The 1,088,151-nt window shown below is 52.4% G+C and overlaps 19 protein-coding genes, 1 non-coding gene and 2 pseudogenes across 54 annotated transcripts; 11 read left to right on the forward strand and 11 right to left on the reverse strand.

The window, feature by feature from the left end:
• Positions 1 to 558: 558 nt before the first annotated feature.
• HBM (hemoglobin subunit mu) lies at positions 559 to 1,348 on the reverse strand. Its single transcript, XM_036303179.1, has 3 exons — positions 1,213 to 1,348; positions 842 to 1,046; positions 559 to 736 (listed from the first exon to the last, which is right to left on the reverse strand). The coding sequence occupies exons 1-3, from the start codon at positions 1,302 to 1,304 to the stop codon at positions 608 to 610; spliced, it is 426 nt and encodes a 141-aa protein (XP_036159072.1). The 5' UTR covers positions 1,305 to 1,348; the 3' UTR covers positions 559 to 607.
• A 332-nt stretch (positions 1,349 to 1,680) lies between these two features.
• On the reverse strand, positions 1,681 to 2,870 carry LOC118652914 (hemoglobin subunit zeta-like). Its single transcript, XM_036303178.1, has 3 exons — positions 2,738 to 2,870; positions 2,326 to 2,526; positions 1,681 to 2,183 (listed from the first exon to the last, which is right to left on the reverse strand). Exons 1-3 carry the CDS (start codon positions 2,837 to 2,839, stop codon positions 2,049 to 2,051), a joined length of 438 nt encoding a protein of 145 aa, XP_036159071.1. The 5' UTR covers positions 2,840 to 2,870; the 3' UTR covers positions 1,681 to 2,048.
• Positions 2,871 to 11,217: 8,347 nt separating this feature from the next.
• Positions 11,218 to 12,288, reverse strand: LOC118652895 (hemoglobin subunit zeta). Its single transcript, XM_036303140.1, has 3 exons — positions 12,176 to 12,288; positions 11,488 to 11,692; positions 11,218 to 11,346 (listed from the first exon to the last, which is right to left on the reverse strand). Exons 1-3 carry the CDS (start codon positions 12,268 to 12,270, stop codon positions 11,218 to 11,220), a joined length of 429 nt encoding a protein of 142 aa, XP_036159033.1. The 5' UTR covers positions 12,271 to 12,288.
• Positions 12,289 to 20,014: 7,726 nt separating this feature from the next.
• Positions 20,015 to 60,416, forward strand: NPRL3 (NPR3 like, GATOR1 complex subunit). Of its 9 annotated transcripts, none has more exons than XM_036303031.1 (14): positions 20,015 to 20,444; positions 24,934 to 25,003; positions 29,510 to 29,548; positions 33,140 to 33,269; positions 35,092 to 35,166; positions 39,926 to 40,079; positions 42,026 to 42,107; positions 49,811 to 49,948; positions 51,152 to 51,308; positions 54,291 to 54,412; positions 55,564 to 55,693; positions 57,636 to 57,825; positions 58,442 to 58,634; positions 59,522 to 60,416. In XM_036303031.1, exons 1-14 carry the CDS (start codon positions 20,327 to 20,329, stop codon positions 59,685 to 59,687), a joined length of 1,764 nt encoding a protein of 587 aa, XP_036158924.1. In that variant the 5' UTR covers positions 20,015 to 20,326; the 3' UTR covers positions 59,688 to 60,416. The 9 variants fall into 9 exon arrangements, with proteins under 9 accessions (XP_036158924.1, XP_036158926.1, XP_036158930.1 ...); XM_036303033.1 differs by having other exon boundaries at positions 54,306 to 54,412; XM_036303037.1 differs by lacking the exon at positions 49,811 to 49,948.
• MPG (N-methylpurine DNA glycosylase) lies at positions 60,344 to 69,427 on the reverse strand. Its single transcript, XM_036303041.1, has 4 exons — positions 69,282 to 69,427; positions 66,592 to 66,825; positions 63,881 to 64,085; positions 60,344 to 60,788 (listed from the first exon to the last, which is right to left on the reverse strand). The coding sequence occupies exons 1-4, from the start codon at positions 69,303 to 69,305 to the stop codon at positions 60,412 to 60,414; spliced, it is 840 nt and encodes a 279-aa protein (XP_036158934.1). The 5' UTR covers positions 69,306 to 69,427; the 3' UTR covers positions 60,344 to 60,411.
• A 5,195-nt stretch (positions 69,428 to 74,622) lies between these two features.
• RHBDF1 (rhomboid 5 homolog 1) lies at positions 74,623 to 91,631 on the forward strand. Of its 4 annotated transcripts, XM_036303143.1 has the most exons (18): positions 74,623 to 74,775; positions 84,835 to 85,175; positions 85,446 to 85,550; positions 86,121 to 86,334; positions 86,708 to 86,917; positions 87,020 to 87,142; positions 87,219 to 87,376; positions 87,767 to 88,024; positions 88,120 to 88,231; positions 88,333 to 88,407; positions 88,490 to 88,651; positions 89,456 to 89,556; positions 89,679 to 89,742; positions 90,108 to 90,202; positions 90,424 to 90,499; positions 90,570 to 90,670; positions 90,788 to 90,941; positions 91,072 to 91,631. In XM_036303143.1, exons 2-18 carry the CDS (start codon positions 84,859 to 84,861, stop codon positions 91,489 to 91,491), a joined length of 2,745 nt encoding a protein of 914 aa, XP_036159036.1. In that variant the 5' UTR covers positions 74,623 to 74,775; positions 84,835 to 84,858; the 3' UTR covers positions 91,492 to 91,631. The 4 variants fall into 4 exon arrangements, with proteins under 4 accessions (XP_036159036.1, XP_036159037.1, XP_036159039.1 ...); XM_036303144.1 differs by lacking the exon at positions 85,446 to 85,550; XM_036303146.1 differs by lacking the exon at positions 90,570 to 90,670 and having other exon boundaries at positions 91,072 to 91,214.
• Positions 91,632 to 92,413: 782 nt separating this feature from the next.
• SNRNP25 (small nuclear ribonucleoprotein U11/U12 subunit 25) lies at positions 92,414 to 95,076 on the reverse strand. 2 transcript variants are annotated; one of them, XM_036303165.1, is made up of 5 exons: positions 94,819 to 95,076; positions 93,722 to 93,812; positions 93,399 to 93,504; positions 93,048 to 93,122; positions 92,414 to 92,783 (listed from the first exon to the last, which is right to left on the reverse strand). In XM_036303165.1, the coding sequence occupies exons 1-5, from the start codon at positions 94,858 to 94,860 to the stop codon at positions 92,726 to 92,728; spliced, it is 372 nt and encodes a 123-aa protein (XP_036159058.1). In that variant the 5' UTR covers positions 94,861 to 95,076; the 3' UTR covers positions 92,414 to 92,725. The 2 variants fall into 2 exon arrangements, with proteins under 2 accessions (XP_036159058.1, XP_036159057.1); XM_036303164.1 differs by having other exon boundaries at positions 93,008 to 93,122; positions 94,819 to 94,996.
• A 125-nt stretch (positions 95,077 to 95,201) lies between these two features.
• On the forward strand, positions 95,202 to 98,367 carry POLR3K (RNA polymerase III subunit K). The gene is made up of 3 exons (XM_036303163.1): positions 95,202 to 95,396; positions 96,018 to 96,105; positions 97,634 to 98,367. The coding sequence occupies exons 1-3, from the start codon at positions 95,286 to 95,288 to the stop codon at positions 97,759 to 97,761; spliced, it is 327 nt and encodes a 108-aa protein (XP_036159056.1). The 5' UTR covers positions 95,202 to 95,285; the 3' UTR covers positions 97,762 to 98,367.
• A 16,707-nt stretch (positions 98,368 to 115,074) lies between these two features.
• On the forward strand, positions 115,075 to 125,990 carry IL9R (interleukin 9 receptor). Its single transcript, XM_036303142.1, has 10 exons — positions 115,075 to 115,210; positions 118,615 to 118,703; positions 118,787 to 118,888; positions 119,162 to 119,309; positions 119,431 to 119,609; positions 120,304 to 120,449; positions 120,884 to 121,085; positions 121,569 to 121,674; positions 122,938 to 123,022; positions 124,518 to 125,990. The coding sequence occupies exons 3-10, from the start codon at positions 118,822 to 118,824 to the stop codon at positions 125,061 to 125,063; spliced, it is 1,479 nt and encodes a 492-aa protein (XP_036159035.1). The 5' UTR covers positions 115,075 to 115,210; positions 118,615 to 118,703; positions 118,787 to 118,821; the 3' UTR covers positions 125,064 to 125,990.
• Positions 125,991 to 152,681: 26,691 nt separating this feature from the next.
• LOC118652869 (interleukin-4 receptor subunit alpha-like) lies at positions 152,682 to 197,528 on the forward strand. 3 transcript variants are annotated; one of them, XM_036303055.1, is made up of 10 exons: positions 152,682 to 152,823; positions 168,884 to 168,974; positions 170,550 to 170,688; positions 172,426 to 172,577; positions 183,262 to 183,413; positions 188,102 to 188,258; positions 190,310 to 190,409; positions 192,180 to 192,255; positions 193,565 to 193,614; positions 194,405 to 197,528. In XM_036303055.1, exons 2-10 carry the CDS (start codon positions 168,905 to 168,907, stop codon positions 195,945 to 195,947), a joined length of 2,439 nt encoding a protein of 812 aa, XP_036158948.1. In that variant the 5' UTR covers positions 152,682 to 152,823; positions 168,884 to 168,904; the 3' UTR covers positions 195,948 to 197,528. The 3 variants fall into 3 exon arrangements, with proteins under 3 accessions (XP_036158948.1, XP_036158949.1, XP_036158950.1); XM_036303056.1 differs by having other exon boundaries at positions 152,695 to 152,823; positions 168,887 to 168,974; XM_036303057.1 differs by lacking the exons at positions 152,682 to 152,823; positions 168,884 to 168,974 and adding an exon at positions 171,868 to 172,096 and having other exon boundaries at positions 170,555 to 170,688.
• A 36,472-nt stretch (positions 197,529 to 234,000) lies between these two features.
• IL21R (interleukin 21 receptor) lies at positions 234,001 to 269,982 on the forward strand. 3 transcript variants are annotated; one of them, XM_036303195.1, is made up of 9 exons: positions 234,001 to 234,567; positions 256,311 to 256,372; positions 258,231 to 258,333; positions 260,798 to 260,997; positions 263,719 to 263,864; positions 264,800 to 264,977; positions 265,466 to 265,490; positions 266,694 to 266,775; positions 268,511 to 269,982. In XM_036303195.1, exons 2-9 carry the CDS (start codon positions 256,324 to 256,326, stop codon positions 269,306 to 269,308), a joined length of 1,581 nt encoding a protein of 526 aa, XP_036159088.1. In that variant the 5' UTR covers positions 234,001 to 234,567; positions 256,311 to 256,323; the 3' UTR covers positions 269,309 to 269,982. The 3 variants fall into 3 exon arrangements, with proteins under 3 accessions (XP_036159088.1, XP_036159089.1, XP_036159087.1); XM_036303194.1 differs by having other exon boundaries at positions 234,004 to 234,567; positions 265,391 to 265,490; XM_036303196.1 differs by lacking the exon at positions 260,798 to 260,997 and having other exon boundaries at positions 265,391 to 265,490.
• A 5,929-nt stretch (positions 269,983 to 275,911) lies between these two features.
• Positions 275,912 to 363,348, reverse strand: GTF3C1 (general transcription factor IIIC subunit 1). 5 transcript variants are annotated; one of them, XM_036303077.1, is made up of 37 exons: positions 363,057 to 363,347; positions 353,993 to 354,202; positions 349,172 to 349,348; positions 348,126 to 348,269; positions 345,590 to 345,686; positions 341,435 to 341,558; positions 323,519 to 323,680; positions 321,605 to 321,720; positions 320,181 to 320,496; positions 319,416 to 319,630; positions 316,846 to 316,982; positions 315,195 to 315,348; positions 311,912 to 312,015; positions 310,947 to 311,131; positions 309,034 to 309,309; positions 308,647 to 308,792; positions 302,579 to 302,676; positions 301,657 to 301,753; positions 301,364 to 301,541; positions 298,491 to 298,656; positions 297,961 to 298,096; positions 297,415 to 297,496; positions 297,094 to 297,282; positions 295,572 to 295,729; positions 293,409 to 293,551; positions 290,905 to 290,986; positions 289,102 to 289,214; positions 287,215 to 287,277; positions 286,140 to 286,233; positions 285,115 to 285,287; positions 283,638 to 283,925; positions 282,824 to 283,083; positions 281,278 to 281,558; positions 279,550 to 280,096; positions 278,810 to 278,855; positions 277,764 to 277,956; positions 275,912 to 276,892 (listed from the first exon to the last, which is right to left on the reverse strand). In XM_036303077.1, exons 1-37 carry the CDS (start codon positions 363,275 to 363,277, stop codon positions 276,863 to 276,865), a joined length of 6,201 nt encoding a protein of 2,066 aa, XP_036158970.1. In that variant the 5' UTR covers positions 363,278 to 363,347; the 3' UTR covers positions 275,912 to 276,862. The 5 variants fall into 5 exon arrangements, with proteins under 5 accessions (XP_036158970.1, XP_036158968.1, XP_036158969.1 ...); XM_036303075.1 differs by having other exon boundaries at positions 275,912 to 276,968; positions 363,057 to 363,277; XM_036303076.1 differs by lacking the exon at positions 349,172 to 349,348 and having other exon boundaries at positions 276,759 to 276,968.
• Positions 363,349 to 363,533: 185 nt separating this feature from the next.
• On the forward strand, positions 363,534 to 567,245 carry LOC118652894 (katanin interacting protein). 4 transcript variants are annotated; one of them, XM_036303136.1, is made up of 30 exons: positions 363,540 to 363,565; positions 396,306 to 396,361; positions 432,233 to 432,309; positions 442,557 to 442,726; positions 445,013 to 445,110; positions 455,297 to 455,428; positions 458,394 to 458,525; positions 476,348 to 476,615; positions 483,655 to 483,786; positions 500,774 to 500,946; positions 501,961 to 502,026; positions 502,349 to 502,450; positions 503,623 to 503,729; positions 505,496 to 505,598; positions 508,952 to 509,167; positions 519,588 to 519,725; positions 533,412 to 534,282; positions 540,352 to 541,071; positions 541,804 to 542,003; positions 544,526 to 544,604; positions 550,069 to 550,246; positions 555,104 to 555,269; positions 558,244 to 558,401; positions 559,853 to 559,917; positions 560,938 to 561,048; positions 562,766 to 562,905; positions 564,101 to 564,202; positions 564,676 to 564,836; positions 564,922 to 565,010; positions 565,598 to 567,245. In XM_036303136.1, exons 1-30 carry the CDS (start codon positions 363,559 to 363,561, stop codon positions 565,651 to 565,653), a joined length of 5,073 nt encoding a protein of 1,690 aa, XP_036159029.1. In that variant the 5' UTR covers positions 363,540 to 363,558; the 3' UTR covers positions 565,654 to 567,245. The 4 variants fall into 4 exon arrangements, with proteins under 4 accessions (XP_036159031.1, XP_036159029.1, XP_036159030.1 ...); XM_036303137.1 differs by having other exon boundaries at positions 458,451 to 458,525; XM_036303138.1 differs by lacking the exon at positions 396,306 to 396,361 and having other exon boundaries at positions 363,534 to 363,565.
• An 8,888-nt stretch (positions 567,246 to 576,133) lies between these two features.
• On the reverse strand, positions 576,134 to 767,584 carry GSG1L (GSG1 like). Of its 4 annotated transcripts, none has more exons than XM_036303184.1 (8): positions 766,982 to 767,584; positions 766,089 to 766,271; positions 704,035 to 704,082; positions 661,296 to 661,448; positions 619,730 to 619,841; positions 604,019 to 604,186; positions 589,907 to 589,983; positions 576,134 to 576,675 (listed from the first exon to the last, which is right to left on the reverse strand). In XM_036303184.1, the coding sequence occupies exons 1-8, from the start codon at positions 767,307 to 767,309 to the stop codon at positions 576,575 to 576,577; spliced, it is 1,170 nt and encodes a 389-aa protein (XP_036159077.1). In that variant the 5' UTR covers positions 767,310 to 767,584; the 3' UTR covers positions 576,134 to 576,574. The 4 variants fall into 4 exon arrangements, with proteins under 4 accessions (XP_036159077.1, XP_036159078.1, XP_036159079.1 ...); XM_036303185.1 differs by having other exon boundaries at positions 576,134 to 576,672; positions 766,982 to 767,580; XM_036303186.1 differs by lacking the exon at positions 766,089 to 766,271 and having other exon boundaries at positions 766,982 to 767,309.
• A 20,052-nt stretch (positions 767,585 to 787,636) lies between these two features.
• LOC118652948 lies at positions 787,637 to 787,764 on the forward strand. The gene has a single exon (XR_004966728.1).
• An 8,432-nt stretch (positions 787,765 to 796,196) lies between these two features.
• On the reverse strand, positions 796,197 to 927,351 carry XPO6 (exportin 6). 5 transcript variants are annotated; one of them, XM_036303147.1, is made up of 28 exons: positions 926,710 to 927,350; positions 885,833 to 885,923; positions 882,535 to 882,677; positions 881,315 to 881,512; positions 874,126 to 874,285; positions 872,247 to 872,324; positions 867,494 to 867,947; positions 867,366 to 867,395; positions 867,122 to 867,191; positions 866,073 to 866,097; positions 864,473 to 864,506; positions 864,209 to 864,335; positions 858,125 to 858,234; positions 841,297 to 841,405; positions 839,182 to 839,274; positions 838,056 to 838,125; positions 828,360 to 828,519; positions 823,781 to 823,873; positions 818,132 to 818,276; positions 815,505 to 815,651; positions 814,459 to 814,648; positions 805,828 to 805,983; positions 804,668 to 804,782; positions 804,327 to 804,498; positions 802,611 to 802,772; positions 799,593 to 799,691; positions 799,239 to 799,469; positions 796,197 to 796,890 (listed from the first exon to the last, which is right to left on the reverse strand). In XM_036303147.1, the coding sequence occupies exons 1-28, from the start codon at positions 926,710 to 926,712 to the stop codon at positions 796,789 to 796,791; spliced, it is 3,567 nt and encodes a 1,188-aa protein (XP_036159040.1). In that variant the 5' UTR covers positions 926,713 to 927,350; the 3' UTR covers positions 796,197 to 796,788. The 5 variants fall into 5 exon arrangements, with proteins under 5 accessions (XP_036159040.1, XP_036159045.1, XP_036159042.1 ...); XM_036303148.1 differs by lacking the exon at positions 796,197 to 796,890 and adding an exon at positions 797,055 to 798,258 and having other exon boundaries at positions 926,710 to 927,351; XM_036303152.1 differs by lacking the exons at positions 864,473 to 864,506; positions 866,073 to 866,097; positions 867,122 to 867,191; positions 867,366 to 867,395 and having other exon boundaries at positions 839,182 to 839,271; positions 882,535 to 882,647; positions 926,710 to 927,349.
• Positions 927,352 to 955,961: 28,610 nt separating this feature from the next.
• SBK1 (SH3 domain binding kinase 1) lies at positions 955,962 to 1,010,074 on the forward strand. Of its 2 annotated transcripts, none has more exons than XM_036303173.1 (4): positions 955,962 to 956,738; positions 1,003,719 to 1,003,951; positions 1,005,228 to 1,005,430; positions 1,006,653 to 1,010,074. In XM_036303173.1, exons 2-4 carry the CDS (start codon positions 1,003,726 to 1,003,728, stop codon positions 1,007,457 to 1,007,459), a joined length of 1,236 nt encoding a protein of 411 aa, XP_036159066.1. In that variant the 5' UTR covers positions 955,962 to 956,738; positions 1,003,719 to 1,003,725; the 3' UTR covers positions 1,007,460 to 1,010,074. The 2 variants fall into 2 exon arrangements, with proteins under 2 accessions (XP_036159066.1, XP_036159065.1); XM_036303172.1 differs by lacking the exon at positions 955,962 to 956,738 and adding an exon at positions 986,876 to 987,732.
• Positions 970,516 to 971,750, forward strand: LOC118652910 (annotated as a pseudogene).
• Positions 1,010,075 to 1,011,249: 1,175 nt separating the features above from the next.
• On the forward strand, positions 1,011,250 to 1,011,547 carry LOC118652852 (annotated as a pseudogene).
• Positions 1,011,548 to 1,047,344: 35,797 nt separating this feature from the next.
• LAT (linker for activation of T cells) lies at positions 1,047,345 to 1,052,464 on the reverse strand. 3 transcript variants are annotated; one of them, XM_036303134.1, is made up of 12 exons: positions 1,051,545 to 1,052,464; positions 1,051,359 to 1,051,392; positions 1,051,210 to 1,051,241; positions 1,050,870 to 1,050,945; positions 1,050,672 to 1,050,736; positions 1,050,547 to 1,050,576; positions 1,050,414 to 1,050,468; positions 1,050,236 to 1,050,342; positions 1,048,606 to 1,048,668; positions 1,048,348 to 1,048,410; positions 1,048,172 to 1,048,257; positions 1,047,345 to 1,047,978 (listed from the first exon to the last, which is right to left on the reverse strand). In XM_036303134.1, exons 1-11 carry the CDS (start codon positions 1,051,645 to 1,051,647, stop codon positions 1,048,178 to 1,048,180), a joined length of 708 nt encoding a protein of 235 aa, XP_036159027.1. In that variant the 5' UTR covers positions 1,051,648 to 1,052,464; the 3' UTR covers positions 1,047,345 to 1,047,978; positions 1,048,172 to 1,048,177. The 3 variants fall into 3 exon arrangements, with proteins under 3 accessions (XP_036159027.1, XP_036159024.1, XP_036159026.1); XM_036303131.1 differs by having other exon boundaries at positions 1,050,414 to 1,050,576; positions 1,051,545 to 1,052,389; XM_036303133.1 differs by lacking the exon at positions 1,048,172 to 1,048,257 and having other exon boundaries at positions 1,050,414 to 1,050,576; positions 1,051,545 to 1,052,389.
• A 47-nt stretch (positions 1,052,465 to 1,052,511) lies between these two features.
• SPNS1 (sphingolipid transporter 1 (putative)) lies at positions 1,052,512 to 1,060,325 on the reverse strand. Of its 2 annotated transcripts, XM_036303129.1 has the most exons (13): positions 1,060,167 to 1,060,325; positions 1,059,632 to 1,059,921; positions 1,059,480 to 1,059,545; positions 1,057,785 to 1,057,921; positions 1,056,528 to 1,056,679; positions 1,056,367 to 1,056,433; positions 1,055,454 to 1,055,599; positions 1,054,825 to 1,054,980; positions 1,054,328 to 1,054,517; positions 1,053,943 to 1,054,008; positions 1,053,561 to 1,053,659; positions 1,053,088 to 1,053,259; positions 1,052,512 to 1,052,838 (listed from the first exon to the last, which is right to left on the reverse strand). In XM_036303129.1, exons 2-13 carry the CDS (start codon positions 1,059,870 to 1,059,872, stop codon positions 1,052,744 to 1,052,746), a joined length of 1,587 nt encoding a protein of 528 aa, XP_036159022.1. In that variant the 5' UTR covers positions 1,059,873 to 1,059,921; positions 1,060,167 to 1,060,325; the 3' UTR covers positions 1,052,512 to 1,052,743. The 2 variants fall into 2 exon arrangements, with proteins under 2 accessions (XP_036159022.1, XP_036159023.1); XM_036303130.1 differs by lacking the exon at positions 1,054,825 to 1,054,980.
• Positions 1,060,326 to 1,070,389: 10,064 nt separating this feature from the next.
• LOC118652917 (nuclear factor of activated T cells 2 interacting protein) lies at positions 1,070,390 to 1,081,051 on the reverse strand. The gene is made up of 8 exons (XM_036303180.1): positions 1,080,604 to 1,081,051; positions 1,079,889 to 1,079,961; positions 1,076,488 to 1,076,608; positions 1,075,041 to 1,075,121; positions 1,074,771 to 1,074,957; positions 1,073,322 to 1,073,466; positions 1,073,093 to 1,073,202; positions 1,070,390 to 1,072,003 (listed from the first exon to the last, which is right to left on the reverse strand). The coding sequence occupies exons 1-8, from the start codon at positions 1,080,994 to 1,080,996 to the stop codon at positions 1,071,845 to 1,071,847; spliced, it is 1,269 nt and encodes a 422-aa protein (XP_036159073.1). The 5' UTR covers positions 1,080,997 to 1,081,051; the 3' UTR covers positions 1,070,390 to 1,071,844.
• Positions 1,081,052 to 1,088,151: the final 7,100 nt, after the last annotated feature.

Below are 1,088,151 nucleotides of genomic sequence, written 5' to 3' on the forward strand. Positions count from 1 at the left end.
GGGGGGGGGGGTGATGGTGGGAATGTGGAAGGAAGCGGAAAGGAACAGAGAGGAGGGTCCAAGAGGGGCCCCGCATTCTGTTTGACCTCAGACAATAACTTGGCCCCTGTGCCTGGTGCCTACATCTTTCTGCAAAGGAGGCTGAGATTTATGCCGGCAGCTCCCAGTGCGAAGTGGGGGTGCAGGGGGGATAAATGGATGAGTGAATGCGATGTGCTTTGCGAACCGTATGATTTGGCTCCGGTGTCGGATGCGCGCTGAAACCTTAGAGGACCCCCCCCCCCGCCCCCGTTCCAGCACCCACTCTGCCCCCCACCCCCGCCACTGGAGGGCAACTCTTTTGTTCACACCGTCGAATGAATATCCTGTTCAGACCGGGGATTGTCAGCCCGGAACCGCCCTCATTCCAAGTCTGGAGAGCTCCCAGGGTCGCTCCCGGGCGTTCCCTGGTCGGCAAAGCTTCGAGTAGTTTCCTAAGGCTCCAGAGGCTCCTCGCGGACCCGAGCCTCTCGGCCCAGCACCAAACGTCGGCCCAAAGACCCAAAGACTACGCGTGCGCACGGTCCCGCCTTTTGAGGCCTGTTTATTGACAAGTGGGACACAGGGCTCAGCGGTACTTCTCCGTTAGCACGATGGCCACGCCCGTCAAGAACTTATCCCACGCCGCCTGCATCTCCACCGTGAACTCGTCCTGTAGGTGGGAGGCCAGCACCACCTGGAAACACTGGATCAGCAGCTGCGGGAGAAGGGGGGGCGGGTGAAAGGGTGCCCCCCCAGTTCCTTCAGGAACCCCCCAATCCTCAGCTTCACGCGAACCCCCGTGCGGCCCGGGCTGCCTCACTGGGAAGTTGGCGGGGTCCACGCGGAGTACGTGCGCGTGCAGGTCCGCGAGCGGGCTCAGGACCGCGCGCAGGTTGTCCACGTGCTGCGCCGCCACGCCCACCGCCTCCAGCATTTGTCGTCCGTGGCTCAGCAGTTGCACCTCGTCGGGGAAGGCGCCCAGGTGCGTGAAGTAGAGCTTGGTGCTGGGGTACACGGTAAAGAGCCTGCGGGAGCAGGTCAGTGGGAGAGCGGGCAGCGTGGGATCCTGCAGCTCCTGCACCGCCCAGACCCCTGGAGACCCCGCCCCCCTCCCGGCCTCCCCCGCGCCCGTCTTAGGCCTGACACCCCTGACTCCACTTCCCTGCGTCCTGGAGACTCCCCCCCACCCACCTGAGTAGCAGCTCCGCCCCGAACGGCGCTTCGTGTCCTGCGATCAGGTCCCAGACCTGCGCGATGTGTGCGCGCTCCTGAGCGCTGAGCATGGTGCCGGCGAGGCGCGCTCTGGGGGCGCCGGCCGCCGCCCGGGCTCCTTATAGCAGCACCCGCCCTCCTCCACCGCAGGGCGCCCCGCCCGCTGTTGTGCGCCCCAGCGCCGCGGGCAGGCGGGCACCCTCGGCCTCAGGCCGCGGCCTCGGCGGTCCCAGGGTGACGCGCTGGCGTCGCTGAGCGCGGGGGCCTTGGCTGTAACGCAGACTTTAGCGGGATCTGCAGTGCCTTCCCTGCGGGCCAAGTTCCGGCTGCGAGCGCCAGAAGGGAGTCCGCGGAGGGGTCAGGAGAAAGAGCGCGGGGCAGGGAACCCCCTTTTCCCCGAGGGGCCTGGAAGGGAGCCGCATCAGGGGTCCCGGCGGGCAGCACGGGAGGTAGGACAGGTGTTGAAGAAAAGACCTTCGAGTCCTCCCCACACAACCCACACGCCGGCGGAGGGAAGCCCCATCTTTGCGCGGTTGGTAAAGACCAGAGCAAACAGCGGGGCGTGCCCGCGGCTGCGGGGCTCTCCCCCGCCTGCGCCCCGGGGGTCCGTAGGCGCAGGGGCCGCCCCCAAACGCGCCGAGAGTGGCCGCCAGCCCCGGAGTGAACTACCCTCACTTTGTTTCCTCCTCCCCCCTGTACCGAGGACACAGGACCGGCTCATTCCATCCTCAGCGGTTTATTGGGGAATTAAGGGAGGAGCAGTGGGCGGGCTCAGAGGTCAAGCAGAGGTCGCAGCCTGTCCTCTGGGGCTGCGCTCAGCGGTATTTCTCGCTCAGGACGCTGGACACAAGGGACAGGAACTTGTCCCAGGCGGCGTAGGTGTCGGCCGTGAAGTCCGAGTCCGCGGGTAAGTGCGAGGCCACCGTGATCAGCAGGCAGTGGGCCAGGAGCTGGCGGGGGAGGGCTGCTCAGCGCGCGGCTGGAGGGGGCCTTAGGGTGGGGGAATGGAGCCCTTTTCTTGGAGATCTTTCCCTCCTCGCATCCCGGCCTGGCCTCTGTCCTGACCAGCCAGGACCCCACCCCCGCGCTCACCTTGAAGTTGACAGGGTCCACGCGCAGAATGTAGGCGTGCAGCTCGCTCAGCTTGGACAGGGCGCTGGCGATGTCAATGTTCTTGACCGCGTCGCCCACTGCGGCCACCACCTTGGAGCCGTGGGAGCGCAGGTGCGCAGAGCCGGGTGCAGGTCCAAGTGTGGGAAGTAGGTCTTGGTCTGGGGGTAGCTGGCGAAGAGCCTGCGGATGGGGGGCGGGACGTGAGCTCAGGAAGAGGGGCTGCCACCTCTCCACCATCCCTCCCCTCTTCTCTGAACTGGAAGAATCCAAGTTTCACCCTGCCACAGGCCTTGCAAGCGTGGCAGGTCCCACTTCTCCCCCAGCCTGAAGTCTCCCACCCAAGCTCCACCCTCCTTACCTGGAGGCCCCGCATACCCTCCCACTACCCCACCTGGCCTGTTCCCACCACAGCAGCTCCTGCCTGGTCTCCTGGCTTCCAGCTGTGTTGGGGACTGTCATGCTGCTGGCAAAGTCTAAGCTGACCAGAGGACATGGCAAAAGCCCTGGATTCTACCCTATGTCGATCCTGGAAGGTTTTAAGGTCGAAGCTCAGGAAAGGCTTAAATAGAGTTTGCAGCAAAGCGGAACTAGACAAGGCTTGACCGAGGCACGACCTCTGTGGCTAAAAGTAGTAAAGGGAAAAAGTGCAGTTAAGCTAACATAACCTGATTGTCATAGTAAACATAGATAGATCTAGACAAAGCTTGCCCAGTCTTGCCCGGCCTGTAAGGATCTGCTACTTCCCTATGACAGGCCAAGCCCTAGCAGTGATCCATGAAGCATGACCAGCCACAGCTTAGTTATAAAACAATGTGTGTAAAGAATAAAGTTGCTGGTGCTGGTGCCTTGTGCCAGTCCTCCTAACCCCGGACTCTTGTATTTCATCCCACGCCACCTCTACCCCTTGGGAGCGGGCCGCCACAATTGGCGCCCGAACAGGGACTTGAAGGTGGGCTTCGTGAGGACCCCGGAGTCATAGTTGGCCGAGTCAAGTAATAGTAAGTTTTGGGGAATTTGTATTCATTAGGAGTAAAACATGGGGCAATTAGAGACCAAAGAGTGCTCTCTATATGCGCAGATGTTAAAGAACATGCTGCAGGCAAGAGGGGCTCATGTCACAACTTCACAGCTAGAGCGTTTTTAAAATTTTGTGCAGGAAATCTGCCCGTCATTCCCTGAGGAAGGGACGGTAAATATAGGAGTTTGGCAGAAGGTCGGACAAAGGTTATGTGATTTCCATTCTGCAACTCCCACTCAGACACCGGTTGATACATTTTTCTTATGGAATTTAATACGGGATTGTTTAGATCCCAGGCATGACCATAATCAACCATCTCTTAAGCCAGAAAAGAAGAAGAGAAATATTAAAAATCGCATAAGGAAGGAAGCACCTGCTCTTAATCTAAGAAATACTAGCTGTAAAGGATTGAAGTTTTTAAGAATAAGGAATTATAAGAAGAAGATGAGAAATATTAAAAGGAAATTAATCAAATAGTACAGGCCAGTAAGCCAAATGTAATAATTAATATCTCTTAATAATTATAAAAATATATAATCTTTAAATCATATATACACATATATATTTAATAGTCTTTCAAGTTAGATTTCAAAACTATAACCAAGGAATGACTTTAGGACATTTCATGGGCCCTGAAATGTTTTCAAAAGTTTATTCTCTTAAAGAATTTTTTAATAAAGCCAATTTAATATACTTAAAATCACATAAAAAGCTTTATTAAATAAAAAATTAATAAATATATATTTTAAGTTTTTGCCTCTAAGAAAGGGCAAAATAAGTTATTTTATTTAAAATTTCTTAAAATACAGCAATAAATTTTAAGATATAATTTAAAATAACAAAAGCTCCTTGCTACTACATTTTAAATATATATTTTATTGATTTTTTACAGAGAGGAAGGGAGAGAGATAGAGTTAGAAACATCGATGAGAGAGAAACATTGATCAGCCGCCTCCTGCACACCTCCTACTGGGGATGTGCCCGCAACCAAGGTACATGCCCTTGACCGGAATCGAACCTGGGACCTTTCAGTCTGCAGGCCGATGCTCTATCCACTGAGCCAAACCGGTTACGGCACATTTTAAATTAGGCTAGAGATAGGCAGTATTTACACCTCGTAAATCAGACATAAAACTTTACTAAATTTACTAACTTTATTAATAAAGATACCTACCATAAGAAGCCAGTATCTTTATAAGCAATTAAATCCTAGTAAAGTAAATTCTTCACTCATATTACTAGAATCCCCTATAATCCCCAAGGACAAAGCATAGTTAAAAGGGCACATCATTTCCTGAAAAATCAGATCTAAAAAACAAAGAAGGGGGAGCTAGGGGGTCCGTACTCTCCTCACCAAATATTACAACATTCACTATTTACTTTAAATTTTTTTGAATCTGGACGCGCAGGGTTTGTCTGCTGCAGATCGACAATGGACCACGGGAGCCCATCGGGCTGCCTCAGTAAAATAGAAGATCCTAACAGTATGGAGTTGCTAACTTGGGGAAGAGGGTATACTTGTGCTTAAGCTCCAGATGCAGACCCCAGTGCCCGAGTTTACAATCGGATCTCTGAGGAAGAGGCAGAACACGCTCCAGTGGAGGCGTCCTTGGCAGACCCTTCAGGCGGAGATGGCCCCTCCTCACCTGGGGCTCTTTGAAGAGGCTGGATGCGGAAGCTCAAAGCATTCACTCGAACTCTTCCTAGGAGTTAATTTTGGCTTTGATCGCCTTGACGGGACTCTTGCCAGTGACTTTGGCTGAGGTTCAGTGGACTCATATGATTAATCCACCAACCTTCATTCTGCAGACTTGGACTAATCCTGATCCTCCTTTGACTACAAACGACTCAGACTATCCTCAAGGCACTTGGGTGAGGCCCAATGGACATTTAGGGGACTCTCGTTTTCAAGCATTGTTTAACGAGACCCTCACCTGGAATGTACCCACTATTCCTCTGTATATTCCTTAATAGCTTTTATTATGTCTACTATGGTAATTATCTCTTCTGCTATAACATCAGGATTTGAACTAGGAAATGGGGCAAGTTTATATTAGTAGCTAGAGCAACGGGGCAAAATTGATTAATAAATACCTTGGTAACGGGACATTATTGATTAATTATAGTTTTATATAATTCACTTATGTTTTAGTAACTGCACTTAGCAACAATGATTGATTGTATAACTTTAAAATTACATGAGGAAATTATGGCTATATCTAATTCTGAGTCTCCTTTGCTTCCACCCTCAGAGGTGGCCAAACAAATCTTTGACACCCTCGAAGGGTGGTTTTCTCATTTTCATAGTTTGTCTATGCTATGGAGTGCTGCAATGACAATTAGCGTAATATTAATTATTCTTTATTTCTTACCAGTCGGCATCCGAATCCTCGGAGCCAGCTTGCGAGCTATCCAGACCTCCATCCATGAGCTTCGACTAAAAAACAAAGAAGGGGGAGATGTGGGGACCGTCATGCTGCTGGCAAAGTCTAAGCTGACCAGAGGACATGGCAAAGCCCTGGACTCTACCCTATGTTGATCCTGGAAGGTTTTAAGGCCGAAGCTCAGGAAAGGCCTAATTAGAGTTTGCAGCAAAGCGGAACTAGACAAGGCTTGACCGAGGCACGACCTCTGTGGCTAAAAGTAGTAAAGGGAAAAAGTGCAGTTAAGCTAACATAACCTGATTGTCATAGTAAACATAGATAGATCTAGACAAAGCTTGCCCAGTCTTGCCCAGCCTGTAAGGATCTGCTACTTCCCTATGACAGGCCAAGCCCTAGCAGTGATCCATGAAGCATGACCAGCCACAGCTTAGTTATAAAACAATGTGTGTAAAGAATAAAGTTGCTGGTGCTGGTGCCTTGTGCCAGTCCTCCTAACCCCGGACTCTTGTATTTCATCCCACGCCACCTCTACCCTGCGGGACCCCTTGGGAGCGGGCCGCCACACAGCTGGGTCTGCACTGCCCGCCCTTCCACTCCCCCTGCCATGGCATCCAGCCCCTTTCACCTCCTGTGACCAGAGGGGCCTCCTTCCGTCCCTTACCAGGCTTCCCACTTCACCTTCTGCCAGAAATAAACTCTCCAGTGGCACCCGGAAGGCTCTTCAGAGAACCCTCCTCTGACCACGGTTTCCTCAGGGTCAGAGTCCCCAATGTCAGTGCTGGTCGTAACCTGACTGCCTCAGAGGCAGTCAGGCCTCAGAAGAAACTTCATGCTCCTCCAGGTGCCTGTCCTGCGCAGGCCCCAGTGAGCCGGGGTCAGATGTCTGTGCAATTCATCTTCCCCAACTCACTGACCCTCCCCAGACAACCTCGGAACTCACTGACGCCTCCGCACTGTCCCCTGTCTTCACTGACCTTCACAACATTTGTTTACAATGATATGATATGTTTTTTAAATTAAAGACGTTTTAAATCATATACTTTTTCATGGGTTTTATATTTGCATCTCTTAGCATAGTTTCAAAATGATGAAAGCAAAGTTGGCTCCACTGGGATGTTGGTAATATGTGAGGGAGCTGAGCAAATAGGGAGGTGTTTGGAGAACAAGGGGAGCCGGGTTTCTCACTATCGCAGACGGAGGGCATGAACACGGAAAGGGACAAGACAAGGACAAGCCATGTGACACTGGACTGTAATTAGAGATACTGGTATGAGGTCACGGTTTCTAATATACTTAGCATATACAGGATAGATACAAGTGTGTATATTTACTGACGTGTATGTGTGTGTGAAAATATATCTCCTAGTTCTGTCCACTGAGACGACTCGCAGGAATAACATTCCGATAGCAATGAACACACCCCGCTCCCAGCTCTTGCTTTGCAGACATCATTCTCCGCTAGGAGGAAACGGAACTATGTGGAGAAATGGCTAATTTCATGCGGGTGCAGGGAAAGTACAAGAGGGGACTAGAACTTCTTACAGAAGAAACTAAGAAAGTACTCAAGGACGATGGGGATATGTCAGAGGACACAGAGTAGCCGTTTGAAGGGACTCCCACTGTCCAAATCTGGGACAGTTTTAGGATCAAAATAAAGAATGATTGGTAATAGATTATAACCCACTGAATAAAATGGGAACTGAGTTAATATGATATAAATTAAAAATGGAGAAGGAAAAGCTTTTCCTTTCAGTAGAATGCCTACTAATAAGTACAGAAAAGATGATGGAGAATTGCACTGGACAATCATCACGGTAGCAATTGATGTAGGCAAGAACCATTCATGGATGCTAAGACCAGTGGGTGAAATTATATAAAGAACAGATGGTATCTGAAGAAACCTGAAACACTAATTCGAAAGGATATATGCATCCCTATTGCAGCGTTATTTACAACAGCCAAGATCTGGAAGCAGCCCAAGCGCCCATCAGTAGAGGAGTGGATAAAAAAGCTGTGGTGCATTTACACAGTGGACAATTACTCAGCCATAAAAAGAAGGAACTCTTACCCTGTGCCGCAGTATAGATGGACCCGGAGAGCATTATGCTTAGTGAAATAATCCGGTCAGAGAAAGTTACGCACCATATGATTTCACTCATATGTGGAATCTAATGAACAAAATAAAATAACACACAAAACAGAAACAGATTCATAGAGAACAGACTGACAGCTGTCAGAGGGCGGAGTGAAAAAGGTGAAGGAATGAAGAAAAAACAAAACCAGAAAACCAAACTCATAGGCACAGACAACAACAGTATGGTGATTCCCAGAGGGAAAAGGGGGTGAAGGGAGGTGGAGGAGGGTATAAAGGGAATAAATGGTGATGAAAGGATACTGGACTTGTCCTTGATTGACATGTGGTGAACACAAAACACAATATAAGATGATGTTTTATAGAATTGTGCTCCTGAAACTTACATAATTTTATTAACCAATGTCACCCCAATAAATTCAATAAAAAGAATAGGATGTATGCACAGTCTCAAAGCTTCACCTGTAAAAATGTATTATTTATCAATGAAAAAGCATAAAATACTTATTAATGAACTCTGCAGTGGAGAAACCTGGCAGACACCATTTCAACTGGTCAAAGTGAATATGACCAGTAAAGAGACAGCCAACAGCATGTGCCGATGGGAGGCATCGGCATGGACACGGTGTCACTTCTGTGATGTTCCCGCCCAAAATGCATCACCTGAATCTCTTCATGAGGACACCGCAGGAAAACTCAAACAGAGGGACATTCTACAAAGTAAGTGGCATGTACTCTTCAAAATTATTAAAGTTGTTCAAGGAAAGACTGAATGCAAAGTGTGATCCTGGGCGGTAAAGGCTGTGACCGGGAGGACATGTGCGTGGGGTCTGTGCAGCGATGGGTTTGGCTCAGTGTGATCTCCTGATTCTGGTGGTTGTTTTCAGGCTATACAGGCAAGTGATCTTGTTGGCTTTAGGAAATACACAAGATATTTAAGGGTATTAAAGAGAAATCATGTCTGCATCCTACACTCAAATGGCTCAGAAAGAGAGACACGGTGAAGGCAAATGTTAAAATCAGGAATCTCAATGAAGAGTGTTAGGGAATGTTTTGTCTTATTTTATTTTACAAATGTATTGAGAAATAACTCACATACCATACAATTCACCCACTTAAAGCATACAATTCAATGGGTTTAATATATTCGCAGTATGTCCAACCATCAATACAATCAATTTTATTTTATTTTATTTTTTAAAAATATATTTTATTGATTTTTTACAGAGAGGAAGGGAGAGGGATAGAGAGTTAGAAACATCAACGAGAGAGAAACATCGATCAGCTGCCTCCTGCACACTCCCTACTGGGGATGTGCCCTCAATCAAGGTACATGCCCTTGGCCGGAATCGAACCTGGGACCCTTCAGTCTGCAGGCTGCCGCTCTATCCACTGAGCCAAACCAGTCAGGGCAATACAATCAATTTTAGAATATTTTCATCACCCCTCAAAAAACCCTGTAACAACCAGCAGTCCCCATTTCTCCATCTTTGCCTTATTCTTGCAGTTTTTTTTGATATTTTGAAAATATTTCAAATAAAAGTTTATGAAATTACAATACCTGTGTTATTATGACCAATAAACTACTGAGTGAATGTTAGGATTTTTTTTTGCTGTTCTTTTGGTCACAGCCAAGGTACTGTGTTCAGAAGTCATTTGTAATAATTCTTCTGATGATTATATTACTATATTCTTACAGAGGTTCATTTAAGTTGGTTTTCAATTTTGGTGTTCTCATTTTTTGCTCTTTTTAATTACATTTTTTAAAATATATTTTTTATTGATTAAGATATTACATATGTGTCCTTATCCCCACGATATCCCCTCCCCCTCCCCCCACTCATGCACTCACCCCCCCCCCCCGTTTAATTACATTTTTGATGATGTAAAATATTTACCTGATTCAAATATTAAAACTATCTAGGACCTCCCCCCTCCCAATCCTACTTCTCCATTCCCACTGGGGCAATCATTTGTAATCATTTCTAGTTTATCCTTCCATAGATTATTTTTTTTTTAAATATATTTTTATTGATTTCAGAGAGGAAGGGAGAGGGAGAGAGAGATAGAAACATCAATGATGAGAGAGAATTGATCAGCTGCCTCCTGCATGCCCCACACTGGGAATTGAGCCCAAACCCAGGAATGTGCCCTGACTGGGTATCAAACTGTGACCTCTTGGTTCATAGGTCAACCCTCAACCTGTGAGCCACACTGGCCAGGCATCTCTTCCTTTTTTATTTCAGTGAACTGTGATCTGACTAGATATCATGTCTGTATCCTCCATTAGATTGTCAGCTCCACGGGGCAGGGAGCTTTGCTGATTTTAGCTGCTGTATTCATAGCCTAGAACTATGATTTTCAACCTTTTCACCTCATGGCACACGTAAACTAATTACTAAAATTCTGCAGCACACGAAAAAAAAAATTTTTTTTGCTGATCTGACAAAAAGGGTATAATTTTGATTCATTCACACTGGATGGCTATTGTTGCGTTGGCTGTTGTCATTTTTTTAAAAATATATTTTATTGATTTCTTACAGAGAGGAAGGGAGAGGGATAGAGAGTCAGAAACATCGATGAGAGAGAAGCATCGATTAGCTGCCTCCTGAACACCCCCCACTGGGGATGTGCCCGCAGCCAAGGTACATGCCCTTGACCGGAATCGAACCCGCGACCCTTGAGTCCGCAGGCCGACGTTCCATCCACTGAGCCAAACCGGCCAGGGCTGTTGTCATTTTTTAATTTGACAGTCTAAGGGAAAAGAGGCCAGTGCCCCTGACTCAACAGGTCCTGCGTGTGTTAAAACTGTTGCGCACACCGGTTGAAAATTGCTGGTCTAGAAAAATGCTTGGGCGTCTTTGATGCCAATAAATGTGTGTTGATGGAAGAAGCAATGGGCTAGCGAATGAAGGGGTGGTGAATGAATGAGTGAATGAATGAATGAACACCGCATTGCTCCTTTCTTCCTGGTTCATAAGCGAGGAAATAGTAAAAACTTCAGAGGAAGAAGAAAGGGTGACCAGTGGCCCCGGGGGAGAGACGTGAGGGCCAGGTGGGCTCCAGCACTGAGTAAGTACTGAGGTGCCCTTTCCGCCACCCGCCCAATCTCAAGTGCCCTTCATTCTTAGGATGCTGACCTTTGCCCTCTGAGAGACCCTGGGTCAGTGCAAAGGATTCCTGCAGCCCTCCCGGTGACCCTGAGGTCCACCCTTCCACCTCTCCCGCCCACCCCCCCTCAGGGACCCCAGTGACCACGGAGGCGAGGAGTACGTTCATTCCTTTATTGGCGAGTCACCCAGAAGGAGGGGGATGGGGGAGGCCCCATAGAGCAGTGGAGGGGTCGCAGCCTGTCCTCTGGGGTCCCTCGGCTGCGCTCAGCGGTATTTCTCGGTCAGGACGCTGGACACAACGGACAGGAACTTGTCCCAGGCGGCGTGGGCGTCGGCCGTGAAGTCCGCGGGGAAGTGCGAGGCCACCGTGACCAGCAGGCAGTGGGACAGGAGCTGGCGGGGGAGGGCTGCTCAGCGCGGGGCTGGAGGGGGCCTTAGGGTGGGGGAATGGAGCCCCTTTCTTGGAGATCTTTCCCTCCTAGACTCCGACCCAGCCTCTGTCCTGATCAGCCAGGACCCCACCCCCGCGCTCACCTTGAAGTTGACAGGGTCCACGCGCAGAATGTAGGCGTGCAGCTCGCTCAGCTTGGACAGGGCGCTGGCGATGTCGTCAATGTGCTTGACCGCGTCGCCCACTGCGGCCACCACCTTGGAGCCGTGGGAGCGCAGGTGCGCAGAGCCGGGGTGCAGGTCGAAGTGTGGGAAGTAGGTCTTGGTCTGGGGGTAGCTGGCGAAGAGCCTGCGGGGCGGGAGGAGAGCAGGACTTTGGTGAGGCCAGCAGGACCCTTGCCTTGAGAGTAAAACTTAAGCGGCGCCAGAAAATCCAGCCATCAGGATAAGTCATACTTCAAAGCAATATTTAAAACATAAATATCAATGCAAAAATTCATGTTGAACAAAAAAACTATAATTTTAAATAAAGACAGAATCAGTATTGGATCCTGTTGCCCCAGGCTCCAGTATAGCACTGCCCCATCTCTCAGTCATTCTTTCATTCATTCATTCATTCATTCATTCATTCAACAGATGTTTGTGGAGACCTGTGTGCTGGGTCCCATTGAGAAACACAGTCCTCAGCTCCCTTCCCACCCACTTGCCTCTATTCAAACACCTGGTCCTTCCTCTCTTTCTCCTCCGCACTGTTCCCTCCTCGCTGTCCCCTGTCCTCACTAACCCCACATTGTCCCCTACCTGGCCCCGTCCCGGCCTGTCTGGCACTCACCTCTCCAGGGTCTCGGTACCGATGGTATCTGCCTGTGCAGCGATCTTGCCCCACATGGACACGATGATGGTCCTCTCGGCCCTGGTCAGAGACATGGTGGTATCGGAGCTGGAGCTGGGTCTGATCAGGACTGGCCTTTGTGGTGCTCAGCCCCCAGGGTCCACTTATATACACGGAGTCCATGTGGGGGCCAGGCTGTGGGGGCTTGGGGTGGGGTCTCTTATCAGATCCAGTGACAATGGGCAGTCGGAGCCTGGTGGGACAGGCGGGGTGAGGGGTTATCACCCCTGCCACCCTTCCTGGGTTTTAGCGGGGGCGTTGGCCACAGCCTGACCAGGGGCCAGCAGAGATAGGGGCCCAGCCAGTCCAGGAGGTCAGAGTTCGAGGAGGGAAAGGTCTCCAAGACCTCCTTTAGCTGACATTTATCAAGTGCCTTCTAAGTCCATTTGCAGCCCAGCCCTGCATTGTCCTTGTCCATTTCAGACTTAAAAAATGAGGGAAACCAGAGGAGCAGGGGCCCAAACACACTTTCCTGGGGCTGGCACATGCCCCGTGCTGCCTGCACGGCTCCTGGGTAGGATCCTGGCCTAGATCACCCGGGCCACATGCCAGCTCCCTCCCCCTTGGGTCTGTGATTCTTGGGTTTCCTCTGAGAAAGCGATGGTTTTACCCTCCTGGCACTGAGGAAAGATGTACTGACTGGGTCTGTCTCCTGAAAAGCTAGGTCAATAAAAGAGAATTATCCTAATATCATCTGCTATTAGGGATTGCACTATTTTTATTGACTTCAGAGAGGAAGGGAGATGGATAGAGAGATAGAAACATCAATGATGAGAGAAAATCATTGTTTGGCTGCCTCCTGCATGCCCCACACTGGGGATTGAGCCTACAACCTGGGCATGTGCCCTGACTGGGAATCAAACCATGACCTCCTTGTTCATAGGTCAGTGCTCAACCACTGAGCCACGCTGGCTGGGCAGGATTGCAATATTGCTCACCATCTCATCATTTTAACAATGAGGCAACTATGCCTTTTAATGTTAACATACAATGAAACTGACTTTTTTAGTGTACTGCTTTGTGAATTTTGACATGTAGAGCTGTGTAACTCGCACCAAAATCACTGGCTCCATCAGTCAAAACAATTCCCACCTGCCACCCCTTTGCAATCTCACTCTGCATATAAGTTCTTTGTCAGTTTGATGTGTCATATCTTCCCCAAGTCTGTAGTTTGCCACCACTGTCTTAATGCTGGTTTTGTTGAATGGAAGTTTATAATTTTTAAAATTGATTTTAGGTAGAAGGAGAGGAAGGGAGAGAAACATCAATTTGCTGTCCCACTTATTTATGCATTCACTAGTTGATTCTTTTTAAAAAAAATTTGTATTGCCCTAACTGGTTTGGCTCGGTGGAAAGAGCATCGGCCTGCGGACTCAAGGGTCCCAGGTTCGATTCCGGTCAAGGGCATGTACCTTGGTTGCAGGCACATCTCCAATAGGGGTTGTGCAGGAGGCAGCTAATCGATGTTTCTCTCTCATCGATGTTTCTGACTCTCTATCCCTCTCCCTTCCTCTCTGTAAAAAATCAATAATATATATTAAAAAATTTTTTTTATTGATTCCAGAGAGGAAGGGATAAGGAGAGAGAGAAAAATAGAAACATCAATGATGAGAGAGAATCATTGTTTGGCTGCTTCCTGAACACCCCCTACTGGGGATCAAGCCACAATCTGGGCTTGTGCCCTGACAGGGAATTGAACTGTGACCTCCTGGTTCATAGGTCGCCGCTCAACCACTAAGACATGCCGAGCAGGCAGGTTTTATCTCACTTAAAAAAACAAACTGCCGAATGCTGAGGTGTAGAGAACTGTCTATATCACCATTCTAAGAACTTTACTGTTGGGCATTTGATTGGATGACAGTCCACCTTGGACTGATTTTGTGTGGTTGTGAGGTAAGCTCTGCTGCCTGGTTTTAGCTGACATTTATCAAGCGCCTTCTAAGTCCTAGGCATGGCACCAAACACTCTTCATGTTGGGTATTTGACCCTTAACGCTCTCTGTGAGAGAAGTTTTATGTTATTACCATGACATGTTTTAAGATAAGGAAATGGAGGCTTGGGAAAGTTATGAAACATGTTCAAGTTTCAGTGGAGGAGGGAGCCACTCCTGATGGGAGAGGAGGCCTAGGTTTGCTGTGGGCAGGCTGCTGGCCCTTTGGCGGTTGGGCAAGTCTGTTCTGTCTCTGGGCCTTGGTTTCCTGAGACACAAGGAGCCCAAGTCTGTGCTCCAGGACACTGAGACCTACTGGTCTCTGGACAGAACTCAAAGCCCCAGGCTTGTTCTGAACTTTTGTGGCTGGAGCTGAGCTCAGAGGGGCCCTCAGTGGAGACCTTCCCCTGAAAGCGACCCCTGGGTGGCTCTGGGCAGGCTAGTTAACATTGTGAGTCCCGGTTTCACTGTGTTAACCTCTCAGGTGGGGGTTTAGAACAGCCTCTACCTCACTGTTAGGAGGGATAATGGCACCGTGAATTCAAGATTATTGTAGCTGCTATTGTTGGTGAGCGATTCCTCCTGGGCAGGAACACTGCACCAGAGAGGGTGGGGGTGTGGAAGTGGGTCTAAGATAGGGTCTTTGAGCCCCGCCCGGCCCTCTGACAGACGGTGGTAGCTGTATCAGGCCCGGACTGAGTGGAAGGACTGATAAGGCCCGGCCCTGCCTAGGGGACCTGAGCTGGGAGGGAAGGTCAGGAGTTTAGGATTCCAAGAATCAATTTACCTTCAAAAAAGTAGGTTACAGAAGAGTTACTTACATTTAAAATGAGGATTTAGAGTTGCGGGGTGTTCGCAGGGAAGAGTTTGAGGGCGTACCTTGTAGTGAGAGGAGGGTGGCCCTGGGTACATGGTTGTCCAGGGGACAGTGTGAGGGCCTCAAGCTAAAACGGCACCAACAGGGGGTCGGGGGAGAAAGAGGTCGTAATATAAGGTGACAGGAGAAGATTGGACTTTGGGTGGTGGGCCCACAGTGCAATATATAGATCTTGTAGCATAGAAACCTACACCTGAAGTCTATATGATCATGTCAACCAATGTCACCCAAATAAATTTAATAAAAGTTAAAAAAAAGACCATATGTACAGACCCTTTGCTCCCAGCTCTGTTACTGGTGGGGAACCTGAGGCCCAAAGCATGGCCAGCCCACCTTAGAGGCCCTCTGGCTGCCAGCACCTGCCTGGACTGAACAAGGAGTGACAAGGAGCTCTGATTTCTGTAACAGCCCAAGGAAGTCAACACATGTAGACACTGAGAAGCTGCTGGTGAGGGTGGCGTGGGAGTCAGACCTCTGCTTACACAGTACAGCCCTGGGCATTCCTGCACCGGAGTCCCGTGAGGGCAGCCTGGGAAGCAGTGTATCTGAACCCCTGTGTGCTGGCACCTTGGTGATCTTTCATCTCGCATGGGTTCCAATGCGCGCTATGATGAAAAGAGATTAACCATTCAGCCTGAAAAATAAGCAGTGAACGCTATTGTGAAAGTTGCTAGCAGGAAGTGGGCCCAGAGGGGTAGCTGGGGAATGGTGGACTCCTCCAATTCTGGGCCTTCTCCCAGCTCAGAGGCAGCCCCCCCGAGCCCCTGGACACCAGACCCGCTCCTCCAGGTTTGGGGGCCATGGGACTGTTTGATGGGGTGGCAGCATGGTCCAGGGAAGCTGGAGGAAGGAGGCTGGAGCTGGAGGCCCGGTCCTTATGTCTAGGCATGCGCAGATTCCTGGTGCCCTTGTGGAGATACCTCCATTACCACAGCTGCCATCTCTCCAGACAGTGGGCTCTCCCTTTCCCATCGGTCCAGCTCTCCCAGCCTCACCTCTTTCTTCTGTGCCCTTATTTCTTTTCTTTTTAAAAATATTTTTATTGATTTTTTACAGAGAGGAAGGGAGAGGGATAGAGAGTTAGAAACACTGATGAGAGAGAAACATCGATCAGCTGCCTCCTGCACACCCCCTACTGGGGATGTGCCCGCAACCAAGGTACATGCCCTTGACTGAAATCAAACCTTCGACCCTTGAGTCAGCAGGCCGACGCTCTATCCACTGAGCCAAACCGGTTAGGGCTGTGCCCTTATTTCCATTCTAGGAACTCTTCTGGGAACTGTGTGAGAACTCAGAAAACTTTTGCCCTGACCGGTTTGGCTAGGTGGACAGAGCGTCGGCCTGCAGACTGAAGGGTCCCAGGTTCAATTCCGGTCGGGGGGCATGTGCCCTGGTTGCGGGCACATCCCCGGTGGGGGAGTGTGCGGGAGGCAGCTGATCAATGTTTCTCTCTCATCGATGTTTCTGGCTCTCTGTCCCTCTCCCTTCCTCTCTGTGAAAAATCAATAAAATATATTTTTTTTAAAAAATTAGAAAACTTTTGATTATACATAATGTCAAAATAGACTGGGAAAAAGGCTTGCAGAATCTGTAACATGAAGATAACGCGTCCAAACCATCAAAGAAGAATAAAGAATCCATAAGGAAAAAAAGAAGGCATGTCAGAGATAGTGGCAAATAATCAAGTGATACAGTTCTCCACCTCAGTAATAATTAAAGAAATGCAACAACACTTGGCCAGCGTGGCTCTGTGGTTGAGCATTGACCTATGAACCAGGAGGTCACAGTTCAATTTCTGGCCAGGTTGCGGGCTCAATCCCCATTGTGGGGCATGCAGGAGGCAGCTGATCAATGATTGTCTCTCATCATTGATGTTTCTATCTTTCCTTCCTCCCTCTCTGAAATCAATAAAAATATATTAAGAAAAGAAATGCAACATAGAATAATACACCATTTTCCTTTTTTGGAAATTTTGGGGGAAAAATTAAGTCAATGCTATGCAGCCTTGTGTAGGGCAATGAGTTGGTTGGTAATGTCTGAGGCATTTCAAATGCATGTACCCTTCACCCTGGGAGATTCAAGCCATGAACCTGCCTTGCAAAATACATGTTTGTGTCAGCTTTAATGCAAGAGGTTACTTCAGCAATCCCTTAGCCAAGTGATTACACCCTCATGCATTTGAAATGCTTGAGAAAGATTTGGAAACAGCCACAGTAGACAGTTAACTACAGTCACCTCCTGGGGAAGACTGGGATGGGGTGGGTGGGGTGATTTTAAAAACAGCAGTATTGAGATATAATTTGTGAGATATAATTTGCACCCATTTAAAGTGTGCAATTCAATTTTTTTTTGGTTTTTGTATTTTTTGTCACATCTACTGCGAGGATGAAGACCATTGTCAGCAGTCAGACTGTTGGCATCCCAGAAAATGTGGACGTCGCCCTGCAGGGACGCACAGCGGTTGCGGAGGGCCTCACAGGCGCCCTGCGGAGGGCCTTCAATCTCATCGGTATAGAGCTCAGTCTCCCCGGAAGAAAAAGAAGCGGCTCCATGTTGACAAATGGCGGGGAAATAGAAGGAACCGGCTACCGAGCACACGACCTGCAGTCACGTACAGAACATGATCAGGGTGTTACACGGAGCTTCCGGTACAGAATGAGGCCTGTGCACTCACTTCCCCACCAATGCTGTTGTTCAGGAGAACGGTTCTCCTGTTGAAATCAGAAAGTTCTTGGGTGAAAAAAACATCCGCAGGGTTCGGGTGAGGTCAGGCGTTGCTCGTTCAGTATCTCAGTCCCCGAAAGATAGTTGATTCTTGAAGGAAATGACATTGAACTTGTATCAAATTCAGCTGCTTTGATTCAGCAAGCCACAACCGTTAAAAACACGGATATCAGAAACATTTTAGATGGTATCTATGTTTCTGAAAAAGGAACAGTTCAGCAGCCTGCTGAATGAGATCTAAGTTGTCCAGCTATAGGAACAGCAAGATGTTAGGTGATTCCTCAGGTTTACTTGTGATATGTGTGTGTGTGTGTATATATATATATATATATATATATATATATATATATATATATATATATTTTGGTAATACTCATCAAGGATATTTTTTCTATTGATTTTTAGAGAGAGTGGAAGGGAGGGAGGGAGGGAGGGAGAGGAAGAGGGAGAGAGAGAAACATCAAAGTGAGAGAGACACATCGATTGGTTTTCTTCCCCATGAGCCCAGACCGGGGATGGGGATCAAACCTGCAACCCACATACGTACGTGTCCTTGACTGGGAATCCAACCTGAGACCATTTGGTGCACGGGCCAATGCTCTAACTACTGAGCACACCAGCCAGGGCTTACTTGTGATATTTTAAAATAAAATAAAAGCCATGTATATTGTCCTGACCGGTTTAGCTCAGCGGATAGAGCGTCGGCCTTCGGACTCAAGGGTCCCAGGTTCGATTCCGGTCAAGGGCATGTGCCTTGGTTGCGGGCACATCCCCAGTGGGGAGTGTGCAGGGGGCAGCTGATCGATGTTTCTCTCTCATCGATGTTTCTAACTCTCTATCCCTCTCCCTTCTTCTCTGTAAAAAAGCCATAAAATATATTTTTTAAAAAAGCCATGTATTGATTTGGAGAGAAATAAAGTGTGCAATTGAGTGGGTTTTAGTATATTCATAGAGTTGTGCAACCATTTCCCTAAATTTAGAACATTTATCACCCTCAAAGAAACCCTATATCTATTAGCAGTCACACACCTCCAACTACCCCAGCCCTAGACAACCTAATCTGTGTCCTGCCTCTATGAATTTGCCTATTCTGGACATTTATGTAAATGAAATCATACACTACGTATTTTTTCAAAGTTCATTCATGTGTCAGTACTTCATTCCTTTTTATGACTGAATACTATTCCTTTGTATAAAGAAATTATACCAAATTTTATTCACCCACTCATCAATTGGTGAACATTTGGCTTCTTTGCAGTTTTTTGCTATTATGAATAATGTTGCTATGAACATGCAAGTTTTTGTGTGGAATTATGTTTTCATTTCTCTTGGGTATATTCCTAGGAATGGAAGAGTTGGGTTGTATGGGAACTCTATACCTTTTGAGAAACTGCCAGACTGTTTTTCACAGTAGCTGCACCATTTTTCATACCTTCCAGCAACGGGTAAAGATTCTAATTTCTCTACCTCCTTGCCAACACTTGTTATTTTGTCTTTTTGATTATAGTTATCCTAGTGGGTGTGATGTGGCATCTCTTTTTTGGTTTTGATTTACATTATCCTAATGAGAATGATGTTGAGTATCTTTTCAGGTGCTTATTGGCATTTTGTCTATGTTCTTTGGAGAAATATCAGTTCACTTCCTTTTAATATTTTCAATTGGTTACTTGTCTTTTTATTGTTTAGTTGTAAGAGTTTAAAAAAAATTAATCTGGATATAATTCCCTCATCAGATTCATGAATTATAAATATTTTTCCTATTCTGCTCTTTTTACTTTCTTGGTGGTGTCTTTTGAAGCATAAAAGTGTTTAATTTGATTAAGTCCAATTAAGCTTTTCTGTAGTTGCTTGTGCATTTGGTGTCATATCTAAGTAATCATTGCCCACTCCAAGATCACGAATATTTACCCACATGCTTTTCTGTAAGAAGTTTATAGTGTGAGCTCTTACGTTTAGGTCTGTGATCCATTGAAGTGATTTTTTAAAAACTTTTTTAGTGTAGTACTTTATATTTGTAAGTTTGACCTTTCTGCCCAAAGCAAGTATTACTTTTATAATGAAAGATGAATCATTCGGAGACAGCGGCCTCGAACCCGAACCCGAGAGCTGATGTGGCTTCAGTTTCCTAGTCACACAGGTGGGCGGGTCCCTTCACCCAGCAGGAAGGCGGTCGGTCCACGCGCATGCGTAGCTCCCAGAGAGAGACTGCGCCTGCGCACACGGCCGCTCGCGCCTGCGCAAACGCCCCCGGCCCGCGGGCTGGCACCGCCGCGCTTTTGCCTGGCTCTGGGGTCTAAATCTCCGAAGCCTCGCGGGACGCGCTCCGTGGCGCTGGCTCCGTCGCTCTGGCTCTCCGCGCCGGGCTTCCGTGGCCTTGGTGGCTGGCGTCCTTGTCAGGTCCCCTTCCCCCGCCCCGTCTTCCTCAGGCCCCCCACTTCCCGGTTCCCGGCCTTCCCAGAGCTTCCCAACACCGCACGCCCGTCCAGTCCTCAGCCCTCGGCCAGTCTTCCTAAGCCCCCCCCCCCCAACCCTCCCCCCCCGCTCTCGGGCCCCCGGTAGAATGGGGGACAACACCAGCCCCATCAGCGTGATTCTGGTGAGCTCGGGGAGCAGGGGCAATAAACTGCTGTTCAGGTACCCCTTCCAGAGGAGCCAGGAGCACCCGGCGTCCCAGACAAGTAAGTGAGCGCCGGGGGCGCGCCCGGCCCGGCGGCGGGGCCTGGGCAGCCCGTGCAGCGGCCCCTCCCCTCACCGCCTCGCATGTGGAAACTCAAGTCCTTTCCTTTTTCCTTTCCCGGATGATACAGTCACTGCCTACTCTTTATAGAGCACTGTTTGGAAAGTGCAGACAAATAAAAAGAAACAGGAGAAAAGTCATGATTCAATAGCCAAAAGCCTCTATTGCTGACATTTCATCCGTGTCTGCAGCGTCTGCAAGAAATACGTGTGAGCACTGCATGCGTGAACCTAAAAAAAACAGGCCAAAATGAGAGGCAACAAGCGTTCCCTTGAGGCCAGTAAGAATAGCTATTTGGGATGCTCCGAACAGTGTTCTGCTGGAGAGGCAAAGGCATTGGGTATTTATGCGAAAAGGAAGGGAAACAATTGTTTCAATAGAAGGCGGGCATTTATTTCTGTTGGTCGGATAACATAGTAAAGTCAATTCTGAACAGTTTTTAATTTTCAGTCTGATAGTCATAAGTCAGGTAGTTATCAGGTATATATATGCAAATCCTCACCCGACATGCAAATATATATATATAGTTAATCCTCACCCGAGGATATTTTTCCATTGATTTTTAGAGGGAGTGGGAGGGACAGGGAGAGACATCGATGTGAGAAACGAACACATCAATCGGTTGCCTCCTGCATGGACCCCCGACTAGGGGGGGGGGGGGGGGGGGGACTGGCAGCCAAGGTACGTGCCCTTGATTGGAATCGAACCCGGGACCCTTCAGTCCGGGGGCTGACACTCTATCCACTGAGCCAGACAGGCTAGGGCTGCTTTCTTGTATCTTTCTAGTCAGTTCTTTGGGGCACAGGTTGCTTAAGCCCAGTCCAAAGGTTATTTTGCCCAGTTTCAAAGATTTGAGGCATATAAGGCATTACAAGCAGTTTCGGGATGGCAGCTCCAGCTCCATTTTAAAGTAGTTCCATTTATTGTTGTTGGTTTTTGACATAAATGTGTTCAGCTTGGAGAAAATAGGGAATTACAGATCCACCTGAAGTTTTCTTGGACTACCTGCCCCCAGTTCTGCTCCCCCGTTGCAGGGATAACTGCTTACCATTTTAGTCACCGTCCTTCCTGTACATAGATACCAACTATGTATCCATAGGAAAATAGTGTATTATTTGGGGATTTTCCCCCCCTTCACATAAGAGTATTGAACTGCAGTGGCTCTTCCATCGAACAGCCTTGGAGTACTTTACGACTTCGTAAGCAGAGATCACGCTCGCTCTTAGTTGTAGCCTGCAGCTGCTGTGGATGGACGTTTAGGCTACTTGTAGCTGTTCATTATCATGAATGCTCAGTTTGTAATTTATATTCTGTTTTAAAATTTGTTAATAGGGTACAAAGTTTTAAAGGTACAAAGGAATTTAGGTTATGAAAAGAATGTTCTTTACCCACCATTGATTGACCACCCATCCCCCCCTCAAGACACCCATTTCCCCTTGTAAGGGCAGCTGCTGTTACCATTTTCCTGTGCATGTTTCCAGAATCTCCTGTGTAAATACAAGCATATGCAGATATTATTTTACTTTTTCTAAGCACAAGTGAACGAACACGCTGCGCACTGTTCTGTATGTGTTGTTTTCATTTTCCATCTTGATAATAGTTTCAGAATTATGATTAGAATCATGGGATGAGCATACTGTGATTTATTTATCCAGTCCTCTGTTGATGGGCATTTAAATTGTTTCCAATCGTTTGCTACGATAACCAGTGTGAATGTCCTTTTTGTATATGTTATCATTCTTCTGGATATAGGATTAATTCCCAGAAGTAGGATGGTTAAATCTAAGAGATAATGAGCATATTTATTTTTTTCCTCTTCTTTTTTTGTCAATTACAGTTGATATTCAATATTATTTTATATTAGTTAGTTTCGGGTATACAGCATATTGGTTAGACATTTATATAACTTAACTGAGTACCCTGATAAGTCTAATACCTAGCACCATGCATAGTAATTACAGTATTATTATTATTATTGACATTTTTATTGATTTCAGAGAGGAAGGGACAGGAAGAGAAATAGAAACATCAATGATGAGAGAGAATCATTGATTGGCTGCCTTCTGCACATCCCCACTGGGGACTGAGTCCGCAACCCAGCATGTGCCTTGACCAGGAATCAAACCGTGACCTCCTGGTTCATAGGTCGATGCTCAACCACTGAGCCATGTAGGGCAGGCTGAACTTTTTTGTCTTGTTGATCCTCACCAGAGGATATTTTTACTATTGCTTTTCAGAGAGAGTGGAAGGGAGTTGGGGGGGGGGGGGGAGAGAGAGAGAAACATTGACTGGTTTCCTCCTGCAGATGGTGGGGAATGAACCCACAATCCATGTACATGCCCTTGACTGGAAATAGAAGCTGCGACCTGCGACCCTTTGGTGTGCGGGTCAACACTCTAACCCAGCTGTGGGCAAACTATGGCCCGCGGGCCGGATCGGCCCGTTTGAAATGAATAAAACTATTGAAAAAAAAGACCGTATCCTTTTATGTAATGATGTTTACTTTGAATTTATATTAGTTCACACAAACACTCCATCCATGCTTTTGTTCCGGCCCTCCGGTCCAGTTTAAGAACCCATTGTGCGCCGAAACCGGTTTGGCTCAGTGGATAGAGCGTCGGCCTGCGGACTGAAGGGTCCCAGGTTCGATTCCGGTCAAGGGCATGTACCTGGGTTGCAGGCATATCCCCAGTGGGAGATGTGCAGGGGGCAGCTGATCGATGTTTCTCTCTCATCGATGTTTCTAGCTCTCTATCTCTCTCCCTTCCTCTCTGTAAAAAATCAATAAAATATATTTAAAAAAAAAAAAAAAAAAAGAACCCATTGTGGCCCTCGAGTCAAAAAGTTTGCCCACCCCTGCTCTAACCACTGAGCAACACCACCTAGGGCAGTATATGGATTAAAAAAAAATTTTTTTTTTCTTCAGCTAAGACAGAGGAGTTGATACATTGTACATGTTACATTCAGCCACACCTGAGAACAGAACCAGTCCAGAATGTCACAGGTTCAGGGCAAAGATCCAGAAGGGACTGTTTTTGTAAGAGCAGGGTGGGTCTCTCAAAACGTAGTCACGGCGTTCGGATGGCATATATGTATTTCTAGATCCCGTTGAGAGTGTAGACAGCAGCATGCAGTCCAGCAGCTCGTGCCGGTGTCCCTGGCCTCTGGCTGCTTTTCTTGCTACTCCTGTGGCTTCACGGTGCACAAGCTTGCGGTGTACTTGGACCTCTGCCTCATCTTCCTCCTCTTGCGCTTCAGCCTGCGCATTCCCTTCTTCCTCCACATGGCTGTCATGGCACAGAGGTTTCTAGGAAATGGCGCTCAGGCCGAGAGCTAAACATTCTTTTGCCTGTGCTTTTCCCAGGCTAGTTGACATCATCTAGTGAGAGGATATATGTGTATCTGTGTGTAATATATTTATACTTACCTTTTTTTCTGCCTTAATAGTAGCAAAAGCATTTCCTAAGTTATCATAACTTCTTGGAAACCATATTTTCTGAAAAATTTTTTATTATGGTAGAAAATATGTAATATAAAATTTGCCAGTGTAACCATTTTTAAGTATACGGTTCAGTGGCATTAATCACATTCACCATAATTAATTCACCATATTGTATAACCAGCACCACTATCTCAAAAAATTTTCCTTACCCCAAACTGAAACTTGTAACCAAACAATGACTCCCTGTCACCACTAATCCTACTTTCTGTCTCTGAATTTGCTATTGTAGATATTTTATGTAAGTGCAATATTTGTCCTTTAGTGTCTGGTTTCTTCTTTTTTTTTTAAATATATCTTTATTGATTTCAGAGAGGAAGGGAGAGGGAGAGAGAGATAGAAACATCCATGATGAGAGAGAATCATTGATTGGCTGCCTCCTGCAAGTCCCCCACTGGGCATGTGCCCTTGACCGGAATCGAACCTGGGACCTTTCAGTTCTCAGGCTGACGCTCTATCCACGGAGCCAAACCGGCTAAGGCAGTGTCTGGTTTCTTTTTCTTAGCATAATGTTTTAAAGTTCATCCACATTGTAGTATGTGCCAGAACTTCATTCCTTTTTATGGCTGATGAGTATTCTATTGTGCGTATGTACCACATTTTATTTTTATTTAGAAAATATTTTTATTGATTTCAGAGAGAGGAAGGGAGAGGGAGAAAGAGATAGAAACATCAATGATGAGAGAAAATCATTGATTGGCTGCTTCCTGCAGACTCCACGCTGGGGACCAAGCCCGCAACCTGGGCTTGGGCCCTGACTGGGAATCCAATGGTGACCTCTGGTTCATAGGTCAATGCTCAACCACTGAGCCACGTCGGCCGGGCTATGTACCACATATTGGTAACCATCACTTTTACTGGCTCCACAATCCTCCTGTATGTGGATGGGTCCTGCTTTCTTAGCCATTGTCTCCTTTTTGCCCTCACTCAGATAAGCCTCGTAGCAGATATGCTGTCAACAACACGGGAGATCATGCCGAGGACCAGGACGGTGACTCCAGGTAAGGGCTTTGAAGTCACTGTAGGATGGAGCTAGTCCTGCCCCAAAGCCTGTGCAAAGCCCCACATGCTGTTGACCTCTGTTTCCCCTGAGAAACCGGGTGTTCTTTTTTCCCATTTGGTGGGTGTTTGGGTAGCATGGAGCAGGGCTGCATAATTTGGTCACGTGTTGAGCTGCCAAGCAGGTTGGAGATGAGATGAGGCCATGTTTCTGTAGGTCATTTCTCTCCTGTGAGGGGAACATGGAGGAAAGCACACCCCGTGCTGTCCTCAGACCTTGTTCCTCAGGCACGGCCCCGAGGTCACCTGTAGGTGCTTGGGTGCAGTGCAGAGTGTCCAGGTGGTGGTATGGGCAGAGTTGGGGCTGACTTGACCCGTGGTCTTTTAGGGCACAGATGAAAGCGGGTCTTGTTCCTTCTTGTACGTGCTCCCTTGTTCTCTGTGGGAAGGACTATCATGCAACATGAGAAATGACTGCTTGTGCCTTCTTTTTTATTTTTATTTTTATTTTATTTTTTTAAATATATTTTATTGATTTTTTACAGAGAGGAAGGGAGAGAGATAGAGAGTTAGAAACATCGATGAGAGAGAAACATCGATCAGCTGCCTCCTGCACATCTCCCACTGGGGATATGCCCACAACCCAGGTACATGCCCTTGACCGGAATCGAACCTGGGACCCTTCAGTCCGCAGGCCGACGCTCTATCCACTGAGCCAAACTGGTTTCGGCTGCTTGTGCCTTCTTATGTTCATTTTAAAGCTTGGTAAGTGGTAACACAGACCCAGATGAGGCAGGAAAGATTGCAAGTTGCCTGTCCTGGTTCCCCTAAACGTAGCCGAGGTCTTTGTGAGCTAAAGGATGTCGCCTCCACGGTCCCATGGAAAAGCTGAGGTCCCTGCACTGGGCCTTTTACATGCGAGCTGGTTGTACAGTTGCGCTCAGTTCTCTGACAAGGCACCACAGTGTTGTACAGTTCCAAGAAGATGGTTTTTATTTTGTGTGTGTGAGGATGGCAGGGGCCTCTGGCGTGACCAGTGACTGTCTCTGAAGGGAGCAGGCTTTGGAAAAGGGAACAGCAGGAGGGGCAGGGGAGGTGGGAGGTTGTGGGACATTCAGTGGGTCCTCCTGGTTGACGTAGAGGCCAGTGGTTGTCTTGTCCTTTAAAGGTGGCAACTTGGAACAGACTCTTGTTATAGGCACCCGGAAAGCTTTTTGCCCCTGCACCTGGGTGGGTGGCTTTGTCTTCCGCTGGGCCACAGACTAGTTTAGAGCAGGGCTGGCCAGCTGCCCGATGTTCTTCCTCTAAGCTCCATAGGTGTGAGGCTCTGCTCAGGACATGAAGACTCAGAAAGAGCTCTTGGAATGATCTGTGTAGAGGTATTTTTTAGGAGGGCCAGGAGCACGTAATTCCTGCAGTTAATTTTCAGAGGCTTATAAGAAAATCACTATGAGGTAATGCCATTGGGTAATGTTAGCACATTATAGCATCTGATGAACCCACCCCCCACCCCCCATATTTTCAGAGATACAGGTTAACACCCTTAGGGCCCCAGCTTTATTTTGTCACATAGGCCTGCCCAGTCGCTGCTCTGCCCCTGGCGGCTGGGAAACCCTGTTACACCTCAGACGTCTTCCTGAAGCACTGCAGTGAAGGTCATCAGACCATTCTCTGTTCTTCTGGATTATCATCCTCAAAGGTGCTTTTCTTCTGGAACCAGCAAGATGTTCCTGCTTGTCAGTTTGCCAGATTGAAACAATGTGAACAGGCCACATGGGTCACTTGTGAATGTGGTGGTGGCCTGCCTTAGAGAAGTGAAGGTGCAGAGCTGTGCTGCCCAGGGTTGAAGTCACTGGCCGATGTGGCCATTTAAATTGAAATGAACTGAAATGAAATAAAATTGAAAATTTATTTCCTTAGTTTCACTTGCCACATTTTAGATGTTCGGTGGCCGCATGTGACGTATTGAATGGCGTAGATTTAGGATATTTCTGTCCCTGAAGAAAGCTCTGTTGAACAACACTGGCTTAGAGAGTAGGCTGGTTTTATAATGCGAATCATCAAGATGATGTGTTTCAGGGTATAAGAAGTAGCTGTCACTTTTTAAAAACCCGACTAGAATTTAGAAGGGAGAGAAGAACATAGGTATTGTCTGTTGTCTCTAAGTCTTGAAATTGAAGTTGAGAAAAGTTGTAGTGTCCCTGATTGTAGGGTATTAGGAGCCAGGGAGCTCCTGCTTCAGTCCATCTCTGGCTCAGTCACCCCACTGGCAGGGACAACGCCATCAGGAGACGTCTGAGAGGGAGCATGGCGTCCATCGGGAAGGCTGTTGGGGGCCCGCTCCCTCCTGACGTGGGCTGTTTCTGGCTTCCTCTCATATTTCCAGCATTGTTCTGGTTACTGCCTCCGAGAAGGCGATGCTGGTGGCTTGGAAGAGTTAACTTCATTTTAAAACACTCTGAATCATTTTACTTTAGCTATCACCCCAGAGCTCTGAAAGGTTTCTGTCTCTGCCCTTTACCTCCCCATTGGCATTGTGAGGCATGGAATCAGGTGGCCCTGCTGCCCCTCTCAGACCTGGCTACCTTTATTGAAGCAGTGGGTTCAGCTTTTAGGCACAGTCATGCCCTGTGCTGGAGGGGACCTCAGCTGTAGTGCTCACTGGCATCCAGCATGCAAGTCCTCCATACCAGGCTCACATGGGCTCCACCAGAGCCTCTCTTGACAGCTTTGCTTGGGTGGCACATGTGTTGAGAAAGATGCCCCTACTTGCTGGATGTTAGGTCATACACAGAAATGTGGATAAGTAGTGTTGTCCCCAAGCTTGGGTACCTCCCTTCCCTTTTCCTGGCCCAGCTGAGTCTGCACTGGTGTCGCATTGGCATGTCCCTGCAGGGCAGCATGCTGGGATAAGTACAGGTTCCGGGTTCCGGGTCTCATTCTCACTCTGTGTCCTAAAGCATGTGATCTGGGCATGTACCTTAGACAGTGAGCCTCCTCTGGAAGATGTCTGCAGGTGTGAAGGCACCTCTGCCTCTCCCTCCCAGTAGATGTCATGGGAACACCTGCCTCTATGTGCAATTCCTTGATGATGGCTCTGCCTCCCTCAGGGGGGCAGACACAGGTCCATAAAACATGCTTGTGGAGTTTAACATGTTACATGTCCCGCCATCCCCCAGTAAGGAAATGGAACACATGGAACACTGCTGACACTTGGAATCTCCATGTGCTTCTTCCCTTTTGAAAGTTAAGGGATATATATATATTTTAGTCCTCACCTGAGGATGTTTTTCCATTGATCTCTAGAGAGAGAATAGAAGAGAGGGAGGAGGGGGAGAGAGAAAGAGAGATAGATAGATAGATAGATAGAGAGACATCAACCAGCTGCCTCCCGCATGCATCCCAACTGGGGCTGGGGATCAAACCTGCAACCCAGGTACATGCCCTTGACTGGGAATTGAACCCGTGACCCTTTGGTCTGCAGGCCGACACTCTCTAACCACTGAGAAACCCAGCCAGGGATTTTGTGGCCTGTCTAGATGTAGGAGATAAAGTTCTAGGGGGTTGTACTTGAGCTTCTTCGGATACTGACTTTCTGGATGATCTTGAGAAAGTCCACACAACATTTTACCCCTTTACTACTATACAAACGAGTAAGCTAAAGTTTGGGAGCTGCTGAAAAAAGTGTTCTTCATTGTGTGTTTCTCTTGCATGGGTCCTTGGTAATGTGTGTTTCTCGGTGAGAGCTGTGGGGAGCAGCAGTCCCAGCGGGGCAGCCTGGTGGGCATGGCATGGCGTCCTGGCAGGCTCTCACCCCTTGGATGCTGCACTGTGGGGCTCAGGCCTACTTTCTGTTCCCAGCAAACTCGGAAAGCAGCATGATATAGCCCTGTGTAGAGGAACTTCAACTCTTTTAAATCTATTTTCTAAAAAAGCTCAGGTCGGATAGTGCAGAGGCCTTAGACATTTTCTAACGTAAGTGTATACACCTCTGCCATGACTGCCTTGTTGACGGGGCCACGTGGGCAGAGACTCAGGGAGATCAGCCATGCAGGTGGTCATAGCATCTCAAGAATTGGGGCTGAGGTGGTCACTGCATTTTACGTAAGGCTTTTACCTATGGGGATCTCATTGATCCTGTTGAGACGGTTTGTCAGATTAAATGCTTGTGCATAGGCATCTGGCCAATGTGTGTGGTGCTAGGCTCTGACCCAGGTCTTCTGGCCTTGCTCTTGTTCTGGAAACTGACCCTCATTCTGGCCCAGTCGATGTTTAGGTAAGAGAATTTGAGCTTTAGTGAGAAAACTGTGTGGTAAGTCTTCAACTTGGGGAGTTGTCTGTATCCTTTCTTGTCTGGTAAGTTTCATAACCTTGACCTCAACAGTTAATGCTTAATGGTAGTACTTCTGCTAGACTTTAATGCTGTTTTAATAAAACAACTATAACTTTTGTGATTTTAAACATCAATGTGTTTTTGTTTGGTCTTGATGGTCCTGTTCCCCTTTCAGCGAGCCATGTCCTCCAACCGATGAGCAATTGGTTGCAGGGTAAGACCAAGACTTCTCCACCGTCTTTCTGTCCTGACTTCTGCTACCTTCTCTTCTTGTAATTGTGCTTAACTCCTGATTCCCCTCAATGTTGAAGAATGACTAATGAGGCACACAGGCTCTCGCTCGGATCCCACGGCCCCTGCCCTTTCTCCACTTGGAGTTACCTATTTCACATTACCCAGGAAGCCTACGCAAGGTTGGCTGGCACCAGGGAGACTTGTGGGACCAGGCTTGCACTCAGACCTCCTCCTCCAGGCAGGCACCAGTAGCCCTGTGAGGCCAGTAGGTGAGCAGAAGCAGGGTTTCTTATCTCCCTAGCTTACTGCCCGCGCCCGCCCCCCAAGAGAGATCCTTGATTAGTCTCTTTGCCTTCATTTCTCAGAGGGGTTTAGTGGGGACCTCTTTCCCAAGGGCTGGGTGTTAAATGTAATGCTTGAGGTTAGATGCTATTGTGTGTGCCCTTTAGAAGCAAAATGCACCCATGGAGTTTATCTGGCGCTTCCTCAGGAGGGCATGAATAAGGTGTGACCCTCCTGTCCCCCTGACAGGATATCCTCTCTGGGCATTGAAGCATCTTTGAGCCCCCCATCACCGGAGGGTGCAGAGTCAAGCTCCCGTCCATGCTGTCCCTCCCCCCTTTTTTGACCAGGCTGGAGATCAGTCCTTGCTCCTGACTATCTCAGAAGGAGAGGAAGGTCTTGGCCTGGTTTCTAGCTGGGCTGGTTCATCTTCCTAAAATTTTTAAATTTCTAAGTTATTCCCGGAATGTTAGTTTTTGTAACAGCTATTTTATTGTGTGCAAAACTTACTAGGCCTTTTACCATCAAAACAAGGGAAAGAGATTTTTGTAAATTTTGGAAACAACAATCAAATATTGTCATTTGTTTTTGTTTCAATTTGCTATTTATAACAGTTATTCCCCTACTCCCCAAATCTCATGATATAACTATGCCTTTGTGTATATTATATCAGCAGACACACTATATAAAGGATAAAGCCACTCAAGTGTTTTTTCTCATCATAAGTGTTAATATTGCAGTGATGAGTGGATTTCTCTGTGGGCTAGACTCGCTCAGACAAGCACCATCCCCCTGGCCGCCCTAGAGGGCCTTCCCTGATGGCCATGTAGGGCAGGGTGGCTTTTAACTTCAGCAGCACATGGCTTCCTGGTTGGCTCCTTCTGCAGATGCTGGCCTCTCTGGTCTTGGGAGGAAGCATTTTTTTATTTGGCTCTTGGAAGGATGCTTTCAGATTTGGATATTTATAGATACTCAGGAGACCTCTGCTTGCCTCTGAATCTCAGGACCCATCCCACAGCCAAACTAGCTTAGGTTCCTGGACTAGTGGCTGAGGCCAGGGCTGAGGCTCAAGTGTGGGTCTTGATGACAGAGCAGAGGTTTTTAATGGAGGTATTTGGATATCACAGGAAAAAGTGAACTTTCTGGAATAGTGGGAGGTTGTTTTCTTTACCTTATCTTTGTCCCTCGGTGGCAGAGTGGAGGAGCTATTTGTTTAGATAGGATGTGAAATGTTGGCACTGGATCAATCATTAGGGCAGAAGTGTTTGTTTATCACTCTGAGCCCTCTCTCACCATCAGATGGGAGTTATAGGGCAGAGTGAGCGATTTAGAGTTTTTAAAGAAAGCATATAATGCCTCTGGTCTAAGACACTGGAATATTCCATCTCTGGTGTAATCACTCCGGAGAGCAGTATTCCCGGGAAGAGAGACCCATAATAGGCAGCTGAGGACTTAGGCAATGGGTCCCCCATTTCCCAGACTGGCTCTGACGACCTCTCTGACAACCTTGGTGTCAAAAGGGCCGAGTGCAGTCCTGACAGTACAAGAGCCAAACCCTCTGCATCTTGTTTGTCTGCGGGCCACAGAGCAACCTAGGACACCTGGAGGACCATGTCAGTCCCAGGGAAGGCTGGAAGCCAGTGTGACACCCCCCTCCAAGGCCTTAGCAGTTCTAGGCTCCCCTCCTGCAGACTTGGAAAGAGCTCTCTAGCTGCTTGTCTTGCAGTTTGAGTGCTGGTTGATCAGCAAGGTTCTTGTTGCAGGCTGGCTCCAAGTAGTTAAAAATTTTTTTTTTATTGATTTTGAAAGAAAGAGAGAGAGAGAGAGAGAGAGAGAGAGAGAGAGAGAGATTGATTGTTCGCATACTTATGCATTCATTGGTTGCTTCTTGTATATGCCCTGATGGGGGATGGCACCAGCAACCCTGGTGTATCAGGAGGATGCTCTAACCAACTGACTACCCGGCCAGGGCTCAGGTCACTCTTACATTAGATGGTGAGCCTGCCATGTGTAAGGAGCCCAGAGCAAATGACCCCCTTCCTAGATCCTTTTATCCCAGAGTCATTTCTTATTTCAGAGGTCAGCTGAAGCAGCAGTTTGTAGCAGACCATCCTTTTTCTTCAGAAAATGGAGAGGTATGGTAGCCGTCACGTCCCCCCCCACATGAGGTCGTCCAAGAGAAAAGCATCTACTTTGGTGCCTGGCTCTTTAGCAGAGGCCCAGGATGCACGCTGGAGTGTCTTTCTTTGATGGCCTCCCGGGCTCCTGGGGTCGGTACCCAGGGGCAGAGCATGGCCCTGGGGGAGCTGGAGCCCCTTTCCCCAGCACAGTGCGCTCTCCCGACATGGATGCTAGGAATGCTCCTGCGGGTGGAGAGATGCGCACAGGACTTGTCTCTCTTCTGGCTCCAGCTCAGACACGGTGCGTCAGTGTTTCTAAAGTGAAGGCCCCCGCGAGCCTGGGTTCTGAGATAAGAGTCTGCACAGCACCCCCCAGCACTCTTCTTCCCGTGGTGACGCTCCCTTATCTGGATCCCCGTGGGCAGGAAGGAACTGGGTTGCCAATAAGAAAACACAAGTGTGCAGATGCACCTGGCAAAGGGTGAACTCATATCCAAATCTGCTCTCACCCACGCCACAGCCATTCCTGCTCTGTGGTACCCAGTCCTGTGCAACCTATGTCCACATCATATCAGTGGGTCTGGATATCTCGCTCATCTTTTAAAGTTTCTTCCCTAATAAAAACTGGAAGGTTAAGTGTTCAGGATAAGGAAGGGTCAGGAAGCCATGCTGAGAAAGATAATTAGCAGTTAGTGCTGTACTCTTGCCCTTCACACAGCACTGAGGGGGTGGGGTTCCTGGGAGTTGAGAGTTGCAGCCTGGTAAACCTGGACCTGGTGGTAGAGCCCCCCACCCCCCACTTGTGAGCCTTAATGAGCAGCTCCTCAGGGCAGCGCCAGCTTCAGCTGTTATTCCTCCCTTTACCTTTAAAAGCAAACTGCAACCTGTTTCTCTCCTGAATTTCATAGAGCATGCCAAGAAATTGACAGCATGTGCCTTCAGTCTATGCTTCTCATGCCTTTTACCTTGTAATTTTGGTGATTTTATGTCCCAAATCTTGGGGATTGCTTCAGAAGGCAACTGATAGAAGCTTCCAGGTCATCAGTGGGGGTCAAGCCACTTTGCGCACCAAGCTGCCATATACTGAGATCCTTATCCCCGAGGGCAGCTGGTGTGGGGCTGTGACACTTTATTCACTTATTTCCACTCTACCTCTTTTTCATTTTAAGGTTTTCAGATGTCATTCTGGCAACAATTTTGGCAACCAAGTCTGAAATGTGTGGCCAAAAATTTGAACTGAAGATCGATAACGTGCGTTTTGTCGGGCACCCGACGCTCCTGCAGCATGCCCTGGGGCAGGTAAGGACCTCCCTGAGAATATAAGGCTTCCCCTGGGCAGGCATGGCCATCCTGGCCTGGGCCCTCAGGGAACCGTGGCTGCTACTGGCCCCGTAAAGACAGCGAGTGTGTGCCAGACCTCACAGCTATTTGCTGTCAGCTGCACATCACAGATCCCGAGGGACCCTCGGAGAAAGAGACAGGCATGCTTGTCCCCAGAGTTTCAGTCCCTGCCCCTAGCTTTGGTAAAGTGGCACAAGCATTTCTTCTTACTTGTTAAGTGATCTCATGGCCAATATTATTATTAATTTAGCTCTTACTGTTGTGCTGAATCCTTCATATACGTTCTCTGGTGAGTGAAATGTTACCGTACCGGAGTCTTAACAAGACAGAATGCACTGTGACCCAAAGGAATTTGCACACTAGAACCTGCCAGTCAGTCCTTTGCACACAGGCAGAATCAGCAACAGCATCACTCAGATTCTGAAGGATTTTGATATGACATTGTAAGATTTAGCTCCATTTATATGATCCAGAAATATGAGGGTCTGTGATGTGGTCCTCAGATATCCTCCATGACCAAGCTGGTGGAAAGGGCTGAGGTGGTTGGAGGTGCTAAGACATGAGACGGTCTGGGTGCACCTGGCCCCAAGGACAGCACCATCCCTCCTCACTGAAACCCCTGCAGGTAGGGATTAGATCCCTAACTGTGACCTGTAGGTGATGGAGGGGAGATTTGGCAGCCTGCTGGCAGTCCTGGGCGTATACAAAAGTGACAGGCAGGATGGTGAGGAGCTAGTTGGGATAGCCCAGGGAGAGCAGGAGCCCTGGCCTCTTATGCCCCCTAGTGGCAACACTTGAAATCAGCGTGGTGTTTGTGACGGGTTGGCTGGCTGCCAGAGCAGCAGCCCTGTCTCTGCTGGCCCTTACCTGCCCAAGAAATTGACAGCATGTGTCTTCAGTCTATGCTGGGGCATTGTTCTCTCTCTCTCTCTCTCTCTCTCTCTCTCTCTCTCTCTCAAATATATTTTATTGATGTTTTTTTTAACAGAGAGGAAGGGAGAGGGATAGAGAGTTAGAAACATCGATCACTCAGAGGGAAAGCAGGGGAGGGTGGGGGTGAGGGGAAAGATCAACCAAAGGACTTGTATGCATGCATATAAGCATAAGTGATGGGTGTGGACAACAGGGGGCGAGGGTGAGGGCAGGATTGGGGGGGTAAGGGGACATTGTGGGGATAAGGACACATTTGTAACATCTTATTCAATAAAGGGGGGGAAAAAGACACATCGATCAGCTGCCTCCTGCACACCCCCCATTGGGGATGTGCCCGCAACCGAGGTACATGCCCTTGACTGGAATCGAACCTGGGACCCTTCAGTCCACAGGCTGACTCTTTATCCACTGAGCCAAATCGGTTAGGGCGTCTTCTCTCTTAATCATCCTGAGTACTTATCATACCTGGCAGAGATGGCCTCAAGAACTCAGGTGGACACTGGGGGTGGCAGTGGGGAGGATGTCTGGGCAGAGAACACTCCATCTGCTTGGGCCCCTCTCCATCTTGTCTCCTCTGGGCACTTCGGCCCACTTCCATTGACTGGGGCAGCCTCATCATTCTGGGCCAGAGCACTGACCTTCCTGTTATCTCAGTGGGGACTCATCTGTCCATGCCGTCACCACTAGCTCATGCAGAGGTGCTGGCCGATTCTCCGAGACCACGGGCTCTGTTTTCTTTTGGTTCTGCTGTATTTTGGAACCTTTCCCATGCTTAAAGTAGAATAGCTCTAAACAGCTCTTCTTGGGAAGTTGGCTCTCATTCAATAGAATTATGTGTCTTTTACAGGTCTCCAAAACAGACCCGTCCCCGAAGAGGGAAGCTCCCACCATGATTCTCTTTAATGTGGTATTTGCACTAAGGGTGAGTGTTTATAAGTGGCTGAAGAGCATGGGCAAATCAGGAAGGAGGGTAAGGGGAGGAACAGCAGCTCATTTCTGGTGAGTGTGTCATTGACTCAGAGCTTAGCCTGCAGGGGGCATGGCATTGGCCTACTCTTACTGTTTTCCTCTCTTTTTAAAAAAATAAAATACACATAACAAAATTTACCATTTTAACTATTTTAAAGTATATGGTTTGGTGGCATCTTACAACAGTGTAACCATCCCCATTATCTAGTTTCAGAATGTTACTGTTCCCTAAAAGGAGCTCAGCTATTCCTTTTCCCTCCCGCCCTCTCCCAGCCCCTAGAAACCACCAGTCTACTTCCTGTCTCTGTGGATTTACCTGTTCTGCATGTTTCATATGCATGTGATCCTACAGTATGTGACCTTGGTGTCCGGCTTCTTTGGATGAGCATAGTGATTTTGAGATTATCCCTGGTCATGTATATCAGTACTTTATTCCTTTTTATGGTCAAATCGTATTCCATTGTATGAATAGACCATACTTTGTTTATCCCTTCATCTGTTGAGGAACATTTGAGTTTTTTTTTCACCTTTTTCTATTATGAACAATGTTGTTAAGGATATTTGTATACAAATTTTTGTGTGGAGACATGTTTTCATTTCACTTGGGTGTATACCTAGGAGTGGAATTGCTGGGTCAAATGATAACTGTGTTTACCCATTTGAAGAACTGCCAGACTGTTCTCCACATTGCTGCACCATTTTACATTCCCAGGTGCAATGCACGAGGGTTCCAATTTCTGTACATCCTGACAACACTTGATATTTTCCATTTTTTAAATAATGAAGCCTAATTGTTCTCAGTGTTGTCTAAAGTTGTGTTTTTATTAATTACAGGAAAATTTTTTTCAGTAAAGCTGTCAAAATAGGGATCCAAATAAACATAAAAGGCATCCCTGGGTAAGGACTGGCTTATATTATTAATGGAATACCTAAGAAATTTATATCCAGTGACTGTTAAATAATGGCATTCCTCTGAAATATACCAATATCAGTTTTCACCAAAGAACCCAGAAGTTCTTTCTGGCTGGGCACGTGATCTGCACGACAGCTTTTGTGCAGAAATATGAGTGAGAAAGTGATTGGATTTCAGTGACAAGGAGCAGTGATGTTCTGAAAACCTTCGGAGTGGCAGAAATGAGACTGAGTAGAAAGGGAACCTATAAAATTAGGTGTTTTTTTTTTTTTTTATGGTGGCTTTTTTTTGGTATGGAGACTACATGTCTCACTCTGAACAGTTCAAAATCAAAATAATGCTAGAGAAAAGGTCGATGAGAATGAAGCTTAATTTTTAAATTTTTACCTGTTGATAAAGACAACTACAAGTGAGAACAAAATGATTTGTTAGTGGTGGGGGCATGAAGTTCCAAGAGATCTTCTTCCTACTTTATACACTTCTGTGGTATTTGCATCTTCACGATGTTCTTGTATTACTTATATAATTACATAACACAAAACCATCCACAAAGAGAACTCAAGTAAAAAACAAGCAAACAAAACCCATGACGAATGCTGTCCACCTGTCAGTCCTGATAGCCCCTGTGGGATGGGCAGTGAGGAGCAGCCACAACCCCACCCCAGATGTTGCCGGCAGGCTCTCATCCCTGGGCAGTATGTGATAGCAACATGTAAAGCAGTCAAGCAAGCATGCATATTATAAAGTCTTGTAAAGATTTTTATAATAATAATTAGCCTGGAAGTAATTCTGGTATCCAGTCGTTGAGGAGAGGTTGGAAAAGGTGGTGGTCATTATACACTGGCATGTTTGTGGCCATTGAAGATGAGAAATGGGGACGGCATCAGAACCTGGAGGAGTGTAGGTTACCACAGGTAGTATAGGACTTCAGATAGCATGGGCTGTCACGATGAAGAGTGGGAGGGATTTTAAATAATGTAAAGAGTTGATATTTTAGGGTAGACAAGTTTCAGTAGTCATGTAAAAATGTATACTTTTTTTATTTTGAAAAGTTTTAAACCCTGAGTTAGTGACAATAGTTTGATAACCCTATACCCCTGTCTCTGAGATTCCACAACTGTCACCTTTGCACCTTGGTTCCATCTACTGCCCCCCCTACATTGTCACTTATATATTTCAAGACAAGCCCTAGCCTCATGTCTGTTCACTCCTACATACTTCAGAAGGCATCGCTATAAAAATATGGGCATTTATTTTATACCAGAATACCCTTTTCACACCTGAGAAAATTTGCAATAAGTTGGTATAAACTAGTACGTGGTCCATTGAAGCTTTCCCCAATTGCCTCAGCATTTTTGCTGGTGGTCTTGTCTGAACCAGGATTAAGACCCAGCTGCACAAGCATGTGTTGTTGGGTCTCTAGATCTCTGTCAGTCTAGGACTCTCTCCCCCATTTGTCCCATCACATGTTCTATGTTTGGACTCATCTCATTGTGCAGACAAGTCAGACTTGCTCTCTGTCCCTATATTTCTTGCAAACTAAATGCTTGATTACATTGGGTGTGAGTTCTGGGGACAAGAAAGTCTCACAGGTGATGCCCTGAACCTCATGCTGCCTCACAGCACGTGTGGGGAAAGTGTGGCATTTCCAAGAGCTCCCACTCAGGGCTGGCATGTCCTAGGTGGAAGTTCTCTCAGTGTGGCCACACAGCCTCAGGCTCTGCAGGCACCTTGAACAGTGTCTGGCCTGTGCAGCCAAACAGGCCCCCTGGCACACTCCCTCAGTGCTGGTCCTTGGGCCTCGCCTGGGCAGGCACCACCTTGCGTGTCTGGGAATGTGGGACAAACGGGCCCTGAGCCCCTGACAGCACTGTCCTGCCGCAGCCAGTGGGTCTCTAGCAGAGTCATGTTCTCAGGTGGGACTGGCTTACTCTTCAAGGGAATGACCATGTGCTCAAGATCATTCTCCTTTGCTCTGGGAGTATTTCCACACAGATTCTTCTGGAAGGGTTTTGAGGCAATTGTATATACTCTAAGCCAGTGGTTCTCCACCTTCCTAATGCCGCGACCCTTTCATACAGTTCCTCATGTTGTGGTGACCCCAACCATAAAATTATTTTCATTGCTACTTCATAACTGTAATTTTGCTACTGGTATGAATCATAATGTAGATATCTGATATGCAGGATGTATTTTCATTGTTACAAATTGGACATAATTAAAGCATAGTGATTAATCACAAAAACAATATGTAATTATATATGTGTTTTCCGATGGTCTTAGGCAACCCCTGTGAAAAGGTTGTTCGACCTCCAAAGGGGTCTCGACCCACAGGTTGAGAACCGCTACTCTAAACCCTGCAGTTTCGTAATCTTGCAGGGGACACTGTTGAGGGGATGCCCTTGACATGAAGGGACAGGGATGCTGCCAGTGGTGGGCATAGCATGGGAACAACCTTTGGTTCTCTCCCCAGCGCAGATATGCTGCCAGGTGTGAGTTCTGTTTGTGAACATGAGATCTACTAGTTTAGAAAATCTCTCCCAGCTGCCAGGGATGAAGGTGTTTACTGTGGGCAGGGCGCTCTCTGGCAGATAAACGAGAGGGAGGCAGCACCAGGGGTTCTAATCAGCAGCACCATTCTCCCTCTTCCTTTTCTCACCTCCGCCCCATAGGATGACTCAGCTGCCCTGTGGGCCTCCTGAAGCACTGAGTCATGGCTGGCCAGTTATCTGCTCCAAGGAGCATCTTCACAGACCCCACAGCCACCTGCTCCACCCTTGGCCTGGCCCGACTGCAGCCCCTGATAGTTTCTAGAGTTGACACAGGGGATGGGAGTGGCTGGAGCCAGCTGGCTTCTCCTGTTAGCCAAGGTCATGTCTGCTAGAAAGAGCCACTTAACCTTGAGGATAGAAAATGTTCAGTGAACAGTTAGCCTGGTGCTTCTGTTTATTATATTTTGTGTCCCTATAAGAGGGGCTGTGTGACTAAATTCTACCATAGCCAGTTGGTCCACCAACAGTCAGCAGTACACTGGTGACTGCAAACACTGCCAGGGATTTTGCTGTGGGTAGTCTCTGTTTTGAGCACCTGACATTTCTGACTAATTAGTGATGGGGGTGCCACTGTTGTCCTTTCTTAGATGGGAGCCCTGTGACCCAGGGTCACACAGCAGGTGGTTGGACAGATCTGTACCTTCCATTATCCCACTGGCTGCCTCTGCCAGGCCCAGAGTGGATGCCTGATCTGTGCCCTACCTTCCTGGATGGCCCTGGTGCCCTGCAGTGTGAGAGCCTTCCTCTACTTCAGCGGTTCTCAACCTGTGGGTCGCGATCCCTTTGGCGGTCGAACGACCCTTTCACAGGGGTCGCCTAAGACTATCCTGCATATCAGATATTTACATTATGATTCATAACAATAGCAACATTACAGTTATGAAGTAGCAACGAAAATAATTTTATGGTTGGGTCACAACATGAGGAACTGTATTTAAAGGGCCAGAAGGTTGAGAACCACTGCTCTACTTGTTAGAAATGTCTGGTTCCCTACCCCCCACACTGGGTGACCCCACGGAGCCATCTCTGTGCTGCCATCCGGCAGCTATCCCCAAGATAGGATGCTGAGCGGACTGGCGTTTATGGACAGCTCCTAGAGGGGACACAGGAAATTGGTGATAGTGGCACCTGGAGAGGAGCCTGGGGGAAAGGGGTAGAGGATTCTTTCATGGTTTCAGTGTTTGCTTTGTATGTGTATTATCGGAGTACATGTGCTGCATTTGAGTCAAGCTTGGCTTCTCCCACAGGCCAACGCGGATCCCTCGGTGATCAACTGCCTGCACAACCTTTCCCGACGAATCGCCACCGTGCTGCAGCACGAGGAGCGCCGCTGCCAGTACCTCACTCGGGAGGCCAAGCTGATCCTCGCGCTGCAGGACGAGGTGTCTGCTGTGGCCGATGGTGAGTGCGGCAGGCGTCTCTCCTCCCCAACAGCACAGAGCAGGCAGTGTTTCCAGGCAGGACACGGCTCTGGTTTTGAAGACATGGAAGCCGCGGTGCTCAGAGTTCCATGCTCCTCAGCCCGGACTGAGCAGGCCCCAGTGCAGAGGGAGACTCTCCGGGGCACAGCTATAGACCCCTTTCCCGGCCTGATGTGCTAACACTGATTCCCTAGCCTGAAGCATTTTCCTTCCCACAAATGCTCATGATGGCTCTTCACGCAGGTCAGCCACTGCCCGCTGGCCCTGGTGCTGCTGGCCCTGCGTCTCGGCTGGAGGACCTGTGGAGGGGCCGGGGGAGTAGTGAGCTGGCAGGGTGGGTGCTTTTCAGTTCTTTGCTTTCAACTAAATTGAAGGAGGACCTAATGGAGTTATCAACTGGAAAGTTATTAAAAATAATTAAAAAAAAATATTTTTATTGATTTCAGAAAGGAAGGGAGAGGGAGAGAGAGAAAGAAACATCAATGTTCCTGTACACCCCACTCTGGGAATTGAGCCTGCAACCTGGGCATGTGCCTTGACTGGGCATTGAACCGTGACCTCCAGGTTCATAGAGCAACTCTCAACCACTGAGCCACACTGGTCGGGCTGTTAAAAATAGATACATTACCATGTGGTGTTTGACATACCGTCAACATTGGAAAGTGTGAAGAGACACCTACCTGTAACAGACCCACCTCCATCCTCTCAGCTCAGCACCTTTGTAACAAAAGCAAAAACCAAGAACACAGTTGAAGGTGAGCCCAGTCTGATTTTAGCAGCAAGTAAAAGCAGCGGTCACCATCCACGAACTATCCCACGCAGGTGCATTTTCAGTAAAAATTTACTTTTTATGTTTGACAATGAAGTTTGATTTCTTAAAACATTTTCTTTAGAGTCTGTGACTTTGTCACAGGAATTTTAAAAGTTCAATTTAGTACAAATAGTTTTGTTAGATATTTATGAGACAGGATTAATGAAAAAGACTTTCAGTCAGAAAAAGAAATTATATTAGCATAAATGTGGGGGAAAGAGTGGGATGAGGCCTGGAACTACATGGTCACTAAGGCTGAGGATGGCGCTGGTGGTCCGAGGTAGTCTTCAGGAGCGTCAGGGAAAAGCGTCAGGTGGGGCCAGTGCTGAAGTTTAAATACAGATATTTCATATAAAGACAATTGAACAAAAAAAAAAAAAGACAGTTGAACAAATCAGCCTGAGTATAATCTAAATTCAGCTGGATGCCAAAATTTTATGAGAAGCAGTTGTGAGCCCTGGCCAATGTGGCTCAGTTGTTTGGGCGTCACCCTGTGCACTGAGAGGTTGCCAGTTTGATTCCTAGTCAGGGCACGTGCCCGGTTACAGGCTCTATCCCTTGTAGGGGACGTACAGGAGGCAGCCAATCCATGTTGTGCTCTCACATTGATGTTTCTCCCTCTCTCTCCCTCTCCCTTCCTCTCTCTCTAAAAATCAATAAACTATTAAAAAAAGAAGAAAAGCCTGGCTGGCATGGCTCAGTGGTCGAGCACTGACCTATGCACCGGGTCGTGGTTTGATTCTCCGTCAGGGCACGTGCTCAGGTTGCGGGTTTGATCCCCAGTGTGGCGTGTACAGGAGGCAGCTGACCAATGATTCTCTCTCATCATTGATGTTTCTATCTCTCTCCCCCTCTCTGAAATCAATAAAAATATATTAAAAAAGGAAGAGGAAGAAGCAGTTGTGAATATCCTGATGATTGGTTTAAAGTTACTGAAAATTCTTTTTAAGTTGTTTTTAAAGGTATTTTAACTTGTTTTTAAAGGTATTTCCTATTCTAGCCTTTTGTGTCAAACATCAGTTGTTAGCACACCCAATGTGGGTGTGCCCCCTCCCCCCACTCCCCCTACAGCTGCTTTGGAGATTCTAAGTCCTTCTGTGTCTCAATTCTTGCAGCAAATGATGGTCCGCAGTCTCCGTTCCATCACATCCTGCCCAAGTGCAAGCTGGCCAGGGACCTCAAGGAAGCTTACGACAGGTAGGACAGGCGAGCAGCACACCATGCACTTCCTTCTCGTGGGCCTTACTGCCTGAGCGGTGTCTGATAATGGGACTCCCTTCTCTGGGTGCTCTCCCGTTGTGCCACTGAAATGGGGTGAGAGGGCAGGAAGTGCCAACCCCTTTGGTGTGTGCCCAACTGGAACAGTCACCTCCATACTTAACCAAAGGTGAGCCTGAAGTTACGCATGAGAACCTGAAAGTGCGTTTGAGTCCTCAAATACAAGGTGATTTTACTGAGCCAGGCACAGCGCCAAGTTCTGGGTCCACCTTCATTAGGTGCGTGTCGCTGTCACCTTTCACCCATGAGGAAACAGGCTCAGAGGATGGAGAGGGGTTGGCCCTGCCCTGGGGAACTGGGGGCCTGGGACACTCAGTGTATGAGTGCAGCAGGTGTCGGAGACACAGCGGAAAGCTCACAGTTGTTCGGATGATATTTGTGGCTCAGTACCTACTCTCTTAAACATGGATAAGCAAAGAACTTATTTTCTTTTTAAAGGGTGTCCTGTGGCTCTGGCGCTGGGTCTGCAGTGGGGGCTGGAGGTTTGGCCGGGGCAAGTGCCCAAGGGACAGCCCACCTGGCAGTTTTGCCTTCCCTGTCCTGCACCGGCCGGTTGGTTCACAGGGTACCACCCAGCACCAGGCAGCAGCATGTGGGTGCAGCCTTCTTCAGTGCCTCTTTCTGCCTTCTCTTCCTCCCTCATTCCCTTACATTTCCACATTCTCCTTGGCGAGTGCGGCAGCTCAGCGCCCCCACCTGGCCTTCCCAGGCTGCACTCCCTCCCACTGGACTCTTCTCCCACTGGAGAGGGTCCTGATGTAAGAACTGTGGCCGCAACACCATGTGTCATCGAAGCCCAGAGACAGCGGTTTGTCCAGGAGCCTTTCCCTTTTTCATGTTAATTTATTCTGATTTTACTAACGTTAAAGACATTTAGGAAATATAGAAAAGTATAAACAAAATGAAAGTCATCTATAATTTTATACACAGTGATAATCTTATGAACATTTTGGTAATTTTTTTAAACTTGATTTTTTGAAAGGTCACATATTCATCAAGACTGAAATTTAGAGCTTTGATTTTGTCTCCTGCTGCACTCCGACCAGCTTCTCATCCTGGCGGCAGGATGCATTTCAGCGACAGCCTTCCTCACAGATGGGTTTACCGTAAGGTGCCTACAGGCAAATGGTGATCCACTGTCTCCCTTTCCATACTGTAGCACACTGGGCATCCCGTGGGCCTGTTGCCTTCTCAGATAGCAGTATAACTTAGACTTCTGCCGGGGCTGAGGAATAAGAACTTTTGGTTTTTTTGCTGCGTAGTTAGCCAGCCCCCTCTCTTGGGCGTTTATTTGGCTTCACGTTTTGCTGCTGTAAGACATGCTGCCCAACCACATGCATGTGTTACTGTGCATCTGTACCCACACATCCATAACATAAATTCCTGAAAGTGGGGTTGCTAGGGCGCACAGGCAAAATGCATTTTCTCTGTGGAGTATGTGCCTCGATCTACACTCCCACCAGAATCATGTGAGATACCTGTCAACACAGCGTCTTGGTGAGCTTCTTGGTTTTAACCAATATAAGGGTAGAGCATAGTGTCTCAATGCAGCTTATGCATGTCTCACGTGTTTACCCCATTCCTGTTCTCTTTTCTGGTAGCTCTCTGCTCAGACCCCCTGCTTGTTGTTCTGTTGGGAGGTGTAGGTGCCTTTTAAAGGAGGGGGAGTTGCCCTTTGTGAGGGCAGCTTGTGCTCCCCTTGTCTTTGCTTTGGTGACCCCTGGGTGTGGCTTCTGGCTGTTGGAGAACATCAGGGCAGCCTGAACTGCCCTTGCTGAGTGAGGGTTTTGGTTTCTGATCCCTCCTACTTCGGAGAACTTGACCCAGAATGGGATTTTTGGTCTTGCAGTCCGACCCTGTCTTTGTATTCCACATGATCACATTGGAGTTTTCCCTGCGGTAAAAGAATTGTCGTCCTCTGGTCTTGGATTGACTGGTATCAAAATCCCTTTCTGGGCCCTGCCAGTGTGGCTCAGCTGGTTGAGTGTTGTCCCATGCAACCGATTGGTGTTTCTCTCTCATTGATGTTTCTCCCTTTCCCTCTCCCTTCCTCTCTCTCTCTCTCTAAATTAAAATTAAAATTTTAAAAAACAGTTTAAAAAGTCCCTTCCTTGGAAACTGCTGTTGCCTTACTCTGCGTGGGAATTTGCATGCCTCAACTCGGATTATGCTTGATATTAGCCAAAAGGCCAAGAAGTGATCTCAACTAGGGTTAGACTACAGCAAAATTCAGGCTAACCTGGAATCAAAATGAAAAGCAAACAGGAGAAGACTTTATATTCGTGAAGAAAGAAGGGACTGTGATTTCTTCTGTTTGAACTACACAGGAAAGCTGGAGGGATGAGATCCTGGATTGTGTCAGAGCCTGAGGCAGCCAGTGCCCCCTAGTGGGCATCAGTTTGAAAGAGGACAGGAATTGGTTTTTGGCAAAAACAGCTCCCAGAATCCACTGTCCAGCACTTAGCTTCCCTTCTTTAACCCAGGCATCTGTTGTTAGAGCCCAGGATCGAATTTCCTCCAGGCAAACCCCGCAGCCCACCCTGGTCCTAGACTCCACTCTGACCTGTCCTGGTTCCGGCCCCGCCCCCAGGAGAGCCAGGGGCAGTTGTGTCCACCCTTGTACCTGTCCCAACCTGGCAACAGCAATGGCCCCCAGGAGCCTCCCTGGTCTGTGGCCTTCCAGGTCCATGTTGGCCCTGAGGGTCTGGCCTGGCCTGCCCTCACTCCTGCAGAATGGACTGCACCTTAGGAGCTAAGAAAGGGAGGCTGAGTTTCTGTTACTGATCAGGCAGCATAACAACACAGATAGCGACTTCCTGACAGATCCCTGGGGAAGGGTTTCTCAGAGCAGAAATGAGAGACAGGAAGCTGTGAGACATAGCAGTGTTGGAGATTGGGATGGGACTTTTCAAAGGAATTGCTCTGAGTTTGGTGTTTTAATTAAAATCCAAAAACCCAGCCATAGCAGCTCAGTGGTTGAGCATCAACCTATGAACCAGGAGGTCACGGTTCGATTCCTGGTCAGGCCACATGGTTGCAGGCTCGATCCCCAGTAGAGGTGTGCAGAAGGCAGCCCATCAGTGATTCTCTCTCATCATTGATGTTTCTATTTCTCTCTCCCTCTCTGAAATCAATAAAAATATATTTTAAAATAATAATAAAATCCAGGTTTATGGTGTGGCTGAGCGGCCTGGTGGCCCCTTGCCCAAGGACCTAAGTGTCTGTGAATGTAGGCGGGCAGAGACCCCGACTGTCCTAGCGCCTGCGTCTTCCTGTGGAACTTGGTGACCTCAGTGATAGCATCCCATTCATTTGTGTAACCGTCAGGTTGTGTCTCCCACGAGGTCAGGGACATCCCTTCACTTTTCCTGACGCAGCCCTGTGCTTGGCGTGTGGAGAAGCATAGCTCACCCACTAGTAGTTGAAAGGACCAGTAATAGGAGTCACGTCTCTGTGGATTCCATGGACTTGAAGTGTTTGCCTGACTGGTTCTCCATCGTTAACTGGGGTGGCATTCAGGGCCTGTGGTGGGGCCTGTGAGGCTGGGGACTCTGCCCGCTCCTCACTGCCTCACACTGCTGCCTGTCCAGAGCAGATATGGGCCCACAGACACCTCCACGAGCATCCTGGGAGTTTTAGTTCCTATTTCCATGAAATGGACCTGCATAGGAACTTCTGTTTGCAATTTCAAGGTGGGCCTTTCGGAGCCCACCCCGACCTCTTGGATCAGGTGCAGGGTCCCACTGCATGCACGGGGAAGCCCGGCTGCGTGAGACAAAGGGACCAGAAGGTCAGGGCTAGCTTTGAAGGTCTCTGGCCTGGGGCAGGAAGAAGGGTGACCAAAGGATGAGCCAGTTGTTAGCCAGAGGTTAGGAACTGAAAGTCTTTCTCATGCTGAGATCTGAGGGTAATGGACTAAGCTTGTACACATTTCTGTCTGGGGGGTGAAAGATAAGCATATTTTGGGCTGGAGTGTGGCCTCATGCACAGTCATCGCTTCAGGGCTGGGCTCTGGCAGGAGCATGCATGTATCTTTCGTCGCAGACAGGGCTTGGCTCTCCCTCTGGCCCAGAGCTGTGTGAAGCTGGATAAGCCTCACATGGGGCAGCGTTTTCCTACAGTAATTCCAGATCAAACTGCTAGCTGCCCTACAAAGAGAAGTGCAAGCTTAGTAGGGACTTTTAGGGCCAAAGCCCCACTCTGCTGGTCATGTCTTAAAACTGTATTTTACAAACAAAACAAAACTGTGCTTTACAAACAGGCACAAACCTTTTTCTTCCTCCTCTTGACAGATGTCAGTGCACTTCCGGCTCCCCTCTGGGTGTGGGAGTTTACAGGCTCCTCTGGGAGCTTGAGGGCCATTCTCTCTCTTCCTGACTAGTTCCAGGGTTTCCCAGGAACGCTAGGGTCTGAGCTGGCCCTCTGAGATGCTGCTGGGGTGGCGTTCAGGGTCCCCACGCTGTTTGTAGAGGGGCACCACCATCGTGCAAAGTGCTCCGGGGGAGGAGGTTGCTGGCAGGTGAGCAGATGCTTGGAAAAGTGTAGAAACATCCTCATGGAAGCCAGGAAATCAATGTGAGTGTGCCCCCCCCCCCCCCCCCCGAAAAAAGGACCTCATGCCACTGTACACCAGACGGTATGGCCTGGGATGGCTGACATGTGGAGTTGCTCTATGGGCCTAATTCATCCCCCTCACACCCAAACCAGGCACTTGCTGTTGTCTCTCCCTGAGGTTTGTTCCAAGCCCTAAACACCGGTCCCCTGCATACCCCTGCACCCTCCTCTGCTGTTCCCTTTCCCACAGCTCTCTCCAGCTTCCTATGTGCCATACAGTTTGCTTCCCCGACGCCACTGAGGCAGAGCCCCCCCAAATGTAAGGCTGTGAGGTTTACCCCAGGAGCCTGAACCAGTGCTTGGAGCCTCAGCACATGTCAGGTCGTTGGCAGTTTGCACGTGGCATCACTGGGCACCTGGGTGGATCAAAACCAGCTACTTTCAAAATGATAGGAATCTGTCTAAATCTGATTCTGGGGTGTTTGAACAGCTGCTCTGAGCCATGTGCTGAAGAGGACAACTCAAAACTAGAAAGACCTTTATTTTCAATCAGCCAGCCTGAAGCAGGAGGAGCCTGGTCATTTCACTGTCCCTACAGCCCCTGGTTTTCCTCGCTGCTGTTTCGTATGTGATGCTGAGAGCATAAATATTGCTCACTGAGTCAAGTGGAGCAACTAACCTGGGCCCCCTGGGCAGCTCTCTCCTGGTGTGACCTTTGATTCCTTAAGAGGCTGGGCTGTGTCAGGGTTTGATGTCCAGCCAGCAAGACCTTCGGCCAAGGAAGGGCACGGCGATGGGAGCCTTCGTCTGCTGAGATGTACTGCGTAGCACTCAGCTCTAGAAGAAGCCAAGAGTGGGATCTTCCGCTGGGGCCTTGGGGAAAGACCCTGCGTCTCTTCCCCAGATCGTCACACATCAGATCTGTTCATAGGTTTCACGCTGTGGGGCTGGGGCACCAGCAGCGACCAAACCTTGGTCTTCCAGACTCAGCCACAGCCTGCAGCCCCCGCCTCTGCAGCCAGGGGTGCTGCTTGGGGCACTGAGATCCTGGGAGAGGGCATGGTGTTCCCCGTGCCCGAGGCAGGGCCGGCAGAGTGTCTGGGAGCTCTGGGGCAGTTTGCAGGAGCAAATGGCTGGTGCTGGCAGAAATCCTAGGGGTAGTTGAGGGTGATAAATGTGCTCTGTATCCTTCCCACTGTGTTCTCTCCCCATTCCCTGCTTGAGAGAATACAGGCTTATTTTTGCATTTGAAACTGCTGACCACAGATTCAGCCAGCCCTCGGCAGACCTGTGGGGGAAGCTTGGGGTTGTCGGTCTGCTGCTTGAGGCTTCAGGGAAGAGACTGTAAGAACAGCCGGTGGGTGTGGGGGGTGAGGGCCATGGAGCTGCTTCCCAGCATTGTGTACCTGAATGCCCCCAAGAGAGGTGTGGGACCTGGGTGAAGTGGCAGCTCCCACCAAACCTCCCCCAGCCACTGGCCTGCCCCACACTTGGCTGGAGGCGGGCATCTTGGTCTGTCCATCCAGCTGGGAATAGCCTTTCAGGGTCGGAATGTGATGGAAGGAGCACCGCCTAGCCCAGCTGGGTCCGGGCAGGCCAGACCTTCACAGTGGGCACGGGCCCCTCTCATCACTTGCTGGGGGACAGCGAGGACCAGCTGTGGGGACTTGGCTCAAGCAGTTGCTTCTCTTTTGTGTCAGACACCAAGTGCTTTCAGTGGAGGGGCTGAGCAGCCGGGCTGAGGGTGGAGGTCAGGCTGGCTTCCCTGCCGGGGAGTTTCAGAAGCTCCTGCTGGAAACAGCCCCTTGGTATGTGGTTCCCCAGCCGCCAGGAGCCCGTTCTCTGGGCAAGGGCTGCCTGAGAGAGTCCACCAGAGCAGGAAGCGCATCCCTCAGGCCCCTCTCCTTCCTTCATTTATGAGGTGCTTCTCAGTGCCCCCAAGTATCCCACACGGAGTCAGCCATGCTGTGAGCAGTGAACAAAACGCAAGGCCCCACCTCAGGACTGCATTCTGGTGGAGGAAACAGCTTAACCAGCAGACAAGTAGGCGTGTCCTGTGGTCAGGTGCTCAAGGCAGGTCAACAGTGAGCAGTCAGATTGCCTGGGGGGCTGCGGCTCACCGAGAAAGTGGCACTTGAGTTGAAAGCTGAAGGAGGGAAGGAGCTCCTGGCACCTGGAGGGAGACTTACAGTCGAGGACAAGTACAAGGGCCCTAAAACAGCAGGGAGGCTGGTGTAGCTGGGCCTGCCTGGGGTGGGAGACAAGGTCAGAGAACGTGGGCACGTCACTCAAGGCTCCTGGCATTTGGGGGTCTTGGCTGGAACTGCCGAGGTGGACGCCATGGGGCCTGTGGGGGAGGGTGGACACGGGGCCAGTGCTGAGAAGGACTGTGCTTTGTAGGTCCCTGCAGGTGGTGAGACACGTTTGCTAACGGTCTGAGGCAGGCAGTGAGAGAAGAGAGGAGGCAGGGACAGAGTTGCTGTGTTTGGTCTGAGCGAGGACTGGCCTGAAAGAACCAAATTGCCATCAGTGAGGCTGGTTTCGACAGCTGCTGTGGCGCACCTGGGGCGCTGCTGGCATCTGCAGGGAGGTGGGCACTATGTGCTCCTCCCCCCAGGATGCCCTGTGGGACCTGGCACCCCCGCCCTTCCTGTGCTGCCCACGGCTCCTTCTGGGGGACAGGCCTTGCCCTGCCTGCCTGCCACCTGTGAGGGGGCGGGGCTCTCATCAGGTGTGCAGGAAGAGGCATGAGAAAACACCCCTGCATCCGTTGCATTGAGCCTCTGAGAGAGAACAGGCTTCCCTGTGCCCTTGCACTCTGATTGGACTATAGAGTCCAGGGCTAGCCAGAAATACAACATTTTCCTCTCTTCAACATGCTGAGTCTGGAGAGATGCTCTCCTGCCCTGGGGTCTCCACGTGGAGTTTCCTCCGACCACCAGGAGCAGTGCACTGGGAAGAAGTGCCCTCGGGCGGGGTGTTGTGTGTGTGTGTGTGTGTGTGTCTGGGTAGCAGTTGCTGTGTGCATGGGCGATGGCACCGGCAGAAATGGAGCCTGCTGTCTGCAGCTTGTGTACGTCCGGCGTGGTGCGGCTGCACATCAACAGCTGGCTGGAGGTGAGCTTCTGCCTGCCCCACAAGATCCACTACGCTGCTGCGAGCCTCATCCCCCCTGAAGCCATCGAGCGGAGCCTGAAGGCCATTCGGTGAGTGCCAGCCCAGGCACACTCCCTGCGGGCCCCTTCTCTGCTGCCTGAGGTTTCACCAGTTACTTTGTTCCAAAAGCTCTTTTCTTCCTGCCTCAGAAATTGGCAGGTCAGGCGCTCCTGTTTATAGAAGTGAAAACACATGTTTTTGTGTCTGGTTTTGTATAGAAAGGACCAGCTCCAGGTTTTCCCTGGGCGTCTGGGCACTGCCTGGGTGGGTGGGGCTCTGTGCTGAGGTCCTCACCTGCGTCCTGGGTACTGAGCATCCTGGGGAACAGACGTACCATTGGGGGGATATTGTTGTCATGGTGCTGCTCACCGGTTCCTCTTACATTTGAATTTGAACTTGTGGGATCTCCTGTTTCTTAATTTAATAGATTTCCTGCAAGGAAAGAGCTGAGCCCAATCTCCTTCTGCCCCAGCCCCCAACCAAGTCCTCAGTTTCCTTAAATATTCTTTAACTAAAAAAAGAAATCTGGGCACATTGCAGAAAATGTGAAGGTGAAAGAAAGCAAAACACTGCCCCATTCTCTCCCCTCCCCCAGTCTGTGCTCCAAGTTAGTATCTTTCCTCCTGGTTTCCTTGCTAAGCATATTTTTATGTAGTTCTATTCATAGTCGCAGCAGCGATTTTACTTTTCCCATATTTGGGACTCTTTTCTTTAGGAAAGATTCATTTATTTTTTCAGTTACAAATGTTTGCAGGGCAATCCCAGAAGTGGGAGATGGAGTCTGGTTGTCAGACCTTCCTCAGCTTTTTAAAAAAATACGTTTTTATTGATTTTATAGAGAGAGGAAGGGAGAGGGAGGGAGAGAGAGAAACATTGATGACAGAAACATATATCTACCGCCTCCTGCATGCCCCCTACTGGGGACTGAGCCCACAACTGGGGCCTGTGCCCTGATTGGGAATCAAACCTGATTGGTGCATGGGGCGACACTCAATCAACGGAGCCACACTTGCTGGGCAGACCTTCAGTTTTGTTGTAATTTTTTCTTTCTTTCTGTGAGTGAGTGACAGTAATCCTTGCAGATGTTTAAAGCCCCATGGACTTACCACTGCCCTTGTCTCTAATTCCTCCTGTGGTCTCTCCTTTCTGAGGTTCAGTGCCTGGGGGCCCCAGCTGCACCTTTGTGTTCCAGGTGCACGCCTGGGGCAGGGGACCTGTGTCTCATATGTCCTGCTGACCTGACTGCTCCACAGCCCGTACCATGCCCTGCTGCTGCTCAGTGACGAGAAGTCCCTGCTGGGTGAGCTCCCACTCGACTGCTCCCCGGCCCTGGTTCGTGTGATCAAGACCACGTCTGCCGTGAAGAACCTGCAGCAGCTGGCCCAGGATGCAGACCTGGCCTTGCTGCAGGTATTGCCTTAGGGCCCTGGGGGAGACTGCCTGGGTAGGGAAGGATAGGTGGGAGAAGGGTCTGGGTACAGCAGAGCAGAGGGCCCTTGTTTGAAGGTGGGAGGTGCTGGGGTGTCAGGAAAGCAGGCTGCCTCCATCCAGATAAGAGCCAGTGACAGTGGCTCCGGGGTTGGCTGGAGGCTCTGAAATCTGAGTCAGGTCTGGATTCAGGGCTGACTTCCTCTTCCTTTGAGGGTGGTGAGGCTGCAGCAGAGAGAAGTGAGGCCCTGCGGTGCTGGGAAGGTGCCAGGACAGGTTGGCTTGTAGGGCTGGAGGTACACAGCATGTGGCCACAGGAGAAAGCAGTACTGCAACCTCAAAGTAGGGGAAGTGAGAGCAGGACACAGCATGGGCCTGCCCACATGCAGAGCCAGGACCTAACCTCATGGCTTGACCACTCCCCTGCACTGCTGAACCCTGTGCTTGTGGGATGCCCTTTCTGATTGGATGGAGGCCCCCTCAGCCCTGGCGGTGGATCTGGGATCGGGGGCTTCCAAGGAAAAGCACAGGAAGAAATTGCAGGCCAAGGGCAGGGGCTCCTCTGGTTCCGGTGACTGTGAGCACCGTGTGGCCACCAGAGGGCAGCAGGGCCTGTCCCAGGGACATGTAGTTCCTGCGATGGCCACTGGGTGGCAGTTCTCTCAGGCTGAGGAGCACAGGCAAGAGGCTGGCCCACCTGGGCCCCTGAGGGGAGCTTGTCCAACAAGGACTCGCATTCCGTCGTCCAGAACAAGCCTTCCATCATCTGTACCCCATGGCCTCTGTTGGCCCCTGTGAGAATGTTTGTTGGGTTCTGCCTGGTGTTCATAGGGGCTCTATTGAGGACCACGTCCTGCGTGCCTTCACAGCAGACACGAAACAGAACCTTAAATGCGCTCACTGTTCTGTATGTGCTGCAGAGCTTGTGTTCTGACCAGTGCTGGCCAGTGGCAGATATCTGTGAGTCTTTGCAGCTGCCATTTCAAGCTTCGAAAGAAGCTGGCCTTCTGTCCACTGAGGCTGCCCAACAGGAAGTCTGTCTGTACGCCGTGCCTCACGCTTGCTCTCAGTCTCTCTGGACAAAGACAAAGCTTTGATGATGTCTCCTTTGCTCCCCTGCCCCGGCCTTGCGTGGGGAGGAACTGGTTTCCTGGCTGGTGTGGTTGTCCAGAAGCTCCCGAGGCCCAGCCCTGGAGGTGGACCTCACCAAGCTCCAGGAGTCCAGCTGCCACAGCAGGTGGCCCAGTGGAGAGCCCGTGTCCGAGTCGGGTGTGAATGTCACTCATCTACAAGTAAATGGGGTTGTTTCCCTCATGATGGAATTAATATGTCCTTTCTTACAAAAGTTCAAATAGGACACAGTTTACAGACCCAAAAAAGAGAAAGTCCGCACAATCCCATATCCCAAACATAACTGCTGTGGATTCCTCTGGGTTTTTCTCATAGGTTAACGCAGTGGTCGGCAAACTGTGGCTCGGCAAACCGTGGCTCGTGAGCCACATGCGGCTCTTTGGCCCCTTCAGTGTGGCTCTTCCACAAAGTACCACGTGCGGGCACGCACATACAGTGCAATTGAAACTTCATGGCCCATGCGCAGAAGTTGGTATTTTGTGGAAGAGCCACAGTCAAGGGGCCAAAGAGCCACATGTGGCTCACGAGCCGCGGTTTGCCGTCCACAGGGTTAATGCATTATCTTTGAATAACAACATTTGGATCACACTGTACATTACTTGTGATTGCCTAAACAATGCCCATAGACCTCCACCTCCTAACCCCCAGGACCTGTGTGGGACTTCGCAGGTGTGATTAAGGATCTGGAGGGGGGGCAGTGGTCCTGTATTATCTGGGTGGGCCTGGTGTCATCACAAGGGCCCTTGTAAGAGGAAGGCAGAGGGAAATTTGACTCTAGAAGAGGAGGTGGGGATTGACCATGATGAGGCCACATGCCAAGGAACGCAACGCTGCAGCCAGCAGAGGCGAAGAGCAGATTCTTCCCGAGAGTCGGAGGGGGCTACCCTGCCAGCACCTGACTCCAGGCATGTGCTAGTGGTGGTAGACTCCGGACTCCGGAGTGGTGCTCTGACTGTGGGGAGGCGCGGGCGGGGGAGACCACTGGGTGGGGTGGTAGCCGAGATGGAAGAGAGTGGGCGTGTCCTTGCTTTAGAGTAAGTGTCAGTGGGGCTTGGGATGAGAGAAGAGGGTCAGTGATAGAACGGAAATGTCTGTTGTGTTCAAGTGGGTGGTGCCATTGGAGGTCCCATGTGCCGAAATGAGCTGGGTAGAGGTGTCCTTGGCATCGCAGGCATTGCATGCAGGCAGGGGTGACTCGCCCGTGGAGGCGCTCAGTGATGGTAGAGGCAGCAGCCTGCCTGGGACAGTGCTCACCGAGGCTGACGTAGCATCAGATGTGCCCAGTGTCTGTCTTTCCACCAAGTGAGGCAGTGCCATGTTCTCAGACCGGGCCTCCCTGTGAGGCTGGAGGGATTTCTGGCATCGCGGTCTGTCTGTGGCCCATCCTGATGTCCAAGAGTCCAGGAGAGCAGGCAGTGGGATGTCCTCCAGGATGCTGAGCCACACGGGGATGAGTGCACGGGGTAGAGGGCATGTCTGGTGACCCCACATCCATTGTCACATGGAAACCCATCCCCTTGGAGTCCTGGCGGGGGTAGGGGACCTGCCTCTGCCAGGATGTCCAGCCAAGCCCCTTGCTCAGCCGAGCTTATCCCCTGATCCTGGGTGTCCCCAATGTGCCTGTGCGTGTAGGACCTTCCCTCAGGGCCAGCCAGGACAGTGCGGGGCCCTAAAAGGAAATGACAGTCCCAGACCGCACAGGGACCAGTGTCAAAAGGCTGTTGCTCTGAACATAGAAAACGCTGTGTGTGCTGCTGTGCCCAGCCCCCTGCGGGAGCTTGGGGAGTCAGAGAGAAGCCCAGTGGGCCAGCCTCCCAGGCACTGTGCTGCCAGCCCCTCTGCCCGCAGGTTTTCCAGCTTGCAGCCCACCTGGTGTACTGGGGCAAGGCCATCATCATCTACCCGCTGTGTGAGAACAACGTCTACATGCTCTCTCCCAATGCCAGCGTGTGTCTGTGAGTACCTCTGGCTGCCAGGGCCCAGGGTTTGAATGGGAAGAGAGTGTGGCTGGCAGGGCCTTCCAGGGGGTCTCTCCAGGTCAGTCAGGACTTCCCTTGGGCCAGATGCCTGGCCTCTGCCATGCCCAGGTTCTGATTCTGGCCTGGCCCAGCACCACATGGGCCTGGGCGCCTCTGGCACCTGCAGCCTTCAGGAAGGGCCTGTGCCTGCCATGTCTACAGCCAGTGAGCTCCGTATGGGGTGCCTGAGGGGTGGTCAGGAGCCTTGGCCTTCATTCCAGAGCTTAGAGGGGCTGTGGGGTGGCCTGTGCCCATGGCTTCTGCCACCCCTTGAAAGAAAGCAGCTGGGCTCTGTCCTCATTGTACCCACCCTGACCTCCCCACTGTGCCATTGCGCCCACCCTGACCTCCCCACTGTGCCATTGCGCCCACCCTGACCTCCCCACTGTGCCATTGCGCCCACCCTCCCCTCCCCACTGTGCCATTGCGCCCACCCTCCCCTCCCCACTGTGCCATTGCGCCCACCCTCCCCTCCCCACTGTGCCATTGCGCCCACCCTCCCCTCCCCACTGTGCCATTGCGCCCACCCTCACCTCCCCACTGTGCCATTGCGCCCACCCTCACCTCCCCACTGTGCCATTGCGCCCACCCTCACCTCCCCACTGTGCCATTGCGCCCACCCTCCCCTCCCCACTGTGCCATTGCGCCCACCCTCCCCTCCCCACTGTGCCATTGCGCCCACCCTCCCCTCCCCACTGTGCCATTGCGCCCACCCTCCCCTCCCCACTGTGCCATTGCGCCCACCCTCCCCTCCCCACTGTGCCATTGCGCCCACCCTCCCCTCCCCACTGTGCCATTGCGCCCACCCTCACCTCCCCACTGTGCCATTGCGCCCACCCTCACCTCCCCACTGTGCCATTGCGCCCATCCTCACCTCCCCACTGTGCCATTGCGCCCACCCTCACCTCCCCACTGTGCCATTGCGCCCACCCTCACCTCCCCACTGTGCCATTGTGCCCATCCTCACCTCCCCACTGTGCCATTGCGCCCATCCTCACCTCCCCACAGACTCATGGCAAGGGCCCAAGTGCTGTGAATTATGATGGGAGGTCGCTGAGCTCAGGACACACTTGTCTCACTGTCTCCAGGTACTCGCCACTGGCTGAGCAGTTCTCCCACCAGTTCCCGTCTCATGACCTGCCGTCTGTCCTTGCTAAGTTCTCCTTGCCCGTCTCCTTGTCAGAATTTAGGAACCCCCTGGCCCCCCCTGTGCAGGAGGTGAGTCACAGGACTGGGAGCCCAGGAACCACCCACCAGCATTGGTTCCTGGTTTCAGGGCCCGCAGTGTGCTGCCCCCTTAGCTGTGGTTCAGGGGATGGGAGGGGCCTTGTGTAGGTGGTGCGTGCCCTACCCGGGTAACAAAAGGCTGGCTCCCCAGCCAGGCACCTGTAGATGCTTCACCAGTGACCCAGCACTTAGGCAGTCACAACTCCCGCCCCCTTCCATGCCCCCACGGAGCCCACCCTGCCGCAGTGGGTTGTTGTTAGTGTTAAAACCCCAGTAAGAGGCCCAGCCAGGAGAGAGCTAATCCTTCCTGGGGGGACAGAGCCCCTGGTGCCCCTTTCTGGGCCTGGGTCCCACAGATGGAAGCTGCTGAGCCTGGGCCCGCCCTCCTTTTCCCTTCCGTCATGGTCCAGGTGGGTCTAGGCTCACTGGTACCCAGAGTGGCATCCAAGACGACCTGGAGAGGATAGGCCTAGGATAGAACCACCTGGTGATCTGGGTCCAGGTGAGTGGTGGGTGGGGGCCCTAGGAGGTGAGGCATGTGGAGTGAACGGGGGAGCTCCATCTATGTCTGGCCGGTTGAGTGTGGCCTGAATATTCCTTCACTGAACACTGGGGCTCTGGGCAGGGACCCAGGGCAGGGCCAGATGGGACAGGTGTCAGAGATGGGGCCAGGTGTTCTCAAAAGTGAAGGATTTGCTTTAATAAGCAGCAGATCTGTTAGACAAAACCAGTTTTTAGAAGCAGGCCCTTCCCTTTGTGAAGTTGTGAATGAGAAGGCGATCCTGGCTCCTCAGTGCATTCAGATGCCGAGTGAGACAGGGCTCTAAATGCCGTCTTTCATGGAGCCTCTGGGCTCCCGGAGCGGTGCCAAGTCATGGCAGCTGAAAGAAAGACACATCTTGCATCTGTACCCTCCCCCTCTCCAGCAGAGACTTCCTGCTGGTCTGGAAAGTGGGTGGATTTTTCAGGCCAGGCCTGCGGGGCAGCCTCATGCCTTGTCATGGGGCCCAGATAGAGCTGGGTGTGGGGTAAGGCTGCCTGCCTCTCACCCCTCCAGCTTTAGGCCTGGAACATGCTCTTCAGTGCTTTGGAGCCTCTGTTTTATTTCTTAATTTAATTTAAAATTTAGTTTACAATTCTTTTCAGTTTTATTTGGTTTTACCAGGTTATTCACGCCCATGGTACACCCCTATTTCCATGCCTGGTCAGCCAGCCCCTCCCAGGAGGGGACCCCCAAAGATGAGCAAGTGGATGTGTGTCTGAGAACATGGACACCATCTGGGCGCATTTCCTTGCTCTCCTGTGCTGGAGCTCTGCCCACACAGGGCTCCTCTTGCTCCTGCGTAGGTGCGAGCCTGTGGGAGGGGGGTGGATGCCGCGCCCTGGGCACCGTACGCTCAGCATAGGTCCCTGTCCCTGGGAAGGCTTTTGTGTGGAGCTGAGGAGGGGACTTCCTGCTCTCAGGGCAGCTTCCTACAGCCTCTTTCTGCAGTGTCACAGGGAAGGGGTCCCACAGGCCCAGCTCTGTTTGGTGGGGTTTGCGTGGCAGGGCCCAGTGGCCTGGAGGTGACAGGGTAGCAGAGGGGTAGCTCTGCGCTGGGAGGGCACATGGGCCTCCATGTCACAGGCCCTGCTCCTCAGCTCTGGGCAAGAAAGGCCTGACACTAGGGCAGCCCAGTTGTGTGGTGGGAGCAATTGCAATATGGCCTCACTGCTCTCTAGCCTCGCTGCCTCCCCTGGGTTAGCTAAGAGCTCCCAGTAGCTAAGAGCTCCTTCCTGAGGGCCCCTGGAGCTGATGCACCCCCTGATCTCCAGGGTGACTTGTGGGGTCGTGTCTTAGGCCATGGCTCCCCAATCCGATCAGGAAGGGAACAGGGTGGTGGTGGGGGTCAGCCTCCCCCAGTGCCCCAGGCCTCACACTGCTGTCCCGCAGACCCAGCTCATTCAGATGGTGGTGTGGATGCTGCAGCACAGGCTCCTGGTCCAGCTGCACACCTACGTGTGCCTGATGGCCTCACCCAGCCAGGACGAGCCCCGCCTGCGCGAGGATGAGGTCCCCTTCACTGCCAGGGTCAGCGGCCGCAGCCTCAGCACACCCAACGCCCTCAGCTTTGGCTCCCCAAGTAGGAATCCCTTCCCCGGGCATCAGTCTGGTGTGTGTGTGTGGTTGAGCACCTGGGGAACACTTGGGAGTGGTGGCCAAGAGGTACTTCAAGGGCGCTGCTGGGAATGGCCGAGGGACTTCACGTGGCCACCCATGCACACACTGCCTCATGCGGGCGGCTGAGTCCTCACGCAGCCTTTCTAGAGGAGGGCAGGAGATCTGTCTCCCCGCTTTCCTGCGCCTCTGGCTCTGAGGAGGCTGTATCTTTGGGCTCTTGAGCAGGGCTTGCTCAAGCCAGGAGTAGCCTGCCCCCAGCCTGCCATGCCACCCATCACTGGGAGGACAATTGAAACCTCTGCCCCAGGGCCTATGAGAGACAGTGACTGCCGTGGTCCCTTCTTGAAAGAGCCGTGTGGCCATAGTGTGCCCCCAAAGGCAGCAGCCATTGCCAAGCCCAAGTCCCTGGGCTTGGGGAAGAAAAGGGGCTGGAAAGCTTTGCGGGAGGTGCCTCCCCAGGCTGAGGCTTGGCCTCCGGCTTCAGGTTCAGGGTGAAGATATGTCCAGCCCCTCATGCATGTTGGGTGGGACGGATGTCCTTGGGGGTGGACTGCTCTCTGACCCATGCCCACCCGTAGCCAGCAGTGACGACATGACGCTCACCAGCCCCAGCATGGACAACTCCAGCGCAGAGCTTCTCCCCAGTGGAGACTCCCCGCTGAACAAGAGGATGACAGAGAACCTGCTGGCCAGCCTGTCCGAGCACGAGCGGGCAGCCATCCTCAGTGTGCCTGCAGCCCAGAACCCCGAGGACCTCCGCATGTTTGCCAGGTGGGAGCGGGCGACCGGTGGAGCTAGGCCCAAGTCTAGGATCAGGACAGGAAGTGGAAGGGGCTGTACCCAACAACCTGCAATGTAAATCCGTTGACGACAAATAGCACTCACCGGTTGAGGGGAAGTCCCATACACTGGGGTGCCCCTGACTGCTACCTGTGCACGCCAGGCGCGAGTTCAGTCTGCTGCCGAGACACTGTCTGTATCTCTGTCTTCAGGAGTCTCTCCAGGACTTCCTGGGGTTTGTCACTTCCTGGGAAGCAGCAGCAAGTTCTCATCCCCATGGGCTAGGCAGTGATTTTCCCCAGGACTTAGCCTGGGTGTGGGGGATCCAGATCCCCACATCATAGGTGACATAGACCTGGTCACACCCACCCAGTTTGGGGCAGTGTAGACGATGGTTTTCTGGAGGTCAGACTGTCAGGGACTGAGCCCCCAGTGAAGAACCACATGCCGGGCAGCTTTTTCAAGCAGCTGGTCCAGGCCTCTGTTCAGTCCCGGCCGAGACACCCCCTAGAGCAGTGACCCCATTTGGATCCAGAGCCACATGGGACTTGCTGCCAATAGAATGAAAAAGAGAAGCCTCCCCAGACCTGTCCCCCAGCACTGCCCCTCCCATGTCAGAATGCTGAGGGTGGGTGCGACCCTCGGGCTCAAGTGGGCTCTGGGGTTTGAACAGGAATGTGTTCTCACAGACCCACTTCAGAGAACCATGGTGGGCAACAGGCCCAGGACACTTGCCTGCTCCTGTTGGTTGGGGGTGGGCATGGGCAGCTGCCTCCTGGGCCTCTGAGACGCCCTCACCAGCTCTGTTTTGGCCTATGGGCCGCTCAGTGGCTGTTGGAACAGAGGCCAGCCTGGGCTTGTGCCGCCCTCCCCTCCAGGCTGCTGCAGTACTTCCGTGGCCGCCACCACCTGGAGGAGATCATGTACAATGAGAACACCAGGCGCTCGCAGCTGCTCATGCTCTTCGACAAGTTCCGCAGCGTGCTGGTGGTGACCACCCACGAGGACCCAGTCATTGCCGTCTTCCAGGCCCTGCTGACGTGAGCCTGGGCCGAGGGTGCAGAGGCAGGCAGCTGCAGTGCATGGGGGCACCCGCATCTCCCCACCCCAGGGCTCCCTCCCGACCCGGCCTGAGTCCTTTTAGCCCTGAGACCCGACTTCACCTGCGTCAGCTGCCTCCTGGGGCTGCCACCCTCTGCATTCTCACCTGTCTAGTCCTCAAAACAGGTCCAGTGCCTGCGCTGAGAGGGTGAGGCTCTGAGCTGGAGAGCCGTCCAGGACTCATGCTCTGAGTGAGGCCTGCATGCTTCCCACACAGATTTGGGCCACATGTTTCTCTGACCTCCCTCCCAATCCTGCCCCTTCCCCCCAGCTTGCTGTGGGCCTTCCTGGCCCGGCCCTCACCATAGCCACCAGGAGGCTCATGCCTTAGCCATCCACTCCCCTTTGCCACCTGAGGCATGAGGGCCTGGGCTCATCCACGATGCTTACTTGGCTCCCCGTTGGGGTGGCTCTGCACTGGTGTTCCCAGTCCTCCCTCACAAGGGTGGGGGTGCAGTGGGCCTTCATCGGGCCTGAGGAAGGCAGTGCCCATGCTGGGCCTGGCTTGAGGTGCCCGCTGCACACGTAGCCCCTGACAGCCACATCCTGGAGGAGGAACTGGTCATTGAGGGGGCTCTGGCTGAGACACAAGTGACACGTTTTCTAGAAATGAAGCATTTATTTGGTTTTTAAACAATTAAAAAGCCTGTCCTTAGCAGGCCCTTGCTTAGACCTGTGTGTCCTGCTCAGCTCCTCTGTCCACCACACTGACCCAGGGGCTGCCCTGGATATAGAAGCGCAGGGGCTTCTGGGCCCACTCTCCTGCGTTGCCGATGCCCACTCGGGCTGCTGCCACCACCGCTGGCTCCCTGGGCCCCGGGGGGCTGTGCTCTAGCCACACAGCCTTGTCCGTGGTGAGGTCTCGTTGGTCGAAGCTCTTGTCGATGGCCAGGGCCTGACAGAGCTTGGAGGGGCCACTGCAGAGCTCACGGTCTTTGAGGGCCCGGCCGGTACTGCCTTTCCGGGAGGTACTGCGAAGCTGCCGCATGGTCTCCAGGCCCCCCAGGGGCTCCAGTGCTCGCAGCAAGACACATGCTCCATCCCCTGTGGGACAGACAGACAGTGACTGGCCCTCCCTACTCAGGGCACAGCCAGTGCTGCAAGGATGATGCAGCTGCCTTCCTGAGCACCCCTGTACTCATTCACAGTCCAGACCCACTTCCTACACACCTGCACCCACAAGGCCCCAGGTGGGGCCTCCATGAAGCCAGAGGGCCTGACCGCCAGCTAGGGAGAACCAGTGAAAAGGCACGGCAAGTGCTTGCAGTTGGCCTCTTCTTGGCTTCCTCTGGTTTGGCGACCAGCAGCAGCTTTGAGGTTGGCAAAGGAAACCCCAAATGGCCGGTCCTCCCTGGGCATGGTCATCTCTACCCAGGCCCAGGGTTCCCCCATCTGCCTCTACCTACTCGGTGTCTATTGGGCAAGCCAGAAGGTTGGCTCTGAGCAGCTAGCAGTGTGCATAGGATGCTGGGAGAGCCTCACCCCATGACTCAGTGGGGAGACAAACAGGGCAGAGGGAGGTGCCTGCTGATAGCACCCCTTCTTTGGGATCCTTTCTGGCCCCCCAGTCCAGGCTACTTCAGCAAGTTGACATCCTGGGCCCAAAAAGACATTGGTCCAAATTCCCTTGGCCCTGCATGGCTAGGGGCAGTGATACCTGGACCCTGGCCAGAGAAGCCCAATCCCAACAAGGCCACTCTCCTGAAACACCAGCTCTGCTGACTCATGTTGGCCTGCCCTTCTACCGGGGGGTCTGAGAAGCTCAGCCTGAGGGGTGGCCAGGCCAGTCCCCACTCGTGGGCCTCACCGTACAGGCCTCATCAGCGCTGGGAGAACTTTGTGTGGATGCAGCAGCTACGCTCCCTGCACAGCCAGCAGCTGGCAGGTGGGGTTTCTGGGACCAGATGCTTTAACCAGCCAGTTTTCAAAGAACCTCAGGATATACTAAGGGCAGCCCAGCTGGCATGGCTCAGTGGTTGAGCACTGACCAATGAACCAGGTCACAGTTTGATTCCTGGTCAGGGCACGTGCCTGGGTTGTGGGCTTGATCCCCAGTGTGGGGCATGCAGGAAGCAGCTGATCCATGATTCTCTCTCATCATTGATGTTTCTGTCTCCTTCCATCCTCTCTGAAATCAATAAAAATATATTTTAAAAATTAAAAAAGAAGAAAGTATATTAAGGGCAGACCTAGCCGTTTTGGCTCAGTGGACAGAGCAGAGCATTGGCCTGCAGATGGAAGGGTCCCGGATACGATTCTAGTCAAGGGCTCGTACCTAGTTGCTGGCTTGATCCCTTGATCCCTGGCCCTGGGGCTCATGCGGGAGTCAACCAATTAATGTCTCTCACATCGATGTTTCTCTTTCTCTGTCCTCCTTCCTGCCACTCTCTCTAAAAATCAATGGAAAATTTGATCCTTGGGTGAGGATGAACAAAAAAGAAAAAAGAAAAAGATATACTAAGGGCAAGCAAAGACTTGAAGTTCCAGTCCCTCTAATTGCTAGGCCCTGCCTAGCCCACCAGCCTCAGGGCTTCCTCTGTGTCCATGCCGAGCTGCTGTAGGTGTAGCACGTGCCTCACTCTCTTGCCTCCCAAATGGGCTGCAGGAGCAGCCTACCCCCTCGATCCCATGCCCACTCTCCTGGAACACACCTGAATCCTGCACCCTGACAGAACCAGAACATCTTAACTCCTTCCCACAGAGTCTCCAGTCTCAGCTCTACTCCACCGGCACCACCTGTTGGCCTTGGCAACGCCCCTCCCACCCCCCACCAACTGCTCCCCTGGTCATCTCTGCACTGAGTCCACCCTGAGGGGAGGCAGGCATGGAGCTCGACCTTGGCCCCCTCGCCCTTGATGCATCTGGATAACCTTTGGCACTGACTCTGTACCCATGTGGTTTGCTGCTCCCCTGAACTAGGTGTTCCTGGGGCATGTTGGTCATGTGTCCAGAAAGTAATAACGCCACCTCCCACATCTGCCCTGCCCACCCTCAGAAGCCCTGGCTCCTCCCTGCCTTGCTGACCACAGCCCCAGACTCCTCTGGACTCAGTCTCCCTCCTTATTGAGTTCAGTCCCACCTCACATGGCGACCAAAATAAGCTCCAGAGGGAAATGGCCCTGGGAGTGCTCCCCGCCATCCTGATGTCCAGCCACTGTTTCCATCAACACCCTTTTTGTGCCAGGCACAGGGCCAGCCGGTTATCCAGTCCTCATGCCCTTGCAGCTCTGGTAACGAACACCCCCAGCTGCCCTAGGCACTCACAGCTCCCACGCCCCTGGAATCATTCAACAAATGTGTCTGACTTACAGCACAGCAAACCCGTCCCCACGGACCTCCTCAAGCATCCGCTCTTCTTGGGACCAGCATCAGGCTTGGCAGGCAGACGCGGGGACTGGAAGCCAGCGTGGGCTGGGCAGACCCTGCTCCTGTCAGAGTGGCTCTGATGAGATGGTGCTGTGGGCTCTGTCTTTCGAGCACAGACCACCCAGAAAGCAAAGCCACCTGCTCCCAAAGCACAGAGGCCCCCCGGACAGGCCCCATGAGCTGAGTGGGTTCTGGGAGCCTAGTCCAGCATCTCCCCCCGTGGCACCGACATTGGGGCGAACAGTTTTTGGTGATTCTCCTGTGCATTGTGAGCTGTTCAGCACCAACCCACCAGCCGTGAAGACCCAAAATGCCTGCAGACAACGCCTAATGTTCCTCCAGGGGGGGCAGAATCATCCCCGGTTGAGAACCGATTCAGGCCCTGTAACTGGCCGCCTGGCAAGGCTCCTGCCAGAGCCCTGCTCAACTCAAATAGATTCCACCCTCCTTTTCCCACAGCCAGCCCCTCCTGAGTCTACCCTGGCCTGTTGGTGACACCACGTCGCAGCTCTGGAGCCAGCGGTGGCCTCATGGAACCTGTGTGTTGTGTGTTTGGGTTAACCCATGACCTCTATTTCATGGGGGTCCCCAGCCTCTCTGACCACCCTGTGACCACGGCCAGAGCTCCTGAACCCTGACCTAGCCCAGCAATGGCACCTCCTTGCTCAAACACCTGCCCTCCCCTGGTCTTCCCAGGGGTCTGCCAGCTGCCAGCTGCCAGCTCAGGGGGCTGTGTCCAGGCCTCCTGCTCCAGCCCCAGCACTGCTCACCTTGGCTGGAGACATTCATGCAGAAGTACATGCCATAGATGAAGTACACATACAGGGTCCCCGGCTTCATGAACATGCCGCGGTTGCGGGGGGTCTGCTGGCCGCCCCTCGAGTGGGCAGCTTCATCCTCGGGCCCCAAATATGCCTCAGTCTCAACAATGCGGCCACGGAGCTCTGTGCCATTGTCGAGTCGCCGGACCAAGACCTGTGGGTACCAGTGTCAGCTCAGGACATGAAGGGTGGTTCCCTCTACCTGACAGTCCACAGCCTGGACTGCACCTCCCTAGCTCTGGGCACACCAGGGCCAGCCAGTTTCCCTCCAATGTCCCTCTGTCTTGGCGGACCTCTAGACAACAGACCTTGTTCACTGAGTGTCTTGTCCATAGGTTGCAGCCATTTCAAGCTCTGGCCTTGGCTGGGCTGCAAACCAACACTAGTGAATTCACCCACTCCATGTCCTCTCAGGCCCCCCATCACACTGCCTCCTCCTCCCCAGGGTCCCCCTGAACTTACATGCTTAGGCTGGGGCAGGGCAGCATGGAGGACACCCCAGTGTTGCCCCACCATGGCTGCCTGTGGACTAAACACCAAGTACTGTCACGCTCAGCTCCTGCCACCAGCTGAAAGGCCTTTCTGAGCAGCAGGACTGGCTGCCCACCGTGCTCCTGGCCGAACCATGGCCTGGGCGTAGCCAGCTCCACAAGGAATGGGGTCAGTGTGGGCAGTGGGCCAGGAAGATGAGCCTGGCTGCAGTTGTCTTGGACAGTGCCCTGGGCAGGGGTGGGGCCAGGAGGGGCCAGCCGAGGACAGGGGCAGTTGCCAGGGATTCTCACGGGAGGGGGGGACAAGTGGGGGGCAGCGGGTGCTCTCAGGCCAGCGGAGCACCTAGGAGAGCCGCCCAGGGGAGCCAGACCTGTGGAGTGCTGAGCATGCGCAGTCCATGCTCCCCAGCTGGGGCCCTTCTGCCCTATGGAGGGGACTGTTTCTGCACAGCACAGTGTGGCCGTGTCCAAAGCTCCAGGCCTGACTCAACCAGGGCTCACAGTGGGGGTTTGGGGGCAGCCACCTCCCCAGGGACGTGCCCAGCACCGGCCTTGTCCTTGGGCCAGAGCAGTCAGTTGGACAGCCAGGCCACCCCTGCCTTAGCCCAGGGAGCCCAGTGTGTGTGCGGCCGGGATCCGGGTCATGGGACGGAGGCGAGCGCTGAAGCTGGACACCCTGGGGTAGTGTTGGAGGAGGCCTTCCTGAGACAGAGGAGGAAAGAAGGGGGTCGATGCCTCCCCTGGGAGCCCATCTCCAGGACGAAGAGGAAGTCCCATTCCATCTCAGATGAGGCCTCACTTCCATCCTCCCAGGGCAGCAAGGGGGCGTTGCTCCATGGGCCTCGCTCCCCCTTTCCACACCTCCAGAGGCCAGCGGGGTGCCTGCCCTTGGGAGGGGAGCGTCTCACCGCTCTTTTCTCACTGTGGTTTTTTCATTTGAATTTTCCGCTCTGAATTTCATTCTGATAACATTTCCAGATAGTGGATGTTGGTTGCCTCCCATGCCCATTACAAACACATCTCCTTGCTGGTGGAGGCAACACCTCAGACAAGAGGGCGACTTGAGGGTGGTCTGGGTGTCATGGCAACTCATTGCTCCTTGCAGTGACCTGTAGAGGGGTGACCCGAGCCTGGCCTAGTGGTCTGCAAGGACATCCACTGGGAGGCTGTAAGAGGCTGTCCTCCCTGGCCACAAGCACACAGTGCGAAACCCTCCTCCGCTGGAGACCGCCCTCTCTACCCTCGGGCTCGGGCGGGCATGATGGGGGCCTAAGGGAAGCTGACACGCTGAGGCCCTGAGGCCTTGACCTGATGCAGGGCCTCCTCTGCCCCAGGAGCCACGGTATGTGAGAGCATAAACCCTCGTTACGCAGGGTTCTTTGAGAAGGACCCTTTGGCCCTGCAGCTGAAAGGTCTGGCCCTTAACCACGGAGCCCTACTTTAGGTTACACTCCGCTAGCTCACACTGCAGGATGTGTCCTTTCAGCACCCAGCGCCCGCTGCCTTTTTCTATTCGCCACAGAAACGGAGCCACTTGGCCACTGTAACCGAAAGGCAGTCTCATGGGAGCACGAAGAGGACCAGAGAGCCAGGAACAGCACCCCGATGGTGCTCCAGGCAGACGTGGCCCAAACTCTGCTGCTGCTGGCACGTGGGCCCTGTGCCACCCCTGCTTCCAGTCTAGACCCTGAGCCTGCTCTGAGCTACAGGGGTCGCGGGGAGCCAGCAGTCGCACTGTGAGCTGCTGTGGTGAGCAGGAAGCTGTGTGTCAAGGCAATCCTGCCACTGGGCAGTCCGTAGGCCATGGCCACTGCGCTCATGTGGCTGAAAGCTCTCACTACTACACAGACAGACAAGCTACAGAGGGGCGCTGTGTCAGGAGACGGGGGGGACAAAGTCAGCCCCCCACAGACACACACCGGGGCCAGCACTTGAAAGAAACCTGGCCTGAGGACAATACCAGGTGGAGGCCAGTGTCCTCACAATCTCAGCATTCCTCCCACTGGCTCCGCACCCACCCCCTCCCAGATGACTGAGGCGCAGCTCCCAGTGCGGGCTAAGCGCTGACTGCGTGAGGACCAGCAGGGCCATGTCAGGGACGCCGGCCCGGTGGCGAGAGGTCTGGTGCCCACAGACGCTGCATGGCGATGGCCACTACGTCGACATTACCTGTCCCAGAAACGCCCGGGCCAGGGGGACAGCAGGCTGGTCGAAGAAGTCTAGTCCCAGGCGAGCAGGGGGGTCTCTTGGGCTTGAGAAATAGATACTGCGCTGGGGACCCAGGGCGTTGGGCAGAGCGAGACGGGGCTCCTTGGGGGAGGGTGTCGGGGTTCCATCTGGTGTGCTCTGATGCTGCTCTGCCCCCAGAAGCCGCTGCTTTTTTAGCCCCAGTTTGCGGGAAAGCTGTTACAGGAAAGAACAAAATAAAGCGTCTGAATTAGGAGCGGGCAGAGGACTTGCAGCTTCAGGGCCGTATTTCACTGCCTGCCTCAGTTTCCTCATCTGCAAAATGAGGGCAACCGTGTTGTGCAAACAGAACAGAATGCCCGGCCCGATGGGCTCAGGGCCTGGCTCAGGAGGGTCCCGGGAGGCCTGGGGGAAAGCGTGCATGTGAGGAAAGGCTGGCGGCAGCAGAGACAGGGCCAGGGTGACCACTGCTTCACACACCCGCCACGTGCAGGACATGTGCAACTCTGGCAAAGGGCTGCAGGCCCAGGGAGGGGACATGGGCACCCGCGGCTGGCACAGGGGGCTGGGATCCTCTGACTCCCATTTATCCTGTGGATCCCGAATGAATTCCGAGCTTGCTTTTGGAACCCTTCAGACCTTAACCAGGAATTTGGTGGGGAATGGACTGTGTCATCCAACACCCCCCCCCACCCCCCACCAGCTGACACATTCACTGTGCCCAACCCCACCTCAGAATGGCCTAGTCCAGTGGTTGGCAAACTCATTAGTCAACAGAGCCAAATATCAACAGTACAACGATTGAAATTTCTTTTGAGAGCCAAATTTTTTAAACTTAAACTATACAGGTAGGTACATTGTTATTAACTTAATTAGGGTACTCCTAAGGCTTAGGAAGAGCCACACTGAAGGGGCCAAAGAGCCGCATGTGGCTCGAGAGCCGCAGTTTGCCGACCATGGCCTAGAACAGGGGTCCTCAAACTACGGCCCGCGGGCCACATGCAAATACAAGTATTGTAGTTGTTCCTGTTTTGTTTTTTTACTTCAAAATAAGATATGTGCAGTGTGCATAGGAATTTGTTCATAGTTTTTTTTTAAACTATAGTCCGGCCCTCCAACGGTCTGAGGGACAGTGAACTGGCCCCCTGTTTAAAAAGTTTGAGGTTAAATGAGAGAATACAAAAAAATAAAAAATAAAAAAAATAAAAAGTTTGAGGACCCCTGGTAGAAGGTCTGACACACACGGGTGGGTGGACACCAGGCTGACCACCTGCTTGGCCGCACTCCAAGCTCATGACTCCCCCCCACCCCCCCAGTGAGTCCCCAGTTGTCCTCTGCCTCATGACCCAGGATGTCAGAACAAGCAGGGCAAAGGCGAGGTCTCCTGAGGGACGAGGAGGCTCTGCCGAGACCTGCCCACTCTCTGCCTCCTTCCTGCCACAACGACCCCGCTCCCACCAAGGAAGCCCGAGCACACAGCCTGGCTGTTCCAGGAACGGCCGATCTCCCAAGGGCGGGGGAGAGGACGGAGCAGGTGGGCAGCAGGGCCTGCGAACACCCCCTCAAGGGCTGCTCTTCAGCAGGACCAGTCTCCCTAGCATGTGACAGACCCATTATTTTTAACATAAGTGCTGATGTCCCATGTCAAGTGGAGGCCGCCAGTCTGCTGAGAATGGACGCTGACGTGACCGTCTTTGCAGCCCGGCCCATCTGCCAATCCCCACCAGGGGCTCAGACTCTGGGGCGCTGATGCCCCTGCTCTCACCCTGAGTCTGGCCCCTGGCCTGCCCCATGGCACTCGGCCCACCCTGGGGGGTGGGGGACTCATACTGGCTGTCCAGGGACCGAGGCCTCACCTTCCCCATCACCGACCTAGGGTTTGAAACTGCCTCAGGCCTTCGTGGTGATGGTGATGCAGGCTGTTTAACCCGAGGGCTGAGGAACCCGGTGACCCTGCTGTTGCACCCCAGGGAGAGTGGGGTCTCAGACCCTGCACCCGGGTGCCTCACACGCACCGCCCGGCCCTGGTTGGAAATGAGGGTTCCCTGGGTGAGAAGCTCCAGAAAATGACCCGAGGTATCCATGCTCCTGTTTCCTCGTCTACGGTAAGGGAACCAGACACACCTGCCCTGAAAATAACGAGAAGCCGGAAGCACTTGGCTGGCGTACAGCAAGCACTCAACGAGGGAGGGACCCTGTCCACGAGGGATACCTCCGGGCAACGCCTGGGGATGAGATTCTTGCCAGCTGAGCGGGCCTGGCCTGGGTGCGGGTCTCCAAGGGACCCGCCAGCCCGCCATCAAAACCTGGGCTCAGACGGAGCGCGTCGATCGGCTGTGACAGACACGGGGCCGGGCGGACTGCTGCGCCAGGCAGGCTGCTCCTGGGCAGGGGCATCTGAGCCGGGCCCCGGTGCCCAGCATCCAACCGGTGTTGGGGTCCCTTCCCAGATCTCCCTGGAGACCTCGGGCCGGGCCTCGACTTCTTTTCTGGCAAATGGAGCTCGGCCAGGAGCCCGACCCCGCCGGCAGGCGCCCGCCTAGGAACCGCAGGCCCGGGGGAGGCCGCCGGGCGCCCGTTACTGGTTTTCCGCGGACTGTGCGACTCCGGGTGGGATGTGCGTCCTCGGCCGTGCGTGGACCAGAAGCGCGCTCCCCGGGGCGCGCACTCACCTGGGTCCCGCTCCGCACGGGCATCCCGCGGCCGGGCCAGGACTCCTGCGGGACCCGCCAGCCCCCTGCGGAGCGCACCCCGCAGCCACCCCCGGAAGCCCCGCCCGGCCGGCGTGGGGCCGGCGCCTGCGCAGAGGAGGGCGGAAGCCCGGGAGGGCGGCCTGGGGGCGGGCGCCGACTCCGCCCCGCAGGACGGGCCGGGCGGGGCCACACCGAGGTGGCTCCGCGGCACCCGGGCTCCGGGAGATCCCCTGGCCGCGCGCCTCACCGCCGTCCTGGACGCGGGCCCGGGGGCGCTGGGGCTGTGCGGGGCGAGCAGGGGGAGACCCGCCGCTCCCGCGACCTGCCTCCGCCCCGCGTGCCCTCCGCTCCCCCACCAGCCGCTGGTGGTGCCGCCCAGGGGACTGGTCCGTCCTGAGCCTTGCCTGGGCCCTCGAGGGGCCCCTGTTGGAGCTGCAGTGCTTTGGAGAAGCGGCCTGCAGACGGTGGGGGTGCACGTGGAGGTCACGGGGGCGGGTTTGTGGGGGACCGGGTCCTTGGGCCCCGCCTTCGCAGGGAGTCCTTTGGGTGGACAGCCTCCCAGGAAGCCCGCGCCAGGGTCCTCACGTCTGGGGATTCTGTCTCTGAGGTGGAGTCCCGACCCCTCCCGCCGCGAGGATGCGGAGGGGAGCCCGCCCGCCCTGAAGGGGGCCTCCTGGAGCACGGCCAGCCTCCACCAGGCCGAGGCCTGGGCTAGGGCCCTGGGGACCCACCGTGCAGCTAGGGGCAGAATGGGGAGCCCTGCTGCCCTCCACTCCCGATGCCTCTTCACACTCCCAGCACCAGCTGCCCACCCAGCCTGTTACCTCTCCAGTCGGATTTGTGCCCCAAGGGACAGGGGCAGGGGCAAGGGAATCTGGGGAGAGCAGCCGTGCCTGGCCCAGGGGTAGTCGCTGTCCGCTTAGGATTGTTCTGGGGGAGTCCCCCTGGGGAGAGAGGGCACATCGGTAGCACTAACACCCCACAGAGCCTCCCCGCCCCCTCACGCTGGGGTTTCCCTGGGTCTTCAGGACCCCTCTGCGTTGGCAGGCACAGTCCCAACCCCACACAACCGACCTCTGTCCTGGGAAAGCCCTGGCCCTGCGAGGGCGTACCCCTGGGGCCTGGGAGAGCAACTGGCATAGGATAATGTCAGAGGGGGTGGGGGTGGGGGGTGCTGGATGAATCATGCCACTGGGGCCCTAAGATGAGCGAGGAACCTGATTTCAGGGCAAGTCCAGTTGGGAGGACCCTGGTCTCCAACGGTTCCTTCTCCGCTGACCAGCCCAGGGCTGAACTCCAGCCCTCCAGCCTCCCTCTCTCGTCCCAGGGCCCCAAGCAGGACTTCCTGGGGAGGGAGGGGCAGCAGCTTCCAGCCCGCTGGAAACCACCCAGCGGCTTGTGGCACTGGAGCTGCTTCCGGGGGTGGGCAACGCCTCGTAGGCCCCGCTTGCCTGGCCGCCTGGATGTGACGCCCACCCGTTCTTCCTCCTCCATCCCCGCAGCCATTCTGTCTAAACAATGACGCCCCTTCCAGCCCTGTGTGCCCAGACCCCTTCCTCCCTTCCTCCCTCCCTCCCTCCCTTCCTCCCCCCCCCCCCCCCTGCACCTTCTTCCTCACTTTGGGAGGGAATCTAAGATCTCAATTGGGCTTCATCCCCTGGCGAGGGCATTCATTTTTATTCTTATTTCACAAGTGGTGCATGGTCATTGCAGAAACCCTGGGAGTCCGCACATTCCCAGGGGGTGTCTGATCCCTACTTGAGGATGAGGAAAGAGAGGCTTAGAGAGCAGCCCTGGCTCCCAGGAGGAGGAAGAGGCAGGGCCAGTGCCAGCAACCCACTTCTCCAGATGTTTCGGCAGGGGCTTGCGCAACCTCTGCAAGGGGGGCTCCTCCTCCCGCCCCCCCCCCCCCCCCCCGCTTCCTGGTTTGTGGTCTGAGGCCCCACCGCAGGCTGGAAGTGGTGGGTTAAGCATTCCCGCTGTGGCCTGCAGGACAGGCGGGCTGGGAGGGAGAGAAGGTGGAGCTAGGCAGAGGAGGGACCTGGGGCCTGCTCTGTCCCCAGTGTGCCCTGAGCGGGGCTGGGAGAGGCATGTGGGAGGATGTCAGTGGAAGTTGGAGGTGAGGACATCCTCAATATTCTCAAAGGGACCAGTGCTGGGGGGAGCTCTGTGCCCTGCTGGGCCAGCTCATGGCCTGTGGAGGGCCCACCAGCCACCAGAGCCTTGAGAGAAAGGATAAGCCGCTCTATCAGCACAGAGGCCAGAGCGCCAGCCCCGCACCGGCTGTGTCCTCTCTAAGGTAGGGATGCACGGCCGCTGTCCCCTCGGAGGGTGGGGGTGTCAGAGGCCATTGGGCAGGGAGGGCAGTTGCAGGAGGTGTGTGTGGGCTGCAGCCTCCCTCCCTGGGCTGTGCTGCCAGTGCAGCTGGGCCCTGGGCCCAGGTACTCACTGGACCCCTCGCCATCCCCTGAGACACAGGGAGGGGCAGCTGCCTCAGAAATAGCTACTGACTTCAGGCCCCTGGCTGGCCTGGCCCATTTCGGCCACCTCCCCAAATAGCCAGGGGTTGGTCCCACGATCCTCCAGGCCCCCGCAGCCCCCCACCTCCCAGCCCAGGGACTGGCCTGCTGAGCTGAGGATTCCAGAGTGGCTGGCAGGGACTCCTCCTCCTGGTCAGGGCTCCCAACCACTCAGGTCCCAGAGTCAAGTACACACCCATGGGGCGGGGCTGGGGAGGGCGCAGACACAACATCCTAGTCACCCACCCACGTGCTAGGCCAGCGTGGGCAAACTATGGCCCGCGGGCCGGATCCGGCCAGTTTGAAATGAATAAAACTAAAAAAAAAAAAGACCATACCCTTTTATGTAATGATGTTTACTTTGAATTTATATTAGTTCACACAAACACTCCATCCATGCTTTTGTTCCGGCCCTCTGGTCCAGTTTAAGAACCCATTGTGGCCCTCGAGTCAAAAAGTTTGCCCACCCCTGTGCTTGGCAGTTGCAGCTGATTTCCGTCTCTCCAGGGCTGGCTGGAGAGGGACTGGAAGCCCGGGGAGCAGGGTTTCCACATAGGGGCTCCTCCACCGGGGCACAAGGCAGTGGGGCAGAGTGAGGCAGAGCAGATGCGTGTGCATACGCGTGTCCGTGTGGACTAGGTCCAGGCCTGAGCACACATGTGTTGACCCTTCTCTGTTCACACTATCCAGATGCCAGGGTCCCTGCTCAGGAGGCCGGGGTGAGCAGAGACCCTGGGACTCCTGAGTTTGCCTTCCAGAATATTCCGGGGCCTGCCTTGGGAGCAACACCTGTGAGGAGCAAGGGTCTGCAACAGAGGCTGCTGTGGATCCACTGGAGCTTGGGGAGGGAGGGACCCGTCGGAGGTCACCCGAATGTGGGAGGCCATTTACCTGTCACCTTCTCTGGGGAGGGAGCGTAGAGGGTGCTCCTCAGGGGGTTCTCCGCTGTGATCCAGCGAGATCTGGCGCTCCCGGCAGCTGCGGGCGAATGTCTGGGTCATGAAGCGGGCCTGGGTGGCACCCTCAGCATCCACCGCGGGAAGGGACCTGCCAGGACTGGGTGCCCAGCCATGACATGCTTTGGAGCTAAGCCCAGGCCCTGGACTCCAGGAGGGCACTGCCGCATACTCTGCCAGCCCAGTCTGGTGGGCAGGGCCTGTTTATCCCTGGCAGGGGTCAAGAATGCTGGGCATGGAGAGACCGTCCTGTCTGGCTGAGAGCCTGGCAAGGGAGGGCTGACGTGTGTGGCCGCAGGAGCCGTGGGCATCACCACTGGGCAGCCTCCTTCTTGCCTTGTGTCCCCAATGCACCCGTAGCCGCCTCCCTCCACTTGTGAAGGCGTCCCCTCCAGCCCCTCCGGCGCTCTCACTGTGGCCCTGTAGCTGAGAATCATGCCGATATGCCCGTGTTTATAGAGGACCCGGAAGGTGCAGCCACCGCTCTGTCCCATGGTATGGGCGAGGGTGCAATCAGAGGGTTCTGTCCCTTGCCCAGGCTGCGATCCAACCTGTAAGTTGGCTGCTACCTCCCATCGTCAACTTTATTTTCTGTGTAGCCACGGACCAGCTTGATGTGTGCAGGCAGACGTCAGGCACAGAGAGGGAGCGTGCCCCCTGGTCCCAGACCAGCAAGGGGCCCGAGGACACATCTGTGGGGCCTCTGAGGCTTGAGGGGCGGGGCCTTATGTGCCCAAGGTATTCTGACCTCTGGTGGCCCCAGTTTTGTTTTCTCTGAGGAAAAGAGGGAGACCATTGTACCAACCATCCGGGGGAGTCCGCACCCCTCCACCACTCACAGCTCCCGCTTACACCCGGCCATTGGCACCCCTCCCCCATTGCCTGGTCTTTGGGTGACTAGGAGGCACAGACTCCTTCAATGTCAGGAGAGAGGAATGCTGGGAAATTCCCACCAGCAGACTTAGCCTGGGAGCCCACTCAGAGGGTGCAGGGATGAGCCCACCAGGGCGGCTGGTGAGCTCTGAAAGGGAAGGGCACAGAGTGGACGCCAGACACGGTGCCGCTGCCTCTGCTGGGAGGGTTTTCGGCGCAGGCCAGGCCGGCCGGGAGAGCCTGTTGGGAGAGCAGGTTTTCCGGGTGGGGAGCACCTCGGCCTGGGGAAGGGGTGCTGCTCTGCTCCTGCCTGCAGTGAGTGTGGGTGTGCATGGGTGTGTAAACACAGGAATGGAATTGTCTGATGTGGCATGTGCACACGTGTAAATGTCAGAGTGGGCATGACAGTGTATGTTGTGTGCAGGAGTAGGTGTGTGTATGCGAGTGTGTAAACAGGTGTGTGTGGATGAATGAATAGGCGAGCATGGCTGTGTAAGTGCATGAATACATGAGCGGGGGTGTGTGAGTGTGAACGTGTGCAGAGCCAGTGTGAGCGCTCACGTGGGCCTGGGGGAGTGTAGGTAAGGGATTGTCAGTGTGTGCCTTGGGGGCGGTTCCTGGTTGGTTTATAGGACATCCAGGGACACTGGTCCCCCCTCCCCCCCCTTCTCGAGCACAGGTCTAGGCAGGATAGGGTCAGCGGTCACTCTGGAGTGAGGGGGAGGCTGAGAAGCCGAGGTCTGTGGTTGACCATCAGGCTCCATCTAGCTGGGCCACCAGGTCCTGTCTCCATAGCTGCGGCGCCCACGACCCCCGGCCACAGGTGCACCCGCAGCCCGACACCGGGAGAGCAGAGCTCAGTCGCCTTCCCGGAGGAGGTGGCTCGGCCCGGGCCGGGCGGGCCGTGCGCATTCCTGAGCCCTGAGTCAGTGAGGCCGCCCCCTTCGGCCGGCCCGCCCCCGGCGCGCACGCCCCTCGCTCCCTGGCATTCCCGGCGGGCGGGCCGGCCGGACGGGCGGGCGGGCGCGCGGGCGGGGACTCGGCGCGGGAGCCCTCCCGGCCGGCGGTGGCAGCCCCTCCCCGAGGCTCTCAGGACCCCCAGGACCCCGGGTGCCGGCGGCGGCGGTGAGTGAGCGCGCCGGGGAGGCGCCGGGCGCCCGGGCCGGGCGGGTTCCGGGGCTGCATCCGCTGCGCGCCGGCCGGTGCTCGGCACGCTGCGGCCGGAGCCGCTCGAAGCGGCCGGAGCCCGGTCGCTTTCGGGGTGCAGATCGGGCCCGGGTCCGGGGTTCGGGCCAGTGCCCACCCGAGGCGCCCGAACTTTCCTTCCCGGAGTTCCCTGAGCCGCCCGCGGAGGCGGCCCAGCCCTGGATTCCAAGCCCGGCGCACGCAAAAATAGCCCGTGGCCGGATTAGCACGTCCCAGCGGGCTGACCAGGCCGGACAGCGCGGCTCCAGCCCCCGCCCAACAGCTGAGGGTCCCGGGAGCGGGAGGGCTCCGAGTCGGGCTGGTCTCCAGGCTCCTCTGAGCTGTACCCTCCCCCCTTACGTTCTCCTTCCCGGCCACCACCGGTGGGTGGTGTCTCCCAAGCTGAAACTCCAGCGCAGAGGGTGGAACTTCTTGGGATCATCCCCGCCCCAGCTGTGCTCCCCGGGGATGGGAATCGCAGAAGCTGTGGAGCGAGGGAAGGTGGGGACTGGCCCCCGTCTCCCCCATCAGTAAACACGGAAACTGCAGGGCTATGGCAGCTGCTCCCAAAGACACCCCTACCGGTGCTCCGCGGCCAAGAGGAGTAGCCAGGGCTGAGCCGGAGGCCACTGCACGGTGCCTTGAAGCAGGCCTTCTCTTGGCTGGGGACTTGGGGAGATGGAGGGACCCCAGCTCCTAAGGGCAGGGGGTGGGGGCTGGCTGTCGGACCTGCTGGGGACATGTCTGTGGGGAATGGGCAGGGGGCCCCCAGCCATGCCTGTCCAAGGCCCAGATGCCTTGACCAGAGTTCCTTATGTGTGCACAGCTCCGGGCTGTGTGCATGTGTGTGTGTCTGGGTGGGCGGGGCCTGGGTCAGGAGGCCCTCTAGCTCTGTGCTAGGAAAGGCCCCCATTCCCCCCCTCCCCCCCCATCTTGGGACTTCCTGGCAGAGAAGATTCAGGATGAAACTGGCTTTTCAGGTTTGGCTCAGCTATAGGCTGGGCTCCTTCCACCCCATGGAACTAGCCTCGGCCCCCTACCCCCACCCAGAGATGGAGAGGAAGCCGGGGAGCCCAGCGGCTGGCTGGGGCCCAAGAGGTTCCTGAGGCTGAGCCCCCGCCACCAGGAATTGTTCTGGGCAATCCGGGTCCTTTTCCCGGAGAACCCGACAGGGGCCGATAGGGGGTTACACGAGTCAAGTGGCCCCAGATTGGAGGTGTCAGGCCCCAGGCCCCTTCCCAGTGCCTTTAAGCAGCTCCAGGGGCTGATGGGCCACCCACTGCTCAGACGGGCTGACCAGGGCCAGCAGCACTGGACCCTCACTCCTCGCCCCGCCTTAGTGTGCTGGCCAGACAAGCTTCCATCCTGGGGAGCATGCATTCCAGGGGCACCCTTGGTTCGGAGGGAATCACCCAGGGCTCCCTGCCTTTTGGGGCCCTCTTAGGGTCTTCTCAGCTCCAACTGCTGCTCAGGGTACCCCCTCCTGCCACCCCGTTGCTGCTCTCCCCGGATGTGAGGGGCTCCTCCGTACCAGCTCCGGTTTCCCCACTCTGGTGCCTGTAACAGGATCAACTTTCTGTCCGAGGATCGGATTCCTCGGCTCCTGCCTGCTTTCTGGGTTGGGTGTGTTTGCGGGCGACTTCCTCCTCCCTGAACTAAGATGCTCTGGGTTGCAGAAGGTGGAGTGAGGGCCCAGGGGGGCCTGACAGCCCTGCACACCCTGAGGAATCCTGAGGCCGGCCCCTTACCTGGGGGTGTGGCCAGGGCCAGCGAGGCAGGCACACAGCTCCCGGGGTGGCAGGGCCCACGGCTTTAAACCCCCTTTGAGGCTGCCGGAGCCCTGGGCACCAGCACTGGGCAGTGACTGGCCTCTCTGAGCCTCAGTGTCCTCATCTGTAAGATGGACACAGGTGACCTCCCAAGGCCTGTGATAACTCAGTTGGTTGGTCAAGGATCTTTGGTCTGAAGCAGGTGTGTCAGGATAGTGCTGACTGAAGCCATTTCTGCTCTGATAACAGACTTCAGGGACTCGGTTTCCCCTCGTGGGGCCTCTCCAGCACTGTCCAGCAGCCGTGTGTGCTGGGAGGGTGTTGCTAAGCCCTGACGGTGTCTGGGCACCAGGGAGTACTGTGTGCTCAGTCAGGGGCACTGCTGGGGGCTCTTCCTGGTGACCAGACGTGTTGCTGGGATCTGGACCTCTTCCCTGCAGTTTGAGGGGCTGATGTCACTCAACTCCTGAGATCCAGTTAGACCCCAGATTGTCACGCCCGGAATCTGCTATAGCTGTGTCCCTGCCCCGACCCCCTTGCTGACGGCGGCATGCGGGGGTGGGACCTTTGACCCCTCTGAGCCTCAGTGCTCCCCAGCCCCGGGTGATATCTGCTTCCGTCAGACCCAGCGGGGTTAGAAGCTTGATCCTGGCATTGGTAACCCCTGGGCCATAGGTGCCTGCTGGGCCTTGGACAGGACCTCCCCCCCGGGGCTAGTGCTCCCTTTCCTCCCTGTTACCACCTCCCAGGTCAGGTCCTGCCCCTGCAGGGCCCCCTACAGCAGGAAGACTCTTGTTCCGTTGTTGGCCCTCCGCATGCCCCTCTGGGGTGACAGAAGGGGCGGGTGACATGGGCAGGCAGGGTTTGACGTGTCCTCCTTCTGACGGGATGAGGGCACCATGCAGGCTATTGGCCAGGTCTCAGGCCTACCTGCTCCCCCCTGAACCTCATTTCTTCCAAGAAAGGTAGAGGGGTAACTGGGAGGGTTGGTCCTGGCCCATATCCTTCCCAATAGGGGAAGCTCAGACAGGTGACCCCCACTTTGCCTCACAGTAGCACGTGGTGGAGAAGGACTGGACTCCAGGCTGCCCGACAGCTGTGATCCCCGCTCCCCAGGGAGAGCTGGGTCGGGGTCAAACAGAAGACGGGGTCAGAGATCAGGGCTCCCGTGGGGCGGTTGGAGGAGCTGGCTTCTCCGCTTCTCCTGGGACTGTGCTCAGGTGAGCTGGGGACACGTTGGGGCAAGTGTCCCGGGGTGGGGCCATTGCTCCAGCTGACCTCAGTGGTGGGCGGTTCCCTGGGGCCGGGCAGGACAGGGAGCCCAGGCTTGGCAGGTCTGGTCCCGGGGCCGGGCCATCCACTTGGCCTTCAGCGCCCTCTGCCAGCATCGTCCTGCGAGCGTGCGGGGAAGGCCCCAGTGCAGTGGTGGCTGCTGCTCACACCTAAGGAGCCAGCTTCACATCCGCTGTGGCCGCCGGCCAGGCCTGAGCAGGCCAGAACCTCTCCCAGTCTCCTCCTGCCTCTTGGCCACAACCTTCCCAAATGGCATCTCTGAAGGGTTCTGTCCCGGGTTCCCCCAGTGGCTCCTGCTCATGGCCAGGCTCTGGGCCCTCTGATCCCTGGGCTCTCCCCTTGCTCAGGTTTCACCCCCGGAGCTGGAGCCGGAGCCGGAGCCGGAGCCGGAGCCGGCAGGCATGGCCAGCCTTTCTGCTCCTTGAGCAGGTCCTCTGTGCTCAAGCGCTGTGGGCCCTGCCGCCCTGCACTGGCTCCTGCTCCCTGGCTCCTCCTGCTCCCTGCACGGTGCCAGCCCAAAGGATCCCTAGTCAGCCCCACAGCAGGAACCTGGGTTGGTGGGACCCGCCCCTGCACCCCACCCGCCCTCTGCCCGGATGGCTGCAGCAGCTCCCACCCCTCTCGCTGCCGCTTAAAGCAGCCCCCGAGGTCGTGTGACTCTGTGGGGCCCTGTCCCTCAGCCTCATCTCTTGCCCACCCTCGTCCTGGGCTGTTCGAAGTGCCTCGGGTGCAGCGCCCTGAGGTGCAGTGTGGTTTTGTGCCCCCACCCCTGCTGGGTTGGGTCCCCACCGTTGGCACTTGCTTTGTCAGCAATCCTTGCTTCACTTCCAGATGCCCCTTTGGGTGTCTCCTGCTGGGCTGGGCCGGGTGGGCAGCCATGGATGTTGCCAGAGTGACTCAGATGCTGTGTGACCCAGGCAGGCCGGCCGCCCCTGGACTGTGGTTTCTCCCTGCACCGAGGGGTCAGTGCAGCGGAGATGCTGTTGGGATTTCCACCATGAGGGGCCGTCTGGGAACAAGAGCCCACTGTACGCCTGGGGGAGGCTGGACACTGAGCCACTGTCTCCTCTGGGCGGGCGCTGTGCCCTCCCCGTCCAGACTCTTTGTCCGCCTGGGCCTGCCCCTCCCCCACACCCTTGGGCCCTAGCGTGGAGCCCCCCTGTGAATCCCACCCGCTTGAGGCCCAGATGGGAACTGAGCACACAGGGGTGGGGTAGGCTGGGCGTCCTGGAGCTGCGTGGGTTACAGAGCTCCTCCTGCCTCTGCCCCCCATACAGGAGGGACTTGAGGGAGGCGAGGGACACCGGGAGGTCTGGGAGCTGGTGCCTCCATCAGGAGTGGCTCTTGTGTTCCTGGACGGACTGTGGGCCTGTGCCGCGCTCTGTGCTCGCTCCCCACCCTCTTCCCACCTCTTTGCTTGTGCTGTTCTGCCCCGACCTGGGCATGCGGTCCCCTCCTCCTCCCAGACCCCATGGAAGGGTCATCTTCATGAAGCCCCCGTCACCCTGACCATGGGGATCGGCCCTGCTAGCTTGTGCTCCAGAGTGCCCCGTGCCCCCGGCACTGTGGCCGGCAGTGAGGGGACACACACAGGTGACGAACTCCCCAGCCGTCCGGTGGGGCAGCCTGACCAGCTGTGGGCCCGGAACGTGTTGGAGGCTTGGAGGCATGTGCAAGGCAGGGCCCTAGGATGGGAGGGAGCCAGGTGACAGGAGAGGCCATGGGGCAGTGGGAGCCATGGAAAGTCATGGATGTGTGCGGTGGGGTGAGCCAGTCACCAAGCTGGCAGAGATTCCTTGTTCTGCTGAGCGGAGAACCAGCTGACCACCAGGAGTGCCAGGCCTGCTGGGGAGGCACGGAGAGGCCAGCTCCCCAGCACCCGGCCTGTAGATTCCCAGCAGCGGTCCCAGGTGCCGCTCTTGGCACCATTCCTCTCTGGACCTCACAATGGCTCCACAGAGGTATTGGCCCGCTTTCCAGGAGAGACCACCGAGGCACATGGTGGTGGGTGGCAGGGACAGACTGAGGGCAGCACAGCTGCCCCCTCTGAAATGCTCAGGGGGCCCCCATCCTGCTTGGTCCCTCCCCACAAGGCCCCGCAGGGTCCAGCATAGTCTCTGGGGTCACATCACCTGGATGCCTGTGTGGCAGGCGTGGCCTGACCTGGCTCCAAGGGCACATGGGGATGCTGTCGCCGCCCCGCAGGTTCCGGAAGCCCCTATCAGATAAGGCCTGTCTGATCACCGTCTGTGTGATGTTGCCTGAAATCCCACCGCCAGTGCCTGGGAGCCAGAGCTGCCCTTCCCAGTCACTTCCTTACTAACAGGGGGGTCTTACAATCTACATGGTCTGTGAAGGGCGGGCTGGTGGGTGCTGACCATGTCGGGGGACAGCAGGTCTGGGCTGGGTTTGTGGTGTGAGTTGGGCGAGTGCCGATCTCCTGGTTCAGTTCCCAGAGACCCGTTCTCAGGACGCCTTCATGTTGGACACCCCCCCGCCACACACACACCTGCCTCCGACCCCCTGCAAGGACCCATCCGTCTGACCCCACATTGTGGGGATCAGCGTAGGCAGGGTGCCCAGAAGGGATTCCCAGTGATGTGCAAACACATGCTTCAGCCCTTGCTCTGAATCACATGGGTGAGGGCAGAGGACAGGGGCTTGGCTCTGAGGGGCTACATGAATGGAAAGACCCCTAGGTCTGTGGTCGGCAAACTGCGGCTCTCGAGCCACATGCGGCTCTTTGGCCCCTTGAGTGTGGCTCTTCCTAAGCCTTAGGAGTACCCTAATTAAGTTAATAACAATGTACCTACCTATATTAAAAAATTTGGCTCTCAAAAGAAATTTCAATCGTTGTACTGTTGATATTTGGCTCTGTTGACTAATGAGTTTGCCGACCACTGCCCTAGGTGCATAGTCAGCTCAGAGAAGAGGCTGGACCGTATGGGAGGGGTAAGAGCCAGGAGAAGGCACCTTGGAGGACTCCTTCCCACCAAGCCGGTTCCTGGCTGGTGTAGCATAAGTGGGAGCTGTGAGCGGTGCCCGGGGACTGTCCCTAACTGGTATAGGGCCAGCCGGAGTATGAGTGGTGAGTAGTGTCACTATAGGGGTAATGGGATCTGTGAGCTGAGTCCTGGTCCTGGCCCTGGTCAGTGTAGAGGCAGTAGGAACTGTGAATAGTATTCTGGGCTCAGCCCTGTTTGGTATAAAGCCAATAGGAGCTGCCAGCCACATCCTGGCCCGGCCCCAGTCGATATAGGGCCAGGAGGAGCTGTGAGCAGTGTCCAGGCTGTTTTTGGTCTGTGTAGTGGCAGCTGTGAGAACTGTCCTGGGCCTGTCCCTGGTCTGGGGCAGGAGGAGCTCTGCTCGCATCCTGCCTCCCTGTGCAGTGTAAGCGAGCGCTTTCCTGGTTGTTCTAGAGCCAGAGTTGCTCTGAGCACAGTCCTGGCCCTTCTCTGTCTAAGTCCAGTAGGGGATGTGAGCAGCATCCCAGACCTGTCCCCAGTGATGCTACCCTGAATATGTGCCTTTGGGCAAATCAAGCCTCTTTAGGCCTCAGTTTCCTTATTTCTAAGGTATGGGCGGGGCTTTCTCTATATTTACTGCAAGCAGTGGCAAGGGAGGCTCACATGTGGAAGCTGTTTCTAGGGGTGTTGGTGGGTGGGTTACAGACCTGTCGGGGTCTGAAGCTCTTTGAGGAATTTTGAGGTCTCCTTCCTGAGTTTTGCTCGGCCTCTCCCCTGGTGCCCATGTCCCCCATTGTGCTCAGGGAGCCCTCTCAATCTTGGATACCCTGTTTTCAGATCCCGTGTGGTCCTTTGGGGAGGAGGGTTCAGATCTGTGCTGAAAGTGACGTTTTGTAAAGGGGGGAAATAGGGTGCCAGGTGGGCCACGGTCCCATGACCTTTGCCTCTCGGTTACATGGCCGGGCAGAGGCGGCCCACATCCAACCCTGGCCTCTCTGCTCGGGGTCCTGGGCCTTACCCTGCGCCTAAGCGAAAGGTTTGGGGGTGGGTCTCATACTTAGGTTTGATGCTGGACAAGCAGCCCTCCCATGGCTGAGCTTTCTTTGCTGGTATTTATGGGCGCATGGCACCCCCTGGTGGTCATGGCAGCGCCTGCGCCCAGGTGGTTTTCAGGAGGTTCCTGTAGTGGTAACAGCTCTCAGACTCTGGGAAGCCACGTGGCCACTCCTCTGTGACCTGGAGCCTTCGCAGACCCCACCTGTGAGCCTTTCTCTCTGGAGCCGATGGCATGGTGGTTAGAGGGTGAGGTCTCAGATTTGCCCTGTGTATGGATGGGTGAGCTCCTCAGCCTGGCAGTGTCCTCACACTCACTCAGATCTCTGCTCTGGCGGTTCCCTGTGCCAGGAACAACCCCCTCCTTCTGCCCCTGCCCCCCTCCAAGCCTTGCTAACTTGATAACCTCCTTCAAGCCTTTGTTCAGATGTCACTTCACAAGGAGGCATCACTGCGCTCAGCAACTGTAATGTGCTGATTTTGTCCCTGTCATACTTTGCACCCTTAAACAAAATATCTACTTATAGATTCACTAGAGGCCTGGTGCACGGATTTGTGTACTGGTGGGGTCTCTCAGCCTGGCCTGCAGGGATCAGGCCGAAACCAGCTCTCCGACATCCCCCGAGGGGTCCTGGATTGCGAGAGGGTGGTTCTTGGGTGACGCACCCCGGAATCCGGCTCCCTCCTCTCCGGTTCCGGCTGCATAATCCGATAACCATAGTTGCCAAGTCATTGTAGCTCGGCAGCTCCTGGGTTGAGTGTCTGCCCCCTGGTGGTCAATGTGTGTCATAGCTACCAGTAGGCCCATTTGGGCTTTTATATATATATATATAGACTAGAGGCCCGGTGCACAAAAATTTGTGCACTCGGGGGGGGAAGGGGGGGTCCCTCAGCCCGGCCTGTGCCCTCTCGCAGTCTGGGACTCCTCGGGAGATAACGCCCTGCTGGCTTAGGCCTGCTCCCGGGTGGCAGAGGGCAGGCCCAATCCCTAGGTGCAGCCCCTGGTCAGGCTCAGAGCAGAGCCGATTGGGGAGTTGGGGCGCCGCCCCCTGTCATGCACAGAGCAGGGCGGATTGGGAGGTTGCGATGCCACCCTCAGTCACGCTCAGGGTAGGGCCGATTGGGGGGTTGGGGCACCGCCCCCTGTCACACTCAAGGCAGGGTCGATGGGGAGGTTGCGGCGCCAACCCCTGTCATGCACAGAGCAGGGCCAATCAGGGGGTTGGGGCGCTGCCTCCTGTCACGCACAGAGCAGGGCCCATCAGGGGGTTGAGGAGCTCCCCCCTGTCACTCACAGAGTAGGGCCGATAGGGGAGTTGGGGCACCGCCCCCTGTCACACACAGAGCAGGGCGGATCAGGGGGTTGGGGTGCCACACCCTGTCACACACAGAGAAGGACCGATCAGGGGGTTGGGGCGCCGCCACTGTCACACTCAGGGCAGGGCCGATGGAGGTTATGGCTCTACCCCATCACACACAGAGCAGGGTCCGTGGGGGGGGGCGGGATTGGGGCGCTGCACTCTATCACCCACAGAGCAGGGCCGATCAGGGGGTTGGGGCGCCACCACTCTCACACTCAGGGCAGGGCCAATGGGGAGGTTATGGCTCTACCCTGTCACACACAGAGCAGGGCCCGTGGTGGGGGGTTGGGGCACCGCACCCTGTCACACACAGAGCCGCAGGGCGATCAGGGGGTTGGGGAGCTCCCCCATATCAGGCACAGAGCAGGGCTGATCAGGAGGCTGGGGCGCCTTCCCCTGTCACGAACAGAGCAGGGCAGATAGGGAGGTTGTGGCCCCACCCCCGTCACACACAGAGCCGCAGGGCGATCAGGGGGTTTGGGCGCTGCTCCCTGTCACGCTGATCCCGGTGCCGGGAGACGTCTCGGCTCCGTTGATCCCGGTGCTGGGAGGCATATTACCGTTTTACTATATAGGGTAGAGGCCTGGTGCATGGGTGGGGCTGGCTGGTTTGCCCTGAAGGGTGTCCTGGATCAGGGTGGGGGTCCCCACTGGGGGCCTGGCCAGCCTGGATGAGGGGATGATGGCTGTTTGCAGCTGGTCACACACCCTTCAGTGTGGGGGTCCCCACTGGGGTGCCTGGCCAGTCTGGGTGAGCGGCTGAGGGCTGTTTTCAGGCTGGCGGGTGACTGAAGCTCCCAATTGCTCCTTTTTTTCTTTTCTTTTTTTATTCTGGGCCAGCTTTAGCTCTGGCTCCAGCTCTGAGGCCTCTGCTGCTGAAAGCAGGTATCTGGTTTGTTTGGGTTCTATAATCGAAACAATGTATAACTCCAGCTCTGAGATCCCAGCTGGCTGAAAGCAGGTTTCTGGGGTTTTGTTTAGCTTCTTTATTTGTTACAATGTTTCAAACTGCAAGCTCAGAGGCTGGCAAGGCAGGCGGGGAATGTTGGAGTCCTCCATCACTGAAGCAAGCAAGCTCATGTTAGTTTCAAGCTGCCTGGCTGCCGGCCGCCATCTTGGCTGGCAGTTAATTTGCATATCGCCCTGATTAGCCAATGGGAAGGATAGCGGTTGTACGCCAATTACCAGGTTTCTCTTTTATTAGATAGGATTGTTTATCTGGACTGTAAGCTCCAGGAAGGCTGGGATTTTGTCTGTTTTTGGTTTCTTCTTTTCTCCACTAATGTGTCCCAAGCACTTAGGAGTGGATCATAGTAGGTGCTCCAGTATTTGTCACATGAGTTTATGTTGTCTGAGGACCTGGTACCTGCACAGCAATGTCTGTCAGGATGACCGAGACGGGGACTGACTGCGTACGGCAGTGCTGAGCACACAGGACATCAGCAGCCGGATCGTGACCACCCTGTTGGGGTTATCACTGCTTCTCCGTTCACCTGGGTCTGGGCCCAAGGAACCTTCAGACACCTCTCACCTCCCACCCTTCTCTGCCACCCCCAGGCCCGCCTTGCTGCACGCGGAACCATGAGCGAGGCCCGCAGGGACAGCACGAGCAGCCTGCAGCGCAAGAAGCCCCCCTGGCTGAAGCTGGACATTCCAGCTGTGGTGCCCCCGGCGGCGGAGGACCCCAGCTTCCCGCAGGCAGGCCCTGGCCAGCATGGGCTGTGGGTCCCTCCTGCCCAGCCCCCTCACCATGACCCCGTCACCCAGCCCCTGAGACGCCAGGCTTTCTTGCGGAGTGTGAGCATGCCGGCTGAGACAGCTTACGTCCCTTCCCCTTACCATGAGCCCCGCCGGCCGGTGCTGCATCGCCAGACATCGATCACACAGACCATCCGCAGGTACTGCGCCTTGCCCTGGCTGCTCCAGGGGTGAGGGCTGGGGCCGGGGGGACAGAGGCAGGCACACAGGGTCCTCTTTAGGTGCCGAGGCTGGGAATGGGGCAGGGTCTCTCCTGTCTCAGCTTTCTCCTGGGTCTTGTTCCCCATGTCACCCTCCCTCCTCCTGCTCTGGGGACCGACTCCTCTCACCTTACCACCCTTCTCTGCTCCCCCAGCACTTGCTCTCTCCTTCTCTGTCTCCCCCACCTCAATGCTCTGGTCCCTGAACAGCCGACAGGTGCGCTTTGGGCGTGTCCACACTCTGCCCCTCTTGGGTTCCCCTGCTGCCCGCAGGGCCCTCCCACAGCGCCGGTCTCTCTCGCGGTCCCTGCTCAGGTACCTGCAGGTGTGAGTGTGTTAGCATCAGCTGGCTGGCGTGTGCATGGCTTGGGACCGCTTGGGAGCTGCCAGCATGGTTTGCATTCCCTGGGGCTCCTGACAGCAGGTGTTGGCAGGCAGTGTTTTGCTTGCATGTCCAAGGGCTGTGGGCAGCCTGCCTGGGCTTGCATTACCCATTTCTTGAGTTCTGTGGTGTCAAAGGTCAAACTGCTGCCCAGGGCTAAGCTCTCTCTGGATGAGCTAAGGGCTGAGCTCTGAGCACCATCTCTGGATTCAGTGTCTCCCCACTAAGCCCCCTCTGAGGGATGGGGTGTGAGCCTGGGTAAAATACTCACCTGGACAGGCCTATTCTCTGCGGTTCTAGTGGGAATTGGGAGTTGGCTAATTGTTTAGGGGGTGGCCAGCGCTGAACCCACTCATCCTCTTAACTGAACCCAGCCCACTGGACCCCAGATCCTGGAGTGACTGGAGGCTTGGGGTAGAGATGCTACCCAGGAGGAGGACTCTGGGGCCCCCGCTGGGAGGGGAGAGGGCTGGCGCCCCCTTGTTGAGCCCCTCCCACGGCAGGGGCACCGCCGACTGGTTCGGAGTGAGCAAGGACAGTGACAGCACCCAGAAGTGGCAGCGCAAGAGCATCCGCCACTGCAGCCAGCGCTATGGGAAGCTGAAGCCCCAGGTCATCCGGGAGCTGGACCTGCCCAGCCAGGACAACGTGTCGCTCACCAGCACGGAGACGCCCCCTCCGCTGTACGTCGGGCCATGCCAGCTGGGCATGCAAAAGGTATGCCCGCCCCTGTGGCCCCCCAAAGGCCTCTCTCTCTGCTCCCCTGGGCTGGGGCTGGGGACATAGCCAACCTGAGCGGAGGAGGTTCCTTGGAGCTCATGGTCTGGTGGTCCCCTAGAGACACCTAAGATACCTTCTGGGAAGGGGGGTCGGGGGTGCACCATGGGGCCAGCTCTGGATGGGAGAGCATCCCAGGGTGAACAGCAGCGTAAAGGCACTGCAAATGGGGAGAGGGACTCCTCTGGGTGCAGTAGGGTGGGGGTGGTACCCTAGCTGTCCAGGTGCCCACTGTGTCCTCCACAGGGTGGGGAAGGAGCTTCTGGGGTGACGACCTAGCCCCCCGACTCCTGCGTCTCCTCCCCTCCACCAGATCATAGACCCCCTGGCCCGGGGCCGGGCCTTCCGCATGGCGGATGACACCGCCGACGGCCTGAGCACCCCGCACACGCCCGTCACTCCCGGTGCCGCCTCCCTCTGCTCCTTCTCCAGCTCCCGCTCGGGCTTCAACCGGCTTCCGCGGAGGCGCAAGCGTGAGTCTGTGGCCAAGATGAGCTTCCGCGCGGCCGCAGCGCTGGTGAAGGTGGGTGCAGGGGCTGGGATTGGCGGGGGAAGGGGGGCTGACCCCGGTGCAGGGGTGCAGGCCACACGCTCACCCCCTGGCCGCTCACCCCCTGGCCGGCAGGGTCGCTCGGTGAGGGACGGCACCTTGCGCCGGGCGCAGCGCCGAAGCTTCACCCCCGCCAGCTTCCTGGAGGAGGACACGGCGGACTTCCCCGATGAGCTGGACACCTCCTTCTTCGCCCGGGTAAGAGACGGGCTGTCAGCCGAGGCCTCCGCCATCCTCCGTCTGTGCCTCACGCTGACCACTCGTGTTTGCTCAGGAAGGTGTCCTCCACGAGGAGCTGTCCACATACCCAGACGAGGTGTTCGAGTCCCCGTCAGAGGCAGCGCTCAAGGACTGGGAGAAGGCCCCGGACCAGGCGGACCTCACGGGCGGGGCCCTGGACCGCTCGGAGCTGGAGCGCAGCCACCTGATGCTGTGAGTGGCGGCGGTGCGGGAGCAGAGGGGGTGCGGCGGTCAGGAGCAGCTGGGACCCCAGGGCAGTACTGCCTGGGGAGCCGAGGGAAGGGGTCTCCTTGGCTGCTGTGGCGGGGACCCAGGGCGGGGCGCCATTCGAGTCTCAGCTGCCCACCGTGGAACAGGAGCGCAGTCCAGAGCCCTCAGCTGGTCGGAAGGCGGCGGGGAGGCCAGGGGACCGCTCAGGTCTGGTCCCCGCTCCCTGCCTCCCGGAGGGGCTCAGGATGGCTCTTCACTGGCGGGGGGTGGGGGGGTGGGGGGGTGCGCAGGGTCTCACCTCTACCTGGGAGCACACGGAGCTGGAGCAGGACCTGGCCGGGGGGTGGGAGCTGACGGTGCCCCTCGCCGCAGGCCCCTGGAGCGCGGCTGGCGGAAGCAGAAGGAGGGCGGCCCCGTGGCCCCGCAGCCCAAGGTGCGGCTGCGCCAGGAGGTGGTGAGCACGGCGGGGCAGCGGCGGGGCCAGCGGATCGCGATGCCGGTGCGCAGGTTCTTCGCCAGGGAGAAGCGGCCGTACGGGCTGGGCATGGTGGGCCGCCTCACCAACCGCACCTACCGCAAGCGCATCGACAGCTACGTCAAGCGCCAGATCGAGGACATGGATGATCACAGGTGGGGCCGGGGGTGGGACTGAGGGCCGGCCAGGCTCCGGGTGGGGCTGGGGGCCCAGGTTGGAGCCACCGCCTCTGCTGATGCTTCTGCCGCAGGCCCTTCTTCACCTACTGGCTCACCTTCGTGCACTCGCTCGTCACCATCCTCGCCGTCTGCATCTACGGCATCGCACCCGTGGGCTTCTCGCAGCACGAGACGGTGGACTCGGTGAGCCCCGCGTGCTTCCTGGGCCGAGACCAGTGAAGTCTGGGCTCTGGGAGGAAAGGGCCGGAGGGGGCGGCCTTTGACCTCTCGCCCCAACTTCCCAGGTGCTGCGGAACCGAGGGGTCTATGAGAATGTCAAGTATGTGCAGCAGGAGAACTTCTGGATCGGGCCCAGCTCGGTGAGGGTGGGGCCGGCAGGGCGACGGGTGAGGACCCCGCGCGGGCGGGGCTGGGCCTCAGCTGCGCATCCCGCTCCCGCAGGAGGCCCTCATTCACCTGGGCGCCAAGTTCTCGCCCTGCATGCGCCAGGACCCGCAGGTGGATAGTTTCATCCGCGCCGCGCGGGAGCGGGAGAAGCACTCGGCCTGCTGCGTGCGCAATGACCGGTCCGGCTGCGTGCAGACCTCGGAGGAGGAGTGCTCGGTGCGTGCCCCTGCCCGCGGCCAGCCCCTGTCTGCGCCCCTGGGATGGGGTTATGCTGTGACTTCAGATGGAGCCGGGTATCCCTTATCCTAGGTCTTGGCACATGGCACCACCCTCTGTGCCAGGTCCCTCACGTCACATTCATCACTGTTCATCCCCAATTCCTCCTCCTCATCCTGTAGACCCGTGGTCGGCAAACTGCGGCTGCGAGCCACATGCGGCTCTTTGGCCCCTTGAGTGTGGCTCTTCCTAAGCCTTAGGTGTACCCTAATTAAGTTAATAACAATGTACCTACCTATATAGTTTAAGTTTAAAAAATTTGGCTCTCAAAAGAAATTTCAATCCTTGTACTGTTGATATTTGACTCGGTTGACTAATGAGTTTGCCGACCACTGCTGTAGACAACCACTGTGAGGTCTCTGATCTGGGTGTGCTTTCTGTGTGTCTTGTTTTGGGGCATGTCTTAAGTTTCCATAAGCGGTATTGCCTTATTTTTTCCACTAAACAATTACACAAAAAGAGATTCATTCAAGTTTTTATTACATCATTTTATGAGGAGGTACCGAAGTGTATGCCAGTCCCTGGTTTTGGACACTGGTTGTTTTTAGTTTTCTGCGAATAGGAATCATGCTCTTGAGCTGACAGTAGACACTCCCACTTGCACACACATTTCCGGAATGTGCATTTGTAGATTTTGGGTTGTGGGCTCAGGGGGATCCCAGTGGTTTTGCTTTTGCCTCCTGCCTTCTGGAAGCCGTGTTGCGGGAGGGGTGGGCTCTGACCGGACTGACCCTCTTCCCACAGTCCACGCTGGCAGTGTGGGTGAAGTGGCCTTCCCATCCCAGCGCCCCCGACCTCGCCGGCCACAAGAGGCAGTTTGGTTCTGTCTGTCACCAGGACCCCAGGTCAGTCCTGCTGGCCCCGCTCTTGCCTCCCTGGGAAGTGGGGGCGAGGGTGTGGCCGCTCCCCTTGTGGAGGTGGGCGGGAGGGCACAGCGCGGATCTGACCGCACACTGGGCTCATGCAGGGTGTGTGACGAGCCCTCCTCCGAGGACCCCCATGAGTGGCCAGATGACATCACCAAGTGGCCGGTGAGCCGGGATATTGTTGGCTTTGGGGGCCACCCTTGTTATGTGGGGGAGAAATCCACACTCTCATTTGGATTCCAAGAGGCCCCACCATGGGAGCCCCCGTTTTCAGATGCAGTGCCCCTGGCCCGTGCCTGGCCTGCCCCTCCACCACCTGCTTCTCTGAGCAGGTCGTCAGAGCAGAACCAGGGAGAGACTCGGGAGGCCAGATGCCATTATTTCAATGTGACAGACGGGAAAGCTGAGGCTCAGTCAGGGCCTGCTTTCTCCTGTGGGAGCCTGCCCATCTTGGCCCCAACCCCCAAGCACGGTGTTGGGGCACAGGGTTGGAGGCGGCCCCAACCCAACTCGTCCCCTTTGTGATCCAGATCTGCACCAAAAGCAGCGCCGGGAACCACACCAACCACCCCCACATGGACTGTGCCATCACGGGCCGGCCCTGCTGCATCGGCACCAAGGGCAGGTGGGTGTGCCTGGGCCCGAGCACTGCTCTGGGGCCCTGGCTTCTCCAAGTCCTGGAATAAGGCGAGATACGCAGGGGTGGGGGTGAGAAAGGCTCTGGGCTTACCCAGGGCCGACAGATGGGCGCGTGGGCTGCAGCCTAGGCCTGGGTGGTGCAGCCAGGTGCCTGTGCCCCGGGCCCCAGCCCCTCGGCCACTTCCCAAGCCGGGCTTGCCCTTGCAGGTGTGAGATCACCTCCCGGGAGTACTGCGACTTCATGAGGGGCTACTTCCACGAGGAGGCCACGCTCTGCTCTCAGGTAGGCCTCCGGGGTGTGTGCGTCCCCTCGCCCCCAGCCACGGAGCGCGCTGACAGGCCACTCTGCGCAGGTGCACTGCATGGATGACGTGTGCGGGCTCCTGCCCTTCCTCAACCCCGAGGTGCCTGACCAGTTCTACCGCCTGTGGCTGTCCCTCTTCTTGCACGCTGGGCAAGTGACACCAGACGGGCCGAGGAGGGCTGGGCGGCCTCAGGGACCCCAGGAGTGGCTGGCCAGGGGATGGTGGAGGGGAGGCCTTCCCGGCTGAGTGTCCCCCTCCCCCCACAGCATCCTGCACTGCCTGGTGTCTGTCTGCTTCCAGATGACGGTCCTGCGGGACCTGGAGAAGCTAGCAGGCTGGCACCGCATAGCCATCATCTACCTGTTGAGTGGCATCACTGGTAACCTGGCCAGTGCCATTTTCCTGCCATACCGGGCAGAGGTAAGGCCGCCCCAGGGACCCAGCCTAGGAGTGTCTCCATTTGGCTCCTCAGTCCTGCTATGCTCTGGGCCATGAGAGGCGGGGTGGCTGTGGGCCCAGGGGTCCTGCTCAGCACCCCCACTGCCCCCAGGTGGGCCCGGCCGGCTCGCAGTTTGGCATCCTGGCCTGCCTCTTCGTGGAGCTCTTCCAGAGCTGGCAGATCCTGGCCCGGCCCTGGCGCGCCTTCTTCAAGCTGCTGGCGGTGGTACTCTTCCTCTTCACCTTTGGGCTGCTGCCCTGGATCGACAACTTCGCCCACATCTCGGGCTTCATCAGCGGCCTCTTCCTCTCCTTTGCCTTCCTGCCCTACATCAGCTTCGGCAGGTTCGACCTGTACCGGAAGCGCTGCCAGATCATCGTCTTCCAGGTGGTCTTCCTGGGCCTCCTGGCCGGCTTGGTGGTCCTCTTCTACTTCTACCCCGTCCGCTGCGAGTGGTGCGAGTTCCTCACCTGCATCCCCTTCACCGACAAGTTCTGTGAGAAGTATGAGCTGGACGCCCAGCTCCACTGAGCGGGTGGGGGCGCTGGGGCCACGGGCCTCCAGCAGGCTGGAGCCAGGCACTGCCCACCGAGCCTCACGCCACGGGCTGTCAGCAGGCCCTGGGGGCGTCCTGCCCGTTTCCTGGACACAGACCTCCTGTGCCTCGTTCACTGCTGTTGAACCTCTCGTACTTCTGGGCATTTATTACACTCGTTCCTGTGATTACCTTCTAGTCTCCTGACGACCACCTCGTGTGGCCAATAAACGGACTGGGAGCGTTTTAGCTGCCACTAACTCGACCAGAGCTGCCGCCTCCTTTCTGACAGGGTGTCTCAGACTCCTCCCCCAGGGAAGTCCGTAAGCCAGGCGGACTCACCTTGCTCCCTTAAGACCCATGGAGGAGCGGTCACGTTTCCCCACACACACAAGGGCCCCAGCTCCAATTTCAGCCCCAGGCTACCTCCCCTTCCAGGAGCCGGGAGGGCCTGAGGTGGATGAACCCCGCGGGCTGAGGCCGGGAGGCCGGCCATGGCTGTGCTCTCGCACACAGGCTCCCGTTTCTCCACAAGCAGAAGCCAGCTGCTCTGCTGTTATTTTCTTGCTATAGAGCTCAGAGTCACAGGGTCGTGTGGCATCTTAGACTCAGGCCATTCTCTGCCCCTTGCCCCCCCCCCCCCCCCCCCCACGATGGGGCTGCGCCAGGCCCTCATGTCCCGGTACTGTGGCTTTTTGACTTTTCAAACTAGAAAGCAAAGAGATTTATTCCGTACAGAGGGCCAGGCCCACAGCCTGTGGGATCGGCTGTGAAATTAGGGTGTTTGGGCCCAGAAGGGGTCAAACCTGGGTCTTTTTTTTTTTTTTTTTAATATATTTTATTGATTTTTTACAGAGAGGAAGGGAGAGGGATAGAGAGTTAGAAACATCGATGAGGGAGAAACACCGATCAGCTGCCTCCTGCACACCTCCTACTGGGGATGTGCCCGCAGCCAAGGTACATGCCCTTGACTGGAATCGAACCTGGGACCCTTCAGTCCTCAGGCCGACGCTCTATCCACTGAGCCAAACCAGCTAGGGCAAACCTGGGTCTTGACACTGCCTCACCCAGTCCCACTCCCGAGGCCCAGGGCTCACACCGGCAGTGCCAGCTGTGCCCAGCTGGGCGAGTCCATCCCAGCACTCTCCTGTGAAGAGGGGACAGTGCCCGAGGCGTCCTCCCGCTGGGGAGGAGCTTGGCCACCGGCACAGAGTGTCTCTGTTTGGAGGGTCATTTCTGCCTCAGTTTTTTGATGAAGGACACCTCATCCCGATTCCGGATACCATAGCTGGAAGAGAAGGAGAAGTGTCCAGTATCTAACTACAGAGGGCTCTGTCTGACTCCTCACCTGGGGCTTGTGAGAAACCAGGCAAGAGCAGGTGGGACGAGTGTGGGGTCCAGGAAGGCAAGCGGGGCAGTGCCACCCTCCCACAGGCCCCTACCGGGCCAGCAGGCAGCCTTCCCCTCCATGCACACTCTTCCTCCCTCTTCCTGGCTCGGTGGGACCCTGACCTGCCAGGCCCTGCAGCTCAAGGAAGCGGCCTGAACTTACTCCCGGAGCTTTTTCCTGTCATCTGTGAGCTTCTCTCCCGCAGAGGTTAGATGGTACGTCCTCCACACATAGGACCTGCGCGAGAGGGATTCAGGGAAACCGTGAGCAGGGGGAGCTGAGTGGCTGGGACGTGCTAGTAGAAGCTGCGTGAGAAGGGCTCTCGGTGCGTCGCCCAGCCCCTCGGCACAGAGCACCAGCCGTGTCTGGAGGACTGCGACAGGAGCTAGCTCTCTGCTCCAGTCAGTACTTGTAGCAGAGACCAGGTGATTAAGAAGCACGAGTCCAGCGCTGCTCCTGCGGAGCCCCACACCACCCCCAGGGAGGGCTGCAAGGAGCCGCGGCTGCACCTACCAGCTGATGTGCTGGATGCCGCCCTCGCGCTCCTGCCGGAGCTGCACGTATCGCTGGATGGCCTTCTTCAGGTCCAGGACCGTGGCGTTCTGCACCACAACCACAGCTGCAACAGGGGGCACCGTGAGAGCAGATCCCGCAGCCACGGCCACGGCCACGGCCACAGGTGGTGGGAGGGGAACCCAGAAGCCCTGTCCAGCCTTGTTTCTGACTGCGGCTCAGGTCCAGGCGGATGGGCTTGTGGATGGCCGCTCGGTATCCCGCTGACCAGCCCCTGTGGAGGCTCAGCCTGCCTGGCCGGAAGGGAGGAGGGCAGCACTTACGCATGACTTCTCCATCCATCTTGCACACGCGGACTGTCATTGCTTGGCCATATTCCAGGGCTATTTGGGAATTGACCTCTTCCAAAGTGACCTGGAAAAGACCCAGGGTGGAGGTGAGTGCCTGGCTCCCTAACACCCCAAACAAGGAATATGCTGCGAGTGTCCAGAACGTGGTGCCATATTTTAGGAAGGACAAGAATGGGGAGTCTTGCTTACATATTAGGACAGCGGTTCTCAACCTGTGGATCACAACCCCTTCGGGGGTCGAACGACCCTTTCACAGGGGTCGCCTAAGACCATCGGAAAACACATATATAATTACATATTGTTTTTGTGATTAATCACTATGCTTTATGTTCCATTTGTAACAATGAAATTGGGGGTCACCACAACATGAGGAACTGTATTAAAGGGTCACGGCATTAGGAAGGTTGAGAACCACTATATTAGGGCTTCCCAGTTTCTTAGCACCTTGAGCTCATGTTTCATCCACATTTCCTATTTAAAGTCCAAAGTGGATGGAAGCTTGGAAGAAAGGAACATAGACACAGGCAAGAACAAACAGCCCTGGATCCTCTCACCCAGGGGCTGGGTAGGAGGAGCACTGTGCTTGTCATTCATTCCGAGCCCCGATCACCCATCAGGACCCAGACCAGGGCCTCGGGACAAGGTTTGGCAGGCGTGCAATAACAAACGCTGTAATACAATCTTTAAGAAAACAGAAATTAAACTCCATGATGGACAAAATAACATTGAAGTGTGAGATGGGAAAAACCAGTAATACTGACATAGTCTTTATTATTTTGCTTGCCACAGGCTTTTTTACACCAACTTGAGTTATAAACATACTGTATTAAAATGTCATGTGTCCCCGAAAAAAAAAAAAAAGAAAAGGCATGTATCCTGGCTGCTGGAGGGGTCTCGAGCCTTTTAAATCTCGAGCGAGAGCCTCGCTCGCCCCACCCGCGGCCCGGCCCGGCCCAGATTAGGACCCCCGTTTACACCCAGAGGTGCCTTACGAGGCCTCTGGGTCGCAGCCCCACCAGCCCCGGGACCTGTCCACGCCCCTCGCACAGCCCCGCAGGGGACGCGCGCACCTGGATGGGCAGGTCGCAGAGCAGCGGGTCCTGCACCACCATGGCGAGACCCTCCTGGAACACGTCCACCGCCTCGGAGTGCGGCAGCGCCTCCTCTTCGTCCTCATCGTCCTCACGCGCCTCGGGCCGTGCCGCCGCCGCCTCCGCCTCCGCCTGCGCCTCCTCCAGGGCGGCTCGCTGCCCCACGCGCCCCGGGCCGCACCACAGCTCCGCGGGAGCCAGGCTGGGCGCGCACAACCGGAAGCACAGCACGCACTTCCGCAGTGGGCGTGTGGGGGCGGGGCTTCCGCGAGAGCCAATAAGTGCGAGGCCTTCCGCAGAGCTCGCTGGGAGCGCGAAGCCGGCGTGCCTATTGGTGGGCTGAGGGGTGGCGGCACGAGCCAATGAGAGCTGGAGGCGGGCCTAGTGTCGGCGCCTGAGCAACCGCGAGGGCCGCGGGACCTGCGGGAGCCTGCGGGGCGGCAGTCATGCTGCTCTTCTGCCCCGGCTGCGGGAACGGGCTCATCGTGGAGGAGGGACAGCGCTGCCACCGTTTCGCCTGCAACACCTGCCCCTACGTGCACAACATCACCCGCAAGGTGGGTCCCGGAGCCCGGGGGGGCCCGCGCGTCTCCCGCAGGCCTCCCGCGGCGCTCCCCGCCCGCCGTCCCGGGCCCGCCTCCACCCGCCCGTCTGTCACCCGCGTCCCGTCGTCTCTGCCTTGGAGTCCCCCTAGAATCCGGCCCTAGAATCGGTCCCTCCCCAGTGCCATCACCCTGGTTATCGCCGTTCCCTCCCCCGGGGCTCCGTGCTCGCAGGTGCCCCTTTCGCTGTGGTCACAGCGGCGGCCAGAGCGGCCGTGCTACCGCCCGTGTCGGATGAGCCGGTCCCGCGTCCAGCACCCTCGGCAGGCAGTCCCCGCGCAGAGGGAAGCTGGCACCGAGCCTCGCTTCTCTGAGTCCGCGCCCTGAGGTGCTGCTTGGCCCCAGCAGCACCCCAGCCTCTTGGCGGCCCTCCCGTCCCGCGGCCCCGGATGCCAACAGGTCTTCACATTCCAAGGCAGTGCTGCTCCCCGGCAGCGAGAACGTGGTTTTCATTCAGCAGCTCTCCAGGCTGTGGCAGGAGGGGCGGCTGGGGAGGGAGGCCCTCGCGGGCAGGGGTGGGAGCTGGGTGTGATGGCCCGGATCTGTATGTTCACTGACGTGCACCGTTGTCTGTAGGTGACCAATCGCAAGTATCCGAAGCTGAAAGAAGTGGATGACGTGCTGGGTGGGGCGGCCGCCTGGGAGAACGTGGACTCCACTGCAGGTGAGAGGGGAGCTTGGGCATTGCTGAGCTGTGCACAGCCCGAGCTGCTGGCTGCTGCTGCATGTCAGAACCTGTGACCGCTTCTGTGAGGGGGGCTTCTAAAAAGAGAAAGTGCGTTTCTTTTCTTTTTTTTTTAATAACTTACTTGTTGCACAGATAATACTGGCACAGGCCTCAGAGCCACACAGACCTGAGTTAGAGACTCGGGGTGACTTCTTCCTGTTTGACCGCCCTGGGTCCCTTGACCTCTCTGGGGCTAATTTATACTCATAAATTGTAAGAGCACAAAGCGGATTATGCAGTGTTTGGCACGTCACGGGCACTGAACATGTGGTAGCTATGATAGCAACAATGGCAGGAGCAATAGAAATCAGTCTAAGGGGAAAAAGAATCCTCTTTTTGTTCTAATGCAGAGTTTTACAAGTTAATACCAGAGAGCATTAAACTACAGTCTCAGTAAAATGAATGTTTATTTCAAGTATTGGTTTATTTCTGATAGAGGTTTATTTCTGACCAAAGAAGGACAGAGAGCCCTATACACAGCCAGTATTGATAGGAGGAAGAGCTAAGTCATGATTAGTACTCTCTTTCCCCTATAGACGAACATCCAAATCTGCTATGTTAAAAATTTAGCAATGGTAGAATTTGTCATTAAAGAATGGATTATGGCCCTAGCTGGTTTGGCTCAGTGGATAGAGCCTCAGCCTGTGGAATGAAGGGTCCTGGGTTCGATTCCGGTCAAGGGCACATGCCCGGGTTGTGGGCTCAATCCCCAGTGGGGGGTTTGCAGGAGGCAGCCAATCAATGATTCTCTCTCATCATTGATGTTTCTATCTCTCTCTCTCTCTCCCTCTCCCTTCCTCTCTGAAATCAATAAAAATATATTTTTTTAAAAAAGAATGAATTATGTATCAAATGTTCAAAATGGTGGTGTGAGAGTGTTTGGAGGTGTTTTCACCAAGAGCGGGGTGGTTTCTCAAAGTGGGATCACTGTGAAGGTAAATACGTGCCTCGGTGCCCTCTGAGAAGGTGTGGACTGCGCGGTGAGGTCTCGGTAAGAACAGCTGGGATACTAACTGCCAAAACGGATCCCCAAACACAAGAGGAGGTGGGTTGGCCATCCATGGGGTTTTCTCTGGGGGATGAGAGGGCTTGTCTGCTGCCCAGGTGATGGGTGTGCACCTGGAATGGAGGAGGCGGAATCTGCAGGCGTGGACCCTGTCATTCACACAACAGCCATAAGTCACCTTTTGTGTTTTGTTTCCAACCAGCCTCCAGCCAGATTTGAGAGGAAAAGTGGGACCCAGAGAGGGGAGGAGGGGTGTTTTCAAACTCCTGGATTCCCCCAGTGTGAGAGCATATTGGAATGGACGAGACCACTGTTTGTGCCTTATATCAGGGCACAAGGGGCACCAGATAAGCCAGGAAGGTCTTTGCTGTCGTTCGTCTTTACACCTACGTCTAACAGGTATGTTGGTCACAAGCATTTTTTTAATGTGGGTCCCTTGTTTGTTTTTCTTGTTTCTAGAGCCGTGTCCCAAATGTGAGCATCCGCGGGCCTATTTCATGCAGCTTCAGACGCGCTCTGCAGACGAGCCCATGACCACCTTCTACAAGTGCTGCAATGCGCAGTGTGGACACCGCTGGAGGGACTAGGGCCAGGCTGGCCCAGCTGCGAGGTGTCCGTTTACCTATTCCTCAGAGCGGGTTTCCAGCTGGGAGCGAGCACTGGTGTCCTGAGGGCCTTTGCTGGTGTCCGGAAATGGGTAGCCCATCTGCTGTTGTTGGCCTGGGTGTCCGGAAATGGGTAGCCCATCTGCTATTGTTGGCCTGGGTGTCCGGAAATGGGTAGCCCATCTGCCAGTCGGTGGATGAACTCATTAATGTCCAGGGAGATTTTGCATGTGGGGAAGATTATCCACAACTGATTATACTCTGTTTAAGGTCCTGTTCATTCATCTTTCACATTTATTGGGCAATTGACATTCTTTTACCATCAACCAACACTCTTAAATATTTATATTGTTTGCATAACTAATAAAGTAAAACTGATTTAGTACATTAGTTGTTCCTAAATATTTAACTGTTAAGTGCAAACTTAATTTAATCAAAATTTATTCTGAATATTTAATTAAAATGAAAAGTTTAATATTGCCTTCTCAGTGTTTTAAATGACTTAAGAAGTAGATGTCAAACCACAAATCATGATTCCAAACTTAACTATTATACTTAGGACTAAACCGGTTACAAAATTTCTAATAATGTGGATTTAAATTTTTTATTTCTATTCTTCTTATCATTACACTAAATGTATTAGGTACTATGTTTTTATACTTCATGTTTTCTTCTTCCACTCCGGAAAGAAAAAGGACGCTTTAAACTAGCTTGGGGCAGCCCTGGCCGGTATAGCGCAGGTGGTTGGGCGTCATCCTGTGCACCGAAAGGTTGGTGGCTAGATCTCCCGTAGGGGGCCTGCAGGAGGCAGCCGATCAATGATTCTCTCATCATTGATGTTTCTATCCCTCTCTCCCTCTCCCTTCTGCTCTGAAATCAATAAAAATATATTTAAAAAAAGAGAAAATAATGGATACCATTTTTGTTTAATTGGGGTTCAAAGTTAGTAGTGTTCCTTGTCATCAAAATTTAATGCAAATGTAATGCCAATGCTAGTTAAGTACGTGGATTCATGGTTGACATTCAGTACTGATGAGAGATCAAATATTTCCCTCAAAATACTTGCTGATGATTAATACAGTGAAAAACCATAGTCTTTAAGCACTTTATGTTTTTACAGGCTTTGTAAATTTGCCCCCCTTTTTCATGCTTCATGTATATTTTTTACCACCGTCAATGATAACACATATTAGCAGATTTCACTTCAAGTTCTACTGAATTAGTATCTCCTCAACTTTGAAAACATTCTTGCCTGCAGTGGTTCGTTGTTCCTTGCAGACTGTGCATAAAGGCGAATTCTTCAGTCCACTTCCGAACTAAGCGATGAGGTGTTGACTCCTCGAAGACACAAACAACCATTGGGCAATTTCACTAACATCTGCGGATTCAGCAAGAGCTAAGAAAAATGACTTCAAAGCATTCACCTCATTTTTTAATTTTTTTAATTTTTTTTTTTTTTTTTTTTTTTTTTCCAGGTCTCCAGAATTTATTCTTTTTTTTTTTTTTTTAATTTTTATTGCTTAAAGTATTACAAAGGGTATTACATATGTGTCCATTTTATCCCCCCGCCCTAGACAGTCCCCTAGCCTCCCCTATCCCCCAATGTCTTATGTCCACTGGTTATGCTTATATGCATGCATACAAGTCCTTTAGTTGATCTCTTACCCCCCTACCTCCTGCCCCACAACCCTCCCCGGCCTTCCTGCTGCAGTTTGACAATCTGTTTGAGGCAGCTCTGCCTCTGTATCTATTATTGTTCAAAAGTTTATAATGGTCTCTATTATCCATGAATGAGTGAGATCATGTGGTATTTTTCCTTCATTGACTGGCTTATTTCACTTAGCATAATGCTCTCCAGTTCCATCCATGACGTTGCAAATGGTAAGAGTTCCTTCCTTTTTAGAGCAGCATAGTATTCCATCGTGTAGATGTACCACAGTTTTCTAATCCATTCATCTACTGATGGGCACTTAGGCTGTTTCCATATCTTAGCTATGGTGAATTGTGCTGCTATGAACATAGGGGTGCATATATCCTTTCTGATTGGTGTTTCTGGTTTCTTGGGATATATTCCTAGAAGTGGGATCATAGGGTCAAATGGGAGTTCCATTTTCAGTTTTTTAAGGAAACTCCATACTGTCTTCCATAGTGGCTGCACCAGTCTGCATTCCCACCAGCAGTGCACAAGTGTTCCTTTTTCTCCACATCCTCTCCAGCACTTGTCGTTTGTTGATTTGTTGATGACAGCCAGTCTGACAGGTGTGAGATGGTACCTCATTGTTGTTTTGATTTGCATCTCTCGGATGATTAGTGACTTTGAGCATGTTTTCATATGTCTCTTGGCTTTCTGAATGTCCTCTTTTGAAAGGTGTCTATTTAGGTCCTTTGCCCATTTTTTGATTGGATTGTTTATCTTCCTTTTGTTAAGTTGTATGAGTTCCCTATAAATTTTGGAGATTAGGCCCTTGTCGGATATGACATTGGCAAATATGTTTTCCCACACAGTGGGTTTTCTCGTTGTTTTGTTGATGGTTTCTTTTGCTGTGCAGAAGCTTTTTACTTTGATGTAGTCCCATTTGTTCATTTTCTCTTTAGTTTCAAGTGCCCTAGGAGCTGTATCAGTGAAGAAATTGCTTCGGCATATGTCTGAGATTTTGTTGCCTTTGGATTCTTCTAGAATTTTTATGGTTTCCTGTCGTACATTTAAGTCCTTTATCCATTTTGAGTTTATTTTTGTGTATGGTGTAAGTTGGTGGTCTAGTTTCATTTTCTTGCATATATCTGTCCAATTTTCCCAACACCATTTATTGAAGAGACTATCTTGGCTCCATTGTATGTTCTTGCCTCCTTTGTCAAATATTAATTGAGCATATTGGTTCGGGCCGATTTCTGGGCTCTCTATTCTATTCCATTGATCTATATGCCTATTCTTGTGCCAGTACCAGGCAGTTTTGAGAACAGTGGCTTTGTAATACATCTTGATATCTGGTATTGAGATCCCACCTACTTTGGTCTTTTTCAGGATTGCTGCAGCTATTCGGGGTCTTTTTTTATTCCAGATGAATTTTTGGAGAGTTCGTTCTAGATCTCTGAAGTATGCCATTGGTATTTTAATGGGAAGTGCATTGAATTTATAGATTGCTTTGGGTAGTATGGACATTTTAATGATGTTGATTCTACCAATCCATGAACACGGTATGTTCTTCCATCTGTTTATGTCTTCCTCTATATCATTTTTCAACGTCCTGTAGTTTTCTGAGTAGAGGTCTTTTACCTCTTTAGTTAAGTTTATTCCTAGGTAGCTTAATTTTTTTGGTACGATGGTAAACGGGATTGTTTTTATAATCTCTCTTTCTGAAAGTTCACTATTGGTGTATAGAAATGCCTCGGATTTCTTGGGGTTAATTTTGTATCCTGCTACATTGCCAAATTCATGTATTAAGTCCAGTAGCTTTTTGATGGAGTCTCTAGGGTTTTGTATGTATAATATCATGTCGTCTGCAAATAAGGACAGTTTTACTTCCTCTTTTCCAATTTGGATGCCTTTTATTTCTTCTTCTTGCCGAATTGCAATGGCTAACACTTCCAGTACTATGTTGAAGAGGAGTGGTGAGAGGGGGCATCCCTGTCTTGTTCCTGTTCTTAGGGGGAATGGTGTTAGTTTTTGTCCATTGAGTATGATGTTGGCTGTGGGCCTGTCATATATGGCTTTTATTATGTTGAGGTATGATCCTTCTACTCCCACCTTGCTGAGAGCTTTTATCAAAAATGGGTGTTGAATTTTGTCAAATGCTTTTTCTGCATCAATTGATATGACCATGTGGTTTTTTTCTTTCAATTTGTTTATGTGATGTATCACGTTTATTGATTTGCGGATATTGTACCATCCTTGCATCCCTGGGATAAATCCTACTTGGTCATGGTGTATGATCTTTCTGATGTACTGCTGGATCCGATTTGCTAAGATTTTGTTGAGGATTTTGGCATCTATGTTCATGAGGGATATTGGCCTGTAATTCTCTTTCATTGTGTTGTCTTTACCTGGTTTTGGTATTAGGGTGATGCTGGCTTCATAGAATGAGCTTGGAAGTGTTCCTTCCTCTTGAATTTTTTGTAGTAGTCTGAGGAGGATAGGTTTCAGTTCTTCCTTGAATGTTTGGTAAAACTCCCCTGTGAAGCCGTCTGGTCCTGGGCTTTTGTTTGCTGGAAGCTTTTTGATGACTGCTTCAATTTCTTCCATAGTTATTGGCCTGTTGAGATTTTTAGATTCTTCCTGATTGAGTTTTGGAATGTTGTATTTTTCTAGGAATTTGTCCATTTCCTCCAGGTTGTCTAGTTTGTTGGAGTAGAGCTGTCCATAGTATTTTTTAACAATCATTTGTATTTCTGTGGGGTCTGTTGTTATTTCGCCTCTATCGTTTCTGATTTTGTTTATTTGGGTCCTCTCTCTTTGCTTCTTGGTGAGTCTGGCTAGAGGTTTGTCAATCTTGTTTATCCTTTCAAAGAACCAGCTCTTGGTTTCATTGATTTTCTGTATTGTTTTTTTGGTCTCTATGTCATTTATTTCTGCTCTAATCTTTATTATCTCCTTCCTTCTGCTCACTCTGGGGTTTTCTTGTTGCTCTCTTTCTAATTCTTTGAGTTGTAGAGTTAGATGATTTACTACCATTTTTTCTTGTTTGTTGAGATAGGCCTGTAGAGCTGTAAACTTCCCTCTCAGGACTGCTTTCATTGTGTCCCATAGGTTTTGGATTGTTGTGTTTTCATTGTCATTAGTTTCCAGGATGTTTCGAATTTCTTCTTTGATTTCATTGGTAACCCAATCAATATTTAATAGCATGCTATTCAGCTTCCAGGTGTTTGAGTATTTTGGGTTGTTTTTATTGTAGTTTATTTCTAATATTATGCCATCGTGGTCTGCGAAGACGCTTTTTATGATTTCAATCTTCTTGAATTTGGGGATACTTTGCTTGTGACCCAATATATGGTCTATTTTTGAATATGTCCTATGAGCATTTGAGTAGAATGTATATTCCCTGGCTTTCGGGTGAAGTGTTCTGAAGATGTCTATTAAGTCCATCTGATCTAGTGAGTCATTTAGGATTGCTGTATCTTTGCTGATTATTTGTCTAGAAGACTTATCCAGTGCTGTCAGTGGTGTATTAAAGTCCCCTACAATGATTGTATTGTTGTCGATCTCTCCTTTGATATCCTCCAGGAGTTTTTTTATGAATTTGGGTGCTCCTGCATTGGGTGCATATATGTTTACCAGGGTTATATCTTCTTGTTGTATTGATCCCTTTAGTATTATGAAGTGGCCTTCCTTATCTCTTGTTATGGCCTTCACTTTGAGGTCTATTTTGTCCGATATAAGTATTGCTACCCCAGCTTTCTTTTCCTTTCCATTTGCCTGAAAGATATTTTTCCATCCTTTCACTTTCAGTCTGTGTGAGTCCCTTCTAATGAGGTGGGTTTCTTGTAGACAGCAGATGTATGGGTCATGTTTTTTTATCCATTCAGCCACTCGATGTCTTTTGTTTGGAGCATTTAGTCCGTTTACGTTTAAAGTTATTATTGAAAGGTACTTGTTTGTAGGCATTTCTGTTTTTGTGTGGCTGTTTTCTTTCTGAGCTTTTTATTTCTTATTTTTATACCAGTCCCTTTAGCATTCCTTGCATTGCTGGCTTGGTGGTGATAAACTCCCTTAGCCTTTTTTTGTCTGTGAAGCTTCTTATTTCCCCTTCAAGTTTGAATGATAGCCTTGCTGGATAGAGTATTCTTGGATTCAGTCCTTTGCTTTGCATCACTTTGTAAATTTCCGTCCATTCTTTTCTGGCCTGATGTGTTTCTGTTGAGAAATCATTTGACAATCTAATGGGAGATCCCTTGTATGTAACTTTCCGTCTCTCTCTTGTAGCCTGTAAGATTCTCTCTTTGTCCTGAACATTTGCCATGGTAATTATGATGTGTCTTGGTGTGGGTATTTTTGGGTTCACCTTGTTTGGGACTCTCTGGGCTTGTGTGACTTTTTTCTTCCCCACCTCAGGGAAGTTTTCTGATATTATTTCTTCTAATAGGTTTTCTAATCCTTGTTCATCCTTCTGTTGTTCTGGTACCCCTATTATTCGTATGTTGTTTCGTTTCATGTTGTCCCAAAGCTCCCTTAGGCTCTCCTCCTGTCTTTTCATTTTTTTCTCCAATTGCAGTACGTTTTGGGTGTGTTTTGCTTCCTTGTCTTCTAAATCACTAATTCGGTCCTCCGCTTCTCCTAGTCTACTGTTGATACTTTCAATGGAGTTTTTCATTGCAGCTATATCACTCTTCATTTCTTCTTGGGTCTTACTTAAGTTGTTGATTTTTTCATCTGTTTCTTCTAGCTTCTTGGAGAGGTTGTCGATTTTTTCCTCCATCCGGTTTATGCACTCTAGGACCCTTATTCTGAATTCTTTTTCTGTCATGTTGCATGCCTCTGTATTACTTAGCTGCTTTTCTGGAGAGTCCTCCTTCTCTTTCCTTTGGGGGTTTCTTTGTCTACCCATGTTTGATCTCGCTGACATATCTAGACGTTGAGTCGTTCAGTGGCTGCTCCCTTGGTGGCAGTGACTCCTTGGTCTGTGGTTGCTCTTCGGGCGGTTGCCGTAGCAGCTGCTCTTCAGTTGGCAGCAGCTCCTCTGGTGGGTGCTGTTCACAGCTGTGGTGGCTCTTCTGGCTGGTGGAGCAAGGTTTCACGTACAGCTCCTGTTCCTCAGCAGAGGGTGTGGTGCTCAGGAGGTTGTTGTTGCTTGGATCTGCTGCGTTGATTTAAAGGCACAAAATACAACACAACAAGGCACCACGTACCAGGCACTATACACAAATATATTCACGATATGAATAACCCCAAATAAAGGTGACCACCTGAATTAAGAGAATTAGGGGATAAGGAAGAAGGAAGAGAAAAAGAGAAAAGAGAAAATAGAAAAGAAAATTAGGGACCAAAAAAAGGAGTGCAAAAATGAAATTGGGAAAAAGGAGGGGGGAAAATAAAAGCGAGAAAAGAAAAGAAAAGAAAAAAAAAGAGCGAAAAGAGAGAATGAAGTGGAAGAGGGGAAGAGACTTTTTTATATGAGGAGAATACTCCTATAGAACATCCATTAATCCCAACAAATTCCAGCAACAGCTCCCTGGAGATGAATGCAAACTAGAAACAACCAATAATATAACGATGAAAATAGAATGGAGAACACTAATCCCAAAATAAAATAAAGAGAAAATAAAATGGCACTTTAAAAAAAAATGGTAAAATGGTAGCAGTAATAATACTGGTTAAAAATAAGAAGGTAGTAATTAAAAGGGTAAAATCAGGTGATGGAAAAAAGAAGAAAAAAAAAGAAAAAAAAGAGAGAAAAAAAATTGGTTTCTTAGTTAAAAGGTGAAAAAAGAAAAAAAAAATATTGCAGTAGTGAAGGTCCTTCGGTTCTTCTATTCTTCAGTGTGGCTCGCCTTAGACCTGCCAGGTATTCAGGAGAGTGTTGAGTTTCCCTGCAATACACTGTTCCTCTGTGTTGTAAACCACAGTCCTTATTTTAAAGCAAGCCGCATTTGTTTCCCAGACTGCCTTATTTTGTGTTTAGCAAAGAGTCAGTTTGTGGGTCAGCCTCTGGGTGGCAGTGTTCTGGGGTTGGCCTCTGAGGCTACAGGGCCTCTCTGTCCAGTGGAAGTTCACTGCCCAGAGCTGGCTGCGTAAGAGTTACCAGTGCTGTGTTGTTGCTGGGATTCTAATTTTTTTAATTTTTAATTTTTTATTGCTTAAAGTATTACAAAGGGTATTAAATATGTGTCCCTTTTTCCCCCCGCCCTTGACAATCCCCTGGCCTCCCCTACCCCCCAGTGTCTTATGTCCATTGGTTATGCTTATATGCATGCATACAAGTCCTTCGGTTGATCTCTTACCCCCCTACCTCCTGCCCCCCAACCCTCCCTGGCCTTCCCGCTGCATTTTGACAATCTGTTTGAGGCAGCTCTGCCTCTGTTTCTATTATTGTTCATAAGTTTATAATGGTCTTTATTATCCATGAATGAGTGAGATCAAGTGGTATTTTTCCTTCATTGACTGGCTTATTTCACTTAGCATAATGCTCTCCAGTTCCATCCATGCCGTTGCAAATGGTAAGAGTTCCTTCTTTTTTACAGCAGCATAGTATTCCATCGTGTAGATGTACCACAGTTTTCTAATCCATTCATCTACTGATGGGCACTTAGGCTGTTTCCAGATCTTAGCTATGGTGAATTGTGCTGCTATGAACATATGGGTGCATATATCCTTTCTGATTGGTGTTTCTGGTTTCTTGGGATATATTCCTAGAAGTGGGATCACAGGGTCAAATGGGAGTTCCATTTTCAGTTTTTTGAGGAAACTCCATACTGTCTTCCATAGTGGCTGCACCAGTCTGCATTCCCACCAGCAGTGCATGAGTGTTCCTTTTTCTCCACATCCTCTCCAGCACTTGTCGTTTGTTGATTTGTTGATGATAGCCATTCTGACAGGTGTGAGATGGTACCTCATTGTTTTGATTTGCATCTCTCAGATGATTAGTGACTTTGAGCATGTTTTCATATGTCTCTTGGCTTTCTGAATGTCCTCTTTTGAAAGGTGTCTATTTAGATCCTTTGCCCATTTTTTGATTGGATTGTTTATCTTCCTTTTGTTAAGTTGTAAGAGTTCCCTATAAATTTTGGAGATTAGGCCCTTATGAGATATGACATTGGCAAATATGTTTTCCCACGTAGTGGGTTTTCTTTCACCTCATTTTTAATTGACCATTAATGTTGCTGCCAGTGTCCTTAAGTTTTGTTTTTTTTAAAAAATATATTTTATTGATTTTTTACAGAGAGGAAGGGAGAGGGATAGAGAGTTAGAAACATCGATGAGAGAGAAACATTAATCAGCTGCCTCCTGCACACTCCCTATTGGGGATGTGCCCGCAACCAAGGTACATGCCCTTTGACCAGAATCAAACCTGGGACCCTTCAGTCCGCAGGCTGACGCTCTATCCAGTGAGCCAAACCGGTCAGGGCTCCTTAAATTTTAAGACACTGTTTTCACCTAAAGGCTGATCGTCTTAATTTCATTTTCTCGGGACACACTTCTTTAGCTGCAGCAATCAAGCACAGTTAAGCCACCATAAGTAAGTAGATTTCCTTGCTTGGTGAACAAATGAACCACTTGGAAATTTAATTTGGTTGTCTTGTTTTAACTTTTAATTTTTGTGAAGAAATTTGTTGTGTATGGAGAATAATGCCAGCGATGGGTGCTTAGTCTGGTAATGTCAACTAGCTGTGGTGTCACTGCACAGTAAACACAAGCCTTTGCCATCCAATTTGATGACAAAATAATCCACTCTACCCCATGCCTTAAAAGCGTAATGATTATATAAGTTCACTTAAAATTTTTTTAATTTTTATAAGTTGAGGTAACATTGCTAGTAATGTTATATGTAAATTTCAGGTGTACAGCATTATTTGATACCTGGATATTCTATTGAGTGCTCATTCCCAAATATCTAGTTTCCTTGCATCACTATATATTTGACCTCTTTTACCCATTTTGCCTCCCCAACCCCATTTCACCTCTAGTAACTACCATTCTGTTCTCTGTGTCTATGAGTTTGTGTTTTGTTCATTCATTTGTGAGTTTTTTCTTTTATATCCCACATATGAGTAAAATCATACATTTTTTGTCCTTTTCTGTCTGACTTATTTCACTTAGTATAATACCCTCCAGGTTCATCCATGTCACAAACGGTCAGATTTCATTCTTTTTCATGGCCACTAATATTTCATTGTATATCTGGACCACAGTGTTATCCAGTCATCTTTCAGTGGACACTTAGGTTGGTTCCATATCTTGGCCATTATAAATAATGCTGCAATGAAAATAGGGGTACAACAGCAGGAAGGCCGGGGATGGTGGGAGGGCAGGAGGGAGGTGGGTAAGAGATCAACCAAAGGACTTGTATGCATGCATATAAGCATAACCAATGGACATAAGACACTGGGGGGTAGGGGAGGCCAGGGGATTGTCATGGGCGGGGGGGAAAAAAAAAGGAGACATATTGCCGAAACCGGTTTGGCTCAGTGGATAGAGCGTCGGCCTGCGGACTGAAAGGTCCCAGGTTCGATTCCGGTCAAGGGCATGTACCTGGGTTGCGGGCACATCCCCAGTAGGAGATGTGCTGGAGGCAACTGATCGATGTTTCTCTCTCATCGATGTTTCTGACTCTCCTATCTCTCTCCCTTCCTCTCTGTAAAAAATCAATAAAATATATTAAAAAAAAAAAAAAGGAGACATATGTAATACTTTTTGTAATACTTTAAGCAATTAAAAAAAAAAAAGAAAATAGGGGTACATATATCTTTTAAATTAGTGTATTAGTGTTTTCATATTCTTAGATAAATACCAAGAAGAGGAATTGCTGGATCATCTGGTAGTTATGTTCTTTTTAAAAAAATATATATTTTATTCATTTCAGAGAGGAAGGGAGAGGGAGAGAAAGAGAAACATCAATTGATGAGAGAGAATCACTGATCGGCTGCCTCCTTCACACTCCCTACTGGGGATCAAGCCCACAACCCAGGCATGTGCCCTTGACCAGAATCAAACCTGGGACCCTTCAGTCTGAAGGCCAATGCTCTATCCACTGAGCCAAACCAGCTAGGGCTGGTAGTGATATTCTTAATATTTTGAGGAACTTCTGTACTGTTTTCCACAGTAGTTGCACCAATTTACAGTCCCACCAACAGTGCACAAGGGTTCCCTTTTCTCTACATCCTCACCAACACTTATTTCTTGTTTTTTTGATAATAGCCATTCTGACAGGTGTGAGGTTTTGATTTGCATTTCCCCCATGATTAGTGATGTTGAGCATTTTTTTTTATTTTATTTTATTTTTATTGATTTCAGAGAGGAAGAAAGAGAGAGAGAGAAAGACAGAAACATCCATGATGAGAGAGAATCATGCATTGGCTGCCTCCTGCAAGTCCCCCACTGGGGATGGAGCCTGCAACCCGGGCATGTGCCTTTGGCCGGGATCGAACCTGGGACCTTTCAGTTCGCAGGCCGATGCTCTAGCCACTGAGCCAAACTGGCTAGGGCCAGAGTTCACTTTTTATTTATTTACTTACTTGTTCACTTATTTATTTAAATCCTCACCTGAGGAGAATATGTGGTGAGAGAGAGAGGAAAAAGAGAGAGAAACATTGATGTGAGAAAGAAACATTGATGGGCTGCCTCCCGCGTGCACCGATTGAACCCACAACCCAGGTGTGTGCCCTGACCAGGAATTGGACCCACAGCCTTTTGGTATACAGGATGATGCTCCAACTAACAGACACCTGGCCAGGGCTAGAGTTCACTTTTCTTGTTTTGACATTATGCCGGAAGCCGGTCCATCCTTGCTGCTTGACATAGTCACTGCAGGGAAGAAACATCTGCACAGCATATGTTTCAAGGGACCTGGCGTATATGGCATACTGTTCTTAATATGTTTGCTCACCTTCTTGGCGCTATGTGTTTTAACCAAGGTCACCTCTCTGAGAAAGGTTGTTTCCCCAGGTAGGGATTTTCCCCTGAAGTTAGGGAGGGAATAAAACCCCTTAACTAAGTGCCAGGCGGGTAATTAATCACTTTAACTACGAACAATCACGCTTAAGCTACATAATCTTTACTCCCTGGGATGGAGATAAGAAACGCCCTAACCTTTGGAATAGAAATTGATAGGATTAAAATCAACTGGTATAAATACGGATGTAACAAGACAATAAAACACAGAACCTGGCCGGAGATCCTGGCTAGAACCTGGCTACAGAACCTGGCTGGAGAACCTTGCTATGCTGATCCACTGAATGCTGTCTCCATGTCATTCCTTCTTCGCCGACTCCGTCCACACCTTTGGGAACCCCTGGACCTGTTGGGGTTGGACCCCAACAACATTATAGGTATGCACTGGTAAGAATCAGAAAAAAATAAATGTTGCAGCACAACAGTACGGTGGCCCTTGAGGTGCTGAGTGATGACCACTGAGCTGTAAGTGTGCTGAGCGGCCATGTGGAACACTGTTGTCACACTCAGTGCTGCGTTACAGAGTGGAAGCAGCTGCAGGCAGTGCAAACAGATGAGTGTGGTGTGCTTCAGTAACACTGTGGGCGCTCCATACTTCCAACAATAAAGATTAGACACAAAAGAAAAACTGGATGCTGACATTTGAATTTTATAATATTTTCATGTGTCATGTAATTTCTAAAGCAATCCCCTCCCCCAACCATTTAAAAATGTATACCCTATTTTTAGCTCACAGATTTTTAAAAAAATATATTGATTTTTTTTTACAGAGAGGAAGGGAGAGGGATAGAGAGTTAGAAACATCGAAGAGAGAGAAACATTGATCAGCTCCCTCCTGCACACTCCCCACTGAGTATGTGCCCTTGACCGGAATCGAACCTGGGACCCTTCAGTCCGCAGGCTGATGCTCTATCCACTGAGCCAAACCGGCCAGGGTTAGCTCACAGTTTTTTTGTAAGAAAAAAGGGCGGGCTGGATTTTGCCTGTGGGCTGTAGTGGCTCACACCTGGTGTATCTCATAGGGTTGTGAGAATTTATGTTGCTTGTTCTTTGTGTCTGATGCTTTCCCTCTGTCCATGGATGTTGCTTTTCTATTTCTCTCTGGTTATTATGGGAGGAGGTGGGATGTCAGGGTTCCATCAGTGTATTTTCTTGGCAAAGAGGCACTGACTGGCCTTCCCACGTCTTACCTGTCCAGCGAAGGACTCTGTGAGTAGATGCCTCTGCGAGTACTGCCTGGCACAAGCGCAGGTGTGGGGAGCGAGCCGACCTGCTCCGCTGTCCCACCTGTAGGACTCACTCATCCTGGTGATTGTCCGGGACCAGCCTGGCTCCCTTTCACCGCCCAGGGAGGGCACCGTGTCGACTTTCTCAGATGCCTGCCTGTGTGTTGTTTGGGATGTGATTTCCTGGGCCAATCCGCTCAAATACCAATCGCCTCGCTTCTTTCAGAGATTCCCTCTGGTTAAGGCTCCATCTTGTTTTCTGTGCGGTTACGATGTATCCCTTTTGTTTAAGATGCTATATTTTTCACTCATATACTTTCCTTTTGGTTCTTTTTTTAGTTGCGATCTCTCTGAGATTTCCTATTTATACATCGGGGGCACAGTTTCCTTTATATCTTTGAGGTTAGAGTAGCTGCTTTAAAACCTGTGCTATTTCTAACAATTTAGTTTTGGGAATCTGTCTCTATTGCTTGTCTTTCCTCTTATGTACGGGTTACATAGTTCTGTTCCTTCATATGTTTAATGGTTTTGGATTTATTTGGAAATTGTGACTGGATTCTGGTACGTTTCTCTGAAGAGTTTTTTTTTTTTTTAAACAGGTTACAAACTCTGTGTCTCTTATGTGGGCAGCAGTTGCAATCTCTGTTCAGGTTGTTGAACCTTTGCTGGGCTGCTGGAATGGGCTTGTGCGCATGTAGGTCAGGGGTCATTCAGAGACTTTGGTAGAGCTTAGTTGCAGAATTTGGGGTCTCCTCTCTGGCTTTTTTCTTTCCATGGTTCATTTTCTTTCCAGCCTTTGTGGTCTCTTCTTTGGGATCATGGTGTAGGCCAGGGGTGGGCAACCCCTGGCACTCATGCCAAACATGGCACGCCAGTAACTTTTGCTGGCACGCGAAACCCTCTCTTATAATCTTCCATTTACAGTTTTTGTGAATATTTGAATGACTTAAATGTTAAATTACAAGGAACTGGCAAGACACTTGATGTTATGTTTGGTTACATAAAGGCTATTGAAAAGAAACTGGAAGTCTTTAAGAGGGATGTGGATGGTGAGAGATTTAGATATTTCCCAAACCTCAAGAGGCACATCAAAGACCTCCCAAAAGATGACAGACAGACTGTCAAAGCCTTCAGAAGCTGTTTTTAAACATCATCGAGTCAACTGTTGAGCAGTTCTTCTCAAGATTTGTGAAATTCAGAGAACTGGAAGAGACAGCAAAATTCATGAGGTTCCCAGACAGCACAAAACTGGAGGAGCTAAACTTACAAATGTTTTCATGGCTAGACATGGCTGACTTTGAAATGCAGTTGATTGAATTTCAGAGTAGCTCAATTTGGAAGCAGAAATTTATTGACCTTAGAGTTGACTTGGAAAACATTGAAAAAAGGCGATTAGAGACAGGAGTACCAGAGAGAAGTGTCGAGAATGAACTATTGAGGACTTGGAATGCCATTCCAGAAATTTTTTTCTGTTTAAAAAACTTTGCAACAGCGTTACTCTCCATGTTTTCATCCACGTACGCTTGTGAATCTTTGTTCTCAGTGATGCATTTTGTTAAGTCTCGTAATAGGAGTAGCCTGACGGATGAAAGTAGTAGCTCGTGCATATCTCTGAAGGTCACGAAATATAAACCTGATGTAAAATCTCTGTCATCAGTGATGCAGCAGCAAAAGTCCCACTGATAATATCAAACGGAGTCATAAAGTTTTCTGTCGGACTACCAGTGTACATGTATACATTAAAAAATAAATGTATTTTTCATCATCATATACTGTGTTTTTGTCGCTCGAATGAATTTTATTTCTTCAAGGTTCTTCACATGCGTACACCTTAAGAGATATCAAGTAGGCATAACCTGTTCTCAAAAAATTAGGGTTGGCACGCAGAAGAATTTTGAGTCAGAGATTTTGCTAGTTTTGGCACGCACTCACAAAAAGGTTGCCCACCCCTGGTGTAGGCTGTGTGTTCTATTGGTTTTAAGGTAGTAAATCAGGGGTCCTCAAACTACGGCCCGCATGCAAATACAAATATTGTATTTGTTCCCATTTTGTTTTTTTACTTCAAAATAAAAAACGCTGCGGTGTCCTATGTGCAGTGTGCATAGGAATTTGTTCATAGTTTTTTTTTTAAACTATAGTCCGGCCCTCCAACGGTCTGAGGGACAGTGAACTGGTCCCCTGTTTAAAAAGTTTGAGGACCCCTGCAGTAAATTCTAGCTTCAGCAAGGTGGAGGGAGGCCCTGATAGACAGAAGGAAGGAAGCTCTCTTGATAAAGATACTAGCAAAGGGATGGCTCCAGTGAGTATAAGAGTACTTCCTTGTAACAGGTAAAATGGGGACCGAGCTGATTGAAATTTAAATATTAGTGCCCTGGCCAGGTAGCTCAGTTGGTTAGAGCATTGTCCTGATATGCCAAGGTTGCAGGTTCGATCCCTAGTCAGGGAGCATACAAGAATCATAAATACAGTGAATGCATAAAAAAGTGGAACAACAAATTGATGTCTCTCTCTTTCCCTCTCTCTAAAAATCAATAAATACAAATAAAACAAGAAACATAAATATTAGAAAGAAATGTGATTATGTCCCTGATCATTCGTAAGGTATTTCCTGGGCTTGAGCCTGTGATTCCATGTCTCTGTGGGTCCTGGTGTTCTCAGGCTCCAGAGAGCTGCAGCTCTGAGGTACCCAAGCCTCGCCCAAGATGTTCTGATGCACAGAACACACACACGCACACACATGTGTGCACACAGGCACTCTCACAGATAAACGTAGGCACGTACACACACTGAAATGTGACTTATTTGGTACTGAAAGGAACACACAGCCAGTAAATATGTGAAAAGATGCTTATCTTCACTAATAGCCAAGTGCAGAGAAAACCAACATTGAAATATCGTTGCCTATCAGATTGTCAAAGATTAAAAACACTGATAATGCATATACTGTTGGTGAGGGTCACAGGCATTCTCACACTTCTGGTGGGAGTAGAAGTCGGTACATTTTTGGAGGGTCACTTGGCAGTATCTATGGACTTTTTTTTAATGGTGAGATTTATTTTTAATTTTTATTATTTTTAAAAAATTGATTTTAGAGAGGGATGAAGAAAGAAGTTAGAGAGGGATGAAGAAAGAGAGGATTGATTTTAGAGAGAGAGCTAGAGAGAAACATTGATGTGAGAGAGATACGTCAATGGGTTGCCTTCTATATGCATCCTGACTGGGGGATTGAACCTGCAACCTGGATATGTGCCCTGATTGAGAATCAAACCTGTGACCTTCTGGTGTGTGGGACGATGCTCCAACTGGCTGAGTCATACCAGCCAGAGCAGTAGCTATAGATTTTTTAAAATGCTGAACCTTAGACCTACAATTCCACCGTAGCCATTTTTTGTACAGAAGTACTCGTTCTGGTGATTAAAGATCCATGCCCAGAATTGTTCACTACCTTCATTTAAAATAGCATCTATACACTTGAATGTTATATGTAAATTATATCTCAATAAAAATTCAAAATGCATATATAGGCAACAATCAAACAGCGGGATTATGAAACCACAGCATGTACTACCATTAAAGGCACAAGGTGTGTTTTTGTGCTGACCTGGAAAGTGTTGAAAATAGCCAGAGGAACAAGGAGGCTGTGAAGCTCAGAGCACAGTATGAGTCCATTAAGAATGCACCTGAGCCCCAGCTGGTTTGGCTCAGTGGATAGAGCATCGGCCTGTGGACTGAAGGGTCCCAGGTTCGATTCCGGTCAAGGGCACATGCCTAGGTTGTGGGTGTGCAGTAAGGTGTGTGCAGGAGGCAGCTGATCAATGATTCTCTCTCATCATTTATGTTTCTCTCTCTCTCTCTCTCTCTCTCTCTCTCTCTCTCTCTCTCTCTCTCTCTCTCTCCTCTCTCTCCCACTCCCTCTCCCTCTCCCTTCCTCTCTAAAATCAATAAAAAAAATTTAAAAAAATGTGCATCTGAGCTTAGAAATGTCTGGTCCGTCTGTGCCTGCCTTCTCACAAGGGCTACCCCTGGGGGGAGAGAAAAGGCAACTCCTACTGTTATTTCCTTCTGTACTGTTTACTTTAACAGACGCTGACTTCTTTTATGTTTCCCGCCCTCTCCATTCCCGTGGCTCCCAGATTGCCTTGCTGGAGAGCAGTCTGCACCTCTGGTCTCAGAGAAGCCTGGAAGGGGACCAGCCGCTGCCCTGTGCCTGGCCACGGTCCTCGCCTCCTGGGACCAAGGTAATGCACCCAGTGGTGTCCCTGGGGACGAATACAACAGACACTCATCCACCAATCAATGGACAAGTCGCCAAAGTCCCCGGGGCAACCTTCAGCATCACAGGGAATCAAAGTGGTCCCACCTCATAATTCCTGGGCTTATGACGAGTGGTGACAGTCCTCCCCTCCCTGCTCCCCCACCCCCTCCCCCCGGATGGCTGTTTCACTGCGCTCGTGGTTTAGGTGTGGGCGGCCTGTGTCAGCCTGCCGTGCGAGGCTGAGGCTGCGTCACCGCCCCGGGGGCACTTATCTCCTGGATCAGGCCGAGGGGCTTTGCCGCCAGCACAGGGACTGTCCTGCCATGGGACCCAGCAGATGCGTCTGGGAAGGTGAGTGTGTAACGGGAACGTCCCACCCACTCATGTCAGCCCGCACCTCAGACACAGGGAGGGCCGGCAGCCGCCTTCCCCGGGCGTGAGCCCTGGAAGGGGGTGCCCGGGAGCACCCCCGAGTGCTACCTCCTCCGGTGTCCTTGCCTGGGGCACCTCCAGGGAGAGCAGAGTGCACCGCTGGCCACAGCTGGCACCTGTCACTTCCAGGCCTGAAGGGGCCATGGGTGCCCCCGGGCAGAGGGAAGGGCACTGCGTTTGTCAGGCGGTTTCTCTATGGAAGTGGCTCTGCTCCCCCGGTGGCTGAGCTAAACTCTGGGGGCACGGGTGGGTGTGAATGGGCATTCCAGGGGATGGTCCCAGCTGCGCCCACGGGTGGAGATGAGGTCCAGGCCCCGGGGTGGCAGTGTCTCCACATCCTCATGCCTTTGGGGGCTTTAGGGCCAAGAGGAGCGGGGAGTCTGGGGATAGCCCCCCTTGGAGCTGAGGGAGGGGCCGCGGTGGGGGTGGGATTTGAGGATTTGTTCAGCCAAGCGGAGGAAGGGAGCAAGGTTCTTGCTCAATAATGTCCAGAGCGCCCTTCCCAGGAGCCCACAGCATTCGCACTGACTAGTAGCAGGCAGCTTCAGCAGGGGTTTCGGGGTGTGTTTCTTGAACATTTAGGGTGGGTGCAGGGGGCACAACATAAATTAGACAGGTTCTCGCCTGATGTGGGGGCTGCAACGGGGCAGCCAGGGCACTGGGAAGGTGCTGGCAGGGGAGGGGTGTTATGATTCCCCGTTTAGTCACAAGACCCCCAAAGAGAGCCGTGTCAACACCCTTATTCTAGCCCTGACCCATGGCTACTGCCGGCTTTCTGCTCCCATGGTCTGCTGGGGAGACAGACTGGGTGCTCAGGGAGGGCTTCCTGGAGGAAGAGGCCTGTGATGGGGAAGGAGGCCAGGCAGGGGCTCCGGGTGAGAAGGCCCGCAGGGAGCCAGGGTTGGAGCGCAGACCAGCAGGACCCACGTGAGCTCCCGAGGCTCCCCTCTGCCCCTCTGGCTCCATCCTCAGCCTCTCCCTCCTCTGCCCTGAGCCCCGCCCTCTGTGTGCGCCCTTACCCACCCGAGGCCCTGTGGGTCCAGCCCTCACCTCTCCCACAGCTCCTGCCCGCTGTGTCCATGTTTCCCAGACATGTGCCCCTGATGGAGCGCCCCTCCCACGCACCCCCCTGGGGCCACCATCCCCTTCCTGCAGCCGCCTTGACCTCTCCTGGGCCCTGCCCTTCCCACCCACTGAGCGCCCACAGGAAGCACAGCGTCCTCGGCAGCTACTGCCCAGCAGCATCCGGGGTGCCATCGGTGCCATCGGGGTGGGGGTGCCCACATGTGCTTGTGTGACCCAAAGGGGAAGGTGGGGTCCACTCCCACTTCTGGTCCCATTTCCTAGCACAGTCCCCGCGTCCCCTAGGCTCCAGCAGTTCTGGGGCGGGGGGGCCTGAATTTATCCCTCTCCCCAAGCAGGAAGGGCAGAGAGAAGACAGAGGACAAGCGCCCGTTTAATTAGCAGCGTCCACCTCACCCCCTGTCTGCCAGGGAGAATAGCAGGGGTATCGCTCCCTCTCCACGAAAACTAGAAAACAGATTCCATGTTAAAGGGGCAGGAAGTGGGCGCAGTGACTGGTGTGAAGCCGATTGGAGGGGTGCTACCAAGGATCCCAGGGCCCCCGCCAGCCCCCAGCCTGCCTGCCTGGGCTGGGCCGGGGAGCTGAGGGACTGAGTGGTCTGGTGTCTGTGGGTCCTGAGGCAGGGATCCAGCTGCGAGGCAGCCCACGACTCTCGGATGGTCCAGGAAACCATGGCAGGCAAGCTGACCTTGACCCTGAGGCCATGGAGGAGACGGGGGGCTATGGGGAGGGCTCCCCGCGGGACTAGAGGTCTTAGGGAGCATCTCTGTTCAAGGGGACGTCTCTTGCTGCTCTACAGCCACCCCTGAGAGTGACTGGTCCTCACGGCGTCATCCCAATGCCTCCTACAGGACCAGCCAGGAAGCAGGAGGGGTTTCTGCACCGCCTGGCCCCGGGCCCGTTGTCAAGGGTGGGGGTGGCCCTGCCTCAATAATGTCCCGCCTCTCGCTTGAGGAGCCCTGAAGAGAGAGACCAATGGTTCCCTGTGAGCTCACAGGCTTGAATGGGAGCCAAGAACAGAGGTGCCGGGTGCCGGGTATTGAGCAGGCGCCTGGTTTCTCTGGCCCTCGGTTTCCTCATTTCGGGGAGGGTGGTGGCCCCACTCTAGCCAGCTCTCTAGGTATAGACAGAGGTGTTCTCTGCCAAGGAGAAGCAAGGGCCCCCACCCCCAGGATGATCCTACCCAACCCTCCACTGCTCCCCAGGGCGGGTCCTGGCCCCCAGGCCTGCTGAGCTTGGAGCCACTGTATTCCATGCTCTCGAGCTCCTGGCTCCTGGGTGAGCCTGAGCTGGGCTGGCCTGCTTCTGCACAGATGCACGTGTCCCTCCACCCTGGGGCGGGGGCCTGCTGGGCCCGAGCTCCCCCCGGGGCCTGGTGCTCACTCTGATCCCGTCTTCACACGCCCCGAGAGTGAGTTGTGGTCAGGCGGCTCCCCATCTCCACCTGTGACTGAGCAGGAGGGGGCAGACGCTGCAGACGAGCTCTGTGGCTAAGGGCACCGGTGGCACTTCATTCTAGGGAAGGGTGAGGTCTCCCTGATCTGCACGGGGTCTGGCCTGTGGGTACATAGATAGTCTGCGGGGACACGGAGGGTTGGAGTGCTGTCTGCTTCCTGGAGCATGTGTGCTGAGGTCGGTGTGTGTGCCTGCAGCGTTTCGGCCTCCTTATCACCCATCAGGCTTGCGTAACCAGGCGGACCCTGCTTCCTGCCTGGGGGCTATCAGTGCGCCATCTGGAGCTGCAAACGGGGTGATAGGGTACCAGCGGCTTCCCTGCACAGCACCCAGGGACTGCCTAACACCCAGGCCCGAGTCTCCACTAACCTCTGCTCTCCTAGGGGCCTAGCACCTCTGAATGGGGTGTGGCACAGAGTTTAGGAAGTGCCCGCTGTTGCATGGACACCCCCCTGCCATCCTCCGCCCTCCTGCAGCGGCGGGCTGGGACAGGCCGTAATTGAAGGGGACACGGGGAGAGAGGCGATGGTAGAAGTTGGCCTTGTGACCCTTGGCAAGTCACTTTCCCGCCCTGGGAGTCAGCTCTCTGCCTCACAAGTCTGGTGGGAATTCCAGTGGGTAATGCATGTTCCACACCCCACCAGGCAAGACGCCACAGAGTCCAGGATGGGACCTGGGCCAGGGCCAGGGACTGGGCTGGCAGGGGACCTGGTCTCAGAGAGGAGCCTTCCAGGCAGACTCGGACACGGAGCTGAGTGTGAGGGTCCACTCTTGTCTGCTGCAGCCTCGAGTCTTTGTCAGGTCGACTGACCTGAGCCTGGTGGCCTGTTGGTGCAGCTCGGGCAGCGGTGCCCAGCCGTGTTCACAGGACACGTGAGTGTGAAGGGGCGAGCCATTCAGAGCACCGTGGGGAGCGCTCCTCACAGGGAGGGCCTCACGGGCAGCATCCTTTGCAGGTTGGACCTTGGAGAGGGCCGCCCTGACGCGCGGGATGGGCACCTGGCTCCGGGTCTGCTTCTGGGTCGGCTTGGGAGTCTCGGTGCCCGGAGAAGGAGGAGGTGAGGGCACCAGTGACCGCGTGAGGCGGGTGGGGGAGGCCGCGGGGCTGGCTGCCTGTCAAACTCCTCGGGGAGGGTGTGGCCGAACTGTGCTAGGACCTGCCCTCCAGGGACCAGCCTGGACTCCAGTCCCACCCACGTGCCATGGGCCAGAGCATCGCTGTCCAGACCTCCCAGCCCTGCCCTGATGAATTCTCTTGCTGTCATTCCCTGGGGACCGCCCTGTTAGGGTGTGAGCTTCCAGAGCCTCCCCTCCCCCTTCCCTGCCCGCAGCAGCCGCTGTGGGCTCCCAGTGGTCACTGCTCCCAGGGCCGGGGGCTGGAACTTTCACCTGCCTCACCAACAACATCCTCAGGATTGACTGCCACTGGTCGACCCCAGAGCTGGGCCAGGGCCCCAGCCCCTGGCTCCTCTTCACCAGGTGAGGGTGCGGGGCCAGGCCCACCTGGGCAGAGGGCAGGGCTAAGGGCGGGGTCGCCGTGACAGCAGCGGGGGCCAGGCCGGCGCGGCAGCGTCTTGGTGCTGATGCACACCCTTTCTAGCAACCAAGCGCCGGACAGCAAGCACAGGTGTGTCTTCCGGGGCAGCGCGTGCACCGTGGCCCTGCCGCCCGAGGAGGTCATTGGGCCTTCCGACAACTTCACCATCACTTTGCACCGTCACATCTCTGGGAAGGAGCAGGTCAGCCTGGTGGACCCTCAGTACCTGCCCCGGAGACATGGTGAGGCCTGGGGTGGGCACCTTGGCCGCTGCGGTCAGAAACATCCTGGCTGCCCAGCTGTTGGGGAATCCGTGCCTCCTGAGTGTCCTGGGCCCTGCCAGGGAGCCCGGGCTGGCAGAGGCTGGGCCCGCGAGGGGAGGGGTTGGTTCCAAGGGACGATGAAGACAGAGCTTTGCGTTGGGCCTGGGCTGCAGCTTGAAACGCACGTCAGTCACAGCAGGAAGGAACCCCATGACACACAGCTCCTGAGGGAAAGGGAAGGAGGCCTCGAGAGTCAGCTTGTCTGGCTGCAGGGGCTGGAGGAGCTATTGCTGTGCTGTCTCACTGGGGCTTCCCTGGAGCAGCCTCCCGTGAGGCCCCCTGGTCTGCGAGGGTCTTGAACATGCCCCGGAGCCCATCAGAGCCCAGCCCTGGGCAGCCTCAGGAGCCCGTCAGACCCCCCGTGCAGGCTGCAGGGGCCCGTCAGACCCCGGGTACAGGCTGCAGGGCCCCGTCAGACCCCCAGCCCTGGGCAGGCTGCAGGGGCCCGTCAGACCCCAGCTCTGGGCAGGCTGCAGGGGCCCATCAGACCCCCAGCCCTGGGCAGGCTGCAGGGGCCCGTCAGACCCCAGCCCTGGGCAGGCTGCAGGGGCCCGTCAGACCCCAGCCCTGGGCAGGCTGGCCGACACACTCACGTGGCCTCATCCTGTTCTAGTGAAGCTGGACCCTCCCTCCGACCTGCAGAGCAATGTCAGCTCCGACTCCTGTGTCCTGACCTGGGGCGTCAGCCCTGCCTTGGAGCCGCTGGCCTCGCTGCTCAGCTATGAGCTGGCCTTCAAGAGGCAGGAGGAGGCTTGGGAGGTAACGCTCGGGCTGGCCAGCGGGGGGCCCGGCCTCTCCTCATTCCACACAGGGGGAGGCTGACGGGGGACTCTGAGAAGGGCGGTGACCAGAGCCCGGAGAACGTGTGTGCACGCATGCCCGTGTTTGTATGTCTGTGTACGCGTGTGCCTGGGTATGCCTGAACATGATACATGTGAGTGCTCACAGGCCATGCCTATGTGTATGCGTGCAGTGAGGGTGGTGAGCATGTTTGTGTGTGCGCATGTGCGAGCGAGCACGCGGGTAGGAGAGTGTAGGCGTGTGCCTGTGGGTAGGTGCGTGCGTACGTGCGTGAGTGTGCCGTGTGCACACGCGTGTGGTGAGCGTGCCTCCGTGTGTGTGTGTGTACGTCCTCAAGGGCTGGCGGACCCAGTCTCACCCTCAGCAACTGCGGATTGTCCTCAACCCCCTAGCGGGCCCGGCTCAAGGGTCACATTGTCGGGGTGACCTGGCTTATCCTTGAGGCTGCTGAATTGGACCCCGGTTCCACCTATGAGGCCCGGCTGCGTGTCCAGATGGCCAACCTGGAGGACGCCATGGCCGAGGAGGAGCGCTACGAGGGCCCCTGGAGCGAGTGGAGCCAGCCCGTGAGCTTCCTGTCTCCCCAGAGACAAGGTGGGTGCTCGGGGCTGCTGTCCTTTGGGAGCCCCGCTGGGCCTCCCCTCCCGCCCTTTTACTCCTGGGACCGTCCCTGAGGCAGTCATGCCCCAGGCGAGCACGGCCCTGAGGTCTGAGGGGTGCAGGGAGGACGCAAACACAGCCGAGCTCGGATTTCCCAGGAACCTGGAGTCCTGGCTCAGCTGGGGGCGGGGGGGCGGGGGGAGGCGGCCCACGGCTGCCCCAGGCCTTAGGGAGGGCTGGCGGCCCTGTGCACAGGGTGCTGGGCAGGCTCCCTGACCCGCTGGCCTTGCAGGAGGGACGGTGAGGCCAGGGTGCACGAGTCACCCAGGCGCTTTAGCAGGCGCCGCGCAGACCTCCAGGCCCATCCCAGCTCCCCACGCAGGCCCGGGGCACTCGGGGGGTGTCTTTGCCACGTGGGTTTGGGGGGACGTCCTGGTGCTGAGGCTGCTCACAGCTCTGGGCCCTTCCTGCTCTCAGGCCTCCTGGTCTCGCCTCTGAGGCAGCCCGACAGCACCTTTGTCGCCATGTCCATCTTTCTCCTGCTGACCGGCCTGACCTACCTCCTGTTCAAGCTGTCACCCAGGTCGGTGCCCAAGGGCTGTGCATGTGGCTGTGTGCGTGTTTGTGAATGTGTTATTGTGTGTATTTGTGTGTGCATGTGGCTGTGTGCATGTTTGTGAATGTGTTATTGTGTGTATTTGTGTGTGCATGTGGATGTGTGTGCGTGTCAATGTGTGTGGTAAGTGGGGTGCGGAGGGCAAACCAGCAATGCTCCCTGTGCTCCTCCCTTTCCCACCGTCAGGTCCTGGATGGGGCGGGGAGTTTCCAAGCTGCTGGGTTTGAAGTGTGTGTGTGTGTTGGGGGGCGGGGGCGGGGGAGGGGGGCCGTGTGACCTTGAAGAGCTGAGGAGGGACCCAAAGTCACCGGGACCAGGTTGCTGAGGCCCTGTCTCCAGCCTCTGGAGGTGCTGGGTGCTTTGCTCCCTTGTTAGCACAGCCTGTGAGCACACTGCGTCGGCACCTGGTGGCCTCAGAGAACAGACGGAGACGGGCCATCACACCTGTCAGGGCGTAAGAGAGGGCACGGGCCTCCTCAAGGGCAGGGCCCACAGGAGGCGGCCAGGTGCGGCCGTGTAGAGACAGGATGCGGACCAAGAGAGAGATGGGGTGGGTGAGTGGTGAGGAAGAGGGGTGCTGGGGGCCATGGGCGGGGCCGAGAGGTAGAGGAGGGTGCTGGGCTTGTCCTCAGAGCCAAGAGCTGGGAGAGAAGTAGAGAGAGCAAAGGGGAGGGAATTTCCGGGGTTGGGATCGTAGGAAGGGAAACCGAGGGGATGCTGGGGCAGAGGAGCTGTGACCCCTGGTGCCACCCCTGAGGTGGGCAGCTAGGGGCTCCGGGTCCCAGGGGAGGCGGGCGGAGGCGATCTGGACTGTTGGGTTGGAGCCCTGTGCTGCGTCTGTGCGGGAGGGCCAGTGGGCCCAGACTGGGCCGATCTGGGAGAAGTCGGGAGGGAAGGGGTCGCCACCTGCCTGCTCATGGCAGCTGGGGTTCCTGGAGGTGCCGGCTCCCTCTGTGGGCTGAGACCACAGCTGGTTGCCCCAGGCCCCAAACTCACCATCAGACGCACCCTGCAAAGGACACACGTGTTGGTATAAACCAGTGCCATGGCCAGGGAGGCACAGGGCCAGGTGTTGGGTCTCCCTGAGAGCAGGTTCGGACTGGGTGGAGGAGGGAGTGTGGCAGCTGCATGGACGGGGCAGAGCTGGCCGCCTGCAGGTGGGAAGAGCTGCATTCCCTGCCGGCCGCTTCCGGGGCTGGGCAGGCCTCTGACCGCGCTCTCCTGGCGCAGGGTGAAGAGAACCCTTCACCAGAACGTGCCGTCCCCGGAGCCCTTCTTCCAGCCTCTCTACAGCGTGCACCACGGGAACTTCCAGGTGCTGGGTGCAGGGCGGGGCGGGCAGGGGTTGCCCAGAGGCCTGGCCGGCTCAGGATGTGGGCTCTGGGTGAGGGCTGGGGGGGACATGGGGACTTTTCTCAGTGCTTCGAGCTTTTTGGGTATATAGAGTGGGTTTAAATTTATACACGGTGTCTCAAATGGGGGGGAAAAAAAGGAACCGTGCTTTCTATTGCTTATGTCTTTTTGTGCTCATGTCTCTAATTCCATTGTTGATGGGAAAAAATGTAAAGGTTCTGATGGTGTTATCTGTCCGCTGGGTCGCAGCAGCCCCTGGAGGTAAATCCGGGGCTGTCTGCACCTGCTGCCTCGTCCTTTCTTCATGTCCGGGTGTCTGTGTGGCGGCTGTGGGGAGGGTCTCTAGTGTGTGAGCTGTCCTGGGGGCTCACTGGCCGGGGACACTGCTCTGCTGGCCATGGTGGGGTGCCTGGCCCTTCCGGCCGCCCTGGTAGCACACTGGCACCTGGCCAATGAGTGGACCCTCACTTTCCCTCTTTGTGGAGCCCTGGGGGGTGCCCGCAGGGCCATGGCAAGCTGGGAACAGCCTGGAGGACCTCCTCAGACCCTCTGTGCAGACCGGTCCCCTCCCTGCTGCTCCCGGCATAGGCGGGATGGGTGGGGGAGGAGGCGCTCTCACCCGCTCAGGCCCCTCACTTTGGTCGAAGGAGCAGAAGCAGTGCTTCCTGGGTCCTCAGACCTGCCCTTCCCAGGCTCCCCCTCCCTTCACGAGTCGTCCAAAAGTATCATTTGAAGCTTAAAGGGGAGCCCCTTGTCCTTGGTGGGGTCCACCTCTTCCCCGGGGCAGTGGGCGGGACAAGGCCCTCTGGGCAGCTGGGACAAAGGCTGAGTGGGATGACAGACTGTGATTGCCCCTGGGCTGCTTGTACCCCCCCTTCTCAGTAGAACCACACCTGCCTGGGGACAGAGCGAGGATATGGTGTGTGTGTGGTGCATTTGCTGGAGGCTCCTGGTCCCACCCAGGGAGCAGCTTCCTTTTGGAGGGGGTGTGGGGAGGGGGGAGGTGTGGGGGTGGGAAGGGCTGCCTCCTGTGGCCCCAGGAAGGGGTGCAGGTCTGCCTGCCTCAAGCCAAAGGCTGCAGTCCCAACAGCATCTCCAGTGTTTGGTGGGTGTGTGAGGGCGGGAGTTGGGTTCGGGAGCTCTGGTTGCTGAAAGAGCAGCAGGCAGAGGTTGGCTCGGTTCTCCTTGGCCCTTCCCCTCCCCTTCCCCCTCCCCCTGCCACCCCATTTCTGGCTGCTGTGAGCCCCAAGCCCTGTGCTGGGGGAGGGGGAGGGGCCTGAAGGAACTTGGGATCCCCTGATGAGGCTGGGCTGGCACGTGGAGGGGGGGGGGGGGAAGACAGGGCACAGGTGCTGCTTGGCCTCTGGGTGTGGGTGTCAGGAGAGCTTCCTGGAGGAGGAGGGGAGGCTGCTCCAGGCGAGTCCATCGCGCTGCCTGAGCCCCATGCTCTGTTCCAGATCTGGACAGGGACCCACAGAGCTGGCGCGCTGCCGAGCCAGGTGGGTGTCGGTGCCGCCCAAGGAGCCTCGGAGTCCAGCGCCCGGGAGGCCATTGCGTTGCTTACCTACGAGCCGGCGGATCCCTGGCCGTTCGTGGGCCTGGAGGAGGAGGGCCCTGGCACTGGGCTCCCGGCAGAGGAGTTGCCTGCAGCCCTGGAGTGGGGAGGGCAGCTGCCTGCCTACCTGCCGCAGGAGGAGTGGGTGCCCGCGAGGCCCACCAGGCCGGCGCCCCCCCAGTCAGAGGGCAGCAGCAGCGACTACTGTGCCCTGGGCTGCTACGGGGGCAGCCGCTCCCCACCTCTCCCAGGAAGCGTGCAGAGTTCTGGGCCCCTCTACGCCTTGGCCTGCGGACTGTCCTGCGACCAGCAGAGCCTGGCTGCCAGGCAAGGAGGTAGCTATGTGGGAGCTGGTCTCGGTCAGGATCCAGACCCCGGGGAACAGGCAGCACGAGGACTCTGGGCGTGTCCGTCTCCCATCCTCGGCACACAGTGGGCACCGTCCTGAAAGTCCCCGAGCCCCGACTCGGCCAGCAGCATCGTGTCCACTTTGGGGAAAATGGACGGAAGTTTCTGGAGCGGACCCTTGGCTGGCACTGGACGGCCTGCAGAGGGGCCAGACGCCCGTCTGGATGGAGGCAGGAGGCCCCTCCTCCCTCCTCTCAACTGAGCACCTGTGGGGTGGGGCCTCTGCACCCCGCATCCTGCCTCTGCTTTCTGGCTCCATCCCAGGCTCCTCTGAGAAGAGGGCTGTTCTGCCCTCGCCCCTTAAAGGCCAGCCTGGGCCCAGTGGACACAGGTGAGATGCTGGGACCAGCCAGAGTGTCCTCTTTCTGTGCCTTCCTGAGGCATCTGAGATTAAAGGGCGGGTAGTAGCTGTTACAACGCTGCTGGGGGTGGGGGTGGGGCGGCCCAGAGAGGGGCAGGGTGGGGGCCTGGCCACTCCTGGGCTTCCTGGGCTCTGGGAATAGCACCAGCTCCAGCTGAGGCCAACCCTGCCCCTCCTGCCCTCATCTATCACGGGCCCCGGAGGCCGAGAGCTGTGGCCACGGCCGCTGGAAGTGAGCACCCAGCAGTGGCCTGGCGTGTGCAGGGCCCTGCCCCTAACCCCCACCTGTGGAGAGGGGGACAGAGCCGAGGGCGCCTGCGTCAGCCTCCTGAGCGACATGACCGAGGGCCACACACTCCGTGGCTTGGAGAACAGACATTTGTCTCCAGGGACGCGGGGCCTCGAGGACACAGAGAAGGGCTCTCTCCAGCCACGGGCAGCGCCTTGGCTTGGGCAGCGCAGCTCTGATCCCCACAGGGGTTTCCTGTGGTTGTGTGTCTGTCCTAATCCCCCTTTTTATAGCAACACAGTCACAGTGGATTAAGGCTGATCAGATGACTGCATCTTGGGTTGGTCGTCTAAAAAGACGCTATTTCGGTGGTGAAGGCCTGGGGTGGGGGGTGGGGGCGGGCTGGGGGGGTGTCAATGGGGGAAAAAGGGGAACATATGTAACACTTTCAACAATAACGAATTATTTAAAAATAAAAAAGTAAAAAGACCCTATTTCGCCCTAGCCATTTTGGCTCAGTGGATAGAGCGTCGGCCTGCAGACTGAAAGGTCCGGGGTTCGATTCCGGTTAAGGGCACGCACCTCAGTTGCAGGCCCGTCCCCAGCCGGGCCCTGGTCTGGGCACGTGCAGGAGGCAACCAATCGATGTGTCTCTCTCACATTGTTATTTCTCTCTGTCTTTCCCTCTCTCTTCCACTCTCTCTAAAAATCAATGGAAAAATATCCTTGGGTGAGGCGTAAAAGCCTATCTAATAATAGACAAACATGGTAATTGACCGTACCTTCGCTACGCCTCCCATGGGCTAATCAGCGAGATATGCAAATTAACCACCAAAGATGGCGGTTAATTTGCATACGTAGGCACGAAGCAGCGGAGCGAAGACTGAAGGCGGCTCCAGCTGGAGCGAAGGCCCGGGTCCTCGGTGCCGGAGGAAAACTGGTGCCGGCAGCCAGGGGAAGGGAAGGCCTATACAGGCCTCTAGTAAATAAATAAGACCCTATTTCTATAGAAGGCCGCATGCACAGGTACTGGGGATTAGGACCCCAACATACAAATTTTGAGGGAACACAATTCAATCCATAACAGTGCCCTGCCTCTGCCAGCGACCTCCGCGCCCTGGCCCAGCCACTGTGGTCCCTCCCAGGGCAGCCGGTCACTTCCCGCGGCCTCAGGAAGAAGACCCTGTCCCCCTGGCTGCTGGGCTTGGGCTGGCGCTGGGACCATCTGCCGGGTGAGGGCTGGGACGAGACTGTTCAGAGTTGGATAGAGGTGCTGACGTCTTAGAAGCAGGATACAATGGAGGCCTCTCTCTCTGGTGCTGAGGGTCTCCCCAGGGTGCCCTGTGGCCTGGGCAGCAATGAAGACTACCGCCCAGGCCCCCAAGGGCAAAGGCCCCTCTGTGTGCCCGTGGGGCCCCTGAGGTTCTGTGGGGAGCCTCAGCCCAGCTGGATCCTGGCCAGCAGGGACAAACAGGACCCCACATGTATCTTCAGTGTCCAGAGAGTAGGAGGGGTGTGGATGGAAGTGAGGCGCGGGCACCCTCAGCTCTCACCAAGTACAAATGTACTATCGTGAATCCGCTTCCTGGAGCCGACCCCTGGGGAGCCCAGGCTGGTGTATTTATAACGGCATCGGTGTGGTGCGTGCAGCTGCACGTGGGGCCTGGGACGCCTGCATGGTTAGACTGGTGACCCCACAGCGGGACCCTTTCCTGTGTGGCCGGGACGGTGCTCCAGGGAGCACCTGGGGACCTGCCTCTCGGCTGGAACCTGGGTGGGCGGCCACTTAGAGGCTGGATGAGGGATCATCGGTGAGTCACGCCTGCCCCTTCAGTACATCACTCCTGTTTATGGGTGAATATCGGGTGGGGAAATAATAGGCTTACAGTTGTTCATATGGAAAGGAATACGATAATTAATAACTAATGATATAAGAATAAACTCTGTGTTTCATGTACTCACAACTGCAAACCCGCCTTTGCCTTGCCCTGTGATATCGGATGTAGGAATGCACCAAGTGTTCTTTATCCAGTCGTCTGCTGGTGGACATTCGGGTTGTTTCCACCTCGTCACTGCTGGGCACAGGGCTGGGGCTGCTGGTAAGAAGCTGGGGAAATTCCTCGACAAGTGGAATTAGGGAAGCTGAGGCAAAATAATGCAACAAGGCCAAGCAATCTGAGCATCTCACAGCAGCTAACACCCAGGGCTTTCTCTCCCCTAAGCAAGGACACTCAGGGCGGAGGGCTTGCACACTCCAGACCATCCTGGGACAGAGCAGCCTCCGTCCTGGTCCCTCTTCAGTGATATTCTTGATGATGTTCTTTAAAAACGAAACTAACCAGAAAGTAACCCCTGACCTCGGTGCACACATTTTGATGAGCCAACATAATGAAGGACACACCTTAAAAGCTAACGAATACTGTTAAGACCCCCCTGGGATTCCCACTGGCCAAGGAAAGATAAAGACCTCAAACAAAGGACACAGGGGGCGGTCTTGCTAGAGCACCCACCCTGGTATCTGCTCTTTCTCTAAGGTCTCCCTGAGACCTGCAGCTAGGGGAGCCTCAGGCAGTGGCAGCTCACCCCAGCCTTGCCCCCCAAGCCTGTCTACAGGGCCCCTTCTCTGACTCTCCCTGCTGCTTCTCTTATCTGAAGCCCTTCCTTTGTTTCACTGTCCCCAGCTGTAATAAACATACTCTCAAAAATATCCTTGGGTGAGGATTAAAATAAATAAAAGACCCTATTTCTATAGAAGGCCACGTGCACAGGTACTGGGGATTAGGACCCCAACATACAAATTTTGGGGGAACACAATTCAATCCGTAACAGTGCCCTGCCTCTGCCAGCGACCTCCACGCCCTGGCCCAGGCACTGTGGTCCCTCCTGGGACAGCCGGTCACTTCCTGTGGCCTCAGGAAGAAGACCCTGTCCTCCTAATGTGCGTGCCCTTAGATATCTATCATCAATCTATCTATCTATCTATCTATCTATCTATCTATCTATCTATCTATCATCTATCATCTATCATTTATCTATCTATCTATTTATCTATCATCTATGTATCTATTTATCTATCATCTATCTATTATCTATCTATCTCTCTATCTATCTATCTCTCTATCTATCTATCTATCTATCTATCTATCTATCTATCTATCTATCTATCTATCTATCTATCATCTATCTATCTATCTATCTATCTATCTATCTATCTATCTATCTATCTATCTATCTATCTATCTATCTCTATCTATCTATCTATCTATCTATCTATCTATCTATCTATCTATCTATCTATCTATCTATCTATTATCTATCTATCTATCTATCTATCTATCTATCTATCTATCTATCTATCTCTCTATCTATCTATCTATCTATCTATCATCTATCTATCTCTCTATCTATCTATCTATCTATCTATTATCTATCTATCTATCTATCTATTATCTATCTATCTCTCTATCTATCTATCTATCTATCTATCATCTATCTATCTCTCTATCTCTCTATCTATCTATCTATCTATCTATTATCTATCTATCTCTCTATCTATCTATCATCTATCTATCTATCTATCTATCTATCTATTATCTATCTATCTATCTATCTATCTATTATCTATCTATCTATCTATCTATCTATCTATCTATCTATCTATCTATCTATCTATCTTCATCTATCTATCTATCTATCATCTATCTATCTATCTATCTATCTATCTATCTATCATCTATCTATCTATCATCTATCTATCTATCTCTCTATCTATCTATCTATCTATCTATCATCTATCTATCTATCATCTATCTATCTATCTATCTATCTATCTATCTATCTATCTATCATCTATCTATCTGTCTATCTATCTATCTATCTATCTATCTATCATCTATCATCTATCTATCATACACCTGCACTCGTGTTGTGAAATCTGTCCTGCACGAAATCAAGAACCCCCATGCTGCCAGTGGGCCCGGGCAGTCCCTCTCCGGGCCCAGACCCCGTCCGTTCAGAGTGCTGCTGGAAGCATTCCTGTGCAAGTTTCCGTGTGAACACCTGTTTTCCATTCTTTTGTGGAATTGCTGGGACATACAGGAATTCTATGTTTAGCTTTTTGAGGACCTGCCAAGCTGTTTTCCACAGTGGCTGCAACATTTCCACTCGCATCATTTCCCCACACCCTCGCCCACTCCTGTGAGTGCCCGTGTTTTTGGTAGGAGCCATTCTCATGGTTGGGCACCTCATTGTGTTTTGGATTGAATTTCCCTAATGGCTGGTGATGTTGAGCATCTTTTCATGGGCTATTTGTGTATTGTCTTTGAAGAAAATTCTATTCGAGTCCTTTGCCCATTTAAAAAAATTGGGTGGCCCGGCCAGTGTGGCTCAGTGGTTGGGTGTTGGCCTATGAGCCAGGAGGTCAGGGTTTGATTCCCGGTCAGGCCCATGCCTGGGTTGTGGGCTCAGTCCCTCGTGTGGCACCCAGTGGCTCTCATGTGACCTTCTCCTGGCTTCCAGGTGCTTAGCTGTCCCGCTAAGTCCCATCCAGCCTGTGGACAGGCAGCACCGGGGTGGCCGGCAGGTGCTATTGCTTGGCCACCACCCGACGTGCCCAGCACAGGGCTTAGGGAGCACAGAAAACAGAGAAGCAGGGCGTGCAGGGGGAGGGGACGCCTGGCACCAGCCGTGTGAGAGGAAACACTGGCTGCTTACAACCGGGCTCACATCTAGAAGCAGTTTCTCGTTCTTATTTTTTTTTAATTAATTAATTTTTTTAAAAAATTAAATCTTTATTGTTCAGATTATTACATTTGTTCCTCTTTTTTCCCCCCATAGCTCCCCTCCTCCCAGTTCCCACCCCACCCTCCGCCCTCACTCCCCACCCTCTGTCCTCATCCATAGGTGCACGATTTTTGTCCAGTCTCTTCCCGCATCTCCCACACCCCTTTCCCCCCCAAGAATAGTCAGTCCATTCCCTTTCTATGCCCCTGATTCTATTATGATCACCAGTTCATTCTGTTCATCAGATTATTTATTCACTTGATTCTTAGATTCACTTGTTGATAGATGCATGTTTGTTGTTCATAATTTGTATCTTTACCTTTTTCTTCTTCTTCCTCTTCTTAAAGGATACCTTTCAGCATTTCATATAATACTGGTTTGGTGGTGATGAACTCCTTTAGCTTTTCCTTATCTGTGAAGCTCTTTATCTGACCTTCAATTCTGAATGATAGCTTTGCTGGATAAAGTAATCTTGGTTGTAGGTTCTTGGTATTCATCACTTTGAATATTTCTTGCCATTCCCTTCTGGCCTGCAAAGTTTCTGTTGAGAAATCAGCTGACAGTCGTATGGGTATTCCCTTGTAGGTAACTGGGTTTCTTTCTCTTGCTGCTTTTAGGATTCTCTCTTTGTCTTTTGCTCTTGGAATTTTAATTATGATGTGTCTTGGTGTGATCCTCTTTGGATTCCTTTTGTTTGGGGTTCTCTGCCCTTCCTGGACCTGTAAGTCTATTTCTTTCACCAGCTGGGGGAAGTTTCTGTCATTATTTCTTCAAATAGGTTTTCAATATCTTGCTCTCTCTCTTCTTCTGGCACCCCTATAATTCTGATGTTGGTACGCTTGAAGCTGTCCCAGAGGCTCCTTACACTATCTTCGTATTTTCGGATTCTTTTTTCATTTTGCTTTTCCAGTTGGGTGTTTTTTGCTTCTTCGCGTTTCGAATCTTTGACTGGATTCTTGCGCTCCTCCGGTCTGCTGTTGGGTGTCTGTATAATATTCTTTATTTCAGTCCGTGTATGCTTAATTTCTAGTTGGTTCTTTATCACAACATCGAGGGTCTCATTAGATTTCTTGAGGATCTCACTACATTTATCTGCGGTCTCACCAGTCTTTTCGAGGGCCTTACTAAGTTTATTGGCAGCTTCTAGACAGTTCTTGAGAGACCATAAAAGTGTGGTTTTGAGCTCTATATCTTCCATTTCTGACATTTGCGTCCTGTTTCTTTGTCTCCGCATTTTTTTATCTTTTCTTGGTGCACCCCCTAGTGGTCTTTGTGCGCAGTCTTGTTGTAGTTAAGCCTTGATTGATGTCGGCAATACTGGGGGTGATTTGACCTCCAGGCTAACTGGCTATGAGAGTCAGCTGTGTCTGCAGCGGGAGAGCTTCTGTGCTGGATCTCTAGGGCGGTTCTAATCTAGCGTTTGCCTGAGGCTATCTGGCAAATGGCTCTGCGCAGGGCTTGGGCGGGGCAGGTCCCTGGGGATCTACAAGGCGGGCGGAACAAGGAGTTATGGCTGCTCTCAGTTCCGTCCCTAGGGGCTCTGCCTCTCAGAGTCCCAGCAACCGCTGCAAACCTTGGAGAGAAAGCTGCCTTCGAGTTCCGACCGAAGCCAGACAGTCCCGCTTCTCCCGTTTGAGTTTGGGTCCCCAGAGACTCGCCCGGATCTGGAGCTCAGAGTCTGAAACTCCCTCCCGATTGAAAACAACAACCGCGCCCTCGCCGCCAGCCCGCTCCGCGCGCGCACTCCGCACCTGAGTATTTCACTTCAGCACTGCGCCTCCTCTGAGTCTGGGTATGATATTCTCTTTCCTCCTAGTTGTAGAATTTCCACTCAGCCAGCCTTCCTGTGGTTCTGGGTGATGTCCGTTCTGTCCTTTAGTTATATCTCTGAAGTGGTTGTTCGAGGCAGCAATCTCCGGCGTTAACCTATGCTGCCATCTTGGTTTCTAGGGAACTATATAGTTTAAGTTTAAAAAATTTGGCTCTCAAAAGAAATTTCAATCGTTGTACTGTTGATATTTGGCTCTGTTGACTCAGTTTCTCGTTCTTAGACCAAGTTGCTGGCCAGAGTCCCAAGGCCTCACGGTCTTACAGGCCTTCCCTGTGTTCCCACAGGGCGAGAGGGGGCGTGGGAGCATGGGAAGGGGCCCATGTTCCCGTTTACCGACCATACAGACCCCTATGTTGTCCTCACCGTGCCTCTCATGTGGCCACCCTATGACCCTCATGTACCCCCCACAAGTCCCCATGTAATTTTTATGAACCCCCATGTAGCCTAACCTACACACACACACACACACACACACACACACACACGCACACACACACGCACACACACGGGGGCCATTGGGGGACCACATGGAGTGCATGTGGGAGATTTGCAGGTAGCCTTTTTATCTATCTATCTATCTATCTATCTATCAGTTATCTATCTATCTATCTATCTATCTATCTATCTATCTATCTATCAGTTATCTATCTATCTATCAGTTATCTATCTATCTATTTTCTATCAGTTATCTATCTATCTATCTATCTATCTATCTATCTATCTATCTACTCTTAGAGAGAGGAAGGGAGGGAGAGAGAGAGAGAAACATTGATGTGAGAGAGAACATCGGATGGTTGCCTCCCAAATTTGCCCTGACCTGGGATCAAACCTGCAGCTTTTTGGTGTATAGGATGATGCTCCAACCAACTGAGCCACCCGGCCAGGGCCGGACTAACTTCTACGTAGAATTCTTAGCTTTGCTAGACTCACCTGTACGCCCACGTAGGCACCTAATTGCTATAAGGTGCGCTGACCGCATCTGTGGTTTGCTGACTTGAGCAAGGAGTTGAGACTCAGTTAGTTACACTTTCTTACAGACCTTTGCCATCCCTGACACGGACAATTGCCAGGCACGTCTTCTCAGGGATTCACGGGGCTGACGGGCAGAACTCGGGGCGAACCTGGCTCAGACCGCCCGGGGCCGGCTGCCGCAGCCTGGAGGGCGCTCGCTGACCGCCTCAGGAACTTTCCTGGTTATCCCGCATTACACACTAACGTCTCCTCCCGGGCCGAGCGCCCGCCGTTTCTGAGCAGGCGATGTGTGTGCAGGCATGTTCGCTCGCTGCGCCGGTGGGGTGGCCCACCGCTACGTGTGAGGAGGAGGCTCGCCGTGATGTCTATGCGCGATTTCCCTGAGTGAGGACGATCCACCCTTTGTTCGGGACGCACTGCTTCGGGAGCGACCCCCGTGTGTTGTGAGCTGCCAAGCAATGACGTTCCTTCTCATAAAGTCGTCTTGGAGTTGTCTTCTGGATGTAACTGCTGACTCATTAGACCTGGCTCAGTCCCGTGACACCTTCATGACCCCTAAGTGCCCCCACGGCCCCCAACTGGTTCTACACATGCTTTTCATGTGGCCCATGTCTTCCTCAAGTGCCCCTCACAGGGTCCCCAGAACATGACGTAAATATACACCCGAACAGTTTAGAAGGAGCTAAAAAATAGTAGTATTTAATGGTCCATTTTGCATAAGGTCTGCTTAAATTATCGTCTCAGAGAAGGGGAGCAGTCAGGGAGGGTGAGAAGCACCACTTGATCCTGGGATCAGAGTGTCCACACTGCACCCCATACGGTACCCCACACTGCAGCCCATACTGCACTCCACATTGCAACCCACACTGTACCCCACACTGCAGTCCACACTGCAGCTCATACCATACCCCACACTGCACCCACACTGCACCCACACTGCACCCCACACTGCAGCCCACACTGCAGCTCATACCATACCCCACACTGCACCCACACTGCAGCCCACACTGCACCCCACACTGCAGCCCATACCATACCCCACACTGCAGCCCACACTGCAGCACACACTGCAGCACACACTGCAGCCCATACCATACCCCATACTGCAGCCACACTGCAGCACGCCCAACACTGCAGCCCACACTGCAGCCCAAACTGTGCACCACACTGCAGCCCATACTGCACACCACACTGCAGCCCAAACTGTGCACCACACTGCAGCCCATACTGCACACCACACTGCAGCCCAAACTGTGCACCACACTGCAGCCCATACTGCACACCACACTGCAGCCCAAACTGTGCACCACACTGCAGCCCATACTGCACACCACACTGCAGCCCAAACTGTGCACCACACTGCAGCCCATACTGCACTCCACACTGCAGCCCAAACTGTGCACCACACTGCAGCCCACACTGCAGCCCACACTGCAGCCCACACTGCAGCCCACACTGCAGCCATACCCCACACTGCAGCCACACTGCACACAACACTGCAGCCCCCACTGCAGCCCCCACTGCAGCCATACCCCACACTGCAGCCCACACTGCACACAACACTGCAGCCCCCACTGCAGCCCCCACTGCAGCCATACCCCACACTGCAGCCCACACTGCAGCCAACACTGCAGCCCACACTGCACACAACACTGCAGCCCCCACTGCAGCCCCCACTGCAGCCATACCCCACACTGCAGCCACACTGCACTGGTTGTGTAAAGATCAGCACAATGAAGACACACGGGACAGCCACAGACAAGACTGCGTTAGTCAGGGTGGTGCTCTGGAATCAGCCTGTGTATCTTCGGCTGTTAGACGGCAGGTGGCTCTTGGCCCCCGACAGGCTGCGGGCAGCACCAGGATTAGCTGGTGACGATGCCTTGTGCAGGGCTCAGGACTACGCCGGGGCCACGGCATGCGCCCGGGTTCTCTGACGGGAGCACTGGCGTTGCCATTGTTTGGAGGCGAGCATTCTAGCAGGTGTTTTAGTTTGCCACTCCCCAGTGCTGTATGATGCGGAGCTTCCTTTGGATGCTTTTTACTGTCTCAGCACCTTCTTTGACAAGGTGTCTCTCAGGCCTTCGCCCATTTTAACGGGCTGCTTGTTTTAGTTCTTTGCCAGGCGCCTGCTTTGCAGATATGGCTGTCTTTTGGTTCTCTGGACAAGGTCTTTCCCAGGTTAGGAGTTTGTTAATTCTACAAAGGCCACGGTGTTAATCTTTTTCTTTTATGACTCGGCTTATGGTGTTGTGTGTTAAAACGTATCACCAGACCCTGGGTCATGTAGAACTTCTTGTATGTTTGCTTCTTGATAGTTTTGCATTTTAAATTTGCCTATGGACAATTTGGTGTGCATTTTGGTGTAAGCTGTAAAGTTTGTGTTAGCGTTCATTTTAGTCCATTTGGTTTCCAATTACATTTTCCTTACCTCATGTGGGAGGAGTCATGGGATATTTGGCTTCATTTCCGTTTGCATTTCCGAAGTGTAAGGGGTTCCCCAGGGCGGCCCCGGAGTCTGCCTTCCCTGCGCTGTGCGAGCTAGGAGTGTTTTGCGTTGCTCTGCCGCCACTGGCCGGCAGGGGGCGCCAGAGCCCACCTTTTTGACCTGGGGGCGCTAGTGCATTCTTGCCCCTGGACTTGGCTTCTGCAAGCTGAGGCGAGTGGGGCGCCTCAGGATGTTGGGGGGAACCACGAATGGTCCTCAGGGCCGGCTGGGGAGCGCCAGTGAGGGAGGAAGAGGCGAGGAGAAGCTTCCTGTGCGGGAGGAATGCTCAGGGGGCGAGGGGCGTGCGGGTCTTCCATGACTCAGCAGAGGAAGGGCTTGCTGTGGAAAACCGTGGCGTTTCAGGGGGTTTTTTGTGCGGCGTAAGGTAGCGTCCAGGGTTGTTCTTTTGCACGTGGCTGGCCAGGGCCCCAGCGCCATTCCTGGGCTCTCCGCTCGGCTCCGTTGACCCGTGGGTCTGTTTTTATGCGATGCCACGCTGGTCCGGTGGCTCTAGCTTTGCGATACAGTTTGGCGTCCGGGAGCGTGATGCCTCCTGCGCTTCTCTCTCTCGAGATCGAGATCGCGTAATGTTAGGATTCTTCTATTTCTGTGAACGTGAGGCAGTAAGAAGCTAGGGGAATTCCTTGACAAGTGGAATAGGGAAATCTGAGGCAAAATAATTAAACAAGGCCAAACAATTTGAGCAGTTTACAGCCAGCTAATGGATCCCAAGGTGTTATCTTCCCCAAACAAGGACAGTTAGGAGCCAATGGCGTGCACATTCCGGACCGTGGGGAGCGGACCGGCCTCGGTCCCGGCCCCTATTCAGCGATGTTCTTTGAAAATAAAAACGCACTAGAAAACAGCCTCTGACCCTGCTGTACGCGCACTCTGATGAGTCAGCGCATTGCAGGGCACCGGGAAGCTGGTGGATATTAAACGGCGGCCCTCCCTGCGATGCCCACTGGCCAGAGAAAGAGAAAAGCCTCAGGGCGAAGGCCTCGCTCTCGCTGGAGCACACCCAGGCCTGTGTCTCTGCTCTCTTTTTCCTAAACTCTAAGGGTCCCCACGAGACTTGCAACCCGGGGAGCAGCGGGCAGTGCAGCTCACCCCGTGCCTACCCCCTGCACCCGTCTCCAAGGCCCCCTTCTCTCTCTCTCTCCCCGGTGGCTTTTTGTAACTTACCCCCCTCCGTTGTTTCACTGTCCCCACCTTTAATAGACGTGCTCTCAAAATCACCGGGACTCGTGTTGTGAAATCTGTCCTGAACAAAGTCCAGAGCCCAAAGCGACCCCACCCGGTAACAAAAATGCCATTGGGCCCTAACCGGTTTGGCTCAGTGGATAGAGCGTCAGCCTGTGGACTCAAGGGTCCCGAGTTCGATTCCGGTCAAGGGCATGTACCTTGGTTGTGGGCACATCCCCAGTAGGAGGTGTGCAGGAGGCAGCTGGTCGATGTTTCTCTCTCATCGATGTTTCTAACTCTCCATCCCTCTCCCTTCCTCTCTGTAAAAAATCAATAAAATGTATTTTAAAAAAATAAATATATTTCAACACATGTACCATGTGAAGTACACAGTTCGATGGAATTAGCTATATTTACATTGTTAGGCAAATATCATCAACACCATACACCTTCAGAACTTTTTTTGTTTTTCTTTAAAACTCCGTATCCATTAAACACTAACTCCCCCTGCCGCCTCCCCCAGCCTTGACAACCCCACACTCCTTTCTGTCTCTGGACTTGATCTCTCCAGATACCTCAGATAAGTGGAGTCATATCATATCTGTCTTTCTGTGATTGACTTATTCGCCTTACCATAGTGACGTCGCTGTCCATCCAGGTTGCACCAGGTGTCAGAATTGCCCCAGTTTTAACAAAGATAATATTCCATTGTGTATCTAACACATTTTGTTTAGTGGACACCGGGGTTGTTTGGCTATCTATACTTATAATAGGGTAATATGCAAATTGGTCGGGATGCCGTCACAATGACCGATCAGCAGGAGGGCGGGGCAGCGAGCTACGTGTGGCGGAGAGCTACGAGCAGTGGTGGGCAGGGCGGCCAGCCGAGGCCAGTGGCAGTGAGCTACTCACGCACAGATTCGTGTGCAGGGCCACTAGTCGTGTATAACGCTTCTGTGAAAACGGGTGGATGATATCTGTGCCAGTCCCTGGTTTCAAATCTTCTGGGCATGTCCCCTGGAGTGGAATCGCTGGGTCATACATTAATTCTGTGCGTAAGGTTTTGAGGAACTGCCCTCCTGTTTTCCACAGCGGCTGCCCCCTTTTACTTTATTCCTCTGTACGGCAGGATACTAGTTCAGTTTGTGGATTTATCACCTTTTGTTTCTTCATTCACCCACTGATGGACATTTGAGTTGTTTCTGCCTTTTGGCTGCTGTGAAATTCATGTGAATGTTTTTGTTTGAACACCCTTTTCAGTTCTGGGGGGGACAATATTTAGGGGTGGAGTTATTGAACCATAAGGTATTTTTTTAAGGAAATGCCGAACTATTGTACACATAGGCTGCACCAGTTGACACTGCACAAGCAATGTTTAAGGGTTCTTGGTCATTGCCGTTCTAGGGAGTGTGAAGGGCTATCACATTGTGGGTTTCGTCTGCATTTCATCATGATTAGTGACGCTTAACATCTTCTAATGTGCGTGCTGACCATTTGTATGTCTTCTCAGGAGAAGGGCCTATTCAAGTGCATCTTTAAAATTCAGCTTTTTGACTTTTTTTTATGAGTTGTAAAAGTTCTTTGCATATTCTGGGTATCAGGTATATAATGTACAAATAAGCCTTCCATTCTGTGGGCTGTCTTTTCAGTTTCTGGGTAGCTTCCTTTGAGACACAGAGGTGTTTCATCCTGAGGAAACCTCGCTGTCTGACGATGGGGCAGAGGAACAACGGCCACCGTATGAGAAGGTATCTTCAGACCCAAGGATGAAGGCACCTTCATGGACTGGACCAGAACTTATTATAGTGCAGTTTACTTACGGGAAGATTGGGTGGGAGTGGAACAGCTGGTTCTGTGAAGATTATTCTCCACTAACAGACTCCTGTTACAGTACTTAAAAATTATATATATATATATATATATTACCTCAGATAAATGGAAGTAGGACTGTGAGCTACAGGAGGGCGGGGCAGCGAGCTACGGGCAGCGGAGAGCTGTGAGTGGCGTGGGGCAGCCAGCTGAGGCAAGTGGCAGTGAGCTACTTTATTTATTTTTTTATTTTATATATATATAAATACATATACATATATATTTCAGAGAGGAAGGGAGAGGGGAAGAGAGATAGAAACATCAGTGATGAGAGAGAAACATTGATCAGCTGCCTCCTGCATGCCCCACACTGAGGATCGAGCCCGAAACCCAGGCATGTGCCCTGACCGGGAATCAAACCATAACCTCCTGGTTCATAGGTCGATCCTCAACCTCTGAGCCACATTGGCTGGGCTGCAGTCCTTTTTTTAAAAATAGCATAGCTTGGGTACTAATGTCTGACAGGACAAAGGGACGAAGAATGCAGTAGTGCCGGGGCCATGCCTCCTGGTCGTCGTGTGACCGATAATTGTTTATAATCAATACTATCACCAGTTTGATATTCACCCTGGTTGTCATGCCATTCCAGCTGTTACTAACAAAAATACTTATGGCCACATTTTCGGGAACACGGATAATCAACGAGAACGCCTTGCTAAGCTTGCTAAGGACAGTGAGGTTGACCAAAGGTCACAGCACGAAAGGACACGAAGGCGGAGATGGCTTTTGTTCACATCGACACCTGCACACCCCAGACATCTTGGTGGCCACACAATCTGATCGCCCATCTTCCTCAGAGTCCTTGGGCCAGATAGCGGGAGGTGGGCTGCATACTTATCCTCCAAGGCCCGAGTCTTCCCCGAGTAGCCGCGTCCCCTTCCCCCGGGAGAGAAGCGAGCCAGTGGCCAGAGGCATCAGTGAAGGAAGGAAGCCCGGTCAACCTTGTCTGTAGCGTTTGGCATTTGGGCTAAGAGGTCAGTCACGTTACACTCACAAGAGCGGATGTCGGGACGACATTCTGGCTTCATGACAGCCCAGGGCCCAGGCTGGGCTGCAGGGAGAGGCGATAAAGCCGTTCCCCTTTGCAAAGCCAGGTTTTCCACTCAGGCAGCTCCTTGGCAGCAGGAAATGCTCTGTTTAGAATCATATGCCAGTTGCCGAGAACTCAGCCAGGGCGTGGGTGTCTAGCTTGGCACTGATACCGGCGTCCTGGGGAAGAAAGTGGAAACCGGCCCTTCCCGTGAGACTGTGAGCCGCCGAGACTTCACTTATTTTTTATTTAATAAGAAAAAATTTAAATTGATTGTTTGATTTGAGAGAGAGAGAGAGAGAGAGAGAGAGAGAGAGAGAGAGAAAGAGAGAGATATCACTTTGTTGTCCCACCTATTTCTGCACTCACTGGTTGATTCTTGTATGTGCCCCGACCAGGGATTGAACCCACAACCTTGACATATCAGGACGATGCTCTAACCAACTACTAGGCCATCTCTCCAGGCTCCCACTGAGACTTCAGAGCAGGTAAGTTTGGGGGGTTCTCATACATGTGAGTGCATCCTTAGGGAGACACGGCCATAAATACATGTGTGTCACATATGTAGACCCCTTCTTTGGGTGCCGGAAAGGCACCTGCCTTTAAAGATTTGTTCTCCCTTCCTGTCCAATCAGGGTCTAAAACTTTACACATGATCGTTATTGTTAATCCTCCACCAAGGATATTTTTCCCATTGATTTTTAGAGAGAGTGGAAGGGAGGGAGGGAGGAGGGAGAGGAAGAGAGAGAAACATTCATGTGAGAGAGACACATCAATTGGTTGTCTCCTGCACTCACCCCAGCTCCAAACCAGGGCCTGGGATTGAACCTGCAACCCAGGTATGTGCCCTCGATGGGGACTCGAACCCGCGAGCATTCACGGCTCGGGCCGATGCTCCCACCACTGAACCACACGGGCCAGGGCCCCGGTGACGTTTTTCCATCTGGTCATAGGTAATCTTAAGTAGCTTAGTTATTGCTCATCCTTATCATAGAATCTAGGTTTCACTTCTGAGTTTCCCGGCCCATCCTCCTCCTCTTCCTGCCCCACTGTTACCTGTGCCAGGTGGGAGGCGGGGGAGGAGGAGGGAGGTAAGGCACCAGGCAGTGTGTGGGTCTCGACTTTGGGCCAGTCGTTTCCCTCTGTGGGCCTGTCACCTCATCACAGACTCCCTGGCTGCGAAGCCCTTTGCCCTCCACTACGCATGGGACTCCACCTCAGGTCTGCGGCACCCCAAACCTTCACGTTCCTCAGAACAGGCAAACAGAGGCACAGCGCCCGCGGGGCTTCTAGGAGAGGCGCGGGCACAGGTCAAGGAGCTCTGTCCTCACCTGAGGGCTTCTCATACAGGTAGGGTGGTCGGTGAGCCGTTTCCTGGCAGTGGTGGAGGGTCTGAAGATGGATCCTTCTTTGGCAGTGTTGGTGGTGAAACTGGATCTCGGTTCTTTTAAAAAATGTATTTTTGTTGATTTCAGAGAGGAAGGGAGAGGGAGAGGGAGATAGAAACATCAATGATGAGAGAGAATCATCTATTGGAGGCCTCCTGCCTGCGCCCCGACCAGGGCCGGGGATTGAGCCTGCAACCGATGGACCTCGGTTCCTGAGTTCAGCAAAGAAAGATCCAGAGCCCAGAACTCAAATGATAAGAACGAGTTTATCTGGAAGTCACAGAGGTGGGAGGAGTGAGCCGCAGAAGAAATGGGCTCAGGATACACGTTACAGAAGCAAAGGAAGGGCCCTGGGAGCTTGGGAGAGGGCAGGGAGAGGTTGCAGCCTGAGGGTGAGGAGAGGGGCCGGCAGGCACAGGGGTGCCCCGGGGAGGGCAGTGGGTGGGAGCCACCCCAGGGCCCCTGGCCAGGTGTGTGGTTAGTCCGCGCTCTCCACACGGAGCGCACACAGCCAGGCTGCCAGCGGCACACCCGTCCGCGCCACCCCACGTGCCGTGGGCAGTGAGGACCGTGGGAGAGTCAGTGCGACGCCCACCTGGATCCGAGACTTGCCTTTCGGTAAGGTCGGAATTGCAGGAGGGACATTAGCGCTGGCCCTGGGGTCAGACTGCTCAGGTTCTCACGGGCAGCCTGTCCCCCCGCTGTCCCAGCAGACACTGCAGGGGCCCGTCCCAGGCACCCCCTCCACGCGGGCACGGGCAATGCAGACCCAGCGCCCAGGTTGATGGTGCATTTCTGCTTAAGTGGCAGTTCAGGGAGGGAGGGATTCCCCACACTCCAGTGCTGGTTCCCAGGAAGAGACATAAGGGCGATAAGACACAGGCCCTGCAGGCACGTGGCGGGGGAGGGCCTCCCCTGCAGTCATGACAATAGCAGTAGTTTATCCTTATTCATCACACGTGTGCAGCCTGTGGGCCTGGGCCGGCCGTACATCGCCCAGGGGGTGAGGGACCGGGGCTATTTGCAGTCTGAGTGGGCAGCACAGACCGTGCCCAGCAGCCAATTGCAGCCAGGGCCTTTTAGTACTGGCCAGTGCCTGTAGCCCAGTGGTTCTCAACCTTCCTCGTGCCGCGACCCTTTGATACAGTTCCTCATGTTGTGGTGACCCCCAACCATAAAATTATTTTCGTTGCTACTTCATAACTGTAATTTTGCTACTGTTATGAATCGTCATGTAAATATCTGATATGCAGGATGTATTTTCATTGTTACACATTGAACATAATGAAAGCATAGCGATGAATCACAAAAACAACATGTAATTATATATGTGTTTTCCGATGGTCTTAGGCGACCCCTGTGAAAGGGTCGTTCGACCCCCAAAGGGGTCACGACCCACAGGTTGAGAACCGCTGCCATAGTCATACACCGGGCATCTGGCCGGATTCCAGCAGGGTCCGCGGGAGCCACGCTAGCTGGCCGGGGCAGTCCTCGCTCTCTGGCAGGAAGAATCCAATCCAACCGGGGGAGTGGCCAGTCCGAGCCCTAGTCTAGTGTCCCCTCCCCTGGTCTGCCATCTCAGGAGCTCGGAAGAGTAGTGGGGCCTGAAGCGGGCCTGGAAGACATTGGCCCCAGCGTGGCATGTAACTAACTCACTGCCCGAAGGACGGTGGGAAGAGCTCTGCACAGCAGCAAATATGCGAGCCGTTTCCGCGGGCAGAGCCTCGGGTGGCCTCGAAGCAGGCCTTGTGAATAACCCTTCTAGCCACCTCCCGACGGGCTGCGACCGGCTGGACGCTGGGAAGAGGCCGCACCTGCAGGAGAGCTGTGTTCATGGCCGATGGCTGCTGTCCCACTGGGTGCAGCTAATACTGGCCTCTCTGCAATGGGGGCCGAGAGCTAAGGGGCGTCGGCTCCTTTTGCGTGTTATTGTTGTTGCCATTGTGTCCAGCCTGGCGTCCCTGACACATCTACTCAGATGGCAACTCCACCTGAGATCCCAAGAGCCTTAATCTGTTCAACAGCACATTTGCTTTCTCAGAGGCAGCCTGCGACTCGGTATCGTCCCACATATGCCTATGCCCCTTCTTTAAAAATAATATATATTATTGATTTCAGAGAGGAAGGGAGAGGGAGAGAGAGAGAGAGAGATAGAAACATCAATGATGACAGAGAATCATTGATCGGCTGCCTCCTGCATGCCCCCCACTGGGGATTGAGCCTGCAAATTGGGCATGTGCCCGTGACCGGAATCAAACCCAGGACCCTTTAGTCTGCAGGCGGATGCTCTATCCACTGAGCCAAACTGGCTGGGGCCATATGTCCCTTCTTATCTAGGTGCTATAGGGGGTGAAGGCACCGCACTAAATGGGGTATAAAATTTACCAATACCCCAGAGTTCCCACACGAGCCCTGCCTCCTTCACGTTTCTGGGTATGGGGGAGGCGTGTACTTTGTCTCAGCCTCAGAGACAACGTAGGCCTTACCCAACCCCACAACGCCCCAAACTTTACTGCGGTGCCTGGGCCTTGAGCTCTCCTGGATCACCACATCCTCTCCGCCGGAGGCCGGCCAGGAAGCCTGCAGGGGGCTCCGCACCCGGGGCACATCTTCACAGGATACGGGACAGCAATGAATGAGCCCGTTTCACAGCATTCGGGAAGGAAGACAGAGGCAGGCTCTGAGCCACTGCCGCACGGTGTACGGTGGGCCAGGTAAGTATATGCCAAGTGGGAAACACATTTTCTTTGCTTAAAAACATTTTTATTGACTTTATTGGGGTCCATCTCTAGGATCCATCTTTGAGGTCTGCTGTCCAGTGTCCAGCTCCAGGATCTGGCTCTGGGGGCCAGGTTCAGGGTACTGGTTCTGGCGTCTGAGTTAGGGTAAGTAGTAGGGATTAAGGAAAGGGATGGGGTAAAGATTGGGAGGTTAGAAAAGGATTTAGGTTTAAGGTTTAGGATTTTGACATTTGGGATTAGGGTTAGGAGGTAAGGATTAGGGGTTTGGGGCAGCAGTTTAGGGGTAGGGGTTAGAGTTTATGGTTATTGTTATGGCTTAGGGTTAGGGATTAGGGGTGGAGTTAGGGTTTAGGGCTGGGGTTGGAGTTAGGGTTGGGGTATGGGGCTTGGGGTTAAAGGTTAGGGGGTTAGGGTTTAGGGTATAGGGTTAGGGTTTTGGATTAGGGTTGGGGTTAGGGTTCAGGGTTAGAATTTATGTGGAAATATTTCTGGCTGAAGAATTGTGCAGTCATTCGCTGATGAATGACTTCCATCTGGAATACACTTTGTCAGTAATTTAGGAAGCCATGCGGATTTATTTTTAGGAAACAAACTACTTTTTGGACCCATCACATCTGCTAGGTCAAATCCCCCTTTCGCCTGGGAGTCCTGAGCCGTAACTTCACAGAACACTCGCAGGAATTAATAAACACTTGCATCCCGCTCTCCTCACGCAAAGCCTTATGAGAGCGGAGGAACCAAGGTTTCCATTAGCTCCAGCTCCAGAAGGCCCAGCGTGTCTGCCTTCACTCAGCCCTCACAGCAGCAGCACGAAGGGGATCACGTATTCTGGGGTTTGGTCCTGGCCGGTGTGGATCAATGGTTAGAGCCTCAGCCTATGCACCAAAGGGTCATGGGTTCAAAACCCGGTCAAGGGCACATACCTGGTTTGCAGGTTCCTTCCCCTGGGAGGCAACCAATGAATGTGTCTCTCTCACCTCGATCTCTCTCTCTCTCTCCCTCTCCCTCCCACACACTCTAGAAAGCAATAGAAAAAATATCCTCAGGTGAGGTTTAAAAAAAAACACCTAAGAAAATATTCTGGGGTTTGGACTTTTTCCTTTCCTTATCCAGAGATAGTTCAAAGAGATGCTTTTCTTTTTAAAATATATTTTTATTGATTTCAGAGAGGAAGGAAGATGGTGCAGAGATAGAAACATCCATGATGATAGAGAATCACTGATTAGCTGCCTCCTGCACTCCTCCTAGTGGGGATCGAGCCCACAACCTGGGCATGTGCCCAAACCAGGAATCGAACCAGAACCTCCTGGTTCAAAGGCTGACGCTCAACCACTGAGCCAAGCCAGCTGGGTCAATGAGCTGCTGCTCATTAGGGCCTTTGGCAAGCTGCCAACAGCGTCTTTTGGGGGCTGCTGTGAGCTGCATGATGTAGAACGGTGGCTTTGCCCCTCATCCCATACATACCCTACTGAACCTTCAATCACATTAGAAAAATAGCAGGTGAGTTGCCTGTCGTTAAAGGGCTTGGACTAAACAGAGGTCACACATACAGTGGGGCCTTGACTTACGAGTTTAATTCGTTCCAAGACCAAGCTCATTAAGGAGCTCGTTAACTCAAATTACTCTATCAACTCAATGCAAAAAAATCAGCTGAGAGACAGCTGCTATCTCAAAAAACTCGTTAGTTGGGACACTCATAAGTCAAGGCCCCACTGTATCAGCAACCTGCGCTCTCTGTTAAAGGGTATCCTGACACGTTTGGCGTTATTTGGAGTTCTTCTAAGGAGAGAACCAGACAAGCCTCCTGCCCACCCTGCGTGTACTAGTAAGATCAGTGGAGTCACAGCAGTTCTTCGTGCTCGTGGGTAACACTGAGACAGGTCTGTGCCTACTGGGAATTGAACATTTACGTTAGCAGTTACTTCCTGCTCTGGAGAGCGTCAGCCTGTCTTGGATGACGTTGACACAGAAGCACCGCTAAAGTGAAAAGACAGGCGATAGGGAGGGAGATGCTTTAAGGCTGTCCAGGGTGCAGGACGCTACTTGGCTGGGACTCTCTTCCGCGCCTCTGCTGTGGTCGGGCTGCACTTCCTCACCGCTTGGTGGTCTCGGCGCAGTTGCTGGCTCCTCAGGAGGCTTGGGCTGCTGAGGGCGGAAGCAGAGTGCCCTCGGTGCTTGTGGCCCAGGTGGCACAGCTTCACGCCCTTTGCATTCTGGGAGTTAAACTGCTTCACAGGCCCAGGGCAGACGCGGGGGGAGGGCTGCACAGGACTGTGAACCAGGGAGATGGTTCATGCGGGGCCATCCTTGGGACCAGCTACCGTGGAGGACATACCTGCCCTTGGCCTTCCTACCCCCAGGCTCCTTGTGAGGAATGTGGGGAGGCGTGGGTAAAGCTGGAGGAAAAACAAGGGGAGAGCTGTGGTCCAGGCCTTGCATGCCAGCCTGGAGAGTAAACTTCTAAAGCATAAATGCTGCATGGACTTTGAGGATGGCGCTGGTGGGAGGAGTGACAGAGGTCTTCCTCTCCGTGGGCCTCTTTCCGGATTTTCCCTGCATGTCTTACCGGCCAGACCCAAATCACCTCGCCACCCCGTGCTGCAAAGGAGCCGGGACGGTGGGGTCTGCGAAGGGGTGAGGATCGCTGTCACTGGCTTCGTCAGTCACGAGTCAGCCTCCGGCAGGGCCTCTGCCGATGGATGGAGTGGAGGGAAGAGGGGACAACGGGGCTGGTGGCTCTGCACAGAGGCTGCCACCAGCAACAGAAAGCAGGGAAGGAGGTCCCCTTAGTTTGGGCGAGAAGGAGTTAGGGCTGGACCAGGGCAGAGGCAGTGGGAGAGGGAGTGAGGGCTGGACCAGGGCAGAGGCAGCGGGAGAGGGAGCTAGGGCTGGACCAGGGCAGAGGCAGTGGGAGAGGGAGCGAGGGCTGGACCAGGGCAGAGGCAGTGGGAGAGGGAGTTAGGGCTGGACCAGGGCAGAGGCAGTGGGAGAGGGCCTTAGGGCTGGACCAGGGCAGAGGCAGCGGGAGAGGGAGTTAGGGCTGGACCAGGGCAGAGGCAGTGGGAGAGGGAGTTAGGGCTGGACCAGGGCAGAGGCAGTGGGAGAGGGAGTTAGGGCTGGACCAGGGCAGAGGCAGTGGGAGAGGGCCTTAGGGCTGGACCAGGGCAGAGGCAGTGGGAGAGGGAGTTAGGGCTGGACCAGGGCAGAGGCAGTGGGAGAGGGAGTGAGGGCTGGACCAGGGCAGAGGCAGTGGGAGAGGGATTGAGGGCTGGACCGGGACAGAGGCAGTGGGAGAGGGAAATAGGCCGGATTCGAAGAGGAATGCAGAGGTGGAGCGGACAGACCACGGGGGCTCCTGGCTGTCTTCTGTGAGAGATACGGGGAAAGAGAGAGAGAGAGAGAGAGAGACAGAGAGACAGAGAGACAGAGAGACAGAGAGGGAAGCCAAAGATGACGGCATCGTTTCCAACTTGCTTAACTGGAGGCCACACCTTCACTGAGGCTGAGCACAGAGGGAAGCAGGGCTGGAGAAGGCTGATGACTTTGGTCGTAGGCCTTTGGGGTTGGAGGGCTCAGAGGGAGAGCGGGGGACATGCCTGCACGGTGTGGGCGCCAAGCACTGGACATGCGAGCCTGGGCAGGGCCAGGTGTAGGGACGGGGCGTCAGCACAGCGCTGCAGGCACAGCCACGCTCTCGCGCGGCCTCTGCTCACACGCGGTCCGCCAGCGCGCGCATCTCCAAGGGCTCCTCCCGGGTCCTCCCAGGAAGGGGGCGGGCGGAGCAGATCCAGGGGGGATGTCCGCTGACTATGTACGTACACACGCTGCAGCTTTGCATGTGGACGTGTGTCCAATGAGGGAAGGTGAGTGTCTGAATGAGCTGAGCAGGGAGGACGTGGGGAACGATTCTGTTTAGAGAACAGGATGAAAAGGAAGAGAAGACCTGACTAGAGAGTCGTCCCGAGTCCTGTGAGTCAACGCAGGAGAAGTTCCGCGACGAAGGAGCGCCGCTGAGCCGGAGGAGAGGGGCGAGGAGCGGAGCGGAGGCCTGGCGCTCAGTGCCGCTGCCGCTGCCCACAGGGCGTCAGCGCGGAGACAGCTGTGGTCCGGTTCACGGAAGCGTGGTGACGCCAGCAGAGAGCGCCCAGCTCAGGAAGCATCGGCACAGAGAGGACCTTTCTTGGCTACAAGCGACTGATCATATCCTGCATGTATATCCCGCCCCCCTGGTGACCCCCTAGTCACCCTCAGCCCCTTAAGCTGCACCTCATCGGTGCAGACTTCCTGGAACTCTTCTCCTCAGGGCAGAGGCAGCGACTCCTTGTTCTGCGTGCCCACCGACCCGTGCATGCAGCTGTCAGGCCAGGCTGGCTTCTCCCTGGATGCACAGAACGCCACAGAGTGTGTTATTCCGAATAAAACTGAGTCTGAGGCCAAGCCCTCCGGCCCGGAGTATAACCAATTGCTCTCTGTGGCCGCGGGAGTCTCTCCCAGCCTCCAGGGCGAAAGGGAGGGCGGAGGCGCCACGTGCAGGGCAGAGACTCAGGGAGAGCCGCGGTCCAAGTCCAAGTCCGCCTGCCCTGCGAGGGGGGGTCCTCGCTGCTCCTTCCCGGCTTGGGCACGAGTGCCCAGGCGGCGCGGGGGGAGGCCTCCCCTCATGCACAGCGAGGCACACTGCATTGTCACAGAATGCCTGCACCCCTCCTCCCAGTTTGGGGAGCTCACCCCCGCCCGAGGCGAGAGGGAGTTAGGGCCTGGACCAGGGCGGACGCATGCCCTCATGGTAATGGCAGAAATAAGCCCAGTCACGGAAGTGAACTGCAAGCTTCCGCCCCATCACATCTGCTAACACCCCATTGGCCAAAACGAGTCACGTGGCCGAGCTCGCAGGCCCAGTGAGATGCGTCCATGGCAAGGAGAGAGGGCACAGGGGAGGAGGGGGAGAACTGGGACCATCACTGCAATCCCTACAAACGTGTTCTAACTTTATATCCGGAAAAGCGGTACAGCTGGTGCTGTGCAAGGTGGCTGCCAGGGCTCCGGCCCCAGTCCTCCGCTGGTACAGGTGAGGGACACCCCTGGAAAGGGGAGGCGGCTATTTCACCCCGGAAAAATCTCAAAGCATCTTATTGGCTCTGATGGGTCACATGCCCACCTCTGACCAAATCACTAGGGCTGAGGGACCACAGTGTTCTGAGGGGCCACTCCTGAGTCACCTCCCACTTTGGGGGTTGGGGTGGACACGTCTGGACTGAGAGCTGGAGAGGGTGCTCCTCAGAGGAATACCAAGGGTGCTGCCGGAGGGGCCCACTTATATAAGATGGCCCAGGGGCTCCTGAGACGAGGGCTGGAGTGCCCTTCATTGGCACGGGGCATGGTCCCAGAAGACACTGAGGGAGTGGGGAAGTGAAGGGGGAGGGAAAGAAGCCAGTGAGGTGTGTCCCTGAGTGGGGGGACCGGCGCTCCGTCTCTCTGGGACCTCTGGGAGGCTGCTGACCGTGTGTCAGAGCTGCCCCCCGCATTCCCTGAGAAGTGAGGACACGGGTGTTCATCCCCCGATTCCAATCATCGCTGCTGAGGCCTGCCCTGTGGGCATCAACTCTCCATACTGAAAGGCGCGCCGCCCGCCTCCGGGCGGTGCGGGAGGAGGAGCCTGGCCGCTGGGCTCTGAAATCCCTCCGCGCCCGCCGTAGGGCCTGGCCTCCCCAGAGCGGGTCCGAGTGTCCAGACCGGCTGCGTGGTGGCCGGCAGCGGGCTGAGGGGTGGGGCCGGGCGGCGACCGACCACGGGGGAGGTCATGGGAGCGGAAGGCCTCACCGCCTGGCTCTTCCCTCCCTTCCCCCGTGGTCGGCTCCCCGCTTGCCCGCGCTGGGGCTGGGGGTCCATGCGGCCCTTGGGGCCCGGTCGGGGGGACCGGGGCCTGCGTGGGCCGACCGCGGGGCCCCATGGGGGGGGCATTGGCTCCCCAGCCCACGGTGGGAGCCCGGCGTGGGCTGCCGCCAGCCCGCTGCCCCCGGACCGGGCCCAGTGCAGCAGCGGCGGCAGCGGAGTGGGGCGCGTGCCCTAGCTCGGGGAGGCCGCCATGCTGCAGTGCACCGGCCCCATGGCCGGGCCTGCTCCGAGCGGATGCCGCTCCTCCAGAGCTGGGCCGCTCCGCCGGCCGCACCCCGTTTGCTGGGCCTGTGCCGCCAGACGCGCTGGAGTCCCAGTCTGCCCGCAGGCCGGCTGCGGGGGCTGTGCGGGAGGGCCGTCCTGCCTTCTGGCGAGTTCGAGCGGCAGCAGCAGGAGCCGGGCAAGGACTGCGCCCTCCATCTTGCCTTGGGTCCTTCATTTTGGGACGGTGCCATGTGCTTCCTCACGGGAAGAAGCCGCTGCTAGCCACACCCAGGATTTCTCTGGACTAACCAATAATAATCAAGGGAAGTGCACGCCATCACTATGACCACATCCTGTACCGACTCGCGCCTGGCCAATCGGCGGGGCCCACAGTCCCCTCTCCTGCCCTCACTCCACCCCCCTTTAAAACCCCCTGTCCCATCAGGCGTCTCTCTCTCTTGGCCACTGGAGCTTACCGTTGCATCGGTGAGTGTGGCAGGGGAGCCAAACCTAGGTTTGAAATAAATGACTCTTTGCTTTTGCATCGGGCTGACTGGCTCCCTGGGGGTCTTGGGAACTTTGAAATCTGGGCACAACACATACACCCTCTGCTCAGGGGAAGCTGGCCCCTGTGGCCAGAGAATGCCTCGGGCAGAGTCTCCGGTGCTGGCAGCGAGAGGCTGGGACTGGTGAGTGGGAGAGGATATGGGCGGGGCATCGACAATGTCTGCTGCAGAGGGAAAAACAGGTCATGGTGCCAACCAGCTGTTAGGACAGGGGCTCATTTTGGTCTGGGTCCTTCTCTCAAGGAAAGGAGGCCATCGGTGCCACCTCTGGGTAGAGTCCCAGAGAAGAAGAAAGCAGAGGGGGGAAGGGACAGGCTGTGGAGTAGGGCAGATAAGCGGGGTCGTCCAGTGTCCTCACGTGCTGGCTGCGAGGCCTTGGGCAAGTTACTTCACCTCCCCGAGCCTCACCTTACTCATCTATACAATGGGAACACATATGCTGTGTGAAGATTAAATGAGACAATTGCTTATGTCGCTCTAGGCACAGGGTAAGTGTCTAAGGAACGAGAGCTACAGGGCTGCGTGCAGTCTGGAGGAATGACGATTTCCCAAGAGCTGTGTCCTAGTGTCCTGGGACAAGGCAGAGGGAGGGGACCCAGCCAGGGAGTAAGCTGAGTTAAAGACTGAAGACGAGGATGGCACTAACGGGCCAGCAAAGACGTCAGCAAGGACAAGCACCGAGTGTGGCCAGAGGCCCCAGAAGACCCAAGAGTGAATTCGAACTAGGAAGCCACTCCATCCAGGGCTCGATCCCCAGTGTGGGGTGTGCAGGAGGCAGCCAATCAATAATTCTCTCATCATTGATGTTTCTATCTTTCACTCCCTCTCATTTCCTCTCTGAAATCAATAAAAATATATAACTAGTAAAAAAAAAAAAAAAAAGAATTCTCTCTGGGTCCCCAGAACTGCCGGGCCTGAGTCTGCCCATCTCCTTCCTCCCCTCCTTCTGCGCTCCCCTCCTCAAGGCTCTCCAGCCAACCTGGCCTTCAGGTCATCCCTGTAACATGCTAAGTTGGTCCCACCCCAGGGCCTTTGCACTTGCTGCTCTCTCTCCCTAAACTAGTCTTCCCCTCTGTCCTCTTCAGGGTCTCAGCTCCAACGCCTCCCCTTAAGGATACATGCAAGCCACCAGCCCCACTAGCCGAATAGGTCCCTCTTTTTGCTTCCTTCTTGGGGCCTCTTGTTCCCTGAAATCCTTTATCCATTTAGTAGTTTTCCCACCTTCTGGCTGCATCAGGGCTCTTATGTGGCCCAGTGGTTAGTGGCCTATGGAGCCTGGGTTCGAATGCCATACCCGCTGCGACTTTGGGCAAGCTTCCCTCAGAGGTTCTGTGCCTCCGTTTGCCCGTCTGTGAAATGGGTGGGAGTAGCCGAGTTCCTCACTGGGCAGTTTCGAGCATTAACCGAGCTGATGGGGGCCCTGAGCACAGGGTGTCGGGGTACCAGCGATTGAGAACGGTGCTTTACCGTCTAAATTTGCCCGGAGCCCGACATACAGCAGGCGCTCAGGCAACATGTGGCCGGGATGAGCACCCCTGGCACTTAGCAGTCCGTGGGCTGCTGGGGGGGCGCCCAACCCTCAGCCCCAAACGCACTGCCCCCGGGGGGTGGGGGAGGAAGGGGGAAGGGGGAAGGGGGGCGGGCAGGAAGGACAGCGGGAGCAGCACAGGGACTGGCCGCAGCGAATGGCCTCGTCGGGACGGGCTTTCATTCTGAGAGCACCGGGAACTACTGCGGGCTCCCCGAGGGCGCGACTTCACTGCTGCGGGGGAGACCGGGAGCGGGTGTGTGGGGTGGGGTGGGGACGCCCCCAGGAAAGGTCAGCGGCCCGGCTCAGGCTCGCGGGGGCGGAGGGACAGTGGCTAGGACGCGGACTCCGCGCCGTCGGCGGGCGGGGAGGTGCATGCAAATCTGGGGGCGGGCGGGGCGGGCGCGGGGAGGCGGGGCGGGCGCGGGGAGGCGGGGCGGCGGGCGCGGGGAGGCGGGGCGGGCGCGGGGAGGCGGGGCGGGCGCGGGGAGGCGGGGCGGCGGGCGCGGGGAGGCGGGGCGGGCGCGGGGAGGCGGGTCGGGCGGGCGCGGGGAGGCGGGGCGGCGGGCGCGGGGAGGCGGGTCGGGCGGGCGCGGGGAGGCGGGTCGGGCGGGCGCGGGGAGGCGGGGCGGCGGTCCCGCCCCAGGAAAGCCCCGCGCAGCGCCGTCGCCGGGTCACGGCGGGGTCCCTACTTCCCGCTCGGGCGCCGGCTGGGAATGGACCGGAGCGCGCAGGTAGGACGCGGGGCCCGTGCGGGGCGGAGGCCGGGGTTCGCCGGGGCGCGTAGCCGGCGTCCGGGAAGTGCGAGGCCGCCGCGGGTGGGGCCAGGCGCGGTGACCCTGTGCTGCCCCGATCTGCACCCGGGCCGCCCTCGGGCTCCTCGCGGTTCGGAAAGCGGCCGGCTCCGTCCATGGGCAGCCGAGGCGGGGAGCTGGGCGGGCAGGCTGACTCCGGATGCCCAAGCGCCCCCCAAACTCGTGCTCGGACACCCCCCCACCCCCCGCCAAACTCGTGCATCCGAGAGGTCTCTCGGGGCTTAGGAGCGTCGGGGTCTCGGGGTAAGGCGGGTGCTGGGCCACGCAGGCCCGGTCTCTGCGCCCCACCGCGGCCGGGACACGCGCGGCTGGTGAGGACTGAGGGAGAAGGGTTGGGAGAGCCCTGGATACTGAAACATGGATTGCCAGGCCCAAGAATCTGGGGGACGCGGCCTGCCTTCCCCTTTGGGCCTCCTTATTTGAGTGCCGTTGGGTGGACCCAGCCCTGGATGCCTCTGCGCAGGCCGTTCTGAAGCTGCAAGTCTCCGGAGTTAAGTCAGAATGCCTCTCTCCCCGTGCTGTGCACCACGGCCATTTCCAGGTCAGGGCGCGCGGGCACAGGCAGCTTAAATGCCCCCGGGAAGGCGTGGATGAGGATGGGGACCGGGCAGTCTGCCCCAGAGCCCGCCGCCTCCACCTGACAACTATTTGTCAAACCGCCGAATGACGGAATCCTCCGGGATCCGATTACCTGCAGGTTCCCAGGCCCCCTTCCACGAGAGAGGCTCAGTAAACTCAGGAATCTGGATGTAAAAACAAAACCCCGAATCTATATTTGCTATAATCAGGAGGGTCCGGGACCAGGGACCGGTGGCCGATGCTGGGGTTCACATTGCGCCCCCCGACCAGCTCTCACCTGCTTGAGCCCCAGTCCTCTGAGAGCTGTGACCCTGCAGCTCCTCCCCTCTGGCTGGCCTCTCAGGAGCTGGAGCATTTGCTGGGACATCAGCGCCTTTATTAAAACCCTCAAGTCTGTTGGGGAAACTGAGGCTCGGGTGTCCATATGGCCAGGGTGTCCCCCACAGTCCGGGGGTTCCAGAGTCAGCAGAGGCCCTGAACTGGACTAGTCCAACCTGTGATTAGAGGAGGACGCTGAGGCTGGGCTGGGAGGGGCCAACCCAGCCATTCCCCCACTCGCCAGCACTCACAGGGCTCCTCCCGGCACCGCTCCAGTGCTGCTCTGGGCTCTGGTGTTTGCCCTGAGGAGGCCTCTCTCTGGGGAGCGGGGAGCTCAGTGGGGGTGATCAGCTCTCTCTTTTTTTTAATCCTCATCCGAGGATATATTTTCATTGATTTTAGAGAGAGAGAGAGAAAGGGAGAGAAAGAGAGAGAGAAAGGGAGAGAGGGAAACATCAATGTGAGAGAGAAACATGGATTGGTTGTCTCCCGGACACACCCTGACCGGGATGGGACCCATAACCTAGGTATGTGCCCAGACCAGGAATCGAACCTGCAACCATTTGGTGTACGGGACGACGAGCCACCCACCTGAGCCACTTGGGAGGGGTGATCAGCTCTTCAGGGACATGAGACCGGCCTCACGGAGCAGGACCCTGAGCCAGCCGTGGAGGAGGAGCAGAGGGGAGAATGGGAGGGAGGGTCCGCTGAGCAGTGGGAACAGCGTGGACAAAGGCTGGGAGTGTGAAAGGCGGGTGTGGGGTGCTAGGGAGCAGGGAGAAGCCGGGGCGGGGGGGGGGGGGGGAGAAGGTAGGCTTGGCCGTGTTGCAGAAGGTCTCGAGGGCCATGCCGAGGCGTAGGCCAGCGTGTCCTGCCTTTGCCTGAGCCCTGAGCGCCGCCATGCAGATTTCTGAGCCCCACCGGCCTTTGGAGTGGAATCTGGAAGGAGGCCCAGGGAAGGCGGGGGGCGGGGAAAACCACGAGCGAGTCACCCTGGTTACAACACACCCGTTTCCCAGCAGGTGTGGGGTGACCGCAGGGTTTCCACATTCAGAGCAGTGACTCAGTGCGGGTGTTTGCACAGCGGATCCCGGATCCCGGGCTGTAGAAAGCCCAGCAGGCAGGGAGGTTGTCCCCAAGCGTTTTGTTTCCTGATGCTCAGATTCAGAAAGGAGCTGAAGTGAGGTGTCAAAGAGGTGGGAAGAGGACCTTTCCTGGACCCTCCTCTCCTACCCCCTGTCCCCTGTCCCCTGTCCCGCCCCAGGATGGAGGAGTTTGGGATCAAACAGCTCACTGCCCTCAGCTGCTTCCCGTGCACCTGGGAGGGGGCAGGGACCGAAGGCCCCTTGGTGCTTCGTTTCCTCACATTTGGGAAATCGGGCATCTTATGAAACACAGTTTCCAACACAGAGTCCATTCACCATAAACACTCATGTCTGTTGTTGCCGTCAAGAAGTATAGCCTGGCCCTGACCAGTGTCGCTCCGTGATTAGAGCAGCCGCACACGGAAGGGTCATAGGTTCGATTCCTGGTCAAGGGCTCGTACCTGGATTGCAGGTTCAATCCCCAGGTCCTGGTTAGGGCTCGTGCAGGAGGCAACCAATCCATATGTGTCTCTCACATCAATGTTTCTCTCTCTCCCCCCACACCCCCTCCCGCTCTAAAAATCAATGGAAAATATATCCTTGGGTGAGGATTAACAAAGAAAAAAGCATAGCCCAGAGGTTCAGACCATGGGCTCTGGCTCCCCATTGCCTGGGGCCGAGAGTGGCTTTGCTACTTACTAAATAGCTGACTTCTCAGTTTCCCATTTGTGAAAATACAGTGACTACTTTATAGGGTGGTAGTGACGCTGAAAATAAGTGTCAGCACACAGAACAGTGCCCGGTACAGAGTAAGCACTATGTATGTGTTAAATAAAAATGACGAGCCCCATTGGATGGGGGTTAGTCTGCCCATTTTGCAGGTGAGGAAACAGAATCAGCGATGTGTGTGGTGGCCTTGCCTGCGGTCCCATGTGTAGGACTGACCGAGGGAGGGATTCGAACCCACTTCCTGCCCCAGCCTGTGTTCTTCACTGTCCCAGTTTGCTGGGGTGACCGAGAGGGACATCTTTCCCAGCATTCCTCATGGCCGGCACTGTAGAGCCGTACCTGGCCATGTCAGACCAGACTCCCCGTGGCTAGTCTGGAAGACAGGCCGATGGCTTGCGAGGAGGTTGTATGAACTTGCCCTTGCCAGAGTGGGTGGGAGAGCCCAGCTGTGGCTGCGGGTCCTGCAGGAGCCAGCGTCAGGTGGGCCGTGTTCCCGCTGCTTGTGGTGTGACTTCCAGCAAGCCATTCTGCGCCTCTGAGCTGGAGTCGCAGAGAAGGGCTTGAAGGCAGGGGCCCAGGTTCAGATGTGAGCTTGCTGCTTCCTCTCTGTGATCTGGAGGCCGCTGTCAAACCTCTCTGAGCCTCGGTTTGCTTGTCAGTAAAATGGGTATATGGGGGGTGGTGTTCACAAGATAATTTTTATAGGCACCTTGCCTGTGGCTCGGTGATTGCAGTTTCTGTCCCATTTAGGACAGTCACCTCTCCATATCCTGGCACCCGGCTTCCTCATTCATTTCTTCTTCAAATGTGTACTGAGCACGTGCCTGTGCGGGCAGGTGCCAGGTGCTGCCGACAGAGCACCGGACCGTCCCTGCCCTCCTGAGCTTCAATTCCACTTGAGAAGACAGGCCCCACCTACACTCATGCTCACAGACCCCACCCTTATGTGTAATTCCTAAAGCCACGGGCTCGGAAAACCGCAAGTTTTTTCACAAAACTTCAGTCGGTTGCACGACCTGCTCTGAGCTCAGCTTGAGGCCACCGGGGCCTTTGTTTCTCCTCCTCGCTGAGCGAGTCCGTCCTGCAGGGATGTCCCTGTGGTGGGTCCCGGGGTGCTGCTCTGGACGCGCGCGCGCGCGCGCGCGTGTGTGTGTGTGTGTGTGTGTGTGTGTGGCGGGGGCAGGGATGCTTCTGTTGGCTGGCATTTTGTTCACGGCGGCCTTTGTATAATCGGAGGGATTCTGGCCCCAAGATTTTGCTGAGAGAACGTGGACCTGCGGTGTCCTGTTGGTAGTGACAGCACCCGAAGGAGCCGGGGAGCAGGTGACGCGGGCCATGGCCTCCCTGAGGAGGGACAGTAAAGACAGGGGCAGAGGCTGGAGTAGAGAGGCCTCATCCATTGCTCACCTGCTTCCGCTGCTGCTCGCCTGCGTGGGCCGCTGTCTCCTGCGTGTCTGTGCCTTTCCAAGAAGCGCGATGCCTCGGTTCAGCTTTGGCTCCGCCGACTCATTCTCGCCCTGGGCCTCCAGGGCCTCCTCGCCTCCAGGTGGCTTACGAAGTCCAGGGTCTTGGCTGAAGCAGGCCTGGGTGCTGGGACCTGCTGGGCCGGTCACCAGCCGGGTGTGTGGAGCAGGTTCCTGAGGGGAGGCTGTGTCGTTCTGAGCGGAGGACGTATGGAGGGACTAGCAGCCTCCAGCCCCAGGGCCGCTCACAGGCTGAAAGTGACGTGTCCTGAGGGCCAGCACCGGGCTCACGGCTCGCATTCACTCAGAGAACATGCCAGGCGCTGGGGACACGGCTCGCATTCACTCAGCGAACATGCCAGGTGCTGGGGACACGGCTCGCATTCACTCAGCGAACATGCCAGGCGCCGGGGACACGGCTCGCATTCACTCAGCGAACATGCCAGGCCCTGGGGACACGGCTCGCATTCACTCAGCGAACATGCCAGGCGCCGGGGACATGGCTCGCATTCGCTCAGCGAACATGCCAGGCGCTGGGGACACGGCTCGCATTCACTCAGCGAACATGCCAGGCGCCGGGGACACGGCTCGCATTCGCTCAGCGAACATGCCAGGCGCCGGGGACACGGCTCGCATTTGCTCAGCGAACATGCCAGGCGCCGGGCTCACGGCTCACATTCACTCAGCGAACATGCCAGGCGCCGGGGACACGGCTCCCATTCACTCAGCGAACATGCCAGGCCCTGGGGACACGGCTCACATTCACTCAGCGAACATGCCAGGCCCTGGGTACACGGCTCCCATTCACTCAGCGAACATGCCAGGCGCCGGGCTCACGGCTCACATTCACTCAGCGAACATGCCAGGCCCTGGGGACACGGCTCCCATTCACTCAGCGAACATGCCAGGCGCCGGGCTCACGGCTCACATTCACTCAGCGAACATGCCAGGCGCCGGGGACACGGCTCGCATTCACTCAGTGAACATGCCAGGCGCCGGGGACACGGCAGCCCAGCGAGGACCCTTGTGGAGCTGAGTCTAGTCGGGGAGGTGACTTGAGGGGGTGACTTTTGGGCTGAGACCTGAAGTAAAGACGCGCGGCTACCCTCCGGAAAAGAGTGCTCTGGAGGGGAACAGCAAGTGCAAAGGCCCTGGGGTGGGGACAGGCTTGGTGTGTGGGACCCGCCACAAGGAAGCTGATGCAGTTGGATGGGACTGAGCCAGGCAGGGAGGGCGGGGCCATGGGGAGTCAACAGGGCCGGTGCCTGCGTGGTCTCACTCGACGTGTAGAAGAGCCTTCAGAGCAGGACCCGCTCTTCTCCAGACGTCACAGACGGGAAACAGCACAGAATGGTCTAGCAACGCGTCCGGGGTGACAGCTTCGAGGCGGCAAGCAGGCTGCGACCTGCCGATCCAGGGTCCTCAGTCTGCACCATTGGGTTTGGACACATCATGGAAATGGGCTCATGCGGAGGCCCACCTGCTGCTGCGATCACTGCTGGTGTGGCCCCGGCTGCCCCCAGCCCAGCAGCCCCGTGGGCGTGGCCAGGCCAGGCGTGGCTTTACAGACGACCATTTACCAGCCCCTTCCCCGGCCAGACAGTGAGGACGCACCCAAGCAGAGGGGGCGGGGCGGTGGGACAGGACGGTGGAGGCCCCGCTTTATAGCAGACACTGTGCTGGGGTGAGGCGGGTAGACGTCTGGGTCCGCCCCCCCCCCCCCCCCCCATTTCTCTGAGGAGGAAGCTGAGCTCAGGGTAGACCCTTACCTGGTGACACAACTCGGCAGGGGCAGCGTCTGGATTCCAGTCCAGGGCCGCTGACCAGGAAGTCGTTCCCTTGCACGCAGTGCTGGGCCGTCCCCACGGGGAGCAGAGGCAGGGACCTGAGTTTCTTGGTGGGAGATAAGGAGCGCGGGCGCTGAGAGCGCGGGGAGAGCGGAGGAGGCCCGTGGCTCCCGGAGCAGCAGGAGGGGAGGCGCCTTTTCAGAGGAAGACTGGCACTTCTCGGGAGGAGAGACCAGGTCTCCGGCCGCAGCCCTCGGAGCCCACGGAGCCGCACCCCTGCCAGGCTGCCCTCCGTGATGGAGCAGTGGCCTCCGCGGGCCCGCAGCCGGGCAGCTCCGACAGATCTGTCCTGAGATGGAGCCAGGTGAGCTTTCCAGGAGCGTTCACCTTCTGGCTCCGGTCCTGCCTGTTGGAGGCGGTGACCATCGCCCTCCAGCACGTACCTAGCACTTCTCTTTTTCAGGCTGCACAGCCAGAGTTCTTTAGCCAGTCTTCCTGACGTAGGACAGGGTGAGAGCTCAGTCTGGCCCTGGACGTGATCCAGTGGTCAGAGTCCCCTCTAAAACCCATTGCTTCCCACACAGCCTGCCCAGTCAGAGGGGAGGGGAGAGACTCTCACCTTCTTGGATCTGGAGCTTGTGCCCCTGGCCCCCCCCCCCCCCCCCCCGGCACCTGCCGTGTTCCTTGATTGGGAAGGTGGAGCCAGCCTGTCCCCAGATGGCGCCTCCCTCCAGGGTCCACGAAGGAGGCCCGGCACCGGCCTCTCCTGTCCCTCTAATGGCCGGAGGGACTGGGGACAGGCCGGGCAGTTGTGGTGCTGTCTGCGGACCTCAGGAAGGAGGCCCCCTGAGAGCCGGGACTGTCACTAACACAGCCAAAATCTAATCAGTGCCCTGAGGCCTGACGTCATGTGTCTTGTCTCCCAGGAAATGAGTAATAACCGTGGTAATGCCCCAATTACCGGCTCCCGGAGGTCAGCTCTCCGGTGGCCCATCGTGCCTGCATGGGGGTGTTAAGGGGACTCCAGGCCAGGAGTGGTCAGTGTTTGTCCAGCAGTGAGAGGTGGAAATGCCAGCTGACCAGGCGCCCTGCGCACGGCCGGGGGGAGTTTGTTCAGTCCTTCCATTCACAAGGATCTGTGGGCCCTGCCCTGTGTGGGCACTGGCCTGGGCTCTGGGGCCACAGCAGGAAGGTGGCGGACACAGGCTCGGGCCCTGTGGGAGCTGGCGTCCGGCGGGCATCTGGACAGTGACCGGGAAGGGTGCGGTGTGATGTGCTGCAGGAGGAAGTGTGTGCAGAGAAATAAAGCAGGAGGAGGGCTTGTAGGGCTGCCGGCTCAGCCTCCTCCCCGGGGTTCTGGGGCCTCCGCCTGCTGATGGTGTGGCCTCCAGAATCCTAGATGGAGTCGCCTGTGCCTCCCCAGGGGCCCCACTGGCTGCTTGGACTCGGCGTGTCCACAGCCGGCACAGGTGTACACACTGCCATAATGTGGCGGTTGGCACAAGATGCCAGATGGTGCCTCCCTCCTGGGGTCTGGCCCGCCCGTCCATGGAGGAGGCCCCAGCTCCAACCTCTCCTGCTCCTCTCAGAGTCGTGGCTCACTGCACAGCCACCGGCCTTCAGCCACCAGGACAGGTGGCCTCCCGGATGGCTCCAGGGCCACCCCCCGCGTGAAGTCACGTGTCTGCAGTGTGGCGGAGTGTGTGGTCTCCCCCAGCAAGCTGGCTCCCTTCCTAGCGCCACTGCCTGCCAAGGCCACCTCCACCCCCAGCTGCCACCAGCAGCCATGCCTCTGCCATGCCCACTCCCAGACAGGGCGGAGCCTGCCCCTCCCCCAGCGCCAGCGCCGTCCTCCTGCCCCGTGGGTGGTCTGCGCACACAGGTGGATGGGGTTTCTGGAAGCAGCCTCTCCTGCTGGACCTCCCTCAGGGCCCCGCTGCCTGGGGGCGTCAGGACTGCTCCCCACGTCTGCAGACAGGCTGTCCCTGGCCCTGCCGACCCCCTGCTCCATCCCGACCTCTCCCACCCAGCACCGCAGCCAAGGGCCCGGCTTGTGTGGCAGGAACTGGCTGTGCCTCCTTCTGGCCCTTCGCTCCCTCTTCACTTGTCCCTCCCCTCCTTCTTCTCTCCCAGGAGCCTTCAGAATCTGTGAAATCTCTATATAAAAGGCTCTATATAAAAGGCTAATATGCAAAGTGTCCCCTTGGGAGTTTGACAAGGAGAACGGGAGTTCGATCGCTTGCTATGATGTGCACTGACCACCAGGGGTGGCACAGAACATGGTGGGTGACCAGTGGCTGCTGCAGGGCACTGAGCGAGTGAGGGAAGGAGGAGGCAGGGAGGCGGGGAGGTGGGGAACCCATGCACGATTTTGTGCACCAGGCCTCTAGTGGGTTTAATAATCGTACTCACCTCAGGGGGGGCCTTAGAGCATCTGAACAGCGCGAGGCACGGAGGGAGGCTATGCACGGCCTCAGCGAGGACACAGTGAGGTGCACATGGCCGTGTACTGAGTGCCCACTGTGTGCCAGCCCCGAACTCAGGGTTCAGGTTCTGTGGATGAGGCACGTTCCCTGCCCTCAGGGAGCCGCGGTGCCCTCTGGGACATTCTCCTCCCTCTCCACACTCCCTGCCTCCCCTGGAGGGTTCTGTTCTTCCTCCCGGGGTCACCCCCTGGAGGAGCAGCGTGCCCCTCACCCACGGCGCCTCCTGCTGCCTCTTACACTTTCCGAGGGTGCTGCCCCCTGCTCTCTGTGGCCTGCTTCTCATGTGGTTCCTCCAGGGTCCATGCCACCGGGTCAGTGGCCACTCCACCCGCTCAGGGCTCTGGCCTCGGCCTCGTTCATCCCCTTCTCCTCTCACCCACCCCCAAGTTCCACTCTGTCAGCAAACCCTGTGGGCTCCACCTTCAGCCAGACCTAGGCCCCAGCCCCTGTCCCCAGTCCTTCCCCACAACCCTGTGCGAGCCCCGCACCTGCTGCCCGGACCAGCCCGGCGGCCTCCTCACTGGACCCTGCTTCAGCCCTGGGCCACACAGCCAGAGGGATGGTTTGGAAAGTCTCACGGTGTCACGTCTCTGCTCAGACCTTCCAGCAACTTCTCTTCTCACTCAAATATTTGTCAAAGGGAAGAAGGAAGAAAGGAATGAGTGAGTGAATGGCCTTGTTCGCATCTGTAGTACCTGGCACAGAGTAGGTGCTCAGAAAACGCCTGCAACAAGGACACACAGGACATGGGTGAATGGGCGAGGACCTGGAGCACACAGTAGGTACGCAGGAGCCTGGTGGGCTCCGTTGGCTGAGTTCCTGATTCTCGCTCCTGGTTTTGCTCCAGCAGAGCCCGCATGCCGCCAGCCCTCCCATCACTGGCTGGGCGGGAGGAGGGGCAGGCAGCGCCCACGCTATTTGGGGCCCTGGCCTGGCCTGTCTCGCTGTCCTGGGTGGGGCTGTTGACGCGGCTGCGGGTTCTGGGAACTCCGGCCAGGCAGTGGTTCCGGGAAGGCAGCTGCCTCAGGGAGAAGTGTGTTCCTGGCCCCCTGCCATACCGCCCGCTGTCCCCGAGGCCGGAGGAAGCTCCGGGCTGGCCTAAGACTGTGGAGTTTTAGGGACCAGTGGCTCCCCAGGGAGGCCACGGCAGCTTGAGTGTCGCTGGCTTCCTCCACAGGCCTCTTGTCCCGGGACAAGCTGCATCCTGTCTGCCGACCCAGCCCCTTCGCGCTGGTTTGTGGTCAGGAGTGAGGAGAGGGGCAAGGGGCCCGCACACCCTCTGGGCTCAGGAAGAGCCTCCTCGGTCCCTTCCGGACGGTGCTGGCCGCTGACATTTCACTCTGCTGCTTCCTAACTCCGTGGCCTGGGCCTTGTCACCTGCCCTCTCTGGGCCTCAGTTTTTCTCTTCGGACGGTGACACCACATCCCAGGGTTGCAGGGGCTGCATTTCAGAGGCAGCAGGACACAGTGATGAGGCACCTGGATTCTGGACTGAGACTGACCAGGGTCAGCCTCTAGCTCTGTGACCACAAGCAAGGGCTCTCACCTTTCTGGGCCTCAGTCTCCTCATCCGGAAAATGGGGATTTTCATGGCACCTGCCTCTCAGGGTTGTTGTGAGAACCAAGTTGGTTCATACATTGTAAGCCCTGAGAACAATGCCGGGCACCTTTGTCAGACCTCTTTATATATTAAGGCCATTAACCCTCCATCATGTATATTGCCATCTCTTTCTCGACTTTTGCTTGCTTGCTTCTTTTTTTATGGCATGTTTTGACCTGGGGAAGTCGAAAATTTTTTGCAGTCAGATCTTTCTTTCTTTGCCATCTACCTCCTGAAATAAAACCAGCATTTACACATGTAACCTCAGTGGTATGATTAGAGACGGTGATAAGTACACGGCAGATAGAAGCAGGTGCTGTGATAAGTACCGGGGCAGCCCTGCTTAGGTGATGGGTTTCTGGGTGCAAAGGCTGCACTGCACAGAAGGGCTGGGAGTGTCAGGGCCCGTGGGACGCAAGACTTATGGGGGATGGAGAGGGGACAGTGGATGAGTGACAGGGGCTTGAGGTTTTCTTATTTCCTTAAACCTTTAATTTTAAGATAACTGTGGACTCACATGCGGGGGTAAGAAATGATACGGAGATCCCCGTGCGCTCAGCTGCGCGCAGGTGACACCTTCCAGAACTGAGGTGGCGGCCACAGCCACGGCCTTGTGCAGCTCGCCCCGTGTCCTGCACTCCCTTGCGTGAGGCCTTTAGTTCTGTGCAGTTTCACCACACGCACAGCTTGCGTCTCCGCCCCCGCAGGCACGACGCAGAGCGGTCTGTCCTCACAGGGATCCCTCCCTGTGTTGCCCTTTATAGCCACACCGCCCTCCCTGCTGCCTGTCCCCACTTACCCCGCAGTAACCTGCTCTCCCTCTCCAGTGCTGCCATTTCGGGAACATTCCACACCGAAATGGTACATCCGTGGAATCAGGCAGAGCGTCCCCTTGGATTGGCCACTGCCGCTTCCGGGCGTGGACTGTGTCCTGTGTCGGGGATGCTCCTCCTGGGTGGGCCGTGACCCCTGGGGAGCTGTGCCTCTGGCTGAAGACACCTTCAGGAGCCGGGGCCAGTGAGGGACATGAACGGGCAGTTCGTGGCCTGGGTGCCAGCGGCATGGAGAAGGCTGGGGTGACCCAGGTCTGTTTTAGTCCACATCCCCTTATTCTCTCGGCCCCACTCTGAGCTGAGGAAGATCCTGCCACAACCCTGTTCAAAGACCCTCCAATCTGCTCATTGCCCAGAGGAGGGGCCTCTGACCTGGAGTCCTCACTGGGGTCAGAGATCTGTGGACCCCTAAAGTGGAAGGCAGAGCTAAAGGTCCGCGCTTGTCTAGAAAGAAGGGTTGGAGTTTGCACCCATGTTCAGACGGACCCGTGGTCCCCAGGACATTAAGGACAGAGGGAGAGGCTCTGGGGCCTGAGCGCCCTGCTCACATCCAGGCTGCCACACCGCGGCCAGGCCAGGCGCTAACACCGCTCTGTGCCTTGGTTCCTCCTCTGAAAATGGGAAATAATAGCACCCATTTCATGGGGCTCTTTTGAGTGTTGAATGAATTAATATGACTGAAATGTGTAGAGAGAGCCCTAGTTGGTTTGGCTCAGTGGATAGAGCGCTGGCCTGCAAACTGAAGGGTCGTGGGTTCGATTCTGGTCAAGGGCAGGTACCTCGGTTGCAGGCTTGATCCCGTCGCTGGTTGGGATGCTGTGGGAGGCAACCAATCGATGTGTCTCACATTGACGGTTCTCTCTCTGTCTCTCCCCCTCCCTTCTACTCTCTCTAAAAACCACTGGAAAAATACCTGTGCATGAGGATTAACAAGAGAAAAATACCACATTGTGTAGGACAGTGGTTCTCCACCTCCTGGCCCTTTCATACAGTTCCTCATGTTGGGACCCAACCATAACATTATTTTCGTTGCTACTTCATAACTGTCATGTTGCTACTGTTAGGAATCGTCATGTAAACATCTGATATGCGGGATGGTCTTAGGCGACCCCTGTGAAAGGGTCGTTCGACCGCCAAAGGGGTCGTGACCCACAGGTTGAGAACCGCTGGTGTAGAGGGATGTGGTACATATCGCATGTTAAGTGAATGATGAGGCCGCAGGATATAGGAGGGCAGAGCCTTTAGGCACAGACCTGCCCCCCGGGGCCTGGGGCCCTCTCTGTGCCAGTTGTCATCCTCAACAAGCTTCAGGTCGGCAGCGTTTCTTCCACAGGGAAGCACAGGTGTGTGTGGACACTGTCCCCTCCCTTGTCCTGGCTCTCATGTCTCTGTTAATATGGCCTTAGTTGGTGTTTTTGTTTAAGTTGCTGCTTCACCTCTGGCTCATGGGAGTTTGTAGACAATACAGATCCTCGGCTTTTTCTGCTGCTCAGTCAGCCCTCCTGGTCCTGTGCGCGGGCAGCTGATGTTTGAAACTGACAAGCAGGATGGCCAGCTCTTTCTGGCTCATTTCATTCATCTCGTTGGGTTCGGCCTGCGGTTCTGGGAGGAGAAGTTGAAGGCGTTGATACATTGGAAGGTGCCTTGGGCTCGGAAGCCAACAGGCCTGGGTCCTGGCTCTAGCTCTGCCCTCTCATTAGTGGTGGGACCTGATGGGCACGTTATTTGACCTCTGGCCTCGGTTCCCTTGGGTGGAAAGTGGGGATCACAGCCCATCTCGCAGGGTCTCGGGCAGATCCCGTAAGGTCATGCTTCTGCCGCATGTCTCTCCAGGGACTTTACTCAGCACGTGCTGCGTGCCCGACAGCGACGCCGGCACTGGGACCGGCAGTGAACGAGGCCACCGCGGCCCTCGGGGTGGACGGCACACGCTGGAAAGAACAGTCTCTCTCTCCCACACGCTCCTTGCCCTGCGCCCCCGTGGGGACAGGCCAGTTCCTCCCCGGCACCCTCAGCTCCGGTCTGAGCCTCTGCAGGTTTGTGAATTCGGGGCAGGCACCCCGAGAGCCATCCTTTCCTCTCGGGGCAGAGCTGCAGAAGGCACGTGGCCTTGCTCGGTCCCGCTCCGGGCGATGCTACCTCTGACCACGTGGTGAAGGTGGTGTCTTCCAGGCTTCTGTGTGTGAAGTTATGCACAATTATATATATAGATTATGTAACATTATGATGTTGTTCGACTCATTAATTAGTAAATAACTAACACGAGGTTGGTGGGGAGCTAGAGGCTGCCGTCGTGCTGAGAGCTGCCCCTGCTCCCCGACTTGTGACCCGTCACTGCAGACTCCTGCACCCCTGCTCTAACTCCCGGGGCTACAGCTGGTTTATATAATGTCATTGTGATGCGTCCGTTGTGCCCATGTGGGCCAGTGGGCACCGTCCGAGCTGACTCCTGCCCTTCACCGTGTCCCCAGCATTCCTGAGCTCTTCCTTCCTTCCTGGCACAGCGAGTCCAGGCGGGCACCTCCCTGCCCCTGGAGCCAGAATTCCCCCCCGGGGCGCTGGTTCCTTTCGAAGCAGAGCAGGGTTTAGAAGCCATGGCCTGGGCGCCGGATGCATGGTGATCCGATGCCCGGCTGGGTCCTGGCGGACGAGGGGCGCTGTGGAGGCCGCTAGCGAAATGGAAGCAGGGTCAGCGGATTGGATTGCGTCGTGCGTCCGTGTAGTTTCCTGACTTTGCTGGTTGCGTTGTGGCTATGCAGGGTATGTCCTTGTTTCCCTGAGATCTACCCTGGAGTATCGAGGGGCAGTTTATCCCTGTGCATAAATAAATAAGAGAGAGGCTGAGGGAGGGAAATGAACGGAAAGGACGGGAGAGGAAAGGGTGGGGTGGGTCTGGGTGGGGTTGTTGGAGGGGCAGCGGGAGTGGAGGCCAGCGGGTGGCAGGAGCCAGGTGCACAGCTGCTGGGCTGGGGGAGGGGGCGGCGCTGTCAGAGCCTTCGCGGGGGATGCCCCCGGAGCTTCCCGCAGGGGCTGGGGCTGCTGCTGTGGCTCCAGCCCCCAGCGTGCTCCCCACACGGCAGAGTGCGCTAGGGCCGTGCCTCCTCTGTGCAGGGCACCTGCGAGCGCCATCCGTCACTCCGGGTGCAGGTAGAGCGGCCGGAGCCCAGAGGCAGTGACTGAGCAGCACATGGCGACCGAGTGGCAGGAGGAGGCCTGGCAGCCGCCTCTCTGGACATGACCCCAAGATAGAGACCCCCGGGAACGCGGGTGGGGGCTGTCAGCATTGCCGTGAATACAGCCCAGGACAGTGCTTTGTAGGGGGCATTCGGCATGAGGTGCCGGGAGTGCTGGGGTGACGCTGGTGGCCCGATGGGATTCTGCTTCTGAGCATCTTCCTCAGGAAACCACTGGCGACCTCCCTCCACCCCTCCCTGTGCCAGGTGGCTCGAGGCCGCCCGTGTGTCAGCTCCCGTGATCCCCGCAGCGCCCAGTGCCAAGGAGACTGAGGCAGAGGGCGAGCTGCTTCCGCAGGGCTCACAGGAGCGCATGGCGAGCAGGTGCGGGACTTAAGGAGATGATCGGGTAAACGTGTGGTGAGGTCCCCCGGGGACGGGCAGACACGGCCTGTGCGGAACAAAGCAACAGTAAGGAAGGCTCAGCCCAGTGCCAGGCACACCACACCGTGGGCCACACTGACCTGAGGCTTTGCATCTGAGCGTTGAGGCGCGAAGCGATGTTAATGATGCAGTGAGTTTAAGACGCGAGTTTTCGTATGTAGACGGTGCTGCTATTTTGGTAAATGAATTTCACATTTACCTCCCTATATCCATAGCAGCAAAGAGAGAATCGATCCTAACATGTGAGTGGGGTACTGCTGGGCTTGTGATTTGGGGGGTTTGAACTGTGTTTTCTCTCTGGGTGTCTGTACCTTCTAGTCTTTATTCCCCAGTTACGTCTTGTGGATGTCATTAATATAACGAGGGTGAAACATGCTTTTACTGATATAAACCACAGAACAGAAGGGCCCTCTGTGGGGTAGAAGTCGGGGAGCGGGTAATGTGCTATGTAAGGAACAAGACAAAGCCATGGGGCTGTGTAAGGGACTCTTAGCTCAAGCGTGTGGGCGCAGCCATCTGGCTTGCCTGACCTCATGGGCTCGCTCATGCACCTGAGGTCAGCGCGGGTCAGCTGCCGGCCTGCGGAGGTGGAGGTCACCACGGGACCGGGCAGCCGCCCGTTGCCAGTGCGAAGGGAGACTGCTGGGACTGGCCTGTCACCGTCCTCCAACAGGCGAGGCCAGGCACGTTCTCCAGGCAGTGGTTGTGCAAAGCAGGCCTGTGCCTGCCTCATTCTGGCTAATATTCTGCTGGCCAAAGCCAGTCACATGGTGAGCCCAGAGTCCAAATGCAGGGAGAACGCCCTGCCCAGAGCGGTGGGGGTGGGATGGGGTTCAAGGCAAGGTTACACGGACACAGGAGTGAAGAATTGAGGCCATTAATGTAGTCAGACTAACACATTCGACAACATCATTTTTAGTGGCTGCCCAATACTTCGTTGCATGGGTAAACCATCATTTATTTAACCAACTCTGTAAGGTTGGACAGTCGGGTTAGAATTTCCAAACTATTTCAAGGAATTGTAAGTCCTTCAGAGGATTAATTGGGGTTTGACAACACACACACACACACACACACACACACACACACACACAAATGAAGGTTGGGTAAATAAATTTGGTAAGTGTTGAGTTAAGTGAAGAAAAATAAGTTTCCTTGTTGCAGGACTTATCAGAACCTTTACGTGCACATGTGCATTGTGAACTTCCAAACGCCTGAGGATGCTCAAACTTAGGGATTTTTTCCAAGAAGCATCTCTCGGGACAGGTGTTCCTGGCTCTCACGCGGGGCTTTGTGCACCTGGGTTGAGTTTCATGATATGAACAGATCTCTGATGAACAGGGAGGGCTAGCTGTTGCCAACACACAATGGCCAGGGTGGGGGGCAGTCGTGTCGGAGTGAGGTGAGTTCTGAAGGCTGCACGCGGGATGATTGGGGTGGTGGGACCACGAGTCAGCACTCACCTGGCTCACCTTCTCTCAGCAGGTGCCTTAGGACCTCCCGATGGGGTGGCTTGGCTCTGGGCTCACGTCCCCTGTGAGCTGCCTGATCCTGGTGTGGGCGGCAGGCTCTGGTAAGTCACCACGTCTCATTCATTCAGCAAACATGTATTGACTGTCTACCTGCCAGGCTCAATCACTGGACAAAACACAGATCCCTGGCCTTAGAGATTTCGCTGTAGTGGGAGGAGCCAGCCGATGACAGATGGCCCTAATTATAAGCTAATTCTAGATTGTCAGAGGTGGTGGGACAGACGATACAGGGCAGGGCAGGGAGGGCGGGATGGCGGGGTCAAGTGGAGGACTGCAATTTAAAGCACGTGCTCAGGGAGGTCCTCCTGAGTGACAGGCGCTCAAGCAAAGACTTGAAGGAGGGGGAGCGTGCAGATACCTGCGGGCGGACCTCAGTGGAGGCCGGAGCCCAGCGCCTGCCTGGAGAGCTGGAGGGACCAGAGGAGGCTGGGGTGGGGCTGGAGGCAGGTGGCCAAGTCAGGAAGGACCTGGCAGGGTTTGAGCACAGGAGCGACATGACCTGTGACACTGAAAGGGATCCCTTTGTCTGTAAGCACGAGAGTGGAGGCCGGGAGGCCAGCGGGGAGGCTGGTTGGCGTGGCCCAGCAGAGGAGATGGAGGGTACTGGCTTCTGGACCCTTCTGGGAGAGAGATTTGAAGAGAGATTGGAATGCGGGGCGGGAGCAGGGTCGGGGTGACGCTGAGAGCTCTGACCTGAGCAGGCAGGAAGGGCCAGGTGTCATTTCTGAGGTGCAGAGGGATCTGGGCTTTGGGGAGCGGGGAATCAGATGCGGAGAGTCTGAGATGTTGACTAGATACCCCCGACTCTCCTTAACACGGGAAGTCCTCTATCCAGAGAACCGGTGCAAATGGAGGGCCGCGGTGATGGGCCGGTGCGGCCACTGGAGCACGATGCCTGCCGGCCAGGTGTGGGCGGTCTAGAGCTGGGTGATGGCACTCGGACCATCGGCAACCCCGATGTGCATAGGAACTCCCAGAAGTCCGAGGGGACTCAAGCTCAGGCCGTGGGATTTTTTTCAAGACGCATCTCTTGGGACAGGTGTTGCCTGGCTCTCACTCCGGGCTTTTGAAATCTGCCGGGTTCAAAGCCAGCTCTGCCGCTGACCGGCTGGATGAAGCACCCCGCCCTCTCATCCTGCCCTTCGATATTGGCCAAACCCAACAAGGAGCCAGGTGCCAAGGGCACCTAAGTGACAGACCGTGGGGATCAGCCTCCTGAGCTCAGCGGGGTGGAGGGGCTGGGGTGGGAGTGGCTCAGGGACAACCGCCTCCCGCACGCGCTGCAGGGCAGGTGCTGCTGGCGGGTCGCCCTCCTCACACCGCCACGTGTTTCCCTTTAATTTGGCCAAAAGCAAGTAGGAGAGCTGCAGCACGTAAAGGTCATTGGGGTGTCCCCTCAGTGGGCCCGCACCCCAGGGCCCTTCCTCAGCTCCAGGATCGCCTCAGTGCAGCTGGAGGCTCTGAAGACGGCACAGGGGTGGTCCCGGGGCGGTGGTTCCCTTGCTTTGTGCTGGGCCCCTTGGTCCTGTTCGGGCTGGTTTCCGACCTTCCCGGTGGCCCATGGCCCTCTTGCCTGTTGGGCTGCGGCTGCTCAGAGCGCTCCTGTGTCTCCCCAGGGAGTGTTCAGGTCCGGGATCAGCCCACCTGCTTCTCCGACTACCTCAGCACCTCCACCTGTGAGTGGAGGATGGGCGGCCCCACCAACTGCAGCGCCGAGCTCCGCCTCACCTACCAGCTGGATTTTCCGAACTCTGAGTAAGCCTGTGCCCAGGGAGGGGTGGGGGGGGGGGGCGATGGGAGGCCGGGAGGTTGGCCTGAGTTCGCCTGTTCCCGGTGGAGTGCCGGGTGCCGAATGCAGTTCCCCGCGGTTCCTACTGGGCCCGGGGCTGGAGCTGGGGCGCCGGGGGGCAGTGTGTGATACGGTGGGTGTGTCATGACGCCCCGAGCACACGCACCAGGCCCGCAGCATGTGGATGTGGGTGGAATACTGGACCAGACCAGCGGTTCTCAGGACCCTAGCATGCTTAAAATTAGCGAGGACCGCAAAAGCGTTTGTGCAGTTGGCCTATAGCGATCGCTCTTTACCCTGTTAGGAATTACACCAGAACATTTAAACACAACAGCACACAAGCCATCAGAGCAATGACACCATAACAGGCCACGTGTTCTCTAGAAAACTCCCTGTACGCGTGTGAGAGCAAAGTGGCAGATAGTTTTGTTAGAAGCGCCTCTCACTGACACCAGAGGTGCTCCCGGACAGCCCCCTGAGTCAGGGCGGGAGGCCTGCTCCCAGCCTCGCTCCTTGTCTTCTCATATCGATGAATTTATATGAGAGACCATGATTGCACTGTGATGAAGCCAGCTTTATTAAAGCAATGGAAGCATGCACCTTTATTAAAGAAGCGAGGCAAGCAGCCCTGTGCATCTGGCTTGTGGAGGGCAGACGGGCTCTCAGCTGACGTGAAGAGTGAGTCAGGTGGGGGCCTGAGGCATTAGATACCCTCCTGTCTATAGGTTTCAAATTCCTCTGCTGACTATTGTGGTGCAGATTAATTCTCAAGGTCCCTTTTTACTTTGCTGTGGCCTTCCAGAATTCATGAGAAGCTCTTGGCATTATTATCTTATTAAGCCTTAAGACTGCTGGCTTCTCTGGGGTTCTCAACCTTCTGGCCCTTTAAATACAGTTCCTCATGTTGGGACCCAACCATAAACTTATTTTCGTTGCTACTTCATAACTGTAATGTTGCTACTGTTATGAATCGTCATGTAAATATCTGATATGCAGGATGGTCTTAGGCGACCCCTGTGAAAGGGTCGTTCGACCGCCAAAGGGGTCGCGACCCACAGGTTGAGAACCGCTGGGTTAGGGAGTAAAACTGCCTTTTTTCCCTTTATCCGCCCTCCCTCCCCCCCCTTTCTGCATTCTCTCCTTAGGGGGGTGTTTAACCATTTGCTCTGGACCAGCAGTGTGTGTGGCGGGGACAGAAATGGTCTGGCTCTCAGAGCCCTGAATGCTCACTGTCTGGCCCTTTACGGAAAATGCTGGCTGCCCTTGGCCTAGCCCATGAGACACGGATGGCTGTTTTGGGAGGCACGTTAGGATGACATGCAGTGGCAGGGCATGTGCCACAGTCCCCTGTGCATGGGAGAGGCTGCGCCCGAGGTATGTCCCCCCACACACGTGCTGTTACAAAATCTTCTCTGCCACGGTGCTTCCCTTCCACGGCCTTCCGGGATGAGCTGAGTCCTGGGACCGAGGCCGCAGCCAGGGGCGTGTCAGAGCCCTTGTGGGTGTGGTGAGGGGCTGTGGCAGCAGGGAAGGCAGTCCTAGCCCACTGTCCCCACCACACACACTGGCCGCTCTGCTTCCCAGTCCCCTGACCTGGTCCTTGAGGCAGGTGACCGGGAACTAGAAGAGCATGTGGTTCCTTGAGGCATGTAGGGGGACACCCATACGTGCACGACCAGCCTAACACAGTGCCGTGTCCGCAGAAACCACACGTGTGTCCCTGTGAATGGAGAGGGTGCCGTGTGCCTGTGCGACATGCTGATGGGCAACGTGAGCACTGGGGACATCTACCAGCTGGACCTGTGGGCTGGGAAGCAGTGGCTGTGGAGTGACTCCTTCAAGCCCAGCGAGCATGGTGAGTGGGGCGGGGCGGGGCGGGTGCTCTAAGCCCCGGCTCTGGGGTGGGCCAGGCAGGCTCCAACTGGGGGAGGGGCCCAAGCAGCCTTTCCTTAAACTCAGTGGGGTTCTTGCCCTGTCTGGGCCTTAGTCCTCCCCTCTTTGAAATGGGTTGGGCTCAGCAGCACCAGGCCCCTTCAGCTCAGACATCTCAACCCCCCGAATGTGAGTGCCCTGACTGGGTGTTGAGCAGGCTGCTTGGTGGAAGGCGTGCTTGCTGCAGACCAGAAACTGAGCTGGGAACCATCCTCCACCCTCCCTTGACTGCTCAGCTGCCGCTGCTTCACACAGTCCATGGAAGGCTGACCTTATGCTGCTGCCCGGAGTCCCTGCACGCATTCCCCAGGAGCTGGCTGGGGGTAGTGACAGGTGTTCAAAACACCATTTAGAATAGAACATGGCAGTGGGCAGGTCTGGAGTGAGGGTGAGTGTGTGAGTGGGAGAGTGTGTGTGGGAGGGCACCTGTTTGTTTTTTGTTTTTTTACAATAAATTTTAAAGAGAGAGGAAAGAAGAGGGAGAGAGAGATAGAAACATCCATGATGAGAGAGAATCATTGATCAGCTGCCTCCTGCATGCCCCCTATTGGGGATCAAGCCCACAATCTGGGCATGTGCCCTGACTGGGAATTGAACCAGGTCCTCCTGGTTCATAGGTCTATGCTCAACCACTGAGCCACGCCGGCCAGGCAGAGGGCCTCTGTTTGTTGGAGCGGGAGTTTAGGGGGTGACTGGGGAAGTCCAGGCAGAGGAACTGCCACTATAGTTGCTGCTTGTCCGGGTACTTCTCTCCACTTCAAGGGAGGGTGTGCCATTTTGAGGGAGCCTCAGGGTCCTCTGTGGGAGGAGGCTGTGGGGATCGACTTTGCCCCAATGCCTCTAGTGGCCTCTAGTGGCCACTGACGGATGCTCACAGCCCCATTGCTGAGACCTGAAGTCCCTGGGCACACAGACCAGTCATATCAGCTCAGTTAGCCTGAACTGTGCACCTTGGAGGACCGGCTGGCTGACCCACCTGGCAGTGTGCTGGGCCTGCCCTGCTATATTGGTGAACAGGGCATCTGGCCTGCCCAGCCTCCTTCTGGGTAGAGCGACAGGCTGGCCCCGCTGGTGAATGGGGCACCTGACCAGCTTGCCCTCAGGGAGCAGAGTCAGTAACCAGCTGGTGCTGCCTCCTCCACGGGCATTCTCACCTCATTAGCAGTGAGTGCTCAGCCTGCCCAACCCCTCTGTAAGCAGAGAGACCGGCCTGCCCCACCATAGAGGTGAGTGGGACACCAGTCAGCCCTCTGTACCAGCAGAGCAACCCCTGGTCTGACTCTCTGCCCTCAACAGCAGAGTGCCTGGCCCGCCCCACCATCTGACATGGGCCCAGCTTGGACACAGGGACCTGCTGCCCCGAACCAGCACGCCCAGCCCAGTGCCCTCAGATGACTGGCCCCACCGATTTGACATGGTGTGCCCAGCCCTATCATCGTGACCCACTGTGTCTTACCTGGCACCCCTGGGCAAATGGCCGCACTGCCTGACATTGTCTGGTAAACATGACCTGACGCATCCTGGACACATGGACCTGCCACAGAGACCAGATGTGCCTAACCTGGTGCCACTAGAAGATCGGACGCTGCGACTTGGTGGGACCAGTCATCTCTGAACACATGGACTTGCTGCTGTGAACCCACCCTCCTCACCTGGCTCCCCAGACTACCTGACTGCTAATATGGAAAGACAAAGAAACAACCCCCAAATGAAAGAAAAGGAACTAAATGAAATGGAGGCAAGTAATTTGTCAGATAAAGAGTTCAAAGTCATGGTTATAAGGATGCTCAAACATCGGAGTGAGAATTACAAACAACTTAATGAGAATTATAGGAGCTAAGTGAGACATATACCAACATGAATAAGAATCAAGAGGAAATGAATGATGTAGCTGTAATAAAGAACACACTGGAAGGTTTCAACAGTAGACTAGAAGAAGCTGAGGACTGAATCAGTGTTAGAAGACAAGGTAGAAAAAAAACCACCCAATCAGAGCAGCAATTTGGAAAAATAATTAAAAAGCAGGAGGAGAGCCCAGTCAGCGTGGCTCAGTGGTTGAATGTTGACCTATAAACAATGAGGTCATGGTTTGATTCCCAGCCAGGGCACATGCCTGGGTTGCTGGCTCAATTCCCAGTGTGAGGTGTACAGGAGGCAGCCAATCAATGATTCTCTTTCATCATTGAGTTTCTATCTCTCCCTCTCCCTTCTTCTCTGAAATCAATATATATTAAAAAAGAAAAGAAAAGCAGAAAGAGACTTTAAGGGAGCTTTGGGACAATATGAAATGAAACAACATCCGCATCATAGGGGTGCCAGAAGGAGAAGAAGCTGAGCAAGGAATAGAAAATCACTTTGAAGAAATAGTGTCAGAAAACTTCCCTGACTTGGTGAAGAAAAAAGTCACATAAGTTCAGGAAACGTAGAGTCCCAATCAAGATGAACCTCCAAAGATCCACACCAAGACATATCATAATTAAAATAGCAAATGTTAAAGACAAAGAAAGAATCTTAAAGGCTGCAAGAGAGAGACAGAAAGTTACCTACAAAGGAGCTTCCATTACACTATCAGCTGATTTATCAGTAGGAACACTTCAGGGCAAAAGGGAGGGGCATGAAGTATACAAAGTAATGAAAAGCAAGGGACTGAGTCCAAGACTACTCTATCCAGCAAGACTATCACTCAAAATTGAAGGTGAAATTAGGAGCTTTGCAGACAAAAAAAACCCAACAAAACAAAACAAAAAAAAAACAAACTAAAGGAATTTATTACCACTAAACCAGCAATGCAAGAAATGCTAAAGGGACTGTTGTCAGAAGAAGAGATAGAAAGAGAGGGAGAAACACAGGCATAAAGAATTAAAATGACAACAAACAAGTACCTATCAATAATAACCTTAAATGTAATTGGGTTAAATGCTTTAATAAAAAGATATAAGGTAGCTGAATAGATAAGAAAACATGACCCATATATATGCTGTCTACAAGAGACCCACCTCAGAACAAAAGACTCACACAGAATGAAAATGAAGGGATGGGAAAAATTTTTCCATGCAAATGGAAATGGAAAAAAAAAGGAAAGCTGGAGTAGCAATACTCATATCTGACAAAATAGACTTCAAACTGAAGGCCATAACAAGAGACAATGAAGGCCATTTCATAATACTAAAAGGATTGACACAACAAGAGTACATAACCCTGGTAAACATATGTGCACCCAATATAGGAGCACCTAAATATATAAAAACACTTCTAGAGGACTTTAAGGGAGAGATTGACAGCAATGCAATCATAGTCAGGGACTTTAACACATCAGTGACATCACTGGATAAATCTTCTAGACAAAAAAATCAACAAGAAAACAGGAACCCTAAATGACACACTAAATCAAATGGATTTAATAGACATTTACAGAACATTTCACCCCAAAGATACAGAGTATACATTCTTCTCAAGTGCACAGGGGACATTCTCAAAGACAGACCACATGTTAGGATGCAAGCTAAGTCTCGACAAATTCAAGAGGATTGAAATCATATCAAGCATCTTCTCGGATCACAATGGCGTGAAACTAGAGATCAACTACAACACCCCCCACTCCCCCCCAAAGAAAAACCACCCACATTCAAACACATGGAGGCTAAATAGCATGTTATTAAACAATGAATGGGTCACCAACAAAATCAAGGAAGAAATAAAAAACTTCCTGGAAACAAATGAGAATGAACACACACAACCCAAAGCCTATGGGACATAGTGAACGCAGTCCTGAGAGAGAAGTTCCTAGCACGACACGCCTACCTCAAGAAACAAGAAAAATGGCTAATAAACTCTCTAACACTACAACTTAAAGGTAGAGAACGAGAACAACAAGAAAAGCCCAGAGTAAGTAAAGGAAGGAAATAATAAAGATTAGAGCAGAAATAAACGACAGAGACTAAAAAAAAATACAAAAAATCAATGAAACCAAGAGCTGATTCTTTGAAAAGATAAACAAGATTGTTGCACCTTTAGCCTGGCTCATCAAGAAACAAAGAGAGAGGACCCAAATATATAAAATCAGTAATGAAAGCAGCGAAGCGACCACTGACACCACAGAAATACAAAGGATTGTAAGAAAATACTATGAACAACTATATGCGAACAAGCTGGGCAACCTGGATGAAATGGACAAATTCCTAGAAAAATACAACCTTCTAAAACTGAATCAGGGAGAAGCAGAAACCTGAATAGGCCAATAACTACTGATGAAATAGAAGCAGTAATAAAAAAAACTCCCAGCAAACAAAAGCCCTGGCCCGGATGGCTTCACAGGAGAGTTTTATCAAATATTCAAAGAAGAGTTAACACCTATCCTCCTCAAACTATTCAAAAAAAATCCAAGAGGAAGAAGCACCAAGCTCTTTTTATGAGGCCAGCATTACCCTAATTCCAAAACCAAATAAAGACACTACAAAGAAAGATTCACAGGCCAATATCCCTAATGAACATAAATGCTAAAATCTTCAACAAAATATTAGCAAATCGGATCCAGCAATATATTTAAAAGGTCATACACCACGACCAAGTGGAATTTATTCCAGGGATGCAAGGCTGGGACAATATTGGCAAATCAATAAATGTGATACATCATATAAACAAACTGAAATACAAAAATCACATGATCATATATATAATTGATGCAGAAAAAGCATTTGACAAAGCTTAACACCCATTTTTGATATAAAAACTCGCAGCAAAGTCGTAGGAATCATACCCTCAACATAATAAAGGTCATATATGACAAACCTACAGCCAACGTCATACTCAATGGACAAAAACTAAAACCATTTCCCCTAAAAACTGGAACAAGACAGGACTTTCGGGAGAACCAAGATGGCGGCATAGGTTAACGCCGGAGTTTGCTGCTTTGAACAACTACTTCAAAAGTGAAACCAAAAAACGGAAGGGACATCACCCAGAACCACAGGAACGCTGGCTGAGTGGAAGTCCTACAACTAGGAGGAAAGAGAAACGCATACGGACACTCAGAGGAGGCGCAGTGCTGAAGTCAAATTCTGAGGTGCGGAGTGCGCGGAGCGGGCTGGCGGCGGAGGGCGCGGTTGGCGTTTTCAATCGGGAGGGAGTCAGAGACTCTGAGCTCCAGATACAGGCGAGTCACTAGGGACCCAGACTCAAACGGGAGAAGCGGGACTGTTTGGCTTCGGTCAGAGCGAGTGCAGCTTTCTCTCTGAGCTTTGCAGCGGGTGCTGGGACTCAGAGAGGCAGAGCCCCTGGGGACAGGACTGAGAGCCGCCATAACTGCTCTCTCTGGCCCACCCTGTTGATCCTGTGCGACCCGCCCCGCCCAAGCCCTGCACACAGGCATTTGCCGGATAGCCTCAGGCAAACGCCAGATTAGCACCTCCCTAGAGGACAGAAGTTCTCTCACTGCTGACACAGCTGATTCTCATAGCCACTTGGCCTGGAGGTCAAACCCTCCCTGGAATTAGCTACAACAATCAAGATTTAACTATAAAACTGCGAACAAAGACCACTAGGGGGTGCACCAAGGAAGCATAACAAAATGCGGAGACAAAGAAACAGGACAAAATTGTCAATGGAAGATATAGAGTTCAGAACCACACTTTTAAGGTCTCTCAAGAACTGTTTAGAAGCCGCCGATAAACTTAATGAGATCTACAAGAAAACTAATGAGACCCTCGATGCTATATTGGGGAACCAACTAGAAATTAAGCATACACGGACTGAAATAAAGAATATTATACAGACTCCCGACAGCAGACCAGAGGAGCGCAAGAATCAAGTCAATGATTTGAAATGCGAGGAAGCAAAAAACACCCAACCGGAAAAGCAAAATGAAAAAAGAATCCAAAAATGCGAGGATAGTGTAAGGAGCCTCTGGGACAGCTTCAAGCGTACCAACATCAGAATTATAGGGGTGCCAGAAGATGAGAGAGAGCAAGATATTGAAAACCTATTTGAAGAAATAATGACAGAAAACTTCTCCCACCTGGTGAAAGAAATGGACTTACAGGTCCAAGAAGCGCGGAGAACCCCAAACAAAAGGAATCCAAAGAGGACCACACCAAGACACATCATCATTAAAATGCCAAGAGCAAAAGATAAAGAGAGAATCTTAAAAACAGCAAGAGAAAGAAACTCAGTTACCTACAAGGGAATACCCATACGACTGTCAGCTGATTTCTCAACAGAAACTTTGCAGGCCAGAAGGGAGTGGCAAGAAATATTCAAAGTGATGAATGCCAAGAACCTACAACCAAGATTACTTTATCCAGCAAAGCTATCATTCAGAATTGAAGGTCAGATAAAGAGCTTCACAGATAAGGAAAAGCTAAAGGAGTTCATCACCACCAAACCAGGATTATATGAAATGCTGAAAGGTATCCTTTAAGAAGAGGAAGAGGAAGAAAAAGGTAAAGATACAAATTATGAACAACAAATATGCATCTATCAACAAGTGAATCTAAGAATCAAGTGAATAAATAATCTGATGAACAGAATGAACTGTTGATTATAATAGAATCAGGGACATAGAAAGGGAATGGACTGACTATTCCTGGGGGGGAAAGGGGTGTGGGAGATGCGGGAAGAGACTGGACAAAAATCATGCACCTATGGATGAGGACAGTGGGTGGGGAGTGAGGGCGGAGGGTGGGGCGGGAACTGGGAGGAGGGGAGTTATGGGGGGGGAAAAAAAGAGGAACAAATGTAATAATCTGAACAATAAAGATTTAAATAAAAAAAAAAATAAATAAATAAAAATACTTTTTCCAAAAAAAAAAAAAAAAAAGACAGGACTTTCACCACTTTTAATTCAACATAGTACTGGAGGTCCTAGCAACAGCGATCAGACAAGAAGAAGAAGAGATAAAAGGCATCCAAATTGGAAAGGAGGTTGTAAAACTGTCATTATTCACAGATGACATGATAGTGTACATAGAAAACTCCAAAGACTCCACCAAAAAATGACTAGACTTAATAAAGGATTTGGGCCGTGTAGCAGGATACAAAATTAACACCCAGAAATCGTTGGCATTCTTATACACCAACTAGAGGTCCGGTGCATGGATTCGTGCACAGGTGGGGTCCCTCAGCCTGGCCTGCATCCTCTTGCAATCCAGGACCCCTCGGGGGATGTAGCAGTGCGGAAGCGGCAGGTGGCCGCCGCTCATCCCGGCCCCGCGGTGCCTGCTGCCGCTCGCTGTCGCGGACATGGGAGAGGCTCCCACCGCCACAGCTGTGCTCGCCAGCCATGAGCCCGGCTTTTGTCTGAGCAGCACTCCTGCTGTGGGAGCACACTGACCACCAGGGGGCAGCTCCTGTGTTGAGCATCTGCCCCCTGGTGGTCAGTGTGCGTCATAGCGACTTGTTGACGGGTTGTTCTGGTCGTTTGGTCGTAATGGTTGCTTCGGCTTTTATATAGATAGATAGATAATGAATTCTCAAGAAGAAAAACTAAAAATATCCCATTTACCATTGCTACAAAAAAATTAAGATATGCAGGAATAAACTTAACCAAGGAGGTAAAAGAGCTGTACTCAGAAAACTATAGAACATTGAAAAAAGAGACAGAAGAGGATATAAGCAAGTGGAAGAATTTACCGTGTTCGTGGATTAGTAGAATTAACATCATTAAAATGTCTATACTACCCAAAGCAATATATAGATTCAATGAAATCCCTATTAAATTGCCAACAGCATACTTCACAGATCTAGAACAAACACTCCAAAAATTTATATAGAATCAAAAAAAGACTCAGAATAGCCGCAACAATCCTGAGAAAGAAGAACAAAGTTAGAGGGATCACAAGACCAGATATCAAGCTATACTACAAAGCCTGGTACTGGCACAAGAACAGGCATATAGATCAATGGACGAGAACAGAGACCCCAGAGGTCGACCCAAGTCATTATACTCAATTAATCTTCACTAAAGGAGGCAAGAGCATACAATGGAGTACAGACAGTCTCTTCAATAAATGGTGTTGGAAAATTGGACAGATACATGCAAAAAAAAAAAATGAAATTAGACCACCAACTTAGACCATACACAAGAAGAAACTCAAGATGGATAAAATACTTAAATGTAAGTTGTGAAACATAAAAATCCTTGAAGAAAACATAGGCAACAAAATATCAGACATCTCATGTAGCAAAATTCTCACTGATACAACGCCTAGGGCAAGAGAAACAAAAGAAAAAAATAAATGGACTACATCAAAATAAAATAAAAAGCTTCTGCAAAGCAAAAGAAAACAGCATCTAAATGAAAAGGGAGCCCATTGTATAAGAGAACATATTTGCCAATGGTATATCTGATAAGGGGTTAATATCCAAAATATATAAAGTGCTCATACAACTCAACAAAAGAAAAACAACCCAATAAAAATGAACGGAAGACCTACATAGACACTTCTCCAAAGTGGACATACAAATGGCCACGAGACATGGAAAAATGCTCAATGTCATTAATCATCAGAGATGCAAATTAAAACAACAATGAGGGCCGAAACCGGTTTGGCTCGGTGGATAGAGCGTCAGCCTGCGGACTGAAAGGTCCCAGGTTCGATTCCGGTCAAGAGCATGTACCTGGGTTGCGGGCACATCCCCAGTGGGAGATGTGCAGGAGGCAGCTGATTGATGTTTCTCTCTCATCGATGTTTCTAACTCTCTATCTCTCTCCCTTCCTCTCTGTAAAAAATCAATAAAATATATTAAAAAAAAACAACGACAATGAGGTACCACCTCACACCTATCAGAATAGCTACCATCAACAAATCTACAAACAGTAAGTGCTGGAGAGGATGTGGAGAAACAGGAACCCTAGTACACTGCTGGTGGGAATGCAGATTGGTGCAGCCACTATGGAAATCAGTGTGGAGTCTCCTCAAAAATTAAAAATGGAACTACCATTGGACCCAGTGATCCCAGTTCTAGTAATATATTCTAAGAAGCCTGAAACACCAGTCAGAAAGAACATATAGCCCAGCTGGCATAGCTCAGTGGTTGAGCATCAACCTATGATCAGGAGGTCACGGTTTGATTTCCAGCCAGGGCACATGCCTGGGTTGCAGGCTCAATCCCCAGTGTGGGACATGCAGGAGGCAACTGTTCAATGACTCTCTATCATAATTGATGTTTCTAGCTCTCTCTCTCTCTCCCTTCCTCTCTGAAATCAATAAAAACATATTTTGAAAAATAAAAATTAAAAGAACATTTGCACACCTATGTTCATAGCAGCACAACTTACAATAGCTAAGATCTGGAAACAGCCCAAGTGCCCATCAGTAGATGAGTGGATAAAAAAGCTGTGGCACATTTACACCACGGAATACTATGCAGCGGTAAAAAAGAAGGATCTCTTACCTTTTGAGACAGCATGGAGGGACCTGGAGAGTATTGTGCTAAGCGAAATAAGCCAGTCAGAGAAAGACATGTCACATGATCCACTCATATGTGGAGTCTAATGATCAAAATAAACTGATGAACAAAATAGATCCAGAGACACAGAAGCATGGAACAGAGTGTGGGATCTCAGATGGAAGGCGGAGGAGGGTGGGTGTGTGGGAAGAAATCAACCAAAGAACTTGTATGCATATATGCATAACCCATGGACACAGACAATAGGATGGTGGAGGCCTGGGGTAGGAGGCGGGGGTGGGGTCAATGAGGAAAAATGGGAACAATAAAGATTCTAAAAAAAATAAAACACCTTTATTGCTGTGTGACCTTGAGTAAGTCACATTACCTCTCTGAGCCTCAGTTTCCAGAAGAGAGTTCTTATGCCCATTTTGCAGTTGAATAAACTGTAGTGCAGAGAAGGCAATAACCTGCCTAAGGTCACAGCTACTGAGCAGGAGAGGCAGTGTTTCGCAGCCTCCACCTCTCCAATAGCAGTTCCTGAAGGGCCCGCTCATCCCGCTGGTGGTCCAGGGTTATTCAAATTGACCCATGAACAAACCCATGAATTAAGATAATTTTCACACGTGTTTGTTGACTTTTTAAAAAAAATCCTCACCCGAGGATTTTTCCATTGATTTTTAGGGAGAGTAAAAGACAGAGAGAAACATTGATGTGAGAGAAACACATCGATTGGTTGCCTCCTGCAGGAGCCCTGACCAGGGCCCTGGTGGGGGAGACGCCTGCAAGGGAGGTACGTGCCCTTGACCAGAACTGAATCTGGGACCCTTTGGTCCACAGGGCGACGCTCTATCCACTGAGCCAAACCGGCTAGGGCATGATTTTAATGCATATTATATACTTGTGATCTCACTGATATGATTGCTTAAAAAGAGCCTAAGTTTAAACACATGAGTCAAAATAAACAAAAATACGTAGTATGTAATATAGCTCACAGACTCAGCCAGAAGTGTGAAGGACGAAGGTGCAAACGCTGAAGTTTGGGTTCCCTGTGGCTCCAGGCAGAAGTGGAGCGACGCTAGAGTGAGAGCTAGGATTGCAACTGTTATGACTGAATCTGCGTGGTGCCTTACAAATGTGTGCGGAGGTGGTGTTGACCGAGAACCTCAATGGCCCGGGTTCTGAGGGCCCACAAGCCCTCACCAGGCCCCGCTTCTCCCCAGTGAAACCCAGGGCCCCCGGAAACCTCACGGTTAACGCCACCGACTCCCACACGTGGCAGCTGACCTGGAGCGACCCGTACCCTCCCAATGGTAGTCTGCACGCCAAGCTCTCCTACCTGGTCAACATTTCAAATGAAGACGACCCCACGGAGGTGAGTGGGCACTGTGGGGGGTTCTGCACCAGCTCCTGGGACTCGGGGAGCGGAGATCCCGCCCCAGGGTGGGGGACAGAGAGGAGCCCGGCTGACAGCACCCCTTCCTGGTGCCCAGCGCGCAGAGAGGGGACGTGATTTGTGGGCCCTGCTCCTCCCGGTAAAGGAGGCTCTGGGCACAGCTGGCTGTCCCAGCGGCCGGGACGGACACTCTCAGATGACCGGGTCCCACCGCGAGACCCTCACTCAGCATCGTCTCTCTCCCGACCCTGACTGGTCAAGGCAGGCGTCTCAGCGGAGCTGACCGGCTCAGTAACCCTCCCGCCACAGGAGGAGGTGCGGCCCGAACACAGAGCCTCCCCGAGGACACAGTCCAGCCATAATTTCGGGCTGTCGCTGGGTCTCCCTGCGGTGACGTTCATGTGACACTCGTGGCGTCTGATACTTGCCTTCCGGGCCCAGCAGAGCCCGGTTCCTTTCTAGATGAGCCATGGGCGCTTGCACAGGCAGTGCGCGTCTATCAAGTAGATATTAGTGGCCGGCCAGACGCACGGACACAAGGACGGCGGGGGCCGCTCTTTTAGTTGCAGGTGGGGGTGGGGGTCACCCTGGGCCCGGCGTCCCCCAGAACTGGGTTCCAGTACCTGCCCTGCCGCTTGCCGCTGCATGATCTCGAGCTTGCACTTACCCTCCTGTGCCTCGTCTCCTCATCGGTAACATGGGGTAAGAGGACCACCCATAGGGCTGTTGAGAGCATGGGGCTGGTGACACAGCTAAGCTCCCATGCCCAGCACAAAGGATGTTACAAACATCCTCCTTTTCTCCCGACGGCCACGGCCTTGGAAGCCCCGTCGTTCCCCTCCCCTCCCGCCCCCACCCCGTGCCCGGCCTGTAACCCCTCCGCCAGAGTGTCGAGGCCCGCGCTGAGCCATGCCCCGTGTCCTGGGCCCAGGCCGGCCTCCCGCGGCGGCCAGGTGCAGGCCCAGACGTATGAAGCTCCACGTCGGCTTCTGCTGCTGCTGCTGCTCCTCTTCCTGGCACCGGGAGCTGGTGATGCCGATTTCCGGCTCTCAGGCATGATTCCTTCTTGGCTGTGGGCCAGGATGTGGGGTAGGAGCAGGAATGGGGCGCACACACTGCGAGGCTCGGAGCAGGTGGGGAGAGGCGGTCCGGCTTTGTCCATCAGTCCTCCCGGGTGCTGTGCCTGTTCAGGGTATAGTCTGGGGCGGGGAGGGGGAGATAGGGTAAAAGACATTTACCTATTTGCTTATCACGGCTGGACCCAGGCCCCAGGAATCTCTCTGTCACTCGGCCCTGCTTTCTTCCCCGTTGGCTCCCTTTTCAGGCAGGCTCTTCCCTCATGTGGCCGACGTGCCCAGGAGCAGCTCCAGGCGTAGGTCCCAAAGCTCTTCTGTCGAGGTGATTCTCATTAAATGTCCTGGGACCAGTTCGATGCTCACTTGCCTGGCTTGGGCCATTGGCCAGTCTCTGACCCATCACAGGCTGTGGGCTGGAGAGAGGGTGCTGGGCTGTGCTCTGATCGGCCAGGGGGAGTCACATGCCCACCTCTGGAGCTGCAGGTGGGGTCAGCTCCACCCAGGCCGATGGGCTGGGAGTGAGCCAGAGGGGAGGCGAGGGGTGGCTCCCCAAAGCAGACTGGGGACGGGAAACAGGGCCTGGCCAGGCTCTGGCGGTGGACAGAGTTGGTCATTGTGCCTGGCTGGGGCTCATGGGCACGTAGGGGCTCAGGGCTGCCCCAGGCCTCAGAAGTCAGGTCCGGCTTCTTGTTGGTGGGGCAGAGGCTGTGAGACACCCTCCCCACGTCTCACCTGGAGGCAGAGCTGGGCTTCGAGGCCAGGACTTAAACTCCAGAGCCGAGCTCTGTCCCTGCCCAGGATCGTCCTCTCAGACGCGGTCTCCCCGACAGCGGCCTGTTTGTTAAACACCAGCCGCCACCGGCCGTCCCTCACAGGCCCCGGCTCTCTCGTTTCTCAGGACCCATTTCCCAATCCCCGCTCTCCAGGGTGTCGGATTCCTGTGGGGAACCAGATCCAGCTGCTGCTTCCAGCTCAAACTTCTCATGTTTAGAAAGAAAGGAGGACATTGTCGTCCTGTCCCAGACCCCCTTGCTCCCCGGGAAAGCTCCGCTTCCCCCCAGTTCCTCCAGAACCTGCTGAGGTTGTGCCTCCTCAATGTGCAGCCTCCCTCAGCTCACTTCACACAAGACATTTCCCCCGACTCGCTCCCGCCTCCAAGCCGAGCTGCCAGCGGCCGGCCGGGAAGGGGCTGCAGCGGCCAGAGGAGGAGGGAGAGCCGCGAAGAGAGGGACCGGCGGGGAGAGGACCCCAGGCACAGGGTTCAGGCCACCCACTCGCCGGCAGAATTTATCTTGAACGCAGATTTCATTTCATCTTATTTTTTAAAGTTTTTTTTAAAAAGTACTATTTACATGAAGTAAAAAATGCAAATGGTAGAAAAGGACTTAGCATGGAATGTGTTTCTCTTCCAACCTCAGCCTCCAGTCCCTCTTCCCAGAGGTTGGCCCCGGCTCTGCCTCGGGCGGGGAGGGGCGGGAGGCCGCTGGAGCCGGCAGAGGCCTGAGGTGTGTCCTTGCAGAGTTTACATCTGTGCAGGTGTGATGTTCACTTTACTCCACGTCAGCCTTCCATGCTGCACATAATGTCACCACACTTCAAACAGCACACATCTGCTGCCCCATCGTTTCTGGGGGTCAGGAGTCTGGGCACGGCCTCGCTGGGTCCCCGGCAGCAGCCACGCGTGGCCAGGGCTGCGGTCTCGCCTGAGGCTCACAGGGAGGGATGGCTCCCAGGCTCCTGTGATGTTGGCAGCATCCGTGTGCTGTGGGCTGTTGGGCCGAGAGTCTCAGGTCCTTGCTGGCCCTTGGCAGGAGGCCATCCTCCCTTCTTCCCTCTCGTGGCCTTCTCCCAGCCAGCCAGGGGGAGGGAGGGCGTCCTGGGAGTCGGAATGATGTAATCACGGCGTGTGGTCCCACACACCCATCACCTTTGCATGTTCTGTCGGTGAGAAACAAGTCACAGTCCTGCCCACACTCAAGGGGAGGGACCCCACAAGGGCAAGATGCAAGGGGGGATCCTGAGGCCCTCAGAGTCCGTCTGACACCATTTTTTTTAGCACAACAGGCAGCAGACAACACATTCTATTCCTCATCTTACCTTGTCCACTTAGCTACAGATCCTGGAAGACTTCTCAGTGAGGGCTGGGTGGGTGGGGCTGAGATTGGGGCCATGTGACTGGGCTGGTGGGCGGGGCTGAGATTCAGGGCCATGTGACTGGGCTGGTAGGTGGGGCTGAGGTTTGGGGCCGTGTGACTGGGCTGGTGGGCGGGGCTGAGGTTTGGGGCCATGTGACTGGGCTGGTGGGCGGGGCTGAGGTTTGGGGCCATGTGACTGGTCTGGTGGGCGGGGCTGAGGTTTGGGGCCATGTGACTGGGCTGGTGGGCGGGGCTGAGGTTTGGGGCCATGTGACTGGGCTGGTGGGCGGGGCTGAGGTTTGGGGCCATGTGACTGGGCTGGTGGGCGGGGCTGAGGTTTGGGGCCATGTGACTGGGCTGGTGGGCGGGGCTGAGGTTTGGGGCCATGTGACTGGGCTGGTGGGCGGGGCTGAGGTTTGGGGCCATGTGACTGGGCTGGTGGGCGGGGCTGAGGTTTGGGGCCATGTGACTGGGCTGGTGGGCGGGGCTGAGGTTTGGGGCCATGTGACTGGGCTGGTGGGCGGGGCTGAGGTTTGGGGCCATGTGACTGGGCTGGTGGGCGGGGCTGAGGTTTGGGGCCATGTGACTGGGCTGGTGGGCGGGGCTGAGTTTCGGGGCCATGTGACTGGGCTGGTGGGCGGGGCTGAGGTTTGGGGCCATGTGACTGGGCTGGTGGGCGGGGCTGAGGTTTGGGGCCATGTGACTGGGCTGGACGTGAGGCTCTAGAGCAGGGGTCCTCAAACTTTTTAAACAGGAGGCCAGTTCACTGTCCCTCAGATCGTTGGAGGGCCGGACTATAGTTTAAAAAAAACTATGAACAAATTCCTATGCATACTGCACATACCTTATTTTGAAGTAAAAAAACAAAACGGGAACAAATACAATATTTGTATTTGCATGTGGCCCGCGGGCCGTAGCTTGAGGACCCCTGCCCTAGAGAGCCCATGAGGGAGTGAGGGGCCGGTGACTCTGTGCTTCGGAAAGATCATCCTGCTCCCTGCGTGCCAGGCCCTGTCCTCAGCGCTTCCCTGCATCAACCCATTTACTCCTCACAGCCACCCTGGGAGGCAGGCACGTTTATTATCCTCATTGCAGAAGAGGACATCGAGGACCAGAGAGGTTCTGTCACTAACCTAAGGTCACACAGCCCGAAAGTGACAGTAGGGACCCTTGCCCTCAACTTACAGATGAGGAAACTAGCACTCAGAAAGGTTCATCGACCCGCCCCAGTCATGTCAGAGGGCTGGTCAGTGGAGGTATTGGGGGCTGGTTTCCTGACCCCTCTCCCTCAAGTCCGGTCACAGCTATGGAGGTGCCAAACAATGCCTGGGCTGGAGGAATGACCGAACACCAGGCTGCTGGCTCTTACTCACGGTGGGGTCAGCCGCGGACAGCAGCCCGAGTGCGAGTGGTCCCGCCGCCCCCAGCTGTGCAGTGATGTCTTCCCCCTCCCCAGTTCCTCGTCAGCAATGTGACCTACACGGAGCGCACCCTCCGCGTCCCAGCCAGCACCCTGAGGCCCGGGGCCCTCTACAGCGCGCGGGTGCGGGCCCGGGCCCGGGACTACAACAGCCTGTGGAGCGAGTGGAGCCCCCGCGTCCAGTGGCTTCACGGTGAGTATCCGTGGTGAGTGCTGAGCAGTTAGAATCCCCCCCACCTCACGCTGTGCCCAGACACTGGCCCTGGCCGAGCATCTGGGTCTCCGTCCGAGGACGCCGCCACGGCAGGTAACAGAGGAAGGACGGGCATGGCGCCCTGGCCCAGCGGGCGGGCGAGGCTGCAGTAACAGGCGCCCACGCGGTCCGAGCTTTCACACGTGGAAACGTGCTTCTTGCTGAGTAACAGTCCAACGTGAGCTGTGCCGGTCTGTGGGCGGTCTTCCTCCCGCGGCTCCATCTCTCAGGACAGAGATGATTGACCTTTTGTGTCATGGACCCTTTGGCGGTCAGGGAGGCCTGAGGACCCATTCAGAATAATGTTTTTAAAGGTATAAAATAAAGCACAGAGGGTTACAGGGGAAACTAGTTTTACTGAAATGCAATTATAAAAATGTTTTAAATATACTTGTGATCTGGGAATATATGCTCCTCTGTTAACACATTAGAACCAGGAGCGAAGGCAGTTCTATAAACGCTGTCACTGGAAAGCGGATGAGATAGGTGACATTTTGTGATCTGGCAGCCGCAATGTGGTAGGAGAACAGCTGTGGTTTCTGTCGGCAGCTGAGTGACTGGTGATGCTCTCACCGTGGTTTGCTCCCTCCATTCCTAATGGGAGGAAATGCGAGGTGTCAGAAGTGAGTGAAAATAAACATGTCATTTCCTTCCCATCCAAGTCCCAGAGCTCTGAATTCTGTCTGCAACCTTGTTCGAGGTCTGTGGACCCCAAGTTAAGGATCTCTAAGGGCCCTGCCATTGTCTGCATCCAACCAAAGAGGAAGGAGAGCAGGGAGACCACACCTGCTTCTTAAAAACCTTAGCCTGGTCTGGCTGGTTGAACATTGTACCGTGCACCGGGAGGTCACTGGTTCAATTCCTGGCCTGGGCACGAGCCCGGGTTGCGGGCTCAATCCCCAGTGGGGGGCATGCAGGAGGTGGCCAATTGATCAATGTTTCTCTCTCATCAATGTTTCTGTCTCTCTTTTTCTCTCCCTTCCTATCCTTCTAAAATCAATGTAAAAAATATATATATATTTAAAAAAAACCTTAGCCTGAAGTGACACATTACTCCTTTTCACGTTTTATTGGTGAAACTGGCCACATGGCCACACATAGCTGCAAGGGATTCTGGGAAATGTAGCCCTCACTTGTAGCTGCATCCCCAAAACAACTCTTTGCAACTTTATCACGTGGCTTTTGCAGTAGAAATGTTGAATTTTCCCATATAAAATGGATTATCGTACATGTGGACCTTCCCAGGTTCATACAGCAGCTCAGGGAACAGAACAGACAGAAATCCTGTCCTTCTAGAACTGGCACTCGGGGGCGGGGGGACAGAAAATAAACATACAGAAAAGAGGAAATCAGATCGATCTAGACCCAGAGGGCAGTCGGTCTCTGGGAAAGGGGACGGAGTGATGAGAGGGGCAATGGTAGAGAGGGTGTGTGTGGGGGGGGTGGGTTTGGAGCTGGCGAGGGTGAAGGGGACGAGGAGAAGGAGCCCGCTGTGCGAAGGTGATAACAGCTGTGGGCCTGCAGGCACTGCTCTGAGTGCGGTGGGTAGTGAGTCGCGTGACCCTCACATCTCCCTGTGAGGTGAGCACTGTTGTTAACCCCATTGTACCGGTGAGGAAACTGAGGCACTGAGAGTGTGAGGGACGTGTCCCGGGCCACCAGTGAGGATACGCCAGAGCCAGGCTTTGAACCCAGGTCATCCAGGGCCAGAGTCACTGCCCTTGACCTCTGTGCTTCAGGAAGAGCAGCAAGTGCAAGATCCTGAGCTGGCACTGAGCGTGGAGGAGCAGGGGGCAGCCAGGGGGCCCGTGTGGCGAGGGCTCAGGGTGCAAGGGGAGGGCAGCAGGGGCTGAGGCGGGAGGGCTTGGGGGTGGCCCGATCATGCGGGGTCTGGGACACACTGTCCTGCGGCTCCGGTCTCCAGCCCTGGGAAATGGGGACCGGGCTGTACTTAGCGCAATGCGGGCTCACGGCATCCCTCCCACCTCCAGACTATGAGTTGCCCTGGGAGCAGCACCTCCCACTTGCCGTCGGCATCTCCTGCATCGTCATCATGGTCGTCTGCCTGTCCTGCTACTTCAGCATCCTCAAGTGAGTCCTGGGCTGGCCCCCTGGGTGGGAGTGGGCAGGAGTCCCTCCGCTCATCTGTCAGCTTGCAGTCCTCCTTGAACCATAAATGTTGATTGAGCAGCTACTGCGTGCGAGGCACTGAGGCGACAGCTGAAACAAAACCTGCAGGGCTCTGTGCTCCTTGTGGGAGACAGATGTCAGGTCTGCAACAGCCACGGCGCTTTCCACAGCAGCCCAAGCGCTGAGGGAAACAACGGGCGCAGGGCACAGGTGTCCCGGGCGCTGTGTCCGGTGGGAGGAGGGGATATTTGAGCTGAGGCCTGACTGGAGGAAGGAGCTGGCCAGCGTGGGGCTGGGAAGGGCCTTCCCTTGGGAAAGGGAGGCGGGTCCTGCCCGGGGTATGGTCCAGACAGTTGGGGGCAGGTGACCATAGACCGTGGAATTCTAGCCGATTCCCCTGACAGAGTCGGGAGACCTGGGCTCGGGTTCTGGCCCTGGCGCTGGTAGCTGTGTGGCTGGCTCCTCCTTTGCAGGCTGAGAGAGAGGGAGAACGTATTTCGTCAGTCCTAAGAGTCTAAGAGAGTCTTGGATCACAGTGCGCTGTTAGGTAGAAGGAGCTTAGTTTCCAGTGAGTGTGAGCCCTAAGAAACAGGGTGTCTCAGAGCCTCAGTCCTCCCATCTCTGAAATGGGACTAATGAGCCTTACCTCACTATGGGAGGATTAGTGATGGCCAAGGATTGACTGAGCGAGTGTCCCGCACTCTGCTGGGCACACAGCGAGTGTGGAGGGATTGCAAGCTCTCCTCTCCGTGTCTTGTCACCGACACCTCCTAGTCATCGTGGGCTGGTCTTTCCCCCTTTCTGCGCCTCAGTTTCCCCATCACCTGTCCTCCCAGCCCCACTCAGTGTGTCCAGCACTCCAGCCTTCTTGCTGTTCTTTGAACGCACCAAGCAAGTTCCCTCCGAGCCTTTGCACTCACTGTGCCCCTACCTGGAAAGCCCTTTCCCCTGGCATCGCCATGACTCGCTCCTCTTCCACCTTCAGTCGCCACTCAGAGGCCACCTCCTCAGGGAGGCCTTCCTGGATCACTCCCTCCATTCCTCTCTATTTCTTTGTTTTCTTTATTTTCTCTCATGGCACTTGATGCCATAATTAATGTCCTATAGTTATTTCTATCTGTCTCCTCTTCTAGAAGGTCAGCTACGTGAGGGCTGGGCTTTTGTCTGTCTTGCTCACTGTTGTGTCCCCGAGGCCTGGCACAGTGAGTGGTGCATAGTAGGCGCTCAGTGTGGACATGCTGACTGGCTGAGTGGAGTCAGCGGAGGCCGATCCAGGGGCAATCTGAGGGCCTTCCCTCAGAGCTGGCACTCCATGGCTCCAGGCCGACCAGGGGAGGGAAGGAGCCTATTTCCCCCAGGGTCTCCTCGGCTTCTCAGGCCTCCCAGGCCTCCCCTGGCCGGACTCTGAGCTGCTCGGTGGGGGACTGCTGATGGGCACACCCCGGATTCTCTGCAGCTTGAGTCCCTCCTACTTCCCTGGGCTCGTTCCACTGAGGACAGAGGCAGCGAGTTGGGAGCAGAACGCTGGGGCAGGAACCGGCTCTTCTGCTGCCAGCTGTCCCTTCAGCCCTGTGAGCCTCAGTGTGCTCATCTGTGAATGGGGTTGGCAGTAGGACCTGTTCCATGGGCTTAGGGTGAACCAATCAACATGGTCCTGACCCCTAGGAAGTACTGGCCATATGATCATTTTTATGGGAAGAGAGACCAAGGCGTTTTCCTTTCCTTTTTCAGGATTAAGAAAGAATGGTGGGACCACATCCCCAGCCCGGCCCACAGCTCCCTCATGGCTGTCATCCAGGAGCCTCAGGTAGGAGAGGGCTGGTCCAGATGCTGTGGATGCTCCTATCGGGAACTAGGATTCAGGTGTCTGGGATGTTAAAGATATGCACTGGCTTTTGGATTTGCACCTGAGCCGTCAGGAAGGTCTCAGCGCTGGTCGGTTCTGCAGCCCAGTGTGGTCATCGGGGGCCCAGAGGCTGCCCCCTCCCCTCGGCTTTCAGAGCCACCTTTTCAGCCTTGGGTGGGTTCCCTCCCTTGGGAGGAGTTGGCCCCTGAGGTCATCTGCATGTCACCTCCTGGGGAGGTACCTGTACCAGGGCAGGAGGCCAAGAGGCCAGGGAGAGGGGGACACGGCTCCTGTGTGTTCCTCTTACGAACAGGAAACTGCCGCCAAAGTGCCAGCAAATCTCCTCCTTTCTCGTTGGCCTGAGTGGCATCACGTGCTCTTTCCTAAACCTTCACCTGCAAGGAGTGGGGATACCGTGGGCCGGCCGGGTGGCCAGCCCTGAGCGATGGCCACGTGTGGGTTGCCTGAGCTCATCGGGGTTCTCCAGGAAGGAGGCAGGGGGTGCAGGGCCTTCAGGTCTCCAGCGACCCTCAGGCAGGCTCTGGAGTCGGTGGTGCTGACTTTGAACCCGGCTCTGCGACTCACCTGCAGAGTGGATGGGGTGTGAGCGAGTGGCTTACCTTCTCCGAGCCTCGGTTTTCTCGTGTGGGTTGTCGTAGTGTTTATATAATGGTTGGAATTCACCGGGACAGTACATGTAAGGTGTGTGTCACAGGGCCCTGCACAGAGTCAGCATCGTCCCTGTATCAGCCAGCTTTTGCTGTGTAGCGAATTATCCCGAAACTTGGTTGAAACAAGCCATATCTGTAGCTCTTGCTTCTGCAGGGCGCTCAGCAGGGGCGTCGGGTGGGGGGTCTGGGCTGGGCAGGGCAGGGCAGCTCTCTGGGCTGGCTGCCCCCAGCGGCTTCACGCACAGGTGCGGAGTGACTCAGCCGTGCGTCCCATCCTCCCGCAGGCTGGGCCGTTGGCGCGGTGCCACTTATACCACTTTCTGTTGCCCAAAGCAAGTCCCAAGGCCAGGCCAGGTCCAAGGGGTGGAGAAGCTGCAGGTGACAGTGGCCATTTTTGCCTTCAGCCACAGCAACTTAATATTAGGGCGGCCTCACTCATTCCCAGGGGCTGAGGCTCCGGGAGCGGCAGTGACCTGGTCTGACCTCCGACCCGGGTGACGTCAGGGCCTACAGTCCTCCCACGGCGAACACGGAGCTCGCTGTGGCCAGGCTGGCGGGAGGCCTCTCCGCCCTGTTCATTGGCTGTCTCTGCGTTTCAGGTGCCACCGCGGGGGAAGAGGCCCGGGGGCCAGGAACCAGCCAAGTGCCCGTATGTATATGAACTTCGGTCATGGCCTGTGTGGATTTGGAAGGGGGGGATTGGCGTGGTGGGCCCCATCTTGAGAGTGGGGTCCCTCGCCCCTCCATGTCTGCCTTCCCTTCCTTGGCATTCAGCCCTGTTCCTTCGAGGCGTAGCAGGAGGAGGAGCGGTCTGGGAAGGTGGCTGCTGGCTGGGCCCCTGAATTTCCCTGGTGGGTCAGGCAGGTGCTGAGCCCCTTGGGGTGTACTCTGGCCTGAGCGAGGCTGTAGAGCCAAGTACCTGGGCAGCTGTGCCCGATGTTAAAGTGCTGACGTAATTGCGTACTGGTTGGCAAGCTCCATTATCCCAAACCCTGAGGATGCGACCATCACATTAGCCTCCTAGCGCCCCCTCAGGGCCTCTGGACCTCCCACAGGGCAGTAGCTAAAGTTTAGACCTGGCACAGCTGGGAGCCCTGGACCTGCAGCCATCCTGAGTGGGCATTCCTTATGCTGTGTGTTGATATGTGTTTTAAATCCTATCATCCCGACAAAGACTTTGGTTTATTCAATAGTCTGAGCTTGTAGTGGTCCCAGGTTATGTGCTGAGCTCCAGACATCCCGAAGGCAGGCAGGGCCCCTGCCTTCCAGGAGCTCCCAGGGCGGGCATGGGGAAGACGGAGAGGCAGTGATTGTAAAGCCAGGAGGCACGTCTGCAATAGGTAGGCATCAGTCCAGGGTGGCTTCCAGCTGGGTTTTGAGGGATGAGTAGGAGTTTTTAAGTGGAGATGCTGAGCCCTGACCACACTTTGCTCTTGCAGATACTGGAAGCCGTGTCTGACGAAGCTCCTGCCCTGCTTACTGGAGCCTGGCGTGGAAAGGGGTGATGGTTCCTCCCAGGTGGCCAGGAGCGGGCCTGTCCAGGGCCCTGGGAAACCAGCCTGGCGCCCCGTGGAGGTCAGCAGCACGGTCCTCTGGCCGGAGAGCATCAGCGTGGTGAAGTGCGTGGAGCTGCTCGAGGCCCCGGTGCAGAGTGAGGAGGAGGAGCCGGTGGAGGAAGATGGAGGGAGCTTCTGCCCCTCGCCTGAGAGCAGCGGCGGCAGCTTCCAGGAGGGCAGGGCGGGCATCGCGGCCCGGCTGACCGAGAGCCTGCTCCTGGACCTCCTCGGGGGCGCGGAGGGGGGCTTTTGCCCGGCAGGCTCGGGAGAGCCCTGCCTTCTTCCTCCTTCAGCAGGTGTGGGTGCTCAGGTGCCTTGGGCTGAGTTACCAGGTGAGGCGCCTCAGGAGGCCTCACTTTGGGGCAGGGGGCAGCCTTCTGACCCAGAGCCGCCCCCAGCCACTCGGACGCAGAGCCCAGCCTGCCTGGCTGTCGCAGAGCTGCCCGCAGCCACCATCACCGACAGCCCTGCGTACCGCAGCTTCAGCAGCTTGCTGTGCCCGCCCTCGGGTCCTGGAGAGCTGGACTCAGACTCACAGCTGGCCGAACGCTGGGAGGACGGGGACCCCAACGTCCTCTCTGCTCCCCGGGGCTCTGAGCCACCCGCTGCGCTCCAGCCTGAGCCAGAAACCTGGGAGCAGGGCCTCCGGTGGAGCGTCCTCCAGCACAGGGCGGCCGCCCCCGCCTCGGCCCCCGGGGGCTACCGGCAGTTCTCGCAGGCGGTGAGGCAGGGCTGCGCCCAGGGCGGCGAGGCGGGCGGCCCTTCCGGAGAAGCCGGGTACAAGGCCCTCTCCAGCCTGCTGGCCAGCAGTGCCGTGTGCCCAGCACCACCTGGGGTGGAGGCCAGCAGCGGGGAGGGGGCCTACAGGCCCTTCCAGGGCCTCACTCCTGGCAGCCCTGGGGTGCCTGCCCCTGTCCCCCTGTTCACCTTTGGGCTGGACATGGGGCTACCTCCCAGCCCTCAGAACTCGCTTCTCCCCAGCGGCTCCCTGGAGTGCCCGGGTCTGGAGCCAGTGGCACAGGGAAAGGACAGCCAGAAGCACCTGCTCGCCCTGGAGCAGGCCACGGCCCCCCTCGGGGACGACCTGGGCAGCGGCATCGTCTACTCGGCCCTCACCTGCCACCTGTGCGGCCACCTGAAGCAGTGTCACGGCCAGGAGGAGCGAGGCGAGGCCCACGGTGTGGCCCCCCGCTGCTGTGGCTGCCGCTGTGGAGGCAGCTTCGAGCCCCTGGGGAACCCCCTGCCAGGCGGGGTTCTGCTGGAGGCCAGCCTCCCTCCGGCCTCCCTGGCACCCTTGGGTGTCTCGGAGGAGGGCAAGGCCCCCCTGTTCTTCCAGCCGGGCCCCAGCCATGCTCAGAGCTCAAGCCAGGCCCCCCAAATGGTGGCCATGCTCTCCACGGGGCCCACAGGCATGAGTGCGTCCTAGGTGTGCGCCCGTTGCTGTGTGTGCCTCGGCCCTGCCTGTGAAACCCCCCCACCCTCCAGAGGGCAGCCAGGCTGGCGTGGCCGAGGCTCGGAGAAGCCCGTGAGAAGTGAGGCTGTCGGGCCCCGGGCCACAGAGGCTGGACCCTGTCCTCAACACTGACAGAGCTCGGCGTGGGCCGTGGCCGGAGGCACGGGAGCGGGGCCCACAGAGCCACCTGCAGGGCCCCAGAGCCTCCGGGCACCTGGGCTTGTGAGCGAGCTGTTGGCCTCTTGATCGGTCCACGCTTCCCCGCGCACTGCCCCTGTCATGCCGCCCAAGGCCTGCTTGTCCACCTGGTCACCTGGCTGCCCACGTCTTGCCCGGCCCCGGGACCAGCTGCTGCCATGTCACTGGACTGGACGCCGAGCCTAGAAACTAACGAAGCAGCGGGGACGCTTGGGGAGCTTTGGGGGACGGAGGGGAAAGCCCGGTCCCGGAGGCGTGGTCATCAGCCCAGAGGTGCCGTCCATTCAACAGCCCCATTAGGCGGACAGGAGCAGGACCTGCGCTGTGGAGGGCGCTTAGTCAAGTGGGGGTGCCAGCAGCACACGAAAAACGGTGATTCCCACACAGTGACAGTTTGCTGGGGCCCTGGTAGGCGTGGGTCCCCAGAATAAACTGGCTCCAGACCCGGCTGGGGCCGGTCTGTGCCTCGCAGACACCGTGGCTGGCAGCCACAGAGACCAGAGGGAGAGCTTCGCCCTGAGATCTGGCTGAGCTGGGCGTTCCTGACGCAGGCACCAGGCACCTGTCGCCTGCACGCTGGCCCGGACCGCACGCTGAGTAATGTGTGTGTGTGCGTCCCAAAGATTGTTTAAACCTAGTATTTGTATTTGCTGAGGAGGCTGGAACAGGAGGGGTGGAGTTTTATATAAGTAAAGGTTCTTTATCTCTTTTTTTTTTTTTTACTTATGAAACAAGCCTACTGCCATTGTGAGTACTTTGTTAACTCATTGACTCCGCACAGGGACTCAAGTGCAATGCGTTGATTTAGAGGGGATCCCAGGAAGCCCTGCTTGGGGAGCGGGCAGTGAGGCAGGGCGGGCAGGAGGCAGCAGAGGGTGTTCTCAAACAGCACCGGCGCCGGCACCTGCTGCCTGCCCCTGCCAGCAGCTTTGGGAAGCCGTGCACCGTGTATGCCTGGAGGGGTCCCTGCAAAGTGGGGGTGGGGGGCTGGGCTGTTCGTCCACCCACTCCCCTCTGCCACTGGCAGGGGCACTGGCAGCAGCTGGCACCTTTGCCAAGGCACACAGCGAGTTGGTAGCAGGCCCATAGCTGACCCCAGGCATGTCTCACCCAGGCTCTCTGGGTGATTGTTCTGGACATCCAGCAGGTGGTGTGATGGACGGGGCCTCAGGCGGGCAGGCAGGGGGTCGTAAGCTCCTAGGTCTGTGTTATTCTGTGTCTTTTTCAAAATGAGAGGCTTGGCTGTTTAAGGTTCCTTCCCGCTCTGGCATTCTGCACAGTGCACTAGAGGTGACGGGGAGCTCACTACCTTACATGCAGCCTGATGTTTGTTAAAAGCGTCTCCTTGGTTCTTTGTTTTTTTAAAGTGTCTCTTTTGTGCTGAGCCCAAAACTCTCTCTTTAGCTGCTGGAGTCAAAACACACACACACACACACACCCCAAAACACACACACACATGCACACACACACCCCAAACACCAACACACACACATGCACACACACACACACCCCAAAACACACACACATGCACACACACACACCCCAAAACACACACACATGCACACACACACACCCCAAAACACACACACACATCAAAACACACACACACACACACACACCCCAACACACACACACACACCCCCCAAAACACACACACACACACACACATATCAAAACACACACACACACACATCAAAACACATACACACACGTCAAAACACACATACACACAGACACCCCAAAACACACACACATGCACACACACACCCCCCAAAACACACACACACCCCAAAACACACACACACATGCACACACACACATCAAAACACACACACACCCCAAAACACACACACACATGCACACACACACACACCCCCCAAAACACACACACATGCACACACACACCCCAAAACACACACACACATGCACACACACACACACACCCCCAAAACACACACACACATGCACACACACACATCAAAACACACACACACACCCCAACACACACACACACACATCAAAACACATACACACACACACACCCCCCCAAAACACACACACACACACACACACGTCAAAACACATACACACACGTCAACACACACACACACACACACATACCCCAAAACACACACACATGCACACACACACCCCAAAACACACACACATGCACACACACACACATCAAAACACACACACACACACCCCCCCCAAAACACACACATGCACACACACACACCCCAAAACACACACACATGCACACACACACACACCCCAAAACACACACACATGCACACACACACCCCAAAACACACACACATGCACACACACACACACATCAAAACACACACACACACACACCCCAACACACACACACACACACACACCCCAAAACACACACACACACACACATATCAAAACACACACACACACACATCAAAACACATACACACACGTCAAAACACACATACACACAGACACCCCAAAACACACACACATGCACACACATACACCCCCCAAAACACACACACACACCCCAAAACACACACACACATGCACACACACATCAAAACACACACACACACACACACCCCAAAACACACACACACATGCACACACACACACACACCCCAAAACACACACACATGCACACACACACACCCCAAAACACACACACACATTCACACACACACACCCCCCAAAACACACACACATGCACACACACACACACATCAAAACACACACACACACACCCCAACACACACACACACATCAAAACACATACACACACACACACACTCCAAAACACACACACACACACACACACACACACACATCAAAACACATACACACACGTCAAAACACACACACACACATACCCCAAAACACACACACATGCACACACACACACACACACCCCAAAACACACACACACACACACACATGCACACACGCAGGGTTTGCAGGTGGGGAAACTTAGCTCCAGAGAGGAAAAGGGACTTGCTAAGGTCAGCAGTGAATGGCAGAGCCTGAACTAGGCTTCTGGACTTTTGCCTTCAGGAGCCTTCATAACAAAATATAACAATTAAAAAAAATAGCCGTTTAGTGCCAAGCAACATGCCAAGTGCTGTAAACCCACGGTGTCAGCTCTAGTAGGCAGGTCCAGTCACCCCAGTTTTACAGTTGAGGAAGCAGGCCCAGAGAGGTTGAGGTTTGGCCTAGGGTCACACAGCGAACGAGGAAGTCCTGGAGCCAGGTCTGGCTGCAGAGCTCCAGCCCCAGGGGATGCCATCTCATGTACAGCATGGCACCTATTCAACTGTCAGCTCTAATCCACTGTGTCTGAACATCGTCTCAGAAAACCCAATTTAAAAATTAAGCAGCAAACCAAGGAAATACATTTGTGGGAGTGGTGGAGGGGCAGTTGGGTTGAAGTGCAACAGAATGGAGGCAGGAGTCACTGTTCTCTCCTCAGGATCTTACAAGAAAGAGACCCAGGTTGTCAGCTGAGGCTGATGTGACAGAAATGGGTGGGCTTGGGGAGGCTGGGATGGAGAATTAGAGACACCTCCCGTCTCTTCCCTGCATTTAACCCCACTCCCAGGCTCAGGGAAGCTGGAGAAAGGCCACTGTTCTTGCTCCCCCAGCCCCCTTCTCCAGCTTAACACGGGGACGGAGGAAGCAGAGCAGAAAGCAGGCAGCAGGAAAGCCCACCCCCCGCCCATATTAACTGAGCACCTACTATGCCAGGTACTGTGCTGGGTGCTGAGGAAACAGTGAGATGAGGTTGCTTCCCTCCTGGATCTTACAGTCTGTTGGGGAGACAGACATGAAACAGACAAAAGGACAAATTGCAAACACCAATGGGTGCTGTGAACCCTAAGAAAGATTAAGAAGGGCGCCTGGTGGCTAACTGGGCTCAAATTAAAAACAAACAAACACAACACACAGACCCTAGCAGCAATAGCCATGCACAGAACTCTCATACAAACTGCACCTCAGGGAGAAGCCTGCATTGAACTGTCTGCCTGCACAATGTTTCTGCCATCTGAGCCAGCCCTTATAAAGGAATTCTTGGGATCCTATTTCAACCAATAAGACTGAGGTTTTCCCCCATCCAATTGGAGCTGTGCAGCTCCAACCAACCAGAGTGGCTCTATCCTGACCAATCAGGACAGTGCCTTTTGGACCAATCAAATTGTGAGGATTTGGAGTCCTCATTTACATGTGGATAGACCAGTCAGGGATCAAGGGCAGGGACTCCTGTCCATATAAACCAGCTACCCGCCAGCTCTGAGAAGGCACTTTTTCTTCCCACTGAAGACTGAGTCTGCCTGGCTGAGCTGAAACACTGAAGCTGTCTCTTCAAAGTGAGACATCAAGGAGCAGAGCATCTGGGAGCGGAGCTGTTGGCCAGAGAGGGGCCGCCGGGCTGCCTTCCAGCCATGCTGTGCCACAGCCGTGCTGAGCCATAACTGAGCTGTTTTACTCTGAAAAGTCTCCTTCTTCACCACACCCCAACTTGGGGATTCCTGTTGCTGTTAAATTGGTGCCAACAACCATCAGTTGACAGTGCTCTGAAGAAAACAGGGTCTGAGATCGGGTGGGGTGGGGGGGCGCGGGAGGGAGCTAAAGGGAGGTCTTTAAGGAGGCGTGTTCATAGCACAGAAAGACCAGCCACAGCAGCGAACCAGGGACAGTGGTGGGAGGAAGGCCGGCACAACCTGGGATGGAGTGAGGAATTTATATTTGGCTTAAATGAACATTAGCCCCACCCCCTGAGAAACATGGCCCCATAGACACCCGTCTCTCTTTCATCTCCCCAATCCCCAAAGGTAACCCGCCCACAAGCAGGAGCCAATGAGAGGACCCGAAGCCCCTGGAAGTCCTCCAATAGGGCCCCCTCTCACCTTGCGGAAGTGGAGGACTGAGGTTCCCCCTGACAGCAGCGTCCTCTTTGCTGGTACCCTCGCCCGGGAATAAAGGCACTCCCACCAGGAATGAGTTATTTGCACAGAGGAGTGGCTGGCTGCCAGGGCCTTTCTTGGAATTTCCTTGACAAAATACTTTTTCAAATCCCCTTAAAATCTGGTCCTTGGGCTCCCAAGCCCTGGTCTCCAAATTAGGCCGGACACCCCGAGGCCCTTTGGGGCGTAAAGCCCTAGACCCCTTCACTGCTTTCTATGTCCCCTTCATCCTGCCTGCGCCTCTGTTTTCTCATTGGGAAACAGAAAGTGTTAGGGGCAGAAACGGAATAGTGGGGACTAGCTATAGTCATAAGAAATATTCGCCATGCTCTGTTAGCCATGATTGTTCTGTCCTGACCAGAGAAAGCACATTCTGACCTGGCTGAGAGTGGTGCGCCCTGGCACATGGGCGCTAACATCAGACTGCAGCCCACCCGGCTTTTCTGAGAACTGCCTGTCATGGAAAGGTTAAACAGTCTCGTCCCGGAGGCGCCAAAGATACCCGTTCTCTTGGGCACCCCCGCCGCTGCCGCCCCACACTGCCTGTACCCTGGAACCCTGCAGCCTGCCACTGTACCATGCCTGCCCTTCCTACTTGCCCGTGCCAGCCTTGTCCCTCCACCCCAGTGGTTCTCAGCCGTGGCTGCACATTAGAATCACCTGGGAATCTTTTTAAAATCCTGATTTCTGGGCCTCATCCTCCGGAAATTCTGTTTCTTTGTTATGGGGTGGGGCCATAACATTAGTAACAAAGAAACAAAATTTCCAGAGGATGAGGTCCAGAAATCAGGATTTTAAAAAGATTCCCAGGTGATTCTAATGTGCAGCCAAGGTTGAGAACCACTGCTCTACCCAGTATAAGCAGTGGCTGATGGTGGGGTGCAGAGCAGATTTCTGTGGGTAACCTGCTGCTCTCCCCTCCTGCCGGCAGGACTGGAATAAATGCTCCTATATGATTCAAGCCCGTCTCTGCTGAATTGGCTCAGGTAGGGACAGGCAGCCAGAACCCTCTGGTTGTCCAGTTACAAAAGGATAATAAAACCTGGGAGTTTTCCTGGAGATAGTCTCCACATAATCATCTTCACCATGTCTCGGATTTACTCCAGCCTGGCTGGGGCACAGGTGACAAGAGTTAAAGGTGCATACATGCTCTGACCAGTTTGGTTCAGTGGATAGAGCATCTGCCTGCCGACTGAAGGGTCCCAAGTTCAATTCCAGTTAAGGGCATGTACCTTGGTTGTGGGCACATCCCCAGTAGGGGGTGTGCAGGAGGCAGCTGATCAATGTTTCTCTTTCATCGATGTTTCTAACTATCCCTCTCCCTTCCTCTCTGTAAAAACATCAATAAAATGTATTTTAAAAAAAGAATTAAAGGTACAAAGAGCTTAGAAATCTAGAATTCTCAGCCCTGGCCACTGCTCAGGTTTCTTCAGAACTTCCCTGTGAGTCTCCTGGGGCTCCCGCTGCCGCCGTTGGTTAAGCCTGACAGGGGAGCCCTAGCTTCTGCCCCCCCAGGCCCCCCCCCCCCCTCTGGCTTATGCCTGCCCTTCCTGGGTCAGGACTGCCCCACACCAGGCCTGGGATTCACTCCTTCATTCAAATGTTACTCCCTGGCAGGCAATTGTTAAACCAAAAATACATGTCTCAAGTTATGAGCATGGATGAAAGTTTTATTTTAAAGTTACAGGAAGGAAATCAGAAATAAAAAAGAGAACTTGGGTTCCGTGAACGACCTCAGGAAGCGGTCTTACAGGAAGACAGCGGAGTGTGCGGACGGCGCTGTCCAACAGACCTTTCTACGGTGGGAAAAGGTCCAACACGGAGGCCGCTGGCCACGCTGGGCGATGGGGCATTCGGACCGTGGCTGTGCGGCTGAGGAGGGATTTTTAAATGGGTTGTATTAACCTGTAAAGTTAAAGAGCCCCCTGTGGCTGGCGGGGCCGGTATTGGACAGAGCAGGGCTGGTAGGTCATTTCAGTCCACGCACAACTCAGCTGTCTCCGCCTGGAGGGGGGCACAGACCCAGAGGGACGGAGGGAGAGAGAAGAGGGACAGCCGACTGCACCAGACGGGACTCAGGAGTCACGAGGGCGCGGTCAGAGGATGGGGTGCGCCCAGCTCAGGCCCTCCCCACCCCCACCCCCCACCCCTACCCCCAGGAGCTGGAAGGAGGCGGTGGGTGAGGCCCCAGCGACGCTGGCTGCGGAGTTTCCCAGCGCCCCCTGGAGGCGGGCCCGGAGGTGGCGCGGCCCAGGGGGGCTGAGCGTGGCCGGGGTGTGGGTAGCGGACCCGAGGAAGGCCTTGGCTGACCCCAGGGGGCCTCCAGAGCCGTTGATTTCGGGGTCCCGTGCCTTCACGCTGCACACTTATTTTTACAAGCTTTTTGCTAGGTGGTGGGTGCGTCTGCTTTTTTTTTCTTTAAACAAAGAACCTACTTGTTGCTTTCTTTCTGGTTATTCAAGTGGCACGTGCCAGCCTTCTCGATTCAGAGAAAACCTGAAGGTATAGATAGGAAAGTGAAAGCGACCGGAAACCCCAGCCCCCGCCCCAGCACCTGGCGGCTTGTGGGCGTCACAAATGACTGTTTCTGGAGACGTAGCTATCTCTGTTCGCATCCTGTTGAATACATTTTCTGATATCATTTTCCTACAAAAGTTATTAATTTAAAAAGACACCAAGGGTTTTTTGAGCCCCCGCGGCAAGGGAGGCATGACCTCAGCGGCCGCTCACAGCAGCGGAGGCCGCGGGTGGGACTTGCCCGTGATGCACCCTGACTCCTACCCGCCCCTCCCCCCATGGCCTTACACCCCTTTTTTTCGATGAGAACAGACACTGAGACTCAGAGAAGCAAGGCTCTGCCTCGTCCTGCCTCCGTTTGAACCTGCCTTTGCCCGCGGGGCGGTGTGGCCATGGGCAGGTGGGTGACCGCTCTGGCCTCAGTTTCTCCCCATCACACGCAGAGAAGAGACATCCCTGCAGCCACAGTGGGGGGGTGAGGACAGATGCCACGAGGGGCGACGGCCAGGCGGTGCCCGTGCTCTTGTGGTTAACTGGCCCGAGGCACCTGACAGCAGCAGGACCTGCCAGGCTCCCTCAGAACCCCACCCTTTCCCACCGCATCCGTAGGCAGCTGGCCCGGGAGAGAGGCGGGCTTGGTGGGCTTGGCTGGAGGCCAGCTCCTTGGCCCCTGCTGCCCTCTAGTGGCCCACTCTGGCCCCAGTGGTTCCAGTAGCTCCAGGTCCAAGGCCAGTCCCATGGCGTGTGCCAAGCCCAGAAAACTAGTCCTGGAAGATCCCCCGCCCCTTCCAGCACCCGGTGAGAGGGCTTAGCTGACATACATTGGGAACTCCCTGTGCTCCAAGGACCGGCTGTGTGAGGGGGGGGGCCGTCATGGAACCTCTCTGTGCTTGCTTCCTCATCTGTAAAAAAGGAATAATAATAGTGCCGACATGGTTAGAATTAAACATGTTAATACACGTAAGGCTCGCGATAGCGCCTGTCCAAGTGTTTGCTGGCCTTCTTCTCATTCTACTGAGTTGGTCTGTGGGTGTCGTGGAGCCGAGGGCATACACGTAAAGGAAATGACATGCTACAGTTCACGTTACTTTATTGCAGAAAGGACAGGCTGGAGCGATGGAAACCCCAGACAAGTGGTCCCGAGGCATCATCCCACCCACCCGTGTTTGTGTCTGTCCACGTGACTCCCAGACCTCATCCGCGCGCAGAGCCAGTGACTGTGCGTGCACAGAGGTTCTATCCTGCACTTCTCACCACGTGGCCACATGCGTTATATACACTCCCCCGCCCCCGTTTTCCTCTCGCCCCTCAGGTTCTACCATACGCCACCTATAGGATCTTGCCCGGACTCTGCTGTCCTCCTTACGGACAGGTGGCCGAGCTTCCCACGGGTCTTTCCAGAGGAGAGCGAGACAAGAGAGGTCCAGAGAGAGAGACTGAAGCCAGACTTCTGACCCTGGCTGCAGGCTGACACCCGACTCCAGCCACAGAACGGCCTCTGACTCAAGCCATAGACTGATTCGTGACCCACACTGTGGGTTTATTGTGATCGTGGCTGTAGCTTGGCCCAGGCACAGGCCCAGGCTGACCCCTGGCCCAGCCTAATCTTTGACTCTAGTCGTAGACCGATCTCAGAGTCTGGCCACCGGCCCCCTCACTGACACCCCACCCCATCCAGGAACTGGCATTTCCTGATTTGCAGCTGGTAAACTCAGCTTGAGTTGGTCAGCAGATCTGGTCTGTCTGTCCTGCCTCTCCACCATGGGACCACAGGGCAAGCGGACAGTTCTCTTTTTTAAGCGAAGAGAGCAGCATTAGAAGGCCCCTCTGCAAACTTCCTTCTGCCCAGGATGTGAGGTCTGGTGCTTTGGCAGCCGTCCTGTGACCACGAGGGGAAGCGCATGGGGATGAGAGACAGTGCTCCGAACCTGGCACAGGGGGAGCAGAAAAGAGCCTGCGTCCCTGATCGCTTCATCACGCGATCAAACCAACCTTGGGATTCTTAAATGAACCATGAACCTGCTTTTTTGGTTTGTTTTGTTGAAATGACTGGGGTGGTGCTTTTGCAGCCTTAAAGCAACCTTAAAGATCATGGCCGGTGGATTAACGGGGCCTCCAAAGACATGCCCGTCCCAATCCCCGGAAGCTGTGAACACGTGGAATCAAGATCGCTAATCGGCTGACCTGGAGAGGTTATCTGGACGGGCCCCATGCAATCGCGAGGGCGCTTATGAGAAAGAGGGAGGCAGGAGAGTTTGCGTCCGAGAGAGACTGCAAATGCTATGCTGCTGCCTGGGAAGACGGGAGACAAGCACGAGCCATGGAAGCTGGAAAAGTCAGGGGACAGGTTCTGTCTTCGAGTCTCCGGAAGGAATGCGGTCCTGGGGACACCCTGGTTTTTAGCTCAGTGAGACCAAGTTCCGACCTCTTACCCCTAGGGTTGTAAGATAATACATGTTCATGTTTCAAGCCACTGAATTCGCAGCAATCTGTTACAGCAGCAATGGGAAGCATTCCTCCGTGCATCTGACTTTGGAGTCTAGACACTCCAGCCTGCTTTTCCTCAAGCCTTGTCCCTACAGCCTCTCCTGCTCCCTCACGATTGGCCCTCAGTCGCCACTTCCAGAGGATTCTGTTGAATGTCCGCAACTCCTACCTCCTCGGCATCCACCGTCCCTTAGCGTGAACGTGGGGCTCGCGGCTTCATGGGCGGCCCCAGTGCAGCAGCGCAGCGCAGGGGCGGGTGGACGCTGAAGCTCCCAGGCCCCGAAGCTCCCAGACCTCTGACTTGAAATTCTTAAAGATCTTACCTGTGCATCTGTGTTTGTAAGGAAAGTCCCATTGGACATGGAGCACGCAGCAAGGATTCGCAGTCTCGGCTCCCACGTGGCCCCACCTCCACCCCCCGCCTGCTTCCCTGGACAGGTTCCTGGCCACCTGCTCGTCCACCCCTTGGCACTCTGGACTCCAGTCCACCTGCCCCTGCCCACCCCTGTCCAGCAGCCACACTGCCTTCGACCGGGAGGGGGTCCAGGCTCAGGCACAGGGAGGGTGCCATCCTGCCGCAGGGCGTCTGCTGGGTGGCTAGAGGCCACAATTCAGCCAAGTCAGCAAGTCAAACCTGCTGCCCACTCCCGATATGGCAAAGGGAGTCACCATCTTGGATTCTTAGTACCTTTTGAACAAAAAGGCCTGCATTTTCATTTTGCATCGAGCCCTTCAGATTTTATAGCCGTTCCTGCCATAGGGTCATCCTTCTCCACAAAGTTGACCTGCCACTCCCTCTGGACCCCAAGCACCGTCACCCCCTGTGTTCCGGCTTCGTCCTTCTGCAGGCTTCTTCCCATCACTGTGATCATCTGTCAAGTCCTTCCATCTGCAAACAACCAAAGGTTCCCTCCTCCACACTTCCTTCTTCTCCCTCTCCCTCCCGCTCCCTCTCTCTCTACCCAGACAGTTCTCGAAAGCCGTCTCCCTGTCCCCACTTCCTCCCTGCACACCCACTCCTCAGCCCTCTGTGCAGAAGCTGCCGTCACTTCTGCCACGAAACTGCTGTCACTGCCGCCACCGCCAGTGCAGACAGGTCTGCTTCAGTCCTATCTTCCCGCAGCACGACCTCACCCTCGTCCCTGAACCTCTGCCCCTCGTGCTGCTGCTGCTGTTGGCTGCTTGCTCCTGCTCAGGCTCACCTCCCAGGGTCTCTCCTCGGCCTTCCCTAAACACTGGGGGCCTCAGGGCTCATCTTGGGCTTCACACATGCACACACACGTGCACACACTCACACACATACACACATGCACACGCACGCACACACACACGTGCGCGCTCACGTGCGCACACATGCACACACTCCATGGGCAATCTCATCTGTTTCCATAAGGTTAACTACAACCTTTACTGAAACTATTGGAGTTTCATGGGGCCAGACTGTGTCACCCAGCTCCCAGCATGGCGGCTGGCACAGAGTGTGCTCAATAATCACTTGTTGAATGAATGAATGGTGTCTTCTAAATAGATCTGCCGCCCAGATCTCTGGCCTGAACTCATATATCCATCTGTGTCCACATCTCCCACCCAGACATTTCATGTCTTATCTGTGCACGTCATGTCCAATGTGACATATGTGATGAGATAGTGTGTATTTTATTAAGTCCTTTCTTTCCTATCAGGTCTTTCCCCACCCCCCATCCCCAACTAGAAGGTAGACTCCTTGGGCACAGAGGTCTTTGGCTGGTTGGCTCAGTGCTGTATCCCAGGGCCTTAGAAAGGTGTGTGGCACACAGTAGGTGCTCAATAAATACTTTCTGAGCAAATCAATGGATCTCCACATGGATGGCCCACATCTCAGCCCCAGTACACCCAGAACTGAGCCCTCCACGTCCGCCCACACCTCCTCCTCCAGGCCCTGGTCTCACTTGTTAAGGCTGTAGAGCAGGCATCTCCCAGCCTGCCCGCCTCCTCCCCGCCCCAAGGGGATTCAGGTGCCAGAGTCTTTCTCCCCTCCAGCAACTCTGTTTGCACAAGTCAGCCTCCTCATCTTATCACCTAGATTCTGCCAATAGCGTCTTTCTTCTCAACATTCCCCCCACCAGGACCAGAGCTATTTTTTTGATCGTGTTATTTCCGGCTCACAGAGCCTCCTGGCTCCCGTTAACCCAGTGTGGGGCGCAGGCCCCTGGGGTGACCCAGGTGAGGGACACACCCCTGGGCTCCCTGAGGTCACTTTAGGTGGCATATGGGTGTGGTGTCTAAGGCATTAAACCGAGAAAGTGATTCCCTTTTCAATTCTCCTTCTCTCCTTCTGACTAGCCTTCCCCAGGCCACACCACATGGAGCCAGAGCGTAATAATTCACTTTTGGTTTTGTTGTGTTGTTTTACAGTTCCCTTCTACTTATGATGAATACTGGTTGTCCATTCGTGACGATGGCAATGTTGCCTTTTAAAATACAGTTATTGAAATAAAACAAGTAAGTCAGTATGAAGAAAAGGCTGAAGGGAACAATGATGGGGAAAATGTAAATATGGAAGAAATAACCGTGGCAGTGCGCACGAGGGACGCAAGTTTGGGAGACACCGTCTACAGACCAGAGTCCACACCCTTTGCTTCCTGGCTCCTGGCTCCCTCCCTTCTCATTCTTCAACCCATATCACTCCCTGACCCCATGACCTATTACCTCTAGTCACTGTGACCTGTCACCCCTACACACCAGGACCTGTTGTTACTGACCCAGAGTCCATGTGCCCGATTCTTCAAAAGGCCAGAACTTAAAATGTCAGTTTGGCTTTGGCCAGTGTGGCTCAGTTGGTTGGGCCTTGTCCCATGCACCAAAAGGTTGCTGGTTGATTCCTGGTCAGGGCACATGCCCAGGTTGCCAGTTTGATCCCTGGTCAGGGTGCATACAAGAGGCAACTGATTGATGTTACTCTCTCACATTAATGTTTCTCTCTCTCTCTCTTCCCTTCCTCTCTCTCTCAATGCAATGAAAACACTGAAAAAAATGTCAGCTGGAAGTAAGGAAAGGCTTATTGATCAAGAAACCCCCAATCGAGAAGATGAGAGACCTAGTCCTCAAATTCATCTTGCTGGATAGGTTAAGGGTGTTTCAGGGGCTGGGGGAACAGGTATGCAGAAGTGCTAGTGGAGCAAGTTTTATTCTTTTAAAAAAATATTTTTATTGATTTTAAAGGGAGGAAGGGAGAGGGATAGAGAGATAGAAACATCGATGAGAGAGAAACTTTGATTGGCTGCCTCCTTTGGTACTGGTGTGTGTGTGTGTGAGACTTTGGTTCCGTGTGCAGCTGGAGGTCAAAGTTCTCTCCTCTGTGCACACTTTAGCTGCGTGACCTGTAGTTTTGGTCTGTTGTTTCTGAAAAGCAGCACACTATTTTGTTAAAAAGAATAGAGCCATTTTGAGTGGACTCTGTGATTACACTCTCACCCCTAGAACCCATTACCTAGGCACCATGGTACCCTAGGCACCATGACTTGGCCACCCCAAGGCACTGTGACCTGTCACTCCTAGACACATGACCTAGGCACTCCTAGACCCCATGATCTGCACACCCCTAGAATCCATGACCTGGTGTGATATTGTCACCAGCCCTGGCTGGTGTTGCTCAGTGATTAGAGCATTAGCCTGTGCATTGAAGGGTTAAGGGTTCGATTCCCAGTCAAGGGCACATATCTGGGTTACAGGTTCAATCCCCACCCTGGTCGGGGTATGTATGGGAGGCAGCCAATCGATGTTTCTCTCTCACATGGATGTCCCCTGCCTCCCCTCTTAAAAAAAAGAAATATATATTTGGTCTTTGCCCCTGTTGCTGGGGCAGAGCTCCTAAAACTCTTGGAATTTCCTAAGTGATAGAACCTTCAGTGTCTTTGGTATTTTAATGAGGTGACCTTTGGGAAGCCCCTAAGTCACCTAGGGATGAGGGCTGGTTGCCGAGGGAACCAACCATGTGATTAGAGGGAAACGGTCCATCTTACCCCTCAAACTCTCGGCGGGGGGGGGGCTGAAGATTGATTTAATGCCAATGATTTAATCAGCCATGCCTGCGTAACAGAGCTTCTATAGAAACCAAAACTACAGGGTTGGGGGACTTTCGGGTGGTGAACAGGTGGAGAAGCTGGGAGACTGGCAAGTCTGGTGAGGGCATGGGCGCCCTGAGCCTCTGCCCATGGTGTGTCCTGTGCATCTCTTCATCAGGCGGCTCCTGAGATGTCCTTTCATAACCAGTCAGAGAGCTAGTAAATGAATGTGCTCTGAGTCTGTGAGCTGCTCCAGTGAATTAATTTAACCTCCAAAGGGGGTCGTTGGAAGCTTCCTTCTATTGCCGGTTGGTCAGAAGCACAGATGACAGCCTGGATTGCCATTGGACTTGCAACCAGTGCCTGAAGTGTAGGGGAGGAGACTTGAAGGACTGAGCCCTCAACCTGTGGGACCTGACCCTATCTCCAGACAGATAGTGTCAGAACTGAGCTAGTTCTTGCACACACACACACACAAATGCACATGTATACACATCGAAATCAGTGTCAGAATGGTTCCTGGTTACCCTTAGACACCATGACCTGGCCATTCTCTAGATGTCATGACCTGTCTCCCCTAGTCACCATGACCAGTCTCCCCTAGACACTATGACCAGTCATCCCTAGTCACTATGACTAGTCTCCCTTAGATACCATGACCAGTCACCCCTAGACACCATGACCTGTCACCCCTAGTCACCATGACCAGTCACCCCTAGACACCATGACCTGTCACTCCTAGTCACCATGACCAGTCACCCCTAGACACCATGGCCAGTCTCCCCTAGTCACCATGACCTGTCACCCCTAGTCACCATGACCTGTCTCCCCTAGACACCATGACCTGTCTCCCCTAGTCATCATGACCAGTCACCCCTAGACACCATGGCCAGTCTCCCCTAGTCACCATGACCAGTCACCCGTAGTCACCATGACCAGTCACCCCTAGACACCATGGCCAGTCTCCCCTAGTCACCATGACCAGTCTCCCCTAGACACCATGACCTGTCTCCCCTAGTCACCATGACCTGTCTCCCCTAGACACCATGACCTGTCTCCCCTAGACACCATGACCTGTCTCCCCTAGTCATCATGACCTGTCTCCCCTAGACACCATGACCTGTCTCCCCTAGTCACCATGACCTGTCTCCCCTAGTCATCATGACCTGTCTCCCCTAGACACCATGACCTGTCTCCCCTAGACACCATGACCAGTCTCCCCTAGTCACCATGACCTGTCTCCCCTAGACACCATGACCTGTTCCCCTAGACACCAGGACCTGGCCACGGTAGCCAGACTACCCTACACATTTGTAAGCCTGAAGCCTTTACTCATGCCCTTCCCGGCTCTAAGCATACCCTCCCCACTTCTCCATCAGGCACCTCTGTCGTCAGCAAAGGGACTCTGGTTATGCCTGCCCACCATCCACTCCTTCTTCTTCTGATAATAGTGCCTGATCATCTTACTTTTAGCTCAAGTTGTTTTCATGGAACTTAACTCACTCCCCGCTTTTCAATAGGGCACAGGACTCAGGCTTGGAATATTTCCCCCCATTTATATTGTAGTTGGTTTAGGGACAGGCATGTGATCAAAACTGACCAATAAGAACCTTTCATGGAATGATCATTGAGACCCCTGGGGAAAAGATCCGTTCTTCCCTCCGTGCTTCGACGCTGGTACGTCATACACCTGAACTTTTCAGAGCCTTTTCCCCAGCGTTGAGTCTCACTCAGACGGACTGCCTGAGAATGAAACCGACACAGAGGAAAGCAGAGCCCAGAGGTGGAGCCTTCCGGTCTGAAAAGAATCATTTGTGCACCTTCATTCATCCATGCCTGAAACTATATTCTTGAACTTAAAACATTTTTTTTTTGAGCCAGGAAACCCATTACAAAAAGCTAATTTGTCACTTGCAACCACAAGGTTCCCGGTTGAAATATCTTTTTTTTTTTAATGGAGATAAAATTCATATGACATAAAAATTTCCATTTTAATCATTAAAAATATGCAATTTAATGGGTTTTCGTATATTCCAAATGTTGTACACCCATCACCATTATCTGTTTTCATCATCACCCACCACCATCCTTCACAAGAAGACCCTTCACCGGTTCGCTGTGACCCCCAACTCCCACCCCCCGCCCCCCGTTCCCTGGTAACCACTAGTGAAACATCATCATCAAGACCCAGGCGCAACAGACATTTCTCTGTGAACCTTCCCCCCACACAGGACAGAATTGCTCCCTCTCTGTGCATGTCCCTTTATTAGCACTTACTGTAATATCTAATTTTGGTTTTTGTTTCTGATAATGGAATAATTTGAACATATATCAAGTCACCATTTGTGTGTCTCTCCTGCTAGACTCTGTGAGGGTAGGAACTATAATCTATTTCTTCTCCCAGCCTGGCCCAGACGAAGTGTTCGGTGAAAAAACAAAATAACAAAAAACAATGAGCAAAAAGTGAATAAGGGCCAAGACACGAAGACGCCAGTGCCGGCTGGTTGATGGGCTGACCGACATCTTCGGTAAACACTTGCACACTGGATAGCACGCTCGCCTCGTGTGTGTGCGAAGGGGGTGGGGGAGCGTGCTTCAGCTGAACCCATCACTTCCCACACTCTGACATTTAATTAAACCCAAAACTAAACTTACACTTGGTTGCCGTGTCTGGGTACCCCCTAAAATTTCCCCAAGCCTCACCCGCTGCAGATGCATAAAGGGAGTGCAGTGGGCAGGCGAAGCGAACCAGCGGGCTTGGGCACATTGACTTAACTTCTCCGTTGTCCCATCTGTACAATGGGGTTAAAGATAGTAAATACCTCATAGGGTCACCAGAGGATTAAATCAGCGAAGGCGTGTACAGCACTTAGACCAGCGGTTCTCAACCTGTGGGTCGCGACCCCTTTGGGGGTCGAATGACCCTTTCACAGGGGTCGCCTAAGACCATCGGAAAACACATATATAATTACATGTTGTTTTTGTGATGAATCACTATGCTTTAATTATGTTCCATTTGTAACAATGAAATACATCCTGCATGTCAGATATTTACATGACGATTCATAACAGTAGCAAAATTACAGTGATGAAGTAGCCACGAAAATAATTTTATGGTTGGGGGTCACCACCACATGAGGAACTGTATTAAAGGGCCGCGGCATCAGGAAGGTTGAGAACCACTGACTTAGACGGTGCTGGCTCATTTAAGAAGTCTGTCAAACAGGATGCTTTTACTGGGTTAACCAAGGAGTCCACGAGGGCACTAAGCCACTGCGCACGCTAGTTCCTCTGCTTGGAAGTAACTCCCACCCTTACTCACTGCCTCACGCCATCGCATTTCAGCTCAGATGCACCTCAGCACAGGGTGGGCGCTGAGTTCATGAAAGGACAAATCAGAACTTGCCGTGAAGAACGAACCAGGGGCTTTGTTCGTGTCCCTGGGGCTCTTGCCCCGCCCTGGGCACCAAGGCTCTGGCTCCATCCTCCATGTGTCCCTGCGGACAGGGGGTGAGGACCAGCGGGGTGCGGAGGCCGACTCGCAGCAGCTCCTGAGAGCCAGTTGCACCCGTCTTTTTTCCACTCCGCGTCCTGTGACATCATCGCCTTGGCGGCCTGGACTCGGGCCTGGGGGGGTCTTCACCCCGCAGAAAGCAGCAGACGCCACATGTCAGCTTTTTCTTTTTGATGGTTGGCTTAGCAGCACACTGCCCGTGTGGCTGCGGGGCCACAGGAATGGCTCTGTGCACGCGGCCCCTTGTGCCGGGACCACTCTCCACTCCCTTCACATCCCCACCCACCGGCCCCTCCCGCTAACCACAGCTCCTCGCCGCCCCTGACCTTTGCAGGACAAGGCCTGTGCGTAGCCCTCCCCCTCTTTCCCCGCACCGTGCCCAGCCGGGTGTGAAAGCTGCCGCTGTCAGTAAATGCCTGTTGATTGACTGACGGACGGCTCTCGGTAAATATTTTGAGAGTTTGAGCCTTCCCTGTGTGAATGCGGGGAAACGAAACGACGACGGCAGCCTGACCTTTCAGTAAAGAGGAGCCTCTTTGAGGAAGGGAGTGTTTGCAGAACTCACAGCTGCCTGGAAGCCGAGTCATTGCAGCCCTTCCTCCCTGAGCGCGCAGCCGCCTGGAAGCCAGGTGTCTTGGGGCCACTGCTCCCTAATGTGCCAGATGGGGGACAGGAGGAGGTGTTAGGGCAGCGGTTCCTGATGGGGCTGCGGCTCTGCCAGGTCTGGAGGAGCGTGCACACACACGAGCACACACATGAACATACACATGAGCACATGTGGGTTGTGCACATGTCCGCAAATGTATGTGGTATTTGTCACTTGGATCATGGTCCCGTCTCCGGGGGATTGACAGGGCCTTGGGGATCGTCAGCCTACAGGGAGTGCTGAAAACAAACCGATCTCTCTCCCCTGCACCCCACCCACCCCTGCCAAGACCCAGCTTGTGTCCTGAGCTCCTGCAGAGAGGGAGGGAGGTGTATACTGACCAGTGGGCTGTCCTCACAGGGATCCTGGCGCACGGGAGAGTCCAGCTCTGCCTCTGACACGCAGTAAGCACTCTCTAACAGGGCATGTCTGTCTGATTTAAACACCGCACGTGCATGTCTATACACGCATGTGCCCCTGCTGGATTGCACACGCTGGTAGGGTAGGAGCTCTGTTTCTTCACTGTTATGTGCCTGGCACATAGTAGATGCTCAATAAATACTTGTTCATATGAACGCGTGCTCATATGACAATGTGTGATTACTTGCACATGTGTGAGCTTGAATGGCTGGGGTGTTACAGGCTTTGTATGTAAGCGCTTGGACAGGGACAGGCATGCCTGGGTGTGACTGTGCTTAAAGCGTGTGTGAGTGCGTGGGGTACATCCTCGATGCCCGACGTGACCACTTGGGCTTGGGTTGTATGTGCACGTGGGTGAGAAAGATGGTGCAGTGGCTAACAGCTCGGCTCTGGAGCCAAACGGTCCAGATTCAAATTCCAGTTTCATTCTTTCCTACCTGTGCAGCCAGGGACAAGTTACTAAAGTCTCTGTGCCTCAGTTTCTGCACCTGTGAGGTGGGACAATATCAGCACCTGCTTCCCGGCTGGGGGACTGAATGAGATACTGGCACCTGTGCAGTGCATGTCCGGGACACTGTGGCTGCTTTTATTTGTGTATCGCATTTGCCCGTACAAGCAACTCTGTGTCCCGCCCCCCACATGCCCCCCACCCCAGCCTACAGAGATCAGGACCCTATCTGCTGGGCACCCAGATGAATGCCGGTTCCAGGGGAATGGGGCCGGGTGGGGCGGGGCAGGGCCTGTGGGAAACTCTGGACACGGACCTGGAGTGCGCGCCTGTGTGTGAAGCCATCCTTCCTCCCCACTCACCAAGGGGACGCGGTCGCCTGACTCCATCCCCCCGGCCTGGAGAGATCAGTCTTTTCTGGACCAGCTCACTGGGCTCTGGGAGGCAGAAATGAGACGATGGGGGTGGCACTCACTCCGAGGAGTGGGTGGTCCCAGAATGTGTCCACGGTGAGTGAGTCCATTCAGGGGTGGTTCTGGGTGTGCCCATCAGAGACTCATTAGGCCAGATTAGTCCACAAATGCCCATAAAACGAACAGCCAGGTGCCTTCGAGGCCTAACAAGGGCTATATGCACAGGAAGGAAGGCATCAGAGCAGGCTGGTCCCCACCAGAGTGATTTAGGAGAAGGTGGAGGAGGTGGGAGCCGTGTGCAGGGCCTGCTGACCACAGCTGGGACTTTGGGTTTATCCTGACCCAGAGGACAGGAGTGACCTGGGAGGACCCGGAGGACAGGAGTGACCTGGGAGGACCCGGAGGACAGGGGTGACCTGGGAGGACCCGGAGGACAGGGGTGACCTGGGAGGACCCGGAGGACAGGGGTGACCTGGGAGGACCCGGAGGACAGGAGTGACCTGGGAGGACCCGGAGGACAGGAACTGGAGACCTGGAGGACAGGGGTGACCTTGGAGGACCCGGAGGACAGGAGTGACCTGGGAGGACCCGGAGGACAGGAAGTGACCTGGGAGGACCCGGAGGACAGGAGTGACCTGGGAGGACCCGGAGGACAGGGGTGACCTGGGAGGACCCGGAGGACAGGGGTGACCTGGAGGACCCGGAGGACAGGAAGGACCGGAAGTGACCTGGGAGGACCCGGAGGACAGGGGTGACCTGGGAGGACCCGGAGGACAGGAAGTGACCTGGGAGGACCCGGAGGACAGGGGTGACCTGGGAGGACCCGGAGGATAGGAAGTGACACTCCCGCTAACTCACAGTGTTTGGTCATCCACTGATTCACTGGAATCACATTTCTGATTCTCTGCACTGCTCTAGGCCCTGGCGGAGACAAGACAGACCCCTGTCCACGTGGAACTTGAGGTCAAGCGTACAGGCATCAGCAATGCAGTGAGGTCGTGGTGCGATGAGGAATTGCGGGTCCAGAGGAGGAAGGACTCACCCAGATTTGGGGCATCAGGGAAAGCTCCCTGCAGGAGGCGACATCTCTGTTGAATTCGAAAGGACCAGAACTGGGTCTCCAGGAAATGGCAGGGGCAGGAAGGCACCAGGTGGAGGGCCCAGCACATGCGAGGCCTGAAGGAAACAGCCCCGCCTGGCTGGGCACGTAACGTGAGACGGGTGAGCGGGGAGGTGATGCGGGAGGAGAAGCAGAGCCATGTGAGCCACACCTGTCGTCTGTAGGTCAGCCTGACTCGGCTGGGAGGGCGTGGAGTGAAGCTGACTATGGAGAGGAGGGCCTTGAAATGCTCATCCAATCTCTCTCTCTCTCTCTCTCTCTCTCTCTAAAATTTATTTATTTACTCTCACTCTCTCTTTTAAATATATTTTCATTGATTTCAGAGAGGAAGGGAGAGAGAGATAGAAACATAAATGATGAGAGAGAATCATTGATCGGCTGCCTCCTGCATGCCCCACGCTGGGGATCGAGCCTAGAACCCAGGCATGTGCCCTGACTGGGAATTGAACCCTGACCCCCTGGTTCATATGTCGATGCTCAACCATTGAGCCACACCGGCCGGGCCTCATTCAATGTTTCAACAGATATTTAGTGAGCACCTACTCCATGCCAGGCACTGCCTTGGGGGCTGGGGTTCTGCAATGGGCAGAACAGACAAATCCCTTCTTTACTGAAGCTGCGGCCTGGGGGACACACAGCCAAGAGATGTGCGCGCAGCTCGCTGTGTAAGGTTGGGTGGCCCTGGGCACAGTACAGGGCGGGCGGAGAAACTGCCGTGGCTTCCACACCCATGGAGTGGGGTCCCGGGCCCAGGCCTCGGGGGACAGCTCCTGTGCTCGGGCACCACCGTGCCCCGCAGGCGTCGGCCTCCCCACTGCGCCCTTGCTCTGTGACCTCCGGCGCCCAGTCTGCCGCCCAGCCCAGCGCCCTGACCTCCCGGCAGGCGCGCAGTCACGCCTCGTGTCTGTGGCTCACCCACCCCCCGGCCGGGGCTTGTTGATCCTCTGCAGGGCACACTTCCTTCCTCTTTCAGTCTGTTTATCTTGATTATTTTTCTTCCTTTACTTTCATCTGTGTTTATCTTGCTACTCTTTTTCGAACTTCTTGAGACGGATGGCCGAAGCATTCATTGTTAGCTTTTCTTCTTTTCTAATTTATGAGTTTTAAGGCTACAACGTTCGCTCTAAGTATTGCTTTAGCTGCAACCCACACGTTTTAATATGTACTTTTTATATCACTCAGTCAGACATGTTTTCCACTTTTCCCCGGTGACTTTTCCCCTGGTCCCCCGGGTTATGGAGAAGTATATTTCTTCATTGCTCCATCCAGAGCTTTGAAAAGTTTTCGAATGGCCTCTCCTATCTTTCCTCCTCGTCCTGCCAAGTCCAGTTTACCTGGCCTCTCTTTGTGCAGCCTTCCCTGGCCACTCGTCCACACCCCTCTGGGCGTATAATCAGCAGCTGCCTCCTTTCTGCTCGTAGGACTGGGTACAGACCCTCGTGGCGCTTTTAGGCACAGAGCAATGTCTCCGTCAAGGCTCAGTTTCAAGGGAAAGAAAACAGATCCAAACCAGCTGAAGCCAAAAGGGAACGATTCTAATTCCACTAAAATGTCTGGCTTGCAGGCACGGCTGGATCCAGGGGTCCTGAGTCCTGATGACTCAATTCATCACTTCCTGTAGGCTGGCTCCATTCGGAGGCCAGTTGCACACTGTGGCCACCAGATACCCACAGGAGCTCAGAGAGCACAGATTCTCGGTCCAAGTCTGGGGTCTTTGCCCCAGATGTCCCATCAGAAGTCTCACGGGCTCTCACTGCTTCTAACGGGGACATATACTCTGACTGGAGCAATTCACATGGCCCGTGTAGGTAGTGGGTTGGCGAAGGACAGGGTCATGGGCTCCCCTGGGAAAGAGGCTGAGAGCAGAAAAAAATCGGGATTCCGTTACCAGCGTCAGTCAGTGCTGGCAAGCCCCTCCCAGCCAAAGTCACCCCCGCCCACCACACGCCACCATCCCAGGCGCCTCACTTTTACTCCTGTGTGTCCTGTCCCCCCAGGACTTGGGACCTTCGGCACTGAAGAGAATGTCTGTTATAGTAACTGAGAAAAATCAGAGGCCACAGGGAGGGAGGGGCAAGCAACTCCTCCTTGACCCTCATCAGAAGACCCTCCGGACCTTGGAGGCTGGTCCCTGGAGGCCAGGCCGGGGCTCCAGTCCCTAGATGCCCCGAGGAAGTCAGCAGAGGCGCCTGATTGGCAGTCCCTCTCTGTCCTAGTCCGCTCGGGCTGCCACACAAAATACCACCGACCGGGGGGCTTAAATAGCAGAATTCCTGTCTCACAGTTTGGAGGCTGAGAAGATCAGGTGCCGGCCGATGCAGTGCCTCAGGACATGGCGCTGCCTTTTGCTCGCAGGTGGCTGCTTTCTCGGTGCACCTTCACATGGCTTTTCCTCGGTGCACGCGTGTGTGTGTGCGTGTGTGTGTGTGGGGGGGGGCGGCGGGAGGGAGGGGGTGGAGGTAGAAGGAGCTTCTGGTGTCTCTTCTTGTAAGGACACTAGCCCAGTCCTTAATCACTTCCTACGGGCCCCATCTCCATAGACAGAGACACCGGGGGTTAGGGCTTCAACATGCAAAATATGGGGTACAAGAATATTCAGCTCATAACAGTCTCCCTCCAGGGCGAGCCTTCCCACAGCTTTCCAAAAATCAGAGGCGCACAGACACTCAGCGTAAAAGGAGGCTTCGCCCCGGCGGCTGCGGCCCCGTTGGTTGAGCGTTGCCCCATGCACCAAAAGGTTGCCGGTTGGATTCCTGGTCAGGGCACATGCCCGGGTTGCCGGCTCCATCCCCAGCAGGGGGCATGCAGGAGGCAGCCAGCCGATGTTTCTTACATCAGTGTGTCTCTCTCCCTTCCTCTATCTCTAAGATCAATAAAAAGATACTTGTTTTTTTTTTTTTTTAAAAAAAGGAGACTTCATGGCCCTGTGGTCCAACCACATGCTCAACCAATCTAACCATTCACCCACATCAACAGGTGGCCGAAGCCTTGGTTTGCATACGCCAGGGGCAGGAAGCTCATCATCTTCCCCAGTGAGGCGACTCCGCGCCGGCCTGCCCCCAAAGGTCAGCTCTCACGCCCTCCCCACCCTCGGAGCCTTTTCTTCAAGTCAAATACTGCTGCTTTCTCAGGGTTCTCCGGCCCTTTCCACACCCCGCCCCCCGCAAGAGCTGCACACAGACCGCAGGTGTGGCCCCTGCAGCGAGGCCGACTCCCCCGTCTGGGCACCACGCCCACTGGCGCAGCCTCAGGGACTTGGGGTTTCTGGTGGCTGTAACACACTGACGTTGGAAAAAGCCCCCAAGCACATGTTGCTTCAGCGGTTCTAACCCACATCCATGTGACACTGGCTGTTTGACCTGCAGCCAAGGTCACCGGGCGAGCGCCTTTGGAAGGACCACCATGTCTGTAGATTTTAGTGTCTTTCCTCCACGCTGTGCCCTCTCCCCGGGGCTGATGCTCTGTGACCTCCTTTTAAAAATATTTCCCATATGGAAATGGTTGTGTCCCCCCTAGATTCTAGAAGTAACATGTCACTTGAAAATCAGTACAGAAAAGCACAAAATGTATTTCTTTAATAATCCCATTATCCAGAAGTAGCCCTAGACTGGACTGCCCGGGTTCAAACCCTGCCTCGGCCACTGGCCAGCTTTAGGACCGGGGCACGCTGTTCAGCTCCGGCAGCTGCCTTTCCCCGCGTCTCCAATGGGGATAGTAAAAGGTTCTTATAGTTCAGCGGTGTCTGCTGGATGGTAAGTTCCCTAAAAATGCAAACCATTTTGCTATTTTTGTTATTAGTGATTGTATTAGTCAGGGTTCTATTTCTCTGGAGAACCCTGACTAATACAGAGAAATCTGGCGCACCCTGCTCAGGCTGTCATAACAGAATGCCATAGAGGGGGGCCGAAACCACAGAAACTGGCTTTCTCACAGTCCTGGAGGCTGGAAGTCTGAGATCAACGAGGCCATGTGGCCACTGTCTGGTGCGGGCTCTCTGCTGGCTTGCAGATAGCCACCGAGTCACTGTGTCCTCGCATGGCAAGGAGGGAGGGAGGGAGGGAGGGAGGGAGGGTGGAGGGAGGGAGGGAGGGAGGGCCGCAAGAGAGCGCGCTGGGGTCTCTTACTCTTCTCAGAAGACCACAGTTTTATCCGCTTAGGGTCCCACCATTATGACTTTTCATCATTTAACTTTAGTTGCCTCCTAAATACCCTATCACCAGATGCACTGACATGAGGGTTAGGGACTCAACATATGACTTTGGGGGCCACAGTTCAGTCCATGGCAATAATATTAGTATATGTAGTGGCGATTGTCTTTGTGCATCACGACCCCGGACACGCACCCCCTTCTTTTTGTGGTGACCACAGCGATGGCTTGGCACTTACCCACCCAGGGGCTTGCCTCCCTCTGGCCACGGTGACTGGTCCAGGATGGCCGGGTTGCTCAGGCTGAGCCATCGTTGGCCACAGACCGGTGCACAGACTGGCTGTGATTCCCTTCCAGCCAATGCAAATACGTGCTGGATTTTTCTGGAAGGGTCCGTGGGAGCCATTCCTCTCCGCTCCCAGGAGCTGGCTAGCTGCTGCTCAGAGAGCCCCAGCGCTGCCGGAGAGGGTGCGCTGCGCCCAGGGGCAGGCGGGCAAAGGGCTCCTCCTAGCTTCCAAGCCCTGACTGTGTCCCCAAACAGCTCCGTCTTTTCTGAGCCGCGGCGACCCGACACCATGCGTTCTCACTTTTGCTAAGCTTGCTTGATTTGGTTTTCTCCAACAGCAACTGACATAATAATGGGTCCTGAATAATAAAGTTTGTTTTACTGTATTTTTTTGGATATAACAGAGATTGCTAGTTGCCTACCCTGTATCAGTTTTATCCTTCTTCCGCAGTAACAGGCCCTGGCAGCATCCGTCCATCAGTTAGGATTCTATCTCCACCTACGTCCATGTCCATATCCACAGCCGTATCTAAATCTATACCTAGGAGTATTAGTTCCGTTGCCTACAACAGAAACCCAGGCTGACAGTGGCTTGAAGAGGGAAGGTTTCTCTCCCATGAAGGCTCCTCTCCCATGTCATAGTGTAGAGGGAGGTGTCTAAGGCTGAACGGTGCTCCGTAAGGTCAAGGGCATGTACCTGGGTTGCAGGTCTGATCTCCACCCCTAGTTGGGGCAAGTGCAGGAGGCAGCCAATCGTTGTGTCTCTCTCATATTGATGTTTCTCTCTCTCTCTCTCTCTCTCTCTCTCTCTCTCTCTCTCTCTCTCTCTCTCCCCCCCCTTCCCTCCTACTCCCTTCCACTCTCTCTAGAATCAATGGAAAAAATATCCTCACTCCTCAGGTGAGAATTAAAAATAATTTTCTTGGACTTGGTCTGTGGCCTGACATATGGCCTGTCATAGAGAATGTTACCCGTACACTCGGCGTTAACTGCTGCTGACGGCTGTACGCTCTGCATAAGTCCGTTAGGTCTAGTTGATTTATGAAGTTGTTCAAGGTCTCTCTTTCCTTATTGGTCTTCTATTGAGATATGGAAAGAAGAATATTGAAGTCTCCAAATATATAAAACTGACTATTTTCCCATTCGATTCTGTCCATATTTGCTTTATTTATTTGGGGGCTCTGCTGTTTAATGCATATATTTGTTATGTCTTCTTGATGAATTGACACTTTTATCAACATATAATGTTCTTTGTTGTCTCTTTTAACAATTTTTTGACATAAAGCCCATTTTACTGATATTATTATAGCCATTCCAGCTCTTTTCTGGTTACTATTTGCATAGGATAGCTTTTCCCATTTTTTCATTGTTAACCTATTTGTGTCTTTGGGTCTAAAATAATTCTCTTGGCCTTAGCTGGTTTGGCTCCGTGGAGAGAGCGTTGGCCTATGGACTGAAGGGTCCCAGGTTCGACCCCATTCAAGAGCACATGCTCACGTTGCAGGCTCGATCCCCAGTAGGGGGAGTGCAGGAGGCAGCCAATCAATGATTCTCTCTCATCATTGATGTTTCTGTCTCTCTCTTCCTTTCCCTTCCTCTCTGAAGTCAATAAAAATATATTTAAAAAAATAACTCTCTTGTAGACAGCATACCTGGTATCGTTGGGTTATGTTTTTTGTTTATTCTGTCAACATCTGTGTTTTAACCAGTGATTTCAATACATTTGCGTTTAAAATTATGACTTATAATAGACTTATGTCTGCCATTTTGCCGTCTGTTTTATATATGTCATACATTTTTGTTATTCATTTCCTCCATTACAGCCTTCTTTTGTGTTTGATTGACTTTCTCTAATGTACCGTTTTTTATTCTCTCCTCATTTCCTTATTTGTGTATTTTTAATTGTTGTAGAAATTACAATTATACTAAATTTATAATAATCTAGTTTGAACTGATACCAACTTAGCTTCATAGCATACAAAAACTCTGTCTACTAGTGATGAACTCCCTCAATTTATCTTAGGTGCCTTAGTCTCTCCTTCATGTTGGACAGATAATTTTGCCAGGTATAGAATTCTTTGTTGGCAGTTTTTTCTTTCAGCACTTGAAACATTCATCCCACTGCCTTCTGGCCTCTATGGCTTCCAAAGAAAAATCAGCTGTTAATCTTATCGAGGATCCCTTGTACATGACATGTCACAGCTCTTTTCTGTTTTTAAGATTATTTGCAACAGTTTGATTATAATGTGCCTTGGTGTAGATTTATTTGCATTTGCCATAATTGAAGAACTTTTCTGAACAAGTTATTTAGATTCATAGCTTACATTAAATTTGGGAAATTTTTGGCCATTATTTCTTCAAATATTCTTTCTGGCCCTTTCTCTGCTCTCCTCTGAAACTCTTAAAATGTTGATATACTTAATTGTGTCCCTTATGTCCCCTAGGATCTGTTCATTTTTCTTTGCTTTTTTTTTTAATGCACCACAAACTGCATGATTTCAATTTGCTTATCTTTAAGTCACTGATTATTTCTTCTGTCTACTTTAAATATGGTATTGAACCCCTTTTGAAAGTTTCTCATTTCAGTATTATACTCTTCAGCTCCAGAATTTATATTTGGTTCTCTTTTACAATTTCTGTTTCTTTATTAATAGTCTCCACTTGTTCATATATTACTCTAGTTTCCATTAATTCTTCATTTATAGTTTCCTTGAACACTTTGAGCATGCTTAAGACAATTGATTTTAAAACTTTGTTTAGTAATTCGAATGTCTAGACTTCCCCAGGGGTAGTTTCTGTTTATTTTCCCCCTCATGAATGGGCCAAGCTTTACTATTTCTTTGCCAGCTTTATAAGTTTTTGTTGAAAACTAAACATTTTGAATAGTGTAATGTGAGAACTCTGAAAATAAGATTCTCCCCACCCTTTCGCCTTAACAGGGCTTGCTTTGTTGTTTGCTGTGGGCTGCAGTCATCCATTTGTTTAGTGACTTTTTCAACTTATTTTTGCAAATGCTGTATTCCTTGTCATGCATGTTCACTGAAGTCTCTGTTCCATGGCCTCAGAAGTCAGTCAGTGATCTGACAGACATGTTCTTAAACACCTTGAGCCAAAAAGAAGAACAATACAAAACAGAAAATATATTTTCTCCGTCTTTGTAAACTGTCTCTGAGTTGAGATACGTCTTTAGTGCTTAGCAGGACTGACCACAGCTCTGTGTCAGCTTTCACTCGGTTGTGCAGAGCCCAAAGGCAGTTAGAGGGTCTCTCAGATTTTTTCTTTGCTTTCCGATCTGGGAATAGGCATTGCACTCAGATTCCCTGGTATATGTGGGAGACGCTCAGAGACATGAATTATCATCCTCAGCCTTCTCCTTCCCAGGTTTTGGGTGCTTGCTGCTTACCCTCTCCATCATCCCTTCCCCAGTTGGATAATACAGGTCTTTAAATTCTTTCCACAGACACCGTGTAGGCAGTTGCTCCAGCCCTGAGAGTTTCAAGGGCAGCAAAACAAGGGTAAGTTCCTGGACCAACCCCCCAGGAAGACAGACCAAATTGCACATCCACGGTTATTTGAGAGCTGGGTCTCTGCTGCCCCTTCTAATACTCCCAAGTCACACCAAGGCCACTGACCTGGGGAGTGGGGGATGGCAATCAAGTAAACAAACATGTCACAACACCTTCGTACCTAAAGATTACCAGTCGCTTTATTCTCTTTATTGCTAGAGGGTTTGATTTGATTCCAGACGTCCAAAAAAGCTTATTTTGACAGTGTTTGTCACTGAATGATTGCTTCAGTGGGAGGACTGGCTCCTAGAGTTCCCTATTCGGCCATGTTTTCTTGGTGATGTTTCATGGTGTTTTTTTGAAGAAAAAACATTTTGAAATTCTGTGAAGTTCAACTTACTATATTTTTTCTTTTGTGGATTGCACTTTTGGTGCCATATCTAAGAACGTTTTGCCTAATCCGAGGTAACAAAAGTTTTCTCTTATGTTTCCTTCTAAAAGTTGTGTTGCTTTAGTTCTTACATTTAGAGCTATGAGTCATTTTGAGTTAATTTTGGTGTGTGATGTGAAATAATTATCCAGCTTTACCCTTCGGTATATGGATAGCTAATTGTCTCAGTATGATATGTTGAAAAGATTATCCTTCACTCAATTACCTTGGCACTTATTTTGAAAATTGATTATAAATGTCCGTATATTTCTGGATGATCTATTTTGTCTCATTGCTTTATATGTCTATCCATATACCAGTACCACACTGCCTTGAGTATAATAGTTTTGTAGTAAGTTTTAAAATTGGGAAGTGAAAGTCATCCAACTTTATTTTACTTTTTCAGAATTATTTAGGTTACTCTAGGTCCTTTGTATTTCCATATACATTTTAGGATTAGCTTGTTAATTTCTGCAAAATATACCTGCTGAGATTTTGACAAGGATTGTATTGAATCTATTGATTAATTTGCGATCTTAAAAATATTGAGTCTTCTGATCCACGAAACATACACTATATCTCCATTTATTTAGATCTTTAAATTTTTATCTCAGGCACCCTCTTCCTCATTGTTCTTCTTTTTTTAATCCTCACCCAAGGATATTTTTTCCATTGATTTTTAGAGAAAGCAGAAGGGAGGGAGAGAAGGACAGAGGGAGAGAGAGTGAGACAATGTGAGAGTCACATTGATTGGTTGTCTCCTGCACATGCCCTGACTGGGGCTGGGGCTTGAACCTGCAACCCAGGTACATGCCCTTGACCAGGAATCAAACCTGCAACCCTTTTGGTGCACAGGTGGATGCTCTAACCATTGAACCATGCAGGCCAGGGTGATAAATTTTTATTTATTGATTTTTATTTTTCAGTTACAATTGACATGCAATATTATACAGGGTGGGGCAAAAGTAAGTTTACAATTGTTCATATGAAGAATAACAATAATTAATAAATAATAATATGAGAATACATTCTGTTTTTCCTACTTACAACTGTAAACCTGCTTTTGCCCCACCCTGTATCAGTTTTATGTGTACAACATAGTGATTAGACATTTATATACCTTGGGAAGTGATCAATCTTGAAGTCTAGTAAGACTCAATACATTTAAAAAGAAATGGAAATCATACTAATTATCTTCTCTGGCCACAATGAATGAAGCTTACTGTCAATTAACAAAAGGAAAACTGGGAAATTTATAAGCATGTAGAAATTAAATAACACATTTTTAAACAACCAATGAGTAAAAGAAGAAGTAACAAGAGAAATTAGAAAATTCTTAGGGAAGAATGAAAATACCAAAATGTATACGACGCAGCAGAAGCAGGGCCAAGAGAGGAACTTACAGCTGTGCATGCCTTCATTAACAAATGAGAAGGATTGAAAATCAGCAGCCTAACTGTACAGTTTAAGGAATTAGAAAAAGAAGAGCAAATTAAACGCAAAGCCAGCAGAAGGAAGGAAGTAATAAAGATTAGAGTAGAGACAAATGAAATGAAAAATAAAAAAACAATGGAGAGTTCAACAAAACCAAGAGTTGTTTATTCAAAAAAATCAACAAAGTGGACAAACCATTAGGCTTTCTAATGAAAAAAGAGATAAAATTCCAATTACTACAATAAAAAAATGGAAGTGGGGACATTACTAGTAATCTTACATAAACAAAAAGGATTATGAGAGAACACCATACCGAATTGTATGCCAACAAATTAGATGACCTAGATGAACTGGACAAATTCCTAGAAAGACACAAATTCCCAAAATTGACTCAAGAACAAATAGAAAATATTAATAGAAGTACAAAAAGTAAAGAATTGAATCAGTAATCAAAGAAGATAATAAAGAAGTCAGACGGCTTCACTGGTAAATTCTACCAAACATTTAAAGAAGAATTAATAACAATCCTTCTCAAGCTCGTTCACATAATATAAAAGAACAGTTCCAGCCCTGCTGGTGTTGAGCGTCGATCTATGAACCAGGAGGTCACAGTTTGATTCCTGGTCAGGGTACAGGCCTGGGTGTCAGGCTTGATCCCCAGTGGGGTCCAGCCGGCCCGCCCCGATTGGCCCATCTGGCTGGGCTGGCAGCAGGGGGGAGGAGGGTGAGGATTGAAGGGGGGGTGGTGACTGGGGCAGGGCCAGCCGCTGGTAGGGACCGCAGGGGGTTGGCTGGCTGGCCCACCCCCTGGTTGAACTCCTGGTGGAGGGGACAATCTGCATATTAGCCTTTTATTATATAGGATGATAAACAAGTTAAGCAAAATGGCAGGGTACAAGATCAACATGCACAGATTGTGTTTCTATACTAGCGATAAATAATCTAAAAAGGAAGTTAGCAGGAGCTTTCATGTGCAGGAGCATAAAAAGAGAATAAGGCACTTAGGAATAGCTTTGACAGGGGAGGCGAAAGACTTGTACAGTGGGAACTACAAACCATTGCTGGAAGAAATGAAAGAAGATCTAAATAAATGAAGAAACATCCCATATCCCATCTCAAAGCCACCTACAAATTCAATGAAATCCCTATCAAAATCCCAATAGCCTTTCTTTTTTTTTCAAAATGGAAAAGTTGATTCTAAAATTTGTGTGGATCCAGAATAGATAAAACAATCTTAAAAACAACAACAGCAAAGTTGGAGGACTTCACTCCCAATTACAAAGCTTACTACAGATATAAGGGCACTCACTCCGTTCCTGGGGGCTCTGCCCCACCAATCACCTCTCAGAGGCCCCACCTTCTAATAGCATCACATGGGGGTCAGGGTTTCACATATAAAGTGCAGGGTGGGGGTGGGACACAAACATTCTGTCTGTAGCACAACCTAACTTAAAAAGAGGCAAAGGCTATGAATAGACATTTCTCCGAAGAAGGTACGCTAATGACTACCAACACGCAAAATGATGTTCTTTCAGCATCATTAGCCATTAGGGCAAAGCAAAGCGAGACCACCCCACACCCACCAGAATGGCTCAGTAAGAGGAGAACAGCGACTGTGGACACGGATGTGGAGAAACTGGAACTTGCCTAGGCTGCTAGAATTACTATATGACTCAGCCACTTCTGGGTAGATACCCAAAAGATCCGCACGAAGACTTGCCTGGCAAGGTGCACGGAGGTGTTAACAACAAAGACAACGTGAGCACAGTCTGTGTCCGTCCGCCGAGTGTGGCACATCCACGCAATGGAACGCTAGTCAGCGGTAAAAATGAATGAAGTTCAAGCCACAGCATGGACGAGCCTCAAACACATACAAACAAAAACAAACAAACAACAACAACAACTGAAAAACAACAGCACGAAAGACTACATGTTGGATGATTCAATTTGTACGAAAAGTCCAGCAGAGAGAAAGGAAAATCAGTGAGCGCACCACTCAGTTCACTTACTAAAAATCATTGAATGGTGTGCTTCAGTGGCTGAACTTTGTGCTAGGTAAATTATACCCCAATACAACTTAAACTAAAAAGGAGGAAATGGGTTGAAGGTGGGGTTGTCTCAATTATACCCACCCCCACCCCCAGGCCGCTTGGCTGAAATGCAAATGTAACCACTTCCTCCCCAGTGACCATCTCTGAGCACTGGAGGTGCTGGGAGGGTGTTGAGAGGTCCTATTACATCCTCCTTCTGAGACCCTGGGGGCCACACACATGAGACATAAACAGATCCGAAGGGGCCCCCCAATGGACTCTTCTCTCAGCCCAGATCTATTTCTGAAGGGACTACCCTGCAATGGCCGTGGTAGCTGTTAAAGTTCAACTTTCAAAAGCGTCAACTTTTTTTTTCTTTTAGAAAAATCTATTTTTATTGTTGACAGTATCACAGACGTCCCCCATTTCCTCCTTTGCCCCCCTTCCCCCAGCCCCTGCACCCCTCCCCCCCAGGCCTTTACCACCACACTATTGTCTGCATCCAAGGGCTATGCATGTATATGCATATATGTTCTTTGGTTAATCTATTCCCGCCCTCCCCTCTCCCCTTCCCTCAGAGATCTGTCAGTCTGTTCCATACATCCATGCCTCTGGACCTATTCTGTTCATCGTTTTATTTTGTTCTTTAGATTCCACGTATGATATTTGTCTTTCTCTGACTGGCTTATTTCACTTAGCATAATAGTCTCCAGGCCGATCCATGCTGTTGCAAAGGGTAAGAGATCCTCCTTTTTCACAGCTGCATAGTATTCCACTGTGTAAATGTACCACAGCAAAAGCATCTACTTTTCAAACACAAAGAGTTAAGTGGCCTCTGCTTCATCCTCTCCACTTGCTGAATTATGACCTGAGCACTCTTTTAAAAATGCAAATTGAATTAAACCACTCCTCTGATGAAAACCTCAGATGACTCTACATTTCTTTTGGAACCAAATCTACTGTTAGGTTGTGGAGGAACACATGAGGCCAGAGTGGTGAGGGATTACAAATTCATTCAGTCATCCACACATCAGGTGGCTGAGCCTGGATGGCTCCAGCACCTAGTGAGGGGAGCCAGCGACTTTTAAGGACTTTTGGCGGGATTTTTCTGAGTGGAGACTTCTTTATGCAGACCCGGAGGGGAGAGGATGGAATGTGGTCCCCGAAAGTGAAAAGTGGTCTTCAGCAAAGGGAATGTCCATAGTGAAATGACCTGAAAAGCCAGTTCCCGGGGAAAGGGTATCAACTCCATTGCTCCATCAAACCTAACACCTACCTTCCTTGCATCGTCCTGAACGGTCCCATGTGGTATGCAAGATGAGTGACTTCTGTGACCCCATCCCCTAGTATTCCTTTGCTTGCTCACTCTGTTTGCCACTCTGTTCTCAGGATTCTGGAGCAAGCCACATTTTCTTCCCACCTCAGTGCCTTTGCACTTGCAGTTCCTTCTGCCTAAAATGTTTCCCCTATGGCTGGGTCCTTCTTCTCTTCCACCGTGCCCCTAAATGTCACTACCTTGACCTCTCATCGGCTTTCTATGACACTTAGTTTAGTTTCTATGAAAATTTGTTTAGTTTGTCCATTATTTCTTTGTGTCTGTTACTTCCCACTAGAATACGGGCTCCCTGAGGCTGCCACTTGTATATATTTCTGCGGGGTGTCTGTAAGAACAGAAAAAGGCCTTTCCTCTTCTTTGCTATGGCTTCCCACAGTTTATGAGAAGCACCTGGTCATTAAACTCCAAGATTGTTGGCTCCTCCTATTCAAACAGCTCCTCTGTCAAAACGGCAGGACAAGAGAAGCTACTCTCAAGGCTGCATTCTTGCATCCCCCTCCTCCCTGCTGTTTTCACAACTCAGGGATAATTTGCACCAAAGAATCTCTAGTTAGTAGAAAGTTCCCTCCCACCCCACAACCCTTCAAACAAGCCTCTTTTGAACTCTTCATAACTTTTGCTCTAAGCGTGTTTTACAGGCTTGGGAAAAATACCGATAAGACACCTCCTTAGGACATCTGCTGGACTGTCTCCTGGAAAGCAAACAAACTGTAACTTTTCAAGACAACCCCTTGATATCTGCTCAACTTCAATGTAATCCCCACTCCCTTCCTTGTCACTTAGCCACAGCCACTGCTTAAAAGAGCAGGCCACCCTTTCTTCCCTACCTGCATTGACTAGCAGTACTTGGCCCTTTCCTCTTTGGAAAGTAAAATAAACCTCCTCTCTGCATCTTTTCCCTTAGTTGTGAATTCTCTCACAGCCTGCATCACTAGCCAAACCCTAACAGTATCCCAGGGCATACTCAAGGGCCTGCTCAGTATTGGTGGGTAGAAGGCAGGAAGGAGAGAATAGATAGTTGGGCAGGTGGGTGGGTAGAAGAATGAATGAGTGGGGCCCCTGGCTATCTATACCCAAAAGATAATCTATCTTTTGATAAGTTGTAGCTCAGTTGGTCAGAGTATCATCCTGATATGCCAAGGTTTTGGCTTCGATCCCCAGTCAGCGCACATACAAGAATCAACCAGTGAATGCATAAATAAGCGAAACAACAAATTGATGCTTCTCTCTCTAAATAAAAAAAGAAGAATGATGAGTGGGTAGGTAGGTGAGTGGGTGGGTGGAGGGAAGGGATGAAGACAGACAGACAGGCAGGGGGGAGAGAGGAAGACAGGTGGGTTAACATACATCTAGAAGCGAAATGAGTGATCAAGAACATAAGATCAGCCTGGCTGGCGCAGCTCAGTGGTTAACGAGCAACCAGGAGGTCACGGTTCCATTCCCAGTCAGGGCACAAGCCTGGGTTGCGGGCTCCCAGGCAGCTGACCAATGATTCTCTCTCATCATTGATGTTTCTATCTCTCTCCCCCTCTCCCTTCCTCTCTGAAATCAATACAAATATATTAAAAAATAAAAATAAATAAGTGAATAATGTAAACTCAGGAGCCCAGACGACCGAGTTCAATCCCACCTCTGCCACTCACCAGCTGTGTGGCCTCGGGTTGTCAGCAGAACAGCACCAAAGTGTTACTGATGACTGGACCTCCGTTCAGCAACCTTGGTTCTTGAGCTCAGGGCCAAGACAAATTATAAGGGAAAGCTTATTTAGAAAGTCATAGAGGCAGACGAAGTGAGCGGTAGGAGAAATGGGCTCTGAAACAAGTTACAGAGGCAAAAGGGAGGGCCCCTTGGAGCCCAGGAGACAGAAAGGTAAAGGTAACGCCTGGGGGGAAGACGAGGGGAGGGGGGAAAGGCGCAGTGTGCTTCCTGGAGAGTGGGCCGTGGGTCCTCCATCCGAAGGGCTTTTAAAATGTATATATATTTTATTGATTTTTTACAGAGAGGAAGGGTGAGGGATAGGGAATTAGAAACATTGATGAGAGAGAAACATCGATCAGCTGCCTCCTGCTCACCCCCTACTGGGGATGTGCCCGCAACCAAGGTACATGCCCTTGACCGGAATCGAACCTGGGACCCTTCAGTCCGCAGGCCGACGCTCTATCCACTGAGCCAAACCGGTTACGGCCGAAGGGCTTTTAAGGGCAGGGATTTTTGGGGAGGTCCCAGGGGAGGATCTAAATAGAATTTCACCAGCTTCCCAGCTGTGCTCTTTCAGGGTCGTGGTCTCCACTGATTGGTCGCTGGGGGTCATTGGCAGGGGTCATTAGCCAGTGCGGCTGGTCCTGAGGCAGCCAGGGTGTCACTGGTCTGCTTTTGCTGCTTCTCTGGGCCTGGAGCTGAAACACAACTGAGCCTCACTGTCCTGGGGCTAATGCTTCCGGGCTATTCTCTGGCTCCACTGTTTGTCTCTCCCCCACCCCCCAGCCCCCCAAAAAGAGGGTCTAACTTGCATGATAGCAACAGGCCAGGGAAGGAAAGTTCAGGGGAGTGTCCAAACCACGCGGCCAGCCATGTGCTCGGGGAGGAAAGGTCACCCTGGGGGCGAGGTCCTTGTTTTCCCAGTTTTGCCCGTTGCTAGGCACCTGGGACTTTCCACGCTGGTGACCTTCTGTACCTGCCCGTCGTCCTTCCCTGCTCATGCCTGTCTAACTGCCTGCCACACTGGGCAAGCCTCTTCACTTCTCTGAGCCTCAGTTTCTGTATTTGTGAAATAAGGGTGATGACGACGATGGTAATAATAACGAGTTTCTTGACTTACTCTGAGTGACATACTGCATCCTTCAAGTCCTCGGCGCAGAGGAAGGTTTCAGCAAATGTGAGCTCTATTTCACTGCTCCTCTGCGTCTTCCCACTGCTGCAAACATCTGACGCGGGTATCGGGAACCTCGCCCTGAGATGGAGAGAAAGAAAACGAAGAGCTGGCTTTCTTCCAAGATTTGTTTTCCAGAGAACGCGCACATCCTTCCAACCAGCCAAGTTCCTCAAAAACAGCCAGAAAAAGAAGGAAAAAAAAATAGAAGAAATAAATAGCAAGATGCTTTTTTTTTTCCCCTTTGGACCGGACATGTGGGTTAGCTGCAAATTGTTTCCCAAAAATGAGTCAGTGGGGAAGAGATGACATGCGAGTTTGAACCTGTGTCATCAAAACATCATTAAATAGCCCATCCGCCCTGAGAACCTGCCATCCTCGTGTGGGCCCATTTCCACAGCCTGGTCGGACTTAGGAAGCCGACCCACCCAGGTTCGAACCCTGGTGGTGACACTTCCTCGTTTGTGTGACATTTCAGCCCTCTGAGCCTTGGTTTCTCCATCCGTGAAATGGGAATAGCCTTGTCTGCCTCACAGGGTTTGTGGGATACAGTGAGACCACCCAGGAGCCTACAACATGTCAAAGAGTCATAGTGGCAACAGCGGCCGCCATTCTCGTGCCCTTCTGCAGCTGCTGCGGCCAAGTTTGCTGAACTTTGCCCCCTGGCTTTTCAAAGGTCTGCCAGAGACATCTGACCCTCTCATCGGCCCCTGGCTCGTCAGCAAGACGGAAACCCTCTTTAGAATCCTTTTCTCTCTTTTCCTCCTGAATTCCCATGTGTCATGGCTGCCCCCCCCCCCCGCCCCGTCCATGGCTAGGTGTGCCCATTTAACAGATGGGCAAAGGGAGGCATTCAGAGAGGTGATGTGACATGCTTGAGGGATTGTCTCCTCAAGGGCGTGGAGACAGGGTCCTGCTGCCTGCAGTGCTGCAGCCATAGGCTGGATTCAAACAGGGGCCAAGGAATCTGGGGGGAGGGATCCCAAACTCAGACCTCACTGGGCCCGCAGGCAGCATGCCCGGGCAAAGCAGACCGGACTGGAAGAGGGGCTGCGGGGGGCGTGGGGGGGGGCGTGGTGTCCCTGCCATGGCTGCACCCGGGGACCTGGGCTCCTAGTCTTCTCTCTGAGCTGAGAGTTGGGCTCTCAGGACCACCAGGGGCCTCCCCGTCCAGCATGGCACCACACACCCCTCCTGCCTGCCCTCCCTGGGAGCTGGGACCCTCCCACCTCTTTCTCACTCCCTCTGGGGAGGAGCCAGCTGCTCTGTGGGCGGGGCAGTGGGCAGCCCTCACCACATCCTCCTCTTCCTCCTCTTCCTCCCCACCCCTCATACGCTCTGGGGCAGCGATGTCGGCAGCGGCTTCTGAGGGACCCACTGGGGGCCCTCTGCCAAGTGACTGATGGGCTTGGGGTTCAACTGCTTCTCCCTGAGTCTAACCCACAGCCTGCCTCCTGTCTGCCTGGCTAGCCCTTGCCTGCTGTCGGTCCATCCCTGGTGCAGCCGATCGGTCCCTGCCCCAAGATGATCCTCTTCTGTCCGTGTATGACCTCTCTGGGACGTGACTGACCACTGCGTGGCCTGCTTGCCCAGAGCCCAGCTCCCATCTGTCCAGGGGGCAGGTTGTATCCTGTCTGGTTGATGACTCGGTGTCGGCTGTGGATTCCCGTCCTAGAGTCCTGCCTGTCCTCCCACCACACGGAGCTCAGCTGCCCCCCTGGGAGCCCACTGAGCACCCTGAGCTCACGGAATGGATGTCTGAGGAAGAAGCGGGAATAGCAGGTAACTCCTCGACGCTGGGGCAGGGGCACCTCTCTGCCCAGGGGGGCCCAGTCCTCTCCTGAAGTGGAAGGGCCAGAGGGGTCCCGGGCCCTCAGGCCAGCTGGGGCCATGAGTGAGGCCAGCAGGGTTGGCTGGAGTCTCCTGTGCAGCCCGGCTCAGGTGGCTGCAGGGCCTTGGCGTGGGTCTGCTGGCGGCCTGCGGCCCGGGGCAGGGCATGGCCAGGTGCCCCGGGGGCTCTCTGTAAACCCAGCCTTCCAAAGGCAAGGGGCTGGGGAGGGAAAGCCGGTTCTAGATCCAATGTGACTCGAAAGTCCCCGAGGTTCTGGGCAGCTGAGCTGGGCAGGGGTGGGCTGGGTGTGACTCTGTGTCGCGGCTAGGGGGCCCATTTTGGGGGTGAGCGGGAGGCATCAACTGTGTGCCAACTTTTGTGTTGTATCTCTGTTTTACCTAATCCTTCAAAATGAGTTGGTGTGCCCATTTCACAGATAAAGAACTGAGGCTCTGAGAGGTAGAAAGATTTTCCCAAGGTGACTCAGGCAGGTGACTTGGGGGCTGGTCCTGCCCTCCACGTGCTGTCTCCTCATCCCTCACATAAAAGAACGGGACCAGGCGATGAGGGGCAAACCGGTGCTGTGCGCCCCATGGAGGCGAGGAGAGCGCCGGGGGCTGGGGGCTGAGGCTGAGCCTTGGAGGGTGGGTCCATTTCTGACTGTGAAATAGAGGTGAAGGCAGGGACAGGCACATTCCTGGCAGGGGAGCGGGGACAGCAAGCGCCTGGAGTGGGGACCTAGGACTCATGGAAGGAATGGCAAGTGCTGCTCAGCCGGAGCAGAGGACCCAGGGCAGGGGGCCTCATGGAGTCAGGGCCGCTGGGGGTGGGGAGGGCACCGGCATGACCCAGGCAGGAGGCATCAGAGTCGGGGCCACTGGCAGGGGGGGGGGGGCGGGGGGGGGGAAAGAGGGGGCATCTGCATGACCCAGGCAGGAGGCATCACGGAGTCGGGGCCGCTGGGGGAGAACACCTGCGTTCCCCTGGGGGAAGAGCTGGGCTTTCAGGGGCACGTGGCAGAGCCGGGAAAACCTGGCGGGTTCAGAGTCCAGCCATGCGGGACTGGGTAAGCCCGGCCAAGTCTCTGTGGCTCTTCTAGCTACAGGAGCCTTGGTGGTTTCATCTGTAAAATGGGAACAAAGGCAGCTCCATCCTCGTGGGGCTGATTGTGAGGATTTGAAGTCATAAAAATATGAAAGCTGCTGGCTGGAGGCCTTCCCAGGAGGGGAATTTACACCTGAGGAGCCTGGAGCTCGGGGGCGGTGGGGGGGCGGTGGGGGGGCGGTGGGGACCACTCTCCACGGGCAGTAGAAGGTGCAGGGCACCCCTCGGGAGCCTCAGTCTTGCCTCCCTCGGCCCCCTGGTCCAGCCTTCCCGGCTTGGGCGCTCAGCATGCTGCAGGCACTCGAGGGCCTCGTATAATCCCCCCAACACAGGTGAGGCTGCGGCCTCATTCAGCCCCGGTCACAGATGAGACTGCGGCTCCGTGGGGAGAACCTTGCCCCATGTCAACTGTGACTGGGAGAGGCAGAGCCCTGGTGCTGCCCACCCCGCCCCTGGCAGCGTGTCTGGATCCTCACAGCCCCTCTGCGGAGGACGCTAGGAGGGGGACGAGACCCAGGGCTGGGAGAGGGGCAAGCAAGGCGAAGGCCGAGCCCTCGGATGTGCTGCAGGCTCGCCCCACCCCAGAGAGGAAGAGGGGGCGTTGGAGCCCCTCAAGGATGTGGTTGGGGTGGGGTGGGTGGGCTGGGGGGGGATGCTGGAGGGAGGCCAGTTCAAGAGAAGGTGGAAACGCCGGCCACCGGAGGTTTTGGAGGCACCAGCTTCTCCGCAGCATCTCGGCCTTCTGGCGCTGGAGGGAAAAATGAAGAGAAGGAAGGAAGCTCTCCCATGGCCGGGAGGGGAGCAGCGCCTTCACGGTTGGTTTTGGAAGCAGCCAGACCTGGGTGCGAGTCCCAGCTGTGTGACCTTGAGGAAGCCACCAACCTCTCTGAACCTGTTTCCTCATCTGTTAGATGGACATAGAGCGCCTGTCTCGAGCTTGCTGTGAGGTTTTGTTCCACATGTATTTATGGAGCACCCACTGTGCGCCAGGCCCTGCCCTGCCCTGCCCCCGGGATGCAGTGGTCACAGCCAGCCAGCCAGTGGGAGGATGAGGCCACAGGGCACAGCAGTGCTCACAAGGAATGGTAGCTGATGTTTTACTTTCAATATTATTGGCGATAATCCCCTTGTTATTAGCTAGGACACTCGGCACAGCTTCTGGCATAGGCTAAGCCTCAATGAGTGATAGCTCTTACGATGACTCTACTCCCCGCGTTCACAGGTGGGGAAACTGAGGCTCAGCGAGGGTGGGTTTTTCTAGGGTCACCCAGGAAGTCATTTACAAGCAGAGGGAAGAAAGCTGTGCAGACAGGGGAACAGGACTTCCTAACAGCCCTCTCCTCACGTGTCTTTCTTCCCTGCCCTCCAGTGCCTCCAAGCCCAGGGGTGGGGGAGGGGGAGCCGGGAGGAGCCCCCACCCACCCCCTGGACTCACAGGTGCCACCCCCCACTCCTCGCTCTGGCACCCAGCCAGAGGGACTTTTTATGACAGCTCAAATGAGAGCTCTGAGTAAACGTGGAAATTCTGAAGCAACCTGAGAACATTCACTTCCCCGGGTGTGGGCAGGGAGCCCACTGAGGGCCTCGGATGGCCAGAACACCTGCAGCAGGAACCCAGCCTGCTGGTCCCCAGAGCCCCCAGGGAGGATCTGGTTATGCAAATTGTCCCCAAGGAGGTGAGGCCAGTGTACCTGCATGGCTCTGGTCCCTCCTCGCTGTGCAACCACGGGCGAGGCTCTGGACCTCTCTGGGCCTCTAGCTCCTCATCTGCCTGATGATGTAGACTGGGACTCGGACCTGCCAACTCTCCCCAGCACAAACCAGTGACATGCAGGCTGCTTTGGCTGGCACCGGGGCCAGGGCAGGCTGGTGGGGGCCTGATGGGCAAGAAAGGGATAAAAGCAGGTTGCCAGTCCTGCCCCCCGCAACCCCCCACCCCCACCTCGTGGCCTCAGCAGTTGTGGTTGAAAGCATTTTTTCTTTCTCTGCCTTGCAACCAGCCCCTCCTGGTCTGGGGAAAGTGGGGCTGGAGTGCGCTGTGGCTGCAGCAGCTGAGAGGCTGCACAGTCTGGGTGGAGATGGTAGGGCAGGTAGAGATGGCACAGGCAGGGGAAGGCTGCCGGGAGTGGGAGAGCTTCACAGCTAGGGGAGGTTGCACAGGCTGGGAGAAGTGTCAGCAGGAAAAGGTTGTTCAGGCGAGAAAGGGCGTCATGGACAAGGACCCAGGCTGGGCTGGGAGAGAGAGACTGAGAGCTCCACAGGCTCCGAGGTTGTACATCCTCGGAAAGGACAGACGCTGCCTCTCAGGTTCAGCTCCTACTGACGAAGCCATGATGCCGATGTCCTGGCATACCTGCCCTGACACACCCACAACCCACCTCGTCACTGGCAAAAAGGTAAAAAGCAACTAACATTACCCACACATCTACAGTGTGCCCAGCACCTGCCTCATACCCCCTCAGCCAGGCCAGGGCACAGGGCACTGCCCCCATTCTACAGATGAGGAAAACTGAGGCTCAGAGAAAGGAGGAGATGTGCCCAAGGCCCCACTGTGAGTGAGTGGCAGGCCGGGGGGCTGGCTCTTCCTCAGCCTGAGCGCTCCGTTAGGTGGGAACCAGCTGCTGCCCCCGGGCGCCCCGTTGTCCCTGTCTGAAGTGCCTTGTTACTAACCTGATGACAGCAGTCATGATGGCTCAGACCCTGGGAACGGAGGGTGCTGCCCAGGGTGGGGGCAGTTCCTGGAGACAGAGGAAGCTGATGGGGAAACCGAGACCTCTCTGGGGGCTGCCTCAGGCCTGCTCCTTGTATGACTGGACACAGTAATTCTTAGCCTCGTTCGTTCACTCCCCCTGCTTCTCCAGCTACTTGCTGATCACCCACTCCGTTCCAGGCCCCTTCTAGGCACTGTGGTGAACAACACAAGTCAATCTCCTGGCCACTGGGAGCGTATGCTCTGAGGCTGGAGATAGGTCATGAACACAAAACCAGGAACATGTACCGAACCGATCCTGCTATCACACTGTGAACAAGGAGACAAACGAAGGGATATGTGGCCCAGAGAGCTGCAGGGGAGGCCCGTTTCAGAGAGTGCAGATTGAAATCCGAGAATGAGGGAGCAAACAGCACAAGGAAAAGTGTTCTAGGCAGAGGGAACGGCATGTGCAGAGACCCTGAGGTGGGGAAAAAGTTGAAGCATTGGCGCTTTGTCCTGATCAAGTGCATGAAGATCCCCAAGGCGCCGAATTTAAAAAAGGGAGTAAAAAAGAGTAAGATTTAACTTGGGACCACAGTCTAATCGCTTTCAACATTGAGGTTAAGCTTCAAAGCCATCATTACTCGTATAGAAAGCGGGCCCTTTCATTCAGCCGCTCTTGCAATGACTGTTTTGAGCACCTACGTGTCAGGCACTGGGGATTCGGCAGTAACCGAGACACACGTGGCCCCGCCCGGATGCTGCTTCGAATGCCGCCGAAAGCACCACGAGCAGTGTGTCTGGTGGAGGCAGGGACCCCAGGGGAAGGAGTGACTCGCTCTCTGGGGAGGCCGGAGATTGACAGGAGGCGACATGTGAACTGGATTTTGAAGACAGAGTAGGAGGCTGGCAGTCGCCACGGCCCGCAGAGCGCTCCGGTGGCTGGGACGCACGCGCCCGGGCACGGCAGCCGGGTGGATGGCACGGCGGTGAGGCCGTCCGGACCCGGTGCATCCGGGGTCCGGGACGGACGCCGGCTGGAGGGGATGTTGGGGAGTGGATCCTGCAAGTTCTGGACTCAGGAATTTGGGGTTTTCTCTGAAGGTCAATGAGGAGCCACGGATGCCGTAGTGGAAGGAGGATGGGGTTGGAGGGGTCGCCGCTGGCAGCAGGGACGTGAGGGAGGAAGCCCATAGCGGGCAAGGTGGGCAGAGTCCTTGAGCCCTTTCTTCTGTGTTCCCTTTCGGGAAGTCCCTCGGCCTTGAGACTTCCCCTTCTGGTGACCCGCGGGCTCTTGTTCCTGGCGCGCCGGGGAGTCCCTCCTCACCCACTCCATTGCCTCTTGGTCCCCATGGGAAACGGGCCATTTACTTCATCTCACTCCTCACCTTTCACTTTCCACTCCCAGTCCCCCCCGAATCGCAGTGGGGATGAGGACTGACGTGAGGAACTAGATGGATGCCATTCCCGAACCATCAGCGAGGGACAGAGGACACAGAGAAACCAGTGCTTGGGTTCTTTCCAGCTTGGGGAGGTTGTACATAACGCTGCTGTGGACCCCCCCGCACATTCCGCCTGTATGTGTGTGTATATATATACACTAGAGGCCTGGTGCACGACATCCGTGAACTCGGGGGGTCTCTCTGCCCTGCCTGCACCCTCTCGCAGGACCCCGCAGGGAGTGGGCCTAATCTGGCAGGTGGACATCCCCCGAGGGATGTCCGAGGGGTCCTTTGTGCTGCTGCAGAGGCGGGAGAGGCTCCTGCCACCCCCGCTGCACTCGCCAGCTGTGAGCCTGGCTTCCTGCTGAGCAGTGCTCTCCCTGTGGGAGCGCTGACCACCAGGGGGCAGCTCCTGCGTTGAGCATCTGCCCCCTGGTGGTCAGTGTGCATCATAGCAACCAGTTGTTCTGTAATTCGGTCAATTTGTACATTAGCCTTTTATTACATAGGATTCTCACTGGTGCATGATCTAGAAATGGAAGTGTTGGGTGTCCTGTTCAGCTGACGCTTTCTGACATGGTTGCACCAATTTGCATTCTTACCGGAAAACTGGGTCAAGTGCAGGTTACTCCAGATCTTCTCACGCACTTGGAATAGTCTGTCTTTTTCATTTTAGCCATTCTGGGTGGATGAGCAGCTGTATCATATGTAAAGTTGCATTTCCTTGATGAATAATGATTTTAAACACCTTTCAATATGCTTATTGGCCACTTAGATGTCTTCTTTTGTAAAGTGTCTGTTTAAGCTTTCTGTCTATCTTTTAAAAATGGAGTTCTGTGTTAGTTATTATTGTTTTGTAGGAGTTCTTTCTATATTCTGGGTTCAGATATAGAAGGCAACCAATCAATGTTTCTCTTTCACACAGATGTCTCTCTCTCTCTCCCCGCCTCTCTCTAAGCATATCCTTGGGTGAGCATTAAAAAATAAAAAATTATCTATATCTATATCTATCTATATGTATATATATATATGATATAGAAGGCAACCAATCAATGTTTCTCTTTCACACAGATGTCTCTCTCTCTCTCCCCGCCTCTCTCTAAGCATATCCTTGGGTGAGCATTAAAAAATAAAAAATTATCTATATCTATATCTATCTATATGTATGTATATATATATGTTAAAGTGTATACACACTTTAACAGCTGACAACTTCATCTTGAAAATGAAATGCATTTTCATAAACACTGCCTTTATAATTATTCAAAGTGTGTGTATATATTCTTGGGACACCCTATACATGTATGTATATGTGTGTCAGTATAGATATAGATGGAATCTCCTCCCATTTTGTCTTTTTCCCATTCTCTTAATGGAATCTTTAGATGGACAAAAACTCCTAATTTTAATGAAGTTCAATTTGTCAGTCTGTTTCTTTATGGCTAGAGCTTGGTATGTGCTGTTAAAGAGGTGCTGCCTGCCCTAAGGTCATGAAAATAGTACCCCAAGTTTTCTTCTCCTCTACATGCTTCATTGTTTTAGCTTTCACACAGGTCTACAATCCGTCTGTGACTTATTTTTATAGGTGATGTGAAGCAGAGGGTCAAGGTTTATTTTCTTCTAGATGGATACCCAGCTAATCTGCCCTCATTTTTAAGATCATGCTCTCCATGGCTTTGCTGTGGTACTTTTGTTGAAGGTTGAGTGGCTATATCTGTGAATCTATTTCTGGACTCTATTATTTTTTCATCGGCTCATTTGTCTTTCCTTTCAACAATGCCATATTTTTCTTCAAGATTGTCTAAATTATTCTTGGCTCTTTGCATTTCTATGTAAATTGTAGAACTAGATGGTCCATTTCCACCAAAGAAAATCTTGCTGGGGATTTTTTTGAGCCTTGGGTTTACATGGAAACTATAGTTCAATTTGGGGAGAATTGACATTTCTAGAATACAGTTATCCCTCAATAACCACAGGGAATCTGTCCCAGTATCTCCTGTGGATACTGAAATCCAGGGATGCTCAAGTCCCTTATATAAAACTAGAGGCCCGGTGCATGAAATTTGTGCACTGGGGGCAGGGGCTCAGCCTGGCCTGCACCCTCTTGCAGTCCAGGAGCCCTCGGGGGATGTCTGACTGATGGCTTAGACCAGGGGCGGGCAAACTTTTTGACTCGAGGGCCACAATGGGTTCTTAAACTAGACCGGAGGGCCGGAACAAAAGCATGGATGGAGTGTTTGTGTGAACTAATATAAATTCAAAGTAAACATCATTGCATAAAAGGGTACGGTCTTTTTTTTTTTAGTTTTATTCATTTCAAACGGGCCGGATCTGGCCCGTGGGCCGTAGTTTGCCCACGGCTGGCTTAGACTGAGCCGTCAGTTGGACATCCTTAGCGCTGCCAGGGAAGTGGGAGAGGCTCCCAACACCGCCACTGTGCTCACCAGCTGTGAGCCTGGTTTCTGGCTCAGTGGTGCTCCCCCTGTGGGAGTGCACTGACCACCAGGGGGTAACTCCTGCATTGAGTTTCTGCCCCCTGGTGGTCAGTGTGCATCATAGCAACCGGTTGTTCCAAAATTTGGTTGGTTTGCATATTAGCCTTTTATTATATAGGATTATATAGGATGGTACAGTGTTTGCATATAACCTATATTTGCATAGAAGCGACAGCAAGGTATGCTTACACACCACTTCATTCACATGTATTCAGAATCGTGCTGAATTTCATGTTTTGCTTTTTGAAACTTGGTGGGATTTTAAAAAATAATTTTGATTCTCAGTTGGTTGAATCCACAGATGTGAAACACAGATACAGAAGGCTGACTGTATTACAATTTCCAATCCATGAGCAAAGTATGTCCCTCCATTTATTTATATTTTTAAAAAATTATCTTACAGATATCTTGTAGATTTCTGTGTGGAGGTCTTGTACATCCTTCATTAGATTTATTCTTGGAAATTTGATTTTTATGGTAATGTAAGTTATATAATTTAAAAAATTTCATGTTTGCTCTTAGTGTGTAGAAATACAGTAGTTGTGTTTTCTTTACACTTTATTAACTTTGTTAGTATACTTTTGCAAGCTGGAGGTCCAGATGTAGGAAGAAATAGCTGAAAAACCCCAGCCTGCTTCATCTATCTACCAGTTGGGGACTTCCTACCTTTGCTTTGGTGATGGTTGTAGACATCGCCATTGCTAATCCCATGAGAAAGGGTAATGTGCTGCAAAACAGAATCCCTAGCCTTGAACTTCATAAACCAGTAAATATTTTCTTACCGTCGTAACAATATTTAGGTGTACAACACAGAACAGTGCAGTTTAACTACATGCGCTTTGCTATACAGCAGATCTCTGAAACTTCATCATGCGCTCTATCCCCATGGAGCAGCTCCCTATTATACCCCCTCCCTCCGGCCCCTAGCGACCCCCATCCTACTTTCTATTTCTATGAGTTTGATTACTTTAGATATGTCATATAACTGGAACCATGCTGTACTTGTCTTTCACGAGGGGCTTATTTTGCTTAGCATAACGTCCTCAAAATCGATTCATGTTATAGCATCTGGCAGAATTTCCTTTTTCTTTTTTTTTTAAGGCTAAATAATATTCCAGTGCATGCACACCACATTTTCTTATCAGTTCACTGGCTGATGAATTTAGGTTGCTTCCATAACCTTGACTGTTATGAATCATGCTGCAATGAACATGGGCGTGCAGATTACTCTTTGAGATCTTGTTTTCAATTCTTTAGGCTATGTACCCAAAAATGAGACTGCTGGATTACATGGTAGTTCTATTTTCAATATTTTAAAGGAAACGCCATACTGTTTTCTGTAGCATTTGCATTGTTTTACAATTCCACCAGCAGGGTGCAAGGGATCCAGATTTCCCACATCCTCCCCAACACAGCAGTCATCTCAGCAGGTGTGAAGCAGTAACTCGTGGTGGTTTTGATCTGCGGCTCCCTGATGACTAGTGGTGCAGAGCATCTTGTCAGACACCTGTTGGCCATTTGCTTATCTTCGCTGGAGAAATATCTATTTAAGTCCTTTGCCCATTTTTTTGTTTTTGTGTTCTGAGATATAGGAGTTCTTTATAAATTCTGAATATATTCAATATAGGGTGTGCAATTTCTTTTATTTTATTTTATCATTCTGTAGGTTGTATCCCCTGTTGATTGTTTTCTCTGCTGCCCCAAAGTTTGAGGCCATCCTAGTTGTCTGTGTTTGCTTTGTTGCTTGTGCTTTAGGTGTCATATCCCATAAATAATTGCCAAGCCCAGTGTCATGAAGTTTCTCCCTATATTTTTTTTCTAGGAGTTTTATAGTTTCAGGGTTTACATTTAGGCCTTTAATCCATTTTGAATTAACTTTGTATGTGATGTAAGATAAGAGTCTGCCGGGAGCCAGTCCATCCTTGCTGTTTCAAAGGACCTGGCATATATGGCATACTGTTCTTAATATGTTTGCTCACCTTCTTGGCACTGTGTTTTAACCAAGGTCTCCTCTCTTAGAAAGGTTGTTTCCCCAGGTAGGGATTTTCCCCCAAAGTTAGGGAGGGAATAAAACCCCTTAACTAAGTGCCAGGAGGGTAATTAATCACTTTAACTACGAACAATCATGCTTAAGCTACATAATCTTTACTCCCTGGAATGGAGATAAGAAACGCCCTAACCTTTGGAATAGAGATTGATAGGATTGGAATCAACTGGTATAAATACAGATGTAAGAAGACAGAACTTAGAAGACAGAACCAAGAGAGACAGAACCTAGGCACAGAACCTACACAGAACGTTCTCTAGAGACAGAAGAACTTCGCTGGAGAGAACATGGCAAAAGATCCTGGACAGAAACTGGCCTCAGAACCTAGAGACAGAACCTAGCGAGAGAACCTGGCTGAAGATCCTGGACTGAACCTGACTACAGAAATTGGCAAGAGAACCTGACTAGAACCTGGTGACTGAACCTGGCTGGAGAACCTAGCGAGGGAACATGGACACAGAACCTGGCTGGAGATCCTAACCAGAACTTCGCTAGAGATCCTGGCTAGGCTGCTGATCAACTGAATGCTGTCTCCGTGTCATTCCTTCTTCGCCGACTCCATCTACGCCTTTGGGGACCCCCTGGACCCGCTCTTCATTCTTTTGCATGTGGATTTCCAGATTTCCCAGCGCCATTTGTTAAAGAGACTCCCCCCCCCCCCCCCCGCCTCCTTGTCAAAGATCATTTGACCATGTCCACAGGGGTTATTTCTGGGCCTCTATTCTGTTCCATTGGTCTCAATACCTACTTGCCTCTCTTTATGCCAATACCTACGTTGATTACTGTAGCTTGGTAATATATTTTGAAACCAGGAAGTCTGAGGCCTTCATCTTCATTCTTCTTTCTCAAGATTTGGTTATTTGGGGCCTTTTGAGATTCCATATAAATTTTAAGATTTTTCTCTGTTTGCAAATAATGTCATTGGGATTTTGACAGAGATTGCATTGAATCTGTAGATTGCTTTGGGCACTTAAAATATATCAAGCCTTCCAATCCATGAACATGGAATATTTTTCTATTTATTTGTGTCTTCTTTAATTTCTTTCAGCTGTTTCTTTTGTAGTTTTAAGTGTCCGAGTCTTTCACCTCCTTGATTAAGTTTACTCCTAAGGCTTTTATTCTTTTTGATACTAGTAAATGGCATGCTTTTTAAGTTATTTGTGCATTGTTCTTTGTTCGTGTATAGAAATGCAGCTGATTTTTGAGTGTGGTTTTGTATTCTGCCACTTTACTGAATTGGTTAATTAGTCTAACAGGTTTATTATGTGGAATCTTCGGGGTTATTTATATTTAAGATCATGCCACCTGTGAACAGAGATAATTTTACTTCTTCCTTCCCAACTTGACTGCCATTTGTTTATTTATTTATTTGACTAATTGCTTTGGCTAAGACACCCAGGATTATGTTAGTGGTGGCAAGGGTGAGCCTTCTTGCCTTGTTTCTGTGTTTTTATTTTGTTGTTAATCCTCACCTGAGAATATGTTTTTTCCATTGATTTTTGGGGAGAGTGGGAGGGAGGAAAGGGGAGAGAGAGAGAGAGAGAGAGAGAGAGAGAGAGAGAGAGAGAGACATTGATGTGAGACACATCCACTGGTTGTCTTCTGCACATGTCTCAGCTGGGCCAGGGATCGAGCCGGTAACCCAGGTACATACTCTTAATCAGGAATCGAACCTGTGACCCTTCGGTGAGTAGGTCAACACTCTAACCACTGGGAACACCAGCCAGGCCTTGCCTTGTATTTTTTTATATTAGAGGGAAAGCTTTCAGCTATTTACCATTGAGGCGAACAGTGTATTCATTTATGGCGTTTATTATGTTCAGGTAATTTTATTCTATTACTAGTTTATTGAATGTCTTCATCATGAAAAGATGTTGAATTTTGTCGAATGCTTTTTCGGCATTATTTGAAATAATCATGTCATTTCTGTCCTTTTTCTGTTGATGTATCGTATTTTTGTATTTTGAGCCATCCTTGCATCCCAAGGTTAAGTCCCATTTATTCATAGTGTATATCCCTTTTTAATGTGGTGTTAAATGTGGTTTGCTAGTATTTTGTTGAGGATTTTTTGTGTCAACATTCCTTATGCATGTTGGTCTCAAAATATCTTATTGTACTGTAGTTACCCTTATTTTTGTGATGATGTGAGATGATAAAATGCCAAACCTATTCCTAAATCAGGGTAACCATCCCTTACTTGCAGTAAATGACTTGGTCCACTCATTTCAGGGGTCCTTTCTGATCCAGCATGTTGCCATCAATTAGAGCACATTTTCTGTTCATGTCTTCCACCCACAGATTTAATGTCTTTCCTTTTTTATTCATTCATTTATTTATTTGTTTTTGTTAATCCTCACCCGAGGATATTTTTCCATTGATTTTTTAGAGAGTGTGGAAGAGAGAGGGAAAGACAGAGAGAAACATCGATGTGAGAGAAATGCATCGATTGGTTGCCTCCTGCACGTGCCCTGACCAGGGCCCGGGCCAGGGAGGAGCCTGCAACCAAGTATGTGCCCTTGCCTGGAATCGAACCCAGATCCTTTGGTCCACAGGCCAATGCTCTATCCACTGAGCAAAACTAGTGAGGGCGCCTTTTCCATTTTAACTAAGCACTTATCATGCACTGTGGCTCTTACTTTTGTAGTTTGAAGTGTGACAGCAAAACTAGCATAAATTTCTTTTTCCCTCTTCACAATATCATGGATAGAAGATTTATTCTTACTGCATATCTTAGCAACCTCAGCATATGATTTTGATTCTTATTACGTATAGAACTTTCACCTTTTCACTTAAAGGAAGCACTTTATGGCTTCTTTTCGGCATATCTGAATCGCCAGCATCACTACTCTTGTGCTTTGGGGCCAGCGTTAAGTAAAATAAGGGTTATTTGAACACAAGCGGTGCAATACCACGACAGTGGATCTGATGACTTCTGAGAAGGCTAAGTGGTCAATGGGCAGGTAGCATATAAAATGTGGCTACACTGGGCAGAGGAATAATTCATGTTCCAGGTGGGACAGTGTGAGATTTTATCACACCAATTTAAAATGATGCATTATTTATTTCTGGAATTAATATTTTCAGTCCGCAGTTGACCATGCATGAATAAAACCGCATAAAATGGAACCATGGATTAAAGGAAACCACTATACTGATTTTCAGATGTTGAACTAACCTTGCATTCCTGACATATATCTCATGTGATACTGATGTATTACCTACTTTCGCATATATCATTAGGTTTGATTTGTTAATATTTTCCATAGAATTTCTGTATGTATATTTATCAGAGCGTTTGACCTATAATTTAAATTTCTTGTAATGTCAAGTTTTGGTATAAGGTTATGTGTTTAATTCAAGTGTTTAGTTTTCTTATATTTGATTAAGGTGCTGATGTGTTTGAGATGAAGCCTATCATCTTGCTATTTATTTCCTTTTGCCTCATCTATTCTTTGTTCCTTTTTTCCCCTTCTTTGTCCCAGTGTTTAGAGCAGCGGTTCTCAACCTGTGGGTCGCGACCCCTTTGGGGGTCGAACGACCCTTTCACAGGGGTCGCCTAAGACCATCGGAAAACACATATATAATTACATACTGTTTTTGTGATTAATCACTATGCTTTAATTATGTTCCATTTGTAACAATGAAATTGGGGGTCACCACAACATGAGGAACTGTATGAAAGGGTCGCGGCATTAGGAAGGTTGAGAACCACTGGTTTAGAAGGATAAAGTTTTAAACAAATTGTTATTCTATGTTTTCAGTCTATTGTTAGTTATACTTCCTTTTTTAATTCTGTTAGTGCGTATATTAGAGATTACAACATGCATGTTTGACATTTTTAGAGACTATCTTATATTAGTACCTTTAACACTTCCCAGACAATGCAGTGACCTTTCACTTCATTGACCTTTGGGGTATCATTATCATGTATTTTAATTCTACATATGGTTTCAGCTTCATAATATTATCATTATTGCTATTTTAAGCAATTCATATTTATTTATATTTATAATACTGTCTCTTGCTCTTTATTTCTTCCTATGGTAGCTTCCTTCCCACCTGGGATTCTTTTTCTTTCGCCTGAATAACTCATTTTAGTATATATTTTGATGCGGGTATACCAGTGACAAATTCTATCAGCTTTTCCTGGTCAGAAAATGTATTTATTTTGCTTTCAATTAAAAAAAATTTTAAGATCTAATTTACATATAAAAATCACTCTTTTAAGTGTACAATTAAGTCATTTTTAGTATATTCACAGAGTTGTGCAACCATTTCCACTACCTAACTGCTGAACATTTTCATCTCTCAAAAACACACAAAAAACCTACGTCCCTTAGCAGTCACTCCCATTCCTCTCCCTTCAAAGCTCTACTCCCTGGCAACCACGACCTACTTTCTGCCTCTATGGATTTGCTTAATCTGGACATTTCACATAAATGGAATCACACAATATGTGGCTTTTGCTTCTGGTTTATTTATCTTCGCATATATTTTCAAGGCTCATGCATGTGGTAACATATATCATTACTTCACTCATTTTTATGGCTGAATAATATTCCACTGTATAGATATCCCACATATTGTATGTCCATTCACCAATTGGTGGAAATTTGAGTTGCTTCTAGTTTTGGGCTATTATGAATAATGCTGCTATGAACATTTGTGTACAAGGTGTTTTCTGTGGACATATGTTTTCAACTCTTTTTGCTACATACTAGAGGTCAAATTGCTTGGTCATGTGATGACACTATACTGTATTAACATTTTGAGTAACTGCAAATTTGTTTTCCACAGAAGATACACCATTTTACGTTCCTATTATCAATGTACAACGTTGCCAATTTCTCCACATTCTTGCCCATACTTTATTTTCCCTTTTTTTTTTTAAATAGCCATCTAGTTGGTATGAGGTATCACATTGAGGTCTTTATTTGTATTTCCTAAATGACTAATAATAATGATTATCTTTTCATGTGTTTATTGACCACTAATATAACTTCCTTAGAGAAATGTCTACTCAAATCTTTTACACATTTTAAGATTGGGTGGTCTTTTAAGTCTTGATATATTCTGAATACAAAACCCCTAACAATGATATGATTTGCAAATATTTTTTCTCATTCTGTAGATTGTCATGTAATTTTCTTATAGTGTCTTTTGAAGCACAAAAGTTTTAAATTTTAAACAGTCCAATCTAGCCCTAGCTGGTTTGGCTCAGTGGATAGAGTGTTGGCCTGCGGACTGAAGGGTCCCAGGTTTGATTCTGATCAAGGGCATGTACCTTGGTTGCAGGCACATCCCCAGTAAGGGGTGTGCAGGAGGCAGCTGATCGATGTTTCTCTCTCATCGATGTTTATAACTCTCTATTCCTCTCCCTTCCTCTCTGTAAAAAATCAATAAAACCTATTTAAAAAAATAAAGAAAGAAATAGTCCAATCTATTTTTTTTTTTTTAGGTTGCTGTGCTTTTGGTGTCATATCTAAGGAACTATTGTATTTGGTTGTTCATTTGTTTTATTTCATTTTGTTTTTTTGGTGTGAATTCCTTAGGATTTTATATACAAAATTATATAATCTTAAAATAGCAACACTTTATTTCTTTTCCAATATGGATGCCTTTTACTTCTTTTATTTGACTTATCATCTTGGCTAGAAACTCCAGTACAATGTTTAATAAAAGTCATGAGAGTGAATATGCTTGTCTTGTTTATCTTAGAGGAAAAACTTTTAATTTTTCATCATTAAGCATGATGTTAACTGTGGAGTTTTAACTGATTTCTTTATCACCTTGATCTTAACTTTTTTTAAAGGATATTTTTGCTGGATATAAAATTTAAGTTGGCTTTTAAGTATGTATTTATCTTTAATTTTTTTAAAAAAGTTTTCTATGATGTATCTAGATGTGTTTTTCTTTGTATTTTTCCTTTTGGGATTTTGTAGAACTTCTTGAATCTGTGGCTTAATGTCTTTTTCTAGTTTTGAAAAATACTTAACTCATTTTCTATGATTGCTTCTGAGTAGTTCTTTCTCAATTCCAAATACATGTATTTTAGACCTTTTCACAATGTTTAATGTGCCCATTTTGCTCTTTTCTGTATTTAAAAATATTTTTTCTCTGCATATTTCAATCTTGGCATTTTTTATTGACCGATCTTCTAGTTCACCAATCCTCTCTTCCAATGTTTCTCATCTGTGGCTAAATCCATCAACTCAGTTTTTATCAATTTCAATTTTTGTATTTCTCATTTCTAGGGTTTCTGATTTTAAATAAATTTCATATTTCTGGTGGAATTCTTGAACATACTAATCATAGCTATTTTAAATCGTGTCTGATAATGCCATTTTCTGAGTCACCTATGTGTTTTTCCATTGTCTCTTTTCCTCTTGGTTTTTGGTCATTTGATATTGTTTCTTGGTTTTCCTGTCAACTTAAGGGAATGCTGAACATTTTGTATGAAAAATATCAAGGTTTTGGATAAATCTTTTTCCAGATAGGTTTTCATTTTCTTCTAGTAGACATATAGCATATAGGCAGATCCCCTTGATGCTGTCAAGGCTAAATTATTTCTCATTTTTTTCTTACTCTTAAGGCATAACCTTTCCTGAATAACTGGGTATTTACCAGGGCCCATCTTTCTTTTTAGGCCTTGAACTTCAATTCCTCCCTCAGCATTGTGAAATTGCCAAAAATCTCTTCTTAGCTTTTTAGCCTATTACCAAATGCTCTCTGCTAGGTTTCTTGGTATGCAACTCATTAGCAATGACTTGGCAAATTATTTGAAAGGAAATTGCACACAGAATTTCAGTGCATTTTCCTCCACTCCGACCCCTGTCCTCTCAAGTACTCTCTACCTTGGTTGCTCTCTCGTGTTTTCTCACAATATTTTCCCTGATTAGTAGTTGTTCTCAGTAGGGGAATTAGTCTGAGACCAGCTACTCCATCGTAGCCAGAAGTGAAAGTCCCCCTCCACATTTTACTTTACAAACTTAAGATGCACTTACATTTAAAAAGCTATGAAATAGTTTGGACATACAAAAAGGTATGAAGAATAATATAGGAATCAACATCCATGGGAACGTCACTCAGGTTTACCAAACTGTTGAGACCCCTGAAGACCCCTTTTCATCACATCCCCTCCTTTTCTACACTATTTGAAGTTTGATGTTTATCATCTGCTTGGGCACCTCTTTGCTTTGTAAGGACACATGGAAGTTCACCTGAACAACATATAGAGTGTGCCACGGATGGTGTTCGCTCCTAACTTGTTTTCATTTCGCATTTTGTTTGTGAGAGTCATTTGTTTTGTGGTGTGAAGCTATGATTCATTTTCACATTGAGTAATTCTACCGCTATTTACTTTTCCATTCTCTTGCTGTTGGATATTTAGGTTGTTTCCAGCTTTTCGTTATTAAAAATCAATGCTGCTGTAAACATTGCTGCATGCGCTTCGGGTACACACGCGGCAGAGTCTCCCTTGTAATGTCCGTAGGGGCGGAATTGCTGGGTCTCACGGCAAGTGCTTGCTCATGCTGATGAGCTCATGCAAACTATTTTCCAGACCAATTGTATCAATTTACATTTCCGATAACCGTGAACGGGAGTTCCCATTACACACGGGTGTCGGCAGACTCTAGGTTTTGCCAATTGATAACATTGAAATGGTGTGCCGCTGTGCTTTTTATTTGCATTTCTCTGTTGACGGGGAAAGAAACCACTTTATATTCTCCACAGCAGCTACTTCAATCTTGTTTTCTGCCCCCAGGCTGGTCTACTTCCTCAGAATCTTCTGAAATCTGGCCAACTTTTAAGCTGCATTACCACAAGCCCAGAAACCACTTCTCGGCACTGGGGCCTGGTGCGCAAGCGCCTGTCCAGGGCTCCCAGCCATCCAGGGCTGTGCTGGAGCGCCCCACCTGCAATGAGGCGGGTGGTGCTCCCACAGACTTGTAGCCAAGAGTCGTGGCCCCATTTTATAGATGAGAAAACCGAGAACAGAGGGTCAGGAACTTGGCCAAGGACACCCAGTTGGGACCTGGCAGGCCAGGTGTCAGGTGCTCCTCACTCCTCTCCAGGAGGCTGCACAGGGAGGTGCTGCTCTGGGCCCCTTCGCAGGAAGCCCAGCAGGGCGCCCTCTGTCCTGCGCTGAGGAAGCACACCTACCTGGGTCTGGTGTGCAGCTGGCAGGTAAGTTGCTGTCGCCCTCAGGAGCCCGGGTGAGAAGTCCCATAAATAGGAGGATTCGGGGCAGGGAGTGCAGTGGGATGCGGGGGAGTTCCCACTCGGTTGGGTGGGAACATGAGGAGAGGACGTCATCCATCGGTCATGGCTGGTGTTTCCCAGAAGCGAGCGGCCTGTTTCCGCTGGTGGTAAACATCCCCGGGCCCCTCTGAAAGAGTTAGACCCTTTTCAACCTTCTCTCCGTCCACTGACGGCGGAAGGCGAGAGCATCTCGGTTGGTGCTAGGATGTTTTAAACGCCTCTCGGACACTCTTCCATCCCCTTTCAAACAAAGGCACACAAAATCTCAGGTCCTAAGTCTTAAGCAGGGTCGCATCTTCCTAAAATTCAATGACTGTCTTTTGTTTTCCTTGTATTTAGTTTTCATATTTCGCTGTATTTGGTTTTATGGTGAGTTGACTGTTTCGTTTAAGAAACACTTAGATAACATCTACTATGTGCCAGGGTTTGTTCCAAAAGCTTTACAAATGACTAATTTAATGTGAAAAACTTATGATGCAAGTACTGCTATTACTACTTCCATTTCACCCTGAGGACCCCGAGGCCCAGGAAGTAAACTTCTCAAGGCCTGGGAGAGACGGGACAGAGCTGTGCAAACGGCAGTGCTGGGATTTGAACCAAGGCACGCGGGCCCCAAGTCTGTGTTTTAACGACTGTGGTACACACTGCCTCTCCGTTTCATGCTAATTACCTGTCAATGGTAGTGTTATTGCACCTTCCTTTAAGACATGCTTATTGGCGCGGAAACAGGAGGTAAAATAAAGATACACGGCAAATAGAAAACAGCACGGTGGAAACCTTGACTGCAGTGAGTGGTAGGAGCTCTGGAACATTTCAAGGTGGTTTCCTGGGTGCAGGGATAAAGCAGGTGGGCCGTGAAGGCAGAGGCTAGAGTGATGGGAGGGGAAAGGGTGTTCAAGGAGAAGACGGCATGAGAATTTGCCTCATGCAAAGGCAGAGAGGCATGATGGGCCTGGGGTGAGAGGAGGATTCTGAGTAATTCCGATCAGTGGGACAGTAACAGCAGGAGTCCAGCACCCTCGTATAGTCGCTGGCAGTCACAGAGCACTGCCCCGTCTGCTTTCCCCCGGACTCCCCTTCACGGCCAGGTGCCGTGGGCATTATTGTCCCCATTTTAGAGATGGGAACTGAAGACAGAGAGTGAAGGCCCAGAAAAGCTCCAAGATCCTCTGGCTTCAAATCCTGGGCCCTTTACTCTATCCCACTGTATCAGGTTTCTTTGGTGGCAAGCAACAGAAGCATAATTCCACATGGTTGAGCAAAACAGGTTCCCCGCCCCACCCCCGGCTTATGTAAATGAAGAGTCCAGGCTTGGACTTCACGTACGGCTGGATCCGGGTCCTAAATGAAGCCCCGGGGCTCTAGTCTGTATCGCTCTGTACTGGCCTCATTTCCAGGCAACCTTTCTGTAGTAGGTGACAGAGACGGGCACCAGCGTCCAGTGGGCACCCCCAAAGTCCCTCTCAATTAGAGTTCTAGAAAATTCCCAGGACAGCTCTCACGGGCATGCCCGGGCTGCTGCCCATTCTGACCGGGTCCCTGCGGCTAGGCTGGTGGGTGCTTTGCTGGCCCGGCCTGGGCCAGGTGCCCACCCTCGGGAGTCCCAGCCAGTTGGAGGAGTGCCTCATAAGAGGGGCAGAGAGGCCAGGCGGACAGAGCAGCAGCTCCCCATCACCCCCAGGCCTGGGTGTCATTTGTGTAGACCTGAGGCATGTTGGCCGAGGGGACCTTGGATCTGGGTGAAGGAATTTGTGCTTCATCCTGCAGGCAAGGCAGAGCTGCTGGGGAGGGGTGGGGCAGAGCGATGCAGGGCCTGTGCTGGGCTGGGGCCCAGGTGTGGACACGCCAGTGAGGCGCAGGTCTGGCTCCATCTCCTGTGGTGGGAGGTCCAGTCCTCCAAGTGTGGTAACAGGACTGCTGCTGGGCTTGGGGCCAGGTCAATGTGCTTCAAAGCAGCTTTATGAGGGGTTTCCCCCAACATTATTGTTAAAAAAACAACCCACAATTTTTATTGATTTCACGGAGAGGAAGGGATAGGAAGAGAGAGATGGAAACATCGATGAGAGAGAAACATCCATCAGCTGCCTCCTGCACGCCCCCTACTGGGGATCGAGTCTGAAACCTGGGCATGTGTCCTGACCAGGAATTGAACCAGCTACCTCCCGGTGCATGGGCCGGCGCTCAACCACTGAGCTACACCGCCGGGCTATCGTATTTTAATAGTAACGTTATTCATTTTAACGTGTGTTGGGAAAATTGCACGACTATGGAGATTATTGCTTAGGATGAGGTTGGGATTAATTTTGTAAGTAACTTCATTTATAGAAAACATTAAGTAAACAAATGATCTGCAAATATGGCCAACATTTTGAAAGTGAGACATTTGGGGAGCTCTTGGCTAGGTCCTTCTGGAATTCCTTCATTTCTGAAGCTTAAATTCTGTATTAATCAGGGCTCTTTATTGTTGAGTGTTTGGGTGTCAGGGGCATGCAAATCACTCTGAATTCTCACAAGAATCCTGGAAGTGGGCTTTACTGTTTCCTGCAAGGCTCAGAGAGGGCAAGTGACTGGCCCAGAGCCACACAGCTGGTAATCTGACCCTCTCCGTGCCCTTTGCGGCTGACTACTTGGGACTTGGAAGGGAGCTCAGAGCGAGCTCTTGATGGGGCTGGAGAAGGATCTTGGGAACCCCGGTGTGTGTGTGTGTGGGGGGGGAAGGGTCCCGCTGTGGGCTCAGGGATGGTCTGGAAGAAGCCAGGTGTGTGACTTGCTCCCTGCATGGATCATCCCTGTAGGCTCCAGTTCCAGCCATTCCCCTGTCTGGGTGGGGATCCTGGCCTGGCAGGCGGGCCCACTGGCCTCTGGCTGGCACCTCCCAAGCAGACACAGAACTGGGGGTGCAATGGGCAAGACTGGCACTGCCAGCCTGGTGGCTTGTTCCTCTGTCAAGGGCACCAGAGTCCACTCCTCCTGGATGGGCTTGCTGTTCTCCACAAAGGTCTCTTCTCCATCTCACCTAGACCGGGGCGCCCAGGTCCCCTTTGGTTGGCGGGGTCTGGGTTTCCAGGGCGCTGCCTCATGGGCAGCCTGGGCTTTGGATTGAGTAAAGGCTCATGGGACGAACCTTATCTTCGGGACCCAGTCGGGGTCTCCTTTGTGGGTGAATCTTAGATTCGTTGTTTAGTGAGGAGACAATTTACAAGGTTCATGTCAACACAAGTGTCTTATGGGAGGGGGCACCCAAGATTGCTGCTCATTGAATATCACTTTCCAAACCAGCGTCCCCGCCCCGCTCCTTCCTCCTCAGCTGCGTAAATGCCCACATTTAACCTCCCCCCCCCCCACAGTGTGGACTGAGTGTGTGGGGGAGAGCAGCGAGTCCCTCCCTCTTTGAACTCACCTGTCACTTGTGGCTGTGTAAGGGGGACAGGAAGAAGGTGGGAGAAGTGGGAGGGGGGCCCACGGGGGAGCTGTTTCCAAGGGGCAGGAACTCTTGGGGGTGTCCTTGGGCTCCTCAAAATCTTGTTTTCCTGAGACACATCCAGGAATCTGAGGCAAGTCTTCCAAGGGAGGGATGGGGACCAGAGGGAGGCTGTCCAGGGTCCCCTGATCCCCAGGCGGGGGCCCACCGTCTGCTGTGCGTCTCTTGCAGGCCCGGAGTCAGCATGCCGCGTGGCTGGGCCGCCCCTCTGCTCCTGCTGCTGCTCCAGGGCGGTGAGTAGCTGGCCCGCCTCTGCAGCGGGCGGGCGGGTGGGCGGGCCTGTGGGCTCTGGGTCAGAGTCCATGGCACGTGTCCACTCGAGGCGGACACAGGGGGAGCCGCCAGCTCTCCACGAACCAGAATTCACCCACCCAGAGCGCCTCATTAGCCAGGTTCGGGCAGGTCCAAGCAGCCCGGCCCTAGCTTGGTCTTTGAGGCTCACTGGGGCCCTGGGAGACCGCACCCTGCATTCCCGTGGCCCTGCCATGGCAGGCTTCGACCCCACCTCCCAGGCCCTCCCCCCGCCGTGAGGAAGTCTGCCTCTGGTCCCACCTCATCTCCTAGGGGAAGTTCTCCAACCATCACCAGGCTGCCCTCAGGCACTGATGCTCCCAGTGAGGAAGAGGGGGTGAGGACCAAAGTAGCAGAACCTTAAAGGTTCTGGAGAAGCTGCAGCTGGTGGGGGTGCCGGGGGGAATGTCAGACACGGAGCTGGGGAAGGCCAGGAGTTAGACACGGGGCACGGCCAGGGCTGAGATCCAGGAGGCCTTCCCAGAGGAGGGGCGATGCAGCACCCAGGCTCCAATGGGGCTGGGTGGGGGCAGGGGGCCCTTCAGCCACTCGCTGACCATCAGCATTTCTCTCTGTTTTTCCTTAAAGACCCAGAGCCTCGAACAGCTCCTTCAGCAAACAGGTGTCAGGCTCCCGTCCTGAGCAAGGCCCACTCTGCCCTGGCTCTCACAGGCCTTCGGGTACCCGCCACAGCACCGCCCCTGTGGGCACCAGTAGAGAGCCCCGCTATCCATGGTGCCTAGCGCCATCTCAGCCCATGCTCCTGACAGCCCACCAGGCCCAGGCCGAGCGCCGCCCGGTTCTCAGTTGAGAAAACTGGCCCCGAGAGGGTCAGGGACAGGCCACGGCCACACGACGGGCAGCGGCAGCCTTGGGGCCAGGCCACAGGTGTGCTGATTCCCGTGGTCACCTGGCTTGGCTGCTTTCCTCGAGCACGGGCTGCACGTGTGACAGACAGCACATGCTCACCTCCACACCCTCCAGGGACCAGGTCCCCGTGACAGGTAGTGGCGCGAGTGGCCTGAGGCACGTGTCCACGCTTTGGTAACCGCAGGCCAGGGACAGCCCGGGGCTCTCGGCCCAGGTGGCCGGGTTTTCACTCCCTCTGGTCCCCGATGTCACCTCCATCCCAAAGCAGTGCCCATTCTCCACAAGTGCCGGGGCAGGCCTGCCTCCTCCCAGAGGGGAGCCTAGAGCCCGAGTCATTTCCCAGCCCCGGCCGCGGGAGGCCCCTGAGGCCGCGCCCAGGGAGTGTCCTGTCCACCAGCATTGCCTGCCTGTGTGTGGAGGGCGGACGCCCGGAATTCCCAGAGCGGTGCTCCGGGCTCCGAGCCCAGCCTCTGACCCGGGTCCCCATGAGTCCCGGGAAAGTAAGGAAAAGCCATTGAAGATGAAGCTACTTAAACAGGGGATCACATTTCTGGTAAATGGTGGGAGGGAGGGGGGAGAGCAGCACTGGCACTTGATCTGATAAAACAAAACTAAAACTTATTACGTTTATTTTGTTAAATATGGAGCAAAATGTAGATTATGACCCACTTAGTTAATTCTGTCTCATTAGGAGTGTCTTGTCCCCGTGGCTGGCATTGAAACTTTGGGGGCTCAGACAAGGAATCTCAGACAAGGGGACAGGACCTCCTTGCCTCAGTCCCACATCTTGGTGGCCCCTGACTCGCCGTATTCATCCTGGCCCTGGGACCCGCCTCCACTCATCCTCCAGCCCTGGACGGGCTGAGGGAGCGGGGAGCTCTGCAGCCCCTCCCAACCCCTACCAAGGCCTCTCTCTCCCTCGCCCTGCAGCCTGGGGATGCTCAGACCTTGTCTGCTACACCGATTACTTCCGGACGGTCACCTGCTTCCTGGAGACGTGGACCCCCCACCCCAGCATGCTCACCCTCACCTGGTAAGTGGCTGGGCCTCACCGGCCCTAGGAGTGCTCCTCAGGGAGCCTGGTCCCAGGACAGGACCGCAGGAGACCATGAGCTGAGTTGGACCTACTGTGTGCCAGATAGGTAGTTTAGCAATAAAGACAAGAGCTGCCGCTTCCTGGGGGCTCACTCAGCAACTTCACCCACAGCATTTGGTTTCACCCCAAGAAAGACTGTGAGATGGGAGTCACTGTGCCCATCTTGCAGACGACCACCCAGGGCTCATGGGACTTGTGCAGAGAATGTCTGAGAGGCGTAGGAAAGCTCTGTCCAGCTCTAAGGCCGTTCTCTGTCACTCACGCAGGCCTGACTATGGTTTTGAGATGCCGAGGTGACCGGACTGCCACACGGAGCACTTAGTTCATGCCAGGCAGCCCGCCATGTGCTTCACATGAATGACCACCTCCGGTCCTCACAATTATGACTCTCATTTTACAAGTGAGGGCACTGAGGTTCAGAGAGGTTATGCAACTTGCCTGAGGTCACACAGCCAGTGAATGGCGGACCTGGTTTCAAACACAGGCAGCCTGACTCCAAACTCCACGGGTCCTTATAAGTCCATATTGTTAAAGAAAAAAATCATGCATGACACTTGTTCAAGAACGGTAGGGCAGACTTTATTAGAGACCATAGTGGCAGGGTAGGGCCATTGCACAGGGTTTTGCTGATTGGGCTCCACTCGGAACACAACAAGGAAAAGCTGGGTTTATAGCCAAGGAGCAGGGTGGGTCAGCGCAGGGAACCACGAGGAGGGAACACCAGGGGTCCGAGGGCTCCGGGCTAAGCTGACCTAACAGGGCTCCTGCTGAGGCAGCCCAGGGGGCCCAGACCCCACCGGGGGCTGGTGGAGGAGGAGGAACCCACTTTGGCATTGAGGGTGGGGCTTCCGGCTGGACCGACTTAGCAGGAGTCTTGCTCAAAGTAGACGACGCAGAGACAGACACGGAAACCCGAAAGTCAGGGCCACGGTGAGGAGAGTTCAGAGGAGCCTGCGTAGCGTGTGGTCAAGGAGAGACTTTGCCATCACCCACTCATCATCCATTCACACGGGCACTTTGATTAAACTCCTGCCTGACACGTGCAGGCACTAGTGACTCAGCAGAGGCCCAGCCGTGCGGTCCCAGGTGTCCTGGAGCTGACACACGCAACGGAGTGGCTGGTGACACACACACACACACACACACGCACACACACACACGCAGCAGAGTGGCTGGTGACACACACACACACGCACACACACACACGCAGCGGAGTGGCTGGTGACACACACACACACACACACACACACACACACGCAGCGGGAGTGGCTGGTGAGACACACACGCACACACACGGACACACACGCACGCAGCCAGCAGGATGCTTTCTGAGTGCAATGAGCGCTGTCAAGAGCAGGAAGCTGGACCCCCTGGTAGAGAGCAGAGATGTGGGGGAGGGCCAAGGGGTCAGGGCAGCCTCTGTGGGTGAGGAGGAGGCAGCCGATGAGCTGGGGAAGGGCCGTCCAGGCAGAGGGCACTGCATGTGCAAAGGGCTCAGGCGGGAGAGCGGGAGAGCCTGAGGCATGGTGGGGAGGTCGGTGTGGCCGGAGGGGGCGGAGCCAGGTGGAGGGGAACAGGGAGTTCAGGAGGCGGGAGGGTGGGCGGCCGGCTCTGTGGTGTGGGCGGCGAGAAGCCACTGCGGAGTGCTAGGCAGGGGAGGACGGGGAGTCTTAAAGGCCCCTGGCTGCTGTGCAAGTGAAAGAGATCGCAGGGAGGGCGGGCAAGGCGAGGACCCCACCAGGCAGCCATCAGTGTCCAGGCTGGAGGCTTGGAGAGCATTGATTCAGGAGACGTTTCTATTCCAGCCAACATTTAGCAGAGCCTGAACCCACACGTCCATACTGGCCCTGGGGGTGGCCATGCTCCGAGCCTGAATCTGTAGGCAGGGGGAAACAGCTGGTGAACTTCTATGCATCCTTCAAAACCCATTGTTTCTGCCCAGCGGGAGTTAAAAAGCCAGCACATTTCCCCCAACCCCATATTAACTACCTCCCTGGAAGTTCACCAGAGCAGGATGGAGCTTCGTGTGGCTCTTGCTTCGGTGTTCGGTGGATTTTGGATGGAAGGAGAGTGGGAAGGAGGCCGGAAATGCTTAGCGCCCTTCCCATGGGACAGTGATCCAGGAGATGGAGGGGACAGGGTCAGAGGTAGAATGTATTCAGGCAAGAGTGGCCCGATTTCTGCAGCTGAGAGTTGCTGCTCTGAGTGACGGAGTGAGTCTGGTCGCTTGAAGGTGTGCAAGCCCGGAGCCGGGACCAACCCACCAGGGCTGCTCCAGGAGAGGGTAAACCTTCGCTGGGAAGGTTGGTGGGACTAGGTGAGCTCCAGCCCCACCGCCAGCCCCTCCCGTGCACTGAGCCCCGCCGGCCACTAGCCGTGACTGGCTGCTCTGTCCTCGAAGGCAAGACCCCTACGGAGAACTGGAGGATGAGGCCACCTCTTGCAGCCTGCACCGGTCCGCGCACAATGCCACTCACGCAAAATACACGTGCCACATGGATGTGTTCCGCTTCATGGCCGACGACATTTTCAGTGTCAACATGACAGACCAGCCTGGCAACCGCTCCCAGGAGTGTGGCAGCTTTGTCCTGGCCGAGAGCCGTGAGTACTCCTTGGAAGAGAACTCAGGCGGGGTTGGGCCCCACGCTCCCCGGGCCGGCTCCCCTGGCCCCCACAAACTGACTGTCCCACGCCCTGCCTCTCATTGGAGGTCGGCCCTGTAGATGCCGCGTTTGCCAGGTGTGGGGAGGCAGCGGGGCCTAGCCTGAACCAGAGACAGGCAGCAGGGGGTGAAGGAGATCTGGGACCGGGACCTGGGGCTGCCGTTCTGGTTCAGCCCCGTGACCTTGCACTATAGAATGAGAGCCCTTTAACTCTGACCTCTGGGACTCTCTCCCAGTGTGAGGCAAGTGGGGGACACTGAGTCACAAGAGAAAACCTCCCCAAGTTTCCTCCCATCGTTAGCTCCAGGAGGCAGGGAGGAGGCCCAGGGACAGAGGGACCTGGCTGGTGGAAGCAGTTGTGTTTGTGGGTCCAGAGCCAGGGTGGGGCAGGGAAGGGGCCGGAGGCAGCTTTTAGTGTGATGTGAGCGCAAAGTGGGGTGTCCAGGTAGGGAGTGAGAGGCCTGTCCCCAGAGGCATGCAGAAACGAACCGCCAAGAGAATCCCGCCCTCGGGAGGGCGCAGGCCTGCGGTTTGGCAGTGTCTGCCTCCCGGGCCCCAGTGGAGGGGCAGGGGACATGCAGGTGTCTGTCATTCGCACTCTGGGGTCCAGGTCTGCACCACTTTGCTGAGTGGATGTCACACCACAGAGCATGTGAGCAAACTTCACACACACGCAGGCACACCCAGACTTTCACACGTGCACACACACATGGACACACACATGCGCGCACACACGGACACACCCAGACTTTCACACGTGCGCACACACACATGGACACACACATGCACACACACGGACACACCCAGACTTTCACACGCGTGCGCACACACACACACACGGGGACACACACACCCAGACACACACAGACTTTCACATGCACACACAGACAGACACACCCAGACTTTCACACGTGTGCACACACACATGGACACACACACGGATACACCCAGACTTGCACGCGTGCACACACACACGGACACACACTGACACACAGACACACGAACACACACGGACACACACACACACACGGACACACGGACACACACGGACACACACACACACACACGGACACACTCACACTCATAAACCCCCTCAACCCCTGGCCTAGACAGCACGGACACAGATGCCCACATTCTCATGTTTATGCACACACACGCACACACATGCACATGCCTACACACATGCACACTCAGCCATTTAGATCCAGGTGTGTTGGTTTACCAAGCAGGGGTGCCCTCCTATCTCCCTGAGAGCTGGGCAGGCAGAGGAGGGCACAGGGCAGGGCTGCCCCTCCTCCTGGCATTTCTCCTGCCCTCCCTCCCCCCTCCTGCCAGGGTCTGAGGCCAGGCCTGTGCTCAGCGGAGGAGGAGGCAGTCTCCTGTCCCTGGGCAGCCTTCCCTGGCCCCTTGGTCCTCCTGGGCCCTGGGCTGCGCCAGCCTCTCCCGAGCTGAGTTCCCCCGTGAATTGGTCCTTACCAGCCAGCCAGGCCCCAAGGACGCTGTCAACCAGGCCCCTGCCGGCCTGGGAGGAGAGAGGAGGGCTTAGGGACGATTCCAGTTCAGAGGGACCGGTGGCTGAGAGAGCAACCACCACAAAGCACTCAGCACGGCGTGAATGTGCGCCTTCTTGCACCTCAGGCAGTGGGGCAGAGTTGGAGGCAGCTTCAGAGCTCCTTTTGGAACACCTGGATTTAACAGGCATTTCGTGAGGGCCTACTGTGAGCTGGACTCTGTCCTCAGAGGTGCAGGCACAGCACTGACCCCGGAGAACTAACCCTCTGCCCCAAGGAGCTGAGATCCCAGAGAGGGGGTGGCCAGCAGCCCGGAGAAGGCGGGTGCGGGCACAGGCCCCGCTTCCCTCTGACAGGAGCAACTTGCCACTGGCTTCCCTGACGTGCCCTCCTTCTCTACTTAGCTTGGTCCATGAATTTTCACTCTGTGTGATAGGAACCGACTCCCTTTTCCAAGAGAGGACATGAAGGCACGCACTGTGGGTGCCCTGCTCAGGTTGAAAGCAGATTTGGGAGGGGCCCCGGGGCCGCGTGTGTGTGGTCCAGATCGCCACGCTTACACTTTCCGGGAGGTGCCTGTGAGGTGAGGGCGGTCACACTCTCGGCCACTGCGGTCCGGCTGCTCAGCCGGTAGCTTCCCGCCACAGCAGGACACTCACTGCAGCCGAGGTCTGCAGAGCAGTCATCAGCCCTCGCTGATCAGAGTCCTCTGCCTTCTCAGGGTCGAAGGGGCTCACTGACGCCCTCACTGACAGCAGGACTAGAGAACCTGTGGGCGTGGCCATCAGGGAGCTTAGAAAGGCCTGGATCAGCGGCTAACTTTAACATTTGAGCGATTTCCTGCAATAATCTGGGCTTTCCGGTTTTTTCCTTCCTGGCCACCCTGGTCTGCACTCCTGCCCGGCCCCTGTGCACTGGGAGGGCTCTTTATAGTTCAGTGCCCACACCTGCTTCACCGTATCTGTCACCTGCCGCCTCTGAATTTGCAACCCCACAGCAGTCCATTTTTCAGATGAGTAAACTGAGGCCCGGAGACAGGGGAAGCTTCACCCAGCCACTCGTCCTGGTCACAGAAAGGATGGGCCACCAGGGCATGTCCAGCTGATACAAATCTCACCCATTTTATCTTTCTGGCTTTTTTCTTTAAGTCAAGCTGTCTCCTCCTTTCAACGTGACCGTGACCTTCTCAGAACATTATAACATCTCCTGGAGCTCCGATTACGACTCGTACGCGCTCAAGGGCAAACTGCAGTATGAGCTGCGGTACAGGAAGCGGGGAGACCCCTGGACGCAGGTGAGACTGCAGAGAATGAGCGGGCTGGCGGGGGGGGGGGGGCCGGGGGGGGGGGAGCGCCCGGGAGACCACTGAGGTGGTTATTCACAGCCAAGAATGGAAACCCAGGACACACCCAGGATGAAGCTCCCCTGACACGCTCTCATGCTGCCCTCTCCCCTTCTCCCTGGGGTAGGAGACCCCTTACCCCTGTTTCCTTCCCGTTCCTGGGTCCTGTCTACCAGCTGCCAGAAAAGGGGCTGGCACCTCTGCAGGTCCCGCCTTGCGTCTAGCGACAGTAGTTGTTTCAGAATTGGGGGTTTGGAACCGTCCCACTTCGCTTAGGACGGCCGGCTGCAGTTTAGGAGTTCCGGAAGCTTCCATAACCAAAAGGTCCAGGGTCAGAAGGACATTGTTTCCAAGCCGAAGGGCCAGCGGTGTCCTCTGTCTAGGTGTCAGAGGGTTCCAGATGGCCGCTGTTAGGAGGGCTCCAGCATTCTCTACCCTTTAGAATGGCCCCAGTTGAAGGTTTTCATGTTTAGTCTGTCCCCGTGGAAGACTCCCGAGGTTTCCACAGCTGAGAAGCCTGTGGTGGGAGCCTTTCAAATGCCCGCTGTGGAGAATGCCCGCTGTCTGGAATGCTGCCCGTTAAGCACTGCCAGGAGTGGCCGCTGCTGCTCCGGGGGCAGCCCCAGTCCCAGCAGGGAGGGTCCCCTGCTGTGGGGTCAGAGAGCCATGAACAAAGCATCGTGACTTGGGCAAGGCCGAGACGTGCCCATGGCTCTGCGCTGCCCACACTGGAGTGGCCAGAACTCCAGCTGGGGCCTGGCTCTCGGGCAGGGAGTGCAGACCCCAGGAGAGGGCTGGGGGTGGGGGTGGGGTTCTGCTGAAGGCAGGGGGGTGAAGGCAGGGCCGCCTGCTCACCCTGACAGTGCATCCTTCCCCTGTGCTGGCAGAGTCCGGGGAGGAAGCTGATCTCAGTGGACGTCAGGAGCGTCTCCCTCCTGCCCTTGGAGTTCCACCCAGGCGCCAGCTATGAGCTGCAGGTGCGGGCGGGGCCCCAGCCCGGCTCCTCGTTCCAGGGGGCCTGGAGCGAGTGGAGCGACCCGGTCCTCTTTCGCACCCAGCCAGAAGGTAGGTGTGAAGCTGGGTGGACGCCCACTCTTGGTGCCAAGCCTTGTCCTGAGCCCTGAGACGTCCAGCGTGGTGCAAGGTATCCACGCAGCTGAGCCATATCCCAGGAGTAGCCATTTGACAGTTCAGGAGCCCTGCTTGCCAGGCCCTGCGTGGGGTGCCAGGGGCCTCTCCTGCCAGGCTGTGCGTCTCCCTATCAGTCTGTGAAGTAAGCATCCTTAGCCCCATTTCGTAGATGAGAAAACTGAGGCCCAGCAGATAAAGTCACTTACCCAGGGTGGGGGTGGGTGGGGGTTCAAGGCACCGAAGCCTTCCCAGCCCCTTCCCCGCCACCCAGACCCCTGCCCACCACCCCACGCCACGTGCCTCTGTACAGGTGGGTTCCATGTGACCCACTATGTGCTTCTTCCCAGAGCTCAAGGCAGGCTGGCACACGGACCTGCTCTATCTCTTCCTGGTCTTCACGCTCCCCATCCTTGTCTACTTAGGTCTGAAGATCCGCCTGCCTTGGAGGTGAGGCCAGGGGCTCAGGGTGGGGGGGATGGGGTCAGCCTGGGCCACAGCCCCTCTGTGACTCGCCCGGGCTGGGGCACGCCGGTCATGGAGACGGTGGTCATGACAGGGGTGGTGACAATGACCAGCTCCCGGTTTCCTCCGTGCTGGGCGCTCACTCAGCCCTCACAGCTGCCCCGTGAGCTGGATGCAGGCAGTGACCTCCATTCGACATATCCGGACACTGAGGCACCGAGTCGGCAAGGACGCTGCCCGATTCACGGCTGTGAAACAAAGGAGGACCTTGAGCCCTGTGCTCTTTTTCTTTGTTTTTTGGTGAATCCTCGCCGGAGGATCCTTTTTCCATTGAATTTTTAGAGAGTGGAAGGGAGGGAGGCTGGGAGGGAGGGAGGGAGAGAGAGAGAAACATCCTTGGAGAGAGACACACTCATTGGTTGCTTCCTACACATGCCCCAACCGGGGCTGGGGATCGAACCTGCAACCCAGGTGTGTGGCCTTGACCGGGACTTGCCCCTTTGATGTGCGGGCCAACGCTCTAACCACTGAGCCACCGGCCGGGCTGAACCCTGTGCTCTGAACAGTGGCCTCAGCTGTGATTGTGTCAGGGAATTCTAAGCTTTGACCTGGGGGGCACGAGGGACTGCCAGGTGGGGTGACCACCCCCCCCACCCCCCGCCTCAACCCGAGGTTTTGCTTTTATTTGTTACGTGTTGGTTTCTGCTGAGCGTGGTCCCTGAGAGAAGGTGCTGCTGAAGGCGAGTCCAGCATGGGCTCCCCAGCCTCCGAGCACGGCCGGCTATGCTGGGGCCTCGCCGGGTGGCAGTGCGTCCTGGTCCTCTCGGTCTAGAGACCGAGCCAGAGCCAGAGGCGGCGCCGTGGCTCAGGGGGCTCCTGGTGCCGGGTGCGCCCCGAATCCCCCACAGCCCCGAGGAGCCGGCCCTTTGCCCACCTGGCCCTAGAGGAGGAGTCGGGGCTCAGAGGGGCAGCGCTCACCAAGCACACAAAGGGCGGCGGAGCCCTCGTGCCTTCAGGAGCCGTGGGCGACTCGCTGCCTCAGTTTACAGATGTGGACATTGTGGCTCAGGGCAGGTGGGGGAGGGGGGGTGGAAAGGAGGCACTTGGGTGTGTCCTGTAGGACAAAGAGGGGGAGGCTGGGCTGCCCTCCGTGAGACCGGGGGGCTTACCTTCTCTCTGCCCTCCCAGGCTGTGGAAGGTGTGGGTGCAGGTGCCCAGCCCAGAGCCATTCTTCCAGCACCTGTATGTGAGCCACAGCGGGAACTTCAAGGTGAGAGCCCCACCCGGCCAGCCCTTGACACCTCTTACCCTCTCCAGCCCCAGCCCCAGCCCCAGCCCCAGCCCCAGCCCCAGCTGCAGCCCAGCCCCAGCCCCAGCCCCAGCTGCAGGCCGAGCCCCAGCCCCAGCCCCAGCCCCAGCCCCAGCCCCAGCCCCAGCTGCAGCCCAGCCCCAGCCCCAGCCCCAGCCCCAGCCCCAGCCCCAGCCCCAGGCCCAGCCCCAGCCCCAGCCCCAGCACCAGCCCCAGCCCCAGCCCCAGCCCCAGCCCCAGCCCCAGCTGCAGGCCCAGCCCCAGCCCCAGCACCAGCTGCAGCCCAGCCCCAGCCCCAGCCCCAGCTGCAGCCCAGCCCCAGCCCCAGCCCCAGCCCCAGCCCCAGCCCCAGCTGCAGGCCCAGCCAGGCCAGAAGCCAGACCTCGGTCTTGGCATCTGCCAAGTGCAGGAAGTAATTCCGGGGCAGAGTTCGTCAGGATCATGCAGCCTTTCCCAGCCCCAGGAGCCAGCTGGGGGTGGGTTGGGCCAGGTGCACCCTGGGGCCACAAATTGGCTTTCTAGGTCTTAGATGTCCTGGTGTGAGGGTGGAAAGGGAGGGACCTGCCTGCAAAATGCACAAACCCCCTGCCAAGCTTCAACCACCACAGCCACCACGGCGCCCACGGTTCTCTGGGCCCATTTACCGCTCAACACCCACCCTCAGTGGCGGGAGGGGCCTCCCCCGGAGAGGATGTGGTGAGGCGGGGCGGGAGGAGCCTGGAAGTCAGGAAATGCGGGCTGGCGCCTTGATTGAGCTCCTGCCAGCTGCCTGGAGCTGCGCTGAGCGCTCTGGGCTCCACCCCACACCTTCCCCGCAGCCCCTGCAGGGTGGGCGCTCCACCCTCCGGGACTGTGAGGAGACCCTGCTCAGATCGCAGAAGTGGCTTTCGTTGGGGAGGGGAGGAGCGTGGACTCCAGCCCACGTGGGTGGACCCTTCCTCTTCCCTCTGCTCCTTCCCAGAGCTTCCGATATCACCTCTATTTTGTATCCATTTTGCCAGTACTCATAGCACTCACTGTGTCCTGGGCAGATATTAACTCACTTAATGCTCACAGCATCCCTGAGGAGTGGGTCCTATGCGCAGGCCCACTTCACAGATGGGAACACTGAGGCCCAGAGAGAGTAAGTAACTGGCTCAAGGCCACACAGCTGAGAAGCGACTTCAAAGCAGTGGTGGCAGCCACGTCAGGGTCCTGAGATGAGCTTTCCAGGGGCAAGAGGCTCAAATCGAGGAGATTCCAGTTCTCGGGGATTCTCTCTGCTGATTGGATGGGGACCCTGTGTCCAGAGGGGGATTCTCAGCGCTTAGGGGCTGCTGCCCCAGTCCCTCGCGGCCCCACAGCCCTTAGCCACCGTGCACACATAGGCCATTCCAAGTTGGCGGTCTCTCATTCAGTCAGTTAAACATTTCTCGGCCACTGACTGTGTGCCAGGCACTGTGTGAGCCTCGGGATGCAGCTGTGACCAGAAGAACCGGGAATTGTGCCCTGGCCGAGTGTCCGCTGTAGTGGGAACACAAACAGGAGAACGCTGGGTTTTAAGAAATAAAACAGGGGCAGGTGGGGGCTCTGTCACTCAGACCTCAGGGTCTCCTGTATTTTGGCCCCCGCAGGCCACCGAGTGGCCCACGGTCTGAGTTTATACCTTCCCTGGCCCCGACCCATGCGTGACTCTCCCTCCCGTTCTCTCTCACAGAAATGGGTGGGCACGCCCTTCACTGCCTCCAGCCTGGACCTGGGCCCCTGGAGCCCAGGGGTGCCCTCGCCCTTGGAGATGTACAACTGCTGCCCCCCGCTGAGTGCAGTCCAGGGGCTGGAGACCACGCTGCTGCCCGCGCCGGCGGATCTGGTGGAAACTGACAGCACCCCTAAGCCCGAGCCCGAGCCCGAGCCCGAGCCCGAGCCCGAGCCGGGCTACTGGGGCCCTGCCCCCTGCACTGGCAGTGCGGGCAGCTCAGCTTACAGCCAGGAGGGGGACCGGCCCTATGGCCTGGTGTCCATCGACACGGTGACCGTGGTGGGTGCAGAGGAGCCGTGCGCCTGGCCCTGTACCTGTGGGGAAGATGGCTACCCAGCCCTGAACCTGGACGCTGGCCTGGAGCCTGGCCCGGGCACCGAGGACCCGCTCTTGGGCCCTGGGGCCACAGTCCTGTCCTGTGGCTGCGTTGCAGCTGGTGGCCCTGCCGGGCTGGGGGCCCCCTTGGGCAGCCTCCTCGACAAACTGATGCTGCCCCTTGAACATGAGGCGGGTTGGGCGCCAGGGCCGCCTTGGGGGGGTGGGCCACCCGGAGGGGTGTCTGACAGCGAGGCGGGCTCGCCCCCTGCCGGCCTGGACATGGACACGTTTGACAGCGGCTTCGCAGGCTCTGACTGCGGCAGCCCCGTGGAGTGTGACTTCTCCAGCCCCAGGGACGAAGGGCCCCCCAGGAGCTACCTGCGCCAGTGGGTGGTCATGGCCCCTCCGCCTGCAGGGCCGGGGCCCCAGGGCAGCTAGTGAGGCTGCCGGCTGTTCAGAACTGGCCGTGCCCCCGGGCGGCGAGGCATGGGCGCCTGGGCTGTGGTGGGAAGAGGCCTGCGGCCTTTGGTCTCCCAGGGCCCTGAGCCTGGAGTTGACGCTGTGCGTGTGTGGCTCAGGGCGCACGGCGTGTCTGCGTGTGCGAGCAGCACGCACGGGTGCGCACACGGCGGCAGCCTCCCTCCCTGCCGGGCACATGGGCTGGCCCCTGGGTCACATTTGAGAATCGGGTCCAGTGCTGCCCACGGGCCTCCTGGGACCAGGACACGCCTGTGACAGACACCAAGCCCCGCCCCCGGGACCGGCCCCTCCAGGAGCCGCAGGAAGGCCATACTGTTCCCGATCAGGTGTGAAGCCCCGGGGACAGGGAGAGGCCTGTAGCCAGGTCTGAGCCTCACTCTGACGCCTCCTGGCTGTGCCACCTCGGGTGCTGGTCCCCGCTCTGGGCTGGGACTTCCTATCTGGACATGTGGATGGCACGCTGCCCTCGGGGAGAAATCAGTGCAGTCACCCACCTAGCGCGCAGCCCAGAGCAGACCCTCAATAAACGTCAGCTTCCTTCCTTCTGAGGCGGGACCGAGGCTTGTGCTGAAGGTGGGTGGGGGCAAGAAAGCAGCCACCGCCTGGGCCTGTGGCCATCCCCACCCTGCAGAGGGGCACTGCGTGGGCGGGGGGCGGGGGGGGGGGTAAGAGGTGTTTCCGGGCTTAAAATCAGTCAGCCTTGTCTCTTCAGACAGCCTCCCACCCACCAAAAATTGTTTTTCTGCCCATATTTAAATTCCCTTTATGCGCCCAGGAAATATTTATTGAGCACAGTGCGTGCTGGGCCTTGTGCCGAGTGCTCGGTACAGGGTGGGCACAGGCCCAGGGACCCCCTTGGCACTCAGGGTGGGGACGGGGCAGCGGGAGCTGGCAGGAAGGACACAGCACTCTCATGTGCTCCTTGCGGAGTTAGGGGAGTCACGTTCTTGCTGATGACTTGTACGTCTGATGAAATGTGAATTAAGAAGCCAAGAAAACAGTTCTCAGCCATGTCTTGAAGGCATGTCCTGAACATCATTTTGCACAGGCGGTGACACAAACGCTGCATATTGCACTCTATACACTTGTATTTTTTAAAAGAAAATGGGCTGTTTTCCCCTAAGAGCCTTGACCTTTAGAGGTGACTTTTCAAGACCATCCGGATGGCGAAGGCAGCTGGGAGGTGACTCAGAGGCCACTCCAGGGCCCTGAGGGGAATCCCCACCCAGCCTGGAACCCCACTGGGACCCCCGCCTGTCACCCTCCCCCCCGTCAGGCCGGCTGCAGGGCCAGGCCTCAAGCAGACAGCTCTGGCTCGTCTCTCCTTTTGGGCAAGTCTGAGTACACGTTGGTCCATCTGAAAGCTTCTCTGTGACTCATCTGTAAAACTGAGCGGTTGGGAAAAGTCGCTGAGAGAATACACGAGTCCGTGGTGTGGAAAATTCTAGAACATTATTAACCTGGATTAGGCTGTTTGTGGCTCGATGGCAGCACAAATGTGAAACCACAGCTCCTGCATATGTGTGAACAGCCCTCACCACCCCACCATCACCCTGGAGACACCTGAGCCAAGGTGGGCTGTGGTTTTCTCACCCCCTTGGGGGCAACAGGTTCTAGGAGCCACCTGGTCCCCTAGTGCAGCTGCTCAGCTCTCCACACACACAGCTGTGTGCTGGGGGAGGGGAAGGGGGAGGGGAAGGGGGAGGGGAGCCTCTGGGGCTGACTGACGCCAGGTCCCGGGGTCCGACCAGGGCTCTGGCCTGAGCCAGACATAGCTCTTGACTGACTCCATCTTGGACGGAGCTCAGATCATACACACGGGTGCAAAACGAAGACAGGAGCGGCCCACCTGGGAGCATGGAGGTGTAGGAGGAGGCCAGATGGCTGGATGGTGGCTGGACCTCCAGGCACATTGGTGGGTGAATATGGATAAGTGATGGAGACACAGATGCAAAAGCTGGAGGAACAGTTCGATGGGTGGATGGAGATAAACATGCTAGAGACAAAGGTGATGGAGCCAATAGATGCTCCACGAGGGAAGGACTATTTGGTTCACTGCTTTCTCCTGTCTGCTACATAGGAGGCCCTCAATAAAGCCCGATTTGTAGCGTTTGCTCATTTCCACGGTGTAAATACGTCCACCATGGCCAACTTCAAGCACCAACGTCATGGCCACACATGGAACTGGGAAAGGGTGTGCACTACTGACTCTCCCAGCTGGGCCGGGCCGGCCCTGGGACGCCAGGGAGGGGAGCCAAGAGGGCCATCAGGGGGGAGGGTGGGGGCTGCAGGGAGGATGCGCTGTTTGTTGAAAACCAAATAGGAATTGTTAGATGCACCAGCCTCCGGCAGCTGGAGGAGCTTGAGCAAAGGCCTGGAGGTGTGACCAAGCCCTGAGCGCCTGGAGGAGGGGGAGGTGGTCTTTGTCACCCCAAGTCCAGGCCAGAGTTGCTAATGCCCTGCTCTTAAGAGGCGGGAGGATGGAGCAACACCCCTTGCACAGAAGCCACATTCTGCTCCAGCCCAGCCCCTTTCCATCGCAGGCTCTGCAGCGAAGGAAGGTGTGGAACGGGCCGGCGACCTCCTGAGGCCACCCACTGAGTAAGGCTGAGTCAGAACCTGAGCTCTGGTCTCCGGAGCCCAAGTCCAGCTCTTCCTCACTGTGCTCTGCTCATAGGGACTTAGGTCAAGAGGCAAGAAACTCAGCGGACACCTGTGGGTGCCCGTCGCTTCTCCCTGTGCAGCACCCTTATGGGGATGGCTGGCTCCAGCTGTGGCGTGGCTACGGACCCAGGCCTGGCCAACTGAGCATTCCATCCCCCGCAGCCACAGTCCCCGTCAGGGAAAGACTTGTGGCCCAAGCTGGCCCATGCACCTTCTCCTGGGATTGCTGAGCTGCTGGAGCACCAGGAGGAAACAGGCCTCCCAGCACCCAGGAAAGCGGACTTGGGAGACGGCGACATAGCCCTGGGAATCTCTCTTGAGCTCCTGGAGCCAGCCATGCCTGAAACCAGGCCCCTGGACCAGCGGTTCTCAACCTGTGGGTCGCGACCCCTTTGGCGGTTGAACGGCCCTTTCACAGGGGTCGCCTAAGACCATTCTGCATATCAGATATTTACATGACGATTCATAACAGTAGCAACATTACAGTTATGAAGTAGCAACGAATATAATTTTATGGTTGGGTCACAACATGAGGAACTGTATTTAAAGGGCCAGAAGGTTGAGAACCACTGCCCTGGACCTTGAGGTACATGATTAGGGAAGGCCCCAGGCCATCCCCAAGTTCTTCCCAGAGGGTTCTCAGAATGCTCTGAGCCTGACGCGACCCCTGCCAGGATTGGAAGAACCCCGAACTCCAGCTTCACGCCCTTCCCCCCTTGAGTCACTGGGAGCTCTCAGCTGGGGCTGCCATCCGGCTGTCCCGGACGCCTGCTGTGGGAGAGGGAGGGTGGGGGCAGGGCGGGGGGTGAATCAGACCTGGCCCTTCATGTTATCCTTGACTAAGGAGGCCCAGAGGGCAGTGACCTGCCCAGAGTCACCCGAGGCTGTGAGCCTCACTCCCGTGCTGGGCTCCTTTCCGCCTCCTCCTGCTGGAGGGAAAGCCTCTTCCCTACTCCCATCAGGGACGCCGTTCCCTGTCTGGCTGCGGGCACCCTGTGCTCAGCCCTTCACGGCCCATCCCAACGACACTGGGCCCAGATGCACCATGGGAGTCAGGAAGAGGCCTTCCCAGGGAAGGTGAAGGGTGAGCACATGCATTTCCGTCCCAGGAGCCCATTCATCACATCAGGAGTCAGAAGTCTAAGTTCTCCGCAGAGAGGGACATGGGAGAGGAAACGAGAGTTGAGATTTTGCTCACATGTTACCTCAGTGGGACCTGCACCGGGTCCCTTACTCAAAACTGCAGCACCCACTTCCCTGGTTTTGGTTTTCCCCACACTTAGCATCTTTACTCTCTCCCACTAGTGCAGGGGTTTTACTTTATTCACTGCTGTTTCAGAGTCTAGAATAGAATAGTGTGGCACGTAGCAGGTACTGAAAAATATTGAATGAGTGAATCAATAGCAGGGCAGTGACTGAAAGGCAGTGGGCTGGGAGGCCCCAGACCTAGGATGCCACAGAAAGACGAAGACGGTCTCCTTGGGAGCCTGTAAGGGAGCGAGCCCCTCCCGCACTGCTCATCCTCTGGGGCAGCTCTGAGTCTTCCCCATCCCTACTGGCAACAAATGGTTTCTTTCAAAAACTGACGGCCCCAGAGGAAAACCCTTTGCATTCTGCTACGTGGGGGTCTCCCAACATAATGCTGGCTCCCTACCCCAGGGCGAAACCTGTCCCTGGAAAATGGTGTCCCGGAGGCGGCATTTGAGGCAGGAAGTCTGAGCTGGAAAGCCAGCAGATCCACTTCCCAGCTTCCAAGTTTGCAGAAATTACTGGGCCTCCTGGGGCCTCAGTTTCCTCAGACGTGAAATGGGTACACTGATTGGACATACCTTTTTGTATGCCTGCCTGTTGAGACAAGTGCCAGATACAATGTCTGGCACATTTCAAGTAAGAAAATGTTATCACTTTGTCAAGATTTTTTGTGGGAAAATCACACCACCCCTGTCAGCTTTTACTGAGCTCAGCCTACAACCTGGACTAAGGTGAAGCAGCAGGAACAGATGCTGGGCTGCTGCTCTGCTGTCCAGGGTACTCCACTTGCATCTGCCGGCGCTGTCGGGTGGCTTACAGAGGTGGCCCTAGACAATTGCCACAGCAATCCTCTGCGATGGGAACATGGTGATGAGGACCAAGGTGAACTGGCAGGTTCTTTTCTTGAATTCAACAAGGGCTGACTTCTTGAATGGGTGGGCCCGCACTGGGCCCTGGGCAGTGCAGGTGGTGAGGTCACTAAGGGCGGGGGGAATCACACGGGTGCACACACCCCCATGCACAGATACACACATATAGGGAGACAGACACATGCACACGCACATTTGGAAAACCCCTGGCAGAGTGGGTCGAAGGCCTAAGGGAAGGATGGGTGGTCAGCGGAAGGGAGAGGACAGAGATCACTCAGCCAGGGGCGTGGGCAGCCCGGAAGGAAGACGGCGCGGAGGCTGGCAGCAGCAGCAGGAGGAATGGAGGGAGGGAGGGAAGGAGGGAGGGGGTGGCTGTGGAATGCGCAGAGGTCGCCATAGGAAAGCCCCATCTCTCCACCTGAGGTGCATCCTCACCCCATGTCCAATCTCCCCACCAGCTGCCTCAAGTGCCCCCCACCCGGGATACGGGCCAGGCAATGAACCGCTGAACCCTGCCGTGTGCGGGCACTCGGTGTTCTTCAGCCCCTCTGCCCTCCTGGGAGGGAGACACTGAGTAATGAACGTTCTGGAATGCGAACGTCAAGATGCCCAACCTACCTTCCTTCTAGCACACGACGCATTCCCAAATCACCAGCATTGGCAAGTATTTGATGTCTATAAAGCAGACCACATCCATAGTCCTACCTGATCTGGAAAAATCACCCCCAACACTGCCCTTTCACACTTGAATAAAAGTGACAAAGGAAGAAAAACATAATGCTAAGACTGGCCAGGCTTTGGCTGTGCTGGGTTCACCCTCAGGACTCCAGACCCCATGTTCCTGTCCCTGGCCTTGGAGTCAGGCCTGGAGTGGCCAGGTCCCGGGGGAGGGAGGACAGGCCTGGAGTGGCCAGGTCCTGGGGGAGGGAGGACAGGCCTGGAGTGGCCAGGTCCCGGGGGAGGGAGGACAGGCCTGGAGTGGCCAGGTCCCAGTGGAGGGAGGACAGGCCTGGAGTGGCCAGGTCCCGGGGGAGGGAGGACAGGCCTGGAGTGGCCAGGTCCCGGGGGAGGGAGGACAGGCCTGGAGTGGCCAGGTCCCGGTGGAGGGAGGACAGGCCTGGAGTGGCCAGGTCCCGGGGGAGGGAGGACAGGCCTGGAGGGGCCAGGTCCCGGGGGAGGGAGGACAGGCCTGGAGTGGCCAGGTCCCGGTGGAGGGAGGACAGGCCTGGAGTGGCCAGGTCCCGGTGGAGGGAGGACAGGCCTGGAGGGGCCAGGTCCCGGGGGAGGGAGGACAGGCCTGGAGTGGCCAGGTCCCAGTGGAGGGAGGACAGCACAGGCCTCATGGCCAGCCAGGCCAGCGCCGCAGGTCAGACGTGCACAGGGGGGCTGGTTGTGTAAGGAACGGACGCTTCAGTGGCTGAGGCCAGACCCAGGTGGGGCCGTGCTGACTGGGGTGTGGGGGGCATGTCCCAACTTCTGACCTAAAAAAATGTGGAACCAATATTTTAAAATGCTGGCAACGAAAACAAAAAGAGCTTCCATGGACCAAACCCATGCCCAGGCCTGCGAGCTCGGCCCCATGGCCCGGGTGGGCCTGCCGCACACCTGCACGGCTGCTGCCAAGGAACAGCCGGGCCAGCTGGGAGGCGGGCGGTGCAGGTGGCCGTGCTCAGCCACCGCTCCCTCTCCTCCGGTTTCATGGGGAACACCCACTCCCAGCTGTGAAGCAGCTGAAGACAAGGACTCCCCCAGGAACAGACTCTTTAGGAAACACACAAAACTGAATGTATTTTACTTCACTGTAATTGAACAATAAATAAACACATGCCAAACGATTTTTCTTTCTTTTTTTAAATGAAGAAAGATGCTGAAAAATGAAACAAACCCCAAACCTACAGAAACTCTGGGTTTCTTGCCAGCAGGAGGGCGTGCCCACCCAGCTGGAGGCCTGCCAGGGGGCTTGCCAGGCTAAAAAGGGGCCTGCAGGCTCCTCTCTGGGAGGCCAGCCCCACAGCCCCAGGGGTCAGACGTCCTGCCTGGACAGGAGTCAGTCTCTGCGGGGCCCGGGGCGGCAGGGCACACAGCCTCTATACTGTGACACGTCCCCACAAGGCCCCAGCGCTCAGGGGCACTTGGGCTCCTGGGATCTGGGACACAAGGTGTGCACGGACAGGGCAAACCCAAGCCCAGAGCTCAGGACCCCCACAGGCCAGCAGCTGACAACTCAGGTCCGTACAGGAGGCTCGGGGCCCAAACAAGTAGTGCTGTTTCTCAATGGCAGACACCTCGGAAGCCTGTGGAGAAGTTTGCTGGGGCCTCTCAGACTCACACCACCCAGGAGGCTTCAGAGAGAACGGCAGGCAGCTCGCTGGCAGCAGAAACGTGTCTGCAGCGACGGCCGAGGCCCGACAACAAGAGGGAGAGCAAGGCCAGGGGCCGAAGTCTCCGTGCAGCCGCTCCCTACAACTCCAGGGTTCCCGGGCCAGTCGGGCAGAGAGCAGGCGGGTGGCCTCTTCCTGAGTTCCAGGCCGGCTTGGGGAAGGCAGAAGGCCCCTCCCCAGGGGAGCTCGCCCCCACCCTGGAGGCAGCGCCTGGATGGGGGGGGCCTGGTGGCCACAGGTGCCTCACAGGTGGATCCACTTGTTCCAGTTGACCTCGTGGGGGAACACGCGGCCCAGCCGGAGGGTGCAGTCCAGCGTGGGCTCATAGAACGCCATGCAACTCTCGCTCAGGCTGGAGGGCGGCTCGGCCTCTTCCACTACGGGTTTGGAGAAGAGCGAGACGGCCGTGGGCTTTAGCAAGCGCTTCTTAATGCAGCCAAGGTGTTCCAGGCCCTGGAGAACCAGACACACAGGTTGAGAGGCGCATTTATGGACACGTCTGCTCCTTCCCAGACAGGGGACACCTGCACTGGCCTTGAGTGACAAGTAGGGACGTATCAGGAGGCCAGAGAGAGAACGGTGTGACCAGCATTCCCCTGGGCGAAGCTGCTTCTAGATGGGGTTCTGTTTGGCCGCACATGCTTCAAGGCTCAGGAAATTCCAGTTTCCACTTGTGAGGAGCTGGAGCCCCTGGGCACACATGGCCGTGGGCACAGGGTGGCAATGGGGCCCGTGGGGACACAGCTGCCCCCAGGAGGCTGAGGCATGTCTCCAGCTCTCCCTGCCACCCATGAGGGCTCGCCACTCGTCCACCAGGCTGCCTGTAGGCCTGTGAGCTTGTGACCCTCGCTAGAGAAAGGGTCAGAAATAAGAGCCGGGACTCCATGTTTAAGCTGAGCAGCAGCCTGGGGCTGGTGGAGGCCGCTGGGAGTGCCAGCTGGGGCAGGGACCCAGGTGGCTGGGGGAAGAGTGCTGAGCAGAGCTCGTGCCAGGGTGTCAGAGGGCAGGACACAGGTGTGGGGCTTGTTGCCGGCAGAGCTGCCCCGGAGGGCAGACCTCTCAGTGCAGGGCTGAGCGGAGATGAAGCACGTAATGGGGACACCGGAGCAGAGGCTCTTCTGAGGAGCCTGGCGCTCTGCCAGGAGGACGGTGGGCCAATCTCTGCATCTGTCGCCCCATGTGGGTGGCGCTTTATGTGGCCGCCGCACCCACCTCCCCATCCCTCTGAGACCCCCGGGAGGGGCGCACCTGGAGCAGCTCGAGCACGGCGATGGGCTGCAGGACGCCCTGGTAGTGCTGCAGCAGGCAGCTCTCCGGGATGCCGGGCCTGCTCATGATGTGGTACAGAACGGCCTCCATCATGCCCTTGCACACCGGCGTGTTCAGGTGGCCGTCCACAATGCGCCACGGGCGGCTGATGAAGCAGATGCTCTCACAGTCCCTGCAGGGTGGGCAGGCGGGCATCAGGCTTGGCGGGAAGGGGAGACGGCCCGCTCACACGCGGCCCCCAGTTCAGAAGGGACACTGAGGCTCAGAGAGGTCCAGGGTCTGGCCCAGGTCACAGGCTGAGGATGGTCTACCTTCTGCTCTTCCCCCCGTCTCCCCTCCCACCTGGGCAGAGGGGTCCCAACCCCAGGCCCATGAGCACCGGCCGAGGAAAGAAACAGTGTGGGACCTGCTCAGACTGAGCCGCAACCACTGGCAGGGAGGGAGAAGGGCTGACTTCGGGGTTTCCCTCTCCAGCTGGGCCCGGGCCAGCGGCTGCCTCCACCCAGGCCAGGCTCACAGAGGTCTCACTGCAGCTCTACTGTGTCATGTCGGGGCTTCCAGACACACTATCCTCAGAGCAAAGGTTCTGCTGACCCTAACCCAGTGACTGGTCTGCCACTCGGGCCCAGGTGTGGGACAGGCTCTGGACCGGGTGGACACCGGCTGTGGCTGGGCCCTGGGTGCACGGAGCCTGAGCTCTCGGGAGCCAGGAGCACACCATCCCGTCAAGCTGAGGCCATGCACACAGGTGGGGCGCCCCTCACTGTGAGACAAACCGGACGCTGCACATGCCCAGCAGGCGGGCCCCGTCGCTGCAGGCAGGGAGCACCTGCCTCGTCCCGCAGGGAGCCCGACCACCAAAAGCTCCCACGCGTTTCCATGTCCCCGGCCGAGAACCCCTGTGCCGGGCAAACCCGATATGGTGACAGGCCGTCATGCTGTCATTACTTTGGCCTCCTGTCGGGGACCCTAAGGACACGCTGCCCAGTCACTGCCGCCCCAGGCCTCCTGACTGGGCCACTCACCGTGCTGCCCGGGAGACACTGCCGGCCGCACCACTCTCTGCCGAGCCTGACAGAGGGAAAGGACGGGAGACTTAAGAGGGTGGAACCTGTCTCTCCCACCCCATTCACTTGACAAGTACTCCCAGGCCGTGGGGCGTCGCTGTGAAGGAAGGGACAATCCCGTTCCGCACGGAGCCCCATCCTCCAGTGGCGGCCAGCTGCCGGCAACTGCCGGCGGTCCAACTTGCCGGCAGCCCGCTGCCAGGCCGCAGCCAGCACACCCAGAATCAAACTGGGACGGACCGCGGGTACATGTGTGGGTTTGTTCCCAGAGCCCAGCGGAGGCGAGTCACGCCTCGCCCTCCACCAAGAGCCCTGACCACAGAGCTGGTGTGTAAAGCCCTCGGAGAAACAGCCCCAAAACAAAACATCCCGAGAAGCACCTAGGAGGCCCCTGCTGCGATGCGGACAGGGAAATGGCAGGGTCAGCCAGGGCCACGCCTGAAGGAAGGGGGCGCCCTCCTATTTCTGCCACTGCCCCTTCCGCCAGGACGCGGAGAGCCTGCTCCAGGGCCACCGGCCTCTGCCGGGACGCCCAGGCCTGCTCAGGAGCTGCAGAGCCCCCTGCCCTCTGGTGGAAGCACCAAGTCCTCTCCCTCCAGGTGAGCCGATGGAAGCTGAAGTAAAGGTTCCCCGTCTCGGAGGATGGGCAGGCCCAGGGACAGAAATGGATGGGCGGGGAGTCGAACAAGGTTCTGTACCTCTCGCGTCTTCCGAACCCTCTGGAAGCTGGGCCTGACAGCTCAGCTGCTCTTGGCCTGTGGAGCCCGGTACCCCGACTCCCTCCTGGTCCTCCTGTCTGGCTTCTGATGCTCCTGGGAGGGGGTCCCCTGCACCTGTGTCTTCAGGAGCTACAGGGAGAGCAGGTGCCGGCGTTTCTGCCCCCTCCTCTGCCCTGGGGCTCGGGCCCAAGCGCACGTCCTGGAGCGTGGGCCTCTTGGCTGGGGGCCCCTGGGCACTCTCGGGGTCGCTCTCCCCACGCGGAATGACCGGGTCGGTGCTGGCCCAGCTGGCACGCCTCTTGCTGCCCTGGGAGCCCTGAGAAGGTGGTGCCTGCCTCTCAGGGTCGTCCTCGCCGGAAGGCCCCTCCGGGGGTCTGGCCTGGGGGTCTTCTCTTTGAGTTTCCGTGTCCTCGTCTTTCCCTCTCAGCCGCACCGAGTGCAGGAGCCAGGGCTGGGCAGAGGCCATGGTCACCAGGCGAACGGAGTTGCCGCCGACTTCCAGCACCTGATGTCGCTCCAAGAGGTCCTAGGAAAAGCAGGGGACACGCTGGGTCTGGGCGGGAACCCAGATCATCAGGGTCTGTGTCCCCTGCCTGATGTCCAGTGTCCTGATCAAGTGCCCAGGACCATCAGGCAGACAACGCGAGGAGGAGGCGGGGCTTCCAGCCCCAGGCAGCCACCAAGCGGGCCGTGTGGCCCTGGGGCAGTCCCTTCCCTCTCTAGGCTGTGTGTCTGTTTGTAAAACAGGTCAGATGCGTGAACTGCACCCTCAAACCTGATGTGACATTACAGGTCTCCTGCCGGCCAGTGTCCTCCCACAGAAGTCAACACTCCGAGCGTCACCAAGTTCTGCAAAACCCACTCTTGTTCCACATGAACGACAGCCCCCTCATTGTCTCCTGTGCCCTCCTCCCAAGTCCTTGTCCTTACCCAGGAGCTGCACCCCTTGGAGTGGCACCAGGTGTCACCATCATCTTTCTTTTACATTTTCTATTAAAAACCCACAATTTGGGGCTCACGGATTTGCCTGGAACCAGCCTCTATCGGGCCTAGTGGGTCTGGGGAAGGTCAGCAGTGGGCACTCGCCCTCGGGCTTCTGGGCCAGGCACCAGGAGCTCAGGGAGACCCCTGAGCCATCCCACCCCCGCCCCCCGCCCCCCCACCCCCGGCTCCAGGTGCACCAAGATGCCCATGAATAAGTGAACCCCACGGACAGCAGTTGTCACCACCTCTCCCTTCTGCACTCGCACGCGTAAGAACCTGTTTGATAACATGCTACGGCCTTCCTCCTCCCCCTCCCCCAGGACACTGCGAGGCAGGCGTCTCCGAGACATCACCACTGCCTCCCACTACGGACAGTGCGAGGAGGGCAGCAGGTCCCAGGGCACTCCATTGAAAAGGCCCTTCTGTTGCGGCAGTCTTGGGTTTAAGGGTCACTGAAGCTAATGGGTCCCGGCAGGTAAAGTGGTGAGAAAAGGGCTGCAGCCAGGTGGGCTGAAGGAGCAGGGCCCGGTGTGGACAGACCTCTTAACATTCAGGAGAAGCTGGCTTATAGGCCAATCTCCTATTTTTAAATGGTGACAATGAATTCAATTTTTTAAAACATTACACGCTATGCCTCACACCCAGCGCACCCGCAGTGTGCCCCTGGCCTGTGAGCCGCAACTAGTGCTTCGGCTGCCCCAGGCTACCTGTGAGCAAGCTCACCTGCACGTAGTCTGTGAAGGTCTTGGTGCGCTCACCATCCGCCCTCTCAAAGGCGGAGAAGCGTCTCCTCAGCTCCGCCTTGTCTACCCCAAAGCATCCCGTGGCCGCGATGGCCCCCTGGACCTCCAAGACGGCAGACACGTCGGTGGGTTTATAGCCAGACAGCGCCACCTGGTGCACAAACTCTTCCAAGCTGCAGGTGTCCTCCCGGCGGTGGATCAGCCTGGTGAACGTGCCAGGAAGGCAGGAGGTTCCCACTGCCAGCTCTTCCAGAGCAGGGGCTACAGAGACAGGACGACGAGGGTCAGCCCGCCCCAGGCCAACACATTAGTGATACCGCATCAGGGCAGCTCCACCGCAACTCGCTGCTCCCAAACCTCCATGGTGGGCACGGTGGGCCCGGGCAGTCAGGTCCCTGCGACATGCCCCTGGGTAACTTGACTGCAGCCACCAGGGCTGGATTCCTGCTCAAGACTCAGAGGCGAGGCGGGGTCCGAAAACTGTGACCCCAACCTTCTGGAGGGAGGTCCTCAACTCGCTGGCCCTGGGCCCCACCCTCCCGACACTGTGCTCACAGCCCCTCACAGCCTGAGAGACTCGGACCTTCCGTAAGTCCCTGCTTTGCCTACACTAGCCGGGCTGCTTCCTGCTGCTTCCTGCAAAGGTGCCTCTGCTAAGACCACAGTCTTAGGTCAGCTCTACCCTGCCTGAATCCAGCTCCAGACAAAGCACAGGATACTGACTGTGGTTATGAAACCAAAGGTAACACCATCCACCTCAATTCGTAAAAATAAAGAAGGTCAGACAGAGGCAGGAAAGGGGTGGGAAGGACGACGAGACATGCAGGGGAGGGAGGGCCCTAACATCCTCGCTTTATGCCAAGGGGAGAGACTGCCTAAAGTTGAGGGTTCAGGAAACAGAGGTCCAAGTCAGTTATTTGAAGTTTCAAAGGTAATCAATGGAACTAAGAAGAAGTCTAAAAATGAGGAGGAAAGGAGGTGAGAGATAATGAAATGTAAGGGGAATACTCATTTTTCACAGCAAGAACTCAAAATACTTAGAAGTTTCATACAAATGCATCATTTAGTTACAAAGGGAACCAGAAGAAGAACTAAAGACAGAAACAGAGAAAAAGCTGCCCCGCATAACAGGCCAGGCCTGGGGCGTGGGGGCAGGGCTGGGAGCAGGTGCATGGGCGATGGCGAGAGAAGGCAGCGCAGCTGGGGCTCCACTGACTGGCAGCAGGAAGGCATCTGGGAAACGTGCTTCTCGAGCTGGCCAACAGGCTGGGAGGTGCTTTCCTTCTGCGTAGCCCTGACCAGCTTGGCCTACAGAGCTGGGAGGTGGGCGTCAGGGCCTGGGGCCAGGCCGGGCCAGGGGCAGCACTCACCAGGGGACCTGAGCTGGGTGGGAATGGGGCAGCGCTCACCAGGCCCCCTGAGCTGGGTGGGCGTGGGGCAGCGCTCACCAGGCCCCCTGAGCTGGGTGGGCGTGGGGCAGCGCTCACCAGGCCCCCTGAGCTGGGTGGGCATGGGGCAGCACTTACCAGTGGACCTGAGATGCGTGGGCTTGGGGCTGCAGCGGAGCCGGAACCTCACGTGGCAGGAGTTCACCACGATGCTGTCGTTGGGGTTGAGGTTTCGGGTGCTGACGATGCCGGGGGCACAGTAGCCCTTCATCAGCAGGTAGTTGGTGTGGGAGGCCTGGGGGGCCTTCACCTCAATGCTCCGGCGCTTGCCCCCCGGGTCTTCGTCCAAGTCTTCCTCTTCGTCCTCATCCTCTTCCAAGGCGCCGTCCTTCCCCAGGCTGGGAGAAGAAAGTGCCCCGATGACCGAGCTCAGGCCCTGCCCACCCGCTGCCCTGCTTCCCTCCTGGGGCACACAATCCCAGCAGACAGTGCCTGTGACCAGGCCTGAGCTACAGCCGTGGTCCCTGTGGACAACCCTGGCCCTTTGCAAGGCTGTTCCTTTTGCTGGAAAAACCTTTCTAGTCTCTGTCCACAAAAATGCCTACTTCCCATTAAATCCCAGTTCAGCTATTACACCATCAAGGAACTTGTGCCATTCCCTCCTTCTCTGTCAACCCTTCTTGCCACTATACCATGTCCTTCCCCCCTTTGGCACAGCCGTCACGCCCCTGGCTCCCCTGGTGCCAGAGGCCCCAGCAGAAGGGTCTGCATTGATGTGGAACTGGAATTACCAGTCTGAAGGCATCACTTACGCTCTGCCGGCCAATGCCCAGTGCTGACAACACGGGAAAGCCAGCAGGTGCTTGTGGCATGAATGCAGACCAGGTGACCGAGCAAATAAAAGTGCAGACGCCACAGGGATGAGGAACAGACGGCCGAGGCGCAGCCTTACCTCTTAATGACCTCGTTCTCCACCATTGAGCTGTCCACCACCACGATCTGCTCGGGGATCCTGACATCCACGGAAATGAGGCCCAAAGAGAAGAGGCTCAGGGCGGCCACACAGTGTCCCCCAGGGCCGTCCAAAGAAAATGCCACCATGTCATCTGGGGAGTCGTTACTATCCTGGTCTTTGAAGGAAAAATTATCAGGCTGGTCCAACTTGCCGGCAGCCCGGATTCTGTTAAAGAACTGGAACGATTCGGTGCAGATGGTGCTCGGAAATCGCCACGTAAAGATCCTACAGACAGAAGGGAGGGCCTTGCTGAGGGCAGGGGGGGGGGGGAGCCCTCACCTGGAAGCTGTGCGCACTGCAGACCACTGTGGTCCAGACACACGCCGCTTCCCTTCCCCTCAAACGACAGCACCGCACTTCAGCCCTCGGCGTCCCTCCTCCCCACTCACCTGAGCACCTTCAAGGCAGGCCACGTCTTTTCATCTAACTCTGTGCCTCCCAGGCACTCACTATACAAGGTGCCAAACTGGGGCGATGATGTACTTTTTGTAATCATCTTTGCACAAGGCAAGCCCTGAACCATACAGAGAGGAGGGGACATGTGTGTGCTCAATCCCGCCGTCTCCAAGGGTGACTGTGGAGAGTCAAGCCCTCGCCTCTGCCCAAAGTCAACCTTCCAAGACTCTGTCATAGCAGAGACAGCGGGTCTAGGCCAGAGGGAGGGGCCCACAGGCCTCCTGATCTGTGACCACTGCTTCTCAGCTCACAGATGAGAATGGGCTCAAGGTCAAATGGCCTTGTTGGACTCGTCTTCTGCCACCCAGGCCACTCTCCGGAAAGGAAAGGGGACGGAGAGCCACTCAGGATGGCATTTAGGGAAGGAACAAGTTAATCCTGTTTGTTGTTCTGATTCCGAATGCAGCCATTGCAGGTCTGAGGGCTGGTCAGGAGGCCAGCATGGAGGGGGGAAGCCAGCCCGGGAAGAGCTGCCACTGAGAACTCCCGGGACTGTTAGGGGGTGGTTAAGGAGGCTGGGGGTGCAGAATGCTAGAGCAGCCAGGCTTGTGGCCACGAGTGAGCAGAGGGGTGCTCCTGGCAGGAGGGGCCCCAGGGCGGAGACCCTCAACAGTGCACCCCAGCGCTCAGGTCGCTGCTGTGCTGCGGCCGGCTGTCTGAGCAACACCTGACGGCTTCACAGGCCGTGAGCCTGCGAGACGGGCAGCTGTGCGCCCTGAGTGAGAGGACCAGGGACGGAGGTTAAGACCAATCAGGACGGTGCCCTTTTAACCGGACCAAGCAGTACATCAGAAACTCGTCTTATCCAATTTGACAGGACAAAGGGAGACCACCGGCAAGAGGTAAATGCCCCAACACAAAACACCACTAGTGTGAACCGTACGCCCACACAAGCTCGGCATCTGACATGGGCCCTGCCCTTCCCAGGCCAGACCCAGGGCTCCTGCACCGTGCTCACTTGTAGTAGCTCTGGGACAGCTGGTAGGACATTGGCACGAAGGGCAAGGCCCGGTTTTTCTTTGGGCCCAGCGTGTGGTTGACCCGGCGCCGGTTGACCAAGCTCCTCTTCTGGCACTCCACGAAGGCCTTGCACAGGATCTGGTCCTTATACTCCTGGTACAGGCGGAACGTCTGCAACACACCGGGTCGGGGGTGAGCAGCAGGCAGGGGCACAGCAGGACGGGCAGGTGCTTAGGAGCCTGAGCCGATCGTCTGTAGGGGAAGCAACTGGCATGGGGACTAGGGGCGGGGAGGCCAGAGCTGACACCTGGGGGTGTGAGGGGGGAGCCTGTCAACTTCTACCCCCACCATCATGTCACACCCGAGACCAGAGAAGGACAGGCGACTGCAGAAAAAGGAGGCTCTGCACCCACACCTGTTTCTTAATATGCAAAGACACCAGGAATCAACGCAGAATCACCAGGGATCCGCTTTATCTTACTCCTCGCCCAACACGTCCTATGTCTGGGGGCTCTACTCCTAAAATATGTTCCCAAGTGTATCTGGTTCGTGCCGCCTACATTGCCACCACCTAGTTCACGCTGCCATAGTTTCTCATGGCAGCCTCCAGCCAACTGCTGTCCCTGCTTCTGCATGTGCTACCTCCTCCAACCTGATTATTCTCCACAGCAAAGCGACCCTTGGATGCCTAGGTCACACATGTGTCTGTCCCTCAAACCTCAGGGACTCTCCCTGCAGGTAGAATGTCCTCCCTCTCTATGCTGGACAAGGACCCCTGCGAGCGGGACCTTGCCCACCCCAGCCGCACCCCCTCACAAGTCCACCTCTCATCAAAGCACTGGATTTTGGAGGTCACTGGGTCCTCTGCCCACACTTGAAAGATGAAAGAAGTGAGGGCCAGAGTCTCCGGTGAAGTCAGGGCCCTGCACCACACGGCTGAGAAGAGGATGAGCAAAACCTCGCACGGCACCGGCCTCTGCAGGGACCCTGGCCCCGAGCCTGCTGCCGGGTCTCGCTACGCACCTGGAATGACTGGCAGGACTTCATCTGGCTGTCAGAGAGGGCCAGCGTGCTCTGGATCAGGTTCTGGAGCACCAGGTAGTGGATGTCATCCATGCTGAGAGAGAAGGGGCAGCACAGGAACGTGAGGCCACAGAGCACCGGGCAAGCTCAGTAGACAGAGTTCTTATTGAAAAAACATTGCCGATCTCACAGAAGTGACCTGAACACCCAACCTACTTATAAACCAAAACAAAATGCATGATGGGCTTTAAGCCTTACTAACTGGTCAATTTTTGCAGGAAAAATGTGACAGCCTAGGGCAGTGATGGCGAACCTACGACACGCATGTCAGAGGTGAACGCGAACTCATTGTTTTGGTTGATTTTTCTTTGTTAAATGGCATTTAAATATATAAAATAAATATCAAAAATATAAGTCTTTGTTTTACTATGGTTGCAAATATCAAAAAAATTTCTCTATGTGACACGGCACCAGAGTTAAGTTAGGGTTTTTCACAATGCTGACATGGTGAGCTCAAAAGGTTCGCCATCACTGGCCTAGGGGGTAAGGGGGGTGACATAACCTGGAAACAGGTTTTCATGACAATTAACAAATGTGGTTAATTGCTTATATGTTCTTTTCATCCAATTTTAAACAAGTTTTTCTCTAAAGGGAATAGGCTTCTCACTGAAACACAGAGTTCAAATCAAACTGAATATTGCTCATCCAAGACAGGGAGAAAGCTGGGCTTTCTAACCACTTCCGCTCAGGAAGCTCATGGGCTGAGAGGTCAGACCCTTTCCCCAGCCCACTTAAGCCCAGGCCAGTGACACTGGAGGTCAGGGGTCAGCAAACGTCTCCTGTAAAGGGCCAGACACATAATTTAGTCTTTGTGGGCTATCTGGTCTCATTGCAACCACTCAACTCTGATGTGCTGATGAAAGCAGCACAGACAATACAGAATTGGCATGGCTGTGTTCCAATAAAACTTTATATACAGGGGGCAGGCTGGAGTGGCCCTAGATGATCCCTGTGTGAGGCTGTAGGCAACCCAGTCAGACAGCTGAGGAAAGGCACTCGGTATGTCAGTACTTGCCTATTAAGTTTGTCCTCCTTCCTTCCTTGATCTTTTTGGTCTCCAATCACCAAAACTCGGTATCTGCATAAGAAACAACAACAAAAAAACATGTCCATGCAACATAGCAGACCTTCACTAACTGAGCAGCAGCTGGCTCAAGATGGCCATTTATTGGCTGAAATGTTTAAAAAATGTTAAACTTGAGAATATCATGCTAGGCAAAGCAAGTCAGACAGAAAAAGGCAAGAACCATATGATTTCATCATATGTGAGATGTAAAACTGAAAGCAACAAATGAGCAAACAAGAAAAACCAACAAAAACTCACAGACACAGCAACAGTATGGTGGTTCCCAGAGGTAAAGCAGGGGGTGGGGGTAAGGGGATGGAAGGGTAGTGAAGGCTAGAGGGGGTTGATTTGACTTTGGGTGGTGGGCACCCCAGGCAACATACAGATGATGTATCATAGACTTGTACACTTGAAACCTATATAATTTTATTAACCAATGTCACCCCAATAAATTTGATAAAAATAAATTTAAAAAATAAGAAAAAATGTTAAACTTACTAAAATGAAAATATGTACCTATAAGTTAAAATGAGAAAATACTATGTTCTGGCTATCAAATGAGCATGTAAAAAAAATGAGGGTTGAGAAAATGAGGAATGTTCACTTATGGACAATTATGAAGCGATACAAGACAATGTTAATAGGCAGGGAGCTACTGTTAATTGTTCAGGGAGGATATAAACTTGTGGGCTCATTAGGATTAAAGACAAGCACAAGAAAGAAGACTGGAAGAAAATACCCAAAAAGGGAACGGCTGTATGAGGTGTTGAAATTACAGATTATTTCTGTTTTTTTTTTAAAGCTACAGACAGGTGAACAGGACATGTGAATATAAACCATGCTATTGGGGAATCGGGGGCACAGTTCACTGCCATTAAAAAACCAAAATTCCCAAATAGCTCAAGGGTGTCAACCCTGGAAATGACTACAAATCCGTGGACCTGGCATATAGCAGCCCAATATAAATTATTTGCTGATCGTATGAAAGAATAAAATCTCCAACAGAATCAGGTATTGGAACTAATCGATGAATGCCATCTCCTTACTGGAAGAAACTCAGAAATAAATTTTCCTAGAGAGACTGTATTAATGAGGATGGTGAAGAAGAGATTCCCACTGGGATTAAGCAGAGGAAACAGGTGTGGTTCAGACACAGGGCTTTACACTTGCACGGGGTTCTGTGCTCAAACCCAAGCACGTTTTCTCCAGACGCCAAGTGGCTGAGTTGGAAACTGCCGGAGCTCTGAAGTCAGACCCACCCAAGTTTAAATCTCGGCCCTGTTGCTCACAGGCACCGTGACCTTGGGCAAGTTCCTTACATCTCAGAGTTTCCCTGTACGTAAAATGAGCAATTTGCATGTTTATATTTTATTTATTTTTTATCTTATTTTATTTTATGAGAGTAGAAGGGGAGGGGGAGAGAAACATCAATGTGAGAGAGGCACATTGATTAGTTAGTTGCCTTCCACACCCGCCCCGATTGGGGCTGGGGGTCAAACCTGCAACCCAGGCATGTGCCCTTGACAGAGAATCGAACCCAAGACCCTTTGGTGTGTGGTCCGACGCTCTAACCACTGAGTACCCGGGCAGGGCTAACATGAGCGATCTTAGCAGAAGCACACCGACCTGAATTAAGTCAGCAGCAGTCCTGAAGGGAGGATGAATGGAGTGCCGGTAGTGGGGCAGCGGCCTCCCAGCTCACCGTGAGACGAGGTGGCCCAGCGTCAGGACAGCCAGCAGGCTCAGCTGCAAGGCCACGTGCGACCACTGGCCCGGGGCTGGTGACATTTCCTCTTGCCTCACGAGGACCACACTGAACCCCCAGAAGAACCTTACCTGGCAAACAGCTCCTGGAGTGTGTCTGGGATTTCAAGGTTAGGATTCTTTAAGGAGGAACTAAACTTCTTTTTAAGCTTCTCCACGAATTCTTTAAACTCGTTGGCACACACCTTTTAACGTGAGAGAATGAGATGTTAGGACTTCCTCCCTGAAGGGTGGCTTCAGTAGAGATGTCAAGGACAATCTTGTAACCAACTCCCCTGGCAGCGGCTGCCCAGAAACACTGAGAAGTGCTGTCTGCCCCGCCTCCGGCTCCCCGCCCACGGAGTCCCCCTGGGAAGGAGGACACACAGACAGCCCTCACAACTGCACTGGCAGCGCTGCCCTGGCCCCAGGAAGACCCCAACTGTCCACACAGTCTCCAGGATGCCCCCCGTGTCCCACCCCAACACCCAGCAGCAGGCCTGTACCCCATCACCGCCTCCTTCCAGGTCTGCTCCTCCCTCCCTCACTCTGTTTGCGCCCACCTCCTTCCTCTCCTCCCCGCCTCCAATCAACCATGGACCCAAACCAGTCCCCTCTGTACACCTGCACTGTGACCTTCCCATTCCAGACTGAATCACAACACAGCCCCCTCACTGCCCTGCCACCTCCAGTCTCACTCCTCCAGCTTATCCTCCATGGTGTGGCCAACAAACCGACCATGTGTCCAACCAGGATGAACGCCCGCCCTCCCTGCGGCCCTCCCAGCACTACACCCACGGGCCACCTCAACCCCTTCCTTCACGGCCATGGCCTCAGCCGGCCCCTCATCTCAGAGTCTGGGCTCAGCGCCGACACCTTCGGGAAGCTCTCTGCAGCAGATGCCGTTGGCAGCCTACTTCCTCGACCCAATCTTTCCCGGGAGCGGACCCAGCTCCAACCGGGTTTGGGGAGGATGCACCCTCACCACCTGGATGAGTCAGGACAGGTCTAAGCCAGTGGCGGCACCTCCGGGGTCTCTGGGAAAGGCTGTCCCTCCATGACACAAGGCCCAGTGGGCCCAGTGCAGCCCCTCCCCAGTTCCTCTCGCCCTCGGGTTCTGCTGTGAAGGGCTGAGCTCCAGTTGCAGCGGCGATGCGGGGACTGGCCTGAGGATGGAGAGCTGACTGCTATGGACGGGAAGTGCAGTGACAGAACGGACCTGCCTCCGCCGCCGGCACCTGCCCACACTGCCTCCTCTAGACGGCTTGGCGTAGGGAAAACAAAGCCTCAAGCCCCTGAGACAGTCTCTGTCCTTGCATCGTAAGCATTCCTGGTTCTCCTTCGGACCCGTGCCTTCCCCTCAGGGACTGCACTGTTCTGCGCAGCCCACTCCCCCTGGCTTCCTGAGGGAGGGCTGGCCCTCCGTTCTGATTGGCCTTGCCTGGCCAAGACCTGACACACACAGCAGAGACTGGTGTTGCTCAGTGAGCGCGGACGCAGTGGGCTCCGAGCTGAAGAGCAGAGACATCTGGGTCTGTAAAGACAGGCCCTTCCTTGTCAGCCACTGTGCAGCCCCACTCAGAGTCTCATCCGCAAGCGTTCCAGGAAGTCTAGCTGCTTATAACTTCTGCAGAGCTGCCCTATTCCTTAACAAAATAGGCCCAAGGCACAGCAGTACTGCAAAGTTGCACGTCAAATTCTAATCATCTTTAAAAACGGATCCTGGAGCCAGATCCAATTATGTCCAAAGTCAGAGACCTGCCCAACCCATTTCCCCAAAGAGCAGGAAACCCCCATGTTGGTGAGGCTGGCAAGGCACCGTGTGCCCTAGGGGACAGACCAGGACCTAGAAAGCCTGCCCAAGAGCAGGCTGAGCCAGCCACCGCCCGGGCCTACCTTTGGGTCTTCGTAGTCACATTTTCGATTCATGAACTCTCCAACAAGGGCCTTATCTTGGTACACCTCGGCCAGGCACACCCTGCAGAGGGAAGACCAATGAGGCTGGTGCTGCAGTTTCCACGCTCAGACCTCTGGTCTAACGTTTCTGGCTTCGCCTAACCCAGTGGTCGGCAAACTGCGGCTCGCGAGCCACATGCGGCTCTCTGGCCCCTTGAGTGTGGCTCTTCCTAAGCCTTAGGAGTACCCTAATTAAGTTAATAACAATGTACCTACCTATATAGTTTAAGTTTAAAAATTTGGCTCTCAAAAGAAATTTCAATCTTTGTACTGGTGATATTTGGCTTTGCTGACTAATGAGTTTGCCGACCACTGGCCTAACCATAAAGTGTGACTTTCTTATATACCTCTTGTGTGGTTATAGCTTGTAAAAATGAAGGATCTGGGCTTAGCCCAGCTATGGGCAAACTACGGCCCGCGGGCCGGATCTGGCCCGTTTGAAATGAATAAAACTATTGAAAAAAAAGACCATACCCTTTTATGTAATGATGTTTACTTTGAATTTATATTAGTTCACACAAACACTCCATCCATGCTTTTGTTCCGGCCCTCCGGTCCAGTTTAAGAACCCATTGTGGCCCTCGAGTCAAAAAGTTTGCCCACCCCTGGCTTAGCCAAACCTGATTCAAGCCAGGCCTGAATCAGGTTACACCTTGATTACTGCTCAGACTTTACACCTTGGCTTCTCTGAGCTTCTGTCCTCCATGTGTAAGCTGAGACCAGTGACTCCAACTGCCCTCCCAGGAACTTGGCCAAGACCAAGTGAGACGACTTGTGTGAAAGTGTTCTGTAAATTTAAAAATATTCACACAGGCACTGGTGCTCATTATTGTCAAGAGCTCCAACTTCCTCCCAAGCCCTGTCTGTCCACGCCACAAACCTTCAGACACCAGGATATAGGGAGCCTGACTTGCCCAGAGGAAATGGAGGGAGAGACAATAAGAGTTTGCTGACCTCTTATGAGCCAAGCACTTCAACCTGCATAAAGAGCTGGCAGACAGGCTGTCATTCCACTGTAAGCGTGGAGGGACGCCGGGTCACACATGTGCCAAGCCCGGGCAGGTGTGGCTGCTATTGGAATTACGATCCTGTTCCCGGGCGAGGAAACGGCCCGAGTGGAGAACCCTGTCCTAGATCAAACTGTTCTGACCGCAGTGAAGACGGAGACCCAGGCCTGCCACCCTGCAGCCTGCCGGGCCCAGGTCTCACTTCATTGCCAACTCCCTGGGCCATGGACAGCTCATCTACTCTCTCTGGGCCTGTTTCTACTCTGGAAAAAGGAGAGTTTGAACCAGGTGATCAGAACACTTTCAGATAGAAAAGTTTAAGATTCTGTGCACAGGGAACAGTGGCTTCACATGGGAAAGCCCCTTGTATGTGGAACCCAACGGCTCCACACTGGGCTGATTTACCGCCCTTCCCCCCCCCTCCACACACACACACCTGGAGACACAGAAGGAGGTGCTGACATCTAGTGGGCAGAGGCAGGGATGCTGCTCAGCCTCCAACACTGCACAGGACAGCCCACTGGCAAAGAGTGATCTGGCCCCGATGGCCCGGTGCCAACGCTGAGAAACTTGGGCTGAGTTGCGTTTCCTCCACAATTCAGGGCTGGGCCCAACTGACTGCAGACAGCCCATGGCTCAGAATCAACCCAGAGCCAAGCTCTTCTACCAGTGGGTGGAGGCGGCACTTCCCACCCCTCCAGGTTTCCCATCCTGGCCCCGCTCTCACACTGGCTGCTATGCCTGGGCACCTCCCCCAACACCTGGACGCTCTCTGGTGCCCCCCACTCAAGCCCATGCCCGTGGAGGAGGCGTCTGAGGAGGCTGGCACTGGCTCTTTGCCTGGGCCCTGTGAGGAGATGTGGGGAGGGGGCCCCCTCACTGGCAAAAGACAAACCACAAGGGGGTGCTATGTGACCCAGCCAGCTCACACCACCACACAGCCAGGCCCTGGCTGGGAAACCCTTAGGGAACACCCAGCTGTGCTGCTATTCGGCTGAGTCCGTGTGATCCGAGGACCCCAGTCCTGCCTAGCTAGCTCCCGCAGTGAGGTCTGTGACCAACAGGGATATCAGGAGCTGCCCAGAGTGCTCGAAACAGTGGTGACATTGGCAGATGCCCCGCCTTCTCCACGTGCTAAGTAAGTCACCAGCCTGCTTGGCCCCTGTTTCTCCATCTGTAACCTCCTTACCTAGGCTTTCCTAACATCTAAACAATACTTTGCGTGAGAAAGTGCCTAGAATTGGGCCCAGCCCTCAACAAATCAAGGCCGATCTCCCTAATGAGGACCAGCACGGGCAGACGCTGGCGTGTACTGAGCAGCTCCGCGTGCTCTCAGGGTTCCACCCTGACCCTGACGCAAACGGACGAGGGAGGAGCAGAGTGAGCCAGAAGCATTCGGAGCACTGTCCTGGAGGGAAGACGTTCGGTAAGGCTTACTTGTAGTTCATGTAGGCTTGTGGGTTTCTGACTATGTAGCGAGCTCTTCGGCCAACCGAATGAGAGGTCTTATCCAAAGACTCTTCAAAGGTAGCGTGCAGAATGTCCCGCACGACCTGCCAGGGGACAAACGGGCCCTTCACCTGGATCAAACACAGAGCCAGACGGGAGATCAGGATCCTCGGAGCCCAGCTGGGTCACCGACACACACAAGTGGACGAAGGTGTTCTGTGGAGCCTCCCTCGTCAGTGGGCACTCCGCACGGCCACCTGCACTTACGCATCACATTAACTTGGCATTAGCAACGTGCCTGGCAGAGTGAGGTGCTGGGCAGGGAGGAATAAATAAGGCCCCAGGTGGGGAAGGTGCTTTTGACAAGACTGGTGCTCAGAGGGTGCTGGGTGTAGGACTGACTAGAAGGGCGATACGCGAGGGGAGGTTATGAATATGTGAAAGGTGCTTAGTTAGAGGGTTTCACAGGCTTAGCTACAGAGTTTGCGTGCTCCAAACATTCTGTCTGTTACACTAGCAGACCCAGAATGCACTAGGTCAGCAGACTCAGGACCTCGGTCACGCAGGAAGGCAGAGCTGAGAAGAGGAAGGAGCTTGAAGACGAGGCATTTTCTCATGGCCCCAGATTGAATAGCCTACGAATATGGTGTAAGTGCAAGTGAGTGAGTGGAGGTCCGCCTCCCCTCAGGCGCAAGCCTCTCCTGGCTCCTCCCGTGGCATCCAGGGTGGGTGGAGGGAGACACCGCTCACCCATGTTGTGATGAAAAAGCCAGTATAGAGGCAGAGAACAGAAACAGTCCCCTTCAGGTGTTTTGTGAGAGAAGGGACTGGTTGGAATTTAGGAGGGGCTGAGGGTGAGAGTCAGGGAAGGTGGTCAAGGGGTCTGACGAGCCTGCGGACAGAGCATCGTGGCACAGGACCTCGAAGTAGACCTCGCTTGGCTGTCACGGCTGAGAGCAGGAAGCGCCAATGGGGCTCTTACGACGCTGCCTCACCATCTCCCTGGAAGTATTACCACCTGCCAAAGCCCTGGGTTGGACGATGGCAGAACTCACTCTCCTGGTGGCTCTGTGACCCAGCCTGATGGGACTCGCCCACCTGGGTCACTCTCCCAGGCCTTGCTGCAAAGTGGGACCAGACAGCACGAGTGGTGAGACTGCTCTGGGGAGCACGGCGAGGAGATGGACTCTGGTTTGGGTTGTGGAACCTTCTTGGAGGCAGTGACATCAGAGGAAAGAGGGAGAGTTAGCAAGTCCCTCCCCACTCATCGGGAATTCAGGGACACAGGCAGGGAGGACACACGATTGTGGGGACTGTGGTGCGGCAGGCAGAGGAGTGAACCATGTGAAAGTTGGAGTCGGGCGAGGCCGCCACTCAGCAAATATCGACTGGATGGGCAGTGTGAGGCAGGCACCACGCTGGGGGTTACAGCGATGAAAACAAATAAGAAGTTTCTTTGCCTTAAGGAACAGCCATTCTAGTGGGCCAAGAAGTGCCAGAGGCAACAGAGGCAGTATGTGTCCAAAATATATGTCCTGGCTGAGTGGCTCGGTTGGTTAGAGCATCATCCCGAAACACCAAGGTTACGGGTTCAATCTCTAGTCAGGAGACACAAAACAACAACAACCAATAAATGCATAAGTGGGTGGAACAACAAATCGATGTTTCTCTCTCCTTTCCTCTCTAAAATCAATCAATAAATAAAAAACTTAAAAAAAAAAAGTGTATGTCCAAGGGGCGGAGGGAGAACACAGAGATCACTCCCACTAGACAGGGTCAGTGAAGCCTTTCCATACAGGAGGAGCAGTTACTGAAAGAGGAACCACAATTTTTCAGGCATATGAGGGTGGGAGGAGGGGAACAGGAAAGGGTTAGTTAGATTCCTGATGAAGAGAGAACAGCTCTGGTCTGCTTTGCCTGCAGCCAGGCAAAGATTCATATGTATTAGCCTAAGGCTGGAAAGAAATGTGCAAAAATGGGAGTGGTGTTAATTGGTAGGATTCTGGGAAATGCTTTTCCCAGAGACCAGTTGGGATAGATGAGATGAGCGGCCCCATGGGCCGGACAGGAAAGAGCTCCCTGAAAGGGACAAGAGATCAGCCGGCGGGAGGCTGGGAGGAGCGGGGGACGGTGGGGACGGTGGCCGAGTACCTTGGTGTTGAGGATGTTGCTGGCAATTCGGCAGAGCATGAGCAGCCCGTCTTCCTGCATGGACCACACGACACGCAGCCGGGTCATCCTCTTTAGGGCGCTCTGGTCAGCCTCGTCATGGTAACGCAGGCTTTTGCTTTTTTCTTCCTGGACTTCTTCTAAGAACACAAGGGGAGAAGGGAGTGAGCCTGAACAACTGGTGGGGAGCTGTCACTGTGGAGAGGGGAAGGTCGCTGCCCAGCTAGCAAGACTTGACCAAGGGTTTCAATTATCAGAGTCTCACTGGGCCCGGAAGCTGTATAACTAATCACAAAAGACGCAGCCCCTCCCGACAGATTTTCCACCATTTCTCTTTGGTGGAATTTCACGGACGGGCTGGGCAGCCTGAATGCAGCCTTCTGTTAGCTGTCTGCCCGTCTCCAAGCCGCCTTACTGTGGCGCTAAGCCCTTTAAGGCACCTCCACAGAAGCCTGTGGAGCACGCTCAGGGCACGCCTGGCAAATGAGTGGAACCCCAGCATTCTGCTGCTCTGTGACCTCAGAGTCACACAACTAAGTAGCAGGCTGAGGATTTGAACTTGAACTCGTACCCACTGGGTTTTCCAAGGCCTCCTCCTCTTGGGGGAGACAGTAATGACAGTATCTGCCATGTGCTACTGCCAATTCCAAAGGACTGTTTAGTGATCTTCCAAATGAAGGCAGAAGAAAAGCAGGGTGGGAAAATTTGGGTTCAGAGCAATACCGCACCGTATTTTGCCTTGTAATGAATTCAGGTCATTGTGAGTCAAGCTGATCTGACACATATCTGGATGGGCTACGCTGAGCGGCCACTTCAACTGATACAGGCTGTTTGTTATAAACACCGGCCAAATAAGCCGCCGAAAGCAGGCTCCTGTTTCAACACTGTTTTCATCTGAAATTGCTACCTATCAGACCATCGCCAGAACACACAGCCACTTGGGTGACGTAACGACAGACCCTTCTCCTCACTGCCCTCCTTCCCTGTAAACACTGCCCAGATAAAGAAGCCAACGTGCGGACGAAGGGTACCACACAGAGCTTCAGGAGCTCTGAAGAGACTGCAGGCTTCCAGGACCCGTCTTTCCTCTAATTTAAATATACAAGCCTTAAACTTTGGCCTGATTAGCAGAAATGCAGATATTAAAAGTAAGCCAAAAGAATAATAGGATTTTAGCTGGTTATGATGAAGATTTTGCTACGGACTTTTGCTAAGGTTTTTTCGGTTGAGATGAAGTCGGAAGTTTTACTGAGGCAGTCACTAGTGAAAAGGCTCATACAACACAGAGAAAGCAGGGGGCAGCATGAAGGAAACTCCAGGATCTCTGCCTGGCAGCTGGATTTGGAAAACAGGGCAACCACAGAGTGAGCACTGTAAATGGAGGGCAAGTGGAAACCCAAGTCTGAGAGCAGAGCTCGGGCCCAGCGGCGCCAGCCCGCTGCACGTCTCTGAGCCTGAATGTGCAAAGACAAGGACTGGCAAACATAAATGATCATCATATAACCTTTCTTCTTTCTCTTCATCTTCTTTCCAGGGTCCTTCTTCAGCCGCTTCCGCTTCTGGTTCTTGCCACCCCTCACTCTCTGATTCCTGTCCAGCGTGGGCTCTTGGTCAATCTCAAACTGCTCGTCCTGGTCAACACAGAGCTCGGACCCTGCTCTGGCTTCTCCCCAGATATCCAACCTGCCACTGCCTAGAAGTAATCACAGGAGATGAGCACTTCAAGAGGAGCTCGGCAAAGCCGAAGCCAAAGGAAACGTGCAGCGGCCATGCTGGCCCTGAGCTAGTACCCTATCTGCTCTGGGCGGAACTGGCGCACACGTACCTCCAGCACCAAGGGGCAACGTGCGCTTGGTCAGAAAAGACTGGAGCCTCACCGTGAGCCCATTCTCTGCAGCGGCGTTCTCCTACAAGGCAAGTGCGGCATTGGAATGAAGCCTGCGGTTTCATGAACCCCAGGAGCCCAGAGCCACAAAGGCAAGGAGTGTGAGTGTGACAGAGAAGCTGAGGACGGCTGCGCGGTGCCTGCCAGGAGGCTGGCAGGGTTGCTGCAGGACACGGATCTCTTGTCCAGCTACTTTCTGACTGCACACGCGCCCTTCTTGTATGAGTTTTGTCTCACAGACTTTCTGTTCCTCCTTTAAAAAGGAACACTGTCCACATCACAGAATAAGTTAGAATCAGCTGAGAAGGAAAACAGTCCAGGCTATCGATACACATGGAAGTAAATATTTGTGTCTCTGGTCGCTTTCGGTTTTACCAATTCAGGAACTGTGAGCTTGGAAAGGGACAAGCGGATGTGTGGTGCTGGCAGCCCTGGGGTGGGAGGGGGGGTGGCCGGGATGTGCGCACCCACACCTCCAAAGCCCACCTTTTTGGCCTTGTTGATGATATAGCTGGTCCAGATCCAGTTGCGCTTTAGGTGTCCATAGAAACTGGAATCGAGGCCCGCGGCTCCCAGCCCATCCCCGGGGATCAAACCTTCATCCACCACCTCACGGCTGCCCCTGAGGCGGGAGACAGAGAGAAAGAGTGCTCCTCAGAACTGGAGAGCCCGAGGAGCAGGTGAGGGCATTTCCCACAACTAGCTTTTACCTCCCCCGACAGAAAAACACCTGACAGGATTGAAGAACTTGTCAAAACCCCCAAATTTTAGGTAAAATTCCCAAATTTTGAATTTTTGGCTATTGACTCATTTTTGTTTGTTTTTTTAAACAATGTCTGGGCTAACGAGAGTATGGCGGGACAGATATGGCTGGTGGCCACCAATCTGCAGCTGCCGCACTGACGACTCAGGCACTCCTGGTCTGACAGCTGAAGCCCACAGGGAGCCAGAGCCTGTGGGATGAGCATCGCCATGACCCTGCACATGGGGACAGCGTGTCAGGGACAGGGACTTACGTGGAGTACTCCATCATGGCGCACTTGCGCTCCAGGTTGTGCTTGTGGATGGCGCTCTCCTGCTCCTTCTGCTCCTTCTGCAGACTGTCCTTGTCATCACCACCCTGATCTGGGTTGTTGTCCTCTGGGTTGCTGTCCTTCCTGTTACGCGGGTGGCGCACCACACCTGGAAAACCAAACAAGCCCTACTGAGCGCCCTCCTGCTGTGGTGCTGGGGGGCCACCGTGTCTGCGGGGTGGCCAGAGAAGAATGGATTCCCTTTCTGTGACCAGGGCCCCCCAAACAGAGGAGAAGGTATGAGACTGGTAGAACCTCTTTGCACAAAATGCCTTGGAACGGGTGCCGGAGCGAGCTGGAGGGAGAGTTAGACACTGAGGGGGACTGAGAAAAGGCCCGTACTCTGACTGAACGCCATTAAGGTGGGTGGGCGAGCAGGCAACCAAAGAACACAGTAGGCTCGGGGAGTTATGAGCAGAGGAACCATTGCCTTCCCCCCTGGGGGCCGTGGGCATGCTGTGCGCTGGCAGAGGAGGCAGTAAATGGAAATGACCGCACGGGGCTGTGGCTGCAGGGTCGGGGCGGCAGGGATGGGACAGATAGCTGATGCGGCATCAGTTTCCCCGAGAGCAGCCAGGAGCAGCCACTTGTTTCCCGAGTGCCCAAGAGGGGCACTCATTCAGTGGAGCGATTACGTTCAGTTATTCCACAGTAAAGAAGATCGCATTTCTCCTAAGAAAACATAAATTATTACTAAAACTGCTGCTTGAATAGGGCAAGGGAAGGTGATGATAATTTGCAGACTATCGAAGACCCTCTCATAACATGCTCATCTGGAGACTTGATGGGGTGGGGGAGGGGCTGTGGGGAGAGGCCATGTCCGCGCCCCCCTCAGCCAAGTTTACAGAGACCTCTGGGTGAAGCTTCGCCTCCGCCCATAAGGTGGTGGTGGTATTCCCAGTTTAGAAATGGAGACACTGTGAAACAGTCCCCTAAAGTCAGGAGGTTACAAAGAGCTTGTCCAAGGTCATGCATTTGAATGGACAGTTGAACCTAAGGGCACTTAATGTGATGCTTCTGTGCAGCACAGCTGCTGGTAGGAATGCAGGTTTAGGCCAGCCCAGGTCTGCCGAGTCCAAACCTCTGCACGGGGCCCAGGAACCTGCACTTCAGTCTCCCAGGTGCTGCTGCGCACACTTGTGTCCGGAGCCCCTGCTCTAAAGGATGCTCACGTCTTTTAGATGGTGCTTTCCCCTCATCCTTGGGGAACCCCTCACATGTTCGCTAAATGACGGGACAATCAAGGTCTGATTAATGGATTCAATAAGCCCCCCACATGCCTGCTCCCAAACACTAAAAGGGAGGGATGGAAATTCACCAACTGTTAAGCCTGAAAATCTTTGGTGCAAATAACACACTGGCTCACAAGTTTTCATCCACGGATAAAATGCAGGGGAATTAGATAACCTAAATTCTGAAATGGTAAAAGCCGAGCTCACTAGTGAATGCCAGAGGAGTCTGTGACACACACTGTCCTAAAATTTGTCTGGACCCATTAATGGCTCTAAACACAAGTGCTCATTACGCTATTGACCCTGAACAATTCCACGGAACAAGTATGTAATCCTTGCTGTGCAAAAACCAGCGTGTAACACTGATCTGCAGCTCTGTGACAGGAGGAGGAAGATCAGATGTCTCTCCTGGGTGCAAATCCGATGCCCATCCTTTTTCTCCTGGTAGAACTGGCAAGAAAAGACCAGCTGAAAACTGGCTTCGAGGAAAGCACGCTGGGCTGGAGGGAGGCTCTATAGCTCCCACAAACCCTCAGTCACTCGACAAACATTTACGGGAGTCACTGTGTGCCAGGCACTTTGAGACACCATGGGGATGCAAGCCAATGTCCTGTGCTCACATAATGAAATAAGACGATGACAGTAAAGGTGCTGGGAAGGCTTTCTCGAAGAGGAGACACGTGAAATAGGAGTGGCCTCCTGCGAGGCGAGCAGGGGCTTGGGGACATTCTGGAGAGGAGAACAACGCGAGCAAAGGCCCCACCCAAAGCCCGACTCACCAACCGGCAAGTCTGACAGTTCTTCCTCCCAGCCTTCCCCATCTGCCCCTCCATCACCGTCACAGTGTACATCTCTCTGGGGCACGAGTCACAGCCCCAACTGGCCTTTCTCCTACTCCTGTCCCCGTCTGTTCTCCAGGGCAAGCATTGAAAGGCACAGTGACCTTGTTACTCCTTGATTACAACCACCACCATCTTCCTGGGCTTCTAGAACACACCCAAACCACCGTGTCCCACATGGCCCCCAGCGTCTGCTCCTGCCCACTTCCCAATCTCAGCTGCCACTCCTTCCCACCATGCCGGCCTTTTCTGTTTCTCCAACCACACTTGGGGCCTTTGCACTCGCTGCTCCCCGTGCCTGGAATGTTCTTCCCCAGTTCTGGACACGGCTGGCTCAGCCTCAAATGTCTCCTCCTCAGAAAGGCTGCCTCTGACCTTTCATTCAAATGCCCTCAGCTCATCGCCCTGTTTATTTCCTCGGTGTGTGCGTGTGTGTGTGTGTGTGTGCGCGCGCCTTCTCCCCAAGAATGAAGTCGCAGGAAGGCAGGGACGAGGTGTGTTTTCACTGCTTGTGGTCAGGCACAGGAAATGCACGCTGAGGTGCTCACAAACACCTGCTGAATGAACACATACATGAGGACCGAGTAGAGCTGCTGGGGCTTTCTTTCTCAGGGAGCCCCAAGGACACGATAGGCCTCCGGGAGCCTGAAAACCACGAGGCATCATCTCATCCTCTCCAGCTCTAATTCCAGTTGTTCCACAGAAAGGGGGGGAAACGGTGAGGACCAGCAAAGACAGATGGTACCTAGAGGGGTGTTGAGGCAGACGCACTGCAGGTCAAACCAGTAGTTTTCCACATCCTGCATTGAATTCAGAACATAAAGACGCCTCTCAAAGGGCCGGCTGCTGTGGGCGAGGTGGTAATGTGGGTCGCAGATGGTGGTGTCAACGATAGCTGCATTCTTCTTCAGGAAAATGAAGATCTGCAAGGCAGGCAGGGATGGGGCGGGAGAGACCTCAGAATCAGCCTCAGGTTAGCCGCCTGGAAACTGTGCTTAACGGTCAGGACCACTTCAATTTGGGCTTGACAGATGCTACCTGATCTTTATCCTGAAACTTCTCTGTGGGACCGAACTGCAGCAGCCCCATGTAGCACAGCCTCTGCAGGTTCTCCAACACTGAAAAAATGTATCGCCTGGAAAAGAGAGGGGAGGAGCAGGATCCAGTCACACTACACGCTGACTGTGGTCAGGGGGTCTGCATCTGGGGCGAGGAGTGCACCTCACTTACTCTCCTCTTCCACCTGGTGGGACCTGGAGGACTCGCCTTGGGCCTGCATAGCACTGGAGCCCAGAACTGCCCTTCCCACACCCAACAAGGGCAATGGAGCATCAATTCTAACTGGGGTTTTGGGTTAGAAAGTAAAAGTAACAAAAGGACAAAACCACATTAAGGCTTGCAGACTTTATCAGCAGAATTTACTTTAAAACAGTGGTTCTCAACCTTCCTAATGCTGCGACCCTTTAATACAGTTCCTCATGTTGTGGTGACCCCAAACCATAAAATTATTTTCGTTGCTACTTCATAACTGTAATTTTGCTACTGTTATGAATCGTCATGTAAATATCTGATATGCAGGATGTATTTTCTTTGTTACAAATTGAACATAATTAAAGCATACTGATTAATCACAAAAACAATATGTAATTATATATGTGTTTTCTGATGTTCTTAGGTGACCCCTGTGAAAGGGTTGTTCGACCCCTAAAGGGGTCGCGACCCACAGGTTGAGAACCGCTGCTTTAAAAGAACCTTGAAATCAAGTATGAACTTTACCAGCCCACATTTCATTTGCACGGGCTTTAGAAGGCTCACAGGTGGCTGAATTAATGAAAACCTCGAATCTTTACAACCAGCGAGGCAGACACCTTTCCTCTTCCTGGTTAATGAGGAGTCAGACCCTAGCTTCAAGGGGCGTGCAGGGAGCCTCGGCCACTCTACGTCAGTTCTGGGGACTCACCTCTTGTACAGGAGCTGCTGCCGGATGGGCCTGGGGAGAAAGCGGATCAGCGTGTGCTGCTTCAGAGGGTCATTCAGAAATTCATCCAGGTTGTCCACCTACAAGGTGATTTAGGGTTCAGTTCAACCTCAAGACCAGAGTGAATTGCTAGAATTGTGAAAAAACATTTACCACTATTTTCTTTAATCTTTTAAAAATTAATTTTAGAGAGAAAGGAAGGGGAAGGGAGAGAAAGACAGGAACATCGATGAGAGAAAATATTGATTGGCTGCCTCCTGCATGCCCCTTACTGGGGATTGAGCCGCTACCCGGGCATGTGTCCTGACTGGGAATCGAACCAGCAACCTCTTGGTGCATGGCTCGATGTTCAAACACTGTGCAACACCAGCTGGGCAAAACACACCACTATTTTCTGGTCTGCAGCCTCTCTCAACCTGCCTATCAGCCCTATGGTGATTGTGCCTCCTCCTTCCTGCCTCCCCCAAACCTCCCACATCTCTGCTTTCAATCATGTTACCCTCCTTTCCAGCCCATGTGCCACACTGCCCTCATATTCTGCTAATGGGCAATCAAATAGCTAAAATATTTCCAGGGGATGACATGGGAATATACTCATTTATATTTTAAAAACATATGAAGATGGCAGCACAGGTAAATGCAGTACTTGGAAACTCTCACAAGCACATCAAAATTACAACTAAACTACAAAAAAATAACCACCATTCAGAACCACCTGAAATCTAGCTGAAAAGAAGCCCTATAACTAAAGATATACAGAAGAAGCCACACGGAGACTGATAGGAAGGGCGGAGATGTAGAACAGCTGGTCTCACACCCATGTGTGGCAGGGAGGGATATCTCAGCTGTGGAGGTTTGAGGACCAGGGTCCCAGCCCCACCTCATGCCCCCCCAGCCTAGGGTTCCAGTATCAGGAAAGAAGTCCCCATACTTCTGGCTGTAAAAACCAGCGGGGACTGTGGCTAAGTGAGACGGAGGGCTGTTTGAGTCCCAGGCAGCTCCTCTTAAAGGGCCCACACAGACTTACTTGGACTCATGTGCTCTAAGCTCCAGCACTGGAGCAATAGGTGGAAAGGCACCAGGGATATACAGGGAGGAACTGAATTGACTGGCATCAAGGTGAGAACTGTGAGGGCACCTTTCTGCCAGGCAGGAGCGCTGGCAGAGGCCATTGTTCCTTCACTGAGCTCTCTGTCCCACAGAGCCAGCAGGCTGGCCTCCATATTTGAGTTTCCATCAACCTGGCTAACACTGTTCATCCTGCTCTGGTGATTCCCTGAGACCCAGCCTCATCTCACTTGTGGGCCCACCCAAGCTGTTTCCAGTGGTTTTTCCATATGAATGGCCCATCTTGGCTCACACTACACTTTCCTAAAATCTCTAAACAAGTAGCATTTGGCCTCAGCATGCTGCATGCCTGTACCTCTCACTAAGTGGCCCCAGGCCTGTCACTAGTGGCAGCCAGCCTTGGTGTGCAGCTTGGCCTCTCCTGGGCATCTCCAAGCCCAGCACAAGTAGCAGCCATCTGAAGATTGCTTTGTAACTCATGGGGTGGGGGGTGACAGTATATCCTGGGCAGGGCACAGGTAGCAGCTGACCTTGGCCTGAATCTTCCAGGAGGACCCAGAGCCAATGCATCCCATGGACAGCTTCAGACCACGTCCAAACACCACCCAACTACCTTCCCAAGAGACACACTCAAGGGACGGACTCAGCAGGCACCAGAGCCCTGCCGAATTAAGTCCTGCTTTGTGGGATTTGCTCCTGCATGGCTGATCCTCCAGGGTGGTCACAGTTCATCCTCACAGCCATTGGCCTGGGGGTAATTCCCTCCTATTGGGGTGCCAACAGCAATCATAGCTTCCACAGGAAGGTGCACACAGCCCACATGGGGGGCGCATGTGAAGTGCCCAGCTTGGGGGGAGGCTGTGCCACTGGATTCTACAGGATAGCTACTACACAAGGCCACTCTACCAAGCCTGGGAGATGCAGCAGCTCTACCTAATACAGATAAACAAACACAGGGAGGCAGCCAAATAAGGAAACAAAGAAACATATCCCAAATGAAAGAAGAGAACTACACTCCAGAAAAAAACCTAAACTAACGGAGATAAGCAATCTACTAGATGCAGAGTTCAAAACACTGGTTATAAGGATGCATAAGGAACTTAGTGAGAACATCAACAAAAAGACAGGAAACATAAAAACAAAGACAGAAAACATAAAAAGGAACCAGGCAGAAATGAAGAATACTTTAACTAAAAGCAAGAATATAATTACAGAGAATCAACAGTGGAGTAGATGAAACAGATATTGAAGATAAGGAAGCAGAAAACACCCAACCAGAACAGCAAAATGAAAAAGAATCCATAGCCCTAGCTGGTTTTTCTCAGTGGTTAGAGCATCAGACTGTGGACCAGACAGTCCTGGGTTAGATTCAGGTCAAGGGCACATATCTTGGTTGCAGGCTCCTCCCTGGTCTGGGCCCTGGTTGGGGCGCGTACAGGAGGCAACCGATCCATGAGTTTCTAGCACATTGATATTTCTCTCTGTCTTTCCCTCCCTCTAAAAATCAATAGAAAAATATCCTCCGGTAAAGATTAAAAAAAGAAAAAAAGGAAAAAGAGAATCCACAAAAATGAGGATAGTTTAAGGAGCCTCTGGAGCAATTTCAAGTGTATCAACATTCGCATCATGGGAGTGCCGGAAGGAGAAGAGTGAGAGAGAGCAAGGAATTGAAAACCTATGTAAAAAAATGATGGAGCCCTAGCCATTTTGGCTCAGTGGATAGAGCGTTGGCCTGCGGACTGAAGGGTCCCAAGTTTTTATTTGGGTCAGGGGCACATGCCTGGGTTATGGGCTCAATCTCCAGTAGGGGGCATGCAGGAGGCAGCTAATCAATGATTCTGTCTTATCACTGACTAGAGGCCCAGTGCATGAAATTCATGCATGGGTAAGGTCCCTAGGCCTGGCCAGCAATCAGGGCCAATCAGTTTCCCCATCTCCTCCTTCCCTTGCCACCCACATGCTACCACTACGCGGTTCCCCCTGCCTCCCCGCCTCCTCCTTCCCTTGCTCCCTCAGCGCCCTGCCGCCACCGCCACTGGTTGCCCACCATGTTCCATGACGACCCCTGGTAGTCAATGCATGTCATAGCGAGTGATCGAACTCCTGTTCTCCTGGTCAAACTCCCAAGGGGATGCTTTGCATATTAGCCTTTTATATATATAGATGTTTCTATCTCTCCCTCTCCCTTCCTCTCTAAAATCAATAAAAAAATATTTTAAAGAAACTGATGGAAAACTTCCCTAACCTGGTGAAGGAAACAGACATGAAAGTCCAGGAAGCACAAGAGGGTCCCATACAAGATGAATCCAAAGCAGCCCACACCAAGACTTATCATTATTAAAATGCCAAAGGTTAAAGACAAAAAGAGAATCTTAAAAGCAGCAAGAGAAAAACACTCAGTTACTTATAAGGGAACTCCCCAAAGTTTGTCAGCTGATTTCTCAACAGAAACTTTGCAGGCTAGAAGGGTTTGGTAAGAAATATTTAAAGTGATGAAAAGCAAGGATCTAAAACCAAGATTACTCCACCCAGCAAAGCTATCATAAAATAGAAAGATAAAGAGCTTCCCAGATAAGCAGAAGCTCAAAGAATTCATCACTACCAAACCAGTATTACAAAAAATGTTAAAGGGTTTTCTTTAAGAAGATTTAAAAGATTAATAAAATGTAATAACTACATATCTGTCAGTAATTACTTTATTTATTTATTTATTTATTTATTTATTTACCTGTATATATTTTTATTAATTCTCACCCAAGGATATTTTTCCATTGATTTTTAGAGAGAGTGGAAGGGAAGAGGAGAGACACACAAGAAAGAAACATTGATATGAGAGACACACAGCGATTGGTTGCCTCCTGTGTGGGCCCTGACCAGAGCCAGGGACTGAGCCTGCAACCTAAGTATGTGCCCTTGACCGCAATTGAACCTGAGACCCTTCAGTCTGCAGGCTGGCGCTCTCTCCACTGAGCCAAACCAGCGAGGGCTTTATTTTTATTTTTTAAACATCTTTTATTGATTTTTAGAGATAGAGGAAGGGAGAAGGATAGAGAGATAGAAATATCGATGACAGAGGAACATCACTGATCTAGCAACTTGGGTATGTGCCCTGACCAGGAATTGAACCAGTGATTTCTTGGTTCCTGGGTTGACACTCAACCGCTGAGCCACACTGGCCGGGCAGTCAATAATTACTTTAAATGCTCCAATAAAAAGACATATGGAGGCTGAACGGGTAAGTAACAACACAAGACCCTTACATATGGTATCTACTAGAGACTCAATTCAGATAGAAAGTAAAGGGATGGAAAAAAGGTATTTCATGAAAATAGAAACAAACAAACAAAAAGCTGGGGTAACAATAAATACACCAGACAAAACAGACTTTATCACAGACAACAGTATGGTGATTGCCAGAGGGAAAGGGGTTGGGAGGAGGTACAAGAAGGTAAACGGGATAAATGGTGATGGAATGAGACTAGACTTGGGGTGGTAAACACGCAATATACAGATGAGGTATTCTAGAATTATATACCTGAAATCCATATAATTTTATTAACCAATGAATTTTATTACTCCAATAAATTCAATTAAAAAACCACTGACTTGTAAAAAAACAAAACACAGGCTACATAACAAGAGAAAAAGAAGGGCCCAGCAATTCCACGTCTGGATATTTACCTGAAGAAAACCAAAACAATAAATAAAAAAAGACATATGCACCCATATGTCACTGCAGCATTATTTAGCCCAATATGAAAGCAACCTAAGTGTCCATCAATAGATGAATGGGTACAGAAGTACACATATATAATGGAATACCCCGCCATAAAAAAGCATGAAATCTTGCAGTCAACGACAACATGGATGGACACAGAGGGTATTGTGCTGACTGAAGTAAGTCAAACAGAGGAAGACAAATACTATATGATTTCACTTATGTGTGGAATCTAAAAAATAAAATAAACAAGCAGAACAGAAACAGAACATTCTGACAGTTGTCAGATGGGAGGAGGCTGGGGAGCTGGGTGAAGGTGAAGGGATCAAGAAGTAAAAATTGATAGTTACAGAAAAGTCAGGGGATGTAAAGTACAGCATAGCTGATATAGTCAATAATATTGTAATAACTATGTATGGTGATGGGTGGGTACTAGACTTATTGGGGTGATCACTTAATAAGTTATATTAAAAAGAGAAGAAGAATGATGATTTCCCTGGAAGTCAGTGATTCCATTTCTGTCCTTACCATAAAGAAAAAAACGTTGGAACTTCCCAAGAATATGTCTACCAAGAGGTATTATCACCTATCATTTATAATAACAAGCAACTAGAACTTAAATGTCTAAGAATAGAGAACTCATTAAATAAATTAGGGTATGTGCATAAGAAGGAATACTATGAATTTACCTAATATCAAGTCAAAACTCAATGATGTGGAAAACACAATATATTGTTCAGTGGAAAAAAAGCACATAAAAGAGTAAATATAGTATAGTCTCAATTCAGTTAAAAAAGCAAAAACAAATGGGAGATCTAATATACAGATATACATGCATGTACACATAAACATGGCATAGGATAAAAAGACTAGGAGAAAATGTACCAAAATCACTAGCTGTCTGAGTGATAAAGTTATGGGTAATCTCTATTTCCTCCTTTTTCTGTATAAACCAAATTTCTAAATAAATATTGTATTGTTACACCATGATTATTTGTCTGTCTTACAGTTGATCTACCTAAAAGAACAAGTCTTTGACTTATCAACCAACCATCCATCCAATCTCCTCTCTATCCATCTACCCAATCAACCAACCACCCATCCACCCATCCATCCATCCATCCATCCATCCATCCATCCATCCATCCATCCATCCATCCAGGCAACTGCAGTCTTGAGGCATTTTTGCTTGACCAGGTGAGTATGGGCCCTCTGGCCTGGAGCTGAGGGACCAGCCCCTGTATAGCTTGGGAGCTGCCAGTACCTTGTAGCTGACTTGCACAACCTGGATAAAGATGGAGAGGGGCAGGCAGAGGAGAATGTCGCTGACAAGAGCCCAGCCGAAGCCGAAGTCCCTGTAGATTGGGATGGGAGGGACGTAGCGTGTCCATGAGGCTTCATCCACATATACTGTGAGAAAACCAGAGACAGAGTCCAAGTCATGATGGTGGTATCACCTCCTAGTAGGTCTTGGTTCTCTCTTACCACAAACTTTGATAAAATCCTACTTGTCAGGCAGGAAGCCCAGAGGTTCAGAAAGTTTGTGATCAGGGCAGTGCAGATATTCTGCCAGTTCAGCCCACAAGAACAAGAAACCATCATGACTCCCCCTTTGGGTCCGCTGCTGCTGGCCTGCCCTGGGTCATCTCACCTTTCTCCGAGGGGAGCTCCACTTCAGCCTCCCGGACTTCTTCATCTTGGTTGTCCTTCGATGGGGCATCAAAGGAGGCCTCCAAGTCTTTTCCGGAGGAGGGCGGGGCTCCGGTCCTGGCCGGCTCCTGCTTCCCTGTTCTTTCACTGCTGAGGCCCTGCTTCTCTTCCGTGTCGCTGGCAGGGTGCCCGTAGATCAGGTACCACAGAAACCTGTGGACCACCCGCAGGCGAGCCATTTTGGGCAGAAATCCTATAGATCGCCCAAGTCCAGGAACTGAGGCAAGAAAGGGGGAAGGCAGTGCTTGAAAAGCCCCAGACTCAAATCAGTTCAATTCCCTAGAAAACTGTTGTGTGCCACTACGTCTCAGGTGCCAGGAAGACAGAAAACGTTCTTACTCTCGTGGAAGTTACTTTCTAGTGGGAAAGGGCAGACAATACCAAAATCCTAAAAGAAAATAATACATCAGATGGAAATAGCTGGCACAGAAAATAAAGTGAGGAAGGGACAGGGAGGGGGACTGTAATTCTACACAGAGGCCAGGAGAGGCCTCATGGGGAGAGGCCTGAGTGACGGCCACAAGTCCTCACTGGGCAGGCCATACAGAGAACCTGGGCTGTCAACCCAGGGTAATGCAGGTGCCTGACACATTCGAGGAAGGGCCACAGGCTGGAATGACAGGGTGGAGCAAGGAAGGAGCACACAGGAGGTGAGCCAGAGAGTAATGGAGGAGGGAGCCACCATGAAGGGCCCGACATACCTCCATTTAGAACTGTCTTGATGGGGGTTGTGCAAAATATTCCCAAATCTAGGCTCTTTTAAAGTATCTTATTTCTTTGTTGGTACAAATAAAGTGTTCCTTAGCTTTCCCCAGCAAGAGGGCGGTAAGGACAGTGAGTAGAGGCAAGCCCAGCCCATCTACTCAGCTGCATGCGCTGTGCAGCTGCGCACACCCGTGCCGTGTTTCCTCTCCGCCTGCACTCTCTGACTATGGAACACGGAGAGTGAAGGCCATGCTGTGTGACTGCAGCCTTCAGAAAGCGAAGACACGCGGGTGACTCTCCTGTCTGGCGTCCCGAGCCTGCCACATCCCATACCAGGACACTTTCTGCCTGACAGCCTGTGCCCTGATAAGTTGCCTTTGCCTGCACCACCAACACGCGTTTGTGACTAGGAGAGGAACAACGAAGCACTGGGTTATAAAGTCCTGCCACTGCACTTGACCCCACACATTTACATTAGAGCGCTTATGGGGGATGAGGGAGGAGCCAGCTCTGGTAGAGACCGACTCTGAGAAAAGTATATGAATGCTCAAGCTCGCCAATGGCTGTAACCACCAGAAGGCTCGTGGGTTCAGCAGAGGTAGAGATTTTCTGAAATAGAATATTCCAGCCCAAGGGTAGTTAGCAAAAGAAATTAATCTTTGTAAATAATTCCTCATGTTGGGATCTAGAATAGTTTCTTTTTTTAGAGAGAAAGGGAGAAGGAGAGAGAGAGAGATTGACGTGAGAGAGAAACATCGATCGGCTGCCTCCTGTATGCACCCCCACAGGGTATCAAATCTGCAACCTGAGTATGTGCCCTTACTGGGAATCAAACCTGCAACCTTTCTGTATATGCGATGATGCTCTAACCAGGTGAGCCACACCAGCCAGGGTGGGATCTGGCATAGTTTCATCTGAGTCTTGTAACAGCCTTGTGAGGTATATTGGGCAAGAATCATTTCCATCTTGCATATAGGGAAACTGATGCCGGGGGGAAGTCATGTGACCAGCCCACATGACCCAGCCAGTAATTCAGACCTTATTCCCTGACTGCAGTCCAGTGCTTAAATGTACACCAAGTGACTCAAAGGGCATCATGCAAACAACCAAGGAAACACAATTAGACATTGACAAGAAGTTGCTTTTTACCTACTACAGGGTTGTAATTTTTAAGCTGGGTTATGCCCATTTTCTCATCAGTTTTTTTCACCCGTCCACTCTCTGGCTTAGAGCAATCGTTCGGCTGAGAGTCTCCTGATCCACTCGGGTCCTCTTTTCCCTGACCTTCTTCTTTGGCCTCCCCTTTAGGCACTGTAGACTGGGGCACTTTAAGCCTGCAGACCAAGAGCGAGCCAATGTTATGGTGAGAAAACCAAGGGCTGAGAGAAAGGGCACAGTTTTTTCTCATGAATCAGATGAAGCCATTTGGTCCCGAGGCCTCAAACTCAACTGCCCTAGAGGCCTGGCAGGTGTTTTAAATGAATAAGATGTGCCAGGTCACTAGGCACTGGGAATGATGAGGACTGTGGTGACCTGGAGAATGCACCCCCACCTACAGGGCAGCTGTGAGAAAGGGAGCCTGACAGACCAGGTCCTCTGATACTGCATAAGTGCTAGAAATCAGGAATTTAATATAAAATTAATTGGCACCTGATTCAAAGTACATGTGGCCAATGTATGGCAAGACGCACAAGCCAGGCCTCTGCTCATCCACAGACCACCTGTGGTTTAGACCCAGCTACGAAGTCTCTCCCATCCCTAAGTTTCTTTCAGTCCATTAGAGGATTTATGGGCAGAGCTAGAGAGGACGTCAGGAAGGCAACTAGAATCGTTCTGAGCCATTATGAGGTGGAGCAATTTTCACACATCACAGGGCCTGTGACTTGGAGTGCTCTGCCCACAATTAGAATGGAATAAAAAATGCGAGGATTTTCTTTTTTCTTAAAAAATCCAGATATTGATCCTTGTCATACTAGGGGGTCATGACCACAAAGCCCAACCCAGTGAATTCACTGAGAGCACACGAGACTAAACAAAGCTTTTGTGAAAATGGCTGCAGAATGAAGACAGAACTGGGCGGCTTCCCCTGCACTCCTGTGGGTGCTGCTACTCGCCTGTTTGCTGTGCTTGAATTGGAGATCCGGAACCGAACCTGCTCAATGGCACTTCTCACCAGAGGGTCGTTCTGGTCCATGGACGGGTGCACTACCAGATCCACCTGCAGAGAGAGGGGGGGAAGAGCTCAGGGAGACTGAGCTCCACAACTCGGCTCCCTAGTGGAGCGCCGGTTACCCGCTCATTAACCTTTCCTACAGACAGTTATGAGACTGAAGCAAAGTGCGCCGTGAACCGTTTCCCATTGTCACAATCCCTCCGCTCATCAAGGGATCAAGTGCTGCCATCAGCAGTGCGCTGCTCTGCTCAGGAGAGGAATTCTGGCCTAGAAAGAGCCGTCTTCCCTGCAGTGCCCTCGCTGGTGTCACGGCCCTCTGGTCTCACATCTACCTGGTGGGCTGTTCTCTATGCCCCGCTCCTGCTATCTGAGAATGTTCCAGAAGTGCCTGTGAATCCTGAGGGCTTCCATCTGGAAAAGGTAAACGCCTTCATTAATCTCCCCTCGCTGAGTGCCGCTGTGGGACTCCTGCCAGGTGCGCTTCTAAACAAACTGGCAGAGGATTTAGAGCTGCTTTTGTTGTTTTAGCTTTTCCGAGGTGCTGCAGCTGAGCAGTGAGGGTGGTTACCACCTCCGGAGGGATAACTGGAGGACGAATGGAAATGACCTGGAACTGAGCAGAGGGTGTGGGGTGACAGCTGTGCAGGAGACGGCAGGCACAATGGTCAGGCACCTGGACAGCCAGGCTTCCTTTCTGTCTCTGTCACTGGCAGGGGAGAGCAAAGTGAGGTTTTCTAAATGGCTAACTCTGATCAGCAGGCTGCGAGCCAAAAATGACTGGAAAGAGGGTCACAGGGAATAGGCAGCAACGCCTCATGTTTTAGAAAACAAAACACCAAAAGCTGCCTTGGCTCAATCTCCTCTGCTCATTTGTGAAATGGGAACCCCTCCCTCAGGCCCTGCCAACTTTTTTGTGGTTTTGTGAGGCTCAAATGAGAGACAGCTAGGTAGCACCCAGGGAATTTAAAAGCATGGCAGAAATCCAAAGCATTCCTATTTCCCCACTTTCCACAGCCAAATGGCCTAGCCAACTTTCCACAGGCCCAATGGGCAGGTGGCCAGATGTGGAAGCCAGAGCCAAGGCTGGTGCTGGGGCAGAGCAACTCTGGTCCGCATGCTCCAGGAGACCAGGGGGCAGCCTGTGGCAGCCCAGGCTCCGGGTGCCAGCGCATTCTGGAGGCAGATGTACAATACCGCAACCCTTTCCAGCTGGAAAAGTGGGGTACCATGTAGTCGCACCACTACAGTGGTACAGTCAAACCTTGGTTCCAGAAAGTCTCCCGTCTTAAACAATTTGGTTCTCTACCAAGTTGTTGGGAGTGTGGTGAGGGTGGGGGATGTTTCGGTTGTTGAACAAAACTTCTGTTCTCAACCTGACAACCCCTTCTTGTTGGTACATTAGCATGACAAAAAGCGTTTCTCAGGCCACAAAGGAGAATTCGAGTCAGTTTACCACTACACCTCCTCTTGTTAACATCTCAGGAAATTGTGCTGTGAATATTTTTGTGTTTATCTGCACAATTTTAAAACAAAGAGGCCATCAAGAGTGCTGATGTTGAGTGTGAAAGTGCTAACAAAACAATGATTACAGGCAATTGAAGAGGCAGAAAAATTGCTGTTGATTTGGATAAACAAAAAGTAGTTAGCCTGTGAGAGCACTTCGGAGGCGACGATAAGTGAAAAAGTGAAGGCTGCACAGTAACCTCCTAAAATCCACCCGTCACCAGTGCTGAAAGGGGATCGGTTAAGGCCAGTAGGGGTAGAAGGCCAGTAGCGGGTGGTTCGATAAATTTAAGTAATGTTTGTTAGAGATTAAATAGACATTAGACATACTGTATGTAAGAGAAGTTAAAATAGGAAATCATTTGGGAGTCGAATGATTTAATTCAATTTACGTTATTTCTAATAGGGAAAAATGATTCAGTTTTCGAACAAAATGCTTTTGAATAGCCTTCCGGAACGAACTGAGTTCGAGAACCGAGTGTACTTGTGGCAAGAGGTCCCCGGTCTGGGCACCTTCATCTTTGAGTCCTCATTGTACTTGCTCCCACCCCCACCTCTGTCCCACTCACCCCAGTTTTGCCTGGTAGTTATGGGGCCAAATAGGAATTGGAAACACAGGGGATACCATTGTCAGACTGCCCCTCTCCATTACTAGATGGGGTAAGGATTTCTTGCCCTCAATTTCTGCCCAGACAGGTCTTTCCCCTCTGAAACCTCTGCTCTGTGAAGACCAACAGAAATCAGAGGTGTCGCAACTGATGGGCTTTTGTCCTTCCACGGGAGACAGCAGCAGAAGGCTTCCTGCCACCGCTTCAGGGGCTGAGTGGCAGGCTGCTGGGGATGGGAGAGGAACACGGTCAAGGGGACTCACAGCAGACATAAAGATCGATGAGTGCTGTCAATGCAGAATGGCAGAAAATGTGTTTCTGAAGTCATTTTTTGTACTGCTCTTTTTCAAACTTCAATGTCTCAATAAATAAGTTAAAGTAAAAAAACTGAAATGACCTTGCCAGCTTATTAAGAAAACAAAACATCAAAGCAGAGCTCTCTTAAGGCAGAGATTTAAGGTGCAGTCAGAAAAAAAGATCAGGAAATTACAAGTGACTGTCCCCATAGCACCATTCCCTTTGGTCCCAGTGCCCAGCTGGGCTCTCAAATTATTCTGACCCTGAAAAATTTATGCCTTAGAATATGTGCAGTCACTGAGCTACAGTTGCTATGGGAATGCCCCCAAACTTTAAATTTTACAGAAACAGATAAATTGAGACAGAAGAGAGATGTCGTTCCCATCGGATAAGCACAGCAGTGCAAGCTAACTGAGCCACAGCCATCATCTCCTCTGGGAGATGTTTCCTCCGATCTCTGTGGAAAATGTTGTGCTGCTTAGTCTAAATTTTCCACCTCCTAAGTGTTGCTTAATTACTCCCCATGCTACGCTGCTGAACGTCCATATGCCTCAGTTTCCCTCCTCTCTTCCACGGCTGGACACCTGCCGTGGGCGGCACATGCTGTTCTACGATCCAATTACATTATTTTTCTCTTCTGTTTCCAGCTTCCACAGAAAGATGGGATGAACCCCGTTCCCCAAATTAGGAGGCATAACAGGAAATTCTGAGTGATTGACAACAGAGGAATGACAGAGATCTAACAAGGATATGAGAAGCTGGACAAGGAAACTTGCAGCAGTTGGCTCTGCAGGAATCAGGAGAGCCCGTGGTTACCTTCTTCTTGATGCCATCTTGGATAACCGTAGTCCGATATAGTCTCAAGAGCCCTTCCTCAGACAGGTTCCGCACCAGGCGGACAATGGACTTCTTACAGCACTTGGTGGACACGCCTTCCTGCTTCTCCTGATCCATGATCATTTTCTGAATCCTGGGGCATCACAAAATAAGCAGTTAATATTTCCAACCTCAACATAGAAGACCATTCCCAACCCAGGCAACCGAGACATGCCTAATGGCATCCAACAGAAATTGGGGGAGAATTAAAGGGGGTTTCACCATTGAAAGGCTGACTCCTTGAGATACTAAGATCATCTCTCTTGGGGATAAATAGTTGGCTAAAGACAAGCCACCATTCGCAGCAGCTTCACATTCTGAGCTTCTCACCAGGAACTCAAGAGATTACATGATTTGTGACGCGATGGCAGGGAAGCTGGGAGCCATGATGGCAACCTCTGGACAAAGTCTCTATGCCAATTTAACACCCAGCGAGGAATGCTCCAGCTTACCACTGCTGACACCTCAGATCGGAAGCTCTTTTTGATTCCTCTCATTTACCTTACCCTCTAGAGCAGGGGCGGGGGACCGTTTTTCTGCCAAGGGCCACTTGGATATTTATATCATTCACGGGTCATACAAAATTATCAACTTAAAAATTAGCCTGCTAACATCGGTCCTCAGACTGAAGGGTCATGGGTTCGATTCCTCTCAAGGGCAAGTATCTTGGTTGCAGGCTCAATCCCTGGTCCTGTTCGGGGTGCATGGAAGAGTCAACCAATCAATGTCTCTCTCACATCGATGTTTCTCTCTGTCTCTCCCCATCCCTTCCACACTCTAAAAATCAATGGAAAAATATACTTGGGTGAGGATTAACAATAACGAATTAGCCTGCTATATGTAGTAAAACATTTAATTAATTCACTTCTAATGGCTTGGCAGAGCCAGACCCAATGATTTCGTAGGCCTTATATAGCCCAGGGGCTGGACGCTCCACACCCCTGCTCTAGATCTTACTGAGTTACTGTGGCGACGTTTCTAGATCACTGATGGGAATGGCAGGGACAGTAGGAACATTTGGCCAAACCCGTCACTGCACCAAAGAAGGGAGCTCGGCAGTAGTGTCTGCAGATGGCCTCCCCATTGCCTAGAGAGGTCACGTCCTTGACTCAGGTGCCTTTCACGCTGGGTGCCTCAGGAGCCGTGAAGATGCCGCCCAGGAGGTGGTGGTAACAGCAGCTGGAAGGACCAAGCCAGAGTGCAGAGCCTCTCCATGGACAGAGGCACCCCGCGCACGGAGTTCTACTTGCGTCTCTTGTTTCTGCTTTCATGTGAGATTCTAGCCGATGCTACTATCTGCCTAAGCTTCTTCTTGCCCCTGTGCTGCCACAAAGTTTCCAAGGAGGGAGAAAGGCGCATGCTGTTCCCCCAGGACTTCCAGCTCACGCTCAGTCTCCACTCCGTCATGTGCTGATGTTCCTCAATGTCCACACTTGTCAAATCACAAGAACAGACTAAATCCTTTCTACCACAAGGAACACCATGATCTATACAGGGAGGGGAGATCCAAATGGCTCTCGGCCATTTCTGCACCTGTAATGACTACCTGGCCTGAGATTTATCCCTAGTGCGAGACCGACAGACTCCTTACGTGAACAAGCTCTCGATTAAGCGGAGGTTGGTGACAGCTTCTATGATCAGATTCCTGCGTTTCAGCAGTCGGTAAGTTTCGTGGGGTTTGTCTTGGCCTGGGCCGTGCTTCCCAGTCTTCTGGGAACTGCCACTCTCCTAGAACAGGGACCAAAAGCACAAGAATACGATGGGCTCAGCACAGTTTGGGGGGCAGACACCACTCCTGTGGTGTACTTTCCCTCCTTAGGGAACTTCTATGCCCTGTTTCAAGAAGGAAGCCAAGAGGACTATTTCCCCGGCAGGATCCACCCCCCGCTACTTCAGGGTTGTGAAACAACAAAGGCATCTGCAGCAGACGGCCCTGGACTCTATGGAGACCAGCTGGGCTCAGAGAGAAGACGAGGCATGTCCTATGGCACCCCCTGAAGCAGCACAAAGCACACGCTCCATTTTCCCTGGGTCCTTCCCCAAGAAACTGACACACTGAGCACAGCTCCACGCCAGTCACTCTATAAAGCTTCTGTTCATCAAAAACTCCCATTTTACGGAAGAGGAAACCAGGGCTCAGTGGGACAAAGTAACCGTCCAGGTCGCAGAGCGTGAATGTGCGCCAGGACAAGTTATGCCCCATGGGCTTCTGACTCCAAATGCAGGAAGTCACGGGAAATCTCTCTGGGAATAGAAGACAGAAGCAGAGACCGGCTTGAGTTCAGAGCAGGCTGCCCTAGGGAAATTAGGATGAGGTGAGGGAAAGAGGAAGGAGAAAAAAGATCATTTCTCCCTCTTATCCCTGCCAAAACGCTCACTTCTCTCTCACAGCTCCCTTCTGCCCTCTAGGAGCCTAAATGAACTTGCTCTCGCAGATCAAACATGCTGCAGCTGAAACGTGCACGTGCCGTGAAAGGAGATTCCAGCTCTAACATACTCCTTGCAAACCACTTGGCACAGATCAGCGCCACACGGCAGCCCAGGGCCCTTCTCTGGGGGCCCCTCGCTCGGAGTGGCGCTTTCAGGAGGACGAGAATGCGCTGGAGGAGGCCACTCAGGGCTGGTATCACAACAGATCGCTGCCCTGCCTTCTGCGGGAGCTCCGAGGGGCACAGCTCTTCCGTTCAGGCAGAAAGGCTCCAGGGCCCAGGAGTGGCACAAAGACCTTTGTTCTCTCTTGCATTTCAGAGCAAACATTTGGAGAAGAACATGAGTAAATGTGCCACACTTGAGTGGGGCTGCTGGAGAGCCACGTGAGAACAGGCTCTGCTAGGGGCCTGCGGGTAGTCCATCTCACGCCCCTCTCCTCAGCAAGTACAAGGACGCGATCCTGCCAATACTTTGACAACAAATTTCTAAGAGGAAGAGAAAGAGCTGAGTGAGGAAGCCAGCAACAGGAGTTCTAGGGCATGGAGGGAGACGCGTGGGGCTGATTAGAAGTGGGAGGAGGAGGCAGGCTGGGATCCACTTGCATGCAAGCCTAGGTTCTTCGATTAGACAATACCAGTCATGACTCGACCATGAGGAGGCATGGCATCCAATGCACAGGAAAGGGCTGAAAGGTTTTAGAAAAATCCAGAAAGCCTTTCCCACCCTCCACCCCAGTCCTTCTGCAGCCCGGAGAGTAACAGCATAGAACTCCATACAGAAAGGGAGAGGCAGGGGAGGGGGTGGGAACTGCACACAGGAGGGTTCTAATTCTCAGTGTCATGAACTGGGCAGGCACCTCACCCAGTTCCTAGAGCCCCAATGTCCTCCTCCCGGACCAGAGCTGACACTGCACAGGGCTGCTGTGAAGCCTGAACAAAACAGCAGCGGCAGCATCCAAAGCCGCCCTGATCACAGGTCTGTTCTCTGCTGGGAGCCTCCTCCTCTGACCCTGTGTTTCTAATGTGCAGGAGGCGCCACCATTATCTGAGGCAGTTTCAGGTGGCTCAGGACAGCGAACTGAATCACTTGTCTTTTAATCTAATTACATTGATGAAAAGGCCTTGGTTTGATTGTACTGTGTCTTTAACCCTCTGACATACAACAGTATTTGGCCCAAATGTACCAATATAGTTTTATTTTCATTACATCTATCTTATGGTTTATCTCTTTTTATAGTAATGATGTTGGCCTTTTGTCTGCAGCAGTTTCTCAATCCTGGCACTGCTGGCATTTTGTGCTGTGGGCTGTCCTGCACATTCTGGGATCTGTAACAGCACCTCTGGCCTCTCCCTGCTAGATGCCAGGAGCACCCTCTCCCCCAGGTCATGACAATTAAAAACATCAAATTTTGGTGCAAAATTAGGCCAAAGTGAGAACCACTCATCTAAACTGGCCATATACAGTTCCCTCCAAAACAAATTTAAGTAGAAAGTGTAAGGTGCTGGAGATGTAACAACGCTAGGTATGAGTGCAGGTGACGTGTGGCGGGTGAGGCCAGGCTGCGTCAGGTGGTGTGTGGACGAGCGCCTGCGGCCTGGCAGGACCAAGCACTGGGCATCTGAGGCCTCTGAGGACGTTGTGATCCTTAAGCACAGAACTGACAAGGCTGACGTCCACCTGCCGCAGGCTGCTTCCTGGAGAAGACGCACCCTCATGCGGGCACACGCTCACCTTTGGGTTGTCAAGCCGGACCTCTTCGATCACAGCTATGTCGCCGCTGTTACTCTCCACGCAGTGGGAGCCGAAGGCCGAGGTGGCTTCTGAGGAGCTGCTGGTGTCCAGGAGGCTGTCGGCCCCGACAGAGCCCCGGCGGGCCCTCTCCTCAGCAGCTCCGGGGGAGGACGTCGGCTGCTTCTTCAGCGGGTGCAGGTTTACTTTCCAGCCACCTGGAGGCAGAGTAGAAAGAATGAACTGCGGCCACATCAAGGGGAGAGCGAGAGGGGCCTCTCCACTTGGCAGCCAGCCCAGACCCACCCAGGCTAGAAGACCCACGTGCTCAGCGTGAAGATGGGGCAGTGAACCCAGCAAGCAGGGCGGTGCCCCCGCAGCTGGACACCTGATTTGAAAATCTGTCACGAGCACCACCCTCCACACATTAGACGAGATCGGGCGCGTTCAGGGTGGTATGGCCGTAGACAACCCTCCACACATTAGGAATGTCTTCTGTAACTAAACTGAAAGCCTGAGGGGTTCTTAGGTTGTTGGAGGGACTGGACTGAGGGAGCTTATGGGATTCCATCACTTTAACAGTGAAAACACAAACCAAAGCATTGCCAAGGAGCCAGGAGACAGACTGCACAGCTGTCTGACATTCTCAGTGCCTGCTGAACCGAACGGGGTGTTTTCTGAAGAAACCAGAGCAAGGCGGATGGGCAGCAGCTCAGACCGAGGCACACGTGCCCGGCCGCTCCCCTGCTCCCACCCCGAGCACCGTACCCTTGATGGGGGTGGAGTGATGAGGCTGGCTCCCGAGACTGGAGTTCAAGGAGGATTTCATGTCTCCCTGTGACCCTCTGCCTCTCCTTTTGCTGCCGCTGCTGCTGCCCTCCTCCTCGCTGTCCAGCTCAGAGAGGAAAGTGTCCTCTCCCTCAGGCGGGAGGGACTCCTCCGGCACCGAGGCCAAGCTCACGGTGGCCAGCAGCTCGCTGCGCGCCTTCTCCCTTTCGTACTGCCGGCTCAGGTCGCTCTCCTCTGCAAACGCGCAGGAGATGTACTTGGTGGTCCGCTGCCGCCCCTCGTCTTCCATGAATCCCTGGGAAGGTGAGATGTGTTTAATTACGTTCAAAAGAGGGCGTTGTTCACACAGGCATTCAGCTGGCCCCTGGGCCTGCGGTGTCCATTTCCTTATCATGCCTGCGTTCGCCCGTGTCTCCTCCCCCTCACTGCCCGGGCTCCGGTCGGGCCTATGGATGCTCCCTCACAGGTCTCCTGCCGCGGCCCCCTCAGCTCCTGCGTCCACAGGCCTGTCGGAGAGTTTTCTCAATCGCAATCCTGAATGTGTGTCTGCTCTGCGAGACATGCTTTGCTAGGGACCTGCAGGTAGTCCAGTTCATGCCAGGCCCTAACTTGGTCTTCCACGTGCCCCCATGGCTGGCTCAGGACTAGGCCATAAAGAAATGGTTAGTAAGCAGTGAGGGTTTGCTATGTACAATTCAATGGGTTAGACCTGTGCCCACAGACTGGCGAGTCAGGGCCCGGAGGTCACAGCTCCATTTAGCCACTGCATGGGGACTGATATGAGGTCATCACCAATCCACACTCACTCTATCTTCTAGGACAGGGCAGAGGGGCTCTCCCAGGGCCCTAAATGTCAGGAAGAGCAGCATTTTTTATATTCCAACCACATGCCATGGATAGTGCCAAGGGCCCTACAATCATTAGCTTCATTCTAATACTGCCCTCCAGAAAAGTGGCCAAAAAATTCAGAAGAAGAGAGTGAGGCACAAAGGGCTGACACAGCAGGTCTGAGTTCTGAAAGGAGAACGCCAGACATGCCTACTTAGCCAGCTCAGGCCCTAAGAGCCAGACAAGCAGCATAAAAAAGAGGGGGCCAGGAGGGCCTGTGGAGCCCTGAAGGGCACCTGTTTGTCTGCAGGGGCGGCCGGAGGCTCTGTCACGGCAGCTGGTGCCCCACACGGAAGGGGGGTACTGCCACATGTCCTGACTTTCCAATGCTGACAACTCCTTCAGTTTTTAAGACGTAAAAACTAACAAAACCACAGTATGGGCCCCGGGCAGCATCTGCCGCCTCGAGAGACGGCAGCCCGTCGGTTTTCTGACCGGCCGAGACACTCCTTCGTGATCACACTGTGTGCGCACACACCCAGACAGTGAAGGGCCCGGAGGACTCGCGATGTTACCTTGACAGCTTTGAATCTTTGGAGAAGACGACACAGCATTCTTGCTTCCAGCTTTCCCACATTCATGGCCACTCGGATTTCAGCCTGGGAAATTCCTTTCGTGCCTCTGCGCTCAACTGTGTGAAACAATACACCTGAACCCAACCTCTGCAAAGGGGCCATTCCGCACCAGTCACGTCAATTCCCACCCACCTTTAAAGCAGGCATTTCAGTGCAGTGACACCAACAAATAGAAGAACACAAATGCCTCCTCTCTCCCCTCCCAACACTCTGAATACCACCACTAAGGCCAGTTTTCTTTTTTAATATATTTTTTAATTGATTTCAGGGAGGAAGGGAGAGGGAGAGAGAGAGAGAGAAACATCAATGAGGAGAATCATCGACTGGCTGCCTTCTGACGACCCCACAAAGGATCAAGCCTGCAACCCGTGCATGTGCCCTTGACCAGAATCGAACCCAGGGCACTTCAGTCCACAGGCTGATGCTCTAGCCACTGAGCCAAGCCGGCCAGGGCTAAGCACCAGTTTTTAAGTGCTCACCATCCAAATGGCAAGTGATCAGCTTCTGATCTACTAAGTTCCAGCAGCAGGAAGTTAGCTCTTTCCCAGGAATGGACTTTTTTAGATAAATTTAATGAATCCCTTGAAAAAGCATCCCAATACTGTTTAATTAAGAACTTCAACATTTTCCCAGCCTTTCTCGGTGGACACAGAGGTGATGTGGATCACTGTCCTGTCACAGCTGTCAACCAGCAGGACTCTGGAAGGGATCATGCTAGGTGGCCCCATCTACATGGCCAGCAGGTGGCTGTGCCTTAGCACTGGCTCCATCTGTTGGCTCCTGCTGCTACATGGCCACGCCCAGTGCCGTTACTGTATCGCTAAGAAGCCCTGAATTGGCTGGGCTACTGGAGGCTGGCAGCCCTAGGAAGGAGCCTGGCAGGAGCCACGGTGGGCGGCAGGGAGTCCCTACAAAGTAAAACACGCGACTGCAGGGCAGACTTCCTGGCACAGCTCTTTGCTCAGAAATATCTTCCCCTTATTTCCTGACTCACACACACTTGAGGCTACCAGATAACGGCAATCCGGATGAAGGAGGTTTGCTGTATTGTACATGTAGAAAAAGCAATGCCAGGATGAAAAGAGGTGACGAGAATGTGTTCCCAAACTGAACTAGTAACATGCTAATGGTGGGGCGGAGAGGGTCCAGGGTGACCTTTCCCAAACTGTGTTCTGAGGAACCCATTCTGAGAGATGGGAACAGCTGATAAAAGCTGCCACTCAGCCTGTCAAAAATGCTGTGCTGACTTGCCAGTGTGTCTTTGTCCTGCGGCCAAATCAGCTCTCCGGCAGCCACCTCACCTTCTACTCTTCCCTCCCTACAGGGACCGGCAGCCACACCTACTATAATGGGGCACTGCTGTCTTACATGGATTTTAGGGGATCCAGAGGAAAGCTAAAGAATGAGGGGAGACATATTTTCCCTCCCCGCCCCCCACTTGTCACTGGAATTCTCAGCCTGCAGTGACTCCAGATCAATTTTAGAAGATGGTAGGTGGCTCTCAAATCTTAGAGTAGTAACACTAACAGCTAATATTTTTAGTGCCTTCTATATACCAGGCACTACACCAAATGTCTTAATCCTAGTCCTCATTAGATGCCATGGTGGGTATTATACCCATTTTGCAGATGAGGGAACTGAGGCTTGGAGAACTTGCTAAAGTCATAGAGCTAACAAGTGGCAGAGCAAGGATTCAAACTCAAATCTGATCCAAAAGCCTACACCCTTCAAGGACCCATGGTGCCTCCTGCTGTGCTACAGCCTCAAGAGCGAAGCCCTCTTGACACACGGGCAAACATTTCTGCCTCCAACGCTCAGGAGCCGCCCGCAAGCAGGTGTGAGAACGGGGCTTACTGAGTTCGTAGGTCTGCGTGAGCATATCCCGCTCGTACACGATGTCCACCGGGGGCACTGCCTTGGAGATGACCTCCTCGTCCTCATCGTCGTCCTGGTCGTCCTCAATCTTCCGTCTAAATTCCTTCAGCAGCTTCAGGCAGCGCACCATGACGTCGGTCCCTGGGAACACAGGCACGGCCTCCAGCAATGAGTGAACAGTGTTGGGGGAGGGCACTTCAGCAGAGAGAGACCCAGAGAGAGGACCCGCACAGCATGGAGTTTGACACTTTTAAAACTGCACGTCTTGGGGTACAAGACCTGAAAATTTACTCTGTAAAACTGCTCTTTGTTTTGGACATAATTAGTGAACAAAGAAATGCAAATGAGAGGAGTAATGAAGTGCCCTGTCAGTCCTAAGTAAACAGCAGCCTCTGCTTGAAACATGCTCCAGGCCTGTCTTTTCCCACCGTAGTCGCCCCAGCCCCCAGAACAGTGCCGGGAGCACAGCAGGCAGCAGGCAGTACTGCTGACAGGATGAAAACCATCCTGTTCTGGGTGTGCCGATACCCACTACCAATAAAGGGTGGGCATTTCAGGAAGCCTTTAACCCAGTGATTCTAAGTGCAGACATTTAGTCCAAAAGAATAGCTCAAAACGAGGTGAAAGCTGCCACCATAACAGGCCCCCCAGCACTCTGTGCAGCAACAGCTTTTATGCATAATATAAAAGAAGGACGACGGGGACCAAGTGGTGGTACCCAGAGAAGCTTCCTCACCCTGGGCTGGCTTCAAACCATCACACCGCACCTATTCTGAAGGCACAACGTAGGAAAAGTGACAGTGAGTGCCCACGGCTGGAGAAGATAAAGGCACGAGGAAAAGCAACAATGTCTGACGCTTTACACGTGCTAACTTATTGGATCCTGACAACGCCAGGAGGCCCTTCGCAGATGAAGAAACTGAGGTACAGACGGGCCAAGCATCCAACAGCTCGCCAGTGACAGGGGCCTAGCTGCTCAGGCAGGATCGCAGGTCCCCAACCTGGGAGAAGCGATTCTGCACTGAGGGGTCCTATGACACATGACAGTGTGGAGGCAGAACACTGCCCGTCCAGGATGTCCCCGCCCTAACTCCTGGGACCTATGAACAAGTTATCTTCCATGGCAAAAGGGACTTGCAGGCGCAATGAAGGCTTTTGTGGTGGTGGCGGTGCTGGATTATCCGACGGGCCCAATGTAATACCCTTGTCAGTGGGAGGCAGGAGAAGAGTGAGACTGGAGGTGCTACGCTTCGCTGGCTTTGAAGACGGAGGGAGGGAACCTGAGCCGAGGAATGCGGGTGGCTTCTAGGAACTGGCAAAGGCCAGGGAATGGCGTCTCCCAGAGCCTGTGGACAGCTCGATTTCAGCCCAGTGAGACCCATTTCAGACTCTGATCTCCGGATTGTGGAATAATAAATTCCTGTTTTGTCACTCAGCTTGTAGTCATTGCTGCAGCAGGGACACGGATGGTTTCTCCACCAGCTTCAGCAGCACTCTGAGGTGCAGAGTCCTCAGCACCACCGCAGAGAGCGGCACTGGAGCTGGTCTGCGACCCAGCGCCTCCTGTGCAGGAGCTGTGGCCACGGAAATGCCCACAGTAGAGCGCCACTGAGCGTGGTCAGAGGAGCCTGGTGGAGACAGAGCACGTGGCTCACAGTGAAGTTCAAAAACAAGAAAGCATCTCAGGGCCCTGAACTTGTCAATCTTACTCTCAGAGAAAGGGTAGTTGAGGCTGACCCACCAGAGGGAGTATGGGCAGCTTTGATGGTCCTCGGGGCAGCCTGGTGCTGACTCCCCCCAACACCTCAAAGTGACAGGAATCCCCCCAGTTCATGGCTTTTTAACAGGAGAAACCTGAAGCCACACCTTGGCGCAGACCTCCTTAAGCCCCAGCTCCCTGTGCCTGGCGGGTCCTCCCAGGCTCTCCTGCTTCCTGTGGCTTTGCCTTTGCTCTAAGTACCTGCCTTCTCCCTCCATTTCTCTTGCCTGGATGGGAGCCTTAATAATCAGGAGAAAAAACCTGTGGACATGGGACTCCTGGGCCCATCTATACAGGTGAGAACTATTTGAAGGCCCAGGTGACCGGGATTGGGCCCTCCCTTGGGGCAGAGGCACCTGCTGCTAACACATGACCAGACACTGTCCACCAAGCCACTCCCCAAGGGGTCTTCCCTGCTGTCCTCTACTTGAGCCGCTCCCAACCCCTGCACCCCCTCCTCTGGCTCCTAGGTGGTGCTCACAGAGCAATCTACTGCTCCTAATAGTAAAACGCCTACCATTTCTCAAGGAGAGCCATGTCCTGGACTCTGATCTCCACGCGTCACACGAGCCAGTCCTCACCACAGCCTTGGGATGGTGCTCCCACCCGTTCACACTTAGAGAGACTCCCACCGGTAGCAAGCGAGGAGCTGGGTTCTACCAGGCAGTCTGCTTGGGAGCTCAGGCCCTAAACCTTGGATGACAAATAGCTCCTACTGACAGGCGCCCATGTGACCTGGGCCAGGGCCAGTGGCGTCTGCGTGAGCGTGACTCGATGCAGCACCTAGCGGAGCAGACCGGCACACTCTACATTTGCAGCTACAGCCCTGCATTTCTTCTCCTACCCCTTTCAACTTCCTTACGGGGCTCATTAGCCAAGAAGATACACGGAACAGCCCCCCAACAGACACACGTGGAAGAGGGAAACATTGCTATACACTCACGGACCCCGAGGGTGACCAAGAACCCTCCCTGCCTCCGAGGCCTCTGCTCCGCATCAAGGCGGCGACTTCCCACCCTCGGCTCCCACAGCACTGCCCCCAATGCCAATCCTGGGCCTCTCCAAATGCACAGCTGCCTCCTCTGCTGACAGCCAGACGGATGGACGGCCAGGAGTGTGGGGGCAGATGGGCTTCAGGACCAAGAAAATGCGGGTCAATCTCAGCTCTACAATCTCTCATTTCTGTGACTTTGAGAAGTGACTTAGCAAAGATTTGCTTTCCACTCAGTAAAATGAGATGACAAGGTTCTCTGCTTCACAGGTTAGTACTAGGATGACCCCAGATAACGTCCGTACAGAGACTGGCACACAGTAATCATTCCACCAGAACAGCCAGCATTGCTGTGGGCCAGGCACTGTGCTTGGGCGTTACAAGAAGGAACCCAGCAAATCTCACAATCAGAGGCTGGTGGGCCCCTGAAAGCCCCATTGTACAGATGTGAAAGCCGAGGCCCAGAGGTTAAGTGACCTGCTCAAAGTAATGGAGCTATGGAGTGGCAGAGCTCGTATCTGTAAAAATAGTTGGTGCCTTCCTGCCAGGTAGAAAAGCCCCAGGGCCTAAGGTGGTGGCCTGGCTCCTGAAGATAATGGGGAAACTCCTCCTGCTCTGGTCCTGTGCCTGGGGCTCAGGAAGGCCCGTGGACAGGCAGGCTGCTGGCCGGGGTGGGGGAGGTGACACACAAGGACTGAGCTGTTCCCAGCAATCACACTGGGCACTGGGAGTCGGAGGACTGTCAAGGAGCATGTGACTTGGGAGAGGCGAGTCTCTAGCACACCCCGAGTGGAGGGTGGTCTCAAGCATCCCGCTGGGCTTGGTGAGGTGGTTGTGCTTCCAGAAGGCCCAGCATGACTCGTCCAGATGGCTGCTGAGGTTTGGGCCCGTGGGTCTGCAGCCCTGCCTATCCCAGATCCCACGGATCACAGCTCTGCTGCGAGTCCCAACTGCACCACATTCTTCTGCAGCCACCTGACTAGGAGACCCAAGCTGCGTCTGTCTCTAGTCTTTCTCAACTTACTGTCCTTGGAGACACTTCACTTTCCCCATGCCGTTTCATACTCACCATACTTTGGAAAACCTTGTGTTAGAGAGGCAGTGTGCACAGTGGTTAAGAATCTGGACTTTTGCCCCAGCCAGTTTGGCTCGGTGGATAGAGTGTCAGCCTGTGGACCGAAGGGTTGCAGGTTTGATTCCAGTCAAGGGCACATAACTCAATTGCAGGCTCGATCCAAGGCCCTGGTTGGGGCACGTGTGGGAGACAACCAATTGATGTATCTCTCTCACATCAGTGTTTCTTGCTCTGTCTCTCCCCCTCCCTTCCACTCTCTAAAAATCAATGGAAAAATATCCTCAGGTGAGGATTAACCACAACAACAGAAGAATCTGGACTCTCCTGCCAGAGCTGGTGTGTGAACCTGGGCAGGCTGGTTGCCCTCCCTCAGCCTCAAGCGTCTCGCTTGTAAGTAGGGTTAATGAGTGTCCAGCCCCATGGGGAAGGGGCGAACAGTCAGAGAGAAGGCAGGCAGGGGACGGACCACGTGCAGTCTGTGCGTCATGTCCAGGCCACTTGGAATCAGTTTCACTGGCGCTCATAGCTTTCCCACAGTTCTGGTTTTATCAGCCTCAGCATTTCAGGTTTTCATTATCAAAATCCCTTCAGCCCATTCTACCTTTTTAATGCAGCCTGGTCCAGACCACAGGTCAGCTAAAGCCGAAGCACGAAGGGCGAGAGCGAGACCCTGGCCAGCACACCCAGGCAAGGTGAGCACAGCCTCTCTCTCCATCTCGGTAACCAGCAATCCCTGGAAGAGTTGCTGCCTATTAGTGGCAGCCCCCGACAACTGGGTGCAGGGCTTTCTTTCCAGGAACAAAAGGCAGGAGAGATACAACCAGGTCAGAGGCACAGACTTCCAAGCACAAGGAATTTTAGGCATTTAACAATGTGGTGCGCTAATTTCAGCAACTCAACACAAAGGAATCATGCAGTTCTATTGTGTCAAAGACCCAGGATCGGCTTGTGTTACCCTCAAGGAAGGATGGCTTCCCTCACATTCTAAAGATCCTGAAAAGAAGGGGAGGGGTGAATCTTTACTGAACACCTATGTAAGCCAGGCACTGTGTCAGGTGTTTTCAGAAGCTATTTTACTTAATTATCATGAGGATTCTGCTAGTTATTACTGCCATTTTAAGAGAAAAGAAACTGAAGCTCAGAGGGGTCGAGTGATGTAACCTATGTCTTGGACCCAGCAAGTGGCCTTTTTCCGCATTAGGCTACCTGGCGAGGCTAGAGTTTCAAATTTTTATCAGAAAGCACTGTTTGTTTGGTGTAAAGGAAAACCCAGAGTGGCTGTGAAGTGGAACCAATAGCCTGTGTTTCTCACATTCCCAAAGAAAACTATCATCTGGCCTCCTAGCCAAACGGTACACATAGCTGTGATCACCCCGAGAAGAACAAAAGCCAGATGGGAACAAGGAGCACCAGGAGAGCCCTCCTCCTGAAGAGTCAGCAGCCCAGGGGAAGTCCCATTGGTGAGCCAGGCAGATATTAGGAAATTCAGTATTATATGCCCCCCCCCCCCCCCCCCCACACACACACTCCTGAAGAGGGACCAGGTCCAGGCTGGTCAGTGCTAGGAAGTCATCTGGAGAGTCTGGACTCCGGAATGATAAGCAAGCCAAGGGGACAATCTGAGGTGGCTGCCATGGGTAACTGCAGAGAGGCCTGGGCAGGAGCAGGAAGAACAGACTTCAGGGCAGCACCCAGAATGATGGAGGAGGGTGCTGGAGCCCCGCCCCAGGGTGACGGAATAGGTTAGAAGTACCTGCTCTGCCCTGGCAGTTGTGGCTCAGTGGTGAGAGCACCAACCCACACACCAAAGGGTTGTAGGCTCGATTCCAGTCAAGGGCACATACCTGTGTTGCAGGTTTGATCCCTGGCCCCAGACTGAGACGGTGCGGAGGCAACCAGTTAATGTGTTTCTCTCACATCAATGTTTCTGTTTCTCTCTGCACGCCTCCCATCCCCTCCCTCCCATCCACCCTCTCTAAAAAGCAATAAGCAATAAAAAAATATCCTTCAGTGAGGATTAACACAAAATCTACACTAATAAAAGACAAAGATGCAAATTGACCATACCTTCGCTACACCTTAAGCCATGCCCACCAGTCAATCAGAGTGACTATATGCAAATTAACCCAACCAAGATGGCGGCCGGCAGCCATGGAGCTGGAGCAAGCAGGAGGCTTGGTTGCCCAGTGATGGAGGAAGCCAAGCTTCCCGCTTGCCGCAGTGGACTCTGAGCTCTACTCAAAGCAACAAAGTTTCAATTATAGAAGGTAAATAAACCCCAGATACCTGCTTTCAGCTGGCTGTGGCCACGGAACTGGAGAGAGCAGGAGGCTTCCCTCCTGCCCACCCTGGCCGGCTCTGAGCTCCTCTCAAGGCTACAAAGTTTCAATTATAGAAGGTAAATAAATCCAATAAAAAAAAAGAAAAAAAAGGAGAGGCTGGGAGCTTCCGTCGACAGGGGGCTTGGCCAGCCTGAAAACGGCCCTCAGCCCTCACCCAGACTGGCCAGGCACCCCAGTGGGGACTCCTCACCCTAAAGGGGGTGTGGCCAGCCTGAAAACAGCCATCAGCCCTTCACCCAGGCTGGCCAAACTTCCATGGGGTGAAGGTCTCACTGGGGGGGCCGGGGGGAGCGGGGGCTTGACCAGCCTGCAAACAGCCATCAGCCCCTCACCCAGGCTGGCCAGGCACCCCAGCGGGACCCCCACCCTGATCCGAGACACCCTTCAGGGCAAACCAGCCGACCCCCACCCATGCACCAGGCCTCTATCCTATATAATAAAAGGGTAATATGCAAACTGACCCTAACAGCAGAACGACTAGGAATGACTGGTCACTATGACAAACACTGACCACCAGGGCGCAGACGCTCAATGCAGGAGCTGCCCCCTGGTGGTCAGTGTGCTCCCACAGGGGGAGCTCTGTTCAGCCACAAGCCAGGCTGACAGCTGCCAGTACGGCGGTGGTGGTGAGAGCCTCTCCCACCTCCTCAGCCACACTAAGGATGTCCGACTGCAGCTTAGGCCTGCTCCCCGCTGGCAAGTAGACATCCCCCGAGGGCTGCCGGGCTGCCAGAGGGATATCTGACTGCCAGTTTGGGCCCGATCCCCCAGGGAGTGGGCCTAAGTCAGCAGGTGGACATCCTCCAAGGGGTCCCAGACTGCAAGAGGGCATAGGCCGGGCTGAGGGACCTTCCCCCCCCCGCCCAGTGCACAAATTTTTGTGCACTGGGCCGCTAGTCTATAATAATAAAAGGGTATTATGCTAATTAGACTGGACATCATTCTGCATGTCATTCTGAACGTCCTTCCAGATGAAGCCAGGGCCAGAGGGAAGCCCAGGTCCTGGGTGCCTGCTGGCGGCCAAAAAGAAGCCTGTGCCGGCAGCCGGGGAAAGGAAGGCCTATTCTTGCACGAATTTCACGCATCGGGCCTCTAGTAAATAAATAAAAGGATGGGCTCTGGAGTCAGTCTGTCTGGTGCTGGGGTCCAACCCCAGTAGGTCCAGGGGTCCCCAAAGGTGTGGACAGAGTCAGCGAAGACTATCCACCCTCTTCCTATGGTGGAGTCCTATCCATCCTGAGAGTGGGGCATACCTAGGGGTCCCTGTTCGGGCGCCAGATGCTGGGGTCCAACCCCAGCAGGTCCAGGGGTTCCCAAAGGTGTAGACGGAGTCGGCGAAGAAGGAATGACACGGAGACAGCATTCAGTTGATCAGCAGCCTAGCCAGGATTTCTAGCCAGGATCTCCAGCCAAGTTCTGGTCAGGATCTCCAGCGAAGTTCTGGCTAGGATCTCCAGCCAGGTTCTGTGTCCATGTTCTCTTGCTAGGTTCTCCAGCCAGGTTCTGTCCAGGTTCTCCAGCCAGGTTCAGTCACCAGGTTCTAGTCAGGTTCTCTTGCCATGTTCTATCCAGGTTCTGTAGCCAGGTTCTGTCTCTAGGTTCTTCAGCCAGGTTCTCTCGCTAGGTTCTGTCTCTAGGTTCTGTGGCCAGTTTCTGTCCAGGATCTTTTGCCATGTTCTCTCCAGCGAAGTTCTTCTGTCTCTAGGTTCTGTGTAGGTTCTGTGTCTAGGTTCTGTGTGTAGGTTCTGTGTCCAGTTGTCTTGTTACATCTGTATTTATACCAGTTGATTCCAATCCTATCAATCTCTATTTCAAAGGTTAGGGCGTTTCTTATCTCCATTCCAGGGAGTAAAGATTATGTAGCTTAAGCATGATTGTTCGTAGTTAAAGTGATTAATTACCCGCCTGGCACTTAGTTAAGGGGTTTTATTCCCTCTCTAACTTCAGGGGAAAATCCCTACCTGGGGAAACAACCTTTCTCAGAGAGGTGACCTTGGTTAAAACACATAGTGCCAAGAAGGTGAGCAAACATATTAAGAACAGTATGCCATATATGCCAGGTCCCTTGAAACAGCAAGGATGGACCGGCTCCCAGCAGTCTGGTGCGGACCTGCCTCTGCCACTCACCAGCGGTAAAACTGTGGAATGACCTCTCTATGCCTCAGGGTACTCAGCTACCATAAAAGGGGACAAGAATAGTATCTTAGAGTACTCAGGACAGCATCTGGCATACAAGTATTGTTCAATAAGCCGTGCTTGATTCTGCTTTTACCATTGCTATTATAATTATTACAACCTTAGAAAAACACAGCTTTTGAGGACCAAGAATCATATCTAATCACCCAGCCTGAAATGTCAAGAAACTGTGTGGGGCCTTTAATTCAGTTTCACGTCATTTACTTTGTGTTGGGCCCAGAACATATAGAGATAAATGTGATAGGGTCCCTGCCCCTGCAAAGGGTTGCATCTATGTCAGAGGCCGGGAGCGCAGGTCAGTGTGTTGAGTTCTGGTTCTATCCTGGGTAAACTGCTAATGTCTCTGAGCCTCGGGTGCCTCATCTATACAGTGGGGATCATTCTAACAGCAGGTTTAGACTAACCTGGGGTAAGGACTGCGTGGTAAATGTGTGGAAGTGCTGAGCATGTGAGCTGGCCCCGTGACCACTGAGAAACAAGCTGCAGAGTGCTCAGGGCTTTACTGCCAGCATGCACTGGGCTGGCGAATGAGAAAGAGGCAGGATGGGGCTGGCAGGGGCAGGGGAGAGGCTGACATTTGGGTGGGATTAAAGGATACAAGAGAATTGTCTAGGCGGAAGATAGGCATCCCAGGCAGAAGGAAAGACACCAGCAAAGGCACAGAGGTGGAAAGACAGGCCTATTTGGGAAAGTGGTGTTTTTTTAAAATCTTATTATACTAGTGGCCTGGTGCATGGATTTGTGCAAATTGAAAGGAAATGAATTAGAAGAAATACTTTAATATCACTGTTCGCACTTTCTCTATAAATGTCAGAGATGAAAGAAAATTAGTAAAATGTATATGAAAATAATATAAGTTGATTAATAAATAAACAATAACAACTTGATATAACAACAACAACACAGATATGATGTAAAAACAACAAAAACATGATATAAAAACAACACTGGTAAAAACAATGACTGATAAATTGATTAAACTTATTCTAGTATCTCCCTGTATTCCACATTAAGAGTAAAAACACTTTGAGTGCTTGACTAATTTCCCTTGTGATGAAGTATTTACAACTTTAACTTTGTCACACACTCTTTGAACTCGAGAGAAAGCAACATATAATTGACCATGTCCAAAAACGAGTTCAGGTGGGAATATTCCTACATTGTCAAGATTGGTACCAGCGAGAGCTTTATATGTATTGTGCATGCGCGAGTCAACATTTATTTATTTATTTATATTTTTTAAATATATATTTTATTGATTTTTTACAGAGAGGAAGGGAGAGGGATAATGACTTAGTAACATCGATCAGCTGCCTCCTGCACACCCCCCACTGGGGATGTGCCCACAACCAAGGTACATGCCCCTGACTGGAATCGAACCTGGGACTCTTCAGTCCATAGGCCGACGCTCTAGCCACTGAGCCAAAATGGTCAGGGCTCAACGTTTATTTTTAAATTGCCAGTGCGCATCATATGTACCGGTCAGTTGATTGGTCACTTAGCCTTTTATATATATATAGATTTATCTTAATTATTGATAGCAATTACTAATTTTTTTGCCAGTGTCCTTTAATCAACTTTTTCATTTTTAAAGATTTCATGCTACTTTTAACTGTTTTCCCCCAGCACCATTAATATTCTAGGCTTTAAATTTTTCTCCAATCTTTTTCTATTCTTTCTGTTCATCCTTTTGTGTTTCTAACCTTCATTTTTTTAAATTCTAGATTTCTGGTTTCAAACCTCTTTTAAACATTCTTATTTATTTTATTGCATTTTAATCCTTAATATGGCTCATTCTTCTTTTCTTAGCTTGTATACTTTAACTATAATATTTTAAATGTCTCCTTTTGTCCTTTTTAATTTGCTGTACCCTATTATGTGTTTCTTGGTTTTGTTTTGAATTTTAATAGCTATATCAAGATATAATTCATATACCATACAATTCACCTATTATTTAAAATTAAGTTTGTTGGGGTGACATTGGTTAATAAGATCATATAGGTTTTGAGTATTTAACTCACCCATTTAAAGTATACAAGTCAATGGTTACTTAGTATGTTCACAAGTATGTGCACCTGTCACCAGGCAATTCTAGAGCATCTTCATCACCTCAAACCCTTTAGCTACTGCCCTAACCTTTAAGTACTAAGTACCTACTAATCTATTTCTCGATTCCCTATACTGCACTTTCCCATAAAGGAATCATATAGTAATGGCTGGTTGTGACTGGCTTTTCTCCATTCAATGGTCTTGGCACTCTTTTTGAAAATTAGTTGATGGAGGTGTGGGCTTATTTCTGGACTCTCAATTCTATTCCATTGATCTCTGTCTATCCTTGTGTCAATACTATGCTGTCTTGATTGCTGTTGCTTTATATACATTTTGAAATTGGGAAGTGTGGGTCCTCCTACTTGAGTCTTCTTTTCCAGAATTGTGTTAGCTATCTGGGTCCCTTGCAATTCTACAATAATTTTTGAATTAGCTTGTCCATTTCTATAAAGAAGTCAGCTGGATTCTTACAGGAACTGCATTGAATCTTGTGGATGAAAAAGGGGCCACATATTAAACTTGACAAGCTCATGGAATGCCTGCATGATGGCCTTATAAATTGAAGTAACCATATAGAATGGTCTGAAATTAAAAATAAAACATAGTGGGTAGTCATGACTTAGGCTAGTATTTTTCCCTAACAAAAGTCTATCTTGCCCTAGCTCAGCCGTGGGCAAACTACGGCCCGCGGGCCGGATCCGGCCCGTTCGGCTGTTCTATCCGGCCCACTGAGCAAGGGTTCTCTTGCTCTCCCCTCCGCTCCTTCACCAGCAGCAGTGTTAACATGGCAACGTCGGGAAACACGGCTGCAGCTCCTTCTTCTGAGTCCAGTTTAAGAACCCATTGTGGCCCTCGAGTCAAAAAGTTTGCCCACCCCTGCCCTAGCTGGTTTGGCTCAGGGGATAGAGTGTCGCCCTGCGGACTTAAGGGTCCCAGGTTCGATTCCAGTCAAGGGCACATGCCGGGTTGTGGGCTTGATCCCCAGTAGGGGGCATTCAGGAAGCAGTCAATCAATGATTCTCTCTCATCACTGATGTTTCTATCTCTCTTTCCCCCTCTCCCTTCCTCTCTGAAAAATATATATATTTTTAAAAAGTCAATCTTTACCTTAACTGGGCCTATAGTCTTTTTTTGCTAACATACCTGATAACATGCCTTGGAATATCAAAGTAATTTCCTACAGAACACTACATGCACTTTCCCATAAAGGAATCATATAGTAATGGCTGGTTGTGACTGGCTTTCTTGGTTTTGTTTTGAATTTTAAAACACTACCATGTCTGAGTGTTCTCAAAGCACAACCACTGCACCAGGGCAGAGACCACAAATTCCCTCATTGTTATCATGTTAATTGTTAACTGTTAACTATCTTGTACCCACCTATATAAAAGAAGTATGTGTCTATTCCTTGTACTATTTTTTTCCTTATTCCTTTTACTTTTTATTTACTCCCAGAGATTTCCCACTTTGCTTTCTCCAGGCTCCCTAATCTATCATCAGTGAATTTCACGTAACCCCCTTACGCCATCTCCTTTGATTGTAATCCTATCTATTAAAAGACAAAAAGGGTAATTGACCGTACCTTCGCTACGCTTCCCATCGGCTAATCAGAGTGATATGCAAATTAACCACCAACAAAGATGGCGGTTAATTTGCATATGTAGGCTCCAAGCGGTGGGGTGAAGCCAAACGGCCCCGAAGCCAGCCGAGCAGCGAGGCCTCACGGCCCCGGGATCAGTGGAGCTGGGAGGCCTCATGGCCCCAGGATCAGTGGAGCCACAAGGTCTCACAGCCCTGGCGCCAAGCAGAGCTGTGAGGCCTTACCGCCCCCGGGATCAGTGGAGCCGCGAGGCCTGAAGGTGGGGAGGCGGGGGACTCTGGCCGGAGCCCAGCCAGAGAGAAGGCCTGGGTCCTGGGTGCCAGAGGAAAACTGGTGCCAGCAACCAAGGGAAGGGAAGGCCTATTGCACAAATCTCTTCGTGCAACAGGCCTCTAGTCCTATATAATAAAACCCTAATATGCAAATCAACTGAATGGTGGAACAACTGGTTGTTGTGACACACACTGACCACCAGGGGGCAGATGCTCAACGCAGGAGCTGCCCCCTAATGGTTAGTGTGCTCCCAGAGGGGGAGCGCTGCTCAGCCAGTAGTCCGGCTCATGGCTGGTGAGCTCAGCGGCGGCAGCAGTGGCAGCGGCAGTGCTAAGGACTCCTTGGGGGATGTCCGCTGAGGGGTTCCATACTGTGAGAGGGTGCAGGCCGGGCTGAGGGGTCCCCCCCCCCAGTGCATGAATATCGTGCACCGGGCCTCTAGTGTATAAAATAAGGTGCAAAACTGCCATTTTCTGGAGCATTATCTCAATCCGTTGAGATTTTGCTTTCCAGCAATCGTTGACAGTTTGGCTCAAATAAACTGGCAAAAATTCTCTACATGTCTGAGTGTTTCTTATGTTGACACCTTGAGATTTTGCTTCTCAGCAACTGTTGTCAGTTTGGCTCAAATAAATGCATAAAAATTCTTACAGGTTTGGACATTTACTTTGACAATTTTCAGACCAGTTTGGGGAGCATCGCCATCTCAATGTTGTTTTCTAATCCATGAATATGGAATGTGTTCCCACTTACTCAGATCTTAAATTTCCATCAGCAATGTTTAATAGCTTTCATTTTGTACTTCTTTTGTTAAATTTGTTCTTCAGTATTTTATTCTTTGTAATGCTACTGTTTTCTTAATTTCATTTCTGGGTTGTTCATTTACCAGTGCAGAGAAATACTACTAATTTTTTATATTCATCTTATTTTCTGAATATCTTATTGAACTTGATTATTCTTTTAAGGATCTTGGGGTAACAGGTGTGGGAAAAGTCCACATCATTAGCAGACCCACTCTCACCCTCTGCAAAGCTCATTGCCTTGTCACAGAACCTGGAAAACTTGCTTCAAGGACTGCCTCAGGCATCAGCCCCAGGCAACTCCACTTCCATCAACTGCTTCCAACTGGGACCCTTTGCTGAGGGATTGCCAAGTTAACTTCTATTTCTCTTCCCTCCTTTTCTCGGCACAATTTAATAAACACAGAATAACTGGTAAACACTTGAAGAAAAGAATCCAAATTTAGAAAACAGATCAGTTCCGATTGACTGTTTTCATTACCAAGGTTTTTTGCAAAACAGATCACTGTAGCTTTCTGTAATGCATTTGAAATACGCCCAAATTCAAGCTCTTTGTTTATGGGCTTTTCGAAACAACTCATATAGATCCAGGCACACCTGTGAATTTACATGAAGTAATACATCATCTTTCTTTATTATTTAAGTCCTGTCTACTCCATAATGCCTTAGAGGGAAGGTTTTATGTTAATTTTGCCAACTGGGAAGGCAGAGAAAAACTAACACTGCATTCATCCCTTGTCTCCTGCACAGGAAAGTAACTCAAGTGGCACCTAATTAAAAAAATTAGCTAAACATTACTTAGCACCTACTCTGTTCCAAGCAGACACTGCACAGGCATTAAGGACAGGAAGTATGGGAGGCGTGGCCACCACCCTCAAGGAGCTCACCACCTAGTGTGAGGGGACCCCTGAGGGTGAGCCCAAGCAGGGGGGGGGGGGGGGGGGGGGGGGGGGGGGAAAAACTCCCATGGGAATGAGATGAGCCTCCTGAGTAGTCCAGATGGACTCACTGTGCCTGTGTGACAATCTGAAAATTCTCAATGTTGCTGTCTTGGGTGCCTGTCCTCTTAATCCCGAGTAAAGCGCTGACGCCACCACTCTCCTTGGTACTCAGGCGGTGCTGAGCCATGCTGACACTTCTGCTAGGAGGGCTCACCTTCCCAGCACCAGGTAACAAGGACCCACACTGTGCGACAGGCCCTGCGCATGGACATACCTTCAAGGTCAGGCGGGTGACATACCAGAATGAAGACAGTTGTGGGTTCCGTAGCAGAAAGCAGGGTGCCTTTGCTAAATGGGAGAGGTGGGCCTGAGAAAGGGGGCAGCACCTCTCTGCCTTGCCAACTATTAAAGGAATGCAGTTCAATGTGGCCTAACTTTATTTTTACAGAGAAGCTGAAAGGCTGATTTTTAGGTGAAATTCCTGATTTTTCATGCCAGAAAGTACTTCAATTAAAATAAACACTGTGAGCCCAACAGAATACATTGCTGGACATGGCCCACGGGCCACCAGCTGTGGCTCCTGCTCTGTGTACACTGTCTCCTGGAAGGCCCACAGCATTCTGGGAAGCTATGTTATTATCCCCAGATAATCCTGAGGAGAAAACGGAGGTGTAGAGAGGCCACTGCCCTAACAGGAAAGGCCGGAACAAGAATTCTAGCGAGGGACCTTTAGCCTGGAAGAAACTTTGCTTTGCTCCATGGCTGCCTGCACAGCAAGAAAGGTTCTTTAACAGTATTTCCTTCTGACTTTCTATTTACATTAAAAACAAAATTTCTCATGTTTATTTCCAATACCTTTCTTGCAACAGGCCAGAAAGTAAAACTGATGAACTATTTTAAGCATTCAGATAATCATACCTCCAAGTCAAATGCGGGGGGCTCCTCTAACAGTTAAGTCCCAGCATCCCTTTCGGTTCTTGGAGTCTTTTCTGCCCTGCCATGGGGCCTAGCAGTATCCCCCAGTTTCTTGCCGATGCTGCACACTCCCAAGGAATTCTAGTCATTCAACCAGTCTCACGTTTACTCAGCAGAGGTCTGCTCTAGAGGGCTTCCCTACCTCCCAGGCGGCCTTCCTGCTTATACACCTGCTGTATGGAAACATCTCTGTGCTACCACCTCCTCCACAAGACTTTTCTCAGACACAGGGACGCCAGAAAGGGTGGGCAGTGAGTCCACCAATTAAACGAGGAAATGAAGGAAGAGACAGAGTTCTCCAACTGGTATTCACAGTCACTCAACAAATACGAATGCCTACCTCCCGCAGGCAGAGCTAAGGGCCTGTCCTCATTGACAGCACATCTCCTGAGCTGTGGTTACAAAGCCAGTCTCTCTCCACGGGGCACTTTCTGTGCTGACAAAGGCAAGCACACAGGCCCTAAGCTTTTTGTTCTTATATATCTTTTGGTTTTTCTTGGGATTAATAACTTTTCCCCCCATTCACTTGGTTTTCTATGTACCTACCATTAAATTCATGCTCAGACTCCAACAAAGTACAACTTTCACGAGACACATTCACATGCACGAGGCATGGACTTTGCATGACTGCCATCCCCTCCTGGGACTATCTGCACAGGCTGCTCTCAGAGCCTGTCTGGGTGATTTCCCTTCGCCATCTCCTGGACCCATGTTTTCCTGCCTCTTGGCTTAGCCTGTCACTTGATGTACATCCTTCTGAAGCTTCCTGAGGACATGGGGGATGGGAGATGCAGTGTTTCAGATCTGCATCATGAAAATGCCCTTATTCACACACCTGGTTAAGGCAAAGCTGAACAATAAACTGCAGATTGAACGTCTGTTTCCTTCAGAATGTCGATGGCCTCGCTCCAAGGCCTTCCAGTGTCAGTTACTATTGGGCAGTGGGATCTCTCCTCCCTGAAGGCTGTTTATCCTGGTTTCCGAAGCTCGGGGACTGGGTCTTGGAGCAGGGCTCTTTCCGCTCCTTATGCTTGGTACCGGGTAGGTCTTTTGATCTAGAACCTTTGTCCTTTAGATCTGGAAGAATTTCTAGTGTCATTTCTCATCCTCTCCTCTGCTCTAGTCCCCTGCATATACTACCTCTTCCTCTCTCTGGCGCCTCTGCAGTGTGGATGTTAATGAATTAAACCTTTTAGACTCTCCTGTTTTCCAGTTGAGTTTCTGTTCTCTGGAATATTTTTTCCATTTAATCTTACTATCTTCCCTTCCACTAAATCTTTGATTGCAACAGTCATATTTGTTATTTCCAAGAGCTCTTCTTTATTTTCTGCAGTCCCTTCTCTATAGCCTCTTGCTATGGTTTCATGGATGCGATCTCCTCTCTTCTCTCTGAGAATTCTTTTTAAAAAAGTTTCCTTCTGCTCCTCATTTTGTTTCTATTTCCTAAGTTTGTTTCTCTTACATTCACTAGAGCAGTGGTTCTCAACCTTGGCTGCACATTAGAATCACCTGGGAATCTTTTTAAAATCCTGATTTCTGGACCTCAAAAAGATTCCCAGGTGATTCTAATGTGCAGCCAAGGTTGAGAACCACTGCACTAGAGCTTTCCTCAAACGTTGGGCAAAGCATTAAAATGCTGACCCAAAGCCCTGGTTTGAGGTGTTTGGAGGGCGGGGAGGAGAGGCCGTCACTGTGGGCTTCTGTGAAAGGTGAGCAGGCAGGGGCCAGCTATTTGATGGGAAACCTCCAAACTTCATTCTCTAGGTGACTTTTCTCTTGGACGGGCCAGTTTCTTCGGAAAAGCCTCTGGCCTTTAGTGTACAGAGACTGTCACTTGTCGCCTAACCGCTTTCAGCACAGCACCCTGTCCCCCGTGTCTGTGAGGACAGAGTCCTTCTGGTGCATCTTCTCTCAGGAGAAGCCAGACTTGTGTCCCTGTGGGAAAGGGTTCCTCCTTGGCTGTGCACAGGGGGGCAGGGGGCGCAGGTACATACGGCTTTTCACACAGACTACTGACCAATCCCCCTGTGTCCAGTTCCATCCACTTCTGCGCTTTCAAAGGTACCGGAATCTTGAAAGTTTCAGTTGACTTCAGGTTTTGAGGTGTCAATTCCTGGCTACTGCCCTTCGCAAGCGTTTAGCTCTCCCACTCCGCTCCATCAGTTACCATTTGCCCATCTGCCCTTGGGCACCAAAATGTTGTTGACGGCTCTCTCTCTGTCATATCCTGTCCTCTTCTCTTTGTACTTGTGGGTTTACTCCTTTTATATCCCATATCATCCCTAGGGTGCAATTTGGGAAGAATCTACCATCTTTTACCGAAAGCTCTGACCCTCAGCTTTTTCCATGACTTTGGTTAATGAGAGGTAAACGGCACCGGATAAAAATCAGGGATAGGGAAAAATAAAGGACTAAGGAAGGTTTTAAAGTTTTATAGGCCACTGTCCTTAGTTTAACTTTTTTAGAAGGTGTAAGTCCTACCTCTCCTGCTTACAGCTTGCTCAACCTTATGTAAGTTACTCAGCATCTCTCACTTTCATTGTCTTACATGTAAAATGGCGGTACTGCCTAGATAACAGGACCATGCAGCACGGTGCACCGACTAGTAGTGTGAACGGACAAGGCGAACTGGTTCTTTGTACACCAGGAAGCTGAGATGTTGGAGGGACAGCCGCATAGAGGTGTTTGCCAGAAGTAAGAACTTTCCTTCGGCAAACATCTCCTGAGCACTTTTTATACAGAAGATCCTAACCAGGCACAGAGGGAGAGAGCTGGGAAACATGTGAAATCATCCCACAGCAGGCAGACGTGGGCAGAGAGACGGGCTGGAGCTTAGAAGGGAGGAGTGAGAGCCGTTCATGAAGCCCAGAGAAGAGAGCTGAGACTGCCTTTACCTTTCTTTGTCTTAAAAGGTCCACATTCAGGGTGAATCTCTTGTAAGGGAAGAGACACCACCTTCGCCAGACCAGCACTCAGCATGTATTGGTACAGACGCTTAAACGTCCTTTCGCACAGCCCCTGCCAAAACAAAATTTAAAGCTACTGTTAGGTACAAGCAAGGTGTTGAAAACAATTAAAAAAGCATGTAGCCCAGCTGGTGTGGCTCAGTGGTTAAGCATCAACCTAAAAATCAGGAGGTCATGGTTTGATTCCAGGTCAGGGAACATGCCTGGGTTGTGGGCTCGGTCCCCAGTGGCGGGGTGTGCAGGAGGCAGCCAATCAATGATGTTTCTCTCTTGATGTTTCTACTTCTCTAGCCTTCTTCCTTCCTCTCTCTAAAATCAATAAAAACATATTTATAAATAAAAAGTAAAGAATCATGTAAATGAGCACAAGTTCAAGACCTAAGTTAATTGGTCATCTTGAATGAGAGCACACTGGCGGGTATTAATGAGGAAAGACTGCTAAGCTACATTGTCAAGGGCACAAAACGGTCCAGAGCAATGTACTAACAGTTCTACCTTTTGATTACAAGAGGGGGAAAGGGATTTTCTTAGAGATCCTGGAAGGATATACAGGGGTGAGAATGAGGGCAGAGGGAGGTAGACAATGGAGACTTTTCACTGTATACCTTTCATACTATTTTGATTTTAATCAAATAAGCGTATTAATTATTAATACATACACACACCTCCCACAGGCAGTGGGACAAATAGAAAAATATTAAAACCATTCTTTAGATTTTAGTCTATCTGTGTAGTTCCCCATTTGCCCCTTGGTCACATTTCTGCAAGGTGATAAACCTCAGTGACCGGACGTGCACCTGAACTGCAGCGGTTACCTGCAACCAGCCTCTGTCCTGGCCATGTCTTTCCACATAAAAGTAAATTACATGCCAACACTGAAAAGTGAGAGATTTCATATAAAAATCCACATTCTGGCTTCTCTTGAAAAACAAGATCTGGCAATAAATCCTAGGACTCTTCACAGCAGCAGCCAGCGGAAGCCGAGGACAGCTGCTCCCTCCAGAGAGGCCCCGGTCTCCACGGTACCAGCGCCTGCACGCTCCCTCTTGGTCCCTGCACAGTGAGGCTGAAGGTCAGTTTCCATTTATCATCATTTTTGTGCTGCTTTTCTTTTATGACAGTTAAGAAGAAAATGAACTATTTCTTGGAATCCATATAGTATCAATCCATACTTCTCCACTTGTACACCTAACCTGTCTGACGCATGTACACGCCCTCCCCAGCCGCTGCTGCCATTTGACCCTGGAAGAGTGAGGCAAGTCACCACTGTTGTAAGTTAGGGACTGAACAGCAGGAGGCACTCAGGGCTAAGAGTTGTTAGCTAGGTCATACAGGTTTCTTCTTACACCCTGGGAGAAAGAGAGGGTGCAAATGTCTGTGGGCTGCTGCCACCGCAAATGTGAAATCAGCTCCCAGACTAGCCAGCACTCTAGCTGTTGGGCAGCAGAACATATGGCTATCAAAGAAATACAGATGACTCACATATGGCTCATTCAAACCCACTTGCTTGGAAATGGCATCTATCGTTAATCTAGCTGTGCCCCCAGCATCGTGGAAAGACCCTTTGGAAACTCATCCATCAAACCCCAGCCCTCAACATATGGTCCTGAGCCCTGGCCCATACTAAGCAGGGAGGATGATGTAGTCCTGCCTTCTGGGGGCTGCCATCCAGGACTCACAGTCTGCCTGGCGAAAAGAGAAAGAATAGGAGTCTCCTCCACAATCTTCCCCCTAAAGTTAGCACCTATATTCGTGTCATCAATCTCATCTACAGGCTAAGTATTCACTAAATCCTGCCAAGGTCACCCTGACCCCTATTTCCAGCTGCCAAATGAATGTTCCAGAGGAACCTCAGACTCAATAAGCCCTAAAATCAAATTTGTCGTCTATCTCATCATCACTCAAACTTGTTCTCTTTCTGTACTTGACTTTTTCATACATTCATTCACAACTATTTACTGAGCCTTTACTGTGGGCCAGGCACTCTCCTCCTGGTGGGGTCAGCAGTGAAGGCTGAGTCCTGGTCTCCTAAGCTGGCCCTCAAGTTCCAGTCTACTTCTCTGAGCGGTGCTCATGCAAACCAGACAGGACTCCTTCGTTCAGCTCTACATCCTGGCTTTGGTCACTTACCAAGTCCTGCTAGTATCACCTCCAAAATGGCTCCCAAACATTTCCAGCCAGTCGCCCACCGGGCCTGAGGCAAGAGCAGCGACCTCGCTGCCCACTTCCCATCTCTCTTCGGTCCACCAGTTCATTTCCTCAACACCCTTCACACTTCCTGAACAGCCCTCAGGCTAAAGGCTAAAGTCCCAACTCCCCGCCTGGTACTCAAGGCCTTTCAATGTGGCCCCAACTTTCCCTCTTAGCGGACCTCTAACAGTCCCACAGCCTCCGCAGCTCCACACTTTGCTCGAGCCAGTCTCCCTCACCCGAAACGCCATTTCTCCTGTCTGCTTTGGGAGCACTCACTTTCAAAGCCCAGCTCTGGACTTGCTCTATAGCTCTCCCAGCTCTGCAGAAAGCTCTCCCGCCGTTCGCGGGCTCAGACGTATCTTTCCAGGGAGCACTCTAGCCGCAGTGAGTGCTCACGCCGCCCCTCCAGTCAGACTGCTCCACGACAGCGTGAGACTGTCGTCCTCATTCACTGCTGTCCTCTTAGCCTGGAACATGGTTCTGACTCAAAGGAAACACTTACTAAAGTTTTTGTTGGAGGAATAAATGGAACAATGTCCTGTAACAGTTAAATCTTGCTGCTTAGATAGTCCACAGTGCTGACCCGAGAGCAGACTAGCCCAGCCTCCTCTTCTCCCACCCCCCAAGTGACTCAGTAGGCAAAGGGTTTCAGCCTCCAGTTCTGCATCTGCATGGGCAGGACAAGAAATATAAAGAACAAAGTGGGAAGACATTCATTCATTAAGCATGCAGGGATCTTCTTCATTTCTATTAGGGTCTCTTAAGAGGCCCTAACAGTCTATCTTTTATTTTTCTACTATGGATAGAGACTCCGATAGAAAAATATTTCTTTCCTACCACAGACAGCAGTGCACGTGTAAGGACAAATCACACTGACTCTCTGCTCGGTGTCTGAAAGGTGACGGGGGGGGGGGGGGGGGCCTGCGGGGAGCTGGCCAGTGCACAGCTAGCTCCAGCTACCTTTTGTCGTGAGAGACTGAAGGTGAAGGCCCGGCTTGTCAGAGCTTCTGATATTTCAAGGGAAGCTGGAAACCTAGATTTTTTTTAGGTGAAATCTCAAATAAAAATAAAGCTAGGTCAAGTTTATTTTTAACAATGTGCAGGCCGAATGTGACCCACACGCCTGTTTGTAAGCTCTGCTTTAGACACGTGGGCACGAACTGAACCCAGCAGGAAGGAGCAGATCCTCCTCTCTGAACAGCGAGAGCAGAGACGAGAGCCCCACTGAGGCAGCACCAGGTGAGCAGGCCTTCCTGCAGTCTATGGTCAGACTCGGCCTGCTCCTTTCGGACTGAGTCCTGTTATTCAAATATCCTGACGTTAAATTTCAAGTTTCAAGTTCTATTTAACCTACAGGGCAATTTTTCTTTTCTCCCATTTCTAATTTGGCTTTTTCTTAACTGTTCAAATCCGACTGGAAGCAGCACCACCTCTGTGCTTTCTGCCTCTCGTTCTCCCTTCATCACTGCCTCTCTTCTGGGGCCCAAAGACGAAGCAGGTCAGTGATTTTGTTTCTCCCCATGTCATCTCACCTCCTTCTTGGTAAAGTCACTGTTATGGCACTATAAAACCACTGGGAGCAAAATTACAAGCTTAATTATGAAAGTAAATCTACAGGCCCAGGTTTACCACTCCAGCTGAACTTTTACAGCAGGTCTCAGGGCAAAAACCCCAGGGGGAAATGGAAGTCAGTCAAGAGCAAGAAGGATGCAAGTTAGGGACTGAGCAATTTTCTGTTTTATAAAACAAAGGAAAACTCCACTTATTTCATGGTTAGGGATGCACGTCCATAGCAGGGCTTTCAATGCAATTCATTCAATCTACACTTAATCATCTCCGCGCCACGGTGTAGGGAGGCCAGCCCCGCCCCCGGGAGCTCCGGCAGCTCACCAGCTCCTCCCGCAGCTTTCCTAGTGTCTCGATCTGGTTGCTCCGCATGCTCAGCATCACCGAAAGCTTCTCCATGAGGATGTTGTATTTGCTCCTCCTGTGAGAAACACAAAACGGTTCAACTTTTCAAACCTGCTACTAAAGACCGCCTAGATTCAAGGCTGGGCTCCGAGTGGTTTGGTCTCATGGCCCAGGGTGCCTAACTAGGGCAGACTCTACACTAAAACTACTGAAATGGTTCTTTAAAATGCATTACATTTTGATAATACCTTCAAGTTTAGATTGATATTTCCTTGTCAATCACTTGGTGGAGAAGGTCAGGTTACTCTGAGTGTGAACCTAGGCCGCTTCCCTCCAATCCAGTGCTCTCCTCACTAGATCACAACACCACACGGATTCTGAAGCCCAGGTTTCCACTCCTGACGTCACTGGAGTGACGGATCCCTCCATCGGTTGCATTTTTACTATGAAGTGGACGTCACAAAAAATCCTTCCAAGCTAAAGGCCACCAAAGGAAGCTACTATTCAAGAGAGCAGGGCTCCTCATGGTGTGCCTGGGGGAGCTGGGGGAGGGGTGCAGAAAGGAGCCTGTGGCCAGTGTAGCAGGGGAAGGAGAGCTGGGCTTTAACTGCCTACAGGCTGAGGGCAGGGAGGGCTTCTGTATGGGATGCGGAGACCACAGCCACTTCTCCATTTTTACTGCCCCTCAAGGAATGAAAGAATAAATGAAGACACAGAATTACTGCACAGGAACTAGTACCGAGCACCATGTCATGGCCGTCACACAGAACTCAAACAGCGGTCCAGAGAAGCCAGGTGACTGCCTAAGTCAGAGGCAAAGATTTACTTATTTTTTAAAGTATATTTTTATTGACTTCAGAGAGGAAGGGAGAAGGAGAGATAGAAATATCAATGATGAGAGAGAATCCTTGATCAGCTGCCTCCTACATATCCCACCCTGGGGATTGAGCCAGCAACCCATCAGGAATTGAATCATGACCTCCTGGTTCATAGGTCGACGCTCAACAACTGAGCCGAGGCAGGCGGGCCAGGGGCAAAGATTTCAGTACGGATTTGACTTAGTCCATTGTTCTCTCTTCTACCTACAGCCGTCACCCTAGTTCCTCGTGGATCACAGGCTACCCACCAGTTATGAGTTCTGAGATAAAGATATTTAACCAGTGGATGTTATGACTAAATAATTAAAATGCGAATTATTAAAGTATAATTCTCTCTAATGTATTCTTTCTTTTCTTTTTTTCATTTTTTAATCCTCACCCAAGAATATTTTCCCATTGACTTTTAGAGAGAGGGAAAGACAAAGAGAAATATCGATGTGAGAGACACATATCAATTGGCTTCCTCCTGCACGTGCCCTGACCAGGGCCCTGGCCGGGGAGGCGAGGTATGTGCCCTTGACTGGAATTGAAGCCGGGACCCTTCGGTCCACTGTCTGACTGTCTACCCACTGAGCCAAACCGGCTAGGGCTCTAACGTACTATTTCTCACATGGATTTGAAGACAAACTCAGAGTGACATTTCCACTCCTGGAAATCCTGAGTCAATAGTCAGTCTACACATGCATATCGAGCACTTCCTTTGGGCCCATCCCTGTGCTATGCAGTGGGTACTGCAAACTTTAAAACTTATACTTAATCTGGAGTGTTTACCCTTCCTCCCTTTGGAGGGTGCACCTGGCCACTGGGTAGAGGGTAAGACCTCTGTCATTTGGGGATAGGAGAATCACAGTCAGTCCCTGTGGTCCAGGAAAGGGTCTGCCCACTGCCTCTGAACTCTCCCTTGGCACTGTCCACCTTTAGCATGGAGGACTGGTGGCCAGGCACGGTGCTCACACTGACTCACCCAAGGGCACTCATCCCAGCCCTGCACCAGCTTAACCCTTCCCTACCCTGGTCTCTGCCCCTCCCACAAAGGACGGCATGGGGTGGTGAGGGGCAGGCTGAGACCGCTCTGCTGGGTGGCGGAACACTTCTTTCCCCCATTTCTATACCCCAACAGGGAGGTTTAAAGAGTCAGAGACCCACTCCCAGACTCCCTGGCTCTCAGAGGGACTATTTTATCAGCTTGCTGTACTGCCTGACTATGACACACAGCTAAATGGCACCATAGTGATCACTGAGGAGAACCTCACCATCTCATCTACAGGTTCAGATGGTTGCATGTTGCAAAAACATGACAATTTTAAATTGATACAATTCAACCTCAACTCTGTCACCATAACAAATCAAATTTGATTTATTTATTTACTTTTAATTTTATATTCCCCCAAAACGTCACCAAAATATTAAGTCCCTATTGCTAAGCTGTGGGGTTACAGGCCTTTTTAACCTTTTTTTCTGTATAATTTCCAGGTTTTCTAAATGAGCATGACTTATTTTTCATAATCAGAAGCACACAGTACATATCTTTTTAGAAAGCTAAAGCAGTGTGCTGATTTGGCCTCTGACTTTTAAAGACATAACATACGTGGCTGCAATAGAGATGTAACAGAGGGTTCTGGTCACCTAACACTTACCTGTCCACATGGAACCGGTTCAGGAGGAGCAGGATTGAGTGCTGCTGGGCTCCGCTGGGTAATCGGATCACATGGGACTGCATTGTAATGAGCCCATTTTTGTTCAGAATTTTCCTATGATAATGGAGCTTCCCAGCGTCGACCCTGGAGGAGAAGATGAGTGGCATTTTGTTGGTTGCTTTCCCCCGTCAATGTAGAGAGCCTCACCATGACATGAGTGCCAGAGATACACACCTGCTGTCCTGCTTGTCTGAGACAACAGCCATCATGAGACAATGGCCTTGGAAGAACCTCAGCCTAGGAGCAGGACCAGACCTCCAGGAGAGGTAGGTGGGGAGGGGGAGGCAGAGGCCAGGGCAAATAGAGAGGGAAGGGATGGCTGGGGTGGGAGACAATAGGAGGTGATCAAATAGGAGGAGAGAACCAAACGTGGACCTCTAATCCTGTAATGGCCAATAACCAGGGTGACCACACATCCTGGTTTGCCAGAGGGTCCTAACTTACGCCCAGTTCCTTAGCGCCCCTTCTGGTCAGCTCCACCTGCCATTCTCAATGTCTGGTTTGGACAATAGCTACATGGTCACCCCAGGGTCTCTTAAAAAAGAAAGCACTGTGCTCCCAATCACCATAGATGGGGGACTGCGAGATGACCAGGATAAGAGGAAAAGGGAAGACAAGTCTGCAGGCTCCAGTTTAGACACAGGGCATAATGGCCAGTGAGCCCTATTGTTTAAAGCAGAGAAGCAAAGCATCCCCGCCCTTCAGTGATTTTCAGCCCTTTTCATCTCATGGCACACACAAATGACTAAAATTCTGCAGCACACTATTTTTTGCCACTGACAAAAACAAAACAAAACCCCAAAACAAAAAAAACCCCAAATAGGTATAATTTTGATTCCTGCCCATAGGATGACTACTGTGTTGGCTGTTGTCCTTGTTTTATTTGACACTCTAAGGGAAAAGAGGTCAGTGCCCCTATCGCAATAGTCAGGTATTGCATGTTTTAAGACTTGCTACAGCACACCAGTTGAAAATCACTGCCTTACTTGAACGCAGCGCTGTGGAGGTCTCGCTGGAGCTCCCCCTGCCACCGGGACCGGCCTAATCGCTCCAAAATGCAGTAGGAGAAGTCGGGGAGTTTCAGGTCAGGGTCACCCTCCAAGCCTATCAAGGCCCTGTAACGCATGTCCTGGGAGGCAACGATGATCAGTTTCTTCCCCCACCTGCAAATCAGAAACAACCACAGGAAGAAATAACTTTTTGATTTTAGGAAAATAGAAACAGGAAAAAGCAGAAGCTTGGAGAATCATCATTTTCTGTGAGGTTCAGAATCCCCCAATTAAGCCAGTTTTAGTCCTGGTACTACTGCATTGTGTTCAGGGTGAGCAGAGCCAATGCCATCATGCCTTGTTAAAGCCCTCCCAGGCCTGGCCAGGCGCTCAGACCAAAACCCCAACTCCCCACCAGGGCCTGGACTGCCCCACACCTTCCCTGGCTCTGCCCTGCGCACAGTGACCCTGCCGGTCCGGAAACAAGCTGTTTCCTCTTCCCGCTGCTCTTCCCCAACGTCTTTAAGTGACTGTTCCTTCTCATCATTCAGGTCACCGCTCAGGTGTCAACTCCTCAGCCTTCCCCCAAGGGTAACCAGAGTCCATTCCCCAGCTCTGACCATTATTTCCACATTCTTCATGGCACCAAGCACTCGGGAATGGCGATAGGTAATGTTTAAGAGAGACCTGTCTGTCTCCCCCTCTTCAAATAAGAAGCTCTGTAAGAGGGGCACATTGTCGACTTGTCCACCAGGACATACCCAGAGCTTAGAATGAATGCGGCTCATAGGAGGAGCTCGGTGAGTATTTGTTACGTGAATGAACTAGCTTACTGGACTAGACAGATAAAGCAAACTTCAGAGTCAAAACCACTGGACTGTGTAATCACTGGACCTGTATGTAGTCTGTTAAAGATCAGACCTTGGACAAATCATTAGTTTCTCCCACTGACTTGGTAAATGAGAAATGCCCGAAAAAGTGGCCAACAACACTTCCAGCAGGGCACTGGATACCCTGGCTGAGAACACTGACTTCTCTGCTGACGCCTCACAGGCCCCACCACTGTGCCTTGTCTGTTAACTCAAATGCGTGTTTTGAGCAGACTGGCCCATTCCACTCGTGCACTCTTGGGGTCCAAGCTCTGCGGCAGAGATCACACGAGATGTGCGGGCAAAGAACCCCCACTTACTCACTCCTGAGCATCAAGATACACCCAATCGGAGGAGCTCCCTTTCCTGGATGAGTTACCAAGAGTCCACATGTGAGGGCCCATGGGCTTGAGCCAGTGTCTACTCATCACAGCCTGTGACCGGACCACAATGTCTGCCTGCAGTCACATCACACATCTCCCTCCTCCCACCCACTCAGATGCCTCCACCCAGGCAACAAGAAAAAAGAGGTTGTCTTCATTTTAACTGAACTGCAGCTTCCTTCACTTTGTAATCTATAATTAATCTTCTGCAGAGCTGCAGAAATCTGCACAGTCCATCTTCAAAAGGATGTGGCTGTGAACATATGGGAGAGTCTGCATGTCACCAACTTAGGACCTGTGCTCTCTCATCTCAAAGCAGGATCATTAAGTTAAATTGGAAGAAGTCAGTTAGGAAAAGGAAGTTTGAAAACTAAGGAACTAATTTTCTGCTTTAAAATTACTCAGGCCCTGGCCTGGTGGCTCAGTTGGTTGGAGCATTGTCCTGTACACTAAAAAGGCTGCGGGTTCGATCCCTTGTCAGGATGCATACGGGAGGCAACTGATAGATGTTTCTTTTTCACATCAATGTTTCCCTCCCTCCCTCTCTCTCTCAAATCAGTAAACATATCCTCAGGTGAGGGTTAAAGACAATAAAAAAAAAAAAGGTAATTAGATTAGTTTACTACCCTGTATTAGCAAAGTCCACTGATTTCAATTAGCTGATGCAATGACTCCTGGTAAGTTCAAACACTGATTAAGCACCATGCAAAGTACCAGAGATACCAAGATAAATAAAGTCCTTCAGTAGCTACCTTCAGGGAGCTCAGGCTACTCACAGACAGACAGGAAAATGACTCAGTGACTAAGGTGATAACTGCTCTGGCAAAGCAGCTCTGGTGGCCAAGGCTATCAAATGACATACATGAGGGGCCCCAATTCAAGCCGATGTGTGTGACTAGAGCAGTGATGGCAAACCTTTTGAGCTCAGCGGGTCAGCATTTTGGAAAAACCCTAACTTAACTCTGGTGCCGTGTCACATATAGAAATTTTTTGATATTTGCAACCATAGTAAAACAAAGACTTATATTTTTGATATTTATTTTATATATTTAAATGCCATTTAACAAAGAAAAATCAACCAAAAAAATGAGTTCGCGTGTCACCTCTGACACGCGTCATAGGTTCGCCATCACTGGACTAGAGCGTGTGCATAGTCATCAGGGAAAACTCTCACAGGAGGCGATTCCTGAGTCAGCAGTAAGCTGGGCGGGCGAATGTTAAGGAAGCAGATGCCGCAGGTTCTGCAGGTACGGAGGAGCTTGCCTATTCAGGGAGGCAAGTGGTGTGGCATATTCGAGAGGCTAAGGTGTGGTGTAAGCTAGAAAGCAGAAGGAAGGAAAACGAGGCCAGCTGAGTCCACATCCTGAATGGCCTTTCAATGCCCTGCTGGGAATTTAGATTCCACGACACAGGTCCAGGGTTGCAACTTCAACCCCAACAGGCAATCCATCAGTCAACATGCGTTTTTAGGAGCTAACTTTGTGCCAGGTACATTCTAGATCAGGGGTGGGCAAACTTTCTGACTCGAGGGCCACAGTGGGTTCTTAAACTGGACTCAGAAGAAGGAGCTGCAGCCCTGTTTCCCGACGTTGCCATGTTAACACTGCTACTGGTGAAGAAGCGGAGGGGAGAGCAAGAGAACCCTCCACTCTTTCGGCTCCGCGGGCCGGATAGAACAGCCGAACGGCCGGATCCGGCCCGCGGGCCGTAGTTTGCCCATGGCTGTTCTAGATCCTACAGATACATCTATGAACGAGATGGACACACTTCCTGCCCTCAAGAGTTTATAATCTGGTGAGGAAAGTGACATAAAAAAAATCCTTAAGCCCTAGCTGGTTTGGCTCAGTGGATAGAGCATTGACCTGCAGATTGAAGGGTCCGGGTTCAATTCCAGTCAAGGGCAGGCACCTCAGTTGCAGGCTCGATCCCCAGCCCTGGTAGATGGTAATAATAGTTTATCTGTCTTCATTCAGGGCCCCGGTTTCCGAGAGTGACTAATCCAAGTTGTCATTTTGTCAACCTGTCTGTCTCTCTCACATCAATGTTTCTCTCTCATTGCCCAACTTGGCAATGACCACAGTGCCTCTTCAAATAGAAGTTTTGTAGCTAACTAGAAGAGGAGGTGGCAATGTGAAGATCTGACAGTGTAGACCAGTGATGGCGAACCTATGACATGCGTGAACTCATTTTTTTGGTTGATTTTTCTTGGTTAAATGGCATTTAAATATATAAAATAAATATAAAAAATATAAATCTTTTTTATACTATGGTTGCAAATATCAAAAAATTTCTATATATGTGACACGACACCAGAGTTAAGTTAGGGTTTTCCAAAATGCTGACACACCCAGCTCAAAAGGTTCGCCATCACTGGTGTACACCAAGCCCTTTAAAGCCTGGTCTAACAGTATCCCAGGCTGGTTCACAGGGATCTGAGGATAAGATTTTGGTGAAGCGGTAAAGGCAAAAATGGATCACCATGGGCAGAGGGGTGGAGGGGAGGTGAAGAGGGGAAAGAGTGAAGTGAGTATAACTACTTCTTCCAAAAACTATGGTTGTAGCCTCGGATAGAGAGAAAGTTACAGTTACAGGGAATGTGAGGTAAAGAGAAAGTCCTGTTGGAAGAGGGGCAAGTCACATTCATGTGCTGAGAAGAGAGCACCAGCAGACAAGCAGAACTGAAAATAAAGGAGAAAAAGGAGCTAACTGGCAGAGGCAGGAAAGAGCCTGAGCCTGAGGAGGGGGAGGAAAGGGGAAGAACTGTGTCCCATTACACGGCCAGTTTTTCATCTCCTCCGAGATGAGGGATGGGGAAAGAAATGTGGGAAAGTCTGCAAGTTGAAGAAGGTGAAAGTTAGGTGACCTCACACTGGTAGCTTCTCCACGTTCAGTCAAGTAGAAAGGAAGGTGGGGATGGGGGCAGGTTGACAAAATGACAACTTGGATTAGTCACTCTCGGAAACAGGGGCCCTGAATGAAGACTCACAAAAGGATCGATGGGCAGCACAGGGCCCAGCTTGGACAGAGAATGATAGGCACCAATCTGCACGGCCAGTGGGGTTCGGTAGTTGAGCATCAACCTATGAACCAGGAGGTTACGGTTCGATTCCCAGGCAGGGCACAGGGCCAGGTTGTGGGCTCGGTCCTCAGTGTGGGACGTGCAGGAGGCAGCCGATCAATGATTCTCTCTCATCACTGATGTCTGTTTCTCTCTCTCTCTCTCTCTCTCTCTCTCTCTCTCTCTCTCTCTCTCTTTCTCGCCCTCCCTCCCTCCCTCTCTGAAATCAATAAAAATATATAAAAAAAAGAAAGGCACCAATCCAAAGGACAGCTGCCTGCTCCGCCCACCTGTGCTAGGACTATGGACACAAATGGAAAGAACGGCAGGTCCCCTGAGCAAAGTTAGCCCGAACAGGAGCAGAGTGAAGAAGTAGAGGACTGGCTCAGTGAGGGGATGATGCCCTCTCAGCAACCCTGAGGCCGCAGACCAATCTGGCGCTCTGCCTACCTCACAGACTTCAAAGCAGGAAGAGTCCTGTGAGTTTCTGACGGTGCAAGTTAGTTACCTGTCAAAGGCTTCCACCATCGTACAAAGGGGCTGCAAAGACTTAGTCCTGATGTCATTGGTAATGTTCTTCCTCTCCTTAAAGTACCGGCATGAGCCCTGGATGCCATCCTTATTCTCTAAGATCATATGAATGGGGTAGACATCCTCCAAAGGGTCCGGGTCCCTCTTGGACTCTAAAATTCCAGTTTCCAAATCGATTTCTTCATACCTAAGGAGGAAAGCACAAATAGCAAGCCATAGCTCAGCTTCAGAAATAATACATGCTTGGCGTGTTCTGAGAACCACCTGAAGAGATCAGAGAGAGGGAGTGAGACCCCTCTGTCTTCCTGAAATGCAGATCATCTTGACAAGCAGTATTCTCTGCCCCAGAAAACAGAGACCTTTCTAGGACTCCCAAAGCCACTCCAGAGGCTGAATGCTGGAACCAGAATCATCATAGTGGCCCAAGTTATGGCCTTTTGGTTTCACTACAAATCTGGTGCCTAGTCTCCAAACCAGTAGGTTTGGACTTAATGATTCAAGGTTTTCCTTCTAGAAGATGCCATCTTTCCATCTCTTTTTAATGATCTCTCTAGAACCTTCATCCATTTTTATGGTTTCAACTAGAGGCCCGGTGCCGAAATTCATGCACTTGGGGGTGTCCCTCAGCCCAGCCTCCACCCTCTTGCAGTCTGGGAGACCCAGGGAATGTCTGACTGATGGCTTAGGCCCACTCCTCCCAGGTAGTGGGCCTAAGCCAGCAGTCAGACATCCTTAGCACTGCCCCGGAGACATGAGCCCGGCTTCTGGCTGAGCAATGCTCCCCTGTGGAAGCACACTGACCACAACTCCTGCGTTGAGCATCTGCCCCCTGGTGGTCAGTGCGCATCATAATGACCGGTTGTCCCACCGTTGGGCCGAAACCGGCTCTCTAATATCCCTCTAGGGATCCCACATTGCAAGAAGGCACAGGCCAGGCCAAGGAACCCCACTGGTGCACAATCTGGGCCAGGGAGGGACGTGGAAGGTTGGTCAGCTGGGGAGGGACTGCAGGAGGGCTCCAGGGCATGTCAGCCCTTTTCGCTCAGTCCCTATTGGCTGGACTCCAGCAGCAAGCAAACCTACCAGTTGGAGCATCTGCCCCCTGCTGGTCAGTGCGTATCATAGCGACTGGTTGACCAGTTGACTGTCTGCCCCCTGGTGGTCAGTGCACATCATAGCAAGCCACTGAGCGGCCTTAGCATATCATTAGCATACTAGAGGCCTGGTGCATGAAATTCGTGCATGGGGGTGGGAGGGAGGGGTGTCTCTCAGCCCAGCCTGCACCCTTATCCCCTCTGGGGATGTCCAACTGGCAGGAGGACATCCCTCTCACAATCCAAGACTGCTGGCTCCTAACCACTTGCCTGCCTGCCTGCCCCTAACCGCTTCTGCCTGCCAGCCTGATCACCCCCTAACTGCTCCCCTGCCGGCCTGATTGACACCTAACTGCTCCCCTGCCGGCCCGATCGCCCCCAACTGACCTCCCCTGTAGACCTGGTCCCCCCCAGCTGCCCTCCCCTGCAGGCCTGGTCACCCCCAACTGCCCTCCCCTGCTGGCCATCTTGTGACAACGTAGGGACAGCCATCTTGTGACAACGTGGGGGTGGCCATCTTGTGAGGGCACAAGGGTCAATTTGCATATTACCTCTTTAATATATAGGATTATGCTTTGATTAGTTGAATGGCCAACTGGATGACAGGACATTTAGCATATTAGGCTTTTATTATATAGGATTATCACCTGAATGTTAACAATTTCCACCATTAAATCCTCAATACTATTTTTTCCTCCCAAATGTCAGTCCCGTCTTCAACTGTCTACTACACACCTCAAATTCAATGAAATTAAAACCAAAGTTATGACTGCCTCTCCCTACCTCCCACAAGTCCCTCCTTGACCTCCCCAGTTGTCTCTTATAAACAATAGAGAGACATCTTTGGCCTGTGGATTGTTCTTTTATCCAGTCAGCCAAGTTTGTCAAGTTCTCCTTAGAAATCTTGCTCACATCCTACACTAGTTGAAGCTAAATCCTCTTTACACTTTTCTTAAAATATATTTTAATTTATTTCAGAAAGGAAGAGAAAGGGAGAGATAGAAACATCAATGATGAGAGAGAATCATTGATCAGCAGCCTCTTGCGCACCCCTACTAGGAATCGAGCCTGCAACTGGGGCATATGCCCTGACCTGGAATCAAACCATGACCTCCTGGTTCATAGGTCGACGCTCAACCACTGAGCCAAACTGGCTGGGCCCATCTATACTTTTCAACCCTTTCTTCCGTGCTGTCTCTGTGACCCCTGCACTATTTACACCTCCATTCTCAAATCACATCTTCCCCAGCTTCCAGGACACCATTCTGGGCTGCTGCTGCTCTCTCTCTCCAGGCACATCTTCCCAGTCTTCTTTTGAAGGTTCATAGTTTTCCATCCAGCCTTTAAAGGTAGGTGCACCTTAGAATATACATTCTTCTCAAATGCACATGGATCATTCACAAAGATAGACCACATGTTAGGTCACAAACCAAGTCTCTACAAGTTCAAGAAGATTGAAATCATATGAAGCATCTTCTCAGATCACAGTGGAATGAAATTAGGAATCAACTATAGTAAAAACACCCAAAAACAATCAAACAAATGGAGGCTAAATAGCATGTTACTAAACAATGAATGGGTTATCAAAGAGATCAAGAACGGAATCAAAAACTTCCTGGACACAAATGAAATGAACACACAACAATCCAAAATCTCTGGGACACAGCAAAAGCAGTCCTGAGAGGGAAGTTCATAGCACTACAGGCATACCTCAAAAAACAAGAAAAATCAACAATAAACTATTTAACCCTACAACTTAAAGAATTAGAAAGAGAACAAGAAAGCCCAGCGTAAGCAGAAGGAGGGAAATAATAAAGATTACAGCAGAAGTAAATGACATAGAGACTAAAAAACAAACAAACAAAAAAATAAAACACACACACAAATCAGTGAAACAAGAGCTGGTTCTTTGAAAGGATAAACAAAATTGATGAACCATTAGCCAGACTCATCAAGAAACAAAGAGAGAGAACCCAAATAAATAAAATCATAGACAAAAGCAGTGAAGTAACCACTGTTACCACAGAAATACAAAGGACTGTAAGGAAATACCATGAAGAACTATATGCCAACAAGCTGGACAATGCAGATGAAATGGACAAATTCCTAGAAAAATACAATCTCCCAAAACTGAATCAGAAAGAATCAGAAAACCTGAATAGGCCAATAACAACTGAAGAAATAGAAGCAGTAATAAAAAAAAAAAAACTCTCAGCAAACAAAACCCTAGGTCCAGACAGCTTCACAAGGGAGTTTTACCAAATGTTCACATAAGAACTAACACCTATACTCTTCAAACTATTCCAAAAAAATCCAAGAGGAAGGAACACTTCCAAACTCTTTTTATGAGACCAGCATTACCCCAATTCCAAAACCAGATAAAGACACTACAAAGAAAGATAATTAAAGGCCAATATCCCTGATGAACATGGTTGCTAAAATCCGTAACAGAATATTAGCAAATCGGATCCAAATAGGATTTAAAAGATCATACACCATGACCAAGTGGAATTTATTCCAGGGATGCAAGGCTGGTACAATATTTGAAAATCAATAAACATGACACATGACATAAACAAACTGAAAAAAAAATCACATGATCATATCAATGGACTAAGGAAAAGCATTTGACAAAATCCAACACCCATTTTTAAAAAATACGTATTTTATTGATTTTTTACAGAGAGGAAGGGAGAGGGATAGAGAGTTAGAAACATCAATGAGAGAGAAACATCGATCAGCTGCCTCCTGCACACCCCCTATTGGGGATGTGCCTGCAACCAAGGTACATGCCCTTGACTGGAATCAAACCTGGGACCCTTCAGTCCGCAGCCGACGCTTTATCCACTGAGCCAAACCGGTTAGGGCCCAACATCCATTTTTGATAAAAACTCTCAGCAAAGTAGCAATAGAGAGAGCATATTTGAACATGATAAAGGCCACATATGACAAACCTATAGCCAACATCATACTCAATGGGCAAAAACTAAAACCATTTTCCCTAAGAACAGGAATAAGACAGGGATGTCCACTTTCACCACTCTTATTCAACATAGTACTGGGAGTTCTAGACCAGTGATCAGATAAGAAGAAGAAATAAAAGGCATCCAAATTGGAAATGGGGAAGTAAAACTCTCATTATTCGCAGATGACATGATAGTACACATAGAAAACCCTAAAGACTCCCCCAAAATACTACTAGATTTAAAAAATGAATTTGGCAATGTAGCAGAATACAAAATCAACACCCCAAAATCAATGGCTTTTTCATACACCAATAATGAATTCTCTTTCTGAGCAATCCCATTTACCATTCCAAAATTTTTTTTTAAATACTTAGGAATAAACTTAACCAAGGAGGCAAAAGACTTGTATTTGGAAAACTACAGGATGTTGGAAAAAGAGATAGAAGAAGATATAAACAAGTGGAAGAATATACCATGTTCATGGATTGGTAGAATCAACATCATTAAAATGTCTATACTACCCGAGGCAATCTACAGAATCAATGCAATCCTTATTAAAATACCAACAGCATATTTCACAGATATAGAACAAATACTCCAAAAATTTATAAGGAACCTAAAAAGACCTGTAATAGCCACAGCAATCTTGAGAAAGAACAAAGTTGGAGGAATCACAATATCAGATATCAAGCTATACTACAAAGCCACCACAATCAAAACAACCTGGTATTGGCACAAGAATAGGTATATAGATCAATGGGACAGAACAGAGACCCCAGACATCGACTCAAGCCATTATGCTCAATTAGTAACTGACAAAGTAGGCAAAAGCATACAATGGAGTCAAGACAGTCTCTCCAATAAACGGTGTTGGGAAAATTGGACAGATATATGCAAAAAATGAAATTAGGCCACCAACTTACACCACACACAAGAATAAACTCAAAATGGATAAAAGACTTAAATGTAAGTTGTGAAACTATAAAAATCCTAGAAGAAACCATAGGCAGCAAAATCTCAGACATCTCTCGTAGCAACATGTTTACGGATATATCTCCTAGGCCAGTAGTCGGCAAACTCATTAGTCAACAAAGCCAAATATCATCAGTAGAACGATTGAATTTTCTTTTGAGAGCCAAATTTTTTAAACTTAAACTATATAGGTAGGTACATTGTTATTAACTTAATTAGGGTACTCCTAAGGCTTAGAAAGAGCCACACTCAAGGGGCCAAAAAGCTGCATGTGGCTCGCGAGCTGCAGTTTGCCGACCACGGTCTAGGCCAGTGATGGCGAACCTTTTGAGCTCGGCGTGTCAGCATTTTGAAAAACCCTAACTTAACTCTGGTGCCGTGTCACATATAGAAATTTTTTGATATTTGCAACCATAGTAAAACAAAGACTTATATTTTTGATATTTATTTTTTATATTTAAATGCCATTTAACAAAGAAAATCAACCAAAAAAATGAGTTCGCGTGTCACCTCTGACACGTGTGTCATAGGTTCGCCATCACTGGTCTAGGCCAAAGAAAACTAAGGAGAAAATAAACAAATGGCACTACATCAAAATAAAAAGCTTCAGCACAGCAAAAGAAACCATCAACAAAACGAAAAGGGAACCCATTATATGGGAACATATTTGGCAAGGATACATCTGATAAAGGGTTAATATCCAAAATATATAAGGAACTCATACAACTTAACAGAAGGAAGGCAAACAATCCAATTAAAAAATGGGCAAAGGACCTAAATAGACACTTCTCCAAAGAGGACATACAGATGGCAAAAAGACATATGAAAAAATGCTCAAAGTCATGGATCATCAGAGAGATGCAAATTAAAATGCCAATGAGATATCACCTCACACCTGTCAGAATGGCTACCATCAACAAATGACAAGTGCTGGAGAGGATATGGAGAAAAGGGAACCCTAGTATACTGCTGGTGGGAATGCAGACTGGTGCAGCCATTGTGGAGAACAGTATGGAGTTTCCTCAAAAAATTAAATATGAAACTGTCATTTGACCCAATGATCCCACTTCTAGGAATCTATCCTAAGAAACACAAAATACCAATCAGAAAGAATGTATGCACCTCTATATTCACAGTAACACAACTTACAATAGCTAAGATCTGGAAACAGCTCAAGTGCCCATCAGTAGATGAGTGGATAAAAAAGCTGTGGTACATTTACACCACGGAATACTATGCAGCAGTAAAAAAGAAGACTCTCTTACCCTTTGAGACAGCATGGAGAAACCTGAAGAGTATCATGCTAAGTGAAATAAGTCAGTCAGAGAAAGACAAGGATCACATGATCTCACTCATATGTGGAATCTAAGTAACAAACTGATGAACGGAGTGGATCGAGAGACTTGGAAGCATGGAACAGAGTGCGGAATCTCAGAGGGAAGCGGGGGAGGGTGGCCGGGTGGGAGGTAATCAACCAAGACCTTGCATGCATATATGCATGGCCCATGGACAGACAATGGGGCAGTGAGGGCCTGGGGTGGGGAGTAGGGGCAGGGGTGGTATAGAGGGGGCCAATGGGGGAAAACGCAGGACATATATAATACTTTCAACAATAAAGATTTTAAAAATAATAAACTTGCTATTTACTACTTGATTAGATCCCAGACACCATAAAGTTACACATTAACTTATAGATTTCTCTCTCGTAGACAAGATAACATCAAAAGTTATGGTTTTGCCAAACCGGTTTGGCTCAGTGGATAGAGCGTCGGCCTGCGGATTCAAGGGTCCCGGATTCGATTCCGGTCGGGGGCATGTGCCTTGGTTGCAGGCATGTCCCCACTGTGGGGCGTGCAGGAGGCAGCTGATCGATCTCTCTCATCGATGTTTCTGACTTTCTGTCCCTCTCCCTTCTTCTCTGTAAAAAATCAATAATATATATTTAAAAAAAAAAAAGTTATGGTTTTATTACCCTGTATGCCAGATAAATAAATAAATAAATAAATGAAATTAAATGTAGGTGTACCTGAGGGCCATGTTTTAAGGCTTCTAATCCCACTACGCTCTCTCTTATGGATGATCCTGGCCAACAGCTTCAATTACCCGCCATATGGGATGACTCCATATGTCTAGCTTAGTCCCTCCCCCTCTGACCTGCTTTCACTCCTCTTGAAGCCAGGTGTTGACTAAACAGAATCTCCACTTGCATAACCCAAAGGAATCTCAACCACAATGTGTCTCAGAGTACATTCAGCCCCTTTCCCACCTCCCCCAAACTCAACCACTGCGCTGCTCCTCTGAGTTCCCTACCACAGCGAGGGGGGCATCAGCATTCACCCAGGTGCCCACACCCCAGGAACAGGAGGTTCCTCATCCTTGACTCCCACTTTTCCTTGTACCCCACATCCAATCAGCCATCAAATGCTCTTGATTCTTCTACCTCGTCTCTTCATTCTCAACCGCACTATGGTAAACTAAACCATAACTGGTTGTTCACAACTGGATTACTAAAAACCTCTCCACTTCCCTCATTGCCCCTCATCCAACCCTCCCTTCAGGGGCTTCCAACTGTCCTTTGGTAAAGGATCAACTCTTTAAGTGGATGAAAAGACCCTTGATTACTTCTCCAGTCCAATTTGGTTAATAAGGACAGAGTATTTTTTGTGCCCAGGCTTCTTGGGATCACATTCTGAGTTGTGCCCTCACTAGTTGATGACCTTGAACAAGTCCCTTCACCTCTTTGACACCTCCATTTTCTCTCCAGGAAAATAAGGATAATAGCACCTACCTCTTAAGGTTGCTGTAAAAATTAACTTGCTAGATGTCAGGATCTTAGGACAGTCCCAGCTCACAATATGCATACATTTAAGTGTCAACTGCTCTTCTTCATTCCCTACCTCCAGTTCTACACTTCCACCAAACAACTCATTTCTCTTCCTTCAGGCTTTCACACTTGCTGTTCTCTGTTCAGAATACTCTGCCAACTGGCCAACGGAACCCAAGTCTTGTTTTGGACAGTAGTGCCTCTCACAACCTCTCCTCTTCCTCACAATATGGTTTAAGAGCAAAGACTCTGAAGACAGACGGCCTGCGTCCAAATCAACACACAGTCACTTATAATCTCCCTAACTGGACAGGTTATTCACTTATTTTCTCTCCACGACTCTTCTGCAAAATGCGGAAGATAACAGCACCCAGCTCATAGAGTCACCAAGCTCCCAGAACATGGTCTTAGAATAGTGCCAGGTCAATAATAAGCTCTCAATAAATTCTAGCTATTATTATTATTATTATTATTATTATTATTATTATTATTGCTAAGCTTGTTATACAGATCTCATTCCTCCTGTATCCAGTGTTTTAAAAAATTTATTGACTTTAGAAAGAAAAGAAGGGAGGGAGGGGGAGGGAGGGAGAAGGGGAGGGAAGGAGAGAGAGAGAGAGAGAGAGAGAGAGAGAGAGAGAGAGAGAGAGAGAGTTGTTGTTGTTCCACTTACTTACGCATTGGCATGCATTGTTGATTCCTGTATGTGCCCTGGCGGGGACATATGGGGACGACGCTTTCTCCCACTGACTACCCGCCAGGACCTGCCTCTAGTCTTGGCCTGAACCGCTTTCCCACGCCAATCCTACCCTCCACTCTAGAGGAAATACTCTCTGAAGCTGGCATACTATCCCCCCAGTCCTGCTCACCATCACCCCAAACTCACACACCGATATAATGGGACATCAGCAGGCGACTCCCACATCCATCAGACCATGCCCCCCAACTCCATCAGTCATCCAGGCCCTGCCAGGCTTGAGGGACCCCAAATCAGCTTCACACAGAGCTCCCACCCCCATTTGACCCCCGGTTTTCCGACGGCTCCACTGCTTTCTCCACCTTCCTTCCATCACAACCTGGTCCCCTCTGGCTCTATCGGACCCCGGCTCTGGGCCGGCCGGCCGGCCGGCCTGCCCGCTCGCCCGCCCGCCCGCCCGCCCGCGCCCGCCAGGCCGAGCCGCTGACCGGTCCTGCAGCTGGAGGTCGGGTCGCTCCCGAGGCTCCACATAGAAGCTGATGCCCGGGTGCGTGGCGAGGGCCCTCCATAGAAACTCCTGCGTGTAGGGCTCCAACGGCAGCGGGAAGGGCGGCACGCGCGTCTCCAGGCGGCTCCACAGCGCGGGCAGACACAGGCCATCAAGCCCCTCCAAGGCCACCTCGTCCAACAACGACTCTAGCGCGTCCATTGCTACTTCAGTTAGTAGCGCCCGGGGCGCCTGCGCACTTCGCTGCCGAGGACCCCGGTCCAGCGCGCCTGCGCACGACGGCGAGCCACTTCGGAGGCGGGTCAGACCCCGCGATCGGAGGAGGAGTTTCAGAGCGCCTACGGAACGTCATCCCTTTAGAGGGCGGGCCCAGCCAGTGAAGCTCCGCCGCCATTGGTCCGCAAACCCGCAGTAACCAGGGGAACTGCAAACAGTGCAGAGACCGCTTCCGGTTTCAGCACCCGGAACCACCGCCTCTAGGGATGGACGGTGAGTGTTCGTTGGCTCCTCCGGGAGGTCGAGGAGTTATTCTCCCATCTCTCCTCAGGCTTCCTTCCCCCCACGTCCCCCCACCCCCCGGGGGGGGGGGGCAGAATGCCAAGCTACAGACCCCTGGCCACCACTGCCAGACCCAAGGTGGTCTGGGGTCTGAGGGAAGGGAAGCCTTAGTGGTCCGGGATGGGGAGAGAGGCTGGGGGAGTGGTCAGTGTTTGCCTCTGTCGAGCAGTGGTCGCGTAGGAACCCGGGACTGGCCGGGGGCTCAGTGAAGGGGTTTGGGTAGGGAAAGAAGTCAACCTCTGAGGAGGCTCTTGTGTGTCCTAGGATGTGCACTGTGGGATATGGGAGTTGGTGTGGCGGCAACCTCCTCATGGGGCGGGCAGTCAACCTACTGGAAAACGGGACTTGGTAAGGGAGGGGCGGGCGGAGACCGGGGAATGCTCTCTTCTTTGCCTCGATGTTAATAGTGATGTTCAGCGCCAGGGACTCTGTTAGTGCTGGCAAGCAACACCTCGCGAAGCTTCGTAATAGCCCTTTGCGTTGAGTGTTGTTAATCCCATTTTGCAAATGAGGTAACTGAAGCTCAGAGAAGTTAAATAAATAACTTGCTCCCGTCCAGCCAGCCAGCAAGGGGCAGAGTGAGAAAGGAACCCAAACTCTGTCTCCGGAGCTGAAATTGTGCAGTTTGAGGTTTGGAAGGGGCTTTGCTTTAGAGGCCCTTCATTTCAGATGCTGCAAATGCAGATATCTGCAAGGGCAAGCCTAGTGGGCTGGATTGGGCTGTGACTGAAAATCAGTCCTTCTGAAAGGGAAGCTTCTCACTCGGCTACTGCCAATTACTTTCTTGGGGGCACCTCTCAAAACACCACGAGGGCCCATCCATCGGAAGGCCAGATGCAGCGGTGGGCCACCATCTAAGGGTCCCTGATTAGAACCCTGGAATTGACCATTGGAAGCAATCTGAAAATAGGCTACGCTGGTATCTCATTTTGTAGATGGGAAGGCTAATGTCTGGAGAGACCAGTAGGGTCTGCGCTGGAATCCAGATCATTTTTCTCATTTTACCACTGCCCCTCACTTCTGGTGAATTGGTTCCTTTGTGACATCTACTTAATGCAGTGTGGAAAAAATTTAATTAACGGCCTTGTTATGTGCTTAGAAGACATCTTTGCCCTTTGTACTTCAGAAGTAGTATAAAATGTCATTTGCCAACTTGCCCTATGGAAAGGTCAGTATAATATTGCTATGGAACAATCATCAAATCTTTTTGGTCTCAGGATGCCTTTATACCCTTACCTCAAAAGAGCTTTGTTTATGTATATCTGTGCTATTTAACGTATCAGAAATTAAAGCTGAGGAAATCTTAAACATTAATTAATTTAAAAATAACCCATTACTTCTGAATATAATAATATCTTTAGTTAAAAACAGCTATATTCCCACCCCCCTCCTGCCCCCCCATTAGCAGGAATAGTGGAATTATTTTACATTTTCCCAAATTTCTCCAATATCTGGCTTAACAGAAAATAGCTAGACTCTTGCCGTGGCCAGTGTGGCTTCGTTGATTGGGCATCGTCCTGTGCACAGAAGGGTCTCCAATTCGATTCCCCTTCAGGGAACATGCCTGGGTTTCGGGCTTGATCCCCAATCAGGGTTCATGTGGGAGGCAGCCGATCTATGTGTCTCTCACATCAATGTTTCTCTCTCCCTCTCCCTTCTCTCTCTCTCAAATCAATAAAAACATACTTTTTAAAAAAAGAAAAAGAAAATAGCTAGACTCTCATTTTGGCTTCAGCAACCAGACTGTTGTGCTGTTATTTTATCTGATGTATATGAAAAATCAGGTGTCTCACAGATATACAGTGGTAAGGGAATATTTTAATTGCCTTTTCTGCTTAACTTTTTTGTGCTCTGTTACTTTAAAGTCCATTTGTCTGTCTTGCTTTTCCATTGGATATTTTACCCATGTATGATTTTATAAGTTAGGCATTGGTCATTTGGAAAATGTTACTTTGGTGATTTATGCAGTTCTTCCACATGTTTACATTGGCAATCTCATTACACAGTATAAAATGGCATATTATTACATAATATCAAAAACACATTCATTGATATCACCACCTATCTCATTTTTGTAAAGAGAGTTTAGCTGTTGGGATGCTATTAAACTCAAGGTAGTACAAACAAGCTTTCTATTTGTTTACGCTTGAAAGCTTGAATTTTATCATTAGCAACAGATATTGTCAGTTGTTTCCCTGAAGTGAAAGGTTTACTTTTGTATTTGATAAAGGGTTTGCCAAACCACCCAAATCTGAATAACTATAGCTTGTCTGTTCTTTCCCCCCTTTAATGCTTTATTGTTTAAAGTATTACATGTCTCCTTCCACCCGCCCTTGACCTCTCCCCAGCACTCCCACCCCCCAGCACATGTCCTCACTCCCCTAGTGTCTGTGTCCATTGCTTATGCTTATATGCATGCATACAAATCTCTTCAGTTAATCTCTTACACCCCCCTCCCCCAACTCTCCCCTGCCTTCCCTCTGAGGTTTGATCTGTTGGATGCTTCTCTGTCTCTGGATCTATTTTTGTTCATTATATTCCACAAATGAGTGAGATCATGTGATATTTATCTTTCTCCCACTGGCTTATATCGCTTAGCATGATGCTCTCCGGTCCATCCATGCTGTTGTGAATGGTAAGAGCTCTTTCTTTTTTACAGCAGCGTAGTATTCCATTGTGTAGATGTACCACAGTTTTCTAATCCACTCATCTACTGATGGGCACTTAGGCTGTTTCCAAATCTTAGCTATGGTAAATTGTGCTGCTATGAACATAGGGGTGCATACATCCTTTCTGATTGGTATTTCTGTTTTCTAGGGATATAGTCCTAGAAGTGGGATCACTGGGTCAAATGGGAGTTCCACTTTTAATTTTTTGAGGAAACTCCATACTGTTTTCCACAGTGGCTGCACCAGTCGGCATTCCCACCAGCAGTTCATGAGGGTTCCTTTTTCTCCACATCCTCGGCAGCACTTGGCGTTTGTTGTTTTGTTGATGATAGCTATTCTGACAGGTGTGAGATGGTACCTCATTGTAGTTTTGATTTGCATCTCTTAGATTATTAGTGACTTGAGCATCTTTTAATATGTCTCTTGGCCTTCTGTATGTCCACTTTCGAAAGGTGTCTATTTAGATCCTTTACCCATTTTTTGATTGGGTTGTTTATCTTCCTTTTGTTAAGATGTATGAGTTCCCTATAAATTTTTGAGATTAGACTCTTATTGGATATAACATTCGCAAATATGTTCTCCCATACAGTGGGCTTTCTTGTTGTTTTGTTGATGGTTTCTTTTGCTTTGCAGAAGCTTTTTATTTTGATGTAGTCCCAATTGTTTATATTCTTTTTAGTTTCTATTGTCCTAGGAGCTGTATCGGTAAAGATATTGCTATGATATATGTCTGATATTTTGAAGCCTATGGATTCTTCTAAGATTTTTATGGTTTCCCGTCTTACATTTAAATTCGTTATCCATTTTGAGTTTATTTTTGTGTATGGTGTAAGTTGGGGGTCTGGTTTCTTTTTTTTTTTTTTTTTTTTTTGCATATATCTGTTCCATTTTCCCAACACCATTTATTGAAGAGACTGCCTTGACTCCATTGTATGCTTTTGCCTCCTTTGTCAAATATTAATTGAGCATAATGGCTTGGGTCGATTTCTGGGTTCTCTGTTAGGTTCCATTGGTCTACTGCTGGGGTCGGACCCCAGCAGGTCCAGGGGTTCCCAAAGGTGTGGACGGAGTCGGCGAAGAAGGAATGACACAGAGACAGCGTTCAGTTGATCAGCAGCCTAGCCAGGATCTCTAGCCAGGATCTCCAGCCAAGTTCTGGTCTGGATCTCCAGCGAAGTTCTGGTGTTTATTGTCTTGTTACATCCGTATTTATACCAGTTGATTTTAATCCTGTCAATTTCTATTGCAAAGGTTAGGGCGTTTCTTATCTCCATTCCAGGGAGTAAAGATTATGTAGCTTAAGCGTGATTGTTTGTAGTTAAAGTGATTAACTACCCGCCTGGCACTTAGTTAAGGAGTTTTATCCCCTTCTTGACTTCAGGGAAAAATCCCTACCTGGGGAAACAAGCTTTCTCGGAGAGGTGACCTTGGTTAAAACACACAGCGCTAAGGGGAGCAAACATATTAAGAACAGTATGCTATATACGCCAGGTCCCTTGAAACATATGCTGTGCAGATGTTTCTTTCCTGCAGCAACTGTGTCAAGCAGCAAGGATGGACCGGCTTCCGGCAGTCTACATGTGTGTTCTTGTGCCAGTACCACGCAGTTTTGTGAACAGTGGATTTGTAATATAGCTTGATATCTGGTACTGTGATCCCTCCAACTTTGTTCTTCTTTCTCAGGATTGCCATGGCTATTCAAGGTCTTTTTTTTATTCCGTATGAATTTTTGGAGACTTTGTTCAAGGTCTGTGAAATATGCTGTTGGTATTTAATAGGGATTGCATTGAATCTATAGATTGCTTTGGGTAGTATGGACATTTTAATTATTATTGATTCTACCAATCCATGAACATGGAATATTATTCCATTTGTTTATGTCTTCCTTTATCTCTTTTTTCAAATTCCTGTAGTTTTCTGAGTACAGTTCTCTTACCTCCTTAGTTAAGTTTATTCCTAGGTATCTTAATATTTTTGTTGTAATGGTAAATGGGATTATATATATAGATAATGTGAGTTCATTATCTATATACTAGAGGCCTGGTGCACAAAGATTTGTGCACTCGGACAGGGGGTCCCTCAGCCCGGCCTGTGCCCTCTCGCAGCCTGGGACCCCTCGGGGAATGACCACCTGCTGACTTAGGCCCGTTCCCTGGGGGATTGGGCCTAAGCTGGCAATGAGACATCCCTCTGGCAGCCCGGGAACCCTCGGGGGATGTCCACTTGCCAGCGGGGAGCAGGCCTAAGCTGCAGTCATACATCCTTAGCGCTGCTGAGGAGGCGGGAGAGGCTCCCACCACCATCGCTGTATTGGCAGCTGTCAGCCTGGCTTGTGGCTGAGCAGAGCTCCCCCTGTGGGAGCGCACTGACCACCAGGAGGCAGCTCCTGCATTGAGCGTCTGCCCCCTGGTGGTCAGTGTGTGTCATAGTGACCAGTCATTCCCAGTTGTTCTGCTGTTAGGGTCAGTTTGCATATTACCCTTTTATTATATAGGATAGAGGCCTGGTGCATGGGTGGGAGCCAGCTGGTTTGCCCCGAAGGGTGTCCCGGATCAGGGTGGGAGTCCCGCTGGGGGTGCCTGGCCAGCCTGGTTGAGGGGCTAATGGGTGTTTGCAGGCTGGTCACATCCCCTTCAGGGTGGGGGTCCCCACTAGGGTGCCTGGCCAGCCTGGGTGAGGGGCTGATGGGTATTTGCAGGCTGGTCAAGCCCCCCCCCAGTGGGGACTCTCACCCCATGGAGGTTTGGCCAGCCTAGGTGAGGGGCTGGTGGCTGTTTTCAGGGTGGCCACACCTCCTTTAGGGTGGGGGGGTCCCCACTGGGTTGCCTGGCCAGTCTGGGTGAGGGGCTGAGGGCCGTTTTCAGGCTGGCCAAGCCCCCGACAACAGAAGCTCCCAGCCTCTCCTTTTTTCCTTTTTTTTTAAAATTCTGAGATTTATTTCCCTTCTATAATTGAAACTTTGTAGCCTTGAGTGGAGCTCAGAGCCGGCCAGAGCGGGCGGGAAGCTTGACTTCCTCCATTGCCAGGGGCAACCCAAGCCTCCTGCTCGCTCCAGCTCTGTGGCCATGGCCAGCTGAAAGCAGGTATCTGGGGTTTATTTATCTTCTATAATTGAAACTTTGTTGCCTTGAGTGGAGCTCAGAGCCGGCCAGAGCGGGCGGGAAGCTTGGCTTCCTCCATCACTGGGGCAACCAAGCCTCCTGCTTGCTCCAGCTCCGTAGCTGCTGGCCGCCATCTTGGTTGGGTTAATTTGCATATAGTCTCTCTGATTGGCTGGTGTGCGTGGCTTAAGGCATAGCGAAGGTATGGTCAATTTGCATGTTTGTCTTTTATTACATTAGATATAAAACCCTAATATGCAAATAGCCCGAATGGTGGAACAACCAAACAACTGGTTGCTATGACGTGCGCTGACCACTAAGGGGTGCATGCGGAACATGGCAGGTGTTGGCTATAGCGGGATGGGGGAGCAGGTGAGCAGGGATGCTAGACCAAGGTGGGGCGCTGGTCGCTGTCATGAGGCGAGCCTCTGGTGGTTACTGAAAATTCTTTGCTCCCACACGCCGTGATCCCGTCCACGCCATCAGCGGTGCGAGCGGCAGCTGCCGGCCCTGATACCCCCTCAGGGCTTCTCCACCTCCCCCGCTCCTGAGGAGCAATTGGGGCTGGCACTTGCCTCTCACATCCACTGCTGGTCCTGCTCGCACTCGCTGCTGGCACCCAGTTCCAGTTCTGATCACTTGGCGCCATCAGCGGGTGCGAGGGGTGGCTGCTGGCCCCGATTGCCCCTCAGGGCTTCTCCACCTCCCCCTGCTCCTGAGGGGCTATCAGGGCAGCAGCCGCTGCTCACACCCGGTGCTGGTGCTGGCCCCAATCGCTCCACATTGTCAGTGGGTTTGAGTGGGGCCGGTGCTGTCAGTGGATGGGAGTGGTGGTGGTGGGAGCAGGGCTGCTGGCAGATGGGGAATTGGGGGCAGTGGTGGGAGGGGCCGGGCGGGGGCGCGGAGGATGGGCGGAGACCCACCCCTGTGCCCACTGCAGCCTCCTGGACTTGTGTGTCTTTTTCCTTCACCAGGTTAGGGAAGTTTTTATTATTTCTTCAAATAGGCTCTTGATCCCTTGCTTTCTCACTTCTATGATGTGAATGTTGTTATACTTAACATTATCCCATAAACTATCCTCATTTAAAAAAAAATCTTGTTTTCTTTTCCTGCTCTTATTCGTGTTTTTTTTCCTGCCTTGTCTTCCAAATCCCTGATTCGATTCTCTGCTTCATGAAGACTACTGCTTATTCCTCCTAGTATATCCCATATTTCTGACTGGTCCTTTTTATGGTTTCTATGTTCTTTTTCATGCCTTTGAGCATCCCTATAATCATTACTCTGAACTGTATAGATGATAAACTCCTTGTCTTCATATCATTTAGTTTTTTTTCTAGAGAATGCTCCTGTTCTTCCATTTGGGACCTGTTTCTTTGTCTTTCCATTTTGGCTGCCTCTTTGTGTTTGTTTCTGTGTATTAGATAGATCTGCTATGACTCTCAGTTTTCACAGGGTGGCCCTATGTAGTAGGTGTCCTGTGGGGTTCAGTGGTACAGTCTCCTTGATCATCTGAGCTGGGTACTCCAAGAATGTCCCTTGTGTGGGTTATGTGGGCTCACCTGTTGTAATTGAGTCTTGATTGCTATTGGCCCATTCGTGTGTGGGATAAACCCTGAGATTTACTGATTATGAGTCTCAACCCAGCCATGGTGTTGAGCTTCTCTACAGGTTCTCACCACACCTGTGGAATTCGCCTCAGCATGGTTTGGTGCCTGCTGAGATCTCTCTTTGGATATGTGGCTTGTGAAGCTTATTGGATCTTGCTCTGATGTTGTCTGAAGCTGGCCACTGGGTGTGTCGGTTCTGGGCCTCTTGGGAGGGACTCTTGTGAAGGCCAATGTAAGATGTTGCCTGTGACTGGCCCTTAGCAATCTCTTTGGATTTACAAGTGATCCATAGTTTGTGGCTGTCTCTGCTGGGCCTGAGGGCACATGAGTAGGACCAAGATGAGCACCAAGGCCAGCTTTTTCCAGCACTGGGCCTGAGGACAGATCCGCAAAGGTCCCAAGGCACCCCTAGATCCGCTTGCTTCTGTCTGCTGGCTGCCTGCTAGGCTCAGTCACTGAACGAGCATCTGGCTGTACTTGAGTTGCATGAGGTAGGTTCACAGTAAGTCAACAAGTAGGGGTGAGTTGAGTTCACCAGATTGATACAGATTCAATCTTGGTGCCAGTGCTGGGTCTGAGGCCACTCAGTAAATATCCTCAGGTATACCAATTCTAGTTGCCACTCGTTAGGTCCTTGCACACCTTTTTATTGGGGCAGGGTGTCCGGGAGTTGTCGGGGTGAGGTCTGCAGAGTTTATCAGTCCCAAATAGACCAAGATTTGGCTGTGTGAAGGGAGGGCTCTGCTCTGGCCGAGTGTGGGAGGCCCTGTTCTAGAGCCACACAGATAGTCTGTCCCAGATCCTGCTGGAAGGAGACAGCTCAGCAAGGTGGGGCTGCTGGGCGTCAGGAGGATGGATCCTCCATGAGGGTGAGGTGCTGGTCACGCTTCGGGGAAGGGTGTGGGTGTGACCCCTGCCCCAGAGCCACACCACTCAGTCTCTTCTGGATTTTGTCTTGACCTTGGCAGGGCGGAGCCACTGGCAGTTGGGTGGGTGGGTCCCCTGGAGCCATAGCCTGAAGGTGGCTTTAGTGGATCTCCTGTGAAGGGGAAGTGCCAGTCAGGTTCATGGGAAAGTAGGGGAATGGCTCTTGCCTCAAAGCCAAACAACTCAGTCACTGACACCCTGGCCAAGGCAGCTGACTCCCCAGCAGGGCATAAGCTCCACCAGGTGGGGCAAGAGGGAGTCCAGAGGATGGGTGAGGCTATTGCTTTCCCGCAGGCTGATGCTGCATGGAGGGGAGTGTTCCACCCAAGTAAGACGGCATCTGCAGTGTGGGAGAATGACTCAGCACAGGGATTCTGGTGGCTTTCCCTTCAGCTCTCTCTCCAGAGCCACAAACCACAGACTCCTCATTCCACACTAGTCTGCTCTGTCCTCCCTCTGCAGAAGCCCAGGGTGAGTGTCTGTGAATTAAATTTGATGTGTTGGCCCCTTAAAAGGGTGCCTATGTCTCTAGTGGACTCCTAACTCTCTCTGGCAAAAAGAAACCTGCTGCTTTTCACAGCCAGATGTTACGTGGGTGCCTCTTTCTTGTTCTGGTGCTCTAGACTGGGAGCTTGGCTTTGCCCCCCCATAGCTAAGATATCCCTCCAGACCCTCAGCTGCCCCTGACCCCACCTGTGGGCCCTGCCTGCCAGTCTTGATGTGGCTTCTTCTGTAAATCCTTGGTTATCAGATTTCTCTTCAGCTAGTCTTCAGTTGGTCATTCAGGATTAATTCTATAATTTGGTTGTAATTCCAGTTTAGCCTTGGGAGGAGCTGAGTGTAGCTCCTACCTGCTCTGCCACCATCTTGGATCTCTTTAAAAATGACATTCTATACAATATACAATGTATGGCTAGTTCAGCTGGCAACTCAGTCATGCAAGTGTTTTCTGGGATCAGCCATTGTATTTGGGCTTGTAGCAGAAATACTTTAAGTGTACTTCTCATTTTTTCATACAAAATATTTAAAAATGTTTACTCATGGGCTGGTGTAATAAGACAACTTCTACTTTTTGTTCAGGACACCATAAGTAAAAGTGATTTTTTTGTTTGTTTTATTGTGAGTACATGTAAGTAAAGAACAATGACTACTCGTACAGTTTGGTGCCACTGCCTTTGGTGCCACTTTAGGCTACAAGCAGTTTTACCTACTATTGCTTTTGCATCATCAGTACAAATGATCAACACAGTGAAAAAGTCTTAGAATTATGATGAAAATTGTTTTGTGCTTGGGAACCTCTCTTCCTCGCAGGATCAGTGGAACACATGTTGAGAAACATTGCTAAACCATTTTCAAGAAGTCTGCTTAATCATCTCTAATTGTTATCATCTCAGCTCTCCTAGAGCAGTTGTTCGCCAACTTTTCGGACCTCGTGAACCATCAGTGGTCCGCGGATCACCTTTTGGCAACTGCTGTTCTATAGCATTGTTATGCCCCGATGGAGGAACCTGTTCATTTTCACATTGGTTTCAAAGGAAAAACTGTGTTGTCTTTAAGAAAATATTTGCCGTAAGATTAGATTTGATATTCAAAGGATCCCTTTTTCCATTTCCATTTTTAAAACTTTGACTTATACCTTTTTATAGGCACATATTTATTGGATAAACCTTGATGAGTTGTGATTCTACCCAAGGTAGATAAGCCTTATTAGGGCTCTGCTCTGGTAGAGTGTGCGAGGGAAAAATAGGCCCTATTCTAGAGCCACACAGCTAGAACAGACCTTTTCCACAACCTTTTTCCTGGCCCATTGGTTTTGGCCTTGTGCTCTGTGATGCACTGTGATGTAAAGCAGGTAGTTTTGGGGGCCATATAGCCAGTCACCTTGAATTTTAATCTCAGCTGTTACCCTGACCTCTCTCAGCTTTAGTTTTCCTGTCAATAGAGTGGAGATGATGATGAAGCTTACATTGTTTTGTTTGGTAATCCATTGGTGAGTCTCTCATTGTGGATTCAATGGGACTATGCACGAATGCACTGAACAGCAAGTCTAGCATATAAAAAGTGCTCCTACATGGTAGCTAACGCTCTCGGCAAATGGGCAGACTTCCTCCAAACCACTGGCAGGAGACGGAGGAGGGGATCTGATGAAGCCTCTAGCACAGCGGTTCTCAACCTGTGGATCGCGACCCCTTTGGGGGTCGAACGACCCTTTCACAGGGGTCGCCTAAGACCATCGGAAAACACATATATAATTACATATTGTTTTTGTGATTAATCACTATGCTTTAATTATGTTCAATTTGTAACAGTGAAGTTGGGGGTCACCACAACATGATTAACTGTATTAAAGGGTCGTGGCATTAGGAAGGTTGAGAACCACTGCTCTAGCAAAACAATAATCTTCATAATTAGCTCACTCTTTGTTTAAAAGGAAAAACAATGATATTTTTGTTTTCATGAAGGTAAATTGGCAATGTGTGAGTCTTCTGTCTGTGAAAATGTTCACCTTTATGTTAAAGTCAAATTTCCTCCAGTGCTTTAAAAGTATGAGATGGTTTAGAAAAAAAAATTCTACTCAGTTTTCAAGGAACATAATAATTAGACAAAAGTTCAGCACATCAATATAATTACAAAGGATTTTAAAGCTGCTCATTTGCTTTTGTTCCCCCCCAGAGCAAATATTTAACATTTCCCTGTTTATACTGTTCATTTGCTTAGCAAACTCTCTCAAAGAATTAATAATGCGCAGATGAAATTTAGCCTAGCTTGTATAAATAATCCCAAGCTACGAAACGGGTGACAGTTGAATCAGTAAGGTTTGATAGAAAGCATGGTGTCAGCATGTCTGGTCTCTTCTGTTCTTGTGTGATTTTCACCTGGACTACTGGGGATTTGTCTTTTTCTCTTACTACACAAAATAAGCCAAGCAAAACAAAACAAAACAAAACAAAACAAAAAACCAATAAAACAAAGCAGGCATCCAGCAGGCAAAATAAATGTGTGGTCCATGTAGTCTTTGTGTCTGTTCTCTTTTCCTTCCTTGGTTCCCATCTTGAATCTGATTCATTTCTTTCCTCTTGATATTTTCGGTATTCATTCCACCCTGTCATTTTAGGGGACTCAGCACACAGTGTTTTGCTTGTTTTTCCTCAGGGCATTCATTCAGGGACTCCTCAACATTTCAGTGCCTTCTGGGCGCTGGCATGCAGAGATTTCAAGATGAGGAAGATTGAATCCAGGTGAAGGGTAAATGGGAGTTCATTGTACTAGTCTCAAACATTTCTGTGAAGTTGATTATTTTTATATATAAGTTAAATATTTTTTAATCCTTCAAAAATAGAGATATAGCAAATTTAAAAATGAATTCTTTATGCCAGATATTACGAATTGGGAGCCTCTGGCTGAAATATAGCCCACAGGCATGTTTATTTGGCCCATATGTTTTGTTCTTTACATTTTTGAATTAGCTCTTAACATTGAAAAATTGGGAGATTTCCCATAAATAACTGATTATGGTATTTTCTTTAAAATATCAATAAAGTCTGTTAACTCCAAATTAGAATTCTGCCTGGCCTCAGTTCCCTCACAGCTGGAGCAGAGTGGAGAAGGGAGGGACACTGTCCAGGTCACCACAGCACCTGCCTAACTGGTTTCCCTCATGGCATCTGGTACCTGGCTGGGCCCCAGAGGCATTTGAAGTTACAATCCTGCTCTAGTATGAACTTGTGATATGCGGAATGGCAAACTGGACTCTCTCATTGTGGGTTCTTGTTCTACGAAGTTTGAAGAATAAAATTCACGGACTAGCCAAGACTGGTTTGGCTCGGTGGATAGAGCGTCAGCCTGCGGACTGAAGGGTCCCGGGTTCGATTCCGGTCAAGGGCATGTGCCTTGGTTGCGGGCACATCCCAGTGGGAGGTGTGTAGGAGGCAGTTGGTCGATGTTTCTCTCTCTTCAATGTTTCTAACTCTCTGTCCCTCTCCCTTCCTCTCTGTAAAAAATCAATAAAAATATTAAAAAAAAATTCACGGACTAAAAGATTTTTAGCAAAAATGTGGAAGTTTATTGCAAGCATATATAACCCACCCCCCAGGAAGGGGTCCCCCAAATAGGAGAGCTCTCTCTGTCTCTCTAAGATGGGAAAAATACCCCCAAAACAAACAGTCCTCTGAGTCTCTGTTTATGGGTTTAAAATGCTGGCAGCTCTTGGTATATATACGCTACATTCTAATTAGACCCCTTCCCCATTTTATGTCCCCCGTGCTTTCCTAATTGGCTCCTTTCCCCTCTTTTCCTTACATGGTATCACTTCCAAAGTTTCAAAGCCCACCCGGTGTCCCTCTCTTCTTCTTCCCCTTATCTTGTAACATTCCTATAAATAAACTGGGGCCTTGGAGTCATGTATGCATTCCTCTCCCCTGGGCCCTCCTTCCCTAAAACTGCCTTTCCTGTCTCTAAACTCCTTTCACTTAGACAATTTTGAAAATTCCTATGGACTTCATGGGTGCCATACTGTGCTATACTTGTCTTTTAGTTTTAATCTGAAAAAAAGGTGATAAATAGTATTAGGGGCCTGGTGCACGAATTTGTGCACCAGTGGGGTCCCTCGGCCTGGCCTGTGGGATCTGGCTGAAACTGGCTCTCCGACATCCCCCGAGGGGTCTTGGATTGTGAGAGGCTGCAGGCCAGGCCAAGGGACCCCACCAGTGCATGATTGGGACTGGGGAGTGATGTGGGAGGTTGGCCAGCCGGGGAGGGACCACGGGAGGGCTTCAGGGTGTGTCCATCCCGTCCCACTCAGTCCTGATTGGCCGGACCCCAGCAGCAAGCTAACCTACTGGTCGGAGCGTCTGACCCCTGGTGGTCAGTGCACATCATAGTGAGCGGTTGAGCAGCCTTAGCATATCATTAGCATATGACACTTGGATTGGTTTGAATGGCCGACTATACAATGGGACACTTAGCATATTAGGCTTTTATTATATAGGATTCGCTGCCCTTAAGAACTTCATTGACTAGTGAGAAAGCCAGACATAAACAGATAATTAACTGCAACCCAACATGGGAGTTCCTAAAAGATAACACTCTGGCCCACTGCCTGGTGTTATAAATAAAGTTTTATTAACACAGCTACATCCATTTGCCTACAAATGCATGTAAATGGTCTATTGCTGTTTTCATGCTTCAGTAGCCGAGTTGACTAGTAGAGACCATATGGCCCACAAAGCCAAAAATGTTTACCAACTGGCCCTTCATAGGAAAAGTGACTACTACTGACACAGAGGATCCAATTTAATTCTTGAGATGGCTCAATATGATACTTACTGTAATTGTGCCTATTTTGCACCACATAGCTAATAGGTAGCAGAACCAGGACTCGGCTGAATAAAGTCTACACTCTAGTATTCATCAACAGAGCTGTCTCAGCCCTGTCCCTGCCAGTATGTGGCCAGGTTCTCACATCTGGGAGTGAGTCTGCAGGTGAGGCCTGCCCTTTATGCTGGTAGAATAAATATAGTTTACTAGTGAAGGGCACGCTCCCTTCAGATCTGACCCTGGCTGCTCCTTTATTTCCAAATAGGAAAGGGATACAAGGAGCAATAGGGTTAGAAGGAGGAGCTTGGAGCAGTTTACAGAGCACGTTATGTCAGAATAAGAAAGTATCAGTTGTCTTCAGTGCCACAGGATGACTTCTGATGTCCCACAGCCTGACTCTTGTAGTCTTAACAATTGCCCTGTGAACGTAGCACATTTAAGTGGAGAATTTTCCTGGGGAAGCTGTCCCCCCTTGCCCGTGTCCTTAGTTGGTCTTCTGGTCTCCAATCTCATCTTTAAATAGTCATCCACCCACTCATGCCCAGAGTTTTTATACTGGGCTGAACTGGGTCCATAGCTGTGTTTTTCTATATTTAAAAATAGAGATTTCAGCCGAACCGGTTTGGCTCAGTGGATGGAGCGTCGGCCTGCGGACTCAAGGGTCCCAGGTTCGATTCCGGTCAAGGGTATGTACCTTGGTTGCGGGCACATCCCCACTGGGGGGCGTGCAGGAGGCAGCTGGTCGATCTCTCTCATCGATGTTTCTAACTCTATCCCTCTCCCTTCTTCTCTGTAAAAAATCAATAAAATATTAAAAAAAAATATATAGAGATTTCCCATTAAGGCCTGGCCTTTTCAGTCCCCAGACAAAAGGGTGCTTTGGCCCCAGTGGGCCTGCCTTCCGTCACAGCCCAGGTCCTTAGCACTGAACAGTGGCCACCTCAGTAGTTGACTTGTAATGACAATTTGGCCTCTTCTGACCGGTGGTGCCAGTTATCAAGTGCTCACTTTTTGCATTGAGAATATTGTCCCGGCCCTGCAGGCATCTGAGATTTCAAACCCTGCACGACACACCTTGTCAAGCTGGCTATCTCTTAGGCACATCATATTCTCTCTCAACTCCCTGCCATGCCAGTGATATGTTCCCTGCCACCCTTTCAAGTCACCTCCACACCGTGGATTGTGGTGCAGAATGAATTAATGCTTGCAGAATTATTTCCTCCTACATGGCAGGATCCCAGAGCTCCTCATGCACCATGCTATCGCAGGTATTGGGCTTCCTGCCTTTCTTCTTCTTTGAGGGTAGAGACCCACCCTTGTTCCTTTGTATGTCCGGCACTTGGCCCAAGGACAGGTATAGGGAGAGGTCCATGAGTGTTTGCCGGATTCACATCGTAACCAGGAAGGAGATGAACCCATTTGTCCCTTAGTGAATTGTTGGCCAGTCTCCATAAAGCAGACAGAGAAAAGGCCCTTGTAGCCAAGTCTCCAGGCCAAGCCTCCAGAGACCTGACTGGTTCCTCTTCCTCTAGTGGACAAGTTCAGTGCCTCAGGCACTGTCAGGTGGAGTATTCAATCCAGTCCTAATAACATGCCCTGCCCTAGCTACCCCTGTTATATCCCACAGCCTCTGTGTTTATTCTGTTCTCCTGCTAATCAGTTACCTTCCTGTCCTCCCCCCACTTCCTCTCCCAGTGAAGTCACTGTCACTCTCTTGTCCTGCTGTTACTGAAAAGCAGACCTGACCCTGAGCCGGTCTGCCCAGGGTGGCCGGTAGCGTGTGGGTTCTTGGCTTTGTGTAGGAAAATATCACAACATGAGTTCAGGTGACTGTGAGGGAATGTTTATTAAAGCTGTAGCAGTAAAACAAGAAAGGGCTTAGCATAGAAGCAGCAGGAGAGCCTAGGCTGGGCTGCCCTAGCTCTCTGGGAAGTCAAGGAAAATGGGGCCTTGGGAACAGGGTCAAGAGATTAGCCTGTGGGGAGCTGCTGCTGCCCATCCCTCCCCAGATTGCAAGTCTCCTGGGAACCCTTAGAGCAGCGGTTCTCAACCTGTGGGTCGAGACCCCTTTGGGGGTTGAACGACCCTTTCACAGGGGTCGCCTAAGACCATCGGAAAACACATATATAATTACATATTGGTTTTGTGATTAATCACTATGCTTTAATTATGTTCAATTTGTAACAATGAAGTTGGGGGTCACCACAACATGATTAACTGTATTAAAGGGTCGCAGCATTAGGAAGGTTGAGAACCACTGCCTTAGAGTTTAGGAGATGCAGGCCTGTGGGGGAATAAGAGAGGAAGGAAATGGTGGGGGCTGCTCCTCAGAGGGAGAGCACAGTGGGTCCATTGTCTTGAGGCTTTTTTCTCTCTTTCTCTCTCTCTTCTTAGGAAAGGCTTTCAGCAGAATATTCATCAGTTTTCCAGGAATGCTCCTTCAGGGTTGTAGTCTCCACTTGATTGGTCAGTGTGAGGGTTGTTACTCATTACAGCAGGTCCTGGTGTCCCCCACTTCTTTTTGCTGCTTTTCTGAGACTGGAGCTGAAATACAGCTGAGGCCTAGATGTTATTTCTGGGGAGGTGACCTTCAGTTGTCTGTCTCAGTTTCCCTGTTCCACTGGGCCTGGCTTACTGGCCTGTCTCACACCTCATTTTGGAACCTGATAGTACCTTGACCACTCTTCGCTGATGGATTCTCTGGAGACAGCCCTGACTTAACATGTCCTCTGAGGACAGGACAGTTATGGGTGAATGCAGCACCTGGCAGGAGGTTGGACAACCACAGCTGTCTGGTCCCCAACCATAGGAGCCCTGCAGGCACCACCACTCTTTTCTAAAGTCTAAGTGAACTTGCAGTTCTCTGTGTGTGTTTCTGCTCCAAGGAGTCCCAAACTAATTAGATACATTTTATGAGCCCACCTAAAATCACAGAAGTTAGAGCTGGAAGGGACTTGACATCTAGTCCAGGATCCACTGTGGTGACTGATGTATTTCAGGGATTCCATGCAGGGGTCACAGGTTAGAAGCCTGCAGGGAGCAGGCAGGTAATACAAATGACTGCAGTGGCCGGATTTATTTCGTTATGCAGCTCTATGCCAGATTCTTCCAGTGCCTAAATACACCTCGCATACTTGGGAATATTCTTTATTTTTGTAAATAAATCTATTGGCTACTAATTTCTTTTAATTAATTAATTATTATTATTATTTTATTGTGTGTATATATATATATTTATTACAGATGTCTCTATTTTCTCTATTTTTGTCCCCCTCCACCCAACCCCCACCCCACTCCAGACCTTCCCCATCTTATTGTCTGTGTCCATGGGTTATGCATATATGCATACATGTTCTTTGGCTAATCTCTTCTTGTCCCCTCCCACCCCCACTGAGAGTCTACTAATTTCCTGAAATGTACTCTTTCCCATCTCTCCATCATCTATAAGTAGAGATAATAGCTCTATCCTCTTCCTGGGGTTGTGAGAATTCGTTGCATTAATAAATGACGCAAAGGCCTGGCACACAGTCCATATGTCAGTGTCAGCTGCAAGACAACGAGGGTGGTGGAGGTGGAGGTTCTCACTTTTGCTGGAGACAAGGGAACATGAGCTATCACTTTCATCTTCACTGTAGGGAAAGAAAACCTCTCAGATCTGCTGATAAATGGCAACTTGGACTTGACCTCACTGGCAGGGAGACAACCTGTGGGGTGGGGATCCAGAGTGGCAGGCCATTGTCCTCAGCTCCTGGCAACTGTTCCCAGGCAGGAATGCAGGCCTTGTGTTGCCAAATCTTTCCGTGTTTCTTACTTTTCAAAAAATCTAGAACTCAGGAATTTTAAGTGAAATTTATTGTCTGGAAAAAAATATATGTATATTTTACCATTATGGAGACCAGACAAATGTCTGTGGGCTGGACTCAGCCTTTACATCTAGTCTGATCACTGTTATTGGCAGGTGGGGTGAGGCCAAGGCATGAGGAGTGAAGTGTCCCCGATGGGCAGCCCAGGAGAAGGAGAACTGACCCATATCCGTTCAGTCCAGTGGGGCCTCCCCGCACCTGCCAAGCCTTCCTCCCAATGAGCCCACTCCTTGGAAGTTCTGCAGCTTGCTTCCTTTGAGATGGAGATTTCATTTTAAACCTTCCGATTAGAACTGTGACAAACCAAGGCAGAGAATTAGACTCATTTATTCTCTCCCTTTCTTTCTCTCTTCCTCCTCTCTCATCTCTCCCTTCTGTCTTGCTTTCTCCCTCTCTCCCTCTCTCTCCCTTTCTCGTGGTGCTATCCATCCGAGCCATATTCTGGAGAGGAGTGGAAGGAGCAGAGCTTATTGATCAGACTGAGTGGGTTAGAATTCTGAGGACTCTTACCTCTCAGTGCCGAGAGCCTTAAGTTGTAAAATGGAGATTAATAGTAGGACCTTCCCACAGGGCTGAGAATCAAATAAATTCATTCATCTAAAAACCCTAGAATGGTGCCCAGCACTTAATAGGTTCAGTAAAAATTAGCTATCAAATCACAAGAAAAAAACCGCATCTCTTTCCTTAGGATTCCAGGGGTATCTCATGCACCATTTTTTGTGTTTTCCAAGGTTAGGCAGGATTATTTTTGAGGGGTAGGGTGCAAATACTCAGAAGACACCTTACTTTGGATACATATACACATACACACATACAGGGTGGAGTAAAAGGTTTACAGTGTGCGTGTGGAAAGTAATATCCTATATAATAAAGATGTAATGCGCAAATGGTCGTTACATAACGACCAACCGCGTAACTACTGGATCACGGATCAGCTGGAGGGGGTGGGTGCAGCGAGCTACAGCGGGTGGGGGAGAGCTACAGGAGGGGGTAGGGCAGCAAGCTATGAGGAGTGGGGGGCAGCGGGCGGAGAGCTACTAGAGGGCGGAGCGAGCTACTGGCGCACAGATTCGTGTGCAGGGCTACTAGTAATAAATAATAGTAAGAATAAACTGTGTTGCCTGTACTCACCACTGTAAACTTACTTTTGCCACATCCTGTATTTTCACAAATGCAGTGTCTTCACTTATATGCTGTCGGGAGCTGGGATGGGAGGATGAGGTTGGGTGGGGTATAAGTGGGAATGGGTTTGGGATCTTGTGTGGTGGATACAGAAGTAGACCAAAGTACATTTTGGCCTGGAAGCATGTTGTCACATAGGCCATTGATTAGATTACAGAGGTCTGGTATTTACTTAATTTCACATGAAAAAAGAAATCAATATTTTTCGATTATCTCCAATGGTGCATTAAACTTACTGTGTCATATTTCGCTTCACCATCCCAGAAAGAGCAGGGGGTAGGGTCAGGAAAGCACACTGTGAGAGAAGAGGAAGTCTTTCCAGCAGTTCCAGAGGTCATCCTGCCTCCTGTGCCTTCTGGCATTGTCCATTCAGAAATTTGTTCATATACTCAGTTATCGGTTCTGTGAAGGCAAACCCTTGTTCCAGAAAGGTCTACTGATGTCTACTCCATTCCAGGCACTGTTCCAAGTGTGGGAAATTCTGTGATAAAAAACCCAGACAGCAGCCTCTGATTTCTCAAAGCTGATATTTTAGTGGAGGAGACAGACCACAAACATATCAACAAGAAACAGATGTTAAGTGCTGTGCTTAAAGTCCCTTTAAGCTGAGATCTGATTGGTGAGAAGACCAAGAGGATGAGGGCAAAGGCCTAGAGGCAGGAAGGAATCCTGAGTCCAAGGAGCAGGACTGTGTGTGAAAGTGAGCAGGGGGAGGGGGAAACACTGGTGCGTCAAGCAGACAAGTGATACAGGCTTAGTTTTAGATGGCTTCCGTGGGAAAAGCCCAGCAATAGTGGAGGCAAGAGACCCACCAATTGGCTAGTGAAAAAGATGACAGCTCATGGAGGGATGGTGGCAAGGAGTGGACAGGTTTGGGTACCAGAGTGCAACAGAACTTGCTGAGATCCACAACCAGTCAATTGTTTCTGGGTGAGGGAACTACTAAGTGCTAAGTGCCTACTATGCACAGTCTAAGTGTTTCACATGTACTATCTTAACCCTAACAGTCGACTGTAATGCAAGCATGTTAAACTCAAAGGCTAACATGGGCCAAATAAATGAGGCTTGCGGCCTGCTGGCCATGAATTTGACATGCTTGCTGTAATAGAATGGGGACAGTTAGGATTGTCAAACAGGTAATGATTGGCTGAGCCAGACAGGCTGACCCCATAGCCTACCCTCTAGCCACTGCATAGCATTGTCCCAGGCTCTCATCTATTAGGCCGGCCACAGAATGCACAGCTAAGCATTTCTAAACCCAGCAAATGCATGTATTGGTGTGCAGGTTATAAATAACCATTTCCAGCTGCCAGCTGTTGTTAGGTTTGGAAAAGAAAAGAAGATCGTAGTGTGACTTGTTTATCTCAGGTAATTTGGCAGTAAACCGGGCCCTGGGAATTTGAGTTACACAGGAAATGCAAAGAAAGAGTGACGGGGATATTGTTCCAGGCTTTCAGAAGACAGGAGTAATTTAAAGACCCAGAACCAGCCTGAAGGTGCACGTGGGGACTTGAAGAGGAGACTGTGTCTTAGAGCCAACCTTTACCTGGCTTCCAAACAGTCATGCTTTTTGTCTAATAGATTTCTGTTGTTATGATTAGATTTCCTTAAAGAGCACCCCCACCCCAATAAAAGGGCCCATGCATTGAGGTGAAGAAACTAGTGGCCTGGTGCACGAATTTGTGCACATTGAAAGGAAATTAATTAGAATAAATATTTTAATATCGCTATTTGCCCTTTCTCTATAATAGAAGTGTCCACCAAATTCACGATCGACAATGACTGATTGAAACACATGTGTGTGATTGGCGCCAGCAAGAGTTTTATATATATATATCGTGCATGCGAGAGTCAACTTAGCCTTTTATATATTCTATACTAGTGTCCCAGTGCACAGATTTGTGCACATTGAAAGGAAATTAATTAGAAAAATATGTTAATTTGCTTCTTGCTAATGAAAAGAAAATAGGATTCTACTGAGTCTCCTATCTACCTACTCCAGGACTTCTGTGACAATCAAATGAGATGAGGCATGGAAAAATGCTTCACATTTAGTTCAACTGTAAAATGTTTGCACCTGACTATGAAGCAAGTTGGGTTCCCGGGCTGAAGAAACTCCAAGGATGCTAGTTGCTAGGGAGAGGAAGCTGGGTGTTGCTACGTGATGTCATTGCCCGGTGCCCACAGTGACCGTTTCTGAGCTGGGCTGGGCTGTCGGCCGCATTTTGCACTAGGGTGTCTTGGCAGTGTTGGCTGCAATTTGGTGGGGTGTCGCTCTGGGGTGGTGGCAGGGCCTGTGTCCCACTTCGGGGAAGCTGAGTGTTGGTTTGTTGGTGTTGGGTCCTTATTTTTAAATGGCTGGTGCATGTCATGGAAGCTCCTGAGTTGAACATCTGCCCCCCTGGTGGTCAGTGCACGTCATAGCTACTGGAAGGACACTTAGCCTTTTATATATCCTATATAATAAAGAGGTAATATGCAAATTGACCATCACTCCAACACACAAGATGGCCACCCCCATGTGGACACAAGATGGCCAGCAGGGGAGGGCAGTTGTGGCCGATCAGGCCAGCAGGAGAGGGCAGTTGGGAGGGACCAGGCCTGCAGGAGAGGGCAGTTAGGGGTGACCAGACCAGCAGGGGAGGGCAGTTGGGAGCAACCAGGCCAGAAGGGGAGGGCAATTGGCGGTGGACCAGGCCTGCAGGGGAGGGCAGTTGGGAGCAACCAGGCCTGCAGGGGAGGGCAGTTGGGGGTGACCAGGCCTGCAGGGCAGGGCAGTTGGGGGGAGACCACACCTGCAGGGGAAGGCATTTGGGAGTGACCAGGCTGGCAGGGGAGGGCAGTTGGGGGCGACCAGGCTGGCAAGGGAGGGCAGTTAGGGGTGACCAGGCCAGCAGGGGAGGGCAGTTGGGGTGACCAGGCCTACAGGGGAGGACAGTTAGGGTGACGAGGCCGGCAGGGGAGGGTAGTTAGGGGCGACCAAGCTGGCAAGGGAGGTCAGTTGGGGTGACCGGGCCAGCAGGGGAGGGCAGTTAGGGACAATCGGGATGGTGGGAGCAGTTAGGCATCGATCAGGCTGGCAGGGGAGTGGTTAGGGGGTGATCAGGCTGGCAGGCAGAAGTGGTTAGGGGCAATCAGGCAGGCAGGCAGGTGAGCAGTTGGGAGCCAGCAGTCCTGGATTGTGAGAGGAATGTCCGACTGCCTGTTTAGGCTCGATTCCACCAGGCCTAAACGGGCAGTTGGACATCCTTCAAGGGGTCCCAGATTGGAGAGGGTGCAGGCTGGGCTGAGGGACACACAAACCCCCTCCCCCGCCCCTGGTGCAAGAATTTCTTGCACCAGGCCTTTAGTATCTACACTAATAAAAGCCTTGCTACGGCCGCAGCGGAGAAGCCAAGCCTTGCTGCGGATGCAGCGGAGAAGCCTAGCCTTGAGGTTTGGCTTCTCCGCTGCGGCCGGACCAAAGGCCTGGGTCCTGGGTGCCGGAGGAAAACCGGTGCCAGCAGCCAGGGGAAGGAAGGCCTAATGCATGAATCTTCATGAAAAGGGCTTCTAGTCCTATCTAATAAAAGAGAAACATGGTAATTGGCGTATGACCACTACCCTTCCCATTGGCTAATCAGCGAGATATGCAAATTAACTGCCAGCCAAGATGGCGGCCGGCAGCCAGGCAGCTTGAAACTAACATGAGGCTTGCTTGCTTCAGTGACGGAGGACTCCAACGTTCCCCGCCTGCCTTGCCGGCCTCTGAGCTTGCAGTTTAAGAAACATTGTAACAAATATAGAAGCTAAACAAAACCCCAGAAACTTGCTTTCAGCGAGCCCGGGATCTCAGAGCTGGAGTTATACATTGTTTCAATTATAGAACTGAAACAAACCAGATACCTTCTTTCAGCAGCAGAGGCCTCAGAGCTGGAGCCAGAGCTAAAGCTGGCCCAGAATAAAAAAAGAAAAGAAAAAAAGGAGCAGTTGGGAGCTTCAGTCGGCCTGAAAACAGCCCTCAGCCGCTCACCTAGACTGGCCAGGCACCCCAGTGGGGACCCCCACCCTGAAGGGTGTGTGACCAGCTGCAAACAGCCATCATCCCCTCACCCAGGCTGGCCAGGCACCCTAGTGGGGACCCCCACACTGATCCAGGACACCCTTCAGGGCAAACCAGCCAGCCCCACCCATGCACCAGGCCTCTATCCTATATAGTAAAAGGGTAATATGCCTCCCAGCACCGGGATCAGCGGAGCCGAGAGGCCTCCCGGCACCGGGATCAGCATGACGGGGCAGCGCCCAAACCCCCTGATCGCCCTGCGCCTCTGTGTGTGACAGGGGGAGGGGCCACAACCCCCTGATCAGCCCTGCTCTGTGTGTGACAGGGTGCGGTGCCCCAACCCCTGCACTCCCCCCCCACCCCACGGGCCCTGCTCTGTGTGTGACAGGGTAGAGCCATAACCTCCCCATTGGCCCTGCCCTGAGTGTGACAGTGGCGGCTCCCCAACCCCCTGATTGGCCCTGCTCTGTGGGTGATAGAGGGCGGCACCCCAACCCCCTGATCTGCCCTGCTCTGTGCATGACAGGGGGCGACGCCCCAACTCCCCAATCAGACCTGCTCTGAGCCCGACCAGGGGCTGCACCTAGGGTTTGGGCCTGCCCTCTGCTACCTGGGAGCAGGCCTAAGCCAGCAGGGCGTTTTCTCCCTAGGGGTCCCAGACTGCGAGAGGGCACAGGCCAGGCTGAGGGACCCCTCCCTCCCCCCCTGAGTGCACAAATTTTTGTGCACCAGGCCTCTAGTAGATAATAAAACCCTATAATGCAAATCGACCAAATAGTGGAATGACTGGTCGCTATGATGTGCACTGACCAGCAGGAGGTAGATACTCAATGCAGGAGCTGCCCCCTGGTGGCCAGTGAGCTCCCACAAGGGGAGCGCTGCTCAGCCAGAAGCTGGGCTCATGGCTGGCAGGCACAGCGGCAGTGGCAATAGTCTCTCCCACCTCCACGGCAGGTGGATATCCCCTGGACTGCGAGAGGGCGCAGGCCGGGCTGAGGGACTCCCCCCAGTGCATGAATGTCATGCACCGGGCCTCTAGTATAGAATAAACTTGCATAATTAGGCTTGCTTTCTGTTTTAGCTAAACTTTTTCCAGCCCAATGAAGCACCCCAACTTCTCTTTCAGGTAATTGTCAGCAACACAGCAGTAAATATCAGCACGAAGCACATTATTATTGTAGATCAAACAGGGAGAAGAAAGGATAAAATATTTAACTGCAGCAGTGTTTGACTATATTCTGCATAGTGAGAAAACCTGAAGTCATTTTCAACGTCCACCATTTCTTACTTCTTTTCAGTTGGGTAAAGTTTCTACTAATAAGCTTTCTAAATCTCCATTTTCTGGCTAATGAAAAGAAAATAGGATTCCACTGAGTCTCCTATCTATCTACTCCAGGACTTCTGTGAGGATCAAATGAGATGAGGCACCAGAAAACGCTTCACAGACATTTGGTTAAAGTGTGAAATGTTTCCACTTGGCTATAAAGCAAGTTGTGTTCCTGGAGAAACGCAAGGAGGTAGTTGTTGCCAGGGAGAGGAAGCCGGGCATTGCTGTGTTTTCCCACAGCCCACAGCCACCGTTTCTAGGCTGGGCTGGGCTGTGGGCCACATTTTCGCCACGGGGTCTTGGCAACATCAGCTGTGATTTGGTGGGCTTTTGCTCCTGGGTGGTGGTGGGGTCTGTGTCCCACTTGGGGGAAGCTGAGTGTTGCTTTGTGGGTGCCGGGTCCATGGTGCCGTTTCTCTGTAAATGGTCAGTGTGCATCACGGCAGCTCCTGTGTTGAGCGTCTGCCCCCTGGTGGTCAGTGCATGTCATAGCAACCGGTTGGATGGTCAGACACTTAGCATATTAGCCTTTTATATATGTAGATAATGGGATGAGACAGAGATTTTCCAGTCTTCTGCCTAGTTACCTCGTAGGTTGGAAACTTGAGGCCTGTTTTGTTGGGGCTGTACAGAGCTTAAAATTCTTTTTAAGTTACTTGTCAGCATTTAAAAATTAGAATCTTTGCCCTGGCTGGTGTGGTTCAGTTGGTTGAGGGTCATCTTGTGCACTGAAGGGTTGCAGGTTTGATTCCTGGTCAGGGCACATGCCTGGGTTTTGGGCTTAATCCCTGGTAGGGAATGTGCAGGAGGCAGCAGATAGATGTTCCACACTCACATCAATGTCTCTCTCTCTCTCTCTCTCTCTCTCTCTCTCTCTCTCTCTCTCTCTCTCTCATTCTCCCTTCTTCTCTCTCTAAAAATTAATTTAAAAATCTTACCAAAAAAACCCCAAAAAACTTCCCATTTAAAAAAATTTAGAAGCTTTCTCATAAAACTGGACTTCTCTGGAAAAATCGAATCCAACAAACCTGAGCCCACATCCCTGCTTGGAAACCTGCGGCTGGAGCCAAATAGTGATTCTCCATTAAGCTGGGCAGGTGCTCTCCAGGTTGCCCTGTCAACATCCTGCCCCCTTCACTCTGCCACATTTGTCTTTGCAAAGGCTGTAGGTTGAAGCCAGGATCAAAGTTCAGGAAGCTGGGATGGGGCTGAAGGCCTGTGGAGGTGGGGGCAGGTGTGCAGGGAGAGGCAGGCAGCAGGGTGTTAGCAAACACTGTCTGAGCAGCTAGACTGACTCATTGCTAACCCAAGTTCTTCTTCCTTGCCCTGTGACCTTGGGTGGCTTTGTGTTGCACATGATAGGGAATCCCAAGAGCTATTAGCTGGGGCAAACCCTACAGTGTAGTGCTCAGGAAGCACTAGGAAACCATGATTTCCAGACAACCCATTAGAACAGGCCCCAGTTTTCCTCCCTTTTCTTTCTCCCCTTTTCTTTTTCATTTCTCATCTCGTCTAGCTATTTCATAAAATCTTTGCTCTCGTCCTAGCTGGTTTGGCTCAGTGGATAGAGCATCGACCTGCGGACTAAAGGGTCCTGGGTTTGATTCTGATCGAGGGCATGTGCCTGGGTTATGGGGTTGATCCCCAGTGTGGGGTATGCAGGAGGCAGCCATTCAATGATTCTCATCATTGATGTTTCTATCTCTCCCTCTCCCTTCTCTGAAATCAATACAAATATGTTTAAAAAAACAAAACTTTGCCCTCAAATAAATGAGCAGGTACCATAGCCTATTGGCTTAGCTAAGAAATTGTTTCCTGAAACCATTTTGTCATTTCATTCTTATCTCTCATGCATTACAGATTAATTTCTTAACAGAAGGCAGTTTGTTCTCTGAAAATATTATGTTCTCTTTCCAGCAAGCTTTGGGCCCCCAAGGTTCATGGAGGCTATTTCATCTCCCTCCCACAGACCACCCCCTCTCAAACCTCAGATGGGAAGGCTTACAGCATTTTTCATTATATTATATCTTTTAAAATTTGACTCAACCTTTGGACATTTAATATTTTTAATTTATTTTACTTTCTTGAATAGGAAATAGATCCAAATAAATCATTCTAAAATAAAAACAATCACCTCACACCTGTCAGAATGGCTACCGTCAACAAATCACAAACGCCAAGTGCTGGAGAGGATGTGTAGAAAAAGGAACCCTCCTGCACTGCTGGTGGGAATGCAGACTGGTGCAGCCACTGTGGAAAGCAGTATGGAGTTCCTTCAAAAAATTAAATAAGGAGCTGTCATTTGACCCAGTAATCCCACTTCTAGGAATCTATCCTAAGAAATCCAAAACACCAATCAGAAAGAATGTGTGTACCCCTATGTTCATACTAGCACAATTTACAATAGCTAAGAGCTGGAAACAGCCCAAGTGCCCATCAGTAGATAAGTGGATAAAAAAGCTGTGGTACATTTGTACCATGGAATACTATGCAGCAGTAAAAAAGAAGGATCTCTTACCCTTTGAGACAGCATGGAGGGACCTGGAGAATATTATGCTAAGGGAAATAAGGCACTTAGAGAAAGACAAGTATCACATGATCTCACTCATATGTGGAATCTAATGAACAAAATAAACTGTTGAACAAAATAGATCCAGAGACATAAAAGCATTGAACAGACTGTCAAATCTCAGAGGGAAGGTAGGAGTGGGGGGGGGGGCAGGGGGCGGTGAGAAGAGATCAACCAAAGATCTTGTATGCATATATGCATAGATAGTAGGGTGGTGGAGGCCTGGGGCGGGGGCGGGTGGTGTGGGCTAGAAGGGGTCAATGGGGGGGAGGAAAGGGGGACATATAGTAATACATTCAACAATAAAGAATATTTTTATAAAGCAAAAATAAAATCAATATAAAGAATATACATTGAGCCCCGGCTGGTGTGGCCCAGTGGGTTGGGTATCATCCCATGCACTGAAGGGTTCCCAGTTCGATTCCCAGTCAGGGCACATGGGCTGGATCCCTGGTGAGGGGCATGCAGGAGGCAGCTGATCAATATTTCGCTGTCACATCAATGTTTTTCTCCCTCTCACTTCTCTCTCTAAAAATCAATAAAAAAAATCTTTTTTTTTTTTTAAAAAAAGGGAAAAAAACCCATACTTTGAGAAGCTACTCCTGTGCATGTGCCTTCCAGGTGGTTTTTTGTACCAATAAAACCAATATGAATATACATTCTTATTTTCCCTCTTTCTTAGAGAAAAATTGCATGCTATATAAACTTTCCACCCCTTGATTTTTTCACTTAACGTATTATCATCTATAAGATATATAAGGGAAAGAATGATGTATAAGGAGCCTGCTTATTTTTTCTTCTAACTCAGCGGTTCTCAACCTGTGGGTCGCGATCCCTTTGGCGGTCGAATGACCCTTTCACAGGGGTCGCCTAAGACCATCCTGCATATCAGATATTTACATTACGATTCATAACAGTAGCAACAGTACAGTTATGAAGTAGCAACGAAAATAATTTTATGGTTGGGTCACAACATGAGGAACTGTATTTCAAGGGCCAGAAGGTTGAGAACCACTGTTAACTTCATAGTATTCCACTCCATTGTGTGGATTCACCATATTTATTTAGTGAGTCCCTACTCTTAGACTTAAAGGTTATTTCTAACATTCGCTGTTGTAAGTGATGATACAGTGAATACCTTGTGCATGCATTTGTTTCCTGTTTGTGGAGGCATTTCTTCACGGTAGACTCCTAGAAGTGATATTGCTAGCTCAAAGGGAAAATGCATTTGTCCTTTGAGGATATCTTTGAAATAGCCTCCAAAGGGAAAGTGCCATTTTGTACTCCTCCCAGCAGTGCTCAAAAGTGCCTGCTTCCCAGCTCTTGCCAACAGTATATTGTCAAACCTTGGGTTTCTGCCGTTCAGATAGGTGAGAGAGAGTGGAATCTCAGTGGGACATTTGTCATTTAAATTAAATTACATAGACATATAAGTCCGAGAGCACTGCGAGCCCTCCTATTTGGACAACAGAAGAAATGAGATTATTTTAGTAACCTAATGGAAGCACCATCACCCCAGCGGGGAGAAACAAATTCTTTGTTCAAAACTCCTCTGTGATGGGAGGTCCCTGCAAGGGCCCTCTGCCTGCAGGATTTCCACTGACACCTTCATTCTCCAAAGCCCACCCCTGCCGGTTGAGGCTGTGCATTTGCCTGAGTGGATGGTGTGTTGTGACTGCCAGGTTTGCCTCTCCACATTGGGCTTTATCTGGCCAGTAGGGAGCTCCATCTCCCTTTGCCCTTGAGGAATCATTTTCTTCTAATCCCCTTGTTAATTGCTTTAGGTGTCCAAAGTACATTAAACAGGTGCACCACAGAAAGAGATCCTTAAGTCAGACTCCCTCCCCAGCCCATTCTGGCCTTCTTGTACTTGTCTTTAAAGATCTGACAGAGGCAATGTACTTAGTGGTTAGGTGTGCAGGCCCTGGGGCCAGACTGCCCAGATTCAAATCAAGGCTTCGCTACTCACTAGCTGGGTGATACTGGACACTTTCCTGACCTCTTTGGGGCTGGGTGCCCTCCTCTGATAAGTGGGATAATAATAGCACCTATTTCGTAGGGTAGCTGTGAAGAGTAAACGAGTTGATTTATGTACTTAGCCTGGAGCTCAATGAGGGGCACACAGTAAACTCTGATTAAGGTGAGGTCCTGGCGGTGGTGGTGATGACCGTGCTGCTGCTGCTGCTGCTCATGCTGAGGATGTGGCAGTGATGATGGTGATGAGGAGCACACTGAGCCCTGCTGCGTGTTTGTGACCTTGAACAAGCAGCTCAGTCACCCCCATTTTGTTTGTCATTTCATCATTGGTTTGTAGCGATGGGCATAATACTGTCCATCTAAAGCGAGAATCAGCAAACTGCTGCCTGTGGGCCAAAGTCTAGTCTGCTGCCTGTTTTATTTAGTTCTTTGTTTGTTTGTTTAGAGAGAAAAGGAGAGAAAGAGGAAGAGAGAGACAGACAGACAGAGACAGAGATAATGTGAGAGCGAAACATTTATTGGCTGCCTCTTGCATGTCCCCCATCTGGGATTGAGCCCACAGCCTTTCGGTGCATAGAACACACCCAGCCAACTGAGCCATACCAGCCAGGGCACTGCTGCCTGTTTTTATGAATAAGGTTTTATTGGAACACAACCACACCTGCTTGTTGACATGATGTCTATGGCTGCTGTCACACTGCAATGGCAGAGCTGAGTAGTTAGTTGTACCTGAGACCTTATGGCCTATAAAGTAAAAAACATTTACTGTCTAGCTCTACAGAAAAAGGTTATTGACCCCTGATCGACAGGAGTGGTTGTAAGGATGTGGGACATGAAGCTGGCACGTATTTAGGTGTCCAGTACAGTGGGGCTGCAGCAAGCCAGCATTTAACTTTCATGAACTACATGCCCCAGTCTTGTCCCCACTTCTGCTACTCTCCTCCAACTCCAAGAGGAAAACTGGAGTAATTACAATATGAATAGTTTAATTAAAAATATCATAAATGATATTTTTATCATGTAGCATACATTTCCATATACATTAAATATTGCACATGCATACCAGTCTGCAGCAGTGGATCTGAAAGGCTGTGTCCTGGAGACTGTGCTTTGCAGGAGGTGTAAGGCTTCTTTTCAGGGGTAATTTTGATGCTGATTTCCCTTGCCTGATGACTTCAGAAGCTAACATCCAAGGAAGCAACAACTCCCCTCTGAATGGTAGCGATGCATATTATTATCTGCATCTAGAGCAAAGTAAAACGGAATATCACAGTTTTCCTACCACTGAAAATAAATCCTGAGGCAGATAAAATCTCTCTGAAATCATAAGTGAGAGAATGATATTATAGTTAAAAAATTCAGTGCATTCACTTCTTTTCATCTCTTCCCCAGGCACACATCTGTTTTATAAAGTAAGGTACACAGGTATCATTTACATTTGGCCTTATTTATTGTTTCATGGCTGAATCTGGCAGGTCACCTTGCAAAAGGCAGAGGGACATCCCCTTAATTTTGCAGGCAGCATATATGTTAATGTTACTCCTTCCACCTTGCTCCCTGAATTGTGAGAATAAAATGCGATCTCAGTAGGAGGATACTCAGAGAAATTAAGTGCAGCAGCAGTAGACGGGCCTGGTGTAATCTGGTTCCTCCCATCCTTGGCAAGAAGGAGCTGTGTCCACACGGAGTTACCTGGAGGAGAGAGGGGCTCAGTGGTGTGAGGACAGGGGCATTAGATAACAAATGCGTGTAATTAGAGCGAATTATCTTCATTGGAAAATAAGCACTTTGTTTTCCAATTTAATGAATAAAGAAGCTTCTAATTAACTCCAGTAAAGAGATTTGCTTTCATATTTCAGTCGTTAAGCTCTATGTTTTTTGTATTAATATTTTGTTTTTATGACCCAGCTTAATGGTGGTTTCTTTCCCTGTTCCTTATCGGTGAAACAGAATTTTATAGAAGAAAAGCAAACCCGGAGGTAATTTAGTCTTTTTTTTTTTTTTTAAGGAAGAAAATATGGTCCAGAGAGATCCTGTTGGATCCTGTGACTTACCCAGGGCGCCCTAACTGGTTAGCTGTCCACTGGACCAGGTCCCCAGTCATGTGTCCGACCAGCACAGGAAGGACCTCAGCTAGACTCTGGGTCCGCCATGCTTACCCTGGCCTAGCTCTGCTTCCTTCCTGCTCCCTACCCTTGCTCTGGGCCTTACTTGGCCCTGCTGGCATCGTACTCGCCTCAGAACTACTTCCGCTACTAAAAACCTCCTTCTCTGTCCCCTGGCCACCAGCCCACTCTGTCCTATTCCAGGTCCAGACCTGTCCCTTAGCTCCTGGCTCTGCATTACATGGCCTGTATTACCTGGTGTGTCCCTCCTCTGACAGCCAGAGCAAGTGATCGTGGGAGCCGTCCACCCTGGCTCCTGCCCCAGAGCCTCAGAGTAAGGAAGTTAGAATAAAATTGGCCTAACAACTCATATCACGTGATCCCTATATCCTGGACGCTTTTCTAAAAATAAAAAAATATAAAAATAAACAACTTTATTTTTTAGAGCAGTTTAAGGTTCATAGCAAAACTGAGTAGGAAGTACAGAGAGTTCTCATATATCCCCTGTCCTAACACACCTACAACCTCCGCAACGATCGCCACCCCCACACAGTGGTATGTTTTCCTAGGCTCTTTCTCATCCTAAATCCTGGGTTCTTTGTCTTAAGGCAAAAAAAGGAAAGGAAAGAAAGAAAATACACACAGAATAGTCTAAGTGGCTCTCTGTGACCACAGAGGCAGGCATGCAATCAGCTTCAGCTAAGTCTGTTCTGTCTTGTCATTCTCTTAGTCTGTCCCAAGGCTGGCTGGTCACCGTGTCAAAGCTCACACACAGATAACCCTGCTCTGGCCCCCTTAACCCGTCTCTCAGAACCAATTCCAAATTCCTGAGGCTGGGATTCTGATTGGCTGCAGCTGGGTCAGGGTCCCACCCTGGGGATGGGGAGGAGAAGAACAGAGAAGGGGGCAGATAACCCAAAAGATGTTTCCCAAACCATGATACTGTCTAATCCATGGTCTCCTGAGAAGTCACCAGGTGTCTCTTTTCTAAATCCTTTAAAATAGTATTGGCCCCAGAGTTTGCCCAGAGGTTCATCTTTGGGCTCTAGCTCTTCCCTTATTCTCACCTTCTTAGAAAGAGCAACATGTTACTCCTCCCACCTTGTGCTTTATTGCCCGCTGGGAGCCCCGCCCCCATCATGCCCCGGTCATGTGTAGACCCACTGGACGTGACCATGTCCAGTGGGCCCTACCTCTTGCCTCTCAATAGGTCATCACTAAGCCCTCTTGCTCCTGCCTTCTGAGTGCTCCTGGCTAAGGGGACATGTGGCTGTGGCATCCTCACAGAGAGCCACTCGAGGGTGGGGTTGGACAGTTTGGGAGACGCCTTGACAATGTGCAGTGACTCTCATTTTCTATTTTAAAACCAAGGCAATCCATTAATTTTTCATTAAGGAATTCTTTTATAATGGACGCTGCCATAAAAGCTCTGCATTTAGAACAGCCTATTTAAACATTCTGGTGGCGATCTGTTGAATTTATGCATGCCTTCAGTGTTAGGCTTCCCGTTTTCTGAGTTAAGCAACAATTTTCTCTGAAATTGCCCGTTATGTGAAATGCGGGGATTCCTGCTAATTCCCATCTGTATCATCACCTGTGGCCAAGTTTGGGGTTTGGCGCAGCACATCAGAGGTTATGTGTATGCACAGTTGAAGGTATTTTATAATCCAAACAATTTAATAAAAATGCAGTTCGACTGGGGAAACGAGCGGCTGTGGGCCCTTGCAGAGTGCAGAGAATGCTCCAGATTAAAGAGCTGAGCTTTGTTCATTAAAGTCAAGTAACGTGTGTGAATTAGCATTTCCTTGCCGTTGCTTTATTTCAAGAGTATACCATTTCCCATCATAATAATGGGCTACATTTTCTTAAAATCATTGGATTATGATTTTCTTGCCTATCCAGTTTGCAAATAAAAAGCGTTCGTGGTGATAAACTAGCTGTTTTAAAACAGCCTTAATCTCTGGTTCTGCTTTTGAACTGCTACAGGTCAGACTCTGCGAAAGGCTGAGAGAAGTCGGTCCTGCTCTCGGGAGAACAAGGAGGTAAATGTGTCACTGGCGAGGGCTGGTGGGAGGCAGCTACTTGAAGGGACGGGGGAGCAGGCTGGGGATTAAGTGTTCCTGGCTCTCCTCGCTGAGTCCCAAGCTTGAATCCCTGACTAAATAATAGTTGGTAACTAGAGTTATCAACCAGTGTCACTTGTTGGTCATAATCTCTTGTTGAATGTGTCAGTTAGCTTTGTCTGTGTAACAAATCACTGCAACTTAAAAACAGCCATGCATTTATTCATAATTCTGAGGGGGGGGGGGCAGCAGTCTGGGCGAGGCTTACCTGGGCATCTGCTGATGGGCCAGGTCTGCTGACCTCAGCTGGGCTCACTTAAGCATTTGTCACTCACTGTTGTCACCTAGGGCTATCGGTTAGAAGCTTTAGTTCTCCTCCAATGTTCTCTCATCCTCCAGCAAGCTAGCCACATGGAGGTTCAAGACTTCAGAGTTTGAATGGAAGCGTAGGACCTCTTGAGTCCTAGCTCAGAACTGGCATGGTCACTTCTGCCACTTTCTGTTTCTCAAAGCAAGTACAAGGTCAGCCCAGATTCAAGGGGTGGGAAATAGGTCTCACTTCTTGAGAGGAAATCTACAAAATATTACGGCCATTCTTGAAATCTACCATTCTGAACCCATCTGCTCTGTGCCAGGCACCAGCTGGGAACTAAGGCATGGGTGAGACAGCCCTTGATCTCAGGATGTGCAACAGATTATAATACAGAAAGTGCCAATATAGTGAGAGAAGGGCAAAGAAAAGGTTTCAATACACAAAGGGGGTCACCTAACTCTGCCAGTGATTAGTAAGAAAGACTGCAGAAAAGCCGATGTATAGGCTGCCTCCTAAAGCGTGAGTGGGAGATTTCCAGGCCAAGTAAAGGGCATGATCAAAGTCACAGAGACACGAATAGGAAAGCGGCAAGATCATTGAGCCTGAGATGGGAAGTGGTGCAAGGACTCATAGGTTACGCAGGGAGGTCTCAAACTCATGGGAGTTAAAATTTGAGTCTTAATAGTGGCATATGGGTGCAGGGGTATGAAGGTGTATAGCTTGTCATAAATATCAACCAATCCTGAAATTCATGAACACTTGGGTACTAACATTCTTGATTGTAAAGTGATACAGTTCTAAGGGAATTTCTCAGGCTCAGCTGGGCCCAGGGGCTCAAAAATGGCCACAAGACTTGGTCTTTCTCTTTGTACGCGTGGCTCTGCTTCCTCTGTGCTGGCCTCCCCTCAGCCAGCTCTGAGGAGGCAGGTTGGGTTTGGACGCCCCATTTACTTTGTTGTGACTCATCCTCTCCTCCTTTTCTCAGCTGCAGCCAGAACAGCCAGTGTGGGTTTTCTTATTCGATCAACCTGCCTGGAATGAGGGCTGGGACATAACTTGGGAAGCTTGATGCTGCTGGAATGGCCTAAATAAATGTCAGCTCCAGTGGGCAATCTAGATGCTGAACAAGGGTGCATTTTCCTGCAGCTCTCTGGTAGGGAGATCTCTCTGGAAGCAGGCGCAGGTGTGCTCGCCTCCTGCAAAGAACGGGAGGAGCTCAGACCTGCACGCACCTGGTCTTCCTCTGCGAAGTGACCGAGGATGGTGACCAGCCCTGCTCAGCCAGGAATGAATGGTGTAAACCTAACTGATGTCTTAGGTTACGGAACAACAGCATCCCACTCATCCACAGTAAGAAGTTAGCTGGGACCCCAGGAAGCAGGGAGCAGGTAGCCAGTGGAAACACTCTCCCTCCCTCCTCCTGGCAGCAGGACCCCCCTAATTGGCACTTTCCCGGCTAGGCTACTCCCATCACATCAGTTGCCTGAGAGCATTTCAGATCACACTCCTCTTCTGAAAGTGAGGGAAAATAGAGAATGGGGTTGTTTATCACAATATTCAACTTTCACCCTGAAAGATATTTGGTCCCTCTGAAAAAGAGGGTGCTGACTCTCAAATAGGGCTTTTGCTTGGTCAGAAAAACAAGAGAAAGAAATTAATGCCATGCTGCCAGGATGTTCATCCTTCTATGTCATAACAGGCCTTTTCCATCCACCTCCTCTTTCTGCATCACCCCCTCCCACCCCCACCCTCCCCAGTCTGTGGAATCTGCACCTCCTGATGCGCTGTGCCTCACACAGGGTGTCAGGTGTAGACAAGCTCTGTCCCCATGAAAGATGAGAAAAAGACATGCTGGTGAGGACAGGTGGATGACATGTGGCGTGTTTCTTGGGCCGTGAGGTTATCTGGGCCTCCTTACACCTTGGCCGGAGAACGCGGTTTCCATGGGTACTTTTCTGAGTGTTCAAGGGCCAACACGGCAAAGGAGGATGGGCAGCTGTTTTCAGTGAGCTTGCCAGGCCCAATTCAGCCCGAAGATTGTTTTATTTGGCCCATACTCTATTACAGTTTTTTAGAATGAGGTGTCCACATTTAAAAATTGGAGATTTCACGTAAAAATGCACACTTCTGGCTTCTTTGGGAAAGTGGAGAATGACAGCAGGTCCTTGTTCCTATATGGCAACAATGGCCATGGCTGCTATTGAGGATGTGCCCCTTCCAGGAGAGCCCTCCAGGCTGCCTCCCTGCCCCCGTCTCTGCTCTACAGCAAACGGGTTTCAGCAGCTGCATTGCAGGCCCCATGCTGAGTGCTTAATGGCAGTGGTTCACAAACACTGCTGGCCACAGAATCACCCGGAGCTTTTCTATACCCTGACATCCAGGCCTCTTTCCAGAGCAGTTAAAGCAGAATCTCTGGCAGCGTGATCCAGGCAGCCGAGTATTTTAATTTCCCCAAGTGGTTGTGATGGGAAGCTGGAGTTACAGGTGGTAACTAACCCCAGGTGCTTCCCTGCGCACGCCCTGCCGGCCTGGCTGGAGGACCCCCCTTTTCAGGATGGCAGACATCATAGAGGAGACCCAGGGTGCGGGGGAGGGAGAGAAGACTTCCTGGAAGAGGCATCTTGAGCTGAGGCTTCGGAAGGGTTAGAAGCATTTCTGAAAAATGTGTCTTTGATGGTTGGCTTCAAGTCGGTAGAGACTTCCATGTAGCTGGTAAAAGTATTCTCAACAAGTATTCATGGTTCCTGCCTGTGGAGATTATATAGTGTTTATGGCCCTTAGTCATGAATTATTAATGATTTTGAAATTGTGGCCATTGTAGTTTACTCAGAAATCGTTAGGAAGTAAATTTATCATGCAGTGTTTTTAAAGGAAAGGAAACCACAGAGGAGAAAGAAATCTTTATTCATCACCCCCCTGCCCAGTGTTCACACTGGTGCCCAACGGCACCGGGGCTTGTGGGTACGGCACTGGGAACACGCCCTTCTACTCACGGAGGCAACTGTGAATTAGCCCCACCAGGTGCTTCTGCAGCCAGCCCAGTCATGTGACCTTGGACGAGTCTCTTGACTTGATAACACCCACTATGGCGACTGGTTTGCAGCGTAAAGGCTGCAGTGTTCTGAAGCACCTGGTGTAGTGCCTGACCCATAGTAAGCATTCCATAATGTTAGTTACATAATGTTCACCATTCCTTAGAATGTCTAGTATTTAACTGAGAGAGCCATGTCCTTGGACGAAGAGGCAGCATAACTGTACTTCTTCTTTTTTTTTAAATCTATTTCAGAGTGGAAGGGAGAGGGAGAGAGAGAGAAACATCAATGATGAGAAAGAATCCTTGATCGGCTGCCTCCTGCACACCCCCTTCTGGGGATTGGGCCCACAACCTGGGCATGTGCCCTGTCTGGGAATTGAACCATGATCTCCTAGTTTAGTGGTCGGCAAACTGTGGTTCGCGAGCCACATGCGGCTCTTTGGCCCCTTGAGTGTGGCTCTTCCACAAAATACCGACTTCTGTGCATGGGCCACGAAGTTTCAATCGCACTGTACATGTGCGCCCGCACGTGGTATTTTGTGGAAGAGCCACATTCAAGGGGCCAAAGAGCCGCATGTGGCTCGCGAGCCGCAGTTTGCCGACCACTGTCCTAGTTCATAGGTTAACGGTCAAGCACTGAGGGGCACAACTGCACTTATTACTAAAGGGGTCTCCCTTGCATCAGCACCCCCAGGCAAGTGGGCCCCAGCCAAGTGAGCTCTGTCCCCCGACCCCCCAAACCTCTCTCAGAGCTGCCTGAGATGATGGACTGCCTTCTTTTGTAACTGATTGGAGATGCGGAAAAAACCTCTTGACAGCACACTCATCTACTGGACTCACTCTGTAGAGGACTGCAAAAGTCATTTAGCTCAACCACCTAGGAGGATTTAGCTTTCCTTTTGCATGCACACACATGCATGCACGTGCACACACATGTGCACACATAAACACTTCCTGCTATTAAGCAGAGACTCCTTTCAGATCTGCCAAACGAAATAGGAGATTGGATCTTGGCAACACATCCAAGAAGGGAGTCCGGGATCCAGGGTGCGTCCAGAGTGGACACACCTCTGGTCCCGTCTCATCTCTGCGCCTTTTTGTCTTGATGCACCTCTCTAATAGTTGTTCCTTCTCCAGTCCAGAGGCCAGAGAGAGAGTCTGATTGATCTGGCTAATCAATACTAAAGGGTATTTAGAGGGCTCCTGACACCAGCCCCCGCACCCAGTTTCCCTCTGTGAGAAATGCCCACCTGTCCAAATTTCAAATGATGGTCTTGGAAACAGAGCATGGTGAAAATGAGACTTTAATACACTCTTGAGAGTGGACGTCCATTGTACAGGCTCACACGTGGGCCAGGGAACACAGCCTATTTATTTAGTCCCTCCTCTGGTTCCTCATTGGCTGAATACTATGAGGTCACCCGTTTCCTCATATGTCACCTAGGTCTTGCTGTCTCCCATTGGGCCATTTATAAAAATTGGGCTAAGGCCTTTCTAGCTGACTCCACCTGCCCTGTCTAGCTGAGGCAGACCCCTGGGAGGGTTTCCACCATAATGCTGGCCCACATGCAGTTCTTTGTTCCTACATCCTCTTCCCTCCTTCCCACATTCTGCTTGCCCTGGGGAAATTCAGCAAATTCCATCAGAAGCTGACCATGCTGGAATGGATCACAGAGGTCCATTTCTTACACCTCTCAATAGGCAACTGCTATAATCAAATTTTTGTGTGTCCTTCCAGAAATATTCTATGCAGAGCATATCTACCTTCTCTGCCCCAGCACCCCTCTTAACACAATGATAGCATGCAATGCACATTGCTTTGCTCCTGGATTTTGTTTTCACATACCAACATGGCTTGGAGGGCATTCCATAGCAGGACACTTCATTCTGGGCAGGTGCAGGGGTATGAAGGTGTATAGCTTATCATAAATATCAACCAATCCTGAAATTCATGAACACTTGGGTACCAACATTCTTGATTGTAAAGTGACACAGTTCTAAGGGAATTTCTCAGGCTCAGCTGGGCCCAGGGGCTCAAAAATGGCCACAAGACTTGGTCTTTCTCTTTGTACGCGTGGCTCTGCTTCCACACAGCTACTCATTCCACTCCAGGACACGCACAGACTTCATTCTTCTTTATGACTGTATAGTACTCGGTCGTGAATGCACACTCTGTAATCAAATGCGTTAATATATCTGTAGGAAAATATGAATATTCATACTAAGTGGCATAAAAAAAAGACTATACATTTCATGTCAGTTCCGATCCAGTTTTGTTGCTAAGTAATTGCATATAAAGGATTGCCCATAAATATATTGCTGGTTCCCGGTGGTGACTGTCTAGGCTATTAATGGTCTTTGGCTGCTGTGAGAGCACTTTAAAGACGATCCTAGAGCAGACATCTCTGTGCACATATGCAGGAAGAGTCAAAGGTTAAATTCTTAAGAGCGGAAATTGATGGATCAGAGGGCATGTGCTGTTTTAATATTGATGTTTCTGTTTTGTATCCTAATAGTGCACGAGATGGGCAGAGCTTTCTGTCCAGGCCCCCTTGTAGAATCCTGGCCAGATTCAAGGGGGGCTGCCCTTGGCTGAGGTGCACACACCAGAGCCATTCATTGGCCACCCCGTTGTTTCCTAGTCCACTTGTCTGAGCAGGGCATGGAGCAGGGCACTGTCCTGAGAAGGACTGGGGGCATGTCCAGCACCTTGGTTTTTGAAAACCATCTCTCATGGGCCCTCAGCATGTGGCTAATTGCAGAGGGCAGGGGAGCAGGGAACCTGGTGACTTACCATAAGTTTCAGGGCCCAATAACATGCCAGCAGGGAGCTCTTCCCTTTCCTTATTTCAGCGTTCTTGTCACTTTAGCCTTCTGGGGAGTTAGGAGCTGCTTCTTCCATATTTAAAGATCTTAACTGCTTTGTTTAAAAATTTAAATAGAAAGGAAGAGAGAGAGAAAGACTGTGCAAGCTGATGGTGCTGCATTACAATACCTGCCTGATATGACAGCTGACGTTCCGCATCTGTACTTTTCCTTTTAGTTCACATTCTGGCAGAGAAGAATGAAATCCATTTTACATTCACCTGCCAGATGTGTTCCCAGTTGTAAAGTTAGTGTTGTCAGTCTTTCCGCTTCTTGAGCCTTGGTCTCTGTAGCCTTGAGCATTTGGAGGGTGGGGGTCCTGGTAACATTGACAACTGATTTCTGCAGGCGAATCAGTCACATGGCAGGGCTAGAAGCTGTGCAGCAAAGCAGTTGAGCCTGGAACCCCGGAACCAAACAGCCTGGGTCCTAGGCCAGTGTCCTCACTCAGGAGAGTTGCCTATTCTGTCTGTGACTCGATTTCCTCTTGGAGAGAGTAGGGGTGCCTGCATCGCAGGCTTGTGGGAAGAACTCAGTGAGTTAATGTCCATGAAGTGCTTGGTACGGCAGTGGCACATTCTAGCTGCTCGGTAATGATGAATACTGTAATTTAGGGCTGGCAAGGTCAGAATAGCCTGTTTAAAAAGCTAATACCTTCAGAGTCAGAGGTGGGCGAGAAGTCTTTCCAAGGAAAGCAGGACTCGAACTGGGCTGATGAAACAGTATATAAGCCCTCCCATCAGAATGACTTGCCCCTGAATCACCAGCCTACTCCAGGCTGCAGCCAGGCTGGGAGCTACAGGGTGCTGTGTGCAGACATAACCCCATCACCCGAGCTGCACAGCGGCAAGGCCAGGACGCCAGCCATGAAGCAAAAACAGCCAATTTCGGATAAAATGCCAGGAAGGAGATTGACATGCCTAAAACCTTCCTGGTACCAGCTTAGCTTCCCACACAAGATTAAACTCTAGGAAAACCCCCGATCAGAGAGCTCCAATTTGGGACCAGAAAGAGATAATTTTGACAGCTTTTCCTTCCCGAGCCTGTTGTGGCTCAGCAGCGTGCCCTTCAGCAGAGCATCATCAGAGTTTCCTGTATCCTTGAATCTTAGGCATGAAATTGCATTGAAAGTGTCTCCCTTTACCTCCCCACCCCCAAAATCACTGTATGGAATACAGACTGTCATTAGAAAAGAGAATGATACTATCTAAGGAAAGGAGGTTCCTGTGGATTACTCGTGAAAGCTATGTCTCCTGGGTGAAAGTGGGCCTGTGAGAGCTGCCCCTCAGGCTGGGTCACCTCTGCAGGAGCCCGGTCAGGGCCATGAGAGTCAGGCCATGTGAGGTCCAGTCCCAAGTCACCACTGCTGACCTTCGCATACTCATGCTCCCCTCTTTGGGCTTCTGTCACTTCTGTGGTCCCCATGTCTGACAAGAGCCATTGGTTCTGTGACTTCAGCTTCATTAGGGTCCATAAGCCTGTCTCGGACAGTTCAAGTGACAAAAGCCCTCCTCAAACCAGCTGCAGCAAAGATGGGAAGTGGTGGCCTCACTAGGGCTGGTCCACAGCAGGCACAGCTGGATCAGGTGCTCTGACTCAGCACCCTCCCCTCTGCCTTCTTCCATGACAGGCCACTGTCCAGCAGGCTGCTCTCTCTTGGTGCCCGCTGGCCGCAGCAGCTCCAGGCTTCTGCACAGAGGCCATGTAGCACGCGGGAGAAAGCACAGGCTCTGGAGCCACATGACCTGGGTTTGAATCCTGGCTCATCAGTTACCTAAGTGCCTAACTGCCTCGGAGCCTCAGTTTCTGCATCTGTAGAATGGGGACAATAGTGGCACCTCCTCCTCAGGTTCTTACGGTGCTCTGAACATTGCCTGACATGCAGTGAACCCTGAAGAGGTGACAGGGGCTGATTCTTCGTCTTCTCCTTCCTGTCATAATTCTCTCAGTGACTCCAGAAAGCTAGAGCAGCTCCCTCACTACAGGGCCAGCGAGTGTTCGAGTTGAGACTCCTGGCCAGCCAGTGACTGTGCACCCACCTGAAGACAAGGCTGGGGTGGGGTCAACCCTGAATTAAGCACATGGTAAGGAAGAGGTTTTCTCCCAAAGGACCATCGGGATCCTGTTACCAGAAGAAGGGAGGAAGGACGGTGGGCAGACAATAGCCACTTTGTAGTGGGAGTGGTTACACTGACAGTAGCCCAGTTGTTAAAAAATGCTTTCCCGTCCGTCCTACAAGACCCTGTGAGGTAAGCAACACATCCTCACCTTGCAATGAGGAAACCTGGGCTCAGCTATGAGGCCACCTGCCCCAGTTCCACATGCAGGGCCACCGAGCTGAAACTGTGTTCTGTGTACTGGTGCGCAGTGGTGAGAGGGTGGATGGTTTCGGGAGGCAGCTGGGGGAGCTTCGGGATCTACTTAACCATCCCCAGGCTCAGTTTTTTTATCTGTAAGATGGGCGTCAGCGGTCCTTTCTCCCCAGATATCTGAAGATTCACTGAGGTTGGGGAGATAAACACAAGCCCAGCCCCTCTCGGGACTCCGTGGATTCTGATACAGGCCACCTTCCCTCTTCTATTGCTCAGAGCTCCATGGGGAGAGGGGAACCCCGTACTCCTGGGACCGCAGGGTCGGGCAGGTGAATAAGAGGCCAGGGCAATGGCCACCAGATAAACGGTAGCTTGGTTTCCCACCTGAGAAACCAAGACAGTTTGATACTCACCTTTCCCCGAGGAATGCGGTTAGTGATGGATTCTGATTAGAAGCCTCTGAAGAGATTATAGGCCCCTCCTCGCCCCCATTATGTAATTCAGAACAAAACCTCCGAAGGAAGTGTAAGGAAGTTTAATAAGTCCTGAAGTTATTTTTCTGGATGACTACTTTGATAGTTTTTTTTTTTTTTTTTTAAAGAAACCTAAATTCTTTAAAAAAATATTCTTTGGGCTGCTTGTGCTTTGTTGGTGCCCTGGGAGAAGGCTTCACACTTGGGAGATGGAATGGCAAGAGTGGTCAAGGGCAGGGAAAGGGTCCAGGTAGACTGCCTGGGTTGCATCCTGACTCTACCACTTAATAGCTGTGTGGTCTTTGGCAAGTTACATAACCTCTCAGTTTCTTTGTCTGAAGAATGGAGCTGAAAATATAATATCTTTTCATGGGGTGAGATAATTAAAGAATAATACATATAAAATATTAGAACCATACCTGTTTAAGCATATGCCATTATTATTCATCAAGTGCCGCCACTGGGTCCTGCCCACTCCATGTTCCATCACCTGGGGTAGCTGGGGGAGGCAGGGTTGGTGTTGTTCACACCAGGAGGCACCCATCTCAGTGGGGCCTGCATCACACCTTTTTCATCTCTTTCTGATTCCAGAACTAATGCATGCTGAGTGTAGAGAAATTGGAAAACACAGGAAGGTGAAAAAATGAGTCATTATCGTACCACCTAGCTCATCACTATCACTTGTTTTGATATTTTCTTCTAGCTTTTTTTAAAAATGCAACTACATATATTTCAGATTTAGGATTCACAGAGTAAGTACATTTTTTTAAATTAAATGTATCTCTGAGATTCATCCATATTTTTAAAAGTAACATTAGTTTATTTTTTGTTGTTGTTAACCTTCACTTGAGGATATATTTTTTTACTGATTTTTAAAAAATGTTTCCTTATTGATTTTTTTAGAGAGAGAGGAAGGGAGAAGGAGAGAGAAACATTGATGCCTCCTGCGTGCCCCCTACTGGAGGTTGAGCTCGCAATGTGCCCTGAATGGGAACTGAAAGGAGACCTCCTGGTTCATGGGTGTGTGCTCAACCACTGAGCCATACCGGCCGGGCAGTTTATTCTTTATCAGTGTATAGACCTGCAGTTATCCTTATATTAGAAAAATGAAATTATAAAATAGTTTGAAGTCATTGTCATTGAAAGTTTCTCGTTTGTGCGTTAAATACAAATTCCCCTTCAAATTTACTCCAATCTCAATCTCATTCCTCTCCCTAGAAACAACCAGCTATCAACTGGATGTTCATCTTCCTCGACCTTTTCCCATTTGTACAGTTCTATTCTTTGCTTCAGTTGAGAGTGCGTTTGGCCGCAATTAACAGAAAACCCAACTAATAATGGCCTAAACCAGGGGTCAGCAAGCTTTTCCTGTAGAGGGACAGACAATACATACTTTAGGCTTTGGGAGCCATGCTGTCTCTGTCACAGCTACTCAGCTCTGCTGTTGTAGCACGAAAGCAGTCATAGTCGATATATGAATGATTGTGGCTGTGTTCTAGTAAAACTATTTACCAAAACAGGCAGTAATTTGCTGACCTTTGGCTTAAAAATAGGGATTTTTTTGGCCCATATGGTAAGAAATCTGGAAAAAGCTTCATAAGAAAAACCTAATATTTTACAAATCCTACCAAAAATATCTGAGAATGCCTGACTCCCTAAAGCTTGGATATTAACAGGCTTTTATGTTTTTGCCAGTAGTACTCTGTCCTTATTCCTGTGTTTTGGGTAAATGCTTCTGTCTGATCTTCCAGCTCACTGATTTTCTCTGTATCTATATTCTGCTGTTCAGTGTCTTTTAATTTCTCTATTCTGATGATTAAATCTTTAAAATCTTTTTTTTATTGATTTCATAGAGGAAGGGAGAGGGAGAGAGAGAGAGAAACATCAGTGATGAGAGAGAGTCAGCTGCCTCCTGCATGTCCCCTACTGGGGATTGAGCCTACAACCCTGACCAGAAATTTAACCTATAACTTCCTGGTTCATAGATTGATGCTTAACCACTGAGCCACACCTGCCTGGTGATTAAGTGTTTCATTTATTTTTATTTTTATTTATTTTTTACTTTTTTTAAATATATTTTTTATTGATTAAGATATTACATATGTGTCCTTGTCCCCACGTTACCCTCTACCCCCCCCCCATGACCTCAAACTCCCCCCCCCCCCCGCCCCCCGGTGTCCGTGTCCATTGGTTAGGCCTATATGCTTGCATGTAAGTCCTTTGGTTGATCTTTCCCCCTTACCCCCACCCTCCCCTACCTTCCCTCCAAGGCCCGACAATCCAATCAATGCCTCTCCGTCTCTGGTCTCTGGATCAGTCCTTGTTCATCAGTTTATGTTGTTCATTATATTCCACAAATGAGTGAGATCATGTGGTATTTATCCGCTCTCCAGTTCCATCCATGCTGTGGCAAATGGTAAGAGTTCCTTTTTCTTCTTCCTCTTCTTAAAGAATACCTTTCAGCATTTCATATAATGCTGGTTTGGTGGTGATGAACTCCTTTAGCTTTTTCTTATCCATGAAGCTCTTTATCTGACCTTCTATTCTGAATGATAGCTTTGCTGGATAAAGTAATCTTGGTTGCAGGTTCTTGCTATTCATCACTTTGAATATTTCTTGCCACTCTCTTCTGGCCTGCATGGTTTCTGTTGAGAAATCAGCTGACAGTCATATGGGTATTCCCTTGTAGGTAACTGGGTTTCTTTCTCTTGCTGCTTTTAGGATTCTCTCTTTGTCTTTTGCTCTTGGCATTTTAATTATGATGTGTCTTGGTGTGGTCCTCTTTGGATTCCTTTTGTTTGGGGTTCTCTGCGCTTCCTGGACTTGTAAGTCTATTTCTTTCACCAGGTAGGGGAAGTTTTCTGTCATTATTTCTTCAAATAGGTTTTCAATATCTTGCCCTCTCTCTCCTTCTGGTACCCCTATAATTCTGATGTTGGTACGCTTGAAGTTGTCCCAGAGGCTCCTTACACTATCTTCATATTTTTGGAATCTCTTTTCTTTTTTCTTTTTCGGTTGGGTATTTTTTGTTTCTTTGAATTTCAAATCTTTGACTTGATTCTTGGGATCCTCTTTTCTGCTGTTGGATCTCTGTAAATTATTCTTTATTTCAGTCAGTGTATGCTTAATTTCTAGTTGGTCCTTTTTCATGTCCTCCAGGGTCTCACTATACTTATTGAGGGACTCATTAAATTTATTGGCGGTTTCCATAAAATTCTTGAAAAACCTTATAAACGTGGCCTTGAACTCTATATCCAGTCATTTGCTTTCCTCCATTTCTGCCATTTGTGACCTGTTTCTTTGTCTCCGCATTTTGGCTGCTTCCCTGTGTTGATAGAGTGGCTTTGTGTGCTAGGTGTCCTGTAGGGCCCAGTGTCCCAGCCTCCCCAGTTACCTGAGGTGGACACTCTTGGTGCACCCCCTTGTGGGCTTTGTGCACAGTCTTGTTGTAGTTATGCCTTGGTTGTTGTAGGATCACTGGGTGGAATTGACCTCCAGGCCAATTGGCAGTGAGAATCAGCTGTGTCTACAGTGGGAGAACTTCTGTGCTGGAGACACCCTTCTGGAGCAAGACTTGCTTCAGTGGGGTTTTGGTGCTCACTGAGTCTGCACCCTGAGTGTGTCCCTTATGGATCTGAGGAGTTGTGATCTGGATGGTCCCCCTCTGACCACTGGGTACAGTGGCTCTTGGATCTAAGGAGGTGCTAATTTAGCCTCTGCCTGAGGTTACACAGCAGGAGCTACGAAGAGAACTGCAGATTCCCCTTCCTTTTTTGGAGTTTGGAGGTGCCCTGATGAGGCTCAGCTGTGAAGCAGTGCAAGCCGCTGTGGGGCCTTGGGCCTTCTCTTGGAAGTTCTGGGTCTGTCTGGCCCGGCTGCAGTTAGGTAATTATCAGGTTGCAAAGGGCCAGGGCATTCATATGCAAAAGCCTCTGCCGCAGCCTGGGTGGGGCGGGGTCTCAAGGAATCAAAGGGCGGAGCAAGCAGCTATGGCGGATTCTTAGCCCTGCCCTAAGGAGTCGCGCGTCTCAGTGTCCCAGTAACGGCTGCAAGCACCTCTGAGGGAAAGCCGCCCTCAAGTTTGCCCGCTGGCAGACAGTCCAGTTTCTCCCTGTATGAGTCCTGGGTCCCCAGAGACCTCCCGGAACCGGAGTTCAGAGCCGTCGGGAGCTTGTGACTCCCTCCGGATTCAAAAAGACAGCCGCGTCCTCAGGTGCCAGCCCCTTTCTGCGCGCGCGAGCCCTCGTACCTCTGCACTTTACTTCCGCAGCTCCTCTGTCTCTCAGTGTGCTTTTCTTTCCTTCTAGTTGTAGAATTTACACTCAGCCAGCCTTCCTGTAGTTCTGGATGATGTCCGTTTTGTGTTCCTAGAAGATTTTTCAATTGTTGTGGGAGGCAGCAATTTCCCGGTGTTTATCTATGCCGCCATCTTAGTTTCTCTCCAAGTCTTTCATTTATTATTTCTAGTTAATTCTTTCCCATAATAGGCTGTTCTTGTTTGTGGGAGTCAGTATCCTCTCTTATCCCTCTGGGACTATCAAACATGTTTAAAATATCTCTGCTTGCATTGTTGTCTCTGTTTCTTTGGTTGTTAGTTCTTCTGTTTGTTGAGTTGGTCCCTATTTTTCATGGTGTGAGTTTTCCAGGGATGTTTAGTAATTTGTAAATATGTCCTCTTCCATGTACTGTGATCTCCTGTTTTCTTCTCTGTCAGTGCTGTTTCTTTTCACTCTAATTCTCCGCCGGGGACTGGGCAGAGGGATGGAACTTGCTGCAAGAAGGGTGGCGCTCATAGTTTGTCTTCCGAGCACGGGATCTCCTGTTGGCTTCTGGATAAGTTTTGCTTTTCTGACTCCCAGTCACATCTCCTACTAGCTGTGTGGATTAAAGGGCCACCTCCTGGGGTCCCCGTGGAAGTCCTCATTCAACTTCTGACCTCAGGCGCCCTCCTGCCCCTGGAGAATGTGTCCACTGTAGGTTTGGAGCAGCCCAAGACCAGTTCCCTTTTTACAGCGCTCCTTCCGGACTTCTGAACGTGGCCTGTTTCTTTTCATTCATCCATTTCTGTCTGCATCCATTTCTCAGGGATTTCTCAGCATTTGTAATCTGCCAATGGCACCCTCCCTATTTTTCCATCCTCTATGGATTTTATTTTTTTTTTATTTTTATTTTTTATTTTTTTTTTATTTATTTATTTTTATTTTAATTAAATCTTTATTGTTCAGATTATTACATTTGTTCCTCTTTTTTTCCCCCCCATAACTCCCCTCCTCCCAGTTCCCACCCCACCCTCCGCCCTCACTCCCCACCCACTGTCCTCATCCATAGGTGCACGATTTTTGTCCAGTCTCTTCCCGCATCTCCCACACCCCTTTCCCCCCCAGGAATAGTCAGTCCATTCCCTTTCTATGTCCCTGATTCTATTATAATCAACAGTTCATTCTGTTCATCAGATTATTTATTCACTTGATTCTTAGATTCACTTGTTGATAGATGCATATTTGTTGTTCATAATTTGTATCTTTACCTTTTTCTTCCTCTTCCCCTTCTTAAAGGATACCTTTCAGCATTTCATATAATCCTGGTTTGGTGGTGATGAACTCCTTTAGCTTTTCCTTATCTGTGAAGCTCTTTATCTGACCTTCAATTCTGAATGATAGCTTTGCTGGATAAAGTAATCTTGGTTGTAGGTTCTTGGTATTCATCACTTTGAATATTTCTTGCCACTCCCTTCTGGCCTGCAAAGTTTCTGTTGAGAAATCAGCTGACAGTCGTATGGGTATTCCCTTGTAGGTAACTGAGTTTCTTTCTCTTGCTGTTTTTAAGATTCTCTCTTTATCTTTTGCTCTTGGCATTTTAATTATGATGTGTCTTGGTGTGGTCCTCTTTGGATTCCTTTTGTTTGGGGTTCTCCGCGCTTCTTGGACCTGTAAGTCCATTTCTTTCACCAGGTGGGGGAAGTTTTCTGTCATTATTTCTTCAAATAGGTTTTCAATATCTTGCTCTCTCTCATCTTCTGGCACCCCTATAATTCTGATGTTGGTACGCTTGAAGCTGTCCCAGAGGCTCCTTACACTATCCTCGCATTTTTGGATTCTTTTTTCATTTTGCTTTTCCGGTTGGGTGTTTTTTGCTTCCTCGCATTTCAAATCATTGACTTGATTCTTGCGCTCCTCTGGTCTGCTGTCGGGAGTCTGTATAATATTCGTTATTTCAGTCCGTGTATGCTTAATTTCTAGTTGGTTCCCCAATATAAGATCGAGGGTCTTATTAGTTTTCTTGTAGATCTCATTAAGTTTATCGACGGCTTCTAAACAGTTCTTGAGAGACCTTAAAAGTGTGGTTCTGAACTCTATATCTTCCATTGACAATTTTGTCCTGTTTCTTTGTCTCCGCATTTTGTTATGCTTCCTTGGTGCACCCCCTAGTGGTCTTTGTTCACAGTCTTATAGTTAAATCTTGATTGTTGTAGCTAATTCCAGGGAGGGTTTGACCTCCAGGCCAAGTGGCTATGAGAATCAGCTGTGTCAGCAGTGAGAGAACTTCTGTCCTCTAGGGAGGTGCTAATCTGGCGTTTGCCTGAGGCTATCCGGCAAATGCCTGTGTGCAGGGCTCGGGCGGGGCGGGTCGCACAGGATCAACAGGGTGGGCCGGAGAGAGCAGTTATGGCGGCTCTCAGTCCTGTCCCCAGGGGCTCTGCCTCTCTGAGTCCCAGCACCCGCTGCAAAGCTCAGAGAGAAAGCTGCACTCGCTCTGACCGAAGCCAGACAGTCCCGCTTCTCCCGTTTGAGTCTGGGTCCCTAAAGACTCGCCTGTATCTGGAGCTCAGAGTCTGTGACTCCCTCCCGATTGAAAACGCCAACCGCGCCCTCCGCCGCCAGCCCGCTCCACGCACTCCGCACCTCAGAATTTGACTTCAGCACTGCGCCTCCTCTGAGTGTCCGTATGCGTTTCTCTTTCCTCCTAGTTGTAGGACTTCCACTCAGGCAGCATTCCTGTGGTTCTGGGTGATGTCCCTTCCGTTTTTTGGTTTCACTTTTGAAGTAGTTGTTCAAAGCAGCAAACTCCGGCGTTAACCGTATGCGTTTCTCTTTCCTCCTAGTTGTAGGACTTCCACTCAGGCAGCGTTCCTGTGGTTCTGGGTGATGTCCCTTCCGTTTTTTGGTTTCACTTTTGAAGTAGTTGTTCAAAGCAGCAAACTCCGGCGTTAACCTATGCCGCCATCTTGGTTCTCTCCTCTATGGATTTTAAATGGTCATTTCTGTGGACTTGGAAAGGAGAGGCTGATGTGTGTACTTGCTCTTGGTCCTTCCAACTTGAATCCGTCTCTAGGTGACTTCTTGTTAGAGTTGTCACCTTCCTGGTGAAGTTCATTTTTCTCTAAAAATACACTGTGTCAGAACCAAACTGAATATTCCAACTATGAATTGATCAATGTAGGATGTAGGGATGGGTGTACTTTCTGAAAGGACTGGGTTCAAATACTAGCTGCTCTCTCCTGCCTCGGTCAAGTCCCTTCACTTATCTAAGCCTCAGCTTTCTCACCTGTCCAATGGGAATAATGATCCTAACACCCAGCTCATAGACTAGTGGGAGCACCAATTGAAACAGTGTGCTAAGTGTTTAATATGCAGCCTGGCATACAGTAGGTGCTAAAACATGTTAGTTCCCCTCCACTCTCTGTTCTGGCAAAATTTCTAACATACTCACTGTGTGTGCTGTGGGGTGGGAGTATGGCAGCCACACCACACCTGTTAGCCCATACTGAGCACATTAGCTAAAAGCCCTGCCTTTTCTCATGGACTTTCTCGAGCCAGACTTTCCTTCCAGAGCCTTTCCTTGTATAGGACCTTTACTTCGGCTGTGATGATGTTATCAAGCTGTTTTCATCCATCTCTAGCCTGTAGCAGGTGATCTAAACCCAGATTTCGTCATTCAGTTTATTCTGTGTGACTCCCATTTGAATGTCATCCACAGAAAGAATAGCCTTTCACAGCCAGATCCAGCCATTGATAAAATTATGGCCTGGGATGGGATCAAAGACAGAACCATGGTGTGCCACCCTTGGGGGGAAGAGCTATTTAGATGAGCTATTTAGAAGAGCAAGATGATTGATTTGTGCAGTTCCTGTAATAGCATGTCCTTGTGGCTTGATTATAATGATGCTATTAGCAACCATGGGTTGGGTGTTATTTACCATAGCCAGGCACTGAGGTAAGCGGTTTTCATATATTAGTTCTATTTCCCATAACAGTTCAAAGTAAGTCTTTGTATTCTTGAGACAGTTAAACAAACACAACCTCAATCCGCGTTGGGAGAGGGGGACTATGTTACTGCATTAGAGGGTTCTGAAGAGTGGGTGCTCACAGAATCCGAGGGCAGTGATGCGTCTGGGTGTCAACATGTTAAGAATGGTTTCAAGATGGTGAACCAGTGCCGGGTCCTCGGGTCTCCTGGAAAGTCCTCTCTCTGGCTCTTACCTTTATGCCTGTCAGCATCAGTGTCACTCTCACTTGGCACAAACCCGCTTTCTCTGTTTCTCAGTTCTCCTGGCAGAAAATCGTCCCACCAGCAACTCCTGAGTTCACGTTCCTCCCTTCGAGGGAATAGTCAGATCTTCCGGAGCCTTTTAGTCCAAATCCCCCAGGATTGTTGGCCCTGTTGGGTCAGGTGCCTGCTCCAGGCCAGCCGCCTGTGGGCAGTGGTGGGACAGCTGTCTGGACTGGCCTCCAGGAGTCTCAGTGCTTGACCTGTGGCCATGGGGAGGGCGATGCCCGGAGTCCGGCAGCACGTTTTATAAATGACAGGGAGGCTCGGAGCACACAGCTAGTGAGTAGAGGAACCAGGACTTCTTCTCGGTTTTGCCTGCTGCTGAAGCTCATGTTATTCACGCTCGGCTCCTTCTGCGGGCCTACATTGTCCCGGCGTGGCTTCTGTGGTGGTGTCGGTGAGGGCTGGACAGCGTCTCAGGCCGGGAGCTCAGGACCCACTGTGGGCCTTCACCCCGTGCAGCCCAGACCAGGGCTTGGGGACCTTTGGGCCGGTTTGCTGATTTCTTTGGTGACTCGGCAGAGGCCTGGGCCCTGCCATCACAGCACTCCCGGCTTTGTGGAGGGCCCTGCTGGCACTTCAGGGGATAAGCACGGACTGGAGTCTAGTGAAGTTAGGTTTAGATTCCAGCTCTGTACTTGTTCACTGGCGACTCCGTGCCTCAGTTTCCACAGCTGTAAAATGGAGATAATAATTTGTGCTCTATCAGTTGTTGTGATGATTCAATGAGGAAAAACATGCCAACCCCATGTGGCCAGCTCCGAGGAATTGATTCTACCAACAGTGGGAGTAATGAGTCCTGAAACAGTGGGGAGGTACGGGAGTCAGAGGAGGAACCTCAACTCACCAGCAGGGTGGGGAGTGGGAGGTGGATTGGCCAGGGTGTCAGGAGGAGGTGACACTGAAGCTAATGGATAGGTAAGGCCGGGCAGATAAACAGGTGCAGACGCCTGGGCATATACCAGTTTGAGGGACCAGCAAGTAGTTCATTGTGAGAGAAGCAAAGAGTATGTGTGGGAGCGAACGGGGGTCGCGGAGGCTGGTGATGCAGGCGGGCCCCATAGAGAAAACGTCGCTCATTCCGGCAGTCACTTAGCAAATATCTTCAAGTACCTGCCGTGTGCCAGGCCCTGCCCTGGCTCCTGGAGATTCCACAGTGAACACAGCAGACACAAACCCACACTTTTTCGGAGCTATGTCCTAGTGGTTAAAGGCGGACCCTAAGTAGATAAGTAAATTATAAGGGTGTCAGAGGAAAAAGTACAGCAGAGAAGGGGGGCTGGGAGTGCTGGGGGCTGTTATGTTACATGGGCTCCTCAGGAGGCCTCACTGAGCCGGTGAGCAGAGGCAAGGAAGCGAGAGGAAGAGGGCATTTTGGCAGAGGGAATAGCAAGCACCAGCGTCCTTGGGGGCATAGCCTGTGTGGCTGAATTACGGGGAATGAGGGGTAAGGTGGTGGGAGGTGAGGACAGAGGGTAAAGCCAGGTCGGGTAAGGACTTGGCTGTCTGCGTGAGGCAGGAGCCACGGGAGAAGGCGTGGGAGAGGGCCAGCACAGACCCGTTTAGCAGTGCGTGTTCTCCCTCTGGCTCTGTGTGAGGGCGGTGGCAGAGCCCCCGGAGAAGGGGGCGGCTGGCGGTGGGGGGCAGAGGGGGCGCCGGGCCCTGAGCATCGCGAGGGTAGAGCCGCTTGGACTGGTTGGCTGGATGTGGTGGGAGAAAAAGAGAGGGTCTGAGCAACCAGAAAGCCTTTGGTCACCCCGAGATGGGAAAGCGGGCGGGAGCAGGTGCGGGAGGAAGATCGGGGCTCCCGCTTCACACCTGCCGAGACCTGGAGCCGACAGCTGGGTGTGGGAACCTGGGCTTGGGGGAAGCCTGTCCAGCTGCGTCTGTCTGGAATGTGGAGCCACCGATTTTTTTTTTCTTTTTTGAAAAGGGAGGTAGGGTAGGTGGAGGTCATTAGCTGTACAGTAATACGTGAAAGCAGCTTCCTTAAGAACATTATTTCTAAGCTCCTAGGTAAGGCTCAAGTCCCTTTTGCCAGTTCCTACCTCTCCCGAAGCCCGGTCTGCCCCTCCTGGAAGGACTGCTGGCACGCGCTTGGCACGCACCCTTGCAGACCTTTCTCCGCGCATCTGTGTTCCCAAATGTGCCCCTGAAATATATGTGGTATGTTGGTGTGTGTGTATTTTAACAAAATGAGGTCATGATGACTGTGTTTTTCTGTAACTTGATTTTGTAACATGTAACTTGCCTCACCTCCCTGAACTATACGAAGTCCATCCTGGGTGTTAAAAATAAACTAGGTCTTTGAAAAGAAAAAATCTCATTACAGTCAGGTATGGACAGACCTAGCGTCATTTAGCCATTTTCCTGCCGGAGGCTTAGCATTTTGTACATTCCTCCTCGGCACCTGTGTGCGTCTTTCCAGGAGATTCCATGGAGCGGAATGGCTGGGTCAGAGGACATGGGAGCTGTGTGGGGACTGCTTTTGTCTTGTTTTAGTGAATGCTGCCACATTGCTCCCCAAAGTGCCTCTGTCACCTCACTCGCCAGCCAGCCGTTGCAGGCTTTTAATGAGGGAAGCCAGGAGACCTGTGTCTTAGAGCAAATCCCAGTGGTAGGCTGTGGGCTGGAAGGAGCAAGCAGGAGACCGAGAGATGGTGGAACCTGTGGGCTGCTGTTCTGCTCTTAAGAACGCACATTCAGCGAGGACACAGGCTGCTTTAGGGGCTGGAAGAGACTCCCAGCCCCTGCTCTTCCTCCTCAGCCCGAAGAAGGACCGTCTCCTGCAGCCTGCACCCGGCCTCACCCGTCAGCCCGGTTCTATTCCTAGCCCTCCTCGCCAGCTGGAAGCCATCCCCTTTGGAGAAACACGCCAGTGGAGACATGGCAAGACCGCTGTTTTTATTAGTGCAGACCCTTCTCTGGCAGAGCGCCCTCATAGCCTTCGCTGCCTGCCACTGTGATGACGCTCAAGGGCTGGTGCGCAACCAGGTCCTGATTGTCACCAGCCCGGGCCTGTGTCCAGGGTGTGAGGGCAGCCCCTCTCCAAAGGCAGAGCAAGTCCTACCCCCAGCTGCTCTCCCCAGAAACAGGCTAGCTCAGCCTCTTCCTACTCGGGGAAAAGGGAGGTTGCATCCTTAAAAAAGTCATGTCATCTTTTCTTTGTGTGAATTTTAGGTGGTGTTAGCTTTGTGGCATAAAACGCCTCCGGGTAGCTCAGGGAGCTGGCTCTAGGGTAACTGTGAGTTCAGATGTTGTACCATCATGATTAAAACCTCTGCATATTTCTAATCAACATCATCTTAGTTGCTAACATTTACTGAACATGCATTATACACCAGGCAGTGCTTTAATAATCGTTTTATGTGTATAAGGTGGATTCTTTTAATCATTACCCCCCTTTTTTGCATTTTTAATTGAGATACTAGAAGCCCGGTGCACAACATTTGTGCACTTGGGGGCAGGGGGATGGGTGGTCCCTCAGCCCGGCCTGCGCCCTTTAGCAGTTTGGGAGCCCTCAGGGGATGTCCAACTGATAGACATCCTTAGCTGCAGTCAGACATTCTTAGCGCTGCCAAGGAGGCGGGCCGCTGTGCTCGCCAGCTGTCAGCCTGGCTTGTGGCTGAGCGGCACTCCCCCTGTGGGAGCGCACTGACCACTAGGGGGCAGTTCCTGCCTTGAGCGTCTGCCCCCTGGTGGTCAGTGCATGTCATAGTGACCGGTTGTTCCACCGTTTGGTCAATTTGCATATTACCCTTTTATTATATAGGATAGGATAAATTACACAAAACAAAAAACACCATTTAAAAGTATACAGTTAAACAGTATTTAGTATATTTACAATGCTGTGCAACCATCACCACTGTCTAATTCCAAACATATCACCCAGATAGAAACCCTGATCCGTTAGCAGCTGCTCCTCATTCCCTGGCAGCCACTCATCTACTTTAGTCTCATGGATTTGCCTATTCTGGACATTTCATATAAATGGAATCATAATACGTAGCCTTTTGTGTCTGGCTTCTTTCACTTAACAAAATGTTTCCGAGGTCATCTGTACTGTGTGGGCGCTTCATTCCTTTTTGTGACCAAAGAATATTCCCTGGCACGGATATACCACACCCTGTTTATCATTCATCCTTTGATGGACATTTGGGGTGCTTCCACTTTTTGGCTGTTGTAAATAGTGCCACTAGGACATCAGTCCAGTGTGACAGTGGAGGAAACCCTGGCACAGGTACCTTCTTCCACTCACACCAGCAGGTCAGGGTTCTTGCCCGGGCACCTGGCTCCACAGCTGAGTCCTGACCATCTCACTCGCTGCTCAGCTATTGATCGAAGACCCAGGAATTGAGGGCCGATGTCACATACCTCCATGGCAACCAGATTTCAGAATTTAAAATTGGGGTCTGGCCCTGGCCGGAGTGGCTCAGTTGGTTGAGTGTCATCCTATACATCAGGAGGTCGTCAGTTCGATTCCTGGTCAGGGCACAAGCTTGGGTTGTGGGCTCGTTCCCCAGGGCAGGGCATGCAGGAGGCAGCCAATTGCTGTTTCTCTCTTGCATCAATGTTTCTCTCTCTCATAAATTTTTTAAAAAATTGGGGTCTGTGGTCCAAGGAATTCATTGTACTTTCGGGACTTGGGTCTGTCCTGTTTGAATTCAGGACCACTGTGGGAAGTCCTGGCCGACCAAGTAGGATTGCCCATTCAGTTCAAAATGCATTTGTCGATGGCCTTTGATGTACTGAGACTCAGCCCTGCCTAGGAGCTGTGGTCAAGGGGGAAAGACCTATTGTCTTAGTCCCCAGGAAGCCGGCTCTGGGCTGGAGACAGCCGGGCAGGCGGTTGGTGGGGGAGGACTCCGTGGGGGTGGGGAAAGCAGGCTTGGGCAGAGGCAGGAGTTGAACTTCCATGCAGGCTGTGATGATCCCATAGGGAGCTCTGGGGATAGTGGCCCTTCAGAGGTGTTTCCAGCTGAGACAAGAAGCCTGGGTCTTTGTACCCTTGGCATCCACCAGTTTCAGAAAGTAGGCATAAACATGCTTTCTGGAAGGGACACAGCTTTGAGCTGCCAGCCACCACCACACCCGGCAGCTGGGGTGCGAGCGACCTGGGCCTAGCTCAGTATCCACGACGCGGGCCTAGGCCTATGTCCAGGTGGCTTTGATAAGTGCCCCCCCCCCCCCCCCCCCCCAGAGAGCGGTCTGTGCGGATGCTTCTGGACACAGCTGAGGGAGGGCGCCACGCAGTCGGGTGGGGGCAAGCAGGGAAGAGGGGGCATCTTACCAGTGTCATGAAGCCTTGAACCGCAAACCTGTACATCCAGTGCCAGCCCCTGAGCTGCTCCTCTAGGATGTGCCTCCAAGTCTCAACACAAGTGCCCCAAACACTCAGCCCTGCTTCTCCCCAGCCTTCGCCTCTCTGAGAATGACATCACCGATTGCCAGTTACACAGGCCGGAAACTCTGGGTTCACCCCCTGTACCTCCCCTCCCTTGCCTCCTTTTTCCAGCCATTAGCAAGTCCTGTGCCTTCACCTTAAAAATATCCTCCCTGCCTCCTCCAGGTTCCGGCACCTCTTGTCTGAACACCCGCAGCCGCCTCCTACCTGCTCCCCAGCACCCGCTCTGGGCCACCTCCACTCTATCCCAACATCTACCCTCTATCCCAGGAACCCAGACTGGCTTCCCATGGTCTGGCGTTACGGGACAGCGCCCTGCTGCAGCCCACGCGGCTTGGGGCTGGCCCAGCCCCGTGTCATCCCTTGCCCCCCTTGCCCCTGGCGCCAGCCCCTTTGTCTCCCCTACTCTGCTCACACTCATGTGCATCCATTTCGCTTGGAGCACACTCCCCTCTCTGCCCCTAGATTAACTTGTTTGGTAGGAGGCACGCAGTAAACCTGAAAGGAGGTAGGAAGGCAAGGAGGGCAGGTGGGCGAGGAGGGAGAGAGGAAAGGACTGCATGGACAGTGAGGGCGGGGTGAGAGGGGACGATCCTCAGCTGATGGCAGGCGCCTGTGCCCTGTGTCCCCACCCAGCACAGGTACTTCCTCTTGTGACACCTCCCCCATGGCATCGGAATCACTGTCTTCAGTGGCCTCCTCACTGAGTTCCTTGAGAACAGGGATCTTGTTTTCCTGCCTTCCTTTCCTCTTTCCTCCTCGTTCCTTCCTTTCCACAGATACTTGTAAGCTCCGGATGTGTGGCAGGCACTGCCTGGGCCTGGGAGATACAGCAGCGGGAGTTAGCACAGCCCTGCCCCATGGGTCTGGCATCCCGGTGGGGAACCACCAACAAACAGAGATCCTTTCAGAGAGTGAGGAGGCCACGAGGCCTGGGGCAGTCAGGAGAGGCCCCAGGAAGGGCCACACCTGCCCAGAGGTGGGGAGACAGCAAGAGGAGGAAGGCACATGGCTTCTCTGAGAAGCAGCCAGAGGGCTACTGGGGCCAGGGGTTCGGTGTGTGTGTGTGTGTGTGTGTGTGTGTGTGTGTGTGTGTAAATGAGGTCAGAGAGGGTGGTGGAGTCAGGTTGCATTCGTCTTAGTCTGTCCCTTAGCTCAGTGTCCAGTCCATAGGAGAAGCTGAGGAAATATTTGTGGAATAAACAGGAAGGGCCCTGTTTGCCCCTGTGGTGAGGGGAGTGTCTGTTCAGGCCACCAGCTTGTCCTTAGAGGGAAAAGTTCACTGCAATGGGAGGGGGGAGGTGGAGGTGGAGGAGGTGAATGCCACCAAGGCTGCCTCTCCTCCCATCAGGCCAAGCGGCCGGTCCTGCAGGACTGAGAGGCTCTGACAGGTAACTGCAGCCCTAAATCAGTTCAGCGCCAGCCCGGGAGAGCGGGAGCCGGCATGCCTTCTCCTTACAGTGAGGCTAGTCATGCTTCACGTGTGCTTCCAGGTTCCTCGCAGGCCTGAGGACCATCCCCCGCTCTCAGGGAGGAGAGCCGGAGCATGGGGTCAGCCTCAGCCCACCTTGACTCACTTAGAACCCAGCGGAGATGATGTCAGGTCCCCTCAAACCCCTGCACGGGCTTCCTGGCCTCCTTAGAGTCTCCACCTCGTGTCCCACCCCATTGCCTCCATTCCCCGCCTCGCTCTCTCTGCTCCAGCCTCACGGCCTTTGCACTTGCTGTTCCTGCCACCTTTGCCGGATTCCCACTGGGTTCTCTTCCTTCACTTCCTTCAGTGTCATTTTCTGGCCTTTCTGACCCCCTGCTAACAGCGCCTCCCTCCTGCCCTCACTCCCTCTTCTCGTCTCCGTGGCACATAGCACCGTCTGACATACAACCAATGTACTTCTTTTTATCGCCTGTCTCCTTTCACTAGAATGTGAGGCTATGGCAGCAGAGACTGTGATGTACTCACTGCGTCCTCCAGAATAGGAGTCCAATGAATACTGAGTGAACACGGATGAATTTGCAAAATAAAGTCAGCGCTGCCCACCTGGCAGGGCTGCGGGGACGTGAAGCTCTGGCCGCGAGTTTCCCAGTGTGGGTGGCACGAAGCATGTGCCATTGTACTGGGTCGGAATTTATGTCTGCCTTCTGTTTGTGGCACGTGGTCGTGATTTTCCATTTATGGCATTAATATATAGTCTCTTTTTGACTTAAACTCATTTAAGATTTTAAAAAGAGAAAATCTATATTTGCCTGCCTAAAAGATAGTTTATAATACACATTGCACAAGAAAACTTTTCTGAGACTCAAAAGACATGTTAATTATTTTCTGACAGATATGTGTTGAAAATGATATTTTAGATAGCTGTGTGAGAAAAACATTTTCTAAGTATATAGCGTGCACCGTGGAGTCCAGGCGGAAATCCTAGAATCTGGGTCTGCATAGAGATTCTACAAACTCTGACACTAAGTATAGAGTCTCAGGCACGTATGGGTACCTGTCAGGGTAGCGTAGTAATAATGTGAGTCTAGGTACTTGAGAAGAAACCAACTTCCTTGGTGTTCTGTCTGGTGTGTGCAGGGCATGTGACTGTTACCACGGCGACCCTGGGCTTGAGAAACTGGGATCTTTGCTGCAGTGTTTTGTGTTTCGTTCCACCTCTAGGGGGTAGTATCAGCTGTTCTTTAGGTCTTGATTGCTTGGCTGTTTGCTATGTAGGCACACTGACTGCAGAGTATTTATCCTCCCTGTTTTGGGGATGAGAGTACATCTGATTTGTCAGCGAAAGCAGTAAAAGGCCAACTCAGAACTATACTTTTTCATTCAACTTGCATTATGCATTAAAGACTATTACACAGCACGGGGACAGAAGCACTGGGAAGACAGAGGAGTTGACCCTGAGGGAGAGTTTTGAAGAATAGGAGTTTTTTACTGTTAAGATACATTTGGATCGTCTGTAATTGTGGGTCTAGGGCCATCACTGAGAACATTCATTAAGGTAACATTTTAGCTCTCTACTAAGTGCTTCTCTGAGCCCTCGGACATGGCACTGACTTTGGATTCAGAGCCCTGAGTATTAGCTCTACCACTGTACCACAGAGAACTCACTCAGGTGTAAAACACACACACACACACACACACACACACACACACACACACACAAACGCGCGCATGCACCATCCCTTGGTGGTCAGCGCATGTCATAGTTCTCAGTTTTTACTGGCTTGAGTAAAAAAAAACAAATGTATTAGCTCTTGTGACTAAAAAGGCCAAGGTAGCCCTAGCCGGTTTGGCTCAGTGGATAGAGTGTCAGCCTGTGGACTAAAGGGTCCCAGGTTTGAGTCCAGCCAAGGGCACATGCCCAGGTTGCAGGTTCGGTCCCCAGTAGGGGGTGTGCAGGAGGCAGCCAATCAGTGATTTTCTCTTATCATTGATGTTTCTATCTCTCTCTCCCTCTCCTTTCCTCTCTGAAATCAATAAAAATATACTTAAAAAAAATAAAACAAAATAAAAAGGCCAAGATAGCCCTGGCTGGTGTGGCTCAGAGCATCAGCCCATGCACCAAAGGGTCTCGGGTTCTGTTCCTGGTTAAGGGCATGAATCTGGGTGTAGGCTCATTTCCCAGCCCAGGTCAGTGGGCATGTGAAAAGCAACCAATTGATGTGTCTTTCTCACATCGATGTCTCCCCTCTTCCCTTCTACTCTCTCTAAAAATCAATGGAAAAAATATCCTCAGGTGAGGATTAACAACGACAAAAAGGCCAAGACAGTGCTGGCTTGAGGCAGCTAAACACGGGTGCAGTTAAGAGGATGTGGTTGCTCTCTGGTCTGTCTGTCTCTGTCCTCAGTTCCGCTGCCTGTGTTGGTGTCTGTCCCTCTGGGACTTATCTCTCCCTGGGACATATAAGGATGTTCGTAATGGTGAACCTAATCCGTTGATAAAAATGACTTCCTTTGTGGAGGCCCTGGGCTCTAGTGGCTGGGCCCCTAGTAGCTCTCAGCTCATGCCAGCTCATATCCCAAGGGGAGAGGGAGAGCGACTGTCCAGCAGGTTCAACCAGCCCCTGAGTTGAGTCTGTTGGCCTAGCTTGGGGCGCATGCCTAGCCCTGATCCTGTCACATGGCCAGGGAGACGGAATACCCGGGTTGGCCAGGGTTAGGTCACGTGCAGGCAGTATTACTTCCACCCTCACCACAGGGATTGAGAGTGGAGGGGAGGTGGTTTCCCGAAGGAAAATTGAGGTGGTGTAACCAGAAGAAAGTGAATAGATGCTGACAAACACAACAGATGTCCACTGTCCACGTAGATGCTTTGTGGCCTGCATGCAATTTGCTCCCGCTTCAAAGCTTCAGTTTCCTCCTCTCCACAGTGGAGCCAGCGATCCTGGAGCATAGCCTGTTTTGCGGCACTCACAATAAGACCCACAGAGAGTATAATAAATGGCAGTGAAGGCGGCTTGAAGCGGGGCCCCGATAATGGCGCATTCATTTATTGCTCATAAGTTGTCCCTCAGTTACGATGTGACCCTTTGGGAGGGGGAGGCACAGTGCCTCCGGTGTGGAGGGACCCCGGGACAGTTGTCCCCAGCCTCCTCATTAAAGCACTTGAAGGCATTGCTCTCTGCGGGGCTGACACCGGCAAGGTTAGGTCCCGAGACACTGAGACATTCGCCAGCCCTGGAAACCGAGGCCACCCTCCGCTGCTCCTTTATGCAGCTCGGGCTCTGCACTCACTAAATCAGCCTGTTTAGGAGAATTCCAATGTTCTGGCCTCACAGGAATACGTGATTTCTGAAATATAGACTCTGCCAGGCTCCTTTAGACATAACTGATTCTTGCTGTTTCTTTCCGATTCCATTTCTTTTCCCCCCAGAGAGAATGAATGATACAGCCTTTGATAGAATTCCGCCCCGTCTCTGGGGCCAGCATCGGGATGGATACAGATGAGAAGAATAACAATTGTGGCAGAAAGGCTTGGCCTCTGTGTCATATGCGAACTCCTAGACCCTTTGCCTGCTTAACTGGCACCTCCTGGCACCCATCACTCTAGTCAAACCCAACTTTTGGCCATGAACTTTTGGTACAAGCTTTTTCAGGCCCACAGACCTCTGCTGTATTGCTCCTTCTGCCTGGAATGCCTGTCCCCTTTCTTGTTGCCCAGAAAACATTTCAACTTTAAAATCTTAGTTCAAATGTCTTATTTATTTATTTCACTCAGCCAGTTTTTAGTGAGTGCCCACTGCCCAGGGGCTTGGGATACATAAGTGGTCAAATACCAACAGTTCCTGCCTTCACAGGTTTTCATTCTAGCGCAGGGGACAGCCCGAGTAATGGAAGGCATATGAATAAGGGAAAGCAGGTGTTAAGTCAGTGGGGATTGGGAGTGTGTGTGTGTGTGTGTGTGCGCACCTCGGGTGAGATGAGGCAAGACTTGAAGGAGGTGAGGAATCTGGCTGTTTCCCTGGAAGGAGAGCACTCCAGGCAGACGGATTGGTGACTCAGGGCCCTGACGTGGGGCCGTGCTGGGTGTAGAGGGTGCTGGGTGTAGAGGGTGCTGGGTGTTGAGGGTGCTGGGTGTAGAGGGTGCTGGGTGTAGAGGGTGCTGGGTGTAGAGGGTGCTGGGTGTTGAGGGTGCTGGGTGTTGAGGGTGCTGGGTGTAAGGGTGCTGGGTGTAGAGGGTGCTGGGTGTTGAGGGTGCTGGGTGTAGAGGGTGCTGGGTGTTGAGGGTGCTGGGTGTAGAGGGTGCTGGGTGTAGAGGGTGCTGGGTGTTGAGGGTGCTGGGTGTAGAGGGTGCTGGGTGTAGAGGGTGCTGGGTGTTGAGGGTGATGGGTGTTGAGGGTGCTGGGTGTAGAGGGTGCTGGGTGTTGAGGGTGCTGGGTGTTGAGGGTGCTGGGTTAGAGGGTGCTGGGTGTAGAGGGTGCTGGTGTAGAGGGTGCTGGTGTTGAGGGCTGGTGTAGAGGGTGCTGGGTGTAGAGGGTGCTGGGTGTAGAGGGTGCTGGGTGTAGAGGGTGCTGGGTGTTGAGGGTGCTGGGTGTTGAGGGTGCTGGGTGTTGAGGGTGCTGGAGTGGGGTGGTGGGAGGTGGCTCAGAGCTGTGAGTGGAGGCCCAGAGTGCAGGGCATGGTGGCTGCGAGGATCCATGTAGAAGAGCATGACAGGGACCCCCTGGCTGTAGCAGGGAGAGCAGACTGCAGGGGTGATCGCAGGAGTGGCGGGTGGGAGAGGGGACCTGGCCTGGGTGGTAGGGGCAGGTGGTGAGAGGTGGTCAGATGTGGGATATATGGTAATTTTCACGGGAAGGTGATGGATTGAATGTGGAGTGGGAGAGTGAGCCAGGCTTCGAAGATGACTCCCAAGGATGGTGGTGGGGGCGGGGGGGCTGGCCCTGCCCTCAAGGGGGCCTTCCCAGTTCCCTCATTCGGATCTTTGGCATCACATTTTATACATTTTATTATAATCATTTGTCTCCTGTTTTTGGTATCAGATGCCTTTGGTAATCTGATAAAAGTTATGGACTTTCAGAAAAATACCCTTGTGCAGTCAATCGAGTGGGTGTTTCCAGAACTCCCAGCAGGCCATCCCCAATGTTGGGGACGCTGACCAGTGTGTGTGCTTGACTGTGTGCACAACAGCAGGGGGTGCCACTCTTACCTCTCAGGACAGGAAGGGGCCAGAGTCCTGCAGAGCAGCTCCTGACTGGTGGTTGAGTACAATCTCCTGGCAAATTGGCATCTGAATATACACTGGGTCCGAGCTTTTGTTAAATCCTCATTGCATATGTAACAGCCCCACAGTAAGCACTTGATAAATGCTTGCTGCGGGACCGTGGTGATAAATCTGGCCCTTTACAAGGTTCTCCCGCCTTTCTGGGCTGCTTTAAGTGTTAATGCCTCCACTTTGTAGCCAGGGAAATGCAGTCTCAGTGAAGGGAAGAGTGCCTGCTGGAGGGGCAGTGGTGGTGTCTGACCAGAGTGGGGTGAGGGTTGGCCCAGTTGGTGCTGAGTCAGCCTCAGCATTGTCGTCACTGACCTGGGTGTGGTGAGCCAGGACCGGCTCCCCAGGCATGTCCCCCCTGCTTTCCCACAGTCCCACCCTCCAGGGTGTCAACGTGAGGAACACCCAAACCTGTTAGAATATGAGTTTATTTGAGCCAAACTGATGACAATTGCTGGGAAGCAAAACCTCAACGGATTGAGAAAATGCTCTGGAAAATGGCAGTTTCGCACCTTATCTTATACATTACAATCAAAAGAGGTGTAAGTGGGTTACATGAAATTCATTGGTGATAGATTAGGGAGGTGGGAGAAAGCAAGGAGGGGAGGACCTCTGGGATTGGATAAAAAGTAAAATGATCTTTTACATAGGTGGGTACAGGATAGTTAACAGTCAGCAATTGACACGATAACGGTAACAGTGAGGGGAGTTTGTGGTCTCCCCTTGGTGTCATGGCTGTGTTTTGAGGGGTCTGGAAAGAGGAAATTATTTTGTTATTGCAAAGGCATGCTTATCAGATATATTATCCTAGATGCAAACAGATGGGCTTTGCTAGGGAAAAATACTGCCCTACAACATGACTACCCACCAAGAACTGCTTTTAGTTAAAAAGTTTTCACTTCAGACCATCCTATGTGGTCACTTCAGGTCTCTGAGCTTGTGAGGCTGCCATGCAGGCCTCCCCTGAGCTTGTCAGGGTTAGTATGTGGCCCCTTCTCACCCACAGGGATTTACACTCCGGCTGGGATTATAAGGGAGAACCAGAAAGAAGGGCCCTAAATTACTTCCACTCTCCTAACCCTTAGAGCCGCCCTGAGTGGTTGCCCTTATTAGTACCCTCTTTTTACACATGAGGAAACTGAGGCTCAGAGAAGGTGAGAAGCAGAGATCAGGGATGATGCCCAAGTCTCCAAATCCCCAGATAATTAGTGAGCAATATATACAGTTAAGTGGTACCAACTTAGCACTTAGCCACACTATTCTGTGACCGGAGGATTGCACGGGTGGGATTCCTCTGTTGCTAGTGGGAAGTGGGGTGTGTCCCCGCTGGGAGCTGGGAGCTGGGGGTTGGGTTCTGGCAATGTCTTGAGAAAGAGAATTTTCTAAGACTCACATGGGAGAATGCGATGTGGTAGGAAGGTTTATTTGTGTGAAATTATACCCCTTGGTTTCCAAAGTCCCATGGCCCTTAAACCAGTCCTGGAGAATATGCAGCTGGCGCTTCAGCAAAGCCAGAAGCAAAGCCAGTGTCCAGAGTTTCCGGTCCATGGTGGAGCTGGGTCCCATGTAGCATCAGGCTAACGTCCATTAGTCCATTGTGTGTGGCGTCCACATGGCTGTGTGCCATGTGGGCGAATGCAGGGGAGCGTGCTCCCTGCAACAAGAGGGCCGGGAGCACGAGAGGGCCAGGTGCCCCAAAAGCACCAAGAGAGAAAACCCCCTTTGTTCAGGAGTTTAAATATCAAATCTTCCTGGGCTTTCAGTGGCCATGCCTACACGCCTACTCCAGCCAATAACCTGTTCCCAGGTATGACTGACAGATAAGCACCTTCCCACATCACCCAGAAGTTACTGGGCATGTGTCTAAATTGCAGCTTCTCTTTGTTCCTTTCTAGTTATTAATTGATAACCACGTTATTACAATGGTATCAATTCCACATTGTATATGATTATTATTAACTAGAGGCCCAGTGCATGAATTCGTGCATGGTTGGGGTTCCTCAGGGTGGCCTGCGGAGATCAGGCCTCAGCTTGTGCCCCACCTCGCAGCCCTGCCTGGCACCCTGCCTTGGCCTGGTGCCACCCCCTCACCTGCTCCACCATCCTGCCTGCGGGGCTATCAGTCGGGGCTGGGCCCCCTGCCTGGCTCCCTCAGCACCTGGGAGCCAGATGGTGGCCTTGTCCCCCGCTGCTGCTGCTGGTCGCTGTCTGCAGGGCCATTGGCAGGACAATTGGGTCCCTGCTTGCACCCATCTTGGCCTGGTGCCACCTGCTCACCTGCTCCACTATCCCACCATGGTTCCGCTGTTGTCTGGGCCCATTGGGGCCGGCAGCGCCTTCACTGCTGCCCACTGCCAGCGCCGCGTCACTGATGCCGCCATGTTCTGCACCATCCCTTGGTGGTCAGCGCATGTCATAGCGAGTGGTCGAACTCCCGGTTGAAAGACCACCCAAGGGGACAATTTGCATATTAGGCTTTTATTATATAGGATTGCAGGGGTTCAGAATGAGCTGAAGAGAATGGAGTTGAGAATGTCAGGGGAAGGCTTCATGGAGACTTCCAGAATTTAGCTGGGCCTTGGAGAGGTTTTGGGTGGAGACTGGAGACGGTTGGAGTGGATTTCTGGAAAAAGGAGCAGAGTGATTAAGGCATTAGGGAAGGACTGAGCGTGGGTGGGGGTGAGGAGGGGCTAGGGTAGTGCTTTTTAAATAATGGACTCTGTAAATGTGAATGTAACCAATGTTCATTGAGAGCTCTCTAGGTGCCAGGTACTGTGCTAAGTTAGCCCTGTCCACTGTGACTGCGTGCAGTCCACATTCTCCCTAGAAGGGGAAGGAAAACCCACCCAGGCAGGTACTGTCATCACTTCCATGTCACAGATGAGGAAACTAATGGCACTGTTGCAGCTTGGAGCCAGGCTGGACTCCAAAGCTGGCAGTTCTTCCCAGCTCAAGTCCAAAGACATCCTATTAGGGTGGGAGTATTGTGAATAGTGGGGAATAAGAAGGACTAATCTAGGGCCTTGTTACTCAAACTGGGAGCCTGTTAGAAAAGCCTCCCGCGCCCCCCCTCCCTCCCCCCACAACACACACACTGAATCAGAGCCTGCATTTCAGCACCTTCCCCAGGTGATCGGTGCGCACATTAGCATTTGAGAGGTGCAGGCTGGTAAAAGTTTGGCTGGATTTATGCCTGTGCTCTTCAAGTCTCTGATGACGTCTTCCTTCTGGAGGGTATGAGGTGAAGGCCCAGGATAGCCCACCACAAGCTGAGATCTCTTTGAAGTCTCGTATTTCATCTAAAAATGTCATAGACTGTTTCATCCCATACTGTAATATATCAGCGGTCATTTAAATATTTCAAAATGGTTATGTAAATTGCCTTGGAGGAGGATCCCAGTTCCTGGAAGATGCCTGAAGGGATTTCCTTGTATCTTAAGTGGGGTAATAATAACTACTTCAAGGGCTGCTGTGCAGATCAAAGGAGAACCATGTATATGGAAATGCTGCATAAACTGTCCCCATCACACACATGTTGTTATTCTGGAAGGAACTGAGCCTCCTCCCAACCCAGTGTCCTTAAGCCTCAGCCCTGGACTAGGAGTGACTCTCTGGGTTCCACAGCCCATTTCTTGGGATCAGAAAGAGAAGTAAAGACAGGAAGAGAGGCCCAGAAAGGTGAGATGGACAATGACCATCCACATCTGAGGCCAACGGAGGAAGGGTAGCCAGCAAGGCCCAGGCAGAAGGCTGGGAGGGAAGGAGGCGCATTCGGAACTGCAGAAGCTAGAGGAGAGCTCGGCCAGGAGTGGTCAGCAGTTCCCCAGGGCACAGAGCAGCTGAATGGGATGAGGAAGGAGAGAACTGTTACATTTGGCTGAGGTTTCAGACATCCTTGGGTAGGGTTCTGGTGGAATAATGGGGTTAAAGCCACATTTTGACAAGTTAAGAAGAGAACAGCAGAGATTTTTTTTTCTTCCCATGTTAATCATTTGGATTTTCACACAATTGCATTTTTATTACAGATATCTTCCTTGCCATTTAAAACTTAATCCCTATAATTTGTGACTAGAACCAAGTTGATACTGTCTTTTTAATCCATTCCTTGGCAAAAAGTTATTTAAGGAACGCAGAAAATTGCAAAGAATTGTTTATGGTGTGATCCTATTTTTGTTTAAAAGGATGGGTTTGTGTGTGTATTTATAAATATGTATATATGTATATCATAAACAAAGAAAAACATCTAGAAGAATATATATTAAACTAGAGGCCCGGTGCATGAAATTCATGCATGGGTGCAGTTCCTAGGCTTGGCCAGTGATCAAAGCGTGAGCATCTGGTGTGGAAGGACAGGTCCCAGCTGATCTCTGGACGCTGGGCAGCACCTGGGCCCCTGGGCCCCCATGGACTCCCCTCCACCTGAGTCATGGTGCCGAGTCCCCATGCGGAGATGCAGAGAGTGCACCTGAACGCAGCAGGCCGGGGTGCAGCGGGACCTCTGGGCTGCCCAGCAGCGCTGCAGAGAAGCTAGGTGGCAGCCTGCTTCTGCGGTCGGCCTTGCAGACCGGCTTCTGCGCGAACCCAGGGAGCCCAACCAGCCCCTGTGGTCCCAGCGGCTGTGGCCTGGCTCACCCAGAAGAGGCTGCGTGGATGCAGGGCCGGCTCCTTGCAGGCACCCGGCACCTGAGTGTGGGGGCTTCCTCTGTGCAAGCCCTGGCATCCCAGGGGAGGGTAGCAGAGGGAGTGAGAGCGAGCTCTGCAGACACCCCGCATTCTCAGCGCACCTCTGTACCTGTCACCCCTGCCCCCAGGTAGCCGGCGAGAGATTGCAGCCCCCCACCCGGGGGATCCTGGGAGGTTGGTCACCGCCACTCATCCCCAGATCCCCATCCCAGCCTGGGGACTAGCACCCACCTTGGCCTGGCGCTGCCCGCTCACCTGCTCCACCATCCCACCACAGTCCCACTCTTATTGGGGCCCATCGGGCCGGCAGTGCCTCCATTGCCACCCACTGCCAGTGCCACGTTGCTGACGCCCACCATGTTCCGCACCACCCCCTGGTGGTCAGTGCATGTCATAGCAACTGATTGAACTCCCTGTCTCCCAGTCAAATGACCGCCTGAGGGGACAATTTGCATATTAGGCTTTTATTATATAGGATTATAATGGGAAATTTTACTAGTATACTTATATGTCACTTTAAACGTGTAGTATTGTTAATTATACCTATGAAATTATATGGTCAGATTATGATTTTTGACATAATTCTTTGGGCTGCAAATGGCAGAAACTCAGCTGAAACTTGCAAAGCAATAACTAAATTCTTCAGGCGTGGGTGGATCCAGGAGCTCAAATGATGTCATTAGAAATCTCTATCTCTCAGACCTGCTGTCCTTATTGACTTCATTCACAGGTAGTTCAGACCTGCATCTCATCAGTTTAGCACTGCAGTGGGAAGAGAGCAGCTTTTCCCTGAGAGTGTCAGCAAAGCCCAGGGCTGTCTTTCAAGGGCCCAGCTTGGCCATGTCTCAACCTTAAACCAGTGAATCATTGTGGCTGTGGGAAGCACTATGTTGACTGGCTAGGCCAAGGCCCAGGTCATGTGATCCTAGAGGAGAACAAAAGAACTTTCAAGGCCATCCAAGGCAGCCAGTGGACTGAAAGGAGGGGCTGAATGGTTCCCCAAAGGGAATCCAGAGCTCAGTTGTCAAAAGGACAGGTACAGATCCCCACATGTCTGCTCCTAAGGGACCTTCACTCTCTGGGTCACAGGTATTTGTAATAACTGAGCTGTTGCATGCATTTCTCTTGTGGTGGCAAGAGAAAAACGAGACCCCCTTCTTAGTCAACTGATTTGGGTTGCATCTGGTTATAACTTTGAGAAAAGTTAACAAGTGAGAGAAAAGAGTGAAGCTCAAATCTTGTCCACGACCTTGATTTTGTAGGGCATGGGAGGAATGAACGGTGGTGCTGGGGAATCGGCTTCTCCTTTTCGTAGATCATTAGTTGTGTGTGTTCACAACCCATTGGGACATCGGACAATCTCTGGGGCTCTGGGGCTCCTGAGTGACGCGCCTGGGGAGCCACGCCTGCGTCAAGGTCACCCTCTGCCTCTCCACCTCCTGTGCACTTCGCCGGCCTCAGCGAATGCTTCCCTGCTTTCCCATATCACACTGCTCTGTTTCTTCATTTCAGGGTTACACTAAGGACATGGTGACAGACTTTGATGAGAAACATGATGAGTATTTAATATTGCTTCAGCAGAGGAACCGGTAAGACAAAGCCGCTCGCCGGCAGCCCTTAATATTAGCCAAATAAGAACCCTATTTAGATTTATCAACAGCACGCAGGCGCTGGTTCACATGAGTGGGATGCAGTCACCCCACTCGGAGGCTGGGAGTATTCTCTGCAATGCCAGCTCCTATTTCTCCATTCACTGACTTAATTGCACTTTTGATTGAGCTGTAGCAAACTGTTCGGCGTGTAAGTGCCGTCTCTTGCCTCCCTGTTTCTGTTCTGGGAGAAGGTGGGTTTGTAATGAAAAGCTGGGATTTGGCAGGGCCTGTGCATTAGTCACCGCAAGAGCCCAGGCTGTGATCTTTCAGGCTGCGCGGGGCCTGGGAAATCTGAGCCTGTAATCATGCCTTGTTATGTAAAGGTGGAGTCACTGTGCATTTGTGTTTGAAGTTGGTCCCCATGTCACTTAACGTTAAGTCAGTATGAATTTGGGCTCTGGGGTGCTGGTTCTTGAAAAAGCCGGCAGTCGGTGGACGCAGTGTTTAGTGACCGCGGTCAAAGCGCTGGGGTCTGGTTCAAAAGAGGCGTCGTGTCCTCAGTGCTGCGAACGTGTGCCGCCTCTGGAAGTTCACCTTCAGTTCCCCGCCGTCTGTCTTCAGGCCTGGGGCCTTGCAGGAAGCTGGATTTGCAAACTCAGATGCTAGCAGGGGCCAGGCAGTGAGCGAAGCCAGCTCCGTGGGGAGAGTGCTCAGCTCAGGCCAGTTGTTTGGGAACACGGGGTAGGGTCCATGGCCTCCACGGTTGCCAGAGAAGCCGGAAATCTGCGTTTGTGGTGTGAAACCTCCTGTGTTTTAAATGTTAGTAATGGATTCAAGTGAAAGTGCAAAACAAATGGAAGAGTGGTGCAGGCCCCTAAAACAGACCTACAGGAGGGGAAGGACTGGGTGCTAATCTGGGCCTTTGTGTTATGGGAATAAGCTTGGGTCTTGCAGGCCAGATGTGTAGGGCTTGTCATTCTGAACGTGGGTTCAGTCCTTCTCTGACTGGCTGGACTCCTGGTGCTTGTCACCTGGGGCCCTGGTGGCATGTCTCAGGGGACAGGTTTCTATGTGAAAGAGAGTCCCATGTGTTGTAGGAGTGTAGTGTTCCTGCCCACTGGCCCCTTTACTAAATTCTACTAAGACCTCCTGTATCTATGACAACAGCACCCGCCCACCTATCCAGGTGCTCCCTGGTGAGGCCCTACCTCCTCCAGTGGGAACCTCTGAATAGAAAACTATGGGAACAGCCAGAAATGCCTCCTGCTGGAAGGCACTGTCCTCTCCCAGCTGCTCTGTGCTCGGTCCCCCCTCTCCCCGCAGGTGACCTCCAGCTGGAGCAGTGGAAGGCTGTGCCCAGGAGTCCCGTGTGGGCCTTCTACCTTCATGAATGCCACGGAGCAGATTGTTTCACTCAGTTTCTGGCAGGCTGGGTGGTGCTCCTGACACCTGGGTGATTGTTTAATTAAATACATGCGCCTTCTCTTGGAGGAGAGTGTCATATGAGCAGATTGCTTCTTGTTAATCGGGGATCAATAAGTATATGCTCAAAGAGGTACCAGCCGATATAAGCGTGTAGGAGAATATCCAGTGACCAGGTTGCAGCACAAAGGCAATTAAAAAATATTAAAACTGAGTTTCCATAAAATTTGGGAGCTGTGTTGTCACCAAGAGGGAGCTGGCTTGATGACAGGAAATTAGAAGGCAGAACTAAGAGAAACACCTAAAAAGAAAAATGGGGAATGCACCTGAGCCGTCATCAATGTTGCTTTAAAGGCACCTTTTCTGGAGGGCCAGTGCGTGCCAGGCACCTCGCCCTGTCACCTCGCCCCCATCGTCATCATTTTGTCTGCACACTACCCACCTGATGAAGCAGATACAGTTGTTGCACCCATTTTACAGACAAGGAAGTGGAGACCAGAGCAGTGTGCAATTAGCCTGAGGCCATACAACCAGGAAGTGGTGCAGCTGGGCTGTACTTTCTTAATGATGTTTTGTTTGACATTGTCATAAATACAGTGGGGCCTTGACTTACGAGTTTAATTTGTTCCGTGACAGAGCTCGTAACTCAAATTACTCGTATGTCAAATCAAAAAGTGAACGAGTGAGACACGTGATGCTGGGCTGATGTTGTGGCGTTCACTGTGACGTTCGCTGCACCAACTAGCGGTGGGGTATCTGAAGCTGGCTCGTAACCCGAATTTTAGCTCGCAACTCAAAGCAAAAAATCGGCCGAGCGACGGCTTGTATCTCACAAAACTCGTTAGTCGGGACACTCGTAAGTCAAGGCCCCACTGTAATCAAAAGGAGAGAAACCTGCCAGGGTAGCCAGGGGCTCTAAGCTTATTACGAAGTTAGAAATCTGGTTATCTGACTGGGTAGGAAACCAGCCTCTGAGCTTTACACTGTGCCTAGAGGGAGGTGAAAACCCAGGCTGCTGTGTGGGCTGCCCTGTGACCTGAGAGGGGGGCGGGGGGTGCAGTATCATTGGTGTGAGAGCTCAGGAGAGACCTGCCCGGAACATTGTTCTTTACTCGCTCTGTTCACTGCGCCTTCTCAGTGGCTCGCTTTACCACGAGCATGAAGAACCGTGTGCTGAGGAAGACACACTGTTCGTGCTCCTTACTGGACGGTGCAGAAACCCAAGGTTAATGGACTTTAAGCAACAAAGACACTTACTGGCTCATGAAATAAAAAAACCCAGGATGATACTCTGGCTTCCGGCATGGTTGGATCCTGGTGCTCAGATTAGGTCACTGAGCCCTGGTCAGTGTGACTCAGTTGGTTGAATGTCATCCCATGCACCGTAAAGTCACCAGTTTGATTCCTGATCAGGGCACATGCCAAGGTTGTGGGTTCGATCCCCAGTCAGGGTGGGAAGCAACCGATCAATGTTTCTCTCTTATATCAATGTTTCACTCCCCCCCCCCCTTTCTTCTCTCTCCCTCTCCCTTTCTCTCTCTCTCAAATCAATTTTTAAAAAATTATGTCACTGAGATCAGTCATTGTTCATCTCTTAGTTCTGTTTTCCCATGTTGGAGACATCTCAGACAGGTACGCCCCTCACGGAGGCCAAGGCCGCCACTGGAAAACCCACATTTGTATCCTACCTCGAGGAAGGGAGAGTACCTCCTTCCTAATAGTTCCACAAAAGTGCTGGTAAGGGCTCCCATTGGTCAGGCTGGGGCCCCAGGTTCATTCCTGAGCTCATCACCCTCTTTGCCTGGTGAGGTGGCATGGTCTGACTGGCCACTCCTTGGACACCCATTAAGCTGGGTTGGAGCGAGCTCACCCACACCATGGAGTAAGGAGTGGCTTAACTAGGAACTACTTCCAGGAAGTAGGGGGTGGGAAGTAGGGGCTATGGTGGGAAGGTGGGGGAGAGGTGCCGGGCAGGCAGGCAGGAAGAACAGGTGTCTACCACACAGCCCTTGCTCTGGAGGAACTCCGCAGGCCTCAGCTGGGAGCACCAGGCCACCCACAGTATGCGGGAAGGAGCACCCAGTGACCATGTGCTCCAGGAGAGGACCAGGCCACCCACAGTATGCGGGAAGGAGCACCCAGTGACCATGTGCTCCAGGAGAGCACCAGGCCACCCACAGTATGCGGGAAGGAGCACCAGGCCACCCACAGTATGCGGGAAGGAGCACCCAGTGACCATGTGCTCCAGGAGAGGACCAGGCCACCTACAGTATGCCGGAAGGAGCACCCAGTGACTGTGTGCTCCAGGAGAGGACCAGGCCACCTACAGTATGCCGGAAGGAGCACCCAGTGACCGTGTGCTCCAGGAGAGGACCAGGCCACCTACAGTATGCCGGAAGGAGCACCCAGTGACTGTGTGCTCCAGGAGAGCACCAGGCCACCCACAGTATGCGGGAAGGAGCACCCAGTGACCGTGTGCTCCAGGAGAGGACCAGGCCACCTACAGTATGCCGGAAGGAGCACCCAGTGACCGTGTGCTCCAGGAGAGGACCAGGCCACCTACAGTATGCCGGAAGGAGCACCCAGTGACCGTGTGCTCCAGGAGAGGACCAGGCCATCCACAGTATGCGGGAATCATGTGCTCTAGGAGTGACCGTTCACGCTGCACAAACCCTCCAGAGGACACTGAGTGTATGGTCACTCGCCTTCCTAAGAGATGTAACCATGCCCAACGGGACTCAGGAGAGAGCAAGCAGAGGGATCAGAGGGCAGAGACGTGCGGAGGGACTGAAGCTCACAGCCAAGGGGGCTGCAACACGCACCTCTCATTGTGGAGCGTGGCCAGGGCCAGGAATCCAGCAGCGGCATTATTTGCTTTTTCCTTTGAGGGAAACTTAGAGGAAAACCTGCCCATGTGGGAGGTGAGCCCACTGCCTGAAGAGAAGATTCAGGCAAAAAGAAGGAACGGGAGAACCAGCGTCCAGTGGGGACCTCTCATGGGCTGGGCTCTGAGCTGGAGCTTCAGCCTGGCCTCCCATTTCATTCCCTGACAACCAGACAGGTGTAGGCATTCTTGGTCTCATTCTACAGAAGAGGAAACTGTGGGCGTGCCCCAGGTCATGCGGCCGGGGCACTGGCGGCGCCCCCGGTGCGGAGCTTTGCCCTCAACACTGCGCCACCTCCACCCACGTGGATTGGGGCGGTGACGTCCTGGAGAACCAGCCCCGGAGCCCAGGGCCACCAGGTTCAGGAAGGAATGGCAGGCTTTGGCACCTTTGCTCTCTGCTTTATGCTTCAAGGCTGGACTCCAACGCCACCACCTCCAAGACCCCTCAGCTGAGAGCCACGCTCCTCTGGGAACCCTCCTTGCTCAGCGCCCTGTGGCGTGAAACCTGGTGAGGAGACAAGAAACAGCTGAAAGGCGCTGGGAGGCAGGCGTGGGCCTTGCAGACTGTCATTTAAATCCTGGCTGCTTCCTTGGCTCTCTGACCTTGGCACATTCACCTATGAAACAGGCCAATGGGAGGACTTAAATGCAAGGGCCAGGAAGGAAGCTAGACACGTATTTGACGGTGCCTAGTAAGCCCTCCACCCAAGTGTGACTTCTTCATCATCCTCTTCATCATTTTAATGTTAAACATGCCTTCTCCCTGAGCTGGCATCTGGGAGACCTGGAATGCCTGACCCTCAGGTGACCTTTGGGCTAGTCCAGTCACACAGCAACCTCCGCGCTCAGACGGGGGTTGCTCCGTCCTAGCCCAGTCAGGTTCATGAGCAGCACACTGCCTGCTCTTTGAGCTCGGCTAGTCCTCTCACCTGGGTCCCTGCCTGTGCCCGACCCCCCAGCCATCAAGCGTGTCGTGTCCCCCGTCACTTCCTTATAACACCGTCTCCACTTCCTCTTCTGCACAAAAAAGCTCTCTGTACGAATGACCGGTACGGGATAAAATGAAAATGATGCCTGCTGTGCGTTGGGTACCGGGGGCTGTGTTAGGAAGCGCACCTGTGCCTTCCCTCCTTGCTAGGCCTGGAGTTCCTTGGGGCCACTTGTTCCAGAAAGAGGTCTGGAGAGAGCCCCTCACTGTCCCTGGTACTCAGCATGGACCTGCAGCCCAGGGACTGAATCCTGACGGGCGGGAGGGAGAGTAGAGGGATGCACAGACACTGCGCCTTACGTGAGACCATCCAGACTGGCATGAGAGCAGAGGGACTGGGCAGCAGGGGCAGGGCCTCCATCTCGCCAAGGGCAGGAATCAGTCTGATTGTTTTGAATTCCCTTCACCTAGGGCAGCTTTTTATGCGAAATAGTCTATCAGTTTTTTTAAAACCATTTTTCTTTGATCCAGTGAATATTACTGATGTGCTCAGCTGCAGCAGAGGAGTTCCTTTAGTGATTCCTTTCACACTTTGAATAATTATCTCCTCATTTATCAGCTTCATAAATCCACATTTTCATAAATCATCCTGCTAAATAGAGGCCCACGCGGAGGGCCAGCCCCAGCTTCTGGGGAACGGGCTGCCGCCATAACCGTTAAGGTAGCATCAGGAGACAGCGTGGTCTCCAGAGGGAAGTTGAGGCAGGCACTCTGCCAGGTGGTCAGATTCTGACCCCCCATCCCCCTCCCCCATCAGCCCCCTCCCCCATGTTGGGGCCTCCCAGGGCAAGGGCTCCGTGTGGCCCTCTCCCCGGAGACTGCCCGTGCTTTCCAAGGGAGCCCCGTGGCTGTTGGCTCCAGAGAGTGCGGCTCTTGCTGTGCTTGGAAATTGTCTCCTAGTTACTTGTGTTTTCCTTCTGTTTTACACTGTTGCCTAACCGTCAGGCATCTCCCAGGCTTCCGCGCTGACAAGAGATAAGCGTCTGTAATAAATGTTCCTGCCACGATGGTTGAAAAGATGGATGTAGTAGCAGCTCAAGAAACAGTTAAGAACAGAGAAAGAAATCACCCATAAAGCCACCACCCTACCTTAACAACTGATGTAATTTTTACATTTATCACCTTCCATTCTGGGTCCACAAACATACCTTTTTCCAACTTTGCACTTAAACACATATGTACATTCTTATTCTGCCATTTTCACCACTGAACAGATCCCAACAATAGCCCAAGTTTCAACAGATTCCTCATAATTATAATGGTTGCATGGGGGCCCGGGTTCCACTTTCCTGCCCTTGGACAGGAACATTTGGCTTGCTTTCAGGGTTTGTTATGACTGATCAGGAACCATTTGCCAGAATGTACTTACTGACCAAAGACCAAAGGTGTCGCATTTTCTGTATTTTTATATTACTTCTGAGAAGGTTCTGTGAGTTACTACCAGGGTCTATGATATTTTCTGGTTTCAACATCATCCCACCACCTGTAGAAGTTGTCTTCGTCTGGTGAAGACTCTGGAGCCAAACTGCTTAGGTTTGCATTTTAGTCCTGCCAGTGTTACCGACTGGGGTCACTGGTTGGGACCTTGGTTCTTTTCATCGATGCAGAAAGGATTTTAAGGTCAATGAAAAGAAAAGTAAAGCAAAATGGGGTTTGTTTGTTTGTTTGTTTGTTTATTTATTTATGTTTAAATTTAGGCTTGCACTATCAGTTTTAATTGAAAATATTAAAACAGCTTAACTAATAATGAATTATAAAACTTTGATAATTAAGTGTTACGGCCATTTATGAGGCATCTATTCGTTATTTTTGTAGGCCTGAAAGAAACTTTGCATACTTGTATTCTCCATTCTCCATTTCCGAGAAAGATTATGAAGGGGTGTAAAGCAAACAAAATCTGTAAACAGCTGTACTGTAAGAGCATAGGTGGCTTTAGCTCATGTTTTGGGTGTGAAATTTAACTCATTTCACGGGATACAAAAGCAGGTGCAATAGTAAAGCTGAATCATGAAAACCCCCATCAGTTACAAGTGGGGCTTATTGAGCATACATTCCAAGCAAGGAGCAGGTGGGGGAGGGGGTGGGGAGAGAGAGAGAGAGAGAGAGAGGAGAGCGCACATGGCCCCCAACTCCTGGGATTTAAAGAGGGATTTTCTGTGTGGAGACTTTGACTTGCATTCAGGGATGATTGACAGAAACTATTTTTTCTGGGCATGCCCTTACCCATAATGTATACAGAGAAGCCCACAGGAGGTGGGGTCAAAACTGAAGTGCAAATTTTATTATAATTAGTTTAGGGCCCTAGTAAGGTCACATTGGCATTGAGGTCATATCTTCTTCCTCTGAGCTTGCACCAAGAACCGCCTGTCTCTGAACCTGCCTGCTGGCGGTCTGATGGCAATGTTGGTCCGGCCCCGGTTCAGGACCCCAGGGCAGACCCCATGTCTTATGTCTCACTTCCTATCTGACACCACCATACCACCTGTGTGACCTTGGGCCTGTTACTTAACCTCTCTGTGGCTCCATTTCCTTATCTATTAACCCTTTGAGTACCAACCAATATCCTAGGAACTATGCTAAAATTGCCAAGGAATTTTTGCTGATTTTACAGCGGTAAACTTCATAAAATCATAGTACCTGTAAAAAATTAGGCAGATAAATGCCAGTGGTCAATTTTAGAACTACAAACATTCAGCATCATAAGTAATTTGCACTTAGGTGCCATCTGTCAATAAAGAGCGAACTACTAGCATCTAATAGTGACACTGCAGGAGGAGCACGATAGCGCTCCCAGCACTTTTGGTGAAAGACAGGAGGAGTGAGATCACGCTCCCCGGTACTCTAGGGGTTAAATGGGGATAATAAATGAAATTACTTCATAGATCAGCGGTTCTCAACCTGTGGGTCGTGACCCCTTGGGGGTCGAACGACCCTTTCACAGGGGTCGCCTAAGACCATCGGAAAACACATATATAATTACATATTGTTTTGTGATTAATCACTATGCTTTAATTATGTTCCATTTGTAACAATGAAATTGAGGGTCACCACAACATGAGGAACTGTATTAAAGGGTCGCGGCATTAGGAAGGTTGAGAACCACTGCCTTAGATGGTTGTGTCAATCCTCATGGCTCACAGTACTCCATGTTTGTGAATTCATCTGCTCGCTAGAATTTATTTGCAACTCCAAAATCAATACTTTCAGTGCTTTTACAGTAATTCAAAGACATTTGCAGAGTGGCAGAACATTTTAGTTGCACGTTGTCAGCTGAGGGGTAGAAGGAGGCGACCCTGCCTTCTGTGTCGGCTCTCACACTGTGAACAGGGTCCTCTCCGCAGTATCCTTAGGGCTGCGCTTTCCACATGCGTGTGCTTGTTGTCGGTGATCCCGCTGTTTAAACAGGCCTCAGGCATAGCGCTGAAGTGCTCTCTAGTGTTGTTAAGCATGAAGAGGCTGATGTTTCTTTCAGAGAAAATACACGTTAGGTAAGCTTCATCCAGGCGTGAGTGTGAGTGCTGCTTGCCATGAGTTCAATGTTAGTCAGTCGACTCTGTATTCAATAGGTGCCTTCCTACAGAAACACGCATACAGCAAGGTTATGTATTGCTCAGTGGTAAAAGCACTGACCAGCGGCTCGCAGGAACCAAACCTGTGTCTCCCCTAGGAGCTGTGTTCACTGTTTGCTAATTCAGGGTTTGCAGCAACTTTATAGAGTGTAACTACCGAGAATAATGCGACTCAACTGTTGGTATAAAGCAGTGGTTCTCAACCTTCCTAATGCTGGGACCCTTTAATACAGTTCCTCATGTTGTGGTGACCCGCAATTTCATTGTTACAAATGGAACATAATTAAAGCATAGTGATTAATCACAAAACAATATGTAATTATATATGTGTTTCCGATGGTTTTAGGCGACCCCTGTGAAAGGGTCGTTCGACCCCCAAAGGTGTTGCGACCCACAGGTTGAGAACCGCTGGTATAAAGTGTTTAGAACAGAGTTTGGCATATGGTACCTCCCTATATGTGATTACTATTGTTTTCTAAAATTTACATTTTGCTAGTTTGGGAGGAACTTATTTAGTCACCTGCTGCCATGTTGGTTGGTTGTATTTCCTCTTGTGCTGATGTCTAGTTGATAGGAGTACATGAGGGGGTTTGTCATGAGACTGAAGGGTTTAGCGTCAGGTGGGAGCAGCTCTGGAGGGGCCGAAGAGGACATGCACACCATCTGTGGCGCAGGAGTGGGGAAAGGACCAGGCCTGAAGTGTGAGCTGGCCTTTAGAGAAAGCTGAATCAAAACCTGAACTGGAGACCCACCCGGCCATGCTCAGGCCAAGAGCCTTTTAGCCTATGAGTGTGATAATCACATCGTTAATCTTGAACAAAAGCCCGCACTGATATATTTTTAACTGCATTAGAATATAAAATGATGACAGTTGACATATCAGGCGAGTGGTTGAGAGGACATTTATTTACTGAAGCAAAAAACCAGCCTGCCTGGTCGGCCGGGGGGCTTCTGACTTGTTGGTGTGTTCTGTGAAATCTCTCACAAAGGCTCCGACCCTAATCCACGTTTGCTTACACACTGAACCGAGGGCCGCTGTCCCCACAAGAGGAAACGCATGGCATTGGGATGGTCCCTGGGAGTCCGGGCTGTGTGGTAGCAGTGCGCATGCGTGCCCGCTTTCTGTCTCAGCCACTGTGGCTTGTTGCTAAGGTGGGCACATTTGAGCCTCAGAATGAAATCAGAAGCATCCCTGCAGGGCGGGAAAGTCTTCCTCCTGCTTCCCCCTGGGTGTAATGGGCTTCCTCCAGGCTTTTTGTCTGCAAGCAGCTGGGGACCCACCCCAGCCTCTGATGATCAGAGCAGCAGTTCAATTTCCACATGGGGGTGGGGGTGGCCCAGATCCTGTAAGAGGATCAGGTGATCCTTTCTCTTCCAGGATATTAAAGCATTTGAAAGCCAAGGACCCCGTGCAGCTGAGACTGGAGCACTTGGAGCAGGGCTTCTCCATCTACGTCAACGGGGCCAACTCAGAGCTGAAGGCGTCGCCACGGAGAGCCGTCCACTCCCACGTCTCCAGAAGTGCCTCGCAGGCCGAGGGGGCACAGGGTGAGCCCAGGCCCTTCGGTCCAAGCAACAGTTCCGTTAACTCATTAGAAGCAGTGGGGCTGCATCTTATGCACATAAACTTACCAGCAAACAACTAGTTAACCTATACAAGTCAAATACCCATTTGGCCAGAAGGAGAGAGCATGAGAGTGAGAGAGAGAAATCCTTTTTTATTTCTTTTAAAACTAGTCTTGGCCTCCACTGCCCCAGGGCAAAGGGGGCCAGAGCAGTGATTCCTGCTTTTACACTTCCCACTTCTCAAGTGCCTATAATTTAAAGAAATGCCTAAGAGAATGTTGATTATACCTGATTTTCACTCGAAGTGTCTTGTTTTGATTCCACTGTTCATTTTTTAATGTAGTTACTCCATACCTGCACACTTTGAGCGGCTTCATGTGTCCTCTAGTAAAAGCACAGGAAGTCTGTAAAGTAGAATAGAAAGCAGCTAACCCAGTGGCCGGGCCCAACATAGGCACCAAAAATGACCCCGTGGTTGAATGAGTGAAGTGGCAGAGCACATGGAGGCAGGTCCCACTTGGCCATGCTACTTTGGGAGAGCCATTTTGCCTTTCTAAGCCTTTGCTTCTTTATCTTTAAAAATCGAACTAACAAGGGTGCCTGACCGTGGGGTGCCAGGGTGCCCTTCAAAGCTGCCTTGCCTGGGAGGCTAGTATAGTATCGAGTTGCACTAGATCAGGGGTGGGCAAACTTTTTGACTCAAGGGCCACAATGGGTTCTTAAACTGGACCGGAGGGCCGGAACAAAAGCATGGATGGAGTGTTTGTGTGAACTAATATAAATTCAAAGTAAACATCATTACATAAAAGGGTACGGTCTTTTTTTTTTTTTTTTTAGTTTTATTCATTTCAAACGGGCCGGATCCGGCCCGCGGGCCGTAGTTGGCCCACGGCTGCACTAGAGAGTACAGAAGAGGAGCTGGAATGAGGCACAGCTGGGTTTGAACCGTGTTCTGCCACTTTCTAGCTCTGAGACCTCTGCAATTGGGTCCTCCCTGACCCTCAGTTTCCTCTTCTGTAAAATGGGAATCGTTATGCCCATCTTACAGGCTTGCCAGGAAGGTTAAATGGCAGAAGGAATGTTTCTGACACACAGTAATCTTGATTTGTGTTGTTACTGAAAGGACAAAACAGGACTGATAGCTGTGTCCTTAACCCCTCTTCCAAGAAGAAGCCACAGAATGTATCAGTTACTCAGCCTGCCCTTATCTCGGCCAATGGGAAAGCAGGGGAAACTAGCCCAAGGCCAAAAGTATGCTAGCCACCACCCCTGTCTTTGTGTAACCAGACCCTAGCTGCACCCTGCCCCCCCCCCCCCCCCCCCCCCCAAGCCCTATAAATTCTTTGTTCTCTTGGGACTTGGGGCTCTCTATTGCATCCAGTAATGGAGGCGGGGAGGGGGGGGGCTGGACCAAGCGAGCTTGTATAAAAGACTCTCTGCTTTTGCATTGGATTTGGTGCTCCCTGGTGGATCTTTGGGGGGGGGGGGGTCTTGAAATCTGGGCATAAGACTTACCACAGGCACAGTAAAATCCCAAGCCATTAACAGACAGTGAAAGTGATGTCCTGAAAGCTTCCTTCCCGAGGAGAGTTACTGCAATTCCTTTTGGAGTTTAGCATGAGCCCCCTAGCCCTCAGGGCAAAGAGGAAAATGGAATGACTCTTCTAGCTTTCATGGCAAAGGAACCTGGCGAGCTGCTGCTACTTAGGAGAAGCAGGCCTCTCTGAGTCCAGGTTTCAGGGAGGGCAGATAGCAGGAGTCCCTGTACTGGGGCCGCCAGCAGTACCTTCACTCATTCAACACACTTCTCCCCCCACTCCCTCCCCCTCTTTACACAAATGCTGGCCTATTGTGCACACTGTCCTGTCTCCTGCTTCTATCCCTGGAGAGTGTTCCTTTTGTATATAGACCTGCTCCATTGGGCTGTACATTATTATACATACTAGAGGCCCAATACACGCAATTTGTGCAAGGGCCTTGGCCCTGGCCCCGCCCGCCATGGCTTTGTCTGGAAGGAAGGACATCCCGAAGGATGTCTGGTCTAATTAGCATATTATGCTTTTATTATTATAGATTACTATTATTCCATTTTTGCTGGGCATTTAGCTTTTCTAATGCTGTGCTGCTACAAATGGTGCTACAGCGAATAGCTTCACATACACGATTGTGGGTACACTGACGTGTACTTAAATGTAAGTTATGAAACTGACATCACCGTGAACTTGCCACCTGTGCCTCACCGATTCTCCTCCTTCATCTCTGGTGTAGATTATGGACGAAGAACCCTGTTTCGAGAAGCTGAAGAAGCTTTAAGACGCAATTCACGGACAGCCCCCAGCAAAGCCCAGCGCCGCGGATGGCACCAGGTCAAGAGCGTGGCCCCAGCTCGCACTTTAGAATAAGGAGTGGGGTTATTGAGGGAACGGAAACATAATCTTGGCGGGGCGTTGAGAATCTCGGCGGGCAGTGGGTGGGCTGGCTGGGCACTCACGGCAGCGTTGCCCTCTCTGCATGTGGCACTGGCCTCTGGAGGGCAGAGGGCCCAGGGGATCCTCCGGCCTCTCTCTCGGCATGATCTTCCCTTCTGGGCTATCACAGGTGGGACTCACAGCCCTGTCATGATGACTCGTTCATCTCGCTGTTTTTTATTGAGCACCTGCTATGTGTCAGGCACGGCCTTAGATGCCAGGCATGCAGTGGGTGAAAAGACAGCACCTGCCCCACAGACCTGAGATGCCACTTTGATTGCCTTGAGGCTGCTGCTGCTAGTAGCTTGCATTTTTGAGCCCCTGCTGGTACCAGATGTGGACTCAGTTCCCGTGTGACTCCTTCCTTTGCCCTCACAGGAGACCTATAGGGTAACTTTCAGTGTCCTTCCTCTTTTAAGGGAGCTGAGGAGATGAATGTTCAGAAAAGGTAGTGAGCTTTCCAAGGTCAACCACTAAGAAGGGGCAGAATCGAGACTCAAACCCAGAGCTTTGGCCCCAAGCTCAGTGTTCTTGCCCATATAGTCCTTATACCTTACCTTGCGGTTACTCACACCTGACCAGGGACCTGTTTGTCACAACCCCCACTGCACGTTCACATCGCCTGGGAGTCTTTAAAATACTGATTTTCAGGCTCCACCCCCAGAGATTCTGACTCATTTGGTCTGAGGTGAGGCTTGAGCAATGGTGTGTATATACGTTTTAATCCTGTGCTCACCAAGATTGGGAAGTACTGCATTGTACTATATGTATGGATCTACAAGTAAATTCATATACTTTATTGACCCATCTCTACGATAACCCTGTAGATCTGTAAGTCCTCATTGTGCCACTGAAGAAATTGAGGCCCAGAGAGGTAAGGTGACGACTTGCTCAGAGTCACACAGCTACTGAGGGAGAAGGGTAGGCTGAGGTTTCAACCCTGGATCTGTTACTCCAAATCCAGTGGCCCTCCGCTTCTCTGCAGAGACATTGGTGGGGCTCTGACTAAACGGGGGAGGGGGTTCTTGCTAGGCAGCTCCAGTGCCAGGGAGCAGGGCCTGTAGGGCGGGGAGCTGGAGGGCTCCTTTGTTCCGAGCAATGAATGCTACTTTCTCATTAATGAGGTCTTTCTCCACTTCCCACTTCAGACCATCCTTCTAGTTGTTCTGAGAGCCTTCTATTATCAGGAGCCATATTTGCATCCTGTCTGTGACTTAATGGCTGCCCCAGAATCTGTGCAATTTAAAAGACTTGGCCTAGGATTAATTAGCATCCCTCCCAGTCTCTCCCTGTGGTCCCACACTTCACAGGGCCTAATCATGGCTAATTTCCTGGCTCCCTGATGCCATGAACACTGTAATTGTCCTTCTGCACCATATCAGTGAGGGGTCAGCCAGTGCCTAACAACAGAGACCACTCAGGCTCTTTTAATCAGAAATGAATGTGATACAGGGAATCAAGTGCTTGCAAAATCCCTGGGCTGGCAGAGGATGGGCTCTGAGCTGGGCCTCCAGGAATGGCACTCAGCATCTCAGCCAGACCTGCCAGAAAAGCTGCTGCCTGGGACACAGTAGGGAAGGGGTGGGGTCAGCAACCGGAATGTGTCACCTTAGCTGTGACCCAGGAATGAAGAAGCTACAGCCGCTGGCCTCAGAGTGAGGCTGTGCTTGCTAGGGCAACACAGTGAAGAGACGCCCTGTGGAGCCAGGGTGGGATGTTGCTGAAAAGCCCGTCGCCTCTGTCACTGCTCCATCCCTCCACCACTGTGCTGGGCACAGACAGCCTCACCTTGCTTCTGCTTTCCCTGCCGGTGTGAGGCCATCTGATGGGCTCACCTGAGGCGCGTCCAGAACCCCAGCTGAAGGGAGTCTGGCGAGGCGCAGTGTCTAGCTTTCCGCCTCTGCTGAACAGGAAGGCATCTTAGGAGAGAGTGGAATGGGTACCGGGGTCAAACCCCCCCTCCTCCCCATTACTGACCAGATCAACGCTGCACCACCCGCACAGTGCTCTGGGACCACCCCTCAGAGCCATAGGCCCCAGGAAGCACTCAGCAGTGCTGAGTGGACCAGAGCCATGTTATGAAAGAAATCGTCCATTAATCTAACAATTACTACCATGGGCGGGGCTCTGGAGTTAAAAATAAAAAGTCAAATAAGGCTCTGTTCCCGCCCTGGAAGACCTTACCGTGAGGACGTGGGAACTGCCAACTGGGAGGGAGATGCGACCGCTGTTTTCAAACTCGCGGAGGACCTGCCTGGTGGACTCCGAGTTAACAACTTCAAGCCATAACGTGTTTTCGAACTCACATAGTTAACAAGACTTAGTCCCTTGCTAACATTTAAATTAAAAAGATTTTACATAATTTTTTAAAATTTTTTTTATTGAATTTAGAGAGAGGAAGGGAGAGGAATGCCTCCTGCCTACCTCTTACGGGGATGGAGCCCGCAACCTGGGCATGTGCTCTGACTGAGAATTGACCCGCGGCCTCCTGGCTCATGGGCTCATGCTGAACCACTGAGCCACACTGGCTGGGCCAAAAGATTTTATGTAATTTTTAAGAAGCTCTATTCCTGCTTCTCTAGAAAAATGGAAAGATCGGGCCCCCAGGCTGGGCCCCCTCCTATCAGGCAGCCACCAGTGGGAGCCAGGGAGCGGTCTGCCTGGTTAGGGGACAAGCCCGCTGGTTTGCTGCAGTCCCCACCGCTCCCTTAGGGTCCCAGAGCTGAGGCCCAGTGGAAGTTGGATTTTGTTATCTGCTCTGCTACTGTTTCTCTTACATCTTTCCGTTTCCCACCTGGCTCTGTGGGATATTTGAACCTGTGACCCCTAAGGAGTAGGAGGGAAAGGGCTTTGGAGTCAGACAAATTCCTTATTAGCTATGTGCCCTGGAGCTGACAGTGTGACCTCTCTGAACTTTGGGCTCCTCGTCAATGAAACCTCCCAGGGCTGCTGGGAAAGATGTGCTCACAGTGTGTCAGGTGGTCCATCAGCGGGGGCTCTGCCTGTGCTTCAGGTAGGAGCCCTTGGCAGCAGGTGACAGACAAGTCCAGAGAAGTGGTTAAGAGTATGGACTCGGCACCCCGATGCCCAGGTTCAAGGCCTTGGCTGCATCACTGACTAGTTGCACGGTCCTAGATGAGTTGCTAAACCTCGCGGTGCTTGTTTTCTGAAGTATAAGTAGGGTTGATGATGGTACCTGTCTCACAGGGCTGGTAACGAGGATGGAATGAGCCAATGTTTGGCGAGCATTTCAAGCAGCGCCCGGCACTGAGGAAGCATCAGTAAAATATATGACTGCTGTAGTCAGTGCAGGGCAAGTGCTGAGGGCGGTCTGCCTGGGGACACCAGGGCTCCTCACTCCTCACACGTCGGTCCTCCATTCATTCTGTGATCACTCACGAGCACCTCCTAAATTCTGGACACTTGTCGGTACTGTGGTCATAGCAGCGAGTGATGCAGGCCAGGCCCGCTCTCCTGGAGCTTGCTTTACGGGGCGTGGGTGGAGAGGCCAAGGATGAAAAGCACGTAAGCAAACACAAGCGTGTGTGAGAGGGAAGAGTGCACTGAGATGGCAGTGTGGGGGGAAGAGGTGCTCGAGAGAGGGTGGCTGCAGAGGCTTCCCAGGGGCCACGTCGGAGCTGACCCCTGAAGATGAGAGGGAAGGTCTGGAGGGCGAGTGCCCGGTGAGTGGCACAGTGAGGACACTAGGAAGTGGGGTCGGGCTGAAAGGAGGCTGGTGGCCAGTGCACAAAGGAGGCCCTAAATGAACTGGATGCACCAACTGCACTGTTACTGTCTTAGGAGGAGACTGGATTTGTCTCCTTTGGCCCTGAGTGGTGGCGTTATGAAGCAAGTTCTCCATGGAAGGGAGTTCTAGGGGACAGGTTTCGGGTGTGTAAGACAGAGATGAAGGTGGTCTCTCTACCCTTTTGAATGGGCTCCACTGTCCTTGGAGGCAGCCAGGGGTCAAGGTAGCAGAGTCTCCAATGGCTAGAGGTGGCCAGTTCTCAAAAGCCACCCCCTCAGGAGGTCCAGGGACCATAGCCCTGCCCAGCCCTTCAGTTACTCCCGTACCAACAGGAGGGACAGGTGTGGCTCCTGTGCATTTGCACTGGCTGGTCAGCAGGGACACAGCGGTCACGGTCTACACCCGGCTGGCTCCACCTCCTCCCAGCTTCATCCCTGCCTCTCCAACCTATTTCCCTGCCCATCTTTCTCAGTGTCTCCCCTAAACTCTGAGTCACACATCCCCTTTCTACTGACCAAGCCCCAAACCTTCTCGAGCAGGACAGATTTTCCTTCTTAGGGTCTTGCCCAGCAGCTAGGAAGCACTTTTGGGTAGAGCTGCCCTTGATGGAAGGGGCTGCCTCGGGCTCACTGGCCTGAGGATCCCTGGACACCAAGTCACAGAGTCAGCTAACTGCGGGTCGAGAGGCTGCCCAGCGGCACCCGCGAAACCCTTCTTGGGACTCCAGTTCTGAGGAACCAGCCAGGTGAATGGTGCTGCTTTGTTGGGCTTCCGAGCTGCCACCTGCCCTGTGGAGCCCTGGTGGTGATAGATGGGCCCTGGTCAGCACTGCCCCCCCCTCCCCCCAACACACACACTTCTTGGCCTTAGATCTTCCTGCTGCTTTCTGAGGATTAAGATTTATGGCTTCCTCGGCCTTGTAATACGTGGGTGGACAGCAGCCTAATCAACAGAGCTGTCGTTTACTAAAATGTTGTCAGATTTGATGAAAGTCATCGGCTCTTAGCATTAAATTGGTAGTGAAAGGATTGGCCTTCCAGCAATTTACGGTGGGGTGGGCTTTCCTGAAAGGCTGGGAAAGCAAGTTCACTGCCATTATTACAGCAGCAGCTCAGGCGCCCCCAGGAAAGCTCACGGTGGACCTGTGAAGCCTGGGACGCCCTTTCCTTTGTTTTCCTTTCTGAGTTTTGAAAACCCCTGCAGCGAAGACAGTGAATGAAACAGCCCGTAAAGCGTCGGCCTTTACAGCGGCCTTGCATGACACCGAGTGTCGAGGGCTATTATTTGTAAGAGATCAGACAAATCCAGGAAGAACATATCAAATAAGGTAGATGACTCCCCACCCCAAACCTGCCTTTGTCATTGTCTTCAGAGCGCTCCTGCCTCTAGAGGGCGCCATTTGATACTGCACAGCCTCACCACCCTGCAGGTGGGCCTTGATCTTCTAATTGACAGTGAGCTTTAGTGCATACCTTACAATGCTGCTGACACTCACGTGACGCTGAGCATGGCGGGCCAGGAGTGGCTGGTAGACTGGAACACGGGTGTTTGGGGCTGGGGCTTTTAAATTCTGTCCTGGTCTATGATTGCTTGCAAAGCTCTACCCAAGTCTGAGCCCTGCAAGTGGGCAGGAGAGAGCAGCTGCTTAGCAACGCCCACTGGGGGTAAAGCAGTATATGAGGCAGGGAGCCAGCCAGGCATCATCCTTGGGAGGCGTGAAGGTGGGAGGCAGGGAGCTGGTGTGCCTGGGGCTGGAACCTGCCAGCCTCGCACTCTTTATGGGGAGGTGGGCCCGTCATGTGGGCAGAGCCGCCCTCCACCTCCCAGGGGTGGCAGAGGTGCCTCCTGGGGCTGAGGTGGGAGTGCCAGCCAGATGGAGGGACTATTTATTCCCCTCTCTGGTACCCACTCAGCATTTAGTTGTGTCACATGTTGCTTCATAAACACCTCCTGCTATGTGTTCTGTGTGACTCCTCGGGCCAGGGCATTGGTTTTGAAATTTTTTGTATCTTGACATGTATGCAGACAGTACTCAGTAAGGACTTGCTGGTTAAGTGCCTTAATGCCTCCTGCAAACCTGTCTCCTCACATGTTGGCAGGCGAGCAGTTGTGCCAAGCTCCTGGGAAGGGAGAGTGGTATATCTGGGGATAGGGGGAGGAGAGAGCTGCAGAAGAGAGAAGGCACATGAGTGCTTCTCCTAGAATGTGGAAGGTCTCTCTCACATTTATAATTCAGGTGAGACCAGCAGAGCTGCATGAATTCCAGCTCTCTTACTTGCCAGTGGGAACCCCATTCAGGCGTGGCTGGATCCAGGTGCTCAGACAGTGGAGCAGGGCTCTTCTCCATCTTTCAAGTCTGCTTCTCCCCTGTTGCCCTGTGTGGTACCAAGATGGTCGCCAGCAGCTCCCCACTCACACTGTCACCCTGCTATTCCCCTGAACCAATCCTCCAGTCACTGTGGGCCAGCGGGATCTAATGCTCAGATGGGCCAGGCCTGGGTCACTTGCTCCACCCACCCCTGGTCTCCGTTCCATGGGAACACTTGAACTGGGGTCTGGGAGGGGAGGGGAGGATTTACCAAAAGGAAACCAGGGTGCTCTCACCAGAAGACCGGGGAACGCATGCTGGACAGATGGAAACAACAGCACCACCACAAAGCCTCTTCAGCCTCCCGCTACTGAAACTTCCGTGTGCACATAATCACCTGGGGTCTGGTCAGAATGAGATTCTGTTCCCAGCTCTGAGATGGGGCCTGAAATTCAACATTTCTCAAATCCCCAGGGGAGGCCGGTGCTGGCACATGGAGGAGCAAGGCCCTGGTCCAAGCCCTCCCTCTCTAGGTAAAGGAACAGCAACCCAGGGCGGGGCCTGGCTGTGCCTCTGGATGGGCCCCGTGCCCAGTAGGCTTCCCGCATGCACCCCTCCCCTTCCTCCTCCTCTCTTGCACGGGTTCAGCATTTGGACAGCTACTGAGTGGTTCCTGGGGAGGAGGGAGGAGCACCCTCTCTTTGAAGGTGTCATGGAAAATCCATCTCTGTGATGAAATTCAAGGCTTTTACAGCTTCATCCTGGCCCTAGGCAGGAAAGCCCAGGCTTACCTATCCCGCGGAGGGCTCACCTCCAAGGGCCCCGCTGCTGACGCTAGGAAATGCTCTGAGAGTGAGTTTGCAAAGCCCGGGGGGCAGCGAGGCCACACTTGGAGCCTGAGCCCAAAACGGTGAGGCTGCAGGCAGAGTGGAGAGCAGGGTTCCAGAGACAGCCGGTGCATCGCCGAGTGACGGGACCTCCTGTGGGAGCAAAGTGTCCGTGGCCACCACTCCACGCCTCCCACCTCCCTGTTCTCGGGCAAGTGGCACCCGCCTGCCTTCTTCAGGCCCTGTACTCTCACTAAGACCTTTTCCTTTAATCAGTGGTTGGCAAACTGAGGCTTGTGAGCCACATGTGGCTCTTTGGCCCCTTGAGTGTGGCTCTTCCACAAAATACCGACTTCTGCACATGGGCCACGAAGTTTCAATCGCACTGTATGTGCGCCCGCACTGCTTTAATGATTGATAGCTCAGTCCCTGTTTCCTCTTCTGAGTGTTGGAGTCTCAGGGAATTCTTTAATTTCCCTCTGTTCTCCAAAGGCCACTGTAAAGCACAGGCTGGGCATGTTTATTCTCCATGCCCCTGCGTGGTCAATTGGGGTCCGAAAAGATTAAATGTAAGATTCTAGAAATAAACAGTTCCTAACTTTAAACCGTGCAGTGCTCTGAGTAGCAAGATGAAATCTCATGCTGTCTGGCTCCATCTTCTCCAGACGTGAATCATCCTTTTGTCCGGCACCTCGTGCTGTGACCGGCTGCCTCTTAGTCACGAGGCGTCTCGGTGATCGGATCCACTGTGGAGGTACCACAGTGCTTGTGTCCCAGTGACCCTCACTTTACTCCATAATTCCCGTAACTTTTATTACAGTCTATTGTCATAATTGTTCTATTTTATTACAAGTTATTGTTAAACCCTTACTGTTCCTAATTTATAAATGAAACTTCATCATAGGTGTGTGTGCACAGAATAACAAAGCACACAGCTGCTCAGTGCTCTCCGCAGTTTCAGGCATCGCCGGGGGTTGGAGCGTCTCCCCTGTGATAAGGAGGAACTACTGTATAGCGTGGCGGTTTGGCGCTGGGGTCGGTCAGCAAACACCAGCTCTTGAGCCAGATCTGGCCACAGCCCGTTTTTGCAAATAAAGTGTCTGAGCTGCAGCCATGCCCGTTTGTGAGGCGTCATCCGCGGCGGCTTTCGAGCTGCAATGGGAGAGTTGAGTGCTGTGACAGAGACAGTATGGCTGTCAGAGCCTAAGACCTTTACTTTCCAAAGGAAACATTGCTCAGCACCCGTCTCTGGAGCCGAACTGCTCAGGTTCAAATCTAGGCTCTGTGGCCCCCCAGCTGTGTGACCTCGGGCAGGTGGCTTATAGACCTGTGCCTGGTTTCCCCCTTGGGTTACCGTGAGGACTAAAGGAGCACGTAAACACACGCCATGCACTCAGCCTGGCGACGGTTTGCACTGGTGAAGTGCACTAGTGCGAGAGCTCTGATGGGGGAGGGCATTGGGCGTGGATGAGATGGGAGTCCTGTCCTAACCGCTGCCGGCCCTCAGGCCACCCAGGCTCCGGCCTCAGGCCCTGCTTCATCAGGCCGATAGCTGGTTCACTAAGCTTGTGGGGAGCTGAATCTTACCGCGTGAACGGTTCTAACGCCGCAGGTGAGGGAATTCGTGGTCTAAGTCACTCTCCCTCCACTCCGCGGACCTGTCCTTTCTCTCAGCACCAGCACCGCACCAGGGTGAGGCCCAGGGCTGAAGTTTAAGGGGACCCTCCCTTTTGGATTTGTGTGCGTGCAGGGTACCTGAGAGGGAGCACCTCCTTAGCTGTTGCTCCTTGGGCGCTTCGCTTACACCCGGCCCTGCCCATCTAGCCCCGCACTGCCTGCTCCATGCCAGCACTGGGGGGTGGGGGTGGGGGGTGAAAGCAGTGTCTTCGCTTGACTCGGGTCTGAACAAACCCATCAAGACTCTGCTTCATTCTCTCCGCTCTCTGTCTCTGCATTAGGGGCAGGATGTTCCAGCAGCTTGTGTCTTCCTCCCTTTAGCTTAGCACCGGGGAAGGGGGCACCTGCTCCCCCAGTTCTAGCAGCACTCCTAACTACTCACTGGCTGCCTTAGGTCCATTCCCACCCCTGAACCAGGGGCCAGGGCGTGTGGTGGGGCAGAATGGGCTGCCTGATCAGGCCCGAGTCCCATCTCTGCCCTTGGGCCTTGGGTGGACTAGGGGCAAGGGGAGTGGACCGGAAAGGAGAACGGGGAGATGCTGGACTGAAAAACCAGCAGTTCCGTGTGGCCCAGTTGTCAGGGGCGTGACTCTGTGTGCTGGAATCGGGGCAGGAAAGAGACTGGGCCGCTGTAGAGAGCTTTGGGTGCCAGGTGCGTGGTTTCGGTACAGGTTTGGCTGCTAAAGCAGAGAGGCCCAGGGTTGATGTTGCTCTGACAGGACAGGTCAGCGGTGCGGCCACCTGCCCCGAGCGGTCACGGAGGAACCCAGGCATGAGCTCTTTTGTTGCTCCACCGTCCTCCCGATGCTGCTTCCTCTCTCAGTATTCGGCTCTCGCCACCACCTCCACGTTTCAGCTGGCCAGGGGATGCTGTGCCCTCCCTTCGGGGCACCACTCAGATACACACACCCCTCCCCCAGCCCCTGCACTGGCCAGGATGTAAGTGTTCACACGGCTCCCGAGCTGCCGGGGTGGAGGGGACGTGGACACTGGGGGACAGCCGCAGTCTGCCACATCAGACCACCGGGTGGGCTTCCCAGAGAATGACCCAAGGAATGCTGGGAGGAAGAGAGGCCACCACATAGTTTCCGTGGCCCAGAATGTGTGAGAAACGTTGCTCGCTGTGATTATTTTAGGATTTCCACAAGTGTGTGTGGCGGGTGGGGGAGGGGCACATTGAAGGCCCTGAGAAGTCTTGAAGAAAAATGTCCAAGGTTTCCTAAGCATTTGATCACAAAGCTATTTGAGAAGTTTAACATCCAGAATTCTATGGATAAGTTATTTTAAGCTAAAAAGTTACTAAAAAATTCTGAACTGGTGAAGACTTTTGAGCAGAGGGGGCTTTAGCTGTCTGGGTGGCCTGGGGTTCAGCCATCTGGGTGGCCCAGGGGCGCTGCTGGGCCAGCGTGCAGGACCACAGGCAGCTGTGCGCAGACACCCTTCAGCCAGCCCCCATGTGCTTGCCCAGGGGCATCCAGGTGTCTGTTCTACCTTATCTGAAATGGTCTGAATTTTTGTGTGTAGAAATCTGTGCAGATCAGAACAGAAGCTGGTTTGCGGCTCCATATCGAACCTCCTCTGGACTATTCTGAAGATTTTGAGCCACATGGGGACACGACTGTCACTTCAAAGGATGCTTCCGGGGGTCACCCACAGGTAGGCGTGCCCGGGGCTCAGTGCTTCAGCAGCTGTCGGGACACTTTCTGTTACTATTCCTTCCTTCCCGGAAAAGAGCCTTTTTCTACCGAATGACCAACGACCTCGTTTCTCTACCCCAGCCATAGAAGTGGAATTTTACAGTGAGCAAAATTGTGGACTTTATTGCCTTTAACCCCTACCTCCCACCACACACACACACACACACACACACACACACACACACACACCCCACACCCCACAAGCACTCACTCACTTGCTTTTGCATCAACTGGCTGGTTTATAGCCAAGTTCGTCTGTTACAGCCCCAGCACAGCCCCAGTCCCAGCACATGTCACAGAATGCGTACATGCCCTTCGAGCAAGAGGCATGGTAGTTCCCTCTTCTCCTTTGACCAGTTGGTTCCTCCTGTTACAAGAACATGTATTCCTTCCTCTGCAAGCTCCCAAGCTCCCTGAAACACGGCAGCCTGTCCCTCACAAGCGATTAAGCCCATTAGCATTCCCGTGAGCGCGTGCTCGGAATCGGCAGTGCCCTGCTCCGCCAGCCCTGAATTTTCTCCGCTGAGTGCTTGATTGCGTCTTTCTTTCCTTTCCTCCCCCGTGAGGGGCACTCCATAGGCCTCACAGTCAGGAGTGACTCTCCTGCTAAGTCAGAGTAAAATGGCAGCGCCGGTTTTCGGCAAAGGCAGAAGCCATAGGAGCTGCAATCTGAGCAGGGAAAGAAAAAAGCGTGTGGCTGGATGACTCGGCCACCTCACCCTGTGCGCAGTGCAGCCCGAAATGGCGCAAAGGAAACGCACGTCTGCGTGTGCTTTTCACCTGACCTCGCTGCTGAGACACACCAGCCGCTCACCTTCCAGCACTTCCCCCGTGAACTTCAGTTTCTGGCGGCTCTGATTCACAGCCAGCGTGCTGCAGACCCGCCCCGTTGGCCGCCACCCCGTTGACTTGCCTGGTGCTTTCCAAGGTGTGAATTACTAGCTGACATTTAGGAATCAGGAAATTCCATGTCAAAGTCTGAAGCTGGGGCTTCTCTTGAAAAATCGGAAGATTTGGGAGCCACATTCTTACGCACCAGCAAGCTGAGGAGCACCAATCCCCTTTAGACGGGGCTGTGCTCCCATGTGCACAGCCCTCACCACAGGGCCTGGCACTGAGGGTAAAACAGTCAGCAAGTATGTCACCTGCCAGGAGCTGGCGTGATGGCGCCTATCAGGGGAAAGCTGGCAGGGCTGCCGCCTGATGTGCTGGGCGGGGCTTCGCCTTGGTGAGGTCACGTGAGCAGAGGCCTCGTGGAAGCCAGGAGTGAGCCCTTTGGAGAAGAGCGCTCCGGGCACAGAGAGCAGGTGTGGAGGCTCTGAGCCAGGGGCCAGGGTGGCAGGAGCTCAGTGACCGAGGGGTGGGGTGGGGGGGAGGTGAGGACTGAGGTAGCCAAGGCTCAGACCACATAGGACTTGGGAGCTGCGGTGAGTGAGGACGAGGGGTTCTACTCTGAGTCGGGGGTGGGGGAATTCTGTTTGCAGTTTAGCAACTCCTGTGAGAGGAGGGCCCTCTCTCTAGAGCAGCGGTTCTCAACCTGTGGGTCGCTACCCCTTTGGCGGTCGAACGACCCTTTCACAGGGGTCGCCTAAGACCATCCTGCATATCAGATATTTACATGACGATTCATAAAAGTAGCAACATTACAGTTATGAAGTAGCAACGAAAATAATTTTATGGTTGGGTCACAGCATGAAGAACTGTATTTAAAGGGCCAGAAGGTTGAGAACCACTGCTCTAGAGAGTTCCACCAAAGCTGCAGGTCTTAGTCATGTTGCAGTGGATGATAAGGCTCCATTTAAATGATGTTGGCTTCATTTAAGTAACAGGAATGGAGCTAAATGTATATATATTTCTGTTATTGAGATATTTTTTCCCTGATAATGCATAATCAATATAAAAATTCAGTGTTTAAAGAAAATAAAAGTTCGTTCATAATCTCACTGCCCAGAGATCATTACTGTGCAGCCTTGCAGACTAAAAACTGCAGATGTCATTCTATCCAAGAGGAGGCTGTTTCTGGAATGTGCCGGCTCTGGCCCATTCCCACTGAGTGAGTGCGGTTCCCCAAGATTAGTTCTCAGGCCCTGAGAGCAGGACAGGCGACAGGAAGGCATGCATCTTCTGGACTCCTTCTCTGAGTTTTTCCTTGTGCGGATCCTCGGGATCCTCGATCCTCGAGTGGGGTGAATTGGATATTTGTCCACAGTTGCAATTTAGTGTTTTAAAGTCGTTACTGATACATATAGACAACTTAAAGACCCGTTACAACCCATGTGCCACCAGCAGGTCTGCCACGGCCCCTGACGTAGACTGCGTGGCCCATGGCGGCTCACCCACCAGTTGGCAGTGGGTGGACTTAGGCAGCTGTTGACCAAGCGTCCCCAGTGAAGCAATGCATCGCCTTGTCCCCAGCAGGGCTCCGGGCGGTCCCTTCAGTCCGCATTAATTTCAATGGTGAGACTTGAAAACACGAGGGAGCATTTGTAGGGCAGTTCCATTGTTCGGGTACTTCTGTTTCCGATTACCATGTAATTAACCTTTGAGTGAGTGCCTTTTCCCCCTTTGCTTTTTATTGTTGTTTTTACATAAGTAGGATTATACCTTTCATACTATTTGATAATCCCGCCGTTTTTACTCACTGCGTGTGGCTATCTTTCTGTGCTGGTCCCCACGCAGCTCAGGGCACCGTTTTGGGAAGTTGGCGGCCCGAGTTTGAATCCTGGTCCCAATGGCTTGTTCCCCAGTGGTGCTGGTAGAGCAGGGGTGAGTTTGATCAGATCAGCTGAGGTAGTGAGAGCAGAGAACGGCTTCGTGAGGAGGGAGATGGAGGCGTGGAGGCCAATAGAGAGAAGGAAGGCCCCACATGTCTTTAGGGACACAAGTTGCTGTTACCATACCCAGTTCTCTCTGCTTGTCCCTAGGGTTCCAAACCTCCGACCGGCACCACACCCTGTGATGTTAACTTCTTCTCCCTCCAGAACGCTCATGGACATTCCAGCCTTCCAAGCAGTACGGACAAAGCAAGGATCCTCTTAACTATCCAGGATGTAATGGTAAGACGGCTTTCCTGCATCCTAACCATGAAGGGCCAGGGTCTTTTCCGTAGCCCAGCGGCTGGGCCAGAGGGTGGGCTCCACGAGAGATTCTTTTTTATGCTTGGGAAAACTACAGACAGCAACAGGATTTGGCTCTAACAAAAAAACTCTGGCCAACATACCAGAAGTTAAAATAATACACGAGAGATTTGGCTTAATGGTATTTTTATTTATTTATTTTTTTGCTTTTCATATAAAGTATAGATTTATTTTTAAAAATTTTCTTTTTCAATTACAGCTTATATTCAATATTATTTTGCATTAGTTTCAGATGTACTGCATATTGGTTAGACAATCATATACTCTTCAAAGCGTCCCCCCTGGTATTTCCAGCACCCACTTGGCACCATATATAGTTATTGCAACTTTATTGACTATATCCCTGTGACTATTTTGTAACTACCAATTTATACTTCTTAACTTTTCATCCAGTCTCTCAATCCCCCTTCTACAAATGATGTAGCCTCATTTGTTTATTTTTCTTTTGTTGTCCTTGCCTGAGGAGATATATCAGAAAAAATATTTCTAAGAGAAATAATGATGTTATTAAAAAAAAAAAAGTACCCTGGCCAGTGTGTGTTCAGTGGTTAGAGCATTGGCCTAAGGACCAAAGGGTCATGGGTTCCATTCCCTGTCAAGGGCACTCACCTGGGTTTCAGGTTCAATCCCCAGCCCCCGGCCTGGGCACGTGTGGGAGGCAGCCAATGTGTGTGTGTCTCTCACATCGATGTTTCTCTCTCTCTCTCTCTTTCTGTCTCTGCCCCCTCCCCACTTCCCTTCCTCCCTTTCACTCTCTCCAAAAAAAAAAAAAAAATCAATGGGAAAAATATCCTCAGGTGAGGATTAACCTAAGTAAATAAATGAATAAATAAATAAATAATCACAGTAAAGGCTCACGTTAAATGAGCACTTACTAAGTGCCGAGCACTGTGTTGGGTGTGTACCATCCATCACTGCATCACCCCGTGAGTTAAGTGCTAGGTATTTTCATTCTGTTTTATAGCTGAGGGAACTGAGGAGTAGAGGAATGATGTTGCTCGCCCAGGCCTCAGCGAAGCCCGGTCTGGAAACCCAGAGCCCAGGACTCCTGCTCCTTGGGATTACAAGCTGGGAAAGGCATTGACCTGGTTTTGCTTCTGAAAATGCCCAGCTCTCCACAGGGGCACGATCTGTGGTAAATAGTATTGACATTCTGCCTGGGAGCAAGGTGTTCAGAGGGGGCCATCCATCAGTTATGCTTAACTGTGTTAAACAACGATGGAGAAGACCTCTCCTCTGCCAAGTCTCTCCCCTGTGACCTCATTGCTGGGAATGTTGATGAAAATGTTTTTCAAAAATGAAATTCAATGAGGAAACAACAGATAAGCCCAGATTGAGGGACAATCCACAGAAAACTGGCCTGGAGTCTTCCAATATATCAGTTGCAGGAGAGACAGGAAGGCTGTTCTGGACGAAAGGAGGGTACAGAGACGTCGCAGTTACGCTATGTGGGGTCCTGGGAGGAGAATTGCTATAAATTTAAGGACAGTTTTGGGAAATTCAGAGAAATTGAAAATTAAGTGCATTATGTTGTAAATAATATAGTGATGTCCAGTCTCCCATATTCGGTAATTCTATTGTGGTTATATAGAGAAGGCTCTTGTTCTCAGAAGACACATGCCGGAGCGCGCAGGCGTGAGCGGCCATGCTGTCTACACTAGCGCATAAGTGGGCCCGAGTAAAGAACAGGTTTACCTATTGAGGAGGAGGAAAGGGAGAAGGGAGAAGGGAGAAATGGGGCCAGATGCTGACATTTGGTGACTGTAGGTGAAGGGGTTTGGGTATTATACTATTCTGATCAATTGCCTATTTTAAATTTTTTCAAAATAAAAACTTTTTTTAAAGCTTCAGTAGAGCTAAGCATCAGCAAAGGAAGACACAGAGGAAAGTCAGAAAGGAGAGCTCGTTTAGAAAAGCTGAGTCCGGTGGTATGCATGCCGGTTTCCTGATTGTGCTATTGTGCTGTGGCCACGCGGGTGTTACCACGGGGGAAACTGGCTGCAGCGTACATGAGATCTGCGTGTATTGTTCTTACAAATGGTGCGTGAAATACACAGCCAGCTCAAAATAGAAAGTACTAAAGAAAAAATAAATGAAACAAGCCCAGATGCCCAGGTCCTACCACCAGAGGTCCTGGTTCTCAGCCTGGCTGTGGCTCAGGCATTGTACCTTGCGTGAAGCACCCCACGTGACGATAATTTGTAGCAATATTTGCAGCAGTTCAAGGAGAAGATAGGGCTGTGGATCTCAAGGGTTCAGATGCACAGGAATCACGAAGGGCATTGGTTTAAAAGGCATATTTTAGGTCTAATGTTTAAGCTACCAGAATTTGTACTTTTAACCAAAGAACTCCCGGTGATTCTGAACCAGAGGCCTGATGAGTCGAGTCCAGTTCAAATGGAAGCAGTTTTGGAGATAATTTGGATGTTGTGGCTTGGATTTGGGACTAGAAAAGAGATTTAAAAATTCGAAGTTAAAATCTCACCTACACTATACAATCAAGGTAAAAATAAAGTTAAAAAAAACCACCAAAATAAAACAACAAAAATCCACTGAGGTTTACAAAAGCCAGGAGGGGATGGGAGAGGTTCTGCCCTTGTCTTTAGATTCATATCCTGCACTCTGGAATCTTGGGTGGGAGATGGCACTTAAAAGAATAGAAAATGAAAGATACAAAAACATAATAGCTCTAGACAGCATCTCCTGTGGTACAGATCAATTTCTATCCAGATATTGACTATTAGTGTCAAGAAAAGACTAAAGTATATGCAACATACTTTTTTAAGAAAGCAAGGAAGTCTTAATATCTTTTAAAAATATTTTCATGGAAAATTATTTTATTTAGGTTTTGACTATTTAAAGATGTTAATTTTAGATAAATAGAAAATTAATTTTGTGTTATTATATGAAGACATTATTAAACCAAGGAAATGAATATGAACCCTTCATTTTTTTTTTTTCACTTTGGTCACATTAAAAATATATTTCAACTTGAGAAAAAAAATAATCTGGAGAAAACGGGCCTGTAGGAGAGGATTCTTACAAGTTATGACTTGAAAAAATTATGCTCAAATTCAAGATAAGGATAGAAACATAGTGATGAGTGGAAGAGTGTGTGACCAAATGGGGAGGGCCCAGACCTGTGCCTGCAAGGACCAGGCTTCAACTCACAATGTGTATCGTTGACTGGCCTGGTGTTGTGCTGTGGTCATGATTATTGCTGTTTTATTTTGAATCAAAAACTTACTCTGAGCATGCTCCCTCCTGTTTGCTCTGTTCCTTACCACTCTCTGTTGGTGACTCTGAGACTCACATTGCTGGTTTACGTCTTCTGGAGATGTTGGAGCTTGTCACTCCTGTTTTAGGGAGTAAAAAGAACAGGTGCCTAAGTCTCGCAAGCCTGGAACTTTTCTGTAAACTCTGTGAGTCACTCTCAGAGGCCCCATTGCCTCCCCTTTGACAAAAAGGGGCAAATTAGGTATCTCCTGTGCTTGTCAGCTCTGAAATTGTAAATCCTAGGTTGAGTTTATAGGCAACCCTATTTCTGATTACAAAATCCATAGGAGTAGAATATTCAGTCCCCACTCATCCAAGGACTCCTGTAGCTCATTAATAAGTTACGTATGTGGGGTTTGAATAGCCTCTCTCTACCCTAGATCTAAGCTTCATATTGGCAGAGATGTGTGCTCTCTCTTTGCCTGCTCTGTCTCTGGTCCTTGGAAAAGTGCTTGGCCTAGAGTTAGTGTGCAAATAAATCTTTGTTAAGCAAGCGGATTGAATAATTGAGTGAATCAATGAGTGAGGTGTGGTGTAGATGTTGATTCGGCACCCTGGGCAGCCCACACAAGCTGAGTTCAGTCATCACATCGCTGAGTTATAATTACAGTGACAGTATTTTCCAAACTGTGAATCAGGAAACATAACCTGACAAATAATTTTTTTGCTGCTTGGGGTAGAAGAATCAGTTTGAGAAATGGAGTTTGGGTCCTGGAATATTGGGATCACTGGCACACGGTGCCAATTAAGATGGATATTTTCAGCGACATGAGCAAGGCCGGAGGGATGACAAGCACAGCCCTGGCATCGAGTGCCGGGGACGCCGGGAAGAGTCTTGACACAGCTCGGCTGACTCATCATGGGGAGACGGGCACCGTGGTACGAGGCTTTCTGGTTTTAAGAGAAGCCAAGTATCTGGGTTTCTTTGTGTTCAATTTTTCCGCCTTATTTTTTTTAATGTTGGTAAAAAATTCACAATTTTCTGTGGACCAAAGATAGAAAATGGCCAGATTTGGCTTTCAGACCATCAGCTTGAAACTTCTGGTTCAATGGAAGCCTTGCTGGTTCCCGACAAGAGGAGGTCTTTCTCCTTCCCAGTGGCACGTTATTAGCCCCTCTGTACCCAGAGCCATCAAGGGCGTGGTGCCCTGAATGCACCCAGAGATGCCCAGTTGGACAGCTCAGATTGAAGGACAGCCTGGCTGATGGCATTAGGAGTGCTCTGGGCAGGAGAGGCAGACAGCACAAGGAATAATTCAGTGATGTGCATGAATGATTCATGTGGAACGATGCTGAACAAGCACTAAATGCCCATGAAAGGCAGGTCCGGAGGGAGAGATGTGATCCTTTCACCCAATAGAGCGCTTCTGTAAGTGAAGCTCTCGGGTGGTATCTGACTTACTACAGCATCTTTTTTAATCCTAATAAAAATAAAGAATGACCTGTGAATCAATATTGGGATAAATATTGTCTTTTATTTCTTACATGTATTGGCTATATGGAATACCTTAGGTACTTTTACATTATTTTTCATAATTTTGTATAACATCTAATACATGAGTGCTTTCGCATTAGGAAAGAGTCAAACAATTCAGAAATAAACTGAATAGAATATGAAAAGCTCTCTCCATCTATCCAGTCAAACTGTGTCCAGCTTTTGATTGAGTACATATACTTTGTTTATTTTGTTTTTAACATGTTTTTATTGATTTCAGAGAGAGGAAGGGAGAGGGAGAGAGATAGAAACATCAGTGATGAGAGAGAATCATCAATTGGCTGCCTCCTGCATGCCCCATACTGAGGATCAAGCCCACAACCCAGGCATGTGCCCTGACCGGGAATCAAACACTGACCTCCTGGTTCGTAGGTTGATGCTCAACCACTGAGCCACTCAGGCTGGGCTGCTTTTTTAAATTTTATTTTGTCATTCATTCATTTCTTATTTTCTATTTCAGTTCATTTCTCCTTTTATCTTGATTCTTCTGTAAACTTTTTGGTTTAATTTATTGCTTTGGTTCTATCCCACTCCCACTACACATCCTGGCTTCTTTTTTAAAAAATATATATATTTTATTGATTTTTTACAGAGAGGAAGGGGGAGAGATAGAGAGTTAGAAACATCGATGAGAGAGAAACATCGACCAGCTGCCTCCTGCACATCTCCTACTGGGCATGTGCCCGCAACCCAGGTACATGCCTTGACCGGAATCGAACCTGGGACCCTTCAGTCCACAGGCCGACGCTCTGTCCACTGAGCCAAACCAGTTTCGGCCATCCTGGCTTCTTAAGTTAAATGTTTAATTTATTTATATTCAGTCTTGTTTTCTAATATATCAGTGTTAAGACTATAAATTTTCCTCTGAACACTGCTTTGTTCTTATCCCACAAATTTGCTATTTATATAGTGTTTTCATTGTCATTTGTTTCTAATTTGTGATTTTAGGTTTTTTCCTCCTCTATATATTTAGAAGAATTTTTTTTACAAATGTTCTAAGTAAATAGTTGTGTTTTTTTTTTATCTATTTTTGTTTTATTTTGTGTTAATTTCTAGTTTTACTACTTTATGATCAGGGAATGGCTTGTTTGGTTTCAGAGACTGTTTTTTGGACATTTCTGAGGTTCTGTTTGTGGCCTACCAGATCATTTTTATAAATGCTCCATGGTATTTCAAGAGAATAATAATTCTCTTTTTGGTACAAAGTTCTCAATCTATCTATTAAGCCAAGCGATTCATTGAATTATTTACCCTGGTGAGTCTTAAAGTATGGTCCCAGACTACCCATATCAGAGTCACCTGGGCTGCTTATTAAAAATGTGAATTCTCATACCCCTCTCAGAGACACGGATTTGGATCTGGAATGCTCGGATTCTGCATTTCTCATAAGACTTCTGGGAAGTTCTCATGCTCATTAGCAAACCACTGCAATAGATCCTACTTAATTTTTCTCTGTTTAATCCGGTTGATTTCTGTGAACTTGTCAATTTTCCCTTATATTTCTTTGTTTTTGCTTTATATATTTAAAATCTATCATATATGTAAAATTTCTAGTAGATAGTGCCTTTTATTCATATGAATATGTCAGTGTCATTATCTTTGTCCCATTTAAAATAGTAGCTGGACCGTTTCAGTATGAAGGCTTGTGTCTTTCTTTAGCCCTGGAAAATAATAATAATAATATTATGACTAATATTATTACGAATTCGTGCATGGGTGGGTCCCTTGGCCTGGCCGGCAATCTGGGCCGATTGGAAGGGCTGGCCTGCCAGCGGGAGGGACTGAGGGAGATTGGCCTCAGCAGCAGGCTAACCATTGGCCAATTCTGTGAGGAATCGGGCTCCTTCCTCCCTCCTGCCTGGGTCCGGAGTGCAGGTGAACCAGATTCGAGGCTGTGAGAGCCCCAGCAGCAAGGTCTGGATCAGTGTGCGTCATAGCTACCGGCCAGTTGTCCGGTCGTTCCCGTCATTCGGTTGTAATGGTTGCTTAGGCTTTTATATATATAGATCATTATTATCTTCCATTGTTTCTGGTCTGTCGTCTGGAGCATCTGGTGGACAAATGTTAGCCCAGATCTGTCTTTGCAAGTGACTTAATTTTTCTTTCAAACTTCTTTTTTGTCTTTTTGTACTGTGTTTTTATAAAATTGTTTGGCTTGATTTTGATTGAGCTTTTAAGATCTCTCACTAGAGAGAATGAATGAAAGGTCCTCTTAAATCTCTCCAGGGATATGAATGTCCTGTGTTGTAAAGTCTTCCTCTATACTATTAACTCTCTTTCTTTGGGTATTTGTTCTTTTATTCATTTGGTGGCTATCAGTCAGGGTGTTGATTTTTCCCAGATGTGTGCTCATTCTTGAGAATCCCACTTCCTCCACTCATTCTGGTGATTGTGGAGTCGGGGCATAACATGCTCTTGGAAGCTGTGCACCTTATCTTCCCGCCCAGGTCTGGGAGCTCCTAGTCTGCCTTTGGGATGGTGATCTCCTGTGGGGGGCATTGTCCTGCCTTCTGGCTCAGTATCCACACTCTAGGCTTCAGTCGGTGGGTGAGCACCTCTGTACTTAATGCAGCCAGGAGCCAGCAGCCTTAAAAGTAGCCCCAACGAATGCCCTGTGATCTCTGTCTCTGTCTTTCAGGAATTCCTCAGAATTTCTAATCTGCCAGCAGCATTCTTTATTGTTTGGTCTCTATCTCACCATCCGCATTCCATTTTCTATAGCCAATCCCAGCTCTGGACAGGGAGGTGAGGCACTTGGGGCCTCACAGCCGGGTAACAGTCAGGCACCTCAGTATGCTGAGTCCATGTCCTTGCTCTTACATCACGCCACTGCCTAAGACCAGGATGCTTTTTCTTCATAGAGATGGGATGGAAGAGACTGCTCCAAGGTCCTTCATAAATAAAGTTAGCTTTAAATGAAAAAGGTAGGGCTCAAGTCACTTTATTCTGGGAAATTTGTGATCTAGGAGCCAACGGGCATGAGGCATGGGCTGGTAAGCCCTCAGTTAGGTTCTTGATGCTCATTCTACTTGTAATTTCTTCCAGAATGGATGTCTTTGTTGCCAGATTATAAATTCCATGAGAACAAGGACTCTATCTGTCTGATTCATTCCTCTGTCCGAGTACTTAGCAGTCAGACCTGCTAATGGGGACAAATACATTCAGCAATAAACATTTGTTGAATAATGAATGAATGAAAAGGAGAACAAGTTAGTCTATACCCCCTCAGTGCAGGGTGAAAATCTTTTCTGGGCCAGGCAGGTTAATATACATGAGTAAAATGGCTCATATAAGGCAATAGGAGCTAGTGGGGATTATTGCAACTAACAGTGCATGCTGGGCTAAAGGCACTCAGATCCCACTTTTATAAAACTGCCAACTAAATGAGAGACATTGCTGGGGGTTGGCAGGGAGGAGGGGTATTGGCTGCAGGCCAGTGACAGCTCCCTGGGGATGCTGCTTCCTCTTGGGACAGTCAAAGTACCCGCTGCGCTTCATGCTCTAAACACTTGATCTTCTTGTGGGCAGAGTCAATAGGATCTGAGAAACAGAGAAGAAATGCTGTCATCTCACTTTTAAACTTGCTGTGAAAACCAGACCTCTGTAAGAGCAGTCCTGAAACACTGATTCACGGCTGTCATCTCTTTGTGTCCCTTCAGCAACCTTGTCAGCTTGTCAGGGCCCATTCCCACAGTTGAGGTGGGGCTTGAGCTCAGAGACTTGCTGGGGGACACAGAGCAGCTGGAGTGGGCCCAGAACCCAGGCCCTGAACTTACTTACACCTCGCTGTCCCCTTTCTGAGGGTAGTTAGAGGGTTAATGCTTCATCTACCAACAACCCACATTTAACACGTTTAATGGCCTCAAGGCAGCTTTGTCCAAAGCTGTTACCAGCAGGTTTCATCAGTTCCATGCAAGTCCTGGACAGTCACTGGGCCCTGACTTCCCTCCTGCTCAGAGACCGCTTGCTTCCAACGTGCGGGTGCCAGGAAAGGAATAAATGTGGGCAGGTGGCAAAGCGCCTGGGTTTGGAGTTGGACAGTTATTCATCCAAACCGGCTCTGCTGTTGCTAGCCCTGTTACCTGGGGCTGTACTTAGGTGCCCTGGGCCTGTACTTAGGTGCCCTGGGCCTGTAAGAAAGGACACCGCTGGGGTGGTGAACAGCTGCCATGGGATAAGGTGTGGAGAGAGGTTAGCTTGGTAATTGGTGGCTGCTGCTGTTGGTGTTATAGTTATTATCACTGTTATCGCAAACAGCTTTATGGTTGCCCAGGTTGGCTCTTTCCCTGGCCCAGCAGAATGAGGCAGGTCAGGCATGAGAGGCACTGATCCACTGGCCAGCGAACCCTGCTGCATTTCAGTCAGTGGCCAGCCCCGGCCCCCTCCCTGGCCCCCTCCCTGACCCCCTCCCTAACCCCCTCCCCGGCCCCCTTCCCTGATCCCCTCCCTGACCCCTCCCTGGCTCTCCACCAGGGGTCCAACTTGTGTGCAGTCCCATCGTCCACTCCCTCCAGCACATTTCTGACCTGGGCTCCTTGCAGAGGACTTTCTGTTGAAAGGGCTTTAACTTAACATTTTAAACACTAAACATTGAAATTGCACATAACAAGGCTGTAAAGCAAAGCTATAAACTTACTTTTCACAGAGAAATTTCTGGATGGTAGCTTCAAAGCAGCTGGTGGCGGCTGCAGCCCGGGGTCCCTTTGAAGTCTCGGCAAGTGGGCTTTCAGAGCCTGCACCCAGGTCCTCATCTTTCTGGAAGGAAGGGCTTTGAGCGCTCCTTAGTTCGTCTCCCTCCGCCCGGGACAGAAGGTTCTAGACCACACGGGCATTATAAGGGCAGAGGTTCCTAAGGTTTGCTCCTCCGGTATGAGCAAACGTATTATTTTCTTTTGTGAAGAAGATGCCAGCCATGCAGAATTTAGGCTTCTTTTTAAAGTATATTTTGTAAATACAAATATGGCATTTAAATTTGTATTAATTGAACAGAAGTAAAATCAAATTGGAAATGGGGAATTATTGAAATTGAAATTTATTACAAGAGATTTTTCTGAAAATATCTCACCAGTTTAACAAATTATGAAAGAAACATTGAGGTCAGAGTTGCCCATCTTTTTAAACTCTGTTTCTGTTCATGAGGGATTTGAATTGACTCACTGACTCGGAAAATGAGTCAGGGCTGTGCCACGCCGCCTGCCCTCTTCTGGTTTCCATTAGCTACGCTGAGGGCTTGGGTTTTGACATTGCAGTTTGCTCCGTGACGCACATGTGCACAGTTGTCTAGGATACTCCGTCTCTAACCAGCTTCCACGCCCACCACCAGGTCTGCACCGCTGCTCCGGGCTGTGCTCTTTATTCTGATGGCACCACCATCGTTTGGATTTTGTCATCCGGGAGGTTTTTTCTGAGACGGGCTCACGGGGTTATATTTCCTGAGTTTCTTCCTGTTGGATTGGTGGCCTGTTGTTTTTTAGTCTGGACCACTCCACTGGATACAGGAAGTCAGACTGACACTGCTCCATCACCTCCGGGGCCAGATGCTGTTGCTCGCCGCGTCTGAGTCACTCCCTTGGGGACAGATGTGTCCCGCGGGCTGGGGACCCAGGGTCCTCCACTGCTGTCCCTCCCGCTACTGTGGGGAATATATTTCTTTGCAAGAGTTGGGACAAGATTTAAACATAAATGTAAATATATCATTATTTTCTAATTATAAAATTGGGAATCTACACTAATAAAAGACAAAGATGCTAATTGACCATACCGTCACTACGCCCAAGCCATGCCCACCAGCCAATCAGAGCGACTATATGCAAATTAACCCAACCAATATGGCGGCCGGCAGCCACGGAGCTGGAGCAAGCAGGAGGCTTGGTTGCCCCGGCGATGGAGGAAGCCAAGCTTCCCGCCTGCTCTGGCTGGCTGTGGCCTATGCAAAAGGCAACAAAGTTTCAATTATAGAAGTTAAATAAATCCCAGATACCTGCTTCCAGCCAGCCTCCACCGGGAACTTGGGTGGCTGGGGGCTGTGGCAGCCTGCAACAGCCATCAGCCCCTCACCCAGGATGACTACACCCTCATGGGGTAAGGGTCCCTGCTGGGGGGCTTGGCCAGCCTGCAAACAGCCATCAGCCCCTCACCCAGGCTGGCCAGGCACCCCAGCAGGGACCCCTACCCTGAAGGGGCTGTGGCCAGCCTGCAAACAGCCATCAGCCCCACACCCAGGCTTGCCAGGCACCCCAGCGGGGACCCTCACCCTAAAGGGGCTGTGGCCAGCCTGCAAACAGCTGTCAGCCCCTCACCTGGGCTGGCCAGGCACCCTAGCGGGGACCCCCACCATGAAGGGGGTGTGGCTAGCCTACAAACAGCCATCAGCCCCTCACCCAGGCTGGCCAGGCACCCCAGGGGTGACCCCCACCCTGAAGGGGGTGTGGCCAGTCTGAAAACAGCCCTCAGCCCTTCACCCAGGCTGGCCAGGAACCCCAGCAGGACCCCCACCCTGATCTGGGACACCCTTCAGGGCAAACCAGCCAGCCCCCACCCATTCACCAGGCCTCTATCCTGTATAATAAAAGGGTAATATGCAAATTGACCCTAACAGCAGAGTGACTGGGAATCACTGGTCATTATGAAACACACTGACCACCAGGGGGCAGACGCTCAATGCAGGAGCTGCCCCCTGGTGGTCAGTGTGCTCCCACAGGGGGAGCTCTGCTCAGCCACAAGCCTGGCTGATGGCTGCCAGTACAGTGGTGGTGGTGGGAGCCTCTCCTGCCTCCTCAGCAGTCCTAAGGATGTCTGACTGCAGCTAGGCCTACTCCCTGCTGGCATGTGGACATCCCCTGAGGGCTCCTGGGCTGCCAGAGGGATGTCTGACTGCCAGCTTAGGCCCAATGCCCCGGGGAGCGGGCCTAAGCCAGCAGGTGGTCATTCCCCGAGGGGTCCCAGACTGTGAGAGGGCACAGGCCAGGCTGAGGGACCCTCCCGAGTGCACAAATTTTTGTGCACCGGGCCTCTAGTAGGCTTATAAGAAAAAATTAAGTAAAACAAAGTAGGGAAGAGAGTCCCCATAATGTCACCCCCAGAGAGAACATTGTTAATAGTTTAATGATGATTTTTCCAGAGCTTTCTTATGCAGAGAAACTAATAATTATTTTTAAAATTGGGTTTATAATGACATGCTTCTCTTTCCTTAAATGTGTATCTTGCTATTTTTGAGAAAGTGGACATGATCTACCTCATTCTCAGGAAGGGCTGCCCGAGGCTCCGTCAGTGCCTGCCTATGATTAATTTAAGCATCTTTTACTGGTGAGCATTTGGATCATTCTCTATTATAAAGATGCCCAACAGTGTTTATATACTTACGAGTGGAGGATACGTTTTTAGAGGGGCTTGGTTAAAGAGTATCTATATATATATATATATATGTACGTGTGTGTGTGTGTGTGTGTGTGTGTGTGTGTATGGTTAATTTCTAGTCAGTCATTTCTGTCATCTCTGCCTCCAAAATACATCTCAAAATGCATCTCCCATTCCCACCTTCATCTTCCACCTGCTGTCGCAGCTGCAACTGTTCACCCTGTCTCCACCCGGGCGCCAACTTGGTATCCAAGCACCATAGTGATCTGTAGAAACAGAAATCAGATCACATTCTGTTTCTTCTTAGCACTTTTCAGTGGCCTCTTCATGTCCATAAAGCAAAGTCCAGACTTTACCCTGAGGCCTACAAAGCCATGCCCTGGGTGACCCCTGCTCCCTGCCCTCCCTTCACTTGATGTGCATGGACCACCCTCCGGTCACTGCCACCTGCTGGCCTTGGCTCTGCTGTCCCCCCTGCCTGACACACTGGGCCCCAGACACTCACTGGGAGGCTCTTTATCCGCCAGCCTCCCCTGGCCAGCTTTCCTCAGGCTCCCTCCGCCCACCCACTCTCCGCCCGTCTCCAGTCAGTCCCTTTCCTCACAGTCCTGGCCACATCTGGAATGCCGTCTCTTTTTGTTTAGGCAGCGGTTGCTTGCGGCTTTGCCACCTTATTCCCCATCACCCCATCAGCGCCCAGCGCAGCACCGCAGCATGCCTGCATGAACGGTCCATTAACAATGGCACTTGCCACATCGCCTTCCCGGTTGACAGGGCCATGGCAATGCAGGAGAGTCGGTTTCACACTTGGGTAATCCAGAGGGAGCAGGAGCAGTGGCTGAGGGCACAAGGCCCGGCTCTGCCATTCAATCACTCTAGCAGGTGCAGCGGTTCTCCACCTTCCTAACGCCGCGGCCCTTTCATACAGCTCCTCATGTTGTGGGGACCCCCAACCACAAAATTATTTTCGTTGCTACTTCATAACTGTAATGTTGCTACTGTTATGAATCGTAATGTAAATATCTGATATGCAGGGTGTATTTTCATTGTTCGCGACCCACAGGTTGAGAACCGCTGGCTTAGAGGCTCTAGGCCTCAGTTCTCCAGTTAGGGGGGGGACTCCAAAAATTCAGTCACTTAAAATGTGGGGTTGCAACATTGTGACGATGATGAAGAGGCTGCAGGGAGCCTGCTCAGCTGGCCATGGGTTCGAGAATCCTAATGTCCTAAATCCTCCCTGGAGCTGGCTATGCTGGGGGCTCACTCTGCCTTGGACAACAGAGAGGATGACTGTGGGCCCTGGAATGACTGGGATTTCCTGGACAGTGACAGCAGTTTCCCAACGAGGAGTGTCCCAGCTAGCTGGCGCCCATTTCATTGCTTTGTTCCACAGTAACCTGCGAGCATATTGGGGCTCCAGAGAGAGGCTTGCATCTGCTGTCTCACCTGGCCTTGCATCCACTTGTGCAGAACCTAGAACTGAAGCTGTTAAACTTCAGGTCACCCAGGAACTCACTTTTCCTGTGGAGAAGCAGGAAATCCTTTGACCTCCCCACTGCCGTCAGACGTTGAAGACATGAGCCATGACCTCAGTCTGGCTTCCAGGAAGGTTGCATGGACCACCTCAATGCCCTCAGCCAGAAGGCCTTGTTACTGTCTTTTTTAATGATGTTCATGAATATGTGCTCACTTTAGTGCATGGCTTTTCAACCTCACCACTAGACACTGGGCCAGATAGTTCTTCGTTGTGGGCAACTGTCCTGTACATTCTAGGATGCTCAACAGCATCTCTGGCCTCTACCTACTAGATGCCACTGGCATTCCCTTTGCCCTGTTGTGATCCAGAACTTCTCTAATCATTGCCACATATGCTCTGGGCGGCAAAATTATCCACGATTCAGACCACTACTTATTAAACAATTTTTTGAGGCAGGGATTTGTTAACCCATTTTTATGGATGTAAAATGCAGATTGGAGGATTAGTAACGTGTTAAGGGTCTCATCACTATGCCACCTCTAAGGCACGTGGGTCCTCTCCACCCTTCTTATGGCCACTATCTAGTCACCCACATAAAACAATCATTTAGAAAATATTTGTCAAACACCTACTACATGCCAGGCAGCGTTCTGTTTGCTCAGTAACTACCGTGGTACTTGGTATTGGGCAGAATGGGAGGGAGAAGGTGTAAAAGATAGACAGCTCTGTTCATTTCCTATTGCTCCCGGACTACGAGAGGGTGCAGTCCAGGCTGAGGGACCCCTCCCACTGAGTGCACAAATTTTGAGCACCGGGCCTCTAGTAATAATAATAATAAAAAGATGTCAGCAGACCTATATTCCTCTGGAAGCTGTAGAGGAGAATCCCTTTTCTCCTTCAAAGCCAGCAGTGTAACATCTTTCCTCCTCCCTGACCTCTGCTTCCATCCTTATACCTTCTCTTTCTGACTCTAATCCTCCTGCCTCCCTTTTACAAAGACCCTTCTGATTACATCAGGCCTATCTGGATAATCCAGGATAATCTCCCCCATCTCAAGATCCTTAATTTAATTACATCTGCAAAGTCCCTTTGTAACTGGACAACCAGGGGGTCTAGGCTGCCTGTCACTACTTGAGCCAATTCAGCAGAGAGAGGGTTGAGTCATGTATGAACATTTATTCCAGTACTGCTGGAGGTTTGGGAGAGCAGCAGGTCATCCACAAAAATCTGGTCTGCACCTCCCTATAAGCCAGCTGCTTATATTGGGTTGAAGGACAAAGATCACATGGGAAAGTAGGCAAAAGGGTATTCCAAATGGGCAATTTGCAGGTAATACAGGATGGAGATTTGCAAAGGGCTGGGGATCTTCAAAGCGCTGGCAATATGCAAAGGGCTGGGGGTCTTCAAAGGGCTGACGGCTCTGGTTTTTGCAACAAGGTTATTAATCTTTCTTTTTTTACATAAAGGAGATACATATGCATATTTAAATATATTTTTATTGATTTCAGAGAGGAAGGGAGAGGGAAAGAGAGAGAGAAACATGAGTGACAAGAGAGAATCATTGGTTGGCTGCCTCCTGCAGCCTACTGGGGACCGAGCCCACAACCTGGGCATGTGCCCTTGATGGGAATGGAACCTGGGACCCTTCAGTCTGCAGGCTGAGGCTCTATCCACTGAGCCAAACTGGCTAGGGCAAGATTGTTAATCTTTCCATGATAATAAGCAGCTCCCAGATGGGGAGGATGGGCTGCATTTCCAGGTGAGCAACTCCCAACCAGGTTAGAATGTGCCTTCTTTAATCAGAACAAAACAGTCGTGGTTAACAGAGTATGATGAATATTTCTTATATTCTATTTCTGCCCTAACACCTTTGCCATGTACAGGGATATTCACCGGTCCCAGGGATTAGAATGTGGACATATTTGGGGACCACTTATTCAGCCTACAACAGTCTTTCCTCTGCCACCAAAGATTGATTTCCATCTTAAATACAAAATGCATTCATCCCAAGCTTCCCAGAAGCCTCAACCCATTACCATATCAACTCAAGTCCAAAATATGTCCAAGTCTCTTTATCATCCAAATCAGGTATGGGTGAGATTCTGGGTGTGACCCATATTAGGTCCAAATTCCTCTCCATCTGTGTTCTTGTGAAACCGGAAAGCCAGTTATCTGCTCCTAAATGCAATGGTGGGCCGGGCACAGGAGAGCAGTTACAGCATTTCCCATCACAGGAGAGAGAAAATGAAAGGAGGAAAGATGGCACCAAAGCCAAGCCGTCTTGAAATCCACTGGGCCAGCTCCATGAGGTTTCAAGGCCCAAGAATAAATCTGTGTGGCTCAGGGCTCCCGCCTCTGGGCCCGTGGCTCCACTCTTGGAGTCATCCTTCCTCTTGCCTGAGGGTAAATGTACTTCAGCGAAGTCGTGTTGTCCCCTGTCTCCTGCCTGTAGAATTTTGGGTGTCTCCCTCTCATTCGGTTCTAGCTGGCAGTGTTTCTGCTGGATGACATTCTCAGAAACCATGTGGATCTCCTAGTATGCCTCTAGAATTCATTCCATTCGACAACAAGTTCCTTCATAGATTTTCCCTGGATAATCCCGTCTCTACTCCTGGCGCCGGCTGAGATAGCTAAGGGGACCCACAAGCCCATGTCTGATCTCTTCAAAGAGCCCTCAGGGTGATTGAATGCTCTAAACTTTGGCTCCTCTGCACTATTAGCCAAAGGTTGCTGAGTCACACCCTTGGTTTTCTCTCCAGAGCATGCTTTTTGACAGGGAATCTCCTAATTTAATGTCTTTTTCAACCCAAATAGAATGAGAGTTTCCCAGATCATCCTATCCCTTTTTACTTAATAATTTTCCCCTCAGACTATCTCTTTCCTCTCACAGTTTTTCCTATGCAGCAAGAAGAAACCAGACTGCATCTTCAACACTTGGTCTGGAAATCTCTTCAGCTAAATATCCAAGCCCATCATTTACAGAGTTTCACTTACCACATAATGTAGGACACAATTCCGCTGCGATCCTGCCACCGTATAACAGATTCCCTCTCCTCTAGCTCCCAGTAGCATGCTCCTCCCTTTCTCACCAGCGGCACGTTAATGTGCATGTTGGTCACTGGTCTGTGTAGGATTGTTTTTCTAAGACAATCAGTTTTCCACGCAGTGCTTCTCACTTCCTCAGAGGCCCTCACTGAGCCATGGGGCCAGGGATTGGGACTTGGACATCTTTGGGGAGTCATATTCGCCTACCCCAGCCACTGTTAGCCACCAAACCTTTATTCATTCCTTTCCTTTTCTCCCACGTCTATTAGATGCTATGCGGGCTCCAGGGGTGGTCTAGCTAGGCTAACCAAACATACTGGTTTGCCCAAATAGTCCATTTTACATTTTTTGTCCCAGTGTAAATGTAGTAATATTCTTTTTCAAAAGTATCCTGGCTTTGTTGATAAATTTTTTGATCACTCCTGTCTTAATTCTTGGCCTTAAAATTGTAAATCTGCAATCTTATGAGACAAAACACATTAAAAAATTGTCAAGCAATAATAGCTAAGTACTAAATATTGCGACATTTAGGTGCTTCTAAACATCCTCCAGTACACAGGACAGGCCCCACAACCGTGCACCAGACATTAACCATCTGGAATTTCAGGCTCATCTGGAGCCTTTGGGATTTCATACTCAGATACGGTCCCTGGGCCAGCAGCGCCAGCATTGCCTTGTTAGAAATGCAAATTCTCAGCTCTGTCCAGAACCCACCGAAGCAGGAACTGTGGGCAGGACCCCACAATCTGTTTTAACAAGCCCCAAACCAAACCATCTCTCTCTCACACACTCACACACATGTACACACACACGTGCACACACATACATGCACGTGTGCATGCGCACACATTCTTAGTGGCATACCAGGCATGTGAACAGCACAGTTAATACTGTAAACACTGTTCTGTTCAGAGTTGCTTGTGTGTCCCTGCCTTTTGTTTTCTTGTCTTCAAAGTGATGACAACACCTGGGTTGAGATGATTTGGGTAAATGTTAGTTTGGCGGGGATAGTTCTTTGGTTCTAAAAATCTATTTCAGATGATTTTATCAAAGTGACATATTTCCTTTCTCACTTTTCTTGACCTTTGGCAGGAGCTAAGAAAAAGCCTAGAACTTAGTGTCAATCTACAAAGGAAGCAAAAGGACTGTTCCAGTGACGAGTATGACTCCATTGAAGAGGACGTGCTCTCTGAGCCCGAGCCTGAGGACCAGGCCCTGGGGAGCAGTCCCAGACATGGCACCCCTCTTTCCAGGGGGGACTCCGTGCAGGAGGATGCTCCTGACGACCAGGAGACGGCAGGACACCCTTCCCGGGGCCCAGACACCCTCGTGGTGCTGGAATTCAACCCGGCTTCCAAAGGTGAGCTCTGCCTTGTGTGGTGTTTCCTTGTCTTTGGTGTCTCTGGATCCGAGAGTCGGACTTAAGTTTCCAGCCACACTGTGAGTTCCGCTTGGATAGACCGTCCTGCGGGCCAGGGAGCTGTATCAGTCAGGTCTCTGCGGGTTGCAAGAGGCAAAGGCCTCAGATGACACTGAAATTCCAGGTGGTCCATGCCTGGCGGTGTGGGGGCTGCCTTGTGCATCTGCACGCCAACTGGGCCAAGCAAAAGGGACCGTGTTAGCTTGGAGAACGGAGGAGTCCAGGGCTTAGCAGGACTCATTTCTCTCCTCTCCTCCTCCTCCTTCCTGCCCTTCCCTCCCTTCCCTCTTCTCCACTCCCCTCTCTTGTCTCCTTTGCCTTTCCCTCCTCTGTCCATTCCCTTCCTTCTCCTTCCCTTCCTCCCTCTCACCTCTGCCCTCTTTGTCTTGTTTTGGTACAGTCCTCAGGTAGGCGCTCCGCATACAGACACAGAATTGAGACACTGCATCTGATGGCTTTGCAACTCCATCAGAATGTGGATTTTCCTTCCTAAAAGTTCCAGCAAAAGTCCCAGCCCTGGATTTGAAGCCCACAGTGGGCCACATCTCTGAGCCAGTTACTGTGGCTCTGATGGGCCAGTCCAGCTATGGGTGTGGTTATCACCACCCAGACCACATGCACTGACAACAGTTTCCAAAGGAAAATCAAGGCAGATCTGAAGACGGGGAGAGCATGCTGGGCAGACGGAAACCACAGCTGTCCACAGAGGAGGCTTTTCAGGCAAGACCCGGGAAAGTAGAGTGAAACGCAGTGGGGCACGGGCCGGGCCTGCCTGCTGCAGTCCTGTTCTCCACTTTGGCTGGCGGCTGGCGGCCTCTCCTGCCCCTCCTGCTGGGGTGCCCTATCAGGAACCAGATTTCAAGCCCAGCCAGGGGGGCAGCATGTGCGAAGCTAGGAAGAGAAATGGGGGATGTGTGAATCAGCCACTGTATTAGTTCACTCGGGCTGCCGTGACAGACCACAGGCTAGGGGGGACCACAGGCTGAGGGGACCACAGGCCAGGGGAACTACAGGCCAGGGAGGACCACAGGCCGAGGGGACCACAGGCCGGGGGGACCACAGGTCGGGGGACCACAGGCTGGGGGGACCACAGGCCGGGGGGACCACAGGCCAGGGAGGACCACAGGCCAGGGGGACCACAGGCCAGGGAGGACCACAGGCCGGGGGGACCACAGGCCAGGGGAGACCACAGGCCGGGGAGACCACAGGCCGGGGGCCCACAGGCCGGGGAGACTACAGGCCGGGGAGACTACAGGCCGGGGAGACCACAGGCCGGGGAGACCACACGCCGGGGAGACCACAGGCCGGGGGGACCACAGGCCAGGGAGGACCACAGGCCGGGAGGACCACAGGCCGGGGGGACCACAGGCCAGGGAGGACCACAGGCCGGGAGGACCACAGGCCGGGGGGACCACAGGCCAGGGAGGACCACAGGCCGGGGGGACCACAGGCCAGGGAGGACCACAGGCCGGGGGGACCACAGGCCGGGAGGACCACAGGCCGGGGGGACCACAGGCCGGGGGGACCACAGGCCAGGGAGGACCACAGGCCGGGGGGACCACAGGCCAGGGAGGACCACAGGCCGGGGGGACCACAGGCCGGGGGCCCACAGGCCGGGGGGACCACAGGCTGGGGAGACCACAGGCTGGGGAGACCACAGGCCGGGGGGACCACAGGCCGGGGGGACCACATGCCAGGGGGGACCACAGTCCCGGGGGACCACAGGCCAAGGCTGGGGCAGCTTCAACAGCAGCAGGAACCTATTTTCTCCCAGTTCTGGAGGCTACAAGTCCAGGTGTTGACAGGGTTGGTTTCTTCTGAAGCCTCCCCTTGGCCGGACACGTCTGTCTTCTTGCTGTGTCTTCAAAGGCTGCCCCTCTATGTGTGTCTATGTCCTAATTTCCTTTTCTTATAAGGACGCCAGTCACATGGATTAGTGCCCACCATGACTGACTTGTTTTACCTAAATTACCTCTTCAGAAACCCCATCTCCAAGCACAGTCACGTTCTGAGGTGCTGGGTGTTAGGACTTGAACATAGGAGGTTTTGGGGGACATAGTAACAGGCAGCCACACCCAGGGGTTGATGTCACCAGAGAGAACGCTTGTCCCTCAGACATGTGTGTCTCACCTGCAGACCCCTCGTGGGCTGTTCCCTGGGACTAAGTCACCGCATTTCCTCTCCTCTCCACTCTGAACCCTGACACCCGGCTCCCTGCTTTCCCCTCAAGGCTTAGCTCAGAGGCTGCCTCCTCCGAGAAGCCTTCTTTGCGCTCCCAGCACGGCCTACTCTTGGTGCCTCCTCTGCTCCCACAGCAGCAGCATGGCGCGGGGCTGGCTGACCCAGCTGTCTTCCTCCCGGCCCTGTGAGCTCTGCTAGGGCACAGGCCTGCTCTTACCCTCACCTGGCACAGTCCAGCACTCAGAAAATCTTTGTCAAACAAATGAAGGAGCTGGGCCCACCTAAAGCCTCCTGATGCTTCTGTGTGCCCCACTGGGTATGTTGCTGAGGGGAGGGGGAAAGGTGGAGAGGGCGGGGAGAGGGGGACCTGTCAGGAGGCTGACCAAGCCCCCATCCTGGAAATGGGGGGGGGGGGGCCATGAGAGTCACTTCCAGGTGTGAGGACCAGCCCCAGAGGGAGAGCCGGTGGACCCTAGGCAGTGAGAGGGGTCCTGGGGATAGAACAAAGAGGGAACTTTACTTTCTTGACAGTTTACAGTTTTCCCAATGAGATTGCTTGGCAGGACCTGCATGGACCACGGTGATGTCTGTCTGTGAGCACAGAGGGGCCTGCTGTGTCCTCCTGCCACCCCACCTGCCCCTTTCATCAGCACCTCTTCCTGAGCCCCAGCAGGAGACAGATGCCCTGAGAGGAGCAGGAGGGAGGCCCAGGGCCTGTTCTCAGTCTCTGCAGACTCCAACGTGGGGCTGGAGTCTCAACTAGCCCTAAGCTTGTACTCAGGGCCAGTCAACCGGAACCTGGAGAGATGTGCTTGTTCTGGGCTGTTCGCTCGTTCATTCATTCATTCACTGGACCTACATCTTTCCCAGGCAGGGTGCTGGGACAGCTGGCCCAGTCCCTTTTCCTACAGCTCTTCATCCTAGCAGGGAAAGCACAGAAATAGCAATTGCTAGTATTTCTCGAGTTCTTATTAACATGAACCAAGCACTATTCCTGGGGCTGTACATTTAGTCCTCCATCTAATCCTCACCACAACCCCAAGGAAAGTACCTGTTTTATAGACGGGGGAGCTGAAGCACAGAGCGGTCACATAGCTTCCAAGGTCACAGCTAGAAGGGGCAGAGTGGGATCCAGTCTCCCGCACTCTGAGCCCAGAGCCTGCGCTCTTAATCGCTGGGCTAAACAAATAAACCAGATGGCTCCAAAGCGACAGCTGGGCCCGTAAGTCCCCCACCCCCTGGTTTTCCTTCTGAGTGTGAGACCAATGAGAGAGAGGCACGGGGCTCTGACACAAGGAGGGCGAATTATTGCCTTTCCTGCTGATAAGAGCTGGATGGGTGGCTATTTGGGACTGCCCCGAAGCAGGCAGACCCCTACCACACAGGTGTTGGCCGACTGGACCATGGCGACATCAGCCTGGCAGCAGGAGGCTGTGTGCCCTGAGAGCAGTGGGGCGGCCGGAAGAGGGAGGAGGGTTGAGCCCTGATGGCTTCCCGCCCCTGCTCCCATCCCATTTGTCCTTGTGAGTGGAGGCAGTGAGCGAGCAGCACAGAGAAGGGCAGAAGTTATTTTCCGATAACTGGGAAAGGAGAGGGCTGGGTTAGCTTAGGAATTCAGAGCCTTGAAGTTGTGAAGATGCTAAAACAGGCCACTGGTTGAGATGGGGGGACCACAGGCCAGGGGGACCACAGGCCAAGGAGGACCACAGGCCTGTAGAGGAGAATCCCTTTTCTCCTTCAAAGCCAGCAGTGTAACATCTTTCCTCCTCCCTGACCTCTGCTTCCATCCTTATATCTTCTCTTTCTGACTCTAATCCTCCTGCCTCCCTTTTACAAAGACCCTCCTGATTACATCAGGCCTATCTGGATAATCCAGGATAATCTCCCCCATCTCAAGATCCTTAATTTGGGGTGTCTTAGCTGGGACAGGATTGAGGAGGAGGAAGCAGCCATGGGAACAGCATCCCATGCAGGGAACAGCAAGCACAGAGGGCTTGGGGAGGGAAGAGCGTGGTGAACCCAAGAACAGAGGGAGCAGCAAGCACAGAGGGCTTGGAGAGGGAAGAGCGTGGTGAACCCAAGCACAGAAGGAGCAGCAAGCACAGAGGGCTTGGAGAGGGAGAGCGTGGTGAACCCAAGCACAGAAGGAGCAGCAAGCACAGAGGGCTTGGAGAGGGAGAGCGTGGTGAACCCAAGGACAGAGGGAGCAGCAAGCACAGAGGGCTTGGAGAGGGAAGAGCGGGTGTACCCCAGGACAGAAGAAGGGCCAGGGAGCGTGGTACAGTTGAGGTCGGCAGTGATCCCAGGTCCTTTCCAAGAGTCTGGGTCCTTGGAGCCTGGGAAATATCCTTTCTAGACTTCTGATGGCTAAGGCAGACCCCCTGGCCACAGTGTCTGCAGGACTGTCTGTGGAGAGGAGGCGGACCGTAGATAGGGAATAAAGTGGTTAGGGGCAGGGCTCCGAGCCAGACAGGCCTGGTCAATGCTGGGTCATCGCTTGACCTTGAACAAATGGCTTGGCCTCAGAGCCCTGCTCTGTGATAGTACTAGTTTCCCATGGCTGCTGTAATCAATTGCCATAAACATGGAGGCTTAAAACAACACAATTTACTGTCCCACAGTCGTGTTGGTCAGAAATTTGATGTGAGTCTCACTGGGCTAAAATCACAGTGTCGACAGTGCTGTGTTCCCTCAGGGGCTCCAGGGAAGGACCTGTTTCGGGCCTTTTCCAGCTTCCACGGGCCACCGCTTTCCTTGGCTCAGGCCCCTTCCTCCATCTTTAGAGCCAGCAACGTTGGCTCTCTGTGCCTTTCTTCCATAGTCACACCTCCCCTGGACCTCCTCTTCTGCTGCCCCTCCCGTGTGTGTGTGTGTGTGTGTGTGTGTGTGTGTGTGTGTGTGTGTGTGTGCTTGTTGTTATTGTGGTCAAATATACGTAACGTGGAATCTACCATTTGCATCATTTGTAGGAGCAGCTTGCTGTTAAGGCACTCACGTTGTTGTGCAGTCATCACCACTGTCTTCAGAAGTTCTTCATCCCAAGCTGAACTGTTCCTCTTCCTCTTCCAGGCCCCCCTATGATCACAGTGTGTCCCCTGGGATAATCCGTGATGATCGCCTTATCTTAACGTGGCGGACTAGCCCGGCTCATTCTCCCTTGCCATGTAACCTTACATGTTCACAGGTTCCAGGCTTGGACGTGGCCGTCTTTGGGGGCCATTATGCTGCCCATGGTCTATCTGCTAGGATGGCTGGGGGGCAAATGAGACGTGTGCCAAGGACCTAACTGTGTCTGGGCTCTCAAGAGCCTGTCACTTTTACTGTCACCAGCATGTTTTCAGCACTTGGGGAGCCAGTATTGTGGGCATCTGCCCCTCTCCATGCCTTGTCTTGCCCCATTGGACAGTGGGTTGTCACACACTGGGCTGCCTTGGCACTGGATGTCAGGCCAACAGGGAGCAGCTACTGCAAAAGTGCAGAGAAACACAGGCCCTTCTGAAGTCAAGAGGGGAGCGGGGAGGGGTGAGGGCAAGTCTGACCTACTCCACACAGTCCCCAACATCTTCCCTGAGCTCCTAAGACCTGCGGGACCCTTGATCCTGGGACTCCCTCTCCTTGGGGCCACCATGAGCCCCAGGACTTCCTCTGCTGGTACCTGTCGCTCCTCATTCAGTAGGTACTTTCCAGGTCTCCTGCCTTCCAGGCCAGGGGTCCCGCCTCCAGTGCCAACTCTTTCCCCTGCCTGAGCTTCATGCTGTTCAGCCACTGCCTCCCGCCCAGTGGTCCTGAGCATGCCCTCCTCCTGCTCTGACTCTTGGCTGGCTCTGAGGCCCTGGAGCCCTTTTCCCTAAACTTGAGCCATTTGCAAACCTTCTTCACAATTTTTTGCCATCTCCACAAGCCCCCTGTTCCAATGTTAGCTGTTATTTAACCAGAACCTTTCTTCTCTCCTTCCCACCCCCTTTCTCTTTCTTTTCTTTATAATTCTAGGATGGTTCCAGCAGTAATGCTCACAAAATCAAGGGTTGATATGTTGGTTACATTTTTTCCACACACATTCAGGCATATAACTGCTTAAAACATTGTTTGTCCACGTGGCATCTGGAATCATCTCCTGTCCCACCAGTGGTCCAGGTGCCCCGCGTTGGGAAACATTGACTCTAAAGCGTGGCCCATGGCCCTTCGCTGTCCACTCACCAGCCCAGGCCCCAGCCGCTCACCTGCCACATGCCTTCCAGCTGTCAGGCCTTCGCACTTGCTGTTCCCTCCCCAGCCTCGTGTCCCTGGTGACATCCTAGCCACCTGGGAGGGCCCTCCTCACTGTCTGCTGCACACCTGGCTGCCATCCTGCAGGCTGCGTGCCCTCATGCCCTGGCCCTGGAGCCCTCTGCCCAGCCCTGCTCGCTGCTCCGTCCAGCCATCCTTCCCTCGCAGGCTGTGATGTGTGCTTTGCTGCGTTCTTCCAGCTCTGGGGGCCTCGGTTGCACCATTATTTTACCTGCCATGCTGCCAGTGAAACCCAACACCTACTCGTAAATGCTAAAATTTGAGAGCCTGTGTGTGTCCTAGAATATTTCATTTATTTGCCAATATGCATGGTGGTCTCAGCAAACTTGTTTCATTGTCTGTGTTATCCACATCTCTGATTCCAGGCTAGCATGGTGCCTGGCAGGGGGTCGGGTTCAGTAAACATTGGTTGAATGAATAAATGAATGAACAAATAAACAGATGCCTGAGCAGAATGTCCCAACTCTGCTTGCACGCCGTTTTTGACATCTAAACAACTGTTTTCCTACAGGTAATAAAAAGGAGAGGAATCTGTCTGCTAAGCGAAACGACAATGCGGAGGCCCTCGTTCCCAGCAAACGAGAGCCAACCCCGACTCCCCAGCCCCCCACTGTGTTCCCAGACCGGGAGAGGCCATGTTCAAGTAAGAATTCTGGGGGCCCCGAGCAGGGCAGGGCCTGGGCCTGGGTCACTCTCAGTAGGGTGCGGTGATGCCGGAGGCCTGGCTCATTACCCTCTGCCAGGGTCAGAGCTGACCTTTTGCAAATGTATTATTAGTCAAGGTCTCCAGAGCAACAGAACCTATGGGGCGGCAGGGGAGGGGGAGAATAAGGAATTGCCTCATGCAGTTGTGAGGGCTGGCCAGTCACATCTGCGGGGTGGATTGGGGGGCTGGAGACGCAGGGAGAACCAATGTTGTAATTCAGAGGCCCTCGAGCGGGACGGACCCGTGCTGCAGAGGAAGTCTGAGGCAGTCTGCCGGAGACTCTCTCCTCAGGGAGGGTCAGTCTTTTTGTTCTATTCAGGCCTTCAATTGGTAGGATGAGGCCCACCACACCGTGAAGGCCCATCTGCTTTATTCTACCAATTACAATGTTAATCTCCTCGAAAAACATCCTCTCAGAAACACCCAGAGTAATGTTTGACCAAATACCTGGGCTCCCCGAGGCCCAGACCAGTGAACACATAAAAATCACACCCACTTTCTTGTTCTATGATAAGAAATTGGAAATTTATAATTGAAAATTTATTTTTCAGTTAATTTGCTTACTTTATGTGGGTAAAAATACATGCAAAGGGCAGTAAGTTCTAAAGGTGCAAAGGAGCTTATGGTGAAGAGTCAGTCTGCTGCTCTGCTAATGAAATGAGAGGTTACACTGAGTGTGTGACCCAGCCACCGTCGCAAGCCCTTGGTTATATCATATGCAAATAAATTATATATGTAATTTATGTAAGCAGATCATATAAGTAAATTGCAATCCTATAACTAGTCTTCAAGGTAGGTCCTGTGATTGTCCCCATTTCACAGACATGAAATTGAGGCAGAGGGCAGGTGATTCACAGCTGGAAAGTGGCAGGTGGAGGCCTCCATCGCTGGTGGAGTAACTTCACTGCTGTGTCCCTAACCAGCACTGCACACACTGAGGCTGCAGAGCAATCATCACAGCCTGGTACCCGGGGTCAAATCCAGTGGCTGGAGTGGCTCTGGGTGGTGGGGAGGCGGCACTTGCTTCTGGTTTCTATGACCAAAGGATCACAAAGACCTCAAGGCATCCTGGGGTGCCCTGGGCACAACCCAGCCCCAGCCAGCCAGCCCTGTTAGACAGGCTGAGCCAGGGGCCCTGACCTCTGTGGCTGTGTCATTTCATTCATGTTTACTAGGGAGCTGGAGGGACTGTTTCCTGCAGGGACAGGCCCAGGGACCTGCTGGTGGGAACCAGCCCCTCCCCCACAGTCATGGTCCGGAGGTGGGCCGTGCACCTGAGCCTGGGGCCTGAGCTTGGAGTTTTTCCCAGCAGCTCAGGGCAGATGGAAGGGGGGGAGGGGGGGTGAATAGCAGAGCTCTCACTGACTTAGTGAGCATCTGTTCCATGCTGTGTCAATATTGTCTTGGTTTGGATTCCCCCAGAAACAGACTCCAAGATGAGGATTCAAGAGCAAGTCATTTATTTGGGAGGTGGCTCCTGGTAGGGGACGGAAAGGGAAGGAGCCAAAACTGGCTTCATCACCAGCAAGTTCACCGGGCGGTGGAGTGCCACCTGGCTGAGGAGCTGGGGGCAGGGCTGAGCACAAGCCCCCACATCGGCCGCTGCTTCCACCCCGGGGGCGAGGCAGCTGGGCCGTACACACTCTCCCTTCCCTCGGGTTGTGGCTGTTCCGGGTGTTGAGTCCAGCACTCTGGCTGAGTGCCGGCACCCAGGCATTCTCTGAGTCACCCTATCACAACCCAGAACCCACCTGGGAGAAAGGACTGAACAAGACAAGACACTTTAGATGGCAGATGATAAAAGGCAGAGTCTGTATGAGGGGTGGGGAGCATCCATTTGGCCTGGCCCTGCCAAGGCATTAGGGGTGAGTTAATTAAATGTTTGACCCAGTATAGCAGGCTAATTTTTAAGTTGATAATTTTGTATGGTCCGAGAATGATGTTATAAATATGCCCTTGGCAGAAAAAAGGTTCCCCATCCCGGGTCTATATCAACCCATGTAACTACAATGTCCATATGTGGGTGATGCTTAGGCACAGCCAGATCCAGGTGGTTAAAGTGTCGGCACCTGCCCCTCTCCAGCTCTCGGCTCTGCACTCTTCTCCGTGCCCTTCATTCTCTGACAAGCTCACAGGGGTGGTGCGATGCCACCAGCAGCTCTGGGCTTACAGCCCACCAGCCCAGCAATCCTGGCGGAAACTCGCATGGCTGACTGCAGCCTGACCACCTGGTGCAAACCCTGCCCTCCACCGCCTAGCTCTGTGACCTTGGGCAGACTCCTTAGCCTCTCGGGCCTCATTCTCCCCTCCACCACACAGGGATACGATAACACCCTCCTGCAAGTGTTGCTATAGGACTGAAGGGCTGGGGAGATAGACTGCTTCGAGGAGCACCTGGCTCCGGGCAAGTGCTTGGCCGGGTCAGCTGGCACTGTTCTCACAACTGTCAGCAAAGCCTCGGAGCTGCTTCTCGTTGCCTGGCTGAGGTCCGGGAGGCTCTGTGAAGGAGACACTGGTGCTGTCGCAGAGGCAGAGGCAGAGGGAGTGGGTGACGGGCAGCAAACGCTCACAACTTCCTTATGGACACTGTTACCCGTTCTCCCATTTCACAGATGAGGAGACCGGGGCTGAGGACATGAGAGTTACTTGCCTAGAGCCATGGTCGGCAAACCGCGGCTCGCGAGCCACATGCGGTTCTTTGGCCCCTTGAGTGTGGCTCTTCCACAAAATACCACGTGCAGGCGCATGTACAGTGCGATTGAAACTTCGTGGCCCATGCGCAGAAGTCAGTATTTTGTGGAAGAGCTGGTATTTTTTTTTAAATTTCTTTATTGGTTAAGGTATTACAAATGTGTCCTCATTCCCCCATTAACCCCAGCCTCCCCCCCGCGCCCTCCCCACTCATGTTCTCATCCCCCTGTTGTCCGTGTCCATTGGTTTGGCTTATATGCACGCATACAAGTCCTTTGGTTGATCTCTTCCCCTTACCCCCACCCTCCCCTACTTTCCCTCTGGGGATTGATAGTCTGATCGCTGTTTCTCTGTGTTTGGATCTGTCCCTGTTCATCAGTCTATGTTGTTCTCTATATTCCACAAATGAGTGAGATCATGTAGTATTTATCTTTCTCTGACTGGAAGAGTAGGTATTTTGTGGAAGAGCCACACTCAAGGGGCCAAAGGGCCACATGTGGCTCGCGAGCCGCAGTTTGCCGACCACTGACCTAGAGTAACAGACAGGACAGCAAAGCCAGGATTCACACCCAGGCCTCAAGCTCCAGGCTCTGACTAGCTCTGTAAGGGTGCCTGCCTGGGGGCCACAGTGGCTTTGGAGGCACCTGGGTGTATAGCTCCTGGCAAGCTTAACTGTGACTCAAGCACAGTTAAAGCTGCAGGTTTTCGGTTCAGTACACGGAGCCCTGGGTTGGGGAGTTGAGGTAGCAGTCCGGGGCTGGCAGCATGCGTCCCGGGGGTGTGCCCTGGTGCATGGACAGGGCCAGCAAGTGAGGCTGGGCCTCAGGGCCCAGGCCTGGGGCTGTAGGTTAGGGCGTGCCCCAGCTCCGCCCAGTCCACTCCTGGGTGGGGTTGGCAACAGGTTGTCGTCTTCTCAGCCCTCACCAGGAACCTGGGTATTGAGCACCTACTCTGTGCCAGCCCTGGTCCAGGCCCTGGTGATCCAGTGAGCAATACACTGACCCTGCTCTCATAGCGTTTATGTGTCAGTGGGCAGGGATAGATAACAATCACGAAGGTGGCGTAGTGATGATACTACCAAGACAGCAACGGGGTGATGGCTGGGCATCTTTGAGGAGGAAAGACTTGAGCTGAGACCTGAATTATTTCAAGGACTAGCCCTTTGCAGAGGGGAAAGCCTGTGCAAAGGCCCTGAGGTAGGAAAGAGCTGCTCAATTAGCTCATGAATCAGAAAGAGGGCTGGAGGGTGGAGCACAGGGAGTGAGGGGAGGGTGGCTGAGAAGAGGTCACAGAGGTGGATAGGGGCCAGAGCACACATTGAGACCAGCAGAGGGACTCGGTGCCAAGCAGACCTCTGTGGCTTTGCAGATGGGGCTGCTGTGACCTGGTTTACACTGTAACAAGATCCCTCTGGCTACTGCATGACGCGTGGCCTGTCGGGAGCCAGGGTGGACGTGGGGTGACCAAGGAAGAGACCACTGCAGGGTGGAGAGAGTGGTGGCTCTGCGTGCCACCGGTGGCTGGACTCTGGACAGTAATGGGCTTGCTGAGGAGTCCATTGTCAGCATGACTAGTTGTGACATTTTATCCTGAACAACCTGGGGCAAGAACCTGGGTGGTGGGGAGCCTGCTGAGACTTGGCCGTGATGTGGGGCCCTGGCTTGTCACTCGGTTGGGGAGGGTTCTAAGTCTGTGCCACCAGCAAAGGCGATTCAAGCAGCTGGAGTTGGGATCTGGGTCTGAACCTGCAGGCAGGCTGGGCCTCTGGTCTGTGTGCTGCCTCTGCCGGGGCCAGCGGGAACGGCAGGAAAACCCGGCCTGCAGGCAGGGCAGGGTCCTCGCACCCACCACCACGGAGAGCCGGGATCTAGTGGGCAGAGTGAGGATCAAGCTGGTTCCTGGGGACTTCTTGGCAAGAGCCAGAGCCTAGAAAGAGGCCTGATGGGGCCTGAGGAAGGTAGGGTGGGAAGGGACTCACTGTCCAAGTGACATGTGGACAAGGGCATGCCAAGGTCACACAGCAGCTGATAGGGTTAAAGAGCTGTCGTGTTTGTAAATAGGTGTCAGGTAAATCTGGTGAATTTGACATCTGTCAGTTTTGATCAGGCGAAGATCTGGGGAGCTGGGAAGGAGAGCGAGAAGGGGCCACGGGGCAAGCTGCAGGCCAGGTCCCTCTCGGAGCCCCACAGTGGAGACTGTGGGTGGCAGTCCCCTGTGACGTTGTTTGTGCTACACCAGGGCCGGCTCCACTGACCGCTGCTCAAGTTGACAAGACATCAGTCTATACTGCTGGTGTTCGCTCTGTGAAAAATAAAAGTGGCTTTTCAGAAAGTTCCTTCCAAACAAGTTGTTAAAAAGAAATGGAACCGAGGTATGTGGGAGCAGCCTGGTAGTGGCCCGCCATCCTGCTGGGCTTTCTGGGACTTCCGTCCTTCATGGCATGCTTCCACCACCAAAGTTGGCCTGTCTGAGTAATAAAATGAAGAACCAGCATGCACAAAGCTCCGAACCAGCTCCCAGGCCGTGCTCTGTACCGGCAAATGCAGTCTTGCATGTAGTTAATCAAACAACCTGTGCGGTAGGAACCGCTGCTGTCAACACCTTGTCCAGAGGAAGCCCAGGCTCAGGGCAGCCAGGAAGTGGTGAAGCCAGTGTTCAGACCTGGCTGCAGAGTCCCGGCCTTGACCTCTCCGCTGGCCCTCCTGAGCCAGCTAACACGGCGAGTGCTCACTACGCACCCACATCAGCCTAGTCCCCGCAGTCACACCTAAACACAGGCTTGGGGCATGCGTTGTGCTTTTTCTAATGCTCATTAATATGAATATGTAACTTAATATTTTCAAAGCTAAGCCCTGCATCGACTAAAAGCATTTGGAATACTTTATCAGTTTCTTAGGGCTACTGTAACGAAGGCCCGCAATGTGACTGGTCTAAACAACAGGATCTTATTATCTCCAGTTCTGGAGGCTAGAAGTCCAAGAGCAAGGTGTCATCAGGGCCATGTTCCGTCTGAGGCACCAGGAAGAATCTGTTGACGGCCTCTGTCCTAGTGACCGGTGGCAGCATAACTTCAGCCTTCACGTGGCACTGTCCTATGTGCGCATCTGTCTCTGTGTCCACGTTTCCCCCGCTTACGGGGACAGTTATATTGGATTAAAGCCCACCCCGATGACCTTATCATAACTCGATCAGTTGCAAGTACCGTATTTCCAAATAAGGTCACAGGCACTAGGAGTTAGGATTTCAACATCTTTTGGTGGAGACACAACAACTCTTAACACATGTTCATAAGCAGCATTTTGAGAAGTAGAACTTAATTAACTCATTTATAATCTGCCTTTCTCCAGATGGTATGTAGTGCAAGACTTTAACAAGTACGTGAGGAGATGACGGTGAAGAAAAGACGTGAGAAAGAAAATAAGATGAGCACACGGATGCCTGAGGGTCCCGGTTATGACTCTGACCTTCCTGGCCATCCTGGCAAAGGAGCATGCGTTCACATAAAAATGCATGTCGCTTGGTCCATCTCATATAAAAAGATTGCCAGTAGCCCCTGGTACTTGGTTCTTAGAGCAGTTTGTCCATCTGTTCTCTTAAAGAGGACACTGTTTGAGGAAGTGGAGTCTTCATTTTGAAGGGGTTTGGGGCTCAGCCTTTATCTGATAAGTATACTTGGCTCCAACATAAGCCAAATTTGAAGAAAGGAAAGTTGAAAACCACGGCATTGTCACACCCTCACACTGAAAAGGGATTACAGTGGTGCCGCGAGTAAAGTGAGGATTAGTTTCTAAAGGTCACAGAAAGTGCAGGTGGCCAAAACCCAGCTGCTGATCAAGTGCAGCACACAGGGCTCCGTATAGACACCACCGTACAGACACATCATCTCTCAGCAAGCCTAAGAGTCGTCTCTCCTCCAGGGCGGAAACAATCACAGCTTCCCGGCCGAGCCCCAGGTGAAGCAGTCAGCTTTGGTTAGGGTCTGGGTTGCAGGGAAAATGGGTGTTTTTAAACACTGGCGTTATGCTGAGGGCACTGGGATGTTGACATCTCCAGAGGCATAAGGAACCTGAGACTTGCTGAGAGGAATCAACCCAGCTCACCCTTTTCCAGGCAAAGTCTGGACTGCCTACATGCTTTACCTTACATCAGTAGGGGTTATCTTTTTGGTGCATAAAAAAATAATCCTTTTTACTTCTCCCTGGTGAGCTTAACCTTTTATCACCATGTGTTGTCTCTTTTTCACTCTAGTAATACTTTTTTGCCCTAAAGTCTACCAGCTTTCTTTTGGTTAGTGTTTACATTGTGTATCTTTCATTTTTTCACTTTCAAACTTTCTCTTCTAAGCAGCATTTAATGCTTTTTAAATTTTTATCCTCTAACAATCTATGCATTTTAATGGGCACATTTAGTCCATTTATATTTAATGTAATTGCTGATATATTTGAGTTTAAATCTACTATCTTATTGTTTGCTTTTTATTTGTTCTGCATGTTTTATGTTTATTTTTCTTCCCTTTCTTGCCCTCTTTTGAACTGATTACTTTATATTATTCCTATTTTTCCACTCTATTAGCTTGTTAGTTACACATTCTTTTATTATTCTTTTAGTCATTACCAGAGATTGCAACATGCATTCTTGACCTATTAGAGTCTACTTTAAATTAGCAAGTTTACCACTTCTCATTCAAGAGAAGGACCTTACAGCTCTGAAACTCCATTTACTCTCCTCTCAACTGAAATGCTATTATTGTCATGCATTTTAATTCTCTCTACATTGTAAACCTCGCTAGATGATGCCATCATCATCCTTTATTATTTTACACAGTCAGTCGTATTTTGGATTTGCACACAATATTAACCGTTCTGTGCCCTTCACGCCTGGCTCTCTCCAGGCACCCTGACTCTCAGACTAGCCCTGACCTTGTCTCCTGGGCTTCTCAGCTTCCCAGCTTTGCGGCAGCTCTTTTCAGAATCAGCAGTACCTTAAGGGGAAACCTTCCAGGTGCTGGGTCACCTCTCTAGTTTCGTCTCCAGCCTGCATTGTCCTTATAATTGTTACAGCCCTGTTTGCTTTCCATGCCTTCAAACAGATTGTTATAATATTTGGTCCAACTTTTCTAGTTGTGCTAGAGTTGGTCAGGGTTAGCGCACCTGCCATTACCAGAAATGTAACCAATTGCCTGCACTCCTTAAAGAGGCATTTCTCTCCTTGCCCCCTTTTCTCTGGCCAAGGTGATAAATTTGAGTTGTGTCAATTAAGTGTGCATATGATGCAATTCCACAAGAGCTTAATTCCTTTATCACTGTTATCGTCCCTGCTTCTAATGAAAAGGCCTCATGTGCTGCATTACTCTGGTCTCTGTCCATAAGCCTCCCAAAAAACTTCTAGAGCAGTGGCTCTCAACCTTCCTAATGCTGCAACCATTTAATATAGTTCCTCATATTGTGGTGACCCCCAATTTCATTGTTACAAATTGAACATAATTAAAGCATAGTGATTAATCACAAAAACAATATGTAATTATATATGTGTTTTCCGATGGTCTTAGGCGACCCCTGTGAAAGGGTCGTTCGACCCCCAAAGGGGTCACAACCCACAGGTTGAGAACCGCTGTTCTAGAGACTTGTTATGTTGTTGAGGGAGAAAGAACAGCAGTCTTTAATGTGGAAAGTTTTCTGTCCAAGTTGTCAGAGTGCTCTAGAGAAGTGATATATTTGAACCAGTTTTCCCAGACAAGATGCCAACCCTAGAAATAAAGTAACTCCCCTCAGTGCGAGGGAATTCGAAGACCCTGACAGGCCTGCAGTTAGCATTTCTCCCAGGAAAACCTGCACCAGAAAGACCATTCCACCAAGTCCAGAGTCTTATATTTGTCAGTGTTCATTATTAATAGCAAGTGACAAATCCCAACTGGCTGAAGCAACAAAGGAAAATATATTGCTCACAGACCTGGAAAGTCCAGGACTCTAGATCTGACCTCAGGCATGGTGGGATCCAGGTGCTCAGATGATTCTCACTAGGAAACTGTTTCTTTATCACTTACCTCTATTTTCCTCTAGCCCAGTGGGTCTCAAACTTAAATTGTGCATTAGGAGTTTTTTGCAAAGCAAATTAAAGCACAGATTGTTAATTCAGTGCCTACATATTTTAATTCTTAATAAGTTCTCAGGTGGTACTGATGTTACAGGGATCACACTTTGAGAACCACATCTCTAGTCTCAGGCATAGCCTGGAGACAGGCCCAGGCTCCTTTCACTGGCTTAGCATCCCCCAGGGAAAGAGACTGCTCCTTTCCCTAATTGTCCCAGCAGAGTCCAAGACCCAGCTCTCCCCCAAGCCGTCTCCAGTCTCCGTGGTCAGCGGGAGGAAGTTCTCTCATTGGCCAGGCTGGGCCAGGAGTGGGGTCAGATCTATCCTAACCACAGAGACTGAGAAGAGTGTGTGTGTGTGTTGGGCAGTGGTGGTGGTGGTGGTGGGGGGGGGGGGGTTCCCTGAAGGAAAACCTGGATGCTGTAAAGTCATTGTTGCTAGAAAGACAGAAGCAACTGCTGTTCATCTCTATATATAAAAGCCTAAGTGACCATTCAACTGGTCGCTATAATGCACACTGATCACCAGGGGGCAGATGCTCAACGCAGGAGCTGCCTCTGGTGGTCAGTGCACTCCCACAGTGGGAGTGCTGCTCAGCTGACCGATGAGCGCCAGATGCTGGGCTCATGGCCGGCCACCGCAAGCCTCTCCTGATCAGGATTGACTGGGCATGAGCCCACGGCAGGCACCGTGGGGCTGGGATGAGTGGGAGTGGCGTGGCACCAGGCCCAGGCTCAGGCTCCCCCCCAGCCACCTGCTGTGGCCCAATCCCTGCAGGCCACACCCAGGGATCCCACTGGTGCATGCATCTGTGCACCGGGCCTCTAGTTTCATATAAAAATTAACTGCACATGACATTTTGCTACAAATTCTTCTGAGGCAGGGTATGGAGCAGAAGACTGGAATATCCAGGAGGAAAGAGTAGAAGTCATTAGTCGGGCTCTAGTTGGTTTGGCTCAGTGGATAGAGTGTCAGCCTGTGGACTGAAGGGTTCCGTGTTTGATTCCAGGTCAGGGCACATGCCTGGGTTGCAGGCTCAATCCCCAGTAGCGGGCATGCAAGAGGCAGCTAATCAATGATTCTCTCTCATCATTGATGTTTCTATGTCTCTCTCCCTCTCCCTTCCTCTCTGAAATCAATAATAAATTTAAAAAGTCATTTAGCTGGGTGGCAGTGGGAGCCCTGATTTTCTTCCTTGAAAATTGTGTGCATTCCTGGGCTGAAGAAGAGACAGCAGAAGGGTGTTAAGAATCACAGGCAGTACCTGCCCATGGAGAGGTCGCCAAAGAAGCTTTAAAGATGAGAACACAGGCCTTTGCAAGCTGTGTGTATCAGCTATTTATTGCTGCCTCATCGTCTTTCCCAAAATGTAGTGGTTTAAAACAACAGTCCTGGCATTGCTCAGGGTCTGCAGGTGGGCTGGCGGCTCTGCAGTGAGCTGGTGGGTGGCTGGGCTGGCTGGTCTCGGGTGGCCTCCCCCTCCGTCTGGCAGCCCAGCCGGCCCAGGACCTCAGCTGGGAGACTTGTCTCTGCTCCATGTAGTCTCATCATCCAGGATGTGGCGGTCTCGGGGCAGCACAAGAGGAACGCCCAGTGTGTATGTGCTTTTTAAAGATCCTGCTTGGCCATATTTGCCAGCGGCCTGTTGGCCAAAGGAAGGCATCAGGAAGGCACCCAGCTAGAGAACTTGACCGCATCTCCTGGCGGGAGAGGCTGCACCATCACCGTGCAGAGCGGCCTGCGTCCAGAGGCCAGGAACGGGTGGCCATTTGTCAGTCTCTTTCACCAGGAGAAGCACGTTTTCTGAGGAGGCGGAGCCATCTCGAAATGCACAGAGGCTCTGGAGTCCCAGCACTCAGTACGCAGGACCGTGGTGGACAACTGTCCCAGGGTGTGAACTGCTTCCGCCCCCCAGTTGGATTTGAGATGAGAATGTGGGCATCTCAAGACAAAACAGGGCTCCTCCTGCCACTCCCTTTCAGGCTTTTCTGCTCAGCTGTTTCCCTGGACCTTTTGCCACACAACGTTGCATATACTAGTAGTCTCCAGGCCGACAGATGTGCGGCAACAGGGATTGGGGGTCCACTGTCTCAAGGGGCACTGCTACCCAGCTCCAGCCTATGACTGTCGCACGGGAATGCCAGTCAGGGTTGCCAGATCGAATGGTTTTTCAAGAGATGCCAGGAATCCCAATTTTTCTTTTTTAAAAAATTCTTGGCATCTATTTCCAATAAAAACACACACACGTAGAAGTCACACAACACACATCTGCTAGCTGGTTTTGGCCTGTGGACTTCTGGCTTATGATCTCTATGCTAGACTCTTTCACGGGTTTCATATTTGCTGTCTCAGTGGATTCCCAGGTGATTTGGCCGAGACTCTGAATTTGAGCTTTTCGAGTCACAGCTGGTGGCCGGGAACAAGTCACCTGGCCGGTCAGCGACCAACAGCCCCCAGTCCCCCTGTCTTGGTGACATGTGTTGTATTCATGGTAAATCTCCTGAATGACACGCTCTTTGTTTCTCTGCAAGAGAGACAAGGCCAAGTCCCAGTGAAGCGAAGGGAAAGTGACATGAACAGCAGGGGGATGGTTTTCAACCAGAAAATAGTGGTTTGGGATAAATTAAAATGTGCAATTTGGCTTTTGTGGTGGCACAAATTTATTGTGTGAATAAATGCACACCCTCTAGATCCAGGAGAATAAATCCCCACCCCCTGCCCCTGGTGTGCTCAAGCTGCTGCACAAATGGCTCACCCGAGTGAGCAGGGACAGCTTCACAAAGAGTTGAAGTGTTGTCACCTCGTGTGTCGTGAGGATCACAGTAAGCACAAGGCGGTCAGCCGGAAAGTGGTTCAGGCGGACGCGGCCGGTGGACAGACGTCTGGAAGCCGCGGGTGGGGAGAGCTCCGGCAGCCAAGCTGCAGAGTTGACCTTCGCTTGGAGAAAGGGTGATTTAATTTGAAAAGCATCTTCTTAGCATAATATGACTCCAAGGGCACAGGCAGCGCCCGATGATCATTTGCCGGAGGAGCTTCCCTCCCAAGCGAATGATGCCGGAGCAGAAGGGTTTGTGCGGACAGAGCTGGGTCCACTGGGAGAGACCGCCTTCCGCGGTGTCCTTTCCCAGAAGAGGCGGCGTGGGCTTGCAGGGCCAAGGACAGGTGGTGACCTCAGGCAGCTGTCCACCCAGCCCCGGGCCACTGGGGCACCTGGGGGCGGTACAAAGGCCAAGGTCACACACAGATCTTTGTAAACTGATTTAAAGTGCGCCATGCCAGAAATGGAGAAGGAGCTCATGAATTTCAGGTGCTGCCCGAGCTCTCCTGTCCCCCCCCGGCCCCCCCCCTCTCCCCCAGCTCCCAATGTCAATGCTGCACATTCATTTAGCTGTATACAGGATCTCAGTCCCTTATTTACAGAATCATCCATAGCAGGATTTTCCACCTTTTTCTCCTGATGGCACACATAAGCTAATTACTAAAATTCTGCGGCACACCAAAACTATGACTAAAATAAGTATAATTTTGATTCATTCACACTGGACGGCTGTTGTCATTTGTTTATTTGACAATTGAAGGGAAAATAGGTCAGTGCCCCTGACTCAAAGTCAGGATGGCATGTTTTAAGAAATCTTGTGACCCACCAGGGTGCTGTGGCACACCCGTTGAAAATCGCTGCTCTGGAGGGTTAGGTGATGGAGGAAACAATATGCTTTGGTGATACGCACACATACGGAGATTGACAAGGTTTGGGCTTGGAATCATTTTCCATTGTTCATTTGACAAAAACCATGATGCCAGGTGCCCGTCAGCAAGATGGGCGTGGCCTCCTGAAGCAGTGTCAGGCCTGTGGGCTTAAATGACCGCACGAGAACAAGACATCTCCACCTTCACTGCCCACCGCACTTCCTCATCCCTCGCTCCAGCTCCCCTGCCACTCCTCACTCTTCACTGAGCCCACCTCTGCCCACCTCAGGGCCGTGGCACCTTCTGTGCCCGTGGCTGAACAGCCTCTCCGGAGGGGTGTGCTCAGGCTTACTGCCTCGAGGTCTCTGCTCAGATGTCACCTCCCTGACTGAGTGTCTCCTTCCCCTCCGCATCCTTCCCTCCTGGCTGCTTTGTCTCTTTCCCCAGCACTCACCACCTGCTGGCATGTCCTGTGTGCATCTGCCTGACTGTGTCTGTCTCTGCCCATGGTTGTGAGTGTGAAGACAGTGTGTGCTTGTTGCACCCACCTCTGTAGCCCTGAGCCCAGAGCAGCGTGGCATCCCCCAGCGTGGTCAGGTCTAGAGCTGGTGTCCTGCTGCCTTCGCGCTGCTGGGAGGGGGTTCTGCTTAGCTCCCCTTGGGCGTCGTGTGTTTGCAGTGCAGGAGGTCAGCCCTGCTCCACTGTAGCTCAAGACCAAGTCTGTTAGTGTCCCTCACTCCTTCCTCCTGGCCTCCCAGCTCCTTCAGGCGCCGGATCTCCTTTTGCCCCCAGTGAGGAAGACCGCAGTGTAGCCCTCGGCACCCTATTATCCACCATGTTTCGGTCACTGAGGATCCGCCTCCTGCAGCTTGTTAAACCGGGTGCCTGTAGCTCGTACCATCCCTGCCCTGTTTCTTTACCTTTCCATCCCTCTAGTGCAGAGCAGGCCAAGGAGCTGATAAGAAGGGCAAGCAGGGAAAGTTAACGCAGCCTCAGCCGGCTGAGCAGAATCCCCAGGTCACCTTGCAAGCAGCTCATTACTTTTCTGTCCCCAGGAGCAGCACTGGGCAATGACAGAGCCCATCAAAGTCAGAAAATGGCCCATTGCTGCTTACCACGCAGGCCAGCCAGCCATGGGTACTCGAGGGTTCCTGTGGGTGCCCTTGACCCCCGCCCTCTTCCCCCTAGGGAAGCAGCTTGGGCTGTACTAGACCAGCCCCTGGGTTCTGTTGATCATGCTTCTTAAAACTGGAGTATGTTATGAACAAATAAAACTTAAGGGGGTTTCACAAAAATTTCATATTTGAGCTTTTCCTGAAAAAATAAAGTGGCAATACTAGGAGCACAGGCCAATATGGCAGAGCCGGGCGCTGGCTCCTTATTGAGGGGGGCCCAGCCCCACGTTCAGTCTTACTCGGCGTGCCTGCCTCTGGGGCCTGGGCGTTTGCATTCACAGCCCCTCTCCTGGGTGCCTGGGAGAAATTGGTCGTGCCCCATTTTAGTTTGGCTTTTCCGTAAAAACCCATAGTCCCATCACGCAGTGCCTGGCTGTACTGGAAGTCCCCCGTGGAGCTGCCGTGCCCCCTCCCTCCCCTGCCAGGGCCACCCTTATGCTGCTACTTGAACTCTCATCAGACACAGCGTTCTAGCAGCGCATAGCGGAGGTCAGGTGCTCCAAGAGGAATCTCCAGTCATCAGCAGTGATGGTTTCCCGAGGTCATGAGGCTGGAAGGATGCTGTTTTCCAACAAGCCTTACACCAGGTCATATATATATGACCCCCGCTGTGCCCACTCAGCAGCTCCACTTTGATGCCAACACATCCCGGACCCTGCCTGTCCAAACCTGAGCCCCGCTCCTTCTAAACCTGCTCCCCAGCCCTCCCCAGCTCATCTGAACGCAAGTCCATTGTCCATTTCCTCAGGCCCAAAGCCAGTCACCTTTAGTCCTATCTCCCCCGAGCCTCACTGACGCTGTCAGGAAAGCCTGCTGGCTCTGTCTTCTGGGAGGTGCAGAAGCTGCGCCCCGTAGCCCTCCGCCTCTGCAGCCATGCCCCCCGCACAGCTGCGCCGGCCGCTGACTGCCTCTCTGAGCTCACCCTCACCTCCCTCCAGTCTGTTCTCCACCTGCGTCAGCTCAGGTCGTCCCTGCTCCAAACCCTCCCGTGGTTGCCCGCTGCACTCAGGAATGGCCTTACCGTGTCCTCCAAGGCCCTGTGTGACCTGGCCTTCCCGCTGTGCCAGCCCAAGGTGCCTTGCTGCCCCACGGACACACTACAGGCCTCTCGCTCTGCCCTGGTACCTGGGCCATGCTTCCCTGGTGCTCCCTGACGCCCACCCTCCACCCCGCACCCTCATCTCCTTTGCCCTGCTCTGCTTGTCATGTTTTTCCATGTCATTTTCTGCTATCATCCTGTACTATTTATCTTTCTCTAGCTATTGTGTCTCTCCCCAAGGGTGGGGGGTCTTGATCTGTCTGATCACTGCTATGTCCCCAGTGCCAAGAACAGACCTGGCAGAGTGGCATTCAATAAACTCAGTAGGTAAAAGCCTCTCTCAAGATCCCAATAGAAATATGTTGAGCTTTGTTTTAAGAAATCATTGAAGGATCTTTTTTAAAAAATTGATTTCTAGAGAGAGGGGAAGGGGGAAAGAGAGAGAGACATTGACATGAGAGGAAAACACTGATTGGCTGCCTACTGCATGCACACCCCCTACCTGGTATCGAACCCACAACCCAGAATCAACCAACAACCTTTCGGTGCACAGGAGACACTCAGCCAACTGAGCCACACCGGCCAGGGCAAGCATTTCTATTTTAAAGTGGAGAGTTTGTTTGAAACATAGAAAGAACCCAAATATAAACAATTGAGAGGATGTTCTAGTGAGCCACATGTGTCCATTACCAGCTACTTTCATTTCCTCTACTCCCCAGATGATTATGAGGCAAATTCAAGTCATCATATTATGCTGTAGATATTTTAGCATTTTTTTTCAGCTACATAGTACTCCACCATTAGGTGGATGTACCATAACTTATTTTATTCAACCAGTCTTATTGGACGCTTTTTGCATATCACTTTATACTTTATGAAACCAATTTTCCACTATTGGAACTTCCAAAATCAACTGTACCTTTGCAATACTATTTTTCTTAAATTGAAGAGTAATTTTTTTTTTGTAATTCTTGTTATTCTTGCAAAAACAAAATAAAGCAAAAATATTTCAAAATATTCATCCTTTTGCCCTGGCCAAGTGGGTCATTGGTTGGAGCATCGTCCCATTCACCAAAAGGTTGTGGGTTCGATTCCTGGTCAGGGCACATACCTAGGTTGCAGTTTCAACTCCCAGTCAGGGAGCATAGGGGAGGCAACCAATCAGTGTTTCTCTCTCACATAGATGTTTCTCTCTCTTTCTCTCTCCCTCCCTCCTTCCCTTCCTTTCTCTCTAAAAAATCAATAAACATATCCTCTGGTGAGGATTAACAAATAAATAAATATTCATCCTTTTCCATGATATTATGTATTATTCCTTATAGATACTTTGTTAGGGGGTTAATTTTTAATAACTTTTTATTTTGATATAATGTCACACTTAAAGGAAGTTGCAAGGATAGTACAAATGACCTGTCATAAACCCCTCCTCCAGGCTCACCAGTTGTTAACATTTGGTCCCAATTGCTTTATAATTGCTGTGTATGTATGTGTGAGTTTTTGTTTTAATCATTTGAGATTTTAAAAAATACACCATTCCCCTTTACCCCTGAACACTGCAGTATGCAGAGTTGCCCTTCTGTACCTGGGGGGGATTGGTTCCAGGACTCCTGTGGACACCAAGATCCGATGCTCAAATCCCTTACATAAAATGGGGTAATATGTGCATATAACCTATGCACATCCTCCTGTAGACATTAAATGATGTCTAGATTATTTATGATGCCTAGCGCATTGTACGTGCCACGTAAATAGTTATTATTCTCATTGTTCAGGGGTAACAACAAGGAGAAAAGCCTGGGCATGGTCAGTACGGAAGCAGCTATCACAGGCTAGCTAAGCAGTACACATTGGAATCTGCGAATGTGGAACCGCAGATGCGGAGGGCTGGCTGTTTCTCCTGAGAACGGGCGTTCATTTTATGTTACCGCGGTACACTTACGTTGAAATTTAGGCTAATTTAGCATTAAGATCATACTGTTACCTAAGCGACAGACTAGGTTTGGATTCCTCCCCTTGCTACAACGATGCTCTTACAGCTGGTTCCCCCAGTGCAGCCCCAGGACGGCCACTGCCTTCAGTGGCATGCCTGCCAGTCTCCTCTAATGTGGCAGCTCTCCAGGCTGTCTGTGTCTCTCATGACCTTGATACTTGTTTCATAGATTGTTCTCAACTTGAGTCTGATAGTTTTTAAGCTGCACTCTGAGAATGAATCTAAAGGGAGACCCCCTGTTTTTGCCCCCAGGACCTGGAAGCCGACGGGAGAGACTCCCATCAGCAGCCCGAAAACCTGTGCTCCAGGCTGAGGACCCGCAGGAAGACGCATCAGCTGTGCTCCGAGCCATCCAGGTGGAGAATGAAGCCCTGCAGAGGGCGATCCTGAGCAGAAGGGCCGAGCCCCCCACCAGCCAGCTGCAGGTGCCAGCGTGTTCCCCGGCAGGGGGAGGGGACCTAGGAGGACTCTGCTACTCGGGGGGTGGGGGTGGGAGCATGTGTCCGAGCAGCGCTGGCACAGAGCATGTGAGGAGAGTGATGTGTGGGCATCTCTGACCTCACACTGACCTGCACATTCATTGCTTACTGCATCGTCCCTCACCGCCTGCCAGAGGTTCCATTTCCTCCACCTTCCCATTTTCCGTTTCCTGCAGAAAGCCCAAGGTGGATGCCAATATGCCTCTCATCCTTGCCGATTTCCCTGCAAACCTGCCACCTTAGACTAGGGTTGCAAACTGTAGGTAAGAGAAAGGATGGAGTAAACGGGAAGCCCTGGCTTCTCTGGAAAGATGTCACTCCCAGAGCATGAGCCTGACAGGCCTCTGGGCCTCCCCACCCTGGCGGTCCTCTCCTGGCCTGCTTCACCTGCTCAGAAAACCTCCCTGGCCCTACAGTGTTGGAGTTTGTGCCTGCTGCCCTGGGCTTTGAGCAATAAGCAGGAGTAACAGTGGGGTGAGCAGGGCCCCTTGGGAGCCAGAGGCCCTGACGTGCTTACGTGTACACATCCTTTCTCAGAAGCACGCTCTCTGACTCGGCTGCTGAAACCTTTGACCTTAGCTTGTCCCACGGATGCTCACAGTAACCTTGAAACAGGCAGCACTGTTTCATTACCCTATCTACAGAGGTGCCAATGGCACCCAGGGAAGCAAGGTGGCTTACTCGGGCCGTGTCTTTGGAAGGGGCCCAGGTCTGCCTGCCTGCAAGCCTGGAGCCTGTCCACACCATCCATTGCTTCGCAGTCTCCACCATGGCCTGTTCTTTGGGACATTCATCGAGTGGCACCTGTTGTCTGTTTTCCTGGAGCTCAGTCCTTTCCTGGTGTCTGTGTGTAGGAGATCACAAGACAGCCCCTGCCCCTCTTCACCCTCATCTGTCAGTGAGGTGCAGACAGTGGATGGCTTTGTTCTGACCTCAGGTCATGTGATTACATCATTTCAGGGCGTGGAGGAACCCCCAGCAAAACCGTGGACTGGTCTGCTGAAGGCACAGGAGGAGAGCCCGGAGGTCAGTGGAGGCCCGAGAGGAACAGCAAAGCCCATGCCCACAGCACCTGATGCTCCAGAGAGCTTTCCTCATCACCCAGCAGGTCCCCCTGGGCACGGAGCTGTCCTGCCCATGCCACAGATGGGAAGGCCTGGCTGCAGGGGCTCAGCTCGGCCTGCTGCCTCCAGTTTCTTATTACATTTCTATTTCCTGACAAGACAACACCAAAAACAGATCTTGGCGTTCTGAGTAAATAAATTATAGCCCTATCTACCCAGGTCAATTAGACCTATCTCGGCAAATACAGGCGGGAATTAATAAAATGCCCGGGAATGTCTTTTAGGTTGTGCTCCAGTCTGTGCTGTGTGCTCAGCATACAGATCAGATTAGCCCCTGGCCTGGCGAAGCTTTCAGGCTACAAGCAAATGAAGCCATAAATAAACAGGTGACTTCAGGGAGATGACAAAAGCTGCCTGGGTACGGGATGGTGGCTCCCTCCGGCAGGTGGTCCGAGGAGGCCTCTTGGAGGATGTCCCATGTGAGCTGAGCCCTGTGTGTGAGGAAGGAGCCAGCCAGCAACAGGAAACAGCCTCTCAAGTAGGAGGAACAGGGAGCAGCTTTGAAGTGAGATGAGTTGGCAGATCAGGAAGAAGCCTGGTTTGGGGAGAGGTGGGGGTAGGAGAGGAGACAGCATCCAGTTGGGATAGAATGGTGTCAGGCAGCACCGAGAGCACTGTGGAGGTTTCTCTTTGTATCCCTCTCACTTCTTCTGCTGTTTCCTGGTCAACTTAAACTGTCCCTGGCTGATGTCTGGACAGGTCTGCAACACTGCCCACCCACCCTGTGCTCCAAGGTTCCTGGATGACCTGACCCCTGACCCACAGGGCCTCCAGTGACTGGAAGCATTTGCAGATAGAAAGCAGAGCATATCTCCAGTTTAGATGATACATGACAAAGGGGAAAAGGCGAAAGGGCCTAATGATGTTACTAGAATTCTCCATGGAGTCCCATTACGTTGTCGCAGATAGAACAGGGGTTGAGATGGGGAAAGGTGTTAACGAAATTTATTTTTAACTTATTGATTTTAGAGAGAGAGAAACATCAATTTGTTGTTCCACGTTTGTATGCATTCATTGGTTGATTCTTGTATGTGCCCTGACTGGGAATCACCCCCACAACCTTGGCGTGTGGGGCAATGCTCTAACCAACTGAGCTACCCGGCCAGGATCTAATTTATTTTTAAGGTTCTTAGGGCGGAGAGAAAGAGAGGGCCAAAGAGGAAAGGTACGCACCTTGAGGGAGGAAGAGGGGGAAAGGCACGGGCCTGAGAGAGAGAGTGCACACGAGAGAGAAATTTTTCAATATCTCATTGAAGCAGATCCTTTCCTGAGACTTCCCAGATCATAGAAACTGACATCCCTGTCTTTTTGCAAAGCTCATGGGAGGGGTGCTTGATCTCATCAGCCTGGGCAGACGCTGTCACTCTCCCTCCTGTCCCCTGCTTCCTGCAGTGGGACTGGAGGCCTGAGAAGTATGTCCCTTTGACCACGGCTCTGCTGTATCTTGGGCCAGGAGTGTCACCTCAGACATCTGTTTAATAAGCCTTTCCATCCTCAGCTGCTTCCCATCACCATGGAGACCAACACGGAGGAACCATCCCAGGCGGCAGGGGGAGCCAGAGCCGTCAGCGCAGCCATTGACAGGATCGGCCTTTTGGGGAGCAGGTACTTACCACGAGGACTTCAAAACCCAAACAGGAAACCAATGGCAGTGCAGCTGGGGGGCCTAGGTTACTCCAGACCATTTAAAACTGCTCCTTTAGACTGTCCCCGCCCTCACCCCCACTCTAGCCCTAAACGCAAAAGTGATGACTTCTTTCAGGCAAACATCTCATTGCTTGTTCAGTCAGTCCAAGCTGGGTAATGCTCCACCCTCCTCAAAGGTTCCCACAGGAGACCCCCCACAGGGGGCGGTGCTGAGTTTGTTCCCAGATGGCCTGGGGTGGGGCGGGGGCTGGCGGTCCAAAGTGGCACCCTTCTATTCTCTGTTAACGTTTGTTCTTCTGCTCCATTAACATGCAGCATCGGTTATTGGAACCGTCAGGTTTCATTATCAGAATTAAGGCTTTCCTCTAGTTTTCAGGCAAAATTGATCTTCTGAAAGCTGCGCCAGGCTGAGCCTATGTTCACAAGCACGCACTGGCCCACAGCCATGCCCGGGCACCGTGCGGAGCCTGCTCACTGTGGCTGTGCCCGTGCCCGTGCCGGCTGGGGGCGAGGGGTATGCAGCCTTACACAGCACGCGTGGGGGCGTTTGCAGACAGCACTGCTGGGTCTGGAACCCGGGGCCTCAGAAACCCGAGGTGCAGAGTGGTCTCTAGGCCAGGGGTTGGCAAACGTTTTTGGTAAAAGGCCAAATAGCCAATAATTTAGGCTTTTCACCTTTTGTGTGTTTGTCCTAACCACCCTTTAAAAATGTAAAAACCATTCCTAGCTTGCAGACCATCTGGAAACAGGCCACAGGCTGCGTCTGAGCTGCAGGCCGTCCTGTGTGGACCCCTGTTATAGATTTTTGTTGTTGTTGTTAATCCTCACCTGAGGACATTTTTTCCCATTGATTGTTAGAGCGAGTGGAAGGGAGGAAGGGGGGAGGGAGGGGAAGAGAGAGGAAGAAAGAAACATCGATGTAAGAGAGACACATTGATTGGTTACCTCCCACCTGCACCTCCGACCAGGGCCAGGGATTGAACTGCAACGCAGGTATGTGTCCTTGACTGAGACTGAACCCAGGAGGACCCTTTGGTGTGTAGGCTGGTGCTCTAACCACTGAGCCACTGGCCAGGGCCTGTTGTAGACTCTTACCAGTTACTGGTAAGCTTCAGCTGGCCATCTTGCCCCATGCAGTTTCTTTTATTTAACTGGTCTCATCACTGCTTTTGCGGTTATTTATAGAGGAAAACATCCCGTGTGCAGCTTTGAACTGTATGTGGGGTGAGTATAGTCGACCTTTGAGCAACGCGGGTGTGAACTGCATGGGTTCACTTATACGTGGGTTTTTTCAATAAATATACAGTTGGCTCTCCATACCCCGAGTTTTGCATCATGCATTCACCAGCTGCAGATGGAAAGCAGTGTTTGTGATCCAGGCTGGGCGTGCGCGATGCAGGCCGAGCGCGCACACTGTTCCACACCGTTCTATATGGGGACCTGAGCACCACGGAGTGTGCCATCTGCAGGGATCCTGGAACCAGTCCCACACCGACACTGAGGGACTGTCGTCCAGTTTGAATGGAGTCAAGAGTTATATGCAGATTTCCAGCTGCGTGTGTTGGGGGGTTGGTGCCCCTAACCCCTGCGTTGTTCAGGGGTCAACTGTACCTTTTCCTCACGTTGTCCCACGTCTCTGAGGTAGAACAGAAGTGGGGCTTTGGTGGGAATGTCCTCTGTGTGTAGCATGTGTTACCTGATTGCTAAAACAAGTCCCATTTCAGGCAGCAGCAGAAGCTTCTGGAAGTCCTCCGGGCCATCGAAAGCGACTCTGCCCATGTCAGCCGGGTGGCTTCACCAGCTGAGGAGCAGGTGCTGGCCCCAGAGGTGAGAACGAGCCCGCAGGGATGTAAGTGCCTTCACTGCCTCTCCTGGAGCTGAGGCTGGCAGGGCCCGTGTGCGATCATTTCTGTTCCGTGGGATTGTTCTGACAGCGGCCACCTCGGCGTCTTTCTGTCACGTGCATGTCCCCTCCTCCCCAGCACACAGACAAAGGTGTGGCCGAGCAAGGCCTTGCAGCCACTCCACACAGAGGAAATATAATAGCACGTGAGCCCCAAGGAAAAGGTCCAGCATCGCTGGTAACCAAGAAATGCAAGTCAGAGCAGCCTGCATGTCCCATTGGACATCCAAGTGAATAAATGACCTTGATGGTAACCTCTGGTGCTGGCAAGGTTACAGAGGCCGGCCGGCCTGCCCTGCTGGCAGCAGCGGAGATGGTGGGACGCTCTGGGAAAGCAGACGGGCTGGACTGAGGAAGAGCCTTAGAAATGCTTGTCTCCCAGCCCAGTGATCCCCCTTCCTTCCCCCGGGAAGTCACTCAGCAGCAATAAAAAGCCAGAGGCACAAAGGTGTCTGCTGCTGAGTTATTGGAAGTAGAGAAAAATGAGGAAAACACCCCAAAAATAACATAAATGTGTCTTAATAATGGAGGTAATCAGGAAAGTGTGATATATCGGCATAATGCAGTAGTATAAAGGGATGGAAATCATCATTATGGAGATTACCCAGAGAGAAAATGTTAAGGCTGCAAGGTAACTGCAAGAGGTGACATTAGTCTTCGTCCAGTCCAATGTGACAGCAGACACGGAGCGGGACTTCCGCTGCTCAGGAGGGGCCCAGGGAGGCAGGGTAATGGGAGTTCTTTCCTTTGTGTCAGCAGGTGAGAGTCCTGGCTCATCCGCCTCACCCCTCCCTGTAACCAAGCCCCTCTGATCTGGTTGGTGGTCACCAGTCTTTCTTAACACGAGTCTCCCAAAGTCGCATGCAAGACTCACAACCACAGAAAGCCCTGCACCCTCCCAGACGAGTCTCAGCTGTGCGTCTGGCACCACCTTGTTAGGGGTGTGAGACCAGTGTTGGTCTCAGATGCTCTGGAGCAGCGGTTCTCAACCTGTGGGTCGCGACCCCTTTGGCGGTCGAACAACCCTTTCACAGGGGTCACCTAAGACCACCTTGCATATCAGATATTTACATTACGATTCATAACAGTAGCAACATTATAGTTATGAAGTAGCAACGAAAATAATTTTATGGTTGGGTCACAACATGAGGAACTGCATTTAAAGGGCCAGAAGGTGGAGAACCACTGCTCTGGAGGGACCTAAATCTCGCGATTCAGAGCAGGAGTAGCCGTGGAGTTGCAGCACTGGAAGTCGTGACACTTCCTCAGTTAAGAGGCCCTTCAGCTCCTTCATTTGGAAACTCCCTGCGGGAGCTTGCGCTGAGATTGCACTGGGTGTGAGATCCAGCCGCCCCTCTGGCCCTTCTCCCTGCAGCCAACAGCCAGGGTGCACAGTGCTATGCCTTCACGCCTCCCACACCGCCTCCCGCACCACTCACCTGGCAGTGCCTCTCACAAGCACAAGCTTGTTAACCTCCCAGCCCCCACTTCAGCCAGGCCAGCTTAGGTGTATCACCATCCGTCAAGCCTGGACTCGGGCCCAGGGCAGCGGAGGGCTCAGCCAGCCCTGCACGGCACAGGAGCAGGAAGCCGGCACGGGAGCAGGAAGCCGGCACAGGAGGAGGAGGCTGTGGGTCTGTGTGCCAAGCTAATAAAAACGCCCGTGTTCCTTCTGGGAGCCATGAGCCGACCTCCCTCCCTCCCATCCTCGTCCCTATCGCGAGGCAATCAGGGCTCCTCCAAACACATACTGAGAGCCAGAGCACATGTCGCTGGCTATTAATTAAAAAAATAAGTAGGGAACATTTGCTGTTCATTTGCTCAGCTCCCTGCTCACAGAACCAGTGCCGATTACCAGCGCTAATTACCAGGGGGCATGTGCACACAGAATGCATCACTTTACGAGTGACTGATCCATGGCCACCAGCACTGCACTCGGCGCTCTGGGCGCCCAAGGTGCCTCAGGAGGCCATTCCACAGTGTGGCCGTTTACTGGGGGCATCCATGCAGCCTCTCAGACCGAATAGCCTGCCCACGAGGGAGGCAGGCAGCAAAACCAATGAAGGAGAGCCCTGGCCAGTGGGTCAGTTGGTTGGGGCATCACCCCACACACCAAAAGGTTGTGGGTTCATTCTCCTGTCAGGGCACATACCTAGGTTGGGGCTCAATGGTCAGGGTGTGTATAGGAGGCAACCGATCAGTGTCTCTCACATTGATGTTTCTCTCTCTGAAAATCAATAAACATATCCTCAGGTGAGGATTATCAGTAAATAAAGATGAACCTTGCCTACTTGAAAAAAACAACCAGTGAAGGAGAGAAATGGGGGGGATGGACACACAGGGCCAGGACGTGGGACAGGTCTGCTCTGGGGCTCGTATCTCACTTAGTCTTGGTGGCAGGTGGATGGAGCCATCTCCGATTCCTCAGTTAGACTGAGAGATGTCAAGTGGCTTGTCCAGGTCTGTGTTACCTACTGCGTTATTCTGCTGGGCCGGCCCTAACAAATACCACACTCTGGTGGCTTAAATAAGATTCATTTTCTCATACTTCTGGAGGCTGGAAGGCCACGAGCGAGGTGTTGGCAGGTGTGGTTTCCCCTGAGGCCTCTCTCCTCGGCTTGCAGATGGCCACCTTCCCCCTGTGTCCCCATGGCCGTTTCTCTGTGCATCCCTTGTGTCTTCCCATGTGTCCAAATTTCCTCTGATGAGGACATTGGTCAGAATGCATTCCCACTCTAATGGCCTCATTTTAACTTAATTACTTTTTAAAGGTCCTATCTCCAAATACAGTTACACTTTGAGCTGCTGGGGTTCAGCATGAATGTGGGGGGACCTGCCCAATTCAGCAGAAGTTGTGACATGCCTATGTAGTGGGGAAGAGGCATGCATGATGTTCAGACAGAATATGCTGCCTTTTTTTTTTTAATGTTACAAGGAATTATATTCTTAGATGAACATAAATCCAAAAGTTTTCTTTACAAACCAGCATAGGATAAAATTAATAAAAATAAAAAAATTAATTATAAGTCCCCCCCCCCCCAAATATGCTGCCTGTTAAGCAGGAAACACTGGGTGCCCACATACACAGTAGCTGTGATTCAGTCTTCACAAATCTGTGCTTGTTTAACCTTCACGGTAACATAGGTGCATAGTAACTGTAGGTACAGGGTGCTGCTCTTACCCTCAGGCACGGAGGGTGGATGGCCTGTAGCTCGGTGCTGGGGCTGGAGTCGGTCTGCCATGCTTCACCTTTGGCACCATGTTTCTCTCCTTTAAGGACAAGCTGTGGGTGAATGCAGAGGAGATGAAAGATGCCATCTACGTGACGATGGAAATCCTGTCCAACTGGGGCAACCTGTCGTGGGTGGGCCTCACCGAAGTCGAGTTCTTTGACCTGGACAACACAAAGCTGTACGTGTCACCTCATGACGTGGATATCCGTAACGCGGACATGCCTGGGGACCTGGGCCAGCTGGTCAACAGGAACTTGGCTGTAAGTGGAGGCAGCACTGCAGTGAGGCTTGGCCTTGCATTGGGATGCATCTTCTCTGCCCGTGACGTGTCCTCGCTAAAGGTGGGGTGTGAGCAGGGGACAATGCAGTCTCCCCTGTTGCTCATTTGGGCCACGTGGGAAGGAGCTGTGGCAAAGATGGGGGCTCCATACTGTCCCCCAAACTCTTCCCAGATCTCTGCTCTGCGGGGTTTTCTTGGGAGAGGGGACGAGGAGCAAGTTCAGCCCTTTTCTCAATCTTGCAGTTTAAGACAGTCACCACCAAACATGGGACCTCAGAGGTTATTGATGTCAACGAGGCTGTTTTGTGGGTAAATAAACTAAGGCTTTGAGAGGGCTTTGACGTAGCCAAGGCCACACAGCTGAAAGGTGGTGGGGCCGAGTGCACATCCTGCAGCCAGGCTGGTGCAGGGCCCAGGCCCACCCCCTCACCGTCCTGCTTCCCTAGAGCGTGGAGTTCATGCACCCAACAAACGGGAATGTTCCTTGTCTTTAAATATCTAACAGGTTTAAAAAAACATCACTGGCATTTTCTCCTCTTGCCACTGCAAGTGGGCACGAGGCTGTGAGCTAACCTGAGACAGGATGCCTGGCAGCGCCGTCTTGGCCGTGCTGTGCCTCCCATCCATCTCTGGGAGGGGCTGGAGATTGGGAACAGAGGTGCCTCTGGGCCACAAAACGGGTGAGCAAGGGATAGGGGCCACGGGAAGACTTTCCCTTGGGTGCTCTTTTGCACCTTTTAAATGTCCTCCCACGTACATGTAAAAAGGTATGGAAACTGAGAGCAGCCACCACGTGCTTAGTGCTTGCTGTGCCAGGCATGGCCATGCGACCTGATTTAGACCTAAGAGTGCATGGGCTCGAGGAGCGGAGAGGCCGGGCTTCACAGCTCACCACTTCAGCTTCGTGACCCCAGGCAGCTCACCTCACCTCTACTTCAGTCTCCTCATCTGTAAACTGGGGATGATAAGAATACCTACCTTGACACAATGTTGTAAGGATCAAATGTGAATATTTGGAGCTTAGTACCAGGTCTGGATCTTCCTAAGGCTCCAAAAATCAGCTGTCAGTGTTTGCAGTGTTTTATTATTAACAGTATTAATAGCACTAAGAAGTGGGTATGACTATTCCCATTTTAAAGGAAACAAGAAGGGGGCTTTGAAACGCCCAATTCTAGAGTTCCAGGTGTGGCCTTGGCACCTTCTCCAAGTCTGTTTCTCTGCCCCTGTAAAATGAGAGGGAGGGGCGTAGATGGATTCCTAATTTTGATTCCTAATTTCTAGTAACAGAAACTGAGTCTGGCTCATTTTAGCAAATTCTTGAAAGAACAATTTATTGTCTGAATTGTGAGTAGCTGGTGTGCTCACTGCCCCCAGGCCAGGAGAGGATAGGCCATAGTCATGGCGGCTCCCGGCAGCGTTCTGGATGCATGTGCACCGAGGGTTTGTTTGGTTATCTTTGAGGGGAGATGGGCAGTGTTTTGTTGGTTGGTTAATTGGACAGTTGGTTTGTCATCACTCTGCCTGAGGAATCCAGTCCAGGAGAGGAAGGCTGGTGGACCAACTTGGCTAGGAGGCCGGCCACCTTGATGCCAATGCAACCAAGATGCCCCAGGGGAGGAGGAACCCTCCCTGAAGAAGCTCAGGGTTGTTACTGAAAGAAAGGCAGGACAGATGCTGGAGGGCCGAGAGGCCCCAACCTCCACAGGTGGGGCCGCAGCAGCTCTGTGACCCTGAACCTTGAAAGAAACTCCCCTCGGGCACAGCCACGTGGGTGCCCTGGCCTCGCACGCCCCGCTCTGCTTGCTGCTTCAAGTTCCCAGGCTCCCATGTGTGCCAGCCCCAGCCCTTGCCACCTCTCCAAACCCTCTTTGCCCAAAGCAGTGGCATTTGGGAAGCTGCTGTGCAAAGCAGAGCATACCAGGGCCTGTAAAAAGCATCACTGAGTTTGGCGCGGACCGATTCTGACGATTGCTCTCCCTTCTCCTCCGTTTCGCAGAGGCTGATGAGCTTTGCTGTGTGAGAGCAGTGAGAACTCCAGCCGTGGTTTTTGTGGGTTTGGGCTGTTTTCTTTTGGGCCTAAGGTTGGGACATAGGCAGCTGCCTTGCCCTGGCTGTTGGATCTCTGGGTCCAGCTGTGGGTGGGCTGGGTTCCCCCACTGCACTGGCCTGAGGTCTCCCTGATGTCGTCCCGTGTGCCAGGCCCAGGGCTACCGAACACACTGCCTCTTAGATTCCCTGTGGGTTGAATCTAATGACCCACAGTATGCCAGCCAGACACCCCTCATCTAATCCTCCCATGGACCCTGGGTCACTCTCCACATCTGCTAAAGGAGGAAAGCAAGTCTCAGGGAAGATGGGTGACTTGCTCAGGCCACATCGCTGTGAGTGGTGGGGCCGCTGAGAGCTGGACAGAGGTAATGGAGTGAGGGCTGAGTTCAGAAGAGAAGCTGCTTGAAGAGTGAGTTGCCGGAAGATAACTTTACTGGTGAATCCAATGTTACTAAAGAATTAACACTAGTTCCTTACATTCTCTTCTAAAACGTAGAAGAGGAAGAAACACTTCCCAACTCATTCAATGAGACCAGTATTACCCTGATACCATAACCAAAGATTTCACAAGAAAACTACAGGCCAACATCTCTTATGAATATAGATGTAAAATCTTCAACAAAACACTAGCAAGTTGAATCTGGCAGTTTAAAAAAATATTTATACATCAAGACCTCGTGGAGTTTATCCCAGGAGCACAAGGTTTGTTCAACATATGAAAGTCAATCAATAGACCGTATTAATAGACTAAAGGGGAAAATAACCACATTACATCTTAATAGACACAGAAAAGGCATTTGACAATGAACACCCTTTCATGATAAGAACAATCAGCAAACCAGGGACAGAAGGAGACATCCTTAGCCTGGCAGAGGTCATCTGTGAACACCCACAGCGAACATCACACTTAATGTGACACTTAATGTGAAAGACTGAACGCGTGCCCCAGATCAGAAACAAGACCAGTATGCTTTCTCATCACGTCCATTCAACACTGCCCTGGAGAAGCCACCTGGGGCAGTTAAGTAAGAAAATAAAGTAAAAGTTGGAAAGGAAGAAGTAAAACCACATTTGCAGGTGATGTGGTCGTATACATAGAAAATCCTAAAGAATCTACAAAAATTACTGGTAAAGCTAAAACTAAGTTCAGCAAGTTTACAGGATAAAAGATCAATATACAAAAATCAGTTGTATTTCTATACACTAGCAATGAACAATCTGAAAAGGAAATTAAGAAAACAATTGTATTTTTATAGTATAAAAAAGCAAAATATGTTAAGAATGAATTTCACCAAAGAAATGCAAGACTTCTACACTGAAAAGTACAAAATAGTAACGACAGAAATTGAAGACCTAAATAAATGAAAAGACACCAGTGTTCATGGATTGGAAGAACTAATGGTGTTAAAATGGCAATGGTTTCCAAATTTCCTACAGATTCAATGCAGTTCTATCAAAGTTCCAGTTGTCTTTTTTGTGGAAATTGGCAAGCTGATCCTAAAATACATATGGAAATTTGAGGGACCCAGGATAACCAAAACAACATTGGAAAAGAAGAAGAAATTTGGAGGACTCGCACTTTCCAATTTCAAAACTAACTACCACGTTACAGTGATCAAGATTGTGTGATACTGGCATAAGGATGGGTATAAGTCAATGGCATCGAGAGTCCAGAAATAAACATATACATCTCTAGTCAATTGATTTTCAACAGGATGCCAAGGCCATTCAATCAGTTAGGAATAATTTTCTCAACAAATGCTATTGGGACAACTGGATTTCCACTTGCAAAAGAATGAGGTTGGACTCCTACCTCACACCATGTATACAAACTAACTCAGTGAACCAAAGACCTTAAATATAAGAGCTAAAACTATAAAACTCTTAGAAGAAAACACAGGTGTAAATCTTCATAGCCTTGAATTTGTCAACGGAGTCTTAGATATATGACACCCAAAGAACAAGCAACAAAAGAAAAAATAGATAAATCAGACTTCATCAAAATTACAAACATTTTTGTTTCAAAGGATACCAGCAAGAAAGTGAAAAGACAACCTATAAAATTGGGAGAAAGTATCTTCAAATCAAATATCTGATAAGAGTCTAGTATACAGAATATGTAAAGAACTCTTAAACTCAACAATGAGAAGACAACAACCCAATTAGAATATAACCAAAGTACTCTGAATAGACATTTCTCCAAAGAAGATATACAAACGGCCAACAAGCACATAAAAAGATGCTCGGCATCACGAGTCATTAGGGAAATGCAAATCCAAACCACAAAGATACATCACTTCACACTCACTAAGGTAGCTATGATTTAAAAAAAGAAAAGAAAAAGGGAAACCACAAGTATTGATGAGCATGCGGAACAATTGGAACCCTCACATCTTGCTGGTGAGAATGTCAAAGTAAGGTATACCCTTGGCAGGTTTGGATCAGAAGTTAGAGTGTCCGGCCCTTGGACTGAAGGGTCTTGGGTTCAATTCCTGGTCAAGGGCACGTGCCTTGATTGTGGGTTCAATCCCTGGCCCCCAACGGGGCTCTTGCAGGAGGCAGTTGAAGGATGTGTCTCTTTCACATCAGTTGTTTCTCTGTCCTCCTCTCCTCCCTCCCTTCCCTTCTCTCTGAAAATCAATGGGGAAAACATATCCTCCAATGAGGATTTAAAAAAAAAAAGTAAGGTGTAGTCACTGGGGAAAATAGTTTGACATTTTCTCAAAAAGTTAATGTAGAGTTAATATGTGACCTAGTAATTCTCTCTCTCTCTCTCTCTCTCTATATATATATATATAGATATAGATATAGATATAGATATAGATATAGATATAGATATAGATATATCTCCAAGAGATTTGAAAACATGTTCACACAAAAACTTGTACACATATATTCACAGCAGCATTATTCACAATAGTCCAAAGGTAGAAATAGCCCAATGTCCACCAACTGATGAGTGGGTAAAGAAAACATGGTGTCTGCACACAATGGAATATTATTCAGCCATAAGAGGAATGAAGTTATGCCACATACTGCAGCCTTGGAAACATGATGCCAAGTGAAAGAAGCCAGGCACCGAGGCACGTGGTGTGATTCCACTTACAGGAATGTCCAGAATAGGGACCTCCTCAGCGACAGAGAGTGATTGCCATGGGCTCAGGGGAGGCAGAATGGGGAGCAGCTGCTAAAAGGTACAGGGTGTCTTTGGGGTGATAAAGTTCGGTGGAAAAAGATAGTGGTGATGGTGTCACAACCTTATAAATGTGCTAAAAAAAACTACTGAATTGTACACTTTAAAGCAGTGGTTCTCAACGTTCTGGCCCTTTAAATACAGTTCCTCATGTTGTGACCCAACCATAAAATTATTTTCATTGCTACTTCATAACTGTAATATTGCTACTGTTATAAATCATAATGTAAATATCTGATATGCAGGATGGTCTTAGGCGACCCCTGTGAAAGGGTCGGTCGACCGCCAAAGGGGTTGCGACCCACAGGTTGAGAACTGCTGCTTTGAAGTGATGATTTTCTTTTTTTTTTTAAGTGGTGATTTATATATGTGAATTGTATCTCAATTTTTTTTTTAAAGAATAGAAACATCCCAGGAGCCCTTGCCCAGCTTCCCCACTGATAACATCATCTGTAATCACAGACCCCGGTCAGACCAGGAGGTTGACACTGGCATAATGTGCAGACCTCCATACACTCGTGTGTGTGTGTGTGTGTGTGTGTGTGTGTGTGTCTTTGCAGTTTGATCACGTGTAGATTTGCATAACTGCCACCATACTGAGGGAGAGAATGGCTCCATCACCACAGAGGAATTCCCATGCAACCCTTAGTCACATCTCCCCACACCTGTCCCTAACACCGGTGACCACCGATCTGTTCCCTGTACATTTTGTCATTTCAAGAATGCTAAGTAAATGGAAGCTTACTGTATGTAACCTTTTGAGACTGACTCACTCAGCATAATGCCCTTCACATCCATCCCAATTGTTGTGTATATCAGTAATTTGTTCCTGTTTGATTGCAATGCTTTATGAAATTGGGCTGACTTCCGAGGGCCGTCGGCATCTCCCTGCGGGCGGGTGCGTCGGCATTGGGTTAAGCTGGAAGAGAAAGCACCTTTGTCTTGGAGTTAGAAAGTGACCTCCTCAGGGAGGCCCTCCCTGACTGTGCATTCTAAAATAGTCCTTCCACTGGCCATTAATAATTCTCTCTTGTTTTCATCATCAAATGCATCCATGCTGTGTTTTTTTCTTGTGTTTTCACTTGTTTCCCTCCCCTACCAGCACAGAGCTGGGACCTGGTGGGCTGGACTCGGTCCCCCCGCCCCCCAAGTCCCCCTCAGCGCCTGCTGAGCTCAGTGCTGACACCTCCCCTGCCCTTCCCACTTCGGGGCACTCAGTCTGCTGCGACCGCCCGCACCGATGCTGCTCTGAAAGAGGATTTTTCTGGCCTCTAGGGCCCACGTTGCCTCACATGCAGCAGGTGCCAGCTGGTGGGGAAGAGCAAGCTTGAGAGAGCACCCCGCTACCCTGTCCTGTGGGGGAGTCCCTCTGGGCTTCTCCACACGGCTCCAGGCTCCAGGCTCCAGGCTCCAGGCTCCAGGCTCCAGGCTCCAGGTGGGCCGAGCTCCAGGGCCCACAGGAGTGGCTGGCTTGGTAACACACTATGGGCTGCCTCTCCCCTCTCTCTTCCCCATGCTCCACTCATCTCCTTCCGTCTGAATAAACGCCTTCCACTGGAAGCCTTGCCTCGGGGTCTGCTCCTGGGGAATCCAGACTAAGACAAACGGATTAATGGAGAAAAGCCCGGGACGAGTCCGCACTCCCCCGCTTGGCAGAGTGCACCGGGCACAGTGTGTGCCAGAGACTCGCCTCCCAGGCGTGAGAGAGCAGCGGCAGCACGAAGCGATGGGCCCTGCTTCTCCTGCTGCCGACCTCAGTCTCACCACCTGTGATGGGCGGGCGCAGCCGCTCTGCCTGTTGACAGGCACCCGGGGGTTGCCCAGCGCGCCCTGGGTCAGTCGCCAGCAGCCCCCGCCAGCCCTCCTCTCCGCTCTGTGAAAGGAAACATCAGAAGCTGGGCTGCTGACAGGGCTCGGAGTTCCCTCTGGATTCGCGTTCTCCAACTTTGAGCACTAGGTTCCCGCTTGGCGCTCCTGCTGTTCCTCCTGCTGACAGAAAGGGAGGGAAACAGTGGCAGCCCTCTCGCCGCGCCCGAGAGCCAGCCTCAGTCTCTGCCTTTTTCAAGCCGCCGCAGTGACCCAGTTTAGGCCCAGCTCAGCGAAGGGGTGAGACCACCCCCTGGATTTCTGACGTGCGGTCCTGAGCCCTCGCAGCCGCCAGGGCACTGGAAGTCCTTGCAAAGCTTGAGAAACTTGCCAGAACAAGTCAGAACCCCTTGAACTCATCTCTCCCCCTCAACAAAAGCAGCCTCCGCCCTCCTGAAAGGCACTGTTGTCACTGGAACAAGCCGCCTTTGTCCGTCCCTGCAGCTGGAGCGCGGCCTCCACCTCCTGGGGCCGGCGAAACCCAGTCAGCCAATCTCCTTCCCCGGCTCTGTCACTTAGCAGGCTCGGTCCTGGTGACAGGAGTCCGGGGCGATGCTCCTATCAATAAAAGGGACAACTTCAGCCAGTGTCAGGGATGTGGTGGTGGCTTATACACGCATGGGACTGGCTTACAGACGCATGGGACTGGCAACTGTTCAGCCCCTAAGCAGAGACCCTAAATTCAAATGCCTGAGGGAAGTGAAGCAGGTGTGAAACGGTAGGGAGTGGTGGGGACTGGGTCCGCAGAGAGCAACCGCCTACGCCTACGGGTGTCAGGCCCCCGTGCTGCCACCCCCGCTTTCAAGTCTGCAGAGAAGCAGGAATGCAGCCTGAGGAGCGGAATCCTCCCCATCATCAGCTGTTGGCAGCGAATGTGCCTTTTCTTTAGAACACTCATGAGCCAAATAAAATAGCTGTGTAGGCCAAATTCAGTTTACAGTATTTGTAAAGTTTCAATGAGAGGACTGATATTAGGAGGTAAATGTCACTTATCCATTTATTGATTCGTTCAACAAAGTTTTTTTGGCATTTATGATGTGCCAAGGAATTGTGCTGAATGTGAAGGGTTCTGTAGTGAATTTGAGGCGGCCACTTCCCTTAAAGAGCTCCCAGCTGAGTGGGGGGGGAGGGCCATGGACCTGAAGGCAGGTCATTGGGGGGCCCCCAGGGGAAGGCTAGCCTCGGGGCATTGCAGGGAGCCGCAGGCACCCCTGGAGGGAGAGCGATGCCTCGAGGGCGGGGGGCAGGGGGGCGAGAGCACATTTGAGCTGAAATTCCCAGCGTGAGGAGGACAGGAAGAGGCTGAGTGGTGTGGAGATGTCTGGGAGCAGCTGAGAGCTTGGTCTGGACAGAGAGCACGGGGCATTGGAAGAGACAGGAGAGGCCACTAGAGCTGAGAGAAGTCCCCTGATTTGACTTTTCCACCTGCACCGAAAGCACTCACCTCAGAATTTTGTTGGTGTGAAGGAGAATGACAGCGAGGCTCTCCTGCTCTCCGCCCCTTGGCCTTGTGTGTGGCCTAGGTCTGCTGACCATTGGCTGGCGGAAGGGGCACTCTGGGGTCCTGAGAGGGGCAGAAGGACTCCCGTGCTCAGTGCCACGGCCCCATCCCAACAAATGCCTGAGCCAGTTGATTTCTATTTTAAAATGTTTTTAATTTGACAAGGTTGTACAAGAGAAAATAAAACTCTGTTTGCGAGATTTATCAGATAAGGCAAGTAGTGGCTCTTATCCTGCCCTTCCCTCTAGAGCCCCGCCCTCAGTGCTTCCTCAAGGCCAAGCACAGCGAAGCCCTGCATTTTAAATTCAGTCTGATGGCCCAAGTGGCAGCTTTAAGCCAGGGTGAGGGTCAGTCCAGGTGGGGAGAGATTGGAGACATACCCCCACCGGGGGATTCTGTAGAGAAGGGAGACTGCGTAGAGTCTGATAAGAGGGGTGGAGGGGGGAAAGGGCTGGCCGGGCATCCACAGACAGCAACTGAAGTTCCAGAGAGATTTCTCAGCTGTGGGGTTTGCCACTGAGAACTCTGGGGTCTAATCCCCAAGCTGGGCCCCCAGCAGAGAGCACCAGAACTGAGAAGGGTACCCTCATAATATCTGGCTGTGAAAAGTAGTGAGGTTGCTGTCTGCCAGGGAGAGATGGCTGGAAATTCAGGCACCCTCTTAGAGGACCAACGCACAAAATTTCCTGTGGAGCCACTTATCTTGTGCTCCGGCAGAGGGAGGGCAGAGTGGACTGGAGCTGTGTGAGCAGAAGCCAGGATTGGGGGACTCTGGGGTAAGAGCTCAGAAGGCAGACACCCCAGTTTCCTGTGCTGAGTCATTCCCTCACGCTGTGTCATCTTTCTCATGCAGACATTTGCTATCCAGGCAGCTTTGCCTGGGGGGAGGACAGTTGACCCACCCTACTAGAAAACACCTTGTGCCACAGTGCAGAGTTTCCAAGGACCATTAAGAGAATAGCAGTTAGCCTCCAGGCAGAAGCAATTGCCCCACCCTGTGGGGAAAAAAAACAACCCTCTCACCACACCTGAGGATGATTGCTTGGGGCCACTCAAGTCAGGATCCTCCCAGTTTGTAGGCAGAAGCAGTCTCTAGGGGCTTTGAGTCTTTGCCTGATCTAATTAGTCAGAAACAGTATTTGACACTGTCCTGCACTAGAGATTGAGAGGCATAGTAGATCTACTTAATACACAGTCAACAGCCCAAACAGACAGCCACAATGAGGAGACAAAGAAACAGCCCCCAAGTGAGAGAACAAGAGAATTCTCCAAAAGAAGAGCTAAACGAAATGGAGATAAGAAATTTATCTGATATACAGTTCAGAAAAATGATGGTAAATATGCTCAACAGCCTGAGAAAAGATAGAGTAACTATGAAAACAGAAATAAAGAATGACATAGCACAAATAAATAACACATTAGAAGGAATACACAGCAGATTAGGGGAAGCTAAGGATCGAATCAATGAATTAGAAGACAGAGTTGAAAAAAATCACTCAATCAGAGAACCAAAGAGGAAAAACAAAAAAACAGGAGGACAGCTTAAGGGAGCTGTGGGACAACATGTAATGTAACAATATTAGAATAGTAGGTGTGCCAGAGAGGCAAAAAGGGAGATAGGGATTGAAAACGTGGTTGAAGAAATGGCAGAAAACTTCCCTAACCTGGTGAAAGAGAAGGGGCCTGGCTGCCCGCCCTCAGCCCTCTCTGGGGTTTTATTAGGGTGGAGTCGCTGCTGGTGCACCTGGGCAGACATGTACTGACTGCTCCCTGCTCTTGCTTGTGTTTCAGAGCAAGAAAGACTCCTCCTTGTGGACCTGCCCCTTCCACCCGCCGCTGCAGCTCTTTTTCGTTATCCGCAACACAAGAAGGCTGCATGCCTTTGGTCTGGCCAAGATCAAGGTTTGGAACTACTGGACAGCTGATGGCGTAAGTACCAGGCTCTGATGCCTCCCTGGGCATTAGGCTGATGGGAGCACCTAGTGCTACCGAATAGCCTGATTCCTGAAACTGCGAAATGGGTGCCAGGAGGCCCTGCTGGGGGTGGCAAGTGCCTGTGGGGGTGTCACAGCCACCCGGGGTAGAGTCTGCACTCAGAGGTCTGGAAGGGGTACTCAGGCCACCCTTTGGGAGAACTGGAAAAATACCAACTGAGGCTCAATTTTAACTGATAAGGAAACACACACAGAGAGCTTATGTAACATGGCCCAAGTCACACAGCCAGTAAGCTTCACAGTAAGTATTTGAACCCCTGAGGTCGGACTCCAGGCCCATTCGCTTAGCCAGCTCTTCTCACACTGTAATCCATGATGACTGCCGTGGGACTTGCTAGAAAGCAGGGTCTACCCCACAGGCCGAGGGTGCCCCGACCCGCGGGACAACAACGGGGGAACGAGGAGACACCCTAGGAGAATGAAACAAGCAAGGGACACGAAAGAATGGAGGCAAGACAAGTTCTGATCAAGCCTCAAACTTTATTCTCACAGCGGCAGGATATATACTGTTTTAGGAATGGGGGGTGGGCAAAGGGGTCTATGGGCAGTAACCTATTACTAGAGATTTATCAGGCTCCTGATGGCTATGCTTATCAGTGGAGATATGTGATTTAGCAGGCTCCGGATGGCTGTGTGAGGGTAGTTTATCTTTAACTGCTGGCCAATTTGCAAGACACAGGTGGTTTCTGGTAATTAGGAGTTTCTGGAGGAACCAGAAACTGATAGTTCTTAAGATGGCTTTGTCTAAGCCAATATCTCTAATGGCTCCCAACACGAGGGCAGTGCCCACCGCTGCGGCGTGTCCAACCAGCTCCCAGGTGCCAGTGCTCTTTGTGCGTGCACCCTGCTCTGTGCTTTGCTGCCCCTCTGGTTTCAGAACCCCTCCTCTCCTCTGCCCTCCCACCACCCCTACACCCAGGCCCTCACCTTTCTCTGCTGGACTGTGTTTCATGTATCCATTTGCATCCATCCCTTCATTTGACATTTACTACTGAGCATATAACTAGGGGCCATCAAGCTTTATGATCAATTGTGAGGACTCTGATGTCAGGCACAGTCATGCCCCGGAGAAACTCCGCATCTGACGGCTGGCAGACACATAAATGAGGAATAGTGCAGTGTGACAAAGACCTTGGTAACGGTGAGCCCAAGGTGTGAGGGTTTCAGACAGAAGCTGCTGGGACTCGGTGGGAGCTCAGTGGCTGAGGAAGGATGGGAACCCTCAGCCTGTTTTCTTCCCCCTCTTATGATAGAGATGGGGATGACAATTGTCCTACTTCCCTTTCCACTAGAAGGCAATTTACAGGACAAGTGAGATGCTAAATGGGACCCCACTCTGAACCCAGCCTCAATATTGTTAGAAGAATGCCATGGCATGGTGGGGAGTGTGGTAGACGGGCAAGCACAGGCCACTCGAAGAAATATATATATTTTTTATTGATTTCAGAGAGGAAGGGGGAGGGAGAGAGAGATAGAAACATCAATGATGAGAGAGAACCATTGATTGGCTGCCTCTCGTACGCTCCACACTCGGGATTGAGCCTAGAATCTGGGCATGTGCCCTAACCGGAAATCGACTGTGACCTCCTGGTTCATAGGTCAATGCTCAACTACTGAGCCACGCTGGCCGGACATACAGGCCACTTTTGACCTTCAACTAATGGTTGCCATGTAGGAGCGCCAGCCAGCGCTGCTGTGTCTTCTGAGCATTTCCAGGAAGCCGGGAATCAGATTTTGCTATGAGCCTTTCTGGTTTGTGAATGTCAGTAGCTAATTTAAATTCTTTTGAAACCACAATATAATTCAAACCTAACTCATCTTTGGGCTGGAGCTGGCCTGCCCCACACTGTCAACCCTGGGGCACGTTGCGGGGGGCCTGCCTCAGGCTGGGAGAGGTCAGGGAAGGTACCCGAGGGAGCACATGCCTGAGCTCTTCACTAACCTCCATGCTAGATACACCCAGGCCTCTCCCATCCTGCTCAGCTCCAAATGCCTGCCTCGGCTCGCATTCCTGAGAAACCCAGGTGGTCACTGTCTCCAGGCAGCCAGCCTGACCCTTGCACTACGCTGGACCTCACGACTATGCCCCCGCACCCTGTTCTAGGATCGATGCCTAGCTCCCCCACAGTACCGGGGGCCCCCTGGGAGCAGGGCCTGCAGCATCTCCCCACTGCTCTGGTCAAAGTAGACACACATGGTTGTCAGATGAATGAATGTGTTCATCCCCAGGAATGATAAGCAGTTGTCCTGCCCTTTTTGATATCCAGAGGAGAGAGAGACTGCGAGCTTGCTTAGAGGTCTGTGCCTCTGCCTCCTTCCTGTCCGCCCTCCTACTGCTTCCTGCTGAGACTCCCACCCAGCGGCCAGCCCCCTCGAAAACAAATATGTGCAAGGCTCTGTTCACCCATGATGCTGCTCAGAGAAGTAACAGCTTCCTCTGATTCCTGTCTTGGAGTTTTTAAAAACAAACACCTAAAGTTAAAATGTAAGGAAAGTCCAAACCACTGGAATAACTGAGGAAGCCGCAGTGAGAGTGTCAGCCTCCCCTGCCCCGCAGGCTGGCCGACCCCCCATCTCCCGCCCCCCGCCCAACCCCGCGTGCTTAGGGGCTCTTCCCAGACCCTGAATGCAGCCCCAGCACGGCATGGCCCCAGCGCACACCTAGCACCTAGGTCCGTGTCCTCTCACACCAAGTCCACTGGGTGCTTCCTGGCCGGTGGTCCTCAGCATCTTCTGGAATGGGCAATGAAACTGCTGGCTGCCCAGGCTCGCGCCCTGTTGCTCAGCCCTGTCGCTGAATATGTATCGCAGGCCCAGCAAAGCGGATTTTCTGTGCTGGATGACAGAGCAGATAAGCTTGGTCCCTTTGGGCAAGGCCTGCGCCTTTAACCTGCACTCAGCCCTCCCTGTGTGCTCAGCGTAAAGGAGAGGAGCAGGCATCGGAGTGGGTTCGGGTGCTTTGCAGAGCTGTGGGCTGGAGGAATGAGAGGTGCAGGCATCCCACGCACAGTGGAGTGTGGCAGGCGCAGTCCCTGGCAGAGGCGCCGCCACCTTGGGCACACCCACTCACCTGCTGCCAGAACAGACGGGGGCAGAGCGCGCACAGGAACGCAGCTGAGGTTGGCTTGAGGTCATATTCTCCGGAGCACACTGTTACTGTGTGTTTTAGGGGATGCAGAATGAGAGTTCATGGAAATACAGCTCAGCCTGGGAGACATAGCTTGTTAATACAGTGTTTTGTGTATGGAATCCAAGGAAGAAAAGTGAGAACCGAGAGCTAATCCAGCCACAGCTTATTTAGAATATAAAAAAGAAGGTGCTAGAGAATACACACTGCCCTATGCCCGCAGGCTAACTTTTATGGGCACCTTTCCCCTCTGCTGGCCCGTGGTTCAGTGAGAGAGAGCTGGCCCAGAGGACAGGGGCCTGCGGGGAGAGGAGGGTGGGAGGCTCGGATCCATGCCGGAAGGCAGCACACCGCTGTCCTTGCTGGCCACAGCTGCCTCTCCCAGGGCTGCGTGTGCAGACTGGCGCAAGGGGCGAGGCACGCAGTGAACATCTGATGCCTCAGCACCTCAGTGAACCCCAACAATTCTGCAAGGTCCGTGCTGTCAGGCCCCGCCATGTAGACGGAGATCTGGGGCTTGCTCAGTGAGGTCCCAGCAGGCAGAGACGGGGTCTCTTTTGCCCACTCTGCTTGGAAATGGCTGCCTGTCGTAAGGAAGATCTGGTTCATCAAGGACAAGGTGCATGAGTGATTCGTGATGTCTGCCTTGGTTCAGGAGGAGGATGTGAGACAGGCTTGTCACAGATTTTTATATTCCCCAGATTAAGTGACTTGCCCAGCTAGTGAGTGGCAAGCGGCAGAGCTTGGCAGGGAGCTGAGGTCTGTTGGGTTTTCTCTGGTTTTCTCAGCACTGTGTCCCCTGCAGAGTGACATCTGTCTCCCTTTGATAGTATGTGATAACCATCCAAAAAGGGGGCTTCCCGCAGCTCCCACCACCCATCCACTTGCCTTTGTAACAACCTACTCGTGACCTGCTACCAGCCTGCAGTAAGCAGGCACCTGTCACCATCTTCACCACGGCATCACCCTCGGATGCCCCTCTGCCTGGCCACACGGCGAGTGAGGCAGGACGGACACTCAGGGTGTATCTTATGCACAGAAATGTGCTCAGTAAGTAACTTAAGATGCATGAATGAAGGAATGCATGTTAATTTCCCTGGTGGTATATTTCTGTGACATGTAGTGGTGGTCTGGCTTGCGCTGCCCAGTAGAATTTTCTGCAATGATATGAGAACTTGAAATGGGGCTACTGAAAAACTGCATTTCATTTTCTTATTTATTTTAATTGAGATACAGTTAACACATAACATTATATTGGTTTTAGGTGTGTAGTGTAGTGATTTGATGTATGTATATATTGTAAAATGATTACCGTAAAAAGTTTAGTTAACATCCACCACCATATAGTTACAAAAGTGTTTTTTCTTGTGATGAGAACTTTTAAAATCTACTCTCTTAGCCACTTTCAAATATATGCTGCAGTATTATTAACTGTAGTGACCGTGTACTCATGCCTCCCCAGGACTCATGTATCTTGTAACTAGAGTTGGTACCTTTTGAGCACCTTCACCCATTTGTCCCCCCACCGCCCACGCCCTGCCTCTGGCAACCACCCATCTTTTTCCTGTATCAATGAGTGTGGTTTCTGTTGTGTTTGTCTTTCGGATCCCACATATAAGTGGGATCATGCGGTACCTGTCTTCTCTGGCTAACTTATTCCACTTAATCATGAAGCCATTAAGGCCTGTCCATGTTGTTGCAGATGGCAGGGTTTCCTCCTTCTCGTGGCTAAATAATTCCATGTTGTGTACATGTGCATGTGTACATATGTATGTATACACCTATATTTAGATAAACATAGACATGTTTATTGTATGTCACATCTTTATTCATTCCTCCGTCACGTAGGCTGTTTCCATGTCTTGGCTGTTGTAAATGGTGCTGCAGTGAGGATGGGAGTGCAGGTATCTCTTCAAAACAGTGATTCATTTCGTTTGGATAAACACCCGGAGGGACTTGCCCCCCTCCCCGCCCCCCCGCCCCTCCTGGCCTCCACTTCCTTTGCCGTCTGCAGCAGCGCCCGGCTCCCACCTTTGAATCCTCCTCCCCTCTCGCCCCTCACTGCCAGCCCTAAGTTCTGTCATTTCCATTGTCCAAACCTGTCTCCGTCCAAACCCAGCTCCTCGCTCCCCCTCTGCCTGCCGCCCGGCAGGGACTCATCACTGCAGGCAGCGGCCTCGTGTCTCCCCGCTCCCCGCAGTCATGCTCAGGGCCTCCCTCCCCGCAGAGTTATCAGTCCCCATGCTTGGGTCCGGATCCGACACCGGGCTGCCCCCTCAGGCTCACTCCCAGGCAGACGGGACGGGGGATCGACAGCAAAGTACAGTTCAGTGGGTCAGCATGGCGAGGGCTGCAGGGTGCCTGGGGTGGCCGCAGTTCCCTGCCAGCACATGCCTCCCGGGCACCCTGGGAAAACCATGACGCCGAGGCTGAGCCCGGCCCTCCAGCGGCAGCTCTCAGACTCCAGCCGGCTCACGTGGCGTCTCCAAAATCCTTTTCGTTAATTGCCAACATTTAAATATCGGGAGGCTTTACATGACAACATGGAGTTTTACTTTTATTGAGAAACGGGAAGGTCTGGCGACGCCAGGCCACGTGCACACCTGGGAGCTTAGGTGGAGCTGAGTCACAGCCACCGTCCACCGCTCCTGTCACCCCTCAGCGCAGGGCACAGTTGTCCTTACACCCCGTCAGCTCTCCCTGTGATGCTCACCTGGGCCCTGCACGCACGGCCCAGGACCGGCTCTCTGGCTCTTCCAACCGGTGGACTTAGGCAACTGTACCTCCCTCCGGCCCCACACTCTTCTCTCCGTGGTGCTTTTCTCCGGCCACCCCCAGCACCTGGAGTGCCAGCCGTCTTGTTACACCTGCCTTTGGAAGCGCCAAGTTTCTGCTAAGACACTCTCTACACACAAGCTCCCGCACACCCTGTCTGCCCCAGGCCCTTCTGGGATCTCCATCCACACCCTTCTGGGCTTGGGGTGCCTGTTTCCTGAGCTTTTGATGACCTCCGGGGTGCCCTGGCTAAGTCTCTCCTGAGATGTACTCGTTTGGCCCTCACCATGTTGTCCAGCGTGTGAGACATCTGACAACATTGGAAAACTGGCTGGTGGTGAGCTGGCCACACTCCAAGCATGGCATCCACTCTGGGCTTGCCGTGTGGTGGTTCTCAAGCTCACCACAGTCCCCGCGCCCCCACGGCTGTGGTGCCACAAGCATTTGCGTTTGTGACTCCGTGTTCTACAGACTAGCGTAGACTCCTCAATAAATGAGTCCTTTGAGCACTGCTTGGCACGTAACATGTGCTCAAGAAATAAGTGCTGCCGTCACTATCTTGTGCCCAAGCCACTGCCTGGATGTGTGTACCTGCCAAGCCTGGCTGTTCAGGGCCAGGACCCCTGCACCCCAAGGCCAGGTCCCTTAGTGTGGACTTGCTTTCTTCTGCATCCCACACAGGCGGGGACCCTGAGAGGGCCATGTGGTATATGTTGGATTGAATGAAATTGCAGGAATTGCATGCCGAGGTCTAGACCAGATCTAGAGGAGTCTTGACCTAAGGCAGCGAGAGTAATTCAAGGCCCCACCCCAGAGTGGATGGGGTTCTTCCTGTGCCTGCTGCGCCTTCACCGGGAACTGGGGAGATTGCTGCCCCAAGCTTTGGGGGAGCAGGGTTCCTGGCCATGCTAGTCCTGAGCAACCAGGCTTGGCAGGTACATGCACCCCGGCAGTGGATTGGGTATAAGACAGTGATGGTAGCTCACATTTCTTGAGCACACATATGTGCCAGGTGGTGCTCGAAGGCCTTCACATAGCTCAACTCATTCATTCCACACGGTGTCCTCTGAGGTGGGCACTGCGATCAGCTCCATTCTAGAGATGAGGGATTCACTGCTGCTCACGTCACCCAGGCAGTCGGGCACTGACCACACAGCCCTGCCTTCCCATGGAGAGAGATGTGGTCGCTGGAGAGCTGTGCCCTGCCTGGGCAGCATCGCTCGGCACTTCGGCACTGGCTCGTGATGCCAGGTGGCCAGAATTCTCAAGAGAGGCCAGCAGGGCACATTGTTCTGTGAAAGGCCTCAGTTTTTGGATATTATCAACTAGTTCTGACGTCTTTAACTGCTCTGCGGGCCAAACCGGCGTAGATTCAACCATTGGGCCTTCAGTTGGTGACCCAGGCCCTTCGGCCCCATTACAGGCCCTGCCCTGATTCTGTGATGTGGGGCTGGGACCTCCCAGTGGCTGGCCAGAGCCCAGCAGGAAGTAGCTTACAGGTAGTTGTCAGGTGTCCCAGTGTCTCCCCATCTTCTTCAGGCTTCTGTATCACAAAGGATGGTTTTCATTGGTCTTTCTCCCAGGGGACATGTAAAGGTCATTGAGGTCTTTCCCCATAAACAACATTCCAATTCAGATGCTCTGGGATGGAACAAGTTTAGTCCCAGAGCAAGTCCTCAGTGTGGATAGGAATAGGCCTGCCCCTCATCCTGGTGGGTCTTCATCCAAGTGGAGACAGGCTTGGGAGTGTGCACACTCGCCAGGTGACAGGTGCAGAGACCCAGGTTGCCAGCCCAACTCAGAGCCCAGAGGGGACCCTTGACTCAGCATGAGGAAGGAGCAGGAGGCCGGGAGGAGCCAGGTCCTGCGGCCTGAGGGTGGCTCTCTGGGCAGCAGCTCACTCCCCAGAGTCCCCCAGGCCCTGATAAATCCATGGGCAGGGTAAGGCCCTCCCAGTCAGCCCCCCCCCCCCCCCTGCCAGGTCCTCCTGCTCCGGAGCCAGCACTTCTGGGCACAGAGCAGTGAAGGCCAGCAGCTCGTGTCCTCCCTGTGAGCGGCCAGTAGGGTCCAGCCTGTGACAGAGCCGGAGTGCAGGGCGCCTGGATGGCCCCGAGGCTGTGCGTGACCCCCGAGGTGGAGCCGCACGTGACGGGCTTGCTTTAACGGACATTCCCTGGCGGGCAGTCAGGCCCGGCCAGTGCTTTGCTGCAAGTGGTTTTCTTTGGGATCTGTCGGCTGTGTGTCCGGCAGGTGTGCGCCCTCGGAGCAGGGAAGGACCTGGTGAGTGCAGAGTGCACACCTCGCTTGGGTTGCTGTGGCCATGGAACTGCGCCCATCGGTCTTTGCTGAGCAGCTCGTGTGTTCACTGACACTGGGCCAGGGAGGAGAGTGGCCTGACCGTCAATAAATGTCTTAGAGCAAAATAATATTCAATTGTTGTATTAAAACTGTCCCACCTGGTTGTTCTGGCCAACTGCAAGGAAGGGCATGGCAGGATGGGCCAGGAAGATGTTCCTGTTTCCCCCCGCCACAACGTCCTTTAGAAAATCCGCAGCAAAAGGACTCCGAGGCGGCGTCAACAAAGGCATAACAATAGCTCTCATTAAGCAAGAAGGAACTGTCAGTGCCAAGGAAACAAGGGCACACACACACACACACACACACACACACAAACGTGCACGCACACGTGCATACATGCACACGCATGCATGTCGGGACTGAGTCCTGGTTACTGGAAAGCAGGAAGCAGGCTAGTTCTTTAGGAGCAAGAGAATTCCCCCTCCTCCATTTCCAAAGACATCGCCAGTACAGAGCTTTACTGCGGGGCCGCGGGTGTGGACCTGCCACGTCCTCCGCCCTGGCTCTCCATGGTGCATGCACGCACCTGTCCATGCTTCTAGCCCCGCCTGGGGGGTGAGATGACAGTTCCGTCAGCACATACATGAAGATGGAGGGACGGCCTGGAAAGACACAGCATGTACACTCCCACCCCGTGCCCACAGCGATGGCCTCATGGCCTGAGGAGGGAGCCAGTGTGTGGGTCTGAGAGCTGGTCCCCGGGGAATGATTAAAAGGATAAGTGGGGCTGAGTCCCCCTGGGTGCAGGTGATCCTGCCGGTGGGCAGCCTGAGGCCCCTCCAGGCCCAGCATGACCTCAGGGAGGCAGCAGCGAGACCTCGAGACCTCGGGTGTGCCAGCCAGAGTGGCCTCAGGGCGGGCGGTGTGGCCTCAGGGCGGGCGAGCCTCAGAGTCTCCCTCTGGAAGACGGGCCTATGCCCCCGTGTGCAGTGGCTCTGAGGACTGTGGGACAGGACGGCCTTTTCGTTTTTCCACGTGGCGGCACCAGGGAAGTGACCACTACCTGTTCCCCTCCTAGGATCCCACTCAGGCCAAACCCACCCTCCGCTATGGCTCGTTAGGCCTGCAGGGCGTTGGAAACTGCGGAGATGAGCAGCATCAGGCCGGACACACGCCTCCCAGCTTCCCACGGCACACACTTCCTCTGGTTCCTCCCTAGCTCACCTCCCGCCTCCCTGCCTGGCCCTGTGGGCATGGGAGGTTGCACCCCTGCCCAGGCCTGCTTCCCTCCCAGTCCCTTCTCCGCCACACTTCTGGCGGGAGCCAAGCAGCAGGCACTGGAGGTCAGATGGTGCTCCAGATGGTTCAGGAACGGACACAAGCCCATTTGGAAGCCAGACTCCGTTATGAAAGCCAGGCTGCCCACCTCATGCCTGTGCTGGATGGAAGGCCTCCCTCCACCCAGCTCCTTTCTAAACGAGTGTTTCTGTCCTGCCAGATGTTTCCATGCGGTAATTTTGCGGAACTAGTCATTGAGAGCCGCCCATGCTGTCCTTCTCCGATAGCTGTTCCCTGATTAATTCCCGTCACGCGCCTGCTCTGCGCCTCTGTAGGCAGAGAGCACATCCACATAAGGCGGAAGCGGTGCTCTGAGAATCGCGACTTTCGACAGTCGGCAAATAGCAGCTGCCGTCCTGCAGCAGGGGTTCGAAGCCAGGCCGGTGCGGCACAGGCTGGATGGGTCTCACTCCACCTCGCCCTGAAGCCTCCACGGCGCTGCCCGGTGTGAGAGCTTGCCCACCTCCCCTCAGGGCGGCTGGGTGCTGTAGATGGGCACCTGTTGGCTCTCAGCTCCCATCTCCCAAGAGCAGGTGGAGAGTGGCCGGGAGTGACGCCAGCGGGGACCACGTCTCTGCAGGCTGTTTTCAGGACATTGTTAGAGAGCATGCTGCCTCTCTGTGTTTGTTCTCTGTCCTTGTTGAGAACCTACTGTGTGTCGGGTGCCTGCTGGGCCTTGGACAAGATGGCACAGGGGCCCCTGGTGTCTTGGAGGTTAACTTTGAGCAGAGGAGACAATAAATAACGTAATAAGGCAATAAGACCGTTTCAGAGACCGGAAGGAAATAGAGCAGGGTGCTGAGATAGGGAGGGCCGGAGGGGAGGGAAGGGCTCTGAGGACAGGGAGCCAGCTTTGCAGGGCTCTGGGACGAGCATTCCGGGCACGTGCTCCTTCCTGGGGTGGGAATGAGTTGGCTGGACCAGGGAGCAGCAACCAGATCAGTGTGTTGGGAGTGGAGGGAGAGTGACAGGGGTCGGGTCAGAGGGGCCAGCAGGGGCCAGACCGGAAGGCCTTACTGGCCACTGAAGCGGGTGGAGCTTATGAAATGAAATCATTAGGGACTTTAAGCAGGGAGCGCCATGACCTGATCAGTTGTTTTAAAAAGAAAGACCGGCTGCTGTGTAGAGAAGGAAGCGTGTGCCTGGGGTGGGTTCGCGGTGATGGAGCGGAGTGGAAGCAGGGGGGCCCGCTGGCAGGTTACGGTAGAACCTCTTGGAGAGATGGTGGCCTGGCGGGGAGGCAGCACACTCAGGGAGCAGAGGCCAGGTTTGGAGGGGTGTGGAGGTTAGACCCATGGGCCCCTGGGCCCTGGCCGTGTGAGTGAGCGAGCAGGAGGGGTCAGAGGGGACTCCTGGGCTGTGGGCAACTGACTGAATGGGGCCACCATTTTTAAGATGGGAGAAGACTAGGCTTGGGAAAGCGAGGTAAGGATTCTGTGTGAGGTGTCGTGTTAAGGTTGAGACACCTGTTAGATATCCTAGAAGAGAGGTCACATGGTCACTAGGGGCTTGGTGGAGAGTCAGGGCTGGAGATGAAAATGATCACGAGTCATCAACACAAAGATGGTATTTAAGGCCTTGGGTCTGGATGAGACCACCTAGTGAGAGAGCAGGAATCTGAGACCCAGGACCCACCAGCCACTGGAGGCCCAGCTAAGGGGAGCCCAGGCAGGGAGGCTGAAGGAGGCGGGGAGGGGAGAGCAGGGGAGCCCGGGCAGGGAGGCTGAGGGGGAGCAGGGGAGCCCGGGCAGGGAGGCTGAGGGGGGAGCAGGGGAGCCCGGGCAGGGAGGCTGAGGTGGGAGCAGGGGAGCCCGGGCAGGGAGGCTGAGGGGGGAGCAGGGGAGCCCGGGCAGGGAGGCTAAGGGGGAGCAGGGGAGCCCGGGCAGGGAGGCTGAGGGGGGAGGAACCCCAGCCGGGTTGACCTGCAAGCTGGGGAAGGAGACCGCTCAGTTGGAGTAGCGGCGACGGCACAGGTGCTGCTGACAGCTCTCGGCCTGAGCCTGAGAGCTCCCGGTGGATCTGGCACCTGCTGGCCCTAAAACTGACCACCCAAAACAGGACACTCTGAGTGAAAAGAGGGTTCTGTGAATGATTGGGCCAGGACAGCGGAGTAAATCCGAACCGTCCCAGACACACAGGAAGTTTCCACCCAGGTACTGATGCCCTTGGCAAGGTGGGTTCATGCAGAGATGGAGGCAAAGACCCGACTGCAGTGGGGCCGAGGCTGTGACTCAAAGGGTGTGCTGTAAAGGCAAAAAAATGGTGGGGCACCTCGACAATGGAGTACCTCAGCAAGAAAAAGGAATAAAGCTATTAATTCATACAACAAAGATGAATCTTCAAATAATTATGCTGAAAGAAAGAAGCTAGGCCAAGAAGAGTACATAGTGTGTGATTCCTTTTATTTAAAAAGGAAATGCAAACTGATATATCAGAAAGCTGACGGTGGTTGGCTGGGGAGGGGTTGGGGGGTTACCCAGGGTACAAGGAAACTTTGGGGGTAATGTGCTCATTATTTTGATTGGAAAGATGATTTATGGGTATATGCATGTGTTAAAAACTTATCAAGTTGTACACTTTAAAAAGGTACTGTTTTCTGTGTGAGGTATGTGTTATATTCCTCAGTCAAGCAGTTTTTCAGAAATGTTTTGATGAGAAGGGGAATGGACAGATGGCAGGGCAGTAGCAGGCGGAGGTGTGGTTTCATTCTCAGCATGAACAAAGAAGTGCTGGGGAGAAGAAGGAGACAGGAAGCCTAGCCAGGGACCCCTCTGTCATATGCTGATGGGGTTTAGAGTTCATACCACTGGCCTGAGGGTCTCCACATTCCTGTGCAAAGGAATCATCAGAAGAACCTATTACACATGCAGCGCCCACACCACATCCCCTGGACTCTCCTCCAGCACAGCTCAGGTGGGACAGCCCAGGTGGAGCAGCTCAGGTGGAGTAGCCCAGGTGGACAGCTCAGGTGGGGCAGCCCAGGTAGGACAGCCCAGGGGAGACAGCCCAGGCGGGACAGCCCAGGGGAGACAGCCCAGGTGGGGCAGCCCAGGTGGGACAGCCCAGGTGGGACAGCCCAGGGGAGACAGCCCAGGCGGGACAGCCCAGGGGAGACAGCCCAGGTGGAGCAGCCCAGGTGGGACAGCCCAGGTGGAGCAGTTCAGGTGGGACAACCCGGGGGGGGGGGGGGGGCAGTCCAGGTAGAGCAGTTCAGGTGGGGCAGCCCAGGTGGGGCAGTCCAGGTGGGACAGTTAAGGTGGGGCAGCCCAGGGGGGGCAGCCCAGGTGGGACAGCCGGGCAGGCTGACAGGCACAGCCTCGGTGCTTCCAGGCTCTGCCTTTCTGCAGGGGGAGGAGGGGAGGGACTTCCCAAGCCACAGTGCCCAAGGCAACCTCCAGCAGCAGGGAAGGGAGTCATTAGATAACCGCCCAGCCTCCGCCTTTGGAGGGACACAGGTGCCTTCTGTGGGTTCCTTGGAGGTCCCCAGTGGAATAGAGCCCAATCGCCCACAGCAGTGACCAGCTCAAGTGCCTTTTGGGGGTTTTCTCGGGCCCTGACTCTTGGGAGCGCCTTACCAAGTAAGCAGCCCGCACTGGAGTCCTTATCTCGGCACTGCTCTCAGCACCCCACTGAGCCAGGTGTGCCTTGGCTGTGCGCGGCAGGCTTTCCTGCGGGGAGGCCCAGGACGTACTGGAGCGAAGCCGCCTTCGGCAGTGAAGACCGAGGGTTTCACCAGGCAGGTGACAGCCAGATCTGCTCTGGCAGGAAACTACCTCCCTGGCAACAGGAGGTGGAGGTTGGAGCAGCAGGACAGGAAGCAGGGAGACTAATTAGCAGGCAGTTACAGATGTCCCAGCGGGAGGTACGATGACAGAGCCCATCAAGCACCTCTTTGTGAAGGTCCTTTGATTTATAGTGTAAGCTTCACGCAGGAAGGGGACTGAGCCTTGTTTAACATCCCAGTGCTGTGGTTTCACAAAGCCCGTGTTTCCAGCATTCAATTTCTCTTCATCTTCTGCTTTAAAATTTGAGACATCAGTCTGACACCACGCATCTCTGTTTTGTTAAATTTTGTGTTTCCAGGATCTTGACGTTGGTGCAAAGAACGTGAAGCTTTATGTCAACAAAAGCCTCATCTTTGATGGCCAGTTAGACAAAGGAGGGGGGGAGGCCCCGGCCAACCAGAGCATCCCAGTAGGCCTGAGAAATGAGCAGATTGAGGGGGTGGAGAGCAGCTCTAATGCCCCCTCGGAAGAAGGCAGAGGTGCCCAGAGGATGGCGGGCGCCGCTGGGGACGAGGAGCTCAGCGTCACTGGCTCACAGCCAGCCGGAGTGGCAGGGGATGTGGCGGTTACTTCACCAGGAACTTTATTTGGTGAAAGGATGAATTCTCCTGGTTGCATAAAAGACAGATTGTCCAAGTTAGAGGACGATGTCAGCTCGTCAGCAGCCCCAACCTCCATGGGGGGTGAGCGTGCCCCTGTCCCCAGGCCCCCAGTGGAGTGCCCTCCGCTGGGCCAGGAGCTCTCCCAGACTCTGCAGCTGGAAAACCTCCCAGGCAGGAAGGTCTCTGCACCAGGGAAAACCCCCGCCTGGCTACAGCCCTCTTGCACAGGGAAAGGCAGGAGGCAGGGAGGCGGGAAGCCCAAACCCCTCTGGCTGTGTCCTGAGAAGCCACCCGATGGGACGGACGGGCTTGTGCCGGAGGACGAGGACGTCTTCAGCGAGGGTCCTGCGGAGGCCGGAGATGAAGGTCCCAGGCGCGAGCCAGGGCGGGCCAGCAGCCGGAATGCCATCTCAGAGGACAGAGCCCCGAGGGTGACCCCCAACGTCTGCAGGGATGACTTTGACATCTTTGAGCAGCCCTCCAACAGGGAGCGCCCCGCTAGTGGGAGGAGGGCCCGGAAGGATGCCCTCAGCAGCAGTCACGGTGATGGGCAACCAGCCAGCAGAGGTAAGCTCGGGGGGCAGTCTGACTGGGGCTCATCATCCCTGCAGGAGGCTGCTGACTGGCACCAGCCACTCAACTCCCCAAGCCTCAGTTTCCTTATCTGCAAAGCGAGGGGTTCTCCTTAACCAGGAGCCACACGGGAGGCAGCAATGAGTGAAATGGGCAAGACATACTTTGCCTGTTAAACTCGTAGATATATTTGTCATTGCCACCAAGATACGTCCCTTTGCTCATTTTTCTTTCAATACATGACTTTTCCAACCTAGACCTGGTTATTCTACCTCTGATAGACATTGGTCTCTAATTACCTCACTTTATCCTTTACTGTTAGGAAAATAATGCAAGTATGATGATAAATAGCAATTGACACTTGCCTGGATTTTGGAAGGCATTAGGGAGTGGTGAGGACTGTGGCTAACTGGAGTGCACAAGCCCAACTAAAGGGGGCAGCTGCTGCTTCACTCAGGCTCTTTCTGGCTTTCAGGACTGCAAGGCCAATGTGTCAGATCTCTTTTCCTTTTATTAAGAGAAATCAGAAATATATCAGACTATTCTAATTTTCACCATTGGTGACTTATCTGCTGCTCTGTGAACTTTGCAGTAGATCATCTCTAAGGCTGTGAAAGGAGGGTCCAGAGTCTGGACTTCTGAATATTTCCACTCAGATTTGGCTATTGGGAGTGTAGCATAGCAACAAGATGTCAAAACATTTGAACTCAAACTCTGCTACATGTAGATTTGGGACTTACAGAGCAGGCCCTTGCACACGCTGATCCTCAGCAGCTTTGTCTAGAAAATGGGGATGAGCACCCCTCCCAGTGCTGTGAGGAGTAAGACGATGGCTTCACAATAGTAACAGAGCCTGGCCCATGGCAAGTGCTCCATGGGTGGTGGCCATTTTTTTCAACATTAGCTTGTCAGTCCTTTATTGTCCACAAAACACTCGGACCTACCAAGGCAGGGCTCACCCCTAGTCCTCTGAATGTAACCCCACTCCACATTGTATGGGAGCACACCAACCCACATCGTGGGTAAGCCTGGAGCCTCTCTGAGCCTCAGTTTCCTCATCTGTAAAATGCTGCCAGTAATACCCATCTCATGGGTGCTGGGGATCAGATGAGATCACCCATGTGCAGTGCCTGGCACAGTGCCTGGCACACAAGCGCACCAGGAGATGCTAGCTGCTGCTCTTTATCGTCACCACCATCGAGGCGCTGGCACTGCCCGCACTCTGTGACTCTACCTCATGGTGTATCTGCAGGTGAAACCAATATACAGTTGCCCCTTGAACCACTCGGGGGTTCGGGGTGCTGACCCCTTGTGCAGTCGAAAACCCACATATAACTTTTGAGTCCCCCAAAACGTAACTACTGTCAGCTACTGTTAACTGGAAGCCTTCTCAATAACAAGCAGGCGATGAACCCATATTTTTATGTTAGATGTATTATGTAGATATTCTGACAATGAAGTAAGCCAGAGAAAAGAAACTGTTATTAAGAAAATTATAAGGAAGAGAAAATACATTTACTGAAATAAGTGCTGTACGTATTTACTGAAAAAAATCACACATAAGGGGACCCGCGCGGTGCAAAGTGGTGTTCAAGGTCACCTGTATGTATGTTTGAGAGAGTCGCGTCAGCCTCTCTGCCATCGTTGGCTAGCAGACAGAGCCCGAAGGCCTCCACTTAGAAATGTGATGAGTGTGGGCCTCCTTCAGACCCTGACATGTCGCTTAGGACACGGAGCAAGTCCGTAAGACTTGCGTGTCTTCTTGCGGGGCTCCCAGCCGAGACTTACCCAGTGCTGGGTGTCGGGGCCAGCGGAGTGGGAGAGGAGAGGAGAGCCAGGGAGCTCTTTGAGAGCAGACACTGTCTTGTCTGTGATGGGATCTCAGGCCCAGGTGTCTGCTCGTGGTGGGTCCTCCGCGTGTGGGATGGCTGCGTGGCTACGCACAGGCTGCAGTGCGCCACGCTCTCAGGCTGGCGCGGCACTTGGACCAGCCCATGCACCCTCCTGCCAGCCCCTTTTACAGCTAAAGGAGATACGAGCTTTAAGCAGCTTTCTTCGGGTCACACAGCCAGAAAGGGCAGAGCAGAATATGAACCCGTGTCCCGCTCCAGCATCCGTGCTTGAATCACTACCCCACGTGCCCTGTTTCCGCGGCCATCATCAGCCCCCGCCTGGCGGAGCCAGGCAGTTCCGAGCCTCCCTGGTAAACAGACACACAGAGCCTCTGGGAGTTACTCTAACGTGTCCACGTTTGGAAGACTTTGTCTCCCTTTAATTTCTTTCCAGGCATTTCCCTGGTTGGCTCAGTGACACATTAAGAACTGAGCCCTTCAGATTTAATGCTTGTTAAACCAGTCGTGCTAAAAAGGAAAGTCGCTTTGAAATCTTAAATTGCCCATTACATAGAGCCAAAGCCATGCCATGCCCTCAGGGAAGGTGCAGGGCCAGTGCCGCATGACTGCCAGACTCCACCCTGGGCCTGGAATTGGCTCCATAAACAGCCTGGAGATTCTTTTGTGCAACAGAGCATCTCACTGTCATGACATCAGCCTTTCGGAAGTGTCCTTATCAGGGGTCAGTTGGCTACAGGTGAATGGAATTCCATCAGCCCAGTTTGAGCAGTAAAGGGGGTGTTATTTGGCGAATGCTTGAGGCGCTCCTAGACCCCCAGAGGCAGGGAGTGTAGCTACTCACTGCATGGGATTGGGAAGAGGAGCCAGGACGCTGGCCAGCACCAAGGAAGCTTCTCCTTGTCTGTCCAGGCCCTGCCTCTGCTTTCCGCTGGCCCTTTCCCTCCCCCTCCCTCAGGGTCGGCTTTCTCTGCCTTTGTGCACACAGCAGGAAATGGCCTGACAGCCCTAGGTGACTCAGTGTTCTGGCTCTCTCGCCAGCAGCCAGCTCCATAGTCTCAGGGGAGAAGTTGATTGGCTGACTCGGGTCAGGTGTCCACTCCTTGTTCCATCAGCTACAACTGGAGGGCAGTTCACCGAGAATAAACATGGCTCTGTTATATCTCACTACGTACTTTCTCATTTCCTGTTTTAGTAGCAATTAGCATACGCCTCATGGTGGTGCCATTGATTTTTATAAACTCAAGTGCAGAACTCTGTAGCTCATGTTAGTCTCAACCAAGGAATAGTTTTGCATCTTCAGTCCCGTCTTCTCATATTGGTGGTCCCTCCCCGACTGTGTTGACTACAGACTCACGAAGCAGCAGCTTTCTGTTGCCCTTCAGACTTGCAGGTGGGGTTGACCAAGGACCACACACTGACCCTAGCAGCACCCTGACCCCAGGGACTCGCGAGTAGAGTGTTCTCCTGCAGAGAGGGGAACCGGCCCTCAGTGGTAGACCCATCTGCGAGGTCTAGCAGAGCGTCTATACCTCTCTGCTTTTAAAACCCAGGGGTACCTCTTGGGGAGCAGAGGTCAGAAAGCAGATGTGGGGTGAGAGCAGAGCCCTGCCTTCCTTCTCACCCAGGCAGACACACAGGCGAGGCCCTGACACAGGATGTGGTGCTGTCTCCTCAGTGCCCTTGCAGACTGCCCTAGGCCATTCATTCCAGCCCGTGGAAATCAAATCACAGTTAGCGGAGCACTGATGATCCATATGGGAGTCCCTTCTGCAGGTGCTAAGCCTCACGCCTGGGAAAGGGTGGAGGAAACTCCTGGGTCTTTTTTAATGGCAGATGGGAAGGCGGGCGAGGACAGGTGCAGGAGAACTGACAGGTGGAGAGGGAGTCCCTCAGCCTCCAGGTCTGAACACGGGTGTAATGGTGATGCCAGCTGTCCTTCCCTTTGCTGGCAAACATTACTGAGCACTTCCTCGTGCCAGGTTCTGTGCCAGGCACTGGGACGCAGCAGGTAGCAGGGCAGAGCAGGCCTCTCCACGAGGAAGGTGATGAGAGGAGCCAGCTGTCTGGGGATCTGAGAAGAAAGCATTCCTGGCAGAGGGCATAGCAAGGACAAAGGCTCTGAGACTAGACGTGACCTGGTGTGTCACAGGGAGGAGGGCCACGTGGCTGGAGCAGGAGAGCGTGGGAGAGGGTGGGAGAGCGGTTGGGGAAGTTAGTGGGGCCAACTCGGGGCTCTGGGGCGTGGTGAGGAGTTGGATTTTCTTTGATTTTCCTTGTTCCCAGCGTGGCAGAGATAATGGCACTCAGGGAATAGTGACAAATGACATTTAGCAACATGGAGTCTGAAGTGACAGTGTGGACATGTCTGGACCCCGTGAGGGGCCTTGGATGGTGGTGCCTAGGGCAGGGGGGGGGGGTGCCATTGTGACACTGGGCAGTGCCTGTGTGGGAGCCAAAGCCTGACATGGGGAGTGGGGAGGTGGGAGGTGCTGCGGGCAGGACATGGAGAACCTGGCAGCACAGTGCCTCCTGGGCCCGAGGGGAGTGTGTCCTTGGACAGCCACCTGGAGCGAGCACTGAGAGAAGACTGCGTGCCTGGGGTCCCTGTGAACCCGAGGGCACCGCTGCAGTGGAGGGCTGTGGGATTCATGGATGGAGGGATGGAAAGCCACCAGGCATGCGACCTGACACAGCTGGGCCCCAGGGCCCCAGTGATGCCACCAGGAGCCTCGCATCGCCCTGCTCCTGCCCTGCTTCCTTCTCAGGCCGGCCCCCACAGGCAGCAAGGTGGCCACAGGCAGCGCCGCTCCGTCCATGCTCAGCAGCTCCAGTTCACGGAGAGCCCCTCTCTCCCTGGGTTCCTTTCATGAGCCCAGCTTGCAAGGATCCTGTCCACATTTGCTTGATCCGAATGGCTGCAGGTGGGGGATCCCCAGGGGAAAGTCAGGGTGCTGTTCCTAGAGAAGGGGAAGAGGAGTTTGAGGCAGCAAAACAGTAACTGGTCAGAGAAAGCAGGCCGCAGGGGATGGGAGGTGGGGATGGGCGCAGCCACTGCAGATCCGAGGCCTCCCTCTGCCTTCAGGGCGGAGGTTTACGCTTGTCTGCAGGCTGAGAGGGCAGTGGTGGGGAAGGAGTGATTGAAGATTCTGGAGGGAAGTGGTAATTGATGGGGCCAGGCCCCCGAGGAGACAGGCAGAAAATGGAGTGCAGGGCACGGCACCGTATGAAAGGAGAAAAAGCAGAATGCCAGTGCCAGCTGCTGTTTTTTCCAGAATGACACCCTCAGGTGGCACTTAGCCATGGCATGGCCCCGAGGATGGCCCCTGCTCCATGTGCACTCGGGCTCTTAGAGTCTGCGAGGGGAGCGGGGCCTTCAGACGCCAGCCCTGGGCACGGCTGCGGCTCCTGGAGCCAGTTAGGCCGTGTGTGGAAGTAAAGTCCTCGCCGTGCAATGCACCTGGGTTGTTTCAGCGTTTTTCTGATGATAAAAATAATACATGTAGGGAACTCAGAAGATAAGGTGGCAAGGAAGAAAATAAAAGCCCTTCCTACTCCCACCCCGAAAGATCACACTCGCACGTCGGCGCACGCTGCCCACACTAGGGTGGGCATCATTTAAAATGGCACAGCTGGCTCTGTTCCTTTTACCTTCTTTTCCGAGCCTTTTGCCTGTCACTAAGCAGTTTGAAAACTCCGTGCAGGTCACGTGACTGGTAGCCCGAGGCGCAGGCTCCTGGGTGGCTGACTCTGAGGCCACAGGCAGCGGCTTTGCTCTGGTTGTGTGAGGCTCTGAAGTGGGAAAACTTCCAGCAAAGGCTCCAACACAACCATACAGGCCTCCCTTGATGTGCATGAGGTTGCATGCTTAGAAAATTCAGTGCAGATTGAAAAATACTTTGCTTTTTTGTAAAACAGCTAGGTTCCAGACTTGAGAACCGGAAACAGTTTTCTACCAGCCTGAATGTGTGTGACAGGAGACCGTGCTCTGTGCCCGGACCATCCAGTGCAGCGCGGGTATTAACAGCCCTGCCCACCGGCCATGCCAGGAGGGTCAGTGGGCATTGAGACAGCCAACAGCAGCCTCACCGCTTTCTAGAATGTTCCCCTGAGGGCGGTTCCACCCAGCCGAGAGCCACTGGATGAGACACTAAGGGTCCCACTTCCACACCTGTCACTAATGGGCTTCCCCCCTCCTGTGCCCTTTCTTCAGAGGATGCCTGGTGCACCAGGCCGCCGCCGCGGCCCCAGTGGCGCAGCGAGCAGGAGCACACACTGCAGGAGTCCTGGAGCTCCCTCAGCGCCTTTGACCGCTCCCACCGGGGGCGCATCTCCAACATGGAGGTGCAGGGGGACATCCTGGACGAGTTCCTGCAGCAGCAGAGGAGTGGCCGGCAGGGCGCCCAGCCAGCCCCCGGCAGGAAGCAGCCGGAGCCCCGGGTGGGGCCGGATGACTGCAGAGACGCAGGCGACCCCAGCGACTTTAGAATTCCCATCTTGCCCTATGGGCGGCACCTGGTCCTTGACATCAAGTCCACGTGGGGGGACAGGCACTACGTGGGCCTGAACGGAATAGAAATATTCAGCTCCAAGGGAGAGCCCGTGCAAATCGCGAGCATCCAAGCGGACCCCCCCGACATCAACGTTCTACCAGCCTATGGGAAGGACCCCCGAGTGGTCGGCAACCTCGTCGACGGGGTGAACAGGACCCAGGACGACATGCACGTCTGGCTGGCCCCCTTCACGCCGGGCCAGTCCCACTCCATCTCCATCGACTTCTCGCACCCTTGCCACGTCGCCCTGGTCAGGATTTGGAATTACAACAAGTCGCGGATCCATTCCTTCCGCGGCGTGAGGGACGTCGAGATCCTGTTAGACGCACAGTGCATCTTTAACGGAGAAATCGCCAAGGCCTCCGGAACCCTGACGGGAGGTACAGTATGTCTGTAAGGATGTTCCCGAAGCCCTTCCTGCTGCTCGCTGAGGCTCCGAGGGAAAACCAAACCCACAGGCTGCCAGTGGCGATGGGTCTCTCCCCTCATAGGCCTGGCCCCCTCGCCGCCTTTGCAGCATGGGTTTGCAGGCGCTGACCTCATTAAACTCCTTGGCTGGGGACGGGCCTGGGCCTGAAACGGGGACCCTCCTGCGAGGCGCTGACTGAGGGAGCACTCTCAGGAGAGCCCTGTGCAGGGAGGGGGTGCAGGACATGGAGGGGGAGCTGAGCACGTGGTGTCAGGGGAAGCCACCGCAGCCTGACCGAGGCCTGCAGGTCTGTCCTGCCTGAGGCAGAGCGCTGGGGGTTGGAGCCCTGCAGGCTCCCCGCTAGGGGCCTAACGCCCATGCCCTTCCAGCAGGGCTCCAGCCCTCCCGCCGGGGGTCAGCGGGGATCTGTGAGCACCCACAGCATCTGCTCTGGTGCCCACCCACACATGTTTCAGGCCCCATCTCAGTGATTCTCCTCGCATAGGTCCCTTCGTTAGACCTGTGACCTGTGTGGGGCTCAGGTGCGCGGATCCATTTGCCGACGTGAAGAATCCACGTCCCTGCACAGATGGAGAACTGTCCGTGGTCGGGGTTTATGGCAGAGCTGATGGGTCTGGGCCCTGACCCACAGCTCAGTGGGATTTGGGAGAGTTGACCCTTGTCTTCCTGGTAACCCCTTCAGCGCCAGAGCACTTTGGAGACACAATCTTATTCACAACCGACGACGACATTCTCGAGGCCATATTCCGCTCGGATGAGACGTTTGACGTGGACACGGAGGGCCCATGCAGCCTGCCGTGCGAGGAGGCCCTGCAGAGGCCCAGCACCGCGGACGGCGGCACGGAGGAGCGGCCCTACACCCAGGCCGGCCTGTGGGCCCAGGTAGGCGGGCGGGCGGGCGGGCGGGCAGGCGGGCGGGCGCCCGGAGAAGTTCCCCTGACTGCCAGCCGGAGAGGAGCAGGAGAATGAAGATGGATCTCTTTACGCCGCTGGTGCTGCTGTTTTGACATTTCCCATTTCTCCACTTCGTCTTCAGTCCTGGGTGTCATATTTCATTCTCTAATGATTTTTATTTCATTTATTTATTTATTTTTCACCAAAGTAAAGAAAGTATTCAGATTTTAATCAAAGCTGGGAGAAATCCATGCTGTGTCCCCTCTGTCATTCAAGGTCTTCGGGAACTTCCTGCTCGAGGTTGTGTTTTGATCTCTCGGTTGTTTTTGATGGGAGGACTGGAAATGCCTTTAAGAGGCAGACTTAGAGTTAAAATAATGACAATCCAGCGATTGTTTCTTGCGTGTGACTTGTGAGCCAGCCCTGTGCATCCCTCCTGACAACCGCTGGTGTGGAGACCAAGGTTCAGCCTGGCTCAGGGTCATGCCCCGGGCGCGTAGTGGGAGAGTGACAGGGTTAGAGCTTCAACACAGGACTCTAAAGTCTGTGCTTTTTTAATGAAAGATGACCTTCAAAGCAAGGGCCTGGCCAAGTGAAGAGCAGCAATGGAGGGAAGACCAGGTCTCCAGGGTGTCCTCGAGGCCCCGCAAGCAGGGGGCGGGGGGAGGGGGACATCCAGGAGCAGAGGACAGCTCCGGCCACCACAGGTCATGACCACGCAGTGCAGCGCATGGTCTGTTGGCGCCGGGTGTTCAGTGCGTGAGCCTCCGCCTCTAAGGGAGGCCACTGCTGCTCTGCCCGACAAGACTGCCAGCTCGTGGTGACAATTGTTCTGATTTTTTTCCAATGAAGCCAGATATCTGAATTTTTATGTAAAAACTAGAGGCCTGGTGCACGAAATTCGTGCATGGGGGGGTGTGTGTGTGTCCCTCAGCCCAGCCTGCACCCTCTCCAATCTGGGACCCCTCAAGGGATGTCCAACTGCCCGTTTAGTGGAATCAGACATAAACGGGCAGTCGGACGTCCCTCTCATAATCCAGGACTGCTGGCTCCCAACCGCTCGCCTGCCTGCCTGCCTGATTGCCCCTAACCACTTCTGCCTGCCAGCCTGATCACCCCCTAACCACTCCTCTGCCAGTCTGATTGACGCCTAACTGCTCCCCTGCCGGCCTGGTTGCCCCCAACTGCCCTCCCCTGCAGGCCTGGTCCTCCCCAACTGCACCCCCCTGCAGGCCTGGTCCCCCCCAACTGCCCTCCCCTGCAGGTCTGGTTTCCCCTCCCCCCAACTGCCCTCTCTTTCAGGCCTGGTCCCTCCCAACTGCCCTTCTCTGCTGGCCTGATTGCCTCCAACTGCCCTCCCCTGCTGGCCATCTTGTGGTGGCCATCTTGTGTGTTGGAGTGATGGTCAATTTGCATATTTCCTCTTTATTAGATAGGATATCCCAATTTAAAAATGTTAGCAAGTGACTCAAATGTTTTCAAACCTTCGTGGGCCAGGAAGCATGTCTGTTGTCTGGATTTGATCTGTGGGTCCAACTGGGAGTTGACCAGGAGGCCTTTCATGTGCCCCATGATTTCCCAGTGCGGAAACCCAGCCCATGAGGGGCAGGGAGGGACACTCTCATCTTAGAGGAGAACCTGCGCTCATTGGGCGGGGGGGCGGGGGGGACAGCATCAGGGTCACACCCCTAGAGAGTGTTAAGGTCAGTGCATCCACAGGGGTCATCCTAGGAGGGGAGGGCAGGGTGCCAGGGAGGGCAAGAGAAGGCATGTGGGCACCAGGGCAGTGACATTCCTGGTGGCCTGAGGCTGGCTGTGTCAGGGGTGCTCCTGACAGGCCCTCCCCACCCCCCTCATGGCTGGACTGGGCCTGGAGAGGCTGTTGCTAGGGGCAGGGCCTGGCGCTCATCAGGTTGTCCTTGGGGCTGGACCGCCACGTTCACCCAGACTCTGAGATCTGGACTTCACTTCCTTTTGCATCGCAGCTTTCCTGTCTGTAAAGTAGTGACGGCACTTTTACCCGAACTTACAATGGAGAGGTCTAATGAGCAAAGTTCACACATGAGACCCAAGAAGTAGGGTTGGCTGCCCGCCTGGGCTGGCTGCCCAGGGGCTAACCTGGGAGCTTTGCAAATGCACATGCCCAGGCCCAGAACCACGCGCTGTAGCTTAAGTTCTTTTCCTTCCTTCCTTCCCTTCATTCCCTTCTTCCCTTCCTTCCTTTCCTCTCTCCCCGCCTCCCTCTAGCTGACCAGACAGACATCGATGGCTCCTTCCCTGGTAGCGTCAAACTCCTCCCCTACCAGCAAGAGCTTCTGGCAAGGACTCAGACACACGAGGGTTCCTGGGCCTGTTCATGTTACCAGTCACGACCTCCACAGAGACAGAAAACACAACAAGGGACACGGGGACTTCCCTGGGGCGTGAGGTGGGCAGCAGCAGCTGGAAACATCGCCAGCCAGCTCTGTGGGTCACCCCTTGCCTCTGCTTCTCCCCTAACCGGCGTGCAGGTCCCGGAAGTGGAGCTGCCACCCAGCGCCCCTGTGCCTGAAGTCACCACTCCGGAACCGGGCATCTACCACGGGATCTGTGAGTACCCTGTCCTGGGCAGTGCCAGGGGAAGGAGGGCCTTCGGGGGTCGGGCATCCTGGCCCCTGGGACAGGGTCTGCTCAGATGTGGCCCTGTGGCCAGCGGGCTGAAACCAGCAGGAGCAAAGACACCACCTTGCTCCCTGCACCAGGCGGGAGCTGCCAGTTCTTCTGAGAAGTCACAAATTTGGATTTTTATGTGAAATCTTCAGCTTTTTAAATGTTGGTGACTAATTTTATAATATTTTTAAACAACTAATGAGCCAAACAAAACACATGTGTATCGGCCAGCTGGCTGCCGGTGGGTGGCCTCTGAGCAAATCCCATCTGGGCTTCACTGTCTTTTTCTCTCGTCTTTTCCCATGTGACCCTGCAGCCACCCCTCCTCCTCCACGCACGCGCAGGCCAGCCCTCTGCCAGCATCCTAGATCTTCAGGCCAGAGGTGGCCGTGGACTGTGCGCGCCTCCCTCCTGGTCCCTGTTACCGAGACTCGTGGCTCACCTGCTCCTTGCAGCCTCCCCTGCTCTTTCTTGCCCCCTGAGCACTCATTCCTTCCAGTTAACTTCTGTCACACTCCCTCTGCATCATCTCTCGAATGAAGCCAGACATCTAGGTTCAGCCGGTCCTCCTCCCCACACTCGTCTCTGAACCCCCACCTGTCCCCCGCTTAAGCTGTGCCCTCTGCCCAGCGTGCCCTCCCTCTCCGTCCCTCCCTCTCCATCCCTGTCGGTTGAGGGCCGACTGAACTGGGTTCCCAGGAAGCAGACTTTGGGGTGGAGTTTCCTGGGGCATGTTCCTGGGGAGGACAGGAAGCAGGACGGGGCAGAGGAGAAGCTGAGCCTCGTACTCACATGGAGGCCTCTGCCAGCTCCACAGGGAGCTTGAGCTGTGGCAGCCCTGGCGTTGTCCTGAGCTGAGTGAGGGGACAGGCCTTTACACACCCATATCAGCATGTCCCTGGACATGGGCTGCCTGGGGAGGGGCAAGGCCAAGGGCAGCCGTAAGTGGGGGGACTCAGCTGTGAGGGTCGGAGGTCAGCACTCCCAGAATTGCTCTGCTCAGCCTGGCTTGGATCACATGCCCAAACATCTTTAAACCAATCACTGGCTCCCCAGGACGGGGAGGGAGCGGGGAGGGAGGTGTGAGATGGAAACCGCGCATGGCCAGGCCTGGACCAAGGGCGTCCCTGGAGCCCGTGCTGAGGGTCAGCCACCCACACTGCCCCAGAGGCGGTCAGAGTGCAGTGACGAGAAGACGGAAGGGGCAGCCTCTGTCCCCTCATCTGGTGATTTCCCCAAAGATGCGTCTGTAAATGTCTTTCCCACTGAGCCAGCTCCTGACCTTTCTCGGAAACGTGATCGTGGTGCTTCGGGAGCTGCCTGGCGTGGGCTCCGAGGCCTCTCTGCTGAGGAAAGTGCAACCTCGGAGGCAGAACCCCTTGGCCAGCCCCCTCCGCACGCCCGCGCCCTGCTGTCTGTCTCCTGCCTCTGAGCCTTGGGCTTTCCTGCTCGCTGCCAAAATCCTGACCCCCAGACCGGCCAGTGCATACTGGCTTGGTACATACGGCCAGTCCTGTTCATGTTTTTGTTGTTAATCCTCACACGAAGATATTTTTTTCCATTACTTTTCAGAGAGCGTGGAAGGGAGGGAGGGGGAGAAAGAGAGAAACATTGATGTGAGAGAAACACATCAACTGGTTGCCTCCCATACTCACCCAGACCGGGGTCAGGGAATGAATCTGCAACCCAGATGTGTGCCCTTGACCGGGAATCGAACCCTAGACCCTTCGGTACTTGGGCCGATGCTCTAACCATTGAGCCACTGGCCAGGCTCTGTTAATGTTTTTGAAAAGGGATGTATGATTTGCAAATCTGCAGATGACACGCATTTTGGACATTTTGCAAATATCAGCAGTGATGAATAGGAAAGGAGCTGGGAGAGTTGAAACATGGACGAGAAATAACAAAATTAATTTCCGCGTATATAAATACTGATGGTACACCACAGGAAAATGGATGCGAGCATGGCTGTGAGCTCAGACAGGCAAGCAGCCCTGCATCCGGTGGCCTTGCAGAGCCTCTTCCAGGCAAACGAAGGGCGAGTTGGGGTGCCAAGTCTTGTTTTCACAAGAGGGGCTGGCACTGGTCCCTGGCACTGCTCCCCTCACCCAGACCTGCTCCCTCCTCCACCTCAGGCCGCCTCCGTCTCAGGAGGGATACCCACAGCCGCTCTGGAACTCAGGTCAAAAACATCTTCTCTTCCCCTCACTCCCTACGTGCCACTGAGAATCTGGCAGTGCTGTCTCCAAAGCTGACTCGAACCCGTCCCCTGTGCCCTGCTGTCACCACTCACCACCTGGTCCAGGGCATCCGTATCCAGCAGCCTCCTTCCTGGTCTAGAGCAGTGGTCGGCAAACTGCGGCCCCTTGAGTGTGGCTCTTCCACAAAATACCACGTGCGGGCGCGCACGTACAGTGCGATTGAAACTTCGTGGCCACACTCAAGGGGCCAAGAGCCGTTTGTGGCGCGCGAGCCGCAGTTTGCCGACCGCTGTCCTAGAGGGTCCAACCGAGTCACGTTGTGAGATGCAGATCACATCACGTGGGCGCCCCTGCTTCAACCCGGACCTCCCCCGCTCCCCAGTGCAGAGGGGAACCCGGACCCCGTGGCGTGGCCAGCCCTGCCCAGCCTGAAGCACGTGTGACAGCGCCCCTGAGGTCGCTCTCTCCCCCTCCCTCTCCCTCGGTCACCTGGCTCCAGCCACTGGCCGAGTGGCTCCCATCCCAGGGCCGTGGCCCTTCTGTCCTCAGCTGGGAATGTCCTTCCAGACATGCTGAAGAGTGGCAGCCTCCTCCATCCCCAGGCCTCAGCTCGAACGTCGCCCCTCCGAGAAGCCCTCCCTGACCGCCCGCCCCTTCCCAGCCACTGCCTCGCCAGCTCTCTCTGATTTATCCCGTGGCGGTCGGTGCTCTCAGGAACGATCGCATTTATTGGTTTGTTAGGTGTTTGTTGTGTGTCTTCACTGCACAGAAGCTCCTACAGCGATTCTGCTCTGTGTTTACCCTGTGTTTCCAGTTCCAGGGGCAGGACTTGGTACATAGTAAGTGATCGGTAATATCTGTCTATCATTAACGCTGAACTTGGTGAATGCAATGATTTGAGGCTGACTCACTCACTGCAGGTATCCACTGAGACCTACTCTTCAGTCAGGCACTTATTTCAAAAGAAAAAGGCCCCACTGACCATCTGTTTTTCAGATACTGTTCTAGGCTCTGGGGGTACAACAGTGCACAGCGTCCACGGCGTTCCCGCCCGCAGGGAGCTGCCTCCCGTCCTAGTGGGGAAGGCTGATCAGACCAAATAGCAAGTAACCCTGACAGTAAAACTGTCAGATGGGGGCAGGTGCTGTGACAAAGGGTGGAGCAGAAGCAGTGGTTCTCAACCTTCCTAATGCCGCGACCCTTTCATACAGTTCCTCATGTTGTGGTGACCCCCAACCATAAAATTATTTTCGTTGCTACTTCATAACTGTAACTTTGCTACTGTTATGAATCGTCATGTAAATACCTGATATGCAGGATGTATTTTCAGGGGTCGCGGCCCACAGGTTGAGAACCGCTGGTTAGGGCGTGGTGCTCTCTGAGCTCAGGTGGGGGGCCTCTCGGGGGAGAGGGCATCTGAGCACAGACTCGATGGGGAGCGTATCAGTGGCGTGGCTGGGAGTCCTCTGAGCTGGCTTGTCCGGCATCTCCTGGGCCTGCTTAGGAGTCTGCTCAGCTGGCAGTGGGCTGGCAGCTGAATGATCCAGGATGCCTTCGTGTCCTGCAGTTGGGAGGCTGCTGGCCAGAGTGAGGGGCGCCGGGGCTCATCTGTCTCCTGCCTGTGGCCAGACCCCAAGTGTGGAGAGAGGACAGCCCCAGCGCGCGTGTGCTTTGCAGCCTCTGCCTGCAGTACCTCTGCTCTGTCTCCCAGGCCAATGCCCAGGCCCAAGGAGCGGAAGAGACTCCCCCTCTGTCTGGGGGAAGCAGCCGAGTCGCGTTGCAGAGGCAGGGGCTGGGGGGGCGGGGGGGGGGTGTGGCCATTCTGCAGGCTGCGGTGCTGTGAGAGCTGCCATGTGCCCATACCGTGCTGGTCACGGGTCTTCACTGACCCCAAGATGCTCAGTTACCCTGGCCCCATGGCGAGCAGGAGGGTCTGAGGCCGAGTGACACCACGCACGTTGGAAACGACGGGCGTCGGAGAGGAGCTGAGCTCCAGGGAGGTGGCCTGGCTGGGCCTCACAGGAATGCCCGGCGACCTCCCTGGCCTCCACCTCCTCCCCTGAGCCGGACGGGGGGACCGTGACAGCCAGGCTGTTCTCCCCGGCGCTGCAGTGCTGGCATTCTGCACACGCTGCAGAGAGCGCGGGTCTTCTGAGCACAGCCACCCAAAGGCTGCTGTGGGCTCCAAGGCCCCCAAGGTGGCGGAGCTCACGGGGCATGGCCCACCCTCATAGGAGACCAGTAAGGAAGGAAGTTCCAGCCAGAAGCCCGACAGGCCCGGCCAAGAGGTGCATTTGCTTGGAGCTTTCTGGGCAAGTGGACGATTCGCAGCCATTGTGCCGCAGGTGCCCAGAAGGTCCTTGTAAAATCTACATGGTCTCTAAGGGAGCAGGTGGGGCGGGGCAAAGGGTGGAAGTGGTCACTTCCTTTACCCCAGTCCTCATGATAGCAGCCCATTTGCATAAAACATCCATTCCCAGCGTGTGGCTTAGTGATGTCGCCGCCTCATTCACACTTGTTTAATCATTCTGTACTGAATGGCACTGTGGCGGGCTTTGGGGACAAAGCAAACAGATGGGGTTTCTGTCCTGAGTTAACCGTCTGGCATATTGAACCAAGGGGTCACAAGATCGCAGTGCGACCAGGGCGTGGAAGGGGAAGTTCACAGGGACTCAGCAGCTGTGAATGGAGGTCAGTGTAGTCGAAGGGGCTTCCCTGAGGAGGTGAGCTGGGGTCTGAAGGACGAGCACAAGTGGGCCAGGCGTGTGCGGTCCAGAGAGAGGTCAGCATGAGCAGCGGCCCTGGCGGGAGAGAAGAGTAAGTGAGTGACGGATGCCATCTTAGTGGAGCCAGGAACTCCTGGTGCACGATGAGGTTAGAGAAAGAGAAGCCAGGTGGGCAGGGCCTGTTGGCCAAGCATCATGGGAAGCCACTCTAGGCTGTTCAACGTCAAGGGGATGACAGGATTGAGGGGTAGAGAAAGGACCCAGGGCTGCACAGGTTCAAACAGCACTGGCCCATTCACCCCCGCACTTTGTGAACTGTCAGCAGCACCCCAGCCCCAGGCCCCCTGAGGAAAGGGGCGGGGCGAGCCTGGGGGCACTGCGTTTGTGTCTGCGTTTCCCAGTTGGCCCGGTGCAGGCTGAGGACCATTCCTCTCCATGTTGGGCTCCTCCTTCACACCACTTTCCTTCCTGTTGCAGGCCTTCAGCTGAATTTCACTGCCTCCTGGGGGGACCTGCACTACCTGGGACTCACGGGCTTGGAAGTGGTGGGCAAGGATGGCCAGGCCCTGCCCATCAGCCTGCACCAGATCTCCGCCTCCCCCAGGGACTTAAATGACCTCCCTGAGTACACGGATGACTCCCGGACCCTGGACAAGTAGGTGTCTGCAGGAAGCTTAACTCATGGCAGCCGGAGCAGGGCCTGTCCTGCATCTTAGACCTGAGATTCCAACGTCAGACAGCAACCCCCAACCACCCCCAAGGTCTGGTCTCCTCATCTTAGAGTTAAGGAGCCCAAGGCTCAGAAAGGGAGGGTACCCCGGGACCGCACAGCAGGTGCAGGCTGGGTGCGAGGCCGGCTCTCCTGCTTCCAGGCAGAGCTTAGCTCCGGCCACGAGCACAGCGGCTGCTCAGGGAGCTTTTGCAGGGATGGCCCTGCCTGTCCTCATGAGCGGCCTCGCCTCTCAGAGAGCAAGCTGTCCCCTCCTTGAGACAGAAGGTGACTGCCGAGGAGGTCCCCGCACTTTCCTCTGCATTTGTCAGGTTTCATAAACCCAGGTTGGGTCAAGTCAGTAAGAGGACAGCCTGACGTATAGCCGTGATCCCTGGGGCCCTTCACCTGCTGAGCAGCACTGTCCCCTCAGGGCAGCTGCCCTGCCGGCCCTGCAAACAGGAGTCCAGGAGTCAGAGGGATGAGAGTTCAAATCCTGGCTCTGCCCCTGCCAGCCAGTAAGTTCCTTAACCTCTTCAATAATCCTATGTAATAAAAGCCTAATATGCTAACTGTCCGGTCATCCAGTCGACCATTGAAACAATCAAAGCGTAATATGCTAATGATATGCTAAGGCCGCTCAGCCGCTCACTATGATGTGCACTGACCACCAGGGTGCAGACACCCAACGCAGGAGCTGCCTCCTGATGGTCAGTGTGTTCCCACGGGGGGGAGGAGGGGGGCACCACTCAGCCCAAAGTCGGGCTCACAGCTGGCGAGTGCAGCGGCGGTGGCAGGAGCTGTCCCACCTCTGAGCCATCAGTCTGACATCCCCTGAGGGCTCCCGGACTGTGAGAGGGCACAGGCTGGGCTGAGGGACCCCCCCCCGCCCCCCCAGTGCATGAATTTCATGCACCGGGCCTCTAGTAATAGTAATACCTGAAATTATAGTTGCCATGTTTTTTTAGCCATTGTTAAATGCCAGGTGCTAAGCAGGTTACAGATATCCATCCATTTAATAATATGATAGGTACCTCTGTGAACTGAGGGAGAGAGGGGTTAAAAACTGGCTGAAGGTCACTCAGACCAGCCGAATCATGGTTAGAGTGCAGGTATGGGAGAGCAATGCCCATGCACTTAAGCACTGACTGATCCTGTCTTCCCTGCCTGATTTCCTCATCATAGAACAGGGACAGTGAATCCCATGGCTGGAGGCTCACAGCCGCTCCCCTGCCTGGCCCTGTGTTTCCTAATTGTTCATTTCCTTCTGTGGTTGTCAGGCTCTCTGTGGTTGTGAAGCTCAGTGGCTAGGTCCATTAATTTATTCGGGTTGCAAGCAGGTGATACACTGATGCTATCTTTCTTGTTTTCATCAATAAAGAGAAATTTTCCCTCAATTACTTGTTTACTCTGAGGTATAATTCAAACAGGAAAGGCAGTCTAAATGTTTGATTCCTTTTATTTCTTAGTTTTCAAAACAACAAGTTGTTTCTCTAGCATCCTTTAATACATTTGGTTATTTATTCTTATTTATTTTTTGTTAATCCTCACCCAAGGATATTTTTCCATTGATTTTTTAGGAATAGAAGGGAAGAAGGTAGGAAGGGAGAGGAAGGAAGAGAGAGAGAGAGAGAGAGAGAGAGAGAGAGAGAGAGAGGCGTTATGTGAGAAAGACACATTGATTGCTTGCCTCCCCCACGCTCTTTGGGGCCTGGGATCGAACTTGCAGCCCAGGTACATGTCCTTGACCAGGAATCAAACCTGACCCTCAGTGCTCAGTCCAACCCTCTAACCACAGAGCCACACTGGCCAGGGCACAGTTGGTTGCCTTGGCTGTCATAACCACTGACTTAAATGTTCTGTTTGTGAAGGGTTTCAATCTGTTGTAGTTTTTATCCTACTGATGCTGGATTGGATGCTCTTAGACCTGAGATGGGGAACCTTTTTTCTGCCCAGGGCCATTTGGATATTTATAATGTCATTTGTGGGCCATACAAATTATCAACTTAAACATTAGCCTGCTCTATTTGGTCAGACGTTTAACTAACTCACCCTGATGCCATGACAGGGCCAGACCACCCCTGTCTTAGACATTGGGAGCTCCTGGATCCTTTTTATTTTATTTCTTTTTTTAAATATATCTTATTGATTTCAGAAATGAAGCAGGGGGTGGGGGGGGGAGGGAGAGAGAGAGAGAGAGAGAGAGAGAAACATCAATGATGAGAAAGATACATTGATCGGCTGCCTCCTGCACGCCCCACACTAGGGATTGAGCCTGCAGCCCGGGCATGTGCCCTGACCAGGAATTGATCCGTGACCTCCTGGTTCATAGGTGGATGCTCAAGCACTGGGCCACGCCGGCCGGGCTCCTGGGCCCTTTTTAACACAGTGAGTGATCTGGCAGCTTCCCTGCTTTCTGACATAACAGGTCATTCCAGGCTCATTTTATGTATTTCTTTTAAAAATTCTTTTCTTATCTAAGTTTCAGGTGTACTCATCTTGTCCCAGATATGGACTCAGCCACTGGTTCCTTTAGTGGAAAATGGTGTTTAGAGACCATAATCTGGCCTCTAGGGATGCTCATGCTAGTGGGTTGGTCGTTGGTTCAAGGCCGTTTGGTGGGCAGAGCAGGGAGGGGTCATTGGGTATCCTTGAGGGTGTCTATGGGCCTCCCACACCCATCAGTTGTAAACGCATCAGCAATTCTTTCTCCTCTCAGAACTGGACAGCGGCCTTGCTCTGGAGGCAGCCACAGGCCTAGGACAGAGAGGGAATGGCTTTGGGAAGGAAATAGAAGGTTCTCTGGTGTAGTCCTCAGTCAGCTTGACTCCACAAACACCCCACTGTTAAATCGCTGAATTCCCTCGGTTTTAAGATGCCGGCAATTGTAAGACACACCATCCATCAATTTAATAACCGCCTTTTAGAGAAAAAGCAAAGAACATTACCTCCTTGGATGAACGGTTCGATTATAAGATTTATTCCAAATCTAAAATTTTTAAATGTAGAAAAGGAAAAAAATAAAAGTTTATTTTAAAATATAGGAAACAGCCCTGGCTGGGTGGCTCAGCTGATTGGAGCATCGTCTCATACACCGACAGGTTGTGGGTTCAATTCCCCGTCAGGGCAGATACCTAGGTTGCAGGTTTGGTTCTTGGTTGGGGAGCATATGGGAAGGTAGCTGATTGATGTTTCTCTCTCCTCCTTCCCCTTCCTCTGAAAAATCAAGAAGCATGTCCTCAGGTGAGGATCAATCCAATCCAATCCAATCCAACACAGGAGACAAGGCAGAGCTTCAAAGTTGCCCGGAAAGTGAGGGGAAGGCCCCTGTCCCCAGGCCAGAGCCACAGGACGAGGGCGGGGCCTGGGTGTCCAGGGAAGTCGGGCAGAGCTGCGGAGGATGAGGCAGGATGTCAGAGCAGGAGAACCGGACACTGGCCCGGACGGAGCAGCCTGAGCAAGATGACAAGCTCAGAGCAGCGGCGGGGAGCACCAAGGGCTGGGGCTCCTCCTGCCAGGAAGTTCCCCGCGATGCCCACACGGGGTGGGGGGTCGGGGGGAGATTACAGCTCCCCCGAGACACCTGCCCTGAGCTTGTCCCGCCCCCCCCCATCCGAGCGGCCAGGTTCACGCTGGGCTCCATGTCCCTCCCAGCACAACAAAGAAAGGACAGACTCTTTTAAACAACCCGAGTCCATACAGCCTTCAGAGAGGGAATGTTCGCCTCCCCCCCTCCGGCGCCTCCGCCACCGTGCTGCCTCTTTGCGCAGTCTCTCCTGGGCCTGCTCCTCATTTTCCAGCAGGAAGAGCGGGGCCCTGCCGCCCACAGCCCACCTCCCCCCTGTGGCTGCGCCTGCCTCCCCCCTGTGGCTGCGCCCGCCTCCCTCTGTGGCTGCGCCCGCCTCCCCCCTGTGGCTGCGCCCGCCTCCCCCCGTGGCTGCGCCCGCCTCCCCCCTGTGGCTGCGCCCGCCTCCCCCCTGTGGCTGCGCCCGCCTCCCCCCTGTGGCTGCGCCCGCCTCCCCCCGTGGCTGCGCCCGCCTCCCCCCTGTGGCTGCGCCCGCCTCCCCCCTGTGGCTGCGCCCGCCTCCCCCCTGTGGCTGCGCCCGCCTCCCCCCCTGTGGCTGCGCCCGCCTCCCCCCCTGTGGCTGCGCCCGCCTCCCCCCTGTGGCTGCGCCCGCCTCCCCCCGTGGCTGCGCCCGCCTCCCCCCGTGGCTGCGCCCGCCTCCCCCCGTGGCTGCGCCCGCCTCCCCCCGTGGCTGCGCCCGCCTCCCCCCGTGGCTGCGCCCGCCTCCCCCCGTGGCTGCGCCCGCCTCCCCCCTGTGGCTGCACCCGCCTCCCCCTGTGGCTGCGCCCACCTCCCCCTGTGGCTGCGCCCGCCTCCCCCTGTGGCTGCGCAGCCTCGTGGTGGGCACTGACCAACCCTCCCCTGCTCTGAGGCCTCGGTTCTCCTTTTCTAGTGTAAACAATGAGACTGCCACGCACGTCTAGTGCAGACAGCCGTTCCAACAGGTGGACTAGATTTGGGGTCACGGGGTTGGAGGGTCCTGGAAAATGGCACATCTGCCCCCTTTTAAAAAACTCGGAGGATGGCTCCACGCACCTTAAACAGCACAAGCTGCTATTTCTCTTCCTGTTTTCTTTTGTCTCATTTCGCAGTTGAGAGGTGGCCCCTCACTGTTGGTTAATTAGGCTCACATCCCTGAATTCACCCCAGCCAGGCAGGCTCCTGGCGGGCAGTGGGCGGTGAGAGGATGTCGACCCCGCGCTGGCCACCCCCCTCACTGCTCCCTCTGCTGCGTGCAGGTTAATCGATGGAGCCAACATCACGATGGAGGATGAGCACATGTGGCTGATCCCCTTCTCGCCGGGGCTGGACCACGTGGTCACGATCCGCTTCGACAGAGCAGAGAGCATCGCGGGCCTGCGCTTCTGGAACTACAATAAATCTCCCGAGGACACCTACCGAGGGGTAAGGGGGGCAGGTGGCCACGCTCAGCCCACGGCCAAGGAAACGGCGCCGTGATGAATGGCTGGCGTGGCTGCCAGAGAGGAGCATAAATCCTCCAGAACTTTCCAAAAGGCCATGGGGGTTTCAGCCAGGGAGAGCAGGCTGTGGTCTCCTCCTCCTGCAGACAGCAAACGCAGCCTAAAGAGCCTGGGCAGCCTCGGGACACGGGCGCCTTGTCTGTTCTGGGGGCTCTGGGGTCCTCGGGCCCAGCCCTCACGCTGGTGGTCAGTGGTGCCCTGTTCCCCGGGCGCTGTGGGCCAGGCCCTGGCCGAGGGCTGCTCGGGAACTCATCCTTCCGTTGGACGCTTGTCCCCAGCTCTGAGGCAGGCACATTCCCCTCGTCCTTCAGGAAAGTGAGGTGCGGAAAGGTCCGATTGCTCGTCCGGGGTCCTGAGCACAGCGCACGCCTGTGGGCTGCAGGGCCCCTGCCGCACGCGGGGAGAGCAGCCGTGCCCCCCGCGGGCTTCTGCCCTGTGTGAACCAGGGAACGCTATGGACGCCATGGTGATTACTCACCTCGGATCATACAGCCGTGCAGCTCGGGTGCCGAAGTCACGGGCCCGGAGTCTGAATCTCCACTCTGACCCTGGCCCCCTGTGACCTTCCGAAAGTGGCCGCTTTCCCGGCCCTCAGTGTCCCGGTCTGTGAAGTGTCGAGGAGGACGATGCCTCCTCAGGAGGGTGGTCATCACCCTTTGCCACGCGAAGGTTCACAACGCCAGGACTCGGCCTGAGGCCTGCGAGCCTGGGTCTGGGCTCCCACCACGTCCTGCTTGCCACAGAGTTCTCTGCAGGACCCGGGGCGCGGGGGGGGCGGGGGCGGGGACGCCCGGAGGACTGGGGTACCACAGTGGTGGCAGCCCAGCCCCTGGCGCTGTCTCTGGAGCAGCTGCAAACCCTCCCCGCCCGCCCTGTCTGTGTAGGCGCGCTCTCAGGTTCAGCACGTTTAAAAGTCAGATAAAAAACACATTCTTGTGCTTCACCCTGTGCCTGAGTCTCTGCATTCTCTTGAGTGAATCCGGCTTTGCCATTGACCTTCTGTGACCTGGAGTCACGTCCTGGGGACATTGGGCCCAGAGCCCTGCTTCCCAGTCTGGCCCCCACCATGCTCGGTGCCAGTGCCATGTTGCCACCGCGGGAGGCGGGAGATGGGCCCTGTCGGAGAGGGCGGATCCTGGGGCAAGTGGTGGAAACTGTCACCCAGCCCTAGCCAATTTGGTTCAGTGGCTAGAGCATCGGCCTGCAGACTGAAGGGTCCTGGGTTCAATTCTGGTCAAGGGCACATGCCTGGGTTGCAGGCTCGGTCCCCAGTAGGGGGTGTGCAGGCGGCAGCCAATCAATGATTCTCTCTCATCATTGATGTTTCTATCTCTCTCTTCCTCTCTAAAATCAATAAAAATATATTTAAAAAAGAAAAAAGAACTGTGCCTCCCAAAAAACAATTGGGTGGCCACCCCCCAGGGCATCTGGCTGTGGGCCATTGGCGGGGGCAGAGCCAGGCCTGGGCTCCTGGTGCCGGGCTTTGATCACTCCAGTCCTTGGGCAGATGCTTAGCCTCTCTGAACTCTAGTGCCCTTAGCTAAGAGAAGGTGATAAAAGCCCCCTCCACCCGGGAATGACAGTACCCGGGGCAGTCAAGGACGCTTCCTGGAGGAGATGGTGGCCCCCGGAAGAGGACAGAGTCGTCCTGGGCCTCTGCTTTGCTCTCTGGCCAGCTTCGCTTTCGGTGGCTTTCTCCACGGGGCACACCTGGCAGCCCTAGGCTTTTGCAAGCGCCAAGCCCAGCCGAAGAGAGGCCTCCTCTTTCGAGGCGCCAGCTAACCCAGGCCTGGTGCTGGTTGCTCCCGTTCCCTTAGGCTGAACCAGCCCAGGGCAGGGGTGGGAGCGCTATTTGCAGGCCGGGGCCACAGGTCCCGCCGGGGTGGGTGGGAGTCAGGTTTGAAGAAAGATGGAGATAGGGTGACAGCTTTAGGGCCCTCTTATCCAGCCAAAGCCATCACTCTGCCCTTTGCAGGTTTATGTGCCTGTGACTACCGACTGCATATGGGGCTCCCTTAATGCTGACGGACGAGGGGCTCCAGGAGCACAGGCGTCCCCTCTGCGCGGAGGGGCCTGCGGCATCTCCCGGAGCTCCCGGGAGGAGTTCCACCAGTTTGGTCAGCAGCTGGTCCCATGTAGCTAACCATGAAGGTGGGGCGAGGTGCCATGGAGCCTGGATTCCAAAATGTGTGGTTGGAGGGGTGCTGACTGATCACCCCCTCTGCTCACTCAGAGCTGAGCCACCTCACACCCTGCCATTGGGGCCTTGAGATTTACTGCTGGGTTCCTGGCTGGCAAAATCTGGCCGAGAACAGGGGGACCTGTTGGCCCAAATCCAACTGATTCAGCATGCTCTTAGTAAGCACCCATTGCGTGCCAGGCCCTGGGGCAGAGGGAGAGATGGTCCAGCTGGGGGCTCTGCCACCAAAGTGGACTCAAACCACCAAGGACACCGCCCTAGCAGGACAGCTAGGGGCCGCGGTGAGGTGTGCGCCAGGGCTACGGAAGGAGCAGTGCAGTGCGTGTTTGTGCCAGGCCTGTCCTTCCTGGACACTTTACATAAGTGACTCATTATTGAACCCATTTAACAGATGAGGACATCGAGGCAGGGCAAGGATGGCAGAGCACTGAGTCCATGCCCTTGACCACCATGTCGTACGACCTCCGGCCACGGTGACGTGTCCACCGGGGCAGGGCCTCACCTGCCTTGTCTCCTGCTCTCTGCCCGGCGCCCAGCACAGCCGGGCACAGCAGGGGTGCCACTGGAGAGTGGACTGGCCTGGGAGGAAGCTCTTTCTGAGTCACAAACAGCAGCTCCAGCTGCAGCCGCGTGGGGGACAGAGCACACGCTGCTGCCCTCGCTGGCCCTGCAGGCACGGCCTTGCTTTGTGTTCTAGGCCAAAATCGCCCACGTCTCCCTGGACGGCCTGTGCGTCTCCCCTCCAGAGGGCTTTCTCATCCGCAAGGGGCCCGGCAACTGCCACTTTGATTTTGCTCAAGAAATCCTCTTTGTGGACTACCTGCAGGCTCGGCTCCGGCCCCAGCCGGCCCAGAGGTGAGGAGCGCGCCGCATACCCTCCCTCCGCCGTGGGCTCTGCCTGCGCTCTGAAGTGTCCGCCTAAAGCGGTTTGAAATGGTGATCAAACGCATTGCTTTTCAACTTGGCTGTTTCTAAAGCTCAGCCAAGCCTCTCCGGGAGCCTGTGGGATGTACCCACCTTGTCTGGTGTCTGGGTTTCTCGCAGGCTGGAGTGCTGGCGATTTTAAATGCTTCGTTGGGCTTCCTGCTGGGAAAAGAGCATCCCAGCCGCCTGGCTCCAGAAATGCCCGCCGGCTGGTTCAGGGAAGGCCTCCCTGCTCTGGCCTCTCCGTTCCTGACTTAGAAAGATTCAGAGAAAAACAATGCCTAACATTTCATGGATTCACTGGGATTTCTTGGCCCCATTCTCAGCTGCATTGAGTTCATAACCATTTGTAAATGCCACGTTAAGGCCACTCACTTAAACCCCCTGATGTTCCAATGCCAGGGGCCAAGTTCTTGAAACAAAATGAGTTTCCCTGCACGGTAGCTGGGACCACCTCTTGGGCCAGTCACTGGGAACAGTCACTAATGATAACATTGCCCTTGAAACGAGGGAAACCAGGCCAGGCGAGTGCACTGGCTGAGACCAGGGAGAGAAGCCCCGTGGGGAGGACATGGAGGAGGAGAGGGCTTTCCCTCCAGAGCACCTGCTCTGTGCCACATGCTTCACGTTCATTCAGGTAGAGACGATTCCGCCCATTTTACAGATGTGGGAACTGAGGCCCAGCTAGTGAAGTCACTTGCTCAGGATCAAGAAGCCAAAGCCTTCAGGGTGCGGCCCACATTCTGGCCTCCTCTCCCTGCCCTCCTGCCCCCATTCTTCACTGCAGCTACCCTGCCCCCGGCTGCTTCCTGTGGCAAACAGCACCCACCCCCAGCCTCTTTCCACCTAGGGGCTTTGTTCTTGTTGCCCCTGTGCTGGGAAGGCATGGCTCTGACTCTTCCCACGGCTTCCTTCTCCATAGCTCAGTCATCGCCTTCCCACCCATGTCCAACTCTCCACCCCTGACCCCCTCTCCACCCGGGGCCCGTCGGGTGCCTCACTGAGCTCTCAGCACAAGGGGCAGTAGGTGGGGTGGTTAGGAGAACTCTGGAACTGGACAGCCTCGGGTCACACCCCAGTTCTGCCTCCTGCCAGCTGTGTGGCCTTGAGCAGGGAGGAGGTTTCACTGCTCTGAGCTCCGCTTTCCTCATTCACACTGGGGATGTGAGTACCGCCACTCGGGTAGTTTAAGGCATAGAAGAGTCCATGTCAGTCAAGCCTGTGCCCACGTTGGCTGTGGCCGAGCCTCCCCAGTAGAATGGGAGCTCCCTGCGGAATGCTACCGCCCCCGGAATGCTACCGCCGTCTGTCTTCAGAGTCTGCAACGGAATCGCTGACCAGCCATTCGAGCCCTTGTGTTCTGCTGTCTTGTGTTTCCTTAGGCTCAACACAAAAAGCCTGGAGCGGGCGAGCATGGACTATGAGGCTCCGCTGATGCCCTGCGGCTGTATCCTTCTCCCGCCCTCCGCACACCCTGGGCTTGGGGGCCAGGCCTGCAGCCGGGGGAAGGGCACTCCCTGTCACGGCCCATCCTCTGTAAAGCTCATGTGCCCTCCTCCCCGGGACAGCCCGCATCCTTGAATCCTTGAACGGACGGGAGGGAACAGGTTCTCTGTTCTTGGCACTTTGCAGTCAGGGAAACTGAGGCATGAGGCAGTGTGAGGCCTGGTCAGTTTGTTCAGCACCATATAATGAGTTTGTGACACAAATGTGTCCCCACCCTCCCAGCTCCCTGGAGAGCACTGTCCCCTCCTGCTCCTCATCTCCTGGGCCTGGAGAAAGGTTTTAATTCACACACCACACTCACACACACACACACACACTCACACACACTCACACACACACACACTCACACACTCACACACACACTCACACACTCCCACACACACGCACTCACACACACACTCACACACTCACACACACACTCACACACACTCACACACATACACACGCACTCACACACACACACTCACACACACATTCTCACACACACACACACTCCCACACACACGCACTCACACACACACACACACTCCCACACACACGCACTCACACACACACTCACACACACACACACACACTCCCACACACACGCACTCACACACACACTCACACACACACACTCTCACACACACACACACTCACACACACTCACACACACACACTCACACACACTCACACACACACACTCACACACACACACTCTCACACACACACACACTCACACACACACACACTCACACACACACACACTCACACACACACACTCACACACACACACAGTTCAAATGAAAGAATCTGATACACACACAGTTTGCCAGGATTCAGTTTTAGTGAGAGAAAATATCATTTTTCTGCTCTTGCTCATCTGTATAAACCAAAACATTATCTCCCTCTGTTATCTTTGTCATTGTTTTCCTTTGATCTCGCGAAATCAAGCCTGTTTTTCCTTAATCGCGCGCCCCAGTCATTTTTCAGTTTCAGCTCCTGACCAGTTGGGGTGACCCCTATTACATCGGCCTCACCGGCCTCGAGCTGTACGATGAGCGGGGCGAGAAGATCCCTCTGTCGGAAAACAGTATCCTTTCTGGGCAGGAGGGCTCCGCCCAGCTGCAGGGAGCGTGGAGTGCAGAGGGCGTGGAGGGCGCGGAGGGCGTGGAGGGCGCGGAGGGCGTGGAGGGCGCGGAGGGCGCGGAGGGCGCGGAGGGCGCGGAGGGCGGAAGGAGCAGAAGCCTTGACTGGAGGGAAATGTCGCTGTAGGAGCCGGGCCTGGGAATAAACGTGCCTGTGGGCTCGGCCTACAGTCAGGTGCTGCCCGTGGGGGTTGGGCAGAGCAGTGAGCAGCTCCAGCCATGCCTGACCAGGCCCCGCAGCAGGAGCTCCACAGCACAGGGTCGGTGGCGGGAATGGGGCGGGGCCCCCAGATGCAGGCCCCTCGGAGTTCTAAAGGCTCTGACAAGGCCTGTCGGGAGCGACCTGTCACACTGGGCTCAACTCAGTGTGTCCTGAATGTATTGACCCTGGGACCCTGTGATCATGGAATGCCACACAAGGATTTACCCAATGAGTTTTTCACTATTTTAAATTAGTATTTTTAAAAAATTAGTTTTCATATGAAAATCCCGATCTTTAGCTCTTCTTGAGTAATTGGCAGGGCCAGGCCACAGTCACGAACAGTGAAGGGGGCTGGACACGAATATCTGCTACCGTTCCCCCAGACCCGTCCTTCTAGTTGATCTCAGCCCTCAGTCCTTACTGTTACCTACCAGGCCCCCAAACCCAATGTTAGCATTTACTGAGGGCTCCTCTGTGCCAGGCACCGTGCCAGGGCTTGCCGCTTGGTACCTCATTGGCCCTCACAACAGTCTTGTGAAGTGAGTGTTGTTCCCATTTTACAGATGAGGAACTGAGACACCGAGAGGTGGGTAACTTGCCCAGGGTCGCACAGCCAGTGCGTGGTGGAGCTGGGAGTCTGATTCCAGAGACCATGCACTTGATACTGAGCTGCCATGTCTCTCTGATGGAACCCGCCTGACCCCCTTTTGACCTGTGATCCCAACACCCCCAGTTAGGGGCCTGCCAGGGCAGGTCAAACCCCAGAGCCTGCCTTGCACCTCTGGGGCCCCTGGGTTCCAGTGGCATCCTTTTCTCCTTCCCTGGTGTCACCGTCCTCCTCACCTGGGATAAGTGATTCTTGCTGGTTCTGATCATTAGGTTCCATGGTTTTACTGGGAGAGCTCAGATCCGTGTCTCTGAGATCCTCGCATCAGTTCTGGGACTTGGAGAAGGTTATACCCATTTTATAGATGAGGAGCCAGCCCAGAGACGTCCGTGACTTGCCCAAGACCTTGGGTCAGAAGGGCAGAGCCAGAGCTGGAATCAGGTTCTCCGGCCCCAAGTTGATGCTCGTCAGGGAGCGGCTGCCGCCAAGCCAGGCCCCCTCCAGTCCTTCCAGCCTTGCACGGTCCGCACAGGCACAGCCGTGGCCCGTCGCCCCGCAAGACAGACCCTTTGCAGAGTTTACCCTCCACTCTCCAGAGTGGCAGCCACGTAGCTTGTTCCTTCCTCTAGCACTTGGTGAAACTGGGCGTCCCACCCTCACTCCGCCCCGCTCCCCTCAGCCTCAGGCTCGCATCTCCCCAGAACCTGTCCAATTGGCTGTCACCTCTCAGGCTGCTCTGCCTGCCAGCCGGTCCCGAGCCCACAGTGTGATGGAGGCTGGCGGCCGCGCGCGTGCGGGTGGTGCAGGTCCGAGTGCATTTCTTCGCGTTATGGCAGCTTAGAGGCCTCCTCAGACATCGCTGCCTTCCCCGACAGCGTGAACTCCCTGGAGGGCGTGAGTGGGGACGTGCGGACCCCTGACAAGCTCATCGACCGAGTGAACGACACCAGTGACGGCCGGCACATGTGGCTGGCCCCCATCCTGCCTGGCCTGGTAGGTCCTGGAGGCTCTCAGCCCTGGGTGGACGGAGGCTTCCTGTCCCTGGGCTCAGGGACACGCCTTCCTTCCAGGCCACGTTCATCCCCAGCCTCCTGACCCTTTAGCTCCAATGCCTGACGGAGAGCCTGGGGTGGGCTTTGCCCACGGGGGCCTGGATGGTGGTGGGAGGGAGGGAGGAGAGCAGCCAGGAGATGGGACAGGTGGATTTCGCACCCGCCAGCCTCAGCCGCAGGGCCCGATGCCGGGGCAGTGATGTGTAGCAGCGTCTGCGTGTCCCTGCGACACCTGACACGTCCCCCTTTCCACTCCCTGGAGTTGGGCAGGAGGATAAGGGGGTACATTTTTTCTCAGTTCTGGGAGGGAGGTTTTCCAAAGGTCCTTCCCCCAAATTGCGCCCCCACCATCAAGGGTCCATCAGCTTCCCTTGAGTGGAGGCCAGTGCCCCAGCCCCACATTACAAAGGGGAATGCAGAGACCATCACCCTTAGACCTGGCCACAAGGTGCCCCAGGCAGCCCAGCCTGCTGCCAGTTTGAGCGTGACCAGTGCACGCGCCCTCGTCTTTCACCTCCACTCTGAGGACGGCTACGGGCTGAGCACAGGGCCAAACCAGCCTGCAGCCCGTGGCCTGCTGGGTGCGCGTTGCGTCATTCTCTCTTCCAAGGAGCCCCTGGTATTTGAGAGTCTGTTCGGAAGGGAGGAGGGGAGCTGATTCTGCCGCTGATCTGAGCCACCCCCTCCCCACTCCCCACAGAGACTCAAAGACGCTGGTACTGAAAACCACCCAGCGGTGCCTCAGGGCCTGTCCGCTGCGCTTTCCATTCGCAATCGGGAAGGACGAACGGTCGGGCCGTGCTGATGGCCGGGCAGCGCTCCTCACTTGGGTCGAGGCCTGTGCCTTGGCCTCATTGCCCCAGACTGTTTCTGGCCTGACCTGCGGGCAAGGGAAGGCTGCCCAGTTCTCTGCGGTATTTAACTGGGGGCCACGCCAGCCCAGGAAAGCAGGCCTCCACGAGCCAGCTCAGCGTTTTGTTGTAAACGCAGCCACACGTGACCTGACTCTCGATGGGCTTCGAGGAGATGAAAGGCCGTGGGAACCCGTGGGCCGTGGCCGAGCAGCCTAGGCGCCCCCACCCAGCCCAGAGCCTCTGCTGGCAAACAAGCCTGTTAATTGCTCTCCTCCCCGACAGGTGAACCGGGTCTATGTGATTTTCGATCTGCCTACCACCGTGTCGATGATCAAACTGTGGAATTACGCGAAGACACCCCATCGAGGAGTGAAGGAGTTTGGCGTGAGTGCTCACTGGCGGGGTTTTGAGAGAATTGTGCTGGCTGGTGATGAGGCCGCCGGCCGCTATCGTGGGATGCGGTTCCGTTGGCTCCTGTCTGTTGCAGCCTTAGACACCATGCCAGGTCCTCCGTGTAGGGAGGCTTCCCAGCCAACCAGGACCCAAACCCCCTCCCAGGGCCTGGAATCCTCACCCTGAACACGGAGGGGCTTTTCTCTCCTCTCCTCTTCCCCAGTCCGACTGACCGAGGGAGCTCTCGGTGCCGGGGGCCTGGGTTGGGGAAAGTGGGCCTGGGGCTGCCCAGCGCGGCCTCGTGCTAAGGCACTCAGCCCCTCAGCTCCTCGGCAGCAGGCGGCTGGCGGCTGTGCCTTCCCCAGGGTGCAGCAGGCAGGTCTGTGCAGACGCACACTTCGCCCAGTCACATGTGGGAGGGGCCCTGCCAGCCGTGCCGCCAGCCCCTCCTCTGTTCTGTTCAGCTCCTGGTGGACGACTTGCTCGTGTACAACGGGATCCTGGCCATGGTGGGCCACCTGGTGGGGGGCATCCTGCCCACGTGCGAGCCCACGGTGCCCTACCACACCATCCTCTTCACCCAGGACGTGGACACCCACCACCAGGAGAAACACACCGCCGTCAGGTGGGCGAGCCGCCCGCAGCCCCGCCAGCCCTGCCGAGAACAGGGCAGGACGGCTGGCCTGACCGTCTCCGTCTTCCCTCCGCAGCGGCCACGTGGAGGACCAGGATGTCCAGATGATGAACGAGAACCAGATCGTAACCAACGCCAAGAGGAAGCAGAGCATCGTCGACCCAGGTCCGCTCGGTCCTCTGCCTGAGCCCCCTCGGGAGTCTGGGCTGAATAGGGACGAGTCGCCGGCCTCACACCCTCTGGCGCCTGCCTGCCCTCAGACCCCCTTCCCCACCCGGGAGCCTGGCTGGGGGCTGGAGGGGCTGAGGAGGCAGGGCCGAGCCCCATGCGCCTTCCTCCTGCAGGCCCCTCGTGGCTGGCACTGCTTCCCGGACCCAGGCCTCACGTGCAGAGGGCAAGGCCGTGAAGGGCAGAAGCGCATTCTCGAAGGGGTCGCCCTGGGCCATGGCGAGCCCGTGGGGATACACGGGGCGAGGGCTTCTCAGAGGAGGTGGTGTTTGAGCCGCACCCTGAAAGATGCAGGGTTGGCCAGGAAGAGGGAACAGCAGGGCGGAGGCTGGAGGGGTGGCCAGCCTGTCCAGTGGGGTCAGTGTGCAGGAGTGCCGGCTCGAGGCTGCTGGGAGCTCAGGAGGGCCCACGTCGCCACGGGCCCTGGGTGGAAACGCAGGCGGTTCAGATTTCAGCCTGAGCCCGCGTGGGGCAGCCCTCGGGGGGAGCTGGGTACCCTGACCCCCTGTGCTCTCCCTCCACAGCCTTACGCCCCAAAACCTGCCTGAGCGAGGAGACAGCAAGACGGCGGCGGTGCTGACCGGAGGAGGGAGCGCTGGTCCTCAGCCCGCCCGGGCTCCGTCACGGGCCCTGCTCAGCACCCTGTCCCCCTCGGGCCTCCGTGCAGCCCAGACCCCAGCGCCAGAAGAGAGCTGCGGCGCGGAGGGAGCCGCTGAGGAGAAGGACTCGAGGGGGAGGGCCTGGAAAAGACGGGCGACAGGCGGGGGTCAGGGCCTTCCGCTCTCCCATAAACAGGCAGCATCCACTCAGCTCCGTCCTGGTTTCCTGAGCCAGGTCTGGCTGGGCCGGGACAGGGAGGTGGGCTGGGGAGGCCTCCATCCAGCCTGGAGCCGGGCTGAGCACAGCACAGGGCCCAGGCCTCAGAGACCAGCGCTCCAGAGGTGTGCCCGGGGGCTCCACCTGCAGCCCCTCCCCAGGCACATGCCTGCCTCCTTTGGGGGCTGGCAGAGCTGCCTAGGAGGGTGGACTCTTCCCTGGACCCTCATGTCCAGCCAGGACTGCTGCCACCCTCACTCATCCCTCCAGGGCCCGCGGGAGAGGACAGATCCCTCAGAGGAGCTGGTCCTGCAGGCTCCCCCCTCGGCGAGCTGGAAGGGGCTGGCCAAAGGCACGTGTCGCTTAGGAAAGGAAGGGAGTGGGCCCACCGTGCAGAGCCCTCGTCCTGCCCAGATAGGACCGGCAGGCGGGCAGCTGCAGACCCTGGGGGCAGCGGGGACCCATCCAGAAGCCTCTGGCCGGGAGGCAGGGAGCGGAGGACCAGGGCCGGCCCCACCCGCAGCCCCAGAGGCTCACCGTCCCTGTGAGCTCCCAAGAGGCCTCACCGCTCCCTGCCCGGCTAGAGCGCCCTGCCCGGCTGGAGTCTGCAGGCTTCTCCCGCTGGTTCTTTGGTCCATGGCCCGCCCGGAGCCAGGAGTGGGGTTCTCGCTGCCCAGGCCCCCGCGTTCCTCCCTCTTCCAGCGGCTTCCAGCGAGTTGGAGCCGTGCCTTGCACCCCGCCGAGCGGAGCCCGGAGCACATCTATTTCCATCTATGTAACGAGCTCGGATGAGGGACCTAATTGCTTTCCCAGTGGTGGGTAATTTCTCGTTCCCAATATTAATCCATTGTTTTCCCGGCGCCCGGCCCGGCCGCGTTACTGTACTGAGTGCGTTCCTATGCAACCGCGAGCCTGCAGACACTTCCCGAGCCTCGCGGCCTCCTCGGGCAGCTGTGCAAATGTGCTTTTCATTCGGAGCGCGGGGTCCATGTGAAGATAAGGACTTGTTTCTCCCCAAGAGAATCCATCATTCTGTAGCTTCCAAGCCCCATCTCTCTGCTGTCCTCCCAGACGTGGCGCGCCTCTGGGACCGGGCTCCCAGGAGAGCTGACGCCGCTGGGCTGATCAGGCCAGCTCTCAGTGCCCGGATGTGCCAGGCCTTTCCAGGGAGCCGCGTCCGAGGCACGGGCACAGGTCAGATTCCCGGGAACATTGCCCAGACCCGGCACACTCGCCCTGGGCCTCAGCTGATGTTTATAGTAATTGTGTGCACCATGCAATTTCGGAGGAAAGAACCGCTGTGACAGGCATTAGCTCTAAAATAAATTTCTATTTTTTTTTCTCTTGCAAAATCAATAAGAGATGTTATTAAGAACACGTTGGCACACTGGGCTTGGGGTCGGAGGTGGCCCATGCTGCCTCCAGGAGCTGAGCCGGAGTCCACGGAGGCTGGCCCGTGGCGCGGGCGTGTCCCTCTCTGAGCGTCGTTCCCCGCCTGCGAGCGGGGGCCCTGGGCCTGGCGCTGGGTGAGAAAAGCATGTGTGGGGCTAGGAGCCCGTGCGTGGGGAGCGGTGTTCCGTGCCTGGCTCTAACCGTCCACCTCATGGAGCAGCTCCCTGGCGGGCACTGCAGGGCCCTCCTTTTATATGAGGATCCTGAAGCGCAGAGGCACAGCCTTGAGGCGATAGTCCCGGCCCAAATCCCGAGACAGCCAGGGGAGAGCGAGGCGGCGGTGAAGCCGGCCTCTGGCGCAGAGTCGACCTCGGCGCGGTGCTGGAAGCCCACACCAGAGCTGCTTCGCGGCCTCCCACTTGGCTTCGCGGCCCCCTCCCCTGCCTGTGGCAGCTCTTGGCATTGGGTAGCGCAGCGCTTGAGTGGGAAGAAGGCTCCGGTGAGGGGTGGGCGTCTGCACTGTGGCGTGGGCGCCAGCAATTACCTGGCGAGGGTAAGAGGCCCTCAGGAAGCCTCGCTCCCTGTGCCAGGGTGAGGGGAATCCCTCTGTCCGTCCCGCCCCATGGACAGACAATGGCAGGGGCTCTGCAGCCGCTCCTGCCCGCTGTCCCTCTGAGCTCCTAGGGCGACAGCGGGGCCTGCTCTGCCCAGACCTGGCGTGGGAGAGCCCCCTTCCTCCCTCCGGGGCTGTGTAGGCGGGAGACGCTCCCTGTGGGGAGGGAGGCGAGTGAGGCGCCCACTTCTCAGCCACAGTAAGTCTCGCAGCCAGTGCCTTGGCCCGGGCGTCAGGGAGCAGAGCTGGCTGGGAGGCCTGGTCCGTAGGGCAGCGCACACCAAGGGCCCAGCAATGCCAGGCCTTCAAGGTTTTTGAGAGAAGCCAGAAACACAGGTGTTTCATTTCTTTTTAGTGTGAGGTCTGACTTTTAAATGTCGGCTCAACTTAACCCAGCAAACCAACACCGAGTGCCCCAAAAAACTGGGGGCAAGTCCTGTGCAGCGCCTGCCACCCAGCTCCCACCTGCCCTCGTCCCTGGCCCCGGAGGCCGCAGCCCCGCCTGTGGCTCACCCTCCTCGGCTCTCCAGGGGGTGAGAGGAGGAAGGTCATTCCTGGACCCTCGCCCTGCCCCCAGCCCCAGAGAGGTGGGGTCAGGGGGTGACCTGCACATGCTCGAGGTGGCATGCCCACCCTCACCCTGGTGGGAGGCCGAGCTCCCCCTCCGCACCTGCATCCCGCCCCAGCCATGAGCACCGTGTAAATTAGCCCAGAGCTGCAGCCGCCGGGCCTGGGTGCCAGCGAGCCCAGCGGGGATTCCTGGGCATGAACCAGCCACCGCGGACTAGAGGTCAAGGAAGAGCAGGCATGGGTTCCCAGAGGGCCCTCTCCCAGGCGCTGTCCCCTGGGGGCCTGCTTTCTCTGTCCAGCAGTGTGAAGGGCCTGCTTCTGTCTGTCTGGTCCAGACGGTGTCTGCACTGGCTCCCCGAGCTCAGAGGAGCCAGAGCCCGCCAAGCCGTTTCTGCAGCCCGACAGGTGGCAGCTGCCCACACCCCTCCCCAGGCCTCACCTCCATCCCTCCTGGGGCCAGGATGGTCCCTTTCTGAGGCTGGGCCCCACCAGCCTCTGATGAAGGGCAGGCCACAGGCTGGTGGCTCCGCCTTCGCAGGCTGTGCTGGTCTGTGCGGTTCCCCCCCCCCCCCCCATGTCTCTGGAGAAACTGGAGGGTCTGGCAGCTCGAGTCCCACATCCCCGAGCCCAGACCACCGCAGTCCCCACCAGCCCCGACTTCTCACACTGGCCTGCTTCCCTCCCTGGCCCTGCCTTCACAGCCCACATGCACCTGAGCCTGCACCCCTAAGACCGAGGCAGGTGATGAATGGGGAGCAGGAGGGGATGAGGTGACACTGTGGGGCCCAGAGTAGGTAGGACTGTGCCCCTGGGAGTCAGGCCCCAGCCACCCGGGCATGCAAAGGACCCAAGCCCGGCATCGAGTCAGGCCACAGGCCCAGGTCGGGTCTGGAGGAGGCAGGTGGGGCCTGTGCCCAATGGGCCACGTGTCCCCGTGAGCCGTGGGGCTGTCTGCATGGCTAGACACGTGTGGCATTGATGACACCACTCCCAGGCTCCCAGCCCCTGCGGAGGGGACAGCCTGTGGAGCCATATTTGTGATCATAACAACAAAACGAATGAAGCCACCAAACACTGAGCCCCTCCCGGGCGGTGCTCTGCGGGCGTCGCCGCTGAAGGTGCACATCGTGCTGGACGGGGGCCTCGTTCAGAGGCGCCCTCCCCCCAGCACGCCGGTGAGGGGGCCGTGGCCCCGGCTGGCCGGCCCGGAGCAAGTCCAGCCCCCACCACCTCTGCGGTGCTGGCCCTGCCGCCCCCAGTCCTGGCCAGGCCTCTGGCCGCCAGCCTCCCCCAAGGCCAGGATCGGCAGTGTCAGTCCAGGATGGAATGTGGCCCGGGAGGCACTGCCAGGGTGGCAGGGGTGGGGCGTGGGGGAGGGCAGAGGTCGGCTGTGCTTTCCCGTCTGTCCACGCAGGAAATCCCACGCGAGGATTGGTTTTCTGAACCTGGCTGGAGAACCTGGACAGAACCTGGCTGGAGAACCTAGCAAGAGAAGATGGACACAGAACCTGGCTGGAGATCCTAACCAGAACTTCGCTGGAGATCCAGACCAGAACGTGGCTAGAGATCCTGGCTAGGCTGCCGATCAACTGAACACTGTCTCCGTGTCCTTCCTTCTTCGCCGACTCCGTCCACACCTACGGGGAACCCCTGGACCCGATGGGGCTGGACCCCGGCAAATGGCGCCCGAACAGGGACCCCTAGGTAAGTGCCCCACTCTCGGGATGGATAGGACTCCACCATAGGAAGAGGGTGGATAGTCTTCGCCGACTCCGTCCACACCTTTGGGAACCCCTGGAAAGGATTCCCCTAGGTAAGCCCCCCCCTTGAAAACCTCCACACTCGGGATGGATAGGACTCCACCAGGGTGCTACAGACCCCCCTATAGAGGATAAGTAGGGTAAGAAGGTGGATAGTACAGAACTTAGATTGAGAAGATGTGCCATACTGAGTCCAAAGAAAGAAGACTTTGTATTGATCTTTAGATTAAGAAGATGTGCCATACTGAGTCTAAAGAAATAAGACTCTGTATTGATCTTTTAACACATATGCTTGCTAGCAGAGGAATTAAGGTTACTCCCAGTCAGACAGAATGTTTTATACAAGAAGTATGTCCATGCTTTTCTGAGGAAGGAAAGGTAAATGTAAAGGCATGGGAGGAAGTAGGCCCAAGGAGCCTTATCCTTAACCCCACTGCAGCCTTTCCACCCCGGGAAAGTGCAGGATTGGCAAGCTCTCCCTGGGGTGATAGATCAAGACTCAGGTAATAGTGGAAAGCGCCAATCCTACTCTTAAAATGGATACAAGAGAGCATTTCGGGTTTTTCTTTTTAATGCTGCTTTTAAAAAATAAAAAAGGGGGAATTTGCCGGGAGCCGGTCCATGCTTGCTGTTTCAAGGGACCTGGCATATATAGCATACTGTTCTTAATATGTTGGCTCACCTTCTTGGCACTATGTGTTTTAACCAAGGTCTCTGAGAAAGGTTGTTTTCCCAGGTAGGGATTTTCCCCTGAAGTTAGGGAGGGAATAAAACCTCTTAACTAGTGCCAGGTGGGTAATTAATCACTTTAACTATGAACAATCGTGCTTAAGCTACATAATCTTTACTCCCTGGAATGGAGATAAGAAACGCCCTAACCTTTGTAATAGAGATTGATAGGATTGAATCAACTGGTATAAATACAGATGTAATAAGACAGCAAGAGACAGAACTTAGAATACGGAACCAAGAGAGACGGAACCTAGGCACAGAACCTACACAGAACATTCTCTAGAGACAGAAGAACTTCGCTGGAGAGAACATGGCAAAAGATCCTGGACTGAACCTGACTACAGAAATTGGCAAGAGAACCTGACTAGAACCTGGTGACTGAACCTGGCTGGAGAACCTGGACAGAACCTGGCTGGAGAACCTGGCAAGAGAAGATGGACACAGAACCTGGCTGGAGATCCTAACCAGAACTTCGCTGGAGATCCAGACCAGAACTTGGCTGGAGATCCTGGCTAGAGATCCTGGCGAGGCTGCTGATCAACTGAACGCTATCTCCGTGTCATTCCTTCTTCGCCAACTCTGTCCACACCTTTGGGGACCCCTGGACCTGCTGGGGTTGGACCCCGGCAGTTTTCCTCCGACTGATGCTCCCCGCGGCTGTTTGTCCCCAGACACAGGCCGTCCGTCCACGGGAGCAGCCGTGCGGTTTGCCCGCAGTCAGGCGAAGGGGCGATGGAGCGGAACCGCAGCCCTCGAGCCGTGCCCTGGGCCGCACCTCCTGTGGTTTGGGGGCAGGAGCTTCTTTGGTTCACCCCCCGCCCCCCCCCGAGGTCACCGCTTCCTGATTCCCACAGGCCCGTGTGGCCCACCGTGTCCCGCTGCACAGCGTCAGAGCCCAGACAGGCCTAGCGCCCTCAGGCCCCTACTCCCCTCTCCTCTCCCAGCCACACTGTGCGGCTTCTCCCGTCCCCAGTGCCAGCACCCCTGGGCCCCAGCTCTCCACCGGGACCTGCTGCCGCTCCCTCCCCGGCCACCCTGCCTCTGCCCCGCTCCCCTCCCCCGGCTGCAGAGCTGATCACGCCCACCTCCTAACACCCCCTGGCACCCCTGTTGCTATGACCCCATGCTGAGCTCCTGCTGTGTTGCCTTCCACTTTTCTTTGAGATGCTGTTAATACAGTTCAAATTTTTTTTAGTATTTTTGGCTCAAAATATAATATTGTGATTGGAAACAAACAAACAAACAAAAGCCCTCCTGTCAATGGATCCGTGGCCCTAGGTGAGGCCACACTCCTTGTTATGATCCACAAGGTCCCCACACCCTGACTGCAGATGACCCCTCAGCGGCAGACCTCGTGGCCCAAGCTCCAAGCAGCCTGTCCTGTCAAAGAGCCTCTCAGCATTGCCCTCAACCCCAGGGCCTTTGCACATGCTGTGACTCTGCCCACACCCCTTGCCGCCTCCTTCCTTATCCTCTGTCCCTGCTGCCATGGCCCTTCCGCTGAGAGGCCTGCCCTCCCCTCCAGCCTAAGGCAGGCCTCTCCTTGGTTCACCTCCGCAGCTTCTCACAGTCTGAAGTGACGTTTTTGTTGTCGGAATGAACTTGGCAGCCCCAGATGCTTCTTTCCACCCTCACATCCTCCTAAGCAAGGGGTCAGCCCTCCGGCAGCAGCGGCTCTTCCCAGGGGATGGGCCTCCCAGCATGCCTGTCCTCGGGCCTGGCTGCCGCTGACGAATGCCCATGAATCAAGTTGACGTTTCCATTACCGAAGGCCGGGCGGCTGGCTTCGGTGGGGGTGGCGGGATGACTGCTCATCACAGCCACCAGCCGCGGAGGGACATAGTTGGGTACCGCCTGAGACTGGGCCTGCTCATCAGCCCTCTGCCCGGGGACACCGGTGTGATGTGGGCAAATGAGGGGGCAGAGCCCCATTTCAGGCACCGGGTCAGCGCAGACACACGTGCACCCAAGCATATGGGTCCAACGGGCACACAGCGTGAGGAGTGCCAAGGACACACGTTAGCACACGTGTACACGCGGAGCGGCATCCTGCGCTCAGATGTGTCCAGGCTGGCGTGTGCGCTCAAGCCCAGGGCATGTGACCACAGGGACACTGGGTGCAAGTCCCCAGAGCAGAACATGAGAACCACTCTGGGCTGTGGATCAGGCCAACGCAAAGGGGGTCAAGACGAAAGACGCGCACACAAAGCCAGCACCATTCAGCCACTCAGGGGCCAGAACACGTCCACGGCACGGGACTGAGCGGGGGAGCTGCAGGGGCTGGAGGAGGGGCCTTCGCTTCCCCAGGCAGGCTCTCCGTGCTCACCCAGGCGTCCCCGCCTTCAAACCAGCTGCTTCTCCCTCCTCCCAGGTCCGGGAGTGGCACGTGCTCCCTGCATGAAGGAGCCCCCAGTCACCCTCCGTGGGGACCCACTGGGGCCACTCGCCAGCCTGCCTGGAAGCGCTTCCTTCCATCTCACCAGCGGCCTCCTTGCTGCAGGCTCTGTACGACCGGTTATCACACCCTGCCCGCGGGTGCCCAGCAACGACAAAAGGACTTGAAGCCCGAGGGTGGCGCAGTGGCCCTTGGGGGAGCCGTCCGCATGTCATAGTCGCGTACACTTGCACAATTATTTATTTAATGAGATTTTTCTTTAAGCCGACTCTTTCTGTTTACTCAAATGCCTATTTTGGTTTCATCCTAAGCAGTAATATCTGTGAACTCAGGCACGGATGTGCCCGTTACACATTTTTTCCTAAGACACATTTACATAAACACAACTATTAAAATAGATTAAAATTTTACCCATGTGCCACCTAAGAGCATGTCCTGGACCTCTGAGGTCCACTTGCCATGTTCAGAAGGACCTCGGGGAGCACAGAGCTCCGGATACCAGGGGCGGGCCAGTTCCTGGGGGGGGGGCGGCCGCCCAGCCCCAAATCTGCAGCCACTGGGTTCCTTTTGCCCAGAGGCCAAAGCCTGGACGCCTGTCCTGACAGTCAAGGCCTTTGTAATTGGGCCTCATCTCTCTCCAGACCCATCTCTTGCCCCACATAGTAGGTTCAATATGCTGAGCAAATGAAAGATGGGCTAATGAAGCACTCACTCGATTAATCAATGCAGGAATGAATGAATGAATGAGCAGAACCTCGGCCGGGAGCCCCAGGCACCCAAGACTTTCCCTTCCTCAGTCTCCCCCAAACCTGTTGCTTGCCCCTCCTCACTAGCTCCTGAACCTGCCCTCTGTCCTGTCCCCTCAAGTGTGGTCAGGGGAGGAGGACGCCGGGGCTCCCCTTCTGTTCTCTGTCCACGGCTTCGACGGCCTTCCCAGAAGCGCAGTTGGGTGCTTCCCGCCGGCCAGGAGAGTCTAAGCTTCCCAAGGGGCTTCGGCCCCGCTGGCCTGGCCCCATCTGCCTCCACCACCTGCGTCCTCACCACCTCGCTGCCCTCCTTTCTCGCCACACCTGCCACTTAGTTCCTACAACGTTCCCGACGGTCTGCCCTCTACACTCGTGTCTACCTGACACCTGACAACTTTATGCTTTAGCTTAAGTGTCATTGTCCCAGAGGCGCCTCTTCTCGCCACTACCCCCAGCCCAGCAGGTGCTGCCCTGGGCTCCCCCCCGCCCCCCCCATGGCGGTGGGAGCAGACACCAACAATGCACTTGCACTGTGCCGGCTCCGTCCTAACCGCTTCACGGCCATCAGCTCATTTAACCCCCGGGACAGCTTGAAGAGGTAGTTGTAAGGATCAGCTATGTGCCCACGGGGATGAGGCACAAGAGAAGTCAGGCCAGTTGCCCAAGGTCTCAAGTGAAGGGGCTGGAGTCTGAACCCACGCTGCCTGGCCCAGAGCTGGGCACCACAGCACTTCACACACTGAACTATAATCGTCTGTTAGTTATCTGTCCTGCCCATCTGTGAGTTCTGCGAAGACAGACACCCTCTCTGGATGGTTCTCTATCCTACCTCAAGTGCCTACCACAGTACTTGGCCCCTAATAGGGGAACAATGGATTATATCACTGGACAGATGAATATATGGATGGTTGGTTGAGTAATGAGGATGGGTGATGTATGAAAGAATGATGTATGGATGTCTGATGCAGGGAACTATGACAACTGATAGATAGATGGATGATGGATGATAGATGATGGATGATAGATGATGGATGGAAGATGATGGATGGTGAATGGGTGATGGGTAAATGGATGGATGATGGACAATGGATAATGGATGATGAATGGATGATGGATGGATAATGAGTGATGAATGGATGATGGATGATGGATGGATAAATGATGGATGGATGGATGGGTGATGGATAATGGATGGATGATGGATGATGGATGGATAATGGATGGATGGATGGATGGGTGATGGATAATGGATGGATGATGGATGATGGACGGATAAGTGATGGATGGGTGGATGATGGATAGATGGATGGATGGATAGATGGATGGATGGATGATGGATGGATAAATGATGGATATATGCATGGATGATGGATGGATGGATGATGGATGATGGATAGATAAATGATGGATAGATGGATGGATGATGGATGGGTGATGGATGGGTGATGGGTAAATGGATGGATGAATGATTAAATGGGTGATGAGTTTATGGACAAGTGAAGAAGAGCATTGTCTGCTTGGTAGAAAGTTCTAGAAATCCTCAGGGAAGGGACGAGGTCTCTTGGAGTCAGGAGTCCTGGTTCAAGCCCCAACTCTGCCATTTGCTAGCTTTGTGATCTTGGGTCTAGTGTCTTCATCTCTGTGACCCTAAGGCCTCCTGTCTTTATGGTAAACATCTGTTTCCCCAGGCATCTAAGCCCTGGAACTGATGTAAAGGTGGCTCTAAACATAAGGGAGAGTCCCCATGGGGGTCAGAGATGCTGAGGATCTGGGTGTGAGGCCCTTTCCCTGGCCCATCCCACATTTCCCATCTGCCTGACGCCCCCACCCTACCCACCCTCTGGAATCCAAGGCCGCCTGCAGCCTGACCCGACCCCCAGACCCAGCGAGGCTCTAGGCTCCCTCACTCCCACCCCGTGTCGGACCCTGGCTGCAGCACACTCAGGCTGCCCACCTCAGGCTCCTCGGGGAGCTGAGAGGATGGAGCCATGAAGGGGCAGCCCGGAGAGCAACTGGCCTCCACACACAGCAAGAAAACAGGTTCAACAAGCATTTATTCAGCCCCTGCTGTGTGCCTGCTGTGTGCCCCCTGCAGTGCCATGCCCTGCCCCCTGAAAGGTTATGTGCCACTGGACACCTCCTGAACTTCCTAGCTGGCTCGGGGGACCCCAGGCTTCCAATGGCCGATGTCCGGTTTTTCCTGGCCTCCCAGCTGTACCCAGCAGGGCTGTGCATGTGGCAAGAGTGCGAAGTTGCTGTCCCGAAGTTGCTCTGTGCAGCCCTGTGTACTCCACAGGCCCGCAGGCCCCTCTGCTCGGGCCTGAGACCCGGGCAGTGATGGGCAGGGCCGGCCGGTGTCTCCCGTGCAGGCTGGCTGGGTTCAGAGCGCACAGGCCAGGTTTCGGTGGCGCCAGACGCGCGGCCTGGTGGCAGAGCTGGTGCTGACGGAGGCGGGGTCTGGGGCCGGCTGGTCTCGGTCACACCCAGTGCCCCAGGACCCAGCACTGGCGGCTCAGCTCCCCGGCCTCGTGTGCAGAGCTCCGCGGCCAGGAATCGCCCAGGTGTGGCTGGTGTCCTGCTGAGAGATGGGGGGAGGGGGGGTCAGGCCAACAGTGCTTCCTCCCCCTGTGCCCCTCCTGCCCACTGCCCACCAGCTCACCACCCACCCACCCACACACCCACTGGCCTCCCACCTCCCCTCCAACACTCCCCAACCCGGCTGTCCGCCCACAGGCAGCTCCCACCCACTGTCCCACTCACCAGCTCACCCTCCACCCACCTGCATACCCACCTCTCCACGCCCCTACCCACCATCCACACACCAGTCCACCAACACATAGACATACACCTGCCAGTACCACAGCCACCAATGTATCCACCATCCCACTCACACACTCCTCCCACCCACACTCACCCACAGCCCTGAAACCCACTCAGCACCTCCGCCCACCAACACACCACACACCACCACCCCGATTACACACCCACCCCGATGACACACCCACCCCGATGACACACCCACCCCGATGACACACCCACCCGCCCTGCTTCCCACATACACCTCTACCCACAGCCCCAAACAACCACACGTTCACCCGCCCATCCACCCTCCAGCTCGCCTACTCCCAATCTGCTGACACACCCGCTAACCCACCAAGTCCCCAAACCCCATCCTCCTGCCCCCAACTCACCAACATACCCACCAACAGCCCACCCACCAGCAGCCCTCACACCCCCTGCCCGCACATTCACCCTCCCCTGCACCAGGCCGTCCCCCACCCACTCTCCATCTCTGCTTTCCTTTCACCCACCCTCAGACCCACCAATCGCTCCCCTGCCCACCATTTACCCACCACCCATCCCAGCCACAACCACCTCTCCCTACCCACCCGCCCACTTGACTGAGCTGCCCTGTGTCCCGCGTGTGCCGGGGAGCTTGGGAGGGTGAGGACGAGTGGCACCCGGGCCCAGCTGACTCTGAGCAGCTCTGGGCCAGGGTACCGGGCGGGGCTCGCCCCTCAGCAGGAGGGCGGGGAGCTGACGGACACAGGCGCAGCCTGTCTTCCCTGAGCCTCAGGAGCTCGCTCCGTGCAAGTGCCTTCCTGGCGTCTCTCTAACAGGCCAGACCCTCTCCCTCTCTGCACTGTGGCTAAAGGCCTACCATGTCCTGTACCTGCCGTGACCCAAACCCTCAAGGACCAGCTCACGCCTGCCCCCCTGCGGGAGCCCGCAGCACCCTCTCCCAGCCCGCAGCACCCTCTCCCAGCCCGCGGGGTCTCCTCCAGCTCCAACACCCCCCCCGCCCCCCGCCGAGTGGCTCTCCTTAGCCAGGTGCCCAGGAGAGCTATGCTCAGCCCAGGGAGGCTGCTCCCGGGTGGACGGGGGTGAAGAAGGAGGCGCCCTGTGGGACACCCACGCCTGGGAGGCAGCCCCACCATTGCACAGACGAGGAAACAGACTCAGCAGACACGCGGCCGCCTCAGGTAGGGTCCCAGCTGGCGTGGAGCTGGGGTGGGTAAATCTCCTGACCGCAGACTTTCACGTTAAAGACATTCGTTCCGTGTTTTTTCCTGCGCTGAGGGGTACGCAGACCTTCTTGTCATCCCTCAGGTCAGTCGGAGCCCTGACAGCAAACCCCTGGACGTGGGCATCCCTGCGGAAGCCGGCCCTGCCTGCACACCTCCAGGGACGGGCCGCTCACCCCTCCTCCGCCCAAAGCAGCTCTGAGGAAGGGAGGTTTCCCTGGGACAGAGGCTGAAGGGACAGGCGGGAAGGCCGATGCCGTGCCAAGGACGCGGCGGGTCCCCCTCTCGCTTTCTTTCTGTTTTTAATATTCTTTGGTGCTGTTTGGTGCCCTGCTCATGCCACGCTAAGGGTGGGAAACACTTGGCAAACGTGCTGGGAGCGCTCGGCCTCAGGAAGAACACTTGTTCTGGCCCCGTCACCGGGACAGTTGTGTTCTCTGGACGCGCTTGCGGCCAAGGTATACGAATTTGAGATTTTTTTTAAAAAAAATCTAAAAGCAAATATTTGGTGCAAAGGAAGGTTTGCTTATTTATCTAAATGAGTGTTTAAAAGCGATCGTAGTTGTTCTCACGTTGCTAACAGGCATAACCCTGGAGGGTTCCTTGGAACAGAGAAAAGGTCAACAATAAGTGAAATAAAATCATCAACCCTGGCCGGTGGCTCAGTGGTTAGAGCGTCTCCCGCCCCCACTGAAGGGTCACAGGTTCGATCCCCGGGCAAGGGCACGTACCTGGGTTGCAGGTTCATCTTTGGCCCCAGGCTGGGCATGTGCAGGAGGCAACGAATTGATGTGTCTCTCACATCGATGTTGCTCTATCTCTCTCCCCCTCCCTCCCACTCTCTCTAAAAATTAAATTAAATTTTAAAAAGTAAAGAAAGGCCATGATCCCTGTCCTTCCTTGAGTTAAAATCAAGCTTCTTGTCCCCTGGATCCAGAGGCCAAGTCCCTAAGGACCGGGCCCTCCTCCCCTTCCAGCCTCCCAGCAAGACTTGGGGCTCAGAGCCACGTGCTGGGGGCTGGGCCTTCTGTCTCAGCAGCCCCGAGAGCCCCACTGCCCACCAGCACTCCCCTCACTCCCTCCTCACAGGCCTGGCACTTTGGGGCCAGTCACCAGCCAAAAAACAAAGCAAAACAAAACAAAACAGCCCTTGCACCGCAGATTGAGGAATCCTACGTCAAAATGCCGCCCGCCAGGCGATGCCGTGAGCGGGCAGAGGCCGGAGCGGCCATTCCTCAGCTCCGGGCAGAGGTCTGCGGGGACTGCGAGCTCTCGCCTTCCAACAAACTGAACGACTTTCATAATAAAGTCTCAGATGAAAATGATCACAACTAAGATTTCAAAAAATTTAAACCGTCTGTGGGCCAAGCCGAGTTCTGAGGCCAGACTCCACCCAGGAGGCCGTGTCCGCCCGTTTCCCGCCTGCGCCCTGCCCCGCGCGTCCGTCTGTGGCTCCGCACGCCCTGGCCTCTCCGCTGGGTGATCTCCCGGCTGCCTCTGCGGTCCAGGCCCCACTGCTCTTTGAAACGCCCCTCCCTGTGTCCCCCCCACACTGCGGATCCCTCGCCCCCTGAGCTTGTCACTGTGTTGTGGTGTTTCCCCAACTCACCTGGGGGTTCGATGCAGGCAGAGACGAGGCAGCTCCCTCCTGGGGCCCTCACCACCCCCTCCCCCCCCAAACACACACACACCTGGCCAGGCACGGAGCGAGTCCTGAGCCGGCTTTACAACAAAGAAACCGTGCAGGAGGGGGATGGAGTGGCCCTGACCAGGCGGAGGCGGGTCGGGGGGCGGGGGGAGGTGGGATGGAGGGGCTTCACCTGCCCTTCCCAGCCTGGGTCTGTTCACCGTGAGAGGCTCTCTGCTCAGCCTCTCCTCCTTGGGGAAGGGGTCTGACAGTCAGCGGTTCAAACCCAAGCTCCCCCGCTTACAGGCTGCGTGACCTTTGCGTTGAGCTGCGTGACTTCTGACACGTAACGGCACCGCTCTGAGAGCGCACGTGGATGCGAACTAGAAAGCAGCCGGAGGCCCCCTGCAGAGGAACCGGCCATGATCCGATCTCGGGTCGATGTGAACATAAGACGCCAGAACCATGGGAAGTGCTGGTGCAGCTGCCTCTCGTCACAGATGGGACCCGGCCCCCGGGTGGGAGGCGATTTGCCCAGGGCCCCACTCAGAGGGCTGGTGGCAAGGACTGTGTTTCAAACCCCCTGGAAACTCCCCGCCCTCGCAGGGTCCTTGGCACGTGGCAGGCTCTCCGATGCGAGTTCTCTTCCCTTTTTAATCCAAATATCAGAACGTGACCATATTTCGCATCCGTCTCTTCCAGTCTTACCGGGAAAAGCACTGACTTGACTCTCTCCAAGGCACCAAGATCCGGGGTCAGCCCTGAGCTCCGCTGAACTGAGTGAGATCACACCTGCAATGGGCTCATTCCGTGGGGAGGCCCTTGGAAACCAAGAATGCCGGTGCCCGTGCTCCCCGGGGTGCAGTGCAGGTGGGGAAGGGGCTCTTGGAGGGGAGGGCGCTTGCCCACGGTGCGCTGAAGGTGGTGGAGGAGTTAGTGAGGGCGGGGAGGCTTCAGGCTGGGCAGGCGGCTGGTACTGGCGCTCCGACCCCACTGCAGCCCAGCCTGGCACCAAGAGCGGCTCCCTGTTAAAGGGCATGCCTTCCGGAGGCTCCACTGTCCAAGGTGCTGAAGGCCCAGCCAGCGCCTGCAGTTTGGCTGCCCAACCTCGAACCCCGGCCTCTAAAAAGAGATGCCACGTGGGGAGAAATGAATCGAGGTGAGCACCAAGGGGCCTGGCTTTGAGGAGCCCTCAGCCAGTGACACCACCACCCCTCCTGCATTGCCTGAACTGCCACAACCCTGGCAAGGCACCCGAGAGCTCTGCAAGGTGAGCTGCTCTGTGAAGCCGCACCCTGAGGAGCCCAGGGACCCCATCACATCTGGTAGGATGCTACTTTCCCTCCCAGTTTCCATCCTAGGCCATAGCAGCACGAGGACACAGACAGCTCTGCTTTTACCCGTCACCGCGTCCCAGGTCCCAGCACCGAGTGCAACCCCAGCACCGAGTGCACCCCCGGGCCAGTGCTGATGGTGGCGTCTGCTGAGTTAATGAAGTCTGGAGGACTTGGGAAGGAGAGCAGGCTTGTGTGGGACCCACATGGAGGGGAAGTTGGGTTTACTGGTCCACCATACGGGCATATTGTCCAGGAGATTTAATGGGGACCCCCATCCTTCCTTCATCGGAGTCCGTCTCCTCAGACCCATGTTTCTGGGCTAAAACATTCTTTTTGTCTCTTTTTCACCCTTGAAATCAGACTCAGTCACCTAACCCGCCACCTGTCCTCAGAGCCACTGATTCTTTCATTCCCTTATTAAACACTAGAGGCCCGGTGCACAAAAATTTGTGCACTCCGGGGTAGGGGGTCCCTCAGCCCGGCCTGTGCCCTCTCGCAGCCTGGGACCCCTCTGGGGTGACCACTTGCTGGCTTAGGCCTGCTCCCTGGGGGATTGGGCCTAAGATGGCAATCAGACATCCCTCTGGCAGCCTGGCAGCCCGGCAGCCCTTGGGAGATGTCCACTTGCCAGCAGGGAGTAGACCTAAGCTGCAGTTGGACATCCTTAGCGCTGCTGAGGAGGCAGGAGAGGCTCTCACCACCACCGCTGTACTGGCAGCCATCAGCCTGGCTTGTGGCTGAGCAGAGCTCCCCCCTGTGAGAGCGCACTGACCACCAGAGGGCAGTTCCTGCATTGAGCATCTGCCCCCTGGTGGTCAGTGTGTGTCATAGTGACCAGTCATTCCCAGTCTTTCTGCTGTTAGGGTCAGTTTGCATATTACCCTTTTACTATACAGGATAGAGGCCTGGTGCACGGGTGGGGACCGGCTGGTTTGCCCTGAAGGGTGTCCCAGATCAGGGTGGGGGTCCCGCTTGGGTGTCTGGCCAGCCTGGATGAGGGAGGGGATGATGGCTGTTTTCAGCTGGTCACACCCCCTTCAGGGTGGAGGTCCCCACTGGGGTGCCTGGCCAGCCTGGGCGAGGGACTGAGGGCCATTTTCAGGCTGGTGGGCGACTGAAGCTCCCAGCCTCTTTTTTTTTATTTTATTCTGGGATTTATTTACCTTCTATAGCTGTCACTGGAGCTGAGAGCCTGCTCCAGCTCTGAGGCCCGGCTCCAGCCCTGAGGCTGTTGCCGGCTGAAAGCAGGTATCTGGGTTTGTTTAGCTTCTATAATTGAAACTCTGTTGCCATCACTGGCGCTCTAAGCTCTGAGGCCCCAGCTGGCTGAAAGCAGGTATCTGGGGTTTGTTTAGCTTCTATAATTGCAACATTGTTGCTTAGACTGGAGCTCAGAGCTGGGCCGCGGCAGGCTGGGAACCTTGGCTTCCTCCATCACTGGAGCAAGCAAGCCTCATTTCACTTCAGCTGCATGGCTGCCGGCCTCCATCTTTGTTGGCAGTTAATTTGCATATCCTGCTGATTAGCCAATGGGAAGCGTAGCAGAGGTATGGTTAATTACCATGTTTGTCTATTATTAGATAGGATTTGCTGAGCACCTACTGTGTGTCAGCTCCATATTGGGTGCTGGGTCTACAGACATGAGTGAGACACAGACCTACCCCCTTCCCTCCTCTGCCCCCCCCCCCCCCCCGCCAGGTCCATGGCCTGGTGAGGGAGACGGACGCACACGAGGAGACGATAAGGGCGAACACGCCTTCAGCTCTCACCATGTCACATCCTGGAGCCACTCCCTGTGCGTCACTGGCTCAGTTACTCCTCGGATGTGAGTTAGATGTCATTACTATGCCCATTTTATGGATGAGAAAACCGAGGCCCAAATAGGTTGTCACTCGTCAAAGGTCTCACTGCTGGGATTTGAACCCAGGCGATCTCACTCCAAAGCCTGGACCACTGAGTTATGCCTCATAGATGTGAGTGCCTGGCCAGGAGAATGCAGAGGTGAAGGTGACCGCGGCTGCCAGGGCTGGGGAGGGGCTGGCGGCTGATCCCAGACATCTGAGCCAGACTTTGAAAGCACCTGTGGAGCGCAGATCCCACTGGCTTGTTTTGTTGTTGTTTTTGCCAAATGGAGGAAGGGAGCAGGTGTCCTCGGGCAGAAGGAACAGGGTGTGAAATAGGCCCTTGGCAGGTAAATGAGGTTTTGAGGAGGTGTGAGAACTGGGCAGTGCTGGTGGCGAGGGAAAGCAGGCAGGTCTGGGAAGCTGGCGGCGGGGTGAGGAGTGCAGGCTGCAGGGGTAAGGACTCAGCCGGCTTCCTGGGGGATAAGACCCCTCCCATCCCTGGGGATTCTGCTGGATCCTCAGATTTCAAGCTGGACTCCGGGCCTGCCCCAAAGCAGAGCACGGACACCGCCAGCACCAGCGAGGCCAGTATTTTAGCAACGGCCCCAAGTGCTTCTTGGGGTCAGGAGTGGTTGCAGGAACCAGGCATGAACAGTGGCGGCTCCCTGTGGAGTCGGCCAGGAAAAGGGCCTTGTTTCTGGGAAGCCACGGATCACCCCTGTAACCGGACCTGCCCGGCAGAGCCACACTGCCTGAGGCTAAGGCAGTCAGTCCGTCCAGGAAGGCACTGGCCGCAGATTACGTGCTCACTGGGGCTGCCGTGAACGTGGCAGCGAGGCCCCCGCCCAGGGACGCCTCCATTCTAGTGGAGACAAGTTCCCGAAGCCGCCTCAGCGTGGTGAGTGACTGAGGAAAGAGGAAGCCAGGATGGGCTGGTGAGGGAGGTCTCGGTGGGGACGTGCCCAAGGGGCTGGCCCGGCGCCCGCCACCACCTGGCGCCACCACAGGAGGGTGTGGAGCTGGGGGTGAGGCAGGCATGGTCAGGTGTGTCCTAGGAGGAAGATTGCAGGGCGTTGGCCCTAGAAGCAGCCATTTCCATCCAGAAGCCGCTGTATAGCCCAAGCCAGGGACAACGCAGACTTGGAGGGGCAGGTGTGGGCCTCGGCGGGGGCTGCCTGGGGCTTGGTCTGCGGGCCAGCAGAAGCGGCACCACTGGGGACGGGTTAGAAAGGTGAACCCCAGGCCCCGCCCAGCCCTCCTGAGCCCCACATCCAGGATGGGCCCGGCAATAGCATTTTAAGGAGGAGTCCCTCCCCCGCCCTCGCCTCCCGGTGATTCTGATGCTGACACTGGCTTGGACCTCTCCACCCCGATGCCAGGCATTGCCAAGCTGCAAGCCTGTCTGTGTGCCCAACAAGTTGGCACCGATGCGAATTTCAGAAACAGTGTCTGTTTCCGTTTTAATAAAGGAGCAGGCCTCCGCGGGACGCCATCAGATCTGGTCTTGATCTAATAAAAATGCCAAGCGGCTCTGGGTCCAGAAAAGTATTCCTTGCAATTCCCTCTGCTGTTTCGGGGGCAGCGGCGGCCGGGACTCGTCTAGACACAGTTCCCAGAAGCCACCTCTGTCGCCAGCGAGCGACGGCCTCACCGGGCTCAGCCTCGCAGACACACCTGGCAAAATCGAAAGCTTGTCTCGGGCATTGAACTTGACAGCTGCAATCAGTTGCAAGCCCCAGTGGCCCCTGAAAGGCAGACGCAGACACCTGGCCCAGAAGGCAGCAGCCTCTCCATCAAATGTCACCTCTGATGTGCTTCTGAGCGGGCTGGTGGCACCGCAAAGCCCAAAGGCAGGTTTCAGAAGCAAACGCTTTCCTCAGGAAAAAAAAAAAAAAAAAAAACCATGGCAGAATCCAGATCACAGTAGCCTAAGAAACAGTAAGAAACTTAAGGTAACCAAACGGTTATGCCACTGCTCATGTCAAGGTGGCTGCCGGAGTGGGAGAGAGGGGAGGGAACTGGAGGTCAGAGCCAGCCACTGAGTCCCTACTGTGTGCCACGCACTGTTCTCGGCTCTCGGGGTGCAGACATGAACAAAGCAAGACAGGGTGCCTATTCTCACGGAACCTTGTGGGGAGAGACAACAGAACCAAACTCAAGCATGTCACTGTGAAAGGTCCACGGGGCAGACACTATGATGAACGGAAAACAAGGTGATGGTGGGCAGCTGGGGCGCTTCCCTGAGCAAGTGGCCTGCCTGCTGGCCAAGACTAAAGATGAGACGAAGCCAGCCATGCAGGGCGTTAGAGGGAGAGCATTCCAGGCAGAGAGGACAGCAGACGCAAAGGGCCTGTGAAGGCAATGTTTTGTCTGTTCAGGAGAGGCCCGGGTGAGAGGACTGCGGTCGAGGGTTCAGGGCACCAGGCCCCCAGGGTGAGGGAGACTCTACAGCAAGCTGAGCTGTGCCCCCAGGGGCCTGAAGATCTCCCCAAGTCCCTTTGCCTTTCAGCACCTTAGTGTTCACGTGCACCATAGCCGTCCTCCCTTCCCAGGCTGCCGCCGCGTGCTGCTGCGAAGGGCTCAGCCGAGACCTACACACAGCACGTGTGTAATAACTCGGGCTCCCGGCACCCTCCTCCCAGTCCCTGGTGCCCAAAAGTCAGCCCACCGCCAAAGCCGAGCAGCTGCCGGGTGCAGAGATATTGCAAAACCTGCCCAGGCGTCCCCAAAGTATTTTCTTGGCCAAAAAACTAGCAGCGAAGAGGCTGCTTTCTGGAGACGGCGCCGTTCCCCGGACGGTCTGATCGGGCTGCTTTCCCAGCCCGCGAGCTCTGTGAGGACCAAGTCCACGTGGCTGCACCCTGTAACCTCATAGGCTGCCCCTGGCAGGCGGGGTGTCCCAGCACGGGGACCCGCTGACTGACATGTGGAAGCTCACCCCGGTGGCCCCGGGTATGGCCTGTGGAGCCAGACAGGCTCGATGCAAACCCAGCCCTGCCGTCTCCGGGCACGGCATCCCTTCCCTGGGCCTCGCTGTTCCTGTCTGTAAAATGGGGCCGTGTTTAGGATTAATGAGTGGATGCACGTGATGTCCTCAGCAGGTGCACAGGCTGAGGTACAGCATCAGACCTGGGGGGCCTGACTGTTCTTGCTGGTCACTGTCATCAAGGCCAGGTGTCCTCACCATGGCTGTGCCATTCCAGCAGGTTGGACCACCCCCGACGAAGTCCCCTGCCCCGGCCCTCCCTCTCCTGCACCTGCCCTCACCCCGTGGTCAGCATCTGGAGTGAAGATTTGTTCACGAAGTGAATGAATAAATGACTTTCCTGTGGCCACAGAAGCAGCCCCTTTAGGATAATTAAAGTGACCGCACGCGGGCATTCCAGCCACTTTCGGGCCGACTCCTCCCTCAGCTCCGACAGCAGATGGTCTTTTATGTTTACATTGATTGATGTCAGAGAGGATGGGAGAGGGAGAGAGAAACATCGATGATGAGAGAGAACCACTGATCAGCTGCCTCCTGCACCCCGCCCACTGGGGATCGAGCTCGCAACCCGGGCCTATGCCCTTGACCGGAATCAAACCTGGGACCCTTCAGTCCACAGGCCGATGCTCTGTCCACTGAGCCAAACCAGCTCGTCTTCATTCTTTGGGAGCCTTGGGGGAGGGGCAGCTGCCTTCCCAGCTTCTCCTTGGGCCCCAGGGAGTTAGGACCTCGTTGCCTCACTGCCTCTCCCCACCCTGCACCCCTTTCTCCTCAAAGGGTCCCAGCAGCCCCTTGCTGTCCACTATCTCCATTCCCAGCCTGCCCGCCCTCAGACTGGACGTGGGTGTAGCCATGGTGCCCACAAACCTGTCCTCCCCACGGCACCGAGGGACACACTGCTGGCGTCCCGCACAGGCTCCCACCGCCCCCAGGGACTCACCGTCCACCCGCAGCCTCAGACTACGACCCAGGACGTGCTGTCACATCTGGGGGACGACCGGACACGCTGGCTGCCCAAGTCCCCAGTGGGGACAGTGCTGGCCGGCTGGACAATGTGCTTTCACCGCCACCGGCCTTGCCCTGCTGCGTCCCTGCGCCTGCTCCTACTTGGGTTTTCTGAGGTCACCAAGTAAACTGCTTGCTGTCCAATCCTTATTCGACAACAAACTACCACAACCCAATCCACGGGACCCAAACTACGACACCCACAATTCTTCCAGCAAAGAACCCCCCACTTGGATCTCCGTCCCATCCCGGCCATGCCGTCTCTCCGGGAATGAGAGCGACACCCGCTAAGCTGTTGCCGCCCCGTGTCCAGCTCCCCTCCCTCCTTTCCCGCCTGCAGGTGGAGGGAGGGACGGATATGGACAGGGACACGGATAAATACACTGATGAGTATGCCGGCGTGGGCAAACATAGGTCCACGGTTGGGGTCCCCATGGCACCCCCTCTTCCCATGCTGCCCCCTCCCTCCAGCCCCGCCGCCCACTCCCACCGCCTCCCGCCACACCACGCTGGCTCCCAGGCCTGGCTGCTCCCGCCCCAGGCTGTGCCCCTACGGCCCCTCTGCCTGGCCCTTTATTTGACCGACTCCTTCTCATCCTTCCCGTCCAGCTCCTCAGAGACGAGGCTCTAAAGGAGCCGCCGTCTGCTTCCTCTTCACCATCGCACATTGCGCTCTAGCCCCTGAGATGGTCTTGTTTGTTTCTGGGTTCACTTCTGCTTGCTCCTCGCCCTACACTGCCAGCCATAGGCAGGGCCTTGCCCGCCCTTGCTCCCTCAGTCTGTGCCTGCCTTGCTCCCGAGGTCTGTGCCGCCCTGCTCCCGAGGTCTGTGCCCGCCCTGCTCCCGAGGTCTGTGCCCCCCTTGCTCCCTCAGTCTGTGCCCGCCCTGCTCCCTCAGTCTGTGCCCCCCTTGCTCCCAAGGTCTGTGCCCGTCCTGCTCCCTCAGTCTGTGCCTGCCTTGCTCCCGAGGTCTGTACCCGCCCTGCTCCCGAGGTCTGTGCCCGTCCTGCTCCCTCAGTCTGTGCCTGCCTTGCTCCCAAGGTCTGTGCCGCCCTGCTCCCTCAGTCTGTGCCCGCCCTGCTCCCGAGGTCTGTGCCCCCCTTGCTCCCTCAGTCTGTGCCCGCCCTGCTCCCGAGGTCTGTGCCCCCCTTGCTCCCTCAGTCTGTGCCCGCCCTGCTCCCGAGGTCTGTGCCCGCCTGGCTCCCGCGGCCGGTCCAGCACCAGCACGGGGCCAGCTCAGAGCAGACACGGGGAGCACTTGCGGAAGGAATGCAGGATGGAATCTGGGCAGGCTGCTGACCCAGCCAATGCAGCCGATGCTTCCTCACGTCAGGAGGTGAGCCGGGCACCAGGTGGGGAGGCTGTGGGGCCTGGGCTGGGGCTGCAGGGCTTCCGCGTCCCCAGACCCTGGGTGTCCTCATTCTTAACTCCAGGGCCCACTGCTAGGGCCGGACTGGCTCCCTTTGGCCTTCCCTCTTCCCAGCTCCCCAGCTGCCCCCCTCCAAGCCCCAGCTTCTGTCCACAGGGTGTCCTGCCCACCCTGCAGGGCCCTGGGAGGCTCGGCCCAGCGGGGAGCCAAGGGCACTGTGCCGTGTGCCAGGCTCTCCCTCTGTCCCTGCCACATGCTTCCTGGGCTCTCTGCTGGCTTATCTCTGAGGCGGGTGCTCCCAGCTGCCTCCACACCCTGGTGCGCGGCCCCTTCTCCCAGGAAGCCCTCCGCCCTTGCACAGGCACCTGCCACTGACCATGGGTGTGAGCCAGGGTCCACCCAGGAGCCACCTCCTGTTCCTCGGGCAGGTTGTCTTCCTGGGCCGGTGGCTTCTGCAGGAGCCCCTTTCCTCCGAGAGAAGCGGGGCGCTCTCCTCTCCGGCAGAGCCCCCCCCCCCCCCCCGCCTCTCTCCAGGCACAGCCATTCTCACTCCACTGCTAGGATCACAGGAATTGGAGGCAGACAGGCCTGAGTTTAAATCGTCACTTAGTCTGGGTCTCCCCAGAAGCAGACTGAGGTAGGAATTCAAGAGTAGGGGCGATCTTGAGGTGCAAAGCACACGCCTCATGGCGACCCCACCCTGGGGGCGAGGGAGCTGCCCGCCCTCTGTGGGTGCAGGTGGGGGAGGCCCCAGGCACCGAGACCTGGACTCCGGCAGTCGGCGGACACTGAGCTTCCTGAAAGCTCCCACGTGGGCCGGGCACTGACCGCGCCTGCTCTGACTGCCCTGCCACGGACTCACTGAGCTGTGTGACCTGAGGCAAGTGACTCCACCTCTCTGAGCCTCACTGTCCTCATCTGCGAAATGCGGAGCGTGCGTGCTGTAGGGGCTGGGGGTCAGCAAGAATCGGAGGTCAGGCGTGAGAAGCCCTTCAGGTGGGCAGGTGGGCAGGGAGCGCATGGAGGGCATCAGAGGGCAGGTGGGCAGGGAGCGCATGGAGGGCATCAGAGGCTCAGCGGAGATTCTGCCCCTTTGACTCCAATCTCACATCGGCTCTTCCCTTTCCTGCCTGGAGCGGGTCCTGCTCTCTTTTTCCCTCCCCTCTGCTTCCTGGCGCAGACATGTCCTTTCCAAACGGGTGCCCTGGATTCTGTCTAGGTGCCCCCCACGGCGGGCACACGGGGCTGCCAGGAGCACCCGCAGCTCAGACAAGTCCTGTCCACCTCACCTCCCGGACCTGGCCAGTGCCCCACAGTGCTGGTCTCCCTGGGGGCCGATGGCTGGCCCAGGCCGGGACTTAAGCTGCAGTGTGCCCGCCTGCCTTCAGCTCTCCAGTCTCCCTCTGGCTGGCTTAGCATTCCCACCCCGCTGTGAGGGCCGCGGCCGCTGCATGCAGAGGACTTGCTCCGCTCAGACACCAGCCTCAGGTTCCCCATCTGTAGAGCGTGCTGGTGGGAGAACGCAGGGTCAGGGAGAGGTTGGCCCGGCTCGTCTCCCGGGTTCTTCCTCCGGAGACGGCCCAGAATCGGCACAGCCCCCGGGAAGAGGCCACTTACGGGTGGGGTATCTCTCGTGGCGGCAATCTAAGCGAAGGTCGTCCTCCTCGTCGTCGTGCCGGTGCCCCTTCTCGAACCTGGAGAAAAGGAAGCGAAGGCCTGAGTGAGGAGGAGCACAGCAGCCTCGCACCCGCCCGGGGGCCCTGCCACCGCCCTGCGAGCAGCCAGTCCGCTTTACTGAGGAGGAAATGGAGGCCCCGAAGGTGACCTGACTGACGAGGTGCGACAGCTGAGGAGTCAGAGGCGGGACCAGGATGCTAACCCATGTGCTCGCAAAAGGGTGCCCCGTTACCTGCAGACGGCAAGTGACAATCGAATAAGCATGGTCTGGTTTGTTTAAAACGGGGGTCCTCAAACTACAGCCCGCGGGCCACATGCGGCCCCCCGAAAACATTTATCCGGCCCGCCGGGTGTTTTGGCCGCCGCTGTGTGCACAGGAATTTGTTCATAGTTTTTTTTTAAACTATAGTCCGGCCCTCCAACGGTCTGAGGGACAGTGAACTGGCCCCCTGTTTAAAAAGTTTGAGGACCCCTGGTAAAACATGCTGCACTGATCTGCAAAAACAATTTGGCTGGCTCTGGCCGTTTGCTCAGTGGTTAGAGCACTGGCCCTTGGACCGAAGGGTCGCAGGTTCAATTCCCAGTCAAGGGCACGTACCTGGGTTGCAGGTTCAATCTGCAGCCCCAGTTGGGTGCATGCGGGAGGCAACCAATCAACGTGCCTCTCTCACGTCAATGTTTCTCTCTCTCTCTCTCCCCCCTCCCTTCCTCACTTCTACTCTCTCTAAAAAGCAACCAGAAAAAATATCCTTAGGTGAGGATTAACAACAAAATTTATTGAGCTGACTGTGTGCCTAAAGCCTGACGGTGATGAAGCCTAGATAATGAGATGATATGGGTTAAATCCTGAGCTTCCTTTTTCAACTTCCCTCTCTTTTCTGGTCTGGGGCAATGGACTGATTACTGTGTCGCTGCCTAACTACATGAAAGCACTTCCTAAAGCCATGTCCACATCCACACAGCCCGGCTTCTCCCGCCTCAGTGCTGCTCCCGCAACAGCTGGGAGAGTCTCCCACACATGGCCTCCTCCTCCTCTGGCAGCGCAAGGTCACGGGGTTCCAGAGGGGCCGCCTGAGCCCGTGTGGCAGGGGCTGCAAGCCCGGCGCACAGCTGACAGGGTCAGGGTGGGGGGGGGCGGCGGCTCCAGGCCGAGACCCTCACCCCCCCATCACGATGACCGAACCGAGAGTGGGCAGGGCCATAGGCCCACACTGCACTCACCCATTCGTAACCCACATGAACCACAGAGCTCCACGTGGCCCAGCCCAAATGTGCGCCCCCTTAGCGACACGCAGCCCGGCCCCCTGAAGACTCCGTGGCAATCTCTGTGTCTCCTAAGAGCACCGAGAGCACCCCGCTCCACCGCTGGCCCAGTCCTGCTGTCTTCCCCGCCCCTGCCTGTCAGTCCCGTACAGCTGCCCCCAACCGCCCTCCCCACGGCTCCCTTCCAGGGCCTCCCCACACTCTCTCCCGTGCCCACGGTGCCTCCCCTCCCCTCCACCTCTCACCTTCCCACCCACCCCTTTGCTCTGCGCCAAGAGTCTCCATCCTCTCCAAGCAAATCCCCGCTCACCGCCCCCACCATTTGCTGCTTTTTCCTTTCGCCTCTTGTTCCTGCACAGCCCCTCCCAGAGGCTGGAGGAGACCCCGGGAAGGTGGAGTAACAAGTGAGCAAAGCCAGGAGTGGCCTTATTAAGTGGTCCTCAACCTTCCTAATGCCGCGACCCTTTCATACAGCTCCTCATGTTGTGGTGACCCCCAACCATAAAATTATTTTCGTTGCTACTTCATCACTGTAATGTTGCTACTGTTATGAATCGTCATGTAAATATCTGATTTGCTATATGTGTTTTCCGATGGTCGCGACCCACAGGTTGAGAACCGCTGCCGGAGAGGGGAGGTTGGTGACCTGGTCCCCAGAGACTGCCCAGCGCTCACACAGGCACTTCCCGGCCCTGCCCCGGGGGCTGTGACCAGATGGGGACAGATACGCCCTCCTCTCGGTCTCCGTCCTCGAGAGTGTCCCGTCCAGCGGGGAGACGAGCTGGTGCTCCAGCTAGAAAATGACAGGCGTGGGCCAGAGGCCACGGAGGCCCGCACTGTCCGCACGAAGGGCCGGCCTGGCTGCAGGGAGCGAGCTCGGGGCACAGCTCCGGGGTACAGGCCTCTGCGGCCGGGAGGCCGGGGGCGGCACGGAGGCCGGGGGCGGGCGCTGCGGAAGGTCACTGTCAGGGAGGACGTCCCCTTTTCTATCTTTCACTGAAACATCTTTGCTACTTTCCCGATAGCACAGATTTGTTAAAAAAAAAAAAACCCCAAAACCTCCAACCGCATCAAGAGAGCAGAGTCCTGTAATTACACCTCCGTGTAGCAGTGCTTCTCGGAATTAATACTTATATTAATAGCCTCAAATTAAACACACCTTTTTTTGTAACCTGATTTTTTTTTTAAACTTACCCATGAGTTTCCAACCTCTTCCTATATCAGTACATGTAAATCTCACTCATCTCTTTCCTGATAGTTGTTTGTGAAGACAATAATATTCAATACCTATCGATGAACGTTTAGGTGTTTCCGCTCTTCTGAGCCGTGCTGCCTGTGCACCCCGCAGGGTGCTGAGTCCCGTCCGCAGAGGTGCTCGGCTGGGGGGCCACCAGTCAGGGGGCTGTGCTGCACCCCAGCAGCTCGACAGGTCCCCGAGCCCATCCTCCTCCCGGCGCCGCCTGCCTGTGAGTCAGCAGACACCAGCCCCGCCATAGCTGCCTGCATTTCACAGCCTTAACCTTGAACCCTTCTAGGCTCCCAGTTCTCAGGGCCTCATCTCCCTCCCGGCCTCATGCTGGGCACCTCCCCGGGGCCGGCTGAGAGCCTCCGCCTGGGGGGTGGGCCGGTGAGCAAAGGCGTTGATGTTTCAGGCAAGAACCAGCCCCGCCCGGCATGGCCCCTGCTCTCCCTGGTCACCCAAACCTTGTTGGTAAGACACCCCAGAGCTCAACAGTGGACACATCGAAGGACACCTGCCAAGGGGTGAGCAGCTGCTGTGGGCCAGGCCTGGTGCTGCCTGTGGGGACACGACTCAGGGTCCCTGTCCTTGAGGAGTCCGTGCCTGTGGCACCCGCACAAGGAATCACACTGAGCGTGCGAAGGCTAAACGAGCGGATGGCAGGAACACGGGTGGACTGCCTGCCTAATCCAGGAGTTGGAAACTTTTTCTACAAAGGTCTCGATGGTAAGGATGCGAGGCTCTGGGGGCCACATGGTCTCTTCTCAGCTCTCAGCTGCCCTCGGTCCCAGGCAGCTGCAGGCACCACGGAACAAGTGGGCGTGTATTTAGTCGAGGCTCCTTGACAGCAGGCGGTGGCTGGGTCTGGCCTGCGGGAGACGTGTGTTAGCCTCCTGTTCATCCAGTGGTTCTCAACCTGGAGACCCGTGGGAGTCCCCGGGGAGCTTTGATCACCAGGTGGCGGGAGCCTGCCCCAGGGTGAGGCCCACCTGTGTGGGGACCAGCAGGGCTTCATGGAGGAGGTGACCCCGAAGCTGGCCAAAGCGGAGTGGGATCCAAGGAGCTGCCTGCCTGTCTGCGGTGCCGTGCTGCCGTCGGAAAGAGCTGGTTTCCTTGCACAAACGCGGCCCCATCACCAGGTTCACCCGTGAAAATAACTCATGTGCAGGATCTTGGCAGCCGCCTAGTGATGGCTAATGTTTGACAGCGGTTAACAAGGGCTGAGGGCCTCCCGCGGCCCCAGAGCTTCCTGGCAGGAAACCTGAGGACAAGGGCATGCTTTGGGCACAGCTGAGACTGTGAGCCTGTGGTGAGCAGGGATCAGAGCCGAGGCAGCTCGCCTGTGCAGCTCCTCTGGGCAGCTCCCCTGGGCAGCTCACCTGGGCAGCTCCCCTGGGCAGCTCACCTGGGCAGCTCGCCTGTGCAGCTCCCCTGTGCAGCTCCCCTGGGCAGCTCGCCTGTGCAGCTCACCTGGGCAGCTCATCTGGGCAGCTCGCCTGTGCAGCTCCCCTGGGCAGCTCATCTGGGCAGCTCACCTGGGCAGCTCCCCTGGGCAGCTCACCTGGGCAGCTCGCCTGTGCAGCTCCCCTGTGCAGCTCCCCTGGGCAGCTCGCCTGTGCAGCTCACCTGTGCAGCTCCCCTGGGCAGCTCATCTGGGCAGCTCATCTGGGCAGCTCACCTGGGCAGCTCACCTGGGCAGCTCCCCTGGGCAGCTCGCCTGTGCAGCTCCCCTGGGCAGCTCGCCTGGGCAGCTCGCCTGGGCAGCTCACCTGGGCAGCTCCCCTGGGCAGCTCACCTGGGCAGCTCCCCTGGGCAGCTCGCCTGGGCAGCTCCCCTGGGCAGCTCCCCTGGGCAGCTCGCCTGTGCAGCTCGCCTGGGCAGCTCGCCTGCTCTGAATCTCTGTGATTCGGAGTGTTCCGTGTGGCAGTGGCCCAGCGTGGTGGTGGGAGTGACAGGGAGGACAACCACCTCGCTGCCGCTTGTGTGGCTGAGCCCAGAGCATGAGGGCCCAGCCAGGCTTGTCTGTCATTGGTCTGCACCGGGCATTTTAAAGTCAGAGAGGAAAAGGGTGGAGTTTATCTCATTCTCCACTGTGGCTTCAGGGCCTGGCACCCTGCTTGGCACAACGGATGTTAGGAAGGAAGGAAGGAGAGAGGGAGGCAGGCGGGAGGGGGATATGAGGAGAAAAGGGCAGCCTTCTGGGGGGGCAGCTGGGGGTCCCCGGGTGCTGCGCTTTGTGTAGAAAGAAAAGGAACAACCATAGATGTCACCAGGGGACACCTATGATTTGAACGATAATTTCCTGCAGAAAATATTACGTGCTTCCTGAAGACAGGCCTCTTTTTTTTCTTTACATGATGGAGTAGGAACCTAAATGAGTGCCTGGAGGGCTCGTGGGGTGCTTGGAGTGGACAGTGCTCAGAAGGGGCAGTAGGTGGCCCCCCGGGTCCCCCAGGCCCCAAGCATGCACTGTGTCGCTTCCTCAACGGGTCTGTGAGCTGTTTGGGTCTGGGCACATCCCTATCATCTCGAGTCTTGACTTTCTCATCTGATAAATGGGCACAATAATGTGCCTGTCCTGGGGGGTTCCCACAATCCTCTAGGTGGAGGGGCCTCCTCCTCTGCGGAGAGCTCTTAGCGCCCGCTCGGCACTGGGCACCATCTCACTGTTACCCCGACCGTCGTCATCCTCTCTGGGGCCTCTGTGGTCTGTCCCTCGGACTCCACCTCCTAGTTCCACGAGGAAGGATATGGTTTTACCATATTAACAGCTGGAATCTGACAGGGGCGGGGTGTTTGCTCTTTTTGAGAGCAGACAGGAGGCAGGCAGGGGGCCCCGAGGATTTGGGGGTTCGAGGGTGGACTAGAGCCGACGTCTCATTGGCAGCCTCCCCAGTGCCTTCACTCCTAATTCCAGGGCCAAATGTGGCCACTGCAGCACGGGGCACTGGCAGGGGCCCACAGCTCTCATCCCTGCCTCCCCAGCACAGGGCTCCCGGCACCGCTCCTCCTGGGCCCTCCTCATGGCCCAGCCCCTCTCACAGCCCAGCCTGGTGACTGTCTCCCGTCTCCAGGCACTTCCTGGTGTGAACTGACAGCCTACATTCCCTGCTTCTCCAATTATGGGACAAAGATCTAGGTTTCCTCCTTAATTTTCAATCTACCTGGGACCTATTTTTTAATAAAATATAATAAACTAGAAAATGAAATTAAGACAAACAAACAGGCACAAAAGGCGAGCTTGGGTGCAGCAGCGATATTAACTTGCAGCGGAGGTTTCCCCACACTCATCTCGACGTCTGTGCTTGTGTCACCGTGGACGTGGCACATGGGCACCGGCCAGGACCACCTGGAGTCGGGGGCTCGCCCTCCTTCACCCGGCACCTCCGCCCGCCACACCCTCCACCGGGGCCTGAGCAGCGGCATCTGCTCCGTCCTCCAGCCGGTGGCTCCGGAGCTGGCGGCGCCCACAGCGCCTCTGAGGAGCTGGCTAAATGCAGGTCTGATCGGGCAGGTCTGGCGCCTGAGCGCCTGCATTCTAACAGCTTCCCAGGCGAGGCTCATGCTGCCGGGCCCGGGTCACGTTTGAGGAGCCAGACACTGGGCCCGGCTTTGGGCGTGTGGGGGCCTCTGCGAGGCTTAGGCCCAGTCATCCCCACGGCTCCAGGGGCCCAGGCCTCCGCGTGCTCCCCAAGTGGCGCCTACAAATGGGCGTCACCCAGGAACCAGCAGTGGCGTCGGTCGGGCACGAGGCTGGGCACGAGGCCGCCCGGAGCCCTGCCAGCCAGCACCGCCCCTTCGGCCACTGATGTTTAGGAGGAACCGGGAGCAGGTGTCCTTCTCACGTCCTTCCCACTTCCCGTGGGTCAGTTCCCACGCAAGGGCCGGTCTTGCCTTCCGCCTTCCTTTCAGGGCCTTGGTCGGCCACCTACTGATGTAACTGTGGGAGCTGGCGAGGGCTCACGTGCCCCCCGCTTCCTGGGCTCCGCACTCCTGGGGGGAAACTGAGGTTTCAATGGGCCCCAGTAAGAGTGATGAGGGGCGAGGCGCCGCTGAGAGGCGATCCTCACGCAGGGAAGTGCAGCAGAGGCTGAGGGCTGGCACGGCCTGGGGTAGGACCTCAGGCCCAGGCGCAGGGGACAGTGAGCAGCGGTTTTCAACCCTCCGCTTCCGGCAGAATAAGGGGTGGGGTTAAGGGACTGCCGGCAAATAAGTGCCCAGCGGCAGGAAACGAAGACTCCGTGCCCGCAGTGCCTTTCCGGAGAGGGGAGGATAGATGGGCTTTTTAAAGGTTCTCTTTTCTTCTCCCATCTCACGAGCAATATCATCCTAAACAAAACGCTGGGGACCACAGAGGAGATAAAGCCGCCGCAGTGTCAGGCCCTCCCCGAACCTTCCTGCGGCGCCGGCCGTTTCCTCCCCGTTTCTCCAATATTGAGTTTTAAAAAGAAACGCCGAGATATGATCGCCTGGAGATGGTTTGCGGAACTGCCTGGGCAGATGTTATTACTAGAAAAACAATCGCTGGCATTAATGGAGCCGCCCCCGCCCTCACAGCCCCACGGGAGTCCCAGGCCCCGGGCAGCGCGAAAGCTCCAGACTCGGCTTATTTCAGACGCCCCGTCCAGGCCCAGGCTTGGCCGCGAGGACAGCGACCCGTGGCAGGGCCACAGAGGTGGGCACCCGAGCGTAGCGATGCTCGGTCACGCAAGGCAGCTCCCAGAGGGCAAAGGTCACCTCGGCCTGACAGACTGGCCAGTGACAGGGCCTGAGGCTCCTTCAGAGAGGCCTTCCTCTCTGCTGTCCCTCTGCCCACCCACCCGCGCTCCTGAGCGTGTCCTGCCCCACGGAGCCTGCAGGAGCAACTGCGGGGAGGCGGGGAGCCAGGGAGACGGTGACGAGGCCCCTGGGGCTGTGCAAAGACAGCAGGGTCGCTGGGGTTTGGAATTGATACTTGAGGTTTGATCTGAAGGCCCAGCATCAAGGCCAGGATGGGGGTTCTCCGGGGGGGGGGGGGGGTGGCGATGGGGGTACTCCAGGCAGAGAGGGGGGCAGTGGGGGTGCTCCAAGAAGAGAGGGGGCAATGGAGGTTCTCCAGGCAGAGAGGGGGGCAGTGGGGGTGCTCCAGGCAGAGAGGGGGCAATGGAGGTTCTCCAGGCAGAGGGGGAGCAAAGGGGGTGCTCCAGGCAGAGAGGGGGGCAATGGGGGTGCTCCAGGCAGAGAGGAGGGCAATGGAGGTTCTCCAGGCAGAGGGGGCCAAAGGGGGTGCTCCAGGCAGAGAGGGGGGCAATGGAGGTTCTCCAGGCAGAGGGGGGGCAAAGGGGGTGCTCCAGGCAGAGAGGGGGGCAATGGGGGTGCTCCAGGCAGAGGGGGGGCAAAGGGGGTGCTCCAGGCAGAGAGGGGGGCAGTGGGGGTGCTCCAGGCAGAGAGGGGCAATGAGGTTCTCCAGGCAGAGGGGGGTGGCAATGGGGGTGTTTCAGGCAGAGAGGGGGGCAAAGGGGGTGCTCCAGGCAGAGGGGGGTGGCGATGGGGGTGTTTCAGGCAGAGAGGGGGCAATTCAGGTGCTCCAGGCAGAGAGAGGGGGCAATGGGGGTGCTCCAGGCAGAGAGGGGGCAATGGGGGTGATCCAGGCAGAGGGGGGTGGTGATGGGGGTGTTTCAGGCAGAGAGGGGGCAATTCAGGTGCTCCAGGCAGAGAGAGGGGGCAATGGGGGTGCTCCAGGCAGAGAGGGGGGCAATGGGGGTGCTCCAGGCAGAGAGGGGGCAGTGGGGGTGCTCCAGGCAGAGAGGCGGCAGTGGGGTGCTCCAGGCAGAGAGGGGGCAGTGGGGGTGCTCCAGGCAGAGAGGGGGCAGTGGGGGTGCTCCAGGCAGAGAGGGGGGGCAGTCCAGAAGCACCGTGGAGGCAGGAGAGTGGCTGGTGTGGGGAACTGCGAGGTCCGGGGGGTGCTGTGTGCAGCAGGGACGGGGCCATGGTGGGGCTGGGCAGGGGCAGTGCCTGAAGGTCAGTGAGGAGCTGGACCTCTGTCCGGAGCTGTGGGCAGTCACCGCACTGATTTAAGCAGGAAGATGGGGGTACAGGGACCTGGTCATTCTGCTGTGGGGAGCACAGCGGGGGTACGGTGGATGAGAGATTAATTACATGGGAGCTCAGCGCGGGGACGGGCGTGGGCCAGCTGCAGGGAAGTGCCTTGGATGGGGTGAGCTGGACACGGTGCCAGCACTTGCAGACGTCGGGCTGGCACAGCAGGGCACCGTGGAGAGAGACGCTGCAGTAGGACAGGATGGGGACACCGTCATGAGTGGGTGCTGGTCACGTTGCCTTCCGCTGCCTTTGAGAATCCAAAGTGGAAACGCCAAGGAGGCAGCTGGACACGGCGCGGGTCTGGAGGGGAGGGTGGGAGCCCTGGCACAGGAGTGGCAGCTGAGGCTCACGCCAGGTGAGGAGGGAAGAGGCCCAGCTCTGGCCCTGGGGCCGCGCCCAGTGAGGGAGCGGCTGGGGCAGCTGGGAGAGGCGCAGGGAGGGGCGTGGGAAGTCGGGGCTGCTGGGAGCCCTTTCCGGGGAGTGGGGGCAGGGCAGAGGCCCAGGTCCTGCTGCGAGTGGCCGGGAAGGAAGGGGAGGTGAGCCCTTCTGAAGTCTCCCCACAGCAGACAGGAGAGCAGAGCTGCTGGGGCGGGGCCGCTGCACCCACTTCTGCACCAGCCGCCGCCTGGGGAGGGCTGGCGCCCAAGAGGAGGGCTTTGGGCAGGTTCCTACTCCACCTTCTCACCCCAGCCCGCCAGCCCCACCCCAGACGCTGCGGGAGGACGCGAGAGATGAGACGCAGGTCCCACTCCCACCCTCGGCTTTCCCGTGACCCCAGCTGCCAGCTTTTCCTCAGCACCCTCTCATTCGCTCCCCTCCGCTGTGGCCTGTGCCCAACACTGCCCTCTCGCACCCACTGCCCACCTGGCTGGTGAGGCTCAGGGTCTCCTCTGTGGAGGCTTTTCTACTCTACCTCCCCATGGGCTTCAGTCCTCCCCCCCGCCCCTGCCCCCCGCCCGGAGTCACCTGCCCGAAGACGCATCAGGGCACATGGCATTCCACTGCACTGGCCACCCCGGAGCCAGGGAGCCAGCGGGCACCCCAACCCGGGGGCTAACCTCCTAGCCCCGTAGAGCTCCGAGGGGCGGGTGCTCCCCGCTGCAGCCCATTGTGCAGGAACTGGGGCCCAGTGTGGCCAGACCCTCTGCTTTCGCATCACAAGGCCAAAACCTTAATATTTTAGAACATGAAACCTAATTTTTAAAACTCAGACAAAATTTAAAAATTTCAAAACCACCATGGGGTCCAAACAAAGCCCATCTTCAGGCAGGATTCCCCCAGCACCTCCGCGTGCAGCGTTCACTGCACCCCTTCCTCAGGCAGGCAGGGCGTGTCTCCCCTGCACAGGGGGGTTCCTGGAGGAGGTGGGGGTCGGGAGCAGGGGACACCCGCTTTGTGCCAGAAGCTTAATTGCGTCATCTCATGTAACCCTTAGGACAAAGCTTTGAGAAAAAAAAAACGGCCCATTTTCCAGCCAGGAAAACTGAGGCTCAGAAGGTGCAGTGACTCCTGAGTGCTCACAACCGGTAAACGACAGTGAGTCCCAGCCCTGGTCTATTTGCTCCTGTCCCCACAGGACTGAGCGCACATGGGTAAGGCGCCGGCAGCAGGGGCACCCTACAGCTTTGTGCATCATTAGTGATGTCACTGTTATGGATAGCGAATAACTTACTGAGCCCCTGTGGTTCTAGGTGCACAGAATGGAAACCAAGCAGGACAAGCTCGCAGGTTTGCACCCGGGAGGAGGCAGACACAAACGAGGACGAAGATGGATTAGCAAGTCAGCCCACAGGGGCACATGCGTGGAGCAGGGAAGTGACCGAGCTGCCCTCTCGGCCTGTGGCTCCCCGCCCCCTGCCCGCGGCTTTCCCAGGGGAGGCGGGAGGTGTGTTGTGGCTGAACCCCGCGGAGCCCGTCCCGTCGTCTCATGTTCCACATCGTAAACCAGACGGAGCTTCAAGCCTTCAAGAAAGCCCCGATCTGCAAATACTTACCTTTCACTGGCATCTTCCTAGGAGGCCCTCCTTGGGGACAACACATAGGGTGATCCTGGGAGCCTTAAATTCCAGATGTTTATTCTAGTAAGTGAGGCTGCTCAGTCACGGGGACAGAGTGCACCCCAACCCCATGTGTGCACACCAGCCCTCGGCACACACACGTGCACACACACGTGCACACACATGTGCACACACACACGCACTGCCTTCCACACTCCACCGCGTTCCAGAGCCCAGAACACCTCTCAGGATCTGCCCAGCTGCTCCTCAGACCCCACCAGGCCGCTCCTGCACAGAACCCCCAACAGACCCAGGTGGGGCGGCAGTGTCCGGGCAGGATGCCGGTGAGGCCTGGGGAAGTGGGGCCACGCCTGCCTCTCCTCTGACAGGACCAGGGGGGCGGCTGGGAGACCTCACACCCCTTCCTCCCAGGCCTGTATCCTCCCGTGCCCTCCGCACTCATGGCTGCCTTGCACCTTGCCTGCCCTCACGCTGTGAGCCTCAGTGGACTCCCCTCAGTGCTGGGAGGAGATACTGATCTGTCCTGAGCGGCCACACTCACTGTGACCTGGTTCAAATCCAAGCTCTGGCACTTACTAGCTGTGTGACCCTGGGCAAGTCACTACACCTCTCTGTGCCTTGATTTTGCAACTATAAAATGGGGACACAGTGATACCCACTACCTCCCAGAGGTGTTGCGGAGTGAACATCTAAGGCATTTAGAGGGTGCCTGGCACAGGGCAAGCACCACATACGTGTCAGCTGTGCTTATGGATATTATTTATTAAAGTCCTAGTATCTAAAACGCCATCTCCCTCTCGTCCTGAGGTAACCATTCCCAGGCTTTGTACTTTGCATCAGTAGCAGAAGGGACAGGAACTGACACTCACAGAACCCTCTCCGTGTGCCCGGCACTATGCCCAGCACGTTCCCTGGCTTGTCAGGGCCGAGCCTTCCCAGGATGCCAAGAGCTCTCGCACTGTGGGTCAGAGGAAGCAGCCCCCAGTCGCACAGCAGGAAAGCAACAGAAATGGGAAACAAAGGTCAGGGGCCTCCACCCGCCCCCTTCTACAGCACCCCGTCCCCCAAGGAGAAAATGTGGGCAGGTGGGAGCGTGGCTGTCTTCCCCGTGTCCCTGCTGCGGTTGGGGGGTGCTGGCCACGCAGGGTTCCAGCCCTGCTTCTGGGCACCTGCAAACCTGTGCAGAGGTCTGCCCGTGTGCTCTGAGCTCTTGGCAGGGAAGGCACACACACACACACACACACAGAGAAAATTAGAACAGCCCGGCCAAGCTGAAATGCTCCCCCAGAGAAGGAGGGCAGTAAAGTCTGATGAACCTCTGCATAAAGTTCGAGCTGTGAACGAGTGAAGTGATATTCCGCACACACGCCGGAAGCAGCATCTCCCGCGTCGCTGCGGCCATTCGAACTGGGGCCCCAGCACACGGAGCTGCTTGGCACTCAGCGGTCCTGCTTTCGGCACCAGCAAAACAAGGCTGCCCACGGACGTCCCAGGCGCTCCACACCGAGGGGACAGCTGCTGCCGTGCTGATGGGGCAGGTTAGACATCGGCTGCTCGTGTGGCTTCTAAAGATGTTTCCTGAGCGCCTACCCCGTCCCGTCTCTGCCACCCATGGCCCTCTTCCTAGTGGACACGCTTTGGCCACAGCTGTGGGCGAGGCAGGCCCGTGTGCCCGGTCAGCCTGACCTCCCTGCCACAGCTGAACACCTGACCGGGCACCTGGGTGGTGGGGGGGTTGCTGGGTGCCATATCGGCTCAACGATGGAGGGGCTTGAGCTGAAAGGGCATGAGGCAGTCAGGGCTGAGGTCCACAAAGAGAAGAATTCCGTCGATCACACACACACAATTTAATAAGCGCCTCCTAGGTACCTGGCCCAGTTCTAGGTGCTCAGAATACAGTGACAAAACAGCAAAGCCCTGTCTCATGGAGCTCAGCCTACAAACTATCGAACAGATCACAAATAGAATAACGTTAGTTTATATCGGCGCTACCAAAACATAGCAATGGGCTGACAAGTGACGAAGGCAGGGTGTTTGGGGGTGTGCACATTTGGACCAACTGATGAAGGAAGCCCTCACTGCGCAGAGGCCTGAGTGAGCCAGCCAGGTGAGAATTCCAGGCAGGGCCACAGCAGGTGCAAAGGCCCTGAGGTAGGGTTGAGCTTGCCATGCTCAAGGAACAGAAAGGAGGCCCGTGTGGCAGAGACAATGGCATCTGTAAGAGGCAGAGAGCGGTCCCTGTGTGGCCCCACCACGTGACTCCTTGGATTGAAACCCTTCCATGGCCCCGCAGAGAGTCCACCTCCTCAACACCGCCCAGCCCCTCAGCCTCCGTCCCCCTTTCCCCCCTCAGACTCAGTCCTGGGGACCTTTCACTTCCCTGCAACCGAAAAGCATCAGTGCGTGCATGTCCAATCACTCCCCAGAAACCGGCTCCCCGATAAGAATTTGGGTAAAATAGCTTATTTAGGAGGTGGTCCCAGGAAATAGGCTAACTGTCCACCCATCCATCATCCACCCACACAGGCATCCATCCATCCAACCATCTATCCAATCATCCATCAACGCATGCATCCATCCATCCAACCATCCATCCAATCATCCATCAACGCATGCATCCATCCATCCAACCATCCATCCAATCATCCATCAACGCATGCATCCATCCATCATCCATGCATCTATCCATCCATCATCCACCCATACATACATGCATCTGTACATCCATCCGACCAACCATTCAACTATCCACCCACCATTTATTGTCACCTCCCCTACTCCCAGCGGGACACCGAGGACTCAGGTGATCAGGTTTGGTTCTGGCCTCGAGGAGGCCTCCGCCAGCAGCCGTCACCAGCCCCACTGCTGGGTCCTCTTCTCACCCAGTGCTGTGACCGAGTCCAGGATGGAGACCTTGGTTCGGCCTCTGTGTGCCCCCACCTTGGCTCTATGAAGCCTGGAGCCAAAGGCAAAAGCTCCAACTTGATCCCCTTCCCGCTCGCTCAGGCTCTGATCGCCTAAGCCTGTGGTCAGCAAACCACGGCTCGCGAGCCACATGCGGCTCTTTGGCCCCTTGAGTGTTGGTCTTCCACAAAATACCACGTGCGGGCGCGCACGTACAGTACGATTGAAACTTCGTGGCCCATGCGCAGAAGTCGGTATATTGTGGAAGAGCCACGCTCAAGGGGCCAAAGAGCCACATGTGGCTCGCGAGCCGTGGTTTGCCGAGCCGCAGTTTGACGACCACTGGCCTAAGCTCAAGGCAGTCACCTGCCCCATAAACATGAAGACGTCCCAGATGTTCTGACATAGTGGAGTCCACACGGCACCTCACCCAACCTGCCCGTCCACCCGCCCCAGCACTTCCGGCTGACCGCTCAGTCCAGCTTTGCCTGGAGCCCTGTGTCCACGAGGCCAGACCCCTGGCGAGAGGTGCCCACGAGCACTGACCTCTCTCGGAAGTACTTGATGGCCTCGGGCTCTGTGAAGGTCGGCTCCTCCCGGTAGCCCTGCTCAAACACCTTGCGCTTGTGGCGGAACTCGATGACCGTCTTGGTGTAGGAGTTGAGCGTGGTCACGGAGGCGGCCATGCAGCACGTGAAGGAGCCCCACGCCAGGCTGCAGGAGACAGGAGAGAGGTGCCGTGAACCCCCAGCCCCAGGCGCCGCTCCCCTGCTCGCTGCCTCTTCGGGGCCAGACCTAAGCAGGTGCCTCTTGGAGAAGAACAGGACGTGGTCCTGCCCCCCCCACCCCCGAGGGCTGGGGTGGGAGCAGCATTATCTGCACCTGGTGACGCAGACCTGGCCGAGCTCACTCCTCAGAGGCAAGATCCAGGGGCCGACACGGGGAGGGTTACCACAGACTCAGTCTGAGCCGACGAGGAAGGGTTTGTGGAGGGGGTTGGGATGCTGGAGCAAGGGAATGCGAGGAGATTAGCCGAAGTGGATGATGAGAATAGATGGGAGCGGAAGCCCTGACAGCCGGCCCCTGCGAGAGCTGAATGTGACCTTGGGCAAGATGCTTACCTCTCCGCCCCATAGTCCTCGCATCCGTTTTAATGGGCATCACAATAGCCGCACCTCACAGCGAGGTTGCAAAGATGAAAGCAGATGGCCCGGTGGGGCCTCTCAGAACAGAGCTGGCACAGTCTGCGGTCCAGAAAGGCTGGCCATCATTACGACATCGCGATTAGCACCATTTTTACTGCCCGCTTCTGTCTGACTCCCAGCTCTCCCTCCCAGATTAAATTATAATGACCTCGGGCTCCACGCGTCCCCCCTGCACACTGGGGACTCGGCTGTGCCCACCTGGGGTGTGTGCTGAGCAGCTAGAGCTGGAGGACCTGCCCCCCACCCCCACATCTGGGAACACGGGAGGGTGGTGTGGGGCCAGCTGCCATCTTCTCCGGCCCAGTGCCCATTCTACAAGGGCCTCCCGCCTGAGTCCTCTGACCAGACCGCACAGTGACATTTGTAACCGGGGGTTCCGGCCTTGCCGTAGGCACACCTGCCCTGGTTTCCGGTCACTGTCCCCAGTCTCTGCCTTGATGACTGGTTTCCTCCAAATCACGGGCTCTTCTTGTTGCTGCCAACCCTGCTCTGTCCCTGAGCCTCCAGCCTCTCCTGCTGCCAGCCCACAGGGCCCCCCACCACCCACTCATTCCTCAGAGTGAGTGCGGCCCGCTTCCCACGCCCACTGCTCGTCTCTGTCAGCCCAGAGCGCCCGGAGGAAAGCATGGAGCAATGCGAGGATTCGGCCTTTCTCCCCGGATCCACACCATCGTCTGTCCCTTCCTGCCAACCCATTGAAGGGTTCCCCTGTCCTTTCATGAAAAGGAGCTAGTGTAGATCTTCCAGGAGCTCTGCCGATCTGTGACTGACAGCTGTGGGGCGCCAGCCTGGTCCCTCTAAGAACCGCCCTGTCCAGCGGTGGCTCCACCCCCGGTCACAGATGATTGGCTAAGGGCTGGACCAACGCTATTGAATCAGATAATCCTTCCTCAAGATTCTAGTCCAATCTGGGATGTCTGAACCAGAGGGCTGGAAATTCAGAACCTGAGGATGGCCGGCCCGTGTGGCTCCGTGGTTGAGCGTTGACCTATGAACCAGGAGGTCACGGTTTGATTCTGGTCAGGGCACATGCCGGGTGGGTTTCGGGCTTGGTCCCCAGTGCAGGCCGTGCAGGAGGCAGCCGATCAGTGACCCTCTTTCATCACTGATGTTTCTACCTCTCCTTCTCTCTTCCTCTCTGAAGTCAATAAAAAAATATATATTTTTAAAAAAGAACCTGAGGATGGAGAATGAAGAAGCAGGCTTTCCCTGGGATCCCATGGGCATACGCATGTTGGTTTCGCCTGACCCTCACCCACTCTGCTAAGGGACCACTCCTCCCCTCCTCTCGGGCCATGCGGTTTGTGTGGGGCTGGCCTCACCCCCAGCCTTTAGGAGTGAGCACATGACCCAGGCCTGACCAATGAGAGTGTCGCTCCCCTTCGGCCACAGTAATTGGCTCAGGATGGGCATGTGACACCAAAGTCAGGCCGAGACTCACCCATAGGTCTTAAAAATAAATATCTTTATTGTTGAAAATATTATAGATGCCCCCTCTCTCCCCTATTGACCCCCTCCACCCAGCCCGGCCACCACCACCCCAGGCACTCACTGCACTATTGTCTGCCCTGGACCCCCAGGGCTGCTGCTGAGGTACCAGGAATGGGCTCAGCTTCCCGCCCGCGGCAATTTGAGCAGGAGCTCCTGGGGACTGTCCGGCACCCAGCAACCTGAGAATGCAGCTGACCCTGAGGAAAGGAGGAGGGACAGACCCCTGCGCTAAGCAGTGTCCCTGGGCTTTCCAGGGTGGGAACCCAAATTCCTGTTTCGAATTCTTTTTTTTTCCTTAAGGAATTGGGTTTCTGTCCGTGGCAACCAGAGTTCTTCTGCAATTACTTCCTATAAATCCCCCTTTTTGCATAAGTTCGTTTGAAGGTGAATGTCTGTCCTTAGGACCAGGGAGCTGTCCTATGACACCCAGCGAGGACGCCCTGCATTTCCTCACAGCCCTCCCCCACCTGCCGTTCTCTTGTGGCTTTTCGCCTCTTATTTATTATTCTAGGTTTTTAAATTACACTTTTAACTTCAAGATAATTATAGGTTCACACGCTGCTCTAAGAAATGATGCAGAGATCCACGTGCCCTTTCCCCGGCTTCCCCAGCGGTGACATCTTGCAAATCCCGTGCGGTGTGCACCAGGGTCCCGGCAGGGGGACAGCCAGAGGCGACCCTTTCCGCCACAGTGGCCCGGCCCATAGCCACACCCACTTTCCTCCCAACCTCTGGCGACCACTCATCAGTTCTTCCTTTCTATAAATTGATCTTTTCAAGAATATTATGGAATAGACGCACACAGTCTGTGTGGACTACAGAATAATCCCCTGGAGAGTCAGCCCAGGTGTGTGTTTAACCTCATGTTCCTTTATATGCACGAGTGTCTCCATATCCGGACCAGCATTGGGTGGTGTCATCCTTTTTAAAATTTATTTTTATTTATTTATTTATCTATTTCCCAATATGTTCTTTTTTATTTTTTATTTTTGAGAGAGGAGGGTGGCTTTTCCGTGTACGGGACGATGCTCAGCCAACTGAGCCACCCAGCCAGGCCTGTCCTGGTTTTAGTCTGAGCTGCTCTGGGGGAACGTGTGGTGGCATCTCCCCGTGGTTCTCACTGCTTGGCCCTCACGGCTAATGGTGCTGAGCGTCTTTTCATTTGCTCACTTGCCACCTGAGAATCGTCTCCGGCAGAACGTCTGCCCGTATTTTCCGAGCCCTTTGTCATCGTTGCTGTTTACCGTTGCGTTCTGGGTGTTTTTGCACAGCCTGCAGGCCCGTCCTTCGTCAGATATGTGGTTTACAAATCTTTTCTTTCCGCTTGTAGCTTGTGTCTTCAACCCCTTACCAACGTCCTTCACGGAGCAAACGTGTTTAATTTTGATGAAATCCAGTTATCAATTTTTTTCAATGCTTTTGATGTCAAGTCTAAGAATGCTCTGTCTAGGCCGAGATCCCAAAGATTTTTCTCCTCTTTTTCTAAGAATTTTATACGTTTACATTTTAAGTTTAGGTCTATGATGCATCTTGAGTTAAATTTTAAACAGGATATGAAGTGTAGATCAAGAGCGATTTTTTATTTTTTTTGCCTATGAATGTCTAATAGCTCCAGTACCATCTGTGAAAGGCTATTCTCACCTCCACTGAATGAATTTGCATCTTTGTCAAAAACCAGTTGGGCATATTTGTGCGGGTCTATTTCTGGATTCTTCATTCTGTTCCATTGATGTATCTGGGTGTCCATCTCCCCACCGACACCACAGTCTGATTACTGTAGCTATACACTAAATCTTGAAATTGGGTACGCGGATTTCTCCCACTTTTTCTTCTTCATCAAAATTGTTTTAGCTAGTTTAGTTTCCTTTGCCATTCTTTTGTTGTTGCTGTTAATCCTCTCCCGAGAATATTTTTCCATTGATTTTTGGAGGGAGTCGAAGGGAGGGGGAAAGACACGGAGATAGAAACATTGATGTGGGAGAGACACATGGATTGGTTGCCTCCCACATACATTCTGACTGGGGCTGGAGATCGAGCCTGCAACTGAGGTACGTGCCCTTGACTGGAACTGAACCTGGGACCCTTTAGTTGCAGGCTGAGGCTCTATCCAGTGAGCCAAACCAGGTAGGAAATTTTGACATTCTTAATAAATTTTATCATAATCTTGTCTATATCTATAAGAAATTACACTGACATTTTAATAGGAATTGCATTAAACCTGTATATGAACTTGTGGGGGATTGACATCTTTGTCATGAACATGGTATAGCTCTCCATTTATTTATATCGTCTTTCATTGGCATTTTGTAGCTTTCAGCCTCCAAATCCCGGAGGCGTTTTGTTAGATTTATTTCCATGTATTTCACTTGTTTCAGTGTAAATGGTATTGTATGTTTAGCTTTGTCCAACTGTTCATTACTAGCTTATAGACTATAATAGATTTTCATAGTTTAATCTTGTATCCTGAGACAGTACTGAATTCATTTATTAGGTCTAGGCATTTTTTAAAAATATATTTTTATTGATTTCAGAAGGGAAGGGAGAAGGAGAGAGAGAGATAGAAATATCAGTGATGAGAGAGAATCATTGATCAGCTGCCTCCTGCACACCCCACACTGGGGACTGAGTCCGCAACCCAGGCATGTGCCCTGACCAGGAATCAAACCGTGACCACCTGGTTCATAGATCGATGCTCAACCACTGAGCCATACCGGCCGGGCTAGACATTTTTTTACATGTAGGTTTCATGGATTTTTCTGAAAAGACAACCATGTTATCTGCAAATAGATATAGTTTACTTCTTCCTTTCCAATCTGTATGCCTTTTATTTACTTTTCATGTCTTATTGCATAAGCAAGAGCCTCCAGCAGCACATGGAGTATGAGTGATGCTCCCAATCTTAGATGGAAAGCATTTATCTTCACCACTGAGTACGATGTTAGCTGTCGGTGTTTAGGTAGATTCTCTTTATCAAATTTTAAAAGTTCCCCTTTATTAAATTTTTTTAAAAATAATATTTTTTGTTTTTTAATTGATTTCAGAGAGGAATAGAGAAAGAGCGCAAGAGAGAAACATCAATGATGAGAGAGAATCATTGATAAGTTGCCTCCTGTACACCCCCTGCCCTGCCCCGCCCGCCCGCCCCCCCCCTCCCCCCTCCCCGCTGAGGATCGAGCCTGCAACCCAGCTATTAGTCCTGACTGGGAATAGAGCTGGTGACCTCTTGGTTCATAGGTCAGCTCTCAACCACTGAGCCACATCAGCCAGGTGAAAGTTCCCCTCTATTTAGAAAACTCAAGAGGAAAGTAAAATTTTCTTTCTTCTTTCCTGCTGTTCCAAGATTGCTTCTTTAAAAAGATTTTTTTTTTTTTTCTGTTTAGAGAACGTCTTTTTGCCCTTCTTTTAGGGTACACCTGCTGGCAACACTTATTTTTTTTTTTTTTAGTTTTCCTTCACCTGAGAATGTCTTGATTTCCCCTTCCCTTTCCCGGAGGATATTTTTGCTAGAAACACAATGCTGAATTGACGAATTGACCGTTGTTTTCACTCAGCACTTGAAACATGTGGTGCCACCTCCTTCTAGCCTCCATTGCTTCTGATGCAAAACCCACCCTCGTTTAGGTTAGCCTTCTCTGTGGTTAAGGTGCTGCTTCTCTCCTGCTGCTTTCAATATTTTGTTTTCTTTGACTTTAGTCTTTAAGTTTGACTACGATGTATAGGTCTCTTTGGGTTTATCCTGTTTGGAGATTCCCTCCACTTCTTAACTCTGTACCTTTATGTCCTTTAAAATTTGGGGGAGTGTCCAGCCTTTATTCCTTTGAGTGTTTTTATCCTCCTCTCTTCTTCCAGAACTCCAATGCTAGATCTTTTGTGATAGTCCCAGGGGTCCTTGAGGTGCTTTCACTGACCCAGGTGGGAAGATGGTTTTATTACTGCTGGGCAGGGTGGGAGCTCTGGCCCCTAAGGCCTCTGCGGACCCCACCCAGCCTCACTGCTCTCTCCAGTGGCCTCTCTGCTGGCACCATGGGGAGGGGGCGGCCTCGTCACCACTGGGCAGTGGTGAAAATCCTGACTCCATCACTCCTCTGATACCACCCAAGCAGGGAGGGGGAGTGGCGCCCACCCAGGGCGCAGCGTGAAAACCTCGGGGCCAGACACCTGCTGGTGTTTGCAGCTTGCACTTCTGAGCTGGTGCAGTCGGGTAGGTGGGTGGGTGGCCTGGTTTTTTGAGCCAAGAGCAGAGCGGACACTGTGGGGAGGAGAGGGGCGGTGAGGAGGGGTGGCTGTCAGCCACTCTATCCTCTGGGAGCTGAGGGCAGGGCCGGGGGCGCTGGGGGCGCAGACTCAGAGACGCAGGGATGCCATGAAGCCCATCCCAGGCCCTGCTCAGCGGAAAGACTGATCACTCATTGGCCAGCCCTCGTTCGCCTGCAGGCCATACGGGCGCAGGGTTGCTGTGCAGAGCACCGGTGTCCAGGCCACCCGGAGGCCCTAGGCTGATGGGATCAGGAGCTGATGATCGCAGGCCTGGAGCCGGGCTAGTCCATCTGCAGCCAGCAGGGCGCTTGGGGGCAGCCACATCTTTCCTAACCCACCCTGGTCTTGGAGAAAAGGAGGCCCGGGTCGCCGGCCTCAGGGGAGATGAGAAAGAGCCAGAGCTCCCTGCTGACCATACAGCCACTGAGTGGTGACACAGCAAACACCTCTCCAATGGCTCTCTGGGGCCAAAGATCTTCTAAGGTCACAGCAGCAAACACCTCCCATCACCACCCCCTCCAAGGGATCAATATGCTGAAATGCCAGCTAAGCCCAGCAGAGAGAACAGGGCGGCGTGGGCCCCCAGAGAGTACAGGGCTAGTGTCCTGCTTCCCCAAGCTCCTGGAGACTGGGCAGTGGGGGAGGGGAGGGAAGAGGTAGCCGCGAAGCCACTGCACTCCACGCAGATGGGGCTCCAGAAACAAACAGAGAGGCACCACCCTCCCGGGACCTGGCCCAACGTGCTACTCTAATGCTGTGCGACCTGGGCCAAAGCGCTTCACCTCTCTGTGCTTCTAGCTCATGTATGCCACAATGTCCCACCCTCAGTCTGCAGAATGAGTGCTCAGGGTTTCGCTGTGTGTGCAGTGGTGAGAGGGGTCCTTTTCCATTCATCTCCATTTTGATCAAGTGCAAAACAGAAGCACAAAGTGACTAGTTTTCTGCTCTCCCACCATCACCAGGAAAACTGACATGTGGCTATTCCAATTCCCACAGGGTCGGGTGGATGACTAAGTGAGGAAAGTGTAAGTGTCAGGCAACAGGGATTGGTGGAGACTGGGGCGAACTGGAGGGCAGATGCAAGTTAGGCACGGACGTAGCTTCTAATGGTCAAGGGAAGCCAGAGGCCTGAATTTTTATGTAAAATGTTTACCTTTTTAGATGTTAAACACAAACGTGGACATTTAAATAACACTGTGGCAGGCCAAGCCAATCCCTGGCAGACAGGGTTCAGCCCTGGGCTGTCTGTAGTTTGCAGCCTCTGAGGCCATTGTGTGACTTGGGCCTTTGCCTTTTCTGAGGCTGTGCCCTGGTCCAGCCGGTGGGCCTGGTACCTCCTCTGTGGGCGTCAATGGCAGGACTATCAGCTCAGGTTTGGAAAGCGTCTCCCGCTGGGCCTGGCCCAGGGTCGGTGGCACCAAGCTTAGTTTTATCCTGCTCCCAGGGGTTGGGGAGGGGGCTTGCCTTGGCATGGTCACAGGGAGACCTGGAGAGAGCTGAGACTCAGAGCTGCCAGGAGCAGGCAGGCAGGAGGCTGGAGGGCCCGGGATCAGGGCGGGGATGGGGCTCCCAAAGCTCAGGCAGGGCCAAAGGAGGCGGTGGGGGAGTGAGGGGAGACAGCAGCCAGGGCTGGGTCCTAAGCAAACACTGAAGTTCTGGGGGCTAAGGCGAGCAGCAAGTCCGGTGGGGGTGAGGGGTGGAGCCTGGGGAGCCAGGGAAGGGGGCTGCTTGCCATGGGATGCCATGCTTCTGGAGATTTGGGCCACATACCTCTCAACAAGCAAAGCCCAATGTCACTCCACATGTGTAATCGCTGCCCCTAGTCGAGCACACACTGCACACAAGTACTGGAGGAGCTTGGCCCCACAGTCCTCACAGCCGCCCCCCGGAACCTGCGCCACCGTGACCCCTCCTCCAGAGAGGAGCAGCTGAGGCTTGTCTTAATGCCACATTCCCCGGCGTGACTTCCCGTAGTCCTGGCGGTAGCTTGTCTCCAACGAAGGCCCCGTGAGCCACCGCTCCTGGGCTGGGGTTTTGTGCAGCCCCTTCTCCTTGACTCTGGCCCCATCACTTGCTTGTGAGCAAGAGAATACACACAAGGGACCCTGGGACTTCCGGGGCAAGGCTATAAAATGAACTTGTAGCTTCCGCTAGGCTCTCTGGGAACACTTGCTCCCCGCAGGGGCCCAGACACCGTGCTGGGGCAGCCGCTCCACTGGCAGCCCCAGGGGAGCCCCCGGCGCCCGCCGCGCCACCTGCCAGCGCTGCCAGGGGCCATCTGGTTGCCATCCGTCTGAGGCGTCACGGAGGGCCCCGCGCCAGGCCCCCAGCTGAGCGCAGCCAACCACGGAGCCGTGAGAGATCATCATGAATTTCTACTGTGTGACGGGTTTGCATCCATCCAGAGTGGCAGCACGGCTCACAGGCTCCGTGTGGCGCACTCAGGCCGTCCGTGTCACAGCTGAGGACACTGAGGCACGGGAGGGGGCGTGGCTTGCCAGGGTCCACAGCAGGCGAAGGTCAGAGGCAGGATCTGCGCTAGAGGCCACCCTCCGCCAGCCGCCCCCCTGCTCCCCTCGCCCAGCACAGCGCAGCGGCGTGAGTGAGGCCTCACTAATGGGTTCGGTCAGACTCCTACCCGCACCTGCACCTCCCTGAGCAGCGGCCTCCCGGCGGAATGCTCTGCCCTTCCCGCGGGGCCCGTGACGGCGGCCGGGCCTGTCTTGCTTTGGAGCTGGTCTCCTCGCGGCCGCCTGGGGCTCTGGGGCCAGAATTGTGACAAATGGCCTCACACATATTAAACTAGAGAGATGACACCGCAAGGCCCTGCCAGGCCCCAGATGCGAGGCATGAAAAATGGGGCTGGTCCATCTTGTGGGCCTCGGTGACAAGGAGAAATGGGTCAGCCCTAATAGGGGCTACACATTGGGCCCCCATCTTAAATAAGTCAAATGGGAATTCGCTGCCCCTTGGGGGCGGGGCAGCCCTTGGGGAGCAGCGGAGCCGGGCAGGAGACTCGGCTTTGCGGGAGAAGGTGCCCACGGCCGACTCCCGCAGCTCAGGTCTCGGCACCGAGTGCCAGGGTGGAGAGCCAGGGCTTCGGGAAAGAGAGGCCGGTGGGAGGAGGCGGTTCAGAGTCCTGGGCCGGTGACCTAACCTTTCTGAGCCTCTGCTTCCACATTTGCAACACGGGGTTACTGTCCGTGTTACATTGCAGATCGGTAACGGTAACATCAGAAGAGCATGTGCACGCGTCAAACAGTGCGGGAGGCGCACAGGAGCCGTGTCTGTCCCCATCATCTCCCCGGCCGCACACGGGCTGAAAGCAGGGGTCTGGAGCCCCCGCCTGGGCCCGCCCCAGCGCCGCCACCCACAGGCGGGTCCCCTGGACGCCGCCCTGCAGCTCCCCTGCCTCCGTCACTCCACTCCCAGCACGGCTGTGATGACACACCGGTGCTCCCTGCACGGAGTCAGCACCCACAACTGTTCTCTCCCCTCCTGTCTCCCTCCCAAGCGCGGGGTGACTGCCTCCCGAGGTGGAGGTCTAAGGAGGAGCTGCTGGTGGGAAAGGAGGGATGGGTAAAGGGAGTCAGAACTTTAGCTGGTTCCGCTGTCACGGGTCTCCTTAAAGGGGATCAGGGGTGGTGTTGACGGGCCAGGGTCCCTTTAAGGGGCAGAGCCATGCAGGGGGAGGGGATGTCGCGGGCGTCCCCAGGGTCTGCACTGGGTCTGTCTCAGGCATCGCTCTCCTGACAGCCGACCACCTTTCCCTGAGGTGCCCTCTCACCGCCCCGGCTGCCGTGCCCCCTCCCGGCTCACTGTCCATCCCTCCTCTGCCAGCTTTCCTGAGCAAACCCTCCCTGGGCCTCCTGCCAGGAGCTGTGTGAGTGAGCCCTGCTCTGTGTTCCCACCGTGGTGTGTGATCACCTCCCCACGCCCTCCTCCCCCCAGGAGAGTCCACATCATTGCACAGAGCACAGGTCACTCATCTCAGTGCCCCTGCAGTGCTGTCCTGGTACTGCTGTACCCCCATCCCGCCCCCATACACACACACACACACACACACACACACACACACCCGCCAGGAGAGTGGCCGGCCCATAAGTGCTCAGTGAGTGCGTGTTGAATGACCGAGTGGGTAAATGGCTCAGCCACCAGAGGCAGACGGAACCCCTGTGCACTGGGCAACTACTGTCAAGGTCTCTCCAGCACACACTTGCCGGGGTCTAACCCCAGCAGGTCCAGGGGTCCCCAAAGGTGTGGACGGAGTCGGCAAAGATGGAATGACACGGAGACAGCGTTCAGTTGATCAGCAGCCTAGCCAGCATCTCTAGCCAGGATCTCCAGCCAAGTTCTGGTCTGGGTCTCCAGAGAGGTTCTGCTTAGGATCTCCTGCCAGGGTCTGTGTCCATGTTCTCTTCCTAGGTTCTCCAGCCAGGTTCAGTCCAGGTTCTCCAGCCAGGTTCAGTCACCAGGTTCTAGTCAGGTTCTCTTGCCCATTTCTGTAGTCAGGTTCAGTCCAGGATCTTTTGCCATGTTCTCTCCAGCGAAGTTCTTCTGTCTCTAGTTCTGTGTGTTCTGTCTTCTTACATCTGTATTTATACCAGTTGATTCCAATCCTATCAATCTCTATTTCAAAGGTTAGGGCGTTTCTTATCTCCATTCCAGGGAGTAAAGATTATGTAGCTTAAGCATGATTGTTCGTAGTTAAAGTGATTAATTACCCACCTGGCACTTAGTTAAGAGGTTTTATTCCCTCCCTAACTTCAGGGGAAAATCCCTACCTGGGGAAACAACCTTTCTCAGAGACCTTGGTTAAAACACATAGTGCCAAGAAGGTGAGCAAACATATTAAGAACAGTATGCCATATATGCCAGGTACCTTGAAATAGCAAGCATGGACCGGCTCCCGGCACACACTCCTTCTGATAACAGCCCCCCCACCCCCAGGTTTCCTCTGGGGGACCCCCCCCCCCCGCCTCTCTGTCCAAGGGTTTGGGTGGGGCCAATAGCATGTGACTCAGGCCAGGCCAATGAGAGCAGCCCTGTCTCCTCAGGGTCTAAATCACTGGTTGAAGGATGGTCACATGACTTAAGCCAAGCCCGCGAAAGGCAGAACCGGGGTCTGGGCTGGAAAGGGTGTGAGGACGGCCTCTCTCTGCTGGTCCTGCTGCATTTGTAGGATGAAGGCTTGGAACGGAGCGTGGTGACCCTTTGTGCCATCACTTGGGGAAAAGCTGCTTGTGAACGAAACCAACACAAAGGGAATGGAGGCAGAGAAGAGGGGGAGGATGACAGTCCCTAAGGAATCAGCTGATCACCTGGAGCCAGCCGTGCCTGAAGCCAGCATTTCGGTAGCTCACCCAGCACCCAGGCCACCCACTCGCCATTCGAGAGTCTAACTCATTCGCAGCCCAGAGACGGGCTCATGAGCTCATGACACTCCCTGTCGTGGTGGTGGCTCAAGAGAGAAAGTGGCCTGAGTTGGGCTCATGGGAGGGAGGCTGGGGACTGTAGTGACTTTGGGGAAAGGGAAGCCCCCCATTCCCCATCCCGGTATGTGAAGGAGGAGCTTTCTCACCACTGCCCCCCGCCAGGGAAGCCTGGCCAGGAGTGGAGTCGGCATGTGGGGGGCTGCTGGGGTCCTGCCCCAGCAGGTCCAGGGGTCCCCAAAGGTGTGGACGGAGTCAGCGAAGAAGGAATGACACGGAGACAGCGTTCCGCCGATCAGCAGCCTAGCCAGGATCTCCAGCCAGGATCTCTAGCCAAGTTCTGGTCTGGATCTCCAGAGAGGTTCTGCTTAGGATCTCCAGCCAGGTTCTGAGTCCATGTTCTCTTGCAAGGTTCTCCAGGTTCTCCAGCCAGGTTCTGTAGCCATGTTCCCTCGCTAGGTTCTCCAGCCAGGTTCTGTCCAGGTTCTCCGGCCAGGTTCAGTCACCAGGTTCTAGTCAGGTTCTCTTGCCAAGTTCTGTAGTCAGGTTCAGTCCAGGATTTTTTGCCATGTTCTCTCGCTAGGTTCTGTCTCTAGGTTCTGAGGCCAGTTTCTGTCCAGGATCTTTTGCCATGTTCTCTCCAGCGAAGTTCTTCTGTCTCTAGAGAACGTTCTGTGTAGGTTCTGTGCCTCCTGGTTCTGTCTTCTCAGTTCTGTGTTCTAAGTTCTGTATTCTAAGTTCTGTGTCTTACTGTCTTGTTACATCTGTATTTATGCCAGTTGATTCAATCCTATCAATCTCTATTACAAAGGTTAGGGCGTTTCTTATCTCCATTCCAGGGAGTAAAGATTATGTAGCTTAAGCATGATTGTTCGTAGTTAAAGTGATGAATTACCCGCCTGGCACTTAGTTAAGAGGTTTTATTCCCTCCCTAACTTCAGGGGAAATACCCTACCTGGGGAAACAACCTTTCTCAGAGAGGTGACCTTGGTTAAAACACATAGTGCCAAGAAGGTGAGCAAACATATTAAGAACAGTATGCCATATATGCCAGGTCCCTTGAAACAGCAAGCATGGACCGGCTCCCGGCAAATTCCCCCTTTTTTATTTTTTAAAAGCGGGCATTAAAAAGAAAACCCCGAAATGCTCTCTTGTATCCATTTTAAGAGTAGGATTGGCGCTTTCCGCTATTACCTGAGTCCTGATCTATCACCCCAGGGAGAGCTTGCCAATCCTGCACTTTCCCAGGGTGGAAAGGCTGCAGTGGGGTTAAGGATAAGGCTCCTTGGGCCTACCTTCTCCCATGCCATTACATTTACCTTTCCTTCCTCAGAAAAGCATGGACATACTTCTTGTATAAAACGTTCTGTCTGACTGGGAGTAACCTTAATTCCTCTGCTAGCAAGGATATGTGTTAAAAGATCAATACAGAGTCTTTTTTCTTTAGACTCAGTATGGCACATCTTCTTAATCTAAAGATCAATACAGAGTCTTCTTTCTTTGGACTCAGTATGGCACATCTTCTCAATCTAAGTTCTGTACTATCCACCTTCTTACCCTACTTATCCTCTATAGGGGGTCTGCAGTACCCTGGTGGAGTCCTATCCGTCCCGAGTGTGGGGGTTCTCAATGGGGGGGGCTTACCTAGGGGAATCCTGTTCCAGGGCTTCCCAAACGTGTGGACGGAGTCGGCGGAGACTATCCACCCTCTCCTATGGTGGAGTCCTATCCATCCCGAGAGTCCTATCCGTCCCGAGTGTGGGGGTTCTCAATGGGGGGGGGGGCTTACCTAGGGGAATCCTGTTCCAGGGCTTCCCAAAGGTGTGGACGGAGTCGGCGGAGACTATCCACCCTCTTCCTACGGTGGAGTCCTATCCATCCCGAGACTGGGGCTTACCTAGGGGTCCCTGTTCGGGCGCCATTTGCCGGGGTCCAACCCCAGCGGGTCCAGGGGTCCCCAAAGGTGTGGACGGAGTCAGCGAAGAAGGAATGACACGGAGACAGCGTTCCGCCGATCAGCAGCCTAGCCAGGATCTCCAGCCAGGATCTCTAGCCAAGTTCTGGTCTGGATCTCCAGAGAGGTTCTGCTTAGGATCTCCAGCCAGGTTCTGAGTCCATGTTCTCTTGCAAGGTTCTCCAGGTTCTCCAGCCAGGTTCTGTAGCCATGTTCCCTCGCTAGGTTCTCCAGCCAGGTTCTATCCAGGTTCTCCAGCCAGGTTCAGTCACCAGGTTCTAGTCAGGTTCTCTTGCCAAGTTCTGTAGTCAGGTTCAGTCCAGGATTTTTTGCCATGTTCTCTCGCTAGGTTCTGTCTCTAGGTTCTGAGGCCAGTTTCTGTCCAGGATCTTTTGCCATGTTCTCTCCAGCGAAGTTCTTCTGTCTCTAGAGAACGTTCTGTGTAGATTCTGTGCCTCCTGGTTCTGTCTTCTCAGTTCTGTGTTCTAAGTTCTGTATTCTAAGTTCTGTGTCTTACTGTCTTATTACATCTGTATTTATACCAGTTGATTCAATCCTATCAATCTCTATTACAAAGGTTAGGGCGTTTCTTATCTCCATTCCAGGGAGTAAAGATTATGTAGCTTAAGCATGATTGTTCGTAGTTAAAGTGATGAATTACCCGCCTGGCACTAGTTAAGAGGTTTTATTCCCTCCCTAACTTCAGGGGAAAATCCCTACCTGGGGAAACAACCTTTCTCAGAGAGGTGACCTTGGTTAAAACACATAGTGCCAAGAAGGTGAGCAAACATATTAAGAACAGTATGCCATATATGCCAGGTCCCTTGAAACAGCAAGCATGGACCGGCTCCCGGCAGGGGGCAATGCTCAGTGGCCACAGAGGGGACACTCAGCCCCGTGACATCAGCGACGCTGGTCAAACGGGTCCTGAAGTCCACGCACAACTACACTCCCCATGTTCGGGAAACCGTGCTTCCCCATTGCTCAGACGAGTGTGGGTGGGGTTTCCCTTGTGACAAGCCATGCCCTGTCTGGTCCCCAAGGACTAATACAAACCCCTGTTTACTCAGCTAGGGAGGCTATCACTCACAAGCAAAGGGATCCTGGCTGGTTCTGCCTTTCGCACACCGTGCTCTGCGGTCCGGAGCCCCTCACTGGGGTCCTCGCACCATTGGGACCACCCAGCACCCCCCATGGCTCGCCCACCTCAGGTCTTGCCAGCTTCCACCTCCACCTCCACAGCCTCTAAGACAGGGGCTGGCCCTAACTGGTGCGGCTCAGTGGATAGAGCGTCGGCCTACAGACTCAAGGGTCCTGGGTTCGATTCCAGTCAAGGGCATGTACCTTGGTTGCGGGCACAACCCTAGTAGGGAGTGTGCAGGAGGCAGCTGCTCAATGTTTCTCTCTCATCGGTGTTTCTAACTCTCTATCTCTCTCCCTTCCTCTCTGTAAAAATCAATAAAATATATTTTTTAAAAAAAGGCAGGGGCTGGCGAACTTCCTCTGTAAAGGGCCAGACAGTAAATATTTCAGGCTTTGTGGGCCGTTCCACCTCTGTCCCTGCAGAGGGAAGGCAGCCGTAGACTACATATAAATGAAGCGCGTGGCTGTGTCCCAATAAAACTTTATTTATGGACACTATACATTTGAATTTCACATAATTTTCACATTTCACAAAATATTCTTCTTCTTTTGACTTATTTCCAAGAATTTAGAAGTGTAAAAACCATTCTTAGCTTGCGGCTGATTAAAATGATAGTGGGCCTGATCCGGTCCACGCGGCAGACTTTGTCTACCCTTTGGACTCCGGGCTCACCCCCCTTCCCTCTGCCCACCCCCCCCGCCCAAAACCTGGGCTGAGCTGCTGAAGTCCCAGCATGCCTCGGGCCTCTTGTGTCTGAAGGTCAAAGCCACTTACCAGAAGGACCACCCGTAGTCCCAGGAATGGGGCCTCCAGTCCTCAGGGCCGAGGCTCACGGTGACCTGGAACACCTGCGTGTACATCATGTGGGCGACCATTCCCAGGAGGCCTGTGGGGGAGCAGAGAGGGAGTCAGCAAGCAAGGCGGGGCTGTGTGCACCCCAGGGGTGTCGGTGCGTGGTTTTCTGCGGCTCACGGTCAAGTCTGTGAGCCCGCGGGCTGGGAGAGCTTCGGTTCGAGGGTCTGAGCGAGAGCCCCTCCCGCACATCTCCCCACGCAGACCTGGGCAGAGCACCTCCCTCCTCTGAGCCTCAGCGCTTTCTGCTCAGGGATGAGACTGTGACAGCCGAGCAGAGGGGGGTAAACCGAGGAGCCTCCGTGCCTGGTGCCCACTGGACACGCTCATAAACCCGGGCCGCGCCCCCGTGTGGATGCGGTGACGGGAGCCCTCGCGGTGCCACGGTGCACAGCCGACTGGCAAGGACCCCACTTGCAGAGGAAGCAACACGGTAGAGGAGGGAAGGGGTCGCTGGCAAGAGGAAGAAGGGAGCCAGGGATGCGTATGCGCTTACTGTGGCCAAGCCCCTGTCCGACCCTCACCTCCGTTTTTGCTTCTTTTGATCTTCATAACAACACTTGGAAGTGCCTGGCCCTGATCATGGAACTTCCTCCAGGGGCTCCGGCACCTGTGTCTCCGTCCAGCCGCCTGGCCCAGGCCTGATGGGCACAGAGGACTCAGAGGCGACACAGAGGCGGTGCCTGTGCTCTGGACGGGTGTCAGCCTCGCGTGGACACTTCCCCTGCTCTCTGACCCCAGGTGAGGGCTGCCCTCCAGGGCTGCTGGGGGCACTGAGGCAGGACATCCAGGGGGAGGTGACACACAGGTGCCGAGTCCCGTCAGGAGCCCCAGAGGCTCGGCACCCCCCAGGCTCTCTGTGCCAGGCCTGAGGACACCGAGACCCCATCCTAAGCTGCCTCCCCCACCCCCACCCCCCGCCTCAGCCTTGGCTCTGTGGGAAAGGAGGACCAGGGGGCCAGCCTGCTGATAGCTTTGTTTATTTCCTTGACACCGTTTTTTGGTGAACTTGCATGGGATGCCTTGATAATGAGGTGCCATATTTAATGTGTCCCATCAACGGATGGCATTGAAGTTGCCTCCAGGATTTTGCTCTATAAGCAATGCTGCCATGAGCTCCTCCTTGCGGGCCAGTGCTGGAGATGATGAAACGCTGACAATCTCGCCCATCGCACGGTGAAGCACGCAGCCCGACATTGCTCTACGTCTCACATTTCCCTCATTGCTAGTGAGCCTGGGCATCGTCACATGTTTGTTAACATTTCTGTTCTTCTTCTATGGATTTGCCTGTCTGTATCCTTTGTCAGCTTTCTTTTTAAAAATTCTTTTCATGATCACGTGGTAGGAATTGTTTGTAGGTCTTGGGCACAAATCCCGTCTGTTGCGTGGACTACACATAGCTTCCTGCTTGTCTTTTCCCACGTACAGAGGCCTCCTTTGGTAAAAATAGACTCTATTTTTAGAGCAGCTTTAGGTTTGCAGAGAAACTGAGCAGATAGTAGAGAGTTCCCATATGCCCCCTCTCTCCGCCCCACAATAAGTGGGGTTCATGTGTTACAATTCATGAACCAGTATTGAGGCATTTTTTTAAAATATATTTTTATATATTTCAGAGAGGAAGGGAGAGGAAGAGAGAGAGAGAAACATCAATGAGGAGAGGGAATCATTGATTGGCTGCCTCCTGCACATTGGACCGAGCCCGCAACCCAGGCATGTGCCCTTGACCGGAATCGAACCTGGGACCCGTCAGTCCGCAGGCCGATGCTCTATCCACTGAGCTGAACCAGCCAGGGCTTGCGGCATTGTTACTAAATCTATGGTGTACATTTGGCCACTGTTGGTGCTGCACATGCTGTGAGTTTTGACACTTGTATAGAGACAGGGACCCCAGTCGTGTGCCCAATAGGCTCCCGGCCCTAAAATCCCCGTCCCCCACCCTCTTCCCTCCCTTCCTCCTCCCAGCCTGGGCGGCCACTGATCTTCTCATTGTCCCCGTAGTGTTGCCTCTTCTGGAACGTGGGATTGTTGGGATCACAGAGTGGCTTCTCCCACTCAGCGATGTGCATTTCGGTGCCTCCGTGTCTCTCCGTGGCTCGCTGGCTCATCGCTGTTTGGTGCTGAATGACACTCCCCTGTCGGGATGCACCTCAGCTCATCCACCATCACCCACTGAAGGGCACCTTCGTTGCTTCCAGTTTGGGGTGATTGTGAATAAGGCTGCTTTGGTCAGACATCTTGACATTTGATGTAGTCAGACCCATCCGTCTTTCCCTTTTTGTTTTGTTTTTAAATATATTTTATTGATTTTTTACAGAGAGGAAGGGAGAGGGATAGAGAGCTAGAAACATCGACGAGAGAGAAACATCGATCAGCTGCCTCCTGCACACTCCCTTCTGGGGATGTGCCCGCAACCAAGGTACATGCCCTTGACCGGAATTGAACCTGGGACCCTGGAGTCCGCAGACTGACGCTCTATCCACTGAGCCAAACTGGTCAGGGCACGTCTTTCCTTTTTTGGGTTGCACTTCCTGTGTCTGACTTAAGAAAACCAACACCATACACAGAGTCTCCTATATTTTTCAAACGCACTTACAGCTGTTTGTTTAATTCCTCAGGGAATTTATCTTAGTGACTGTGAGGTAAGGATCTAGCTTAACTTTCTTAAATGAATCACTAATTGCTTTGAGCCCTTACAGAATCCACTACCTTTCTCCACTGATTTTATTTTATAAATATGTTTTATTGATTTCAGAGATGACACGAGGGAGAGAGGTAGAAACATCAATGATGAGAGAGAAACATCGATTGGCTGCCTCCTGCAGGCCCCACACTGAGGATGGAGCCCGCAACCCGGACATGTGCCCTGCCCAGGAATCAGACCGTGACCTCCAGGTTCACAGGTCAGCACTCAACCACTGAGCCCCGTCAGCCGGCTCTCCACTGATTTTAAACGGCAATTTCACACCATATTCCACTCCCACATCTGCACCAGCCTGGCTCCTCGCTCAGCATCCTGTTCCCGTGTCAGCACCGCACTGCTTTAATCATGTAACTTACGGTCCAGTCTGTCGCTGCCCAGGGCTCACTCCCTCTGCAGCTGCCCCTCCCTAGGGCTTTGCCCCTCGGCAGGACCCTGACCCCTTCCTTAGCCCCCACCAGTCCTTCCTGAGGCCTGGGCCTTGCTCTCCAAACCGCAGTTGTTGCAGCTTCTTCGGTTTCTTCCTCACGGTGCCCGGCCAGGTGCTCTTTGAGTTATTTGCTCTCTCAGTGCCTCTGTCTTCTCATCTATAGAATGGGGACAGGAGCTGACACTGGCCGTCCAATGAGCATCCGCTAAGGAACTGGAACAGTCACGGGAACACCCCCTCCTGATGTCAGGGCAGGGGGACAGCACAGCATTTTACTGCAAGATCTCTCAGCGGGACCCGGAGCTGGACCGGCCTGCTGGCAGACTAATTAATTTTCTGAATTGTTGGTATAGAAAAGCATTGATTTCTCAATTGAATCCATTTATTCCCAAATCTGAAAGGCCATGCTTTAAGAAAATCCAATCAATGAAATTGCAATTGGTGAGAGTCTCGAATTGCATTTTAAAGACTCGGCTTGGGAAGTCCGCCTCCTGCCCATGTGCTCTGGACGCTCACACACCGACAGCCACGTGTGCCACCGACCCTCAGCGGAAAGGCCCGTTTCAACTCCTCTGGGTTAAACAATGGCATGTTGATGAGCGACAGGACCTCCTCACTGAGGGGCCCTGAATGAGTGAGGCTCTCCTGCCGGGAGGCTTCCCGGGGAACCCCCACCAGGGGTCACGGTGTAAACCCCTCCTCCCTGAGCTTCGGGACTCTCCCCACTCCTGACACCAGAAATGGAGCTCCCAGCCTGTAGGTGGGGGGACCCTGGGGGGCACGGGGAGGGGGGATGTTGGCCAGGGCTCAGACCTGGGCTGCACCCGGTGCCACCCAGAACCCAGAGCCGGAAGAGCCGTGGCACTCCCGGCCCTGCCCGCACTGGCTACCCTGAGGAAGAGAGGCTGGCGTGGGGCCAGAGTAGGAGACTGTCAGGAGGGTCAGGGGTGAGATGAAGCCAAGGGCGAGAGAGGGTCTAGTTGCCATTCTGTCACCTACCAGCTGAGTGACCTCCCCTTTCTGTGCCTCAGTTTCCTCAGCCATAATATGGGGCTCCTAACAGCACCTACCTCGCAGATTGGTATGAGGCTTATACTTGAAAAGCACTTAGAACAGTGCTTGACATCATAAGCCCCACAGAAGCATTTCTTGAATGAATGAATGAATGAATGAATGAATGCATGCATGCACGCCCAAGGCTCACTGTGTGGACCTGCTAGACCGGCACCTGGCCAGGCCCTGGCTCACCGCGAGCGCTCACCTGTGTTTGTTGAATGAATAGGTGGCTGCTGGGTGCAGCAGGCCGGGGTTAAAGGTCTCGTCTGGAATATGGGGCTGAGTTAGGACGGGGCCAAATTCAAAAGCTTTAGAGAGCAAATGTCGGTCATCATTCCTGTATTTACTTGTCATTCCCATCCCAGATACTATTCCGGGGGTGGGGGCGGGGGCGACACTGGGAGAGACAGCGTGTCCTGCTGTCACGGCCTCCGGTGCTAGTGGAGAGGCCGACGGGGAGCCATGATCTCACAAGAACAGGCCAGGAAGTGGGAAGGGCTGTGGTCAAGAGAAGACAGGCCAAGCACCAGCCAGCTCCAGGGCCGCGGGGATGGGAGGCCAGGGAGGGCCTTCTGAGGCGGGGACGCTGAGCAGAGGCTGGGTGGGAGCTGGAGGCAGCCGTAGGAGTATGGGGAGGGGGCAGGACACAGCCTACTGTCTGGCGAAGGGAGAGAAGGGACCGCAGAGTGAGAAAGGGGAGGTGGACACGGCAGGGCCGGGCGCCCAGGACGCCCTGGACCACAGCGAGGAGTCTGGCTGCAACTGTAAGCGGATGGGGAACCAGGCGGGTATACGCACGGGGCCAACTTCAGATCCTGCTGGTTACTCTGTGAAGAGGGAGGATGGGGGCGGGGCCAGGAGGTGGCTCCGTGGAGAGGACAGTCCGGCCCAGCTGCTCCTGCTGAGACTGGACTCGATGGTGGCTCCGGGGCAGGCTTTGAAGGCGGGTTTGCAGGGCCTGCCCAGGGGCCGGGCGTGGCCACCCGGAGTCTAGGGGCCTTCAAAGGCTGTGGTTTGAGCTGCTGGGCAGATGATGATGCCGCTTACTAAGATGAAGAAAATGTCTGAGTGGTAGAACCCCCTTTGGGCTGTATTTGTGAGAAATGCCTTTTATCTCCACGAAGAGATACAAGTGAGCAGGGGGGTGGCAGGTGTGGGTCCGGGAGCAGCCAGGCTGAGGTTGAGCTGCCTGAGTCCCTGGCCTATGGAGGTAGAGCTGGAGGGCCACCTGGAGAGAGGAGTGGGGGGGGGGGCTCGGGGGAGCCGGGTCAGCAGTGGGAAGGGCCGGCAGAGGGGGCGAGGAGAGTCCGGCTGCAGAAGGAATGGGAGACACGTGCCAGGAGCAAGGAGGGCCTTCAGGTCAGAGATGAGGCAGAGAAATGACTGCTGGGTTTGCCACATGGAGGGCCTGGGGCAGAGCCTGACCAGAACCGGCTGAGAAGAGGAGGAGATGAAACACCCAACACTGATGGGAAGACTTCCCAGCGTCTGTGGAGAAGCAGAAGGGGGCGGGGGGGGGGGAGGTGGTCAGAGCTGGAGCAGCCCAGAGGGGTGAGAGGAGGGAGACAGGGAGACCCTGTGCTCAGAGCGATGGAGCAGGGAGGGAGGGTGGGGAGGGCCAGAGGGTAACATACTTAGAGCTCAGGAGAGAGGCCAGAGGGTTGGGGGTGGAAGGCAAGGAGCTGCTTCTGCTGAAGGTGGGCAGCCTGCCGGGAGCAGGAGGGACAGTAGGTGCTGCAGAGCCCAGCACTGGGCGGCCCAGGGAGGCCCGGCCACCATCGAGAGCCAGAGGGCAGGTGTGGGGGGTGGGGAGGGAGGCAGGTGTGGGGGGTGGGGAGGGGGCAGGTGTGGGTGGTGGGGAGGGGGCAGGTGTGGGTGGTGGGAGGGAGGCAGGTGTGGGAGGTGGGGAGGGAGGCAGGTGTGGGTGGTGGGAGGGAGGCAGGTGTGGGTGGTGGGGAGGGAGGCAGGTGTGGGTGGTGGGAGGGAGGCAGGTGTGGGTGGTGGGGAGGGAGGCAGGTGTGGGTGGTGGGGAGGGTGGCAGGTGTGGGTGGTGGGAGGGAGGCAGGTGTGGGTGGTGGGGAGGGAGGCAGGTGTGGGTGGAATGGAGGGAGGCAGGTGTGGATGGTGGGAGGGAGGCAGGTGTGGGGGGTGGGGAGGGAGGCAGGTGTGGGTGGTGGGGAGGGAGGCAGGTGTGGGGGGTGGGGAGGGAGGCAGGTGTGGGTGGTGGGGAGGGAGGCAGGTGTGGGAGGTGGGGAGGGAGGCAGGTGTGGGTGGTAGGGAGGGGGCAGGTGTGGGAGGTGGGGAGGGAGGCAGGTGTGGGTGGTGGGGAGGGGGCAGGTGTGGGAGGTGGGGAGGGAGGCAGGTGTGGGTGGTAGGGAGAGGGCAGGGGTGGGAGGTGGGGAGGGAGGCAGGTGTGGGTGGAATGGAGGGAGGCAGGTGTGGGAGGTGGGGAGGGTGGCAGGTGTGGGTGGTGGGGAGGGGGCAGGTGTGGGAGGTGGGGAGGGAGGCAGGTGTGGGTGGTAGGGAGGGGGCAGGTGTGGGAGGTGGGGAGGGAGGCAGGTGTGGGTGGTAGGGAGGGGGCAGGTGTGGGAGGTGGGGAGGGAGGCAGGTGTGGGTGGTGGGGAGGGTGGCAGGTGTGGGAGGTGGGGAGGGAGGCAGGTGTGGGTGGTGGGGAGGGTGGCAGGTGTGGGAGGTGGGGAGGGTGGCAGTGTGGGTGGTGGGGAGGGGGCAGGTGTGGGAGGTGGGGAGGGAGGCAGGTGTGGGGGGTGGGGAGGGGGCAGGTGTGGGAGGTGGGGAGGGAGGCAGGTGTGGGTGGTAGGGAGGGGGCAGGTGTGGGAGGTGGGGAGGGAGGCAGGTGTGGGTGGTGGGGAGGGAGGCAGGTGTGGGTGGTAGGGAGGGGGCAGGTGTGGGAGGTGGGGAGGGAGGCAGGTGTGGGTGGTAGGGAGGGGGCAGGTGTGGGTGGTGGGGAGGGAGGCAGGTGTGGGTGGTAGGGAGGGGGCAGGTGTGGGTGGTGGGGAGGGAGGCAGGTGTGGGTGGTGGGAGGGTGGCAGGTGTGGGTGGTGGGGAGGGGGCAGGTGTGGGAGGTGGGGAGGGAGGCAGGTGTGGGTGGTAGGGAGGGGGCAGGTGTGGGAGGTGGGGAGGGAGGCAGGTGAGGGTGGTAGGGAGGGGGCAGGTGTGGGAGGTGGGGAGGGAGGCAGGTGTGGGTGGTAGGGAGAGGGCAGGTGTGGGAGGTGGGGAGGGAGGCAGGTGTGGGTGGAATGGAGGGAGGCAGGTGTGGGAGGTGGGGAGGGTGACAGGTGTGGGTGGAGTGGAGGGAGGCAGGTGTGGGTGGTGGGGAGGGAGGCAGGTGTGGGTGGAATGGAGGGAGGCAGGTGTGGGTGGTGGGGAGGGAGGCAGGTGTGGGTGGAATGGAGGGAGGCAGGTGTGGGTGGGTGGGAGGGAGGCAGGTGTGGGTGGTGGGGAGGGAGGCAGGTGTGGGTGGTGGGAGGGAGGCAGGTGTGGGAGGTGGGGAGGGAGGCAGGTGTGGGTGGTGGGGAGGGTGGCAGGTGTGGGTGGTGGGGAGGGTGGCAGGTGTGGGTGGTGGGAGGGAGGCAGGTGTGGGTGGTGGGAGGGAGGCAGGTGTGGGGGGTGGGGAGGGAGGCAGGTGTGGGTGGTAGGGAGGGGGCAGGTGTGGGTGGTGGGGAGGGAGGCAGGTGTGGGTGGTGGGAGGGAGGCAGGTGTGGGAGGTGGGGAGGGAGACAGGTGTGGGTGGTGGGAGGGAGGCAGGTGTGGGAGGTTGGGAGGGAGGCAGGTGTGGGTGGTGGGGAGGGAGGCAGGTGTGGGTGGTGGGGAGGGTGGCAGGTGTGGGTGGTGGGAGGGAGGCAGGTGTGGGAGGTGGGGAGGGAGACAGGTGTGGGTGGTGGGAGGGAGGCAGGTGTGGGAGGTGGGGAGGGAGGCAGGTGTGGGTGGTGGGGAGGGAGGCAGGTGTGGGTGGTGGGGAGGGAGGCAGTTGTGGGTGGTGGGGAGGGAGGCAGGTGTGGGTGGTGGGGAGGGAGGCAGGTGTGGGTGGTGGGGAGGGAGGCAGGTGTGGGTGGTGGGGAGGGAGGCAGGTGTGGGAGGTGGGGAGGGAGGCAGGTGTGGGTGGTGGGAGGGTGACAGGTGTGGGTGGAGTGGAGGGAGGCAGGTGTGGGTGGAATAGAGGGAGGCAGGTGTGGGTGGTGGGGAGGGTGACAGGTGTGGGTGGAGTGGAGGGAGGCAGGTGTGGGTGGTGGGGAGGGAGGCAGGTGTGGGTGGTGGGGAGGGAGGCAGGTGTGGGTGGTGGGGAGGGAGGCAGGTGTGGGTGGAATGGAGGGAGGCAGGTGTGGGTGGTGGGGAGGGGGCAGGTGTGGGTGGTGGGGAGGGAGGCAGGTGTGGGTGGTGGGGAGGGAGGCAGGTGTGGGTGGTGGGGAGGGAGGCAGGTGTGGGTGGTGGGGAGGGTGGCAGGTGTGGGTGGAGTGGAGGGAGGCAGGTGTGGGTGGCGGGGAGGGAGGCAGGTGTGGGTGGAATGGAGGGAGGCAGGTGTGGGTGGTGGGGAAGGAGGCAGGTATGGGAGGTGGGGAGGGTGACAGTAGTGGGAGGTGGGGAGGGAGGCAGGTGTGGGAGGTGGGGAGGGTGACAGGTGTGGGAGGTGGGGAGGGAGGCAGGTGTGGATGGTGGGGAGGTGCAGGTGTGGGTGGTGGGGAGGGTCCGAGGATGGGGGTAGGTGTGAAGCCGCCTTTGCAGGGAGCAGAGAAGCACTGTCCCCGCAGAAGTGCGCGTGGCCGGGCAGTGGGCACCTGTGAGCTCTGTGGGTGTGAAAGTGCGGCTGGCAGGGGTGGGACTGAGCGGCCAGAGAGCAGCCAGCTCGGGCGGAGTCTGGAGGACGCTCCCTGGGAGGGGCTGGCTGGTCCTGCCTGGTGACCCCCCTGAGGAAGGTGCCCCCTGGGTAGGAGTTGGAGCAAAGACACCCCACTGAGTTCAGGCCCCTCTGGCACAGGGCCCGCAGTTTGGACGGATTATGCTAATGCCACGCTCCATTTAATTGAGGTGGGGGTGGCTGATTAATTAATTTATAACAGAGCTATTTTTAAACATGCTGTCTAAGCCGTTACCCAGAACACAGAGTACACGCGTGTCTACACACACATCCTCGTGCACGCGGCAGCGTCTGGATCTGCCAACATCCCACGCACGTGGAGTCAGGACAGGACACGGGGGCTGGCCAGGACCGGGAGGGAGCTGAGAGCAGAGCAGGCGGGCGGGTGGCAGCGTGGCCTCACACCCAGCTGGTCACCCGCCCACTGAGCACCAGATGTGTGTCAGGCCTCCTTGCGGCGGGGGTGGGGGGTGGGGGGGAGTTGGGGGGTGCACTGGCCTCGGAATGCGGGGCTGGAGCAGACACAGGGGGCTGCTGAGGGCTGGGCTGGGCCTGGGGCAGGACGTGGGTGTGCGAGCTGCGCTGGAGGCGTCAACAAGGCGCAGCAATGAAGTTCTGAGGCCTCTGGGGGAGTTGGGACTTTATCCCCAGGCACCGGGAAGGATTGCGTAATGGTAAGTGGGGGCTGAGGCCTCTCCCGCCTGCCTGTGGGGTGAGAGTGGTGGGAGCAGGGAGGCGGGAGAGGAGGAGGCGGTGGGCAGGTGCAGGGCGGGGGGCACAGGACACCTGGCCCCGCTGAGATGCAGGGTTCCCAGCAAACCGAGGGCACCAGAAAGCCCTGGCTCAGGGATAGGGAGGGGCTGGGGGGCTGGGGGGCCTGGCCCAGTTAGCGTTGGCCCTGAAACCCTAAGGCTGATTTCATGACATCCGTCGCCGGGGCAGGCGGAAAAGTAGACCCCTGCGAACATCTAAAGTCCCCAGACCCGGTGCCCGCGGAGACCACGGCTGCCGCCCTCGTGCCCGGCCTCGGCCTCGGGGAGCGCACGTGGCAGCCCGCCCGCTGTCGCCCCCCGGGAGCCCGAGCTGCCGGTTTCGCTCGCCCAGATCTATTTTTAAAGAACAGGCTATTTTTAGACACTCTCTCTCGAGATCCCGCAGCCTCTCCGAGTAGCATATTTCAGGGTTTAAAAAGTCCCTCCTTACACATAACCTAAATCTTCCCAGCTCCAATTTAAGCTAATTTCTTGCTGTGCCCTCTGAGGACAGGGTGAGCGGTTGACATCTTCTCAGGAGCAGGCTTTCGGGAGCTGAGCAATTACGGAGCCGCCCTCCGCCATCGGCAGCTTTGGCCCCTCGCTCCCCGCCCTCCAGGCCGCGGTCAGGCCCCTTGGGTCACCAGCCTCAGTCTTGTTCGGATTCTGCCTGTTTCTCTATTTGCCTTTTACAGTGAAGTGGCCCAAGTCAGAGGCGGCATTTATCTTTTTTTTTTTTTTAATATATTTTTACTGATTTCAGAGAGGAAGGGAGAGGGGGAGAGAGAGATAGAAGCATCAATGATGAGAGAGAATCATTGATCGGCTGCCTCCTGCACGCCCGAAACTGGGGATCGAGCCTGCAACCCAGGCATGTGCCCTTGACCGGAATTGAACCTGGGACCCTTTGGCCTGCAGTCCGATGCTCTATCCACTGAGCCAAACCAGCTGGGGCAGAGGTGGCATTTAATGGGAGACCTCCTCACAGCCCAGCCTGTCTCCCCGGCACCTCCACCCAGTGCTGAGGCACTGAATGGGGGGCGGGGGGGAGATGTGGGGCTGGAAGGCGTCAGGGGGCCAGCGTCCAGTTCCCGGGACCCCTGGGTAGCCCGGAGCAATTGGTGGTGGAATGGCTGTTTACATGAATAGGTATGTGTCCACCTCCCCTGCCCTCAGCATCCCCTGGGACCCTCCCTCACTTGGGTACCTAGATCTGACCTCCGTGGCCTTGGGGCACAGCCGTGAGGGAGACTGACAGGAGAGGGTCGGTCCGTAGGGACCTGAGGAGCCACCTGCGGGTCCATGGAAAGGCCAGCACAGCTGCCTTCTCTGCCCTCGGCCTGGACACCAGCATGCGGCTGCCCATGGGGGCGGGAGTGAGGGAGGAGGAGAGGGCGGGGGTCCCAGGAAGAACAAGTCCAGCTACGGAGACCTGAGCGGGGCAGCCCCGAGGGGTCCAGCCTCATCTCAAGCCCCTTCTAGAGCCTCCCTGGGAGCAAGGGAGTGAAGTCTCCCCGCAGTTTCCCTGTCCAGTCCGAGTGGACAGCGGACATCCTGGGACTGGGCAGCCCGCACTCTGTTCAGGAGAGCATGTCCCCTGGGTCCCGGCCTTGATCCCCTGCGGCCCTTCCCAGGCCCAGCGCCCACTGCGATGGCCTCGGAGGCTGTGCGCCCAGCGTGGAGGGCGGCCCGCTCACCTAGGGGGTGGGGTTGTGAGTAAGGCAGGCTGGGGTCTTCCTCGGAGACCCAGGGCAGAGGGGCTGGGCCTGGGCATGCACACACTCCCCAAGCCCAGCCCTGGCCTCCGTCCCCCGCGACCCCCCCACTGCCTTCACGCATCCAATCCCCCCGCCCCACCCCCACCCCGTCCACCAGCATGGGACGCCATCTGGACATCCAGCCTAGCCGCGGACTTGGCCCGCCTCCCTGGGGAGCACCCTGACCCTGGGCATGAGGGGTCCGTCTGCCACGCGGCCCCTTCCCAGCCCTGCCGCAGCCTCAGGTCCTGTGGCTCCACGGCTCCATGGAGAGCCCTGAGCTCGGAGAGAGCAGGGTCTGGGGAGATGCCGGCCACAAGCAGACTGCAGAGCAGAGGAGACGCGGAGGGAGCGGCTCTTGCCAGCCTGAGTCCCTGCTCAGCTCTCCACGGGCCCCCTGGACACAACGGCCTGGGAGGGAGGGGACCAGGACATTTACCCAAAACCAGCACACGGATGAGAGTGAAAGGGGCACAAATCACCTGGGCAACAGGGGCACAGGCCCCAATAACGACGGCAGAAAAATCAAGTGAGGGAAAGAGCCACAATCCCCCCAGGGACCGCTCGGCGCTCCCCAGAGACTTGGACAGCGGGGAGTGTGCTGAGGAGCGGTCAGTGCCTGGCAGACCCGGCGGCCGGAGCAGCGTGCCCCCGCATTCACTGGTGTGTCGCTGCCAGCATCGGTGCGAGCCAGGCACTGTGCTACGGCTGGAGGGAGGGACCCACAAGACCCACGGGCCCTGGCCTCCTGGCCCTCCAGCGGAGACGGACAAGCAGGGAACAACCGCCAGGGCCAGGGGGTCAGGAGGTGGGAAGAGCAGGGGCCACAGGGACCCACACCTGGAGCCCTCAGGTCAGGGGTCGGGAGGCGTCCCTGGGTGGGACCTTCCGGAGCCTGAAGGGTGCGGAGTGGTTGGCCAGGTCAGCGCCACTGGCTCGGGGACAGCCCTCTGGCCACTCATGCTTCCTCGAGGCCAAGAGTCAATCTCAGCGCTGACGTCTGGGCCAGAGCCCTGCTGGGCGCCTGTGCACTGCGGGGCGTGCAGAAGGCTCCCTGCCCCACCCCCCCTTTAGATGCAGGGGCACTGCCCTCCCCTCCCCAAGTCAGACAACCAACATGTCTCCAGGCAGCACTAAAGGTGCTGGTTGAGGGGGTGCAGGGGGCGGGGCGGGGGGAGCAGAGAGGGCAGAACGTCCCCTGCCGAGACCACGTTTTCGCAGTGGTGAGGCGTTTATTTTTACAGCTCCCTTCCAGGCATGGCGAGGGATGCTGGCTTTTCATTTCTGGTAGTGATCTGAAGTTTCCTTTCTGAATAAATTTAAGTTTCCAAAAAAAGTGAGTTATTTAGAGGAAAATGCTAAGTAAATAACAGCACGTGGAAGTGGCTGCAGTCGCGGAGGGAGGAGCACGGACCGCAGTGTGAGAACCGCTGAGTCAGGGAGGGCGGGTGTGCGGGGCCCGGGGAACCGAGGGCTGTCAGAGCCCCAGGCTCCGAAAGAGCCCCGTGAGGCTGTGCGGGGTGGGGGCGCCACTGGGGGGCGTCTCAGAGAGGCACCCCTGCCCTCTGCAGAGCCAGGCCCGCTTCGCCCGCCTGGCAGCGCTGCCTCTCCCGGGTTGGGCACCAGGGTAGGGAACTGGCTAGGCTTTGGGCCCGTGTGGCAGGGAGGTTAGGATGTAAACGGGCAGGGGTACGTCTCTCGATCGTGCCTTGCCTTATTGTGCTGCCCAGGTAGTGCATTCTTATTTATTTATTTTTGTTACAAATTGTAGGTTTCAAGCATTTCGGCACCATTTTCCCAACAGGTTCAGATGTTGGAAATTAGCATTTTTCAGCAGTGAAGATTTTTAAACAAAACATTTTAAAATTAAGCTACGTACACTGTTTGAGGCATAATAACGTAACTCATATGTGCTCCGAGGAACCAAAAACCCGCGATATTCGCTCTATTGCCGTGGTCTGCAGCCGAGCCCCACTATCTCCGCGGCCTGCAGGTGAGGAAGCACGCACTCGCATACGCAGACGGCGGGGCGGGGGCAGCTCGCTGGGCACCCCATCACTCCGTCCTGGGCATGAGCTCTCGGGGCCACTGGGCAGCCTCTCTGCGGCTTTTTCTCTCCCTTTCTCCCTCCGTGTCTGATCTGTGTCTCTCTTTCTCTGTTTCCTTCTGTCTCTGCCTTTGACTCATAGTCCCTGTCTGGTTCTCCCCCCAACCCCAAGTCTCTCTCTCTCTCTCTCTCTCTCTCTCTCTCTCTCTCTCTCTCATTCCCCAGGAATACTGAGTTAAATGTTCAGGTCTCAAGCAGGGGCCGCCCCGTCACCTCCCTTTGGCCTGGGAGGGACTTGGTCCTGCACAGAGCAGCGGAGGTGGCTGGGCTGGGCTCCAGGCACTCACCCAGCCAGCTGGCTCCTCTGCCGCAGCTGAGCCCTCCTAGGCAGCCTGAGAACATGCGTCCCAGGGCTGCCCTAACACCCTCCGCTCGCAGGAGCTGAAATGCAAATCCTGCTCTTCTGGCCATTTAGGCTTTAAGTGCACTGAGCTTCCACACTCCCCTGAAGCAACGCTGTGCTACCATCCAATCCGACTCCCTGCCCGAAGCTGCCTGCGCACTCGGAAATGAGATGAGCGCCCCCGGCTGCAGACCCTCCGGAGAGCAACACCTCTTCCATCCCCTGCACCTCAGTGTGCACGGCGCTGGGCACCCCTGGCACCTCACAGTGTGTAAAGCACTGGCTGCCCCTGGGCACCTCACAGTGTGTAAAGCACTGGCTGCCCCTGGGCACCTCACAGTGTGTAAAGCACTGGCTGCCCCTGGGCACCTCACAGTGTGTAAAGCACTGGCTGCCCCTGGGCACCTCACAGTGTGTAAAGCACTGGGCACCCCTGGCACCTCACAGTGTGTAAAGCACTGGCTGCCCCTGGGCACCTCACAGTGTGTAAAGCACTGGCTGCCCCTGGGCACCTCACAGTGTGTAAAGCACTGGCTGCCCCTGGGCACCTCACAGTGTGTAAAGCACTGGGCACCCCTGGGCACCTCACAGTGTGTAAAGCACTGGGCACCCCTGGGCACCTCACAGAGTGTAAAGCACTGACTGCCCCTGGGCACCTCACAGTGTGTAAAGCACTGACTGCCCCTGGGCACCTCACAGTGTGTAAAGCACTGACTGCCCCTGGGCACCTCACAGTGTGTAAAGCACTGACTGCCCCTGGGCACCTCACAGTGTGTAAAGCACTGACTGCCCCTGGGCACCTCACAGTGTGTAAAGCACTGGGCACCCCTGGCACCTCACAGTGTGTAAAGCACTGGCTGCCCCTGGGCACCTCACAGTGTGTAAAGCACTGGGCACCCCTGGGCACCTCACAGTGTGTAAAGCACTGGCTGCCCCTGGGCACCTCACAGTGTGTAAAGCACTGACTACCCCTGGGCACCTCACAGTGTGTAAAGCACTGGCTGCCCCTGGGCACCTCACAGTGTGTAAAGCACTGACTACCCCTGGGCACCTCACAGTGTGTAAAGCACTGGGCACCCCTGGCACCTCACAGTGTGTAAAGCAATGACTACCCCTGGGCACCTCACAGTGTGTAAAGCACTGACTGCCCCTGGGCACCTCACAGTGTGTAAAGCACTGGGCACCCCTGGGCACCTCACAGTGTGTAAAGCACTGGACACCCCTGGGCACCTCACAGTGTGTAAAGCACTGGGCACCCCTGGGCACCTCACAGTGTGTAAAGCACTGGGCACCCCTGGGCACCTCACAGTGTGTAAAGCACTGGGCACCCCTGGGCACCTCACAGTGTGTAAAGCACTGGCTGCCCCTGGGCACCTCACAGTGTGTAAAGCACTGACTGCCCCTGGGCACCTCACAGTGTGTAAAGCACTGGGCACCCCTGGGCACCTCACAGTGTGTAAAGCACTGGCTGCCCCTGGGCACCTCACAGTGTGTAAAGCACTGACTACCCCTGGGCACCTCACAGTGTGTAAAGCACTGGGCACCCCTGGCACCTCACAGTGTGTAAAGCACTGACTGCCCCTGGGCACCTCACAGTGTGTAAAGCACTGACTGCCCCTGGGCACCTCACAGTGTGTAAAGCACTGGCTGCCCCTGGGCACCTCACAGTGTGTAAAGCACTGGGCACCCCTGGGCACCTCACAGTGTGTAAAGCACTGACTGCCCCTGGGCACCTCACAGTGTGTAAAGCACTGGCTGCCCCTGGGCACCTCACAGTGTGTAAAGCACTGACTGCCCCTGGGCACCTCACAGTGTGTAAAGCACTGACTGCCCCTGGGCACCTCACAGTGTGTAAAGCACTGGGCACCCCTGGCACCTCACAGTGTGTAAAGCACTGGCTGCCCCTGGGCACCTCACAGTGTGTAAAGCACTGGGCACCCCTGGGCACCTCACAGTGTGTAAAGCACTGGCTGCCCCTGGGCACCTCACAGTGTGTAAAGCACTGGCTGCCCCTGGGCACCTCACAGTGTGTAAAGCACTGGCTGCCCCTGGGCACCTCACAGTGTGTAAAGCACTGGCTGCCCCTGGGCACCTCACAGTGTGTAAAGCACTGGGCACCCCTGGCACCTCACAGTGTGTAAAGCACTGGCTGCCCCTGGGCACCTCACAGTGTGTAAAGCACTGGCTGCCCCTGGGCACCTCACAGTGTGTAAAGCACTGGCTGCCCCTGGGCACCTCACAGTGTGTAAAGCACTGGGCACCCCTGGGCACCTCACAGTGTGTAAAGCACTGGGCACCCCTGGGCACCTCACAGAGTGTAAAGCACTGACTGCCCCTGGGCACCTCACAGTGTGTAAAGCACTGACTGCCCCTGGGCACCTCACAGTGTGTAAAGCACTGACTGCCCCTGGGCACCTCACAGTGTGTAAAGCACTGACTGCCCCTGGGCACCTCACAGTGTGTAAAGCACTGACTGCCCCTGGGCACCTCACAGTGTGTAAAGCACTGGGCACCCCTGGCACCTCACAGTGTGTAAAGCACTGGCTGCCCCTGGGCACCTCACAGTGTGTAAAGCACTGGGCACCCCTGGCACCTCACAGTGTGTAAAGCACTGGCTGCCCCTGGGCACCTCACAGTGTGTAAAGCACTGACTACCCCTGGGCACCTCACAGTGTGTAAAGCACTGGCTGCCCCTGGGCACCTCACAGTGTGTAAAGCACTGACTACCCCTGGGCACCTCACAGTGTGTAAAGCACTGGGCACCCCTGGCACCTCACAGTGTGTAAAGCAATGACTACCCCTGGGCACCTCACAGTGTGTAAAGCACTGACTGCCCCTGGGCACCTCACAGTGTGTAAAGCACTGGGCACCCCTGGGCACCTCACAGTGTGTAAAGCACTGGACACCCCTGGGCACCTCACAGTGTGTAAAGCACTGGGCACCCCTGGGCACCTCACAGTGTGTAAAGCACTGGGCACCCCTGGGCACCTCACAGTGTGTAAAGCACTGGGCACCCCTGGGCACCTCACAGTGTGTAAAGCACTGGCTGCCCCTGGGCACCTCACAGTGTGTAAAGCACTGACTGCCCCTGGGCACCTCACAGTGTGTAAAGCACTGGGCACCCCTGGGCACCTCACAGTGTGTAAAGCACTGGCTGCCCCTGGGCACCTCACAGTGTGTAAAGCACTGACTACCCCTGGGCACCTCACAGTGTGTAAAGCACTGGGCACCCCTGGCACCTCACAGTGTGTAAAGCACTGACTGCCCCTGGGCACCTCACAGTGTGTAAAGCACTGACTGCCCCTGGGCACCTCACAGTGTGTAAAGCACTGGCTGCCCCTGGGCACCTCACAGTGTGTAAAGCACTGGGCACCCCTGGGCACCTCACAGTGTGTAAAGCACTGACTGCCCCTGGGCACCTCACAGTGTGTAAAGCACTGGCTGCCCCTGGGCACCTCACAGTGTGTAAAGCACTGACTGCCCCTGGGCACCTCACAGTGTGTAAAGCACTGACTGCCCCTGGGCACCTCACAGTGTGTAAAGCACTGGGCACCCCTGGCACCTCACAGTGTGTAAAGCACTGGCTGCCCCTGGGCACCTCACAGTGTGTAAAGCACTGGGCACCCCTGGGCACCTCACAGTGTGTAAAGCACTGGCTGCCCCTGGGCACCTCACAGTGTGTAAAGCACTGACTACCCCTGGGCACCTCACAGTGTGTAAAGCACTGGCTGCCCCTGGGCACCTCACAGTGTGTAAAGCACTGACTACCCCTGGGCACCTCACAGTGTGTAAAGCACTGGGCACCCCTGGCACCTCACAGTGTGTAAAGCACTGACTACCGCTGGGCACCTCACAGTGTGTAAAGCACTGACTGCCCCTGGGCACCTCACAGTGTGTAAAGCACTGGGCACCCCTGGGCACCTCACAGTGTGTAAAGCACTGGACACCCCTGGGCACCTCACAGTGTGTAAAGCACTGGGCACCCCTGGGCACCTCACAGTGTGTAAAGCACTGGGCACCCCTGGGCACCTCACAGTGTGTAAAGCACTGGGCACCCCTGGGCACCTCACAGTGTGTAAAGCACTGGCTGCCCCTGGGCACCTCACAGTGTGTAAAGCACTGACTGCCCCTGGGCACCTCACAGTGTGTAAAGCACTGGGCACCCCTGGGCACCTCACAGTGTGTAAAGCACTGGCTGCCCCTGGGCACCTCACAGTGTGTAAAGCACTGACTACCCCTGGGCACCTCACAGTGTGTAAAGCACTGGGCACCCCTGGCACCTCACAGTGTGTAAAGCACTGACTGCCCCTGGGCACCTCACAGTGTGTAAAGCACTGACTGCCCCTGGGCACCTCACAGTGTGTAAAGCACTGGCTGCCCCTGGGCACCTCACAGTGTGTAAAGCACTGGGCACCCCTGGGCACCTCACAGTGTGTAAAGCACTGACTGCCCCTGGGCACCTCACAGTGTGTAAAGCACTGGCTGCCCCTGGGCACCTCACAGTGTGTAAAGCACTGACTGCCCCTGGGCACCTCACAGTGTGTAAAGCACTGACTGCCCCTGGGCACCTCACAGTGTGTAAAGCACTGGCTGCCCCTGGGCACCTCACAGTGTGTAAAGCACTGGGCACCCCTGGGCACCTCACAGTGTGTAAAGCACTGGGCACCCCTGGGCACCTCACAGTGTGTAAAGCACTGGCTGCCCCTGGGCACCTCACAGTGTGTAAAGCACTGACTGCCCCTGGGCACCTCACAGTGTGTAAAGCACTGGGCACCCCTGGGCACCTCACAGTGTGTAAAGCACTGACTGCCCCTGGGCACCTCACAGTGTGTAAAGCACTGGCTGCCCCTGGGCACCTCACAGTGTGTAAAGCACTGACTGCCCCTGGGCACCTCACAGTGTGTAAAGCACTGACTGCCCCTGGGCACCTCACAGTGTGTAAAGCACTGACTGCCCCTGGGCACCTCACAGTGTGTAAAGCACTGACTGCCCCTGGGCACCTCACAGTGTGTAAAGCACTGGGCACCCCTGGGCACCTCACAGTGTGTAAATCACTGGCTGCCCCTGGCACCTCACAGTGTGTAAAGCACTGGCTGCCCCTGGGCACCTCACAGTGTGTAAAGCACTGGCTGCCCCTGGCACCTCACAGTGTGTAAAGCACTGACTGCCCCTGGGCACCTCACAGTGTGTAAAGCACTGACTGCCCCTGGGCACCTCACAGTGTGTAAAGCACTGACTGCCCCTGGGCACCTCACAGTGTGTAAAGCACTGGCTGCCCCTGGGCACCTCACAGTGTGTAAAGCACTGACTACCCCTGGGCACCTCACAGTGTGTAAACACTGACTACCCCTGGGCACCTCACAGTGTGTAAAGCACTGGCTGCCCCTGGGCACCTCACAGTGTGTAAAGCACTGACTGCCCCTGGGCACCTCACAGTGTGTAAAGCACTGACTGCCCCTGGGCACCTCACAGTGTTTGCCAGATGCTGGGGAGCAGAGGCGAGTGAGGGGTGGCTTTGCCGGCCCCGGAGCAGACTGCAGCCCCCGAAGCAGCCCGCCTGGCCCCGCAAGGTTCAGCCGTGCAGCTGAGGCTTGGCTGCAGTGCCCCTGCCCCAGGCACACGCGGGGGCCGGAGGAAGGCCTTGCGGGTGACACGTGGGCTCCATGGGGACGCCTGCGAGGCTGCCATCATGGAGCAGTGAAGGTGCCCACCGGCCAGGGTTCCGCACGCAGCATCTTGTGGGCGCTGCGCGGGAGCTGGGAGGGAGGAGCTGCTGTTAGGAGCAGCTGAGGCTCAGAGAGGCTAAGTACGCACGTGGGGGGCAGGAGGGCCAGCTCAGAGTGGGCGCTCTGAGCAGCTCTCTGCTGCCCCTCGGGGCCCGGTTCTCCCGATGAATGACCCCGTCCGCCCTCCTGTGAGCCTGAGCCGCGGGAGAAGAGGTGTGGCTGAGCATGACAACGAGAAAAGGGAAATCTGGCCTGGGGAGGAGGAGGGCGGAGAGTCACCGAGGCAGCCCCACGTGGCCGAGGAGAGCCGAGATCGGGAGGATCAGGTCAAATGGGGGCTCCTGGGTGGGGACCCAGACCTGCTTGCCTTTTCTGGTTGGCCCTCATGTGTCTCCACCCGCGCCCGAGCTCTCAGGCCCCACCAGAACTTGTAACATCCTATGGGCCGTGTGTGGCGTGGCTCTATCCAGAGGGAGGAAAATGAGAAGCCAGCAGCCTCTCAGTCCAGCCTCCCAGGTCCCCTGGCCCACCTGCCCAGACACCACTTGCCTCCCAGGTGCCCCGGCCCACCTGCCCAGACACCACTTGTCTCCCAGGTGCCCTGGCCCACCTGCCCAGACACCACTTGTCTCCCAGGTGCCCTGGCCCACCTGCCCAGATACCACTTGCCTCCCAGGTGCCCTGGCCCATCTGCCCAGACACCACTTGTCTCCCAGGTCCCCTGGCCCACCTGCCCAGACACAGCTAGCCTCCGCGTTTCTAACACTGGCCTGACACCTGCCATCTTCTCTGCACAGCTGGCAACATCTGTATGGCCATCTAGCCTGGAAGAGACCACTGGGCTGGAGTCAGGCACAAGGTTTGAATATCGATTCTGCTTCCCAGCTGTGTGTCCACGAACAAGTCACTTACCATCTCTGAGCCCCTGTTTCCTCATCTGAAAAGAGAGGAGCATCAACACCTAGTCACATCCACTCATTCAGCCAGTATTCCTTGAGCACCTACTGTGTGCCAGGTTTTTTCTTAGTCTTGGGGGCACAGTAGAGAGTAAGACAGAGTCCTGCTCCTCAGGGAGCTAACATTGCAAGTGGGGACACAGACAAGAAACATGTGCTTTCACGGCAGAAACAGAGTGAGAAGACAGTGTCTGGGGAAGCTACTTCAGATGAGATCATTAGGGGAGGCCTCTCTGAACTTCAAGCTGGACTTCAAGTGGGGCCCCAAAGAATAAGGAGGAGTCAGGGGTCATGAAAAAGGCCAAGGGGAGTCCTGAGCAGAAGGAACAGCAATTGCCAGGGGCTGGGATGGGGAGAAGGGCCTGTGTGGCCGGAGCTGGGCAGTGAGGGATGAGGGGCGTGTGGAGGTGGGGGAGGACCAGCTTGGGGAGGGCATGGGGTTTTATGCAGAACACAGCAGGAAACTACTGGATGTTTTAAATGACTTCCCCGACTTATAGTCATACTAGAGGCCCAGTGCATGAAATCTGTGCATGGGTGGGGGGGGGTCCCCCAGCCCCGCCTGCACCCTCTCTAATCCGGACATCCCTCTCGCAATCCGGGACAGGACCGCTGGCTCCTAACCGCTCACCTGCCTGCCTGCCTGATCGCCCCAACCCCTCTGCCTTCCGGCTTGATTGCCTCTAACTGCCCTCCCCTGCTGGCCTGATCACCCCTTAACTGCTCCCACCTGCTGGCCTGATTGGCCCCTAAATGCTCTCCCCTGCTGGCCTGATCACCCCTAACCACCCCTGCCTCTGCCTCTGCCTCTGCCATCGTGGCTTTGTCTGGAAGGAGGACTGGATGACCGGAAGATGTCTGGTTGACTGGGTCTAATTAGCATATTACCCTTTTATTAGTATAGATTATACACTGTTATTAGTATAGATTATACACAGTCAGATTATACACAGAGCACTCAGCACGTGCTTGACAAATGTTGGGTGACTCATGTGGTCTCTTTGCAGTGGGTCTCAGAGCCCCAGGCCTCTCCAGGCCTCGTCATGTCAGTATGTAGCTTGGTTTTGGGAAGGTACTAGGGGGCAGCACCTCTCCTCCCAGGCCACATGTCCTCTGGGCTCTGTCCTTTGGCAGTTCCGCCAGCCAGCCGGCCCTCCTCCCAGAGACAAATGGTGGCCAAGTACAAACTCAACTCATTGTCTCAAAATAGCCATCAGCAAGTTTCCAAGTCCCGGGAAAGCCACAGAAGCTGCCATTGTGAGAAGGGTTTTCCAAGCGTGGAGAAGTGCCGCCAAGGGGAGTCCCTCAAGGCTCAGCTCAGAGACGCCAGGGCCACCTGCAGCAGCGGGACAGCGTCTAGAGGGAGCAAAGACGGGAGCCCGGGGAGACAGCCAGGGAGGGGACCCAGGCCCAAGCAGGCCCAGGGACGTCAGGGCATGGAGGACCCTCAGAGGGGCCAACCCACTGAGCCCCTCCCGCCAGGGCCTGACGTTGGGTTTAAAGAGACTCGGCTTCCGTTGGGCTCGCCTTCTCTTCCCTGGACGCCCTGCGCTGGAAGAAGCGGGCACCATGCAGGGAGCGGTCTGGGCAGAAGCCGCCTGGTGTGGCAAGGAACAGAGGCTCTCGGCCCCGAGGCCCGTGACGCGGCCACAACCAGGAAAGTGGTGGCTCCTTCAGGCCCAAGGGGGTGACCGAGCCCCGGCCGACAGCTTGACTGTGACTTCCTGAGAGGCTTGGAGCCAGATTTCAAACTAAGCTGCGCCCCACCCCTGAGCCCGGGACTGCGCGATGACACACAGCTGCAGCTTTAGGCTGCTCAGGCCTGGGGTAGCGTGTCACACAGCAGTAACCCCTCATTCAGCTTCTCTCAGGGCTCTGCTCACACGCTCCTCTGCCACAGGGCCTCCCTTATAGCCACAGGGGCCCCATGATGACAGCACTCACCGCCACCTGATACGGCATTTGTACGTTTACCTATCAAATCTCTCCCCTGCTCGCGCACCAGCCCCGAGAGCAGAAATGGTGGCTGTTCTGTTTATTGTGGCGTCTCCAGCGCCTTGAACAGTGCCTGGCAGACAACAGGGGCCCAGTGGATACTGACGAAGCTAATAATCAGGGGGTGAAAGAAGGAGGCAGATTAAAGCATGCTCACCGACAACGGCCTCCGAGAAATATGAAGTGAGAAAAGCAAGGCGCAGCAACGTGAGTGTGCCGTGCCAGCAGGTATTTTAAAAATATTCCAAATGATTCTGGAAGAATAGATAAGACACAGGCAGCAGTGGCTGAGGAAGGTTTCACAAAGGAGGTGTTGCCTGACCTGAGGCTTGAGGAGGAGGCAGGGGGAGAGGAACAGCATTTTGGGCAAAGGAACAGCATGGGTCTCCTCTGGAGACAAAATGCCACCAGCCGAGGCTCTCCTGTGAGCCAGCCCGGCCCAGCCCCACACGCTGGGCTTCCGGCCGCACTCAGCTCCAGCCCAGCGCCCTCCTGAGACCCTGCTTCCTTCCATCCCTCCTTCCTTCCCTCCCTCCCTTCCTTCCTTCCTTCCTTCCTTCCTTCCTTCCTTCCTTCCTTCCTTCCTTCCTTCCTTCCTTCCTTCCTTCCTTCCTTCCTTCCTTCCTTCCTCAGTCCTGCTCTAATCCAGGTCCCCCAGGCACCTGACTCTGTCTTCCTGCTCCTGGAATGTGTTTTCTTGAACTGGATTTATCCAGACAGAATCATCACAGGTCACTCCCGGTCACCCTGGGAAGCGTCCACCGTCCCAGCACCACCTGGGTGTGCTGTTTGCTGGACGGGAGCTCTACAGGCCTCCTCAGCCGCCGAGGACTCAGACACTGCCAGTGGTGGGGAGTGGAGGTGAAAGTGGGGCCCTGGATACACATGGGCAGCAGGGCTTGGGTATGCCCAGCCCCAGCCCCAGCCCCAGCCCCAGCCCCAGTCCAGCCCCAGCCCCAGCCCAGCCCCAGCTCCAGTCCAGCCCCAGTCCCAGCCCCAGCCCCAGCCCAGCCCCAGCCCCAGCCCCAGTCCAGCCCCAGCCCCAGCCCAGCCCCAGCTCCAGTCCAGCCCCAGTCCCAGCCCAGCCCCAGCCCCATCTCTGTCTGTTTGTGCTTTAACCATGGGCAGTAAATACAAAATGCACTTTCATAGTCTCTCTTTCTCTCTCTTTTCCTCTCCTCTGTTTTTCTCCCTATGTCTTTCTCTGCCTCTCTCTATCTCTTGGTACCTCTGTCTCTATGTATCTCTATGATTCTCTGTCTCACTCACATACAGATCCTGTCCTCTCCATGTCTGGTCTGTGTATGTCCCCCCCGCCCCCGCCCACCTGAACTACGTGCATTATCACTGTGATACCAGATCACTGCTACGACGGCAATCCCAAGCTGCATGGTACTGCCGACTCTGATAGTTAACATCCTGGGAGCCACCTGCAGACCAGCACCGGGAGCACTGTATACGCGCTCACTCCTTCAGTGCTCGCAACCCCCTGTGGCAGGACGAGTGGCTGTTATCCAATCTGGGGGCGGGGCAACCAGGTTCAGGGAAGACAGAGAACTTGACCAGCGCACACAGCTGCTGGCAGGGCCAGGACCCACACGGAGGCAGTGTGCGTGCACCCCTTCCCCGCGACATGGTTCTCACCTTCGTTCTCTAGGCCTAGAACGGACCCCTTGTGAGGCAGACCCCAGCCTCTGCCCCGGGATGAGCTCAGGCAGATAAATGCAGCTCATGCCCAGCCCCGTCCGTTCCCTATCAGTGTCCACCCTGGCCCCGGGGCAAGGAGACGGCTGACTGTTTGAGGGGCAGGGAAATTTCGGTCTCCCCCAAGCACCGCCCATCACACACAGACACCCCCTTGAGTTACTGTAGGCAGGTTTCTGGTACATTCCTCTTGTCAACAAGTATTTACAGAGGCCAACTCTGAGCCAGGTACTAGGGACGCAGGAACCACAGGACAGACCCAATCATGCCCTGAAGAGGAGAGTGCCTGCAACGGCGACAAGGCAGGAGCCCTGGAAGCAGGGGTCCCCACCAGGAGCCCCTGGTTCCTACCAGGTCAGTCCCGGGCAGTGCCCACCAGCTGCCCCGTGCTGGGAGTAGCCCAGGCCACAGGGTCTGTTTCTCCTGGTTAGTGGGGAGCTCCATCTCTCCACTCCACCCTTGCCCACCATGTGGAAGAGGTCCCTGAGTGTAATAGGCCTTAGGCCCATTTCCCGCCTAATTCTCCGCCAAAGCCACTGCCCTGGGCTGGGGCCTGTGCCTGTCCACCCCCAGCTGGCTGGAGTCGGGCCACCAGGGAGCAGGGAGCACAGCATCCGCAGCTCTCCCTCCAGCTGCCCAGCCAATGCCTGGTGTCCGCCCCAGGCCCTGCCCCTGGCCCTGCCACTTCCTGGCTGTGTCCCTCAGAGCTCCGCCTCCACCGGGAAGTGCCTGGGCCTCCTCCGGTTTCCCCAGAGACCAGGCCCCTGAGCCCCCGCACCCCTCGCTACACCCACTCCACTAAGTCGGTTCAGACCTCCAGAACCAAGCAGCTCCAGGACCAGCGGTTTTACTTCCCATTTTTAGGAAACATTAAAATTCTTGCCTCCTCTTATCCCCCAAAGCCCAATCTCTGCCTGGCTCTGTGCCTGGGGCCAGGCTCATTTGTATGAAGGGCCCAGTGCCCTGCATATTCCCCCACTCCTAGCTTCCAAGAGATGCAAAGGATGTGGCAGAATTCCAGGCCAGCCTGGGGATGCAAGGACAGGACGCAGCCTACCTTCCAGCCCCGCCTCCTAGAGACACACTGGCTGGCCCCCGACCCACCCCCCACCCTCCCCCACCCCCATGACGGGTCCCTCTGCAGGCCCCGACTTCTAACACACAGACGCGCCCATTCAGCTAACTCTCATTAAGCGTCCTCTCTGTGCAGAGTGCAGGACAGGCCCGGGGGATGCAGCTGAGGCTGTGCGCGCGGCCATTCCCGAAGGCTAATGAGGAGGACGACATAAACAGTGAAGGAAAATCGATGACTGCAAATACTTAAATAGAAATATATCCAGACAGCCATGACCCCGAACTGGCAGCCCCTGGGCCGAATCAACCTGCAGATGTTGGCTAGAGCTGTAGAAAATGATGGATTCTTTGGGGCCAGCATTTAAAAATCTGGAGGATTTCCACTAAAATATGGGAGTGTTGGCTTCTCTTGTGAAAATCAGAAACTGGCAACATGGAATCCACATTTCCCCTCGGCAACCCTCAGCGGGAGCTGGCCGGAGCTGTGCCTTGTGGGCCACCACGCGCCTCCCTGTCCTGGCCTTGGCCTCTGCCGTGTCCCTGCTCACACACTCACCCCCATCTCCTCCCAGGCCACCTGAGGCACCTACCTGTCCCACTGGGAAGGGACCCAGGGAGAGGAGGTCAGTTTCACCCTGGCTTGAGGAACGCCTTGGACGGGGCCTGAGCCTTGAGCTGGGCCTGGGAAGAGCAGTGAGTGTCCACTGAAGGCAGGCAGGGGGAGGGCGGTGGGGGTGGACGAGAGAGGCAGCCCAGGCTCCGGAACCCGGAACCCGGAACCCCCAGGGGAAAGGCAAGGAGGAGGTACCCAGCACTCTGGTCGCACTGCCTGCTGAGCGGCTCCTGACTCAGGACTGTCCCAGCTCCGCTTCTGGTCTCCTGGGACGAGCGCCATGGTCAGGCGGGAACAAGGCGACAGGTGAGTGCAGACCACGAGGTGCAGGGACAAAAACAGGAGAGGTTTCCAACTAGATCTTCGCTAAGGCACCTCTAACTCTAACTGGAATTATTTTTAAAAATACTTCTTATTCTGAAATAATTATAGATACACAGGAGATGGCAAAAGATGTAAAGAAGTCTCATGCATGGTCCCCCAAAGCTAACACACAATGGTGTATGCTGTGCGCTCGGCTACGGGTGCACTGACAGTGCGCGCTCAGCTACGGGTGCACCCACAGTGCGCGCTCAGCTACGGGTGCACCCACAGTGTGCACTCAGCTCTGTAGCCACCCACAGTGCGCGCTCAGCTTCGGGTGCACCCACAGGGCGCGCTCAGCTTCGGGTGCACCCACAGGGCGCTCTCAGCTACGGGTGCACCCACAGTGCGCGCTCAGCTACGGGTGCACCCACAGTGCGCGCTCGGCTACGGGTGCACCCACAGGGCGCTCTCAGCTACGGGTGCACCCACAGGGCGCTCTCAGCTACGGGTGCACCCACAGGGCGCTCTCAGCTACGGGTGCACCCACAGTGCGCGCTCAGCTATGGGTGCACCCACAGTGCGCACTCAGCTATGGGTGCACCCACAGTGCGCGCTCAGCTACGGGTGCACCCACAGTGCGCACTCAGCTCTGTGGCCCCGGGCCCAGCACGGGCATTGTGCATCTGCACTGCGCCATGAAGGCAAGTTCAATTGCACAGAAAAACTAAGCAAGTCAGCAAAGACCACGCTCAGAGAGGAGGGCAGATTCCAGCTGAGTGCTCAGGCCCATGGCTTCCCCCTCCCTGAAGCAGCTCTGCATGAGCTTGCCGACCTGAAAGGACACCCAAGCACATGCAAAAAAATCTAACTCTCTATGTGGAAAGTACGGATGTGTACCATGTGTGTACGCAAATATAGGGTATTTCTGTGGCATTACAATCTCACGAGGGGAGGGGCAATTAGAAAAAAAAAGTGTTAAAAGTGGAGCCATAATGAAAAGAGGTTGAAAACTATCCAGACAGCACATCTTGGCTGCCCGCCTGAGAGTCAGAGAGAGGAGGCTGCCCAGCTGGTGGAGGGCAGAGCAGGACCTTCTGAAAGGCCATCTCGTGCCCCAATCTGCAGCCATCACTGGCTCCCTACTACCTCCAGGAGGAGTCAGACCTGCCCCGCATGGCTGCCTCTCAGCCACGTCTCTCCCCAAAACCCCACGCCACGGCTCAAGGCACGGCTCACGCCACAGCTCACGCCAAAGCTCACACCACAGCCCATGCCACAGCCCACACCACAGCCCATGCCACAGCCCACACCACAGCCCATGCCACAGCCCACACCACAGCCCATGCCACAGCCCACACCACAGCCCACACCACAGCTCACGCCACAGCCCACGCCACAGCTCACGCCACAGCCCACGCCACAGCTCAAGCCACAGCCACAATCAAAGCCACGTCACAGCCCCACCACAGCTCACGTACAGCCCATGCCACAGCTCACCCACAGCCCATGCCCACAGCTCAAGCACAGCTCAACATCACAGCCCACATACAGCCCACGTCACAGCCCCGCCAGAGCCTCACATCACAGCCCACGCACAGCCCATGCCCCAGCTCACGCAACAGCCCACGCCCGCTCAAGCCACAGCCCACGCCACAGCCCCTCACCCACCGCCCACTCCACAGCCCCCAAGCCACAGCTCCACACACAGCTCAAGCCACAGATCAAATCCACAGCCTCACGCCACAGCTCAAGCCACAGCTCACACCACAGCCCACGTCACAGCTCACACCACAGCTGCAAGAAACGCCGATTCACCTGCACTCTCTGGACCCTGGGCAATTTGATATTTGTGGATGTTGCAAAGCGATCACCATTGTGCGTTTAGTTCACATCCATCACCTCACAGTTACATTTTTCTCTTGAGATGAGGACTTTTAAGATCTACGCTCATAGCCACTCTGGACTCTGCAGTCCGGTGTTGTCAGCTACAGTCACGTGCTGTGCAGGACGTCCCGGACTCACTGATCTTATCCCGGAAGCTTGTGCCTCTGGACCACTCGCCTGCCTCCCTCTGGCTGCCACCAACCTGCCCTCTGTATCTATCCATTTGGTTGGGGTCGTTTGGGGGGAGGGGGTTATATTCCACATTCAAGTTAAAGTACTTGTCTTCTCATTAGCATAATGCCCTCAAGGCCCCTCCCTGTTCTCCCAAATGGCAAAACCTCCTTCGGTTTCATGGCTGAATAGCATTCCATGGCGCTTATACGCCCCGTTTTCTTTATCCATTCATCCGTCCGGACCCTCAGGCTGGTTCCATGTTTGGCTGTTGTAACTAATGCTGCCATGAACGTGGGGGTGTATACACCTCTTCAAGGTAGTGATTTTATTTCCTTCACATAAATATGCAGAAGTGGAACTGCTGGATCCTATGGTAGTTCTAGTTCTAATTGTTTGAGGAACCACCATTCTTAAAGTTTTATTGGAACATGGCCATGCTCATCACTTTCACATTATCTGTGGCTGCTGTCAACAGAAGAGCTGCGTAATGGTCATGGAGACTCGGGGCCTACAAAGCCTGAAATATCTACTCTCTGGCCGGTCCACAGAAGGAGCTTGCTGACCCTGCTCAGAACAACGTCGTGTACATAAGAGCTCAATAAATCGGTTGATGAATGAGTGAAGCCTTGATGGGTATTGCTATCCTCAGAGTTCTACCACTGTGCTTCACTGAGAGCACACACACACACACACACACACACACACACACCTGTGTTCCAGACGTTATCTACAGCGGAAGGACCCCAAGGGTCCAGGATTGGAGAGGGGGTTTCTCCTAGGACGGACTTAGATCCTGGGTCAGGCACAGTGTGGGCGCAGTAAGTGTTGGTGTCTTTACTACTGTTTTGCTCCCAGAGAGGAAGGTGATGGACAGACCCAGTAGGATGGGGGGAGACACATATACAGGGAGAGGGAGGGAGGGAGGGAGGGGTCAGGAAGGGAGGAGGGAAGAAGGGAGAGAGGAAAGGAAGGGGGGAAGGAAGGAGGGAGGCATGCTGCATGGCCCCCAGCCTCCCTGCCCTTGTCATCCTGCTCCCTCCATGCCCACGGCAAGGGATCTGCCACTCTCCCCCATCCTTTCAGGCTAAATTCCATGCTGAGTCCATCAGCCCCGGGATGACACGAACACTTACATCTCTCATCCCCCAAAACTGCCCAAACCCAGCCTGGCCTCCACTGCCTTCTGCCCACCCAGGACAATCACAAGGAAACCCAAGCCCAGATGTTAAGTCACCAAGGCAAAATAAAAAAATATCTATACTAATAAAAGGGTAATATACTAATTAGACCAGATAGACTGGATGTCTTCCGGACAAAGCCATGGTGGCGGGGGCCAAGACAGAGGGGGTTAGGAGCAATCAGGCCAGCAGGGGAGAGCAGTTAGGGACATCAGGCAGGCAGGCAGAAGCAGTTAGGGGAGATCAGGCCAGCAGGCAAAGGTGGTTAGGGGCGATCAGGCAGGCAGGCAGGCAGGTGATTAGGAGCCAGCAGTCATGGATTGTGAGAGGAATGTCCGACTGCTGGTTTAGACCCAATCCTTCATAAACCGACAGTTGGATATCCCCTGAGGGGTCCCGGATTAGAGAGGGTGCAGGCCAGGCTGAGAAACACTGCCCCCCATGCACAAATTTCACGCACTGGGCCTCTAGTTAAAATATAAAGAGGCCCACGGGTCCAGCCAGTGGAGAGAAGCTGAGGGAAAATGGGGTGAGGACTGGGCACAGGGGGGAAGGAGCGACTGGAAGGACTGTCGCCGAGAGGGCTGTGCTGGGCGGGTGGCGATTTCTACCCTCAGAACCACGAGGGGAAGACATGGGCTCTCAACACTAAGGATGGATCATGGAGCCACACGCATGCAAAGTGCCATAAGTGGGGTGAACGATAGCTTAGCATGGACCCAGCGCCTCTGAGAGGGAAGAGGGCACTGTGGATAGGGGTGCTGGGACTGTCCCCGCAAAGCAGGACTCGGGGTCACCTAGCCCTAAGTGGGGAGCCCTGCACCGATCCCCGCGCGTGCAGCATCACTGTTCTCCCCAGAGCCCAACCTCACTTACTGAGCAAGGACTGGCAGGCGGGGACACAGAGAGCATAAGGACTTCCAGGCCACAGTTCCCATGGGGCCCAGCTGGGGTTCGTCCTGTCTGTCTGGTTCCAAAATCCACTGGAAAGCTCAACAGCTCAAATCCCTACAGCCCCTGGGCGTGCAGCCCCCTCCGCAGTGCATGGCCCCGGGGGTCTGGTGAGGTGAGCGTGTGCTGAGGCCGGGCCTGGGCAGGGCCTGGGACACAGCCAGGAAGAGCAGTGGGTCCCTGCCCTCCCGGAGCCCCCTCTCCAGGGCAGTGGCAGAACCAGGGTGATCCTGCCTCCCGAGGCACAGCTGGCGATGCCTGGAGCCTTTCCTGCTGTCAGGACTCGAGACCGGGTGCTGCTGGCACGGGGGCAGAGGCCGAGGATGCGGCTGAGCATCCCACATGCCCAGGAGAGGCCCAGGACTGGCCCTCGTCCCCAGCACACAGGGATCTGGCCCGAATGCAGCGCCAAGGCTGATAAAACCTGGTCTAGAGGGGAGGGGAGGGGCGGCAGACAACGCAGCAAGTCAGTGTGTGAGTTCTTCTATCCCCTCCACAAATGTGTAGTTACTGAGTGCCTGAGTGCCCGCCACCACACTTCCTGGGCTGCTCAGAGAGCAGCACGTGCGTCAGCAAAACAGAGCAGGAGGGAATGGGGCTGGGGGGGGGGGGGGGGAGGTGGCGGGGGGCGTTGCTGGGAGCACGGAAGTCCTCAGAGGAGATGGCCTTTGAGCGGAGGCCTGAACGAATCGGGAATGAGCAAGGGCCGTGGGGAAGGCGGTGGCAGACAGAGCCCAGGCTCCGGCAGGAACGGGTGAGGTGTGAGGACCAGCGAGGAGGGCTGAGCTGTAGGGGAGGCAGGTGAAGAGCAAGGCCCAGGTCACGTTTTGTAGTCATGGAGGAGAGCTCGGACTTTACAAGTGGAACGTTTGGTAAATACCAACCCGAAATGACAAAACCAGGCCATTAAAAATCCATAAAGTGGTCAGCCTAGGCTGAGTGAGAGAAGACTTCTGTGTATGGTTACACGTCGAGGGGCCGGCACGTCACACACAGAGCTGTGCACTGGATGCACGCCGACTTCAAGATGAGGGTGAGCAGAGCTGGCCACCCCAAAACATGACTTTTTAAGATCTTGGTCATTTCAATTTGGTTGTTTTTAAGAAATGAAAGGCTCAGGAAGAACCTCTGACCGCGCCCTGTCTGAAGGATTAGACAGAGGCCCCTCACCAGGAAGGCAGCCTGTGTCCCAGAGGGCTGTGGTGTGGCCTGAACTAGTGTGTGGACAGGTCCAACCTCGCAAGGCCCCAGCGGTCAAAGTCCTGTGTCCCCTGATGCCACCTGAGCTGTGTCAGAACCACACTGCAGTGCACCCCTGGGTGTCAGGACACCCCCTGGCCTGACTTGACTTCCTGTGGCAGCCGCTGTCAGCCCCCCACTCTACCCCCTCGGCCCAGCCCAAGCCAGATGTCCCCGCGGCATGAGCCCCATATGTGGTGGCTCCCTTTCTCAAACACTTGCTTTCTTAGGGGAGAAGGCAAGAAACTCTGGGGGGTTCCTGTCTCAGGAGTGACCCCAACTGCTCAGGAAGGAGCAGGTGAATCAACGGCCCTTGCAGGGGACAGTTCTGCGGGTGCTCTACAGTCTCCCGAGGGTCCAGACAGGACGGAACCCCACTGCCCTCAGGGCCACCTGCTCACCAACACTCCCTCTACTGGCCCTCCCCATGCTGTCTTACTTCTGCGCTCTCCCTCCCTACTTCCTGGGGTCACTTCCCTCATAAGCTATTTGCGCCCACATCTTCCCCTTAGGGTCTGCGTTGGAGGGTTCCAGGTGAAGGCCTCTGCCACTCCTGGGGCTGAGCTCCTAGAAACCTCCCCAGGCGACAAGCCATTGGGACTGCAGCCAGCCAGCTCCTGTGGGCAACCCCTTGCCCACCACTGCATCATAGTCCTGTTTGGCCCGTGGCTAAGTCCACACCACGGGGTGCCTAGAGACCCAGGCGTGGCTAATCAGGCATTTCATCCTCGGGCCTGGTGATTGGCTCAGACATGAGCCTATGAACCTGGCTGGTCGGGTCACAGTCCTCCTTGGAGTTTCGCAAGAGCTCTCGCTGCCTCTGGAATCTTATGGAAGCCCGGAGCTGCGTGCGACCGTCCTCTCCCCACACGGACGGGCCTGGCTGAGAAGGGTGCCAACGCAGAAGAAGGCGAAGTTTGGAGATACAGACAGACTACTGATGACGTGATCACCTGGATGCAGCCATGCCTGAAGCCTAACCCTGTACTTTTCAGTTACACGAACCACCATCCCTTTTCCCTTCAGCTGATCTGACTGGGTTCTTGTCACCCGCAATCAAAAGAATCTTTAATACGGAAACGCTCATCCCTCTGACTTAGATCCTCGCACTTTTAGACACAAAAGTATGTGCTATTTAAGAAATGGGCCAGAGAACCAGTCTGGCCAGGGCAAGGGGACTGAGCAGAGGGGCTCTGGGACGGGGTTCTTTCAGGACAGGCTCCAGGTGGCGGGGTGGCCCGTGGAATGAGGGTCTCAGGAAACTCATCCTGTAATACGATGTGGCAGTTTACAGCACCAAGTTCCCAACCGCCACACCGAGAGTAAGTGCCACAAAAAAGCCACGGAGTTAAGTGAAGGGTGGGCGGGGGAGGGACTTAGGGCCACAGGAAGCTGTGACTTGGGGAAGCTGCTATGACAGCCGATGAGAAGCCGTACCGCGTGGTTCCCAGCTCACAGCCACTCACGGCAGCACAGTCAGACCAGGCGCGAGGCAGGGGGCTCTGCAAGCGCGCCTTCTGGAAACGCACACGCTCCATGGTTCCTGGGGCGGGAGACTGGCCCAGGGGAGCAGCACTTCGCCCGCCTCGCAGCTTGGTTCCTGAGGACTGTGCAGCTCAGTGGGATTTGCATGCTCAGACGGCAGGCCTGCAGGTCCCCAAACCTCTGTCCAAAACTCAGTGGTGATGGCCCCCTGGCAGGCTTGCTCTTCAACTCACACTTCAGTCTACAAATGACTCCCACAATTATTTAAGTGTTTCTAATGTTTCTCAGTGAAAACTCTCTGAAGTCATTCTAAAATCGTAAGATTAGGCCTCTCTCAAAGAAAGACACACGATTCTAACTTTAATTCCTGTTTGAAATATCCACTACCCCTCCCTGCATTTGTTGTTATGAAAGCAGCAAAACGTTCACATTTCCGTCACACTACGTTCAATTACCTTTCAAGTTTAGACTATTCTGCACTTTAAAAATATATTTTATTGACTTTTAATAATTTTTTAAAATATATTTTTATTGATTTCAGAGAGGAAGGGAGGAGAGAGATAGAAACATCAATGATTAGAGCGAATCACTGATTGGCTGCCTCCTGCAAGCCCCCTCCTGGGGATCCCACAAACCAGGTATGTGGCCTTGACCGAAATTGAACCCAGGACCCATCAGTCCCCAGGCCAGCACTCTATCCACTGAGCCAAACTAGCTAGGGCTTTATTGACTTTTAAAGACAAAGGGAGGGAGAGGGACACAGAGAGAGAAGCATGGATGTGAGAGTGGAACATCAATCAGCTCCTGCAACCCAGGCACGTGCCCTGACCGGGGATCAAACTGGCAACCTTTGGGTGCACGGGACTGAACTATACTGGTCAGCACTAGATTATTCTGCATTTTTAAAAGGGAAATTATGACCAAAAAATTTCAAATCACACATGACATATACAGTATAGCAAAATAATGTTGAATTATTTTGGTTGAAGGTTAAGAGATTAATTTCAAGATTAATAGTGATGTGCCGTGCAGTTAAATATATGTTTTATTATGAAACCAAATATGCCAAGATGACATGAATCTAGCTTCCTGGATTCCAAAGAGCTACCTATCCTGGGTCGTTTTTTTTCTTACCACAAAACTTCCTTTTCTTGTTACCTCACAAAAGAGACTTGCTGCGTTCTCCACACGGTCCAATCATTCCCTGGAAAATGCACGTGGAAGTCTCCAAATCGCCTCTCTTTGTTTCCCTTAAGTAGATAAGCCTCCTTTTTTGGAGGAACTGGGGAAGAGCAGACCCCTTCCAGCTGCCCGCACAGTCCCTTGGGCTGTGAGACCCTGGTCTCCAGGGGCAGGGACTGCCTCTCTGCGGAAGGCACAGCAGGGACGGGGGGCTCGCTGGGCTGGGAGGGTGTCACGCGGTCCTGGGGGGAAAGCCGGAGCTCCATGCAGCCACGGGATGGTGTTCATGCGCCCGCTCCTCCTTGCAGGAATATTAAGTTACATTTGATGACTGCGGTGGCATAAAGACAAATACAACCCAGTCTTCACTATTGTTCTATTCATATTGGTCTTCTGGTTTTAAAAGCAGTCAAAATGTACGCATTCGGTAGGCCCCTGAGTCCCGTGGCCTCTGGGGTCTGGGGTCTGGCCCCGCGGGCTGACCATCTCAGCCTCACCTCTGGCCCTCGGGTCACCCTGCTCTGCACAGCCGCCTTCTGCGGAGCATGGCGTCGGGGAGGGAGCCCTGCTGGCTGATGAGTCCGGACCCTGGGCCCAGGCCTACGGGACAGGACTGGCCCCTGCGCCATGACCTGGCCTCAGCTGACTGCAGGCCAGCGAGGAAGAATAGCAGCACTTACAGCAGCAGTCCCCCGCCAGCCTGTGCAAAGCCCTTTAGGTGGCGGCTCTGGCGGGAACAATCCCTGGCTTCGTGACTGAAGGAGTCCCAGCTGCAGAACGGCCGTAGTCCTTCCCCCACAGGGGTTCACAGACGAGGCAGGTGGCCCAGTGTCTGCCCACAATGGCTACTCCGTCAAAGGTGGTTATTATGATGAACATAATCAATGGTTCATGATAATAATCCTATAAAATAAAAGGCTAATATGCAAATTGTCCCCTCGGAGTTTGACCAGGAGTTTGACCAGGGGGCAGGGCCGGCTGGCCAACCGCCAGAGGCCCCTCTCTGGGCTGGCACCCTGATCGGTGCTCCCCCACCCCGATCTGGGGCAGGGCTGGCTGGACCCCACCGTGCATGAATTCCTGCACCAGGCCTCTAGTTAGTTATAATAATTGGTTCGGATAGGGGCCTCCCGGTGTCTGCTTTCTCCTCTACCCTAAAAGGCATTGACCTTGGGCTAAGGACCCCTCAGTGTAAGCTGGTCCCCACGTGGACTCCATCTAAAGGCTCGCCCACTCCTTCCCCTCTCATGGCAGCAAACCCGAAGCCCAGCCACTTCCTCCAAGCCCCTAGCCCCTGGCCCTGTTCTCAAGGGCTGCTAAGGGCCAGCTCCCCAGTCCCTGTGCCAGGCGGGTCAGAGGCTTGGCTCTCTCCCTGTCCTGCTTCTCTCAGGTTTGTCTTTTCCAGGCCCGAATACACACTTCCTTCTCTCCGCCACCTGCCACTTCAGTCTATTACATCGTCTGGCTGCTACAGACTTCTCAGTGCCTGTGTCCCAAGGATGTAAAGTCTTCTCCCTCCCACCAGTCCCTCCTGCAGCTCAGCCTGTGAAAGGACCCCGGGGCCCTGAAGCCAGCAGCAGTCAGGTTTACCAGTAATCCCAGCTCCACAAGTGAGCAGCTGCGTGACCTTGGGCAAGTCAATTAACCTCCCGGCCCTGCCTGTTATGTCAGCCTGAAACCACAGAGATCATCTTACTTTCTTCAGCAGTGGGACTCCCCGTTAGAAGGAACCCGGCTTTCTTGAGAGCGGTGAAAACTTTTCTTTCCTTTTTATTTTCTTTACTTAATCCTTTCACCTTTTCTACCCACCCCCGCCCCTCGAACAGTGTCAGTCTACCCTCTATATCTATGAGTCTGTTTCTATCTTGTTTGCTAATTTATTTTATTCATTAACTTCCACATATGAGTGAAATCACATGGTACTTGTCTTTTTCTGACTGGGTTATTTCGCTTAGCATAATACTCTCCAGGCCCGTCCATGCTGTCGAAAAAATGTAAGATTTCCTTCTCTTTTTTTATGGCTGAGTAGTATTCCACTGTGTAAATGTACCACAGTTTTTTTATCCACTCACCTACTGATGGGCACTTGGGCTGCTTCCAAATCTTGGCTATTGTGAAAAAATGCTGCAATGAACACAGAGGTGTATATGGTCTTCAAATTAGTGTTTCGGGTTTCTTCGGATATATTCCCAGAAGTGGAATCGCTGGGTCATAAAGCAGTTCCATTTTTAACTTTTTGAGGAAACTCCATACTGTTCTCCACAGTGGCTGCACCAGTCTGCATTCCCACCAGCAGTGCACGAGTGTTCCTTTTTCTCCACATCCTCGCCAGCACTTGTTGTTTGTTGATTTATTGATGATGGCCATTCTGACAGGTATGAGGTGATATCTCACTGTGGTTTTAATTTGCATTTCTCTGATGATTAGTGACATTGAGCATTTTTTCATATACCTATTGGCCATCTCTATGTCTTCTTTGGAGAAGTGTCTATTCAGGTCCTATGCCCATTTTTAAATTGAATTCTTTGTTTTTTTTTGGAGTTGAGTTGTGTAAGTTCTTTATAAATATTGGATATTAACCCCTTACCAAGTGTGTCATTGGTGAAAATGTTCTCCCATTCAGTGGGTTATATTTTCATTTTGTAGACTGTTTCCTTTGCGGTGCAAAAACTTTTTCGTTTGATGTAGTCCCATCTGTTTATTTTTCCTTCTGTTTCCCTTGCCTGAGGTGATATATCAGAAGAAAATATTGCCACAAGAACTGTCCAAGATTTTACTGCCTATGTTTTCTTCTAGGGGTTTTGTTTTTGTTTTTCTTCTAGGATTTTTATGGTTTCGACTCTTATATTTAAGTTTTAATCCATGTTGAGTTATTCTTGTGTGTGGTGTAAGAAGGTTGTCTAGTTTCATTTTTCCCCACCTATTTGTCCAGTTTTCCCAACACCATTTATTGAATAGACTATTTTACTCCATTTATATTTTTACCTCCTTTGTCAAATATTAATTGACCGTAAAGGTGTGGGTTTATTTCTGGGCTCTCTATTTTGTTCCAATGATTTATATGTTTAGTTTTATGCCAGTGCCATGCTGTTTTGATTACTGTGGACATGTATAGTACAACTTGATATTAGGTAGGGTGAGTTCTCCAACTTTGTTCTTCTTTCTCAAGATTGCTGTGGCTATTGGGGGTCTTTTGTGGTTCCATATCAACTTTTGGAATATTTGTTCTAGTTCTGTGAAATACGCCATTGGTATCTTTTTTCCCCCCCAGAAAGGAAGGGAGAGGGAGAGGGAGAGAGAGACAGAAACATCAATGATGAGAAGACGCCATCAATCGGCTGCCTCCTGCATGCCCCCTATTGGGGATCAAGTCTACAACCAGGGCATGTGCCCTTGATCAGAATCGAACCCGGGACCCTTCAGTTCACAGACCGTCACTCTATCCACTGAGCCAAATTGGCCAGGGCACACCATTAGTATCTTGATAGGAATTGCATTGAATCTATAGATTGCTTTGGGTAGTAGGGACATTTTAATGATGTTAATTCTTCCTATCCATGAGCATTGTATATGTTTCCACTTATTTGTATTTTCTTCAATTTTTTCTTCAGTGTCTTATAATTTTCAGAGTGCAGGTCTTTTACATCCTTGGTTAAATTTATTCCTGGATTGGTCCCTTTTTTTGTCAGTTGTAAATGCAATTATTTTCTTGGTTTCTCTTTCTAATAGCTCATTATTGGTGTATAAAAATGCAACTGATCCCTGGCCAGTATTGCTAAGAGGTTAGAGAATTGACCTGTGGATTGAAGGGTTTCAGGTTCGATTCCTGGTCAAGGGCACGTTCCTGGGTTGAATGTTCATCCCTGGCCCCAGTCAGGGGCGAGTGTGGGAGGCAACCAATTGATATCTCTCTCTCTCTGTCTCTCTCTCTCTCTCTTTCTCTCTCTCTCCCCTCCCCTGCCTCCCTTCCACTCTTTAAAAATCAATGGGAAAGATATCCTCAGGTTAGGATTAACAAAATTTAAAAAGCAACTGATTTCTGGATATTTATTTTTTTATCCTGTTACTTTACCTAATCCATTTATCAGTCCTAGTTGTCTTTTGTTGGAATCTTTATGGTTCTCTATATATACAGCATCTTTTTATCTTAGAATAGTGACAGTTTTACTTCTTCCTTTCCTATTTGGTTGCTTTTTATTTCTTTTTCTTGTCTGATTATTGTGGCTAGGACTTCGGTGCTATGTTGAATAAGAGTGTGAAAGCAGACATCTGTATCTTGTTCCGGATCTTAAGGGAAAGGCTTTTAGTTTTTGCCCCTGAGTACGATGTTAACTGTGGATTTGTCATATATGGCCTTTAATATGTTGAGGTATGTCCCTTCTAGTCCCACTTTGCTGAGTTTTTAATCATAAATTAGGGGCCCAGTGCATGAATTTGTGCACGGGTGGGGTCCCTCGGCCTAGCCAGCGATCGGGCCCATTGTGGCATCTCCCCCAGTCCTGATTAGGGCGATTGGGCCGGCCAGGGGAGTGGGGGGGAAGGGGCCGCGGGAGGTTGGCTGTGGGAGTGCACTGACCACCAGGGGGCAGCTCCTGAATTAATTGAGTGTCTTCCCCTGGTGGTCAGTGCACGTCATAGCGACTGGTCGACCAGTCGTTCTGGTCGACATGGTTGCTTAAGCTTTTATATATGTAGATGGGTGCTGGATGTTATCAAATGCTTTTCTGCACCTATTGATATCGTCATGAGGTTTCTATCCTTCATTTTGTTTATGTGATGTATCACATTAATTGCTTGTGGCTATTGTACCAGCCTTGCATCCCGGGTATAAATCCCACTTGGCCATGGTGTGTGACCTTTTTGATGTATTGCTGGGTCTGGTTTGCTAATATTTTGTGAGGAGCTTAGCATCCATGTTCATTCGGGATATTGGCCTATAATTTTCTCTCTTTGTGGAGTCTTTATCTGGTTTGTAAATTAGGATGGTTCTGGGCTGGTACAATGAGCTTGGGAGCCTTCTGCCTCCTGGATGCGTCGGAATGGTTTGAGAGGACAGGTGCTCGCTCTTGAGTGTTCGGTGAAGTTACCTGTGAGGCCATCTGGTCCAGGGCTTGCTTGTTGGGAGTTCTGAGCACGGCTTCAACTTCATTAGTTGTAACCGGGTGAAAACTGTGATAAGCCCTTCGAGGTAGGGGAAGCCCCACCCTTACCCCACCCCCAGAGGCCTGCGTGGGGAACTGGAGGGCTGCCTTGGGCCTATGCCAGCTTACGTGCTGTGACGGGAGTGAGCTGGTTGTGGGGAAGGCCGGATGCTCGGGATAACAAAGGGGGTTCGTGGATGGTTGGTGGAGGCAAAGAAAAGGAGCATCAAGACCCTCACCCAGCCCTGTGGTCTCGCCTCCAACAACACTCCTACTCCCCCATCTCTGCCCTCCGGCCATTCTGAACTAGGGACGTTTCCAGGATATGCCACCGCCCGAGGCCTTGGCCCATGCTGGTCCCTCCACCTGGAATACCCTCCCCAAGTTGCCCATGAAGCAAACACATTTTTTCCAAGTCTCAGCTCAGATCACGCCCCACCCATTCCCACCCCGGGCAGACGCAGGTGCTGCTCCCGCAGGACTCACCTGCTGGTACACGGAGGTCAGCCCCCCGTGCTACGCTCATGGAGGGTTGAGTCTCTCTCCCAGATGCAAACTCCAGGAGGCCAAGGGTCGAGATGTTTGTTTTTCCTTTGCCCACCCCCCTGCCCCCCTCCCCCAAGCCTAGTACAGTGCCTGGTGCCCAGCAGGCCTTCAATGAATGTCAGTTGAGTAAATGAATAAAAGATGAAAAAAGAAAATAATAATTAGGCCCTCCGTCCAGGATAGCTGGCGTGAGGTGAGCACAAGCCAAATCGACTCTCTGCCATGAGGGCACCGCTACTTTTTCTTTCCTCTTCTTTCCTCCCGCCCCCCCTCATCCCCGCCCCCTTGCTATATGGCTACATTTCCCACACGTTGTGATCTACGGAACGTGCTACGATTTCTTGAATTCAGCTCTTTTCTTTGAGGGCTCCCTCTGTCACGTACACACCTCAAATAGGGGGCGGTTATGTCCCTACCAAAGGCGCAGCGTTCCGGTCTCATCAGACAGAGGATTTGTCTGGGGCGTGAAGAACAGGATTAGACAGACAGGCTTTCCATTTACACCGGGCGCTTCAGGCACAGCCGTCTCACCGCCAGGCCGCCACTGTCGGTCAGGCGCCTGAGTTATAGCTCACCGGCTCCCTCATCCCCTCCTGCGCCTCCCGCTTAACCCCTGGTGACCTGGAGCTGTGGAAATAACCCTGGGCACCCGGCCACCTAATCCATGGCTTTTGCGTGGAGTCCTCCATCTCCACCTCCCGGAGTTATAGGATGCCACTGCCCTTCTTCCTGAAACCCTCAAAATCCCCGGCTCTGCAGCATTTGCCGCGACCTCTGCCCACCCCACACTCGCGTCTGAGCTTTTGGCTGAGTTTGCTGACCCAGCTTCCTGCTGGGCATGGCCGTGTGGCTGTCTCAAAGGGGAAACACTGAAGCAGATGAGGACCCGCCATGCCAAGCAGGATCCCTTTATACCCCTGCGAACATCACCGCCGCCGCCCATTCTCACAAGCACCTCCCTCTCCCTCGTGCCACTCCCCTCTCCCCCCATCGCAAGCTTGGGACGTTCAGCTCCTGAATTCCTCTCAAGCTCCTCCAGGAGCCCCGGGATGGCTGTTTCTGGTCACTGCGCTAACCCAGTGCTACTGGCAGGGCGCCTGGCACACGGCAGACCTGGATGAACACGTGCTGCCTGAGTGGGGAAGTGAGCCAACAGTCCCACTGACAAATGGCAACGCTGACGCTCAGAGAAGGGGAGCGATTGGCCCACGGTCATCGGACGGACAGCCAGGACTGGGCCCGAGGGCGGCTCCGTGCCCCCCGTGCCCCGCTCCGAGCACAGGGCGGTGCCCTTGCTCCCGCCGGGGCCGCGCCTTACCTGAGAGCACCGTGAACACGGCCGCGAAGGCATTGAGCTTGAGCCCGTCGATGACGCTGCTGGAGTGGAAGAGCTCGAGACACATGAGGCTGAAGCCGACCACCAGCAGGAGGATGTAGAGCACCTCGGAGACCACCGACAGCCACAGGACCCCTGCGCGACAGAGCAGAGGCCGTCAGAGGAGGGCGCAGGGCGGCCGCTGCGTGCCCACCCACCGCGCCCTCGGTCAGGGCATCGGGCCGTTTGGCACAGACCTCAGCTGGAGGCTGTCCTGCTTAGGGTAAGACCGCCATGGCCACACATCCTCCTCGCGGACTGGCTCAGGACCCGAGCCCATGCCAGTCGGCCCGTGGCACTCTGCGTGGCGGCACTTGTGCAGATGGCATGTGACCAATGAGGGGGCCCATTCAGAGGGGAGGGGGGAGCTTCAATCCTGTAACAATACCCGAGCCTCTCGTCCTCTGCCCACCTGTCGGATGACGGCCGCGGGAGCCATCCTCGGCCAGGCGGGTGGGATGAAGCTGACACTGTGTTACTGAGCACAGCGACAGAAAGGTGACCTCCCTGGACCAGCAGCCACCAGCCCTGGGGCTTCCCTGTGGTTCAGCCGGTCAGTGTGACGTTCCCTTATCTGCAGCTATGAGCATCCCAACTCATGCACACATTGCACCTGCCCTCAAGGGGCACCTTCATTTTCACCTGCCCTGCACCCTCCTCACTGTTTTCTCTAAACCACCACTGCTGCTCCCGCAGCACCAACCTCACTGTTCTCCCCGGGAGCTGCAGGGTCTGCTGTGGGTCCCCCTTTCTGGGCACAGCTGATTGGCCCAATGTGATCACATGACTGAGAGTTGGCCCATCAAAGCCCTTCTCTAGGAACTGAGCCTGGAAACACCGAAGTAGACGGGAGGAAAGGCTCTGACAGCCTGAGCGCCTGGTTCCCGCCGGTCCTGAAGGCAGACGCACTCCTGTCCTTCCGGTGGTTTGGCTGTTCCGAGCTACGGTGCAGTCCCTGAGGCAGCACAGCTCTCTTCCCCGAAATTGGTCCAAACTGAGTTCCCATCATCTGCCTCTTAGTTTAGGGGCATCTTCTGTTTCGCCCGCCCCACATGCCCCCTGCTTCCCACATGCTTTTCAACTGGGGAGTCCCTTCCCTCTCTCTGCCTATGCAGCTCAGTTGCAGCTGACCCACAGCTGGGCTCCATGTTTGGGCACACGAATCATACATGGCCCCTAGTCATTGGTTCAGGAATGGTCCTCTCTATGCCGCAGTTTTTTCACCTATAACATGAGGATAATAATAGCACCTATTCATACATCGCTGTGCTGTGAGGATTCAATCGCACAGCAGTGTAACGAGCTCGTGCGTAGCACACAGTGAGAGCCGGCTGGCTGCGTGTGTGCTATTGCAGCTGTGTGGCCGGAGCACAGTGGGGACCGGGGCTCTTGAATGAGGTCAAGGCTACAGACAAGGTCAAGACGGAGAAATAAAACCGTGGGAGCAGATAAGATTCTGAGGAAAAGGGTAGAAAGTAGAAGATGGAACACATCCGTGTCACTTGCCTTCCAAACCACACTAAGTACATGGTGTGAGCAAGACGCATACTTCAGAGAAAGGACGGTGGGCCAGGCTTGCCCAGCCAGGGATGGACACATGACTCAAGTCAGTTCAACAAAACTTCCGCTGGAACCACTGGGGAAGAAACTGCTTTCCTCCACTGGTTGTGAGGCTGGGAAGATGTAAGCTTAGAATTGACCAGGCCACCAATTGGCAGATGTCGAAGAAGGTAGAGCCAAGAGATGAAGGAAGATCGTGTTCTATAACGTTGTTCGAGCCCCTAGATCCAGCCAAGCCTGAAGCTGCCAGTCATCTGTTCTTTCAATTTGAGGTAGAATTCTGTCACTTACAACTAAGAGTCCTGATCTTCAGCTTTTCTGTTCTCTGGCACTTTCAAATGTGTGTGTGTGTGTTTTTTTCCTATCTCTGTGCCTTTTGCACTAGTTGTTCCTTCACCTGGAATATCCTAGGGACAGCCAACATATGTGGAGCCAGCAAACAGCAATTGCAGCGTCCCTGTCTGCTCCCCGAGGAAGAAGGCCGGTTCTCAAACACCAACTACCATCCCCAGCACAGCGGGGCTCTGAGAGCTTTGAAGAACTTGTTCTTTTTCCCCCTCTTTTTTGTTGTTGCTATAAAAACATCACATCTCCTGGGCATCCCTGGATTTCTGTAAGAGAATAATGTGCACTTGGCAGCTGGGATGTTGTTAAAACACCCCCTGGCACCGCACACTGCAGCCTCCAGGCCCATCACTGGCCCAAGGCCCGCCAGGCAGCAGGGAGGGAGGCAGACGTAGGGCGAGGTGGGCTGTCTCCCTCCCAGCAGCCTTCACCTCCGGGCGGTTGCTGTCCCGCGGTGGGCGGAGGCTGCCCCTCACCAGGGCCGCTCCCTGACTCAGCCGCCTCCCCTGCACCGCCCCACGCCCCAGGCGCTGCTCTCATCTGCCCAGGTGGGCCCTGGGCCAGGCCTCCCCACGCACAGCAGGGCCCCGCTCTGCTCTTTCAAACGGGATGGGCGATGGGAAGGTGGGGGGCTGGGGAGCTCGGAAAGTGTCTGGCTGGGGTTACGCTTCTTATTCCGCCAGATTCGTTTCCTTGTCTGCCCGCTGGGCTCAGAGCATCTGTCTGAGAGCTTCCATCCACCCAGACCAAGGACACTGGTAACAATAAGCATTGCTATTGTTACTACGCTGATAGCAACAACAGTCACAAGAAGGGCTCCCATTACCAGGCGTCATCATTGCCAAGCCAGCCTGGACCAGGTGCTCCACCCGCCCGCCCGCACCTCTCGTCCGAGTTCCTCTCTTGGAGGATGGTCCTTGGGCAACTGGAGTCTGTGTCCACCTTCATTCAGAAAGTCTCTGCAAACTTACATTTCCCTCCAGCCCCCGCCCACCAGAGGCCAACCCTCAGCTCTGCCTGTGCCTCTGGCTGTGACAACCCTGGGATGTGACCCAGACTGCAGACCCTCCCCTTGTCCCTTCCCCCCCGCCAGGGGACAAGGCTACAGCTGTCTCCCCGGTCCTGCTGACATTGTCCCCTTACTTGCCTCCCTCCCTTCCCTGTCCTGCTTCCCAATTGCCTTACACTCTCCTGGGTCATTTTCCTTATGAAAGACCTGCCTGAATCCTCACCTTAGGTTCTACTTCTGGGGAATCAGACCTGAGACACTAACATTCACAGGCATTATCACCCCAATCCTCCCAACAACCTTGCAAGGTCGCGAGGTAGCACCCATTTTAAGATGAACAAACTTAGGTCCAGAGGGATTAAGCAACTGGTCTGCACAGCAAGATAATGGTACAGACTGGATTCGAACCCAGGCCCCTCTGAGTCCAGGAGCCATCACAGGTAGAGAGCTGAGCTGGCAGGATGGAGTGGCCACTTTGTAATCACCATTCTCCAAGCCTGGGCTGGCCTCAGGGGCCCGTCGGGGTGGGGCGAAGCGTTCCCCAGCCACGGCTCTCATCTGTCTGCTCTCAGCATCACAGACAACACCCAGCCTGGGATCCCTGCAAGAGGCTGGCCACCGAGTGGGGGTGGCACTCAGACGGACATGGGGCACAGGCAGGACACAGGCACTCTTCGCGCACTTGCTGGGACCGTCCACTGGGCGGGAGCTGGAGGTGTGGGAGGTGTGGGAGGTGTGGGAGGTGTGGGAGGTGTGGGAGGTGTGGGAGAGGATGAGATGCCTGTGAAAAGCATGTGGAGCAAAAGAGAGGGAGGGGGGTCCACGGAGCATCAATAATCCAAGGAGGGGCAGTGACACCGTGGCGTCCCCCACCCCTGGCCACAGCACTTCACCAAGCACATTGCCACCTGCCAATACCTGAGGGCTTGCCAGCCTCCTGAGCCCACCCCCACCTCCACCCACCTTTGCACCAGGCTGGGCACCCCCGCCCATCACCCCCCTCCAATGCCTGGCGAGCGGGTGAGTACTGCCCCTTGGGCAGCGCTGGGAGGGAGGTGCTATCTACATGGCCTTAAGTGTGTTAAACCACAGCGTTAAACTATCTGAATCAAAGAGTGAATTTTTAAATTATTAACACCTCAATCAAGAGTCTCTATTTGATGCGAATGTGTCCTTAACACCTTTCCCACACTTGTTAATTGTTTAAAACAAGGAGAGAGCTCAGAAGCCTCAGCAGTTTCTAGGCAGACTGCAGATTTGGAGAACATCTGACAGTTACTTCTGAGCTGATGATCCCCCCTCCCCACCCCCTACCCCACCCCACGGCTCCCAGCTCCCCCGTGGTCTCGAGCCACTTCTCTGCCAGTGGCTCCTCCTCCTGCCAGGACCTCCGCCCCGAGGTCCACAGCTCCAGGCCCTGGAACACTGTCCCGCCCTGTGCCCCCTCCTGCCCAAGGCTGTGGCGGCTCCCCTCTGTCCAGCCTTGGGGGGCTCATCTCTGAGCCCTGCCCGCCTCTGTGAGTCCTGTCATTACAGTGCCCTCGTTCGAACCATTGGGGGAAACGGCTCCCTTCAGAGACCGTCCCTGACACACCATTTTCACGGCGAAGGATCTAAGGAGAGTAGGGGCCTAAGCCAGGGTCTCCACGTGGCTGCCTGACCACGGCAGCAGCGCTGGGGAACTTCGGATGCAAATTCTCGGGCCTCACCCCAGACTCACTGAGTCAGACACTCTGAGAGGGGCCCTCTGCACTTTCACGAGCCCCCGTGACGCTGATGCACACCCCAACGTGAGCACCACTGATCCAAACAAAGTCCCCGTTAAACACACGGATGAGAGAGGGAGTTGACCTGGGGGAAATGCGAGACGCTGGGTATGGTGCCTGGTGAATAGAGACCAGATGGTGGGAAGGGACACGGTTGTGTGGGCCTGGCTACGATGAAGGCTCGCTCTTGTTCGTGCCATGCAACGCCAAGGAGGCCGCGGGACAGTGGGCACAGCCTCGGTGGGGCCCGCAGGGCTTGCCCTGGAGATGCAGGAAAGGCTCACCCATCACGGGCTGACTGCTGCCAGCCTCGGAAGCCTGCACTAACGGCTGGATCTGCGGCTGAGAACGGAGCAGAAGCGAAATGATTTCTCATCAGGTGCGGGCCTGTGGGGTGACAGCTAATCCTGTTAGCTGCGCTCTTTGCCTTTTTACAGAACAGCTTTGTGACTCTGATGCTGACCCTCCACGGATGGAACCGATGGGTTTGCAGGAACGATTTCCCTTCGATTTCCCTGGCCGGGTCCTGCCCTCGCTAAGACAGCCCAGAGCCAGCGCTCTGGCCATCGGGAGGTCCCACGTGAGAAGCTTGTCTGGGATGCGTGACCTCGGCTGGGGCCTCGCCCTCTGTCTCTCGGCTTCTCACTTGGAAACTGGGCTAACAGACTTGTCACGAGCATTCAGTGGACAAGAGCTATCAGTCATGTGAGCCTGACACTGGGAAAATATTCAAGGAAGCTAAGTATTACTGCCACTTTCTAATAAGTATGATTATTAGCAACTATAATAATTGTAAGAGGCCGTGAGGCATCGGGGTGCAGAGGACGCCCTGGCCCGGCCGTGGCTGCCTCGCTCTGTCCGTCACTCGCTGGGAGCCGGGGCAAGGGCGATGCTCCCGCTGAACCTGTTTCCTCGCTTGTAAACGGGGATGCGGTGCCCACTTCCTGGGACTGTTGTGAGGATCAATTGAGTCCACTGATGGGTAAAGCTCTTAGGGCAGAGCCTGGCACAGAGCCAATGCGACAGAAGCGTTAGCTGGCACAATTACTGCGTCGTTGTTATTCCCACGGAACGTAGCGGAGGAGGCAGCCCAAGACAAGCACGTCTCAGCTGCTGGACAAATGGAACCCTCACAGGAGCAGAGGGAGTTGTTGCAAAACTGGATGAAATCTCCAGACACAACGACATTTCAAGAGAAAACATGCCGCCCCGCCCCCGCCCCGAAGCCCATCAGTTTAATATGTCAAATCAATAAGTCGTGGCAGGTGGCCGCGGGCTGTGGGCGCGGTGACACGCTCCCTGAATCCCAGCATGTGAAATCGTGTAAATGACGCGGCCGGACTCTGAGGGTGGCAGCTGCTGTTTGTGAAATGTCAACACTGGGGCTCAGAGGCAGGGCTGCAGGGGGCGGGAGGAGGAGGCCAGAGGCCTCGGAGACCCGCAGGGAGGGACTTTGGGGTCACTGAGCCCCAGTCCCCCACCTGCAGATTTTGAGAAGTTAGCCCGGAGAGGAGTGAGGGCGTGCCTATCACAGAGCAGGTGGGAGCAAGCAGGGTGGGGAGCAGGTCTCCCACCTCCCGGCTGCTTGACGTAGCGTGACTGGGAGCGGGTGACCTTCAGGGGCTCGGGACAGAGGCGTGGGCAAAGGGCTGCCTGGGGGAGGAGCTGCACCGCACGTCCGCAGCCCGAGTTCCAGCCCGTCCCGTGCCTCAGTTTCCCTCCCAGTAGGACAAGTAGATTCCCAAACAAGCTGCCGACAGGCTGAATCCAGCCCTCAAAATGTCTTGTTTGGCCCACACGGTATTTTAAAAATATCTGAATTCATTACCAACATTTAAAAATAGGAGACTTCACATAAAAATACAGATTTCTGGATTCGTTTGCAAAACGGGTGGTTGCAGCATCCACACACGATGACTGTGGGGCTGCGCTGGGGCTGCCACACAGACCACCTGCCCCCCGCCCTCTCCTGGTTCCTGCCTGGCTCTCGTGAGCACCGACCTTACCATCCCCACAGATGAGTCTACCTGAGACTCCAGGGTATTCCGATCCCTGGCACTGCGGCGATGCAGCATTTAAGACCCTGTAGGGCCCTCCCTCTGTCTACATGTAAGTGAACTATCCAGCCGACTCCCGGGTGTGCAGCTGGCTCAACCCCCACGCCACCCCACACAGGAGGGGCCCGCTTTCAAAGAGTCAGATCAGAAGGAAAGACATTCAGCTCCAAAAATATGCCCAGGCTGACTTAGCTGAGCCAAGCGCAGGGGTGTGAGAGCTACTCCTGAGTCGTCTTGGCCGTCCCAGCCCCACATCCTTCCCATGAGCGCCGGAGGGGCCTGGGGGGAGCCCAGGTCACTGGAACCCCCCTTCAATGTGGAGGTCACGTGGAGGCCCCCAGGGACCACACTCGTGGGACGTGTGAAAACAGTGGGAATGGGCACATTGCAATGCCCATCAGTGCTGCTCTGGGGGGACTTTCCTAGAGCCAGAGCCTCGCCACTCACAGCAGGTCCACCGACCAGCAGCAGCAGCAACCCCTGAGAGCCGAACCCAGACCCACGGACTCAAGCTCTGCCTTTTAACCAGCTCCCCAGTCGATCCGGATGCACGGCCAGCTGTGGAGAGCACGCCCTAGACCAGCGGTTCTCAACCTGTGGGTCGCAAACCCTTTGGCGGTCGAACGACCCTTTCACAGGGGTCGCCTAAGACCATCCTGCATATCAGATATTTACATGACGATTCCTAACAGTAGCAACATTACAGTTATGAAGTAGCCACGAAAATAATTTTATGGTTGGGTCACATGAGGAACTGTATTTAAAGGGCCAGAAGGTTGAGAACCCCTGCCCTAGAGGGTGAAGTTCAAGGGCCTTTGTGTGGCTTTCCATGCCCTTGACATGCCCAGTCGCCCTGTCCACCTGCGCCCCAGCACCGGCTGCTTGTTGAACACCCCACACCCCCCTGTGCCTCCAGCAGGCCCAGCCCTGGGAGTGCAGTCCCTTCTGGGGCAGCTGAATAATCGCCTGCAAAGGTGCCCATGCCCATCCCCAGAACGTCCACATCCAAAAGTCTCTGCCACGGCAAAGGGGCTCGCAGGTATGACTGTGACCTTGAGATAGAGTCGTCATCCTGGATTCTTCGATGGACTCGGTGTAATCACAAGGTCCTTCTGAGAGGGAGGCCGGAAGGTCAGAGTCAGGGATAGGAGAGGTGACGACGGAAGCGGAGGTCAGAGCGGCCTGGGATGAGCCCAGGGATGCAGGCGGCCTCTAGAAGCTGGCAAAGGCGAGGACACAGGCTCTCCCGGAGCCTCCAGAAAGGGGGGCACTCCTGCCTGCCCCCTGATGTTAGCCCCATCAGACTCCTTTCCGAATTCCGATCCCCCGAACTGTGAGGCGATAAATCCGTGTCGTGTTAAGTCACGTTGGTGCTAATTTGTCTCAGCAGCAATAAAAAACGAATACACCGTCTTTCTTCACTCAAGATCGCCTCCTCCAGGAAGCCTCCCCTGACCACCCCAGCCCCTGCCGTGGCCCAAGACAGACCTCACCAAAGAGGGAAGCTTCTCCCCCACTTCCCGGGAGACGCCCACTGAGGTGGACGAGCCTGGACTTGGGGTCAAGGGGCCTGGATTTGACTGGACTCGTCGCTACTCTCTCTGCGGGTCAGACTCTTTGGCTATAAAATGAAGTCAACACGGCCAATCTCACATGTTTTCTGGGAAAGTTAAATGAGATCATGGCTGCAGCCCCCCCAGGGTAGGCCCTGGACATGGACCCTCTGTATATGTTGGTGTAGCAGGCTGGCATGCTGGGCCCAGAAATTCGAGCCCTTCTCCTTCGTCCTCACGAAGGACCCAGCCAGTTTACCATCAGAATAGATCTGATGACACCTTATTGCCCCAGCGTTCCACACGGCTCCAGTCCCTGTCAATTTAGAAGTGTCTCCGGCAGTCATGCCCTTTAGAAATGGCTTCGCGGAACCCGGGGACAGTCGCTGAGCCTTTGAGATGTGCCATGGGGACCTTGGCCGTCAGCATCACCCTACAGTGACCTTTCTCTCTTCAGGCCGGGGCCTGGGAGGAGGCTGGTGGGGTGGGGGGAGAAGAACACAGACGCCCAAGGTTGAGCTCTGTTCCCACCTCAACCCCATCATCCGGGAGAGTCCTCGGGCCTCTCTGGGCCTCCCTTCCCGTCTCCCTTCCCCAGCTTGCTGCGCAGCAAAGGAAACAGGACAGGGAGGTCGGAAGTTGCAAACTGGGCTGAAAACACATTTTTGAGGGTTTTTTTTGTTCAGTTTTCTGGTTTGTGTATGTTTGTTTGCTTTCTTTCTGTCTCTGCCTCTCTCTGTGTGTCTCTCTGCTTCTCTATCTTCTCTTTCTCCCTGGGTAGAGGTAGTATTTTTAAAATTTTTGAATGAGATGCCAACATTTAAAAATGGGAAAAATCACATGAAAGTCTAGATTATTTTGCAAATCTGGCAGGCGGGCCACATGCCCACATGGAGACAAAGGCTGGAGTCGATTGCCCCAGCCGGCTTGGCTTAGTGGATAGAGCGTCAGCCTGCAGACTGAAGGGTCCCAGGTTCGATTCCGGCCAAGGGCACATGCCTGGGTTGCAGCTCAATCCCCAGTGCGGGGTGTGCAGGAGGCAGCCGATCAATGATTCTCTCTCATCATTGATGTTTCTATCTCTCTCTCCTTCTCTCTTCCTCTCTGAAATCAATAAAGAAATATTTTTTAAAAAAGGCTGGAGCTGAGGGTGCTGCTCCCTGCGGGTGGGCAGGTGCTGTCCAGTTTCCCCAGGCCCCACCCTTCCCTGTGGCTTCCTCCCTGGAGGCTGAGGGCTACAGTCCATGGACCACCCCAGAGTGCAGCAGGGTCCTGCACAGTGACCGCTGGCAGAAAGCAGTGAGAGGGGACAAAGAGCCGGGTGGGGCGCAGTCAGGGGGCAGCGATGAACAGGGCTCAGGAGTGGCCGGCACGGATGCCAGGAAAGGCATTGCCTCGGAAGGGCCTCCCAGACACCCAGTGGTTCCTACTCCAGCCCCCAGGCCAGAAGAGTGGTCCCCTCCAAAACATGCCTGTGAGCACGGGGGTGCTGGTCACTGCAGGGGAGAGGAGAAGGCACACCTGCCTGCGGTGAGGTGGCATGGTGCCCGGGGGGAAGGGCATGGCTAGGGAGCCAGACCACCGACAGGCAAACCCCAGCTCTGCTGCTGAATTGCTGTGTGGCCTTGGGCCAGTTACTTGACCTCTCTGAGCCTCAGTTTCCTCATCTGCCTCAGAGGGTGGTTGTGAGAATGAATTAAATGAGATATGTAAGGTGGCATAACCCAGGCTGAGCTCATGACAGGCCTTCGTGCAGGCTAGCTGTCTCCATCTAACAGGGGAGAGCACGAGGCTTGTCTGCCTCAGGCCTGACAGAGCCAGGCTGAGCGGGTGTGGGAAGGCCTGTCCAGCTGGGTGACCCGGATTCAACATTTGTCCAGGACCCCGAGACCAGGCATGCTCTTGCCCACTGTTGACTCCGGGGTCCCCTGCGGCCCCAATGGCACTCCGACTTTCCCGCCCCGATCCTGGCCTCTACAGAAACGGTCCCTCCTCCCTGAAACCTGAGGAACAGCAGTCATGGCCCCAAACCGATATCCCAACCCCAGACGCTCTGTCAGCTGCTATGGGGTGCAGGGGAACAGGAACCCCAGGTTTAACCTGAGGGGTGAGACACACCCAGTAACGCCGACCATGCCCCCCAAGCAGAGCCAAGCACCGCGCCGGGCCCTTGCAAATAGAAACGCCGTCCATCTCCACAACCACCCCACGGCTTGCCTGCCCTTATTAGCGCCCGGTTATGAGAGAGGCGCGAAGAGCTTAAGCGCCCAGCCAGGACCCCAGCCACTGAGCGGCACAGCGGCACGACGGGCCAGGGTGGTGAGGGGCTGCGGGCAGGCCCCGCACGCTGGCGGTGAGAACCACGGGCCCCAGGCCTTGGGGGGCGGCTCAGGCTTCGGTGCTGAGGGAGGGAGGAGGGGGGGTAGCAGTTTGGGGGTTCGGCGACCTGGATTCCTTCGGTGACTCACTCACCACCACAATTTCACTGCGGAGGGACCAGGGGAGACCAGAGCGGGTTCTGGAGCTAAACAGAATGGGTGCAGATCCCACCTTCCACCCGCCAGCTGTGTGACTTGGCGAGTTATTTCAATCCTGCTGGGCCTCAGTGTCCGCATCTGTAAAATGGACATCCAGCAATGCCCAGCTCAGGCTGTAGTGAGGAGTCACGACCTGGGGCACAGCCAGGCCTGCAGGTGTGGCCGGTCACCTCCACATTGTGCTGCTCTGCACCGGAACCGGGGGGAGGTGGGGGCTGCGAGGAAAGGCTGCCCCCTCATGCATGTGCAGTGGGGAGGGGAAGGAGGAACCAGAGCGACCCGCGAGCCCTGATGGCTGCACCAGCAAGAGGTTCTGGAGAAGCTGCTGCGTCCAGCGGGTCTTGGAGGACAAGAGGGGTCGCCGAAAGGCAAACCAAACTGGGAGCAGGAGTTAGGACCACACAAGTGGTGGCCACAGAGGCCACGTGGTGAAGGGCCAGAACTGGGCAGAGGGGGCCACGCCATCTTGAGGGCAGTGGGGGGAGGGGGGACATAGGAGCCTCCTGCAGGGGAGTGGTCAGATCTGGGGGCCCCAAAGCTCATGCGGTTCCACGCAGAGGGCGGAGGAAGGAGTGAGCCTGGAGGCAGTGCTGGCTCACGGGGACCACTTGGGGGCCCTGCAGGCAATGGTGGGCTGTGTCCACGGCAGCAGCACGGGAATGAATGGAGCTGACACTCTGCTTCCGTGTCTGGGAGACAACAGGGCGTGCTGGCAACTGCAGCATCTGGAGGGCCCGCGTCCCAGGCAAAGGGTTTCAAAAGAAGCCGGAGAGCCTGGTCTTTATGGGAAACCTCCCCATGTTGAAACATCAGCAATGAATGCTAATGTTTTCAAACACCACGTGAGTCAATTAAGCACAGCTGAGGGGGGTGGGGCCCTCGGGCACGGTGCACAATCCTTCGCAGAGCTCAAGTCCACTCAAACTGTGTCCACGCCACTTCATTTTTCAGATGGCAAAAACTCCCCCCAAGGCCCACCGGTGTGGCTCAGTGGTTGAGCACTGACCCAGGAACCAAGGGGTCACGGTTCGATTCCCGGCCAGGGCACAAGCCTGGGTTGCAGGCTCAATCCCTGGGGCGGGGGGGGGGGGGGGGTGTCCAGGAGGCAGCCTATCGATGTGTCTCCCTCATCTATCTCTCTATCCTTCTCCCTGCCTTTCTCTAAAATCAATAAAAATATATTTTTTAAAAATTCACCCCAGGGAAGGAGCAAGAGCTGAACAAGGTCACACACCTTCCAGCAGCACGTTGGGCTCCTAGTTCTTAACAACCAGCTTTTCTTTAACTCCCACCAGCACCAGGCCGGCCCACATAAGGGGGGAAATTCAAGTTCGTGTCAGCGTCTTTCAGGCACGTACAGAAAAAGGGGGAAGTGCTGGTGGGCAGACATCGTTTTGGGCTTGTCTGCAAGGGTATACGAGGGCTATTCCAGCACAAGGACGGGCCTCCTCTGAGTAGGACATTCATTGGGGGGATGTGGGGGGGGCGGGAGCAGGGGTATCACCTGAGTCTCTCGTGCTCTCAAATCTCTACTTGGTTACCCTAGACCAGCAGTTCTCAACCTGTGGGTCGCGACCACTTTGGGGGTTGAACGACCCTTTCACAGGGGTCACCTAAGACCATCGGAAAACACATATATAATTACATATTGTTTTTGTGATTGATCACTATGCTTTAATTATGTTCAATTTGTAACAATGAAATCGGGGGTCACCACCACATGAGGAACTGTATGAAAGGGTCGCGGCATCAGGAAGGTTGAGAACCACTGCCTTAGAGCCTTTCTCGTAGGACCCCCGCCCCCCACCTCCTGGGCCACAAGGATCCTGGTTTTATCACTCTGGCAGAAGATTCTAAAAATATCTAGACTCACCCTCCTCAGGGGGTTTATCTCTGTCCTGGGAGGACCCACAAAGCCTTTGCCAATAGAAACGGCATTTCCTTTGGTATTTTTAAAGATCAGAGGATCCATGAGCTATGCAAGCTGGATGGGGCTGTGAGGCAGAGCTTCCAAATGCCTCACGTTTGAGGTTATAAAAAATGTTTTTAAGGAGCCCCCAAAGGTTAGGTTTCCAGATAACTCACAAAACAAGAAACGAACATAGTTAAAATCACAGGGAAGAACAGATTCCAACCCACTAGTAATAAAATTTAAATTAAAACATCCATGGCTAGCACTTCAGCTGGCATATGGGCAAAGGTTTTTTTTCAAATAAGAGTTTCTGGTAGGAGACGGTGAGGGAAGTGGGTTCCCTGCAGGAGGTCCCCACCTTCCCCCGGCCCCTCGCAGAGGAAGGGCCACCGGGATCTGAGCAGAACGACTCGTCACTTTCGCGTGGACGTGTGAGGTGTGCAGCGTCTCCAGCTCTCACCCCTGCTGTGGGGAGTCGGCCAGCTACATGTTGCGATGTTGGTGTCCATCACTGGGTCCCTCAGAGACCAAGTTAGCTTCGGCCTCCGGCCCTTTGTTCAGCTGTTCCTTCTAGAAGGTTCTTTCCTCTTATCCTCACATGGCTGGCTCTTTTTCTCCATTCAGGCCTCAGCTGAAATGCCAACTTCTCAGAGAGGAGCCTGAAAGGTCCCAATCTATCCACCAAACCAGACCCTCCCCATTCTGATATCTTGTCTACTAATTGTCTTCCTAGCTGCTTTCCCACTTTGAAATGATCATATTCTTGGCTCAGCCTCCTCATCTGTGAAATGGGCAGTTGGACTCAAAAACTCCTAAGGTCCTTCCTCTCCAACATGACTCCCGGGACCCTAGTAGGTACCACCCCGCCCCCGCCCCCCCCCCCCCCCCGCCAACTCCTGTGCCATGCCCTGGGCCAGCCCAGCATCCCTTTTGGGAATAGAACCTGCTTTGCCTTCCAGGGACCACAGCCCACTGCCCCCCCACGCTCAGCCCACATGCTGGGGTGTGGTGTAGTGGGGCAGACCACCCCTCCCAGTTCCAGCTGGTCTGTGACCCAGGCCACAGTCACTGGTTCAGGAGTGGTCACATGACTCAAGTAGGGCCAATCAGAGCCGGCCTGGGACTTGGGGGAAGACGTGTTCCCTTACCACTGGGGGTTGCTAACCGGGGAGGACGTAAGTCTACAGCCCCCCTGAGAAGGAAGCAGCACAGGAACTCCACGCGGAGACGGGGCTGCCTCCGGGGGGCAGGGCGGACCCCGCTTGCACAACCGACGACCCCGAGTGCCTTGAGCCAGCAAGTGCCCCCTTTGGCGCGAGCCTGTCAAAATGAGTTTTCTGTCTCTTGCGGCCAAAACAGCCTTTAGCGTCCGCTGTCCCCGTAAGGCTGTCCGTCATGGCCCCCGGACTGTTTGCTTATTGGTTAGTGTCCCTGCCGGGCTCTGCTCCCCGAGGCTCTGCCAGGGCCCCGGCCTCCCTGCCCTCCGCGGCCCTGGCTGAGTGACCGAGGAGACAGCAGCTCCGGGTCCTTAATTGGGGAGCTGATCTGTCAGTCCTCGCAGCCTCAGACCGTGTGATCTGAGCAATTAACCTTTCTGCAGAGGCCAAGGCCAATCACATCCTGGGGGCCGTCTGTGACATCCGTGTGACAGAGCGAGCGCCTGCCTGGCACCGTGCTGTTCACAGGACGAATATGGCCCCGCTGCGGCTTGGCCGGGCCGATGGCCTTTCTTGTGCAGCCTCCTACCTCCTCCTCTCCCGCTGGGCCCTCCCATTCATTCTCCCCAAACGTGTCCCCTGTGACCTCTGCCACCTCACCTGCCGCTTGCCCACAGCCCGCCCTCGGTCCCCTGGGCGCCCTGTGCGGCAGACGGCAGACATCTGCGCCTCTGCGGCAGCCCCTGCTCACACTTCGGGCTCCGCCACGTGACAGGCTGGGGCCAGTGGGGTGTTAGTGGAGGGGACACAGCCCCTTGCACAAGGCGGGGGCCCTCTCGCCCGCACCTCTGTGACTGCCACAAGGTCATGCCCAGGCCAGCCTGCTGAAGGGTGGGGGGCCACCGCGCAGGGCCGAGCCCTGATCATCCAGCCTCAGCAGCGACACTCAGACGGCACCCGATGCTCAAGCAAGCGGGCCGAGGGCAGGACACCTGCCAACCTCTGCGGGAGCTGGAGCTGGCCACGCCGGCCCCTGCACACCTCCGAGGGCTGTGGCTCACACGCAGCTTTACTGTGGCAACAGATAACGGGGACATCTTCAATCCCCCAGGTCCCAGCGCCTTTGCCAGTGCGCTCCTGTCTGCCTGGCGGCCAACTCCTACACATCCTTCAATACTCAGCTCAAGTGTCCATCCGTGAGGCCGTCAGCGACCTCCTCCAGCTCCTCTCGGGGCTGGGAGCTGGTTCTCTGTGCCCTTCGCCACCCTGTTGGCACCGGCTGGAGTCAGACAGTGTGGCCAGGTCCTGGCACCTCGCTCACGAGCTCGGGGGGCTTTGGGCCCAACATGGCACCTTTCTACCCTGTTTCCTCACCCAGAAGTGAGGATGACAGCAAGCCCTGCTCACAGCTAGCCCTCGGGAGGGGCTGAGCACGGCGTCTGGCCGCAGTGCGCTTCCACCCAGCTGGGATCCTCGCTGCTGTGGAACTTGCCTCATCACAGTGCAACGGTCTGCCTCCCTCCGGAGACTGGGGCCCCGGAGGCAGCACCTGCCCCTGCTTCACCACCAGCTGCCGTGCAGCCCGGAGGGGGCGGTTCCAAGGGAATGGCGGAGAAGGGAGAGGAGCTGACCCCGCCCCTGCCCTGACCCTGCCCCCACCACTCCGGTCAGCTGGCAGTGCTCGCCCTCTGCAGGGGGCAAGAACAGTCCCGTTTCATTGCTAAGAAAACCGAGGCCCCGAGAAGCCATGGAGCTCGCCCGTGGCCACAGAGCATCTGGGTGATGGGCACGCTTCCACACAGTCTGGTCCCTACCTGGGGCAAAGGAGAATGTGCTGTCCAGAAGCAGCGAGTGGTTCTCTTCACTAGAAATAATAATGATAATAATAATGGCAAATATTATAAAAATTACTATATTGCTGGTGCTGGTCTAATCAATTGACCTATTTCAACGGACTCAATCCTCATCAACAGCTCTGTGAGGTGTGCACGATGATTATCCTCATTTTACAGTCAAGGAATTGAGGCACCAGGTTCATCGTCCCGCTCCAGGTCACACGGTCGGTAACTGTCAGAGCCGGGATGTGAACAGGCTTCCTGGTGGAGCTTCCCAGGCCCTGAGGCTACTGCCCTGTTCGGGCCACAGCCTGGCTGCCCAGCACCCCGTCTAGTTGATTTTTTTTTTTTTTTAAGGAAAACAATAATTTGGGTAGGCTAGAGCAGGGGTTGGCAAACGATGGCCCATGGGCCAAGTCTGGCCCACTTCTTGGCTCTATAAATAAAGTTTTATTGGAACTCAGCCACGTTTGTGTATTGTCAATGCTGTTTTCAGACTACAATGGCAGAGCTGAGTAATTGTAACAGAGACCATATGGCCCACAAAGCAAATATTTACTACCCAGATATTTGCTATCTGGAGCTTTTTATAAAACGTTTACCAAGCTCTAGGCTAGAGCGATGAGCCAAACTCACAGATTGAACTTAATCATTTTAATTTTTAAAACTTTTTTTTAAATTTAAAATTAATACATGCTTATTGTGAAGAATGTTGAAAATATAGAAACATTTCTAAAATAATGATTTCTGTGTACGTTCACCAGCCAGCAAAAAACCATTTGCAAAATTGGGGGGTATTTCCTTTCTTTCTTTTTTTATTATTGTCAGTATTACAGATGTCCCCCATCCCCCCTTTTTGCCCCCCCACCCAACTTCCTTTATTAAATGCGTGTGTAAGTCCCCCCACCCCCACCCACCACCATAACCAAGAGCGCGATGTTTATGCAAGTCTGTACCCCACTGCTTTCACTTACTATCGTCTCAGGAATATTTTTTGTGTAGCTTAATTACAGCCAACTTTTGCTATCATAAGTAATGATGTGACCCGTATCCTTGTACGCACATTTTTGTTGACACTATGAAATATCATACAGTCATCCAAACTGGACTCTCGGAGGAATTTTAATGACACAGAGCCTGCCGTGCTGCATTATTTATAGCAGCAAAAAGACTGGCAACAGCACGGTGCCAGCCTGAGGGAACCATTACAGGGCACTGGGTGCAATTTCCGGCAGCGCTCAAGTGCGATGATCAAATAAAAAAATGCCTGTCTTTCCAAGCCTCGGTTTCCTCATCTGCCAAGCGGGCCGATGCCTCATAGAGGTGTTTTAGGAGGATTCAAGGAGGTGCTGCTTGTAAAGACTCCAGCGCAGACACGCCGGGCTGTGGGTTGCATCCTCTATGTCAGAGCTATTACTAGTTAAGGTAATAACGTATACCTGGGGGCAAAGGTACATCCAGGCCGGTGGGCCAGCCCGGCATCCTACCAGCTGTTCAGTATTTTGACGATGGCCCTTGGCCACACCCGCACCTGAGAAAAAACCACAAGTGGCTGGAAGGGGCCCCAGCAGAGTGGCAGGCGGCGCTCTTCCTGCTCAACTTCACGGCCCTGCGATTACTGCTCCCGCGTCATTTGTGTGATAATTGAAGGGCTGTGGTCGCAAACGGGCTCTGATGAGAACCTGCCTGCAACCAAGGGAGCAAATGGCTCCTGATTGCAGACACCATTAGGCCGCTACGCACAGGTACTGATCGGAGCTGAGGCCAAGCCCAGCTGAGTGGCGGGGCCGCTGCTGGTGGGGCCGGAGAAGCATCTGCCCCCAGAGGGTGTGCGCGCGCGCGTGTGTGTGTGTGTTTGTCAAACAGGAAGCAGAAGGAGGGGCAGAGAGGGGTCTGACCAGGAGGCATGCTTCCAGGAAGTCTGGTGATTTAGGGAGCGCTTGCCAGACTTCTAGTTCAGATATAAAAGAAATATTTGAAAACGAGGAAATCCATGACACGCAGAGGCCCGTGGGGCCATAGATAAAGATTGTGCATACGGGGCGGGGAGTGAGCAAACAAACCGCGATGGAGAGGCAGCCTGCCTCCCGGGCGAGGGCCCAGGCGTCCTCTCCACCCCACGCTGCGGGAGCCGGAGCTGCTGAGCACGGTGGCCGCGCGGTGAGAGGTTTGGGGTCAGCGCCGTGAATGAACCCATGAGCCTGCTCCCTCGCAGAGATGGAAAATAAACAAGCTACGAAGTACATGAGCTCCTTTCAGACAGTGAAACCACAGCAGTGGAGCCAGGCGGTGCAGGTTCAGATCCTGCCCTGACTCTTCCTACCTGGGACCTTGGGCAAGTCATTGCACCTCTGCCGGGAATGCTGCTGCAGCCTCCCACCCCCTGCGCGGGGCATACCCCCGGCACTGCGACTGTGGGCCACTGACGGTTTACACGGCCAGTTCTGCAGAAAGCAGAGAATGGCCCTCGGCGAACTGGAGACCAAGCCTGACAGGTTCCGTGCCTTGCCTCTAGTTGCCTCCAGCCCTGTGGTTCCCACCCACCTAAGCATCTCTAAAATCCTGACCCTCCCCCCCCCCCACCCACCGCTGTATGGAGAAAAGGTGTCTAAGAGGCCACATCAGTGAAGAGTGTCCAGGGAAGGTGTCTATGAGGGAGTCACATCAGAGCTAAATTCCGAGGGGTGGGAAGGTGTGAGCCAGTGAGGGGCTGAGTGAAGAGAAACGCACGCCCAGTAGGCGGTGTAGCAAGTAGAGTGTTTTTGAAGGGTTCGAAGATGAACCTGACCTCAGGGGCTCAAATCCTGGAGAGGCAGAGAGCCTGGCATCGGTACTCTACGATCTAGAAAGTACCGAGGGCTTTCTAGACAGATGGGAAAGGGAAAGCTGGGGGGCTTGGGGAGGGAGCTGCCGGCCCTTAGAGAACGGCAGGGACGTAGATATGGAGAAAGAGAGGGTGTTCCAGGTAGAGGGAACAGAATGAGCAAAGGCACAGAGGTGGGGAAGGATGAGTTGTTGAGGGCAATTTAAAAGTCCAATTAACTAAGAGCACAGGATGCCTTCGTCAGAGGCCAGAGAGAGAAAGTAGAGACAGATTGTAAGAAACTGTGGGTGCCAGGGGAGAACTGAATATTTCTCCCAAGGCAGCGGAGAGCTATTCACAAAGTTTTGAAGAGATGCATCTTAAACCATCTGTTTGCTGCGTATTGAATATAAAATCTACATCAGCCACCTTTTAGTTATCAGGGATAGAAAATACAAACAGGCTGACACAGAAGAGTCATTTCTATCAGCTGAAAATTGTAAAGGCAGGTCCAGCTCCAGGAACTGCCTGATTCAGGGCCTGGTCATCTGGCTGCGGGCCCCGCCTTCCACACTGTGGCCCGAGTCCAGGCCCCATGCCGTGGTCAGAAGGCTGCTGGCAGCAAGCCGGCTGTCAGGGGGAGAAGTCCCTGATCTGTGGCAAATACTTCAGCCGTGTCTGACTCTGAGCTGTGTGGCGTCCCAGAATGTCAGGCTGCGAAGACGTGCAGACTCAGCTCTCGCGGCCGTAGCAGCAGTGCCAGCACGCCTAGGCCTATATCCTACCACCCTCGAGTCCATGGCTCGTCCCCTCTGTGGGGGTTGCAGCACACACTTCGTTGCATCTCAGCCTCGGCGTGGTCATAGATCCGTCTCTTGCCTTGGCCAGGGGACGATGGTGGCGTAGACTGGGTCTCATGCTCTGCCCTCCGCCCCAAAGCACATGGCCTGACCATAGGAAGGAATTGGTGACCCCTCTCCAACCCCCACTCCCACTATAAGAAAAGAACTGGATATGGTTCCCAGGAGAAGGGATGCTGGATGGGGGGTAAAAGCAACCGACTGTGAGAATCGAATGAGAACATGTCCATGAAAACTCTTTGTGAAGTGGGAGGCGTTGTAGCAGCTCCCGAACTGGCGGGACATTTTTATTCTTGGCTTGGTGCCCCAGCTGCCGCTACATCTGACTTAAAGTCCCATAAAATGCGATAGGAGACACCTCCGGGAACACGTGGGCAGGAGATGAATGCCTCGCAGCTCCCTCTCCTTCACCCGCGGCGGACATTGCTAATTGATCAGGGCACTCTCCCGCAGAGCCGGGCGACGCTCACAATCCTTCTCCACAAAGCTGTCCGGGCGGACATCCAGGCAAACAGACAGGGGATGAAAGACTGAACTGGTCCAATTCCGTCATGAGCCAGGGTAGAAACAGGCCCAGGGAGGAAACAACCGGCCCCTTCACTGAGCACGTTATCAGCAGAGCTTCCGACTTTTTAAAAAACCTTTTTTATTGATTTTAGAGAATTGATTTTAGAGAGAGGGGGAGAGAGATAGGAACATCAATGAGAGAAACATCAACATCAATCGGCTGCCTCCTGCACGCCCCCTCCTGGGGACCGAGCCTGCAACCCAGGCATATGACCTGACCCAGAATATAATTGTGAACTCCCGGTTCATAGGTCAACGCTCAACCACCACTAACCACCACTGAGCCACACCAGCCGGGCCAGACCTTCCAACTCTTAATTGAACCTGGTAACATCCAGATGACTCATGGAGGGATGAGTCAGGAGCAAAGAAGGCTCAAAGGTGTGGAATGCTCCAAAGTGGTGGCGGCTCCCACTGCTGTTAGAATAAACTCCAAATTCCTACTATGGCCTTCAAGGCTTCCATACCTGGCCCCTGCCGAACTCTCTGGCTTCACCTCCTACCACTCTCCCCTCCTCCTCTGTACGCCATCCATTCTGTCTTTCTGTTCCTCACCACATGCCAACCCCCATCACTGTTTTTTGCAGGATCTCCCCAAGGGCAGTGGTCGGCAAACCGCGGCTCGAGAGCCACATGCGGCTCTTTGGTCCCTTGAGTGTGGTTCTTCCACAAAATACCATGTGTGGGCGCGCACGTACAGTGCGACTGAAATTTCGTGGCCCATGTGCAGAAGTAGGTTTTCGGCCTGGGCAAGCCTATTTTGAAGAAGTGGCGTTAGAAGAAGTGGGGGGTGTCGGTCAGGCGACCGGAGATGTGACGCAGCGCAGGGGAGGTGCGCGCGATCCATGCACGAGTTGAGTGAGCCAGTCAGCCAGCGGTCTCATTGTGCGGTGGTTAGGTATGTTGAGATGGCTTGGACATATAGAGAGGATGAACGAAAGGAGATAGACGAAACAAGCATACAAGACGAGTGTGGATGGGAGAGTTAGAAGGGGTCGACCTCAGCGAACGTACCTCAATCAGATTGAGGACGTTTTTAGCAAAGGCCAGCTTAGGAGTACCCTAATTAAGTTAATAACAATGTACCTACCTATATAGTTTAAGTTTAAAAAATTTGGCTCTCAAAAGAAATTTCTATCGTGTACTGTTGATATTTGGCTCTGTTGACTAATGAGTTTGCTGACCACTGCCCAAGGGGAACCAAAGACATTTACCAGTAGCTCCAGCCCACATCTCACTGGCTACTCGAACCCAGTACCCACCACAGCAGCCAAGAGGATGGAAACTCTGACTAGCCTGGCCTGGATCCTGTGCCCACCCCTGGAGTGCAGAGCCAGCCTCATCCTGACCATACAGAGGGGGGTGCGGGAGGGTGGTTGCCCATGGAGAGACCACGTTACGCTCCGGTGGATAACTGGGGCTCACATCACCTGGTTTTCACCTGGAAGGAGGAACATGAGGGATGGGACGTTTAAATGCTTACGCCCTGGCCGGCGCAGTTGGTGGGAGTGACGTCCCCTACACCGAAAGGTCATGGGTTTGATTCCCAGCCAGGGCACATGCTCAGGCTTTGAGTTCGGTCCCATCAGAGTGCGTATGGGAAACAACTGATCAATGTTTCTCTCTCTCTCCCTCTCCCTCTCCTTCCCTCTCTCTCTAAAAGAATAAAAACATATTTTATAACAAATAAATGCGAATCTGCTTCCCAGGACCAAGAACAAAGGGTGCAGAGGGGAGGGGGTTTACCCCACATCTCCGGATAAGGGTCATCTGATCCTTGACAAATGGCTTGCTCAGAGAGGGCCCAAATGGGGAGAAATGGAAGAATCTTGACTGGGAAGAAGGTGCCTCTTATGATGTGGTCAAAGGTCCCCCTTTGAGGCATCCTTGAGGCCCCGCATCACCGTTGTCTTCAAGGGACCAAAAAAAATAAAAGTCTCTGTCATATTTTAAGCTGCCCCCCATCCACCTCCCACCCCCACCCCCGCCAAGTGCTGCATAGCCAGCACTCCCAGCCAGGTTCCTGGGGCAGCCAGGCTCGGTGGTGTCAAGATCAATTAGCAATGTCTGCCGTGGGCGGAGGAGTGGGGACCGGTGCCTGTCTGCTGTGTACGTGCTGACCCGAGTCTGCGGACTTTCTTGGACTCAAGTACGGCCACCTGAAGCCAAAAAGACTCCCACCTGGAGCCCAGCTGTCAGCGCAGGAGGCTGACGTGATGGAAATGAGCAGCAGGACTCAGTCCTCATTTAATAGGTGTGAAGCGCTTCCAGGAGACGTCGGGGGGGGGGGGGGCACCACCTCCAGGGGAGCTGCGGCGCTTTCTGTCCAGCCGCACAGCCCTCTCTTTTATAGTCTCTCCCGCTGCAAGTGTTTCCCTGTTTGTCATCTGATCTTGCAAAACAGGAATGAGGCGCGATGTGTTTTGCTCAGGAAAATGCACAGCAGCCCAAGGAGCGTGGGCTGGCCACCGGGAGCAGCCGCCATGCGGGCCGCTGTTCCTCGCCACAGGCTCTGTCACCCTCCCGGCGGCAGCCTGCGGGAGCCCTGGAAGGCCCTCGGGGAACCTGTAATTAAATCCCGGGAGATTGCCACTTCTGCTGGCGAGGGGAGGGAAGAGCAAGGCACAGCGTGAGTGTCCAGACCGGGCTGCGCAGAGACAAGCAGCCTGCGACAGAGGCGGCCTGGGCGGCAGGGCCCAGGGCAGACCACATGGGGAGCCGGGATATGTTTAGTCGCAGGGAATGGGGGCCGGAGGGAAGCGGGTGCCCAGGCAAAGAAGGACTGGAAACTTCTACATTCTGTCGAATGGAAAGAAGTCAGCTCAGGTCCCTACCCGTTCTACGATTCCCATCAATCTACCTGGTGAGAAGCACTGGCTGTGACCAGCGCCTCTCTTCAGAGCATAAATACAATTGTATCAGCCCCCCCCTCCCCGCCCTGCTCCCAGCCCAGGCCTGCTGGTCAGCTGATATGCACCAGTACAGCCATTCTGGTGGTCCACAGGCAGGCTGGGCAAAAGTAGGTTTATATATAGTTGTCGTATGGAAAACAATACCATAACCAATAAATAATAACACAAGAATAAAGTCTGCTTCCCGTACTCACAACTGTGAGTCTGCTTTTGCCCACCCCTGGTATTGAAATACAGTGGGTCCTTGACTTACGAGTGTCCCGACTAACGAGTTTTTTGAGATACCAGCTGTCTCTCCGCGGATTTTTTGCATTGAGTTGACAGAGTAATTTGAGTTAACGAGCTCCTTAATGAGCTCGGTCTCGGAAGGAATTAAACTCGTAAATCAAGGCCCCACTGTACTTTCATATCACCTCATACCGACAGATGTTGCTACCGCGAGCACCCCCTCCCCGGCCCAGGTCCCCCCTCCCACCCACGCGCTGCTCCCACCCCTCTCCAGGACCTTCCAAGACTTGCTGCAGCTCCATGGCCAGTGTCTGCCCTTAAGGGTGGTGCCTGTGGGCTGTTAAAGATTTTGAATATCTTTCTTCTTTAAAGTCCACAGTCTCTCATGTGGCACATCCTTTTCAACTCTCATTCCTACTAACGTTTCCAGCCTTCACCTCCCACAGCGCAACCACCGCGAACCCCAGCTGCTGGAGTACGAGGCAGCTCTCCCCGCCTGCCTCTCCCACCCCCTCGTCTTTCCTCCAAACCTCCTGCCCGTCCTTCACAAGCCTTTTCAGTTGTGCCCCAGGGTACATAACTGGGCTCCCTGCCCACTCAGGGAGGTGGCTAGATAGCCTGGGTATAACCAGGTCTCTGCCTTGGTTTCTTTTCCAAGTTCCTGTTTTGATGGGGACTCTGCCTCGACCATATCTGACACCCACCATTTTTGGCAGCAGCGAGAGACAGGGCGGGAGACCGAGGCCACAGGCTGCCACCGTGTCTAATGTCAAGCCAACCCCCAAAGACCACCAGGAAAGAGCATCCCGGGCCTTCCCCCAGCACACTGTGTCCTCTCGCCGGCCGTACCAACGAACAGACATGCTAAACAAATTCATCAACATCCTGTTTATTTGCCCGTGTGGTAGCCATGCCCACACACACCTCCTTTATTCGCCGCCCACCCTGCTGCCCTGGAAATGCCTTATTTCTCCCCTGCACCACCCTAGCTCCTCCATCTCTCTTGTGGCCACAAGAATGTCAAAACTGCAGTTTCCACCTCTTTGTCACGCCTGCGTCTCCAAGTGCCTGGCTGCGCAAGGTATTTGTCTAATTCCATTGATCCGATGTATTATATATCTCCCCACAAAACATAACTGCAAAATATTTCCCAGCATGGATGGCCTTATCATTATACTTTTTCTGTCACATACCTATAACCGAATACATCTTATATACTTATTACTTAACCTAACAAGTTTCCATACTCAGTTACAATAGACTGGCCCCGGTCGATATTACCAATTGCCTCTCTAGAGGAAGATGGAATTCTCTGATGCGGATGCTGACTCCCTCCCCACCTCCTTCCCCTTTGTTCACTAGGCATTTTGCTTTCTCTGACCCCAGCTTTCAGCACTGCCCGCTGGACAGCTCCCCAGCACCATTCGCCACAGGGTTTGCGTCCAATGGTGGATGGCACACAATGCTACACACCAGCCTTCTCCCCAAACACAGACAGAGGCATCCCATGTTGATAGTCATGAACCCCTTCTCCCCCCGCATCCTAACAGCTGCTTCAAGATATCATCACTTAATCATAATGTCGAGATATACAGATTTGCCCAATTGAACTCGTATTTACTGGCTGGGTAAAGCCGGGTGTTGGGAGCTGGGCTGAACAAGATCACCTGCTTTTCTCTGTTGTCTCTGGCCAGCGTCCAGCCTCTATGTCAGCCGTGGGCAAACTACGGCCCGCGGGCCAGATCCGGCCCGTTTGAAATGAATAAAACTAAAAAAAACAAAAAAGACCGTACCCTTTATGTAATGATGTTTACTTTGAATTTATATTAGTTCACACAAACACTCCATCCATGCTTTTGTTCTGGCCCTCCGGTCCAGTTTAAGAACCCATTGTGGCCCTCGAGTCAAAAAGTTTGCCCACCCCTGCTCTATGTACTACTCTGCACACCACAGCCATCTGAGCCACTGTTGCTGAGGTGATGCCTCTGTCCCTGTGCCCCATGAGGCTCCAGACACGCCCCCCCCACACACACACACAGGATGTGGACCCTCTTCCCCCACATCCCGGACACACTCTGCCAATGCTGTGCCCTATGGCAAAGGGGGAGATTGCACCAGAAATCCAGGGCACACCGTGTGCCACAGAAAGTGCCAAAAGACCAGCTGCAAACAGTACTATGGGAGCCATGCTTAGGGACACTGAGGGGGAGTGGACATGGTGATTAGGAGCACACGCCCTGGACCCGGCTGCCTGTGTCCAAACGTTGGCTCCCCCACGTACTAGCTCTGTGACCTTCTGCAAGTTACCTAACTTCTCTGGGCCTCAGTCTCTGCAAATGGGGATAATAGTACCTTCCTCAGAGGGTTTGTGAGGACTAACTCAGCTTAATAGGTATATTTACATATTTAAAACTCATAAAGGTAATATTTATATTAATAAAGCACTTAAATCAGTAAGAGTAAAATTACATGCATACAAATATACAGTTGGTTGAGCACTGTCCCAATATGCCAAGGTTGAGGGTTGGATCCCCAGTCAGGGCACATACAAGGAGCAACCAATGAATGAATAAATAAATGGAACAACAAATCAATATTTCTCTCTCCCTTCCTCTCTCTCTAAAAATCAATAAAATTTTTTTTTAAAAGTTTACTACCCTAACAAAGCTATAATTTTTTAAAATTATTATCTTCTGATCTTTTTTTCATTTGCATACATTTTTACATCATGCTGGACCTACCATTTTGTGTCTTGAGTTTCTGCGTACATGTTATAAACGTTGCCTGGTGTGACTACACGGACTTAGAGTTCCTTTCTAATGGCTGTATAATATGCCAGTGAGAACACAGACCTGAATGGACTCAGCTATGTGTCTGCAAGAAACAGGAAGCCCTGATTCAACACCTTAAACACCTAAGGAATTTTCTTACTTCACATGAAAGAAACAGGAAACCAAGCACCCCTGGGGTTGATTAATTCAGCTGCTCAACAGTATCATCAGTAAGTCCTCTCCATATCTGTGCTCTGCCACCCTGCGGGTGATGGACGATGGGTGGTCCTGACTGTGACCCTGTGGCCACATGACTGCTGCAGTCCAGGCTGGAGGAAGATGGGTGGCTCTTACATCTCTTCTGAAAGGAAGACAAGCTTTCCACAGCCTCCCAGCAGAACTGGGTACACGCCTACTTCTTATCCAATCGCTGCCAAGGTGACCAGGTAGCCTTGTTGATTTAGACCAGTGGTTCTCAACCTTCCTCATGCCGCGACCCTTTAATACAGTTCCTCATGTTGTGGTGACCCCCAATGTCATTGTTACAAATTGAACATAATTAAAGCATACTGATTCATCACAAAAACAATATGTAATCATATATGTGTTTTCCGATGGTCTTAGGCGACCCCTGTGAAAGGGTTGTTCAACCCCCAAAGGGGTCACAACCCACAGGTTGAGAACCGCTGATTTAGACCAATCAGGATTCCCTCCTGGGCTGGGGATAGAGGGTCACATTCCCAGGAGTGGCCACTGTGGGTAACTGAACAAAACCACATTCCTAGGAGGGGAAGGTGGACAGATACTGGGGAGACAGCATCTGTTTTGTTCCTCATGTGGGCATGTCACCTCCGTCTGAGTAAAGGGATTAAAATGCTTAAAGGAGGCGGTGTCCAAGCCAGGCTGTGAAAGGTGTGTGAATGTCAATCACAGTGGGTGGGGCCAGCATTTCAGCCTGAAGTTCCAGCATCAGTACAGTCAGTGGGGCAGGCAAGATGGGGCATTTTCCAAGAAGAGTGAGTGTTCCCCGGAAATTGGGGTGTTGGGGTGGTGAAAGGGAGGAGGGGTGGAATGGAAGGTCAGACTGAGGTCAAATTGGAGAAAGTGTTTAAATGCTGATTGGAGGAGGCGGACTCACACTTTGGGGGACACGGGAAGAGACACAAAAGAACTGAGCTTTGGGGATGGGAGGGCCTGGGAGTGGCTACAGGATGTACCGCAGGTGAGCAGACGCCAGCAGACACCAGTCCGGAGCAGGCCAAGGGTGGTGCCACAGGCTCCCCAATGTTAGTGCCCAGGGAAGGGGGTGAGGAAGTCTGCTCGTCCAGGGAGGGGCCCCCACAGGACCAGCGGTGCTTTCATGTGAGGCCCGGGGCCCAGGGCAGTGGGTGGCGAGATGAGTGGGCATCATTAGACAAGCGCCCAAAGACACAAAGATGAAGACTCCACCAGGAGCACGGCCCCGCCTATGGCGGGCACGCCCTGGATCTGCAGGCACGCTGCCAGCACCTCGAAAGCAGCCCAGGAGGCTCAGGCAAAAACCCATTCAGGCCACCATCAGAGGAGGAGGGGAACGTTAGCTGAACGGAATGGTGTGCGTGTTAAGGTTTAGGAGGCTCCGTGAAAGTTTTTGTACATTAATTGAAGTGGGGCCTCTAATTGGATTTTAATAACACAGGCATCATGAGTACAAGACAAAGAAAAGCAGTGACAAAGCCTCATCCACCATCCCTGTCCCCTCTTCTCCAAGGAGAAGCTGGACGGAGGACTGCAGCGCGGGACGCCACCCGTTCACCGGCCGGGCTGGGCTCACTCCCGGCTGTGACACGCGGGAGGAGTTGCCCATTTATTTGTTCGCTCATGCATTCCTTCCTTCACCCCCAAACACCGATTAAATACCTGCTTGGTTCCAGGCACGGGGCGAGGAACTGAGCCATGGCCAAAGCAGCTGCAGCGCCTGCCTTCACGGAGCTCACGGTTAGTCCAGTGGGGGGTGCGGGCAAGTACAGCACTTCACATAAACGCTGTGATAAAACGCTGTGACAAGGAGTCCCAGTGCAGAAGCAATGAGCTGGAAGACGTGACATCTGGGGCGAGGACTGGGGAGGAAGAGGGAGTCACCAGCGAAGGTTGGCATCTGCGAGGCGCCTACTGCGATGCAGGCCGTTAATTACCTCCCACAGCAACACTGTGAGGCTGCTACTACCACCCTCGCTTTTCAGACGAGGAAGGAGGCTCAGAGGGTCAAGGAACCTGCTCAGAGACGGACGCCGAGCCCAAGCCCTTGGCCTCTGCACTGAGCCACCCCCTTCGTCTTTGCTCACACAGATGTCTGCTGTGTCTCCCAGGCCCACTCGGACCCCCCTTCAACCTACCCTCCACACAGCAGCCAGAGGGATCCCTGAAAATTCGAATCTGACCCTCACCTCCTCCTATGACTTCACTGGCTGCTCCAATGGAGGGAGACTCCTCACTGTGACCTTCTGGTCCTGTGCGGTCTGGCCCTCCCACGTCTCACACACCCTGAATGCCCGCCCCTGTGCCATCCTCCTTCACACCACAGGCCCTTCACACATGCTGTTCCCTGCCCGGAACACTTCCACACCTTTCCCCGCAGCTCCTACCTTAGCTGGCTCACACCCACCCCTCAGTTCTCAGTCCGCCTGTCACCTCCTCCAGGACACCCTCCGTGACTTCCCAGTCCAGGCGCATTCCCTTTGTTGTGCACAGAGCTCATCCCTCCCTTAGACCTGTGACTCTCCACGCTGGCCACACAGTGGGATCACCAGGGAGAGCTTGAAGAGCACCCACGCTCACACTCCAGCCCAGGTCCTGGTGGGGCGGGAGGAAGGGCGGCCGCAGTGGGGGCCCTGTGCTTTATGGTGCATGTCCATCTCCCCCGTGGGCTGTGAGCTCCCAGGGCCGCTCGGGGTCCTGGGGAAGCAGGTGCTGCATGCACCCTCGCTCAGCGGGTGGGCAGTGCACAGCGCGCATGCCAGGCCCGCACCGTCACAGGCACTGTCTGCTTTCATTCTCTCAAAAACCCTGCGGTGCTTCCCAACAGTCCCAGAGAGCGGACTCCAGCCTGGCCCACCTGAGTCCAGAACGTCCTCCCTCCCCAGCGCTGCCGCCTCCTCCGATGCGGTGGAAATGCCATCGGTCTGAGGGAGACTCGCTGAGTGTGAGGTCTGACCCTTCCTGACTCCCGGCCCCAGAGCCCCGCTCTCAGGAAGAGAAAAGCCTTGTGAGTAGAGGGAACACAGAACAAAGGCCAGGGCTCGGGCCTCTCGGGTCCACCTCACACCGGGAGAGGCCTCTGCCTGGGTCCCCTCCAGCCCACGGGCGCTGCGAAGGCCTGGTCCGCGGGTCCTCCGGCGGTCCGGGTCCGGGACTGGTCCGGGCGCAGGATTTAACCTCAGCAGCTTTGACGCTGGACGAAGCCACACTCTGCCTCGGACGATCTCATCCCGCCCCCGGCCCTCCCCCCAGGAGACAGGGGCAGCAGCCCAGAGCTCAGCCTACGGCCAGGTCAGACGCTGGCCGAGGGGGTGGAGCTGGCCCTGGGTCTCTGTCCCTCTTAGCTTTCCTCCCTAGGAACCGGGAGCCTGAAAAACCGTTCCTGGTCGCACAATGATGATCCCCGCAGTGGATTAAGGGGAGGGGACCCGGAGAGCAGTGCTCTCAGCCCTGACTGTCAGAGGAGCTATTAGAACCCGGTGGTGCCACGGGCCCTCTCAGGCCTACAGCACCTGAGTCTGCTGCGGTGGCCCAGGTACCCGTTTCTGCAGATTTCCCCGGGGCTGTGCCGAGGGCCAGTGCGCTGGAGGGTCCATGGCCCTTGGAGATGGTGGACGGGGAATTCACAGGTGTGGGTGCAATCACCCAGCCCCTCCTCCCTTCCCCTGATAACACCTGCCTGGTTCCTCTCAGGGAACCAAACGTCCCTTCTCCCCCTCAGTCCTGTGGTCTGGGAGTCTCGCCCCCAGCCCCAGGGATGGGCGCATGATGCAGGCTGGCCAATCAGATCTGCATCTCCTAAGGACAGGGTTGATTTAGGACGGGCTCGAGTCACCCAGTGAGAAGCAGCCGGTGGCTCTTGTGGCTGCTGCTGAGGAAGAACAGCTCTCTTTTCACTGGGGTTGCTGTGTGTGGACCCTCCAGCAGTCTTTTTTAAATCCTCACCTGAAGATACTTTTTCAATTGCTTTTTAGAGAGAGTGGAAAGGAAGGAGGGAGGGGGAGAGAGAGAAGGGGAGAGAGGGAGAAAGAAACATTGATGGGAGAGAGACACATCGATTGGTTGCCAGGCATCAAACCTGCGACCCAAGTACATGCCCGACTGTGTGCGAATCTAACCCACGACCTTTGGTGCACAGGCCAATGCTCTAACCACTGGGCCACTGGTCAATACTCCAGCGGTCATTTTGCCACCTCTTGGAAAGAGCAGGCCTGAGAATGAAGCCACAACAGAGGAGCTGCAAAGCCAGTAGCTGAAAAAAGATAGATTCCAGTGATGGGGTTTGAGTCTGGATCCAGCCATACCTGAAGGTTGCTTTTCAGTTACTTGGACCCCCAAGTTCCCTTTTACTTTCAGCCTATCTGAGCTGTGTGGCTTTTAACAGCCTTGACTGGGGTTGGTAGGTCTGTTCCCGGGGAGCTGGGTGGGGTGAGGCTTGGGCCAGATTCCATTCCACATGCCCTAGAGTGAGAGGGTGAAGAATGGGAGGGCGGACTCCCAGCTCTCTGCCCTCCTCCACTGCACCCCGTTTCTTTCCTGTCTCCTACAGCCCAGATTAGACCCCAGAAAACAGCCTGTACAAGCAGCAGCAGCCCAGCTGCTGCATAGCTGGCACCCTGTGTCTGCAGCACCCCTGGGTGCCTCACCCTGTGTGTCAGAGGCCTGGCTTTGAGCCCCAGCTGCACCCCTTAGCCAGGGCTAAGACTCGCATGCCTCTGGGAGTGAGGGTCTCCTTAAATCTCAGTCCCAACCTGCTCCAGAGGCTTTGGGCAGGTCCACACGACCCCTCTGAGCCTCCTCATGTAAAAATCGGAGTAGCTTTACAGGGTGCCCGCCAGGTGTCAGGAGCCGCTCTGACGGCCTTTCTGCAATGCCCCGCTGACCCCACACAACTGGCGCCTCCCCTCCGTTGGGTCTTTACTCAAAAGACGCCTTCCCAGGGAGGCCTTCCTCCACCGGCCTGGCCTGCTCACGTGGCAGCCGCCCTGCTCCTTCTCCTTAGCACCTCACGTCATCTAAGGACTCCGTGCCACTTGTCTGGGGCCCCCAGCCCCCGCCATGAGAGTGGAAGCTCCAAGCAGGTAATATTGCTTTCCTGTTATTCACTACTATATCCTAGGGCCTAGCATGTGCCCAGCACATAGTGGGTGCTCAGTCAGTGTTTATTGACTGAATGAATGAATTCTGACCTTACAAGCACCCCATGGGGTGGGTCCTATTATCAGCCCTGACGTGATATCATTATCCTTGAAAATCTGGCTTGTAGGAGGCCTTGGTCCATAGTAAGACCTCAACTAATATGGTTTGGAAATGTCCTTTTCTTCTCTTTTTTTAAAATATATTTTTCTTGATTTCAGAGAGGAAGGGAGAGGGAGAGATAGAAACATCAATGATGAGAGAGAACCATTGATTGGTTGACTCCTGCACGCCCCCCACCGGGGATCGAGCCCGCAACCTGGACATGCAGAATCGAACTGTGACCTCCTGGTTCATAGGTCAATACTCAACCACTGAGCTACACCGGCTGGGTCCTTTTCTTGATTCCAGAGCAACCTGAGAAAGAAGACCCGCCTCCCAGGTCACTCATAATACAGCAAATAACTCCACATCTGCTTCTTCATTCCGGTTGTTTGGGGGGCCGATCAAGGGACAAGTTCCCATCTCAGAGCTGCGAATGAGGTTTACGTAATACACGCCAAGACCAAGCAGATGAACCTGGACAGCTCTGTGGCTGAAGTCTCCCGCCTGGGCCCGCCGAGGTCTCAGCCACACGGACACCCTGCTCTGACTCAGCCACACACGTCCTGACCGACGGCCTCCACTCCCCGCCCAGACCCGCCTTTCTCCTGGCGGAAGACACACTGTGGGAAGGAAGTGAAGAGGCAGCTTCCAGGAGCGGAAACCCAAACCTGAGAAGCATATGAAGAGACTCTCCGACGCGCTACTAATCAGAGAAATGCAAATCACGGCGACGAGCCGTCACTCGGCGCTTCCTTCCCCTGATTAGACAGGCGAACGTCAGAAAGCGGGATACGGCCCGCGTGGGTGTGCGGGAGCTGACGCTCACTTTGCAAATTAAGCACTTCCTGCTCTCTGACCCCGCAGCCCTGCTCCGGGCGGTACACCACGGACGTTCCCACTCGGTCCTTAGGAGGCCAGGCCGGGGTTCCCCGGCAGCAGCATCTGAGGTGACAGGAAGCAGAAGACACCCCAGTGTCCATGGCCCTGACACGGACACGAGCAGCAGCGGGAGCTGGTGGGTGTGCCCAGCACATGGATGGACGTTAGCCATGGGATGCACAGCCATGGGAAGCCTGGGAACAGATGAGCTACAGCACACTGCGAGCGCCTGGGTCACGGGGCGGCGCACATTAGCACGTCCTCTCGGGGCAGCGTCTACTTCCCCGTCCCACGGACCTTGGGCCTGGCTGTGTGCCTTAGGCTGCCCACTGAAATACGGACAGAGACCGAGTCCCATTCCCCAGCCAAGGCGGGGAGGCATCCGTTTCTCTCACCCTCCTGCGTTTCTGCCATGAGAGTATTCCCTGGTCGGTGCTGGCCCCAGAACGACCGGGCACAGGGCAGGCTGAGCCCAGCCCGCAGCCGGGAGCCACGCCAGGCAGCCCGCGGCCCGCAGCAGAGCCATGAACAAGAGAAAGCATGCTCGTGCTTTGTGAGCCACTGAGTGTTGGGGTGATGTGTCACACAGAAGCCCCCCTTTGTTGGTGTGCAGTGGGGGGTCCTGAGAACCAGTGAGGGGCCAAGCACCGGAGAGCGGTATTGCTGTCCCAACTGCTAAAAGAGCCAGAGCCCGGCCGCCGTGGCTCAGTGGTTGAGCGTCGACCTATGAACCAGGAGGTCATGGTTCGATTCCCCGTCAGGGCACATGCCCTGGTTGCAGGCTTGACCTCAGTATGGGGCGTGCAGGAGGCAGCCCATCAATGATTCTCTCTCATCATTGATGTTTCTCTCTCTCTCCCTCTCCCTTCTTCTCTGAAATCAACAAAACTATATATTTTTTTAAAGAGCAAGAAAGTAGAATCCATGAGCTAAAGGGTGCCGGACACATCCAGATTCTGTGCTATCCCACTGCAGTGAATTCCACCCTCCCCGCCCCTGACAGCCCCCCTCCCCACCCCTGACCGCCCCCCCACACACCCATCCCCCCCTGCACCACCACCACCACCACGTGTTGCTGCAGAGGGCAGTGCAGTGGAAAGCAGGCGGCTCTCAGGCCACACAAGCACACCTTTGGAATCGCAGAAGTCTGGACTTATTTTTCAAAAGCCACAGTGTTTACTGTAAATACTGTAATTAGAAGAGAGGAAAGTCTGGGCCACGTCCTCTCCTGCCTCCTCTCCCCGCGTCCACGCTGAGGAACGCTCCCGGGCCTGGGGGACGGAGGAGGGGGAGTCAGAGCGTGTGTCACCAAGCCATTTCCTGTTCTCCGTGGGCACACAGTCAAACGGCATTTCCCCTGGCAGCCATATGGCTGAGCTCTGGCCAGAGCACGGTGGGTGGGAATGAAGCGAGCCTGGCCCAAGGGGGCCTCCCACCTCATCCTCTCCCCGTCGCAGGCGGAACAGGGAAGGAAGGAGCTGCAGCTCCGGAAGAACGTGTGGAGGGCTCAGTGCGAGAGCCTGCGCTGGACCCGCGAGGGCGGAAAACCAGCTTTACCATGAGAGCCGCTGAGATGCGGGGCTCCTGTGCACAGCAGCCGGAGTTAGGGACACAGGGGAAGCGAGGAAAGCACAGATGAGGAGTGGGCCCCTGACGTGGGCCCAGCGCCCTCCCGGCACGCGCACTGCCCTGCTAGGGAGAGTGACAGACCGGGAAACCCTAAAACAGAGGAAGTCACCCACATGCCCACGGAGAGGAGCAGGACCCCAGAGTTACCCTGCACCCGCACAATGTTTGCAAGGGGATCCCAGACCCACGACTGCTACACGACGGTCGCAGCCTGGACGTGTGCCCTCCCTGCCTCCAGCTCCCCTGCGGTGGCATGAGGAGCCAGAGAGACAGAGCCAGTCCATGATCACATGCCATCCGCCAGCCCCTTGCCCGCGCCTTCCAGCCTCCACGACGGTGAGGAAGACATCGCTGCTGTCTGTACGCCCGTCTGTGGTGCCCAGTTAGAGCCCCGCACTCAGAGAGTGGTCAACATAACGCTGACCAAAGAAGCCAGACACAGAAAGTGTGGCCCGTGTGACCACATTTACACAGAGAGCTCGGGAGCCAGCACAGGCGTGGGGTACGCCACGGGGCAGGTCTGTAAAGAGCCGAGGAGGAAACACCTTACGTTCTGTGGGCCCTGAGGTCTCGGTCACAACCGCTCAGCCCTGCCATTGCAGCAGGAAAGCAGCCACGGACACACAGGGAAGAGCGGGCTGTGTTCCAATAAAACTTTATTTACAAAAAAGAGAGGCAGGCTTTGCTGGTCCCTGCCCTACCGTCAGCCAGGTCCTGGGAGCTCAGGAGGGGTGCACGGGGCCAGCGAGGTCCTTCCTCACCGCAATGGTGCTCAGGCTTGGGGTTTACAGCAATGTTATGCTATATGTTCATATTTTGTATGCCTTTCTGAACGGTGCTATATTTCCCAATGTTTTAAAGGTTAAATAAATAGCAGATAAACAAAACCGGTATCTCACACCACGAAGTACTGCCAGGCCACAGTGAGAAATGAGGTGCTGACACGTGCTACACTGTGGACGAGTCAGGAAAACAGGACGCCAAGCGATAAGCCAGTCACCTAAGGCCGTATTGGGGCCCAGAATTTGTGTCCACTCATACAGGCCCAGAACTGGCAAACCTACAGGGACAGAAGGAAGGCTGGTGGCTGTGTGGGTCTGTGGGGCCCGGCATTGAGGGGGGATCGCTAAAGGCAACAGGGTTTCTCTTGGGGGCGAGGTAAGTTATCTATGATCGAGGGTGGTTATGGCTGCATAACTCTGAATGTTCTACAAACCGCTGAACTGCACGCTTGAAGTGGGCAAATTGTATGCTAACTGAATTATATCTTAATCGAGCTGTTGCCAACAACATGTCTTACATTAAAATTAATGAATAAAACCGGTGCCTCTGCCCTGGCCACCAGCGGCGCCAGGGACGGGGATGCGTGACGAGGCTAGGCAGCCGGACACCGGCTCTGGAGAAACGGCTGCTCCGCCTCCCGTCTCCAGAGACCCCCACCCACCTCCGCAGCGGGCCTTTGACCACACGTGCCGAAAATCAGAAGCCCAGGAGCCCCAGAGGCCAGAGATTCTGACAACAGCCAGGGCCAGGCGTCCTCACCAGGGGACACGGACCTTCAACTCAAATGAAATTTCAGGCGAAAGCCTGGGCACAGCCAAGCCTGGGAGCCTGGCTGGCTTGGGAGCCAGTGCCAGGCCTGTGGGGGCCCATCCCTGGGCAGCACATTGGGGTGGGGGCTCCAGGAATTTGAAACGGCCTGAGCCTCGAGTGTGTAGTTCCTGGAGGCTGCCCGGCGTGGGGAGGGCTCAGGCTGTCGGGGGCTTGAGCCCCTCCGCTCCTCACGCAGGCCGAGGGCGGCAGTTTGGGGGGGTTCTGAGTTACATCCAGACTTGGCAGAGCCTCAGGGGAGCCTGGCAGATGGCCGCACATGAGGAGGCTGCAGGAGCCGGCAGATGGGGTGCATGGGGAGCAGAGGGTGCAGGGAGAGCAGCAGCCGCGGGAACCTCAGCTGCCGCGACCCTCTGTCCGCGCAGCCCCAACAGCTGTGGGCCAGTGGAGCCGCCCAGCTGGGTCAGAACACACAGCAAGGCCGACCGGAGAGTTTCCTGGGCCTGGGAAGCGGAAGAGGGGCCAGAAGGCACCAGGCACAGTGGAAAGACCTCAGAGGCACGGCAGAAATAGCACAGGACTTTGCTGTGTGACCGCAGGCAAGCAGCTCAACTTCTCTGAGTCTGTTTCGTTGGGTGTAAACCAGAGACCACCGCACCTGCTCCAAAGAGCTGGCGGAAGAACTGAGTGAAACGAGGGGTGCGGAGGTGTCTGGCGGCGACTGGAATTCTGTGCATTATTCAGTAACGGTTAGTTGACTATCAGTGGAGTAGAAATAAACACAATTGAGTTTCTTTCCAAGATAGCGTTCTAGCTGGCTGGGCCAAAACCAGGAGACGGTAAAGACTCCGCAACGCAAGCCGGCGCCGACTGAGCCCAACCCGGGCTAACCCTCGCCCGAGTCATTTCACCTGATGCGGGAGGATCCCCCAGGTGGGTGCTGCCGTCCCCTCTGCAGACACGAGAGTGAGCCTCGGCGAGGGTGAGCAGCGTGCCAGGACCACAGCTGTCGGGGAGAGCCGCGCTGTGCGTGAACGGCCCTCAGGGGCTGCGTTCCCACCCCAGCTCTGCCACCCCCTGGACCTGGGGGACGTTTCCGAACCCGCCTGGGGCTCAGCTTCCCGCCCTGAGCACGGGGATGATGAGAACACGGGCTTCGTGGCTGCGAGAGGGTAAGTGGGACACTGTGCCGGAAAGGGGCTGGTATGCAGCAGGTGCTCAGTGCGTGCCGGGGCTGGTATGCAGTAGGCATACCCACTATGCTCAGTCCACGGCAGCCGCGAAGAGCTTTTTGTGGGGGCTTCAGTTTCGTTATCTACAAAATGGGGCGGATGAGACCAGCTCTCAGTGCTCCCAGCTGACTCCAGTCTCAGAACTGGAAGCAGAACAAGAAGGAAGCAGACAGTGCAGGAGGCTCAAGGCCCTTGGAGGCCGGCAAGTGCCCTCCCACCAGCGCGGTGGCCCCTCCTCCCTCCTGTCCCCTCCCCATAGCGCTCACCTCTTCCTCCCCTCACTAGTCTGTCCTCCCAGCCTCAGGACTCTTCTCTGTTTAACAGCTCACTTGGGGCAGTAAGTGGGGGGGGTGACGCCCGGGGACTCTGCAGCCACCTGCCCAGGTTCCAGCCAGGCTCTGCCACTCTCAACCCACGTGGGCTGGGGCATGACCGCTTAGCCTCGCTGGGCCTCAGTTTCCCCATCTGTAACATACCATAGCAACAGCACAAACCTCATCCACGTGGGACCAGCGGGGTCTGACATGCTGGCAAAACAGAAATGAGTTTGGGGTATTATCATTATCATTACCATTTATTTTAAAAAAGCATCTTGAAAAAAATAACCTGGCTGCTAAAACCATGAGCTGACAGACATCATTGCTCAGGACGAGGCTAAAAAAATTGGACTTTCTAAGTGAATCAATGTAAGGAGAAATAGTAAGTGAATAATAATACGGGGGTGGGGTGTGTGTGTGTGTGTGTGTGTGTGTGTACGCAATGCACGGCCCAGATTGAGAAGGTGCTGCACAGTGAAAATGCAGGGCCCCATGTTAAAAAAAAATTATGAAGAGTTTCAAGGCCCTGGCTGGGTGGCTCAGTTGGTTGGGGCATCGTCTCCTGCACTAGAAGGTTGCTGGTTCAATCCCCAGTTGGGGCACATACAGAGGCAACCGATCTATGCTTCTCACATCTATGTTTCTCTCTCTCCCTCTAAAAATCAATAAAAACATATCCTCAGATAGGAATTTTTTTTTAATTTCAAGACAGTGACAGAGAGCATTAAACCCAATGCAGGCCCTCCATGCACGGGACCAGGGCGACTGCACAGCCATGTGCCCACGGAGCCGGCCCTGGCTCTGTGTCCCGACAGAGGTGCGTGGAGGAACGCATTTCTTGTTTTAAAACCTGTGCTTTTCACTGCTTGTCAGGTATACCAATAAACTCACGTCAATGAAAACAAAGGCACGTGACAAATAGGGTCACACATTCCCAGCGTGTCGCAGGAGAATGTGGGTGTGGGTGTGGGTGTGCCATGGTGAGTATTATCCTTAACCTGTGTCCCTGGCCCCCACATGCGGTCCTACAGGGCGTGCACTGCCCAGCCTACGCCATTCACACCGACCACAGCGGGAACCGTGAGCCCGGAGTCACTCAGCCGGTGGCCTGTGCCCTGTACGCGGTGGCCCTGGTTTGCACTGTGTGTCTAACTACACTTGAGAGAATCGCCATGTATCTACGATGGCTGTTAGGAAATGCAGGGCCTTGGCCAAATGGATTTGTTGTGAATCCCAATCCAGGGAGAAATCCAGGAGGAGTCAGCCCAGGGAAAGACTTTCCTGGGACGTAAAAAGGAACCATCCTTCAAGTTCCTCAGGCCCGGGGCAGCTCAGCCAGTCCCACCCCCGACACGGCTGCAGCCTCCGCTCAGACAGAGGAGGGCTGGATTCAAGTGCCCGAGGTAATTTCTCACCCAGAGTAAGATAAGACACAGAGTCATCTGGAAATTTAAATTACCACTGTTTACACTGAGCAGGCTCCTCACACGGAGAAGCTGTTTCCAATTAGGAAGCACGCAGGCTGGTCGCCATCAGGGGCTGATGGGACACCCTCTGAGAGTGAGGAGGTGAGACGGCCCAGACACCTAATTACTTGGAAAGATAATCTTGAATAATTGGAATTAGAGCAACTAGAGCAATTATCAGCTGTTGTGATCTCCAGGGCAGCCCTCCGCCAGGCAGAGGGGTTCAATCACCTCTCATAAGAGCACGTAATTAGAGGGATCCAGAATGTCAGCACGGAAAGTGGCGGAACCAGCACTTCAAAAGGGGGGTGGGAGGGCCGCATGTGGTGCTGAGAAACGGAGGCCGGAGGGAAGGTGGGAAGGACGTGAGGGGTGAGAAAGGATGGGTGGCGTTAGCAGGGCGGGTGGGTGCTGCTTAAAAGACTTCAGGAGCCTGGAGCCTGACTCTAATGTACACTTGCTGTGTGACCTTGAACAAGGCACTTAACCTCTCTGGGCTCTACTTTCCTTCCACTCTTCAGTCACTCAGCAAATGTCCAAGGCACATCTGCCTGGGGCCCGGCACTGAGGGCGCCGGGTCTCACTCTTATGCACGTGCCACTCATTCTCCAGGAATGACCTCCCCGGGAGCCCCTCGCCCACGAGACGAGACGGAAGATCACTCCTCCTTCAGGACCTTCCCCACGTGGCCCCCTCCGCACCGCCCTCTGTCCCCCCGCCGGGCCCGGCTCACGGAGGTGGCGCTCCCCTCCTGTCTGTCCCCCAGAAGGGGTCTTCTCAAGAGCAGAAGCTGTAGGAGACTCTCCCCCAGTCCTGGCTCCTGGCACACGCCCGGCAGGAGCTGCTGACCGCTGGTCTGAGGCAGGGTGGCCGGAGGTCACTGCAGCCCGTTCCTGCAGCCAAGGCGGCTGTCTGCCCTGCTCCCAGGACTGATCGACACAGCTGGGCAGCCTGTGGGTTGGCTCATGCAAGTTGACAGAGTTCCCCAGGCAGCCAGGGGTGAAAGATCGCCCGGGATGGATGCGCAGGCACAGGGCGCCCTGGCCCCCGTGTGTGTGGGCTGCAGCCAGCAGGCTGGCCCACTCGTAGCTCCCACATCAGAGTCTGGGCAGCTCTGGAAGCTGGTTGCCACCCCCCTTCCCTGCTCAGCATGTTCTGATCTATGCACGTTTCAGTTCTATGGCATAAATCAATAAAATGCACTAAATAAATTAAGTGAGCAGCAGAACTGTAAATAGAATTCAGACGGAGAATAGAGAGGTTGAGGGAACCAACAAGAGACCGTTATAGAAACTGAAGTGAGAAATGACTCAGGCAAGACTCCGGATTGTGGCCAGGAGCCGCCACGTTGTTACACAGCAATGCAACATCAAACAGATGAAACCTACAAGCCTCGGAGATTGTTCTGCAAAAATTGCCAGCTGGTGGCTGCCAGAAATCCCAGCGCGCTGGGCAGCGGGCGGGGAGCAGGGATGGCTTAGCACACAGCTCAGCCCAGGTGGGTCGGAGCCGACGGTGGCTTCAGAATCAGGGTCCAGGTTTTTGAACCCAAATGAGCTACCTCGTGTCTGTAACATGGCCCTGTTCCTTCTTCATTCATTCATTCATTCATTCATTCATTCATTCAACAAACCTTCACTAAATTCTTGCTGTGTGCCAACCCATCTGGGGCACGGGAGCCACAGGAAGGACAAGAGCCAGTGCCTGTCCTCAGGGAGCGTCCAGTCTGCTGGCGGGGATGACCTCAATGCAGCGTGACGGGTGCTAACAGGACCAGTCACAGTGGGTACCTCTGGGGTTCGGGGTGGCGTTTCAGAAGAGGTCATGGCTAAGCTGGGTTTTGAAGGATCAACAGAAGTTTGCAAGACAAGCAGGTGGTGACGGCAGTTCAGGCAGAGGAAACAGCATGTGCAGAGGCGCAGGGGCATGAGAGACGATGGAGAGTTTGGGGGGTCTGCATGCAAGTGGGGAGGCAGAGCTGGGGCACGAGGTCCACGTCACAGATGGTAAAAGGTGGAGTGGCAAGCCCTGGATCACGGAGGGCCGTGACCGCCGCATTAAAATGTCCTGGGTGGGCTGGGAGGCATGAAAGGATTTTCATTTCCGAAAGATAACAAGAACTCAGGGTGGGGAAGTTTTGCTTTACTTTTTACTGACGTATCCCATATCCCATGTGTACAGAAAAGTGCGTGCACAGCGGGTGTGCAGCCTGAGGAGCTGGCACAAACTGAGCACAGCCGTGTAGCCAGCACCCGGATTAGGGAGCCGAGCGTCGCCCGCTGCCCGCTGCCCGCTGCCCGCTGCCAGAGCCCTCCGCACGCCGCCTCAGTCACGCCCTCTCTTCAGGGCAGCCACTGTCCTGATTTCTAACAGCAGAGATTCGTTCTGCCTGCTCCCAGCTTCACAGAAATGGGAGCATATAGTGTGTAGTCCTCTGAACCTGGCTTCTTTTGCTCAACATCTGTGCTGCTGGGGGCGGTGGTACACGGTTCACTCTCGGTGCTACTCCGTCTCCACCGTGTTGACGGGCGTTGAGGAATTGCAATGAGGATGCTGCAGTGCAGCCTGGCAGCAAATATGAATCATGGGAACTCAGTTCATTCATTCATTCATTCGTCCATCCATTCATTCACTCACTCATTCATGCATCCATTCATTCATTCATTCATTCTTCATTCACTCCCAGTGAGAGGCCATCTGCCTGTGAGGATACGCTCCCACCTGGGGCTTAGGAAACCGGAACTTCACACCTTGACAGAGCGTTACTGGGGAATCTGGTTACTATAACGATGGAGGAAACCCAAACGTCTTCATGGGCTCTGAGCAGGGATCTGAGGTGCAGCCCAGTCCAGCAAAGGGGCATCTTGATTTGCGGCTGCAGCCCTTCCACCGTAGTGGACCCTGTGCTTAGCCATCCCCGCTCCGGCAGGCGGCCTTTCGCCTCGTTCACCCTTGCTCCCCAACGCCCAGCCCAGAGCTGGTCACGGAGTTGGTGCTCAGGAGTGTACACTGGCTGCGCACAGAGGTGCTCCCCTGGGGCCTGGCGAGGGAATGGAGGTTTGCTACCTCACCCAGACGCTGTGGTCACTTTGGGGTGACAATGTCCAGGGGAGACCTTTACTAGCAGTTCAGGCAGAGGAAACAGCATGTGCCCTTAGCGCGTCTCAAACACACATGCACCCAAAAACCTCGCTGGGCCAGTTCCAGCACAACCAGCTGCCAACCATCCTTGAGGCCTGTGGTCACACCCAGGTGGTATCATACGCTCTGTGCCTCAGTTTCCTCATCTGTAAAATGGGGGTTAAATGAGCCAATGTGCGTGGAGTTCTCAGGATGGTAGCCGGCATGTGGTCAGCATGGCATGGAGCCAGGCAGTGTTTGTGTCATGATCACACCCACGTTTTGCAGACCAGGAGGAAGTCACAGAGCGAGCAGGGCGGGGTGAGGGCCTGGGAGAAGGATGCTCTTCAGGGAGAGCGCGCCTGGGCTCCAGCACTGGCCCCGGCTCCCTGTGGCCCTGAACAAGCCGCGCATCTCTGCCCTGTGGAGCGGACAGTGTGGCGAGGACACGGCGAGGGCCCCGCTCCCGCAGGAGCCTCTGGGAGGGCCAGAGCGGGAGGCCGGGGAGAGGCCACCCACGGACCCCTAGGGAGGGCTCAGTGCTTGAGAGGCAGCGAGTCCATGAACAGCTTTCAGCAACTTGGCTGCAGAGCCAGCCCACTCAGCCTCCTGGTGAGCATTTTATAGCCACGGCCAGAAGGTCCGCAGCGTGGCTGCCAAGCCCTGGAAGTGAAATTATGAGGCCAGTAAAACACGAAGACGCAACCTCTCCAGGCCGGGCGCCTCATAACAGAAGCAGGAATAGAGGTCTGGTGTTTCCAGAAGGAGGCACAGCAAGCCACCTGTCACCGTACATGGACACAGTGTACATACATCCACACACACTCACACATGCACACACACACGCACACATGCATGCTCACACGCGGACACAGTCCCAGCGTGCCCTGGAATGACGGGAGTGTGGTGCCTCTCAGCACCGCCCGCGGGGCAGGGAGGGCAGGACCGTCTTCCTCTCCCCCTTCACCAATTGCGATTTCGGGAGAGATTTGGGGGGAAGCTCCGAGCCCTGCAGGGGTCCGGCTGGGCACCGGGCCAGGCGTGCTGAAGGAGCGCTCTCACGGGGCTGGGCCGCCCCAGCAGGGCCGTGTCTGGAGGGGAGGCCCACACGTGGAGAGGGGAGCGGGCCCACACTTACCTTTCTCCGACGCTGGGGCCAGGTCAATGAAGCTGCGGCATGTCTCACCTTAGAAAAGAAGAGAAGGCTTTTCAGAACATGAGAGCCAGGGCGCTGTAGGCGTCGCCGCCCCCTCCCGAGAGCCTGTGGACGAGGGGGCCCAAGCGTCTGTAACCCAAGTGGCATCTTCCTCTGGCCCTTATTCCTGGGAAGACCGTGTCCCTGCGGATATGGGCTGAGCAGCACCTGCGATGCCGCCTCCTCTCTCGCCTCCCAGCCCATCCAGTCCTGTCTCCCCCATCCCCTCAAAGCCCTGTCCCTTCCCACCGTCCAGGCCCAGCAGGGCGAGGCCACAGCCCCTCACGGGGCGCCAGGGCCTCTGTCCAATCCGTTCTCTGCACTGAAGCCGCAGGGATGTTGTCAAAACAGCTCTGACCACATCCAACACACACGCGCACGCACACACGGACACACACATATGCACACACCTGCTCAAAACCCTATCTTTTCCCGAAGGATAAAGCCTGAACTGCTCAGGTGGACCCAGGACTGGCCCTCCACCCTCACCCCTACCTCCTTCCTCTCAGCTCCCGTGTCCTCGCCTCCCCTCCCACGGCGAGGGCTTCACACACCTGCGCCCCGTCGGAACACGCTCCCCCGTTACCATCCCCACGGCACTGGCCTCCTGCAGAGCACCCAGTCACTGAGAATTCCTCCTGCTGTGATTGGTGGGTGGACGGCCGCACGCTGTAGCCCCACAGGCAGGCCCCACGTCCCCAGTGCATCCCCAGCTCAGTGGATGGAACCCCACCGCCCAGGTGCTCCGGCCAGAGCCTCGATTTCTCTCTCCCTCACACCCCCACACGGCCTGTGGCTCCAGCTTCCCAGGACCCCGAGAATCTGACCACTTCACATCATAGGCGGGGCCCAGCACCATCGTCTCCCTCTTTCTTCCCTTATCCACACAGTGGCCAAAGGGTCCTGTTATAACCTGAGGTTCTGTTGTCTCCGTTCAGAACCCTCCTCTGATTCCCACTTCACTCGGAGTCAGAACCTTTGTTCTCACCGTGGCCTACAAAGCCCTGTGCAATATGACCCCCATCCCCTCCCCGACTTCGTCTAATATCTTCCCGCTGGGTCTCGCCACTCCAGCCACGATGGCCTCCTCGCTGATCCTCAAATGTGCCAGGCATACCCCTGCCTCAGGGCCTTTGCACAGGCTGCTGCTCCTGCCTACAGCATTCTTCCCCCAGATAGTGGAATGGTTTATCCTTCCTCTCCTCCATCACTTTCCTCTGATGTTGCCTTCTAGGGAGGCCTTTCCTAACCTGTTTAACGTTCCAATCTCCCGACACTCCCCATCTCTTCCCACCGGACCCCGATCCCCTCGAGTAGTGCCTGCAACATAGTGAGTGCTCAATCAATATTTATTGAAGGGGCATATGAATAAATGAACAGATGAATAGATGAACAAATAGGAAGTGAATGAATGAATGCCTTGCACCCAAACCTTGTGCCTTTAAGAAACTTCAGTTCTTCCGTCTTTCCTCCGAGGCCTCCTTGATGCCAGCCTTGTGCTGGCCACCAAGGATGCAGTGACAGTAAGACATGGCCCAGCCTCCAGACCAGCGGTTCTCAACCTGTGGGTCGCGACCCCTTTGGCGGTCGAATGACCCTTTCCCAGGGGTCGCCTAAGACCATCGTGCATATCAGATATTTACATTACGATTCATAACAGTAGCAACATTACAGTTATGAAGTAGCAACGAAAATAATTTTATGGCTGGGTCACAACATGAGGAACTGTACTTAAAGGGCCAGAAGGTTGAGAACCCCTGCTCCAGACCCTTCCTTGTAAAAAGAGCACACACAGGGCCCCGCCCCCCTCACCTCACAAACACATTTTATTTGGCTCACACAGGATCCTGAAAATAAGGAAACGGTTGCCTACAAGCCCAGACTTCGGGTTTTCTCTTGAAGAACCAGAAGAGCAGGCCACGCTGGGCCCCCAACCACACAGCAGCCGTCAGGTGGGGTGGGGCAGACGCTGCCCCCTTCAGCCCGGCACATGGCTCTAGTTTGCCACAGTCCCCACCACTCCCTGCTGCTCCACCCCTAGCCCAGGGGTGGGCAAACTTTTTGACTCGAGGGCCACAATGGGTTCTTAAACTGGACCGGAGGGCCGGAACAAAAGCATGGATGGAGTGTTTGTGTGAACTAATATAAATTCAAAGTAAACATCATTACATAAAAGGGTACACTCTTTTTTTTTTTTAGTTTTATTCATTTCAAACGGGCCGGATCCGGCCCGCTGGCCGTAGTTTGCCCACGGCTGCCCTAGCCTCACCTACAGCACCCAGCTGGCCCCTGAGACCTAGACCGGATGACCTCTAGACTGAGCTCCCAACCCTGGTTTAAGGCTCTTCCTGCTGACCCCAGCGAGGAGATAGACTTTGCGTCAGAATGGAACCCATGTGAGTTAGGGGATGAAAAAGATCTGGGAGCTTCCGGCATTGTCACCTCCTGTGTCTGCTTAGAGCTTCCTAAGTTCTTGTCTAAGGAGGTCCCTTGAAGCCCCGTTAGGCTCCTGAACTTCCCTCCAGCCCTGCAGACATGCAAAGGCAGACATGGGGGAGGGAGATGCTGAGAAGGGAGGCGAGGCCAGACCACCAAGGGCCTTGAGTGCTGAGCCAAGGAGCCGCCTCCTCTCTTCGACGATCCCTTCCGGAGTCACGGGCCTCAGGTGGGCAGACGCCGCTCCCGTGGGTGCCCCTGTGCTGTGCTTGCTTCCTCTCTAGGCTCTACACTGAGGCGCAGGGCCTCGCCTCCCTGCACAGATGAGGAAGGGGGCGCTCAGGGCGCTGGGTGCCAGCCTGAGCCGCACAGCGAGCCCGTGTAGAGGTCATCACCTGCTGAGAGACGCTTGCTGGCAGCCAGAAGCTGGGAGGGAGGATTTAGAAAATGACAGTAGATGATGAGCTCGAATGGATGGATTTTTGAAGGAATTGTTTTAAATTTATTTAAGGTTCATATTGTTTTCTCAAAGTCAGAGAGGGGAAATGTTAATGGCCATGTTCTGACCAGCACCCAGGGCTGCATGAAGACCGCAGTGGCCCCAGGAACTTTTGCCTTTTGTATCCCTTCCTATATATTAAAAAAAAAAAAAAAAATTCAAGCTCTGGCCAGTGGTGCTCAGTGGTTACAGCGTCGGCCCATGGAGCAAAGTGTCACAGGTTCAGCTCCCAGTCAAGGGCATGTACCTTGGATGCAGGTTCAATCCCTAGTCTGGGTGCGTGTGGGAGGCACAGATCAATGTGTTTCTCTCACATCAATGTGTGTGTGTCTCTCTCTGTCTCTCCCTCTCCCCCCTCCAACTAAAAATCAATGGAAAAAATATCCTCAGGTGAGGATTAAATAAAAATGAATTAATTAAAATGTATATTTTATAACTGAAAATATTAACATATATTACATCTTTTCTTCACCTAAAAGTTTACTTTTTTTTCTTCTGATTTTAAAAGAAATTAAAACATTTTATGGGCACCTGACAGCATTGTGGGGCCTGGGCTCTGCACACAGGGCCCAAGGGAGAGACCTCCCGGCAGCTCAGGTCTCCTGGTCCGCGCCCCCTCTATCCCCCTCCTCCCCGCCCCCGTCAGTGCCTTCTCACCACCACTGGGCAGCTCGATGCTATTGAAGATTTCTGTACTAGGTATGTGGCCTTCTCTTTTTCTTCAACAGTTTTATTGAGATATAATTCACATGCCATATGATGCATCCTTGTAAAATATGCAATCCAATGGTTTTTTAATGTATTCTTAGTATATTCCCAAGGTTGTGTGACCATCACCACAACCAATTTTAGAACGTTTAGTAGGGGAACCCAGGGGGATGTGAAGGGGAGAAAAAGAAAGGAGACCTATGTAATACTCTTTGTAATACTTTAAGCAATAAAAAAAGAAGAACGTTTTCATCACCCGCCACACACACCCTCCCCGCCAAATATCCATGCTATCAGTCATCCCCATCCCCCCCACCCTCCCTGCACCAGACAACCGCCAGCCAATTTCCCTTCTCTCTAGACGTGCCTGCTCTGGCTTCCCTCATGGCCTCACGGCTGTAGGTCGTGTGTCCACACATGTGTCCACACGTCATCCCTTTTGCTGCAGAATAATATTCCATTATATAAATGCAGCATATTTTATTTATCCATTCGTCAGCGGGTGGGCATTTGGGTTTGTTTCCACTTTGTGACTATTTATGAACATCCATGTACAATTTTTTTTTTAAATATATTTTATTGATTTTTTACAGAGAGGAAGGGAGAGAGATAGAGAGTTAGAAACATCGATGAGAGAGAAACATCGATCAGCTGCCTCCTGCACATCTCCTACTGGGGATGTGCCCGAAACCCAGGTACATGCCCCTGACCGGAATCGAACCCGGGACCCTTCAGTCCGCAGGCCAACGCTCTATCCACTGAGCCAAACCGGTTTCGGCCCATGTACAATTTTTTATAAGGACGAGTTTTCGTGTCTCTTGGGTAGATACCTAGGAGTGAAAATGCGGGGCCCCCTGTGTTTAACCTTTGGTAACTGCCAGGCTGTAAAGGAGGTACCCCACTTTACATCCCCACCAGCAGCGTCTGAGGGCCCAATCTCTTCACATCTGTGTCAGCACTTGTCATTGTCTCTCTTTCAGGATCGTAGGCAACCTTGCTGGTGGGGACTGGTATCTCCTTGTGGTTTTGACTCACATTTCCTTCATGGCTAATCATATTGAGCACCTTTTCATGTACTTCTTGGCCATTTTTTGAGAAATTCAGTCCCTCTGCTCATTTTTAACTGGATTATTTGTCATTTTATTATTGAGTTGTATGTGTTCTTTATGTATTTTGCATACAAGTACCTCAAATACATCTTTTTTCACATATTTTCTCGCATTCTGTGATTAGTCTTTCTAATTTCTTGGTGATATCCTTTGAGGTGTCAGAGTTTTAAATTTTAATGAATTTAAATTTTTTTAATTAAATTTTTTTAATTTTTAAATTAAAAAACTTCTTATCTAATTTTTCTTTTGTTACTTGTGCTTCTCTGTCATATCTAAGATCATAAAGATTTAATCTTATTCTTTCTTAGAGTTTTATAATTTTCACTCTTACCTTTCGAGTTTATTTATATGTCATTCTCTTGCATATTGACATCTAATAGTCCCAGCTGTTGAAAAGCTGTTTGGTCTGGGGCAAGTCCCTGAACCTCGGAGCCTCAGTTTGCTTGTCTCTACAATGGGGGTTCTCAGAGCTCTGCAGGCTGATGGAGGAGAGACGAGGCTGCACAGACCACTATCATGGGGGCCAGAAGCGGGGGTGGGGTGAGGGGTTCAGAGCAGGGGCCTGAACCAGGCCTGCGTAGGTCCAGCCTGGCTCCATCACTTACTACATGTGCGACATTAACCTTCCGTGTTCCTACCTGTGAGAGGTGAGAGTCGCCAATGCCCGTGTTTCTATGGTGCTGGCTACAGGCGGACCAGAAGGGGTTGGTGTCAACCACCAGGCGGTGCAGCTGGGACGGCTCAGCACCAGGAGCCCAGCGCTCCCAGCGGCAGCTCCAGGGGTGCATGGGCTCCCTGGGGGCCTGTGCTGGGGGCCCTGCACCTCCACTGTCTGCTCCAAACCATGGGCATCTGATGCCCTTTGGCTCACGGTGAGCTACTCAGAGGAAGAAGGTACAAGGGTCAGCAGCTGCTCCCAGGAGTAAGGTTCCCAAACATCCACTGTGCTCCTGAGCCCACAGGAGGCAACGCTGCCCCCTTCAGCGGGAAGGAGGTGTGCACGGGAGGAGGGTGGAGCCCGCAGACCTTGGGAATCTATGAGCAGCAGGGCCTCCACAGCCCCCTAAGATGTCAATGCCATTCAGGAAAATGGCCTGGGAAAGCTGGGTGTTGGGGTCAGAGGTCACAGGCTCTGCAAAAATCCTGCACCCAGTGGGGTCCCACAGCCCCCATGGGACTAGGAGACGGTCAGCCATGCAGAGAGGGACAGGAGACCCAGGGCTCTCCCAGAGTCCTGAGGACCTCACATGATCCAGGGCTGGAAGGGAGCTCAGGCCTGGATCATGTGACCAGAGAAATAAGGCACTAGGACGTCCCTTGCCTGTAAGAGTGAAGGGCATGTTGACACCCACCACAGCCTCGAGGGAAACGTCCTCACGGGGTCCTCATCTGACCCCTGGCCCCGAGGCTGGAGGCCAGCAGATGGGACTCGGAACCCAGCCCAACGCAAAGGCGACCAACTTAAGAGTTCGCAATGGCCAGCGGGGGCTGAGGCCAACCTGCGGGACAGGCAGGCCTGGCAAGGGTGTGCCCTGTGTGCCAGGCCATCTGCACTGTCAGGGTCCCGGCAGGAAACAGACGGCACCTGGAAGGGGATCCCAGCAGACGGCCGAGCGAAGGACTGTCCATGGGCGTGTGGACGGGTGAGGAGCCAGCAACGCGGCCTGCACCCCCCCATCCCGAAGGGGCACGGGAGGGAAAGGGCCTGCGAGAGAGGTGGGGCCGCGGAGGAGGAGCTTTGCCCAGGGAAGCAGCACCGGTACCAGAGATTCTGGGACAGGGCCCGAGACTCTGCATGTCTAACAGGTTCCCGGGCTGCTGTTGCTGCTGTTCTGGGACCACACTTTAATTTGTTTATTTCTTTAAATACATATTTTTATTGATTTCAGAGAGGAAGGAAGAGGGAGAAAGAGATAGAAATATCGATGAGAGAGAATCATTGGTCGGCAGTCTCCTGCACGCCCCACCCTGGGGATCGAGCCCACAACCCTGGCATGTGCCCTGACTGGGAATCAAACCGTGACCTCCTGGTTCATGGGTTGATGCTCAACCACTGAGCCACACCGGCCGGGCTGGGCCCACACTTTTAGAGCCACGCCGTTACTATCAAACCTCAACGGGGAGAGAACGAGGCAGGGGAGGGGAGAGCCACCCCAGCCTTTCTCTCCTTCCGCCCTGACTTCCTGCTGGTGCCTCCCACCAGCCACAACCAAGGAGAAGCAGAGGGTGCAGGAGTCCGGCCATTCCTCTGTGCAGGGCGGCCTCCCCCTGCGGCGAATGGGGAACAGCCAGCACCCCACCCCACCCAAGGCGGCCCTCGCCCCTCCTCACCCACCGCTCTCACCTCCCACCCGGCTTTCCTGTCTCCTTCACAGAATGTGTTATTAATGCAGTTGCACTCAGCCACGTTATGGAGCGCCTGCTGCATGCCAGGCTCTGCTCTGGGTTCTGGGGTTCCGCAGGGAACCAGCAGGCAATCCCCGCCCTTGTAGAGCCTCCGTCCTAATATTTAAGTGCATCGGCCGCTCAGAACTCTAGCTCCAAAGGAGGGCGCCCCTGGCTCTTCTAAATGGCACCCGACCGACAGCGCCCCCGCAACTGGGAGGCCGCACCAACACACAAGCTCTGTGACCAGCTCTCAGCCCTGCTGTGTCCTCCAAGCCAGGGCCAGGGGCAGGTGCTCCGGACACGGCTGTGGAATGAGGAAAACGAAGAGCGCTGCATAAACTGCCTTCATCGACAATCACACCAAAGGGCGTGCTCTGCAGACCCTCAAAGCATGGCCCTGCACCTGTGGGCAAAGGGAGCGTGGAAGGCAGCCCTGGAGCAGCTCAGGGCCCAGCCACGGGCAGAGACAAGCACAGTGGGCGTCCTCGCCGTCCAGGGGAGGGGAGGTGACCCCAGGGCAGCCCAACCACCCCCAGCCTCACACCTGCCGGAGGCAGAGCCCTGGGAGGCCTGGCGGTCACCCCAGACATGACACCTGAATGCCACCCTACCCCACCTCTTTCCTGTTGCTTCCTTCACACGGCTGGTTCAGACGGGCCCCCCTGCCTTTCCCACCTCCCAGACTCAACATCTCTCCTTCCACCTCTCCCGGTCTGAGCCAGCCCAGCCTTCAAGCCGCAGCTCAAGGCCCCCGCCACCCCCGCCAGGAAGCCCGCTCTGTGCACCCACCGCCTGCCCTGTGCCAAAGAAATGTCTCCTTGCTCTGAATTTCCGTGTATTTTCTGCAATATTTCTCATCATATTGTCACATCTACCTCGGGCACAGCGTGGCGCTCTGGCTTGGCCCCCAGCAGGTGGGAGCTAGAGCTGTCACATGGCCTAGGAGCCGGGACCCGGTGACCCGCGGGGAGTCCAGCAAGCGCCATGCTGAGGACATGGCACACAGCACAGGGTGCGAGGTCAGTGTCCACCCCATTGTACAGACGAGGAAACTGAGGCTCACACATGCAGAGCAACGCACCCCAGGTTCCACGGCCCAGAGGGGTGGGATGGGGCCTGGGCCTGGGTCTATGTTTCTCCAAAGCTCTTTCCATCCTCAGGGCCTGGCCTGGCCGAGGGGCGGGGGCGGAGCCCAGGCCACTCCGGGGTCAGACCAGCTTGTTTGGACTCAGGCACATAAAGTGCCTCTGCAAAATCTTTTTAACACGTTTAATGATGGAAATTTCCAATTTTTTGTGAAAGCAGAGAGACTAGTGCGACGCGCCCCAGGGCCTCACTCCCAGCTCCAACTGTCACCCCCTGGCCAGCCGTGTCTCGTCTATACTCCTGTCCCCGCCACCATGGGCTGCTTTGAAGCAAATCCCCCAAGTTGTATCTAAACGCCTTTCTTAAGGGTTTGCTGCTGCTCAGAAAACACAAGTGGGAAGTCATCTATTCCTAGACCCTGCGGCATCCCCTTTGGGAATAAACACTCCGCCCAAGAGGCCGCGAGCCTGGCCTGGCTGCTGGCCCCTCCGACCCACCCACTGTCCTCGGGGACCCGGCCGAGCCAAGGTGGTGGGGTGGCTCAGAAGCTGCTCTTGTCGCAGCGGCCGAGCTTGTCAGCGAGCACACGGATGTCCCAGCAAGAAAATCACTGGTGTGGCTCAGTGGATAGAGCGTTGGCCTGCGGACTGAAGGGTCCCAGGTTCGATTCCGGTCAAGGGCATGTACCTTGGTTGTGGGCACATCCCCAGTAGCGGGTGTGCAGGAGGCAGCTGATCGATGTTTCTCTCCCATCGATGTTTCTAACTCTCTATCCCTCTCCCTTCCTCTCTGTAAAAAATCAATAAAATCTATTTAAAAAGAAAAAAGAAAAAAAGAAGAGCACCTGGCACAGGCCCTGGGGAGACAAGGAACCCAGGAGTCCACCCGGAGACCAGCGGGTGGCAGTGGCCTCTGCTCCGGCTCCCTGCTCAGGCCGATTCCAGGACTCAGCCCAGCGCCTCCCGCAGGTCCGGCCACTTGAGAAAGAACCTGTGTGCGGAGGCAGCCGGGGCAGGCGGGCAGCAGGGCCAGGGGAGGCGGGCAGGGGTGCTCCCCAAAAAAGCCTGCTGCCCCCGCCCCCGGCACTGCTCGCTGTGGGCTGTGTGTAAGCAACAGTTTGTGTGTGGTTCGGGTTTTGCCAGTAAAGGATGATCATTCTGCCTCTTGGGGCTGCTTCAGGGCTAAATGAGGTGACGGGTATGAAGCGAGACGTCTTCCGTCAGGATTAAATCAGGCGACATCTGCGAGGGAGCAGCCTGGTGTGCGGCCTCCCACACCCTCTGTCACCATCACAGCTCCCACATCCCTCCCGCAGGGGGTGCTCCAAAGCCAGTCCCTCCTCTGCCTCCGCCCACCCCTGAGCTGCCCCCACCTGCCAGACGGCAGTCACTGAGTACCTGGCCTTCCAGGCTCGCGAGAGGATGAAACAGAAAAAAGCACGAGAAAAACGCCCGCCCGGGCTTGGCTCCAGGAATAAGAGCTATTTGACCCCTTCCCTGGACGCCGGGGTCGAGACACATGGCACTCCTCCTCCCAGGCCAGAGCAGGAGCGGGCGTGGGCTGCGCAGGTGGCGGGCCCTGGCAGGGAGGCGGCCGGGGAAGATGCCCAAGGCTGGCGGAAGGGGCGTGGAGCGCTGCCCTTGGCAAAAACACGCCGGAGCCCAGGTGTGGCCGCAGGAAGACCGGCAGCGAGAGGGAGGGGCCTGGGAGCCCAGCATCCGTGGCTGGGTCCCCAGATGCCGGCTCCGTGGATCGGATCGTGACTTAATCCCATCCCCCAGCAGGTGGTGTTGACGGGGGGGGGGGGGGGGGGGGGGGGGTCTGTGGAGCTGGGGGAGGAGAGGGCCAGGAGACCCGCAGTGAGGACATCGGAGCAGAGGGCCACGGAGAGAGGTGGTGGGGCTGCCGGCCCACGGGAAGCCTTTGCCAGCATGCCGTGTCTGCACGTGCCTCATGCCCCCCCACAGGGCTCCACACACTCCAGACAGGGAAACTGAGGCTGGGAAACCCAGCGACTTGTCTGAGGTCACACGCCTGTGGTGGAGACAGGATTCACATTGAGACGGTCCAGCACGGAGCCTTTGCACTTGGCCACTGCTCTGTCCCGCCTCCTAGCAGAGTAAGCAGGTTCTAGAAAAATCCATGCCTACTAACGCGTCTCAGGCGCCCTCCGGAGAGGACCCCCCCCCCACCCCCCCCCCCCCCGCGGCAGGAGAACTCGGCCATCGGAACGTGGCCGCATCACGCGACGCCCAGCCGCCGGGGCCCACAAGGCTGGTTCTGACCCAGAGTCCACAGAGTCCAACCTCTTGGGGGGCGCGTGGCTAGTGTTGCCTGTAGTCGGAGCTTCCAACCGGCTAGGAGGGCAGAGGCTGGCTGGTCCTGGCCCCCCAACACATGCGGCCGACGAGAAGCCATTTTACCTGTGTGGCAAGGGCAAAAGTTCACCCACCTTCGCTGGCCGGATTCAAGGCATTGAGCCCGGAGCAGGGAGCCAAGAGAAATGCCAGCAGACGCTGTGTGAGGTGTGAGGCTCCTCCCCCCACCACGCAGGCTGGCGGTGGGGTCTTGGCAAGTGCCTCCTTGGAATTCTCCCGAGGCCTCTGCCAGTCCAACTGCCAGGGCAGCAGATGGCACACACTTATCTGCTGATGATATTTTGATTTATTTATCTCCTACAGATGGTACCACGCCTTGATTTCTGGCAGGGGTCCAACATGTGGGTTGTCTTTCCGGGGGTACTCGTGTGTCCGAGCGGAGGACATAGCAGAGACTAAGGTCCCGCCTGGCTTCGTGACGGTCGCTGGGGCCCCAAGACGTACCTTGCGTGGGCATTTGGGGCACTGTGGGCAAACCGAAGGGAAGGATTTGTTCTGCAGAATTTTGCAGCTGGAAGGATCTAAATGCCTATTTAAAATTAACACCCGAGTGGTTAAATGGAAGAGCTCTGAACTCACAACGTTTTGAGTTCCAGTCCTAGCTTTGCCACTTGCAAACTCTCTGACCCCTTACAGACCAGACTGTCTAGGTCTCAGTTTCCTCATCTGTAAAGTGGGTGTAACTGTCATCTCCATCACATAAGATGTGGCAGAAACAGCAAACTATCCTCCAAAAAACGCACCACTCCTCCTGTAGTGTGGGGTCACAGCTGGGAAGTGGCTGCCCAGCCAGGCACAATATTCCCCAGCATCCGCTGCTTCCTGGTGGGGTCATGTGACTGGTTCTTGCCTCTAGAATGTGAGTGTGGGTGATGTGTGTCACTGCCTGGGGAGGGCTTTTGGGCCGCGGGTGTGCCGCCCGGAGGCAGAGGACTCCGAGGTGCTCAGAAATGAGGAGGCCCAGTATGGACGTTGCCTGGTCCCCGGGTCACCCGAACTGAAGCATGACATGAGCAAGAAACAAACGGCGACTGTCTTGATCGCTGGTACCTCGGGGTCCGTTGGTTACAGCAGCTGGTGTTACCTTATACACAGTCGGGGGTCAAATGAAATCATCCATGTGAGACAGCTGGTGCATGACAAGGACTCGGTAAGTGTTCACAACTATTATCATCTCCATCTTTCAAGGGAACCTGATAAATAGAGGACAGTGTGAAGGCTTTACTGCCACCCCATCTGTTGGGCTGTTAAAGCAAGGCAACCCTGGTGTTCCCGACACCCCAGCCTCATTCTGCCCTTTTCGGATCCCAGCACGAATCCTTCCTGCATTGTCCTTGCTCACGCCCAGAAGTATGTTTTGAAGGAGAAACTGAAAGAGAGAGAGAGAGAGAGAGAGAGAGAGAGAGAGAGAGAGAGAGAGCGCTGTGGTGGTTTTCTGCGGCACACCGGGGAGATCTGGGCCCTGGGCCCCCTCTCCTCCCCTTCGGCTCAGGATTGTCAACTAGAGATGGGAGGAGGGGCTTAGGGACCACGGGGCCCCCCATCCTCGGTCCCCAGGTGTGAAACCAAGCCCCGGGGAGGGCTCATGAGTTGCTTAAGTTCTCATCACATGTCAGATATTGCGTCCCCTGCCGCCTAACCCAGAGGAAGCCTGGAAGCACAAGGGCCCCACACGCCCTGGCTACAGAAAACATTACAGCTAACGCTTACTGAGCACCTACTATGTGCCAGGCACTGTCCTAAACCCCCACAGGCACTCACCTGCCTATTCCCGTAACAACCATAGGAAAGAGGCACTATTTCATTCCCATTTATCAGATGAAGAAACTGGGGCCCAGCAGCACAGAGATGCAAGCGGCGCCCTAACGGAGGAGCCCGCACCGTCAGCCTGCTGGAGGGCGGGGCTTACAGGAGGGATCCCATTCATGCTCCCTGACTCCGAGGCACAGAGTGAACCCAGGGGTCCCAGGAGCAGGACTCTGTCTACAACCAGAGGAGGGTCAGCACAGAAAGGCCCCTCTGGGGCGGCACTCAACCCCCCTGGTGAAGAGTGTAAGGAAGGTCGCGCTACCCCGTGCAGGTGCTGCCAAGACTCCAGCAACCGGGGGGGAAGGGGGGGTATCAGGCTGGCCAGTGTTTCCTCACACGTCCCCCGGGTGGTCCTGGCGGGGCTGTGGCGCTAAAGGACACCGGATCCCGCCACGGGGAACGATTCTCCCTTCCCGGCTCCCTTCCGACTGTTCATTTCCTTCCAGGAGAGAGTCTGGGTTTTGTGACGGTCTGTTAACATTGTTAATCTTCTTTAAAAAAAGAAAAAAAAAAAAAACAGGAAAGGCAACAGTATCCCGCTAGAACTGGATGACACTTACACACACACACAGGGACACGTGTGGATGCATCTTTCTTCTATTTCTGGCAGGTTGTGCTGGTTTCCTACGTCCAGCTGTAATATAAAGCTCCTTCCCTTTACGTTCGTTTATGTAAGTAACGCTTATTCAATACAGAGCAACAGAAAGAGTCTCAGGAGGACAGGGCGTGTGCTGAGGACAAGTTCGGGAAGGTGACGGGAGAATGACCGAGGGAGGGGCCACTGGGCAAGCAGCCCTGGCTCCGAGGCCCACTCCAGCCGAGAGCCGCTGGGAGCCGCCGGGAGCCGCCGGGAGCCGCCCGGCCGCGCCGCCCAGCATACCACAGGGAGCGCCACTCGCGTCCTGTTCGTGTGAGTGGCATCCGCGGGCATCCTGCCACGCAGGCTGTGTGGCCCAGCACAGCAGCCACGGGCATTTGGAGAGGGACAGATGCCCCGGACACAGGAGGGAGACGGACAGTGCTGTGTCCGACTGCCCTGAAATTGGCAGCCAGCGTGTCTCACTCGGCGTGATGGCGCTCTCTGCCCCTCACGGTGTCCCCACCCTCAGGGCCACCAGGCCGCCCAAGCAGCACCCACCCACCCTCAGGAGGAAGGACGCAGAAGCGAAGGACGCAGAAGCGCAGGCGCGGCTGCTTCTGGGGCGGGGGGGGGGGGGGGGGGGGGCAGGGCAGGACAGCGGCCGACGTTCTCCGACGTGAGCACCGTTCTGGAAAAAGCCCGCCGCCACGGAAACCCAGCCCGCCCGCCGGGGAAGCATCCAAACCAACTCAAGAATGGAAAGCTCACGCCGAAAGCACCGAGAATCTTTCAGGGTCCACACATTCAGAATGTAGGGACACGGTGGCTGCGACCCCTGACTGTGTAAAGACCAGGGAACGCCAGCGACCAGGAGGCCCAGCCGTCTTGCTCGGAAGGCAGCTAGCGCGGGGTCACTGTTCAAAGTCGGCCCGTCCCCCTCAAGTCACAAAGGTCAAGCGACCAGGCAGACGACAAGGGGGTGAAACGCAGGCCTGACGGGAGCACCCAGGCCCCAGCATGACTCTCTGACCCAGGGCTGCGCAGAAAGAGCCTCACCTGTCTCAGGAATTTACCAAGCCGATTTAAAATAAAAAAGAAAAGAAAGTCAACTTACACTCACCCTGCCAGGCCAGTCCTACACATCGCTCTACCCCTCCCCCACCACACTCTCACACTCACACTCACACACACACACACACACTCACATACACACTCATACTCACACATACACTCACACACACACACAATCACACACTCACACACACACACACTCACACACACACTCATACACATACACTCACACACACACACACTCACACACACACTCATACTCACACATACACTCACACACACACTCACAATCACACACACACTCATACACTCACACTCACACACACTCACACTCACACTCATACTCACACATACACTCACACACACACTCACAATCACACACACACTCATACACATACACTCACACACACACACACTCACAAACACACACACACACTCACACACACACTCATACTCACACATACACTCACACACACACTCACACTCACACACACACTCATACACATACACTCACACACACACACACTCACAAACACTCACACACACTCACACTCACACTCTCACACTCACACACACTCACACAAACACACACACTCACACACACACTCACACACATGCACGCACTCGTCCATGGCCTCAGCCTCTTCCACTGGCCTCCCGCACTGTCAGAGGCCAGGATGTTTGTAGACCCAGCTCTGAATTCCGCTCAGGAATTTCTACTTCATTTCAGTTCTCGCAGACTCACCACGCCTTCAAACATTTATTTACCTAAAGAGCAGGCTCCTAAAGATCTATAGTCTCCGTGACCCAACAATTTCATTCTTTGGAATTCATCTTACAGACATATTGGTACGTATACCAAGTAACACGGGATCAAGATAATTCACTGCAGCGTTGCTTTAATAGCAAAGGACCAGAAAGAGCCTAAATTTCCATTAATTAAATAAGAAATATACATTCAGTGTATGGAAAACTCATACCCATCGACACAAGCAAGGCAGCTCTCCCAGAGTATGAACACAGAATATTGGCATTAATTAACGTTACTACAGAATGCAGAATGTCACTATTCCGTGAAAAAGTGGGTGCCCCGCTGAAGCTTGAGAGCCACGGCTCACAGAGAATAAATCTAAACTCCACCCTCTTCGGCCCAGCGCGGCCTTGGCATGCTCCACCAGACACAGTATTAGCTTTCAGTTGCTGCTGTAACAAAGTGCCACAAGCTTAACAGCTTACGCAATACAGTTTTTTCCTTCTAACTCTACAGGTCAGAAGCCCGCATGTGCCAGTGGGCAGACATCAAGGTGTCGGCAGGGCTGCGCTCCTTCGTGGAGGCGCCAGGGAAGACTCCATCCCTTTGCCTTCCCGGCTTCCTGTGGCCGCCGCACTCCTCCACCTGCGGCCCCTGCCTCACCGTGTGGCATCTCTTCCTTCACTGACACGGCTCCTTTTCTGGCCTGGGGAAGGACTTCGAAGGACTCGTGTGATTAGGGTGGGCCCATTAGGAGAATAGATGACCTCCCCATCTCAAAATCCTAACAGGATCACCTCTGGAAAGTCCCTTTCCCCATGAAGGCAGCAGCATGTCCGCAGGTTGCAGGGACCATGGTGCGGACACACGGGGTGGGGGGGGGGGGGGTGCACTGTTCTGCCTGCCACAGAGACACTGGGCTCCAGCCACCAAACACTCGTCACGTCTCATCAAACACAAGACCTTACGATGCTGTACCCGTCCCTCTGCCCAAAATGCCCTTCCTCCCCTGCCCAGTTCCTACCCAAACCTTCACAGCTGACCGCAAAAGCCCCCTCCTCCAGGAAGCCCCCTGGCTTCCCCAGGCAGGAGTAGTGATAAATGAGACGTGTCAGTCAGCATTTGCACTATTTGCCTACATGTGCCTCTCTAGCAGCCTGCAAGCAACTTAAGAGTGAAACTGACTTACTGGACCACAGCCCCACCATTCAGCATGATGCCTGTCCCATCACACGAGTAGCAGACACAGAAGGAATGACATACTGAGTCCTTTCTATTTTACTGTGGAGCGCACTATACAATTTTTGAAATACGATTTATGTATCTGCTACTGTTGTTTTAATTCACATGTCTGGCACATGATAGGAGCTCAATAAGTATTTGTTGAGTGAATAAATTAACACGCACACCCCGTATTTATTAAATATTTTCTATATGCCGAGCACTTTGCTTAGCTCTCTGCCAGCTCTGCCTCCCTCATTTAACTTTTCACAGTAACTCTCAAAGGAGGACTACTGTATTCTGGGGGTAGTTAATTAATACCAGCTCCTGTTACAAACACTTCAACATCTTAAAGGCTTATTTCTCCTACGTGACTCCCAACGACGTGGTGGCTCGGGGGCCCAGCCTCCTGCAGGTGCACCCCATCTGTGCTCCACAGATGAGGGAGAGGAAGTGTGGACGGGGCCTGCTGTGTGCTCAGCCCAGAGGGGACCTGCATCACTCCCACGCACAGCCCCTGAGCTCCTGCACTTCCCAGCTTCCTCTGCAGTCGGATTGGCCACGAGGCTGGGAAATGCAGGCAGCGCGTGGAGAATGGGAAGCGTCGCAGTCAGAACCACAGTGACTAGCTTCCTCATCTTACGGTGAAGAGCCAGAGGTCCGGACGAATGGAGACACTGCCTGAGATCTGGCAGCTCGCGCGCGTAGGAAGAAAATTCAACCAAGGGTCTGTCTGCCGGCACAGACCACCCCATTGCTTGCTCACATTTGCACAAACCGTGTGCTCAAGTCAGACCACCGCAGAGGACGAAGGCCTGGGGCCTTGCTGAGTGGCAGGAAGGACCCCAGCCTGGAATGGGGCGTGCCCTTGGGACAATGCCACAGCGGAAAATCGGATACTCGCACAGAGATCATCGGAGTCCGCTGGTCGCACGCCGCCATCCACCGCTCACCCTGCCGGTCAGCGTACGCATGTGTCTAACTGAGGACGCAGGAGATGTGTGCGCTCGATTCCCCCTCCAGGCTGCTGCACGAGGGGAAACAAAATCTACTTTTTAAGCCAGTGGTTCTCAACCTTCCTAATGCCGATGGGTGGTCCTGACTGTGACCCTGTGGCCACATGACTGCTGCAGTCCAGGCTGGAGGAAGATGGGTGGCTCTTACATCTCTTCTGAAAGGAAGACAAGCTTTCCACAGCCTCCCAGCAGAACTGGGTACACGCCTACTTCTTATCCAATTGCTGCCAAGGTGACCAGGTAGCCTTGTTGATTTAGACCAGTGGTTCTCAACCTTCCTAATGCCACGACCCTTTAATACAGTTCCTCATGTTGTGGTGGCCCCCAATTTCATTGTTACAAATGGAACATAATTAAAGCATAGTGATTAATCACAAAAACAACATGTAATTATATATGTGTTTTCCGGTGGTCTGAGGCGATCCCTGTGAAAGGGTTGTTTGACCCCCAAAGGGGTCGCAACCCACAGGTTGAAAACCGCTGTTTTAAGCGAATATCAGACGGAGCTTGAACAAAACCAGTAACTCTCAGGACGAGCAGCTCCCTGGGCTCCCCGGGCGCTCACGGTGTCATTTCTGGGGCTATTTGGCCGTTGTTTACTGTCTGGAAAGAAAGACTGCTCCTCCCTGGATGTGTGTCTCCCCTCCTCCTCCCTGCCGCCTCCCCGCGTGCTGGCCCTCTGCTCCTGCAGTGCAACGTTTTAGTAGAAAAATTTCCCTAATCCCCGAGTCGCTTGGCCGCACCAGTCCCAGGTCCCCGGCCCTCTCTCCAGAACCTATCGCTCTGTCTGCTGTTCTGACTTGAGCGTCAGCATGGCTAGGCTGAGCCGACTGCAATTACAAGTCAATTACTTCTCAAGTGTTCAGGGCTGATTGTGCAGGGAGTGGGTTATTCGGCTTCTTGCTTCCCCCTCCCTGTGGGTCGGCACTCATTAGCACCTCCATCAGCAGGCAAGAAAGGAAAAGAAAGTTTATTGAACTCCCCCCACACACACACCCGCCCCCAACAGTTGCTGGTCAGCCTCTGCTGTTTGGCACAGATGCAACTAGGACCCTGGACTCATCTGCTTGTGCTGCCGCTTCCCCTTCGCAGAGACACTGCGCTGTTTGCGACCCTCTCCCAGCGAGGAGAGGGGAGCTGCAGCGGCACCAGCCTGTGCCTGCATCCCCAGAGCTGCTCCCGCCCGCCCGTGACGTCTGCGCGCTTGACAACAGTGAGTGTGCGAGTGTGCGCGTGGGAGCGGCGAGCGCGTGTGCGTGCGAGACCGATGCTGTCAGCCGAGGCCCGCAGCTGGGTGGCGGGCTGTCTCTTTACAGCGTGAAATATGTCGAGGGACGCCGTGTAACAGCACAGCTAATAAATACGATAAATCGTTCAAAACCACGCAGAACAGCTCATCCTCATGTGAAGGGCTCCTCCCCAGCTTACCCACGAACGGGCTTGTTTTCCGGTGGGAGGTCGGAGCCCGCGCCTGGGCCTCGAACCCTGTCCCTTCCTGAGGGGCTACAGGAAACAGGAGGAGAAAGATCAGACACAGGGCAGTGGAGGGGGCGCTTCGGCTCCGGGGGGGAGCCAAGGTCAGTGTGGGGGGGAACTGAGCTGCCCCGCGGCACTCGCCACCTCCACGCAGCCTGGCTGCACCCACACTCAGGGGCCTCTGGGACTGTCACTGCTGGGTCGGAGCGCTGACGGGCAAGAGGAGGGTGCTGTGAGGGGGGACTGAGAGGGGGCCTCCAGGAGCTCTAACCCTCCGCACTTGCACCGTTTTTGCATTCAGTGAACAATTATGTGTCACGCACTGTTCAAAGCACTGAGTCAGTGGTGAACAAGACATGAAGTTCCAGCAGAGGAGACAGACAGCAAACAAATGAGTGAACCACAGGTGGTGGCCTGCGCTCAGGTGCAAAGGTCCTGGGGCAGGAATGTGCTGGGAGAGCTGGAGGCAGGAGGAGGCTGGAGGGCCTGGGGCTGAGTGGGTCCTGGGTGAGCAGGAGGGGGGCTTGGGGGAGGGGGAGGGGACTCTGGAGGAGTGGGCAGGGCCAGTCATGCAGGCCTCAGGCTGGGGAGGTGGGAGGACCTATGCTGGGCCCCTGGGAAGTCACTGGAGGCTGTGTGGCTGCAAAAGACAGAACCCATTCACAAGCTTGCGCATGGAAGCTTGTTAACATGGAAAGATACAAGTGTGTCTGTCAGGGTCTAGCTGAGCCCAGCGGCAGGGACTGGAGGGAGAGGGAGCCATCAGAACCAGGGGAGCCTCCCTCCACCTGCCTCAGCGCCAAGGTCTCTCTTCTCAGCTCTATTCAGCCCCTCCGAACCTCACACGCCAGCCCCTGCCCTATCCAGCCCCTCAGAGCCTCCCCTGTCTTTCAGAGGCTCCAAATTCCAAGAGAGAGAGGCTGATTGGCCCACCGCAGGTCACTGGCCAACCAGCACAGTGGCCAACCAGCACAGCCAGGGGGCCCCCATTTTAGAAGGACCCAAATCATATTGGATTAGGATCCCCCTAATGACCTCGTTTTAACTAGATTTCCTCTGTCAGACCCTATCCCCAATCCTGACGTGCTGGGGGTTAGGACTGCAACATATGCATTCTGGGGAACACCATTCAACCCATAACATTACTTAGCTCCTCGGTGCCTGTTTCCTCATCTACAAACGGGGCATAATAACAGAACCTTCCTCGGAGGGTCATTCTGAGAATTCAGTGAGTTACTAAATATAAAATCTATATAATAAAAGCCTAAGTGACCATTACAGCAGAATGACCAGAATGACCAGTTGCTATGATGCGCATTGACCACCAGGGGCAGACGCTCGATGCAGAAGCTGCCCCCTGGTGGTCAGTGCACTCCCACAGGGGGAGCACCACTCAGCCAGAAGCCAGGCTCAGGGCTGGCAAGCCTCTCCCGCCTCCACGGCAGCACTAAGGAGCAGCCAGCAGGCGGGTGGTAAGGAGCGAGGGGTCCCCGTCTGCCGGTCTGCGAGAGAGCGCAGGCCGGGCTGAGAGGACCCCCACCCCAGTGCACGAATTTCGTGCACCGGGCCTCTAGTCTAAATATAAATGCTAAATAAGTGTGAGATACGTCACAATCTTTATCACCGTTAGTGGGCGTGGCAGGCAGAAAAGTGTCCCCCAAAGATGTCCACTCCTTAATCCTCACAGCCTGTAAATGTTACTGTCCACAGCAAGAGGGGCTTTGCAGGTGTGATAAGGTTGCAGATCTTGACGTGGAGATTATCTGGGATTATTCCAAAGTAATCATGAGTCCCTCAAAGTGGGGAACTTGCCCAGCCGTGGTCAGAGAGAGATGAAGCACAGACGAAGGTCAGAGGCCGGCTGCTGCTGGCTTTGAAGTGAGCAAGGGAGTCACGTGCCTCAATCAGAATTCACAGGAGCAGACTGCCCCCCAGGACCCCAGAAAGGAAGGTAGCCGCCTGCCGACATCCAGCTTTTACGTGGCTGACCCTGAACACACTTCTGACCTCCAGATCCATAAGATAATCAATTGGTGTTGTTAAGCCCCCATATTTCTGGTGACTTGTTACAGCATCAGTAAGAAACCAATACATTCTCAAAGCACCCGTCACACAGGAGTGGGTGATCTGGTCGACCCAGCCCTCCAGTTGGAGAGCAAGATGACATCCCTGTTCCTAGGGCAGTGAGCAATTCCAGCAACCACACAGGGGGGCCTGGAGGATCCTGCTGTCCACCTGGGGGACCCTTCCAGAGACAGGGGTGGCACCACACACGGGCCTTTGGAGCTGGCACAGCACCTAAAGGTAGAGCACAAAAGCTGAGGGGCATCTGTGCCCAGCCAGGGAGACACCCGGGGGCCCAAGGAGTAAGAGGGTCCCCAGCCCCATCCCACATCCTTCACGCCTCCAGAGAGCGCCTGACTATGGTCCGCTGAACAAGGACCCCAAAGATGTCCATGCCTAATCCCCAGACTCTGAGAATGCGTTACCCTAAAGGGCAAGACAGACTTGGCAGACGTCATGAAGGATCCTGGATGGGAAGACCACCTTGGATTATCCAGGTGGGTCAGTGTGGTCACAGGGTCCTTGAAGGAGACAGGAAGGTCAGAGCCAGAGGCTGGAGTGACGTGCTCTCAGGATGAAGGACACGCCAGGAGCCAAGGGGGTAGGCAGCCTCTAGGAACGGGAAAAGGCAAAGACAGACTCCCTGAAGCAACCCCGCCCTGTGGATACCTGAAGTTAGGTGTCTGACCTCCAGGACTGCAAGACAATACATTTATGTTGTTTTAAGCCTCGAAGTTTGGGGTCATTTGAGGCTCTTGGCCAAGGTGATCTCATCACCAGCCATCGCGTCCCTCCCCGCCCCCTGCAGCGGCCCTCGCGGCTCCCTGCCTCCCTGTCCCTTCATCTGTCCCAGCCCAGCCACCAGGGAGACCTAGAAAAGTAAGTCAGATTGTGTCGCCTCTGTCTGCCCTCAGATGACTTCATGTCACACTTGGGCTAAAACCCACGCCCTCCCAGTGGCCTGCAGGGCCCTGGACAGTGGTCCCCACCTTTGCTGCACATCTGAGTCACCTGGATGCCCAGGAGGGGACCCGGGGACCAGCACTTTAACTTCCCAGGTGGTTCCAGGGCGCAGCCGGGCCCAAGCACAGGGGCCCCCTAGGATGTGCACTCCTACCCCTGCCCGCCCCACCCCTGCCCTCGCTCACTGTCCTCCAGGTTCCACGCGACTCCCATGCCCCCAGCACCGGCTGGGCTCAGACCTTCACACCCGCTGGCCTTTCCCACAGATATCCGTGGGGGCTGCACCCTCCAAGAGGCCATCCTGACCCCCACTACGAGATAGCCCCCCAGCCCGCACCCCTGCCCCTGCCCCTCCCGCACTGGCCCCAGCAGCACTCACACGGGACAGGGAACAGACGTGTGTGCACGTGTGCTTGTCATGTGTCCACATTGGGCTCTCCCCGTCTTGGTCACACGGCTCCCCTGTGCAGGGCCCGCACAGAGCTCGGGCTCACTGTATATTCGTTGAGTGAGTAAACACATGCTTTGCTGTTTCGGCAATCTTGATCATACCAGGCAGGCCCACCATGGGCCTCCGGGCTTGGACTGGACCCCAGGGCACCCCCTCCCAGCTGGGACCCCGGGCCAGTCAGGGCTCCTCCCTGAGTCTCAGCTTCGCAGCTGAGGTGGGGACGATAACGTGCTCAGCCCGCTCACAGCGGGAGCAGCATGGCGGAGAAACCCTCGTACCCTCGTACCCTCACACCCTCGTACCCTCACACGCTCGCTGCTGCACCAACATTCCCCGAGGGACAGAAATGACTTTGTTGAGAAAAACGTTTTGGCAAGTGCTTGAGTCCCTGTCACCTGCGCACACAGGGTCCGTTGGCTCCCACAGGCAGGGGTCCCCGTGGCCAGCAGGAGGCAGTGGGCAGTTCTGGGGCCTAGGTGGAGGCAGGACCAGCCAGATGCCAGAGGGCCCCGCTGTGCGTGTAGCCTCCATCGGGCCTCCGCACGGCCAGCTAAATCCCAGCACTCGGAGAGGGGTCTGTCACCATGGAAACCAAAGAAGGGACATCTCAGCTTGGAGCTAACCCCACTCAGGACGGAGTCAGCTGTGAGAACCCCGACCCCAAAGCACAGGGGCCTGTGGGGACGTGGCGCTGGTGGGAGGCTGGACCCCAGAGACCATGCTCTCTGCACAGAGCCGCACACATGGGCCTGGCTGACCAGGGGCTCCAGGTGCCGGCCCAGAGCCGGGCTGGGGAAGAGCCACGCGTGTCTGGAGAGCCTTTTCCACAGGCAGTGCGGCCGCATGGAGGCGCAGCCCACGGGGGCCTCAGCCCCAGGAGCCCACCCACTGGGAGGCCAGCTTCTCTCCCCAGCTCCTGCGTGCTCATTAGCACCCTGAGAGGAGGCCCCCCCCCCCCTCTGGGAGCACAGAGCAGGCCCGAGCTCGGGCAGGGCTGGGGGGCTCTCCCAGCACCATGGATGGCAGCCCTGCACTTGGAAGAAACACACACACCCCGCACTCAAATTCCAAATGGTTTCCTGGGGGGCGAAGGAGTCTGAAGGCAGAGGGACTAGTCGGAATGGCTCTGACCAGGATGGAGGAGAAAGAGCGTTTCTCAGCACAAATTCTAGGCGACTCTGCCAAGTTCCCGCTGTCTCCTCCAGCCACGCCCTGCACTGAGGAGGCGCTGTGAATGCAGGTGCATCGAGGCCAGGCGGGTGCTCAGGTGAGTGTGAGGCGGTGGTGCCAGTGGCGTCGGATTCCCCAGGGACGGTGTGACTGTGGAGAGGGGGCAGCACAGCCCGTCCCAAAGGGTGGCTGCTAGGACCTCAGGTCTGCTGTGGCCATGTGTGAGCAGCGCCCCAGACTCTCCTGCTGCCCAAGAACGTGAGCCCTGACTCATGTGAACCCCAACCTTTCCAGTCAGAGTGACAGACTCCCACTTGGCTCCCGCGCCCACCCTATGCCTCGGCAGCAGGAACTAGCGTGGCTGAGGTCTACCTTGGCCCCAGTGCATCAGGGCGGTGTCTTGGGGGTGGCAGAGCAACCATCTAGCACAGTGGTTCTCAACCTTCCTGATGCCGCGACCCTTTAATACAGTTCCTCATGTTGTGCTGACCCCCAACCATAAAATTATTTTCGTTGCTACTTCATAACTGTAATGTTGCTACTGTTACGAATCGTAATGTAAATATCTGATATGCAGGATGTATTTTCATTGTTCGCAACCCACAGGTTGAGAACCGCTGGTCTAGAAGAATCCCAGCTCCCCAACGTGGAGCTGAGATGTCTGCCTGGCTCAGACTTTCATGTGAGAGAAGAAGAAAGGTTCCCATCACGTTTAATCCATGTTATTTCGGGGGGTGGCTCAGCAGGCGGCCTTAAGATCCTATCTCACACCGCTGGCCGCAAGTCGCCCTCTGGGTCCTGAGCGAGCCCGGCCAGCTCCGCGGCCAGCGAGTCCCTGCGTGCAGCCCCCTAAGGAGATGCCTGGAGGGGAACCTGGTGCCCCGTGTCGCCCGCCCTGATGAACCTCTGAGGGTTCCCACCAGTCCAAGCTCCCTGACGCCCCAAAGCGGGGCCTTCAGAGCCGGTCGTTTGGGTCCAACTTTCATACTCCCACGCAGTCGCTATAGCTGCTCCTAACTACCCACAGTTTCTAAGTCTTCAAGGTCACCGCCTCCTCCAGACAGCCATCCCTCCCTGAGGCTGAGTCAGTCAGGCCTCCTCTGCCCTCCCACCACCCCTTGAACATACCCTATTAATACCCTATTCCAGCACACACCATGTGACATTCTCCTTGCATCAAGCTGTGAAAGCAGGGGCTCTAGACAGACTGAGATCTCAGCGCCCAAACTTACTCGCTGTGTGATCTTAGGCCAGTTACTCAACCTCTCTGAGCCTGAAGTTCCTCGTCTGTGAATTGGCAATGTGACCAGCCACCTGGGCAGTAGGCACGGCCATGCAAAGCTCTTGCCAACGGCTTGTGAGTGGCTAGCCCAGGTCAGGACTGAAGACACCAGGCAGGCCTCCTCCACGCTCTCTCCCAGCCTCCTGGGGGGCCCAGTTCCAACCATGCAGGCAACGGGGATCCCTAGGGGACGGCAGAGCAATGGCTTGGAGAAACTAAGGCCCTGCAGTAACTGGCAGGGGCAGAGCTGCCCCCCCGCCAGCACTATTGCCGATGAGAAACAGCGGCTGTTCTCTACGTCTCTGCATTGCAGGGCCTCTGTTCCAGCAGCGTCGCTGTACCCTGACCACTACCGCACCTGAGAAAGGGACAGGGAGCTAAGAGTCTGAAGCAGAAAGTGGCCATTTTGTGCTGCAGGAATCAAGGAAGGCTTCCCGGAGGAAGACGGCCTTTGCACTGGGCCTTAAGGAAGTCAATACTCTGAATAAATAGAGTGTATCCATAGGGGGATCCCTAGACAGCGGATCATTAAAGAGAATGCGGCAGATCCACATGAGAGTGAGACGGGGAAATGCCTGCATTCCAGGGCCAGGAGGGGACGGCCGAGTGCAGGAGCATCCGTCACACTCCCCCTGCTTCGCGTCAGAATGCAGCGTGTGCAGACAGACACGGCGGGAAAATGCAGGCTACGCTGAGCTGCAGGGGTTCAATTCCCGGTCAAAGGCACACCCGGGGCTGCAGGTTCCTTCCCTGGCCCCAGTCTGTCTCTCTCCCACCCTCCCTTCCACTCTCTCTAAAAATCAATGGGAAAAAATATCCTTGGGTAAGGATTAAAAAAAAAAGAAAAGAAAAGAAAAAAAAACTTGCCTGTATTTCTAAAGCAAATGAGACACGTGCTTGTCCTGCCCTCTCAAGACAGGTGCCGCTCTCAGCACTGGCCGGGGTGCTGCCCCGCCCGCCCGCGAGCTCTGGGAGGAGGCCTCGTGAACTCCTTGTCCGCGGAGTTGGGGATCAGCTGCAGCAGCAGCGCTTTGCCCGGCTGACACGGGGTCGGGGACGCAGAGCAGGAGGAGGAAGCGGACGGAGGACATCTGTCGTTTTCATGAATCTGGAACAGGGCTCCGGAAACTTCTGTCAAGAGCCAGTAAATATCTTTGGCTTCGTTGGCCACAGGGTCCCTGTCACGGTGACCCGACTCTGACATGGCAGCACAAAAGCAGCCACAGACAGCACGTGAGCAACGGGCCTGGCCACGTGCCGACTAAGCTTCACAAACACCGGCCGTGGGAGACGACGTGGCTGCTCAGCCCCACCGAACTGCACACTGAAGGGTGGTCGAGGTGGTACATTTTATGTTATGTTTTTACCACAATTAAAAATTACACTCTTTTGAAAAGCGGGCAGTGGGCCGGATCTGGCCCCAGGCGGTAGTTTGCCAATCCCTGTTCTAGGACGTCGGAGCTCGAAAGCCCCTCGCAGGGCAGGTCTGTTCTGCTGTAGTACGGCCGCTTCCTTCGACACAGGCGGCCTCACCGTGACTGGAGAACAGGGGGAGGATGCTGAAACAACGGGGAGCCTGAGCTCAGGTGCGGCTAAACGCGATATGTTTAAATGCAGATGCTCCTTGGCTGACAATGGGGTTGCGTCCTGAGAAACCACCGTAAATTGACACCCTCACAAGTCAAAAAGGCATTTCGTACACTAACCTACCATAGCGTCATAGCGTAGCCTCTCCTACCTCCTACGCGCCCAGAACACTTCCAGTACTCTGCAGTTGGACAAAAACAACGAACCCAAAGGCTATGTTACGATCACGTGTCGAACAGCTCGAGTAATTTAGTATGCGTTTCACCTTCGCATCATCGTAAAGTCGAAAAAACGCTGAACCGAGCCACAGTGAGTCGGGGACCACCCGCAATCAGGAGCAGGCGCAGTTAAAGAAATAACCGTAGCAGGGCTTGACGGATTTGAGAAAAACTGGACGTCTGTGCCAATGCCTTCCCTCACTACAAGTGGAGGCGGGATTCCTGCCTTCCAGGCCTCTGTGCGCCGCGGGATTAAGCGTCTGGGGATGCGGCAAATTGAGACGAAGTTTTCTGCCTCTCCTGAAACGATGCGCCAGTGACGAAGGCTGCCCTGTCAGTCCTGGCTTTAGTGTTGATGAAAGTGGCCCCGATTGGAAGCCAGAGCCTCGGGGACCTTCGTCCCCAGAGGAACCGGACCTCCGCGTTGAAGGCTGGCCCCCGGGGTTCACTGCGTGACGGGGCGTAAGCGCCCTGGAGGTCTGTGTGCGCTCAGGGTTTGTAAGAATTATTACCCACTTGTCGGTGCTGTGGTTGCAAGTGTCCCTAGATTTTGAGCCATCGACCCAACTCTGTTTTTCTCATTGGCCCTGATCTTGTTAGGGCACAATGGTACGCGCCCCGGGGTCTCCAGGGGCGCACCTGTGGCATGACAGCAACGACCTGGGACCCCCACCCCCACCTCTCTGCAGAGAGCTTCTACCAATATGGCTGCTCGCATTTGCTGAGCTCTTGCTGCATGCTGGCACTGCCCCGAGTGACTGACACACTCCGCTCCCCAAAATAACCCTGGACTGTCACCCCCATTTTCATTGAAGGGGACTTTGAAGCACCAAGAGGTTAGGAGACCTGTCCAAATCAGTAATTAGAGCCCAGAGGGGCCCTCTCACCTCCTTTCAAGTCCCCTCGCCTGGCCCTGTGACCCCCAGGTCCCCACCCCCCGCAGTGTGTGCACAGGGAATCCTGGCATCTGCCTCCACCCTGGGAGTTGATCCTAATTAGTAACTCAGGTGGTGGCTAGTGGGGATTTTATTCTTATTCTCTAGACGATACACATATGTTTTAAACATTTTTGCAGAGATGATCTATGCCACGATTTCATTTTTTAGATTTAGAGGTAAAAAGAGGAAATGGCCTGAGGGTAGTACAGAGCAATTGCAAGCCCTTATGGACTTAGTGGGCACCCAGCTCTCCATGAGCTCAGGGAACATGCGCAACACGCCCTGTTACGGGAGGAATGCAGCTATTGGCTGCAACAAAAGCCTCAACTAGCAGCGGCTTCCATAATAAAGGCATTTCACTCTCTCATAACAAGAAGGCTGGAAGTAGGTGGTTAAAGGTTGATCAAGCCCTGGCCGGGTGGCTCAGTTGGTTGGAGTGTCGTCCTGTACACCAAAAGCTTGCAGGTTTGATTCCCGGCCAGGGCACATACCTAGGTTTCTGGCGGGGCGCGTTCGGGAGGCCACTGATGGGTGTTTCTCTCCCCCCTCCCCGCCCCTGCCTCCCACCATCCCCTCTCTCTAAAAAATCATTGGTCAAGTGACTCAGTGATGTCATTCTCTGAAATTCTCCCAGAGGCACAAAATGGCTGCTACAGCTCCAGACATCCCATCTTCATCCAACCACTTCCAAATGCAGGAAGTAGGGAAGCATCCGGAATAGGAAGACTTCCCTCACATGGCCACATCTTTTCATCAAGGGCAAAACATTTCCCCAAAAGTCCAAAGCAGTCCCTCTTACATCTAACTGGCAGAACCGGGTCATTTCCCTACTGCTGGCCACAAGGGAGGCTCGGAAAATATCTGCCCTTCCCGGCCTCCTTGTGAGACAGACAAGGAAGGAGAAGGGGCACCCACGGGGCAGCGCATACCCAGCCCTTCCCCACCTCGAGGCAAGTTAAGTGCCCACTAGAAAAGCCCTCAGATCTTCAAACGGCCCGGGTCCCCCCTCACATGGACACTGGAGTCCACGCCACACAAAACCCCAAAGTAAACGCTTGGGATGTGTCTGTTTCCTCCAGGAGGTGCCTGAGGGGTGCTCTGGATCCCCGATCCCAGCCCCCAGCTCACGACCTGGCAGTGATGAGCCTCAGGTTGTCAACCCACAGACGCCATCAGATGAAGGACATCAGCAAAGCGTCCTCGGCCGTGGCCTGGCCAGTCTGCACTCTGACGCCTGACGGGACCCCAACGCTAGAGGCCTCCCGGAGAGGGGGAAGCTGGTCGTGGGAGCCACTGGCTGCTCACACGCTCGTTACAAATCAACTGGAAAACTCGGGCATCGAGGGCCCACGGTGCCCTGTGGCGGTGGCTGGGGCCGCGAGCGCCGAGAGGAGCCGTAGTCACTTCCAGACAGTGACTGTCAGGCACTTAAAAGACAATGGCCTGGAGAGAGGGCCTCTGTGTTATCGAACCTTTGTGTCAGCTGAATGCAGCGCCCACCACCCCGCACCGTCTCTCCAACACCGAGGCCGACTGCTGTGTATCATCACGTTCACATGGTCCTGCTTACCCTTGGCCGCTCCCCAGATTTGAGGTGCCCGGCCGGCCTGGTGGGCACTTGAGTTTTGGACCCTTCAACTGAAGCACTGCGGACGGCCCAGTTCTATGGGAAAGTAACAAGTCTACTCGCACATCAATGCCTCTGTTCACGGTGGGGCATTGATGTGCTGAGTGACTGAAGTCAAAGACTCAGATGCCTGTTCCCGGAGAGATTAAAACCGGCCCCGCCGTCTTGCCCGGCGTTGGCGACCAGTCACACGCGCGGTGGAGCCCACGTGCAGGACGGCCGTGTGGGGGGCCATCTTTGAGCAGCGGCTGACACGCTGCTCTGGCGGTGACTCCAAAGTGCAGCTGTTCATGGCCATTGCTACCTGGTGTGTTCCTCCAGGAGCCCTGAGAGCTGGCTTACAATTACAGACTTGGGAAGTAACAGGAAACGCAGAGAAATACATGAAGGTGATGCGTTTGCAGCATTTCTGAAATAATCACTGGTGCTCATCTGGAGCCGCCGTGCAAAAGCCATTGTTCTAAGCACTTTCACACAGATAACTTCCCGTAACCACCACAAAGCCCTGGGAGGAGGGTACTATTACCCCTATTTCAATGAGATGCGGTCGCCAGTCCCTGTGTGACTCCGGGAGCCTCACCGCCTGCTCCTCATGCCCTGGTGCAGGCTCCCTTCCGGCTGAATCGGGGGTGACCTGTGCAACCGAGAGAACGCTGCAGCAGTGACTGTGTGTGACTTCCATGGCCATGTCAGGAACGGCATTGCAACTTCTGGCTCGTCTTTGCCCCGCTTGCCGCCATGTTGTGAGGACTCTCAAGCAGCCCCGAGGAGGCGCGCACGGAGAGGAACCACTGGCCAGCCCTACTCGGCCGCCATGTGAGCTCAGACGTACCAAGAAACGCATCAATACGTTTCTCCTTTAGGAAAATTCAAACAGTAGGTAAGGTCCCTAAATAGCCTTACAACACCCCACGGCCACGGCCAGGCCCCTCTCTGAAACTGACGTCATGGTGCCTTTCCAGACTTTATTTCCTAGTCGTTTATGTTCATGTGTATGTCCCCAAAAAAGGATTTGGCAGAGCAACCACAGGAGGAAGTCTCACAAAATAACGTTAAGCAAAACACCAGTCATGAGAAAATACGCTGTGCGATTCCTTTCCTAGAAACACAGAGTGCAGCAGGATTCTACGATGGAGTGGGGGGTGAAGGCTTAGGGGGCAGAGCGGGTCCTGCTCAGGGTGAAGGTGGTCCCCACGGGGGCGTGAGGGAGCGTCTGGGCGGCGACCAGGTTCTATTTCACTGCAGAGGTGTCACACGAGGTCCGGTTTGTGCTGTCATTAGCAGGCGTCATCTTCTGCACCTTTCGGTACGTGTAACTCACAGCTGTAAAACGCTATGTTTAAGAAAACATGTGCTGTTTGTTTTGTTTTGTCAGATTTGTCGTTCTCTCTTCCTACACACGCTTTTGTTCACTTGCCAATTAGTCCCCCCACTTGTGCCCTGTAGACAGACTTCGTTCTTTTTCCCCGCCGCAGCCGAGTCCACAGAGCGACGAGGGCACCCGGCCTCGCCCTAGCCCGCCATCCCCCGAGGAGCTCCGACACCGTTGTGTGCACGTGCGTCCCTCTGTGTGCCACAGTTGGAACTGCTGCGGCAGGGGCAGGAGCATTTCGAGTTTGAATAACATTGCCGAGTGCTGCCCGCGTGTCTCTACACCAGCAGGATGTGGAAACCCGTGCTCCCCGTCCCTCCCCACGCGCGCACTAGCTCCCAGCGCTCCGGTTTCGTATGTGCCTCATTACTGTCCCGTGGCCGCCACAGCGGAAGGGACAAAGGCTGGAAGACCTTACGCATCTGCCTGAGACCACACAGCAAGAAAGCAGCTACAAGAAGACCTGGATTCGGGTATTTTGCCTCCAAACCTCAGCTCTTGCCAATCCATGGGGTTTTGCTCCTAAAAGAACGGGTACTCCTGGGGTCCGTCCTAGGCACCCCACCGGCGGGCTGCCGGCAGCCCAGAGGCCTGCAGAGCCTGGCCCAGGGCTGCAGGTAGACCAGCAGCTGCATGGAAACCATCGGGGAGGAAATGAGTTCCAAACGGAATCGCCAGGCACTGCTTGCCGACTCATGTAAATTAGATAAACGTGCATCCAACACGACGCACTCAGAGCAAGGGCACGCGGGTTCTCAGCTGCTCCCAAGCAACAAGCCTCGGGAGTGAAAAATAAAACCATCTACGAAGCTACACAACGCAGTAATGAAAGATAACAGTCCCACAGCCGCGGGGGAGAATTATTGGAAAATCCGCTAAGAGCCCATCCGCAGGGAGGCCTGAGTGGCTGGGGGCAGGAGACGGTGAAGTGTGGCAACGAGAGGGCAGCACACGCGGGCAGAGAAGCCCGGGTGTGAAGTGCCGGCTGGGTGACTTTAAGTTCCGGGAGCTCTCGGAGACTCAGTTTCCTGGGCTGTGAAATGGGAGGGGGAGCAGGACTTACCACCCCACAGCGCTGTGATGAGGAGCAAATGAGACCCTGAGGAGCCGGCCAGGGCTGCCGAGCACAGCTGTCCAGGTTGTACGTAAACGAGGACCGGGAGCTGCGCGGCTGGGTCGGCCCGTCCCAGGTGTGCAGCCGCCCTGGGAGGGCCAGGCACAGGGTAGGTGCTGATCAGAGGGAGTGTGCTGATCCTGGCAGCCGGATGTCCCACTCGTGGGGGGTCCGGGCCATTGTGACCGTGTCCGTGACAGGAGCTCCTCTCCAGACCGAAAGCAGGCCTTGCAGGACTGAGTGGAAAGGGGTGGCCCACGCCCGCCGGGGTGGGAAAGCCTGGGGCACCGGTAAGACACGATGAAGCAGGAGTCGCCATGCTCCATGCCTGCCAAGGAGCTGCCTTGAACCCATGGCACTGCGAGCCACATCAACAGGAAAGGAGGTGAGGGCGTGGCACGGCCCGGTGATGAGAGGGCTTGACTGCCCGCAGCGGGAGGACAGGAGCCCCACCTCCGAAGGCCGTCCCTCTGCACAGCCGGTGCTGTCCTCTCTGTTTGCCAGCCTCCCCCATCCTCCCCAGCCCAGCCCCAGGGCCACCTTCCCCAGAAAACCTTCCCTGGTTTCCCAGCCCCAGGCCCAACCCCGCCAGGCGGGAGGGGCCGCCTGCATCTTAATCATCCTGTACCCCCCTCTCCCCTCCCCCAGCAGCCGAACATAGCTGGCTTCCTGTATGTCTGGTAAATTAACGAATAAAGAGTGCGAGAGAGCCAGGCCTTTGCCTAGGACCCCATGAAAGAGCGGGAACCCCCATCCCATCTGTCCTTTTATAATTAGGACCAGCGAGGCCTGAAGTCAGAGAACAGTGGGTTAGGACAGGAGAGGGCTGACAGGGCTGTCATCCTGACGGCCCCAGGGACTGCAACAGAGTGAAATGTGACCGCCGCCAAGGCAGAGAGACGCGTGGCCGGCGCAGTGAGGATAATGAGGTCGGGAGAATGTGCCTGCGACAGAGGGAAGGCGCTCGGAGCCCTCCAGTCTCGCTGGGCGACCTGCACTGTGGCCCACACTTCTATGCCAGAGGCGTTTTTAAAGCAAAAAAATCAAACAAACTCTGCGCTAGCGGTCTAAGGCCGGCCTGCTGTTCAGCCAAGCCGAGCGCCCAGTCAGCCTGGGTCTGGATCTGCCCGGCACTGGTCCTGCTGCACCCTCTCTCCCTGCTCACCCTTCTCCACCCCCTCCAGCTGTGAGCACCACGGGGGCAGGGACCGGCTCTGGGAAGTTCGCAGGAGACGTCGGGAGAGCAGCCCCTGTTCTCTGGAGTTTGATTCTGCCTCGGAGCCGCCACACACTACGGTGTGGCCTGGCCGGAGCCCACGTTGACAAGAGCAGGAAACGGATGGCACGGGGGAAGAGGACCTGGCTGACAATGAGCCCCCACATCTCAGCGGCTTTCCAGACCAAACACTTATTTCCTGTTCTTGTTGTGCAGGGCACAGGTTGGCCAGCTCGTGCCCTCAGCTCGTCTCCCTGGGCAGGGCTCTGTGTGCCCCCCTCTGGGACCAGGCGGAAGGACCGTCCACTCTGGGGCACTGTGTCCTCACGACGAGGGCAGGGCTAGAGGAGGCGAGGCTCACCCGGCTCCGATAGGGCACGTCACACCTGCTCACCTTCCAGTGCTCAAAGCAAGTCACATGACGAAAGCCAGTTAGTGGGGGTAGGGAAGTACACACAGCCTCCTGGGACAATGGCAATGGTGGGAGGACATGAATAAATGTGAACAAATGGTACCATCTACCACGGTAAGTTATGTCTCACTCTCTGGCCTGTATCCGTCTCTATTCCAAAAACATATCCCATGTGGTTTGAGCAGACCTGACCATTCCCACCACTGGGTAAGCACATGATTCATACCAGCCAATCAGAGTCCTCTATTCACACACACCCACAGGCCATGGTGATTGGTTCAGGAATGGACATGTGATAGAAACAAGCCAATGAGAGCCTTCCCTGAGACCTCTCTGCCAGAGCTACCAGGAAAGACACTCTTCTCTCTCGGGTTGCAGGGAAGGCAGGGTGTGAGGGCAGGGCTTGCAAGCGGCACACTAACCTCCCCAGGAAGCGACACAGCCTTCACAGTAGCAACGATAGACGTGTCTGCACTGTCCAATGACACGTGAAATGTGGCTGGAGCAAATGAGGAATCTAAGTCTAATTTTTATTTTGGATTTCTTTTAAATTTTATTTTCATTCATTCACATTTCAGTCTACAGCCCAATGTGGCTAGTGACTAATATATGGATGTAATCAATATAGAGGGGGTCTATGTAAGATATGAAAGAGCTTTTGGTGACATTTTTGGGGCCTTTGTGTCCAGTTGAACCTGATGCTACCTAGATGTTGTCATTTATAAGAGTAAATAACTTTCTTTGCTTTGCTTAAGCTAATAGGATTTCCACCATTAGAAGTGGGAGGAGTCTCAACTAATGCCGTCAGCAGCAGTGATCACCTCTATTTATTTTGACCTACTATGTGCCAGGCATTCCGCTGATGTACATATGCCATCTCATTGATCTTCCCCAATTAGCCCGGAGGAGGCCAAGTGTGAGGGCCTAGTGAGTTATTACAGGTGGACTGCCTGCAACAGCGCCAGGCATGTAGCAAATGCTCCCCAGTACAGACTAGATTTTATTATTTTATTCCTAATCCCAAAGGTAAGTAAACTGAGGCTCACAGAGTGTAAGTCACTTGCCAAATGGCAAAGGTCACAGGCGACAAAGCTGGGACTAGAATGGGCTGGTATGATTTCCAGAGTGTAAGCCCTTTACCAGCACCTTATTCTGTTTGTGGCTTTTACACACTGCCCACGGTCCTGATAAGAGTAATGTTAATAAGGGTTTACACTCATTACATGCCCAAGAATTTAAATTCTGAGCAGTTTTGGCTTCAGAGCCCAAGCTTTTAACTCTCAGAGAAAGAAAATGATTCTCTTTTTAATGCTTCCCCTGTCCTTCCGTTAATACGAAGGAGGAAGTCTCGGCTCAGCGCTGATGTCTTTAATGCCACGCTAGCGCTTGCACAGAGAGAGTTAGCCTCAGGCTCAGCGCAAACCACGCTTTCCAGAGGGGATTTAATAGGCCGGATGCCTACCTTCTATGCTACACGCTCCAGGCAGATGCAGGAATTCCCTCTCTCTAGAGGTGCTGTGGCTCCCTGCAGCCAGAAAGGCAGTGATTAGAGAAGGAAGGCCTCAGCTTCAGGGAGCTCTCGGAGCCTGTGGAGGGGACCAACAGCCAGCCAAGCCTGCCCAGGGAAGTTTCAGAGGGTGGTGGATGGCAGGGCACTGGGGGACAAGCAGCTTTCTGTGACATCACCAGGGGTCACACAGCCTGAATCAGCTGATGGGCAGATTCTCAACCTGCAGTGAGTGGAGCTGCAGAAACCGCCTTGCCTCACAGCATGTGATCAGGAGCCAAAGGCCTGTGTCTGAGTTCCTCCTCCGCCATGCCCAAGGTGAGGGTCCCTGGGCAGTTCCCTGCCCTCTCTGGGCCTCAGTTTCCTCATCTGAGTAATAGGTAATACCGACCCCCAAGGAATGGTCCTAAGAAACAAATGAACCCTGGCCGGGGTGGCTCGGTTGTTTGGGTGTCGTCCCATGCACCAAAAGATTGCTGGTTCGATGCCCAGGTTTCAGGATCGATCCCCAATAGGGGGTGTGCAAGAGGCAGCTGTTCAATGTCTCGGACTCACAAGGATGTTTCTCTCTCTCTCTCCCTCTCCCTTCCTCTCTCTCTAAAAATAAATTTTAAAATATTTTTTAAAAATAAGACCACGCACAAGAAAGCACTGTGTGGAGAACTGAACAAATGCGAATGGTGGCCGTTTACATTATTTGAGTACTGGAGTCCCAGTGCACAAAATGCATGCACTCGGTGGGGTGGGGGGTCCCTCACCCCGGCCTGCGCCTTCTCGCAGTCCGGGAGCCCTCGGGGGATGTCCAACTGACAGCTTAGGCCTGCTCCCATGGGCCTAAGCTGGCAGTGGGACATCCTTAGTGCTGCTGTGGAGGCGGGAAAGACTCCCGCCACTGCCACTGTGCTCAGTGAAGCTGTAAGCCCTGTGGGAGCTCACGCTCCCCCTGGCTGAGCAGCACTCCCCCTGTGGGAGCACACTGACCACCAGGGGGCAGCTCCTGCGTTGAGCGTCTGCCCCTGGTGGTCAGTGTGCATCATAGCAACCAGCCATTCCGCTGCTCGTTTGATTTGCATATTAGCCTTTCATTATATAGGAGAACATCATTACACGTAAGTGGGAGTCACCAACATAGATGCTGACACTAAGTGAGATGAGGTCACCTGGCCTTTCTGAATTAGCGTTGTTGTTGTATCTCTCTCACTGTGTCTTGCTCTTCCGGGGGGGGGGGTGGGGCAGGGGGGGCGGGGGGGAGGATCTTCTATCCACCTGGGGAGACTGGCACAGCACAGGCATCAACAAATGTATGTGCACAGATGGATTACGGGGCGATGGAGAAATGAATACTGGATGGGTACATGGATGGATGGATGGGTGGATGGGTGATGAATAGATAGATTGTGGATGGGTGAATAGATGGGTGGTGGTGGTTAGATGGATGATGGATGAAGGATTGATGGGTGATGGCTATAGAGTGGGTGGAAGAAACATAGATGGGTAAATGGCTGGATGATGGATGGGGGGGTGATGGATTGATGGGTGATGGGTATGTAATGAATAAATACATGGATAGAGGATGGATGGATGATGAATCCAAATGCAGTTTAAGATGCAATTCCTGGCCAGGTCAGAATCTTATTCTGCTTCCAGATCCCAACTCCCCACAAACTCTCTAACTACAAGGATGTGGTGTGTGTGTGTGTGTGTGTGTGTGTGTGTTTGGTTGTGTTGACATGAGGACGAATTTGGCTGAGAATGTGAGTTGTAAGGAAAGAGTTTAAATAAAAATTGGCTTTTAAAGCAAAAAAGTCTCCTCTCGGCGTGTCTGCATCCTCCCCAACCCCCCACACCAGCTGTGCTGGGTCTGGGGCCAGGTGAGGCTGGTCCAGGGGAAGGGTCCCGGGAAGGCATTCCTCGTGCCCTCGGCACAGTGCAGCCCCAGCGGCACTGGTTCAGCTCAGATGACTTTCAGGATGGTTTGGAACGAGCGTGTCCCAGCTGACCCGTCACTGCGTGTCCCGGCTGACCCGTCACCGCGTGCCCCGGCTGACCCGTCACCGCGTGCCCCGGCTGACCCGTCACCGCGTGCCCCGGCTGACCCGTCACCGCGTGTCCCGGCTGACCCGTCACCGCGTGTCCCAGCTGACCCGTCACCGCGTGTCCCGGCTGACCCGTCACCGCGTGTCCCGGCTGACCCGTCACCGCGTGTCCCGGCTGACCCGTCACCGCGTGTCCCGGCTGACCCGTCACCGCGTGTCCCGGCTGACCCGTCACCGCGTGTCCCGGCTGACCCGTCACCGCGTGTCCCAGCTGACCCGTCACCGCGTGTCCAGCTGACCCATCACCGCGTGTCCCAGCTGACCCGTCACCGCGTGTCCCAGCTGACCCGTCACCGGGTGGCCGTTCCCCAGGCAGCTTGATTATGATGGGCCGGTCTCAGAGTTTATCGGCCTCTCCCTCTGTCTCTCGGGGTTTCAGAGGTGGGGGCGGCGCAGTGATTTCTCCATCACCAGGCAGTAGCCTCGGGTAGTCTGTGTGCAGCCCCTCTCTGACCTCACTGATGGGGGCAGGGGCGGGGTGAGTCACCATGGCCACAAGGGGCGAGGAAGCTGTCAGGGGCTTGGGTAGTGTTGGCTTCGGTGAAGGCCAGGGGGACATGGGGAGAGCACTGGCGGCTCCGAGTGGCCGCCAAGCACAAACCCGCCAGGGGCTCGCCCACCCTGGTGCACAATGCGCTCACCGGTTACCGGCAAGCATGACAAAGCGGGGCGCACACAGGATTCACACTGCTGAGCGGAGGAGCCGCAGCGCGGGGCGGGGCGGGGCACTGAGGGAGGTGGCCTCACACACCCTGAAGGAAGAGGAGGAAGGAACTTTCCAGGAGGACAAGGTCGGGCATCTCGGAAGAAAACCGCGTGTGAAAGACGCCCACCAAAGCAGAACGCGGCTCTGGAGCAGGCTGGGGCGGGGCGGGGCGGGGCTCTGCCTGTGCGGCATCCAGGGCCCTTCCTCTGCCCCCCAGCAGCATTTTGACTCCCCTTGGGGAACCACTCTCTGTCCCTCCGTGAGGTTCTGTGGAGACTGACCCCACCCCCAGCTCGGGGTGAGCGAACGGCCTGTCGGAGCCACAAGCATCACAGAGGCAGCTTAGGGATGGCAAGTCACCCAAACCTGGCTCCTGAGCCCTCCCTGGGAGGCCTACGGGCGCTAAACTGGGGGCACCTGAGCACGGGCTTCCCCATGAAAGAGCTGAGCTGCCATTGGGGAGGCCAACCAGGAAGCACAACTCTGAGAGCTGGAGAGGAAAACACAACCAGAAACAGAACGCAAGGCAAAGGGAGTCGAGGGAAAGAGACACCGAATCCTGTAACACCACAGGAGCACCTGGCTCTAGCTAAGCCTGAAGCCCTGCTACCTTTATGCTCATGTGAGCCAACAGAACTTCGTCTTTTTGCTTAAGCCAATTTGACTTGGACTTTGTTCCTTGCGACCAAGCAAGTTGCTTTATTCACTTTTGTATCCCAATGCCCATACCAGGAACTCAGGGCATAAACAAGAAATAGGTGGGATGGGATGGGATGAATGGGATGAGGTGGGATGAATGGGATAGGGTGGGATGGGATGAGTGGGATGGAATGTGATGGGAGGAATGGGATGGGATGGGATGGATGAATGGGATGGGTGGGATGGGATGGGATGAATGAGGTGGGATGGGATTGGATGAATGGGATGGGATAGGATGGGATGGGGCGGGATGGGATATGATGGATGGGTGGGATGGATGTGATGGATGGATGGGATGGGGTGGGATAGGATAGTATGGGACGGGATGAATGGGGTTGGATGGGATGTGATGTGATGGATGGGATGAATGGGATGGGGTGGGATGGGATGAATGGGATGAATGGGATGGGGTGGGATGGGATGGGATGAATGAGGTGGGATGGGATTGGATGAATGGGATGGGATAGGATGGGATGGGATAGGATGGGATGGGGTGGGATGGGATGGGATAGGATAGTATGGGGCGGGATGGGATATGATGGATGGGTGGGATGGATGTGATGGATGGATGGGATGGGGTGGGATAGGATAGTATGGGACGGGATGAATGGGATGGGATGGGATGGAATCAACCTGGGCCTGTATGGTACCTGTGCCATTCCAGGCTGGGACTATGAGCATCATTTGCGCTCATCCATCAACTTTCCCAAAGCAGGTCCAGGAGCGTGAGGCCCCTCTAGGTTATAAAGGGACATGTCCACGTGCCCATCTCTGAGAGGCTTGACCTTAACTCCTGCCGACTTTAAGACCCCAGATTCTTTGCAGCCAGCTGATGGGGCCTGCGCGAAAGGCTCAGTTCTGACCGGACGCGGCTGGTGCTCCATAAATAGCCCGTGGTTAGCTGGTGCTGCCTATGTAAATGTCAACATAAACAGTCTGGATGGAAGGCAAACTCGTGCCAGTCCCCAGAGCAGCCGCTCCGGGAGGGCGTGCACGCCCAGTCCCTGCCTGGTGTCAGGACACGTGCCCTGGGCTTCTGGGGCTTTGGCAGGAATTATAGCCCCACTGGAAAGGAAAACGCTCTGAAATTAGAGGAAACTGGGACTTATGCCAAATAGCAACTTCGAGCCATCACAGCAGGCGGCGGAGCCGCGTCCCCGGGTGCTTAGGGGACAGGAGGGAAGAGGCAGCGAGGGTTTGCGGACGCTCCTCTCCAGTGAGCACCTGAAGCAGGTGGAGGCTGACTGCGAGCCGGACGCCAGGAAGGCTTTGCTCTGCATCTGGGTCTGTCGGCCTTCGATTCTCACCCAGATTAGGTGAAGCAGCTAAAGCAAGTAAGAAAGTTCCTAGAACCCAAATACCAGCAGCCACGCAACGTCTCCAAATTCACTACAGGCCGTGCTGGCTTGGAAAATTAGGAAATTACTAAACAAATAACAGAAATCAATGATAGGGCAGAGTTGGTATAATCAGGGTGAAACTGGGTCCCACCTGCCCCGGCACTGTGTGCTCCCTGGTGCGAGCTGGCGGCTCTGACTCCATGTCTCTAGCCTGGGTCACACCTCCGACCCCTGGGCATAGGGGTGCCCCTCTCCTCCACGGCCCACTCCCCCATCCCTCTTCCTCTCACCCCACCCCGTCTACATGACATTGCCCCGGAGCTGTCCCACAGACACAGCAAACTGAACCTAGCCAGGTTTGAGCTCAAGGCCCCTCCCACCCATTACAACAAAGACCCATTCCCACTTCAGTCTTCCCCAGGTCGGTAATGGGACAATCGTTTGCTCAGGACAAAAACCTCGAAGTTGTCCTCAGGGAGTCTCCCCTGACTCCGTATCCCACCTGCAGCAGATCCTGGTGGCTCTGCCTTCAAATTGCATCCTGAGTTCATTCCGTTCTCTCCATTTCTCCCCACAGCCACGCCACCAGCATCTCTCACCTGGACCGTCACCTGTTAACCCTCCTATTTCTGCCTCTAACCAATATTCCCTACTCATCCCTCCAAATGCGATTTTGCTAAATGCAAACCATGCCCTAGCACCTCCCTGCTGAAAAACACTCAACAGCATGTCAGGGCATTGAGAATGAGGTCCAAGTCCTATACCACAGCCAAAAAGGTTCCGCATGACTAGGTCCCTCCAGAGCAATTTGACCTCTCTCTGTCTCTCTGCAACAGTCCCACTGGCCTCCTTAGAGTTCTTCAAACCTGCCAATCAATTCCTACCCCAGGGCCTTTGCACATGCTGCCTCTTCTTCCTGCTCCACTCTTCCTTCCACTCTTACCATCCTTAGGTTTCCACTCAACTGTCATCTCCATCAAAAGGAGATCTGCTCCCACCTACACCCCACAGACAAAACAGCAGGCAGAGTGTGACTCTATGTATAAAAAATGTACCCTGCCAGTGTGGCTCAGTGGTTGAATGTCGACCTCTGCACCAGGAGGTCATGGTTCAATTCGCAGTCAGGGAACATGCCCAGGCTTCGGGGCTCGATCCCCGGCAGGGGGCATGCAGGAGGCAGCCGATTGATGATGTTTTTCTCTCTCCCTCTTTTTTCCTCTCTCTCTAAAAAATCAATAAAAACATTTTTTTAATGGATGCACATGATATTTGAGAACTGCTGCCAGTGGTTGCCCCTGGGAGAGGAAGTGGGTGGCTGGGAACAGGGAGACTTTTTACTGCACGTTGTTTTATGCCTTTGAATTTTAAATCGTGTGTATATACTATTATTCCAAAATGCTTAAATTAAATCAAATAAAATAACGAAGGGAGGGAGGAGAGAGATAAAGGGAAAGAAAAAGAGGGAGAGGGAGAGAGAGAAGGGAAGGAGGGAGGGAGAGGAAATGAGAGGCAGGGGAGAGAGCGAAGAGGGGAGGAAGACAGAGGAAGAAATACCCTTGGGAAATTGTGCTGAGAAAATAATTCCACAAAAATGTTCTATTCAAAAAATAATCGTGTGGCATTAAACTATAAGGAACGAAAGAAGGAAATGCCCAGCACCACAGGCGTGCCTGGGACAGATGCTTGGTGACCAGGATGGAGTAGCACGAAGTCCTTAATAACGATCATCACGGAGACTGTAAAAAATGCGGAGAAATGTTTATGACAATAATTAATGGAAAAGCAGAGACTATAAAGAAGTATATTAAGAGAGAGAACGGTGCAGTGGGAAGAGGGAAATTGCTGAAGAGAGAGGGTGCATGGCCTTCGTCACTTTCTCAGGGGAGTCCCCACGTGAAAAATGTGGCTGAGGCCTTGGGCTCAGCGTGGGCCCCTCTCCGAGTTCAGTGACTGAGGCTCAGAGAGGGCCCGTGGGCCTGGGTGGCGGCACAGGCAGCTGGGGGCCCAGGGACAGGCTCCAGGAGGCCCTCACGGTGGCCCCAGGCCCGGCTTGCTCAGCCTCGGCACTGCTGACGCCCGGGCTGGTCAGTCCTCGCTGGGGCTGCTCTGTGCACTGAGATGTTGAGCAGCATCTCCAGCCCCGACCCACTGACGCCAGACCACCCCGGGCATGACAAGCAAAAATGTCCCAGGCACTGCCGGGTGGTGTCCGAGTGTCCAAGGAGGCAGACTCGTGCCCGGGTGAGGACCCCTCTGCTCGGCAAGGCCCTAACTTCCCTGATTGCCAGTCCCCCCGTAGAATGGGAGACGCCCAGCACGTAAATCCTCTCCCCTCCTGTGCACACACTAATTGCAGCCATATTTTTTAAAGAATATGTGTGTTAAATGGTTTTTATGGGGCCTTTTAAATTACAATAAAATAGGTAAGGCTCCTTCTCTCAGGGGAAGCCGATTGCTGGCTTTTCAGGGGCGAGTGTTTATCACCTCCCGCCCCTCACACATCCGGTCCGGCTCTCAGCACACGTGCGCTCCCTCACAGGGGGCCCTAATGGGGCCACATCCGGGTCATAAAATGTTAGGGAGCACTTGGCCACGCCATGATAACAGCCCGATTTCCACCCGGCGCCTTTGTCGTTTAAGGGCAGCTCCAATAATAAACGGCTTTTCTGTTGTCGCCAGGCTTTTCCGGGGACTGCAAATGCCAGCTCTAGGATTAGAGACTTCCTCGCCCAACCCCTCGCGGCAGGAGGAAGCTGAGTCCTCCCCCCCAGGGGACTGGCCGTCCGCAGCCTCCAGCTCCTGCGGAGGAGGCTGGGCTGAGGGCAGCTCTCCATCCGGCCACCTCCCCGCACGTGGCCACTCTCCGTGGAAAACACCGTGGCTCGGTGTGGGACCCATTTGGGTCCGCACAGTAAGCACTTTGGGCCCGCAGCTGTGCCTCTGAGCGGCTCCCGGGCCTGGAATGAGCCTGAGAGTGAGGCTGGAGTGGGTGGTTTAGAAAAAAAGCTTGAAAAAAGTCATTCTTCCTCCACGTCCACCCACCTCCGCCTCCCCATCACCTGTGGGCTACCACGGCCTGGGCTGCAGCCTCTCTCAAGTGGGCAACGTGGACCGAGTGCTCTAACCATTCGTGCCAGGGCAGCTCGCCCAGCCCCCACCACCGCCACCCAGGCCCTCCTCACCTACCTCACCCTGTTCGGGAGACACTGCCAGCTCCGAGCGGCGCCCACGTGCCCCTGGCATTCGCCATCCCCAAGCGCATGCTCAGCCAGCACCCGGGGCGGGCAGAAGCTAGCGGCGCCCTCCGTCGACGGCTGATGGCAGCTTTACTCAGGCTTTTCTAGAGACCGCCTTGGCCCACCTCCCTCACATCGGGGCGTCTCCCAGGGTCCTCAGTGGGGATCCGCAGTGCCCACAGTGACCTGCTCAGAACCGCACCCGGCATCGGCCCCTCTCCCACGCCGTCTCACGGCCCCTTCTTTTCCAGGGCGTGCTGGGACCCCTGCCAGAGAGACTGCCCGTCACAGCCTCACGCCCTCGCGTCAGGGTCGGCTTCGGGGCCCACTCGCTGGCCGCGCAGCAGGCAGGTCTGCACGGAGCTTCCCTCTAATCGGTCCCTCCTCCGGGGGACTTGGGTCCCTTTCTTTCTCAGTTCTTAGAGCCACAGCCACTAACAGATGAACAGACACGGCCTCCCTTTCCTGCCCAGGTCGCCCGCCCTGGCTCCTCTCCGGAAGGCCCACGGCTGTCCATCCATGTTCCTCTAGCCCGGGCCAGCGGCCCCGAACCCACGGGCTCCCCGTGGGCCTCTGCTGTGGCAGAGAAGAGGGGGCCCGGCCCTCCCTCACGCTCCCTGTAATGTTCCCATTGATGTAACCGTGCTCACACGCTGGTTTCTAGAATCCATTTTCCACTGTGGGACACACAATAACAGCAACAACAATAGCAGCAGAGGCAACAGCAACAATCTATCATAATAAAAGCATAATATGCTAATTAGACCAGAAGTCCTTCCGGACGACCTTCCCGATGAAGCCACGGCAGCGGGGGTGAATTTCATGCATCGGGCCTCTAGTAATAACATAAAAACGTACACATATCATATCAGGTCCACAGTCAGCCAAAGTCTTGCTGAGTCTCTCGCATGTTGCTGGACTCACCCATTAGGTCCTGTGTGTTTGCTCTTTGGACTTCAGTGCCCCGTGTGACATTTTTACATCTAACATTTCCCCTGACAGGATAGGATGCAGCCACCTCCAGCCTCCCTCCCCTCACCCCCCATTTCTCTGTACCCCAAGCCCTCCCCTGACTGCCTGACCAGGGGGCCCCACTCCCTCAGGTCATGAGTAAATGTGTCCGAATCAGCACCAAAGACAGCTCCACGCCTTCCACCCAGGCCACCTCTCCCGCTCCCGCGCACAGCTTTGTCACAAGCTCTCCCAAACTGGGTCTCAAGCAGCAGGCTCGATACAGTTCCCCACCCGGCCCTAGAGAGCCTCGCCATCATAATCGCTCAGTCTTCCTAACAACTCTGCAGCAGGTGCTATTATCACCCCACTTTACAGACAAGGAGCTGGGGCAGGAGACGTTAAGTAACTTGTGATTACACATCCAGTCAGACTAGCGCTGAGACACATGCCCAGGCAGGCTGCCCAGCCTGGCACCCGGCACGGCTCCCCGCGGCTGCCGGGGCCACAGGCTCGTGCCTGGGTGGTGCGGCCCCAAGGGCTCTTATTAAATACAGAAATAAAGCACCACGCGCACATCTACGGCGAGCGGACATCATGAGCCAGAGGTTTAGTTTTGCTGATGCTGATTTTTTTAAAAAACAAGGATTTCAATGACTGTAAACCAGGGTCCCTGGGGTCCACTTTAACAGGATAGCAAGTGAGGCCGCGTTCCGGAGTTCCTGGAGTTCTCAGGGCTCTTCCGCACGGGAGACGGAGTTTGAGCGCCCATAACCCTGCGGGGGAGAAAGCACTTTATCTTCCTCCTGCAGATGAGGAGACGGAGGCTTCCAGAGCCTGAGCAACTTATCCAGGACCACACTCGGGAGGGGCCGACAGGCTGGCACCCAGCTGGCACCCAGGCTCCCGGTGCTGCCCCTCCCCCCCCCGCCCCCCCGCCCAGTGTCTCCTCTGCCCAAGCAGGAGTCGAGGCGGTGGGAAGAGGGACATGCGTGTGTGGAGTGTACATGCGTGGAGGAGTGTGGAGTCGGCTCACAGAGAGAAGGGGGGAAGGCTGTCTCCATGGTTACACTGAACCTGAACAAAACATCACACACAGATCACTGTAGCCTTGAGCGTCACCGCTCCATCCTCCCGGCAGAACCCGAGCAGCCGCCTGCCAGGCCCTCCAACCCGCCGCCGTTCAGAGAGCCTTCCTTCTTCCTGACCCCCGTCATGTCATTGTGCCCGTCGCTTCACAACTCACTGTCGTCTGATTGGTTACAGGCTCACCTGCGCAGCGCCCGGGAGAGAAGGGTCCCGTGTGCATTTCGGTAATATTCTGCGCCTCCAAAGTCTCAAGTTGCGTTACCAAGCTTGACCCATTGATCCTCCCCCGGGAGCCTCTGTCAGGTCCATCGACAGCAGCAGGGCTGCTTGCTCCCGACAGGCAGGGACCCTGAGGCACCGATGGGTGAGGCCTGCTGTCTAGGATTTCACCGTCAGTCGGTGTGTGGGCCACAAAAAGCAATCTGGGCCCTTTCTTTTCCAACCCTAGAAGAGGGGAAATAAATAGCTCTCGTCTGATTGCCTATCCCAGTGACTGGCCGCGGCGACTGGTCGGCTGTTAAGAAGGATTCTGAGGCAGGAGCTGCGATTCGGAGGAAAGAGTAATGGGAGTCATTAAGGATGTGGACACGGCTGAGGGAGCAGGCGGTGCCGGCACCCGAGCTGTGTGCTTCCCCTCCTCCCTCCCTGCCGTGACCATCCATGTCCCAGTGAAGATTTCATGTTGGTTCCCAAACAGGAGCGATTTTGCCCCGCGGGGGGCACGGGGGATGCCCGGAGGCATTTTGAATGTCACTTTGATCGTCACCCATGGCGACGGGGGGATGCCATTGGCATCTGCTTGGTAGAGGCCACGGAGGCTTCTAAACCCCCTACAATGTGCCGGGCAGCGCCCACAACAAAGACGGACCCCGTGCACATGTCAGCACCGCCAAGGTTGAGAACCCCGCAGCAGGACACACACACACACACACACACACACACACACACAGTCCGCACTCTGTCCTTGGTCCTCAGCAAACCAAAAGTCAACACCAGCATCTATTCCTTCCTGCGCCCCCAACAGAACACCTGATTTCCTTCCTCCACCTGCTCCTCCCTGTTCTTCTCCAGCTCGGCCAATGGCACCAGGCACCAGTGGTTCAGGCCCAGCCCCTGCGGGTCATCTCCAATTCCTCTCCTCCCTCACTGGCCTCACCACCCAGTCCCGTGGGTCCTTCCTGCAAACAGTTCCCAAGCCCCGCCCACCCCGCGGCCACCGCCACGGCTCAGCCTGCCGCCTTTCGCCTTTCTCGGGCCTCCTGACCGACCCCAGCCACCCCGCTGCTTCCAGCACCCTGCTCCCGCCGCAGGCCTCTGCACCTGCTGTTCCCTCTGCCTGGGACTCTCCCTGGGAGCTCCCTTTAGTCATTTGTGTCTCAAGAAAAACATCACCTCCCCTTCCCACCCGAACAGCCACCCTGCGTCCCATCACCATGTTTCCCTCTCTTTCACTGTCATCCTCACTCTGTGCGCCATCTTGTTCATTTGCTGCCATGCTACTTCCCCAAAAAAGAATTAAAAGTTCACAAGATTAGCCCTAACCGGTTTGGCTCAGTGGATAGAGCGTCGGCCTGCGGACTGAAGGGACCCAGGTTCGATTCTGATCAAGGACATGTACCTTGGTTGCGGGCACATCCCCAGTACGGGGTGTGCAGGAGGCAGCTGATCGATGTTTCTCTCTCATCGATGTTTCTAGCTCTCTATCCATCTCCCTTCCTCTCTGTAAAAAATCAATAAAATATATTTAAAAAAAAAAAAAGTTCACAAGATTAGAGACCTTACCTTCCACCATGGTATCCCATTACCAGAAAGACAAGCCCTTGGCATACAGTATGTGCTCACAAATGAATAAAACCCCAAGGACAGACCCTTCCAGTGGGTGGAACCCAGGAGATGGAGACGGTCTCACAGCCCCAGGAGCTTCTCTCTGCTGCGTCCCCCTGGGCACGAGGCAGGCGGCAGGCCTGCGACAGAGGCTCCCGATCGATCGGCGGCTCTGTGTTTCTTGGAACCAGTTAAGATCTACCTGAACCCGCTCCCCATCCAGTGCCCACCTCAGCCCCGCCCTCTGCGGTCCAAGCACCTTGAAATGTGCACACGCCCCACGTGCTGAGCCGATGGGGAAACCCTGCCTGAACGGGGCAGCCTCCGGTCTCCTAGCAACCCTGCAGATGTCCGGCTCGTTGCCCCCATTCTATGGATGGGTGCAGTGAGGCACCACGCGGTGGAGCCACTCTCGAGCTCACACAGGACACTGGAAGAATGCCTCCCAGGACAAACCCAGCGCTGTCTTTCCTCCCCAGTGCCCATCAGGATAAAGCAGCTGATACAATATTCGCATGGCCAGCCGAATAAATGGTCATGTGATAAATGAGTGAGTGAGTGACTAGCTGGGCCCCAATTCCCGCAGGCCTCCTTAGTCTAAAGCCACACTTTCCCTCCTCCTGCAGGACTTCAGGGTAAAGGTGGTGGCAGGCCGGGTGTGCGATTGGCCCCCTTTATCCATCTTCCTGTTAACAGGTCAAGGAGACACACAAACCAGTGAGATGTCACAAGGGGGCTAGAAACCAGGCCTATTGTCAATGATCTCGGCCAGACCAAGAAGGAATTTCCACTCATCAGCATATCTCTGCAGCCAAGACATCAGAAAGGGTTCCACCACCCCAGGCTGGCGACACCCGCTGGGTCTGGGAGAGGGAGCCCCACCCTCTGTAGCACGTGAGCCACTTCCTGTGAGGACCAGGGCTGTGCACCCTCACCCTCTCCCTCCCCCGGTGCCAGCCACTCAGCATCTGTGACTCCCGGTGAGGACACATGGCTGAGGGCACATGGCTGAGGGCCTACGTGGGTGCACAAGGGTGCTCTGCATCTTGAGCTGAAGGGAACCAGGGCAGAGATGGGAGGGAAAAGTAGGAATGGTGCACCTTGGGAATTGTAGTTTCACATCAACCATTTCTGCTAAGAAAGGAACTACAGAGTATTTCAAATGACACGGAGGTCATTCCCCTTTTCCACACTCACACCAGGAGGTGAGAGAGGGCGGCCCTGCCTCCACTGTAGCCGTCACGAGATGTAGATAAATCCTGAAAAATCAGCACTTGACTCCGTGGTAGAGCTGCCAGCCATCGGTGCCCCGTGAGATGTGTGAGGAAGAATCTGGCAGCAGCAGGTGAAAGGGAGAAGGACGGAGAGAACCCGCCCATCCCACGTATGAGTAAATCCTGGGCCGGCAGACGTTCCCAGACCCAAAGATGGGGAAATGATCAGGCCCACAGCCCGCACCGAGGAAGGACCTACTCACGCCCTGGAAGCACAGAATTCGCGAAAGCACTGGTGTGTGTCCCGAAGAAAATGTAAACCCCACAACCAAGACGCGGCCGTTTGGGGGTAAGAGAGCGGACTGCGTTGAGGGGAGCTGCAGGAAGGGCCCTGGGAGCAGGGTGGAGAGGAGGCCCGTGAAGGAGAGGTTAATGGGGGAGGGGGAGGGGGGCTATGTAATGCTTTCCAAAACGAAAACTTTAAAAAAAAAATTAAAAAAAAATAAAAAGAGAAAAGCTTTTGAGATGCAAAACAAACAAAAAAGGAGCTAGAGACAGGAAGGCGGACTGGAATACCATGGGACACGGGGGAGCAGACCAACCCCACAGGGAGCTGAGCGCACGGCGCCCGGCGCTAGGACGCTACGCTGAGAAACGTCAACCACGGCCAACCAGGAGGCGTCGGGGACGTGATGAGGCACAAGTGAAGGGGCAGAGAGAGTCTGTTCCCTGGGGAGGGGGTGCCCCACGGCAGCCCCTGTCGTGGGGACTGAGAAGCACGCGAAGGTCACAGCCAGGGACACAGGCTCAGGGAAGCTTGCCCTCCCCCTACTCACCTCACCACAGCACGAAGGCTGTTCCCAGCAGCTCCCCTCACCCCGGGCATCATGCCGGGCCACCAAGAAGAGGATCCAGGCGGAGTGAAGGGCAAACGCACCGTCTGAAGGCAGAGCAAGCATCAGACCCCGCGCAGGGGCGGCAGGGCCGTTGGCATCATCGCACCAGGAACTGGGAAAAGCTGTGATCGACGCGCCAAGGGCTCTAACGGATAAAGCAGGCGCCGTGCAAGGACAGGTGGACATGTGAGCCGCGAAATCGGAAGTCTGAGAAAGAACCCGAAGGACACGCTGGAGACCGAGCCCCAGCCAGACAGGAAGCACGCCTTCGATGGCCATGAGGAGACCGGATGGGGCTGAGGAAAGAGCTTCTGAGCCTGAGGATATCGCCACAGAAACCCCCAAAACAGATAAGAGAAGAGAAAAAAACACACACACAAAACAGAACACGGAGGTCTGTGGGACAAGAGGTGCAGTCAGAGGAGAGAGAGCAGGAACAGAAAAAATATTTGAAGCAGCAATGACCCTGACTTTCCCAGATCAGTCATACGACAAACCACAGATCCAGGAAGCTCAGCGAACACTACGTAAGACAAGTTCCAAAAGATGGTGACCCCCAAAAAGCATTAAGATTATGAGAGAGAAAATGACAGACATAGAGAACGGAGAGCGAGTCTTGGGTGCGCGAGCGCTAAGACGCGGACGGCGTCCACCCCTCCACACCTTCAGGCCCTGCTCCTGTCTCTGCTCCCTCGGCCACGTCAGCCACAGCCTCTCCCACGCCGCGGGGCTCACTCCACTCGGCCACTCCACCGCCCCTTCCTCCTGCTCACCAAGCCCTGTCCCTGCGCAAAGCCTCTCCCCTGCCCGGGGCCGCCTCCTCTCACTCTTCAGGCCTCACTCCTCAAGTGACCCTCCTCAGAGGAGAAGGGGTTTGCTTCCTCGGGCATCATTCGCACAGACACACGCTCACACATGAACACACATGCGCGTGCACACACACGCCACTAGGAGGGCAAGGGCAGGAACCCACCTCTGTGACTGCACCCAGCACCCCAGCGCCCAGCAGGGGACCTGGCATGCAGCTGGTAGCCAGCACACACTCCATCATATTTAGCATTCAAGGCCAACCAAGATATAAATAGAAGCGGAAAGCAGGTAAGCAAGGGATCAAGTGGCAATTCATGTTACAAAGATGAGCAAAAGACAGAACTCGAGAGCGACTGATCTCCTCATCCTACTAGGAAAGATGCCCCGTTTGCAGTATCGCTCTTCAAAACGGTAGAGAAACGGAAGCCCAAGAGTTAAAAACAGAATCAACAGCCGTGCGTATACTTTTTAAATCATTGGTAAAGAAAAAAGAAACAAAACCAAATCCAACCAGTGAAAGACAAAAGCAAAGAAGTGTTGAAAGAAAAAGGAATAAAGAATTTAAAGTATTCAACAAAAATAGTCATGAGATCAAACGTATTTATTAAAAAAAATAAATTTTATTTGGTTAAGACCCTCAGTTTATACCCAAAGACAGACTCTAACTGCATACTGTTTTTACCAGATGTATGCCTAACAGAAGGACATAGAAAAGTTAAAAGAAAAAAAAGCTAGAGAGATACACCAAGGGGACGCAAACAAAAGAAAGCAGGGAGAGAAATACTAAAATATGAAAAAATAGCATTCAAAGCCAAAAGCATTCACTAGGGGAAAATAGTCATTTGATATTGACAAAAGTAAAATCCACAATTCCACAATGAAAATATAACTGTCACAAATCTTTTTGCAATAAATAACATAAAATGACATTTTCTGAAAACAAAACTATCAAAAACACAGTAAAAATGGAAAGGATTCTATTGAAGAGAAAGACTTTGACCTATCTCATTCAGCTTTTTGCAGATCAATAAGAGCAAAGAGAAGTAAATAACAAGATACTATCTATAAAGCTGCTTTACCTTACACACAGGGAATATACTTGTGTTTTTGGTTGTTTTATTTTCAAATAAAACATTTACCCCCAAAAAATTATGAAGCAGAAACTTCACAGTCCACTGTCTCTATCGTTCAGTAAAACTATAAATTAATGACAAAAGTTTAAGCAAATAAGGCAAAGCGTTAAAAAGAAATTCTAAAAATGTCCCATTTACTTATTCTTGGATCAATGAATAAACGAGAGTACATTTCCATAATATTAAAAACAAAGTTGTAATTTCAGAACTTTTAGAAAATGATTTTAAAGAAAGCACTGTGTTTTGAAAGTCACAAGAAATGGCCAAGGCGGTGCTCACAGGCAAACTCATAGCATTCAATGCATTCTTTTTAACTGTGAAAACAAAGTTTTCCCAATTCAAATATCTGGACATACCTCCAAAAAGTAACAAAAGAAAACAAGGATAAATTAGAAAACTTAAACAGAAGAGTTCTGACTCTTTAAAGGTGTGTGTGTGGCGGGGGGGGGGGGGGTAATGAAACAGCCAAGCTGGCAAGATCCAGATTGAAAATAAAGGGAGAGCCCGGCTGGTGTGGTCAGCGGTTGAACCTATGACCAGGCGGCCATGGTACGATTCCCCGTCAGGCCACATGCCTGGGTTGCGGGCTCCATCCCCAGTAGGGGGCATGCAAGAGGCAGCCAACTGATCGATGATTCTCTCTCATCGTTGATATTTCTCTCTCTCCTCTCTCCCTTCCTTCCTGAAATCAATAAAAATGTATTTTAAAGTAATAATGAAGCAAAGGGGAGAGGTGGGACAAATCGCCAGGGCCTCCAGCCGGAAGACGTGGCATCTCAGAGCGGAGCCCGGGTGAAGGTTCCGGCCAGGCTGCAGTCTCCAGAGTGTCAAAGCGACTTTCACCAGGACTCCTGTCCGCTCGGCTGACTCGGACAAGGGAAATCCAAAGACAGAAACAGCAGAATACCCAGGATTCCGAGTACAAAGAGGACAGGAATCAAAGAGACATTCTTCCTTTTAATCACAGGAAAGTACTATGCTACATTTTTCACAAACAGGTTTGAAACTCTCGCATCCATTATTTTCTAAGAAACCACAACTCACTGAAAACTGACGCGGGAAGTAGAAAAGGAAGTGACCAGTCGCCGAGGACGGACTTATTCTGCCTAGAATGCTGCCGCCGCCGCCTCCAGAACTCTGCGTGCCTCCTCCTTCTGACAGCCAGGCCTCAGTTCAGGGGTCGCCCCTCAGGAACGTCTCCCTGACACCCTACTAAAAGCCCCACCCCAGTGCTACCTCAGCACCCGCTTCCGAGCACTCACGTCTGTGTGGGATTTTTACTTACCTACTATATTTAAACTTTGTTTTCTCCCCACTGGAATGGGAGCTCCTGGTAAGCGGGGACCTTATTCAAGTTCACCAGGTACCCCTAAGTGCCCAGCGGAGTCAGTGTATTAAGTTAACCGAGACCAAGGGGGACAAGAGAGCTTGCAGAAAATCCTTCCAAATGATTTCTTATGACAAAGGAAGATGAATCTTTCAAGATGGAAAAAAAACTATCCAGGAAAACACTTGAAAGTACAGAAGAACTTGGCCAGCAGGTGAGGGTTCATATAAGGAAAAAAGACCCTCTCGAAAATTCTATTTTCGAGGGAAAATGAGAAGTAGGCTTGAAAAGCCACCCAGATGTGACTGGCTTACGCATCAAGAAGCAGGCGTGCCTGCCAGCCTTCCCCCCTCAGGGTGTCCGACCACGTCCCTGACCCCTGAGTCCCAGCGTCGTTCTGGCCTGAATCCAGTACCATGGGAGCCACGGTGAGTGACAAACCCGTTCTCGCCTGTCCCCTCAGAATGTCAGCTCATGGAGATAAGGCCTTTGTTTTGTCTGCCACTGAGTGCACAGGGGCCTCAGGAGGGGCTCGGTACGTCCAAGTTAAAGGTACCAAAGAGTGAATAACCTCTTGCTGTCTGTCTTCATGCTCCAGGGCGGAACCTCCATGAGATTAAGACTTCACCTGTCTCATTTCCTGCCAGTATCCTGCACCTGGACAAACCCTGGCACACAGTAGGTGCTCATGAACATGTGTAAGAGTGGAAACCTGGGGACAAAGTTCATGCTAAGAGAACTGCACGTGCAAAGGCCCTGGGGCAGGAGCGTGCCTGGGGGAGTTTGTGCAAAAGCCCGGGGGATACTGGGACTGGAGCTGAGGCAGCAAGGAGGAGTGTAGTGCAAGGTGAGGCAGACAGACACGGGCAAGTCGTGTTGGGTCTTGCAGCTGCTTTTGCGATGGGAGCCATCCAATGTATAACAGGATCCCCCAGCAGACTGCAGGCCGAGGGGAGCCAGTTGGGGCAGGAAGACCAGTGAGGTGGGTGCTGGAGTCCAGGCAGGAGATGGTGCAGGCTCAGACTCGGTAGCCAAGGAGAGGATGAGAAATGGCTGGACTCTGGAAATGTTTTTAAAGGAGCCAATAGGATTTGCTGGTGGGTTGTGGCTTGAATGGTGTTTGTGGAGAGGGGGAGGGGAGGGAGAGAGAGAGAGAGAGAGAGAGAGAGAGAGAGAGAGAGAGAGAGGAGTTAAAGAGGACTCCAAGGTTTTTGCCTGAGAAAGTGGAAAGATGGCTGTCCACTGTCTGCTGTCATTGGCTGAGATGGCTGTGGCGGGTGTGGAGCCACCCATGTTGTCACCAGCCTTCCCATCTGTCTGCTTTGCAGGCTCACAGTAGGGACGCAGTTGTGACCATGCGACATGCAAGCCAAGTGCCATGTGTCGCTTCTAGGCAAAAACTCACCCCCTTTCCTGAGATGGGGCCTCTTTTCTCCGGGCCCAATGAGGACAGCTCGGTGTGTGAACCGTCCAGATCTGCAGGGGTAACAGCACGACCCAGCTGTCCTGCTGGTGAGGGCGACGAGGAGGAAGTTGGTTGGGGACTTGGCCATTTAAGATGTCATTGGACGCCAAGTGGAGGCATCACCTCAGTGCAGACACTAACACGTGTGTCCCCACCCGACTCTGTTCTGGGCGGGTCTCCCTCCCTCGGTGCTTCTCGGGGCCACCCAGGAGGTGGGGCCCTAGCCAAGGGGCGGCGTGGGACAAGGCTGGCAGGTGCAGTGGGAGGGGGCAGGTGACCAGGGATTTAAGCACCACCCCCCTCTTCCAGAACTGGCCCCTGGTTAGAAGCAGGATGGGGGGACAGCAGACAAGGCAGAGGTGCTGGAGGCTCCACGCGTGTGTCCAGAGGCGACAGTCACGGACCCAGCTGGCCTACTGCGTGTACGTAAGTTGTGATGGTGAGTAAAAGACTTGGGACAGTTGGGAGGAGGGATAGTGAGCTGTGATGAGCTGAAGGCCCCCAACACCAAACCACTCCACAGCCACCAACAGGGGGATGGAGGAGAGAGACTGAGAGGGTCTGCCCTGCCCTCCTCCCCCGCCCTCCCCAGGGGCCGAGGCCTGAGAGCCGGCCCGGGGCCTGGGCACAGAGCTGCCTCCTCCCGCCGGGGCCTCGGCGGCTCCTAAAAAGAGCAGGCAGCAGCGCCATATGTGCTCCTGCCGCCTCCGGCTATTTCGGGCAGCCCTCTCTCGCCTCTCCTTCCAGCTCCCCAGGCCTGTGCGTGAGTGTGTGTGCATGCGTGTGCGTGAGTATACGTGCATGCGTGTGTACACGTGTGCATGTGTGTACATGTGCACGTGTGTGTTTCCCTGTCGCTCCCTCCGTGGGCCTTTGTCTCTGTCCATCTCCACTTTCTGCCTCCTCCACCCGCCGCTGTCTTCCTCTCTCTGCTCGGCCCCCACTTTCACTGCCTGCCTTTCGGTCCGCTGTCTGATCCCAGCCTTTCCTGGGTCCCTCTCAGATGCTGGGAGCACCCTCCCGCCTGTCTCTCACCCCACCGTGTCTCCGTGCCTCCTCTCCCTGCCTCCTCTCTGACCCACTCCCGGGGAGGCTGGGACAGGCCGAGCCCCCACAGCCACTGTCCCCCCCAGACGTCCGGCCCGGCTTCCTCCAGCCCCACCCCTGGGCGCAGACCTGCACCTTCAGCTGAGTGGCCCAAGGGTGGCCAGGGAGCACCGCGGCCGCCACAGCCCAGGCCACGCTCCTGGGTGGTTCCTGGGCATAGAAAGGTTTGGGAAGCGTCGGATGGATCAGAGCTTCCCCGCCTGGTGTTGCCTCAGGGACGGCCCTCGGGCCAAGTGTAGGCCAAACGGTGGGCTGGGGCTGCCTTTCTCTGCGAGGGGGAGCCCTCGCTTCACCCCAGCCTCACAGAGCCCCAGCTGCAGGGGCTTGTCTAAAAGGAACCGGGCGGGCGAGGGGGGGCCTGGCCTCCGCTCCTTCAGGTGCTGAAGGAAGCAGGGGCATCCTTGCTCCGGCCTGAGCAGCATCGACTGTCCTTTCACTGGGGCCGGCCTGGTTCTGAGGAAGCACCTGTGACACGGTGATTGCCCCAATGGCCCCAGTGCTCTCCCTCGCCCCTTTCATGGCCAGGGCAGTTTTAACCCTGCAGGCCTCCCCCCTGACCCTGGGCTCAGCCATGTGGCTTACATCCCACTTGCCCAATGGGATGCAAGCAGAGGCTTGAAAAGTGCCTGCACAGTCGGGCGGCGCTGGCTTCCCCGGCTCGGACACCACATGGAACGTGCGGGCTCGCCTGGCGGAGGGTACGAGGCACAGGGCCCAGTGGCCTCCATCACTGCAGCCGACAGCCAGCAACCGTCACACGAGTGCGTGACCCAGCCCAGAGCAACCGACATGGGTGGCCCGCAGACGCCTGGGCTGTGTGCGACGAGGGTTTGGGCTGTGGCAGGAGCCAACTGAAACTCCCTCCCTCCTCCACTCTCAGGACGCGGCTCCCGTGAAGCTGCCTCCCCTCCTGTCCCGGGGCAGGCATGTGACCAAGGTCAGCCAATCAACACAATTCATCCCCACGGCAGCAGTCCAAGGAGAACTTGTTCTGGAACTTTTGTTGGAAACGTGAGGAGGGGATCCCCCTTTTCTACTGAAGTTGCTGGGAGACAGGAGGTGAGCTCAGAGCTTCCAGGGACAACCACGGAGAGTGCACTGAGCAGGGAGCGGATGGGGGGGGGGGGGGGCGCGGCGGCAGAGCCGAGTGCTAGAGAAAGACAACTCTCCCAACAGCACTGCTTGGCCCAGCCACACCCCAGCCCCGATTCTCCCACCAGACGTCCCACTAGGAGAGGCCATCGCTCCCTTTTGGCTTAAGCCCATTTCCAGGGAGCTTCTCTTGCTTGCATGAGTCCCGGTGTCCCGGCTAATAGGGTCTGATCCTTTTGGGACGTCTGCTCAGCCCCAATCCATTCCGTGGGCTCAACAAGGTTCCACTCCCCTCTCACAGGACGGGGTTATGCAATCCTACACCCCACTCCCCGCACAGAGCGACTGCCCCATGGCCATCTGCACACCCGCCATCCAGGCACGCTCGCTCTCAAGACCGCGAACCAGCAGACATGGACCCTGGGGGCTGGGCGTCCGAGTCTGGGCCCTGCACGATTTTAGTTGGTGGCTTAGACCTGAGGGAGGGCCTCACCCCGGCCCCGGAGCCCAGGTGGCCCTGGCCCCGGCCCCCGAGGCAGGGGACGCACCTTTGCATGGACTCAGTGGGCAGCTTCCTCCTCAGAAACTACCTTATTCTTATTTGGGCTCAGGTCTCCTCTGTCACTTGAGGCCAAAAATGAGTTTAACCACCGCAGTCCTGCAGGCAGCAGGGAGGTCACGGCACCCCCGGTTCCCGGAATTTAAACAGGGATGACCACAGTGCACCCCCCAGCTCCTCAGCGTCCCCCTGAACACTCTTCTGGGGGCAGAACAGGAGAGCAAGGAGGGGAGAGAGAGTGTCTGTGAGTCCCTGGGTTGCAGGCACACCGCAGATCCCGCCTCTCCCCGCTCAGAGGCCCGAGCTGTCCTCCGAATCCCAGATGCTTTCAACAGAGTCACTGACCCCTTGCTAAGTGCCTGCTCATCCACATTCCGGATGTGGCATCATGTGAAATGGACCAAGGCCTGCCCCACAGGGCCGGCAGCCGAGCAGGGGAGGGGTAATAAAGAGGCTAAATGAGTGTGATCTGTAGTGGGCAAGACAACAATTAGGGTGATGAGGGGAAGAGCTGGGAGGGAAGTGCTGGGGGTGGGCGTGTCCCTGAGTAGAGGAGGGAAGTGATCTGACTCCGAGGCTTGGAGCTGAGCTCCAGTCTGTGGATCCCGGCAGAGGCAGGGACCCCGGCAGGGACAGGGACCCCGGCAGGGGCAGGGACCCCAGCAGGGACAGGGACCCCAGCAGGGACAGGGACCCCGGCAGGGGCAGGGACCCCCGCAGGGCAGCTGCTGCTCCCAGAGGAACCCAGGCACAGTGCAGATAGATCTGCCAGGTTTTTGAGAAAAACTGTAAATCCAAATGTTCCTGTGAAGTGTGTCCATTTTCAAATGTTGGCAGCTTATTCAAAGACACTGTAAACACTGCAGGGCCGAACAAGCAGGCAGTTCAGGTCTGACCCGCAGGCCACGGGTCTGCACTTCCCTCACAGGTCAGCCCTCAGCGAGCGCCATGGGCCAGCACCAGCCAGCGGGGTGCCTGCATCACCTGCTTTAACCCCCATGAGCCATCATGAGGCAGATATTACCTTCCCAGCCAAGGAAGCCGAGGCCCAGAGAGGGCAAGCCCCTCCCAGACGCCACACAGCAGTGAGTGGTGGCCTGGGGGCTGGGGGCTGGAGCCTGGGCTGACCCCGCAATGCCCGTGTCCTGTTGTGTTCTGCTACCACCATCACCCAGACAGAAAGCCACTAGCCAGCTGTGGGCAATGAATAAAACTATTGAAAAAAAAGACCGTACCCTTTTATGTAATGATGTTTACTTTGAATTTATATTCGTTCACACAAACACTCCATCCATGCTTTTGTTCCGGCCCTCCGGTCCAGTTTAAGAACCCATTGTGGCCCTCGAGTCAAAAAGTTTGCCCACCCCTGCTCTAGACCCTCATTTTCCACACGGAAAAAGCAAAGACCAGAGAGAGCATGAGTCACTCAGCAAGTTGACGTTGGAGCCTGGACTTGAACCTGGGGCCCATGACTCCTGGTGCAGGCTGGTCCCAAGGAGGCCTGTTGGAGGAGCGGGAGTGGGAAGGGATTGGTTTGGGATGTGGGTGCAGCTCAGCACAGCAGTCCCTGGAGCTCCGGAGCCTTCTGCCCGGCGAGCACCCCACCTCTGCCACTTGGTGGCTGTGTGACCTTGGACAAGTCCCTTCCCTTCTCTGTGCCTCGGTTTCCTCATCTGGAAAATGGGCATAACCATGGCACCTACCGCACAGGTAACACTTGTCGAGGGCCCTAGAGCCACGCCTTTCACAGTCGGAATCGTCACCCACCAGACGCTCCTAACACGAAGCCCAACCAAGCCCAACTGATGTTATACCAACACGCTCCAAAGCACCGAGGCCTCCTGGCTGGGGACATCGTGTGTCCCCACCCTCACGGAAATGTGGCAGCATGCTTAGAGGGAGCGGGCAGGAAAGCTGGGGTTTTCTGAAAAGAAAGAGGGAAGCAGAAAGGTGCAGAGTTGGGGAGAACTGGCGGCTGCCTCCTCCTGAGTGGGAACGGCCCTGCCCAGCACTCACTTGGTGCCTCAGTGGACAGAGGCCCCCGGACGGCCCCCCGACTCGTTGTGTCATGAGAAGACACTTAGAGCCCGCGAAGGAACTGGACACAAACTGTCATAACAACAAGCAGCGCTCCTCCCACGCATGTTGACTGAGCACCTACTGTGTGCCGGTGGGAGCACTGCCGAGCCAGCGGGAACAAGGAGATAAACTCTACCCCGCCCTCCCGGAGCTGATGGACAACACAAAGCACACAGACAAGGGCCGTGAAGGTCAAGTCCACGGTGGCAGGTGCTAGAAGAAAAATCCAGCAGGAAATGTGTGGGGAGATCAATGCTGATTCCTGTGCTTGGAGAGAGCTCAGCACTGACATAAAGAAGTTTCTAGAAATAGCCTTGTGCCATCTGAGGGAAGAGCATTCCAGGCAGAGGAAAGGGCTGGTGCAAAAGCCCTGCGGCCAGTTTGCCTCCTTGGGGGCCAGTGTAGCAGGAGCTGGTGGCCACAGGTGGGGTGGGGCTGGGTGGAGAGGGAGCTGGGAGAAGCTGCAGTGAGCGGCTCTGACTCCAAGTGAGAGGAGGCTGTTGGAGGGGGCGCCCAGAGGAGGAGCAGGATCTGATCCCGGCTCCGGTGGGTGCAGGAGGCTGAGGGGGGATGGCCAAGGCTGGGAGGCAGCCGGCGGCAGCATAGCGCGCACGGGGGATGTGAGTGGCTCAGGAGGGCAGCGCGGAGGGGCCAGGCTCACACACCGGCAGAGACTGGGCACTTGCCCTGCACCATCCCACGGACCCTCACACCCTCACACCCGGGACAGGGGCTTCGGCTCGACCCCCTTCCACAGGGGAGCCAACAGGGGCTCTGGCCCAGCCACACTGCCGAAAGGAGGCAGAGCCTGGCCTTACACTCGAGAAATCCCATCCTTCACTCGATAGAACGGGCACCAGTGCACCATCACAGGGAAGAGAGAGGTCTAAGGTCCAGTCAGAGCGCCCAGCAGCTGCTCCTGCTCCCCGAGATGGCCTCCTCCTGGGCCCCCAACCCGCCTCCCTCCAGCCATCCTCCAAAGTCCGCCTTGCCCCACCGCCATCCATTCCTGCCACCATCTCCTCAGGATCAAGTCCAGCCTCACCTGTGCTCCCAGTTAGCACCCAACCGCCGCCACCCCATGTCCCTCCTCCAGCCCTACTCTGCTGCACTCCCCCAGACCGCCTGCACCCCCAGGCCGCCTGCACCCCAAGACCGCCTGCACCCCCAGGCCGCCTGCACCCCCAGACCGCCTGCACCCCAGGACGCCTGCACCCCCAGGCTGCCTGCACCCCAAGACGGCCTGCGCCCCCAGGCCGCCTGCACCCCCAGGCTGCCTGCACCCCAAGACCGCCTGCACCCCCAGGACGCCTGCACCCCCAGACCGCCTGCACCCCCAGGCCGCCTGCACCCCCAGGCCGCCTGCACCCCCAGGCTGCCTGCACCCCAAGACCGCCTGCACCCCCAGGACGCCTGCACCCCCAGGCTGCCTGCACCCCAAGACGGCCTGCGCCCCCAGGCCGCCTGCACCCCAAGACCGCCTGCACCCCCAGGCCGCCTGCACCCCCAGGCTGCCTGCACCCCAAGACCGCCTGCACCCCCGGGACGCCTGCACCCCCAGGCTGCCTGCACCCCAAGACCTCCTGCACCCCCAGGCTGCCTGTACCCCTAGGCCGCCTGCACCCCCAGGCCGCCAGTGTCTGCACCCACCCAGCCCTTCGAGCACCCAAACCGGGGAGAACGCCATCTGCGTGCAGCGCCGGGGAGTCCTGTGGCGGCCACACCTGCCTTTCCCCTCTTTGTGAAGGAGGCCCATGCTCCTGCCTGGAGGAAGAGGGGTCGCTCTGGGGTCTGGCAATCCTGTGGTTTAGGACCGGCTGGCGTCCCCTGTGAGCGCCGTGGGGGTTCAGTGTGGGGAAAAGCTTATTAGTTTCCCCCGTGGCTGCCCAGAACGGGGAGGGCACAGGAAGAAATTACCGACCAGGCATTTGAGAGGAAGGAACATTTAGCAGCTGCTTCTCACAGACAGGCTGGGATGTCATGGTCGGTGTTTTCATTCTGGTGAAGGTAAAATTCCTTGTAGTTTCTTGGGCCGGAGGGAAGTTGGTCCTCAATGTTCTCAGGGGTGGGGAAAGGGGGGGGGGGGACAGGGTTTGGGGAGAGGGGAGGATTGCTGGGGCATTTTTTCCTCTTCAAGTAAAAAATAAATTAGAAATGGTCACAGAACCCAGAAGAAAGGTCGTCATAGCAACAAAAGTTTGGGGCCAGGTACTTCCTGACACGGCTTCAGGACCACAGCGGTGGAGGGGCAGGATGTGGGCGCTGTGGACCAGCCGGGAACCCGTCCAAGCTGGCTCGGCCCCGCCACGTTTCTCACCAGCACTGACAGGCTGATAACTATTTTCCAGGCTCTTGGGAAGGAAAATTGTGATTTTCTGGGAGGGGTGATCTCTCGCCAACTGTGATGAAGGGAAAAGAAAAAATGGTGGGGTTTGTTTATTTGCCCAACAAACTAACCATTCATGATTTTACTGAAGACCAGGAGTGAACCCCCCACATCACCCCCTTCTCCGACCCCCAACTGTACTATTATCTTTCCTTTCCACTTCCTCCGGATTCCTCTCTGCCCCAAGAAGAGGATTCAGGCCCCGGGCCAGCAGTGCGGCCTGGACCGAAACCTCTCTGAGCCTCGGACTCCTTATCTGAAAAATGGGCACCGCAGATGCGCCCGCCTCACGGGTATTGGCAAGCGTTCAACAAGATGCAGCAGGTGAGCAGCTCTCGCTGCGCCTGGGCACGCTCGGGGCTCCGTAAATAGAAGCGAACGTGGTTTTTAAATGTGGCTCCGTTAATATTTTTTAAACACTCAGGCTTAAGTATCCTGTGTCAAGCCCTAAGACAAGCTACATGGCTGAGCCACAGGGGAATGAACGCCTGCAAGGGTTTGGACTGTGGTCACCAGGCAGAGGCTGCGAGAGACCTCAAACAATGAAAGGCTCCGCTGGCGGCCAGGACCAGGACATCCGTGGGGGCAGGGGCAGGGGCAGGGCAGGGGCGGGACACAGGGTTGTGTACAAGGGAGGAGAAGCCTTTGGGAGGTGGAGTGATGGCCGGGGCAGACCTCCCACACCTTGGAAACCGGGCCCTGAGCTCAGAGAAAGGTGTGTGGGGACACCCACGGCAGAGAGTGCAGATGAGGACGGCACTCGCGAGGCCTCCGAGGGAAACGCGGGGTTGGGCTGGTTGGAAGGCACGGATGCCTTTTGAGGTTCTATCATTATTATTATTATTATCATCATCATCATCATCATTATTAAATCCCAGAGTAAAACTTCAAGACGTGCGTGCACAGCAGAAGTGAGTCTGATGGGGTGAAGCTGGTCAGGGGCCGGGCTCTTCTCAAACACTGAACGTCTTTGGCAAACAGCCAGCATCAAGCAGGGCACCCCCACAGGTGAGACAGAGCAGGCGGCCCCTGGAGAGCCCTCTGGTTCGTCAACCCCGGCCTCACCCAGCAGCATCCTGCAAACCGGCCTTAAGAACTCCTGTGCACCACACCCTACCCGGGGGGACATCCTGTAGGGACAGGGACAAGAAGGTGGTGAGCAAAGGCAGGCCCCCAACAATTTCAAGTGGTGCCAAGTGTGATGAGGGCGACAGCGCTGGCGATGAGATACAAAGACCGGCATCCAGAGGCCTTCTCTCCAGAGGACCCTGCCTCCCGGGCAGGCCAGCAAGTCCCCTGGGCCTGAGGGAGCAGCAGGGGAGAGGGGGGAAGCGGTTCCAGGCAGGGGGAGCAGCCTCCTTTCCTTTCCTACACCTCTTCCCGCTGACCTGTAACCAAGTAGGCCAACGGCTTCTGCAGGACAAACTACTGGCCATGGCCCCAGTGCATCCACACTGAGTCACATGTGACACCATGTCCACGCAGAAGAGCAACGCCTGCGAGGAGGAGCTGTAACCTTGGGGAGAGAGGTCAACTCACTGCGGAGTTCCCCCGCCTGGGACTGGACGGTGCAGGGTGGTGTGGACTGGCGTCCGGCACGCCGCGCGGATGGACAGCGCTCCCTGGAGCCGCCTCGCCTCCGGCGGCCTGGGGCACGCACCTGGCCGGCTGCGTCCGCGCCCAGGAGGGGTATGAGGCCGTGGGAGCGGCTTGATCTGCCTTCTGAAAAGTCACACACACCCCAGTTCCGACGGAGCCGCACCCCCGCCCCGCTTTCTCAGCTGCCTTCTTTCCCTCCCGCGACACGAGGGCCCACGCGGCTGCCCCACGCCCCACGCCCCACGCCCGTGCTCCCAGTCCCGTCTGCGAGCTGTTAGTGCGGCTGGAAACGGGGTAGAAGGACTCCCCAGTCTCCAGGCTCCCTGGATGCGGTGGGAGAGGCGGCTCCCAGCCACAGTCCCCGCACCCTCCCCGGGCGGCTGGATGGGGCGGGAGGGAGGCACCCAGCGCCCCGCGGAAGAAGGGGGGCTAGCGGGGAGAGTTCTGGCGCGGAAAGGAGCCGCGTCCCTGCGACCCGCCGCCGGGTGGGTCCTCGGGGAGACGCGCCTCCCTAGGGCGCGGCAACGTCCCCGAAGCCGCCCGGCGCCCCGAAGCCCGGGGCGCTCGGCCCAAACCCTGCCACGGAGGGGCGTCCCGAACACCAGCCTCCTCCCCCCTCCGGCCCGGCGCGCGCTCCCCGCAGGGGGCGTGGGGCCGAGCTCTGCGCAGCGCCGGCCACCGGTGCGGGTCCCTCGCCGCCGGAGCGGGGAGCGGGGAGCGGGGAGCGGGGAGCGGGGAGCGGGGAGCGGGGAGCGGGAAGCGGGGAGCGGGGAGCGCGGCCGGGACCCGCGTCTCCGGGCCGCGCGGCGGGGAGCCGGGCGCCGCGCACTCACCGCGCCCGCCGAGCTCCTCCTCGCACGAGTACCAGATGCCGGTGTGGAAATTCCTGAAGAGGAAGCGGTCGTCGCCCGTCTCCCAGCTGTAGAGCTCGCCGCCGGGGGGGCCGTTCCCCGCGGCGGCGGGGGCGGCGGTGCCGTTGGCCGTGGCGTTGGCGCCCGAGTTGGGGCAGTTGGCGCGCCCGCCCTGGCCGCAGCCCGGCTTGGGCACCCGCTGCGTGCCCTGGCACCAGTGCGTGGTGAGGAAGGCGGTGGTGGCGAAGAGCAGCGCCAGCAGGTTCAGGGCCACGGCCACGAGCGCCCGGCCGCGGCGGCTCGTCTTCATGCCGCCCGCGCCGCCGGGAGCTCAGCGCGCGAAGTTGGCAGCCGGCGCCCCGCGTCAGCGGCCGCTGCCCGCCGCGCCCGGGGGCTGGGGCGCCTGCGATCGGCGGCGGCGGACGCGGCGGGGGCCCATGCCCCCCCGCCCGAGTGGGGGCGCGGCGCGGGGGACGCGGGGGGCGGGCGGCGCGGCGGAGAGGCTCGGCGCGCCCGGAGCCCGGAGCGTGAGTGCACCTCGGCGCGGAGTCGCCGGTGCCTGGCAGCGGCCGCGGCGCAGGGACGCGCGCCCCTCCGTGGGGAGACACCTGCAGGCGGCTGGCGACACTTCAGCGCCCGCCCTCGCGGGAGAGGGAGCGCCCCACGCCGGGCGCGGGCGGGGGACCGGGCGAGCAGAGCGGAGGGTCTGAGAAGCAGGAGAACGCCAGACGAGGGGCTGTGGGAGAAAGAGGCTTCCCGGGGGACGCGGAGCACCAAAACCGGAGGGAGGGGTCACCCTCGCAGACCCAGAAAGGCCCTGCCGGCGGGAGACAAGGGCAGCGCCCGCTGGGGGTCCCCACGAGGGATATGGAGCAGGACCCCCTCCGGGAAGTAGACCCAAAGGGCCTGAGTTGCCGTTTGCCAGGCTTCCCACAGCCGGGAGCTGCGGGACCCCCTGGAGGGAGGCCTTATGCTGGTCCCGAGTTGCTGGCCGCTCAGGAGGGTGTCCCCGCAGGAATGCAATGTTGCAGAGTCCTAGGGCCGCGCTTCCCCTGGGGCTGCCAGCGGGGCCTGAGCGTGTGGACCAAGAGGAAGGGCTCCTCGGGCAGGACAAAGCTGTCAGCTGGGGTCCCTGGCGTGTGTGGAACAGCGGGAAGGGTGGCAAAGAGGTGCCCCGCACAGGATGCCACAGGTTGGGTATGATGAATGGGACTCCCCCACACAGGCCATCCCCACCTGCGATCCTGAGCCGCATGACCCAAGGAGGTCCCTTCTGGACAAAAAGTTGTAGTTACCAGCAGATGCCCCGTTGCTGGGGTGGGGACAAAATGGTCAAGATTACTGACTTTGGGGTCAGGCAAATTCAGGGCTTGACCAGCCGTGGGTTGTGAACAAGTCACTTAACTTCTTGGAGATCTCACACAGGTGTGCCATCTCCATAAGAAGGAGGCTCTTGCTGCTGAAATGAGATCGCGCCTGTGAAAAGCACTTGGCACATAGTAGGTGCTTAATAAATGCTACTTATTACCGTATGAACCGAGAGCAGTTGATCAAGCTCACACAAGCCTTTTCAGATCTCTAGCGTGAAGCGGGGTTGCCCAACCGGGAGTGCCCCGCCCACCCCTCTGCTCTAACAGACCAGGTCCCCGAGCTTGCCTCCACACTGCGCCACACCTGGTGCCAGGGTGCCCCGGGTGTGCGGCCATTGATTGCAAGAGCCCATCTGGATTCTGCCTGAGCCGAGAACTGCTCCAAGAAGCCACAGCGTGCGCAGCGGCAGGCTTGTGGACCTCAAGGTGAAAGGACTGTGCATTGCCTCACCCTGGTGGGTGAGCCTGCGTTCCCTGCCAGCTGCTGCTGCTCTGCCTGGGGGAAGGTGAGAGTAACTGTGGGCAGGCGGGAACCGCATGAAGGGTGGCCAGGGGTCTCCGGACTTGCTTATCAGGTCCCTTTCCTGGCCCCAGGCAAGGGGTTCCCAGCTATTTTGAGAAGGTTAGTAATAAGGGCGGGAAGGGTACTGGTTGACAGAGAGAATATCTTCTGGCCAAACAGCTACAAGGAATTCAGTGACACTTTTGCAGGGCGTGCAATATTTTTCATAGGCGTCTCTGTACTTGCAAACCAGTCCCTCCGATGTGGGCTGTGGTTGGTGTGTACCTGGGCAACACCCACAAGCTGGGAGCCCTGTCCTGTGTGTCCAACGCCCAAGTGAAATATGTCCCAGGGCCACACGCTCTCAAAAAATACCCAGAAGACAGAGGGAGGGGGTGAAATTTCCATCTGACACTTTTTCACTCGTTGACCCATCCACTAGAATCTCGGCACTGGAGAGAAGAGAGAACACAAACAACGTTAATCGAGTATAATGGTGTTAAGGGTCAGGGAGGAGAATAAAGCAGTGAAGGAGGCGGGTTGTTATTTTAAAACCGGTTTCAAGGAGAACTCACGGAGGCGGTGACATTGGAGCAGAGACTTGAAGGAGGCTGGGAGCAAGCCATAGGGACTTCCCAGGAAAGGAGCTTCCAGGAAGAGGAAAGGCGCAGCAGTGCAAAGGCCCTGAGGTGGGAGGTAACTGAGAGCGGGGGCAGGGGGAGAGTAGCAGAAGGTGAGATTGGAGAGGTGATGGGGGAAGGGCAGGTCATGGCCATCGCCAAGGATTCCGGCATTTACTCTCGGTGCGGGGAAGCCTGGGGCTTCTGAGCGGAGGGAGACATGATCTGACATAGGGTAACAGGACCACGCTAGCGGCCAGGTTAAGAAGGGTGGCGACACAGAGACAAGCGAAGGGCAGGGAGTGAATTGGGCAAGACCAGAGGAATGACAATGGCAGCGGAGGTTCTGGGCCCATTTTAAAGGCAAATCCAGCAGGATTTGTTCCAGGATCAAACCTGGGGTGTGAAACACGACCTTGAAGTGCGGGGCAGGAGCTCCTCAAGGACAGAACTGCCGTTTGCTAAGCCAGAAGGCCTTGGAGGAACAGCTCGGGTGCAGGGAGGGTCACACGTCCTGACAGGTTTTGTGCTGGGCCTTGGACTCAGGCCCAAGGTAAGGACAGGGCTGGAGATCTTGCCCCTGGAGGGAACCCCTCCATGTATCCACACTAATGAACCCAGACTCGTTAGCCTGGGGTATTTTTATCTTCAAATTAGCCATATCGTTGGAAATTACTCATGACGCTCGTTAAAGGCAGGAAGTGGACTCGATCCAAAGGACCTCTGCAGGCGAGTTTGCCGTGGGGGAGAGAGGAGGGATCGACGCTGAGTGCAGGGCAAGGGGGGGTTTACCGCCCAGGAACAGGTTGGGACAGTGATGGAAAACCACCAGGAGGCAACATCAGCACCAGCAAAGGAGGCTTCTGGCTAAGCCCACCTGACGGGACTCTTGCTGACAGCAGCCCAGAGGGGATCAGACATTGAAAGTGGGAGATGAGGCCCTGGCCTGTGTTGCTCAATGGTTAGAGAGTCCACCCGCACACTGAAGTGTCGCAGGTTCGATTCCCAGTCAAGAGGGTTGCAGGTTCAATCCCTGGCCCAGGGTCGGGGTGCATGTGGGAGGCAGCCAATAGATGTATCGATGTGTCTCTCTCCTCTCTCTCTCTCTCTCCCTCTCTCCCTCTTCCTCTCCCTCGCCTTCTTCCCCTCCCCCTCCCTCCCTTCCACTCTCTAAAAATAATAATAGAAAATAATATCCTCTGGTGAGGATTAACAACAACAAAAGTGTGGGAGAGGAGGAATCTGATTGGGTTTCAAGGGGGAGAGATCCTCACTACACTAACTCAGTAGGATTCTTGCTAAAACTGGGCCAGGTGGACCAAGGGTCGGGCCTGGTTGAGAAGAGGGCTCAGAGGGGCCTGGAGAGACTTTGTTAGGGGCTGATGGGGGTGGGGTTTGTTTAGGAGGCCAGACATGGAGGCTCACACACAGGTTTCCTGCTCCTTAGCCAGTGTCAATGAGCCAAGGCCTCCTGTCTCCTGCTACCCCAGCTGCTTCTGCCCGGCTCTCCTCCCCTGCACTGGGGGCCAGAGACCAGCCCAACGAGCCTCTGCTCACCCTCCTCCAGGCACACCCATCACCTGCCCAGACCCAGTCTAACTGTGGCTCCAGGTCCTACAAGACTAGCTCTGCACATCGGCAGCCCCTTGCCCGCCCCTCCCACGACCACCGCCACACCAAGCCTCTTTGCACCCTGCCCGCTCCAGCTCAGCGGGGACCTCCAGGCTTCCGCCTGCCTTCCTCCCTCTGCCTGGAGTGCCCTGCTCTGCCCAGCGTGTGCCCTCAGAGTGCTATTAAACACACTCCCCTGCAGAGCCCCACCCCTGCCCACCCCCCCCCCACCGCCCCCAGCCCTGATGACTGTGTTCACACCTGTCTCCCTCACCAGCCTGGGCCCCTCCAGGTCATCCCGCTGGCAGCCTGCGGCCATGTTTGGCCCATACGCAATTTTTCTTTGGCCTGGATGGGGTTGGCCTCCACCATGTTTTAAATTTTCATGTTCAATAATCATGAGCTTTCACGTAAAAAGCTAGACTTCTAGCTCCTCTTGCAAGATCAAATTACCTGCCAACACTGGGCCTGTGTGCCTGCCTGGCCAGCATTGGGGGCAAGAGGGGCCACAGGCCCACTGGGCCCTCTTCTCGTTACAGGCCCTGCCAGGCCCTGGGGGCATTTGGATCTGAGAACCTGGGGTCAAGTGGTGCTCAAAGCCAAGTCGGGATGATGGTTACACCTGGGGGGGGGGTGCCTGTGGGGGAGGCGGGGCCTGGGCGGGCCTGGGGGGAGCCTGTGGGGGGTGCCTGGGGGGGACTCCCCCACTGCTCACAGTTGCCTTCAGCCCAGGAAAACTCATCGAGCTGTACTGTTGGGAATCTCGAACTTTTTATAGCCAACAAAATTTACCTGAAATAATGCAATTCCATCTTTTCAGGAACTATGAGTAAGCTTTGAAGGGACATGGCCCAAATGCATTTCCCTTTCCACTTGGAATCGGCTGCTGCAAGGACATGCGCTGGCCCTGGGCCTCCTGCGTCACTTGCTGTTTCCCGAACCTCCAAAACGGGGCTTGGGCGGCATCCCGGCCTCCCGCCTCCCTAATTCCAGCGAGGGATTGGCCCTTTCCAATTACCGGCGAAGTTTCTAAACACTCGCTCCTAATTCCCACTCTACTCCCTGGCTCAGACCCACTCCGGGCTTGGGTGGGAGCCAGCCTCGGGCGCTGGTGTCGGAGTGCAGGCCAGCTTCCCCGGTGGGTGCGGGGAGGGGTCCGGAGCTCCTGCCGTCAAGGAAGGCCCCGGGGTGGCTTCTCCGGAGGAGAAGGGAACAACGTTGCCTCCACTTGTTCTCTGAAACTGCCTCAGCCCCTCCAGCTGTTGAAGAAGAATTCAGCGGCCCGGCTCCGCCAGGCATTGGGTGAACGAGCCAAACCGAGTCGCTGCCTGCACTCGGGTCATTGCAGTGGTGACACAGGACCAGGGTGGAGGAAAGGACCAGGATGCTAGCGGGAGCAGCCAGCTGCTCGAGCTGGGAAGAGTTCGATGTCCCAGAGTGAGGGTGGAAGGTCCGACTTTTAATCCTGGCTCTGCCACAGCTGGGCCGAACCTCTCTCTCAGACCTCAGTTTTCTCATCTGTGAAAAGGGGATGTCACCTGCACGGAGCGTCCTCGCCACAGGAGGAGTGTTTCCCGCGTGTCTTCCATCCCCTCCAGGGGAAGCTGCCTTCGTTTTGCCGGTGGAAACTGAAGCTGCGTGGAGGGGTCCCACCCGCAGCGGCACCACCACGCCTGCTGGGGGTGGCCAGGGAAGCGGCCGCGGTGCTGGCGGCTCGGGGAGAGCTCCTACGCCGTGGCCTGGCATGCCGGCCCAGGAACTCGGATCTCGCTCCCTCAGCCACGGGGACCCAGGGGTGGCTATGGCTTGACACTCCTAGGACTGCTCTGGAAGGTCACCCGGGGCCAGCAGCCAGCTGGCTGGGAGGTGACGGGTCTTAGAGCTGTGTCAGGAGGGCATGCCGAGGTCCAGCAAGCGCCGAGGCCTGCTGAGTGATGAGGGACCCCAATCCCCGGCTGTGCCCATGGAGACAAGGCCCCCCACCTAGGACATCCACCCAGGCGTATTCTCAGGAACCACGGTTCCGGGGTACCTGGCAGGTTCGCCTCCTCCCTCTGGGTGACAGGTAGGGAAGGTCGGGGTGGCATGCACTGAGGATGGACAGTCTGGCTCTGTCTGTCTGGCACTGAGAGACTGCGTGGCAGGCACTTTGGCCAAAAGGGATGTAACGGAACGCTTATCGAATTCTCACCAGCTCAGCTGGAGAAACTGAGGCTCGAGAAGTCACAGGGCAGGCGTCAGAGTCCAAGGCCCAGGGTCCAGGTCGGATGAGTCACGCGGAGAGCCCCACAGCCCAGAATGAGCCCGGGGGTCGCTGACTCCCCTCCTTGCTCCCAACACTCGGTGGGATGTATCTCCCTCCCCAGGGTCTGAGGAGGGGAGATGGGAAAGGCCGGGAGAAAACAGTGTAAGGTGTCTCCTCCGTCAGCCCTTCTTGACCTGTTTTTCAAGCTGTTGTTTGCTTCCCTCTGCTGCCCCCTAGAGGCCAAGAGCGGCGCGGCAGGCCTTGCTCGCCTGGACCGGGAAGCAAGCCACCATCCCCTCCCGCCCTCCCACCCGAGAAGCTGAAAGTGTCAGAAAGGAAATCTAAGGGAGAGGCGCCTGGGACTCGTTCCCGTGATTAAGAGCACAGGTCTCCAGCTAGTTATAAATATGTATCAATTACATAACGATGCACAAATATAAACATACAACACATATACAAACTAGAAATTCATACAGGAGGACGTAAAGATTAAATAAACACTGCTTTTAAATGGTTTTATTTTATTGACTCACAGTATAACAATCTTCTTTACCACACAGACCTCTTAGCTTTCATTTAATAAAATATATGGGTTTTCTTACTGCTAGCAATGCAATTGCATAGGCTTTTTTGTTTGTTTTTGAACGCATGGGTTAACATGCTGTGCAGGGACGACTCGAGAGCCTGCTTCTGTGTAGGCTTCCTTGAGAAGCTGTGGGAGAAGAAAACAATGCTGAAATTGGATTTACATAAAGATTGATAAATCCAAACGGAGGAAGTGCCTAGTGGGCTGTCCTTTCTAAATATCGCTACCCCTATTTTAGTGCCGTTCACAGAGGAGGGAACTGGTTTTGGTGAAATTGGGCTAATACAGTTGACCCTTGAACAACATGGGTCTGAACTGTGTCAGTCACTTATGCATGGATTTTTGTTTCCCAACAGCTGCCTCTACTATTTGGATCTGCGGTTGGGAGCCCACGAATGCAGACTGCACCATTGATCTGCGCCATTGTATATAGGAGACCTGAGAATCCATGGATTTCAATATCCATGGCGGGGGGGTGTCCTAGAACCAATCCTCACAGGATCCCAAGGGACAATGAATTTTGGGGGAGTCAAAAGTCCTAGTGGCCCTGGCCAGTGTGGCTCAGTTGGTTGGAGCATCGCCCTGTGCCCCAAAGGGTCTCAGGCTCGAATCCTGGTTGGGGCACATATGGGAGGCAACCAATGGCTGTTTCTCACATCGATGTTTCTCTCTCTCACTCTCCCTCTCCCTTTCTCTTTCTCTAACATTAATTAAAAACAAACAAAAAAAAAACAGATTCTCCAGTGAAGATTTTAAAATGTTATACGTGGATTATTTTACTATGCAGGGGTTCGGCACCCCTACCCTCGAATTGTTCAAGGGTTGGCTGTATGTCTATATTTCTTGGTGTCCATCGGTCAGGCTTGCAAGAGAGTCAGAGGATTGGTATTTGTGTATTTTTAACAAATGGATTCGAAACCCCCTAAAAGTTTTCTTTTGAAAGCCAGCGAAATTGGTTGGAATTTTCTGTTTTCAAGTTCTTAAAGTGTGCAGACTTGGAGAGATTAAGGGAAACACACTTTCATTGCTTTTTTGGCAATAAAAGCTCATAACAATGGAAATAGTTCCAAACATCTGCTTTCAAAAGGCTCTTTCCAAAAGCAGCTACAGTCTCACATTGTTTACAAATCGCTTCCCTCCTACAGGAACAGATTAGGTGCTTTGTTTTGGGGGACAAGTAGCTGACAGTCACATGTCCCCCCAGAAGAGGTCAATCGAACGTGGCACTTATCTTTTTCACAAAAGGAAAACACAAGACATCTTCAGGCACAGCAGCTGTTTAAGCCACTCTCAGGGTCACTCCCATCTCATACAAAATATCCTTGGAGCGACTTCTATGTAAAGGTCTTGTTTTTAATGGTAATAATATAAAGAGTAGATATAACAATAGGAAATATTGATTCTGCATCAGGCACTGTGCAAGCAGGCTCACACCTACTAACTCGTTACGCCCACAGACAACACCATGAGGCAGGTACGATGCGAGTCCTCTTTGACATATGAGGAAACTGAGGCACAGAAGTGGCAGGACTGTTGTGACTGTGACAGGTGACACTGTCAGTGAGGAGACTGCTAGTGAGGTAATAGGGGGTCCCGGTGTGAAAACGTGGGGACCCTCGAACTTGGGACCCAGAGCTTTCCCACCACCCAGGAGACACTGAGCTTCTAGCAGACTTGAGTCTGGCCTGTGGTTTCGGCATTCACGTCCCACACTGATGGACGGGGCGGGGCACGGAGTGCAGTGGGCAAGCGTGATCTCGCCTGTGCTGAGTACTGCCTATCATCCTCCGGTTTTTGGTCAAGACACATCTTCTGGAGCCACAATCTTATTTACCACACAGTCTGTTAACCAGTGTAGATGTTCACACAGACACACACACACTCACACACACCCCTACCCAACGCTCCTTTTATTGACTAAGTCTTCCAAACAAAGCAAAGAGAAAGAACACCTACGAAATTCCATACAGCGTGCCCAGAGCTTTACACGCATGGCCTCACCTATCCTTGCAACAGCCCTATGAGACAAGTGTCCTTATATTCCCATTTTATAGATGAGAAAACTGAGGCTGACAGAGAGATGCCCTGCCCAAGGGCAGTAGCAGAGCTAGGGTTCAACCCCAGGTGTGGCTCCAATTCCAATAGCCTAGGTGCCTTGGCCTGACAGCCGTCATCTCTGGAGGGGCCTATGGTCAACCCCATTCTGTGTGTTGAGAGTTTTGACCAGAAAAGAACTCTATTAAATTAAAATAGGCAAAGCCAGTGAACCATGGAGAAACAGAAAAGGAAGAGTGGGACGTCTTCCATTTCTGCCTCCCCAACAGTGGGCTCACCCGCTGGGTGGGATGGAGCCCCTCCTTGATTAAGGACATTATTAAGAGAAAACTTACTGCCTGACCATCATCCTCAAGGGGAAGCTGGCCTGGGAAAAGGCCCAGCTGGGGTGTGCACAGTGAGCCAAGGATGGGCTCAGAAGGGGTAGATTTGGGCTGCAACTCAAAGGATTGCAGTAATTCTCAGCTCCAGGATGTCGGTTCTACCAGCTTGTTGTATCTCACTTGTGGGAAGCACGGGACTTGGCTGGAAAGTCTGTAAGGAGGATTCTCCGAAAGGTCGGGGGCCTCTAAGGGGACCTTGCTGAAGGCAGCAGCCCCTGCCTTGACTTTTCCAAACAAGTCTGAGCCCCCGGGGTGTTTTACTGGAATCTCCACGTTTAGTCTTTAGACCCGACCTTGTAGAAGCATGTGCTTTCTCAAGGATATTTGCACTGTTGATTGTATCTAGAGGTTAATTTTAGTTCAAGCTGTTGCTACAATAAAAGCCTAAGAAGGCAGACGAACGGGACTGTTTGGTTCCTATAGCCAAGCAGCCCCTTAGCCCTCTCTTTCACAAAAATATGTGAAAGTAATCCATTCATCCGTCATTCAGGGTCTGCTGGTCAGTCCCGACACTCACTGTGAAGTGGCCATAATCAGTGGGGCGGGGTCCTCCTGTCTACCTGGTAGCCCAGATGTGGGGGAGAGGGACCCTCAGCCCTGGGAGAAGAAGGGGCCACCTTTTGGTGGCTTTGGAGAAGTACAGAGGCTACTGTGGCCTTTCTGCCTGAGCTGCTTGCTCCCAGGACAGGCGGGAAAGATGAAGAGGGGGCACTGTCACTGAGATGACTGGCGGGGGCATTTTCCATCCTGGGCCTCCATTATTTCTTCCTCCCTGTTCTGTGCCCTTGGCCATGACTTTGGGGTGCCCTTCCACTACGGTGGGGCCTCTTGACTTTGGCCTACGATATGCTTTGCCAGTAGTATAAGGTAGAAATGTTGATGGGCCAGTTCCCATTCTAAGCCTCAGAGACTTTGCATGTTCCTGCTGGCACTTCTGTCAGTGCCATAGTAAGAACCCACCTGAGTTAGGCAGCTGACCTCGGAAGAGAGCCTTGATGGACAGTCCCCAGCTGACTCCCAGCTGAGACCAGCAGAGCTCCTTCACCAAGTCCTGCCCACATCAGTCAACCCACCAGTCCACAGGTTCATGCAAGGTACTGAGTTGGGGAGTCATTGGTTATGTAGCCTTTAGGGAACAAAAGCTAACTGACACAGTGGACATTTGTGTTCTAGTAATTTCTCTCAGATTCCCAGCCCCAGGTCCTCTCCCTGCTGCACTGTGTGTGGCATGTCCTTGGAGAGGAAAGAGCCAGACGGGAGTGGCTGGCAGGCCCAGGCATCCAGTGCAGCAGGCCCAGGTCCAGGAAGATGGGAACGGGTGGGTGGACTGCAGGCATCTCCCCACGAGGACCCACAAAGCATCTTTGAAAACAAAGGATGTAGGATCAACAGAGCTGAAGAATGTGAAGAGTAGAAATGGCCAACAAGTGTCCCAGAGCTGCTCAGTTATCTATATATATAAAAGGCTAATATACAAAATGTCCCCTTGGGAGTTCGACCCGGAGAATAGGAGTTTGATCACTCGCTATGACGTGCACTGACTACCAGGGGACAGTGTGGAACATGGCGGGCAACCAGCAGCAGCAGCAGCAGCAGTGGCAGCTGGGCACTGAAGGAGTGAGGAGAGGAGGAGGCAGGAGGAGGGGAACCTGATCAGCTCTGATCGCCAGCCAGGCCTAGGGACCCTACCTGTGCATGAATTTCGTGCACCAGGCCCCTAGTGTCTTTATAAAAAACGCTCCCCTGTGATGGGAAAGAGGGAAGGAAGAAAGGGAGCTCACGGGCATCTGCTGTCTACCTGCTGGGCCGCGGATCTCAGAAAACAGCGTGACGGCAGAGCGCAGACCCTGGAGCCGGACATCTGAGTGCCCACCTGGTTCCCTCACCAACGGCTGCGTAACCTTGGCCACTTAATCTTTCTGTGTCTCAGTTTATTCATCTGTAAAGTGAGGATTATAGCAGCTTCTGCCTCGTAGAGTTTTTGTGAGAATTAAACAGTAATGTGTGAAATGCCTCCCGGTACGCACAGCAGTGTAAGTGCGACGCGAGTGTCTGTTGCGGAGTCAGGTTGAGATGATGGCATGGAAAAGGTCGGGGTCCCCGCACCGATGCAAGTGTTCGACAAACCTGTGCACTAGCCACCTGCCGCTGCGTGACAAACTGCCCAAGCACAGCAGCCTGAATCCCAGATTCAAGGACGGCCACTCGGGTCTCCCACGAGGCTGCAGTCCAGATGTCAGCCAGGGGCCCGGTCTCTGAAAGCTTGTGTGGGGCTGAGGGATCCACATCTTAGTTCATGCTGGCGACTGGCAGGGATCCCTGCTGTGCTGGCTGTTCGGGGGGGTCGGCTGACTCCCCCACGGAGCCATCTCGGAGAAAACAAGGTGGCAGCTGCAGTGTCCCTTAGGATCTAACCCTGGACGCCATGCACTGGCATTTCCATAAAGTCCAATGGGCAGTACAGGTCAGTGCCGTCCACCGTGGCAGAGGGTACTTCGATTGTTAAGAACAGAAGGCAGGGCTCCCTGGGGGCTGTGTCAGACGTTCCCACAACCAGGTCATATCCAACACCGTCCTCAGAAAACTTATTCTCTAGCTCTCTGCAGCCTCTTTTCCAACCAAGAGCTTCCTTATTCCCTCCCTCCCTCCCTCCCTCCCTCCTTTCCTCCTTTCCTCCTTTCCTTCCTTCCTCCTTCCCTCCCTCCTTCCTTTCCTCCTTACCTTCCTTCCTCCCTCCCTCCTTCCCTCCTCCTCCTTCCATTCACTTCCTTCCTCCCTCCCTCCCTCCTTCCTCCTTCCTCCCTCCCTCCCTCCCTCCCTCCCTCCTTCTCTCCCTCCCTCCCTCCCTCCTCCTTTCCTCCTTTCCTTCCTTCCTCCCTCCCTCCGTCCCTCCCTGCCTCCCTCCCTCCCTCCCTCCCTTCCTTCCTCCCTCCCTCCTTCCCTCCCTCCCTCCTTCCATTCATCCTTTCCTTCCTCCCTCCCTCCCTCCTTCCCTCCCTCCCTCCCTCCCTCCTTCCCTTCCCTGCCTCCCTCCCTCCCTCCCTCCCTCCTTCCCTCCCTCCCTCCTTCCATTCATCCTTTCCTTCCTTCCTCCCTCCCTCCTTCCCCTCCCTCCCCTCCTTCCCTCCTTCCTTTCCTGCCTCCCTCCCTCCCTCCTTCCCTCCCTCCCTCCTTCCATTCATCCTTTCCTTCCTCCCTCCCTCCCTCCTTCCCTCCCTCCCTCCCTCCTTCCTTCCCTGCCTCCCTCCCTCCCTCCCTCCTCCCTCCCTCCCTCCTTCCATTCATTCTTTCCTTCCTTCCTCCCTCCCTCCTTCCCTCCCTCCCTCCTTCCCTTTCATCCTTTCCTTCCTCCCTCCCTCCCTCCTTCCCTCCCTCCCTCCCTCCTTCCCTCCCTGCCTCCCTCCCTCCCTCCCTCCCTCCTTCCCTCCCTCCCTCCTTCATTCATCCTTTCCTTCCTTCCGCCTCCCTCCCTCTTCTCCCTCCCTCCCTCCCTCCCTCCTTCCCTCCCTGCCTCCCTCCCTCCCTCCCTCCCTCCCTCCTTCCCTCCCTCCCTCCTTCCATTCATCCTTGTCCTTCCTCCCTCCAGCCCTCCTTCCCTCCCTCCCTCCTCCTCCTTCCCTCCCTGCCCCCTCCCTCCCTCCCTCCCTCCCTCCCCTCCCTCCTTCCCTCCCTCCCTCCTTCCATTCATCCTTTCCTTCCTCCCTCCCTCCCTCCTTCCCTCCCTCCCCCTCCCTCCCTCCTTCCCTCCCTCCCTCCTTCCATTCATCCTTTCCTTCCTTCCTCCCTCCCTCCCTCCTTCCCTCCCTCCCTCCCTCCCTCCTTCCCTCCCTCCCTCCTTCCATTCATCCTTTCCTTCCTTCCTCCCTCCCTCCTTTCCTCCTTTCCTTCCTTCCTCCCTCACTCCCTCCTTCCCTCCCTCCCTCCCTCCCTCCTTCCCTCCCTCCCTCCCTCCCTCCCTCCCTCCCTCCTTCCCTCCCTCCCTCCCTCCCTCCTTCCCTCCCTCCCTCCTTCCATTCATCCTTTCCTTCCTTCCTCCCTCCCTCCCTCCCTCCTTTCCTCCTTTCCTTCCTTCCTCCCTCCCTCCTTCCCTCCCTGCCTCCCTCCCTCCTTCCTTTCCTCCTTTCCTTCCTTCCTCCCTCCCTTCCTCCTTTCTCCCTCCCTCCCTCCCTCCCTCCTTTCCTCCCTTCCTCCCTCCCTCCCTCCCTTCTTTCCTTCCTTCCTTCCTTCCTTCCTTCCTTCCTTCCTTCCTTCCTTCCTTCCTTCCTTCCTTCCTTCCTTCCTTCTTCTCTCCCTCCCCTCCTTTTTAATAGCTTTTTCTTTTGATTATAAAGATAATGTGTTACAGAAAATTTAGAGAATACAAAAAAAGATAAAGAATGTTTAAGTTACTTACAATTCCACAATCATTTGTATTCATTTTGACGGATAACCCAGTGTTTTCATGCAAATTTTTATGAGCAGGTTATAAGATTTTAATGACCCTGCATGCTCAGTCTTACACTTAAAACCGTATGATGATCGCTGCCGAGGTCATTAACTGTCAATAATCAAATCATTCATCAAGTGTTTAGGAATGTTCCAGGCATTGCGTGGAGTTCTTCACACGTACCTCTCATTTTCACAGAAAGGCCACGGAAGGCACTGTTACTGCACCGACTTTACCGAGGAGAACTGAGCTCAGAGAAGCTACCCGACGAGCCTGGGCCACGCCGGAAACACACGACAGAAGCCATCAGCCGTCAGGCCAGGCCGATGGCCGCCGTCCGCGGGGCTGCAGGCTGTCGCTGGGTGGAGGCCCCAGGGTTGACTGAGGAGGTGCCTTGTTGTGCGGTTGGGCCGCTTCCAGTCTCACAGCAGAAACAACGCGCTGGCGCCGGTCCCTGGCACCTTTGTCCACAGGCCCACCTTCTTCTGAAAACCGATAGCTGACCCCGGTGGACTGTTCGCCCCTTGGAGGGAGTGTGCCCTTCGGGGCTGGCTTTGCCCAGTCGGGGGGCTCGTTGGCCTCTGTGACTGAAGAGTCCACGATGTCCTGCTTTAGGTGTGGCCAGCCAGCGGCCCAGGGACGCCCAGGACTCGGGTCCTCTGTGGCCCCGGCTCACCTTCCGCCACGTCGGCTCCGTCCCTCCGCCCGGCAGCACATGGCGTCCCCCGGGAGCAACCGATGGCTGCCTGAGCCCCCCCTCTCAGACGTGGGGGATCCTCTCTCCAGGCCGCTCCAGTGAGTGGTGCCTGCCGTCCTGTGGACAGGAAGCCGGAGGCTGCGATTGGCTTTCACCAGTCAGGACCCCCCCGAGCTGTGTGTGGGTCAGTCCCACCCAAACGTCCTGGCTGAGCAGGTGCTTCAGCCGCGTGTCTTGCTGCATAACAACCGGCACGATTCGTGGCTGAAGGCTGCACCCATGACTCCCGTGGTTCTGTGGGTTGGGGTTCGGGCAGCGCTGCTCCTCTCTCCTGGTGTCATTCATGGGCGAAGGGGTCCCTGATCACAATCGCTGGCCCACCGGGCGCTCGGTGCTGTGCCTCCCTCCCTCCGGCCAGCGGCGAGCCTCCTCTCGGTCAGCGTCCCGTGGTGGAGCCAGCGGCAGGGCCCCCGAGCTGCCGGGCACCCTCACCGAGTGGCTCCCAGGCCCGAGCAGACGGGAGCAGACGCAGCTCTTGGTGGGAAGAGCATATTGCAAAGGGCGCCGGGCTGCAGACAATGGGCCGCAGGTGCTGCGGGCAGAGGCAGGAGACGCAGATGCAGATGTCACTGCGGGCAGCCCACGGTGACCCCACGAGAGGAAGAAGGTGGGAGGCGGCCGTGGCAGAGAGCAAGCGCTTCCCAGAGAAGGGGGGGCTGGGGGTGCCGGAGGGGGGGCCCCTTCTGCCACAGCAGCCCTGTAGCAATCTGGGAGGGCACTGCCCTTGGAGACAGCCTCATGTCAGACACAGGCCTGGGACCCACACCCAGAGGGGACCTTTGAGAGGAGGGCAGGGGGGCTGGGACTGCACGTCTCCCTCACTAAATTGAGTCCTGAAACTTTTATGAAGGGATATAGTTTATCAACGCCAAGAAAACAAGGCATCGGGACAGACTCATTAAGAGCAAATCCTTCTCCATTCGTTGGTTCCCATCCTGATGGAATTGTGAAATGAGAAGTGAAGGCCCGGGGGGTGGGGGGGGGGGTGCAGAAGGGCCATCTCGGCTGCTAAGTGCGTGCAGAGTGCTTCCCGGCCCCTGAGAATGCGGCGCCCCTGAGCCACTGCCACTTTCCCACGGCGTCCCCAGCAGACAGGGTGTGTGCCCGGCCACTTCTCCATCCACGTGGCTTTGTCCTTCCAAGAACCCGATCATCACTTCCTGCCCCTCTGACGGAAGGTCACGAGGACCCCGCCCCTCCTCCCCCACCCACAGTGAATGGGGCCACCAGGGCCCCCACTCGGAAGAGTGTGAGGTCACCCACATCCAGGTTGTCCATCTCACAGAGGTGTGCTGTGGGTCAAGCACCCCAGCCCGTCTGAACCATAAGAGGCGGTAACAATATCTGCTTAAGGTGTGGAAACTCTTAGCATGATTTTTTTTTTAATTTGAGCCAAGACTTTAAATCAGAAGATTTCATATCAGCAGTTGGATTCTCCAGCTTCTCAAAAACAATCTTAATATCTGGCCTCACTGGGCCTGAGTTCCCACTGGGCAGAATTACTGACGCCGAGTGATTGCTTTAGATGGGAGATGCCTCCCCACTTTGCCACAGTCCCCACCTCTCCCTGTGTGCATGAGGCCTGCTTTGCTCATTTATATTCCAGGCCTAATCCGGAAGGCACTGCAGTTGGCCAACGCTGTTAGCATTTTGGCTGCCTGGTCCTCAGAGCGTCAGCAAACTCCCACTTCCTACTCATGTCCATCATGAGCTAAGAATGTTTTTTTAAAAAATATATTTTATTGATTTTTTACAGAGAAGAAGGGAGAGGGATAGAGAGTCAGAAACATCGATGAGCGAGAAACATCGACCAGCTGCTTCCTGCACACTCCCAGCCGCGTCATCCAATGTGTACATGCCCTTGACCGGAATTGAACCTGGGACCCTTGAGTCCGCAGGCCGATGCTCTATCCACTGAGCCAAACCGGTTAGGGCAAGAACGTAATTTTAATGGTTGGGAAAAATCAAAACAAGAATCCTTTTTGTGATACATGGAAATTATATAACATTAAATTTTCAGTGTCCATAAATGAAATTTTATTGGGACACAGCCACGCCCCCTCATTTAGGACACATCTGTGGCTGCCGCACACTCCCAGGGCGGGGCCGGGGGTCAGAGGCCTGTCTGTCCGTCCGTCCCTCCCGCTGTCCGTCCCTCTCCAGAGGAAGCCGCTGCTTTCACCTCCTGGGGCTGCCGCACCGATCACCACGCACGGGCGGCTGGGAAAACAGACACCTTCTCCCCCAGCTCTGGAGCCAGGAGTCTGGGGTCAAGGTGTCGGCAGGTCCCCGCTCCCTCCGGCTCTGGGGGGGCCTTTCTCCCCTCTGGTCTCCACCCCCCGCCTCCTCCTCTGTCTTATAAGAACGTGTCCCTGGGTTCAGGGCGACCGGATAGTCCAGGTGGCCTCGTCTCGAGATCCCCTATTTAGTTATATCTGCAAAGACCCTTTTTCCAAAGAAGGTCGTAGTCACAGTCCCAGGTCATGGACATGGGTTTTCTCTGGAGGGTTGAGGAGGAGGCACCATTCACCCCTGCAAATGGTTTCTCGCCTTCTAGAAGCTTCCATTCTCTTGAAGGGAGGCTAAGGACAACCCACTCACCCACCCCTACTCAAACACTTAAAAAAGAAACGCAACCGTCAGTGTTGACAAGAGCTGCGAAGAAAACCCAAGTGGGGTGAGGAGGCGGAGTGGCCAGGAGGGTTACGTGGGCAGCGCGCCAGCAGACACAGGGCCCAACGCAGCAAGTGCGGAGGCCACGGAGGGCCGGCGGCTCGTATGAGGAGCAGCAAGGGCGCCCGCCGTGAGGCTGGCGGAGAGCGAGACAAGAATGACAACCATTTGGCCCTGGCCAGTGTAGCCCAGTGGGTTGAGCGTCGTCCTGCGCACCAAAGGTCACCGGTTCGATTATGGGCTTGGGGCACCTATGGAAGGCAACCAATCAATTTCTCTCTCTCTCTCTCTTTCTCAAAATCAATTTTAAAAAATATTTTTCTTTAAAAAAAAAAGAATGGTTCTAATTTGGGGGACCGTCAGCTATGGGGCTTCTCCAGCCAGGCCTTCGCCACGCGGTAGGAAGGACTGGTTGCTGCGTCTCTCCTGCCCCCAGCCTAATGCCCACAGCCTCCTTCACCCTCACTCAGCTCTCCTGGGACCTGCGATCACCCTCCGGCCCCCATTCTTCTGGTGAATGAACTGAGGTGAGCTGCAAGGGCGTTCAGCAGGAGGCGGAGAGCAGCGGCCCGAAGTCAGTTCCCTGCCCCAAAACCTCGAGCACTTTCTCAGGGGCCTTCTTAAAGCCAAAGGGAGAGGGCGGGCGCTGGGTTCACTGAACAGGCTGCAGAGCAATCGGGTTCCTCCTACAGCAGGAGGCTCTGGCTGCCTGTCCTGCTCCGACTTTCAAGGTCACTGTCACAGCAAACAGCGTTCACACTCAGTGGTCCCTGCCAGGCCAGCTGGTGCCTGCAGACACTGAGCCACCACCGCCTGGCTGTCCCCTGCCTGGGGCCAGAGGGGCTAGGAGCTCCCAGGCTGCTGGAGTTTGGGGTGGTGCACAGAGGCCTCAGCCAAAGGGGTGGGAAGCACTGGCTTGTCTTACTGTTCATTTTATTTGAAATTCCTATCAAAATAATACACATACATATTTTTTTCTTTTTTTAGTATATTTTTATTTATTTCAGAGAGAGGAAGGGAGGGGGAGAGATAGAAACATCAATGATGAGAGAGAATCACTGATCAGCTGCCTTCTGCACCCTCAACCTCACCCCCACCCCCTACTTAGGATCGAGCCCACAACCCAGGCATGTGCCTGACCAGGAATTGGACTGTGACCTCCCGGTTCATAGGTTGATGCTCAACCACTGAGCCACACAGCTGGGCTACACATATGTATTTAAATTATCAAATACTATCTCATGCTGCTCTCCCCTCTCCCTCTAAACTCGCCACACTGGCCTCCCTGCTGTTCTCTCACACACCCAGCCTGTGCCCGCCTCAGGGCCTTTGCACTGCTGTTCCTCCTGCCCGAGGTGCTCTCCCATTGCCTCATCCAGGCTCAGCTCCAGCTCACCTCCTCAGAGACCACTGACTATCCAGGGGTCCCACTCCTGTGACTGTGTGTGTCCCATCACCAGCACGGCCCCCACTCGGGACAATCGGAAATGGCCAGGTTTAGTGGTTCGGTTGCTCCTACTGTCTGTTCCGTGCCCTCGGCTACAATGCCAGCTCCAGGAGGGCAGGCCCAGGCCCGCCGTGCTCACGTGGAGTCCGTGTACCCGAGCAAAGCCTGGGTGAAGCAGAGCCTCACTGAATATTCGCCAAAGAAAGACATGAAGAAGGAGGGACGGGGGGAGGGGGACAGGCAGACGGCGCCTTCGCCTCTCTCTTCCTCTGCCTCTGGCGGATGGAGCCCATCCTCACCCACAAACCCAAGCAAGAACGGCAGCTGCTCTTCTGGGCAGCAAGCGGGAGAGGGGCCCTGACGAGCTTCTTCCGGGCCCAGGCCCTTCCCAGCCCCGACTCCGCGAGGCGGCCGAGGGGGCTGCTCATCTAGCCGCCCCGCTGAGATTCTTTCCTCCAGGATGTCAGGACGCGGTGGCTGATGTCATGGCTGATGTCAGGCACATCTGTGCTGGGACCTGGAACCATCACGCTTGACCTTGGGCGGGTCACTTCCCACCGCTGACCCTCAGTCTCCTCATCTGTAAAGTGGGTGCCACCGTGGGCACCTCCCTGGTGCGGTGGAGATTAACTAATATTCAGTCAACGGGCCACCAGTGGGGTCTATTCATGGTTCGTCTGTGCTTGGCAGATAGGGTCCGCTGACAAGTACCCCACATTCTAAAGAGAGGAAGGTCCGTAAGGATCCGATGGACAGACGGGAGGCCTCCATGGAAGGGGAACTGGCCAGGCCCCTGCAGGGAAGACGCGTGGGCAGCGAGCCTCCTCGGAGCCTGGGAAGTGAGAAATGCATTTCTCCTTTCTCTCCCTCTCCCCCGTCATGAGGTGGAAGGGGAGGAGGTGCGCCGGTTACCGAGCCTGATGTGAACTATGGCCACCACTGTCACTTCTACCTCACCTATGGCCACGGTAAGTCACAAGGCCAAACCCAAAGTCAGGGCAGGAACACATTCCTCCTAGTTAGTGGGAGGAGCTGCAGGCGGGCGGGGAGGGGAGAGGAGGGGAGGGGGGTCAGGGCCCCCATACTGCTCTGCTGCTTGGGGCGTGGCCCCTGGAGCTGGGGTACCCTGGGAACCAGGACCCTGGTGGCATTCCTGGCCCAGGGATGGAGAGGGGAGACCCGCTGCTGGAGCCAGGCTCACGGTCGCTCTCGGTTTGCGGGGCCTGGGTGGTGCGGGCCCGCAGAGACCTAGGGAGACCACGTTTCTTCTCTCTGCCCTCAGAGGGCAGGCAAGGCCTCCCTGTGCCCCAGCGGAGGTTAGAGGACAGAGGTGGCAGGACCACTCCAGTGACCCCAGGACCGAGAGGTGGTCAGACTCCTGACCTGAGCCGGGTGGGGCCGCTCAGGGCCACAGGGATCCGGCGGGGCCGCCTCTGCGCCACGACTTTGCGGGGGGGCCCCCATCTGCAGGGACCGCGCGGGAGGGGGATGAGGAAGGTGTGAGGAGCCTGACAGAGCGCCCACACTCCGGAGCTGGGCCGGCCTGACTGCGGGGAGCAGGGAGCAGCTCTGAGGGAGTCGAAGACTGAGATTGAAAACAAGCACCGAGCCTGCCACTGAAATGGGTCATCGCAGCAGCAGGAGGGCCCAGACGCTGTGAGGGATGGAGGGCGGTGCTGGCAGCTGTGCGATAATAAAAATTAGGCCGATGGCAGCTCACACGCACGGTGCTCCTGTCCCGCCAGTGCCGCTGCTTTAGGGTCAGTAACCCCTCGTCGCGTGACAGCTGTACGGTCACGACTGCTGTAAATGTCTCCACTGGAATGATGAGGACGCGAGGCAGAGAGGGTCAGTCTTGCCCGAGGTCCCACTGCAGGAGGCGAGGAGCCAGGCTGGGGCCCAGGCAGTCGGAATTTCAGGTCTGTAGCTGTGCTGTCTCCTTGTTTTTTACAAGTGAAATCTTGGGAGGCCGACACACGAATGGGGCTGCAGTGCTGCCCGAACTGTCACCGTACCCCCTAGAATAAACTGCCTTTTGTTGACCGGGACGAATTGAGAGGAATTGTAACGACAGGTACGGGCAGACAGTTTTAAAAAATTAAAATAAAAAATAAAATAAGAAATGGAACATCTCATGCTTATGCTCCAGCGAGTTAAATGCCCCAGGAAGCCAGTCCCTTGGTGGGTGCTCAAGGAATGTTAGCTCCCGGGCCTTCTCCTCCCACTGACCTGGGCTACCACGCCTGCTCCTGTTGCCATGGCGACCCTCCCAGGGGCCCACAGAGATGTGGCTGAAAGAAATGCACTGAGCCAGGACCCTGCCCCCACCCTGGCTCTGACCCAGGCTCTGACATCTGGATCTGACATCTGGCTCCAACCCTGCCCCCACCCCCGGCTCTGACATCTGGCTCCGACCCCGGCTCTGACCCTGGCTCTGACCCTGGCTTTCTTATCTGACTGTTTGCCACACTGGCCTCAAAATCCCGAGCTCTGGAACAAGGGCATTGGAAGTGACTGTGACCAGAGAGGCTGTGGCAATGCCTCCCGGAGTCTGGCATTCTCTGCCTCCTCAAACAGTTCCTGCTCTTCCAGAGGGGCCTCAGATGGGGGTGTGCATGTGTGTTCGTGTGCATGTGTGTGTGTTCACGTCTGTCTCAAGGGTGGCAGCCGTGTAGGAAAGGGCAGATCTGGAGGCAGGAGGAGGCCACGGGGAAGCCAGGAAAGCTTCACTGTCCACCAACCCCAGACCATCCCAAGACCCAGGGCCAGCCTGGGGGGAGGGGGTGGGTGCTCAGGAAGAGCAGGCCTGGGCTCCGGTCCCCATGCCGCCATGCCGCTGGGCAAACCTCAGGTCCCCTCTGAGCTTTCAGCTGAACGCCCATCACCCCTGGACCAGCAGAAGCCGGGCCTCCAGCACCATGGTATCACGTTAAGCGCCATGTCACTCACCAGTGACTGACACTATACTTTCCGTCCGGAAGACAAAACAGGCTGGGCGCTTCATCTGTTACACACCCCTCGGCCCAGAGGACCAGTTTACTGAGCAACCGCTGCAGCCCAGGCCCAGGCTTGAAGCTGAACAGGCTAACCCATCGTCTCACGCGGTCCTTCAACAGCCCGGGGAGGGACTCGTACTAATTCCACTTTGTAGATGGGGGCCGAGGCCAGGGAGCCCACGTGACTTGCCTGAGGTCACACGGCCGGGCACAGAGAAGGCAGCTGACAAAAAGCGCAGCATCACTTTGAAATATCAAATCTATGACTTAGTATTGTTTTCTGGGGGTTTTCTACATTTCCCCCCATTTTATGGAGGTAGAATTGACTTGGCATTGTGTGTGTGTGTGTGTGTGTGTGTGTGTGTGTGTGTTTAATGATTTAGGGGTGATGCAGGGGGGTTGGCACTACACTCTCCAGTGTTTAGGGGCTGGCCCTGCAGGTAGTAAGCAGTAGCATGTGAACTTGAACCCAGATCTGCCGAGTCTGACTCTCACGGCCGAGGCCTCCTCAGCGAAGACAGACGGATTCTAACTCCCACCAGGCTCCCAGGCTCCACCCTGCCGCCTCAGCACCGCCAGAGGGGCTGGGCCTGGGAGAGAGAAGTCAGCGGCCAGGTCCCCAGGAGCCCCGGACCAGCCCTCTTGCACTTTGCCCACCAGAACCTGACAGAGGTCCTAGGGATCCAGAAACATTCGTGTGGCCACCTAGTGGGCATGGGTCACACATGCGCTGCCCAGCATCTTTTTTTTATTTTAATATATTTTTATTGATTTCAGAGAGGAAGGGAGAGGGAGAGAAAGAGAGAAACATGAAGGATAAGAGAGAATCATTGATCGGCTGCCTCCTGCACGCTCCACATTGGGAATTGGGCCTGCAACCCGGGCATATTCCCGGGCCAGGAATCAAACCGTGACCTCCTGGTTCATAGGTCGATGCTCAACCACTAAGCCACACTGGCCGGGCTGCCCAGCATCTTTTAAATAGTCTCTGTGTCGGGGAAATTCTGTCATTAGGAGTCCATCTCCCGGTGAAGAGGCCTTAATCGGGGCTGGGGCTCTACCACGAGGAGCCGGACTCCAGCCATTGGCCAGTCCCGCCGCCGCCTCTCCATCCTCACGTCCTCTCCCCGCCCACTGCCCTGCCTCCTGCTCCAGGAGTCATATGTGTCTCTGAGCTGACGGTCACAGGAGGCCAGGAGGGGAGTATGCCTCTCACCCTTCGGTGCTGACCAAAGTCCAAATCAAGGGCCAGACGTCCCTCCCCAACCCCATAAAGACACATAGCTGCCTCCCCCACAAGCCATCTTGGAAAGAGGAGGGGTGAGAAGAAGGGAGGCCTTGAGACAAAACGGTTTCCATGGGAGTTTGACAAATCTGGTGTGTAGGTTGCACACTGCCCATAGCCCGGCCGAGGGAGCAAGTGGGGTGTGACATCTTACCTGCCCTCCACTCTCCTGGCATGGAGGACGAGGTGTCTCTTAAAATTCTCACAACACCTGTCTGAAGTCTGAACTTGAACAATTTCATCCAGAAAGAGCCTCTTTTAAATCTGGAGAGAATGATTTCTGGTTAATGAGCAAATTTTTTAAAAATACATTTTCCTGCCACCAGTTTCCCAGAATAAAATGAGGTCAGTTATAGAAACCTGTGTCATGTCAGAGCACACACGGGCACACACACACGCTGGTGCGTGTAATTTTAGTACGTATAGCACATGGCACACAGTAGGATCCTCCCCTCTCTCGACGGCAGGACCCACGTGGCACCTACCGGCCACAGAGTAGGCCCTGCAGTGTCTGGTGATGGACGGAAACAGCTCTGGTGAGTGATGCGGGAGTCATCCGTGTCTTTGAGCTGGGGGGGGCGGGAGGGGGGAGGTCAGACATGCATCGTCATTTTAAGGGAAACCTGTGTGGCTGGCCTTTAACTCCACAACCCTGTCCACAGAGAAACCCCAGGGAGCCTTGCACTGAGGGGCGCCCCCAAGTGCAGCCCCACCTGAGTCACCTGCATACGAGACCAGCAAAGAGCTGTCAAAGCCCCAGCAGAAGCAGACCCTTTGGGTGTGGAGGCCTTCCGTGAGCCAGGAAGCAGGCCTGATCCCACAGGCACTGCTCAGCCCCTGCAGGCGGACACAGGCCCCCGAAAGAGAAAGGGGGGGACCTAGCAGACATGGCAACTCGGGGGCCGCTTCCACAGCCAGTTCAGGTCCTGGGCCTCCGCTGGCATCTCCCCCACAAAGGCCTCCACTCTGGCCGTCAGCAGCCCCTCAGCCAGGGAACCCAGCAGAACCGCGAATCCTACCCAGCGGGTTGGAATTCGGGCTCTGCCACTTTCCAGCTGCGTGACCGTGGGCAAGCCCCCTACCCCTCTGGGCCTCGCTGTCCTTCAAGTTCAATGGAATGGTGACAACTGCCCTGCCTCCTTGGCGCATCAGAATGCGGCTGCGGAATGCTGCCCTGAGCACAGAGGGACTTCAAGGCCCTCGGCACGCGGAGGGCTCCCCAGTGGCTGCGAGGTGACTCCAGGCATGCGGCTCTGGAGCCAGACAGACTACAATTGGGCCCTAGCTTTGCCAGGGACCTGCTGTGCGGCCTGGAGCAAGTCACTTCTCTCTGAGCCTGTCTCCTCCTCCGCAAGTGTTGCACTGAGGCAGCGGAGCCCCAGGCAGGTGACTGTGCCCCGAGAGCAGGCAGGCTCCCCCCGCCCCCCGCTGCATCCAGCATGGGGAGGCAGCAATGCCCGGGCGGGAACCAGTTTTGGAAATACCATAACACAGATCAATAGCACAATAAAACCCCATTTCCTCAGACCTCTGGCCCCTCCCTGGCAGGCTGGGCGAGAGGAAGACAGACGCCTCGAACATCCTGCGGAGTCAGAACCACTTCCATTCGAGTGCCCTTCAGAGGCTGGGTGCAAGGTTCCCATGACCTCGACCACCAGGGGTGCAGGGACCAGTCCAGCGTGGCCCAGGGGAGGGCGGGAGAGCAGGTCTCAGACTCTGAGCCTCAGGCTCTGCCTCTGCAAAATGGGGCCATGCCTTCCAGGGGCTCCAAGAACCACAACGGCATCTGACTTGGCTTTTTGGGGAGGAGTCACACCTCCGGACACATCTCTAGCCTCGGCCCCCCCAGGCTAACTCCAGACACCAATGTGGGCCTGGGCAGCGAGGTCCACTCGTCTGCTCACCAGCCTTAGACACCGCCACAGTGAGGCTTCCCCTGAGTCTCCGCAGCCCCTCGTGGCTTAGGCTGAGCAGCCAAAGGCAGTGAGGCTCGTGCCAGGCCCACCGGAAGGTGTGTGGGCAGGGGCCTGGGGGCACATCGCTACCACAGGTAACAGGGCCTTATTCCCGCTGAGAGGTGTAATGCCAGGAAAGGTCTGGAAGGCCACCCACTGAGAGTTATTAAGTGACTTCGGATTTTTTTCTTCTGTCTTATCTGCAGGGAACATGTATTATTATTTCTATAATAAAGAGGGGAGAAAAGCTCACTTAAATATATATATATATATATATATATATATATATATATATATATCTGTTGACAAAATGCCCATCAATGTCAGGCCTGTGGGCCTCTGAATGTTTTATCTAAATAATTTTCCACCAGCCCCACCCCCATGGCTAGTGCTCAACTCTGACCAGTAGAGATTCCTACGCCCTTCCGAGCTTCAGGCCACACCACACAGTCTCGCCCGGGAGGCTGCATACCCCAAGTCGGCTATGCACCCCACCATCCCCACCTCCAGGGCCTGCGCCAATGAATTAATAGGCCTTTCAAGGTGTTCCCATCTCCAGCAGGGGGCGTGCAGGAGGGAGCCAATCGAGGACTCTCTCATCATTGATGTTTCTCTCTCTCTCCCTCTCTGAAATCAATAAAAATACATTAAAAAAAAAAAAGGTATTTCCAGTGATGCAGACAGGAGGAGCGGGAAGGGAGTCGAGCTGGAGAAATCACCGGCGAGCTGTCTCCGAGGGCTTCTCCCCAAGGAGCTGCAAGGCAAGGCCAGGCATGCTGAGCAGACACAGGACGCGGCTTCATCATGTTAGAAACCAGCAGGACACCGTGGTGTGACTCCAGGCTTCCTCCTGGAAGGACCCACGGGATCGAGTTGGAAAATCCTCATGTTCTCTCTGCATGGAGCACCGGGCACACAGACCAACGCCCTGCCTCCAAGCTTCCATGTGGGTGAGGGCACCAAGGCACCAAGGACAAGAGGGGACACAGTGCCATGGCCCAGGAGGCCCTTCCGTGTCAGGGAGTTTGGGAGGAGCTGGAGGAGCGCGGTCGGCTGGTCTGACAGGGTCGGGGAGACCTGCTTCCCCCAGACCTGGCCCAGAGGTGACTCCAGTGGTCAAACCGCATTCCCCTGATCGCTGTAGGACGAGGCGTGCCCTCCTCCATTTGTCTGCCTGGGACCAGTGCAGCGCTGGCTCCCAGAGACAGGCTGCTGCACTGAAGTGGGAGGAGATGCTGGCGGCCTTGTCTTCTCATCTGCGGTGAGGGAGAGCTCACCGGGCCAGGCTTCTCCTCCAGGCAGGGAGATCAAGTCCCGGTTTATCCCTGCCGCCCCAGAATCCCTGCTGGTAATGTTGCTTTTATTCAACACATCCTGGTTTGGGGAAAAAATGATAGTCACCCTGCCCATTTCCCCATCAAAGCTCCATGGCAATCTTCCACCATCTCCAGGCAACGCCACACCTGTCTTCGCCCTTCCCCACCCATGCCCTGTCCCAGGTGACCACTACCTGCAAGGAAGCAGCCAGTTCCTCTCAACCCTTCCCCGCAGTTCCTGGGCTCCCACCCCATCCCGCTACTGAGGACTCCTTCTGCCGCCGTCTGTCTGCCCACCCCACTGGTCTATGAATTCCTTGCAGGCACAGGCTGCCTTGTTCATCTCCAAGTCCTTCCCGTGGAGCCCAGCCCCTGCCTTATAGAGGTATTTGATAGATGTCTGTTAAGTAAATGAACTGCCACCAATCATGGTTCCTGCCAAGGCCCAAGGCGTCAACCAGAACACCAGCTCCTTCCCTGCCCTGGTCCCACGACCTACAGACATCACACTCTGGGACAATAATGCCCAGGAGTGGGCAGGAGGCCTACTTGGTCCCAGCACTAACCAGCCAGGGGCCCTGGGCCTCCAAGTCCCCAGGATCCACAAAACCGGGGGCTGCCTTAACAACTGCCTCCACAGCGCCTTGCAGCTCAGACATTTCACACTCTGAAGGCTGTAACGGGCCCATCTTCAAGTTAGAAACCGGGCCCCGCAATGTCTACCAGAGGCCTCAAAAGCAATGCGCCCGCAATTTCCTGTCAAGGATTGAACCCCTGGAAACCATCAGAAGACGACCAAGATTTGTACACAAGGATGCTCACCGCAGCAGCAGCTTTTAAAAGAAAGACTGTAAGCAAAGCATGGTGCATGGTGCGAGGGAACACTCTGCCACGAAAGGTCAGATTTTGTAGAACATTTAGTAACGTGAGAAAATGGTCACAATATTGTAAGTGATGAAGAGGTTGCACAACAACAGGAGCTCAATTTTATTTCTACCAGTGGTTTTCTCTGGGCAGTGGGATTGGGTGCCTTTTTTCGTTTGCTGCATTGTTCACGGTCTTCTACAGTTATAGTCAGGAGAACAACGGCTAAGTCAGCCTGCATTGCTGAGGCCAATGGGAGCCCGCCTCATAGAAAACCCCGCCATTACCCTTTCCCTAGCCCCTTCCTCAGAATGCAGACAATTTCTGGGTCTGTCAATGGCCTGAGAACTCATCCAATTCCACCCTCGCTTAAGGCTTGCCCTTGTGCCGGGCCCCTGCAGTGCCAGGGGGAATCGGGCCGGAGATCTGCCAGACCTCCCTCCTGGACACAGACCCTTTCTGCAGGTCGCCAGCCTCTAATTGCACATCTCCAAGGACTGGTAGCTCACTGGGCCATGCCCATCCATTTTGGATCAAAAATCTTTCAACACAGCCCTAGCTGGTTGCCTCAGTGGCTAGAGCAGCTGTGGGCAAACTACGGCCCGTGGGCCGGATCCGGCCCGTTTGAAATGAATGAAACTAAAAAAAAAAAAGACCGTACCCTTTTATGTAATGATGTTTACTTTGAATTTATATTAGTTCACACAAACACTCCATCCATGCTTTTGTTCCGGCCCTCTGGTCCAGTTTAAGAACCCACTGTGGCCCTCGAGTCAAAAAGTTTGCCCACCCCTGGGCTAGAGTGTCGGCCTGCAGACTAAAGGCTCCCGGTTCGATTCTAGTCAAGGGCATGTACTTTGGTTGCAGGCTCAATCCCCAGCCCTGGTTGGGACCCATGCAGGAGGCAACCAATCTTTATATCTCTCTCATATCAATGTTTCTCACTCTCTCCCCCTCCCTTCCATTCTCTCTAAAAATTAATGGAAAAGCATCCTCAGGTAAGGATTAACAACAAAAAGTCCTCCAACCCAGCCCACCTTACTCGCCATGGCCTTTCCTCTATCACCCCCAAGTCCTGTCCAAGGATGGGGCCCACAGACAACAAAACCCCTCCCCTCCCCATCCAACTCTAGCCTTTCTTAACCTCAGGCACAGAGAGCACTCCTTGTCTTCCCCAGCACTCAGGTGAGGAGGATTTATAGCCCAGGAGTAACTGCATGTTAATTCCTTCCTGGAGATGAGTTTCAATCCCCTCCTCAATCAACTCTGAAGTGGGGCTAGCCGGGGTGAGAGGCTGCGACTGACACAAAGGGGCTGCCCCTCTCTCTCTCAAACCCATCCGATGGCTCCACCTCTCACCCCACCATCACCAAAGTGATTCTTAAAGACCTCAGAAGTAGAAGCCATCAGCCCCCAACACCCGCTGCCCCCACCCCCCAGTTCTATAGGAGCCAAGGGCCGCCCTTCCCTTCAGGAAACACCCCTCACTGCCCAGCGGTGAGCAGACCTCTTCCTGCAGGTGTGGTGGTCCCATCAGAATCCACCTGGTCCTGGCTGTCTGGCCATTATGACACCTGATTTGGAAGAAGCTGACCTGTTAGCCCAGAAACTTTCCACTCACGGATGGCTAAGCAAGGCCCAGCCTCAGACACACCCATGCGCCTGAGCCCAGCCACACCCACCCTTGCCCAGCTACATCCTTCCCCTCCCTCCCCGCCCCTCTCCAGCTGCTATTTTCAGACAACCCATCAGGAGCCCACTGAGGGCGGTGCCTGGCTGGCACCCTTGGGAGGGACCCCTTCTCTCGGAGGAGTGGGGCACAGCTCCCCTTAGACTCCCCACCCACCTCCACCACTAGGTTAACTGTCAGCGCCATGAAGTTCCCCTGCTCTTTGAATATGAAAAATGGGAACCCTGTATCCCCACCAGGGTTAGCGCGATGTTATCTAGAAAAGGGTGGGGTGAGGTCAGGCCCTAGCAAGATGGTCCTCCTCTGCCCCTGCATGGTACAAACCGGCCTCCTCTCTCATTGCCCCCCTGCCCAGGGCAGCCCCACCTGGACGCCAGCCCCCGAGGCTCTGCCTGCAAGGAAGCCCCTAACCAGCATTTATAAACAACAACATAAGCATTTTATTTTTTCATTAAGCTTCTTAGTCTCTTAGTATCACAATGGAATGATGAGAAAACAAGAACAAAAAAATCTCATGAGTCTGCCGATCTCTAACACAGAGCAGAGACTTCAAGGCAATCGGGGGAAGGGGGTTGGTAGAAGTGCCAAAAATTCCAACATCACATCTCTCCATAGCCGACAAGGCCGGAGGGGGCAGGGAGGTGGAATGGTGAGAAGGTGGCACTGTCCCAGTGGTCCTTGGCATTTCTGTCTCACGACTGGCGCATGATCTGCACGGAGCACCCGCAGGATCTCCTGGTGCCCAGCCACATGGCCCTCTGCCTACCCAGATGCCCAGGCTCTCCAACCAGTGCTAAGACACACCCTGCAGCCAGTTCTGCTGGGTGGGCAGCAGGAGAGTTGCATGGAGGAGGGCGGAGGGCAGGCCACGCTGCTCAGGGTGTAAGAGTCAAAGGAGTAACCGAGGCTCGTCCGGGAGACAGCTGTGGCGAACAGCTGTGGTGGAAGGCGAGTGGTGCAGGTGGCGGCCCTCCAGGTAGCAGGCAGTCCCTCCGGGAAGCAGGCCACCTAGAGCTTCACAGTGCCCGGGGGCAGGCTGTCGTTGCAGAGTCTGTAGTATCGCAGGTCGTTGACCAGCCTGTGCACATTCTGGGTGAACGAGGGCAGGTCCTGGAAGGCATGGGCACAGCTGCAGCCTGGCCGCACCCAGCACCCCACATCACCCACCCGCCCACCAGCACTTCCACCCCAGGGTGTGCTCGAGCTCCCAAACATTGTACGCAACAGGCCACTTCCACTCCTTTCCGCACCCTGTGAGCGCACAGGCACTGCGGGGAGAAAGATCATGGTGAGGCTGCCCTCGTGTGCACGGCCAGGCTCTGAGGCACGAGGCTAGGAAACCTGCCTCAGTGACAAGGCAGGAGGGAAAGGGGCACTGGTCGGGCTGCCTGTGTATCTCTCCTTCACCGCGTCCTGTCCAGCATGTCCGCAAACTCCTCTTCCCAGTGCTCCAGGCAGGCCCTGCCACTTAAAGGTGACACCCTGGCAGGAGCCCGCCTGACCCGTGATCTCATCTGCTGACCACCACCCATTGGGCCGCAGACTGCAAACCGAGAGGCTCCTCGCAGCTGAAACCCCATACCCTACCAGGCAGCACCAGGAGGTGGCCGAGGTTCGCACCCTCATCTTTCGATCGTGAATACCAATGCCGGACCACACAGCAAATATGAGTAACACCAATGGCTCCCTGTCACAGAGTGGGCAGTTCCATCTGAAATTCCACTGGCCGGGGGCTCAGAGAACAGCAAGGCACTTCCAGCTCCCCTCTCCTCTTCAAGCTGCAGCACAAGGCCTGCCTCTGCCAAAAAGGGCCTCAGACGCCTATTTCCTGGCTCCAAGTGGCAGGTCCGCGCCGCTCCGCTGAGCTCTCAGTGCCCTGGCCCACCTACCGTGGACAGTGCATGCAGGCCTGGAGCCAGAGTGCCAGGCGTGGCCCGCCCCCTGCTCTCCCGTTCCCAAGTTCTGTACCTGCCAACAGAGGGCTGGCCTTCCTGAGCCTGGGTTCACCTGGGAATGGGGTTAACAGGGCCCACGCATCAGAAAGCCAGTGCGCCCACAGCGCTGCTGTGCCAGGCTTTCCACCAGGGCCTTATGAAGGCAGAGACGGTGCCCACCTCCTGCCCAGGCCCTGCAAGGAGCTGGCTTCAACCAGACAGTGAGTGAGTGAGTGAGTGAAGGATTCCTTTATGTCCTCCTCAGGAAAACATACCAACAGGTCTCTTTTAAATCAGTGGCTTCCAAATTCCAACCTGAATTTCCTGGTGGACACAGGAAACCATTTCTGTGTTTTACGTACCCAGGAGCTTCAATACGTGGCTAAATTTGGAACCCACTGCTTTAAATCAAGAAGTTGACTGACAATGCTTCAGCAGAAACTGATCATTAAATATTAGAATTTGGACTCCAGAGCAGCAGTCACCCACCAGGGGTCCGCGGACCTGGTGGTCCATGAGGTCCGAAAGGCTGGCGACCGCTGCTCTAGAAAAAGAAAGGAAACATCCAGTGGCTGAAGTGAACTTTAAGCCCAAGAGCAAACAGGGTAAGTGCCAGGGAAGAAAGACCCCAAGACAAGGAAAACAGGAGCCGAGTCTGAGAAAAGCTGTCCTGATACACATCACGGCCGAGACAAACAAGGAGGATGCAGGGTTTTGCTCCAGCAGGAGCGGCACATCCATCTGAAGACTGAAGGGAGCCCGTAGACAGGGGCAAGCACAGGAGTCACAACCCCAAGGATGTGGGTGGAAGAGATCCCACTTCAAGTGGGAACTGGTCAAAGGCAGAAATGACTTATCCCTTAAGAAAAGCTCCAGGAGAGCTGACCAGGCAAGCAGCAGAGGCTTCCAGCAAAAACGTGGGGGTTGGGGGGGCGTGCGCACTAAAGTGAGTGCTCAGAAAAAGGCCCAGGACAGGAAACGCTGGGCACCAGGTGAGGACAGCCCACCAGACCTTCCCCGGGCAAGAGGGTGAACACTGTGAGGCTCCTCCCAGGACCTGGTAGCAGGGCAGGCCACGCAGAGCCAGGCGGGTGGTCTGGGAAGAGCCGGGGTCCCATCTCTAAGCTGGGGGCCCGCCCAGGGAAGCAGCTGCGGAACGCCCATCTTCCCGCCTGTCTGCAAGTTCGGCCGCAGTGACTCTCAGCCCACAAGGAAACAGCAGCTGGTCAGTGGTGTGCTCGGCGGGGACAGTAAGTACCAAGAAGCCCAGACAGAGCAGCAGGGCTGCCAGGGCCAGCGCTGGGCCCAGTGGCAGATGAGATGAAAACACAGTGCTGCTGAAGCCAACACTGGGGAAAGCACGTACCCCTCCACCCAGGCACAGCGCCGCGTCATCAGGAATGGCACGCGCTATCTTGGAGCCACAGGGGTACAAACCACACAGGAAGGCAGCCTGCCCCTCACGGAGCGGGCACCAGGCGTGAGCCCACACCACCCTCCCTTCAGCCTGGCCTCTCTCCTCACCCGATCCATCTTGAAATTCCGCCCCAGCACATTTTTCTGGTTGGCATCCACGCCATCACAGCCGGTCAGGAACTCGGGGAGGAAGGCTGCAAAGAAGCCGTCAAAGTCCACAGAGGCCATGTTGTAAATGGCGATGCCGATCTCCTCCTGCAGAAGGTCGTGGGACTTGTGGACCAGGACCTGCAGCAGCACGTTCACAAACTGAAACAGCATGGTGGTCCGGAAGATCTTCTGCAGACAGAGCCCAGAGTGAGTGCTGGCCACGAGCGGGCTCAGGGCCCCTGGGCCTCCCCAGGTCCCCGGCCAGGGCCCAGCGCCTTTGATGAGGAACCTTTCAGAGAAATGGGCACTTACCTTGTGGTACAGCTTCTGCTTGGTGTTGAGTGTCTCCAAGTAGAAGAGGTTTTGTTTAAATAGGTGGATGTCAGGCTGGAGAAAGGACTGTCCAAAAGCCTGTCCAAGAAATAAGACCACCATTCTACAAGCAGCATTAAACTCCACCAGGCCAGGCCCTCTGGGCGCCCTTCCCCACGCCAGAGTGGCTCCTTCTGCCGATGCAGGGTAGGGACCTACTATCTCCAGTCTTCCAGCCTGTCTGGTCAGATCTCAGGAATGTCCCCACGTAGTCTTATCTCTTAAGTCCTTCCCACTGGGCCTGACTTCTTTTGGTCTCATTCTACACCTTTGACAGCTTGTTTGGAGGTTCTACCAGGGGAGTGCAGCTACTCGTATACCCTTGACTGAAGACCGGTTCTCTCCTCTGGGGGGAAGGTCGCCCTCTTTGACCGAGCACGCAGCTTCGGGAGGGACGCATATGGGATCGGTGAGGGAGGAGGGGACACCCGCCTAGCCAGCCAGGTCAGCCAAATCAACCGTGGCAATCAATGGGGTGACAGATGTCACAGCCAGATCGCCCTCACATCCTCATCCTACATCTTTTGTAATGAACCTCTGGACTCCTTCAGGAAGACTCATCTTTGAAGCAAGAGGTTAAAAACTAACACAAATTGCTCAGCCTCCCCTCAAGCCAACCACTCAAACTCCCATAAGCCCTCTCCCTGGCATCCCAGGTCTTAGAAACCCAAAATCCTTAGAGGCTCGTCACAACCAGCTGCCTCTGCCTTGGAATTAAGCAATAGCAAATTTTTAAACTGCTTTGCAATTTCTGAGCTGTAAAAGTTAGGACACCCCGCCCCCCACCAAAAAAACGAAACAAAACAAAAAAACCTCACAAAGAACCTTGTGCCAATGAAGACTGGGAAGAGCGGGGCAGGCCAACGACAGGCAGACCAGTCATGTGAGGGACACCTCCTAGAATGAGCCAGGGACGGCCTTGTCATTCTGACCCCCGGCTCCTAAGCTACAAGAAGGGTCTTGTAACTCCTGCTGCAGTGATCTCTATGATGCCCACTGGTTTCCACTCACTTATTTTTCAAGTCAGGTTTACTGAAGTCTAACACAGAGTAAATCCCACCCCCCAACCCCCCCCATCGAGGGTCACCATTATATAATTCTGACCACACCATCCAGTGTCTAACCACCATCACAATGGAGATACAGACACCTCCAGCTCCTCAAAGTTCCCTCTGGCCTCAGGCAACCACTGCTTGTTTCCTGTCCCTTGAGGCCTGCCTCTTCCAGAACATAACAGAATGCAATCATGCCAAGCATGTCAAACTCACAGCTGGCAGGCTGCATGCCGAGGTACGCGGCCCGTTGGCCGCCAGTTTGACATGCTTGAATTGTAGACAGTCTTCTGAATCCAGCTTCTTCACCTACCATAACGTATTTACGTTGCCGTTTGTATAATATGTTCCTTTTTTATTTTTATTTTTTGGTTAATCCTCACCTGAGGATGTTTCTCCATTAATTTTTAGGGAGAGGAAGAGACAGAGACACACTGGTTGCCTCCTGCACGTACCCTGACCAGTGTTGGGAACCTGCAAATGAGGTATGTGCCCTTGACCAGAATTGAACCCAGGACCCTTCAGTCTGAGGGCCAATGCTCTATCCACTGAGCCAAACTGGCTACGGCTGTTCCTTTTTTTTTTTTTTTTAATCCTTACCTGAGGATATGTTTATTGATTTGAGAGCAAGAGAAAGGGGGGAGTAAGAGAAAGAGAGAGGGAGGAAGGGAGGGAAGAGGAGAGAAAAAGAGGAGAGAGAGAGAGAAAAACATCAATGTGGGAGAGAAACATTGATCAGTTGCCTCTTGTATGCCTCTGACGGGGAATCAAACCCACAACCCAGGTATGTGCCCTGACTGGGAATCGAACCCACAACCTTTTCGTGGATGGTATGATACTCCAACTGACTGAGCCCCCCGGACAGGGCCATATGTTTCTTTTTATTGTTGAGCAGCAGGCGCTTACATGCATGCACCGTTGTTTACCCACTACCAGCAACAGATATTTGAAATGTTTCCAGCTTTTGGCAATTTTTTAAAAAGCCTCTATAAACACCTGTGTACAAGTGAGTATATGTTTTCATGTATCTTAGGTAAAATACTTAGAAGTGGTAACTGTTTTCCAACGTGGCTTTTACCAATACTGTCTACCAAAGAAGACTTAAAAAGTGAGGACAGAGGTTAAGAGGAAGGCAGAGGGGACAAACAGTACTCCACACCGAAGCCTGCAGGGGGTGCTGGCGATGGAAGTTCAGGAAATGATTGCAGGAAGCCCAGGGATAGGCATGTGCTTTTCCAGAGAGATCCCCACACAAGGAGTTAGGGTGCAGGCGTGCATGTGTGCTGGTGGGGGGCTGAAGGGTGAGGAAAAGCAAGCACTGAAAAAACAAAAAGAAAACCTTCCACTTCAATCTAGACTCTGAACACAAGTTGTATGTATGCAACTGAGTGCAGAGCAAGGAGAGCACCTGACAGCCGGCCGCCCTGGCAAGGGGAGGCCACCATCTTCACAGCAGGTGTGGTCCACCCCTGACAGCTCGCTCTCTAGGCTGTAACAGTCACACTTGATCTGAGAGGGGGCACCGAGGCACAGGGCAGGGCCTCTCCCAGTTCTGTTCTGGCCAGAATTCTCTCTACAGATGCAGACCATGGGCCCCTCCTCCAGAGACTCCTATTCAGTCGGCTTCCAGTGAAGGAGAGCCCTGTGGTGCTGAGGCCGTGTCATCCCACGCGGCACAGGGAGAGACTGGGGTTCCGAGAAGTGAACGAAGTGCACAGCACTAAGAGGCAGAGCTGAGCTCAGACCGCACTAAGGCTTCAGAGGCGGCACGTGTCGCAGTGGCCACGTTAGGGAGTGGGGCTGAGTGTCAGAAGCCAAGGGACAGGCAGCAATGGACCCAGGTGTCCCGAACGAGGCCTGTCTGTTCTGGGGCCATAGGGCCCCCTCAGCAGTGCTCCCACATTACCTGCATGATGGCACTGAACTGAGGCTCATTCTCCATCTGCTCCTCGGCAGCCCCCCTCTGGACACTGGCCAGGACCGTGGACTTGAAGAAGTACCTCCAGTTGTGATGGAGTATCCGGAAAAGGAGCTCAAACAGCTCAGCCTTCACGTCAGGGGAGGGGCGCTGCAGAGACACACAGAGACCCTCAAACCTTCTTCTCCTGCGGCTCAGGAGCTACTCACAGCCCAGGCCCAGAGCAACAAAAGAGGTCTCAGAGATGCCTGGCAACAGCAAGCTGTCAGCTTCCCACCCACACCCCTGTCCTATCAAGGCCTCCGAGTCAGCAGGTCAAACCAGGAGTACTTCGGCAGAGACAGGGCCGCCTGAGACACAATGCCTGGGTCGGTGCCAAGGGGCCCTGTTCTGATGGACACACTCAGCTTTTCAAGCTCAGAAAAGGCTACTAAATGGAAGAACAACTAGGAAAATGGCTTTTCTATTCAGAAAGCAGCTATCTCATCTGCCATAGAGTCTTGGTAGTTGTTCCTTTTCCCAGGATAAACAACACTGTCCAACTAACCTGCTGATCTTATACAACTGAAAAAGCTAAAGACAAGTAAGAAACCTTAAAGCAGATCTACCCTCCATAGAAAATGGGCTTAAGGGGCGCTCAGGAGCCACAGAAAGCAGCAGCAGAGGGCCTGGGGGAGGCAGAACCTCCAGGGGAGGGGGAACAGCTTGCAGGGCTGACTGCTCTCTGGGCCTGTCTCCTCTTTCATTGGCAGCTGGGATTCTGGGATGAGGAGAGGAGAGGGAGGCGGGCTCAGCAATATTTTCTAATTTGAACAAAAATCTCCAAGTCACTAGAGAGCATGACAGGTCATATTATTCCAGATGGGTCTGGAGAATTCAAAATGATAAGGTCCAGATAGATTTAATTCAGCCGATTAAGATGAAATTGAGACAGAAGGCATGAGCTTCTATGGCAGGAATCCTTACAGGGCCCACGTGTGTTTAATGATGCAAAGCAAGTGGACTCACTTAAGCTTTAATATGGGCAGTTAAAAAGGTTAGCTCTTATTTACGTAACTATTACATAAAATTTAGTTAGTCTACTTATTCTGGATCTTGTCATGCTGTGTCTGTCTGTTTTCCAGGAAGAACAGAGAGCTTTGCTATAACAAGGAAAGCTTTGGATCATTCTGAAAACTTGCCTTGTATCCTTCAGATCATGAATGCTCTTGATAGGAAAAGAACATTCTATATAATAAAAGGCTAATAAGCAAATTGACCAAATGGCGAAATGACCGGTTGCTATGATGCGCACTGACCACCAGGGGGCAGGCGCTCAATGCAGCTTCCCCCTGATGGTCAGTGCACCCCCACGGGGGGAACACTGCTTATCCAGAGCTGGGCTCACAGGATGGCGAGCACAGTGGCGGTGGTGGGAATTTCATGTACTGGGCCTCTAGCTCGTTATGTTTGCTGTAGAACACTATATATTCACCTAAAGTTATAAACTCTCTGCCAGGGAGGCTGATCTTTACCAACCGACTTGCTTACACTAGACTAGTTCTAATTAACTCAGCCAATATAAAAATACTGTACCAAGCTAAAGGCATTCTTTCTTGGAAAAAATTATTTTACAAAAGTAAAATAAAATAACAAATTAACTTTAAAACACAATGCATTTTCCTTACTTCCCCAATCGGACAGGACAAGCCCAGCCGCTTATACCTCAGCGATGATGGGATACACCTGCTCCATGCTCAGGGAGATGATGCTAGGAAGGAAGGGCTTGAACACCTGGCCAGGTTCCTGTACCACCACCTGCAGGATCTTCAGGAACTTCTCGACCACCCGGCAGCCAGTGCTGCCTTCGTGGAGGATGCTCTCGGCTAATTGTTCTCTGCAGACAAAAGAAACCACACAGTAGCCAAGGAATGTTTCTCTGGGACCAGCTTGAAACCAACACTGTGGCAAGTGAAGAAGAGGAGCAAAAAGTCCCACACTTCCTAGCTGGGCCCCACCACTTCTCCTTAAAATTTGAAAAGTGTGGACAACAGGTGTGTGGTTACCTGGTAAACATATTGAGGAAAGTCTGTATGATCTGTTCAGTGAAAGGCACACCCATCTGTACTCTAAGGCCTCGAAACAAAGTGAGGAAAAAGCTCAGCATCTCATCAGTCACATCTAAACAAAGGACAAAGCAAATGATCAGAGGCCTGCACACAGGGATAAACGGAAGCCCCTGGCTTGACAGACTTCCTCTTGCAATCTGCTCTATCATCTCTCTAAGGCTTCCTGCTGAAGAAATTTCCCCCACCATCAGAGCCGGTGACGGAAAGTGGGAAATGATTAGGGACATGCTGAGAAAACAGCTCTGGTGCAGCGAGCCTCTGCTGATGGCTCCAAATAGGAAACGGAGCCTCCCTCGCCGCTCCGCCCCAGCCAAGTTCAGAGTTTTCACTGCAGATGGAGTGTTTTGCACACATACTGATGGAACTATTCAATCGGGTCAACACCAAAGTGCTTTAGCTGTTTCTCTCTATGATCAATAATCCCTGCAGTGGGGGTTAAGTCAGGGGTTAAGTGACTAAAAGTGGACAATGAAGGTGTATTCGGAATGCGTGGCCCTGGGCCATTAAATGCATTAATGTCAAAAAACATGGGTTCCACTTAATGTAGTTTCACTTCCAGATCTAAACAACCATCTTGTATAGTATGTTTCAGCTCCAGCCACACAAACTCTGCTTACAAGAGGCAATCAGTGAATTTTTGCTGACTCAGAAACCCCCAATATCTCCTAAGACTGACAAGACTACCACTGTAACTGCTCTCATATACCTGCTCAGAGCTAGACAGAGCCCATAGTGACAGTGGCAGAGCGGGGTGCAGGGCACCACCTCAAACCCACCTTGCCATATGTGTAAGTAAATAGCATTTGTGGAAAAAAGCTCTCTTTCCTCTCCTATATAATGCCCTGGTACTCTCAGCCATTTAGGTTCCACACTGGAAGAAGGCAAAGCCTTCAAAATAAAAACGAGGCAAGTAACTCAGTGCCACCTGACAGAGGTGCAAGGCCCATGTGAAGGTTCCCTGGGGCCTGAGCCCCAGAACCCCACACAAACCTCACTGCCCTCTGCTTTCAGGGTCAAGGCCTCTACTGCTGACTGGGGGTGCTCTACAGAGCTAAGCAGGGACTTGGGCCCTTGTGCGGCCTGCGGCCAGCTCCTACCTGACTGGTGAATATAAGCTGGAAAGAGGGCCAGGGAGACCTGCACGGATTCCTGCAGTGACTGGTAGCAGATCTGTCGGGACTTGGTGGATTCCCCGGAGACACTCTCCACGATGTCTTCTAAGACACTAAGTGTCTGGTGGATAATCACTTTGGCTGCAAATCAAGATTAAGTTGCATGTTATGACTTGTCTAAGGATTAAGAGTAAGAGGAAACACAAGGGAAGGAGAGGAAATCTGCAAGGGTATTTAGAGGACAGTGACACAGACATCTTGATTTCCTTTCTCTCTCCAGCTCCTCCCCCCTCCTTTTTTTCCTTTCCTTTTTTTTTTTCTTCCTTCTTACTGTCAGAACTCCAGGTGCCTGCTCAGTTTTTCCCTCTATTCTGCTTCTATCCACCAGAAACAAGTCCACAGAGAAGAAAAGATCAAATGTAGCCTCAGGTTAGGTGCCTTAGACTTAAGCCTCTAAAATGGTGAACAAACTGGTGAGAAAACCAGTGTCACAGATAATTACCACAGGCAAGAATGGACACATGCAGATCAAACACTCTCCTTCAAGTCCAAATCTGACCCTCGCCTGGTAATCCACACAGCACCTGCCATGTACATCATGAAATGAAGGAACCTCACTTTACAACGGTGCTGGGAAGCCCTGAAGGGGGACCTTTCACACATGCACCACTAGTTGCAAACTACATAACCAGCAGAAAGAAGGTAAGAATTATCTGACACGGGAGGTCATTTTTCACTTAGCAATTTCATCTGCTTTCAAGAGAAAAAGATCCCTCCCTGCCCCAGCAATAATGCACTAACCCCCACTTGCACCAAATGAGAAACTGCTACAACCTCAAACTCTTGTTCTCCTACAATGAATTTCAGTTCAAAACAACCCTCCCCAGTTTCCTCCTAAAAGCTAATAAAAGCTGTCCTACCCTTCGTCTCTTCGAATTTGCCTGTAGCTTGCTACATTTTTCTTGTTCCATACTGCAATTCCATGCTATTCCCTAATAGACTTGTTTTTCTGATAAAATAGCTGGCTGTTTATTTTTGAGATGACATTATAAGGTATCAGAAGTGGGATCCAAAGGAGACAAGCCCCTGAGGAACTAACAACCCCTGGACTGTGGGAGGCATCGGCTTGAGCCTTTTGTTCTGCCCACTTCCATGAACTGTCTTTTTCCTTTAGGTGAGGTAAATCTGTAAGATGCCAAGCTCCCTCCCTTTGGTTAAGCTCTCTGACTTGGTCTGGGACCTATTTAAAGGTTTCATACTACCCTGGCCAGTGTGGGTCAGGAGTTAAGCGTGTCAGCCTAGACACTGAAGGGTCACGGGTTTGATTCCAGGTCAAGGGCACATACCATGGTTGCAGGTTCGATCCCGACTGCATGCGGGAGGCAACCAATAAATGGAAAAAATATCATCAGATGAGAATTAACCAAAGTAATAGTAATAAAGGATCTATCCTTTCTGTTTTTATCAAGACATTGCCCTTTCTGGTGAGTACTCTTTCTGTTTGGAATTACAATGGCCATTTACTAATTGTTTTAAATTAGTCCACCTTAAGGGGCACTCTTAAAAGAGAATTCCAAACCTCTCAGAAACAATGAAATGAATCCTTTGGTTGGTATGCAAAAGCTTTTAAGAGACAAAGTAACCCCAAAAACAGTTTTAAAAAGGATCCTTACAGCATGCAAATTTTTTTTAATCTTTAATATAAAACTTTGGCTATCTGAACAAGTAACCTTAACTTAGTCCATCTGCCAGAAACACAATTTGGATCCAACTATTCTTTTGAGTTTTATGCCTGAGACATGGCTAATATTTTAAAAAATCAGTCTGTGTCTATCTGTATTGTGTGTGTGTGTGTGTGTGTGTGTGTAATATTTTTCTATCTCTGAATGATATTACCAAAACTTATCTGTAATCTATTTAATGAGCTTTAAAAGATTAAGCATTTATATAAATTAAGTATACTTTCAGAAATATAATCAAAACTAACCCAAATGAATTTCAGGGAATATGTTTGACATTAATGTTAGTTCCAGGTTGTTGGTTTAATTAAAACAGGTATGTCTTTCAAATTATTTACTTTCATTTTACCTAGATTTACTGAAAAATCAAATAAGTTCATATTATCTGTTACAAAATTTGTCAGCAAGGAAAATAAGATATTGGTTAGCTGGTTTAATGTCCAATCCAAGCATAATTGTTAAAAACAAGTAATTTAAATAAATGCAAATAAGGTCAAAATCAAGTAACAGATACTCATTAAATATCTAAATCATTTCCAATTAGATAAACATTAAATGCTAAAAATAATTTTAATCACTTTTGGCATTTTAATTTTACCCAAAAGTTTATTATGAGAAAAAATATACTTCCAAAAATTTTGACATGTATTTATAACTGTTAATTTATTACTGGATGCTAATATATGAAAAACAGTCACAACTGCCTGCTTTCTACTTTTCACTGAAAAGCAAAGATTCTAAATAGTTTAAAAAGTTGGAAGAGCTAAAAATACAAATGAACCAAAGAGAAAATGTTAACACTTGAGTACTAAGCACTAATTCTGCACAAACGATGAGAATCGATGCTGAGAGAATGCAGACAAAGCAGCAGGCAGCCCTTTGGAAGAGAGGCAGTCATGGAACTCCCATGAGAGCTTTCTCCTACTCCAGAAAGACTTACTGCAACTTCCTGGTTTTCAAACTGTGGTGAGAGATTATTGCTGAGTGATGATTAACATTTACTTAAATAGAAAATATACATAGTATCTACATTTGCCAATATTGACAAATGTAAAATACATATCTTTAATTCTATCTATAATTTACAGATTATAGATTTATTATCTATATATAAATAAGAGAATAATTTTATAAAATGCAAAATGGGGTGCATGCATGGCATATACTGAAAATAAAGACATGTCCATTTATTAAACTTATTTGTTACTTATGGGCCATAATATACACTGTATTTCTTGCTATGAAATGACCCCACATGTTTGAAAGCCACTGCGCTTATACCACAGTGAACTGTGCAAACCAAAGTGTCTGCAGCGGCTGAAAAGGCCAATACACGAACAAGCACCCTTTCTGTCCTGTCACACACAGTGCTAACTCAAGGCCAGGCTATAATCGCTCTTTGATAGGCTCATACTCTGTTGCCTTGTCTTTTTAGATTTGTAGCCAGGCAGTAATCTTTATTTAAAAGAACTTCCCCATTTCTTATAATTACTTGCATGGCCGGAAATTCTGGTGGTGGCTTCCAAGATATTTATAGGTCTGCCATAACTTTAGTTGTTGTCCCATCTTTCAAATCTTTATTCTCCCTACTCAACACGGAGCAATACTCTTCAGCAGTAATATCGGGATCCTACTGCCCCTGACTGTTCTAATCATTCCCAGTCTCACAAAGACATGAATGAATCGCATACTATAATCCCAAAAAGCACGTGGCTGATTTTAACTATATTATGTAGTTTACATTCACTTAAATGTAACTCGAGGCAATTATGCTATTCTCTAAGAGTAAGCCTGCAATTATTCTGTAACAACTGCCTTGCATCGTTTCTTTTTTAAATATGTCTTTATTGATTTTTAGAGAGAGAGGAAGGGTTAGGGTTAGGGAGATAGAAACATCTATGAGAGAAACTTCATCGATTGGCTGCCTCACATGCACCCTTACTGGGGATGAGCCCAAAACCAGGGCGTGTGCCCTGACAGGGAATCAAATCATGACCTCCTCGTTCATAGGTCAATGCTCAACCACTGAGCCACAACGGTGGGGAACATTTCTGTTTTCAGATAAGCTTTATAAGTGTTTAAAATTGAGGTCAATTTGAACCAAAAAATTGAAATTATCAGGGAAAAAAACGTGTGTGTTTTTTTAATAAAACTAGAAAATAATAAAGAAAGAAAATGACTATGAAAAAATAGGATGTGTATTTTCAATGAAAGAAGGTATGAGGAATGGAGATAACAGTTTTTGGTAAGAGGGGAAGAAAAAGTAATTTTGTCCTGAAGTAAAATGAATGTTCCAAAATAAGAAAGAAAAAAGATAAGACATAACCTAATTGGATATAAAAAATTACAGAAAGTTTATGGATAAGAGATCTTGAGAAAGGAACTATATGTGGTGACTGGAGATTGAAATTCCAACAAGCTACTACAGTTTGCTTGTCCCGATTGCAATTGTCTGCTATTCCCAAATAAACCCATAATGCTGGTACGATAATCGGCTATTTTACTTTTGAGGGTGACAACATCTACCGCTGATGTGTTCAGAAATAAAATGCTTAAATAATGGGCCTGTGACCACAGGTATAATTATTATTATGCTGTATACGTTGACAACATATACTTCTAACAATACCCTAAGGTGTGAGCTCACTGGATGACTGCATACAGCGCACGGGAAACAGCCAGGGGCCAGCAAACAGCAGCTCAGAAGAAAGAGGGGGCCAGAGGACCCTGGATGTGAACGGCAGATGATCAGCAGATGGCTACACACGCAGGCAGGATTCTTGTCTGTCCACTGAGGACAGCCAACAGCCCCCCTCTGCAGGGTTGCTGTGACAATCAGAGACAAGGTTCAGGATAATCCTGGCAACGCGTCTGGTCTATCAGAAGGCCCAGAGGAGAAACTCTGTCATCATCCCCCAGCACTGATGGGGAGCTCATCCCCTAGACACTGCTTCCTCAAGAAGCCCACTCGGCTCAGCCTGAGCTCAGCAGCCTCCACCCTGGCACAGCTCCGGGCTAAATTGCCAGAGCCGCCCTGCACCTGGCTGTGCTCTCTGGATCGCCCTGCCCCCCGAACTCACCAGCCTCTGGGGACTGAAGAGGCTTCCAGGGAAGGGTACACAGAAAGAGTCCATGCTCTGGAGGTTGATGAAATCGGGTTTGACTCATGACTCCTAGATTCTGAGTCTCGGTTTCTTCATCTGAAGATGGGGACAGATACCACCTCCCTCACAGGACTGAGCATGACAGAAGATAATGACCTGGCCCAGTAAAGGCAGTTGGAAAGAAAACAAAAGGCACACCTATAGCACTGATCAAGGAGCCACTCACTCACAACCACTACAGCACAGGGACTTTTACCAAGCCATGAAACTGCCCCTGGGACAGACATTTCCCCAAGAATACAAAAGGAAAAGGAAAGATGTTTAGGAGAAAAGGCCGAGTCAAGAAACCCAAATCTGATCCTCTGATGTGTAAAGAAATTGAAGTAGGAACAAAGATTTATTCCCAAAAATGTGCAAGTAAAAAACTGAAAGTATCATTAAATATATTGTAATAGAATAGGTATGTAACTTGTGGAACTTCATAGGCTATGATATTATAAAGCGATTAAAAACAATCCTTTCTAGAAGAGAGGGCAATGTGTTAAAGAGCAAGGGACTGGGGCCATGCAGACCCATCTGACTTCTGCCCCCCAACTCCTTCTCTTTGACCCTGAGTAACCTACACTTGCCATGTGGGGCAGGGGGGCACCTTTACAGCAGACTGGCAGGCAGTGCCGGAAGCAAGCATGTCCAACTTGCTGCGGGCAGCATGTGGCCCACAAGGAATATTTTTACGGCCCAGCCAATATAATGGTATGTAAGAAACGTTTTAATAAAATTTCATAACTTAATTTTTACAATATCCTGTTATACATAATTAATAATAACGAACTACAACGTTCGCTAATGACTGATTACTATAGTCACGTTGCATTCATTTCCCTTACGCGCACTGCTTAGAAGTGACACTTATTTCCACTCATTTTGTTGTCCAGGACGTATGAGCAGGCGCACCATTTCTCTCCACTAATACTTGCAGCGAATATTTTAGCAGCCAACTGCCACATCATTAGTTTTGGACTGACTTGTTTGGTGTGCGCAACAGGAAATATTTTGCTTTTGGAGAACAAGAAAAATAGGATTGTTTCCGTTACGCTTATTAATTTGTGCATTTTATTAAAATGTTCTATTATTTTATGTTAACGATGATTCATTTATTTCAGCCCTTTGTATTTAGCATGTCTCTATCGAAATAAACCTATGTTTCTATGAAAATCAAAGCTTTTGGGTTTTTTTGTGGCCCACATAAACTTAAACCTTGTTTTTTTGGCCCGTGTTAGCCTTTGAGTTTGACATGCTTGGCCTGAAGCAATGCAATAGGAACTACGTATCACTGTAGTATTTCTGCCAAAAATTGCTGGAAGCAATCAGAACAAGATTATAGTATATTCCACCAAAACAACAGGCCTGGACTCTTCAAACATGTCAATGTCATGAAAAAGAAAAAACAGGAATGCTTTTCTATATTAAAATAGACTAAAGAGGTATGGAAACCAAATACAACACATGATCCTTGGTTGGATCCTGGATTTTTAAAAAGCAACACAGGATATTTTGGAAATGACTAGGGAAAATGTGGACACGTCTATAATATAGATGACATTATTATAACAATGTTACACAGCTTGGTTGTGTTATGGCGTTTTGGTTATATATGAGAATATCTTGTTCTCAAAAATAAAGTTTAAATATTCAGGAATAAAATGCCAATGTCTGCAACTTACTGTAAACGGCTCCGTTAAAAAAGAAAAGGTATGTGTGAGTGGAGAAGAACACAAATGTGGCAGAATATTAACAACTGGTGAATCCTGATGAGAGATACACAATTGTTCATTTTCTTATTTTTTCAACTGTCTGTAGGTTAGAAAAATTTTCAAAGTATAAAGTTGAGTTAGAAAAACCTTTCCAGGCCTTCATTTGGTCACTTGGAGAATGAGGATAATAAGCTATACACCCACAGGACTATAGGGAAGACTAAATGAAATCATGTATATGAAGTTCTCAGCCCACACCTGGCACACAGTACACACTCCACAAATGCTAACTATGTTTTTAATTATGCTCATTGTGGAAATCATTAAACCTATTCAGCAAATATTTCCAGCACCTGGTGGCATCACACTTTCCACCCGCTATGTGAACCATGGCCATACGTCCTGGACAACAAAATGAGTGGAAATAAGTGTCACTTCTAAGCAAGAGCCCTTCCTAGTGTAACCACAAACTGAAATGGACCCTTCATAAGCCTAGGTTCTGGAATGAGCAGAACCTTCCCAAACCCTGACCCACGCTGGACATGTGGAATTAACATGAAACAAGTGTTTTCCTGTAGTAAGCCACTAAGCTGTGGGGATTATTTCTCACACATAGCATAACCTAGCCTATGCTGACTGATGTAGGATGTAAGATAAAGTAAGAAAGGAAGACCATTAAACTTGATAAAGCACCGTTCTATAGTAGCTGTATCTTACCCCTGAGCAAGTTACTTAACCTTCCCATATCTTAAGTTTCCTCATGGATAAAATCAGGATAATTCACAGTACCTAACTCATAAGGCTGATATGAGAATTAAATGAACGTAAAACACTCAGGATCAGACAAATACCAGACGCTGACAGCCGACGCTGGCACAGCCGAGATTTGCTGATGGAAGATCGCTAAGGCAGGCAAGCCCTTATGCAGTGTGCCCTCAGTAATCAGCCATTCATCCAACAAGCTATTTAAAATGGTTACTTTGTAAAGTACTAAAACTGGTGAGATTTAAGAGTTTTTCTTTTCTACTTTACACTCTTCTAATATTTCTTTTTATTTTCTTTATTGTGTCCTTATCCCCCCACAGTCCCCCTATCCCCCTAATATTTTTGAACAATGAACATATATGTTAGTGTTCCTAATTATAAAAGTAATGTTTTTTAAACGATGAGTGTTTATCATTTCTAACATTTCACATGGCATTTTTGTTAACATTCTATAAATAATGTTGCCCAATAATGTCCCATTGTTTTCTTATTGTGAAAACAGACTGCATTTTTAAGTAATTATTTCAGGAAGATTTTTCAGAGAAATCTGATACCTTCTACTGAAACTATTAAGTTCTCCTGATTCATATTTTTCTGCCTCTAATATAAACAATCAACTAAAAGTGCCATTTGTGAAGATACCAAGCTCTTTCAACGCCTCTGAAATATTTATTTGGAGAAAGGTTAACGACAGTTTCACGTAATTCTTAAACTTTTCCCCCAGTGTGTATAGGTGAATTGCCCTGCTTGCTTATGCAACTATCTGAAATGGATCAATATGCTGCAAGATTTTTTTTTTAGCCACAGCCCTTCAATAAACATTTTCCTTATTTTTTACATTTTAAGCAAGAGAAGGGGCCCAGCTGGTGTGGCTCAGTGGTTGAACACTGACCTATGAACCAGGAGGTCATGGTTCAATTCCCCATCGTGGGTTGCCAGCTCGATCCCCAGTAGGGGGCATGCAGGAGGCAGCCAATCAATGATTCTCTCATCATTGATGTTTCTATCTCTCTCTCCCTCTCCCTTCCTTTCTGAAATTAATAAAAAACTTTTTTCTTTTTCTTAAAGAGAGAGAAGGGGCACCCTGCATTCAGGAAACAGGTCCAGTTGATGTGTTCACTGAATTCACAGGTCAGAGGGTTATACCCCAAGTCTGACTCAGGAACCTCAGGTGCAAATCCCATCTGCTACAAAGGAAGGACAATGCCTGCCCTATCGATCTCCCTGGGATGTCCCTGCCCAGGGGCCACTTACTATCATCCAGGGGCATCTTCCTCTGAGAGGCGACAGCACTGGGTTTCAGGTTGCGATAGTCCCGGGAGAGTGCGAAGATGAGGTTGGCATGGTTGACGGAGCGCATGGGCCACTGCTGCTCACTCTCTGAGAGGTTTGCGCATGGAAGCAGCAGGATGTTGGAGAGGGCTCGGCACACCAACACCTGAGCCTGGAAGAGACCCCAAAGGCATCCATGATGAGAAGTTCAAGAACAACAGTCTTTAGCACCCACTACACACACACTGAGCTCAGGCTCCAGGCTCCTTTCTTATAACGTGTACCTGGGGCTTTGGTTCAACTCTGAGGGAACCCTGGGAGGAAAAGAAAGTGAAGCAGTAATACCAATTTTGGATCTAGCACAGCCGAGGGCCAGCCAGTCTCAGTAATTACTGTGGTCCTGGAAGCATCACGGACCAGACCCTGGCCTTCACCCGTCTCTCTGCTGCTGGCCTCTGAGCCCTCGGCAGCGCTATCAGAGCAGGCTATTACTAATAAGAGGGTGCTGGTCCGAAGCAATTCGTTCACATCCAGGTGCTCTTACCTAACTGCTGTGACCCCCCTCTGACTCCAGCCTTGTTTGTTTGTTTCTACACGTCTAAACTGAGCTTCCTAGGACTTTAAGAGAATATACTTATCTGAGGCATCTCAACCCTCAGAAAACAAACATGTAACAATAAAAACAGACTGTTTAAACCAAAAGATTGCAAAGGCTCTCACAACACCAGCTAAATCTCTAGCTCTCAAAGCAGCATAAGCCTCATCTCAATAAATAAAAAAAAAGCAGCACCAGCTCTGTCCCTAGGAGGCACTTTTTATGTCTGGATCAACACAGTGACTGCCATGATGGGGAGGACGTGACAAGAGAGCAGTGAGGCTGCGTCCGTGCCGCACGTGTAAGAAAGCCGTCTGTGGTGGCCTGGCCTATGACGTCCGGGTGCAGAAAGAATGGCCAGACTCTTCTTCCCCAGCCTCCCTGAGGCTGAGCTGCACGACTCCAGTGACTCCAGGGTAACCCTGGGCCTCACCTTATCAACAAGTCGCTGAGCAGAGGCATCGGTGATTCTGTTGAACACTTTCTGCACTGAGGGGATGCTGATCAGAAAGATGGGCCTCACAGTGGTGGCCAGTGAAACCAGCAGGTGGCACGCAGATAGCAGCAGCTTGTCTTGGACCTGAAAAGGGAAGAGGACATGGCAGCCCCCTGTATCCCCTGAGATTGTATTAGAAGAACCTTGATGAGGCAGCCACAAGCTAAATATAGTTCTTGGCTGCCAAATTGTACCACATCGGCTCTATCTCAAAGGAGCTTTCCTATGCTGATGCCCACCACAAAGGCATCTTCTTGCCCCAGCTGGTTTGGCTCAGTGGATAGAGTGTCCACCTGCAGACTGAAGGGTCCAGGTTCGATTCTGGTCAAGGGCACATGCCCAGGTTGTGGGCTCAATCCCCAGTAGGGGCACGCAAGAGACAGCTGATCAATGATTCTCTTTCATCATTGATGTTTCTATCTCTCTTTCCCTCTTCCTTCCTCTCTGAAAATCAATAAAAATAGATTTTTTTGAAAAGAAGAAATTCCAATAACATTCTTTAAAAAAATAAAAGGCATCTTCTTTACCATGTCCACAGCTCCTGCCTTCCAGCTAGGATCACCATCTCCAGTTCCTCCTGTTCATATTCACCGGCATCTTTGAACTCAGGGAACCATTTGTTCACTATCACCTCTTAAATCCCATGGTAAGCTCCTTGGCATTTCATTAAAATAGCTGCAGACTATTCGTCTCACTCCTCTTGCTCCAACCAAGCCGAGATCTCTCTCCACCCCCACCTTGGCACTCCATCTATCATGCCAGGCTCTCCTACTTCCTTTATCTCAACATGCCAATCAAAAACCTGATTCAAGTACCATAATGGAACTTTTCAGATTAAAAAAAAGGAAAACTTTTTGTAGACAAGACCTAATGCTGATAAGACTAGGGTGAAAACCACACACAAAAGAGTCAAGGACACATAGAATGCTTAGGAAATAAATCCTATATAATGGAAGGGTAATATGCAAATTGACCCAAATGGCCGAACGACTGATCGCTATGATGCACACTGACCACCAGGGGGAAGACGCTCAATGCAGGAGCTGCCTCCTGGTGGTCAGTGCGCTTCCATAGGGGGAATGCCGCTCAGCCAGAAGCTGGCTCATGGCTGGCCAGCACAGCAGTGGTGGCAGGAACCTCTCCTGCCTCCGCAGCAGTGCTAAGGATGTCTGACTAATGGCTTAGGCCCAGGCCTAAGCCGTTAGTCGGACATTCCCCGAGAGCCCCAGACTGCCAGAGGGATGTCTGACTGCCAGCTTAGGCCCGATCCCCAGGGGAGCGGGCCTAAGCCAGCAGGTGGACATCCTCCAACGGTTCCAGAATACGAGAGGGCGCAGGCCAGGCTGAGGAACCAGATTTTCGTGCACTGAGCCTCTAGTATTACTATAATTTCCTAGAAGCACAAAACCTTTAACACGATAATCCCACTTATTCTAAGGAAATTACCTAAAAAATAAAGTTACATTCATAAATACACGCTTTTCAGAAGTATCTGTAATGGCTTTTTCCAAATGGCGGCTATCAGCCCTAGCTGGTTTGGCTCAGTGGATAGAGCGTCAGCCTGCAGACTGAAGGGTCCCAGGTTCGATTCCGGTCAAGGGCACATGCCAGGGTTACAGGCTCAATCCCCAATAGGGGGCATGCAGGAGGCAGCCAATCAATGATTCTCTTTCATCATTGATGTTTCTATCTCTTTCTCCCCTCTCCCTTCCTCTCTGAAATCAATAAAAAAATAAATAAAAATTTAAAAATAACTAAAAAAAAATGGCAGCTGTCAAACGTCCAGCAATGGCTATTATGAAACATACCCTGTGTGGGGTATTTTTTATAAATTACAATTATAAACACAATAGAAACTTATGAAAAATAATACATTATCCTATTAATAGTGGTACAGAATGCTATGTATGACTAAAACCATAAAAAAACCCAAAAAACAACAAGCATGTATACCCTCAAATAATGCAACCTGATCTTGCTGGAGGACAACTTAATAGAACCTATCAAAGTTTACATGGATATAACCTTCAACCCAGCAATTCCACTTGTAGCAACCGATCCTACAAGGATATAATTTCCATCAATAAGGAAATTATAATCTATCCCCACTACAAAACACGGGGCAGTTTGAAAAGCTGAAGCTGCTTTATACATGTAAGTCTCCGAAGCATACTGTTAAGCAAAAGCAGCTGTATCTCCAGCTAAATACAGACTTTCACTTGTGTATGTAAAAAGAAACATCTCTGAAGGATACACAAGCATAGACAGTGCTTACTGGGGAAAGGGAAATGTTTTGGAGGAAGAGATTAAAGAGTACCATCACATTTCAATCTATAAATCTGAACCATATTTTACTTTTTCATGTGGGACTTAGAGAACTAAAAATATAAAGTTATATTTGCATTAAGTGGTTTACAACTAAAAAGGAACATGAAATGGCATGTGTTATATTTCAGTGATATGACGAGTCTACTGCTCTGTAATATTTTGATTGGATAATAAATGGGTACATGGACAAGACAGACTCAGGTAGATAACAGGTGTAGCTTTAACTGTTTCCAGACCTTGGTGCTGATTAGAGGTGTGACTGCATCCATGGTCGTGGAGATGAGTGTGACAAACTGCTGGGTGTTCTGCCGATGCGCTTCACTGCAATACTGTGCTAACCAGTGAGAGTATGCCTGCAGGGCGGCCAGGGACTGGGCATGCCTGCAAAAAGGAGAGAAGATGCGATTTTAAAGGTTAAAGTCAAGTATATTAGCATTAAGTATTTCCATAGAAAGTAAAAATTCCATCCACTGCATTTACTGTTTCAGGATCTGTCCAACCCCATGGAAATCATTTACTTGTTGATATCAAACCTAAAAATTAAAACTCATCATCTAAATCTTGCCATCAATGCCCAGAATACAAAAGGCAGTTAGTAAATGTCTATCAGATCTTATTTAATCTTTCTCTGACACATGTGAACATCCCTGAGAGAATAATAAATAAAAAACAGAACCAAAGAACTTAAGTGATAATGTGCTGACTTTGGGAACTAGTAAAAATGTAACATCCATAGCTACAGACCAGGCTGCAGACAACTGCCATGTATGAGAGCTTTGTAAGTAAGCTTGACCTAAGATTCTCCATCAGATCATATGTTCTATCTGGCCATGGGACAACTCAAATTCTGATTTTTCTAATTCTATCTTTCTTTTCCTGTTCATTAGCTGGCATTCTTCTGTAAAAAAGAGCTTTCCCTTCCCATCTTTTTTTTTTTAGTATATATATTTTTATTGATTTCAGAGAGGAAGGAAGAGGGAGAGATAGAAACATCCATAATGAAAGAGAATCATTGATTGGCTGCTTCCTGCAAGTCCCCCACTGGGGATCCAGCCCACAACCCAGGCCTGTGCCCTTGACTGGAATCGAACCTGGGACCTTTCAGTTCGCAGGCTGATGCTCCATCCACTGAGCCAAGCCGGCTCAGGCCCCATCTTTTTTTAAATCACTGTAGATGCATGGATTCTTATATTCAAGGTTATAATCTATTATCATCTTATTCTTCCTTGATCAAATTATCAAGTCCAGCTGGGAGAATCCTTTCAAGCTAATCCCTGTTTCCCTTTCCTATGTTCCTGACATTCACTGAGCACTTCCCTCCTTACTGACTCAGTAAGATTTTCCAGGATCATCCTGCCCCAAACTCGGAACATTTCTCCAAGGAGCGCTGGTTCCTTTTAGTGGAGAATGTACCTTAGAAACCAAGAGCCTGGATACTAGGGGTAGCAGTGCTACTGGGGGTTCATTGCTACTAGGATCTTTCAATGGACAGCACTAGGACAAAGGCATTTTAAAATCAAACTTAGCATCAACAATTACAGGGCAAATTGACCTCAACAACCTCCAGACAAGATACAAGAGGAAGGACACACCACCACCTATGTAGTATTCTTGCTAAAAACGTTTGACCTCAATCAATTACTATAGTGGAAAGACAACTGGACAAATCCAGATTTTAAGATTTGCTTTAAAAAATAAATTTTAAGGGCTGAATCTCCAAAAGGTCTCTCCCTCTCTCCCTGCCTCTCTCCATTCCTCTTCCCTGCAACATGCACAATTGGGAGAAGTGTTCTAGATTATAAGAGACAAATTTAATTTGTGATTCATAATTAGTTAGGTTTTAAATAAAAAGAAAAAAAGGAAAGGGCATTCCTGGGGAAATTTGAATATGGAATATATAGACATATATATGTATATGTATTCTCTCTTTCAAAAGTACATGATATTGCTGTATCCATGAGTTTTTGACTGTTGATAATCCTATATAATAAAAGGGTAATATGCAAATTGACCCTAACAGCAGACCGACCAGAACAACTGCTCGACCAGTCACCATGAGGCGCACTGACCACCACTTGGTCCCTTTCCCCAGCCGGCAGGCTCCCATCACCTGATGGCAAATGGGGAACTGAGCGTGGGTGGCAGGGGACATGGGCAGTGCCAGGCCAAGGCCCCTGCCCCGAGGATCACCCCACACACAGAGGGTGACCAACGGCGGGGGCAGGGCCGGTGAACAGGCAGAACGGCCGACTTCTTGATCCCTCCCCCGGCTGGCAGGCTCCGATCGCCTGGGGAACTGGAGGTGGGTGGTGGCTGGGAGCAGGGCCAGCTGCCGGCATCCAGGGAAGATGGCCCTGATCGCAGGCCAGGCCTAGGCACCGTACCTGTGCACAAATTTCATGCACCTGGCCTCTAGTACTATTATGGTTATGTAAAAGAATGTCCTTGCTACTAGAGGATACATGCTAAAGGACTTCTTGGTAAGTGACATATTGTCTGCAATTTATTTTCAAATAGATCACACAAAATATGTATGTGAGCACATGTGTACACAGAGAGAAAGCACAAGTAACAAGGGCAAATGTGGCAAAACATTTATAATTGATGAGTCTAGCTTAAGAGTTTAAGAGTTAATTTTATTTTCCTGCTGCAGGTACTAAGTACCTTAAAGTAAGAAAATACAAGTGTTGAGGCCTGGCCAGTGTGGGTCAATAATTGAGAGTTGACCTATGAACCAGGTCATGGTTCGATTCCCGGTCAGGGCACATGCCTGGGTTGTGGGCTTGATCCCCAATAAGGGGGGAGGTTGCAGGAGGCAGCCAATCGATGATTCTCTCTTATTGATGTATCTATCTCTCTCTCCCTCTCCCTTCCTCTCTCTGAAATCAATAAAAACATATAACAAAACAAAAGAAGAGAAAATAGAGGTCTTGCGAATTTAAAATCCATAGTGACCAGGTAGTTATTTTGTATTTAGAACCCATTGATCCCTTTACTTAAGTTCTGAGTACCAAAAGTAAGGAGGAAGGACATCAGAGTCTGCCTTTTGAGTCTGAGAATTTCAGTCTACCTATCAGATTTGTAGAGCTCTTAGAGGCTGAACGAAGGGACTTACAACTTCCTGAAATTGTCTACAAGGTATTGTGTTTATGAAATTAGCGTCTTTCTCAGGAAAAACTTCACAGCTTTCTTTAAATTCTCAAAAAGGAAAGCAGTATTTTAAAAAATGTAAACCACCATAATAAAAAAGATTCCCTTTCTATCATTTACCTAATTTATAGCTCAAGAATGTTCTAGAACAGGGGTCAGCAAACTTTTTCTGTAAAATCCAGTATAAATATTTTAGGCTTTGCAGGCCTTATACCCTGTTCACAACTATTCAATTCTGCCACTGAAGTAAAAAAGCAGCCACAGACAATATGTAAATGCATGGGCATGGCTGTGTGCCAATAAAACTCTACTTACAAAAGCTGGTAGTGGCCCGGATTTGGCATCAGCCATCATTTGCCAGTCCCTGCTCCAGTCTAGAGCAAGCCTTCAGGGCAGTGTGATCTCTGGGATATGGCCCATCTCTCGTTCCCACTCCTCTATCCCAATGATTTTCAACCGACATGCCAAAAGGACTTCTAAAACATGCAACACCTGACTATTTTAGTCAAGGGCACTGACCTCTTTTCCTTTAGATTGTCAAAAAAAAAAAATGACAACAGCCATCTGGTGTGAATCAAAATTATACTTTTGTCAGATCAGCAAAATTTTAGTAATTTTAGTAATGTTTATATGTGTCATGAGATGAAAAAGGTTGAAAATCATTGCTCTATCACTTCTATGTGTCACTTTCCTAATGGCTTCCCACCATCTATAAAGTTTCTCATAGTGTGGTCCATGGATGTCCTGTTTCAAAATTACCCAAAGTCCTTGTGTAACATGCAGATATCTGAGACTATGCTGTCTTCTGTCATCAGTCTCTGAAGGAATGTGTTCCCCAAGGAACTCTTTTGTACACTGGTTTTACCTACTGTTCCATAGGAGATTAATGGCATTCAAGGTGTTTCCACTTTAGTACCAACATACCTATCAGCCTCATCTCCCACTACACAAACTGCTCACCACCTCCCAACTGTGTGACTCCCCAACACTGTGTTGGCTTGTGCTGTTCTTTCCTCCCGAAATGCTTACTCCTAGCCTCTACTCCCAGGTCGTGTCTGCCGGATGAAGTCCTCTTACTCCAACCACCCCTGCCCCCATGTATACAATCAAACAACCTTTCTCTCTTCTAGGTTTGGAAATGGGAGTTTCACTCCTTTTCAAGGCAGGCACTACTGTTTCTTTTTATCTATAAAACTAGAGGCCCGGTGCACAAAAATTTGTGCATTCGGGGCGGGGGGGGGGGGGGTCCCTTAGCCTGGCCTGTGCCCTCTCGTAGTCTGGGACCCTTCGGGGGATGTCCACCTGCTGGCTTAGGCCCGCTACCTGGGGGGATTGGGCCTAAGCTGGCAGTCAGACATTCCTCTGGCAGCCCAGGAGCCATCGGGGGATGTCCACTTGCCAGCAGGGAGCAGGCCTAAGCTGCAGTCGGACATCCTTAGCACTGCTGAGGAGGCGGGAGAGGTTCCCGCCACCACCGCTGTACTGGCAGCCGTCAGCCTGGCTTGTGGCTGAGCAGAGCTCCCCCTGTGGGAGCGCACTGACCACAAGGGGGCAGCTCCTGCATTGAGTGTCTGCCCCCTGGTGGTCAGTGTGTGTCATAGTGACCAGTCATTCCCAGTCGTTCTGCTGTTAGGGTCCATTTGCATATTACCCTTTTATAATATAGGATAGAGGCCTGGTGCATGGGTGGGGGCTGGTTGGTTTTCCTGAAGGGTGTCCTGGATCAAGGTGGGGGTCCAGGTAGGGGTCCTGCTGGAGTGCCTGGCCAGCCTGGGTGAGGGGCTGAAGGCCGTTTTCAGACTGGCCACACCCCCTATAGGGTGGGGGTCCCCGCTGGAGTGCCTGGCCAGCCTGGATGAGGGGCTAAGTGCTGTTGTCAGGCTGGCCACACCCCCTTCAGGGAGAGGGGTCCTGCTGGGGTGCCTGGCCAGCCTAGGTGAGGGGCTGATGGCTGATTGCAGGTTGGCCATAGCCCCTTCAGGGTATGGTTCCCTCCTAGGGTGCCTGGCCAACCTGGGTGAGGGGCTGATGCCTGTTTGCAGGCTGGCCACAGCCCCTTCAGTGTGGGGGGTCCCCACTGGGTTGCCTGGCTAGCCTGGGTGAGGGGCTGAGGGCCGTTTTCAGGCTGGCCACACCCTCTTCAGGGTGGGAGGTCCTGCTGGGGTGCCTGGCCAGTCTGGGTGAGGGGCTGATGGCTGTTTGCAGGCTGGCCAAGCCCCCCAGCAGGGACCCTAAACCCATGATGGTATGGCCAGCCTGGGTGAGTGGCTGATGGCTGTTTGCAGGCTGGCTACAGTCCCTTCAGGGTGGGGGTCCCCGCTGGGGTGCCTGGACAGCCTGGGTGAGGGGCTGATGGCTGTTTGCAGGCTGGCCACAGCCCCCAGCCACCCAAGCTCCCAGTGGAGGCTGGCTGGAAGCAGGTATCTGGGATTTATTTATCTTCTATAATTGAAACTTTGTTGCCTTTAGCGGAGGCCACAGCTGGCCAGGGCAGGCGGGAAGCTTGGCTTCCTCCATCGCCAGGGCAACCAAGCCTCCTCCTTGCTCCAGCTCCCTGGCTGCCAACCGCCATCTTGGTTGGGTTAATTTGCATATAGTCACTCTGATTGGCTGGTGGGCGTGGTTTGTGGCATAACGAAGGTACAGTCAATTTGCATGTTTCTCTTTTATTAGATTAGATGATTTGGGGCTGGAGGACATTTCCTGAGAATACAAACATCTAATTCTGTACTTACACATCAATGAGATCAGGTTTCAATACTGATGGCACAGCAGTTTCAATGTTGTACAGTTTTATCTGAGATCCATACAGAGTGACTTTGACCAACCTGTTGGCAAAAAAGCAGGTAAGAAAGGGGAGGCCAGGGGATTGTCAAGGGCGGGGGGAAAAAAAAAAAAAAGGACACATATGTAATACCCTTTGTAATACTTTAAGCAATAAAAAAAAAAGAAAGAAAAGAAAAAACGTGCAGCTTATGGACTTAAATAACACAGATAGACAGGTACCAACAAAGGTCTAAGAATAGAGACCAGACCTTCAATCTTATCCCAAAGATATTATCTGAGATGTGCACAAAGATTTTTATACAAAGATACTAACAAAACCATTATATATAGTATCAAAATTTTTGAAAATAATATAAATATCCAACACAGAGAATATATTCTGATTACTATATACAGTAAAAATTATTACAATGGAAATTTGTTATGTGTATTTTACCACAATAAAAAAAATTTTTTAAACATAAAAGTTTGCCCTAGCTGATTTTGCTCAGTGGCTAGAGCATCAGCCTGTGGACTGAAGGGTTCCAGGTTTGGTTCCAGTTAGGGGCACATGCCTGAGTTGAGGGCTCAATCCCCAGTGGGGACGTGCAGGAGGCAGCCAATCCTGATTCTCTCTCATCATTGATGTTTCTATCTCTCCCTCTCCCTTCCTCTCTGAAATCAATAAAAATAATATATTTTAAAAAGTAAATGTTTCAGGTGGATAGATATATGGTAAAGAAAATGTAGCACTGTAGAATTTAAATGATGGGTATATGGGTCTTCCCTGTATAACTGTTCAGTGTTTATGAATATGTGAAAATATTCATGATAAAATTCTGGGGTGGGGGGCAAGAGTTTCTAGAATTAAACAGGTATTTTTAACTTTAAGCACAATTATTTCAGGAGCAAACTGCTGAACCCACTGTTGCCCAAGGGCTCACTGTATAAAAGGAGCATGAACTACAATAACTAATGGCCAGCTCTACTGGGAAGTAGAAATGCCTCTGTCATTAGAGACAGACATTCCTTTGAGTCAAGGGGAAAACTGGAGACCTGGCTGAGTTCCCTCTGTGCCTGCTCTGTCAGAAAACTGAGCTGGACGCCAGGGAGGACAGTGTGTGCTCTTCTCCCTCAATCCAATGGTACAGGGGTTCCCCAACTCCACTGGCATAAGGAGCAACTGGGGAACTTGTTACAAATGCCAGCTCCCTGGTGCAACCCCACAGCCCGACTACGCAGTTGTAGGAGGGTCTGGAAACATGCATCTTTGAAAAGCACCGAGGCTCTGGTGCATGTGGACCATAATCTGAAAAATCTCTCAGATGCAGAGAAAAACACAGGACTTTATTAGAAATCCAGAAGCTTGACCACAAATTATTCAGGGCTGGGGAGCAGACAGAAAGGGGGCATCAGTCAAGAAAGTGAGAGTGAAAGAGCCGAGGGCTTCCAACCTGAAGTCCTGGGAAGGGTGCAGGTGATCACTGGAAATCAGAACGGCGACTCCCAGTAAGCAATGCACCAATGTGGACCTGGTATCTAATGCTTAACTCTTCCAGTGTCTTTACATTCACACAGTAGATGTACAGTTCACTGGAATTATGTATATTGACATTGTGCAGCCACCACCACTGTCTATCTCCAGAACTTTTTTTTCATCTTTCCAAACTAAAACTTGTACCCATTAAATAACTCTCCATGCCCCCTTAGCCCCTGGCAACCATCATTCTTTTTTCTGTCTCTATGAATTTTACTACTCTACATACCTCATATAAGTAGAATCATACAGTACTGGACTTTGCATTCTGTTTTTACATTACACAGCATTCTTTAATGATGATCAGCACTAAAAATTGACTTCTAGATGTGTCAATATTTCTATTTGGCAGGGTTTAAAAAAATTTTTTTTTATTGATTTTTAGAGAGAGGAAAGGAGAGAGAGAGAGAGAGAGAGAGAGAGAGAGAGAGAGAGAGAGAGAGAGAGAAACATTTATGTGAGAGAGAAACATCAACTGGTTGCCTCCTGCACATGCCCCAACTGGGGATAGAACCTACAACCTGGTTATGTGCCTTGACTGGGAACAGAACCCACCACCTTTTGGTGTATGGCACAATGCTCCAACCAAGCCACACTGGCCAGGGCTGTTTAGCAGTTTTATTACTAGGTTTGTTTTATGTAACCTATAAGTTGAAACACTGCTAATCACACTGGCTATTAAGATCATAACAAGGAGCCTTCTCTCATACTTTATTTTAAATTGAAGACAAAATAGCTAAGTATCTTTAGAACTGAGCTTACAAACCTAATCGGTGTAGGAAGATATATGTGTAAGGATCTATAAAATAACGATTCAGGATCTATGATCAATCATCTCACTATGAAGTTGAGATGACTGATATCATTCGTATATATATTCCTCAAGTATAGATTTAAAACTATAAAATTTCAGACAGAAAGAAAGACATGTTCTATCTGCGCTAACAACCATCACTGGAAATAGGCCTAATGCGAGAGGAGGAAAGAGGACTCCAGAAGCAGAAGCTCTGTGGTTTGGAAAGAGCATAGTTTTTGGATTCAGGAAACTAGTTAAAGTCCAGGTGCTCCCTTTCATGATCTGTGATCTGAAGCAAGACACTCACCATCCCTGGCCACAGTGTACTCACAGATAAAGTGACAATATTTGTCCCTCAAAGTATAGAATGAAAAAAAAAAATGTGCAAAAATACCTTTGAAAATGTCTTACTACCGTATGCTGCTTTTATTAACTAGAGGCCCAGTGCATGACATTCATGCACCGGGGGGGGGGGGGGGGGGGTGTACATGGGAGGGGTGGTCTGTCAACCTGTCAACCCGGCCTGCACCCTCTCATAGTCCAGGACCCCTCAGGGGATTTCCAACTGCTGGCTTAAGTGAGGTGGGAAGGTACCTACCTGTCTGCCAGTCAAACCTGGGAACAAATTAGTGGCCAGGATGGGCATGGCCACTGCAAGCATATGATACCTGAACAGGCTTACGGGAGTGGGACTAAGCCAGCAGTCGGACATCCCTCAAGGGGTCCTTAGTGCTGCTGCAGAGGCGGGAGAGGCTCCCGTCACCACCACTGCACTCGCCAGCTGTGAACCCAGCTTCTGGCTGAGCAGTGCTCCCCCTGTGGGAGCACACTGACCACCAGTGGGCAGCTCCTGCATTGAGCATCTGCCCCCTGGTGATTAGTGTGCATCATAGTGACCGGTCATTCTGCTGTCCAGTCGATTTGCATATTAGCCTTTTATTATATAGGATAATGTTAATCTGGATTTTAAAGATTTATTTCAAATTTTTAGTTACCTCTGCTTTTAATAGTTAAAAAAAAGCTGGTATGCAGGTAACTAGGCTTGGAGTTTGACTCCTCCCTCAGGGTGTTATCAATGACATGGCTACTGGGCCAGTGAAAGCCCCAGGTGTCTTGACTTTGGGCTGGATCCATAGCTATAGTTTTGATCTGATCAACTCACAGGTTCCCTGAACCACCTATCACTTAGTATTGAGGGTATAACTTCTTTTGGAGGCTTTTTGTTAATCCTCACTTGAGGATATTTTTCCATTGATTTTTAGAGAGAGTGGGAGGCAGGGAGGGGGAAAGAGAGAGGGGGTGAAGAGGAAAGGGAAAGAGAGAAAAAACATCAATTTGAGAGAGACACATTGGTTTGCCTTCTGCACTTGCCCCTACCGAGGTCAGGGATCGAATCTGCAACCCAGGTACGTGCCCTTGACAGAAAATTGAACCCTAGGCCCTTTGGTGCACAGGCCAACATTAACCACTGAGACACACCAACTAGGGCCAAGGGTATGACTTTTTAAGTGTAGGATTCGTGAGCATGGTGGTAGTGGGGAAGGGGGAGGAGGAGGAAGAGGAGGAGGAGGAGAAGGAGCGGCAGGGGAGAACTAGGGAATATAAAATGGTCCTCAAAAGCTGCAGCTGTAAACCCTCTGCGGTACCCAAGGGGAAGGAGTAATGAAAGGAGCCTAGTGGAGGAAAGGTTGGGAAGCACCTCTCAGGTCAGGCTTGAGGCTGCCCAGGTTTAACTCCTTAGGACTCTAACAGGACTAGAAAAACGAGTCCTACTGCCACAGGACAGAGGAAAACCCCACCTCTGCCATCTGGCTGCCTACCTGGATAGTGTCTACCACCTGCCTTTTATTAACTAACAGGGCTTCCTAATGCCTCTCCATCTTATGAGGAAAGACATGAAGAATGACCTCACCTGGTTTCTTTGGAGGCTAATCCTGTCTTTGTACCTATTACAAGTTCTTCAATGAAATTATATTTTTTATCTGCCACATGCTAGGCCCTGTGCAAAGTGCCTTATCTCATTCAATTCTCCCAATAAACCTAAAGATACTGTCCACTCCATTTTACACATAGGAACTGAAGTTCCGAGAGGTCCAGTAATCGCTCCACATTCTCCTTACACATGCCGAGCCTTGACTGACCCAGCACCGGAGCAGAAGCTGGTACAGCTGAGCTCTGGAGAGGGAATGACTCCATGATGTCACCGCCAGCCTACCTCTCCACGACTGTGAGGGCATCGTTGAACCGCGCAGCAAACATGTCTCCAGTGAAGTACTCAGCTAAGCGGCCCACAGCCTGCAGCAGGGAGCTCAGGTCTCGCAGGGAGCAGTGCAAGCGCCGGCAGTCGTTCTCCGCCGTGATGTTCAGCCTGTGTCCTGGAACAGAGCACCTCAGACAGGTTTTCAGAAAGAACATGCTGTGGCTGCCAGACAGACAACCGCTCACCCAGGCAATCTACATGGACTAAACCAACTCTTGAAACACACACAGTCTGCTTCCTGGGACTGAGCAGGGAAACCAGACCCACATGCACTCCAGAGCCAGAGGGAGGGACAGACAGCAGAGGAAGACAGACGGACAGCCAAGGAGGGAGGGTAGTAATGTGCACCAAGCACCTATCTGATTCCTCCTGACCCTGTGAAGGACTGACGCCACCAATTTTACACACAAGGAAACATCCTCAGGGAAGTCTGGTAACTTGCCCAGCCTGAGTCACATTTCCAGGACAGAGCAGGTGTCCTAAGCTCAGTCTAAGCCAGCGGTTCTCAACCTGTGGGTCGCAACCCCTTTGGCGGTCAAACGACCCTTTCACAGGGGTCGCCTAAGACCATCCTGCATATTAGATATTTACATTATGATTCATAACAGTAGCAACATTACAGTTATGAAGTAGCAACGAAAATAATTTTATGGTTGGGTCACAACATGAGGAACTGTATTTAAAGGGCCAGAAGGTTGAGAACCACTGGTCTAAGCAATTGCAAATCTGCTTGCCTTCGCACACGGCCCTGTCATAGACCATGTCTCCGGGGCTGAGAGGGAGGATTTGTCCCTGCTCAGGACAGCGTGCACTCAGCACTACACCCAGATGGTTGTAGGAACGCAGCACGGAGTACAGAGCACGAGCTGGGTTCAGAGGGCAGATTCCCTGCCACTCGCTGGCTCTGTGCCTCAGTGAGCCCTTTTGAGTCTGTTTCCTCAGCTTTAAAATGGAAAAAATGCTACTATCTAATTGACTATTATAAGGTCTAAGTTAGAATGCATTAAATAGACCCTGTAGATTATAAACCATTATTCAATGTAATAATTATGAAAAACAAATATTTTTCTAGGGCCTGAAACTTATTCTGCAACATAATTTCTTCAAACTAAGCAAGGAGGATGCAAGGTGGAGGACAAAAACATCCTCAATTCAGCAGCGCCCTTGCTCCTCGGGCCCCTCTACTCACAAACATCCACAAAAACAGTAAAACTGTCAAGGGGAGGTCTCTCAGTTTGATTAAGCCCTCCCCCTCCCCCTAGAATGAAGGAGGGAGGAGCAGGAACAGCGAGAGCTTGCCCACAGGCACCTGCAACCCTACACACTTCTCAAGCCTGCGCCCTCTGTGGCCACTTCGGGTTTTTACTCCAGTAGGAGGCAAAAGCCTCAGAGTGACTAGCACCAACCCTCCTCCCGCAGCACCCCACAAATGTCTTCCTAGAACCCACACAGCTCCCTGAGGCAAGGCATCAACTCTCTCAGGAGACCTTCCCTCTCTTCTCCAGACAGAGAACCAGCTTCCCTCCCCTCCTGCCTTCCTCCAGGGATAAACTAATGATTTACAAGTCTTCTGACTATCAAGTCCTTCACAGTGAGGGGCCACGCCCAGTGGCGCCCAATGTCACACAGTGCCTGATGCATCACAGGTGATCACAAATGTATACATGAGTTCAATACAACCAAACAGAGAACAAGCTAGTGCTAGACAGAGCAGGAGAGGGAGTCTCTGGAGCTCAAATCCTCACACTGCCCTTGGGAACCGTCCGACTCACTGCAGTAATCAAAGGTGATCATGGATAAGTAGCACCTGCGGAGAGGAACCCAGCAAGGCCGAGCACCTATGAAAAAAGTGGTGGATGAAGTAGCAATGTGATACCTCAGATCCTACACCGACTTCCAAGTGACCAGGCTGGGCCCAGAGCCTTTGACGGCCCCCACGGGAGGATAGGAGCCTGGAAAGGAAACGCTCTGGCCGGGGCACTCTTTCAGTGGGTCACACCCAAGGAGCAGAACAAAAGGAAGAGGCAGCTCAAGGAAGGACCTTACAAGGAGAGAGCCAGTGACAAAGGCCAGCTCCCAGGAGCCCCCAGTCGCCTGTTCCTCCTCCTGCACTCCCCATGGAGATGAGTGCCTCGGTGCGGAAGACAGGCAGCCCTGGACCATGGGTGGGCGTCCAGAAGAGTGAGCAGCTCCCAGCCCAAGCAAGAGGAGGACCGCCCACACTACCAGCTAGAGGAGCCCGTGGAACACACAGGAGGAGATATTTCAGTCATGCTGGGTCACATGAGAGGGAACACGGCCCCTCCCTCCTCATCTCCAGGTTAACAAAAGGAGCAAAATGATACTCTTGAATGTCCAGAGGTAACCGACTCCCAGGGTAAACTTCTAAAACCTGCTGTTCCTCTGCACAGCAGCCACTCCTCAGGGCTCTGTGGGAAATAAACCCTGATGAAAAACACACCCGGGCCCGGCTGCAGTGGCTCAGTGGTTGAGCACAGACCCATGAACCAAGAGGTCACGGTTCGATTCCCGGTCAGGGCACATGCCTGGGTTGTGGGCTCGATCCCGAGTGGGGGCCATGCAGGAGGCAGCCGATCAACGTTTCTCTCTCATAATTGATGTTTCTATCTCTCTCTCCCTCTCCCTTCCTCTCAGAAATCAACAAAAAATTTTTAAAGAGGAAAAAAAATTTAAAAAACATCCGGGAAGTGGACGTGGCCATGGTACAGGCCCAAAAAGAGAGGCCAGCTCAACATTCAAAGAGCCACATGGGCAGGTTTTGAATTAGTATAATAGCCCCTCCCTTTCCCTGTATGCACCTGTCTTCATCTTCCACTCCATCTCCCACCAAGTTCTACTTGATCACTAGTTTTCAACGTATTTGTTGCACTTAATATCTAGAACTAGGTACCCTTAGGTATACCTAAGAACTAGGTTCTTAAGTATTTTAAGTATGAAGAGAAACATTCTGTCTCTCTTCGGCAGCTTAAAAGTAGTATGCCCAGTCCTGACTGGCATAGCTAAATGTTTAAAGCGTTGGCCCAAGAATTGAGGGGCTGCAGGTTCAATGCCCAGTTAAGGGCACGTACCTGGGTTGCAGGTTCGCTCCCTGACCCGGGTTGGGGCTCATGCAGAAGGCAACCAGTCGATGTGTCTCTCCCACATCAATGTTTCTCTCTCCCCACTTACTTCATTCCACCCTCTGAAAAGCAATGGGGGGAGAAGGTATTGTTCGCAGGCCTCCCATTCTTCCCCTCTGCCCCCAGCACTGCCCCGTCCCTCCTGCCCTTCAACCTCTTCCTGGACACCTCCACTGGATGATGAAAAGCCCAATCCCTCTTGAGAGAGACTTCCAACTTTGAACAGCTTGGTCAAAAACACGGGATCCCGGCTGGTGTGGCTCAGTGTTTGACTGTCAACCTATGAACCAGGATGTCATGGTTTGATTCCTGGTCAGGGCACATGCCTGAGGCTGCAGCTCGGTCCCCAGTAGGGGGCGTGCAGGAGGCTGCAGATCAATGATTCTCTCTCATCATTGATGTTTCTCTGCCTCCCTCTGCCTTCGTCTCTGAAATCAATTAAAAAACAAAACACAACAACACGGGAGGGAAGTCTGTCTCCATATAATCCCTTCTCATTACCCTGTGTCCTACCGCCGGAGGGTAGAGCACAAAACAAGCCTAAGCCTGGCGACATAATACGTTCTTGGAGGGGTGTGAAAACAGGGCGCCACTCCTGCAGAATCTCCCCTTGGCTGAAGTACACGCCCCGGGCCCCTTCCATTACCCATGCCACACTCCTTCTGAGAATCCTTGTCTTCTGGGCTATTCCCCTCTAAACCTCCCTAATCTGTCCAACAAGGAACAATACCTACAAGAAAAAACAGCTTGGAACTGCTGTGTGTGTTTTATTAAACTACTAGAGGCCGGTGCACGGATTTGTGCACACTGAAAGGAAATTAATTGGAAGAATTATTTTAATATCGCTATTCACCCTTTCTCTATAATAGAAGTGTCAACCAAATTCACGATCAACAATGACAGATGGAAACACACGCAAGTGGTTAGCGCCAGTGAGAGCTTTATATGTATCGCGCATGCTTGAGTCAATTTAGCCTTTTTAATATAGAGAATAAACTCGCTTAATTAGACCTGCTTTCTGATTTAGCTAAACTTTTTCCAGCCCAGTGAAGCACCCCAACTTCTCTTTCAGGTAATTGTCAGGAACACAGCAGTAAATATCAACGCGAAGCAGATTATTATTATAGATCATGCAGGAGAACTAAGGGTAAAATATTTAATTACAGCAGTGTTTGACTATATTCTGCGCAGTGAGAAAACCTGAAGTTATTTTCAAGGTCCACCATTCTTACTTCTTTTCAGCCAGGTCAAGTTTCTAAACTTTCTAAATCTCTGTTTTCCGGCTAATGAAAAGAAAAGAGGATTCTACCACGTCTCCTACTCCAGGACTTCTGTGAGGATCAAATGAGATGAGACACAGGAAAACACTTCACAGACATATGGTTAAAGTGTAAAATGTTTCCACCTGGTTATAAAGCAAGTCATATTCCTGGGTTGAAGAAAACAGGCTAGTCGCTAGGGAGAGGAAGCCGGGCATTGTTATGTGACATCATTACCCGGCGCCCACAGCCACCGTTTCCGGGCTGGGCTGTGGGCTGCATTTTGTGCCATGGGGTCTTGGCTGCAATTTGGTGGGCTGTCGCTCTGGGGTGGTGGTGGGGCCTGTGTCCCACTTCGGGGAAGCCAAGTGTTAGTTTGTCGGTGCCAGGTCCGTGGTGCCGTTTCTTTCTAAATGGCCAGTGTGCATCACCGCAGCTCCTGCATTGAGCATCTGCCCCCTGGTGGTCAGTGCACGTCATAGCGACCAGTCAGGTGGCTGGAGGGACACTTAGCATATTAGCTTTTTATAGAGAGAGAGATAGAAGTTTGAACCATATGAAATTGCTGACATTTGACCACTTCTGACCTAACAAAACTGCAATTCCATATAATTCAACTTAACATATATATGCCATCTAAGGTGCATATTAATAAATCTGCACCTGCTGTTTCCTGCTCTGCCTGCATGGCAGACAAACACACCAGCAGTAAGCACCACTAATACAAATCCCCGCCCGCCCCCAGCCTAGAAAGTGCACACCATCACTGCCACCGCACTGCGCAAGGCGCCACCTCAACTTGAGGAGGCAGGCCAGGGTTCCCACTGGGAAAAGCTATTCAGATCCACCCACATTTTCTTCTGTTCGGCTAAGGTTGGATTTCTCCCCAGTACCACAGACAGCTGCAAAGTGGGACCTTTAGGAGGGAACAGTGCTACATACAGGTTTTCGAAAGAAAACGTCACAGCCACACTTAAGTCCTGTCTTCCACAAACCAAGGCCCCCTGAAGCTGTCCAGATGCACTGTAAGCCACATCCAAAGAACAGCTCCCTGTCAAATCACCGCCCTGGATAAAATCCTCGTAATTGTTTGTGTAATTCAGTCCTCTGTTTGAGGGGGCTGGGGAGGTGGAGGTGTGAAAATCAGTATTTGCAGTATTCTGCCCCAAGAGAACAAACGAGTCATAAATGAACCCCAGGGAAACAAAGAACAGAAGTCCAAAAATCTTTTATATTCTACATGAAGCAATCCATTAGGCAGGAAAGCCTGCATGGCTAAACAGAAAAGCTAACGGGGTTATCACTTAAAGCAGAAATACCACTCCGATGAGGGAAGATGTCATTGAGCAGTGGCATAGCCAGATACATACAAAACAGATATTTCAGGGCCATGTAAGGACACAAATGCAATACAAGGGGCACACTCACCAATGAGAGGTTTCTCAAACTACCAATGGTGGGAAAGACAGACAGCGAGGGGAGGGCACCTGAGGGGTGAGAGGGCACCTGAGGGGTGAGAGGGCACACAGTGACCCATGTGCTGTGGCCACACACTCTCCGTGAATTTTACTGAGGAAGTGGAAGGAGGAAGAAGTAGAGTAAGAATGAGACTCCCATCCAGACGCTAGAACTAAAGACTAGCTAGATAAATGGGAATGAAAGAAGAGGGCCATCGAAGAAAGAATACCATGGTTTCTGTTATGAGGCAATAGGCTAACTAGTACGGCATAGCATGAAGGTTATTTGAGGCGTGAATGGCCATGGAAACTAGGGACAGAATGTACTCAGAGTCCCACTTTTTAATAGCCTTTGCACTGGAAACTTGGCTTTTGAGCCACTTAGAAATGAGGAAATGCTTCATCATGGGTAAGAGAGCTCATTTTAAAATAAGAAAGCAGTATTTCTCTGGCCTGAGAGGTTTGTCATTGGATTACACACTAAGGATCAGGCTAGGAATGAGATTTCTAAGTGATCTGGAAGAGCCAAGCGCACTGTGAAATTACCAGGAAATGGGCTTGAATGAGAGCAGGTATATGGTATTTTATGTACAGAAAAATAAATCAGATTATCTGTCTTAGAAAAGCAGCTTTAAGTTATCAGCTGTGTCTCAGAAAAAAGATTTAAAAATCACTGCAGCTGAAACCGGTTTGGCTCAGTGGATAGAGCGTCGGCCTGCAGACTGAAAGGTCCCAGGTTCGATTCCGGTCAAAGGGCATGTACCTGGGTTGCGGGCATATCCCCAGTAGGAGATGTGCAGGAGGCAGCTGATAGATGTTTCTCTCTCATTGATGTTTCTAACTCTCTATCTCTCTCCCTTCCTCTCTGTAAAAAATCAATAAAATATATTAAAAAAAAAAAAATTCACTGCAGATTTTAACCTGAAGACAAATTCAGTATAATGTAAAAAAGTCAGCTACAATTCTAAAAGGGAAACTCAGGGATCAATCTTTTATTTTTGGGGGGGGGGAAGGGGGGAGTAGGGGGGAGATACATGCTCCATATTTTTATTAAGATCAAGAATAATGTCTTCAGGATACTGAATACCTTCTAGGAGAGACAGCCAGGACAGTTTTCCCAAGAGTGAATTCTGAAAAAATCTGTAGCATTTGTACAGCTAAATGATTTTCATTAATATTTTACAGGCATATTTTACAGGCATGTTTGCTTTAAAAAGTGGTCCTTTTTTAAAGTTCTATGTAAGCTGTCCTTATCCTATAAACAAAACCAGGGCCTATACTTGGGACATGCCAAGTCCCATCAACCTCCTGGGGCCCAGTGAATTATTTGGAAGCTAATATAATCATGGAAACAAGCCGTCACAGGCCACCAAAAAGGGCAGTCTCAGAAAGAGACTCCCATGGAGGCTCTGCCATGAATAACAAGTTTGCCCAGAAGCTGGGCTGCACTTCAGGCATCTCTGTGCCAGGCTGAAACAACAGTTACACGACAGAGGGGCTGCAGGCCAGGGCCAGGCATGACTCCTCTAAGGAAAACACTGTCAAATGACTATAGGAGATGGGGGGGGGGCGGCACAGGTGTGCTTACAAACACAATATAACATTCAGCTGACATAATGAATGTCAGATTTTAGTTAATTCAATTTTTTATCATTCCCCATTACAGCATCTGAGACTAACACTAACAAGCTATGTGGCTTTGGAAAATTAACTTATCTGAACATCACTTTCCTCCTTTGTAAAACAGGAGTAACTAGTATTAGTGCTTACACCTTATAGAGCATGAGAGAATTATATAAGACTAGTGGCCCAGTGCACAAATTCATACACATTGAAAGGAAATTAGAAAAAATATTTTAATATCGCTATTCGCACCCTTTTTCTATAATAGAAGTGTCAGAGATGAAAGAAAATTAGTAAAATGTATATAAAAATAATATATAAATAAATAACATGACAGAACAAAGACATGACATAAAAACAAAAACATGATATAAAAACAACAAAAACATGATATAAAAACAACAGTGCTAAAAACCATGACTGATAAATTGATTAAACTTATTCTAATATCTCCCTGTGTACCACATTAAGAGTAAAAACAGCCCTGACCGGTTTGGCTCAGTGGAGGTGTGCAGGAGGCAGCTGATCGATGTCTCTGGCTCTCTGTCCCTCTCCCTTCCTCTCTATAAAAAATCAATAAAATATATTTTTTTTTAAAAAAAGAGTAAAAACACTTTCAGAGTGCTTGACTAATTTCCCTTGTGATGAAGTATTTACAACTTTAACTTTAACATCACATGCTCTTCGAACTCAAGAGAAAGCAACATATAACTGACCATGTCCAAAAACAGGTTCAGGTAGGAATATTCCTACTCTGTCTAGAGTTTGTCCTGTGATTTATTAATAGTCATAGCAAATGCTGGCATCACGGGAAACTGTCTTCAAATTAATTTAAATGGGAGACCAGTGTCAGACGGGGACAAATCAATTCTTGGAATCAGAACAACCTCTCCTTCCACAGGTCCTGTTAATATTTCAGCTTCTATTATGTTAGGTCACAATCTTTTGATAATAAATCTAGTACTATTACAAAGACTCCATTTACTATTAATATTTCTCAGTAGCATTATGATTGCACCGACTTTCAATTTTAATTTATGACACAGCATTCCTGAAGGAGTAATACTATTAAGAAATTCGATAGGAGCTTTATATGTATTGCACATGCATGAGTCAACATTTATTTTTAAACTGCGAGTGTGTGTCATATGTACCAGTCGGTCAGTCAGTTGGTCAGACAGTCGGATGGTCAGTCACTCAGCCTTTTAGCCTATATAATAAAAGGCTAATATGCAAATTGACCAAACAGCAGAACGACTGGTCGCTATGATGTGCACTGACCACCAGGGGGCAGATGCTCAACACAGGAGCTGCCCCCTGGTGGTCAGTGCGCTCCCACAGAGGGAGGGTCCTTAGCCAGAAGCCAGGCTCACAGCTGGCCAGCACAGCAGCATTGACGGGAGCCTCCTGTCTCTGCAGCAGGACATCCCCAGAGGGGTCCTGGACTGCGAGAAGGTGCAGGCTAGGCTGAGGGACTCCCCTCCCCCAGCCAGTGCATGACTGTTGTGCACCAGGCCTCTAGTATATATAGATAACATAAGCAAACAATATAGTGCCAGGTACATAATGCGTGTTCTACAAATGAAGGTTATTATTACTATTAATAGAATAACCAAAAAAAAAAAAAAAATGCTAACCCTAACCCCAAATAGGTAAAACATGTAAATGGCAGGCCAGAGCCTTTTCCACTAGCTATGGCCAGAGGTACCCACGGCCGCTTACGCCAGGGAAGCTAGCATTTACTAGCATCAGGGTGCTCCACCATTGTTTGCCTGCTTTGAGTTGTTCTTATGTCCTACTGGATTCTAAATACCAGAGAAGAAAGAGTACATCACAGCAAAGTCCAGAGTTGTTTTTTCCTAGCATACTGGTTTAAAGGACATGAAGATATTCTATTTGCTAGGGTTTTCAAAAAGCTCTACCCTTTTGCTCCAAATTATCTCCCCTTTCTCTCACTGAAACACCTCTATGGAATATACTGTCAGAGCCTCATCCTTTACCTGCCCACGTGCCTCCCCATCATGTTTTCTTTCTGTTTACAAGTTGGGGAGACAAAGCTGCAGGTAAGTGGCAGTAGAGAGAGAAATCATATTCTGACAGCAAAGAAGGCAATAATTCAATATTAGTCCATTTTTTAAATGTGGGTTAAATTAGAAAATAAAACCAGTTTACCTGACCCTGAAGTAACTACAAACTGCTGTAACCCCAGATAAACGTCTAGATTGTCCTGAAGAACTGGGAACTGAAAACAAAAAAACCACAATTAAAAAACAAAACATAAATGTGAGTTTTAACAGCATTTTACCATTAAAACAGCCCAAGTACCTCTGGGAGGTGGGGTGGGATAAAAACTCTTCTCTGGGAACCTTTACATACCCTACAAAGAGGTAGCTCTCCTCACCCCTAACAATTTCTACAACTGAAACCACCATCAGTTTGATACTTTTTAAAAACAAAGCAGTGGATGCTGGGTATGATTATGATGTTCCTAAAAGAGGACTTCAAGCCCCAAATGATCTGATTCTTGTAGAGTTCTGAGACAGGCCCATCTCCCTTCAAATCCAAGGTAAACCTACCCTTGAGAGAAATACAGATATGCCTTTATTCAAGTGCATGGCAAAGTGAAAAGACAGGCCAAATTATTTGGAAGTCATTTTCCCTTACTCATTTAGCAGAGAGGACCTTCATACCAGAGCTGTATCTTTTCTTTCTAAACTGCTATTCACCACTAACATAAAGATAAAAACTTTAATGTGGCAAATCCCTAAGAATGGCAGGTGACAAAATGGCAATCTCCATAGAAAAACAAAAGATACAATGCAAAACTGACCCCAATAAATTAACTTGCCTTTGAAGGAGAGGCTTAATGAAATCCTCAGAAAACAGGTACCACTTAGTCAGTGAAATCAGTCCTATGACTAAAGATTCTAGCACATAAATATAAGCAGAGAGTGCCAGCAATTTGCCAAGAGTGAGCTTTACAATGGCTGGCTTTTCAGCAATGTGAGTCATATAAATAAACCTTCTATTCAGCCCAGCCACTTTCTAGCTACTGATAAAGGCATTAGTAAAGTACATATTATAGACAAGAGTTTAGGAAGGAAAAACAGGGCTTCCCAAAGTTGATCTAACATGTTTGGGGGAAATATTAACATTTGATCAATTTGAGGATTGGGTATTACTTTCTGCTTAGAATATGTATCTTTTTACAATACTGGTGAGCAAAAAAGCCTTACTGCTCATCCTACATGTGCAGGGCAATCACTGGGCTCTTTAACCCCCTCCAAACGTGAGTTACCAGTGTCGAGAAGGCGTGTGTGGGAAGGAGCTCCATCACTTTGGCCACCACCTCCAAGCTCTGGCGTAAGTACCGCTGCCACTCTGTCTGCTGCTGCAGGGGAAACACAGACGGGTCAGCTCTCCTATAGCAGAATCCTGTCATTTTCCCTGCCAAGCGATCCTCAGCCTCACTCTTAGACATACCATTTTGAAGAAATGGCAAATGATGGAACCAGGTTATTTGGTACTTTAAAAAGGCCAAGCTAAAAGATATTTTTTAACCCAATAAATTGTCATTAAAAGCTTTTTCCTAAAAAGAAGATGATCCCAATGGACACAGACACTAGGGGGGTGAGGGCATGAACAAGGGGGTAGGGTGGGGGCAATGGGGAGATAAGGACACATATGTAATACCTTAATCAATAAAGAAAAAATTTAAAAAAAGAGATGATCTAAGAATGATCTACTTTTTCCCCTACAATCATAGGAACAGAGATAGAAAAGCCACTTGTGAAAAAAAATGCTCGTGTTCCCTTTCCCCCACCCCAGCTATAGGAACTGGTCACTCATTCCTTCTGAGACAGGCCAGTACTGGGTTCTGTAAGTATCACTACGTCAGTGCCACTGAAGTATGGTCTGCAAACAGGCAGCATCGGATCTCCTGGGGGCTTGTTAGATGTGCAATGCTGTGACCCCCACCCGAAACCCCCTGAATCAAAATCTGTTTAACATCTGTGCCAGGGACTCTTATCCATGCTAGAATATGAGAAAGCACTGGCCTAAGTACATGGTCAGCAAACTGCGGCTCGAGAGCCACACACAGCTCTTTGGCCCCTTGAGTGTGGCTCTTCCACAAAATACCACGTGCGGGCATGCACGTACAGTGCAATTGAAACTTCATGGCCCATGTGCAGAAGTTGATATTTTGTGGAAGAGCCACACTCAAGGGGCCAAAGAGCCGCATGTGGCTAACGAGCCGCAGTTTGCCGACCACTGGCCTAAGTCATACAGTTAACAAGAAGTAAAGCCAAAGTTTACCAAGTGCCTAGTATGCACCAGGCATGTAGCCAGTCCCTCTGCATGTGTTACCCTCACATAACTGTCAACACAGACATACCTCCCCCTTTTGGGAGATGAGAAATTTAAGGTTCAGAGAAAATTCAACGCCCTGGCCTCTGTCTCCTTCATGGATTCAAAGCCAGGCCATCTGGTTCCAAGTACAGAGTACAGAGCTCTTACAATCCAAACATGGCTACCCTCCTGGGTCTTGATTATGCCACAGTCACTGCGATGTTGAAAATATATCAGTGACTTGACAATTTTGAAGTGCATGGTGGTTAAGGAAAAAGAACACTGGAGTTGTGTCCTTAAAGACATTTTCCTTATCAATGTGGGGCACCAGCATCAATAAATTCAAAACTGACTTTAAGAAATATCAGTTTAGCCCTAGCTGGTTTGGCTCAGCGGATAGAGCATCAGACTGCAGACCGAAGAGTCCCAGGTTCGATTCCAGTCAAGGGCACATGCCTTGGTTGCTGGTTCGATCCCCAGTTGGGGGTGTGCAGGAGGCAGCCAATCAATGATTCTCTCTCATCATTGATGTTTCTATCTCTCTCTCCCTCTTCCTTCCTCTCTGAAATCAATAAAAATATATTTTATAGTAAAATCCATCAAATAGTAACAAAAAGAAGTGGTTCCTGCTTAAAAAAAAAAAGAAAATACCAGTTTACAAAATGTACTCAAAAGAAATTTCCTTTCATTCTAGCCTTATCGTTTAAGTATCTCTTTCACTATTTCTACCAGCATCCAACTAGCTTTTATCTGTTGCCCGAAGTGGGAGTGGAGGTATGGGTGCCAGGCAGGGAAAATAGGAGGGATACAGAGTTCTTACACTTTTCACTGAACACATGTACTTACATCTCTAGTCCATATAAGTAAAAATGCCTATAAAACTTTTTTTACAGTTAATGAACCCAAAGAGACAGGAAGGACATAAATTTCAAATGAACAACTCAAACTGTAGGACTACTCTGGCTTAAAAAGTCTCCAGAGCAGAGGACTGGGAGCTCTGGGTCTCCGTGATGATTCACACCACATGACAACCAAGAAAGGCCAACTAGGGCAGGCTGCTTACATCATCATCCAGAGTCTCGTCATCCAACTCCTCCAGCTGGGCCTGGTTGTATCTGAACTGGATTCGATTCAACACCTCCGTGAGCAAGAGGACCAGGGCGTCTTCGTACCTACGTGCAGGGAGAAATTAACATCAGGTGAGACCAGGCTTTTAGCCTCAGACTTCAAAAAGGCATCCTGCACTGTGAAGGGAATGGCGTCCGTGTCCTGAATTACCATACACAAAGGAGCATCTATTCTAAACTAAACTTAGTGTCTGGGCTGGCAAGTGTGTAGGTGAGAGCGGAGCAGTAGCAGGGTGTTCCTTATTTAACTGTGCTCCAGCACCTTCTTGCTGGACTGACCCTTTTAACATATATAATGTCCTTCTTTGTCTGTGGCAGCGATTTTTGTCTTCAGGTTTATTTTGTCTGACATTAGCATAGCTACCCTGACCTCTTTTGGTTATTGTTTGCATGAAGTATCTTTTTCTATCCTTTTTATTTCAACCTGTGTCTCTGAAACTAAAGTGAGTCTCTTGTAGACAACACAGACTTGGACAAATTTTTTTTTCATCCATTCTGCCCATTTCTACTTTTTTTTTTTTTTTTGTTTTTAATTATTTTTTTTATTTTTTTAATTAAATCTTTATTGTTCAGATTATTACATTTGTTCCTCTTTTTTTCCCCCATAACTCCCCTCCTCCCAGTTCCCGCCCCACCCTCCGCCCTCACTCCCCACCCACTGTCCTCATCCATAGGTGCACGATTTTTGTCCAGTCTCTTCCCGCATCTCCCACACCCCTTTCCCCCCCAAGAATAGTCAGTCCATTCCCTTTCTATGCCCCTGATTCTATTATAATCACCAGTTCATTCTGTTCATCAGATTATTTATTCACTTGATTCTTAGATTCACTTGTTGATAGATGCATATTTGTTGTTCATAATTTGTATCTTTAACTTTTTCTTCCTCTTCCTCTTCTTAAAGGATACTTTTCAGCGTTTCATATAATCCTGGTTTGGTGGTGATGAACTCCTTTAGCTTTTCCTTATCTGTGAAGCTCTTTACCTGACCTTCAATTCTGAATGATAGCTTCGCTGGATAAAGTAATCTTGGTTGTAGGTTCTTGGTATTCATCACTTTGAATATTTCTTGCCACTCCCTTCTGGCCTGCAAAGTTTCTGTTGAGAAATCAGCTGACGGGCGTATGGGTATTCCCTTGTAGATAACTGAGTTTCTTTCTCTTGCTGCTTTTAAGATTCTCTCTTTGTCTTTTGCTCTTGGCATTTTAATTATGATGTGTCTTGGTGTGGTCCTCTTTGGATTCCTTTTGTTTGGGGTTCTCCGCACTTCTTGGACCTGTAAGTCCATTTCTTTCACCAGGTGGGGGAAGTTTTCTGTCATTATTTCTTCAAATAGGTTTTCAATATCTTGCTCTCTCTCATCTTCTGGCACCCCTATAATTCTGATGTTGGTATGCTTGAAGCTGTCCCAGAGGCTCCTTACACTATCCTCGCATTTTTGGATTCTTTTTTCATTCCGCCCCTCCGGTTGGGTGTTTTTTGCTTCCTCGCATTTCAAATCATTGACTTGATTCTTGCGCTCCTCTGGTCTGCTGTTGGGAGTCTGTATAGTATTCTTTATTTCAGTCGGTGTATGCTTAATTTCTAGTTGGTTCCCCATCATAATATCGAGGGTCTCATTAGTTTTCTTGTAGATCTCATTAAGTTTATCGGCGGCTTCTAAACAGTTCTTGAGAGACCTTAAAAGTGTGGTTCTGAACTCTATATCTTCCATTGACAATTTTGTCCTGTTTCTTTGTCTCAGCATTTTGTTATGCTTTCTTGGTGCACCCCCTAGTGGTCTTTGTGCGCAGTCTTGTAGTTAAGCCTTGATTGTTGTAGCTAATACCAGGGAGGGTTTGACCTCCAGGCCAAGTGGCTGTGAGAATCAGCTGTGTCTGCAGTGAGAGAACTTCTGTCCTCTAGGGAGGTGCTAATCTAGCCTTTGCCTGAGGCTATCCGGCAAATGCCTGTGTGCAGGGCTTGGGCGGGGCGGGTCGCACAGGATCAACAGGGTGGGCCGGAGAGAGCAGTTATGGCGGCTCTCAGTCCTGTCCCCAGGGGCTCTGCCTCTCTGAGTCCCAGCACCCACTGCAAACCTCGGAGAGAAAGCTGCACTCGCTCTGACCAAAGCCAGACAGTCCCGCTTCTCCCGTTTGAGTCTGGGTCCCTAAAGACTCGCCCGTATCTGGAGCTCAGAGTCTGCGACTCCCTCCCGATTGAAAACGCCAACCGCGCCCTCCGCCGCCAGCCCGCTCCGCGCACTCTGCACCTCAGTATTTGACTTCAGCACTGAGCCTCCTCTGAGTGTCCGTATGCGTTTCTCTTTCCTCCTAGTTGTAGGACTTCCACTCAGCCAGCGTTCCTGTGGTTCTGGGTGATGTCCGTTCCGTCTTTTAGTTTCACTTTTGAAGTAGTTGTTCAAGGCAGCAAACTCCAGCGTTAACCTATGCCGCCATCTTGGTTCTCCTCCCATTTCTACTTTTTAACTAGAAGTTAACCCTTTACATTTAATGTAATTACTGAAAAGGAAGGACTTCTGCTATTTTGCTGTTTTCTCCATGTCATATCGTTTGTTTCTCAATTCCTCCATTTTGTGTTAAATAGTTTCTAGTGTACCATTTTAATTCCCTTGTCATTTCTTTTACCATATATGTTTTTTTAATTTTATTTTTTCCATCCCTTTTTATCTCCTCTATGTCCTCTTTCACCTCCACCCCCATAACCCCCACATTGTTGTCCAAGTCCATGAGTTCACTCTTTTTTGCCTAATTCCTCTACCCACCCACGAGCTATCTGCCTGCTCTCTATCTATTAGTCTATGTCTAATTTGCTTGGTAGTTCAGCTTGTTCATTAAATTCCACATTTGAGTGAAATCATATGGTACTTGTCTTTCTCTGTACCATATATTTTCTCAGTGGTTGCTCTGGGGAATTACAGACTCTACATATAAATATCAATTAATTCAATGATTCAATCCTTTTAACAACTGAGAGAGATAAGTGGTATTAATGGTATTCTTCTGATGAGAAAACTACAGTTGACAGAAGTTAAATAAATTGCCCAACGCTAACTGAGTTGAATCCAAGGCTCCCTAACTCAACCTCCCATGTTCTCTCTACACATAAACCACCAATGGGCTTTAAGCCTGCTCCACCCACTCCCCCAAACCTACTATTTTTTTTTCTTTAAATCCTCACCTGAGGATATGTTCTTCATTGATTTTTTAGAGAGAGAAAAAGGAAGGGGAAGGGAGAGGGAGGGGAGAAGGGGAGGGGAAGAGAAGGGAAGGGGAAGAGAGGGGGAGGGAAACTAAGAGAGGGAGAGGGGATAGAGGGGGAGGGGGAAACATAGATGGGCTGCCACTTGCACATGCCCTGACCAGAGATCGAACTCAAAACCCAGGTATGTGCCCTGACTGGGACTCAAACCCACAACCTTTTTGGTGTACAGAATGATGCTCCAACCCACCGAGCAAACCCAAGCCTGCTCTTTAATCAGTTTTAAGAACACATAACCTAAGTGAAAAATGGAAAGAGTCTGGAGAAACCCCAATGCGTTCATGTCTGAGCATAACTTCTCAGAAACATTTGGAGCCTGAGGCTGGATATTACTCACATGTGATAAGCACTTAACTCAGAAGACACCAAGTTATATGCAACAGTTAATAACGCAAAGGCCAACAAGCCACTAATTTTCAAGAACAAACCATGTTGCCTAAGTGCTTGCCTGTCCTGAAATGTGTCTCAGATAGGATCAGGGATTGCTCCCACTCATAAAGCAAGCCATCCTGCTGGTCATTCAGCTCTCAGCGCCAACCTACTCTCCAGGCTGTGTGATACTAGAGCTGAGACAAAGCAAAGCACACTTCTCCTCGGCCCACTGGGCTCTCTCAACAGGGTGCAGAGGAAGACAGGGCGGGGGGAAGGACTCGTCTTCCTATGGGTTTGCTGACCTGGCAGTGTCGCCCCAACAATGGTCACCTGGTGGTGACAACTGTTGCAGTTCCCAACTTCCACACTCCCAGAACCAGCCTCATCGTGCACTCTCAGAAGTGCCAGTAGTAGCCAGACTATTCTCTCTCCTCAAAGGATTGAGTCCCCGCTCCATGGGCCCCACCGGAGCTCCTGTGGAAGTGGGGTGGCCCTCTGTCCTCAGACACATGAGCTCTAGCTGCCTGGGTTCATCTCTCTGATGTAGATTTCATAACCCCAACCTCTTTCCTTTGGTACCCCTCAACCTAGGGGCGGAGTTGCTTCCTATAGTTATCATCTGTTATCACAGGGTTCTTCCCCTTTTACTTTCCCAGTCCTCTAAAACCAGTTTAACCAATTTCCTACACTGAATTCTTAAAATAATCTAGTAATTTCTGTTTTCCTGACAGGACTCAGTCTATATATGTGAGTACTATGATAACAAGATAACCAAAGTTGAATGATATCCAATGTCAAGATCAAATACAGGCCATCTACTCTAAGAGTTCCAACTCATGTGATGAGAGTGTTTGTAAATGACTTCATAACCTAGATTAGATTGGCAACTAAACATGGCCCAGAGAAGAATACTGGCAGGGAAATCAGTAATAAAACAGGCAACATCTGTGGGAAAAATGTCAAGAGAATCAAAATCCCAGCCACACAGATCAGACAAGAAGAAAAAAATCGAAGGCATCCAACTTGAAAAGGAGTAAGTAAAATTGTCATCATCCGTAGAAGACATGATATTGTACATAGAAAACTCAAAGACTCCACAAAAAAACTACTAGAATTAATAAATGAGCCCAGCAGGTGTGACTCAGTGGTTGAGCATCAACCTATGAACCAAAACGTCATGGTTCGATTACCATATACAGGGCATATGCCTGGGTTGAGGGCTCAATCCCCAGGGGATGTGCAGGAGGTAGCCAATCAATGATTGTCTCTCACCATTGAAGTTTCTCTCTCTCTCTTTCCCTTCCTCTCTTAAATATATATGTACTAGAGGTCTGTTGCACGAAATTTGTGCACGGGAGGGGGTATGTGCGACTGTCCCTGGGATCGGGCCTAAACCAGCAGTCGAACATCCCTCTCACAATCCTGGACCACTGGTTCCTAATCACTCACCTGCCTGCCTGCCTGGTTGCCCCTAACTGCCCACCCCTGTTGGCCTGATCGCCCCTTACTGCCTCCCCTGCCGGCCTAGTCACCTCACGCAGCCTGCTGTTCAGTCATTTGGTCATCCCTCACTAATACCCCTGCAGGCCTGGTTGCCCCACACAGCCTGCTTGTTCAGTCATTTGGTCATCCCTCACTAATACCCCTGCAGGCCTGGTTGCCCCACACAGCCTGCTTGTTCAGTCGTTTGGTCATCCCTCATTAACCCCCCTGCTGGCCTGGCCGTAGGCAGCCATCTTGTGAGGGCGTGAGGGTTAATTTGCATATTACCTCTTTATTATACAGGGTGTGTGTGTGTGTATTCTATATAATAAAAGACTATTATGAAAATTGGCCAAACGGCAGAACGACCAGTAGCTATGATGCACACTGACCATCAGGGGGCAGATGCTCAACACAGGAGCTGCCCTGTGGTCAGTGAGCTCCCACGGGGGAGCGCCACTCAGCCAGAAGCCAGGCTCACAGCTGGGGAGTGCAGCAACAGTGGCAGGAGCCTTTCCCACCTCCACAGCAGCGCTAAGGATGTCCGACTGATGGCTCCCGGACTACGAAAGGGCACAGGCCGGGCTAAGGGATGCCCACCCAGTGCACAAATTTCATGCACTGGGCCTCTAATACACACACACACACACACACACACACACACACACACATCTCACCATTGCAACAAATAAATAAACAGATAAGATACCTTGGGATAGCCCTAGCTGGTTTGGCTCAGTGGATAGAGCGTTGGCTTGCAGACTGAAGGGTCCCCTGTTCAATTCTGGCCAAGGGCACATGCCTGGGTTGCAGGCTTGACCCCCAGTAGGGGGCATGCAGTTGGGCAGCCAATTAATGATTCTCTCTCATCATTGATGTTTCTATCTCCCTCTCCCTTCCTCTCTGAAATCAATAAAGAAAAAAAAAAAAAAAAAATATATATATATATATATATAAAATTTTTTTAAAGATACCTTGGAATAAACCTAACAAGGAGGTAAAAGACCTGTACTAGAAAAACTACAAGACACTGAAGAAAAAAAAAAAATAGAGGAAGATACAAACAAATGGAAGAATACACTGTGTTCATGGATTGGAAGAATTAACATCATTAAAATGTTGATACTACCCAAAGCAATCTATTAACATCTAAAAGGGAATTTAAAGACTTTGAAGATAAAGAGAGAGGACCCAAATAAACAAAATCAGAAATGATAGAGGCGAAATAACAACAGACCCCACAGAAATACAAATGATTGTTAAAAAATACTATGGACAACTCTACTCCAACAAACTAGACAACCTAGAGGAAATGGACATATTCCTAGAAAAATACAACATTCCAAAACTCAATCAGGAAGAATCTAAAAATCTCAATAGGCCAATAACTATGGAAGAAATTGAAGCAGTCATCAAAAAGCTTCCAGCAAACAAAAGCCCAGGACCGGATGGCTTCACAGGGGAGTTTTACCAAACATTCAAGGAAGACCTAAAACCTATCCTCCTCAGACTACTACAAAAAATTCAAGAGGAAGGAACACTTCCAAGCTCATTCTATGAAGTCAGCATCACCCTAATACCAAAACTAGGTAAAGACAACACAATGAAAGAGAATTACAGGCCAATATCCCTCATGAACATAGATGCCAAAATCCTCAACAAAATCTTATCTATCGGATCCAGCAGTACATCAGAAAGATCATACACCATGACCAAGTAGGATTTATCCCAGGGATGCAAGGGTGGTACAATATCCGCAAATCAATAAACGTGATACATCACATAAAAAAATTGACAGGAAAAAACCACATAGTCATATCAATTGATGCAGAAAAAGCATTTGACAAAATCCAACCCCCATTTTTGATAAAAACTCTCAGCAGGATCATATCTCAACATAATAAAAGCCATATACGACAAACCCACAGCCAACATCATACTCAATGGACAAAAACTAACACCATTTCCCCTAAGAACAGGAACAAGACAGGGATGCCCACTCTCACCACTTCTGTTCGACATAGTACTAGAAGTATTAGCCATTGCAATTAGGCAAGAAGAAGAAATAAAAGGCATCCAAATTGGAAAAGAAGTAAAACTGCCCTTATTTGCAGATGACATGATATTATACATAAAAAACCCTAAAGACTCCATCAAAAAACTATCAGACTTAATAAATGAATTTGGCAATGTAGCAGGATACAAAATTAATGCCAAGAAATCTGTGGCATTTCTATACACCAATAGTGAACTTACAGAAAGAGAGGCTAAGAAAAACAATCCCATTTACCATCGCACCAAAAAAATTAAGAAACCTAGGAATAAACTTAACTGAAGAGGTAAAAGACCTCTACTCAGAAAACTACAGGACGTTGAAAAAAGAGATAGAGGAAGACATAAACAGATGGAAGAACATACCATGTTCTTGGATTGGTAGAACCAACATCATTAAAATGTTCATACTACCCAAAGCAATCTATAAATTCAACGCACTTCCCATTAAAATACCAACGGCATATTTCACAGGCCTATAACGAACTCTCCAAAAATTCATCTGGAATAAAAGAAGACCCCGAATAGCTGCAGCAATCCTGAGAAAGAACAAAGTAGGTGGGATCTCAATACCAGATATCAAGCTGTATTACAAAGCCACTGTTCTCAAAACTGCCTGGTACTGGCACAAGAACAGACATATAGATCAATGGAATAGAATAGAGAGCCCAGAAATCGACCCGAACCAATATGCTCAATTAATATTTGACAAAGGAGGCAAGAACATACAATGGAGTCAAGATAGTCTCTTCAATAAATGGTGCTGGGAAAATTGGACAGACACATGCAAAAAAATGAAACTAGGCCACCAACTTACAACATACACAAAAATAAACTCAAAATGGATAAAGGACTTAAATGTATGGTGGGAAACCATAAAAATACTAGAAGAATCCAAAGGCAACAAAATCTCAGACATATGCCAAAGCAATTTCTTCACTGATACAGCTCCTAGGGCATTGGAAACTAAAGAGAAAATAAACAAATGGGACTACATCAAAATTAAAAGCTTCTGCACAGCAAAAGAAACCATCAACAAAACAACAAGAAAGCCCACTGCATGGGAGAACATATTTGCCAATGTTATCACCGATAAGGGTTTAATCTCCAACATTTATAGGGAACTCATACAACTTAACAAAAGATAAACAATCCAATCAAAAAATGGGCAAAGGACCTAAATAGACACCTTTCAAAAGAAGACATTCAGAAAGCCAAGAGACATATGAAAACATGCTCAAAGTCACTAATCATCCAAGAGATGCAAATCAAAACAATAATGAGGTACCATCTCATGCCTGTCAGACTGGCTATCATCAACAAATCAACAAACGACAAGTGCTGGAGAGGATGTGGAGAAAAAGGAACACTCGTGCACTGCTGGTGGGAATGCAGACTGGTGCAGCCACTATGGAAGACAGTATGGAGTTTCCTCAAAAAACTAAAAATGGAACTCCCATTTGACCCTGTAATCCCACTTCTAGGAATATATCCCAAGAAAACAGAAACACCAATCAGAAAGGATATATGCACCCATATGTTCATAGCAGCACAATTCACCATTGCTAAGATCTGGAAACAGCCTAAGTGCCCATCAGTAGATGAATGGATTAGAAAACTGTGGTACATCTACACGATGGAATACTATGCTGCTGTAAAAAAGAAGGAATTCTTACCATTTGCAACAGCATGGATGGAACTGGAGAGCATTATGCTGAGTGAAATAAGCCAGTCAATGAAGGAAAAATACCACATGATCTCACTCATTTATGGATAATAAATACCATTATAAACTTATGAACAAAAATAGATACAGAGGCAGAGCTGCCTCGAACAGACTGTCAAACTATAGCGGGAAGGCCGGGAGGGTTGGGGGGCATGAGGGGGGTGGTAGGAGATCAACCGAAGGACTTGTATGCATGCATATAAGCATAACCAATGGACATAAGACACTGGGGGGTAGGGGAGGCCAGGGGATTGTTAAGGGCGGGGGAAAAGAAAGAGACATATGTAATACTTTTTGTAATACTTTAAGCAATAAATAATTTAAAAAAAATAAATTAAAATGTGGCTATCGAGGCTGAGGAAAAAAAAGACTTTGAAGATATTTAAAGACTATAAAAAAGTAATAAAAGTGTAGTGGATAAAAGGAAAAAAAGTTTAGTGGAGTCATAAGAGTAGGGCCTTAATCAAATAGGTCCAGTGCCCTTACATGAAGAGGAAGTGACAAGAGAACATGTGTATGCTCCCTCTCTCTCCCATGTAAGCACAGAAGAAAAGCCCTGTGAGCACTAAGAGAGAAGATAGCATCTGCAAGCCAGGAAGAGTCCTCACCAGAACCTGCATCTGCCAGCACCTTGGTCTGTAATTTCTAGTCTCCAGAACTGTGAGAAAATAAATCTCTGTTATTCAGGCCACTCAGCTGATAGTATTTTGTTATGGCAGGCCTAGCTGATTAATATGGAAAGTAAATGACAGTAAGAAAGAAACCTGGAACTTCAAGAATGAAGGAAAAGCAAGAGAAGTAGCAAATGCGTGGGTAAATACAATAAACTATTTCTCTCCTGTTAAGATCTTTAATAGATGAGTGATTAACAAAAGCAAAAACTGAGCACTGTTTGATAAGGTTTTCAATGTACATAGATGTTAAACATATGAGAACCTCAATACAAAGAAGGGAGAGTAAAGAATCAATATGATGCTAAGGTTTCTACATTACAATTGAAGTGATAAAATGTAAGTGCAAAGTTAAGTATATATTTTGTAATGCCAGAGCAACTACTAAAAAAACTCACATAATGAGATATAGTCAAACACTCAATAGATACATTAAAAAAGAAAACTAAATTTGCGTGCAGCAAACACAGTCTCAAATGAAGCAAAAACTTATGAAACTGCAAAGAGACCGACAACGACACAATTACACTTGGAGAGCTCACCTCTCTCGGTAACTGATAGAACAAGCAGGATAAAGACACCATGTAGAATGCTATCGACCAACCTGATCAATGACTGACATTTATAAAACATTTCACCCAACTACAGGAGAATACGTACTCTTTTCAGGTGCACAATGAACAATCACCAAGAAGACTACCTCATAAAATAAATCATAACAAATAGAAAAAAATGAAAATCATGCAAATTGTTTTCAACTCAATCTAAACTAGAAAACAAGATATATGGAAAATCCCAAATATTTGTAAATTAAACAGAGGAAATCTCAAGAGAAATTTGAAATACACTAAACAGCCTGGCCAGTATGATTCGGTGGTTAGAGCATCATTCTGTGCACTGAAGGGTCCCAGGTTTAATTCCAGGTTAGGCACATACCCAGGTTGAGGTTTTTTGTTGTTGTTGTTGTTTAATTTTTATTGATTTCAGAGAGGAGAGGGAGAGAGAGATAGAAATATCCATGATGAGAGAGAATCATGGATTGGCTGCCTCCTGCAAGTCCCCCACTGGGGATCGAGCCCATAACCCAGGCACGTGCCCTTGACCGAAATCGAACCTGGGACCCTTCAGTTCACAGGCCAATGCTCTATCCACTGAGCCAAACCAGCTAGGGCCCAGGTTGAGGTTTTGATCCCTGGTTGGGCCCTTGCATGAGGCAACCACCTGATGCTTCTCACATCAATCTTCCTCTTTCTCTCCCCCATCTCCTTTTTCTCTCTAGAATCAATGAAAAACATATCCGTAGGTGAGGATTTTTTTAAAAAAAATTTAGCCTGGCCAGTGTGCTAAATGATTAGAATATTAGCCCACTCACTAAAGGGTACAGATTTGATTCCCAGTCAAGGGCACTACCTGGGTTGCAGATTCGTTCCCACTTATCGCCCCCCATCCAAAGCTCCGGTCAGGGTATGTGCAGGAGGCAACCGATCATTGTGTCTCTCTCATATCTGTCTGCCTGTCTATCTGTGTCTCTCGCTCTCTCTCCCTCCCTTCCATCCTCTCTGAAAAGCAATGGAAAAAAATACCCTCGGGTGAAGATTAACAAAAGATAGATAGATAAATAAAAATAAATAAATATATATATTTTTTAAATGCACTAAACAGTGAAAAGGAAAAGAGAACATACTAAAATTTGATAAAGCTAAAGCTCTGCTCAGAGGGATTTTAAAGCTTTAAAGGTTTAAGTATACAATAGAGATAACGTACAGACCTGTATGGCTCAAGCCACAGATGTGATTCCAAAAACATCCCAACTTCTGAGAGTTAAATAAAATTCTACATGTTAAGGCAACTACACAGTAGATGCTCAGTAAGTATGTGAGGAATGAAAAAACAAATGGACAAATAAATAAATACGTAGGCAATAAACAGACAATTCAAGTTGGATAACCACAAAGGACTGAAGCATAATCCTGGATAGCTTTTTCAACTCTGTAATGAAATAACTAAGACCAAAATCACTTACTTACTCTCTAGGGAAGTCAAAGGCATGAATTTCTCTTAGCTAGAGCTAGAAAGCTACTGGCGCCTTCATTTAAAACTAGTTAACATCTTTTATTAATTGTATCAAAATGTCATGTTTCATAATGGCACTTCTTCTTTATTAAGCAGAAAACCCACAAGAGGGGGAAAAAAAGGGCAATTTTTTTTCATGCTCACCCACTTTTGTTTACAGTTCAATCTAGTGTCACCCAGAATCCCTGACTGGTCTGTGGCCAGCACTTGTCCGTAGTTTATAAGTCAATAACTTTAGTTGCTTAACTCACTTCAGGTTTCCTCATCTTCCTGTCAAAATAAGTTTCTACACAGGTGGCTCCCTTCACATTGACAAGCACAAAGAAAAGAGAGCGAGAGAGAGAAAAGGGAAGAACACCAATACATATTTACTGAGCACTTACTGTCAGCCACGGTGCTTTACACACACTGGTTCATTTAATTTTCTCAACAACTTACAAGATAGGTACAACCATCCATAAAGTACAAAATGAGGAAAAGTAGAAAGAAATTCAAGTCTTTCCACACCACCTCAAAATGGCAAATCTGGACAATGAGCCTCACCAGCAATTCTTATTTTTTAAATTGATTTCAGAGAGGAAGGGAGAGGGAGAGAGACAGAAACATCAATGATGAAGAACCATTGATCGGCTGCCTCCCACACTAGGGATCTAGCCCAAAACAGGAGCATGTGTCCTGACCAGGAATCGAACCATGACCTCCTGGTTCATAGGCTGAAGCTCAACCACTGATTCACAGCCACTGGGCCCCACCAGCAAGTTCAGCTGGGTAAGTTACAGAACTTTTTTACTCCATTAACATTGAAACTCAAGTTCTCTAAAATCCCCACCAGTTCTGATCAAGAAGCACTGGAGTATTCTCACTGAGCAAGGAATATGCAGAGCTCCAATTTCCAAGCTCCTAAGACCAAAAATAAATCCATGTACATTTGTGCTTCTAAATTTGTAGCCTACAATGTCTATCACATTGTTGTCAGTGACGAATGATGCAAAACCTTTAAACCACAAGGGACAGGAACTCAGTGCTGCCTCTATGACTTAACCACACCTACATTTCCCACTAAGACACTGAGAAAACATTCTTGACTACTTCCTGTAAGATCAATTGTTTCTGAAATTCTGGCTCAACCACAAGTCTGATTCCAAAAGCACCCCAACTTCTCTCAGATATATTTTATCAGTTGAAAAACATTTGACCATATTTATAAGCTCTCAGAGAAAATGAATGTGGTAATTACCAATAGCCAGTGCTCTTTTTCAGCTGCTTCTGCAAAACAGCACAGTCTGATATATTGGGGTCTTTTATAACTAAAACAGTGGCTACCAAACTTTCGAAACTTTCATTTAAAAACTTTTGAGCATATTTGTATACTGTACAGTATAAAAGGTGACAGATAAAGTTTATCAGGTGAATTTCAACCTTTTTCTTTGTGGACCCCAGTGGACTACTTATACACCGTTCAGTCTACTACAGGTCAGTCTACTACCCTAGGCCACTAAGGGGTATGTGATGGACAAGCAAGTCTTCAGATGATGGTTACTCTTTCACAGCATAAGCCACAGACCAGCTCTGAAGGCTTGGGTTTGGGTATTTTTGTTGTTTAAAGACATAAAAGTGTTGTAAGTGTATGCTTTTAAAAAAAGTCATGCCCCAACCCCATGGTCGGCAAACTGCGGCTCGGGAGCCACATGCGGCTCTTTGGCCCCTTGAGTGTGGCTTTTCCACAAAATACTGCGCATGGGCCACGAAGTTTCAATCGCACTGTATGTGCGCGCCCACACGTGGTATTTTGTGGAAGAGCCACACTCAAGGGGCCAAAGAGCCGCATGTGGCTCGCGAGCCGCAGTTTGCCTACCACTGCCCTAACCCATTTGGCTCAGTGGATAGAGCATCGGCGTGTGTACTGAAGGGTCCCAGGTTCGATTCTAGTTAAGGGCATATGCCCGGGTTGTGGGCTGAATCCCCAGTAGGGGCATGCAGGAAGCAGCCAATCAATGATTCTCTTTCATCATTGATGTTTCTATCTCTCTCCCTCTCCCTTCCTCTCTGAAGTCAATAAAAATATATTTTTTTAAACAGTCATGAAAAATTAGAAAGCCTCATTTAGGATGATAATCAAATGATCAATGAGAAAAATCCCTAGTGTTAAAAGTGGTCAGCCAGGCCCTACCCGGTTTGGCTCAGTGGATAGAGTGTCAGCCCACGGACTGAAGGGTCACAGGTTCGATTTGGGCCAAGAGCACATACCTTGGTTGCAGGCTTGATCCCTGCTCCTGGTTGGGGTTGTGCAGGAGGCAACCAATAGATGTGTCTCTCTCACATCGATGTTTCTCTCTCTCTTTCTCTCCCCCTCCCTTCCACTCTCTCTAAAAATCAATGGAAAAATATCCTTGAGTGAGGATTAACAATAACAAAAAAACAGTAGTCAGCCAGAACCACTGACAACTGTGGTATCAGATGCTATCAGATAACAGGTGCCTGGGCAGATAGGTCAACATCAGCAGGAAGGCTAAAGGCCTTTAGGCTCTCCAGGGGCCCTGTCACTTAACTCCATGGTCACCACCATAGCCAAATGGCAGCAACATCATCTATTATTATTACTGTTGGGGTCAAAGCAGTGACTGAGTGTCTAATCATATGTCAGGTGCTGTGCAGGTATTTTATATATATGATTCTATATACATCCTAGCCAACCTTCAAGACAGGTATTAGTATGCTAATTCTGCAAGAGGAAATAAATGTGGTCAGCATATAACCTGACCAAAGTAGCACTGCTACCATGAAGCAGCAAAAGAATTTAAACTCTATACCACTGATCCTTGCATTGGGACAATAGTCTGTCTAAGTGTATATTTAATAGTAATAGTCTGTTAGTGTACATTTTCTCAATGAAACCATATTCTCCACACCTAAAGCACACTTGTACTATGCTTTAAGAAGAATTTCCATATTAATCACTTCCCCAGTTTATTCTTTCAACAAGCCTGAGAGATATGAAAGAATATCTACAACTAAATATAGCAAAATTAGGCATAGTCCCAGGACCAAACAATGCAGCTGTTAGGCATCCAAGAAAGAGAATTTGGCGAAAGCGCATTTGCTTTGAAGAATTTCATTCAAAAACACAATTACTTACAGTTAGCAAATTCACCAAAACAGGATCTACTGTTGTGTAATAAGGTTTCTGATACATGAATGTACTACCCATTACCACACATGAGTTGGCACCATAGCAACTTGGAAGCTATTTTGCAATCACAAAAGTAATGTTTGGGGAAAAAGTGCAAATGTTTAAACTTAGAATGCAAATATTTACAACTAGTGGCCTGGTGCACGAAATTCGTGCATATTAAAAGGGAATTAATTCGAGGAAATATTTTAATATTGCTATTTGCCCTTACTGTATAATATAAGTGTCAAGAGATGAAAGAAAATTAGTAAAATGTATATGAAAATCTCCCTCCTGTCAGAGTCTGGGGCACACCATGGGACCCAGAGTCAAGTCCCCGCCCACCCGCACACACCTTGAAATTGCGCGAGACCCAGACCCGGCTGGCCCCACCCCTGTCAAGCCTGGCAGGGCGGGGGGCACAGCCTCAGGTCCCACGGCCCTGTGCGAGGGCATGAGGGCGTGATGACCATTTGCATATTAGCTCTTTATTATATAGGATTTTAAAAGCTCATAAAACCTCAGCAGGGGAAAGGGTTTTAGAGGTCCCATCCAACCTCTTCCCAGGCGGGGATTCTCCTCACCACCTCCATTTGGCACATTTCTAGGGAAGGCATGCTCACAGTCTCCACCACCAACCACTGATACCATTTACAGAGCATTTATAATGTGCCAAGCATTCTAAATACATTAGCTCATTATTTCTCAAATGAAGTAATGACCACAGTGTACAAGAAACACACTTTCTACCTGCAAGCAAAAAAATGAGCTTAAGAAACATGGGGGAAAAACATTTCCCCATTTTCTATTTTTATGCTAAGCAAAATAAGCCAGTCAGAGAAAGACAAGTATCACATGATCTCACTCATAAGTGGAATCTAAGGAACAAAATAAACTGTTGAACAAAATAGATCCAGAGACATAGAAGCATGGAACAGACTGTCGAATCTCAGAGGGAAGGTGGAGTGGGTGGGTGGGAGAGAAGAGATCAACCAAAGCACTTGTATGCATATATGCATAACCCATGGCCACAGAAAATAGGGTGGTGAAGGTCTGGGGTGGGGATGGGCTAGAAGGGTCAATGGGAGGAAAAAGGGGACATATGTAATACTTGCAACAATAAAGACTTTTTAAAAAAAATTTTAAATACATATATTTCATTTTAAAAGTACAAAAATAATTAATTATCTGTGGATTACAGAATTATGGGTAACTTATCTTCTTTATATTTTCTATCTTTGCCTGGTTTCTAAAATAAATTCTTTTCTATGACAAGTATTTATTGCCTTATTTAGGAAATTTTCAAACACATACAAAAGGAGTAAGAATATAATGAACCCCAAGTTCCTACCAACTAAACTCAATCTCAACCACATATGGCCAACCACTTCCCCCTCTCTTCCCAGTGGATTATTTTAAAGCAAATCCCAGGTGTCACATCATTTCATCCAATAAAATACTTCACTAATGTCATTACAAACAACACACAATCCCCAGCCAGCGGGGCTCAGTGGTTGAGTATTGACCTATAAACCAGGAGGTCACAGTTCGATTCCCCATCAGGGCACATGCCTGGGTTGCAATCTCGATCCCCAGTGTGGGGCGTGCAAGAGGCAACCGATCAATGATACTCTCTCATCATTGATGTTTCTATCTCTCTGTCCCTCTCCCTTACTCTGAAATCAATAAAAATATATATTTTAAAAAGAAACACACACACACAACATGAAGCATATCACACCTAAAAAAATTAACAATATTTTTTTTAATAAAAAAAAAAATGTTTTCAGAAAATAAAGTATTAAGGGGGGAAAAGAAGAAAATACTAAACGGCATTACTACTTTAGGTTATGTGACTCGGTGTCACTGAAGAGGTCTGGCTGCATGGCTGACCCTTCAAGGCCATAAGAAAAACTGGCAAAAATGTCTGTTTCTAAGTTATCAACATTTCTGGGGTTTACCTGTTGAGCACTGCTTCCTTGTCTCCCAGACGACTTTTAATTTTACTTGTCAGATAGTCCAAAAACAGCGTCCAGATGTCCAAACAAGAGAAGTAACCTTCATGAGTAGGCTATGGGCAAAAGAAATCCAGACAATGAAATTACTTAAGGCAAATACTCCTTAGGAACTCACCCACCAGTATACTTCTACCAGAGTGTTACAAACGTAAGTCTAGGTTCCCTCAACTTCCTGGTGTCTTTTAGAGGGTCTTCACAATTAGGCCTGTTGAACCTAACGAGACAAGGGTATCAAAGACAGAGAAGCATGGAACAGACTGTCCAATCTCAGAGGGAAGGCGGGGGTGGCAGGATGTGGAAAGAACATAATTGGTGGCAGGATCAGATGTGGAAAGAACACGTCATTAGGGGGATACTAAGTGGGACAAATTGAGTTACAAAATAAGCCGAGCAAACACCTATATTAAAATCTAAGACAGTGGTAAGAAGGACTCTTTCAGATTATCCAATTCAAATCTGTTCATAGAGAAAGAAGCTGAGATCCAAAGATATGATTTATTCAAGCTCAGGGGGAGGAGCAGGGCCTTTTACCTCCGGCAAATGCTCTTTCCAGACATACCATTACAAAACTGAAAATAAATTCCAGTGGCTCCAAAGGTGCCAAGTTTATACATTTGAACATTAGGAAAGCCCTAACCGGTTTGGCTCAGTGGATAGAGAGCATCGGCCTGCGGACTCAAGGGTCCCAGGTTCGATTCCGGTTAAGGGCATGTGCCTTGGTTGTGGGCACATACCCTGTGGGGAGTGTGCAGGAGGCAGCTGATCGATGTTTCTAACTCTCTAATCCCTCTCCCTTCCTCTCTGTAAAAAATCAATAAAGTATATTTAAAAAAACAAAACAAAACATTAGGAAAGACCATTTGCAGTCTTCTTACATAACAGACTGAAAATAAGCTTGTTAAGTCTGACTCTCAGGCATTATCTCATCTGCAGAAGTAGGGGTGTCCAACAGGCTAACAGCATCTCTAACCCAGTGTTGATCAGAACAAAGTGAGGAGAGGAGACAAAGTCTTTGTAGGATCCTAGCGCTGGACCATTTGAGTGATTGCACTGACAAACTCTCTGGAGAGCTTTCAGCTCTATTTCCTACAAAATCCAGGCATTATACTCTCCACCATCTAGTCCTCCCCATACTAGTGCATATTCAGTTTCAACTTGTGGTCCCTCAATCCCTTACATATCCACTCAAATTCTTGCTACCTACAAGAACTCTTTGGTTTTAGTTGTGATTGCTTGATCGAACCACATATTTGTAGCAGGATCAGATGTGGGAAGAAATAATACTATCATCTTGGATCAGTTTTCCTTCCATTTCTGATCCACAAGGAAATCCAGAAGTTTACATGGACATGTATGAAACTTGCCCAAGGAATAACTAATGTTGGTTGGTAGTGTGCAGAGGGAGTTATGTGCCCAGTTGAGTCTGAGACTGAAAACTATAACTTAAAAAACAGCAGACTCCAAGCTCACAACCCGCCAGGCAGCCCTGGCACCTGACGGCTAGAGTTCCATCAGGACCACTGACAAGCCATCCTCAGAAAAAAGAAAGACCGCTTCCTGTCTCCACTTCGGACTTCAAAAAATGCAGGACATGTCCATGACAAGAAATGACGCAGGCGATTAAGCAGGAAAACAACTGATAAGCCACATGGAGATAAGGTGGGCAACTGGCAGGCAGGCACTCGACTTGCCCAGCCAGGAGATGTAGTCTTGTCCTGGCTTTTGGCTTGCTGAGCTTCCCTTAATTAAGTCACCCAGCTATCCTTCTTTGGTTTGAAATACCAGCCCCCTTCAAAGAACACAACTGACCAGATGCACATGGAAGTGTATTAGAGAAAAGCCACCACATAAGTCCAGGTTTTATGGTGTTGTCAAAATACTTTATAATTATACACATCTTACCATGCCTTTGAATTAAAGATGTACTATGTGTGTGAAGACGGGAAAAAAAGGTGGGCAGATAAACCTTTTGTAGGACCTGAAATATTGCCACTCACATCCATATATGCAAGCCCCACTGTGAGACCTTGTGTATAACCCAGATCTGGCCACTGACGATTGCTGTGGGTATAGACTAGTAAGATCATAACAATTATAGGTTGACTGCACTTTTCAGAACCCACACAAGCCCATTTTTTAAATGCACCTGCACTCAGATTTACTTATCAGATTCCAGGGATAATTAATCACTAAAGATCCTGACAAGTTTCTTTAAGAAACTAATGATACCACTCTTATTTGCAAGTGGTGTCTAGTGGTTAGTTGTCATTTGCATTGGTCTATGTGATTTTTTAAAAATATATTTTTATTGATTTCAGAGAGGAAGGGAGACAGAGAGAGAGCTAGAAACATCAATGTTGAGAGAGAATCACTGTTCAGCTGCCTCTTGCACACTGCCCACTAGGGGGGTCGAGCCCGCAACCCAGGCTGACAGGGAATCGAACCATGATCTTCTGGTTCAAAGGTTGACGTTCAACCACTAAGCCACACCCGGCTGGGCTGGTCTATGTTATCTTCACAACAGTCCTGGAAAACTGGACAGATGTATTTTTCTACTTCCCATTTCATAGATAAAGGAGCCAAGGCTCAGAAGTTACCTGCCCAAGGTGACAAGATAAGGAACAGAAACAGAACTAAAATGGGGATCTTGAGACTCTGTTCCAGAGCCCTCCCGACCCCCCAGTCATACTATCTCTGAGAGTTTTAGGAAGAAGGGGCAAAATGAAAAATGCAAGACCAAGAAGGAATTGGTGATGACACAGTAAGAGAAGAAGCAGGAAGACAGAAATCATATGATTATTTGCAGACAGCCCAGGGCCTCAGCAAGGAAAGTGACAGTGGCGGCAAACACCTGGTGAGCACTAGTGGCTGGAGGGACTGCAGCAAGACTCTTAGGTGAGAAAAACAAAGTAGAAAAAGGAAGAGAAGAAAGATACTAACACCATCTTTATCTTATTCTTTATCTATTCTTTCAAAATATGTTTACCAATACCAAACTTTTCATGAATTTATAAACAAAAGGCAAAAATACTGAGTATATCCATAATAACCCTGCAGACAAGAGAAGAGCCATATTTCCCCACTTTACAGTGAACTAAACTATGATGAAGTAAGTTCACACTGTTAGTGAGTAGATGAGAACTTAAAGCTCTCTCTATAGAGCATTTAATTTCTTATTCTTAAATTGTATCCAAAAACCTCCCCAACCACCAGCTCCTGATGCAGGTGTGCCCTGCCATCTCTTCTCCACTCTGCCTCTCCAGCAAAAGGCTGCCCACCCTGTGGTAACTGCACGGAGCACCCTCCAGATTCCCACCCCTCTGCCCAATACTCAGCATCTGCTTCTGCCCAGACCTAGAGGACACCACAGTCCAAGAACCTGCACCCAGAAAGAAAGGTCCTCACTCAGGAGGCCACAGAGCAGAAGGGAGCTCAGCTGACAGAGACCTGCAGGTAAAGGAGGAAGAAGAGGTTGTTGTTTGTTTCATTATCACATGTACTTCTTTTCCCAGCATATAAATATGTGTATGTGTACGTGTATGTGTATGTGTATGTATATGTATATAAAACTACCTTTTTCAGTTCAATGGAGAACTACAATGTAGGATTCTAGTGAAAGAATCATGAAAGATGAACACCGGGAAAGACACTGAAAATGCCCACTGCAGCCGCTCACCTTAGGTAAGGAAACTGAAATCGAAAGAAACGAAATAGACTTTTGCCACGGACACAGACTTAACAGAAACAACCAGAACTCAACAAGAATTTTTTAGTCCAAATCCAAAGAAGTAGTCCTAAGACATGCACACTTGAACACATTCTTCTACATCATATACACTAAAAGATCCCTTTTTACCTTGGGAGCAAAACTTCAGGACATTTTCATTCCATTTTCCCAAACAGACTCCTTCTTTCTGACGTCAGCGCTGGCTCGTTCTCTTTCATTTCTGCTGCACTTGCCCTAGGCCAGTGGTCGGCAAACTGCGGCTCGCGAGCCACATGCACCTCTTTGGCCCCTTGAGGGTGTCTCTTCCACAAAATACCACGTGCGAGTGTGCACATACAGTGCAATTGAAACTTCATGGCCCACGCGCAAAAGTCAGTATTTTGTGGAAGAGCCACACTCAAGGGGCCAAAGAGCCGCATGTGGCTCGCAAGCCGCAGTTTGCCGACCACTGCCCTATGCTATCTATCAAATCCTTCTTTTTCCTGGTCCCCTTTAGGATTTGTCTGGACCCCTCTCAAAACTTTCCCACCTTTGATGTCTCTTTCTCCCTCCCATCCTCACCCTCCTACATTCCATCCCCTCTTCTGTTCCTCCTAAGGCCTGGGGAGCCAGCACTTTTTCCTTCTTGCTCTGCACTCACTGGGCTCTCTGTCAGGCATCTTGACACTTGGAGGTCTGACAGAGTCCAGTGGTGATGGCACCAGTCTACAGTTACTGAACATTACTGAGTTGAACCAATACAGCCTGTGGTTACCCTCCTCCACCTGGGCCCTTCCCTTACCAGGAATGGTTCACCTGACCACTGGGTGCTCTGATGGAGTGCCAAGCACCTCCTTGAGGAAGGCTGGCTTGCACACTAAATCCTAACTCCAAGTTCCCTATCACATACACACACCTCTCCCAGCCTAGACCCCTGCCTCTCCTCTGGCCCCATTAAGCTACATTAGAAGTTTAAACAACCATAAAAGTCTTCTTATAAAATCAGATGCCCTCACCGACAATTTCATCCCTAGTATGTACCAGCAGAAAGAGCTACATGTGTACACCAAAAACTGTGTGCAAAAATGTTCACTGCAACATGATCCCTGGTCACCAAAACTAGAAGCAGCCCAAATTGGCAGAGGAATAGATTTTCAGACAATGACTTACTAAAAGCAATGAAAAAGAACAGCTACTACCACACAGCCCAGATGAATTTCACAAGCATAAAACTAAATGAAAAGGCCAGACAAAACAAATACACTTTGTTTCCCTTAGAAACTAATCTGGGATGTTAAAGGCGGGACTGGGGTTGTTACTTCAGGGAGAAATGAGGGGGAAGTGACTGGGAAGGGACAGGAGGAGATTTCTGGGGGATGCTGTTAATGACTAATGTTCTAATTCTTGAGTTAGGTGCTGGTTACACGGTCTGCACTTTTCTGTATGTGTGTGATACCTCAATAAAAAAAGCTGATTTTAACCACATACACGAATGGGCACAAGGGATAGGGTATGAAGGAAATGTCTATAACTGGGCTGTGGTGATGATGGCACCAGTCTATAGTACCTGACGTCACTACGTTGTCCCATTACAGTGGGTGAATTTAGTAGTATATAAATTTTACCTCAGTAAAGCTGTTAAAATATATACAAATAAAAGTACTGTGTCACTAAAATGTAAACTCAATGGAGGCAAGGACTTTGAAGATTATATATACCTAGCTCCTGAAATATAATAGGAACTCAAAAAATATTTGTTGAAAGGGGTTGGGGATTAGGAGAATGTATGCTTCTCCAACAACACCATAGTGGTTAAGAGAGCACAGACTGGCCCTAACTGGTCTGGCTCAGTGGATGGAGCGTTGGCCTACGGACTGAAAAGTCCCAGGTTCGATCCCGGCCAAGGGCATGTACCTTGGTTGCGGGCACATCCCCAGTAGGAGGTGTGCCAGGAGGAAGCTGATAGATGTTTCTCATCAATGTTTCTAATTCTCTATCCCTCTCCCTTCCTCTCTGTAAAAAATCAATAAAATATATTTTAAAAAAAGAGAGAGAGCACAGACTGTATGGGTTCAAATCCTGGCTCCATTGCTTACTGTATGACCCTGAGCAAGTTATTTTTTGTGCCTCAGTTTCTTTACCTGTTAAGTGAAGATGATAATAATAATACCTACCTCACTGGGTTGTTATGAAGGATAAATGTGTTCATCTTTACATACTAAGCACTACAAAATGTTTGGGAAGTAAAGTCATTCTTTCTCCTGAAAATAACAAAGCAGACTTTGGGGGGGAAAAAGGGATGGGCAATTCTGGTGCATTACCTGATGAAATGTGTACTTAAACAAAAGTGTCAAAAATTCCACCACAGGGAACTGGGAGTAGGACTCAATTCTTCTTAGGTGAACACTCACAAAGAGCCGCAGAAAATCAGTAAACTTCTCGATGTAGCTGAATAAGAGAAGACAAAAGGTGACAATGAGACACGCAGCACATCCTTAAAAGAAAACTCAATCCAAATTTCTTTCAGTAAAGAACTATACATATTTATATTTTCAGTTAAAAATATAAAGGCCTGCAACAATTACCTACAGGTCAGGCAACCCTTCATTCCATTACCACCTGAAACATAGCAGAAAAGCAACTTTAATCCTCAAACACCATCTATGAAGCATTGTATAAGCTAGTGCTCACATTTTCTGAATCGTTAGTGTTATGGCCCAAATAAGTGAAAGGAAATTATTCTAAAAAGTCAATGGGCAGATCATGTGTGTCATTTCAACGTGGCAGGTCTGGAAGGGTGGTTTTCTTTGGTAGGAGGCCAAAATATTAAAATGAATGTGCTAAAAACCAAAACAAGGCTGTATGAAAGGCATGGCATCCAGGCAAGATATAGTCAAGCCTGCCCTGTGTTTAATTAGCATCAGGAGCTAATTAAACACAGCACATCCCAATCCACTCCAAAGTGATTTCAAAAACAAGGGAAGAAGGCTGTCAGAGCTGGAAAAGCCTCGGGACAATTTAATCTGATGCTTCATTTTTCAGAGGCCTGGAGAGATGAAGCGATCGGCCCAAGGTTACTCAGCCAGCTCATGGCAGAATGGGACACCATCCACTCTCAAGTCAGTGCTCTCTTTTCACATCACAGTGAAGCCCCAATCATCTGTATTCCCAAAATCATTTCACAGAAGAGTGTGGGTCACAGCTGCAAGGATAAGAGACTTTTGTTATTAAACACACAGCACATCATCACTCTCACATCTCAGAAACTGTCATTGTAAGCCCCTAAATACCAAAAGGTGATTAGAAAATGAGATGGACATAGCTCCATAAATCACATTTCAGAGAGCAATAACAAAAAGATAAAGACATAACAGGCCTTAGCCAAAAATTAAATAATGGCTAAACCAATTCTGACACTCATAACTGAAAAATCCCATTTTTAAAAAGCGCAGATATATGAAATAATAAAGGGGGAGAAGAAGACTTTGTCTCAGAGGAGCAAAATTAGGCCATAAATAAAATGTCCCATATTGTTCTTGGGACCTATCTGCCCTGAGGATGGCCCACTGGTCTTCCTGCACACATATGTAAACTTCTTTGCAGCTTTAATACCATTCATTTGTTTGATAAGGATCATGGGGCCAAATTCTTGAAAAACAGTAAGGCACTGAAATCAACTGTTTCTAGGGTTCGAAAAGGACAAGGAGACTTCTCTCTGATGCCTTTAATCACTAATCCAGAATGAGCAGGAACTCCTCATTCCTCGCTCTGCTTATTACATTGTATTTTTACAGGGATTTTCAAAGTCACCAACCTGTTTACTGCTCTTTAGAAAGATTCACTCAATTCCCTAGCACCCGTAAAAGAACAAAGAGAAGTCATGGGTAAAATAATCACGCAATCTCAATTTTATTATAATCACCAACTCAAATTTTTAAAGGATGCAAACAAGGCTGTTCAGCTGCTAAAACTACAAATTTTATTTCACCTCATTTTCTTTCCCTTGCCCACCTTCTGGTACAGGTGCTAATGAGCAGTAGGAAGTTAGGGGAAAGGCAGTGGAGAAAGAGAAGCGAAGGACCTGGTTAAGTGGCACCTAAACAACGGAGAATGGACTTAGCTGCTTAGAATTAGTGGTAGGGACCCGAGAGCCAGGAAGCAAGCACACAGTATTGTTTATGTCACCTTTCTGCTTCCAGGCACCTCTCAGCTTTCACAGGGCAATAGGAAGCATAGAATTAAAATATAAAACCAAGAGCATAAAAGTTACATGTAACAAAATCAGTACAAAGATAATCCATGACAACATTTCTATACCACGCGAAGATAAGCCACAACAAACATTATGCTACAAGTAAAAGTCAAAATCACTGATATTTTATGCTTGATACAAGCAGTTAGATTTTAACATGAAAATACAGCCTTTCTTAACACAAGCCAGAAAAAATATAAAATAGTGTTTGAATACTCATACCTTTGAATTTATATACAAAGCTATTTCCAAATAATAAATAAAACATATTACCATACCATTTTCTGAATTTTTCTGTGATTATACAGAGAAATTTTATACAAAGCTTGCTTACCATGAAGCAAACCCATTTTTTAAATTTTAAAATTGCTTAATTTAAAAAGCACTAAAATTGTCTTAACTTTAGGCACTTTGCATTGTTAATTATTTTAAGGAAAAGGAAATGGATTAACTCTGCATAGCTTAATAATAAAAAACAAGCCAAGGAAAATTAATTAAAATATTAACTTTGGCTGCCAGGCAATCTATACGTATTTACTAATTCAACACAATTTATCTGCTTGGAAGTTTCTGAACAGTCAACATGATGCTGTTAATATAAGTTTCAATTTCCCCTCTTGTTTTCATCCCGCAGTAGCATCATATTAATGAAAGTTGTAAGACAGAGAAATGACATTGTCTACAAGGGAAATAAATGAGGCCATGCCTCAGAGTACTGTGACGGAATCCTCTTTTAGGCACTTAGGAAAGGCGAGATTATTTTAGACTCCATTCAAAAGGACAATAACAAACAAACACAGGTATGCCCACATTAGCCTGTGCCCACACCAACATCTCTCCCTTCTTTCAGGAAAACTTGCCATCTGTGAAACTGACAATATGACAACATTCCTATACACTGGCTGATGTCCACTTGGGAAAAGTCAAAAAGTAAAAACTGACAAGCCACACCAAGTGAGAAAGGAGATTGTAACTCCTGTACCTCCACGGACCTCCTCTCCTGTCCTTGGCTACGCATGAGCAGCAGTCTCGGTTCCTGCACCACCTCAGACCTGCAGGCAAATAGTGAGGAAGAGGGGGGAAGGCGGGTGGAAGGGAGGACAGGAGATGGATGGGGGAAAAGACAGCAAGCCTACACAATTCACAATCACTTTTCAAACTCACCTCATTTCCCTTAACCACCCTAGCCCTTCCAGCTAAGCCTAGACTTACTGGTACACACCTACCTTTCTGTTCCTGTCCAGGAGCCCAAAATTCTGAAACCAAAGAGGATTACAGACACCATGCAGAACACTGTGATAACCAGTCAAGGCCCTCTCGCAGGGCACGCTGACTTCACACCTGTTTTCATTACCTCTCATCAAGTTCTTCTAGCCTGCTCTTGACCGTGTGGGCATTGTTATCCTTGGTGATTTTCTGCAGGAGGTAGAAAGTCTGCTGGAACATACGCAGTAAGTACTCCTCAAATTCCATAGGCACACAGTTCTTGGACATGAGTTCATTGATGCAGGACATGGCCAGGACCCCAAGCCGGCCGCGTTCCTGACCCAACACACAGTTCTGACTGCTGCCGTTAACTGATGCCATCTTTCTGGCCCGGATGTCACAGCCAAAGCGCGCAAAGTGGAAGATGGTAGTAAGGAGGGATGGGGTGATGCTGGCAGACAGAGGAATCCAACTGAAGAGATGGGCCAGGCACTCCAAGGCCAGGGAACAGATATACTCACTCTCCACATCGAGGATGGGGATTGGCTGATTCAACAGTTTGGCTGAACTAGGACTCTGCAACAGGTTACTCAGTAAGTCACCTGAAAATACAAAAGGCTTTTAAAAAGATCTATGCTATCAAATCTCTTACAAACCAACTTAAGTAATTCTTCAAACAAACAAACAAAAGCAAGCATTACTCTAAATCAGGAGTTCTCAAAGTTTGGTCCAGGGACCCATGAATGTTTAAAATAATGCTGCTCTTCTCAGTAAATGTTTTTTTATTTGTTCTGGAAAACATATTTATTTTTTATTAAAATATATCTGGTTTATATATAATGAGTTTATCAGTTATTTTTAATGAACTGATAAAAATTGTAAATTTTCTGTTTTAGTATCAATAGATATAACTCACAAAGCTTTCTGAGGACTTCAATAATTTTAAGAGTAAAGGAGTCCCTAAAGAGTTAGGGTGGGAAAAATGGGTAAAAGAAGCCAAAAGGTACAAATTTCCAGTTATAAAATAAATGAGCCCTGAAGATGTAGTGTGCAGCATGGTGATTACAGCTGACAATACTGTATTGCCTATGTGAAAGTTGCTAAGAGATATCTTAAAGTTCTCATCTCAAAAAAAAAAAAAAAAAAATTATGGATGTTATCTTATTATGGTGATCATTTCACAATATATACATATATCAAATCATTATGTTGTACACCTAAAACTAACAATGTTATAGATACCAATTATATCTCAATTTTAAATAAAAAGAGTAAAGTGGCCCAGAGACCAAAAATGTGAGAATTACTGGGCTAGGCCAGGTAGGTCTGTGGATCTGCACCATCAGCATCTCTGGGAACTTATCAGAAAGTATAAATTATCAAGCGCCACCCTACACACACCTACTGATGTAGAACCAGAAGGAATAGAACCCAGTACAAGCTCTCTAGGTGAGTCTTATATTTGCTTAATTTTTGAGAAGCACTGGACTAATAAAATCATGTAAAATGAAATGAGGGGGATCTATAAAAAGATTTTGGAAAAGACAGAAGAAAAGTATTCAGAACTGTAAGAAGAATATTTTCCTGAAGATGTGACTACATAAAATAAAAGGACTTATTCTGCCCTTCCCAAGAGTGATAAAGAGTAATCAATATTAAAAACTTTAGGATTAAGGAAGAAATGTAGGCAGAAGAAACACATATACAAAGAAGAAAACACCCAATTCAGACTCCTCCACAGTAATATTCGAAGCCAGAAAACAGTGATGCAGTGTCTCCAAGTTCTGGGGCAAAGAATGACTTAACCTAAAGTTCTCCTTTGAGTATAAAGGAAGATGACATTTTCTCAAACATGCGAAAACTCAGATAATAAATATACTGCCCATAAGTTCTCCTTGAGAGGATACTGAACAATGAAAACTTGCATATAAAGTGATAAAAGTAAAGAATTAAGGAATTGAGAAGTGTGGCAAAGTGACTAACGCAAGCCCTGAATTAAATATAGAATCAAGACTAAACAAACACTGGAGTTTTAGAAGGGTGCACTAACTCTCTCATCTTTCACAAGCAAGTCTAAATATATGGCCTAAAATTAAAACATGTACTAAGAAACTAGTTTTTGTGCCCTGACTGGGAACTGAAGCCACAACCTTTTGGTGTACTGGACCAGCCAGGCAAATCTATTTTTCTTAACCTTAAAAGTATCTTTTTGCTCTAGCTGGTTTGGCTCAGTAAGTAGAGTGTCGGCCTTTGGACTGAAGAGTCCTGGTTTCAATTCCGGTCAAGGGCACATGCTTGGGTTGTGGGCTCAAACCCCAGTAGGGGGCGTGCAGGAGGCAGCCGGATCAGTGATTCTCTCACATCACTGATGTTTCTATCTCTCTCTCCCCTCTCCCTTCCTCTCTGAAATCAATAAAAATATTTTTATTTTTAAAAATTATCTTTTACAAACTAATATTCCTTGTGGAAAAAGCATCTCAAGGTCAGCAATTCCTTCCATTTAATACCTGTTAAATTCCAACTAAAATTCATTTTTTATGTGTGTGTGGTTTTTTTAAAAATATATTTTATTGATTTTTTTACAGAGAGTAAGGGAGAGGGATAGAGTTAGAAACATCGATGAGAGAGAAACATCAATCAGCTGCCTCCTGCACACTCCCTCCCACGCCCACAGTCTCAATTTATTTTGCTTTTTCTCAAATACTAAAATTCAAGACTTCAAAAAAAATTTAATAGTGTCTAAGAGACAACTTTCAAGAAATACACACCATGTTTTTAGGTTTTATTTATATGGAAATGTCAAATTAGTTCATATTTTATTTTCCCTAACCTCATACACAAAACCTAGGCAAGACACAAAGAGCAAACATTATTTTTTATTTATATTATTTGATATTCCCCAACCTGGGCTCCAAAAATTAAGTCTATCAAAGTATAAACTGAGTTTTAGCTTGGAATGTACCTGAACAAAGCCAACTAAAACACAAATATATTGGTAGTGGAAAAGCATCACAGAAAAACAAGTTTTTCTGGAATATGCCTGATGCTGTTAACTTTAACTGGATGGTAAGTAAGCTAGGATTCAACTATCTAAAAACAAATCTAATTCAAAAGAACTAATCTTTGCAAACCATTATTTAAGTGAAATGACACATTTTAAGATTAGCTAAATTGCAGGACACTCCAAGGAATATATTCATCAAATCAAATCTCTGTATCATTTGCAATTTTTTCTTCAGTCATTCAAATATCGCAAAATATAAATCTGGTAAGTCACCTCAAACATTCATTCACCTTGAAAATGAAGGTTTGCCACAAAGTACAAACAAAGTTCAATTTTCTGTGGGCTTTTAATATATTCTAGGCCTCTGTAATAGATTTTAATCTAAGAAGTATGATAAATAACTCCAAACATGTTTTTTTTACTTTTTTTTAATCCTCACTGAGAATATTTTTTCCATTGATTTTTCAGAGTGAAAGGGAGGGGGGAGGAAGGGGAGAGAGGGGAGAGAGGGAGAAAGGGAGAGAGAGGGAGGGAGGGAGGGAGGGAGAGAAACATCGATGCGAGAGAGACACATCAACTGGTTGCCTCCCACACTCGCCCTGACCCGGGCTAGGGGATTGAACCTGCAACCAAGGTAGATGCCCTTGACCTGGCATCAAACCCACAATCCTTTGGCCTGTGGGCCAACGCTGTAACCACTGAGCAAAACTGACCAGGGCATTTTTTTTAGTGTTTACTTTTATTTATTTATTTTTTTTATTGGTTTTAGAGAGAGGGAGGAAGGGAGGAAGGAAGGGAGGGAAGGAAACATCAATCAGTTGGGTTGTCTCCTGCATGCGCCCCAACCAGGGATCGAACCCACAGCCTGGATATGTGCCTTGACAGGGAAGTGAACCTATCACCAATGATGCTCCAACCAACTGAGCCACACGGGCCAGTAAACTCTGAACAGTCCCCAAAATTTCATGATATATTTTCAATTATCTAGTAACTGCAAGAATTTCAACTTCCACATATTAACAAAAGGTTACGTGAAACAGCATGGGCTTAGAGATGTCTGATTTCAACATCACATTTCCTTGGGGTAGAGGAGAAAGATGTGGAAATATTTCTCATTAGCCACAGCAACCTTTACAGTAGAGGAAGAAATATGTGCCAATTCACAGGATGCACTCTACTTGAAAAGCATTTGTGATTACTTAGTGTAAACAAAAGCATTTAGAAACTAAAAGTTCCAGCTCAGACGCAATTTCCTCTTTCCACCCATCCTTGAAAGTAGCCATTTTTAGGTGAACTGCACCCTGACTTTTGAAACAGCTATTAGTGTAACTGTAGACAATAACTAACTACAGTAAACTATTTCATGACCACTGCAAATATGCCCATGCTTTATCAAATTATTCTGACCTGATGTCAAGTCAAAGCTGATTACCACACACTGGTCTTCATGAGCCCAGTGGGGAAGAAAGCACTCGCACGTACCCGTCCCCTCCTTCCGCCTCTGCCACAAACAGCGACGCCTGCAGAACTACAAAGCCGACCCATCAGGCCCCATGCATGAGCCACACAGCCATGATAAGTGAGAAAAAGGGAAAAACAAACCAGGAGGATCAGAGATATAAGCTGAAGGGGATGGAAGTGGGTGACAGAAGATCAAAGGTGCCATCTTCCTGATGGGCAAGGAAGAAACAAAACATGTCATTCTAAGTAGTATACTAGGAAGTAAGAGTGAGTACTTAAGAGGAACTAAGAAAGCTACTCAGAAAACATGGACAAAAAGGCCAAAAATAGACTAATGAAGGGTCAGCATCTGGATCTGGCATAAATAAGCAGTTGCTACCCTGCTGAGACCCTCCACTGTACTTAAAAAGAACACCATGTGGTGGGCAGACCATACCACTTTCTCCTGAGGTTGGGGATGGTGGCGGGGTGGCGGCAGTAACGCTGTGTTTGTCCCAGACAGACTCCAAGATACCTATACCAAGAAAGGGAAACTGAGATTAAGAGAAAAATAAAGTCCAACATGTGCAAATCAGATTTAGAAAAACACTTTATTGACATCTTTGATCAAACATCAATATCTAAACATCCCTCTCACCCGTATGTGTAACTACTTCTTGGACAGCACCACTTGGATATTCCAAACTCAATTTACCTTCCCGCCACAAGCCTGCCTCCTCTTATCTTCCTCACCCACTAAATCCACACAATCTCCGCATCTGGCCTCTGTTCTCCCATCTCACCTCACCCCCAACGCACACACCAGGCTTCATCACGCTGCGCTACTTGCTGTCCCTTCCACTTGTCCTTCCCTTTCTCAACCTCTGACCTGCTCCCTCCCCCACAATCCCAACTTGACCTTTACACCAGACTAACGGCTACCTCTCTGGCCCTCAGAATTCCACTCAGCTCATCTCCTCCAAGGAGTCTTCCTGTCTGTTAGGTTTTGCCTGCACATAAAACACACCTCTACTATAACTCTTAATGCAGTTTTTTAACTGTCTTCCTACCCTAATGAAGTAAACATTACTAGAGGGCAGGGACTGTGTTTCATTCCTCTTTGTTTCTCCTTATAGAACCTGGTATCTATTATGATCACAAAAGTTTCTGAAAATATTTTGTTCCCAAAATATTTAATATTATGGGATGGATAAACTTTGAAAATATCATGCTAAGTAAAAGAAGCCAGACACAAAAGGTCACATATTGTATGATTCCATTTTATGCAAAGTCCAATTAGAAAAATCCATAGAGACAGACAGTGGGTTGAGGGAAGAAGCATTGTAAATGTTCTGGAATGTCCCATATAGTGTGATAGCTACACAAAGTGGAACATAAAGATATCAGACACAGTCCCTAACTCTAGAAATTTAACATTTAGTCAGGGATGGCAATAAGTGCTTTGAATGAAAGCTCTGAGGGTTTGGTTTCTGCCTAGAAATCTGGGGAGGGATGTGGGCAAATAACAAGATTACTTTTGATCAAGCATCCTTATAACCAACTTTAAGAGCCCACTGCATGCTAAGCACCTTTGTAACACATACAAAAGAAAAAAGTTCCTAGGCATCCAAGAGACCTGGGTAGAGAAGCTGAAGACAACACTAGATTTCCAAGCAAGCCCAGGCTCCTGGCACCTCTCAGCCTGCACCTCCTAACAAGCAGGCCCACCGGCAGCACAGTGGTCACCGCCCTCCTGACTCAAGGTGCTCCACTGTCTTCCTCCCTCCTGTCTCACTTGGCAGTTTGCTTTCGGTTTAGTCTTACTCTCCACTGTCATGGGGCTCCAATCAAACAGAAAAGATGGCAAAGAAAATGCTACATACAAACACAACCTAACACACATGGTGCTGTTACACACTTTGTCTGTCTCACTTCTCCCACACAGAATTTGAAATTTTCTATCTTCCTACTCCTCCAACTTCTCCTGATTTTAAGTACAAATTATTTTCAATAGGGTGTTCGCCACCCACTTTACTTAGGATACAGTAATCAGCATTTCAATCCCATTCCGATGGCCTGGTCTATACCTCATTCATCACAGTAAGAGTGAGCACCAATCACTGGAAGACTTTAAGAAAAGTGGGTCAGAAACATTTTTTGAGTCTACCAAGTGCGAGACACTGGACTGGTGCTGGGAATATAGCACCACCTTCTTTCTGTTTTGATGCTCAGATTCAGTAACAGCTAAAACAACTGCTCAAATATACTGAGAGCCAAGGCCTGAGCTCTGGTCCTCTGAAGGCAGGCCTCTGACATTGGGCACCACCTGTGCTCACCTGTCAGTAGGCCAAGCACTGTCTGCACCTGGTCCAGCAGCAGCTTCCGCAACTCCTCTTTCCGAGCCACACTGAGGTCCTCACGGGGACATGCCAGCTCTTCTGAAGTTGTTTTCAACATGATCAGCCCAAGGGGGGTTGTCACAGGGGACTGAATCAACTGCCAGGAAAAGGTAAGTTCTGAGAAAACTGTTTAAGGTCTGAGTAATAATAAACCTGCAAAGTACCCCTGTGTGTTTAATCATACATAAATAGGTTGCATAAATCAAAGGTTTAGAAAAATGACCTAAGAGCACACTTATGTCGTTTTTTTAACCATTCAAAATATATTCTCATCTTATTTTAAATAAAAAATGCTAATATCATAAACTTAAAAATGACAACAATGCTCCCTTACACCTAACATGACGATTTTTATACATGTCTAGATTTTAAACACAGCCTTGGTTACTTTGTCCAAATTTATTAGTTATTAACACATATGTACACCAACTTGTGATACCTTTTTAACATTCAAGTGTTAAGTCAACTTTACATTTCTAAACTTTGTATGCTTCATGCAAGTTCAAGATTAAACACGTGGCAGGCAGAAACACTGCATATATACCATTACACTAAGAATACAGCTATAACTTCACAAATACTATGCAGCAAGTCACTTTTTCTAGCACCTACAATATCCACTGTACCATAATAAAGTTTCCTTAAACATGAAACAGAAAAAAGGAAACACCTTCAATAGCATAGCACTACTTATCTCTTTCTAATCAATTTCACAAAATTCAAAGCATTACTATTGCATTTTTTTAGTTTCCAGAATTGGTAAAAGAAAATGAGTTGCCACTAAAATTCTTTGTTTGGCTATATGCTACAATCTATAAAAGGGCAAACAACTTAAGGAATACTTGACCATTTTCTTAAATCATAATTAACTTTAAATGTAGTTCATACTCTGATACAAATAAATACTTTACTCAATCAACAAAATATCAGCCTTAGTGAAGAGAAGGACAGGATGAACTGCACACAGATAGAATGTATATTCCCCACTTCAAGAAATCTAGGGCAGACTTCCAGTCAAGATGGCAGCGTCAGTAAACACCATATTCGCATCGTCCCACAACCATATCAAAACTACAACTAAACTACAGAACCTTCATTCAGAACCACCTGAAATCTAGCTGAATGGAAGTCCTACAATTAAGGATTCAAAGAAGAAGCCACATCAAGACTGGTAGGAGAAGGGGTGAAGACGTAGACGGGCTGGTCATACAGATGTGGTGGATAAAAATCAGAAGGGCTATCTCAGCTGTGGAGCAAGGAGTCCCAACCCCACAGCAGGCCTAGGCTTCTAGTGCTGGGAAGAGAAGTCCCCCTAACTTCTAGCTATACAAACCAGGGGAAATTAAGACTGAGTGAGACAGAGGCTGCTGGAGTCCCAGGCAGTTCCTCTTAAAGGGCCTGCACGTGGACTTACTCTCACTCTTTCTGCACTCCAGCACTGGGGCAGCAGCTGGAAAGACACCAGGGACATAAGGGGAGGAACGGAAGCATCTGGCATCGGGCAAGAGGTAGGGGGACAGCTTTCCCGCAGACACAGAGCTGGCAGAGGTCATTGTTCCTCTGATGCTCAATGAACTTAGGGGAAGAGTACATGAACTTAGAGAGAACTTCAATAGCATAAAAAAGGACATGGAAACCATAAAAAAGGACAGTGAGAAATGAAGGATACACTAACTGAAATTAAGAATAAGTTACAGGGAATTGACAATAGAGTAGATGAAACCAAGAATCAAATCAGCAATTTGGAATACAAGGAAGCAAAAAACACCTAATCAGAACAGCAAAAAGAATCCAAAAACCTAGCCGGGCGCGGTGGCGTGCGCCTGCAGTCCCAGCTACTCGGGAGGCTGAGGCTGGAGGATCGCTTGAGCCCAGGAGTTCTGGGCTGTAGTGCACTATGCTGATCGGGTGTCTGGTGACCTCCTGGGAGCGGGGGGCCACCAGGTTGCCTAAGGAGGGGTGAACCGACCCAGGTCGGAGACGGAGCAGGTCAAAGCTCCCGTGCTGATCAGTAGTGGGATCGTGCCTGTGAATAGCCACTGCACTCCAGCCTGGGCAACATAGCGAGACCCTGTCTCTTAGGAAAAAAAAAAAATCCAAAAAACTAGTATAGAAGATAGTATAAGGAGTCTCTGAGACAACTTCAAGCATACCAACATTGACATCATGGGAGTGCCAGAAGAAGAAGAGAGAGAGCAAGAAATTGAAAACCTACTTTTAAAAATGACAGAAGGAAATAGACATAAAAGTCCAGGAAGTGCAGAGCATCCCAAACAAGATGAACCCAAAGAGGCCCACACCAAAATACACCATAATTAAAATGCAAAAGGTTAAAGACAAAAAGAGTATCTTGTTCTGGCCAGTGGTTAGAGTGTTGGCCCACGCAAACCGAAGGGTCATGGTTGGATTCCCCATCAGGGGCACAAACCTGGGTTGCAAGTTCACTCCCTGGCATGGTCGGGGCACATGCGGGAGGAAACCAATCAATGTGTATCTCTTACATCAATGTTTCTCTCTCTTTGTCTCTCTCTCCCTTCCCTCTCCCTCTTCCTTTCCCTCTCCTTTTCCCTCTCTCACCCTCCCTCCCTTTCACTATCTCTAAAAATCAGTGAGGAAAAGATATCCTCGGGTGAGGATTCAAGGAAATTTTTAAAGAAATTAAAAGCAGCAAGAGCAGAACAGTTAGTTACCTACAAGAGAGCTCCCATAATTCTGTCAGTTGATTCCTCAACAGAAATTTTGCAGGACAGAAGGGAATTGCAAGAAATATTCAAAGTGATGAAAAGCAAGGACTTACAACCAAGATTACTCTTACCCAGCAAAGCTATCATTTAGAATCAAAGGACAGATAGCTTCCCAAACAAGGAAAAGCTAATGGACTTAATCACCACCAAACCAGTATTATATGAAATGTTAAAGGGTCTTCTTTAAGAAGAATAAGAAAAAAAAAAGATCAAAAATATGATCAATAAAATAGAAATAAATACATGTCTATCCACAAATGAATGTACAAATTGCCGAAACCGGTTTGGCTCAGTGGATAGCGTGTCGGCCTGCGGACTGAAGGGTCCCGGGTTCGACTCCGGTCAAGGGCATGTACCTTGGTTGCGGGCATATCCCCAGTGGGAGATGTGCAGGAGACAGCTGATCGATGTTTCTCTCTCATCGATGTTTCTAACTCTCTATCTCTCTCCCTTCCTCTCTGTAAAAAATCAATAGAATATATTTAAAAAAAAAAAAAAGTACAAATTGGTTGTTACAGAATAGTCATGGGGATGTAAAGTACAGCATAGGGAATATAATCAATAATATTCTAATAATTATGTATGGTGACGGATACAAGATTTATCAGGATGATCGCTTAGTTATATAATGTCTAATCACTGGGTGTACACTTGAAATTAATATAATATTGTACATCAACTGAATAATAAAAATGATTTAAAGAAAGAAATATAGGGCACTTTCCTTTGCCTTGAAAACAACTCTTCCCTTTGCAGACCAAGGAAAAGCACTCAAATTATGGAAACTTTGATAAATTCAACTGCTCTCAGGAACAGCATTATGTAAAACCAGTAGCAATTAATGACATATTAAAAATGCTCTCTAGTCCTGGCCAGTGTGGCTCAGGTGGTTGGGTGTCGTCCTGTGCACCACAAGGCTGTCGGTTCTATTCCTAATAGGAGCACATGCCCAGGTTTCAGGCTTGATCCCCAACAGAGGGCATGTAGGAGGTAGCCGATAGGTATTTCATTTTTACATAGATATTTCTCTCCCCCTTCCTCTCTCTCTAAAAATCAATTTAAAAACCCTTTTTAAAAAAGTATACTGTCGGAAGGCCAGGGGATTGTCAAGGGTGGGGGGAAAAAAGGAGACATATGTAATGCCCTTTGTAATACTTTAAGCAATAAAACTAAAAAAAAAAAAAAGTATACTGTCAACCATTTTGTTTTTTTAATGCTCTCTATTGGTGACAGCTGGAAACTAGACTTGTGGTAGCGAGCATGCAGTAGAGTATACAGATAGCAAGTTGTAATGTTGTCAACCTGAAATTTATGTGATTAAACCAATGTTACCTCAGCTTTTTAATAAGCTCTCTATTAAATCAGTTCTCTTGAATGCTAAAACTTCAAGTACATCCTCCAAGTTTTCTCTTCATTTTCCGCAAGTTTAGACTATTTCTAACACCAACTTAAATTCAGATAATGCAGTGGTGAGTTGGGGGACAGAAAATCCTCATCTAACAATTTTTCATCCAATAAAGTAGAACTGACCCTTCGTAAGCACCTCTTTCCATTTGGGTTATTCTTCTGTATTTTACAAGATTTCCATTATTTCCCCCTTTCACTTCTTTCTTTTTTTCTCTCGTGTCTCTATTTTCCCTCAAAACTTCAACCTTACTCTTTCAGCTGGGAATGACTTGTACAACCAAAATTCCATTTGGCAATACACTTTTCTATAGATATGAAATGCTTCTGTGCTCCCTAGAAATAAATCCCTACAATATGGAAAATGTTATCTTAAAGTCCTCCTTTTTTCATCATTGAAAGAAGGGAAGACAGGCAAGAAACAGGATGAAAATGAAAGTTATTCGTTACTTGAAAGAACAATCGGGGAGAAAAGGCAATTCTTTTCCTATGCTGCTTGCTCCTAAACTATCTGGCCCAGCACAGTGGCCACAGATCCAGCTCCACAGATTTCAGGAACCTGAAGAATAGACTAGAAAGGTGTAGTATGTATGCTAGTGCATGGCAGGGATGGGGGAGAGGTTCAGGGAGGTTGTCAGTAAGTTTTGACTATAACTACTTCTTTCTCAGTTGCCTAGAAAGGGTACAACCAATGCAGTGAACTGCAAGTATACTCTGGGGCCCTGAATCAACTCCTCCCTAATCACTGGGTGTACACCTGAAATTAATATAATATTGTATGTCAACTGAAAAATAAAAATGATGGTGGCATAAATTGCATAGATGTTTCAGCCAACTGTCAGAATTTTAAAAGAATTTTTTTTTTAATTTAAAAACTATGCAACCCAGACTGCAAGCAGACCATGATGGAACTGAGTCCAAAAAACCTTTCAGATGGCTTAATCAAAGAATCATGTAATGATGAAGTTGATTCCAGAACCAATTTGGTCTTGTTTACCAATACCTGAAGAAAAGGTGCACTTTATTATCATTATTAGAAATGTCAGCAATTGAGCACCAATCATTCTTGACATGGTTTTCATGCCACTGACTGGTTCTCATGGATAAATAAGCAGCAGAGAATAAAACTTGAAAAGATTTTAAAGCTCACTTAGTCCAAAATACTAAAATGATGAAAAAAATAGAACCAGAGGCATGAAAACATGGAACAGACTGTCGAATCTCAGAGGGAAGGGGGGAGGAGGGGGCAAGAAGAGATTAACCAAAAACTTATATGCATATATGCATTACCTATGGACACAGACAAAAGGGAGTTGAAGGCCTGGGGCAGGGAGGGAATCAGGTTGAAGGAGGCAAAGGGAAACATCTGTAATACTCTCAACAATAAAGTTTTTCAAAAAAAAATAAATAAATAAAGAAGTAAAATGTTTCCAGCAGTATCACATGATTCAGTTGAACATCATAAAGAATTTAAAAAGTCCTAGCTAGTTTGGCTCAGTGAATACAGCACCGGTCTGCGGACTGAAGGGTCCTGGGTTCAATTCCAGTAAGAGTACATGCCCAGCCCTAACCAGTTGGCTCAGTGGACAGAGCATCGGCCTGCGGACTGAAAGGTCCCAGGTTTGATTCCAGTCAAGGGCATGTACCTTGGTTGCGGGCACATCCCCAGTAGGAGGTGTGCAGGAGGCAGCTGATCGATGTTTCTCTCTCATCGATGTTTCTAACTCTCTATCCCTCTCCCTTCCTCTCTGTAAAAAATCAATAAAATATACTTTTTAAAAAAGAGTACATATCCAGGTTACAGGCTCAATCCCTAGTAGGGGGCGTGCAAGAGGCAGCCTATCAATGATTCTCTCTCATCATTAACGTTTCTATCTCTCTATTCCTCTCCCTTCCTCTCTGAAATCAATAAAAATATATTTAAAATAAATAAACGAATATTAATTAAATGTTTCCAGCTGTATCACATGATTCAGATGAATATCAGCTCCCTCTTGGCTTAGGTCCCCTCTAGTTATTCCCTGATGACTTCCAATCCTGACATGTATGTAGTAAGACCTCTTTCCTGAACCCCAGATCCACATTTCCTAATGTCTCACAAGATATATACTGAAGGAACAAACAAATTTTAAGTGTCTATTCTCCCAAACTAAATTTATCATCTACCAAAATTCATTCCTTTGTTCTTCATCCCTGGCCTGGAAAATTTGCTACTTAAGCCTGAAATCTGGAAAACATCCTAGATTCCTCCCTTCCTTGACCCTCACCACCCACTGACCAAAGCTTTTTTACTCTGTCTCCTAAGTGCCTCGCCTCTATCCAGGCAGGCCTCTCTGCTTGGCTCAGATTCTCCTTGTCTCACTCAGACTTGGCAAACAGCAGCCTTACTGGCCACCTTCACTGCAGCCCCTCTGCAATCCACACTCCACACGATTGCTAAAGTTATCACTCCAACATAAAAATGTGCCATTTTCTCCCTTCTCCAAACTCGTCACTGAGCCAGGCCCGTCCTGGGCTGGCCCCTGCCCATCAATCTATCCTCTTACGCTGAACACTACCTCTCATCTCACCACCAGCAACAAGGTACTTCAGCACCTTGAATCTAAATGCTATGCCGCCACTGCACTCTGCACATACTTCCACTACAGTAATTGCCATATTGTTGGATAATTACTGTTAGCACAGCTATCTCCCTATCAAATTATGGCTCTGAAGGCCTCATCCTTGCACTCCAATACCTGGCACAGTACCTAACAGGCTTTTAAATATTTGCTGAACAAAATTTCACAAGAGGTTAACAAAGCAATTGGGTTTCCCACACCCTTCTCCACTGCACCTCTCAACAATACAAAACTAAGTGAATTTATCACTACTGTAGCTCCAAAATGCTAATCTTAAAACTCCTCTTTAAGAAAGGAAATAATCATTTCTACAAACAAAGTATATACAAGATAAAGTTTCCTCAGATACGTCCTTACCTGTAAAATGTTAGTAAAAAAGTCATGATAGAACATGGGCCAATCCTGACGGCCAATATCAACAATAACTTTGCAGAGCTTGTTGCGGACAAAGTAAGGGAAGGTTTTGTGGTGAGCCAGAAGGAGCTTGGGTAGGCAGCTACGGATTTCCATCTTATCCTGAGAGGGGACGCCAAGCCACATTTTATTGATCAGATTCTGAAAAACAAATATACATCCTGAAGTTAGCCATCTATACAGAAAAATAACTGATTTTCATCCAATGGTTAGCTGTATCACCTCAAACGAGCAATCCTGATTGTAAACAAAGGTTTGGAGCAATGCAATGTTGCAATAAGAGTGATAAAAATATTCAAATCCTATAAAACAACAATTCCATTCCTGGAAAGATCTGCTAAATAATTTAATGGAAATAAAAAAGCTGTATGTGTAAAAACTATCTATTTCATGGCTGTCTCTAACGGCTACCACAAAATAATGACAGAAACAACTTATGTTCAAAAACAGAAGAATGGCTTGGTGAACAATGGTATAACCACTTACAGAAATATTATATAAAGACAAGGGAGGGACCATACTATAAAGTGGCATGAGCAATATGATTATTATAATTGGTTTTTTTTAAAGTGTATATAGAAAGCAAAAATGGGAAGCGAGTTGATTAAATGAAAATTTTTGTGCTTAGGATGAGAATATTCTGGGTATCATCCCTCCTCCCAAACTTTAATTATCTTTTTCTAAATGATAACGTGGTGTCCTAGCTGATTTAGCTCAGTGGATAGAGTGTCGGCCTGTGGACTGAAGGACCTTGGGTTCAATTCACATGCCCAGATTACGGGCATGATCCCCAGTAGGGGGGCATGCAGGAGGTAGCTAATCAGTGATTCTCATCATTGATGTTTGTATCTCTCTCTTCCTCTCGCTTCCTTTCTGAAAACAATAAAAAAAATTTTTTTTAAATGATAACATGGAAGGGAAGTTATATACTACCACAAAGGACCTACCTACCTGACCCCATCTTACCTTTCTGGTGTCAAAGACAGAACCGTGCCCCCAGCACACCAGACACCTTGATAATGGCAGCAAGTGGAGAAGCCCCTGAGTGAAGTTACCACTGTTTCCCAGCCATCTGTACGTCAAAGCTAAAGTCTTGTGCCAATGATATGGCAATGTGACTACAAATGCTTTTCAAAACAGTATAGAATTATCTGACAACTTACCTCAAAAACCGTCAAACTGTACATCATTACATAGTCATTCCTAGTGCTGGAGAGAAAGTACAGGCAGAATCTCCAGGCTCCTACTTGCTGGGCAAAGTTATTAAGAAGCTCCTCTGGAAAAGTTAAATAGCAACAAAAGAAGGCTATGAAAATATATAAAATTAATACAAGGCTGGGCTGTCTTATTTTTTAAAAATGTGCCACCCTCTACATGTGCTAATGTTGTCAAAACCAACTACAAAATCCAGCTTATTTTTCAACACAGAAAGGACAGACCATATTTTTCCAACTCTGAGATGACCATGAGCACTGCCAGTGTACTCAGGCATTTTAAAGTCAGTAAGCTTGCAATAGGCACTTTTTTCAGCAGAGAAACTTTAATTGTTCAAGTTCTTACTTAACCTAATGTGTGGATAGACAGTTATAAAAGTATCATTTCACCTTATAAATGATGGCTAATTGCTAACATCTTTCCTCTGGGGCAGGAGATATATCTATGGTGTCTCTGAATAATTTTAAGGGCAGTGTTTACTAACATACATTTCATTTTCAAAATGGAGCTATCAGCTATTTTGGAGATACCTTGTATATATCTCCCCACCACTCACTCACACTGTTCACACACACACAAAAAAAATGCTGGCTAGAGAAGTAGGAAAAAATTATAAACAAAGAATAGACAAAAATGCAAGTGAATGCAAGATGGCTAATTCTCTTCATTTGGTTTAGTTTTATTTTTAACTCCCAGCCAAAAAAGTAAAAAAGAGTAGCAATCATGGGAGATGCCAAGAACAGCCCTGTCCACATCAAATCAGTTAGAAATGGTTTCCTCCTCCTCGGGCTGCGGTAGCATCATCCAGGACCACAGACAGCAAGCATTACAAGTCTATCACCATGTTTCTGCACATGCTGCCCTCAGTCACCTTAACCTGCTGTACTGGTCATGAAATGTAACAGGAAAAGGCAACAACCCTGAGAGATTCTAGGAAACCCTTGGAAAAGCAGGAAGCACAGCAGCCCGTTCTAATCCTAAAGTCACTGCTCTGCTAGACCCTAGGACTTAGGCTACATGCACGAAGGCAGGCTCATTACAAATTCCATAAAAGGAAGCTGATGACCTGTTCTTATAATCAAATAAAAATTCCTATGAATCCCAGAGGTCAAGTCAAACCGAAGAGAATGAGCTCTGGCTGGAAATGAGGAACTCAGGGTTCTGTTCTAGAACTTGCCACTAAATCACTGAGTCTGATCCCTAGAGAATTGCTGCTCCTCTATGATGCTTCAGGTTTGTCTCTCAAGGTTCCCTACTGACAGCTCTCTCTAGAGCACTAATAACACACCTTTGGTAGCGAGTGGGCGGCGCCTTTCTCCCACCCAGCTAGGTGCACCTTTAGTTCATTCTAAGATATGAAAAAGGAAACAAGTGGTTCCAGCCCACATTGGAATGAAGCTGAACTAAGACACACCCGCTCTATAGAACCAAACCCCTGATTCCTCTCACCTTTCATTTAAATTAGACATTTATAGCATCTGGTTATTTAATTAAGATTAGAATACAAACATGTTCCAAAGGTTCTACTTTTCATTCATGAATGCTGAAGGTGAGCAATATTTGCTTTGCAAACCAAAAATTAATAGAAAAACCAAAAGCAATTCAAGTATGAGTGAAAAACAGATTTCAGAGAAATTAGTATTGAACTATAGTAGACTGTATAAGGGAAAGATCCCTTACCTTCTTTGGTAAAAATCACCAGTGATGTTTTCACTATAAAGTACTTTAATAGCATAAAAGCAACAGGGATCACTCTGGGGGCAGGAGGAGGGTCGGGCTAACTGCGTAATACGAGGATCTAGGGAAGCAAGCAAAGTGAATCCTTCGAGCCAAATGCCTCCTCAGCTACGGGGCTCCGCTTCTGTCAGGACTCCTTGTTTAGAAACGCTCTGGTTCTCTAATCCTCAGAAAAGAAAGGGCAAGCCCAAAAGAGAACACCACGTTTAAAATTAAGAGATAAAAAGTTAGCATCTACCAGGAGCTGACGTGATGCTCAAAGGATGCAAAGGGAAATGGGCTCTAGTCAAAGCCGTACTGGCGACCTCGAAATCCAAACTCCAATCAAGCTTCGGACAAAAGGCGAAACTCAACCAGAATCAGCCATAACACTTAACTTGTCAACGTGTCAGAGAAGCCTAATGGGACAGAGAAATGGGCCTCCACAGAATTCCACATAAAGACCTCCACGGAGGTAAAAGCAATGAATGTAAGGTCAGTACAAACATCCAAGGGAAAAACCCTTTAAGTTTGAATAGAGAAAAATTTTTCATTTTCAAGTTCAGGGTTTAACTGAGGCCTGGGAGGAAAAAGGATTATACTTTGACCATAGAGCAACATGTCCCTGAGACAGAGATCTGATATCTGTATACACTTCTAGTTTAAAGTACACTTTAAAGAATATTGTTCATGTCAATGAATATAAAATCAAAGAGGTTCTAAAAGGCACTGAGGTTCCCTAAAAACCTGAGGTAAATACCTACACCTCTCTGTTGTCTGAAGTCTTCATTCATAAAAACTTGCAGAAAGGGTGGGATAACAGAAATAAGGAAATGGAGATAAGGAAAAAGAAGCAAGAAGCCCCCAGAGGTAAGACCAGTTTAAGGATCTCTGGGCACTAGATGAGGTTTAGATTAGACATCTACACACCAAAAATTTGTTCGCTTTAACATTTCTTTGAATTTTTTTTAAATTAATACTTACAGGCTTCTTATAAAGTTCAACACTGCTAAAATCAAGGACAAAGCAGGAGGGGGGTTTTCCCAGACTTTATCAAAAGAAAGAAAATCCATCACTGTGGATTACCGGGGGCTCCATGAACTATACTAGTACATAGCCCTTGCAGCTAGATTTGCAGACCTCACTGGCCACCAACCAGCAGAACCAGAGCCAAAAGAACAAGAACTTAAGGCAGTGATGGCGAACCTGTGACATGCGTGTCAGAGGTGACACACGAACTCATTTTTTTGGTTGATTTTTCTTTGTTAAATGGCATTCAAATATATAAAATAAATATCAAAAATATAAATCTTTGTTTTACTATGGTTGCAAATATCAAAAAATTTCTATAGGTGACACAGCACCAGAGTTAAGTTAGGGTTTTTCAAAATGCTGACACGCCGAGCTCAAAAGGTTCACCATCACTGACTTAAGGAGTAACATTCAGGCTTGACAAGCCAAGGCTACCAACTCTCCCTCCCCACTGGGGCTTTTCCATTACAAATGACTACAACTCAACACTTCACTTACCTATCTCACGTTTTCTCTCATTGGTTGTACAGTCATGAAAAAACTCTGTCATCAGACTTTCCAATGCCCTGAGGGAGGTTTCTTCAGATGCCTAACAAAAGAATTTGAAAAAATAAAATCAATAAACAGTAACTTTAGTTCTACTGTTCCTCAGTTTCTTCCAGGTCACATTCAACAGCAATAGCAATTTACTTCTTGAAAACATCTTGGTTCAACATTCTTCAAATATATGGTATAAGCCAGAAAAACAAGGGAACTTTCCAACTGGCTTGAAACCAAAGGTTTTAGTATACTCCATAAATTCATGCTACAGTGCAATTGGTTTTCAATTATTTATGCTAATAAAAAAAGAAGCAAATCATTCAAAATTTAATTCTGGAAACATATTGAAAGCAAATTAACAGCCCACGGCCCTGACTGAATAGGCAGTGTTAAGATATTCAGGTTAGGGTTCCCTATAGACTACGCCCCATGTCTGCATAACCTGGATTCAGAGAAATTGTAGTTAAACTGCTACATGGATTCTTGGGGTTTTGCAGGTGCTTCAATTCAAGAGTCACACATCCTGTCAATCTCAATCTCACATGAGCAGCCAACAGAGATTAAGGTGCAGTAAGAGCCAAGCTGAGCAGGAACTCAAAATTAGAGAGCACCTCCAATCACAGACCCACAGAGAGAGCCAGACTCTCAGCAAAGCGGCTTGGGTGGAGAATGGGAGGAGAGGGCTCAAGACTCCAAAGTTCGCCCACCCCCTCTTTCAAACCCACTTCCTCTTCTCTCGCACCAGTTGCAGCAGCAGAATTTGAGTCAACACTCCTTCACACAGCCCATCTGCAAAAAGTGAGCATTCCCACACCATCCGAATCCTCACTGGCATTAATCTTCCCAGAGATAATCAAGAGCCAACAGCAGTTCTGGTTGCTTAATTCTCTCTTAATTCCCATCTTCCCACCCACCTTCCCCCTACTTCATTTCCCACATCCTCTCCATTGCAGGGGTCCTCAAACTACGGCCTGCGGGCTACATGCAAATACAAATATTGTATTTGTTCCCGTTTTGTTTTTTTACTTCAAAATAAGATATGTGCAGTGTGCATAGGAATTTGTTCAGGTTTTTTTTTAAACTATAGTCCAGCCCTCCAACGGTCTGAGGGACAGTGAACTGGCCCCCTGTTTTAAAAAGTTTGAGGACCCCTGGCCCAGAGAGTAAAAGCTGACTTAGAAAAACTACGCTTTAAAAGAAGTCAATATTCAAATGTGTTATGTATCAAACTGTAATATTACTAGAGGCCTCCACTTGGTAACTGACTTTTCAGGAGACTGGAGAACTTGGGCCATCTCCCTGGATAAACCAGCACATCTTGCAATGAGTACTAATTACCGAAGCTAAATCAGGCTTGCACCAGCCCATCTACATCAACTGGCACATGTGAGCACACAACACAGTACACGAGAGCCACGTTCAAGCAGTGTCAGGCATGCTGTCCCTCTCCTGCTGCGGTCATGATCTGATGGCTGTGCAATGACACCTGAATTTTGACATGCTAAGTGATGACAAGAATTTTCTCATCTGAATTTTATAAAATATCCTTAGATTGCAAGTTAAACTGAAAAGCTACAAAATTTTCTCAAATGTAGAAATAACTAGAACGCAAGACTAAAGACTGCAATCTTTTTAACCCATTTCATGTCTTGGGTGTGTTTTTTTTTCTTTATTGATTAAGGTATTACATATGTGTCCTTATCCCCCCCTTGACCCCCAATCCCCTGGGGTTTTTTTTTTATATATTTTTATTGATTTTAGAGAGAGGAAGGGAGAGGGATAGAGAGATAGAAACATTGATGAGAAACATCAATCAGCTTCCTCCTGCACGCCCCCTACTGGGAATCGAGCCTGCAACCAAGGTACATGCCCTTGACAAGAATTGAACCCGGAACCCTTCAGTCCGCAGGCCAAGGCTTTATCCACTGAGCCAAATCAGTTAGGTCCCATTTCAGGTTTTTGTGGTGATCAAACCAGCCTCATTGATGGCTATGTAATGACAACTGACTTGCAAAGTAAAATTCAAATTTCCAAAATGAGTTTACATATTAAAAAAAATGTTTGGTCTGTTTCATAAATTGATTTGGTGCACCATTTCATTTGAAAAAAGGAATTAGCTATTTTTAAAAAAGTTTATGGGAATATTTAAAAGAATCAAAGGAAAAATCTCACATGTCAAAGTAACTTACTGACAAAAAATAAAAATAAATATAACTCAAGAGATATTTGTTGAACTAAAGTCAGTTATTCAGTTAAATAGTTCTTCTGGAGCCAAAATGGATTCCTGAAAACTAAGGACACATCTTCCAATGACACCTGCTCCACAACTTTTTCTCATAGTGATCATTTTAGAGTAGATCCTGGGGGAAAACCTGAGCTCATCACATTCAGGTAACCCCAACCTCCAAGGTTTATTTCATACTGGTTCTTAAGGCACAAGTTTGTGCACTTGACAACTACTGGTCCTGCATTAAAAGGCTGTTGGGGCAAGTTCCTCACAATCTTCCCAAAGAATCCAACTCTATCTCTACTCCCATCCAGCCTACCTTCCCTGCTCCAACCCAAAAAAGCTAGCATTCCAGCAGAAAGCAGAAAGACAAAAGTATCCACAAGGGTCACAGGATGGATGCTCCCACCAAATGATGGTTCATGGAAAAGGAAACTGTAACCAAATCTGGTGTTTCTCAACTAAAACAAATAATGTGCTACTTGCATTTCAATCATGGTCTATAACTGCAATACTAATAACCTACCCCAGTAGGTCTTATGAGGATCAAATGAAATGATCTATGAAAGCTCTAGCAGCGGTTCTCAACCTGTGGGTCACGAACAATGAAAATACATCCTGCATACCAGATATTTACATTATGATTCATAACAGTAGCAACATTACAGTTATGAAGTAACAACGAAAATAATTTTATGGTTGGGGGTCACCACAACATGAGGAACTGTATTAAAGGGTCGCAGCATTAGGAAGGTTGAGAACCTAAGGAATGATCTAATTCCTAGCTATGGCTGCTATCATTTTTATTTGGTTTTAGATAACAAATGAACATAGTCCAAAACAAAACAACAGAAGTGGTCAGAACTACTTTGAAACTGGAGATTCATGCCCTCGGGCTGCAGGGCTTTTCCAACTGGATTTCAAAATGAAACTTTGTAAGGAAAGGAGGCTGAGACTTTGCCAAGGTCAACAATCAAAATAGAGATGTAAAAACAAAAAACATGTTCAAGACACACAACTGGTTGAAGGATAGTAGAAAATTCTCCCCATTTGGCAAGAAGGCTGTTCAAGCAGGTGGTGAAGCCAGAATCCACACTGCACGTGGTTAAGGAATTAATAGCAATTAAAGATGTGGTCCTATTCCCCAGACTACACTTTCAAGTAATAATGGGATAAAGATCACAAAACAAAGAACAAGTGCCATGCTATGGTAAGAAGAGGCTTCAATTCCCAAGGCTACTCAAACACTGCCCTGACAAGTTCACGAAGAACACTGAGGACTCCGATACACCCGACTGCTTCCCAGAACTTGAAGAACTAAGGTCAGATAAGATTAGCCTCAAAACAAGTCAGACATTCATGCAAAAAAATTCCACTTGGATTATAGACAGAAAATTTGAGAGGTAAAACAACAAAGTTTCTGAAAGAAAACATAGAACATCTTCATGACCCTGGGGTAGGAAAACTCTATAACCAAATCTGAACAGGACATATAAAAGCACTAAACATAAAGGAAAAGACTGATAAATCTAAATGTTCATCGCTCAGTGACTGAGCGTCAACCTAGGAACCAGGATGTCATGTTTCCATTCCCGGTTAGGGCACATGCCCAGATTGCGGGCTCGACCCCCAGTAGGGGGCGTGCAGGAGGCAGCCAATCAATGATTCTCTCACCACTGATGGGTGTTTTTTTCTACCTCTCTCTCCCTCTCCCTTCCTCTCTGAAATAAAAATATATTTTTTTAAAAATGTTCATCAGATGGCACAACAAATAGTTCCACCAAATGGGAGAAGATCTTTTCAATACAGGCAACAGAGAACTCCCATCAGTGTGCAGCACGTCCTGGAATAACATTCTTTGTTCAACATGGTTTTGTTAAAACATTGCCAAGATGGATTAGTAACTTCACTCTAGTTTATATCAATTAGCCTGCGGTAAAACAGGTTTCTTTATACAGTGTTTCACTTAAAGTCACAGAATCTATGGAAGAGATCAAGTGAAGACTTCAAATCAATAAGGAAAAGACAAATAACTCAATATTTTTGACAGGCAAATAGTTATAAAAGGGTATTCAAAAGGCCTATACATAACGTAAGTGCTAAACCTCATTAGTCATCAGGGAAATTCAAATTGAAAACAACAAGACAGTGCTACTCATCCACAAAAGGCTAAAATTCAAGACAGTCACAAGTGTTAGTTAGTAAGGATGGTGAGCAACTATAATGTGCATATACTGCTCCTGGCAGGAGAAAACACTCATTTACCCACGTTGAAAAACCATTTTGCAGCTGAGCACATACATGCTCTTTAACTGCAATTCTATTCCTTGATAACACATCCAACAGAAATTTGTATACCACCACCACCACCACCCGCCAAAAAAGGGGGGAAAGTGCACAAATGTTCACAGCAGGCACCGTTACTCAGGATATCCAAAGAAGTCAAAAGAGCCCTAGCTGATTTGGCTCAGTGGATAAAGTGGCGGCCCTTGGATTAAAGGGTCCTGGGTTCGATTCTGGTCAAGGTCACATACTTCCCCTGCAGGCTCGATCCCTAGCCCAGGGCCATGTGCGGGAGGCAACCAATTGATGTGTCTCTCTCACATCGATGTTTCTCTGTCTCTTCCACTCTCTTTCTAAGAAAAAATAAAAAAATTAAAAATTAAAAAGAAGTCAAAAGAATCTAAATGTCCATCACAAGTGGAATCCTATCTAATAAAAGAGTAATATGCAAATTGACCATCACTCCAACACACAAGATGGCCATAAGATGGCCTGCAGGGGAGGGCAGTTGTGGGCGATAAGGCCAGCAGGGGAGGGCAGTTGGGAGGGACCAGGCCTGAAAGGGAGGGCATTGGGGGAGACCAGGCCTGCAGGGGAGGACAGTTAGGGGTGACCAGGCCAGCAGGGGAGGGTAGTTAAAGGCAATCAAGCCAGCAGGGAAGCAGTTAGGCGTCGATCAAGCTGGCAGGGGAGTGGTTAGGGGCAATCAGGCAGGCAGGCAGGCGAGCGGTTGGGAGCCAGCAATCCTGGATTGTGAGAGGGGTCCCAGATTGGAGAGGGTGCAGGCGGGGCTGAGGGACACCCCCCCCTTCGCCGTGTATGAATTTTTGCACCGGGCCTCTAGTGGATATATAAATTATGGCTTATTCACCAGAATACTATAAGACAACAAGAATGAATGAATACTGCTATATGCGATAACATGGATGAATTTCAAACACACTGTTGAATGAAAAGAAGACAAAACATTCTTCATTATTCATTTGTTAATTTTCAAAAATAAGCAAAACAAATCTATGGTGGTATAATCAGAACAGTGGTTACCTTTGGAAGGAGGGATTCTGGGATGCTAGTGATACTGTATTTTCTTCATCTGAGTGCTAGTTACACAAGGATATTTGCTTTACAGCAGGGGTCCTCAAACTACAGCCCGCGGGCCACATGCAAATACAAATATTGTATTTGTTCCCGTTTTGTTTTTTTACTTCAAAATAAGATATGTGCAGTGTGCATAGGAATTTGTTCATAGTTTTTTTTTTAAACTATAGTCCGGCCCTCCAACGGTCTGAGGGACAGTGAACTGGCCCCCTGTTTAAAAAGTTTGAGGACCCCTGCTTTACAGTATAATTTGTGCACTTTTCTGTAAGTACACATACACAATTTTTTAAAACTTAATGTTATACCTATTTTTAACATTCTGGCTGGTATTTTCAGACTCTGAACTTAAAAACTGTGTTTTTCCTCTATTAGCACAACTATTAAAATAAATTTGGGGGCCTGTAGGTAAAGTCTGAGCATGGGACTCCTGGATTCCTAGGAACCACCACCTATTTGTCTGCAGAGATGTCAGGGTGGCAGCACAAAGTATTACAATCCCATAAGCCTATGCTTTCCCAAAAGTTAACTTGGCTTCACTCAATAATCTGGCCAGGATGATGAGTTAAACTTGGCTCAGAATATACTCTTGGAGAGCCAAGCATATATCTAAAATAAACCAAACTTTTCTGTTCCAGAGGTTTCAACTGTGCCTGCCTTAATTTTATCTGCTCCTTTTACTGCATTGCTCATGGCTCAGCAATTCAGAGACCTCTATTACCGACTCATTTATTATAGAACTAACTACCAAGTCAACCAATACCCATAACCATCTAATAAATTATAAGAAAAACTTAAAAGAAGAGGAATGTCACATAATGTGAAACCTTCTTTGACTCTTCCCAAATCCTCTATGCCAACAATGAACGCCATCAGGTCTGATGCTTGCTTGACACTATTTATTTCTTAGACTTTTATCTTTCCCTCACCACTACCAGGCCCTAACCACCTCCTGCCTAGATTACTATTTCTTTTACCTGGTCACCTTGAGATGTCAGCTTTCCCAATTCTAATCCAATCTGTACTTCACCACCAGATAAACTCTCATAAATATAGACTTTCTGCCACAACTACTCTATTTCTAGCTTTGAAGAGCCTTTAAATCTGGGTGACTGAGAAACTCAGCTATTCTATTCATTCAACAAATAAGTTCAATATGCACTAAGTAACTGATACTGCATTTAGCCCCTGAGATACAAAGATGAGTAAGACTGTCCTTGACTTCAAAGAACTGAGGTGGCCTCGGGGGAGAAGGGTAGGGTCTATGAATAAAAAGCAGAATATGATGGTGTACATACTATAGTGGTGACATACACATAAACTGCCTCAGGAGCCCAATGAGAACCAACTCTGAGGGAAATGGGAAAGCTTCAACAGAAGTGATAGTATACTTTGGATTTTGAAAAATGCAGAGAAGTGTACTAGGAAGAAAAAAAAGGAAAGAATGCCTGATTCACCATTACTCACCCCAGGAAGCCATCACTCAGTCTGACCATTCACAGTCTCACAGCAAATCCCCATTCTGCATTGTTCCTGGGTGTGCAATGCATAGTTCAACCTTGATGCAACTTCTTACTAAGGATCCCTTCTCTGTTTTCATCTCTTTGTTTCTGTCCTGTAACCAGCTTTGCCCGTGGCACTGTTCTCTGCTCGTTTCTGAATGGCACAATTAAACAGCACAGGCTCTGGTGTCCAGTTCCTTGGGTTCCAATCAGAAAGTACCTCACCCTTGGCCTAGTTATTTAATCTATCACTCTTTTTCCTCTTGTGCACAAGGGGGATAATAAAGGAACCTAACACATGCGGCTGTTCTGAGAATTAAATGAAATAATTGATATAAAGCACATAGTCAACATAATACAAGAAATAAAGTAGGAGCTGAAAGTCTTATCTGCAACTGTTAATACCTCATAGATATTAGAACATAAACTGGAAAGAACTGCCTTTACGTCTGTATTTATACCATCAGGTAAGAGACTGGTGCTCAAATACTTTAGACCAAATTCACGAGTTAAAAAAACAAACAAGTAGACCATTAGTATCATTCTTAATTTCTCAGAAATACTAGTAATCCACTAAATTCAAGATACATATGACTGTTTAAATTTCCCCTTTAGGAATTCTGATTGTAATGACCTTTGCTCAGAAGCATTCAATGAACATGATTTGAAAAACAGGAGACTACTAATAATTTATCCTTAAAAAACAACAAGACTACAGTTGGAAAATGCGGTGTTTTGTCCCTTAAAATAAGGTATCTAGATGACAGTTTTCTGATTGAATCTGTAATGTTTTTGCCAAATTGGTTCTAAAACACCCTTTTACAAAATTGGTATTTGAGAGAGAAAAATGACTTTTTTTAAAAGAAACTTTAATTAAGCTTTGTGCCACCTTTTAAAGCATAACTTTTACAAAATTGGTATGGGGGGGGGGGGGATGACTTTTTTTTTTTAAAGAAAGTTAAGCTTTTTGCCACCTTTCCATGAGCCACATTTTGTATATCCTACAAGGAGGTGTATCATGTGGGCCTCCTGTATTCAGTTTCATGGGCTCCTTGATACCAACCTAGCATCCCAGAGTCCCACTGTAATATTGTGGCATATCTAGAACAATTTTATGACTCTATTTGCTACTATATAAAGGTTTCTTAGAAAAGTGATTCTATACTAGATGCTGACCACGGTTAAAAAGTATGGAGAACATACCTGATGTGTTACAACAGATGCCATTAGCAAAGAAATTCAATTTCATATAAACTGTCTATAGAAGCTAACAGGATTACCATGGATATCTAAACAAAAGAACACTCTCATTCTTCCTTACTCTTCACCACTGCAAAGAAAACTGACGAGGAAAGAAACCTCTTTGGCCGTTAGGCCTGCATATGAAGTATGATATGAAATACTAAGCTTAAAATAGCACACAATGGGAATCAATGTGACATCTATCCATCCCCTTCTGAAGCAGGCTCAAAACACTAGGAAGAAGGAAAGTACAAGGTAGCCCCAGTGAGAAGAACGATAATCTTCTTGCCCTAGCTGATTTGGCTCAGTGGACAGAGTGTCAGCCTGCGGACCATAGGGTCCCAGGTTCAATTCTGGTCAAGGGCACATACTTCGGTTGCAGGCTCCTCCCTGGCCTGGGCCCTGGTCGGGACTCATGCAAGAGGCAACCAACCGATGTGTTTCTCTCACATCGATATTTCTGTCTGTCTTTCCCTCTCTCTTCCACACTCTAAAAATCAATGGAAAAATATCTTCGGGTAAGTATAAAAAAACACACAAGTCTTCCCATTTTTTCTGTCACTGCTCTTGTTTCTTAAACTGTATGTAGATACTGTCCTTAAAAAACAAACTGCTCTTGTGTCTCAAACTGCAGATACTGTCCTTTAAAAACAAACAAAAAAAGAAATAACTAAACACATCATGATGAAGTAGACACCTCACTTTATTTCTCTTAAAGCAAACTGGTGAAACCAGTTGAATCTTCAAAGTCTAGCACTCAGAAGTGTGGTCACTGAAACCCTGGGACATTGAATGACTTACTCAAAAGTACACTGCTTGCCCTGGCCGGTGTGGTTCAGTTGGTTGGGCCAACCCAAAGGGTTGAGGGTTTGATTCTAATCAGGGCACATACCCAGGTTGTAGGTTCAATTCTCAATCAGGGTGCATATGGGAGATAATCAATCAATGTTTTTCTCTCACATCAATGTTTCTCTCTCTCTCTTCCCCCCCCCCCAAAATCAATTTTTTTAAAAAGTGCACAGCTAGTGACAAGCCAACAGACTTTAAGATTTGCCTCAGTCTGTTGTGACAGAGAGGTAGAGGCAAGGTTAAACAGAGAGGAGACTGAGTATAGATACACAGCTGACCCTTGAACAATGTGGTAATTAGGGGCACTCACTCCCAATACAATCAAAAATCTGCACATAACTTCTAACTCCCCAAAAACTTAACTACTAATACCCTACTGTTAACCAGAAGTCTTACCAAGAACAAAGTCGATTAACACATTTTTATGTTAAATGTATTATATATATTGTATTCTTACACTAAAATAAGCTAGACAAAAGACAATATTAAGAAAATCATGAGAAAATACCTGTATTTTATGCATTCATGACCTACCTTTTTCTTAATTTAAATAATGCTAAGTTACACAGTTCATCTGTTTTTCAATTACTGCAAATCTTCAAAAAATATTCCAATATAGCTATGGAAAAAATCCACATAGAAGTGAACTTACGCATTTCAAAACTATGCTGTTCAAGGATCAACTGTACATTGAGGTAATTAACTCTAATAATTATGTACACAGTTCCTGGGGGGAAATTGTCTCCTACTGAAAGAAAGAAACAGAGAGCCATACTATGTTCCAGGAAAGCAAGGCCAGGGTAGGTACATTTACCACAACTTATGAACATGCATCTGGAACTAACTATTGGAGTTATGCATTTGCCTCAGAAGGGCTCATCACTGTCTTGCCTATAGCTTAAATCTGAACAGTGTTTGCCCTTTGGGAGTGAGCCCTAGCCAATTTGGCTCAATTGGTAGAGCAATGGCCTATGGACTGAAAGGTCCCGGGTTCAATTCCAGTCATGGGCACATACCTCGGTTGCTGGTTAGATCCCCGGCCCTGGTCAGGGCACATGCGGGAGGCAACCAATCAATGTGTCTCTCTCACATCGAAGTTTCTCTCTCTCTCCCTCTCCTTTCTATTCTCTAAAAATCAATGGAAAAATATCCTCGGGTGAGGATTAACAAAAAAAGGGGAGTAACTATAGATATAACTTAGTACAATATCATCATGCAGATACTTAATAATTGATTAAAACATACATTCTGGCCACATCTAACCATAATTCTAGTCATTAAAAGGCACTTTTATGCTTTAGTCTAAAACTACCATAAAGTTGACCAATGGTAAAATGTTCTCCCCAGTATTTCTTAAGTTTGCACCGTGTCCCACCAGATTTTCTGTCTCTTCCATGAACAAAGGGGTCTGTTTATTCTGAGGACCATGAGTTAGAAGCAAGATGACTGCCAGGCATCTGGGCAGAAAGCCCACTGGTCCCACTATCATAGGGATGAGGTGGAGGCAGCATATTCTGTCCATGGGGACCAATTAGAGAAAACATCTTATACGCAGAGAACACCATGTTTTATGCTGGGAAAACCTGTCCATGTACCACTGGACAATACATTAAAAACAAGAGACACCATTTAGCTTCCAATGGACAGGTGTACTGATTTCACAATTTAAAAAAAAAAATCAAAAGACTAAGGAGTCATAACAAGTAAATGCTATATCTGATTCTCGACTAGATCCTGTACTGAAGGAGGAAAAAATGCTATAAAAAACATAACTGGGCCAACTGACAAAATCAGACTACAGATTGTAGATCAAATAAAAGCACTGAATCTGAATCGTTCAATTAGTTGAAGCTGATGACTGAACTGTGGTTATGTAATACAATATCCTATTAGAAAATACACTATCCTATCTAATAAAGTGGGATTATGCAAATTGACCATCATGCCATAACAAGATGGCTGCACCCACAGCAGAGGCGGAGATCCCGTAACACAAGAAGGCTGCGCCCATTAAGGAGCAATCAGCAGGGACCTGAGGCTGCGTGGCACTGGGATGGGGCAGGGGACCTGAGGCTGCGCCCCCAACCCCAGAACCAGGCCGGGGCACCTGAGGCCATGCTCCCCGCCATGCGGAACTTGACAGGGGACCTCAGGCCACGCCCCCTGCCCGTGGGGCTTGACAGGGGACCTGAGGCTCCGCCCCCCCACTCGTGGGGCTTCATGGAGGACCTCAAGGCATGCCCCCTGCCCTGGCCCGGGCCAGGGGACCTCAGGGTTTATGGGGATGGGGCCAGCCGGGTCTGGATCTAGCCCAATGGAGGTGGGGCCGGCCAGGTCTGGGTCTCACACGATTTCAAGGTGCACGTGGATGGGTGGGAACTTGACTCTGGTTCTTGTGATGTGCCCCAGACTCTGACAGGAATAAGATTTTCATATACATTTTACTAATTTTCTTTCATCTCTGACACTTCTATTATAGAGAAAAGGCAAACAGCAATATTAAAATATTTCCTCTAATTAATTCACTTTTAATGTGCACGAATTTTGTGCACCGGGTCACTAGTATAGGAATATTAGCCTATGACATAGGCAATTTAAGTAGATCAGAAAAAAAACAGTGTATGTATGCATGTGTGTGCATATACAGTTGACTCCTAAACAATGGAGATTTGATTTATGCAGGTCCACCTATACACAGATTTTTTTTTCCCAATAAATACACAGTCAACCCTCCATATTCCCAGGTTTTGCACCTTCAACTTCAACCAACCACAGATCAAAACAGTTGGCACTCCAGCCCTAACCGGTTTGGCTCAGTGGATAGAACATCGGCCTGCGCACTGAAAGGTCCCAGGTTCAATTCCGGTCAAGGGCATGTACCTTGGTTACGGGCATATCCCCAGTAGGGGGTGTGCAGGAGGCAGCTGATAAATGTTTCTCTCTCATTGATGTTTCTAACTCTCTATCCCTCTCCCTTCCTCTCTGTAAAATAATCAATAAAATATATTAAAAAAAAAAAAAAAAAAAAAAAAACAGTTGGCAGTCCAAGGCTGCGGAGAGCTAACTGTATGCATTGTTCTACAGTATTTTACATACAGGACTTGAGGATCAGCAGATTTTGGTATCTAGGAAGGAGTCCTAGAATCAATAACCTACTTATACCAAGGGACTGAATTTTGGGGAGTCAAAAGTTAAATGCAGATTTTCAATTGCATGGGGGTTAGCATCCCTAACCCCCTGCGTTGTTTAAGGGTCAATTGTATATACATAGAGAAAGTGCAAATAAAGCAAATGGAAACTGTTAGCAATAGGTGAGTATGGGTAAAGGGTATAAAAGTGTTCTTTGTACTCATTCCTTGCAATCTTTCCATCAATTTGAAATTATTTCCAAATAAAAAGTGTTTTAAAATGTCATCTGTTGGATTGGTACCCTTCACCTTGCTCCTCACTGTTCTAAACTAGCTGGACAAACAGAAAAGAGAACGTGAGGAAAGGGTAGAACAGAAAGGAGATTACTTTATTTCTCAGACACCAGGTTTAGGAGATTATTTCTCAGACACCAGGTTTAACATCACACATTGTTTTGGGAAAATGATATTAAATAGTCTGGACATTAAAAAACTTGCATCTGCTGGTTAGGCAACAACCATATCCCACTAGGAGCTAAACTACATATAACTTATATACTTATTTATATTCCAGTCAGACGGCTTTCATTGTACAGCCAAAAAAAAAAAAAAAGCAAATGAGAAAATAGTTCTTCTGCAACAAACTGTCTAAAATAAGTGAGTAATATAAGTAAGAATAGTCTCTCTTCACAATCCAATCTGCTATTTCCCAGGTACATATCCCAGGAGGATAAAGCATTAATATCTGTATGCCTCGTCAATTAGACTCAAAAGATACTTATTGAGCACATTAAGGCATGCAACCAAGAACTGCTAAAACAGAATCACAAAATCTTTCGAGAGAAATAAATAAACCCCAGAGAACAGCAAGTCCAAACTCATTTACAGCTGAGGAAAATGAAGCTCAGAGAGTATCTTGCCCAAAGTGGACCAGCTTCCCTGCGACAGCTCCTCTGCCTCTGAGAGCAGTACAGAGGAGTTTTGCTCCCAGAGCCATAAGGACAAAGACTGAGCTGGCATTACCTTGCACTGGATGAAATCAGGTAATCAATGAGTGTAAAACTGATGGACCACTGTAAACGCATGCTGGAAATCTAAAATCACAACACTACAGCTCACATGTAAATCATTTCATCTCAGCTGCTGCTACCAACTGCAACTGTTTAAGAGCAAGTCTCTTATAAAAGCCATATCCCCTTCATTCTAAATTATTCCTGGACAGAATTTGCATTTTAAATAACAGTTAAAATAATTTATTTGATTTTGGCATGAATCTCCAGACTAGCTCAGTGGATAGAGCATCGATCTGCAAACTGAAGGGTCTCAGGGTCAATTCCGGTCAAGGGCACATGCCTGGGTTGTGGGCTCAATCCCCAGTGGGGGACGTGCAAGAGGCAGCCGATCAATGATTATCTCTCACCATTGATGTTTCTATCTCTTTCTCTCTCTCCCTTCCTCTTTGAAATCAATAAAAATATATTTAAAAAGAAAAAAAGAATCTCCAGAGTATATTATAGACTGCTGGGATTAAGGGGAGCATAATCACTTCATTTCTCCCTTCCAGGTTCTATCCAGCTGCCATATAGTCTCCAGAACCCATGTGCAGATCAAAGTCTAATGTCCTCACCCTAGCCAGTTTGGCTTAGTGGATAGAGCATCAGCCTGCGGACTGAAGAGTCCCAGGTTCGATTCTGCTCAAGGGCATGTACCTCAGTTGCAGGCTTGATCCAATTGATGTGTCTCTCTCACATCAATGTTGCTCTCTCTGCCTCTCCCCTACCCTTCCACTCTCTCTAAAAATGAATGGGAAAATATCCTTGGGTGAGGATTAACAAAAAAAAGTCTAATGCCCTCTTCATGACTGGCAAAGCTTTGCAATCAAGCCTCCTCCGTCCCACCCTGAAATGACCTTACCCGCTCCGCCCTAGCTACAACAGGAAGGCAGGACACAGAGGAAGACAAGCTTCTCCTGAGGGTGAGCAGGTGGCAGGGTACAAGCACAAAGCTAGACAGTGTTCTGATGCAGCAACCTCACACCTGGCAGATATGGGCCAATGGTGTCAGGCTCTCCCCAGTATGCCCATCATAAATAAAACAAGAGACAAATCGCTCCTGTGGGACAAAAAAAAATGAGAGGGGGGAGACAAAGCTCAGAAAAATGTGCTCCAATACTGCTCCCACCTGGGGTACATACAGATAATAACTCCCTGAATGTGCACTAAGGCAAGAACGAGGATACACAGAAAGGGTACAAGGGTACATGATGAAAGAGACTCATTGGTTGGCTGCCTCCTGCACGCCCCCCTACTGGGCATCAAGCCCACAACCCGGGCATGTGCCCTGATTAGGGACTGAACCAGTGACCTCTTGGTTCATGGGTCAACACTCAACCACTGAGCCATACCGGCCAGGCAGTACCTATTTCATCTGCACAAGCAATGAGAGGACTGACAGGCTTCATGAGAATCAGTGCTGCCACTGAGAAGCACTTGGTCACAGCAAGGCAGGCAGAGAAAATAACAGGTTAGAGCCAGGCCTGGTGAACAGCCTGTGATTCTGGGTGAGTTCTGCAAGGTCACAGAGCAGAGGTTCTCAACTTTCTGGCCCTTTAAATACAGTTCCTCATGTTGTGACCCAACCATAAAATTATTTTCGTTGCTACTTCATAACTGTAATGTTGCTACTGTTATGAATCGTAATGTAAATATCTGATATGCAGGATGGTCTTAGGCGACCCCTGTGAAAGGGTCGTTTGACCGCCAAAGGGGTCGCGACCCACAGGTTGAGAATCGCTGTCATAGAGCATCCTTGGTATTATATGCAATCAGGTGTGAATACTTCGACTGATTATAAAGTACTATGTAAATGTTGGCTAATATAGTCAGACTTTCCACACTACAAGTTTCTCTTTCCCAAACTCCATTCTTGGATTTGCTTTTATAAAAGCAAAGTCCATAAGTTGTCACTAACTTGTCCCTCTCAATACACCCAGCACCACCTTCATGATCAGTCACATTACTCAAAGGCTCTCAAAGTATCATTACCAACTGCCAAAGGGAGCGTACATATCCCACACAACACAAACGACGATGTGAGAGCAGCTGCTAGGGCAGTGGTTCTCAACCTTGGCTGCACATTAGAATCACCTAGGAATCTTTTTAAAATCCTGATTTCTGGGCCTCATCCTCCAGAAATTCTGTTTCTTTGTTATGGGGTGGGGCCACAACGTTAGTAACAAAGAAACAGAATTCCCGGAGGACGAGGCCCAGAAATCAGGATTTTAAGAAGATTCCCAGGTGATTCTAATGTGCAGCCAAGGTTGAGAACCACTGTGCTAGCCTAGGGGAACCTTGGTAGTGTTACATTATGCAAAAAGTGTGACTGTGCTATATAAGCAGAGATCTGTGTTCAGTAGGAAGTGATTGTTCGTGGGGGCGGGGGAGGGGGGAGTCAGGAGGGGGGGTCTACTGTAAATGCCCCTCCCATCACCACAGAGGACTATTAGCCCCAAATGGAGAAGACACCACTCGATTTGCAGCCAGCCAGGGCCTCTCCTGTGTTCTGGATCTGTACAGCACTTCTAGTCAATCCAATTTTAAGTGTTCCTTTCAATAGTATGCTTTGTAATCAAAAGTATGATTATGTTTAAAAAGTTATGACTTCTACAACACAGAAAACTATATTGTATTATTGAAACTATACATGATTCCCTCCACTACCTCACTGGAGATTCACTGGGTTAGAAAAGCAGAAAGGCAGCAGTTTGTTTGTTTATGGGGGAAGGTGCACAGGAGAAAAGAAATAGGTACGGCCCGGCCGGTGTGGCTCACTGGTTAAGCACCGACCAATGAACCAAGAGATCACTGGTTCAATCCCCAGTCAGGGCACATGCCCAGGTTGTGGGCTCCATCCCCAGTAAGAGGGAGTGCAGGAGGCAGCCAACCAATGATTCTCTTTCATCATTGATGTTTCTATCTCTCTCCCTCTTGCTCCCTCTCACTCTAAAAAAAGCAATAAAAACATTTTAAAAACAAATAAATAGGTACTTAGCTCCTAATTTCCCAACCCTACCAGGAACCTTGGCCTTGCTCACAGCCCTGCATACTGAAGGGGGGACTCTACATGGAGTTTTCCAGTGGCTTCCAATCCCCACAACATGTCACCCTTCCCACAGTTCTCAGCTGACACTGCTAGAACACAAGGGAAAGGAGTGGGAGAGCAACCCAGCGCTGTTTGGACTCACTCTGAAATCAGCGCTGCTCCTTCGGGATGGGCAACAGCGCACAGCCAAGGACGAGAAATTCCATAGCATTCCGCCTGTGCCCTTCCACTGTACAGATGGCTGGCTTCTCCCTATCCTAGGAATGCCTTAACATGAATTGTTTGTCCAGTGTTGTTGTGAAGGGTGTGGGCTCTAGTGTCAGCCCCAGATCTGTATCTGATTTTTTACTTCACTACTTAGGATTTTCATGATCTTGAGCAAATTACTTAACCTCTCTGAGCCTCAGGAGGTTAAGTTTTTCACTTGGAAAATGGACGTACAACAATACTCCCTCCCCATCACCAGATAGTTTTGAGAAGTAGACAAAATATATGTAAATCCCTTGGCACCCTTGACCATAGTGAGCAAAACAATCTTACTGTATTTCACTGGTGAGTCAATAAGCTTTAACAAAACAAAAACAAAACGAAAAAGGGAAGAAACTCGGGCTAGAAAGGGTCAATGGGGGGAAAATGGGACCTATGTAATACTTTCAACAATAAAGATTTTAAAAAAGAAAGAAACCAAATAAACAAAAGTCCCAACTAAATGCTTAAAAAATCCCCAGAATACCATCCATTTTCACTCTCATTTTTATACAGATCACCTCTCGGCACTGCAAACAAAGAATACAAGAATGACACCACACATCCTCCAGGCTTCTATTTATGTATGGGTCAACGCAGGTTTGGTATTAGATCCATAATCCTAGCTGTGAACACTGTTTGTTTGTTTGTTTGTTTGTTTGTTTGTTTGTTTTCAGAAAGAAATATCACATAGAACCCCAATATATGAAACAGACTCAATCAGAGGCTCTGCTCACTTAGTGGGGGTGGGGGAGTGGGATTCAAAGCCTATACACTCCCAAATCCAGCACATGAAACTGCACCAAGAAACCCTATGGGGGAAAAAGAAACCCTATGGGCCTACAGAGCACAGAAAACCCCTGATAAAACACCTCTGCACTGAAGCCCTCCAGGCACTTTTATCATTCACGTCCTACAAGTCTAGAAATAGAAACTTGTCTTCAGGTAATAAATGGTTGCTGAAAAACTGATTTGTAAATTCTCTCAAGTATCTTTCAACCACCTCATCATCACCCAGGGTCTTTGCCACCTGACCACTGTTTAACCCAATAACTGCATCTCCTGGCCCTATCCTGCCCCCTGAACTTCACTATGCCCACACTCCCTCATCTAGTCTCCTCATCCTATGTGTCAGCCAGACCCAACTTCTAACTTTCCCTCCACTTAACCTTTCCTTGACTTCACACATCACTTCCTCTATCTAGAATGCTCTTCTCTATCTGGAAAACTTCTACCTGTGCATTAAAATGTCACTCTGAAAATGTCACTACATCTGTGAAGCCTCCTGTTACCCCCCTAGCAGGGCCAGTCACTCTTCCTGGGCTTCCTAACATTGCACTGCCTAAGTGACCTGAATTTACTTTTCACTCGCATTCAGTGCTGGCAAGTGCATGAGCTAGGGCCACCTCAATGGAAGATGACTTAGCAACAACTATCAAACATTTAAATGCACAGACAACTTCACCCAGCAAGTGCACTTTTAGCAACTTTTTCCTCCAAAGGTTTACTTGTAAAAAGGACCTTCATAACAACACTGTAAAACAAAAGATTGGAAACCACCTAAATTTCCATCAAAGCAAGATTGGTTAAAGAAGGTACATCCATACATAGATTGTAATGAAACTGTGAATACAGTAGAAAAGCCCTGGCTGGGTAGAGCATCATTCCGTACCCCGGAAAAGTTGCAGGTTCGATTCCTAGTCAGAGCACATCCTAGGTTTCAGGTTCAATCCCTGGTCAAGGTGCATGCAGGAGGTAACTGATAGATGTTTCTCTCATCTCTCTCTCTCTCTCTCTCTCTCTCTCTCTCCCCGCCCCCCCCTTTCTCTCTCTCAAATCAATGAACATATCCTCAGGTAAGGATTAAAAATAAAAAACAGTAGGGAAGCTCTATACATGAAACTATATCCAATATAAATTAAATGTTTTAAAAAGGCACAAAAACAGTGCAGCAGTGTGTATAATATGCTGCCTATTGATGGAGAAACAGTAAGTAATATACATACTACGTAAACACACACTGTTTTACTAAACTGGTAATGCTAGCTGCCCCTAGGGAAGAGAATAGGTTTCTGGGGACAGAGGAAAAGAAAGAGGCTAATACTCTGTATACTTTCTTATATCATTTAAATTTTGTACACTATTTGTTTTAAAAAAGAAAAAAAGGAATTACCAGCTAATGTGCCAGTTTACCTAGTAGCCTAGGAGTACACAGGCAGAGACTACTTCCTATTCATCTCTACAGTCCCGGGGTCTAGTGCACAGTAGGAACTTCATAAATGTTTACTGTACTGCAGGCCAGTGTGGTTCAGCATTTGAGCGTTGACCTATGAACCAGGAGGTCATGATTGGATTCCCCATCAGGGCACATGCCTGGGTTGCGGGCTCAATCCTGACGGGGACATGCAGGAGAAAGCCCATCAGTGAGTCTCACTCATCATTGATGTTTCTATCCCTTTCTTTCTTTCTCCCTTCCTCTCTAAAATCAGTAAATAAAAAAATTAAAATTAAAAAAATAAATGTTTGCTGCAGAAATTATTTCAACTATTTCTCCCTTTTTTTAATCTGGTTTTTATTTTTATTAAATTTATTGGAGTGATATTGGTTAATAGGATCATATAGGTTTCAAGTATACATTTCTATGAGTTATTCAATGGTGATAACTTAACCTAATATTTACTTAGCACTTATAACACCAGGCACTGTCCTAAGTATTTGACATGATTAAGTCCTTTAACCCTCATAACAATCGCACTGCACAGATGGGGAAACCAAGGTCCAGAATGATTAAGTAATTTGTCACTGGCCACATACCTAGGTAAGTGGCACAGGCAGGATTCAAACACTGGCCCCAAAACCCTGCTCTTAAACATGAGGTCAGATTATTCTTCACATGCCTAGGAACAGACTGAAATCACTGAACACTGACGTACACTCCTTACTGAATACCTGCTACAAAAATCTTCTGTCTTTAACTGCTGAATCATAAAAACTGCTGAGATAAAATCAGTTAGGCCACTGCCTACGTGGGGACTAAGGAATCCCCAAGGAAGCTCTGATCTTGGCTTTCTGGCTCATGTGCACCCAACTCACCCCCAAGAGGATCGGGCTCTGGGAAAATGATTCAGACTAATCAAAGTACGACACTGACCTGCCCACCTGTGAATTTACCGTGGAGGCTACATTTGGTTTAATAAATAAAATCCTCTATCTATATCAAGCATTCCATCTCAGTGGGTGCCTAATCTAACTAATGGGAAGACCTCCCTTCCATTTTGGAAAAAAACTCTACCTGAAAAATGAAAACCACGTACTGTACTTAGAAGCACAATTTCCCACCACTCAGAATTCCAGTGAAGATGTCAAACACTGAGAAACAGACGCCCCTGGGCCCTTTCTTGTTGTCCCCAATACCATTCTTACTCTTAAGCAAAATTTCAGACTTTTCCTGAGGCCTCATGAATTGGATACTTTCACAAAACTTATTTATTAGTTTTCAGGCTATTTGTTGGTGCTGCTATTTTTTAAAATATATTTTTATTGATTTCACAGAAGGGAGGAGAGATAGAAACATCAATGATAAGAGAATCAATCAATGATCAGCTGCCTCCTACCCACCCCACACTGGGGATTGAGCCCAACTCAGGAATGTGCCCTGATGGAGAATCTAACCATGACCTCCTGGTTCATAGGTCAATGCTCAACCACTGAGCCATGCTGGTTGGGTGGGCAGTGTTACTATTTTTTTATTACACAGAGAAGCATTTTACCTGAAAGTTCTCCGAATCACACTACTATAGAGGTTAACTTCCAGGAATTCCCTGTATAGCCCCAGCCTTGGAATGTGCTGTCACTGCACTGGCTTTCTCTCTCCAAGCACCACCAGGCACTTCCTGTCTTGGTCCCTATTTTAGGTTCCTTCCTACTCCAAGGCCCGTAGCCCTTTGTGCACCAACAATCATAAACTAGGAATGGGCATCTTAACCAAGTAAATGTGTTCAAGTCAAGAGTGTTGCCATAGCTGGATTGTTAATTTTCAAACTATAATACATAGATTCAATTCAAACTTTAATTCATCTTTTCTTCCTGCTTTAAAAGATCTTGAGAGGCCATCTATGATTCCATTCATATGATTCCAGAATAAGCATATCCACAGAGACAGAAGCAGCAGATTCATGGCTCCCAGGACTAGGGGAAGGAGGAATGGAGTTAATAGATACAATTTCCTTTGGCGTGATGAAGAAGCTCTAGAACTAGAGTGGCAATGATTATACAACATGGTAATGTACTGTAATGTCACTGAACTGTACATTTCAAAATGGTAAATTTTATGCTATATGTATTGTACTACATACTACAAATTTAAAAATAACCAACTTAAGACTATGAAAAAATATGTTAAGGCACCACTTCTAATACATTAAAGTAAGTATAAAGAATACTAAAATAGTAATAAAGCATACAGTGTCTGTCTACTATTAACAGATAAAAATAAAATCTACCTTGGTAACTTTTCCTACAAAAAAAATTTTTAAAAAGATGAGAACAATGAAAAGCCATTTTTAACCTATTAAGTTGCGATGTTTTTCTTAAGACCACCCAATGCTGATGAGTGTATTTATCTCCAGTTGGTTAATATAAAAGGTTTATTTTTTAAAAATCTTCATACCCTTGGGTCCTTCTGGGAATCTAGCCTAAGACAATTTTCTGAACTACAGAAAAAGCTTTTTGCAAAAACATCAATCATATATTATTTACAATGGCAAAAAAAAAAAAAAATAGAATAATCTATGCCCAAGAATCCATGTAATGCTATATTATACAGCCATTGTAAATATTTATGAAGTGTTTAATTATTTGGAAAAACCATTTATACTATAATGTTAAGTGGGAAAGGAAGAAGAAAAAACTGCATTTACAGTGTGTTCTCAACCATACTTAAAAAGTAAATAAAGACTAGAAGGGCCCAGTTGGTGTGGCTCAGTGTTTGAGTGTCTACCCATGAACCAGGAAGTCATGGTTCAATTCCCAGTCAGAGCATATTCCCAGGTTTCAGGCTCAATCTCTGGTAGGAGGTGTGCAGGAGGCAGCCAATCAATGATTCTCTCTCATCATTGATGTTTCTCTCTCTACCCTTCTCCTTTCCTCTCTGAAATCAATAAAAACATTATATTAAAAAAATTATTTTTAAAGACTAGCAGGAAATAAACCAAAATGTTATTAAAGGTTCAATCAGATGGTGGTTCATTCTTGTCTCTTGATACTTAACAATTACTCCAGAATCCAAAATACTTCTTTTTTTTTAAAGATTTTTTGATTGACTTTTAGGGAGAGAGGAAGGAAGAGGGAGAAAGAGAAACATCCATGTCAGAGTAATACATAAGCCACCTCTTGCACACCCCCTACCGGGGATCGAGCCTGCAACCTGGACATGTGCCCTGACAGAGAATCGAACTGGCAACCTTTCAGTGCATGGAATGACACCCAACCAAGCCACACCAGCCAGGGCCCAAAACATGTTTTACATTATGAAAATAATAACTAAGCAAAATCAAGAGATGGCAGAGAAGGCTTTCTGATGGCATCAGTACAGTACCTGCTTTAATCGCCAAAAAGTACTAAAACAAAGAAGGTGTGGAAACTGAACTAAGTTACTGGCGACAACCTTGGAAGGCTTGACTATTGCAGTGATTTTGTTATTGTTGTTGTCATTGTTTTGGCGGGTGTTGTTTGTTTCTTTTTAAATAAATCCCAACGGGAGAAGAGAATACAGGAACTCCCTGTACTATTTTTGTGGTACTTCTGCAATTATAAAATGATCTCAAAATAAGACATTTAAATTAAATAAATCCATGCAGAGTGTAGATAACTAATTTTCTGGGCCATAATAAAGCACAGGGCTCCTTTCTCCATGAGTTAAATAAACGCCTTTCCTGGAGTGGTTGCCTTCACGGAAATCACCTCTGCTGTCTAGTAGAAGCCTTGCTCTTCAACATTTCAAAGCTTTCGCCTTCATGAACTAACCTAAACACATTGAGTTTGTCACTTTGCCACATATGCCTATGGCTCCATCTGCCCCTCACCTCAGGCCCCAACCTCTTTTTTAGTGACTTCCCATTTTTGTTCTGAAACCCAACTCAGTTGTCACCTCCTTCGGAAAGCCTTCCCTGATACAGTCCTCCCATTCCCAATTTGGCTGGGCTTTTTTTTTTTAAAGTACAGCTGTACCTCTACAAGGTTTTATTTCTGTACTTCACTCCCAGCACTGTAATCATTTGCAGACATGTATATCTCTTCATGAAAGGTTATAAACTTCCAGAAGTTATAAACTTCTATAGCCTCATGCTTGCATTCAAGAGCTACTGACCAGATGAATTCCCAATTATTTTGCAACTCTGTTGCAAGTAAGCCCCCAAAATTCACTAACAATGCTTCCTTCCAGGCCTGACTTTCCTTCCAATAAAGAATTACAAATTACACACACCCTGATGCATAGACCCACCAGGAGTTAGTCTATCTCCAACTGGCTCTAAATAATGAGCAATGTTTGCAATGGCCCAGCACTCATCCAACATTAGGAATTGCTTTTCCTACACCTAGAATAGGTGGATCCAAGACACCAAATTTTAACATTCTACTCTCTAATGTATCCATAACTTCTATTTGGTAACTAAAAGCTTTAACTTCCTCATACCTTTTTTTTAAAATATATTTTTATTTATTTCTGAGAGGAAAGGAGAGGGGGAGAGAAACAGAAACATCAATGATGAGAATCATTGATCGGCTGCCTCCTGCAAAAATGGATTGAGCCTGCAACCCGGCATGTGCCCTGACAGGAAGTCGAACCAGTAACCTCTTGGTTCATAGGTTAACACTCAACCACTGAGCCACACTGGCCAGGCTCATCACCAGTTCTTAAGTTGAATTTCTTTGGGGAATTATGTTCCATAGAGTAATGAAGATTTTTATAACTCCCAAGCTGTAGCCTTGAAGACTAAAGAACCTCCAGGCTGTATGACGCTAGGAGGTCAGCTGGGCCCATTCACTAATCAGCCAAGTGACTTGCTCCAGACACCTGAAGGGACTGCAGGCATACCTTTTTAAAATAGCAAATGAATATTAAAGGCTTTGAAGGTAACTGACAAAAAATCAAAAACACAAGTATTCACAACGGGGGGATGGGAGCATGAGTTTGTGTGGGGGGGGAGGTTGGGGGTTAATGGGGGGGATGAGGACACATTTGTAATACCTTAACTAATAATTAAAAAAATAAAAAATAAAAAAACACACAAGTATTCAATATCAAGGGTCTACAGAATATGCCAATCTTTCATTTTCCATCTGTTCACTATTGTGGTGTAAAGGGGGATTCTTTTTCTCAAGAGTTTTTTTACAATTGTTTGAGATATTTTCAAAAGCCTTCAAGTTTCTTCTCATTCTTAGAAGTCTCCTTTACAGAGAAACCAGGATGTGATTTTCAGTACTTCTCAGTAAAATATGCTTGTCCACAGAGCTCTGGGGACACGGACCAGCCACCTCCACAGTGAAATGAGGCCACATGGTGTTCCTCTCAAGTGACATATGTGCCTGGATCTTTAACTGGTTTGTGATGACTGGAGATGGAAGGAATGGAATAGGGAAGGGAAGGAGGAAAAAAAGAATATATATAGATTTTTAACAAGTGTTTAAGGCACAACCCAGTATTTTCAAGAAATTTCAGGTTTACAGAGAGCTGCTCTGCCTTATAGGTGCCTTCCTTTAACCGGGTGTAGGCTCTCTTTGTCACTAAGGGAATTTCACTGGAAAATTAGAGAAACCCTACACATGATTGCCAAACTCTCCTATGAAGCTACTTCATATATCCTTAACATTTTAAATTCATACTCTGGTTCATAAACCCAAGTAACAGAACTAATAACAATGATTACCAGAAAACTCAGTTCACCTAGGTGAGCTCTGCAACTTTCTGGCAATGTAATTGCTTTCTTACAGTTAAACCTATTCTTACACTATGCTATGACATAAAGCCAAATGCGGAGAAATATACATTTTAACTACAAGGAACAGCAAACAACAGGTAAATAAATGTATGATGATTTAGAAAATTATCAGAGCCCTAGCTGGTTTGGCTCAGTGGATAGAGCGTCGGCCTGAGGACTGAAGGGTCACAGGTTCGATTCTGGTCAATGGCACATACTTCAGTTGCAGTATATCTCAAGGCACATGCAGGATGCAACCAATCGATACTCACATCGATGTTTCTCTCATCTCTCCTCTTCCCTTCCACTCTCTCTAAAAATCAATGGAAAAATCCTCAGGTGAGGATTAACAAAAAAAGAAAGAAAACTAACAGATTATTTAGTTCTATCACCAAGAAAATCATTTTATTCAAGTTCACAATATTAGTACACATGAAATATTAATATTCTTATTCTGACTAAAATCAGCAGCATAAGATTTAAACAAATGTGCAAGCTATTCCAAACCTCACTCTTTCAGCATTGTAACATTATTCAGGCAAATTACTTTTTTTTTAAATGTTGGCTGACCCAACAGAAAAATGTACAAAGATCAGGGGGATCAGGAATGGCCAGCTAATGTAGGAAAAAATACATATGACAATAAAATATTAAAAGATATTCCAGCCTGGCCGGTGTGCTCAATGGCTGAGCATCGACCCATGATCCAGGAGGTCATGGTTCTATTCCCAGTCAGGGCACATGCCTGGGTTGCGGGCTCGATCCCCAGTGTGGGGCATGCAGGAGACAGCCGATCAATGGCTCTCATCATTGATGTTTCTATCTCTCTCACTGTCTCTCTGAAATCAATAAAAACATTTTTTAAAAAAGAACCAGTGTAGCTCTGGCCGGTGGCTCAGGTGGTTGGAGCATTTTTCCATACACTGAAAGGTCACAGGTTTGATTCCCAGTCAGGGCACATACCAAGGTTGTGGGTTTGAGCCCCAGGCAGGGAACATGCCAGGGACAACTGATGGCTGTTTCATTCTCAAGTAAATGTCTCTCTCTTTCTCCCTCTCCCTTTATCCCTCTCTAAAATCAGTAAAAGCATGTTCTTGGGTGAGGATTAAAAACAAAACAGTGGAGAATACTGAATCCTTTAAAATATAAAACTAAGACTAAATACTGAAAAAACTGGAGATACAGACCAGGCTATAAATGCTCTAAAGATACTGACAAAGTAAAATAATCAAGAGTGAAGAGGAGAAAATGGAATGAGTACAAATTTTCTTATTTTTCCAACTATGAAACATACTAATAATACTGCCTAGAACTGAAACATAGTATACTATTTATTTAAAACTAGAGGCCCGGTGCACAAATTCGTGCACGGGTGGGGTCCAGCCGGCCCACCCTGATGGGAGAGGGCATGGGAGGTTGGCCGGCTGGCCCCACCCCCAATCAGGGGAGGGGGGGGCTGATCGGGGCGGGGCCGGCTGGGGGGAGGGGCTGCGGGGAGTTGGCCAGCCAGCCCCGCCCCCTGGTCGAACTCCCAGTCGAGGGGACAATTTGCATATTAGCCTTTTTTATATAGGATGCCATATTCTTAATTTTTTTATAATCTTTTCCCTTAACCTATAGGGATTTATCAAGAGCTAATAATTATTAAAGCAAAGATTTGAAATTTGACAAATCCTCTTTCAGTTTCACTTATTTTTATTCTATTAAATTCAAATGAGATGGATAGACCTTAAGGGCTTTGTACTTAGTAAAAAAAAGTCGATCTAAGGTTACATATGGCAGATAACATGCATATACCATTCTCAAAGTGACTGCTGGGAGGGAGGAAGTCTACAAACACAAAGAGAATTAGGCTAGAGGGAGTTCTTTTGTGGTGATGGGACAGTTTTGTGCCTTGATTGTGGTGGCAGTTATTTGAATCGACACATGGAATAAATTGCATAGAACTATACACACACATGAATATAGGTTAAAAAACTGTCCAGCTGGTGTGGTTCAGTGGTTGAGCACCAATCCATGCACCAAAAGATCACCAGTTTGATTCTCGGTCAAGGCACATGCCCAGGTTGCAGGCCCAATCCTGGTGGGAGCTATACAGGAGGCAGCAGATTAATGTCTCTCTCTCATCGATGCTTCTATCTCCCTGTCCCTCTCCTTCCTTTCTAAAATCAATAAAAATTAAAAAACATTTTTTAAAAATGATGAAAACTGAGTATGGTATAGTTTAGTTAATAATTGATATATTCCAATGTCAACTTCCTGGTTTTGATATTGCACAAAGCTGTATAAGATGTCATGATTAGGGGAATCTGGGTGAAAGGTACATGGGACTCTGTGTACCTGTTTTGCAACTTCCTGTGTCTATATATTTCTGTAAATTGACTTTTCTTTTAAACTAACATGGCCCAAAAATATCAGCACACTTTTAATAAAAGTACTTAGATTAGGTATCCACTCCCCATATCCATGGATGAATGGATGGATGGGATGGATGGATAGATACAAAGATATATCATAGTTTGAGGTAGAAGGTTTGGGGGTGATTTTTTTGGCACGTTCTTTATACCTAATGATATAGCTTGATTTTTTAATGAACACAAGTCATTTTTATTAAAATTATCCAGCTGTTACTCTAAAAAAAAAAAATCTTCCCAGTTCTGATTATTAGTCAATTTAGAAAGCAATGATCCTCCCTCCCCACCCCCTCCAGCTGCATTAACTCATAAAATACCTTTATACCATTCTAGGGAGTCTGAGACCAGAGATCCTGTTCATTATAACCTCATATAAAAAAATGGCAGGCTGCTCTAATCTAAATGAACTACTGCATATGTTAAGTCTAATGGGCTGAACTGAAACGCATTAAGAAATCAAACATCTGGTTTTCGGTTTTAGAATCTGAAAGTGAGGTGAGAGTAGGGTCTTTCAGAGAAAATAACTAACAAGCAGTTAGGGATAGTGGACTAGTACCTGATAAAAAGCCAGGAATGAGGAAAAAAGATGAAATCGACTCATGCAGTTATTTGTGTATCTCCCTTGAGCTCCTCCTCTAGACTGTAACTTCCTTTAAGGCAAGTACTATGTCATAATTAGCCTTGTATCTCTAGCACTGTGACTTACATAAGGTAGTTGCTTCAACAGGTTATTGGAGGAATGAATTCTTAGTAGAGATGAAGAAGCAGCCCAGGATTCCCTTTAATTAGGGGGAGGAGAAAGCAGAAGCCACCACCTTAGAAGAAATCAGAACTACGATAGTGTCAACTAGCCCTAGCCAGTTTGGCTCAGTGGATAGTGTCAGCCTGCGGACCAAAGAGTTCCAGGCTCGATTCCACTGAAGGGCATGTTCCTTGGTTGCAGGCTCCTCCCCAGCCAGAGCCCTGGTCAGGGCTTGTGCAGGAGGCAAGCAATCAATGTGTTCCTCTCACATCAATATTTCTCTGTCTTTCCCTCTCTCTTCCACTCTCTAAAAACCAATGAAAAAAATATCCTCGGGCGAGAATTAAAAAATAATAATAAAAATTTTTTTTAATAAAATGTTTAAAAAATGTTTTAAAGATAGTATCAACTAATGCTGCTCAAGAAATGGTCTGCACACTATTCCTGGTCCATGGCAAAGGAAGTACAGAAATTGATAGCATTTAGAAACTTCTGTATCAATTTGGCATTGCCACACATCCAACTTTATGTCTGTCAAATCCAGTGCTCACCCCTCGCTGGGTGGCTCAGATGGTTGGAGCATCACCCTGATGGCCCAGGTTTTATGGGTTTGACCCCAGTCAGGGCACATAAAGAATCAACCAATGAACGCATAAATAAGTGGAGCAACAAATCGAAGTCAGTCAGTCTCTCTCTCCCTCTCTCTCAAAAAAAAAATCAATAAATTTAATAATCCATTGCCCAATCCAAGGCTGTAAAGAATCATGTTTAAAAAAAGATCCAATAATAGCTTTGGGGTTGTACTTTGAAGAATGTTTTCCATTTTATTTTGCTAACAATTCATTGTTATCGTCTTCCACAAACTATTTGCCCATGGTGAATTGAAAATTTTAAATCAATAAAATCAACTAGTTCTTTACAATGAAGAAAAAAGAAATGAAAAAACGTCCTTTCTGTTGATAACCTGTCATGTGGCCCAGCTACAACTGTGCCCGCAATAGTCATACTTTTTCTATTCTATCACATTAGAGAATATGCAGAAATACCTATTTTCTCTTTTGTTATGAGCAAACTTTGACCATTCAATTATGAAGCAAATGTTGCAAGTTTTAAGGTTAGATGACTAGATGTATGTAGTGTTTTTCCTGACAGTATTTCAAGTAAGCTACATTTCAAGTGAATAAGCCTCTGTAAATGTACACAAGCTTAAGAAGAAACCTGGTAATTAATAGAAGAAAACATGGGCTGTGGAGTTAAAACTCTATGTCTGAATCCCATCTCTATCAACTTGTTATATAATTCTGGACAAGCTACTAACTAACATCACCCTCCCTGAGTTTCAGGGACCTCATCTTTCTCAACTGTAAAATGGGAACAGATAACACCTATCTTGCAGGAGGATAATCATAAGGTATTAAATGAGGCACATGCCCTGGCTGTTTGGCTCAGTTGGTTGGAGCATCGTCCCATACACCTAAAGGTTGTGGGTTCGATTCCCAGTCAGGGCATATCCCTAGGTTGCAGGTTTGATCCCAGTGGGGCGCATACCCGGTCGATGTTTCTCTCTCACATCGATGTTTGTTTCTTTCTCTCTCTCTCTCTCTCTCTCTCTCTCTCAAATCAATAAAAACATATCCTCAGGTGAGGATTAAATAAGGTACTGTATGGAGTACACGAGGGCCCCCAAACAATGGCCAGCACAGAGTGAAATTATGAAACACAGACCTTTTCCCTCCCTCTAAACCCCAGGTTCCTTCCCTTTCCAATAGCCTTCACCTCCCTCGCTTCTCTCTGCTTTGTGGGTTTTCTCAGTCAGTACCCACAATTCCCTCACCTCCCCAACCCCCATTCCTAATTGTTCCCCAGCATGTCTCCCAGGAACAATTAGTTTTTGAAGCCACCCAGCAAGTATACCATGGACATACACAGCATTTGCTCTAACAACTCCCCTTGCTCACCTGCCCCCACCTCCACCAGCCCAGGGGAAAAATACCTGAGCTTGCTGGCTATGGGTTTTGGAAAAACAGGGTGTTTCCAGTGGTTCTCAACCTTCTGGCCCTTTAAATACAGTTCCTCATGTTGTGACCCAACCATAAGATTATTTTCGTTGCTACTTCATAACTGTAATGTTGCTACTGTTATGAATTGTAATGTAAATATCTGATATGCAGGATGGTCTTAGGCGACCCCTGTGAAAGGGTTGTTCGACCGCCAAAGGGGTCGCGACCCACAGGTTGAGAACCGCTGCTCTAGTTCAGTCTGACCACACTTTTCAAATACTGCTACTATAATTTACTAACCTCAAGGGCCCACCTTGACCCTCTTGGATTTATTTTCACACCTGACTCAATTACCTAAATATCTGTTGAATGCTTACTGGAAATGCAAAGGGGAATGAGACATCCTGCTATGGAATCCTTTATTTTGTCTTTTTTTTTAATTATTGATTTTAGAGAGAGGATGGGAGGGAGCAAGGCAGGGAAAGAGGGAGGGAAATGGAACATCGATTTGTTGTTCTACTTTTTTATTTTTAAATCTTTTTATTGATCAGAGAAGTAGGGAGAGGAAGAGATAGAAACATCAATGATAAAAGAGAATTATTGACTGGTTGCCTCCTGCACACCTCCTACTAGAGCAGGGGTGGGCAAACTTTTTGACTCGAGGGCCACAATGGGTTCTTAAACTGGACTGGAGGGCCGGAACAAAGGCATGGATGGAGTGTTTGTGTGAACTAATATAAATTCAAAGTAAACATCATTACATAAAAGGGTACGGTCTTTTTTTTTTTAGTTTTATTCATTTCAAACGGGCCGCATCCGGCCCGCGGGCCATAGTTTGCCCACGGCTGTACTAGACATATGCCTTGACCCGGAATCAAACCATGACCTTCTGGTTCATAGGTGGATGCTCAACCACTAAGCCACATCCGCCCAGCTATTTATGCATTTCCGGGTTGTTTTTTGTATGTGCCCTGACTGGAGAAACTTGGTGTATCAGGATGATGCTCCAACCAACTGAGCTGATGTGAACTTTTTTTTTTTTTAATCCTCACCTGAGGAAATTTTTCTTGATTTTTAAAAAGAGTGGAAAGGAGGGAGAAGGAAGGAGGGGAGAAAAAGAAAGAGAGAGAAAAACATCAATGTGAGAGAGACACATCAATTGGTTGCCTCCTGCACACTCCCCGCCTTAGGGCTAGGGATCCCTGCAACCCAGGTTCGGGTCCTTGACAGAAATCGAGCCCACGATCCTTCCCTGTGTGGACCAATGCTCTAACCACTTAGCACACTGACCAGGACCTGATATGGACTCTTAAAGAGAGAGAACCAATTCCACTCCCAGGCTTGGAGTGGGAGTGAAGGGAAAGGAGTGAGGGAAAGAATGGAAGAATTTCACATTTTGCTCTTCAAACTTCTGAACTGTTTGACATTTACTATAAAAATAGAGTCTTGTAATTCTTATACAATAAAAACAAATAAATCAAAATAATGAAAGCAAAAAAACAGACCTAAACTAGTGGCTGGAAAGCCTCAAAGAGGTTGTGTTTATGGTTACCTGGAAATGCTTGGTGAGGTATCAATTGCAAAAATGAAGAAAAGGACATTCAAGCAGAGGGAACAGAACAGAGCAAAGCCAGAGAAGTATGAAAGTATACTCAGTGTTCTGGGAATGAAAAGTGGTTTGTTGTGGCTAGAGAACAAGGTATAATTTGGGAAGTCTAAAAGATATTCCAAATAAATCACTTTAAGCATTTAATAAATCATTTCTACACTTACTGAGAAGACTGAAAGTAAGTGAAATTGTGAAAATCCAGGGCCTGTGTGCTTTTCACTACTGTGCTACGATAAAAACGTGGTCTCTGACAACATGATCACACCTGAGTTCCATGAGGTAGCTCGAGCAGGAATACAGAAGATGGACTAGTGGAGGAAGACCTGGAAGCTATCAGAACAACACAGTGAAAGCAAGAGACGACGACGACCTGACCAAAGCGGATGGAACAGAGGGAAAGGAAAGGGTCAGAGCACAGATAAGTTAGCAGTTGCATCAACAGGTCTACAAGGGGAGGACTAAAGGTGAAGGGGAAGTTCAAGATGACTCAGTGTTTTGAGTGTTTTGTAAGGTCATTAACAGAACTAGGACGTGGGGGAGCAGGCTCTAACCTGAGGGAAGAGATGGATTTGGTTAGACAGGTTTGATTAGATGTCTACAGGACACTCAGGTGGATCTCCAAGGCTAGAGAGAAAGGCTGAGTTCTCATTAGTACACAGGTCATAGCCGAAGCCATGAGAGAGAAAATCAAGGGATACTGAACCATGAGAGTAATATCATGGAGGCCAAGGGAGCCAAGGAAAAGAAGTGTTTCAGGAAAAGGAAAGGAGACCAGTGGTTGTTAAAGGCCAAGAGCCCAGCTGGTGTGGCTCAGTGGTTGAGCACTGACCTATGAACCAGGAAGTCATGGTTTGATTTCCGGTCAGGGCACATGCCCAGGTTGCAGGCTCAATCCCCAGTGTGAGGTGTGCAGGAGGCAGCCAATCAATGATTCTCTCTCATCATTGATGTTTTCATCTCTCTCTTCCTCTCCCTTCCTCTCTGAAATAAATTTAAAAATATATGTATCTTTTAAAAAGGCCAAGTAGAAAAGTCAGGTGACATAAGGACTGAAAAGAGGCTAATTCATGTTGGATTCAGCACAAAGAGGTTACAGGTGATCTTCAAACATAGTGAAAATAGAAAATCAGTCTGTAGTGGTTGTAGAATAAATCCTGGCAGGGAAAGGGAACATATTTGAAAAAGCAGAGGCTACATGTTCAGGAATTCCCTCCCTCTTCACCCCAGACTGTGCTGTCACATCTTCCTTGACTTAGACAAGGTATGTCCACAATCCAACTACCTAAAATCATAAAGATCCTTGTCATGACCAATACTGGTTAGCTTCATCTCAATAGCAGCAACTGCCCACCTACCTACAGACAGCGCCAAATCCCTTATTTTATCAGCATATGTCCCATCTCCTGTCATCTTCCTGTCAGTTTCTTTATCTGTCATCTCTTCTATTGCCACCAAATCCAAATCACCAATTAATTAAAATTTCCCACTAATCCCAATTGCCAGGTTAGAGGCTTCCTAAATCAGCTTGAACTTTCCCCTTTCTTCATCCCCTGCGTCTGGAATTAGTTTTAAGTGACAACTCTCCTACTCTTCCTCTCCACTCCTAATTCCACATCCAAAGACAGCCCTTTGGCACATCCATTCAGGCATGGTGTCATAACCAGTTTCCCAAACCAATCTAACCTATACATGGCAGAGAAATTAATTTTCCTTTAAGGAAAAACCAGCCAAAAAGCGAAGTCCGACTCCCTAAAAGTCCTGCAAGCCCTCCATAATCTAGCCATAAACTAACTTTATAGCCTTCTCTCCAACTACTTCTTCAAAAAGCCTCCACCATGGCCAAACCAGTCTTCCTTCACATTACACATTTAGTTACACCTTCTCTTCTGAAATATCCTCCTACTACAAGTTCTATTCATCATAGGGAACCTAACTTACTCCCTCTCTCTAAAGCCCCCTTTGAACACCCAAGACCTCCATAGCATTCCTGCCACAATTTAACTGTCTACCATGCCAAGAATTGTTCTAGACTCTTGAGATACATAGGTAAACAAAGCAAAGATCCTTAGCTTTATGGAGTTAATATTTTAGCAGATTTAAAAAAAAAACAAACAGACTTCAGAAATAACATGAAATATATAAAATGTTTACAAATTGTAGATGCTACAGAAAGATGTCAAGCAGGATACGAAGGACTGGGAGTTCTGGGGTGGGATTATAACTTTAGATAGGTGGTAAGGACAGGCCTTATTGGGAAGATGTCTCCTGAGAAGGTTTGTGGAAGGTCAAACTTGTCGTGCAAGTGACAGTGCAGCCCAAGCAGAGGCAACAGCCAAGCCAAAGCCCTGAGGCAGGAACACACCTGGAATTTGAAGAACAGCAAGGAGGCCAAGGTAGTGAGCAGAGTGAGCCACGGGGAGAGTAGTAGATGGGTTCAGCATGTAACCACAGGCCAGAATATAGAGGGCGCAGTAGATCATGCCGGAACAAGAGGGCTGCTATTGGCTTTGCTCTACTGAGATAAGGAGCTATGGGAACAGAGCAAAGACATGAACTGCTTTCAATTTTTCAAAGAAGCACTGGAGTTACTATGCTGAAAGCACATGAACATTAACAATTGTATTACATAGTATCCACAGAAATAAATAAATAAATAAATAAATAAATAAATAAATAAATAAATAAATAAATAAGAGGCTAAGTCAGAAGCTAGAACAGTTAGGAGGCAACATCCATAATCCAGTGGAGGGAATAAGAAGCGATAAAATCCTGGCTACATTTCAAAGGCAGAAAACAATCTGCTTTCCTGATACAATCAGATGCGGGGTGTGAAAGGTCAAGGATGACTTACAGCTTTTTGGCACAAGCAGCTGGAAAGACGAAGCTCCCCTTGGAGAAGGCTGTGAGTGGAAAAGACTTAGAGGGGAAGATGAGGAGTTGAGTTTGAGACATGTTACATTAGAAGTGCCTGACAGCCAAAACCGGTTTAGCTCGGTGGATAGAGCGTCGGCCTGCGGACTGAAGGGTTCCAGGTTCGATTCCGGTCAAGGGCATATACCTTGGTTGCGGGCACATCCCCAGTAGGAGGTGTGCAGGAGGCAGCTGGTCGATGTTTCTCTCTCATCGATGTTTCTAACTCTATCTCTCTCCCTTCCTCTCTGTAAAAAATCAATAAAAATATATTTAAAAAAAAAAAAAAAAAAAAAAAGAAGTGCCTGACAAACAAGCATGCATGTCAAGTGGCAGCTGCATACATGAGAACTGCTGCTGAGGAGAGAGGTCTGAACTAGGAACTCACTAGGTCGAGGCCTAGGGTACCCCAGCTGTTCAAAGATCAATGAGATGAGGAAGAAACAACCAGTGAGATGGAGGAAAACCAAAGGCACATCTAGTCTCTTGGAGGCCAAGTGAAGACTTCAAGAAGAGGAGTGTTCAACTTGTTCAATGCTACTGACAGATAAGTAAGATGAGAACTGAGAACTAACCATTGCACTTAGGAAAGGTGTGGGGAGGGACCTTGACAGGTGAACTTAACAGAGAATAGAAAATGACCACTTAGAGACCACTCTTTCCTGGAGTTTTTGCAAAGGAGAATAAAGAAATAGGGCAGCTGCTGGCAAAGAAAGTAAGGGTATTTACAATGATCAAAAAAGTACATGTTTAAGTGCCACATGTATATCCTCATATAGAACCCTTAAAAGCCCAAAGCACTCAATAAATGTTTTCCTTCCTACACTCTCCCTTCATACCTATCACTTTCTATTATCTTTACTGATATATGTATCTATCTTCAAAACTATCTGCAAACAACTTCTACTTGGAAGGCCCTTTTTTACCTTGTTCAACTATCACATTCTTCCTAATCCTTCAAGACTCAAATATTCCTCCTGAGAAGCCTCCCCAGCCCCCTCTCCTCAGCTAATCTCCCTCAGATCTGCTGCCTTTGTACCAATGCATTCTTCTGCAATCACCCTTATCAAGGTCTCACAATTATCAGAATATATGTCCCACTGTCCTCACTAAACTGACTCCTAGAGGGCAGGGGCAATGTCAAGTGTCCCTCTGGATTATAAACTTTTACCTCGGGGGTAAATGTTTAACAGTTAAGAGCACAGGCTCCTGCCCTGGCTGATGTGGCTCAGCAGATAGAGTGTCGGCCTGCAGGACTGAGGGGTCCTGGGTTCAATTCCGATCAAGGGCACATGCCCACGCTGCAGGCTCAATCCCCAGTGGGGGCATGCAGGAGGCAGCTGATCCAAGATTCTCACTCATCATTTATGTGTCTATCTCTCCCTCCCTTCCTTTCTGAAATCAATAAAAATATACTTATTAAAAAAAATAAGAGCACAAGCTCCTGAGCCACATTGCCTGGGCTTGAGTCCCAGTTCCACCACATGGCTGCAGTGTGACCTTGAGAAGTTGCCTAACCTCTCTGGGCCTTGAATGTTCTCATCTATAAAATGGGAAATAAAAATAGCCTCTGCCTCCTAGCATTGTTTGGAAGAATAAAAGAGTTAATATATGTAAAATGCCTGGCACATACTAAGCCCTATAAACATCAACTATAATATTATACAGTAACCACAATACCTAGGATTTTAAGCTTGATGCAGGAAGTAAATTATTTCATGAGCCCACCTGGTGCGGTTCAGAGGTTGAGCGTCAACCTATGAGCGAGGAAGTCATGGTTCAATTCCCGTCAGGGCACATGTCTGGGTTGCAGGCTCCGTCCCCTGTGGGGGGCCTGCAGGAGGCAGCAATCAATGATTCTCTCTCATCATTGATATTTCTATCTCTCTCCTTCTCCCTTTCTCTCTGAAAGCAATTTAAAAATGTACATTTTTTTAAATTATTTCATGAATGACTAATCTAAGGCACTAAAAAACTCTGGCCTACTGTGGAGAATGACTCTCTATACCACTCTGAGCTTTTTGTCTTTACCAAATTTCATCACTTGAACCATATCATGTAGTAGTTTTTTCAAAAGTTATTAAAGTCATTTTTTAATATTTTTTTTATTGATTTCAGAGAGTAAGGGAGAGGGAGAGAGAGAAACATCAATGATGAGAGAGACTCACTGATCGGCTGTCTCCTGCACACCCGCAACTGGGAATCAAGCCCGCAACCCGGACATGTGTCCTTGACTGGAATCAAACCCAGGACCCTTCCATCCGTAATCAAGATTCTATCCACTGAGCCAAACTGGCTAGGGCCGTGGTCGGCAAACTGCGGCTCGCAAGCCACATGCGGCTTTTTGGCCCCTTGAGTGTGGCTCTTCCTAAGCCTTAGGAGTACCCTAATTAAGTTAATAACAATGTACCTACCTATATAGTTTAAGTTTAAAAAATCTGGCTCTCAAAAGAAATTTCAATCGTTGTACTGTTGATATTTGGCTCTGTTGACTGAGTGCCAACCACTGGGCTAGGGCAAGTCATTTCTGGATATTTAACCTGTTTCCCAGACTACCTCTAATTATGTGATTAACTACAGAACCTCTGAGAGGAAGAGAGGAAGATAGAAACACCGAGATCTGTTCCCCCATCCTAGAGAAACAGTTTAAAGCGATTCCCAGCCCAGCCAGTGTGGCTCACTTGGTTGAGCAATGTCCCATGCACCAAGAAGTCGCTTCCAGTAAGGGCCCATATCCAGGTTGCAGGCTTGATCCCCAGTAGGGAGTGTGCGGGAGGCAGCAGATCTCGATGCTTCTCTCTCTCCCTTCCTCTCTCTAAAAATAAATCAATAAAAATGTATTTTTTAAAAATCCTGTATAATAAAAGTCTAATATGCAAATTGTCCCCTCGGGCAGTCATTCTACCAGGAGTTCAACAGCTCACTATGAGGTGTGCAGACCACCAGGGGGCAGCGCAGAACATGGTGGGCATGAGCGACTTGGCGCTGGCAGTGGGCAGCAGTGGAGGCGCTGCCATCCCCGATGGGCCCGGACGAGAGCAGTACCCTGGCAGGATGGTGGAGCAGGTGAGCGGGCAGCACCAGGCCAAGGTGGGTACAAGCGAGGGCCCAATCGCCCCGCAGCAGCAACCAGCAGTGGCAGCAGGGGGGTGGGGCTGCCGCCCCAGCTCCCAGGCACTGAGGGAGTCTGGCAGGAGGCCGATTGCCTCACAGACAGTGACCAGCAGCCAGCAGGCCCTGACTGCCTGATTGGGGCAGAGCTCTGGTCTGGGATGGGGAACTGGGGGTGGGGGGCAGCAACCTCTCATGGTGCCCAGATGTGTGTGGGGGGGGGGGGGCTGCAACCTCTTGCTAGGGTGCAGTGGGAATGCGGGGTGTCCGCCAAGCTCGCTCTCATTCCCCCTGCTATCCTTCCCAGGGCTTGTGAGCAGAGAAAGCCACGCCCCCCTCCCCCTCGCACTCAGGTGACGGGCACTCACAAGGAGCCCGCCCCACACCTGCACAGCCTCTTTGGGTGAGCCAGCTGCAGTCCCAGAACTGCAAGGGCCAGTCGGGCTCCCCATGGCTTCGTGAAGGAGCTGGTCTGCAAAAAGAGCGGCGCTGCCTGCCCAGAGGCGCATGCTGCGCCCTGGCCCACTGCATCAGGCCGCACTCACCACATCTCCACATGGGGACTCAGGCAGAGGGGGGGCGTGCGGGCCCGGGAGCCCCGGTGCTGCCCATGGCCCAGAGGTCAGCTGGGACCTGCCCTTCCACACCAGACACTCGCGCTTCGATCACCAGCCAGGCCTACCAGACACTCGCGCTTCGATCACCAGCCAGGCCTAGGGACTGCACCCATGCACAAATTTCGTGCACCAGGCCTCTAGTAATAGTAATAAAATAAAGTGATTCCCATACTCCCAAGCCCCAATCACAACCTCAAAACCAAAGAAAATACAGTTGGATAACATTCCCGATCACCTTTCCACATGAGGCAGCACATGTACTGCAAAGAGCACAAACTTTGGAGTAGATCAGCCTGGGTCCAAACAGGTACCCCCTCTGGTAGTAACGGCAATAGTGTAACCTAGCAGGGTGGGTGTGGTTAACTGATACTGAATGACTTGAAGAAAAATGAATGCATGAAAAATAGCTAGCTTATAGCAGATATTAAATGCTAGTTTTGCCATATACCATTTTCATCTTAATTAGAGTTGAAGTTTTAAAAAGAAATATTACAAAGGCTCAAGCATTTGACAACTAATACTCTTAAAAGTTAAAATGTTAAGTCAGTAGGAAATGGGCAGGAAAAGGTTCCTGGAATAAATAAAGAGCTGTGATCCCAGGGAAAAGGCCCTCCTCCTGAAACACACAAACCAGGCAGCAGCTTCCTTGCATTTTGGGGACAAGATCGGCTTTGCCAACATCCTTGACCCCTGGGACACCTCAGATGAACCCCTGGTGTGATGCAGAAAGGAATTAGATGGTTGACCTCACATACACTGTGGCCACCCCCATGTTCTTAAATATGTGACTCAAAACTTACTTCAAGAAAAAAATGTACATGGTGATCATGAATTATGAGTATAAAATGGACTATAAAGTCAACTACTACTTTACTAATTAACTGCTCACAGAGGGCCATTTCACAATGCTCTCTTAGTTACCAATTAGAATGAAACCTGAATACAAGGTTGCTTGGCTAGTTTAGTCAATTTACCAATGGAATTCTACCCAGGGGGGGGGGGTCCCAAAGTTCCCTGGGGAGGAATGTGTCTGTTTTGATTCATCTGACATTCCCTAGACTAGAGTCTAGCATACAGTGGCTACTTAAAATTCACTGAAAAATCTGTATGCCCATGTTCTGAGCAGCATTACTCACAGGAGCCAAAAGGTGGAAACAATCCAGGTGTCCATCAACAGATGAGTGGATAAACAAAATATAGTATAAACACACAATGGAGTATTATTCAGTCTTGAAAAGGAAGGAAATTCTGACACATGCAACAAGGATGAACCTCAAGGACATTGTGCTAAGAGAAATAAGGCAGTCACCAAAAGACAAAAACTGTATGACTTCACTTATATGAGGGACCTAGAGTAGTCAAAGGAGACAGAAAGCAAACTAGTGGTCGCCAGGGGCTGGGGAAGCGGAAGGGGAGTTAGTGTTTAATGAGTAGAGTTTCAGATTTGCAAGATGAAAAAAGTTCTGGCGATGGATGCACAGCAATGTGAATGTACTTAAGACTACAAAACTGTACACTTACACTGGTTAAAATGGGAAAATTTCATGTTATATATATTTTACAGTTTAAAACACAAAAAAATTCATTGAAAGAATAAATGAAGGACTACTCAGCACTTACGTTCATCACTCACTAAATGTTCTATCTCATACCTTTGGATTATTCACTAGAGAATTCCAAGCTTACATTTTACAGGTGAGGAAAGGGGGGCTCAGAGCGCATAACTGACCGGCCTCTGTACCCAGGACGGCACCGACTACCCGGAGCTGCTCGGCATGAATGGCGTGTTGTTGGACCTGACTGGCTGTGGGCCCCATGCGGACAAGGGCTATGCCTCAGGTCTTTCTATGCCCAGAACCTGCACACGCCACCCACGGGCTCCTTGAACTGTCTGCAATCCCGCCGGCCTGAACATCTGAATCATAGATGTCACCGTATCTCTTTCTCAACGAAATCACTACCTTGGCAGGGGGGCGGCCTGAAAAACACTTCTGTCACTGGAGGTGCTGCCCACAGGCCGGGCCATCGCCCACTCCCCATGGCCTCCAATGTGCCCGAGAGCTGGAGCACACAGAGGTTCGGACCATTTCACCGTGGAGGGAGCCAAGCCTTCTGCGGGAGACACACGATAAACGCTGAACAAATCTGATGAGTCCTGAGCAAGGCTACGGAAAACATCTTCCGCACAGGCGGCCTCTGGGCCGGATCGGGAAGGGTGCGTGGTTTCCCAGGCACCGCCAGGAAAAGGCCAGAGCGTGCAGCCGCCGCCGCGGCCTGGGTCCCTGCCGGCCCTCCGCACAGGCCACCCCCACGGCCCCGACACAGGGCTGCGCCGCGTCTCACAGAGGCCACGAAGTCAGACTGCCCGGGTTCACACCGCGCCCCTGTCGCTGCAGAGCGCCCTGGGGCTGGCTCCGTGCCTCAGTCTCCCCACTTCGGAGGAGGGCTGGTTGCTCATTAAAGAACACCTGTCCATCGCTTAGCACCTGGCCTGGCACAGACGAAGCCCTCAAAAAAAAAAGAAACACGATGGCCACTGTCATGACGAGCTGCACGCTGGGAGAGGCAGACAGCAGGGTGGTGCCTGCTGAGCTCGCGGGTCCCTCTCAGTCCAAGAGGCGGCCGGGGGGGGGGGGGGAGCCCCGAGCGGGGCTGCACACCCTGCACGCATGTCACTGCCCAGATCCGCACCCGGGGGGAAGCGACGGCTCAGCAGTCCCGGGCCCGCTCCCGCCCTCAGCCCCGCACCCAGGAGGGGCAGGGGCGCGGACCCCACTTACCATGCTGGCCGGGGAGGGGGCGGCTCAGGTGAGCTGGCTCTCGGGCTCCGCACACGTCCCGTCCGTCCGCACAGTCAGGTCATGATCCCGGCAGACTCGGAAGTCCCCCACCCAGGCACAGAGAGCCGCTTCCCCACCCGGGCCCCGCGGGGACCCTCTAAACGGAGCGCGGCCCCCCGGCCCGCCTCATCGGGGACACCCCGAACGATCCATCAACACCCGCCCGCCCCTCCCCAAGTTAACTGAAGAAGCAGGAAACGGGGCTCGGAGGCCGGCACGGAGGGCGGCAGCGCGGGGCCCCCCGCCCGGGCCCGACCCCCGACGGGAGGCTCCGGGCCCAGGCAGGGGCTCCCCGGCGCCGCGTTCAGGAGCGACGGCGGGCCCGGCCCCGAGGCTGAAGGAGCGGAGGCTGAAGGGGCCTCGGCGGCGCAGCCCGCGGCGCCGGCTCAGGGGAGAGGCCCGGGGGCCCGCGCTGTCCCCGCCGCCTCAGCCCACACGGTGGCCGCCGCCGCCGCGCAGAGCATCCCTCACCCGGCCGCCCCGGGTCCTCCGCTCGCGCGCGCGGCCGCCCCAGCCAACAGCCCCAGCGAACGCGCCGGAAGTGGCGAGCGCCCGGCGTGGCCCCACGGCGCGGCCGCCGGGCTGCGGCGCTGGAACCGGACCAATCCGGAATCGGGCGGGGGGCGGGGCGCGCGGGGCGGGGCCGCACCTGACGGCTCCCGCTGGCCCCGCCCCGGCCCCGCCCCGCCCCGCGCCCGGCGCCATGTTGGTCAAGGGCGCCGCGCCTGCCTTCCCAGCACAGCGGGCTTTCTCTTTCGCTTCTCCGCAGACCGGCAGGGAGCGGCTCTGGCGCGCCCCGCCCGGCTGAGGTCCCGGGCTCGCGGCCTCTGCGCTCGCACAGCCTGCACCCGTCCGGTCCGCACGCGGGTGAGCCTGCCGTGGCCCCGACGCTGCTGCGGCTGCTAGGACTGGTGCAGTCGCCGAGGCTGCTGCGGCCCCTGCCCTCAGGAGGCAGAAGGGCAGCCAGTCAAAAGCCAGCGAATCATTGTAAGAAACGAGGGAGGCTTTGAGGAAGGCGAACCCGGGGGCTGAGAGGAAACGGAAGAGAGGGGTGGAAAACGTAAACCGAAACCTAAAGCACCGAGTCAGCCGCGGGAAGCTGATCAGAGGAGAAGGCACTGCAGAGGCCCTGGGTTCTGGGTCCGCAAAGAATGGAGCGGTCCCTGTTCCCCTCCTCCAACCCGCTTGACGTGTGACAGTGTTGGTTTTAAGAAACAGAAGCAGAGCCCTGGCCGGTCTTGCTCAGTGGTTAGAGCGTCGGCCTGCGGACTGAAGGGTCCCGGGTTCGATTCCGGCCTAGGGCACATGCCCGGGTTGCAGGCTCCACCCCCAGTGGGGGATGTGCAGGAGGCAGCCGATCAATGATTCTCTCTCATTGATGTTTCTAGATCTCTCTCCCTCTCCCTTCCTCTCTGAAATCAATAAAGAAATATATTTTTAAAAAAAGAAAAAGAAATAGAAGCAGGAAACAACCCCTAGCAGCCGAGGTGCGACTGGCTGTGCCTACTGCGTGGACTGGAGCAAATCTTTAAACCCGGCGGCTTTCAAACTCCAGCGTGAATCAGAACCGCCTGGTGGGCCTGTTAAAACAGGTCGCCCTCTGAGCCCCGCTCCCAGAATTTCTAAGTCCGCAGGCCTGCGTGGAGCCCAGTAATTTACATTCCTGACAAGCCCCCAGGTGACGCTGATGCTGCGGGTCCCAGGACCATTTCGGAGAACTGCAGGTCACTGCTGATGTAGCTCATGACCACAGAAAGCTTTCGCTTGTTCTTTCATCAAATATTTATTGTTGCCCGCTGAGTGACAACAGCTGTTCTGAGGATTGAGTGCTGAGCAAAACAGATACACTTGTGCCCTTAGGGAAGAGAGAGACATTATTTTAATAGTGTTCTAAAATACGTAATCAGGTATAGTTGTAATAGGAGCATGAAAGAAAAATACAAACCACCATGGGTTAATAGCCAAGGGGTCTAATCTAATCTTGAGGGCTGGGGTGGGGAAGTGATCAAAAAGTGGCATTTAGCCCTAGTCGGTTTGGCTCCGTGGATAGAGCTGCGGACTGAAGGGTCCCAGGTTCGATTCCCGCCAAGGGCAAACGCCTGGCTCAATCCCCAGTAGGGGGCGTGCAGGAGACAGCCGATCAATAATTATCTCTCATCATTGATGTTTCTATCCCTCTGCCTTCCTCTCTAAAATCAATAAAAATATTTTTTTTTTTAAAGTGGCATTGAGCCCGGCTGGCATGGCTCAGTGGTTGAGCGTTGACCTATGAACCAGGAGGTCACGGTTATTCCCAGTTGGGACATATGCCTGGGTTGAGGGTTGGATCCCCCGTGTGGAGTGTGCAGAAGGCAGCAAATCAATGATTCTCTTCATCGTTGATGTTTCTATCTATCTCTCCCTCTCCCTTCCTCTCTGAAATCAATAAAAATATATATATATTTTTAAAACAGTGGCATTTAGCTTGGCCGGTGTGCTCAGTGATTGAGCATTGACCCATGAACCTGGAGGTGGAGCTTTCAAGCTCAAGTCCCCAGTGGGGTCCTGCAGGAGACAGCCAATTGATGACTCTCATCATTGATGTTTTTATCACTTTCTCCCTCTCCTTAAAATAGATATATATTTTTTTAAATAAATAGTGCTTTAAAAAAAGAAAGAAAGAAAAAGAAATGACATTTATTTAAGCTGTAGCCTGAAAGAAATGTTGTAGTTTGCTAAGCAACGAGAGGAGGCATAGAATATTCTAGGCTGTAGAAACTGCAAGTACAAGAGAAGTCAACTCAGAAGGTGAGCAGGTAACTCAGCACTGAGGCCAGGTGACCTGTCCTTCCTTGACTCAGTTTAGTGGGGTGAGCGCACTGAGGTTTATTGAACACATTGCTATCGTAAGTCTTGATTTCTCACTGTGTAATTGGATAAAATAACAGAAACTCACTCAGACTGAATTAGAGATACGTGTTTTGCTCATAAAGCTCCCATCACTGAACATGCGGAGGTAGGTCATCTTCAAGCTAGAAATGATGAGAGCCCTGGGTCCCATTTGTCCAGGATTTTCTTGGCTCTGCTCTCCTCCATGTCTTCAAGACAGCTGCCAGGAACAGCCAGGGCCACAAACCTCCCCATTCACAGCCAGCAAGAAAGAGCACACTTTCTCAGACCCTTCCTCATGGCAGCAAGCTTTATCCTACTGGTCCTAACTGGCCCAGACCTGCCCAGCCCAGAACGAGCCACAGTGGAGGAGGATGGAATTGCTACTATTGGCTTAAAGAATCATCCCCTGGCCCTAGCCAGTTTGGCTCAGTGGATAGAGCATCGGCCCATGGACTGAAGGGGCGTGTGCAGGAGGCAACCAATCTCACATCGATATTTCTCTCTGTCTCTCCTCCTCCCTTCCACTCTCTCTAAAAATCAATGAAAAAAATATCCTTGGGTAAGGATTAACAAAAATAAAAATCAATGGAAAAACATGTTTGGGTGAGGATTAACAACAAAAGAATCATCCCCTGGAGTTTATGTTAATTCCCCAGAATAAGGTGGATTGGGTGGAGTTATCTCATGTCCACCGAACTTTCATTGCCAGGCTGGAGTGAAGATTAATTTTTTTGGTGTTAATCCTCACCCGAGGATACTTTTTCCATTGATTTTTAGAGACAGTTGAAGGGAGGGGGAGAGACAGAGAGAAACATCTATGTGAGAGAGACACATCGATTGGTTGCCTCCCAAACACACCCCAACTGGAGCAGGGATCGAACCTGCAACCAAGGAACATGCCCTTGACTGAAATCGAACCCACAACCCTTCAGTCCAAGGACCGATGCTCTAACCAGCCAGGGCAAGAGTAAATGTACACAAAACACCTGGCACATAAGTCACACAATAAACCACCACTATTATTAATTTTACTCCAGGGATTTTGTCCAAGTCAACTGAATAACATTGTTATTAATATTAATATCAAGCCTATCTATTCCAAAAAAATATTTAAGACCGCTGTTACTTTTTGTTGGCACTGCAGGAATGGCCCCATCCACCTCTCCTGCCCATTCCTACTGCTTTTGCATAGTCTCCCTCATTCAGTTATTTATACAACAAACATTTAATGAGTTGGTACCAATTTTGTGCCACGCTTTTCAAAAACTAAGAGTTCCAAACGAATAAGATTCAGGCAAATTGTGCACCACCTCACCCAACGATACAATTGTATCCTCTCCCGAGAATACGTTACTGCACAGTGTAAGAGGTGCTATAATAGAGGTGTGTACAAACCCTCTAAGCCAGCCGTGGGCAAACTACGGCCCGAGGGCCGGATCCGGCCCCTTTGAAATGAATAAAACTAAAAAACAAAAAAAGACCGTACCCTTTTATGTAATGATGTTTACTTTGAATTTATATTAGTTCACACAAACACTCCATCCATGCTTTTGTTCCGGCCCTCGGTCCAGTTTAAGAACCCATTGTGGCCCTCGAGTCAAAAAGTTTGCCCACCCCTGCCAGAAGTGGGGGAGAAGCAGCTAACTATCCAGGGAGAGTAGTTGGAAGGCTGAACAAAGATGGAAGTATTTCTTTTTTCAAAAAATATATTTTTATTGATTTCAGAAAGGGAGAGAGAGCTACTGAAGCTCAGCTACACTTCTCCTATGACTGGACTAAAGGAAATGGGACTTGGGAAACCCAGGGGTGTAATTCCACGGAAGTAAAGCTTTCTACAGTATCTCATCCCTCCGAGGGGGGCTCCATAAATTCTTATTCCAACAGTACCCCCAGAACCTTACTTCCACGAGCAACTGGGGGAGATGAGGCCGTCTCTCCTCCGTTAACAATTTGTCATTCAGGGCCTGGCAGTGTGGCTCAGCGGTTGCTGAGCATGGACCCAGGAACCAAGAGGTCACCGGTTCGATTCCTGGTCAGGGCACATGCCCAGATTGCGGGCTCCATCCCCAGTAGGGGGCATGCAGGAGGCAGCCAATCAATGATGTTTCTCTTTCATCAATGTTTCTTTCCCTCTCTCTCTCTCTCTCTCTCTCTCTCTCTCTCTCTCTCTCCCTCTCTCTCTCCCTTTTTCCCTAAAAAGCAATAAATATACATATATGGATTTTTTTTAACAATTTGTCATTCAACAGTCCATGATAACAACACTATAGTAAAGGTCTGAACCGTCACTGCTCCTTCCTTGTATGAAATGAAAAACCAGTTGTCCATAACCCCAGTCAACCCCCACACAACACATGACATGAGACCTGATGCTTGTATGTTGACCGTGTCCTTAAAAGACAGGAAGTGCCTGTGGCTCACATTATGGGAGACCGCCCCACCTCCATCCAATACCCAGGTCTCCCAGCTTCAGCGAGCCCAGGCAACATTCACGTTAGACACCCTGCAGCCTGAGCCCAGCTCCCAGCCTTCACCATAGCTAATATGTCCTTGTTAGCTAGTTGCTGAGATGGACTTCTATTGGAATGGCAAGCTTTGGAAGAAATTATGAAATGATCACGTGTATTATTAATAGAAAAAAAATGTGGAAACCACAGTGCCTAAATTCTGAACACTGTGTGCAATAGTTATGTTTACCTAAGTTAATTACCAAACAACGTCTAAGTTTAGGAAATTTAGTGTGTTATTAAACAATAGTTATGTTTTTAATAATAAACAAAAATGGGGAAGGTAATAAATGATCACAAATGGATCCCAGAATATGGTGCTAACAAAAAAGAAAATGACCCCTCATAGTGGACAAATGAGTACAAATGGAGTGCAAAATACCTCTATTTTATATGCAGATTAGAACTAATAAAATAGAAATCTTAAATGCAGAAAATTTAAATGACAATGTATTATGAAACAGATGACAGAGAAGAAATAAACCGAGGCCTATAACAAAGGAAGCTCTAAATACTCATTAAGTGATGTAGCGATGATATAATCAAGTCTGAAATACAGGTGCAACCCAGGTGTCAGCTGTTTCTTTGTCCTCTAGCTCCTGTGTGCTGTTTCTTTGTCCAGTGTCAACCTGGATGCAAAACTCAGCGCATCTTTTAGGTTTCACAAAACAATCCACTCACGCCAAAGCAGTGTTCCCAATGGGAGTGCCACTGGCCTTGGGCCAGAGACATCTCAACTGTTGTCACAATTCTAGCCACCAAGTCAGGAATGCCCCTTGGTACTGCCCCACCCCAAGCAGTCACTGTGGCATGTAAAACCAGCCCATTTGTTCCCAGTGCTGCTGGGGGCAGTACCACCTTCAACAGAGAAACTGCCTCAGAGCATTGGGACCCATCTTTACTGAAGGTTTCCTAAGGACGCCTCTCACATTCCATAGCAACCAACCTAAAACCTTTTTTTTGCACTTTCTGCTTTTTTCCAGAATCCTTCATCAGAAGGACTGCTACTACGTCATTTTTTCCTTAGCCCCCCATCTCTCATAATGCCTGACTGTCTAGTTCAAGGGTGGGCAAACATTTTGACTCGAGGGCCACAATGGGTTCTTAAACTGGACCGAGGGCCGGAACAAAAGCATGATGGAGTGTTTGTGTGAACTAATATAAATTCAAAGTGAACATCACTACATAAAAGGGTACGGCCTTTTTTTTTTTTTTTTTAGTTTTATTCATTTGAAAGGGGCCGGATCCGGCCCGCGGGCAGTAGTTTGCCCACGGCTGCTCTAGTTCATCTCTCCTCCCTCCAAAATGGCATTCCAAATCTCAAGTTTCTCTCCCCACCGTTATGCAGAGAGGTGACCCTAGATGTCACCCCAAACTTGCATAGCCACATTCATCATGTGTGCTCAGCAAGCCAAAGGGCCTTCATATTCACAAAACCTACCTTCTCTAGAGGTGGGTCAGCCACCATATCTGGTTACCTGAACTCTCCTTGAAATCTCACCCCAAGTGCCACAGCACCTGTGTTTGGTCTGGAGCATCCTGATGAATGAAACTGTCTCCATCTTGTTACACAGGAGTCGTATTGATATTGCAAGGAACATCTATTTTGTTATTGTCCCTTCTTCTGATAACCCCACACACCGTTCTTGGTATCAGGGGTAAACATGAGATCCAAGACAACACGGTTTCTATGCTTTTCTTTTTTAAAAAATATTTTTAAATTGATTTTTAGAGAGAGGAAGGGAGAGGAAAAGAGAGAGAAACATTGTTGTGAGATCTTTCAGTACATGGGACCCTACCCAACCAAGCCACACCAGCCAGGGCTGGTTTCCATTTTTCTGCTAACAAAACCAATGCTGAAAAAAATAATCTTATGCACATACATACATAAGTATGCGTATGTATCTAGAGCAGTGATGGCAAACTTTTTGAGCTCGGCGTGTCAGCATTTTGAAAAACCCTAACTTAACTCTGGTGCCGTGTCACATGTAGAAATTTTTTGATATTTGCAACCATAGTAAAACAAAGACTTTTTTTAATTAAATCTTTATTGTTCAGATTATTACAGTTGTTCCCCTTTTTCCCCCCATACCTCCCCTCCACCAGGTTCCCACCCCACCCTCCGCCCTCACCCCCCCTCCCACTGTCCTCATCCATAGGTGCAGGGTTATTGTCCACTCTCTTCCCGCATCCCCCACACTCCTTCCCCCCCCCAAGAATAGTCAGTCCACTCCCTTTCTATGCCCCTGATTCTATTGTAATCACCAGTTCATTCTGTTCATCAGAATATTTATTCACTTGATTTTTATATTCACTTGTTGATAGATGTGTATTTGTTGTTCATAATTTGTATCTTTACCTTTTTCTTCTTCTTCCTCTTCTTAAAGGATACCTTTCAGCATTTCATATAATACTGGTTTGGTGGTGATGAACTCCTTTAGCTTTTCCTTATCTGTGAAGCTCTTTATCTGACCTTCAATTCTGAATGATAGCTTTGCTGGATAAAGTAATCTTGGTTGTAGGTTCTTGGTATTCATCGCTTTGAATATTTCTTGCCATTCCCTTCTGGCCTGCAAAGTTTCTGTTGAGAAATCAGCTGACAGTCGTATGGGTATTCCCTTGTAGGTAACTGGGTTTCTTTCTCTTGCTGCTTTCAAGATTCTCTCTTTGTCTTTTGCTCTTGGCATTTTAATTATGATGTGTCTTGGTGTGGTCCTCTTTGGATTCCTTTTGTTTGGGGTTCTCTGCGCTTCCTGGACTTGTAAGTCCATTTCTTTCACCAGGTAGGGGAAGTTTTCTGTCATTATTCCTTCAAATAGGTTTTCGATATCTTGCTCTCTCTCTTCTTCTGGCACCCTTATAATTTGGATGTTGGTGTGCTTGAAGCTGTCCCAGAGGCTCCTTAGGCTATCTTCGTATTTTTGGATTCTTTTTTCATTTTGCTTTTCTGGTTGGGTGTTTTTTGCTTCTTCGTATTTCAAATCTTTGACTTGATTCTTGCAATTCTCTAGTCTGCTATTGGAACTCTGCATAATATCCTTTATTTCAGTCAGTGTATGCTTAATTTCTAGTTGGTCCTTTATCATAACCTCGAGGGTCTCACTAGATTTCTTGAGGGTCTCACTACATTTATCAGCAGTTTCTAGAAAGTTCTTGAAAAACCTTAAAAGTGTGGTTTTGAACTCTATATCCAGTAGTTTGCTTTCCTCCATTTCTGTAATTTGTGTCCTGTTTCTTTGTCTCCGCATTTTTTATGCTTCCCTGTGTTGGTAGAGTGGCTTTGTGTGCTAGGTGTCCTATAGGGCCCAGTGGCTCAGCCTCCCCAATAACCTGAGGTGGACACTCTTGGTGCACCCCTTTGTGGGCTGTGTGCACAGTCTTGTTGTAGTTAAGTCTTGATTGTTGTAGGTATCGCTGAGAGGAATTGACCTCCAGGCCTATTGGCTGTGAGAATCAGCTGTGTCTACAGTGGGAGAACTTCTGTGCTGAAGACACCCTTATGGGGCAAGACTTGCTTCAGTGGGGCTTTGGTGCTCACTCAGTCTGCCCCCTTAGCGTGACCCTTATGGATCTGAGGAGTTGTAATCTGGATGGTCCCACTCTGACCACTGGGTACACTGGCTCTTGGATCTAAGGAGGTGCTAATTTAGCCTCTGCCTGAGGCTACCCAGCAGGAGCTACAGAGAGATCTGCAGATTCCCCTTCCTTGTTTGGGGTTTGGAGGTGCCCAAATGAGGCCCAGCTGTGAAGCAATGCAAGCTGCTGTGGGGCCTTGGGCCTTCTCTTGGAAGTTCTGGGTCTGTCTGGCCCAGCTGCAGTTTGTTAGGTAATTTTCAGATTGCAAAGGTCCAGGGCATTCATATGCAAAAGACTCTGCTGCAGCTTGGGTGGGGCGGGGTCTCAGGGAATCAACAGGGCGGAACAAGCAGCTATGACTGATCCTCAGCCCTGCCCTAAGGGGCCCCGCATCTCAGTGTCCCAGTAGTTGCTACAAGCACCTCTGAGGGAAAGCCGCCCTCGAGTTCTGAGTACTGCCCACTGCCAGACAGTCCAGTTTCTCCCCGTATGAGTCTAGGTCCCCAGAGACTCACCTGGAACTGGAGTTCAGAGCAGTCGGGGGCTTGTGGCTCCCTCCTGATTCAAAAAGACAGCCGTGTCCTCAGTCGCCAGCCCTTGTCGCATGCGCTCAAGCTTCCGTACCTCTGCACTCCACCTCCGCAGCTCCTCTGAGTCTCAGTGTGCTTTTCTCTTTCCTTCTAGTTGTAGAATTTCCCCTCAGCCAGCCTTCCTGTAGTTCTGGGTGATGTCCATTTTGTCTTTTAGTTGTATTTTTGAATTTGTTGTGGGAGGCAGCAATTTCCGGTGTTTACCTATGCCGCCATCTTGGTTTCTCTAAGACTTATATTTTTGATATTTATTTTATATATTTAAATGCCATTTAACAAAGAAAAATCAACAAAAAAATGAGTTCATGTGTCACCTCTGACAAGCATGTCATAGGTTCGCCATCACTGATCTTAGGGGATAAATTCACAAAAGTAGAATCACTGGGTCAAAGGGTAGATGTCTTTGTGTTTTGGATGGACTGTACCTAACCACCCTCCAAAGGAGTTGTGCATTCCTACCAGCTACACAGAGAGTATCTATTTCCACGTAGACTGGCCAATAGGATATATGGTCAAACTTCTGCATTTTTGCCAGTCTGAGAGGTGGACAATAGTACCTCATCATAACATTTTGTGGACGACTGTTCATGTCCTTTGCCCTCTTTGGTATTGAGTTGTTGGGCTCTTTTGTCTACATTTCTAGGAGTTCTTTATTTAATCCAAAGATAACTTATGTGCTATTGACTTACAAATATTTTCCCCCCGATCTTTGTCTTTTAACTTTGCTATGGTTTTGCTTTTCCATGAATATGTTTTTAATTTATTTTTTAGAGCTGAATGGATCGATCTTTTGTGGTTTCTGGATTTTGAGTCAGACTTTTTAAGGATGTTCCTATGCAAATGTTTGAAGGAATTTTTCTATGCTCTCTTCAAGTACGTTTATAGCTTTCTCTTTTTTTTCTTTTTAAGAAATGTTTTTATTTATTTCAGAGAGAAAGGGAGAGGGATAGAGAGATAGAAGCATCCATGATGAGAGAGAATCATGACTGCTGCCTCCTGCACACCCCCTACTGGGGATCGAGCCCATAACTAGGGCATGTGCCCTGATTGGGAATCAAACCGTGACCTCCTGGTTCATGGGTTGACAGTCAACCACTGAGCCACACTGACAGAGCTATAGCTTTCTTCTTAAGTAGGTAAATCTTTTATCTACTCGGAGTTTATTTTGGTGTACAGTGTGAGGTATAAATCCAACCTACTGTTTGAGATAGGAGGGTCCAAACCCAAATCAGGCACAAACTAAGGCAACTTAGTTCCCAGAAAGAGTCCAGGCCAGTTGCAAGGACTGGATGCATGGAACAGAACTGGCTGCGTTTAGGCCCCGGGACCGCTGGAAGTAAGACCACATCACAGCAAGAAGCAGGGTTAGGCAGCAAGCCCAAGGCTCCTGCCAGCAGAGAGACACGGAGAGCAGGAGCAGGGCCTGGGAAGCTGCTTCCAAACCCCAGACAGAAAAGGCCTGGCCTCTGGGAAGTCCTTTGGCTCAGGCCTCTGAAGCCTCAGTGTTGTCATTCCCTGACCCCTGCTAATCTGATACAGGGAGGCGGGGGAGAGAGTCCTTGTCCTCAACAAGCTCTCATGTTAAGGGTGAGTCACAGGACCCACCACAACCCTCATAAGAGACCAAAGGCAGAATAAAGGTCAAGGAACACCGAGCAATAAATTCTGACCCAGAAGGGCTTCATGTAGGAGGTGATAGCATTAGAGCTGAGCCTTAGAGAACTGGTGAGCTCTTGCCCTGGCCAGTTTGGCTCAGTGGTTGGAGCATCAGCCTGCAGACTGTCTCAGGTTTGATTCTGGTTGTGGGCTTGATCCTCGGCCCCAGTTGGGGCGCTGGTGGGAGGCAACCGATCACTGAGTCTCTCTCACGTTGATGTTCCTCTCTCTCTCCCCCTCCCTTCCACTCTTGCTAAAAAAACAAACAAACAAACAATGGAAAATATATCCTCGGGTGAGGATTAACAAAAACAAGAAAAAAAGAATTGGTGAGCTCTTCACAGATGGAGATTTTTTTATCGCAATAACATTAATTATGTAGCTCATCTTTATGCCATTGACTTTTCTTTCAAGAATAAGTCTGCCATTCCATGAGTTCAGTCTTCTTTTTCATCATTCAGCGGTGTTTTAAATTCCCCTTCATATAGTTTTAATGCGTTTCTTTTTTTTAATGCATTTCTTATTAAGTCTATTCTTAGGTCCTTTACCTTTGTGTTGCTATTGCAAATGGGATCACCGCTCCATTATACCTTCTAAGTGGTTGTTGTTGGTATAAATAGGGAAGCCATTGATCTCCTTAGTTTAATTCTGGACCCAGACAGCTGATTGAATGTTCGTATTGGTTGTTTTTTCAATAGATCCACTTGGATTTTCCAGATATAAAACTGTATCATCTGCAAATCAGGTTAATTTTACCTCCCTTTTTCCATTTTCTAAGGATGACTGAACATCGAGGAGGGCATTCCCCCTGATTTCAAGCCTTGCGTGTTCCGTGAGGAGGGAGAGGAGAGAAATCTGCATCTGCTGTAGTACCTCAGGGCCTTGACATATGTTCTTCCCTTTGCCACCCTCTCTTCCTGTACGTAGTACACTAGTTCCCTGTCTACACCACGTATATTTTAGATATACACACCTATGATAAAGTTTTGCTTGTAAATTAGGCAGTTTCACAAATGGCAGATTTGTTCTTATTGTAGATCTTAGCGACCTCAGCATACAATGTTTTTTCTTCCCCAATTAAGTCGAGAACTTTCACCTTTTCACTTAAAGGAAGCACTTTATGGTTTCTCTCCGGCAGATCTGAATCCCAGCATCGCGACGCTTATGCTCTGGGGCCGTGAATAAGTAAAATAAGGGCGACGTGAACACAAGTGCTGCGATGCCGCGACAGTGGGCTAAGTGGCTACCGGGCGCCAAGCAGCCACAGCGTGGACACGCTGGACAAAGGGATGACTCACGGCCCTGGCAGGACGGAGCAGGACAGCGGGAGACTTCATCATGGGACTCAGGACAGTGAGCGATTTAAAACTTAGTTAAAATAAACTTGTTGACCTCTAAAATTTTTTATTTAACATTTTCAGACCATGGTTGACAGCAGGTAACTGAAAACTTGGAAAGCAAAACCATGGATAAGGGGGGACTAGTGTACATCCCCATCACTTTTCAAGCCTGAGAACAAATGTCACTTCCTCTGGGAAGCTCTCCTTGACTTCTCGGCCCAAGTCTGTTTGCCCGTACTTCCCCATCACAGAGATCAGCAGGTCCGTTGTACTGCATTGTGGGAGGGTGGGGTACGAGGAAAACGGGCTGTGCGCCTTTGGGGGAGCACATGTTTTCAGCCTTCCCAATGTCCATCTCCCCCTCAATTCCCCCTTGAGGTTTTCCTCCTTTCATTAAGCCCAACTTTGCCAAGACTTAAAGACCAGCTCAGGACAACAGATGAGATGGCACATACTTCGGTGCCAACTGCACTGCACAGGCAAATGTGGAGAGCAGAGAGATGCACTTTGGGCTGAACCCAGTGATCAGGGAAATCCTCAGAGACGTGGCCGAGTTCAGGCCTCGGGGGGAGCTGTGTGCACACCCATCCTCACAGGGACGCTTGGACTCAGGCTCTGCTCAGGCACACTGCACTGCATCTGACAGCGGGCACTCTGGGCCTTGGGTCTCAGCCTCGGTGCCTTCGTGCCACGTGATTTGTCGTGGGCTAGACCTCTGGCTACTGTTATAGTTTGAGTGACAGAAAAGCAATTCAAATTGGCTTTAACAAACAAGGACATATTCTGATTCTCATATTTTAAAAGTCTAGGTGTAGGAGGGCTTCCGGCATAGCCTGATCCAGGGGCTCCTGCCACATCCTTGGGACTTGGTCTCTTTGTCTCTTAGTTTTTGCTGTGCTCTTAGCCAAGCTCTCCCCTAGTGATGGGCCCTGGCTGCTGCAGACTCTCATTCTCTCGGGAGTAACTGAAGGAAAGAAAGGGTTTCTTCCCGAATTCTTCTGGGAAGAGTTCTAGGATTTATTCTACAACTGGGATGTCTTGGTCCATCAGTTTTGAGCTGGATGGAATCTGACCTGGAGTCCCGGGTGGTGTACATGTTCCACGCACCGACCATACCTGTACTCTGTCGCCCCTCCATTGCCGGTCGTGATTTCAGTTGCGGGAGGATGCAGAAAGGAGGGCTTCTCACAGAAAGGGAGCCCTCAGGCTGCCACTCCCCTGGGAGCAGTCAGGAACCTGCCCCACATGCCCTAGGACCCCTCTCCTAAACGGGTCAGGATTGCCCTCAAACACTCAGTGGATGGAGGCCTCTGCTGCCCAGAAAGGGGGCTGGAAAAGGTGGGGTCCCAAGGTTGACGGTAGTTGATGAACTATCTCCATCCTCCAGCCTGCTCGAAGGACTAAGATTTTCTGTTGAGTACCCCTGAGCAGCACTACCTTACCCCGTGACTCACTTTGAAAAATAAAGCCTGATGTGGGGACCACCAGGACATAACCAGTGGCTGGGCCTGGGCTGAGCAGGATGGAGGGTGGTGAGGAACTGTCTTGCATCCACATGGTGCAGAATTCAGGACAGCCTTTGGGTTCTGTTTGTGACAATAAAGAGAAGCTCGCTTCTGCTCATTTTAATAAAGTGGTAGTATATACATTAGGAATGCTTTCGGCAGCAAGTAACTAAGACTTAAAAATGAGGATTTAGCCTGGCTAGCATGGCTCAGCGGTTGAGTGTCGACCCATGAACCGAGAGGTCACAGTTCAATTCCCGGTCAGGGCACATTAGGGGGTGTGCATGAGGCAGCCGATTGATGATTCTCTCTCATCATTGATGTTCCTATCTCGCTCTCTCTCTTCTTCCCTCTCTCTGAATTTAATTTTTAAAAACGAGGATTAATTTTTCTCAATCGTAACTGAGAGATGGTGTGTAGACTCAGCTGCTCAATGGTGCCATGGCACCTCTGTGATTCTCGTAGCATTGACCTCAGGTGACAAAACAGCTGCTGCAGCCCCAGGCATTGTGCTCACATTTTAAGTGGGAAGCAGAGGTGCCAGCCACACCTTGCTCCTGTTTTGGATACAGTGAAGCCTTCCTGTGAACCTTGAGCCGTTTTCTGCTCCTATTTGATTGATCAGAACTGAGAAATACAGCTTTCCTAAGCTGCAAGAGAGGGTGTGAAAGGAAACATTTAGCCTTTCTAGACTCTATGGTGGCAGAACCAAGAGAGAAGAAGGTAAGGAATGACAAATAATGCCAAACACAGCAGTTTATTGTAAATACTAGAGGCCCGGTGCACAAAAATTTGTGCACTGGCGGGGGTGTGTGTCCCTCAGCCCCACTTGTGCCCTCTCGCAGTCTGGGACCCCTCAGGAGATAACGACCTGCTGGCTTAGGCCCGCTCCCGGGTGGCAGAGGGAAGGCCCAATCCCTAGGTGCAGCCCCTAGTCGGTCTCAGAGCAGGGCCAATTGGGGAGTTGGGGCACCGCCCCCTGTCATGCACAGAGCAGGGTGGATAGGGAGGTTACGATGCCACCCCCAGTCATGCTCAGGGTAGGGCTGATTGGGGGGTTAGGGCGCAGCCCCCTGTCACACTCAAGGCAGGGTCGATGGGGAGGTTGCAGCGCCACCCCCTGTCACGCACAGAGCAGGGCGGATCAGGGGCTTGGGGCACTCCCCCCTGTCACACACAGAGCAGAGCCCATGGCAGGGGGCGGGGGGCGCCGCACCCTCTCACACACAGAGCAGGCTGATCAGGGGGTTGGGAAGCTCCCCCCTATCAGGCACAGAGCAGGGCTGATCAGGGGGTTGGGGTGCCTTCCCCTGTCATGAACAGAGCAGGGCTGATAGGGAGGTTGTGGCCCCACACCCTGTCACACACAGAGCTGCAGGGCGATCAGGGGGTTTGGGCACTGCCCCCTGTCACGCTGCTCCAGGGGCAAGGAGGCCTCGCGGCTCCACTTGACACTGGGGCAGTGAGGCCTCGCTGTTCCGCTGATCCCGGTGCTGGGAGGCCTCGCTGCTCTGCTGATCCCGGTGCTGGGAGGCCTCGCTGCTCCGCTGATCCCAGTGCCGGGAGGCCTCACAGCTCCGCTGATCCCGGGTTCGGGAGGCCTCGTGGCTCCACTGATCCCGGTGCTGGGAGGCATATTACCCTTTTATTATATAGGATAGAGGCCTGGTGCATGGGTGGGGGCCGGCTGGTTTGCCCTGAAGGGTGTCCTGGATCAGGGTGGGGGTCCCGCTTGGGTGCCTGGCCAGCCTGGGTGAGGGGCTGATGGCTGTTTGCAGCTGGTCACATCCCCTTCAGGGTGGGGGTCCCCACTGGGGTGCCTGGCCAGTCTGGATGAGGGGCTGAGGGCCGTTTTCAGGCTGGCAGGTGACTGAAGCTCCCAACCTCTCCTTTTTTTCTTTCTTTTTTTTTTTTATTCTGGGATTTAATTACCTTCTATGGCTGTCACTGGAACTGAGAGCCGGCTTTAGCTCTGAGGCTCGGCTCCAGCTCTGAGACCTCGGCTGCTGAAAGCAGGTATCTGGTTTGTTTGGCTTCTATAATTGAAACACTGTTGCAACTCCAGCTTGGCCACCTGGCTGAAAGCATGGAGTTTGTTTAGCTTCTATAATTGCAACATAGTTGCTTAGAGTGCAGCTCAGAGGCCGGCAGCGGCAGGCGGGGAACCTTGGCTTCCTCCTTCACTGGAGCAAGCAAGCCTCCTGTTCACTTCAGCTGCCTGGCTGCCGGCCGCCATCTTGGCTGGCAGTTAATTTGCATATCACCCTGATTAGCCAATGGGAAGGGTAGCGAAGTTACGGTTAATTACCATGTTTGTCTATTATTAGATAGGATAGCAGGATAATATTTGGGGGACGTTAACCTATGTTATTTCAATTTTCTGATATTTCCTTTTTTATTCCTTGTCAAGCCAAAGCCTGTGCTTGTCCCCCCGAGAGAGGAATGTGAGAGGGTGGAAAGCAGAAAAGAGCCATGAGTCTGACTTCTTTGTGTCCCAGTAGCTTATGTCCTTATTGGAGAAACATAAAGACCAGAAATAGGACTTGTCACCTTCAGATCAGTATTCTCCTGATGTATGGCAGGGGTTGGGCCTGGGGGTGAAGGCAGAGGAGAGATGATGAGTAAAAGAAAGCATTCAGGGATTCTCTGAAGGCAAGGCCCGGAACCCCACTTCTTCTGGGGAACAGGACGGCAGTACTCCAGAGAGAGAGTGAGAAGCCCAAGAGCAGGCGGAAGACGGCTTCCCAGACTCGCCTGGCCCCCAGCCGGCACAGGAGCCACAGAATTAGCCCTGAGCCTTGAGGATGGTCCAGAGAGGCCGACGAGCTGCACAGACAGAAACAAGGCAGCCTGTGAGAGCTGGAGGTCGGGGGCAGATGGCTGAGTGCTGACGGCTTGGGCAGAGGACTTCAAAACAGATACTGCTCCCACAGTGGGCACTTTGAAAGTCACCCAAGAATTCATAAGGGGGTAGTGCCATCCTGGCTTGCAATAGAAATGAAGCTGAGTTATGAGAAAATGTAAAGGTCAATGCTCAACCACTGAGCCACACTGGCCCCATTAACTTTTTAAAAAGTAAATAGTTCACCAGTCTTCTTTTAAAAGAACTAAAGCCCTAGCCAGAGTGGCTCTGTTGGTTGGAGCATCATCCCATAAACCAAAAAGTGGTGGGTTCGAGTCACTGCCAGGGCACATACACAGGTTTCAGATTCAATCCCCAGTTGGGGCACATTTGTGAGGCAACTGATGGTTGTTTCTCTCTCACATCCATTTCTCTCTCTCTCCCTCTCTTTAAAAAATCAATTTTAAAAAAAAACCAAAACTTAAAACAAGGTCTGGACAGCATGGCTCAGTGGTTGAGTGTCGACCTATGAACCAGGAGGTCACGGTTCGATTCCCAGTCAGGGCACATGTTCAGGTTGAGGGCTCCATCCCCAGTGTAGGGTGTGCAGGAGGCAGCCGATCAATGATTCTCTCTCAGCACTGATGTTTCTATCTCTCCCCTCTCCCTTCCTCTCTGAAATCAATCAATATATATTTTTTTTAAAAACTTAAAACTAGAATAAATTTACATTTGTCATTCTTCTTCTCCATTTTCCCCATGCTCCAACCCTTTGTGGTAACCACTGTTTACTTTTTTGTTGTTGTTAATCCTCACCTGAGACTATTTTTTCCATTGATTTTTAGAGAAAGTGGAAAGGTGGAAAGGAGGAAGAAGTGGGGGAAGGAAGAGAGAGAGAGAGAGAGAGAGAGAGAGAGAGAGAGAGAGAGAGAGAGAGAGAAACATCAATCTGTTGCTTCCCCACACATGTCCCAACCGGGGCTGGGGAACATCAATCTGTTGCTTCCCCACACATGTCCCAACCGGGGCTGGGGATCGAACCTGCAACCCAGGTACATACCCTTGACCAGGAATTGGAACTGTGACCCTTCAGTGACCGTTGATGCTCTAACCCAGGGGTCCTCAAACTACGGCCCGCGGGCCACATGCGGCCCGCCGAAAACATTTATCCGGCCCGCCGGGTGTTTTTGCCACCGCTGCCTGTCCTGCTTAGCAGCCAACTTGTCCCGGGCCCGCAGTGCGCATGTGTGGAATGTCTGAGGGACAGGGAACTGGCCCCCTGTTTAAAAAGTTTGAGGACCTCTGCTCTCACCACTGAGAATACCAGCCAGGGCCACTTTCCACTTTTCCTCAGGGTTTTTTAATGCAATTACAAATGCATTTTCATATTTCCCATTTCTCCCATGTCTTACTCGAAAGAAGGCACACTAAATATACAATTCTTCCTCTTGCTTTTTTTCATTTAACAGTATGCCCTAGCAATGTTTCCAATACAGTGCATAAAAGCTTTCTTCATTTTTTGTAGCACATATGTTCCATTGTATGCATGTGCCATAGTTTATTTAATCAGTCTCCTGTTAATAGCCTCTTGGGCTATATCAGTCCTGTGAGGAAAAGTCAACAGCAACAACCACCAACATACACCCATGTGTGTGCTTGCACACACACATACACATTTTTATCTCTATCAAGTAGCTGTGTAGCATAAATTCCCAGAAGTGAGACTGCTGAGTCAAAAAATAAATGCATTTGTACTTTTGATAGGTAATGACAAATTGCCACTCACAAGAATTGTACGAATTTGCACAACCCATCAGAAATGTACACAGGGGCCTTGGTTCTTTTACCTCACAAGAGTCAAAATAAAAATGAAAATATTTACAGCTCATACCATAAAAGAAGAGCTCTTCTGCCTGATGTATAGAATTCTTAAAATCAATAAGAAAAAGACCAGTGAACCAAATGTGGAATCTAAACTAACAAAATAGGTCCAGAAGCATGGTCGCATAGAACAGACTGAGAGAGCTCAGAGGGCACAAGAGGTGTGGGGGATGGGAAGAGATTAGCTAAAGAATTTACATACATACATGCATAGCCCATGGACACAGACAGTAGTGTGGTGAAGGCCTGGGCTGTGACAGGGGCTGAGTGGAGGGGAACCAAACCGGGGGGGGGGGGGGCATGGGGACATCTATAATACTGTCAACAATAAAAACATAAAATTAATAATAATAAATAGTTGGCTGGGTGGCTCAGTTGGTTGGAGCATGGTCCAGTACATCAAAAGGCTGCGAGTTTGATTTCTGGTCAGGGTGTGTATGGGAGGCAACTGGTCAACGTTTTTCTCTCACATCAATGTTTCTGTTGCTCTCTCCCTCTCTCTCTCTAAAAATAAATGCAAAAACATATCCTTGGGTGAGGATTTTTTAAAAAATAGTTGGCCATAACTTTTGTTTGTGTTAGTTTTTCCTGTGTAGGATATTTTTAATTTAATTTTTTTAAAGTTATGATTTCTGAACTTTGTTTCTCACCTGGGAAACACTTTCTCTTTGAGATTTTTTTGTAATTAAATTTCACAACAAACATTTTTATTTTTTTAATTCTCACCTGAGGATATTTTTCCATTGATTTTTAGAGAGAGTGGAAGAGAGAGGGGACGACAGAGAGAAATATTGATGTGAAAGAAGCACATCAATTGGTTGCCTCCTACATGAGCCCCAACCACCCTGCATGAGCCCTGGCCAGGGCCAGGGCGGGGAGGAGCCTGCAACTAAGGTACATGCCCTTGACCAGAATCAAACCTGGGACCCTTCAGTCCAAAGGCTTACCTTCTCTCCACTGAGCCAAACCGGCTAGAGCCACAACAAACCTTTTTTAAAATATACATATATTTTTATTGATTTCAGAGAGGAAGGGAGAGGGAGAGAAAGATAGAAACATCAATGATGAGAGAGAATCATTGATTGGCTGTCTCCTGCACGCCCCACGCTGGGGATTGAAGCCACAACCGGGCACGTGACCTGACCAGGAATCAAACCATGATCTCCTGGTTCATAGGTTGACGCTCAACCACTGAGCCCCGCCAGTCGGGCTCTTCTGATTCTATTATAGTTTTTTATAAAACTTTGAAGTCTTGGATCCTCCTGTGGTTTCCTCTGCCTTAATGAGTGAGGCATCCAGTAAGTGTGATCCAGATTTGTATTTTTCAAGGGCTACCGAGTTACCCACCTCTTCCTCGCAGATTTGACCTGCCCAGGTGCCAGGTATCAAGCTCAAACCTACCCCTTCTTCACTCACTCTGCAATGCGGAGAGTGGGCTCTGGAAGCCACCTTTCTGCTGGGTCAGTGCTGGTGGTGGAGTCGGCCCATAGGCGGTGGCAGAAGTAACCTTGGAGGCTGGAGGGGTGAGAGAGACTCACATACCCTGGTTCCTCTGCCCTGGGCAATGCTGATGCTAAGCGGTAGCTTGAGGGGCTTACACCCCCCCAAGTCCATCAGTTCCCCCCAAAGCCATCCCAAATAAGCACACCCTTGATCTCCATCACTGTCTCAAAGCAAACTCCTCTTCCACTTGCAATCAGATTGCTGTCCCAAATATATCTACAGAGAAATTCTGGAAATGATCTTACTTGGGACTCGGAAGGCGAGATCCTGAGGCCTAAGGGGCTGTTCTCCCAGATCCAACACCCGCCTGGCTGACATCTGCCTGCCGCTCACCCACCCACGAAACTTCTCTTTGCGAGCTGTGCCCGCCCAGGTGTGTGGGCCCAAAGACAGCATTCCCCACCCCTCACGCTCTGTCCTCCTCCCACCTTAGATCAGGAGGATGAAGGACCTACGCCTGGAGACAGAGTCCCCTGGTGCCAGGATTCCGCTGGGCTGGGCACCCAGCACCCTCCCTGAGGCCGCCGGCTCCCTTCAGTGGTGGCAACTGCCCATGGCTCTTTGGGTGGCTCCATCACAACACAGGGTCGCGTGGCGCTGCAGCTCCCTCATCCAACAGAAGGCGGCTGCTCCCAGGGGAAGAGTCCACTTCTTTCGTATGGGTCCCCAAGGACAAACTTGGGGCTCGTGGGTGCAGGCCCAGGGCTCTTCCCACTGCCAGCAGCTGCTGGGGAGGTAGTACATTCCCCATCCCTGGCCCTTTGCCTGGAAGGCGTGCCCCTCAAGTGTTACTGTATCTCACCACTCACCTCTGTGTCCTTTATCAGGGAGGCCATCCACGACCACCTTATCTAAGATTGCAAGCCTCCCACTCCATCCCTCTCCCTTACTCCACTTCCTTAGCACTTATTGTCACGTTCTTTATTAATTTATCGTGTTTATTATCTGTCTCCCACCAACAGAATAGAAGCTTCACTAGGGCAGGGATTTTTACCTCTTTTGTTCATCACTGAATCCCTGTGTCTAAATAGTCTCTGGTACATGGTAAATATCTGTTGCTGAATAAATGTCTGTTGAACACATTCCTCCCAACCACCTTCCGAGGTAACTGCTGTTTTTATCTCCATTTCACGGCTACAGAAACTGAGGCACATAAAGATTGAATAACTGGCCTTAGCAGCAGCCCTGGGTTTCGAACCCCAGCCATTCTATGCCCAGGGCCTGCGTCCTTAACTCTACACTATATTGCACTTACAAAATGCTATTGCAGCATTGTAACAGAAGAAGCCTGGAAACGCGGAATTTTCCCATCAGTAGGGGAGTGGTTAAATAGATTACAATGCTAGGCATCCTGTAACAGCATATAAAAGCAACCTATAAACGAATTAAGCAGATCTATATGTGCTTATTTGGAACAATCTCCAAGATATTGTTGAGTGAAAATAGAAAGATGCGGAACAATGCATTGCTTGTGCTCGTGTCTGTAAGAAATAAACAGGATCCCAGGCACACATCTGTTGGCCGTGCATAGGGATATTCCGAAGGGACCCTCTGGGAGCTGTTGACAAGGTGAAGGAGAGCCTGGGGGTCTCCAGTGGGAGGAAGCCTTTGCCTTCCATTTTGTATTGTTGGGATTTTAAATCATGCACATGATTTACATTTTTTTTTTTAGCAACATAAATCTTCCACATGGTTTAAAAAATTTTTTTAAAAGGTGTACCTAGCCAGTTTGGCTCAGTGGGTAGAGTGTCAGCCTGCAGACTGAACGGTCCCAGATTTGATTCCGGTCGAGGGCACATACCTGGGTTGTGGGCTCGATCCCCAGTAGGGGGTGTGCAGGAGGCCGCTGATCCAGGATGCTCTCTCATCATTGATGTTTCTATTTCTCTCTCCCTCTCCACTCCTCTCTGAAATCAATAAAAATATAAAAGAAAAGAAAGGTACAGGGCTTATATAAAAATCGGCAGTCCCCTAGCCACCCCCTCTGTACCCCAGGACTCTTCCCGAAGGCAGTGGATTGAGCCTTTAGCTCTCCTTCTGATTGTCACTCTCTGTCAGGGTTTTCAGACTTTAAGGAGCCATGACTCACCTGGGATCTTGTTACCATACAGGTGCTGACTCAGCAGGCCTGGGATGGGGCCCAGGACTCTTCATTTCTAATAATCTCCCAGGTGATGCTGATGCTGATGCTGTGGTCCCTGGGTCATTCGTTAAATGGCAAGGTTCTAAATAATCTGCTAATACAGGTTTTATCTTACTTTATAATATAAAAAATGAAATTTAGATAGATGATGATGGGGAAAAATTAAAGTAATTTTCTTAAAAGCTGGGTGGCTGCCTTGGCCGGTTTGGCTCAGTGGATAGAGCTTCAGCCTGCGGAGTGAACAGTCCTGGGTTCGATTCCAGTCAAGGGCGTGTACCACGGTTGCAGGCCCCTCCCCGGCCAGGGCCCTAGTCGGAGTGCGTGCAGGAGGCAACCAATCCATGTGTTTCTCTCACATCAATGTTTCTCTCTTTCTCTCTCTCTTCCACTCTCTCTAAAAATCAATGGAAAAATATCCTCGAATGAGGATTTAAAAAAAAAAAAAAGCCAGGTGTCTCAGTTGTTTGGAGCATCATCCCGTACACCACAAGGTTGCAAGTTTGATTTTCAATCAGGGCACATATTTAGGTTGTAGGTTTGATCCCTGGTCAGGCTCATATGGGAGGCAACTGATCAATGTTTCTCTCTCATATCAGAAAAAAAAGGAAAGAAAACCTATACCCTTGCCCCACTCTCCCATACACAGGCATCCTGTCTTCGTCCTCCCAAAGTAGTTATATACCCTTTGTGGTTAAAAGAATTGCTGGCATTTATATCGTTATGCCTGTATATATTATATTCACAGCTCAGTCACATAGTATACTATGACTACATTTCCTTTCTTGTACAACTTTTTGTTTTCTCTAGAGTTAATTCTCTCTCTCTCTCTCTCATTTCACCTTCAGTAATGCATTCTCGAACCCTCCATGCAAAACTGAAAGCTCTTCTTGGCAGATTTAAACAAATCACATAATCTACATCTTGGAGCCTCTGTCCTTTTGGTCCAAATCAGATTGGTGGTTCCATATATTTCCTCAATTAGAAAGGCCCAACCGTGGACTGGTAAACAGTTTGTGGCAGGAAGCAGAGAGGAGGGTTCGGAGCCTCAGCTATGAATTAGGCCCCCATAACTGCTAACTGTGTTTATTCTCCCTTCTTCCTTCCGAGGGACCCCACTGCTGTCCCGGCTTTATGCATTTGGCTGTGCAGATAGAGACTGAATTTCCCATCTCCCTTGCTGCTAGGAGACCAACTGGGTGGTGACAGAATGAGTGGAAGTGAGGAATGCCACTTGGTCTCACTCCATCTTGCCTCCTTGAGGACTAAAACATGAACTCATGGTGCCCAGCCAGCCTGGCTCAGTGGTTGAGCATCAGCCTATGAATCAGGAGTCACGGTTCGATTCCCGGTCAGGGCACATGCCTGGGTTGCAAACTGAATCCCCCGTGTGGGGCGTGCAGGAGGCAGCCAATCAATGATTCTCTCTCATCATTGACGTTTCTCTCTCTCTTTCTCTCTCCCTCTCCCTTCTGCTCTGAAATCAATAAAAATATATTTAAAACAACAACCAAAGTGCTCATAAGCCACTTCAACCAAGAGGACCACCTCCCTCCAGACTGTTGCCTGAAGAGGAATAAAATCCCACCTTGTGATAAAGAAAACTTGGACCAAACCTGGTTTGCTACAAAACGTGTTGTCATGCACAAACTCCTTCGGGTAAGACACCGGCCTTCTTGAGGCAACATTCTAATCAGCTGGACGCCTCCTCCACCCCTCAGCTGTCACCCACTCAGGCAGCCAATGATCAGAATCAGACATTTTTAAAAAATATAACACTATTGATTTCAGAGAGGAAGCGAAAGGGAGAAAGAGATACAATAGTCAATAGTCAGAGCAAATCATTGATCGGTTGCCTCCTGCACGCCCCACACTGGGGATTGAGTCCACAACCCGGGCATGTGCCCTGACTGACAAGCAAAACGTGACCTCCTGGCTCATAGGTCGATGCTCAACCACTGAGCCACGCTGGCTGGGTGGAATCAGGCGTTCTTTTTTCCAGTGTCTGGCAGAACAAAGAATAGCTAACCATTCTCTTTCCTGTAAAAGGGAAAGGTCTCTTTCTTTCTTGCCGGGAGCCGGTCCATCCTTGCTGTTTCAAGGGACCTGGCATATATGGCATACTGTTCTTAATATGTTTGTTCACCTTTTTGGCACTATGTGTTTTAACCAAGGTCACCTCTCTGAGAAAGGTTGCTTCCCCAGGTAGGGATTTTCCCCTGAAGTTAGGGAGGGAATAAAACCCCTTAACTAAGTGCCAGGCGGGTAATTAATCACTTTGACTACGAACAATCATGCTTAAGCTACATAATCTTTACTCCCTGGAATGGAGATAAGAAACGCCCTAACCTTTGGAATAGAGATTAATAGGATTGGAATCAACTGGTATAAATACAGATGTAACAAGACAACAGGACACAGAACCTAGACACAGAACCTACACAGAAACTAGAGACAGAAGAACTTCACTGGAGAGAACATGGCAAAAGATCCTGGATAGAAACTGGCCACAGAACCTAGAGATAGAACCTAGCGAGAGAACCTGGCTGAAGAACCTAGAGACAGAACCTGGCTACAGAACCTGGATAGAACATGGCAAGAGAACCTGACTAGAACCTGGTGACTGAACCTGGCTGAAGAACCTAGAGACAGAATCGGGCTACAGAACCTGGATAGAACATGGCAAGAGAACCTGACTAGAACCTGGTGACTGAACCTGGCTGGAGAACCTGGACAGTACCTGGCTGGAGAACCTAACCAGAACTTGGCTGGAGATCCTAACCAGAACTTCGCTGGAGATCCAGACCAGAACTTGGCTAGAGATCCTGGCTAGGCTGCTGAGGCTGCTGATCAACTGAACGCTGTCTCTGTGTCATTCCTTCTTCGCCGACTCCATCCACACCTTTGGGGACCCCTGGACCTGCTGGGGTTGGACCCCAGCACTTTCTTTCTTTTTTTTTACAGAGAGGAAGGTAGAGGTATAGAGAGAAATATTGATGAGAGAGAAACATAGATCAGCTGCCTCCTGCACACCTTCTACTGGGAATGTGCCTGCAACCAAGGTACATGCCCTTGACCAGAATCAAACCTGGGACCTTTCAGTCCACAGGCTGACGCTCTATCCACTGAGCCAAACCAGTCAGGGCGGGAAAGGTCTCTTTCAACCAGCATGGTCCCTTCCTCCTTCCTCATGGCAAACCTGAAATAAAACTTTTGGCATATGGTCCTAAGTAATCTGTCGGAAGACTTGTTTGAGCCACTGTAATGTGGGGCCTCTTTGTTACAGCAGCTTGGCTGCACCCTACTTACCAGAGCGAGAAGGGCCATCTCCCACACACCCCCACCATTCATGGGGGTAAAAGGGAATAGAGAAATTAATGAAAACAAGGGCGGGGCCCCGCATGGACCAAGAATAGCAATGTGCTGTGAATGGAAAAGGATTACCGAAGCCCTCTGCCCACCTAAACCCAAGAAAGAAAAGAAGGGAGTGTGGGGGAGCATGGAAATTAAATGTCAGAAAGGGATCCAAGCCTTGGCCAGTTTGCTCAGTGGTTAGAGTGTCTGCCCACAGGGTTGAGGGTTTGATTCCCGGCCCAGGGCATGCACCTCCGTTGCAGGTTTGTCCTCGGCCCCTGTCGGGGCACGTGCAGTAGGCAACCAATCGATGTGTCCCTCTCACTTTGATATTTCTCTCTGTCTTCCCCTCCTCTCCACCCCTTCCACTCTCTCTAAACAAATCAATGGAAAAACATTCTCTGGTGAGGATTTTAAAAAAGAAAAGAAAAGAAAAGAAAGGAGCGGACTCGAGCCAGCCTGCCCCACTGGGAAGCCATGCCTCGGGACCTCCTCATCTGGCCTGGGATGGCCGTGTCCGTGGGGGCCTGGGGCGGGGGGGGGGGGGGGGAGGTCTAGAGGCCAGGGCTGGGCCTGGGTAGACAGGATGTGAGGCCTGGCAGTCACCATTCTCCGTGCCCTGGTTCCTGGGTTCTGGAGGCCACAGCACTAGCTGGGAACCCAGCAGACAGCGGGCGTGGGCCCTGGGTCCATGGGGGAGGCCTGGGTTCTTTGGGAAGCAAGCAGGGACTCTCAAGGTCACGACATCTCAGGCCTCTTCCGTTCTTGGAGGCTCACTGTGTTCTGGAAGCATTAAGAATCCCGAGAACAGCATGACGAGGACCGCGGTGTGTCTTACGTGCTTATGCCTGACTGATTAATGCTTTTCACACGCACACACGCACGCACACACACACACACACACACGCACACACGCACACGCACACACACGCACGCACGCACACACACACACGCACACACACGCACGCACACACGCACACGCACACACACACGCACACACACACACATGCACAGTGTGATACAGGTGTTCTGTTCACAAGGTAATTACAGGTTCATAAGGATGTTAACTCGGGAGAGGGGAGTCTGGGCTGGGACGCACTCTTAATGCCCCAGGAATGTTCCCAGGTCTCAGTCCTGTCAGAGAAATTGTCTGGCTCTATAACTGAATGTATAACAATGTCAGTTAGTATGAAAGGCTCTTCAGGAAAGTGAGGCCTGGGCAGCTCCGCCCCATGCCCAAGCCAGGTCTGCACCGGGCCTGAGCCGGCCACGTAATGAGCAGGGCAGCCTCCTCCAGGCCCCAAACCAGCAGAGCCAAGAGCTGCAGGCCTGACTCAGCCTCCCAGCCTGGTGGGGCTGCTTCTGCTGGCTCACCTCTGGCCGTAGGTCTGACGCAGGGGCCAGCAGGGGCCAGCAGGGGCCATGGTCTCTTTTGGGGGAGGGACCAGGAGGTGAATGGCTGAGATTTAAGGACTTAGACTCTCCAAGATGCTTGAGGCAGAGTTTGGAGCTGCCTGCTGACTCTTATCATCCCTCCTCGGGCTGGAGTCGGGGGGTCAGGGGTGGGAGAGGGAAAGGTTGAGTGTCAGGCTCCTGGGAACTGGGTCTGAGCCTCCAGCCCCACTCCCAGCCCAAACCAGGCCCAGCCACTCAAATGGGAGACAGACAGAGCTTCGCAGCCACTGAGAATTAAAACTCATTGATTTTCCCCATTAGCTAGAGAAGGCCATCAGCGTGCATTAAACCAGGCACAACAGCAGCTTCGTGAATAATTAACATTCGCAAATGACAACCCCGCCCCTGCCCCCGGGAAAGGCAAGGGGTGACTGGAGGCCTAGGGCAGCCTGACCCCTCTTCTCCCACCTCAGGGAGCCACAGCCTGGCCTGCCCTCCCTCCTCCTGGTCCCCTAACGCCCACTCCTCTTCTCGCCCCCTGTCCTCTTCCCAGAGAAACCCCAGGTCTGAGGCACATGATCCTGGCTGCCCTGGAGCATGGAGCCGGCACTGACAGGCGCTGGGAGTGCCGCTCTGCTCTGCTGTGTGTCCCCACGTGGCCTCAGAGGGTCTGCCCTTCCTGGGCTCATAGGGGTTGGATTCGCTGGCCTCTAAGTCTCTAGGTCTGTGGTTCCAGGGAGGGACAGCGACCGGCCCAAAGCACGCAGGTCTGTAGCAGAGCCCACCCTGGACCCCAGTGCCCTGTGTCATCACCCCAGCCCAGCCTAGGGGACTCCTTAGTGCAAGTCAGAAAAAGTCACCCCCTTTGGAGAGACTAGTTCAAATAAGGAACCCCTCTGGGTGGGCCAATTAGAAAAAGGCACCCTCCTCCCCACGCTGTCACAGTTCTGAAGGTGCAGGGCCTGGAAACCAGCCCCCACGCACCATCTGCCTGGGTCCCTGTGCTCAGCCTCAACAACTCAGCTGACCCCACCCACCTCCTCACCCCTCTGCTGACCCACGTTCCCACTTCCATCCTCCTCCCACCCGTCCTTCCTCCTCAGAGCCCTGGGAAGAGGCCCGTTCTGGCGTGCATACCTCCCACACCCCTGGCTGTGCGAATTGTAAATTGCAGAGGAGGTGAGTGGGACTGAAAGCTGGCCTGCTATCCACCAGACAAGCTGGTTGGGGCTGGGGGTGCGGGGTGGGAGGCTGCACCCGCCCAGAGGGAGCACTGGTTCCTAATTCACACAGGGCACCATGTCGATGCCTGCGGCCCCAGGGGCCTCCCACCAGGAGCCCCAGCCCACGAAGGCAGGAGTGGGGTCTGCCCTCTTCCTTGCCGGGTGCCTGGCACATAGCAGATGCTCAAGAAACATTTTCAAGCAAACAGCTTCTCCTGGGATTCCCCCACACCCACCCTCTCACACGCCCCAGCGGCACAGATGGCTGTGTGCAGTGCATCTCCGGGTCCCGCGGGAGCTGTGTGCGGAACATCAGGGCAGGCCCCACGGGAAGCCGGCCACGTAACTGGACCCGGAGGCAGTGATGCTGACTGTTAAGGGAGCAAGGGCGGGGAGGGGGAACCCAGGGAGCTGAGGGGAGATGTGTGAGTGGAGGCGTCCGGGACGCTCTCAGGAGCTCAGAGCCCTGCCCACCCCAGAGTCCCAGAGGTGCTGCCCTGAGCCACCAGCCTCACCCGGCTCCCCGAAGTATGTGTGGAGGGTGCAAGTGGCCTGGGCTCTCTGACCGAGGTACAGATGCTGGAGGTGGCTTCCGGGGGTCCTTCGAGGGGCAGGCCAGGTTCAGTCGGGGGCAGAACGGAGGCCACGCCCTTCCCTCTGCTCGGTGGCGTGGCCACCTGCTCTCCCAGCTCGCCACCCCAACAGCTCTGGCAGGGAAGGAGTTAACCTCCCGGCTTCTCAGCAAGAATGTGGAGCTATTAATACCCACAGCCTAGCGGTCTGCCAGAGCGGCTCCCAGTCCGAGGGAGCAGGGAGCAGGGACTGAGGGAGAGAGCTCCAGTCTAGGCAGAGACAGAGCCCAGCGAGGACCCCAGGGCCCAGAACTCCTCTAGGGGACAGTGTGGGCACTGTGCCAGCCTCACCCGGCCCTCTCCCACCTTCAGCGGCGGGTCCTGACCCTCCCTCCTAGAGGCCACCGGTGCCACCCACTTCAGGAGAACAAACTTTCTTAGGGAAACCACCTCTCCTGCCACGCTGGCTGCACAGGGAGGAGCAGACGCCTGGACAGACAGATGAACAGACGGTCGGGACACCTGAGCCTCTCCTCCCAGCCTCGCCTCTGACAGGCGGCAGCAGAGTGGGCAGCTGAGAGCACGGGGCCCTGCTGGACTTTCGTCCCACAGTGAGCCCCTCTGAGCGCGGGCGTCCAGGCACTGCCGCCCAAGGCCCAGCACTGCACCTGGAAGACCTGTGGGTCAGGGCAGGAGTCCCGGTCGGACAGAGCCCCGGGCTCTTCTACCCACCAAGGCGACGGGCAACCTGAGTGCAAAGGCACAGGTGGCAGGGGGGCGGGCGCGAGGCCCCGAGGCCAGCAGGCTGCTGACCCTGGAGCACTCTGGCTCAGGGACCCCTGCCCAGACCGTGGAGGATGCTGCCGAGCCGGCCACCGGCCACCCCTGCCCTGTCCTGGAGCTGCCTCCCCCCTGGCCCCTGGGCTGTGGGCCGGAGGATGTGCCCGCCTTCTGCTTCATCTGCTTCCACAGGGAGGAGGAGGAGGAGCTGCTGGAAGAGGTCCCACTGCAGAGGTCAGTGCCCCTGGTGGGCAGTGGGTGGGCAGAACTAGCGACTTGGGGCCCCTGGGGCCTGGCAGGCCTGCGCCCGAGTCTCTCGGTCCACTGCTTACCATCCGTCGCCACCTCCCTGCACCAGACTCTCAGATCCCCCACCTGTCCCTCCTCTTTCTCCCCTGTCCTGGACCCACCGGGACCCTCTGTTCTCTCCCATGTGGTCATGGCCCTCCTGCTCAGAGCCCTCCCTGGCTCCCAGCTCCCACAGGATGAAATGGACACTCAGTCGGGCATTCGGAGGCTGTGTGTTCTAACTGACCCCACCCACCCCATCTCTCTCTGCTCCCTACACTCACCCTCAGGGAAACCCTGCCCAGACTTCTCTTCCCCAGCCCATCCCGGCCCAGCTGCAATGCTTCCTCCTCCGGGAAGTCCTTCAGGGACGCCCAGCTCCACCCGGAGCTGAGAGTCACCTTTACTCCCTGCACTGAACCGACCACTAGTAGGGTTGAATCTTCTTTAAATTAATTAATGAGTGGAAATATCTGTGTGTGTATATGCGTGTGTGTGTGAGGGGGGACCAAGGGGAGTGAAGGGTGTGTGACTGGGTATATGGGGGTGAGTGTGTGATTGTGAGTGTACGTACATGTTTGTGGGAGCACGTGTGGTTTCTATGTCACCATGAGGAATAGGGTTTGTGCACTGTGCCGAGGTCAGAGTTCATGCCCTAGGGACCATTGTCCTTATTGCCAGCTCTCTCCACCCCCATTTGCAGGGAATGAATTACCCAACCTGTGACCTCAGGCTCCCAGGATGGACAGCAAATCTAAAGGGAAGACAAAGGTCACCTCTGCTGTGACCCAGCCCGCCCACACCTCCTTCACCGCCTAAGTCAGCACTGCCCTGGGTGGGGAGAAGGGCAGGCTCAGGGCCGGCCCAGGTGCCCCTCCGGCCCTTTGCAGGAGAGCTGGGGCTGGGGGTGGGCGCCTGCTGCCTGGGCCGCTTCCTCCCTGGATCTCTGTTAGACCCCTGGTCTGTAAGTTTCCCGCTGTGGGCCTTTGTCTTCTCATCTGCGAAATGAGGGGATGCTCCTGCCACGGTCATCAGTGACTGAGCACCCATAGAGGGCAGGGCGTGCCATGGGGCTGGAGCCCAGCCCTCACGGGGTCACAGCCTGCTGGGCGAGACAGACAAGCAAACAGGTCAGTGTGGCCGAGCGCTGGGCGCCTGGATAGGCGTGGGTGCAGTGTGCGCAGGGTCAGGGAAGACTGGCCACCCCAGGAGCCCTGCTGCTCTGTCTTATAGTCCAGACCAAGTTAGGAGACTCAGAAAGCCAGATCATAGGTGCGGAAGTGCTTCTCGAACTCCAAAGCAGCGAACCCCTAAAGCATCGCTATATTTATTGTAGGAGTTCAAAATGCTTGTTGAATGCATGAATGAATGAATGAATGAATGAATATGACATGGGGAGACAGGACATCAGAATCATCTGAGTTGATTGTTAAAAAATACACGCTGTCCTGGCGACTTTGCAGCCTCGGGTCTTGGAGGAGATGGATGTGTAATTTTAATCAGCCCCCAGTGAGCAGCTTGAGCAAACCAGCATTTGGGAACCCCGAGAATGAGAGGCAGCCATGAGTTCCTGCCCTCCTCCCTCATCCCCCCACCCCCCGTCTCCCACCTCCAACTTTGGGGATCCCCTTATAGGGGAAGACCCCGCTGCCTCCTGCACTGGCAGCATGGTGGCCTATGTTTGCAGGCTACTATCCAGCTGGTAGATGCTAGCCCTTTAAGTCCTAGGGAGAGGACACCGCCAGGCTGGGCAGAGGCAGTGACCACAGGTGCCAGGTGGTGAAGCTAAAAATACTGAGTGATGTGAACACAGAGGCTGCAGGAGCCTGGCGTGCTGCTGGGGTGGGGGGAGGGGGCCCTAGAGTGCTCTGCCCTCCCGGAGGAGGGCCAGTGGGCAGAGGGGTTGGTGGGTCACCTTGGGGGCTTAAGCCTGCCCCCCACCCCCTCCTCTCAGCGCCAGGATTCCCTCCCAGTAGGGCTGCCATGTTAGCCGCCGTGGGGCATGCTGATTCCACTGCATCCTCTTCCCTATGACCCTGGGGAAATCATGTCTTCTCTTGGGGCCTCTGCAAAGTTAGATAGTTGAGCTTTCTCAGGCACTTTTAGGGACAGAGGCGATGAGGGGTGTAGGTGACCAGTTCAGTCATTTGTGGATTCAACAAACTTTCCCTGAGGCCTCCTGGGACTGGCTGCTGAGGCCACAGAGATGAACATGGCCCAGGCACTTCCCTGGAGGGGACTGGTGAGGACAAGGCACACCATGCATGCCATGCGTGTGCTGCGATGGAGAGTGAGCACAAGGGACATGGCATGCCATGCGTGTGCTGTGATGGAGAGTGAACACCGCGCCCTGGGCTCCTGGGTGCTGTGAGGAGCTGCCCACAGAACACAGCTGCCTTTGATGAAAACTTGTCAGCAAAAGCATCACCCACAGCGCTGCTCACCAGCCACCTACATAGGTGCTTTGAGGTATTCATTAAGGTTGTAACAAATGCGCCTGGAACTCACAATGCCTTGGCTCGGTAGAACCTATATCCTGCTTGTGCAAAGTCTAGGGGGGTTGGGGGAGACTCTACCCCCTCAGCCTTTTGGGGACTCCAGCTCCACCCACCTTGTGACTGTCACCACCCTCTGCAGCCAGAGGGAAGATGAATAAGAAAGAGAACAGGGATCACATGTGAAACTTTTATGAGCCAAAGTTGGAAGTGGCCCACTTCACTTCTGCCCACACTCATTAGCCAGAACAGCTAATTGTAAGCAAAACTGGGGAATGTAGTCCACTTGTGACCATTTCACAGAGCTCTTGGGTAAAACACCACAGAAAACAGTTGGTACGCGTGAAAGCACCTGGTATATAATAGGTGTCCGGTGTGTGCATTCATGCCCTCATTCCACAAGTCTCACTGAGCACTCGCTGTGAGCTACTAGAAACGGGGCAATGAAAATGCCACCCCCGCTCTCACGGGGCTTATATTAAAGGGGGAGTCAAAGAAAACACAAGCAAGCAAATAAATGGACCTGGTCACCAATATTCAAACACACTGTTAGAGACATAACCAGAAGGATGGTGGGGACATTGCTATTCCTACCTAAAGAATGAGAAGGGCCCTGGCCGGTTTGGCTCAGTGGATAGAGCGTTGGCCTGCGGACTGAAGGGTCCCGGGTTTCAATTCCAATGCCCAGGTTGCGGGCTGGATCCCCAGTAGGGAGCCTGCAGGAGGCAGCCAATCAATGATTCTCTCTCATCATTGATGTTTCTAACTCCCCCTCTCCCTCTCTGAAATCAATAAAAATATATTACAAAAAAGAAAAAGAAAAAGAATGAGAAGGAGCTAGGCAGGATGGAGGTAAGAGCATCCAGCAGGAACAGAGAGTGCAAAGGCCTCGAGGCAGCTAGTTTGGTGAGTGTGAGGGAATATCCAGGCAGTGTGGCCAGGGTAGAGTGAATGATGGGGTGAATGACACAGTGGATGGGGGGAGACAGGAAGGGGTAGATCCCATAGGCTTTGTGGACCATTTGAAAATGGATTTTTCTCTGGATGGGATTGGGAAGCCTTTCGGGGCTTTTAATTAAGTTCAGGAAGCGATATATAACCTGATTGACATTTTAAACCATCACTCCAGCAGCTCTGGGGAGAATCCATGGCAGCTGGGCCAGAGTGAGTACAAGAAATCAGTGTGGAGGTCATGGTGATGGTGGAGGGGGCGTGGCGGTGGCCTGGACCAAGGCAGGCCTTGGAGGCAGTAGATGCCTTCTAAATACATTTAGGAGACAGAACTTGCTGATGGTTTAAGGAAGAAGGGGATGGAGAACAAATCTGGGGTTCCTGGGTTGGATGATGAGAGGCCCAAGAGAGGGAAGAGGCATGGTGAGAAGCTCAAGAATCCTGCTACGGAAGCTTCCAACTTGAGAAGCATGTGATGTCCAAGAGAAGATGGCAAGGGGGGGCTTGACAGTAAGAGTCTGGACCTTAAAGGGGAGGTCTCTTGGCTGGCGATAGACTACCAGAGACGACACAAAGGTGGCCTTGGAAGCCATGATGTTACACTAGAGAGAGAGGGGAGAGGAGAGGCCCAGGACCCAGCCCCGAGGAGCTCCGCGATGTAGAGGTCACCTGAAGGAGAAGCCAAGGAGGGTGGAGGAGAAGGAGCAGGTGGCAAAGTAGGAGGAGAGCCAGGGGTGTGGGCGGTCATGGAAGCCAGGAGAAGGGTGTCCTGGGAGGAGAGAGGGGGTGGGCAATGGACTTCAAAGGTGCTGAGCGGTCAGGAAATCAGGGTGGATTTAGTGACCGATTAAGTCAGAATTGCCTTGGATAAGAACGTTTCCTGGGGGTGTAGACAAGAGCAGGGCTGAGCGGAGGCTTCTGGTTAAAGGTGGTGGGTTGAAATACACATTTCAGTTCTCTGTGTCCTAAGTCCCCATTAAAAGGAAGTGAGAGGGTAATTTCAGGTCCGTGCAGTAGCCCCCTATCCACGGTTTCACTTTCTGACCAATAAGTTATCTGAGGTCAACTGCGGCCGGAAAGTATTAAAAGAAAAATTCCAGCCCTGCCCAGTGTGGCTCAGCTGGTTGAGTGTCATCCCGTACACCAAAGGTGGCGGGTTCGATTCCCGGTCAGGGGCACATACCCAGGTAGCGGGTTTGATCCTGGTTAGGGGCCCATGTGAGAGGCAACCAATCAATGTTTCTTTACATCAGTGTTTCTCTCTCTCTCAGATCAATTAAAAAAATAATAAATCGCCCTAACCGGTTTGGCTCAGTGGATAGAGCGTTGGCCTACTGACTGAAGGGTCCCAGGTTTGATTCTGGTCAAGGGCATGTACCTTGGTTGCAGGTACATCCCCAGTAGGGGGCGTGCAGGAGGCAGCTGATTGATATTTCTCTCTCATCGATGTTTCTAACTCTCTATCCCTCTCCCTTCTTCTCTGTAAAAAATCAATAAAATATATTTTTAAAATAATAATAATAATAAATAAATAAATGATTAAAATAAATAAAGAAAAGAAAAATTCCAGGAAAAAACAGTTTGTAAGTTTTAAATTACGCTCCATTCTGAGGAGCATGACAAAATCTAGCGCCATCAGGCTCCATCGCCCATCGCCGTGCTTGTGTTCAAGTCGCCCTTATTTTACTTCATCGTGGCCCAAAGCGCAAGAGTAGCGACGCTGGCCATTCAGATCTGCCGCAGAGAAACCATAAAGTGCTTCCTTTAAGTGAAAAGGTGAAAGTTCTCGACTTAATAAGGAAAGAAAAAAAATCGTATGCTGAGGTCGCTAAAATCCACAGTAACAACAAATTTTCTATTTGTGAAACTGAAAGAAAAAGAAATCCACGCTGGTTTTGCTGTCGCACCTCAAACCGCAAACGTGACAGCCACAGTGCGAGGTAAACGCCTCGTTAGGGAGGAAAAGGCATGACCTCTGTGGGTGGACGACAGGAGCGGAAAATGTGCTCTGAGTGATGGCGACCTGTTGCCGCAGAAAACAGTGCGCCTATGAAGGCTCCAGCAAGGACTCCCCTGACACGAGGGACACGCGGCCATTTCCTGCAAGTACGGGACGGTCACCCAGTCAGTAACCGGTGTGGACGGAAAAATATAAAAATTACTGGAGAGAAAGAGAGACGACATTCACATAACTTTTATTGTTACAAGTGTTCTATTTTATTATTAGTTACTAGAGGCCCGGTGCACAAATTCATGCATGGGTGGCGTCCCTCAGCCTGGCAAGTGATCGGGGCTGATGGGAGGCAGGGGAAGGGGACAGGTGGCCAGGGGTAGGGACCTCGGGAGGTTGGCTGGCCAGGGGCAGAGACTGCGGGAGGTTGGCTGTGGGAGCACACTGACCACCAGGGAGCAGCTCCTGCGTTCAGCATCTGCCCCCTGGTGGTCAGTGCATGTCATAGCAACTGGTTGATTGGTCGACCAGTCATTCAGTTGTTGGGTGGCTTAGGCTTTTATATATATAGATTGTTGTTAATCTCTTAATATGCCTAACATAAATTAAACCTTATAGGTATGTACAGAGTGGGGCAAAAGTTGGTTTACAGTTGTGAGTGCACAAATCACGAAGTTTATTCTTTTTTTAATAAATATTTTTTGTTGATTTCTGGAGAGCCGGGAAGGGAGAGAGAGAAAAACAAAAACAAAAAAACATTGACGTGAGAGCGAAACATCCTTTGGCTGCTTGCCTCCTGCACACCCCAACCGGGCATGGAACCAGCAACCTTCCCGTGCATAGGACGCCGCCCAACCACCTGAGCCACACTGGCCAGGGCCAGAGTTTATTCTTGTATTGTGATTTGTTAATTATTGTTATTTTCCTTGCGAACAACTGTAAACCCACTTTTGCCCCACCCTGTGCGTATAGGTAAAAACATAGCAGACATAGGGTTCAGTATGATCTGCGGTTTCAGCCTCTGGGAGTCTCGGAATGTGTCCCCCCTGGAAAAGGGGGGTGGGGGGCAACTGTATATTAGTCTTTTGTTGCTGCCATAGCAAATTATCACAAATTTAGCTACTTAAAATCAAACGAATGTATCATCTTAAAGACCTCATGTCAGAAGTTCGGCACAGGTCTCTTTGGGCTAAAATCAGGACTTTAGCAGGGCGACTGTAGGAAGCTCTTGCTGGAGGAATTTCTGGAGGCTCCAGGGGAGACTCCCTGTCTGTCTTTTCCAGAGGGTACCCGCACTCCTGGCTCATGACGCCCTCCCTCCGGCAGAGGGCGTCTCTCAGGCCCGCCTCCTCCCCTCACATCTTTCCCTCTGACCACAGCTGGGAAAGGCACTCCCCACCCCCCCCCCCCCCACCCCCAGGGTTCCTGTGATGAGGCGGGACTCATCATCCATCTCTCTCTCTCAAATAATTTTTTAAATTTTTTAATGGAAGAAAAAATCAGAAAGAAAATCCAATGCAGGCTGGCCGGTTTGAAACTAATTTGATAAAGAAAAGTCCAGAAGTAGAACCAACTTCGTTCAGCCCCTTCCTGCCATGTAACACAACACACAGGTTCTGGGGATGAGAGCACGGACATTCGGGGGCCGTGATTCTGCCACCACAGTATGAATCAGAAAGAATGACGTGAAAAGGGACTGGCAACAAACACCTAAATCTGGAAGGCTGATGAACGTGGCCTGTGCCTTAGCAGTCTGAGGACACTGCCCCTGAAGTGGACTCTAAGCCAGGAGTGAGAAAGGCGAAGGGGCACCAGGGCTTACCCCACAAAACCCCCAAAGGCGCCCGTGTTAATGAACTAAGCACCCTTGGAAGTGGGAGCAAAGCTGGGGCCAAAAACAAGAGGATTGGTCCACCAAGGGCTCTAATCCTCAGATTTCCTGCTCCACTCCGCACCGCTGGGCAGCTGTCCCGCCCCAACAAAGACAGAAGGTTCATTGTCCTGAGAGGATAAAACAGGGTCTCTGAGCCCGGGACACAGCAGGACAACTGGGAGGGGCAGCCCTGTGACCCACCAGCGGCTTATTTGACTGCTCCATCCTGGATGCGGGAAGCCCCCCGCTGCCCTCACATCACCTGGGCCTCCTCCCCTCTGGCTCCCGGACAGTGAAGTCAGGGCTAAACTCTCCAGACAGGGCACTCCAGGATTTAGTCCCTTCAGTCTCTTGAACAACAAGCATTTTGTTACTGCTGTTTCATTTCCTGTTTGCTTTCGTTTTCTTCTCCCTGCCTACTGTTTTCTCCAAATTGTTGGGTTTTCTCCTGTTTGTATTAGTTCTCTTTCAGAGTCCAACTGGCCAGGAAGAGAATACCTAAATAGGCTGGCATCAGAGATCTCCCAGCGAAACAGCCCAACCCCCACTCTCTGTATTGAGCCCCTGAATCAATCAGCCCTCCCACCCTCCACATAGGACTACTCAGCAGCCTTCTTTCATAAACCGTTTTTTATATTCCTTAATCAATTATAGGAAAAGGCAAAGGTCTTAAGTGGTCCGTATAATGAGTCTTGGCAATTGTGTACACCTGTGCAACCCATACCTCACTCAAGATACAGCACATTTCCATCTCCCCAGAAAGTTTCGTCATGCCCCAGTCAACACCTCCCCCACCAGAGGCAACCGCTATGCTTCCAATCTCTTAGACATGAGCAGATGACCAGGGGTCATCAATATATGAGAAAAACCTCCAATATAACAAAAACAAACAGAATTTTGAGGAAACAATATGCGGGGGGGGGGGGGGGACTTAAAACTATTATCACTATATTCAGACTTAGGAAGATATATGGCACATTTGCAATAAAAATTAGATGCTGTTTTGGGGGGGGGAAACACTCTGAGAATAAACAAAACAAAACAAAAATGTTCTTAGACTTAGATAATATCCCAGCAGAAATGCAAACTTACTTAAAAGGGGTCAGCAGCCCTGACTGGTGTGGCTCAGTTTGTTAGGCATCGTCCCCTGCACCAGGAGGTTACTGGATTTCCTGTCAGGGCACATGCCCCAGTTGTGGGCCCATTGATGTTTCTCTTTCTCTCTCTCCCATTCCCTTCCTCTCTCTCTCTAAAAATCAATAAACCATTCTTAAAAAAAAATAAAATAGGTCAGCAAACTACAGCCTGCAGGCCAAATCCAGCTTCACCTGCTTTTTACATAAAGTTTTATTGGAACACAGCTACACCCATTTGGGTGTTTTTTTTTTAATCTTGATTGTTGAGAATATTACAATGTCTCCTTTTTTTCTCTCTGTTGCCCTCTCCACTGGGTTCCTGCCCTGCCCCAGGCCTTCACCACCCTATTGTCTGTGTCCATAGGTAATGCATATATGCATATAAGATCTTTAGTTAATCTCTTCCTGCCCCGCTCCCTCTCTGAGATTCGTCAGTCTGTTCCATGTTTCCATGCCTCTGGTTCTATTTTATTCATGTTTATTTTGTTATTAGATTCCTTGCTCATTTATTTTGATTTTTAGATTCAATTGTTAATAGATATATATTTATTGCCATTTTGTTGTTGTTGTTGTTGTTGTTGTTGTTGTTGTTGTTGTTCTTCTTCTTCTTCTTCTTCTTCTTCTTCTTCTTCTTCTTCTTCTTCTTCTTCTTCTTCTTCTTCTTCTTCTTCTTCTCCCTCTTCTTAAAGAACACCCTTCAACATTTCATGCAATACTGGTTTGGTGGTGATTAACTCCTTTAGCTTTTTCTTGTCTGTGAAGCTCTTTATCTGACCTTCAATTCTAAATGATAGCTTTGTTGGGTAGAGTAATCTTGGTTGTAGGTTCTTGCTATTCATCACTTTAAATATTTCTTGCCACTCCCTCTGACCTGCAAAGCTTCTGTTGAGAAATCAGCTGACAGTCATATGGGTGCTCCCTTATAGGTAATTAACTGCTTTTCTCTGGCTGCTTTTAACTTTAACTTTAACCATTGGAATTTTAATTATGATGTGTCTTGGTGTGGTCCTCTTTGGGTTCCTTTTGTTTGGGACTCTCTGTGCTTCCTGGACTTGTAAGTCTCTTTCTTTCACCAGGTAGGAGAAGTTTTCTGACATTATTTCTTCAGATAGTTTTGAATAGCTTGCTCTCTCTCTCTCTCTCTCTCTCTCTCTCTCTTCTCCTTCTGGCACCCCCATAATGCAAATGTTGGTACGCTTGATGTTGTCCCAGAGGCTCCTTACACTATCTTCATATTTTTTTATTCTTTTGCTCTTCTGATTAGGTGTTTTTTGTTTTTTGGTTTTTTATTGGGTATTTTTTGCTTCCTCATGTTCCAAGTCATTAATTTGATTCTCAGCATTCTCTACTGTTTATTCCCTGTAAATTATTCTTCATTTCAATTAGTGTATCCTTCATTTCTGACTGGACCTTGTTCATGTCTTAAATTCTTATTAAGATTCTTGAAAGTTTCACTAAGTGCCTTGAAGCTCTTATTAAGATCCTTAAGCAGCCTTATAACCATTGTTTTGAGCTCTGTATCCAGTAGTTTGCTTTCTTCCATTCCTTTCATTTGTGACATGCTTCTTTGTCTCCACATTTTGGCTGCTTCCCTGTGTTTCTTTCTATATATTAGGTAGAGCTGTATGTCTCCTGGAATTGGTAGAGTGGCCTTGTGTAGTAGGTGCCCTATAGGGCCCAGTGGCTCAACCCCCCCCCCCCCCACCCAGTCACCTGAGGTGGGCACCTAAGGAGGCCTCTGCAGTGGAGATATCTTTCTAGGTGCATCCCCGTGTGGGCTGTGTGCACAGTTTTGTTGTATTTAGCCTTGATTGCTGTTGGTGTAACTGAGAAGAATTGACTTCGAGGCCAATTGGCTGTGAGGACCAGCTGCTACTACAGTGGGGGAGCTGCTGTGCAGGAGACACCCCCATGGAGCAGGACTTGCTTCGGTGGGGTTTTGGTGCTCACTTAGTCTGTCCTTTAGTGTGTCGCTTGTGGATGTGTAGAGTTGTAATCTGGTATGGTCTGAAGTTGTCCACCGGTGCACTGGCTCTGGAGCCTCCTGGGTGGTGCAAAGTTAGCCATTGCCTGGGATCACCCGGCAGCAGCTACAGAGCAATCTGTAGATGGCTGCTCTTGTATTAGGCTTGGAAGTGGCCAGGCCAGGCCAAGCTGTGAAGCAAGGCAGGTTGGCGCTAGTGCTGGGTCTTGGGCCTCTTATTTTTATTGGTAGATATGGGGCACACTGATACCAACTGCTGCTTGTTTGAGAGGTTTTAGACATGTCTGAAGCCTGAGTCAGGACAGGCCATTCATATGGAAAAGCCACTGCAAACAACTTTGGTGGGGCTGCAAATTGGTTGGGGTGGAGTCTCAGGGAATCACCAAGGTGGAATGAACAGAGTGAGCCATGCTGACGAAGACTCAGATATGGCTGTCAGTCAGCTCTGCGATGGGGAAGGTGTCAACATAGTAACCATGACCCCCTATGAGCACCCCTGTCTGGGAGAAAGCTGCCCCTGAGTTCTTGCTCTGATGCCAGATAATCTAGTTCTTCCCTGTATGTCCTTGGGAACCCCCGCGCCCCTCTGAGCAATTGCCCCAGCATTGAAGCCCAGAGGAATTGAATCCAAGTAAATCTGGGCACAAGCCCTTTTCAGAGGCACTGCCTGGGTCTCCAGCGGCCTCTGTGTCACTCAGCCACAGTCCCTGCTGGTTTTTACAGCCTGAGGTTATGGGACTTCTCTTCCCAGATCTGGAACTCTTGGCTGGGAGTATGGTGTGGGGCTGGGACCCCTTGGTTCTCACGAGAGGCTTCTGCAGTGGGGATAGCCTTCCCAATTGAGAAAAATGCCATATGTTGGTATAGGCCAGCTGTGGGCAAACTACGGCCCGCGGGCCGGATCCGGCCCGTCTGAAATGAATAAAACTAAAAAAAAAAAAGACCGTACCCTTTTATGTAATGATTTTTACCTTGAATTTATATTAGTTCACACAAACACTCCATCCATGCTTTTGTTCCGGCCCTCCGGTCCAGTTTAAGAACCCATTGTGGCCCTCGAGTCAAAAAGTTTGCCCACCCCTGGTATAGGCCCAGCCCGTTCCACGCTCCACCTTTCCTACCAGTCTCAGTGTACTTTCTTTACTTCTCTACTTGTAGGACTTCCATTCAGCCAGATATTAGGCAGTTCTGAAAAATGGCTGTTCTGTATTTTACTTGCAATTTTGATGTGGTTGTGGGAGGCAGCAGGTACCAGCATTTACCTACGCCGCCATCTTGGCTCTCTACACCCATTTTTTTATGTCCTTCAATGGCTGCTTTCACATTGGTAGAGTTGAGTAGTTGTGACAGAGACCAACTACTGGCCTGCAAGGACTTAAATATTTACCATTCGGCCCTTTAAGGAAAAAAAAAAAAATGCTGACCCTGAATTAGAAGATAGAGTTGAGGAAGTTTTCCATAAAGTAGAACAAAAACTGAAAGACGTGTCCATTCGGATCCTCTAGTAAACAGATGCTGAGATGACACTAGGAGACCTGGGGGGGAGGGCGATGCCTGTGAAAATAAAGGAGGAGGAAACAGGATTGGCAGGCAGAGTCTTCAGACCCTCTGACACCTGTGGAACAAACAAAGGAGGGAGAGCCTGACCTTGATGAAGAGCAACAAAGTCTTGGCCGACCCAGTGGGGTCCCCAGAGCAAAGACTGTCCATTAGAGGAGCCCCACATTGGGCAGAAATGGCCAGGCCCTGTGTCCCCACTGTGCTCAGTCATTGGCTGGCACTGCCCGAGAAGACCTTGGTCTTGGTAGCAAGGCTGTAGTGGGTCTCAAAAGCTGTTGGTCAACCACAGTCCTCACAGCTGAGTGACAAAGTTCTGTCTTGAAAGGAGAACCCGTGGGGCGTCATGGCTGCCACGCTGTGGGGGTAGGAAAGAAAGAGTAAGAAAGTTAGGAGATTAGCACAGGAACCTCACACCGCAACAAAGGAGTTCCAGAAGGAGAACGGAGAAAACAATGGAGAGGAAATAGACAAGGAAGCATTTCAGACGTTTATCAGAACGAACCTGAATGTTCAGACTGGAAGGGCCCACCGCGTGTCAGCAGACCCACACAAGGCCAGTCGCCAGTGAACGTCAGAACAAGAACAGCCACGAGATTCTACAAAGGGTCAAGAATCAAAATTTCATCAGAGTTCTCAACCACAGTCTTAGAAACCAGTACATCCGGGAGCTGTATTAAAAAGTATAAAAGAAAATTAATTTCAGCCTAGGATTACATACTTGGCCAACCCATGGATCAATCAAGGGTAGGAAAAAGGACTTCTCAGATTTATGTGGGCTCAAAAATTGTATCTCTTTCTTAAGAAAGCTACTCGAGAATGGCTCCAGGAAAAACAAAGAAACGGGGGAAGCCAACACAAGAGAGAAGTGACCATGATGGTAAAGGGAGCCCAGAGCAGCATTTCTGGACAACAGACCTGGAGGGCTGGCAGTTCACACTGGAATAAGTCAGAAGGTTCTAGAAAAGACTTCCTCAAGGAGATGAAATTGATAGAATACCTAATGTATTTGAACTTTTGAGAGATTTATATACAACTTGGAGAGAATGTGGGTTGAATTAGCCATAAACACATAGAAAAACAAACCCTCCCCTTTACAAAGTTATTAAACCCAAGAAAACAAAACGTTTGTTCAGAAAAAGGAAACAAATTTAAATTTAAAACTCCTGCTCTGCAAAAGACATGCTTAAGAGAATGAGAAGACACCCTAGCCAGTTTGGCTCAGTGGATAGAGCCTCTTCCTGTGGACTGAAGGTTCCCGGCTTTGATTCTGGTCAAGGGCTCGTACCTCGGTTGCAGGCTCCTGGCGGGAGGCAACCAATTGATGTGTCTCTCTCACATTGGTGTTTCTCTCTGTCTCTCCTTCTCCCTTCTACTCTCTCTAAAAATCAATGAAAAAAAATATTCTCGAGTGAGGATTTAAAAAAAGAAGACAGACAGACAGAGAGAGAATATGCATGAGGAGACAAGCCAAAATAGAATGGGAGAAAAATATTTACAAACAACATCTGATCTGATAGAAACTGTTTACCTGATAAAGGACTTATCCCAAGTATACAAAAAAAACTCTTAAAACTCAACAATAAGCAAATGAACAACCCAGTTAAAAAATGGACAAAAGATCTGAACACCTCACCAAAGATGATATACAAATGTCGAACAAGCATTTTAAAATGCTCAACATCATATGTCATTAGAGAAAAAGCAAATTAACACAACAATGAGATGAGATACCACTACACACCTATTAGAATGGCTGGTGAGGATGCTGGCGAGGATGTGGGCAGCCGGAACTCTCTGTCACTGCTGGTGGGGCACACATGGTCCAGTCAGCTTCTCACAAAGCTGAGCTTGTCTTCCCGGAGGATCCAGAAATAGCATTCCTTGGTATTTACCCAAATGAGTTGAAAACATGTCCACACACAAACCTGCACATGAATATTTATAGCAGTTTTATTCATAATTACCAAAAACTTGGGGGCAACTAATATGTCCTTTAATAGGTGAATGGATTAAAAAAACACCAAAAAAAACTATGGTACACCCATATAATTGCAATAAAAAGAAATGAGCGAGGTTGCGGCCTGGGCGGCAGGTGCAGCTGGTCCAGTTGTGCTGTGGCTCCAGGCGGCCTGCAGTCCGCATCCCGCGCCCCCGGCCCCGACCAGCGCGCCCCTCAAGGAGCCTGGTCCCCAAGGCCCCGTCTCCTCCGGCCCCGCTGCCACCCGCGAGGGCTGGTTCCCCGAGATGTGCAGCCTGTGGCCGGGCCGGGCCCTGTCCCTGCGCTCGCGGTTCCAGGATATCCTTGCCTTTGCAGCAAGAGCTAAGGCAGCGTGCAGGTGTTGGATGGGGTCACCCAGAGCACGGAAAGGGGCGAGTTCCCCACCCGGAGATGATAGCCAGCCAGCCGCTCTGCAGCCACCCCAACGCACTCAAGGTGCTGGTCATGCGGGTGGGGCGGGGGTGTCCTGCGGGAGGGGGTGAAGCATTCCCCTGTGGAGTCCGGCATCCAGGGCGAGACTGACGGGGTTGTCACTCAAGTCCCTAAGAAGATCCTGCCCGGCATGGCCATTGGCTACTCCAGCGCAAAGCTGAGCCTCCACGTGGGCGAAGGTTTTGAGTTCATGAAACAGAACCAGACGCCTCCAATGTTATCATCACCAAGTCCTTGGACCCCAGGGGCCCTGCCGAGAGCCTCTTCAAGGAGCCGGATCACCAGCTTGTGAAGACAGCGCACAGGAGGACGGGATCCGCTGGGGCCCCGGTGGGTGCCGGTGGCTGCACCTGGGCCTCATCAGGGACATGCGGCACTTTTGCAGGCGGCTCTTCCCGGGGCCAGGTCGGCTTCACGCTGAGCAGAGAAAGCCCCGCACCAAGTCCAGGTGCCGGTGCAGGAGCTGAGGCAGAAGCAGGTGGAACAGAGGCAGCTCAGGTACTGCAACTCTGACGTGCACCCGGCGGCCTTCGTCCTGCCTGAGTTTGCCCGCGAGGCCCTGAATGATGTGAGCTGAGCCCAGATGCCGCTGACCACACCGCCCAGGACCTCGGGCCAGGTTGCTCCTCCGGACAGGACCCCTGCCGGCACCCCAACAGCCAAGTGTTACTGCCCCAGAGTGCTGCCCGGCTGCCCTGCTGGCCAGACTGTCTGAATCCCTGTGTTGTTCACCCCCCGAGCCTGTACCAGCTTGTATGGCGTCTCCACCCTCTGTCACCCTCACTCACCAAACACATGTATTTATAACAAACGAACAAAAACAAAAAAAGAAATGAGCTGTTAAGCCACAAAAAGACACGACAGAACCTTAAATGGGTATCGCTGAGTGAAAGAAGCCAATCTGAAAAGGCTGTATGATTCCAACAACATCCATTCTGAAAAAGCCAAAACTATAGAGACAGTAAGATCAGTGGTGGCCAAGGGCTTACAGGAAGGGCGGGAGAGAGGGAGGAAAAGGGGATTTGTAGAGCTGTGAAACTGTTCTGTATGGTCCTGTAATGGCAGGTCCATGACACTTTGCATCTGTCAAAACCCATGAAATTCACACTCAGAGTGAGCGCTGTGTAACTATGGGCTTCAGTTAATTACAGGCCATTGGTATTGGTTTGTCAGTTGTAACAAGTGTAGCGATCACACCGTTCATCATAGGGAAACTGGGAGATGAGGCTATAGATGCACTTTCTGCTCAATTGTTCTGTAAACCTAAAAATGCTCTAAAAATAGAGTCTATTATGGAAAGGGAGACAAAAAAAGAAATCATAGTATTTCACAAAAGGCTGTAAATAATGTTCCCACAAGGTGTAAGCACTCCCAACCTTACCAATAATATGATGCAACTGCAATGGGAGGGCGGAAAAATAAGAAGGGGGGGGGGGGGGCGGGGCGTGGCTATAGCTTGTTTGGTTCAGTGGATAGAGCGTCAGCCTGCGGACTAAAGGGTCCTGGGTTTGATTCTGGTCAAGGGAACGTGCCTGGGTTGTGGGCTCCATCCCCCAGTAAGGGGTATGCAGGAGGCAGCCAATCAATGATTCTCTCTCGTCATTGATGTTTCTATCTCTCTTTCCCTCTCCCTTCTTCTCTGAAATCAATGAAAGTATCTTTGGAAAAAAAAAATAAAGAAGGGGGGAGGGGGAGGGAGTCAACTGCATCTTTCAAAGTGGGACATGGGTAGGTGAGGCCTAAACTGGAAAGAAGCGATGTAAACATGCCGTGCAGGACACACAGAGGCGACCATTACTAAGAGTTAAACTGATTGTCTCTAAGAAGTGGGAAATGGGAGTGAGGGCTGCCCGTGTTTCTTGATCCTAAGCTATGGGCATGTTTAACTCAGATAAATATTAAAACCGCATTTACGGAAGGAGATGACCATCAGAGCAAGAGACGGGAGGTGGCAGAGCAGAGGCAGGAGGCAACTCCCGCAGAAGCTTTGCCCTGCGGGGGCGGGGGCATCGAAGGCGGAGGTGGAGGTGCCGTGGGGGTGGTCCTGGGACAGAAGGAGGACAGTGCGTGGGGAGTGAGGGGAGTCCTGAAGAAACAAGGTCCCTTCAAACGCAGGGGAGGGGCCGGCCTGGCCTCCGGAGGAGCCCGGGGCGTGTGAGGAGTTCGGTGGGTCTGTGCTTTGATGCCGGAGGGAGGCCGTGGGACTGCATCTGATCCAGGCTTCCTCAGCGAAGGGGGAGCCAGGTGTGAGGGGAGAGGAGAAGGTGGGAAAGGGAGATCCCACACCTTGCCACGCAGAGTGGGGTGCGCCAGCCGGCAGCACAGGCACCAGCTGCGGGCTGGTCAGGTGAGCAGAAGCTCGGGCTTCCCGGAGATCCCTAGGAGATTCACAGGCAAATTAAAGTGAGAAGCGCGGCCAGAGACTGGGAAAAGCAACTGCTGGCATCGAGGGCTGTGGGGCGGCAGTGAGCGCCCCTTCAGACCGCGCATCGGAGGGGACAGTCCAGCCTGGGGTGGACGCTCTGAGCGGTGCTGGCTCGCTCAGTGTAAGCAGCGAGCGGGATGGCTGGTGGTTTGCCAGGCAGGAGGGGTTTCCAGGGGGCGGCTGGGGTGATGGTGGGCAGAACCCCAGCGGCTGGAGGTGGACAGTAGTGGCAGAAGGTGGTTGGTGAGCAGTAAGAAAGCGATGGGGGCAGTGGAATGGGGGTCTCCATGAGGTCAAAGAGCTGTTGCATGTGGGTACCAGAGTGAGTGATGAAGAGGATGAACAGGACTCTAGTGGTTTGGCTAACTGGATAGAGTGTTGGCCTGGGGACTGAAGGATCCCAGGTTCCATTCTAGTCAAGGGCACATGCCCGGGTTGTGGGCTCGATCCCCAGTAGGGGGTGTGCAGGAGGCAGCCAATCAATAATTCTCTCTCATCATTGATGTTTCTCTCTCTCTCTCTCCCTTTCCCTTCCTCTCTGAAATCAATAAAAATATATTTTAAAAAGGAAAAAAAAAAGAGAGAGGATGAACAGGGATATAGAGGAGGACAAAAATAGAGACCTCAGGGAGTGGGGTGAGGTAATTCTGTCTGGGTATGAGCTGGGAGCCGCGGTCAGGGAGCCGCAAGGCCTGCTGTAGGCTGCCCGAGACCAGCGCCATCCTCTCCGCTGAGGTCTGTGCCCCAAATAGCTAAGGACAATGAGATGAGACAAGTTTATTTGCTCTGGGTGTGGCCTGGGCATCAGGGTTTTTAAAGCTACATTTATAACATGGAGCAGAGTTTGAGAAACACGGTTGAAGACAGAACCATGCTCTGACAGAGAGAAAGAGATGGTCGGGGGAGTAACGAGAAGGCACAGGGGCTGGCATGGGAGGGGGTGGCTGACCAGAGAACATGGTCTTGGGGAGCAGCTGGTAAAGGGGCGCATGTCCGGGTTGGAGATGAGCTGATGGGGATGTTGTGGTCTTCCCCTGTTGAATCAGGGAGTGAACAGGGCGAGAGAAACAGAAAGACAGAGAGAGAAGACAGAACCCAGGGGAAGGAAGGAAGGAAGGAAGGAAGGAAGGAAGGAAGGAAGGAAGGAAGGAAGGAAGGAAGGAAGGAAGGAAGGAAGGAAGGAAGGAGAGGGAGAGAGAGGAAAGAAAGAAGAAAGAAAGAAAGAAAGAAAGAAAGAAAGAAAGAAAGAAAGGAAGGAAGGAAGGAAGGAAGAAAGAAAGAAAGAAAGAAAGAAAGAAAGAAAGAAAGAAAGAAAGAAAGAAAGAAAGAAAGAAAGAAAGAAAGGAAGGAAGGAAGAAAGAAAGAGAAAGAGAGAGAGAGAGAGAAAGAAAGAAAGAAAAAGAAAGAGAGAGAAAGAAAGAAAGAAAGAAAGAAAGAAAGAAGAAAGAAAGAAAGAAAGAAAGAAAGAAAGAAGAAAGAAAGAAAGAAAGAAAGAAAGAAGAAAGGAAGGAAGGAAGGAAGGAAGGAAGGAAAGAAAGAAAGAAAGAAACGAACCCACGGCCTAGCTAGCCATAGTCCGTCCTGCACTGAGGCGGAGAGGCCACTAGAGGGAGCGCTGCGCGCACACATGCGGGACTGGCCCCAGCAGGCAGCCGGTGGTATGGTTCAAAGCCTCTTTTTCTGACAGCTTCTATGTTCCAAGTTCAGATTTTGAAGCCACGCCCCCTGGGTTGGACTCCAGGTCCCACTATTTCCAAGGCCCTGTGACCTTGGCCAGGTCACCCGACCATTCCGTGACCCAGTGTCACCAGCGGTCCAAGGGTCCCAGGGTCGCCCCGTCCTTCCTGAGGCTGGCGGGAGGATGGATGAGGCCCAGGCCACACTGGGGCTGGCTGGGCGTCCTGGTGGTGGAGGAGGCTTTGCCACCGCCTCCATCTCTCTCTGCTTCTCCTGCAGCCCCTCAGCCCAGCCCTGCCCTGCCCTGCCCAGGCCAGAGCCAGAGCCAGAAATGGAGGCCAACCTTCTTGGTTAGGGAACAGCAGAGGCTGAGGTGGGGGTGGCCTCCGTGCCTCGGTTTCCTGCTCAGTCTTGCTGTTGCTCTTGTCTTGTAAACCTCACCGGTGGCTCATCCTGGCCTTGGCCTCACCCTTCCGGCTCCGGGACCAGCACCTGCCCTCGCCTGGAAACCATACGACCCGTGGAGCAATGTCACTGCCTGGGGCCCAGGTGGCTTTGAAGGGGTGCTTCTTCCCGGCCATTCTCCTAACAGCCCCTCCCTCCTCCCGCCAGGCCAGTGGTGTCCTCATCCTCAGGTGTGCAGATGCCCCCATCCCACCCCCGCCCCCTCGAGGCTGCGGGCCTCTCCCACCCCAGCAGCCTCTGTTCTGTCCTCGCTCTCACGAGGGCCTAACTAGCCAGCTCTGACTTTTAAAAAATGATTTGCCAGTATTTAAAAACTCAGGATGTTGCATCCTAAGATCCGAATTTCTAACTTCTCTTGAAAAATTGGAAGCTCTGAGCATCTGAGTCCACATTCCCACATGACAGCGGTGGGCCACAGGGGAGGGAAAGCCGCCATTCAGATGGGCGGGGCTCTCCAGTTTACCACGATCCCTGCCCAAGCCGTGTGCCCCATTCACCGTGCCCCCTGGCCCCTGAGAGGATCTCAGTCACAACCTGTGTAGGGAGAACTGTAGGAACTGTGCCCAAGAGGGTTCGTGCCAACATGCCCACACTGCAGCCTTGCAGCACTGGCTGCCGGCAGGCAGAAGTGCAGAGAGGAAGAGATGGGGTACCCCAGAAATGAGAGCTGACCCTCAGGGACAAGGGATTCTGGAGACCAGAGGGCTGCTCAGGGTCCTCAGCTGTTCATAAAACTTCGTGGTCCAGCTGCCCAGGGCAAACTGCACGCGCGTGCGCGCACACACACACCACCCCACTGTCCAGTCCGTCAGCAGATCCTGCCACTCCTCGCCTCCCCTGCTCCCCCTGCGAGTAGCTGTCTTCTCCCACCTGGCTGGGTGCAGAGCCCTCCTCACTCCACTCTTACCCCCCACGGTCTGTCTTCCCACAGCAGCCAGAGGAAGCCTACTGAGACCTAAGACACGCCTCCCACCTCACTCAGGTCAAAGCCCAGGCTCCGGTGACCCTGAATAGACTATCCCCGTGGCCTCCAGCTCCTCCCAGGCTCCCACCTGCAAAGGCCAAGGCTCTCCCCATGAGCCCCAAACGGGACAGTGTGTGCGTGGGGAGACACCCCAGCATTCACTCTCCTCGCTGGACTGGTCTGCCCTCCCCTCTGCAGCTAGTGCCTTCCAGGGTCCACCCATGACCCCAGCCTGGGTCGTCCTGGCCCTTGCAGTTGCCGGGTTGCAGCTGCACTCAGTGGCCCCACAGGACTCAGCCACCTGGGGATGGTGAAGCGAATCCCAAGGGCACTCAGGCCTCGGGGCCTTTGCACTGCTGTTCCCTCGGGCTGGGTTACTGCACCTGGCCCCACCCCACAGCACAGGGCTCCTGCTCTCACCTCCTTCAAGCTTCTGCTCAAAGGTAGCCTCTGCGAGGACCTCCCTGTGTGCTTTTTCCCCTCCTGGCCTCATCGCCTCCCTCACACATCCCTTGACGCGTCTCTCTCATCAAACATTCCCTGTTTGTTGTTTTCTTCCCTCACTGGAATGGATGAGGGTAGGATTCTTCTGTCTTGTTTATTGGAAACAGTGCCCAGCACACAGGAGACACGAGATAAATATCTGGTGGGTGAATGAATGAATGAATGAATGAACATGGAAAATGAGGGCCATAACAGTGCCAAGTATGCACAGATGCAGGGCTGGGGCCTGAGTCAGACCCTGCGTGTTGCACGGGGTGGCGGTGCGTCGCACAGGGCCGAGGACCTGGGGTTTGGCGCTCTGGGGTTGGCATCTTGCAGTTCTGGTCGTTTCATCTCTGGGTCTGTAAGTGAAGTCTGACGGGACAGTGGAGCGTGCCCCAGGAGCTTGCCGCCCTCCCAGGTCCTGGCTGGCTCTGGGCACCCACTCCTTGCCCCCACCCAGTCACCGCTCTGTCCTTCGTCTGGCCGGGGGCTGGGCGTGAAGATTCAGTGTCAGGTGTGCAATAGGGTGGCCTGGGGCGCCTGCGAGGACCTGCACTGGTCCCACATGTATCCCTGTGCCCAAGGGAGCAGGACATTAGGTAGCAAATAAGAAAGACCATGACAGCCCTGGCCGGTGTGGCTCAGTTGCTTGGAGTGTCAGTTGGTACACCAAAGGGTGATGGGTGTGATTTCCTGTCCGGCATACCCAGGATGAACAGGACCCTGGCCGGTTTGGCTCAGTGGAGAGAGCGTCGGCCTGCAGACTGAAGGGTCCCGGGTTTGATTCCGGTCAAGGGCACATGCCTGGGTTGCGGGCTCGATCCCCAGTGGGGGGCACAGGAGGCAGCCGATCAATGACTCTCTCATCATTGATGCTTCTATCTTTCTTTCCTTCTCCCTTCCTCTCTGAAATCAATAAAAATATATATTTTTTAAAATTTAAAGAAACACCATGACGGCCTGAGAGAGAGATCTGGGTAGGAAGGAAAAGCTTGTTCCTGCTTTCTGAAAGGGACCCTCCACCGCCCCCTCCCCATTCTGTGTGCACCGGCCCTGATGTCAGGTGCTCACACCTCACAGATGTTGAGTGCTTCGCCCCTGGGAACTGCTGCTGTTATTCAGGGCCCTGCAATTAGAGAGAAACAGGGCCCAAGCAGAGAAAGCCCCCCGGCTCCTGAGACAGCTGCTGGTCTTTCTCTCCCAGGTGACTGGCCCGGGCCAGGAAGAGAACATTCCCCGTCCCGTGGCCCGTTTCCGGGTCTGCATGTGAGCAGGGGCTGAGGATGAGCCGGGCGAGCCCCTTCCTCCCTGGCCTCAGTGGTCTCATCTGCCAGCTGGGTCCGTGCCCTACACGTCTCCCTCTGGTGGTGACAGTGGGTGTGCACGTGCTCTGCCAACGAAACCATGGGTAGAAGTGCAGGTGGTGGTCATGGTTCCTCTGAAGGGTCCCTGGGTCAGGGCTCAATGTCTGGCCCCCGAAATGTCCAAAGAGGGTCTAGCTTTAAGCCTTGAGGGATGGGCGACAGGAGACCAGGCCTGATGGTGACTTCAGGCCCAGGTGTCAGCAGAGTACATGGCCCTGAGGAGGTAACTGCAGACCAGACCCTCGGTAGCTGCAGCCCCCGGTGGTCCCCGCAGGTCCTGGGAGTGGCCTCAGTGGCTTGCGACCCCAATGGTGTCTGCAGACCTCGAGGGCACCCGGAAGCACCGGGCATCTCCTTCCCCTCCCTCCATCCGCCTAAGCCCCCATCTCTCCCAGCCTAGAATTTGAACAATTCTCCAGGATCCACTTAATTAGCCAAGCTCGTTAACTCCCACAGGCTTCTCCTCCCCACCTAATTAACTGACTTAATTAGGGCTTACAGGCCGGCTCCACCCAGCCCCCTCCTGCTCCTACCCTGCCCACCTCCTCCAGGCCTTTGGCTCAGCCATGCCTTGCCAGACAGGGCACAGGGCATGGATGAGACCTCCACCTGTGTCCCTCCCATAGCCCCAGGGCACCAGGACAGTGCCCCTCCCCAGCAGCCCTGAGGCTGGAGTGTGAAGGGGGACAGGGAGGTGGGTGGGGAGAGGGATGGAAATGTCTAAAATGAAATCGGATGTGAGGAGGAGGTGAGGCTGGCGTGGATGGATGGGCTGAGCGGCAGGCGGTTAGGGGCCTGGATTCTGGAGCCTGCCTGGGTTCGAGTCCCAGCTAGTGTGCGAACTTCAGCGAACGCTTCATTCTGTCTTAGATACATAATGGCCATACCACCTCAGTGTTATTGTGAGGTTTAAGTGAGCTGATGGGGGCAGACTCGAGGGGGTCAATAGGGGAGGAGGGAGGGCCAGAAGGGGACATATGTAATACTCTCAACAATAAAGATTTAAAAATTTTTAAAAATGAGTTGACCTGCGTAAAATGCTCGGAGCCCGCCTGGCACGGATCTGTGCTGTTACAGAAGTGGGTGGGGAGGAACAGAGGTCCTGAGGGTGAGGGGCTGGAGGATGGAGGGGAAAGCCAGAGGGTGCTGCTCCTAGGCGTCAGGGGGAGCCCCAGGCAGCCTCTGAGTGCCAGGAATGGACAAGGCCTGGGACCTGCGCTTGGGCCGCTGACTGGGAGGGACCCCTGGCCTGAGAGAGGGGAGGGTAGAGGGATAAACAGCAAGAAGAGCTCATCCCAGGGTGTCCCCTTCCCTCGTCAGGACCTCTATACTCTGTGCCTCAGTTTCCCCACCTGGGGGAAGGCCTCGCCTTGTGGGGGTACCTGGCGTACTCTAGATGCCTAAGAAATGTCTAGAGCCTCAATCCTGAGCAGGGAGATGGCATGAAAAGCATGTGGGCCCGGCCAGTGGGGCTCAGGATTGAGCACCGACCTATGAACCAGGAGGTGATGGCTCAGTTCCCCATCAGGGCACATGGCCAGGTTGTGGGCTCGATCCCCAGTGGGGAGCGTGCAGGAGGCAGCCAATCAATGGTTCTCTCTCATCATTAACCTTTCTATTTCTCTCTCCCTCTCCTCTCCTCTCCTCTCCCCTCCCCTCCCCTCCCCTCTCTCCTCCCCTCCCCTCCCCTCCCCTCCCCTCCCCTCCCCTCCCCTCCCCTCCCCTCTCCTCTCTCCTCTCCTCTCCTCTCTGAAATCAATACAAATTTTTTTTTTTTAAAGAAAAGCATTTGTGGGGAGGAGCTCAGCTGCCCTTGACCTGCCCTGGAACCAAAACAAAGCAAAGCAAGAGGGCTGTGCCGGCAGCAGGCAGGACGCAGGACGCAGGTCGGACACAGGGCGAGCCTCCTGGGGCTGGAGTGGAGGAGGACATGCTCTGAGCTGCTGGGCAGGCTCTGGGGGAGAGATGGCCCACCAGCCAGTGCGCGGGAAGAGGCAGCATGGGGCCCTGAGCACTGGGGTGGCCCTTGGCCTCTTTATCTCACAATTTCACCTGTTTTGGTGTGATTAGTGTAGTGTCTCCCCCCCCCCCACACGCGAGTGGAAACTCCTGCAGACGAGGATGGTCCACTTAGCCCACCCTTTCATCTTAAAGTCCTCACATGGCAGGTCCCCACTAACAAAGGGAGTGAATGGAGGCATGGATGCCTTGGCCGGGAGTCCAGAGGTTCCTGATGCTTAGAGGGAAAGGGGCCCCATGTGGCAGCCCAGGCACCCACTCTGCACGCTCAGCTATGAGCCCCACAGCCCCTCACGTGGCCCCAAGAACAACCACCCTTAGGGGGCAGGAGCTGGTCTCCAAGGATTCAAGGACTCCGGGGCAGGCTGAGGTCCCTCTGGGAATCCCGTCGCACTAACTGGGATGCTGAGGACGCAGTGACTATGGGGCAGAGAGGAGACTCTTGAATTTACCCCTGCCTTTTTAAACCCTTCAGAAATCCACAGTTATACCTGGTGCAAAGAGCGTGGGGTTGCAATTGATAGAGACCCAAGTCCATAAGCACAAAATGGACTCTTGGATTGCACACCTGAAAAGCCCAGCCTCCAGGCCTGGCTGGATCCAGGGGCTCAAATGATGGCAGGAGGGTCTGACTCTCCATCTCTTGGCTCCGCTGTCTGCTGTGTTGGCTTCCTCCTCCAGAGGGTCTCCCCGGGGAGCGCTCCAGGCCGACATCCCACCCTCTGCCAGTGCAATGGGAAGGGAGTTCCACCCAACCGGCTTGGCTTGGGGCACAGATCCACCTCAGGCACAATCACGATGGCCAGGGGCTGCGTTGCAAGCCGCCCCTAGAGCCGACCAAGTAAGCCCCTCCATCGGAACCCCTAATGAGTACAGAAGGGTATGTCAAGGAATGTGGGTCCCCGAAGGAACGCTGGGTTCTGTTGCTAAAAGATGGGGAACATCTGATGCTGAACAGCTGAGTTCTACTCCACTTGGAACAGGTGGGCATCAAGCCAGACCCAGGCCCTGTTCTAAGGACTGGTCGTTGGTAGCAGGCTGGGGGTCTGTTCCCCGCCCATAGCTCCCTGGCCCCCTCCCCACTCCAACTTGGCAGCATCCTCTTCACCCACACACCCCGCCCCCAACCCCCCCCCCCCCCCCCCCCCCCCCCGGCCCCGGCCCAAGGGCCTTCTCTGCTCCAGCCTGCTCTGCCTGCAGCCCACAGCACTGCCTTCCCTCTGCAGCTCCCACCAAGGGCCGACAGGAGCTGGGGTATAACACATGTGCTGTGCACTCAGTGCATGTTCTACACCAGGGGTCCTCAAACTTTTTTTTTTTTAATATATTTTATTGATTTTTTACAGAGAGGAAGGGAGAGGGATAGAGAGTTAGAAATATCGATGAAACATCGATCAGCCGCCTCCTGCACACTCCCTACTGGATATGTGCCCGCAACCAAGGTACATGCCCTTGACTGGAATCGAACCTGGGACCCTTGAGTCTGCAGGCCGATGCTCTATCCATTGAGCCAAACCGGTTAGGGCCTCAAACTTTTTAAACAGGGGGCCAGTTCACTGTCCCTCAGACCGTTGGAGGGCCGGACTATAGTTTAAAAAAAAACTATGAACAAATTCCTATGCACACTGCACATATCTTATTTTGAAGTAAAAAAACAAACCGGGAACAAATACAATATTTGTATTTGCGTGTGGCCCGCGGGCCGTAGTTTGAGGACCCCTGTTCTACACTGGCTCTGAGAGCCCCCATGGGGTTCGCCGCCAGTTGCTTGCAGCAGTAACCTGCCTGACAACGCGCCCCTGGTCATTGCCTTCCTATTTCTTCTCCACTGGCCTCCCCGGGATCACCCGCCAAGTCAACTGTTTGCTCTCAAACCGGCTTGTGCAGAATCTGTTTCTGGGAAATCCAAACTAGGACATTTTCAAAGCCAGCCCCAGGGGTGTACCAGACAGCGCCGTTTCCTCCCGAAGGCCTACGGTCCCGGGGGTGCCAGGAAGGCGGCCTGTTCCCCAGGGGACTGGGGACTGGACCCACTCTGAGTAGCCCTGCCTGGGTTCTGAGGGTCCCGGACAGGGGCCCCCGCTCCCCAGAACGAAAGACAGTGGAGAGGAGAGGGGACCCATCCAGGCCTCACTCCACACCTTCCAGAGAAACAGCCACATCCCGTCCCATGGGCACCAGCATTCAGAGCCGCCAGAGCAACGGGCAGGGATGCCAGGGGACCAGGCGGTCGGATGTACTCCCCGCTCCCATGCTTCTCCGAGGCAGAAATGAGGTCATTTTAGATGGTTCTTGGACCTGGTTTTAGGAAACAGAATCACACAATGAAAACGTTATTTGGGGTTTTCTTCAAGATCCCATTTAAAAACACTTCCAGCCCGGCCGGCGTGGCTCAGTGGTTGAGCATCAACCCATGAGCCAGGAGGTCACGGTTCAATTCCCAGGTAGGGCACATGCCTGGTTGCAGGCTCGATCCCCAGTGTGGGGTGTGCAGGCGGCAGCTGAGCAATGATTCTCTCCTATCAATGATGTTTCTCTCCCTCTCCCTTCCTCTCAATAAAAATATTTTTTTAAAAAAATAAATAAAAATAAAAACACTTCCACTGAATAGGCTTTAATTACTTGGAAAGAAAATACAGAAAAGTGAAAACCTGTGCAGATCCACAGCTAGAATCAATGTAAACATTTTATCATAATTGTGTCAGATGTTTTTAATTTAAAAAAAGAAAGAAAGAAGTGACAGAGGAGGATGAATTCCCGTTATTGGCCCCACCCCAGGCCCATTTCCTGCATTTTGTTCCCAAGGGCAACACCCCATCATTGAGACATTCTCCTCGTATCAGTATCAGTCGGCAGGCTTTTAGCTGCAGAAACAGAATTCCCTTCAAAGCAGCAAGTCGGACTCAGCAGCTCCGCGCCATCACAAAGGGCAGGCCTTCCCTCCCCACTCGGCGGCAGGGCGCTTGCCAGCATCAGTGGCATCCTGCTGGCTGGGTCACACTTGCATTTCCACATCAGAGGTGGGAACTCATCAGAACTCTCGCTGGAACACTGTGTTTCTCACTTCAGCGGAAACCCTCCAGAAAGGCACGGAGAGACTCAGAGCTCCCTCGCCCCAGCTGCTGTGTACCCGGCGGTGCTGCCCGCTGTCCCGTCTGACCCTCGAAGGTTCTGGAGGGATTCCTGGTTTCCCTCCTCAGCAATTACTTAACCGGGGCTCCCCGGGCCCTGGAAGCTCCCGCTGCTAGTGAAGCTCCTGTCAGCAGCTTCTTCTGTAACCTTCCCCCAAAATGTCATCATCTTCAGCTCCCTACACCCAATCGGCTCTGAGCTGCTCAGTCACCTTGCCACCAGGTCCCTGATTATGCTGTAGGGGCTGGTCACCAGCAGCAACATCCTGGGCATGATGGTGGCCATGGGGGAGGGGTTCTTCCTATTCAACAAGACCTTCATAATGCAGGCCGACAAGCCAGGAACACCTCTCTCTGTCATGCTCTCTCTCTCTCTCTCTCTCTCTCTCTCTCTCTTTCTCTCTCTCTCTCTCCTCTATCCCCTCCCTTCCACCCTCTCTAAAAATCAATGGAGCTGGGCCAGCGTGACTCAGTGGTTGAGCGTTGACCTACAAACCAAGAGGTCACCTTTCGATTCCCAGTGAGGGCACATGCCCAGGATGTAGGCTCGATCCCCAGTAGGGGGCGTGCAGGAGGCAGCCAATTGATGTTTCTCATCGATGTTTCCATCTCTCTCTTTAAAAAAATCAATAAAAATATTTTAAAATTGATTTTAGAGAGGAAGGGAGCGTGAGAGAGATAGAAACATCAATGTTGAGCGAGAACCATTGATCGGCTGCCTCCTGCACACCCCACATGGGGGGCTGAGCCCACAACCTCGATATGTGCCCTGATCAGGATTCGAACCGTGACCTCCTGGTTCATAGGTTGACGATCAACCACTGAGCCATGACTGCTGGGCTGAAAACATGGAAGGAAGGAAGGAAGAAAGGAAGGAAGGAAGGAAGGGAGGAAGGAAGAAGGAAAAGGAAAAGAAAACAAAAGGAAAGGAAAGGAAAGGAAAGGAAAGGAAAGGAAAGGAAAGGAAAAAAAGAAAACATTTCTTCCCTCTTCCTCTTTCTCTAGCCTCCCTCTACTGCTGGCCCTATGGCTCATTCTTCTCCATTAGTTTGTTTGAGGCAATAAGGCCTTACATGAAGAGGATTAGAACAAAATTAGAGTGAAATTTGAAACTTGGGAACACTGGTGGGACAGGGAGGGGTGAGAGAGGAAAGGGGGATATAGAGGAGGTATCTTGGAGGATCCCTTGTTTGGGGAATAAAATATTCTAGACAGGAAGCGAAGTGTATAAGGCGCAGAGGTGTGAGGAAGCAGATGTTTTAGGCACACTGGCTGAGGTCAAGGCTGAATAGAGAAGAGGCGGCTTCAGTAGGGGACCCCATAGGCTGAGGGGTTGAACGCCAGGATAGTTACCCTAGAGCAGTGGTCGGCAAACCGCGGCTCGAGAGCCACATGCAGCTCTTTGGCCCCTTGAGTGTGGCTCTTCCACAAAATACCACGTGCGGGCGCACACGTACAGTGCGATTGAAACTTTGTGGCCCATGCGCAGAAGTCGGTTTTCGGAAAGGAGATAGATGAAACAAGTGTACAGGACGAGTGTGGATGAGAGAGTTGGAAGGGGTCGACCTCAGCGAACGTACCAATCAGATTGAGGACGTTTTTAGCAAAGGCCAGCTTAGGAGTACCCTAATTAAGTTAATAACAATATACCTACCTATATAGTTTAAGTTAAAAAATTTGGCTCTCAAAAGAAATTTCAATTGTTGTATTGTTGATATTTGGCTCTGTTAGTTCGCCGACCACTGCCCTAGAGGTAACTGGGAGTCATTGGCAATTTTAAGGAAAGGAGCAACCCAATCCACTTTGTATTTTACAGAATTGATGGGCACATAGGAGTTGGGTTCTAGAAAAAGAAAAAAAGTCTAGGTAGAGGCAGGAGGGAGGCAAGTTAGGAACTAAGACATTGTTCTCCCTAGCAGAGGTTTCATACAGATGCCCCATGAGCCAGATTCGGCCCCCAAAAACGTTTCATTTGGTCCGTTCAGAATTTCTGAATTTTGGAAATTTAGAAGATGTTTTGTTAGAATATGGCTTCCCTGCTTCTGCTGAAAAAATTATCTGTCCATGAAGGGCCCACAATGCTCCAGTTTGCTTCACCCCCACCACTCCCTACCACCTGACACCTGGCCCCAGTCACTAAGGTATGTGACCTATAAGTACTTGAGTTTGCAACCCCTGGCTCTAAAACTTCTAGAAAAAGTCAAGGTGGTTGGGAAGCATACGCTGGGTGAAAACAAACAAACAAACAAACAAAAAAACAAAACAAAAAACTCATCCCTGAACAAAGAGTTGGAAGAAATAGAGAAGGCATGGGGTTTGGGGGAACTTCCTCCTTAGGGAAGCAGTGTTGCTGGGGCTGCGTGGATGAGGCTAAAAAGGAGACAGAACGCTGTCCCTATCTCATCTCCATCCTCATCCACCTCACAGGCCAAACAGACCATGTTCCTGCACACCTGGGTGATGCCTTTGCACATGGTGCTCCCTGTGCCTGGAATCCCCTTTCCTCCCTTCCGTCTGGTGAGCACTGCGCATTCCGAAATGTCACTGCCTTTTACAACCGGTGGAGAAGGCAGAAGGCGGCTGGGGCTGGCCATGACCCTCAAAGCCCCAGTTTATGACCTCTTCTCTGGGTAGGTTGTTAGTTCTCGAGGTCTGGCTCAAATAGGATGGATGGAAGCATAGATGGGTAGCTGCATGCATGCGTGGATGCATAGGTGGCTGCATGGTTGCATGGGACACAGAAGAACGGATATAAATGAGTGCATATCCTATTGCAGAGCTATGATGTTTCCCTCCTTGAAATAGACACAGGCTCCACCCCACAAGAGCAGACTGGGACAGTCTGGGACAATCTGGTCCCGCAGGGCCAGGAGGATGGACCAGGTGACCCTCTCAGACTCCCCCGAGTCCTCTCTAACCTCGTTCTCGCCCCCTCGTGGGCTCTGACCTAGAAAGACGGGATGGCAGGATAGAGAGGAAGCCCACCGGCGCTAGGACCCAGCGAGGCCGGAAAGCGGGGTGGGGGCGCCGCGCGCTGCTCCCTCCGCGCGGGGAGAAGCGGCGCCCCGCGGCGCTCGGCGGGTCGGCGCGGCGGGAGGGAGAGCGCGCGCTGGGCGAGTGCGCGTGCGCAAGGGCGCGCACCGAGCGGGACGGACAAAGGGGCGGCGGCGCGCGGCGCGGAGGGTGGAGCCGCGAGCCGGGCCGGCAGGTGCGCGCGGGGCGGAGGGCGGAGCCGCGATGCCGCGATGGAGCGCAGCCCGGGCGGGCGCCGGGACCGGGGCCGGAGCGCCAGGCGGAGCGCGAGCCCGAGCCGCAGGCAGAGCCCGGACCGGGCCGGCGTCCGGGACCGCGGGGCCGGGGTGCTCGTAGCGGCGGCGACGGAGCCCCCCAGCGGCTGAGGGGCCTCCTCCCAGCGCTTGCGGGCGGCCGGGACGCAGCGAGCCCCCGCAGCCGGGGAGCGGGGGGATCCCCCACGGCACCCAGACCCAGAGCACCCCAGGAAAGCGGGGGGAGGCCCCCAGAGCCAACACAGAACGACTCCCCGCCGGGGACGGCGAAGACTTCCTCCGTGTCCAGGAGACAGCGACGTCCCTGCGGTGCCGCGGAGACTCCCCTCTTCGGTCCGGGCGCCCCCCAAGACCGAGAACGCAGTGACCCTCCTGTCCGGGAGCGCGGCGCCCCCCTCAAGATCCCGGCCAGTACAACTCCACACCTCAAGGCACGAAGACCCGGCGCGGAGCGCCCTGCATCGGGGAGCCCTAGACCCCCCAGTTCCGGCGCACAAAGCCCAAATCTAGGGACCTGAGGACGGAAGAGCTATTCCTCACCAGCAAGAGGCCTCGGGGACACCCCTGCACACACACACACACACACACACTCAAAGCTCCAGGACCCGGCGACTGAGCCCCTCGCGGCGCCCCTCGCATCCCAGCCGGCGGCGGTGGCGCCCTGAGCCCCCGGGCCGGGCTGACGGGAACCGAGACGGCGCCCAGGCCCCCCGCCGCGGCGTCCCCGCGGCCCCCGCCCAGGTAAGCCAGGCCCAGGTGAGCCCTGCAGGTGAGTGGTCCCCGAGGCCCCTCGACCTGCAGGTGGGGACGGTACTGTCGCGTGCGCTCTGCCCCCTCCCCAGCGTCGCCATGGAGCCGAGGCTGAAGGACGTCTCTTTGTGTCTCGCTTGGAGGAGCCGCGCCCCCTCCTCCCTTCCCCCACCTCTCACCCTAGCCTTGGGGTTCGGGCCCAGCTCCCGGCCCCACGGGAGGGGTGGTGGCAGAGCACCGTGCGCCACGGAGAGGGGAAAAGAGGGTAGAGTCGCCCCCCCGCACGCTCCCCCCACAAAAAAAAACACACACCTGAGAGCCTGGAGCAGTTGGATCCTCGGTCTTTGGAGTATTTGTATTCCCCCCACCCCCACCCCCCATGGCCAGGCTGAGTTCTCAAGTGCAGTCCCTCCTGGGAGAGGATTTGGGGGTGTTCACAGGTCAGGGGACCCCTCGTGTGTGGCCCTAGGGTGATGGCTGGGGCTTTGGGTGTGTGTCTTTGTCTATGAGAGGGCAGGGAATGGATGTGTTCGGGAGAATGGGTGGGAATGCCTTCTTTTCTCTGTGACTCCACTGCCCCCCAGCCAGGCCACAATGGGGGGTCTTCACCCAGGCCACCTGTGCTCCCTGCAGGACAGCGAGGGGGCAAGCCCTTTCCAAAGTGAGGCACTGGTTCTGGGGAGGGAGGGAGGGAGGGAGGGAGTCTGGATGAAGAAGCCATTTCGGGTCAGGCTCCTTTCTGTCCCCTGGTGCCCCAGGGGCTGCCTTCCCTTCTGACCTGACCTCCAAAACACCCAGGGCCAAACCGATTGGGTCAGCATGTCCCGGACACCAAAGGGCGTTCTAGATTGTCACGCTAGCTTTCCAGGATGTGTACACGGCAGTGCCGCCACCGGGCCCTGCAGCTCATGGGACGATGAGAGGTGGGGGTGCTGTACCCTGACATTCTGACATTCTGTATCAGAAGGGGCTGACTGGTGCCGAGGAAACACTTTGGGGTTTCCACCCGTCTCTCCTCTCTTGCCCTCTACAGGCAAGCAGCAATGCTGCCGGCAGGACTCTGGGTACAGGTAGCCCCCCCAGGAGTTTCTTTGTTCGTCTCTTCATTGAACAAACTGACTCTAGTGCCTGTGATGCACCAGGCACTGGAGCCAAGGTTCTCTTTCTCACTTCATCCCATCTTCTTTCCTGATCGTCAGCCCCCTGGGATGTTCTCAGTTTGCCCAGGCCACACCTGAAGCACTTGATCCCCATCCTGCTGCAGACTTGGGGTCCCTGAGGCTGCGTGGCCAATTCCTCCTTCCCCCTTTCCAATGCCAAGTACCCCCACCCCATCTGCTGCTGGCATTGGCCCAAGGGGGAGGATGTGGTCAGCAGGGGAAAGGGTAGGAGGTGCTTCTGGCCGGATCTCTGGCAGCCCCTCCTGCAAATTCAAGGACAGTTGAGGCGACGCCCCTCAGCACAGGCTGTGGGGGAGCCAGCTGCCCTGAAGACTGGGTGATCTTGGGCAAGCGTGTGACATCTCCCAGAGATGACAGAGGGAGCCACTCACTCACTCTGTAGCTGGAGGGGCGGATGTAGATCGCATTTGGGCCTCAAGAAGCATCCAGGTGTGTCCTCTCTGTCTCTGCAGTGATTCCCACAGTGGGTTCCCGGGAGCCTAGAGCCTTGCCTCATGACCCACAGGCAGGGGAGTGGAGGGAGAGACTGAAAAGCAGAGATGGGAGTCCCCTGTGACTAGGGGAAACCGTCAAGAGGTCAGAGGGGCGCGGGGAGTAAGACCTCCCCTTCGCACTAACTTGCAGTGGCTCCCTGTTGAGTCTGGACTGAACCGCAGTTAAAGCTGTGCAGTGTGGCCCTCAGCCGCCTCCCCAGTGTCACCCCCCATTGCTCACTCATCATCCTCTACTTCACCTCTGGCTCATCTCCCTGTCCCCTCCCTCACTCCCTCCGTCACCTGGTGCTGTTCCCTAACTTGAAAAGCTACATTATTGGATGGCTCAGGAGCAGCTCTCTGCCTCTACCTCCCCTTTTTATCTGGCCTGGGCTCACAGAGTGGAGAGCTGCATTGGGGCCCTGGAGACAGTAGAATTTGTCCACATGTGCTGTGAGCATTTGTCTCCACATCTAGTCCCTGAGCTCCAGGACATGGGACCAGATCTGTCTTGTCTAGCCCCAGACCCAGCATAATATACAACACGTTATAAAATAAAGCTTCTAGACACATTTTGATGATCCGAACAGTGTTTTTCCTCATATTTGCATTTGTTGCCAATGCTAAAAAAACGCACACAAGAATTTCACATACAAATATTGATTTTTGGATCCTATTGAAAAAGCAGATGATGTGGCGAGCTGAGGCAAGAGCCAGAGTGACAGTGCTGACCTTTAGACAGAGCACCACACTCCAGCCTGCCCCCGACCCCACCTGGCCTGCTCACTCAATAACATAATAGGCAGCTGGCTCTGCAGGCTTGGGGTGGAGGCCAGAAAGTGTTTGCTCTGTGGGTGACCTTTGCCTGGATGTGTCTTGCACACAGGGGTATTCTCTACCTCCCCCATGGCCTCATTAGAACATGCACGGAGCAGCACCCCTCTGGGGTCCTAAGGCTGTGATGAAGTGAGCCCGAATTCCAGCCAGAATATCAGTAGCCTGGCCCACTTTCTCCTCTTTGCCCATCTTGTGCCCCTCCCCTATGCTAGAAGGGTTCAGCTGCCAACAACTTGGTTTAACTGTCTCACTTTCCCAGGAGCAGAAGTTCAAGATCCTAGGCTCAGGTCTTGCTGAAGATTCTTGGGGGAGGACTACACTCTGGGCTCAGTTTACCCATGCGTCAGAAAGGAATCGGAAGCCATAAGCTTCCTCTTTGTTCTGACTTTCTAGGGCTTGAGACCAAGCTGCTCTAGTTTGAGTCAGGCAGGAGGGATGGGGGGCCTAGATTCAGAAGTCACTCAAAAATATCGCATTCCCTAAACATGAGTGAAACCAATGGGCGTTGCCAAGTAGCTGGGCCAGGGGGCAGAGGCCAGCGCTGGGACCAGGCACTCGGCATGGCCCTGGAAGGGAGTGTGTCGCCTTCCTGGATGAAGGTCTACAGCAGCCCTACGCTGGAGGGACAGCAGAGCACCATAGCTGAGAGCACAGGCTCTAGACCTTGCCTGGGTTTGAATCCCACTTAGCTGCTGTGTGACCTTAGGCAAGTCATTTAACCTCTCTGAGCTTGGCTTAATCCTGTGGAAAACAAGGATAATGCCTACCTCAGGGTCATCAGGGCGAGTGAGTTAAAGCATGCAAAGGGCCTAGGACCTGGTCCAGCACGTGAAAAGTGCTCAGTAACTATTGGCTCTTATTTAAAGTTGCACTGGCTGGTGGGAGACTAAACCTCGGTAACCACCTTGCTTTTCCTATAGCCTGTCTGGGAAGGCCATAGGCTTTGGTGTATCCCCATGAAAGGGGAAGCGGGTGTTTGAGAGGCAGTGCTGTGTGGTGCTTTAGAGCAGGGAGGAGTCCAGGTGCAGTGGCTGGGGTTCAAGCCTGAGGGCCTGTGTGGGCCCTCCCAGTACCTTGGCCCCTGGCTGTGCCCGAGGGTGGCCTGGCCCGAGGCCCTCTTCCTTCCCAGCTCTGCTGTCCAGGTGCTTGGCCTGCCTGGCTTGTCCCCAGGCTTTCTGCCGTAGGCAGCTGGGCCTTAGGCCAGAGCCTGGATCAGCATCCCCAGTAGACTCAGGATTTTCCCCAAACTACCCCCTCCCTCCCCTACTCCTCTGGCCTCAGGAAGCTGTGGCAGTGGGGCCTGGAGGGGCCAGTTAAAGCCCACTCCCCTCTCCTATCCACCCACCTTTCCCAGTCCCCACCGCAGCCTGGCCACAGTCTGGAGGTGGAACAGGTCCAGACTCTCAGGTCAGCCCCCACTCTGGGAGCCAAGTAATATTCGGGTTGGAAGGAAGCAGGGGAGCATTTTTTCAATGTCAGGTACTCCATGCCCAGCACCGGCCATCGCTTTCTCATTTAGTGCTGAAAACAGCATTAACCCAGAGTGGGGATTTGAGCCCAGCTCTGAGCCCCCAGAGGTTTGTGTGAAACTGGCTGCAAACTGCCTGGGTTTGAATCCTACCTCTACCATTCATTGATTACATGACCTTGGACAAGGCAGTTGTCTTCTGTGCCTGTTTCTCCTGAGGTGGAAATGGAATAATAACTGCTCCTATTCCCTAGGGTTCTGAGGAGGATTAAAGAACCCCTTACAGGTAAAGCACATGTAGCAGTGCCCGCTGCTTAACTGTTCTCATTACTTCTGCCACACGCTGCGGGATATGCAAATGAGCTGGTCTGGCCAGGGGAAGTCACTGCCCACCACACCCGCTCTCCTCCCTTGGCTTTCACAGTCCTGGGAGAGGCAGAGAATGTCCTCAATGCCTCTGGGTATTGGGATGGCCCTGGGGGGCTGGAGTGTGGGCTACACAGAACAGGGTCGCTGCCTCCTCCTGGTCAGGACCCAGCAAGGCTGTAGAAATCCCCGCCCCAGTGCAGTCCTGCCATAGCAGGGAGATCCTCGTGCCTGCCAGCTCCAACCCTGTGTCTCCTGGAGGAGCAGGGGGCCCACATTTAACATGGTTTAGTGGTAAAAAGTACCATCTCTAGATCCTGCTGTGTGACCCTGTGCCAGATGCTTAACCTCTCTGAGCCTCAGATCCCTCCTCTACAAAAAAGGTGGATGTGCCCTAACCAGTTTGACTCAGTGGATAGAGCGTCGGCCTGCAGACTGAAGGGTCCCAGGTTCAATTCCGGTCAAGGGCATGTACCTTGGTTGCAGGCACATCCTGGTGGGGAGAGTGCAGGAGGCAGCTGATCGATGTTTCTCTCTCATCGATGTTTCTAATTCTCTATTCCTCTCCCTTCCTCTCTGTAAAAAATCAATAAAATATTTTTAAAAAGGTGGATGGTACTGTACCTACCTTGTGGGGTCACAGTGAGGATTAACTGAATGAATGTGTAAAGTGTTATGCATGGCACTGAGTATCCACTAAGGGTTTGCTCTTAATATTAGTTCTCAAAAGCCCTGAGCAGAAGGGAATGTTAATGCCACTTTTTTATTTTATTGATCTGAGAGAGAGAGAAACACCAATCAGTTGCCTCCCGTTCCTACCCGACTGGGATTGAACCCACAACCTGACTAGGAATTGAACCTGCCACCTTTTAGTGTATGGGATGATACTCCAACCAACTGAGCCACACCGGCCAGGGCAGCCCCACTTTTATTTTTTATTTTTTTTAAAATATATTTTATTGATTTTTTACAGAGAGGAAGGGAGAGAAATAGAGAGCCAGAAACATCGATGAGAGAGAAACATCGATCAGCTGCCTCCTGCACACCCCCCACTGGGGATGTGCCCACAACCAAGGTACATGCCCTTGACCGGAATCGAACCCAGGACCCTCGAGTCCTCAGGCCGACTCTCTATCCACTGAGCCAACCCGGTTCTGGCAGCCCCACTTTTATAGACTAAAAAAAATATAGAGGCTCAGGAGTGAAGGTCTTTACTCAGGGTTTCCTATCTAGAACTTAGGGAAGATTCTGCCCACTTTTCCCTCATTCACTCACAGTCTACAGGGCAAGACCTGTCAGAAAGACCCAACAGGACCTACCCTGGGCTCCCGCTGCAGTCCCGGGCATATCTGTTGATCAGCTTTCCTGTCCCCACACCTCTGCTCACGTGGGGCCGCCGCAGGTGGGAGCTGCGGGTGGAGAAATCTGCACCCGGGACTCAGAAGCCCAGGCCTCCCTCACCTCTTCCCTCAGCCTCACTCCAGGGAGAGTGGTGGAGTCATGTTGTCTCCATCTCTCGGGGCCTGGCACACGGATGGCTTCAGGAAGGGCTTGCTCGGGTCCCGAGTTTGGCATGCATCTCACTCAGAGCGAAAGGCAGGTCCTGGCTCTGACCTCCGAGGCCCGGTACACTGCCATTCCCTTTTTACCTCTATCCTCACCTCCTGCCCTACCCCTTACCCGCCACCCTGCACCCCTGCTGGCCTCCACTGCTCCCCGAGCACACCAGGCACGGTCCCCACGCCTCTGCCAGGAAGGCTCTCCCTCCACAATATCCACACGCGCAGCGTTCTCAGTAGGGCCTTTCCTGACCCTGCGTACAGTTTCGTTCCCTACGCTGGGCGTTTCCTCGCGTCTCCCTTTCCCCCTCTAAGGCCTCCCTGTCTGACACACATCTCACCTCCTTTGTTACTGTCTGCCTCCGGCTGGAATAGAAGCTCCTGGAGAGCAGGGCTGTGTGCTTGGCTCATGAATGTATTGCAGATCCGAGAGCAGTGCCAGGCGCAGTGTAGGCGCTCAGCAAGCCCTCACTGAGCGTTCTGGAGCCAGGCGTTATCTCTGAGCCACGTCGAGCTGTGCGACACGGGACACATCACTTAATCTTCCCTTCTCTGAGTCTCGGCTTCCTGAGCTGTCAGGTATATACTCTAGTGGGAATAAGACAGTTGTGAAGTTAAGTGAGTCAATATATGTAAAGTGCTTAGACTCTGAGTGTTTCATAAATGTTGGCTGTTATTAATACTTAAATCTGTACCATTATTATCCTTATTCTACTGATAAGAGAATGGAGGCACAGAGAGAGTAAGTGACTTACCTCAAGCTTCATGGCAAGGAACAGTGGTGACCTGGGTCCACCCAGGAATGCCTGAATCTGGGGTCTGGGCTCCCAAGGTAGGCTACATCCCCCGTTCCATCCCTCCATAGGGGCTCAGGGAAGGAGGGAGAGGTGAGGGCTGTGGCTAGGGAAGGGCTCTTTTCTTCAGGGAGCCTCTGCTCCCCCAGCCATCTCTCCAGTGGCCACCACCTGTCCACTGATGGACACCCCGCCAAGGGCCCTGGCCCAGCAGCCAGTGGCGGGTGCCTACCCTGCCCTCCGCCCTCCACTCCTGTTGCTACCCCTGAGTGTTGGGCTGCCCACCTCACACAGGCAACAGGCCCATCCATGCCTCCCCCCACACCCACAGAGGCTGCCACAGGTAGGCTGGGAGCGGTGAGGCTGGGGCTCTCACCGCCCCACAGGGCGCCAGCTGCAGTGGACAGCGCCACAGGCTGTTAATCACCACCAAGGATGTGCCTCAGGGGAGGGGCGGGGAGGGAAGGCTGAGAGCAGAGCCAGAAGCCAAGCCTGGCAGGGAGGGCAGTGGGAAGAACCTGTTCCCAGTTTCTATTGCTCAGTCTTGGGACAGTCCCAGTTCTTCCTCTTGGTCTCCTCACCTGGGAAATTTGTGAGCTGGGTCACATGATCTCCAAAGTCCCTTCTGGCTCAAGCCTGTTCAAGGGCCACTGGAAAGGTATGGATGGACGTATTGCCATTTATTTAACCAAATCTGCTGATTGACACTTGGGTTGTGTCCAGCCTTTCCAGCCCTGGGGGCCTGGGTTACCACTGCAGCAGTTCTCCATCCTGGCTGCCTCTCCTCCTCAGGCCTCCCCTGACCTTGCACTTGGTGCTGGGCCTGTTTGGGCGCTGTCCACGCCTGTGGTGCTGAAGACAATGGGACTATCGGGAGGCCTGGGCTGCAAACCAGAGACCAAGTGCAGAGAAGGAGATAAGCAGAGGAAGTTCAAGGTTCAATCCCTGGCTCTGACCCTCACTGGCTGAGTGTGACCTTGAGCAAGTTGCTTAACCCCTTTGGGCTTCAGCATCCTTATCTGTAAAATGAAGATTGAATGGCAGCAGCAATGTAAAGCATTGGCATGTTGAGAAAATAGATGATAATTTTACTCTATTATTTTAGAGACAGTAAAGCATAGTGCTTAAACTTTTGACACTGGAGTGGTCATGCCTGGATTTGAATCCTGGCTCTGTTATGGATAATCTTGATCTCGTGCCTCAGTCTCATCTATAAATTGGGATGACTAATATAGTCCCCATGTCAGGATGTTGCGAGGATCAGGTGAGATCATTTACGTGAAGCAGTTGTCACGTGACAGACGTTCCCTAAGTGCCAGCTGTTATTATCACTTTCCTCCATGTCTGCTGTGCTTGGGGCTGGGGTTAGAGGGAGGCAGCACCTTGTCCTGCCGACTCCCTGGCCCCTAACCCAGCCCTGCCACTGTCTTTCTATGTGATTTTCAGCAAACCACTGTTCTCTTCTGGCCAGCAACCTCCGCATCTGTAAAATGGGGCTAATGATACCTCATGCAGGCCCCTAGGAAAATAGCTTTGTTCCTGTAGGATCGCATACAGGAAAGCCAAGATATAAAAAGTTACAACTTCCCAAACACTTAAAGAATTATTCACCCAGCGTTTGTCACGCCCTGACTAAGTGTTAGAAATAGCAAGATGATTAAGGCATGGGGCTTGCTTTCAGGGAGCTCTCAGGCTTCTTGCTGAATTGTTAACCCCCCTTCAAGGCTCATTCCGGTGACACCTCCTCCAGGAAGCCACCCGAATCCCTCCTGCCCGTGCCCTCTGGAAAAGCTGGACCACTGACCATGGCCTTCCTGGCTGCAGGTTAGCTAAGGCCTATTTTACCTGCCTTCCTGATTGGCAAGCTTACCCCCAGATCTGATACATCGCTCGGACCTGCTTGCCTCGTGTTAGCACCTAAGCAGTGCCTGGGCTCCAGTACGTATGCTCCTCTGCAGTCGCCAAGTTGCAAGTTACATAAACTCAACTCAGACCTGCTTATGGGAAAGGGAAATGTTTTGATTCATGAAACAAACATTCAGGAGTATAACTGGCTGTAGACATGCCTGACCCAGGTGCTTAGAGCCGCAGTGACCTGGTGGATGGGATGATCCGTTGGTCAGCCAGGTCTGGGTGGAGACAACCCTACTGAACCACAGGGGCCGAGAGAGGCCCTTCCCTGAAGAGAGGGAAATTGGTGCCGAGCAGGGGAAAACATCACAGGCCCATTCACAAAACCACTGAAGGGGGCCAAGGCAGTGGGCGTGGGGGGAATCGGAGGCATCTGTAATACTGTCAACAATAAAAAATAAATTTAAAAAAGAAACCACTGAAGTGCGTGAGCTAGGCAAGAGCCAGATCCAATCTGCTCTTCAGAAAATTCATCTGATCGCATGTATAGGAGCGGGGGTTGGAGGGGAGGAACCTGGAGGCAGGCGAGGGGAGAGTGCGGGGGTGTGGGGAGCTGATTCAGACATGCAGGCTAAGGAATGAAGCTGCAGCCTCTGGCTTTACAGGGGAACACAAGTGAAGCAGGCGAGGGCGGGCGGGGGGGTTCCCTGTCCCACCCAGCACCTGAAATCCCATCTGGTAGCTGCTTTTTCACAGGGACTTACTTTAATAATAATATCGACCCAGAGAGGTGACCCACCCAAACAGCCATCCACTCAATGGCATCTTTCCAGGTGAGGGCTTTGTTAAGGACACCCCTGGGAGTGCCTGTGCGTGTAGCCCAGGGACCCAGAATCTTAGAATCCCAGAGTGAGAGTAAGAAAGGCCTGACCTATAGCACTTAGTCCAACTTTTCCTTCACTGATCCCCAGACAGATGCCCACCCAGGGTTTGTCTCCCCGCCGCCCCACTTCCTCCCTGCTGCGACTTCATCTTTGAATTGCTGTCTGCCTGGGTCTGCCTTCAGGGGCCTCGAAGGACACAGTATATGGGATCTGAAGCCTGATGGCCTGAGTTCAAATCCCAGCTGTGCTAATAGTTAGCTGTTGGCAAGTTATTTAGCCTGCCTGTACCTCAGTATTCTTTCCTGTAAAATGGGGATAACGGTAGCTATCCTACCTCCTATCTAGCTCCTACCTCCTAGACTTGTGATTGTTAATGATTTAATCCATAGTGTTAGCACAGCATCTGGCAAATGGTAAATGCTCAATAAATATTAGCCAGGCCTGGCCGGTTTGGCTCAGTGGTTGAGTGTTGACAGGAGGTCATGGTTCAATTCCTGGTTGGGGCACATGCCCAGGTTGCTGGCTCAATCCCCAGGAGGGGGCCGTGTAGGAGGCAGCCGATCAATGATTCTCTCATCATTGATGTTTCTATCTCTCTCCCTCTCCTTTCCTCTCTGAAATCAATAAAGATATAAAAAAAAAATATTAGCCAGTATTGTTTTTCTCTCAGGATAAGGACAGGCCCCCTTCTCTTTACAGGCTGCTCGCCTTCCACCTACTCCTGTAACTGCATTCTTACCATTTGGTTGCCAGTGTTGTCACCATCAAGATTACCTTCACTGGCTACACTCCAGGCAGTCAGACACACTGAGGTCCAAGTCCTGCTCTTTTGCTCACTTGCTCCGTAAGCCTTGAATTAGGATAATGCTAGCTTCTATAACAAATAGGCCCCCATATCTCAGCAGCCTAACACAATAGAAGTTTACTTCTGGCTCGTGTAAGATGCCGAGAGGGTAACCCTCCACACCCAGGGACCCAGGCTCTTCCTATCTTGTAGATCCACCATCTTTCAGGGTCTTGGAGTCCTCCGCGTCAAGTCAGCATGCAGAAGAGAGAATAGAGAGCCCTGGCCTGTGTGGCTCAGTTGGTTGGGCATTGACCTGTGCACTGAAAGGTTGCTGGTTCGATTCCTGGTCATGGCCTGTGCCCAGGTTATGGGCTCGATCCTTGGTAAGGGGCATGCTGGAGGCAGCTATTTCGATGTTTCTCTCTCTCTGAAAAACAAAAAATGAATAAATAAAAATGCCTTTTAAAAGAAGAAGAGAGAATAAAGACATGAACCATTCTTAAAAGTCCTAGCCTAGCTGTGACACACACATCATTTCTGTTCTCATCTCATCAAGGAAATCAAGTCCAGTGACCACAGCTGGACATAAGGGAGTGCGAGGTGTAGTGCCCACAGCTGCCTGCCAGCAAAGCTCTGTATTATAGGAGACAAAACAGAGTTAGTGGGCAGTTGGCTATCTTTGCTGTAACCATAATAAGTCAACCTCTTGGGCCCGTTCTTCATAAAATAGAAATTATCGCTCAATGTGGCCTGGCTGTACAGCTCTATACATTACTAAAATCATTAAATTGCACACGTTAGGGGAATTTTGTGATATGTAAGTTATACTCAAGCTGGGTGGGTTTTTTGTATGTGTTTTTTAAATCGTTGATTTAGAGAGAGGGAATGTCAGAGAGAAACACACCGATTGGTTGCCTCCTGCACATGCCTTGAGCAGGGCCTGGGCTGGGGAGGAGCCTGCAACCAAGGTATATGCCCTTGACCAGAATCGAACTGGGGACCCTTTGGTCCGCAGGCTGACGCTCTATCCACTGAACCAAACTGGCCAAGGCTGCTCAAGCTGTTTTTAGGAAATAGGAAGTGTGTCGCCCTCCTTCTCAGGATACTTGTGAGGACTTGGTGACGTTTTGCCAAGCTGCACTGTGTGTGCACAAGGGAGCAGGGGATGGAAAGGAGGCCTGAGTGGGGTTATGCATCGGGTGTAGTTTTCATGGGGCACCCAGCTCGAGCCACCTGCCAACAGGAGGTGGTAGTGGTTCCATCTTGCCTCTGGCTTGGGAAACCCTAGCCCGACTCTGCGGCCCTCCCTGCGGGTGGAGGAAGGCCCAGCCCATAGGGCCAGAGCTTTTGTGGTCAGAGCCCAGACTGCTGCCAGGAAGAGGGGCTGACACCCTCCTGCCTTCAGCAGCACAGATAGAAGCCGAGGGCTTCCCTTGGGGCCGGTGAGGACATGCATTGAGGTGCCAGTCATGTGGGCCCCGGGGCAGCACAGTCAGCTTTAGAGTGGACAGATGCAGTGCCAACGACACAGGTGCGGCCAGCAGCCCCACTGCCTGGGCCAGGCAGCTCGCAGCTGCTCCATAGAGCGGAGGCAGTGACGATGGTGGAGGTAAAACTTGGGCGAAGGTCCCATTGATGCCAGACGAATGCCTCCGGCCTCAGTGCCCCCCGAAGAAAGGAACTGGTCCCTGTTGCCTAGACTGCTGTGAGGATTAAGGGGGTGATGCATGTGAGCACCTGGACCAGTGCCGGCACCAGTCCGCTGTCCACAGGAGCTGAGTGAGTGTGGGCGCGCCCTTGGCCAGGCTCCGCCCTCTTCCAGGCCTCACTTTCCTCACCTGGATACTGAGGGGCCAGAGGTGCTCCCGCTTCCTGACTTGGGAGCCCCCCAGCACTAGCTGTATGACCTTGGTCAGGTGAGTCTGTGCCTCACCCCCCTCGCCCCTAAGAGGGGGTAATAATAATGCCCACCCGTGGATCAGGGAGGGAGGGAGGTCATCCTTAGAACGGGGCCTGACACGTAGTAAGTACAATCAGAATGTTCGCAGCTGCTGCTGCCGTTGTCATTATTATTTTCTTCATCGTCTGGATGTGGAAGCCGAGGCCCAGAGAAGCAGGGTGACTTGCTCAAGGTCACCCAGCTGAAAAGTGGTGCTCATTAGGGTCAAGGCCGAGGCTGCTGAGCCCCAAGGCCCGTGCAGGTTCCATCACTCCCCACCGCACCTCTGAAGTCACGGGCGCAGTAAGTGGGTCAGAGGCAGTGAGTACCTGGGGGGATGACGCAGCAGCAGGGACCGTGTGTGGATTCATTCCTTGTCTCCTGCTGACACCTTGCAGGGAACAGGCCTGAAGGGACAGGGAGGTGGGCAAGGAAGGCGACCCCCAAAACTGGACCCTAGGAACCAAGGCCATAGGTAGAAAGAGTTTAATCTGATGTAGCCCCAGGCCCTCGGGCACTCGTGGCCTATTGATGGGGACAGGCAAGGAACAGCTGAGACACCCCAAGATACTCAGGGTCCTGAGAGAGACACACCCTGTCTGAACCCTGGGATCCGAAGAGACAGGAATGGGAATGGGCAGGAGGGAAGGCTTCTGGAGGAGTGGGACCTGAGCGTGCTGAGGCCCAGGAGCTGGCGGGGGCGGGGGTGAAGGCAGGTAGCAGGGATGTGGAAGAGGCTGCAGAGAGACATTCCAGCTGGAGAGAGGCGGCGCAGGGCAGTGGTCAGCATGAACTGAACCTGGGGTGAGGGGGCAAATGGTGGGGCTAAAATCCACTCTGTGGCTGTGCCCCTGACCCAGCCTGGTGCCCACCCAGGGCAACTCTGAGGCCAGAGTAGCCGGGAGGAGCCAGGCACCAGCAGACCCTACAGGAGGGAGCAAAGAAGGGCTCCTAGCACCTTGCAGCTGCCCGTCAAGCTCCCCAGTGATGTGGACACAGCCCGAAGTGGGAGCATTGCACACGTGTGAACATGTGCCTGCACACGGGCCCACCTGCCTCAGCAGCCCTGGGGGGTCCACACAGTTCAGGAGAAGTGGGTCAGCGGAGCAGCCCAGTGTGTCTCCCTAGTGGGCAGCAGAGGGCGTGTGCTCATCAGCACCCCTGGGGAGAGCCCCACACTCCACAGAAGGCGGCCTCACTGTTCCCGCTGCATCAGAGCTAGCGACTCGCTGTCCCCGGGATCCTCCAGGCGGGGTGGATGTTGACAGGGGGTGGGAGAGCTGACCCCTTCCAGCCCTGAAACCAGGGAAGACTATGGTGGGAGATAGCGCCCACATTAGCCCAGCTCCCACTGCAGTCTCTGCCCCAACACCATCTGGTGACTGCAGCCAGAGGGCCCGGTGCTATCCAGCCAGGCGCTGGGATTGCAGAGACGTGGTGACGGTGTATGGCCGGTCGGGTTCACCACACGGGGGGGTAGAGGGAGGGGACAGGATGGGGTCTCTGGGGGCCTGCCACCATCCCCCCTCTGGGGGTCTGACATGGGCTGGAGACACTGAGGGCATTCATGTGGCATTTCAGATGGTCTCCTGGCATATGTTCAGGCTGAGAGAAGTAGGAGAGGAAAAGCAGTGGGCAGGGGAAGCTTCTATTGGAACAGGCTTATTCATGAATGGAGGAGGGGGGGCCGAATAGGGGGGCAGGATCCTGAGGAGGAAGGGTGGGAGCCAAGCTGAGGAGGGAGGAGGGCCCCCAGCTCCCAGCCAGCTGGGAGACTGCAGATGGGGCTGGGTGGGAGGCCAGGAAGTTCCCTCCTGATGTTCCTCCTCCCTGTGAAGTGGGAGGCTGGGTCGTGCAGAGGGAAGGGGAAAGCAGAGGAGGGTTTGGGTCTAGGAGAGCGGCTGAGCCAGGGTGAGGATGCCCGGCTCACGGAGAACTCACCCTGCTCCCAGCCTCTGGTCGAGCGCAGCCAGAGAGAATGTAGATTATACTGAACCCGCACACCTCACACAGAGAGCACTCTTTGGGCCAGACACCAAGCACTTCACGTCTGTTAACTCATTGATCCTCACAACAGCCCAGAGGGAGAAGGGACTCATCCTCCTTATAGATGGGAAACTGAGGCACAGAGAGATGAAGTACCTTGCCCAAGGCCAACCAGCTAGCAAGTGACAGAGCTGGGGTTCAAAGCCAGCCGTCTGGCTCCAAGTCTGTGCTTTCTCTCAGCCATGGGTGGTCTTGCAAAGGGTGGCTGTGAGGGTGTTGGGTGGCACACCTGGGATGGAGGTCGAGGGGTGTACGGGGAGCAGAGGAGGCTCCAAAGAGGCAGGCTCCTGTCAGCACCGAGAGCGCAGTGCCGGCCGCTCCTGCTGCTGCACACCCAGCTCCCCAGTCTAGTCCTCCCCCCATCAGACAAGAAATGCAGGCCCAGAAGGGCATTCACTGTCACCCAGGCCTGGACTCCCCACTGCAGCTCTCGGCCCCGAACACCATCTGGAGACAACCTGTACCTCTAGGGGGTGGGTGTGTCCAGCTTTGTGGACACTGAAGGGGTCAGTGGAAAGGGGAGAGGGCGGGTCTGGGGCCCAGGCAGGGTCCTGGGACTCCAGCTGTGACTCTGTGTACCTCAGCTGCCTGTGCTGTCATCTGTGGTGGTGGAGGGATTATAAGCTGTGGTGGGTGTGTGGCCATATCTGCACCATCTGCCAGAGTGTTCTGAGACTGTGGCTGACGTATTTGATAACATGACCTCTGCCCTCAGACCTGGCCTTCCCCACTCCTGCCTTATTTTTGTCTACAGCCCATATCCCCTTTTCTCGTAATGTATACTTCATCTGTTCACCAGGTGTATTACCCACCTCCCGGAAGGTAAGTCCCCCGAGGCAGGATTCTTACCTGTGTGTCCAGTGCAGTGTCCCCAGGGCCCTGTGGCACCTGGCCGAGGGCAGGTGCTGATCGGCACTGTGAATGGGACCACTTCTGTGAACTCCGTCCCTGGCGTGCCTCTCTCTCTCTCTCTCTCTCTCTCTCTCTCTCTCTCTCTCTCTCTCTATTTATTTGATGCTGAATTTATTGTGGGGCCGGAAGCTTTTGTTCCTTCCATTCCTTCTGGGACATCTTTTTCTCCTGTGCACTCCTCCTGCCCTTTCTCAGCAGGGTCCTCTCGGTGCGGCAGGGAGAGCTCGTGCGGGCTAACCCGCCGTGAGCTCTGTACGTTCTGCCCGCATCTTGGCGGCTTTGTTCACCTGGGTGTGCTCGATGACCAGACAATCTACATCTGAGCCCTTGCGCTGTGCATTACTCTCTGCATTTTTAAGCACATGCAGCAAAAATTCAGCACTCCGTTTTGGCCACCGGCCCCGTGTCCAGCCCCACGGCTTGGCCTGGGCACACCTGCCAGCTCCACCATTGTAACGACGAATGGCACACATTGCTTCTGCAGAGTGAACATGAAGATTCGAACCTCTTGGTTTGCATGATTTTGTGGGGTTTTCTGGGTCAGCTGAATAGCAAACCGCTTTTGGAGGTCACCTCTAGCTGCTCTGAGGAAGTTATGGCGTGTCTTTGTGTCAGTCCCATCCCTGACACTGAGTCTGGATGACAGCAGGAGACAGATAGGCTGGCAGTACCCAAGTGGGGGCCGGTGGCAGTGACTGTCTCTGGGGGGTGCCAGCTCAGCTGGTCCGGAAGCTTTGGGGAGGGTAATGCAGCAAAGATGCTTGTTGCCCATTGTGGTCATCCTGGGCCTGGCATCTGGCCTCCAGGGGTTCTAGATACTGGGGAGGGAAAAGGTAGGTGGAGAATGGGGCCTGACCTGATGCCACATCCCCCACAACAGGGAGAAGATGAGCGTGGGCTGCCCAGAGCCCGAGCCACCCCGCGCTCTGCCCTGCTGTGGGCCAGGGACGGCCCTTGGGCTGGGGGCAGGCGTGCCCCTCCTCACTGAAGACATGCAGGCCCTGACCCTCCGCACCCTGGCTGCTAGCGATGTCACCAAGCACTACGAACTGGTGCGGGAGCTGGGTAAAGGCACCTATGGGAAGGTTGACCTGGTGGCCCACAAGGGCACAGGTGAGTATCTGTAAGGCAGCTGGTGTCATGGCTTGGGTGGGGACTTAGCTGGGGCTCTCAGGTGCTCTCTGCGGGTGCCAGGAGGCTAGCAGGGAGGAGAGGCAGTGGTCCAGGTGAAGAGGATGCAGCCTGAGTGGCCCAGGGAGGAGAGCAACAGGCAGATGGGACAAAGGAATCTGGAGATGCCTTTGGGACAGCCAAGAGGATGCACCCTAGGACATCTGGAGCTCAGGAGGAGGTCAAGGTCAGGACTGGTGGTGGTGTTGGGAGAATCACCAGCATATCAGTGATAGCTGACCCCAGGGAGATGGACAGACTGTGGGTCCTCCAGAACAGGGCACCTGCTTTGAGGAGGGTGGGCGATGACTCTGTGAGAACAGCGTGGCAAGCTCCATTCCTCAGAGAGTTTCAGTCAAGGTCATGCAGAGGGTTTGAGCTAGGATGAGGCCCCAGTCCTCAGGTCCAGAGCCTTCTCACTTAACCACAGAACTTGCTGCCTTCCCCACACTGTAGGCTCACAGCAGTGCCCACTCAGTCCCAGATGGGGTCTGCATGAGCTCCCACATTTGCACACACCTGGGGCAGGGGGATCTATGCCAACTGAAGGCAACAGGAAGATCACTGGACATGATGTCACCTGAGCTTCGCCACCTGCTTGCTGTGTGACCTTAGGCACATGACTTAACCTCTCTGTGCCCAGGTTTCATTCTCTGTAAAATGGGGTAGCATTAGTGCCCAGCTCATAGGATCACTGTGAGGAGTCAGTTGTGAATGTGAATTGCTGAAGGCAAGGCAAGTGCTCTGTGGATACACAGGTGCCTGCCCAAGCGCACAGTCAGAGATACCAGTATGTGCCTTGCAGGCCCGCACCTCCCTGTGTTTAATTCCTTCTCATTCATTCATCCATTAAACAAACATTTGTTGAGCACCTACTGTGCACCAGACTCCTGTAGGCGCTGGAGATGTAGCAATAAACAAAACAAAGGTCCCTGCTCTTGGGAAGTTGTGTTCTTGTTGGGGGAGACAAACGCGCTAAGTAAGTCTAGTATGTCAGGAGGAAAATGAAAGGGTGGGGCAGCTGCAGCCTGGGTGCAGAGGACCCAGCTCGAGCCCTGACGTGCTGCACGGCCTTTGGCAAGTGCTTTCCCCTCGCTGGCTCTGCCCTCTGGGACCCCATTGTGCCTTGTGCCTGGGACAGGCTGTACAGACAGGCATGGGTGGTGTGTCAAGTGCAGGAGGGCAGGAGCGGGGGCCTTCACCACTGTTGCCCTGCCAGGCATGAAAATGGCGCTGAAATTTGTGAACAAGAGCAAAACCAAGCTGAAGAACTTCCTGCGGGAGGTGAGCATCACCAACAGCCTCTCCTCCAGCCCCTTCATCATCAAGGTCTTTGACGTGGTGTTTGAGACCGAGGACTGCTATGTCTTTGCCCAGGAGTATGCGCCTGCTGGGGACCTGTTCGACATCATTCCTCCGCAGGTACTTGGGGCGGTGGCTGAGGGAGGGGAGCCGGTCTCCAGGGCCCAGAGTGTGGGTTGGGAGGAGCCAGGACACTCATTTACTCCATGAGTATTTACTGAGCTGCTGCTGGGAGGGCAGGGGATTCACAGTGAACAAGACCAAGGTCTGGTCCTGGTCCTCTCGGGGACACAGACACTGGGCTATGAGCCAGATGACAGGCTGCGATGAGCACTGGGAGGAGCCGCTAGAGTGAGGGATGAGGGCCAACAGCGGCCTCTGCAGCTGCAAAGGACCCGGTGGAGGCACCAAAAGGGAGGACAGGGCTGCAGAGGCTCCCAGGAGCTGCCGAGGGGGGAAGCAGGAGGGTCCCAGCACCGGCTTTGCTGCTGGCCGTGCCAGGTTTGAATCTGCTCTGCCGCCTACTGATCAGTGACTAGGTCAGTGGTTCTCAACCTTCCGAATGCCGCGACCCTTTAATACAGCTCCTCATGTTGTGGTGACCGCCAACCATAAAATTATTTTCGTTGAAACTTCATAACTGTAATGTTGCTACTGTTATGAATCATCATGTAAATATCTGATATGCAGGATGTATTTTCATTGTTACAAATTGAACATAATGAAAGCATAGTGATGAATCACAAAAACAATATGTAATTATATATGTGTTTTGCGATGGTCTTAGGTGACCCCTGTGAAAGGGTTGTTCGACCCCCAAAGGGGTCGCGACCCACAGGTTGAGAACCGCTGGACTAGGTCTCTCACAGCCTCGAGGTCCCTACAAGAGAAATGGGCGTAATAGGAGCCCCTGTGGAGTTGGTGAGACAGGACAGATAGGGTGCTTCACACAGCAGGTGGCCCGTGGTAGGCGCTCAGTACCGCCTGTCGCTGCAGTTACTGGGGAAAGGGCCAGACAGGGACCAGAGATGCCCCGGTCGGTGCGGGAGGGCGGCCGGCGCTGGGGGAGATGAGCGGGGCCACAGGAGGGGCCAGGCCCGGGCTGGGGGTGGGACCAGAGTGACAGCTCTGGCGGAGGGGAGGGGAGGGAAAAGGAGGGGAGGGGAGGGAGGGGAGGGGAGGGGAGGGGAGGGGAGGGGAGGGGAGGGGAGGGGAGGGGAGGGGAGGGGAGGGGAGGGGAGGGAAAGAGTGTGGGCGGGAGATGGAAGGAGAAGGACCGGGTTGGGGGTGGGGCCGGCGGCCCTGAACGCGCCCTCTCCCCCGCCCCCGCCCCCGCCCCCAGGTGGGGCTCCCGGAGGACACGGTGAAGCGCTGCGTGCAGCAGCTGGGCCTGGCGCTGGACTTCATGCACGGGCGGCAGCTGGTGCACCGCGACATCAAGCCCGAGAACGTGCTGCTGTTCGACCGCGAGTGCCGCCGCGTGAAGCTGGCCGACTTCGGCATGACGCGCCGCGTGGGCTGCCGCGTGAAGCGGGTCAGCGGCACCATCCCGTACACGGCGCCCGAGGTGTGCCAGGCGGGCCGCGCCGACGGGCTGGCCGTGGACACGGGCGTGGACGTGTGGGCCTTCGGCGTGCTCATCTTCTGCGTGCTCACCGGCAACTTCCCGTGGGAGGCGGCCTCGGGCGCCGACGCCTTCTTCGAGGAGTTCGTGCGCTGGCAGCGCGGCCGCCTGCCGGGGCTGCCGTCGCAGTGGCGCCGCTTCACCGAGCCGGCGCTGCGCATGTTCCAGCGGCTGCTGGCGCTCGAGCCCGAGCGGCGCGGCCCGGCCAAGGAGGTCTTCCGCTTCCTCAAGCACGAGCTCACGTCCGAGCTGCGGCGCCGGCCCTCGCACCGCGCCCGCAAGGCCCCGGGGGACCGCCCGCCCGCCGGGCCGCTGCGCCTCGAAGCGCCCGGGCCGCTCAAGCGCACGGTGCTGACCGAGAGTGGCAGCGGCTCCCGGCCCCCGCCCCCGGCTGTCGGGCCCGTGCCCGTGCCCGTGCCCGAGGCTGGGCTGGCGCCCCCGGGCCCGCCTGGCAGGACCGACGGCCGCCCGGACAAGAGCAAAGGGCAGGTGGTGCTGGCCACGGCCATCGAGATCTGCGTCTGAGCCGCCCTGCCGCCCTCGGGCCGGGCGCTGGTTCCTGTGCACGCAGCCGGCTGGGCGCTGGAGCCGCCCTGGGCCCCGCCAGGCGGGTGGCGGGGGCGGTGGGGTGGCCGTGGCCGTGGCCGTGGCCGTGGCAACACCGCCCAGCCCGCGGCGGTGGAGGGAGTAGTTGTAGTCTAGGCAGGACGGCAGCCCCGGCGCCCGTCCATCCGCTTGAAGGGCTGGGGATAGACACCAAAGGCCTCTGGCCTGGCCTGTGGCGCCCATAGGAGCCAAGCCCCACAGACCCGAGGGTTCAGAGGCCCCCCTGACACCTGGAGCAAGGGAGCTTGCGGGTGGACTCCCCAACACCTCCCTGAACCCCAGAACATCGACTAGTCGCCCCTGGCCCTTCGCACCCCCTGGCAGAGCATCCCTCAGCCCCGCCCCAGTCCTGCCCTCCTGCCCCTGACACACCCTGGGCACAGAAAGGGGCAGGAGTGTTGGGGCAGAGAAGAGGCTGAGGACCCTGGGCGCTGCTGGAAGGAGGACAATGAGCTGGGAGCAGGGTGTTGCTCACCTGCATCCTGCGGGCTCCTGGGAGGCTGGAGGGGAAAGGCCGGCCCCTTGCAAAATGTAGCAAATGTCTGGGTGTTGCAAAGTCTGTGCCCAGGCACAGGCCCTAGGAATCCAGTGACTCCTCCCCACCCGTTCTGATGAGGATGCCGATTGCAGGAGGGCAGCTTGCCTTGGGCCACCAGACCTGAGAGGTGGAGGTCCCGTAGCCCTCACCCTCCTCCTCAGAGGGCAGAAGGGCTCCCAGGGCAGGGACCCCGGCACCCCTAGGGTAGGGGAGTGTAGAGCCCAAGGCAGGGCCCAGCTCCCCTGCCCGCCACACCTTCCCCAGGCCCAGGGAACCTCTCAGATCCCCCCAGTCCTGCTGCCCAGCCCAGAGAGTGCCCTGGCTGGCGGTGAGGTGATTGGTGCCAGAAATTCCCCTGGGTCTCTGCTGGGTCAGCCTCGGCCAGCCCTGTCCCCACGGCGCACATTTCCCGTCCTGGCGTGTGACGCCGCGGGTGTGAGAACGGGTGCCGAGGAAACAGCAGGGCGTGGGTGTGCGGTGTGAGCGCACAGAGTGCACACGTGTGCGTGCAGCCTTGTGTGTCGAGTGACTGCGTCAGAGGCCTCAGCAACTCCTCCCTGCTCCAGGGCTCCTGCCGGGCAGCTGCCAAGGGCACCAGGCCTGCTTCTCACCACCCCCTCAGGGAATCCGCCAGGAGGCACCCACAGGCTGGTTCAGGCCCCAGGCAGCACAACCGCGGAGAGGAGCCCAGCCTCACACAGGGCTCCCTCATCGCCCGGCCCGCTGTGGAGGCCCAGGACCTGCAATAACCTCAACATGGTGAGGCTGCCCCCTCTGCCTGGCAGGGCACCATTCACCACCATGCGCCCCACCTGCCAGGTCCCTTCTGGCCATTTGAGAGGGCTCTGTAATGGGCCAGGCTGACCAGAGGAGCCCCGACCACCCTCTGGCCTGGAGCCCCCCTCCATTCACCCCTTATTCCCACCGCACAAAAGGGCTATAGGTCCCCCTGCCCTGCCTGGGTCCAGTTTACAAACAGGTTGCCCCAGGGCCTGGCCCCCACCCCCTCAGTGTGCGCCCTCTCAAGACCCACCTCGCCAGCAGGCATCGGGGCCTCCACACGCCAGGTAAGTAGCAAACCCCTTCTTTCACCAAGGGCCAAGGCCCGTCACTGCCCCGGACCCCGGACCCCGGAGCCCACCACCGGCACCTCTCCTTTTGCCTTAGGCCTTTCGACATCCTGTCTCCTGCAATAACAAGGAAGCGAGATTCCAAGTAGATGTCCCTCGCGTGCGTCCTCTCCCTCTCTCTGTTGAGGTCCTCGTCTTAGTAGCTAGGATGTTAGCGCTGGGAAGGGACGGTAGTTGTGTAGCCCAGCATCGTCAGGGCACAGCGGGGGCAGGGACGCTGACTCAGCAGGGCTGGAACCAGGGCTGCTCCGCTGTGGCCGCGGCTGCCCCGGCTGGCTGCGCTGCGGGTTGGTTGGGACCCTTTGCCCCTTAGGAGAGGTGTTGGTCACAGATGTTTACCTCAGTTTATGTCACTGTCGAAGAAACAAAAAAATAAATAGCAAAAAGTAACACCGTAGACATGAAGACTTAGAAAACAAAAAAAAAAAACTTTAAAGAAATCCTCCCCTTGCTATCCCTCTGTGAGGTGTGTGTGTGTGTGCGCGCGCCACGTCTCTGTCCCACCCTGGGCAGGCCCCCTGTCCTTTGGTGCTTCCCAGAGGCCCCTCTGAGCTGGCCTGTAGGGTGTGGGGAGCCCCCTGGGCAGGAGGCAGGGCCACAAGTTAGCTAGCGGGTCTGCCAGGCCCCTGAGCAGAGCCTCAAGGCCACCAATGCTCCCTGAGCCCCTCGCTGTGGCCGATGGGACAGTTGTGGTGGCATCGTAGCCAGGCTCAGGGCCTGGGTGGGACCCCCCAGCCCCACATATATTGACACCCCCTCCCCATGTGTTTGTAAATACTCTGGCATCCTTTGGCCCTGAGGAGGTTTTTAAATGTGTTATTCTCTATCATGACAATTGCTATAAAATAAAAAATTCAGAAAAATTACCACTGGGTGGCTGTCTTGTCTCAGATACAGGGCAGTGGGGTCCACAGAATTACTCTGGAAACGGAAAACTTGACAAGTGTCTGCACATGCCCGGGTTTCAGGCTCCATCCCCAGTGGTGGTGGTGGGGCGGGGGGTGCAGGGGGCAGCTACTCCAGGCCTCCTGCGACCTCAGACCTAGAGGAGGCCCAGGCAGGGCCTGAGCATGAGGCGAGCAAGGACCCTGGGTCTGGGGGAGGGTGGGGAGTGGCCCCTGCCTGGGGGGGCTCCTCACCCTGCGCCCTCCGGAGCTCTCCAGGCTCAGCAGCCAGCATGCGTCTGGCCACAGATTAGACGGTCACTGTTTGAAACCCTCCAGTGCCCCAAGGCCCCAGCCTCACCCCTACTCCTCTCCCCTGTGCTGCCTCCCACCACATTGCTGTCACTCACGGCCTGGACCCTTGTCTTGGACTCTCCCCAACCTCCCAAAACCCCTCCCTCCAGGCCCCGCTCACAGGTGAACTCCTGGGTGCCCCCCAGGATACAGGCACTGCGTTATGCTGAGCACTCAATGCCTGTGTCTGTCTCCGCCCCTCCCCACCAGATGGGCGTTCCCTAGGAACAGTCAGTGCTGCCCTGGCTGTGTGGCTCCGTTGTTTGGGCACCATCCCGGGCACTGAGAGGTTGCAGGTTCGATTCCCGGTCCGGGCACATGCCCGGGTTTCAGGCTCCATCCCCAGTGGTGGTGGTGGGGCGGGGGGGGGGGGGGGGGCAGGGGGCAGCTGGTCCATGTTTCACTCTCTGGCATTGATATTTCTCTTTCTCCCTCTCCCTCTCTCTCTAAAAAGAAAGAAAAACATTAAAATAAAAAAAAGGACAGTCAGCATTTGGCAAATTGTTACTCCCCTCCCTGGCACGTGACAGCCCCCCCCCCCCCCCCCCCCCCCGCCAACAATTTGTCAAATGAGTGAGTGAAGTGAATGCCCAGTGCTATTAGGGGCTCAGGGTACAGCAAGAAACAAGACAAATGGTCTGTCCCTTGCAACTTATTTTCTAAAGAGGAAAATAGACGTTAAATAGGTTACACAGGGGCCAGCCCCAGCACGGCCCCGCCCGCCGCCGCCCTGTGTGCCCTGAACCGCACTTGCTCTCCGCACAGCCACCTGCTGCTCCCCCGCGGCCCCGCCACGCCCCGACATGGCTGGCAAAGCCCACGGGCTGAGTGCTGAGGAGAGGGACCAGGGCTGCCAAACCTGAGGGCCGGGGGGTGGAACGAGCGGGAAGGCCAAGACGCATCTTCAAGCAGGTCCGTTTCCAAGACTTCAGCCGGGCCCTTGGCTTCATGACAAGAGTGGTCCTGCAGCTGAGAAGCTGGACCGGTGTCCACATCACCGTGAGCACGTGCGTGTGCAGGCCTGTCGGACGGGACATGAACCTGGCCAGCTTCATCCAACAAGTAGCAGTGACCATGACCTCTTGAATTCTTCAGGGAAAGGGGTCACTGAACTGGAAATCTAGAGCGAAAACAGGGGAGCCCCCCCAAAAATGCTGCTGCAGTCAAAATTGCCATGTCCACCTTGCGGCCTCCATTTAGGGGTGAGTCCTTGCTGTGGAAAGAGATGCTAGCACCTCTGCCAACACCAGGAACTTAGACCGTTTCCCCCCACACGATGCCCTTCATCTTGGGGCCCTATTAAAGGCACCCTCGTTTGAGTAAGATCTGCCCATTCCTTACAGCTTCCCAGCAACAGTAATGACTTTCTTTCCAGGCCGTATTTTGCTCCCTTTCTAATTCATTACCCAAGAAACTGTGGTAGAAGCTGGGTCTAAGACAGAATCTTAGAAACCAGAACCCTGATGGCAACCCCCTCCTATGAGATAGAAACACATGCTTTTTATGCCTCAAATAAAACTTGTTTCACTTGGGGGAAAACAGGTTACATAATTATCTGTGAAATAGGAGTTGGGGGAAGGAAAGTGGGGGTGAGAGGGGAGATGAGGAAAAAAATCCACTCAGACCAGATCAGAAGGTGAAGTACACCTACCCAAGAATTTGATCTAAATCCTGTTATTTCAAAACATCTGCCAATTGGCTGCAATAAGGGCGGGTGCCTTCACTTAACAAAAATACTTGGACCCTGGCCCAGGAGCTCCGTTAGACCATCCTGATGCGCCAAGGGTATGGGTTCCACCCCCTGGTCAGGGCACACACATCAACCCGTCGCCCTGACCAGTGCTGCTCAGTGGATAGAGCATCAGATCAGCCCATGCACGAAAGAGTCAAGAGTTTGATTGTGGGTCAGGTCAAGGGCACGTACTGGGTTGCAGGTCGATCCCAGCCCCAGGTGAGACACCTGCAGGTGGCAACCACTGATGTGTCTCTCACATCAATGTTTCTCTCTCTCTCTTCACCTCCCTTCCTTCCACACTCTCAAAAAATCAATAGAAAAAATATCCTTGGGTGAGGATTAAAAAAAGAGAAACAACCAACCAATGAATGAATAAGTGGAACAACAAATCAATGTTTCTCTCTCTCTCTAAAATCAATCAAAAATTTTTATTTTAAGAGATATATATTTTTAAGACAGACTACTTGGACTGTTAAAAGGTGGAGGGGAAATCTACAAATGCTAGCAATATCTCTGCGTCCCTTGCTCGATGTGCAAATATCACCTTTCTTTCTAACGCCCACTGAGTCGGAGAAGGCCGGCCCTTACCACTAGGGGGCCTCAGTCTTCTGTGCTGCTGCTTCTGCTCGCCACCCGGCATCACCGCTGACCTCAGGCATCCCCTAGGGCCGCGATTTTCAACCTTTTTCATCTCATGGCGCACAGAAACTAATTACTAGAATTTTGCTGATCTGAAAAAATAATAGGTATAATTTGGATTCATTCACACCAGATGGCTATGTGTTGGCTGTCGTCATTTGTCTAACTGACGCTCTAAGGGAAAAGAGGGGAGGGCCCCTGACTAAGGAGTCAGGTATTGCATGTCTTAAAAGTTCTTGCAGCCACCGGTTGAAAAACCGCTACTCTGGGGTGTTATAGCCATCCTCCTGCCGGGCCCAAGGGGCTTGATCCGAAGGGTTCCCAGCCTCACCTACACGCTGTGTCAGAGCCAGCCCAGCCCCGTAGGCCCTTAGGTCTTTCCATTTTGCCTGGGTCACCTCCCCTTGACCAGGAACGCTTCCCCCTGGGGGCACTTAGGTTCCTATAACATTGAACTTCAGAAGGGAAGGGCTTGTATTCTTGATTATTTTTCCCCCCAAGAAGCATCATGAGCCCAACTCCTCACCAGTGGCAGCTAAGCCTCAAGGGTCCCAGTGTAGCCGTCACACAGGGCGATGCATGCTACTCACTCACATTGCTGGGGGCGAGAGTCCCCAGACGGCATCTCTCGCACGAACGTGCAAAGCCCCACCCGCCCAGCTCGTGCCTGGTTCCGGGTGGAAATGTGGGCGTGAGGCGAGTAATTTAGAGGTATTTACTGGCAGCTGAGGGGATGAGAATGTTCGTCACCCAGGCTTGGGTTTCCGAGCTCCGGGGCAGTGGGGGAGGCCAGGGGGCTCCATTTGGGGACAAAGGAGGGCAGCCTTCAGGGGAGTTAGGCTGTAGCATTCACACACTGTACTGTACACTTGAAATTTGCTCAGAGTATATGTATATCTTAAGTGTTCTCACCACAAAAAAATGAGGTGATGGATATATTTATTAGCTTGATTGTGCTGATCATTTCACAATATACACGAATATCAAAATATCCATCTGTATACCTTACATGGGTACAATCTTTATTTGTCCATTTTACCTCAGTCACGCAAAGAAGAAAAGGAACTGGTAGGCTGGGCACGGCCTGACTCTGGAGACAGTGAGCCCAGCGTGGGAGCCCTCGGAGTTCAGGGAGGGGCCTGGTGTCCTCGGGAAGGGGCAAGGGGCTCCCTTCAGTCATTCTATTTCAATGTTAAAGGAAAACGGAGGGTGGCTGCATAAGGTGGAGGATTGGGGCTATTTAATTAAGGTTATGATAAGGACCACGGGATGCCAAGAATAATAGCAGATGTAGATAAGGACATCAGTTTTTGCCTGCTCAGCCCCAATTCCCCCCCTCTTTGGGTGACGGCACCCCACATTTCCCTTCCACGATTTTTTTTAAAAAAATTTTTTTATTGATTTCAGAGAGGAAGAGAGAAGGAGAGAGAGATAGAAACATCAATGATGAGAGAGAATCATTGATTGGCTGCCTCATTCACGCCCCACACTGGGGATGGAGCCCACAACCTGGGCATGTGCTTTGACCAGGAATCGAACCGTGACCTCCTGGTTCATAGGTTGATGCTCAACCACTGAGCCATGCCAGTCGGGCCCTTCCATGTTTTTGATCCATGTGGTTCAAGGGGGGCTGGCTCTACCTCTTGGCTCCAAGGAGTGACCACGTGACCCAGGTCTGGCCAACCAGCCTCCTGCACCCTCTGAGCCTTGGAAATTGGCTCAGGCATGGACATGCAACCTGGGTTAGGCAGCTCCTACACCTGGCCGGGAAGAAAGTGTTCTCTTTTCCTGAGAGTTGCTAAGCTTGTGGATGTCAGCCAGGACCTGCTGGTAGCCATCTGTGCCACCCCTGGGGGAGATCCCAGCCAAGCATGCAACCTACAGAGTGAAGGAACCAGGACCAAGAGCTGAGGAAAGATGGATTCTGATCACATTATTTGAGCACAAGGATCCATGACTGAAATCAGATCTAAATGGGTTTTGCAGTTACATGAGTTGATATAGTCTCACAAATCCATTTGCCCGGCCAGTGTGGTTCAGTGATTAAGCGTCGACCCATGAACCAAGAGGTCCCTGGTTCAATTCCTGGTCAGGACACATGCCCAGGTTGCAGGCTTTACCCGCAGCAGGGGGCGTGCGGGAGGTAGCTGATTGACATATCTCATTGATGTTTCTAGCTCTCTATTCCTCTCCCTCTTTCTCTAAAACCAATAAACACGTATTTTTTTAAAAAATCCATTTGAGCCCTAGCTGATTTGGCTCAGTGGATAGAGCGTCGGCCTGCGGACTGAAAGGTCCTGGGTTCAATTCCAGTCAAGGGCACATGCCCGGGTTGTGGGCTCCATCCCCAGTAGGGGGCGTGCAGGAGGCAGCCGATCGATGATTCTCTCATCATTGATGTTTCTCTCTCTCTCTTCCTCTCCCTTCCTCTCTGAAATCAATAAAAATACCTTTAAAATTAAAAAAAACAACCTTGAGCCCCCCCCAGTAGGTGGGGCACTCAGACTAGCTGAGTTGCCCACTTGTGCTTTATGCCAAGTGTATTCTTTTTTATTATTTTTATTTTAAAAAAATATTTCATTAGCTTTAGAGAATAGGAGGGGAGAGAGAGGGAGAGAGACGTTGATGTCTCCACACACACCTCAGCTGGGGATCGAAGCAGCAACCCCAGTATGTGCCCTGACCTGGAATCAAATCCAACACCTTTTGGTGTACGGGACAACACTCCAACCCAGCCACACCGTCCAAGGCCCAAATGCATTCTTAATAAGGCTACTTGCTTTGCCTCGTTTTGTTTGTTTGTTTGTTTGTTTTAAATATATTTTATTGATTTTTTACAGAGAGGAAGGGAGAGGGATAGAGAGTTAGAAACATCGATGAGAGAGAAACATAGATCAGCTGCCTCCTGCACATCTCCCACTGGTGATGTGCCCGCAACCCAGGTGCATGCCCCTGACCGGAATCGAACCTGGGACCCTTGAGTCCGCAGGCCGACGCTCTATCCACTGAGCCAAACCGGTTTTGGCCATTTTGTTTTAATATATATCTTTATTGATTTCAGAGAGGACGGGAGAGGAGAGACATAGAAACATCAATGATAAAAGAGAATCATTGATCGGCTGCCTCCTGCACGCCCCCTATTGGGGATCGAGTCTGCAACCCTGGCATGTGCCATGACCAGGAATTGAACCATGACCTCCTGGTTCATGGGTTGATGCTCAACCACTGAGCCAGGCCGGCAGGGCGCATGTCCCCTAATCTATTTCACCATCTTACTGTTAGTTACCGGAGTTACTTCTGGTTTTTCACTGTTACAAAAGACCCTGCAGTGAAATTCTTCATAGTCTTGCCTTTCTTTAGAGTAGCTCTTTTTTTTTTCCCATTAATCCTCACCTGAGGACATTTCCATTGGTTTTTAGAGAGGGGAAGGGGGAGAGAGAGAGAGAGAGAGAGAGAGAGAGAGAGAGAGAGAGAGAGACATCAATGTGAGCTAGAAGCATCAATCGGGTGCCTCCCACACATGCCCCAACCAGGGCTGGGGATCAAACCTTCAGCCTGGGTGTGTGCCCTGAAGGGGAATCAAAGACCTTCGGTGTACGGGACGATGCTCCAACCAACGGAGCCACAACGGCAGGGGCTGGAGCCGCTCTCCAGGAGAATTCCCAGAAGAACAATTTCTAGGCGGGTCAATTGATAGGGACATTTTTATAGTCCTGGGAAAATGTGGCCAGATTGCTCCTCACAGAGCTGTACCTGCCTCTTTGGGGGCCAGTCTGGCTCTCGTGCTTTAAAATGCTGAACTCCCGCAACAATCCTGGCCCTTAGGATAGCAGAGAACGGAGGGAGGCCTGGTCCCTGGAACATGAGGGCAGACTCTGCAGCCATTCTCTCTCTGGGCTCCCCAAACCCTCACCTCCTTCCTTCCAGCCTCAAAAGATGCCCCACGTTTCTCTGCTGTCGCCTGCTTCCCCTTCCACCCCTGGGACAAACAGTCTGAAGTGACTTCCTCAGTGACCTTGAGGTGCAGCGCTGGTTCCCTTCCTGGGGCGGCAACGGGGGAAAGAGGCGTTTCTCTCCTAACCCACCCGCAGCGCCGGCTCTGTCCTGCCCCCGCCCCGCGTGGAACTCCGCGAGGATCCTGGAACGCAAGGTCTCAGCTCTGCGGGCTGAGGCCAGAGCTGGTCACTGCAGCTCTTAACCCGGCTGCCCATTAGCATCACCTGCGTGGAGGGCTTTTTAATATTTAAGGAGGAGAAACAAGGTGAGTGACACCATGAGGAGAGAATCTGGCAAATGCAAACGTGGGGTATTCTACAGACAGCTGTGCTCCTCATGGAGTAAGCAGATGGGAGAAGGAAAGGGGGGGGGGCGTTCAGTGCTCCTCAAACTGGAGCACGAATGAGAATCGCCTGGTTACACAGGGTCCTGGCCCAGCCCAGAGTTCCGAGGCAGGAGGTCCAGAGTGCGGCCAACGCTGCGTGTTGTTTCCTTAAAATTTGCTTTTATTGATTCTACAGGGAGAGAAAGGGAGAGGGATGGAGAGAAGAAACATCAATGAGATCAGCTGCCTCCTGCACTGGGGATGGAGCCCACAACCCAGGCTTGTGCCCTGACCAGGAATCAAACCAGGGACATCTTGGTCCATGGGTCAATGCTCAACCACTGAGCCACACCGGCCAGGCTAATGCTGCCTTTTAAGAGGTTCCGGGCACAGCTGGCCCCAAACCTCACCGTGAGTCCCTTTCTGCACCACTGGAGACTGCGAAGACATCACAGCCAGCTGCTGTGCCCACAGCTTCCTGGGTCCTGGTTTGGAAAATAAGCATCTATAAAATGCCCTTTGGGAATTACTGGGTTCATTTGAAAGTGGACTCAATGCATTCTAGGAAATATGAGAGAACCATTGTTCCTTTTCTTGGGTATGATAATGGCTATGGGAGAAGTCCTTATTTTTAGCAGATTCATGCTGAGTATGTAGGGGTTAAGTGTCATGATAGCTATCACTAACTTTTAAATGTTTCAGCAAGTCCCTACCCAGTTTTCTCAGTGGTTAGAGCATCGGCCCATGGACTGAAGGGTCCCAGGTTCAATTCTGGTCAAGGGCAGCATGTACCTTGTTTGCAGGCTCAGCTCCCAGCCCCGGTCAGAGCAAGTACGGGAGGCAACCAATCAATGCGAGAGACTCACATCCATGTTCCTCTCTCTGTCTCTCCTCGTCCCGTCCACTTTCTCTAAAAGTCAATGGTAAGGATTAGCAATAAATAAAATAATATAAAATAATAAAATAAAATGTTTCAGCAAAATACGTGCATATAGACAAAGCGCCATGGCAAAATGGTAAAGATCCAATCAGATGACAGCTAGCTGAATGATCAGTGTGCCATTCCTTCAACTCTTCTATGTTTGGACAATTTAAAAATGAAAAGCTGCCCCCGCTGGTGTGGCTCAATGGATAGAGTGTCGGCCTGGGACTGAAGGGTCCCAGGTTTGATTCCCGTCAAGGGCACATGCCCAGGTTGTGGGCTCCATCCCCAGTGGGGGGCGTGCAGGAGGCAACTAATCAATGATTCTCTCTCACCATTGATGTTTCTATTTCTCTCTCCCTCTCCCTTCCTCTCTGAAATCAATAAAAAATATTAAAAAAGAAAAGCTGGGGGTGGCAGACAGCAGACGGGTGCTTTGAATGATGGATGGGGTGAGGCTGGCCCTTCGTGGCAGCCCCTCTGGTCCTTTAAGGACCCCGGATTCCGTCCTGAGTGCACAACAGCCCTTGAAGGTTTCGAGCAGGGTGTGACATGATCTGATTTTTAAATGTGTAGCTGTTTTCCAGCGCTCCCCCTCCTTGGGAGCCGTTGCCCCTTTCTCTCCCCCTCTCCTTCCCCGGGAGGTCGCTGGGCCCCTCCCTCTCCAAGGGCCCTTCCTTTGCTTCTGTAACTTGTTCCCTGAGCCCACACAGCCAGCTGGCTCGCTTCCACCTCTGTAACTTTCTAATAAACTTCTCTTATAAAAAAAAACATGTAAAAGATGTTTTCCTTCGAAGCCTGGCAAAACGAGCGGCATAGAAACGGTTGGCGGCCCAGCACCAGGAAGCTGCTCGTGTCTGCGTCAGGAAAGCAGAATCTACGGACTGGACTGGGGGCCAGAAGCCCCCTCAGGCGCCGATCGCTGTGACTAAGCCTGGATGCCTGGGTTTATCCAGAACAATCTGAAACCAAACACTCACAACCCGTACAGGCGCTGAGCACACCGCTGCCGGGGCAAAGTCAACCCGGCTCCTGGACCCAGGCTCTGTTCTCCCTGCAGGGTCGCGGCATAGGAAGGTTGAGAACCACTGGTCTAAAAGAACTGTGGTGGCCTCGGGGCTTCTTGGCTTAAAATTTCCCCTCAATCCCTAGATTGTACGAATAGTTTCCTACGTTTGCTTCGAAGACTTTTTTTAAAAATGTATTTTATTGATTTTTTACAGAGAGGAAGGGAGAGGGATAGAGAGTTAGAAACATCGATCAGCTGCCTCCTGCACACCTCCCACTGGGGATGGAGCCCACAACCAAGGCAGATGCCCTTGACCGGAATCGAACCTGGGACCTTTCAGTCAGCAGGCCGACGCTCTATCCACTGAGCCAAACTGGTTAGGGCTTCTTTGAAGACTTTTACTGAGCTTTTGATTCATCTGTAATTTACTTTTGCCTGTGGTATGAGGTACTGACCCGATTTTATTTCTTTGTTTTTTCCGAATGGACGGCCGATTGGGCCGGCACCTATTTTATTACTAAGTAAACTTCCTCTCTGACTGAGCTGAAGGTCCACTTTTGTCATGATTTCAATTCCCAGAGGTGATAGTAGCCCCACATGGGGGCTGTTTAGCTGCTCTGATTGCAGGTCTTTGGTATTGTCCATGTGAAGTGAAATGTGGTGTTAGATCACGAAGTAGAAATAAATAAATAAATAAATAAATAAATAAATAAATAAATAAATAAAGTGTATCTAATTTTGAAAAAGCCCATTGGTTGTTTTTTGAACTCTTTGAAAACCTTGTTCCGTTGACATCATATGACAGTGATGGTGAGCCTTTTGAGCTCGGCGTGTCAGCATTTTGAAAAACCCTAACTTAACTCTGGTGCCGTGTCACATATAGAAATTTTTTGATATTTGCAGCCATAGTAAAACAAAGATTTATATTTTTTATATTTCTTTTATATATTTAAATGCCATTTAACAAAGAAAAATCAACCAAAAAAATGAGTTCGCGTATCACCTCTGACACGCATGTCATAGGTTCGCCATCACTGCCTTATGATGTCACCTCTCCACTCAAAACCCTCCCGTAGCTTCCTGTCTCAGGCAATCAAAGCTAAATTCCTTCCTGTTCCTCCAAGCTCCTGTGTTTTTGGGGGATAATAACAATATAAAGTCATTTTAGATACATCCAATCAACAACCATGAGGTGATATAAGATACAAGGTTTGGGCAGCATCAATTTGTGAGCACTCAGGCCTTGTTGACGTCTTAGGATGCTGTCTGCCTCCACGGTCCACCGTTTCTCATCCTTGGGATGAAGGCAAGAGTCGGAGGCAGGGCAGGTGTCCGTTTGTGGCCAGGGACTGGAAAGGTAAGGCCCCCCCCCCTTTTTTTTTTAATTTAATCTTTATTGTTCAGATTATTACATTTGTTCCTCTTTTTTCCCCCCATAACTCCCCTCCTCCCAGTTCCCGCCCCACCCTCCGCCCTCACTCCCCACCCACTGTCCTCATCCATAGGTGCACGATTTTTGTCCAGTCTCTTCCCGCATCTCCCACACCCCTTTCCCCCCCAAGAATAGTCAGTCCATTCCCTTTCTATGTCCCTGATTGTATTATAATCACCAGTTCATTCTGTTCATCAGAATATTTATTCACTTCATTCTTAGATACACTTGTTGATAGATGCATATTTGTTGTTCATAATTTGTATCTTTACCTTTTTCTTCTTCTTCCTCTTCTTAAAGGATACCTTTCAGCATTTCATATAATCCTGGTTTGGTGGTGATGAACTCCTTTAGCTTTTCCTTATCTGTGAAGCTCTTTATCTGACCTTCAATTCTGAATGATAGCTTTGCTGGATAAAGTAATCTTGGTTGTAGGTTCTTGGTATTCATCACTTTGAATATTTCTTGCCACTCCCTTCTGGCCTGCAAAGTTTCTGTTGAGAAATCAGCTGACAGTCGTAAGGGTATTCCCTTGTAGGTAACTGACTTTCTTTCTCTTGCTGCTTTTAAGATTCTCTCTTTGTCTTTTGCTCTTGGCATTTTAATTATGATGTGTCTTGGTGTGGTCCTCTTTGGATTCCTTTTGTTTGGGGTTCTCCGCGCTTCTTGGACCTGTAAGTCCATTTCTTTCACCAGGTGAGGGAAGTTTTCTGTCATTATTTCTTCAAATAGGTTTTCAATATCTTGCTCTCTCTCATCTTCTGGCACCCCTATAATTCTGATGTTGGTATGCTTGAAGCTGTCCCAGAGGCTCCTTACACTATCCTCGCATTTTTGGATTCTTTTTTCATTCCGCCCCTCCGGTTGGGTGTTTTTTGCTTCCTCGCATTTCAAATCATTGACTTGATTCTTGCGCTCCTCTGGTCTGCTGTCGGGAGTCTGTATAATATTCGTTATTTCAGTCCGTGTATGCTTAATTTCTAGTTGGTTCCCCAATATAAGATCGAGGGTCTCATTAGTTTTCTTGTAGATCTCATTAAGTTTATCGGCGGCTTCTAAACAGTTCTTGAGAGACCTTAAAAGTGTGGTTCTGAACTCTATATCTTCCATTGACAATTTTGTCCTCCTGTTTCTTTGTCTCCGCATTTTGTTATGCTTTCTTGGTGCACCCCCTGGTGGTCTTTGTGCGCAGTCTTGTAGTTAAGCCTTGATTGTTGTAGCTAATACCAGGGAGGGTTTGACCTCCAGGCCAAGTGGCTGTGAAAATCAGCTGTGTCAGAAGTGAGAGAACTTCTGTCCTCTAGGGAGGTGCTAATCTAGCCTTTGCCTGAGGCTATCCGGCAAATGCCTCTGTGCCGGGCTTGGGCGGGGCGGGTCACACAGGATCAACAGGGTGGGCCGGAGAGAGCAGTTATGGCGGCTTTCAGTCCTGTCCCGAGGGGCTCTGCCTCTCTGAGTCCCAGCACCCACTGCAAACCTCGGAGAGAAAGCTGCACTCGCTCTGACCGAAGCCAGACAGTCCCGCTTCTCCCGTTTGAGTCTGGGTCCCTAAAGACTCTCCCGGATCTGGAGCTCAGAGTCTGCGACTCCCTCCCGATTGAAAACGCCAACCGCGCCCTCCGCCGCCAGCCCGCTCCGCGCACTCCGCACCTCAGAATTTGACTTCAGCACTGCGCCTCCTCTGAGTGTCCGTATGCGTTTCTCTTTCCTCCTAGTTGTAGGACTTCCACTCAGCCAGCGTTCCTGTGGTTCTGGGTGATGTCCCTTCCGTTTTTTGGTTTCACTTTTGAAGTAGTTGTTCAAAGCAGCAAACTCCGGCGTTAACCTATGCCGCCATCTTGGTTCTCCCGGTAAGGCCCCTTGTAACACTGTTGGAGAGAGTCTTGACTCGATGTCTTTCCCAATCTTCCACTCCTGGGAGCCTCATTGGCATTTCAATTGGAATTGCATGTGGGGACATTCATGTTTTTTGTTGTTTTTAAGTCATCCCTTTTTTTTGTTTGTTTAGTTCATCCTCACCTGAGGATATTTTTCCATTGATTACCAGAGAGTGGAGGGGAGGAGGGGGGACAAACATTGATGTGAGGGAGACACATATATTGGTTGCCTCCTGCACGCGCCCTGACCAGGGCGGGTTTGAGTCTGCCGCTGAGATATGTGCCCTTGACCGCACTCGAACCCGGGACCGTTCAGTCCAAGGGCCAACTCTCTATCCACTGAGCCCAACCAACAGGGGCAAACCATCCCATTTTTCTGATGTTAGTTCTTTCTCTTTCTCCTTCAACATGTTTTTTTCCTTCATAGAAGTCCTGCACATTCCCTGTTAAATTTATCTCCTAATAATATAAATGTAAGTAAGACATTTTCTTTTTCCAGTTTCTACCCAACAATTTCTTGCAATATCAAGATTATCTTATCTCTCCTTTTTTCTTTTATTTTTTTTAAATTTTTTTTTTTTTTTATTGATTTCAGAGAGGAAGGGAGAGGGAGATATAGAAACTCAATGATGAGAGAATCATCAATCAGCTGCCTCGTGCACGCCTCCTATTGGGGATCGAGTCTGAAAACTGGGAATGTGCCCCAACTGGGAATTGAACTGGCAACCTTTCGGTGCACAGGACAATGCTCAACCAACTGAGCCACTCTGGCCAGGGCTCAACTGACTTTTCCATGTCAATTGATATGATCACATTGTACTGTCCTTTAGTGGGAGGTAAAGAATTGCGTTGATCAATTACTTGATATTAAACTGTCTTGCATTCCTGAAATAAGCTCTATTTGCTCAAAGTTTATCCTTTTGATGTACAATTGTATTTCACTGGTTAGCATTTTACTTTATTTTGTAGTTGATTTTAGAAAGAGGAAGGGGGGAGAGAGAGAGATTTGTTGTTCCACTTAAATATATGCATTCATTGGGTGATTCTTACATGTGTCCTGACCGGAGATTGAACCTGAAACCTTGGAATATCAGGGACGACACTCTAACCAATTGAGCTACCTGACCAGCGCTGCTTAGCATTTTATTTAGAACTAGAAGCCCGGTGCACAGATTCATGCACTGGTGGGGTCCCTCAGCCTGGCCTGCATGGATCGGGGTGAAACTGGCTCTCTGACATCGCCCAAGGGATCCTGGATCAAAAGAGGGCACAGGCCAGGCTGAGGGTTCCCACCGGTGCATGATCCGGGCCAGGGAGGGACCGCGGGAGGGCTCCAGGGTGTGTCCAGCCCCTCTCGCCCAGTCCCAATGGGTCAGACCCCAGCAGCAAGCTAACCTACTGGTCGGAGCATCTGCCCCCTGGTGGTCAATGCGCATCATAGCGACCGGTGGAACAGTCAAGCAGTCGGACACTTAGCATACTGGGCTTTTATTATATAGGATTGTTAATGTAAAAATATCCAAACCTGTAAAGAGCCCCAGCTGGTTTGGCTCAATGGATAAAGCATCAGCCTGCGGACTTCTGAAGGGCTGATTCTGGTCAAGGGCACAGGCCCAGGTTGTGGGCTCGATCTCCAGTAGGGAGCGTGCAGGAGGCAGCCGATCCATGATTCTCTCTCCTCATTGATGTTTCTCTGTCTCCCTCTCCCTTCCTCTCTGAAATCAATACAAATACATTTTTAAAAAACAAAGAAAAGAAGGTTGAGCCCTGGCTGGTGTGGCTCAGTTGGTTGCGCATCATCCTGTGCATTGAAAGGTCGCAAGTTAGATTCCAGGTCAGTGCACATCCCTGGTTTGGGGCTTGATCCCCAGTGGAGGGGCAGGCGGGAAGCCGCCTCACTGTGATGCTTTTTCTCTTTCTCTCCCTTCCTCCTTCCCTCTCTCTCCAAAATTCTATTAAAAACTCTTTAAAAAAGTAAAGAAGGTTGCACTTTGCTGTGAGGGCAAGAGGGAGCCACTGCGGGTCTTGGAAGTGAGGAGGCCCCAGGACCCAGTACGCTGGCTGTCCGATAAGCAGGGCAGGAAGGCTTAGTGCTGGCAGGTGGATTTAAATAGCCCGATGCTATAGGAGAGGTCACTGAGGCCCAGAGAGGGGAAGCTCCTTGCTCAAGGTCGCACAGCTACGAGTAAGTGCTGGAGCCCAAACCCAGGTCTTTCTGACTCCAGGCCTCCCAGGCCCAGTGTCTCCCCACACGCCGGGCGTCTGAGACACCCACAGCCCCCACAACCCGCTGTGCCCCCAACCTCTCGGGAGGGACAGGCAGCACCCCTGTGCACCGCACCTTTCATACCTGCCCCCGCATGAGTCACTCACCAGCGCCGAAGCGAAAGAACGCACCCGCACCCGGGGGAGTGCTCCCTGTGAGTGCACTCTGGGTTCCTGTCTTAGTCACCACTTCTCTGGGTTCCCACCCTTCCCCCAACTGCCAGGAGCCTCCAAATCCCTGGCCAGAGCTGCCTGTGCCTGTGCCAACTCCCTCCCCTCAACTAACCGCCCCCACCACTGGGCTCAGGCACCCAGTGCAGTGGGGGCTGGGGGTGGGGCACGGAGGCTGGGGCACCAGGCCCTGTAACTACCGTTGGCTTCCCTCCACCTAAGTGAAAGCAGTGAACTTGCCAGCAAACGCAGACACTGACACCTCTACCTGCTGACTTTAGCCAGGCCCTGCTCTCAGCCCTTTGCATCTTGTAAGACAGTTAATCCACATAAAAGCCCTTTAAGCATTACTGTCCCCCCCCCCTTTTTTTTGTAAGTGGAAGCAGTTTATTGACGGATTCCCTGCAGTGGTAAGGGAGGGCGCCCAAAGCAGGTTGCATTTGTCCCTGTTTTTTAGATGAAGCAACTGAGGCGCAAAAAGGGGACGGGCCTGACCTGTCCAAGTTCCAGAACCAGCAAAGGCCAGAGCAGAGGGTCCAACTCAGTCTGCGGGCCCCGTCGTGCACGTGTTGAAACCGAATAACCAGTGAGTCCAGGCTGCCTGTCACTACCTGAACCAATGAAGCAGCGTTGAATCGTGTACGAGCGTTTATTCCAATAACGTGGGCAGCATGGAGAGCAGCAGGTCACCCACGAAAATCGGCCCTATCCCCCACCATAAACCAGCTGCCTATATGGGGTAGAAGGACAAAGAGTATACAGGGAAGTAGGCAAAAGGAATAAGAATGGGTAGCCCGGCTGGCCAGCGTGGCTCAGTGGTTGCTTGTCAATCTATGAACCAGGTCTCCATTCGATTCCTGGTCAGGGCACATGTCCAGGTTGCAGCTCGATTCCCAGTTTGGCGTGTGCAGGAGGCAGCTGATCCATGATTCTCTCTCATCATTGATATGTGTGTGTGTGTTTTAATATATTGTAAGAGAGGAAGGGAGAGGGAGAACGAGAGAAACATCAATGATGAGAGAGAATCATGGATCGGCTGCCTCCTGCACACCCCCTACTAGGGATCGAGCCTACAACCCAGGAATGTGCCCTGACTGGGAATTGAACCGTGACCTCCTGATTCATAGGTCGACGCTCAACCACTGAGCCACGCCGGCTGGGCCATCATTGATGTTTCTATCTCCCTCTTCCCTCCTCTCTGAAATCAATAAAAATATATTTAAAAAAAAAAAAAAGAATGGGCATAATGGTTACAGATTACAGGCATGGGGGGTTGCAAAGGGTGGCTACCCAAGGCCCCAGGGACCCACAACAATGTTGTTAATCTTTCCTCTGTGATGATAGGCAGTTCTCAGGTAAGGAGGATGGACCGCATTTCTAGGTTAACTCCCAGGTCCCAGGACATACAACTAACTCCCAGTCAGCTTTCTTTAATCAGAACAAAATAATCATGGTTAACAGAGTGTTAACGTGAAAACATTTGAACCTGTAAAGAATTTTTGTGAGTTTATTTGAGCCAAACTGTCAACTATTGCCAGGAAGCATAATCTCAACGGATTGGGATAGTGCTCCAGAGAATGGCGGTTTTTTACGTATTTTAATACATTGCAATCAAAGGAGGAGACGTAGGTGGGTTACAAATTCATTACTTAGGTGGGTACAGGCTAGGTAACAGTCAACAATTAACATCATAACCATGAAGGCATGTGTGGTATCGGTCTTGGGGCCCCGGGGCATTTGGTTGTCCCCTGAGGGGCCCAGAAAAAGGGAAGTTACAAGTTACCCTGACATTTCAATAATATGTTATCATAGATACAAAAAGACAATAAGCTCAATTAAGGTAAAGATTGACCTTGTCAGAGAAGATACCAGCCTAGGAGGTGACTGCCCACCATAAAGGCTTTTAGTTAAAATTTAATTTCAGACCATCCTTTGTGGTGACTTTAGGTCTTTGAGTTTGTAAGACCGCCATGCAGGCCTCCCCTGAGTTTGTCAGGTCAGCATGTGGCCCCTTTTGCCCACAAGAGCGTGATAATATTTTTTACGAGAGGCCCAGTGAACAACATTCATGCAGGGGGCGGGGTGGGGGGTGTCCCTCAGCCCAGCCTGTGCCCTTTTGCAGTCTGGGGGCCCTCAGGGGAGGGGGCCTAAGCTGGCAGTCGGACATCCTTAGTGCTACCGTGGAGGCAGGAGAGGCTCCTGCTCACCAGCCGTCAGCCCAGCTTCTGGCTGATTGGCACTCCCCCCCACCGTGGGAGCGCACTGACCATCAGGAGGCAGGTCCTGCCTTGAGCGTCTGCCCCCTGGTGGTCAGTGCACGTCATAGCGACCAGTTGTTCCACCATTTGGTCAACTTGCATATTACCTTTTTATTATATAGGATAATTATAGCTAGTCCCCACTATTCCATTTCTCCCTCCCGCCCCTAACAATGTTACCGGAAAGGGACCAGGCCAGGACCGGGTCTGCCTCAGGTGGCCTGTTAGTGTGTGGGTTCCTGACATGCCGGCAGGTTTTTATACCACGAGTTCGGGTGACTTTGAGAGTAGGTTTTTAAAGCCAGGGACAGTGCAACACGGAAGGGCTTAAGGTAGGAGAAGCAACAGGAGAGAGACAGGCGGCTGCTTTGGCTCTAGAAATGTTATAGGAAAGAAGTGAGCCAACACACGGCTGTTGCCAGCTCAGTGAGAGTCAGAGAAAAGGGGGCCTTGGTGACAGGGTCAGGGGTGAGCCCGGGAGGAGCTGCTGCTGCCCACTGCTCCCCTGGTTGCAAGTCTGGTGGGGACCCTTCCAAGGGAAAGGCTCAGATGTCTTGAGGGTTTTAAAGGCTGGGTGTTTGGGGAGGTCTTATGGGGGGATCTCAACAGAATATTCATCAGCTTTATGCTGATGTGCCCTTAACGTCACCCCTCGTCCTGGGGTGTGGTGGCAAATGGCACTGATTGGCTGTCTGCTCTCCTTCTCCCTGAGTTGGGTGCTTTAGGCTATGTACCCTCTGGCTGGAGAGGAGAAGTGTAATCCATTTACTCTTAAGTGTCCCTGGTTAGAGAAGATAGGATTTTGTGATTTGCTAGATGGCCGTAGAGTGCTTGGGCATTTAACTATCTGTCTCAGTTTCCCTATTCCGCTTGTCCTGGTTCACTAGCCTGTCTCACACAGACTCGCTACAAGATCCTGCCTCTTTGTCCTGCTGACTTTCCCGGCCCTCCCCTCCGTGATCGGCACTTGGGGAGGGCAGGGTCCCTGCCTGGGCCTCCTGCAGCCCCTGAGCCCAGCCCAGCCCGAGGCCCCGAGAACAATAAGCAGGGCCTCCCTCTGGAGAAGGCCAGCTCTGCTCAGTGCTTTCCTTTACCTGAACACTCTCCTCCTCTCCAATGGACAGTCTTCACGCCTGTGCAACTCAAGGGCAGCAGCGCCTCCTCTGGGAAGCCCTCTGGGATGTGCCCTATAGAACCCTACGCTTCCCCTAGTGAATCCCAAACTTGGTAGCTGCTTGCTTGACCTTAAGCAAATTACTGAATCTCTCTAAGCTTCATTTTACTAATCTACAAAATAGGGCCAGTGACATCTCAAGGTTTTTTTTAAAAAGTGTTCTTTATTTTTATTGAATTTATTGGGGTGACATTGGTTAATGACATTATATAGGTTTCAGGTGTGCAGTTCTATAATACACCATCTGCATATTGTGTCGTGTGTTCATCACCCCATCAAGGGGTTGTTATGAGTAGGAAGAGATAACCTGGGCAACGTGCTTATAACAGGCCCGGCTCACGGTAACTGCTCACTAACGGTGCCCGGAGCTGTGACTGTCTGTGAATGTCTCTCCCACGGAACTAAGAGCTCTGCAAAGGCAGAAATGGTGTCTGCTTCCATGCTGCTCCAGGAACCCAGCACCTGCAGGTGAATGGAGGCTGAGGGCTGGGGCTCAGGGCTCACTGAATGGTCAGGCAGGTGTGGGGGTCTAGAACAAGTCACCCCAAGATGTGCCTCTGTGGCCCTAGCCGGTTTGGTTCAGTGGATAGAGCATCGGCCTGCAGAACAAAGGGTCCCGGGTTCGATTCCAGTCAAGGGCATGTACCTCGGTTGCAGGCTCCTCCCTGGCCAATGGCCCTGGTCTGGCTCCTGCAAGAGGCAACCAATCGATGTGTTTCTCTTACACTGATATTTCTCTCTGTTTTTCCCTCTCTTCCGCTTTCTCTGAAAATCGGTGGAAAAATATCCTCGGGTGAGGATTAAAAAAATAATAATCTATATAATAAAAGCCTAAGCAACCATTATGGCAGAACAACCAGAACGACCGGTCACTATGATGCACACTGACCACCAGGGGCAGACACTCAACACAGGAGCTGCTTCCTGGTGGTCAGTGCACTCCCACAGCGGGAGTGCAACTCAGCCAGAAACCAGGCTCACAGCTGGCGAGCTCAGCTGCGGTGGCGGGAGCCTCTCCAACCTCTGCTGCAGGTGGGCAGTAAGGAGCGAGGGGTCCTGGACTGTGAGAGCCCCAGTCTGCGAGAGGGATGTCTGTCGGCTTAGGCCCGATCATAAATTTCATGCACGGGGCCTCTCATCTATATATATAAAAGCCTAATATGCAAATTGTCCTCATGGGAGTTCCACCGGGAGACCGATCACTTGCTATGATGTGCTCTGACCACCAGGGGATGGTGTGGAAAAAAGGGAGGCCCCGGCCGGCAGCAGGAAGGCCCCGATCGTCCCTGATCGCTGGCCAGGCCTAGGGACCCCACCTGTGCACGAATTTCGTGCACCAGGCCTCTAGTAATAAGTAATTTTTTAAATATATTTTATTGATTTTTTACAGAGAGGACAGGAGAGGGATAGAGAGTCAGAAACATCGATGAGAGAGAAACATCGATCAGCTGCCTACTGCACACACCCCACTGGGGACATGCCCACAACCAAGGCACATGCCCCTGACCGGAATCGAACCCGGGACCCTTGAGTCCGCAGGCCAATGCTCTATCCACTGAGCCAAACCAGTGAGGGCTAGTAATAAATAATTTTTTAAAAAAGATGTGCTTCTGTGGTGTTCTAATTGTTTTTGTTTGTTTTGCTAATCCTCACCCAAGGATACTTTTCCATTGATCTTTTAGAAAGAGTGGAAGAGAGGGAAAGACAGAGAGAAACATTGATGGGCCTGGGCTGGACCCTGCAACCAAAGTACATGCCCTTGTCGGGAATTGAACCTGGAACCTTTTGGTCGGTAGGCCAACACTCTATCCACTGAGCCAAACTGTCTAGGGCTGGATTGTTTTAAGCTAAAGGCAATTTAGCTTTAGGTTCATGAGAACCTTCTGCCCCTCCCTAACTACCTCAAAGAACTTGAACCTGAGCCCGGGCCTTGCCCAGAATGAGAGACTCTCAGAGATAGCCTCTTGCCTTACCTACAGGGCAGAGAAAACCACCCACTACTGAACACCTGCCCTTCTCATCCTGCAAGGACCCTTTGAGGCCCCCAAGGCATCTCACCTCATTCCTCGCTCAGAATGTCACATGCGCCCGTGCTCCTTCCTGTCTCGGAACCTCTCACACATGCGGGGTCTCTCACTCTCTGCTGTATGTGGGGTTCCCATACATGTGCATGCATTCAATTTGGTCATTTTCTCTTGTTCGTCTGACTGTCTGGCGATGAGACCAGCAGAAAGAACCTTGCAGAGGAAAGTTCCCCTCCCCAGCTCTGGGCTCAGCCTAGATGGGCATTCTTGGCAGCCGGGGCCATCAGTAGCTCCCCCTCCATGGGCTGAGATGAGGATGAACGGAATTGCTATCCGCAAAGCACGGAGCCGGGGCTGGCCCGCAGTCAGGGCCACATGGTGTGGTCAACACAAAAACAAGCAGCCGTGGCCCCTTCAAGTGCCAGCCTTTCTGTCGACACCTGGCCAGCTCTCGCCAGGGTCCAGGAGCCCTTCTCCAGACATCTCCTTCATGCCACACCCTGGTGCCAGCTGTCCTCGAGGTCCTGGGGGGCCCAGTGCTCCGTGCCCGGACCACGTGGGACAGTCGGTCCACAGAATCCAGGAGTGGAGGGAAACAGTATAACTTTATTTTTCAGCCCCACCCAATTTCCCCCCCTGTCCCCACCCCACCGCCTCTGACAGCACATTGCAGGCACGTTCAGGGAAATTCAGTCCAAACTGGGGATTTTTCACTCACGTTGCCGGCTGAGTCCCAGCCAGTTCCCACGGTGGTCACGGTGCTCCTCCCCCAGCGCTGGCCTCTGGGCAGGCCTGGCGGGCAGGGAGGGGTGGGCAGGAGCTGAGGGGTGGGTGACAGGGCAGGGAGAGCAGGTCTGACCGGTATCGGCTGGCTGGCTAATGCCTTGGTCCCACCCCCTCACTGCCGGTGGCGAGGGGTGAGCAGGAGCTGTGGTTTCCCTGCAGCTTCCAGGCTTCTCGTGTTTGCCGCTGCCGAGCTGTCTGGGTCTCCTGGCACACGCCTGGCTCGGCATCAGCCTCCATCTACAAGGTGGAGTCACCCCGAGGAGAGCGAGCCTCCCTGTTGGCAGGCACACTAGCCATTCCCCCCAGCTACCTCTGTGTCCGACGGAGTCTGCAGAGACTTCTGGAAGGCCTCCTCACTATGCAAAGGCCGTGGGGTACCCCCTCCAGCTTCCCCCAGAAACGTCCCCCATCCCCTGCCTGCCCTGCCCCCTCACGCCCCTGGGTAAGCTTGTCCAATAGCAAACAGCACCCTCGGTTAAATTTGACTTTCAGGTAACCAACAGATACTGTTTTGGTGTCAGCATGTCCCAGGTATTGCCTCCTCGCCTCCTGACGTTTTTTCTGCTGAATATGCAGCACGATTCCTGGGGCTGCGTTTGTCTCTAAGGACCTGGCTGAGCAAATGCAACTGGGGCGGTGGTTGGACCCCCTTTCCCTCAGAGCCCCACACTCCTTGGGGACCTTTTTCTCTGCATTTCCTCCCCCCCCCCCCCACCCTCCCACCACCCATCCCCGCCCCCTGGACTGGCCCCGAGCAGAGGTGGGGAGGACACCCTCCCCCGCGCCCAGCATCTCACACTCTCCTCGCCACCCCCTCTCCAGGGCCCTTACCTTTCCTCTCTTGCTGGTGGAGAAACCCGGCCTCCCGCTGGCCTCCCCTCCCCGTCCCTTCTGCCTCACACCTGGCACAGGCCCCTGAGCTGGCGGTTTGGCTCTGGCTCCACTTCCAGCTGCTCGTGTGTGTGTGTGGGGGGGGGGGGGGGGGGGAGGGGGTAGAACACAGAACACTGTTTGATGTCTCACTTTAACAGGCTGCCAGTCAACCCTCCAGGCCGTCCCGCTGTGCACACACACAGTCTCTCCTCTGAGTCTGCCCATTTCACAGATGAGGACGCTGAGGCTCAGAGAGGCCAGGGCTTCGCCCCAGGTCACACAGGGGCCTCTGCTGAGGGCCTCGGGGCTGCCCAGTGCAGGCCCCTCTCCTCACTGGAGACCTGGCCCCTAGGGAGGGACTGAGCCGCTGAGTCTTTCCATGCGGGAGCCGCTCCTGCAGTGCCTGGCAGAACCTCATTTCCACGGCCCACGCGGCCCCTGTGACATTTCCTATCTGAGGATCAGCCGCAGCGCGGGCCAGAGGAGGGAGGCCCCTCCCGCCCGTGGGGACGAGGAATCTGACTGCCTGAGTGGCCGGCCCATGTGTGTGGCTCACGCAGGCCAGGCCGATGTCGGAGTTAGTGCCACCACTCACCCAGGTCCCGGGCTGTCATTGCGTGGCTCCAAGCCTCAGTTCCCCCATCCCAATAGGGTCAACAATACTGTCTACACAACAGTGCCAAGAGAAGGGTTAAAAATGGCCTTAAAGAGCCCTGGCTGGTGTGGCTCAGTGGATAGAGCGTAGGCCTGCGGACTGAAGGGCCCCGGCTTCGATTCCGGTCAAGGGCACATGCCCGGGTTGGGGGCTCGATCCCCAGTGGGGGGCGTGCAGGAGGCCGCCGATCCATGATTTTCTCTCATCATGGATGTTTCTCTCTCCCTCTCCCCTCCTCTCTGAACTCCATAAAAATATGTATGTATTTTAAAATGGCCTTAAATCACCAACATAAATGGAGAACGCTTGGTGTGTGTTACCTGCCGAGCACTGCTCCTCCCGGGCACTTGACATATTAATGCTTCAAATCATTTACTCCTCCCAATCGCCCGATGAAGTGGGAACCGTTACTATTTCCACTTTATAAGCCAGGAAACTGAGGCAGTGATGGAGTGACCTGCTCGAGGTCACTGGCGTGAGTTTGCGCCGTTAACTGGCACAGGGCGCGTGTCAGGACAGAGCAGAGGGCTCCGCAGACCGGGGCCGCCCCGGAAACGGCCCAGGAGCAGGCAGGCAGGGGCCAGGGGCCAGCAAGTCAGAAACGGGCCCCGGCGATTCAGGACGGGAAGTGGTGCCGTTTCACATGAAAGAAAACACAGCGATGGCGCTGGGACAAGGTCAACCACCTGAACAAATAGTGGCTGCTCCCTGCCTCACACCTCCCACTGGGATCCGTCACATTCAAGATCCAAGTGAAGCAGCAAAACAGCAACAACACTGAAATAACCCACAGCAGAACTGTTTTTTTTAAGCTCAGAGTAGGAAAGGCCTAACGATGGCACAAAACCTAGGTTAATAAACTCAACTATGTAAACACTAAAAAGTTCTCCCGGCAAAAGCCCCGTGAGGTAAACAGCGTAAAGGTCAGGCACCGTGGGGTCAGGAGACTTGACACCTCACTGTGTGTGTCCTACGTCAGAAGGCGGCTGAGCATCGACCTATGAACCAGGAGGTCACGGTTCGATTCCTCGTCAGGGCACATGCCCGGGGGTGTGGGCTCGAACCCCAGTGGGGGGCGTGCAGGGGTCAATAATTCTCCCTCATCATTGGTGTTTCCATCTGTCCCTCTCCCTTCTTCTCTCTGAAAGGAATAAAATATGTTAAGATTTATAAATAAATAAACAAATGACAGAGAGTGTTGCTGAGAAAGTGACAGACCGGGAAGTATATTTGCTCCTCATATCACAGATGAAGAACTCCTTTTCCTAAAGCGTAAAGCATTCCTACAGATAAATGAGAAAGAGACAAACTGATGAAAAGGGCAATGGCCACAAAACAGGCCACGGGAAAGGAAACACAAGGGGCTCATAATGCACAACAAGGTGCCCATCTTTGCTTATAAAACAGAAATGCAAATTGGAACGACAGTGAGATGCCAACGGCACCCGACCGTTTGGCAGACCATGGCTTTCAATAGCACTCTGAGTTGGCAAGGATGTGGGAGCGGGCGCTGGGGGACCCTGCTGTGGGGGAGTCAGCGGGCCCCTCCCCCGGAGGGGAATTTGACAGATTCTATCAAAATAACAGGCTCCTTCGCTTTGACCTAATGACTTCACGTCTAGGGATTCATTAAGCAGAAATACTCCCACATATGCAAGACGACTTACGAATAAGGCAACCTTTCGTTTTGTACAGAAGGGAGCCACATGGCCAGCACTGGAGAACCAGGGAGGGTGCACCCAGGCTGGGGCCTGACACAGAACAGCCTCCATCACACAAGGAGCGTGAGAACCACCCCGTTCCTGTGAAGGAGGGGGGCGCACACGCGTGGATGTGCTTCCATTCCATGAAAGGTCTCTGGGCCACCGGACGCCGCTGCGCCTTGGGACAGGGACGGAGGGAGGGGAGGTGGGGGGAGAGCTTGCCCCGTACACTCCGAGCACGGAACGTCATGCGCATCAGAAACACGGATCACGTTTTAATTTGAGGCTCTGTCGGGGTAGCTTGGCTGTTGAGAGTGTCGTCCCTACAGCGACAGTATTATCTTTTGGTATTATCTTTTGATACCATTATTTTTTCCAAAAATATTGCTTGGTTTTTATTTGTTCTGTACTTTGTTTTTTTCAGGTAAAGAAGGCAAATTCAGCCAGCTGATTTTGTGCTTAGCTTACTGCTGTCCTGGTCAGAAGAAACTACTGGTCTGTTGTTTAAATTACGAAAGACAGCAAGGTATTCCTAAATGATCTTACAACAAACAACTGGTCAGGGCGCACGCAAGAGGCAGCCACTGAATGCATACGTAAGCGGAACAACCAATTGGTGTGTCTCTCTCTCAAGACAAACAACCCCCCCCCCCACAAAAAAAAGAAAAAGCACAATAAATAATAATAATAAAATTTTAATTTAAAAATAACACAAAGCAGGCAGGTGCTGCGAGCTCTGGCCAGTGGTTGCCCCGGGGCAGTGCAGAGCCGGGGGCCACCAGCCCGTTTAGGTTCCAGGCGAGGCGGGAGCTGCAGCTTCATGGGAAGGTGCCTGAGCCCTCGCCCTGCAGCAGGGGAGCCTGCAGCTGCCTTCGCGTGACGGGCTGCTTCCTTGGTTACAGGACCGTCATGAGGCCACAACATGCTCAGGGGGAAGGAAGCATTTCCCAGCCTCCCCTGCGGTCGGGGTGGCCAATGACAGGGAGGCGGTGGTGTCCCTGATGCAGATGCATGAAATCTCTCCAGTGGGGGCTTTAGGTTGGTGAGACGGGCGCCCCGGCTGCTCCCCGGCCCTTCTCCTCCTTCTTCCTGCCAGAACACAGACGTGAGCGGGGCAGCCACCTTGGGACTCAGGATGGAGCTGGGTCCCTGGTGACGCTGCGGCTGGCTCACCCGCGGGGGCTGCGCGCTGTCCACGTGGGTGCGGGTGTGTGTGTGTGCTGTGACCGTTTTCCGGAATACAGTCGCGGAAGGCCTTACTGGAACACAGTCAACATGACAGCAGTTTTCCAGCAGGCGGGAAGAGTCTCTAGGACAGCAGTTCTCAACCTGCCTAATGCCGCGGCCCTTTCATACAGTTCCTCATGTTGTGGTGACCCCCAGCCATAAAATTGTTTTCGTTGCTACTTCATCACTGTAAGTTTGCTACTGTTATGAATCATAATATAAATTCATGATATGCAGGATGTATTTTTCATTGTTGCAAATTGAACATAATTAAAGCACAGTGATGAATCACAAAAACAACATGTAATTATATATGTGTTTTCCGATGGTCTTAGGCGACCCCTGTAAAAGGATTGTTCTACCCCCAAAGGGGTCGCGACCCACAGGTTGAGAGCCGCTGCTCTAGGAGGAAGGGCGTCCTTGACTAATTTGCTCAAAGGCCCAGCCCCTCACTCCAGTCCTTTTTTACACCCAAGAGAAAGAGACCTCATTCAGCCTGAGTCGCTCAGTGAGGTGTCTGTTGCTGGCAGTCAAATTTCACTCTAACTGATATAGAACTAATTTTTTAAAAGTTAAACAGAAAAAAATCATCCTAGTATCTCTATGGAAGCTCAAGGAACCCCACATAGCCCAAATAATCTTGAAAAGGAACAGAGTTAGGAGACCCATGTTTCCTAAGTTCAGAACTCATCACAAAGCTACAGTAGTCACCGTGGCCAGGTAGCCCCGTTGGTTCCAGAGTCGTCATGATACGCCAAGGTTGCAGGTTCGATCCTGGTCAGGGCACATACAAGATTCAACCAATGGATGCGTAAATAAGTGGAACAAATCACTGTTTCTCTAAAAATCAATAAATAAAGTTTTAAAAGTGATGGTAGTCAAAACTAGCGTTAAGACAGACCTCTATGCCAATGGAACAGAATAGAGCCCAGAAATAAATCCTGTGTACGTGGCCAAATGACCTTTGACAAGGGTGCCAAGGCCACTCAATTGAGAAAGGACAAAATTTTCTTTCTTTCTTTTTTTTTAGAGAGAATTTTTATAAAAGTGTATTTGAGCCATGCCATGCCAGAGTGGCTCAGCTGGTTGAGCATCATCCTGTGCACCAAATGGTTGCTGGTTCATTTCCTGTCAGGGCACATGCCTGGGTTTTGGGTTTGGTTCCTGGCCGGGCTGGCAGGGACACAGAATGCAGCCAATCAATGTTTCTCTCTGTAAGTGTGTCCTTGGGTGAGGATTAAAGAGAAAACACACACACACAATAAACTTTAAAAAAAAAACTTTATTTGAGCCAAACCGACGACATTTGTCAGGGAGCAATATCTCAAATGTTCTCAAGGAAAGAATTCTCAACAAATGGTGCTGGGGACACTGGACATCCGCATCCAGAAGAATGAAGCTGAACCCTTACCTCACACCACATAGAAAAATGAACTCAAATGGATTCAAGAGCAAATGTAAGCCCTAACACTATGCAAGTCCTAGAAATAAAACAGGGGGAAGCCTCGAGGCATGGGATTTGCCATGAGCTCTTTGATACTACAGGAAAGACACAGCAACCAAAGCAAACCCTACATCACACTCACAAGCTCTGTGCATCGAAGGACACGACATAGCGAAAGGCAACCCTCAGAACAGGAAGAAATATTTGCAAATCATATGTCTGATAAGGGGTTAATATCCTGACAATATAAAAAGCTCCTATAACTCAACAACAGAAAACACATGACTGGGTTTAAAAATGGGCAAAAATTGAATAGACATTTTTCCAAAGAATATACAAATGGTCAACATGCATATGAAAAGACGCTCAACATGACTAACCATTAGGGAAATGCAAACTAAAACCACAATAAGAACCCTAGCAGGTTTGGCTCAGTGGCCTGTGGACCAAAGGGTCCTGGGTTCAATTCCTGTCAAGGGCACCTACCTTGGTTACAGGCTCCTCCCCGGCCTGGGCCCTGGTTGGGGCTCGTGCAGGAGGCAACCAATCAATGTGTTTCTCTCTCATCGCTGTGTCTCTTTTCCTCTCTCTCCCACTCTCCCTAAAAATCAATGGAAAAAATATCCTCAGATGAGGATTAACTAACAAACAAACGAACAAAAACCACAACAAGGGGTTGGGGTGAGGGGAGAAATGGGGGATGAGGACACATATGTAATACCTTAATCAATAAAGAAATTTTAAAAATAAATAAATACATAAAAGTAAAAGCAAAAAAAGCACACCACAACACGATATCATACCAATTAAGAGAGCTACAATCGAAAGGAACGTGTTGGTGAGGCTTAGTGAAATTTGAGCCCTTGTGCACTGTTGATGGGAATGTAAAATGGTGCAGTCCCTGTGGAAAATAGTATGGAAGTTCTTCAAAAAATTAAAAATAGAATTACCACATGATTCAGCAATTCCACTTTGGGCATATACCCAAAGGAATTAAAAGCAGGATCTCAAAGAGATATTTGCACACCCATATTCAGAACAGCATTATTCACAATAACTAAGAGGCGGAGGCAACGCAAGTGTCCATCATCAGACGAATGGAAAAACAAAATGTGGAGTATACATATATACAGCGGACACATGTCACCGCTACGGCCTGGTGAACCTTGAGGACGTCCTGCTAAGTGAAATAAGCCAATCATGAACAAACGAGTACTGCCCAGCCGGTGTGGCTCAGTGGTTGAGCATCGACCTATAAACCAGGAGGTCAGGGTTCGATCCCCCATCAGGGCACATGCCCAGATTGCAGGCTCGATCCCCTGATGGGGGGCGTGCAGGAGGCAGCCGATCGATGATTCTCTCTCATCATTGATGTTGCTATCTCTCTCTCCCTCTGCCTTCCTCTCTGAAATCAACAAAAATATATTAAAAAACAAAAACGTACTGTTTGGCTCCACTTACATGAGGTCGCTACAGTAGTTGAATGATAGAAACAGAAAGTAGGATGGTGGTGGGCTGTTGTTTAGTGAGAATAGTTTTGGTTTTGCGGGATAAAAATGCTCTGGGGATCTGAGAACAATGTGAACAGACCTAAGGCTACTGAATTGGGGGTGGGTAGGGGCTGGGAGGAGGGGAGAAGGTGGAGAAATGAGAGATATCTGTAATACTATTAGCAATAAAAAATATATTGTAAGAGATGACTGAATTGTACACTTAAAATTAGTTACAATGGGGAGTTTTCTGTTTTTCTCGCCACAATTAAGAACAATTTGAACCGTGTGGTGGGCCCCAGCTTGCAGTCTCTCCTGTAGAGAGCACTTCCCCGAGCCAGGCATGCGGGCGGCAAGGCCTGGGGGGGACTGTAACTTGGGGGCCCGCAGGCTTCCCTTAGGGTCTCTTTTCATTCATTCATTTGACAATATTTACCGAGCTCCGGCTCCACGCCAGCTCTCGGCCCCTGACCGGGACGAGCAGGGAGCTCACCACCTAGAGCAGCGGTTCTCCGCCTTCCTGATGCCGCGACCCTTCAATACAGTTCCTCATGCTGTGGTGACCCCCAACCATAAAATTATTTTCGTTGCTACTCCGTCACTGTAATGTTGCTACTGTTATGGATCGTCATGTAAATATCTGATATGCAGGATGTATTTTCATTGTTACAAATTGAACATAATGAAAGCATAGTGATTCATCACAAAAACAATATGTAATAATATATGTGTTTTTCCGATGGTCTTAGGCGACCCCTGTGAAAGGGTCGTTCGACCCCAAAGGGGTCGCGACCCACAGGTTGAGAACCGCTGATGTAGAGTGTGTCAGGATGAACACCAAATGTAGGAAAAGGTCAGCATTACGACACCAAGTCACTGGGGCGACAGGGTACAGGTGACTGGAAGGGGGACAAGCTTACAGGAGCAGACAGGAGAGGCGTGGGGGACAGCTCCAGGCAGAGGGAGATCAGCGAAGAAGACACGGAGGCAGAACCGAGCCGGGCTGTTGGGGGACAGGAGAGAAAGGCCAGTGTGAGGCCTGCGGTGAGCGGCGCCTGGCTCCCAGTCTGGGGTAGGGAGGCCTGGGAGAAGGAGGGCTCCAGGGCCCTCGCTGTGAGGGAGGAGCTACAGCTGTGACACTGGAGGGCCCGGGCCCTCGTCTCTCATGGGAAGAACCCCGCCCGGCCCCCCCCCCCCCCCCCCCCCCCCGGCAACCAGAGTGATGTGGGGCCCGGGCTGGGCCACGGGCATCTGATGCCAGTGACCAAAGGCTGAGGGGCAGTCGGAGGTCAGGCCGGTGTCCTGCAGGGCTGTCCCCTCACCGTCTGCTGGCTCCCAGCCCTGTCCTGTGCCCCCGGGGCCCGGCTTCCGCTCAGGGGCCCTCTGAAGCAGCAGCCAGTGCTTTCTGCTGCCCGCTACCAGGCGCTCTGAAGAAGCGCAGGGTCTCCCAGCCCCGGTGCCGCCTCAGTCACCCCGGCATCCCCTCTGCTGGAGTCCCCGCTTGGCGGCTGCCACTGACACGTGGCCTTGGGCAGGCGATGGGGGGGGGGGGGCGCTCTTCTCTGTGCCTCAGTTTCCTCTTCTGTAAAGTAGGGTTAATAACAGTGCCCACCTCATGGGAATGTTGTGAGAATTAAAACAGAGAATTGCCCTAACCGGTTTGGCTCAGTGGATAGAGCGTCGGCCTGCGGACTGGAGGGTCCCAGGTTCGATTCCGGTCAAGGGCATGTACCTTGGTTGCGGGCACATCCCCAGTAGGAGGTGTGCAGGAGGCAGCTGATCGATGTTTCTCTCTCATCGATGTTTCTAACTCTCTATCTCTCTCCCTTCCTCTCTGCAAAAATAAATCAATAAAATATATTTTAAAAAAACAAAAAACAAACAGAGAATAGCAGGCAGGACCCGCCACACAACGCGTGCTGCCAGCCATGGTACAGATGGGACCACTGAGGCTCGGGGACGAGTGGACTGGCGCAGACGCACCTGGGAGTCTCCCTCCTCTCAGCCCCTCACCAGCCCCAGCCAGCAACCCCCCCCCCCCCCCCGCCCGCATCAGGCGCCTGGCGTGCTCCCCCGTCCCTCCTTCTCCGGGTCTTCCTGAGCCTCGCTCTGGCCAGGCTGCTTGGTTTGGTTTGATTCTTGCCCCAACCTGCTCGGGGGGTGGGTCATCAGGCCCCGTCCACAGAGGATGGGACTGAGGCCCGAGAAGTGACAACTCCTGCCGGTCTCTGTGCGCCAGGGCTGGGAGGAAGACGCAGTGGATTCTGGGCTCCCCCCAATCCAGCCCCAGTCCCCCCCCCAACACACACACACATTATCTCTAGGCAGCAGCAGCTGAGCCTCCTGGTATCTCTCTGATCCCCCAAATTTCCGGTTCCCCAAAGACAACTCAGGATGTGGGGAGGGAGGGGCAGGGAGACAGGAGAGAGATCACAGAGACAGAGATGAGAGAGGGAGGGAGGGTGGGGGGGAGACAGAGAGAGAGAATCCAAGACAGAGACCAAGAGAGACAGGCCAGAGAGACAGGCCAGAGAGACAGGCCAGAGAGACAGGCCAGAGACAGGGCAGAGAGACAGGGCAGAGAGACAGGCCAGAGAGACAGGGCAGAGAGACAGGCCAGAGAGACAGGGCAGAGAGACAGGCCAGAGAGACAGGGCAGAGAGACAGGCCAGAGAGACAGGCCAGAGAGACAGGGCAGAGAGACAGGCCAGAGAGACAGGCCAGAGAGACAGGGCAGAGAGACAGGCCAGAGAGACAGGCAGAGAGACAGGCCAGAGAGACAGGCCAGAGAGACAGGGCAGAGAGACAGGGCAGAGAGACAGGCCAGAGAGACAGGGCAGAGAGACAGGGCAGAGAGACAGGCCAGAGAGACAGGGCAGAGAGACAGGGCAGAGAGACAGGGCAGAGAGAGCTTCCGAGGCCGACAGCGAGAGTCGGAAAGGGGCCTGGGTGACCCAGAGACACACAGAGAAAAGGGGGGACTGTAGGGAGAGACGAGAGACTGAGGCCAAAACAAAAGCAGCCAGGGGGACAGGGAGAAAGGGGGGCAGAGTCGGGGCTCGGGTGTGGGGTGCTGGGGGAGGTCCCGGAAAGAGAAAGGAAATTGGTGAGCCTGGGAGCCACGTGGGAGAGGGTGAGAAATGCCGAGAGGCCCCCAGGTGCACCCGGAGGCAGGCGGGCGGGACAGGGGCCTGGCGTGTGGGCAGGAGGCCGGGAGGAAGCCAGAGGCCCACACCCCCCTTTCCTGGAGCTCCAGGGGCCCCGCAGCCCCACGGGGCACAGTGCTCCCAGCGTCCACCCTTCAGTCACCCAGCCGCTGTCCTCCAGAGAGGGGTCAGCTGGGGCCCTGGGGCAGAGCCCACGTTCCCCCCACACCCCCTCCGCCAGCAGCAAAGGTCAGAGGTCAGGTGGGGGTGGCTTCAGCTGCCCAGCCGCTCAGGGTGGGGGAGCCTGGGGGCCTGGGGGGGGAAGAGGCACTGGGAGAGGGTGGCCTTGGCGCTCAGGGAGAGAGCGCCTGCACGCTGTCTGGTCCGGCCACCTGTTTCTCTGAGCCTCAGTTTCCTCAGTTGTGAAAGCGTGTATACGAGAACTTGCTCAGCGTTACAGTAAGAACCGACGGTGCGGAGTGGGTGGCACACGCGTGGCAGGGGAGGTGCTGCGAGTGGGCCCGGGAAGGTCGTGCTCCCCAGCATCCTGTCGAGATGAGTCAGGGCCCTTTCATTTGCAAATGACGCCGCTGGCTGCAGGGAGGGTGTTAGTAACTCCTGCAACTGAGCCACCCAGGGTGGACCCAGGCTCCCCACCAGATGGATCCAGGGCCTCCACCCACAAGCTCGGGAACCGTGCCCCCGGCCTTGCTCATCTCCCCGCCGCTTCCCTTCCCTTCCGGGCGCCCTCCACGTGCGCCCCGGGCACATCCCGCCCTGCCCCCCGGAATGTGGAGGGCGCCCCGGCACGTCCACACCCTGCCCCCCGGAACGTGGAGGGCGCCCCGGCACGTCCCACCCTGCCCCCCGGAACGTGGAGGGCACCCTGCACTTCCCGCCCTGCCCCTCCTGAGCGCAGTCTCCGAGGAGAGGCGGAGGGCGCGGAGAAGCCCCCCGCACAGCTGCCCGCTCTCTGTGGGGTCGCTCCTTCGGTCGGCCTCTTTGTTGCCTCCTTTTACGCTGTGGGAGTCAGAAAGACTCACCCCAAGGCGTGCCCCTATGGCAGTTGTATTTTGAGCAAAAGGCAATTTAGCTTCTGGTTTACGAGAACCTTCTGCCCCTCCCCAGCTACCTAGAACTTGAACCTGAGCCGGGGCCTTGCCCAGAATGAGATACTCTCAGAGATAGCCTCTTGCCTTCCCTACAGGGCAGGGAAAACCACCCACTACTGAACGCCTGCCCTTCTGGTCCCTCACTCAGAATGTCACATGCCCCCATGCTCCTTCTGTCTCTGAGCCTCTCACGAATTCAGGGTCTCTGACTCTGGTGTATGTGGGGTTCCCCTACATGTGCACACATTGAATTTTCTCTTGTTCGTCTGTTTGATGATGAGACCAGCGGGCGAGGAACGTCTCCCCCTCCCCCACAGCACCGACTTGAACCAGCACACAGCCCGCCTCCCTCTGCCCCTAGGCAGGCTGCACTGCCGTAAGGAACTGCGGAATTTGCTCCGTGACCTTAAGCCAATCGCTTACCCTCTCTGAGCCGGTTTCCTTTTCTACAAAAGGAAACCTTCCTCACAGGCAGGAAGGTTGAGAGACTCAGTGAAACAGTGAGTGTGGCACACAGTTAACGTGGGGTAGATGCCTCTCAGCAGCCTTCTTCCCTTCTGCCAGCAATAGTCCGAGTTCTGGGGGGCGCCCTCCCCATTTCCAGGCCCTTAGAGCTGGAGGTGAAGCATATGACACAGGCCTAAGTCAGCTCATGGCCTTCTCCTGGCCGGGGACTGGGTCAGTGTCCTGTGTCCCTCGCCACGGCCATTAGAGTAAGTTTGGGATTTGGCTGGAGACGCGGAGATTTTGGCCCAAGGATGGCAGTCTGGATGGGCATGGTCCCATCCCTGGAGCTCCTAGAACCGTCGCACGAGCACACGGGGGAAACGGACGATGGAGTCACAGAGAAAGGGTTAGGCCTCTGGCGTCAGCCATCCCTGCACGCGTCCAGCCTTCTCCACAGCACGGGGTCCTGTTCTTCTATTGTCAGGGACACCTTTTGGGGCTCGGGGTCCCCGAAGAAGGTCTTAAAATGTAAGCCCAACGTCCTCAAAAGTCCCCACCGTCCAGAAAGCTAGTGGCAGAGTTGGGACTGTATTCGGTGCACGTGCCACGGAAAGCCGCCCCCTTCCTGGAGCCACTGCTGGCAGCCCCCAGCCACGGACACAGTGAACAGAGCCGAGGACGAACGCCCAGAGGTTTCCCTGGGCCCAGGACAGGGCGGAGCTGGAGGGCGCGGGAGCTGGGGGCAGACCCGCCTGCCGGGAGCTGGGTCGCCTGCGTGGGGGCTCACGCGGGCCTCTGCGGGCGGGCAGGTGGGTGGAGGAGCGGGTGAGCTCCAGGTGAGTCTGGAAGGGTTTGCCCCCCAGAGGCATCGCTGGGAGGAGGGGGAGCAGGTGCGGAAGCTACCTCTCTTCCAGAGACGCTAATGACACCTTAATTGTGGGGTTTTCTCTCTCTCTCTTTTTGTTTTGTTGTTGTTAATAACATTTTTAAAGGTTCTGAAGTCAAAGGAATGTGGGAAACACAAGGGTAGGCAAAGAGAAACAAAGACATTATTCTAGGACCTCGCAGAGCCATGGACCAATGCGTGCGCACTTTGACCCTCCAGGGGGGACCTGGAGAATCGGGCTTTGCCGGGCCATCCTGACCGCACAGCTCTTTCTAGAGAAGCTTCTCCCGGGACACACGGGCCACCCGGGCCACAGGCAGCGGTGCTGGCGGCAGCGGCACCTCGGCCTGGGCCCTGCTCGCTCCCGGTGTGCGAGGCCCATGCGGCGCCAGCACCTGCTTCCTCCGCCCAGGCTCAGGCTCAGGCTCAGGCTCGCTCTGGCCACGGGAGCCACGGTGCCCGCGGGAGGCGGGAGCCTGGAGAGGAAACCTGGAGGCCGCCCTCCGCTGTGGCTCCTGGGGGGCCATGTAAACACGGTCCCTCCCTGCAGGAGGGCGCGCCCCCCTCCCCCGCCTCCGCACGGGGCAGTGGACTGGCTCTACACGCACCCCCCTCTGGGACCACCTCTCAGGTAAGCTACTTGCTCTGGGACCCGCCTCAGGACTGCTGAGGGCGCCCGCGTCACCAGGGCTGTTCCCTCCCTGTGGCGCCTAGAAGCACCCAGATGTCCCCCCCAGCAATTCGGGAAAGCTCTCTCTCTTACCACTGAATCTACCTTCCTCCCACCACAGTCCTCAAGAAGAAAGCTCTTTCTGCCCCCCCCCACCCCAACCCACCCCCCCGGCTTCCACCTGCAGGGACTCTCTCCAGATCACCCCAATGTGCTGGTATCCAGCCCAGCCCCGCAGACCCGCTGCAGTGGCTCCCTGGCTGGTGGAAGCAAAGCCACATCCTCTTGCTGGTCCAAGAAATGCACATGGAAAGCTGCTTAGTGCCTCACGGAACGCCCCTCCCAGCCACCAGCGCGCGGCCAGGGTCCCCCCACGCCTGGGAGCCAGGCCACCTGTCCTCACAGCCCAACCTCTCATGCTACCACCTCCCTCCATTGGCCCTGCCACTCTGGCGAGACCACGCCTGTCTCACCGTTCCCACCTCCGCGCCCTGGCACAGGCTGCTCCTAAGTCCCGGAGTGCCATTTGCAACACCGCTTGGCCCAGAAAGACCAGTGACTCAGTCTCCTATGACACTTAAGAGAGTCATATACCAAACACTGCGTACCCAGCACTGCTTAAGAATAAGGCCTCATGGCCCTGACCAGGCAACTCTGTTAGTTAGAACATCGTCCCCCCTACGCCAAGGTTGTGAGTTCGATCCCCGACAGGGCACATACAGAAATCAGTCAAAAACAATATAAAATAAATCAACCAATGATGCATAACTAAGTGGAACAACAAATCGATGTTTCTGCCCTAGCCGGTTTGGCTCAGTGGATGGAGCGTCCGCCTGTGGACTGAAGGGTCCCAGGTTCGGTTCCGGTCAGGGGCATGTACCTTGGTTGCGGGCACACCCCCAGTGGGAGGTGTGCAGGAGGCCGTTGATCGATGTTTCTCTCATCGATGTTTCTAACTTTCTATCCCTCTCCCTTCCTCTCTGTAAAACATCAATAAAATATATTTTTAAAAAACAAAAAACAAATCGATGTTTCTCTCTCTCTCTCTCTCAAGAATCAATACATAAAAATTCGAAAAGGACATTACATGTATCACTGAGGCCTTCCTAAACTCCTTCCCAACACCCCCCCCGCCCTACCCCCAAGCTTACCCCAGGGTCACCTCACCTGAATTTGGGGTTCCTCCCTCCTTTGCCTATCCTGATATCCTGCCGTAATGTGTGTCCCTAAACAATGTGTAGCTTTTTCATTTTTTTAGCTTTCTATAAATAACTTGCTCTCCTTTCTCACCCCACATTGTCGGTGATCGTTACTCGAGGTGACAGGTGCGGGTCTTGTTCATGCTTATCCGCTGGTGAGCCCCCCGGTGCGTGTCCATTCTGCTGCTGACCGGTCGACTGTTTCCAGCCATTGCGGTGCTGCCCTGAGCCTCGCGCCCGCCCCTTCGCCCGTGCGCCAGCCAGGCTGCTACCCAGGGGCGCGCTGGGAAAGGGACCCGCCATCTGCAGCCTGACTGACGCTCCACGTTGTTCTCCACGGCGGCTGCACCAACATACCTTGGTGGCAAGCCGATGCTGTCCCTCGGCCCAGCCCGAGGATGCCTCTGCCCGTTCCTATCCCCCAAGTAAATGGTTCGCTCCACCTGCTGACGTCCAGCCAGTCCAACCCTCCCCAGGCCCCTGCCTCACGTCTACAGTTGGGCCTGTGAGGGCTCCCCCCTTCGGGGCAGCCGACCCTGCCAGTCACTTCTCCCCGAGCCTGTTTCCGCACCTGTGACTGGGAGACGCCTACAGTGACCAGCAGCGGGCGAGAGCCGAGGGTTCGGGGAGAAGCATGAAAATGGGCAGGCGCTCAGTAACGAGAAGGGCTACTCTGATCTCCGGAGCCCACAGCGGACGCCAACGCCATCACTCAGGATGACTGTGCTTGTGGGCCACAGAAACCCGGCACGCCAGTGGGAGAAACTGGCCACTTACTGGCCATGTAACTGGGAGTCTGAGGGGCCGTCTCGCCCCGGGTGTGACGGATCCAGGGCTGACGGGAGCTGGGGACACTCCCCTCCCTGTCGGCTTCTCCTCAGCGGGCTCCCAGGTGGGGGCTCCCAGGTGGGGGCTCCCCAGGTGGGGGCTCCAGGGCGACAGCCATCCCTCTGGCTTCACTGCCAGGAACAAAAAGAGGTTCTTCTTCCCAGCACTTCCTGCTCAAGTCCCAGGCCGTCCTCATTGGCCCGGGCTGGGTCACGTGCCCACGCAGGAGCCAATTGCAGGGCACCCACCGTGCTGCTCAAAGTGCGGCTTTTGGAACAGCAGCACCGGAACCCTGGGGGCTCCTGGGAAGTGGAGCCTCAGGCCCCTGCCTGAGCTACCGAGTCAGAGTCTGCGCACGAACGTTTTCAGCTGCTTAGACAATTTAAAAAAATGTTTATTTATTGATTTCAGAGAGGAAGGGACAGGGAGCGAGATGGAAACATCAATGATGAGAGAGAATCACTGATCGGCTGCCTCCTGCACACCCGCTACTGGGGATCAAGCCCACAACAGGGCATGTGCCCTTGACCGGAATCGAACCCGGGACCCTTCAGTCCACAGGCCGATGCTCTACCCACTGAGCCAAACCAGCCAGGGCAAACTTAGACGATTTTTAAGTTCTGTTTTATTGAGAACCACAAAAGGTAAAAACTAACAAAGCCTTCAAAGCCATCAAGTCTTCTTTCAGAGATGGGGAAGCGGGCCGCGGGGAGGGTTGCTCTAGAGCCCACCCAGGGCGCCTCCATGCCGCTCTCCCGTCAGCACAGCCTCCGTCTGTGGACGGTCTCACGGACGTGCGTCCGGGCCCCAAGTGCCAGGCTGGGTCACACTGGCCTCGCTCAGAAGGCAGCCTGTCCTAGCACCTGGCCAGGACCCGGAGGAGCTGGAGGCCTGTGGAGGATGGGGGCACACACGCACGCACGCACGCAGACCCTCTGCCCCCCTCACCCTGACCCCGACACTGGGTCCCCAAAGCCAAGAGCTACAGACCACACCAGCCTTTATTCTGTACAGAGCAGGGCCGGGGGCCAAGGCCCTTCATTCTCAGGCTGTGTCAGAAGGTGCAGCATTGGGGGCACCCAGACTGGACCCCAAAGTGCCAATAAGTTAGGGGGGAAATTCTCAGGCTGTTGTCGGGCTGGAGCCAGGGTGGGGTGCCAAGTGGGCCCCCCGGAGCCACTTCCAGTTGCCCAGCTCAGCCCTCCCAGGAAGGCAGGCTCTAGGACAGCACGCCTCATGCTGAAACACAGGGCAGGGAGACAGAGGGGCCACGGGTCAGGAGGTGGCGGGAAGGGGTATCCAAGGGGTCCCCAGAGTCAGGGAGGAGAGGCTGAGGTGGTGGGGCAGGGTCTTGAGGGAGGGTCGGAGCCCTCAGGCCAGGGCAGGGGGGGGGCAGGGCGGGGGGGGGGGGGGTGGCGGGCCCGGCTCTCACAGGTCTTCATTGAAGCTCCTGCAGATTTTCATAATCTGGGGCACCCTCTTCCTCCTCTTCCTCTGCCTCCTGGGAAGCCAAGGTGGCTGTAGGGGGAGGGGAGGTTGGTCTTCACCTCACAAACTGTCCCCCCACCCAGGGAGCCCCCCAGTTCCCGCCCGTCCCCCAGTACACACCGGGCTCAGTCCTCACAGCGGGCTGCAGGTCCTGGGACACGTTCACATACTCCCGGCTCCCATCTGTGGGGACAGGTCAGAAGGAGGGACAGCCACACCCGAGGGGCAGGCCACACTGAGGGCAAGAGAGCAGAGGACACCAGACCGAGGGGGACAGAGCCACAGAAGGCGTGTGGGCACGGCAATACGGGCAGGGGGGTGGGGTGGCAGGGCCAGGGGAAGGGAGGGCACGGGGGGGGGGGGGCACCGGCCACTCACCCAGAGACGCGTCTGCACTCTCCTCGCTCTCGGGAACGTTCACGTAGTCCTCCCCCGACTCCACTACAGAAAAGCACGGAGCCCGGCCTTACCCAGGGCCCCTGGGCAGACACCCCGGAGTTCCCAGCCACAGCCCAGACCTTCAACAAAACCAGCCAAGACTCCTGCACAGCCGCCCAGAGACCTCCCCACAGTCGGCCCAGAGGGAGGCAGGGAGGGAGCTTGGACCAGCACAGCCCACGGCCTGAAGGAGGGCAAACAAAGGCCGTGGCAATGGAGAGAACAGGGCGGTTTGACCAGAACTGGTGAGAGGGAATGCGATGGAGAGGAGACAGCAGACACCATCAGCGCCGCCTGGGCAGCTGTGTGGCGGGGCTGAGTGGCACGTGTGGAGGGAGAGACCCTCAGGGCTGGTTCCATCAGGGGGGCCATGCCCGGGTTGGCCCTTCCTCTCCAGCCAGGCCTGCCCTGGCTTCCACTTTTGTCCTAGTCCCTTCGGAGCACATCTTGTCACTGATATGATCTTGTTCTTTTACGTGTTGACTTGTTTCTCCATGAGGGTGTGGACAAGACAGGCTTTGGAGCCAGGCGGCCCAGGTTCAAATCCAGTTCCATCACTAACTGGCCACGTGACCTCAGACAAGCTCCCCAACCTCTCTGGGCCTCAGTGTTCCCATCTGTAAAATCGGATGAGGAACTACCCATCTCATGGAGGACTAATGCTGTGAATACTAAGTGTGAGTATTAAGCAGTAAGTGCTGCCAAGCGTCTGTTAAATAAATCAACGCTGCCATCGGGCAGATGGGGTAGCCGAGGTGCACGAGGGAGGGACCTGGGAGGGTTAACAAGCTCAGACACGTGAAAGTCTTAGCCGGGCAGAGTAGGTCCTCAATGACGTTAGCTTTTTTATCATGACTCTCCCCCGTTAGCTGTTATATCAGAGGCACCCAGTAAATACCACGGATGAGTAAGTGAGTGGATGAGGAGAAGCACTTGGGCAGATGCTGGGGAGCTCGGGAGAGGGGTGGCAAGTCGGGAATCTGATGGCAGATGAAGCCAGTGTGTAGACGGGAGGTCCAGGGCATGTACAGGGAGGAGAATAACAGAACACTGAAGATGGCCAGACAGGGAGGAGAACGCCTAACCAGCAGGCTGTGACCAAAACAAAGGGGAAAAGCAGCTCAGAGGAAACTGAGACAATGCAGGAAGCAGAAGGAAAATTCCCAAAGAGCCAAGACAAAAGAAGAGAACCTAAAACCAATATCCTTCAGGACTTACACGGTGACATTGCCTCCATGAACAAGAACAGGAGGCTCTGAAACAGGGACATTCAGGAATCAAGAACAAGCTTTCCGACAGGAGAAATAAATGAAATAAAAGGACAGTCCAGGAACAGAGCCAGCGAGGAAGAAAGTCAAGGGACTCCTGCAGACAATAAAAGGAGGAGACAAAGAGGAGAGAAAAAGGGAGGCATCCAGAGATCGGAGCAGGAAGTCCACTGTCTGAAGGACAGGGTTCTAGAAAAAGACAAGAGAGAAGGCAGAGGAGCGGCAGCATCAGGGAAACACGCGCAGAGAGCGGATCGAAGGGGCCGTAGCGGAGAAGCTGGAGGGTCAGACGGGCGACTCACTGGAGAAGGCGCTGTCTCGGGAGCCGGGGTTGCTGGGCGCAGCAGCTGCCGGGACGGCGGTGCACGTGGCCGTGGCCGTGGCCGGGACAGTGTCAGGAAGCACCACTCTGAGGGAAAGTCAAGGGATGGGTGAGCGTGGGCCGCGGCCTCGGCCCCGTCCTCCCCCCGGGCCACTCACAAGTAGCCCTCGTTGTGATAGTCCTCCTCGTCGTCCTCATCCTCACAGGCCGGCTCTGAGGAAGGACACGGGGTCAGCACAGCCCGGGCCGGGCCCAGCCTCCCTGCCCATGGCCCCGGGGGCCCAGACGCACCCTCATTCTCATAGCTGGCCACACTGTTGGCTACAGAGAGAGGGCGAGAGGGAGACTGAGTCAGGAGAGATGGGGCACATCCTCCGCCAGCCCAGCCCCAGGCCCGAGGCCCCGCTCCAGCTTACTGCCATCGGAGTCCTGCCGAGCAGAAGGCATTCGGTGGGAGCCCCCTGGGGGCTGTGGGGATCTCCTGAGAGTTCAAAAGTCAGAGGTCATGCCTGGGACGAGGCTCTGGGGCAAGAGGGGTTGCAACGGGGAAAGAACCCCCAATCCAAGGAGGTGAGGGGTAGAGAGGGGGACTTGGAGGGGAAGGGGTTACTTACGGGATGGGGAGCAGGTCTGGCTGGCTCAAGGGTGGACAGGAGGTCACGGTAGCCTGTGGCCAGGGGGCTAGTGTGGCTGAGGACACAGGACCAAGCTGAAGGGATGACTCCAGACACAATGCCCCTACCCTCAAGGCCTCAACAGTGGCCCAACCCCCTGAAGTCCCTGTGCCCTGGACAGGCCTGAGGGCACCCATAGCCTCCCCCCACCCCCCCCACCCCCCCACCAGTCACGGCCATGTGGGCAGCCACCAGGGCAACCTGAACAAAGGCACACACTTGCTCACAGGCTGGGGACTCTCCTCCCTACCCCACGGGAGAGGGCCCTCCGTGTACTCACGAGGCCTTTTGATCATGATGCTCCTTGGCAGGCTGGCGGGAGAGACAGCGGTGAGGGACCAGGAGGCACCCAGCCCGGCCCGCGTGGGAATGAAGGGAGCTGCCCGGGCCGGGCTGGCGGGGGGGGGGGGGGGGGGGGGGCCGACTCACCTGTCCGGCACAGCACTGTCGTAGGCATAGGTGTCTGCGGAGAGACGGCCAGTGAGGCAGGGAAAGGGAGTGAGGAGGGAGAGGGTGACAGTCAGGGGCACGCAGGAGAGTTAGGGACAGTTAGACGGAGTGAGGGACCCCAGTCCATGTGTCCGGCATCTGGTCACCCCACCAGCTCCCGCTCACCTGGCAGCTCTCGGCAGCGCACACAGAGCGCCATCAGCAGCACAGCCAGGAGGGGCAGCAGCAGGAGGCCCAGCACCATGGGGAGCAGCACGGCCGCCTCCATCTGCAGGGCCGAGCTCGGACCGGACCTGCGGCTCGCTGGACGCCCCAGCACAGAACTGCAGCGGAGCAAGCGCTGGGCAGCGGGCGGAGGGGCCCCGGGGCGGAGGGGCCCAGCGACACCAGGCTGGAGCCCGGCGGGCAGACACCAGGCTAGAGCCCGGCGGGCAGCCGTGCCCTCCTTAAGGGCTCCTGGGTCCCCGCCCCGCCTTGGGCTGAGTGGTGTCAGTGCTGGCTGTCAGACCCTGGGCCCCAGGCAGTCAGGCCAGGGCCTGGCTGGAGTCTGGGGCACCAGCCACCCTGCGTGGCCCCTGCACCCAGGCCTACCTGCCCCTGGGCTTGGCGCCCGCCTTCCCTCAACGCCTGCCCTCCCGCCTGTGGCAGGAAGCTGTGGTGAGCGCCGGGTGAGGGCAGGAAATCATCAGGCTCCTCAGCCGGCTGCACCTACCCCCTTCCCACCCCCACCCAGCAGTGGGGAGAGCGGAGGAGGCCTGAGGAGCCACCCAGGTCCTCCAGGGTCTGCTGGTCCCCAGGACAAGGGGCACTCACACCAGCGGGGCAAGGACAAGCAGCTGCGGGCAGCCAGCAGCAGCCTCCACGGCGGGGCTCCAGGAGGCAGCAGAGGGAGGCTAACGCCCAGGCACAGGGCCCACCCCTCACCCCAGCTGGCCTTCCAGCGGGGCGGGCTCTGGGGGAAACAGGGGCGTGACTCACGGTCACAGGGAGCCAGCTCACTCCAGCCTCGCTCACCCAGCCCAGCAGCCCCGCAGGAGTGGCCGGCAGCCACCAGGCGCCTCGGGGCTGGAGGGGGCAGCCCCCATTCCAGGGGGGCCCCTAGCACCCAGAGAGACTCAAGCAGGCGTTGGGGTCTGGCTACAAATTTTATTCAGTACAAATAGCACCGAGCCCCCGGGGCTGCTCCACTGGAGGGGATCCCTCCTGCGCCCCATCGCCCACCCTTGGCGCCCGTGTAGTGTGGGACCTGGAACATGCCCAAGGCTCCTCTCAGAAGCTGGGCCAGGCCGAGGTTCGGGCCCGGGTGCCTGCTGGGTGGCCTGAGGCCAGCTGTGGCCGGTGTGCGGTAGGTGAGCGACGGCCCTTCAGATGAGCACGCTGGACACCGGGACCCGGGTGGAGCGGCCTCGCTGGGGCACCACGATGCGGTCATCTTCGGGCCCGGCCTCATGCAGCAGACCTGTTGGGGGAGGGGTCAGAGCCAGGGCTGGAGGGCAGACAGACACAACGCCTGGGAGGGACACACGGGCGGTGGGAAACGGACGGGGCCCGGAGCTGTGGACACAGCGGGACACCAGCTTGTTGCAGGCAGACCCGAAGCGGGGTGAGGGAGGCCTGTGGGCCGAGAGGTGCCAGTTCACAGGACTAGACACACGGGCGAAGGAACAAGCGGGCAGCATCCTGATGTTGGGCAGGAAGCCCCACTGACCCTGCACATGCAGCTGCGCCCGCCGGCGGTCTCCCTCAATGAAGATGGCGGTGCCCAGGAAGGCCGCCCCGCCCAGCGCCCCGACAAAGGCGCAGAGCATGAGCGAGAACTGCAGGGCCCGGAACTCGGACAAGAAGGAGGGGGGCCAGTTCCGGCGGAGGCGGTCGGACATCTGTGGGGACAGGACAGGAAAAGCAGGAGAAAGAGTCTTGGAAAGGGCGCCCCAACTCCAGAACAGAGACTGGAGTCGGGAAGGGAAGGGTGTCTGGCCCCCAGGGAGAGGCCCAGGCCTCATGTGGAAACTCACGAAGACAAGTCCTTCCGTCCAGCTGAGGACCCGAGGTGACAGGAAGTCTAGCTGGGGCCTGGCCTTCCCATGACGCCCAGGCTCAGGCCTGGCCACTGCCCGCCAGCCAGTGCTAGGAACCACGGTGCCCGCCCCCACCCCAGCCCAGCCAGAGGGCACTGCTCACCAGGCCGATGAGGTAGGGGCTCCCGGCGTCACCCAGCAGGTGGGCCAGCACAATCTGGAAGGCCTCGGCAGTGGAGCGCCTCGTAGGGATCACCACATACTGGGAGGTGTATGTGGGGGGGGGCGGGGGGGGCAGGAGACAGGGCAAAGATAAGGCCAAGGCTCAGCCCAGGCGGAGGTCAGTGAACCCCAGCTCAGAGGTGTGCTGGGGTAAGGGTATGGCAGGCCAGACTGTAGGCCCATCTGGGGCTGGACAGTGAAGTCACGCTGGGGCCGGGTTTTGAAGACGGGGTAAAGGCCACAATTCAAGGCAAGTGAGGCCTCCCACACCCACTCCCTGCAGCCTCTGAACCAAGCCTGGAACGGCCCACCTACTTACTCACCAGCAGAATGTCAGCCACAATGGCCCAGTTCATGGACAACAGTGTCTCCCCAATAAAGATGAAAACCTGATCACCAGGGGGTGGGGAAAGTAGGGTTGAGCTCATCACAAGAGCAAACACATAGAGGCCCATCTATTAACTCATTTAGTCCTCACAACACCGCTATGAAACAGGAGCCATTATCATTCCCTTTGTACAAATGGTGAAACGGCACAGAGAGGTTAAGTCACTTGTCCAACGTCACACAGTTAGGAAGGGCAAGACCTGAGGTTCAAAACCAGGCATTCCCACCCCAGAGCTGGCTGTGAACCACTATGCTGGCTGCCCCAGTGCACCTTCCTTTCCCAGGTCCCGACAGCCCTCCTGATGCCTGCTGGCTACTCACATAAGTGGCCACGATGCTGCCACGGGCACAAGCCACGGACAGGAAGAGGAAGGGCGCAGAGCCCAGGAGGCCAGCAGCACAGACCAGTGGGTCAGCCCGGGGGTTGGAGTGGCGAAGGCGGCGGCTGATCTCCACGCCCAGGCCCACACCCAGGACACCAGTCAGGCAGGTGATGAGCCCAAAAATGAGGCTGGGGGCAGAAGGAGGGACATGGGGAACTGGTCTGTCCCCCTGCAAAGCCCTGAGCCTCACCCCTATGGCCTGGAGAGGCAGATGGCCCATCCCAGCCACCTCACAACCCAGGTCTATCAGGCACAACACCCCACGGTTCACTAGGTTCCTATCACCAACTTCCCGGACCAGGAAACAAACTCTGGGAGAGGAAGGTAGCTGGTGGAATTGAGACTCAAACTCTCCTTGTCTGAGCCTGGGCCATCCTCTTTCCACTCCACCCCCTGCCACCTGCAGGCCGTCCATCCCAGCTCTGACCTGGGTACCTGTCAGAAGAAGAGCAAGAGTCTCCAGGAAGACAGGGCGGGGTCTCCCCCAAGACCACGCGGGAACGCAGCAGGAAGGCAGGAGCCCAGAGCGCCAGGGAGCCCGTGACAAAGGCCACAGCAGTGAAGCCAAGGGAGGACAGGATGAAGCTAGGGCTGCAAAGACGGTTGAAGGGAGGAAGTCAGGCTCCACTGAGGGGTCAGGGAGGGGACTCTGTTCTCCCTTCCTGGCTGATTTTGCTAAGGTCAGGGCCCTGGGTGTGGAGGCTGTCCTGGCTCCCAGGATCTGGGCCTGTAATTCAAGCAGCTGCCACAGGGGGCAGTAGTGACGGCATTACTGGCCCTGACATTGGGCCAGGAGATTGGAAAGAAAATGAAGACAGCGGGTAACTCGGCTGGTTGGGGCGTCTTCCCCACATGCCTAAGTTATGGGGTCCGATCTCCTGCCAGGTCCCATACGAAAAGCAGCCAAGGAGTGCATAAGTAAGCGGGTCAACAAATCCATGCTTGGTTCTCTCTCTCTCTAAAAAAATGACGACCCCCAAGAAAATTTCAACCCAGTGGCCAGGGCCAGGGCCAGGGCCTCCCTGGGGATCTACGATGTGGGGTTAGGATGGAATTAAACTCACTTTCTAGCCAGCGCCCTCAGGTCTGCCCGCCACGAGGTGGGGCTCAGGGGTGGGGAGTCCGAGTGGCGCTCCACAGCTCCCCTCGGCGGCTCCCGTACGACCAGGAAGAGCAGCAGCACCGCCACCACTCCTAGACCCGGTGTCACCTGGGAAAGAGTGGGCTTCAGGACCGGCCCAGGCAGAGACACGCCCAACCCTGGGGCCGGGAGAAAGGGAGGGCGTGTAAGGGCAACTCAGGCCCCAAGACCTCAAACAGGAGGGTAGGTGCCTGCTCAGGGAGCTGAGCTGCCACTGGGGGAGGGGGGGCGCTAGTGACCACTCCCATTTCTGCAAGCCTGACTGCTCCTCCTTTGGAAACAGCACCCTAACTTTCTTTTGGGAAACCACTCCCCCGACTTCTCTAAATCCACGTGGTCCCAGCAGGGAGCAGGGCCTGTGACCCAGACTGGGCCAACTTCCCCAGCCTCAGGGGCTGATTCAGTCGATGGCAGGCGCGTGACCCATGTTCACCTAACCAGACCCTATCCAGGACTATTGCTCAAGGACTCAGGGTCCGAAGTTTCTAAATGGAGTGTTCACTTGCTTGAGAACAAAAGTAGCACAGAGGGAAGCAGAGCTCAGGAGGGCGATCAAATGCCTGTCTGTGGGCGCCTGGATCCAGCTGTACCTGAAGTTCCCCCTGGGCCTTCCTTTCTGAGAGCCCGTGCAATCCCATCTGGGTGCTGGCCCTGACAATGGGCTCTGTCACCCATAACCAGGAGTTCTGTCGAGCTCATGGCTTTGTGGGGAGGGCAGCCAGGCCTCCTGCAGGCGTGGCAGAGTAAACGCTGCCTGAAAATGGGGTGTCCTAAGGTAAAAAGGGGGGAACCAGTGAGAATGTTGCTGACCTCCCCGCAGTCTGTGACCAACTCACCCTCAGAGCCCAGTGCCAGTCCCCAGCCACATCCTTCACTTTGGAGCCTGCAATGTAACCCAGACCACTGGGGGAAAGGGCGGGAGAGGAGGGACAGCTGGTCAGTCATGCCCAATGCCAGCCCCTCTGCCTCCCACCAGGCAGGCCCAAGGCCCACTCACCTGCCCACTGGGATGGCGAAGTAGAACACGCTGAGCATCCGACTCCGCTGGTCTGCCACGAAGAGGTCAGCGATGAGGGTGGGCGCGATGGTGGAGTAACTGGCTTCCCCGACCCCCACCAGGCCCCGAGTCAGGAGGAGCAGCCAGAATTGCTGGGGAAGGAGACGGGGGTGGGGGGTGGCACCCCTCCCTACAGCCAGCCTCCCAGCCTACCTCACCAGCCAGTTCTGGAGAGGTGGCAGGGATGGTGGGAGAGGCCAGGGCTTTAGAATCAGAAAGACCTGAGCTTGCATCCTGGCTCCCCTACTGACTGGCTGTGACTCTGAGAAAGCAACGTAACCTCTCTGAGCCTCAGTTTGCTAACAACTCCTTCACATAACTACTGGGAGGACTGAGTAATAAAAGATCTACTCGTTACCTTGTGCCCAGTAAGTGCAAAATAAATCTTAATTTCTATCTTGCCTACCCCACCAATAGTGTATAATCATCTTAGGTGGGATTTCATTTGTCTAGCAAGGACCCCCCCAGCTAGGGACAGGGTACGATCACCCAAGGAGTGTGTCGTGAGTGCCTAGAGCTGAGGACAGAGTTCTGGGGCAGAGAGGAGAACAGACAGAGGAGAGTTTAAAGGAGCAAAGAAGCAACAGCCAGGGAGGCAGGAGGAACACCAGAAGGATGGCGTCACAGAGGTTAGAAGAGTTTCCGGAAGGAAGAAGTGGGTCAACAGAGCCAGAGGCTCCCAGGAGATCTAGTGAGAAGAGGACTAGGAAGTAGGAGCTACATTTAGCAACCAAGAGGTCCCTGTTGACTTTGGCAATGGAGTGGGGGCAGCTCAGCGGGTGTTCAAGGGCGAGTGGGAGAGGAAGTGCCAGCAAATGAGAGCCTCTCCCTGGCTGCTCCTTCACCCAGACTGGGGCTCGGTCAAGGGGCCTTTCAGGAAGTCTGAGTAGGAAGGGGAAGGGGGACAGAGGGCGGCCTAGGTGAGGCCTTTTCCACGGGAGAGAAAGGAACACTAGTGTTTAGGTGTTGAGTGGAAGGAGTCATGGTCAGGGGGGTGATGGAGAGAAGGCTCTGAAAGAAAGGGGGGAAGGACGGGGTGGGCAGATTAACTCAGGCAAGCGGGGGGGTAAGATGGCAAGGACCAAGGTAGATGCACAAGTTCCCCAGCCCAGTCTGCCATGACTCCAAAGAGCAGAAGCAAAGACTGATGGGGTGGGGGTGGGGGGGCCGGAAGCAGAAGCCATCGTGGAACCTCACCTCTCTGGGGATGAAGGACGACCCCAGTGTCACCAGGGACCAGAAGGCAATGCCCCCGCACATGAGATACTTCCGATTGTACCTGTCACCCAGGTAGCCAAACACAGGTGCCAACACCATGTAACTGGAGATGAACACTGAGGGGAAGCAGAGAGTCACAGCCCAGCCCAGTACCCCTACCCCACCCCAGCTCAGGGAGGGTGAGGAGGGGCAGGAATAACTCCCAACCCTGAAACTGTCAGAGCTTCCTGCCAGGGCAGTCCAACCCCATTTTCAGAGTCTTTCAAACCTGCCACTGTAGAACGGATGGACCAGCTGACTCATCACTTTTCCCATCCAGCCAAGAACAAAATCCAAACTCCATCCCATGGCCCACAGTGCACTGTCTGATCTAACCGCCCTCTACCTCTCCAGCCTCATGCTCATCCTTTCCTTTCTCTGCACCCCAATGGCCCAATGGCCAACCTCAATACCATCTTAGGTTTTTGGCAACTGCTGTCATTTCTCTGTAGAACATTCTCTCTTCTCCCCTGAGCTTCACCGAGCGTAGCAAGTTTAGGTTCCAGCTCAGATACTTTTCCGACCACCACACATGCAGTCTTTACCACATCTACTGTGTTCTTTTCCGTAACACTTATTCCTACAGAAAATTATCTCGGTATCAGTTTAGGTTTTTATGGACTGTTGCCCCCTCGGGCACAGTAGAATGTCAGCTCCACGAACACAGTCACTGCCTGTATCGGCCCTGGCCGTGTTTCCATTATTGAACACATGGCCTCGCATAAGACAGGCGCTCAATAAACAGGTGTTGGACGAAAAAGTGAATGGGGCTGCCTTCTTCTCCAACTCAGCCACTCTTCAGAGTCTGCGGGCCATGACCTGCGATCCCATTCTCATTTCTCTGGGCCTTGCCTTCAATACTTCCAGCTCCTTATTGGCCTGGCCTGGAGCAAAGACCATGGCAAGACCTGGATTCAAACTCCCCTCCTGCCTCTCCCTTGTTCTGTGGCCCTGGGCAGGTCTTAACTCTTCTCCAAGCCTCAGATTCTCTACAGAAATGTAGATAACGCTAACCACTTCCTCTGTCAAATGAGAGTAACACCTATTCCTTGGCTGATGGAAGGATGTGAAGACAATGGGCATAAAAGATCTTGGACAAGTCCTGTGGGTGTCATCACCACTTCCTCCGTCGGACGTGCTCAGGAAATCAGTGAAGGCGGGAAGGAAGGAAAAGAGGGGTGGGCCCTGTCTTTCCCTCTCTCACAAATCCCAAAGCTCTGAGCAAATAAAACTCACCGCTCCCCATTTCAGACACCCCCTTCTGCCATTGCTTACGGGGTGCCTGCCATGGTCTCAGCTGTGGCCTCCACTTCCCAGGCATCATCTCAGTTAAGCCTCCCTATGAGGCGGTCGGGTTATTCCTAGCTCCATCTCACCCACAGGGAAGAGCGAGGCTGAGGGCCCTGCCTACCATCACCCTGTGAGCAGAACGCTGACATTTAAACCCAGGTGTGTCTTAGCCATCACACTGAGCTGACTCCTCTTTCAGTGAGGCGCTAACTAACCAATACAGCCTCAGGGTCGCATCGGGCCATCTCTTCCCCTAGCGGGGGCCCCTACGCCTCCATCCACGAGGCCCCACCGGGGTAGGAAAAGGGAAGATAGCTGCGGGGCCCCGGGAGGGGCCTTCCTCACCGGTCTGGATGAGGCCGGAGCTGCTGTCTCCGATGGCGAAGAACTGCTCGATGTCCGGAAGGACGCCTGGGAAGGAGACTCGGGATGGGATCCGCGAGGCAGCGCCCCCTTCGGGACCCGCTCCCTCCCCCGGTCCTCCCAGCAGTCGGTACCGGCCACGGTGAAGCGGTCCATGTAGTTGAGGAGGTTGATGTAGCACAGCACGGCCACGATGAGAGCCGAATGGGCCGCAGACACGCCCGTGATGCGCTGCAGCTTCTCCGGGTCCGGGACCTCCGGATCCGCGGACTTCGGATTCCCCATGGGCCCCGGTAACCCCGGGGTGCCGGGCACCGGCCCGTCGTCAGGGTCGTCCGCCTGGCTGAGGAAGGGCTCGTTCTCGGGCCCAGCCATGGTCCAGGGGCCGCGCCTGCCCGCGCTCTGGTCCCACCGACGATCCTACCTGCGAGGAGAGGAGGCTGGAGGAAGGAGGCCGGAGGGGCCCGGGCGCGGGAGGTGAGCGCAGAGGCGGGCGGGAGCCTGCCCAGCCCAGAGCACCGCGGGGATGGAACCCGGCCCGGTTCTGCTCCCCGTTCCGGCAGACACCGCGCGGAGGGGACGCGTGGAACTCGGGTGATGTCCGGAGAGGGTTGGGGAGGGCCGCGCGGGGCCTGGTCCTCCCCACCCCCCTGGTGGAGCCACCCTCACCCCGGACAGGAGCCCACGACACTCGCTGTAGCTCAACCCCAGCGCTGCACCACGGCCGCCGCCATGATGGCTAAAAGCCGGTCATGTGACGACTGAGCCCGGGCTGCGGACGCCACCGCGTGCGAGCCTTTGACACATGACCCGCCTCCCGACTGCTGAACCTGAGGCCGAGGGCCGCGCATGCTCCGAAGACTTCGCCGCAGGCTCCTGCACCACGTGACTGCCGCCCTGTTGCCTGGGTAACCGGGGAGCGCGTCTCCCACTCCGCAGGACCCCGGCGCGCGGAAGCGCCTCTGCTGCTGTGCAGCCAAAGCAACCAGCGGCGGCGTCCCGGCCGAGACCGCCGTTCCGAAGGCAGTCAGAGCTCCAGCAGTTACCACTAGGGGGCGATGGAGAAGAAGGGGGCCACCCCAGAGCCATTAATAACCAGTACTCCTTTGTGTGACACCCTACCCCCACCCTTTCTCCACTTTCTTGCTCCTCAGCCCTCAGTTCCTGAGACGGGGGCTGAGCGGGGACATAGAGGAGCGGTAGGAATCCCCTCCCCATATGCTTCCTTACCCTTGATGGCCAAGGGATGTATGTTGGTACAAGAAGAGGTTCAAGAGTCCCGTTAACTCCCCAGTTCATACACTACAGGTGCCCCGTCCCCTGGGGAGGGGACTTGGGCTCCATTACCTCTCCAAGGGGCTCTACGGTCAGCCCTGCCCCTGGGGGCCATTTCCCCATTATCTACCCCCAGCCCAAGGAGGGGTGAGGGGGAAGGGCTGTCAGTTAATATTAAGGTGGTGGTTGTTATTTTAAACAAAATGGAGAAGCATAAATAAATAAAGGTTTATCTCAGTTAAAAAAAAAAAAAAAAGTCAGTCAGGGGAATGTTAGGTCGGAGAGAGCCCAGGATCGGATACATGCAGACATGACAAGATAATGGACTTCCCCTGGAATTTCTCACAGATCAAGGTGCCAGACACAGTTACCAGCTTCTTCTCCCTGAATTCACATACCCCCACACAGATAAGAACTTCGTCCTGAATATTCCGCCCATTCCCTGCGGCAGAGAATTCCTCAGCTCATGTCCCCGCCCCTCACCCAACCGCAGTATAAAAAAAGCGCCCCCCTCCCTGTTGGCGTGAATCCACGTGCCCTGTCCTTGGGGTACGTGGGTCTCCCGGGGATGCAGAATAAACCTTTTCCTTTCCTTTCTTTTCTGATTCACTGGACTCTATTTCTTGCGCCGCCTCCTGAGCCACCTAACCTAACAGGGAATTGGTGAAGTTGCCAACCCTCTGAATCTCAGCTTCCTTATCTGCAACACCCTCTTGGCTGACTTCTTCCCAAACGAGATAAAGGGATGTTGAAAGGTTCTGGCCCTGGCTGGGCAGCTCCTCCAGATATGCCACTGTGGGTTCATACCGGTCAGGGCACATACAAAGAATCAACCAAGGAATGCATAAATAATGGAACAGCAAAGAGATCTCTCTCAAGTCGGTAAATAAGAAAATTTAGAGGCTCTGAAAATACTAGGTAACCCTAGAAATGCCAATGAACTGTTCTCCCTCTAAGTGATTATTCTCTCTTCCTGGGTGTCTGATTTGGGCTTTAGACATGCTCACTATGTGTCGAATGAATGAATGCTGAGCAGTGGTCCCCAACCCTGGCCTCCTGGGTCCCTTTCCTGTCGTTCGGATCCCCCAACCCAGCTGCCTGTTAAACCCTTGAGCTATCCCAGTAGACATTAAAGGAAGCCTCTCCAGAACCCGAGCGCCCCCCCGCCCAGCGCCGCAGTCGGGAGCGGTTTTTCCTAAGGACTTGGACCCAAGCTCTTGCGCCCTCTGGTGGTCTCATTTGGGGCAGAGACTCCCTGCGGCAAGACGGACCGGGGGACAGAGGCCTGCCCCAATCTCCAAGATACAGCTAATAAACATACACTCTAAATAAAATTAGTATAGTTCTATGCAAATGTTGCTTCAAGACCCCCCTGGCAACCAGACCTGGGCTGAAATTCTAGAGTCTCATGGGGAGAGCATGAGGCCCCGAGGAACCTTATCAGAAACTGTTTTGTCATGAAAACCCCTCATTGGCGTTGTTCCAGGAGGTGCTTCACGGTTCAAAACCTTAAGCCAGGTCTCCACTGGACATCAATGAAAATAAAACTTTCCGGTTGTAAAGGCAAATATTGTTATGCTAATTGGTTTTGCCAAATGGGGAAAATATTCAGCTCTTCTCTGAATATAGGTGCTTTTTAAAATTCGATGGATCTTTTGATTTAAATTCATTTAAAGTCAGATAAAGAAATATGTCTGGCCCTAGCTGGCTTGGCTCAGTGGATAAAGCGTCAGCCTGCTGACTGAAGGGTCCCAGATTCGATTCCAGTTAAGGGCACATGCCTGGGTTGTGGGCTCAATCCCCAGTGTGGGGTGTGCAGGAGGCAGCCGATCAATGATTCCCTCTTGTCATTGATGTTTCTATCTCTCTCTCCTTCTCCCTTCCTCTCTGAAATCAATAAAGAAATATATATTTTTAAAAAATTAAAATAAAAGAAATATGTCTGTCCCGCTCTAGCTGGTTTGGCTCAATGGATAGAGTGTCGGCCTGCGGACTGAAGGGTCCCAGGTTTGATTCTGGTTAAGGGCACATACCTGGGTTGCAGGCTCAATCCCCAGTAGAGGGTGTACAGGAGGCAGCTGATCAATGATTCTCTCTCATCATTGATGTTTCTATCTCTCTACCCCTCTCCCTTCCTCTCTGAAATCAATAAAAATGTATTTAAAAATAAGGAAATATGTCTGTACAGTTCTGTTGGCTTAAATTGGGGCCCAACTTTTGCTCTATTTGCTTTGGAAATTGTGGTTTTTGAGACATAAGCATATGTTAACGTCTTGGAAAAAAGTTCACTTATGAAAAGGGCCACAAAAATGAAATCTGTCATATGGGTATTATAAGGGCCTGATAACAGGGACATTTGACCTGGTCGGGGAGGTTGAGAGCCTCTTAGGAAATGGTCCTTGGGCTCAGGTGTGGGGAGGGGTAATCATTGACTTCCCAGGGAGAGGAGAGAGAGCCGTCCAGGCGGCTGCAGAGGCCCTGCCACAGAAGGAAGCACAACGAACCCCAGGATCTGAGCGGGCAGTGCGAAGAGCAGCGAGAGAGGCCGGAGGGGGGCGACCAGGGTCAGGCCGGGTGGGGTGGAGGCCATGTGAAGGACCTTCTTCACTTTAAAATCGAATTTGCATTTGAGATCACTCTGGCTGCCATGGAGATGGGCCAGAGGGCCAGAGATGCACAGAGCAGGTGTGAGGAGGCTGTGGCGCGAGGATGGGGTGGAGGGAGAGAAGTAAGCTGCTTAGAGAGTCATCTGGGGAGTTAAGTTGACTCGGTAATGGAGGGAAAGACGTGTCAAGAGGGAAACTTAGGTTCCTGGCTTACGCAGTGAGGTGGGTGGTAGTGGGATTCTTTGAGACAAGGAGCTTATTTTTTTACTCAACCAACACCTGCTAGGTAACTCCTGTGCCAGACCCTGAGCGTGGACTTTTGAGAACAAGATAAAGTACAGTCATGCATCGCCTAATGAAGGGGGTATATTCTGAGAAGCGGGTCATCGGGTGATTTCCTCATGGGGACATGCGGAGTGAGCGCGCTCACACAGACGCAGATGGCACAGCCTGCCACCCCCAGGCCGGTGGTGTAGCCGAACGCCCCCAGGCTACAAACCTGCACAGCATGTGACTGTGCTGAATACTGTAGGCAGCTAAAGCACAAAGGCAAGTGTTTGTTATCTACACAGACCTAAACACAGAAAAGGTACAGTAAAAATACGTATAAAAGATGCAGACGGTGCACCTATGCAGGGCACTTACCATGAATGCAGCCTTTAGGACTGGAGTTTATTGCGGGTGAGTGGACGTGAAGGCCTAGACTACTGTCCACTACTGTGGTCTTTGTTTTGTCTTGTTTTGTTTTTTTAATATGCTTTTATTGATTTCAGAGAGGAAGGGAGAGAGAGAAACATCAACGATGAGAATCATTGATCGGCTGCCTCCTAGATGCCCCACACTGGGGATGGAGCCCACAACCCAGGCATGTGCCCTGACTGGGAATCAAACTTTTAATTTTTTAAATTTTTGGACTTTTGGTAATAACTTAGCTTACAATACATTGTACTGCTGTACAAAATTATTTTGATATCCTTATTTTATAAGCTTTTTCTATTTTTTAAACTTTTTTGTTAAAAACGAAGGCAAACACACACATTGGCCTACGCCCACACAGGGTTAGGATCCTCAGTACCGCTGTCTCCCACGCCACGTCTGTCCACTGGGAGGTGTCCAGGGGCGACAGGGACATGGAGCCGTCACCTCCTGTAACGATGGCTTCTGCAATACCTGAGGCTCCTCATGGGAGGTGTCACTCTTTTAAGAAAGCACTATGGATTTGGCTTTATTGCAGCTGCAACTGTCACTAGACCAGTGGTTCTCAACCTTCCTAATGCCGCGACCCTTTCATACAGTTCCTCATGTTGTGGTGACCCCCAACCATAAAATTATTTTCGTTGCTACTTCATAACTGTAATTTTGCTACTGTTATGAATCGTAATGTAAATATCTGATATGCAGGATGTATTTTCATTGTTACAAATTGAACATAATGAAAGCATAGCGATGAATCACAAAAACAACATGTAATTATATGTGTGTTTTCCGATGGTGTTAGGTCACCCCTGTGAAAGGGTCGTTCCACCCCCAAAGGGGTCGCGGCCCACAGGTTGAGAACCGCTGCTCTAGACGATAGGAATTTTTTTGGCTCCATTATAATCCTCTGGGAGCACTGCTGTAAATGTGGCCCATCCTTTAGTGTCATGAAAAGTGCATGACTGCATTTGTCTTCAAGGATCTGACCATCTAGGAGGGAGAGAGACACAGAGCAGTGGGTGTAAGAGTCTGCTGAGCTATAGCAGCTACAGCTATATACCCATTCCAGGCTGAGGTGGGACATGAACAAGAACTTGGGGGACTCGATAGAAGGAAGGGTCGGGGTGGGGAGGTGGGAGGCATTAGAGGTGTGAGACTTTAGAAAAAAGGCACCTTGCTACTCACAGTATGGTCAGCAGTGTTGCAACACCTGGGAGCCTGTTAGAAATGCCGTCTCTCAGGCCCCACCCCAGAACCGCTGAGCCCACATGTGCGTGTCCAAGCTCCCCAGCTGACGTGCGTGCACATGGAAGTGGGAGAAGTGCTGGCCTCATCAAGAATTCTGAGCCGCGTCAGGCCCACCTGCTCGGCGATCAATGGCTGTGTGCTCTGGGGCAGGTTAATTAATCCTTTCCCGCTTCTGTTTCTCTTCCGTAAAGTCGGAATATGTTCCCTTCCCGGACCTCCAGTGGATGCCTGACACCGTGGCTAGTACTGAACCCCACAGATACATTTTCCTGTATGTACATACCTGTGAAAGTTTAATTTATAAGTTAGGAATAGTCAGAGATTAACAACTAACTTGACAGCATCATTTTCTCGTGCCGGATTTAATCTCATGTCGTTTTACATGTGACCCGCCATACAGGGTCATATCCTGGGTGCAATAGGCTCTACCATTCAGCCTGGGTATATAGGTTATGCCACACGTGTGGTTAAGTGCACTCTGTGATGCTCACACAAGGAAATTACTTGACGCATTTCTTAGAATATGTTCCTGTCACTAAGGGTCACCTGACTATACTGTAATATGTTAAGTGACTGTGGTCTCTCTCTCCCAAAATATCTTATTGTACTGTATGCACCCTTCTTGGAATGAAGTGAGATTATACAATCCCTATGTGATGTTAAAGTGAGGTACTCAGAATGGTATGCAATTTAAAACTTATGAATTATTTCTGAAATTTTTATTTTTTTTAAATGTCTTATTGATTTTTGAAGAGAGAGGAACATCGATCAGTTTGCCTCCTGCATGCACCTTGACTAGGGATTGAACCCGCAACACGGTCATGTGCCCTGACCAGGAATCCAACCAGCGACCTGTTGGTGCATGGGACAACACCCCACCAACTGAGCTACCCTGGCCAGGGCATGAAATTGTTCATTTAACATATTCAGACCGAGGTTGACCACAGGTAACTGAAACCTCAAAAAGCAAAACTGCAGATAAGGGGGCATCTGTGATACAAACCCCGTTAGGATTGCTCTGAGGATGAATGAGGTTCAAAGTGCCAAGCTTGGTGTGTGGCACCGAGTAAGAGCTCACTGTGGTTTTGAAGGTTTCTAAGCAGGAGAGTTTTATTTTTAATGTTTTGAATTGACTTTTTTAGGGAGAAGGGAGGTGGAGAGAAACATCAATGTGAGAGTGAAACATTGATTGATTGGCTGCCTCCTGCATGCCCCCTACCAGGTATCCAGCCTGGAACCCAGGCATGCGCCCTGACTGGGCATCAGACGGTGCACGGGAGGACACCCAACCAACTGAGCCACAGGGGCCAGGCCAACAGGAGAGTTATAGAAAGGTCATCTGACAGGTGACCAATCTCTTCGATCAAAAGGATGAATAATCTCTCTCATCATAGAAGAAATGCAAGTTTTCTTAGTTCTTTCCCACATCCTCACCAGATTAAGTGCTGGGAACCATCAGAGGAAACTGGACCTTCTACCACTTGCTTATGGACTTAGAGGTCCCGCTCAAGGGAAACTGGGAGGTGCGATTCCAGTGGCCAGTGTCTCTACTCCTGGTACAAGCTGAGCTCTCCCTGGTTCCCAAAGAGGCTCACTGCTGTTAGGTTTGATGGAGCAATTGAGTTGATACCCCTCCCCGAGGAACTGGCTTTTCAGGTCATTTCACTATGGACATTCCCTTTGCTGAGACCACATTTCACTTGTGGTGAACACATTCCACTCTCTCCCCTCTGCCAGGAGCCAGTCCATGCTTGCTGTTTCAAGGGAACTGGCATATATGGCATACTGTTCTTAATATGTTTGCTCACCTTCTTGGCACTATGTGTTTTAACCAAGGTCACCTCTCTGAGAAAGGTTGTTTCCCCAGGTAGGGATTTTCCCCTGAAGTTAGGGAGGGAATAAAACCTCTCAACTAAGTGCCAGGCGGGTAATTAATCACTTTAACTATGAACAATCATGCTTAAGCTACATAATCTTTACTCCCTGGAATGGAGATAAGAAACGCCCTAACCTTTGTAATAGAGATTGATAGGATTTGAATCAACTGGTATAAATACAGATGTAACAAGACAGCAAGACACAGAACTTAGAACACAGAACTTAGAACACAGAACTTCGCTGGAGAGAACATGGCAAAAGATCCTGGACTGAACCTGACTACAGAAATTGGCAAGAGAACCTGACTAGAACCTGGTGACTGAACCTGGCTGGAGAACCTAGAGAGGGAACATGGCTACAGAACCTGGCTGGAGAACCTAGCAAGAGAACGTGGACACAGAACCTGGCTGGAGATCCTAAGCAGAACCTCTCTGGAGATCCAGACCAGAACTTGGCTGGAGATCCTGGCTGGAGATCCTGGCTAAGCTGCTGAACAACTGAACGCTTCTCCGTGTCATTCCTTCTTCGCAGACTCCGTCCACACCTTTGGGGACCCCTGGACCTGCTGGGGTTGGACCCCAGCAAATGGCGCCCGAACAGGGACCCCTAGGTAAGCCCCACTCTCGGGATGGATAGGACTCCACCGTAGGAAGAGGGTGGATAGTCTTCGCCGACTCCGTCCACACCTTTGGGAACCCCTGGAACAGGATTCCCCTAGGTAAGCCCCTCCATTGAGAACCCCCACATTCGGGACGGATAGGACTCCACCAGGGTACTTCAGACCCCCCTATAGAGGATAAGTAGGGTAAGAAGGTGGATAGTACAGAACTTAGATTGAGAAGATGTGCCATACTGAGTCCAAAGAAAGAAGACTTTGTATTGATCTTTAGATTAAGAAGATGTGCCATACTGAGTCTAAAGAAAAAAGACTCTGTATTGATCTTTTAACATATATGCTTGCTAGCAGAGGAATTAAGGTTACTCCCCAGTCAGACAGAACGTTTTATACAAGAAATATGTCCATGCTTTTCTGAGGAAGGAAAGGTAAATGTAATGGCATGGGAGAAGGTAGGCCCAAGGAGCCTTATCCTTAACCCCACTGCAGCCTTTCCACCCCGGGAAAGTGCAGGATTGGCAAGCTCTCCCTGGGGTGATAGATCAGGACTCAGGTAATAGCGGAAAGCGCCAATCCTACTCTTAAAGTGGATACAAGAGAGCATTTCAGGTTTTTCTTTTTAATGCCTGCTTTTAAAAAATAAAAAAGGGGGAATTTGCCGGGAGCCGGTCGATGCTTGCTGTTTCAAGGGACCTGGCATATATGGCATACTGTTCTTAATATGTTTGCTCACCTTCTTGGCACTATGTGTTTTAACCAAGGTCTCTGAGAAAGGTTGTTTCCCCAGGTAGGGATTTTCCCCTGAAGTTAGGGAGGGAATAAAACCTCTTAACTAGTGCCAGGTGGGTAATTAATCACTTTAACTACGAACAATCATGCTTAAGCTACATAATCTTTACTCCCTGGAATGAAGATAAGAAACGCCCTAACCTTTGGAATAGAGGTTGATAGGATTAAATCAACTGGTATAAATACAGATGTAATAAGACAGCAAGACACAGAACTTAGAATACGGAACCAAGAGAGACAGAACCTAGGCACAGAACCTACACAGAACGTTCTCTAGAGACAGAAGAACTTCGCTGGAGAGAACATGGCAAAAGATCCTGGACTGAACCTGACTACAGAAATTGACAAAAGAACCTGACTAGAACCTGGTGACTGAACCTGGCTGGAGAACCTGGACTGAACCTGGCTGGAGAACCCAGCAAGAGAACATGGACACAGAACCTGGCTGGAGATCTGAAGCAGAACCTCTCTGGAGATCCAGACCAGAACTTGGCTGGAGATCCTGGCTGGAGATCCTGGCTAGGCTGCTGATCAACTGAACACTGTCTCCGTGTCCTTCCTTCTTCGCCGACTCCGTCCACACCTTTGGGGACCCCTGGACCTGCTGGGGTTGGACCCCGGCACCCCTCGGGTCTGCATAAAGAAGTCTCCGCCCAGAAAAAGCCCGCCAAAAGGCCTTTAAAAGCCGCTGACTCCCAGCACTGGTGCTGGAGCCATCCAGGCTCAGCCACCTGGTGTGCGGATGATTGAATGAATTCGGAATCCCTCACCATTCCGGCCTCATTGCGTTCCTCCTTCGGTGACCTGACAACTACAATACGATTAAGACAGAAGTTCCCCTTTCCCTTGTAGCCCAGAGGTGCACAGGGCTGGCAAAATGCTGCATGAAGGCTCTCCTTGACCGTCCTTGTGTGGCTTCCACCCTAGGTCACCTCGCGTCAGTTGGGTTGCTCCCCTTCCAGGACGAAAGCGAAGGTGGGGGCAGGCACTGCCCACTATGGTCGCATCCTGGAACGGGCGGTCCTCCTCCCCTTGTACCCCAAGAGCCTGAACCAGCACTGGACCGTGCCCAGCTACGTGCAGACTGGGCAGTGCTGTCTTCATTCTGAAGTCTCTGTTAGCCTGGAAGGAGGAACAATGGATGTGAGGGGACAAGGAATGTCTTAGTCACAGACTGTGTGGGGGTCCCATGAGGGCCACAAAGACAGAAATCCTCAAGTACACACAAGTGAAATGTATTCCCATTTATTCTGCTAAGACTGAATATATACTTTTAATGTGTTCAAAGTTATTAGCAGACATAAAAGATCTGAAAAAATGAGAGCTATACTGTATTATATATTATTTAAATGTCATAAAGGTTTCTTTCCTACAATACAAGGTCAAAAGAATGCCACATTCTAACAAAAAATATTTTAAGAATGTGATACACTATTGCCAAAATTATACCACATCTAGTGGGAAATTAATGGCTTTATTAGTAGACACTGAGGAAACTGGCTCATTATATAATGAAAATAAGACTTGGATCTCATATACAAATGTGAATTTTAAATAGTTTAAAAGTAAATCTCAATATTTAGCAGCCAGTACAGCCTGGAATCAATCAACGAGCAGAAATGTGTAGCCATGCAGGGCAGACACCAGCCAAGGCCAGTGCCAGTGTGCACAGCTGGACTTCAGCCCCTCCGTGGCCTAAACGTGAAAGGAAGAGCCGGGAAGCTAACAAAAGAAAATGCAAAATATCTCAACTACTTTTAAATAAGAAATCAAAAAGCAACAAATTACATAAAAAAACAGTTCATTCACCTAAATTAAAATTAAAAACGTCTCTTCAGTAAAGGGCACTCCTAGGTATATAAACCCAAGTGCCACTCTGAGTTATCTGCAACTGCCCAGGAATATATGAGCAACTCTTGAGAATAAAGAGAGAAATGAACAGCTTACAGAAAGGGGAACCAGAAAGGCTGACAGGTACATGAAGAAATTTCCCAAATTCCTGGAATGAGATGAATGTACATTAAAACATGGTGCCACTTCATACCCATCAGACTGGCGAAAAGAGAAACGGGGCAATCAAAGTGCCAGCAAGGGCGGGAGAAATGGGGAGCGTCCAGTGGGAGGGTCAGCGACCATCGGAAGAAAACTCTGGCAGGCCATAGAGAAATGAACCCGACCCAGTCCCATCCTGGGTGTCTATGCCAGAGAGCTTTCCACACAGCGTGGAAGGGGACTCAACAGGATATTCCTCGTGGCTTTGTCTATGAGCCAAGGGGTTGCAGGTACCTAGGGATGGAGTCACCGAGGGGTCCACCAGTGAACGTGTAAGGGACACCCCGCTGACGCCCACTGTGGAATGTCGCAGAGCAGTTCAAAGCAACGAGGTCGATGTAAAACAAGCAACACGTGTTGAGTGAGAAAAGGAGCCGCACAGATCACAGCACACCACGTACATAAGGATATTCACATGTACAGCACTGCGTTTTACAAGGATAAATTCATATGCAAAGACATGTAATCACATCCCAGAGTGGATGCGTATGGGAGAAGGTGGCGTGAAGGGGAGAGAAGCGATGAAACCAGAGCCTTGCATGAGATCCTGGCATGGCTAGGACCCGCGATCCAAAAGGCCTCCTGTGCTCAGCTCTGCCCTCAACAATGTGCGCCTCAGGACGGGGCTCTGCAGGCCCTGGGTGAGCTGGACTCCAGGACCGAGAACCTTCGAGATCCTTTAAGAGTAGCCCCGTCTGCCTGCGCGGAAGCTCCTGCCTGCGTGAGCTCGATCATTTCTTTTCCTGCGTCCGTGCCGCAAGCAAACCTCACCACCTACCTCCAAATGAGACTACGGCCACGGCTGTCCCAGGGCTGGAATCTCATTCTCAACCCTCATTTATTTCCACTCCCTCTTCAAACATGAGCAGTTCAGTGAAGGAAAGGGTGATGGTGGGAGTGAAAAGGTGGGGGTGGGGAATGTCCCAGGGGGTCGCCGAGCTCAGCACACCATGGGAATGGAGCCACCGTCCACCCCGGGCAGCAATGACAAACACAACAAACCAGGGCACTAACAGTTTGAAACTAAAGTGAGCGGGAGAGGGTCAAATACCATGCCTCGGTTTTGCTTCAGCTTGAAGATAAGTTCTACCTCAGCTTTGGCTAGCCCTTCACGGCCAAAGGGGACAGCTGTTCTCCAAGTCCAGTAGTGGGGGTCCCATGAGGGTCTCCCAACAGGGAGCGGGGTTTCAGCCCCAGACCTCAATGAGGTCCCCGGATTCCATGCCCAGATCAGCCGGCAGCTCCTTGCCCGAAAGCTTTGTCCCATCAAAGAAGAAGGAGAGCTTGTGGCCGGAGAGTCCCATGGCCTCCTCGTAGTGGGACATGAGGGTCTTGAGGGGAGAATCCTGGACAGACAGGAAAAGCTGATGTAAATGAAAGGCGCTGGGAAGAACTCGGAGGGGCAGAGGACCTGGGACAGGGAGGACAAGGGGACACGTCAAGTCCTGCCTTTGGAGGGGAGGGCGAGTGGACAAAGAAGCCAGGAGAGTTGGTTCCTCTCTAGGGAACCAGGTCACAGAGCCCACAGCTTAGGGCGGAGGCGCAGGTCAGGCAATGACTCCAGCGTGAGAGCGATCGCCTGGAGGCAGGCTCTCCCACTTGACCGGATGTGTCCTTAGGCAAGTATTACAGTTTGAACTGTGTCCCCTCCAAAAAGATACCTTGTGGTCCTACCCCCTGGTAGGTGTGAATGCGACCTTACTTGGAAGTAGGGCCTTCGCAGATGTAACCAAGTTAAGATGAGGTCATACTGATTAGGGTGGGCACTAATGCAACATGGCCGGTGTCCTTGTAAGAAGAGAAAACAGACATCCAGGGAGAAGCCATGTGACAACAGAGGCAGATAGCAGTGAGGCAGGGGCAAGTCTAGGAACACCAGGTCAACTGGAAGAGGCAGGAGGATCCTACGCAGTCTCAGGGGGCGTGACCCTGCTGGCACCTCCTACCTTCCGATTTCTACCCCCCAGAACTGTGACAGAATGCATCCTGTTGTTCTAAGCCTCTCAGTTTGTGGTGCTTTGTTACAGCAACCCTCGGACACTAAAGAGCAAGTCACCCACCTCCCTAGACCTCAATTCCCTTTTTGTTCAATGACGGTAACTACTTTCCCTGAAGGTGGCTGTGAAATTCAGTGCCCTCAATGTCACTTACAAGTGTGGCCTCCATTTGCTACTTTGACGGGTTTTAGTGGTTACTGTCCAAAGGTCCTTTCCATTTTAACTGGAAGGAGACAGGAGACTAGAGCAGAGGTTCCCAGCAGAAGGGGCGGGAAGGTGAATGAGGGGCTTTTCCCACCATCCAGGATGCGCGGGAACCCAACACCAGGGAGGGCAGTGTCTCCAGCAAATCAGGACGAGAAGGAACCCATCCTGTTAACTGACGAGAGAGGAGGCACAGGAAGGGTGAGGGCGCGGAGAGCCATCTCTCCCACTCACTCGGGACAGCGAGACTTGCAGCGTCTGGTGCTTCTCCTTCCCCTGCACACGCAGCTGGAGCAGGTGGGAGGCCTCTGCCGCCTCGGGGGAGCTCGCCAGCACCACACAGTCTGTGGAGGCAGGACCAGGGCGCTGGGGTTGGAAGCCAGCCCCCCACCCAGCCTTTCCTTTCATCCCCTCCCTGGAGCAAAAGCCTCCTCAAGGCTCTACCTCCCTGCCCTCCTCTCACCAATGATGTCAGCCACTCCAAGCTTTAGGGTCCGGGGGGTGGCGGTAGGGGACAGCTCTGTCTCTCCAAAGAGCAAGAGGATCCTGCTTGGGGACACCCCGAGATGGGTGGCCATGTGGTCCACCACACTCTGTAGGGGCTCCGACTAGGGAAGGAGAGAAGAACAAGGAGGCCTTCCTGCCTTGAAGTCCCCATCACCGCCCCCAACACAAGTGTGTGTGGCCTTTGCTACTCGAGCTCCTCAGCTGGGAGTTTGTCATGTTTACCTGGGGAAATACAGAATAAAATGTCAATAGGGGTTCGGGCAAGTAACACGAAGAAATGAAGCAACCATGGATTAGGAGGAAAAAGGGGAGGGCGGGGATTGCAGCCAAGTGGAGCTCACATGCCCCATCTAAGCAGCCAGTGAGGCCCGGCCAGGGCGGCTCAGGTGGTTGGGTGTTGTCCCATGCACAAAAGGTTGCTGGTTTGATTTCCCCGTCAGGACACATGTCTGGGTTTCAGGCTCAACCGCGGTAGGTGGCGTGCAGGAGGCAACAGGTCGCTGTCGCCCGTGACTATGTCTTCCTACTTAAGAGAAGCCAGACATCCGGACCTTTGCATGAAATCACCTACTGCAAAGGCTGGCAATCAATCCTGTTTTTTCCTTTGTGCATTTGTTTTGTGTTAATCCTCACCCAAGAACATTTTTCCATTGACTTTTAGAGAGAGGAAGGGAGGGGGAGAGACAGAGAGAGACACATCGATGTCAGAGACACATGGATGGGTTGCCGCCTGCACATGCCCCGGCCAGGCCGGGAATCGAGCCTCCAACCCAGGTGCGTGCCCTTGATCGGAACGGAACCAGCAACCCTTACGTCCACGGGCCAACGCTCTACCCCCTGAGCCAAACTGGGTAGGGCTTTTCTGTTGTTGCTGTAAGCTCCTATGCTTTAACGGCGCTCTGCAGGTGGAAAAGGAAGATGCCTGTTGACAAGGCCATGGCTGCCAGTTTGCAAGCTCTGGCTGAGCTGCTTGCCAATGCATGGTTATGGCTCCTTTCTGTTATCATTCTTGTTTTTGGATGGAGTCATCCTTACAAAGAGTCGGCTTCACTGGGAAGGTGGGGGAGCTGAGCGCCACTGAGAATCTGCGTGTCTACTGTAGCGAGAGCATTAGGAAGAGAAACGCTCGGGGTCTGAGGGAAGGAAGGAGGGAAGGAGACATCCTGGGAGGGGGCTGCCAATAAAGCTCCTTAGGATGCTTAGCCTCAAGGGGAAATCCTTCTCGAAAAATGGGTGGGAATTTTGCCAGAAAAGGGAGGGAAAATAAAAGACAATACAGACCAAGGGAATAGTGAGCACAAAGGCATGGAGCCTGAAAGAGCGGGATGGGCAAAGAAACACAGTCCCCCCTGCCTGACCACGGCCTCTCCTGGGACCAGCCCCCACAGGCCCTGCACGCACTTACCATTGTGACGGGCAATCTGATCAGGTCAGCCCGGCACCGGACTTTGAGCTGGAAGCGTCGCGGGCTCCTCGGGAGAATGGGTCCCTCCAAAAGGACCACCTCATCATCTTGGCTCAGTTGGTCCTGGCCCTGACGCTGCTTGGGACTCAGGCAGGAGCGAAGGTCCTGGAGGCGCTTGTTCACCTCCCTGCCGTGGGAAAAGGACTTCGGTCAGCTGGGTGGGCCGCCCCCACCTGACCCTCTCCACAAGCCCGGCCCCTGCCCCGGCACCTTAACTTCTGGAGAGCTCGGGTATGTTTTCTGCTCTTGGTCCTTGGCAGGGGTGAGGGCAAAGGAGAGGTGTCCTGAGACCTGCAGAGAGAAGAGAAAGGCAAGATGGAGGAAGAGAGACCCCCGTCTCACACCCCTCCTTGTGGGCTACGGACGCCTGCAAACAGAGGGGGGTTAGAGAATCAAGAGGGAACACCTTCCATAACGTCCACCTTGTTGAAGACAAAGAGGAAAGGACAGGAAGACCCGAGTATCATTTTTATAGAGAAGAAAATGCCTCTTTTTCCCCCTAATCTTCACCTGGGGATATGTTTGATTTTAGAGGAAGGTGGTAGGTGGGGCCGGGGTGGGTGGGGGGTGAGGGGCAGACATTGATCAGTAGCCTCCCGTACGCACCCTAACTGGGGACCAAACCTGCAGCCTGGGCCTGCACCCTGACTGGAATGGAACCGCGATCTTTCGGGGTATGAGCTGACGCTCCACCAAGCCACACCGGCCAGGGCGACAATGCCCAACTCTTACGGTAAGTCACTTCCGAAAACTTACTCTATGCCAGTGTTAACTTTTCTTTCTTTCTTTCTTTCTTTCTTTCTTTCTTTCTTTCTTTCTTTCTTTCTTTCTTTCTTTCTTTCTTTTTTTTTAATATATTTTATTGATTTTTTACAGAGAGGAAGGGAGAGGGATAGAGAGTTAGAAACATCCATGAGAGAGAAACATCCATGAGCTGCCTCCTGCATACCCCCTACTGGGGATGTGCACACAACCAAGGTACATGCCCTTGACCAGAATCGAACCTGGGACTCTTCAGTCCACATGCCGATGCTCTAGCCACTGAGCCAAACTGGTCAGGGCTAACTTTTCTTTTTATTAATATGTTTTTATTGATTTTAGAGAGAGAGGGAGAGGAGAGAGAAAAACGTCAATGGGAGAGAGCCACTGATCAGCTGCCTTTTGCACGCCCCCTACTGGGGATCGAGCCTACAACCCAGACATGTGCCCTGACCAGGAATCGAACCTGTGACTTCTTGGAGCATGGGACAATGCCCAACTAAGCCAACCAGCCAGGGCTCCGAGTATTAATCTACTAACAAATTCTGACGGGTACCAGTGTTCTCCCCATTTTACAGAAGAGGACAGTGCAGCAAGCAGTGAGGGGACAGGGAAGAGGCAGCTGGCTGGATGTGAACCACAGGCCACACCCTCACCCCTGCGTTACCACCATCGCAGACACAAAGGAAAAACACTCCACTCCTATAGGCGGCCCTGAAGGCTCACGGCCATCTCTCGTGTGGCCCACCTCTTCCCCCAAGAGCTTCATTCCTCGCCTGAACCTCAAGATTCCTTCCATCCCTCTCCTTACCCTTCAGGAGCCACCAAGGGTCCTGCTTGCCTCAGCTCCCCTCCCTTCCCTCCCGCTCCTCGGGCCTCAGTGCCCAGCCTCACTCACAGAGACGCCGTCCTTTTCTCCTTTTCGTCTTCAGCCTTGCTCCTCAGCTTCTTCTTCCAGGGCGAGTCTGGGCCTGAGAGATCCTCGGCTTGGGGACTGCTGGAGTCCGCCATGTCGCCCTCTGGGGACAGAGGAGAGGGGAGGAAGGGTGAGCCAAGAGAGGGCAGCAAGAGGCCAAGGAGAGGAGATACGAGCCAGGGGCTTCAGGAAGTCCGCAGGAAGGAGCAGACGCGGAGCCCCCACAGGACTCCATCACAAGCCTGTGGAAGCGCTCGGGGGGCGTGAGGGCAAGGAAACGCTTAACTCAGAGAAAAGCACGAGCTGGAGTCTGAAAGGTCAGAGCAGGGGTGTCCGAGCCCCGTGCATGCGGCATGAGGCGGCAGACACTGCGGCAGACACTGTGCAAGTGTGGGCTCCTGATAAGCGGCCGCTGCACTCAGCAGTGGTCTCACCTTTTTGATCACATGTACCCCGCAAAGAAGAAACACCAAGCACACAACCCACAGGGTATATGTCTAATACCGCTATTATACTACTTAATACTGAGTATAATACTATTAGTACACATGTAATACTAGCACAGCGGTTCTCAACCTGTGGGTCGCGACCCCTTTGGGGGTCGAACAACCCTTTCACAGGGGTCGCCTAAATACATCCTGCATATCAGATATTTACATGACGATTCATAACAGTAGCAACTTTACAGTTATGAAGTAGCCACGAAAATAATTTTATGGTTGGGGGTCCCCACAACCTGAGGAACTGTATGAAAGGGCCGCGGCATTAGGAAGGTTGAGAACCACTGCGCTAGTATGTACATTGTAACACATACATTAAAATAGATGTTGTCGCCGAAACCGGTTTGGCTCAGTGGATAGAGCGTCGGCCTGCGGACTGAAAGGTCCCAGGTTCGATTCCGGTCAGGGGCATGTACCTGGGTTGCGGGCATATCCCCAGTAGGAGATGTGTAGGAGGCAGCTGATCGATGTTTCTCTCTCATCGATGTTTCTAACTCTCTATCTCTCCACCTTCCTCTCTGTAAAAAATCAATAAAATATATTTTAAAAAATAAAAATAAAATAAAATAAAATAGATGTTGTCAAAGTATATTTTAGAAACGTTTCCATTTTCTTCCTGCACTCAGTTTGGTGGGCAGAGAGACTATGGAATAGGGCATTGAGGCAAGAGGGGAATGAGGCAAAGAAAAGAGGAGTATAGACCCTCTAGGCCAGTGGTTCTCAACCTTCCTAACGCCGCGACCCTTTCATACAGCTCCTCATGTGGTGGTGACCCCCAATCAAAATTATTTTCGTTGCTACTTCATAACTGTAACTTTGCTACTGTTATGAATCGTAATGTAATTATATGTGTTTACCGATGGTCTTAGGCGACCCCTGTGAAAGAGTCGTTCGACCCCCAAAGGGGTCGCGACCCACAGGTTGAGAACCGCTGCTCTAGGTCCATGTTTCTCAAATGTTATCCATGTGAATGTCATCACATTTTGCCATATCTCTGCACTGTTATTTTATTTATTTATTTATTTATTTATTTTAAATATATTTTATTGATTTTTTACAGAGAGGAAGGGAGAGAGATAGAGAGCTAGAAACATCGATGAGAAACATTGATCAGCTGCCTCCTGCACATCTCCTACTGGGGATATGCCCGCAACCCAGGTACATGCCCCTGACCGGAATCGAACCTGGGACCTTTCAGTCCACAGGCCGACGCTCTACCCACTGAGCCAAACCGGTTTCGGCTATTTATTTTTTTTTTAATATGTTTTATTGATTTTTCACAGAGAGGAAGGGAGAGAGATAGAGAGAGTTAGAAACATCGATGAGAGAGAAACATCGATCAGCTGCCTCTTGCACATCCCCCACCGGGGATGTGCCCGCAACCCAGGTACATGCCCTTGACCGGAATCGAACCCGGGACCTCTCAGTCCGCAGGCTGACGCTCTATCCACTGAGCCAAACCGGTTTCGGCTGCACTGTTATTTTAGTAACTTTCTTTAAATCACTTAATTCCTTGTAAAAGTAAAGTAGGTATTTTTCCCTTTCTTATTGAGGTATAACTGACATATAACATTTTATTAGTTTCAGATGTAGAGCATAATTCAATATTTGTATGCATTGTGAAATAATCAGAAACCAGGTATTATTCTAGAATGTAACTCTTTTCTACTTGCTTGCCACCAATAGAAGGCCGTCATTAACCATAAAGATTAATACTCTGAAAACAAAACAATGATGACAAATCCTAGACCAGTGGTTCTCAATCGGAGGCAATTTTGCCTCCCAGAGGATATGTGGCAATAGCTGGAGAATATTTGGCTGCCACAATGCAAGGGGGTGGGGTTCGGGCTGCGACACTGCTATCTAGTGGGTAGGAGATCAGGATGCTGCTAAACATCCTGCAATGCACAGAACAGCCCCACAACAAAGAACTATCCAGTCCAATGTCAGTAGCGCTGCTGTTAAGAAACCTTTGTCCTGGCTAAATATGGCAGCTGCCAGCCGCCTGAGATTCTGCATTTCTGACAAGCTCTCGGGAGATGGCCAACATTCTCGGGCCCACATTGTGAGGAGCAAGGAAGAAGGTACATTTAAACAGCACTCTACATGCCAGACACGGTCCTGAACTATACCTGTAGCCCGAGAGAGGGCTTCCGATATGTTCTCTTTAGTTAATTCTCACTAGCATCCTTTGACACAGGCCCACTACTATCCCCGTTTTCCTGAGGAGGAAATTAAAGCTTTGAGAGATGAATTTGCCCAAGGTCACTCAGCTAATGAGTAGAGCTGAGATTCAAACCCAGACGAAAAAAAAATAATAATGACAAACCCAGACAGCTAGTCCCTAAATCAGCTCTGCACCCTACCACACTCCCTCACCGTAGAGAAGTCCTGGTCCTAGATCTGAAATTGCCCACTGGATCGCTCCCTTATTAACCGTGGTTCCTGGTCATTGCCCTTGGATGGGTTGCAAAAATCGCATCACTGGGGGAGGACGAAGGCTGGGCGCCCTGATAAGACCCCAAGAACGTCCTGCTAGCTCCAGAGTGCTCCCAGGAACTTTCTGCAGATGCAACAAGGTTACAGATTCTCAACACCTCCCCCCCCCTTGTCCCCAAGACTGCAGAACTGACTCTCCAGGGATGGCGCCTGGAAATCTGCACGTCAGCACACTCCTGTCCCTACTGGAGCTGGAAAAGGGGTGGTGTGACAGCACTTCCTGTGCCTTCTGATGAGCAAGTCAGCTCCTTCCCCACGGAGCATTTTTCTGGCTGGGGTGCAGGAGCCATCTCTCCCACTCCGGCCCTGAGCCTCAGGCAACAGCTAGCGGTGGGGACGGGATGTAAACTCCCCCAGCCTCTCTCCCCGGAGGCCCTTCCTCACCTTCCTCAGGCCCCGGGGGGCAGAGTTTCAGGAGGGGCAGGTGATCTGGGAGGAGCTGGAGGCTGCTCTTCACCTGCAAAGACAAACATGGGTCAGCCCCAAGTCCTCCCTCGGCTGACAGGGGAAAGGGGTGACTCTCCCCTCACACCCAGGCCTCCATGGGCTCCCAGCTCTTCCCAGGACACAGCCTTCTTCCGGCCTCGGGCTTTCCCGGGAGCCACATGGGAGCGTCCGGACTCCCGCACGTCCTTTCCTGGGCCCCTGAGGATGCAGGTTCAGTGCGACCTGCGTACTAGGTTGCCAGCCATCCGCTATCTTAGACTCCTAGGGGACCCCAGCCCCCGCCCCCAGCTCATCGACCAGCCGGGGGCCCCAGGCTCCTGGAGCCCCCACTTCGCTCTGAACTGTTATAACCCCCAGCCCCCAGGATCCTTAGCAATGGGCTCCAACCTCAAAATCGAACATGCCCCAAATTCCCGTCCCAGACCCTCCTCCGGGATGCCAGCCCCATCGCCTCTCTCTGCCCCCGACGGGAACCCCAAGCTCCCTGCACACCTCAAACCCCTTCATCTCCCCAGTCTGCAGACACCCCAGGAACCCTGCCTCGCTCTGCCTGCAAGGCCCTGCTTGGGCCAGTCTCCCAAGAACACCCCCAAACCTACCCTCAGTACTCAAACCCAGCCCGCCCGCGCCAGCCCCCCGGAACCGGCTCCACCTTCTCCGAGTACACTGGAACCGCCGGTGCCTCCCCCGGGTCCAGCAGCAGCCGCCGCCGCCGCCTGACCACGGTCGGAGGGGCTCCTGCCGGCCGTGCGTCCGCCCCTTCGCTGTCACTGTCGCTGTCGCTGTCGTCCCGGCTGTCGGGGGGCGCGGCCGGCCCGGGGGACTCCGGGAGCGGGGCTTCGACCGGGTCCGCTGAGCCCCGCGCCGTTGAAACCTCCAAGATTTCCTCATCGCTGTCGCTGACCAAGTCCACAAGCACCGACTCCACGGAGCGCCGGGCTGGACTCCGCTGGGCGCCAGGTCGCCGGCCCCGCGCCCCCCGAGTTCCTCGGCCGACACCGCCGCCTCGGGAACGCCGGCCGCGTTTCCTCACCGGCTCCGCCATGGCACTGACCCCGCCGCTAAAGTCGCCCTGGGTTATTCGCCCGGCCCCCTCCCGCGACTTCCGCCATTGATTGGCGGAACCGCCTGCTAGTCATCACTCCTCCCCTCCCACACTCTCTGGATCCGCCCCCCTGCCCTTCCAGTGGTCCCTTCACCCGTCCATCACACATCCACCACTGAAACCAAGGCGCCAAAGATTCCAATGAGCCTCGAGGTAATTAGTGTAGGTTTCAATTCCACCGGGATCACCCATTGGCTGGGCTGCCTCTCTTTCAGACCAGCCTTCCCTCAGTCCCACCCATTAAAGACTTCCGTTTTCCAGTTTGGTGGAGCCAGGCCTCCTGGGAATTGTAGTCCTCAAGCACTATCCTCTGGGGAAGAGCCCCCTGGTATAAGACGGGGGAAATCATTTGGTCTGTCCCTGCCAAGGCATTAGAAGTGAGTTAATTAAATGATCAAGTATACGAAGCTAGTTTTTAGACTGTTAATTTTGTATGGCCCTGGAATGATGTTATAAATATCCAAATGGACTTTGTCAGAAAAAAGGTTCAGTGTAATTAGGGAAGGGAAGCATTTTAAATATTTTTTATTTTAATTTTTATTTATTGATTTTAGAGAGTAAGAGAAAGGGGGGAGAGAAAGAAACAACAATTGTTGTTCCACTTATTGATGCATTCACTGGTTGATTCTTTTTAAAAATTTTTCATGTGGGTTTTTTTTTTTTAATGTTTTTCTTAATTTCAGAACGAGGAAGGGAGAGGGAGAAATAGAAACATCCAAGAAAGAGAAACATCTATTGACTGCCTCCTGCACTTGGGACTGAGCCTGCAAGCCGGGCATGTACCCTGACCAGGAATTAAACCTGCAGTCTTGGCTCATCAGGACACAGCTCTAACCAGCTGAGCTATCAAGCCAGAGCCGAGGGGAGTATGTGAGATCTTGCTCCCCCAGCATACCTAGGATGTGGTCAGTCTGGCTCAGATAAACTCATAAAAATTCTCTACTGGTTTTTTGGGGAAAATGAAATCACAGAGTTAAGCCCCAGACTTCATGATGTCCCCATTAATGTTTCTCCCAATCACGTTCTGAACTAATTCCACGTGTCACCCCCTCTCGCACACACCCCTCCTCACATGCAGCATCCACACAACAAACACCCTAGGGCAGTGACTGTGAACCTTTTGAGCTCGGCGTGTCAGCATTTTGAAAAAGCCTAACTTAACTCTGGTGCCGTGTCACATATAGAAATTTTTTGATATTTGCAACCATAGGAAAACAAAGATTTATATTTTTGATATTTATTTTATATATTTAAATGCCATTTAACAAAGAAAAATCAACCAAAAAAATGAGTTCGCATGTCACCTCTGACACGCGTGTCATAGGTTCGCCATCACCGCCCTAGACACTATCACTTTCATCCCACTCAACTCTCCGAACTGCCTCCAAAGTCATACAAGCCCTCCCTCACACCAGACGTCCTGACAGACACATTCCACGCACAATGTCAACACTGCATACACCTATTATTCTCGTAATTAGCTGGTTAATATTAATACAGAAAATGGCTCAGTTGGTTGGCCCATCGTCCAGTACACCAAAAGGTGGCCGGTTTGATCAGGACACATCCCCAGGTTGTGGGTTCAATCCCCAGTTGGGACTTGTGTGGGAGGCAACCAATCGATGGTTCTCTCTCTCTCTCTCTCTCTTTCTTCACCCCCCTTCCTCTCGGTAAAAAAATCAATTCAAAAAAAATTTTTAAATAATAATAATAAAACAAAGAAAGAAAGCAGAAGGGAGGCCAAACATTGTAAGTGTGGTCATCTGGGCAGCTTCACTAGGAAGCTACAGCTTCATGCTCCCCAGGGAACCACCAGTCCATTCGCTACATATGGGGGGGGGGGAACAAAGGGGAGATGGGCACATGCAAAGTGAAGTCACGGTGACCTAGGGAAGGTGCTCGCCTGTCAGTCTAGCCTGGGGAACAATGGATTGGCTAGTGGGGTGGACTCCCTCAGAAGCATGCAAAATCTTGCAGGGTTAAAATCTCTGGCGGGTGTGGCTCATTTGGTTGAGCATTGCCCTGTGCACCAAAAGGTCGCAGGTTCAATTCCTGGGCATGGCACATGCCCAGGTTTTGGGCTCAATCCTCCTGTCGGGCAGCTGATAGATGTTTCTTTCTCATGTCAATGTTTCTCTCTCTCTCCCTCTCCCTTTCTCGCTCTCTGAAAATCAATAAAAACATATTTTTAAAATAAAATAAAATCTCCAGACAAAAGAGTTCCCTCTCTCTTTCTTGTGCTTTCTCTCTCTTGCTCCCCGCCCTGCACTTGCCCGTGGGCTCACGTGTTCTCCCTCCATAGCCATGTGGTCTTAAGCAGCCCCAAGGCCCATGGCCGAACAGACTCCACACGCAATGGACTGCAGCTGGGAACACAAGCTAAGTTAGCCAAATGCTGGACCAGACTGTAGTGTGTGTGTGTGTGTGTGTGTGTGTGTGTGTGTGTGTCCTCACCCAAGGATATTTTTTCCATTGATTTTTAAGGAGTGTAAGGGAGGGACAGAGACAGAAAGAAACATTGACATGAGAGAGACACCTCAATTGGTTGCCTCCTGCACACAGCCCAACCTATGCTCTAACCACTGAGCAACCAGGGCAGGGCTGCACTGTACTTTAATATGGAACAGAAATTCTGGGCAGTGGCCTTAATACTGGCCCTGCTGAAGATAAGAATGGACTTCTTCCATGGTGAGGTGCACAGAGATGGGACCTTGGAGGGGAACCCCCTTAATTTTACATCATCAATAAAACCTCCCATGAAACCTCTCCCTCCCATGGGGTCTCAGGAAATTCTTTTCCTGGCGGCACCCCAAGAACTCCACTTCCATCCATAACACACCCACCCAGTATCCTCCCAGAACAATACCAATAAAAGATAGGAGCCTTGCCAAAACTGGTTTGGCTCAGTGGATAGAGCGTCGGCCTGCGGACTGAAAGGTCCCGGGTTTGATTCTGGTCAAGGGCGTGTACCTTGGTTGCGGGCACATCCCCAGTAGGGGGTGTGCAGGAGGCGGCTGATCGATGTTTCTCTCTCATCGATGTTTCTAACTCTCTATCTCTCTCCCTTCCTCTCTGTAAAAAATCAATAAAATATATTTTTTTTAAAAAAAAGATAGGAGCCTTAATTCTCCTTTTTTTTTTTTAATCCTCACCTAAGAATATTTTTCAGTTGATTTTTTTAGAGAGAGTGGAAGAGAGAGGGAAAGACAGAGAGAAATATTGATGTGAGAGAAACACATTGATTGGTCCTCCTACACTAGCTCCTCCCACGGCCCGGGCCAGGGAGGAGCCTACAATCGAGGTACATGCCCTTGACCAGGATCGAACCCGGGACCCTACAGTCCACAGGCCGATGCTCAATCCACTGAGCCAAATCAGCTATGGCTAATTCTCCTTCTTGAAAATAAGGGATGTAACTCCTCCCTGCCCCTTTTCTTTCAGAGCTTTCCAAGTGCATGTAAATCTTTATAACTGCTAACGGGGCCTCTTGCCAGCCTCAAACAGAAACTCAAGGATTGGGAGCCATCCTTTTGAAGTGCAACATTAGGGAGATCCCTCTCTATCCCTCAGTTCCTGGGGGAGAATAACTGGTCAGGGCCTTGCAGTGTACATCTGCCTCCCCACGGGAGAAGTTTGTTTCTCCATTCCCCCCATAAAAGCCAACTACCATTATCAAGTGAGGATGAACTATGTGCAACTAAAGGTGTTGTCAAGTCCGCTTACTTGAGGTATATTCATTGCTTATTTGGAAAACAAGGTATGGATTTTGAAAATTTATCTTGGCCCTGACGGTAGCTCAATTGGTTACATCTGGAACCATCAAGGTTGCGGGTTCAATCCCTGGTCAGGGCACATACAAGAATCAGCCAATGGATGCATGAATAAGTGGAGCCTCTCACTCTCTGAAGTCAATAAATAAAAATTTAAAAACAGGGTGATGGCTCTTCGCCGCATCTACTGCGAGGATGAAGACCATTGTCAGCAGTCAGACTGTTGGCATCCCAGAAAATGTGGACGTCGCCCTGCAGGGACGCACAGCGGTTGCGGAGGGCCTCACAGGCGCCCTGCGGAGGGCCTTCAGTCTCATCGGCATAGCGCTCAGTCTCCCCGGAAGAAAAAGAAGCGGCTCCATGTTGACAAATGGCGGGGAAATAGAAGGAACCGGCTACCGAGCACACGACCTGCAGTCACGTCCAGAACATGATCAGGGTGTTACACGGAGCTTCCGGTACAGAATGAGGCCTGTGCACTCACTTCCCCACCAATGCTGTTGTTCAGGAGAACGGTTCTCCTGTTGAAATCAGAAAGTTCTTGGGTGAAAAAAACATCCGCAGGGTTCGGGTGAGGTCAGGCGTTGCTCGTTCAGTATCTCAGGCCCAGAAGGATGAGTTGATTCTTGAAGGAAATGACATTGAACTTGTATCAAGTTCAGCTGCGTTGATTCAGCAAGCCACAACCATTAAAAACACGGATATCAGAAACATTTGGGCTGGCATCTATGTTTCTGAAAAAGGAACAGTACAGCAGGCTGCTGAATGAGATCTAAGTTGACCAGCTACAGAAACACCCAGGTGCCCAACGATTTCTCACACTCATTTGCAATATTTCAAAGATGCAATAAAAGCCTCATATTGGAAAAAACAACAGCAAAAAACAGGATGCTGGGTTGTACCTGTTTGCCTATGTAAAAGGTGAATGTCTTTCTGCCTTTGCAATCTCTTAGTGGGTTGCTGTGATGTGCATCCATTCTGATTTAATGCTTATTTATTTATTCTTTTAATGTTTCCTGTCTCTCCTACCTCTGCACAGAGGGTTTCTGGGTTGGGAGAAGATTTTGTTTTCTCATTGTATTTCCCCAGAACCCACCAACAACATTGCACACCCCAGAGGCTACATGTCCTCCACGTATCTATCTTACTCACAGTTCCTGCACCACATGCATCCAAAACACAGCACACACACGCCTTCAACACGTCACAGCTCCAATATCACCTCCGACTGCATGACCCCTGACACCTCACACCACACATCCCACACTACACTTCATAGGTGATACCCACACAGCACACACTCAATACTACCTGCCTCTCCCACACACACTGTTCACATAACATGTACTCCACACATCCATCCAGGACGCAACCACCACTCGCATCCTATCCCATTCACCTGCTTCGCCACACTGATCTTCCGCTCAGATACCCCAACTTGGTCAGCCTACACCTCAAATCCTCCATGCACATTCGCCCAGGCCAAGGCTAAAGGCACACTTCCCCAGCAGGTAGGGCTGTTTCCCAGGGAACGAAGGCTCCAGGCTCTAGCAGAGGGGACACCAAGGACCTCCCACTCCCAGGAAACCTTCAGCCACTCTTCATAGCCGGGCCAGAAACAGAGGGATGGCACCCAAAGCATTTCTGCCAGCCTTGGGTCCTTCTGGGAGGCCACTGCAAACGCGGGAAGCTGGGCATGGCCCTAAGTGCCTGCAGCTTCCCCAAGTCGCCTCCCTAAATCTCGCTCGAGAGCTGTAAGTGGTCCAGCCCCTGTTGTAAAACCAGGTCTTACTTAGCACGGGAAGTGGAGAAGCTCTGGGTATGGCTTCCTCCTGAGTAGAGACCTGCCTAGAAAGAAGCCTCAATCTGAATGGTCTGCATGCCCTCTGACTCCTGGCACACAGTAGGCCCTTAATAAATGCCAAATAATAGTAATGGTTAAGCCCTGGGCTGGGTTAGCACATTGTCCCAATATGCCAAGGGTAGAGTTCCTGGTCAGGGCACATAAAAGAATCAACCAATGAATGCTTAAATAAGTTGAACAATAAATTGATGTTTCTCTCTCTCAATCTCTCTCCCTTCCTATCCTATATAATAAAAGGGTAATATGCATAATTGACCTTAATGGCCAAATGACTGGGAACAACTGGTCACTATGACCACCAGGGGGCAGATGCTCAACCAGGAGCTGCCCCCTGGTGGTCAGTGCGCTTCCACAAGGGGAGTGCCACTCAGCAGTGCTAAGGATGTCCACCTAATGGCTTAGGCCTGCTCCCCGCAGGCCTAAGCCATTAATCAAACATCCCCTGAGGGTTCCTGGGCTGCCAGAGGGATGTCTGACTGCCAGCTTAGGCCAAATCCCCCCAGGGAGTGGGCCTAAACCAGGGGTGGGCAAACTTTTTGACTCGAGGGCCACAATGGGTTCTTAAACTGGACCGGAGGGCCGGAACAAAAGCATGGATGGAGTGTTTGTGTGAACTAATATAAATTCAAAGTAAACATCATTACATAAAAGGGTACGGTCTTTTTTTTTTAAGTTTTATTCATTTCAAACGGGCCGTAGTTTGCCCACGGCTGGCCTAAACCATCAGTCAGACATCCCCCAAAGGTCCCAGACTGCAAGAGGGTGCAGGCTGGGCTGAGGGACCTCCCAGAGTGCACAAATTTTTGTGCATCGGGCCTCTAGTCCCAATAATAAAAGGGTAATATGCAAATAGACCGAACTGCAGAACAACTGAACAACCAATCAAAGCATAATATGCTAATGATATGCTAAGGCTGCTCAACTGCTTGCTATGACATGCACTGACCACCAGGGGGCAGTCAACTGGTCGACCAGTCACTATGTTGTGCACTGACCACTAGGGGACAGATGCTCTGATTGGTTGGTTAGCTTGCTGCTGGGGTCCAGCCAATCAGGACTGAGTAAGATGGGCTGGACACGCCCTGGAGCCCTCCTGCAGTCCCTCCTCAGCCTGATCTCATGCAACGGTGGAGTCCCTCAGCCTGGCCTGTGCCCTCTCGCAATCCAGGACCCCTCGGGGGATGTCAGAGAGCCAGTTTCAGCCTGATCCCACAGGCCACTCCCCTTGGGAGGGCACCAGACCCAGGGCTCATGGCTGGCGAGCGCTGCTGCAGCAGTGCAAGCCTCTCCCAAACAAGACTGATTGGGCTCGAGCCCATGGCAGGCACAGTGGGGCCAGGATGAGCAGGGGCAGCAGGTAGGAGCTGCAGGCAGCGTTGGACTGAGGGTTTTGGCCCAATCCCTGCAGGCCACCCAGAGGGACCCCACCAGTGCACGAATTTGTGCACCAGGCCTCTAGTC

The sequence above is a fragment of the Myotis myotis genome, unplaced genomic scaffold, assembly GCF_014108235.1.
Source record: "Myotis myotis isolate mMyoMyo1 unplaced genomic scaffold, mMyoMyo1.p scaffold_m19_p_35, whole genome shotgun sequence".
NCBI classification, from domain to species: Eukaryota; Metazoa; Chordata; class Mammalia; order Chiroptera; family Vespertilionidae; genus Myotis; species Myotis myotis.

Coding starts and splice junctions, on each gene's coding strand:
- GTF3C1 (XM_036303075.1), bottom strand. CDS start 363,277: ATGGACGCGCTAGAGTCGTTGTTGGACGAGGTGGCCTTGGAGGGGCTT. Junction 297,283..297,414: donor GTTGCCCCTTGGTGCTGGAG/GTACGTGTGCGC, acceptor GATTACTTCTAG/GCAGTGGCAGGTTGGATATC. Junction 295,730..297,093: donor GATGAAGAGAAAGAAGAAAG/GTTATATGATGA, acceptor TTGTGTTCTTAG/AAGAAGTCCAGGAAGAAAAA.
- LOC118652894 (XM_036303136.1), top strand. Junction 445,111..455,296: donor AGCGCCGCGGATGGCACCAG/GTCAAGAGCGTG, acceptor TTTTGTGTGTAG/AAATCTGTGCAGATCAGAAC. Junction 509,168..519,587: donor TGGTCAACAGGAACTTGGCT/GTAAGTGGAGGC, acceptor CTTGTGTTTCAG/AGCAAGAAAGACTCCTCCTT.
- POLR3K (XM_036303163.1), top strand. CDS start 95,286: ATGCTGCTCTTCTGCCCCGGCTGCGGGAACGGGCTCATCGTGGAGGAG. Junction 95,397..96,017: donor TGCACAACATCACCCGCAAG/GTGGGTCCCGGA, acceptor CGTTGTCTGTAG/GTGACCAATCGCAAGTATCC. Junction 96,106..97,633: donor GAACGTGGACTCCACTGCAG/GTGAGAGGGGAG, acceptor TCTTGTTTCTAG/AGCCGTGTCCCAAATGTGAG.
- LOC118652869 (XM_036303055.1), top strand. CDS start 168,905: ATGGGGTGGCTTGGCTCTGGGCTCACGTCCCCTGTGAGCTGCCTGATC. Junction 170,689..172,425: donor CTGGATTTTCCGAACTCTGA/GTAAGCCTGTGC, acceptor CCGTGTCCGCAG/AAACCACACGTGTGTCCCTG. Junction 190,410..192,179: donor TGCTACTTCAGCATCCTCAA/GTGAGTCCTGGG, acceptor TTCCTTTTTCAG/GATTAAGAAAGAATGGTGGG.
- LOC118652895 (XM_036303140.1), bottom strand. CDS start 12,270: ATGTCTCTGACCAGGGCCGAGAGGACCATCATCGTGTCCATGTGGGGC. Junction 11,693..12,175: donor GGTACCGAGACCCTGGAGAG/GTGAGTGCCAGA, acceptor CCCGCCCCGCAG/GCTCTTCGCCAGCTACCCCC. Junction 11,347..11,487: donor TGGACCCTGTCAACTTCAAG/GTGAGCGCGGGG, acceptor CTCCCCCGCCAG/CTCCTGTCCCACTGCCTGCT.
- LOC118652917 (XM_036303180.1), bottom strand. CDS start 1,080,996: ATGGCGGAGCCGGTGAGGAAACGCGGCCGGCGTTCCCGAGGCGGCGGT. Junction 1,079,962..1,080,603: donor TTCCAGTGTACTCGGAGAAG/GTGGAGCCGGTT, acceptor TTGTCTTTGCAG/GTGAAGAGCAGCCTCCAGCT. Junction 1,073,467..1,074,770: donor TCAGATTGCCCGTCACAATG/GTAAGTGCGTGC, acceptor CTCCTTCCCTAG/TCGGAGCCCCTACAGAGTGT.
- IL21R (XM_036303194.1), top strand. CDS start 256,324: ATGCCGCGTGGCTGGGCCGCCCCTCTGCTCCTGCTGCTGCTCCAGGGC. Junction 260,998..263,718: donor CTTTGTCCTGGCCGAGAGCC/GTGAGTACTCCT, acceptor TTTTTCTTTAAG/TCAAGCTGTCTCCTCCTTTC. Junction 266,776..268,510: donor GCCACAGCGGGAACTTCAAG/GTGAGAGCCCCA, acceptor TCTCTCTCACAG/AAATGGGTGGGCACGCCCTT.
- LOC118652914 (XM_036303178.1), bottom strand. CDS start 2,839: ATGTCCTCTGGTCAGCTTAGACTTTGCCAGCAGCATGACAGTCCCCAA. Junction 2,527..2,737: donor CTGTGGTGGGAACAGGCCAG/GTGGGGTAGTGG, acceptor CCCCATCCGCAG/GCTCTTCGCCAGCTACCCCC. Junction 2,184..2,325: donor TGGACCCTGTCAACTTCAAG/GTGAGCGCGGGG, acceptor CTCCCCCGCCAG/CTCCTGGCCCACTGCCTGCT.
- LAT (XM_036303131.1), bottom strand. CDS start 1,051,647: ATGGAGGCGGCCGTGCTGCTCCCCATGGTGCTGGGCCTCCTGCTGCTG. Junction 1,050,737..1,050,869: donor CCAGACCTGCTCCCCATCCC/GTAAGTAACCCC, acceptor TTGAACTCTCAG/GAGATCCCCACAGCCCCCAG. Junction 1,050,343..1,050,413: donor TATCACAACGAGGGCTACTT/GTGAGTGGCCCG, acceptor ACTTTCCCTCAG/AGTGGTGCTTCCTGACACTG.
- GSG1L (XM_036303184.1), bottom strand. CDS start 767,309: ATGAAGACGAGCCGCCGCGGCCGGGCGCTCGTGGCCGTGGCCCTGAAC. Junction 704,083..766,088: donor CCAGGCGGGGGAACTCCGCA/GTGAGTTGACCT, acceptor TTCTTTTCTAAG/GTGAGACATGCCGCAGCTTC. Junction 589,984..604,018: donor ATCAAGTACTTCCGAGAGAG/GTCAGTGCTCGT, acceptor CCTTTTCTCCAG/GTTCGAGAAGGGGCACCGGC.
- HBM (XM_036303179.1), bottom strand. CDS start 1,304: ATGCTCAGCGCTCAGGAGCGCGCACACATCGCGCAGGTCTGGGACCTG. Junction 1,047..1,212: donor GGGGCGGAGCTGCTACTCAG/GTGGGTGGGGGG, acceptor CTGCTCCCGCAG/GCTCTTTACCGTGTACCCCA. Junction 737..841: donor TGGACCCCGCCAACTTCCCA/GTGAGGCAGCCC, acceptor CTTCTCCCGCAG/CTGCTGATCCAGTGTTTCCA.
- XPO6 (XM_036303147.1), bottom strand. Junction 867,948..872,246: donor CCCAACCTCAGGAGAAAGTG/GTATGGTCTGCC, acceptor TTGTATTTTCAG/GTGACTTACTGAGTAACCTG. Junction 866,098..867,121: donor AGGAGAGGAGGTCCGTGGAG/GTACAGGAGTTA, acceptor GCCCTGTGAAAG/CTGAGAGGTGCCTGGAAGCA.
- SBK1 (XM_036303173.1), top strand. CDS start 1,003,726: ATGAGCGTGGGCTGCCCAGAGCCCGAGCCACCCCGCGCTCTGCCCTGC. Junction 1,003,952..1,005,227: donor GGTGGCCCACAAGGGCACAG/GTGAGTATCTGT, acceptor TTGCCCTGCCAG/GCATGAAAATGGCGCTGAAA. Junction 1,005,431..1,006,652: donor TCGACATCATTCCTCCGCAG/GTACTTGGGGCG, acceptor CCCCGCCCCCAG/GTGGGGCTCCCGGAGGACAC.
- IL9R (XM_036303142.1), top strand. CDS start 118,822: ATGGGCACCTGGCTCCGGGTCTGCTTCTGGGTCGGCTTGGGAGTCTCG. Junction 121,086..121,568: donor CCTGTCTCCCCAGAGACAAG/GTGGGTGCTCGG, acceptor TCCTGCTCTCAG/GCCTCCTGGTCTCGCCTCTG. Junction 123,023..124,517: donor TGCACCACGGGAACTTCCAG/GTGCTGGGTGCA, acceptor GCTCTGTTCCAG/ATCTGGACAGGGACCCACAG.
- SNRNP25 (XM_036303165.1), bottom strand. CDS start 94,860: ATGGTGGTGCAGGACCCGCTGCTCTGCGACCTGCCCATCCAG. Junction 93,123..93,398: donor GGCATCCAGCACATCAGCTG/GTAGGTGCAGCC, acceptor CCTCTCGCGCAG/GTCCTATGTGTGGAGGACGT. Junction 92,784..93,047: donor GACAGGAAAAAGCTCCGGGA/GTAAGTTCAGGC, acceptor CTTCTCTTCCAG/CTATGGTATCCGGAATCGGG.
- RHBDF1 (XM_036303143.1), top strand. CDS start 84,859: ATGAGCGAGGCCCGCAGGGACAGCACGAGCAGCCTGCAGCGCAAGAAG. Junction 87,377..87,766: donor GAGCGCAGCCACCTGATGCT/GTGAGTGGCGGC, acceptor CCCTCGCCGCAG/GCCCCTGGAGCGCGGCTGGC. Junction 90,671..90,787: donor TCCCTCTTCTTGCACGCTGG/GCAAGTGACACC, acceptor CTCCCCCCACAG/CATCCTGCACTGCCTGGTGT.
- MPG (XM_036303041.1), bottom strand. CDS start 69,305: ATGCCCGTGCGGAGCGGGACCCAG. Junction 66,826..69,281: donor CCGTGCGGAGCGGGACCCAG/GTGAGTGCGCGC, acceptor TTCCTGTAACAG/CTTTCCCGCAAACTGGGGCT. Junction 60,789..63,880: donor CATGAATGTCTCCAGCCAAG/GTGAGCAGTGCT, acceptor TCTGTCCCACAG/GGGATGGAGCATGTGTCTTG.
- SPNS1 (XM_036303129.1), bottom strand. CDS start 1,059,872: ATGGCTGGGCCCGAGAACGAGCCCTTCCTCAGCCAGGCGGACGACCCT. Junction 1,056,434..1,056,527: donor TTCGCCATCCCAGTGGGCAG/GTGAGTGGGCCT, acceptor CCTTTCCCCCAG/TGGTCTGGGTTACATTGCAG. Junction 1,054,981..1,055,453: donor CTGAGGGCGCTGGCTAGAAA/GTGAGTTTAATT, acceptor CCGTCTTTGCAG/CCCTAGCTTCATCCTGTCCT.
- NPRL3 (XM_036303031.1), top strand. CDS start 20,327: ATGGGGGACAACACCAGCCCCATCAGCGTGATTCTGGTGAGCTCGGGG. Junction 33,270..35,091: donor TGCAGCATGCCCTGGGGCAG/GTAAGGACCTCC, acceptor TGTCTTTTACAG/GTCTCCAAAACAGACCCGTC. Junction 58,635..59,521: donor GACCTCCGCATGTTTGCCAG/GTGGGAGCGGGC, acceptor CCTCCCCTCCAG/GCTGCTGCAGTACTTCCGTG.